The sequence below is a fragment of the Mixophyes fleayi genome, chromosome 2 (genome assembly GCF_038048845.1).
Source record: "Mixophyes fleayi isolate aMixFle1 chromosome 2, aMixFle1.hap1, whole genome shotgun sequence".
Lineage (NCBI taxonomy): Eukaryota > Metazoa > Chordata > Amphibia > Anura > Limnodynastidae > Mixophyes > Mixophyes fleayi.
The window spans coordinates 183,870,751-185,024,183 of NC_134403.1; the positions used below are offsets into that span (position 1 = coordinate 183,870,751).

The 1,153,433-nt window shown below is 40.4% G+C and overlaps 5 protein-coding genes and 8 non-coding genes across 24 annotated transcripts in view; 4 read left to right on the forward strand and 9 right to left on the reverse strand.

Annotated features, from left to right (window-relative positions):
* Window positions 1–120,291, forward strand: part of DOC2B (double C2 domain beta) — a 595,594-nt gene extending 475,303 nt beyond the window's left edge. For 2 of the 3 annotated variants that reach the window (XM_075195056.1, XM_075195057.1), the window contains 4 exons: window positions 10,271–10,428; window positions 112,533–112,614; window positions 117,115–117,211; window positions 118,159–120,291. In XM_075195056.1, the coding sequence (XP_075051157.1) occupies window positions 10,271–10,428; window positions 112,533–112,614; window positions 117,115–117,211; window positions 118,159–118,295 (474 nt within the window). In that variant the 3' untranslated portion in view covers window positions 118,296–120,291. Of the gene's footprint in view, window positions 1–10,270; window positions 10,429–17,399; window positions 17,553–112,532; window positions 112,615–117,114; window positions 117,212–118,158 lie in introns of those variants that run through there. The other variant, XM_075195058.1, reaches the window with a different exon arrangement.
* Window positions 120,292–163,342: 43,051 nt separating this feature from the next.
* On the forward strand, window positions 163,343–188,883 carry LOC142140261 (pinopsin-like). Its single transcript, XM_075198081.1, has 5 exons — window positions 163,343–163,679; window positions 179,837–180,019; window positions 180,475–180,620; window positions 186,956–187,195; window positions 188,697–188,883. The coding sequence occupies exons 1-5, from the start codon at window positions 163,343–163,345 to the stop codon at window positions 188,832–188,834; spliced, it is 1,044 nt and encodes a 347-aa protein (XP_075054182.1). The 3' UTR covers window positions 188,835–188,883.
* A 21,140-nt stretch (window positions 188,884–210,023) lies between these two features.
* On the reverse strand, window positions 210,024–637,045 carry TEX14 (testis expressed 14, intercellular bridge forming factor). Of its 7 annotated transcripts, none has more exons than XM_075195065.1 (27): window positions 636,959–637,045; window positions 632,214–632,356; window positions 572,457–572,571; window positions 568,976–569,141; window positions 523,845–523,978; window positions 486,105–486,186; window positions 480,764–480,894; window positions 476,979–477,092; window positions 449,460–449,583; window positions 448,052–448,230; window positions 439,751–439,902; window positions 390,096–390,286; window positions 380,905–381,010; window positions 379,613–380,358; window positions 375,720–375,799; window positions 368,536–368,615; window positions 362,356–362,508; window positions 332,285–332,352; window positions 329,330–329,425; window positions 327,005–327,101; window positions 302,416–302,506; window positions 280,226–280,347; window positions 271,977–272,119; window positions 264,202–264,304; window positions 263,037–263,087; window positions 227,074–227,154; window positions 210,024–210,211 (listed from the first exon to the last, which is right to left on the reverse strand). In XM_075195065.1, the coding sequence occupies exons 2-27, from the start codon at window positions 632,347–632,349 to the stop codon at window positions 210,204–210,206; spliced, it is 3,549 nt and encodes a 1,182-aa protein (XP_075051166.1). In that variant the 5' UTR covers window positions 632,350–632,356; window positions 636,959–637,045; the 3' UTR covers window positions 210,024–210,203. The 7 variants fall into 7 exon arrangements, 6 of the variants coding, with proteins under 6 accessions (XP_075051166.1, XP_075051164.1, XP_075051168.1 ...); XM_075195063.1 differs by lacking the exons at window positions 210,024–210,211; window positions 227,074–227,154 and adding exons at window positions 245,945–246,175; window positions 246,727–247,023 and having other exon boundaries at window positions 362,356–362,505; XM_075195062.1 differs by lacking the exons at window positions 210,024–210,211; window positions 227,074–227,154 and adding exons at window positions 245,946–246,175; window positions 246,727–247,023.
* Window positions 583,227–583,444, reverse strand: LOC142142049 (small nucleolar RNA U3). The gene has a single exon (XR_012688994.1). It is a non-coding gene; the product is annotated as a small nucleolar RNA U3 (small nucleolar RNA).
* Window positions 587,714–587,931, reverse strand: LOC142142041 (small nucleolar RNA U3). Its single transcript, XR_012688986.1, has one exon. It is a non-coding gene; the product is annotated as a small nucleolar RNA U3 (small nucleolar RNA).
* Window positions 592,492–592,709, reverse strand: LOC142142042 (small nucleolar RNA U3). Its single transcript, XR_012688987.1, has one exon. It is a non-coding gene; the product is annotated as a small nucleolar RNA U3 (small nucleolar RNA).
* On the reverse strand, window positions 596,982–597,199 carry LOC142142043 (small nucleolar RNA U3). The gene has a single exon (XR_012688988.1). It is a non-coding gene; the product is annotated as a small nucleolar RNA U3 (small nucleolar RNA).
* Window positions 601,440–601,657, reverse strand: LOC142142044 (small nucleolar RNA U3). The gene has a single exon (XR_012688989.1). It is a non-coding gene; the product is annotated as a small nucleolar RNA U3 (small nucleolar RNA).
* LOC142142045 (small nucleolar RNA U3) lies at window positions 605,904–606,121 on the reverse strand. Its single transcript, XR_012688990.1, has one exon. It is a non-coding gene; the product is annotated as a small nucleolar RNA U3 (small nucleolar RNA).
* On the reverse strand, window positions 610,396–610,613 carry LOC142142046 (small nucleolar RNA U3). The gene has a single exon (XR_012688991.1). It is a non-coding gene; the product is annotated as a small nucleolar RNA U3 (small nucleolar RNA).
* Window positions 614,883–615,100, reverse strand: LOC142142047 (small nucleolar RNA U3). The gene has a single exon (XR_012688992.1). It is a non-coding gene; the product is annotated as a small nucleolar RNA U3 (small nucleolar RNA).
* A 271-nt stretch (window positions 637,046–637,316) lies between the features above and the next one.
* RAD51C (RAD51 paralog C) lies at window positions 637,317–694,740 on the forward strand. Of its 4 annotated transcripts, none has more exons than XR_012688030.1 (9): window positions 637,317–637,532; window positions 651,297–651,534; window positions 665,364–665,530; window positions 666,108–666,241; window positions 677,309–677,440; window positions 683,006–683,072; window positions 685,693–685,764; window positions 693,852–693,912; window positions 694,516–694,579. XR_012688030.1 is itself a non-coding variant. In XM_075195069.1 (9 exons), exons 1-9 carry the CDS (start codon window positions 637,415–637,417, stop codon window positions 694,618–694,620), a joined length of 1,101 nt encoding a protein of 366 aa, XP_075051170.1. In that variant the 5' UTR covers window positions 637,317–637,414; the 3' UTR covers window positions 694,621–694,740. The 4 variants fall into 4 exon arrangements, 2 of the variants coding, with proteins under 2 accessions (XP_075051170.1, XP_075051171.1); XM_075195069.1 differs by having other exon boundaries at window positions 685,686–685,764; window positions 694,516–694,740; XM_075195070.1 differs by having other exon boundaries at window positions 685,704–685,764; window positions 694,516–694,740.
* Window positions 694,741–920,554: 225,814 nt separating this feature from the next.
* Window positions 920,555–1,125,530, forward strand: PPM1E (protein phosphatase, Mg2+/Mn2+ dependent 1E). The gene is made up of 7 exons (XM_075195071.1): window positions 920,555–920,832; window positions 1,034,595–1,034,713; window positions 1,066,794–1,066,993; window positions 1,105,908–1,106,096; window positions 1,116,494–1,116,637; window positions 1,118,095–1,118,188; window positions 1,121,789–1,125,530. Exons 1-7 carry the CDS (start codon window positions 920,651–920,653, stop codon window positions 1,122,832–1,122,834), a joined length of 1,974 nt encoding a protein of 657 aa, XP_075051172.1. The 5' UTR covers window positions 920,555–920,650; the 3' UTR covers window positions 1,122,835–1,125,530.
* Window positions 1,125,531–1,153,433: the final 27,903 nt, after the last annotated feature.

Genomic DNA, 1,153,433 nt, shown 5'->3' on the forward strand with positions numbered 1-1,153,433 from the left:
ACAAAAATAAAAATAATATAGCAATCCCAGACATTGTAGCCTTTTCATATATATATTACTCTCACAATCCCAAGCAAAATGTACAAACAACACTCTTGGCAGAGTGAAAGATGTTGGTATATTTGGAGAGACAACTGATTTGATGGCGATATCAGCTATAGATTTTTCTGCATATTAAAATAATAGGTAACAGACTCCTCCTAAGCTGGTGACCATGGGCCTGATTCATTAAGGATCTTAAATGAAGAGGATTCTCATTTCAGTTTCCTGGACAAAACCATGTTACATTGCAAGGGGTGCAAATGAGTGTTCTGTTTTGCACATAAGTTAAATACTGCCTGTTTCTCATGTAGCACACACATATCAACTTTAAATTTTAGTGTACAAACAAGCTATCAAGTATTTGTGCACATGAAAAAACAAGCAGAATCCTTTTCATTTAAGATCCTTAATGAATCAGGCCCCATGTTCTCATTCCGGTGTCTTGGCCATGTGAAGATGTGTGCTCTCTGATTTTAAAGATGTCCCGACAGAAATAAATAAAATAACTCCTTGTATTCTTTTTAAATGTTGAAATCTATAAATTGCAGAGGCGGATAGATGCTTGGTAGTACAGGGAGAGGAAACAGTAGCAGAAAGAAGTAATAATGCAACTGTATAGGTCATTTGTACGGCCTCATCTAGAATACTGTGTTCAGTTCTGGAGGCCATATCTCCAGAAGGATATAAATACATTAGAGACTGTGTATAGATGGGCAACTTAAATGGTGCATGGCCTACAGCACAAAACTTACCCGAAAGACTCAAAGATCTTAATATGTATAGTTTGGAGCAGAGAAGAGAAAGGGGGGACATGATAGAAACGTTCAAATATATCAAGGGTTTGAACAAGGTACAAGAGGGAACCATTCTTCAAAGGAAGAGAAGTATTAGAACAGAAAGACATGTACTGAGACTGGAGGGAAGTAGGTTCAGAGGAGATGTGAGGAAAATTTACATCACAGAAAGGGTAGTGGATAAATGGAATAGCCTCCCATCAGAGGTGGTAGAGGCTAATACAGTATAGCAATTTCTACATTCTTGGGGTAGACATAAAGATATTCTTAAAAAGAAACAAGAATTAAATAGGTTTGAGGTTACCATAGGTTAAAAAAGGTGGTTCTTATCTGCCGTCAAATTCTATGTTTCTATGGAGAGATGCTAGCACGGTGTAGGATATTAAATGATTTGGTTTGCCGGGAATATAAAATGTGGGGGAAAAAGCACAGACTGTATTATTAAAGTGACTTTCATTTGTTTTCCAGATTTTGCATATGTGACTGTGGACAATTTATTGCTTCATATTTACCTTTTCATCTTCTCTTCTATACTGCTGTATTCTTCGTCATTATCCTTCTTCTGTATACTGCTGTCTGAAGACAGTTCTTTTCTACCTTCTTGGTCCAGCCGCCCCTGTGCTGTAGCTCCTGGCTCTTCACGACTCCTCTAAATCCACTAGCAACGTTGTGAGATCAGGAGCTGGGTGCTGGGCACCATTTTGGAAGCGCTGGGCGCCTAGCATCGATAATCTATAGTCTGTGGTCACAGACCCAGGGCACAGAGGCAAGTAGCAGGCAGCCGCTGCACCCACTTAGCACCGCCATGGCTCTGCTCCACAGTACTGAAATCAACAAAACCTTGCCAACTCTCCACATTACAGCAACTGGCTATACCAACGTCACCTTGTACCAGTACAACCCATGTCCCCACCCTGCCCCAATGCCAGTCTTGTCCCCACAATACACCAATGCTACCCCTCTACACCAATGCCAGCCCTATCCTCATACTACACCAATGCCAGCACTGGCCCCACACAGCACCAATTCCACCCCCTACCCACACTACACCAATGTCACCCCCCTACCCACACTAAACTATTGTCACCCACTCTACCAACACTACACCAATAACAGCACTGTCCCCACACTGAACCAATGTCAGCCATACTGATGCAGGGGGGAGAGGAGGAGATTTCACTTGCATAGGAGTGAAGAGGGGAGGGCAGACAGAAACTTTCACACACAAAGGGGAGGGGAGGGGAGGGACAGAGGCTGACTGACACACAGAGGGAAAGGGGAAAGACGATCTCACAAGCAGAGCAAGAAATGGGAGGATACAGAAGCTGTCACACTCGGGGATTTGTTTAAAAGACAGAAAATATACGTTTGGACATAGCTCCGCCCACTTTCGGAAAGCTCCGCCCCTCCAAACGCAGTGAATGCCGAAGCTGTCACAGACAGGTATATATTGTGAGTCTGAGGGGAGAGAGACTGTCCCAGGTAGAGGATAGCAGAGAGAGACTCACATACTTAGTGTGCGGAGTCTCCGAAGTCCAGCCTTATAGAGAGCATGGGTTCCCCGGCAGCCTGCAGTCACAGAGCCAGGCACAGAGGCAAGTAGCGGGCGGCTACTACGCCCCCTTGGGCTTGCGCCCTGGGCGACGGCACCGCCCGCACCTCCCTAGTTACGGCTCTGGGTGTGGGAGCAATCGTCGCTGAAGGAGGATCGTGACTAGTGAGTGATTTGATTGTAATCAGGAAGGCCCGTTACACTTCAACATAGCAAATCACTACCATTCTTCGACACATCAAAGCACCACAATTCTACTACACACCAAATCACCACCATTCTACTACACAATAAATGACTGCCATTATCCTAGGCAGCAAATTATTATTTCCTACAGCGCAAATAGCTGCCACTTCCCTATCCAGCATATAACCAGCTTCATTATACCCAGCAAACATTAACTGTTCTCATGAATAGCAAGCCATCATCATACTCAGCTTATCTAGACCTCTGCATACATTGACTAGCAGATAATTATATTCCTATAGTAAAAATACATGTGCAGCCATATATTGCACAGATAACCCCCAGTTGTCAAACAAACATTGCTCAAGAAAGTTCCTTCATTAGACATGTATTTCCAGCTATATATTACAAGGATAACCCCTTATTCCCTGCCATAAATCACAGATAAATCCCCATCGGCAGACATATTGTACAGATACCACTCCCATTATATTGCACAGACATAATAAACCATTGTCAGCAATACATTGCAAAGAAATATCCTCTATTTCCCATGCCCAAACAACTTTATGGGTAGCAGTTTCTCTCCACACCCTCCTGTCACCTTCATTCACACTTCTGTGTAGATGTTCCTGAGCCATTTTAAGCCATGGAACCTATGGGATTAGTCAGCTCCTTCTCTATTAATGTGCATTTGTGTGCAGGGGTGGGTAAACACGGGCAGTGTCAGATTGGAGCATGAAGGGCCCTCAGGGCAAACACAATTATAGAGGCCCATAAGAGGGGGTGTGGCCAGCCACTAGAGAGGGTGTGGTCAACCCACAAAGGACAACTAGCACCATTATATAGAATATAAAGAATGCAGTGTGTATATAAAGAGTACACAGTCTTGACCTGCCCCTTAATTGGGCAGAACAGTCACCAAAAATTGGGATTGTCCCACTAGAATCAGAACATTTGACAGATTATCCTGTTCTCTCCTACCTCTTCTTGTCACTTTCACCACCTGTGACTGCTGGTGTCTTTAGTTGCGGCTTGTCTGGATCCTGGAATGTAGGGGGCCATATTTGAAAAAAAATAAAATGGGTACATTTAGAAAATTCCAACCAGCCCCGACATTAAATCAATAGGACCCACAGTTAATACTTAGGCCTTCCTTCACACTAATACACTAATAAAACAAGACTGGATATTACAGACAGAGAGGTTAGAGGGCCCTGCTTGCAAACTTACAAACTAAAGGACAATAGGAATTGATACATGAGGTTAAGTGCTACATCTTGCATATTGGTCTAGACAGATTGCAAAAGTAAAAGTGCTTAGTGGGCTATATGATCCAGTCAAACAGCAATTTTGATCAGAGGGTCAGAGGGTTCTTATCTTATGTGAACTGTGTAAAGGGATGGTAATAGGTCGAAGGTTTGAAGACTAATGGAAAGTTAAATTGTGCGAGGGAGGGAACTCCACTGAAATAGAAATTGATTTTACTAGATGAAGGAAAAGAGGGAATACTTTCATACAACCATAACCACATTTCTTATATAAACCAGTAACCATAGAATAGGGAATCTATAGAAAAACATAACTGCATGTGAAGAAAATATCTCAGCTAAACCACAAAATAAATAACCACAACATAAATGGCGCCATAAGCATATCCAATGGTGGTATTCAGCCGGTTCCCACCGGTTCGCCAGAACCGGTACCTAATTTTAGGCTCGGTTCGGCGAACCGGTGACTACAGGCTGAGTCCACCATCTTCGTTGGTGGGTTCGCGTCGGCACTCCTCCTCTCTGCTCCGTTGCACTGAATGTCGGGCGTGACGTCATCACGCCCGACGTTTAATGAGGAGCGGCGCAGAGAGGAGTCTGCAATCAAGAAGCAAGAAAACAGAAGAGAAGAGAAGAAAAGGGAAGAACGAAGCCAATAGAAAAGGTAAGTGAAGGAACGGAAGCAAGGGGGAGCAAAGGTAGCATCGCTGAGTGAAGGGGGAACACAGGCAGCATGGAAGAATGAAGGGGAAGCACAGGCAGCATGGCAGAGTGAAGTGGGAGCACAGGCAGCATGGCAGAGTGTGAAGGGGGAGCACAGGCAGCATGGCAGAGTGTTTTGAGGGGCAAAAGCAGCATGGCAGAGTGTTTTGACGGGCAAAAGCAGCATGGTAGAGTGTGATGAAGAGGGGCACTACTGTGGCATAATTTGAAATGGGGGCACTACTGTGTGGCATAACATGACTCATTACTATTATTATCTTGATATTAGCAGTATAAAATATTATATGAGTATTAAATTATTTGAATATTAATATGCATTAAATGCAAATTAATTTGAGTATTAAATGCATGAAATATTAAACTACCTTTCAGTATATCTTTTTGTATACTTAAAACGTTCATTAGGGCAGAGAACCGGTTTTTAATTTATTTGCATCCCACCTCTGAGCATATCCAGTAACACCATGGACATGACAAGGAATGTCATAACTCCCTTTGGAAAAGAGAGTGTCCATCATGACAAATCACCCTTCACCTCATACATTTCAACTGTAGTCTATAAAAGAGACCGTCAATAAATGTTCATCATGGCAGACTTGATTTTGATGTTAAGATATCCTCATTTCAGCATATGACAATTTATGATCAATAAACAGAGCTGGGGTATATACTCTGTGAATAGTATTGACTGGTTTGGGTTGTAGGTTGTGATTATCCAATGTGGCTTCCAATCTCTGCCCATAATAGCGGTAACGAGGCCTAAACTCTTAAGCAAAAGAGGTCCATCCAATGGGCATGTGATGAACCGTGTGTTCACATTTTAGCAACTAGCAATTTCAATGGGATACCTCATTTGTATGACAATAATAATGATAATATTGCAATGGTGGTGTAGTTTATCTGAAACAAGATCATTAAAAATAAAATAAAAATATAGGATAATTATTAATCTAGATCGTCCCATATGCACAGACCTCTTTAAAGATGTGTTACTTTGTTGCAAAATAGTAAAGCCTCCTCACCACATTTTTCAGTTTGCCTTCTGTGCTAGACTTCAGTCACAAGACCCAATGAGCACAGGCCTTTGGAAAATAAAATGTTCTGGAACATTTTTCATTCTAAGATTATTTCATCAGTATCTATTATCAGTATAGTTCTGCATTTAATTTGCTCATAGGCCTGAGTCATATTATCACTGTTGGTCTCCACAGTATCAATGCTGAAATTGATCAGGCAATGGCAGAAAAAATCACCTGATGTAGACAAGGATGGCCGAAGAGCTGTGGGTGGCACCCGTACCAGGGGCAAACGCAGGATTCGAGGAGGGGGGTTTCCACGCCACGATACAAGTGGGCATGTCCAGTATGTGTAGGGGCGTGGCTACAAACACACAGATATGTAAACTGTCCCATGCACTGACACACACGATCAAACACACAAACATGTAAGCTGTCACATACACACACATACATAAACACACAGGATCAAATACACAGACATGTACACTGTCATATACACAGATAAGCACAGACACACACAAACACACAGGATCAAACACACTGACAAACACAGACTCACACACAGTCTTACCTTCTTCTTCTGCTGCCTCCTGCATAACACCCATGCTAGCCGTGTGGGAGGAAGAGGCGGGGCCAATCTGCCGGCAGAGAGCTGTGCTCACACAGCAGGGGACTGACTGGGAAAGGATTACAAGCAGTAGTGGCTGGTCCCAAGAGAGGGGCCAGCCACTGTAAGCATACGACACCCCAGGTAGGACAGGGGATTCTGGGGACTAGGAAACCCTCCCCTGGGTGCGCCCCTGCCTACTCCCGTGCATACACTGTGACCCTCTTCCTTAGGCCCTACTTCTCCCATAGGCACCCCACCCCTCCAGATGGGGGCTGCATCATAGAAGGAGGGTGGAATCTTCTAATGCCATCAGACTTGGATGTGACAATAGTCTGTGACATTATAGTGCAGTGTGTCACTCCCAGCTTATTAATGACATGGAGAAGTAGCAGCTGGGAACTTCACAGATAAGAAGTTGACAACTACTGCCTCTCTTTTGCACTTAGTATGGGGCGCCTTAGGTAAAAAAAAAAATAATACAAATGTTTTTCTTGTTGATTCAGTCCTCCAAATGTACAAAAGCAGACTGCACTCTATTAAGATCTGTATCATACTGCTATTGCAACCTAACGAAAAAATTAGGTACAAACACATCATTTTACTTTTTGCTAACTTTCTATAAATTAATTATATTGCTGTTAGTATTTTTACTACAGAATGAAAAATAGCAGACAAGAAAATTACTTTATCCACACTGGCAAAAATAATGGCTTATTTATTTTCAGGACTAGTTATATATCTAGTATTATAAATTATAAATTAATATTTGCTTCTGAAAAGGTATTATCATGTATTAATGTATTACTATTTCATATTTTATGCACCTAATCCTATATTTGCTCTGCCTTTCTCCTATTTTGCAAAGATGTTGATTTTTTTTTATTTTTATATACTTAAAATGTAACTCCATGCTAACCAAAATGCAGATCAATTAATTAATTAACTCACTTAATTGACCCAGGGTTTGCAGATCTGTGTGGACAATAGCTTTAAAGAGAAATCACAAATTGCTTTATTGTTATCATTTATCTTGAGGAAGGCTTTTAACAACATTAACAATTGCTACATGGCAGCAGTGCTGAATGCCATTGATTTCCGAGGAAACATTACTAAATACGTTAAAAATACAACCAAATGGAGTATTCTTTGCATTGCTACATTATTTCTATATCCCAAGAGTTCAAGCTGCCGTGATTCTGGTTCTCCCATAATTTTCCAAATATATAGCACTGTGGCACAATGGTTAGCACTGTTGACTCATAGTACTGGAGTTATGAGTTTGACTCTGACCAGGGCCCTACTTTTGGAGTTTCTATGTTCTCCCCATGTAAGATTTCCTCTGAGTGCTCTGGTTTCCTCCCACAATCCAAAAGCATACTGTTAGGTTAATTAGCTTCTGAAAAAATGGACCCTAGTCTGTGTGTGTGGTAAAGAATTTAGATTGTAAGTACCAATGGGGCAGGGACTAATGTAAATGGCTACATGTACTCTGCACAGTGCTGTGTAATATGATTGGCACTTTATAAATAAACGATAATACTAAATAAAGTATATGGAAAATGATGGAGGAACCAGCATTACAGTTAACACAGCTAGAATCCCTGCCATTATTGATAAAGGGTCTGGAATGGGTTGAACCGTTGATAAATAAATGTTATGTCGCTTTTTTAGATTGAGATTTTTCAGAATTCCAGAATAAATCCATGTTTTTACCTCATACCTACATTTTCTCTGCAATTGAACTGAAATATTTCACTTTTCTCGAATCGTTTACTGGATGATCACTGCAAGGGCACACTCTCATGGCAGGTTAGAGTAACACATTACAATAGAAGATGCTCATTATCTCATGTATTCAAAATCTTGCTTGTGGTGCACACCTGTTGCCTTTTTTAGTAGATTTTGTGCATATAGCCTATGTGAAAGAGCATTTAAATGACTAATATTTGTAAAGAACTTTATTGCATAATCCATAATTCTAGGCACAAGACACAGGAAATTTAATGAAAAGAAAGTATTACAAATTGTAACAGACAGTTATATTTTTTAAAATGTGCTTTGGTTTTCCTTTTTTAATTTATTTAGAAGGGACCTGCCTTTTTATACTTCAAATATTTCCAGCATATTAGACCATTTACTTGGATTTTAGAATTGAGTCATACAGTATTATATTTTCTGCTGTAGCATTAATAGAGGACATCCTGTTTGGAGTCATGTAAAATGGCTATTAGAAGCTATGGCTTTGAATGGAGTTGTTTTTTTCTTCTTCCAATTACAACTTGCCATTAGGAAAGTAATATTCTTATATATATTTATTCCAAATTTATTTGTTGTTCTCTTCTTCTCAACACATTTCACTATATTTGAAAAGCAATCATGCTTTAGTATTATTCTAATATGTTTGTATTTTAAAAATCCATCTACATTTTGTTGCTCAAAAGCTTTAGTCTAAAGTGAAATTCAAATGTGATAATGAGAACAGAGTTTTAATTTAAACAGGGAATGATTTCCCAGGGTTCTGACAGAAAAGTGGTGGATGAGTGATTTGACCATTAATCTGAGAGAAGAAAACTAATGTTATAATTTACAGGTGTAGAAGGGAGGGTAATCAACCTTACATTGTTTGTATATAATATACAAAATCATACTGGATAAATAAATCCCCAATCTATGTGTTAAGATGTGTTCCTACTCTAATGCATAATTGCCAACCTTTCCATCCTCCACCCTGGGATCTCAGCTGGCAAGCGTTCGAGGGGCCATAGGGTGAAAAGGGCCCTGCCACTTTGCTGATCCAAATTGCATCATTAAGCCCCGCCTCTACCCGGGATCCAGGAGAGTGCCAGCTCTTCCGGGAGTCTGGGAGGACTCTTGAAATTTGGAAGCCTCCCGGACATTCCAAGAGAGTAGGCAAGTATGTTCTACTTTTGTAGTAGGAGGTACTTGGTAATAAAGAAGGTTGAAGACCCCCCTTATGGGACATCTACCTTTTAAAGGCATTGTATGAATATCCACGGTCTATTATACTCTATACTTGCATCTGGGGTTGAGCAAATTGGTTTTCTTGATCCCAGGCCTACTTCATGTTGGATATTACCATCACTCTCACTCACTGTCCCTTAAATAACTTCATTTGCAAAAATAGGTAAACTGTGTGTAATCTATTCATTTTGTAATGTACAGTATTATGATTCATTGCTGTCTGCGTATTGTATACTACTGTAAATTTCATGTACAGCGCTGCAGAATGTTTGTTGCGGCTTATAAGAAAAAAAGATAATAATATCCTGTCATAACTGAGACCACTGATAAATTAGAATAAATATGATTGATATTTTCCCAGATAAATCAGTGCCAGTCTTTTTCCTGTTCTTTTTTATTTGTGTTCATTACATGAGAATTCCACCCAAGTTTAAAATTTCCCCAATAAACTTCACTAGTAAAACTTCAATATATATGGTGCAGTTTATGACTTATTTACCTCTGCCAGCACCGCTAATGGTAACTACTCCCTGACAAACAGATGTTAGTTTGAAAATTAGCGGTAGTCATTGAGTAGCTGTCAATGGAGTTGGATTGATGGCCACAGTAAAGGTGTGTAACTCATGAGCGACGCAGGGCCAAATATGGCACTCTCACAAGTAATGGGGGACATGGCTATTGGAGCAATTTTACATTTGGTCTGAATTTTACTTTAATTCTTTTTTATGCATTTATTTATGAAGACATTGTTATGTACTATTCTTATCTATGTAATGAAAATGCTATTGGTAAACTGTCTAAAACCTACATCGTTATTTGTTTTGTAAATCAATAAATTAAACCAATCTGTTTTTCATTGTCTCCTTTAACTCATCCAATTAGTTATAATTATGTGCAAACATGACATAAAAGCAGAATGGTGATAATTTGGAATTGGACAAATCGGCCTGCTTGTAAATAGATATCAGGATTTTTAATAATTACTGTAGATACAGAGACATTTCTCCCTGGATATTGTGGGTTTTTTTATTGTGGAAACTCTGCATGAACTATTTTATACCGTCATTAACATTTTGTGTTTCCACCCACAGATAGATAAAACGGAAGATAAATCTTTGGAGGAACGTGGGCGAATTCTTATATCCTTAAAATACAGCTCCCAAAAGTCAGGGCTCCTGGTAGGAATCATGAGATGTGCACATCTAGCAGCAATGGATGCAAATGGGTACTCCGATCCCTATGTGAAAACGTAAGTTTTGTATCTGTGTATCATCATTGAATTAATCACATAAATATACAGTATGTCAAGAGAAAACTGCTGTGAAAACATTCCTCTTAACATTCCTGTTGTGAAAACATTTCTCTATTGGGGCCACACAGTGAGTGTGGCCCCACAGTGAGTGTGGCCCCAATAGTAGCCTACTAGTAATCTGGTAATCTTATCACCTACATATATGACCAAACTGGATACTGATGCTGTTGCTTGGTGCTCATACTGTACAGTAGGTTTGGCTATGTGGCCAGTATTAATTGTGGAAATCTAAATATACAATACAAGTTTATATAAAAAAGCTATTTGACACATATACAATCAGAAGTATATATATGTAACACTGCTGTAACTTGACAGAACTGAAGAAATTTGAAAGAAACTTACCACTGTGTTCCATAGGAGAAGCATATTAGTAATAGTACACAAGACCTCCTGGTTTATATTGTGTCTTATTGTAAGATATGAAGGAGTTTTCCATCTGCTTTTTAGAATTATATTTAGAATAAGCCATACTTACCTTATAACTGGAACCTGGCATTGGTCAATGTTCAATGTAAACTTTCATTTCTGCCAGCTTTAATCCCGGCCCTAAGTTGTTATGTACCACCTTTGATGGGGTTTCCATGAGCATGTGATAGCAACTTGTAATATATTATACACTGCTATCATAGCACATTATAATAGGTACAGTGTATGGGGAAACCAGAACCCAGGAACTCTGTTAAAGGTTGTAAATTAGCAGCTCATAGCCATAAGGTGCATGATCACAACAGTATGATACACAACAGAATGCAGCCATGTCCAAGTCAGCTTCAAGCGCAAATGACATTTACTAGAGCCTACGATTTAGGGGAATGAACGGGGTTGGAAATGGATGGATTCACGTAGGCAATATATAGTAAGAGAGTTTCCATGCAGCCAGGTCCAAGTCAAACTCAGGTGCACACAGAAGTACGCTGGTTTTCTGTCGTATCGCTCGCTCCAACTGGGGGACTAGTTTAAGTTCCAAATACTAGTGCTGATGGCTGAGTATATATGCGAAAACATGTTTCCTCAGGAATAACTATAAAAACGTATTTTATGTACAGTAGACATAAAGGACAGCCTATTAACTGTTTTCATAAGGGGAAATATATATATATATATATATATATATATATATATATATTCATACATACACACAAAGTACTGATCTGATACAATCAGGCGTTTCCATTCCTGCTATTAGTTACAAGAAATTGTGGAAGTTGCAGATAACCTATGGACTATGCAGTTACCTCCAGAACATAATGGGGAATTCAGATAAGCGCTATACTATATTTGTCTTTGTAAGTGCAACATCTATATGTTAATGTGTAATAAAATGTTTGTTTGAACATACTACATTATTATGGTATTTCTGTTCATATGGTTCCTGTTTCATAAACGGAGTGAGGAAATTATACAGATAAGCCTGACCTGTTCCTGGTACAATAACTATCCAGATATAATACAGATAAGCGTGAAGTGTGTATTTTTGGTACGCTGAATCACTATAGGTGGGGAACGGTACTTGCACAATTCTTATAAACAGTACTACACTATCTTCTGGTTTCTTTCTATTTATGGGATCTTCCTGCTCGATGATTTAAAAACTGCGGAATGATGCTGATGAGCTCAGACACTTAATACATCCGGTACGCTGAATATACATCACCTCGATTACCTTGGGATAATATCCTACAATACTACACCATTGGGTGCCCTATTTCCCCTCTATATGTTATAAAAAGGAAAAAAATATTAAGCAATTAATCATACCTGTCAATAATATAGTAATTTATGATTATAAATAGATTTTTTTTTTCATTTTATGCACATTATATATATATATATATATATATATATATATATATATATATATATTAACAAACTGAACCCTTCTTGTGGCCCTTTTGTCACCTTCTGTTGCAAGAACACCCAGCAGATATCAGCAACACAAAGAACTTCTTTTTGTAAATCAAAGATACTTATTGTTTGCATCACAATAAATGGCAATACTTCTGGTCAGGATGACAACAGCAAGCAATACCTTCTGCTTGCACCTCCTGGTGACTCTAATGCTTACTATACACAGTACAGCTCCCTACTGACTGGCCAACCAGTTCAGCATCAGTCACCTCTAACAAGAGCACAACTCAAGATTAAATACACAGGTCTCCTCCCACAGGCTTGGATGACTGACAGGCGACACTCCCACCTTGTCTTTAAAGGAAGTCTCCTCAGGTGCTCTGTAACGCCTATTCAGTACAGCCACCCTTATCAACTCTGCTGCTAGCTGTGGATACAAACACTTTAAAGCATGTAAGTAAATCAGATTTTACATTTACTTTATCACATGTCTCAGACCTGTACATAACTTAACATAAGCACAGTGCTACACCTGTGTATAACTTGGTCTGCAGCCTTTTACCTGCAGACTGTTAGCTCCATAGCTAATTCCACTCTGAGAGGCCTGTGGCAAGCCACTCCCATTGCCACTATATATATATATATATATATATATATATATATGACAGGTATGATTAATTGCTTAATATTTTTTCTGTGCATTCTTTTGAGATTTTATATTCCGCATTAGTATTGTACGTATCCTGCAATGTCTCAATGCCTGGTCTAGTAGAGCAACCTACACCTGTAGTCAACACCACGCTAATTTAGATCCGTTCCTTGTTGACTTTGGGAGTATGCAGAGAGATTTACGTGTAGTTCAAAACAAATGCACAATGCGCTTAGTATACGTGCCTTATTGATTCAGATCCATAGTCTCTGGGATAGAGAAAATAAAAAATAAACGGCAGTGATATTTAATAAATTGAATCTACAGCACTTCAGTGTTGAAAGGTATGTTTAAAAATAGACAGTGTGTGACCACTGGAAAGTGATCACTTCAGAAGCATATGCTATTGTAGAAAAGTTGCATTCTATAACAGGGAAATAATTGTGACTGCTCCATTAGACTACTGCTGTGCTCCTAGAAATACTAATGGTTGAAGGATTTCTTAAGGGTGACCGTGATCAAAGGGATCAAGAATAAAGTAAAAGCAATGGCCTTAGTTGCGCTGCATAATTATTTTCCACTGACACCAGATTCCACAAGTGCACATTCTCCTTAGCTTACATGCTTCATTGAACTTAGGTGACAGATTGTGGAATTGGTCCTACAACAAGCATATTTTATTTGGAAAAAAAATCTGCATCATTGTCTTTGTTTATAGATAATTGGAGCTCAAGAGAGATACTGAAACACTAGTGTCACCCTGAGGAAACTCTGAGTCACATTTCTAATGAATAGCAAAATATGCAAAATTGTAGCTTTGTCCTTTCTCTATCTAGACAAAACCTGCAAAATATTCATATGATGGAACAAGGGATTTAATGCAAGGCTGGAATACTTAATATGCATTAATGTGCAAATCTACTTTGCATCATCTGAGCTGTTTATGGATGGTTTTTTTCAACTGGGATTGAGCTACAATTTATGAACGTACAATGTAGACATTACGGTTGCATTTTGTTATTGCTTATTTCTTATTGTTCTGTTTTTGACAAATATGGCTGATATTTATTCCCTATTACCAATATTAGTACTGGTCTTAAAATATAACTATTAAGCATTTGAAAGACAAAATAGAGTTCTACTTGTAGGAACGTATAACCTTAATTTGTTGGATTTTTTTTTTATTATAGTGTTAAAAATGTTTTAAATCATAAAATTGTTTCCATGAATACTATAGTATATGTACATTGACTTAAACAGTGTAAAATCTACCGTCGGACAGTAAAGTTTTTCACCCGGTAATCGTGCCAATCACATGATAAATGACTGTTAGGTCCAATATTGCATTAGTGTGTACGCGCTCACTATCATATTTTATCGTACCACAGCACATCGTATTGTTTGATTTTATAAACTGACTAAAAAGCACTATGAAAGCTGTAACGATGGCAAATTCTAAAGTGTGCATGCACTCACTACCACAAGTGTAGGCAAATCTCTATATAGTTTACAGAGTCAAGGGGTCTGATTCATTAAGGATCTTAAATTAACAAGTTTCTTAAGTCTCCTAGACAAAACCATGTTATAATGTAAGGGGTGCAAATTAGTTTTCTGTTTTGCATATAAGTTAAATACTGACTGTTTTTTCATGAAACATAGCATATAAAATTGAAACATGTATGGCAGAGCTGTAAGTAGACATTTTAGTGCCCTGGGCGAAACAGAACACTAGTGCCCTCCTTCCCCCCCCCCCTTTCCCCAAAATGTGCCTTTATGGGAGTAGATGCTGCCTCTCAGCAGTTAAGCATCACCGGTGTCTTCTGCCTGCTGGTGTCTTATTCTTTCTTGCTGCTTAGACGGATCCTGGAATATTGGGGTCCTGTTTGGAAAAGAGATTGTTATTACTCACCTCCTGGAAAGTTGAACAGTGAGTGAAGAATCTAGGTCTACCTCCCCACAACCAGACAGATCAATAGCTTTTTCTGTTTAAAAAAAAGGCCTACTTCAACCCAATCAGCTCCAGAATTGAATTAATAGCATTTACAGTCAATGTCTAATTCCCTCTTTTTAGCCACAACATCAAATTAATAGCACCCACGTTTAATAAATAAGCCTCCTCTTTCCTCCCAACCAGTCCCGACATTAAATTAATAACATTCCCATTTAATAAGCCAAATTATTCATCACCATACCAAACATTAAATTATAAGCCTCCATATTTAACAAACAGACTCTCATCAGCCCCAACATTAAATTATTAACATTTTCATTTAATGCAAATGCCTATTTCTCCCACCAGCCCTACAATCAAATTATGGCTTACAAATTTCCCCACATTCAATAGTAATTATTATTATTATATAATTAATATATTTATTGTATAATTAATATTTTACTGATTTTTTTACATTACTTATGTTTTCATAGTAAGCATCATATATTTATGTACTCCAAAGAACCCCCCTTTCTCTCCAACCCCTGCATCTACTTCTATTCTCTTCAGACCCCTCCCCCCTCCGGACTCCCTGCTCACTAGACCCCTCACTCCTCCTCTACAGATGACCCCCTCCAGACATCCTCCTCACCAGACCCCTCACTCCTTCTCTCCAGACCCTCCCATTCACTCCAGACACCTTTCTCACCAGAGCCCTCACTCCTCCCCTCCAGATCCCCCCCCCCCATTCACTCCAGACACCTTCCTCTCCAGACTCCTCACCCCATTCTCTCCAACCCCCTCTTCTCACTAGCCCCTGCAGTATTTTACTTACCTGAACTTCTATTCTTTTTCCTGTGTCCTTCTTCCTTCTGTGTCAGCTCCTCGTCGCCTGTGTTCTCGGGACGAGGTTGATTTGGCCAGGCAATAACGCTTAATCCATAGTTTCTTGTCCTGCCAGATGAACCCACCACAAAGTGTCTGCAAGATTGCCAGGAACATCCCTGGGACTGATATAGGCAGGGTTTGAAACAGGTAGAGGATGTGAGGCAGGATTTGAATACTTGTAATATTGGAGTTTAGATAAATAGTGGCAGCTAAGGGTTCTATGCATAACGCGTACAGTAGAGGTAAAAGAGGACACCTCTATCTGGTTCTGTTACTCAGCGTGAAGGCGGAAGAGGTCAGGCCATTGGTTAAAACAGACAAGGAGGGGAGGGAAGGGAATAAAGCACCTATATAGCGCTCAGAAAAGCCCCGTTGAGACCATAGTGAAAGAACATTCAAAGCGTAAAGGGCCAAGAATGTCTATCAAAGGCCTTCTCTGCGTCCTATGCCAAAGTAACCAAGGTGAATTTACGTTTGTTAATATATATGTAATGATGTCAGTGGTTTGTCTGGTGTTGTCCAGAGATTGTCTAGTGGGGAGAAATCCGACTTGGTCGGGGTGAGTCAGAGATGTCAAATAAGTGTTGAGGCGGTTCCCCAGTACTTCCGCATTAAGAAGCGAGATCTGTCAGTAATTGGAACAATATGTTTTTATTCGGCTTGGGGATGTCCTCAATGGTAGAGTGGGTAGTCTGGGGGTGGAACTTTTCACCAGGTAGAATAGTATTATATATGGTGGACATTTGAGGCACTATTTCCCTTGCAAACACCTTGTCCAGGTGCAGGGGCCTTAGAAGACTTCTGGGATTTAAGTGCCAATGTTATCTCCTCAGTGATGTCATGGTTGAGCAAGGAGATCTGTGTGTAAGTTTAGGTAGGGAGCATTTCTCGAGACTGTAGTGGATCGCCGAATTATCTACTTCAGGGGAGGAATGCGCCTTGCGCAAATTATATAAATCGTTGTAATATGACCGAAACTTGTATTTGATGACCCTGGGGTCAAAGGTTAGTGTGCCCATTTTGTCCAAAAGTGATGTTATAGCCTGTGATGCCCTTTTGGTTCTTAGTCTGTTTGCCAGCAATTAATTGGTTTTATTACCTTTCTCATAGATAGTCTGATTTAGCCAGCAGAAACGTTGCTCCATCTGTTCAGCTTGAATCGTCTCGAGCTCGCCCCTGACTTTTTGCAACTGTTTAAGCAAAGACGCGGAGTGGCATTGTTTGTGGAGAGTTTCTAGATCGCGCAATTGGGTAGATAATTTATTAAATGCATCAGAGCATACTTTTTTCTTTGAGAAGAAAATTTAATGATGTCCCCTTGAATCCCTGCCTTATAGGCCTTCCAAATCGTGGGCATGGGGACGTCAGGGCTAGAGTTTATATCGAAGCAGGTTTTAATCGATACCGATATAATTTCCTTGAAATGGGAAAATTTGATGTGTTGGAAGATGTGAGTACCACCTAGAAATATATATTGATCCGTCAGTACAATTTATGCAGAAAATAATAAAACGTATAATCCCTGGATGTAGGATATAATACCCACCAGATGTCAAAAAGACCAGCTTTGACCACTTGTCTTTGCAGAACCTTCGTGCGAGGAGATGGCAAGGGAGAGGACCTGGTTGCCGACTTGTCTAAAGTAGGTGACCAGTGTTAAAGTCGCCACCAACCAGGAGTAGACCTCTACACATGTGGTGGAGTGTAGAGAAAAGGTGGTGAATAAAGACTTCTGACCTGTGTTGAGTACATAAATGTTTGCAAGAGTAATTTCCAGGTGACCGATTGTGCCCGTGAGATTGAGAAAACAGCCTTCAGGATCAACTTTAGCTTCTGAGAGGACAGAGGGAACAGTATTTCGAATAACTACCAATTTTTTTTGGGCTGAGTGAGATGAGTAATGTACCAAAGAAAATCGACGCGAGGGCAAAGAGGGCCACTTGTCTTGAAGTGCGATTCCTGCAAAAAAATCAATATCACCGTTAAATTTATGAATAGCATTAAATGACATGGAGCGCTTTTGCAGGGTGTTCAAACCTTTAACAATAAAGGAGAGAAACTTAATTGGCATGGTGATTAATGTGAGGTACCCTTACTAAGAAGAGACTGTGACCCATGTAAGTGAGCGGTAGTTTCCAGAGGGAGATTAAGAGTGAGAGGGGAAAGAAAGAGGTGAAGCGGGGTGAGGAGAAAATTGCTCGAAAATCAAGAAAAAGAGGTGGGGGGAGGAAAGGGATGTAGACCCAGACCTCAAAGACAGATGTGTTTACAAGGGCAGTGCCTACAACCCAAATTAATCCAGAACTATGTAAGAGACACCAGTAAGATGGACAAAGCTATGGCGCAGGGGTTTGGGAGTGCATCTAAGTTAAGGTCCGTAGGACCAAAGTAAGGTACTAGTTCTGTAACTCCCAAAATAGGAGGGTGGGTGGTCTTAGGCTAGGAGCCCTCCACCCATCCAGAAAAACAAAACATTAGCAACACCCATGTAATATAAACATATGGTGAGCCAGCAGTGAAGTGAAGATCCCTGAGCCCCAGGTGCCCCCCTGCACTACATCCGAGATGTCCACCCATCCATCTATATTTATCAAAGTCCGTACCAGCTAAAACCAATGGCTGAATGGATGTCTGAGTTATAGTAGTCAATTCCATTTGCCACTTTATGGGGTAGGAAGAAGGAAAACAACAGAATTCAGCACTTAGGCCCCTGCAGCACACAGACCCCTGCTCTTTCCAGGTCTCACTAACATCCAAACCTAGCCACCATCCAGGCCTCGCCGCAATTCAGGCCTCGCAACTTTTCAAGACTTCTCACCATCCAGGTCGTTCAATTTGTTCTATTAATTGAACCCATGCATTCCTTATTCTGCTGTACCTGTCGCTGTCATGTCTTATGCTGAATTGTTTTGTATGCCATGTGATATGTTCCGTTAATTGCATCCACGCATTTATTATTCTGCCAACCTGTACACTTGTATTCATTGTTGTAATTGCTGTTTTCATGTATGTCCTTTATGTATGATTATGTCAGTTGCTACAGAATCTGTGGCGCCAAATAAAAGAACGATGATGATGATATTTTTATTGTTATTATTTCTTCACAACAGTGCACTATTTTGTTCTGTTTCCTTCTTTCCTTATACAAATTAGGAACTTATAACGAAGTTGAACCATGAGAAAAAGAATGCTCATGATGCTAGACACAAGTAATTCCATCACAAATGTGTTGTGGATCAGACAAGTCCTACGCTTGTAAAGATAAAAAAAACAATCCATGTGAATATTGTTTGCTTTCATGTAACACTACCTATTTTTATTTGTCATCTTGAATGAGCATTCACACTCTTTCACTTATTAACAATTAAATTAAGTAGAACCTGCCTGAAGTTGGGATGCAAACTGAGCATAATTTATGTTTAAAAAGAGTATGCAAATTTTGCGCTGTTCCAACTGGTGGTAATCGTTTTTACGATTACCACTATTCTGACAACTTTAAACCCTACAACTAAAATCCGAAATGTGCTGAAAAAAACGATGTGAAAATAAACAGACTTACCTTCAACTCAACGCTGGACATCTCTGATGAAAGACCCATAATGACAGCAAGTGATTCTGATTCAACAAGTGGTCGGCAGTGCAGGCTGGCGTCAGCGCAACGTCTGTCAATAGAAATTTAAACACTTGACCTGACATTGCCACTTTAAATTTCTATTGACACACGTTGGCTGACGTCAGACAACTTTTCTGTATCTGATCATTGAGGGAAGGCATTCTAGGACTCTCCACCCCTCCTCTGACTGCAAGCTTATTGAACAGCTGGCATTCTAAAACTATTGTACTGATATCTTCTGTGTGTTGGCACAAATATTTTTTTCATTTGTAGAACTCTGACTTCCAGAAATTTGTACAGTAACTGCAAAATAATGAATATTGACAGAATTTTTTTTTCTTGTGATTGTTAATGAAAGCAGCATGCCTCTGGGGGCGTGGCCTGGATGCCATTGTAGTGAGACGTGTTTCATTTGAGCTCCGGGCTCAAATACCCCTAAATCGCTGATTTAAACTGCTCACAGCCTGCTCGTGACCACTGACAGCTCGGGGAAGTGACCGAGACCACCCGTACCCACGGTCAGCTCTGTTTTGCACCATCTGAAACAAGCAGATTCCACTTTTGATTTTGGGCCTGTTTTCCCGCCAAATTTCGGGGAGAAATCCCGTCGCTGCGGGACCCGGGCATCGGGTTTCCAGAGCCCACATCCACCCGGGACAAAACCTCTCTCTATATCCTCGGTGATCCCTCTCTCTCCTACGGGAGCTGAAGCAGCGCCCCCGTCGTCGGCAGTCCCGACATTAAATAAAATAAAATTAAAGAGAAGAAGAACCCTGATAGCGGGGACACCGTCTGCACAACTGACAGGTGCATTTGATCCGCTGCGACAGCTTGGTGGCACAGATCTATACCCTGGAACCGCTATTTGCGCTAACTGGCCGCGGGACCAAGAGGTTTTTCAAAATATCCTAGTGTACCTACAGCGCTCCTAGAGACATCACTCTCCACAATCAACATTAGTGGATAATGGCAAAGATGGGGTCCGCGCTTCTAAACCTGTGTATGAGCAGCCAAAAGGAAGTGAATGGGGCTAGTCCTACTCCCCAGAATTATAATGGATAGATCAGGTATTCCCAGGCGCAAATGTATAAAAGATAATGACAATGTTAGTGTGTTGTGAACAATCGGCTTGATGCCTGATTTATTGTTCACAGTAAAATGACCAGTATTTAGTGTGCTGGTGCATGAAGAACAATGTAAGGTGTTTAAGACACAGAGAGTCTGTGGCTAATGCAAAACTATGTGTCTAATGCACAAGAGGATAAAACAAAACCAAAAACAGAAACAGAGATAACTGAATAGCTGTTCCAGATATTGAGGTACACTCCAGAGCCTTGTGCCAATGAGTCCAATAGTCCTTAAGACTGTATGTGGATTAATTCAATACACAAAGGTTGCACTGGTATTTCATTGGTATAGACAGTAAGTGTGATCATGTGCAGTGAGTTCATACACTTACTGTAGGACGGTAGTGTTGAGTAGCCACTAGCCTAGATTCGGAGATTTCGCCCAGAACAGTCCTGGTCCGGATTCTGGGTGTCAGCGTGCAGCTGGACCGTTTTCCCGGGTCTTCCAGTGGAGCGTTGTGAAGTCTTGGCCGACTGCCCCTCCTCTCTGTATAGCTGGATGTCCGCGTCTCTGAGTTGCCACGGGTTATGCGCATGCGCAGAGGCGCGATTTCAGTGTAGTGTACAATACAGAACGATGATGCTCATGAGCTTAGAAATGCATGTTGTACATCAAACCTACGCGTTTCGCCCACGTGGGGCTTCCCTGGCGAAGCCCCACATGGGCGAAACGCGTAGGGTTGAGCATACACTGCCCGGAACTTCCTCTGATTCATAGGTCCAGCGATTGATGGTGAGTGTCCTTCATTGTTGAGTTCTTTGCGACAGTTGCCAGCACCAGACTTAGCAGATTGCACAGATCAGATTGCTTCATTCTCTATAAGGAACTTTGCTGCCAGCTTGTGGCCATTTATTGAACTTACCTATTTCTAATATTCTGATAACCCCTTGCTGCTGATTAACTACTTGTTCTCTGTGGCACACTGATGTGTTGAACCACACTCCCATAACTTCAAAACAAATAAACAAATGTAAACCCCAAGCGGATTCGGCCGCCTAAGAGGCCAGGATGACCTGATAAGTGTATTCTCTCATTCGCTATCTATGTGACCAGTCCCCCTTCTACACCCTCCCGCTCTCCCCTCTCACCTATTCTTCCATCGCTCTGGTAGAGGAATTTCAGGAGAAATAATAATTTTAAAAAACAAAACAACAAAAAACAAACAAACAAAAAATAAAAAACAAAACAAAAACAAAAAAAAAAAAATTCTTTATAAAAGAAATAAAAAATAACTGAAAAACACGAAAAAGACCCACTGAAGATGTCTACTAAAAACAAAAGACATGCCACAGGAGGGACAGCTCCCATCTTTACTGCTGCCTCTAAGAAAGTGACGGCTTCTTCGCCTCCAGCAGATCAATCTCGCACATCAAGTCCCAGCTCTCCGCTAGATTCGGACATAGATCCCACAGTTCAAGCAGCTATTACTAACTTAGCGAATGATATAAAACTTACTTTCCAACAGGAACTTAAGAAAGCTATTGTTGAATTCAAATTAGAAATAGCAGCCCTCGGCACTAGAACTGATACTCTTGAATCAAAAACTGATGACATGTGTCGTGCTCAGACGTCTTTTGAGCATGAATTAACCTTGCTTCGTACTGAGATGGACTCGGTGAAAGAGAAACGAGAAGACCAAGAGAACAGATCACGGCGAAACAATTTGAGGATTCGCCAGGTACCAGAATCTGTAACAAGGTCTTCTCTGCCTGACTTCCTCTCCAGCCTTTTCAAACACCTACTGCCAGACCTAACAGATAGTGAAATTCTGATGGATTGGGCACACCGAGCTCTTAGAGCCAAGCCAGCAGCTGATCAAAGACCGCGAGACATTATAGTCCGCCTTCATTATTATCAAACAAAAGAAAAATTACTTAATACAACCAGACTCACAGATTCGATTGACCTTACAAGAAATGCAGCTTCAGATATTCCAAGATTTGGCCCCCTCTACTATTCAGAAACGTAGAGATCTTCAACCGGTTACAAGAATACTACGTCAACACAACTTCCGGTATCGATGGGGATTTCCATTCCAATTACAAGTATTTGCTGGGAACTCTGTCCTATATGCCAAATTGCTTGACCAAGGACAAGACATCCTCTCCAAGCTTGAAATTCTTCCAGATTCTACCTCATCTACGGCACGCAACAACTCCTCAAGACCTGCAAGAGATTTAGCACCGCCTCCTGACTGGACCACGGTGAATCGTCGATCAACAAGACCTTCCATTGATCCAGACTGAGTGGTAACTCACAAAAGTTCATTACATTTTTCGAACTTTTTCTTGGACTTAAGTCTAACACCTAACTCTTGTTTGCCTTCTGCTCACTGTAGGCACTTAATAACCAAATTGCCTTTTGTCATGTACTCCTAGTATTTCTCTGCTTTTATATTATATCCCCTTACGGGAGTTAAAATGTAAACAAGTCCTCGGATGTCTGACAGTCTTATTAGGGACTTGGTCAGATGTCACCTGTTATTCTTGATGTTGTTGTTACAAATTCAACGTTACATGAATGTTCATATTGTTTAGTCTAATTTCTCCTCTCACTCCCCCCTGCCCCTTTTCCAGCTCTACCTTCCGGATTCTCCCTTCTTCCCATCCCTTTCCTTCACAACCGTTCTTCCCTTACTTCTCTCCTCCTTATCCACACTTTCCCCCTTTGTCCTCCTCCCACCCCCAACCTCTACCACCCCTCCCTCCTTTCTGCTATTTTCGCCCCTCCCCCCTTTTCCCCCAACATCCCTTCCTCTGGTCACTTATCCACTCCAACTTTGCTCAGAATACTCCAATTTATCATACTAGATAATTATACCTGGCCCATTTTGCGGCCTATCAGTATCTCACTAAAACTAACCACCCCACCACACGCACCCTTACTTGTATTACAATGTTTTTTCTTCATTGTTTGATAATTTTATTGATGGCCCTACCCAGGGCTCTCCTCTCTGAGGGTATTGGCCTACTTAGGCCTCTTTCTCCTTCTTCTTTCTACCTTTCTCTTACCTGTGGTATCCCATCCTTCCCCCAAGCTTCCAGATGGACTGAAGATCTTTTTTCTTTTTTATTCACTCATGTAATTTTTTTACTAAAATTATGTAGGAATTACGCTTCCTCCTGCACCCATGGCGCTTAAGATACTTTCGATTAATGTCAACGGTCTGAACTCACCTAATAAACGTGCGGTGGTCTTGGGAGCCTGCAGGAGAGAGAAGGCTGATATAGTCTTCCTTCAAGAGACCCACCTCACGGGACAACACACTCGTCTACAAAGTAAGCTTTATTCCCAAATGTTTTTTGCCTCTGCGGACTGCAAGAAGCGTGGGGTGGCAATTTTAATACACAATAGGGTTCCCTTTCTCCTAACTAAATCATATTCAGACCCAGATGGTCGGTGCTTGATTCTGATTGGCACACTCCGATCTGAGCAGATTACACTAATTTCTCTATACGCATCTAATCAGGGTCAGAGTTCCTTTTTTTCTGAAGTGTTTAATCGTGTTGGGCGCATTGCACAGGGTCATATAATTCTTGCTGGGGACTTCAATACAATTTTACACCCAACACTAGACAGATCCTCTAGCACCTCCAACCAAAAACCTTCACCCACTTCCTTAAGAGACTCTCAATCTCTACTGGCATGTCTACACAATTTGGCTCTACATGACACTCGGCGACTTAAAAATGCGGATGCAAAAGCCTTCACACATTATTCAGCCCCTCATGGCAGCTATTCTCGCATAGACATGATTTTTGTTTCCCATTCACTCACTCGTGCGATATTAGATGCAGGAATTACCCCTCTCAGCTGGACAGATCATGCAGAAGTAGATATCACTCTTGACTTGAACTGGATACTTCAGAAGAGATCGCCCCAGGAATTATTTTTGAAGCTCATAAGGCTACCATCCAAGGCAAAATGATAAGCAAGACTTCTGCAGCTAAAAAATTGGCCTCTCAAGAAATAATATGCCTTGAGAAAAAATTAGCCTTACTGCTCTCCCAACATAAACTACACCCATCTACTACACTTCTAACACAAATTTCTGCAGTCAGAGGCCAACTGAATACAATCCTCTCCCGCAGAGCTGCAAATACACTTAAAAAATTAAACCAGCAATACTATGATAAAACTGACAAAGCAGACTCTATACTAGCTAACAAACTTCGACAGAGGAAAGCTAAAGGACTGATCACAGAACTTAAAAAAACATCTATCTCTCAGCCGGTGTATGACCCTGTGCAAATCGCCCTAGAATTTCACGATTATTATAAAGCACTGTACAATCTCCACGGTGCCACATCCTCTGCCGACTCTCTTGACGAGAAGATCACATCCTTTATATCATCTCTTTCATATCCGCATCTCTCAGACAGTGACCTCGCCTTCTTAAACGCTGATATCACTCAGACAGAGACAATCTCAGCGATTAAGATGATGAAATCATCTTCTACCCCGGGCCCTGACGGACTTACCCCACAATATTACAAAAAATTTGCTAAAGTTCTTGCCCCACACATGACAGACTTTTTTAATAAAGTATTAACAGGTTCCCCGTTTAACGAAGCGACGACCTTGGCCACCATCGTTGTTATACCAAAACCAGACAAAGATCCCACCTTGTGCTCCAGCTATAGATCAATATCGCTACTGAATGTAGATCTTAAGATATACGCAAAAAATTTAGCTAATCGGTTGAATGTCCTCCTTCCTTCCTTGATCCACCCAGATCAGGTCGGGTTTATACCAGGCCACCAAGCAATAGATAACACTAGACGCGCTATTGACCTCGTACACTCTATTAATGCCACTAAACACCCATCACTGATTATGGCGCTTGACGCAGAAAAAGCATTTGACCGAATTTCTTGGCCCTTCATGTCTAGGATCTTGAGGTCAATGGGCTTTTCTGGTAAATTTCTAGACGTCTACTAGCTCTATACCAATCACCCAGGGCAACGGTGGTGGCCAATGGGGTCTCATCCTCCACCTTTTCAATTTCCAATGGGACAAGGCAAGTTTGCCCCTTCTCACCTTTAATCTTTGCCCTTCTAATTGAACCATTAGCTGCAAAGATTCGATCTAATAAGGCTATTCATGGAATTAAAGCAGGGAAATCTGAACACAAAATATCATTGTATGCTGACGATGTTCTCCTGACTCTCTCGGACCCAGCAGTCTCTCTACCCCCCCTCCTTGCAGATATCAACACTTACAACGCCCTCTCAGGATACAAAATAAATCCCCAAAAAACAGAAATTCTTGATTTCTTTCTGACAGTTAAAACTAGATCTTCCCTCTCTCAGCAATTCCCTTTCAAATGGCATCAAAAAAGATTAAATATTTAGGCATTCACGTCACTATGCAATATAACCAACTTTTTCAAGCTAATTACCCAAAATTACTCTCCCAGTTTAAATCTGATCTTGAAGCTTGGAACCAACACTTTATCTCATGGATAGGACGCATCAATTCAATCAAAATGAACATCTTGCCTAGATTACTATATCTATATCAAGCCTTACCAATACGCATTTCCCCATATGTTTTCAAATTTCTACAACACTACACATCGCAATTTATATGGGGCAAAAAACGCCCATGAGTCCGCCTTCTCGTCCTGCAGAGGTCGGCGCGGGGTGGTGGCTTAGGGGTACCCAATTTTAGGCAGTATTATTTAGCAGCGCAACTTGCCCAATGCGTGTTATGGAACTCTCCTAATTCCTCCAGGGTCTGGGTCTCGATCGAAGCAGAAAGCTTGGGTATCTCTTCTGCATCCTCTCTCCTGTGGCTCCCTCGCACCAGTCGTCCACAATCCATTTCTCATCACCCAATTGTAGCCCACTCGTTATCTCTTTGGGATCGAGCAAACATGAAATTTAACCTTGCTCCTACTCCCAGCCCGATCATTCCATTTGATAACCGAAAATTTCCACCAGGGTGTTTAACTTCATCTTTTGAACACTGGAAACGAAAAGACATACGCTACCTCAATGATATCACCAAAGACATCTCATTTCCCTCATTTGATGAATTAAAAATAAAACTTAATAGCCCAAACACATATTTTTTCCAATACCTGCAATTAAGAAATTTTCACTCTACTAATAAATTAACTCTAGGTCGTAGACCATTGACCTTTTTCGAAGCGCTTTCGCTCCGGCGATCTTCTACCAAAGGTCTCATTTCCTTACTATACTGGGAACTCAAAGTCCCTGATTCGGACGACCGAGATTCTCATGAGAGGGCTTGGTAGAGAGACCTGGGGGAAACACTAGACAATGAAGACTTGGAGGAAATTAGAACTAACACAGCCTCCAGTTCAATTTGTGTTAAATTGAAAGAAAATGCTTATAAACTACTTGATCGTTGGTATCTGGTTCTGCCTGCCTGGAGTTTCTGAAGTACTGGTACTTTGTGTTTATTGTTCTGTACTGTCTTACCCTGTATAGTCTACTGTTTGAACCATGTACAGCGCTGCGGAAACCTTGTGGCGCCTTACAAATAAACAATAATAATAATAATAATCTGGTTCCAACCAAACTACAAAAAATCTTCCCAGATTCATCTAGCACATGTTGGAGAGGTTGTGGCGCAGAAGGGTCCTTCCTCCATATCTGGTGGCAGTGTCCTAAACTTGCCCCATTTTGGACGGAACTTCGGGACTTCGCCTCACAGCTATTGCAGCTTGACATCCCGTTTTCTCCCAGGTTTTTCCTTCTCCCTCTCGGGATCCCATCGGCCACTAAACATCAAATGAAAATGTTTCGCCATGTAGTCTCTGCTGCCCTATGCCAGATTGCTACGGACTGGAAGCAGCCCAATGCTCCAACTCTACAGACAATTATCGGCAAGATTTGGTATGTTTATCAAATGGAATACATGACATGCATAATCCGTAATACCTCTAAATCATTCATTAAGGTTTGGGCGCCGTGGACCTCATACTTCCAAATCCAAACCCCTTTTGTCATTTGATTCTACAGCATCACTCCATCTGGATCCTTTTTTTCCCTTCCCTATTCCATCCCTCCCATCTCTTCATTTTCTTTTTCCATATTCTACTACACTCCTTCCTCTCTCTTATATGTAGGCGGCCCGCCATGCTACCCCCCCCTCCTTACTCTCCTCAGTCTTACTTCTCTCTCTAAAATTATTGCTTCCCTTGAAAAATTGGGTCAACATCCTTACTAATGCTCTCTTCTAATAAGACGCTGTATGTTTTATTGCATATGTATTCTTCAGATGTTTATAACACAGTCCTGTACAGAATGTTACTTTTGGTTGACCCTTGCAAAAAATAAAATCTTTAAAAAAAGAAAGCAGCATGCCTCTATAATATCACAAGCAGAATAAACATAATTGTAAGTGAATACAAAGAATCATTGGATCTCAGCAGGGCTTAGTAAATCAAAAGGGATACAAAATGGATAATTATACATCAAAAATGTTTTTTTTTCAATTCACACTGCAAATATAACGCTCAACGTCTTTTCACTGTGAATTCCATGTTACTGGATAATAAGATCAAATATTAATTACATTGCCCAAGAGACATACAGGGCCTGATTCATTAAAGAAAGTAAGGCAAAAAAATTAACAAGTTTTTTCTTGGACAAAACCATGTTACAATACAAGGGGTGCAAATTCATTTTTTTATTTTGCACGTAAGTTAAATACTGGCTGTTTTTTCATGTAGCACACATATACTTCATAGCTTATTTGTACACTGAAATTTAAAGTTGATCTAGGACTTGCCCTATCCCAACTATAAATCTACCACCACATTTTAAATTTACATCGCCCTCCAATGCAACATGGTATTGCCAAGGGGCAAAGATACTAATTTTTCTTGCTTTACTTTCTTAATGATTTAGGCCCACTGTGTTCTGTGAATTTCAAATACCAGATTGCTAACTGATAAGTAAAAATAAGTTATTATACTGGAAATTATTGCTACAGACACATATATACCAAACAAATAACATTGGTAAAACTGAATTTTGGAACAAATGTACAATCATCCATAGCTAGGCAAGGGCATTTAGCAACACACATACATAGCTTCAGTCACTTTGGTGGCTCAGTAAAAGATTCAAATGCATCAATATGATACCTGATACGTTGAGTTTTAAAGCAAATATATTAAATGTTCTTGCTTAGTTTCTCTTTAGAACAAAATACCTGCTGTCATTCTAAGATGATGGGCTTTTATGCTTCTTTTTCCTCTATAGACATATAGAAATCCCCAGTGGGCCCCCTACCTATGCCTCTTCCCGCAGTCAGCACTCTATTGAAATAGCAGAGCAGGTGCATTTCTATATGAACAGGAGACCGCTTTGTACAGATACACAGTGCGTTCAGACGTGATGGAAGTGCTAAGCTTTGAATGTGATGGTACGCCACTGAGGGGCAGGCATGTATGCATAGTATTCAAACTGTGGTTTCCATTAGGTAATGAGTCCAGGCGCGCAATGTTTAGATATCACGTTCCACTGCTAAACCCCCTCGGTGTAGTTCGACTGTTTTCTTTTCATGTTAGGTCAGAACACTTATTTTCTGACTAACTGCATCAGTGATCTGTTTGCAATGAAACGAACGGGATACAGACCTGCCTGGAGCTCATGAAATGGTGAGCTCCAATTACCGTTTCTTTCCAGACATATATTTATGATGTGACGTGGGGGATTATATGGGCATACTGACTATATGTTGGACATGTATAGGAATTTTAGCTATATGGGGGAATGTTCAGGCATTTTGGCGGTATGAAGACTTGAATAGGCATATTGGGGGGAATTCAATTGACTGCAAGATTTTTTTCACACCGCGGTAAGTCATTTTAACGCTGTTTTTCTAGCGGGTTAACTTTACCCGCGATTCAATTCCATTTTTAACGCTCAGTTTTTTTCATGAAACGGTCCTCTCGCGCTCCAGTAGAAGGTCTATTGAAAGTATAGGGTGTGCGAGAGGCAGCCGCGTTAAAAGCTATTCAATAATTTTTTAATGCGGCGCGTTAAACAGGCCAATATACTGTTTTATTTCGCACCTCTTTGGGGTATGATAAAAATAAAAAACCTAAGAAAACTATTTAAAATCATGTAATAATGAAAAAAAAAAAGATAAACTATGTTTATCAGTAATGCCTGACATGTAAAAGTTGATTTTCTGGTGAAGAAATAATGAAAAGAAAAAAACATTAAAAAAATAAAAAATAAAAATCACTAATTAAATATATTTATGTATGTTTTTGGTACAAATATGAATGTACTAATGTGTTTTGACATGTTATGGATGATTCTATAGTAAAAAATAGTTAAATAAAAAAATATGCTAAAGAAAGTACTGTAATGTAGATATTATCAAATAGAATGGTTGTGTAATGCAATCTAATGTATGAAAAGGTATGTCAATCCATTTTTTATGTTGTACATGACCGCGTTAAACACTCCCCTTCACTCCCCTAAAAACTTGCAAACACAATGATTAACGCGCGGGGCAAAGTTTCCTCTACTGCTTTTGGATTGCACTAGTTTTCACGTGGCGTTAACTAAAAACGGTCGCTATAGCAGTTAAAAACCGCGTGTGATTTTTAAATATTTTTTTTTAACGCTGCGGGAAAAATAAAAACTTGCGGTCAATTGAATACCCCCCATTGTGTATGCTGGCTATAATGCAGATGCCATGTTTACACTTTTATGGTGCAATAAATGTATTTGTGTTTAAGAAAAATACATATCGTGTATATATTTTTTACTGTATCATGTTTACTACATATTTCATTTTGGCTGTAGGCATGGAGCTCTACACAATAATTTTTTTCTTTAACGGCTCACTAATTTAAAAATGTAAGTATGTGTCTTTCGTGCCACATTTCTTTATACACTGCAAATGAGAACCAGTTGAATTTAGATAAGAACCATTTGAATAAATTTATATTTTAGTTACATCTAAGGCTGGGTAAACGCTACAAAAACTTTCGACCAATCACTAGCGATTTTACAAACGACTGAAGTTCCAATCAGTCTGCAATACATGTGTAAACACTATACACGATTAACCTTCAGATCTGTGCTCTTCATCTTATCCTGCAGTCGTTTAGAGAATGACAGCACAATATTCATTCATTTATATATTCATTCATTCATTCATTCTTGTTACACTGATTAAGGCTGGGGACACACAAAATAAACTTTGACTTTTCCACAATGCAATTATAAATTTCATTAGCTTCCGTGACTCTGAAATGAAATATTGAGTCTCGGAACGAACAGCCACATTTTTCCACCTGCAGCATTCTCTACATTTATTTACCAGGACAGCATCGAACAAAATAATCTTTGACTTTTCCACAATGTCATTATAAATTTCGTTAGCTTCCCTGACTTTGAAACGAAATGTTCAATCTCAGAGCGAATGGATGAATTATTCCACCTACAGAACTCAACATTTAACAACACAGACACAGTGACAGTTGCTAACTCTCTCTCTGAGCAGATCGTCATGAGTACATACACACTGCAGGATTGGAAGGATGTTTTTCCATAGTTGAATGAGATTTTTAGTTCTGCTGAACAATAACATCAAACAGTGATCTGTGCTTTGAAACGATCCTTGTTCAAAGCTGGAATGTACACACTACTGTGATATGAGGCCAATCAGTCGTTTATCGTCTGACTGGCCCAATAATCAGCTGAAAAGCCTGTTGTCAGGATCTGTCTGCAGTCCTCTGTATTGCATGCTGCTTCGCACTGGTAGCTCCTGCCTTCCGGGCTTTGGATTTTTTATTTTATGTTTATCTGGCAGTACCTTTGTTCACCAGAGGTGCTGCTATTGTGCCTTTTTCCTTTGTTATTACTAGGGGTTAAACTGTGTCACTAATTATGTCCTGTGCCTGGGTGTTCCCTATTTATACCTGCCTATCTTCCTCTACTGTGCTGGTCATTGTTGTTTTGTTGCCCCTCCTATGGTTTTGTTTTTCTGCTGCTCCTGTGCCCTCGGACTCTCTCGTTTTGCTGTTAACACCACTTCTCCAGGTCTCTCTTCACTTACCTTGCTACCTGTGTCTGTAGTATTCCTTGCAACCAGGATTCAGCCTTATCAGAAATCCCTGTGAAGTATCAACTATATATGGTTTGTACTATTTATTTGTACTTTCTAGCAATAAACACCTTATGCTTCATCACATCCCGGACTCCATAGTTGTGATTTACTTTAAAGCGTGACACATGTAGTGTGTACCCAGTGTAACTTGGACAAGTAGATTAAACGTGGACTTTACTGAGTTAAAGGCTCTCTTCATAGTAAAAAGTAACTTTCTTTTAGCAATACCCCTTTGTAGTATATGTATGATAGCAACCAAAGTCCGCAGGAGAAATCTAATCTGTTCATGAATGAATCACAATGTCATCACTATTTCAATATACACAGATAACATCCTGATGCTTGTTGCTATCATTTAGAATCTTTATTATAAAATCTTTCTTAGAAAAATGGAACATCTAAAATATTTTTAAAATTATATATTTTTTAAAATAGTTTATTTTGCTTAAACAATATCTCCACTTATTGTTTGTGTCTCAGGATTACTTACCCATGTATAAAGGTTTGGACTGGGGTAACAGGGAAATGACAGCTGGGCCCCTCTGCCTGAGGGATCACCATAGCCCGCCCTCTGCAGCGAGAGCAGAGCCAATGGCCCGCCTCTCCCACGGTGTAACCAGGTACACTCCTGCCAGCTGTCAATTTGAATTAGACATGGATCCTGGAGTTGAACGCATGTACTGAAAACATACAGTGGATAAAGATGTTACATACATCTAAAGAACATTTCCAGAATACGCACATATCTCACACAAGACACCGCAAAAACATTAATTCATGCGCTCATCATCTCCCGCATCGACTAATGCAATTCCCTCCTTACTGGTCTTCCCAAAGTCAGACTTGAAGCCCTACAATCTATTTTGCACGCAGCGGCTAGATTGATTTTCCTTACAAACCGTTCTTCCTCTGCTGAGCCACTCTGTCAGTCTCTACATTGGTTGCCTGTATTTCAACGAATCCAATATAAAATTCTTCTACTAACATAAAAGGTCGTCAACAAGATTGCACTGACATACATTTCCTCACTTGTCTCCAAATATCTCCCTACTCAAAACCTCCGTTCTGCACAAGATCTGCGTCTCTCTTCCACTCTCATCACATCCTCCCATTCTCGGTTATAGGACTTTTTTCGGGCTGCACCCACTTTGTGGAATTCCCTCCCTCGCACAGTAAGACTTTCCTCTAGTCTTCAAACCTTCAAGCGTTCTCTGAAACCCACCACTTCAGAAAAGCTTATGATATTCCTCAACCATCATCTTAATCTCCCTAGGTTACCCTATTACCACCCTCTACACAGCTTACACAAGACAACAACCCTCTGACCAACATTGCTACACACACAGCCTACTCAATACTTTTACCTTTGCATTCTAGCTGGTCCAGTGTGCAATATGATGTAGCACATGCCCTTGTGTTTCAAAGTCCTATTGTCCCATAGATTGTAAGCTTGCAAGCAGGGTTCTCTTACCTCTCTCTCTGTCTGTATGTATCACCCAGTATTGTTTTATTAATGTTTGTACCCAATTGTAAAGTGCTACGGAATTAGCTGGCACTATACAAATAAATGATGATTATAATAGAGTATCAGTAGCAAATTCGCCAGGTTTATATCAGGTATACATCATACTTATGCCTAACACAACCCATGCATATGCAGTAACGATATCCGTATTTTACACAAATAAACCAGATGAAGGTCCAACTGTACATGAGGCCCATAGTGTGTGTGCATTACAATAACATTTATAGTGAAGAATGTGGTAGTAAAGGAACAGGCACAACTATGGGGAAGGATGCCATGCTAGTGACCGTTAAAGTTAGCTGGGATATGTAAGTCAAAGGTTATCATGGCACAGATATATTTACTAGACTTTATAATCTTACTGATGTATATATGCTGGATATAGAATTGCTGTGGTGAAAACATGCATCCACATTCCACAGTAATTTTATACTAACACCTCTACAGGTTGACCACGCTCCTTCAGCGTCACAAATGGTGTTATTTGGGCCTCTACCATGGGTTTCCCTGGTGGGCCCTTCATGCCCTAGTCGACAATGAGTATATGTGGTCTACCAAAATATGAACTGCACTGCAAGGGTTATTTTGTATAAAAAGTATAACAAAATTTATTTAAAAGAAGTTTAACAAGTAGCATAAAAATAAAATGAAATTTCAATGTGAACCTTTAATCTTGAAAGTCTTAACTTATCTTGCTTTGTACGCTATTTTATAAGCTTTAGTTCATGAATAAAAGAAACCTGTAACAGAACATCAGATATTCATTGCATAGTGGCATACGTAGGCTGTTAAATCTTAATGGAGCGAAGTGGATCCTGAAACAATCTTTTAATTGGAAGAGAGTTTATACTGCTCTACAGACATTGGTAGCCTAGTGTGTTGTCATTTGTTATTGCCAGATGTGGTTTGCAATGACAACTTAAGCAGACACACTGTACTGCTTATTAAGGGCAACCAAAATGCAGTACAGTTAGATGTAAGTAGCTTGCCCTTAATAAACAGTACAGTGTGAAGCAGGACATACATCCCAACTATCCTTGCAGTCCTCACTGAGCGGGACAATCACATAAAATTGGGACTGTCCCACCAGAATCAGGACAGTTGGCTAAAATTGCTTGTGTATTTGAAGGGGATGGAAAGAATTGGAGAGCAGCCGAACACTATTTCAAATGATAGCCATGTCCCTTGCAGACAATACAGTGGTGTGGAATGGAAACTCCCCTCTAGAAATCCTGCATTTACCCCTGGCTTGCTTTATGACATGATGCATTATCCTGCTAGAAGTAGTTATCAGAAGATGGTTAGACTGTGGCCTTAAAGGGATGCACTTAGTCAGCATCAATGCTCAGTAGACTATGGCATTTAAACAATGCTCAATTGGTAGTAAGGGGCCTCATGTGCGTCAAGAAAAAAATCCACATACTATTATGTAATACCCTGCAAATCACAGGTATACAGTCATGGCCAAAAGTTTTGAGAATGACACAAGTATTGGTTTACACAATGATTGCTGATTAAGTGTTTTTAGACCTTTTTGTCAGATGTTGCTATGGTATACTGAAGTCAAATTACAAGCATTTCATAAGTGTCAAAGGCTTTTATTGACAATTGCATTAAATTTATGCAAAGAGTCAATATTTGCAGTGTTGACCCTTCTTTTTGAAGACTTATGTAATTCGCCCTTGCACGCTGTCAATCAACTTTTGGGCCACATACTGACTGATGGCCGCCTAATCAAGGTTTGGAGTTTGTCAGAATTTGTGGGGTTTTGTTTGTCCACCCGCCTCTTGAGGATTGACCACAAGTTCTCAATGGGATAAAGGTCTGCAGAGTTTCCTGGTCATGGACCCAAAATTTTAATGTTTTGATCCCCGAGCCACTTAGTTATCACTTTGTGTTATGGCAAGGTGCTCCATCATGCTGGAAAAGGCATTGTTCATCACCAAACTGTTCTTGGATGGTTGGGAGAAGTTGCTCTTGAAGGATTTTTTGGTACTATTCTTTATTCATGGCTGTGTTTAGGCAAAATTGTGAGTGAGCCCACTCCCTTGGCTGAGAAGCAACCCTACACATGAATGGTCTCAGGATGCTATACTGTTAGCATCACACAATACTGATGGTAGCGCTTACCATTCATTCTCCAGATAAGAGCTTTTCCGGATGCCTCAAACAATCCCTGTACCTTTTGCAGTCCGTTCCTGGAAAGAAGTGGCTTCTTTGCTGGCCTTCTTGACACCAGGCCATTCTCCAAAAGTCTTTGCCTGCTGCCATTCCTGAGCAAGCTCTTTCATGACTGTATTACTGCATGCATTCATTCAGAAAACTACATCTCCTAGAGTGCTTCTAGGAAGTTCAATGCAAATGTGTCAGCCATTTTGGGGTGGACAAACCTAGACTGCTCACTAGAGCCCAAGACTGCACTAGAATTATGCAGATTCGTTTATGGTTTATTTTGCTTTGCTATGTTCAAGTTATTAAAGTGAAACAAGTGAGCCATCAAGCAGTGTTATTAAAATATCTGATCAGGACCGTAATATTGCTATTTAGAGGTTATGGTGCTGTCTAATGGAAAAGTTTATTCCAGCCAAACCTGCTATATTTAAAGTTATCTGCAAGCTGACGCAGTGTGCAAGGGACTTAGAGATAATCATTTGTCCCAAGAGTTTGCCTATATTGCATCAGAAGTTTAATTCTATAGTGAAACTGCCTAAAATGTTCGCTGAGGTTGGGTTGGGTACATTTTCTCGAGTACCACAAACCCAACATCACTACAAAGAAAATCTGATTGAGAAAAAAACACTGGAATATAAACAGGCTTACCTAAAAACCAAATCTGCACATTTCCGATCCACGCATGCTGACAGCAACTCATTCCGAATACACAGCTTCCCAGCAGTTGAGTTTCACGTCAGTTCACAGTGCGACCTAGAAAAAAGTTAATTTAAAGCCGCAATGTCGGGACCCCACAGGTTGTGTTTAATGAAACACTGATGTGAATGAGTTCTCTGAGCAGCGCTGCGGAATTAGTGGTGCTATATAAATAAATAGATGATGATAATGATTGTTGAAACAAGATTCCTAAATTGTTATTTATTTATTTTTGACATGTTGAATAACATTGCCTATTATTGGTATTGTGGTATTACTTCCCTACACTACAGCTACTTATCTGCCGCTACCTTTTACCACAAGCAAAGAAAATAATCCCACAAGTTTATGCAATTTTAGCTCTGTGTGAAGGGCAGGCAGTTTAACATATGAACATTACACCGAATAAATTCCAGGAATCCTTAAAAGTATGATAAATGCACATGATGCAAACATGGGGTATGATTTAAAGTATTTATAGTATGGCCTTGGCTGGTTACCTCGAAAGAAGGGGGACAATGAGCATGATGTGAAGCCAGCCCGGTCAGGATGGGGCCTAAATACCTAGGGACATTATGCCTACCTAAAATGTACTCGCACCCACCATGGATACTCAGCCCTGTACTGAATAGCACTGAGATTCTTGCAGCCATCCCTACAGTGGGGAAAGCTAGGGTAATAGTTTAAAGTGAAAAATAAATTAAGTACTAGTGTGGAACTACAAGTCCCTGCAAGGCCTTGCTTGCAGGACTTCCATTGTTTGCTTGGGCAAGCTGGCACTTGTGTCTAACTAGGCTGCGTTTTCAAGTGGTGTGCTACTTATTGTGTGCATGCCCTTATTGTACTCAACTTGCACTTGCCCACTGCCAATCTGCCTCTCCAAACATAAGAGTCCACAAGTAAGGCTGGTTACACACTACAGGTTTTTCACCGAAATATCAGGACAATTACACGATAAATCACATTAGTGTGTATGCTCCAATGATCATGTTTTATCGTTCCAAAGCACATCCTTCGTTTGATTTAATTTCATAAATCTACAAATCTCTATAAACGATGTTGTACCAATGCTGTGGTGTGTATGCACTTACGAACAGCAGTGCAGGCAGATATCCATAGAGTTTACAGAATCACAATCTTTTCAGCCAATGGTTATGACAGATGAATAGCACAGAGCTCAAGGTAAATTGTGTAAAATCGTGTAAGTGTGTACACATGAATCAGCATGCTGATCAGGATTCTCAGTCATTGGTAAAATCGTTAATGATATTGCATCCGGAGAAATTTTCTGTAGTGTGTACCCAGCTTTACTCTAAACTGTAAATGCGGTCAAATTTTACTGCGCATACGAAGTGTTGCAGTGCGCTTTTTTATAGGCTGAAAATTGACTTACGTCTAACTATAAACCATAGTACTACCATTATATTAGTCACTAGGTAGATCAATGGTTTGTTTTTTACAAAGAAAACAAACACGTTTTTAAAACCTTTTCTTCTAACTTAACCCTTACACTCCCTTTATTGATGAGGTTAGAATGTGATGCTCAAACTGTACCCCATATTCTACAATGATTTCTACAATGACATACCTCCCTACATTTAGAATCATAAATTCGGGAAAAAGTAAGCCCTGTCCCCATTCCTCTCAAACTCCTTCCACAAATTTAGGTAAAAGTTCATCCACTTTTGGTTAAACTCCACCCCTTCTGCAGCCCACAAATCTATATGTCCTGCCAACTTCGAGACAGTTGGGAAGTATGCAATGGTCATACTATGTTTTCTTCTTGTGCATTTACTCCCTTTATACACATCCCACAATTTTACTTGGCTCTGCAGACGCTGCCTGGCATTATGTGCTACTATTCAGTTTTCTGTCAACTCATACTTCTAAGTTCTTTTCTATCTCAGTTTTTCCCGATTTAATTTCTGGGTCTCCTGTAATATTAGGAGCCATTCCAGATAAAGGGTGCAAATTTGCGCCTGGACAAATCACCTCTAACTTTGTCATAGTCATATGTATTATGACTATTGCGTCTCCCAAGCTCTTTCCAACAATGAAAAAAACATCTTTACCTGAATCAAAACCACCAAGAGATGTTGTATACATATGGGCCGGTAGTAAACCAAGAATCCGACTTCGGCTTTCATTCAAGCACCAAAATATAGGAGGCCTAGGCTTACCCAATTTAACAAAATACTATCAAGCCGCCACTCATTTAGTGCAATGCGTCCTTTGGCACTCTCCCCCAGATTGGCGTGTCTGGACACATATAGAAGCTGATTTACTTAACTTATACTCACCCTCCTCGTTACTTTGGACCAAGCCCCAACACAGAACTAAACACTTAAACCATATCCCCACAGCTAAATTCTCATTAGCCATTTGGGATCGAGTGACACGAACTTATGAACTTCGTTCTCAATATCCAATATCCCATTATGGAACTCCTCTGATTTCCTCCCAGGGATAAATCATAAAGCCTTCCATTACTGGACTCGCCACCATCTTCTATTTCCATGGGACATTGCTCCCATGAACATCTTCCCTACATTTGCGGAACTTAAAAAAAAATACAATTTCCCTAATTCAATATTTTATCAGTACCTACAAATTAGACACTTTTACAACTCCCTACCTAAACCAGCCCTCACAGATCAGTGCTCTCCCCTAGAATCACTCTGCAAACATCCAATCTCAACGAGAGGCCTCATATCCACATTATAGCAATTAATAAATAATTTTGGCCTTCCATCTAAAGAACCACATGAACTTGCGTGGGAGAAAGACACAGGAGAAACTATAGATCCTAAAGGATGGACCAAAATTAGAACCAATCTGGCTAAAACCTCTATTTCCGTTCGAATCAAAGAAAATTCATTTAAAATATATAGTAGATGGTACTTGGTTCCATTGCATCTTCATACTATTTTCCAAGCCTACTCGGACAGATGTTGGAGGGAGTGTGGTTGTAGAGGCTCCCTGCTGCACGTTTGGTGGTCCTGTCCCAAGATAAGTTCATACTGGCAACAAGTCCATAAGCTGATATCCTCCATTACACATATTCAAATTCCTGATACGCCTCTCTTCTCATTACTCCCTAGAACTCTCCCTAATATACCCCGCCCAACTCAAAAACTAATTAGACATATACTGAATGCAGTTAACTGCCTGATTGCTTTGCACTGGAAGAGCTTGATCCCACCCTCACTCACTGCAGCCATAAATTCTATCTGATCAACATACCGCTTGAAAAGTATTACCGCCACCCTCAACGATACTCCAATTCAATTCAGAGCTGTGTGGAACCCTTGGACATCCTTTTATGAAGCAGAACCGCCCCTATCTACCGTTTGACATTCTCTTATAGTAACTTATTATCTGCATACTTCTTTTTGATTGGAGATGACTGACTAAATATACCAGCCTCTAGTTCCAGTGACCACAGACAAATTCATTTATCTTTTTCTTTTCCTCCTCACATACCTCCCTTCTCTTCCCCCTTTACCCCCTGTACGTCTACCCTCACCTACAAGTTTTTTCTCTTTGAATTGTATGCACCAAAATTACATTTGGATATTGCTTCATTTTATTTATTATGCATTTACAAATGTTGTTAACATTATATCCTCATGTATTTATGTTTTACTTCATATATACAATTCCTTGATGATTTTGCATACATGTAAACTTGTTTAAATAAACAATAACAAATTTTGTTTCCAAAAAAAAAAAGAAGATGTTGTATAACAAATTTTTTTATTTTTTTGGCAACAAGACAGCCGTAACAATACACCCAGGGCTAGATTTACTAAACTGCGGGTTTGAAAAAGTGGAGATGTTGCCTATAGCAACCAATCAGATTCTAGGGCCTGATTCATTAAGGATCTTAACTTGAGAAACTTCTTATTTCAGTCTCCTGGACAAAACCATGTTACAATGCAAGGGGTGCAAATTAGGATTTTGTTTTGCACATGAGTTAAATACTGACTGTTTTTTCATGTAGCACACAAATACTTGATAGCTTATTTGAACACTGAAATTTAAAGTTAATATTTGTGTGCTACATGAAAAAACTGTCAGTATTTAACTTATGTGCAAAAACAAAATCCTAATTTGCACCCCTTGCATTGTAACATGGTTTTGTCCAGGGGACTGAAATAAGAAGTTTCTCAAGTTAAGATACTTAATGAATCAGGCCCCTAGTTATCATTAATTTAGTACATTCTACAAAATGACAGCTAAAATCTGATTGGTTGCTATAGGCAATATCTTTACATTTTCAAACCCGCAGTTTAGTAAATATACCCCCCAGAGTGTTGCAAATAGTATTTAAGACTGCAGAATTAATCTCAGCATCACACTCACTTTTGCCGCCAGCTATTTTCCATTACTAATAAAGATAAATCTATGTACACAGATAAAGGTATATTTTTGTTTTGTGTCAAATAACAGGACACAGTGCCCTCCACATCATTCTGAAGAATCCAGAGATCACATCTATAATAATGACAGAGCTGTCAAAGTGCTAGCCTCATTTTGTGTGAGATTGACACCTTGACCTGCCTAGAACCTGCATAATACTCTCTGCTGTCTTAGCTTTTCTGAAGCAGCAAACAGTACAGTGTACAGTACAGTGTCTACAGCTCTTACTTTGCTTCTTTTCTCTGCTTCATTGTTCAACTTCAGTAGCCTGACCGATGTCTCACATTGGACTATCTTGGACAGTAGTTCTCAAACTTTATCTTTTGGCCTCACTCACACACATTTATGTTGGGCCTAAAGTAGAGCTGAACCTATGTCTGTTTGTTTAGTGTAAAATATGCATTTCCATTCATGTGCACAAATAATGTGTATGCATATGTCCATATGCAGATTTGGTTGCATCTTACATTTGTGACTCGTTTCGCATAGAAAGGAGGAATGAAGGAGGAAAGGAGCTGGCAACCATCAGCTGAATACAGTAAGGGTGTGTTAATATACTTGTGATAATCACAGCTCTCCCCCCCAAAAAAGTAAACTAAACACCAGTGCTCAAAGCCTGGACTGGGTGCCGCTATTGTGGGAAGATGAGCAATGTGGGATTCTCCTGCATAAGCCATAAACAGCACTAGGCTATGACAGTCTGGGCTGGTAACACTATAGCAGGGAAACCCGCAGTGTGGGTTTCCTCTGTCATAATGTTATATAGCGCCAGCCTATTCAGGACAGGGCTGAATTACCTAAAGGAATCGGACTGCTGGGACCTGTAGTGCCACAATAACAATGTGTGGGGGGGAGGAAAGCCGTGAATGACAGGTCAGGACGCCTGTCAGCAACTAAGCATTACAGAATGGCTTCGCATTAATTGTTCAGAGTGTGAGAAAGCTGCAAAAACGCTCTGATTGGTTAATAGCAGCTAGATGCAACATAGTGTTGAACCGTAATGAACCTCACATTATCAATCAACCTCACGAAGACATTCATTTATTGAATTAATGAACCTCATTGATACAGAAAGAAATTATTTGCCTATATGCTGTATACCTTGTTGCCCTGAAACCAGCCTGACACACTTTTACTCCAGATTAGCATCATGCACTTATGCCACACAAGGCTAATCTGGATGCAGCACACGTAATATAACAAACTGGAGACAATAACAAGTAATCCATCTGCCTCAGGTCTTGCTAATGGATGTGTTTCCCCCTCCTTCCCGAATTGCAACTGTACACGTTAGGGCTGCCCCCTATTCCCGTTCTTTTTTGCATTGATAATGGAGCCCCTGGCAGCCAAGATTCAGAACAACCCAAATATCACAGTTGTTCCCACTGGCTCCTTAACATCTAAACTAAAACGCTATGCAGATGATGTTCTTCTCACCTTGACAAACCCACACATATCCCTCCCCCTGCTCATGGCTGAACTCCGGGAATATGGTCTGCTATCTATTTTTAAGATTAATTCAGATAAAACTGAAGCCTTATTCCTCAACTGTCCACCTGCTCTTCAGCAAAGCCTCCAAACTAACTTCAACTTTAAATGGGAACCTCAAAAAATTAAATACTTGTGGATCTACTTGACCAAGCAATATGAAACCCTATTTACAAACAATTTTCCTCTCTTATTTGCATCCTTAAAGCGAGACCTGACTTCCTGGAACTCCCCCTTTACATCTTGGATGGGCAAAGTTACTGCAGTGAAGATGAATTTGCTCCCCAGACTACTCTATTTCAAACGGTCCCTGTGCGTGTTCCCTCCTCCTATCCCAGAGGCATGCAGTCTAGTATCTCTCATTTTATTTGGTCAGGCAGATGTCCTAGAGTCCATCAAAAAGTTCTATTCCGACACTCCCATAATGGTGGTCTTGGCCTTCCTTGCCTCCATAAGTATTACCTAGCTACCCCTCTTACTCAAACAGTTCTGGCCCACACTAACTCTGGTTCCAGAATGTGAGTAGATGTGGAGGTGGCACATGTCTTCCCCCTACGTTCTCTACTGGCTTGACTCTGGGGGATCTGCCCTCACAACACCCACTGTTCACTTTTCTCTTAGTATATGGAAATACTGTACTCGTACCTTTAATTTAATAAGCAACCCTAAGCGAATTACCTCCTTATGGCATAACACCTCCTTTCCTCCGGGTCTCAATTCTAAGACTTTTTCTTCTTGGACAAGACATAACTTTAAATTCCTCCCAGATATTGTTCAAATGGGCTTCTTTCCAAAGTTTTCTGAGCTTCTCGATCGCCTTCATTTACTCACTGCTTATTTCTATCAATACCTCCAATTACGACACCTCCATAACACCTTTATTGACCCGCGACTCCCCTGTACTCCCTATCACCTAGAGACTTTCTGTCTTCATCAGTCCTCCTCCATAGGACTTATTTCTACCTTCTATTCGCTTCTAATGAACCACAATCTCCCAGATAATGAGCCTCACGAGCTCCGCTAAGAGGAGGACATGAATGAGACTCTTGACATTGAGGATTGGATTGCCATTCAAGAAGCCACTGCTAAATCCTCCATCTGTACTCAAATTAAGGAGAATTCCTATAAACGTCTCTTTCAATGGCATCTGGTCCCTTCTAGACTCAAAACAATATATCCTGGTACGTCGGATCTGTGCTGGCGAAACTGTGACCAATGAGGAACCCTGTCCCACGTTTGGTGGAGTTGCCCGAAAATTGAGCCGTATTGGCAAAAGGTGTCTGACCTTATTTTTAAGATCACGCACCTTTCCTTTCCCTTTCATCTCCTTTTTTCTCCTCCCTCGTCGGCCTCCTGGAATGCATACCTTGATCTGGAAACTCCCATCACACATCCATACTGCTGCTAGATGCTTAATAGCTAAGAACTGGAAGAACCCAGATCCCCTTTTTTATTACATCCCTAATCAAAAATATCTGGCAAATCCATAAACTTGAACATATTACCAGCCAACTTCATGAACGTCCCAATCAGTTTCCATGTACTTGGCACTCCTGAACTGAATATTTTGATTCAAAAACTCGGCTTGCATAATTTCTCCCTCTGACTAGGTTTGAGAACACAACACCTTTCTTTTATTACATCCCCATGTCTTTCACCATTGCTCTTCCCTATATCTCCATGCCTAATAACACTGCAGCGCTTATTGGCTCCTTAAGAAATACTACCATTGCAACCACAGTGTTTTATTTTATTGTCTGTTTAGACTGAATATTGACTGCCACCTTTAAAATGCCGATATCCTCTATACTAATTGGAAGACACTGTTATGCTATCTTATTCATGTATCTGCTCCCTTTATCTTTGTCCCACTCCCCGTTGTTTTTTTTTTCTTTCTGTACCCCACAAGCTTTCCTCAAATTTACTAAAAACTCAATAAAATATTGTTTAAAAAAAAAAAAAAAACAAGTAAAGAAAGGTGTGAGGCTGGGAAAAAAGGGGAGAAGACCTTTAATCAGCCCTGTGGACTTTTTCTTTAATAAAATTACTATTTTAAAAAATGACAGCAAATCGCCAAGAAACGGCAGTTCGATGGTACTGACACTTAGTAAATATACCCCTAACTGTTTATTCTGTTTAGCTGTTTGCTCCAAATAATCTCAAGTCTGTGGCAAAATTCACCCCAATAACATAATTGTATCTAGCTGCTTACAAGGAAGCCCAATTTGAAGTGAAATGTTTTGGTATCTGAGAGTTGCAAAATGTCATTTTGTGGTGGGAAGCATTTGTTACTAATTGGTCACAATAATCTGTTCTGTCGTTGACTACTTTTTTAAATATAAAAAAAGATATAAATATGCTCCAGTTTCTGTTAATCTAGTTATGACTAAACTACGAATTATTTTCATTTTATATAGCTGGAATCTAAATGTTATTTTTCAAGACAACCTCTTACATATTTGAGGCAAAGTGTTTACAGCAAACCATTCCATCCAATTACCCTGTTCAGATCCTTGGCAACACTAGATAAAACCCATTTCATTACATATTTGTTCAGAATGTGCTAGGATAAAATGCTCAATTTAAAACATGTAAATCAATATACAGCATAGCATTCAGTAATTTGTTCTATGGGTTCTATGTTCTGATTTGTGTTTACATTTACAGAACAAAATGTGAGTTGTGGTGATGTATTGATAAATGTGAAATGGACCCCTGAGAAAAAAGATGTTTCATACATTCTTACCTGGGATTGGTATTCACCACAATGATCAGACCCATGTTCACATTTCCTCCATGCATTGGTTAGCTAGAAATATGTTTTTTTTATTCCATAGTCTATTGATGAAAATATCATATTGTTGCTTTCATTCATACTTCCTATATATGTATATATATATTGTGAGAAAGTACACCATTCCCAGGAATCGGACACAGGTATGCTGAACCATTTAGCTGTTTATCAGCAGTTGTCAGGGTGGTAAAACAGCTCCAATGCTGGTACAGCAATCATATCCAGTAACATTACAAGAAAATACCCATCACCTACATCTGGCTAGACATTACTTCCCTGTCTACTCGCCGGCCACTTACTGGCATCAGTGGTGCCACCCACACATACAGACAGTGTCTTTATCCTCCACCCCAAGCACTACAACAAATCACAGCAAACCAATCACACCCATGTAGAACACGTGTGTGTGTGTGTGTGTGTGTGTGTGTGTGTGTGTGCTAAGAGAGGAACCTAGGGAAAACTTAAACCTGTCTGCAGCCTGCTGCTGTAGACTAACTGTGTTCCTACCTGTTTCCTTACAGGGAACTGTGCCAAATATCCCTCTTTGCCACAATATATATATATATATATATATATATATATATATATATATATATATATACATACACACACACACACACACACACACAAGGGCTCTTTCACTTAAACGAGATGACATCTTTACAAGTCACCAGATGTTTCAATAGGTCACCCCAATTTTCATTAGCTCTAATAGTAACTAATGTTCAGATGGAACAGTTGCCATTGCACATTGTATATATTTTCATTTTTATAAGAACCAGAAGTATTGAGATTTCACTTTCATATCTCCTCCTCCTCTTCTCCCGCCACCCTCATCGCTTTACCTCCCCCCCATCACCCAACTCTGGTGCTCCTTCAGCCCTGCAACCGGTGAAGAAGTTCACTCCCTTATTTTTTCCTCTCCACCCTCTACCTGCCCTCTCGATCCCATCCCCTCTCACCTCCTTCGCTCTCTTTCTCCTACTGCCTGCTCTTACCTAGCACACCTTTTCAACCTATCACTCTCCTCTGGTGTAGTACCCTCCTCTTTTAAACACACTCTTATCTCTCCTATCCTCAAAAAACCCAATCTTGACCCCACCTCTCTTGCTAATTATCGCCTTATCTCTCTTCTCCCCTATGCCTCCAAATTACTTGAGCGAATTGTCTGCAGCCACCCAGGGCCTGATTAAGACACTGTAGGCCCCTGGGCTAGGGGTACTGTGAGGCCCCCATTTGTCAAGCGACGTATGCCCAATACGATATTACTGGGGCCCTCCCAGTAATATCTGATTGGGCATACGTCGCTTGACAAATGTTTATTTTAATATACCTACTCTGTATTTTCAAAAACCAAAAAGGATATCTATGGATTAATGTACCTTATGTATGTTCAACAATTTGTAGTAGTGCAATAGTTTGAAAGCAAATGATTTTATTAAGGTTAAAACAATGCCAACTGGTTTTAGCATAGGTAAACAATAAATGGTTGTTACAATTATAACCAGTTAGCATTGTTTTAGCCTTAATAAACCACTATTTGTTTTTAAACTATTGCACTATTGCACAGCGTGTGGGCAATAAGCACTACGAGACCAGCCAGGACCATGCACAGCTCACTCCTTAGAGAGTGACCTTTTTGGAACTAGTTTCCACCACATCCAGACACTGTTAATCTCCTAGTAGAATTTGTCATTCATTTGCACACTTATTAAAAAACACTAACACAACGCCAGTAGGAACCTAGCCTGTATTCTTTGTATTTTTATAAAATACAATTTTGATTAAATTAATATTGCATATTAAGGAATATCACTTAATATATTAATGTAATCAAAGACAACATTTGGGGCTTGATTTACTAAGCTGCGGGTTTGAAAAAGTGGGGATGTTGCCTATAGCAACCAATCAGATTCTAGCTGTCATTTATTTAGTACTTTCTACAAAATGACAGCTAGAATCTGATTGGTTGCTATAGGCAACATCTCCACGTTTTCAAACCCGCAGCTTAGTAAATCTAGCCCTTAGTCTTTACAATATAAACATGATATTGTTACAATCTTTATTATATTAATTTTTTTTATATTATAAAACATTAATTAGCACTTTTTAAGAAATAAGACACCATTTTCATTACATTAATTGTATTTTCAGGGATTTTGGTTAGGAATAACATATATGCAGGGCACACACATGACTGTGCTTTATGATGTGGTTTTTTTCTATATCAGAGTGCTCTGGGACCCTTCTTTGTACCAATGTCATTCTCCTTAACATACACAACTTACTTTTCAGACTTTTCAACAGGAACAGGTCTGGTTACTTCCTGTGTCACATTCTGTCTGCTGTCTGCCTCAAGCAGCTGCACAGAGAGACACTGCTTCAAGTGCCGGGAGAGGGGAGAGGGGGGGGGGGGAGTACACACTGTTCCTACCAGGGGGCGGTGATTGGCAGCAGCAGAAACCAATTAGGGAGTTGCACAGTGACATCAGTGACTCCCTAATTGGTTGCTTTTCCTGGTTTTAGGGAGACAAAGTCTCTGCAATAAGCTGTAAATCTTCTGGAGTACCCATGCACCAACGGAGCTTGTGCCCACGCTGACCCCTACACCCTCCCCCCCAAAAAAGAGATAGAGGAGATGGAGTCTCAATATTGATACTGCCGTCTGTAATGTACAGCAGGCTGCAGTAAGTATTGGTCCGTGGAGGAGGGGTGCCTTCACTGACAGCGATCGCCGGCAGTATGAAAGATATATAGATATATATATATATATATATATAGCTATATATATATATATATATATATATATATAATGCTGACGGCAGATCTTAGGGCCCCCCAGCTGCCTGAGGCCCCTGGGCTATAGCCCATAAAGCCCTGCGGTTAATCTGGCCCTGCAGCCGCCTAACCAGGCACCTCACGGACAATTCCCTCCTTGACCCTCTCCAATCTGGCTACCGCCCCCTCCATTCTACCAAAACTGCCCTGCCCTTGACCTCTATGCAGCCTTTGACACAATGTGGACCACCCCCTCTTGCTGCAAACTCTTCTCTCTCTCAGCCTCTCTGGTTCTGTCCATGACTGGTTCGCCTCATACCTCGCTAATCGCTCCTTCTCTGTATCCACATCTGGTTCTTCCTCCTCCCCCTACCCTCTCCCCGTAGGAGTCCCGCAGGGCTCTGTTCTTGGCCCTCTACTCTTTTTGCTCTACACTTCCTTCCTTGGTGCTCTCATCTCTTCCTTCGGTCTTCAGTATCACCTTTATGCTGATGACATTCAACTCTATATCTCCTCTCCTGATCTTTCCTCCACCCTCCTCGCTCGGGTATCCGACTGCCTCTCCGCCATCTCCTCCTGGATGTCCGAGCGCTTTCTCAAAATCAATATCTCTAAAACTGAACTCATTTTCTTTCCTCCGCCCAGACTCCCATCCTACCATGACCTCTCTATTGTCGTCAATAACACCACCATCTCCTCTGTCACCCAACTTCGCTGCCTGGGTGTCACCCTCGACTCCTCTCTCTCTCTTGCACCCCACATTCATTCCCTTGCCCAAGCCTGTCGCTTCCAACTACGCAACATCGCCCGCATCCGTCCTTTTCTCTCTCAGGATGCCGCCAAAACTATCATCTGTGCACTCATCATCTCCCACCTCGATTATTGTAACCTCCTCCTCACTGGCCTCCCCCACTCCCGTCTCTCCCCCCTCCGCTCTATACTCAATGCGGCCGCAAGACTCATCTTCCTCTCACGCCGCTCCTCCTCTGCCTCCCCTCTTTGCCTTGCCTTACACTGGCTCCCCTTTTCCTACAGAATCCTTTTCAAACTCCTCACCACCACTTACAACGCTCTCTCCAACTCTACTGCCCCTTATATCTCTAACCTCCTCTCCATTCACACTCCTGCCCGCTCCCTGCGCTCGGCCAACGACCACCACCACTCCTCCACTCTTATCACCTCTTCCCACTCCAGAATCCAAGACTTTTCCCATGCAGCCCCCCTTCTCTGGAATGACCTCCCTCGTTCCATCCGTCTCTCTCCTACTCTGTGCTCCTTCTAAGTGCACTCAAAACTCACCTCTTCCTCAAAGCCTACCAACCATCTACTTAACCCCCATCTCTCCCTTTAGCTCGTCCTCCCTTCTCTCCTCTTGCCTCAACTGGCTCCTCTTTTGCCTGGTCTGTTTACCCTCCCTTAGGATGTAAGCTCGTATGAGCAGGGCCCCCTCCCCTCCTGTCTCCATACCTGTTCTTCCGCTCCGTCTTTACTGCATATGACTGGCCGGAGTTTCTGAAGTATTGGTACTTTTTGTTCATTGTTCTGTATGGTTTCACCCTGTATGGTTTCACCCTGTATAGTCTACTGTTAGTACTGTGTGCGGCGCTGCGGATACCTTGTGGCGTTTAACAAATAAATGATAATAATAATAATATTAAAACTTACAATATGTGAAAAAGCAGAGAATAACTTTAATTTGCATGATCTGAATTATTTAAGTGCACTCTTATCCATGTTCTTTGTGAAAGTCCCTGTGTCCTGACAGAATGTAATATTTTCTGACAGTGTAAGATATTTATCTATGAGACACTCCTGGTTGATTCCATGCTTAGATTCCTGTAATAGAACTTTGTTTCCTAACCTAGGTGCTGCTGTTTTTGGATTTACTGACCACCGCTTATTTTGCTGTCCATTGTTCCTTACTCTCTGCCCTGCCCTTAGTGCTGTTTTAATCCTGACTTTTGCCTGCTAATTTTATATTGCTTTGTCTATTGTGTTTGACCTGGCCTATCTTACCTCTCTCTACTATTCTTTGTCACAAGGTAGCAAGGGCTGGGGGGTTAGGGGGGGGGGGGCATGTGCCTTCTGGGCTGGTCCCATAGGGGACTACCTTGGGCTAGGTCACTGAAAAATATATGCTTGTGTAAAACTCTTTCTTAAGGTCAAAATGTCAAGCCATGGAATGTTCTTATATGTATGGATAATGCCATATGGGGACAAATCATATTATGTTATGTGACTGAATGCTAGTCTTAAGCTGGGTACACACTAAATGGTTTTCATCCAATAATCGGCTCAACCAGCCGCTCGTTCGGAAGTCGGGTCAGTGTGTGTAGTGACACGATGGTCAAAAGTCTGCCCAAATGGACGATTGTCGCCTCATTTGGTTGGTTGTACTGTTCAATATTTTCGTTCCAATCTCCTTTCCATTGTGTAGTGTGTATAAATTTCAGACCGATCGACGACAATCCTCCGATACTTCCTCGACCTGGGGCTCCGTTTGGGGCGTGTGTATGTAAGTTTGTAATGCCTGTACCTGTCCCACGTGGTGCGTAATCCGCACATCACTGACTTGTGTTTTGTATACATGTGTATTGCACCTGTCTGGTTGCAGACCATTACACTTGTGTAAAGCATGTGTGTTATGTAACGCTTTGCATCTATATTGGGAACCTATTCATATTTACCCTTTATAAACTTATACCTTTATAAATTATTAAACTTATAAAGTCATATTAACCTTTATATACTAATATTTGTAAAATACCCAGAATAAACCACACAGTGTTAATGCAACAGTTTTATTGCAGGAAAAAGTACAACAAATTTTATTGTAGAATATGACAAGTGAAAAAAATAGTATTACACTTCAAAGGTGCTAGTGATTTGTGGCTGAATAGTTCCAAACAGCATACACATTTCAACAAAATTATTCTCAAGGTTTTACATTTTTTTCTTTATGTCGCTTATGTTCCCTTTGATTTCTTAAAAATAATCCTGGAGCTTTAGAACATTTTTTTCTCCCTCAGAACTTTCATCGGATATGAAGATGGTCTCTACGAAACAAGGAATTAAAAAATGTTTAGCATTAAACTTCTATATCTGTAATAAAGTTATCAAAAGTCTTAATCCAACACCAGAATTCTCATTTGCTCACCTTGCCCACTGCTCGAGATCAGTTTATGTTGTGGTCCCTCTGGCACAATCACAACAATAGCGGGTTTATCCTCCATAGATTCTGGAAAACAGGCACTATTTTGGTTATGATAACGGTACAGGTATGTGCCCAAAACATTTAGTTGTCTACACATGTTCACTGAAATATCTTCGTGTATAACTTCTTTCATATCTTTCTATTCAACATCAATTTTTTCTTGTTTGATAACAGGTGTTACATAAGTGGTATCAGTGGTATCTAAACAGGCCTTCTCACCATCAATTCTTCGTTCTGACAAAAAAAATATCTATGTTACAAATCAGGCATTTGCATTGCTAAGTGTGAAACTAGAATGAAATACATAAAGTCCTTCAAACAGGTACACTACACGTGCTACTCAATTTTTTTAATGTTTCTATAAATTCGCACCAGTCTCCTTTCCTCTTCCTATTTTTAAGGTCCGACCACCTCTTCTGGATTTATTTATTTTCTTTCAGTAATCACAGTTGTTTTTGCATCATTAGTTCCTTGCTATTATTAACTTTTCTGTACTTTTCGCTTTTGACAGTCGTAGTCGTACTGGTCCAGTACTTTAACCATCATCTCCACCTCATTGGCTTTGCTCTTTTAACTGCAGTAAATTTTATTTGTTCGTCTTCTATAGCATCTCCATCCCCCCACCTTAACTTTTTCATAATTTTTGGGGCCTTCCCGCACCCTCTCTGACTCTGTTTACGTCTCCATAGCTCCAACCCCCACCTTCTTCTCACCCGCCATATTCTCACGTTCCTCTGCGCCAGTCAAGCTCCTCTGTAATTTTATACACTCAGACATGGGCATTCGTTTCTGCTATGGACCAATCAGCGATAATGCCCGCAGAGAATGGAGCATTGTGGGTGATGCATGGGGCATATGAGAGAGTGTGTCTCTCCTCTTGAACCAATCTTTGCTCCAACAAGATCTAATCTTTCTCCTTCTTTCTCTTTGGTTCCGTACCTGCAGTCTTCTTGCCACAGCAAGCAGGAAAAGTGCAGTTGCTTTTTCTTCTTCTACTGTAGGTTAAAAAAATAGGAATGTATGAAAAGACAGTGTTGCCTTCTCTTTTTATGTGGTTTTGGGTGTTAACTATAATGAAAGCTCTGCTCCTTTATACTAATGTCTTTGTTATATCGTTACATGCCCCGCAAAAGTTGCTTCAGTGTGTACGAAATTAAAATCATTGATCACGACAACATGGCTGTAAAAAGTTGCAACCGGGACGGCCGCTCTTCCCTTTATCGTCTAAAACAAGGCTAGTGTGTATGCAGTCCATGGACCAAGCAATCGGACCAGCGATCGGATGTAAAATCGATCGGCATAAAAAGTTGGTGGAAAATTCTGTAGTGTGCACCCAGCTTTAGTCTTTAGTTTCTATTTATTAAAGAGAGATAAGCCCTAAATCTTGTGAGAGGATTTTTCACAGGATTTAGTACTTCACCCTATTTATCAAAGCCCTTAGCTGGTAAAGCATAGTTGCCTACTCTCCCGGAATGTCCGGGAGACTCCCGAATTTTTAGGAGTTCTCCCGGACTCCCGAGAGAGCAGGCAAAAATCCCGGATCCAGATTTCGGCGTTGTTGAAGATGGCGGGGCTAAACGCGTCATCGTGGCCCCGCCCCGCCTGTGGCCGCGCCCCCCTCGGCGGACCCCCTCCCGCAAAGCTGCCTGCAAAAGTAGGCAAGTATGTGGTAAAGGCTATTGCAGGCAGGTAGCCATCTCTGGAGGCGATGCTTCCCCAGGATATACAAATACTGCTACTGTTCTTGGTAAATAGCAGGGAGTGCCCACATGAAAAAATGCTTTATTATTAAAATAAAGCATTTTCTCAGTGTTTTTTTTTTCTTCGTTTTTCATTTTTTTTTCTCTATTTTTTTTATTTTGTTTTCTCCTTTTAAATTTTAATATTTTATTTTTGTAGAATAAAGTGTAGTCTACCCGTTTGCAAGCCTGAACCGGCATGCACGTGCACAGGGTCCCAGGGCTGGCTTAGCATGCAGTAAGAGGAGTCTTACCGCTGACAGCCAGTATCATTGGGTAACTGAGCATCACTCAGTTGCCCAGGTGACATTTTTGTAAAAAATTGCATGTTAAATGATTTTCTATCGCTGCGATACACAGCAATAGAAAATCTGGTCATCGGGGGACTCTTGATAAAGAAACCCACACTGTGCTCCTGTGTGAGGCAGACATCCATGCCACATGTTGATATAAAGAGCATTGCTGTTCATTTAAGAGAGATTCCTTGCTATATCACCATTTCCGACACATAGTTTAAATAATGTATCCTGTGATCCTCCACAAGTGACTTCTGTGGCCTTTGGTGGTTTTCTGTCCTGCTTCACATTAGAACATAAAGGGAATCAATTGATGGTAGACATCAACTGAAAAAAGTAGTGTGTGGGGCACTCCTGTCCCTAAGGGTTTTATAAAATCAACTTTATTAATGATTATTATTAAAAATTAGACAAATATCGGATATCAGACTAGGCGAATTTGTTAAAATAAAGAGGTGATGAAAAATAAAGACAAGTGATAAAGATAGTTAAAAATACCCTTCCGGGAAGCCGGTGGTCACAAAGTTGTGACACTTATAATTGACTGGGGAAAATACCCATAAGTATAAACAATATATCAATTTGAGCCATCAATCTTAATCGTTGGGACTATATGTATAGATCCCTAATTTTCTAAGAATCTACATTAGTCAGGTTATTAACCCTGACTTTTGGAACTATATACATACAGACCTAAGTTTCCCTCAATATCTGTGTTAGACTATAACACCCTAGCGGCTTTAATAATTATAACCCTTAGAAGCGCATTTCTATTAGAACTACTGTTACTTAATTCAGAGTGGACACATTTGCTGGCTATATGTGAAACACAATGTATCAATGAATGTATGAAATTTAATCTTAATAAACTGTGCTATTTTTGAACCTAACTGATACAATGTTTATACTTATGGGTGGACCAATTGATGGACATTGGCCAACTCAGTTATAAAAAGCCGCCCAGAGGCCGGATCCATCACTGCTTTGTGATGAAAGAAGGAGGGAAGGCGGCCCACAGGAAGCAAGGAACAGCTGGGGATCTTTTGACATCACAAAGTAGTGTAAGGTGTCATTAACAGGAGGATCTGGACTCTGTTTAAGTTCAGGAGGTGAAATCTGACTATTGAATGACCATTGTCCCAGCACATCTCAAACCAGACTTGATGGCATGAAAACAGGAGCTACTGCTGAGGTCAAGTTTTTCCTCCACCCCTGTTACCACCTAGTTTACATCTACCACCAATAAAAATGGATCATTGCCTGGGAGTTGGCCCAGGGAGGGGGCAAGGATTGGGTAATATTTGAGAGAGCCAAAAGAAGAGGTCCGGTTGGGGTTGTTGGTGGTGGATCTTGGAGAGAGAGGACTTGGACTGATATTGAGTAACTGTACTCTATCAAGACCAGAGAAGATTGTTTTGAAGCAGCAGCTTATTCAGCCAGATCGGGTGCTGAACCTCTAGGACTGATCTTGTCATCGCTCCATCTGGAGACACTTGCAGATTCTGGGGAATTGGTGAGCCTACATCGGTAGAGAGATTGATACCCAGAGTCCCACCAAGCTGGTGGAAAGTGGCTGGGATTAGCACAGACCCATCTAACAGGTCAGAACCCCTGGCCCACCTGGATTGTCATCTGTGAACTTGGTTACCAGGAGCTTGTGCCTGCTAGGACTCTGAGCTGAGAGGTAACCTGCTGGGGACTTTGTTAGGGTTTTTTACTTACACGACACATTGTTATATTTGGTGGGGGAATACATTTCTCCTTGGAGAGCACTGTTGCATTTACTTTGTGGGCAGACTTTGTTTAAATAAAGAGGTTATTATCTACAGGCAGAGTACGAGCAAAAACCAAAAATCCAAGCTGAGGTCAATATCCAAAATGTCCAAACAGAAAACTTTAGAGACAAGCACACACTAGCAGAGATAAACTACAACCAGTGCAGGAAACAGGAAAAAGAGACCCTTTAAACAAGGGTATCCAATAGCAGCTGCCTAATTGAATAATTGACAGCTATGTCTAAAATGCAATGAGCACATTAAACAGGTGAGTCCAGCATGGCTGTGCCCAGTGATGTAATTACCTGAATAAACAATATGAAGCCACATTACTGGTACGACTGAGGCTCAAACAGCCTCATGGACTGATGACGCAATACCGCGTCTCTGCTGGATTAACATTACCCCCTTTGAGGACTATTGGGAACTATTAGTGTTTTTGTGGGAATTTTCCATGAAACTCTCATTTAAGTCTGTCCTCATGAAGATTTCATGCTGTCACGAACGGCCAGCCTGTCTCAGTTACAGCAATCTGAACAGCTAGCCGTGACTGGCGTCACCTTAGTCACTTAGCAATGAATATACCTTTTCTGCCACCACAAAGGATTTACTATGGTGTCCTTACGTTCACCAAAACCACTTATTAATATTTCATACTTAAATCACATACACATGTAGCTTGAGTCTCCCTGGGCTTCGTATGTTTACAAAGAATCACAGAAAATACGCTAGATTAAATTTCAATTAATCCGGAAAATGTTTCTTGCGACCACTCGTATAGATCCATCCCTTTTCTGGTCATCATGATCACAGGATCAGCTGTTACCGAAAAATATTTATTTGTCGATAATAATTGGCCTAAGAACTGCTATAGGGCGATTGTCAGGCTGAACCCAATCTACTATTGTGTGCGGCTTGGCTGGATCCATGGAAAAACTTTGAGCTGAGATGATGTATCCCAGAAATGCGACGTGAGGCACCTAAAACTCACATTTTTCTAGCTTAGCATACAGAAGCTTCTGCAGGTCATGTTCCACCGCATAATCTGACCTGTTGTCTAGTCAATAGTTGGATTATGCTGGGACAGCCATGGATACCCCAGAATTACAGAAAAAATCAGGTTTGTATTTCATTGAATGATAGCTGTTCCATATAAAGACATCCAATAGATAGGGTAACTGGACTTATCATTGATTGTACCTCCAGACTGTGAAGTTCCGTCTAAGCCTGTCATGAAAACTAGGGTTTATGTTTACCTTCTCTTAATTTGAAAAAACCCTAACAACTTGTTGATCAAGAAAACTGCCTGCTGCTCCACTATCCACTTAAGCCAAAAGTGTCCTTTGCGTAGATGGTGTGGTAATACTAACAGACAGCTGAAGGGAGTTTATAACTTGCATTGACATAGAACATATGAAACACTACCAGTCATTTCCTGTCTGGTTAAGACAATTGGGACCATGTGTCCTCTCTGACCACTATACATACACAGGCCCAACCTCTGTCTTCTAGCCCTATCCTCTTTGGATAATTTGAGAGCTCTGATCTGCATAGGCTTAACTACATCCTCAACTGTCTCTGAAAGGTTAATTGAGTGCCCTTCAGCCACAAACCTCTTTTTGCTCTGTACTCCCAATGCAAATAGATGAATGCAGAAGGAGTCTAGTGTCTCTACAACAGGATATTTTACTAAAGCATCCTTAACCAATTTTGGAGCCCTAGCCTAACCTGACTCTTCAAAGCTGGATCATTCCAAGCACTGTCAGCCACCCATCTTTGGAACACAGTACAGTAAAGTTTAACAGTATGGTAAACTTGATGGAGAGCGCGTAGGTGAGACTCACCTGAGACTGCTTTATCTAGGTCATCATAGAGCAATCCCACAATCCCGTAGCATTGAAAACTACATCTCCTGAAGCATTAGCATGACTATCATGGTCTAAGCCAAATGCCCATGTCTCTGGGTCCCCCTGCAGTAGGAAAATAACAATATCCACCAGTTTGCGTTCAGAACCTGAAGAAAGCAGCCGCATGTTGAAATAAAATTTGGAGCCTTCATGAAAGAACACACACCGGTCCCCTGACAACCAATCCGGGAGATACACTTTAGATTCATACTGGGTTGCCAGGTTAGCCTGACCTGGATTCGCTAACTGCTCCTGAAGGCTGACTTACTGAGAGAGTTCCTGAACCACTTGTAACAGGGTCTGGATTTGCAAGGTCTGCACCTGTGCTGGCGAGGCCTGATTTGCCACCAAGAGTGTCAGGCCCAAATGCTGGTTACAATGCTACAATACTGGTATGCTCTAACGGCTTCCACTGAACACCAGATAAATCATTAGAACAAGGTATAAGAGAGAGGTAATCACCTATAGCAAGCCACCTTTCTTATAGCGATCCCCCAGGACTTAAGCTCAGAGTATTAAAGATTTATCTTTGGTGTCAGATAGCTAAGATGTGTAGAGACTGGATGTAACTGCAGGTCAAGTAGTTGTACACCAGGCGGAGTACACAAGAATAAACCAGTAGAATGCAAATGGTCAAGGTAGACAGCAAGCCAAAATAACTAGAGATTAGCCAAAGGTCAGGGCAGAACAAAAGCAAATCCAAGGGGGCGTAAGGTCAGAGCAAGCCATCACGAGTAGCACGGCAGCTTGTAACATATGCCAACTCTAAGACCTGCAGAACCAGCTTGCAGAGGTTTTCAGTTATAGCAGCCACCATTCTTGTAGAGAGCGAGTGGTTCACCAATAGTTGGGTGTCCCCAGGTCTTAATCTCTAGGTAGTGCAGCTTAGGTTGACAAGTATCATGTGGTTAGCGCGTGACATGGGGAGGCCCATAGAGAACAGACACCAGTGTTAAACAAAAGCCCAGAAAGAATGGCATACATTTGGCATACATTTTCTGTCAGACAGAGTTCTAGCAAAATCAAAATGCTATTCCTAGTTCAGGGCAGGCAGAGTACGAGCAAAAGCCCAAGCTGAGGTCAATATCCAAATAGAGAACTTTGGAGACAAGCACACACTAGAGATTAACTACAACCAGCACAGAAAAATGAAAAGGAAGCCTCTTAAAGAACAGGTATCCAATAGCAGCAGTCTAATTGAATTATCTACAGCTGTGTCTAAGATGCAATGAATGAAAACATTAAACAGCTGATTCCATCATGGCTGTGCTTAGTGATGAAACTACCTGAACACCAAGGGAACAATCTGAAGCCACATTAATCATGTGACTGAGGCTTAAACAACTGCACGGATTGATGACGTAGTCCTGCATCTCTGCAGGATCTTAATACACTGCTAAAACCCATTAGCAAATTGTTAAAATCCCTTTCTATTCTACAGTTCAATAAGCAACAACCAAAATGTTTTCTTTTGTAGGAGCCCTAACAAATCGAGCACTTCAGACACAAAAGTGGCATTTCCTGTTGCTGAAGTGCTTGGTTTCTTAAACTATGCATGTCTTTTTTAATATATAAATAAGTGTGGGTGTGAGGGTCCAAGACAATTCTGCAGTGCGCTATTTTACATTATGGGCTTTGCCCTCCTTGGTGTCATCTTTTAAAATGACCTTCAGCTTCACTGCAACTGCTATTACTCTCCATGTTACACATCTATAACATTGAGAATGAAACAGGGCCATTCTCTTTTTCAAACCATTTCACTTTTGAGTGATGCCTACTGTATCTACTTTTCTAAAATTACCTTTTATTACTGCTGTTGCTCTCGCTCCACAATGTGTCCACATGCTGCAAAACATTGAGAATATAATAGGACAAATTTCTCAAACAATTTTACTTGTGGGGTATCCTCTATTCTGAAATAACCATCCTATCAGCCAGTGTTCTACCTGTATGTTTGGTTGTACTGTGTGATCTCTCTGCAGTGTGCAGAGGAGGTCACGTGACGAGGATTGTGAATGGCAGGTTGGGTGCCGCATGTGAAGCTTTGGTGGACCGCCTGTTGCCCACCACTGGCATAGTTTCTCTAGACATTTTCATAATAAAAGCAAAAGTGACAGGAACAGAACCAAAAAAAAAGAGAAGGTGACCAATATAGGTATAGGTATTTGGGAGAACATGCTGATTAATTTCTGGACTAGCGCTAATCACATGAAAATAACTATAGGAATAAGTATGGAAATGTGTTTTTTTTTCCCCATTTTGACTGGTTTTCCCTTAATTAATGGTTATAAATTTTAAAATATTTACAGGACTATGCAACAAAATAAAAGACACACCACCAGGGTAGACTATGAAATAAAAAAATGTTATTCCAGGTAAACCGCCACACTACCGAACTGTGAAATGTAGGCTGGTCATGTAGGCATGAAATACACCAGCAATTAAGGGCTAAAGACAGATCATGTTTTAGAAACAGCATGTAACCAATGACTCAAATGTGTAACTGTTCTTCAGAGATTCATTCATTGACAACAGGTAGCAATTAACCTCCTAGCAGCAGATATTCATCAGCTGCAGGTAACAATTAACCTTGTGTTAACCTTATGCTTAATGCAGGAAAGTAGATATAATCAGAGAAGTCAGTCTTGAGATGGGATACCCCATTTTTTGCATTTGGCAGATTCATTATAATATTTCATGTCTTCTTTGTTTTGAGGCATTGTTTTCTTCTCAATAAATATTATATTAGTTTTTACCAGTACTTTCAGACAAGCAAAAAAAAAGATGATCTAATTAAGATATGTAAATCAGGCAATTACATGTAACCAACTTTATTTTCCAATTTCTATTATTAATATCTTTCTAGCACAAAACAGAAACTCGTTTTTATAATTCTTTATTAGAATCTCAATAAGTAATTGTGGAGAAAAAATGGAGTTTATTTATTAAGTATACTATAGTGAAACAAACAAACACATATTTTAAAACACTTCGGACTACATCAGTTGCTGTTTACAAGCTATGCATCTAAATTGCAATTTGTATGTAAGTCAATATGTGTAATATTGTTTGTTGGACTTACCGCAGACCTGTCTGGATTGATTCAGTGTCTGTCTAGATTTAAATGACCCAACCAGTATCTGTAATCCATCTCCAAAAGAAAGGGATGGAGAGTTTTGTATTTGTAGCTGGCACTTTTTTTGTAAAGCAGCCTGTATTAAGTGTACCCATGGCCCTGGTGTTGAAAATTAGATAACATTTACTGATGACCGTTCATGACCCCTTTCACACAACACAGAATGTTCCCTAACTTCACACGTACTTTGCAATTGCAGTTACCTGCGTTAAATCAATTCGTTGATGTAAATAGCAGTTGTATGCAAATGCCAGGATTAATGATCCCTATGCCTACATCATTTACACCACCACTGGAGCAACTACTTAAAAAATGCTCCTGTAGATAAGCCCCAAAATGGCACACATTGGGACCGAAGCAGAATTGACTGTATATGCAAAGCCGCAACTATCGCAAGATATGTACAGGCCTGCGTCAGTAACATGTACGCCCAGAATATGCCAGACATACTAAACGTCACGCACTTTTACGCCCATGTTTATAACTCTTTGTTTTGTTTGCAAATACATATTTGCTATTAGACATCTATAGTATTTAAAAACTTCTCTAATAGATGAGAAACAATTCCCCATTTCATATAGGTGAAAAAAAGCTTAAACACTCTTTAGTTATAATGCCCCTTCCCATACCCACACCACCTCTCCAGATGCAAGCGGACATAAGTTTCAAAATCATGCAAATCTGCACAGGAGCATTTGCCCACATTTTTGGGCATGTGCAGAACAATTTTACGTAAGCTACACAAACTGACTTAATACTCACTCTGCATCAGCCCCAATGTGAGCAAACTGATCTTTAAATAAAAATCAATGATTCCAGTGGCTTCAGATGAGCAGTAGTGTAATCTGCAAGAAAGCCATAAAATTGTGCATGCACAACTTACAGAGTTTTGCGGCCAGTTACTGTTTTTACATCTGCATGTCTACACAGAAAAGCAGTTTGCATACTTCAGGCCTCATTTAAAAAGTACACTGGATGAGCAATGCAAAACTGCATTATTTTGCATTGGTGCGTCTACATGTTCTACCCAGCATACATCAGAGTACACGTGTATTCCTGTTCTTGAGTGTCAACTTCACAACTCAAAAATGCTCTCATTTGTAAGGAAACTTGTAACATTTTTTACAAAAGTGTATCATCAAAGTCTAAACTACTGATTAGGTCAGTCTTGTTTCTGGCTTAAATTAATCATGATGGTGAGGGGACTGTTTTTATTACATGACAATCTTTTGTGTTTTTTTTACATTGCTTGGAGTACTTTACCGTCAAAGTGCAACATGAAAGCACAAAATAGGTCCTATTAAAATCAGGGGTGTAACCAGTCATTGCTAGGCCCTAAAGCACATTTTTAATGCTGTTTGTCTGAAGAGCGGTGGCTAGAATGCATCAGGATCAATGATCCCGTCACATGCGCAATATTCAGAGCCATTTCTTCAAATTATGTTACATCTGGAACATCACATGAGCAAATTCTTATTAAACTTTCAATTATCACTTATCGAAAGATTTCATGTCTCTGGTAGGCCTTACATCACAAAGCTCCAAAACCACTTATCTCTTGATAAATGCCATTAATTGACATTAATGGGTTTTATAAAGGAGACTGATGTCAAGGCATAGCTTCTTGCTTGATGACACCAAGCCTTACTGGATTATCTTGAATTATTATTAACCTGACTAGTCTTAAAATTGGCTGCTTTATACCTTGTAGATTAATAATGTGCATCCAGCTGTTTACATGTATTTGGTAAATTAAAACTTATGTAACAATATGTACATTTTTGCTTTACCCTATGTGTTTGTCACCTTTAAAAATACCAAATAATTAAAACAAATTAAATATTCACTCATACTGTAATTCAGAGTAATTATTGCAAATGCATTTAGGATACAGTATACCTGTTCTGTCCTTAATGTATGCTTAGTTTTCTCCACTCTACAGCACTGCAGACTATTGTGGCACCCCCTACAAATAAATCATGATTATTATTATTATTATTATTATCGTAGATTTGTAAGGCGCCACAGTGCTCCGCAGCGCCATACAGTAGGGAAAACAGTATATACATAAAACAGGGACATACAAGGTAGACAAAATAATTGCAGACATGAAAAAAAGGGTATGAAGGAGAGCTTACATTCTATATGGAAGAGGACACAGCTGAAACAAGAGGAGCTAGTGTGGCTTACAGTGGAGATTGGGATAGTTGAGAGGGTGCATTAGTGTGAATAGTGTTATCGAGGAAAAGGTCACCTCTAAAAAAAGAGATGGTTTTTCAAAGAGCTTCTAAAGATTTGAAGGAAGGAGGAGGAGGTGCAGGTGGGCAGAGAAGTGAGTTGAAGGTGGCAAAGAGGTATGTGGTTTAGAAGAATGGGTGGATGTTAGAGATTTGAAGAATGTTTGTTTGGCAATTGAAAGGTTAGTGCTATAAGATGAAAGGATGAATTTATAGTGGAGGAAATCAGGATAGGAACAAGGTTTTCTCCATGGCGCTCTGCAGTGCGAGAGCACTTTTGCAGGTAGCCGGTCTGTTTGTTGTGCCATGGCCAGAGCCGGATTTACACCTCATGGGTCCCTAGGCAAGATATCGGTTTGGGCCCCCCCCTTCACACACACAGTGGCCCCTCACACACACAGTGGCCCCTCACACACACATAATACACGCACGCAGTGGCCCCTCATACACACACATAATACACGCACGCAGTGGCCCCTCACACACACACGCAGTGGCCCCTCACACACACACACACACATAATACACGCACACAGTGGCCCCTCACACACACACACACACACACATAATACACGCACGCAGTGGCCCCTCACACACACACACGTACGCAGTGGCCCCTCACACACACACACACACACACATAATACATGCACGCAGTGGCCCCTCACACACACACACACATAATACACGCACGCAGTGGACCCTCACACACACACACACACACATAATACATGCACGCAATGGCCCCTCACACACACACACACATATAATACACGCACGCAGTGGCTCCTCACACACACAATACACACAGACAGTGGCCGCACACACAGACAATGGACGCACACACACGAGCGCACACACACTTAATATACTACCCTACCCCTCCCCCAACTTACCTTTTTCCATCTAGGAGCTGTGGACTGGAGTCTTCTTCATCCCCTTCACACATGGGACGGCACCTGTCATGTGGTGCATGTCCCATGGGACATAGAGCAGGCCATACAGAGGAGGGAGGGAGGAGACCAGCCACCACATTAACCCAGTGTGGCCCCTCCCCCGACTCGCGGCACCCGACCCCCGCTCCCCCGACTCGCGGCACCCCCGCAAGTCTGTGCCGCGAGTCGGGGGAGGGGCCGAATTTTTTTATTTTTTTTTAATTGCTCCTGTCCCCCCCAGCTGTGCTCCCCGAGAGCCGTTAGTCGCTAGGCAGGTGCCTAGGCTGCCTAGCGGTAAATCCGGCCCTGGCCATGGCTGGGGTTTGGATCATCGGAGACTGTATGTAGTTGCTGGAGCTGCAAAGTCTAGTGCTAAAGTAAGTGTTTTGTTATAGAAAGAGGCAGCCTGATTAGGACAAGACAATGCAGTCATTGGAGGAAATAGTTGTTTTAGTGAAAATGAGAAATGGATCGGGTTAAGAGTACCTAGGTTTCCTTGTGAACGTGTGTATTTGGGTGCAGGGTCCAGTGGACCAACTGAGATGTGAAAGGTTTACTCAGTCTGATGCAAGTCTACAGAAAATGTCAGCCTTTGACAAAGTTTTTGGCTGAGAACCTGGTACATTATCTGGCCAACGAAGCCCAGCGAACTTACATGGACTTGGAAGAGGCACAGGACTCTGACTATCCGCACCCGAAGGCTGAAATATTAGCCCGCATTGGTGTCACAGGGCCAACCAGAGCCCAGCGCTTCTAAGAATGGCACTTTGTTGCAGAAAATAAACAGTTTGGCCACAACTATCTGATCTCTCCAAGATTCTCAAACAGTGTCTGCAGTCTGAGAAACACTCCCTCACCGGATGATCGACATCCTGGGGATGGATCGCTGTATCCGTGGTTTGGACAAGGGCTTTTAAAGGTGGGTACTGCAGTGTGAACCACAGTCATTTGAGGAACTTGCTACTGTGGTGGAGAGGTTCAAAGCATTGTAACATATGTCCAAACCTCCAACATGGCTTCCAAAGCAAATGCCCTGACAGAAGCCAGGTTTACGTGTCCATTTCGAGGGGAGTCAATAGGAACACTACTACAGACAAGGAGTCAGATAAGGCCACATCTGCTCCACTATGCTTTGAGTGGGCTGAAGTGGACCCAATGTCCTACTTTGCAGGAGCCTATGAACTGTTCCATTTCCCAGGTCACTCGGATATATGCAAGTTGCTGCACCATGAGTCCTACAATGGGTAGCACCTTTCTGTTTCGAGTGACTGTCCTTGTAAACAAAAATTAAATGTTATCTTTGGTGGATTCCTGAAGTGAACCCACTTCAGTCTATGTCTCCAAAACCACCAGGCTACCCAGAGTTAAAGTACTGTGTATCCATGGTATCAGTAAAGAATATGAGAATAAATTCTTGCCGATTACTGTGAAAGACCTACCAAAGCTCCGTTACCTACTCGTTTTGGGCAGACACTTTCCATTGTTTAAAGAAGTCCTCCAACAGCAAGTGTGGCCAGATATATTGCTATTTAGCCATAATCTAATCTTGACACACATGCTTTAGAATACAGGGGATAAGCTTCTTCAAATTGTGAAGTTGTAATTTTTGAATGCTGTACAGCAGTCCATGGCAACTCTTTCCTGTATTGGTAGGAGGCGTGGGCAGATGAACTGATGAAAGATTATGCCATCTATGCTGGTGGGGGATGTCCTAGATGACGTCTCCCTACCTTCAGGTGAGATTCCTGAGTGGTCGGTAATACCTAATTTGTTTCCCTTAAGAGACTTTAGTCATGACTAGCTTAATGATTCTACTCTTGCAATGTTTTGAAGGCCAGCTGAATGTGTACCTTACTATATGATTAAAAACAATTTGCTGTATAGAGTTGGTAATATAAAAAATGGTAGAACAATAGCTGGTACTACAAATATATGTTCCATTAGTCTTTAAGGCAGCACATTTACATGTTTGTGGAGAAAATATGGGAGAAGATAAGATCCGAGAAACAATCTTATTGAGGTTATATTGGCCATGGCTCCAAAGAAGTATTGCTGTTCTTGTCTTGTATGTCAAAGGACTTGTCCAAAACCTGATTATAGGGCACTCCTTTCTACCGATCCAGTAATTCAGGTCCCTTTTGAATGTTTAGCAATGGGTTTGATGGGTCCCTTGGAAAGTTTACTCGCAGACACCAATATGTCCTAGTAATTCTGGAATATGTTATTCAATATCCAGAGGCCATTCCATTATGAAATATAAAATCCAGTACCATTGCTAAAGAGATGCTTCTATTGCATACCCATCTGAGAATCCCAAAGGAAATTCTGACAGACCAGGGCACTGCATTCATGTCTAAGCTCATGAATGATCTTTGTCAGCTCCTAAAGGCAAAGCACTGCATACCTCCATGTACCATCCATAAACTGATGGCCTGGTGGAGCGCCCTTAATAGGACACTAAAGCACATAACTAGGAAGGCTGTAACACAGGAGAAAAAAGACTGGGGCCTTCTGCCACCATACTTAACGTTTGTTGTACGAGAGGTACCACAAGCGTCAACAGGCTTTAGTCCTTTCAAACAACTATATATGAGGAAGCCGAGTGGTATTTTAGACATCCTTAAAAATGGTTGTGAGCAACAGAATCCTAAAGAACCAAATATCATTCAATTTGTATCACAGCTGTATAAAACCTTGGCAAAAATAGGTCCCTTAGTCCAACAACATGTATATTTACAAATGTGTAAAAAGAATGTTTGGCCATAAAATGGGCCACAGAAGCCCTGTGTAATTATCTGCTGGGCATGGAATTCACCTTAGTAACTGATCATGCACCCTTATGTTGGATGCATACCAACAGAGAGGTGAATGCCAAGGTGGCCCGGTGGTTCTTGGTCCTCCAGCCTTTCCAGTTTACAGTGGAACATAGACAGGCATTCTGCATAAGAATGCAGACACCTTTTCAAAGAAGTATCACTCTCCACAGACTCTGCGTCACCATGCTTGGTAACAGAGAAATCATTCCCCAAGACAGTTCAGGCTGAATAAAGTGTGTGACTGGCTGCAGTGTGGGGAGACAGCCTTACACAGACATACACAGAGTGTAAACTCACAGATGGATATCCTGTTTTTAATGGGTGATTAGATTACTGCTTGGATGGAAGTTAGGTATTTAAGTGTGTGCTTTTGTTGGTGGCGGGCCGAACGATGCCCAACTAGTGGGCTGGTGATTAGACAGTGTTAGTCAGTGCTTGGATTGCAAAATAAAATAGGAACAGTGAACAGACTGAGATGTGTCCTGTCAAATACACAATAAATTTACGCAACAAATTTTGACTACAAAACAATTTATTGACTGACTTCAATTCCACAAATAAGTAATAGGCATTGTTGTAATAAGATGTGTACCTATCAATGGAAAGGGGCTCTGTCTAATTGAAAAATGCCTATTCAAAATTGTATAAATAAGTTTCTAAATGGTATAGAAATAGTTCTGCCAATTGTCAGTTAAACTTATTATTAAATACTGAGATTTATTTTCATTTTTGACTTGTAATAGATATAATATGCTAAAATATTTCAAGCCAATTAATTTACAAGAAGGCACAAGTACTACAGTTTTAAATTTAGCAAGTGTATATTCTAGATTTAGATGGAGCTACTAATAATTGTGTTTGTGAAGCTTTCCCTTGGTAAGAGGCTTACAGGGAGATCTCAGGCATGTAGCTGCTGTAGCTTGAATTAATCAGAAGTTATTATTTTTAAAAGCTTTCTCGTAATTTCAAATGATCAAAATTACAGGCACTGTACTATTTACTATTTTGGCATCAACAGGCATAACACTTGTTTTTATCTGGGGTGTAAAAACACCTTTTATAGGTAGTATAAAAAAAATACAATCTGATCAGGCAGCAGATGGGCTAACGTTAGGAGTTTAAAAAATATTGTTTAATATTCAAACATTTAAAATAAACTCTGTATCCTTTATCCGTCATAACTAAAATGAAATTTTAAAACTGGAATAGCCTCTTGGCAAACATGATTTTTCTATCTTCAGGTAATAGATATGAATTCTAAATAGCACTCAGTTTGGTTGTAGTACATATTAGTCATAATCAGTTTATTTTCAATGCCAGCTGCTGGCCTGCTACTGACAACAGTCAGTAGATGAAGCAGCACCATGCTGCGCCTTTTCCTGCTCTCCAAATTACTGTCGTCTTCTGTGTGATTAATGCTGCACTTTACCTAGGTGGGGCATGCAGTCATTAGATAAGCCAAGCTTTCAGTACTGCTTATAAACAAGGGTTGAATGGGCTGTGAAATGGACTGCTCCTTGTTAATGTAATGAATCCAGACTGTTAGATTTGTTTTCCCTCAATAACCAATCCCCTGATTGCTTCCAAGATTACTATGCTCTTGATTTAAAAGACCAGTAACACTGCAAAATGGAAAAGCTTCAAATTCATTCAAATCTGATTCACTTATGTCCAGCTTTTGTTATAAAAAAATCTCTATGGGGCATAAATTCTATTTTTATTGAGCATTTGCATAAATAATGATTGACATTTGGGGGGGAATTCAATTGGTCTCGTTACTGGTAAAAGTAACGCGGCCTGCGCATTATTGCCGTTATTACGGTAGTTTCAACTGCGGCTATTTGCTCGCAGCTCCCTGTGCTGCAAGCAGAAAGCCGAGTTAAAATTATCGTAATAACGGTAACAGCTTTAACGCCGCGCTAATTTGTGGGGAATTGAATTCCCCCCATGAACTTTGTCTGTGCATGCAATGCTCCTGACTCCGGCAGTAAATTATAATTTATGTAGCGCCAATCATAGTACGCAGTGCTGTACAGATTAGATAAATCTATTGTACTCTAAAGTACTTTCTTTGAATTTCCAAAAAAAAGGAAAATGAAGCAAAAGTAACTCTCCACTAATTTGCATTGTAGAAGCCTTGTAGTTCTGAGAGAAAAGAACAATGCCTTTTGAAAATGTAGTAACTGGTATTCTTTCAATGTGAAGCTTATCTACTGCCCGTGATCGACTTAATTGAAATGCTTGGTCTGAACAAAAAGAAAACTAAGAGAGCTGGGCAGACTGGGATTATAGTGTAGATATCTGGATGGCTAAAGCCATGTTCCTGTTACCATGCATGGATACAGTGCTGACAAGTGATTGCTCAACCAACTCTCTGGCACAAATGCTTGTAACAAAGATATTTATGGTTTTGCATGCATCAGTCAGTGACCAAGTGCTAACGTGACAGTATTGATCTTGTTTTTAGTGTGTGCAGTGACCTTTCTTTCATGATAAAATAAACCAGTTGGGTGTAGTTGCCATTGATGAATGGTCTGCAATCAATATAGGAGCAGTGTGGAATCTCTACTTGCACATGATGAATCTGAATCAGTTGTCCAGTGGCTGTTCCATGGTACAAGCAGTGGCTGCAACCAGTAGCACAAGATGATGTCTACACTTCTTTTCAAGCAGTGGGTTCTGCATGTTGAGTATCATCCCAATGGACAGCCTTTTCAGATGCGTCGGCACCTGTAATGTGGCCATACTGTTGTGCTTCTTGCCCAGACTTACAGCCTCCTTGTATCACAATGTATAGACAAGGAATACCGTTTTCCTAATTTTTTTGCTCCATGCCACATGGTCGATGTATAAGTGCAGTACAATACTGTACTGCAAGACCTCAATCAGAACTCTTTGGTTTAATTGATTAGAAATACTGTCCTGATTAGATGGGAAGAAAAATGCTGAGGAAGAGTAGGTGATGACAGAACTGCCGCTTACTGCATGGTGCACTGAAGATTGTTTTTGAATGAGTTAGGTGAACACCCATAATATATTAAATGGCTTAATAGTTCTATAGTCACATCCTTCTGAGTGTCCATGCTCTGGGTATCGTCATAATGTACAACTATATCAATGCTATCAATGTAGAATTGCTTATTACCTCTAACAACAGAAGTGGGGACTTTATTTATTTGGGTTCCATGATTTTTGCTCTCATTTCTATTAATATTCACAGTGGATGTATGTCATAGGGATTTTGAGGCTCTTGATTTCGGAGAAAAGTATTTCTTTGAGTAAGTCATAAAAAGCAATCTAAATTAAAGAGCACTCTGAAATGGCTTTGTCAATAATCTGTTTCTCACATTTTATAAATGTTAGTCTTGTTATGACAATGAGTCTCACATGTTGGTTTTTTTTTTTTTTGTAAATGTTATTTTAAAGAACGAGAATCAATGCCCTCAGTATGAACTGACCAGACTCTTTCAATCTTCTCACTAACCATTGTTTACAAGCTCATTATACTGCAGAATGAATGTTTGTGACCCTACAATGCTTCTGGTGAGACTTAGCTGGTGACAAAGTAGGATCCGTATTTACATACCTCAATCTGATACTTGATTTGTATTAATAATATACTTTTATACTTTTTTCTTTAATGAAAAGCATTGTGATGCCACAAGGAAAGACATTAAGCTGACAACAGCACTAGGAAGACAGTTGACATGGGACAGCTTAGCTGGAAGTCAGAAAATGTTGAATATAAAAGAGCCTTCATCCATGTATAGCACTTCTTGCATTCCACAAAGAAATCTGAGATTGTAGATGTGTCAGGAAGTTGTAAACTTTGAAGCTGAAGGTGGATTTGCCCCATACTATTCTTCGGATACGACACTGAATAATAGATAAATAATCCACAGCTCTGCACCATCTGCAACAGTTCTTAGTAACAGAATAGCAAATATTAACTGTCTAAACTCCAAGGAGTAAATTTATCAAGCTGCAGGTTTGAAAAAGTTAAATTGTTGCCTATAGCAACCAAACAGATTCTAGCTGTCATTTTGTAGAATGTACTACATAAATGATTGCTAGACCCTGATTGGTTACTATAGGCAGCATCTCCACTTTTTCAAACCCACAGCTCGATAAATTTACCCCCAAGACATCAATCTAACATTGTACATACCTAGGGTTTAGCACTGTGCAAATACCGATAGTTAGATGATAACTGTTAACTGCTGTAGACCATACATCACAAGTTACCAAGACAATTATAATTATGTCATAAGAAGTGAAAAAACAAAGGAGAAGTTTAAAAATGTATGTAATTAGGGGTGCAACTTGTCTGGATTTGAATCAGGCTGGACATTTTTGAAGCACCCTATCTGATATATAAAAACACTGTTTGAGTGTGAGTTTCATTCACCCGGGGACAACACTGAGTTGCAGACACAACCAGCCACTCTGAAAGGCAGATTCAATTCCCCGTGTTGTTGTACTACGGTAATTGCTGCACATTATTACTGTTACTATGATAATTTCAACACTGATTTTTGCTCGCAGCTTTCTGAGCCGCGAACAGCCATCCATGTTAGAATTACTGTAGTAACGGTAATAATGCGTGCCCCGCATTGTTAGAACAATGTGGGGAATTGAATCTTCCCCTATGCTGCTTGCCGATCCCTGATATGAGAGCGCAGCCAAGAGCAGGGTCTGAGGGAATCCAGCTCAACTCTGCTCAACTCTCAAGCCCTCCCGTCATTCTTGTTTTCCCCTTCTCTCCTCTGCAGATACTGCCCTCACCTCCTCCACGGAAGCTAGACTGTGTTAGCAGGAGTAGAGGAAGAGTTGTCCATGAGATGGAAAGAGCTCCTGCATATAAATTTATTGCTGTATTTATTTATTTTTTTACTTTTTAAATCTGCAGTACTTTCCGTTTGGCTTTTATAGTCTAAACAGCAACTCAGATACAGTAATTTGATGTAGTGGCCTATAAGGATTTGTGGTATCAAATATTAAAATTGGCTTTTATATGGAATTAAATGCTAATTAAATAATAAGACCTAATGCTGTATGCTTTACATCATAGATACACAACCCCCAGCCCAGGGGCCTCATGTGGTCCACAAGGTCATTTTTTGAAGCCCGCAGGCAGTTTTTATTTTTTCTTACAGTCTGCACTTTTTTTTTTTTCTTCGACTCCTGTCTGACAGTTTCTTTACTAATGTGCACTTGTTAAAGACAGGAGTATGTTACTAAAACAGAACAATGTGTAGAGATCCCTGTAAAGACGCACTCCTACCCAAATCCCTGTACAGCACTGCGGAATTAGTGGCACTATATAAATAGCTGATGATGATGAGGATTGCATTTTTCCTCTGATGAAGTTACAAGTAGTGATGAAACACATTAGTGTAGTGTATGGTTTATATTGGATTTGACCCGGATAAGCTGATCTTGGCATCTTTTTTTTCCTATTGGAAGTTTCTGCTTGATGTGTCAATGCCCAAGCGATACGTGGGAGCTTTCCATTAATTACGGATCGCTGAGAAGGAGACGCCGGTGTGTTTGTGTTCCCAGTTGGCTAACCCGTAACAGAGTGTTTTCTTCATAACATCACACTATGTTCCATCCTCACACAGCTGCCCCGACAACTGCCAGACATACCTGGGTACACCGGCCGGAAAAGTTAGAGCTGTCAGCCGTCTTGCCCGGAGGGCCCGGCCATTGTAGCTGTTTGCATGGTGACGGGAGGTTCAGTCTGGAATTGGCTGCTGATGTCGTAAGAACCAACGTACAGCGTATGTTTAATTTGCATACGTATGTTCATGACTGATCATGATTCATCATCTGTTTGGATTTATCAAAGTGACTGGACATTTAGTCAGGTTATTTTTTGCATCTTAAGGTTTGTGAATTAAATTATTGAACAGAGTGCTAGAGACATTTCATATTTTACTTTTAGCAGTTGGATTATCTAAACTGTTTTTGCAGTTATCTTATTCTTTCTGATGAAATGTTGTCCAATTAATTTTTTTTGTAACTAGCTTATATGTTGACCTATGCACAATAGTCATATCTATTTTTTTAAGTTACGGTAAATTCTGATATTCAATTACAAATGCAATTAATAACATATCAAGGTATTTCTATATCCATTTTTTATGCTCATAGATTATTAACTGTATATTATTTTGTATATATTTATATATTTTTTTTGTATGTATTTATTGTATATTGCATATTCAATCTAGTGATCTGTGATATAGATATATATATATATATATATATATATATATATATATATATATATATATATATTGCTAGCGCTGTATCATTTTATTTTTCTGTTGTTACCAAGTAGAGGTTTGCAGCCCCCTCTGTCTTACAGCTGATTGACTTTTGTTTGTTGGACTGAGGGGTATATTTGCTAAACTGTGGGTTTGAAAAAGTGGAGATGTTGCCTATAGCAACCAGATTCTAGTTCTCATTTATTAAGTACATTTTACAAAATGAACACGAGAATCTGGTTACTATAGGCAACATCTCCACTTTTTCAAACCCGCAGTTTAGTAAATACACCCCTGAGTGTTGATTCATTATCAAATATATTTTTATTTAACTGCAAAGAGATTTGTTGTTCCTGTATTGTACACTTTTATTGTGGCACTTTCAAATGCGTTTAATCTCCATTGTGGCCCTTGGTTGTGTATTTAATCTACTTTACATTATTTTTTTTTATCTATATTTTTTTTTAAAAAAAGAAACATTTCCAATGTGTTTTACAAGTGCTAAGATACACCTTCTGACATTTAATAGCGTTTAATGCATGGAGAGTGCACTATTAATATGTTTTATGCTTTCCGTTTAGCTAGACAGTTACTATGTCATCAAGATTGGGATACTGGTTCACACAAACCTTGTCCTGGTAGGGTTTCCTCCAGCAGCACTAAAATGCCTGGCCAGAGTCCTTTTCGCTGAAGTCTTGTACACCAGGATCCTTCAAGCTAGAATTGCTCTCTTGGCATTCTACTCTCCTTATATTCTTGGCTGTATACACAGGGAGTATGGTCAAATGTCTCAATCCTCCCCCTTTCAGCAGCGGTCTATCAGTGGATACTGTAACTGTTAGACATACTGTTTCTGCTACCTTGATTATACAATGGAATGGCTTGACTCAATTAGCTATTTGGCTGGATACACTAAACAAAGGGTTACAATATAACATCAAGGAATGGCACGTCACGCTTGGCATGCAAGACATTTGACACATTGTATCTGCAACATTAAACAATTTGAGTCTGTGATAAATTTTGATACAATAACATTTATATTGATACATGTTAATACATTTCAATGCTATTTCAGTCAGTATATTACAGTGCAGGGCCATCTCTTCCATTGGGCACAATGGGCAGGTGCCCGGGGGCTCTGCCGGCCAGTGGGCCCGTCTGAGGCAGCACTGAAGCAAAAAATCCTGCAAAACCCCCCTAGAAAATACTTACCTTGTGGTCAGCTGGCGATCCGCCTCCCTCCCTGGTCTCCTCTTCCGTGTGGCGCTCGCAGTGCATGTCGGGTGTGGCATCATCACGCCGGCCCGACATCCATTGCGGATCTATCTATCTCCATCTATCTATCATATATATATATATATATATATATATATCACCTCTTTCTTTTTTTTACGTGTATAAATATATATAGGGGCCCCGGAACACTGCTTTGCCCGGGGGCCCATAATGTGGTTAAGAGGGCCCTGTTACAGTGGAGCCACATTACATATCATGTAGAAGTTCTAACCTAATTACCTCTCAGATTACCTATTGACCTGTCCTAGCTAATTAATGTAGGCTGCCAGCTTGCTATGTCAAGTCACTCAGACAGTTCTGATTACAAACCAGATCTAAGCCACAACTCATGACAATGGACATTTGAGACAAATGGTAATCACCTTAGCTAACTAAAGCAAAATGACTTCTGCTGTCCTGTTATTTTTACACAATATGGCAATATTCTTTCTATTTCTAATACATACAATATGCAGGTAATAGCAAGGGCAAAATATAGCTAATAACATGAAATAATAATACACATAATACACAATGTTCTGGTGTATATACTTAGACTGGGCCAAGGATTAAAAAGTACATTAAACTGTGAGAAACGGGTGAAGAATAAAAAGTTCTCTGTCCAGTAGCATTCCCGTTCCTCACAAGGTGCAATTTTGCACGTTGACTAAACTATGTTTTGCAGCATGGTTTGTCCAAGTGTAAATTTGCACCATTTAACTGTTTGCTTGTCTTTTTTGGCTGTTTATTTAGTTTGATTGCATGAAGAAAAAACAGGAAGAAGAAAAAAACAATAAACAATGTATGTCTTGTGGTAGCAGAAATGCTTTGGATACAGGGGTCATGACAATATAGAAGTTCCCCTCACCTTCAAAACGATTACATCTTACCTGTTCAATACAGATATTGAAAGCACGACAAAGCCCTTATCAATGTCAATCTTGAATGTCCTCTTTGCAGTATAACCAGTGGAGTAGTTCATCAGTAGTAAACTAGTAACACATTTATTATTTTCACATTTGTTTTTGAATTGTTTTGAAAAATAAATAATTTTATATATATTTGTTTGGAACGCTCCTTTTATTTGTTTTCCTCTTATTAAGCTGAGATATAGTGCATCTCCATTATATAACAGTGAAATCCTAGTTGAACCTCTTGCAAAAAATCCAATGTCAGATAGATAAGTATGAGCATTGTATTATATCATGATCTATGCTAAAATCTGAATGTACTATAGATAAAATGGTTTCCAGCAATTCATTGTGTGCAAGCAAATAAGGTGTTGATGTATTTTGATGAAGAACACAGACATGCCTCAAAGGCCTGTCTTCTGTCACCTTGCCTCTATATCTAAATCATGTAACATACACCTAAAGAACATTTTCAGAATACGCACATATTTGACACAAGACACCACAAAAACATTAATTCATGCACTCATCATCTCCCGCATTGACTATTGCAATTCCCTCCTTACTGGTCTTCCCAAAGTCAGACTTGAACCCCTACAATCTATTTTGCACGCAGCGGCTAGATTGATTTTCCTTACTAACCGTTGTTCCTCTGCTGAGCCACTCTGTCAATCTCTACATTGGCTGCCTGTATTTCAACGAATCCAATATATAATTCTTCTACTAACATACAAGGCCATCAACAAAGATGCACCGACATATACGTTTCCTCACTTGTCTCGAAATATCTCCCAACTCGACACCTCTGTTCTGCACAAGATCTGCGTCTCTCTTCCACTCTCATCACATCCTCCCATTCTCGGTTACAGGACTTTTTTCGGGCTGCACCCACTTTGTGGAATTCCCTCCCTCGCAGAGTAAGACTTTCCCCTAGTCTTCAAACCTTCAAGCGTTCACTGAAAACCCATCTCTTCAGACAAGGTTATGATATTCCTCAACCACCATCTTAATTTCCCTAGATTACCCTATTACCATCCTCTACACTGCTAATGCAAGACAACAACCCTCTGACCAAAATTGCAACACACACAGCCCACTCAGTACTTTTACCTTTGCGTTCTAGCTGGTCCATTGTGCAATATGATGTAGCACATGCCCTTGTGTTTCTAACTCCCATTGTCCTATAGATTGTACGCTTACGAGCAGGGTTCTCTTACCTCTCTGTCTGTATGTATTACCCAGTATTGTCTTATCAATGTTTGTTCCCAATTGTAAAGCGCTACAGAATTTGCTGGCGCTATATATATAAATGATGATGATGATGATGATGTTAGTCAATAGTTAGCAATAGTATCTATCACTAGGACACTGCAGTCCAAACTGGTCAATTGAAGTTCATTATTCTTTATTGGAGTGCTGGGGACACTTTAATAGCAGACTCAACACATTTACTTGATCAATAGCCAGAAGGGATCAAGTAAGTGAAAAATAATCATGTAAATATGCCTTCCCTCTTTGTGCCATATGGTAGAGGGAAATCATAATAAAATAACCCCCAGCGTAGTGCAGCAGGGTCCTAATTTTAGTGTGGGAGGACCTACTCTCCTCCACATGCTCTTCCAAGTGGTGCTGCTTCTCTCATGCTGTTGGAAAATGGAGTTACATGTATGTAGTGTTCAAAGTGGGGTGGTATGTGCTGGTATAACATCTTCATACAACCTCTTCACTCCACTTCCATTCAGGCAGCTTGGGCCGGCGGAATGCTTGTCCACTGGCCCTGTACATACTTACTTGGTCCCTGGGGCTGTGCCCAGTGCCCTCCTCCCTTCTACTGCTCCATCCTCCCTGCTCCCTCTTCACTGACTGTCATCATCATTGTCACGTCCCAGCACTGTCAGTGAGGAGCGGCGCAGAGAGGAGCCAGCACACTTAAGAAAAGAAGAGCAAGAGAAGAAAATATAAGAAAAGAAGGTAACAGAAAGGTAAGTAAAGAATGGAGGGGGAGCCAGTGTGATTAAGGGGACTCAGTAATGAAGGGGGAAGCAGTGATGAAAATATTGCAAACATGAAATCAATTAGACCTATGGTCAAGCAAAGTCTGTTCTACAAAAACAAGAAATAGAATACAGGCTTCAGTAACATTCTAACAGAAAAATAAAATAAATATGTCAAATATTTTATTTTTTAACCCCCCAGGCTCTATGTATTTAGTTAAAATGTAAATAAAGGTTTTATATGTTGTAACATTTAAAAAGCTATAATCGTTATGTTACTGTACGTCTATTGATGCATTTATGCTGGCAGACTGCTCTGTCTCTATTAGTAAAGCAAATATGTTACAAATTGCTTAGAGTGATGATAATAAATGGTAAAATATTTTCCAGCTGAATTATATAAGAATTTATATTCAATAATTTAAGATAAGATGTGCATTTGCCCATTGCTCCTAGTTCAGCTTTTTAAGTATCCCTTAGTCAAGGTAAGACAACCCAACAAGTGGCAAAAGTTCTACAATCAATGACATGACCCAACTACCATGACTCTAATATCATTATTATTATTATTATTATTATTATTATTATTATTATTATTATTATCATTATTATTAAGCCCTTCACTGGTCATTGGCACCACCCTAGCTCTTATTTGTCTCTTGGGATACTATAGATCAAATTCTGAAATCCACTGTGGTACTGGTGTTAGTTAACAGAATAAACGTAGGATCAAATAAAATCCAAGGGGGAATTCAATTGACGCATCACTCATGAGAGAAAAGTTCTTACGCACATACTAATCATTGTACTTTTAAATATATTTAAATGTTCGATGCAGATACCTCTGTAAGATGTCCTTGTGTATAAGGACTTCAGGGACATGTACATTCAGAACAACATTATTTTGAAGAAGATGGTAATTAATAACCAACCAGACACATTTCCCTGCAGAAAACCTGGGTGGCATTTATTAGTCTAGTTTTCTTCTGTAGGGAATTTCCTCAAAGGTCTTTGTTTACGTTGAAATGTGTTTTCCATGAGTCTATGACAGCTGTGATTTTTCTTGTTGCTGCTGTAATGGTTGCTTGGATTAGCACTGTCTCCCTCCCTGCCTGCTCTCTGTCAGCTTTAATACAAATCACCCTTTTACTTCAAGGTTCTGAAAAACCCATAGTTTCATAATGACACTCTATAAAATAACGAATTTATGTTCAGATTTTCCATGCTTATTTGAAGCACAGATCGTTAATATTCTAAAATAGTTTCGTAACAGCTATTAGTTGGATCAGTGGGTACAATCTAAAGTGTTACTCGTATTCATAAAATGTACAGAATGTTATAATACAGGATGTAGATTGCACACTGGTGTCATAGTCTGAATTATACTGGTAGACTTCTGAAACAGTGATGTAATAAATACAGGAGAGAACAGAAATGGATTTAAACACGTGAACTTAGTCTGTTTCAAATAAAGGGGGTGATTTAGAGTTGAATGGAAAATGTACCTGTATGCACACTTGTGTTTCCATGTCTGTAGTTGAGTTACACGCATCTTAAGATACGTGCAACCTTAAATCTTGCATCTGGATGCATCTGAAGTAAATATTCAGCTATCATGAGTGTAGCCTAATCAGGATAATTAGGATAATAATATATTAATGTTGTCATGATCTATGCTAAAATCTGAATGAACTTTATTTGAGTAGAGCAATAAAATGGTTGTCACACATCAGAGTCTGACTGTTACTTTTCAAACCCGCTGTCCGACACGGTCCCTCTTCTCTTCCTTTCGCTCCAGACGTAGAATCCTCTGCTACAATCCTACGCTTTAAGTCAGCTCTGAACTTGTGGTCTTGTGTTCGGACCTGTAACACACCCTACTCATCACCTCAGCTATTTTAACCTGCTCTGTGCACAGACCTGTGCCAGAGCACTAGGCTCCATAACTTTATTCCAGCATTCCTGTTCATATTGTGGCTATTTCCTGTGTTTTCTGACACAGACTGTTCCTGACCTCTCTTCTACCTATCATTTGGTACTGTTTATTCTTGATTGTTGCTGACCCGGCTTGTTCTAACACTCATTCTGTTTGCTTATTTGGCACCCTGCAGCCTGATTGTGTACAAGTCCAAGCTTCGTTGACCAGACCCTTCTTGCTGCTGATACCAGCTTTTCACAACCTGGAGGCAGCGCAGAGGGCCGCGACCTGTGAACCCACCAGCAGTGAAGCCCAAACCTCCTTGCGGGGTCCCTGGCAAAAAACAGGGTTCATTAGAATCCGCCCCTCTGTTACTGCCAGCGCTAATTCTGGTTGGCGACAGTGAATTCACTATAGTCGCTGGAATCGTGTCAACGGTTGTAAAACAGGTTAGCATGGAAGCACACCCTTTTAGTGATGTCACAAAGGGGGTGGAATTGGGCAAGAAAGAACTAAGTTTAAGATTAATGAAATGATTTTAGAAATGGTCAGTTTCTGCCACTGATAACTGTCCATTATCCACTTTCCAGGCGGCTAGTTTTTTCTGGGTTTAAATTCTCTTTTAGTGTAAGGAAACTGCTTGCACTTATATTTCTGTATGTCAAATTGTTGCCATCATTTTTACTCAAGTAAACATTGTGACTGTCATTAAATGCCATTTAATAAACAATTTACATGTCAGATAATGGGTGGAATTGTTTGGTTTACAGTAACTCTGATTAATTTAGGTAGTATTGTAGTAATTGTATTTTGATATGAGAGAGTCAGGGAGTAACTGAAAATGTCAGCTCTTGAACTAAATCTTAGTGATGACAGAATATGCTTAATAGTACCTGTGAGATGCTTTTTTCCCGTACTTCAGTAATTTTTAGACAGACAGGTGGTTTTATTTGATTAGCATATTCATACTCACATATGCATGGGAAAACAGCAACCATAATGTTAACTTGTGTCTGCACACCCTTACTGTACTGCACTTGCACTTGTACACTTAGCCCCTGATGTGCCTCAAAATACCAACGCAAGTTGTGTGCATGCTTAGTGCGACAAAATTTGTGTGATGAGCAGAATTATGCAACAGAAATGCATTTACCGCTAACTCTAAATTACCTCCAAAATGTTTATATTAGAATTGAGTAATATATTGCTTCTATTTATTAAAATCTAAACAAATTGGTGTTAGTGTCATGCAGTAAGTTAACTATTTAAAATAATGTGATACAAATCAATAAACAATATGATTGCAAAAAGAAATCAATATTTAAAATGACCTAGTCAAGGGCACTAAGCTCGATTACAGAGATTGAGTTTACAATACAAGGGCCTAACAATATACCTGGTTGTGTTGTTTGGCGTAGTGCCTACTCTCGAAGGCCATTATTGTATATCAGCATTCTAGTTACAGAACATGATGACATATGGGGATTGTCAGGCATCTTAACTGACACACATGCCTTTATACTTCTTAATCACTTTTTCAGCTCTTCATTCTACAATATTACAAATACAATATGTGCAGATTATTGATTGTGTCTGTATCTTTGCATATCTGACAAAACATTATGCCTTGTTTTTAGTCTCTTCTTAACTAAAGAATAGTACTTCACAGTCTAATGACCAATGAACAGAGTTTGTCCTGGACTAAAGCGGGAAAGGGGGGGTGGGTTCATATCAATCAGGGCGGCGTGCTATGTGACATGTAATCACTGCACGTGACTGGTAAGCCATGGCTCACCTCCACTCGTGTGTCACCCTCCTTGGTTTAGAATGCTTAAGGAACACAGAGCACAGAGGCTGATTTATCAATGGGCAAAAGCCCTTTTGCTGGAGAAAAACAGATGTTTAAGCCATCAAAAGGGCTTGTTTTTGCATTGCCATATGTATAGTAATAAGGTCACCACTAGTGAAAACCCACACTGGGGGAGTCTACCCATCACGCACTGAGGTGGTACTCCCGTTTCTGGTTACACCATTCTCAGATGGCGTTACCAGAACAGAAGAATTTTAAAAACATTTTAAAAACATTATTTTTCTTACAATAATGTATTTTATTTAATACATTACTATTTAAACTATTTTATTTATATTAAAGAAATGTACTTGTTAATTAAATGGGCTTCACTTTAGCTAACAAGTGCCATGCTACTACTTTCACTTGATCCATTGTTTGCAAATCTATAGTTGTCTGGCTTATTATTATTATCTTTAATTTATAAGGCGCCACGAAGGGTCCGCAGCGCTGTACATGACGTATACAGAAAACAGTGACCCATGACACATGATACATAAAGAACAAAATATGAAGAACAAAAATATATAAATATACACACACACAGACACAGGTAACATGGTAATGCAAATCAAATTATTTCTGGAACAATGAGTCAAAGTGATGGTAGAAATCAGCGAGAAGTAGGCCGAAGCTTAAGAAAACAGGGCTAGGGAACCAGGCCAAGAGGTACAGAGGGTGATGGAATAGTAGAAGGAGCACACAAGGAAATAGGGCCCTGCTCCTGAGAGCTTACATCCTAAAGGAAAGGAGGAGACACAAATAGGGTGGTACTAACTGGGGGAGAGAGCCGGGACAAGGGAGTTAGAAGGACAGATAGACTTGAAATGAGTCTTAAGGGCACGCTTGAAGCCTTTAAATTACTGAATAAGTCACCATCAGGCCATGGTGAGCTGCAGTGGCATCTGTTTAATCACCAAGAATTAATAAAAATGGAAATGGAATCTTTATCAATTTAAATAATTAATTAAACAAGTCTATTCAATAATAACTCTCTCTCTCTCTCTCTCTGTATATATATATATATATATATATATATATATATATATGTGTATATATATATATATATATATATATATATATATATATATATATACATATATATATATATATATATATATATATATATATATAGATCATACAGGACTACTGTATGACCCATAAGACCAATAGTACCTGGCCCAAGGCATTCAATAGGGATATAACCATGGGGGCACATTTTCCCCTGGGTACTTATTATGTTAAAGCACTCTATCCAATACTAAACTTTAAGGGAGCTATTAAATTGTCCAAGAATAGCGTGCAATACGTGCAATTTAATTGCTTTGCTCAGCACATATCTCTCCATAATCTGTTATTTTGGGAAACATATGCGGGAAATATGCAGTAGTCTGCAATTTTCCACAAAAAGCACAAAACAAAAAACTAGAGTATTTATTAAGGGAATTACATAATTTGGGCTTTGATTTAGCAAGAATTTCACTTAACTCATAGATTATAGGTTAAAGGCAGCTAATTCATTATTGAAAATTGTAATATTTGGGACTTTAGTATAACAACTATTTAACTGAACACATAAGATATTGAGATATAAGATATATTAAGATATATAAGATATTGAGCACTATTTAACATTATAATAATTATTGCAGTGATAGATGTAATTTTTATCTCTACTGATTATGGCAATAAAAACTACTTATCGTCATGACTTACTATTATTTTATCGCCATGGCAGCTGAGTAGTATTCAGCTATCATGGCAAAAAGTATTCAAAGTGAAAACAGTTATTTATCTCTCTGACAGACCTATTGAACTTGGATACTTGGTTTTTATATAAATTTTATACTTTGCTACACATTACATTTACCTTTCCCCTACTCAGAAAATAATCTATTTTTGGAGGATGGGCAACAGCTCCATTCATTTTAGAAAGTGAAACTACAGAGAGCGCGACAACTACGGGATCCGGAGGTCAGGAGTGCCTGACCGGATCATCCTGCCCTCCAGGGTCCCACTTCTTAGCCAACACATGCTATGACGCATGCACGCTCAGATGCCGCATCTGCTTTGGTCTTTTGAGAGCTTGAGTGATATCGCCCGGCTCCTGCCCAAATTATGGTAGGTGGTCTGGCAATTCACTCTTCTGCCCCTAGCCTATGATTTATAGGGAAAAGCTGAAACAAACCCTATCACCTGCAAAAACTCCTGTATTTTCTGGCAAAAAGGGTTTCTTTCTTCTTGATATATACAAAGCCCTTTGTTTTAGAAAATATTATGGAGTTTATAAAATAAAAGGATAAAATGTCCCTTTAAGCTCCCACCACTATATCTAACTGTGCAGAAAATGAATATATTGAAAGGTATATTTTGTTAGTGCTCTCATGAACTGGAACAGACAACAAAAAAGCTTAGTTGTGAACAAACGTTGCATAATTGATGCAAGCAAATGTATCACACCCAACTTCTATAAAGCAAAATATCTGTATTGGGTTAAATTGTTGTTACACTTAACACCAAAATTTTGTAAATTTCTAATGTTTGCTATATTTAAAACAAAGGCCTCTGTTTATCAAAAGGCAAAAAGCCCTATTGCTCCATTGTTCACCAGGATTAGGGCTTATTTTTACTTTGCCCTTAATATGATAGCGGTTACCACCAGTGATAACATTATTTGCATGGTGGAGCCTATTTAACAAGTTTGGCGGCAGTACTTCTACTGCCATGATACCTGTTCAGTTGGTGCCATCAAAGTATGGTTTTAAGAGATCGAGAATCTGAAAAGATAATACTTTATTACTGTAATCATTTTTTTTTTAGTATGAAACATTTTAAAATGATTGGGCTATGGCCCAGCTCCCAGGAAATAAATATTTTCTGGGGGTAAAAAATGGTAGATCTAATATGACTTTTTATATTAATTTGGTTTCATTTTTATATATAAATATTTTTTTTTAATATCTGTCATTTAAACAGCGTAACTGGTTATTTAAACAGAGCTTTCAGTTCCATGCATGTTCTGGGCCGCAGTGCATGCTTAGTATAGCTGAATAGGGGACTTCAGAACAATTAACATGTATTAACCTGGATATTTCTCATTGTGGCCGCTGAGTATAGCTCAGATGCCACTAATGGTAAGTTGCGATCTTACTTTTTTAACAGTGACAATTATTATAATAAATAGAATCTAATATAGTGAAAGGACATACCATTGAAATATAAAATAAATGTTAGCGGGTGCATTTTTTACCACCTTCTGAGGTGCAAACTGTTTGAAGAGATGTTATCACCTATGGACGCTCAAGAATTTATGACAACTTCACAGGTTTCAACAATTGAATTGAATAGTCACTTATACTTTCTTACTGGAAAAAATATAATTAAGAGCATGATGTGTGAGGAATATGTTAATTGAACCACGTGTGGTGAAAAAAAATTGAGGTTTCACTGGTGAATCATTGACATCCACGTTTGCAACTAACTGAATTGATCCCTACGTTGGGTGGATTTTCTTTAGTTGAGAAATATCTGTAATGACTAATATCACTAAAATTTTACTCTCTGCACTCCTCTGTACTGCTGTCACCGCATGCTCCTCAATATAGAAGAGGGTGTGTAACGCCTGCGGGGAACAAGAGATGCACATCTTGTCCATGACTGGTCCACCTACCGTCTGCACGGACCCACTAACACCGCTTCCCACTCCACCTTGGTCTAGGAAGGAAATCAGACAAATTACTGGGAGGCATGGATACAGTTGGAAGAAGAGGGAGTGTATGAGGTGACTGCCAGGAGGAGAGACTCTGACCCAATCGCTGTCTACTCGATTTGCTCTAGGCCTGGGCACGGGGCTACAGATATTCAGGACAGGGAAGAATCTCACCCGAATGCCCTACTCACCCTTGTACGGGTGAGAGCCCTATCAAGATAGAGATAATAGTGGAAAATGGTACTCACCAGGAAAACGGTTGCCTCCTTTTGATAGCTGTTTGACTGCTGCTACTTGGAACTAAGAAACAGAGGCAACACGACACACAACCACCCCACGGATATAGCTCCCTGCTCAAATGTGCCTCCCACACTAGTGTTAACTCTAACAATAACAGCAAAACTAAGCAGCACCCTGATTCTACCAAGAAACGAAGTGATCGGCCACTGCACAACTCTAACACTCACTACTACTACTACTGGGTGTAGTGCACTGCTCTAACTCAGCCCACAGATCTAAGGTACAAATTACAAAACTCAGATGTTACTGGATACCAAAAGCCTACCTTTAATGGGGGCCTGACTTCTGGATCCTATAGGGGAAAATACTTAAATGGGTACACAGTTATGGGTACATAGCACTATACAATAGCATACAGTACAGTGTATTACCTGCAAGTGACCACCGCACAAATGGTCACTGAACAGCTAAACCGTACAATTATGGATACACCACAAAATGCCTACAATGGGGACACCTCCTAACTATTACCAGGCTTAGTGCCAATACAAACTCTCAGGCCTTAAACCTGGATTACTGGTGCCCTCAGACTCATAGCCTGAACCTAACTATGCTTAAAGGCCTATAGCCTGAACCTCCTGTGCCCACAGGCCTATAGCCTGAACCTCCTGTGCCCACAGGCCTATAGCCTGAACCTCCTGTGCCCACAGGCCTATAGCCTGAACCTAACTGTGCCCACAGGCCTATAGCCCGAACCTACAGTGCCAACAGACATATAACCTGATCCTAACTGCCTGCAAGCATATAGCCTGAACCAAAGTTGCGCTCAGAGGAATTACTCCCTTTTTGTAACAAAATCCTAATTGCAAAGTGCCTTCTTTCCAGCCGCCAGCGTCTCTTCTCCGGTTTGGCGCTCTGCAGTCTTCTTGGCAGGGGCAATGTCAATGTATGAAGGAACACAGAAGAGGGAGAAGGTGACAAGAAGAGGAAGCGAGAAGAATGTAGACATATGACCAGGGCCGGTGCAAGGTTTTTCGGCGCCCTAGGCAAAATTTCAACCCACCGCCCCTCCCCTTACCCACTTCCAAGACCATGACACACTTGACTTTTGCAAACGAAAAAAAAAAAAGGTAAGCCTTACCTCCTCCAGCGGCCCAGATGCAGTGATGTTTGATGCAGAACGCTGTCCCAACTCTGCTGCAAACACAGAATTTCTAGAGGGGAGGTATTCAGGTGTTAGATTTTAGAGCAAAAAACTTGACACAATTAGTCTATGTATTATGCACTTATTAAAAGAAATGGGCATCTTCTTTCCTTTATTGGTCCAAAGGGAAATGACAAGTAATCCGAATAGACGGCCCTAACATGTCCCTTCATCACACTTATATCTACTGCCCCCCACCCCTTGCATCACACTACTGCTTCTGCCTTGCATCACACACTGTCCCCCCTGCATCACACTACTGCCTCTGCCTTGCATCACACACTGTCCCCCCTGCATCACACACTGTCCCCCCTGCATCACACTACTGACTCTGCCTTGCATCACACACTGTCCCCCCTGCATCTCAATGTTCCCACCTGCATCACACTACTGCCTCTGCCTTGCATCACACACTGTCCCCCCTGCATCTCAATGTTCCCCCCTGCATCACACTGCCCCCCCTTGTATCACAGTGTCTCCCTCCAGCTCAGTGTCTTCCTCCAGCTCACCCTCCCCGCGTGTATCACTGTGTCCACTTCCAGCTCACTGCCCACCTGTATCACACTGTCTCCGTCCAGCTCAGTGTCCTCCTCCCCTGCAGCTTACCAGTCCCCTCTCTCTCCTGTATACCAGGAACACTTACCTTAAACTTTTCTTTAGACAGCAGCTCCTCTCTGCTGGGATGTAATGATTATGTCACGCCCGACAGGAGGGGAGAGGAGAAATTCTACCCCATAGTTTGCCAGCGGAGCAGTGCATGCTGAAAGGGGAGGGGCATCGGGAAATAACTTTACTCACACTGTCTGTTACTGACAGACAGTGTGAGAACATGGGGCGCCGGAACATTGGTGGACTGAGGCACCACTGAAGAGTCAGATCACATGATCACTGACTGACTGTCAATGATCATGTGCGAGTGCGATAATCAGAACAATACAAAACAGCTGCCGCTGCACTTCTGCCACAAACCGCTGACTGGATTATAAAATCTAGTCAGCGGCGCCCTGCAGGTCCCGGCGCCCTAGGCAACTGCCTAAGGTTGCCTAATGGAAGCGCCGGGCCTGCATATGACACATCGCAGTGACCAGCCAAGAAATAAGTTATTTCTGAGTTTTTTGCATGAATTCATAATCAGTCTCTGACATTTTGATAGAATGCTTACCAAAATTTGGAGTATTTATTGAGAAATTATATGGGATTTTTGCTCATTATTAGTATTATTTAAAATTACTACTAGCATGTGTAGGAGTATTAAACTTATACTATTATAGTGGCCTGGAAGGAGTCAAAATCACTGCATAATACGTTATCATACCTGGGGCAGCAAGGTGGCTAAGTGGTTAGCACTTCTGCCTTACAGCACTGGGGTCATGAGTTCAATTCCCAACCATGGCCTTATCTGTGAGGAGTTTGTATGTTCTCCCTGTGTTTGCGTGGGTTTCCTTCGTGTGCTTCGGTTTCCCCCTACACTCCAAAAACATACTGGTAAGTTAATTGGCTGCTAACAAATTGACCCTAGTCTGTGTGTCTGTGTGTGTGTCTGTGTATGTTAGGGAATTTAGACTGTAAGCCCCAATGGTGCAGGGACTGATATGAGGGAGTTCTCTGTACAACGCTGAGAAATTAGTGGTGCTATATAAATAAATGGTAATAATAAGAATAATAATACCTGTCTCCTTATAGCACAATACCTTACTGTACAGAATAAGTGCCTTTCTATTTTGAGTTATTAATTTGCTTGTCTTTCTATGAAATACTGTGTTATGAGGTATGCCGAATCTTCCTTTATGGCTTTTTTCATTTATATAAATCCCCTTTTTTAATACTGAATACATTGTGGGGAATATTACCTACAAAATTCAAAAGGTCTCATGCTCTCTTTCTATATCTATCCCTGAATTGTAGATGTTGTAAAATGTAGGGAAAATATCTATATATATATCTTAATGTTTTCTTGATGAATGTTTAACTAAATTATAAAAATGTATCATTCATAATAACCTAATGCAGGAGGTTGTACCAGAGCATTAGTATATGACTGATAAATACACTTCGTATCAGTGGAATAAAATCAAGACAAAAGCAGTCTGCAAAAGTATGACATGCAGCCAATTAGCATTACAATTAAGTAGCTTTCCTGGCAAGTATCCAACTGCAGAGATGATTTTGAAAACGTTAATTGAATATGAAAGAAATCTGATCATTTATAAAATCTAAATAAGTACTCATGTGGATGCTGTCGATAAACTGTTTATATTTCTATTGACAAGATTAAAGGGAATGTGATGTTGCTATGTTATTATTCTAGAGGGGATGAGGCCATAGTGAAATCAACTAACCACATAAATATTGTGTTAGGAACACTACAAAAAGTAAAAGGCAATTAACAAGGGAAAAAATATAGAACAGAAGACAACTGAACAAAGCTCATTTAGAAACTGTAATGAATGTTGACCACAGCGCTTCTTTATTTATACAAGTGCGCTTACGTGTCTGTGTACCTCACTCGAAGGTACACCTCCTAGAAGGTTCAAAATGCATCCTATTAAAGTTATAAAATGAGAACCAATCTCAGCCACAAGCGTGTGGAAAAATCAAAGGCAAAGCAGGGAATATCCCCAATATGCCCCATCTCTACCCCTTTATCTCATGTAATTCTTGTACCACAAAATAAAACTTTATTTTTGCATGTGAGTGCAGTAGGTGGTCTCATGTGCTTAATCCACAGTCAGGCAGCTATGCCCTCAATCTGCCCAGCTCCATCCGTCGGATGGTACAAATTGTTTTACTACTGCAGATGCCGCCACAAATCCATGTACTTACCTATAAATCTGGGTGGAATAGTAGGTGTATGATAACACAACATAGCATTTGCACTGCAGGTTTGTACTTTTACATTATAATAAATAATTCCTACTGAAAATTTACATACACAGAAAAATGTCAGTAGCAATAATTGAGTAAAATCTATACACCCGAAATGCCCAGACCCTGAATATCCCCCACATCAGGGATATTGGAGCCCTGAAACGACTGAATAAATACATATTAATGGAGAGCTTCAGTCAAATGTCCCGTTTCACTGTTCTCCACCAACTATTAGTAGAAAATATACAAAAATAGTACAAAAATAGTAAGAAACCAGGGGATAAATGTATCAAGGTGCGATTTTGCAAATCCAGCGATTTTTTCAGGAGAGTTGAAACTCGCTGATGTATGAAGCTGAGCTTTCATGTAAAATCGCCAGAGTTGTGTTTCTGTCAAAATCGTTATTTCCAAAATCAATAGAGATTAAACTCCCGACTGTTTGCCACTCTAGCTATACAAGTCTCAAATATATGAAGCTGCGATTAAGCAAACTCTCCTGAGTTTGCTTTAAAAATCACCAGATACACCAGATCTGCATCCTAGCAGAGTGATTACTAAACACATCACTGTTACACTGTCTCTGCCTATAGAGCCGGAGGTCCGGCAGCTGTCAAAAGTGTTAAAAATAGTGAAAAGTTTTTTTTAAAAATGCGTGGGGTCCCCCCGGCCGGCCACCATTAACCCTAGGGTTGCCAGCCAAATGCTGGTTTACGTGAAAATTGGGGAAAAATTTTCCGTGGGGTCCCCCCGATTTTCACACAACCAGCCCTAGGCAAACCAGCCTGGGGTGGGTAGCAGGGAGACACGCGGCAGGTGTCCCCTTGCCATAATGACAACCAACCCCAGGCTGTTCAGCGTTGGGCTCGGTTCCCTAGGGAGTGGGGTCCACCGAAAAAAACAAGCAGGTCCCCCTCTAGTAAGAACCAGCCCAGTGCTGAAAGCACTAGGGCTACTCCTACACCCCTGGGCGGTGGGCATAGGGTAATAAACGGCTATTTATATAAATAAAATAAACAAACGGATGCCATTTTGTTTTGTGGAACTACAAGTCCCAGCCAGCCCAGGCTGCCCTAAACAGTCTGGGCATGCTGATGCTTGTATAAGTACAAGCACCAGCATACCCATGGCAGCCAGGGCATGTTGGCACTTGGAGAATCACAGGTGCCAACATGCCCTGATACAAATGGCTGGCTGAGACCTGTAGCTCCACAAATTTTTTTTTTAAAAAAAACCACCACTCCCTGTTTGAAACCACCAAATTTTAATAAAAATATTAAAACCCCAATAAAAACAATACACACCCTCATTTATACAACATCATTTTATTAAAAATAATAAATCCCCAACTCACCAGTAATGTTTTCAACTGTCATCAGCAGCTTTTAATCCTAAAATATGTGTAAACCAAGTCCCAAATAAATTTGTATCCAATAGTCCGGCTTGACTATGTCCCAAATAAATTTGTATCCAAAGTCCATGCTTCTGGCCAGGAGGCCCCCTTGTTGCTTTGAAAAATCTTCAGTTCTTCTGGCAAGGAGGGCCCCCTTGTTGATCTTATCTTCAGCCAGAAAGGCCCCATATTTGTATCCAATACGGAATATGCTTGGTTAAAAAAAAAAAAAGAAGACAGATGCCGCAAACAGCTTCTACACTGTAGAAGCTCCGTTACGCAATGAACTTAGCTCACGCGCTAGGTCTATTTATAGTATAAGGGATTTTTCCCACGACAGCGTGGGAAAATTTTCAGCCAGCCATGGGTGTCAGGCCATGTTGGCACTTGTGGTTCTCCAAGTGCCAACATGCCCTGGCTGCCATGGTTATGCTGGTGCTTGTACTTAAACAAGCATCAGCATGCCCAGACTGTTTAGGGCAGCCTGGGCTGGCTGGGACTTGTAGTTCCACAAAACAAAATGGCGTCAGTTTGTTTTTTAACTATATAAGCGCCGTTTATTACCCTACACCCACTGCCCAGGGGTGTAGGAAGAGCCCTAGTGCTTTCAGCACTGGGCTGGTTCTTCCTAGAGGGGGGTCCACTAATTTTTTTCGGCGGACCCCACAACCTAGGGAATCTAGCCCAACGCTGAACAGCCTGGGGTTGATTGTCATTATGGCAGGGGGAACCCTGCCGCTTATTCTCCTGCTATAGTGCCACCCAGTGTCAGACTGGGGCATGAAGGGCCCACCGGGGGATTGCTAGGGGCCCACCAGAGGGGGTATGGCCAGCCATCATAGAGGTGAGACCAGACACTAGAGGGGGAGTGGTCAGCCAACGAAGGACAGCTAGCACCATAGTGTTGTATATAGAGAATGCAGTGTGTATATAGAGTACAGTCTTGACCTGCCCCTTAGATTGGGCAGAACAGTCACCAAAAATAGGGATTGTCCCACCAGACCAGGCTTGGCTAACCTGTGGCACTCCAGGTGTTGTGAAAACCTCAAGCCCCAGCATGCTTTGCCAATATATAGCAGCTTATTGTTGAAAGGGTATGCTGGGACTTGTAGTTTCACAACACCTGGAGTGCCACAGGTTAGCCAAGCCTGCACTAGACTCAGAACATTTGACAGACTGTCCTACCTGTTGTTGTCACTTTTACCACCTTTGGCTGCTGATTTCTTTAGTTGTGGCTTGTCTGGATCCTGGAATGTTGGGGGCCCTATTTGGGGAAAAAATGGGTACATTTAGAAAATTCCAACCAGCACTGGCGTTAAATCAATAGGACCCACAATTAATACATAGGCCTTCCTCCAGTCCCAACTTTAAAATAATAGTATTCACATTTAATCCTATTTAAACCTATTTCCCTCCCTCCAGACAGCCCCTGCAATAAATTAATCGCATTTACATATAATAAATGCGCCGCAGTCACGTGAGTGTTTTTTTTTTTAGTTTCCTGCTCCCCCCCACCAATGAAGAGGCCAGTCCAACCCTAGTGCCACGCACCCCAGGCTGGTTTGCCTAGTGCTGGTTATGTGAAAATTGGGGGGCACCATGCAAATTTTTTCCTCCGGTTTTCAGGTAACCATTAGTAGACTGGCAGCACTAGGGTTAATAGTGATCGGCCAGGGGGACCCACGGTTTTTTTTTTTTTAAACTTTTAACTGTTTTTAACACTTTTGACAGCTCCCGGACCTTCGGTTCTATATGCAGGGACAGTGCAACAGTTATGTGTTTAGTAATATCGCAGCTTGATGAGGACAACACAGGAGAGTTTTGCTAAACACAGGAGTGTTTGACATTGCATCAAATCGTCAGAGATGACCAGCGATTTTTAAGATCAGAGTAAAAATCGCAGTTTAATACATCTGGCGACTTTGGGACTAAAATCGCAATTTTAAAACACTGAAAAAATCAGACCTTGATACATTTACCCCCAAGAGTTCCTTCTAGCAAATTAATAGCAGCAACAAGACATATCCAAGAAGTAAGGCAGAGAAAGGTTACAGACATAATACAGATTGAGCATCTTTAACTTGATGGATTGCAAACAATACCTTGTCTTTTATTTTGTGATACCCCCTCATTAATGTCTAAAGCAGTTCACCTAGAAATATGGTAATACTGAAACTTTATCCATTTTTTCATGTGACATTACCCCAATAAAGGTTGGAAGCTAAATTAAGGAAAACAGTACTTGGTGATGCAGTAATTTCTTCAATTACAATTAGGCTGTCATCTGAAAAGAAATCGAAACATATAAAGACATATATATGTAAGCAGCAGTGAATGACTAGAAACTGCCCGCTTCTAAGTATTTTAAAATATATACATCTATATTAATAATATCAAAATGTTGGGATCTGGGCATTAAGGGCCTGAATCAACAATGAACGTAAATCCCAATACTTACTGTATTTTGCGCAAAATCGAGCTGCGCATGCCCGAAACGGGTCCATACGCCAGTGAACGCAGCAATGTCCAATTCATCTTTGAGCTCAAAGGACACTTACAACAGCCTAGACCTCTATTCATCATGAGATGCATATTTACATGCGCGCTTTGTTGAATATGTACATGCATATGCCCGATGTACATGCATTTTTTTTTAAAAAACACACATTATGTTCATTTGCGTTTGTTAATGAATCGGGCCCTAAAATTTTTGCAGAAAGCTGTCACAGCCAATCAGGGCCAAGAATAATACAATATACAATCTACCATTAGATAATAAGGAACATTAAAGGTGAATATGTCTACTCCTGTTTTCTGCCAAGGTCTTTCTGGAATTCTGTGTGGTAGTAATGACTGCTTGGATTGAGTTTTTCTGTTATAAGCCATACCAGACTCTACTTCGACAGTTTTGAAAAGTGACTTGCATGGATGTATTACAGCTTTTCCTATCTCATTTTGGAAAGAATGATGATTCAGTATCATAGAAAGAATTCCATCTGCCTCTGATATATCAAGTCCCTAGAATTTTAATAGCATTGTAATGCATATGAAATATGGTTTCTTTTCTCTGGCCAGCCATTCCATATTGTAGTGTTTTTTTTTTACAATATCGTCTCCTAGTTTATCATCTACAATTAGTTTATAATAAAAGTGTTATAGTCTGATTCTTTATTCAGTTACTTTTTTACATTTGTTACAGACACAAACTGATTAAACTATCATTAGCATATTTTCCTTTATTTTATTCATATTGTCCTTGGGCAACCATCATATCCATCATAGCTGCTGAGGCACATACTACTAGCATAGGGTTTTGAAGTTAGAGACCACCTAAGCCACTTATTGAACCATCTACAGACATTGTATTTAAACACTTGTGCTTCTGTTAGTATTCTTTTAAGCTTTTCTAGAGCTTGCTGATGCTTGTCTTGCCATATCCACATGATATCATCTCATACATACTAGACACTATCATTGAGGTCTACATTGTTTACTAGCCACCATAGTTATAGTTTGCATTGTATATTTACCTTAAAAATGGGAGTCTATATTTTATACTCCCCACCTGAATGGGGATAACTTTGTACACTTTGAAATATAAGCTCCTCACCCTCACCTTTAAAGCTCTTAATCATTCCTCCCCTCCCTACATCTCCAATCTAATCTCTACCTACACTCCTAGCTGCCCCCTCTGCTCTGCCTGTGACCACCGCCTCACTACTTCACTGATCACCTCTTCCCACTCCCACCTCCAGGACTTTGCCCCAGCTGCTCCCTAGCTGTGGAACGATGTTCCACGTTCCATCAGTTTAGCATCTACTCTTAAAGGCTTCAAGCGTGCCCTTAAGACTCATTTCTTTATTCAAGTCTATCAGTCCTCCTCCTAACTCCTTTGTCCTGGATCTCTCCCCAGTTAGTACCACCTTATTTGTGTCTCCCCCTTTCCTTTCGGATGCAAGCACTCAGGAGCAGGGCCCTCTTTCCTTGTATGCTACTTCTACTATTCCATCACCCTCTGTACCTCTTGGCCTGCTTCTCTAGCCCTGTTTTCTTAAGTTTCGGCCTACTTCTCGCTGATTTCTACAATCCCTTTCACTCATTGTCCCAGAAATAATTTGATTTGCATTACCATGTTACCTGTGTGTGTGTGTGTGTGTGTGTGTATTTATATATTTTTGTTCTTTATATTTTGTTCTTTATGTATCATGTTGTGTCATGGGGCACTGTTTTCTATATATGTCATGCATGGCGTTTCGGACCCTTTGTGGTGCCTTATAAATTAAAGATAATAACAATACACTTCAGAATGGATTGTTGTATATTGGTCAATGGAATGGACTCTACTTTGTATACAACATAATCTGTGTTCCCTTTAAGGGATTTCTCTTCCCAAAATGTTTATTTTACTGGCCACCTGAAGACTTCAGTGTGTGTATGGGGTAAGTTGCCCTACTGGAAATTACAGTATGATAGTCTATACAAGCCAATCTTGCTACACAAACAACCAGAGCTTTACAATCTGGCCTTATGGTGACCATGCTGGCCATATATCTAGTTATTGAATATCCATTTCTGTGTGTGTGACCATCATTAGTATATATTACAATCTTTACTCTAAATTTGAGCATTATCAGTCTCTCAATAAATAATACAAAATATAATTCTACATAACTTCTTGAGTTCATTTGATGTAAGAAATAGTGTGGAACATTTGACTATTGGCAGGGCCACCCATAAGAATTATGGGATCCCTGACAAATTTTGATCCTGGGCCCACCTCTCTTTCCATTCCATTGATAAACGTTCAGTATCAAGTCACTGCCTATTAGATCTATAGTTGGCTGTAGCATCTGCAGGCTGTAAGCCATTGTACAGTACATTTAGCTGCCATGTTCAGCATGCACTTTCTTAACACTTATACCATGATTCCTTGACTGTGTCTAAGGACAGACTTGACTTGTGTATAGTAGTCAGACAAGATTATTATAATTCAATTAAATAAGTTCAGGAAGATGTCACTGGAAGTAAGCTGTCAACATCCCAGAGGCCATATCTAGAGGCTATATTATCATTTTAGGTTGGGTATTTTTGGCTCATAGTTTCCAGATTTCAGGCTGTCAGTTTTCCAGGTGTGCAAAGAACCCATTACACTTTTCCAGGTACGCAAGTAAATCAAGCCCTATGTTACCATAGCAACAAGCGTATGTACATATTTGCTCACATGTAACAGATAATACTATTGGTCAGTCTAAAGTATTTAATCGAGCATTAATTCATATTGAGAGCAGATACCGGTTCTACAGTGACATAACTGGTTTGTTAATGGTTTTCTACTTATTCTAAGCAAATTCACATAGGCTAAATCCTATGTGCAGGGCCATGACTGTAGGGACAGTTGGGAGGTATGTCCTGCTTCACACGGCTCTGCTCGAAAAGGGAGAGCTGCGTGCACATAACAGTAGTGCACACAGCATTGCCCGTGTATATGATGGGGATAGGAAGAGTTGGAGAGCAGCCAAGCACTGTCTAAAATATAGCCATGTCCCATGTATGCTGGTCATGCCCACTGACGGCATGGTGTGGAAACCCCCCTCTACAAATCCTGCGTTTACCCCTGCTTAGCAGAAATACATATCTTAAAGTATTGTTGTTTTGTGTAAACTTATTTGAACACGTGTTGTTATTTTTTTCTGTAATCCCAAAATAATATTACAAAGTTTTAAAAACTGTGTATTGATAATTGTTATTCTGTAACAGTGGAATTACTTTAGAAAATAACTAATATCACATCTCATAACTACTGTAAATGAAATCACATATAATTTTGCTGCAATGTTAGAATCTGCTTATTTTCTAGCGCTCTATACAACATCTGCATGACTAATCCTTCGATCGCTGTTTCTTATGATGCCATGGCTAAAGCTTATTCATGCACTTACAAGGCCACATAGAACTAATACTTCTGATGGGGCAAATTAATAAAAAAGTAATCCTATTGAGTGCTTTATTATTGTTAGAATGGTAATTGCTTTTAAATTCACATTGCCTATGTGCAGTACTGTGTCATTCAAGGTATTAACAAGAAACATTGGTGTTATATTTAAAATTCTGTTTTTTATTAAAACAATTTAGCACGATCTGCTTAACCACTTGACATTTTTAAAAATCAGGGCAATCTTCTCATATTCTAACTTAAAGGGCATCATAAACAGCGTAGGGGAGGTATTGGTTAAAATCTTATGACAGAAATTTATTGGAAGGTTCTCTATGGAAGTAAAGAGGCCTAAAGCAGACTGTTTCATTAACTTCTACCAAAAGTCTTGCAAACAGTGGAACTATCGCTCGATGGCCTGATTGTAGAGTGTATCCAGTGCATGAAACTTTGTGCCATAGCAAAGAAGATGTGTATTTGATTGGTTCCTAAAAAAGCAAGGACACAGGGAGGGCTCCATTGAGATTCTGCTAGAACAGAGAGGTCCCAGTAGTGAGATTTTGGCTTAATATGTGAGGCATGTATTATATATATATGTGTATATAGGCATGCTGTTGAAGTGACATTGTTCAATAGACTAGGTAACTGTTCTATTTATCAAGCTGTTTTTTATCCTTATCTCTTGCGAAAACATTTAAGTTTCAGAGTTATTTATAAATGTGCTAACACTGGAGTTATCACCAGCTTTCATTAACTTAATGATCAATATTGCTGTCCCCAAAGACCTCTATGGGGACTGCAAAATGGGGCCACTTTTACGAGTTCGAAAAGCTTAGCCTTTCGCAGCTTGAACTCAATTGTTAACACCAGCTGAGGATGCCGTCATGCAGGTCTTACTTATGTAAAGCCACACTTGCAGGTACTAATAGGAGAAATCAGAGAAACCATTACAGCCACAGGACTTGTGTCCAATTGAGAGGTCCAACTGGTTTAGGCTGAATGGTGACCCTAGAAATTCCACCTCCAATTGTTTTATTTATTCCTACATGTATATTAGAAGCTCTCTTTGCCAGCGATGTTATATAACACTTATAACGGTACTTACACTGCTCTGCACTTAAACCTTTACAGTCTACGCATCACACAGTTTTAACCGCACATGTGTAGTACACAGAGGGAGGGGCGGACAAAGAAAGCAAGTCTTTGATGTTACTGAAAGCTAGCAGTGAAAGATAACACAGGGCTTGTATGTGCTCACCGTTGTAGACAGTTATCGGGGACACACTGCCGTTTGGACTAAAATGACAAAATTGGGTCAAACACAGAAATGATAATTACTGTCCAAAAATTGCAGGACATTATTAATAGGCCTCTTAATAAAATGTGAACAAAATAGCTTGTTGTTCACTATATAAATATGGTAATATAAACTTGGGGAACCACAAATGCCAGCATGCCTTGGTACCCAGAGCCCGCTGGGACCTGTAGTGCACCAAAACAACATGTAAATAAAACACACACACATTGTTAAAAAAAATACCTTTATTTGAAATGAATAAATCCTGTAGTACTCACCAATATCCGGGTTCTTTATCTGTAATCCATGCTTGTCCATAAAATAAAATAAAATTCTATCCTGAGATTTTGTAGCTTGAACCCTAAAAAAAACACCATGTCCATGAAAAAAAACCAAATCACAATCTTGGTCCTGCAGCTTTGATAAAACCCCAAATAATCCAAAGGATCTTTGCTTGGCAAAATAAAAAAATGTCTTTGGACCGCCGCAAACTAGCTCTTCACATGAAGAGCTCCCGCTGCATAATGAGAGAATTACAGCTGTTAGGTGTATTTATAACATGAGGCTTACCCACAACCTCAGCGCTTAGGTCATAGAAAATCCCCATAAATCAATAGTACTAGCGTACTTAATGACTCATTATGCACACTAGTCCTATTGTTAACATATGGTTACTCAAGTGCCAGCATGCCCTGAGTGCTTGTAGTACTACAAGCACCAGCATGCCCAAACTGTTAATGGCAGCCTGGGCATGCTTGGACCTGCAGCTCACCATGCTGCAGCAGTAGAATTAAGCTGGTACGGTGGTAGTCAGCATATCGATGCTGACTACCACGACAACACTTACCCCGACATGATGACTCCGAAGGGCTCCTTTCCGACGAGGATGGATGACGACTGCTGTGGGAAGTGACTGCAACCAATCCCGGTGACTGAAGAATCCGTCGCGACTTGATGACGTCACTTACATCTACGACGCTGTTATCGCTGCTGTATAGGGGGTAATGTAAGTATGTGCCCATGGACAATGTACGTTACAAAGCGCTGTATATTGTCCATGGGCGCATACTTACATTACTCCCTTAACAGCAGCGATAACAGCATTGCGGATGTGACGTCATCAAGTCTCGCCGGATTCTTCAGTCATCAGGATTCGTTGCAGTCTCTTCAAAGTTCTGATGTCAGCCACTCTTCATCAAACATAATTTCCATTAGCCTTTTCCAAGAACGGAAATAGCTCACAAAAATGAATAGGGCCCAGTTCTTAAACCTCTAGTAATATACTTGTAAGTCCACCACAAATATCTATTTTACACAAAAGACATCTATTTAGTGAGAGCCAGCAAGGCATATCACACAAAATTACTTTTGCAACCAACACAAATGCTACCGTGACTAAAACTTCACTAACTCCATTTTATCTGAACAAAACAAACAGTTACACCTTATAACTATTCCATTCAAATAACTTAACAAAACACAGAACCACACAGAGCTATGTATATATCCAGATTCAACCATATTCCATTCAAAGACACATTACACTTCATTCAAATTATCTCCATTTACAAACTATATATTTCCAGAAAAAAGTCTTTGGACCGCCGCAAACTAGCTCTTCACATGAAGAGCTCCCGCTGCATAATGAGAGAATTACAGCTGTTAGGTCTATTTATAACATGAGGCTTACCCACAACCTCAGCGCTTAGGTCATAGGAAATCCCTATAAATCAATAGTGCTAGCGTTCTTAATGACTCATTATGCACACTAGTCCTATGGTTAATATATGGTTACTCAAGTGCCAGCATGCTCTGAGTGCTAGAAGTACTACAAGATCCAGCATGCCCAAACTGTTAATGACAGCCTGGGCATGCTTGGACCTGCAGCTCATCATGCTGGTAGCAGTAGAATTAAGCTGTTGGGGGGGGGGGGGGGGGGGGCCTGTAACTTATGTACTGACTTTTTATTTTTATTTTTTTTACTGTATTGTGCCGACAGATCCTGCGGCTGTATTGTGCTGGCGGGTTTGGTGGCTGTATTACCAGTGAGTCCGACGGTTGATGGTGGCATTGCTGTTTGAATGGCGACACTGTGTATATCGACTTTACTACCTGTCGACCATCAGAATGTCACCATTTTATCGGCGTAGACACACTGAACCTGACGACAGTCTCACTGTCGACATTTTGGTGTCTACATTCTGACTGTTGACAGATTCAGAGTTGACAGATAGTACCCAACTGCTTTTTTTATGTTTATAACCTGGTTGTGTGTATGCGTAAATGGGTGTATTTAAGATGTAAACTTGGCATATATGCTACAGGTGCAGAGTTGGATGTATCATGAGATACCTACAATTCAGCATTTGGACGTAAATGCACAATTTTTACAGGCAGAATTATTTAGTGTAAATTGCGCTCAAAATGCACCCAACTCAGCATTAGAGCATATGTAACTCTATGAGCTGTGAAACATATCAGAAAACACAAGTGAAACTTATAGCATTCACAGCATGAGATTACATTGAGGGAGCATACAATATGTGTTTGAGAAGGATGTCACCTACTCAGTGATGTCATTGTCTTTTTATTAAAACCTGGAAAAAAAATTATGAGCTATATGAACCATCGTTTGGAGAATAGTAGAAAAACGATGTATTGCTATCATCTAAAACTTACATTAACTGACTAAAATAATTTAATAACTTTAAACTAACATTGTTAATAATTCAGTTTTTCATATATAAGAACAATCTATGTATATTTGTTTTATTTCTCTATATGTTTCTCAACTGTGTGTTATATTTTGCTAGCATAAAAAATCCTATAAATGTACCACAATATTAATATTAATTATTTGGAAAAAAATCATTGTTATTATGCACAGTGTTGGTAAATTTTATTTAATACATAGTATGGGTCCCTGCTGATCATCAATGATAACTGTGAAGCAAAATGATTCCATTCGGTGACACATGTTGTGAATGTAAAGGAGTATTTTATTATGGAGCACTGATGACCTCTATAGGCAGATTGCAGCCAGTACATTTTCAAAACAATGCTTTTATGTGCAGTACATTTAACTTCTTTAAAAAGTGGAGCATTTTCTTTGATTTTCAATGCTTTTAAGTTACTAATGAAGACGGGAATAAACAGTGACATTCCAAAAAAAAGTTTGAAATATTCTGCACTGCTGTGAATAGTCTACTATAAATATCATATGTACTCATAAAAATTAAATAAATCAATTTATTATGCGCACACAAAAAAGGTCAATAAATGTAATCCTGTCCTTGCCACAATGGTTAACAGCTATACTGCCAAATAGCCTTATATTCTTGACTCAAATAGAAAACAAGAAATATAGCATAATCATATAGAACAGTATATACCAGATATGTATCAGTGGCATGTAGAACAAAAATACTTTTTCACCAGAGATGTAAATCTCCCCAAGTCATGCCTGATAATGGTAGAGCAAAGCCTAAACCAAGCTTATAGCCAAGGTAAAGGAAGTCTCAATGTACTGAGCAGGCTCATCTAAAATGTAAAAAGCAGGGTCCTCTGTGGATAAGGATAATAAAGTTCCAGTAAATAGTAGGTAATAATGTATTCCTTATGACAGGAACAGAGTAAACAGAGATGTACCCTCCGTTAGAAGACACAGTCTCAGTGTTTCCACAATTATAAGAAATATTTGTACAAAGTTATTCCTTTTGATTTGAAAAAAAAAGTCTAATTGTCCAAAAGCATAAATAATCCAGAAGATGTCGAAGGAAATCTTATAGAGGTGTGAACCCCAACTTACAGATCTTTACCTCCCCTTGAAACGTGCGTGGCGGCGTGGTGGATCTTGCACAGTAGTCCCTCTATCTTCAACGCTGTACGTTGTGAAACAGCTGTTCTAGCTGCTTGTCTCCGGCTGAAAGACGAGCAGGGCTGCAGATGTAAATATCCCACAGGGAGAGTGGGATACCTCTCATAAAGCTCACAGAATAAAATAGGGTAATAAGTTGAACGTTTAGAAAAGTCCTAGAAATCCGAGTATTTTCCCTCGTTGTCTGTGGGCTTCTTCAGGGATATAATACAATTAAACTGATGTGCTGTCTTGTCATCTGTTTAGCTTCAAGGGTCTAATCAACCAGCCAATCCTGGCGGACCACTGATGAAGATTGACAGCTCTTCACAAGGCAGTCAGTTTCATGCATAAACGTAGCTCTTTGTGGTCACCCAGTGTCCATTTTTCTTTGAGTATATAGTTCAATAAATTAGAATAGGGATTGATAATGTCAAGATATAGACTGTATAACATGTATATCGTTATTCATACAGAATAAATAAACATTAGTGTATACTGATAATATGAGTGTTTCCTGGGATGCTCTAACATTAAGGAATAAAATAATGAAAGGCAGAAAACATAATGTGTCAGCACCTAGTGTGTAAACTCAGAAGCTACTAAAGCATATAAATCACCCAAAATTTATAACTGAACAATAAATGCATTTAATTTGGTTTGTAAGTTGGATAACTTATTGTATAACTCATTCCTAATGCACAGAAAAATTAGCCCTTATTTTGGAGGGATGAGGGGGTATACATTTAATCTTCTTGCAGAAATGTACCTAAATCAAAATCTAGGTTGAGACCTTTGGGGTGGAGTGTGTGTAGATCATAAATCTACTGGGCTTCTTCTCGGGAGATGCTTTTAACATAGTCACCTCCTCTCCAATGTTTTGGTATCTTTTTAATGCTTTGATGTGCAAAGCTATAGGGTCGTGGTTATGATAAATTGAAAAATGTTCTGAAACGCTGTGTGTTTTTTGTTCCTTATTGATATTTGTAATGTGTTCTGAGACCCTTATTTTTAAGCTACATATTGTTCAGCCTATATACTGGAGTCCACATGGGCACTCCAGCAGGTACGGTGGTAGTCACCATATCGATGCTGACTGCCACGACAACACTTACCCCGACATGATGACTCCGAAGGGCTCCTTTCCAACGAGGATGGATGGTGACTGCTGTGGGAAGCGACTGGAACCAATCCCGATGACCGAAGTATCCGGTGCGACCTGATGACGTCACTTACATCCGCAACGCTGTTATCGCTGCTGTTAATGGGGTAACGTAAGTATGTGCCCATGGACAAAGTATATTACAAAGCCTTGTATATTGTTCATGGGCACATACAGGACCAATATAATAACTTATGCTTATCTCTTCAAGAATAACCGCTTTATTTAAAGCATATATTATATATATATATATATATATATATATATATATATATATATATATATATTATATTATTATATATTATAAAACAGTAGTGTATTTATACAAACTCAACAGATTTTGTCTCATACAATACATTGCAGTCAATTGCCTGTTTTATAAATTTTATAAATATGTAAATCATTGTGTCTGTGTTTTGACTAACTATTGTCTAAAGGTGTATGAATGTGTCTGTGTGAAGGGGAGGACCAGGGAGAGCTGGGGGGAGGGGGGGGGCACAGGCAAGACTCCATTCTAAAGCCCACTTTTCAAACATACATTTCACAACCAAATCTTCTCACAGTATAGACTCCATTCATCTTACATATAAACTGTTACCATTTATTCTCCTATTATGTCATTTCATTTATCTAACTCAAAGTCCAACAGCCAGTATTCACTATCCACATTCCCTTCACATGGAAGCTTCTAGGTGGCTGCCATTTTACAAGCATGGTAGCTTCTAGATCCATTTTCTCTATTGTCTGAACTCAGCATGCTCTAAACATATGGTATTTCACCTTGCTGCCATATTAACTATTTCAATCTCTCCAGCAATAAACCAAATTATTTCAGAGTTTCAGAGTTACAAACTACCTTTTAAACCAACAGTCTAACAAAATGTTATATTGAACAATCTGACCACTTCCTAAACAATCCAATCATTTGCTATGCATCTAAGTCCTGATCTCAGCCACTCTTCAACAAACATAACCACACACTTCCATTAGACATCATTTGCTATTTCCATTAGCCTTTTCCAAGAACTGAAATAGCTCACAAAAATGAATAGGGCCCAGTTCTTAAACCTCTAGTAACATACTTGTAAGTCCACCTCAAATATCTATTTTACACAAAAGACATCTATTTAGTGAGAGCCAGCAAGGCATATCACACACAATAACTTTTGCAACCAACACAAATGCTACCATGACTAAAACTTCACTAACTCCATTTTATCTGAACAAAAAAAACAGTTACACCTCATAACTATTCCATTCAAATAACTTAACAAAACTCAATTATAACATTAAAACAACACAGAACCACACAGAACTATGTATATATCCAAATTCAACCATATTCCATTCAAAGACACATTACACTTCATTCAAATGATCTCCATTTACAAGCTATAATTTCCAGATTCACTCACCTTCCATTCAATCACATTTTTCCTACTAGCCAGGGCCTTCTTAGGCCCCAGACAACTTACTTTCCAGCATGTTAAGCTAGAAGCTGTGTCTTATCAGGCTGGGAGCAGGACATCAAGAGAGCCTTTGTGCTCTTTGCTACATTACATAATACCTTTCTTCTGGGCGGAGTTTACCTTTCCACAGGAAACAGATCACAGAATTTCACATGTTAATTCTGACTAGCTATTCAAGACTTACACAAACCTCCTGTTTCTAGTTGGGGGGAAGGAGTTTTGTTCAGACCAACTCCTGCTTCAATTGTGGTTGAATCTGTTCTTATGTTATAAAATAAAATATAAAATGTTAGATTATTTATATACTCTTCATCAGGAGGCAGGGATAAAGGTATTGCAACCTACTTGCTCTATGAAGGTTTTTGTTTTTAATTCACCTTTTTCTATATAAATTTCAAGGTCTAGAAACTCGACCTTGACTTTACTTTTGTTCGTTGTAAACTGTAGGTTAAGGTTATAATTGTTGAGGTATGAAATTAATCTGTCCAAGTCTTTGTCTGCTCCTTTCCAGATACATAGTATGTTGTCTATGGACCATGAATAAGTTCACGTAACTAGGTGTGAACTTACTCCCCATTGCGGTAACCCTAAATTGCTGGTAGTATTGTCCATTAAACCAGAAATAATTGTGGTTGAGGATGAATCTAATGGATTTGATAATAAATAGTATGAGTTCTACATGCTATTTCTTATCGTTCTGGAAACACTGAGACTGTGTCTTCTAACGGAGGTTACATCTCTATGTATTCTGTTCCTGTCATAAGGAATACGCTATTACCTACTATATACTGGAACTTTATTACTCCTTATCCACAGAGGACCCTGCTTTTTACAGTTTAGACGAGCCTACTCAGTACATAGAGACTTCATTTACATTGGCTACAAGTTTTGTTTAGGCTTTACTCTACCATTATCAGGCATTACTTGGTGAGATTTACATCTCTGCTGAAAAGTATTTTTGCTCTACATGCCACTGATACATATCTGGTATATACTGTTCTATATGATTATGCTATATTTCTTGTTTCCTATTTGAGTCAAGAATATAAGGCTATCTGTCTGTATAGCTGTTATTCGTTGTGGCCAGGACAGGATTACATTTATTGAACTTTTTGTGTGCACATAATAAATTGTTTTATTTTATATTTATGAGTGCATATGATATTTATAGGCCATCATTTGGCTTAACATTATCATTCAATAGTCTTACGAGGCACCAAGGAGATTCTCCATATTTGAAAGCTAAAAATATACTGTGATACCTAACACGATCATCCTTCTCTATTTTGCAGGTAATATTCCAAGCAAGGTAAATTTGAAAATTGCAGTACCCAGATCATACTAAAGAATTATTTTTATATATCATACAACTCTTTTTATGTAATCAGAGTCCCTTAGGATGTAAGCTCATTTGAGCAGGGCCCTCTTCCCTCCTGTATCCATACCTGTTCTTCTGCTCCGTCCCTACTGCATTAGCCTGCCTGGAGCCTCTGAAGTTTTGGTATTTATTGTTTATTGTTCAGTAATATCTTACCCTGTATAGTCTACTGTTTGTGCAATGTACAGTGCTGCGGAACCCTTGTGGCGCCTAACAAATAAAGGATAATAATAATACTAATAATGTAATGCTGGTCATTAATCACGTTATCGTCCATTCAGTAACAATACAAACATTGATAGCACCAGATCCTTTATATCTATGAACAATTGTGAATTAATACCTCTCAACTCACAATGTCTTAAATCATTTGTTGCTTAATGCATACTAATTATTAATTTCACATAATTCTGAGGACACTTGTACTATAATAGTGTTAATGTCTATATCCATTTATTAATTGAACTCACTTTAGTTCCCAATATGGGAAGTGTGAATACAAATTATATATATTGTGTTTGTGTATATATATATATATATATATATATATATATATATATATATATATGTAGACATATAACTAGCAACAGATGTATTCAATCATCTATCATATTAACATCACCTCAAAAGATTACTTATGTGCTAAAGAAAAATTATAGTGAACTTAAGTGAAAAAATAAATCTGTATTTATAATAAACGCACTCCAAAGACCCGTTTCTTAAATGGCCTACTAGTCATCCCAGCATAGTTGAGGTTGCAGGTACAAGACAAACAATATATAACATTTGGAGAAATACAGCTTTAAAATTGTTGAATCGTCCCGATTTTTCAAAATTTGTCTCTGTACTCCTTTACCTGTGTCATATACTGGCAGTCTCTACACGTCCCACATTTATAGAATACAGTTGGTCTATTCGATTTTCTTTTCTCTGGTGACAAAAAGCTATGTATCAACTGGTCCCTCAAATTCCTGGACCGCCGCCAAGTTATTATTATTATTATTATTATTATTCTTTATTTATATGGCGCCACAAGGTGTCCGCAGCGCCGTACAAAATACAGTACAGACAGTATACAAGGGTATGACAGTACAGAGTAGAACAAGTATCACCAAGACTTCAATATCTCCAAGCAAAGCAAATAGAGTTGTGTAGGAGAAGAAGAAATGGTATTGAGACAGATGGGAAGAGGGCCCTGCTCAAAGAGCTTACATACTAAGGGGAGGGGAGACAGACAGCAGGCACAAGGGGAGTCAGAGGGGTTCAAATACAAGAGTAGACAGGAAAGTGGGAGGTGATGAGAACGATAAGGTTAAGTGGAAGGTTGGAAGGCCTTAAGGAACAGATGTGTTTTGAGAGCCCGCTTGAAGGAGCCAAGATTAGGGGACAGGCGGATGGAGGGACATAGGTTGTTCCAGTGAAGGGGGGCAGCACGGGAGAAGTCTTGAACTCTGGCATGGGATGAGGTGATCAGTACAGAGGAAAAGCGATGGTCATTGGCCGAACGCAGGGAACGGGCAGGAGTGTGGATGGAGAGGAGATTAGAGATATAAGGGGCAGTGGAGAGGGAGAGGGCCTTGTAGGTGACAGTGAGGAGTATAAAGAGGATTCTGAAGGGGAAAGGGAGCCAGTGTATGGCAAGGAGGTGAGGGGAGGCAGAGGAAAAGTGGCGTGAGAGAAAAATAAGTCTCGCAGCCGCGTTAAGTACAGAGCGTAGGGGGACGAGATGGGAGTGGGGGAGGCCGGTGAGGAGAAGGTTGCAGTAATCGAGATGGGAAATAATGAGAGCATGGATGATGGTTTTAGCAGCCTCCTGAGAGAGGAAGGGCCGAATGCGGGCAATGTTCCGTAGTTGGAAGCGACAGAGGTGGGCGAGAGATTGAATGTGGGGGGCAAAGGAGAGGGAGGAGTCCAGGGTGACACCCAGGCAGTGGAGTTGGGAACAACAGAGATGGTAGTGTTGTTAACGGTGATGGAAAGTTCACGGTTGGTAGAAGATTTAGAAGGAGGGAAAACAATGAGTTCAGTTTTCGCAATGTTGATTTTGAGAAAACGTGAAGACATCCAGGAGGAGATAGTGGAAAGGCAGTCAGAAACACGAGAGAGGAGGGTGGGGGAAAAGGTCAGGAGAGGAGATGTAGAGTTGAATGTCATCAGCATAGAGGTGATACTGGAGACCAATGGAGGAGATGAAATCACCCAGGGAGGTGGTGTAGATTGAGAAAAGAAGAGGGCCGAGAACAGAGCCCTGAGGGACCCCAATGAGGAGGGGGGAAGGGGGAGAGCATGAGTCAGGAGTGGAGACAGAGAAGGAGCGGTTGACAAGATATGAGGTGAACCAAGTGAGGACAGTGCCGGAGAGGCAGAGTGAGAGAAGGGTCTGCAGAAGGAGGGGGTGGTCCACGGTGTCAAAGGCCGCAGAGAGGTCCAAGAGAATGAGCAGGGAGAAGTCGCCCCTGGATTTGGCCGAGAGGAGGTCATTAGTAACTTTGGCCAGGGCGGTTTCAGTCGAGTGGAGGGGGCAGAAGCCAGATTGGAGGGGGTCAAGTAGGGAATTAGCAGAGAGGTGACTGGAGAGGTGGTTGCAGACAATCCTCTCAAGTAGTTTGGAGGCAAAGGGGAGAAGTGAAATGGGGCGGTAGTTAGCTAGAGAGGTGGGGTCAAGGTTAGGTTTCTTAAGAATGGGGGAGATAAGGGCATGTTTGAAGGAAGAGGGGACGATGCCAGTAGAGAGAGACAGATTGAAGATGTGTGCGAGGTGGGCACAGGCAGAGGGGTAAAGGGAGCGAAGGAGGTGAGAGGGGATGGGATCCAGCTGGCAGGTGGAGGGAGGAAAAGAGAGAATGAGGGAGTGGACTTCGTCACCCGATGTGGGGCAAAAGGAGCACCAGGGTTGGTTATTAGAGGAGGAAGGTACGATGACAGGGGCTGAAGTATGCGATGAGGGGGAGATGTCCAATCTGATAGCCTCAATTTTGGAGGAGAAGAAGGAGGCGAAGTCAGTGGCAGAGAGGGAAAGAGGGATAGGGGGGGGAGGGGAGGAGAGGAGGGAGTTAAAAGTGGCAAAGAGGCCGTGGGGATTGGAGGACTGAGAAAAGATGAGACTTAAAGAAAGATTGTTTGGCAAGGGAGAGGGCGGAGTTGAAGGAGGAGAGGATAAACTTAAAGTGAAGGAAGTTATGGTGATATTATCTTCCAATACTTCCTTCAAGTCCTCATCGAGCATTAAGACATGCCAATGTTTTTGAAAGGTCTTTGCTATTTCCTGCCATTCAGAGAACAAATCCCTACCATCCTTACTTTGGAGTTAGCTGACTTCTTCTTGGGAAGGGGGATAGATAAAGATATCCCAGTCCCTACAGTTCATGGCCTTGTCAGCTCTCCGGGTGACATTTTTACTATATCCTCTACATAAGAGTCTATTCTTAAGTATACAAGACCTCTGTATGTACATTTAAACCAAAAAAAATAAGCATTGTTATCACACACATATTGTTTCAACAGGGTTTATCACTGCTTATGTGTATTTATGGTTGTAATCAAATTATAAATTACAACTGGTATCTGATGTACAGTACGTTAAAAAAATTTTTTAACAAAATCCATATATCTCGGTATGAACAGTCATCACTCAATTTTCACTCAACACACACAATTATCTTTATATTCACCATGGGGTTCATTAGACCCTAACTAAGCCTATAATCAAATAAGTGGTTTATTAATATAATTTTTCTTTAACACAAAATTAATCTTTTACTGTGATGTTAATATTATAGATGATGGAATATATCTGTCGCTAGCTATAAATATATATATATACACTTACACACACACAATATATGAAATTTTACGATTTGTATTTACACTTCCCATATTGGGATCTAGTAATGATGTGAGTTCAACTAATAAATGGATATAGACATTAACATTATTATGATGCAAATGTCCTCAGGATTATGTGATAGTAATAATTAGCATGCATTGAGGCACAAATGATTTAAGACATTGTGAGTTGACGTGTATTAATCCACAATAGTTCATAGATATAAAGGATCCAGTGTTATCAATGTTTGTATTGTTACTGAACGGGCGATAACATGATAAATGACAAGCAGAGTTGGATCATATATGAAATTATTCTTTAGTATGATCTGGGTACTGCAATTTTTCAATTTACCTTGCTTAGAATATTACCCGCAAAATAGAGAAGGATGATCGTGTTAGGTATCACAGCATTTGTTTACCATTAATATTGTGTGGGTGCACCTTCCCTCATACAGATCATTGTAATAGCTATCAAGGCTTTTAAATTGTCAACCAATCAGGGATTGATGAAGGTGGGACAGATGATTTCATAGGATGACATCAATATCAAATGAAGAATGTGTGTGAGGTTACTAACAAACGTTGCTATGGATGACGCACCAGAAGGGGGCGTGTCTCCTGGTATGGAGGACCAATCAGGACATACCATCGGTTTGCCTTGTTAAAGCTCATAGCGAAACGTACGTCGACGGGCACTGTGCTCCCTGTTTATGGTCTATCAAAATTTAGTATCCAGCTCATACTTCAGTGTTAGTTTAACTTGGCTTAAGGGTTAGTCAAACTATTGAACTGGACATACAAATCACAATAAAAATGAATGACAATGAGCTCTGTATGAATGCATGGGTTGTTATTATGTGATGATTCATTCACGCAGCAGCAATACATGTAGAGACATCTGGGAGGGCTTCTATTAAGATATAGCCCCACCATTATTTCAGCCAGTAGGTAGATCAATCCAGCTTTTGCAGTGATTACTCCAATGATTAAGATAAAACTTTAAAAAGTTAGATAGCTGGATGCTGTAGTACACCTATATAATTCCCTACATGTGTGTGGCTGAATTTAGAATGAGCAAATGTTGGGCTTCCTGAAAAATAACTGTCTGAGGATTATAGAGGAATATATCTCAACATAATCCTCTACATATGAACCGTTAAATCTACCTGTGTATATGCTCGGTTTTAAGTGTAATTAATAAAGGAATTAAGTCAATAAAAGGGAGATAAACATTGGAAAAATGAAAAATGAAAAACCTTTTTTAATGAGGTATATGAGTGGACATTTTACATACTAAAGAGCAACAAAAATAAATAATTAAGAACTAATTAAGATCTTAAATCTTTATAAAACCTTATGACAGTGATGTGACTAGGTAGTACTTTCTTAACTGCATTGAAATGTGGTCAATATTCATTAAACACATTAATATTTCTCTATAAGTCATTTGTTATTAACATGAGCTATAAGAGATCAAGAAGATTCTAGGATTGTATGGGCATATTTTAATATATATCAATAAGGATTGTCCCTTTAGTATATCTCAATAATCATTGAGTGCTCCGAATATACACATTTTCTTTACTTTTCCTTGCTCATTGGTTAATGTATTATTATTGTGTGGGTGCACCTCCCCTCATACAGATCGTTTTGGATAATAAGTGGTCCATTATTTACTCAGTGCGGTGTGGTTTGTTTCTATATATAAACCCAGTGCCATCAGCAGTTTACTGCAGTCTATTCTTCCTAGGGAATTCAGCTCCGTGCCAGGGGGACCCCAAGCTACAGGTTTCCCTGTTATAGTAAGGCCAACTTAGCCTGTCATAAAGTCAAAAATAGTATTTCAATATGTGTCACTACTTGCTCCAGCAAGATATGGCAGTCATAAAGTGCCTCAGTATCCCAATCCCTTGCTCTCCACTATGTTATACTGATAAATCCTTTCTTCTTCTTTGCCATCTTCTTTCCTTATTTCTCTGGTAATCCAAAAGTTAAAAAGTGAAACGTTAGATGATAATATCCTATTCCTTTAGCAGTTGCAAAGCAAATGCCAGGCCAGTGACCAGTCCACAAATAACCAATCTAGAGCAACTTCACTTTGATTGGTCAGAGCATAAGAAAGCATCTCTGATTTGCTGTGTATAGACTCTGCGTGGGATCACAATGAACTTCATTGAGTTATTGAGGTTCAGTGGTACATTTTATGAATGAACCTCATTGGGACAATAAAGTTCATCCAGAACCTTTTTGGGGCCTATATGCAAATATACAATCAGAACGGCCTTGTACCACATTAGCAGTAACCAGTCCAGGCTGTCAGTGCTGGTGCTTTTTTCACTGTTTTTGTAGCAGAGGTGTCATAAAATGTAATTATTTTTTATTTAAAAACAAATATATATATATTCTTTTTTTTTTTAAAGACAGCAAAGATCCATACTGATTATTATCATCAGCATGGATATATGCTCCAGAGATCATATATGTGGATGCATGCTCCTTTACTTTAGTCACAATTTTATTAACACACTTTTGCCCACCCCTTCACTCTCCTGTTCTGCCTCTCCAGGTGCAAGGAGACTGAGGTCAAGAATAAAAAAACTTGATACAAACCTATACATACACATTTTTGGGTGCTATATGCAGTACGAAAATGTATATTTTGCACAATAAAAATTGACTTATTCCCAAATCTAAATGAGCTCCATAGTGAGTCCAGCTCTAATTTGGAAAGGTTAGCATTCTTAGGGCTAGATTTACTAAGCTGCGGGTTTGCAAAAGTGGGGATGTTGCCTATAGCAACCAATCAGATTCTAGCTTTCATTTATTTAGTACTTTCTACAAAATGACAGCTAGAATCTGATTGGTTGCTATAGGCAACATCCCCACTTTTTCAAACCCGCAGCTTAGTGAATCTAGCCCTTAGTGCTAGTTCACTTTTGTTATAAACTTTAGTATTACATTTATTAGGTGTGTTTAAGGGAGCAAAATGTAAACCTTTTGTTAGTAATTGGTTTTGGTCTTTGGTTTATTTCATATACGTAATATTACAAATTCTAGTAGAAGCTATTTTTCATGTTGCATTGTATTGGAGGATCCATGTTCACCACTCGCTAGATACAGAGCCATTTTTTGAGAAATGGGACTGTCTCTGGAACACCTCCTCTAGAGTACTGCAAGTTTGCTATGTTTAGCAGCACTTAGTGCTTTCAATCCTGGCATGTGCAACTTCTAAGCTGCTATCTGAATGAGTTCCACTCACTGCTGCTGCACAACTTATCAAGGAATCTGCACACTGCAGATAAAACTGCTCACCAAACTGAACACTTATCATAAAGGAAACCAGAGTCTCCCATGTTCCTTGATGCTTTACTAACCTGCTAAACTATTGCATATATTCCATTAATAAATCCCACTCCATGCAACTTAATAGCCTTGGAAGATTTTTACAAAATCCTGTTAACATAAATACAGCATCTATAGTCTGAGAGGAGGTAACTGCCAATCACTTGCAGTTCTTCACTATTTAAACCTGTGTGTTTGTTCTGCAAGTGATTTTTGGTTGCTTCCACTCAGACTACAGATGCCGCAATGATTTATGCCGGGAAATTTTCATAGTAATTTGATTTGCAAACCTCAATGCACATGTGCTGCACATTTTTCATTCATTATTACATGCATAATACAATTCTCTCAAAGTGTCATCTGGTGGCAAAAAAGATATTACAGCGAGTTTCAATAGCATGCTTTGGGAAGCACACGTTTCCGCAAAACGGCAGCACACAGACATATAAATAAAACAGTATGCTACATATGCTGGGGGCAATTTTCAATATTGTTTATAGTCTTTATGGATAATTCCATAATTACAATGCTGTATTCATTAATTATCATGTAATAGACTATTTGGGGGTTTTTTCAAACGTAAAATTCAGTGTGTCTTTGGTTCTGTGAGTCTTATATTAAAAAACTTAGGTGCTGGTAATATCATATGTGGGGACATTGTTGGTGCAGCCGTCCCCACATTAACAACAGAAGGAGCTCACCATACATTGTACCTAGGAAACATGTTGTCGAAAACCAGCTATAGAATGAGAAGCACCTACCTCCTAAGCAAATATCAGCTGTCCCTGCAGAATAGAAGGGATAGCGGGAATATTATATAGCTAAGTAATACACAGGCTTTGATATATATTCATGTCTTCACTTATTTTCCAAGGTAGGTATCAGCAGTAATACATGTTAGTCTTCTAAGTCCAGGTATTTTTTTCCTTCAAATGTTTTGTCTGCTAGTTGAGGTTGACTGGGAAACTTTTTATCAGTGTGAAATATTTAACCCCATTATCGAATAGCCAGTAGCTAATTAGTATATATAACCTGTGTTTCAGATATTTAAAACCAGATGAAGACAAGAAGTCAAAACATAAAACTGCTGTGAAAAAGAAGACATTAAATCCAGAGTTTAATGAGGTAACTATAAACTTGTTTTTCAGAGTGTGGTATCTACAGTAGGGATTGATAAACAGGTCATGCAGGATATCACATGCATTCCTCACCTTCCAGTAGTAGTACTTCCAGTGAACTATACAAGAATGACACCCCCTAAAGATTTGATGTATGGTAATTAATAATGGAAGATTGAAGATTGTACATTTAGAGCAGCAGAGATTGCTTTGCCACTACATAATACTGTTTTATTATGGCATTTTCTGCTAAGACTTAATAAATACTAGGGAAACCCAGCAGTAAGCACCTTAAATTAAACTGAAATGTAATGACTGAATTACTTTATTAACAGAATTCAATAACTTTTTTATACAGTACATTACATATGTAAACGTTAACAAATGAGTATAATGAATAAATAACTATATATTATAAGTAATATTAGCTTTGAAAGATGCAAAGGCAAATGCAGAGTTGTAACAAAGGATATTATGGAGATAATAAGTACCACATCGGTCAACAAAACCTTTCCATTGTGACAGCAGTGTGAAAAATGGCCCTACACTGTTTGGTATAAGAAATGAACAGCCATTTTTCAGACTGCTGTCACAATGAAAAGGTTTAATTTCTTAAACCAAAAAGCGTAGGGCACCAAGTTCACACATTGCACGTCCATAGGACCCAAAGAGTGGTATTGTGGCAAATGCGTCATGTCCGATGCAAGCAGAGTATCAATAGTTTTTGTTATATGTTGATTCTGACAATAATATTCTTGACTGTAAGATCTTTGACCTATGTGGTCTGGGCGACCTCTAAGAGTTCCACCACGTTGACATCCTCAATGGCGGGCTCTGGCATATTTGATGTAAACAAAGTGAGGATAAGTGGATAATGACACAGCAGTCCATGATTGAGGTCCCAGCAAGACACGCTTATATATGTGGCTTCAAATAACTGTTACAGTTTCCAGACCACCCAGCAGGTCTCATGTTCCATTTCACCCAGCAGGGCTGCAAAAATTTGTCACCGTTTCCAGACCATCCAGCAGGTCAAATGTTCAAGGTCACACAGCAGGTGCACAGGGAGAGTTCACTAACTGTCACAGTTGCCAGAGTAACCAGCAGGTGCACAGGTGTATTGCCAACTATCACATTTTCCAGAGGACAATGGTAATGCATTGTTATAAATGGCGGACAGATGTTTTGCAAAATAACTCTGAAACAATGCAACCAATTACAACAGCATTATTTTTCTGCAAATTTGGTATATGATGTGTCCTCAGACAACGGCATCATAGAAACAAGTCACTCATAAAACTCGTACTTTTGCTATTAATATATAGATATTACAGATCCTTTAATAAAGAAATTTCATATTAGTTTACAATTATTAAACAAAACTTTTTACATGTCGTGGTACAACATGCATTTTACGTAGCATGATGAGCTGCATGCATCATAGGATGTTTTATGCGTCTACTGATTGAAATATATGTAAAGCGTAACATCATGCAATCAGAGAAGACAGCCCTCATCATCAAGTTAATGATCATCATCATCAGTTATTTTTATAGCACCACTAATTCCGCAGCGCTGTACACAGAACTCATCCACATCAGTCCCTGCCCCATTGGAGCTTACAGTCTAAATTCCCTAATACACACACACAGACAGAGACTTTTTTTTTATAGCAGCCAATTAACCTACCAGTATGTTTTCGGGGTGTTGGAGGAAACCGGAGCACCCGGAGGAAACCCACGCAAACACAGGGAGAACATACACACTCCACACAGATAAGGCCATGGTCGGGAATTAAACTCATGACCCCAGTGCTGTGAGGCAGAAGTGCTAACCACTTAGCCACTGTGCTGCCCATGATGATGATGGCAGGTGTTTAAATGTGTTTAGAAAAATAGTTAAATAATTAATTTTAGAATATGTGTCCTTCCCCTCCACACACACACACATACAAAAATTTCAACCAGCACTAGCACTTTTTCAGTGGAATCCTACATTAATTTTTGCAAATCGTACTCTAGGCTGTGAGCACTGGTGCTGTTTGATTTATTCTTTTTTTTCTGGAGGGGGGGGCACACTTTTTATCTATTTATTTAAATTATTTTTTTTACATACTAGCAAGATCCATGCTGATGATCACAGCAGCAGCAGCAGGCATCTTTTGCGTCAGGGGTAAAGCAGCCGCAGCAGATATGCCTCCTGACAGGTGTGTCTGCGGCTGCTTCCACCTCTACATAGGCTGCAAGTTACGCTAAACATCCTTACTACTTCCCCCTCGCTCCACGTTCCACCTCTAAGTGTAGAGCGTGGTAAGTGAGACCTACATAAGGACTTATCTTAATGCTTTTTTCATGCACTGCACTGTACAGAGATGCTTGCTTTATACAAAAAATAAAAAAGCCAAAGGTCAGCATCAGGCCCTATGTGTCTACTCACCTTGGTTATTTTGAGCAATAAAATGTTAATTATTACACCATTACAGTGTGTATTTGTGTATGTTGTGTAAATAAGTGCAATTGGGCACATATAGCAGCACTGCTCTGTGACTTTTCATTAATTAAATGTTTGTCATTCTGCACTTCTTCATCCAAACATGGATTTAAAAGTTAATTACAAGAATGTATTAATAATCTCTTCCAGCTGCACACAACAGTGGTTTTAAATTTAATGATAAAGAGATTGGAACTATTCATTGAAATGTAGTAAATGTAAAACATAATATTTATATTGTGCACCAAGAAGTACAAGTGAAATATATATGAATCTACCATTGTATATCTGTATTATATTCATGGGACATAATATAAGTATGTATTTAACTTTAAAAAAAACTGCATTGAAGCTAAAGTTTTAGGCTTGAATGTATGTGGTCTGTTGTAGACGTGTAACTGCCGTTCTTCCCATATGGTGAAAAATAGTGACAGATCTCTGATTAGTTCAGCTGGGATTTTCAAAATAATTACAGAAACATTATTTTCCATGACACACCATTAATTACAATAAAATATAATTCATCTGTAACAGTTTCAGAGATTTTTTTAGTAATATCACAACAACAATGGGCTGGAGTGTTTTCGTCTTTCCAATTATGCTCCTGGCCTTCAGTGCCCAATCTCCTACTTTGAACAAGCTTAAGAAGACATGGAGCTCTAAGAAAAGTATGACAACAGGACATCCTCCCACAAATTCACAAACAACCTCCATTCCAGCAGCAGGGGGTGAAGTCTGGGTATATTTCATTTAATAAATTCATAAGATCTTTAGAGATGACCAAGTGGCATTTTCACCAAAACACAAGATAGTGGGATCCCAGTAATATTTTTCTATCTTACCTCCAATAATAGTCGGTGAATTAGGACGTAATCTTGAAATAAAGATGGTAAGAAGCCGATGTCATAGGAGAAATGCTAGTAATGCTAATAAAGGGCTGTGTCTGCAGACCGTGTATGCCCTTATAGATGTCCACCATCAGTTATATCTAGCACATATCCACACACACTGTAGTTCAGCAGGTCCTGTGCAAATAAAGGCTTGAAGCAGATAACAACACTGCCCGGTGGCCACCGTATTAAGAAGAAAATAAACAGCAACAGACCAGATCTGTCAATAAGGCGTCAGACTCAGAGAACCGGTAATGAGCGCTTCTCTTACCTTCTCACTGTCGACGCGTTTCGCTCAACTCAGCCAAACTTTTTCAAAGACAAATATATAATGAGAATGTATGTCAGAACACAATGCAGATATCCAACACAGGTGAATAGGATATATTCACTCACCAACCAATCAATGGAACAAACATCTGAAATTACCCTATAAAAATGGACCAAACCCATACTCACTGTGTCTTTGAAAAAGTTTGGCTGAGCCAAACAAAACACGTCGACTTAAAGCAAGTGGCATTGTTATCTCCTCCAAGCCTTTATTCACACATTGACCTGCTGAACAACTGTGTGTGGATATGTGCTAGATATAACTGATAGTGGACATCTATAAGGACATACACGGTCTGCACTACTCCTATGACATTGGCTTCTAACCATCTTTATTTCAAGATTGCGTCCTCATTCATCGGCTATTATTGAAGGTAGGACTATTACTGTCATATATAACTATTCCAAGCAGTGGATCTGCCTACTAATCTAAGGACTGCCTATTATCTGGACTTCAGACACACTGAGACTGGTCTCTTTAGTTTTTATTCTATATTTATATCTATCTATGGATTGTTTTAATACATGTTCTCTATTTGAATTGTATATGCTACTATCAATTTACTATTAAATTTTCAACTTTTTAAACCATTCCCAGTTTTCAAAAATGATTTCTGCCATATGATAGTTCATTAGAACAGCCTTTTTTACTGATTTTTTTTTTTGGCTTATTATTATATCAAGCGCTATTAATCTCTTTTTGTCTTTTGATTGCCTAACAATTACAAACTAATGGATTTATTTAGCGATCTCCCAATATTTGGCGATGTTGAAATACATTTTTTTTATCTTTGCAGGAATTTTGTTATGAAATAAAACACAGCGACCTTGCAAAAAAGACTTTAGAAGTCACAGTTTGGGATTATGATATTGGGAAATCAAATGACTTTATAGGTAAGTGGAAAAATGAAAATCTTATAGCACCTCAAACATAACCAGCTGTCACATTGTAACATGTAAAATCATGTATGTAAAATCTCACCTTTCTAGTCAGTTCACAAAGGAAAGAGAACAGCACCAGTAACAAGATGACTGTCTAATGTAGCCACCCGCAAATCACCTACAACTTAAGCTGGGCCTTTTCTATATATATATATATGTATATATATATATATATATATATAGTGCTTTTTTTGTAAGAAAAGAGGTGCCGGAACTCACTTCTTTTTCTGTAGCCCTCTCTTTCTGCCCCCCTCATTTTTCTTTATTCCTCTCTCTCTGTCCCCCTCGTTTTTTGTGTAGCCCTCTTTCTCTGCGACCCTCCCCCGCTTTCTATAGTCTGTACTTACTATCTATGCATCTTTTCTCGCTTCTCTGCTTGTTTGATTGATCGCGGCTCCTCTCACTGGCAGCGTCGTGATGTCACACTAAGATGCGGTGCTGCACTGTAGCAGCACCGCAAAGAAAAAAAAATGATAGAAGTCGCAAACATCAAATGTTCAAAAGTTAATTTTAAAACCTCACTAGCTGTCAAAATACTCCTCTCAGCATAAAGTATTGTTGCACGAGACAGCAAACAGTCCTCTTCCTCTTGTACAATTAAGTTAGGAAAGGACTGCATGTGTTATGATGTGAGAAAGGGAACAGAGGGAAGCAGGAGACCACGGACATGGACCAAAATTTAGATAATGGAAGGAATCACAAAGTAAAGCTGTCAAACTAGCACTGAAAGTATTGTACTATCAAACACACCTCTGTATGAAACAAAGTTAATTATTATATTTTGTATACTCTTCATTTTCATTGATCTTCTTTAGTTGTGTTCATTTTCAATAAAAATCAATATTAACATCATGTGCTCCTAAAAATGTTATTAATAGAGTTTTTTCTTCTGCCAATAGGAGGAGTTGTTTTGGGAATCAATGCAAAAGGAGAGCGTCTTAAACACTGGTTTGACTGCCTGAAAAACAAAGACAAGAAAATTGAACGTTGGCACACGTTAACAAATGAGCTACCGGGAGCTGTCCTCAGTGACTGAACTAAGTGCGCTGCACAGCGTTGTAATAGCACAGCTAAGGAACAAGACACAAGCTATGCCTTTTCCCTTGCCACAGTTTACCATGAATATACACAAGCGGAAAGATGACTCCGAACACCTCCCCTGTAATGCTTTCATCAATTAAGCTGCAATAGTGCCAATCAGGGTAAATGAGGTCAACAATTTTCACCTAAAATGCAAATGTATCCTATTTTACTAACAAAATATTCTGTTACCTATCACATAAACCTTTCTCCTGGTGATATATGCACATGCTGATTTTTTATTAGGCTGCATATTTTAGCAATGCTGATTTCACTTTCTGTCTCTGATCTGTTTAATCCGTAAGCAGTGAAATGTTACTAACAAATTTAAATCAAGATTTAGTTTGCAACTTAAACTATTTTTTCTGCAGTGGCAATGTGATGGAAGGTTATAAGATTGGAGACAGAGGTGAGCTGTCTACGTTAGCAGTAACCTGGTTTGCACTCTTATGATTAATGTATTTGAAGTTTTATTTTCTGAACAGTAAAGGAGCGATCACCGCTCATAACATTTTTAGTTTAACCTGGGTTATTTACTGATTTGACGATTCATTTGAAATCAGATATCGCAATGGAGCACACAAGTGGTTTTCCTCTGTTGTGATGTCACTTACTTACCTTGTGCCTCTGACAATTTGCAACAAAGTGCAAGGCATTATAAAGGCAGAAAGTGGCAGAGGTGAACAGGATTTTGTTGATGGGAAGTTCGGGTGAGTCCTGTGCGCCTTTCCCAAAGTGAGCGCCTAACAAAATTAGATAAGTTGTAAAGGGTATAGACAGATAAAAATGGAAAGTGTTTCCCACTTTGCACACTTACACAGCTCTTGTGAACAGCAAAAGGCTTTATTTTCACAACCAGCGTGGAGGTGGAACTACTTACCCTAGAGAGCTTAGCCTGTAGCACCTTGCTAATATCCCAATGCTTTAGGTTTTTCAAATTTAACAAATACAAGAATTTAAATAAACACAATCCTGGTTTACCCCTATTATCACAAGTTAATGAATACCTCAATGAAGGATAAATTAGCAGCTCTAAGTAGGAAAAGTATAATTAATGAGGCAATGGTAAAAACAAAAATGCATAGTTAGCACTAACCACTGCACTTCATGCCTAAAAGTAAGTGCAGTATACAAGTCACAAACCAATGAGCACAAATGAAGGCAGAATGGGACACGGTACCTAGCCAGGTGCCTCTGACTGGTAAATGACCTTCCCTGTCCTTCTTGCCAGCTGTTAGCTATTAGCTGCTTTACGGTAATATATACTTTTATATCATTGGTGAAGTTCACTAATACATTGCCACGATAAAGAGATACAAAATACATAAATGCTCAGACCATTTGTTAAAAAATTTATATTTTGTTTTTATGACAATGCTATTTCTGTTGTTCGCTTAAATATAGTGCAGCCTAAGTAAAACAGAAGTACTTTTCAAGATCAAAAAAAAAGTGTTTCTCTTTATATAGCCAACATTTTCTCCAAAAGATGCAAAGGGAATGTAAAAAAGTGTGATCGATTATAGCATATGTATGTATGTTTCCTTTCTCATACATTTACATATTACTGAGGCTATCACAAACCACTTGATCAAGCAAATTTATTTTTTTGACTATATATGAAATAGTTACATAATTTCGTCTTTTAAGTAATTCTGATGACAATACTCCAGCATACAGTAGTGCATTTTTATAAGCTTAGCAACAAGGTATCAAATGTTTCATCATCTTCTAACCAGTGACCAGTCAATTTTGTTATTGGGTTTTACATGAAACTGGTGTTGTGATACTTAATACTAATAAGAGTGGACATACTGTATTCTTCAGTTCCAAATGGACCTTAATCCAGATTTCCTTTTGAAATGTAACAAGTGATCCCTTTATGGGCCTATGAGACAAATGTAAGGGTCTAACAACAATATTATTTTGTGCTTAATTTCTATAATTAATGCTGTGACAATAAAGTTGTATGATCTGCTGTCCTTTCAGAATTAGAAACATTGTGGAAGTATGAGAAATGTGTTGTTTTCAGAAGCCACCTAATTGTTCAATGGTGTTAGCGTACACAATTCAGCGTTAAGTATCTTAAATAGCAGTAAGCACACCAAGTAGTAGAAAAAGCATGGCAATATGTGCAGATGGAGGGTTGGTCACATGTGCTGGAGCAGGATTATTAACTCTGTGTTAGAATTCACAATTCCTGCTTGTACTGTTGGCAACAGATTGAAAAAAAAACAACATTTCACCCAGTTTGTGGCCTCAATCCACTTTATCATTAAATAATATGCTTCCTGCCTCCAAATATTGGAGTGTCTTCTATCACTTGGTGTATTTACTGTTGTGAACTTGCTACATTAGCAGCCAGCCAAAAAAACATGACAGTCTGACACAGTGACATGACTTTCATTGGAAAACACTGTTTTGCTGTCACATTAAGCCATCACTTGATACATGAAAACACTACTGTTCAACTTTTGTCAAACAGTCACAGTAATTTGTACTGCATAATACTTTACAATCGCTTTATTACTTAAGGTTTGTTTATAGCCTCACAAACATTTAAATGAGGTGCGAACATCTTAATTGTTTTTTACATTACAGGAAAACTTTGGAAAAATGTACAATTCTAATGGTTACGTAGTTGTCTTTTCTTTTATTTGAGAAACTTTGCACCATGCAATTAATCAATTTCTGGTACAACTAGTCAATACAAGTGACAAATATGTCCTCTATTTGTGGATCATTTGGATGTTATTGAGCTTCCTCCATTTTCTAAGTTATAACTCTGACATGTAATAATTAGTATAGAACATGTCGAAGTTATATACTAAATATATGAATGAAACTAAGGCCACCTACAAATCAGGGTTATTTTACTTTCTATTTTAAGTGTGGATTATTAAGATAACAAAAAGATAAATGCGGAACATAAATGGGGCTTATGGCCTCAAAAAGGAACACAACTCAAAACACAGCAAGTTCACAAATGTATACAGCAATATAGCAGATAGTATACTTACGTTTTATAAAGGTCTTTGTGGTTCTCTCCTCTTCTTAACACTCAGAATGACATGTAAATAAAAACAAACATCACAATAGTGTGATACAGTATAGATCCTCAGAAATAACATACAAATACCCTGTGTGCTCAGAACAAAGGTGAGAGAAGTCTGTATTCTCCAAAATCAATATTCGCCAACCATATGATATGAAATAGCCCGTAGAATGATCATTCATCATTAACGATTTTCAGTCAGAAGATGAATCTCCATTCAAGGAGTCCATGATATGATCAATATATAAAAAAATAAAGAGCGAATCTGGTGCAATAAATAAACATGACTTTTTTAATTCATACAGAAGATTTAATGAAAATAGCACATAAATATGTGCATACATAAAACATTTTGCTCCAAAGGTAAAAATATGACATAAAATTGTACTAAATGCTTCTACCGACACTTGAAGAAAGTAAGCAATGTAATGACAAGTTCTTTAGATGTCCCCAGAGTTCATATCAACATTGGATACTTGTATAGATATCAGTAGGTATTCAGCACAGCAAATAGCTCCCACATCCTCCAACGCGTTTCAACCACAATCACTATCAAGGAGGATGGGGTGCAAGGCCAGATGGCACCATTTTATAGTGATTACACATGATTGAATTGGACATAAAGAAACTTAATATGAAATTCACCAGATAACAGACAAATCCTAATCAGCATTACATTGCTATAACCAGTATTGTGTATCTGTCATTATCGCTATGATTAATTTACTTATTTTGTTGTCATAGTAACCAGTAGGGACAGGAACAAACCTTCCCTACTTCCTGCCATTATGTCTACATGTTGCCGATGCAGCCAAATCCACTCATACGTCACTTCTGGTTTGATGTGTTTGCGTTCCAACTATGGACTTCTGGTTTGTTATTGTGCATTTCACATTGGGAAATAACCTAAAGAGCTCACTGGTTATGTCTGTGATCTATATATATCAGTGCTTAACATATGTGTAAAACATTTGAACATATATTATGCATTAAGGCAGACATTAAATCTCATTAGGTATATATATTCCATATCGAGACTTACACTTATCAAAATAAAGCTATACATGTCCATTATAAGGTGTCCAAATAATAACACTACCGTGCATATATAAAAACAGTTAACATAAAAAGTGGTATATAAATATATTCTGACACATGTCAAGTTAACTGATGCATAATTTTACAGATAAAACTTTAAGCAAAATAAAAATCTGAACATAGCAAAAATATCTATAAAAATAAATTATTTGTCTCCTCATAAGTTCTTCTTCATAGAAAAGTTCAGCCTGTCTTAAGAAAAATGGAAATAATGAAAACAAGGAATTATATATCAAATAGTCAAACCAAAAAACATTTAATTTCAAAATCCTTGTTCAATCCATAAGGGGTAAAACTATTCAATTTATATATCTATGACATCTCTGTCCTTGAAAGTTGATTATCAACATTTCTATATCTCCCAAGTGCTGTTAATAAGTTCTATACCCCAAAAATTAACCAGATCCTTCTTGGAGCAATTTTGCTGTTCCTTAAAATGTAATGAAACAGAATGTGCATCTTTGCCTTTTCTTATGTTCCAGATATGTTCTGAAACTCTTTGTTTGAGTGGAAGTTCTTGAAGTTCTACTTAGTTTTCTCTTTATACATTTAGTGCTTTCTTTTTAGTTATCTCTAACCGTTCTTTTTGATATCCCTTTTTAACAAAATCAGCCTCCATCTCTTCCCTATGCTTATTCAGAGGTTGAGTTTTAGTAGAATTTATTCTTAAACTGAGGAATTGGCTATATCTTATACTATTGAGCCACTTCTCATGATGTTCTCTGTTCTTCAAGATATAGGTATTAATATCCTTTGGTTTCTTGTAGCCCTTACATTGTAGCATATGATTACTCACATCAATATCTAAGTCGAGAAAGTTGATGGATTCTGTATTAATATTTAAAATCAATTTGATGTTCCAGTCGTTCTTATTCAAATATTCACAAAATTGATTCAAAAGATCTCTCCCTTCACTTCAAATGAAGAAAATGTCATCAATATACCGGAACTAGAATATCAGGTTTGTCCCAAGCGAGTTCTCTTCACTCAAGAAAAGATGTTTTCATGCTGCCATAAAGTGCCATCCAGTGTCGATATGCAAAGAACTTGTCATTACACTGCTTACTTTCTACAAGTGTCAGTAGGCGCATTTATCACAATTTTATGTCATTTTTTTTTACCTTTGGAGTAAAATGTTTTATGTATGCATATATCTATGTGCTATTTTTATGGGTTTGTATGAATTAAAAGACTTGTATTTATAATGGTAATGCACCAGATTCGTTCTTTACTTTTTATATATTGATCATATCATGGACTCCTTGAATTGAGATTCATCTTCTGACTGAAAATTGTTATAGTTGAAAGATCAGTCTACGGGCTATTTCATATTGTATGGTTGGTGAGTGAGATACCATTAGAGGGCATCACATGCGATGTGTCAACCTTTCAACCTTTCACATGTGGAAAAGAATATTGATTGAGGAGAATACAGACTTTTTCACCTTTGTTCTGAGCACACAGGGTGTTTGAGTGTTATTTCTGAGGATCTATACTGTATCACACTATTGTGATGTTTGTTTTTATTTACATGTGTTAAGAATAGAAGAAAACCACAAAGACCTTTCTAAAATTTATGTATATCATCTGGTATATTGCTGTATACATTTGTGAACTTGCTGTGTTTTTTGAGTTGTATTCCTTTGAAGGCCATAAGCACCATATATCATCAACATCAACATTTATTTATATAGCACAGCAAATTCTGTAGAGCTTTACAATTGGGATATATATGTTCCTCTTTTATCTTTTTGTTATCTTTAGCATGTTTTAGGTGGGTGTATCACCTATTTTGCGGGACATTGGGCTTGCATAGTGCTAGGAGATCCCTATTCACTTTCTTTTTTCATTGTTAAGTGTGAATTATTGTCAAATACAAAATACATGCCTCTCCAGTTTGTTTTTTGTAACATTTCCGAGTTGCAGCAGTGTGTATTAAGTATTTAGTCAATGCAAAATACCTGAAGTTTCATAGAGGACACAGCTACAGAGATTAATTAACCAAATTGATATTGTAGCCTCATTGGAAATGCCACTGACAGGTTTTTATTGCCTGTCACACACTAATAGAAAACAATGCTTGCAGTAATGATTGTGTTTCATATGGCTTGAAAGAAATATGCAAGCAGCAGTCTAGAAATGTTAATGTATTACTTATTCTCATTTATTAAATTATATGAGTACGGCCATACCTCCCAACATTTTCCTGGAGGCAATCAGGACTTGATTGGGGTGGCCAGACACTTCCTTCTGAAGCACCTGGCCACCGTAACCCCCCTTACTCCCTAGCTTTGAACTACAGAGTGCACCAGTTGCAAGTGCTTGCAGCACCCACTCACCATGGTGATGTCCCCCTAACGGTGGAGAGCAAGGAAATACCACCTAACTTCCAGGCAGTAGGGACAAGGGTGCCAAGTGGTGGAACAGTGGGTCAGTCCTCTCAAATCCGAACTGTCATGCCTAAAGTGGGACAGTTGAGAGGTATGTCAGAGATACTGTAACCATTTGTTAATATAGATGTGTTCCTCATGTGACATGTTTATTAATTTACTGTTATCTGGAGATGCAAGGCAGCCAAAGTGTAAGGATTTTGTAGTAAATATTCAGAAGGGGCAAGGCTTAGAATGGGGACATACCTTGAGTAAATTGAAGTAGCGTTTTATCATCAATAGCATACCAGTAAATGTAACCTACCTCTTCCTCTATAGGTCCAACATGCATAGGTTTCCCATAATTTTTAAATGAAAAAAACAAGGCCCACATGGAACCTGAAATTTGCTCATGACATAAAATTTACCCAATGATATCTTGTAGGTCAAAATAGTTGCATGAGCCTATTCCAACTTGTCTTGTTCGTTTGAGATCATTAGAGCTTAAATTATCAGAAATATTAGAATTGTGAGTTAATGAATTTCAGTGAGGAAAAGGGGACTGTTCTGGGATATATGGAAACCTTATACATGCATTCTTTTGGGTGCAATTATTGGCAATACTCCTGTTCAAATTTTCACATCTCTGGTTCTATAGCCTTGGTCCAATTACAACTACAATTTGCTTTTTGTCCTCTTCATTCACCACCTAATTTTATTATTAGTATAATGTACATTCTGCTCTGTTGAACTGCTAATATGGACAGGTATGTGGAAAAAATCCACATTTCTCTCGCATTGATTGTATAGTGATAATCTCTGGAGAATTATATCTTATACCTTATATGACCTTATATGATCTGATATATGTAATATATCAGGTAATTATCAAGCTGAAGTTACAAATTGTAGTTTAGGAGGATTAATAGGACTGAAAATATTCAAGATAACAGAAAATGTAAGATATACAGTATATTATATTGTGACACAATGTAAAATACCTTTTGATCATCTGTATGGGCGTGGGTACTGTATTTTTCTACGGTGGGGCAGGTACAGCTGTTTGACAAGGTAGATTTGTTTTTAAATTTATGGATGTCAACATGGCTAGGCTAGGTAAAAATCTACAAAACAACATAATATTCACATTTTATTAGCGGTAACTGTATGTGTTTAGATGATGTGATGTCAATGATACCTAAGACATCACTTCCATCCTTCCAAATTTTTTCCAGGAACAATATAATGCTGCAACATTTACTGTGGGTGAATGACCCATTTGCATCATTTTTAGAGAACCAATAGAAAGCTCTTCCAGGCTTCTGAATCCTGTCACAACAGACTTTATGATATAGTGTTTAGAATTCATTTGGACCATGTGAAAGATTCTGTTTTGAACTCTTATTTATTACTTACATGTTCTCTGAAAATAATGTAAGTTGTAACTATTTTAATTGACCATATTTGATGTTCTTAAGGTTATGTGTCAATGTGAACGAAGCAGCTTTTATATAAATGGATAATACAGACAGACTAATGTGTAGTGGAATAGGATTATGGGTAAACCAGCAGTAACAGTTCAATGTTACCATTATATTTATATTACATAACATATAAAGAGCTAACAAAATGACCACATGACAGCAATCGAAACCAGGCAGCAATATTTCTCTTTGTCACCTAATTACAGGTTAGAAAGTATATTTCTGCAATTACCAAAACAAAATAAGAAATGAGGCATTTGCATGTTTCTAAATGTTAGTAAATACTAATTTGTGTAATACTTTTTTAATAGTTTAAGAAGTTCAATTATTTCACTGTATGTCATATGAATTGTGAACAGTCAGTACAAAGGCTGCTTTCTTATTGAATTTAAGCTGTGGAGGCATTACTCCATTTTTGGAAATATATTGGACAAATCCAGTTATAGCAATGTACACCTTTCTCCTCATTTTGCTTCAAATATTTTCTCACCTCCACCCCATCAACTATGCAGCAAAATTTAAGCTTACTCTCAGGATTGTGGGATGTGCTCCCATAACCCACTGTTTGCCTTTGCTTCTTTGGCATATGGATCAGAGAATGACCATTTGTAGCTGTCCTTAAAAGTCTCAGTGACATCACACAACACTTCACACTACTCTTACTGAGTTGTGAAGAAACCAATATAAGCGCAAAATTGATAGTCAACCATTAAGCTATCATGAAAGACCAAAGAACCCTGAACAGCTGTTAAAGTTGATGCCTCCTTGCGGAAAAACTTTGTTATATTTTCTACAGTGTAATTTGAAGGTTATCTCTTGTAAAATAAAAAGGGCTTTACTGCTAAATGCGAGTTAACTTGCTTTTATTTGAGGCAAACGTACCACAAATAAGTCATTAGTTTACAATACAATAAAAGTCTGCACATGTGGAAGTGGAAGTATAGTTTGAATTATAGAAACAGCAGTGTGTTCTATGAAATTCACCTTGATCTTCACTCACCACAAATTCACAATTTAACGTCTGTAGTGTAGGTGGATAATATTCAAGAAGTAATCTACAGGTTTTACAGTAAATACATTAAATGGATTTAGACCCTCATACAATTTCCATTTATTGATTTGTACATGCCCCCCTAAAACTTTAGCTAAATACATTGCTTTATTGTTTAATTTATTTCTCTGTTTTTCACCATTGATTTAGGCAACGTTGTCAATTTTCCCTGCCCGTTGACATGACACAGCTTAACTGCAATTGCTCTGTTCAGTGGATATAATTATATCCAAAGAGCAGTTTTGGGACCTAAACAAGAACAATAAAAATAAACAATTATCATACTTTTTCCAATAAGTTATGTAAACTGGATATGTAAGTAAATGTGACAAATCTTGTTACAGGTCTTTCATACAGGTAGTCTCATTTCACTTACGTTTAAAGACTATTTTTACTTTGCCACAAAATTTGCACTTTTAGTTGCAACATATTATGGTATCAAGTCCATAAAGAATAATAAATATGTTTATATGTGCTACTTTACACATTGTCTTTGTAGAATCTATTTTTTCTATTTGTGATGTACATATGCTGTAGTCTGTTTTTATACTAAATACAAATTTGCTACTATGATAATATTCTGTTTACCATGTTGTTGAATATTATTTGCAGTTCATTATTTATAATTTCTAAGTAAAGGTAAATGAATGTATAGCTATTATAAATAGGTATATTATTTATATTTTGTATCGTATCTCGAAACAATCATACATAAATGAAAAAAAAAAATGCCAAGTTACATCCACAATCTGCCCAAGCACATTTTACCATGGCAAGGTTTACTGTGAACTTTTGGCCAGTGTTGTCTTGGTCGTGTACTGTAGTATATAATTCAGTTTATCCAGTTTGGTCAAGCATGCTTTATCCATTGCTTCTGTGTGTGGAGTGCCAGGTGCTCAATATTACATATAATTCACTTTTTACATGTTAAGCTTGTAATTATCTTTCCATAATGATGTTTATATGCATGACACAATTTAACTGTATATTTTTGCAAAATTGAAACGTGATACCCACAATCGTATAATATTAATAATAAATATTTATAATAGCACTAGATTATATTCTTATGTATTGTAGATGATAGAAACTAGAATTGTATCTGAGCCTCTTTTTAGGCAAAAGTGATAATAGTTACCCAGCATACTTAAGATGACATACACACACACACTACTTCAGCCACACCTATTGATAACAGGAGCATAACATCAAGCAAACAGTCATGCAATTTCTATAGTCAAACATTAGGAGTACATTACATTAGCAGTAGAATGAGTCATTCTGAAAAGCTCAGTGACTTTCAACTTGACCCTGTCAGATTGTCACATTTCTGCCCTGCTAGAGCTGCCCCAGTCATCTGTAAGTGCTGTTATTGAGAACTGGAAATGTCTCAGACACTAAGTGGTAGGACACACAAGCTCACAGAACGGAAACTCCAAGTGCTGAAGTGTGTAGCGTATAAAATGTTTCTCTGCTTTGCTGCAACAATCGTTACTGAGTTCCAAACTGCCTCTGAAAGCAAAATCAGCACAAGAACTGTTCCTCTGGAGCTTTATGGATTCCTACAGTATACAATTATATCCTAATTCTGTGCTTACAACTTTGTGACAACAGTTTTGGGAAGGACCCTTCTTGTTTCTGGATGACAATGCCCCTGTGTACAAAGTGAGGTCCGTTAAAAAATGCTCTCCTGATAATGGTGTGGAAGGACTTGACTGGTCTGCACAGTCAATCTCCTCGAACACCTTTGGGATGAATTGGAATGCTGACTAAAAGCCAAGTCTCATTGCCCAACATCAATAATACTCATGTGGCTGAATGGATGGGAATCACCTCAGCCATGTTACAAAACCTAGTGGAAAGCCTTCCATGATTTTGGAATGAGATGTTCAACAATCACATATGGATGTGAGGTGGTGACCAAAGTAATTTTGCAGAGTGGAACTGGCTGTAAGAGAAAATTAAGGAAACCGTTCTGAACATGCGCCCTCTCTACCTCTTTATTTTATTTAAATAATATCTCTCTGCAAAATTAAATCTCATTTTGTGCCGCTTTCGCAAAATTTGGCGGACTGATACCCCTGCTCTGTGGTTAGCAAGTGATGACCTCACTGCACCAAAATCCTCTCATCTTTCAGTGAAAATGTCTGCTCTTGTGCAAACACCACCCTCCTGCTTCACAAACACATATGCACCTGCAGAAATAATAGCATGGCATCACCAAAGTGAAGTGTTTGCAGTCTGCGTCAGTATTTTGCTCTTCATAAAGTGAAGCCCTGGCAGAATGAATATAGGGGAAAACTTATGTAAAGTGGTTCAAAAGAAAAAGGTGATATTGGCCATAGCAACCAATCAGATTCAACCTGTAATTTTTGCAGCGCAGTTTAGAAAATTAAAGATAAACCTGATTAGTTGCAGTGAGCAAAACCACCTTTTTCCTTTGTGCCAGTTTTCATAAAAGTCCCACATTGTGTTTTCAGTGGTGACTCATTTATTGTCAGTTAGTAGGGTCAATAAATGCCTTGGTGTCACATTGACTCCACCCTTTGCTTTATTACTCACATCTAGCTTCTATTCCAGTCCTGTATCCTACATCTTAGAAATATTGCCAGAAAACACCCTTTTCTTACTCAAGATGCTAACAAAACCCTCATTACCGCAACCGTCTTCTATATGGCATTCCCTTAACTTATCTATTCCCCCCTTCCATACTGCAGCAAGACTGATCTTCCTCTCTTGTCGCTATATATCTGCTGCAGCACTTTGCAAATCCCTACACTGGCTCCCTATGTCCTCCAGAATCCAACTCAAATTACTCACCCTTACCTACAAACCCCTGAACAACTCCACCTCTTTATACAGCTCAAATCTCAGCTCCAAATACTCTTCCTCTTGCCCTCTTAGATCTACCTCTGACTTGCTCCTTGTCTCTGATAACCACCTCTTATTACTGACTTCAGGACTTATCACGTTCCACTACTCAGTTCTGGAATTCCCTACCATAACAACAACAACTAAAGCAATATTGAAATACAAAGAGTATTTAGGCGCTAGAGATCATAAATAAATAGTATGTAATGTTGGACCACAGCTCCCTATGATAGATATCTGCATCTATCGTTAACAAACAAGAAATATATAATAAAGGGGCGCAGTATCCAATATTAAATGACAATATTCACTTAAACGTAAATTATATATATTGGACTCATTTACTTAATGCATTCACATGCAAATTTGGGTATTCAATTAGGTTGCATGAAACCAAATTGCCCAACCATTACAATGTTTGCTGTCCCACAAATGAACAATAAAAACCTGATCAGATCTAATTTATCTGGCAGAAATGAAAAACAATGACACCATGAATGTATACAAGCTGCATGATGTCTTGGAAATGATCGCAGGCACAAGTAGATTGCGACCAAGTGATTTGACCCAAAACTTGAATGTCCAGATTTGTGTAAAGTTGCCCTCCAAAAGTATTTATTTACAACTACAATGCAATAATATACTGTATCTGCTGGCTGAAGTGGTATTTGTGCATACATCTATAGTTTTATGACTATTGACTTCTCAATATATTTTTCGATAGTTTTGTATTTAAATAATGATAATGTACCTTTAAAGAGTTACAAACTTCTGATTAGTACATATGTACTGTAATAGACAACTGAACAAAGTAGTGGGGGGGGGGGTTTGTGTTGTTCTCACAGTCAACAACATATCCAGGAGGGGAAGAGGGGACAGGGCTGAATTTCCTAAAGGAATTGAACCTGCAAAAAAAAATGCCCCTCTCACAAAGAAAACACCCCTGAGATGAAAACATTAGGGCTCCTCCCAACACCCCTTGTGGTGTTGAGGTGATAAAGTGTTTTCATGTTTGTAAACCATATATGTTTGAAGTTCACCTTCAAAACGACAATAACTTTGCATAGCAGATGCACAGATGGACCATTGATTTTCTCAGTGGGGTCATACACTGGTGTATGTGTGGGCCATGGAAGTAGGGGCAGTTTCACACCTGCTTTGTCTCTCTTTGCTCAATAAAAGAAGAGTTTCACCATCACTTAGAAATCCTTTCTGCAAAAGTTGTTGCTTCCCAAAGCCAAGAAGCAGTCTATAGTTTTCCCAATGATCTGGTCAAAGAAAGTGTATTCTGATGCTGTAAATCTCAGAAACACCTAATTTAGTTTAATTAAACAGCGTATTATTAATATTAATAAATTATACACACACAAAGTATTTTTCATAAATAATCCATGCCCTTAAGCTTTGCCGAACAGTTATAGAATAATAACATTAAAACAGTTTTCAGCGTGCAGATGCAGTACAAGGAACTGGTTTCTATATGAAGCTTTTCTTTCAAAACTACACTGACATCTGACAGAAGCTTTGATTCCCTATAGAATGTACTGCATGTCACTCACAACACACTGTGCTGACCCTCACACAAACTGTGACTTACATTGTGGCTCCAAAACCTCTGTTCTTAATTGACATCATTGTTTTTGATAGGTAGTGAGCAATCAAATTCCCACAGGAAATTCCAGTAACTGACATGTGTCTCTAGTGCTTTTCAAATAATGTCAACAGTTGTTTGATTCTGCAGAGTTCTCCCTGGTGATCTGATCTGTGTGTTCAAACTGCATCATTTCTTCCACAGTGTGTATAATGAACGCTATTTCTGGAAACTGCTTGATTGTGTTTTAGGGTTCATGAAGACTATCTTTATTAAAAATCTCCCTCTATAAATGATATGCATCTTATTAGCCAAACAGAGTGAATGGATGATAACTATAGGGTGTGAAAGAGACTTTATGTGCAGTCACTATTTTATGAAGCAGACAAGAAGTGCTGGGAGGAGCAATGACTGTGTCATGACTGATCTGTAATTAAGGAAACAAATAAAATGACTCCTTTTAGATCTTTAGATCTTTATACCTTCAATCCTCCTATGCAATTATTAAATAACATATTTCCTTAAAATTACACATCATTTTGTATGGTCTGATTACATAGGAATACTACATATTAGGTGTCTATATTGTTATTATATAGACACCTAAAGATTGTAAAGTTAATTGCACCTCTAAATATACTTCTTAACAGCCAACTTGTATAATGATATCGAAAATGAACATACAATTGCCTATGTAATCTCCATGCAAATGTTCTTCTTATATATAATATACTTTATAATTCCTGTTAATTTAATTTAATTTCCATTATACAAAAGTAATCTAATATCTAAGGACTAAATTCACAGCATTATAATTAGGGACTCCGGTTTTTGGTATAAGCCAAGTGCAAAATTCTCCCCCCCACACGCACCTTCCACACTCTTCACTGGGACCTTAACAAGTTGCCCTTACACAACAGCTGCTCCATTTATAGAACATAGAACCCAGATGCATTTCTGCTTCATAGGAGCAAGTCAGGAGTTTCCTGTTTCTTCATCACCGCTAATCAAGGTGGTGTTAGGGCCATAGGGTGGAATCCTAAAAATGCCCAATTGCTTTCTCAAATAGGTGGAGGTCCCCCATAAGCTTTGATATCACTCCAATTAGCAGTGATGATGAAACAGCATCGAGAGGATCACTTACTCCTATAACAGATTATATATTAGTATAAAGTTACTACTATAAGAGATTATATATTAATATAAAACTGCTCCCTCTCCATAACATTGGAATCGGAAGGATGTTGCAAAAAAGCAAAAAAAGAAATAACACAAATAAATATTTTTTTATAAATATATACACACATTGATGAGTAGGATGGGTGGATAAGAAATACTTCTTGTCTGGGATCTTGTCCTCTGACACCTTCCATTCTACTGGCACCTTAGCTCCCTCTCCTCTAGCGACCTGTCGTTTCCCCTGGAATTCTTATAAAACCTTTACTTAAGATAAAAACATAAACACTAAATGATGTAGAGTTTTTACATTTTTGAGGTATATTTATATTTTTAATACTGAAAAATACAGATTTTTGCATGTGAACAACCCCAGAAATAATAAACATAGGATTGCCAAAAATAAACCTGAAAAATAGGATCCCTAATTATAATTCAGGGGTTTGGAGTATGAAAGCAGTAAAAACCCACTCAATAGACCACAAGTTCCCAGATCAAACCAGTATATTGATAGAAATGAGCTGTTTGGTGAATTGCGAATCTAGCCCTGAGTTTAATGTAGTTTAAAAGCTGGTGATTATACACTATACTGTGAGGTAACTAGAAATGATTTCAGAATACAGAAACATTATCTAATTATTATATACATAATTATATTATAGACAGAAATAGTTGAGGAAGCACTCAGAAGAGTCAAATACATTAAAATGTATAACTGTATTATTTATTATTTATTAGCTGAGGTAACTAGGTAACCCAGACAACATTTGGTATGAACTGTATACTGCAACATTTATGAAATTAACTTTCATATCTAATTTAATATACAATGCCTTATGGTTAATATATATATATATATATATATATATATATATATATATATATATATATATATATATATATATATATATATACGCAGTGGTCGAATTGTAACTCAGAAGTGACAGTATGCAAATTTGAGTGAATAGAATTTGTTTTACAATGAATGCAGTAGGAAAAGCGGTGGTACCAGCCCACATCGACCACTGTATATATGTGTATATATATATATATATATATATATATATATATACACATACGAACATATATACATTCAGTGGCCATTTTAGGAGGTAGACCTGTAAACCTGCAAATATCTAATCACCAAACTCAATGTATAAAGGCATGCAGGCAAGGTTAAGGGTTTAGTTGTTGGTCAGACCAAACATCTGGAATTTTCACACAGAACACTGTCTAGAGTTTACAGAGACCGGTGTGCAAAACACAGAACATCTAGTGAGTGGCACTTCTGTGGACAAGAAAGCCTTGTCAATAAGAGAGGCCAGATGAGAATGACCAGTTTGTTTCAAGCTGATTCAATGCGACAGTATCTTAAATAATCATATTGCAACAGTGCAGAAGAGCATCTCTGAATGCGCAGCATGTCAAACTTTGAATTGGATGGACAGCAGAATTATTATTATTATTATTGAATTGCAGCCGAAGTCCACATCGTGTTCCACTACTGTTAGATAAGAACAGAAAACTAAGGCTATAGTGGACACAGGTTCACCAAAACTGGGCAGATAAAGATTGGAAAAACTCTTGCATGGTCTGATGAATCTTGATATATGATGTGTCATGCAGATTTTAGATTCAGAATGTGATGTATTTGTATCTATTCTCCCTTGTGTATATGGCGCAGGCTATTGGTGGTAGTTTAATATTGTGGGAAATGTTTTCTTGGTGCACATTATACCCCTTTATACCAAATGACCATTGTTTCAGTGCCACAAACCTACCTGAGTATTGTTGCTGACCATATGTATCCCTTTATTGCCACAGTCTACCCATCTTCTTAAGGCTACTTCCAGCAGGATAATGCGCCATGTCACAAAGCATACATCACCTCAAGCTGGTTCCATGAACATGACAATGAGTTCAGTGTATTCTAATGGCCGCCACGATCACCAGATCTCAATCCAATAGATGCCCTTTGGCATGCGGTGGAACAGAACATTCACTGCATGATTGTGCAGCTAATAAATCTGCAGCAACTGCGGAATGCAATCATGTTGACATGGACCAAATTCTCTAAAGAATGTTTCCAGCACCTTGTTGAATCCATGCCATGAAGAATTCAGGCTGTTCTGGGGGTAATAGCAAACTAAGCAGTGCTAGAAAGGTGTACCTAATAAAGTGGCCATTGAGTGTATATAGTTACAGAATGAAATAAATGCTGAAAAACATGCTTCATATGAGTGAATTCATATATAGCAGTCAAAAACTTGATGGGATTCAGTCAATAATACTTACAGCAAAGGTTGTAGCAAAAAGTTGTGAATAAGATAAATAAATATAATCCGTAAACTTACTGGAAATGCTGCATGTTTTCTAAATTGTGGCACAGCACAGTCACATGTCTAGAAGCCTTTAACCTTTAGTACAATTGCACATCCTATTTAAGGTTTGTATATTTTTGACAGTGCACTTTTGTGTCAAATTCCATTTGGTGCAATGACTTTTCAACTTCTAGATGCATTTAACGCAGAAAAGGGAGTGAGAGATTTTCCAATTTATTTTTTAGACATATGGCCTCAATTATTTATTTTTCAAACTAGTGAATATCTTGTATGGCGTGCATTTAAAAAAACATTGTTGCGTCCTAAATACTTTGTAAAATTTGTGGTACATACTAAAAATATGCATGATTCTTATTTGAATGCAAAGCTGGTGTGCTTAATAAACTAAAAATAATCCTTATGTTGCCTATTTGTCTACTGTAATGAATTTCTGGTGTTTACATTGATTCCAGACACTTGAGATTACCTTCATGGAAGTATGAAATGCTTTTGTAAAGAAATGGATTATGCTATGTGCAAATTCTTTTTCCAGACTAAATTACTTTGCTGCACAGGATTGTGTGCAGAATACTCACAGACTCCTGGCTGCCATTTGTAATTCTCTGCTAAGCATTGACAGCCCCTGTGAAAAATATAGAAAACTAAAGCAAAATCCCCATTGCTTAAAATGATTTGTAGTTTCTAGTTTAGTTGTTTTGAGTTAGCTGAACAAATAGGGATTATAACCGTACTTGCCAACTCTCCCGCATTTTGGGTGAGTCTCACAGACTCCCGGGAGAGTATGGCAATCCCCTGAATTATGTCCACTTCCTAGTGAAGTGGCCAGAATTTGGTCCAAAATGCAGCGATTCTCCATGAATCGCGGCCTTTGGCCCCACCCCCCGGTGTGAAATGACGCGTTTGCGCCATTACATCACAGGGGTGGGTCCAAAATGATGGGATCTTTGGCGCCCCGCCCACCTCACGCCAACCTCCCCCGGCAAGCTCCCAGAAGCCAACTTCAGAAAGTTGGTAAGTATGGTTATAACAGTAGCCTCTAGTTCAGAAACAACTTTAGTCCATGCAAAATATAGGAATAGACTCTAGCTATGACATTCTGGCTAGCAATTTGTTTTTTCCTGGCCAATAGCTGACCTTTTCAGCTAAACAGGAAATGACACATATTTTTAGACTAGGGGATTTCTGCTTTAGAGGTGTATTTCACTTTCTACTGGAGCTTTTTTAACTTAAGTATACATAACACTGCATGCAGAGTGTTGTTGTTATGCAATGACTTGTTAAATGTTTGATACTAATGTTTTGCTACAATGTGAAGGCTGCAGACATATGTCAAAACTGCATCCTAAAGACTTTTGTATTTCAGTATTATCTACCCTGTGTATTTTTGTCTGCTTTGTTAAACTATTTATAAAAATGAGAAAAAATAAATATAACAAATGAAAAGGTGTTTGTTTTTTCTATTTAATTATTTAGTTAAATGTTACTATTAAACTGATTCTTTACAGTACTAGGATTATTTGAAATGCAATAATATATTAAAGTATTGATATAGAAAAAAAATATCAGTCTTCTGCTACTCCAATATGGGTGAAAATACAGGACCGATAGTGAAAGCACCTCTGTCTCTCACATTCTCATCAGAGGCTACAAGCAAGTGATAATCCAGGAGGTACATTTGCTCTTTTACACTGGCACTTCACCGGATTTTAATGGTTGCATTAGCAGCACATGTAAGGAACCAGACCAGCAGTGGTGCTTACAAGATGGGATGTCCTCCAGTGACAGTACTCCGTGACCAGAATAAGCTTCCTTATTGCAAAAGAATTCATAGGGGTCCCTATGAATTCTTTGCAATAAGGAAGCTTATTCTGGTCACGGAGTACTGTCACTGGAGGACATCCCATCTTGTAAGCACCACTGCTGGTCTGGTTTCTTACATGTGCTGCTAATTTTGGAGGAAGATGTACACAAATCTGTGAACAGATCTGCTGTAACCAGCTCTCCATAGATTAGTGGCAGTGCCAGAAAACTGGAGAAAGAAACGATCAATGAAGTTAGTATCTACTTCTGAGTCGTTTCATAGAGTAGCTGGACACATGCAAATTTCCAGCCACCTTTTCCATACACTTTGACAAGAATTTTACACCAAATTACTTGCCACATATAGGTCAACTAAGTCAACTGGGATTTTTTTGAACAGGTGAAGATATAAAGAATACTACTCTTAAACCACTTATAATCATTAATGACAAATTGAAAAGTATTTGTATCCTTACACATGCGTTACTGTGTCCTTAAACTGTTCTTATACATATTTATTTTCAATTGACGCTTGCTATCTCCAAATAATTCACCCACTTAAGCACAGGAATAAAAAAAACTAGAAACATAAAATAGTGCAGTATTTTTTTTTTCAATTTGTTATTAATAATTCACCCCGTGTACCAAATCACTTTAGGTGAAAACAGACAACCCCCTGTTCCTTTCCACCAAAACACCTCCCATTGTGCTTTGGCTTAAAATCTCTGATAGAACATTGTATACAGAACAATCTTCTAGAAGATGAATGATCATCTATGTGTTTCTACCCAAACACCTCCTTTCGTGCTTAAGCTTATTAGAGTGAAAACACTCATGTAGCATTCAATATAAATTAGTCTTTTAAATTTTGCTTTCTGTTTTGCTTTATATGTCTTTGCCTCCCATGTGTAGTAAACATAAAGGAAGAAAAGAGGATTTGGCATAATACCTACTTTTATTTATTTTTATATATAAACTAACTCAATTGCATTTACAATTGAACAAGATAATAATACATAAACTTTGAAAAACAGCCTCCTGGCTAGGCATGTGGCAAATGCTCATATCAGATCTTTGTAACTTGGGGTATATTTACTAAACTACGGGTTTGACTTTTTCAATCCCTCAGTTTAGTAAATATACCCCTTAGAGTGGTATTAATAGACAGTTCAAAAGTTTTTTCATAGGATTTCATCTGTCCATTTAACCAAACAACCAAGTTTCAAATTCCACAGCAGATGTACAGTTCTTTGAGCACTGACACGTTTCATCAACATCATCAACCTTTATTTATATAGCGCCAGCAGATTCCGTAGCACTTTACAATTGGGAACAAACAGTAATAAAACAATACTGGGAAATACATACATACATAGAGGTAAGAGGGCCCTGCTCGCAAGCTTACAATCTATGCATTTCAACCTCTTCTCATCTTTTTCAAGGCAATGGAGGGATGATAATAAAATTATTAAAAATAATAGTTTTAAACTCTGATTTTCTACTGTCATCTATATTTTGCAGTGCTGTGAACAAGTATGTGTCCCCTGTCTGGCTTCCTGCATTAATAGATGCAAATGTAGAAGTATTTGCAAATGATATAACATACACAATTAAAGGATTGCTTCATTGATGGGTAGCAGCTAGGAGAAGGGAGTGTGCAACTTAGGTAAAGGGGGAGTGATATTGAAAATAGGACATCCAGGGTTTCCAAACCTTGTTGAAGGTTTTAGAGGAGTTGCGTATAATATTAGTCATAAATTCAATTTCATGAACCTGCCAAATCCTGGCGATCACGGGTGCATTTTATCAGATTTTCAACCTAAACCTAATTTTGGATCAAATGTACCATGATTGAACAAGTTTTATATGCTAATTTATTTACTAAAGGAAGTTATGTTACACCAAGTTCCCTGTGGGATTAAGTAATTGCCTCTTTAGGCTCAACAACTGGTTACACCATTTTAGCAGTAATAAATGCAACCACAATGTTGCACAAGGGTTTTGGGCATTGCTTCTTGCTGACATTTGTCAGATTTCAACATTAACGGCATGCTTCGGGACCTGCCAGAACATGTCAATCGAATTTAGGTCTGGACTTTTTCTAATCCATTTCAACACTATAAAGGGTACATTTATTAAATTGCGGGTTTGAAAAAGTGGAGATGTTAGCCTGTAGCAACCAATCAGATTTTAGCCTTCATTTTGTAGAATGCACTAAATAAATGATAACTAGAATCCCATTGATTGCTACATTCAGGGCCGGTGCTAGGGTTTTCGGCGCCCTAGGCAAAATTTCAAAATACACCCCCTGCCGCGAACACTCCAAATACCCACTTCACAGACCCTCACATTGACTTGGTGCTTTTGTGTTTAAAAAAAATGGTAAGCCTTAGCTCCTCCAGTGGTCCAGATACAGTGATGTTTGATGCAGAACGCTGTCCAGACTTCACTGCTGCCCAGGAGCAAACACAGGATATTTAGAGGGAAGGCTCCAAATGTCAGATTTCAGAACAAAACAAAAAAAACCATGACCTCACTCACCTGTCCCACTGGTGTCCCCAGTTCTCAGCTGCCCCACAACTTTTCTCACACATGCCCATCTGCCCACTAGCTCTTCTCACATATGCCACTCCTTGCCCATCAGCTTTTGTTACTACCCACATAACACCAGCTTCACTCACATGCCCCCCTGCCCACCAGCTTACCTCTCACATACACTGCTGTCCTAAGCGCTCTAGCCAGCTTTTTGCCCACCAACTTTTCTTTAAAATGCACTCCTTGTCCACCTGCTTTTCCCAAACATGTTCTTTTACCAAACTGCTTTTCTCTCACATACCCCCTTGCAAACCAGATTTTTTCCACAAACCCTCTTGTCTAAAAACAAATAATAAACATCTTAATGTTTGAGCAACCATTTATTTATTTTAGTATTTGCCCACTACTTGGCTCTCCTCTGTTGCTGTCTATTAATGTATTCTGTAGATGTAATTTTAAATATACTAACACATGCAAATAAATAAAGGTAATGTAAATTATATAGATAATCAAGACTGTTCTATAATTATTTGCATTTGTTAATGTATTCTGTAGATGTAAAATTAATTATACTAATAGAAAGCAACAAAGGAGAGCCAAATAGAGGGCAAATAGTTAAAAACATAAATGTTTCCTCAACTATCCTAGAGTAGCCCTGGCTTGGTGAATAAGAGTGATGCTTCATTATGCATTGCTGCAATTTGTCACCGCACTATTATAGTACATAGACCCCATAGTCTCTAACTTTTCTGTAGCATCCTTTCTCCCTCCCCCTTTCTATAGCATCCATTCCCCCACTTTTCTATAGCATCCATTCCCCCCTTTCTGTACCATCCATTCTCCTCCCTTTCTGTAGCCTCCATTCTCCCCCCTTTCTGTAGCCTCCATTCTCCCACTTTTTTGAAGCCTCTGTTCTCTCCCCCTTTCTGTAATCTCCATTCTCTCCCCCTTTCTGTAACCTCCGTTCTCTCCCCCTTTTTGCAGCCTCCATTCTCCCACTTTGTATAGAATCCGCCCCCCCCCCCATTTTCTGTAGCCTCCTCTTTCCTGTACTCACCTTAGCTTCTTCATTTTCCTTCCTTTCTCTTCTTGCCCACCTCTAGTTTCTTTCTTCTGTCTTTGTCGGCTCCTCTACACAGGCAGCATCGTGATGTCACAATGCTGCCAGATGACGGGCGCCAGGCAGATTTTAAAATGCGGTGCTGTAATGTAGCAGCGCCGCATTATTGCGGGTGGGAGATCTGCCCAAGGCGATCGCAACGCCTGCATTCATTTAGCAATTAGTACTGGGTACCCGGCCTCAGTGCCGCCCCCTGGAGACCGGCGCCCTAGGCAGCTGCCTAAGGCTGCCTAATGGTAGAGCCGGCCCTGGCTACATTTCCACTTTTTAAAACCCGCAATTTAGTAAATATACCCCTAAATGTGTTGTTCTTCAACCATTCCAATGTATACTTAGCTTATAGACAAATTGCCCACATTATCCTGTCAAATACATAGCAAAAATCTGGGTACTCACTATATAAAATTTCTCCTGATGCGACATTGTTAACGATTTTACCAGCGACTGAAAAGAAAAGTCAAAAGTCCCGATCAGCATACTGATTCATGAGTACACACTATACACGTTTTACCAGATTTATCTTCATATCTGTGCTCTTCATCTGTCATAACCATAGGCTGGAAAGATGGTGACTCTGCACACTCCATAGAGATCTCTATGGAGTGCAGGTGGTGAGTGCATACACACTGCAGAATTGGAATGATATTGTTCCATCGTTGAACAAGATTTTTAGTCCGGTTTAAAAATCAAATCAAATGATGCACCGTTGGTGTATACACACTAATGCAATATTGGGCCGAACAGTCATTTATCGTGTGATTGGACAGATAATCGGCTGAAAGAACTGTAGTATATACCCAGCCTTACTGCAGAGCTTATGTCAGGCAAATGTTTGATTCTTCTGTACATAGAACCCTTGAAGATCACACTGGTACATTTTGGTAAATTTGTGGTGAGCATTTCCGATCTTATTAGTAGGCAGTAATTTCTTCCACGCTACTGTTATGAATTCCATTTATGTTCAGTGTTATTCTTACACTAGAATAATGACCTCTAATCTGAACTCAGACTAGAGAAGTCTGTAAATCCCTAAATGTTGTTTTAGGGTGCAGAACAAACACTCATGATAAGATTAAATACTGTCCCAAACATTCTATTTTTGGACAGTATGGTTCTGGCTGTGGTTCGGCAGAGCCCTAGAGCTTTAGAAATGACATATCAGTATCAAGATTAATGATCATTGTTAGATCTAAATTTCTGATACAAGTTTGCCTGTGGTGTCAAGTATATCTGGAAGCATTTCAATCAGCTGGAGAGAATAGACACAGACCAAGTTTTGTACACAAGGAATATTCTCTGTTTATTGATATCAAGATTTTATAGCCTACTGAATATATGAATCCTACGTCAAAAGCATACAATAGTCTATGGGATACGCTGCTGAATAACTATCTCACGTATTCTGGAAGTGTTTACTTTCTCCCCCTTCTCAGGACACATGTGTCAATTGTTCTTATCTCAAGGGGGGCTGAAGGTTTATCCTCTGTATGCCATATCCAACGTCATGGACACAGCTCCCACACTACGAGCTGAAAATGAAACTACCTATTGTTCACAAACTTCAAGGCCGTGGGCTTATATCTTGTAAAACTGCATTTCAGAAGAAAAATTAATAATCTCTTTTAGCAAATAATATTACTATACGAGTTACAAAAATGGCTGAATAAGGGCCTATTGAGGCCTTTAGAAAAAATCATATTTAACAGATCATAAACATCTTTTTTCCCATGTAAGTTTTTAGGAATTTCATTTCATTCCATTGCTTCATGATGTGTGTCTAGACCCTGTGTGCTGACAACTTCCCTCTGACAGCATCGGCCAAAGCTAGCCATATTTATATTGAACAGAACTAGCCTAAATAAACAGCTAAAGCATTCAGACAATGGAACCTAATTATGTATTTTGTTGGATCGACTTTACTAGAGGCAATACATTTTTCACACCTTTATAAAGGTTTCAATACTGTTAAAGTGGAATTAAAATAATTCTCCATCAAATGAGAAATATAGGATTCAATTGTTGTAAAAATGTGTGAAATCAATTTTTGGGCTATATAGTGTTTGCAAACAAAGAATGTGCACACTTTGCAGTTCATATGAATCTTCAAAGGTGAAAGAAAAAGATAAGCTAAAATGTATTTTGTATAAACAAGATAATATATGGTTTCCTAATATTGTATATGGACAAACTGTGAGATCTCATGTTCATCCATATACAATAGTAGCTACACATCCTGTTAACTTTAAGGACAAATATATACATATATGAATGTATATGTGTATGTGTATATATATATCATACTTGTCAACTCTCCCTGAATGTCAGGGAGACACCCTGAAATAGGGGTGATCTCCCTCACTCCCTGAAGAGTCTGGCATTCTCCCTGATGCTGAGCCAGTACAAGACGTGGTTGGCTTTGCCATTTGTGGCATAATGACACAGTTCAGAAATTGTTTCCTATGTCCATGTATTGATGCCTATGGAGGTGGCCATTTTCATGGAGACCAAGATTTACTCAAAGACTGAAAGGTAAGACAACATGACTTCAGTAATGGAGACAAAAATGTAAAATACACTTCAGTCTCTAGAGATTCATTAGCTGCTTTTCTTTAATGCTTAGTTACTTACTCTCCCGGGAGACTCCTGCATTTCTGAGAGACCTCCTGGGAGAGCAGGGCAACCTCCTGGTTCTCGCCCCCACAATAGATAGGGTGGTGTTAATGACGCAAATAGCGCGTCATCTTAGCCCTGCCCCCTGCTGTAATTGCCAAATTTGTGACAACCAAAATTATGCAAATTGTCAAGCCCCGCCCCCACAAGCCCACCTCCCCTGGGATCTCCCTTTAATTAACGAGAAGAGGTTGGCTAGTATGATATATATATATATATATATATATATATATATACTTACTATTATATTAGTAGACCTAGACCAAAAATGATTACTCGGTTAGTATAATAAGTATGGGTGATATGGTTAGTAAATAATTCAGTTGGGATAGAATTCACAACTAATGTCTGAACAGCAAAGTATCAGTAATTGTGTCACAGCATGTTTGAGAATTTGTTTTATAGGAAATTCCTAATAATCGGATGCATCCAAAAGGGAAGCATTGCCATTACATGTAATATAACATGTTTTTAAAGGAAGTCTCATTGTTTAAAGTAGAAAAATCTATATGAATGTAATCTGCATTGACACATGTCGAAAATGGAAACTTTATTATAATAAATCTTGTGATTTGAGGCTGACAAAAAGAAAACAAAAACATATACTTCCCGAGAAACTGATGTACATTTTTAACTGTTAAAAGCTTTCTTCTACTGCCATCTACTGGTTAATATTGAGTTTGCTGTGCCTGACTATTTCAAAGAAAAAGACCAGTGCCCTGGAATGTCTATGAAGAGTTAATGTTAAGTTAATGTTGAGTTAATATTAAGTCTAACCCTATCCTGTAATCATTATATCCTGAAACTAGCCTACTTATATTCATGAGTTTTTTGGTGTATTTAAGAGAGGTCTTACCTCATCTCATTAAGACTTTCATTATTGATGGTTTTGATTGGATTCAGTATAATGTGTTATCACTGAATAATTTCTGTTTTGCCTTCCGAATAAATCTGAAGAAAATTTCATCACACCCTAGACTGTAAAATCCAATTATTACTTTAATAATATCTCATAAAGCAAAGAAATGAAAGAAGTGCCAAACAATTCTCTTCTATATACTACTATAACCCACAGAAAGATCTGATCTAACTCACTGTGAAACTCACTGTGAAACACATGCGATAATGAAGAACAGCAGACAGGCAGGAGGCAAATTCTCTATATGGAAGTACCACAACAATTATTTAGAGATTATATAGCACTCTGATACCATTAATTAAAAATCCCGGTCATCATTCTCCTACAGACTTACTATTTTCGTAACATATCTTATTTGTGTAGAGAATTTGAGGTTTATTACGGTAGATGCAATTTTTAGCAACACATATTTACAAAGTTTGGCTTGAATAAGCTATCAGTAGTACGAGCAGTAGTACTACAATCTTTATCTCTATAGTACCTTCTTACCCTTCTATGTTTTTTTAATTTTTGTAGATACTGCTGCAATCCATTTGTTTAGGTTGTTTTCTTTCTTTGAAGCTGTTATTTTTTTTAAATAAACATTGCTGTGCTCAAAACCTCTATTAAAAAAGCCTTTGTCCTTAATGCCAATAAAAATAAAACTTCAAGTAAAATTAAAAAAAAAAAATGAAATTGTGATATTTTTGGCAAAAATATATATTTAATGTGTATTTAGAAATATTCATTCAGACAATTACACCCTACTGAAAAACCTCATTTGTGTTAAAAAAATTAAATTTGGCTAGGGGGTATTCATCCCTTTTATTACATTTTATTATGTCGCAATAAAAAGGAAAATAGTTTCAGTCCTACAAAGCTGCATTTGCAGAGGTGACCTAGCCATAAAATGTAACAGTTCAATATGGAAGATAATCATTGGCTAGAACAGAAACAAGGAGTGGCTAAATGGCGACATTGAATTGGTGTTTTTTTTAAAACTCAAACATTTAAAATAACGTGTATAAATAAGAAAAAAAAATTATGTGACTCGAGATATGATTAGTGTTTTATTTAGTACCCTGCTTAAAAACACTGAATTTGTGGGCAGCTAGTGGCCGGCTAGTAGTGAGGGAACCACTGTTTAGCCAGATGTAGGGTTATGGGAGAATTGTTATGCTTTACTGGAAATGTCTGCTGTAACCACCGCTGAAACTGTTTAAGCCATCCTGACAACTGCCAAAATGCAGTGAAATGGTTCAACCAAGCTATGTGAGACTCCAGTGAATGCCGTGCTTTATCACTTAACATGGTTTGTTCATGAGAAAACTTACTCCAATTTTTGCTTTACTTTCCTTAATAAATTAGGCCCATGTTGTTTTTTGTCATGGGTCTCAAGGTAAGTTCCTTGTTGACTATGGGTGTATTTTTAACTTTGCTCTGCTCTACTGCAAAGAACTACTACACGGAACACTGCAAGATACATACCTGTCATTTCCTGCAGCAGCCGGTGAGTCCGGCAGCATTACAGCTGCCGGACCAGCAGGCACAATAACAGTGTTTAAATAATTTATTTCATTTTTTTTTAAACATCGTATCCCCACCCCCCTCTCAAACAGATTAACCCTTTTGTTGCCAGCCTAGTCCTGGTAGTAGCAAAATCAGAGGGACAAAAAACGTGGGGTTCCCCCTGTTTTACTATAGCCAGCACTAGGCTTAGCCAGCCGGACTGGTGGCACTATAGCAGTGGAAACCGCAGTGTAGGTTTCCCAGGCTGAAAGCACAACAGCTCTCCCCACACCCCTGGGAGTGTGGTGTAATTAAAGTGTTATTACAAAAAGACACCATTTTGAGTTTGTACAATACAGGTCCCAGAAAGCCCAGGCTGCCATTAACAGTCTGGGCATGCTGGTGCTTGTAGTACTACAAGTACCAGCATTCACCCATGGGGAATTACAAGTACCAACATGCCCTCGCACCCAGGACCTGCTGTGACCTGTTGTGCTCCAATGCAAAATTTCAATACACCAAACACCTCTTTGCAACCACCAAATTCTTTTTTATAAATAAACAACCAAGTAATACTTACCAACACCTGTGTTCTTCATCTGTAAACGATCCATATTTTGTAAGCTTTTAATTCAAATGACATTTAAAAACATACATTAACATTATTCCAAGCGTGTTGAAAAAAATCTTCTTGTCTCACAGCTTGAAACAACCCAATCAATGTTCTGGAACTTGCTTGGCAAGATAAAAATCCAGTTCAGATGATGCAAACTTGCTACTGTATGCAGAAGCTGCCGCCGCATATTGGAGAAATGAAAGAAGCGAGGTCTATTTATACCTTGGTACCCACGCTGTCAGTTCCACTGCTATAGTGCAACCAGCCCCGTCTGGCTAAGCCTAGTGCAGGCTGTAGTAAAATCGGGGGGACCCCACGCTTGTTGTCCCCTTGAATATGCTACTACCAGCATGCGCAGATTGATTCTGCGCAGGATACACTCAAAACAGCCAGTTACGTTCCTTAATGACTCAGGCCCAACAAGTGTAATGGGATCCCAAGTCTCCAAATACCTATGAAATGGCTAATAAAAAAATTGTTGCTCCCATGGAGACTGTAGGTGAGAAAAGAAGCAAATGGTCAAAATTTGCACATGGAATCCTGAATGTTCAGTTGCTCTATTATTATACAGCTTCTGAAAAAAAGTCTAGACACATGTGAGGGTTGGAAATTTTGTGCAGTGTTTACTACCTAAATGGAAGGTCCAGGAGTTCTGATCCTATAATTCAGAGTATGTTGGGGGTTTCCATGGTGCAGTGGTTACGCAGGTTTAGGTAGTTCCCTAAGGTTTAGGTAGTACCCTTCACATATCCCCCCTAACCTCTGTTACACATTTCTTCACCCACCTGTCCCCTGTAACACATTTCTTCCCCCACCCCTCTCGTATAACACATCCCCCTCATCTCATTTCTTCCCCTACCTCTTCTCTGTTTCACATTCACATTCTTTCCCAGTGATGTGAGCAGAGACAGGGCATGATGAAGCAAATAATGGCATTGCATTGTGGGGGAGGGGTGTGACCATGATGAAGCAATTGTGACATTGTGCTGCCCCCCTAAGCTTCCTCTATGGAGCACCTGAAGGGCATATGGTCACTGTTGGCAAGTATGGCCCTCACCTCTGCAGTAACATTTGTCCCTCCCCTTACCCTATAACACATTTCCCCTAACCTCTGTAGTACAACATCACCTTTTCATTTTACTCATCAACTCTGTAAAAATATAATTCTCCATATCCCTACCCTGTAACACATTTCCCATAATCTCTGCAGTACTACATTTGGTCCTTGATGGCTTGCCACCTATCCGGATCTAGTAGATTAGTCCTACTAGGTTGTGCTCGCTTCTCGCCCTTTTTGCTAAGATCAAGTGAGTACCTGTCCAAGTAGGGGATCTGCCCACTCTGAAAGGGCCACGGGATAGCTTGGTCTGGCCAGAAAGGTGGTGGTTGGAAAGTCTGAGAGTGCCCCTGGAGTAGTGACCCAGGGGTGTCTGAAATCATTTGGGGACTGGTTACCCTCACTTGAAATGATGGTACTGAGCATGAACCCCACTTTTGAGCGACACATCACTTCCTTTGCTCTCGCCTTCTGGCTTGGCAGGAAAGAATTATTACATCTTGCCTGGAAGGCTGGGGCCATCTTGCGCTGTCACTATTTATTTTTCTCCCTGTTTGTCACTTCACTTATTTTTATGTTTTTTTCTCACTGATCGGCGATTGTGTGGTAGCACTTATGGGTCCGATCCCCAACAATCTAGGGGAGGTGGTGTGGTCCTAGTACCCTCACTTCCTTGAACCCTCTGAGGTCTCACCTTCCAGGGGGGAGGCAGAAGATTCTGTGCTATGATGGAAGCTTCGGCAGAACCCTAGGCAAAAACCTTGTGATGAAGGGGGCCTGAAGACCCTTGCCCCCTAAGGGTCCTTTTGGATCTGAGGGTGGGGGATAGAGGGTCCCTTCCACTTCTGAGGAGGGTCTGAACCATATCCTTGAGCACATTTTTTTAAGTTTTCACTTATTTTTTTGAACACTTGGGAAGAAAGCATTCATTAATAATAATAATTAAAAAAAAAAAAAAAACAGTAAGCAATAACCTTCTAAAAGAAAGTTAATTTCCCTGATGGTCCCATGGTGGTTAGATTTTTCATTGGCATCTGACATTAGAGGACGCTGTTTCTGCCCCCGCCCCCCAGTGATTGTGTTTCAGAGGATTCTTAATGGAGATATATTTAATGCTGCTAATCAGGGATTGTTATTGCTTCAAAATAGATCGAAAAGAGGCTTTCCATCAATACACCCAAATCACACCCATCTCCTGAGGTTTCTTTGAAAAGATTGCCTCTTTCAATGGACAGTAATAGTGTTTGGCCTGCCCATTGCCCCTTTTACCTACATGTATCATGATGGCAGTTGTGTCACAACTTTGCCAACAGAAAGTTTAGTGCATAATTTTTCTGGACCACATGCTTTTAGTTCATCTAAATTAAAATACTCTAGACCAACACAGGGGTTTAACTCTATCCTTTCTGTCAAGCCTTATTCTTATAGTGAATGAACAGAAATGAATTCTAATTCCGTCTCAGACCATTAACTTTCTAAAGTTCAAATTGGACACCTATTCCTTTTCTCTGTCAGTTCCTTCAGAGAAATGGTGAGAAACACATACTTTCATCCTGTTTGCAGATCATAGATTCCTGCAAACTAGTATTTTTCTCCCCATGCCTCTCATGTAACATATATTTCCCCCAACCCTACTCTGTAACACATTCTCCCCTTAACTCTTTACTAACACATTGTTATCCCCTCTACCCCTTCTCTGTAACACATTTACCCTCCCATTGGTGTACTAACAGATCCTCCCATCACTTATTGTCAGGCGCTATCCCCGCACTCCTCCTAAGTGCAGGGGGCGGTCGCCTGCTCGTCTCCACTCTTCACGCAATGGGACGCGCTTGTTGGGCTTCCTGTCCTGATCAGGTACACTGTACCACCAACGTAGAAACAAATATATCAGTTGGAGGCAGCCATAGCATTGATGTTAATGTGAGAGCTCCCCCTGCTGACAATTTTATTAACTTACATCAAATTTCTATAACAACTGCAGAGAGGATTAATAACAGTATAAACAATAATTATATCAGCTCTATTTAATTAACCCCTACAATGCCAGCACCTGTTGGAGTCAGTTGGGCGCTGACTAGTAATACTGCTATGGTGAGAGTGTCAACTCCAAGTCCTCTATTATCTCAAAATATTGGGAGTGAAATTGATAACAATGGTGGGCTGAGGAGTATTTCTGTCCCTAATATGACAACATTGGAAATTTAACAGTAAGGCCAAATATTGATACACCAATTAATCAAACAATATCGAATTATCCTTTGTCAAATACTACCCTGGGCCATGGATCTTTAATTCATTACCCTCCTTCAATTCAAGTAAATTATCCTAATTTTTCACAACAAACAATAAACCAGACACAGATTTGTCAAACTGCAATAGGGTCAGCAGGTCTGGGGTTTACCACCAGAGACATAGGATATTCAGGGATTTCTCCATGTCTTTTTGCACATGAGCCTAGAGATTCTTCTACTTCTATGCCACCCAGTTTTCAGGCCCAATTTAATCCAAATATTCAGCTTTTCAACAAGGGCCTAGGCAAATTCTTCAGCCCATAGGTCTACAATACAAACAGAAAGAGGTATACGTCCAACACCCTCTCCATCACAATGGCCATTTCCCTCGCCTTTATTTCAAGGGTCTCCCTTAAATATTTACCCAAGGGAGATTCAAGAAAGAGGCAGTGTTTTAAATCCAGTCAATCAACAGAGTTGTTTACAAGAATGGACAGTTCCTTATCCCCATCAGCGAGATTTATGAGTTCACAAATATCTTCTTATCCCAATCATTCAACATGGCCCTCAGAACCCCACACACTTTCTCTTTTGTGGCCAAGACAACCCCAATATATGCAGCAAGAGTATTGCGCTGCACAAGGTCCTAGATTGGAGGATAATCATAATTATTGGGAATATCAACAGCAAACTGAATTCTATGATATAATTAGGGACCTGAGCAATGTTGTTTCTGCTCCTAATGTGTCTCTCTCACTAGATCCTCAGTTTCAAGCAAGAATAAATATATCAGCTACTGCTACACAAGTTACAGAAGGTCAAACGACGTTGGGAGGAAGGAGTGTCGTTGACGCAGGAAGAGTTGACATCTCAGGAGTTTGCGTAGAGGGTGCAGATGAGTCTGCTGGTGAGTATGTTTCTCCATCTATACACACTGCACATTATTTTACCTCACATTTAAATAGTACTAGTGATGAATCATCAGATGAAGAACAAGGATTGTGCAAGCTCCTAAAATTGCTACAAACACAGTTGTTAGGTAAACAACATTCACACGATGCACAGCCTCCATTGCCTCGGTCAAAAAAGGCGGCCAAGATATGGTTAAATGTTCAAATACCGCTCTTACTTGGGGTATTAGAAAGAGCGCTAAAGATAAAATAAAGAAGGGACTTTTTGTAGACATGTTTACCCTAACAGATTTGTCCAAAAAGGGTTTAATAACTGCAAAATAACTAAATGGTATTGGTGAGGAAGCATATAGATTCTTTCCAAACTGGCTTGCTGGGTATTGTATGTTTGCAGCAGTATACATTGAGACGAGACCAACAGAACATACTGATGTTTGGCCATGCCTGCATTTTATTAATGATATGTTCATTAAAGATGATGCAATGATTTGGCGCACCTATGACAAACGTTTTTTTCGAAAATTAAGTGCAATCGCCCTCTGGGTTTCAAAGACGTAGAAATCTGAATGGATCTTATGTGGCCTGCTAGTAATACGGCAGGAACTAGTGGTCAGAAGCGGTTTCTTGCAACTGGGAGGAGCCCCACACCCCTCCCCAACAGAAACCGTTGCTATGCCTTTATTGCAGGAACATGTACAAGAGGAACAACGTGTAAATTCAGTCATGTATGTTCCATTTGTAGGGGTCCCCATCCTGCCAAGCAGTGCCCAAGAAACACTTCAGGCTCTGGCAGGGAAAGAGGTGCTTCAGGAGCTTCTGCACGCTAAAGTTCCCTCACCGATTAATTTTCAAGAGTTAGGACGATGGCTTTGCCTTTATCCTGACATTACTGAAGCCGAGTTTTTAAGACAAGGATTTACGTTTGGTTGTAGAATCCCTGTTCAAGTTGAGTTACATTTATCAATTCCTAAGAATTTAAAATCTCCATTTGTCTTTCCAGACAGATTAGCAGAAAAACTAAGAAAATAAGTCAGTCTTGGCTGATTGTTGGGCCCCTTTTCATTACCTCCCTTTTCAGATCTAGTAGTGTCACAAAGTAGGTGTTGTACTGAAAAAGTCAGCCGGTAAATACCGTCTGATCCAATACCTGTCATACCCGGAAGGAAGTTCAGTTAATGACGCCATTGATCCCTATAATAGTTCTGTTAAGTACCAATCGTTTGAATCAGCTCTAGCCTTAGTTCAGGAATTTGGACAGGGTGCTTTGTTAGCCAAGTTGTACATTGAGTCCGCATTTCGTTTGCTCTCATTGCATCCTGATTCGTTTCGACTCATGGGTTTCAAAATACAAGATCGATTTTATATATGGATATATTTTATATTGACCGCTGTTTGCCCCCTTACGGTTTTACGGGTTCCTATTGCCCAAGACATAACTGAAGATGCTACATCATGTTTGTCTTTTCTAGAGATTGAAATGGAGACACAGTCGGGCTGTTATCGTCTTCCCCTTGATAAAGTGCGTAGAATGGAAGGAGTCATTCTTTCCATTCAAGGAGTCCCATCTGTCTCTTTACGCAAAGTTTAATCTTTATTAGGTTTATTTAAATTTGCTTACAGGATTATTCCCATGGGCAAAATTTTCTGCAGGAAATTACAAAGGTCTACTGCAGGCCTCACTAGGCCGCATTCGGCGGTGAGGTTGTCTGAAGAGATTAGATCTGATCTTACTGTTTGGTCCCGTTTCCTGATAGAATTCAATGGGACACATATTTGACCGAGCCCACCCATTCCCAACATGCAACTAGATCTACACACAGATGCCTCAGGATCACTAGGCTTCGAGGAATATTTGAATGGCGATTTGTGTGTCGCTCAGCTTGGCGTCAATCCGGTCTTGTGTTGAACCTTTTAGTTTTGGAATTGTTTTCCATTATAGTGACCATGGAACTCTGGGCTTCGAGCTTGCAGGAGCGACACATTGTTTTTTGGTGTGACAATCTGGGAATTGTGCAGTCAATCAACAAACAGAGTGCATCATCACCACCAGCGATTGCCTTACTTAGACAACTAGTCTTGCGTTGTTTGGAGCATTTAGATTGTCCGAATTAGTTTGACAATCAAATAAAAGTACAAGCTATGGTTTATTAGTGCTAGTTTATGAATCACATTTGTCTTGTAAGATAGCCAGGTCAAAAACAGATCAATTTGGTAAATACTGCTGGTTTGGTATATATCCCCATGAAGATAAGTTCATTTGTCCAGTGACAGTTACTGGACACTTCATAAAGGTTAGACCACCTACGAGTAAATTCATTTTGATACATCAGGATGGTAATCCACTTACAAAATATCAATTTATCGCACTATTTTAGAAATCATTAGAATGTCTTGGATCTGTAGCCTTGGCAGGTTCTTCCATCGAAGCAAATAAATCTTTTGGCAGATGCAAGTCATATGCCTATAAAAAATACATTAGACCTAATAAATGACTGGCTATTTCATTCCCTCGGTAACTCAGGGATTTGCTGCTTGTCACTTTGCAAGGGCATGAAGGGATTTTTCCCATCTATCTATGGAAAAAAAGCCTAATTGGCTATTGGCCTCCGGGGTTTTCAGGTCTTTTGTCTTTCATATGGGTTATTGTTCCCCTATCCCCAACTTTCTTCTTCTTTATGCAGTGAAAAACTATTTATTTTGTGGTTAGATTTCCGATTAGTTAGTTAACAAATGTTAAGTTTAATCATTTGTTTAACAGGTATATCTAATCGTAAGATTTAAATTTGGGTTATCGCCCATTCATATGTGTACTGGGCGTCCAGACACAAAATGGCTCGAAATTGGTCATCCTTACAATGCCCAGTGTAAATATACTGGTTTGGTATCAGAGGACTTTGTTGGCCTTCTTTTATTCCTCTTTTAAATCAGGAAAAAGATAAATGGGGCCCTACTGATATAGTGGTAATTCATCTGAGTGGGAATCATTTAGGTAAGGGGAAGTCATTAGATTTGATTATTACAATCAGAGAAGAAAGTCCTGCTGGCCAGATATCCAGTTGTTCTGGTCAAATATGGTTCCACGTATCAGTTGGAGTGCCTTATCCCTCAAAATATAATGCTGAAGCTTCTTAAAAAGCTTAGTCGTGCAAACGGAAAAGAAATAATTCCATTGGTGGTTTTGTTATTGATCACCCATATATTATGGATGATCAAATTCAATTGTTTACAAATTATGGGGTCCATCTTTATGATAAAGGTTTAGTTTTGTTCATCAAACAGATTTTCTCGGAAGTTGGTGGTTGGCTTAGGTCATATGGTGGCGGGCTGCCGGTCTGTTAAAGCTGTGGTGGAAAAGCACTGTGACCAGCTACTGTTACACACGGAGCTAAAGGTCATTGGCCACAGGTAACTGCACTCTTCGAGGTAATGGTGACTCTTGGTCCTTTTTGTGAAGGACCCCTTGACTGTTTATGTGAAAATTGTCATTGTGAGTCTAGAGGCGGTGTTAGTTACTATTACACCAGGTTTAGCGCCGGCCACACAGTAAAGGAGGATTATCCTTGGTTATGTGCATTTAGGGTCCATTTGGCCATCCACTCGTTTGGTTCGGGTCATCAGTTGGAGCTGTTCTGCAGTTGCTTTCTGCAATATTTTAATTATTAAACAAATAAATAAACTGTGACCTATTTTTGCCCAAATTTAATACGTGTCCAAGTCTTTATTATATATATATATATATAAATATATATATATATATAATTAAAATGTTATAATTGGAAGGTTTTGGAAAGAGCAGGTGAGCATCAATGTTATGTAGTTTATGCAGAACAAAGAACAGGAACTTTCCAGCATGCATAGCCAATGACCTCACTTCCTGCCAGGCTCTGGCTGGTCATACATTTACATCTTTCCCTTCAAGATAAATATTTCTTCCCCCACCACTACTCTTCTAACACTTTCCCCCCACCTCTGTTTTATATTCATTCTCTCAACACTGTACTAACACATCCTTCCATCACTTATGTAATAACACACACCCTATACCCATTGTAGAATCATATTTCTTCCCCCACCAGTCTACTGTAACACATTCCACAAACCATCGTAGTAACACATATCCCTGTCATCACTGTACTAACACAACCTCCATTCACTTATGTGATAATACCCACATACCCCACCCCCACTGTAGAATCGTATTTCTTACCCCACCAGACCCTTGTAACACAAAGTAGATAGACAATGTCACAAAATAGCATTTCATTATGGATTTGACTTTTGCATGTTTCTAAATGAGCTTTATTTTGTGTTCTCTTGTCCACCAGTTGTTGCTAGAGCCTGTTCAAACTTATTGTTTAAGTAGTTATAAAAGCATCAATCTTTGTAGGAGATATGAAGAAATGCCAATCCCTTTTAGTTCATTTAAATATGTGAAAGAGACATCATCCATATTATACATATTATAAATGCATGCTTGTGCTGCACCATGCATCATGTAGTCTGACCTTACAGAAACATCAATTGTATCCCATTCTTATGTGTAACAAAAGCAGCCATCTGCCCTCTGTAATTGACTAACACAGTTATAAAATACTCTTTCTCACTGTACTGATTAAAATAATGAATACATATAGGTTTATAAGTGTAAAAAGCACAAACATACATTTAAATCTGAAAAAACTGTATGTATGCAAAAAAGGAATATGAAATAGAGCACAGCACATTATGGAGAATTGGCTGCCCAATACATAGCTATGTTCTTATCCTTCATGACGCAGCCAGTCTTCTTGTCTTGAATTAGCAAGATTGGATTTCTCACTGTAATCTGGTATTTAAATAGAATTATCTGATGAGCAACCATATTGTACAACAAATAAAGAAAGTCTTGATGTTTATGTGTGCTTGTAAAGGCAAAATAACAAATTCAAAAGTGAAACAATTAATGTCAATGTGGATGTAACACATGCATTCCTATTCAGTTACAATGAGGGGAACAAGTTTCAGTTGAGAAAGAAATATACATAGTAATTACTGATTTGTTGTTATAGATTATTGCTCTTTTGCACTTTATTAATGAATACAATATAGTTTATAGTAATGGGCTGATACACACTGCATTTTAAAACAAAAGGTTTAGTGATAGCTAAACCTTTCGTATTAACCAAGATAACTCTTTAATCCAAATCTGCATGCGGCTCATAGTCATAGGGGCAATTCAGTTAGCCACGAGGTTCCATAGTAGCCTTGCACGTTATGTTTCTGCACAAATTACGGTAATGATAAAATTGCTCATTTTCATTATGCGAATAGTATTACCTACACATCACACAGAAACATAGGGCCTGATTCATTAAGGAAAATAAGCCAAACAAATGAGTAAGTTTTCTCCTGGACAAAACCATGTTATAAAGCAAGGGGTGCAAATTAATTTATTATTTATGTTGTATTGGAGAGGGATGTAAATTTAAAATGTGAGGATAGATTTATAATTGGAGTAACAAAATTCTGACCCAAACTCTCTCTCAAATTACCGCCTCATCTCTCCCCTCCAAGTTTCTTGAGAGAATTGCCTACACTCGCCTCACACACTTTCTTACAGCAAAGAACCTATTGGTTTCTCTTCAGTCAGGCTTTCGCTCTCAACACTCCACAGACACTGCGCTGACCAAGGTTGTCAATGATTTGATCACAGCAAAAATTCAAGGCCATTACTCTCTTCTAATTCTCCTGGATCTCTCTGCTGCATTTTACACTGTTGACCACTCTCTCCTCATACAGACGCTACAATCCCTAGGTCTTGAAGGCACTGTCCTATCCTGGTTCTCATCCTATCTATCTAATCGCTCTTTCAGTGTTAATTTCTCTGGATCCACCTCCACTCCGCTAGCCTTATCAGTTGGAGTACCACAAGGCTCAGTCCTAGGACCTTTGCAAATCTCTAACTACACTACTTCTCTTGGAAAACTAATAGGCTCCTTTGGATTTCAATATCATCTCTATACGGATGATACACAAATCTATCTATCCTCTCGTGATCTCTTACCTTCTGTGTTGTCTTGCGTTACTGACTGTCTTTCTGTCATTTCATCTTGGATGTCTTCTCGCCAACTCAAACGCAATCTTTCAAAAACTGAATTAATAATATTTCCACCCAAAAACAAAAGTTTCCTGCCTGACATTTCTATTTCTGTTGATAACATGACCATAAATCCCACCCCACAAGCTCGATGGCTAGCTGTAATCCTTGACTCACAACTATCCTTTGTTCCCACATTGACTCTATATCTAAATTATGTTACATACATCTAAAGAACATTTCCAGAATACGCACATATCTCACACAAGACACTGCAAAAACCTTCTCCCGCATCAACTATTGCATTTCACTCCTTACTGGTCTTCCCAAAATCAGACTTGAACTCCTACAATCTATTTTGCACGCAGCGGCTAAATTGATTTTCCTTGCAAACCGTTCTTCCTCTGCTGAGCCAATCTGTCAGTCTCTACATTGGTTACCTGTTTTTCAACTAATCAAATATAAAATTCTTCTACTAACATACAAGGCTGTCATCAAAATTGCACCAACATATATCTCCTCACTTGTTTCAATATATCTCTCAACTCGATATCTCCGTTCAGCACAAGATCTGCGTCTCTCTTCCACTCTCATCACATCCTCCCATTCCCGTTTACATGACTTTTTTCGGGCTGCATCCACTCTGTGAAATTCCCTCCCTCGCACGTTAAGACTTTCCTCTATTCTTCAAACCTTCAAGCGTTCTCTGAAAACTCACTTCTACAGACAAGCTTATGATATTCCTCAACCAGCATCTTAATCTCCCTATGTCCCTTAAAGTCCCTATTACACCCTCTATGCAGCTAACACAAGACAACAACCCTCTGACCAACATTGCTGTGTGACTGATCACACATCCCACTCAATACTTTTTACCTGTGCATTCTAGCTGGTCCAATGTGCAGTAGGATGTAGCACGTGCCCTTGTGTTTCAAACTCCCATTGTCCCATAGATTGTAAGCTTGCGAGCAGGGCCCTCCTACCTCTCTGTCTGTATCTCTTACCCAGTATTGTTTTATGAATGTTTGCTCCCAATTATAAAGCGCTACGTAATTTGCTGGCGCTATAAAAAGGATAGGTTGATGATGATGATGATGATTGGGGTAAAGCATGTCCTAGAACAGTGTTGGCTAACCTGTGACACTCCAGGTGTTGTGAAACTACAAGTCCCATCATACCCTTACAGCAATATGCTGCTTTATGTTGACAAAGCATGCTGGGACTTGTAGTTTCACAACACCTGGAGTGTCACAGGTCAGACAACACTGTCCTAGAACATCTTACATTGTCAGTGTAACAATAAATCTATCAAGTATTTGCGTCCTATAGCCAGTATTTTCCTTATGTGCAAAATAATAAACTCATTTGTACCCCTTGCATTGCAACGGGTTGCATAGCCGGATTAAGGGGGGGGCACAGGGGGCACGTGCCCCGGACCCCCCTCTCTCCAAGGGCCCCCCGCTGCCGCATGAACTTTCCTGCTGTCAGTTTTTAACTGACAGCAACCGCTCCGGGCCCCCCTCTCTCCGCCGCTTCCCCCCGTCGCCCGTATGACCTAACCTGCCCCTGCTGTCAGTTGCTGTCTGACAGCTCTACCCATGATTTATTTTTTTTGCGGCGGCGCGCGGGGGGGGGGGGGGGGGCGGGGGGGTTTGCAGGCAGGTTCTGGGCTGCTCCTCCTCGTTGGTGGGGGGAGAAGGGTAGCGGAAAAAAAAGAAAGAGATTTACTCACCTGATCGCGGCCGCGCCGGCGTCCCTCCTTCCTCTCTGCTCTGTTAATGCTGAATGGCAGGCGTGACGTCATCAAGTCACGCCTGTCATTCAGTGAGGAGCAGCGCGGAGAGGAAGCAAGAAGAGAGAAGACAGAAGAGAAGAAAAGAAAAGCTAATAGAAAGGTAAGTGAAGAAATGGAATTAAGCAGAAAGGCAAACTATGAGGAAAAAGGAGATGAGGGAGGCACAGTAAGGAATAAGGGGAGAGAGGCACAGTAAGGAATAAGGGGAGAGAGGCACAGTAAGGAATAAGGGGAGAGAGGCACAGTAAGGAATAAGGGGAGAGAGGCACAGTAAGAAAAAGAGTGAGGCACAGTAAGGAAAAGGGGGAGAGAGGCACAGTAAGGAATAAGGGGAGAGAGGCACAGTAAGGAATAAGGGGAGAGAGGCACAGTAAGAAAAAGAGTGAGGCACAGTAAGGAAAAGGGGGAGAGAGGCACAGTAAGGAATAAGGGGAGAGAGGCACAGTAAGGAATAAGGGGAGAGAGGCACATTAAGGAAAAGGGGGAGAGAGGCACAGTAAGGAAAAAGGGGAGAGAGGCACAGTAAGGAAAAGGGGGGGAGAGGCACATTAAAGAAAAAGGGGGGGGAGAGGCACAGTAAGGAAAAAGGGGGGGCCCAGCATGAGAAAAAAGGGGGGAGAGGCACAGATTGAGGAAAAATGGGGAAACAGGTACAGTATGAGGAAAAAGTGTGGGAGAGAGGCACAGTATATAGAAAAAGGGGGGGGAGAGAGTCACAATAGTGGGGATTATTAATTTAAGATGGGGTAGTTTGGGGGTGAGTTTGGGGAGAATGAGGTCTCTATTAAATGTGCCTATGAATTATTTAATGGCAGTGACAGTTCGGGAAATAGGTATATTTCTGAAATGCAAATACTATTAATTTATTGCTGGGGCTGTTTGTAGGGAGGGAAATAGGTTTATTTATTAAATATGAATACTATTATTTTAATGTTGGGGCTGGAGAAAGGCCTAAGTATTAATCATGGGTGGTATTGATTTAACGCCAGGGCTGGCTGTAATTTTCTAAATGTCCTCATTTTTTTTCCAAATAGGTTCTCCAAAATTCCAGGACCCAGACAAGCCGCAACTAAGGAAACCTGCAGCACAGGTGGTGAAAGTGAGAAGAACAGGTAGGAGAGAGCAGCAGAGTCTGTGAAATGTTGTTATTCTAGTGGGACAATCCTAATTTTTGGTGACCGTTCAATGGTGTACACAACAATGCAGGTCTTTTTGTCTGTAGGAGGGTGCATCAACACACCCATTAGCAATTTTGAATAAATATTGAATAAAATTGTAATACTATATATATATATATATATATATATATATATATATATATTAGTCAAAATTGGCGTTATGTTATCAATGTTTATTTTTTATGTTAGTTTTAATGTGCGGTATCATTGCTAGTTTTAATGTGCATTATCAATGGAATTTTTAATATGCGGTATCATTGCTAGTTTTAATGTGTGGTGTCAATACCAATTTTAATGTGGTGTTCTGATGATTGTTTTAATGTACAGTATTTTAGTTTGTGGAAACAATGATTTTTCTTATGCAGACAACCTAGGAGAGCTGTAAGTGTCATACTGTGGGCTGTAGGTGATGTAATGCAGGATGTGTCACTATGCCCTTAATTTTAGATCTTAGGGGCCCCCCTGTCTTAAGTGCCCCGGGCCCCCCAAAGCCTTAATCCAGCTCTGACGGGTTGGGTACGTTTTGCCGACAGTAGTGTGACCGACAACCACTATATAGACAAAGAAATTCCAACTATAAGAAGCGTGACAATGATGAAATGCAGACTTATGAGAAAACACCCAAAGTACATTTCTGACGAGTCTCCAATGCAGACTGCTATCAATTCCGAAGATACAGTGTGGATGGGCTTCGGTTGTTGTCATCAAACAGAGCAAAATGGACATTCCTAAATTTAAAGGGTTAGATTAAATAGTAGAGTGGTCAGGTCATGAAATTATACAATGGCAATGGATCTTTATTTTGTTGTACTAAACATCTCCACTATGGTGGAAGTAAGAATGAATTGGGGTAAGAAGAATAAATCCCTCTCTCTCTAGTGGAGAAGATGAATAGTAACAAAAGAAGCTCAAGACCTCTTGTTCAGGTGAGAAAAATTGTGCTACTGGCACACGCCGTGGACATGGACCTGTTCAAACTGCAGTAGAGCAAACCACTGGAGATCCTGACCAAAAAAAAGATGATTGTGAGAGGTAAGGTTGCTTAAATCTTAGGCAATTGGCCTCTGATTGTTTATGATTCCTATAAAAAGGGATCTAAACCAGTCTGCTACTGCAGATGTGGCAAAATGTTGTATTGTGGCAGAGAAAAGAAGGAGGGAGGAAGAGGAGCACCATTTCGACTACTTTTCACATCAAGAGGTTATTTGAATGCTTTGGCTGAATTGCACAAATCTCCTGAATCCTTATGAGCACGATAGAATGTACTTTTGGACTATTGAAGATCAGTGTCACGGTCTCCGACGGTAGCAGGTCTTTATGATGCGAATCCTAGGGTTCCTACAGTTTGGCACTTCTCCAACAGGGCGCGGAGTCTAGCGAGCAGACGGTGTTCACCAGGAACCGCCGCAAAGCAGTATGGTCTTAGCTGCGTCTGCTCGCAGGTCGTGGCCCCTGCTAGAGTACTGAGCGAGACCCTTTGGGAAAGCAGGAGACAAGGAACAGCTAGGCAATGGGAGCAAATGAAATACCGGACAGCTGAAGGGACGACAATACAGTAGACTCGAGGATAGGTCTGTAGGTATTGAGTTGGAGCGCAAACTCTGAAGACCAGAAGAATAGTAGATTCTTGATTGGAGCGTCAGCTCACAAGACAAATAGTATAGCTGATTCTTGATTGGAGCGTCAGCTCACTAGCCAAGTAGAGAAGCAGGTTCTTGATTGGAGCGTCAGCTCACAAGACAATAGGATAGCCGATTCTTGATTGGAGCGTCAGCTCACTAGCCAAGAAGAAAAGCAGGTTCTTGATTGGAGCGTCAGCTCACAAGACAATAGTATAGCCGATTCTTGATTGGAGCGTCAGCTCACTAGACGAGCAGCGCAGCAGGTCCTCGAATGAAGTGTCAGCTTACGAGACAAGATAGTCAGGATGGAGAGCAGCCACAACAGGTACTCAGGGTGCAACTGAAGAACAGGCACTGAATGAATAGAGGAAGTGCCTTTTTTTAATTAGCGCCAGGATTGCCTGGCCAATAGGGAAGCCGTCATAGGTTTTATAAGTTGCGGGTCTGCGCATGCGTAGACCCGAATCCAAGATGGCAGCGCCCGGGACGGAGTGGACCGCCGGAGCTAGGTAAGTTTGCCGGGGGTCGCGATACCCTGGCGAGTGACAATCAGGTTCAGGTGCCACGATATAGCTGGTGATGTGCTTCTCTATGTTCCTGCAAAGGGATTCAATATTGTGGTGTCTCGCTGTCTACTGCAATAACATATACACCATACAATAACACAGCCCTATTGCAGTAGACAGCCAGGAAGCAGTGGTCCTCAGCTGATGTGTAGAATACAGCGGGGGAAGGCAGGTTAGACAGTTAATCATTAACAACTATTTTGTATATAAGTTTTGTTTGTTTTGTTAAACTTATGTAAAAAAGTTAATTAATCCACTTTTTTTTATTTTAGAGCATGGCTTATTTGTGATGAGGATACTGTGGTCTCTACCTCTTGCACCCTTGGTATATTGTGGGTGTGTGAACTTTGCAACCTCTATTGAGACATTGACTAAAGACAGTTTTATGATAGTACAATGCTGCAGAGTAAGTTATTGCAACCTAGTTTTGATGTATCTTTTTAGAGATTAGCTCATACATGCCAACTTTCAAAACTACTTTTGAAAACGATTAAACCCCGCCCCGCCATTCAATGCTGTGAATTTCGACGAATCCGGGATGTTTGCCTACTCTTCCGAGAGTCCTGGAGGACTCCCAGAAACTCTGGAGCATCCCGGGAATTCCGGGAGGCAAGTATGGATTAGCTTTCTTGTTAGTTCCAGACTCTGTCCTCTACATCGGTTACCCCTGGGCCGTTACTCGTGTGTTGGCCATCCTTGTGTCACTCGAAGTGGAGGGAACAGGTAACCAATGTATCCCATCTTGCCTCTTATATGTAAACATGTATTGCCTCTTGAAACAACAGAAACACTTAATAAAGTGTCTCCAGTGCAGGTTACAGAGAAATTATTATATATTTTGCCTTTATCACAAAAATACAAAGCATTTTGCAAAATATAACTCCATTATAATAATAGTAATAATATTTTTTTCAAATGTGCTAAGCTCAGTAGGAAAATATATTTAATGTTAATAATATCACATCTTTCTGTATGCATTAGATACATATATATTATACAAACCAGATTATCAAAAGGTATAGAGAACAGTTCCTACTACACAGAATGGGAGCGTAAGAGACCGTAACTATTATTACATCAAATCCTATTGTATGCATCAACCTTGTTAAGAAAAGCAAAACATTTCTATGTGCTTACTTTGTTAATTAGGTTTTGTGTCTTTAATGCAGGTCACCTTGCATTTCTCCCTGTTGATCTCTGTTTAAGTAAAGAATAATAGAGTGGATTACAAATACATCAGCAAGCTTACATTGTTCTAAGAAAAAGATCTTCTTTGGAGTCTTAAATCTCCTAGACTTTATAAAGAGGGTTTTCACATTTAAATGCATGCCATTATTTGTTATTATTTTGTATGTGTTAAACACATTTTTTTATATTTTAAAATGCATGCAGCGAACATGTCAGCTTATGAGACCCCAGGACCTTTTGACGGACCCCAATGGCCTCACCGTGCCCCTCATAGTACCTATTTGATGGTCTCTGTGCTCATGGGTATGGTGGTGGTTTTAGCCTTCTTTGTCAATGGCATGGTTATAGTGGTCTCCATCAAGTACAAGAAGCTGAGGTCTCCTTTGAACTACATATTACTTAATCTGGCAGTAGCTGACTTACTGGTCACTATTTTTGGGAGCAGTGTTAGCTTCCACAACAATATTTTTGGCTACTTCACAATGGGCAAAGCGGTATGTGAATTTGAAGGATTCATGGTTTCCTTAACAGGTAAGATGAGATCTTCTTAAACATACCAATTAAAGGTGAAAGTAATTTGTTTATTCTATAGTATACAAAAGAAATATGGTGTTTAAATTGTTAATCTGTCCATTCAAATGTAAAGTTCTAATATTTTAAAAAAAGTTATATTTATGATATAAATATGAGTATATTGTAGAATAATTTCAGTTGACTACTTTCCAAACTTTTTAAAAAAAAGTGTTTCAAAATATTGTAATATCACTAGTCCTCCACAATTACATACATTTCAAATACCACTGACAAAAAACATCTAAACAATTTTTACTGTGTAAGCATCATTTTAGATATTATGATTAAACATAGACTGAAGGGAGTAAAGTTTTTATCTATTTAGAAGATAGATACAGCACTGCATCACACTGTTTATTATCAACTCTTTCATTGTTGGCATAAATGTTCATATATACAGTAAAGGAGCTGCAGCTGTTATCGGTATAGGTTTTCTCCTTCACTCTATGGTTTGTTGCTTCTCATTGTGCTACACAATAACTTAACTCCAGTGTTACTAATTATGAAGTGTTTGGAAATCGCTGTGGTAGTATAACCCGAAGGGCCGATGGGCAGATGGGCCAGTGCGGTCCCTGGCAGTCGGTGCACGGTGTACTGACAGCGTACACCGTGCACTGACACAGCGTGCATTGACAAACTGGTAGCTGGCTGAGGAACCAGCCACCAGATCACATGGGCAGCGCTGCACGCTGCATTGTCGAGTCGGCCGGGTCTGAGGAGCGTGGAACAGAAGAAGGAAGAAGACAGAGACAGGAGGAGAAAAGAAGATGAAAAGGTAAGTACAGTAAAACGGGGGGGGAAGATAGCGGGTGACGGATGCCACACAGAAAGCTGGAAAAGGGGGAAGAGAATGCCACGCAGGAAAAGGGGGAAGAAAATGGCACACAGAAAGGAGGAAAAGGGGGAAGAGAATGGCACACAGAAAAGAGGAAAAAGGGGAAGAGAATGGCACACAGAAAACAGGAAAAGGGGGAAGAGAATGGCACACAGAAAGCTGGAAAAGGGGGAGAAGAATGCCACGCAGGAAAAGGGGGAAGAGAATGGCACACAGAAAGGAGGAAAAGGGGGAAGAGAATGGTACACAGAAAAGAGGAAAAAGGGGAAGAGAATGGCACACAGAAAGGAGGAAAAAGGGGGAAGAGAATGCCACACAGAAAGCTGGAAAAGGGGGAAGAGAATGGCACACAGAAAGCAGGAAAAGGGGGAAGAGAATGGCACACAGAAAGCAGGAAAAGGGGGAAGAGAATGGCACACAGAAAGCAGGAAAAGGGGAAAGAGAATGGCACACAGAAAGGAGGAAAAGGGGGAAGAGAATGGCACACAGAAAACAGGAAAAGGGGGAAGAGAATGGCACACAGAAAGGAGAAAAAGGGGGAAGAGAATGGCACACAGAAAACAGGAAAAGGGGGAAGAAAATGGCACACAGAAAGCAGGAAAAGGGGGAAGAGAATGGCACACAGAAAACAGGAAAAGGGGGAAGAGAATTGCACACAGAAAACAGGAAAAGGGGGAAGAGAATGGCACACAGGAAGAAAAAAGGGAAGAGAATGGCACACAGAAAGGAGGAAAAGGGGGAAGAGAATGGCACACAGAAAACAGGAAAAGGGGGAAGAGAATGGCACACAGAAAGCAGGAAAAGGGGGAAGAGAATGGCACACAGAAAGGAGGAAAAAGGGGAAGAGAATGGCACACAGAAAGGAGGAAAAAGGGGAAGAGAATGGCACACAGAAAACAGGAAAAGGGGGAAGAAAATGGCACACAGAAAGCAGGAAAAGGGGGAAGAGAATGGCACACAGAAAACAGGAAAAGAGGAAAGAGAATGGCACACAGAAAAAGGGAAAGGGGGGACAGAATGGCACACAGAAAAAGGGAAAGGGGGGACAGAATGGCACACAGAAAAAGGTGAAACGGGGGTAAGGATGGCACACAGAAAACGGGGGGGGGGGGGGGAGAAAAGTGAGGATGCCACACAGGGGGGAGGGATAGAAGAGAAAGGATGCCACACGAGGGGAGGGGGGGTGCTGTATATTCCTACTGGATATATATATAACCTCACATTTTATGCAAATGTAATTTAGTGTTGTTAATATGTTTACTCTGTGGCATAATATGATTTGGGGCACTACTGTATGGCATAATATGATTTGGGGGCACTATTGAGGTATAATATCAACCGGGGGCAGTATTGTGGTATAATATAATTTGGGGGCACTATTGTACAAACTGGGGCACTATTGTGGCATAATATGATTTGGGGGCTATTAATTGAAAGTGGGGCTGTTTGGAAAAAAAATAACGTCTATTTATTAAATGTAATTAGGAATTATTTAATGGCATTGATGGTTGGGGGAAATAGGTATATTTCTTAAACGTAAATGCGATTTAATTTATTGCTGGGGTTGTTTGGAGGGAGGTATATAGGTTTATTTATTAAACGTGAATACTACAATTTTAATGTTGAGGCTGGAGGGAGGCCTAATTATAAAACATGGGTTGCATTGATTAAACACCAGGGCTGGTTGGAGGTTTCTAAATTACATGTACCCATTTTTTTTTCCAAATAGGGCCTCCAGCATTCGAGGATCCAGACAAGCAGCAACTAAAGACACCAGCAGCGACAGGTGGTGTAAGTGACAAGAACACTGGTGGGGAAGTCCCGAATTTTGGTGACTGTCTCGTTTAGTGAGATTTGATCAGACTACAAGGACAGTTGGGAGGTAAGTCCCACTTCACAATGTACTGCTTGTGAAGGCAAAGCTGCGTGCACCTAACAGTAGTGCACACAGTATTGCCTGTGTATTTGTCTAACATTGTGTCTAATATGATAACCATGTTACATAATAGGGGCCCCCTGTCTTAAATAACCCAGGCCCCCCGAGCATTAATCCAGCTCTGGTTAGCAGGAGGAATCTGATAGTTGCTCCCAGTCCCTGGATAGGACACAGCCTGCAGAGCAAGCCGAGGAGCTCTAGGTCTCACAAGATTTGGTAATCTCGTGAGACAAAGAGCTTCCCTGCTCACTCTACAGGAAGTTCACACCCTTATGGATGTCAGCAGCACCAGAAGCATAGATAACTACAGTGGGCTGGGGGTGTCATAATGTGCCTGGGGAGATGGCGTGATGTGGCTGGGAGGGCGTGATAAATGTAATGTTTTATTCTAATGTATGTATCAATGCCCCATGTTGGCCACACCCACAACACAATGTGGACACTCCCTTTTCGGCGCCGCCGCTGCGCGATGGCACGCGATTTTTTTTCTTCTGGACCTGAGGTGGGCCTGTGTACTTTAAATGCCAGGGCTGATTTTTAGTCCCAGTCCGGCCCTGTATATATATATATATCTAATATATAAATGCTTAGTGGCGTCTGTGTATGAAAAAAAAAAAACAAGTTGCAGCGCCACCTGCTGGGCAGAGTTATACACTGACCTACTAAATTCTTAGTGTGTGTGGGAAAAAAAAATCAAAAAGGGCTGAAATTTGGTAGGGCTCAAACTCATTTTCGTGAGGTAATTTTACTTCATGAACACACATGTGTAGAGGCGTGCGTTAGTGTGTGTGTGTGTGTGTGTGTGTGGAAAAAACTATTTTCTCAGAAAGGGCTCATCCAATTGACCTGAAATTTGGTATACTGACATTATTTGACAAAAAAATTAGAATAGTCAAGTCAGTTAACTTCCATCATCCCCCCTTCCCCCCGTGGGAGGGGTAGTAAAGGCTAAATTTACGAGTTGAGGGGTCAAACTCATTTTCGTGAGGTAATTTTACCTCATGAACACACATTAAAAAGGCCGCTTGCGTCGGGAACTAACGCTCTTCCCCTGAGGAGGCCTGGGCTAGGTCCAAATGCATGACAAGAACCTTTTTAAGACCTTAAGTAGCTTGATTTGACTCGAATGCATGAGTATCATGCACGGGTTAACTTGTATATATATATATATATATATATATATATATATATATATATATATATAGTAGAGATGTTCACTGACCCCACGTGTTCTGGTTTTGGCTTTGGAGCTGGACTAACTTCGTGTTTTGGTTTTGGCAAAACCGCCCTTGTGTTTTGGTTTTGAATCCTGATTTTGTTTCTAAAATCCCTATTTGTTTTGCTAAAATCAGATATTTTTGCTCTTTTTCCCCACTACATTATTATTAGTAATCTCAATAACACTAATTTCAAGTCATTTGCAGTCAATTTTGACCACCTTATAGGTTACATTATTATTTTCATACACTTCAAACAAAGACTGCAGATTTAGAAGACCAAGCCTGCAAGACCTATTATTTGTATTTCAGCAATGACAATTAGCAATGGAGCTCTCCTGAATGTCACTGGAGAATCTGAAGAACACTGCTACCCCTCCTCTTTCTTTTCTACCTATGACGCTGCCCAACTGCACTAGAGACTGCCAAGAACTGTGCTACCCCTTCTGTGTCCCCCTGTAAAATGGCGCTGGATCACCATGGAGGGCGGTACTTATAGAATCCAAAACTCGCGAAATCTGACGACGTAACAATGACGTTTTGCTTCGTTTTCAATACCGAGGGAGCGCAAAAGTACCGGCTCAGTACTCGGATATGCTAAGCTCGGATGTGTTCGATTCTCGGGGAACCAAGCCTGAGCATCTCTAATATATAGTAACCTTTATTATGAATGTGAGATAGTCTATTTTTGGAAGTGTGTCAAAAACGTAACTTGATGCACCTCTTACTTGAAAAATTTAAGGCAAAAATTGTCTACAAGCTTACATTATAGACCAAATCCACCCATAATAAAGAAGTTGACATGCAATGAATCCGCAAATACACATTTATTAGGAAATTATGGGTCATTTACAACTCATAGCAAAGTAATGTGAAGGTGCCCTTGGTGGCCTAATCTGCAATTACATGCTGACTTTTCTGGTGGGTAAGAGCTAATAAGACCAGAGACCTCCCTGAAAACACAGGTGATTAACAGAGTCATGGTGTGGAGTGGACACTATAGTGAACATAGTGCAATAGCAATAATATTGAGCGCCAGACCATCTCAGTTTGAAACAGGAAACATAAACTTTATTAACTCCTCTTCCTCCAGTACGGAAAACCTTAGAGGTTGCAAGATGTACACAATTAAATGCCAGTCTACATATCATAATCAGATGGTAATACTTTCTCTTAATCTCCTCACACTCCTTCAAAGTACTTAGAAACTAATAGTGGGTTACATACCAGCCACAACTGTTGGAAGGCACAGACCACAGGTAAATCATACAGGCTTTGCAAATTATTCAGCTCACTTTTGTTTGCAGACATGCAGATGGATGATTCACAGATGCTCAGGACTACCATCTCACTCTCCAGGGACTCCAGTCTCCAACCTACTTTACACTCATTTCCTAAATAGACAGTAATTTGGGGGTCTTTAGAAGGAGGGATTGTCCATGGGGTGCTTGAAAGAATGAGCTCTCAGACTCTCACTGCCTCTTTTCCCTGTTATGCCAATCTGTGTCTGATGTGATGGTATTATTTCTAGGGTAGCCCTGAAGGTTGGGATGCCCCTGGTGGTGTCTTGCTGTGTTGCTTTCACTGATGGGGCTCTCCATCTTTGTTGCTTCACACTGGCCCTTGTTACTGTCAGTTTATATGATGGGCCACCCCACACAATGGGGAACACATCTCTGGTGCCTGCTAACACTTGACCATGGCCAGCCCCTTAATGGGGTCCTTAATGTGCCCCCCACTATGCACCCCCCTTTTTCTACTGGGGACTTATCATAATATGTCTAACTTTACCTTGATTACCCACTACAGGGGCTATGGAAAAAAATAAAAAAACAGAGTCAAATAGCCAGTGCTGGCACTTTTAGGTCCCGTAGCTAAACTCTGCCACCTACTGGTGAAGCCGCTACCTGCATTACCAGCTATCACCAATTCAAGGCCTGCTCCTAGTCTATCTAGAATCCACCCCTGGTGACCTTGCCAGCGGCACCGCTACCACTACAGGGGTGAGTGAACCCGACACCACGAGTCTTTCACCACTGGATCGGAACTTTTGACCGCTCAACGCCATCTTGCTCTATCGGCATTTATTGTGAGTACCGGAACTTTACTGCAGAAATTGGCTTTATCTGTCTGCTTATTATTCCCATTTACTGCACCCTCTGACTGTCATTGGTCTCCGACTACACCTACATCCTAGTACGGAGTTATATTGATACAGACACTGCGAATCCAATCACGTTTGGAGCAACACTTTACATTGGGACTCATTTAACCGTTTCAGCTTCCTGGGACCTCCGTGTCCATTATAAAAGGACTATTGCTGATTTAGGGTTTGGAGCCAGTGTATTCTGCTGTTTTTATTATATGCATGCATTTAGGTTGCAACCTTGCATTTCATGTTAACCATTGCAGTTTTGTGTTGTATTAAACCATATCATATATATCTGCCTTACTTTTGTGCGCTATGGGGAAACCATCTTGAACTAATCAAATAATATTAACTGACATTGAATGACTATACACAGTAGAATTTAAATATTCTTTCATTTGAATTTTCAAGACAAATTAATTTATTTTATTTTTTTTAATAATCTTAAAAATTTAATCCACAGATTTCCAAAACACATTTATTGTCTTTTACCGAGTGAAAATTCCTCCTTTAAGGATTTAATTGTGCTGCATATTATGTTCAAATACAATTTAGTAATTGTTCTGCTCAGAATTAACAAGCTCCCAGGTCAGTTTTTATTACAGTTTAACAGTGCATTAAAAACAAGCATGTGTTCCTGACTAATGCCTATTTTATTGGCTAATTACAGTCCTGAACATCAATTCGATTAACGCCTCAGTTTTCTAATTTGACAGGATGTCTATAGGGGCATCAGAGCAACTTGTTGTTTAAGTATAATCTAATAATATATTGAGTTCAGCACCACTGCTTGCTGGTTTCTAATAGATTCTTTGAGAGAATAATACTCTCTTGTCTTCAGCCAATATAACAAACCCCTGAAGCGATAGCCCCAAGCAAAAGAGGATGTGTCAGCTGACACACCTCCCTCTTAGAACGGAGAGACAAACACACAAATTTGTTCTACAGTATGCCAACCCCAGCAGTCCCCACCCAGTACATTGTAACCTCAGCAACACATTAAATCATACACAATAATAAAATTGTTACAGTAATCTCTTTGCCTTACAATACATAACATAGGTAAAACATACCAAACATACTGAAATCATAACAGATAAAACATACCACACATGCTTATAGACATATGTCACAGTAGGGCATGGGCCTTATTCCTTGGTACTGTTTATTAACTCTGTTAACCTAGACCCCTGTTGTCAATTACAGCTAGAGGGTCTGATTGTAGGACCAGGAACCAGACAGATTGGTCCCTGACCTCACAATCATTACACACTCAGTGTGTGACACAATGATTAATATAATTTTGGGGGTAGCTTTCTTTGGAGTTGCGGTTATTGTATAAAAGTAACATTTGTAAGAATTCAGGAAATAATTATGTTTTGAGATTTTGCTTATTCTTCTTAATCTACTGTCCATCAAATAACAGGGATGTTAATTAATATCTTACAAAATTGTAACCCTATATCTTAAGCGATATAACATTTGCTTTGCTAGACTTAACTAAAGCTCACATAATTAAATTATATCATTAAATCCAATGTTAATTCAGTTAAGTACTAAAGTCGACCAGTGTAATGTATCCAGTGAAATGGGTGATGTTAGCATATCAGGTTTTGCCCAATTCCTTTTGCGGATAAACCATAATATTTAGGGTAAATTTACTAAATGACTGCAAGTTCACAATCTATGATGTAATTTATGAGCGGAAGTAGTGGTGGAAGTGGGGGTGTATACAGTGGTATGCCATACTGCAAATTATCCTACTGTTTTCATTGTAAAACTATCAAATTCCATACATTTATATTTCCATTACATTTTTCATACCGCCACTTCTAAATTTCCACTTTGACCACTGAGGGGAAGTAAACCTCAAGAAAACCCCTCACATTCTTTACAATTACAAGTTTTAAATACATTCTGTTTTCAGCTTGTGCTGTAGTTGTCTAATATAATGTAAATCTTGTTTGTATGTATGTGTTGTGTTAGTTTGTCCTATGTTACACCTAACTAGTGATGACTTAGGTAGACCACCTGGCTGTTGCTCAGATTCTCCTGTCTCATGGTCGCGCAAGTTAAAGAGGCTACACAAGAGTCCCTGCAGGTGGTATATATATGAAAGCACAGATGAAGTGCTGCACAAAAAGGAGATAATTAGAATAATAGCACAAAGTCATCTTCTCGGGTGGAAACGTTACTATGAGTTTATTTACAAGGTATAAATATATTTTACAAATAAATACCACCAATATTCAGAAGGCAACAGCTTAATTAGGAAAATGTGGGTTACTTTTTAGGGAATAGGATTGAAGCTCTAAGACAGGCCTGTCCAACCTGCGGCCCTCCAGATGTTGTGAAACTACAAGTCCTAGCATGCTCTTCCAGCTATCAACTGGTTGTCTACCAGCAAAGCATGCTGGGGCTTGTAGTTTCACAACATCTGGAGGGCCGCAGGTTGGACAGGCCTGCTCTAAGACATTAAACTATGCTCAGTTACTGATTAAGGGCATCAGGATTAGCTTATGGCTCTAAAAGGGAAAAACAAAAAAAGTACAGTGAAAACAAAACATAAAGCATGCACCACGCAAAAATCTGTAAGCACTTGCATGTTTCTCTATAGGTCCTTTAATACATGCATATAACTAAGCATTATAAGAAGTTCAAACTAATATATACCATACACAATACAGTATACATGGGACAATACAAATAGCATGCATGTTAGTAAACATTTAGGTGTAATAATACAAGCAGTTTTAGAACCTATGCACAAACATTGCAATATTAGATAAAATACATAGCATGTTTATTGTTTTATTCTGACCATTTAGCGGCTCATGCTGAGATGGGAATATGCTCATTTGCTTGCAAATAAGTAAATTTGTACTGCACATGCCCAGAAATACAGCATACACCTACATCCGTTTGGAGATCCGACACTCGTGCCTCCTTAAACTTGGAGACGTAGTATGGCTGAGTGGAGGGGCAGTGTAACATAGGCTGTGTGCAGTAAGGACATGTTCGTGGAATTGCGAAGTGAGGCAGACCTGCACACATATATGCCTGTCAGTAGCCGTATCACTTATGGGTGCCTGAGAGCTGGTGCAAATACAGTCTGATGATAATGACAATCAGCAACACTTGGTAGTTTCTTCTGTCTGGATGATTGTGGATTCACCTCTACAGGTGATAGCGATTTCCCCATTGCTTGCGGCTACACTATAGGATTTAGCGGCCATTTGTTATATGTTATCCTTTGACCATGACATCATCTTCTCCGTAACCAGCAGCAGCAACAACAAAGGCATATTGAGCATGTGTACAGGTCATGTTAAAGGTCTTTGGGATGCTATCCTCTTTGGGATCCCTGACGCAGAAGTGATATGCAGGTTCAGGCTCCCAACTGATGACATCCTGGAAACTCTGCAGATTGTGTAGAGTGACCTAGATCCTATGATCTGCATCCACACTGCAGAACCACTATTGACTAAATTGTTGTCTGTGTTACATATCTGTGTGTCTCGGGCACTTCAGACAACAGTAAATGTTTTGTTGTTTTGTACTGAAATGGGTCCTTCAAGTATTCCTGTATCCCATCATCAAGCAATTTTTTACATTATTGGATGAGGAATTCCTTTTGCTGCAGCAATTTTACTCCATTGCTTAATTTTTGCATGTCATAATGGCAGTGGATGGTACTTACAAAGGATAAAAAAAGCCTGGTGTTTGTGATGTAAAGCCTGAAATCAAGATCAATCACGTCAGACCTTTTTCAATCGTTTATGACTTGAATCATTAAAATTCAAGTGTAACCACGCATTTTTTTTTTTACAGTGCGCTCTTGCAGGTGACAGCACTTACCCTTTCCAACTGTGGCTCTTCGCTGCAATATTACATCCAGCCATAGACCAACAAGTTGCAAATGATTCTGCATATACCTTCAACAGATCACTAACTGAACAAACATTTGGCCTTTTCAAAACCTGTCTTAGATTATTGGTCTGTGTGCCATCAGTGTCTTTTGAAGAGGAGGTAGAGATTGTTGTGGAGGAACCAGAAGATCATCATCTGGAACCTTCCCCTATGGAAGAAAAACAGAATTTTCAAGATCATGTTATCAACAATATTTCAAACAAGTGCAAACTAAAAATACATATTGGGAGACACAAATACTGCATATTTTACCATTTAATATTTGTAATTAAATAATCTAATAAATTACCTAAGCCATGCTATTGTTTTAAACAAGGATAAACTATCTATTTATCTATCCAATATGTATATAAAGAGAGAGACGTGTTTGTACATAGAAATATGCATATGTACATATACACAAATATACCTACATGTATAAAGATGTGGCTAGACATCTCTACACACGCACACACACACACACACATATATATATATATATATATATATAAATATATATATATATATATATATATAATGTATATATATATATATATATATATATATATAGATAGACATAAGATGAGATTTTTTTAAATTAAATGTATCATCTGTTAACAGGTAACAGGGTTTCAAGAGGCACTGCCATCATGCCAGGGCTGGGCCTAGTACCTCTTTGACCCTGTCGCCTCTCAAGCAGATCGTGTTGGCCTGTATTGCCATCCAGAAAGTCGTGGACTTAGGAATCGTGAATAGTGACATTGGGTCTCCTGCGTAACTTCAATTATATTCAACTATGTTTCTCTATTTTTCTCAATGGTTTACTTCTTAATTTGAGGTATTATTTTTCCATAATTATATATATAGCAAAATGTAATGTAGAACATCTATTATATATTATATTATATTAAACAAGTAGAAAAGTTGCAAAAAATACTTATTTCATGGTAATTTCAATGGCCATTTCAAAATATTGAAAAAAAACATGACACATAAAATTTATTGTAAGTAACTATTGCATAATGTAGGCAGTATATTTTGCACTTGCTTGGATGTATATTTGCGACAGTACAGATATATTTTGCTGTAATATACATGAGGTATATATATTTTAAATCTGTTATATACCGCTTCTTGATTTTGGTGACTGTGCGGTGGATAAGGTCCACCATATTATTATCTCCTCCCAGATACGCTGCTCAGCCACAGCATTTAGCTGCCTTGTGGTGTTATGCAGCCTCTTCACCATATAAAGCACCAGTACCTCAAGTTCAGCGTAGCTGAAGTTGGGCTGACGCTTGTTCATGTGGAGACAGCTAGGACCAGAGAGTTCCTTCCCACTTTGGAAAATGGTAAGCATTTAAATTTTTGACTTGTCTATGGCATCTTATATATAGTATGATTAGACATGTATGTGGGCACTTTTTGGCATATTTTTTGTTTTTTTCCTAGTAGAGCATTGCTGTGGTGCATTTGTATGCATATGTATGAATTATCACTAAAGTATATATTATAGCAGTGCTCAAAGTGGGCGGTATGTGTCGGTATGACATACTGCCATTTCTTCTCCCCACTTCGAAGCTGGTTTCATACCTGTCCAAGCAGCCGAGCTCATACACCCTTGTATGAGCTCGGCTGCACTTTGATCTACTCTTTGGTTGCTGGACCCTCCCTAGGGACCAGCCACCTTAACACAGGTGCAGCACGGACCTCAGCCACTGTGCAGATGGGATGCTCTGTCCCTCTCCCTCCTCCTCACTGAGTGAACGCTGTCAGGAGCTATGCAAAGGAGATGCCTGAAGAAAGGCAAGTAAAGAATTGTGTGATGCTGGAGGGGGGTGTCAATGTGATTCTACAGGGGGGTCAATGTGGTGCTGGGGGGAATCAATGTGATGCTGGGGGGGATCAATGTGATGCTGGAGGAATCAATGTGATGCTTGGGGGAACAATGTGATAAATGAGATGCTGGGGGATCGATGTGATGCTGCAGAGATCAATATGATGCTGGGGGGATCAATGTGATGCTGGAGGGGAATCAATGTGATGCTGGGGGGAATCAGTGTGATAAAGGGGAATCAGTGTGATGCAGAGGGGAACAATGTAATGCAGGGGGGGAATGTGATGCTTGAGGGACCAATGTGAAGCTGGGGGGATCAGTGTGATGCTGCGGGGGTCAATGTGATGCTGGGGGGGATCAATGCGATGCTGGAGGGGAATCAATGTGATAAAGGGGGAATCAATGTGATGCAAGGGGGAATCAGTGTGATGCAGGGGGAATCAGTGTGATGCAGGGGGGATCAGTGTGATGCAGGGGGATCAGTGTGATGCAGGGCTGATCAGTGTAATGCTGGGGGGATCAGTGTGATGCAGGGGGATCGGTGTGATGCAGAGGGGAACAATGTAATGCAGGAGGGCAATGTGATGCTGGGGGGAGATCAATGTGATGCTGGGGAGGCAGTGTAATGCAGATGAGGACAGTGTGATGCGGAGGGGGGCATTGTGAGGCAGGGGGAGGCATTGTGAGGAAGGGGGGGCAGTGTGGTGGGGTTTATTGTGGTGCAGAGACAGTCTTGGCAGAAGGGTACTATTGATGCAGTGTGGGGTGGTATTAGGGCAGTGTGAGCAGCAGAGTGACATTGGGGCAGTGTGGTGAGAGAGGTGGTATTGGGGCAGTGTGGGGAGAGGTGTGATATTAGTGCAGTTTGCAGCAAAAGTGGGGATGATATTGCTATATTGTGGAACTGATATACCCAATTTCTGTAATCTGGGAGTGGGCTAACTGTAATGTGAAGGGGCTGGATTGTGAGGGAATGTATCACTGTAATATAGGGGTATTGGTGATTTCTGTGTGGTTATTTATTATAAATTATATATATTATTGATGTAACAGGAATGCTAATAATGCAGTAGTAGAAGAAATAGGCCAGTTACTTAAATGTGAATGCTATGTAGATTTAATGTTGAAGCTGCTAGGGTGTATATTATTTGCAATGAATAGTAACTATGCATTTTCCAAACAGGGACCAACATTCTAGGATCTGGCCTAGCAGCAGCTGAGCTTACGACACCAGCAGGTAGTGTAAACTGTAAGAACAGGTAGGAATGAGACTGTTTTGAATGTGATGGGACTGTCTTGCGTACTAGGGATAATAAATGGCATACTAGCAAAATCCCACAGGCCACCGGCCATTTGCTTCAAATTTCCATACCACCACTTCTAAATTTCCACTTCGAGCACTGTATTATAAATGAATGTTTGCTTAGTGCCAATTTTAGTTAAGTGATTTTTGTCATCCATGGAGGCATGATTACTTCGAATTGGACAGCCACTATGTTGCCACACAGTCAATCAGTGTAGGGAAAAGCTTCATTCAGTTGCAAGTATGTGAGCAGTAACCTTTGAACAGGTATCTTAGCACTGAAATACCTGTCACTTGAATGTCGTGGCATACAAAGCTACTAAATGGTATTTATGCCATCAGATGGCCACAAGGCAATCCATTGCCCAACTGCAATCCAGATGGACCATATTAAGGAGGAGTCAGCCAAAATCCACGTTCGCCTGCAGAGGAAGATTAGGAGATGTGAGTTAGCAGTTTTCATTTTATATTTTTAAAATATGTCAAATAGGCCCAAATCCTAGGTGACTTTGGAATCTATTTAAAATACAGCGTGTGATTTAATCTGCCCCAAAAAATAAAATAAAAGTGTAATGTAATTGTTATTGATAATTTAAAATTATCGACTTTAACCCCACAAAATTACATAACATTTTTAAAAAATATTAGGATTATTTTTTAGACTAATTTATTAGGGCCAAAAACCTTATAAAAGTTAATCAAGGTTTTATGTAAGCTATGTAACCAAATAATATATGTACACTATGAAGAGTGTAGTAAAAAAGTACATTATTTAATTTAACTTTTTTAAAAACTACAAATTATTAACTTCAACATTTGTGTGCATTGCAGCTTGTATTATTAAAAAAAAATCAACTAAAACACCCCAAAGTATTTTGGTCTCTGTTTCACAGAATAGTGACATAGAGAGTAGGCCAAACAGGCCCTGGCAAAGGTGCAAAAGGAGGTGGTGTCAGAGGTCCTGGAGGAGGAGGCTCAAGACGAGACTGGCCTAGAGGTAGAAGACCAACAGAAAGAGGCCATGGAGGTAAATAAAGGTATCATCTTATCCCACCTAAAAAACAAGTTTGATTTTGTAGGCCTTAGATGAGTCAATGTTGGCTAAGCCAAATGATTGTGTATGTGTAACGTCAGAGAGTGTCTAGAACTTTAATACATTATGTTTATCTTTTTGCAAAAAAATAAATAAACTAATATTTGTTCCAGACTTTTTCCTTATAAGCAAATATATAATTTTTGCAAAGTGCACTGCAATGGCATTTTGTGAAAAACATGTAGTCAAATATGTCAAAGTAGTATAATTCATAGAGTTTTCCACATATTGTGGCCACAGGAAGACTTGATTATTTCTGCTTTATATAAAGCGCTATGCATAATTGTTGCTTTTGTAAATAAATCTATAATTTACGATTGCATAATACAAAAGGATTTAGGCAATAAAACAAAAAGATACATTTGATAAAAATGTTCAAAAAATTTAAATCCCAGTTATCATCAATCAACAATGATGAATATACTCTGCATTTAGGGCATGTTCAATACATGAAAATAAATGATTGTTATTGCAACACTAATATTTTCCCCTTTTCTCATCCATAGATGCTGCATACAAGGAAACCAAACCTTCAAGGAAAAAGCAGAATTACCTGGATGACATCCATTATAAAATGGGTGTCATGCAAGCTTACCTAGGTCATCTCATGGAATATATAGAATTATTTTAAAAATAAAGTAATGTTATATTTTATTAGAAAAAGTTTTATTTTAAAAAAAAAAGTTATTTCAAAATAAATATTTTGATGTTAAAATCGTGTTGTTTTATGGTCGATACATTGTATGGTTTCAAATAAATGAGGTAAATGCATTATTAAACAATGTGATTAATGTGATATTGGTGCGTTATTAGTGTTTCAGTGATAGTACGGTATACATACTACTACTAAGGTGTTAACAGTGAAGGCGCAAAAGTGTTTATTGCTTAAAAATGGGGCAGTCACGGGACATTGTCACATAATAAGGTAGTAACAATCATGTTCCAAATAAATCCAAACAGTTCCTAATGTGGATGTGACATTGCCCAATAAATCTGCAGTGTGCATGTAACATTACTGTATTCATATTTGATGTAAAAGAAAATTTCTTAGTTGCAAGCAGTCTTAATTTAGAAATGGGGAATATGCTGCACTTTACTTTCACTAATGAGCCTACTTTAGGCTGGAGCATATTCTACTGCTGCAGAGCTGGATGCATCTTGGGATACATACACTATTCCTCAGAACGTGAGCCTAATTAGCCTATTTTTATATACAGCTTTAATTTAGTGTAAATTTTAACACATATGCGTCCAACTCTGCATCAGATCCTTAATATGTATTAAATGTTCCTATAGGTTACTATAGGTTATTATTATTATCGTAGATTTGTAAAACAGCACGGTGCTCCACAACGCCGTACATTAGGGTAAACAGGACATACATAAAACAAGGACATACAAGGCAGACAAAATAAATGCAGACTTGAAAACAAAGGGTATGGAGGACAAATACATATCCCCTTATGCTTATAGTGGTAGGAGAAGTGATTTTATCTGGCTCTCTAGAGAGCTACTTAAATTGTTTCCAAATGTACTGTTTCTTTAGCAGTGCAGAAATTCTGGATATTCAACCAAGAGTTATATATTTACACAAATAAACTGTCTTGTGGAAGATGCAAGGCGTAAGGGCAAACTATGACATCTCTGAAATCCACCGTTCTAAAATAGACCAGACATACTGATATGTTTATTGAAAATAAATATTGAAAATTTCTGTTACCAAATTACCATGTGAACCTTTGTAACATTTACATCTATATTCTTATTTCTAATAAAACAACATATGCAAGATTCTGTATGGTGTAAATATTTATGTGACATTATGTGCATTTTCAGGTATTGTAGGCCTCTGGTCACTGGCAATATTAGCCTTTGAAAGGTACATAGTGATCTGTAAGCCTATGGGAGATTTCCGTTTCCAGCAAAGACATGCGGTCATGGGATGTTCATTCACCTGGATCTGGTCATTCATGTGGACATCTCCACCTTTGTTTGGCTGGTGCAGTTATGTTCCTGAAGGTTTGTTAATTTGCTGATTTGTTTTTAGTTATAAAGAGCATTCAGGTTGTTTTAACAGTTAATGATAACATGTTTCCAAGTATAAATAGGCCTAATTTTTACAATAAGCCATAGATCTAAGCATGTTTTTTATTTATTTATATATGTCTGTAACTCACACAAAACACACTATTAACTATGTTTCTCAATTTCAAGATACAGCTGAAAGCTATTTTATTGCACGAATCACTGAAAATGATGTACTTCATTTTGAAAAACTCCATATATATACACTAAATGCAGTAGACAGCCTTAATGTTCAAGCTAATAAAAGTAGTCGCCGCTGTGGGACCCATAGCTATTTACATTTACCTTTTTGGTCTGAAATAACACTACTATCTGAAAGTATTTATACAACAGACTGAGCTTGTTAAATTTTGCCTTCTTCTTAAATAGTTTCAATACATTTCCTCTAGGTCTGCGGACATCTTGTGGACCCAACTGGTACACTGGAGGGACCAACAACAACAGTTATATTATGGCTTTGTTTACAACTTGCTTCATGATGCCTCTTAGTACCATCATATTCTCCTATTCAAATCTGCTAATTGCACTGAGAGCTGTAAGTAGAAAATGTACCTACTATAATTAAAATCATCATAGTCTCTATGACCTGAACTAAATAATTAATATAATGACAGTGGTATTGATAAGGTCCTAAAAAACTGAGACACAAGCCTTATGAAACTTATAACTACTTTCACAGCATTATGCACTTATACTCAGTGCAATGACAAATATGCAATGTAAGTAAAATTACTGTATTATTATTAAACAATTATTTATATAGGGCCAACATATTCTGTAGCACTTTGCAGTCGAAAACAAACACAGTAATAGAGCAAGGCTTAGCAATCGTATCATTTATAGGAAAATAGAATTCATGAAGCTAAATGCCACAAAGTGCATATTACAAAGTGCAGGTTACAATGGGAAAGTGCTTAATGGGGCTAAATGATTCAGTCCCACAACATTGTTGGTGTGGAGGGCAGTTGGTTGTTTGAGCAGTAAGAGAATAAATGTGAGTTTTGTGTGAACTACGTAGAAGGCTGCTAATAAGGTGGAATAGCCAAGGGAGGATAAAAAGATGTTTGAGGAATTTGATGAGCTTGCTTAAAGGTATGTTTTCAGGAAACACTTGAAGTTTTTGTGCTGTACAAAGGAGAGAATTGCACAGAGTAGGTACAGCCAAATAAAAGTCCTATAACTGAAATGGGAGCAAGTAATGAGTTTAGATGAGCAGCACAGATCTTGGGCAGACGGGAGGGATCAAGTTCGGAGATATTCTGAGACAAGTGAAGAGATGTATGTTGGTAGAAGCTTCCTATTTTGTATTCTGTAACATGCAGTCAAGGATGACACCAAAGCAGCGAGCTTGAAAGGTAGAGTTTATTTTCGTGTTGTCAACAAACATAGAGATTGCAGGTAAACACTGTTTGAAGGTTTGTGGCCAGATTACTAGTTCAGTTTTTAAAAAATGGATTATGAGGTGGTGAGAAGACATTCAATATGAAATGACAAAAAAGAGATTTAGTAATGCAGTTCAACACAGATGGTTTGCATAGAGGTAATACTGAAAACCAAAAAAGTTTATTTGTTTTCCAAGAGAAGAGTAGAGCACTTGGCACTGATTTGTGGCACTCCAACTGAACCAGAGTCAAGGTGGAATGAATTATGTGCGATAAGTGGATGAGAGCCTGGACAGGACAGAGGACCTAGGAAATGCATCATTTGTATGGGCAGTACGTGATCTACAGTATCACAAGGGTCAAAGACAATTAGAAGCATGTAGTTGCTCTTAAATCTAGCAGTGATCATATCATTCACCATCATAGTCATTGCAGTTTCTCTGGAGTGTTGGGATTGAAAGTCTGTGATTTGCATTGTGTGCAGAAAGCAAGCCAGCAAGGTGGGTGTAGGTAAGCCTCACACGATGTTTGGAGGAGGCATAGCAGATGACAGATGGTAATCGGAGAGAGAATCTGGGTCAGAATTAGCTTTTTTCAGAATAGGAGTAATTACTGCATGATTGAAATATCATAGTATAATACCAGCAGAGAGGGAACGAGTATAGATGTTAGTTAAGACTAGGATAGTAACAGGGCCACCTTAACTACATTATGGGCCCCCGGTCAATGCAGTGCACCGAGGCCCCTAAATATAAAGTGTGTGTGTGTGTGTGTGTGTAAAAAAATATATATATGTATGTAAAAAACGTGATTATGTGTATATATATATATATATATATATATATATATATAAAATCACTTTTTTATATATATATATATATATATATATATATATATATATATATATAGGGGCCCCCTTAACTTACCTTAAGTCCGATCCCCTTCTCTTCTTTTTTCCGTGCTGAGTCTCTCTCTTCTGCGCTCCTCCGTGATGTGCTTGCAGTGAATGTTGGGCGTGACATCACGCCCAGCACTAATGACCGGCAGTGTCCATAGAGCTCTATGGCATGTGCAGAGTCACGATTTTTTCAGCTGATGGTTATGACAGATAAAGAGCACAGATGTGAAGGTAAATTGTGTAAAACATGTATAGTGTGTACACATGTATCGGCATGCTGATCAGGACTTTTTTGCATTGGGACAAATTTTCTGTAGTGTGTAGCCAGCCTCAGTCATTTCATTACCTCTCAGGACCTGACACAGTTATTTTATCTTTAATATTGCTTCATTGCATAATATATTTATATAATCATGCTCATTTCAATAATGCTAGGGAGTTGTTTTAATGCAACTTGTAGTCTGTGCCTTCATGTAGATTTTTTAGTAATTCACTTAAAAATTGATGGAATTTACCGTAATTGAATGTTGTACAGGGAGTGCTTCTTTTGTTGTTTTTTGTGCCTTAGTAATACACAACATTAGCCTTATTTGTCTCTACAACTGACTCTACATGTACCCCAGGAGCATTATTACCTTTGTGGATGCTCAGGAGCCGAGCTCCCAAGCACAACTGCATGACATTTTTTAAATGTTTTTTTTTTTAAATATTATTCCTTTTGTTTCCTGCACAGTTTCTGTTACATGCACTTAAGAGCACTCATAGCACACAGGAAGTGAAGATGCCCTGCTTGGTATCTTTCATGTAGCCCCCACCCCTTAATGTCTGCCTTGTTTCTTTGTTTTGGGTATCCCCAACCAGCCTCGGACTGGCCTGCCGGCCAGCCAGGCTATACACCGGTAGGCCCGGGCGCAATTAAGCCCCACTCCCTCTGCTGTTGGGGCGGAGCTTACCGGAGGTCAGATGTCGGCGTGGGGGGTATAGGGGGCATGTGTCCTGGGCCCCCCTCTCTCCGAGGCCCCCCCCGCCACCCGCATCAGATGATCTCTTCAGTAGTACAGCAGCTGCAGTACTGCTGTACTACTGTCAAAAATGTCCGAATTGGAGCTTCTGCGCATGTGCAGCAGAAGCAGCTTCAGGAAGCAACAAGAAAGTTAGCAGGTGAGGGTCCGTTTCACTGGACACATATTTATACAGTTAAAAACAAATAAATCATATATAAATAAATATCAAGAAGACCCTTCACAGCATAGCATGTTTATTGTTTATTGCTTGATTAAATATGTCACCTATAGCAGTGAGAATATATATATTTTCTTGCTGCTATAGGTGGCTACATTTGACATATTTAATCAAGCAGTCAAGTAATAATCATGCTATGAAGGGTCTTCTTAAATATGTATATACATATGTTTATTTTTTTTATCAGCTATATCTCAATAAATATACACTGAACATTGATATTAATGTTTCATTAGTAAAGTAATCACATAAGCCAGGCACTTTTATATTAAAGCTTGAATGAGAATTTAGTGTGTGTGTGTGTGTGTGTATATATATATATATATATATATATATATATATATATATATATATATATATATATATATATATATATATATATATAATGTGTGTGTGTAATCTAATTAAAAGCTTTAATATAAGTGGGTGGCAGGCTTCGACAATTGCTTTACTATTGAATAATAAAATAGAGGATCCTCTAACATAGTTGCTGCATTATATAAGGGTATACATATATAGCTACACACATACAGACATATATAGTCAAAATTGGTGTTATGTTATCAATGTTTATTTTTTTATGTTAGTTTTAGTGTGCGGTATAATTGCTAGTTTTGGTGTGCGGTATCATTGCTAGTTTTAGTGTGCGGTATCATTGCTAGTTTTAGTGTGCGGTATCATTGCTAGTTTTAGTGTGCGGTATCAGTTGTATTTTTAATGTGTGGTATCATTGCTGGTTTTAATGTGTGGTGTCAATGCCCATTTTAATGTGGGGTTTTGATGATTGTTTTAATGTAAAGTATTTTAGTTTGTGGAAGTAATGACTTTTCTTGTGCAGACAAGCTAGACGAGCCCTCTGGGAGAGTTGTAAATGTCGTACTAGCGGGCTATAGGTGTCGTAATGCAGGATGTGTCAATGTTTACAGCCTTATACCCAATGAAGACACTTTGCTCTTAATTTTAGATTTTAGGGGCCCCCTCCCAAAGCCTTAATCCAGCTCTGGGCGGCGGGGCCATTTCCATCACAAACTCACTACCGCGCAGGTGTAGAGAGCCGTGTCTGGGCTCTCTGCACCTGTGCGGTAGTGTGCTTTTCACTTCAGCAGGGGAGGAGGAGGTGTGCCGTCTTCCTGGTATCACGGCCGCCCAGAGGAGCAGGATGCTGGAGCTTTCCACACACAGGTTAGTGAGTACCCTCCCAAGCCAGCCAGCCTGTCATTTTTTTTTTTCATCCGAAAGGACCAGAGAAGCCCTGAGGGAAATGGGGGAATGGAATCAATACACATACTGCAGACCCCATTTAAATGGCACCTTATAAGTTATAATGAATATATATATATATATATATATATATATTTACCAGGTGTCCTTGTTCTTTACGTTGTAAAATGCCCTCCATGGGCTGACCACACCCCCTTGACTGGCCACACCCACTCTTACAGTTGGCCACACCCCGATGTAGTGGGCCCCTATCACTACATTCCCCCGGTGGGCCCTTCATGCCCCAGTCCGACACTGTCCCCAACTTGTTTCTCTATTACATTTTAGAATTCCTCATAGCATCCATATAAAATAGTGATCTCATTAAATAACTGCACCATGCCAACGTTAAATACATTTGTATTGCTAAAGGCAGTTGGATATCTTATTTAAATTATAATGCTCTGCTCACAGTTTGGCAACAGTTTTTTGTCTTCCTTAGTCTGAAAAAAATACTTTGCATTATATAGAGAGCATAGGTATGTCTACAATGTTGTGGTTTCATTTCACTTTTGCTTTAAAATATATTTATACATTGCTATGCTGTATTTGTATTTTTGTGTTGTTTCACTTGCAGAGCAATTGCTGAGCACATAAGTCAAATCTTAAAGCCTATTTTTGTGTGCGATAGTAGCATTGAAATAATCACCATCTTAGACGTATATGCATACTTGCCAACTTTTACTTTCCTCAGGAGTCATGCTCGTGTGAGTGGGGCAAAAGAAAGGATTTCTAAGTAATGCCAACTACATGTCCAGGGCCGTCTCTGACATAGGGCACGATGGGCAGGTGCCCGGGGGCCCTGCAGCCCAGGGGGCCCGTCAGAGGCAGCTAAAAAAAAAAAGTTCCTGAAAAAAAGAAGAAGAAAATACTTACCTTGCTCTCAGCTGGCGATCCGGCTCCCTCCCTGGTCCCCTCCTCCGTGCGGCGCTCGCAGTGCATGTCGGGCGTGACGTCATCACGCCTGCCCGACATCCATTGCGGAGCGCAGCACGGAGGAGGGGACCAGGGAGGGAGCCGGATCGCCAGCTGAGAGCAAGGTAAGTATTTTCTTCTTCTTTTTTTCAGGAACTTTTTTCTCTCACTGCCTCTGACGGGCCCCCTGGGCTGCAGGGCCCATATATATAATCTTTTTTTTTTTTAATATATATATATATATATATATATATATATAGGGGCCCCGGTGCACTGCTTTGCCCGGGGGCCCCATATGTTGTTAAGAGGGCCCTGTACATGTCAACCCTGTTAGTCAATGCCAGAGCTTGACACAGGCTTCTGCTGACACAGAACATTCACTTGCAGACAGATCATTTGAGGACTACTTATGCCATCCAGATTTAGCCATAAATCTTTTCACTTTTTGGAGAGACTTATTTGCATGTTTTTCCTATGGAACATTGTCTGAAAGTCTCCTTATCAGTATATATTACTTTAGTGAATCTCATACACCAAAGCACAATTAAATGTAACAGCACTGAGGTCTTACAACAAGTACGTTATTACGAATGTCAGAATTTGTGGTGATATTTTGAACAAACTAAATAAATGAAACACTTATTTTACACTGCACCAGCTCTGTATGGGGTTTACAGCGTATTCTTCTTTGGCACTGGTTGCTAATTAAAATTATTTCAACGTCATGTATGCAGAAAGTACTTTTTTTGGGTGAAACTGAATAGTGAAAATTTAAAAATCTACTAAAACTTTCAATACTCGCTACCCCCTCAAATGGGGTATGGGATAATTAGTTTGCTTTCTTTCTATGTTATAATGTATCCTCTACACCAGTGTTGGCTAACCTGTGACACTCCATGTTTTATGAAACTACAAGTCCCAGCATGGTTTGCCAATATATAGCAGCTTATTGGTGGAAGGCTATGCTGGGACTTGTAGTTTCACAACACCTGGAGTGCCACAGGTTAGCCAACACTGCTCTACACTTAAACAGTCTTTATACTGACATGAAATTTAGGTGGTTGCATAAAATTGAATAAACAACATATAGTTCTGTGATCCCTATAGAATATGACGAAACAGAACATGTATTTAGTAACTTAAGCAAAAAGTAACTGTTGTATACATTGACAGGTTGCTGCACAGCAGAAAGAATCAGAGACTACTCAGCGGGCTGAACGAGAGGTGACCAGGATGGTTATTGCTATGGTATTAGCCTTTCTCATTTGCTGGTTACCTTATGCTGCATTTGCTATTGTGATGGCATCCAATAAGGACATTGTCATTGAACCCACCCTGGCATCGATGCCTTCATACTTCTCAAAAACAGCCACTGTATACAACCCTGTCATCTATGTTTTCATGAATAAGCAGGTATGTGTGCTTCTTCTTGCCCTTCATTAGTTAATATTATCATCACTAGTATTATAGGAGTACAGGAAATTACATAGCAGTATATGAAGTGCTTGCTTGATTTTCTGATGCTGAACGCACTTTGTGAAACACGATGGTTGGGCACCATGTTTTAAACTCATTACTTTGGACAGGAATGTTGCTTCACAAAAAATGCTTTTAAGGATCTTAAGTATTAGCTTAAGTATTAGCTTATAAAATCAACGATATACTAAAGACAAGGATAATCCAAATATAACTACTGAGCTCTCTGTTATTAATAAGAGCCACTTCCACAGTGAAGACACTTACCAGAGAGTATAAGAAATGTATACAGAAGAGTATAAAACATGCATATCACAGCAATTGCTGTCTATAGTGCATACTTGCTAAATGTTTTCTATTGGCCTCCGAGAGATCCACGGGTAGGAGGGCGTGAAGGGCCGGGGCCCGGTGTATTACGTAATTTTGGCCACGTTCTCTATACGGACATCACCATGTTGGCCTATTGAAAATGCGGCAGGCCACAATGATGCGTGAATTGTGTCACTAAGCCACCCCCAGCCACTTCACCAAGAAGTCTGCAGGATCTGGAAGGATGCCCCATTCTCTCTGGAGTCTGGAAGGACTCCCACAAATTCAGGAATCTCCAGAAAATTCCAGGAGATTAGGCAACTATGATATAGAGTGGGGCAGGGCAGGCTTGGCCCTCAGGGCAGGTGGGCATCTGCCCCACTGGCTGGCCCCATACAGGGCTACCTTGGGCTCGGTCACTGGGCCACCTGCATTTTTTTTTCTTAAAATGTTCCTAATAGGCTGCTGGGTCGAGTCTTGTCCCTGGGCTAAAATTTGCCAGCCCTGCCCTGGTGTAGGGTGTGGCTTGGAGCAAAATTTGGTGAAAGCTGAGTATACTCGTTGATCCAGACCGTGAACAGCTTCATTATAAATTAATGTCTGTTTTAGTACAGTTTCTATTTCTATCTTAACCAGGGAAGTGCTCTCTCTCTCTCTCTCTCTCTATATATATATATATATATATATAGAGAGAGAGAGAGAGAGAGTTATGTTATGTTTATGTATTATACTCGTGCTGGTCTGTTCATTTCTTGAGCCATGAAGGTTTGCAGTGATTTTTATGGACTGTGCACATTTATTTTGATTTTTTTTGGTTCAGAGTGTATCCTTAATTTAACAGACCAGCACAGGCTCAGTAAAAAATAGCAAAATATTTATAATAAAATGTAAAAACCGTTACAGAATTTTATATATACATACATATATATATATATATATATATATATATATATATATATATGTGTGTGTGTGTGTGTGTACACATATATATCTCAAGTGAGAGGGTCTCATTAACCATTTAGAATAAGCATCATCTGCTCAAATTACCACTAGCAGCCAGCAGGATGCATGTGTCATTTTTTAAATACAGCCTAAATACTGACCTTGGATTTATGTACTTGTGTTATAGTTTCGAAACTGTTTAATGACACTTCTATGCTGTGGTCGCAATCCATTTGGTGGAGAGGATGAGAGCAGCACAGCCAGTGGCCGTACAGATGTAACATCAGTGTCTGAGGGAGGTGGAAACAAGATCACACCAGCATGATATCACTTATGACCATTTGGAAAAATACATGCAAGAAACAATATATTTTTTAACCACAAATTTAGTTTAGTATTGAAATAAAATAACCTGAATTTTGTTTCATAATATAAGACTATTAATTATGAAAAATAATTTCCTATTTTATTTATTTGACAAAAAAACACATTTATTTATCTAAAATGGAACAATAACTGAATATATTATTTAGAAGGAAGTAAAATGTATGCATAATGTAATATGTGATGGTATGGTGTATCCACAAAATTGTTGAACAATCCTTGTGAGCAAATCGCTAAACATTTATCTTCTATCGAAATTCTAGAAAATTACAAATGTTCCAGCCCTCCATCACCCGCAAGAAATATACCTCTTGATAGTCGTACCTGCAGATGTCTAATTGAGTTGAATTTACATTAAAATAAACGCGCTGTACTCAGTGGCGCACGCAGGGGGGGTTTTCTGGGTCTCCAAAAAGTGCCCTACATATCGGCACTGTAGTATACAGCAGCCGCGGCGCTAAGAAGCGTCCGCGGCGGTGCTGTATTGTATACAGCACCGCCGCGGACACTTCTTTGACAGCGCCGCAGCTGCTGTATACTACAGTGCAGCCGAAACGGAGTCCCTAGGAATTTTTTTTTTCGGGGGAGGAGGAAACCCCCCCCCCACCCCCCAAAAAATCCTCTGTGCGCCCCTGGTACTTGGCCTATGCTTGCAGTCACTGCCTGCCTCTGTTCAGTCTCTCCAGGTGTAAGAAGATACAAGTCAACGATATACATATGTATATATGAAAAATGCATTTCTTAAGCAAGAAAATTGATGCATTCTAAATTAGCCCCATTTTGCACAGAGGTACCCAACTATTGTCAGCCATATATTGCAGGGAAATACCCCCACTTTTCAAATCATACCAGTGTTCTCCACATAAAATGTCTCCAGCCGGGTGACATTAAGAAGCAGCTGGGTGGGGGCAGTGTAATAATTTGTAATAATATTGAAAAATGTTGACGATTATTGCCCACACCTGCCAGGACTGGTGGCACACACACTGCTGGCTGTAGTGCTCACATAATACCTGTTTTAATAGGAGAAACAATGGTTTATTATATTATAATACGACTCTGTTGGGCTCCAAAGCCAGGTGGCAAGTAAAAACAGCCAGATGTAGTACCCAGGAAATAGGTGTTGGGGAGAACATTGCAGAGGAATACACCTAATTGCAAGTCCTGTATTGCAGAGAAATACCGCTCATTACAAGCCACATATAACAGAAAATTTGCTGCTGTAAAGTTTTAACCTAAGACTTATGGATATCAGCCTCTGCTCCTTAACCTTTTGGCTAAAAGTGCAACCTTATTTGGTCTGAGGGCCAAATTGGAAAGTTGTGCTTATCTGAAAAGTCAATAAAATATTAACTTGCTTAACATCTATTAAATACTACAGGAGAAGACAAAACTCTGTGCAGTTATGCCATACCTAAAAAATGTATGCCTGTGGGTTGGAGCGCACTCCAAGCTGAAGGGGCATGGCCATGACTTACTAATGCTGTGGTACCTGTCCCTAACAAAAGAAGAATGGTTAGCTTCCATAGTAATATGCTCATAAGCATTTTACTATTGGTTCAACTAGAACTGTGTGTACTGCAGAAAAGACTAATCTGCAGGGCAGTTTCAGGGAGCAGTGTAGGAGGATGTCTCTACAGACACTTCTATAAATGCCTATGTCTTAAGTACACACTCCTGCCCTTGATAACAGAGCATGTGAGTGAAAAAAAGTAGTACTGTCAGTAAGTATAGAGTAGTTATTAAAATAGATTCATCCCAAAAACAAAAGTGAATACATTTTTAAACAAATAACCAGTCTCCAGCTGGAACATTGTCAAGCTGGGGTAATGGATTCAGTAAAGAGTACAGAGCAGAGGAAATAATGTCATCCTTAATCAAATCGGAAAGAGGTCAACAAAACCAATAAAGTAGTAAGTAGTTGGCTTTTAAGATTACATTTTATTCCTGAAAAACACAAACTATCCATATCAAATAAATATCTCCAAAGTCAGGTAAAAATGGTAACAAACTTGAAATAAATTTTAAAAACTGACTATAGTGGGTACCATGATTTACTTGCCCTGTAAAATATGGCAATGTGTAATAAAAGTAATAGAAGTAATAGGGAAAGAAGTTGCTCAATCAATTTATAAAGTAATTCCTAAGGATCCTATAAATACAAGAAGTAGGACCTCCCTGCACTTAGCTGCCAGCCAGTAAAATTTGCCTCTGAAACAATAATAGAAGCAGAAGTCTTAGTTGTATACATTTACAAATCCCTGTATAATATATCATGGTGATTCCGCTAATAAGATCATCCTAATGCTAATCAAAAGTACCAACCTTGGGTCACATATATCAATTATAATCTTTTAATTGAGAGCAAAATTTACCAGGAGGTACACCAGTCCTCCGTACAAATAATACATCCAACATGAGGCCCTGACATACCAAGAAGCAACTGTAATAGCAGTGAACCCCTCCCCTTTGAATTATTTGAACATGCCTTGGCACCAGAATGTGCGTACTACAAACTATAATGTGTTGAAAGATCGCACTGTAACATGATCAAAACTGAATTCAAGGTATTCATTTGAGTTTTTAGCAACAGGAGCCTAAAGATCGTAGAGAGGTAGCAGGTGTCACTGAGTTCTTGTGTAAATATTAAATCACCACTATAACTCTACTGCTATATTGTATCAAGCTTTTACATTGTGTCCACCTCTACACCTGCACTATGTTATATAGCATCATACACTAATCTGCAGGTAATCAGAGCAGGGCCTTTTCACCTCTTTGTCTGTTTTACCCACTTTGTTTATTAGTTTGTCCCCAATTGTAAAGCACTACGGAATATGTTGGACCTATATAAATAAATGATGATATTAAAGCAATTCTATCGTTTTAAAATAAGCATTGCCCAATCAATTGAATGTGTGTCCAAAGCACAAAGTAATTTATTTTAGCAGATATAAATAATCAACAATTCAATACATTATTATATTATGATAAAGTACAGTACAGCACAGCCAATACCAAAAGATAAGTACATACCAATGCAATCGCTTGCGCACGCTGCGCACCCACCGGACCCGATGGACAATATTCTGTATAGAATATTGTGTCAGAGTTGACTGAGGCCCCAGTGAGATGCAGCTAATATATATACAATCAGTGTTTCATTGTGAACAATAGAGATGACGTAGATTGTTTCTATAGGTCCAGACGTTGGGTGGGTCCAGGCCAGACAGGTAATAGGTTGATTCAATCTAAGGAATCCAAAGGTGGGGGTCTTCTCCCCAGGGGGTCTGCTCCTTTTCATAGCCAAAGAACAACTGCAGGGCGCTGCAATCACCTTAAATAGAACTTGGGCTGCTGCTCTTCTAGGACAGATTCTGGCTCTGTCAATATATAGAAAACAAAATACAAAAAGAGGAGCGCAAAGCACCAAGTACTTAAAAAAATTTATTCCAAAATAAAAACAAATATTAAAAATGGATTAAGCATAAAACCAAATGTTATATATATCAAACAGATGGACAAAAACAAACTTATCTTAGATATACAATCAAGCTATGGCCACAATATAATTATCATATGGTACCATATGTAAACAACATTTATAATAAAATGCCACTAATGAAATCCAATCCGCGGACTGCTTGATGAAATAAGATTGTTCCTTTGGAGCTAATTTTAGAGAATAGTATGGATTTTCATAGCCAGTATCATACAAAGGTTTACTCTCTAATATCAATAACTAAAGTATGCAATGTGCGATCTCTTCGCCGACTGCACCGGACAGCTGCTGATGATTAGGGCTTCAATATGATATCAGGCATGACACCTTTCCTATTACCTAAACCTTTAATAACACTACAATGTACATATAATCACTATATATATATATATATATATATATATATATATATATATAGAATAATAATAAACCGAATACTATCTGCTCCTGAATTACAGTGTAACAGAACCAATATGAAATTATATAAATAACTAACTGTGGTAATGCGAGTGTGTGCGTGCGTATTATACCGTGCGATCGCATCACGCCACGTAACACGTGGCATATGCTTTGCAATACGCACGGCAAACCAATATTAAACCAATATACTTTCGTTCATCCAATTATACGACTTCAACAGTCCACCCTTTGATAGTATAATCTATCACCTTAAAGATGTTATATGCAGGATCTCAGTACCACGTTTCATTGTTGTAATACAAATCCCCCTTGGTGTATGTCCACGCTGTTTGTAGATCTGAACAAGTTATCATAAGAGAGAGTCTTAATCCTCTAAACAATTTCTTCTTTTACTATAAACCGTACACTTCTGGAGCTTGGAGATAACCTTTTGTATGCCCTTCAAGGGTGCAATAAAACACTTAATACATTATTTGGAAAGGTACAAGGTACAATAGAACATGTATCAGCTATACAGAATTCTCTACTACAGTTCTTCAAGTTTAACAGGTTCTTCTGTCCAACGCATGTCTTTAAGCTCAGAATACATTTAAACACTTCATGTTCATCAATAGCAATATCCTATGTCTATCAATAATGTCATATACAATCTCCTTCAGCTTGCGTTAATATACACACTTCTAATAATGTCATCAGTTCTTTTCATCAACACTTGTGGGCGGGTTATTGTCTGTTCGTTCTTCCCAGTCTCTCAATACTCAGATTTAACAGTGATCGGTTTGCAAAGCATTGGGAGACTTCAGACTAAGGGACCTAGGTGTCCTACTTTTTTTCCTTGTGACCTTTCACCTATAGTTCCGGTACCTCAAGAATATTTAGTGGAAAGAGAACTAATCCTACTTGATATAATCACTGAGGCACGTGTGAGCACGCCCAGCACTTTGTTTGGTCTAAAACCTTACCCTCCCAAGAATGATAATCATTCTCAAGGATGCCTGCTCAAGTCCGAATATTACTGGACTGGCATCGCTGGGTATATCTCTTTTCTAACCATGGGGTCGTCGTACTTACGGACGTAATGCTACTCAGACAATAGCCCCTCGCAGTTTCTCCAAGCTCCAAGGTTTCTAAATTTTCCTTTACCCCTGAATTGAATAGAGTAATTGGCTGGACTGATTATGCTACTAACTTCATCCTCCCCAATACCTCCTTATCATTACCTGAACCAGTCTCTGTCACCTGCTAATAATCAAAAGAATTAACCATCCTGAGAAGAGAGTGAAATGAGAGAACACAAAACAGGAAAAACTACAACTTCATGCTGGACAACAGTCTTAGCCTTTGGCTCAGGTGCTACTAACTGCATTCGAGGCCTTCCAGAACAGACTCATGAGTGCCCTTGGACCCTTCTCTGAGTGTTGGCCCCTCTGCAGTAGGTGGAATGGGCACCAGTGTGTCTCTGCTACCCTTGAAGCCGTGATGCTGGTAGCCTACACCTGGTACCTGTCTGTCAAATAACCTGAGCCTAAGAAATTACTGCTCCACAACTTACTCTCCCGATCCAACATCCTGACAGTTAGTGTGACTTTTCAGGAAACAGTGTTTTGGACGTTCTTGGTTGCTGTCTCACTATTTACCTTCTCTCAAGATCTAACCTAGCCTCCCAGTTACAATCTCATCTCACGAGGGGTCAAGAACATTTCAAAAACTGACAGATTAGGAGTCTGCCCAGGAGTGATCTTTTGGTAGCGGGAAAGGACTAGTGGCCGAAGCTATCAGTCACTTCAATCAAGTTCCAACTCCTAATCTATTCAATTCGTTCTACCGAGTACCACTACTTTATGTTCACACTGGTTTATGGCTAATTGAAAGTATGTGATTTGTTACCACTACTCATACATTATACATCTATTATTAATAACATGAATACCCCTAACATCTATTATAACTCTAGGACTATCACATTAAATAACAAAAGCTTTGAGTATGACACAGTAATACATTAGACACATTTCAATATACCTTTACCCAGACATATTTCATTGGTACACCTGTGTATACTTGAGGATCCTGCATGGGGGTAATTGGATGACGTGTATTTGTTTTACCTGGAGGAGAACCCATCAGCAGGAGGGATATGGGATGGCTCTATTGGTCTACCTTGTCCATCTCTCCAGAGTCCACCAGACCCCTCACCACATCTCTTCACCTTCCAGACAGTTTATTCCTCAGGTAACACAAATCTTTATATATTAAGCAATATGTGTATGCGTGCATGTGTGTGTGTTCACATTTTAGAACTAAAACAATACAACGAAAAGCAGAACAAAACATAGATTTGTTAACTGTCACATAAACCCCTGCTGTCTATTTGACAGCTATGTTCGCCCTGGTGTGACAGCCATGTATGGTCGTGTGTGTAACTGTGGAACTTACTAGCAGCTACTTCAGTTGGTAACTGTGTCGCTGTATAAAGTCCTTTATGTAGTGTCCTAATCATGTGCTGGTATTGCTATAAAACAATTTCTCAGTCACCTCAACATCGCCCCCTAGACTAGAAAAATGCTGAAGACCAATGTATATCAATCGATTTTCCCTCTGCCAACTCAAATGTCATTCTCAGTACCTCACATTCAGCTACTTGACTAAGTGGGAAAGGCAAAGGGGTCTATTTCTATAACACTTTCTTCAAATATAACAGTATCCAGTACATGCCTGTCTAACAGTGAAAAAAATATAAAACATGAAAATTCTACATTTTCTAGGGTTTCACATTATGTCGTATCTTGTGGTAAAAATCCTACTCCAATGTTCTATACAGAGATGCATATCTGTATGCCTAACCTCCAGCAATCTCCTATCCACCCTTTGTGCATCCATATAAAGGCACAATTTTGTACAGGAGGCACGAATCATAAAACAAAAAAAACCAAAACAGATATGCAATCTATAAAACATGAATCGTATTTCCACAACGGAACCTTTCTGCTTAAAAATCAGCAGTTTCTATACACATGAAAACAAAACCCCTGACTGTTTCTGTAACTCATGTCAATCTAGTGTGTGTATCTCTGAATTTGTGTTATGTAAAAAAATTAAAAATATGTTTTAGCCCCATTGTTGAGACTGTGTCTGATTTTATCTCTACCAGAGCAGAGAGAGAGAGAGAGAGAGAGAGAGAGAGGGAGAGAGAGAAGGAGAGAGGGAGAGAGAGAAGGAGAGAGGGAGAGAGAGAGAGGGAGAGAGAGAGAGAGGAGAGAGGGAGAGAGAGAGAGAGAGAGAGAGAGAGAGAGATACTAGCGTTTGTGTAAAGAATGAGAAAATAGGAAAGCAATGACTGATGGGAATACAAAGATTTGAATACAAACATACATGTAGAAAGGGAGATTTTTACAACAAAATGACAGCTGGATTGGACTCTGACTCTATGGGGAAATGGCTGTATTCATTCCACTGCTCCCCTTAGCTATTTGCTAACTATGACCCCTCCCCATACTAGGGGGTCTTAACAGTGCAATCCAGTGTCGTCCATCATTTGTTCATTAAGAACTCGGTATAACATCGACTACATACCTTTTCAACGGACTTTCCTAACTTATAATAGAGAAATGTAAAATTTACTCTTAGTGACTCATATTTTCTCTGAAATACATAAAACGATATTTTGGAGCAAAGTATGTACATACTTCATTATTGGATAATGATTCTCAGCCAAACAAATTATCATGAGACACTGCAGCCTAAAACAAAAGAGTGTTCCAATTGTCTATTGTTAATTTGTCTTTCAAGAGTGATTCTTCTATTTCTCTATCTCCCCCCCTTTTTATCACTGTCTATACTCCTTTTGTGTCCCCTTTACCTGTGAGAAGAAAAACAAGATAGTTATCTTAAAACAGCAAACAAAACAAACATTTCCATTCTTTGCCATCGGCCAGCGATTTAGGAAAACAAACATGTGACAACATAAAGCAAACAAACAAAATCAACAAAGATATTTTTTTTTATTTTTTTTAAATAAGTTTCTTTCTACACTTTGCACATTAATACTCACCACAGTTTTAACCTTTACCTTGTCTAGTTGTAGAATTGCAGGTCTGACCTGTACTCTAGAGTTGGCTATAACTCTCCCCCAAAGTATTAGTTGTTACAGAGTGTGCAATCAATTGTAGGGGAACCTCTGAGAGAAGTGTACGCCTCTTTTGTGGATGTCTATGTGATTTCCAACCCAGGTATCCGTTCTTCTCTCTACACAGTTCCTACTCATGTGTCCTTTCTTTCGGCAGTAGAAAAAACGTCCCTGTCATGTCGGCACACTGTTTTGCTAGGTGTCCTATTTTATTGCATTGAAAACACTTCCTCAACTCATGTTGTTTCTCTTCCTTTTTACAATCTCTTGCGAAATGGCCTTCTTCGTTACACTTAAAACACCTGATTTTTCTATGTTTCTTATTATGTGGGTTGTATGCTGGTGGTCGGGTGTGCAGACCCTCTAATTCTGGGATACTCACTATCATTACCCTATCACTTAGTGTCTCTTTCTGTTTATTCATACTCCTATCATGTTCTATAGCTGACTCCCTGAGAGCACTTACAGTGATTCCTTTCCAGTTTGGTAATGAAGTTTGCACCCTTCTTTTCAAGTTTTCCCTGAGGCCATCCATTAGAACTTTAACAGCAACCTCTCTGTAGCGTACATTATCTTTTATGTCTGTTGACCCAGTATATTTGCCCATTTCTATTAGAGCTCTGCAAAAATAGTCTGTTGTATTTTCACTATCTTTTTGCTGGATAGTAAAAATTTTACTCCAGTCCACTATCACTGGAAAATATATGGCCAACTGTGTGATTATATGTCTAATATTGTCCTGATTATCATCCTCGGTTAAGGATTCATCCTCCTCCAACATACAATCATTAATGAACTTTTGTATATCAGTATTGAGAGGAAGACAGGTCTTCAATAATACTCGCCAATCGTTATTAGTTGGTTCGTACACATTACCATAATATCTAATAAACTGCTGACATTTGGTCAAATCTTTCCTAGGATCAGGGAAATCAGACAAAATTGAAAATGTTTCAGACCTAGTGCATGGATCATGCTTTGCTACATGTTTCAAGGGAACATCACTATTCCTGTCTGCTTTCCCATTGGGAACTGCTGTTGTGCAAACAGGATGCAAGTCTACCAAATCACTAAAACTAGTTGCTGAAATTGCTGCTGCAGTACAATGGATGTTTTCCCCTGTGTTACCCTTTACATTATTCTCACCACTTTCAGCCTCTGCCCCTGCTGGTGGGACCGTTCCTTTTCTTTGTCCTAAAACATTACTTTTAACATTACTTAAAACAACATACAAGTTACTAGTTACAGTTTTCACATTTTTGGTATTGGCTGTACTTCCCGCCCCGACCGAATTTATCGGGGGCGTGTTTGCGCTCAGTTCGCCACGATTAGCAACGCACACTTCCGGAATGCTTGTTTCCGGTACGCTTACTTCCGCTGAACATGCGTTTTTCGCTACACTCACTTCCGCTGTGTGTTCGCTGCTCTGCCACGTGTTACCTTCCATTTGCCACGACTTTAAACAATCATTATGTGCATTTCTCACTTTCGTTGACTCACTCAACCGTACTTTATCTTTTACGTTATTTAGTACCTCTGCATTAAAACTCCCTATTGTTGGGAAAGGCCTATCAGAATCTTTGGTCATCTTGACCCACGTGTCACAATACACAGTTGCGTATGCACCATATTTCTTACACATGAGACATCTCGCTGAATCAATAAGGCCTTCTTTAGGCAGTAAATTGGCAATCTCTAGCGTATGCTTCCCATGTTGAGCAATAGGGTTCCAGAAATATAATACAATATCCTGCCACAAAATATGGTTCCAGAAATATAATACAATATCCTGCCACAAATTTCAACACTACCGCTAGAGATATTTTACCGGCCTGTGGACGTATTTGTTACAAGCCGCGTCCACTCGCTTCCTCTTGTATTAAACAAGGACCCCTAATACAGAAATATCAATGCGGACTAAGGGGTTATCAGCTCTTCGATTACCCCTGACTCTCCAACAAAATCTGTTGAGTTTATTATAACTGGTAGCATCCGGTAAAGTCAATTACCAGCCTTACCAACGTAATTCCTCCCCGTTACTCCCAAGTCACAATCACGGCTTTCCTTGCCGTGCAGTGCAATCGCAATGCTTAAAGGTAATCCGTAAGCGATGCAATTACCCTTGGGTGCACGTCGCGAAAACTTATTCAGTTTCCGCCCCCCGGTATACCTGCCTTGTATACCGTACACCAGTTGGGCACCTGCCTCGTCAAACAGCAACTGACACTCTATTTTACAATAGATAAATCCTTAGTGTATTTAAAGTCAACAAATCACACAACATACACCTTTTCTGCGCAGAAAATAAAAGAATTCCCAACAATAGTAATAATGTCCCAGAGGTTTTCACTAGTGATTTATACTATGCATGTATAACTATCAAACCGATTGTTTAACCACGTGGCAAATCTACCGGAAGTTCGCGTACGCACAGCTGGAAATACACATACGCTATGCAATGCAATACACTTTAAAACGTAAAACGACAATAAAAAGATACATTTTTCTTTCTTGTCCCTAGATTCTAATTAGCGTTCCTTCAGTCTATGCAACAACGGACATTCGGTCTCTCAACACAAAGTGAACCACAGGTCTTGAAAACAATGCGTTCTTTCCTGCTATGCGATGTGTCCGTCAATCCACCCTTTGTTGAGGAACCGAATAACGTAAGCGTTGCATACCTGCCGGTAACGTAACTCCTAACTCACGGGCCCCCAAATTATTAAAGTAATTCTATCGTTTTAAAATAAGCATTGCCCAATCAATTGTATGTGTTTCCAAAGCACAAAGTTATTTATTTTAGCAGATGTAAATAGTCAACAATTCAATACATTATTATATTATAATAAAGTACAGTACAGCACAGCCAATACCAAAAGTTACATACATACATACCGCTGCAATCGCTGCGCTTCCATGGGTCCCAATGGAACAGTGTATCTGTTAGATAACTGTGGTCAGAGGAGACTGAGAGCCAAAGGAAGCGCAGCTATATTATATACAGTACAGTGTTACACTTGAACAATAGAGATGACGTAGATTGTTTCTATAGGTCCAGACGTTGGGTGGGTCCAGGCCAGACAGGTAATAGGTTGATTCAATCTAAGGAATCCAAAGGTGGGGGTCTTCTCTCCAGGGGGTCTGCTCCTTTCATAGCCAACATCATACAAAGGTTTACTCTCTAATATCAATAACTAAAGTATGCAATGTGCGATCTCTTCGCCGACTGCACCGGACAGCTGCTGATGATTAGGGCTTCAATATGATATCAGGCATGACACCTTTCCTATAACCTAAACCTTTAATAACACTACAATGTACATATAATCACTATATATATATATATATATATAGACTAATAAAAAACCGAATATTATCTGCTCCTGAATTACAGTGTAACAGAACCAATATGAAATTATATAAATAACTAACTGTTGTAATGCGAGTGTGTGCGTGCGTATTTCACCGTGCGATCGCATCACGCCACACGTGGCGTACGCTTCGCAATACGCACGGCAAACCAACATTAAACCAATATACTTTCGTTCATCCAATTATACGACTTCAACAATTTCTATTAGTCCTCCTGATGCTACCTATATCGGTGACCATTTCAAACTGGTCAATAAAAAAAATGATCCATGGGTGCAGAAAGAGAGGAAAATTTTTTTTTGCCCATTTAATTCCCCGAACCCCACTAAGGGACAGATGCAGGTAAGTTCAATTGTAGCTGGTAATGGGACTACTGCTTTAATCATGATTCTGCAACAGGTTTCCTAACTCTTACTAACTTCATTTCCAAGTAAGTTTAATATGTTAACTATGTTTTCTATGTTTTTTTCGATGATCAGCTATCGTTGGGGTTAGTGCATTTTATGTGCGGCCCAAACCAACTCGTCGTCTTCTAATGTGGCCCAGGGAAGCTAAAAGGTTGGACACCCCTGCTTTAAACCATTTCTCTCAATTTTTAACTGTGACAGAGTTTTGGTGCCTCTCATTTCTTTCCGTAATGTAAATAATTTTCTGAGGTGTTGTAGAGCTACTTTTGAGAAGGGAGCCTCCACATCATAATTGCTGCTTTTTATTAAGCGTTATTTGACATCTGGGATCTTCAGCACCTCCTAAACATTTCCTTTAATTTTGCTTGGATCTATGACTTGTGCATAATAAAGGCGCTTGGCTTGAAGAAATACTAAGTGATTTCTAATAACCTTATATTTTAAATATGTGACAAAATTATTCTACAAAGTAAAAGATCAGAGATGGGCTGTCACTTTGAAGCATTTCCATTTCAAAAGTATGTATTAGTAATTGCTTATTTGATTTAGCTACTTTTTATCTGCGGCCTCTCTCATTCTAAATGTAAAACATCAATGTAGTTTTATGTCAAATATTTTGAGATTATGTAGGCATTCTGGAAATTCAAAAGAAAGATCCATATCATATTAATTTTGGGCAGAATAAAGAAAAAGTAATTACATAACTTCTTCTCTGTTTTAAATAGTCATGACAGTTAAAAAATACCAGGCATCAAAATTATATTGTACTAGGTTATACTTATATATTTCAATATAAATATAATATATATTTCAATATAAATGAAGTTTTTCTTGTTCTTCAAGAGAAGTCATGCAAAGTGTGGAAGAAACTGCCACCCAAAGATTACAGTCAGACTGAACTATGAGTATTGAAAAAATAGCTACCCATGAACTTGAATTATTATAAGGTTTCTTTAACATATTGTCACAAACACGCTCCCAGCTTCTGTGACTTTGGGGTGTTTGCTGTAAGAGGTTACACACAATTCCAGCCTGCAGTCTCTCTCTCTCTACCTATCAAACAGGTTATAGACCTACTGAGTCTCCCCCACACCGCACTCTCACACCTCAGCACACTTCAGGTTTGCCACCACCTAATGAATACGGGAAATAGGACCCCAATATACTGTCCCACACTGGCACACAAGGCTTCTGGCTACCCACAGGCTAGCAAGGCCCACAACAGCAAACAAAGGGTTAACTCATCATACCTCCAGACTGTTACACAAATGTAAATGCAAGCACACACTAGGCTTGTTAGTCAAATGTATTAACAAATCACACAACAGCATTCAAAGGGTTAACTTGCTCGAGCTATATTCTTCTTAACAGGCTAATGGATTCGTTAGAGTATCAAGGACGCCACTTATTAATTTTATAGATATAATATACAAAGGTACAGGGCATTCAGATATAAAAACAATTAATAAACAATTGACATAACATACACAAGCAAAGCAGTTTAAAATAAAAGGGGTTACATTCAGAGTATAACTTACATGAGTTGTATAATCTGTGCCATGGGAAACTGCCTAGGAAGATGGACATCTTATCAGTGTGGATTGATTTTCCCAAAAGACTGACAATTTGCCCCTTCCCAACACAGGTTTTTTAAGCAAAATGAAATGGGACAGTCTTCACAGGGGCAGTGTTAATGCTAATAAGGGGGGCAGGGATGTCCTCTGGGTGTCACTATAGTTTGCTCACAAATATTCCCAAAGTTTTGACCTTTGGGTAATTCTTCACAGATATATCCCAGAAACATAACTGCCCCTTCAATAAACCGGTTATAATCTCCCGCACATTTAAATACTAAACATGATGGAATTATGACAATGTGACATACGTTTCCCAAAGATATGTGATTATAGATGTTCCAGAATACTGCCAGTACCTGTCATTCACAACCCTGGTGTGATATTTGCTCCTCAGTATGGAGTTGCACCCAGACTTCCAAAAATATGAACTATCAAGAGATTTTCCTTTGAAGCTCATATTTCTATATATACCTGTATAGACCTTCAAATGCTGCCTTTGGCTGCAAGGATGTCCAGCTGTAAGCGGCCCCACAAAGTCTATTCAGGTAACTAACTTGTGTCAGCATATAACTCACAGCACGGGCCCTTTGAAGCTGCTACAGGTGACACTGCTATCTTCTAACACTGGGATGTGCAGAGCCACCGTATACACAGACACACAAACTCTCTGGCTTCACATTTTAAATTTTAGTAGCTCAACTTATCAATGGATTAATTTGATATACCATATTTACACTGCAGTTATGATTTAGGCCTTATTTCCCACAATTTTGTGATGGGTTAACCCTTATAAATAACTGTAATTTCTCTGTTCACAACACATATATATTTTGTCAATATAAATCCATGAGAGATTTCAATAGACAACAGTTGCTTTTAAACCTTTCATTTCAGCCGTCAAATAATTGATTTATATGCCTCCAAATGCAGATGATTAAACAATTACAAATTCTTTAGAACTTAGTAACTAAACTTCAAGTATTCATACCAATTATAATGTTTTTCAGAGCAGCCTTTGTCCTTCTCCATAGTAACAGAATGCACTACACTTAGAATTGAATAGATCATTTTGTCACTAACACATAATTGTGCTATTCAGTACAGGATTTTTCTATTGAAAGCATAAAAAACAATACAGGTCAGAATTGAAGGTCTGCTTATTTAGACAAATGCAATTAAACTCATTCCAAAGACAGAAAACACCTCTGAAACAAAGATGTAAACCACATTTACCTATCGGAAAACATAAAATATAAACAGATACCACCCTGATAAGAAGGCTAAACAGTACTTCATAACATAAAGACATTTCCTCTAAAATACTTTAAATAGTGCTGGCCTTCATGTTTCAAGGTTGATGTTCACGACACTGCACCTCCTAGTCATGACAATATTGCAGTATGTTATCTACCTGAGTGTACAGTCAATTTTGACTACAATTTTGTCTAAGAACACAGTCATGAATAAAGAATGGTACCAAAATATCCTCCAAGAGCAACTTCTCCCAACCATCCAAGAGCAGTTCAGTGAAAAACAATGCCTTTCCCAGCTTGATGTAACACCTTGCCATAAGGCAAAAGTGACAACTAAGTGGCTCGGGGATGAAAACATCAAAATTTTGTGTTCATAGGCAGAAAACTTCCTAGACCTTAATCCCATTGAGAACTTGTGGTCAATCCTCAAGAGGTGGATGGACAAACAAAAACCCACAAATTCTGACAAACTCCAAGCATTGATTAGGCAAGAATGGGCAGCCATCAGTCAATATGTGGCCAGAAGTTGATTGACAGCATGTCAGGGCGAATTGCAGAGGTATTCAAAAAGAAGAGTCAACACTGCAAATATTGACTCTTTGTATAAATGTAATTGTCAATAAAAGCCTTTGACACTTAAGAAATGCTTGTAATTTTATTTCAGTATACCATAGCAACATCTGACAAAAAGGTCTAAAAACACTGCAGCAGCAAACTTTGTGAAAAACCAATACTTGTGTCATTTTCAAAACTTTTGGCAATGACAGTAGTGCAATGTCATGAATAGGAACTTGAGTACAGTATGTAGGCACAATTGGTAAATCTTGTTATAAGCTAACAGAACCAGTCCCTTAGCCTTACAGACCACGAAAGATCAAGCCTGGAAAAAACCCAACTCCGCTAAAGACAAAAATACGGGTATAGTACAGGAGAAAAGGTCACACATCTTCACCTGCATCCACCGACATTCTTGAAGTGTATTATATGTTTTCACCTTAGAGAGAGCAAATTGTAAGGTGCAAAAGGACAACAGTTCTACACATTTTCAAATCAAAAGACCTTTTCCCAAAAATAATATTTTCATTAAAAGATTTGTACAAGAAACAATTTGAATGTAATAAACTTTATGTAGTGCGCAACTGAGAACAGAGATAGACTCCGCGTCTCCTTGTACAGTTGCGCCAATAGCAGTTAGTCCACTTCATAGTCCTGACAGTATACTCATGGACCATGGATGGACAGGGTGAATCGTCTACGCGAGACCTTTTACTCCACCTAGCCCAGCTCGTGGAGCAACAGGAGTCTAATCAAGCACAACTGCTTCAATGTACCCAGGGAGTGGTTTCTCACCTAGATTCCCTTCAGGGGTCCCTGACCACTCAATTTCTGTTCCAGCTATCACAGCTTCTCCTACTTATACCACCACCGCTAGTATCAACTCTTCTTCTTCCAAAGGCCTGCGTATTTCTAATCCAGAAAAATATGATGGCAATCATAAAGGCTGCAGAGGATTTCTTAATCAGTGTTCCATTCAATTTGAACTATCTCCAGATTTTCTTCTGAGGGAACGAAGGTGGCTAATATTATCTCCTTACTCACTGGACAAGCGCTAGCCTGGGCCTCTCCGTTATGGGAGCAGGATGGAAACTCTCTACACAATTCTTCAGTCTTCATCGAGAACTTCAGGAATGTCTTTGATGAACCAGGCCATGTTTCAACTGCTGCCTCTAGTCTGCTTGCTCTACGCCAAGGATCGTTGTCTGCCAGACAATACGCTGTTCAGTTCTGGACCTTAGCCTGAGAGTTCAAATGGAACAATGAGGCCCTGGTAGCCACCTTTTGGCAGTGTCTGTCTGATAGTATCAAAGATGACCTAGCATCCCGTGACCTTCCTGCTAACTCGACGATATCATCTCTCTCAGTATTAAGGTGAACATTTATCATCAGGAACACTCTTTAGAGAGAGATAAGACTTACTGGGCCCCACCTCATCTCTCTCCTCGCTTTTAAAATCCTGCTTCTCCTGTAGAAGAACCCATGCAGATTGGTCACTCCCGACTTTCTCGTGAGGAACGGGAACGCTGCATAAAGAATCATTTATGCCTTTACTATGGGAAATCTAGACACTTACTTTCTTCCTGCTCCAACAGGCCGGGAAATGTTCCATCCTAGGCGATAAAAGGGGGTCATCCTATCATTTCTTTGGATGACTCCTTCCCTTGTTCTGCCTTTGTTGATTCTGGATCTGCAGGGAACTTCATATCCACCACTCTAGTCTCTAAACTCCATTTACCATATCATTCTTTGCTCTAACCTCTGGTTCTCGCAACAGTGGATATTGACCGCTTCACTAACGGTTCCATCTCCTTCATCCCAAGTCCGGTTCGGTTGCAGGTAGGACCTCCATATGGAGTGGATCAATTTCCTTATTCTCCCGCAGTCCATCAATGCTATCATCCTGGGGTTACCATAGCTAAGGACCCATACAACGCAATTTGACTGGACTCGAGCCAAGTGACTTCTTGGGGTTCCTCCTGCATGGAACATTGCCTTTCCAAGGTCCTGCCTTATACTTCTCAGATTCCTTGCTTTTCCCTCTCTTCCCAAATGGTTCTCCTGAACCCTATATGGAATTCCTGGATGTCTTCAGCAAAGCGGTATTCGAGAAATTGTCTTCTCATTGTCCATGGGATTGACCCATCAACCTTATTCCCGGTGAAGTCATTCCCAAAGGACAGGTTTTTCCTCTGCCTCTGCCTCAGACTAAAACCATGTCCGAGTATATATCCAAGAACCTTCAGCGAGGCTTCATAAGGAAATTCTTTTCTCCGGCAGGAGCAGGGTTCCTCTTCGTAAAAAAGAAGGATGGTTCTTTAATACCATGTATTGATTATCATAGTCCTTTCCCGCTGATTCCAGAATTATTTGACCACATTTCTGGTGCCCAAATATTCTCCAAATTGGATCTCAGAGGAGCCTAAATCCTGATACGCATTCGCAAAGGCGACAAATAGAAAACCGCCTTAAACACTCGTGATGGCCGCTACGAGTACCTTGTGATGCCCTTTGGGCTCTGTAATGCCCTTGCAGTATTGTAAGAATTTGTAAATTTAATTTTTTGAGACCTTCTATACCACTCTGTGGTAGATTATCTGGATGATATTCTCAATTTTTCTCCTGATCTCATCACCCATCGCAAGCAAGTCAAGGAGGTCCTCTTTAGGCAACGGTCTAATCAAATTTACTGCAAACTCGAAAAATGTCTGTTCAAGCTCTCTCAGGTGCCCTTTTTGGGATATCTTCTCTCTGGGTAGGGCCTTCAAATGGATCCGGTGGAAGTGTAATCTATTCTTAACTGGCCTCAACCCAGTGGCCTCAAAGCCACCCAATGATTTATTGGGTTTGTAATTACTGTCGCCAGTTTATTAAAGGATTGTCTAGTTTAATTGCTCCTATTACCTCTCTTACCAGGAAAGTGGGTTTTTGTAAAGTCTTGTCTTCGATGCAGTGACTGCCTTCAAGACTCTAAAAGAGTATTTTGTTGCTGACCAGGACAAAGCTTTTTTCCTCGACGCTGATGCCTCCTCTGTTGGCATTGGGACAGTGCTTTCACAACGTTCTCCCTCTGGATTTCTTGAACCCTGCAGGTTCCTTTCCAAGAAGTTTTCCTCATGTGAGAAAAATTACGGCATCGGCAACAAGGAACTCCTGGCTATCAAGGCGGCGTTGAAGGTTTAGCACTATCTCCTAGTGGGTACTCAACACTCAGTTACACTCATGATCGATCACAAGAATCTGACTTATCTACAGGAGGCCCAGTGCCTTAACCCTCACCAAGACTGTTGGTCCTTATTTTTCTCACACTTTGACCTAATCTTGATCTATTGCCCGGGTACAAAAAAATTAAGAGCTGATGCCTTGTCCAGATCTTTTGATTTTTCTGATACCACTTCTTCCCCTGCTCCCCAAACCATTCTAAATCAAATCAAGGTTGTGACGTTAACAGGTTCTTCGGTAGAGACCCTCCCCTGTTGGGCGCTCTTTTGTAAGTCCTCACCTCCACTCCAAAGTCATGAAGTGGGCCCACGACTCTAAATTTACAGGTCATACTGGGGCCAAGAAAACCTTTGCCCTCCTGTCAAGACATTATTGGTGGCTCTCTCTTGGTCTCGATGTCTGCAAGTATATACAAGCCTGCTATACCTGCGTCCGGCATAAGGTCCACCCAGGCAATCACCTTCTGTTTTATTGCAACCTCTCCATGGTCCAGCATTTCCATGGATTTTATAACAGAATTACCTCAGAGTCATGGCTACAATATCATTTTGGTGGTGGTGGACCAATTCTCAAAGATGGCCCATTTTATTCCGTGTAATGGACTTCCTTCTTCTTCTGAACTTGCTTATCTATTCATAAACAACATATTCTATCTCCACGGTTGCCCCCAAGAGATCATCTCGAACCGTGGGGTACAGTTTATTTCAAAATTCTGGAGGTCCTTTTGTAAGATTCTGGGGATCGATCTTAAATTCTCCGCCAGTTACGATCCGCAGACAAATGGTCAAACCGAACGGATAAACCAAGACTTAGAGGCCTTTCTACGATATTATTCATCTGAACACCAATCGTCCTGGAGTGATCTTCTTTGCTGGGCTCAGATTGCTCATAATAATCATGTACATACCTCTACCGGATTCTCTCCTTTCTTCACAGACATCCTGTTCTTCCTAATCTGGCTGAGGTTCCTGTTTTCTCGGTTCCTGCAGTTAACACCTTAAGTCACTAGTTTCCCCGGATCTAAAGCCTGACTCAAATGAAACTTTTGGAGACTTCTCGATGTTACAAACGGTTAGCTGATCTTCACCAGCAATAATCTGCCCGTACTTCAAGTGGGAGATCACGTATGGCAATCCACTCGTAATCTTAAGCTTTGTGTTCCTTCTATGAAGTTGGCTCCTCAATTCATTGGTCCGTTTTTCATCTCACAAGTTATTAATACGTTCTCTTACAAATTACAAGTCATCAATTAATTTTTTAAGGAACCTTCTACTCCTTCCCCTGTCAATACCTTGATTGATGAGGAATATGAGGTGGAAAGTCTTCTAGACTCCAGTCTCCTTCGGGGTAAGACTCAGTTCCTAGTCCATTGGAAGGGCTCTGGGCCGGAGGAAAGATCATGTTTTGGCAAAGAGGATCTACATGCCCCTCGTCTATTGTCTGAATTCATGAAGAGATCTGTTTCCAGACCATCTCAGAATAGGAGAGAGGGGGAGGGGTACTGTCAGGTACCATCCCTGAATCATGGCCATAGAATGGGGATGGCTGCCTGCCACTTCCGGCCGAGGGAGCTCTGTTGCCATCTGAATGCCTCCTGGGCAGTCGAAGTAGTGCGCCCCGTTGCAAGGCAACGGAAGCTTTTCTGTCTCCCTGTTGGCGGTCTGTTACATCACTAACCGCCGAACTATCACTCTGGCACCCTTCTTTAACTTGACTCTGGCGCCATTAGGGTGCCAAAGTATCAGGTCCTTTCCTGCCTCCAGCGTTCCATGTGTTGTTCTGCTATTGACCTTCTGTTTGACCCAGCTTTTTCTGTGACCATTTTTCTGGATCCTGATCTCATTTGCTTGATATCCTGGTTTGACTTCGGCTACTCTGACCATTAATTTGGATCTCCCTCTGTAATGCGTTGTCTGATTGGATTGACCCAGATTGTCCTGACCACCCGCATCCCTACTACACTGGTAACTGTCCTGGAGAACCACAACCTGCGCACCCTTTGCATCAAAGTCCAAACCTCCTTGCGGGGGTCCCTGGTTAATACCAGGGGCACATTAGACTCTGTACCTCCTTGTACATTTGCTCCAATACCAGTTAGTAGCTGCATCTAATTCACTATCCTCACAATGTGTTTGTAATGAGGTTCAACTGTAAAAATGTATTTTATGTACAGTAGACATTAATAAAACCTAATAAAGGTATTTTATGGTGGGGAAAAATTTGGAAAGACTTTTTATTTTCACATGTTTTATCATTAATGTCTATATTATTAACAGGTGACTAGATTTGAATATTCTTCTGTATGTTCTTTTGGGACTTTATATGCCACATATGTATTGGATGTATCCTACATTATATTGTGTCTGTTAGAGCAGTCTATTTAGACCCGTATTCAACAAGAGACGTTTCTTCAGAACTTCTTGTAGTTGAATATAGATGTGCCAATGGCAGAATTTCATGTATTTTAAAAAAACACACAATACGTTTGTTCGTGTGCCTTAATAAATCAGGCCCTCTATGTTTTTGTTTTATGACTGTTTAACCTGCCCACAAATATAGCAGACATTGTAAAAACAATTGTTTTCAAGTACTGGCAATCAAAAACTTCAAACGTGGATAATCATATGTCTGAAAGATCTTCTATGTATTTACAGGATTATATTTCCAACTACATCAGTAAAACTTCAATACAATGCTTTCAACAAAACACTTTTATTAACATTTTAACAACATGAAGTGAGTACTTCAAAACAATGCATAACAAATAACATTGATGAACTAAACCATTACTGGCTGCTAACATGCGGGAAATAAACTGAATTGGTCATCAGCCAGGAGTTTCCATCTTTTTTTGGGAGAGTAATTTTGCTTCTGAACTATGTTCCTAAAAGGTAAAAAACACAATATATATTTAGTGCTGTAGTCTGTAAATGTATCTACAGATATAGCAAAAGTTACATTGACACAATGCATGAGACTCCTTGAAGAATAAATAACATGGGCAGTGCATCCCTCCTTCCAAGGTAACAACCCTGAGTTTATTACCACTGAATCAAGGGAACATAATGTTGGATCATCCTGCAAAAGTGTCATCTAGCACCAGGCTATAACGGTCTGGGATGGTGACTATAACAGGGAGAACCACAGCATAGGATCCCCATTTCAGAATGGGAAACAAGCCCCAGTCTAATCAGCACATGGCATAATTCTATTTGGGCTCCCACTAGGTCATCCTGGCATCCCATGGTTGTGCCACTCTAGATGTTTATAGACAGAAAATCATTATGTACTGTATGTTTGTGGAACTACAAGGTCCTACAGATATTGACTGCTTGGGTATGGAGGCACATGTAGAACAACAAGTGCAACCATGTCCATGGCTACTAGTGGCCGCCAGAGTATGCTGGAACTTGTGGAACCAGTAAGGGCTAGCTTGAACAGACACAAACACATATTCACAAACATTTTTATTAAAATAGGCACTGCCAAACCCCTGTTTACCATTTTATTAAACTGCTGAATTGAAAGAAAATCTTGTTCCTGAAGCAGTCCATAAGGAATTTTTATCAATGACTTAATTTCAAGAGAAATAAAATAAAAACCAGAAAAGATTAACACAATTGCTTATTATGGAGTCCTGCCGCAAAATAACAGAATGCTATGTTATGCATGAGATATATTTCTGCTCCGGGTGCACAATACAATGTAGAAAAATATTACTGAATGTTATGTAGAGACTAGTGTTATCTTATGCGTATGACGCATTTTCCATACTACTGTATGTGATAGCTAAATTACATTAAACTGAATAGAGCCAGAGAAGCATTTACCAGCTTAGTTTTACACAAACGGCACATCTTTGCTCCTGACAAACGCTCTATGGATTGTAAAGATTATGACATTTTCATAAGATTATTAATTTGCATGATTCCCAGAAATGTCCGACAAATAATTTTGTGGCGGCAGCTCTGTCCAAATTAGGTTCTAGGATAGTGTTAAAATTTTAAGAAATGCTATTAAGGAAGACACCCTGTCCCCTATTTGGAGGATTAACAATTGGACGCTTATCCAACAACAATGACATAACTTCACTGTGCTTCTGAGTGCAGAGTGATTGGAAAAGACTTGTTCAGTAATATCTACATTCTTTTGGATTTCTGGATGCATTGTAAGGCTGTGGGAAAGTTTTGTTTATGAGCCCTAGGTGGTTATGGAATAAATTCGTTTTTTTGGAAAAGCACTATCTGCACTTCCTGATGTTTAAGGTACATACCATAGTATGATTTTAGGGAGTACTGAGGCAGTTTACATTTAGAGAGACAACCTTATATTCTCTATTTAAACTATTTCCCTGGCACCCAGGAGTCAAGGTGTGGCACGACTATTCAGCATGAACCTGGTTTGCCCAGGGGGCCCTCATGCTTTTTGTGGCCTGATTGCCCTAGGAGATCTGCTGAGAGCTGCCTGGGCTGGTTTTACATTATGACAGAGTTACCCCACACTTACTCCCTGTTATAGCGTCCCAATCGCATCCTGGAATAAGTTCATTGTTCCCCTGCTTTAGTGGCAACCAGCCCAAGTTATAGCACTGGTGCTGGTTAGACATTAAAGGGTGGAAGGCACAATACTATTAGATAATATACACCTTCAGAAAAGATTCAGATGCATCATAATGCGTCAGTGAGGACTCCCTGTGGTGTGTTCAAACTTTCTCTCTACCTGAAAAAGAGTTTATAGCCAACGAGGACCCCCTTAAAAGAACAGGCTGAGAGCTATAAAATTCTGAAATTTTGGTAGGTGGACACTTCTCATATCATTGGGACACATTGGACTTTTGTATTTTAAGAGACTTTTATTTTTTATTTGTTTTATACAATGTTGTGACTGGATCACTTATAAGTAACTTATGGTATACATTTATTTAAAGGAAATAGCGCAGGGCACTTTTTTATATAATTGCAAATACACCTATTTTTTTATATTGTGTCTATTTTGGTAAGGGAAATCTTTATTTCTGAGACAAGGGAAGAAACTCGTTTATTTTAACCTTGCTAGAGGAAATGCATTATTTCTGATATATATATATATATATATATATATATATATATATATATATATATCTGATACAATAAGCCTTTGTTTAGAAAGTCTTTTGTGTATCTTGGTGTAAGGAAATGCCCTGTTTGGGGTTTTGCAACTTTTCTAGGAGAAAACGTGTATTCTGCAACTGTTGGAAGATAGCACACATGCTAATCTCATGTTAATTAGACCTTTTGATGTGAGTGTCCAATACCCCTTAAGGGAAAGGATGGATAATTAGACTCACTGTCAGATGTACACTGTGTCCAAAATAATAAGCAGAAAATCACAGCAATGTTTTAGGATATCACAGATAAGCGTAACTATTGTTAGCTTTGCATTGCATGTAAATCCATGTTTGAGTAAACAAATTACATCCTGATTCTAAAATTAGCCTGTGAGGCTGTGTCTAAAACTGTATAAAAAGAGAGCCCTAGTACACTGAAATGTATCATTCTGATGTTCCATCTGACCTGACCACTGATACCTTTAATCAGTGGAACTGTCCTTGTCAGGACACTTGAGCGAAATAAACATTGCTCTCTGCTCCAAGACCCTGCTTAACAACTTTCTCAAATTTTACTGTAATCGTGTGAACTACAGATTAGACCCTAAATCTAATCCGTCCTCCGGCTGTTCTGAAGTTTGGACCCAGCTTCTAGTACCACAGCTCTGCTCGCTACCCAGCAGATATGGCCAGTGTGATAGGCCAGGGGGATCCATCTCTGGGGTACCAGTCCAAGTGTATCAGCATGGGAGTACACTAGCAGCGACAATTATCCAGAAGGAACGTGGTTCTGGATGCCATAAAGGAGTCTAGTGGTGGTAACAGGAGGGGCGTATTCGGAATAACGAAAGGTGACGGTGACAAAGTAAGCCGAGCCGGTTTCCAGCAACAACAGACAGGATGGCATAGGCGGTCTATCTTGTCACAGATTTCTTATGTATTATAAATGTGTTTCTGTGAGGTAATACACTATCTTCACTATCTTACTATTCCTCTTCTTCCTGCTCATATCTGTTTACCTTCAATATATGAACACCTTGGAGAGGAGAGAATATACCTATTCGAAACCTTTGTCGTTGCGATATGCGAAAAAGAACAGAGCTTTGAGTAAGCATATTTACAAAGGGGATAACTCCCCAGTAGTCACTATCACACTTATGGTGTTTAAGATTTCACTATCTAAGAAGACACATATTAACCTCTTGTGATTGGGTATCCTTAGTAGACATATGTGGAACATACTACACAATATTTGTCATTACTTTTCTCCACATATGACTTCATTGGATGGACTGTGACGATGTTGGTAGCTAAAGAATATTCGAAAAACATCAAAAGAGGTTTGACCTATATGGACTTGATAATTTATTGAACCATTGTTGTATATTATATATTTTATGTCAACCTTAAGAAACTATAACATTTCTTGATGTGCGTTATCGCTTCTTTATACTTCCAAGGCAGCTATCCAAATAAGGAGTGCTCCGAGCTTTACATATATATATATATATATATATATATATATATATATATATATATACATACATACAGTCAAGTCCATAAATATTGGGACATTGACACAATTCTCATATTTTGGGCTTTATACACCACCACAATGGATTTGAAATGAAACTAACAAGATGTGCTTTAACTGCAGACTTTCAGCTTTATTTTGAGGGTATTTACATCCAAATCAGGTGAACAGTGTAGGAATTGCAACGGTTTCTATATGTGCCTCCCACTTTTTAAGCGACCAAAAGTAATGGGACAAACTAAACAATCCTACATCAAACGTTCACTTTTTAATACTTTGTTGCAAATCCTTTGCAGTCATTTACAGCCTGAAGTCTGGAAGGCATAGACATCACCAGACGCTGGGTTTCATTCCTGGTGATGATCTGCTGTAAATGCTCTACAGAATGAATGGGCAAAAATTCCCCACAGAAACACTCCAACATCTTATATAGAGAGAGAGAGAGAGAGAGAGAGAGAGAGAGAGAGAGAGAGGAGAGAGAGGAGAGAGGAAGACGTGCTTCTTTAAATGAATGAAATGTGTACAAGTGAAATGTGTATAAATGGGTGCTGTCAGAACCACCTTGGGTATTCCTAAGTGTATGAACATCACAACCAACTCTTTAGCTATGATACTAGAGTGTATATTTCTTAATGACAGTGCCCATGGATATGGTGTGGCATACTCTAAAACTACTAGAATATATGGATGCCCAGCTGCTGCCTTTTCTAGTGGATCCACAAGGTCCATGGCAATGTGCTGAAAAGGGACTTCACAACAGGTATAGATATCGGGTGGTCCTGTAAGCAGGTTTAGGACAGGTTCTCTGACAGACTGAGCCTAAATGGGAATGTGCCATTGTTAACACCATGCGCACATGTACTTTGTGGGCTCAAATCTGTTTGCAAAACTATTCAGTTGCAGTTAAAAGTTTGCTGTTTTGTTGCAAAGAAAGCAAATGTAAAATTTACAGAGAATAGCGCACAAAACAAAAAACAAGCAATGAGTGGCAGTTCTGTTGACAAAAACGCCTTGTTGAAGAAAAGTCATAGAAAAATTCCCAGATTGGTGGAAGCCAACAGTAACTCAAATAACAATGCATTACAACAGTAGTATACAGAAGAGCATCTCTGAACACGTAGCATGTTGAATCTTGAAGTGAGTGAGCTACAGCAGCAGAAAACCACACCAGTTTTTACTCCTATCAGCTAAGAACAGGAAACTGTCACTACAGTGGGCAGAGGCTCACCAACACTGGACAGTTGGAGATTGAAAAAACTTTGACTGGTCAGATTTCTCGGCAACATGCAGATGGTAGGGTAAAAATTTGGCGTAATCATCATGAATTGATAGAAGTGGATTTTTAAGTTACAGACTCTGTTTCCAGAAGGTTTCAATGAGACAATTGAGTTTAATAAATGGTATCAATAAGTGGGATTTAAAACATGTTTGATTAATAAGAGCAATGTCAAAAGTATAGATTTATACACAATGCTTAAATGAAGAATTGTTTCAGGTTCAATGGATTTTTCCTTTTCGTTGTTTTGTTTTGCTCGTCTGTCTGAATTTATATTTTAGCACAGTTGAAACATGATGTTGTCAATATTTAAAAATGGAAGGTTTAATATCTTTATGAATATTATGAATTATTTTTATTATTGAGGTAGGGATTGGAGTATAGGGTTCATAATGGTTCATTTTGAACAGATGTATTGTTGCTGTTTATTATTCATGATATCCAAGGCAATAATATGTACCGTATATACTCGAGTATAAGTCGACCCGAATATAAGCCGAGGCACTTAATTTTACCACAAAAAACTGGGAAAACTTATTGACTCGAGTATAGGGTGGGAAATGCAGCAGCTACTGGTAAATGTCAAAAATAAAAACAGTGCTGGATATCATTAACACTGGGCTCCCAATAATACAAACATGAGGTTGTAAATAAATATATCAAAATTTATTGTTATTAAACATCAATAAAATTATATAAGTACATAATATATACCCATATCCTAATAAATTGTACACAAATGGTTAAACTAAATCCTTTGCACTTGGTATCAAGCCTAATAGGTGAACACAGATATAAATAACATTCACTAAAGACAACTCAGATCATTAATATAGAAATCAATGAGACAGTCTGTGGACACTAAATACATGTGCCAGTTCTGTTTATTCTCCTTTAGAAGGTGATGAGCAGTTACTCCTAAGTGTTCAGAACAGTACAGTAATTTAGGCTTTAGTAATGCAAAAGATGCTGCACATACGCTAAATAGAATTTGATATAATAGCTCAGATAAAGATAAGTTTGATTTTGTTTGCTGGAAGAAACATTTTAACAGAACAATACAATTTGCTTTGTGTGATTTAACCCTTATTATACTTGAAGTTTGGGATGTTTTTAGACTTTTCAATGATTTCACAGTTATGCAAAGGAATCTTCAGACACTTATTAATAGGTGACAAAAAATGAAAATATTGGACTTTAGAAAACTGATGCAAATAATTGCAGTGGACAAGTCAGGGTACTCACATGTGTCTCTGACCAGCGGGGCTAGATGGAAATGTCCCAGTCTTTAGCTTTGACTGACAGGCTCCTTTTCATTTAACTTTATTGTTCCATGTGCAATGAACACACAAAAACGGGCTACAATAAAATGATGGCTGACAGTGATCCACAGAGGCTTCAGATGCCTGCAGATGAGCGGGGGAGACTGGAGAACGGAGACCAGGTAAGTGGGACTCGAGTATAAGCCGAGGGGGGCTTTTTTCAGCACAAAAAATGTGCTGAAAAACTCGGCTTATACACGAGTATATACGGTATATGCTTTTGTTTTTGTAATTTATGGTTTTAATCTATTTATATTAATTTATTCATTTATTGTTTTTTTTAATTTTTAACTACAGAATAAGAATGTCTGAACGGACCTAGGGGTAAATGTATCAAGCTGAGTGTTTTCCGGCGGGTTTGAAAAGTGGAGATGTTGCCTATAGCAACCAATCAGATTCTAGCTATCATTTTGTAGAATGTACTAAATAAATGATAGCTAGAATCTGATTGGTTTTTCAAACCCGCCGGAAAACTCTCCGCTTGATACATTTACCCCCTAGTGTGCTGATATCCAAAAGTGATACAATTAAGCTGACTTAAGCACCATATGTGAATGATCCAATCATGCTTAAGAAGAGGCTGTATATAAAGAACACCATTTAGGTAGATTGATTAAGGCTTGAGAAAGTCCACACAATAGTGGACGAAACACGTTATTAATTGCCTTGGATTCCTAATTCATTAATTGATTTCTTATACCAATTGATATACACCTTATTGAATCCCCTTTCAGCGCTGTATGTTTTCTTTCTTCTATTAATTTATTTTTATCTATGGGATACAACACTAGTCCCTATACAGCTGCGGTTGGTGATTCATTATAGGGTGTGAAGATATTGTCAGCGCCACGTGATATCATTTTGTTTTGTGTAATTATCATGAAACCATAGATCCATCCTGCTTTGTCTCAACAATGCAGGCTGATGGTGTGTTTGTGGTATAATGGTGTGGGGAATGTTTTCTTGCCCTGCATTATGTCCCGTAATACTAATGGAGCATTTTTAAAATGCCACAAACTACCAGAGTACTGTTGCTGATCATGTTCATCTTCATGATCATCTTTTAATGGTTACTTCCAGCAGGATAACCTGCTTTGTCACACAGCACATGTCATCTAAAGCTGTTTCCACAAACATGACAATGAGTTCAGTGTACACCAATGGCCACTTAATCCCAACCCAATATTCACGGCATGAATGTGCAGCTGACAAATCTGTAGCAACTGCATGTTATTTTGTCAACATGTTATTTTGTCAACATGTTTCTAGAACCTTGTTGAATCCATGCCACAAAAAATTCAGACTGCTCAGGTAACAAAATGAGTCCTACCCAATACTAGAAAGCTGAACCTAATAACGTGGCCACTGAGTGAATATAAAAAGAAAGAAGCATTTAAAAAAGATGTCAGCAAATAAAAGTGGATATTCAAAATGCCAAGAGATAAGGCATAGCAATTACATAATGCAATCTTAAGTAAGACACCCTCACTATGACCATAGGAGAAGCTATTAAGGTGAAAAGAATTAAACAAGAGTGTTGGGAAAACTCTGACTGTAAATATGAGCAGCAGTTAATTGTGCATATGGTAAAGGAAATGCAGATGACCGTTAAAGAAGATATAAAAGCATATCTTTTTCTTTCGGGGGCTTGTCCTTCTACCACACACCCAGACCCGAGGATTGTCAAGATGGTGGCGTCGGCATACTTCTCTCCTCCTGCTGCTCTTTTCGGGTTCTTCCCCCTGAACCCTCCCTCTCTTTTTCCTCATTTGAGGTTCACTCTATCCGCCTATTCCACTCAGTCCACCTCGTGTTGCTGTTATCTACCGTCCTCCCGGTCCTGTCTCCCAATTCCTTGATCACTTTGCCACCTGGCTCCCTCTCTTTCTCTCCTCTGACCTTCCCTCCCTCATCTTAGGGGACTTTAATATCCCTATAGACAATCCCTCAAACCCTGCTGCCTCCAAACTTCTCTCCCTCTCCTCCTCCCTTGGTCTCGGTACTGTTTCACACCTCATTAATTCACCTTTCCCTCTCTCGGACCACCATCTCCTTTCTTTTAGCATCTCTTCACCCCTCTCACCATCCCAATCCCCCAAGGTTACTCTCACCATGCGTAATCTTGACACAATTGATAATATCACTTGCCCCTCCTCCCTGGGCTCGCTCCTTTCCCCCATCACCACTCATTCTTGCCCCGATGAGGCTGTCTCCTTTCACTCACTCCTTGATCCGCTCCAATCCCTCTACTCCATTGAAACTGCCCTCACTAAGGTCACTAATGACCTCCTCCTCGCTAAGTCCAAAATACACTACTCCCTTCTTATCCTTCTTGACCTCTCTGCTGCCTTCAATACCGTTGACCACGCAAACTCTCAATTCTATAGGCCTCTGTAACACTGTCCTCTCCTGGTTTTCCTCTTACTTCACCAACCGCTCCTCTTCCCTTACCTGTTGGCGTTCCTCAAGGTTCTGTTCTTGGCCCCCTGCTTTTCTCCCTCTACACCTCCTCCCTAGGTGTCCTCATCCGCTCCTTTGGCCTCAAGTACCACCATGCTGATGATACCCAAATCTTTCATCCCCTGACCTCTCTCCTTCCCTTCTGTCTCGTGTCTCCTGCTGTCTCTCAGCCATCTCATGTTGGATGTCCCAACGCTTCCTTAAATTCAATATTTTCAAGACTGAACTTATTGTCTTCCCCCTTCCAGGACACTCCTCCCTCTCTATTTCTGTTAGTAACACTACCCTCGTTTCTGTCCCTCAAGTCTGATGCCTTGGGGTCATCCTTGATTTCTCCCTCTCCTTCAAGCCTCACATCCACCTTCAGAATATATCCAAGATACGTTCCTTTCTCACCACGGAAGCTATGAAAACCCTTGTTCACTCACTTGTAATCTCTCGCCTTGACCACTGTAACCTCCTTCTCTGTGGCCCACCTGATTCTCACCTTGACCCTCTTAAGTCTATCCTCAATGCTGCTGCCCGCCTCATTTTTCTCTCCCGCCGCTCTATCTCTGCTGTCTCCCTCCAACAGTCACTACATTGGCTCCCACTGGCCTACAGAATTAAATTTAAACTCCTCACCCTCACCTTTAAAGCTCTTAATCAATCCTCCCCTCCCTAGATCTCCAATCTCATCTCTACCTACACTCCTACCCGCCTCCTCCGCTCTGCCTGTGACCGCTGCCTCACTGCTTCACTGATCACCTCTTCTCACTTCCGTCTCCAGGACTTTGCCCGGGCTGCTCCCCAGCTGTGGAACGATCTTACACGTTTCATTAGGTTAGCATCTACTCTCAAAGGCTTCAAGCATGCCCTTAATACTCAATTCTTTATTCAGGTCTATCAGTCCTCCTCCTAACTCCCTTGTCCCAACTCTCTCCCCGTTAGTACCACTGTATTTGTGTCTCCCCTTTCCTTTAAGATGTAAGCTCTCAGGAGCAGGGCCCTCTTTCCTTGTGTACTCCTTCTACTATTCCATCACCCTCTGTACCTCTTGGCCTGCTTCCCTAGCCCTGTTTTCTTAAGCTTCGGCTGATTTCTAGCATCACTTTCACTCATTGTCCCAGTAATAATTTGATTTGCATTATCATGTTACCTGTGTCTGTGTATATATTTTTGTTCTTTTTTTGTTCTTTCTGCATCATGTTGTGTCATGGCTCCCTGTTTTCTGTATGTCATGACCCTTTGTGGCGCCTTATAAATTAAAGATAACAATAATAATAATAATCACCACAGATGGAGTCTACAGTTCCACATATGACATAAGCCATTTTGCAATTAATAGCATACTGTTCTAATGTCAAAAATTGGAAAGTTCCCAAGGCCCAAAGAGAAAACAGAAAAAGAAAGATGGAAGATCAGACCACCAGATAAGAGAGAACCAGGATGGCTGTTAAAGACCCTGGTAAATAAGAGACTTTGAAAGACTTTCAGAGGTAGTGAATTGGGGAAGGGGATGTGTGGTGGTTACAGGTTAGGTGGTGTAATGAATGCAGGAAAAAAATGCACAACTAGTGTTCTAGGCAATGGCACTGGTTTGCCACCTTTTCAGGTCCAGGGTCCTCTCCCACAAACTTAAAAAGAAGTGTGATCCCACCTATTTGTATCCCAGTACAGACCTGCAGAAAGCAGGAAAGCGGCCCAGTACAGACCTGTGTAAGGCAGGAAAAAGAAGACCCAGTGAGGCCAGTGTGTATGTCCTATAGATGGCAGGAGAGAAAATGAGGGCCCATTGAGGCTATCGAGGGTTAGGAGGAGGACTTAGAAGGAGAATGGCTCAGAGAAGCCTGAGGAGATAGCTCTGGGAAAAGCGTGCACCAGACAGCCGAGTAAAGGGCTGTGGAATAGCAGGCAGGCACAAAAAGAAGCTGCATGTGGGAGGAGATGCAGCAAGAGAATGGGCCTAGGCGTTTTGTTTTTTTCTTTAAAGACATCAGTACTGTGCTGCTCCCTTTAAATCTGACAAATCTGAGTTTGCTGATGGAAACTTTTACCTTACACCAAATAGAAATCACTAACAGAAAGCTGCTATAAAGAGGAAATAAAGAGAACGGCGCCTTCTGGTGTGCACGTACCAGACATATATAAATTTTTGCTTATCTGTATATTCAGCTGGATGTGGCACCCATCGTATTCAGCACGTGGTCTCCACCTGTATATGCTGCTACTTGGTCATCCAAAAAAGGGGTCACTGTTATTACAGTAGTCTGCTCCGCTCACCAGGTAGAGAATGTGAAAATAGAGATCCCATATGGTGTAGTATTTTTTACAAGCAATTTAATCAACATAAGTAAAAAATGCATGCTCCATATTATATGGAAAAACTTATGGATGTCAGCGGATTAAAGAAGCTATATTCTGCACTTCTGTTACTGAAGTGGACATTTTTTAAAAAAATTATGAGGTGTTTATATGTATGTATATTAATATTAAATGGTTTAAAACGATCCGCAGTTCACAGACCTGTTTTTGTGATTCTTGACACACTGTTGCAAATTTGTTTATTCTTCCAGATATTATATTTTGAGGATGCAGACCCCTCGCAACTAGTGTGTTATTTGAATTACAACCTATTAAGCACCAGAATATTTTTTCTGTGCTGTACATGATGATGTGGAAGCCTACCTAACGACATTTGAAAGAACTGCAGTGAAAGCTGGCCTAGGGTTGGCTCCCTTCCTATCCGGGGAGCCACAAAAGTCATATTTTGACCTAAGTCTGACCAAGTATGATAATTTAAAAGTTGAAATCCTGACTCATTTGGGAGTCACAATGTCGGCCCTGGCACAACATGTTTATTACTGGGGATACAGGTAGATAGACCTCCCCGCTCACATATTCATGACCTAATCCCTCTCACTAAGAAATGGGTCCAACCTGAGACTTTGACAGGGTGACAAATTGTGGAAAGGGTCATCATGGATCGATATCTTGCGCTGTTCTGCGCAAATGAGAGAGCTATGGGGATCCTAACATTGCAGACCAGCTTGTGGAGATGGTGGAGAGTTATTTGGCAGCTGAGGAACTGATGAGTGCACTCCACCAGCCTTTAATTCTGCGACAGCGAGCTCCAGCGGGCACTGGTAACACTGTTCCAGGGAAAAAGGGTGCTGGGTGGTGGAATGAACTGGAAAATCCAGAGACTGTAGCCTTGGAACCAGGAGATGGGCCAGCTAGGCAAAGAAGGTTCCTGTCTCGTATAACACTTAATAATAATGTGATAAGATTTTTTTGATGTGGTGGCCTAGTCCATATTGCTGTTGATTGTCCTCTTACCTCTGAACCTATGCAATGTGATACTGGTTATATACCAAATGTGTGGAAACATTACAGTATAGAAGACAAATGGATAAAGATTCTGTTAATATGGTTACTCTTGTAAAAACCGAGTCGGTGAGCCCCTTAAAGCGTAAAGGAAAAACTATTGGGGTAACCTATATACATAGGAATCCTGGCATTATGTTACTGCTAAAGTGAACATAGCAAAATACTGTGGTTCCATGGTATTCACTGTTGGATTAGTTCCTTCTTTGAGGTTTGTTATAGTGGGGAGAGATTGTTCCTACTTGTGTAACCAACTGGGTTTCCCACAGCTTCCAAAAGTGAATAACCCAGACCTGTTTGATAATATTACTGATGCAGTGGCAGTGGGAGTGTTTCCTGAGTATAAAGTGTTTCCTTTTTCAAATATGATTGGGGAGTTAGAAAATGACGACAGCAGCAGTGAGTGCAGGATAATGCACATCCTACTGAAGTAGGAAATGTTGTTGAACCAGTTGACTGCTTGTCTGATCTTGTGTGAAAATATACTTTTTCTTCAGCTAAAAGACCCTACTCTGGTAAAGGCTACAGAAAATGTAAAAAAAGGACCGATGGAAACCTAGTAGAGCCTGATAGTAGGTTGTCATATCCTTACATGTCAATGAGTCAAGTGTTGTTGTATTACATGTACAAAAAGGTAGAGAAGATATTGTGGAACAGTTAATAGCTCCTAAAATATAAAGAAGAATGGTGTTAGACCTGGCTCATGGTCACATAAGTGCAGGGCATCTAGGGGTAGAAAATACCTCAGAAGGAATTTTACATCAGTTTTTCTGGCCAGGGGTCCATAAAGATGTGTTTGGCTACTGTGCATCTTGCCCTGAGTGTCAATACCATGCTCCTAGGCCACATTATCAAAGTCTGCTTGTCCCATTACTAATTCTTGAGGTACGGTTTGAAAGGATAACTATGGATTTGGTAGGATCTCTAATAAAGTCTGCAGAGTGTCATCAGTATATGTCTTCTGGTGATATTGGCTTACGCTACTAGATACCGAGAAGTAATGCTGTTGCGCAACATGTCAACAAACGCTATTGCCAGGGAACTGGTATATGTCTATAGCAGTAGGGATACCGAAAGAGGTGCCCAGGTACCCCATTTATGTCCAGAATTATGAAAGCATTGTGAGGCTTGTTTAAGGTTACTCTGCTGAGGACCTCTGTGTATCACCCTCAGATTGATGGTTTGTGGAGAGGGTTAACAAAACTTTAAGGCATATGCTAAAGAAGGTAGTGGATATAGATGGGAAAAATTGGGATTGTTTGTAACTCTATTTATTGCTGGACTTTAGAAAGGTTCCACAGTCCTCCACAGGATTCTCACCTTTTGATTTGCTGTATGGGAAACACCCTAGGGGTTTGTTGGATATTGCAAAGTAGACATGGGAGGGACAACCCAGTCCCTATAAAACGGTGATTGAACATGTTTCTTAGATGCAGGAAAGAATAGGTGCAGTGGTGCCAATAGTATATAACCGTAAAGCCCAATTATGCATCTTTGTTCCTGGGCTTATGTTGGTACCCACGGTAGAAAGTAAGTTTTTTGCCAAATCGCAAGGACCATTTGAAATCACGGAAAATTAGACGAAGTTAATTATAAAACATACAAGCCAGAGAAACGAAAGCCGGAATAGATTTATCATGTAAACCTTATAAAACCATGGAAATATAGAGTAGCTCTATCCACTAACCTGATCCCTAGGATAACCTTTATAACTCTGATTCCGAAAGTAACTGTAGCTGAAACACTCTCAGCCATTCAACAGCATGAGGCTAAAGAGTTTCTCATAAGAAATAAAGATTTGTTTGAGGACAAACTGGGTAAAACAACAGTCATTAAACATGACATAGTCACTGAACCAGGGGTTAAGGTTAAGCTAAAACCTTATAGGATACCAGAAGCCCAACGTGAATCGGTGGCAAAATAAATTAATGAGTGTATCCAATGCTGCGTGTTGATGAGCACATTGAAAGGCTGGATACAGCATGGTACTTAACCACTCTAGACCTAACCAAATTGTAATGCTAAGTATATTGACAGACAGAGCAAAAAATACAACTTTTTCTGCTCCAGAAGGTCTGTTCCAGTATAAGAGGTTACCATTTGGGTTAGATAGGGCACCAGCCACATTTTAACGAATGATGGATAAAATTCTGAGGCCCCATAGACAATATGCTGCAGCTTACTTGATGATGTAGTCATCCATAGTCGTGACTGGCAAACTCACATACCCAGGGTACAAGCAGAGTTGGACACCATACGTGATGGACGGTTAACAGCCAACAAAAAAATGTTATTTAGGGATGGAGGAGGTGAAGTATTTGCGGTATATCGTAGGTAAAGTTCTGCCTATCAATATATCATGCTTCTTTACTGTTCAAAATGTGGACATTCGGCATTTCTCCACAGCAAGAATGTTTGATTCTAGATAAGATAACTGATATGTTGTGTTTAGAATATTTTGAATATGGGTTGAACAGTTTATAGGAGTTGGGGAAGGGAAGGCATTGTCTCTTTGTTTCTTGGAAGCTAAGCTATACTACAGGCATACATAGTCAATTATTCAACATGGTAACATTCCAATGCACTAATATTTATTCAATTAGTTATTTCAAATGCCATTAATGTTTCATTTATGCATAAGCCTTATAGTTTGTAAAGCAAGTGATGTGGAAGCAGTCCTTACACTAATTCCAATGAATGAGACTTTTCAATTAATATGATTATGTGGCTAGGGATTTTATCTTCGTTAAACAACTAGAAAAGTTCATGGCAGATTAAATATATATGAAAAACAGCACTGTTTAAATGTTCAGCCCACTGTAGGGAGCTGATCTGCACTTCTCCTTTCTGATGGTCCTCCTCACATAAAATCTACAACCCACTTCCCTCCTCTTTGCTTGTCACCTTCCCTTCTGTTTCCTACTCTCTTATCTGCTTCTCTCCTTCCAGTCCATTTTGATCCTGTGCAATCAGCCTCTGCAAAAACTGGTGCTATGCTTGCAGTGTAGTGGGCGCAACCTCGTTGACCTTCCTCACGCTGCTGTTTCAAAAGTAGGAGGGGGGAGTGGTGACTACATGGACCAATAGGTCCACACAGAAACTCTCCTTCCTCATAATCCAGCTCTCTACTAGTGCAGAAGCTCCCTTTATCTACAGTCAAGTGATACAAATAAGGAGTTACCAAAGTAGTTTACTTGTGTTTCATCAAAGGGACAAATCCCTGCTTCATATTCAACTTTATTTATAGTTACACTGCCCTAGATATTGTGCGGGAATTTATGTATTCCATTCATTTTTAGCGAGAAGAAATAGATGCTCATTAAAAACTAAGTAGCAAAATAAGAAAATTAGAATATAAATTAATACATGTCGAGTTTACCTATGAGGTAAATACAGCCCTGATAATGTTTCTAAAAGGAACCTTAAATCAAAACCACAATTATATATTGTGTAAAATTGTGTATAACTAAAATATTTCATTAATCAAAGTGCAGTTTTAGTAGATTTTTGTTTCACACTCCTCTAAACCTAAATCTAAAAAAAAAATAAGTAAGATATGATATAAGCAAGACTGTACCAAAGTGGTCTTTGTAAACAAAGTATAACGTCCAAATATTCACGTCCACATTAAATATTTTACTTTAGTTAATTAAGAGTTGAATATTCATTTTGACGTAGCCATGTACTAACAGCTGCTTGTATTTCCATCTAACGCCTTTCAAATAAAAAATCCTTTAGGGAGAAGTAAAGGGTTGGGTACCTTAATCTGGTTCAAAGAAATCGACACTGCATACCCAGACAAGAACACACCGATGGTGTGATTCCCGACAGCCTCTTGACAGCAACTGCTTGCAATACACACTTGAAAGGATTCCAATTAATGAACATGATGGCTGCCTACAATGATGTCTATTTCAAGAGCCACTGTATCTGACATTATGGTGTTAACGTGTTCATTTAAGGTGATGCCGGCTCGACAATGTACAAGCCTTTGTAAAGCACATTGTAGAGCCAGCGCCTCTTTAACACCAACATTAATACAGTCACTCTTGAAATAGATGTCATTGCAGGCGGGCACTATGTTCATTAATCCAAATCCTTTCAAGTGTGTATTACAAGCAGTCGCTGTCAAGAGGCTGTCTGGGTACACAGTCAGGGGCGGGCTGGGCCAGGGGGCAGGGGGGCATCGGTCCCCCGGGCCGCTCAATCTGACCCCTGTTCGGGCTGGCCCCCCCCCCCCTCCATGGATGCATGTTTTTCTTTAATAATACCCGCGACAGCGCATAGGCGGCCGCATCACATCACAGACGATGTGGCCGCGTCGCGTGTCATGTGATGCGGCCGCCTGTGCGCCCCCCGGGCTGAACTGTGCCAGCCCACGCCTGTATACAGTGTCGGATTTCTTTAAATCGTTATTAAGACTAGCACCGGAAGACAAGCAAAATCTACAATTCACTGCTGCGGGCATATATTATGTTACAATAATTCTGCAGAAAAATGCTTCCCAGGTGATGATTGTGATAGCATAACAATAATGGGTATTAAGTAGTTTCTGAAACGGTGTAGCAAGGCTGCGCTATATTTAAGATTTTGAGCTACCATTGTTCAAATGAGACTGCTTGAGGCTGGATTCAGTTTCTTAAAATAAAATGTGATGAACAGAATGATATATATATACACAATATATAACCGTAAGACATACCACTTTCTGAATGATCACACTTGCTATTTTTTTCAGACCCATTTGTCAGGGATGTGATGTCCATGCTTTGGCATTCACAATCTGTTAAAAGAAAAAGGAAAAAATTAACTTATATATAATGATGTACGTGTGTGTATAATATATATATATATATTTATATATAATATTCTGCAACAGCCGAGTCAATCCTATGATCTCAACCCAATCGAGCATGTTTTTCACTTGCTGAAGACAAAACTAAGGGCAGAAAGACCCATGAACAAAAAACAACTGAAAACAGATGCAGTAAAGACCTGGTAAAGTATAACAAAGGAGGAAACCCAGGATTTGGTGGTGTCTATAGGTTTCAGACTTCAGGCAGCCATTGCCTGCAAAGGATTTGTGACAAAGTATTAAAAATGAACATTTTATTTATGATTATGTTAATTTGTACAATTACGTTTAAGCCCCTGAAAATAGAGGACTGTTCATAAAAATGATTGCAATTTCTAAACATTTCATACGTTAAAATTGTGTCCAGCCCCTTGAATTAAAACGGAAAGTTCGCACTTCATTTGCATCTCCATTGTTTAATTTCAAATCCACTGTGGTGGCGTACAGAGCAAAATTATGAAAATTGTGTCATTGTCCAAATACTTCCACACCTATATGTATCTGTCTGTCTAGCACTCAATAGGCTTCATAAGCTGCAATTTGAAGTCCCAGAAATATATGCAGAGCCACCTCTTGTTGTAGTATGTAAAAAATAAATTGTATTTAATTGAGCACTTAAAAAGTTATTGTGGCAGATGTGCTTTCATTAGAAATTCCCAATGAAAAGTGAGATTAAAGTTATTTATGTAACACAAAAGAAATGATATTAAGCTTTACAAGACACATTCATTATGCTTTACCTAACAAGTGAAAGTATAATTAGGTATAATTATAATGAAAGAACATATCTACACATATACACATATATTATTCTCTTAAATATTGACAATATGAATCTTTGCATTGCTAAGATTATGAAACCCAGACTTTAGAGATAAGGTAAGTACATGTTTATAAAATCAAAGACAATTTTGTGCACATAAATTGATAGATAAAAAAAAATGACATCTGAGAGTTATATGTAACGTCCAATAGTGGCGTTCTAGTAAACCCTGCAGCCCAGTGAATGACAGAAGCTGATTAGTCATAATTGCCAACATTATGTTGGCTACGTCTGGGAGTTCCTGGAGCGGGGTATGGGCGTAGGGGGTGGGGCATCACGATTTGCGTCATTTTGGCCCCGCCCCAGTGATGTGATGCCTGTTTGGGTCTTTTTACAGCTGTAAAAATTCCCCCCTAAGGTTTGATACATTTCCCCTATATCCTGATTGCACTGATCTCAATTTTAAAAGCAAAAAAGTGACACTTTATAATACTCTGAATTTGGGTCTTTTTCATTTGCATATTATGAAAATAAAAAATAATAACGAAAATGTAATTAACTTTGCAGAGCTCAACATGTCACTACTAGTTTTTGTATAAGTGATTGCCCTTTTTGAAATATTAAACATGATCTGACATATTAAGCGTATCTGATAATTTTAACAGGTCTATAACTCCTCTAATGAGGTAGTAGTAGATATGCCTACAGTATGTGTAATAGACTAGATCTATGTCTCCAATCACTTCTCTCAGCAGTGTTCCAGAGCTAGTGATCTAACTGAACTAACTGAACTAACTGAGCCAAATGAACTAATAAATTATACAGCTTTCATACTGCCGCCCCGGCAATATCCCGGGTTTTTCAAGCCGGGTTTTTGCCGGGGCTCGGAGCATCCCAGCTCAGAAACACCATTCATACTGCACCACGGACCTGGGAATTTCCCGGGTTGACCCCATTCATACTGCACAAGTCTGTGCCCTGGCAATTTGTGTGAGTAATCACCAGAGCAGTTTTCATTGGCTGAAAAATAATGATGTCATTGAAAGGTGACTGTTTTTTTTTTTCTTCCACGGGCTCCCACCGATGACATCATCCTCCAGAAACAGGCAGACAGCCAATCAGCTTGTTTTCTGTGCAACCCGGGTTGAAAAACCCGGGTTGCACCATTCATAGTGCAGGCAACACGGGTCCGACCCGGGAATTACCCCTCGATAAATCCCGGGTGGAAGAGCCGGGTTTTTAGACCCGGGATTTTTGACTTGTACCATTTATACTGCACCAAGACCCGGGTCGTTTGAGCTCGCCCCGGCAAAAACCCGGGAATTTGGTGCAGTATGAATGGGGTATAAGTGGAGAAAAATTTGCAGACAGGACTACGTCACTTATGAAGTGGTATGACAGATCGTGACATTATAGACCCCTTTATGTTGTAAATTGATTTTTCATGCACAGGTCTAAACAAGCACACAGATGAAAAGGAATAACATAATATAAAAGAGGCATGGAAAAACAAACCAAACACATACAGCAAGCAATGAAAGAAGGGACAAATGAAATACATTGAGAGGGAAAATATACTAAAAGTTCAGGTAGTGGCAGCAATAACTTATTGTCTGCCATTTCACCAGTGAAGAGATGTAATTCAGAGATACTGACAGCAGATAACAGCTGGAGGTGAATGCGGCGGTGGTCGCCTGTAAGACCCCTTGTACCTCACCTTACAGAGAATTTTCTTCTTCTCCTCCATGCTTTTGTGCTCATGTTTGAGGTCCGCAGACATGTAACAGAATTATTTCAGTAAAGTGCTAGCCACACCCCCACATTAGGTTGGTCACACCCACTTGGCAAATGTCACTCCCACTTAGATGGGGGGCGCCGGTGCCCTGTCTCGCCCAGGGCACTAAAATGTCTAGTTATGGCACTGTGCAGAGCTGTAACTTGGCAGGTGCAGGCGGTGCTGTTGCCCAGGGCGCAAGCCCAAGGAGGCGCAGCAGCCACCTGCTACCTGCCTATGTTTCCTCAGCCTTTTTCTTTCGTTCCACTGACAGGAAGTTCGGCGTTTGGAACGCAAGTGTGCGTTCCAAATGCCGAACTTCCTGTCAGTGGAACGCCCAGGGCACTAAAATGTCTAGTTACGGCACTGCCTGTGTCCCACTACTTACAAAGAGGACTCCCTGGTCATTTACACCCATGCCCATTAACTAACCAGGGTTTCAGAAGGAGGTGCACTGTGTACCCTTTGCACCTCACACTACACACAGTGACAGACGGTTACATATACATTAGTTTGATTATATTTCTTACTGAGAAATTGCATTTCAGAGTGAATTGGATTTGGATTTTTGTGAATTAGTTCCAGGTAAAATGTTTGATTTTATATATAAGTATTGATTGGGATAGCTACTTATAACGATCAATGACAGGTGTTCAAGTTATTTAAAAACAATCAGTGTAACTTTGCACCACTTTTCTACTGAAGCAGGGAGCATCCCTATGAAAAGCGTAGGCCATTGCTTCTTTGCTTTTTGGCTAAGATGAAGTGTAGTTCTGTCCTAGGAGAGTATGGTGAGCCCCCCCATAATGGACAGGATTTCTTGGCCATCTGGCCAAAAGACTGTCAGCAAGGAATCCTGGGATGAAATTCCTATGGGGTGGCCATTCAAAGCATAATTCATTAAGGCATGCAAAATGAACGTAAACAGTGTATTTTTTAAAAACGCACGTTATTTGGGCATACACAAGTCCATATTCAACTACAAGCAGATCTAAAGAAATATCTCTTGTTGAATACGGGTCTAGGTGTGCTCTCTTTGACTGATGCAATATACATGCAGGATATGTTCAATACATATGTGGAATATAAAGTTTTAAAAGAGGGCACAGAAAAAAAAGTATCTAATTATTGTCACCTGTTAATAATATAGTCATTAGTGATAAAACATTTAAACAATAAGACATTTAAAAAAGAAAAAAACGTTTTTTTTACATTCCCCCCCCCCCTCCTATAAAACACATTAAGCAGAATGTTATTAATGTCTACTATACATATAATGCATTATTACAGTTGCTCCTAATTGCAAACATATGTTCTAGCATGAAAACACAGCCGTCATCACTATCACTCACCACTTACACCTGCCCTGTAGCTAGTGCAAGTGATACGACTACGTGCATACGCCCATTCCCCTCATATCCTCTGGAATATAAGCTCTCACAGGCAGGGTCCTGTCTACCTAATGTCCCATATCTGTCTACTGTCTGACTCCCTTGTACGTTCTGTCACATCTTTTGCTGCACTCTGTGAGTCCCCATAGCATTGCACACTCAACTCTGCTACTTATGTGTATTACCTCATCTATTTGTTACTTGCTTCTGTATCCGGTGCTATGGAAACTGCTACGCCTTATAAATACATAAATAAATAATAATAATGAAATTGTAGTTTGTCACAAGTGTCCTTTGCGCTCCAACAAGAATTGGATGTTCTTGCTAGTCCAGCTCTGGGCATTAACAGTGTGATTTTGCACAAAATATGACACATATTGGCATATATGTTCTTTTATGAATCAGGCTCTGTGAATGTATTTCTTTAAATATTTACCTTAAAGTTGTACTGCACCATGGATTTTTAGGATCTTTTCCAGAATATAGATTGTTTTCAAGTACTATTGTCAGTGGAAGGATATCAGTCATATAAAAGGGTAATTATATTCATTGTGTAGGTGAATTTATCTCATATTGCTCACACTACACATTTCACATTTGTAGACAGGCACTATGTTTCTTTACACTTTTATATTCTCAGAATCACCTTTCCAACAATGTGGGAATGATCATATAAACCACTATCTGGTAATGTGTTAAGGACTTTCACACCATGCAAACCGGTGAGTAAGTTTACATTCAGAAAAAGCAAAACTAAGGGGCATATTCAATTATCTTCCGAGATTGCGGCAACCTCTTTCCAGATAGCGGTACACTGCAGATTTCCCTTCGCACCCCATAGGGATGCGAAGGGAAATCTGCGATGTGGTGGTACTGTAATTACACTTTACGCGGGCAGCGGGCAGCTGCATGTAGCCGCGATCTCGGAAGGTGACTGAATATGCCCCCAAATGTTTCTTTTATGCAGAGAGCACTTTTTTCTTGTTTTTTTTTGGGTGCATTTTAGATCCAACATAAAAGCTGGAAGTAACTTTACAGGCAAATCTATCAGCTATCTAAAGCACAATCCCATGAAAAAAATGTGAATTATCTTACTGTTAATTGCTTTTCCTCAAAGTACTCCATGTCAATCTTTTCTATGGAGTTGCATCAGTTTTGCTTAGCTAAAGACAGGTCAAACAAAAATATCCCCTCAGAGACAGTGTATAAGACAGCTCCTCCCATTCATTTTGAATACTTCCCATGCAAGTCTTCTGAAACATAAAATAACATCTAAAAATAACCTGGATGGGAATATACTAGGCTGCCAAGGAGGAGTACTTCAAGGAAATGGAATTAACTGTAATCTAAATGTAACCCCTGGGGATGCTGCAGTTGGACTTGAGCACCCAGGGGCTAATAATCACAATTGCATCAGTAAGAAAAGAGATGCATATAGCTATTTACCAGTCAAGGAGAAGGAACTACATCTCCCAGAAAGCTGTTATGAAGAGGGGGCGGAGCCTAAGAAGACTGAGAAACCAGAGGGCGGAGAGAGAGAGGGGGAGAGGAGCATCCTGGGAGAGGAGCATCCTGGGAGAGACTGAGCTGTGTGACCAGTTCAGATAGGTGACCCTAGGCAGGAGGGCACTGGATGAGTGATCTGAGCAGAGAGAGCAGTCTGCAGAGATATCAAAGCTCGGTGCAGTTCTGAACAGAACCTGCTGGAAGCCACAGTTTGAAGCTGTAGGAGGAGGTTTGCATGCATCTCTGAAGAAGGACATTTTACAAGTCAGCCATTTTGGAGATAATCAAGTTCAGACCTGTGACACACTGGTGCAGATAAGTTACTGGTTATTTTTATCTATCTGTTGTTGTTCAAGTGGGGTTTGGACTATATCTGGCCACAAGGGCTGAAGAGTTAGGGATAGATGGGTGGGCAGGTAAATATGCACCAAGTGTGTGTCTAATCAGCACTTGTGGAACTACAAGTCCCAGGATACAAATTAGAAAGGATTTTACAGTTGTTGCTAGAGGAGGGTCTGCATACTGTGACTGCTGTACCTCACTGCAAGTGATTTAAAGACCTCCAAAATCTGCAAACTGGACACATGATGTTTCCATGCCATGCTGCATACATACAGAAGGGCCCCAACTTGCAGTGCACTGCTCTATTTGTGTGGTGTGTTTGAATACTGCTGTGTGTGTTTGGCAGTACATTGTAGGGCTATAAGGGAAAATATATAAATTCACCCTGCAAGATATTCACAGTATCAGGAGCAAGTAAGATATCTGATATATTTTTTCATGTGTATAAAGCTGTGACAGTTAATGGTTATATTGTTATATATTATATTATATTGTATGCTGTTATTGATTTATTGCGTGTTTTTGTGTTAACTTGGTGTGCATAGTAAGAAGTGGTGCGCCACTTTCATCCACACTTGTTTTATTACTGTATTGTATTGTTTGCACTATTATTTCAAATTATACCAAAGTATATTTTTCTATAAAATTACAAAGCTGCATTTAGGATTTCCATTTAAATAAATGTGCCTGGCTGGCTTTTGCAGCACACATTTTGTCACAGAGTGTTAATACTGGGCAGGGGGTTTCCCGAATCTCCCCCTGGTGTATCTTTTGAACACCCCCCAGAAGAGAAAGCAGAGATTCGGGTGGAGGCACTGAAAACCAAGTACCAAGGTGAGAAGCATCTGCGTGGTTCAATATATATATATACCCTCACAACGCTTAATACACAAGGGGGTGTTACAGTGGAGGCACTGCTGAGATACTGAAGACACACTCAGTGAAACCCATCAGCACAGACGTCATGGATAGTATAAGAGAAGAAGTGTTTCTGTGGTGTGAACAACAGACTGTGGCCCCAACTCGATGTTTAGGGATCTATGGTGACTCTCAGGGAGTGACAGATGAGGAAGTCCTGCATGTGCTCCACAGGATTTATGGGGTAGAACATCCTAAAATCCTTGGATGGAAAGGTAGAGATCAGCATAAGACCAGTCTGATCCTCTGTGAGACGCAAGCAGAATTGGATAAAGATTTTCTTCCCTCCCTCGTTTCTGGGCCACAAAAACAACAATGGCATATTGTGATACCGTTAAAGCCAAAACAGCTAGTCGCAGCACCTCTTAATGCTGAACTTCCAGATGGAGATATTAACCGACAAGTATTCCCTCAGGCCAGGGAAGAGAATTCTCAGTCACCCTCCAGTACTAGGAAAACTGATGAGGATCAAAGCGAACTGTTCCTCACTGCTGTACAGAAACTGGTAGACCAGTTAGGAAAGTCACAGCATGAGGGGGGCTACAGAAGGCTCCGGCTCTTCTCAGGAATAAAACCAGTCCCTACTGGGGAAGAAACTTACGAGGCATGGAAAGAGATGGCTTCCCAATACCTGGAGGAATGGCATTGCTCCGAACCCTATAAGAGACAGCGGATCGTTGAAAGTCTGCGAGGTCCCGCTGGAGAACTAATCCAAGCTGTACGGAGAAGTGACCCCCAAGCCACTGCACGACACTACTTAGCGACTCTAGATCAGGAATATGGAATGGCAGAGGATGCAACAGATCTGCTCTATCAGCTACGCCACACCTATCAGGAGTCAGGGGAGACATTGTCCAATTATATCTATCGGCTGGACAAGCTGATCCACCTTATTGTGTCAAAGAAAGGAATACCCCTAGCAGAAGTAGACGACAGGCGTATGCAACAGTTGTTACGGGGTGCTCTGTCCCATGACCCAGTAGCGATGAAGATAAGAAATGCTCAACTGGGACAACCATCACCTACTTTTCTTCAGTTGATACAAGATGTTAAACAAGAGGAAGCTATAGTTAAATCCCGAGAGAGGGTGACCAAGAAAGTCAAGGTCGTACAGTCAAAGCCCGAGGCTGACCTTCCCAGCACTGAGTTAATGAAGATTGTGGAGAAACAAGGTGAGCAGATTGCTCAGTTGTTGGAGATGCAGAAGCAGATTCAAGCACAGATGCTGAAATACCACACTACCGAGCAACTGCACCCGAACATCCACCCCCGGCAAGTTCTCGAAGCTAACACTACTCGGAAACAGAACAATTGTTTCACTTGTGGAGAAGTTGGGCATCTCGCTAGACAATGTCCTCAGAGGAAGGGAGGAAGGTGGTCACCCTCACCATCCCACCGGGATAGGAAGCTTTCGGAAAACTGAAAGGGAGGACCAGGAACCCCCACACTGGCCCTCTAAAGAAAGCTGACATTAACACTGTGGGGAACTCTCACCTGGAATGGGGTCTTTTGCCCAAAGGATTGCTGGGACCTTCTCCTCACGTGCCGGCATGTCTAAATGGGAGACCTTGTATGGCCTTGCTAGATAGTGGTTCACAGGTGTCCATTGTGTTCGAGAAGTGGTACCGAGATAAGCTATCTGACTTGCCCATAAAGCCATTGTGTGGACTGACCATCTGGGGTCTGAGTGACAAGAATTATCCCTACCTTGGGTACATCACTGTACCTTTGAAGTTCCCACGGGAAGTAGCTGGAATAGAAGAAGAGGTGAACGTGCTTGCACTTGTCTGTCCTGAGGCCGAAGGAGAACCTCGAGATGTCTCAGTGATTATTGGAACTAACTCCCATTTGTTCGAGATACTGGCCAACTGGTGCCAAGAGGTGGGAGGAGCAAGTTATAGTAAAACACTTAAGATTCATCCTATGTGCCTTGCTGCTTATAAGAAGAAAGAGGAAAAAAAATCTCAGAAAGAAACCACATTACAAATAGGAAGTTTTGATCAATGCTTTAATGGTAGTGATGCTAGTCAAGAAGACCGACACTGGCTAGTTATGCAAATGCTACAAAGAGAGGCTGCCTTCTCTTCGGGGGACTGGGATTTAGGTCTAGCGACAGGAGTGGAGCACCACATAAGGCTAACGGACGACAGACCTTTCCGAGAACGGTCAAGACGCCTAGCCCCTGCTGATTTGGATGATATTCGGGAACATTTAAGGGAGATGCTAGAGAATGATGTGATTGAGAGATCTGAGAGTCCCTATGCTTCTCCTATTGTGGTGGCTAGAAAGAAGACGGGAAAAATACGGATGTGCGTGGACTACCGGACATTAAACAAGCGCACGATTCCTGATCAGTACACTGTCCCTAGGATAGACGAAGCCCTTGATTGTCTTCAGGGAAGCAAGTGGTTTTCTGTGCTAGATCTACGCAGCGGGTACTATCAGATATTGATGAGTCAGAAGGATGCTGAGAAAACCGCCTTCATCTGCCCGGTTGGATTCTTTCAGTTCAAAAGATTGCCACAAGGATTATCAGGGGCTCCAGCCACTTTCCAACGATGCATGGATGATGTTGTGGGTGACATGAATTTCAGGGAAGTGCTGGTATACTTGGATGATTTCATAGTATTTGGCCAAACATTGAATGAGCACAACGAAAGACTCCTCAAGGTATTGGATCGCTTAATAAAGAAAGGGTTGAAGTTGTCCCTTGACAAGTGTAGCTTCTGTAAAACCCAGGTCAAGTATGTGGGATATGTTGTGGATCGGGAAGGAATTTCTACAGATTCAGCGAAGATAGAAGCGGTGAAAGAATGGCCTCGACCAACAATACTGAAGGAATTAAGGTCTTTTTTGGGGTTCTGTGGCTATTACAGAAGGTTTGTCCCAAACTACAGTAAACTTGTCAAGCCTCTTACAGATCTAACTCGAGGTTATCCTGCTCCAAGAGGTTCCCATCGGAAAGAGAAACCATTGTTCCGGGTAAATGATGCGTTCGGGGAAAGGTGGAGTGAGGCTTGCGAACAAGCTTTTGAAGGATTGAAAACCTGCCTGATTCAAGCGCCTGTTCTGGCATATGCCGATCCAGAGTTACCATACATTCTGCATGTAGATGCCTCCTTTGAGGGACTTGGGGGAGTGCTATACCAAGTGCAAGAAGGAAGGTTAAGACCAGTCTATTACATCAGTCGAGGTCTCTCACCCAGTGAACGGAACTACCCGGTGCATAAGTTGGAGTTCCTGGCCCTTAAGTGGGCAGTTGTTGACAAACTTCACGACTACTTGTATGGAGTACCATTCGAAGTGCATACAGACAACAATCCCCTCACATATGTGCAGACCACAGCAAAGCTAGATGCAACTGGGCACAGATGGTTGGCGGCGCTGGCCATTTACAATTTCACAATAAAGTACAGGCCTGGGAGAAGAAATGTAGATGCCGATGCTTTGTCAAGATTACCGGGAAGGTTTGTGGAATCTCAGGAAGAAGAATGGATAGAGTTGCCAGCTCCAGAGGTGAAGGGGATGTGTCACGAGGGACGTGTGGTCGTGCCTCCAGTCAAAGAATGCTTAACAGCTCTAGGGGCAACGACAGATGCACTACCAAGACAATATTGCTGGCTGAGTCAAATGGAGCTCAGTGATCTTCAGAAGTTGAGTTCAAGCCAAGTCAAAGAAGATCAGCAGAATGACTCCTCTATAGCAGCAGTTAGGTGGTCTGTTAAACACAGACAAAGAATCCACCCGAGTAGTTTGAAAGCGGAGGAAGCTATTTTGCTAAGCAGACAGAGAGAGTCATTGGTGGTGAAGCAGGGGCTACTGTATAGAGAAACCAGCCGCAAAGATGGCAGAGAGAGGAAACAGCTAGTATTGCCAAAGAAGCACCGTCCCATGGTTCTCCGTGCGTTGCATGATAAACACGGCCACCTGGGAATAGAGAAGACCATGAGTTTAATTTCAGATAGATTCTACTGGCCGAAAATGGAGATAGACATTGAGAGTTATTGTAAATCTTGTGGGACATGCATACTTCGAAAATCCCTCCCAGAAAAGGCTGCCCCCTTAAAGAATATATCCAGCAATGGGCCTTTAGAGTTAGTCTGTATTGACTTTCTATCAGTGGAACCGGATGAAAGCAACAAGTGTAACATTCTAGTGGTGACAGATCATTACACCCGTTATGCTCAAGCCTACCAGACAAAAGACCAGAGAGCTGTGACCGTGGCAAAAATCCTATGGGAAAAGTTCTTTGTCCACTATGGACTGCCTGCCCGCATTCATTCAGATCAGGGTCGGGATTTTGAGAGCAAGCTAATAAAAGAACTGTGCGAGGTCTGCGGGATAAAGAAGTCCAGGACTACTCCTTTCCATCCCCAAGGAGATCCGCAGCCGGAGAGATTTAATCGGACCCTTCTCAGCATGATGGGCACTTTGGACACTAAAAAAAAGGCACATTGGAGTAGGCACATCAGCCATTTGGTCCACGCCTACAATTGCACGAAAAACGAGTCCACGGGGTACTCCCCATATCTCTTAATGTTTGGAAGGGAGGCTAGATTACCAATCGATATCTGTTTTGGAATGGACACTGCTGATCCCCAAGAAAAGCCCCATTTGAAATATGTGGAACAGCTGAAACAAGAACTAAAGGAGGCCTACAGACTAGCGGAAGCAGCTGCATCAAAAGCTGGACAACGAAACAAGGGTCGTTATGATCTACAGGTCAAGGAGCATATTCTGGAGCCAGGTGACAGGGTTTTACTTAGACACTTGGGCCTCCCGGGGAAACACAAGTTAGCCAATCGTTGGCGAAAGGATCCTCATGTTGTGGTTGCAAAATTGCCAGACATCCCAGCCTATCGAATTAGGCCCGAGGGGCTAACAGGCCCTATAAAGACATACCATCGACAACATTTGCTTCCCATCAGAGATGGTGTCCGGTTTTGGGAGGAGCCTGAAACAGATGAGCCAAACGTGTCCACACCCAGAAGATCACGGCGAATCAGAGAACCGACCACAGAAGAAGATGATGGAGATGATTGGGGGTATGATGCTCCAGGTAAATTGGGAGAAATAGATTGGAGACAAGATATCAGAAGGCTCACTAGGTCTACCGAGGGGGCCGCTGTAAGACCTCCACAAGTAGAAGAAAGGAGAACTATGCCTGCCATTTCAGATGAAAGTGTCAACCCAAGAGTAGCTGGACGGTTGGATTCTCAGTGTTCAGTAGAGGAAGGCTCTAACCAGGAAGTTGACATGGATGGGGACGTCGTTGATCCAGATGGAGGATGCACTGAACGCCCCAACAGGGTGTTGGGGGGAGAGGAAGGGAACCCACCAGTCCAGGGTCGGCCTAAAAGGACCCCTAGAGCCCCAATGATGTTGACTTATGATAGTCTAGGTCATATGACTGAGATTCCTAAGGTGATTCATCCTAGCTGGGTCTATCAGTGGCCATATCTGACTCCCATATCTGTTATGCCAGGGCCTGTTGTGTATGGATGTGAAAGTGTATTTAGACAGGATGTCTTAACCCCTTTAAATTTGCAGGATGTGGGACAAGCCTCATCATTTGTTCATTGTGGACTTGCCCCACAGGGGGAGTGTGTAACCCCTGGGGATGCTGCAGTTGGACTTGAGCACCCAGGGGCTAATAATCACAATTGCATCAGTAAGAAAAGAGATGCATATAGCTATTTACCAGTCAAGGAGAAGGAACTACATCTCCCAGAAAGCTGTTATGAAGAGGGGGCGGAGCCTAAGAAGACTGAGAAACCAGAGGGCGGAGAGAGAGAGGGGGAGAGGAGCATCCTGGGAGAGGAGCATCCTGGGAGAGACTGAGCTGTGTGACCAGTTCAGATAGGTGACCCTAGGCAGGAGGGCACTGGATGAGTGATCTGAGCAGAGAGAGCAGTCTGCAGAGATATCAAAGCTCGGTGCAGTTCTGAACAGAACCTGCTGGAAGCCACAGTTTGAAGCTGTAGGAGGAGGTTTGCATGCATCTCTGAAGAAGGACATTTTACAAGTCAGCCATTTTGGAGATAATCAAGTTCAGACCTGTGACACACTGGTGCAGATAAGTTACTGGTTATTTTTATCTATCTGTTGTTGTTCAAGTGGGGTTTGGACTATATCTGGCCACAAGGGCTGAAGAGTTAGGGATAGATGGGTGGGCAGGTAAATATGCACCAAGTGTGTGTCTAATCAGCACTTGTGGAACTACAAGTCCCAGGATACAAATTAGAAAGGATTTTACAGTTGTTGCTAGAGGAGGGTCTGCATACTGTGACTGCTGTACCTCACTGCAAGTGATTTAAAGACCTCCAAAATCTGCAAACTGGACACATGATGTTTCCATGCCATGCTGCATACATACAGAAGGGCCCCAACTTGCAGTGCACTGCTCTATTTGTGTGGTGTGTTTGAATACTGCTGTGTGTGTTTGGCAGTACATTGTAGGGCTATAAGGGAAAATATATAAATTCACCCTGCAAGATATTCACAGTATCAGGAGCAAGTAAGATATCTGATATATTTTTTCATGTGTATAAAGCTGTGACAGTTAATGGTTATATTGTTATATATTATATTATATTGTATGCTGTTATTGATTTATTGCGTGTTTCTGTGTTAACTTGGTGTGCATAGTAAGAAGTGGTGCGCCACTTTCATCCACACTTGTTTTATTACTGTATTGTATTGTTTGCACTATTATTTCAAATTATACCAAAGTATATTTTTCTATAAAATTACAAAGCTGCATTTAGGATTTCCATTTAAATAAATGTGCCTGGCTGGCTTTTGCAGCACACATTTTGTCACAGAGTGTTAATACTGGGCAGGGGGTTTCCCGAATCTCCCCCTGGTGTATCTTTTGAACACCCCCCAGAAGAGAAAGCAGAGATTCGGGTGGAGGCACTGAAAACCAAGTACCAAGGTGAGAAGCATCTGCGTGGTTCAATATATATATATATACCCTCACAACGCTTAATACACAAGGGGGTGTTACATAAACCACATTTTTCACCTTCACTATAGCAACCTTTAGTATAGGATGTACCCAAGCAATACACACAAGGAGAGAACATCAAGGTGATAAAGGCTGGCAAAGGTATGGAAGGATGTCCATTCTGTTGCTTTGCACAACTGTCACAAAAGCCTGGGCCTTCTTGGCCCTAGAAGCAGCTGCAGCTCATGTTGAATGAGCTTTCAGTACTTCGGGTACTGACTGCCCACTGCCTGTATGACCATTTCTGTGATCCATCTGGACATATCTTGTTTAGAGGGAGCATATCCTTTCTGACGGCCTGCAGATATCACAAACAGTTGTCTACAATACATGAGTTCAGAAAAGAGAATAAGAATATAGAAATTGCTCTGACCAGATCTAGTGAACACAGTTTATTTTCTTTCTCTCCTTTACGTTGTGGAAAGTAACCAGGTAGCACTACTTCTTGATTAATGTGAAATCTAGATACTACTTTTGGTAGAAAAGCATGATTGGCTCTGAACACCACTCTATCTGAATATATATTCAGGAAGGGTTCTTTGCACTATAGTGCCTGTAATTCCCCAATACTTCTGGCAGAAGTCACTGTCTCCACAAATATCACATTTAAAGTTAACGATTTCACCACTACTTCTTGTAATGGTTAAAAGGGGTCATCCATAAGCATATTATGGACTAGATTGAGGTACCATAGAGCCACAAAGGTCTGACAGAAAGATGGATCCCTTTAACTTCTTGGGAAAAAAATGTATAATTTAGTTCCTCCAAAGCTAATTTGGATAAACTTTATATTCACACCAAGACAGAAATCTTTTCCATTTTGTTAGTAGATAATGAAAGATTTTTTTTTACCTAGCTTGCAGGTCTGTATTGATCACTAATTCTGAAACTTCTATATCTCCAAGCCATCAAAGAAAGATGTTTTACATTTTGATTTTGTAAATATGCTCAAAGAGGTAGAGGTCATGGCCTTTCTCTGAGTATTTCCCATGTTATTGGGAGCCAAGGACAAAAAAATGTTAAATTCTGCCCATTATCAATGTTATTGAGAGCTCCTCCCGATATTTGTCATTGCTGTGAACTTTGATTTGCTCTATCACTCTTTGGTTTGAATTGTTGAAAGGACTGTCTAGGTGTAGTAGATCATTTCTGTCTAGAATATTATCTTCCTGACTTATAACTGCTTGCCTCCTTGAACTGCTGACTAGAAGATGAAGATGGAAAGTTTCTAGCTCTGCAATCTTGTGGCATTTGTTTCATTTCCCACCAGCTAACTTATTTATTGTAGTGTATAATTTTGTAAAAACAAAGAGATTTCCTTCAAATGGCAGGTTAGCCAGATTGTTTTTTGACTGGGTGCCCCAGGGTGTAACCATAGGGCACTCCTTGCTACTGTTGCCATGGCAACAATAGTATGCAAATATGCTTCACAGAGGAACTCTATACCTTTTTGCATAATGTTGTCTGCTCACTTTTCCTGGATGCCTGTATTGAGGTTTTCATCCTATAACCTTAATGCTCTGTCTACTGAGCCCATAGCCACTCTTGACTTTAATGTGGTTCCAGATAAAACATGAACCTTTTTCAAAGTACTTTCTCTTTTTCTGTCCATAGGATCCTTTAAAACACCACCATCTTCCAGTGCTGTATCAGCTTTTGGAATTAGGTTCCACTTTTGAGGCTCCTCCTACCCATATGGATAAATCAGTTCTAGTCTTTTTAAATTAGACTGAGAACTCTCCACCTGGGTCCTTTCCCTGTAGATTAACACACACACACACATATATTTTCATTAACTCCTTGCAATGTATACAAATCTTTTCTAGTTACAACTAGAGATGGGCGGGTCCGGTTCCCCTAGAACCGAACCCACCCAAACTTTGGCTATCCGAGTACCGAGCTGAGGAGCTCGGTACTCTCCCGCCTGCTCCGAATCGAAATCGAGGCTGAACGTCATCGTGACGTCGTCGGATCTCGGGGCTCGGTTCTAGCGATACTTGAAGATTATAAATACACGCCTCCACAGAAATCCATCGCCATTTGGCAGAGGGAGAGAGCAGGGTGTAGTCACAGGCTGATTAGAGCAGGGACAGAGAATACAATATTCTTCTTGCAATTGCTCTAACAAAAATCGCATTAGAAGAGAGGAGGATAGAGGTTTATAATTTTATTTTAATATTTGGCACTCCCCAGTGCTTTTGGGGTGTCCCCCATAACTGTGCATAAATATTTCTGGCTGTCAAAAGTCATATCTGTCAGCAGCATCTTACCAAATAATTTTTAGCACTCCTCAGTGCTTTTGGGGTGTCCCCCCTAATTGTGCATAAATATTTCTGGCTGTCAAAAGTCATATCTGTCAGCAGTATCTACCAACTAATTTTTAGCACTACAAGTGCTTTGCGCTCAGAATGGATTCAAAGCAGTCCACATATGATCACAATGAGCAACCAGGTTCTTTCACCAGTCCTGATGTTAGTGTTCCCAGTACGTCATCTGGCCAAGGCGATGTCAAACAACAGAGTGTTTCCAAATCAGTGCAAAAAACAAAAACCCCCAAAAAATTTACTGTATTGAAGCGAAAAAGAGGTGTTACTGAGCAAAAGTTAAGTGCCGATAAAAAAAAAATTGCAAACATGCCAATCTACACACGGAGTGGCAAAGAGAGAATAAGGCCTTCACCTTTGGCTATTAGTGGCAGATCCCCAAAAAGTTACCCAGCCTACAATTGGTGCACAACTACTGTTACGCGTCAAAGCCGAGTTGCAAGATAACAGTAAGGCATTAGAGGATAATGTTTGCTCTGAATCAGAAATGACACCCATCCCTGTGGAGAGTCCATCCAACAGTGGGATGTCTAATCGTGAGCATTCTGTTAGTGTACCCATAAAGAAGGGCCCTTTTAGCAGTTCTGCTGATGTGTGCCTGAACAGCCCAAGTGTAGCCGGTGATACAACAAGTGAGGATGACCCTTTGTCTTTAGAAGAGGATGTGGGGGAGATTTGGGTATCCGACGATGAGGATGCGGTTGATTGTGTAAGTCCTGCAGCAGTGTGGCACCAGTGGGAGCAGTTCTGGCACGTGAGGTTCTGGCACCAATATGCACTTTCCAAACACAAGCAGGGATGACGCAGGGGGCAGAGCACAACAGATTAACATCTGGGCTGGTTTGAAAGATTTTTTTTAAAAATGTGTGACCTTGACCATAACTCCAACAAATCCTACTATTAACATGCAAAGGATGGTGGAGGGCCTATCAGGGATTAAACTTTTTACTAATTTACAGTCATAAGGTTTGGGTGTAATATACACCCAAAGACGAGGGCTCAATTGCTAAGAGTCATTGATGAAGAGGAAGACAAGCAGGCTTGTCTATAGAATTTGCAAGACCAAGTAATTTGAATTCCAAAAGTGGTGCACAACTACTGTTACGTGTGAAAGCCGAGCTGCAAGAAAACACTAAGGCCAATCCCTGTGGAGAGTCCATCCAACAGTGGTATGTCTAGTCATGAGCATTCTGATAATGTACCCATAAAGAAGGGCCCTTTCAGCAGTTCTGCTGATGTGTGCCTGAACAGCCCGAGCGTAGCCAGTGATACACAAATTGAGGATGCCACTTTGGAATTAGAAGAGGATGAGGGGGAGATTTGTGTAGGCGACGAGGGCGCTAATGATGATGTGGAAGATTAGGATGCAGACAGATACCAAACTGCCTTTGTCCATTTCTTTTAATATTCTAATTCTACAGTCTATTCAGGCAGCTTCTTTTCTATTTTAATACAAGTGGATGGGGGGGGGGGGTCTGATTCAGACAGACAGCAAACTGCCTTGGTCCATTTATATCTTATATTGTTCAGTCTATCCAGGCTGCTTTTTTTCTATTTTACTCCTAGTGGAGAGGGGATCTGATGCAGACAGATACCAAACTACCTTGGTCCATTTATTTTTTATATTGTTCAGTCTATCCAGGCTGCTTTTTTTCTATTCAACTACAAGTGGAGGGCGGGGGGGCTATAGAGACAGAAACCAAACTGCCTTTGTCCATTTCTTTAGATATTTAACTATAAGTGTAGGGTGTAATATACACCCAAAGACGATGGCTGCATTGCCAATATGCATAGATGGAGAGGAAGACAATCTGGTTTGTGTGTAGAATTAATGAAGGCCTACCTACCAGGAATTAAACTGTTTTTTGGGTAATTTATTAGCTTTACAATTACATTACTTATCCAAGAAACAGGTGGAGCACTAAATTTGGTTATTTTATGCCCAAAAACATTGATTTTCCAACAAAATAGCAAAACAAAACCAAACAAAACAAAAACCAAAACCAAAACACGCAATGGCGGTTTTGCAAAACCATAATCCAGATCCAAAACCGAATACAAAACCAAAACACGGGGGTCAGTGACCATCTCTAGTTACAACTGACTTTCATCCATGCAATATGCTCCTTCAAATTGTTCAGGACCATATTGGTTTTGACAATTACACACAGCAAACAACACGCCTCAGATTCTGCCATAAATGTTTTATCACAAGCTACACAAATCCTTTCTTTTTTATTCTCCTTTTTTCTGTCCCCAGGCTTTACAATAGTACTGAGATTGGCTGTTTGTGTCTGCCAGCCATAGTTTGTATTATCCAGCGGCAAAGAAGATAATGATTGCTGAAGGACAATCAAAGGCATTCTTAAAAAGGTATTTAAATTACTATTTAAAGTAAAAGCAATGCGGGATTGCTGCTTGTGGGTGAGTACAATTCACTTTGCACTATTACATTATTCATCCTTAAACGGTTAACACGCTTTATATTTTTTTGGGTTCCATGCCAAATAGTCAACGTTATTGTGTGTGACTTATGTACTGCAACTTTACTGTAATTAGCTAACACTTGTAAATACACTTTTCCTATTGTATATTCATCCATTATTGTTATGACCTGTGTAATGTGACTCTAACATAGATATCTAACACTTATAAACACTTTTTTCCATGTGTATTAATATATTTTATTACTACTGTTATTAATTCAGATTAAACAAATATTACAACTTTAATTAAATAATAATTTAACAGACATTAAAATTGAGAAAAAATAAAAATTAATAACATCTACAATGAGCTCCATAACTTGGCCCAGGGCAAAATTGACAACACCAAACTGTCGGTGTATGTCATTCACGTACGCCCTAAGCATTTCACGTCTTAGGTTTCCCTCTTCTTGGGGGTTCTGTACATGTGCAGCACCTGAGTAGGAGAAAAAAAAAATAATTTTTCATTGTGCATATATATTTTTTGCAAGATATAACAAGGCATAAATATAGAGCTCTTCCATGATTGTTTCAAAAGTATCTGTGTATTATAATAATTTAATGTTGCTAATATGCCTCTGTGTAAAGGCATGTGTTTTATAGCAAATACAAGTCTGTCTCCACAGCCCTAATACACTGAAGCTGCTAATAATACACTACTTTTCCATATGTGCCCTACTAATGTCTCCTGAATTGTATTTGTAATAAGAACATATCTTATAGAATGGCATGGTTTGGAAAGGGGTTTAAAAAATTACTTGGGTGACTTGGATTGTGAAGCAAATGATCCACCTTGGTTGATTATTACTTCAAGGTCAAATCATTTTGCAGTTAGGTTGTAGAAACTAGAAAAATGCAAGATCATGCGTTAAGTTACACATAGAAGCTCCTATAGATTAGACAACATTTGCCGGTATATGTATACAGTGTCCTGCACCTAACATCTGACATTTATGTTATTTGTTATATGAAATGTTAAATATTTACCTTGGTGGAGCTCATCCTCCTCACTCTCCCTGATCACATGAAGATCCCCTACCCATGTTCTTTGCTTAGGAGATGGGCCCGGTTCCTTCTCTGGTAGCAGGGCTGGTTCCCTCTCTGCTTCAGGATACTGGGCTGGTTCTTTGTCTACTTCAGGATATTGGGCTGGCTCTTCCTCTGCTTTATGATATTTAACTGACTCTTCGTCTGCTTCAGAATATTGGGCTGGCTCTTCCTCCTCAGGAGACAGGTCTGGGACTACCTCCTTCTCAATGGCTGACTCCTCCTCCATGGCCTGTTCTGTGAAATGCAATACATAAACATTATATTTTTTGTGTCACATGTGTTTTAGTTTCTTAAATACTAATACATCCTACAAAGAGGTACTAATGACAATATGACACGTTTGTGTTTTAGACTCTATAATATAGTTCCATGTTATGATAACAAAGAGGTTCTTAGTGTCTATTTTTTTAAAAAATGGTAACCGCATATAAAGGGAATACTAAACTAAAAATTAAATTACAAGACAGCCTTCTTGTAGGTATCTATCTATATGTGTTTACACATTCTGTTTTTTTCAAAATGCAGGATTTTAATTGCAATTTAGACAGTATATATTTTATTGTAATTTTTTTTCACATTATCAACTTATGTGTACGCTTGTATTCATTAACTCTATTTTATAAAGAAAGTCACAAGCAATGATGCACCTTGGCATAGATTTGTAAAATTTGGTGTGAGAAATCAAAACTTTTATTTTTCTGTCTACATGATGGGCAACCTCATCTTCCAGGCCCTCCAACTTTCCAGAGGGCCCTCCATTAGATTGGGAATAGCCAGCTGAGGGGCCGCTGGTAAAGGCTTTTTGAAATGTTGCTGTAATGAAATCTTAAATTATGGGTCTCATTTAGAGCTAGGGACAAAGCACCAGGGGCGGATTGGCCATTACCTTTATCGGGAAGCTCCCCGGGAGGCCGGTGGCCACCTTCTATTTTTTCTTTATTTTGGGGGGGTTACCCTGCATGGTCGGAAGGAGGGCAACAATCCAAAAATTGGTGGTCAGTGGTAAGCACCAGGCAGCCTCACGCATTGCGAGGCTGCCTGGTGCTACAGCACTGTGGGTCCTTCAGCACTGTGCACCGATCAGACAGGAAGCAGGAAGTATTCACTTCCTGTCTGTCTGATCAGGTCTGCGGAGCAACGCTGCAGAGCGCGCCGGCCCTAATACTTAAAGTAAGTGAGAGGGGCTACATCTGGGAAAACTATGTGATGAGGCTATATCTGTGAAAACTATATGGGAGGGGGCTATATCTGCGAAAACTATATGTGAGGGGCTATATCTGCGAAAACTATATGTGAGGGAGCTATATCTGTGAAAACTATATGTGAGGGGGCTATATCTGTGAAAACTATATGTGAGGAGACTATATCTGGGAAAACTATATGTGAGGAGACTATATCTGGGAAAACTATATGTGAGGGAGCTACATCTGTGAAAACTATATGTGAGGAGACTATATCTGGGAAAACTATATGTGAGGGAGCTACATCTGGGAAAACTATATGTGAGGAGGCTACATCTGAGAAAACTATATGTGAGGGAGCTACATCTGGGAAAACTATATGTGAGGAGACTATATCTGGGAAAACTATATGTGAGGGGGCTACATCTGGGAAAACTATATGTAAGGGGGCTGCATCTGGGAAAACTATGTGAGGGTGCTACATCTGGGAAAACTATGTGAGGGGGCTACATCTGGGAAAACTATGTGAGGGGGCTACATCTAGAAAAACTATATGTGAGGGGGCTACAGCTTTTTTCCTGCATTGCTTTAGAAATGACCCACTGTGTATTAAGTCATCATATCTAGGTTTTCCTAAATGTTTCCCCAACCAAATTCCAAGTTCTAAATCCCGCCTACTTTTGTGTTGGCCCCACCTACATTTAAGTTGACCCCGCCCACTTCAATAATTTTTTTCCCCCAGGGCCACTTTAAGTTCCCAATCCGCCCCTGCAAAGCACAATAGGTGCAAATGTGCTCCTTGACAAACCATGTTGCAATTCAAGGGATACAAATGTGTTTATTTTTCATGCAGGGAAAATACTAGCTACTTTTGCACACAGATACTGGCAGCTTTATTTTTACACTGTAATTTTATAGTTGAGCTAGAACATGCATCCTGACAAATCTGACCGCACAATTTTAAATTTACCTCACTCCCTCTGTGGTACAAGATGGTTTTGCTGCGGTGCAAATTTGTTCCTCTTTTTTGTTTCCAAACTCTAAATGAGGCGTTATGTATGCAAATGTATGTACGTTCTGAATAAGTTTTAAAAAATAATAGCAATACATCAGAATCATATACCGTTATATGTACTTTTGTTCCTAAACTGATAGTACCTAAAAATCTAAAAATTATGGCCAAAAACTTTCTCATGGGGTATTGCAATGATAATCCTTTGTCATGCAAAATTATGTTATTTCATCATAATACTATTCAGACACTGTTTGTCTTACTACACAAACACATCACAATATTTGGAGCAAATGTTTAATGAAAATTTCAGGTTCTGGAAACATAACAGTAAAATGTTTAAAATGTGTTACATACCTCTATCAATTCTCTTCAGAACCCATGCCTGCCAACTGTTCAAGTTGTTCCACTGCCTCTGTAATTAGTGGATGGAGTGACTAATTCCTAGACTTGTGCAGATTTTACACAGCACAAACCTATATCACTGGAGGTTCCCAGCATTGGTGAAAATTACCCTACTTCCAAGATACCTGTCCATGTTGCACTGCTGTTATAAGACGTTGCTTGCTCTCATGCTACCAAATGAATGGAAGTCCTGTGCCCAAACGTCTCATACAACATTTTGACAGATGAGACTGGATCCATCAAAGAGCAAAAATAAAACACTAAAAAAAATGCAGGGATATCGTAACTACTCCTATATATGGACAACAATCCAGAAGCAGCTAATCTGGAGAGACCTCTGCCAAAAAGCCCAAAATGCAATAAAACAGGCCATGTTGTCAGAAATAATAAATATTAAGGGAAAAAAATGTTTGAAGTGCCACAAAAAGATGACCATAGCAGCACATTTGCCATAGGGGAGCCAGAGTCTCAGGAAATACTACCTTGGCTCCTGCATCCATCACTGCTCAGCTTAACCGTAGTGAGGTGTGTCCCTAAGATCCATGTCAAAGGACTGGGTTTTACAACAAAACAATAGAACTGTCTTTATATTTTGTATTTTAAAAAATACAATATGTTAACCCTAACAAACAGCTGCATACTTTATTTATCTAGCCATACATATTGAACTTTATAACCCATCACACAATTTTATGGTTTATAAGCAAAGTAAGAAGGAGCATAGGGTGCAATATTTGTATCTCACCATAAAATGTTGTGATCATTCAATTTGTGATAATTTCTAATCACAGTATTTGTGTACAGCATAAAGAAGCTTACATTCATTGATTGAACACTGATGCTTTGATGAGACTATAACCATTGCAACCATTTTGTATATTGTACACACCCATAACATGCTTATGCAAAAATTACAACAGTCTACTCTACATACTAGATACAGTATTGAATTGCAGATTTTGGCTTAAGGCTGTTTCTGGTGCATAAATCTGTCATGAGTCACACCTAATATTGCATCGACGGATGCATGAGGCTTTACATACATTATATTAGTTTAACATAATGAGCTGAAATAAAAGTGTTACATATTATTAATATAATATAATGTATTAATACACAAGAGAGAATTTTCTGTGCCCCCATCCAGTTCAATGTTATTGAGTTATCAGAGACAGCATTTTGGACATTATATTTTAACATTATTGCCTTGGCACCCACCAGTCAGAGGTACTAGGAAAGTCTCAGTGCTATTAAGCATTAGACAGGCATAGCTAGGTATAAGGGCCCGATCGACTGTTCCTCTATACCCCAGCAAAAACCCAATGTTGAGTAGTGTAGGCTGCTACAGAAGGGGAAGGTGTTTTAAAAAAAAAAATCTATTTTTTTTAAACGCACTGTCAGGCAAAATAGCTTAAACTGCATAGGGTTGAGCTGTCTCGCCAATCAGAACCAGCTCTTTAGTAAATCTCACATTTTCCGAACTGCATGTAAAATCGCCAAAAAACGTGGTTTTGCAAAACCGCATTTTAGTAAATATACCTCTTAGCGTTAATGCAGATAATTGACCCTTTTGTACTATGTTTCACTGGAGATTTATGTGATGTGAATCAGCAACAGTTGCAAGGAGACCATTGATCAGGGCAAGTGTTTGCTTACTCTGGTGAGGTGCAGGAGTGGCCCTTTTCTTTGCTGCTTTCTAGAACTAGATTGCATGACAGAGACCAAGCACAGGGGTGTATGGGAACAGAAACACCAGCTAATACAGAAGTTGGCACAATAGTTAATGTGGACCCTGGTGTGCAAAAAGGAACTGTATAAATGTTGCAATGCATACGGCAGTCGTCTCGAAGACCTCAGCGGGGCATTCAGTTTATACTAGAGAAGGGCACTGACCCCCATGTTTTGGTTTTGTATTCGGTTTTGGATCTGGATTACCGTTTTGCAAAACCACCGTTGCGTGTTTTGGTTTTGGTTTTGTTTGGTTGTTTTGCTATTTTGTTGGAAAATCAATGTTTTTGAGCCTAAAATAACCCAATTTAGTGCTCCACCTGTTTCATAGATAAGTAATCTAATTGTAAAGGTAATAAATTATCAAAAAAACAGTTTAATTCCTGGTAGGTAGGCCTTCATTTATTCTACACGCAAAACAAATTGTCTTCCTCTCCATCTATGCATATTGGCAATGCAGCCATCGTCTTTGGATGTATATTACACCCTACACTTATAGTTAAATATGTAAAGAAATGGAAAAAAGGTAGTTTGCTTTCTGTCTCTATAGGCCCCCCTCTACTTGTTGAAAAAAACAAAAAATTCAGCCGTTATAGACTGTACAATATTAATTGAAATGGACAAAGCCAGTTTGGTTTCTGGCTCTACAGGCCCCCCTCCACTTGTCGAAAATACCAAAAAATTTAGCCATTATAGACTGTACAATATTAATTGAAATGGACAAAGCCAGTTTGGTTTCTGGCTCTATAGGCCCCCCTCCACTTGTCAAAAATACAAAAAAATTCAGCCGTTATAGACTGTACAATATTAATTGAAAAGGACAAAGCCAGTTTGGTTTCTGGTACTCTAGGCCCCCCTCCACTTGTCGAAAATACCAAAAAAATCAACCGTTATAGACTGTACAATATTAAGAGAAATGGACAAAGCCAGTTTGGGGTCACTCTGTCTATGACACCCTACCCTTAAGGAGAAATTGCCCAAACAGCAGCCTTTCAAGACGTTACGTGATATGGAAATGCCACAAGTCCCTTTCCTCTTTGGGGGTAGATTGCACCCTACACTTACATAGAAAGTTTTAAAAAGATGTTATCATCATCATCTTCAGCTTCATCCTCACCCTCATCAGTGTGTACGTCATCATCACAGACTATCAATTCGTTGCCGCTTGAATCCACCATTAGAGAACAGTCAGTGCTTGGAAATCTTGGATGGTGAAGGCCTTCCTCATGGAAGATGTAGTTCATTTTTATAAACATCATTTTCTCCACATTTTTGGGAAGTAACCTTCTACGGCGATCATTGACTAAGTTCCCTGCTGTGCTGAACACTCGTTCAGAGTACACACTGGAAGGTGGGCAGCTTAAGTATTGCAAAGCAAGTTTGTACATGGGTTACCAAATGGCCTGCTTTTCTTCCCAGTAAGGAAAGGGACTGTCTGACATTTCCATATCAACTACCTCTTGAAAGTAATCCTCCACCATCCTTTGCATATTTATACTCGTATTGGATGGAGTTATGGGCAAAGTGACACATTTTTAGAAAAATCCTTCAAACCAGCCCAGATGTTAAATTGTTCTGGTCAGCCCCCTGCGTCTTCCCTGCTTCTTTTTGGGAAATTTTATTTTTTACGAGCAGCAGCAGCTTGAGAAAGTGAAGGAGGACACGTCGTCAAGCCGAGGCCCAGTTCAGCGGCCAACTTGCTGAGCAATAGCTCCTTGCAAAAGTTCACATCTCGCTCATTTACAAGTAAAGACTCAATGTAGGTCTTAAACCTTGGATCAAGCACAGTGGCCAAAACGTACTGATCCGAGTTCAAGATCTTAATAACTCGAGGATCATTGTGAAGCGAATGAAGTACTTGATCGACAAGTCCAACATACTTTGCTGAATTGCTTGCTTTCAGCTCCTCCTTCATTTTCTCAAGCTGCTTTTCCAATAGTCTAATTAAAGGAATGACTTGGCTCAAACTAGCACGAGTCTGCACTCACCTCACACGTCACAACTTCAAATGGTTTCAGCACCTTGCACAGCACTGAAAGGATTCCCCACTGTGCAAGAGTGAAATACATCCCCCCTCCTTTCCCAATGTCATGGCTTGTGCAATATGCTTGGATGGCTTTGCGCTGTTCCTCCATCCTCTGAAGCATGTACAGGGTGGAATTCCACCTAGTTACCACCTCTTGCTTAAGTTGGTGGCAGGGCAAGTTAAGTTGGCTCTTGGAGCTGCTGTAATCTCCTACATGCTGTGGCTGAATGCCTGAAATGGCCTGAAATTTTACGGGCCACCGAAAGCATCTCCTGCAAGTCACGGTTATTTCGTAGGAAGCTCTGCACCACCAAGTTGATGGTGTGAGCAAAACAGGGAATGTGTTGGAAATCACCCAGCTGTAATGCTCGCACTATATTGTTGGCGTTATCAGAAATGACATACCCTCTGGAGAGTCCAAGTGTTATACACCATGTATCAATCACATCTCTCAGTTTGCATAACAAATTGTCAGCCGTATGCCTGTTAGTGAAGCCGGTGATACAAAGAGTGGCCTGCCTGTGACAAATGTTACGTAGTGGTGTACATGCTGCTGCTGTTCCTGCTGGTGAAGGTGAATGACCAACCCAGTGGGCTGTCACAGTCATATAGTCTTTGGTTTGGCCACTTCCACTTGTCCACATATCTGTGGTTAAGTGGACAGAATGGCATTTTTCAGCGCAATCTCTACATTTTTACACACTTTTTGGTATAGTTGTGGAATTGCTTTACGGGAGAAATGGTGTCGCGATGGAATTCTGTAACGCGGACACAAAACCTCAATTAACTGTGAAAAACCAGCTGCGTTTATTGTGGAGATTGGACGCAGATCTAACACTAACACTGCAGCCATGGCGTCTGTGATTCGCTTGGCGACTGGGTGAAGCCATATTTGCTTCCCCTAGCAAATGATTGTTTCACAGTTAATTGCTGAAATGTAGGACTGCTCATTTTCTTGACGTGCCTCTGGGCTGACTATTCACCCCCAGCAGCAGAAACAGCAGCAGCAGCAGTGGGACTAACGCTTTCTTCAGAGGAATCAATAATAGTGCAGAAGTCATCCAACCTTAATAAGTGGAATGCCGGGCTAACTCCGAGCGCTACTGAGGATATTGATGAAGATGGTGTGGTGGGTGTATTTTGTAGCCGTCGGGATGTCGGTGAGCAGAGGGTCTTAGCTGATGATGGAGTGCTTGTAATTTTTTGAGAAGAACTTTCAGCTTTTCCCAACACTTTGCCATGAACTCTCGTTAAATGGCGTAACATAGACGAGGTTCCAAGATAGTTAAGGTCCCTCCCTCGACTGACTGTGGCTTGACATACACTACAAATGGCTATACAATTGTTGTCTGGATTTGGGTAGAAATAATTCCACATATAAGAAGTGGATTTTTTTGTTTTATGCCCAGGCATGGCAATGGCCTTTTTCATGTCACGTGCCAGAACTGCTGCCACTGGTGCAGGACTTACAGAAACAACCTCAACCTCATCAACATCCTCATTACCGCCCTCGTCGCCTACACAAATCTCCCCCACATCCTCTTCTAATTCCAAAGTGGCATCCTCAATTTGTGTATCACCGGCTACACTCAGGCTATTAAGGCACACATCAGCAGAATGCTCACAATTAGACATCCCACTGTTTGATGGACTCTCCACAGGGATTGGTGTCATTTGTGAATCAGAGCAAACATTATCCTCTAATGCCTTACTGTTATCTTGCAGCTCTGCTTTGACGCGTAACAGTAGTTGTGCACCGATTGTAGGCTCGGTAACTTTTTGGGATCTGCCACTAATAGCCAAAGGTGAAGGCCTCATTCTCTCTTTGCCACTGCGTGTGCAGAATGGCATGTTGGCAATTTTTTTTTTATCTGCACTTAACTTTTGCTCAGTAACACTTCTTTTTCGCTTCAACACAGTAAAAAAAAATTTTGTTTTTTGGACTGATTTCGAAACACTGTGTAGTTTGACATCGCCTTGCCCAGATTACGTACTGGGAACACTAACATCAGGACTGGTGACAGAACCTGGTTGCTCATTCTGCTTATATGTGCACTGCTTTGAATCCATTCTCAGCCCAAAGCACTTGTAGTGCTAAAAATTATTTGGTAGATACTGCTGACAGATAGTAGTTTTGACAGCCAGAAATATTTATGCACAATTATGGGGGACTGGGGTGTCCCCCATAACTGAGGAGTGCTAAAAATTATTTGGTAGATACTGCTGACAGATAGTAATTTTGACAGCCAGAAATATTTATGTACAATTATGGGGGACACCCCAAAAGCACTGGGGGGTGCTAAAAATTATTTGGTAGATACTGCTGACAGAGTATAATTTTGACAGCCAGAAATATTTAGGCAAAATAACGGGGGACACCCAAAAAGCACTTTGAGTGCCAGATATTGAAAAAAACCAAAAACCCTTTATCCTCCTCTCTTCTCTAGCGATTTTTGTTAGCACAATTGGAATCAGAATATTGTATTATCTGTCCCTGCTCTAATCAGCCTGTGACTACACCCTGCTCTCTCCCTCTGTCAAATAGCGATGGATTGCTGTGGAGGCGTGTATTTATAATCTTCAAGTATCGCGAGAACCAAGCCCCGAGATCCGACGATGTCACGATGACGTTCGGCCTCGATTTGGATTCGGAGCGGGCGGGAGAGTACCGAGCTACTCAGCTCGGTACTCAGATAGGCAAAGTTCGGGTGGGTTCGGTTCTCGGGGAACCGGACCCGCCCATCTCTAGTTATTACGGTAATCATGCGCGGAAAAACTATTATTAATACGGTAATTTTTTCGCTGGATTTCAGCTCGCAGCTCCCTGAGCCACGAGCTGAAATCCAGGTAACTATTACCGTATTAACGGTAATAGTTTTTCCGCTGCGCGGAAAAAAAAGAATTGAATATACCCCTATATCGGCTCGGTACTCGGATACCCAAAGTTCGGGTGGGTTCGGTTCTCGGGGAACCGAGCCCGCCCATCTCTAGTTTATACTTAGGGCAAGTGGCTTGGGCAGCAGGCCTGTCCTCATGCCCGGAGGCCAGATCAAAAGATTTGTCCTCAGATCCTCTGGTCAAGGCAGAAGATTTGTCCTCTGGCAAGGTAGATGTCTCAGAGACCTGGGGCAGAGCAGTCATCTTAGAGACCTCGAGCAGGGCAAGTGTCTCAGGAAAAGAGGCAATGACTGGACCCTCCAGAAAACAGGCAATGACTGAACCCTCAAGAAAAACTTTAGCAGATAGAAAAGGTGGCACTCTCTCAGGATTCGAAAATGAAGGCGACACCCTCTTCAGGAACCAAAGATTGGAGGGACGGACCCCTTTCTGGAATAGGTAGGAGGGACAGAACCCTATTTGGAATAGGTAGGACGGGCGGAACCGTCTCTAGAAAAGGTAGGAGCGGCGGAACCGTCTCTAGAACAGGTAGGAGGGACGGACCCTCTCTGGTGCAGTTATTGAAACAGAATCCATAATCGTTTTCTTTCTGGAAACAAAAAAAACTATGGATTGCCCAGCAGGACTCATAGGTCTTCTGTTTGGGCATTACTGCAAAAATGTTCAGAACTAGCACAGTAGAAACAGAGATTCAAACATCTTTGGAGGCTGTGTTCTTCCTCTGAAAATGGACTGTAAAAGCTGCCACCATTTTTAGGAGCTTCTGTGGTCAATTTTTGAATCTCAGGACAAAATGCAAAATGAGATGCAGTAAACCATATGGCGTTGTACAACTTGGGGACTTAGCCCACTGCTTTTCTGGACATAGATGTGCACCTCAGAGAGTTGGGACTGGTTCTGGGCAGGAAGGAGTGTCTGAACTGGAGTTGTGGAGAGATCTCTGACAAGGTCAGGCATCAGGATTTGAGCCAGTTGGGAGCATAGCTGAAGAATTCCGAGCTGCAAGGGCTGCAACAGGGAGTTATCTGAAAAATGAGGAATACTCATAAGAGGGGAAGTAATTCTGTGACACTTGGATTTGTCACAAAACTAAAGAGCAGAGGAATGACTTTATTTGCCAGATAAACAGATACAGAACTGCAAACGGTCACAGGTACAAAAGTTTTTGAATACAAAGTTCAGAAGATGAACCTGAGTGGCTGGAAGCCAGACTGGACAGGTAATCAGAAGCAGGACTAGAGCCACAGGAAATATGACTCACCTGGCACTGGTACAATGAGATGGCACAGGTGCAGGACTAAAGCAACAGTATAATGACAATAGTTGTAACAAGTTTTACAGATAACAGAACTGAAGCAGTTATATTTTCTAGTAGTGATTATAATAAGCTTTGCATGTAACAGGGCTAAAATAGCTGGATCTCTTGGAAAGGGTTGTAAATAAGCTATGAAGGTAACAGAGCTGGAGTTAGTGAATGGGCCGTGCAGGCAGCATGACTAATGTAGCAGAATCTTCTGTCAACCATTGCAAATAAGATATGCAGGTAAGAGAGCTAGGGAAGCTGAATAAACTGTGCAGGTAAGATGACTGAATCTGCTGAATGTTCTGGAAATGGTTGTAAGTTAGCTATATAGGTAATACAGCTGGAGTGGCCGAACAGGCTGTGCAGGTAACTGGACTGAAATAGCTGGATCTTCTGGCAGTGGTTGTAAGTTGTGCAGGTAACATGGCTGAAATACTTGGATAAACTTGCAGTGCTTGTACACAAAAATAGATAGTGACAGTGGATCAAAAAGCAGAATTGTTACCAGTAAATGGCAAGGAGTCAGAATTAAGGCAGGTGCCGGACAAATCCAAGGAATCAAAGAGAGAAAACAGAAACAAGCAGATGTCCTAATCTAGAGGTCCGCAAAGTCAAGGTCAAGCGAAAGACCAGTTATCTGGAAAAAGAGCCAAGTAACTCCGCAGCTTGCTCAGAGATTGCAGTGATAGCAACACGTAATTGATTCAAAAAGCTGTGATGCAAAAGGGCCCTATTTAAAAGTTAACAATCAGGAATGATCAAAGGCAGCTAAATAGTGGTGAACAAAGACTGACCACGATCCGGCACTTAGAGCTAACAGCAGAAGAAAAACACACTTGAGAATATTCCAGGAACAGAACGCTGAAGAAATTGTCGTCTTTTTACAAGTGGAGAGGTTGAGAGAGTTTATCTATTGATTGTATTTTGGGGTGTTGTCCTCATTAGTTGGGGAAGAGATGCAAGGGGAGTTAAGGGTGTTTGGAGTTTAAATTACAAGATTATTCCTTTTTAAATCTTCATTATTACGTTATATGGCATTACAAGAGATATGTGTGCAAATACTTATTGTGAGCCAGTACCGTTTTATAATGCATTATGCTTCTCCATGTTGTTAGGACTATATGTTTTTCATAAATATTTATAATTTCCTATTTCATCGTAAAATCTTAATTTTCACATCGTAAGGTAATTCAATTTATTGTGAAACATCCATCTATATTGCACTCCTATACAAACATTCAGTTACTATGCAACATTAATTGTGATAACAGTAGGATTGGGTTTTCCCATATGGGTAATACACCTCATATTGTTCAATATTTAGTACATATGCAGATACAAAGGGTTCTAATGTTGTTTATGGAGGCTGATCAATCTTCTGCACTTAAATCTGAAAATTAAAAGAACACTGGTATTCAAATAGCTCTGCACATGCCTAGAAATGGACATTATGTCGATGAATGCAATTCATGTTTGAATGCAAATGACACTTACAACTGCCTACAAGTTGAGAGGCACAAAGGGGAGGGAGGGGAAAGACTAACACTGGTCATGTACAGTAAGGGTGTTCTGACGAAGAAAGGGCCGATTCAAGGTCTGTGTTTGCTGTAAGTACACTTGTTTTCCAGCTGTACCTCTTGTGCCCATTGCAGGGCAGGTGTAAATGCCAACTGATAGTGATGACTGAAACAGCATAGTCATTGATTTAAAAACTACCCATACGCGTGTCACTATCTTAGAACAACTATGTGCAAAGATAGACTATAAAAATGCATTGTATGAAATCATATTTATGTAATTAATGTACAAAAATTCTAAAAAAAAGTGTGAAAATAAATATTTATATAAATAATTATACTGTTAAGTTATTTCATTATTAAAAAATGTATGCGTTCTGATGTGACCTGTTATAGTACTTATGTATATGCATGTCCTGCATTCTGTTCTGAGTGTCTACGTATGGCAAGTACTATTTAGGCAGAGTGTACTTCCACCCAGATTCAAATCGAAACGTATCTTAAGATACACTTGGATTTAAATACGGTTGGAACTACACTTAATGTTCCATGCTCTTTTTAAAAATGCAACTTATTTGCAACTTGCTTTGGGACCTGAATCATGCCCTTAATCTAGTCTAAAATTTAGGACTACATATGTTTAATTCAGTCCTCTCCTGTAATGGCCACAAACAAGAGAATTAGTCCTCCAGATGATTTTTAAATGATAAGAAATTCTTTCCCACATAATATTAATGGGCTCTTAAAGACTCTTTCTGTATTCTCTAATTGCGTGGCTACTCTCCAATTGAAATGTTGTTCTTTATTAGATTAGTCTAGAAAAACAATGGTAATGGAACTCTATATTCCTTAAATGTGACTATATGCAAAAAGGTTCTACCCCACAATATAATTTCCACGGTAAATACTTACCCTCAATTTATATCCTCAACTGCAAATGTTTTCTCCCCAAGCTCTGGGAGAACACCCTAATTAATAAACTACATTAGGATCCTAATTTTGCAAATTACAATCCCATATCATTAATAACAATATCAATATCAATAGCTATTTTGAAAAAATTCTCATCACATGACTTACACACTTGTGAATGGGGGGTTGCTCTCCCAAGCCACCATGCTACTCATGACGGCTCGGCTGCTCTCTCTCTGACCGCGTCACTTCCGGTCAGGGCGTCCCGGTTGCCTAGGCAATGGTCGGGATTTCTCCACTGCCGCTGTGCCCGGCAGTGGAGAAAGCTGGGCGGAGACATCTGGGCGCGCGTGTGCAATTAAACTAATTAATTAGCAGCATGCTGAGGCTGATTGTGGCAGCTTAGGTTGCCTCATTCTGATTGGCCCATTCCAGTACATTAGACAGGGAGGGCTTAGCCTCCCTGACGGTTATAGGTTCTGTGTTACACGTCCCTGACCTGCTCGAGGGTGACCTGTAATATTCTTTGTCTTTAGGACTGATTTCTGTGGTAACCTCGGGCTAGTTTCTGGACTCTGCTTCTTCGCTTATAGCCCCCGACCTCTGCCTGTATTTCGGATTTATCTTGCCTGCTACCTGCCCCGACCTTTGGCCTGCTCCTGTTTACTCTGGTTGCTACGGACCCACAACCCTTGGACTGTTCCTGGATTTGTTACTCTGGTTACTCCTTCTACCACATGCGCTAAAGTCTCCAAACAGAAACTCCTACGACCCAAGAGTGAAATCCTGGGGACATCTGAGTACCTGTGAGCAATACTCGCTCCATGGGAAAGGTGAAGGCCTCTATCGCTAGTTCTAGAAGTTCATATTTGATATACTAGCCTAACAGTTGCATTTTAACAAAATGTAGCACCTTGTGGGTATCAGATAGGTTTATTTCACTCTTTCATTTTGATTACAAGGAGACATACCAGTTTTTTTTTAAATGGATGGTGGACCATCAATTAATGCTGCTTTCAAAATGCTTTTGTATATGCAAATTCTGTTCCAATTAAATATCAATGATCCCTATTGGTGCATCCTTCTTGTGCTCACCATGTAGCTGAACACACCACACTGAACCAGAGATAAAGGAAAAGTATCCGTATTTAAAAAGTACAAGTATAAAGTACAACAGTAAATATATGCTTTATAAACCTCTGATACCACATCTTGCCTTAATAGATGAATTGACAAAGCATTATTGTTTTTGCTCTATATCTACTTGTATTTATATTTTTATATTAAAAACAGAAGGAGGGAATAGTTTTCTGCTTAATTCAGGAATGCACTCTAGTCAATGTACTTCAAACCAATTATTGTAATCCAGTGTTCACTATGGGAATATACATTAGGGAAAGAATTCAAATAGCCGCATTTTTACTGTTACTACAGTAACAGTAAATTCTCCGCTCATTTTTCCTCGCACTTTGATGGGGCGCGAGGAAAAATCAGCGGATATTTATAGTAAAAATCATGGGGCTTTGATGTTCTGTGGAAAATCGCAGCTAACTGAATCTCCCCCTAGGACTTTTACTTGATGGAAATCTAAAAGTACTGTTTAGCTTTCTACCTTTCACTCCTTAGGAAATTGATGACACCTGATGAAATTTGAAGTTCTTAACTTCACATAGCGCTGCAAGGTAATTGCACAGCTATTCTACACCACTACTCATCTCTAAAAATACTCACACGCGCTTGACATAGCGCTGCAAGGTAATTGCACAGCTATTCCACACTTCCATGCATCTCTGCAAAGACACAGCAGTGTCACAGACCCAGATCCCTAGCTTACTCATTGGTTTACCTGCACAAGACGACACACAGCTGTTATAGAATCCCTGTTAACCCATCATTAACTGCAACATAGACATTTTATGTGTTATTGTATTTATATCTGTTGCATTTCGTATTGCTGTACCTGCGAACCTTTATTTTCCTAGTATCCTGATAGGTCACCATACCTATCTTGTCCTGCATTATACACTGCCACTCATAGGCACACCTCAAGGTATTCCTCCACCATCCTCAGGGGCATAATCCAAGCACCACACTCCTATAATATATCAGTATTTGAGCGCATCAGGACTTCTTTACTTTTATCCTAATCGTACAAGGGTTGTTACCCCGTTCCTGAGCTGCAGCTCATACCACATCCCAATTTGTCCAGTGCATCCTCCTATTTCCCTAAAGTTTACACATGTTGAGGGAAGAAGTTAGGTGAAGTGAGGGAGTTGGGTGAAGTACAAAGTAAGAACACCAGGTTTGCCTAGTTTTTAATAGTGTGATTACTGAAATGAAATAAAGGGTTGGTGAGTGTGCATTTTAGGGGGTGTTCTTTGCTGTGTGTAAGAGTGTACTGACATTTTCACTCTGCAAAAGGTTTTGCACTAGCTCTGAATCAGCGGTATTTTGGTCCTGTCCTATGGTTTTAATGTGACCAGTTGTATGCCTCCATGTTGCAGTGAAATATTTTTGTATAGGTGAACTCCGAGCAATGTAAAAAAAAGTTTCACAAGCACAAAACACAATAAAACAGTCCTGATTTCCCCTAACTCTCATGAATAATTTAAGCAATGAGCAAAACTAAACAAGGCAAAATTTTAAAAGAAAAATGGAAAAGGTTTATTTAATAAAAGGGGGGTTCTAAATTGATAGGATGTTGGACTTTGATTTTGCACTGTGCACCTCTCAGCACACGTATCTGCATTTGTACATAGCTACCTAGTAGCAGGATGTGGGCGGGGTTTGGGTGGACTGGGACTTATTTTGTATCTGTTCCGCACATCACAATGTTGGGAGGTATGACATAGTTTCAGTGATAAGTAGTGGAGCACCTTGATATGCGCTGGGTGGACCATTCAGATCATTTCTTCAAAAACAAGACGTTTTGTGATGTGCATCAAGAGCACTTTGTAAATGAAGCCCAATTAAGAAAAGGAGAAAAAAAAGTGGTAGTGCTTTGACCAGATGTAGCATTTTACACCTTATTTTCATTGTGAATTGAGGAGTAAAAAAATACAATGGGCTCAGAAAACAATCTATGCAAATGTATCCACATGAGGGAGTCATCAGAATGCCAAATCAACATCTCTAAAACTGTTTCACAAATCTGCACTGTGCCATCCACTCAAAATTTTAACCAATTATATCTTAAGGTCAAAACCAAATGGAATCAAAACTTTTTTACATATCTATCAGTGTTATTTAATTGTATATTGCTTACTTGTTTTATTCAGTAAACAATAGCTTCCTAGCAAGGCATCTTCATAGGAACCTACAAAAAAAAGTATTCATAAATATTATATTTAAAATAGTAATGTTAATTAGAACACATGATTTTAGAGCAGTTCCGTGGTAACAAAAGGAAACATTGTAGTACTGTTAGCTTGTGAATTTAAACAAATTAAAGAGAATATGTTATACCCTAATGTTAAGTTATGGTAAAATACTCTGAATTAAAGTGTATTTATTGTATTTCATGAATAAAATGAGGGTATGCATTTGGTAACATGATTTTAGCAATAAATATTAAAGACGCTTCAGAAATTGTTACGGCCCAGGGTGAATTCAAAAGGTGGTTAATGCTTTTGGTAAATCAACTCCATCTGCCAAATGTATTTTTATACACAGCCGTAGTAAGCTCTAGGCTGGCAGCATTATGGTTCATATTTAACACTTTCATTACCCCACAGCCACTGCCCAGGTGTGTGGGAAGAGCTGGTAACCTTAGGGAGGGGGCCCACATTTTTTCTGTGGACTCCAACTCTCTAGGGAATCCAGCCCCTTGCTGACCAGACTGGGGCTGGGTGGCATCATGGCAGGGAGACCCCCTGCTGCGGGTTCCCCTGCTATGGTGCCATCAGCCCATGCTGGCTAAGCCTAGGGCTGGTTGGATAAGAATTGGGGGTACTCCATGTTGTTTGTCCCCCAATTTTCTTCAGACCAGCACTAGGCTTAATATGACTAGGGAGGTGGGGGGTTCTTCATTCCCTCCCTTTATTTTTCTTTATCACTATTTACTGCAGGCCGGTCAGGCGGCTGTAAATCTGCCAGACCCGGGTTGCCGTTCTAATGCTGGCATCGTGATTGTCATCATTTTCACTATCTGCAATCACAATGTCAGTTTTTTATCCGTCAGTGACATTTACATATCGGGACTTTGACTGTCAGTATTTTTGTGCCAGTTACATTTCCGTCGGTATTTGTACAGTGGGAAATATGACTACCACTGTCTCATGACATCACTCAAAATTTTCCTTTTAGAGAGCAGTACAGGGATTTGCAGGAGACCTGAATCAGACAGGACTATGAGATATAATGCAAAGTAAATCTATTAGTATATGCTCTATTTAATACAGTATTCAAATAGAAAATAATTAATACTGTACCTAACTCTTGGCTCTTGCAAGGCGTGATACCTGTAGTATGACCAAGTATGCTGGATGTCTTTTTCTTAAGTGAACTCACATCATTACAATCTATAAAGTCACTCTGTAAAAATATAATTCAGTAACATTTTAGATGTTTTCTGATCTTTGACAAAATAAATGATTTTAAGATCAAACAATAAAACTCAATAAAAGTTTTTGTTCCTAACAATAATCACTTTTAATTTTGCATGACAGCAACATTGCCACTTTAAATTTTCTGTATACTCTGGACCTGATTCATAAAGGGACGTAAATGCCGACATGTGCCGTATTTTGCATAAAATCCATCTGCGCATGCTCAGAACAAGACTATACACTGTGAACACAGCAACATCCAAATAATGTTCGAGCGCAAAGGAACCTTTAAGATAGCCTATGATAGCAGAAAGAGCGTGCCAAACTCAAGGGCACGCAGCAACGTCCGCTTCAAGCTTTGGGTATCTCAAAGGTACATGTTTTTCTTTCGTATCACGTGCATCAGCTACAAGTTGGGTGTAACTGCCGATTACTAGTGATGACAGTCACATATGCATGCTAGATTATGTGTTTGCAAACAGGAGAAACTGTAAAAATGCATTTTATGCACAATAGACATTATGAACATCATAATAAATGTACTGAACTAAAATAAATACTTAATGACTATACTATTAATAGGTGACAATTCTTAATTTTATAAAGAAAAATTCTGTGCGTTCTTTGGGGAATTTATATAACCACATAGATATTGGACCTCTCCTGCAGTGTATTGTCTGTTATAAATAGTAGGATAAGAAGACAATAGACTCAGCGCTGCCCTATAAATGTAAGATATGCCACTAGGCTGCAAAAACAGATTATTTTTGGGTACCTATTACTCTCTACCACACAAATTCGCTATTCCATTTTGTCAACCATACACTTTAACCATTTCTTGTGATAGTTACTGGAAGGAGGGACATAGGTGTTTCTATCAACCTGCTTCATAATTGTTTTGGTCCGCAGTTTTCCATTTTCTACATAAGTTTCAAGGTCCAGAAATTCTACCTTTGTATCGCTGATGTTGGCTGTGAAATGGAGGTTCAGGTTATTAGAATTGATTTAAAGTATAGCAACAGTACAAAGGAACTGCTTACTTCCCATTCTACATTCATATCCCTGAGGAAGACCCACCACTAGGGGTGAAAGGCATAGGATTGAGGAATTGTACTATAACCTACTGTTTATGCCTCCATGATGACTTTCTGTGCCTCTCTCGGCACTTCTCTGCAGCAGAGCTCGGATCGCTCTGACTGGATATTCATCTGTCACTTGTTCCATCGTTGGTCTGTAGTGTTGTGATCGGCTCTCTGGTGCGATCACATAATCAGGTCTCTGGGGCGGGAGTTTCAAACCCCTTCCTATTTAAACCTGCACTGACACTTGCGCTGTGTCAGTGCAACTCGTTTGCTGTGCCTCTGACTCCCAGCTATCCTCTGGTGATATCTTTACCCTTTGGATCTTCGTGTACCATTATAGCCTGTCTGACCTAGTCTGTGGAACATCCTTGTGTACTTCACTGTCTGAACCATGTACCAGTAATCGCCTGTCTGACCTAGTCTGTGGAACATCCTTGTGTACTTCGCTGCCTGAACAGTGTACCAGTATCGCCGGTTTGACCAAGTCTGTGGAACATCCTTGTGTACTTCGCTGCCTGAACCGTGTACCAGTTCCCAGCATGTCTGACTACTCTCTTGGCCTGATTCCAGTGTACCAGTTCCTGGCGTGTCTGACAACTCTCTATCTGATATCCGTGTACCAGTTCCTGGCATGTCTGACTACTCTCTTGTCCTGATATCCGTGTACCAGCTTCCAACATGTCTAACTACTCTGATACCTTCATTGCATTATTCTGGATCTGCTGTTCTCTAGAGACATTCTCCTGTGATTCAGATCTAGTGTTACATTCTGATGCGACCCTGAGGGCCGCAACCTGTGGGTTCCCGGCAGCTAAGTCCATCCCGCCTTGCGGCGGTTCTTGGTGAATACCGGGGAATCCGTTAGACTCAGCGCCTCTGAGCTGCCAGTGCTAATCAGGATTAATACAGGTATCTGAATTGTAACAGGAATACATTCTGAAACCGAGTCATGATAATTTCCATACAACTGAACGGCACATAGGAGCACCTCGCACCTTCTGCGCATTCTCTGTAAGCTGGGAGTAGCAGTGTGAGTAACTTTGTATAAACTGTTGCTGCACCAAATCAAATGAGACAGAATCCAGTAATTGACTTTAGCAGAATCTATATCTTATGAGATACTACAGGATCCCCTTGACATTTCTGCTATATTGTAACCATTTAAACCTTATTTCTAAACATCACCACATAAAGAATATAAACTATGACACTCGGTAATTAAGTATTATAAAGATTACACAACTTTGAACTGTGTACCTCTGTGGGGAACATTTGCATGAACCATTGCCTTGTCACTCACCGGACTGTGAGTGCTTCTTCCCGGACATTTAGGAACCGTGGCCGTCCTCCATCCTGAGGGACTGCGCATGCGCAGGCCTTTCTAATCCTTCAGTGTATGTTCCTTTAACTTAATTGGCAGATCAGGCAACACTCCCTATATTAAGCACCTGTGGTCAACACCACGTTGCCTGATCTTGGAGTCTCATTCCCCATGAGTCTCTGAAGGTGTTCCTGTGTTTCCTCGTGTATTCAGCGCTGCTGATTCCTGTGGTTTCCAAACCACTTCTACCTCTGTGGTTTCCAAACCACTTCTACTACTGTGGTTCCCATACCACTTCTACACTCCTGTGTATCATCGTGACTGTTAGCTGATTCCTATCCGCTGCCTCCGTGCACTACAGTCTTCTAACCACTTCAACTCTACCATATATTATTGTGACTGTTAGCTGATTCTATCCGCTGCTTCCGTGCACTACAGTCTTCAATCCACATCCACTCACCTGTTCATCATCGTGACTGTTAGCTGATTCCTATCCGCTGCCTCCGTGCACTACAGTTTTCAACCTGCAACTCGTCTGTGTTTCATCGTGACTGTTAGCTGATTCCTATCCGCTGTCTCCGTGCACTACAGTCTTCAACCTGCAACTCGTCTGTGTTTCATCGTGACTGTTTGGCTGATTCCTATCCGCTGCCTCTGTGCGCTTCAGTCTTCAGCTCATCTCAACTCTCCCGTGTTTCCTCGAGACTGCTGCTTCTATTGCTATCCGCTACTCTCCGTGATCAACAGTTCCAGCTCAACTCTGCTCTCCCGTGTCCCATCGGTACTGCACCTGCTGGTTGCTATTGGCTACCTCCGTGTGTCCGCAGAGACCTGCTGCTGCTACTCCTCAGCTCTACTAGTCCATCTACTGCTGATCCGCTCTCCACGCTTTCCTGTGTTCCCGCTGGTCTCTACCCGCCTGTCAGCATTGGATTCGTGTCTCACTATTTACTCCTCTGCTAGACCATCACCATTCTCCAGGGTCCTCCAGGAATCCAGTTCCACGCTCTACTGATTCCTGTATATTTGTTTCCCTGCTGGTCTACCTACCTGTGCGCTGCACCTACTAGACCACCGCTTCACCCATCCAGGGACTTTGCATCCTGCCGGCCTCCTGCCGTTCAGGTATCTCTGCACTCCTGTCTGACTGCCTGCTTCTGAACCACGGTATGCATACTTCTCATTGACTGTGCTGGTGTATTGCATATCTTGCTGGACTGTGTTGGTTCTCCTCTGGAGTTTGCTATCCGCTGAGTCTATTGCCATCATTGACTGTGTTATCTTGTGCCGGATTACTTCAAGAGACTTTCTACTATTGCAGTGCTGTTCAGTCATATATATATATATTGTGCATATTACTGTGGATCGAGTTTAAGGTGCCCGTGTATATCTTGTGTTGCAGTCTCTCCCCGTGCACCTCCTCACATATATATTCAGTGGTACAACTTGCTAGAGGCAGACCACTGATCCCTGTTTCCTGTGTCACCTGTTCCAGTATCCTCTCACATAGCAGTGGTACAACTTGCTAACGCAGACCACTGACTCCCCGGATACCTCCACTTGGATTCCATTCCTTCACTCAGACAGCGGTACAACTTGCTATCCGCAGACCGCTGACTCTCATCACCTCCTCGTTTCTGTTGGACATTCCTCCTCACTATAGCAGTGGTACAACTTGCTACCGCAGACCACTGACTACCTTCACGTGTCCTTTGTCCATACAGTTCCTCGTGTATTATTACCTCCATATTACCAGTGCTGCTAGTCATAGACTTTCCTGAGCATCTCATCATCTGCTATTTCCTGTTCCGTGATCACCCTGCTACCAGAGTACCATAATACCACCTATATTGCTCTGGTAAGCCTATCACCTGGTGATCCCTGGGTAAAGACTCCTAGTGCCCGTGACATGCCTTCTGAACCTCTCATCACCATTAATTACCATTCACAGAGAAGTATTTTGCTATTATGTGGCTATAATTTGCTTGATTGTTATGTTATTGCAATTCATCTCCCCTTGTGTTATGCAAATTTCATTGTACTTATACAATATTTACAAATGCAGATTATTTGTCATCTTCTTGGAGTAACTATTACCCTCTACTGCACAAATTCGCTATTACATTTAGTCAACTATACAATTTTCTTATATATTTACACCTTGAGAATTTGTGCAAACTTTATTGTTTGTTAGAGCAGTGTATACGTAGACCTGTATTTAACAAGCAATGTTCAGACCCGCTCCTAGTTGAATTGTCACGGCTATGGATATTTTATGGATCCCCAACCTCTACCAGGATGATAAAAGCAGAGGATGGTGGAGACAGAACCCGCTGGGGTTGATAGTTCAACTTGGGAGCAGCACAAGGAAGAATACACAGACGATGATATAGTGTTGCAATTTAGTATATTAATTTGATGATGCAGCAACAGTAGATAACAGATGTATATATAAAACTCAGCTGGGCAGTTCATAAAACAATACAATCACGGAAGTACTTCAGATGGTAACCATTAGCAACGGCATGATGATAGGCAGTAACAGTTCAATGCTGAGATGGTAATATAGAACATTTGAAACCTTCACACCACACACAGCAATAAAGGAGAATCACTGGCACAGCTAAAAGTCCAATATGAATAGTAGATAGACTTGGCTGATCCAGATGGAATATGATTCACTTTAGCAGATGGTTTACAGGTAACGTAATGGTTCAAACAGCGGAACAGGAGATGTTAATGCAGTCCAAGAACTTGGGTAATCTGGAAACATGCAATGGAATGTTGCTTAGAAGTACAGCGTGGAAATAACAGTCCAACCGTGCGTAACACTAGGAGTCACAGATAATCCAACTTCACCAAGAGGCGTAGGTTCATTACTAACAAGATACAGCTGATAACGCACACAACTTGAATAACGGAACTGGCTACTAGCTCGGCAATATATTCTTGAGAACAGTCCAGCAACTTAATAATCAGCAGAGTAGTAATATAGCCATGCCAGACATAGAACCACAGATGACAAGATAACTTGATTGTAGTTCAATAAAGAATATAGGCAGCTTGAGCAGAGAGGTAGTTGAGCCAAATATGAGCGCAGATGTAATAGGCAACTCACGAGACTGTTCAGTGTGCAGATGGAAATCAACGGATAGTTTCAGCTTGTAGATGACCATGAACTGGTATACAGCGGATCCGATGAGAGCAGTGATGACAAGTAATCTCGGCAACCGATAACATCCAGGAGAAGTCAAAGAGTCAGAGATGCAGCCAGAACCCACGGCAGTGTGAGTAACATGAAGATCAGGCAATGAGTCCGTGATCACAGGAGGTTGAAATAGTCTTCAGGAACCAATAAGCTTCGGAAGGAGGTCCCAATTAGGATAACATAAAACAGCCATGAAAAGGTAGAGACTCTGAAGCAGAAGACAAGCACCAACATAGTTCTTTAAAGGGCAAGTCACACGCTAGCACCTAGCTATGGGACCAGCGTGTGACATGAATACAGTGCCAAATTTACGTGATTTTTTTTTAAAAACACCCCCACATTTTACGTTTGTTTTGCGTGCCTTAATGAATCAGGTCCTTTTTGTAATTCTCATTATCAGTTCACTTTGCATGTGTTAGCTTTTACAAAAAGTAAGTGTGTACTAATATGATCACTACAGTTGTTAAAATGGTAAATTAGAACCGGTGGTATGGAAAATGTAAGTGAATTGAATTTGATAGTTTTATAATGAAGGCAGTAGGCTAAGTTGGTATGGTATACAACCACATAACAGCCCACTTTGACTATAGATTCACTGGGAAACCACACCCACATCGGTATTTAAAACAAAAAAAAATTCAATAGACTGCAATCAGAATAATATCAGCATAATATGGGAAGAGGTGCCCTCCAGGCCAGAAGATATCCAACAAGCCTCTCTATAAAGGAGGTCTGGAAAGTTTTAGCTAGAAAATCAGTCACAAGTTAGCAGCGTATGGTTTTGCAGCATACTGTGCATGTTCACGATATTCAGTTACAAGATGTGGGAAAAAAAAGACTGGTAAATGAGGGACACAAAGCTTATTGAATACTTCGAATTCCACTTAGGTATGGTATCATATTTGCCTACTCTCAGATGTCCTGGAAGCTTTTGAATTTTAGGCAGTGCTCCTTGAGTAGCAGGCACCCTCTTGAGTCCCACTGGGGTGTGGGGCCACTGCGACGAAATCATGTTTCATGCCCCCTCCCCATCTGTCCTCCCTTCCAGGAGCAATGAAAAGTCGGCAAGTATGCATGGTATATATTAACTAAGTATCAACCCAGCATGGTGAAGGTCATATAAATAAATGTTATACTGTCCTGGATACCTATAACTATGTCCAGCATGGCTGCAAGAGGAAACTTCATTGCATTTCAAAGAGGGGTGATTGTTGTGGCACATTTGGCAGAAGCTTCAGTGACTAATTGTTGAATGTGTGAGACAAAACAGATGAGCATCTCCAGTTCAATTGACTGAAAATTTCCGGTAGAGCAAATAATCAGTTTCATAAAAAGAGTATGACAAGAACTCTACAGAGCAAGATGTCATTGTTGGTTTGCTTTTTATAAACTATGTTTTTGGTATGTCAGCAGTTTGGAAAACACTGCTGTTGACAATGGATTGGAAAAGATTTACCAGCAACGATACCAGGAAGTGTTAAAACAAATAATTTAAATTACTAGCTAATTCTTAAGTTTCTGAAATATGTGGAAACAGATTTTCAAAATATGTATTTCTGATTTATTTATAAGGCCTGTTATAATATTAAGCACAAAAATGTTCAGCGGGTGTTAAGAGCATACTTTCCAACTTTTCCTCGTTGGCTTCAGGGAGATCCCGGGGGAAGTGAGCATGCAGGGGCGGGGCTTGATGAATCGCATAATTTTGGTCCCGTCCCCTAAACGATTGTTAAGTATGGGTAAGAGAGACAGATCCTTGGTGATAGTGGACTTTAATCGTTGACATAGAAGGAACTCTAGTATTCTGTGTTCTCCATTTCAGGCACTTAAACCACGCCCCGAGTCAAATTTAGTTTAAAGGATCAATTTGGAGCTGTTTTTGAGCCGGAAGGTAGAACTATTGACTACGTCTCACATATGTCATAATCTAAAAACCCAGTGGGTACAATTTTACTGCAAGGGCTGTCATGCAAATTTATTTTCTTACAAATTTTTATTCCCAGAAATTATCCATTAATTCCCTACCATCTAAACTAATTTTCCTTACTGTTGTTAAAGGAGATAAAAAAGGTTCTGAGCACTTGGTGGAAATGTTCTCATTTGATGGTGAATATTCAAGACTTGTCCAGCAAGAAGTGTCACAGCTGTTTTCTTGTAGAGATCTTACTTTACAGTCTGATTTTATCTTATCTGTAAGACAAAATATGTTTGTTTTTCTAAACACAATGTGCATGAATGCGTTTTAATATGCGGTGGTCGAAATGGAAATTTAGAAGTGGCAGTATGGAAATTTATAAGTGTGGCTTCTTGGAAAATGTAAGTGAATGGAATTTGACAGTTTTATAATGAAGGCAGTAGAAGAAGTGAGAAGTGGCGGTATGCCACACCACCTTTTACCAGAGCACATCGACCACTGTATATTACTATATAATGGTTAGTTAAATTGATTTATTTTATTGTTAATGATATAAATATATATATTCTCGCTTTAAATCTCCATGGCAGTTATTTTGGCACTTTATCAAGAAACTCCAAAACTGATTAGATAAAAAGCAAGTTTCTTTGTTTATTTTATTAATGACACAAACACGATCAGCCACAACATTAAAGCCACCTGCCTAAAATTGTGTAGGTCCCCCTCGTGCTGCCAAAACAGCTCTGACCCGTCGAGGCATTGACTCCATCAGACCTATGAAGGTGTCCTGTGGTATCTGGCACATCAGCAACAAATCCTTTAAGTCCTGCAAGATGCGAGGTGTGGGCCTTCATGGCTTAGATTTCCTTTTCTAGCACATCCAACAGATGCTCAATCGGATTAAGATCTGTGGAATTCGTAGGTCAAGTCAACACCTTGAACACTTTGTCATGTTCCTCAAAACCATTCCAGATTTTTTTTTGCAGTGTGGCAGGCTGCATTATCTTGCTGGACGAGGCCACTGCCATTAGGTAATGCTGTTGCCATGAAGGGGTATACTTGGTCTATAACAATGTTTAGGTAGGTGGTATGTGTCAAAGTAACATATATCTAAATGCCAGGACCCAAAGTTTCCAAGCAGAACATTGCCCAGAGAATTACAATGCCTCCGAATGCTTGCCTTCTTTCCATAGTGCATCTTGGTGATATCTCTTCCCCAGGTAGAGGATGCACATGCACCTGGCCATCCAGATGTAAAAGAAAACACGATTCATCAGACCAGGCCACCTTCTTCCATTGCTCCATGGTCAAGTTCTAGCAATCATGTGCCCATTGTAGGAGCTTTCACCAGTGGACAGGGGTCTGCATGGGCACTCTGACCAGTATGCAGCTAATCAACCTCGCACAGCAAGCTGTGATGCACTGTGTGTTCTGACACCTTTCGATCATAGCCAGCATTAACTTTTTCAACAATTTGTGTTACAGTAGCTCTTCTGTGGGATTGGACAAAACGGGCTAGCCTTTGCTCCCCATGAGCATCAAAGAGCCTTGGGCACCCAGGAACCTGTTGCTGGTTCATCTGCTGTCCTTCCATGGACCAATTTTAGTAGGCACTTACAACTGCATACCGGGAACATCCCACAAGACGTGCCATTTTGGAGATGATCTGATCCTGTCATTTAGTTATCACGATTTGGCTCTAGTCAAAGTCGTTCAGATCCTTACGCTGGCCCATTTTTCTTGCTTTCATCTTTAAGAACTGACTGTTCACTTGCTGCCTAACATATCCTACCCCTTAACAGGTGCCATTGTAACGGGATAATCAATTTTATTCACTTCACTTGTAAGTGGTTTTAATGTCGTGGCTGATTAGTGTACAGTATATGTGTATAACTAGCTCAGTAATGAGAAGGCACACCATTTATTGAACATGCATAACATTTTATATGACATATATGATATATATGACATCACAGGGATGAAGATAACGACAATGATCACAATTGAATAAAGAGCATCCATTGCTATGACAAACGTTATACATCCCTTAAAACAAAAAATAAATACAAGAAGGAATGATTTAGAATGTAAGCCCCAATGGGGCAGGGACTGATGTGAGTTCTCTGTACAGCGCTGCGGAATTAGTCGCGCTATATAAATAAATGATGATGATGATTATGAATGTCTGTTTAAAGCTTCTCCAGCAGAATCAACATCTTATCATGATCATATAGTTTCACAAGATATGCTTCAAAGGCTGACATAGACAAGAACGTTTTACACAGAATACAGTTTAAACATTTTCAGACATCTTTATTTTATCCAGCAAACCCTTTTTTCTGTTAATTTCTATCTTTGTTGTCATTACAATGGTCAGTACCTTCTAGCTTTAGGTAGAGAGAGGAAAATAGAAACATCCCCATTGCAGAGTATAGTATATAATGCTGATCCACCTCTTTAGTTGTGTCTTTTTATTGTCTATGGATGAGGTAGAGAGGACAGGCAGTAGTTTGTTGTTTTCTGTTGTGAAGCGTTTTACCTGGCCCTGTGGTGCAAGCTGAGGATCAGGGTTGGCTACCAAGGGACTGCTAGCAAATGTGATGCGAAGAGCTGGAACTGTGAAATTCAAATTGTAAAATGGCGTGTGTGGCGAAGTTGGTGCTTTACCAATGTGCACGCATCACACCCAGGATTAAAGGACACCAATATGGATGTATAGGCAGAGGAGGACCTCAGACTCTCTTATGTCAGTATTCACTGGTCCCTACAAAGCGCTGCTGGATATCGCTTTGGGAAACCTGATATCTGCCGATGAAACCCTAGTTCAGTCCCAAACAGCCGAAGATCACCTGTTCTATGTAATATGTAAGTCCCCAAATTAGGGGTGCTTTATTTTTCTGGATTTTTAGTTAGCTCATTTCCTTTCAAAACACTCTTTCATCTCAGTACTCTTGTAGAGCCTGTCTAGGGGGAAAGAGAGAAGCCCAGCAGTATTGGGTTGGTGGAGCCTGCGATAAACCTTTACCTACTGACTATGAAGGGGTCTTTTGTGCAGCACATCACTCCCAGCCCAAAGGAAGTAATCCCCATCCCTCTGAGTTAAGGAGCTGGAAGCCTGGATGATGGAATCATTTGTGACAAGGAGGATTTATATGCCATATAGGGGGATTTAGAGGACAGGTATTCCCAGTCAGAATTGAATTTGTGTAGGACGTGGATCAATCCTCAAGCAGTGAATCTGGGGAAATTAGAAGCCAGAACCCAGATTATTTAATTTGGATAATGTCGAGATTCTGCTCAGGCACATATATATAAATCCATGGAGTGAAGTATCAACCTCCACTGAAGTACCTCTTTGAGGATCATAGTAAAAGAAATTGTGCAAAAGGTAGTAAAGGATAATTCATAAGTAATGAAATAAAGTAAAAAAAAAACAACAACCATAAAATATTAGAATGTATATATCCCTTTAATGATGAAGAGGAACTACCTTGAAGTCAGGGGTAGCTATGGCTTCAGTGACTAGATGACTCACACTATGACAGCAGATGTCCAGGAAAATATTAGTAGACAATATTTGCTGAAAAGCATTGAAGTTATGCAGAGAGCATTAGAATTCCTCTGTGAGGCATCGTTGGATACCATTAGCTTTTTTAGCGGGCTCTATGGCTTCAACTGCCGTAGAAAGAAGAGTTTTCTTGATGCATCCATGCGCAGAAGAAGTTCAATCTGAAAATAGTCTAGCAATACTCTCCTTTAAAGATTCCCTGCTCTTTGGTGATAAACTAGATACCATGATTCAGAAGTTCTCAGGGGGTAAATATAACCAGCTACCGCAGAATAGAAAGGTGAAGTATTTCCTTTCCTCCTCACCTTGCCAACATTTCAAAGATGCAAGAACTTATAAAAGGAAAGGAAAAGGATGCAAGATATAAGTTCATCATATTCCCAGGGGAAATTTTCTCACTGCTATAAGCGGATAGGATTTTCTTGTATTCATAAATCTTCAGGATGCTTATTTCCATATCCGTGTTCATCACTACAGATTCCTGTGGTCTGTGTGATGGGACTGCACTTCCAATTCATCTGTCTTCCCTTTGGTCTGGCAACATCCCTGAAGCCATCACCAAGGTAATAATAATACTGGTAGCAGAATTAAAGAAACAGGGGATGGCTCTCTGGCCCTATATGGATGACATCCATAACAGCTTGCAAATACAAGTTCAACATCAGATTACAATACTAAGGGGCTTTCACCTTCTTGGAATACATTACTCCAACATTCCTCCTTCGGGTAAGGTGGCATAGGCAAAACCTCCAGTTAGACTTACCCAGTGGGATTGCAAACAAATCTCCCTGGACCATGCCATCCGATTAACACAACTTTCTCAAACTCTCAACTGGTGGGAGAATCCAAAACTAAGAGAATTAAAAGTGTTTCGTTCAGAACCAGATTGGATGATACTCATGACTAGACTCCAGTAGCACAGGCTTGGGGGCTCTTCTCCTGTTAAAAGTAGCACAGAGTGCATGGTCACAGAACAAACAAAAATTACACACAAATATTTGGCTACTGTGTTATATCTTCTTTATTTTTTTCAGGATAGCCTTAGCAAAGGTCTCACTCTCTTAACTCTAAAGGTACAGGTATCTGCACTTAGGGCCTGCGTTATTAAGGGACATATCTCTGTTTTTTTGTGCGTATCGTACGCAATTCCTTCTGCACATGCCCAGAACGAGGACACTCAGCTGTCAACGAAAGCAAGTCCACTGCGTATGCCAAAGCAAGTGTGGCAGGGTGCCACACTGTGGCACTCCAAATTTACCCGTTTCCTCGAAAAATCTACTCGTACTACTGAACGCCACTGGAGAAAATCTCATTCCCTGGCTGACTTCCTCCACTTCAAGTTTATCCACTCATCTTACAGTTCCACCCTCTCACTTGCTAAACAATCTTTCTTTAAATCCCTTATCTCCTCACAGTTCTCTAACCCCCACCGCCTCTTCGCCACCTTTGTGCCCACCCCTCTCGTCCTCCCTAACTACCACTGACTTTGCCTCCTTTAAAATCGAGGCCATCAGACTTGAATTCTCCTCCTGCATTCACTGTTCCGCCCCTCCCCTCCACTTAGCCCTCCTCTCACCACAGCCACCAACCCTTATACTTCTTCCGCCCTACCACGGGTGAGGAAGTCCACTATCTAATTTCATCCCCCCCTTCAACCTACTTCCTGGATCCTAACCTATTTCACCTCCTTCACTCCCTTGGAACCACCCCCTTCCTCTTAACACCCTCCAGTCCATTGGCCTCTACGGCACCATTCTTTCCTGGTTCACCTCTTACCTTGCCAACTGTTCCTTCTCTGTTTCCACCTCTGGTTCTCTCTCCCTCTCTTTCACCCTTACAGTTGGGGTCCCACAGAGCTCTGTTCTTGAACCCTTACTCTTTTCACTATACACCTCCTCCCTGGGTGAAATCATCGGCGACTTTGGCCATAAGTACCACCTTTATGCCGACGACACTCAACTCTACCTCTCATCTCCTGATCTCTCTCCCTCCCTTCTCTCTAGGGTGTCTGCCTGCCCCTCTGCCATCTTCTCCTGTATGTCCTCTAGAATGTCCTCTAGATTTCTTAAACTTAACATTGCTAAAGCCGAACTCATTGTCTTTCCTTCATCTCGAACCTCCTCCCCCTCCGACTTCTCTATCACTGTAGACAATTCCTGTACCTCTCCTGTTCCCTAAATTTGCTGCTGGGTATCCTCCACAACTCCTCTCTCTCCTTTGCCCCACACATTCATTCTCTTACCAAATCCTGCCACTTCCAGTTACGTAACATTGTTTGCATTTGGCCCTACCTATCCCACAATGCCACCAAATCTCTCTAACACTCTCTGATCATCTCCTGTTTGGACTGCTGTAACCTTCTCCTTATTGGCCTCCCGCATTCTCATCTCACTCCACTTCGATCTGTACTCAACACAGCTGCTAGATTTATCTTCCTTTCTTGCCGCTCTACTTCTGTCTCCACCCTTTACCAAGCCCTACACTGGCTCCCCTACCCCTACAGGATCCTTTTCAAGCTTCTCACAATCACATACAAGGCCCTCGCCAACTCCACTGCTCCCTTTATCTCCAACCTCATCTCACACTCCATTCAACCCACTGTAATCGGCCAATGATCGCTGCCTCTCCTCCCCTCTGATTACCTTTTTCACGCACACATTCAAGACGTCTCCTGCGCTGCCCCCTCCACTGGAATGATCTCCCTCGCTTCATCAAAACATCCCCCAATCTGTGCAGTTTCAAACGGGCATAAAAATCCCACCTTTTCTTAAAAGCCTTTCAGTCAACCGCTTAACTACACACCTTGTCAGCTACCTCTCCCTCTCATCCCATCTTCCCCCTTCCTCTCTCAATCTGTGTGACTCTGTACCCGTATCACCCTTGTGTCTTTAGTATGTCTGCCCCTCTCTTAGATTGTAAGCTCCTATGAGCAGGGCTCTCTCTCCTCCTGTTTCCACCACTTTTAACTTTGCTCTCCAGCTACTCAGCGCACCCCCTTTATGGGCCTTCTGCCCTTTGACTCCTCTTTCGCTTTTCTCTGCACCTTTCAATGGCTCTTAACCTGTCAGTCGTGCCCACCCTCTTGGGCACTATATTCCAGCATGTGCTGAATATCCCTCACCCTTTCTCTTTAGCTGTGTTTTGAGCTCCTTGAGTTATAGTGTTTATTGATAATTGTACCGTGTTTTACCTTGTACTGTCCTATTGTTTGTTCTTGTACGACACTACGGACACTTTGTGGCGCCCTATAAATATAAATGAATAATAATAATACTAATAATAATAATAATAATAATATTAACAGTTTGTGATCTCGATAGGACCCCAGAAAGGGTACAACACATCCAAAAAGATAATCTGAAAATGCATCAGAGAATTCATTACGTAGGCTTTTAAGAGAAACTGACGTATGGTGCCAACAATCCTAAAATCTATTGCAACAAGAAAAACAGGTCTCAACAGTGGAAATCTGCAAAGCAGCTGTTCATACCTTCACCAGACATAATTTAGCTGACATAATGTAATTTGCTGAAACACTGTTGGGAGACAAGTTCTCCACACAACTACTTAATAAAATTGTCTTTACATGGTTGATCTGGTATTTATTGCCTTCCCTACAATTAATGCTTGTGTACATAAAATTTTAATGGCTGCCATGGAGAATTAAAGAGGAAAGAAGCTAATTATATTTACCATTAATTACTTTTCCTTGAAATACTCCATGGTAGCTCAATATTTCCACCCATGTTGTTCAATATATTTATGCTTATACATTTTATGAACAGCTTAGGAATTCGATCATAGGCACAAAGGAAGAGGTGAAGAGGAAATATATATTGCCTGCGAGCGTTTTGATTTTCCTGTCTATAGTTGAAGCTAGAAGGGACTAACGTATTGTAGTGACTGCCATGGAGTATTTGAGTAAGAGCAATTAATGTTAAATATAATGGGCTTCATTTTACAGTACAAAAACGTGAATATTGATTTAGTCATCAAGGTGCATCAAAATGGGCTAGTTGGTCTCCACTATCAGGCTTTAAATTTCATTTTCATACAATTTAACAATACTTGCTGGTCAATAATCATTTCATTAAAAGTAAATAAAATTAACATAAGAGCAGTGTGATTACTGAGTCACATTTGTAACATATCAAACTCATACCTCTCATCTGTACTGCTTTAGGTGGGACAGTCCTGATTTGACGGGATTCTCCCGTCGTCCCAACTGCTGGGACATTGGTAGGTATGTCGCCACTGACCATGGAGAGTGGGTTCTGTTTGCACCGTTCACTGGTGCATGCAGCAATTCAAAGCTCTTCTTAGAGCAGGCTAGTTGGGCTGGAAGCTCTAGGCACATTTGATTGTGCTGTGTATTGTCAAATATGCTCCTGATATAGTCATCCGGACTACTAAATTCAATGCACCTTCACCCAAAAATATTTCCATCAAACATTATATAAAAATATTACACAGGTAATACACAGGAAATGAAGTATGCACTTTGGAAAAAAATAGGACATGAAAATGACTGCATATAAAGCAATATTATATCTGACTGTCTTGTATTGAAAAAAATGTATTATCAAAAAAAGAGTTTGCTACCTTTCATCTCCTGGACCTGCCTAAAATAATTCAAGAAATACTGGCCGTGTATTCCTGGTGCTATAAGGTAATTTCATCTTTACACATTCCACACAGATCTATTACTGTAAGAAGATGGTATTAAAAATTATTTCCTCAGAGCAGTAGAATATAAATACTAAATGGAGCGAATGGCCTACAAATTGTTCATGTATTTCCTGTGTACAGGTACCTGGACTAACTGGAGTGCTGTGTCTAGCAGACGCTTCAGTGGATTTGGAAGTCGGAAGATTCTTTGAAGGACTTTTGTAACCACATGAAATGCTTGATAATTCCTCAACGTCTACAATGGACCTAATGCACAACAAGGTTAAAAAAATCAATGTTTACATAAACAATATTTTACATAGCTTGTTGTGTGCTACCAAGCAAGGAAATCTGGATAACAGTGATGTTGCTAGGTTTTCAAAATACCAGACACCAGCCCCTACAATAGATTCATACATGCATCAATCATAGATTCACATACATAACATTCCCAGTGACATTAATAGACTAGGATGTTTTTATTATTTTGTGGGAGTCATAAAACATTTGAATTATAACACATAAGTTAATATAATTCAATACAAAATATGAAGCAAATAACAAAGAGATAAAAACTGGATTTGTACACAACAATTTGGACAACATACTGAGCTATTGAACATACTGGACTTTAGCCAAGATGGACTGAACTCTCATCATCCTGAATGGTTATCAGTTGAACTAATCTAAGTAATTGATTTAATGTTCTCACTGAATAATGTTACACTTTTACTACAGTATGGCTCAAAGCCATAATTCTGCAGGATGGTGACACAGTGGTTAGCACTGTTGGCTCACACTGCTGGGGTCATGAGTTTGGCTCTGATCAGGACCCTACCTGTGTGGAATATAGGTGTTCTCCCTGTATTTGTGTGGGTTTCCTTCTACAGTCCAAAAACATACTGGTAGGTTAATTGGCTACTGACAAAATGGACCCTAGTGTGCATGTGGTATGAAATTTAGATTTTAAGATCCAATTGGGCAGGGAATTATCTGAATAGCTCTCTGTACATAGCTCCCTAATATGATTGGTGCTATATAAATAAATATTTTGAAAAAAAATATCAAAAGGCAGTGTGATTAGGACTTGGGACTGGTCTACTGATATTAGTACTAAAAAAATGCCCCTTATGAATAATGACTGCATCCCTTTCATTATGTATTTATTTGGAGCTTAAATTGATTAAACTAAAGATCAGTGTTAACGATATCATTCACAAATTTTTTTGTGTGTGAGACAATCTATCATGGGAGCAAATTTACCCTGCACTATTCTATAGCATATTTGCCTGTCAGTTCCTAGGTGTGCAGGAACCATGAGGAACGTGGCTTATCTCTGACCAAGTTGTGGAATACTTTAATAATTTATCTGCAGAAATCTTCATGCGTGATAAAATTTTGTTTTTAGTACTGAACTGCAGAACACCACTTTTGTGCATCATAAGTGTTAATCTGTATGATGTACTGAAGCTGGTGAATCAGACCTTCATTGATTCATGGAGGCAGTCTTGCTATAAGTTCAATGACTGTCTGTCTGTCTGTGTATGTGTTAGGGAATTTAGACTGTAAGCTCCAATGGGGCAGGGACTGATGTGAATGAGTTCTCTGTACAGCGCTGCAGAATCAGTGGCACTATATAAATAAATGGTGATGATGACTGAATATACTGCATACATCTGCTTCCTGGTTTGTCAGTTTCGGTTCAATAAACAGCTATAGGCCAAGCTCTTACAGTATCAGCAAGTCTTAATAAATATGTCTAAAATCTGGAAACCAGTTTCAGAGCCATATCATCTGCCAAGCCTATGAAACAGAACAATATCTATTGCAAACTCTAATTTGCAAAGCTCTATCTGTTTCCAAGTTTAATATTAACAGTCATAGTTCGTGCCAAGACTAATATGCACCATATTTAACTACTCTCCCTAAATGCCCAGGAGACTCACAAATTTCCCGGATGCTGACAGCATTAGCATTGCACAACAGTGGGTGGGGCCATGATAACGTGCATCATGTTGTCATGTATTCCCACACTCGCCCCTTAGATCCTCAAATCTGAGATCTCCCAGAGGGGAATTTTTTTTAAACTGAAAAATTTAACATGCGTATTCATCCCCTGTGCTCTGGAAGTGCCAAGTTTACACAGATGAAATATATTGCCCTAACAATAGGCTTTCAATTAGCCTCTACCTGTGAGTTATTAAAAAAGGTCAACTTTTATGGGATAAAAGACCCCTCAATTCAAATAAAATTGGTCCCATTGTGAATCTGAAGGAAAGTTGTGAAAATGAAGATCAGAGAGCATTCTAACAACATTAAAGATAATGTTATAAACATGCACAAGATAGGAAAAGGCTACAAAATGATATCCAAGTGCTTGGATATCCCAGTGAGCACTATTGAATAAATTGTGAGGAAATGGAAGCGCATCATACCACCCAGGCACTGGCTAGACAAGCTTTCCATTCAAAACTCAACGTCAGAGCAAGAAGGAGAATTGAAAGGGAAGCATTATGACACCAACTATCATTTTGAAGGAGCTACAGAGTTCAGTTGTTGAGACTGATGTGAAGGTGCACCAGTCAACCATATCAAGATCTCTGCATACAACTGGCCTGTATGTCAAAAGTGACAAAAAAGACACCATTACTGAAGAAAAACCACATCAAAGCAAGTCTGGAGTTTGCCAGAAAACATCAGAGTGACACAGCTAAAATGCAGGATAAGGTTTTGTGGTCAGATGACACAAAAATGGATCTTTTTTGGCACCAATTTTAAACTCTAGGGCACAAAGTGGCTGATTTTGTGCATATTGTGCGCAAAATCACTCTACGCATGCCCAGATCTGAGAGATATGTCTAAGAAACAGAGAGTAATGAAGATGTACACACCCAATGTTCATGTAAAAGTGATCCTAAGGGACATACAAGTTTGGGAGTGAAAAGGGCCGTGTGATGGGTGGACATCTCTAGGAAATACTTGAAGTGGGAGTTTACCTCTGGATACATCTGATTTATACTCGTAAAGCTTGCACCAGCTCCGGGTCTAGTCCAAGTCCACAACGCTGTTGAAATCTTTATAAAAACACAGCTGGACACTCTCGTCATCTTATGCCAGAGCTCATCATACACCTGCATACACTTCTCTCATTATAAACTGTTATAAAAGACTAAAATGATGCACACTTGATTGTGGGAGTTTATAGTGTAGATTGGAAACTTTTCATTTATATAGTGTACTGGATCTGGTTCATTTGTCTTGAGAGGTATGTTTTCTGTGTCTTATGCACTGCATGCTTTTTCTTTTTTAATTACTTTGTCAAAACTGCACTCAATCATTTATATGCCACATTTACAATGCTTCTCTATTTAAAATGTTATGCTGAACAGTTTTCACATGCTTCATAGCATGCTTCATAGCAGTGGGCATTTTTAATACCATATTCTGGTAAGGGTTTTTTTTCTCACCTCCCCACCCTTCAAACAGATCTGCATATTTGATTTAGTTTTTTGTCCAGGTGACCTCTTTACATTCTATGTTTTGCCCATTCTTCATTTTTTTTGCCAGGTATGTTTGCTGTACTCCATACTCTTGTGACTGTTTGTAGTTCCATTTCTGATAATTGTAAAATGCTTGTATGTGTATGTTTTAACTTCAAAAAGATATATAATGAGCCTCATTATGCCAGAAGTAGGTGTAAGTATGTTTCAACTCTTTAGTGTACACGCAAACTACAAAGGTTGCAAGGCATGAAGCAATTTATTTATTTGCAACCTTTATCCATCTTTCTCACATTTAGCCAATATGTTGAGGAAATACTGTACCAGTGGGAAGTGGCCGCTCAAAAGGAGGACAACAGACGTCCACCCCTCTAAAACCAGCAACTGGTCCAATGTCGCCGGCCCAGGCAGGGCCACATGTAAGCCTCTTTGGAATGTCAGATGCTGAGGTGGTCCATCCCTATCACCTCACTCCTCATGTCATCATGGACACCCCGCGCATTGTGTAGAGTGACCTAGAGCCAATACGCCACATCCCGACAGCAGTACCGCCATTGACCAAACTGTTAGGTCCAAACGACAGTGGGAGTCGCTGCAGGGATGTCCCAAGCCACCTTCAGTCGTGTACTGAAGGTTATGCCAAGGGCTTTATTGTCACGGCTCAGGCAATTTATTCACCTGCCACTCAATGAGGGGTCCCTTGAGCCCATAAAGCATCAGTTTGCCACCATAGCCAACTTTCCGCACATCATAGGGGCAGTAGATGGGACATGTTTAGCCCTGGTACTGTCGGGTGGGAATGCTTCCATTTATTTGAATAGGAAGTATCTCCGCTCGCTTTGCTGGTCCTCTGGAACTGTTATTGTTGACTACTGTTAATTATTATGCAACTCACAAATAAAGAATGCGGAAAATAAAAAGTCCTTTGGCTACTAATGTCTTTAGCATAACATGGCCCTTTGCAGAGAGTTTCAAGTTATGCAATACGTCAGAACTCTGTAGAACACGGCAAATGTGTAAACAAAGTATACCCATAGAAGTAATTTTTTTTTTTCAAAATGCCTTAAGCTTGGAAATATAATTTTTTGTTTGTTATTTTTTTACAGCTCAAGAAGACAGCCATATTTTGGGCTCTACAGCACAAAGGCCCAGTTTACCAGCAGATGTTTCAAGCTTCTTTGCCCTGGATTCCTGCACCCCTGCCCCGGATTCCAGCCCCCATAGCCCAGTTGCAAATCCCCAATCCCTACCTTGTCTTTTGGGGGGAAAAAAAAAAAAGGAAAAGCAAAAAAAAATCAAATAAATGTTGAACTAATAGAAAAATGTTTTTTTAATTGATTTCTTTCCCTTTCATTTATGTTGGTATAGGTAATAAAAAAATGACTTTCATACATTGGTGAGTGTTTTTTTCTATACAAATAAATGAAAATGTGTATGTATGTAAATTTGGGCCATAATGAAGGGACATTTTAAACATAAACTAATATCTAAAATATATTTGTCCATTTCAGATATTAACTTGAAAAAGTGGAGATGTTGCCTCTAGCAACCAATTAGATTCTAGTTATCATTTATTTAGTACATTCTACAAAATGACAGCTACATTCTGATTGATTGCTATAGGCAACATCTCCACTTTTTCAAACCCGCAGTTTAGTAAAAATAGCCCCTAAACATTTTAGTAGCACTATTACTACAAGCACAAGCATACTCTATGGCTGCAAGGCCATGCTGGGACCTATAGTGCCACAAAGAAACATGCAAATACAACACAGACACATGTGAAAACATAATTATTAATGCTAAAAATGACACACACATTATTGGTCACCTAAAAGAAGGGTCTGTCATCTGTAATACATAGCATGAGTCAAATAAAACAAAACCCTGGAAGATGATGCTAAGTAAGGTCTTTGTAAATAAATTATTTACATTATTTACAATATTTGTATTATACACTGAAATTTTTAATAAATAGTTCAGTTCAGTTGATTTGAGTTGCACTGTCTTCAGATGATGTAAGGTGTGTTGACTCTATGGGGCATATTCAATTCTCAGCGGAAACGCCGAAAATCTCGCGGTCCGCGCACGATTACCGCTATTACTAGAGATGGTCACTGACCCCCGTGTTTTGGTTTTGGATTCGGTTTTGGATCTGGATTACCGTCGTGTTTTGGTTTTGCAAAACCGCCCTTGCGTGTTTTGGTTTTGGTTTTGTTATTTTGTTGGAAAATCAATGTTTTTGGGCCTAAAATAACCCAATTTAGTGCTCCAACTGTTTTAGAGATAAGTAATCTAATTGTACAGGTAATAAATCATCCAAAAAACAGTTTAATTCTTCGTTGGTAGGCCTTCATTTATTCTACACACAAAACAGATTGTCTTCCTCTCCATCTATGCATATTGGCAATGCAGCCATCGTCTTTGGATGTATATTACACCCTACACTTATAGTAAAATATGTAAAGAAATGGAAAAAGGCAGTTTGCTTTCTGTCTCTATAGGCCCCCCTCCACTTGTTTAAAAAACCAAAAAATTCAGCCTTTATAGACTGTACAATATTAATTGAAATGGACAAAGCCAGTTTGGTTTCTGCCTCTATAGGCCCCCCTCCACTTGTCGAAAATACAATAAAATTCAGCCGTTATAGACTGTACAATATTAATGTAAATGGAGAAAGCCAGTTTGGTTTCTGCCTCTATAGGCCCCCCTCCACTTGTCAAAAATACAAAAAAATTCAGCCGTTATAGACTGTACAATATTAACTGACATGGAGAAAGCCAGTTTGGTTTCTGTCTCTCTGGGCCCCCCTCCACTTGTATGAAATACCAAAAAATTTAGCCGTTATAGACTGTACATTATTAAGAGAAATGGACAAAGGCATATAAATTTGGATAAGCGCTCAATTTAGTAATTGCAATCACTCTGGCATGGGCAGCATGTAGAGAGACTCCCCCAAGACCTCAATAATACATATAATTCCAAATACTACAGCGCTCTAATGCCAGGGTGTACTATAACACACATCAATCCACAACTAATAATGCTTGTTTGTGTATGACCATAGTGAACAATTCTATAGTATTGGCTAGATCAGCATAATAAATATCGTTGATATAGGATCCTTGATTTAACTTCTCACAATCATTTATAGTTCCCAAAAAAACAGGCTAAATGGTGTTGAACATATAAGAGTACCGTAACAAGTTGGTCCTGTAAATGGCGCTGTTATCCAAATGTATATACTCCTCTAGATTACGGGCTTGTACACGTGTGTTGAGATGCCTGTTGGTCAAAAACTTCTGATGTTCCGCCCGGTATGTAGCGCCCAACGGGACTCCAAACCAACACCTTGATTTAACAGCGTTTGAAGGCCCGAAGACTGCACCTCCCGCGGTGCCACAGAACACCAACTCCAGCCAGATGTCAGCGGCCCCACTTGTCGGCAGCACACTCCAGCCCACGTGTCAACACCAAGAGAAGACCAAAATAGTAGATAAATATCAACAACTTTATTGTTCCATACTTCCAAAAATACTTCAAACCAGCCCAGATGTTAAATTGTTCTGGTCTGCCCCCTGCGTCTTCCCTGCTTCTTTTTGGGAAATTTAATATTTTTACGAGCAGCAGCAGCTTGAGAAAGTGAAGGAGGACACGTCGTCAAGCCGAGGCCCAGTTCAGCGGCCAACTTGCTGAGCAATAGCTCCTTGCAAAAGTTCACATCTCGCTCATTTACAAGTAAAGACTCAATGTAGGTTTTAAACCTTGGATCAAGCACAGTGGCCAAAAGGTACTGATCCGAGTTCAAGATCTTAATAACTCGAGGATCATTGTGAAGCGAATTAAATACTTGATCGACAAGGCCAACATACTTTGCTGAATTGCTTGCTTTCAGCTCCTCCTTCATTTTCTCAAGCTGCTTTTCCAATAGTCAAATTAAAGGAATGACTTGGCTCAAACTAGCAGAGTCTGCACTCACCTCACACGTCACAACTTCAAATGGTTTCAGCACCTTGCACAGGACTGAAAGGATTTCCCACTGTGCAAGAGTGAAATACATCCCCCCTCCTTTCCCAATGTCATGGCTTGTGCAATATGCTTAGATGGCTTTGCGCTGTTCCTCCATCCTCTGAAGCATGTACAGGGTGGAATTCCACCTAGTTACCACCTCTTGCTTAAGTTGGTGGCAGGGCAAGTTAAACTGCTCTTGGAGCTGCTGTAATCTCCTACATGCTGTGGCTGAATGCCTGAAATGGCCTGAAATTTTACGGGCCACCGAAAGCATCTCCTGCACCTCACGGTTATTTCGTAGGAAGCTCTGTACCACCAAGTAGATGGAGTGAGCAAAACAGGGAATATGTTGGAAATCACCCAGCTGTAATGCTCGCACTATATTGTTGGCGTTATCAGAAATGACATACCCTGGGGAGAGTCCGAGTGGTATAAGCCAAGCATCAATCACATCTCTCAGTTTGCGTAACAAATTGTCAGCCGTATGCCTGTTAGTGAAGCCGGTGATACAAAGAGTGGCCTGCCTGTGACAAATGTTACGTAGTGGTGTACATGCTGCTGCTGTTCCTGCTGATGAAGGAGAATGACCAACAAAGTGGGCTGTCACAGTCATATAGTCTTTGGTTTGGCCACTTCCACTTGTCCACATATCTGTGGTTAAGTGGACAGTGGGCAGAATGGCATTTTTCAGCGCAATCTCTACATTTTTACACACTTTTTGGTATAGTTGTGGAATTGCTTTACGGGAGAAATGGTGTCGCAATGGAATTCTGTAACGCGGACACAAAACCTCAATTAACTGTGAAAAACCAGCTGTGTTTATTGTGGAGATTGGACGCAGATCTAACACTAACATTGCAGCCATGTCGTCTGTGATTCGCTTGGCGACTGGGTGACTGATGTCATATTTGCTTCCCCTCGCAAATGATTGTTTCACAGTTAATTGCTAAAATGTAGGACTGCTCATTTTCTTGACCTGCCTCTGGGATGATGATTCAAACCCCAGCAGCAGCAACAGCAGCAGCAGTGGGACTAACGCTTTCTTCAGAGGAATCAATAATAGTGCAGGAGTCATCCAGCCTTAAGTGGGATGCCGGGCTAACTCCGAGCGCTACTGAGGATATTGATGAGGATGGTGTGGTGGGTGTATTTTGTAGCCGTCGGGATGTCGGTGAGCAGAGGGTCTTAGCTGATGATGGAGTGCTTGTATTTTTTTGAGAAGAACTTTCAGCTTTTCCCAACACTTTGCCATGAACTCTAGTTAAATGGCGTAACTGTCACTCACCAGACTGTGAGTGCTTCTTCCCGTGTGTTTAGGAACCGTGGCCGTCCACCATCCTGAGGGTCTGCGCATGCGCAGCCCTTTCAAACCTTCAGTACCTGTTCCTTTTAGTTAATTGGCTGATCAGGCAACACTCCCTATTTAAAGCACCTGAGTTCCATACCTCGTGGCCTGATCTTGGAGTCTCATCCCCCATGAGCCTCTGAAGGTGTTCCTGTGTTTCCTCGTGTATTCAGCTCAGCTGATTCCTGTGGTTTCCAGACCACTTCAACTCTCCTGTGGTTTCCAGACCACTTCAACTCTCCTGTGTTTCATCGTGACTGTATTAGCTGATTCCTATCCGCTGCCTCCGTGCACTACAGTTATCATCTCACTTCAACTCTCCTGTGTTTCATCGTGACTGTATTAGCTGATTCCTATCCGCTGCCTCCGTGCACTACAGTTATCTACTCACTTCAACTCTCCTGTGTTTCATCGTGACTGTATTAGCTGATTCCTATCCGCTGCCTCCGTGCACTACAGTTATCAACTCACTTCAACTCTCCTGTGTTTCATCGTGACTGTATTAGCTGATTCCTATCCGCTGCCTCCGTGCTCAACAGTTCCAGCTCATCTCAACTCTCCCGTGTTTCATCGTGACTGCATCTGCTGATTCCTATCCGCTACCTCCGTGTACCTGCAGTGTCCTGCTTGCCGCTACCCTTCAGTTCTACTCGTGTCTGCAGCCAGCTGATCCGCTCTCCGTGCTTCTACAGTGTTCCTGCCTGTGTCAACTCGCCAGTCTGCATCGGATCAACGCCCTGCTGCTTTCATCTTGTCTAGACCATCTCTACTCTTCAGTGTTCTCCAGGTGTCCAGTTCGATATACTACTGCTTCCTGAGTATTTGTTTCTATCTCTGCTGGTCTACCTACCTGTGCGCTGCACCTACTTGATTACCGCTTCTACCCTCCTGGGACTTCGCATCCTGCCGGCCTCCAGCCGTTCAGGTATCTCTGCACTCCTGTCTGACAGCCTGCTCCTGAACCACGGTATGCATACTTCTCATTGACTGTGTTGGTGTATTGCATATCTTGCTGGACTGAGTTGTTCTCCTCTGGAGTTTACTATCCGCTGAGACTATTGCCATCATTTGACTGTGTTACCTTTTGCCCGGATAGTTCCTGTGACTTTGTATTATTGTGCAGTGCTGTTCAGTCATTACTATATTTTGCATATCATCGTGGGATCAAGTTCAGTGTGCCCGTGTATACTCTGTATTGCATTGCTCTCCCCGTGCTCCTCCTCACAGATATATTCAGTGGTACAACTTGCTAGAGGCAGACCACTGATCCCTGTTTTCTGAGTCACCTGTTTCCAGTATCCTTTCACATAGCAGTGGTACAACTTGCTAACGCAGACCACTGACTTCCCGGATACCTCCACCTGGATTCCATTCCTTCACCTAGACAGCGGTACAACTTGCTAACGCAGACCGCTGACTCTCATCACCTCCTCGTTGCTTCTGGACATTCCTCCTCACTATAGCAGTGGTACAACTTGCTACCGCAGACCACTGACTACCCTCACGTTTCCTTTGTCCATTCAGTTCCTCGTGTACTACTACTTATATATTACCAGTGCTGCTAGTCATAGACTTTCCACGAGCATTCTCTACCATCTGCTGCCTCCTGTTCCGTGATCACCCCGCTACCAGAGTACCATATTACCATCTATACTGCTCTGGTAAGTCCATCACCTGGTGATCCCTGGGTAAAGACTCCTAGTGCCGGTGACAGTAAGATCAGGCCATGACAGACCCAGATTCGGAACCTACAGCTAAAGAGATGCTGCAGCATCTGGTTACCAGTGTGGAGCAACAGGATGCTCGCCAACAGCTGTTACTACAATGTTACCAGACGTTAGCCTCCCAAGGAACATCGGGACAGAATGTTACAGCTAATGTTGAAGCTCCTGTGCTTTCCTCCGTTTCCCCAGTGCCATCCCAGGTGTCTACGGCTTCCACGCTTCACCTGCCTACTCCGTCAAAGTATGATGGAGACCCCACAACTTGTAGGGGTTTTCTCAACCAATGCTCAGTTCATTTTGAGCTCCAACCTCAAAATTTTTCTACCCATCGTTCCAGAGTGGCCTATCTTATTTCATTGTTTTCTGGACAAGCTCTGGCTTGGGCTTCCCCTCTGTGGGAGAGGAACGATCCAGTATTAGAAGATAGTGCCAAATTTATTTCTATGTTCCGAAGTGTATTCGATGAACCAGGTCGTGTAATCTCCGCTGCTTCCAGCATTCTCCGTTTACGTCAGGGTTCTCGTACAGTAGGCCAGTACGTCATTCAATTTAGGATATTAGCCTCTGAACTTCAGTGGAACACTGAAGCATTAATTGCCGCCTTCTGGCAGGGGCTCTCCGATAAAATTAAAGATGCACTGACTACCCAAGAGCTACCTACGTCATTAGAAGATTTGATTTCCCTCTGCCATCGTGTAGACATGAAGTTTCGTGAAAGGGAATCTGAAAAAACAACTTCAGTTAAAGCACCTCTTCGCTCAACCCCTCAACTTCGTCCAGCTTCATCTCCTGTGATCCCCATGGAGATAGGGCGTTCCAAGTTAACCTCTGAGGAGAAGAACCGAAGAGTTAAAGAATAGACTTTGTATCTATTGTGCTGATTCCACCCATATGCTCAATTCTTGCCCTAAGAAATCGGGAAATGCCAGGCCCTAACTAGTTCTGGAGAGGTGAAGTTAGGGTCCCTGGAGTCCTCTCCATGTTCTACGAAATTAAAAGTCTGCACTTTTGATGTTACGATTTCCTTTGCTACCAAATCCTTTGAGTCCCAAGCACTGATTGATTCTGGAGCAGCAGGAAATTTCATTTCTAAATCCCTAGTGAATCAATGGTCCCTACCAGTGATTACTTTGAAAACACCGATTACTGTGACTGCTATAGATGGATCACGTCTCATCAATGGTCTCATCACTCAGAGTACGTCTCCAGTAACGCTTCAGATTGGTGTGCTACACCATGAAGAGATTTCGTTTTTAATTCTTCCTGTTACTACAAGTCCGATTGTTTTAGGCCTTCCATGGCTTCAATGTCATTCTCCCCAGATTGACTGGCGCACTCCTCAGGTTACGTCTTGGGGAGCTGAATGTCATCATTGTTGTCTTTCCCAAGTCATTCCTCTTAAAATACAGCAGTCTTCCATCTCATCTTCCTCACCGGGACTTCCTCCTTAGTATGCTTCATTTGCCGATGTTTTTGATAAAGCTCAGTCTGAACGTCTTCCTCCTCATCGTTCATGGGATTGTCCGATCGATCTTCTACCTGGCAAGACTCCTCCTAGGGGTCGGGTGTATCCACTTTCGTTACCTGAAACTCAAGCTACATCTGAATACATCCAAGAGAATCTCCAGCGAGGTTTTATTCGACCTTCCACCTCTCCCGCTGGAGCCGGGTTCTTCTTCGTGAAAAAGAAGGATGGATCACTACGCCCCTGCATAGATTTTCGTGGACTTAACGCCATTACTATTAAAAATCGGTATCCCATTCCTCTGATTACTGAGTTATTTGATCGCATCAAGGGAGCTCGGATCTTTACCAAGTTGGATCTTCGTGGTGCCTATAATTTAATTAGAATCCGGTCCGGTGACGAATGGAAGACAGCTTTCAACACCAGAGATGGGCATTATGAATATTTAGTAATGCCTTTCGGGTTATGTAATGCCCCCGCTGTTTTCCAGGGCTTCATTAATGAGATCTTTCGGGACTTGTTATATGTATGTGTCGTTGTCTACCTGGACGACATATTGATCTTTTCACAGGACCTTCCTTCTCATCACCAACATGTGGCAGAGGTCCTTTCCAGACTCCGGAAAAATTCATTATTCTGCAAACTAGAAAAATGTTCATTCGAGTTGCCCCAGATTCCATTTTTGGGTTATATTGTCTCCGGAGTTGGTCTTCAAATGGATCCAGAAAAGGTGAATGCTGTGTTACATTGGCCCCAGCCAACTACTCTTCGTGCCATTCAGCGTTTTTTAGGTTTTGCCAATTACTATAGACGCTTCATTCAAGACTTCTCGTCCATTGCATCTCCTATTGTGGCCCTGACTCGTAAAGGGGCCAATACTAAGCAATGGTCATCTGAGGCTCTCCAAGCCTTTCAATTTCTTAAAGAGTCCTTCTCCTCTGCTCCCATTCTTCGACAGCCTGATGTGACACTTCCCTTCTTCCTAGAAGTCGATGCCTCTAATGTTGGCTTAGGAGCCATTCTCTCCCAACGATCGGAGCAACAAAAATTCCATCCTTGTGCCTTTTACTCTCGGGGTCTCCTGCCTGCGGAGAGGAACTACACTATCGGGGACAAGGAGTTGCTGGCTATCAAAGTAGCATTAGAGAAGTGGAGATACTTGTTGGAAGGAGCTCGTCACCCTGTGACGATTTTCACGGATCATAAGAAGTTGTCATACCTACAATCTGCCCAATGCTTGAATCCTCGTCAAGCAAGATGGTCTCTTTTCTTTTCTCGTTTCGAATTAATCATAACCTTCAAACCAGCTGCCAAGAACAAGAAAGCTGACGATCTATCCCGAGCTTTTGTGACGTCCTCTGACGTTGAAGAGGTTCCCAACCACTCTATACTAGACCCCAAATGTATTTCGCTGGCTGCTTCTTCCACTAAAGTGCTACCATTTGGGAAGACCCTCGTGCCTCCTACTCTTAGGAGGAAAATCCTTTCGTGGTTCCACTCTTCTCGTTTTTCTGGACATGCTGGTGAACGCAAGACCTGTGAGATTCTCTCTCGAAGTTACTGGTGGCCCTCGATGAGGAGAGACGTCAAAGAGTTTGTAGCTGCTTGTGAATTGTGTTCTCAGTTTAAGTCCTCACGCAGAACTCCAGCGGGTTTGCTTCAACCACTACCCATTCCATCCAAGCCCTGGACCCATATTAGTATGGACTTTGTTACTGATCTTCCGCCTAGTAAAAATTGTAATACTATTTGGGTAGTGGTAGACAGATTTTCGAAGATGGTTCATTTTGTCCCTTTGTCTGGTTTGCCTTCCTCGTCTACTCTGGCTGAACATTTCGTCAAGGAAATCTTTCGTATTCATGGATGTCCGTCTGAGATTGTGTCAGATAGAGGAGTACAATTCGTTTCCAGATTCTGGCGGGCCCTTTGTAAAACCTTGGGCATACGATTAGCACTCTCATCTTCCTACCATCCTCAATCAAACGGACAAACTGAAAGGGTCAATCAAGATCTTGAGACCTTTATAAGGATGTTCTCATCAGCCAATCAAGACAACTGGGTAGAATTGCTTCCTTGGGCTGAATTCGCTCATAACAACATGTACCATGAGTCATCTTCCAAAACTCCATTCTTTGTGGTTTACGGTCACCATCCGTCTTTTCCGGAATTTCCTGCCCTCCCTCCCACCCAAGTTCCTGCTGTAGAGACTGTTTGTCAGACCTTCAAAAATATTTGGTCTCAGGTCAAAACCTGTTTAAAGAAGACATCTGCCAAATATAAGTCTTTTGCAGATAAGAAGAGGCGGGCTATTCCACCACTGAAAATTGGAGATCGTGTCTGGTTATCTACCAAAAATATTCGTTTGAAGGTCCCATCTATGAAATACGCTCCCCGTTTTATTGGTCCATATAGGATCATTCAAGTGATAAATCCAGTTTGTTTCAAACTTCTACTTCCTAAGAATCTTCGTATTTCCAATGCCTTCCATGTGTCCTTGCTCAAACCTCTCATCATCAACCGTTTCTCGGTCCCTCCTTCAGCACCTCAGCCAGTTCAAGTTCATCAGGAGGAAGATTTCGAGATTACTCATATATTGGACGCAAAAATTTCACGAGGAGTTCTTCGTTTCCTCGTTCATTGGAAGGGCTTTGGTCCTGAGGAGCGTTCATGGATCAAAGCTGAAGATCTCAACGCTCCAGCTCTTCTTAAGAAGTTTTATTCCAAAAATCCGGACAAGCCCGGTTCCAGGTGTTCTGTGCCCACCTTTAAAAGTGGGGGTACTGTCACTCACCAGACTGTGAGTGCTTCTTCCCGTGTGTTTAGGAACCGTGGCCGTCCACCATCCTGAGGGTCTGCGCATGCGCAGCCCTTTCAAACCTTCAGTACCTGTTCCTTTTAGTTAATTGGCTGATCAGGCAACACTCCCTATTTAAAGCACCTGAGTTCCATACCTCGTGGCCTGATCTTGGAGTCTCATTCCCCATGAGCCTCTGAAGGTGTTCCTGTGTTTCCTCGTGTATTCAGCTCAGCTGATTCCCGTGGTTTACAGACCACTTCAACTCTCCTGTGGTTTCCAGACCACTTCAACTCTCCTGTGTTTCATCGTGACTGTATTAGCTGATTCCTATCCGCTGCCTCCGTGCACTACAGTTATCATCTCACTTCAACTCTCCTGTGTTTCATCGTGACTGTATTAGCTGATTCCTATCCGCTGCCTCCGTGCACTACAGTTATCTACTCACTTCAACTCTCCTGTGTTTCATCATGACTGTATTAGCTGATTCCTATCCGCTGCCTCCGTGCTCAACAGTTCCAGCTCATCTCAACTCTCCCGTGTTTCATCGTGACTGCATCTGCTGATTCCTATCCGCTACCTCCGTGTACCTGCAGTGTCCTGCTTGCCGCTACCCTTCAGGTCTACTCGTGTCTGCAGCCAGCTGATCCGCTCTCCGTGCTTCTACAGTGTTCCTGCCTGTGTCAACTCGCCAGTCTGCATCGGATCAACGCCCTGCTGCTTTCATCTCGTCTAGACCATCTCTACTCTTCAGTGTTCTCCAGGTGTCCAGTTCGATATACTACTGCTTCCTGAGTATTTGTTTCTATCTCTGCTGGTCTACCTACCTGTGCGCTGCACCTACTTGATTACCGCTTCTACCCTCCTGGGACTTCGCATCCTGCCGGCCTCCAGCCGTTCAGGTATCTCTGCACTCCTGTCTGACAGCCTGCTCCTGAACCACGGTATGCATACTTCTCATTGACTGTGTTGGTGTATTGCATATCTTGCTGGACTGAGTTGTTCTCCTCTGGAGTTTACTATCCGCTGAGACTATTGCCATCATTTGACTGTGTTACCTTTTGCCCGGATAGTTCCTGTGACTTTGTATTATTGTGCAGTGCTGTTCAGTCATTACTATATTTTGCATATCATCGTGGGATCAAGTTCAGTGTGCCCGTGTATACTCTGTATTGCATTGCTCTCCCCGTGCTCCTCCTCACAGATATATTCAGTGGTACAACTTGCTAGAGGCAGACCACTGATCCCTGTTTTCTGAGTCACCTGTTTCCAGTATCCTTTCACATAGCAGTGGTACAACTTGCTAACGCAGACCACTGACTTCCCGGATACCTCCACCTGGATTCCATTCCTTCACCTAGACAGCGGTACAACTTGCTAACGCAGACCGCTGACTCTCATCACCTCCTCGTTGCTTCTGGACATTCCTCCTCACTATAGCAGTGGTACAACTTGCTACCGCAGACCACTGACTACCCTCACGTTTCCTTTGTCCATTCAGTTCCTCGTGTACTACTACCTATATATTACCAGTGCTGCTAGTCATAGACTTTCCACGAGCATTCTCTACCATCTGCTGCCTCCTGTTCCGTGATCACCCCGCTACCAGAGTACCATATTACCATCTATACTGCTCTGGTAAGTCCATCACCTGGTGATCCCTGGGTAAAGACTCCTAGTGCCCGTGACAGTAACATAGACGAGGTTCCAAGATGGTTAAGGTCCCTCCCTCGACTGACTGTGGCTTGACATACACTAATGTCTATACAATTGTTGCCTGGATTTGGGTAGAAATAATTCCACACATAAGAAGTGGATTTTTTTGTTTTATGCCCAGGCATGACAATGGCCTTTTTCTTTTCACATGCCAGAACGCTGCCACTGGTGCAGGACTTACACAAACAACCTCATCCTCATCAACATCCTCATTAGCGCCCTCGTCGCCTACACAAATCTCCCCCTCATCCTCTTCTAATTCCAAAGTGGCATCCTCAATTTGGGTATCACCGGCTACACTCGGGCTATTAAGGCACACATCAGCAGAATGCTCACGATTATACATCCCACTGTTGGATGAACTCTCCTCAGGGATTGTTGTCATTTGTGAATCAGAGCAAACATTCTCCTCTAATGCCTTACTGTTATCTTGCAGCTCGGCTTTGATGCGTAACAGTAGTTGTGCACCAATTGTAGGCTGGGTAAATTTTTGGGATCTGCCACTAATAGCCAAAGGTGAAGGCCTCATTCTCTCTTTGCCACTGCGTGTGTAGAATGCCATGTTTGCAAATTTTTTTTATCGGCACTTAACGTTTGCTCAGTAAAACTTCTTTTTCGCTTCAATACAGTAAAAAAAAATTTGGTTTTTGCACTGATTTGGAAACACTCTGTTGTTTGACATCGCCTTGGCCAGATGACGAACTGGGAACACTAACATCAGGACTGGTGACCGAACCTGGTTGCTCATTCTGATCATATGTGGACTGCTTTGAATCCATTCTGAGCGCAAAGCACTTGCAGTGGCAAAAATTATTTGGTAGATACTGCTGACAGATATGACTTTTGACAGCCAGAAATACTTATGCACAATTATGGGGGATACCCCAAAAGCACTGAGGAGTGCTAAAAATTAGTTGGTAGATACTGCTGACAGATATGACTTTTGACAGCCAGAAATATTTATGTACAATTATGGGGGACACCCCAAAAGCACTGAGGAGTGCTAAAAATTAGTTGGTAGATACTGCTGACAGATATGACTTTTGACAGCCAGAAATATTTATGCACAATTAGGGAGGACACCCCAAAAGAACTGGGGAATGCTAAAAATTAGTTGGTAGATACTGCTGACAGATATGACTTTTGACAGCCAGAAATATTTATGCACAATTATGGGGGACACCCCAAAAGCACTGAGGAGTGCTAAAAATTAGTTGGTAGATACTGCTGACAGATATGACTTTTGACAGCCAAAAATATTTATGCACAATTAGGGAGGACACCCCAAAAGCACTGGGAAGTGCTAAAAATTAGTTGGTAGATACTGCTGACAGATATGACTTTTGTCAGCCAGAAATATTTATGCACAATTAGGGAGGACACCCCAAAAGCACTGGGGAGTGCTAAAAATTAGTTGGTAGATACTGCTGACAGATATGACTTTTGACAGCCAGAAATATTTATGCACAATTAGGGAGGACACCCCAAAAGCACTGGGGAGTGCTAAAAATTAGTTGGTAGATACTGCTGACAGATATGACTTTTGGCAGCCAGAAATATTTATGCACAATTATGGGGGACACCCCAAAAGCACTGGGGAGTGCCAAATATAAAAAAATAATAATAAACCTCTATCCTCCTCTCTTCTCTAGTGATTTTTGTTAGAGCAATTGCAAGAAGAATATTGGATTCTCTGTCCCTGCTCTAATCAGCCTGTGACTACACCCTGCTCTCTCCCTCTGTCAAATGGCGATGGATTGCTGTGGAGGCGTGTATTTATAATGTTGAAGTATCGCGAGAACCGAGCCCCGAGATCCGACGACGTCACGATGACGGTCGGCCTCGATTTGCATTCGGAGTGGGCGGGAGAGTACCGAGCTACTCAGCTCGGTATTCGGATAGGCAAAGTTCGGATGGGTTCGGTTCTCGGGGAACCGGACCCGCCCATCTCTAGTTATTACGGTAATCATGCGTGGAAAAACTATTACCGTTAATACGGTAATTTTCTCGCTGGATTTCAGCTCGCGGCTCCCTGAGCCACGAGCTGAAATCCAGCTAACTATTACCGTATTAACGGTAATAGTTTTTCCACGGCGCGGAAAAAAAAGAATTGAATATGTCCCTATATTTAATATAGAGTCAGTAGAGTACATAGCGCATGTTGTGCTAAAAATGCGTGCCCTAATGAATCAGGCCCTATTTGTGGAACAAACCTAGCATAGCCCATTCCTCAGCAAACACAAAAGTGAAGTATCGGGGTGGCAGAATCATGGTGCATGGATGCTTTTGCTCAGCAAGGACTGGGCATCTTTTTAAAATTCAAGGATAGATGGATGGTGCAAAATCGGGGAGATATTGCAAGACAACCTGCTTCAGTCTGCTAGTCTTGGAGAAAGGTTACCTATAAACAGGAGAATGATCCCAAGCACAAGGAAAAAAGAAACACTAGCGCAGTTGAACAACAAAATGGTGAATGTTCTACAATGGTCAAGTCAAAGTTCACATCTCAATCCAATTGAGAATCCATCTCACTATTTGAAAATTGCAGTCCACAAGTTTCATCCAAACAACCTGATCAACCTGGGGCATAATTTGCAAGGAAGAATGGGCAAGAATCATTCCCAAAAAGTGTGAAAGCCTAGTAGATTACCCGAACAGACTTAATGCTGTTATTGCAACAAAAGGTGGTTCTACCAAGTACTAGTCTGCAGGGCGTTGAATACATATGCAAGAAACAGTTTTGTATTTTTCTTTATTCCAAAAAATCTGCAGACAAATAACGAATTACTACCGGTAGTTTGAAAATGTATTTTAAGAGCCTACTGGTTTGCAATAAAAATACAACCTGGAACAATCTGTGTAAGTGTCATTTGTAATACAGACAAATATGTTCACTGTTTAGGAAGTTGAATACTTTTACAAGCCACTGTACCTATTCTATTTGTTTTTGTGTCAGTGGCTGACAGTGAAAGTATATAGCACATGTGTATATAAAAATATAATACCGTAATACAATACAATACATTCATTCACTACACAGTACACTACTATAATATAATACGCTCAGCCTCTGAAGCAGTGCAGGCATGCACACGTGCCTGCTATATTTTCATGATGCACAGATATTTTGATGGGGAGGGGAAAATTGGTCAATTGTTCCACAAATATAAATAGATCTGCCCCGCTTCTCCAACTTTCCCCTCTGCACATGTATACCTCCCACAGCATTAAAGAGCCGGTAAGTGTGTGTATGGGTGTTACTAACATAATGCGGGGTGGGGATTATATGGGGTTGAAACTGTTAACATACTGTATGATCTATTAATGCAATTTAAGGTCTCAGTATTAAATATGAAGGTGAATAGGAGATAGTACCTGTTCATTTTCCAAACAGGACTCAACACTCTAGAATACAGACAAACAGCCACTGAGCGTAAGAAAACCAGCACAGTCTGCCAACTGTCTTGATTCTGGTAGCACTACCCTAACTTTCAGGGACTGTCTTACATTGTCAAGACTTTTTCTAGACTGCTGGGACAGTCGAGAAGTATATCTTGCTTCACATTGCTTTGCTCATGACGGGAGTCACATACACCTAATAGTGGTGCACAAAGTAATGTTGATGCATTTGATGGAAGCGTGAAGGGGTTTGAGGGAGGCCTGGCCATTCCCACATCGGCAGCACAAGACCAAAGGTGCATGCATGACATGTTCACTTTCACATTCTTTTCTAGGGCCACTTTCCCAATCCACCCGTGTACAGTTAAATCTGATGCCATGTCTAATAAGGAGAACAATATCTGGCACCAAAAATAATATGCAGTACAATATCTGGTACTAAGTTTAGTGCTTGCTAACTCTCACTGATTCTTCATGTTCCTCCTCTGATCGCTACGTGTGGTGCATCCTCCCAGTGGGTCCCATTTACAGCAGCTGTAACTCTATTGGCTTATAGTGCTACTTCCTATCCAGCACTGAACTCTGACAGCGAACTCGATTTCAGTGTAGGACAGCATGATAAAACTGTCTGCCAGCTGTTCGGGAGACCCGTAAGAGGAAGAGTGGAGTGAAGGATGTATTGCCAGGAAGATGGATCTGCAGATAACTTTAAGTAAGAAAAACAACTTGGGGACAGCCTCTGGCAAAAAACACAGACAACTACTAAGTTTTCCACCATAAAGGAGTGTTTGTTATATTCTTTTATGCTTCCCCATATTGGTTACGTAGGTCTTGTGTGTTTTCCTACATCAGTGTCCTGTCTTTTGTATGTTTCCCCATTTCTGCTTCACATCTCTTATGTGCTCCCACATATTTAGCTCCCGTATCTCTCATAAGCTTCCCCATGTCTGCTCAAACATCTCTTGTATGCTTCTCAAATGATCTTCACCCCAAGTTCCCTCATGTTTGCTTCCTACATCTGATCCACATCTCTTGTGTATTCTCTCATTTGCTTCCTCTCTGACTGTGTTCCACAGGAGTGTTCTCCTGTGGTACACAGTAGAAATGTACCACAGAAGAACACTCAGATTATGAATTCTCACAAGAGCACTGTTTAATAATGTAATATAATAATGTAATGATCTAACTGCACAGAATTCCCAAATTCAAAATATGAACAGCTTGTATGCTTACAGCTTCCTGCAGGGGTGAAACTGTGTGTGTGTGTGTGGGGGGGGGTGATGCTGCAGGGGTAAAACAGTGAGGGGGTGGTGATGCTGCAGGGGCGAAACAGTGAGGAAGGGGGGGGGTGATGCTGCAGGGGTGAAGCAGTGAGGAAGGGGGGGGGGGGTGATGCTGCAGGTTTGAAACAGTGGGGGAGGATGATGCTGCAGGGGTCAAACTGTGTGTGTGTGGGGGGGGGTTGATGCTGCAGTGGTTAAAATGTGTGTGTGAGCGGAGTGATGCTGCAGGAGTGAAACAGTGAGGGGTGATGCTGCAGGGGTGAAACAGTGTGGGAAGGTGATGCTGCAGGGATGAAACAGTTTGTGGGGGGGTGATGCTGCAGGGGTGAAACAGTTGGGGGGGGTGATGCTGGAGGACACAGTGGGGGGGTGTGATGGAGGAGGGTACAGTGGGGGGAGGTGATGGAGGAGGGCACAGTGGAGTGATGGAGGAGGGTACAGTGTGATGAAGGGACAAAAGTGTGACGACAGAGGGGCGCAGTGGGATGAAAAAGGTCACAGTGTGATGAAGGGGGCATTTTTTCCTCTTCTATACTTCTCACCAAACTAATTTGCTAAAAATGTAAACTTTTATTGCAAAGAATACATATTCTTCATTTAGATTATTCATATAACAATAAATGTACGTTTTTTAATGTACTTACTTATATTACTCACTTTATGAAAGTTTATAATATGATTTGTATTAAAAGAAGAAAAACATTATTGAATGAACAAATAATTTATAAAAGAGGGCGCGCAAATTTATTTTTTACAGGTGGGCGCCAGATATGCTAGCACCAGCCCTGGACTTAGGCATGAATGGGACCTGGACAACTGCCTCTTTGCTGATTGAATTGGCCCTGATTATGTCAAACTAGAGTAAGCATCACACGCTCACATGTTTCTGGTTATCAGGAAAGTGTCGCTTGATAATTTATTTGATTGTTGGAAAATACAACACTATAATCACTTTTGTAAAACATGTCATTATAATATGGATACGATGAAATGTACATCAGTGAACATAATTAACGTGAGTAGGTCTAATAAACTAAGATGAACAATTCTAAACATAAAAAGTAACATTAAAAGGCATATACTGTAATTATATTTTACCTTGTTTTTGGTGATATAGTAAGTGTGGTAACTCCTGGCATACTCATTTCAAATGTTCTATCTCCAGTCCAAGACATAAATGATTTCTTTTCTGTACAAAAAATTATTTTATTAACAGTAATGAAAATGTGTCAACAAACAATATTCTAAAAATGCTGAAAATGTGCATATTTATAAAAGTTTGTGATCTCATATGAGAAAGACAGCTCTGTGTCATAGCAGTTACCAACAGTTACATAAGATACTGACATGTGGAAACTGAAGACTGCTTAGTGTGAATATGATTTAAAAGGCACTCAGTTTCTTTGTATAAAATGCATTCAAGGTAAGATGTCAAACAAATTGACATTAAATTGAATAACATTTGTTTTTGTCTCTTATTAACTTATTTTTTGCTACTTGCAAGTATATAAAAGGGAGAAAGAATTGCAAAACAAATGTACAATTCAGTTCGATTATTTGAATAGTTGAACTTAACATAGTAACATAGTTGATGAGGTTGAAAAAAGACACCAGTCCATCAAGTTCAACCTATTTTGGATCTCCTGTGATCCCTCACTTATACTTGAAATTGATTCAGAGTAAGCAACCGCCAATCTGTTTCAATTGTGAAAATCCCCCCAGACCCAATATTGTAGTCCTTTTTTTACTCTATATCCACTACTATCCTTCATTTTAATTAACAGTGGTATCCCTGGATACACTTTTCCGCAAAAAAATTGTATAACCCTTTCTTAAACATATCTATTGAATCTGCCATCACAGCCTTCTCTGGCAGTGAATTCCATATCTTGACTGCCCTTACTGTAAAGAACCCCTTCCTTTGCTGGTTGTGAAATTTCCTCTCCTCTAACTTTAGGGGGTGACCGCGTGTCCTGTGTATAGTCCTTGGGGTAAAAAGTTCCCATGAAAGTTCTCTGTATTGACCCTTAATATATTTGTGCATAGTAATCATATCTCCTCTTAGATGCCTTTTTTCTAAAGTAAACATGCCTAAATTGGCTGAACTTTCCTCATAACTTAAAGACTCATACCTTTTATCAATTTTGTCGCCCTTCTCTGACCCCTTTCTAGTTCCAAATGATCTTTTTCATAGAGTGGTGCCCAGAACTGTACTGCATATTCAAGATGAGGTCTTACCAACGATATATTCACTGGCAAAATTACACTGTCTTCCCTTGCATCTACATCCCTTTTTATGGATGCCAGTACTTTATTTGCCCTTGCAGCTGCTGCTTGACATTGAGCACTATTGCTAAGTCTACTGTCTACGAGCACTCCTAAATCCTTTTCCATTATAGATTCTCCTAAATTAATTCCATTTAATTTATTGATTGCGTTCTTGTTTTTGATCCCTAAATGCATAACCTTACATTTATCTATGTTAAACCTCATATTCCATTTGGCCGCCCAATCCTCCAGTTTATTTAAGTCCCTCTGTAGAGAAGCTACATCTTGCTCTGATTTTATTACCTTACAGAGTTTAGTGTCTGAAAATGCAGTTTTGGGTTTCTCTGTGTTTCATGCAAGTGCTTTCTGGGTATGGAAACCAAACTTTTGACAAGAATATCTTTCAAAGTAGGTGCTCTCCTGTATATGAAGCTGTCACGGGCACTAGGAGTCTTTACCCAGGGATCACCAGGTGATAGGCTTACCAGAGCAGTAGAGGTGGTAATATGGTACTCTGGTAGCAGGGTGATCACGGAACAGGAAATAGCAGATGATGAGATGCTCAGGAAAGTCTATGACTAGCAGCACTGGCAATATGGAGGTAGTAATACACGAGGAACTGTATGGACAAAGGACACGTGAAGGTAGTCAGTGGTCTGCGGTAGCAAGTTGTACCACTGCTATAGTGAGGAGGAATGTCCAACAGAAACGAGGAGGTGATGAGAGTCAGCGGTCTGCGGATAGCAAGTTGTACCGCTGTCTGAGTGAAGGAATGGAATCCAAGTGGAGGTATCCGGGGAGTCAGTGGTCTGCGTTAGCAAGTTGTACCACTGCTATGTGAGAGGATACTGGAACAGGTGAAACTGTAAACAGGAGTCAGTGGTCTGCCACTAGCAAGTTGTACTACTGAATATATATGTGAGGAGGTGCACGGGGAGAGACTGCAACACAATATATACACGGGCACCTTGACTTTGATCCACAGTAATATGCACAATATAAATGTATAAATGACTGAACAACACTGCCAATATAGAAAGTCTCTTGAAGTAATCCGGCATGAGATAACACAGTCAATGATGGCAGTAGAGTCAGCAGATAGTACACTCCAGAGGAGAACCAACACAGTCAATGATGGCAATAGACTCAGCGGATAGTACACTCCAGAGGAGAACCAACACAGTCCAGCAAGGTATGCAATACACAGCACAGTCAATGGGAAGTATGCATACCGTGGTTCAGGAGAAGGCAGTCAGACAGGAGTGCAGAGATACCTGAAGGGCAGGAGGCCAGCAGGATACAAGTCCCTGGATGGGTGAAGCAGGGGTCTAGCAGGTGCAGCGCACAGGTAGGTAGACCAGCAGGGAACACAGGAAGGCGTGGAGAACGGATCAGCAGTAGATGGATGAGTAGCGCTGAGAAGTAACAGCAGCGGGTCTCTGCGGGAACACGGAGGTAACCAATAGCAACCAGCAGGTGCAGTAACGATGGGACACCGGAGAGCAGAGTTGAACAGGCACTGTTGATCACGGAGAATAGCGGGTAGCAATAGTGGAGGCAGACTCAAGGAAACACGGGAGCGTTGACAAGGACTGAAGACTGAAGCGCACAGAGGCAGCGGATAGGAATCAGCCAAACAGTCACGATGAAACACAGACGGGTTGCAGGTTGAAGACTGTAGTGCACGGAGGCAGCGGATAGGAATCAGCTAGCAGTCACGATGATGAAACACAGACGAGTTGCAGGTTGAAGACTGTAGTGCACGGAGGCAGCGGATAGGAATCAGCTAGCAGTCACGATGATGAAACACAGACGAGTTGCAGGTTGAAGACTGTAGTGCACGGAGGCAGCGGATAGGCATCAGCTAACAGTCCCAATAATAAATGGTAGAGTAGAAGTGGTTAGAAGACTGTAGTGCACGGAGGCAGCGGATAGGAATCAGCTCACAGTCACGATGATACAGTAGATGGTAGAAGTGGTATGGGAACCACAGTAGTAGAAGTGGTTTGGAAACCACAGAGGTAGAAGTGGTTTGGAAACCACAGGAATCAGCAGGGCTGAATGAACAAGGAAACACAGGAACACCTTCAGAGACTCATGGGGAATGAGACTCCAAGATCAGGCAATGTGGTGATGACCACAGGTGCTTAATATAGGGAGGTTGCCTGATCTGCCAATTAAGTTAAAGGAACATACACTGAAGGTTTGGAAAGGGCTGCGCATGCGCAGTCCCTCAGGATAGAGGACGTCCACGGTTCCTAATAGTCCGGGAAGAAGCACTCACAGTCCGGTGAGTGACAGTACCCCCCCTTTTAAAGGTGGGCACAGAACGCCTGGAACCGGGCTTGTCCGGATTTTTGGAATAAAACTTCTTCAGAAGGGCAGGAGCATTAAGATCTTCAGCTTTGATCCATGAACGCTCTTCAGGACCAAAGCCCTTCCAATGAACGAGGAAACGGAGGACTCCTCGCGAAATTTTTGCATCCAATACCTCAGTAATCTCGAAATCCTCCTCCTGATGAACTTGAACTGGCTGCGGTGCTGAGGGAGGAGTCGAGAAACGATTGATAATAAGAGGTTTGAGTAAGGACACATGGAAGGCATTGGAAATCCGAAGATTCTTAGGAAGAAGAAGTTTAACACATACTGGATTGATAACTTGAATGATCCTATATGGACCAATAAAACGAGGGGCGAATTTCATAGATGGAACCTTCAAACGAATATTTTTGGTAGATAACCAGACACGATCTCCAATTTTTAGTGGTGGAATAGCCCGCCTCTTCTTATCTGCGAAAGACTTATATTTGTTAGATGTCTTCTTTAAACAGGTTTTGACCTGAGACCAGATATTTTTGAAGGTCTGACAAGCAGTCTCCACAGCAGGAACTTGGGTGGGCGGGAGGGCAGGAAATTCCGGAAAAGACGGATGGTGACCGTAGACCACAAAGAATGGAGTTTTGGATGATGACTCATGGTACATGTTGTTATGGGCGAATTCAGCCCAAGGGAGCAATTCTACCCAGTTGTCTTGGTTGGCTGAAGAGAACATCCTAATAAAAGTCTCAAGATCTTGATTGACTCGTTCCGTTTGTCCGTTAGATTGCGGATGGTAAGACGATGAGAGTGCTAATCGTATGCCCAAGGTTTTACAAAGGGCCCGCCAGAATCTGGAAACGAATTGTACTCCTCTATCTGACACAATCTCAGACGGACATCCATGGATGCGGAAGATTTCTTTAATGAAATGTTCAGCCAGAGTAGACGAGGAAGGTAAACCGGACAGAGGGACGAAATGAGCCATCTTCGAAAATCTGTCTACCACTACCCAAATAGTATTGTGATTCTTACTTGGTGGCAAATCAGTAACGAAATCCATACTAATATGGGTCCAAGGCTTGGACGGAATGGGTAGTGGTCGCAGCAACCCTGCTGGAGTTCTGCGGGAGGATTTGAACTGAGAACATAAATCACAGGAAGCAATAAACTCTTTGACGTCTCTCCTCATTGAAGGCCACCAGTAACTACGAGAGAGAATCTCAAAGGTCTTATGTTCACCGGCGTGTCCAGAAAAACGAGAGGCATGGAACCACGAAAGGATTTTCCTCCTCAGAGTAGGAGGCACGAGGGTCTTCCCAAATGGTAGCATTTTGGTGGATGACGCAGCCAGAGAAATACATTTGGGGTCTAGAATAGCATGGTTGGGAACCTCTTCTACATCAGAGGACGTCACAAAAGCTCGAGATAGAGCGTCAGCTTTCTTGTTCTTAGCAGCTGGTTTGAAGGTTATAATTAATTCAAAACGGGAAAAGAAAAGAGACCATCTTGCTTGACGAGGGTTCAAGCATTGAGCAGATTGCAAATATGACAAGTTCTTATGATCCGTGAAGATCGTCACAGGATGGCGAGCTCCTTCCAACAAGTATCTCCATTCCTCTAATGCAGCTTTGATGGCCAGCAACTCCTTGTCCCCGATAGTATAGTTTTTCTCTGCGGGCAGAAGACCCCGAGAGTAGAAGGCACAAGGATGTAATTTTTGTTGCTCCGAGCGTTGGGAGAGAATAGCTCCTAAGCCCACATTAGAGGCATCTACTTCTAGGAAGAAGGGGAGTGTCACATCAGGTTGTCGCAGAATGGGAGCAGACGAGAAGGACTCTTTGAGGATTTGAAAGGCTTGGAGAGCCTCAGATGACCATTGCTTAGTATTAGCCCCTTTCCGAGTTAAGGCCACAATGGGAGATGCAATGGATGAGAAGTCTTGAATGAAGCGTCTATAGTAATTGGCAAAACCTAAAAAACGCTGGATGGCACGAAGAGTAGTTGGCTGAGGCCAATGTAGTACAGCATTTACTTTGTCTGGATCCATCTTCAGGCCAACTCCGGAAACTATATACCCCAAGAATGGAATCTGGGGTAACTCGAATGAACATTTTTCCAATTTACAGAACAATGAGTTTTTCCGTAGTCTGGAGAGGACCTCTGCCACATGTTGGTGATGAGAAGGCAGGTCCTGTGAGAAGATCAATATGTCGTCCAGGTAGACAACGACACATACATATAATAAGTCCCGAAAGATCTCATTGATGAAACCCTGGAAAACCGCGGGGGCATTACACAGCCCGAAGGGCATTACTAAATATTCGTAATGCCCATCTCTGGTGTTAAACGCGGTCTTCCATTCGTCACCGGAACGGATTCTAATTAAATTGTAGGCACCACGAAGATCCAACTTAGTAAATATCCGAGCTCCCTTGATGCGATCAAATAGCTCAGTGATCAGCGGAATGGGATACCGATTCTTGATAGTAATGGCGTTGAGTCCACGAAAATCTATACAAGGGCGTAATGATCCATCCTTCTTTTTGACGAAGAAGAACCCAGCTCCAGCGGGAGAGGTGGAAGGTCGAATGAACCCACGCTGGAGATTCTCCTGTATGTACTCAGATGTGGCTTGAGTTTCAGGTAACGAGAGAGGATAGACCCGACCCCTGGGAGGAGTCTTGCCAGGTAGAAGGTCGATCGGACAATCCCAAGAACGATGAGGAGGAAGACGTTCAGACTGAGCTTTATCAAACACATCGGCAAATGAAGCATACTGAGGAGGGAGTCCCGGGGAGGACGATGAGATGGAAGATTGCTGTACTTTAAGAGGAATAACTTGAGAGAGACAACGATGGTGACATTCAGGCCCCCAAGACGTAACTTGAGGGGTGCGCCAGTCAATCTGGGGAGAGTGACATTGAAGCCATGGAAGGCCTAAGACAATCGGACTTGTCGTAACAGGAAGAATTAAAAACGAAATTTCTTCATGGTGTAGTACACCAATCTGAAGGGTTACTGGAGACGTACTCTGGGTGATGAGACCATTGATGAGACGTGATCCATCTATAGCCGTCACAGTAATGGGTGTTTTTAAAGTGATCACTGGTAGGGACCATTGATTCACTAGTGATTTAGAAATGAAATTTCCTGTTGCTCCGGAATCAATCAATGCCTGTGACTCAAAGGATTTAGTAGCAAAGGAAATCGTAACATCGAAAGCGCAGACTTTAGATTTCATAGACAATGGAGAGGACTCCAGGGACCCTAACTTCACCTCTCCAGAACTAGTTAGGGCCTGGCATTTCCCGATTTCTTAGGGCAAGAACTGAGCATATGTGTGGAATCAGCACAATAGATACAGAGTCTATTCTTTACTCTTCGTTTCCTCTCTTCTAAAGATAATTTGGAACGTCCTATCTCCATGGGAATCACAGAAGGTGAAACTGGACGAAATTGAGGGTTTAAACGAAGAGGTGCTTTAGCAGAAGTTGTTTTCTCAGATTCTCTTTCACGAAATCTCATGTCTACACGATGGCAAAGAGAGATCAAATCTTCTAGTGACGAAGGAAGCTCTTGGGTAGTCAGTGCATCTTTAATTTTATCGGAGAGCCCCTGCCAGAAGGCGGCAACTAATGCTTCAGTGTTCCACTGAAGTTCAGAGGCTAAGATCCTAAATTGAATGACATACTGTCCTACTGTATGGGAGCCTTGTCGCAAACGAAGAATGCTGGAAGCAGCGGAGATCACACGACCTGGTTCATCGAACACACTTCGGAACGTGGAAATGAATTTGGCACTATCTTGTAGAATTGGATCGTTTCTTTCCCACAGAGGGGAGGCCCAAGCCAGGGCTTGTCCAGAAAACAATGAGATAAGATAGGCCACTCTGGAACGATGGGTAGAAAAATTTTGAGGTTGGAGTTCAAAATGGACTGAACATTGATTAAGGAAACCTCTACAAGTTTTGGGGTCCCCGTCATATTTTGACGGAGTAGGCAGGTGAAGCGTAGGAGCTGTAGACACCTGGGATGGCACTGGGGAAACGGAGGAAAGCACAGGAGCTTCAATACTAGCTGTAACAGTCTGTCCAGATGTTCCTTGGGAGGTTAACGATTGGTAACATTGAAGTAACAGCTGTTGGCGAGCATCCTGTTGCTCCACACGACTGACCAGATGCTGCAGCATCTCCTTAGCGGTAGGTTCCGTATCTGGGTCTGTCATGGCCTGATCTTACTGTCACGGGCACTAGGAGTCTTTACCCAGGGATCACCAGGTGATAGGCTTACCAGAGCAGTAGAGGTGGTAATATGGTACTCTGGTAGCAGGGTGATCACGGAACAGGAAATAGCAGATGATGAGATGCTCAGGAAAGTCTATGACTAGCAGCACTGGCAATATGGAGGTAGTAATACACGAGGAACTGTATGGACAAAGGACACGTGAAGGTAGTCAGTGGTCTGCGGTAGCAAGTTGTACCACTGCTATAGTGAGGAGGAATGTCCAACAGAAACGAGGAGGTGATGAGAGTCAGCGGTCTGCGGATAGCAAGTTGTACCGCTGTCTGAGTGAAGGAATGGAATCCAAGTGGAGGTATCCGGGGAGTCAGTGGTCTGCGTTAGCAAGTTGTACCACTGCTATGTGAGAGGATACTGGAACAGGTGAAACTGTAAACAGGAGTCAGTGGTCTGCCACTAGCAAGTTGTACTACTGAATATATATGTGAGGAGGTGCACGGGGAGAGACTGCAACACAATATATACACGGGCACCTTGACTTTGATCCACAGTAATATGCACAATATAAATGTATAAATGACTGAACAACACTGCCAATATAGAAAGTCTCTTGAAGTAATCCGGCATGAGATAACACAGTCAATGATGGCAGTAGAGTCAGCAGATAGTACACTCCAGAGGAGAACCAACACAGTCAATGATGGCAATAGACTCAGCGGATAGTACACTCCAGAGGAGAACCAACACAGTCCAGCAAGGTATGCAATACACAGCACAGTCAATGGGAAGTATGCATACCGTGGTTCAGGAGAAGGCAGTCAGACAGGAGTGCAGAGATACCTGAAGGGCAGGAGGCCAGCAGGATACAAGTCCCTGGATGGGTGAAGCAGGGGTCTAGCAGGTGCAGCGCACAGGTAGGTAGACCAGCAGGGAACACAGGAAGGCGTGGAGAACGGATCAGCAGTAGATGGATGAGTAGCGCTGAGAAGTAACAGCAGCGGGTCTCTGCGGGAACACGGAGGTAACCAATAGCAACCAGCAGGTGCAGTAACGATGGGACACCGGAGAGCAGAGTTGAACAGGCACTGTTGATCACGGAGAATAGCGGGTAGCAATAGTGGAGGCAGACTCAAGGAAACACGGGAGCGTTGACAAGGACTGAAGACTGAAGCGCACAGAGGCAGCGGATAGGAATCAGCCAAACAGTCACGATGAAACACAGACGGGTTGCAGGTTGAAGACTGTAGTGCACGGAGGCAGCGGATAGGAATCAGCTAGCAGTCACGATGATGAAACACAGACGAGTTGCAGGTTGAAGACTGTAGTGCACGGAGGCAGCGGATAGGAATCAGCTAGCAGTCACGATGATGAAACACAGACGAGTTGCAGGTTGAAGACTGTAGTGCACGGAGGCAGCGGATAGGCATCAGCTAACAGTCCCAATAATAAATGGTAGAGTAGAAGTGGTTAGAAGACTGTAGTGCACGGAGGCAGCGGATAGGAATCAGCTCACAGTCACGATGATACAGTAGATGGTAGAAGTGGTATGGGAACCACAGTAGTAGAAGTGGTTTGGAAACCACAGAGGTAGAAGTGGTTTGGAAACCACAGGAATCAGCAGGGCTGAATGAACAAGGAAACACAGGAACACCTTCAGAGACTCATGGGGAATGAGACTCCAAGATCAGGCAATGTGGTGATGACCACAGGTGCTTAATATAGGGAGGTTGCCTGATCTGCCAATTAAGTTAAAGGAACATACACTGAAGGTTTGGAAAGGGCTGCGCATGCGCAGTCCCTCAGGATAGAGGACGTCCACGGTTCCTAATAGTCCGGGAAGAAGCACTCACAGTCCGGTGAGTGACAGAAGCATGGAAATTTCAATATAACATCTTGTAATTCTGGATCTCTTCTAAGAATAAACCAGTGTTTCCTAAGAATTTTCTCTACATCTTTATGGTAGGTATTATATTGGATAATGAAAGAAATTCCTAACCTTTTATCTAGGTCATTGTTCACTTTTTACTCGCTTTTGGGACAAGTAGATTCTCCCTTTCCATATTTTGCACTTTCTCAATTACTTGATCTAAATTGTTCTCCTTGTACCCTTTTTCTATAAATTGTTTTAAAGGGTCTGTGCTTGTTCTTTAAAAATTCCCAACTCTGTGCAGTTACACCTCACTCTTTGAAATTGACCTAAGGGAGTACTTTCAAGCCATTTAACGTAATAATTACTGTTGATTGGGATGAAAGAATTTGAATACGTAGGTTTATGTAATTCCTCATAAGTAGTGAATTATTTTCAATGTAAATCCAAAAAATATACTTCCTTTTTGCTTTTATCAAAAGTCAGATGGATATTAAGAGTGTTATTAGTAAGTTTATTGCAAGAATTGGAGAGAGAGGACTCATGTCCCTGCCAGATGAAAAAAAAATTGTCATAATAACGGTGCCAGAAAACCAGATTCGTCCCTACTATGGGGTCATTCCACACATGGCCATCTTCCCACCACCCCATAAACATGTTTGCGTAACTGGGGACGAATCTGGTTCCCATGGCCGTTCCCTGCTGCTGTAAATAGAAATTGCTGGAGTACCAAAAGAAATTGTTTCTCAAAATAAATTATATTCCCCCCATAATAAAATTCTTTACATCATCTCCCATCATAGATGAGTCTAGGAAGAATTTGATTGCTTCAGTACCCTGATCATGGTTAATGATCGTGAAAAACAAATGGACATCCTCTGTAACTAGCGTATATGTTTCTTGACATTATATGGTATACAGCTTATTTAGCAGATCCAAGGTGTATTTTAAACATGATTTAATTGATGTCATAAAGGTTTGAAGATTATAATCTAAATAAAGGGATAAATAAGATGTAATAGATTTCGTGCAAGCTACGATAGGCCTGCCTGAAGGGGATAAGGGATTCTTATGAATTTTAGGGAGAGTGTATAGTACTGGAATGGAGGGATTAGTAACAATAATATATTCTTTAACTTCCTTATAGATAAACACCTTCACTGTGTATTTGTCCAATAAGGTGTTAAGTTTATCTGAGATACCTTTAGATGGATCTTCTTTTATGATTTTATATGTCTCCTTATCACTTAACTGTCTCATGATTTCTTCATGACACTTTTCCTTATCCTGAATTACCACACTGCCCCCCTTATCTACTGGCTTAACTACAATATCCTTGTTTAATTTTAACTTCTTCAATGCTTCCCTTTCTCTTCTATTTATATTTAACCAATATCGTTTCTATTTAAGTTTGATGTCCTGTAGATCGTACTTCACTAATCTTTCAAAAGTTTCCACCATAGGACTCTTACAAAAGGTGGGGAAAAAAGATGATTTCTGTGTAAACTTATTCTCCTCAACATTCTGTATTGTTTCACTAATATTACTTTTGAAGAATATTATTAAAGTGAGTTTTCTCATAAATATTTGAAGCTCCATGAAGATGTCAAAACCATCGGTCTTGTTAGATGGGCAAATTTCAATACTAGCTCTTCCTTGGTTACAAGCTGTTCACCAAGGTTGTAAATCTTAATTCCATCTTTCTTTTCCCCTTTACCCTTTTTGGTTGGTCTTTGGCTTTGACACTTATTTATGCTCCTCCCCTTTTGTTTTTATATATCACATTCCTATGAATTAATCTGATCTTTCTAAAAAAAAAATCTTGCTGATCATAAGCTCCATATCTATCTCTCATAGTAGTGGAGCATTCTCTCGGGGGGGGAGTTTCTTCTGTTAAATAGATGTTTTTCCCATCTTCCCTCATATGTGTTATGTGGATTCCTTACTTTTCTCCAATCATCTACTACATATCGTCTATCATACTTTGGTTGAATGTTCCTTTCATGAACATTCCATTTCTCTCCGTTTCCTTTAAAAATATTCTGTCTGACCCGTTCGTAACTGTGATCTCTATTTGATTTCTCCCTTTGGGTCCAATCGTGATTCAATTCGTTATTCCTTTAATGTTCTCTTTTATTCACTATTTTATCCTCTTTGTATATATTTGTTAGTTTCTTAGGGATAACAAGATGTTTTTTCTTTTTGAAGATCTTCTTTGTCTCTAAGGTACTTTTTATGTTTCTTAGTTTAATGGCCACACTCTCCTCTAATTGTTTATAATCCTCCAGATTAGAGAATGTAGAGGTTAATGATGTGAAGTCATCAATTTCTTGACTGAGGATAAATCCTTTTTCCACTCACTTACAATGAGTACCAATCGAGAAAATGAACAAATTTCTAAGCCATTTTTTCAACAAATTTCTTAGACTTAATTTTAATGAGGGTTCTTTTAAAAGTTTTAGACCCATAGGGATCATTTGCTCAAAAAAATATTTTTCTAAGGTGGCTATTTCCCACCAGATCTTACTTTCATTAATCAACTTCCGTTCTAATCTAACTTTCATCATCTTCAAAGCAACCTAGATCTTCTATACCATCATGTTTATCAAATAAATGTTCTAATTGAAGTTTGCGGTTGTCTCTAATTTACAATTATTTTGTTTATGGGGTGGTGAGAAGATGGTCATGTTTGGAATGACCCCATGGTAGTGGCGAATCTGGTTTCCTGTCAACGTTATATTGACAATATTTTTTCATCTGGCAGGGAGATGAGTCCTATCTCTCCAATTTTGCAATAAACGTAATAATAACACTCTTAATATCCATATGACTTTTGATAAAAGCAAAAAGGAAGTAAATTTTTTGGATTTAAATATTTATGTTAAAAATAATACACTACTCACGAAGAATTAAAGTAAATGTACAGATTCACATTCTTTCATCCCTATCAACAGTAATCATTATGTCAAATGGCTTGAAAGTATCCCCAAAGGTCAATTTTAAAGAGTGAGGCGTAACTGCACAGAGTTGGGAATTTTTAAAGAACAAGCACAGACCCTTAAAAAACAATTTATAGAAAAAGGGTACAAGGAGAACGATATAGATCAAGTAATTGAGAAAGTGCAATATATGGAAAGGAAGAATCTACTTGTCACAAAACCGAGAAAAAAAGTGAACAATGACCTAGATAAAAGGTTAGGAATTTCTTTCATTACCCAATATAATACCTACCATAAAGATGTAGAGAAAATTCTTAGGAAACACTGGTCTATTCTTAGAAGAGATCCAGAATTACGATGTTATACCGAAATTTCCAAGCTTCATATACAGGAGAGCACCTACTTTGAAAGATATTCTTGTCAAAAGTGTGGTTTCCAAACCAAGAAAGGACTTGTATAAATCGAAAGGCTTTTTTATGTGTGGTGCAAAAATGTTAACACGAACATCACTAAAATGGTAAAGGTTAGATCTAACACCACAGGTTTGATATACAAAATAGAAGACTTTTTTTTTTTTTTTTAAAGTTTTATTTTTCAGAAGGTCAATAATGAGCATCAGTCCAAGACAAAATCTGTTACAATCAGGTTATACACATTCAGGGACTAATACAAACATTGTGTATCATAATGAGAATATTGAGATTGACCAAATTTTAGCTATAGGGATAGAAGAAGAAAGAAACAGAAAGGAGGCCAGTCAGTGAAAAGTGTGCAAAATAGATTAGGAGGCGGTGTGGCAGACCGCCAATAGAAGAAAAGAGAAAGAAAGCAGAGCAAGAAATAGAGAAGTGGGGGGAGGGGGGGAAGGTAGCGGGTTGAGGAGGGATATCAAGTGGAGTGTTTTAGAGGAGTCATAGGGCAAAAGGAATTTGGATTTGAAAAAATGACATCCAAGGTTCCCAGACTTTATTAAATGATTTAGAGGTGTTGCGCAATATGCATGTCATAAACTTCATTTTGTATGAGTGCCAAACTCTATTAATAATTGTCTGCATAGTAGGCGCGGTGGGTTGTTTCCAATTAGTGGCAATTTGACATAGTGCTGCAGAAACTATGTGGCGGAACATTTTTGTTTGGTGTTTAGTTGCGGATGGAATTCCAAGTGGGAGAAGGAAAAATCTGGGAGAGACCGGGATGTCAATCTGCAGAATCTGAGATGCGAAGTTCCGTAGTTCCGACCAGAATGGGGCAATCTTGGGGCACTGCCACCAAATATGGAGGAAGGACCCTTCTGACGAGCATCCTCTCCAACATGAGCTGGATGAGTCCGGAAAGATTTTTTGTAATCTGGTCGGGACCAAATACCATCGATAAAGAAGCTTATAAGCATTTTCTTTCAGCTTCACACAGATTGAACTAGAGGCCGTGTTGGCTTTTATTTCATCCCAATCTTCCCCATCCAAGAAAATAGAAGACTTTTTAACGTGCAGCATGAAGAATTGTGTATATCTAGTGTAATGTATTTCTGAGAAACAATATATTGGCAGAACAGGACGTAGACTGAAAGAATGTTGGAGTGAACACGTTAGGAATATTAAAAAAAGGATATGAACTACATTACCTATCCACACAGTGTAAGAACGAACACAAGGGTGACATCAACTCTATAAAGTATTTTTGTGGTTTAAAGAAGATCTGTGGTGAGTGGAGGAAAAAAGGATTCCAAGAGCGATCTAGCTAAAGCTGAAATAAGACTTATCCACTCTGTGGGGACTTTAGCCCCAAGAAGTCAGAATACAGATTTTGAGATCAAGTGGCTTTTAGAATAATGTAGCTAAGAATGCATTGATTGCACTTCCCGTATGGCATCATTAACTGTATTGTTCTAAGGGACAATGTTGAGTGTCTACAATCAGTGTGGATACTTCATAATGGCTATTTGAATTATCTCCATATCTCATATGACATTTTAGCCCTTTGTATCCTATGTAATTTATCTTTGCTTTTATATATGTATCCTAGGTATATCATTGAGAATTACTGTTGTACAGCTATTCGTATGGAATATGTATGTGGACATATATAGATTTTGAAGCCCATATAGAAACAAAAGGGGAAATTTCAATCCACGATCCTCAACTGATATACAGTTATAAATAACTTTTATTGTTATTCATCATCGTTAGTGTACTATTTTTATATGCCCTAGATATATACAATTGTATAAGGGTTCTCATACAAGATAGGACAGCCTACACATTTATAATGATATTATGTGGAGATCTATATAATGATGTAAAATCTCTTCAGACTTATATATCTGACCTCTAATTTGGTCCCTCTAACACATACTAGCCTGGTGGTCTAGATGACAGATCGATTACTTTTATAGGAAAACAATATCATGGCAACGGTCACCTATATCTGGAGTGATTTATAATCATGAAGATGTAAAAGGCACATTTATAATGTACACAGATCCCCCTTTTTATCATGTCACTTACACCATTATAGGTAAATATCTTCCTTTATCTACGTTCTACATGTTTTTCATGCATCCCGCTTATGAGCAGTGCAGAATCAGCCTGTTCTTTTCTTATAAGAGTACATACAGTTTTCATGTCAGGAAACGCTCTTTTGGTGTCAAGCATATCAAAGAGCTATCCCATTATGTAGGTCTCCAATGGTATTATTTATGATTTCATTATTAATTATTTTAATGATGTATTCATTTTTATGAGGAACGGGATGTGTATTACCATATAGAGACACGCACAGCATGTTAGTGCATGTAAACACATGAGTTTTCAGCTGTGTGTATAACCCAGATTGGAACTTCTATGTGATTGGTTGAAAAGACTTTAAATGCAGCACATTTTGTCTAATCCCCAACGCCTTGATAAAGATTATTGAAATCGAAACGTGTCGGCAAGGGGCGGGTACCGTGGAAGCACACACATCTGGAGGATTTTTGTAAGTCCTGCACCAGAGGCAGCAGTTCTGGCACTTGACAAGAAAAAGGCCATTGTCATGCCTGGGCATAAAACAAAAAAATCCACTTCTTATTTGTGAAATTATTTCTACCCAAATCCAGTTGTATAGCCATTTGTAGTGTATGTCAAGCCACAGTCAGTCGAGGGAGGGACCTTAAACATCTTGGAACTTCATCCATGTTACTCCATTTGACGAAAGTTCATGGCAAGGTTTTGGGAAAAGCTGAAAGTTCTTCCCAAAAAATTACAAGCACTCTTTTCCCCAGCTTATGTAAAGGGAACAAGCCAGCTACTCCAACACTTGTGTGGGATGAGTTCTTATCTACATGCTGATGATATCCATCTTCCATTTGGTAAGAGTCCAGCCTCATAGGTTCTTCTTCCGTTTGGCAGCCGAGTTTGTTTAATTTGATTATTCTGTTTTTATTGTGCATATATGTATTTTTTTTACATTAAATGGCCTTAAGATAATACACCATTGACGAAATTTCTCTTTCTGACATATGCCATAAAAAGACCATATCGAGGAATCGGTCTGGCAGACGTGAGAAAAAAGACACAGCACTTGTATACAAAGTTGTCTTGTTGTCTACATCCTGTAAGTGCATATCCTTAAGGGTGTGGAACTCAAACATGTGGTGATATTGATTTATATCCATATATACACTGGATTAATTGGGTCATTTTTGTGGAAAGCAGTCATGTATTATACATGTTGCGATATGATATATTTTCTGCTTTTATTTTTTAGATATGCATCCTGGGAGGAAAGCTTTGGAATTCTACACAAGATCCCTGTTCGACTTCAAGTCTGGACTTTTGTTGTTTCCGTAGAATCATTTTGGACATTATTATTTAGGTTTTGGACCATTTGTGGTCTCTTTTCATTTGGATTTGTATAATGTGCTTACATTTCATTTAGATTCAAGAGTGTTTTACATGTTTAAAAAATATATACAACATATTTTAAAATTTGTACAGTACGCACTATAAAGCTAAGTGATGTCTTCTTGACACAGAGAACAGCAGCAAGCCATTTCACTATGAACTGCCATTGCTTTAGGCCATTTAGGAAGCCAAAAGGAAATATAGTGAAAAAGTTTCAACTTGGTGATTTATAGGTTAAAACACCTGTAATTTTAATGTGTAGAAGCCTTCTTCATTTAATAGGAAGAAATTGTGAAGGCTTCTGCTCTATTTGCTCTAAACATTATAAGACATGAAATTATTCTGCAGTTGCAGCCAGCACAACAAATGCAAAAAGCACCCAGTATTTGCTAGCAGAAGCTACTAACCACTAATGTGTGGGGAAAAAAATAAATAGATTAGCACCAAGGCTGCGATTATGACACAAAATTAAAGTGTCTATGTAATAAACAGGGGTAGAGACATTTATATAAATTGGTGAAGGACTGTTAGCATAAGAGAAAGCATTTTGTAGGTGTCTTTGGGTTACATATACAGCCCTTCAGCTTTAACTAAATATTGCCTGTGTAAACAGTTAGAACAAGGAAGTAAGAAGCAAAGTAGATTGATGATTAGATTCAAAACAGATAAAAACAGAACTGAGGTAACACAGGAAATGTTTGTATAAAGCTGGGTACCCACTGATCCAATTATCGTGCAGATCACACAATAGAGGACCATTTGGTCAGATATTCCAAGAGTGTGTACGCTCTCATGATCATGTTTTATCTTACCAAAACACATCACATCTCTTGATTTGGTTTTATAAAGTTCCTAAAAATCACGATCAACCATGGAACAATGTCGGGCAAATGTGGAAGTCTGTATGCACTCAATGACCAGCAGTGTAGGCAGATATCAGTAGAGCGTACAGTGTCATAATTTTCAGCAGATAGTTATGAGAGATGAAGAGCACAGATCTGAAGGTAAATTGTGTAAGTGTGTACACATGAATCTGCATGATCATCGACTTTCAGTCGTTGGGAAAATAGGTACAGAAATCGCGCCTGAAGTAAAATGCAATAGTTTATACCTAGCATAAGAGTTGACAGTTAACAAGTGAAGTAACAAACAAGTGATGAGAAGAGTAAATGTGTACAAAACAGGACAGCAGCAGTTGTTTATATCAGCTCTTATTCTAGAGAACTTATACCCCATGAATTTGACTGAAGTATGTCTACTTTCTGTCTGAAGCCAATCGTCTGCATTCTGGAGATATATAAAGCTGGCAGATTATTGTGCTATTCACCAAATTCAATCAGTTGGATCTTCAAAACATACTGCAAAATATTCTCTAGCCCTAAAGGGTTGCTTCTCCAAAAGATTGAGGACACCCAAATGCTTCCTCAAATATAACAGCTCAAATGGTTGACAGCTGGTTGAACCATGGGGCACATTAAAGACAGCAAAGAGGAGACAGGAGAAGTGTTTGTTCCATTTTTTCTTAGCTTGAATAAATCTTTTCAACATTGCCTTGAATTTACGATTAAATCTCTCAACATAGCTGTTACCCTGTAAATGCTAGATCAACATCCTAACCAAGGAGAGTTTCAATAGCCTCAAGGTTCTAACAATGTGTTGGTCACTTGTCTGGCTATGTCAATTAGGAGTAGATATGCCGCTGGGTATCAAGTGGCATAATCTACAACCCCCAATATGAATGTATACCACTACAAAGAGGGTTTTAGTGGGCCCACTATGTCTACCCTTATTTTTTGAAAAGGAGCCCCAACTAGAGTAAGGGGAAAAGAAAGGCCACAAAATAGTGCATGAGATCTATCAATTGACATTCAGGTCACCAAGTATAAAAACTAGAGATGGGCGGGCTCGGTTCCCCAAGAACCAAACCCACCCAAACTTCGCCTATCCAAGTACCGAGCCGAGCAGGCTCGGTACTCTCCCGCCCGTTCGGAATAGAAATCGAGGCAAAACGTCATCATGACGTAGTCGGATCTCAGAACTCGGTTTTCGCGATATTTGAAAAGCATAAATACCCGCCTACACAGCAATCCATCGCCATTTGACAGAGGGAGAGAGCAGGGTTAGGTCACCACAGGCTGTATTAGAGCAGGGACAGAGCAATAATTGTACACCTTATTCTTTGTATAATTATTTAAATTCTAATCTATTCAATTCTATTATTATTACCAATTATATTAGCAATTGTTAGAGCAGGAAGTGAGGAGGATAGAGGAGGCTTTTTTTTTTCCAATATTTTGCACTACAAGTGCATTGGGGTGTCCCATATTCCCCAGTGTGAAACAATAATTTTTCTGGCTGTCAAAAGTTATATTTATTAGCAGTATCTATACAATTTTTTGCACTACAAGTGTTTTGGGGTGCCCCATATTCCCCAGTGTGAAACACTAATTTTTCTGGCTGTCAAAAGTGATATTTATCAGCAGTATCTATACAATTTTTTGCACTACAAGTGCTTTGAGTGTGTCTCATATTCCCCAGTGTGAAACACTAATTTTTCTGGCTGTCAAAAGTGATATTTATCAGCAGTATCTATACAATTTTTTGCGCTACAAGTGCTTTGGGGTGTCCCATATTCCCCAGTGTGAAACACTAATTTTTCTGGCTGTCAAAAGTGATATTTATCAGCAGTATCTATACAATTTTTTGCACAACAAGTGCTTTAGGCTCATTCAAATGGATTCAAAGCAGTCCACATATGAGCAGAATCAGTAAGCAGGTGCTGCCACCAGTCCTGATGGTAGTGTTCCCAGTACGTCTTCTGGTAAAGCCTATGTAAAAGTACATAGTCTTTTTAAATCAGAGAAAAAAAACGAACACCCAAAAAAAATATACTGTGTTGAAGCGAAAAAGAAGTGTAACTGAGGAGAAGGTAACTGACGATAAAAAAAAATTGCCAACATGCCATTCTACACACGCAGTGGCAAAGAAAGAATGAGGCCTTCGCCTTTCTCTATTAGTGGCAGATCAAAAATTTTTACTGAGCCTTCTTCTTGTACGGTCACTCGTGACCAAACAAGACCAAGTAATTTGGAGTCTAAAAGTGGTGCACAACTAGTTACGCGTGAAAGTCGAGCTGCAAGAAAAGAGTAAGGCATTAGAGGATAATGTATGCTCAGTATCAAAAATGACACCAATCCCTGTGGAGAGTCCATCCACCAGTGCTATGTCTAATCGTGAGCATACTGATAATGTACCCATAAAGAAGGGCCCTTTCAGCAGTTCTGCTGATGTGTGCCTGAACAGCCCGAGTGTAGCCGGTGATACACCAAGTGAGGATGACACTTTGGAATTAGAAGAAGATGAGGGTGAGATTTGGGTAGCCGACGAGGGCGCTGATGAGGATGCGGTTGATTGTGTAAGTCCTGCACCAGAGGCAGCAGTGTGGCAGCAGTTCTGGCACGTGAGGTTCTGGCACCAATTTGCACTTTCCAAACACAAGCAGGGATGACGCAGGTGGCAGACCACATCAGTTTGACATCTGGGCAGGTTTGAAGAGTTTGACAAAAAAATGTGTGACCTTGACCATAACTCCAACCAATCCTACTATTAACATTAACGATACAAATGGCTAGACAACTCTTGTCAGGATTTGTGTAAAAATAATTCCACACTTAAGAGGTGGATTTTTGGTCTTATGCCCAGGCATGACAATGGCCTTTTTCTTATCACTGGCAAGAACTGCAGCAATTTTTCTTTTAAAGTGTATGAAAATCATATTGTGACCTAGGAGGTGGTCAAAATTGAATGGAAATGACTGGAAAAATGTCTTAGTGAGGTTAATAATAATGTAGGTACAAAATAATACCTAAATTATGTAATTTTAGCCCAAAAAAAAATTCATTTTTTTTAACAAATTGCAAAACAAAACCAAAACCAAAACACGCAAGGGCGGTTTCGCAAAACCAAAACACGATGGTAATCCAGATCCAAAACCAAAACACGGGGGTCAGTGAGCATCTCTAATAAAAACAAGCCGCTGAGGAAGTTTGTAAATAAACTGTTCTATCACCATGGAATACACTATCTAGCTAGCAGTAGGGATAATGGATGTAGACACTTGTTGGCATGATTACACGGCCCTGTCAGACACAGAACAGACTTCAGATCCAAAGCACTGCTGATAGGTTTTTGGGTTGAGAGATGGTCAAAAATAGCTGTTTTAACCTATTGATGGTTCCAAGAGTCTTTCATTTTCCAAGCCTGCCAAATACCTTGTCCAGGACCTCTTGGGCCAGGTCTGGGCTGAGGCAACACTTCAAATGTGATCAAGAAGGCCTCATAGTAATCTCCAACTTTTATCTGAAGGTTCAATGTGTTTGGGAAGACTAAGCTGTTGGCATCACCTCAGTTATAACTTATTGTCCCTACTCTTGACTGGCAGTCCTCTCCTTCTGGAACAGTGTGGAAAGTTCCAGGGTAACAAACTCCATCTGTGCCTGCTGTAGTTCCTACTGCTGTCACCAGTTTCCGTCTTGCAGCTCTTTCTGGAGCAATGTGAGTGGATGGAGAAGGGTCTCCGTGATGGCCCCGAAGTCCTAAGCCTCAGGAATTGACTTAATCTCATGTCTAACACCAACTTTTGGAGGGCAAGGTTTGAGTCAGGACAGACAACAGCAGCGTTAAAAGACTCAAGTGTAGGAACATTAAATACAGTGAGACAATAACAAGGAGTAAATCGACTAAATACAAAAGAAACAGTATTTACACTGGCAGAGGGTACCACAGTGTGAGCCAACATACTACACTTTCTTTTAGAAACTTACTCAATACTGTGCCTGCTGTGCCTAATGAGAGGCATAAGTCACCCAGTATGAGAAAGGGGCAGAGCTCACCTTGTCAGTGGCCAACATAATAGGATAATCATGGATAAATGTAATACACAAACACACACACATACCAACCGTACAAAAAATAAAATTAAAATAAAAAAAAGCAAGCTAAAACAGGTACCTAAACAAAGCTATTGGTTATTTTTTGCCATCAAATTCTAGAGGCTTCTCAGCTAAAATACATTCTGCAAATATAAATTATTGCATCCTGGAGGCCAATACTTTTTTATATTGCCAATTACTGGATTAGATGAAACCAGAAACTTTTATTGATTGTTGTGAAAAATACATTATAGTGGAACTATGACTTGAACATTTAGTTCAATGATATTACATTTTAATAATATGGTCATTCCACATCAGATCACCCAAAAAAACATGAAATGTCCACCACCAATCTCAGATTTTTTTTACATTTTTTTAGCTAAGAGAGGATGTCAAATATCTTGACTGTCTGACAATTAGTTGATTAAATATTGATTTTTCTATGTATTAAATAATTTACTCATCGCGGCTTCTTTATTCAGTTTATTTGAAGTACTGTAGGTGTTTATTAAGGAATCACCACAAAATTTGAACCCCCTAAGGTAACTCTTCCTCCCGAATCCAAAAATCCAAACCAAATTACTTTATCTGCTAATGTTTTGCGTTAGGGCAAAAAAGAACATTTTCAAATAGAATTAAAAACACTAGGTTCAATTGACATTAGGGATTCCATTGTTTTTTTTTTGGGGGGGGGGGGGGGTGTTTACAAAAGGTATACATTACTACCACAAAAAAAATCAGCCGGGTACTTTGTTTCATAGTGGACAAACAAAATAATGAAGTTGATGTTAGATTACTGTTGTACTGCATAAATAATTAACTAAAGAAACCATGAAATTTAAAACCTTTAACATAACTTAAGTCCTTAATTGAAGTTGAGTGAAAAATCTCATTATTTTTCCCTTGTTTGGAACTTGTTGTAACGGTCTGTAATTTTCCTTAAAGTGTCAGCAGAAAGTGTACACTGCCTGCCAGTACTTCCTTGCATAGTAGGCACTTCCGTTACACAGAGGACGTGAATAAAAGGAACAAAACACTTATCTCTTGAAGGCCAGGAGCACATTTGTTTATTGGTTTCGTTTCATGAAGTGTACCAGCACATCTTGTTCCTCCTCATTACATTGAATGATATACCCAATGCATCAGATGTTATCATACACTGCTGCTATGTATGTTCCAGGTTGCAGATCACTTTTGTCCACATTTTTTGTGACTGTGGTCATAGTGACACTAACTTTGGTTCCTACTGTCTTTATGTCGTCTGATGACAATCAATATATGTGTAGCTCATCACTACTAAGAGGCCGAAATCTGTGATGAGAACGTGTTCCTGCCACGGTGTTTGCTATGCAGCTTGGTTTTGCAGTCTTGTATTTCGTTTTGTGACACATAAAAAAACTTTATGCCATGTACATTTTCATTGGCCCAGGTCCAAAGGTGTCAAGATGTTATGGGTTTCCACTGCTTGCAGACTGGTGCATGTGGCTAGAAGTTTAACTGTCCCTCCAATCACATGGACTCTTACCATGAGATGTGGCAAAAAAAATAATTCTGCTTGAATGTTGAAGTCATCCTTATGGAAGCATAAGTTAAAAAAGTTTTTGCAGTTCTTATATTGTGCACTAGCACCATCACTAGTCCAATAGTTTCGCTAAGTGTTTCATAACTACCGTAATGAAGGCATGTACAGTCATAGCTACATGCTCATGGGTATCGCTAATAACGCACACAGTTTGAAGTGTCACAATCATCTTGCCTAAAATATACAACAAGCTGACAGTCACCATGTTCTTTGTTCCACTTCAGTGACATAACTTTTAAGATTTTTCTGGCTCCTTTTTTGTGAGACAAGAAAGGATTACAGCATATTTTCTGAAATTCTTCCTATCTTAGCAGCAGAAGCTTTTCATGATGGCAGCAGACTGAGGTTTCAGGATCATTGGTTACTGCATTTAAAATTTCAGTTCTCAGAACCAAAAGTTCTTTTTCTTCATCTGTAAAGTGCTCCCAGCTATGTACTTCAATGGTTTTTGAGTAAATGTGCACTTTTCATGAGCAGCTGCCATGATTGACTATCTTTTTGTGTCTCCCTCTCTCTTTCTCTGGAAAGTTTCAGTTTTGGGGGTAAATGTATCAAGCTGAGAGTTTTCCGGCGGGTTTCAAAAACCAATCAGATTCTAGCTATCATTTATTTAGTACATTCTACAAAATGATAGTTAGAATCTGATTGGTTGCTATAGGCAACATCTCCACTTTTCAAACCCGCTGAAAAACTCTCAGCTTGATACATTTACCCCTTGGTCTCTCTAAAGGGAATACCCTTCCCATCAGTTTCTGGTTGTTTCATTTCCTGTATGGGAGTTTTATCCCATTGCCTCAGTTTAGTTCACTTTTTTGGTATGGTTTTTAACAATGTGTAAATTATGTATGCGGTACAACAGTAATCAAACATCAACTTCATTATTTTTTTTCTCCACTATGAAAGAGAGTACCCGGCTCATTTTTTGGTGGTAGTAATGTATACCTTTTTTAAACACCCCCCAAAAAATTGGATCACTAATGTCAATTGAACCTAGTGTTTTTAATTCTATTCAAAAAATGTGCTTTCTTGCCATAACGCAAAACATGAGGCAGATAAAGTAATTTGGCTTGGATTTTTGGATTCGGGAGGAAGAGTTACCTTAGGGGTTCAAATTTTGTGGTAATTCCATAATAAACATCCGTGATACTTCAAATAAACTGGATAAAGAAGCCGCGATGAGTAAATTATTTAATACATTGAAAAATCAATATTTAATCAACTAATTGTCAGACACTCAAGATATTTGCCAGAAATAGTTGTTTGGACATCCTCACTTAACTTTTCATAGACATCTGAGATGGGTGGTGGACAATCCTGGTTGAACTGACATGGAAAGACCCAATATATTAATATATATATATATATATATATATATAAAATATATTAAGTGAATAGTGTAAATAAGTGAGCAATATTATTATCCAGCTCTAAAAATAGGCTATTGTCACACTGCATTTTTACTGTTTGTTACAAATTAGTAAACAGGATTACTTTGTTGCTAACTCATTCAATCTACTGATCCACAAGTATTACTGCCTTGAATGTACTGTATGAAAGAGCAGGGACAGAATGTTTGGCTAATTGTACAATATTTACAGTAATCTTGTCTAATACTGCATTGCAGGGAACAAGGTCCAGAAATTGCTAGATTGTTTTTACCTTGGCCACAGATTGTATCATTCCTACTACAGGAGAAGCTTTGTTCTGGCAGACATTCTTTTATGAATTTGTCTGATTCGTCACAAACATTCAATGTCTAAATGATAAATAAAAATAAATAAAAAAAGTAATAGAACTGTAATCCAGTTACATACATTTTGAATGACAGACCTGAATTCAATATTTTGAATAATTTAAACACAAAATTAAAACATGAAATATAAATCTAAAAATCATTATTTTTATGTTGTACCCCATTCATACTGCACCAAAATCCCGGGTTTTTGCCGGGGCGAGCTCAAACGACCCGGGTCTTGGTGCAGTATGAATGGTACAAGTCAAAAATCCCGGGTCTAAAAACCCGGGTCTTCAACCCGGGATTTATTGAGGGGTAATTCCCGGGTCGGACCCGGGTTGCCAGCACTACGAATGGTGCAACCCGGGTTTTTCAACCCGGGTTGCACAGAAAACAAGCTGATTGGCTGTCTGCCTGTCTCTGGAGGATGATGTCATCGGTGGGAGCCACTCCAGGGGTCCACGACACTGCGGGCATCATCATCATCATCATCATCATCATCATTTATTTATATAGCGCCACTAATTCCGCAGCGCTGTACAGAGAACTCATTCACATCAGTCCCTGCCCCATTGGAGCTTACAATCTAAATTCCCTAATATAGACACACTCACAAACAGATAGAGAGGGAGACAGACAGACGGGAGAGACTAGGGTCAATTTTTCTTTTTTTTTTTTTTATAGCAGCCAATTAACCTACCAGTATGTTTTTGGAGTGTGGGAGGAAACCGGAGCACCCGGAGCAAACCCACGCAAACACAGGGGGAACATACAAACTCCTCACAGATAAGGCCATGGTCGGGAATCGAACTCAGGACCCCAGTGCTGTGAGGCAGAAGTGCTAACCACTACGCCACCGTGCATGGGTTTGATTTAGCCTTATCTGTGTGGAGTTTCAATTTGGAATTAGACATTTCTTATTCATTTTATGCTTGCCAAAAAGAGGCCATTAATTTTCCATCTAGAAGTCTAGTCTTTTGGGGTAATCATTGAAATATGCAATGCCTAGCTTTAAAAGCTCCTACAACCTTCCCTTAAATATATGTTTCCCAGTCTCTTTATGCCTTTCAGAAAGCCCTCCTAGACTAGTACGACTAAATATATAAGCCAATTGGAGGTATCCTTTATTCATTATTGTATTATTGTATTATTATATTGTGTATCACCATTTTTCAGCCAATGAAAACTGCTCTGGTGATGACTCCCACAAATTGCCAGGGCACAGACTTGTGCAGTATGAATGGGGTCAACCCGGGAAATTCCCGGGTCCGGAAGCAGTATGAATGGTGTTTCTGAGCTGGGACGCTCCGAGCCCCGGCAAAAACCCGGCTTGAAAAACCCGGGATATTGCCAGGGCGGCAGTATGAAAGCGGTATTATTAACAGAATGGGGGTAATATGATGGGGCAGTACAAATACATATACTGCCTATATTGAGATAACATGCTCCAGTTTTTGTGGTTTTTCGGTCATGCAACATTAGCAGGTATTTATGATAAGTGGACCTGATTAGACATAGTTCCATTTAGAATGCCTGATATCCACAATCATGCACCACATTACATGCAAAGGGAAAGTCCCAGGTTATAAATAGACTTAGTGCTGTCATATTTTCATTATGCGGTGTCAGCTCCTCAATGTAGGAGTTAGTATGCGTCATCAGATTTGGGTTTTTTATTTTGCAATGCATGTTTTGGAGGATTATTTGGGTTTCTCGAGCTGCAAGAAAAGAAGATATCTTTTTTCTTTTTTTACACACTTGGAATAATTTTTATGTTTTATTTGTTTGTTTGTTTTTGTATTTGGATAGCCATGGACCCTTGCATTACTTTTATTGGGCGAAAGCTTACAAGATTGGATCCCTGGTTAAAGCTTACAAGATTGGATCCCTGGACAGCCATGGACCCTCGCATTACTTTTATTAGGTGAAAGCTTACATGATTGGTTCCTTGGTTAAAGCTTACAAGATTGGATGCATTTTTGGATGGTGAGGGGGGTAGTGTAAGCTTTATTAGTGTTTTTATTTACTTGTTATCACTGTTTTATATCAGCGGGTCCAGCTTACAATGTCCGCCGACATTGCTAATGTTGAAATTACTACTTTTGACAATCACATTGTCTACATTTTAAGCATGTAGACTGTCAACAATTTGGTGTGACAGATTCAATGTCGGAAATATGACTAACAATGGTCATGTTTAGATTTCTAATAGTGTCAGTAGTTTATATACAGTTATCCATTGTTCCTACCTCCTGCTCTGAATTTTCAGCAGAGAGCTCAAGCTCTGGTGTAAAATAACTGGTTTCAGAGCTACAAACTGAAACATCTATATTTTTTGTATGATCCTGTCAAAAGAGAAAAACACATTACAAATTAAGTTACAATTAAATAAGAAAACTTTTCAAAGCATGCTTCTTGGCCACACACAATGTAATGTCTGAATCAATTTTGGACAATTGGTTTCTAATTTCAGCTTATGGTCCCAAAATTATTCACATGCCAAATAATAATTTGAAATTGATTGGATCATGATAAGACATAACGTAAGATCACTCAGGGATCACTGAAGATATCCGGCTCCTTGGACTAGGTGTCAAGCGGCCAGATTTCATTAATTTGGGCCGCTTACATGTATGTCCAAGTCTGTATGGGTAAGCTACATTACACTTTTTCCTGGATCATAAACCCAATATACTCTGCTCTGATATAATAAATAAAAAAGCCAAAACTACAGTAAGTACTGTATTTATGAACACTTCCACATTTAGTAGCATATTCATATTTCACATAACTTATTATATAGTATAGTTGGTTTTGGTTACATTTAACCTGGTGATAATTTTTAAAATGCAGTTTTTTTTAGGACAAGACTATATTTGTGATCAAAATCATTTTTCACCTCACACAATTTCCTGTACACATAAGTTGAAATTAACAAAGTATCTCTTAATATTGCAGAGCTTTTTTTATTCTGAATTTAATACTGCATATCCATTTACATTAGAAGAAATGGCATTGACAAAAATATTGACACCCTAGACTAATTTGGTAGCACAATCGTTGGTCAAAATAACTGCAGTCAACTGCTTCTTATAGTCATGAATGAGCTTCCTGCACTTCTCTACTGGCAGTTTGGTCCAGTCATTTTGTGCAACCTGCTCCAGTTTTTCCAAATTTGATAGGTGCCTTCTTTCAAATGCTGTTTTCAGATCTTTCCACAGGTGTTGTATGGGATTTAGATCTGGACTCTTTGCTGGCCTCTTCAGACCAGTCCAGGGTCTTATACTGAACCATTCCTGGGTGGTTTTTGAAGTGTGTGTTAGGGTTATTGTCATGCTGGAAGACCTATGACTTGTGACAGTACCATTTTTAGATCAAGATTTCTTTTTCGAGGGAGATTGCATACAGTGAAAACTGGAAATCAATGTCTCTGGAGATTAATTAATGTAGCATTGAGTTTATCCTTGCTTGGCTATAATCTTCTGTTTGACACTTATCTGGCTTTCTTTCTTTATTTTTTTCCATGCTCATTGCAGTACATACAGTGACACAAAACAGCAAAGTGAGTCCTTTTCTCTATTCAAGCTCATTTAATGGATGATTTTTATATTAGAAATCTAATTTCTAGCCACTTCTGAAATGTGCCATTTAAGAATTTCTCTGTGGATTAAGCTACAACTTAAATTTGGCTGCTTTTTGTGTTTTTTTCCACAAAAAACAATGAAACCAAAATGTGTTATAATTTCAACAGTTTTCTGGAAGAATTTGTGCAAGGGTGGGAATAACATTGGACACAGCAGTACTAGTTAACAATGTTTTTGACAGTGGTATTGTGTTTATGTATGGGTAAGCTACTTTATGACATATAGAAAACACACACTTTACATGTTATGCTCATAATGGGCTTCATTTAGTTGGGCATATATCAATTTTTGTGGTGTAAATATATGTAATACCAGACTTTGCCTGCGCACCACAATGCATCATTTCAGAGTATCTTGCCCCTGGAGAGGAACAATAGGGATGAGCAAATGGTAGCAGAGTACAATAAGGGCATGTTCACATAAGAGATGTGACCTAATGAGACTTGGACACATCTCCAGATAGGCTTCTTAAGAGGCATATATTTTGCAGTTACTGGAGGTCTGGTGTAAAATATGTGATGATGATGAAGCAATGTTGCAGAAATTACCTAGCAACTATTTATTGGCTGCATACATATTAACCCCTCCAGTTGATGGTACTTCATTCATGAATGGCACAGTTATATCATGTTTACTATACCATATCAAGTTGTGTCCATCTATTTGGATATTTATTTGTAATTTCCATTACTAGTACAGGAAAAAAATTCCCATTGGATTTCTAAAAAGGTAAACAATGTGTATGTGTATATGTGGGGGGATTGTTGTATCCCATTACATATTACATGGAACCTCCATTCATTAATAACATGGTCGTGAAACTCTCCTCTCTTGTGTATGTCACTTCATGACATTACAGTGTATAGAAATAGGGTAAGGCACCTTTCGTATTTACTACTAACACTGTCAAACTGTATCTCTACAATATCATGTAACATAAGTATATGCTTATGTACATGTGTATTAGATTGTAAGCTTGCGAGCAGGGCCTTCTCACCTCTTTGTCTGTTTTGCCCAGTTTATTAATTTACTATGTTTGTCCCCAATTGTAAAGCGCTACGGAATATGTTGGCACTATATAAATAAATGATGATGATGATAATGATGATATGTATACTGCGTTTTGAGTTGGATTTATGAAAACATGTGCAACTGTACATACCCAAGTAAGTACACTTTTTTTGTGTCAGAATCTTTATGCAAACGTTTAAAGAGCAAAATGTGTTTTTGAAAACTTTCTAGACTATGGGTTTCTATTACATTCAGGGGACTACTGTTAGAATTCCATTCCAGCACACAGTCATAGGGGGGATAAGTTTGATAGCTAGTGAGTAATTCAATACTGATTACAGTAAGCTCTGACCCCAAATTGCACCTAAATATAATATTAGTAAATGAGCCCTACTGATTTAGCTTATGTATTTGCACTATCATGTTAAGAACACAGTATCACTGTAAGTTATTATAATTTTATTAAATATGTTTTGAAATTAATATCGAAAACCAGAGAACTATCCTACGGTATCTGAAATTCTGAAAATGATTTCTTCATATACTTACTCTGGATGGCTTCACTCCCTTTGGGATTTCACAGTGTTTCTCATCCTTTTGGGACTTGTGTCTTTTACCTAGTATAAAAAATAAACATATTTTATTTTGCTTGCAGGTATTGCATAATGTTGTCTTTGCTGCCATCTAGCCAGCCTATAAAAGTTTTTGGGGGTATGGTATAAAAGCAAACCTTCTTGTCACATGAGGTGACTGTATATGATGATTTAAACTGTAGTTCAGTGATATTTAAAACATAGATGTGAATGTTTAAACAAACAAACACATCTTGTAAAACATATAAAGGACATGTAAATAAATATTGGAAAATTCATTAGGCTAATTTAATATATTTTAATTGATAACTGCACTTGTGTGTGTAAAGAAATTTGAAGTTAACACAGAATTTAAAAATAACACCTGTTAAAAGAAATAGTTTCTCTTTGATTTTAGCAGAGCATTCAAAGCATATTCTCACTGCAGCATTGTGTAATAAGCACCGACCATAAATGCTCAAGAGTTCGTTGAATTTGATGTAAAGCCAGAAAGTAGCCCTTAAGTAATCTGGAAAGTTAAGCTTTATTTTCTAATGATATTAAATATCAACATAGCATACTAAGTACATGTATATATGCCTTCAGCACACATTAACTACATGATGAATAATAATATACAGGTGTGCTGACAGTTCTGTTTCTGGACATTTTCCTACACAAATATAAGATTCACAAATAGGAAACTGGGCAAATGTCCAGTTATGATACACAGCAAATTAACAGTTTTATCATGTGCTCTTTGCAATTGGAGGACAAAAATCATTAATGAGTTTTTAATAATGATAAAACCATAAACAAAAACTTCAAAAACAACAAAGATTGCTATTGTTGCATGAAGTAAATATGTTCTTTATGCTTATGTGGAGAATATAAACACAAATGCAAATGAATGTCCTGAATTTAAAGGGACTGGACTATCATTAGCCCAGGGGCTGATTGGCCATACAACTCACTGGGAGTTATCCTGAGAGGCCGACAGGTTAAGGGGCCGCTTAAGGCATTGTTTTAAAACACACTTTTTCTTGGTTTTAAATATTTTTTTTAAAGAATGGACCGAGCACCATGGTTTGGCAGACTGAGCTTATCTGGGCCAACACTAACTTACTAGTGTCCAGCGATCCCGCCATTAAGCCCCTTTCCAACAACATCACAATGCCACCCCTCTACAAGAATCAGGGAGATTGCCTGCTCTTCCGGGAGTCTGGGACAACTCCCCAAAATTCGTGAGCCTCCCAGAAATTTTGGGAGAGTAGGCAAGTATGTCATATCAGTGTTTGAACAAGGATATCATGAAATCAAAATAGAAGAGAGACAGGGAGAAAAACAAATACTGTCACACATAATCTTTGCCTGCACCAGGATCTGCAAGATGGATGTCACCAGACGTCTTATTTCCGCCTCTTTCCTTTCTCTGCACACTGCAGAATGCTCAGCGCAAAATGTAATGCACTTCCCATAGCACACATAGAAAGATGCAATTGTGTGTTTAGAGCATAGAAAAGGCACTTTTTTATGTGCAGATGCACCTATTTGTCACAATTGATCACAAAATATATATACAACAATGGCGCAAAATAGAATGCAGCCCACACACAATCCTGACACAGTCACACTTAACTGTGATAAATGAAATACAAAAAAGAAACGGGCTAGGCGCTCTCTATATACCAAAGTAGTACTGAAAAAAGAAGACTTGATGAAAAAAGATGAAATATAATAAAGTCATTTCCATTTTATATGTATTCACCAAAATGGAAGATATTTGTAGCACATCTATCACGGTAAATCAATCAAACACGAAGGGAAGATTCGAACAAGTGTTACGATCCACAAGTGTCTTATCGAAGTGCCTTGTCAGGTACTCTTTGGAACAGTACAGTCATCTCTCCCTCAAACCACGTGCATAAAATCAAAAGGATAAAAAAAAACATATAGTGTAATTCCGTGTGGCTTACTGAGCGATCTAAAGTTAAATTCTTATTCTAACTACTCACACATTATAAAGAGTAGGCAATGAAACTCCACCAATACCATTGTTCAGATGCCCCTGCTGTGATAAAAATCACAAGAGAGATTTATTTTAGAAGCTCTTCACGTGGAATTTGTTAATTCAAACACTGAATCCAGGTTTCTAAATCAGACATAGACTTTCCCTTTCAATAGATTACTAGCACTCAAATCTTTAAATTTCCTCCATTATAATATGTATAGAGACAAGGAGATGAAAGGGATATCTAGCATAATTCTGTTTATTAAAAAAACCACAATGACACGATGTATGTACTCACATATAAAAATTAAGAACAAATCACAGGTTAAAAAAATATATAATGAATGTGACTGTTAAGACCTGCACCAAACAGGAGTCGGCAAGTAGTCATTAAGCATTTGACATATGAACCTGTGTATTATACATAAGCTATACGATGGAATAACAGTCACTTGTCCATTCTCATGTCAAGGTCATGTCTACTGATCAAATCCGTTGTTTCCTTTAATCTACCAACGCGTTTCAACCTTACAGTTGTTTTTAAGGGATACTAATAAGCCTTCTGGTATTTATAGAAGGCTATTACAATCGCTAACTTTTGCATAGAATAAAGTATTAAAGCAATCAAAGCACAAGGTTATCATGTAAGGAGTGGATGATATAACCACACTTATCCACAAACTTTTACAATTAAAACAGCATCCATTGTTAATTATAAAGAGGGCGAGAAAAATAGCCCATTTAAAAAATAGTCTATCGAAAAAAGCATCACCCCCTGAAACAATCAGGGAGAGCTATTTCCAATACTACATCAGTTACTGCAAATTCCTATGAAAACAATCGCAATCAGTAAACAAATTAATAATCGTGAACAATTAACATATAAAAATAAACCAACATATTAAATGCATAACAAACAAAGTACAAATTCATCTTCTAACAAATTTATTACAATATCACATCTATCCACAAACTTATTACAGTGAAAATATTATTTCCTATTAAAAAGAAGAACACAGGGATAATTTCCCATTTAAAAAAACAATGTCTCAAAAACTACATAACCCACTAAAATAGTCAATGAATGATTCATCCAATATTACATCAATTGCTTTAAAGCCCCTATGAGAATAAAATGCAGGACCTTCTTAAACAGCATAAACTAATAGAATGACAATATTAAAAATAGATGATACTTGATATTTCTCTGTAGCATAATTAACTTCTCTGTCTAGTTAAAGAAAGAAAAAAGGTGTCAAGATAATCAGGTTAGCTAGGTAAATGGAGCAGGAAAGACTGATGTCCAGGTATAATAGATGAAGCAGGAGTCATTGGATTGCCAGGTACAAATGGTGAAGCTCAGATTCAGGTTACCAGGTTTAGCAGATGAAGTGCAGACTCAAGAAGAATTAATTACTAGGTTAGTCAGGAGCACTGGATGATCACAAGAGAATCAGGCAAAAGGAGGGTCATGCAAGCCAGGAATCAGAAGCTGGGAGATCCACAACAAAGCAAGGTCAAATGTAGCCAGGGCCTGGGTCACAATAAACAGTGCAGGGCGATGGAACAAAGCATGAGTCAAATGTTAGGTAGAAGTCAGGATCCTAACAGATGTTTCACAGAGATACTAGCAGTAGCAAAGACAAACAAACAGCAACTGTCCTGTCCTGGCAGTCTTAAAAAGGCCAGCCACAGGCAATGACAATCCTGATTAGCTGATGATGGCTTAACCCTTTGCAGGCAAAGAGAAACTGTCCAGGTATAACAGCAACAGCTCTGGTAGCACAGAGTTGCTGCAGGCCTATTTAAAATAAGTAGAAAGAGTGGTTCTATTCCGCTCTAAGGCTAGGACTATCCTCAATATATCTACCTCATAAAATAATTGAAAGGTATAGTATGAGGGGGTGCTCTCCCAACTAGGAAATATGACAAAAGGACACAGATGGTGATAAGCATCACCTGAAAAAAGTTGGATAATGAGGCACTCCAGTCAAATTTACAAAAATGATTTTTATTAAAAAACTGTATTAAAATCGGATAACCAGGTGTCAAAGAGATCGGCGAATTGATTAAAAGTAAAGAAAAGTGACAAAGATTGAATAGTAAGTGATATAGATATAAAAAAAAGACCCTTCCGGGATGCCAGTCCCATACATTAATATTGTTGTTAGTAATCCTTATATATGAGAGTGATTATACATAATATATCCACTGGTATTGGTTCTATATTATAAATGAATTATCAATCAGAGCGAGACCAAATCCCAAAATAATTATTTTATTTATTTATGGATTATGTTTCCTCATATATTTATCTAGTGCATCCACTCCAAGGTCTAAAATAATATGGAACAATATCAAATATAATTATCACAGCAGTTGTTGTAATATACGCTTTAAATAAGATTGTTAGAGTCTGAGTGTAATAACCCCATTGAGTACTAGCCAATAGGTCTGTTTACATGGGATGAAGAAATCTCCTTGTTACTATACATGCCTCTATTGCACTCTAATGTAATCTATGTATTTCCTGTTAGGAATGGGTAATACATATAGAACACTCTAAATGGTCAAAGAAGGGGGAAATTAAATAGCTGGTGCCATGGAAAAAAGTCCCTTGCAATAGCATAACGCTAATACCATTAGCCGTCAATTATTTTATAGGCACAATCTATACTTATTAAACCTTCAAAAATAGCGTCATACTATATAATCCAAAGTATCGCACCATTCTAAGCTGCTATTAAGTATTAGACTAACTTGGAGTTCAGCACGATCGAGGCTATGTCCCGCTGACCAGCTTCTTACTTCTGGGTCTGGGACGTCATGCGTCACACATGACCTGACGTACGTTTCACCATGTAGGCTTACTCATGGGAAATCTTTTCTTATATCTATATCACTTACTATTCAATCTTTGTCACTTTTCCTTACTTTTAATAAATTCGCCGATCTATTTAAAATAAGGACAGAGTTTTAATATACCCCTTCCCCCTTTAGGGAGTGGATTCCAGACGCCACACATTCCTAAAATTCAGGCTCTTCTCTTTATGCTTTTTATGATAACTCCTAGGAGAGACAATTGAGACCCTTCCATCAGAATGCAGACAGGACCAGGTTCTTTAAGGGTATAAGAAGACATAGTTTGTCAACTAGCAGTCTATGGTCATCAAGAAATTCACTTTCTGAATCTGAATCCCAGCCCAGAGTCAAATATAAAATGGTGATGTGCCCATGAAACTAGTAATTGGTATTTGTTGTGACTGATGCGGCATAGGGAGGGTTTTTTCCATCTTATTAATTTTCTTTTTAGATGACATAGATTGAATGATAATAGCCACATGCATTGATGATTTATGGACAAGCATAGGAGCTGAAACAAGGGCTTATTTGACTGTAAATGGAGTGTATTTCTGACATATTATGCTAATGAAGTCCATAGCATTATGGATAATGGGGACATCATAGTTAAGAAGGGAGAAGGTCGAAGTCTGTGGCTCACCTCTGAAATCATTAAAATGACTTGGTTAAACTCGTCTATAAAATATATTGGAGATTCTTCAAACTGCTTTATACATAGTTGAAGGATTGCAGAAAACTGTTTGAGGTCTACACCGAAGAAAATTGGAGGAGGGTCTGAAGATTTAGAAGAGACCACTGTACACACTAACTGGGCAACAGCTTCTGGACATCCTGGCTGGGCAACAGTCGCTGAGGTGTTCCCCACTGGGATGGAAAGATAAGAGTCTCCCACTGGTATGGCAGGACAGGAAAGATTAAGTTTGGATGGGGCAGATAGCTCAGATTCACATTACACTGGGGGGTCGGGCTAAGCACACCTGGCAGAAGCCTGGACTTATTATGCTTGACAAAAAGTCCGGACTGGGCATGCTTGACAGGATGCCCAACTGGGCACGCTTGAGAGGAGGCCCAGATTGGGCATGATTGACAGGAGGCTTGGGTTAAGCACACTTGGCAGAAGGCTCGGGTTGAGCACACAACTTTGCAGAATGCCCGGGTTGGGCACAGAACTTGGAGGTTATAGCACTGTCTGTCATCTCTGACTGAAAAGTTCTTTGAGACACGTCTGACTGAACAGCATTTTGAGGTATAGAATACATATAATAAACATATACTTAGCGCGCACCTTTTTCACATCTCACAGGTGATAGGGACTCCTATATTCCCTTCACTGGATGACCCTTATCTCTCTCCTCAATTGGAGTTCCTATAGTCTGAAAATCAGACTCATGGAAACATAAAATAAATGGAGAAATGATGGTGCAGATTGTTATAAATAAACATGTGAAAGTCCACAAAGTTCCCGGAAAAAGAATGTAGTCTTCAACCTCGTGATGGAAACGAAGGAATACCACCGTTATTCTTGTGACTTTAATGCACCATCTCCCCCAAAGGTATATGCTTACAAGATGTTGGCTTTAATAAAGCATCTCAAGTTATCCTTTCTGTATACCGTTTTCAAGTTCCTCCACAGAGTAATAGCATGATGTACCAGATAAAAAGAAATAAAAAACCAATCTGGTGCATTATCATAAAAACACCATTTAATATATATCTCCAAACAGAGACCTGTACATATAAAACATCAAGGATATCCCCAAATGGTAATGTGTGTACTCATACCAGATAGATTCAGGATATTCACATGGAAATTTCCTCCACAGTATCAGTCCCCGATGTGACAGAATCCCGCTCACACTTATCCTTCCAACGCGTTTCGACTCTAGGTCAGAGTCTTTTTCAAGGTAGGATAATAGTGTCATATCGCCTCTATATATATCCCTGTTTATATCACGTACCACATAAAAAAGGAAGCAGGGGGGAGTTTACTATCATAAACGAGGCTTGGATGTAATCCAAAAGCACTCGTCACTTCCGGTATACGCGTGTCTCCAAACGCTCGTCACTTCCGGTGTACGCGTGTGCCATAGAAAAGTCCCAAACTACTTCCTAATATTCTAAAAACGAGGCTTGGATATTCTCCAAAGCCCTAGTAACTTCCGGTATACGGAAATCATGCACAATCAACTTTATTAACATGAACAAAAAAATCCTGATATGAATTCTTATTAGCTCGAGGGGAATAAAAATCGCTTAAATTGCTGTTATAGATGTATATTAATTTCAAGATTATTCAAAAAGTTCTGTGCGATCCTACATCATACCTTCTGAGGACACACATACCATAAAAATACAAAAATACAAAGATACAAAAATACAATTTTTTAAAAAAAACACTTTTTTTAAAAAAAAATACTTTTTTAAATACACTTGTTAAAAAAGGTTTCTGTTTGGAATTATGGTGAATATATAAAAGTATTCAAACACAAATACAGAACACCAACGGAACAACATTCCAGATATCAATGTATCTTAAGCAAAATTACCCAAATACAAATATATAAATATCAAAGAGTAGGCAAAAATATACACATATAGAAGGGTAGACAAAAATCCGATCGTTTCAAATCTGTAATTCCTCATATTATTCTTCTTCAATTGTCATCATGCTTCCCAATAAGTTTATATCAAATGTCTCAGACAAAGGGGTAAAAGTATATGGAGACATAGAAGAAGAAGGAAAGAAAACAAGAGTGTAGTTAGAAATGCAAACAAAGATTCTCTGTTTGTATTACAAAGGCTTTTTATCAACTCAATATAGAGATATAGTATTTATATGAACCACTTCAATTCAAACTCTATATTAAGACCCTTAGGGGTTAAGGTCTTTAATAAAAAAATCCATTTCATTTCGGCTTTTGAAAGAGAACCAGCCGTATCTCTATTTTTCCAACTGCTCTCTATTACTTGTATACCACAAAATTGTTTGATATGTTCTGGTGTGCACATATGTTGAGTTTTAAAATGATTTGACACTGAATGAGTCTCCAGACCTTTCCGAATGTTGTATATGTGTTCGCGAATTCTAGTTTTTAAGGGGCGAGACGTCTTCCCTACATAGAATTTGCCACATTGACACTCTATGATATATACAACATTAATCGTGTGACACGTAATGAATTGTTTTATCTTAAGTTGGTATCCATTTATGTCTAGACATGTAGTCTTACTTGACTTTGATTTTACTGTTCTACAAGCCAGACACAGTCCGCATCTATGGAAACCAATAGTTCTTATTGATTTCCTATTATCTTCTGGTAATGAACTTCTTACCAATTGGTCCTTAAGATTGGGGGCTTTTCTGTATATAAAAACGGGTTTTTCTGGTAATAGACTTCCTATAATATTATCCCTTAACAGAATACCCCAATATTTCGTAACAATTCTCTCAACATGTTTAAACTCTCTATTAAACTGAGATATGAACGCCCAGTCATACTTATAACTCCGATCTTTAATTTGTTTCTCTTTTGGAGTAAATAGACTATCCCTATCAATTTTTAGCACTTTTTCCTCCACTTGATTTAATGCATTAACATCGTAACCTTTATTTGCAAAGGCTGTCTTGAGGTTTTTAATCTGCTCCCTACACACCTGATCATCACTGCAATTGCGTTTCATTCTTTTCATTTGACCATAGGGTATATTGTCTAACCACCTATGATAATGGTGACTATCATATTGAATATACCCCATGGTATCAGTAGGTTTCTTATAAGTTTTAGTTTGTATACCTTTCTCATCTATATAGATGGTGATATCCAAAAAATGTATGCATGTCTCACTAGAATTGAAGGTGAGTTCAATAAACTGATTATTCCTATTTAGATGTTCTCGCCCTTTTTATTCACATTCCACACCCCAAAATACCTGTTTTATATACGCTCCCCAAAATTCATAAGGACCCCGAGAAACCCCCAGGGAGGCCGATAGTCTCGGGCATTGGTTCGGTTACTATGAATCTGTCAGAGGTGGTCGATCATTATTTGCAACCTTTGGCACAAAATGCCGAATCATATCTGAAGGATACGGGTGGGTTTCTTGAGAAATTACGCTCCATTGATTGGAAACCCGGATATATTTTAGTAACAGCGGACGTGAAGTCCTTATATACGATAATTCGTCACGATTTAGGTATTAGAGCTGTAGAAAAGAAGCTCCATATCACCACACATTCTGAAGGTTTTAAAAGATTTCTAACTGAGAGTATTGGTTTTATTCTTTCTAATAGCTATTTCAAATTTCAGAATTCGTATTATCTCCAGTGTGTCGGCACCGCCATGGGGACCAGGTTCGCCCCTAGTTATGCCAATATTTTCATGGCCTCGTGGGAGGAGTGCCATGTGTGGGCAGGGCATGACTTTGGGGCGGACCTGGTCACCTGGTGTCGATACATTGATGATATTTTCTTTGTATGGAGAGGTTCAGAGATGAATCTTCAAGCCTTTTGTGAACATCTAAATAGGAATAATCAGTTTATTGAACTCACCTTCAATTCTAGTGAGACATGCATACATTTTTTGGATATCACCATCTATATAGATGAGAAAGGTATACAAACTAAAACTTATAAGAAACCTACTGATACCATGGGGTATATTCAATATGATAGTCACCATTATCATAGGTGGTTAGACAATATACCCTATGGTCAAATGAAAAGAATGAAACGCAATTGCAGTGATGATCAGGTGTGTAGGGAGCAGATTAAAAACCTCAAGACAGCCTTTGCAAATAAAGGTTACGATGTTAATGCATTAAATCAAGTGGAGGAAAAAGTGCTAAAAATTGATAGGGATAGTCTATTTACTCCAAAAGAGAAACAAATTAAAGATCGGAGTTATAAGTATGACTGGGCGTTCATATCTCAGTTTAATAGAGAGTTTAAACATGTTGAGAGAATTGTTACGAAATATTGGGGTATTCTGTTAAGGGATAATATTATAGGAAGTCTATTACCAGAAAAACCCGTTTTTATATACAGAAAAGCCCCCAATCTTAAGGACCAATTGGTAAGAAGTTCATTACCAGAAGATAATAGGAAATCAATAAGAACTATTGGTTTCCATAGATGCGGACTGTGTCTGGCTTGTAGAACAGTAAAATCAAAGTCAAGTAAGACTACATGTCTAGACATAAATGGATACCAACTTAAGATAAAACAGTTCATTACGTGTCACACGATTAATGTTGTATATATCATAGAGTGTCAATGTGGCAAATTCTATGTAGGGAAGACGTCTCGCCCCTTAAAAACTAGAATTCGCGAACACATATACAACATTCGGAAAGGTCTGGAGACTCATTCAGTGTCAAATCATTTTAAAACTCAACATATGTGCACACCAGAACATATCAAACAATTTTGTGGTATACAAGTAATAGAGAGCAGTTGGAAAAATAGAGATACGGCTGGTTCTCTTTCAAAAGCCGAAATGAAATGGATTTTTTTATTAAAGACCTTAACCCCTAAGGGTCTTAATATAGAGTTTGAATTGAAGTGGTTCATATAAATACTATATCTCTATATTGAGTTGATAAAAAGCCTTTGTAATACAAACAGAGAATCTTTGTTTGCATTTCTAACTACACTCTTGTTTTCTTTCCTTCTTCTTCTATGTCTCCATATACTTTTACCCCTTTGTCTGAGACATTTGATATAAACTTATTGGGAAGCATGATGACAACTGAAGAAGAATAATATGAGGAATTACAGATTTGAAACGATCGGATTTTTGTCTACCCTTCTATATGTGTATATTTTTGCCTACTCTTTGATATTTATATATTTGTATTTGGGTAATTTTGCTTAAGATACATTGATATCTGGAATGTTGTTCCGTTGGTGTTCTGTATTTGTGTTTGAATACTTTTATATATTCACCATAATTCCAAACAGAAACCTTTTTTAACAAGTGTATTTAAAAAAGTATTTTTTTTTAAAAAAGTGTTTTTTTTAAAAAATTGTATTTTTGTATCTTTGTATTTTTGTATTTTTATGGTATGTGTGTCCTCAGAAGGTATGATGTAGGATCGCACAGAACTTTTTGAATAATCTTGAAATTAATATACATCTATAACAGCAATTTAAGCGATTTTTATTCCCCTCGAGCTAATAAGAATTCATATCAGGATTTTTTTGTTCATGTTAATAAAGTTGATTGTGCATGATTTCCGTATACCGGAAGTTACTAGGGCTTTGGAGAATATCCAAGCCTCGTTTTTAGAATATTAGGAAGTAGTTTGGGACTTTTCTATGGCACACGCGTACACCGGAAGTGACGAGCGTTTGGAGACACGCGTATACCGGAAGTGACGAGTGCTTTTGGATTACATCCAAGCCTCGTTTATGATAGTAAACTCCCCCCTGCTTCCTTTTTTATGTGGTACGTGATATAAACAGGGATATATATAGAGGCGATATGACACTATTATCCTACCTTGAAAAAGACTCTGACCTAGAGTCGAAACGCGTTGGAAGGATAAGTGTGAGCGGGATTCTGTCACATCGGGGACTGATACTGTGGAGGAAATTTCCATGTGAATATCCTGAATCTATCTGGTATGAGTACACACATTACCATTTGGGGATATCCTTGATGTTTTATATGTACAGGTCTCTGTTTGGAGATATATATTAAATGGTGTTTTTATGATAATGCACCAGATTGGTTTTTTATTTCTTTTTATCTGGTACATCATGCTATTACTCTGTGGAGGAACTTGAAAACGGTATACAGAAAGGATAACTTGAGATGCTTTATTAAAGCCAACATCTTGTAAGCATATACCTTTGGGGGAGATGGTGCATTAAAGTCACAAGAATAACGGTGGTATTCCTTCGTTTCCATCACGAGGTTGAAGACTACATTCTTTTTCCGGGAACTTTGTGGACTTTCACATGTTTATTTATAACAATCTGCACCATCATTTCTCCATTTATTTTATGTTTCCATGAGTCTGATTTTCAGACTATAGGAACTCCAATTGAGGAGAGAGATAAGGGTCATCCAGTGAAGGGAATATAGGAGTCCCTATCACCTGTGAGATGTGAAAAAGGTGCGCGCTAAGTATATGTTTATTATATGTATTCTATGCTTTATTTGTAGGAGAATAGTGGACACTCCTTTACATATATCAGGCTGCACACTGAGTGAAGCGCCACATCAGATCAATTACCTTTTATTGTAATAAGTTAGCATTTTGAGGTAGCTCAGACCACTTTCAGTCAAATGTCAGAATCCAAACAGGAGTTTGACAGAGATACCAGCAGCAGCAAAAGCAAACAAACTGGCACTGGCCTGTTGGAAAAGGAAGTCTTAAAAAGGCCAGCCACAGGTGATCATGATCCCAATCAGATGATGAAGACTTAACCCATGGTAGCACAGAGGTACTGCAGGCCAAATTCAAAATAAGGACAGAATCCTAACATTGTGCTTCAATAAACTGATATATCCTTCACCTATCCTGGATTCCTTATAATTGCAAACACCCAGGTAATCATAACAGTATTTAATACTTTCTTGTATGTATGCAAAAGTTAGTGATTGTAACTGCCTTCTATAAATAACTAAAAATTAAAAAAGACTGTAAGGATGAAACAAGTTGGTGTATTAAAGGGAACAAAGGATTTTATCAGTTACTTTGACATGAGACTGGGCAAGTGGCTGCTATTCCATCTTGGAGCTTGTATACAATACCCGGGTTTACATGTCAAATGCTTCATTACCACATTTTGACTCTTGTTTGGTATGGGTCTTATCAATCACATTCATTATGTCTTTTAACCAGTGATTTGTTCTTAACTTTCATATGTGAGTACATACATCGTGTCTTTGTGGTTTTTGTTTAATAAACGGAATTACGCTTGATATCTCTTTCATGTCCTTGCCTCTATACATATTTTGAAAGAGGAAACTTGAAGTTTGGAGTGCTACTAATCTATTAAAAGGGAAAGAGTCTTTACCTAATTTGGAAACCTGGCTTTATCCAGTTTTGGAATTAACAAATTCCACGTAAAGAGCTTCTAAAATACATTTCTGATGTGAGTATTATCGCAAAAGGGATTATCTGCATGATGGTATCGGTGGAGTTTTATTTTATGATATTGCCTACTCTTTATAATGTGTGAGTTAATAGAATGAGGATTTAACTTTAGATTGCACAGAAAACCAAACAGAATTACACAATTTTTTTTATTGCTTTGATTTTATGCATGTGGATTGTGAAAGAGTTGACTCTTCTATTACAAGGAATCCCAGAGAAGGAACACAGATAAGACACTTGTGGATAGTAAAAATTGATTGGTGTATCGGTTTGTGATTGTATGATTTACTGTGGAAGATCTTCTATTTTAGTGAGTACATAAACAAGAGAACTGGGGAGTGATAAAGAATAAAATCTATATATCTTGGATTTTTGTCCGGAGATTATTAAAAGACTCATTGAATATTTTAACTGAATTCATAATTTTTCATCAGTCCTCTTTTTTCAGTAGTGCCTTGGTATATAGAGAGGTCTTAGCCTATTCCTTCTTTGTTTTTCCACCTATTTGTCAGCCTGGCAAATACCTGCCCACATTATGTCCTTGGGAACCGTAAAATGAGTTCATGCCTACTTTTGAGGTAGTTAAAAAAAATTCAGATGGAAACATTATAAAAACACTTTAGATGGTGAAAAGTATAAAAAAAAGTTTCTTTAAACTCCTGATTAATATCTAACCTTGTGCCAATGGGTACTTGTCCTCAAATTGCTTATAAATGTTTGGATATCAAAAAAGACATACCTTTTTAAGTATATGTTAACTCCATCTCCGGCAATGATAAAAACAGTAATTTTTCAGGGAAAACGAACACCCACTTGTTAGACAGTCGCGGCGGCTGCGGGCACCGCCGTGACACACATTACCTCCTTCCGACGTCCCGGCCGTGCATTTGAAACCTTAAAAAAAGCTTTTGTATCTGCCCAGGTCCTTAGACACCCAGATCCCGAAGTACCTTACGTTCTTGAAGTTGATGCCTCCGACGTCGGTGCTGGTGCCATTTTATCCCAAAAGGACCCTCATACTCATCGCTTGCATCCGTGTGCCCACTTTTCCTGTAAGTTCTCTTCAGCAGAAGCCAACTATGACGTGGGCAACCGGGAACTGTTGGCGATTAAATGGGCCTTTGAGGAGTGGCGACATTGGCTCGAAGGCGCTACACATCTTATTTCTGTTATAACAGATCACAAAAACCTACAATACATACAGTCGGCCAAACACCTGAATCCCAGACAGGCCCGTTGGTCGTTATTCTTCACCCGTTTCAATTTTGTGATCACCTACCGACCAGGTTCTAAAAATGTCCGAGCAGATGCTCTGTCTAGAAGCCTCTTGGCACATCATGTTCCAGTTACAGATCCGGAGCCTATCATTCCCTCTTCCATAGTCCATGCTGGGTTAACCCAAGACCTGAGCATCACGCTTTAAAGGTTTCAAAGTTTAGCTACTGATAATACTCCAGAAGGATGCTTATTTGTCCCAGTTCATTTAAGGAAAGCGGTCCTTGCTGAAGCACATGATAGTCAGACTGTAGGACATCCTGGAATTTATAAAACATTGGAAATCCTCTCCCGCACTGTATGGTGGCCATCATTGTCTGCTGACGTCAAAAGTCATGTCCTCTCCTGTGAGGTTTGTGCCAGGAATAAAATCCCCAGGACTCGTCCAGTAGGCCAGTTGGTCCCATTGGCCATTCCTGCTAAACCCTGGACACACTTGTCCATGGACTTTATAGTCGATCTACCACCCTCTGCAGGACACAATACCATTTGGGTCGTGGTAGACCGGTTCAGCAAAATGTCACACTACATACCGCTAACCAGGCTTCCTACCGCTCAAGATTTGGCCGTCCTGTTCATCCAACATATTTTTCGTCTCCATGTACTCCCTACTGATATCGTTTCCGATCGTGGTTCCCAATTCATAGCAGAATTCTGGAAATCCTTTTGTACCCTTCTCGGAATCAAGATTAGTCTGTCATCTGCATACCACCCTCAGTCTAATGGGCAAACTGAAAGGGTTAACCAGTCCTTAGAACAGTTCTTACAGTGTTATACTTCAGATTTTCATGACAACTGGTCCTCCTTGCTACCCTGGGCGGAGCTTGCCTACAATAATTCATCTCATTCATCTACTCAAACCTCCCCGTTCTACTGTAATTTTGGTTTTCATCCCAGGTCCAATTCCTTATATTCCCTCAAATCTGCTGGCATTCTAGAGATTCGTTCCACAGCCGCTGATCTCAAGGTCACCTGGAAAAAAGTGCAGTCCTCTTTAAGACGAGTGTCATTTTTTGCAAAAAAAAATTCGGACTGCCACCGTACCACCTGCTCCCTCAAAGTGGGCCAGAAAGTGTGGCTGTCCACACGCAATATTAGGCTCTGACAGCCTTGCAGGAAACTGGGACCTAAATTCATCGGTCCTTTCCCCATTATCAAGCAGATCAATGCTGTAGCTTTCAGATTGAAAATTCCTGGTTCACTGAGGATCCCCAACACATTCCATTGCTCTCTACTTAAGCCTGTGTTATACTCTAATCTATCCCAGTCATCAAGTTCGCCTGCGCAGAATAGGAACAAACTGCAGAATTATACCATTCAAAAGATTCTCGATTCTAAGAGAATGCAGGGGCAGGTGCACTTCCTAGTTCAATGGAAGAATCGTGGTTTGGAAGAGCGGTCCTGGATTCCACGAAGACGGCTTCATGCTGCCAAACTTTTAAAAGAATTTTTCAAAAAATTTCCTAGGAAACCTGGGTGTCAGGGTTCTTTGACCCCTCCTCAAGGGGGGGGGTACTTTTAGACACACATTACCTCCTTCCGACGTCCCGGCCGTCGTTATGATGACCGGGACGTCACTTCCAGTATTTTGGCCTGACCGTTGCCAGGGCAACAGCCGGACATCAAAAATAGAATGTAGGCGCTCCGGCAGGCTGAGTAGCCAGGAGCATGTGTGACAGGTCAGCCTGTGGGCTGATTAATGTAATCATTACAGGGGGCTGTGCATGATTTAGAGCTAAGCTCTGATTGGTGGCCTTTTGTACTTAAGGCAGTGAGGTCTGCAGCCTCACTGCCAGTTTTAGCTTCTGTTACTAGTTCTGCTGACTTGCTCTGCTCCTTGTTCCTGTCCTGTGGATATTCTGTTGGATTGCCTGTGTATGACCCCTCGCCTGGATTTGGACCCTGTCTGTGTTTCTTTTGACCCCGACCCCTGGTGTGTTTACCGACTTTCCTGTTTGCTTGTGACCCTTGACCTCGGCTTCTTTATTGGATTCGTTGTCTGCTGCCGGCCCTCGGCTCTTGCCTGGACCTCACTCCACTTTCCTGGGTTCTCCCCAGCCGGTACGCACTTCACGACCCTCTGTTAGTCTGCGGCCAAGTCTGTTCCCACCACTAGGGGCTCCAGTGAACACCAAAGTGGCAGAGCAGACTCCGGGTTGTGCTGTACCAGCTAGAGGGGTTCCTAACACCACTAAGCCAAAATTTACCCTTTCCAGCCTTTGGATTTCATTTTAACATCTGGTCCATGCAAGCAACATAAGTGCTTGAGTACACCTATTTTATATTTAGCTACACACCAGAAGCCAAATAAGTTAACACCCTTTTTTTTTATAATTTTTTATTTTCAGTGGTCAATTAAGAAAATACACACAGCAAAACGATAACACTGTGTAGCATACACAGTAAAATCACAACAGTTATTGTGGTGTATCGCATATTAGGAAACCTTTAGACAAGAGTAATATAAAATGGGTGTAGTACCAAAAGGGATTGTGGGGGAGGGTGTGAGGGGGCTAGGGCCACAAAGATAAGCACTGTAAGTATTTAGAGGGTAATTAGGGTGTGTTGAGCCTATAGCAGAGGGGGAGATATGTGTCGGGACAGGGTTAGGGTCATCGCACATGGGTCAGGTCGGAGAACGCGGAGCGTTGAGGGGGGAAGGTGTGTTCCACAGCTAGCCATGGAGCCCAGACTTGACTGAAGACGTGGCCTCTATCATGGAGGTAGTACGTAATCTCCTCCATAGCGGCCACGTGACAAATCTGCCACTTGAGAGCCAAAAGGGATGGAGGTGAGGTCTTTTTCCAATTAAGGGCTATGAGTGATTTGGCTGCTGTCAGGAAGTGGGCAGTTAATTTCTTGGAGAATTTGTCCAGGTCTTGGGGAGGGTAACATAAAAGAAATATCCAGGGATCTTTCGGGATGGGGGCTTCAAAAAGGGTATTTAGGACACTATGGACTGAATCCCAGAAGGTGGTGATAATCGGGCAAGACCACCAAATATGAAACATCGTACCCCTTTGGCCACAGTCCCGCCAACAGCAGGGCGGGGAAGAGAGAAACATTCTATGGAGTCTTGTGTGTGTAATACCAACGGTAATAAAGTTTGTAAGAGGTTTCCTTGAGTTTAGTTGATATAGAGCATGTAGCTATCCCCAATCTCATGCCCTCCCAAGCCTCTTCATCCGGGGGAGGAAACAAGGTCCTTTTCCCTCTCGTCTTCATGAGGGTTTGGAGAGGGAAGGGCAGAAGTGAGAAGAATGCTATATATTTGAGAAATCATGCCCTTGTCCAAGGGATATCTTCTACAAAGAGTTTCAAAGGGAGTAAGGTCCCTAAGAAAATAGGTTGGTGCCAGGGATCACAAGAAATGATTAATTTGGAAGAATTCAAAGGGACTGAGGATTTGGGACGGGGCTTGTGTTTGGAGATCCACTAGCGAAAGCCAGCGGCCATGTTTGGAAAAATCTACTGGAAATTTAAGCCCTGCAAGAGACCACTTAAGGTGGATCGTAGAGGCAGATCCGGGAGGGAACACCGGGTTATGCCAGATGGGGGTTAAAGGAGATATTGCAGTTGAAAGTTTTAGTTTGAAGGAGTTGGAATCCCAGAGCATAGCATCAAATTTGATGGAAGGGATTGCTTTAACAGCAGGGGGGCGACGGGTGGGTGATACGCCCCAGTGAGAGGAGAGATCCGGCAGTGTTAGATGGGCCGCTTCTATATCAAGCCATGCAGTGGAGCCAGAGGGAGCGTAGGAGGCAACGATTTGCGAAAGGTAGGATAGTATAATTTGATGTTGGGAAGGCCTCTTCCTCCTCCAGGGATTGGTCATTTTAAGATATTGGTTGAGACTCTAGGAGATCTATGGTTCCAAATAAAGTGGGTGAGTGCCTTCTGGATGCTGGCAAGGAAAGAGGCAGGGACGGCTACCGGAAGGGTTTGGAAGAGGTACAGCCATTTGGGGAGTATGTTCATTTTGACAGCTATGATCCTGCCCAGCCACAAAATAATAAGGCGGTTCCAGGAGGTCAGGTCGGATTGCCTCTTGGAGAAAAGGGTTAGGAAATTCTCACGAAAGAGGAGGTCATAACGAGAAGTGAGGAAAACACCCAGGTATTTGATCTTCCTGTTCTGCCATTTGAAATTAAAGTTAGCCCGGAGGAGCTCGGTATCCCAAGGGGAAACGTGAAGCAGCATGGCCTCTGACTTGGTGTAGTTTATCTTATAGCCCGAAACATCGCTGTAGTTCTGAAGGAAGGCATATAGGTTGGGTATGGAGATCCCCGGTTGGGTAAGCGATAGGAGGATATTGTCTGCAAAGAGTGAGATCTTGGAGTTCATATTACCCACCTTGACCCGCTGTATGCTAGGATTAGACCTAATTTGGGAAGCCAGAGGTTCAATTATCAGAGCAAATATCAGAGGGGAAAGGGGGCAACCCTGTTGTGTTCCATTTTGAATGGAGAATGATTCTGAGGGAGTGCCATTAATCAGGACTTTAGCAGTAGGGGTGGTGTATAATGCTAGGACGCCAGTGAGGAAGTCGCCAGCCAAGCCGAACAACTCAAGAGCCGCTTTCATAAAGTCCCAAGAGATCCTGTCAAATACTTTTTTAGCATCCAGAGAGAGCATAATAGTTGGGGATCTCCTGGAATTTGTAATGTGGATGATGTCAATGGCACTACTGGTATTGTCCCTCGCCTGGCATCCCGGGATAAACTCTACTTGGTCATACTGGATCAGAGAAGGGAGGAAAGCATTCAGACGGTTTTCTAGGATTTTGGCATAAATTTTCAAATCTAGATTGAGGCGAGAGACTGGCCTGTAGCTAGCACAGTGGAGCGGGTCTTTACCGTCTTTAGGGATAACTACAATTTTGGCCTCTAGCATCTCTGATGGGAGAGGGTCACCTTGGAGAGTGTTGTTATAAAGGGATTTGAGATGAGGGGCCAACAAATCAGAAAATTTCTTGTAGTATGCGGTCATGAAGCCGTCAGGGCCTGGGGATTTACCACTTTTTTGTCCCTTGATGGCTTCATGGATCTCGTCTGTCGAGATCTCTTCAATGAAAAGTGAAAGGGCTTGGTGGGAAAATTTAGGTACGCTGGCTTTGGCAAGAAATTCAGTGATCATGGCGGAGGGGGTTCTCAGTGTTGGGGAGGAAGCGGGAGCCGGGAGGTTATAAAGAGCAGTGTAAAAGTGTAGAAATGCTGACCTGATATCTGCTGGATCGTGAGTTAACTGGTTATGTGAATCACGGATAGCAATAATATTTCTATGGGTTCTTGCTGTACGCAGCCGTGATGCAAGAATTTTGTCAGCTTTGTCTCCTTTTTCATAAAAAGTCTGACGGAGCCATTTAAGGTGTGTGGCCGCTTGTTTAGAGAGAAGGAGGTTTAGTTTGGCTCTAGTTTTCCAGGAGGGCTGTCAGGTTTGCGGGATCAGGGGTTGCTTTGTGCTGGGCTTCCAGGGTTTGAAGTTGGATGGAGAGCTCATTGGTTCTGGTGAGGTATTCTTTTTTGTGTCTGGAGGCCATGCTGATCAAGTGTCCCCTCAAGACCGCTTTGTGGCTTTGGAGACTTCTGGAATATCATTTAACTCAAAGTAGTCCTCCAGTCTAGTCCTAATCTGAGATACTATATTCGTATTGTGAAGAAGGGAGTCATTAAGACGCCAGGTCATTGGGCGAGGTCGGGGTAGGAGGTCAGAGTTGTCAATTATAAAGGGGGCATGGTCAGACCAAGTCAATGGGTGGATCTAGCCCGCCTGGAGGTTTAGGGCCAAATCATGGCTGAGCAGGATCATATCTATACGGGAGTATGAGCCATGGGGTGAAGAATAAAATGTGTAATCGCATGTAGTCGGCTCCTTCACTCTCCAGGACTCATATAGAAGCTGGGATTTCATGAGACTGAGGAGGGATTTAGTGGATTGTGGGTCTGCTGAGAGCGGAACAGCGGCCACCGGGGTAGAACGGTCGATGGTGGTGTTCAGAACAGTGTTAAAGTCGCCCGCTACAATAAGATCCCCCTGTCTAAAACGAGTCAGTAGGGCATCTAGTTTGGTGAAGAAGTGGTGTTGGTGTTAGGGGCATAAACGTTTACTCGTGTACAGAGCTTGTTGTTTAGCTTACCTATCAGAATGAGATAACGTCTGTCTTTGTCAGAGAGAGAATTGTTAAGCTCAAACGTGAGGTGACGTGCCAGTAAAATCGAGACCCCTCATTTTTTAGCTGAGTGATCACAGGCATGGTATGAGTCGGGATATAATTTAGAACGGAGTTCAGAGTGAGAGTCATGTAGAAAGTGAGTCTCCTGTATGAAAATTTGGTCTCCCCTATGATATGTAAGGGTCATGTGAAGTTTACTTCATTTCTGGGGACTATTTAACCCTTTTACATTAAAGGAAAGGACCCTAAGACCCATGTGCGTTTAGGGAGAGGAAGATAAAATGAGAGCAAGAGATAAAAGGGTGAGGTGGGAGATCTAAGTAAACCTGACGTGGTATCTGGGTGGTTCTTGGGGCACATATAGTGGAGAATGGAGCAAAAAAGATCCTTAGCTTATAGTGGTCTATTTGAGTAAGAAAGGGGCGGGGAGAAGGGGATGGAGGGAGGTTGGAGGGAGGTGGTCATACGGCGTAATAGGCCGGGACCTGTGGTGCCAACATTGGGAAGGGAGGCTGTGAGCCAATAAGGCACATAGGTCAGCAAGGGAGCCTAAAGCTCCTGGGGGTGTGGCAGAACATCCGAAGGATGCATCAGGAGGATCCAAATAGTGGGGGCGAGGTCCGCACCCTCCTACTGTTTTGAGACGGGGCGCTGGAAATGAAAGAATAATGTAGTGATGTGCGGAGCAGCCGGGTAGTATGGAAAGGGAAGATAGAAGGGGAGTTTATGGTAGAGGAGTAGTAAAAAGAGGGAGTAATGGGAGATAAGAGGGGGAGGGATGGTGAGGAACAAAGGAATGTATGTATAACACAGTAGCATAACACAGTAATACAACCAGTTATTTAAACTATACAGAATAGACTTACATTACATTAACTCGTAATGAACTAAACAATATTGTAACATCTGGCGCTCTCTTATCATACCTCCCTAGGGGCAACCAGAGTAAAATAGAAAAGATGCCAATTGACCATGTGGGCGTCACGGTGGTGGCCCAAACGGCAAGTATAATAGGGAGGCGCAAAGAGAGGGCACCGCCAGAGGCAAAGGAGTAAATAGGGAGAGCGCTGAGAGTCTGTGAGACCAACCCTCAATAGAAGGGGGAGCCTCAAACAGAATCTAAGGCCCGACAGATAATAACACACAATCAAAACATTGTAACATAGTGAGAGCATGAGTCAGGCCTGTCAACAGTGCATTAAACCAAGCAGGTAGGTGGAGGGGTTTCAGTGTCAAAACGGGCAGGGAAGAGCTCTAGGCCTAAAGAGCGGGTGGGGTCCCGCGAAAGGCGGGAACCCTTAGGTGATATGTAGTATGGGATACGAGCCTTCAGTATGGGGGGACAGATAAGCTATAGTGGACCCAACAGATAGAGTCTTACAAAAGCTACATAGTAGCATAATAGAAACATCAAAAAGCACGGGTGAGGTCCCGCAAAAGGCGGGAGCCCCTAAACAATATGTAGACTTCCTCGGCGGAGGGACAGCTAACAGATGTTGAGGCCCAACATATAGAAACATATATAAGCAACACAATTATTTGGCTAAAAATAAGTTGGCATAGCTTTGGGCAAAGCGAGTCCCCATAGCTGTGTCTGATATCTGATTGTAAAATTTATCATTGTACCAAAAATAATTGTGTTGAAGTATATATTCGATGGAACTCATGATGAAATTAATTTGTTCATTCTTCAAATCCGTGTGATGGCATAAGTAATGGTACGAGTGTGAGCAACCATCCGCGTGGTGGATACAGGTGTAGAGAGATTTTACATGTGCCCAGAATGTAAGTATCCTTCCATTCCATTATATGTGATGTAAAATCTATGCCAACTTATTTGTAGCCAAATGGGGGGATGACTCTATATGGACTAATAATCCCTTCGCTCAAAATCTAATACAATGGTGGAGATATATAGACGACAAATTCTTTGTGTGGGATGGAAGTTATGAAGTCCTCCAGCAATTCCTCAAATAAATTAACAGTAATACACTTAATATGGAGTTTTTAGCTGAAGTTAGTACCCATCAAGTAAATTTTTTTGACTTGACTATCTATATTGAGGACAACTTTGTCATAACTAAAAACTACACAAAGGAAGTCGACACTAACAATTATCTACTAGCCTCCAGTAATCACCATAGAAGCTGGATAAACAACATACCATCAGGACAATTTAAGAGATTAAGAAGAAACTGCACTAATAAAGATATTTTTGAAACACAAAGTGAACTTCTGAGACTAAAGTTTCTAGAAAGGAACTATGATGAGAAATCAGTTAATTCAGCTATGGAAAAGGTGAAACAATTAGAAAGAACAACTATTCTTAAGTATAATAAGAACAAAAAAAGTTGGTGAAACAACTGTCCCGGAAGTTTCTTTTATAACTCATAAGACATCATCCAAAAATATTGGCATATTTTAAAATTAGATGAAGATGCAAAGGATTTTCTGTCTGAGAAACCAGAACTCATCTATAAGAAGGCTAAGAACTTGCGGAACATACTTACAAGAAGTTTCATTCCTTTTTCTCTGACAGAATCAAATAAAAAGGAGTCACATGGATTTCATTATTGTTTGGACTCCAAGGCATGTAAAAGCTGCAATGCTAATCAAACTCAAGCTATCACTCAATTTAAATCCACATCTAATGGGAAAACTTTCTATATTAAACAAGCCATCCAGGGCCGGATTAAGACACTGTAGGCCCCTGTGCTAGGGGTACTGTGAGGCCCCCTTTTGTCAAGCGGACTTGTGCCTAATCCGATATTATTGGGGTCTCCCCAGTAATATCGGATTGGGCATAAGTAGTTTGAGCTGTGTTTCTTTTAATATACCAAATCAGTATTTTCAAAATGCCAAAAAGAAGTTAAATACAAAATTTTATTTTTTCTTACAGGGTTACTTATAAACAAATAAAAATCAAAACTTTGTTTTGCATAATTTCTTTGAAACAAATTGCTCTAAAACATCGTTAAATTGTAAACCCTTTAGAATATCATTTTCTATTGCCATAAGAGCAAGTCTATTGAGTCTTTCTTGTGCCATTGTTGATCTGTATGCATTCTTCAAAAGTTTCATCTTGGAGAAACTCCTTTCTCCAGTAGCATTAGTTATCATCAAGCACATGTAAATCCACAGTGCTATTTCAAGATTGGGGAATGAAGAAGTTAATCCATTGTTTGCTACAAGGTTGTAGATATCAGAAGCCCTTAGAGATTGAGCATTTTGTGTTGAATTCATCAAATTCCGCTACAAAGTTCTTGAAGTGAAGAATTTCGGCCACAAATTCAGGCTCTGTGTCACCTGAGTAAATCTGCTGAAATTTGGCTGCTGCTGTTGAAATGTCTGCATCACTCATTGTTGGGAATTCAACTAGGAAACCAAATAGTGAGTGAACATTTTTGTATGCTTCAATGCGATGTGCAAGATCTGAACATAAGTTATCTATAATGTTGATATGTTTCCACCTTAAACTTCTCTCTTCCTCACAAAATAACATCATTAGCATTACCAACACTGCTTCCTTTTCTTTTCGATTGTCGCTTATGTTCATCACAGTATTGTGCATCTCCAACTTTATCTTGTGCTTTACTTTCAAACACTTCAAACTGATTTCGCTGTGTCATCAAAAAATCTAGTAGAGATTTTAGAAGTTTAATAGCTGTTTGAAGCTCCAGTGTTTCACCTTGAAGTGACTTGCTGACTTGATTAAATCTCTCAAGTATGACAGCCCGGAAGTCTGCCAAGAGAACTGTTTCCAATTTTGCCAGTTGTTTGAGAATAATATTTGCCTCATAACATGTGTCAGCTTTCTGGTTACAATCTTCTGAGATTAACCGCAAAGCCTTTTAAAAAGAGCTGTAGCCTTTAGACAGAGCCTTTACAGCATCAGCCCTTGCAGACCATCTAGTATCGGATGTCCTTTTAGCTACTAATGTAGACTGACTTCCATATTCATCCTTGAGGCACTGAAGCATTACTGACCAACGTTGAGTGGAACCAGAAAAGAAATTGTAAATTTTTTGTATTAGATTAAAGAATGATATAGCTCCAATGCAGCTTTCCACAGCCCATACACCTACTAAGTTGAGGGAGTGTGCAGCACATGGAATGTAATGCGCAAGAGGATTGATATTTGTAATGTGTGCTTGCAGCCCTTTGTAGCATCCTGACATGTTTGATGCGTTGTCATAGGACTGTCCTCTTAGATTAGCTACATCAATTCCAATTTGTTGAAAGTATTTCAAGATAATGTTGGCAAGATCTTCTCCAGTGTGACGTACCATGATGGGAATAAAAGTGAGAAAACGTTCAACAACCTTATAATCTGATTTTTTAACATATCGAACAACTACAGTCAACTGATCAGTATGAGAATTGTCAGGTGTTGAATCAACACTTAGGGAAAAGTATTTGGCATCCTTGAATTCTTCTACAATGGTTTTCAAAACTTTGTTTCCCATAATCTCTATGATTTCCTCACATATTGTTGAAGATAAATATGAAGCTTTTCCTCTACCTTGATTACCATATTTTGCTATATGTGAACTAAGAAAAGGATCATATTCAGCAAGTAATTCAAGAATGCCAAGGAAGTTGCCGTTGTGTTGAGAATTGAGGAGTTCTGTATCGCCACGAAAAGCTAATCCCCGGGATGAGAGAAATTTGATAGTAGAAACTACTCTTTGCAGTACTTTTGCCCAGTATTCCTTTTCCTTTGTGAATTCAATTTTCATCATGGAATCAATTCGTCCAAGATCTTTACCCCTAGAAATCCATGTCATCATAGAGGTCCTATGTCCATTGCTTTTTTCATGTTCTGAAATGCGTGTATAAGCATGTTTCCAATCTGAAAATCCACCATGAGAAAACTGTGTTTTCACTCCATGAATACCATCAAAGAGAACACAAGCAAAGCAACATACATTCCCTGTTGAAGGAGAATACACTAGCCATTCCCTTTTAATTGTTTCACCAGTTATGTGTTTTCTGAATATCAAAGCACGTGAACATTTTCTTCTGTGATTGGAGTATACTCTTTCGGATAGAGAAAAGTCATCATCATGGTGCTGGCATTCCACGGGACCTTGCTTGCACCAAAAGTCACGTACTTCATTTGTTATATTGTCAATTGTCCACAAACCAATGTCATTTTGATACTCAAATGCAAGGTAATCTTTCCTCAGATGAACAATCTCATATTCAATCCCTGTGGCATCTGTATTAGAGACAACCTCAGTAGAGACAACCTCAGTTATTGTGTTATCATTTGATGCACTTGTTGTTGGCTGTGGCTGCTCTTCTCCTGTTGTTGTTGGCTCTGGCTGCTCTTCAGCTACTGTTAGCTCTGGCTGCTGTAATGCTGCTGTGCCTGCCTTGGCTTTAAATCCAAGATCAAATAATTTTGGACATTGGCTGAGCAGTTCTTCATGCTTTCGTGTCTTCTCCTGTTGTCTTTTTCTTTTGCTTGCTCCACTCTCAAACTTCTTCTTCTCTGACATAATTAATCTGAAAAGGTAAAACTATTGACAAATATCAATCCATCAGACCCTCACCCTTTGCCAAATCATCAGATGTCCCTGCTGCAGCCACGTCACCTCCCCCAGTCATTACCCCGCCCTCCAACCTCAGACCCAATGTATCACCTCAGCAGCCACTTGAACTACCCAGTAACATATTTAAAGACATTGTACCAGTAGCGTTATAGACTTTTTATTCATTATGTACTGGCTAGAAGGAAAGAACACTTTCATCCAGATGGCAATTAATTTTCTTTTTAGGATACCCTTAGCAATATAAAACAAGCCAGAAATAAATTCGCTTCAGACAAATTGCAGTGTAAGGAACTACATCATGTACATTAGTATATATTAAATTTTACTTTTAACTTCTCTTTGAAGTATTATGGAAGCTTCCACGCATCATAATAAACAAAATATGCCGATAAATATGGATATTTACTAGCAAACAAGGGGACATAAATGTTGCCAACACCAGGATTATTCTTCCCAAAGCTGTCCTGTCAATCATACAGCTTGAGGGCATGATATAGCATCAATTTCCAAAGCCAGGCCAGAAGAACTGGAAAATGGCAGAAAGCAGACAAAGGGTAGACAAACACGACTTCCTGGATTTGGTTTCAGTCAGAACAGAAAGAGAACACCAACCTATTACAGACCAAACTAAAGATAATTTCATTTGGATTAAAAGCCTTAATTATGGAGGTAACCATGCACCCTCACCACATTGATGAAGAATTAATTGCACAACATTCTCACTCAATGCTCAAGCCATATAAATAAGAAAAATATATATGAGAAGAAATAAAATGTAAGCACATTAACATTGTATATTTTTTACCTGAGGTTACCATTGTAGCCGAGACATTAAAATGACTTACATTAAATCATATCTTATACCAAACGTTCATAGCGCACAACACCCTTAGATGATTAAATCATACCTAGCTATCATGCAGACAGAAAAATCTAACATTGAAATACATAGTACAACAGCCAGCCTCAGTAAACTTACAAATTATTCTGTAGAATAAGAAAGTGTCTATCTGCAGCCAGTGTCGGTATCCAAACAGGCTTTCATCAAAAGCCCCCTGAAGATATGTAAGTACAAAACTAATGCAGAATACAGACACTTTTCACTGACCCTCTGCACATAAAATATTCTATAGTCCTTCACCAATAGCAACAAGCATATATTAACAAAGATATTTCGCAATAGCACGAGTCCATTATAATAGCGACATGATGTAATATCTAACATGTTAACAGATCATCCCAAAGAGACTTCAATATTATGGCACAGTTCACAATTCACAACATTGCCAGCACATAGGGGATGAAACGTCTTCTACTTTAATAATTCCCACCTGTGTGGGTCAACAGTTCTCACCAAAAAATGACCAACAAAAAAGATTCTAGTGTATTGTGCTCCAATGGATTATTACATCACCACGTATATAGTGATTCCCCTGCATGCACAGCAATAGTTCTAAAGTATACCAAATAAGTGTGCAAGTTGAAATTCAAATAGCTCAAGGAACCAGAAAAGCAGTAGATAGAGAGGTATAAAAGATGGTGCTGATAATAATAATGGGGGTCTCTCCCCTGTTTTGGGACTATTGCGTGTGAATGCAATGGAATCACTATATACATGGTGATGTCATAATCCATTTACACATATTAAACTATATATATTTTTTCTCTTATCTTTTAGCTTTTTTGTTATTCATGATCTATCCCACCCCAGTCATGATAAGCTTCCAACAGTGCCAGCCATCCTGCTGCAATGCTCTCCCAACCCTCCCCCCAGTCATCATAAGCTCCCAACAGTTCCAGCCACGCCTACAATGATCTCCCCCAGTGTCACTGTGCCAGCCCAGCCCTCCTGCAATTATCTCCCCGAACAGTGCGCACTGTGCCAGCCCCCAACCCCCTCTGCAAATATCTCTCCCAAAAGTGCACACTGTGCCAGACAGCCCCCAACCCCCCCTGTAATTATATCCCCCACAATGCATGCCAGCCAGCCCCTAACCTCCCCCCTGTAATTATCTCCCCCACAATGCGTGCCAGCCAGCCCCCCCGTAATTATCTCCCCCACAATGCATGCCAGCCAGCCCCCAACCTCCCCCCTATAATTATCTCCCCCACAATGTGTGCCAGCCAGCCCCCCCTGTAATTATCTCCCCCACAATGTGTGCCAGCCAGCCCCCAAACCCCCCTCTAATTATCTCCCCCACAATGCGTGCCAGCCAGCCCCAAACACCCCCCCCCCCTGTAATTATATCCCCCACAATGTGTGCCAGCCAGCCCCCCCCCCCCCCCCCTTGGTATTTCTATCTCCCAAAAATAGAATGTAAAGACAGGGACAGCCAGCCCCCAAGACCGAGTGCTTACCTCCGTCTTCAACGGTGTTCTCCCCAGCTCACTCCCTGCTGCCTGCCTGTAGTGTCCGTTCCGCGGTGCTCTGCTCATTAATCTCCTTAGTAAGAAGATCTCGTGAGAGTGACTCACTCTCATTACTAAGGAGATTAATGAGCAGAGCACCGCGGACGGACCATTGCCTGGCTGCAGCCTGCTGTCATTTCAGGTGAGTGACGTCACCTGCTTCATTCAGTAGGAGTCACCGACCGCGGTACAGGCTGTAGCGCGGCCGGCGGCTCGCTACAGCTGAACATTTAAAAAAATTACTTTCAAGAAAGGGACCCACAGATGCCCGAGGCCCCTGGGCTGTAGCCCAGTAAGACCTCGGGTTAATCCGGCCCTGAAGCCATCAGTTGCAATACGGAAGGAGTCATCTATGTGTTGGAGTGCACTTATGGCCTCCAATATATAGGCAGAACAAAACGCACCTTGAAAATAAGAATGGCGGAGCATTTTTACAATATTAAAAGAGGACTCAAAACTCACAGTATTTCTAATAATTTTATGAATAATTCTCAATGCAATCCAAAACAACTTAAATTTTTAGGCATACAACATGTTAAAAAATTCTGGAGAGGGTACAACTATCTAGAAAATATTTCACATTTGGAAACCAAATGGATATACATGATGAAAACTCTTATGCCACATGGTTTGAATAGCGATTTTGATTTAGGCTCATTTTTAAGTATATAAAATATCCACCCTCCCCCCCCCTGCCTCTTTTTTCTGGAATTTTTATTTTGATTCTTTTTTATACTCTTTTTATACTGATTTTATTCTAGTTATATTTTTTATATATATTTTACACATTTTTGATACAATTTTTCTATGTTTATGAACATTTAATTTTTCTTAATAAAGAATTTATCCAACCAGGAGGACCTATAAATAACCCTTCAGTTTCTGTCCAACATATCCTTGAGAAAGTATAAATTTCGGATGAAACGCGTTGGTTGCTACTATCTTGAACTATTTTGAACCTCATCAGCCACTGTTTCTCTGCGGGTCAGTGTCTCACTTCCGCGTGTCAGACACAACAACACGAGTTACAAGCCAGACCAGGGATTCATTCTGATGCAGTCTGGCGCTATACCCTGGCGTTTTTAGCTGAATTATATCCGGACTGTAAGCGACTGCTGAATGCTGAGGACCTTTAATTACGCTAGGGACTTCTAGGGTAAGAATATAAATTTTTCTTCCTTTTTTCCTTTTTGATATTCTTGGAGCTGTATATTGATCTCTATCCCTTCAAAAACTAACTATAAATATTATCTGTTGTCTGTCAGTTTTTTGTTTTTGTTTTTCACTGCGCCCTTTACTATATACAACCATTTTTTAATGTAGGAGCTGCAATCTGATGAGCGCTTTCCTCATATTATTATTACTACACTTAAACTAGTGTTGTCCATATATCAGTTAAAACATATCATAAAATGCAATAAACAATAAAAATCAAACTCAAATAACCTATTAATCCTAATCACTAATAAAATGCTGAGCCCAAGTTTCCCAACAACTTTGCTATTTTTAAATTCTTAAGCCAAGCCTGTACAAGTGTAGTTGCATCATTCTGTGAGTAGTGAATTAGCGCCAGAGAGTTGAGACAATTTGTTTATTAGAGGTAGGATTGCATGTCTGACCACTGCTTTATTGGTGAAAAGTGAATCAAACCAAACCTGAAAACTGTCGAAGTAATTTCTCCAATTTATCCTCCTGGTCCTCCTGACCCCAAATCTTGCTGCTCTCCTGGGTTTGTTCTTCTGTCTCTTTATCATTTACATATTCACACAGTTTCATATTTTGCAGGCACTGCCTTCCTGAATTTGCTGCTGGAGATACACAATTAACATGAAGTTGTTAATTAAATGTAATGCAGGTTGCAAAAGTGTAAATCAGGAAAGCTTTCCACTCACAACAACACTTAAGTTAGGGGAATTGTGTTTGGAAGAATGTGAAAACGTTGTTTCCATTAGGCTCAAGATAACAGTAGAGCTTTACTAAGCACTCTTCTGGTGGAATCCCACAGGTTTCTCAGCATGGTGTGAACATAAAGGGCCTGACTCATTAAGGAAAGTAAAGCCAAAACATTAGTAACTATGAAACCTTTGCAAAACCATGTTGCAATGCAAAGGGTGCAAATTAGTTTATTATTTTGCACATATGGAAAATACTGGCTGTTTTTTCATGTAGGAGGGAAATATTTGATAGATTTATTTTATTATTGCCATTAATAGTTGATCTAGGACATGCTCTACCCCAATTATAAATCTGTCCTCACATTTTTGAAAATGTCTCCCCCTCCAATACAACATGGTTTTGCCAAGGTGTAAAGTTAATATTTTTTTTTGCTTTAATTTCCTTCATGAATCCTTTCCAAAGTATTTAAAATGGAATACACATGGGCGTTATTGGAAATGTATGGGAGACCATGGATGCAGCATGTACTAATTTTAGAGCTGTTATTTGTTTTTTGTTATATGTAGTCATTAGCTATTGCATACTTGCCTACTCTCCCAGAGTTCCCGAGAGGCTCCCGAATTTCGGGGAGTCCTCCCGGACTCCTGGAAGAGTAGGCAAACATCTCGGATTCGCCGAAATTCACAGCATTGAATGGCAGGGGAATGGCTTAATTGCGTCATTAACACCGGCACCCGCTATTCAATGCTGTGCCCCCTCCTACCCCCAGTCACATGACTTATCCCCCGGGATCTTACGTTTTGAAAGCTGGCATGTATGCTATTGTGCATACAGAGGATTGATCCATATTGCTGAGCTCTGTCAGAGCAGCGTGCATATATGCATGATGTATGAGTAAACCAGCCTTTGTTAAAAAGGTTTTACAATATGCTAAATCTTATATTATTACATATTATAGAAATTTGTATAAAAACAGAAATTATACTTTCCAATATATACCTCATATATACCATACGTACCAATTAACTGTTTGAAATTCCCAGCATAACATGTGGAATTGCTAGCACAATAGTAACATTCTCGCTGTATTGGTGTATTTAGTAGTTAAAGACTGACTCCATGTGGACATTTTTAAAATTTCATTCCTAGAGGAGTCACATATAAATTCTAAAAATGTTCCCTATTAAAAAGGTCATATAAATAGATTCAATATCTGACATGCAGAAATCTCAATAAAGCGAGCTCTCCTCTCCATTTTATAGTGCTATTTCTTCATAACGCTATCTAAAACCATGTTAGAGTAAAAGTGGTGCTGTCAGAAGCAAATGTTATGGAATATTGGAATGATTACATTTTAATGCACTTTTATGCAGGTGAATACTTGGTAGTAAGTGTCAGTGGTCGGTTTAAAGAGGGGGTATATAGAAGAAACACTGTATTTTCATATATGAAAAAAAATAATTCCCAAAAATAATTTGGGAATAATATAGAACACACACCCTCCAAGCAATGTAATTTTTCTTTTACAAAAGATGTGCTGCTTTTGCCCAAATTGTCTCTCAGTAAATATTCAATAAACAGGATAACATTTTATATATATATATATATATATATATATATATATATATATATATATATATGACCAATTTGTGGACAATTTTTATTCTACAGACACGGAGAATCTTAGCATAGAAATTATATTATATTGGATAATGCACTCTTACAGCTATAAATTATAGGGATATTAGAAGTCACCAAAAAGTTATGTGACCATATGTATGCACAAAGTCACCAGCTGGAAGCTTTTATATAGGTCACAGAAATCCGAGGTGACTTTTGATATCTATAATAATTTACAGAAGAGAGTGCATTATTCCTTTAATACACATTTTCAGCTAATGAGCACTACTGTGATGACATTGTGATGCTCAAATTATAAGCGATTAAATCAAAACAGATAATATTTATCTATATTATTCTTATGTGTGTATTCTACACAGAGACAATACTGTGAGTATAAAGTTTCACAATCTAGACCAAGTTCTGAAGCACATTTTAGCATGGACAACACTACATATAATCTGTAAATTATTGTTTAAAAATGTCTGAAGTGTCAATCCTTATGGAAGCTGACAGATTAGTGTAGGAGTTGACATCATGAGGAAGCGTGACAAGAAGAAAATACTGAAATGAAAAGTAAGTGTATAGAAATAGATTTAAAAGTGTTGATTTACACTCCAAAGGGGTCTTTTACAGTTGGACAAGACTAAGGGCTAGATTTGCTAAAGGGTGGTTTGCTCAAACCGACGCTTTTTGGATATTTTTCAGTGGTTTTGAAACTGACGGTTTTACTAAACCCAAACCGCCGCTAAAATGGCCAGAATTGACATTTTTCAAAACCACCACTTTACAACCGCCATCCTGATTTTAACAATGATGAACATGGGCAGCACGGTGGCTAAGTGGTTAGCACTTCTGCCTCACAACACTGGGGTCATGAGTTCAATTCCCGACCATGGCCTTATCTGTGTGGAGTTTGTATGTTCTCCCTATGTTTGCGTGGGTTTCCTCCGGGTGCTCTGGTTTCCTCCTACACTCCAAAAACATACTAGTAGGTTAATTGGCTGCTATCAAAATTGACCCTAGTCTCTTTCTCACGGTCTGTCTGTGTGTGTTAGGGAATTTAGACTGTAAGCTCCAATGGGGCAGGGACTGATGTGAATGAGTTCTCTGTACAGCGCTGCGGAATCAGTGGCGCTATATAAATAAATGGTGGTGATGATGATACAAACAATCGGAATTATTAAGCTAGGGCTTTCAAAAATGCATCAAAACAGCCATTCAAACGGCCAAAATAAAAGAGGTGGTTGTGAATGGCGAGATTGATCAAACACCATACTGTTTGAGATATTTTGCCATTCAGGACATAAAAGGAAGCACTATTGCCATTTAAATTATTTGGGCAATCATTATTTTTTGATTATGGGGAAAAATTAATTTAATATTAACTTATGAGGGAATTTTTTATTTTAGATTTTTTTAAGGGGACACTATTATAGCATTATATTATGTGGGAAATGTGAATATATAATATTATTAACTTATTGTTAATGGTGGATATAATTATATATATATTGCACAAATTGTCATTAATTATTGCCCTGATAATATAATAATGAAATAATTTTATCCACTTAATATAATATATTTTTTTCCCCTCATAAGTTAAGATTTAATTCATTTTGCCCCTTAATCAATAAACAATGACTGGCAAAATAATTTAAATGTCAGTGGGGCTTTCTCTTATGTTCTGAATGGCAAAATAGTTCAAACAGCATGTTTAAGCTATTAAGCCATTCTGAAGCAGGTATTAAGCAGGTCTTGTCTTTTGGACGCTGGTTTTGATGGCGGTTTCATCCAAACAGCCGGCGGTTTAGTTTTTTCAATCCGCCATACATTGCCAGTCATTTTAAATTGAAGACTCAAACTGCCCTATAGTACATGTGGCGGATTGGACCTCTAAACTGCTGGCGATGGGTGGCGGTTTCAAATTGCCACCAAACTCAATTCTTGAAAAATCTAGCCCTAAGTTTAAAGTGCAAAAAGGGAGCTTATCTGTTGCATCTGCTAGCCTCCTGGTGCAAGATCCCTTCTAATGATGATGGTCATCAGCATGGACCTTTTATTGTATTAAAAATAAATAATAATAAAAAGAAATGAAAAGAAACTTCCACTGAAGAAGCTTAATCAGCCCAGACTGCTGCAAATCTAGGCTGCTACTGGCAAAATTAAGGGGGAAAAAAAAGCAAGGCCCACCGTGAATTTAGCAATACCAGTACTAGGCTTTGCCAGTCAGTGCTGGTGGCACTATAGCAGAGAAACCTACACCGTGGAGTACCCATGCCATAGTTCCAAACCAGCCCTATGCCAGACAGGACAGGGTTGAATTCTCTAGGGGGATTGGTGCTGCAAAAAAAAAAATGTTTCCCCTAGGTATAACCAGCCTTGTGCTAAAAAATATTAGGGCTATTCTTACACCCCTGGAGCAGTATGTGTGGGTAAAATTGTTTTAATGAAATTAACCATTTTGTCTGTTATACACTACAGGTTCCAGCATGCCCAGGCCACCTTTAAATGTTTGAGTATATTAGCACTTGGTGAACCACAACTGCCAGCATGCCTAGACACTCAGGGCTCTGTAGTAAACAGACACACAATTAACTTTTATTTGAAATATAAACACCCCTACAATGCCCTCTTTTACCATCGTTATTGCTCACCTGTATCCATGTAGGAATCACTGGCATCTACTTCTTCTTAGTGAATATGCAATCATATTTATAACTGCGCAATTTCTCATGACCAGAACCCTAGGGGATACAGCAATGCCGACCAGTCTAGGGCTGGATTGGTATTATGGCAGGGGGACTCCACGATGCCGGGTTCACTGCTATAGAGCCACCAACCCTAGCTGGCAAAGCCTAGTGCTGGTACTAGGGGGAATCAAACGCTGTTTGTACCCCCAATTTTACCAATACCAGCCAAGGCTGCCATTCCCAAATTGGGGGAATGTACGCTTTTTGTCCCCCTAAATTTGCCAGTACCAGCTGTTTAATATGATTTTTTGTTAAGGCCTCATAAGGCCTTTGTTCAGCAATTTATTGTAACTTACATAGAAATATTATTTGCTAAAAGAGATTATTCATTTTTCTGCTGATTTGCAGTTTTACAAGATGTAAGCCCATGGCTTGAGGTTAAGCTGACATAGAGAACACCTGAAGAATGTATCAAGATATGAGAACAATAAGTAGCTTCATGTTCAGCTCATTGTGTGGGAGCTGTGCCCTTGTGGCATATAGGAGATGAACCTCCAGCTCCCCCTGAGATAAAAATAATAGGCTCATCTGTCCTTAGAAGGGGAAGCAAGTAAACACCTCAAGAATACGTGAGAAAGTTAATCAGTAGCGCTTCTCATAGACTAATGGTATAGACTATGCTTATGACATAGGATTCATTTATTCAGTAGGCTATAAAAACTTGTATCTTTGTATCAATAAATCAGAGAATATTCCTTGTATACTGAACTTGGTCTGAGTCAATTCTCTTCAGCTGATTGAAGCGCTTCCAGATATACCTGACACCACAGGCAAACTTGGATCAGAATTTTAGATCTAACACAGCCTAGGCTGCAGTACAATGGCTGGTAAGGCTTTATTGATGTGGGCACGCTTTAAAAAAAAAAAAAGTGACTATTTTTAGAGTCGCTGAGTAGGATACCCTTTAAGCATATCTAAAGAAAATGTACCTATTTTGCGTACTATTCTACATCGCACATATCATAACATACATGTGGCTCGGAGTAATAAGCAAACTACAGGATGCAATTTACTCTTAAATTGTACGTGTAAACTGCGTCCAACCCTACATAAGGCACTGAGTTATCACTTTATTAGGTAAAATATCCCTCCCTAATAGCGAGTTGCTCTCCCATTGGCCAAGTCAGGGCATGGAATTTACAAGTTGTTTCCGATTATAAAACCCTTATTTGGGTGGTGGCTTAATCTTGAAACACCAGTGTGTGAATCCCCAAATCCTTGATACACTCATGTCAGTGCATCTGACATCCATTGTCATGCGGACATGAATGTAACTTAAATACTTTATATAGCCCATTCACCATATGGACAGCGCTGAAACACAAATCATTTAGAACCTGCTTAACTGTTTAAACAGATTGAACAGTCAATTATATATGGTCACACAGTATTGTTGGGGAAAGCAAACTATAAAAATGTAAAAGTCAAACTCACAGCATAGATGGACTGATTGGAATGGAATAGGTTTATCTGAATAGTACAGATCTATATATCTGATGAACCACCACAGCATGAATCCAAAATATATTCAAACAATCGATAATTTTTCTTAAAAATACTTACAGTTCCAAGTTGGTGTCAATTCTCCTCTGATACTTATATTGCTTAACCACTGCTGAGCAGATGCTGCTTTTGTACACAATCTGTCCAATGAAAACAACAAACTCAAATAAATATCTGAATTTGCAAAAAAAAAAAAACTATATCACTACGCACCTTTTGGATAAGAGGACATGTAGGACTCACATTTAATATCTTTAAGGAAACATGTGGACAAGTGCCATTCATCCATAGCATTGGATTAATTTTTAAAACAAATTGTTAAACACATCCCGTGCCACCTTGAATACGTTAATAATTATCATTTATATTTAGCATATATAAAGATAACTATAACTACATGTCTTTTAAAATATTTGGGCTGTTTACATTTGTAACATTATTCTATTATTTGGTCCTAGGATTGGGATGGAAAGATGGTGAATATATAAGCAAACATGGCTGCTTTCCAAAGGCACACACAATTCAGGTGTAGAGATAACGCATGTTTTTATACTTGACAAAAACAAAATGGGCCCTGATATTTCTAAGAATAAAAAAGGAAAACATGAAGGCTTCGCCAATATGTACATTGAGTTCCAGGATTTTTCACAGAGTAAATAGGCCAGATATGTACGCCTAATGGGCAGGTGGTCTTAACATTCAGACCAAATAAACAGCTGTCTACAATGAAAGTGTATGTTTAAAACAGAAGCAATTTCCCTTTACCCCATACTTCCCTTCATTAATTAATAAAATAAATCAGTAATAAAAAAAGCATGTAAAAATCACAACAAATGTAATTTAATCTTAAACAGTTTGTAGTCCTTGCTTCTATTTTAAAGAGGTTATATAGAACCTGTGTATTAACAACTGATTGATGTATTTCAGAACGGACCTAAAGAATTTTGAAAGGACTGGTAGTGAAGAGCACAAAGGATAGTTGTGAAAACAATTTAAGCAAACCTCGAGGATACATATATGTATTTACTAAATGATTAAAAATATAAATTAAAGGATCTATGCAAAAAGGAACATTGTAGAACAGATATGTTAATAAAATTGTGCACATTGGTGATCACCATAAAAAAAGATAAGAAAAAACCCCAAAACATAAATACATAAAATATAATTTAAAAAATTCAAACAGCTTCCACTGGTACCTAGATAAACCTTTAGAACAAGTAGCGAGAGAGGTCTTCATCTACAGCAAGCTGCCTTTCCCGTAGAGAACGATGTTCTCACAGGTACTCAGATGTGCCCAGAACTTAAACTCAGAGTAGTAAAGTTTATCTTGGGTACTGGATAGCGAATAGATATAGATACTGGGAGTACATTACACCAGGTGGTAAACAGAAAGCAAACCAGTAACAATGCAAATGGTCATTACAAGGCAGCGAGCAAGGATAACCATAGACAAGCCAAAAGGTTGGGCAGGCAGTGAATAGGAATGGTCCAGAAACAACCCAAGCGTCAAGACGGGCAGTGAACAGTGAATACCCAGGAACAGTCACATCTTCCTTTCTTTGATATGCTTGTCGATCTTAATAGCAAGCTCCATAAGTTTCTCAAATCCAGAACTGGTACTGAACCAAGGAGTCCTTGATCCTTTAGGAAAGACCTAGGTGGAATTGGCTGCATAGTGCCGGATCAGTCCACTCGCTGTCTGTGGACCAGCGTCTAAGTTCTACACAGTATTTCTCCACTGTACTGCGACCCTGCTAAGGGATCGCATATGGGTTTCAACAAAAGCTACTTGTCAGGGTTGTCATATAGCAAACCAAAAGGGTCAAAGAATGCATCGGCAGTGAGAAATACTAGATGAAAATGGCTGAAACCAAAAGGCACATGTTTGTGGGTCCTCTTAAAGTAAAGAAATAATCCCTAATTTTTGTTGCTCAGAACAGAAGAATAGGGTCTCAGTCTGAAGTATAACTTGCAGCTCACTTTAAAAGTCCCACACAATTTTCATTCTTCAGAGAACCAATCTAGAAGGTTCAACTTTGGCTCCATTACAGAGCCTCTGGTAGCCTGGGTTGATATGGAGGCCTCTTCTCAAGTGGACAAATGGACTGACAACTCCTGTACTACTTGCAAGAGGGTCTGGATTTGGTTAGCCAGCACTCAAGCAGGTCTTGATGGTCCAGTCTGCATAGGAACTCTATTCCTTATTTGGGCCGGTTCTAATGTAATGGCTTTCACTGATACCTAGATAAACTTTTAGAACAAAATGTGAGAGAGGTCTTCACCTATAGCAAGCCGCCTTTCCCGTAGAGAGTGATATTCTCACAGGTACTCTGATGCTCCCAGGACTTAAACTAAGAGTAGCAAAAGTTTATCTTAGGTACCAGGTAGTGAAGAGGTAAAGAGACTGGGGGTAGAGAACCAGGCGATATATAGAAGGCAAATGGTCAGGGGCAGATAGTGAGCAAGGATAATCGTAGACAAGTCACAAGGATGGGGGAGACAGAGATGGGCCAGAAAAAAGCCAAGGGTGAAAACGGGCAGAAAACAGAAAATATCCAGGAACAGGCAGGTGAGGAAACAGGTAATTAATCAGCAAGGGACAATGCTATAACCAGCCTTTCCTGCTATTTATAGTAATGCCACCCAATCAGGAGGCTTTCAGTGTCAGAGGCAATTATATGTTCATAAAATATAATAGTAAGAATAGGATCCAAGCGACCTCCCTGGATGGAATAGACTATGCAAGCGAAGCTCACAGTAGGAAGTGGCTTCCCGGTCTAGCAACCAGCTGGGATGGAAGGGGAACAGATTTACTGAGTTCTCGTTTTCATAGATTATAAATGCATTATTCCAGAGAAGGGCAAAGCTTAATGCAGTGTTCATTCTGAATCACCAGAAACAGGTATGGTAAAGCCATGCGTTCTATATGTGTGTCTATAAGTTTAATCCAGTGTGTGTGTATGTGTGTGTTATATATAAAGATTTGTCCACCACCATTTCCTCTTCCAATCCTCATCCCAGATGGTGCCCAAGGGTAGTAATGGTGCTCTGGTTTCCATTCAATCTATGATGGTTGAGCTAAAAACCTTGCTTGCAGTTGAATTCCAGAAACTATCTGAGGACCCGTGGAGTGAAATTTCAACACTGTTCAAAAGAACAACATCTATCGAGTTATCTCTCTACTCTAGGAGAAAGATGAGGAAGAAGTGAGGTCCCCAGCCCATATTTCCGGCCACCGAGGGACCCAGGGCAGTGCAGGTTTGAAGAGCGAACAGTCTGTAGGTTTCTTTGCCGTGTTTGATAGGCACAGTGGGTGGGATGCTCCTTTTTTTGTCAGGGATCAGTTGTGGGGCTTCCTTAGGAAACAGAAGGGATTCATGCCCAGGGACCCGGAGGAAGTGTGCACTGGCATACAGAAGGGCGTCGACACCATGCGATGTGTAGAAAGCTTTGCGAGTATCTTAGATTTAAGAGGGATGCCACTGGTATGTATCAATGTCACAGGGGCTCCTGTTGCTGGGTTAATATAGTATTATCATACGTTGCTATAACCAGATGCACCCGCACTACTAGTTCCCGGACAGATTAGTCAGGATGATAGTGCGAGGAGCAGTGACTTTCTTAAGGCTGGATGTGTTATTGTTTGCTGTGAGCTAAATTGTTTCTCATTGTGCTAAGAAAACAGACAGAAATCCAGTTTCAGGAGGCTGGGAATTACTGGAGAAGCTACTATTAAAAAAAAAAAAAAGTTTAAATTTAGTTAACAGCAGTGGGATGACTAAACTGCTGGTCTGCCAAGATATCATCTGAAAACACTGCATACTCCACTCAAGCTTTTTATTTGAAATAATATTGACAGCTCATCTTGCTACTAATAACAATGTGAAACAGTTACATGGTCATTCTGTAGCACAAGAAGGAAGGTTTATTATCATGAGGTGGATAAATGATTTTTTTTTAATTGAATGCCTGAAAAGCGTGCTTTCATCCCAAGTGCTTGAAAAAATAAGTAAAAACTTAATTTTTTTTTTTAAAAAAAGTGAAGAGACAGAAGTGAACATGATTTTCTCCTCAGATAACTAGTTTGTTTCCTTTTTAAAACATTTGGTCAATTAGCCCAGTAGCAGGTAATTAGGCTGAGCAGACCCTTTGTGAGGAGAATAGCTTAAGTTATGCAGATCCTAGACACCTATTGTTTTGATCCTGTATTCCACTTCCTAATTGACTTCCTTTCAATAGGTAGTATAAACACAAAAGAACCACTAGGGGGTAAATGTAACTCACGGGAGATTGGCGCCTTTGCAGCTTAAATTTAAAACGGCGCTGCCTTGTAAATGGAAACTTCCCTTTCACGTTCTGGCCAGATCAAGTTTTCCCATGGCCCATTCAGGGTCGTCAGCACACCTTACCTGGATAGGTACTCACTTGATCTTAGCCAAAAGGTCGAGAAGCAATGTGGATGGATATGGATGAGGTGGATAAATGATGTAGAACTCAAAACCAGGCAGTTAAATCTAGTAGCCAGTTTCTCATTTTGAGGAGCCATAGAAAAATTGTACTCATGTTAAGAAGCCAGAAATATATTTTTAGTTGCTCTGAATAACTGGCTACTGGGATTTGTCTAGGCTTATGTTTATTTTATTTAAAGCACCACATGTAGAAAGATTTGTCCCATATTAGAAGCAGGTTTTAATGTCTTGCTGCAGTTGTTATTGCTGGTCCCCCCCACCCCCGTGGCTGTTGTCTTAAGTAGGCATATTAATCCCCCAGCTCATTTACATTGTCCAGGATGTTGAGAGAGACACCGACACAATGACATTTTTTAACACTTAAATGCTTCCTGCATTTTCATGCCCAAACCGCTCAATCTCCTCTAATGTTTGTTTACTAAATCCCAAATGTTAAATTGGTTATTATCAGATTTGTACTATTTATTCTCATGCCTTGCTATACACTATTTTTCACATCCAAGTGGGGAGTCCACTTGCCTAGTCTGCTCCCCTCAATGTGGGATCTGTGAGGGTGGAGCCTGGATTATCTAACCTATCCTAAAAGTCACATCTAGAACTATTTAATCCCAACCATTGAGTCATCTGGTCTGTAATAAACACAATACCTCCCTTTTTCCCCTGTGTGCTCTCTATTTTTGCCCTACCCACTGTGTCAATTCCCCTCTAAACATTTTTTAGTACATAACCCCACACCGCACCTAATTACATGGAATAAGATGTTTCTCTAACTAGTTTAAATTAACTAGGTGACTTATTAAATCTGATTACTAACAAACAACTACCCAAAGATCCTCTATTTATACTTCTCTGCCAATCATTTAGATCTGTTAACAAGTCTCCTAATAAACTGATTTGCCATATTTGCAACGCAGCCAAACTACAAATTGCCAGCGACTGGGTGAAGGCATCACAACCATTCCTGAATGAACCGCCAAAATAATAGTGTTCCCCAGGTATGTTATAACCTTACTATTTTTACACATCAGGATGGATGTTGTTTACATCAAATTATGACCCTACCACCTGAATGTTGCAGCAGAAATCGAGATTCATTATATCAGGCTTTTTTTTTTCCAATCTTCAACTATCCAGTTTTGGTGCCCACTGTAGTCTCAGTTGTTTGTTCTAAGCTTACAGTACTGCAACTCTTGGTCATTTGCTGCTGTAGCCCATTCATTTCAATGTTTGAAGTGTTGTGTGTTCTGAGATGCTCTTCTGCACAGCACTGTTGTAATGCATCGTTATTTGACTTACTGTCATCTTCCTCCCAGCTTGAACCAGTCTGGCCACTCTCTACTGACATCTCTCATTAACAAAGCATTTTCGCTCACAGAACTGCTGCTCACTGGGGGCCTGAATCATTAAGGAGCGTAAATGACGGTATGTTACGAATTTTGCGTAAAATCGTTCTGCGAATATCCACAAGCAAAGCATACACCAGTGAATGCTACAACATCCAGTTCATCTTCAAGCTCAAATGACACTTACAACAGCTTACGATTTCAGGGGTGGAACGGTGTGGTAAAGGGGCGGATGCACGTAGTCAATGTACAGTAAAGGAGTTCCCCAACAGATACGTGCAGTACTCTGTGTTTCAGACGTAAAGTTTGTACCTGCTCATGGTCAAGTCTAACTCATGGATAATAGTGATGACCAAACCCAGCATTCCTAAACTACAGGGAGAATTGACTATTCACTTGCACACCTTTGTCGAGTTATATACTATATAAGACCGACAGAGAGACATTACTATGGTGCCATTTAGTCAAACGGATTGTTTATAATATATTATATTGTTTGCTGAGGATTATAGAATTGTAATATACCAAGAGGTAGGTGCATTCTATTATACTTTACAAGCACTGCATATTTGTGCGAATGTGAAAATTGTCTCTGCTTTTCAAATTATTTTCAAAGATTTGTTTATATAGTCATGTGTGATCATTGTTAATGCTGTGTTTTAAAATGTTATATTTAAATGGGAGCTATACACATTAACTACTTATTTGGTCCTGTCCTAGACTTCTCTCCAAAATGTAATTTCTTCTTAAAAACTATTAAAAATTGGAATTTAAGGCATATGTCAAGTAAATAAATGTGTCACTGCATTAAACATAAACAGACAATCTATAGCCACCAATCACACATCTGCTTTCATTGTGTAAACCATAGATAACAATTTTCTTGTGTGAATTTTCTTTCATATACAGATGTGTTTGATCACTAATCAGCTTCAAAGAACCCTGTCAACCCTACTCTGTGCTTCCCTACTGCTCTTTCACTAACTAGCTCTCAGTCTGTGACATCCTGCTTGCCTCCATTTCTCTCCTCACATAATAACACTACCTTGTCTGTACAGCCTTGTCCTCACTAACTTGATACATGAGCTGACAGGTCATTCTATCCCACAAGATCAGCACACTCTTTTCAAGGAATACTCTGTTTTGTAGATAGCTTTACGATGATCTGATTACAGGCTGCTGTATTGCATCTACTTTAAAACTGAAAATATCCAGGATAATTAGGAGATAATGAATGATGTGAAGAATGATAAAAATAAGGTGCTCAGACTCTAGTAAACACACCTTAAAAGTATAACTTGAAGCTGGTTAGTTACTATGAGCACTTTTATATGGGTACATGTGTATCGGTTTTCATAAATGCCCCCCCACAGTGCACAATTATTTTACTCTACTTTTGATATATCAATGTTGAATAACTGGAACCCACCGGTTTGTCACAATCCCTTCATCATCATGTTTACAGATATTAGAGTTCTTTGAGCTTCTTTCATTAAACGGAGTGTAAATCTATAATAAACAATAAAGAAATATATTATTATTATTATTCTCATTCACAAGAAATCACAGTTGATGAACATTGTGGTATTTCTTTATGTACATGCTTCTAAAACATATTCAACTATGTTACACAATTGGCTATTTCTGAACATGGAACAATTTTTCTTCTTAATGCACCTATTTTTAAGCCATAGAGGGTATTCAATTGGCTGCGGCCTGCTCATTATTACCGTTATTACGGTAATAGTGCGCGCAATTACCATTATTACGGTAATTCTAACGCCGGCTTTTTGCTCGCAGCTCCCTGAGCTGCGAGCATGAAGCCGGGTTAAAACTACCGTAATAACGGTAATAGATTTAGCACTGTGGTACTTCGGGAGGGGAATTGAATTCCCGCCATTGTGTCCAATTTTATGGGTATGCCAAGTGGTCAAAGTGGACATTTACAAGTGGTGGTATTAAAAATTTAATGGGAACTTAAGTGAATGGAATTTGATAGTTTAACAATGAAAGCAGTAAGAGAAGTGGTGGCTGGCATACCAGCATATACACCACCACTTCGACCACTGGGTTATGTCTAGGCGTTAATCTGCCAAGGTGTTGTCAACTGAGGAGGAGCAAAACCTGGAGAGATCTGGCTGTTCCCTGTGTTACTAGAGATCTCAATTTGATTGAGTAAAGATATCATGTAACATGAATTAAAAATTGACTTTTATTGTTGTTAAATTTTAAAAAAACAGCGATATATAAAGAAATATACTTGTTAAAACAAACAATGTGTGGATTAAAATCAGCTGGATGCACCAATTAATTCACTATATTATGAGGAATATTGTTGCTTATTCGGTAGGTGAAATATGCACATGTAGATCAATCAATTCCTCCAGAGAATAAGTACTAGATAGCCAATCCATATACCACGTTTGGTATTGTATGGTAGTAGTGAGCTATTACAGAGAAATAGCAGAGCTCAGTACTAATAGCTAGCCTGCAATTGCATTATGATGATCTCTAACAATAGATTATCAGGAGGTGTATTGCTATCTACCTGTCACACGCCGGTCCCATAGTTAGGTGCCAGGGCTGTGACTTTCCCTTTAAGAACCATGAGTCTGCTTGCTTCTGCCTCAGAGACATTACTTTCACAGGTGTTCCTGGCTACTGTGATCTGGACCTCCTCCCGAACCTCATTGGTCCTGGAGCACTATATTAACCTCCCATGGTTATGGGCTCATTGCCTGTTCTTCGTGTTACTCTGGTTGCATTTGGATCTGGCTGTGTACCTTTTCCTTCCGTGTGTCCGTTACCTGCTTGCTGGACTATATTCCTTACCGCTGTTCACCTGCAAACTGCAAACTCCTCACCGCTGTTCGCCTGCAAGCTGCAAACTGCTCACCGCTGTTCACCTGCAAGCTGCAAACTCCTCACCGCTGTTCACCTGCAAGTTGTAACTCCTTACCGCTGTTCATCTGCAAGCTACAAACTCCTCACCGCTGTTCACCTGCAAGCCGGAACTCCTCTCCGCTATTCATCTGCATGCTGAACGAGTATCGTGAGTTGTTGCTAAACCTGTGCCTTATCTATTGGTTCACCTTTACGTCTGGCTGGGTAAGATCGCTGCATCTCGCTGTAAGAGCTACTATTAAGTTACTTGTCACCTGTAGTTCCACGTCTGACACGGGATCTGCAAAACACCCTCATAGCCGTGATACTACCTAGCATATGCTCCAAGCTAACTTTGGATTTAGTGGAGCAAAATGGCATAATAAGTAACCTCTATTGACTGTTTCCCGTTTCAGATCTTGTTATGTGCATTGATCTTCTGCTTGCTCTGGTAAGCAGCCATTTACACTAGTCCAGGATTGTTATATTTATGTTTTTATACTGCTACAATTTGTTTTTTAATAAAAGTCCTTTAAAGGATAATACACTATGAGAATTTTTATTTTCTTCTCAATATATGTGGTGTGATGACATCCCCTGAGGATATCTACATAAGAGAAGAAGTCCTATAGGAGAAAATTCAATCCTGATATGAACTAACCATTGACGTTCCATAATAATTTACCACCCAAAGCAATTATTGCGGAACAGCTTGTGTGGACAAATGGACTAAATGGTTGATAATTACTCTCTCCTTGTTGTTCTTTTTTTGGTTTGTTATTGATTTTATATTGTTATACTGTTGTATCCAATCCCTATATTTATATGGTAATAACATAACAACCTCTATGTGAAGACATTCATATATGAATGTCGCATATTCTAGTGATTTCAACATTAGCGCCTATGCGAAGTGCTATTTTGTATGTTATAGATAAAGCTTCAACTAGCAATTTTTAGAAGAACAGTGGAAAATTCCTAATTACAGGAGTTTTTAATATTTTTGTTATTTTTTGCATAAATCCACTCCCGTATCTATTATATAAATTTGGTGGGGAGTTCTATCGCCTTATTCCACTATTTGTTCAATCAAGCAGGCTAAATACCAAGATTCTGCTCAATAGATGTACCCCCACCAAAGTTTTATAACTGGCATAGAAGGATATTTAAACAAAAATGTTTTCCCACAATGGCTGCTTGCAATAGTTTGGTGGTAGATAATATTTTATGAGGATTGATTTTCTCCAATTTGTGCAGATCATGAAAGAAAGAAGAGAGGAATATTTTTTTAAATAAATGTAATGGAGTGAATTTGGATTTGGGGAATCTGGAGTATTTAAATCAAATAACGTTTATTTAATTATTTTTTTAATGGAATTATAAACAGAGGTCTTAAGGAAATTATACTGGAACAAATGGTGTTCATTACCAAAGGCCCACAGCCCAAGGGCTATAAGAAATCTCCCACTAAATTTCAGTGTGGGGTTCATAGATTCTAGGATGGGGGAGGGTAAAAAGCAATGATCTCCCTCTCTCAAGGGCTACCAGCCAGATATTGACCAAAATAGAGCCAGTTATTACTATGGCAAGGGAATTCACAGAAGCAGTCAGGTGCTGGGGGTGGAGAAATGCTGGCAATATTTTAATTATAATATTAATTTTGTTTTACTTTAAACAGCACATTGCAGAGGTGTTCCGTGGATTCCTCAGTGGATTCTGTTTCCTGAACTTACTGAGGAACAATCCACTGAGAAAGCCACGGAATATGGTGAAACACAATTGTGACAAAATCTACACTCCCTAACAGTTTGATTTATTTATTGATTTACTTATTTCATGACTGAATCACTTTTCACTTGTTTTTAACTTACTATTTACCGTAACTGCTCTGCATACATAATATCTCAGTTACTATCTCAAACTTGAAGCTACTTCTTCCTTGGTTTTACTAGTACCTACAATCTATTCCACTTGTTTCATTTGATCTATCCTCATTACTACTTACTTATATATCCAGATTTCACCCTACCCTACAACTTCTAGTCTGTCACTTCCAAAACACCTCTCCATATTTACCACAACTTATCCCCTCCATGCCTACCTGTTCCTACTGCCTTACACTCCTCCACCTCTATACTTAGGGTAACATTTTAGACACATTTTAAACTGGTTACATTGTTTTATTGATAACATTCATTCCATCACTTACACATTATTACCTCTTACAATCCCCAGCTCCTTTCTAGGTTCACTAGGCGGAGGAACCTTTCTTTCTTTCTAACTTTACGCTAACCACATCTCTACTCTGTCTTTCAAGTTAGACACTAAGAAGTGCACTCTAAACTCTTAGTTTGAATTAGTAGTGGCAAACTAAATATTACCAAAAAATTTTTTTTTATGTAAATAAGTAGTAAATAAACATTATTTACTATTCATCACCTGGCCATTAGATGGTTTGCAGAGATTTTTCACTTTGAATAAACTATGAGGACTAAACCATTCTTTCTTCCTTATATCAACACTACACTTGGTTTGTGTTTTCCTCTGCATATCAGCTTGAGTAAAATCAGCCTTGGAACATGATGCAATGTCAGGGGGCATATACCGAAGTGGTGGGCCTATAGCAGACGATCCAGCATACGATTTAACCTTGAAAATTGGGACCATGTTATCAACCTCATCTGTACTCTTGTGAGGAGGACACTCATTTGATAGTCCTTCAGGTTCTTTCACATGGACACTTTCAGATTGTTGACTTGCTTCTTCCGTACAATTAAGGATTATCTTGTTCTCTTGTAGAAACTTCTGTATATATGTAAGATTGTCGAGAGTGGATCTGTTATGAATCTGGATTGAAGTTAATTTATTCTCCAGTGTTTGTAATTCAGCCCACATATTGTCATTTAGTTCTGCTTTTTCACAATCAGTGTCTTCCTCCTCTGAATTAGAACTTGTGTCTGTCTCAGAAACACTGATTAGTGATAATGTGGCTGAAAGGTTGCCAACATCTTGTGGATAGAAATCTTCAGTTTTGCTTTGATCTTCCTTCTCTAGTGAGTTTATGTCAATGTCTAGTGTATTGGCTTTTTCTGTCATCACAAACAAGGTGTCAGATCTAGACTTAGTCACAGAGACAGTTTCTATTCTATTGAAATTAGGACATCCTGTCACTTTCTCAAATGTGTCTGTATAACAGAGAAGAAATAATAGTTTAACACATGAACTGTACTGCAAAAGCACATGAACAATTACAAACTGAAAAACTTTTTTTTTATTTTCTTTACAACAAACATAGGCCTCACACCCATTAGCATTTTACTTGTGTTTTCAACCCTAGTAAAACCATATATCAAACATAAATGTGTTGGATATATGCTATTACTAGTGTTTTGGAGCACTCTGCCAACTTCCGAATAAAACTCTGTAAATGCAAAAAAATGAATGCAGCATTTTCACTGATTTTTTTTTTTTTTTAAATAAAAAAAGATAACAAAAGGCTTGTTTAATAATATGGCAATCTTAAAAGCCAATCATTATTAACTTTAATTGGCCTAGTGCATGTTATACCTCTGAAACAAAATGCACTATGTTATCAAATAAGCTTAAATGACAGAAATAATCACCAGTGCCTTGTCTTTGGACAGGTCAATTAATTTACCTAGGTCTCAATAATAAACCGTGATTAATTAAAATAAATAATTTGTACTTAATAATAACAAAAATCGACATACCAACTGGAAATGCCTGGTCTGCGTTCTGCAGGCTGCCATCTCTGTCTACTTCTATGATCACATTTCCAGGAGCGTTTTTTGTACAAGCAACTGTATCCAGAATATGCTGTAAGTATCATCAATAATAATAAAATAGGAGTACCAGAAAGTGATCAAGATGGAAGTGAACAAAAAACTTGTAAAGACAGAAATAACTATAAATAGAACAGCTAGCGGTTGTTAAACTGAAAATATACATATTTTGAACCTAAAGTTACTCGCTTCACATTTAAATGCAAAATACTTGTTTCTCATCCTCTGACCACCAATCTATAATGTTATGAAAATAGCAGTGAGTAGCACAGGAAACTGAGAGGAATAGTCTTTAACTGAAAGTGTGGACAGATAAGCAGGATAAATGCAGGTTTTTCTTTTTTCAACTATTACAATTAGAGTCAACATTGGCACAGTTTACAACTTAAAGAGAGTGAGCGAGACAAAGAAAGAGTATGTAGTAGAGATGAGCGCACTCGGATTTATGAAATCCAAGCCCACCCGAACGTTGCCGATCCGAGTCGGATCCGAGACAGATCCGGGTATTGGCGCCAAATTCAAATCTGAAACTGAGGCTCTGACTCATAATCCCGTTGTCGGATCTCGCGATACTTGGATCCTATAAATTCCCCGCTAGTCGCCGCCATCTTCACTCGGGCATTGATCAGGGTAGAGGGAGGGTGTGTTAGGTGGTCCTCTGTCCTGCTATATCTCGTGCTGTTCAGTTCAGTGCTGTGCTGTGCTGTGTTGTGCTGTGCTGTGCTCAGTCCAGTGGTGCTGTGTCCTGTGCTCTGTCCTTCTGAGGTCAGTGGTGCTGCTGGGTCCTGTGCTGTGTCCTGTTCAGTCCAGTGGTGCTGTGTCCTGTGCTCTGTGCTTCTAAGGGCATAGTTATTTCCCCATTATTCCCAAGTTTTTAAAAAATAAAAAAAAAGTTATAAAAAAAATAAAAATAATTTTTTTTAAAAAAAAATATAATTATAACCAAATTTGCAAAACCAATCCAGCAGTATAAGCCCATTGGTACTGCAATATTACCAAGTTCACACATTCAGCAGTAAAAGTCCAGTGGTACTGCAATATTACAAAGTTCACACATTCTGCAGTATCAGTCCAGTGGTGCTGTGTCCTGTGCTCTGTCCTGCTGAGTTCCGTAGTGCTGCTGGGTCCTGTGCTGTGTCCTGTTCAGTCCAGTGGTGCTGTGTCCTGTGCTCTGTGCTTCTAAGGGCATAGTTATTTCCCCATTATTCCCAAATTTTTAAAAAATAAAAAAAAAAGTTATAAAAAAAAATAAAAATAAAAATTTAAAAAAAAAAATATAATTATAACCAAATTTGCAAAACCAATCCAGCAGTATAAGTCCATTGGTACTGCAATATTACCAAGTTCACACATTCTGCAGTATCTTGTGCTACATATAATGGAGACCAAAAATTTGGAGGATAAAGTAGGGAAAGATCAAGACCCACTTCCTCCTAATGCTGAAGCTGCTGCCACTAGTCATGACATAGACGATGAAATGCCATCAACGTCGTCTTCCAAGCCCGATGCCCAATCTCGTAGTACCGGGCATGTAAAATCCAAAAAGCCCAAGTTAAGAAAAAGTAGCAAATAGAGAAACTTAAAATCATCTGAGGAGAAACGTAAAGTTGCCAATATGCCATTTACGACACGGAGTGGCAAGGAACGGCTTAGGCCCTGGCCCGTGTTCATGACTAGTGGTTCAGCTTCACCCACGGATCTTATCCCTCCTCCTCCTCCCCCCCCCTACAAAAAATTGAAGAGAGTTATGCTGTCAGCAACAAAACAGCAAACAACTCTGCCTTCTAAAGAGAAATTATCACAAATCCTCAAGGCGAGTCCAAGGGTGTTGGTGGTTGTCAAGCCTGACCTTCCCATCACTGTACGGGAAGAGGTGGCTCGGGAGGAGCCTATTGATGATGTAGCTGGCGCTGTGGAGGAACTTGATGATGAGGATGGTGATGTGGTTATTGTAAATTAGGCACCAGGGGGGGGGAACAGCTGATGTCCATGGGATGAAAAAGCCCATCGTCATGCCTGGTCAGAAGACCAAAAAATGCACCTCTTCGGTCTGGAGTTATTTTTATCCAAATCCAGACAACCAATGTATGGCCATATGTAGCTTATGTAAAGCTCAAATAAGCAGGGGTAAGGATCTTGCCCACCTAGGAACATCCTCCCTTATACGTCACCTGAATAACCTTCATAGCTCAGTGGTTAGTTCAGGAACTGGGGCTAGGACCCTCATCGGTACAGGGACACATAAATCCCGTGGTCCAGTTGGATACACACCAGCAACACCCTCCTCGTCAACTTCCTCCACAATCTCCATCAGATTCAGTCCTGCAGCCCAAGTCAGCAGCCAGACTGAGTCCTCCTCAATACGGGATTCATCCGAGGAATCCTGCAGCGGTACGCCTACTACTGCCACTGCTGCTGTTGGTCGGTCATCTTCCCAGAGGGGAAGTCGTAAGACCGCTAAGTCTTTCACAAAACAATTGACCGTCCAACAGTCGTTTGCCATGACCACAAAATACGAAAGTAGTCACCCTATTGCAAAGCATATAACTGCGGCTGTAACTGCAATGTTGGTGTTAGACGTGCGCCCGGTGTCCGCCATCAGTGGAGTGGGATTTAGAGGGTTGATGGAGGTATTGTGTCCCCAGTACCAAATCCTGTCGAGATTCCACTTCACTAGGCAGGCGATACCAAAAATGTACAGAGAAGTACGATCAAGTGTCCTCAGTGCTCTAAAAAATGCGGTTGTACCCACTGTCCACTTAACCACGGACATGTGGACAAGTGGTTCTGGGCAAACGAAGGACTATATGACTGTGACAGCCCACTGGGTAGATGCATCCCCTTCCGCAGCAACAGCAACAGCTGAATCAGCAGCAGCATCTACAAAATGGCTGCTCGTGCAAAGGCAGGCAACATTGTGTATTACAGGCTTTAATAAGAGGCACAACGCTGACAACATATTAGAGAAACTGAGGGAAATTATCTCCCAGTGGCTTACCCCACTTAGACTCTCATGGGGATTTGTGGTGTCAGACAATGCCAGTAACATTGTGCGGGCATTAAATATGGGCAGTTTCCAGCACGTCCCATGTTTTGCCCACACCATTAATTTGGTGGTGCAGCATTACCTCAAGAGTGACAGGGGTGTGCAGGAGATGCTTGCGGTGGCGCGCAAAATTGCTGGACACTTTCGGCATTCAGCCAGTGCCTACCGCAGACTAGAGGCACATCAAAAAAGCATGAACCTGCCCTGCCATCACCTCAAACAAGAGGTTGTGATGCGCTGGAACTCCACCCTCTATATGCTGCAGAGGATGGAGGAGCAGCAAAAGGCCATTCAGGCCTACACAGCCACCTACGACATAGGCAAAGGAGTGGGGATGCGCCTCAGTCAAGCGCAGTGGAGACTGATTTCCGTGTTGTGCAAGGTTCTGCAGCCATTTGAACTTGCCACACGAGAAGTCAGTTCCGACACTGCCAGCTTGAGTCAGGTCATTCCCCTGATCAGGCTGTTGCAGAAGCAGCTGGAGAAAGTGAGGGAGGAGCTGGTAAGCCATTGCGATTACACCAAGCATGTAGCTCTTGTGGATGTAGCCCTTCGTACGCTTTGCCAGGATCCGAGGGTGGTCACTCTTTTAAAGTCAGAGGAATACATTCTGGCCACCGTGCTTGATCCTCGGTTTAAAGCGTATGTTGCGTCTCTGTTTCCGGCGGACACAAGTCTACAGCGGTGCAAAGACCTGCTGGTCAGGAGATTGTCCTCTGAAGAGGACCGTGACATGCCAACAGCTCCACCCTCATTTTCTTCCACATCTATGGCTGCGAGGAAAAAGCTCAGTTTTCCCAAAAGAGGCGCTGGCGGGGATGCTGATAACATCTGGTCCGGACTGAAGGACCTGCCAACCATTGCAGACATGTCTACTCTCGCTGCATTGGATGCTGTCACAATAGAAAAAATTGTGGATGATTACTTTGCTGACACCATCCAAGTGGACATGTCAGACAGTCCATATTGTTACTGGCAGGAAAAAAAGGCAGTTTGGAAGCCCCTGTACAAACTGGCTCTATTTTACCTGAGTTGTCCCCCCTCCAGTGTGTACTCGGAAAGAGTTTTTAGTGCAGCGGGGAACCTGGTCAGTGAGCGGCGAAGGAGGTTGCTTCCTCATAACGTTGAAAAAATGATGTTTATAAAAATGAATAATCAATTCCTCAATGAAGTACAGCACTGCCCTCCAGATAGTACAGAGGGACCTGTGGTTGTGGAGTCCAGTGGGGACGAATTGATAATGTGTGATGAGGAGGAAGTACACACTGTAGGGGGAGAGGAATCAGAGGTTGAGGATGAGGACGACATCTTGCCTCAGTAGAGCCTGTTTAGTCTGTACAGGGAGAGATGAATAGCTTTTTTGGTGTGGGGGCCCAAACAAACCAATCATTTCAGCCAAAGTTGTTTGTAGGCCCTGTCGCTGAAATGATTGGTTTGTTAAAGTGTGCATGTCCTATTTCAACAACATAAGGGTGGGTGTGAGGGCCCAAGGACAATTCCATCTTGGAACTTTTTTTTTTTGCATTATATGAGCAATCAACAGTCGTTTGCCATGTTCAAAAAGTAAAACCAAATTTAAACAAATTCAAGAAATTAAACCAAAAGTAAAATGCCCTGTCATAATTTAAAACAAGAGGTATTGACGTGCTCTAAAACTACTGTATTGTTGTTTATATTTTATAAACACTACACTTGAAAGCTTGAGTCTTTCAATGAAAAAGTAACTGTCCATTGCACGAATATTTGCAACAGGGACAATTTTAGGGTTAAGAAAGTCAACTAATAACACTTCGACGCTGTCTGTCTTTATAAACACTACACTTGGAAGTTGGAGGAGGTATTGTGGCCCCGGCACCAAATTTACTACCGGGGCCACTCCACTGTGCAGTCCATATTTAGGTGTATCAGATATTAAACAACGGTGACAGTTGATGCCCAATTTTTTAATTATATTGTTGGCGCTGTAAAAAATTGTGTTCCAGGCACACCACACTACGCAGTCCATACCCTTTTTTGGTGGAATTCTGACCCGTGGAGGGTTTTTTAATTATATTGTGGCCTCGGTACTAAATGCGTATCATAGGTAAAGTACATTCAGTGGTGTGGGGCAAATTAAAAAAAATTTTCAAAATGCACTGACATTATCAAAAACAAGAGGTTTTCACACGCTGAAACTCCAACATGTATATGATGGAGAGGATGGAGGAGCAGCCGTATGTGCAGTGTAATGCAGACCTGTTGAAGGTTTTTTATATATTTTATTGTGGTGCCCAGTGCCCACTACTCTACGCAGTCCAGATACTACTTTTGGGTGTAATTCAGACCTGTTGAAGGTTTTCTATATATTTTTTATAGCAGTGCCCAGTGCCCACTACTCTACGCAGTCCAGATACTACTATTGGGTGTAATTTCACACCTGTTGAAGGTTTTCTATATATTTTATTATTGTGGTGCCCAGTGCCCACTACTCTACGCAGTCCAGATACTATTTTTGGGTGTAATGCAGACCTGTTGAAGGTTTTCTATATATTATATTGTGGTGGCCAGTGGCCAGTCCTCTACGCAGTACAGATACTATTTTTGGGTGTAATGCAGACCTGTTGAAGGTTTTCTATATATTATATTGTGGTGGCCAGTGGCCAGTACTCTACGCAGTCCAGATACTATTTTTGGGTGTAATGCAGACCTGTTGAAGGTTTTCTATATATTATATTGTGGTGGCCAGTGGCCAGTCCTCTACGCAGTACAGATACTATTTTTGGGTGTAATTCTGACCTGTTAAAGGTTTTCTATATATTATATTGTGGTGGCCAGTGGCCAGTCCTCTATGCAGTCCAGATACTATTTTTGGGTGTAATGCAGACCTGTTGAAGGTTTTCTATATATTATATTGTGGTGGCCAGTGGCCAGTCCTCTACACAGTCCAGATACTATTTTTGGGTGTAATTCAGACCTGTTGAAGGTTTTCTATATATTTTTTATTGTGGTGCCCAGTGCCCACTACTCTACGCAGTCCAGATACTATTTTTGGGTGTAATTCAGACCTGTTGAAGGTTTTCTATATATTTTATTGTGGTGCCCAGTGCCCACTACTCTACGCAGTCCAGATACTATTTTTGGGTGTAATTCTGACCTGTTGAAGGTTTTCTATATATTATATTGTGGTGGCCAGTGGCCAGTCCTCTACGCAGTCCAGATACTATTTTTGGGTGTAATTCAGACCTGTTGAAGGTTTTCTATATATTTTTTATTGTGGTGCCCAGTGCCCACTACTCTACGCAGTCCAGATACTATTTTTGGGTATAATTCTGACCTGTTGAAGGTTTTCTATATATTATATTGTGGTGGCCAGTAGCCAGTCCTCTATGCAGTCCAGATACTATTTTTGGGTGTAATGCAGACCTGTTGAAGGTTTTCTATATATTATATTGTGGTGGCCAGTGGCCAGTCCTCTACGCAGTACAGATACTATTTTTGGGTGTAATTCAGACCTGTTGAAGGTTTTCTATATATTATATTGTGGTGGCCAGTGGCCAGTCCTCTACGCAGTCCAGATACTATTTTTGGGTTAATTCAGACCTGTTGAAGGTTTTCTATATATTTTTTACTGTGGTGCCCAGTGCCCACTACTCTACGCAGTCCAGATACTATTTTTGGGTGTAATTCTGACCTGTTGAAGGTTTTCTATATATTATATTGTGGTGGCCAGTGGCCAGTCCTCTACGCAGTCCAGATACCATTTTTGGGTGTAATGCAGACCTGTTGAAGGTTTTCTATATATTTTTTATTGTGGTGCCCAGTGCCCACTACTCTACGCAGTCCAGATACTATTTTTGGGTGTAATTCAGACCAGTTGATGGGTTTTTAATTGTATTGTGGGGAACACTCCTCTACGCAGTCCAGAAAGATACCTCGTTGCAACGTTTTGTACTAAAAAAAAAAAAAATATTGTGAGGTGTTGGGTGTTCAGAATAGCCTTTAAATTAGTTGAAATTATTGTTATTGAATGTTATTGAGGTTAATAATAGCGTAGGAGTGAAAATAAGCCCAAAAACTTGATTTTTAACTTTTTAGGTTTTTTTCAAAAAAAATCCGAATCCAAAACCTTAAATCCGAACCAAAACGTTTCGGCAGGTGTTTTGCAAAACAAATCCGAACCCAAAACATCGAGAAAATCCGGATCCAAAACACAAAACACGAGACCTCAAAAGTCGCCGGTGCACATCCCTAGTATGTAGTAGTGTATGGCACAGCAAGTAAATCAATGTTGGATGCTAAAGTAAAGCAAAAATAAAATCTTATAATACATGTCTCACAATGGATTGATCCTGATAGCTGAACATTATTCAATGTGAATAGCCATTACAAACATAAATGCACAGTACATAAAAAAGCTGTCACAATGATGTTGATGTAACCGAATTCTTGTGGTACCTATTATAAAAGACCACAAGAGGTCTGCAAAACATGTAAACAGTGCAAGACAGATGTAATATTGCTGCAAATAACAAATACACGATGAGACAAATCTATCAAAATGTTGCAACTTTATATCTGGACAAAGCAGGATGCGATGCAAGGAATACAGATGTTTTGGGGTTTTTTGCAAGCAAGGAAAAAACTGTCTGCTTTTGCATTTAGCACACAAATGCTAGGTAGCTTTATTTTAACCCCCTCTCCCCACCAGTGTTCCCTCTAAGCTGAGCAATCTGGAAAGGAAAGAGTTAAAAGGTCACTCTAATGAGGGCTCCACCCGAAAGGTTTGCATTCACAATCTGCAGGATGTTTCCTAGTAAGATACAGGTTTAACTCTATCATTTCCAGATTGCTCAGCTTAGAGGGAACACTGCTCCCCACCCTACTTCTGTATGCACATTTTAACTCACCCCAATATGGTTCTGCCAAAATAATAAATTACACCTGCTATCTGGTTTTATCCTTACTCTACATGAATCCAAACATGTACCAGTGGTTAGCATTGCTGACTCAGAACACTGGGCCCTTGGGCTCTATTTAAACCAGGGTACTATCTGCGTGGTTTGTATGTTTTCATGGGTTTCCTCTAAGTGTCCTGGTTTACCCTTACAGTACAAAAATATACTGGTAGGTTAATATAAGTGTGTGCTAGAGAATACAGACTGTAAATTCCACTTGAGCAGGGACTGAAGTGGATGATTTATCATTCCTCTAACATGCAGTATAAAATGATGGAGCTATATAAAAATTAATAGATAAATAACATAAAGCCTTTTTGAGCTTTAAAGAGATATAAGGATTTTCTAGGGTCTCATTTGCCATGCGGGCAGTAGAGCAGCTTCCTCATCATACATTGAACTAATATACAGATGGTATAATCTTTATTTACAAACTCAGCATGTGAAACGCAAAGCAATGTGAATGCTTAATCTATGAATATGTGGTGCAATGTATGTGTCAACTGTCAAAATATGGGGGGAATCTGTCAGTTAAACTTTTACAGTGGGCATTTTTAAGTGTGCCACAGTGCATTGTGACTTATATTAATAATTTAAATCATAAATAATAATAATTGTGATTTTATAAAACAAAGAATTTCTATTCCAATGTAACTAGAAAGTCCTGTCACTTTCTCAAATTTTGTCTGTACAACAAAGCAAAAATAATAATTTAGCAGACAAACTTTATTCCACAAGCACATAAACAAAGACAAATTGAAGAAATTGTTTTCAACAAAGGCCTCACACCCACTAGTGTTTATGAAGGGCTTCCAAAATATTCACATATTTAAGTGCTAAATAGGCAAGTGGATGGAATTATAGATTACAAGGAATGGAGAGCCAAGTTATAAAATGTCTATATCACATTGGTAACCTTATGAAATCAAAGCATGTCATAAAAAGCAGTCTGGCAAACACAATCATAATCACTTTTATTTGTTACAAACACACCATATTTATTACAAACTTGAGATAGTAATCTGGACCTTTTTAAATTTGCACTCTGACTTTTGTTATCTCTAAGATAATGTTTGCTATTTGTACATTGATGTATGTATGAAAATTAAATACAGCCTAACTATGAGTCATCTAATTACCTTGAAATCATTCTTCAGTAAATATCGAATATCCTGGAAAGTCATTGTCCGCTCGTCAGGATTGGCCTGAATACCTGTACTTACTATGGAATCATATGGCTTAAAAAGTCTGGGATCCACAGATAAATAATGGCCTGACTCCATAGCATCCCTAATAGTCTGGCCATCTAATCCATTCCATGGAAGAGACTCTACAAAGAAAAAATATAATTTGTACATCATACAATAGTAGGATTTTTTTATTTATTTTTTAAAGACATCCATGCGTTCATGCATATGTGTTCTCTACCAGGAATGTAAGTAAAGAAAAAAACCCTGAAGCTAGTAATCTAGAAAAGTTATCCATCAAGGTGATGTAGATGACACAAAGGCATAGTAGGGGGAAGCTGGCAAAGGGTGTTTACTACAAGCATCTGTTCCAATAACTCAGTACAAACATGTTCATTATAGATATCAAATATCAGCAAAGAATGTTATTTGCAGCTGTTAAAATATCACAAGCACTGGAGACATTTCTTGTGCTGCAAATGGCTGGTAATCTATTACAAGACATAAATTAGTTAAGCTGAACTAATTGTTAATTTCTTCACATGCATTGAAGAAGTCACATGTAGTGAAGAATCACATCATACACCAGTTGACTATCATTGTCAATTATATACCAACATCGAAGATGCTCATGTAGTGTAAGCTTAATATTGTGTCCACAGCTGAAGAACTGTAAATTTAAAATAGTACTTATGTGGTTTCATTCTAATGGCTTTTATTGCATTAAGCTTAGCAGAGATTTGTGCACCAAACCGCCATACTAACTATAGGGCAGTTTGAGGCTGCGATGTTAAATCCCGGCGATGGGTTGAAGTGGAAACAGCTAAACTGCCAACGATTTAGTCAAAACAGCCATAAAAAAGACAGGTCTTTTTTTATACTTGCTTCTGATTGGCTTGATAGCTCAAACATGCTGTATAGTTGTAATCCTTGACTCACAACTATCATTTATTTCCCACATAGATTCTATATCTAAATCATGTTACATACATCTAAAGAACATTTCCAGAATACGCACATATCTCACACAAGACACTGCAAAAACCTTAATTCATGTACTCATCATCTCCCACATCGACTATTGCAATTCCGTCCTTCCCAAAGTCAGACTTGAACCCCTACAATCTATCTTGCACGCAGCGGCAAACCGTTCTTCCTCTACTGAGCCATTCTGTCAGTCTCTACATTGGTTGCCTATATTTCAACAAATCCAATATAAAATTCTTCTACTAACATACAAGGCCGTCAACAAAATTACACGGACATGCCTCTCCTCACTTGTATCAAAATATCTCCCAACTCGACAACTCTGTTCTGCACAAGATCTGTGCCTGTCTTCCACTCTTATCACATCCTCCCATTTATAACATTATCTTTAATTTTTTTAGAATGTTCTATGGTTTTCATTTTCACAGCTTTCCTTCAGATTTACAGTATGAACAATGCTATTTGAATTAGGGGGTCTTTTAGCCATAAAAGTCAAACTTTTTTAATAACTCATAAGTAGAGGCTAATTGAATGCCAATTGTTTGGTCAACATATTTAATTCTTGTAAACTTGGAGCTTCCACACATAATAGGAATTGAAGCAAGCTGCATTTTTTAGTTTTTTAAAAAAAATCAAAAAAATCTGGAGGCAAATAATGAATTACGAAAAATGCCCTTTAAGAGCCTACTGGTTCACAATAAAAACAAACAAAACAAAAACAAAACAACCGTCTGGAACAATCTGTTTGTAATACAGAGAAATCTGTATTATAAACATACTTTTGCAAGCCACTGTATAGACCTACATATATTCTGAGGGAAAGTGAATTCTAGAAGTGAATGAAAGACAAAATGCTAACTGCAGACCTGCTAATAAGCATGGCTAATGCTTTAACTCCTCCTAATCTTTTTACACGTTTGTTAAGTATCATAACCTAATCATGTACATATGAATGAGCTAAGAGCAAACCTTTGACGCTGTCAAACTTTTACAGCTTTTTATAGCTGATCTCTAACATAGCTAAATACAGATGACTAAAGTCATATCTATAAACGATTATGTAACTTAACTGCAATACCCTAAGTTTTATTGTGAAGACTACATAAATATGTGTTTGACCCTCATTATGTGCGCCTGTGTCTGTGAAGACAATTGCCCATGTTGCATGTTTAAAATAAAAACTAACATCTGATATTTATAAAGAGAACGTCATTGCAATAACAAGATACACTCAGTGGCCACTTTCTTAAGTACACCTGCTGGATAATGCAAATATCTAATTAACCAATCATGTGGTGGCAAGTCAATGCATAAAAACATACAGACATGGTTAAGCGGTTCAGGCCAAATACTAGAATGGGGATGAAATGTGATCTAACTGACCTTGACTGATGTCAGACAGGGTGATTTGAGTATTTGACAAACTGCTGACCTCCTTGGGTTTCATGCACAATAGTCTTTAGAGATTACAGAGAATGGTGCACAAAAAAATCCAGTGAGCAGCAGTTAAGTGGGTGACAACGCCTTTTAATGAGAGCTGAAAAGAGAATGGCTAGACCGGTTCAAGCTGAAGAAAAGCGACAGTAACTCAAAAAATTGGAGAATTATACTCACTGATAATTTCCTTTGCTTGAAATACTCCATGGTAGCCCTTAAAATAGATTACCTCCCTATTCAGTTGAGTATAGACAGGAAAAATTAAGCACACCTGGAGGGCATATAAGGTGACTCCTCCTCTATACTAGTGTCTTTATTCCTCTTTCAGCTGAGTAAGACAATATTGTAGCTGTTTGTTATTTTCTGTGTAAAGTGGATGGACTTACATTCCATACTGGTCTGGCTTCTCAAGTTGCCCTACGAAAACGTAAATATAGAACATAGGTGGTAAACGTATGGCTGCCATGAAATATTTCAAGGAAAGGAAATTAATGGCGAGTATAATTCTCCAATTTCCTTTTCCTACTCCATGCCTTGGATGCCATTACCGTTTTAAATTTTCAATGCAACCTCACCAAATAGCGGGGAGTTGAAAAAAAATCAGCATTTAATCCCAGAACTGTTTTGAATTCATGCCACAGAGAATTCAGGCTATTGTGGGGTGATCTTTTCAATTAAGCAATATATAGCTTTCATAGAAATAGTTAATGTAGAAGCCAATTCATTAAAAAATATTAACTACAGACCTCATAGCCACAAGAGGGAATGCCATATATAAATATTAGTATACCAGTTTCAGTAAAACAGAATGGATTATTCCAGACAACTGTGTGCGTTTTTCAGATCAGTTCTCTAGTGCGCACTCTATACCTGAATTAGAAGGGATTTTACAGGTGGCAAAAGGTCTATAGCCTTTAAAATTACTTGGAGGCTGCCAGCGAGATTAAAAAAACAACCTGAAAAATGTGAAAGAGTCGAGGAGAAACAGAACTAGGAACGACAAAACCTTGGTGGGTAGAAGATTTATTCTGCTCTAAAAAAGGTTGCTGTCATTTCTGTGTCTTCTAAAAGTCGTCAGTTGATGTGAAGGCTCAAGAATACTCACCCTTCTGGTTCTGGTAAGATTCATAGTTTGTATTTTTTATGTTTTCTCATATTTTCATTGTTTAAATATCTGTTGTTGAAAAAAAGTGTACAATAATATTTAAATGAACTACTGAAGAATTAAGTTAACAGAATTTGTGCTGGTAGAAATTCGAGAAAAAACGTTTATATTAGAGGATCATTCTTTTTGGCTATTGATTGTACAAAATCAATTGATCAAAATAAATTTGCTTGTAAATTGTGTAAAGAAATAAAACGTGAAGATTTAGAAGGTGCAATATTTGTTGTTTGGTAAAGGTAAAGTAAAGTGATAAGAGAAAGGGTCTGTATATATGTGATTAGGGTGTCTTTCTGAATCTGGGGAAGGGCATACTTCTATATTTATGGGAAACTCAGGCACCACTTCAAGTAAGGGACCCAGGTGTGTCATGGATATTATGAAAATGATGCATGGTGAGACAACCCTAAAGAGTAAGAGTAAATTATTTCAGCAGGGTGGTTTAGACTCCGGGGGGACTATCAATCCTGAATAAGTTACGAGAATTAAGGAAGACACAAAATCAATATATACATAAGAAAGGTCAAGAAAGGTCAAATAGAATGTTGGATGCAAACAGTTGAGTTCTTGGAATATGAAAAAGAATGTGATGAGATGATAACTGATTTGTAGTTTGATGATAACCCACTAAGATAGAGAAATAACAAGGGGACAAATTGGGAGTAATCTTAGTTAAGAAATGTATGTGTGTATTTGCTGTCACTTTAAGCCACTAAAACTAATTTGGGCGGAAAGTGGGTAAAAATATTCTGACATTCTTTAATTTTGTCATTGAACAAACTTCTGAGGTTAATTTATTCTTTCTGGTTTTGTATTGTAACCCTTTCGCTGTGTGCGGTGATTGGTTCTTACTACTAAGACAAGGGTAATTTGTTTTGTCTGTAATATAGCAATTTACAGGAACCAGACAGGTTTAAATAATGTAACTATCATTATTTGTGTTGGGTCGTTCCATGTCAGTTCAACCAGGGTTTTCCACCACCCATCTCAGATTTCTACGATTTTTTTTTTAGTTAAGAAAGGAGGTCAAAACAACTATTTCTGCCAAACATCTCGACTGTCTGACAATTAGTTGACTAAATATTGATTTTTCAATGTATAAAATAATTTACTAATCGTGGCTTCTTTATCCAGTTTATTTGAAGTATTACAGGTTTTTATTAAGGAATCAACACAAAATTTGGACCCCTAAGGGAACTCTTCTTCCCGAATCCAAAAATCATACGGACTGCCATATTACTATTTACTCAAAAAACATTGGATAACATAGCTGGGACCACTTTTCAGATGAAGAAAAAGAAATTTGATTCTGAGAACTGAAGTTTCAAATGCAGTAACCAATGATCCTGAATCTCAGTCTGCTACCATCATGAAAAGCTTCTGCTGCTAAGATATAAAGAATTTCAGAAAATATGCTGTAATCCTTTCTTGTCTCACAAAAAAGGAGCCAGAAAAAGCTTAAAAGTAATGTCACTGAAGTGGACCAAAGAACATGGTGACTGTCAGCTTGTTGTATATTTTAGGCAAGATGATTGTGACACTTCAAACTGTGTGAGCCTGTGCGTTATTAGCGATACCTATGACCATGTAGCTATAACTTTGCATGCCTTCATTATGGTAGTTATGAAACACTTAGCAATACTATTGTCAAAATTGGAGTATGTTTACTACTTTAGTGATGGTACTAGTGCAGAATACAAGAACTGCAAAAACGTTTTTAATTTATGCTTCAATAAGGATGACTTCAACATTCAAGCAGAATGAAATTTTTTGACACATCTCATGGTAAGAGTACATGTGATGGCATTGGAGGGACAGTTAAATGTCTAGCCACACGCACCAGTCTGCAGGCAGTGGAAACCCATAACATCTTGACGCCTTTGGACCTGGGCAAATGAAAATGTACATGGCATAAAGTTTTTTTACGTGTCACAAAACGAAATACAAGACCAAGGTGCATAGCCGTCTAGAAACAGCAAACACGTTCTCATCACAGATTTCGGCCTATTAGTAATGATGAGCTACACATATATTGATTATCATCAGACAACATAAAGACAGGAGGAACCAAAGTTAGTGTCACTATGACCACAGTCACAAAAAATGTGGACAAAAGTGATCTGCAACCTGGAACATACATAGCAGCAGTGTATGAAAACATCTGGTACATTGCGTATATCATTCAATGTAATGAGGAGGAACAAGATGTGCTGATATACTTAATGAAACTAAACCAATCAACAAATGTGCTGTCCTGGCCTTCAAGAGATAAGTGTTTTGATCCTTTTGTTCACGTCCTCTGTGTACTGGAAGTGCCTACTATCCAAGGAAGTACTGGAAGGCAGTATACACTTTCTGCTGACAATTTAAGGAAAATTACAGACCATTACAACAAGTTCTAAACAAGGGAAAGAAAATGAGATTGTTGACTCAACTTAACTTCAGTTAAGGACTTAAGTTATGTTAAAGGTTTTACATTTCATTTCTTGTGTTAATTATTTATGCAGTACAATAGTAATCGAACATCAACTTCATAATTTTTTTTCTCCACTATGAAACAGAGTACCCTGCTGATCTTTTTTGTGGTAGTAATATAGACCTTTTTTAAACACCCCCAAAAAATGGGATCCCTATTGTCAAATGTAAAGTAGTACCAGCTATGTAATCCAATGGTTTTTGAGTAAATAGTAATATGGCAGTCCGTATTTAAAAGACTACCAAATGAGCATCTGCCATGATTGACTCTTCCTGTGTTTCCCTCTCTCTTTCTCTAGGAAGTTTCAGTTTTGGTCTCTCTAAAGGGAATCCCCTTCCCATCAGTTTCTGTTTGTTTCATTTCCTGTATGGGAGTTTTATCCCATTGCTTCAGTTTAGTTCATTTTTTTGGTATGGTTTTTAACAATGTGTAAATTATGTATGCTGTACATCAGTAATCGAGCATCAACATCATTATTTTTTTTTCTCCACTATGAAAGAGAGTACCCGGCTGATTTTTTTTTGTGGTAGTAATTTATACCTTTTATAAACACCCCCAAGAAAATGGGATATCTAATGTCAATTGAAACGTTTTTAATTATATTCGAAAAACATGCGTTTTTGCCGTAACGCAAAACATGAGGCAGATAATGTAATTTGGTTTGCATTTTTGGATTCGGGAAGAAGAGTTACCTTAGCGATCCAAATTTTGTGTAGATTCCTTAATAAACACCTGTGATACTTCAAATAAACTGGATAAAGAAGCCGCGATTAGTAAAATCGAATATATAAAAGAGAAAATTTGGCCTTCTGTCTGTCTTTCTATACAAATCCACATTTTTCAAGCGAAGATCATGAAATTTTGCATACGAGTGTATTAAAACATGACGGAGGCAACTAAAAAAATGTGAAATTGAAATTCATTACAGTCTGACAACAAATATTGTGGGGGCAAGACACCCCTAGCACTCCTAAGGGTGGGGGTGGCGAGGGGGGTAACACATAAAAATCATCGAAAATGACCATAACTCTGGAATGTCTGGAACAATTTACACCAAACCTGGTACACATATGACTTACAGTCTGACAACAAATATTGTGGGGGCAAGACACCCCTAGCACTCCTAAGGGTGGGGGTGGCGAGGGGGGTAACACCTAAAAATCATCGAAAACAACCATAACTCTGGAATGTCTGGAACAATTTACAACAAACCTGGTACACATATGACTTACAGTCTGACAACAAATATTGTGGGGGCAAGACACCCCTAGCACTCCTAAGGATGGGGGTGGCGAGGGGGGTAACACCTAAAAATCATCGAAAATGACCATAACTCTGGAATGTCTGGAACAATTTACAGCAAACCTGGTACACATATGACTTACAGTCTGACAACAAATATTGTGGGGGCAAGACACCCCTAGCACTCCTAAGGGTGGGGGTGGCGAGGGGGGTAACACCTAAAAATCATCGAAAATGACCATAACTCTGGAATGTCTGGAACAATTTACACCAACCTGGTACACATATGACTTACAGTCTGACAACAAATATTGTGGGGGCAAGACACCCCTAGCACTCCTAAGGGTGGGGGTGGCGAGGGGGGTAACACATAAAAATCATTGAAAATGACCATAACTCTGGAATGTCTGGAACAATTTACACCAAACCTGGTACACATATGACTTACAGTCTGACAACAAATATTGTGGCGGCAAGACACCCCTAGCACTCCTGAGGGTGGGGGTGGCGAGGGGGGTAACACCTAAAAATCATCGAAAACGGCCATAACTCTGGAATGTCTGGAACAATTTACACCAAACCCGGTACACATATGACTTACAGTCTGACAACAAATATTGTGCGGGCAACACACCCCTAGCACTCCTAAGGGTGGGGGTGGCGAGGGGGGTAACACCTAAAATTCATCGAAAACAACCATAACTCTGGAATGTCTGGAACAATTTACACTAAACTTGGTACACATATGACTTTTAATCTGACAACAAATATTGTGGGGGCATATTACTTAAATCTCTACAGGTTCATTCTTAAAATCCCAGGCAACGGTGGCCCCAAAAACAAGGTAAGGCCTATATACTGCTGTCCTTCTATCTTTCTGTACAAATCCACAGTTTTCAACACTGCGGAGGATCTCGGGTAATTCGGGCCACGGCAGAAAAATAAGAGGAAGCGGCTGTGACAGCGTCACCATGAGAACAGCAGCCCCAACAAAAGCTGAGGCCCCTGCTGCTCATCACTGCACATTACACATATAACTATCTAACCTCATGGCATACAGGAAGTTGATGCCACGTCACCATGGCAACAGTGGCTCTAGCTGAGGCCTGGAAACTGCTGTCCTGTCTTCCTATGTATTTTTCTTTTCTTTTACAAATGTGTTAGCAGTTGTGCACATATTATCTTCCTTAATATTTTATTGTTCTTTCCTGGTACGCATGAACTTGAAATAATAAAATGCCACGAAAGAAAAGAAAATGAAGAAACTAGAAACGAGAAATATAGTTTATCAAGCTGTTTTGAAGTAATTGTTTATCGGTTCGTTCCATCATATACAGTTCAAATACAGTTTGACATTTTCACTTTTCACCTTCTACTGGTCCAATTTTAACATGATATTTACATGTATGTTTAATATTTAGATTGCTTTTTGTAAATAAACATTCTTTAAATCCCGGGCAACGCCGGGTATTCTGCTAGTATTTAATAAATTGAAAAATCAATATTTAATCAAATAATTGTCAGACAGTTGAGATATTTGGCAGAAATAGTTATTTTGACATCCTCTCTTATATAATTTTTTTTCAGATAAATCTGAGATGGGTGGTGAACATTTCATGTTTTTTTGGCTGATCTCATGTGGAATGACCCTGTTGTGAATCTGTCATTAAAATGAGTTAAAACAAGCTTTACTAAAGGGTCAGTTGCTAGTCACACGTATAGGAAGAATAGATCATTGCTGTTAAAGATTTTGAGCATTTGTATAAGGCAGAATTCTAACAAAACTTACCTTCCCTGTAACAGGTACTTTTAATGTTAAAATTTAAAGCCATATAATCTGTGATATAAGAGAGTGGGCGGGTGAGTTGGGTACTGTGGATGTATGTGTATGGGAGAAAAATTACACATTGTGCATATTTTTTAGTTTTTTTTGTTTTGTTTCTGTCTTACAAGGTGTGAGTGAGATAAAGAATGGAATGTCTTCTCCCCCCCCCTCCCCTATTCTGTGTAAAAGACTTCAGTGTGTTGAGAAAGTGAGGGGGATTATGAGCAGAGGGGGGAATGAAACTGCAGATTCTCTCCCTATTTTGTTCAGTGTGAAAGAGAAAGACTTATTTGACAATATTTGTGTGGTTGATAAAAAAAAAGAGTTTTTCAAGTGTGCTTTTGTAATTCAAGAGTAATTGAAATATCTTCAGAGTGGTAACAACACATTGAAGCTAATTAATATTAATTGAATGCTGGGACTTTTAGTTCCACAGCTGTATATTGTAACATATCAGTTATTTTAAAGAGAGTATTTTGTGGTGTACTGAAAGAATAATCTTTGTTTTCTGCTTTTCCATTTTTAAACTTGTATGAGTATAATTTTACTAAATTTCTGGATATTGATTTGAAGGGATTTTTGTTAGTAATTTGACTCGTCATACAGTGTTAGGATTCCAGCTAGGTCATATAGTTTTTTGTAATGATTTATTTTTTGGGAAGTCTGAGTGAAAATGTTGCTTCTATGGATAAATGTATGCCTGCTGAAAGTATACTTTGTTGGGAGAATGTTAGGTGAACCTTTCAGTGTAATGTAATGTCAGACCCGTAGACCAGGTGAACTGAAACCAAATAACCTACTGCCCTACCCGCAAACAATGATATGTTGGATGTAGCCAGGGCTGCCAAGAAGAATTCAGGGCCCGGGTACAACAAATTCATGGGGCCCCCCCTCATAGTCAAATAAGCCCCAAAAATTTAGGTGTATGGTCATGCATTCAGGGGCGTAGCTAGCCAAACGGCGGTGCAAAAATTTTGGGAGGTGTGGTCATGCATTTTGGGGCGTGGCAAACGTGCCATTGGGGCGTGGCTAACATAAAAACCACTAGGCTCTCAATTCGCCGGAGCGTCACATATGTTCAAGCACTCCTGACTTTCAGGACATCTACCACCACAGTGTAGTATACAAACAATGCAGTGTGTACACAAACAGTTCAGTCTTGGCCTACACCTTACATTGGGCACAACATTCACCAAAAATTGGTATTGTCCCTACTAGAATCACAACATTTCACATACTGTCCTGCTCTCTCCTACCTGTTCTTCTCACTTTCTCCACCTGTGGCTGCATGTTTCTTTAGTTGCGGCTTGTCTGGATCCTGGAATGCTGGGGGCCCTATTTGGAAAAAAATAGCTACATTTAGATAATTCCAAACAACCCTGGCGTTAAATCAATACCATCCACGATTAATAATTAGGCCTTCCTCCAGCTCCAATATTACAATAATGTGCCCCTTCATCATCGCCATGCCTTATGATCACACTGTGCCCTCCATACTGTTTTTGCCCCCTTCATCTGGCTCCCCTTCATCAGACTATACTATGCTGCTCCCCCCCTTTGTAACCCCACTGTGCCATGCTGCCCACCATTTTTTAACCCCACTGTGCCATGCTGACCCCTGTTTATTAACCCCACTGTGCCATACTGCCCCGTTTTTTAACCCATCTGTGCCCCTCTCATTTTTTCACCCCCTCTGTCATGCTGCCCCCCCCGTTTTTAACCCCTCTGACATGCTGCTTTCCCATTTTTTAACCCCTCTGTGCTCCCCCTCAATTTTTAACCCCTCTGACATGCTGCTTTCCCATTTTTTAACCCCTCTGTGCCCCCACTCATTTTTTAACCCCTCTGACATGCTGCTTCCCCGTTTTTTAACCCCTCTGTGCTCCCCCTCATTTTTTAACCCCTCTGACATGCTGCTTTCCCATTTTTTAACCCCTCTGTGCTCCCCCTCATTTTTTAACCCCTCTGACATGCTGCTTCCCCGTTTTTAACCCCTTTGACATGCTGCTTTCCCGTTTTTTAACCCCTCTGTGCTCCCCCTAATTTTTTAACCCCTCTGACATGCTGCTTCCCCGTTTTTAACCCCTCTGACATGCTGCTTCCCCGTTTTTAACCCCTTTGACATGCTGCTTTCCCGTTTTTTAACCCCTCTGTGCTCCCCCTAATTTTTTAACCCCTCTGACATGCTGCTTCCCCGTTTTTAACCCCTCTGACATGCTGCTTCCCCGTTTTTAACCCCTTTGACATGCTGCTTTCCCGTTTTTAACCCCTTTGACATGCTACTTTCCCGTTTTTTAACCCCTCTGTGCTCCCCCTTATTTTTTAACCCCTATGTCATGCTGCCCCCCCGTTTTTTAACCCCTTTGTGCCCCCCTCGTTTTCCTCCCTTCACTTACCTTTTCTCCTCTCTTGGTCTTCTCTGCTGCTCTGTGCTCCATTGCTCCAGACTGACTGAATGCTGGGCATGACATGATGACATCACACCCAGCATTCAGACAGTCTGAATAGAGCACAGAGCAGCAGAGAGGAGGGATGCCGGCTCCGCGATCAGGTGAGTATGTTTTGTTTTTTTTTTAAACTAGCCTGCTCCCCCCACCAACGACCGAGCCCCCCCCCCCCCCCCCTGCCAAAAGAAAAAAAAAAAAAAAAAAGAAAAGGAAAAAAAAAACGTTTTGAAAAAAAATATTTGAAAATTAAAAAAAATCAGCAGCGCAAGGGCCCGGGCCGGGCCCCCTGACATGCCGGGCCCGGGTAATTAGTACCCGCTCCCCCCCCCTCTCGGCGGCCCTGGATGTAGCAGCAGGAGTCTTTCTAGTAGTGACACAAAGCAGAAGAGGAGATCCTGAAGCAGCTGGCCAAACAGACCATCCTGCAGTCACTACAACATGGCATAAGCCCTGGAATAAGACAGAATTAATGTCAATAGCAAAAGAAATACCTGGAATCAACCCATGGCAGCTTATGGATATATGCAAAGATTGCATACTGTCTATTCAGCTGACTGGATAAATCTGGATGAAGCCATAAGGGCAACAGCAGGAGATTCAGTGTCACAGGCTATTTCACAGATTCAAATAAATGAAGTAGCCGGTCCTGCTGGAGTAGCAGAAAAAAAAACTGTAGATTCTGTGGACTTGTCGCTACAGAGGTGTTTAATACATTGTACACAATAAAGAGAACTGGCTCCAGCAGCTGTTGAACAAAAACAAGACACTCCTGCAGTATGTAGATGATTTACTACGGTGTTGTGACAGTGCGTTTGAATGTGTGGAAGACACAATCTCTCTTTTAAAATTTTGCACAAGCTGGGTGCAAGGCCAGCAAAGATAAATCACAGCTAAAGCAGACTAAAATACACTTCCTAGGACACTGCATTTCTGAAGGGAAAAAAGCATTTGACAACAGATGGTAAAAAAATCCATAACTGAAAGTTAATGGCAATGTACCCCACATGAACTTCGTTCCTGCTGCTAGACTAATTAAGCATATGGTAGCTTTTGCTACTTTGAACTAGAGACACTCACTGACCCCCGTGTTTTGGATCTGGATTACCCTCGTGTTTTGGTTTTGCCAAACCGCCCTTATGTGTTTTGGTTTTGTTTTGCAATTTTGTTTAAAAAGCAATGTTTTTGGGCATAAAATAACCTAATTTAGTGCTCCACCTGTTTCTTGGATAAGTAAGGTAATTCTAAAGCTAATAATATAGGAAGAAAACAGTTTAATCCATGGTAGGCCATCCTTAATTCTGCACACAAAGCTGATTGTCTTCCTCTTCATTTTAGCCTATTGGCAATGTAGCCATCATCTTTGAGTGTATATTACACCCTACACTTATAGTTAAATATCTAAAGAAATGGACAAAGGGGACTTCCGGTGGGCGGGGCATCTAGCATGGCCGCATCTTAACCCTGCTCTGTGTGAGGATTTTTTATCCAGGACCATCTGTGGTGTTTCACAGCATAAAATTATTATCCCCTGGACCTGCTGGGGCTAGAAAACGTGAGGATCAAATATAGGATTAATATCCTACACAGACACCCTTATTTTCCCCGGAGTCCAGCTCCATCTGTGAGCTAAGCGGGTTTTCCCGCCACACTACTTGAAAGCAATCAGCCGAAATTGCAGATATACTGCACCTGGCGTGGAAGCCTCCACTTAACTGGCTGTCTCTGCGGTCACTCTTGCAGCTGAAATTGCTTCTCTCTCTGCAAACTTTGGTTTGGCAACAGTGGAGTTTCTGTGCGAGAGCCAGGGGTGCTGCTGATTGATCTGTACGCCCGGGAGCTTGTGTGTGGGAGCACACTTGTAGGACAGCAAACCCTCGTGTGGAGTCTTTACTGTGCACACTTTCCAGGTACTGTTTCTCAAGCAGGCAGCTAAGATAGAACTGAGGAGACGCGACCAACAGCAGCCTGTCACCTCTTAATTTATTACTGATCCTGTGTAAACGAGTCTCCGTCTAACAGCAGCCCGGCAAGTATTTACTTTGTGTTATCTCCCTTGTCTAATTGATGACCCAGGGACACGCTGCAAGGAGGGAATTTGAGATGTGAACTGTCTTGCTATCTTCAGAGTGTTGACAGCTTTCTATAATATAAGATCCTCTGTATAGTTGCTGTGCTGGGAGCCCTGTTACAGGGTATGCTGGGTTTCTAATCCTATCTTTAGGAATATCACCTTTGATCCCACTAGCGAGACTGTAAGAGGCACACTCCAAAGGAATATCTCTGCTATTTGCACTGCATCACTGACTGACCAATCTCAAGTGCATTCTAGATAACCATTTATACAAGACACTTAAAACACCTACAAGGATCAGTTTTTTCTCTTTTGACAGCTATCTGGCACTACTGGAATTGATTGTATTCATTGCAGTCCTGCAGTGTCCACACCTGATAGTATAACTTTGGGAGACATATACTGAACAACAAAATATCTTTGGAAAAGTTGTCTGTGCAACATAGCCACTTGGAGGAACCTTTACATTTCTACAGTCAACTGTATACCTGGTTGGACTTAAATACAGATAAATAATCCAAAGTGAAAGATTTACCATTGAACGCTGGTTGTCAGACCATTCACGTTTGATACCCTGTCTTGCTGATCAGCCTGACAACATATTTTGCAAGTCATACTGGGATAACACGTCGTGACTGAGAACCCATTATTTCATTTATTTGATTGTATTTGTGGCTATTACATAACCTCAGCACTCACATTGAAAAACAAAAAACAAAAACAAAACAAAAAAAAATTGTACACCCTTCTCTGAATAGATCAGTATTACTCACTAGATTGCAACTATTTCACTTTTCACTTGGTGTGTTGTCGTAACGCCGCCATCTAGTAGCCTGATTATATTATTACCTAATAACTGATCTCTATAACACATTGTATTTGTATTCAATATTTCATATCCCTTATAGGAATTGTCGCCTTAGACTCTTACCTTAATTCACCCTAATAGACACGTGTTTTGTATTACTTGAGCCTGCTCACGTATCCGTCACTCACTATTGCTCACTCATACTAACCTTGTGGTAGTATACACTCTTGTGCCTAGTGGATGCTCAGTCTTATGCTAAATAGAATGTAGTTGCTGTACTTATTTTTCTCCTTTGGGAAGATATTGTACCTTTTCAATATGATAGCCTGATATTCAAAATCTACTAGGCTCCTCTCCCCCTTCCGTTTTACCCTTGCACTGGCAGTTTGTATGCCTGATGGACAGATTTTTACATAAGCAAAAGCTGGTGGTCTCCAATTCTCAATCAAACATGGGTAAACCTAAAGTACAGATTACTCGCACTGCCCCCCCCTCATCTCCACCTAAAAAATCTGGCGATCCACCTATTGACACGCCAATGGCAGATTCTATTCACACCTCACCCTCTATCTCTGCAGTCGAATTCTCTGCTATGTTTATGCCCCAATTAGAGAAAAGGTTTGAGGACCTGCATAATTTGATTGACAATACTATGACTGCGATTGCTGCAAATACTAATCGTATTGCTGAGGTTGAACAGAGAGTTGGTGGTGTGGAGGATAATATGATTACTGTTCAAAGCACAATAGAGAAGCAGGCCAAATCCCTACAAATTTTAACTGATAAAGTAGATGATTTGGAGAACAGAAACCGGCGTAATAATCTTCGCTTCATAGGCATACCGGAATCTGTCAAAGGACCACACCTGGTCCAATTCCTTAGTGTTGCCCTTCCAATGGCTCTAGCACTGGAGCAATCCATGGATAAACCTCAGATTGAGAGGGCTCACAGGATAGGGCAAGAACGTGAAGGGGAACGATCTAGGCCTAGGCCAGTTATTGCTCGGTTTTTGGACTACCGTGCCAAAGACACCATCTTGGGAGCATACAAAAAGAGCCGGGGGTTGGTAGTGGAGGGCCATAAGATACTTATCTTTCAAGATTTTTCAGTACTTGTTTCCCAAAAGCGAAAAGAATTTGCATCAGTATGTAAACACTTGATTGATAACAACAAACGTTTTGCCCTTTTATACCCGGCCAAACTTAAGGTGACCGAGAACGGCCAAACTATGTTTTTTGATGACCCGGTTGAAGCAACACGCTACTTTCTCCCAGCCCCGTCCTCGCATAACTCACCGGGTAGGGAAAGACGGTCACCAACTCGTTGACATTATCGCTCTATGAGATTTTGATATTTTATTTAACTATGTTCAGGATATATTCCTGATTTGCTCAGGTATGTCATGTTATAATATATATCCACAGTTTATTATGTCTTCCCGACATTCAATAAGTTCAAAATTTACTTGTTAATTGTTTTCTTGGTACATCCCGACTCTTGGTCTGGGATCTACCTTTGTTTATGGTTGGATAAGGAAAAAAGAAAATGTGGTTTGAGGAATGTTTGGACATGTTTGCTTATTTTATTATTGTTTCATCCGAGGTCAAACTCAAGAATGAATCCGAACCGACACTGGAGAGGCCGGGGTCAACTTTCTACTTTGCGCTCACCCTTAATCTGGATGTGGAAACTCCATTCCACTAGACCGCGGCCAATTGTGAGTACCTTGCCCCTGGTTGGGGGGACGAGCTAGCCATGTCACACCCACAACATATTAACACACCCGCTCCATCTACACCACCGTCCCTTAAAATCCTCTCTTGGAATGTTGATGGTTTAAATACTCCTGTTAAGAGGAAGAAAGTTCTCTTACATATGAAGCGCTTTGGACCAGACATCATCTTCTTACAAGAGACTCATTGGAGGATGGGGGATGATTCGACCCTACGGGATTCATGGTTGCATGATTGTATCTCTGCACCATACAAAAACAAATCTAGAGGGGTGGCTGTTTTGTTGGGAAGGAAGTTGCCATATAGTATCTTGGACACAGTTATTGACCCTGACGGTCGTTACATTCTATTGGACATCCAAATTTGTGACCATAAATATACACTCCTTAATATATACGCTCCAAACGATCACCAGAGAGAATTCTTCCAAAATATATCACAAATATTAGCCTCACGTGAAACACATAACTTGATAGTTGGAGGGGATTTTAATGTTATTGATGATCCTTCCTTAGATAGACAACCGTCCCTCTCCGACACTAATCGAGTGAATCTACATGTCTTACCTAGGTTTAAGATCACACATAGCCTAACAGACCCCTGGAGACTTTTAAATCCTACAGATAGATCATTTACCTTTCACTCTAGGGTTCATAACTCTTTTTCTCGATTAGACTATGTCCTGATAGCGGACCATCTTGTAGCTGAGGTCATGAAGACAGACTTAGGCAATATTGTAGTCTCTGATCATGCACCAGTACATTTGTCTTTGCGTCTCCCGGTGGTGGGCCCTGGAACTGCCTCGTGGAAATTCCCCTCATATTTATATACTTCTGAACATTTTAATCAGTATCTTCGCAGCCAGTGGTTGGAATATGTTGACAACAATATTGAACATTTAGATAATCCTGTCCTATTCTGGGAGACGTCTAAGGCAGTTTTAAGAGGCATTATTATGTCTTATACAGCAAATAAAAGAAAAGAGGCCGCTACTCGTTACCACTCTCTAGCCCAACAGGTGAGATTATGCTTTGACTCATTTACATCTAACCCTCAAGAAGTTTCTCAGGCCAATTACAAATTAGCAAAACAAGCCTTGGATGGCTTCCTCTCGGTTCAAGCTCAATCAAAGCTCGACTACACTAAAAATAAGTACTACCGTTGGGGCAATAAAACTGGAAAACTTTTAGCTAATATTTCTAAAATGACCAAACGTAGAAACCATATAGTAGCTATACAAACATCTACTAATACCCCCTTACTACGAACATCTGCTGAAATTGCAGAAGCTTTTGTTGATTACTACAGAGATCTTTACTCTGACATTCCACCAGATAACAACCTGATAGACAGACTACTAGACGAGGCAAACTTACCTGTTCTATCTGATTCTCAGAGGGAACTCTTGGATGCGGATATAAGCCCTCAAGAAGTGTTTGAGGTAATATCAAAGCTTAAACTTCACAAGGCTCCTGGGCCAGATGGATTTACAGGAGAATATTACAAATTATTAAAAATTGAAATCACGCCCATCCTCCTTGATTTATACAAAACGATTCATCGTTCACATCCCACCTATTCTACATTTAATAGGGCATTTACATCCCTCATTCCTAAGCCGGACACTGACCCCAAACTATTAGCCTCATATCGCCCCATCACATTGTTGAATTTAGATTTCAAAATTTTGTCAAAAATCATGGCAAACAGACTTCAAAGCATTATACCCTCGTTACTGACGGAACATCAATTAGGCTTTGTTCATGGCAGGCACTCGGTTAAGGGAATTCGCTCAGCTATTGCTGCCATAGCGGCTTCCAAAGGTATGAGTATTACCAATAATGTGCTGGTCAGCCTAGACGCCCATAAAGCCTTCGACACTGTATCTTGGCCCTTTATGTACACAATTTTGCAGAGGCGTGGGTTTGGAAGGGACTTTATTGATTTGATCAAATACTTCTATAATAAACCAATAACTTCCCTTCTAATTAACACACTTCAAGGGGCTCCCATAGAAATGCACAGAGGGACCAGACAGGGTTGCCCTTTATCCCCATTATTGTTTAATTTATCATTAGATCCAATGTTAAGGGTTCTTCAAAATTGGCCAGTCATGCAAGGGATCCAAATTGGTGATGAGAGTATCCGTATTACGGCATTTGCAGATGATCTTTTATTATACGTGTCCAACCCTGAGGCCGCTCTGATTCCCCTGATGTCGAAGATTGAGGAGTTTGGATCTGTCTCTGGATTCAGGGTCAATTTCAATAAATCAACTGTTTTCTCTCTGGGCATGGATAGACATAAACCCAATTGGGCATCTAACACTCCCTTGAAGTGGGAGATGAATTATATATCCTACTTGGGGGTCTTCCTTCCTCGTAATCTAGCCACTCTTTATACACTCAACATAAGACGTATAATCGAATCTATAAAGATAGAGATAAAAGGGTGGGAGAATCTCAATATTTCATATCTGGGTAGAGCGAATCTCTTGAAGATGGTGTCCTTCCCCAAATTGCTATATCCTCTACAAACATTACCCTTACTTCTCACAAAATCAGATGAACATTTATTGAATTGCCTATTCCGCACGTTCATTTGGAGGAAAAAACGTCCCCGTATCCCGTTTATCAAACTACAACAGTCATCTTCCAATGGAGGCATCAACTTTCCCAATATAGTTCTGTATAGTTACGCTGCACATTTACGGTACTTGAGAGATTGGATATCACAAACTAGTATATATACCAATTTGGCATTGGAAAAACAATTTATACCTTCTATGCATATAAAGTCCTTTCTTCACATTCATGACCAGGAAATATCGATAGAATTATTAGATAACCCACTGGTGATGTCTGTGAGAAAGATTTGGCACATTCTTCGACATAAATTTCATTTAAATCCTTACAAATCTGTACACCTTCCTTTTGTTGGTAATCCTGATTTTCAGGATGGCATGGCGGCTCGTCCCTTTAAGACATGGGAACAACAGGGTCTATACTCTGCGGGTCAATTGATGAATAAATCAACCAAGAAACCATTGCGTTATGCCCAAGCTAGTGAAAAATTTCCATTTCTAGGCCCTTGCGGGATGACATTTCTCCAAGCCCAACATTATGTCAAGAGCCTAATTGTTTTTTTCTCAGACATAGATTGGGATAACCCATTAGACAATATAGTACTCTCTAAATCCCCCAAACAAAAAGCTATTTCAATTCATTATAGACTCCTGAGAAACAACATAGACTATTCTACTATACGCTCGGGCCTTGCTCAATGGTTATTGACATTCCCGCACTTAACTAATGAAATTTTGCTTAAAAGCTTAAACATCTCGATCAGATTACTCCCAGCCTCTACATATGTAGAAATGTTCCTCAACATATTTCACAGGGGATATATATCTCCACATCGCAGATTGGCTATGGGTCTGTCAGATAATGATAGGTGTCCTAAATGTGGGATGGGAGGGGCAGACTTGTTTCATTGTTTCTGGGGATGTCCGGTTATTAGAGGGTTCTGGATACGTGTGTGGAGGTTTGCTACCGCTGATCTTGTAAATTATCTCCCTTTCACACCAGACTGGGCTATATTGGGCATTCTCCCACCAAATGCCCGCACATCCAGAGGTGGCAGACGTATGCTGCTGATTATTTCGGCAGTGGCAAGAAAATGCATCCTCCACATGTGGATCCAGAGCACATCCCCCACACTGGACCTCTTTAAAGAAAAAATGTTCTTTGCCATGAAAATGGACTGGTTAGAAGCCTCCCTCCAAAAAACAAAATACACAGGGAGATTTTTTGACACTTGGGAGAGCTTTGTTGGCACTTTGTCAGTCCCGCTGAGAGAACAAATACAAAAATGTTTTCAACATACCCTTTGGTATGAAACTAGAATATTCATGCAAGACCCACCTATCTTTCTGGACTAGGAGAGTGCTTGTGTTGCCCCGGTCTCTCCAGGCTTTTGTACCTTATGTGTGATATCATATTTATAGTTCACTTGAGTGACTCACAGATGATGTTTTTCCTCATACTATGTGTCATGGTTCATGATTATTAAGTATAAACATATCTTTGTTCTAATTTATTTACTGATGTGTACATGTTTGACATTCTTCAATAAAGAAATATAAAAAAAAAAAAAAAAAAAAGAAATGGACAAAGGCAGTTTGGTTTCTGTCTCTCTAGGCCCTCCTCCACTTGTAGAAAATACTAAAAAATTCAGCCGTTATAGACTGTACAATATAAATTGAAATGGACAAATGCAGTTTGGTTTCAGTCTCTATAGGCCTCCCCCCCTCCACTTGTAGTTGAATAGCAAAAAAGCAGCCTGCATAGACTGTAGAATTAGAATATAAAAAGAAATTGACCAAGGTAGTTTGGTGGCTGTCTATGACCCCACTCTCCACTTGTAGTTGAATAGAAAAAAAGCAGCCTGCATAGACTGTAGAATTAGAATATAAAAAGAAATGGACCAAGGTAGTTTGGTGGCTGTCTATGACCCCCTCCTCCACTTGTAGTTGAATAGAAAAAAAGCAGCCTGCATAGACTGTAGAATTAGATTATAAAAATAAATGGACAGAGGTAGTTTGGTGGCTGTCTATGATCCCCCCTGCCCTCCACTTGCAGTTGAATAGAAAAAAAGCAGCCTGTATAGACTGTAGAATTAGATTATAAAAATAAATGGACAAAGGCAGTTTGGTATCTGTCTGCATCAGACCCCCTCTCCACTAGGAGTAATTAGAAAACTATTCAGCCGTTATAGAATCTAGAATATAAATAGAAATTGAGAAAGGCAATTTGGTATCTGTCTGCATCATAATCATCAACATCATCATTAGCGCCCTCGTTGCCTACACAAATCTCCCCCTCATCCTTTTCTAATTCAGGCTGTTAAGGCACACATCAGCAGAACTCCTGAAAGGACCCTTCTTTATGGGTACACTGTCACTAACAGAATGCTCACGATTAGACATACCACTGGTGGATGGACTCTCCACATGGATTGGTGTCATTTCTGATTCAGAGCATACATTATCCTCTAATGCCTTACTGTTTTCTTGCAGCTCGGCTTTCACGCGTAACAGTAGTTGTGCAACACTTTTAGACTCCAAATTACTTGGTATTGCTTGGTCACGAGTGACCATACAGGAAGAAGGCTCAGTAACATTTTTTGATCTGCCACTAATAGAGAAAGGTGAAGGCCTCATTCTCTCTTTGCCACTGTGTGTGTAGAATGGCATGTTAGCAATTTTTTTTTATCGGCACTTAACTTTTCCTTAGTTACACTTCTTTTTCGCTTCAACACGGTAAATTTTTTGGGGTGTGTGTTTTTTTGACTGATTTCAAAAGACTGTGTAGTTTGACATCGCCTTTCCCAGATGACGTACTGGGAACACTACCATCAGGACTGGTGACAGAACCTGGTTGCTCATTCTGCTCATATGTGGACTGCTTTGAATCCATTATGAGCCCAAAGCACTTGTAGTGCTACAAATTGTTTTAGATACTGCTGACAAATATGACTTTTGACAGCCAGAAAAGTTAATGCAAAAGAATGGGGGACACCCCAAAAGCACTTGGGAGTGCTAAATATATTTTCTTGACAATGCTGCCAAATAGGACTTTAGACAGCCAGAAAAGTTAATGCAAAAGAATGGGGGACACCCCAAAAGCACTTGGAGTGCCAGAAACTGAACAAAAACCCTCCTCTATCCTCCTCTTACTACTGTAACAACTGGTATTAAGATTAGAATGATATTGAATAGAAACAATAATGTGTCCAATTACTGCTCTGTCCCTGCGCTGATATAGCCAGTGTGACCTAACCCTGCTTTCTCCCTCTGTCAAATGGCGATGGATTGCTGTGGAGGCTGGTATTTATGCTTTTCAAATCTCGCGAGAACCGAGCTCAGAAATACGAATACGTCACAATGACGTTTTGCCTCGATTTCGAATCCGAACGGGCGGGAGTGTACCGAGCGTGCTCGGCTCGGTACTCGAATAGGCTAAATTCGGTAGGATTCGGATCTCGGGGAACCGAGCCCGCCCATCTCTACTTTGAACACAGCTATATCATTATCGCTGAGTTCAAAAGAGAGAGAACAGTGACAGGGTAGACATATAATTAAGAGGAAATTGAGATTAAAGCAGAGGTCTCAGGAGAAGATGCAGAAACAGAAAATAACCTCTTTTTTTTTCAGGACAGTCATGATTGTCTCGAATTACTGAATCAAGAAACAGCCAGTACTCCACACATACGTGATGTTCCTGTACATGAGACTGACCTGCAGCTCTGTGTGGATGGTTCAGATTACTACACAGAAGGCACTCCACACACAGGTTATGCAGTCACCACAAAAACAGACATACTGATTGTCGAAGTCAGCAAATTGGATAAAGTCATTTCAATTAAAATCGAGCAAACTTGGTTGTCTTTGTTTGAAAAGATGCGTACGGTACGCTGCGGCGTGAAAGGGCACGCTACGGCGTGGAAGGGAGTACGCAGCTGCAACATGTGGCAACAACAGTATTTAGTCTTTTACATTCATTCGCACAAACACGCACATTTGTAAAATAGTACACATTAATGGTAGTTGCAACACATAGTCATTTATGTCGAAATATAGTAGTATTTATGTATAATATCATGAGTTATATGCATATCAGTAAAACATATGGTACACGTTGAAGGAATCATGTCATGTGTGGTATCAAACTAATCCCCTTCACATTTGTGACTGTCCGGTTCACTCTGCGAAGGGATCACAGAGCGCATACGCAAGTTATTAATGTTAAGGAATTATGGACTATTAGGATTAGTATTCTTGGCGGGAAGATCAGAGCTCATCCCCTGGAGAGATGACCCCCTCCTTTGGATTCCTGAGCTTAAACTAGCCTATGATCGGCAACCCCCTGGACCCTCCTGATGCCTGGACCAATAGAAGCAAGCCACACCTTTGCATTGTTTTACTGTATCTCTGTTTGCATATAAGCAGCAGCTCCTCATCTAGTGTTCAGTCACCTAGACCACAGACTTCAGGACTGAATGACTGTTCACTGGATCCAGAGCGCCTGCGATAAGTAACGGCTGTACTTACTATTATTTCGCTAAGATATATATACTAAACTTTTTGAGAATAAATCTTTGTGCGTTGGAAACACAAATCGAGATTCGACAATTGTTATTGGATAGCGACAAAACGCTCATAACACTGATACAGGAATCACTACCTGCAACCTCTTCAGCCCAACAGGCCGAACTGGCAGCTCTGACCTCAGCCTGTATTCATGCTGAAGGGCAGACAGTCATGTACACTGGCTGACATTATGCTTTTGGTGTAGCTCACGACTATGTCCCTATACGGAGAAGCAGGGACTTCATAGGATCTGCGGGTAAACCAATAAGGAATGCAGACTACATATGGTCACTTATTACAGCAATACAGCTGCCCAGACAAGTAGCAGTGGTAAAAGTCTAAGCACACTCTAAGGAAGATAACATGCAGACCAAAGGTAGGGCCCCAGCAGAGCAAGCAGCAAAGGCAGGAGCTCTAAAGCACCTATCTGTCCCAGTCAAGACAGTGAGTATTGAATCATTTGACTTTGAAACATTTAAAAGTTTGCAAAGCCAAGTTTCCCCGAAATAACTGGGAGAGTGGTGTCGAAGTCAGCAAATTGGATAAAGTCATTTCAATTAAAGTCTAGCAAACTTGGTTGTCTTTGTCTGAAAAGATGCGTACGGTACGCTATGACGTACAAGGGCACGCTACGGCGTGAAAGGGCGTACTCATCCACTACACGTGGCAGCAACAGTAATTGGTCTTTTACCATACATTCGCACAAACACGCATACTTATAAAATAGTACACATTATTGGTAGTTGCAACACATAGTCAGTTATGTCGAAATATAGTAGTATTTATATGTTATATCAGAGTTACATGCATATTAGTGAAATACACAGAACGGGTTAAAGGAATAACATCATGAGTGGTATCATAATGAACCTTGTTACATATCCTACAGTTTGGTGCGCTCTGCGAGGGAATCGCACAGTGCATACGCAAGTTATGAATGATAGGGAATTATGAACTACTTAAGACTAAGGAATTCTGGCGGGAAGAGCAGAGCATACCCCCTGCAGAGATGACCCCCTCCTTTGGATTCCTTAGGATGAACCAGCCAATGATTGACGACCCCTTGGACATTCCTGAGACCCGGACCAATAGATGCAAGCCATACCATCTTCATTGTATTACTGTACTTGATTGTGTATATAAGCAGCAGCTTGTGATCCAGAGTGCAGACTTCTTGTCCCCAGACTTCAGGATTGAATGACTGCACTGGATCCAGAGCGCCTGCGTTAAGTAACGGCTGTATTTACTATTACATCGCTTGAGCATATTTTTTCCACTTATTGCGAATAAATCTTTGTGCGTTGGAAACATAAATCGAGGTTCGACAATCGTTATTGGTTAGCGACAATACGCACATTACAATTTGGGGGCTCGTGAGCTTTGGAGGTTTCGTTGCCGATGATACGCAAGACCAACGGATTTCGGTTCCTCAACAAAGGGTGGAGACGCGTCATAAACGGGTAAGAACGCATGGTGTTCAAAACCTGAATTTTACTCTGTGTTGCGAAACCGAATGTCCGTTTTGCATTATCTAGGGCACGCTAACTAGAACCTAGGGACAAAAGAGAAAACTGTTTCTTTTTTCTGTCATTGTGCGTTTTAACTGTATTGCATTGTTTAGCGTATGTGTACTTCCTGCTGTGCGTACGCGAACTTCCGGTAAACTTGCCACGTGGTTAAACAATCGTGTTGATAGTTATTATACATGCATAGTATAATTACTTGTGAAAGCCTCTGAGACATTATTACTATTGTTGGGAACTTTTGATTTTCTGCGCAGAAAAGGTGTATAGTGTGTGATGTTGTAACGTAGATACACTGTTTTATTGTTGAGGTGCTCAGTTGCTGTCTGACGAGGCGGATTGCCCAACTGAAGGACGGTATACAGGGCAGGTATACCGAATGCGAAAACTGGGTTTTCGCAAAGCGCTACCAATAGATCGCAAGGTTTGCTAATAATTAGTATTGGTAGGCAGTGCGATCCGGTCGCACCGTTAGTGCGAATTGGTGAAGCAGCTAGGAGGAATTATACTGGAAAGGCAGGTTGATTGTATCGACTTTGCGCTCCCAGCGATAATAAACTCAGCAGATTTTGTGGTTTAGCCAGGGTATCGAGGAGCTGATAGCCCTTGGGGCCCACAGTGATATTTCTGTATTAGGGAAAAGCGAGTGAGCGCGGCTAAAGGAAATACGTTCACCGAGGATTATAGATCTCTAGCGGTGAGTATAGCAACAGAGTTGAAATTATTAGGTGGAAAGAACAGAGCATTGCGGTGTGTCTGTATTTCACATTTGGCCGGAAGGAACAGAGCATTGCGGTGTGTCTGTGTTCCGGGTAGAAGGTATATTGTTCAACATGGGTGCTAAGCATACGCTAGAGATGGTCAGTGTACTGCCTAAGGAAGGCCCTATTGGTTCAGCGAGGTTTCTCATGTGTAAGAAGTATGGTGCATATGCAACTGTGTATTGTGACACGTGGGTCGGGATGACCAAAGCTTGTGATAGGCCTTTCCCAACAATAGGGAGTTTTAATGCAGAGGTACTGAATACTGTAAAAGATAGAATATGGTTGATCAAGTCAACGAAAAAGAGAAATAGACATAATGATTGTTTAAAATTGTGGCAAATGGAAGGTAACACGTTGCAGAGCAGCGAATGCAAACCGGAAATAGGCGTGGCGAAAAGCGCGCGCAAGGCGGATGTAACCATTGAGAAGCGTGGCGAACTCAGCGCAAGCGCGCCCCCGCCACCTTATGTGGCGGGAGGGGTAAGTACAGCCGTTGTTAAAACTGAAAATAGAAAAATTACTAAGTTGTACCCTGTTTTAAATCAGTTTCAATCAAGTGTATCTGAAAACGAAGATGAACCCACTGTGATTTCGGCCATTGCCCATGCTGTTAATGTACTAGAGGCTCAGCGCAAGTATGAGAAAATGGCTGAGATAGGTGAGAGTAGCGTGATCACTAGGAGTGAAAGTGTTCTAAATCTAGGGCCTGTAAATCCTGTAGCGTCCCCTGAAGTTAGTGTACCAGAGGGTGTGTTCCCGGTCCGCACAATATCAGTTCCCAATGGGAAACCGGATAAGGATGGTGTAGTTCCTTTAAGAAATGTTACAATGCATTGTCCCTGGACTAGATCAGAATTACGTTCCATTATGACTGAATTCCCAGATCCTAGAAAAGAGTTAGCTAAATGTCAGAAATTTGTTAAAGACTTAGGGAATGCTCATGAACCAACCAGTAAGGATTGGCGGGTAGTGTTGAGGGCGTGTCTTCCTCCCAATACTAACATACAAAAATTTATTGGAGATTGTTTGTTGGAGGAAGATGACACCCTGACTGATGAGATTAACCAACGGAATATAGAACAAATTGTCAAACACTTAGCCATCTGTTTTCCAGTAGTAGTAAATTGGAGTAAGATTTTCACCATTAAACAAAAGGATAGTGAAACTGCCTCAGATTACTTTGCTAGAGCTATAACAGCGATTGCACGATTTACTGGGATATCCAACATAAGTGAGGACCCACATCACAGAGAGGTAGCTGTAGGGGTACTGATGGATGGCCTTAGGGAAAATTTAAAGACGAGAGTACAAACCACATTACCTAATTGGAGAGGCGTCACGGTAGACTTCCTTAGGGAGTCTGCTGTGGAGCATGACAAGAACCTTTTTAGAAAAAGAGAAGAGAAAAGTGATAGGTTAATGACGGTAAGTATACAGGCTCTAGAAGGGGTGCATACACGACCACCAGCATACAACCCATATAACAGGAAACCTAAAGTGATCAGGTGTTTCAACTGTAACGAGGAAGGACATTACAGGAGAGATTGTAATAAAGAAAGACTCAATACACATAGGGGTGGATCACATAGATATCCTCCAAGAAAGGATTCACATAGACTAGAAGACTCACATCTACCCGCGCATATTACGGCAGCAAATGCTGCGCGGGAAATCAATAGTCAGCGCTAGGGGTCAGGTCATACCTGTAGTCTACAGCCAGTGAGGTTAACTGAGAGTCAGAGTGAAGAACCAACAATGATAGTTGACATAGCTGGCAGGAAACAAACTTTTCTTGTAGATACAGGGGCGGCCCAATCTGTGATAACCTCTCCTTTCAATCTACAGGTGACCAGCAAAACTATTCCAGCTATGGGGGTGACGGGAAAAGTGTTACATTATCCTCTAACTAAACCCGCCGAAGTTACTATCGGGCCTCTGCATACTAAGCATTCGTTTCTCTTGGCTGCAGCGGCTCCTACTAACTTGCTAGGGAGAGACTTGTTATGTAAAATGGGATGTGTCATATACTGTACTTCAGATGGTGTGTTCCTAGATATACCCGAGAAGGTTGCACATGAGGTACAGGACATATTGGACACCCCTCCAAGGTTAATGTTACACTCTCCTGTTATAGAACAAAGTCCATCTCAAGTAAAGGGGATGTTGCTGGAAATACCAGGTTCCCTATGGACCAGAGATGGACAGGACACTGGACTGATGGCAAACGTAGCCCCTGTCATGGTCAATCTAAAAAGCGGTAGGATAGCTCCAAAAATCCCACAGTATCCATTAAAACCGGAGGTGGAACTAGGGGTATATCCTGTTATTGAGAGGCTGTTACAACAAGGGATTTTAATTCGTACAGCCAGTACAGCAAATAGTCCCATTTTCCCTGTGAAGAAGAGTGGGGGAAGGGGCTATAGATTAGTCCAGGACTTAAGGGGAATTAACAAAGTTGTTGAGAGCCAATTCCCCGTAGTGCCGAATCCAGCTGTCATCCTCATGCAGATTCCACCGTCTGCCAGTCATTTTACTGTCATTGATCTATGTTCTGCTTTCTTTTCAGTCCCTCTTCACCCTGACTGCCAATACCTTTTTGCATTCTCCTACAGGGGAGTGCAATACACATGGACCAGACTACCCCAGGGGTTCATTGACAGCCCCAGTATTTTCTCCCAAGCCTTACATGACTGTTTGCAATCCTTTCAACCCCACAATGGGTCTGTTCTAATTCAATATGTGGACGATTTGCTGTTGTGCTCTGATTCTTTTATGTCATGTTTACATGATACTAAATTGTTGTTGCTTCATCTTTCACAAACAGGGCACAAGGTGGCAAAGGATAAATTACAGCCATGTCAGACTAAGGTCAAATACTTAGGACACTGCCTCACTAAGGGGCTAAGACACCTGACAACCAACAGAATTGAGGCCATACAACACATGACCCTGCCGCAGAGCCAGAAGCAGATTCGTACTTTCTTGGGGATGTGTGGATACTGTAGGTCCTGGATCCCAGGTTTTTCTATTCTGGCATTACCATTGCAGGAGCTAGTCTCTTCCTCAAAACCAGAACGTGTCATACACACAGAAGAGTCGGAGCAAGCGTTCTTTAATCTTAAAGATAGTCTGACAAGAGCACCTGCATTGGGAATACCTGATTATGAAAAGCCTTTTGAGCTATTTTGTACAGAAGCTGATGGCTGTGCAGCAGGTGTCCTCACACAGAAACATGGTGACGCTAGCAGACCGGTAGCATACTACAGTGCACAATTAGACAATGTGGCAAGGTCACTCCCAACATGTCTCAGAAGTGTAGCAGCAACGGCCCTTCTAGTAAGTAAGAGCGAGGATGTAGTATTAGGACATAATTCAACCATCTATACACCCCATGCTGTATCAGCTCTGTTAAATTCAGCCCAAACCAGACATGTTTCTTCAGCTAGATTCACAAAGTGGGAACTAGCCCTGATGGCACCCTCAAACATCACCATCAAACGATGTAGCACCCTAAATCCAGCTACATACCTTCCGTATGTGTCTCAAGAGACACAAAGGGTGGGAGGTGAGGAGACCCTGGTTGATGATGAGTTAGGCAAGAATACTGACACGCATGACTGTATGGAACACCTGAATCAGACCTTTACTGCAAGGCCCGACATATGTGACACCCCCTTAGAAAATGTAGATTTTACGTTTTATACAGACGGAAGTTGCCATAGACAGACAGAGACAGGAGAGCTATGTACTGGTTACGCTGTTGTAGACGATCAGGATGTGGTAGAAGCTGAACCCCTTGGTCCACCTCACTCAGCCCAGGTGGCGGAACTAGTAGCACTAAGGAGAGCGTGTGAATTGGCAGAGGGTAAATCAGCCAACATATATACTGACTCTAGGTACGCCTTCGGGGTAGTGCATGATTTTGGGGCCCTTTGGCGTCTTAGAAACTTTACGACAGCAGCAGGTACACCAGTGGCACACTCACAACACATAAAAGGACTTCTGACAGCGATACAGTTACCCAGAACAGTAGCCGTCATAAAGTGCAAAGCCCATACCTTTGAAGAAGACCCAGTGTCATTGGGCAACAACAGGGCAGACGAAGCTGCTAAATGGGCAGCAGGGCAACCTATGACTGTATCGACCGAGACTATGATGGTTTTTCAGACATTAGACACGCAGAAATTAATTGAAATGCAAGATTTGTGTTCCCTGCAGGAGAAGGCGGTCTGGAAGGCGAAGGGATGTGGTCAAGAGTCCTCAGGACTCTGGAGGGATGGACAAGGTAAGCCTGTAGCTCCCCGAACATACTATCCAAGCCTGGCTGAAGCAGCACACGGCCTGACTCACCTGGGTAAAGAAGGTATGTGCAAACTGGTGAGAGCATACTGGTGTGCTCCCGGATTTTCCTCTCAAGCTGGTAAGAAAGCAATGTCATGTCTTACTTGTTTGAGGAAAAATGTTGGGAAAACTATTCCAACTGAGCCATCCCACATCCCTCCTACAGACGGACCTTTTCAGGTAATACAAATTGACTATATCCAACTACCACCGTGCAGGAATCTGAAGTATGTGTTAGTGTGTATTGATGTGTTTTCCGGTTGGGTAGAAGCATATCCGGCAGCCACTAATACTGCTGTGTTCACTGCAAAGAAAATTGTACAAGACTTTGTGTGTAGGTTCGGTATCCCTAGAATCATTGAAAGTGATAGGGGTACCCATTTTACTGGTGATGTCTTCCAAAATATGTGTAAACTCATGGGAATCAGTAGCAGACTTCACACCCCTTACCGACCACAAGCCAGTGGTAAGGTGGAGAGAGTAAACGGTACTATCAAGAACAAACTAGGTAAGATAATGGCTGAAACTGGGTTGGCATGGCCTGAGGCTTTGCCGTTGGTCCTCCACAGCATTCGAACCACTCCTAGACCTCCTCTTAATCTGTCCCCCTTTGAGATACTGTTCGGACGACAACCTCATTTGATCGTGAGTCCACAAGACGACTTAAAGTGTAATAATGAAGTGACTGTACAATATCTTATAAGAATGAGTAGACAGCTGAAACAACAACAACAAAAACTAAAAATGCTGTCACCTGGTATGCCAGAAACGAACTGTCATGATGTTGAACCTGGAGACTATGTTATGATCCGCAATTTCTTACGTTCAGGTTGTTTAACAGACCGTTGGGAAGGCCCGTACCAAGTGCTGCTGACCAGTACTACATCACTGAAGGTTGCAGAGAGAGACACTTGGGTCCATTCCACCCACTGCAGGAGAGTCCATAATCCGGAGAAAGTGCAAGACAAGACTCAGACCGACGACATAGAGCTGTCACTTGTGAGCCTGTTCCGGGAGACCTAAAGCCTGCAGTTAAGACACCTGAACCAGAGACGTTGCCTCAGAACTATCTTTCCAGCGATGGAGTGGCGGTTTTTGTTTTTCTTTTGTTCCAGGATTTTCCTTGTTTTTACTTTTTCTAGGACATTCTATTTTTGTGAAAGAGAATGGAGGATGGAGGAGAGTTCTGGGAGTGATACGGATGAAATGGAGGCCGAAGAAAAGTTAATAGGATATCCTGAGCAGCCCATTATCAAACTTGGTCCAGGGGTTATGAAAAGGTCTGCTAGCTCAGGAACTCGGAGGCAGTGTGAGGGGCTATTGTCTGATGAGTATTGTATCTGCAAGTTCTGCAACTCCCTAGTTGACGAGAGATGCATCCAACGATGCCAGTCCCCCAGTACTCTGAATATAGGCGGACATCCTTTGGAGGATTATCACTCCCTGGTGGGTAAGGTGCTAAACCAAACTGAGTGTTGGGTGTGCTCTCACGTGCCTCAAGGGCAGCATAACATAGGACTAGTGCCATTCCCGCTAAACATATCCGAAGTACTCGAATTAAGGGGTGGGAGGCCCATAGAAGGGAGGTACAATAACACTAGGTCCCCTAGTCTGACGCTTCGACAATACTCCATAGGCAGATCTTTGCTGTGCCTAAACATATCTCATGCAAAGCGCCTGGAGAATTGGGAGGCTGACCTATCAGATCAGACAATGGCTCGCCACACTCATTTTAGAGAGAGACTCACAAGGTCACTACTAGGCAGGAATGCTGATGGAAGTCACAAGTTAGGGCGCATAACCAAACATAAGAAGGTATCTATTGGAAAAGTCTCTACAGATAAATGTGAAAATATCATTAATGCCGACACGTGTCTAGAGCAGATGGAGACACTAGGCATGGGTAGTTTTATCAAAACTCTGTGTGATATAATTCATGGGCATACTGTTCCTTATGTTCTCCCTGATGATGTGTATTTTGTTTGTGGGAGGAAAGCTTATTCCTGGGTGACTCCGAGTTCCAAGGGCTTGTGTTTCTTAGCTAAACTGGTTCCTGAAATCATGACTATTACTCATGAAGAAATGGTAGATATTCACAAGACTACATCACCACCATACATACACACACAGTATGAACACCGTGGCAAGAGAAATATGATTCCTGGTGAGGAACCCATAGCCACAAAATTGATTAGTGAAACTGCTGGTTTCCAAGTTATGGTTGCTCTAGATCTCACCAGGACCGCTCGGGGAACATTAAACTTTAAATATATCCAAGACCTAGCTAAATTAATAGATAATATCACCGAGATGTATGATGACACTTTCAGGTATACTGGAAGGGAGCTACAAGCGTACAAGAAGGAGTTGGTGCAACATAGACTGGTACTAAATTATCTCACCTCTATTACTGGTGGGTACTGTGTGACACTGGCCACCCAGTTCGGTGTCAAATGTTGCACGTACATTACTAATAATACGGAAGACCCTAAAGAGGTTATAGACCGGAAGATGGATGAAATTTTGCAGCTGAAATGGGAATTTCGAAAGAGCCATAATTCTTCGTTATATGAGGTCGGGGAAAAGGTGGCGGGTTGGTTCTCGTGGTTGAACCCAGCAAAATGGTTCTCCGGTCTGGGGGAGTGGGTACAGGAAATGATTGCGAGTGTAGGTAAGCTCCTTCTCCTTATACTGGGTGTCATCTTAGCAATTGGTTTAGTTGTCAAATGCATTCCTACTGTGTTGAAGTGTGGAAAACGGTCTCATAAGAGTAAAGAGACTGAAAGGGTGGTACCAGATACCGAGATCATGGTCTGTGAAGAAGTATTGTATAATCCTGAACTTGAAACGGTGATTGGGTGATAGTTTATTACACTATCAAAGGGTGGAACTGTCGAAGTCAGCAAATTGGATAAAGTCATTTCAATTAAAGTCTAGCAAACTTGGTTGTCTTTGTCTGAAAAGATGCGTACGGTACGCTATGACGTACAAGGGCACGCTACGGCGTGAAAGGGTGTACTCATCCACTACACGTGGCAGCAACAGTAATTGGTCTTTTACCATACATTCGCACAAACACGCATACTTATAAAATAGTACACATTATTGGTAGTTGCAACACATAGTCAGTTATGTCGAAATATAGTAGTATTTATATGTTATATCAGAGTTACATGCATATTAGTGAAATACACAGAACGGGTTAAAGGAATAACATCATGAGTGGTATCATAATGAACCTTGTTACATATCCTACTGTTTGGTGCGCTCTGCGAGGGAATCGCAGAGTGCATACGCAAGTTATGAATGATAGGGAATTATGAACTACTTAAGACTAAGGAATTCTGGCGGGAAGAGCAGAGCATACCCCCTGCAGAGATGACCCCCTCCTTTGGATTCCTTAGGATGAACCAGCCAATGATTGACGACCCCTTGGACATTCCTGAGACCCGGACCAATAGATGCAAGCCATACCATCTTCATTGTATTACTGTACTTGATTGTGTATATAAGCAGCAGCTTGTGATCCAGAGTGCAGACTTCTTGTCCCCAGACTTCAGGATTGAATGACTGCACTGGATCCAGAGCGCCTGCGTTAAGTAACGGCTGTATTTACTATTACATCGCTTGAGCATATTTTTTCCACTTATTGCGAATAAATCTTTGTGCGTTGGAAACATAAATCGAGGTTCGACAATCGTTATTGGTTAGCGACAATACGCACATTACAGTGGAAAGAATTGGGAACCACTGAGGTCCAAGGGGTGTGGATGGTAGGATATTGCTACTGCCTACCCCGGTCACTCTATCCCATTATGGTTCAGCTCTAACACAGCAAGGCTCACATATCACATGATGCCATGGTTAACATGCTAGAGAAAAACTGGATTGCATCTGGCTTCTCCCAGGCAGCTCAGGCCCATGCATTTGGTTGAACTATATGTGCACTTAATAACTCAGGTGTGACAGGTTGGATTGCCTATTCCACCCTGTCTGTTGTTGCTGGGAACCGGCTGGGCTTATTTTGCCACCGTTCCCTTTCCTTACTCAGAATACGCCCTCCTGTCGCAGTAGGAGGAGCCTGCTGCCACCATTGGACAACTTACATTTTGGGTCTAATATGTAGGTCACAGGAATACAGCAACATTGAAGAAGTTGTCAAGCAGAGTCTTGAAGCAGAGAGTGATGTTTATTTCGCTCAAGTGTCCATACAAGGACAGTTCCAATGATTAAAGGTATCAGTGGTCAGGTCAGATGGAACATCAGAATGATACATTTCAGTTAACAAGGGCTCTCTTTTTATACAGTTTTAGACACAGCCTCACAGGCTATTTTTAGAATCAGGATGCAATTTGTTTAGCCAAACATGGATTTACATGCAATGCAAAGCTAGCCATATTTATGCTTATCTGTGATATCCTAAAACCTTGCTGTGATTTCCTGCATCTTACATTGGACATCTGACAGCAAGTCTAATGACCCCTTCCTTTCCCTTAAAGGGTATTAAACACTCACATCAGAATTTCTAATCAACATGAGATTAGCATGGGTGCTTTCTTCCAACAGTTGCAGAATACACATTTCCTCCAAAGAAAAGAATTCCCCAGGAAGAGTTGCAAACCCCAAACAAGGCATTTCCTTACACCAAGATATACTAAAGACTTTCTAAACAAAGACTTATTGTATCAGATATATACATCAGAAATAATGCATTTCCTCAAGCAAAGCTAAAACAGAAAAAACTAATTTTCTCCCCTGGTCTCGGAAATAAAGATTTCCTATATCAAAATATACACAATATCAAAAATAAGTGCATTGGCAATTATATAAATAAGCGTCCTGCACTAATTCCTTTAAATAAATTTAGATCATAAGTTACTTGAAAGTGATCCAGGCACACCAGGTAAAACTGTGCCTGTACTTTGAACACAGCTATATCTTTATCTCTGAGTTCAAAAGAGGGGAGAACAGTGACAGGGTAGACATATAATGAGGAGGAAATTGAGATTAAAGCAGAGGTCACAGGAGAAGATGCAGAAACAGAAAATAACCTCTTTTTTTTTCATGACAGTCATGATTGTCTCGAATTACTGAATCAAGAAACAGCCAGTACTCCACACATACGTGATGTTCCTATACATGAGGCTGACCTGCAGCTCTGTGTGGATGGTTCAGAGTACTACACAGAAGGCACTCCACACACAGGTTATGCAGTCACCACAAAAACAGACATACTGATACAGGAATCACTACCTGCAACCTCTTCAGACCAACAGGCCAAACTGGCAGCTCTGACCTCAGCCTGTATTCATGCTGAAGGGCAGACGGTCATGTACACTTAAATAAATTTAAATAAATTTAGATCATAAGTTACTTGTCACACCAGGTAAAACTGTGCCTGTACCAGACACACTGTCAAGACCTATTATCCCTTCCAAAGACTACAGATAAATTTCATTCATCTGCCAAAGGTCTCGGGATATGAGTATGTTCTGGTCTGCATAGATCTTTTTTCAAATTGGCCAGAAGCGTGGGTATGTAGAACAGCAAACACAAACACTGTAGTAAAGAAACTTTTAAAGTGGTCTGCAGATATGGGGTCCCAGAGATTCAGCCAGGAGGGCCCCATATTTGTAAAATCCACGAATCTTCTTGCTTGACCGTGGGAAAATCCCACCTCGCACAAGAGCTAAACTCATTGCGTATTGAAGCTTCTACCTAGAAGCTGGTTTTTTTTTCTTCAATCATGCAGGAAGATTGGATTTGGATTTTACAAATATGGGGCTCTCCTGGTTGCATATTTGTAAAATCCAGCTGGACCGTCGCAAACAGCTTCTACTAGGTAGAAGCTCCAATACGCAATGAGCTTAGCCCTTGTGCGAGGTCTATTTATAGTATTAGGGGATTTTTCCACGGTCAAGCAAGAAGAATCGTGGATTTTACAAATATGGGGCCCTCCTGGCTGAAGCAAAGAAGACTTCTATCAACAAGGGGGCCCTCCTGGCTGAAGACTACAAGCAACAAGGGGGCTTTGTGCCCAAGAAGAACAGAAGAGATTTCAAGTAGGGACTTTTGGATACAAATACTTTGGTGACATTAAAAGCAGGGACTTTGGATACAAATTTATTTTGGACTTGGGTGACAGACATTTTTGGATTAAAAGCTGCTGACAACAGCTGAAAACATCTGTGGTAAGTATAGGGTGTTTATTATTTTTAATAAAATATATGGTATACATGAGATTGTTTACTGTCTTTATTGTGGGTTTATTATTTTTATTAAATGTTAGTGGTTTTAATGAGGGTGTTGTGATTTTGTAAACATTTTGTTTTGTGGAACTACAGTTCCCAGCCAGCCGTGGGTGTCAAGGCATGTTGGCACTTGTTGATCTCCAAATATCAACATGCCCTGGCTGCCATGGGTATGCTGGTGCTTGTAGTTATACTAGTATCAGCATGCCCACACTATTTATGGCACCCAGGCTGGATGGGACTTGTAGTTCCACAAAACAAAATGGCGTCCGTTTATTTTTTCAAGCATAACCGCTGTTTATTACCCTACACCCACCGCCCAGGGGTGTAGGAAGAGCCCAAGTGCTATCAGCACTGGGTTGGGTGTCCAGCTCGTTTTTTTCGGCGGACCCCACTCCCTAAGGAATCCAGCCCAGGGCACCCCTGGGTCTGCATAAAGAAACACGCCAGGAAAGGACTTGAGCCAAGGTTTGAAAGGCCTTTCTAAGTGTTATTGACCACATCTATTTCAGTAAAGGTGAAAGGATGAGATTTGTGGATCCACGCTTCACACTGCAGAAGAATAAGCAGTCTTTTTGCATTAAAAGTTAAGTTATGGGTCTAAAACAGATAAAACAAAAGAAGTCTACTGTTAAAATTAGAGATTGAAACCGAACCCACCCGAACTACGGGGATCCAAATACCGAGCCGAGACGGCTCAGCATGTGATCCGCTTGGCGACTGGGTGGCAGCTTTCTTCCTTTCTTCCTCTAGCAAAGGATTGTTTAACAGTCAATTGTTCTAAACTACTACTAGTCTTCATCTGGGTTGAAGATCCACCCTCAGCAGCAGCAACGGGACTAACGCTCAATAATTCTTCAGAGTAATCATGATTAGTGGAGGAGTCATCTAGAATTAGGAACTTGGATGCAGGACTAACACCCATCACTTCTGGGGATATTGATGATGAAGGTGTTGGGGGTGTAGATTGCAGGTGCTGGGATCTAGATGAGAGAAGGGAGGTAGATGATGCTGGACTGTTTGTTGTTTGGTGATATTTTTTTAGCATAAGTTTCTGATTTTCCCAACAGCTTTCCATGAACTCGCTTCAAATGCCGTAACATGGATGAGGATCCTAGATTGTTAAGGTCCCTAACTCTACTGAGTGTGGCTTTAAAAACGCTACAAATGGCTAGACAACTGTTGTCAGGATTTGTATAAAAATAATTCCACCCTTAAGAGGTGGATTTTGGTCTTATGTCCAGGCATGACAATGGCCTTTCTCTTATCACTGGCAAGAACTGCTGCAATCTTTGTTTGAAAGTATATGAAAATAATATTTTGACCTGTGAGGTGGTCAAAATTGAATGGAAATGAGTGGAATTTAGTGTTAGTGAGGTTAATAATAATGTAGGTACAAAATAATACCTAAATTATGCGATTTTAGCCCCAAAAAATAATTTTGAAAAAAATAGCAAAACAAAACCAAAACCAAAACACGCAAGGGCGGTTTTGGCAAAACCAAAACCAAAACCCGAAGGTAATCCAGATCCAAAACCAAAACACGGGGTCAGTGAGCATCTCTAGTTAAAATAATGATTTGTGCTGGACTGATATCTTTTGCAATTGCAGTTTTAGTCTGGTCCATTTTATTAGACCCTTACACACAAGAAAGAGATCCAGATAAGAGGCTAATGTATCATAATTGCAGCACAAGAGAGCTACATGCACATTTGCAGGAGACTTGGGATAATAAGTTTGTGAACATGCATTATACGTTTGCTAAAGGACTGAGCAATGATAGTGATTGCTGGATATGCACTCATTCCCTACTATCATCAAAAACCATGCCATACTTAGCTGTGCCAACTTCTTGAGATGAACTAAGATTGCAAGATAATGAAAACTGGAAGGCCCCTTCCAGTCTAACAGGTCAAGTGTTTAATAACACCAAGGTATCATTATATGTGGTATGTGATAGGGTGGACCACACCTCCATAGTGGAAGGCTGAGAGAAAAAATCTCATATAGACAGGTGCAAATATGTACCACACAGTCCCCTAGTAAAAAAAATGTATCAGAGTCAATGCATCAAATGTTGGACTGGGTAAAATTACTGAGGATGTGAGTTTGACATTTTCTAACACCGCCCAAGGTCGACACTATTTCCAATACAAGACAAAAAGTGAATATTGGAACAAGAGTTAAATCAAATTACAGTGGGAATTAACTCATGGCGTGACTATGATACAAAAAAGGCATTGGCAGCAATTGCATGGTGGTGTCCAAGCAGAATTACAATTACATCCAAATTACTGTGGTACGCTTCAGATATTGTTAATGGAGGACAACAGAAGTTACCCAAGGGGTACTATTATGTTTGTCGCCACCAGGCGTATAAGTTCTTACCAATAGGTGGCAAGGGAACATGTAGTTTAGCCAGAATAACTCCAGCCCCATGGGTACAGAAAAAACATAGATCTCACATACAGTCCAACTCACTTAAGGGCCAAAACAACAGTAAAACATGAGTTAAGCATGTGCACATGACCTGATTTATGGTATAGTAAGATGGGATTATCTCTATCCATATTTGGAGGATCAGTATAAAATGGCCATAATATGGAAGCCATCGCAAAATTATTTGATAATGTGATTGACCAGATACTGAGACTTTAAAATATCATGTGAAGATCCTTAGGCAACATCAGCTGGTGCTCAATGTTATGACTGCTGCACAAGGAGGAATGTGCCAGTTAGTAGGCCCAGCCAGTTGTTGCTATATTGCTTATTATTTTAGAGAACCTATAGAAGCGCACATTAGAGAAGTAAAAAGACTTAAGGAGGAATTTAGGAAGCAACATAATAATCCTGAATATGATATTAACACAAAAGGCTGGTTCCCATGGTTAAACCCAGCTAACTGGTTCAAAGGTTTAGGAGGATGGGTTATGGGAAAAATTAAAATGATAATACAAGGATTGTTGCTAATTTTTGCTATCTATTTAGTTATCAAGTTATTGATATGGGCAATATTATCTGTCTCCTGCTGTAAGAAGCCAGGTATGAGTGTCAACAAACACCACACAGAAACATGAGAACATTTATTATATGGACTATGCCTCGGATATGCAGGAAGACTCAGATGAAGAAACTGACGAATATGACATAATGAATGATGTCTTATCATTATTAAGGTTATACTTTTGGTTACGCTCTCTATTTTTCTCTCTAATTTAGGGCTAGATTTACTAAGCTGCGGGTTTGAAAAAGTGGAGATGTTGCCTATAGCAACCAATCAGATTCTAGCTTTCATTTTGTAGAAGGTACTAAATAAATGAAAGCTAGAATCTGATTGGTGCTATAGGCAACATCCCCACTTTTTCAAACCCGCAGCTTAGTAAATCTAGCCCTTAGTCTTTGTTTTTGTGTGTGAACACATACATAGCCCTAGGGTTAGATATTGGCAAAAATGCCAATACATACTACAGGAATGGAACTGCGGTTCTCACCCTATCATATGGTTAGGTTGGAGTAAGGTATATGTGGGTAGTTTTGCCTAAGTAGGGACAGATAAGGCTTATTTAAGATGATCATTAGAAGGGAAATGTAAAAGAAATGATGATCTTTTTAATTAAGCAATATATAGCTTTCATAGAAATAGTTAATGTAGAAGCCAATTTGTTAAAAATGCTTAACTACAGACCTCATAGCTAAAAGAATTCCAATAAGATTAACTACTTATGTTTTAAGGATGAGCGGTTTTGCTTCAAAAACTTAGAAATAACTCACTTTCAGTAAAGATAAGCAAGATAAATTATCTGTCTGGCTCTAATGCTAGGTACACACTACAGAATTTTCCAACAACTTTTTATGCCGATCGATTTTACATGCGATCGATGTTCCGATCGCTCAGTCCATGGACTGCATACACACTAGCCTTGTTTAGAATGATAAAGGGAAGAGCGAACGTCCCTTTAGCGACTTTTTTCAGCCATGTTGTCGTGAGCAATGACTGTAATTTCGTACTCACTGTTGTGGATCGGTCAGAAGTTTATACACACTACACAACGGAAACGAGATTGGAACGAAAATATTAAACGGTACGACCAACCAAATGAGGCGACAATCGTCCATTTGGGCAGACTTTCCACCATCGTGTCACTGCACACACTGACCCGACTTTTGAACGAGCGGTCGTATGTCGGCTGGTTTAGCCGATTATTGGACGAAAACCGTGTAGTGTGTACCTAGCTTAAGTAAAGCTGGGTACACACTACAGGTTTTTCATCCAATAATTGGACAAATCAACCGACATCCGACTGTTTGGTCAGATATTGTGTAGTGTGTATACTTACACAATGATCTAAAGTCACCCCAAAGTGCCGATCATCGTGTCGTTTCGTTGGTCGTACTGTTTAATATTTGCCGACCAATCCCCTTTCAATAATGCAGTGTGTATGAATTCACCCGACTATCGGCCAATAATGTATCTCAGAGTTACAGGTCTCATTCACCTTGTCTGCCTGCTGCTTATCTTGTCATGATCCACAGTTTCTGTCAACTGTCTGCGGCTGTTTTGCTTTAGAGAAAACTGATATCGATGGTACGGGCTGCTAATCCCTCTCTCCCCCTCCACATGTAGTCTTAACCCTCTGTGTGCTGGCTGGAACGGATAAGATTAGTGCAGTGAGAGGAGATTAGAGCAGCGTCCATTCCTGGGGTTAAGCTTCAGCTGCCGGAGATAAAGCTGCCACACTGTATTTACAGCCAGCTTACAGTTCTGCACTCGGCACAGTGCTGTGTCAAGACAGGCTGTCCAATACAATTGCCGGGCTGAATGTGTCTCTCAATGAATTAAGACCTGAGCTGTCATTTTTGCCTTTTATGGACTACCTTGCAGCCGATAATTTTGACAGATGAAGAGCAGAGATCTGATGATAATCGTGTATAGTGTGTACACGTCAATCGGTATGCTGATCGGGATTTTTTTAATATATTCTGTCGTTGCTATATCGTTAATCGTTTACTTTTCTGTAGTGTGTACCTAGCTTAAGAAACATTTACAGATGTCTTTGTACAATTGATTGAAGGTCATAACTACAATGTAAAGGATTGTGTTAATTATTACACTATGTAACCACAGAGAATGCCATGTTTTTCTGTATAAATATTAGTATACCAGTTTCAATAAAACAGAACACATTATTCCAGACAACTCTGTGTGTGTCTCAGATCAATTCTCCAGTGCGCACTGTATACCTGAATAGGAAGGTATTTTACAGGTGGCAAAAGGCACATCTACAACAACATATAAGAAATAGTAAAGATTCTATCAGTATGCATTCAGATTAAAAGCAATTTATCAGTCAGTACCTAAATTTCTAACTTGTAACACAACAGAATGGATGCAAATAGGAAAAGGGGGTTGACCTTTCTAAAAAAATTGTCCTAGTAAGGAATGCACTGGATTTTTAAATTAGGGATTATGGGCCCAATTCATTAATAGACTGATACTGAGTGCAATGTGCATTTGTTTTAAAATGCACGTAAATTGGGTATACATATGCCAAATTGAACAAGGAGCGAATCTGAAGATATGTGTAGCTGAAGAATGTGGATGTAGGTCTGCTCTGCTCTACAAGACAAGACACTACAGGATACATCCAATACATATGTGGCTTATAAAATCACAAAAAAACGCACATAAAAAAAATTCAATTAATGCTACCTATTAATAAGATAGGCATTAATGATAAAATAAGTTTTTATTTTACATAAAATACATTTATTACAGTACATAAAATAAATGTTTACAATAAATGTTTACATTTACTCCTGATTGCAAACACATGTTCTAGCATGTATACACAGATGCCATCATTTGTGCAGATAATGTACATAAAATCGGCATTTACGCATCTTAATGAATCAGACCCTATATATCATAGACGTCTTAATGAGTTTGATGAGATTGCTTTTTTTTATAATTAAATCTTTGAACTAGTTCCCCTGAAACTTGGTTTGAAGCTCAGATTTGTAAAGATGGGGATACCAGTTTACTTTCCTAGATTAAAAGGTTTGCACATGAAATACATGAATGCATTTTATATTTATGTCTATTGTACATCTTATATACCCTTTCTTCTATTAAGTTTCACAGTTTACAAATGTTATCTATCTAGAGTGTATATTCATTGGATTGCCAATTTAGGACTTTATGTTTAGGGTTTTGGCTACCCATACTATAGAAAGGCATTTTATATCATTTTAATCATTTTTGGGTGATAAGGAGACAATTCGAAGACACTCCTGGCTAGTGCTGGGCTGGCCCATATTGCTCTTTAAGAAAACCCTTACTCTTGAGCTCAATTAATATTTGAGAGACAGGAACTCTCAGCTATTGCTGGAACTGTGTAGGTGCATTGGAGTTCATCATTTGTTCAGGAATCTTCATTTTTGTCTCGTATGTATTCTGTCTACTGCCAGAATTGAGCAGACACTTGTAGCACCTTTGTCACTCGCCGGATCTCTGGTTCCTCTGGGCCTAGATCCAGACTACTCACCTCTCTGCCGGCGCCCGTGCAGCGCCGCGGCCATCCACCATCTTGAGGATACTTCTGCGCATGTGCAGACCAGAAGGAACTTTAAAACCTTTCCTCACTTCGTATTGGCTACCTGTCAGCCTTCCCCGATTTAAGGCACCTATGACCTCCTCCTAATTGTCTGTTCTTTGATCCTCACTTCGCTGTGGTAGCCGTGATCTACTCTCATGTGGTTCCTGTTCCTCTCTGCGTCTTCAAATCTCATCACCGGCGGTCCGGATAATACACCGCCACGTCCATGGTATACCTGCCTCTCGCTGATCATCGCAGCACCTGCTATATCTCACCTGCTACTCGGATACTTCACCGCCACGTTCGTGGTAAACCTGCCTCTCACTGATCATCGCAGCACCTGTTATTATTTCATCTACTGGCCGGATAATCATCGCCACCTATGTGGTAAATACCAGCCATCCGTTGAATATAACTACACCTCTTATTATCTCATATACTGGGCGGATTATCATCGCCACCTCTGTGGTAAATCCCAGCCATCCGCTGAATATAACTACCACTCTTATCATCTTATCTATTGGCCGGATAATCATTGCCACCACTGTGGTAAATATCAGCCATCTGCTGAACTTATCTACATCTCCTATTGGCCGGATACTAATCGCCACCTCTGTGGTAAATCCCAGCCATCCGTTGATCATCGCAGCATCTCCTGAATTATCTCTCTTATTGGCCAGATCCTATCTCTACGTCTGGGGTGTCTACCACCTGCCTGCCATCTGCACCTCTCCGCTGCTCTTAAGTTTTATCTACATCCTCTGAGCGCCACATCACGTTCTATTATCCTGATTGCCCAATCCTCCTATATCTTAGCTGTACTTCCGTTGCTCTGCCGCAGTCTCTTGAGGACCATGACCTGCGCAGTGGTGCCGCTAAAACCCGTACCCTCTTGCGGGGGTCCCTGGAGAAGACCAGCCGCTGCGTTAGACTCCGCATCTCGAATGTAGTCACAACTACTGGCAGAATTCTGGGTCGAGAATCTTAGTGACCGTTGTGAAGATACCACCCTTAGCTGGGATGGAAGTTACCCTCTGTGGGATTCAACTCACTCGGGTAGACCAGGATATATCCAAAATAAGACTTTATTACGACAGCACAACACCACAAGACGTTCACAAGTTACAGGGTAAATGGTAGCACGTATCCTCCAGCAGCCTCCTGCAGTCAGCACTCCAAAGTCATAATCTCTGTCCCTTTCAGGGTCTTATCCTCCCGCAATATTACCACTACCGTTTAGCAAAACAGTTATGGTGTCTCCTAGCCTGGGTTACTAGCTCACACCAACCCTGTCCTGGTAGGGTTCCCTCCAGCGGCCCCACAGTGCCTGGCCCAGAGTCCTTTTCACTGATGTCTTCTACACCAGGATCCTCCAAACTAGCATCGCTCTCCTGGCATTCTCCTCCCCTATATTATTTTCTCTGTACCCAGGAAGTAGGGTCAAATGTCTCAAACCTCCTCTTTACAGAAGGGGCCTCCCAGTCCACAATTTAGCTGCTAGACATACTGTCCCTGTTACCTTGATTAGACAATAGAATGGCTTGACTCAATTAGCTGTTTTGGCTGGATACACTACACATGGGGTTACAATAGTACATCAAGGAATGACACTGCACGCTTACATGGAACAATAAGACTTTTGACACATTATATCAGCAGGGTTACACAATATAAGTCTGTGATACCTTTTGATACAATTACATTTATATTGACACATATTGATACATTTCCCCATGCTATTTCAACCAATATATTACTGTGGAGGCACATTGCATATGAGTAGAAGTTCTAACCTCATTACCTCTCAGGTTATCTGTTGACCTAGCTAATTAACATGGGCTGCCAGCTAGTCAACTCAGACATTGTTCTGATTACAAACCTCATCTCAGCTGCACCCCATACAATACACATTTGAGACAAATGGTAATTACATTAGCCCTGCTGTCTAAGAGCCTTACTGACTGCCTTTCCCTGGGTGTCTGGGGTCCTGTCTGGCTACGCCTCCCCCTTCCCCAGTTCCCTTCTGCACTGGGATTACTCATTTTCGCAGCCTGCGTCCGCTTATGGGCTGGCTTCTTGCAGGAATCCTGTTGCATACTATCTCCTACAGGGACTACTGAGAGTAACATCACGCAGTCATCAATGTCCTGCTTTCTATGCTGCCTTCTCCCCTCCTGTGTCCGAATGTCACTGTTGCAGCCCTGCCCTAACATATTCTTGCAGTCTGCACAGTTGGCTATGTAGAGGTCTACATCCCTCGCTAAACCTAACCACATGAACTGCTGTCTGAGCCTGGCACGTGTTCTCCTTTTTCCTCGGTGATCAGTACCCCCTTCCCCATGGGCCTGAGCTATAAACCGATCCCGATATTCAGGTGGGACAACCAACCTGTACTTATGATTTGGGCTGGACACCGTATACAGTAACCCATCCAACCAAGCACAATCCTCTACCACCCCAGTCTTATACGACATATCTGCTAGTGCCCGCATCCCTTCTAGATCTGGATCTAGTAGCTGGGCTTCTTGCAGTCTAGATTTATCCTCCTCCCCCAGGACTAACCCCCCCTCAGGATGGTCTTGGCTACTCACCCTCAGAGGCCCGGAGATGGTAAAGAGAGGTTGCAGATACCCGTTAGTTACTGGCGTGTAGAAGTGGTTGTTCTTCCTCTGCCTGGGGCTCACCTTTCTATGGGCTTTTCCAACAAAATAATTCCTGAGGTCTTGCCCCAAATCATTGCCCAAAATCACCTCATTGGCATTCCTGCCATAACTCCAACTTCCACCAGGTTGTTACAATGGCCCCAATGCAACTGGACTTGGGCTGTTGGAATCTCTGCCCATCGTCCATCCTCCATCCTAATTTTAAAGTACTTGTTGGGGATAATTCTTCTGGAATCCACCAACTCGGGGCGTACCAGGGTGATGGCTGCCCAACAGTCTCTAAATCCTTGGGCTTTTCTGCCATCCACCCATACAAGTTTCAAGTGCCTGTAAAGGCGTCCTCCTGTTGTTTGCCTCATGTCAGCCACAGCATTGCAAGTGGCCTTTACGCCCCTCGCCTCTGGCGCATCAGGGTGGTAGTGTTTGTTTTTCTGAGGGTGGCTCCTGCCAACAACCCCCGTGGGAGGGAATTGGTCTAATTGACCTCCTTTCCTGGGACACTGCTGTTGAAGATGTCCCCAGTATTCACATTGAAGGCACCACTTCCCGACTTGTCCCAAGTGTGGTATTGCTTGTCCTTGGCTGCTGGGTCGCCTTTGGCCTTCACTCTGCCCCTTTTCTTCTTTATCCCAGGACTGTGGGTTACACTTTACCACCCAATCCTGAAGGCTGGGAAATATCTCAGTCAGCCCTGCTTTTACCAGCTCAAGTCCTTTTCTCCGGATCCACTGACTGAGGACGTGCTGCAGCTCTTGACGAAGCTGACCATAGTCATAGCTTCCACTGTGCACTGCTGACTGGCCTGGGGTGGGGTATTGTAGCTGCAATCTCCTGAATCCTTACTGGCTGCTCCTGGTCCTCATACAACTCCTTGGCTTTCAGGATTTCTGCAACATAAGTCCCAACTTGGGTGCCTTCCACTGCTGGGACCTCTGCTATTTTCATCCTGCCTGCATTATCGAGTAGGCACAGGTCCCATTTGCATAGTTTTTCCACTAGTTGTGGCCTGAAGTCATCCTGGGTAGTAGCAATTTCCCTTGTCTGGCATAATCCCCGGAGTTCATCCAGTTTTAGGGAATTATACTTGATCATATCTCACGTTTCTTGCAACTCCTCTGATAGGCTTCCTTTGGGTGCTGTGTAGCCCGTGCTGTGCTGTACCTACAAGGCCCTTGGACTGCAACCGCTTGCGTCCCTTGCAGCCTTCCCGGTTCTTGCAACACCGGGCCGAGTGATCCCACCGCTGCCACCAAATGTGAAGATACCACCCTTAGCTGAGATGGAAGTTACCCTCTGTGGGATTCAACTCACTCGGGTAGACCAGGATATATCCAAAATAAGACTTTATTACGACAGCACAACACCACAAGACGTTCACAAGTTACAGGGTAAATGGTAGCACGTATCCTCCAGCAGCCTCCTGCAGTCAGCACTCCAAAGTCATAATCTCTGTCCCTTTCAGGGTCTTATCCTCCTGCAATATTACCACTACCGTTTAGCAAAACAGTTATGGTGTCTCCTAGCCTGGGTTACTAGCTCACACCAACCCTGTCCTGGTAGGGTTCCCTCCAGCGGCCCCACAGTGCCTGGCCCAGAGTCCTTTTCACTGATGTCTTCTACACCAGGATCCTCCAAACTAGCATCGCTCTCCTGGCATTCTCCTCCCCTATATTATTTTCTCTGCACCCAGGAAGTAGGGTCAAATGTCTCAAACCTCCCCTTTACAGAAGGGGCCTCCCAGTCCACAATTTAGCTGCTAGACATACTGTCCCTGTTACCTTGATTAGACAATAGAATGGCTTGACTCAATTAGCTGTTTTGGCTGGATACACTACACATGGGGTTACAATAGTACATCAAGGAATGACACTGCACGCTTACATGGAACAATAAGACTTTTGACACATTATATCAGCAGGGTTACACAATATAAGTCTGTGATACCTTTTGATACAATTACATTTATATTGACACATATTGATACATTTCCCCATGCTATTTCAACAAATATATTACTGTGGAGGCACATTGCATATGAGTAGAAGTTCTAACCTCATTACCTCTCAGGTTATCTGTTGACCTAGCTAATTAACATGGGCTGCCAGCTAGTTAACTCAGACATTGTTCTGATTACAAACCTCATCTCAGCTGCACCCCATACAATACACATTTAAGACAAATGGTAATTACATTAGCTAGCACAAGCAAAATGACTGCTGTTGTTCTGATATTTTCACACAGTATGGCAATATTGTTTATATTTATACTACATACAATATCACAGGTAATAGTATGGGCAAAATGTATCCAATAACATGAAATAATAATACACATAATACACCAATGATCTGGTGTATATACTTAGACTGGGCCAAGGATTAAAAAGTACAATAAACCGTGAGAAATGGGTGATGATTACATAGTTCTCAGTCTAGTAGCACCCCGTTTCCTCACAACCGTGGCAACCTTATTTAAGGGTTTATTCGGTATATGTGCAAGCGACCTGGGTTAGTTAGCATGTTCCTGTGTATTGTATGTTTTTTGTTTTTTATCAAACTTGAAGAATAGAAGATTTTTTTTCCCCCAAGCTCAGACCCTGGGATTAAATTAACTAGATTTGTTTTTGACAATCATAGACACTGGGATTGATTTTACTAGGTTTTATTTTCTAAACTCGGACCATGAGATTAATTTTACTAGGTTTGTTTTTGACAATCATGGACCCCGCAATTGATTTTACTAGGTTTTATTTGGGAAAAGCATGGGTAACGGTAATTACAGTTAAAGAACCTGGATGTTGGGGGTATTACTGTTTTTTATTCCCCCAATAAATTTAGTTTGGCAATGAGGTGTGTGGTTTATTTACATTTTGTCTTGGTGCACTACAAGACACAGAAGGCCCCGGGAGCCAGGGCATGCTGGCACTAATGGTTCCCCAAGTGCCAGCATGCCCTGGCAGTAATGGGTATGCTGATGGTTGTAGTAAACCAAAACACAATGGATGCCCAAACTATTAATAGCAGCCTGTGTTTGCTGGTACATGTAGTGCACCAACACAAAATGGTTTGTTTATTATACAAATATATTTTATTACCCCACACTCACCACCAGGGGTGTGGGAAGAGCCCCAATGCTTTCAGCACAGGACTGGCTTACCCTAAGGTGGGGGTCCCTCTTTATTTTTGGCAGACCCCATCTCCCTAGGGAAGGTTGACTTAATGATGATGTCTTTTTTTTTATATACACATTAATATTTTGTGCAGTACCCGCCGACTGTCACTAGCATTGCCCTTTGAATGTCACAGTCAACATTACTACTGTCGACAGTCACAATGTCACCATTTTAAACATGTCAACAAAATGAATATGTCAACATTTACACTGTCACCATTTTGCTGTCAACAGTACTACTGTCGACATATCATATCCAACCCTAGTGAATGATGGTTACTACAATGCTGATATATACTATATAAAGTAATGAGAAGCCTTGAGCTGCTGGCAGTATTCTTCCTGACAATATGTCTTGCAAACTGATGATCTGTTATGAAATAAGGCATAAGACTGAAGACAGAAACAAACATTTATATTCAACTAAAATAATTTTTCAGCCTTATTACAATATCTTCAAACAATGAGGTATTATTTATCACAGACATCCAGACATGCAGAATGGCACAAAGAAACATTATCTTCATATCATGCTATCGGCATTAAAAAAAAATAATTATGAATTTATTTGATCAGACAATTCTATAGCCAGTTCAAATTTGTATAATAATGCTTTTTATCATTAATAACCCGGGGCCTGATTCATTAAGGATCTTAACATGAGAAACTTCTTATTTCAGTCTCCTGGACAAAACCATGAAAAAACAGTCAGTATTTAACTTATGTGCAAAACAGAATACTAATTTGCACCCCTTGCATTGTAACATGGTTTTGTCCAGGAGACTGAAATAAGAAGTTTCTCAAGCTAAGATCCTTAATGAATCAGGCCCCCTGTTCTTAACAATGCATGACTGATAGGATCATTATAAATAATTGGTAATATGTTGTAATGTCATACATACACTACAATGTTGTTTTTTTTAGCAGATTAAGTGGGAAACAAACAGTGATACAACTTACCTGTTAAACTTTCCTGCATGACTACACATAAGCTGTAAAGATCAGACTTTACAGAAATAATTTTCCCTAGAACAATTTCAGGAGACGACCAACAATACAGCTGTTTTGGTATAGGGAATTGAATTACATTGTTGAATTCCCTGTCTTCTTTCCTAGAAGACATACACAAATGTACAAATTTACTGAAATAATACTTCAGAGGTTCCTTTCTGAAAACTAGACATGGCAAAATCAATTAATTAATACTAGTTAATTTAATTTCCCCATAAGTCAGGTGAGTTTGGTTTAATTAGATGGCAATACTAAAACCTGATAGCAGTTTGCAACATATACTAAAGATAACTGACATGCCACAGTGGTAGATATCACAATATTTGTCTTTATCATTATGCAAATATATTTATTTAGAACTACATTCCATTACCACTCATCTATTAAAGAGTTATTTGCCAGAGATTATAAGTATATAATTGCACAATGCTGGCCTCATTTTAAAGTGCTTCCAGGCAGATCAATTTACAGATCTACTCTCTTCTGAGTGGCGCATTGTACAAAGTTTCACTGTCACAAATGCATACTTCTTAACAATGCATTATTTCATTACAATAAACTTTTCAAATTTTCTCCTGAAATACTGCTTGGTTTAGCCTCATTTATAGCTTACATTATTCATAAGCAAAATATGGATGATCAATGCATACAATATGGAAGTTGTATAAACAGGTTACCGGTATTTCACAGTGTTAGGATGCATAAGAATTAATCATAACACAGTAAACATTGACAAATTAAGTTGCTTTTCACTTATTCCATTATTGCTCAAGGTATATGAAGAAATATGTTCTATGGTATTTTATCTTGCAACTTATCTAATGAAATGTGTTCCCCATGATGGAATAAAGTGAAGTTGTGGTATACTTGTTTATTCCAGATAAGATGTGGTAAGGTCTACTTGACTGTAGCCGAAAACAGAGACGTTCAGTGGTCCTGTCAAATGAGGCGATTTTATTGGTTATCAGTCTTGAAATGACACATTTATCTAAGTATTTTTTGTGGTTTTAAGCTATAAATGCAATATTAATAAATAATTGTGCATTTTGAATTGAATGGTGTGTACTGCCCATACAAAAATAAACTTCCCCTCCAAGAGATCTCAGAGGAGGTCATTTGGCAAGTGTGTGAGGGGAAGTGGTGATGACATCACATCACCAAAGTGCCAGGGCCACCAATTGCACTATTATGCCCCACAGAACAGAATCCGGGAGAGTGTTAGCTCCTTAGGAGCCTCCTGGACATTCCGGGAGAGTAGGAAAGTGTGACTAGAAGTGTGGCTAGAAATGCCATTCTCCACCAAGGTCCAAAATAAAGCCTCAAAATGGGACCCATTAAAAGTAAAAGACAAGATCTAACGACTGCTAGCTCAAAGCTGTTACAAAATTTAACCCATCTGCAAAGCAAGGAACATCCTTGATACTGTACATTAATAACCCTCAATTAAATAATGCAAAATTAAATCTTGCTTAACTTAACTGATTAGAGACATTAAGCAACACAAATTTATAGTCAGACCTGAAAATAGCAGCAAACCTGTGTCTAATGGGGGAAAACTTGAAGGTGCAGTGAAGCTGGTGTTTTTCTCTTCAAAGCATTTATGCAAAGTTTTTTATTTTCCACATCAAAGAAAAAAGGAGCTCTGGGGCTGAGTAAAATAAGTGACGTGGTCTAAGCTGATCTGTGCAAATAGGTGAAATGTATAGCTAGTGTCATACATTATGCTCAGTAACAGGACAACCAGGACTATGGAATGGTATAGAGCAGGGGTAGGTAACCTGCGGCTCTCCAGGTGTTGTGAAAATACAAGTCCCAGCATGCTTTGCTAGTAGCTAACCAGCAGATAGATGGCAAGGCATGCTGGGATTTGTAGTTTCACAACACCTGGAGAGCCGCAGGTTGCCTACACCTGGTATAGAGGTATGGCTTGTGTATAGAATGGGAATTATGGGCCTCTTTTACAGTTAGACTTTTTTCTCTCTCAGAACAAAAAGGGTGCAAATTCTGTCACACATATCTCAAAATATGTCCAACTCAAAACACAAAAGAATTCCTGCGGCAGGCGTACAAATACATATACTTTAGCCCAATAATGTAGATGCAGCTTGACAGTGTTAGTAGAAAATGCAAACGTTGCATTTCCCTATTTATACACAATATAACAATGTAATGAAGTGTCATATACACAAGAAGGAACAGTGTCTATACAATGTTTTTAATAAATGTGAAAGTCACATTTTCCATATAAAATGTAATGAACTACAAACACCCTTACATCTGTTGTTTACCACTTTTTAGATCCAATGGAAAACTTCTTTCCTATTGTAATCCAAATAGTTATGACAAATACGTTATCCAAATAGACATCTGCGACTTGACATAATATAATAGCGGCGATAATTAATTAAGTACTATCAGCTGGAAGAGTCAATTTACAAGTAGTATAGTGCTGTTGGTATCATCATCATCATTACATATCTCTACAGCAGGCCTCCAAAAAAAATAAAAAATATGCTTCCTAAGAAGCATATCTTAGGATTTGTCTAAGTCTCATTAAGTTGCACCTCTAGGGGCCATGTTACACTTATGAAAAAAAGCTCTTATTGTACTCAATTTACACTTGCCCGGCTTTAATCTGCCTCTCCAGGCGTATGGGCTTCAGACTAGATAAGGATACATTATGGTAAGCATGCTCAGTACATAAATGCATGTATTTACAGTAGGGATGTGCACCGGCGACTTTTGAGGTCTCGTGTTTTGGATCCGGATTTTCGTTATTTTTGGGGTTCAGATTTGTCTCGCAAAACACTTGACGAAAGGTCTCGGTTCGGATTTAAGGTTTTGGATTCGGATTTTTTTTGAAAAAAACATAAAAAGTTTAAAAATCAAGTTTTTGGGCTTATTTTCACTCCTACGCTATTATTAACCTCAATAACATTCAATAACAAGCATTTCCACTAATTTACAGTGTATTCTGAACACCTCACAATATAGTTATTAGTCCAAAAGGTTGCAACGAGGTATCTTTCTGGACTGCGTAGAGGAGTGGGTCACCACAATATATATTAAAAACCCTGAACTTTTATGATTCGCACCAATAAATGTACCTGGACTGCGTAGAGGAGTGGGTTACCACAATATATATTAAAAACCCTGAACTTTTATGATTCGCACCAATAAATGTACCTGGACTGCGTAGAGGAGTGGGTCACCACAATATATATTAAAAACCCTGAACTTTTATGATTCGCACCAATAAATGTATCTGGACTGCGTAGAGGAGTGGGTCACCACAATATATATAATAAGAAAACCATCAACTTGTATGATTCGCACCAATAAATGTACCTGGACTGCGTAGAGGAGTGGGTCACCACAATATATATTAAAAACCCTGAACTTTTATGAATCGCACCAATAAATGTACCTGGACTGCGTAGAGGAGTGGGTCACCACAATATATTAAAAACCCTGAACTTTTATGAATCGCACCAATAAATGTACCTGGACTGCGTAGAGGAGTGGGTCACCACAATATATATTAAAAACCCTGAACTTTTATGATTCGCACCAATAAATGTACCTGGACTGCGTAGAGGAGTGGGCACTGGGCACCACAATAAAATATATAAAAAACCTTCAACAGGTCTGCATTACACTACACATACGGCTGCTCCTCCATCCTCTCCATCATATACATGTTGGAGTTTTAGCGTGTGACAACCTCTTGTTTTTGATAATGTCAGTGCATTTTGAATATTTTTCAATTTGCCCCACACCACTGAATGTACTTTATCTATGATACGCATCTATCTATCTTGACTGCGTAGTGTGGTGGCCCCGGTACACAATTTGGTACCGAGGCCACAATATAATTAAAAAATTGGGCATCAACTGTCACCGTTGTTTAATATCTGATACACCTAAATATGGACTGCACAGAGGAGTGGCCCCGGTAGTAAATTTAGTGCCGGGGCCACAAAAAAATAAATACACCCTCAACTGGTCTGAATTCCACCAAACAAGTATCTGGACTGCGTAGTGGGGTGGCCCCGGTACCCAATTTGATACCGGGGCCACAATACCTCCTCCAAACATGGTACAGACAATTCGTCATTGAGATCCCATCAAGTATGTTAAAGACAGACAGGGTCGAAGTGTTATTGGTTGACTTTGTAAACCAAAAAACTGTCCCTGTTGCACATAGTCGTGAAATGAAGACTGACTTTTTCATTTAAAGGCACCATCTTTCAAGTGTAGTGTTTGTAAGTCTAAGTCATATTATACTTTTGGTAAAATTGGTTTATTTTGTTCCTCTTTATGGTAACTACTAATAGAATTAAAGTATTAAATAGAAGCGGCAGTTCCTCTTTATGGTAATTAGTAATAGAATTAAAGTATTAAATAGAATTAAAGTATTAAATAGAATTAAAGTATTAAATAGAGTGGTATAGAGTTGTAGTGTGGTATAGATAGAGTGGTCCCCACAATATAATAATAAAACCCTCAACTGGTCTGAATTCCACCAAACAAGTATCTGGACTGCGTAGTGGGGTGGCCCCGGTACCCATTTTGATACCGGGGCCACAATAAAATAAATACACCCTCAACTGGTCTGAATTCCACCAAACAAGTATCTGGACTGCGTAGTGGGGTGGCCCCGGTACCCAATTTGATACCGGGGCCACATTACCTCCTCCAATTTCCAAGTGTAGTGTTTATAACATCTTAACACTACACTAATTCTAGCACGTCAAAACCTCTTGTTTTAAATAATGACAGGGCATTTAACTTTTGATTTAATTTATTGAATTTGTTGGCATTTTCTTTTACTTTTTGAACATGGCAAACGACTGTTGAATGGTCACATAATGCCAAAAAAAAAGTTGGAAGATGGAATTGTCCTTGGGCCCTCCCACCCACCCTTATGTTGTTGAAATAGGACATGCACACTTTAACAAACCAATCATTTCAGCGACAGGGCCTACCAAACAACTGTGGCTGAAATGATTGGTTTGTTTGGGCCCCCACACCAATAAAACAATTCATCTCTCCCTGTACAAACTAAACAGGCTCTACTGAGGAAAGATGTCGTCCTCATCCTCAACCTCTGATTCCTCTCCCCCTACAGTGTGTACTTCCTCCTCCTCACACATTATCAATTCGTCCCCGCTGGACTCCACAACCTTAGTCCCTCTGTACTGTCTGGAGGGCAGTGCTGTACTTCATTGAGGAATTGATTATTCATTTTTATAAACATCATTTTTTCAACGTTGTGAGGAAGCAACCTCCTTCGCCGCTCACTGACCAGGTTCCCCGCTGCACTAAAAACTCTTTCCGAGTACACACTGGAGGGGGGACAACTCAGTTAAAAAATAGAGCCAGTTTGTACAGGGGCTTCCAAACTGCCTTTTGGAGTTCTACCACGTCACTACCTCTAGTTAATTTAGATTGCAAGGCTTGTAAATATAAATACTTTGAAGATAAAAAAAGCAGGCTGCACAGACTGTGGAGCTAGAAAGTGAAATTAAATGGACCACGTTACTTTGGTGGCTATCTATGCCCCCCCCCCCCCCCCCGCCCTACACTTGTAGTTGAATATAAATAAAGCAGCCTGCATAGACTGTAGAACTAGCAATTCAAATATACAAAGAAATGGACAAAGGCAGTCTGTCTGCATCAGATCCCCTCTCCACTAGGAGTAAAACAGAAAACTTTTCAGCCGTTATATAATCTAGAATATAAATAGAAATTGAGAAATGCAATTTGGTATCTGTCTGCATCATAATCATCAACATCCTACTCAGCGCCAGCTACATCAATATCCTCCTCCCAGTGTACAACATTCACACCTTCATTAGCCAAATCTGTAACTGGACTGTGGGTGATCCTTCCAGCATATGCAGAGGGCGTGCTGCAAATGCTGGATGGAGTCACCTCTTCCCGTACAGTGATGGGAAGGTCAGGGTTCACAACCAACAACACCCTTGGACTCGCCTTGGGGATTTGTGATGTCATCTGTTTAGAAGGCAGAGTTCTTTGCTGTTTTGTTGTTGTTGCTGACAGCATAACTCTCTTAAATTTTTTGTGGGGGGGGGAGGAGGGCTTAGATCCTTGGGTGAAGCTGGACCACTAGTCATGAACACGGGCCAGGGCCTAAGCCGTTCCTTGCCACTACGTGTCGTAATTGGCATATTGCCAACTTTACGTTTCTCCTCAGATGATTTTAAGTTTCTTTTTTTGCTGTTTTTTGAGAACTTGGGCTTTTTGGATTTTACATGCCCTGTACTAGGAGATTGGGCATCGTGCTTGCCAGACGACGTTGATGGCATTTCATCGTCTATGTCATGACTAGTGGCAGCAGCTTCAGCATTAGGAGGAAGTGGGTCTTGATCTTTCCCTACTTTATCCTCCAAATTTTGGTCTCCATTATATGTAGCACAAGATACTGCAGAATGTGTGAACTTGGTAATATTGCAGTACCAATGGACTTATACTGCTGGATTGGTTTTGCAAATTTGGTTATAATTATATATATTTTTTTTAATTTTTTATTTTTTATTTTTTTTTACTTTTTTTTTATTTTTTAAAAACTTGGGAATAATGGGGAAATAACTATGCCCTTAGAAGCACAGAGCACAGGACACAGCACCACTGGACTGAACAGGACACGGCACAGGACCCAGCAGCACTACGGAACTCAGCAGGACAGAGCACAGGACACAGCACCAATGGACTGATACTGCAGAATGTGTGAACTTTGTAATATTGCAGTACCAATGGACTTATACTGCTGGATTGGTTTTGCAAATTTGGTTATAATTATATATATTTTTTTTAATTTTTAATTTTTTATTTTTTTTTACTTTTTTTTTATTTTTTAAAAACTTGGGAATAATGGGGAAATAACTATGCCCTTAGAAGCACAGAGCACAGGACACAGCACCACTGGACTGAACAGGACACGGCACAGGACCCAGCAGCACTACGGAACTCAGCAGGACAGAGCACAGGACACAGCACCAATGGGCTGATACTGCAGAATGTGTGAACTTTGTAATATTGCAGTACCACTGGACTTTTACTGCTGAATGTGTGAACTTGGTAATATTGCAGTACCAATGGGCTTATACTGCAGGATTGGTTGTGCAAATTTTGTGGTAATTAAAAAAAATTAAATTAGTTTTTGGTATTTTTTTAAATAACTTTTTTTTATTTTTTTAAACACAGGGGAATATTGGGGAAATAACTATGCCCTTAGAAGCACAGAGCACAGGACACAGCACCACTGGACTGAACAGGACACAGCACAGGACCCAGCCGCACCACTGACCTCAGAAGGACAGAGCACAGCACACAGCACCACTGGACTGATACTGCAGAACACAGCACAGCACAGCACAGCACAGAACTAAACAGCACAGCACAGAATTAAACAGCACAGCACGAGATCTACCAGGACAGAGGACCACCTAACACACCCTCCCTCTACCCTGATCAATGCCCGAGTGAAGATGGCGGCGACTAGCGGGGAATTTATAGGATCCGAGTATCGCGAGATCCAACAACGGGATTATGAGTCAGAGTCTCAGTTTCAGATTTGAATTTGGCGCCAATACCCGGATCTGTCTCGGATCCGACTCGGATCGGCAACGTTCGGGTGGGCTCGGATTTCATAAATCCGAGTGCGCTCATCCCTAATTTACAGTACAAAAATTGATGTATGGCCATTTATAAATGCGGCCCTATGTGCCTATAGCAGTGAGGGCAACATGAAAGAGGTGGATGGCTGTATGTGAGGAAGGAGAGAGAGCAGAGTGAACTTTCTCCTCCTCTGGGTATGTCTGCACTGTGCAGAGGAGGTCACGTGATGCAGAAGTCAGCTGCCCCCATTCTGACAAAATCCAGAGTAGCCAGCAGCCAGCAAGGTTGCAGATAAAGGCTCTGTTGCCCACCGAAAGTCTATAGTTTTCAATAAGGCAAATTCAGTCTTGAATACATTCTTTCAAACAATATGAAATTACATTGACATGGACAAATATAAAGCTGCTTCTAATAAAGCACATATGAAAATGTAATGCTTATACATAACCATAATTGTAATCATAAACAATCACTTCTGACCTATAATCAAAGGCACAAAGAGTAAGTATTCAAAATCAAAGAACAGTAAATAACTAGACATTTAAAAGAAAACACCTGCAACATTGTACAGAACAGATTTGAGAAGCAGTAGAAATAAAGTTTTACCTTTCTATCATGTATTCAAAATTACTTAGCTTAGCTTTGCCTGCAGATACAATCTGTATGGCATGTGAAGAAAAAGAGCGATGGATAAAGCCGCGCCAGTGAAGGAATATGAGTGCATCAATCATCTGAAGCAGTAAGTGGATTATTGTTTCCATGTGCAATATTGGGATTTCTGAACGCTGAAAATTTCATAAAACATTGTCATTTACAGTACGGAAAAGCTGCTAGCATGCATAATCCAAATAACATTTGTCAGCATAAACATAGTACTAAATACATTAGCCTGTAAAGGGAAATGTATAGGGTTTGTACTTGTGTATTTCCCACCATTTTACCAGACTACGTAAGCCAGCATTTTAAGCACAATTACAGGGTTTGCTACAAACTCAATAGGGTATTATTTATACCTGCAAAGAGAAATATTTAAAATTAATTAACTTTAGTATATCTATGTACAAACATAGATCCTAAATTCTAAAGCGAATTTAAATAAAATAACAGAAGTTAATGAAATATTTTTCATTTCATTTCATCCCTTCCCCAAACAAATATTTATTCTATAATAGTTTCATTGTGGCAATAACCAAGATTTATGGTGATGAGATCAGAGGCATTAACTCACTGTATTTGCAGATCAGTTAGCAATGTCACAGTACCAGCTACCCAGCAGTAGATAACTTTACCAGTACTCTACCTGGGCAAGCCTCTGAAATAAATTTAACTAATACCCCAGACGAGTTTCAAAACAAAGCTTGACAAATTACATTGCTATAGAGCTGTGTACTAATAGACGGGAAACACAATTGAATAGCTATAACCCATTAATGTTAAATGAGTAGAATCATTATATTGACAAACTTATAAGTCAACTTTTTTTTTAAGATAATTAGATACATACAATGTATTACTGTTATGATTAATGTATGTACACAGTATGTGGATTTTAGGAGCATTTCTGGTCTCGGCTGTTTGGTTGCAATGGTTGCCTCCAAGCAGCTGTACTGGCAGTGCGGTCTCTTGGTCCCACTGCTACAAATCAGTTTAGAGGAGGAGGGCTCACTAGAAGCCTCTTGATTCGCTCCCTTGACTTTAAAGTACAGGAAGCTAATTGCAATTGTGCCAAATATATATGCTGTTTCTGAAAACCCTGCTTATTTTACTTAGTATTTTACTTAGTATTTCACTTATTTTACTCTTTTTGGCCCCTGCTTCTGGACTGTGACTATTCTTTGACTACTGACTATTTGCTTTAGATACTGTTTTTTCTTAGAACGCTGCCTGGTCTGAGCATTTGCTTTGGATACTGTCTACGCTTAGATTACAGCCACCCAGACTCAACTCTGAAACCGGACCGATAAAACGCTACTTAGTTTTTGTTTAAAAATAAGAGAACAGTAAAACAATTTACCCTTTCATGTAAAATGTTGTATAAGGAACCAAATGCAACCCTTTCAAATACGAGCCGTGTTCTCTCCAAGGAAGGTGAGGTACACAAAGCTAACAGTTGGAGAATAAGAGGATGCTGAAGGTTACTGTGAAATAGAAGAAAAATATAGTGATGAAAAACAATGTGATGCATTTATAAACTGCATTAACAGAAATAGGACAATTTATGATTTAGAAGAGGCAGCTAATTAATCAATGGTAACACATTTGTATATAATTCATAGATCCTATTACACACCAATAAGGGTATTTAGGCTGAGAATGTGGGAATCCCCTCTGTGCGAAATGTATGATTGAAGAGGGCACATATACTTTAGGCTGTAATAAATTGGCTAGTTAATTACATCTGAAATGGATATATTACGCATCCTAGGTCTTTAGCAGTTCATCTACTTATGAAATGGATATCAAGGGAAACATTTAGTGAAGATCCTTCACAAGACATACATCAATTGGTCCAAGTAGTCCATGTAGCCTCATATACGGGCGGCATGTTTGTAGTGCATAAACTACAGTCATTGGTTATGCCCAACTACGTTCAATCTTGGAAGTCAAGCAAGTATGTAACAGGACGGGAGACCATCTGGTACGATAGGTATATTGTCTCTACATATTTCCCAAAAGAGGGTATGGTATTATTTCACCAATGCTCAACTAGTCAAAAGAGCGCATAATTATCCGCTATGGAGTGCTTGAGTTCCTTTTTGTTTTCAGGATTCCATTTATATACTGAAAGAAAAACAGTTTTTCTTTTAATAACTGATGACCTTGGATATATTTACATATACTAATTAGATCATCTTTAAGGTGCCTTATTTCTTAAGTCAACAAACCTGTTTTTTCTAGCCTCTCTTTAATGTAACAATTGCATTCCCTTTATTAATGTGGTTGCCTGCCTCTGCACACCCTCAAGTTTGGCCTTCTCTCCTAACATGTGATGTCCAAATATGAAATAAACATAAGCAAGATTTAGTATAACTATTGAATTATACAGTATTAATACTACCTCATTTGCACTAATGCACTTAGATGATTTATAACATAGTAACATAGTTGATGAGGTTGAAAAAAGACACCAGTCCATCAAGTTCAACCTATTTTGGATCTCCTGCGATCCTGCACTTATATTTGAAATTAATCCAGAGTAAGCAACCGCCAATCTGTTTCAATTTTGAAAATCCCCCCAGACTCAATATTGCAATCCAATTTTTACCCTATATCCACTACTATCCTTTATTTTAAATTAACGGTCGTATCCCCGGTTACACCTTTCCGCTAAAAATTTGTCTAACCCTTTCTTAAACATATCTATTCAATCTGCCATCACAACCTTCCCTGGCAATGAATTCCATATCTTGACTGCCCTTACTGTAAAGAACCCCTTCCTTTGCTTGTTGTGAAATTTCCTCTCCTCTAACCTTAGGGGATGACCACGTGTCCTGTGTATGGTCCTTGGGGTAAAAAGTTCCCATGAAATCTCTCCGTATTGACCCCTAATGTATTTGTACATAGTAATCATATCTCCCCTTAGACGCCTCTTTTCTAAAGTAAACATGCCTAAACTGGCTAACCTTTCCTCATAACTTAATGACTCCATACCCTTTATCAATTTTGTCGCCCTTCTCTGAACCCTTTCTAGTTCCAAATTATCTTTTTTATAGAGTGGTGCCCAGAACTGTACTGCATATTCAAGATGAGGTCTTACCAACGATTTATACAGTGGCAAAATTACACTGTCTTCCCTTGCATCTATGCCCCTTTTTATGCATGCCAATACTTTGTTTGCCCTTGCAGCTGCTGCTTGACATTGAGCACTATTGCTAAGTCTACTGTCTACGAGCACTCCCAAATCCTTTTCCATTATAGATTCTCCTAAATTAATTCCATTTAATTTATAGATTGCGTTCTTGTTTTTGATCCCTGAATGCATAACCTTACATTTATCTGTGTATAACCTTATATTTCATTTAGCTGCCCAATCCTCCAGTTTATTTAAGTCCCTCTGTAGAGAAGCTACATCTTGCTCTGATTTTATTACCTTACAGAGTTTAGTGTCATCTGCAAAAATAGAAACTTTACTCTCTAAACCATCACCAAGGTCATTAATAAATATATTAAAAAGGAGTGGTCCCAGCACAGAACCTTGAGGTACTCCACTTAAGACTTTTGACCAATTAGAAAATGTTCCATTTATCACAACTCTCTGTTCCCTATTCTCTAACCAATTTTCGATCCAAGTACAAATTTTGATTCCTAGACCCAGTTCCCTTATTTTGTAAACCAACCTCTTGTGTGGTACTGTATCAAAGGCCTTTGCAAAATCTAAGTAGACCACATCTACTGGTCTGCCCTGGTCTAAGTTCCCACTAACTTCCTCGTAGAAACTAATTAGATTAGTTTGACATGACCTATCCCTCACAAATCCATGTTGATTCCCACTAATAATTTTATTGCGTACCAAGTAATCCTGAATACTGTCCCTTAAAATACCTTCCAGTAGTTTCCCCACTATTGATGTCAGGCTTACAGGTCTATAATTCTCTGGTTGTGATCTCGTCCCCTTTTTAAACAACGGCACCACATCTGCTATTCGCCAATCCTTTGGTACTGAGCCTGATGAGATTGAATCTCTGAAAATTAAGAATAGCGGTCTAGCTATTTCCGAGTTTTACTCCATAAGGACCCTTGGGTGTATGCCATCTGGACCTGGAGCTTTATTTATCTTAATATTTTTCAGTCGCCTTTGGACTTCTTCCTCTGACAACCAAGTATTAATTAATGGCATGGTTTCATTTCCATTTTTATGTATTACTCCTGCCATTTGTTCCTCTCTGGTAAATACTGAAGAAAAGAACGTGTTTAATACCTCTGCTTTTTCCTTCGTATCATTTATCAATTCACCCATCTCACTTCTTAGGGGTCCTATATTATCTTTTTTAATCCTTTTGCCATTTATATACTTAAAAAACTTTTTGGGGTTTGTCTTACTTTCTTTTGCAACGTGCCTTTCATTTTCTAATTTAGCCAATCTAATTTCCTTTTTGCATGTTTTATTACATTCCTTGTACCTATGGAAGGACTCCTCTGACCCTTCAGACTTAAACAATTTAAATGCACGCTTCTTCCTTAGCATTTCTTCCCTTACCTTTTTATTTAGCCACATTGGTTTAGACTTAATTCTTTTACATTTATTTCCCATAGGAATGAACTTATACGTGTATGTTTCCAACAACATTTTAAAGACAGCCCACATTTCTTCCGTATTTTTTCCTTCAAAGGCTTTGTCCCAGTCTATGCTCTTTATAGACTCCTTTAGCATATTAAAATTTGCCTTTTTAAGTTTAAAGTCCTAGTTGATCCCTTATACTGTTGTTTCTGGAAACTAATTTCAAATGAGACCATATTATGATCACTGTTTCCCAAGTGCTCCTTTACTTGAATATTTGATATTACGTCTACATTGTTTGTTATTACTAGGTCCAGTATAGTCCGGTTCCTAGTTGGTTCCTCTACTAATTGGGACATGTAATGGTCTTTTAGCGTGCTCAGAAACCTATTTCCCCTAGCTGTACCGCAGGCCTCAGTACTCCAATCAATGTCCGGATAATTAAAATCCCCCATAATTAAAATTTGACCTAGTTGTGTAGCCTTTTCAATTTGCTGTAGAAGTTGGGCTTCCTCAATCGTACTAATATCTGGCGGTTTATAGCATATCCCTATCAGCAACTTCTCTGAACTTTTTCCTCCGCTGGATATCTCCACCCACAATGCCTCTATATTATCACCAATATTCTCGTATATAACTTCCTGAATACTTGGTTTTAATTCAGGCTTAATATAAAGACATACTCCTCCTCCCCTTTTATTTACCCTATCCCTCCTGAAGAGAGAATAGCCTTCCAAGTTGACTGCCCAGTCATGTGTATCATCCCACCAGGTCTCAGTAATACCTATAATATCATACTGCTCATTCATTGCTACTAGTTCTAACTCCCCCATTTTACCTGTCAGGCTTCATGCATTTGAAAGCATACACTTTAGTCTATTGCCTCCCTTAGGTATTTCTTTTTGATTTAAAAAGGGCCGCTCCTTATCGGCTATGCTTCCCTTTCCCCCCTCTCCACCCCCTTTACTCTTGTTAAATTCCTCCTTACTACTCTCAATGTCTATCCCATAAATACTTGCTTGCCCCTCCCCCCCGGAGCCTAGTTTAAAATCTTCTCCAACCTTCTAACCATCCTCTCCCCTAGCACTGCAGCCCCCTCCTCATTCAGGTGCAATCCATCACGACAATAAAGATGGCAACTGACCGAGAAATCAGCCCAGTGCTCTAAGAATCCAAAACCCTCCTTCTTACACCAATCTTTTAGCCACGCATTAACGTCCCTAATCTCCCGCTGCCTCCCTGGACTAGCGCGTGGCACAGGTAGTATTTCCGAAAATACTACCTTGGATGTCCTTGCCTTAAGTTTGCGACCTATGTCCCTGAAATCAATCTTTAGGACACCCCTTCTTCCTCTAACTCGGTCATTGGTGCCAACATGCACCAAAGCCGCTGGGTCATTCCCAGCCCCTCCCAACAATCTGTCCACCCGATCCGCAATATGCCGAGCCCGAGCACCCAGGAGACAACACACTGTTCGGCATGCATGGTCCCGGTAACAGATTGCCCTATCTACCTTCCTAATAATTGAATCCCCTACCACCACAATCTGCCTGGGTCCCTGAGTAACTTTGGTCCCCTCTGTGCTGGAGAGACCATTCCCCTGGTTGCTAGAGGAAGCAGTGTCATCCAACTCTACCAATTCTGAACTGCCTTCCACAGTATCTTCATCCAATCTGGCAAATCTGCTGGGATTGCCTAGCTCAGAACTGGCCTGCCTCTTCCTCCCTCTGCTACCCCTAGTAACTGTTACCCAGCTGCCTACCTGTGCATCCTCCTCTGTCTCTGCTCCACCCTGCTCAGCTAACGCATCAACGGTGAGCTGTAAACTCTGCTCCAGGTTGGCAATGTCTCTCAATGTTGCAATGGTCTGCTTTAGATCAGTTACCTGGGCTTCCAAAGAGACCAATTGCTCACATTTCTCACAGAGGTATAAACCTTGGAACACTTGCTCCAAGTGTGCATACATATGACAAGATAGGCATTGAGTGAGATCATCAAGCCTGCTACTACTCATCTTATTATGGCTAACCTAACTTCTTATAGCCTACAGTGAACTTTAGTACTAGCCTTTCCTAGCCACTTACCAGATTAAACCCCTTCCTGGATTTAACTCCTTACTGGAACTAACTCCACACTTTAAACAAAAACAGCACTTGAAATCAAAAAAGCAGTGAAATCACAAGCTCAATGAAATCGCTTGCTACCTCCTGTTAAATAGAGCTTGCACTAACCAGCTGTATCAACTATGCAATTAAACCACACCTACTAGCTCTAACAGAGAGAAGGAAATAAAAGAGAAAAGAATGAAAAAAGGGACACTTAATAAACACAGAAAAATGAATCCGGTTCAATAAACACACAGAATAATTCCCCAAACTATATCACTCTCTCAGCGCAGCACAGCAATCCTTACTGGAACTAACTCCACACTTTAAACAAAAACAGCACTTGAAATCAAAAAAGCAGTGAAATCACAAGCTCAATGAAATCGCTTGCTACCTCCTGTTAAATAGAGCTTGCACTAACCAGCTGTATCAACTATGCAATTAAACCACACCCACTAGCTCTAACAGAGAGAAGGAAAAAAAAGAGAAAATAATGAAAAAAGGGACACTTAATAAACACACAGAAAAATGAATCCCGTTCAATAAACACACAGAATAATTCCCCAAACTATATCACTCTCTTTGCCCAGGGCACAACAAGGTGCACACATACTCTGTACTATTAAGAGCAAACTAGAGTGTTCCTAGGTTTAAGGGAAGGTGGAAAATCTGAAGAGCACTGTGCAAATTATAATCATCACCTCAAAGTCCAACTTCCTACCACTTTAGAACCACTCCTTTCATTGAATAGAACTGATCAGTTTTTCTCCTTAAATACCGCTTAGATTAGCCTCATTCATGTAAATTAGAGAATATTTCACCAAACTGAGCTGCTGCGAGATGTGCAATTTGGATAATAGGTATAGAGATTAGTGGCGCTCAAGGATTTTAGAGGTGTCCCTCCCTCAAATAGATAGTATCCAGTAACAGACAGTTCCATCTCATCATGGCAGGGGGACATCTAGCTATGGTTCTCCCTGCTATGGTGCCACCAGCCCCTACTGCCTAAGCATAGGGCTGGTTGGAAGAGAACCGGAAGGACCTCACGCCGTTTGTCCCCCCAATTTTCTTCCACCCAGTTCAATGTTGCAGCACTAGGGTTAATAGGAGATGGGACGCGGCGGTAGGCTGTTTTTTTATATTAACATTTATTTTTATTTTTTCCACTGTTTATTGCTCGCATTACCTTTTTAATGGGACTGTCTGCATTTTCACTGTTGGCAGTCACATTGTCAGTAATTTATCAGTGTTAGGATTTCTTACATTTAGGTATTTTGCCTGTCAGAATTTTTTCCGTTAGTATTTACATCTGTATTTTCTCCTTGTAAGTATTTTGATTGTTGGCATTTCCGTATCAGTCATATTTCAATCTGTATTTTCACTGTTGGAAATATGACTCCCCCCGATTGCTGAGTATATATAATCCTATATGGCTTAACTTAATCAGAAAAGTATGGGGACATTGTGACGGCTTCTATGACATGGTGCACTTTGAACAGTTGCATCTTACAGCTGCTGGCTGGCCCTGTGCACTGAGCGTTGAACCAGTGACTGTTGATCAGCAGATTCCAGAATGAATGAATACAACAGCGATGCAGGAAGCAACCCTAGATGATTTGTTCTAATAAATTTGTCCGGAATATGACTTTCCATATCCTACTACAGGGCCAGGCTGGCCATCTGACATTTCTGGCAAATGCCAGAAGGGCCGATGGCTAGATGGGCTGGTCTGCATGCCCGCCCAAGCAGCAGCACTCCCTACGCACTGCTCGGAGGACGGAGACTCAGTGGCGTGCGGCCGATGCAAGTAATCGCATGGGACAGCACCTGACACGTGTTGCTGTCCCATGTGATTACTTGCACAGGCCGCACGCTATCTATCCGTTCACTGAGCAGCACGCAGGAAGGAGGTGCTGCTACTCGGGCGGGCATGCGTATGTAACAAGGTGTGTGTGTGTGTCTATCCATGTCCTCATGTTGATATAGTGTGTGTGTGGCCCCATGTTGATATAGTGTGTGTGTGTGTGTGTGTGTGGCCCCATGTTGATATAGTGTGTGTGTGACCCCATGTTGATATAGTGTGTGTGTGTAGCCCCATATTGATATAGTGTGTGTGTGTGTGTGGCCCCATGTTATTGGGGCCCTGCTGTCTTAAATACCCTGGGCCCCCTGAGCCTTAATCCACCTCTGATTAGGGGAATGGAACTGATAGCTGCTCCCAGTTCCCGGACAGGACACAGACAGCCGAGCAAGCCGAGGAGTTCTAAGTATCACAAGATTTGGTAATCTTGTGAGACAAAGAGCTTCCCTGCTCACTCTACAGGAAGTTCCCACCCTTATGGATGTCAGCAGCACCAGAAGCATAGATAAGTACAGTGGGCTGGTGGTGTCATAATGTGAGAGGGGGGATGATGTGATGTGGCTGGGAGGGTGTGATAAATGTAATGTTTTATTATAATATATGTATCAATGCCCCATGTTGACCACACCCACAACACAATATGGCCACACCCTTTTCGGCGACGCTGCTGCGCGGCAGCACATAGTTTCTTTCCTGCTGGAACTGAGGTGGACCTGTGTATTTTAAATGCCAGGGCTGATTTTTAGTCCCAGTCCGGCCCTGTCCTACTACATGTATTTATAGCCATTATGGCTGATTAATCCCTATTTTTGCCAATAAGAAATATCCTAATTTAGTGTGGCCTAAATAGCAGCAGTAAATAATAGGTGAAGGAGAAGTCTCAAATAAAAAAATGGATTGTAGCAAGAATGCTTAATCCAAGGATTTAGCCTTTAAGGAAGACAATTAAAAAGCACTGTGCGGCTAAGGTAAAAAAGAAAAGGTTTTTGTATTTTTTTTTACAAACAGAGCTTTATAAAATATCTTAAAACAATCCAAATTTTAATTATGACATTCTAAAAAAAAAAAAGTGTTAACTTTGCATAAACTAAGTAAAAGTCATTTGGAAATAAGCATCATATATATCAATAAAGACTTAGGGAAAAAAGAGTCAAGCTGTAATTTACAAAAATCGATGGTTTTCAGAGACTTTTCGGGGGGGGGGGGGGGGGGGGCGTTTTGAAAACAGCTGATGTATGAAAGGGCAAACTGGAAATCACTGGTAAATTGACATTTTCAAAAGCGCCATATTACAAATCTCTGGTCTGACTTCTAGCCTTAATGAGAATAAGAATTCAAATCGTGGAATGTATGAAGCAGCGGTTTTGCAAAAAATAAATCGACACAAAAATTGCTAATTGAGGTGGTACTGATAGGCTTATGCAGGCCAAAACTGGTTATGAAAAGGGTCCAGTAATGTATTGTAATCATAATATAATGTTCTTATTTGGAGTTTAACAGATTATTTAACCAGAAGAATCACCACAAATAAATAAACAAATAAATAAAATAATATCTAATTTGTGCGTCAATCTTCGTGAATCTGAATGTGGGTGTCCCTCCTTGTTAATAATACATCTGCGGCTTCAACAATATAAAACTAGGGAGTTTTTATCATCAACTGAAATGGAGAATACATCGAGAGGGAGGGAGGCAGGCAGGCCAGAAAGACTCTCAAAGAGAACTTCAAATGTAATTATTTGGCCTAATAAAATGTAACTAACATCAGCCATTGACAATTTAACAGAAACAAGTAACATACAGATGTTTTAACCCGTATATTAGAGCATTCATCATTAGTGAAAACTCTATATACCTCTGTCACCCTGCGGTGTTGGTGGACCTGATGCATTAAGGGACGCAAAGTGTACGTAAACTGTGTTTGCTTGAAAACATACGGAATTTGGGCATATGCACATCACTATTCAACAAGGAGTGGATGTGAAAAAACATCTCTTGTTGAATATGGATCTAGGTGCACTCTGCTCTGAGAGGGAAGACACTACAGGATACATCCAATACATACATGGAATATAAAGTCCCAGGAGAAGTGTTAAAGTGTAATTTTTAATAAATAGATATGATTGTATATTTAATCATCAGTTCATTGTATTTTATTATGATGCTATTTGTCATTAATAAATTGGATAAAACCAAGATTCCTATATTGAATAAAATATATTGTCTTTATCAAGCTACTATTAATGTTAGTCTCATGTGAAGCTTTTAAAACCTAATCTATATGTAAAGACTAGATTTGCACATACAGTTAGTATAAACACTGCCTTTTGTTGTATTCACAAGTCTCATGTAAACACAAAACTAAAAAGTTCTCCATACTGAGACAACACCTAGATGTGGAAAGTGTAATTAAAAGAGATGTTTTCAATGCACATGGGAACCAGGCCCTGAATATCATTCTGAGATAGACTGGAATCAATGTTCAATATCTTAATAATAGGATACGTATTAAGTAAAAGGTTAACAGTCTAGCAAAATGTCACCATCATATCTGTCAGACAACCGCCCGAAGAGAGAACTACAGCATATTATAATAAACTTAGTTTTGGAATTTCTGTATAACATTGTTCAAACGGTTTAAAAACCCCACTCGGTAATGAAACTCAAAGCTAACATCAGCCATGCAGCAGAATTAAATTTTACACTAATGTTTTATTAATAAGTGTTCTTATTTCCATTTAACACAATATGATAGTACAATCGCTTATTTTTAGTTTATTAGAACGCACAGAAAAAAGTATCCAATTAATGTCATCTGTTAATAATATTTAATGACAAATATTAAAAAGGATTTTTTTATCCCTCCCCCCACATAAAATAAATTTATTAGGCTGTTATTAATGTCCACTGTACAAAGCTTAAATCGGTCGTTGCTGCGTGTGCTTCAGCTTGGCACGTCCTTACTGTACATTGACTACGCGCATACGTCCTTTCCCCTCTGCATTCTGCCATTGAAATGCAGAGGGGAAAGGACGTATGCGCGTAGTCAATGTGTCGTAGGCTGCCGTCAGAGTCCTTTCCGCTCAAAGATGAATTGGATGTTTTTGAATTCACTGGCTTATAGTCAGCTTCCGGGTTTGCGCTGAGTGATCTTACGCAAAATACGGCATGTATCGCCATTTGCTTTTACATACTGAGCATACATAGATGCTATGGCGATACAAAATTAACATATTAATACTCACTTAATATTAATTTCTAACACAATTTTAATGTTGTTCAAATCAAAGAGATTTAATATACCTTAGTTCATAAACGTTGACCATCAACTATTGTAATTTCACCTAAAGACATGTACTAGACATTACTGAAGCATTAAAAAAAAATTCATGCAAAACATTAACTGAAGTTTTAAATATTTATTTGCGTTTAACCATACGCTACACTTCTGGGGTTTAAATAGGGTATGGATGACCCCACCCACCCCCTTGTGAGTGGTGGGTACAGAGCTCGCCGGTGTGCAGGGCTGGCTGCTTTCAGATATGGATGTTTGCCCTTGCACACCACTTAGTATAACTAATTCAATGAGGCTTGTAGATGACAATATATTTGAGGTGAGCTCTCTGATTGCACCTAGGAAACTGTTGACAGCAGTAGTCATCTCTATGAGGTTGCGGTTTATGCGGCAAGGAGCATTTGAGTTCCTATGTTGTGAGAGTTCAATGAAGTTCAGAAAATTCAGGCTCTTGTGCATGTATATGATCTTATTGCGCATAAGTGATATTTTTCTTTTTTCTAAACTTCACAAAATTCCCCTCCCTCGTCATCTTACCATCATTGCCGGTTTTCTAGAAGGTCCAAACAAACATTTGGGGTGCCCAGCACACTGTTAAGTAGTGTTGGGTCCCTCCTGGTACCCCTTGCCTCAGTGTACCAGGAAAATTGTGCCACCTTAGATCATAAATAACAGTGATAGTGCAACCATAGTTTATAAATTAATAATTTGTGTACCCATTATAATTTCATAAAACAATTTAAGCAAACATATGCTAAGCGAATGATACTGAAATCTAAACTACTGATTTTCAGTTAAAACAATTAGTCCTATGTTATCATGATTAAAGCTATGTATGGCTCTGTATTTGTGGCAATGAAAAAGATCAACACTGCCTGACAAAATAATGCAGTGAATTCATAACTCACAGATAATACTGATACTTCAAATACTGTATTGTATCCAAACAAAATTTAGTGGAAATACAAAATACATATGAGATATTAGTCATATCAGAACATTTCAAACTCTAGAAACGTTTAGGAAAACTAGAAGACTTATTAGTATTTCAATTCACTAAGACTGGGCAAAACAACTTGTGTTACTTTAGACTTAAAATACAACATGAACGAATCTTATAATAAGTTGTCAAACTTGTAGCAAGTCAGCATCTAAGTTTATAATATAGCGCTAAGCAAAACTCATGCTAGGTGATTAATACATAGATTGATATCCCAACTAGTGATATACTATGATCAAAACAAAAGAATAAAAAAAATACTTTACACTAAATACATTAATAATACGTCAGAATTTGTGTCATGTATAGGTGTCTTTCTGTGGCAATACAAAGATCAATGCCACCTAACACAGTAAATGGCTAGTAAACCATCATATTAGTATAAAATGCAAAAAAAAGTAAAAAGAAAAAGAAAATTGAGCTGTTACAAAACTGATACTTATAATGACCAATTCAGGGATAAACTCAGTTAAAGAATAAACCAAGAATATAAGTGATATATTTTAACTTATAATTACTGTCCTAAGAAGGACACTTTGTTAATATCTACAGTCAAGAATAACACAGGTAAGGATATTGCTGCTAGTATGATTGCACCTAAATCAACCATTTATTAGATCATCAAGAACTTCAAGGAGAGAGGTTCAATAGTTGTGAAGAAGGCTTCAGGGCGCCAAAGAACGTCCAACATGCGCCAGGACCCGTCTCCCAAAGTTGATTCAGCTGCGGGATCGGGGCTCCACCACTGCAGAGATTGCTCAGGAATGGCAGCAGGCAGGTGTGAGTGCATCTGCATGCACAGTGAGGTGAAGACTTCTGGAGGATGGCCTGGTGTCAAGAAGGCCAGCAAAGATGTCACTTCTCTCCAGACAAAACATCAGGGACAGACTGATATTCTGCAAATGGTACAGGGATTGGACTGCTGAGGACTGGGGTAAAGTCAATTTCTCTGATGAGTCCCCTTTCAGATAGTTTGGGGTATTTGGATAACTCTGGTCTAAAATTCTTGAACGAAAGGTGAGTGCTACCATCAGTCCTGTGTCATGCCAACAGTAAAGCATCCCGAGACCATTCATGTGTGGAGTTGCTTCTCAGCCAAGGGAGTGGGCTCACTCACAATTTTGCCTAAGAACACAGCCATGAATAAAGAATGGTACCAAAACCTCCTCCAAGAGCAACTTCTCCCAACCATTCAAGAACAGTTTGGTGACGAACAATGCCTTTTTCCAGCATGATGAAGAACCTTGCCATAAGGCAAAAGTGATAACTAAGTGGCTCGGGGATCAAAACATCGAAATTTTGGGTCCATGACCAGGAAACTCCCCAAACCTTAATCCCATTGAGAACTTGTGGTCAATCCTCAATAGGTGGGTGGACAAACAAAAATCCACAAATTCTGACATACTCCAAGCATTGATTAGGCAAGAATGGGCGGCCATCAGTCAGTATGTGGCCCAGAAGTTGATTGACAGCATGCCAGGGCAAATTGCAGAGGTCTTCAAAAAGAAGGGTCAACACTGCAAATATTGACTCTTTGCATAAACTTAATGTAATTGTCAATTATGAAATGCTTGTAATTTTACTTCAGTATAGCATAGTAACATCTGACAAAAAGATCTAAAAACACTGAAGCAGAAAACTTTGTGAAAACCAATACTTGTGCCATTCTCAAAACTTTTGGTCATGACTGTATATTCATTTAGACCTGTTGGTACTAATGTATACAATTGATAGACCTTCCATTCATTGTTAATATCTAAAGACACTGTCTGCTAATCAACTATCACAGTTCAATGCTCACTGCACAGGCCAGCCAGCAGCTGCTGGAAATCACAGACCATTGCATTCATTGTTAATATTTCCAGATAGGTTTTGTTCAAGATTTTACATATGAATGAGTTTTTAACCATTTATTATTAAAGATGTGTGATAATACTGCAACATGGAATGTCCTCTATTTTTCCTAGAAATCACTGTGGAATTAATTTGGCAACTACTGAAACATTTTGGATCACTAACCGTTAACAAATACAATATATATTATTTTGTAAAAATTCCAGTTACATTCTCAAGTCCTATTACCATCATAAACAGATATTTGTCAGCCTATTTTTTCACTAAAAGCATTTATAGTATGGAAATCTTCTTTAAAATTAAATACTATACTATTGTGCTCTTTCTTGCTTATATTCTCAATGCATTCGGTGGACCATTGGTTGCTATTGGCTTCTCAGCCTTTTGACTAAGATAAAGTCTAGTATCTGGTCTTATCAGGTTTAACACCCTGTGGTCGTAATGTTAATCGTGGCTCACTCCATAGCATGATCTAACACTGGTGAGGGTTCAAACTGTTTAAGACTGCCCTGCACCTTGCTTCCTACGCCAGTCAGGAGAAGGAACACGACGAGGAAGATCAACTTCGAGGAAAGAAACTCTGCCAGAACCTACCTGCTGGAAGAAAACTTCAGGATCAACTCCAGCTGAAGAAGCCTCCTTCTCTTCTGGAGATCCTGCCCTGCTCTTCTCTGCTTGGGAAGACTTCGGGATCAAACTGAGCAAAAGAAGCACCCCTTCTCAATGGAAGACCCTGCTCTTTTCTACCCAGCGGGAAGAAATCTGCATAGCTCTGCCTCCTTGAAGATCACCCTCCAGACCAGCTTTTCAAGCCCTTCTGCCACAGTAAGAAGAGGCAGGAAGATGGTTTGAGCTGCTGCAGCTCCTGCCTCCACCCCTGCTCCTGTCATTAGGAAGAAGGGAGAAAAGACCCCTGCACCAATGCCTCTCCCTGAGGCTGGAACCTTTGTCTCCACCTCCACAGCTGCTTCTGGACAAGGGAAGCCCAGCCAGGATGCCCCCCAAAGAACTCCCACCCTGGATGAGTCAGACCGTCGTCCTGAAGCTGAAGGAAGTGGATGGAAGAGTTCCAGGTCTGACGACTGATACCTTTGGGAAGAAGATGGTCCTTGAACAAGGTTTCTCAAAGGCTGAAACCCTCAGCATTCAGACCTACATCAAGAGCATCTTCTACGTGTCACCTTCACCCCCATAGCAATCTACAAGAGATAGTGAGAGGCAGTGAAGTCAGCAAGACCAGTCTCCATGAGGAATCCTCATACCGCTGGCAAGGATATCGCTACCTTCCTGAGCCGCTTCTGCTCCATGATCAAGGACCCTTCCAAGATCCTGGATTCCAACAGTTTCTTGACAGGCAAGTGGCCATTGTCAGGCTGAGGAGAAACGACTCTGCAACAGACGGTCTCCAGCACCTGCCATCATGCTTCACCCTGGGCATCTCTACTGGCCTTCTTCACTACGCTAATCAGCCAAGGAACTGCAGAAAGTGCGGGGAAGCTGACCACATGTGGAGAAGCTGCAAAGTTTCAGCCTGCAGGAAATGCAGAGTGGCAGGGCATGAGACCAAGGATTGCCCAAAAAAGACATCTTACAACCTCTGCGGCCTGGCCAGCCACATCTACAGGGACTGCCCCAAGAGGGCCAGTACCTACACTGCAGCAGCCGGGAAAGGCCTGCTGGAAAGTGGACCTGCTCCTGCCCTGCAGCCCAAAAGAAGTAGCAGAAGCCCCTACTGCAGCCACAAGTGAATAAGAAACCTTCCACCCCTTCTCTCCCGACCCCCCTTCCAACCTCCCTCCCCACTCTATCCTCCCCTGCTTCCGTTGTAACATCTTCCTCCCTTCCTCCTGTCATAACTCCAACCTCCCTAACCCGCTCCCATCCTCTTCCCACCTTCATCCTTCCCCCCGTCGCAACCCTCCCTCCTCTCTTCCCTGCAGTAGCACTAACCCTTCCCACACTAATGCAGCCCCCTCCATTTCCATGGAAGATTTTCCCCCACTTGTCTCCTCTGCAGGTAAGGGGATTAAGCTAAGGAGGAAGAGGAAAGGGCTAGACAGCCCAGCTGGTGGCTCTGACTCTTCAGAGAAGCCAGCGGTTGAGCTTGTCGAGGAACCCCTCCCACAAGAGAGTGTTCTGGAAGAGATGGTAGATGAGCTTCTGGCAGTTCGGTATTCAGAAACGAATGAGGAGTTGGGGCTGATCTCCTGCAGCTGCCCGACATCTGCCTCTTCGACCAGCTGGAAGAGAGAGGTCTGCTCTCACCTCAACATGGGGACATGGGCAGACCCTACCAACACCCTGACAAGGACGGTAACTGATGCATTGTATGTGCTAACTTTCTTTTTTCTCCAAACTAATGGCTAATTTTTTTCATTTTACCATTAATGTGAGGAGTGTGAACGATAAGATTAGACATCAGTCTGTGTTTACCTTCCTTGGCAGTCAGAAATATGATGTTTTCATGTTGCAAGAATGTTCTTTGACTTTCTCTCCCTCTTATAGACACCTGGGTAGACAGTGGTCTCATGGGCTCTCCTATTGGTCTGGGGGAGAGACTATAAGTCTGCAGGGGTCGCCATACTTATTAGGGGAAGCCTCTTCTAACTAGATTCCATTCAGGAGTTTTATTGTGGCATATTGCTTATCGTAGATGGCTCTTGGGAGGGTGAGCCTATCATTCTAATCTATGTGTACGCATCCCCTAGTAAGAATGAGCCTTTTCCAGACCCTGCGGGCCCAGCTCCGACCACCAGGGCAGTAGTGATGGCCGGGGACTTTAACTGTCCTATAGAGGAAAGAGGATGTAGTACTAGCAGCACTGCGAAGCTGGATGTTACTTCTAGGTTGCTGCAGGAGATGGTAGCCGAAGCATCCTTGCGGGATGCAGTGAAATCTATGGGGGCTAGCTCTGTAAATTATACTTGGCTTATACTTATGGCTCGGTCCATTCCCAGATTGACTTTTGTGTTTACCTGGAGAGCAGTAAGGCAAAACAGGCATGTCATGGTTCTCTGCTTCTTCTCGGATCACAGGGCCATTCTCATCAAGTGGGTTCTGGGCAGCGGTTTTCCTCTCCGGCCAGACTCCTGGAAATTGCTCTTTGGGCAGTGGCACCTGTCATGCCCCGTTGTATACCCCCTTCACAATCAAGTCAGACTTCATCAAGATTCTGGGAGTTTAGTTTGGTGGAGAGGGCACGGCCCTGAATTGTTGGGAAGAGAGACTCGCTACTGTGAGACAGAAAGTTGGCATGTGGAGCCTCAGAGACCTTACCTTTGAAGCGAAAGCACTGGTGCTGTGCAACGAGATCCTTCCCATTCTGCAGTACATGGCCCAAGCTTGGCCACCTCTTGTATCGAGGATAGTCTTCCACTTCATCTGGGGATCCACAATGGACAGAGAGAAGCGGTTGGTTATATACAAGGAAAGGTGGGAAAGGGATCCCAGATATCCCCACCATGCTACAAGTCTTCTTTGTCTGCAAATGCATCCGCAGAACTCTTATTGAAAAGAACATTTGCTCTGCTGGGAAGTCTATGTCTCGTTTTTTTCTCCTGCCTCTATGAAGGTCTCTTGGCTGGGACAAGTGGGGCAGCTCCTTCCCTTACAACTGGACTACACCTTGGTTTTACCTGGATGTTGGACAATTTGTAAGAGAGCACGATCTGGAGGGACTTAAACCAGACCAAAAACTCATCAAAGCAAAAGACATTATGGAGTCTGTTCCAGGGCTCCCTGCTGCAACAGGAAAACACGTGTGGGAGAATGTGGCCTCTAAGAGGCTGTCTAATAGATACAAAGACATTGCATGGATGGCTTTTCGGGGGGTCTGCCTCTCAGGACATTCATACACTCCCGGAACCTGTGTAGATTTGTCCACTGTCCCTTCTGCATCACCAGAAGGGAAACAGCACATTTTTTGGGACTGCCCCACTACACAGGCACTGTTGGATGCCTTGGAACATGAACTTAAGGACAGTGTGCCCGTTATTTTATGGATTATATCCTGGGACCCACACCATTAGCGCAATCCAGTAGACCTGGCGCCTAATGAAGTGCTTTAACGCTATTTGGCTTGCCAGGAATGGCCTCATTTTGAAAAGGGAGAAGATGACTATCCAGGACTGTCGCAGGCTGATCCAAAGCCTGCTAAGAGACTATAATACCATTGACAGTCCTGAGGAAGAGGAAAATTATTAACTTTTTGTCTCCCTTTACTCCTTCTTCCCCTATGTGTCTGTCCATTCAATAAAGCCTTGGGCTTGGTTCTCCCCCTCCCTTACCCCCAACCAATCCTTTCCCCTATCACTGTTTAAAGTTTTGCTGAATGTCATGCCTTAATTTATGCACCCTTCCCTATATTTCTGTCTGTCTCAATAAAGCTTCTGGCTTGTGACTTCCCCAGCCTACCCCTCTCACCTACCGTTCCTTCACATCCATTGCTTTTTTGAATATGTTATATCGTTAAAGTTTGCATTGTTAGTGCAGTAATCGATGTATAGTGTAGGATTTCATCTTGTACTCTATGCCTTGTATTGTACTAAAATGTATGAATGATTATGTTTCACGGTATACTGCGTACACTTGAATGTAATGTATTGTGTGTTTTTTGTACCTTTATACAAATAAAGTTACTTTTTCAATCAAACATTGCATGCTATTGGATGTTATTTAATGAATTTATATAATTTATTACAGTTTACAGTTATTTTTAATCTGTTACAGTTATGTATATTACCATTATTGGTGATAATAAAGGTTAGCGCTGTTAAAAGTATGTATTTCAAGAAAACTAGTTATGGTTAAACTTAAATATGCAACATTTTATGATAATTGTGTAGTACTCTTTCTGATGTATGGCGGTAGACAGTTCTTCCTTAGTTTTGGAAAGAGAGAGCCTCGCCAACCCTGACACAGAGTATCATGCTTAATAGTCTGACCTGTACCCAACTGGTATAAGACTCTAGTAACTTGTCACCTATTAAAGGAATAACTTTAACATAGGGCTATAAGGAAAGAATTGTAAGGGGATGGGAAGGTATATTATCGAATATGATAAGGAATAACACAAGCAAAATACCTTAGCATATATAATACATATTCACTCACACTAACAATAATAATAATAAAGTGTAAATTATTTTTTCTTTCAAACACTTAACTGATATCACAAATATCAACAACCACAACTACCAGAATCAAAATATCCTCTACATATTATAAATATCTAACATTTTAACTACTTATCAATAATGGATTTTGTGAACGCTATTTTAAGTCTTAAACAGCTCTTTGTTTTAATCTTTTTTGCAACTAAATCTTGTTCTGTAACTGGAAAATCAAAGTTTGGATCCACAACTAATGCAACGATGGAATCTGACTTTAGATACATGCTCTATATCCCTAAAGAAATTACTAATTAAATATCGGGATAATAAAGTTAAGGTTATTGAAGCAAAAATAGATAAATTGAAAAAAAATCTAGAACCCCTAAAAGACTCAGAATTATTTTTAGAGAGAGATAAGATTATTAGATCCTGTGTGGAAGAATATGAGAAACATCTTACTGATACTAAACTTAGTAAATTTCAGAGAGATCTGGATGATTACCGTTTTGATAGAACAAGATCATATAGATCTTATAAATTTAATGCAGATCAAATGATAGATAGATCAACAGGCAGACCGAAAAAATCTGCCAATAAATATCCTCCAAAACAATTCACAGGGGATTCTTCGAGATCACCTGATAGATCAGGAGACTCGAACATCCAGAGAGAGCCAGAAACTTTGAGCAGAACTGATGTATATACAGGAGCCCGTCCAAAAGACAGACCCTTACAGAAAAGAGGTTTTTTAGACAAAAACTCCCCTTGGGAGAAAAAATTTCGCCATGCAAATCCCTTCCAAACGATTAAGAGACGTTACAGAGGTAAGAGAGGAGGAAGAAGATTGGGGTGCTCTGAAGAGGAGACCCCACTAATTTCTAAAGGGATATTCAATCTTTCTGATAGACAGTTCTCTTCTGCTGAAATTTCCTTAAAAGAAAAAGAAAGAGTTTCATACTATCATTCTATTAGATAAAGAGGATGAGGGAGCATTGTCTATTTTAGAAGATCTATGGGATGAGAACCAAGTGTCTGAGAATACAAACAAGGTTATCTTTGATATCGATAACTCCACTAATGCTACATCTAGTAAGGGGGGGTTTGATAAATTTAGAAATAAGTCTGAATTTTATCCAACACAGGTCAGAGGACCAAGTATTGATTGTTTCTATAAGCTTACGTATAAAAGTTTCAAAGAATTATGTTCTAATCCTAGAAAAAGAAATACTAACTTAACAAAAGGATAAAAACAAGCCTTAAAAGATCTGATGGAAGATTCTTCCATAATTATTAAGTCAGCTAATAAAGGAGGGGGGGGGGTGGTGGTTCAGAACATTGTTGATTATAGGAAGGAGGCTCATCGTCAACTTCTAGGCAAAGAATTTTATATCACTCTGCCACACAACCCCACTCTAGACTATCAGACTATACTAAAAGCACTTTTGGATGGTGCCCTCGAACGTGAGATTATTACCAAGGAGATATGGAGATTTCTGTTTATTCTGTTTCCTATTGTACCTATTTACTATCACCTGCCAAAAATCCATAAGTCACTGGTGTCACCCCCTGGGAGACCCATCATCTCGGGTATTGGGTGTCTCACTTCCAATTTATCTTTTTACATAGATAATTTTTTACAACCTTTAGTACGGTCTTTGAATTCATTTATACGAGATTCCTCGCATCTTCTTCACCTTATTAAATACATTACATGGCAGGAGGATTACTGCTTCCTTATGTTGGATGTGCAGGCCTTATATACTAATATACTACACAACTCAGGCATTGAGATTATATGTAGAACATTAAGCAATGATGGGACTCTGACAGACGTTCATCAGGGCTTTATTGTTGATGCAATCACCTATATTCTTACTCATAATTATTTTTTATTTGAGGGGGTACACTACCTTCAGGTGATGGGACGGCCATGGGGACCAGGTTCGCCCTGAGTTACGCCAACCTATATATGGGTGCGTTCGAAGATGAGCGCATCTGGGGCGGCGGATTTGGGGCAGACCTGGTCTTCTATGGCCGTTATATAGACGATCTGTTGATTGTCTGGCACGGTACGGATCAGTCGGCTATAGACTTTGTTTCTCAATTGAATCTGAACACGTTTAATTTAAAATTCACTCACACCCTTAACAGGACCTCCATAGATTTTTTGGATCTGACGTTATATGTAGATGGGACAAAAAGTGCTTCACGTAACTACAAGAAAAAAGTAGATACGAATAATGTTTTACATTTTCATAGTGCACATTACAAACCATGGAAGAGAAACATTCCTAAAAGCCAATTCTTACGATTAAGACGTAACTGTTCGTCCATCAAAGATTTTGAACAACAGACACAAGCTATGCTTAGTTCCTTTAAAGATAGAGGATATCCCTTACATGATCTAAATACCGCTTTAGAAGAAGTTAGACAAATAGATAGAACTTCATTGCTCACATATAGTGGTACAACACCCTCTAAAAATTCTAATAAAAATTATAAGAAATCAAAATGTATGGAGGTAGCTTTTATATACAAGTATAATAATTTGTCTCATAAAATTAAAAAGATTGTCTCAGATAATTATCCTATTCTACTACAAGATCCCATTTTGGGATCGATTCTTTCTGATAAACCAAAAGTGGTCTTTAAAAAGAATTGCAACCTTAAAAACCTACTTGCTCCAAGTCACATAAAAAATGTTCATAGGAATAAAGACAATGATGACTTAATTTCCACCTGGTTACCACAGCCATTAAGTGGATCCTATAGATATGCTAAAATCAATTGCATTACATGTAAATTGATACAGCATGGAGTCAAAGAGGTTTCTTCTTCCAATACCAACAATAAGTTTAAAACCATAGGATTTGTAAATTGCAATACTGAATATGTCATCTATCTTTTGCAATGCAGTTGTAATCTTCAATATGTGGGAAGGACCACGAGACCCCTCAAAAGAAGAATAGTTGAGCATAGATGAAACATCCTGAATAAATTTCTGAATCATGGGGTCTCAAGACACTTTGCAATGGTTCATCATGGCGATCTATCTGGTCTCTCTGTATGGGGTTTAGAGCATGTCAAACGGACTGAGAGAGGGGGAGATAGATATAATAAACTATGCAAGCAAGAAGTTGTTTGGATGCATAAATTGAATTCTGTTTATCCAGATGGTCTTAATGAATTTATGGAATTAAATTGTTTTATATGATTATGTTGAGATCCATCTTCAATTATCACTCTCTGTTTCTTGCTTTTTATTTTTATTATAATTCAATCTGTTTTTCAGATTATTTATGTTCATTTTTATCCTTATTTGCATTATTCATTCTTTATTTTCATTTATATTTATTTTTATTTTTTATATTTATTTTTATTGTTTATTTCTTTATTTTTTTTTTTTATTTATATTATTTTTATTTATATATTTATGTTTATTTTTATTATATTTTTTTGTTCATTTACTTTTATTTATATTTTCATTTTTAATTTTATTTTTTCATATTCATTTTTCTTTTCTACTTATTTTTATCTTCACATTTATTTTTATTTTATTTTATTTATTTTTTATTATGTTGATTTCTGTTATACACCTTAGTATATTTGTTTTATGTCTATATCCTTTCTGGTTATCATATTTACATCTATAAGTATTCATGAACAACATTATGCTATATTATTGCTACAATCCCTGTTTATATATCCCTCCTTTTTCTTGGGTCTTATATGAGTTATGCATTGAAGAGTATTACTTTATACTCAAGAACTTTATATTCACTACTTTGATAATGAAGTAAGATATTATAGATGCATTGGATATATAAGGTCCCCCATTTTATTAAATTCTATATTCATGTTTCATTTATACTTTGATTTATAGGGTTATATGGGTTAGATCATATTTGATTTATCTCTGGTAGAATTTGCCTCCACTTTCAAACACATACACATATGCCAATACAGCTGTATGTTGCTTGATTTGATCACGAATGGTTAAAATGTGTGTTACATTGTATTTGATTGATTAATTGAAGATGCAGCACATATAAGGCTCTTCTGAACTTGTAATGAGTTTGGATATTCCCTCTGAGGAAGTTACATTTTGTAATGAAATGCGTTAGGGGCACTGAGCCAACCTTATAGGTGTCCACTCTTTTGATTCTCTATCCATTTTAAAGCTTAATTACCGTTTTTAAGTTACAGGCATACACTGCCTTTTTTTTATTTTGTGCATCAGCTCACGGAGCCGCTGCACCATACATTCCATTTAACCTCATTAAGAGATTGCCTGCTCGGAATATCCACATACCCCCGCTGATTATCAGGACCTGTGTGCGGTGGTGGATACACACCCGGCCGGGAACCACGGACACACTAGGTTTGGAGAAATAAGCCAGCCGTCCGTACTCACTCGAGATTCCGCTCAAACTGGAACACCATTATCAAGGTGACTGTGGGTCATAGATCCGCTCCATGCAAGATTTACATCTTCATTACCATTATTGGTTATTCACAACGATCCAAGAGCCATCTCTGAAGGTAAGAGTGGAGCGTTTCAATACAGCGCGGCCAGGGAAAGTGAGTACACATACCTTCATCTACTTATGTTTGGACACCGGGGGCATGAAGTAGTACTTCTGGAATAAATGATCCGATGGCAGTTGGAGCTCTGACTTTACAACATTTATGCCCAAACAGAGATATACACAGCAATTAGGATATTACCATCTAGCCAAATTGGATATACGTTCAGTCTCTGACTGTCTATTACGGCAATCAATAGTATCCTGTGGGGAGGACACTTAAAAGGCTTTTGGAACATTTTATATTAGTTTATTTACCACAATATTTGCTACATCAGGACAGCTGTCACAATATTACCATCAGTAGCGCTGTGGTTCTTTTTATACATCTCATGAGCAACGTTTTTTAGCTACTTTTTATTTGACTGAGTTTATGCCAAGTGGTTTATTCCCCATATATTGTAAAGCTATATTATTAGGGAATTTATATATGTGGTTTTGGATTCTCATGTAATAAATTTGTATATTAAAAATATTATTGGTAAATTACTTTTTTGCGCTGAGGTTTCCCATACAAAATAGGTAGAGTAAATCTAATAAATATATAAAACGGAAAAGAATACTTATATTGATTGATGGTATAGTGTTCGAATTCTTTCAAGAGATCATAGGGAATTGTCTGATGATGAATATACCATGCGGAAGAGAAAGAATATACAATAGTGTAATACTGTATGTTACAACACTATAAAATGTTAAATATCACTTTGGTATAATAACTTTTAAATTCTCCAATCCCGATATTTAGGACTAGAAGAACTGGTTCTATAATCAGTGTTACACCATATGTAGGAATAGTCCTGGTAGATATATAGTGTGGGATGCCCCACAATTCAATCTACTTACACCGTAGATTCTGTAAAAATTGGCACTTCAAAATATAGACCTCCGCTCCTCACTTCTTCTCCAAAACCTCTCGATAAATGTAAGAAAAAGAGAGGTGTACTTTTTAGGTAGTAGCTAAAAACATTTATTAAATAAAAACATAGATGAAAAATAATCAGCATATTGAGTGTGCGCTTTCCCAGCGGCTAGTCCGTGCACGGAGAGATGTTAACAAAGAATCAGCAATGTCCAGATGGAGTAGGTAAGCCTGCTAGACAATCACCGAAGCATCCGTATACACGAGTCCCGTCTCGGCCGGCAGACACACAGAGAAAACACGGTAGCAGTCACCAACTAGTTTCGATCCTGTTCGTTGGATCTTTATCAAGGTAATGAATGTAGCAAGCCGTGTATCCTTTTATAGTTACCTCCGATCACATGATCAGATTGAAAATTGCAAGTAAGCGCCAATTTGGTAAAACAAACATTATTTCCATTAGTAAAACCTCATTTAACATAAAAGAAAAACGGTATGTAATCACAGATAATCCAATCAGTTATATTTTGAACGTTTTCAGTGTATTATATGATCAAAGGTCAAATTTAAACTGTTGATTGATACATGATACATATATATCTTCCAAGATTACAGAATATTTTCCACAAAATATGCTTTCATATAGAATACAACATTCAAATATACGGAGTATATAATATACAAGAATTACAAAAATACAAAATATGAAAGTATAGATATTAACAATATAAAAGCGTTAATAACATGAAAAAAATAGTAATATTGATAGTATTAAACAATGAGGGGAGAAATTGTTTAATACTATCAATATAACTATTTTTTTCATGTTATTAACGCTTTTATATTGTTAATATCTATACTTTCATATTTTGTATTTTTGTAATTCTTGTATATTATATACTCCGTATATTTGAATGTTGTATTCTATATACTCGTGTATACGGATGCTTCGGTGATTGTCTAGCAGGCTTACCTACTCCATCTGGACATTGCTGATTCTTTGTTAACATCTCTCCGTGCACGGACTACCCGCTGGGAAAGCGCACACTCAATATGCTGATTATTTTATACTCCGCGGTAGGAACATCTATGTTTTTATTTAATAAATGTTTTTAGCTACTACCTAAAAAGTACACCTCTCTTTTTCTTACATTTATCGAGAGGTTTTGGAGAAGAAGTGAGGAGCGGAGGTCTATATTTTGAAGTGCCAATTTTAAAGAATCTACGGTGTAAGTAGATTGAATTGTGGGGCATCCCACACTATATATCTACCAGGACTATTCCTACATATGGTGTAACACTGATTATAGAACCAGTTCTTCTAGTCCTAAATATCGGGATTGGAGAATTTAAAAGTTATTATACCAAAGTGATATTTAACATTTTATAGTGTTGTAACATACAGTATTACACTATTGTATATTCTTTCTCTTCCGCATGGTATATTCATCATCAGACAATTCCCTATGATCTCTTGAAAGAATTCGAACACTATACCATCAATCAATATAAGTATTCTTTTCCGTTTTATATATTTATTAGATTTACTCTACCTATTTTGTATGGGAAACCTCAGCGCAAAAAAGTAATTTACCAATAATATTTTTTCTATATGTGATTTATTCTTTGGTGTAAAGTTTTAATTTTCTGATTTGCAGCAGTGGTATATGTAGCGCTGTAAGGGTATTATATACTTTATAAATTTGTATATTAGTCTATTCGTGATCCTAGTTATTGTCACGATTTGCATTCTGCAGCTGCTGTCTGCAGTGACTCTATTGAATTAGTTATGCATTCTACTTGTAGTACCACTGCCCACCAAAGAGGCCACTGTGCTACTTTGGTTATTTTCCTTGATCACTGGGAGTTGTATCACCTGCATGAGGCCTACATAAACCTGCCTGCTTCAAGCAGTCTGGGCCAGATCATCAGGTCACTCCTGTGAGCATTCCCTGTGCTCAGCTTCTGTCTACACTGTTTGCTGAATCTACTATTGCTGTTATCTGTGTACTGGACTTCCACATCAACAACCATTATACCTGGTACTTCTAGTTCCACGCTGCTTGCTGAAATCTACTACTGCTGTTATCTGTGTACTGGACTTCCACATCAACAACCATTATACCTGGTACTTTTAGTTCCACGCTGCTTGCTGTAATCTACTACTGCTGTTATCTGTGTACTGGACTTCCACATCAACAACCATTATACCTGGTACTTCTAGTTCCACGCTGCTTGCTTAAATCTACTGCTGCTGTTATCTGTGTACTGGACTACCACATCAAAAACCATTGTACCTGTAGTTCCACGCTGTATGCTGAAGCTACCTGTTGTTTCTCATCTGTATACTGAACTGCAATCAAGTTACCTTGTCATCTGTGTGTCTTAATAAAGTCATTATAACCACTTACACTCTCTCCGTGGTCATACCTGGGAAATCCTGACAGTTATACCTTTTTTTATATAATTCAATTTTAGACAGAAAGGTCTGTAGCGCTGCATTGTTTATTAATTTATTGTGGATCCTGTTTTTTGCCTGAAGCCCAGATGTCATCATAGTAGATCTCTCCTTCCTTTGTGATTACTGAGGACATTTTGATCCTTTGTCCATATACAACTGTAGGCCGTTCCCTATACTTATATTCTCTTAGCACCCCCTAATAGACAATCAACCTTTGATATAATTTTTTATCTACCCCTTCTCTTTAATATCACCAATTATTATTGTTTATTAATGAGCCACCATATTAAGCAGCAAAGTACAGAGAATATTTGTCATTCACATGGCCCCTGCCCCACTGGCACTTGCAGTCTAAATACACTACCACACAAGCACACATATACTAAAATCCATTTTAGTCAGCAGCTACTAAACCTACCAGTATGTTTTTGGACTGTGGAAGGAAATCGTAGCATCTGGAGGAAACCCATGCAAACAAGTGGAAAACATACAAACTCCAGATAGGGCACTGGTTGGAATCAAACGCATGACACCAGCGGAGTGAAGCAGGAATGCTAACCACTGTACCACCAAATTCCCACTCCAATTTACCACAGATATCTCCTTAAGCTGGTCTCTTCCTGCTCTTCCTCTCTCCTAAACCCTTTCCTATCCTCACTTTACTTACTCTTAATGACTCAATACATTCTCCCTTATCATCTTCTTGCCTCTTCCAATTTCTCTCCCTTCTTTAACGCTATACTCTGACTGTTTACTTCTTCCTTACTTCTCCCTCTTCAGTGCGCTTTCACAATGTGTTGTGAAATATACTACATAGTGTGGCCCTCTTACCATGAAGATTACCCTTAATCACAGTAATAAAATAGAACAATAAATACTTTCAATCAAATAAAGAGACAACTACCTGTAATAACATATCAGCAGGAATTTTAAACTATTACAAGCTATAACAAACCAATTCTGACAATAAAGCAGGAAAGAGCTGGGGGTCTCATGTAAATGTTCTTGGGCCGCCTGTTACCCATCACTGCAATATGTCCTGTAGGTTCTTGGGCCTACTAATGTTGTCACACTATTCGGGGTTAATTAATGATACTGCAGGCACCATGTTGTCATAATGCTTAGTGCAAGCTAAAATGATTTATACACAACTGAAAAATCAGAATTAATTATTACTTACCTTATATTTTCCTGTTCTGCTATTAGAAGATCAAGAAATGGCTCCTTGTTGCAATTTCTATGAGCCATTCCACTCAGCTCCTTTACTGTAACTTCTGTACTTTCCCACAACAAACTGTAAAAAATTACACGCATTTTCAGTTAAAGAGAAACAAAAGCGATTCATGTATATATCTATCTATCTATCTATCTATCTATCTATCCTTTCTTAGAAATAAAAAGTGATAGATAGACATACCTATCAAAGCCTATTTATTTCTAAGAAAGAGTACATCTGTATAACCAATAAAACATCACTATCATAAATATTAAAGGGTCAGTCCTCATGATTCACTAATTAAATATACAATCACACTTATCATCATTGGTAATGCAATCAACTTATTAATACCACATATAAATCCTTTTTAAAAGTAGTGCCAAACTCTCTGGACCTCTTTACCAAACAAATTCTACACTAAAATGTTGTTCTTTGTGATATTTTTATTTGAAAGCATTGAAAATCAAAATGAGTTGCTTTGTTTTTCTTAATGTGACATTGTTTTACATTGCAAAAACATCTAAAGAAAAAAAAACTAAAATGTGTTGTTTGCATAAGTATTGAATCCATGTGATGTGAAAGCTCTGCAACACAAAGTTACAATTTCCTAAACATTGGCCTCCACCAATGACCCATTAAAATAAGTGCCACATTTTTTGGATAAAAAGTCTATACTTAAGAGATCATCATTGAGGTTGTAAATATGAAGGACAACTGTGCAATTAAGTCTAAAGAGCATCCGTAATAAGATAGTTATAGATAGGAAATACAAATGCATACATTATGGAAAGGGTACCAAAAAATATCCAAGTGTTTAGATGTCCCATTGGGCACTGTTGGAAGCAGAAGCTACATCAAACCCACCCAGATGCTGCCTAGAAAAAGTCGTACCTCAAAGCTCTCTGCGCAAACATGAAGGACACCTGTGAGAGAAGCCACAGAGAAGCCAACAATCACTTTTAGGGAGCTACAGAATTCAGTAAACAAGACTGGATTAATGGTGCACCAGGCAACCATATCAAGAACTCTAAATAACACCAGCCTGTATGGGAAAATGGCATACAAGTAGTCATTACTCAAAGTTAATCATATTAAAGCACGTCTGGAGTTTGCCAAAAAGCATGACAGTGACAAAATTGCAATGCGGTAAAAAGATTTGTGGTGAAATGAGACCAAGATAAAGCTTTTGGGCAAAGTTCAAAATAAAATGTGTTGAGCAAATCAACACTTCCCACAAAAAAACCCATACCAACAATACCACCAAAGCATGGTGGTAGTAAAATAATGTATTGGGGCTACTTCACATCAGCATGGACTGGTCATTTTGTTAAAATAGGAAAAAAAAGGAATGGATACTGCAAAATATAGGGAAATACTGCAGGAGAACCTGTTTCAGTATGCTAAAACACTGAAGGACAATGATCTTTCAGCACGACAATGGTTCCAATCAAAAAGCCAAACAAACATTGGGTAGGCTTAAGAACAAGAAGGTGGAATTCCTACAGTGACCCAGTCTAAACTTTGATCTTAATCCAATTGAGAATTTGCAGCATTATTTGAAAATTGGGGTGCATCAGATTCATGAAACTAACCTGAACAACCTAGAGAAAATCTGCCTGGAACAATGGGCCAAAATCACACCTAAACAGTGTGCAAAGCTAGTACATATTTACCAGAAAATAATTAGATCTGTTATTGCTGAAAACATATATTTATTAAATCGATATTGTTAATGTGCGTATCGTCGCTAACCAATAACGATTGTCGAACCTCGATTTGTGTTTCCAAAGCACAAAGATTTATTCGCAATAAGTGTAAAAATATGCTCAAGCGAAGTAATAGTAAATACAGCCGTTACTTATCGCAGGCGCTCTGGATCCAGTGCAGTCATTCACTCCTGAAGTCTGGGGACAAGATGTCTGCACTCTGGATCACAAGCTGCTGCTTATATACACAATCAAATACAGTAATACAATGAAGATGGTATGGCTTGCATCTATTGGTCCGGGTCTCAGGAATGTCCAAGGGGTCGTCAATCATTGGCTGGTTCATCCTAAGGAATCCAAAGGAGGGGGTCATCTCTGCAGGGGGTATGCTCTGCTCTTCCCGCCAGGATTCCTTAGTCTTAAGTAGTTCATAATTCCCTATCATTCATAACTTGCGTATGCACTCTGCGATTCCCTCGCAGAGTGAACCAAACAGTAGGATATGTAACAAGGTTCATTATGATACCACTCATGATGTTATTCCTTTAACCCGTTCCGTGTATTTCACTAATATGCATGTAACTCTGATATAACATATAAATACTACTATATTTCGACATAACTGACTATGTGTTGCAACTACCATTAATGTGTACTATTTTATAAGTATGCGTGTTTGTGCGAATGTATGGTAAAAGACCAATTACTGTTGCTGCCACGTGTAGTGGATGCGTACGCCCTTTCACGCCGTAGCGTGCCCTTGTACGTCATAGCGTACCGTACGCATCTTTTCAGACAAAGACAACCAAGTTTGCTAGACTTTAATTGAAATGACTTTATCCAATTTACTGACTTCGACAATATTTATTTATTACACTAGAAAATAAAAAAGTGTGGGACTTCAAGATGTTTTTGTAACATAAAACAATGTCACATAAAAAAAATGTGTTTTGATATTTTGAAAAACAATATCAAAAGTTCAACAATGTATTTGTTGTTCAGTAAAATTAGAGAAATGGTCAAGGGTCTGAATATATTTCCAAGACTCTAAATATAAAAATGTAATCTTAAAGTTACATTTAAATTAGAAAAAATAGTCTAAAACACGCTGTATCCACACATGGATTACTGAAAAAACTAGAACCAAAGAATACCTGAAGTGTTGTAATGCCAGGGCATACAAGAATACACAGCTATAATCTCACCGATTTCAAACTAGAACAGCAGTAGAAGCTTTTGAAGACAATGACTGATAATTTGAATGTAAATTTTAGATTACACTTTCAGCTATTATGGTTAACATTATTTTTACCTTTCCTTTGTGTCTATTTTAATTATACAGTGAGCAATGCTCAGACTCTTTACCACTGGACCTCTACCTCCTGTTTGAATCTCTCGGGAGTGCCACATACTAAAATGTTTTTTTTATTTTATTATTACCCAGATTATATTATTGCACACTGGTGTTGGGAGGAGCAACAGGTCTTTTTTTTCCTTTGGGCAGGTAATGGAGCAGGCAAATGTTTTTTTTCTCTGGGCCTGAGCCCCCTCGATTATTCAGCCCCGCGTTGCTGATTTCCTTGTGATAGCATGGACTACTAATTGTCCATCCACCCACAATTGCTGCAACCAGACTATGCTAGCAGCGCTAGTGCTTGCATCACATATTTTGGGGTAAAAAAGATTTATATATTTATTTAAACCTTTTTTAACACTAGATTATGCTGATGATGAGTGGTGTATCAAGTATGCTGTTGCTTCATGATACGCTTAAAGCGTAACTGGATGTAATTTAAACCTATTTTCATGAGGACGCATTTACGTGTTCATTTTAAATGTACGCACCATAAAATAAAGTTGTATTTAAGGTTCAGTGGTCTGTAAACATGTTTTGCCTATTACAAAATATGTAAGTGTTGCACAATGTATGACAATTTATTTTTGTAGAAGCACTTAAATGGTGCATGTTTTATTTAACGACAAACACATGTCCACATTTATGATGGTAAGAAGTAAATATAGCATAGGTGAGGATCTTACTTTGTCATTATCATATAAGTTCCAGCAGAGAAAGTAAAAGTGGGCTTGCAGTCTTCTTGGACAATGCTTTTATCTTCAATGAATGGAATCGTTAACACAAAACCAGCCTGGATATCATTCTTTAAGCAAAACTGAAAGTAAAAAGAAAAAATATTGATGGTACTTTCAATAACCCACGTAACATACACAGTATGTTTTTTTTTTTATTAATTTTAATACATGAGTGGAGGGAATACTTGAAATATCTCTGATAACTAGTGATGTCAAAATCAGAGATGTTTATATCATTCACTGTAGTGGATAGTTCTCACCCAACCGGGGAGTAAAACATATATTTAAATGAGCTTTTAAATTTAAAAATCAACTGTACTAAATATCTTCATTTTCCAATAACAACACTATGATTTTTAAAGTGGAAAACCATGTTAACATGTGTTAGGGTTCAGCTGGTTGTTCTGAACATCTTTACTTTCTATCAAGTCTGAGCTGCTGTGTATGTGTCTCCCTCCGAAAAACTGTTCTCTGCATCATTGCCTTCAATCAGTTCTCAGCTGCAGTGCAGGTATGCCTTTCCTGAATAGTTGATTGATGAGCTGCACGATTTAAAGAACCCCTCTACTTAAAGGATCCTTCAGAGGGCCAGAACCTACGCTGCAGCAGCTGGTAAAGGACTACTGGAAGGTGGACCTGCTCCTGCCCTGCAGCCCAAGCCAGCCCAGAGGAAGCAACAGAAGCAAGATAAGCCCCTACCACAGCCACAAGTGGGTAAGAAACCTTCCACCCCTTCTCTCCCCATCCCTCTTCCAACCTCCCTCCCCACTCCTTCCTCCTCTGCTCCTGTTGTGACAGTATCTCCCTCCCTTTATACTGTCACAACTCCACCCCACTCTCGCCAACGCGCTCCCCTCCTCTTCCCACCTTCACCACTCTCCCCGTTGCAACCCTACCTCCTCTCTCCCCTGGAAGATTTTCCCCCTCGTGTCCGCTGCAGGAAAGGAGAGCAAATTGAGGCGGAAGAGGAAAGACAGCCCAGCTGCCGGCTCCAAAACTTCCAAGAAGCCAGCGGTCGAGCTGGATGTGGACGAATTCCTGCAGCTGCCCGACAGCTGCCTTATCGATCAGCTGGAAGAGAGAGGTCTGCTCCCATCTAAACATGGGGACACAGGCAGAGCGGACCAAGTCCCACCTGACAAGGATGACAACTGATGTATTGTATGTGCTAACTTTCTTTTTTCTCCAAACTAATGGCTAAATTTTCTCTTTTTACCATAAATGTGAGGAGTGTGAAGGATAAGATTAGATGTCAGTCTGTGTTTACCTTCCATAACAGTCAGAAATGTGATGTTTACATGTTGCAGGTATGTTCTTTGCCTTTTTCTAGTTCTTATAGACATCTGGATAGGCAGTAATCTCATGGGCCCTCCTATTGGTCTGGGGGGAGTGACTGTAAGACTGAGGGGGTCGCCATACTTATTGGGGAAGTCACTTCACACTGGATTCCGTTCAGGAGTTTCACTGCGGCAGATTGCTTACTGTAGATGGCTCTTGGGTGGGTGAGCCTATCAGGCTAATCTGTGTGTATGCATCCCCTGGTAAGAATGAGCGTTTGGAGCTTTTCAAGACCCTACGGGATCAGCTCGCGACCACCAGGGTGGTAGTGATGGCCAGGGATTTTAACTGTCCTATAGAATAAGGAGGATGTAGTACTAGCAGCACTGCTAAACTTGATGTTTCGTCTAGGTTTCTGCAGAAGATGGTAGCCGAAGCATCCGTGCGGGATGCAGTGGGATGCATGGGGGCTGGCTCTGTAAATTATACTTGGAGCCGCGCCAATGGCTTAGTGCGTTCCTGGACTGACTTTGTGTTTACCTCGAGAACAGTAAGGCAGAAAAGGCATGTCAGGGTTCCCTGCTTCTTCACGGACCACAGGACAATTGTTTTCAAGGGGGTTCTGGGCTACGGTTCTCCTCCCGGCCAGGCTCCTGGAAATTGAATTGTGCTCTGGGTGATGTTTTGTTCTTATGTTAACCTGATGTACCTTGAGATTTACAGCTCGGTGTTGGTGAACGGCTGGAAGACTGACCCCTTTTCCGTAATGTCTGGGGTCAGACAAGGCTGCCCTCTTTCATCTCTTCTTATTGTTTTCAGAATAGAGCTCTTCGCAATGTGCATCAGGCGGAATCCAGAGATAAAAGGCATCACTGCATCTGGTCCAGATTGACTAGAGGCCAAGTGTTCACTCTACATGGACGACGTCACTGTCTTCTGCGCTAACCAGCGTTCAGTGACAACACTTGTCCAGACCTGAGAGAACTTCGGCCGAGCTTCGGGGGCAAAGGTCAACTGCGGGAAGTCAGAGGCAATGCACTTCGGACAGTGGCACCTGTCATCCCAGTTGCAGTCGCCTTCACAATCAAGTCGGACTTCTTCAAAATTCTTGGGAGTTTGGTTTGGTGGAGAGGAGGCGGCTCTGAAGTGTTGGGAAGAGAGACTGGCAACAGTCAGATAAAAGATTGGCATGTGGAGCCCCAGAGATCTTACCATCGAAGGGAAAGCACTGGTGCTGCACAACAAGATTCTTCCCGTTCTGCAGTACACGGCCCAAGCTTTGCCACCTCTTGCTGACATCTGCAAGACCATCACGAGTACAGTCTTACACTTCATCTGAGGCTCCAAAATGGACAGAGTGAAGCGGTCGGTTATGTACAAGGAGCCCCTTAAAGATGGGAAAGGGATTCCGCATATCCCTACCATGCTGCGAGCCTTCTTCGTTTGTAAGTGCATTCGCAGAACTCTTATTGAAATGAACATTTGCTCTGCTGGGAAGTCCATGTCTCGCTTTTCCTCCTGCCTCTTTGGAAGACCCTTGGTTGGAACAAGTGGGACAGCTCCTTCCTTTACAACTGGACTACACCTTGGTTTTACCTGAATGTTCTACAATTTGTGAGGAAGCACCATCTGGAGGGACTTAAACCAGACTTGTGGAAAGCAAAAATTGTCCACAAGCTTCATATGGAATCTGTTCCCGGGCTCCCTGTAGCTACAGCAAAACATCTGTAGGAGAATGTGGCCTCTAAGAGGCAGACTAATAGACATAAAGATATTTCATGGATGGCTATTTAGGGGTGGTCTGTCTCTCAGGTCATTCATGTACTCCCGGAACCTGTGCAGATATGTTCACTGCCTCTTTTGTATCACCAGAAGGGAAACAGCACAGCATATTTTTTGAGACTACCCCACTGCACAGGCACTGTTGGATGCTTTGGAACATGAACTTAAGGACAGTATGCGCAGGACTTGCCTTTCATACCATTCGGTATTTTATGGATTTCCTGGGACCCACACCATTGTGGCAATCCAGGAGGCCTGGTGCCTTAACTGTTTTAAGGATGCTATGCGGCTTGCCAGGAATCGCCTCAATATTAAGCGGGAGAAGATGATCATCCAGGACTGTCGCAGGCTGATCCACAGCCTGCTAAGAGACTATAACACCCTTGACAGTCCTGAGAAGTTGATTGATTGTTGTCTCCCTCTTCTCCTTCTGCCCTGTATGTGTGTTTTTTATCATTAAAACTTTTGGCTTGTGCTTCCCCTCCCTTACCCCCTCCAACCCATTCCCCTATCACTGTTTGAAGTGTTACTGAATGTCATGCCTTATTTATGCACCATTCCCACATTTGTGTCTGTCCTCAATAAAGCTTCGGTCTTGTAACATCCCCACCCTACCCTCTCATCTACCATCCCCTCACATCATTGCTTTTTTGAAATGTTATATTGTTTAGGTTTGTATGGTTAGTGCAGCACTTGATGTATAGTGTAGGATGTTATATCTTGTACTTTATGCCTTGTATTGTACTAAAATGTATTAATGATTATGTTTTACGGTGTACTGCGTACACTTGAATGCAATGCATCGTGTGTTTTTTGTACCTTAATAAAAATAAAGTTACTTTTTCAATCAAAACTTAAAGGACCCTTATGGCTGCTCATGCATTGCCAGTGATAGAGTTGAACAGCGTTAGACAGGTATGATTCTTGACTTCTGTATCTTGGCCAAGTTTGTCCATGACCTTGCACCGGTTCCTGGTTCTGCATTAATTTGCATTTTGATGTTTATATTGCATCATACACTGCTGGGTTCCAGCTCTTCTGACTGGACTATTCGGTTGCATCATTCAAATCTGTTTCTGTTTGTCTTCTGGCTCCACTCAGAATCTCGAGGCATGGACCATGGTAACTATCATTTGCTCTCTAGAGGGATGATTACTGTGTTAAGCTACACCATCATTGCTTAAAGAGATATTGTTTATTATCTTGCCTGAATAATCTGCTCCAGTATTACTTCAAGAGATATTGCTTATTTCTGTGATGCAACAAGACTGTTTAACTCATACATTTTATTCTGGCAATTATTCAATCCTTTTCCTGGTTGCTTTTGATTCTGCAATAAACGTCATAACTTTTTCACTACAACACAAACTTGTTATTCCTGTGCATACCTAACAATGTAGGATTAAGACCAAAACTTATTATAAAGATTTGGATTGTGACAATTTTGTACCACCATCTAGCAACCATCTATGTAGATGGATTTACAATATTCCGGGCAGTCAGTTTACTTGTTTGGGCTCCCTGACACGTATTTTTGTTTATTTGAGGTAAATGAGCCCCTGAACTGCGGTCTCTATGAGAAATTGAAATTGTCACGTGAACTGACTCTGATTCTCTCAAGAACAGTCATACCAAGTTGCCATTGGGACAGTTAAGATTACTGACTTGAGGACTTTGTGGACAAGAGTGGGACATATATCCTTTCCCCCCTCCCTTGGAGACCACTGGTTCTGATATGTTACACATTGATTGTACACAGTGCATTCGGTTGAAAGAATCTCCCTATAATATCCTATTTAATGATGCTGGGTTTCAAGATACATGGTTATACACATTCATTTGGTTAGACTAACCAATTTTGTTACCTTATATTATTGATGTTGTTTTTTTCTTAGTATTTCATACATTTGAGCTTCATGACTACAGATCAATAATATCAGCACTGTTTATTTTTGAACTGTTATGTCTATATTTGATACACAATATCAACATTACTGCGAGCGCAATTGGGACGCCTTTGTTTATCGATTCAGTTGTTCAAGGAGGATTACCTTGGTCCCACTGCTGCTGTAGTAATATCGTTTAGCCTGGAATTGAGCGCAGTGTGCACATCCATCCAGTACCTAATTCTTTGCCTGAACGATTTGTACTCATGTGGGGATACCTCATAAATGTGTTTCCACAGCCTGCAACCACCACTGTCTTCAGAGGAGATAATTTAAAGCCATACCTGTCCATATCCAAAGCTGCATGTTTTCTTAACTGAAATCCTCTCCCATTTATGGACTCTTGAGACTGACTTGTTAGCATTTCTAAATTAAAAAAGAACAAAAAACTATTAATGTTAATGAAAGAGTTTATAGCGTAATAAAGCACTTGGAAATGTCACACGTACAATTATTTTTGTACGTGCACAATGTATACATATATGCTTATAATCAAACCTTATTAACTACACAGGATAATTTGCCTACCCCATAGGGTCAAATATATACTTGCTATGTATTTTTTACTTTTATATAAGGACACAGTCATACCTTTATATTAAGGTTCCATCTAATAAACGGCATTCCACCATGTTAAATCTGTGAGAGAGGGGTCATGGTGTTTGAGGGGCTACATTTTAAAAAGTATTAAAGCTATTAAGCTGAAATTTGGCATGTGAATACAGTACTGTCCACAGGTGCCGCATGCCAAAAAAAATGAATAAAAAATAGCAAAATAGGAATAATCTAAAGTTCAAAATCTCGCCGTTTATTTGAACTTCTTGTATTGCAAAAGTCACCAATTTTTTTTAGAAGAGCGTAACTCTGAGTACAAGAGGTTTTAAGACTTGGGGCTAGATTTACTAAGCTGATGGTTTGAAAAAGTGGGGATGTTGCCTATAGCAACCAATCAGATTTTAGTTTTCATTTATTTAGTACAAAATGACAGCTAGAATCTGATTGGTTGCTATAGGCAACATCCACAGTTTTTCAAACCCACAGCTTAGTAAATCTAGCCCGAGGAGTTTGTTTTGTTAGAAAGCTATAAGAGTGCCTTTGATGGGTGACAACTTTGAAAAACTAATAGTTTTTTTAATAATTTGGTAAAAATATCCCCATTTTAAAGATAGGGATTTCACAGAATTTCATAACGTTGCGCATGTCAAATAGAGGTGTGTGCTGGGTGTACTCAGAGTGGCTTTACTTGCAAGTACAAATATGACTGCTCTCTCGCTAAGAAATTTACTTCTGTGAGCAGGAGAGATCAGTCATATTTTCTAGCCAAAGGTGGGCTTGTTAGTGTTTTGGGGCTGAAGGGGACGGCACCCTATACTTGTATTAGCCTTGGCACCACTTTCATTTCACAGTTTAATCCCTCAGAGCGGTGCCAGAGGTGGCTGTTATAGAACCTATTTAATTCTCCCACCCCCTCAGCGATGTCAGTTAAGTTATTCACTGCACTGACCTGGGTGCGGGAAATTCAAAAGTGTTCTGAGATTTCTGCAGTGAACGCTGCAGTGGAATAGAAGAGGGATTATCCGGACAATGTTTTAAACGTTAAGAATACATCTGAGATACTTCTTTAGTTCTAAACAATGTCCTTATATGCATAGCCTGGGTAAAATAAGAATGTCAATATTTTAACTATATACAGTATATATGTATAAGTCGAGCAATACGTAGCTGGCATGATATGAACTTGCACAGGGAAAACCCAATGGATTTCAAGTCCATCGCGTTAACCACTAGTCCACAACTTCCCCTGCGCAGTAGTTGTGAACGTGAATGTATATGCATACATATAGACACATACACACGCATAATATATCTATATACATGTCTCTCTCTCTCTCTCTCTCTCTTTCTCTCTATATATATAGCGGTGGGATAACCCTAGGTGGCTTTTCGTGAACCAATCAGGAGAGCCGAGTTATTCAGGAGAGTAATAACTGCAGCCAGGAGAATGCACAGGATGTCTAACTACACCATTTGTCCAGAGTGGACCTTGAGACTCTGTGCAGTGCCAAGCACATTGACCTTAGCCATTCACCAAGCAGGGCGGAGATGTGAGAGTTGCTGTACGAGTGGCACCGACAGCAAGGTAACCAGGCGGAGGAAACTGATGGCAGCAATGGCCAAGGTGGAGACCCAGTTGATGACCGCAGACGCCCAAACAGCAGAGATCCCTGCTCAACGGCGTGCAGCAATCTGAACCCAGCAGACTGCACTCGCACAACCAGCCCCTCTGTCCTATGATGAGCGCAGGGCTGCCGGGCGAAAGATCCAGCTGGTGGCCTTAGGGGACAACGCATGTGCAGCTGAGCGGTCACAGGTCATTGAGGCAGGGCGCCAAGAGGGAAAGGCACCAGCCATGCACCCCAGGGGGAAGGCGCCCCCTAGAAGATCAGGACTGTCATCTCTGCATTGCCTAAATTTGAGGACTGTGTTGGGAATATTGATGAGAACCTGCAGGTATTTGAAAGTACCTGCAGGCTACACAATGTACCCAGAGAGAAACTGGTTAAGCATCTGGTACCCACACTGCAAGGACGTGCAGTGGAGGCCTACCGTGGGGTGCCCACAGAGGACTGTGCGGACTATGATATAGTGAAATGGGCACTCCTTAAATGATACACTATTACCCCAGAGACCTATCGCCTGAAGTTCCGGGATTTTACCAAGAACTTCCACGCAACCCTTGAGCAGTTTGCCAACCTGCTGCGGGAATCTACCAGGAAGTGAGTGGGTGGAGCATATGCCCAAACCGGGAAGGAGGTAATAGATATAATGTGCCAAGAACAGTTTTCCCGCGGTGTGCAGCGGAGGTGACAGAATGGGTGTTGGATCGGAAGCCAGGCACACTGGAAGCAGCCGCCCAGCTGGCGGATCAGTATGTAGCTGTGAGGCCACACTGGCAGAAGCGCCAGGTTAACAGCCAACACCAAAGGACTGTACAATCAGGGGGACACCCCTCTGCTACTCACCCCAAAAGCTATCCCCTAACCTTTCAGGTACCAGTCGCCAGTCACTGCCCCACTCTGTCCCTTGGAGTTATCAGAGACCACCGGAGCCCAGTCTGGAGAAGAAGTGCTTCAACTGCGGGAAAACAAGTCATTTAAGGAAGGACTGTTTCACAGCCCCAGCACTCCAGACTCGTGCCCCTAATCCAGTTTCTTTTTTTGATCCTGCTGCAGTATTGCAGGGTCGCACTGTCAAAGTTACTGTGGCAGATGGACTGGAGAAGGAAGTGAATGTCACAAGGGTGTATCTGGACTGGGGAAATGGCCAGGAGTTACGAGATGTTGCCGTTATAGATGGCCTCTCAACTGACGTGATCTTAGGCAACGATGATGGGGGTGGAATTGTGACCGCATTTCTCAACTCTATTACCCAGAGCCAAGTTGCTAAATTACAGTCTTCAGGATCTACACCTGCACAACCCAGCCCAGAGGAAAAGACCACAGCTGCTAGACAACAGTCATCACCTGCAACCACAGCTTCGGCCAGTCCAGAGGAAAAGACCACATCTGCTATTTCTTCAAGAAACAGCCAGCCCTTTGCCTCTGGAAAGACTACTTCTCCTAGCAACGCAGAGGATGTTGAATCTTGCCAACCTGATATTGTGGGGGTGCCCGGTGATGCTCCTGTCCCTAGCAGTATGCCAGCTCCGGCGGTGAGAATAGCTGACCACAGTGACCTCACTATGACGGACCCCATTTTGACTGACCATAGTCACCCCAACATAGACCCACCTGCAGCGTATCCTGACTTAGACAATAGTGAGGGCTGCAGGGAAGAGTTTATGGCAGCGCAGCTCTCTGATACCTCACTTGAAGGCATGAGGCGCCAGGCTGGCATCAGCCTTCCAGCGCTGGAGGAGGGGAGTGTGACCTGATGTAAAGGGTTGTTGTACCGTGTAGCTTGGAAGGTAGATGGGGATAGACCAGTCCAGAGAACAAGTTCAACTGGTGGTACCATGGGGCTTTCGCGCGCAACTGATGTCAGTTGCCCATGAAATCCCTATGGTGGGAGAGCAAGGAAGAGACCGAACAGTGAAGCGCCTGGCACAGAAGTTTTTCTGGCCGGGGATGTCGAATGACATCCTGGCCTACTGTAAGAGCTGTCATGTGTGCCAGCATCTCGGGCGCCCCAGTGCTCGTGCTCCCCTCAGGTCCTTGCCAATAATTGGAGAATCTTTTCAGCGAGCAGGTGTGGACATATTAAGTCCCCTGCCTGTGCCCAGTAGATTGGGGAAGAGGTACATCTTCACCGTGGTGGACTACACTACCCGGTATCCAGAGTCTGTAGCTCTGTCCTATATAACTGCGGAAAAGGTAGCGGACGCGCTGCTACGAGTATTTAGCAGTGTAGGATTCCCTAGTGAGATCCTAACCGATCAAGGGACACGGTTCATGAGTGAACTGGTCCAGTGTCTCTGGGCAAAGTGTGGAGTGCGGCAACTTCGTACTGCACCCTACCATCCCCAGACTAACGGACTGTGCGAGCGGTTCAATGGCACTCTGAAACACATGCTACTAACATTTGTAAATTTAGAGGCGGAGACTGGGAACTCTACCTGCCGCACCTCCTGTTTGCTTATCGGAAGGTGCCTCAGGAGTCTACTGGTTTCTCCCCCTTTGAACTACTATATGGTGCAGAGCCCATGGGCTTTTGACCTGTTCCGGGAGCCTTGAGACACCCACTCTGGATGTCTCTGTGGTGGAGTATGTGTTGAAGCTCAGAGATCATTTAGAGAATCACATGGGGCTCGCGCAGGCTAACCTAGTGGAAGCGCAGGCAAAACAGAAGCATGCATGTTAAGTCTGTATTCCTTAGTGATGCACAATGTGAACACTGGAGAGCATAGGCCAGTTAGGCAACCCGCTTATTGGGTCTCACCAAAAGGCCAAGAAAAGTATATACAAGGAGGTAGAGGAAATACCTGAGCTAGGGGTGATCGAGTCATCGCATAGTCCGTGGACATCCTCCGTTCCATTGGTTCCCAAGAAGGACAAGACAACACGTTTGTGCGTAGACTACCGAGGTGACCATGTCTGATGCCTATCCCCTGCCCCGAATTGACACTCTGTTAGACGAGTTGGCTGAGGCAAAGTATATTTCCACCTTTCACTTGAACAAAGGGTATTGGCAAATACTGTTAACACCCGAGGCTCAGAAACAGTCAGCATTCATCACCCCATTTGGCCTGTTCGAGTTTAAGTCCATGCCATTTGCGATGAAGAATGCGCCAGCCACCTTCCAGTGTGTGGTTGATTACCTGCTGGAAGGGTGTAAAGACTTTGCTCAAGCTTACTTGGATGACATTGCTATTTTCAGTAGAACCTGGGAGGACCATCTGAAACATTTAGGGCAAGTGTTGGAGAAAATCCAGTGGGCAGGTCTGACCATCAGAGCAGACAAGTGTCAAATGGGGAAATCAGAGGTGCAGTACCTGGGTCATTGTGTGGAGGAAGGTAGGGTTAAGCCAGAACTAGCTAAGGTAGAGGCAATCCAAAACTGGCCCCAGTCAACAACCCAAAGACAAGTACTGGCCTTCTTAGAGACCTCAGGCTACTACAGACGTTTCTACAGACGTTTCATCCGAGACTTAGCACTGTATCGAAGCCCCTGACAGATCTCACTAAGAAGAAACTCCCCAAAGTATTTGACTGGACACCCACTTGTGAGCTGGCATTTCAGTTGTTAAAGAAAGCCCTGGTTCGTTCTCCAGTACTGTTGGTGCCCAATTATGACAAGGACTTTATTGTGCAAACTGACGCGTCACAGAATGGACTGGGGTATGCCAGAATTGACAAGGAATGTGTGCATGCCGACTTTGACATCATCACCCCTGGCCCACACACAATGTCCATGTGTGTGTGGTGAATCACCACACACACGTTGCCGCTGGGGAGGCCGGGAGATTCAAGCCAGACCCAGGACTCCCCCTCGTCCTCTCTCTGCCTGCCTGCCCCTGGACAACGAGCACTACACTACACTACAGAAAACACACTACACTACAGAAAAAACTACACTACAGGAAATGGTTAATAGGGACACACTACACTACAGATAATATATATTACACTATTACTACAGAAAATATATATTATACTGCACTACACTACAGCAAATATAAAATACACTATGCTACAGAAAAACCTACACTATGCTACAGAAAAGTATTCTATACTACAGGAACGTACATTGCAGATACAGAATTGGATCCAGGATACAAGGATTTGATAAGTATAATTGATTTTTATATATGTATATATATATATATATATATATATATATATATATATATATATATATATATATAAAGTTATATGTGTTTGTAATGTTGATTTGGCTATTTATATTCATATATTGTTTGATACCTGTGATAGTTAATTCAATATTATAAATACCAATTCTTATCAAGAATACATATGTAAAGCTAGGATAGTGTAAGGAATAAAGATGGTGATCCTAGGGTTAATTTTATATTGATGTACTATATTATGTTGAACACCGTTATGATATATGTGTGAACTCTGAATAAAAGCTTTTCTGTGTTAACAATAGAATATTTTGATTTAAATACATACATATGTTGAGAGTATTGGTAATTTATAACAAATATATACTGTGAAGCACTGCTGAGATACAGTGGTTATTGGATAAATAATTTTGTAAAGCTTAAGTGTTATTTAGTGTGGTCAAAAGACTGACCAAGGCAGCATTGTGTAAGGCAAAGTGCATAAAAGTGAGAGTTTTATAACGAGTGTATCTGAGAACAGAATAAGAGGATAGCGTAGGCATGTTAGGCGCAACCACAGGTCTTTTAACAATGTACTTGGACCAGGAGCTACTGCACATGAGAGGGCAGCAGTATTGGGAGCAGCGCTAGATAGATCGGTCATGGTACCTGCAATGGCATTAGCGTCAGTATTGGAAGGAAGACAGTTGCTGCGATTGGGATATGACGCTTTGTGGAATTAGCCACAGACATTGACACTCACCTTAAGTTAGTCCATGATGGCAATGCATGATATACCTGTGGCGGAGTGGTCGAAATATTTGATACCTAGTTTGATGGTCCGAGCGCAGGAGGCATACGATGCCATGAGTCCAGACCAAGGAAAAGACTACCAAGAGATTAGGAAAGTATTGTTGGCTCGTTATGTGTCACCCCTGAATCCTACCGCACTAAGTTCAGAACTATGGCAAGAAGCAGTGACTTCTTATATGGAATTTAGCAGTTTATTGCAAAGAAACTGTAACTAGAAGGGCAGCAAGCCACAACCATAACAGACATTAGAAACACCTTTATATTGGAGCAGCTAATGAATAAAATGGCTCCAGTAATTAGAGTGGGTGGTGGACAGAAATCCCACTACCCGAGAGAAAGTAGCAGCATTAGCCGATGAATTCCTGGCAAACCGTCCCCGATGGAGGGGACCTTGCGGAAGTCAATGGGCGACTATTCGAAGGACCCCACCACTGGCTACATAACACCCAATGTCTCAACGTACCCCTGCTGCGCACAATACTGCTCCCAGACCTCGTGGTCCAGCAGAATCTGACCCTAGGAGGTGCTACACTTGCCAACAACCGGGACACATAGAAAGAAATTGCCCACGTGGAGGAAGACAGTTCTCTGGATTGAAACCAGCTGTGCACCGAGTTTCAGTGTGTCAAGGCACATCAATTGAGGGTGGCGAGGGGTACTACGATCCTAATGTGCCAGAGGTCGGAGGAAGAAGTCTATCAGGTGGAGGAGGTAGCGGAAATCGGTAAGGCTACTCCTGCAAATATGAAGGGACACCGGCAGCGGGTAAAAATGATTGGCCAGGAACTGCAGGGACTCCGAGACTCGGGCTTCTTTTACTCTGCTATGGCCCAGTTTAGTCCTCCTAATCAATTGCTAAAGAATCAGAAAATCAAAATGTCAATGGCGGGAGGCCAGATTACATTCATCCCTATGGCCATGGTTAATTTGGATTGGGGCCTGGATTCGGGGGAGGTGAATGTGGGACTTTTGGATGGATTACCTACTCACGTTATTCTGGGGAATGATCTGGGGGGTGGATTGGCCAGTTACTTTGTGGGAGCTATCACACAGAGTTGAGCACAGGCTTTGGAGACAGCTCCGAGGACCCACCGATATCAGCACCAGAAGTCCCTGTTGGATCAGCTGCCACACCACCTGAACCGCTGTCGGTAAGAAACACTGTACCAGACTTACCTGACATTGGCATGAATCTGGGGGAGATAGATAGGACTGCATTAAGGGAAGCCCAACGGACTGACCCATCTTTAGACGGTCTCCGCAGTGCGGCAGAAAGGACAGATTGGGGACCTCAGAAAGATAGGATCATGTGGGAAAAAGGGAGGTTTTACCGGGTGCCCGCCAAGGTAGATCCTCTAGAGCCAGGAGTGGATAGGAAACAGCTGATTGTTCCACACCAGTACCGTCACCGGTTAATAGCAGTAGCCCATGACATCCCCCTAGCTGGCCACTTAGGGTTTGTAAAACCCATGCCCGGTAGTTACGACATTTCTTCTGGTCTGGAGTTAACCAGGAGGTCAAACACTATAGGTCATCATGTGATGTATACCAATGTCTCGGGGGACACCCACGACGGGTCCCCCTACAGTCCATGCCCATCATAGGTGAGCTGTTTAGGAGGGTAGCCATGGACATTATGGGACCTTTTAAGAAACCAAGCCAAACAGGGAAGAAGTATATCCTGACCGTAGTTGACTACGCGGCAAGATATCCTGAGGCAGTGGCTCTAGCATCCATAGATGCTGAACGTATTGCCCAGGCTATCATGGATATCTTTAGCCGTGTAGAATTCCCTCAAGAAGTAGTCACCGACCAGGGGACGCAATTTCAAGGGGACTTGCTGCAGACAGTATGGGACAAATTTAGGGTCCATCCCTTCCGCACAACCACCTACCATCCCCAGACTAACGGTCTTTGCAAGAGATTTAATGGGACCCTTAAGTAGTTGCTCCTGACATATGCTGAGTCCAATGGGGGAGACTGGGATAAGTCATTGCAGCAGCTATTATTCGAGTACCGCAAAGTGCCGCAGGGTTCTAGCGGGATCTCTCCTTTTAAGTTATTATATGATCGAACGACCATTCGACCTAGTCAGAGAAAGCTGGGAAGTCTTGGAATATGTGGTACAAATGAGGGATAGACTGCAGATGTTGATGCAGTTTGCTCATGACCATACTTTGGGGGCGCAGGAAAGGCAGCGCCATTATTACAACCAGAGGGCTCGAGAAAGGGAGTTAGAAGTTGGACAGAAAGTGATGATGCTAGTACCTGCCAAAAAGCACATGTTACAGGCGACCTGGGCAGGGCCCTATACCATAGTGGACAGACAAGGCCGGGTAGATTACGTTATTGCACTAGATCGAACCGGGAAGAGGGTGGGTACCTTTCACACTAATAGGTTAAAGGAGTACGTCAACAGGGGAATAGGGGCCATGGCAATCTGCTGCCCACCTATGGATGACCCAAAGACTGACCCCATACCCGACATTCTCGCAGCAACCAAAAAGGACCTAGGGGTGGAGGCGATGCCCATAGGCCAGCAGTTAACAGGAGTCCAGACTCAACAGATGAAGGGAGCATTGGTGGTAGAGCGGCCTCAGTTCACCAGAAGGCCTGGGCACACTCATGTAGTGGCCCATCATGACGACACCAGAGAGGCTCGGCCTATTCGGCAACCAGCATATCAAATGAGTTCCGAGGTGCTTGACAAGAACATAAAAAGAGGCCGATGAAATGCTGGCACTGGGGGTCATTATACCATCTAATATTCCCTGCGCGGCCAAGGTGGTGTTCGTGCCCAGGAAAGACCGGAGTACACGCTTCTGCATGAATTATAGGAATTTAAACGAAGTGATGGTGACAGACGAGTATCCCATGCCCCGGGTAGATGAGCTGTTAGACAGGCTGGGGGTGGCTCGCTATGTGTCCACACTGAACCTTAGTAAAGGGTACTGGCAGATACCCCTTACCGGGAGGCACAGGAGCAGTTCGCATTCACCACTCCGTTTGGACTATTTGAGTTTACTGCCACGCTCTTCGGAATGAAGAATGCCGAGCCACCTTTCAGCGTACAGTAGACCATTTGCTGACAGGGTGTGAGGCGTTTGCCCAGGCATACTTGGACAATATAGATATTTTTAGTGAGACCTGAGAGGACCACCTGCAACATGTGGCCCAAGTATTTGCCCAGATTAGCCAGGCTGGGTTGACGATCAAACCAGACAAATGTCAGATGGGGATGGCGGAGGTGTTGTACCTCGGGCACAGGGTTGGTGGAGGAAATATTTGACCGAAGCCGTCAAAAAATTGTTGGTAACCTGAATTGGCCTCATCCCACCAACCAAACACAGGCATGTGCCTTCCTTGGGACGGCGGGGTACTATAGCAAATTTGTGATCAAGTACAGCACCATTGCTAAGCCGCTAACTGATTTCACGACCAAAAAGCACTCCCGACAAATTGATTGGACCCCTGATTGTGAGCAGGCATTTTCCCTGCTTAAGGATATCTTGTTCCGATCCCCAGTATTAGCAGCCCCTGACTTCCGACGGCGGTTCATTGTGCAAACAGATGCCTCGGGCGGTGGAATAGGGTCTGTCTTGAGTCAAGTAGGGGAGGATGGTTGTGAACAGCAAGCGGCCTATCTCTCCCGGAAACTTGTTGATCGCGAGATAGCATACACCACTATTGAAATGGAGAGCCTGGCCATAGTTTGGGCTCTGAAAAAGATGAAGTCGTACTTATATGGGCGTGATTTTTCGGTGGTCATAGATCATAATCTCCTTTTAGTTGACGACAACGCACCGCAGGGGAAAGAGGACGGTTGCTGAGGTGGAGCCGGGCCTTACAACTGTATAACTTTTCCATCTCTCACAAAAAGGGTAAAGAACACGGAAAAGGCCTGTCCCGTCAGCAGGAACCAGACACCAAGTCTCGTCGTGCCCCTGGAACTGTCCAGCCAGTCTCTCTCACCACGAGGTACAGACTAAAAAGTGGGGGGAGTAATGTAAAGCAATGGGCATGGTGTATGAAACCAGTGTTACAACCCCTTAATATAATTCATACCTGAACTGCACTTTTTAGCCATGTTGTTATCAGGAAGTATCAGTGATGAAACTATAACATCTCCTTGGAAAAATACTTCAGGGGTGAATTAAGCTACCATTGTTAATTCTGTTTGCTCCCTATTGTCCGCTAGTGAGTAATACAGACAGCCAGGAGCCGTACCCAGCAGGGGTCACCTGAGGGAAGACACCTGTGGAGGTAGGGGAGGGGGCTGGATAGTTTGAGAAGCACATTAATCGACACCTTTTGCAACTCACCTGGGCACGTAGTTCCCAAGGTGGGATTATGAGTTGATAAAAGAGGCTACCCTGGGAGCTGGACATGTAGGTGACTGACTTTGGCCAAGAGGTGATGCTCTGCCAGAGATGTGCTGCGGAACCTATCTCTCTGAATTTATTTTAACTGATTTCCTCACAGGTTGGACCTGCTATCGCTAATGGTCCCTGCTGTATTTAATCCTGTTCTGCAGAATAAATCATCCTTCTTTTTTTCCTCCAATACAGTGTCTGAGTGATTTGGGAACCACATACCTTCACAATGATTATATTAGTTAATAGGTGAGAACACACTCACCTTTTATATTTTTTAGAAGTATAGGTAATATAGTTACTGTTACAGTATATTATGATGATAATTGTATTTAATATCAACTACATGAGTTAAGATACATAAGTTTGTATGTTTTACTATATTCACATTTTTTAGCACATGTAATTATCATTATCACGTAATCACTAGCACCATAACAATGTAGTATGATTGTAATTATAGTTTGAAGCGATTTGGCACAATACAAGTGCATGGTTTTTAATTTTTAACTTTTATTTTTAAATATAAATTCATTTCTCGTTTTGGTTATGAATAACAACGTTATTGAAATGTTCACATCTTTGAGGATGAATCCTGACCACATGTCTGGGATTCACCCTAGCTTGTTATTGGAAAATAGGAAAAATAGAAAATGGTGGATGAAGATTGTTCAGACAATAATGCTTTTATTTTTTTTAACATGTACAGAGATTCTAAATTTGAAAATGTATGTGGGGTGCGGAGGAGACCAGAACCTATTTGAAGGGTTGGGGACACGCCTGCTACCTGTCATTTTAAGATTACATCAAGAAGGACTGCAATCCGTGAGTAACCAATCCCCGGGTGCGTGGGCGAGCTGACCATGCTATCTAAACATTCTGACATAGCCTCCTCTCCTCGTACTCCTCCACCCTTGAAGGTAATTTCATGGAATGTGGACGGTCTAAATACCCCTATAAAACGAAAAAGAGTTATAACACACCTTAAGCGCCATAAGCCCGATATCATCTTCGTGCAGAAAAACGCATTGGAAAATGGGGGATGACGCTAGCCTTAAAGATACTTGGATTGCTGAGTGCATTTCAGCTCCATACAAAAAGATGTCCAGGGGGTGGCCTTGTTGTTTGGGAGGAATATGTCCTATACCATTTTAGACAGGGTTATTGATTCAAATGGCAGATATATATTACTTGATGTCCAAATCCATGATTACAAATATACGCTCCTAAACATATATGCCCCTAACGTAAATCAAAAAGAATTTTTCTACTTTATATCTCAATTGGCTGCCTCAAGAGAAACGCCAAATCTAATAATAGGGGGCGATTTTAATGTGGTAGACGACCCAACTGTAGATAAAAATCCCCAAAATCTCAGATCGGAACTATGGACTCAAATTTCTACCCTAAAAATGGCACATAATCTTACAGACCCTTGAAGACTGCTAAATCCTTCCGATAAATATTTGACATTTCATTCGGGGGTGCATAATTCTTTTTCTACGCTTGATTATATACTAATAGCTGATTCCTTAGTAACTGAGGTGTATCAAGACCGATATTGGTTCTATACTTATATCTGATCATGCCCCTTTAACAATAGCGCTCCGTTTGCCCTTGGAAGGACAACAGAATTCTACTTGGCGATTCCCATCCTATTTATATACTTCAGAGAATTTTAAACAGCACCTTAAACACCATTGGTTGGATTACCAAGAAAATTACATTGAATATTTTGACAATACTATATTATTCTGGGAGGCATCTAAGGCAGTCCTGCGAGGGAATATAATAGCATACATGGCCAATCGGAAAAAAATAATCGAAGAAAATTTACCAATCCCTTTCACAAACAATGCAAACTCAGTACAATGCTTATATTTCTGACCCTAAAGATATAACATATGCTAGCTATAAGCAGGCAAAACAAACATTAGAAAATTTCTTACTGGCCCAAGCTCAATCTAAAATAGATTACACAAAAAATAGATACTATAGGTGGGGCAATAGAACTGGTAGACTTTTGGCAAACCTGTTAAAACCTTTTAGACATAGAAGCCATATAGTGGCTATCAAAACACCAGAATCCTCACTGCCCCTCACTAAATTTAAAGAAATAGCGGGAGCCTTCTTAAAATACTATCAGACACTATATACAGCTACTCCATCTAATGATGCACTCCTGAATGAAATATTACAGGAAGCTAATTTGCCGAAACTGTCTCCTGAACAACAGGAATTATTAAATACAGAGATTTCATCTCAAGAGATCTCGGATACTATTTCAGATCTGAAGCTTCATAAATCCCCTGGCCCTGATGGATTTACAGGTGAATATTTTAAACTCCTAAAAGTAGAGATAGTTCCTACTCTACTGGAACTATATCGGACAAATCACCGACACCGTCCTCATTAACCATCCTTCAACCAGGCATACACTACTCTAATCCCAAAGCCAAATAAAGATCCTATGTTAATTGTGAGGACACCGGGGTTAGAACCAAAGCTCACTAGATACCCTGTCCTCTAGGTTCACAGGTCACACAGGTAAGGAGACAGGAAAGAAATAATAATCCCTTTTATAAACAAAGTGTACACACTTAGTAAAATACAACAGTGCTCCCCAATGAGAAACTTGTTCCCCCACCAAATATATCAAGTGTCAGAAAATCACCAGTGCAAGTAAAAACTCCCCAACAAAGTCCCCAGCAGGTTACCTCCAAGCACAGAGTCCTAGCAGGCCCAAACTCCTGATAATAAAATCCACAGCTGACAATCCAAGTGGGCCACGGTTTCTGATCCTTAAGGTAGGTCTGTGTATCTTGCTGATCCCAGCCGCTCGGCCAACTCTCCACCAGCTTGGTGGGACCCTGGGTATAGTCTCCCTACCGATGTATGCTCACCAATTCCCCAGAATCTGCGAGTGTCTCCCAATGGAGTGGTAACAGAATCAGTCCTAGAGGTACACTGTCCGATCTCTGTCAAGAAGCTCCTGCCTTAAGCATTCCTTTAAGGCCCTGCGAGAATACGGTTACTCTCCAACAGTCCAAGTCCTCACTGTCTCAAGATTCTCCAACAACTCCCTTTTGTCCCTTCCACAACCCCCCACTCATTGTCCTCTTCTGATTGGTGGTGTGGAGAGTTTGGGTGGTAACAGGGGTGGAAATAGTGCATGACATCAGTAGTCTCCCCCCTGCGGTGATGGTGCCATTCGGACTGTGTTGCAGACTTGCTAGAACAATAGTTAGCAAACAGGGAGAGACCCCCTCCTGATTTTAGATAAGGTCCTGACCCTCCTCTTTTTAACCCGTTCCACTACTTTTTGATGTCACAGGGTCCACAGCTGATTCACACTTCCTGTGAGCTGCCTCTCCCCTCCCTCTCTGAACACCACAGCAATAACAGATCTGGCCACCGGGCCGCATTTAATAACAGAGTGGGCCATGGTTGTTCAGTTGGCCCACTGAGGACAGACCGGGTTGGCAGGATATTCTCAATATAAGGCCCGGGTCTGTCACATACCTCCCCCTTATTAAATCAAGGGGACAGTTGGAGTCTGGTGGTCGGGCTCCAGATGTTCTCCTTGGCACGGTGGGTTCCTTAATGAAGGGTTCTCTTCCTCTCTTCTGGAGAGTCCGTCCGCATTTGAGTGGTCTTTCCCCTTTTTGTGCGAGATAGTAAAGTTATAACCTTGTAATGCTAAACTCCACCGTAATAACCTCCCATTTTCCCCAGAAGATCTTTGTAACCAGTAAAGGGGGTTGTGGTCTGTAATTACTGTGAACTCTTGCCCATAAATGTAGGGTTGTAATTTCTTTAGGGCCCACACTATGGCCAGGCATTCTTTTTCAATTGTGGCATAGGCTACCTCTCTATCCACCAGCTTTTGGGATAAATAAACCACTGGGTGCTCATGCCCATCCTCCCCCACTTGGCTGAGCACAGCACCGAGTCCACACCCTGAAGCATCTGTCTGTACCAGAAATCGTTTCTTGAAGTCTGGGGCTGCTAACACTGGGGACTGGGTCAATGCTACCTTCAGAGCGTCAAAGGCTCCCTCGCACTCTGGGGTCCATTCTATATGTCTGGAGTATTTTTTCTTTGTCAAGTCAGTCAGGGGCCTGGCAACAGTGCTATACTGAGGCACGAATTTTCTGTAGTACCCTGCGATCCCGAGGAACGCTCGTACCTGCTTTTGGTTGGTGGGTCGGGGCCACTGAACAATGGCCTCTACTTTTGCTGGTTCAGGTCGTATGATTCCCCCACCAACACGGTGCCCCAAGTATTGCACTTCTGCCATGCCCATGAAGCATTTGTCTGGGCGAATGGTCAACCCTGCCTGCCTGATTCTCCTCAGGACCTCTGACACTTGCACTAAGTGATCCTCCCACGTCTGGCTGAAGATGGCAATGTCATCTAAGTAAGCCTGGGAAAATTCCTGACACCCCCCCAACAGGTCATCAATCATCCGTTGGAATATGGCTGGAGCATTTTTCATCCCAAAGGGCATGGTCGTACATTCAAACAATCCCAGTGGGGTTATAAAGGCTGACCGCTCCTGAGCTTTGGGGGTGAGGGGAATTTGCCAATAGCCCTTGCTCAGATCCAAAGTGGACACAAACCTGGCTGCCCCTAGCCTGTCTAGTAGCTCATCTATTCGGGCCACGGGATAAGCATCAGTGGTGGTGACCTCATTTAGTTTACGGTAGTCCACGCAGAAGCGGGTGGTCCCATCCTTCTTCGGGACCGATACCACCCCTGCAGCCCATGGACTATTTGACTTCTTAATTACTCCTAAGGCCAGCATTTCCTCTATCTCCTTCCGTACTTGGGCCAGTACAGCGGGGGTCATGCGGTATGCTACCTGCCTTATGGGCTTCTCCTCCTCGTGTCTACATGGTGGGTAGCTAGGTGGGTACGCCCGGGCTTACAGGTAAATTGGGCCTGCTCCTTCTCCAGCACCTCCCTCATTTCCTGCCTCTGTCCCTCTCCTAGCTGCGTCCCCACTGCACTGTCTCCATCCCCTTTTCCTCTCTCACCTCCCCTATCATCTCCAGTAGGGGGTCTACCTCTGTGGGACCCATGGGGGACAACACACCACCATTGCTGCCATCTGCCGTTCCACATAACCTTTTAGTCGATTGATGTGGAAGGTTTTCAGCCAGGTTTCCTCATCATCCAGCGCTACTACATAGTTGACTGGCCCTACCTGCCTCACCACTTTGTATGGGCCATCCCAGGTGGCTTGAAGTTTATTCCGTCTCATTGGGACTAGCACCATCCCCTTCTGTCCTGCGTTCAGCTTCCTATCCTGAGTGTGGGCATCGTACCACTCTTTCTGCTTTGCCTGGGCTCCTTTTAAATGGCCTTGCGCCAGCTGCGCTACCCTCTTCATCCTCTCCCTCATCTTCTCTACATATTTAAGGATAGGCTGCTCATTAGCCTGGAACATTCCTTCCCAGCTCTCTCTAACCAGGTCTAGGGGGCCTTGTACCCTCTGGCCATACAAAAGTTCAAAAGGAGAGTATCCGGTGGACTCCTGGGGCACTTCTCTGTATGCAAACAGGAGCTGCTGCAGGGCCCTGTCCCAGTCTCTCCCTTCAGACTGTACATATGCCTTTAGGAGGTGTTTCAGCGTTCCATTGAAACGCTCACATAACCCATTGGTCTGGGGATGGTACGGAGTGGTTCGCAGGGGCTTAATGCCCCACTTTTCCCATAGGGTCTGGACTAGGTCCCCTTGGAATTGGGTCCCCTGGTCAGTAACCACTTCACTGGTATATCCTACCCGGCTGAAAATGTCCACCAGTGCCTGGGCCACATGCTCTGCGTCTATGGACGACAGGGCTACTGCCTCTGGGTATCTGGTGGCAAAGTCCACCAGGGTGAGGATGAATCTTTTTCCAGTGTAACTGGGGATGGCTAATGGACGTACGATATCTATAGCCACCCGTGCAAAGGGCTCCTCAATTATAGGCAGGGATTGTAGTGGGACTTTCTTAGGGGCTCTCCCTATTCTCTGGCAGGTGTCACAGGAGGCTTTGTACCGTTTCACATCCTGGGTGACTTGAGGCCAGAAAAAAGTCTGCAACACCCGGGCCAACGTTTTTCTGGTGCCAAAGTGCCCCGCTGCTGGAATGTCATGGGCCAGCGCTAATAAATGGGTCCGGTAAGCCCAGGGTACTACCAACTGCTTCACTTCTGTCCCTGGGTCTTGATCTAGGGTGGGGGTGACTACCCTATATAACAGCCCTTTGTCCCACACTACTTTACTGCCTGCCACTTCCCCTCCCCAAGCGTCTGCTGCACTCCTCAGTTTGGCTAGGGATGGGTCAGTCTGTTGGGCCTTCCTAAATTCCCTTCTGTCCTCCTCCCCCAAATCAATTTCTGGTACATCAGATCTTTTAGGGTTACTCACCAACGGTGCTGCCTCTGGCTCCTTGGTTCTGGTTTCTGGGGTTAGTCTTGGTGGTCTCCTTGGCGTTGTGGCTTCTTGTGCAGCTGTGGCTTGCACTCGGCTCTGTCTGCGGGTCACAGCTTGCACAAAGTGAGTGACCAATCCCTAGCCCAAATCATTCCCCAAAATCACTTTTGCTGGTAGTCCATCCAGGATGCCCACCTCCACCCTTCCAAATCCCACCCCCCAATCCAAATGTACCCGGGCCTCTTGAATATCTGCAAGATGGCCCCCCACCGTGGAAATCCGGACCTGCTGTCCCTCCATAACTTGGGATATTTTAATTATATCAGGCTCCACCAGGGTCAGAGATGCTCCTCAGTCTCTCAACCCCTGGACCTTGCAGTCCCCCACCCACACGTCCTGTAGATGACCCTGCATATTCCTAGGGCTCTGCCTCCCCTCCCCCAAAATCAGGTTCACCACATACACCCCGTCCCTTGCCTCTGGCACATCAGGACAAGGTGGCTCGGCCTCAATGTCGATTTCAAAATCTCCTGGGGCATACTGTACAGCGGCCACTGGTGCAGCTCTGGCTCCTGGCATCGGACCTTTGGTACGGGGACAATCTCTCTGGAAGTGCCCCACCTGGTTGCACCGATAGCACCTCTTTGGATTCAGGTCCCAGGGTCTGGATCGGACTGGTTCATCTCTTGGATTCCGGGCAGAGTTCTCTCTAATAAAGGGGCCTCCAGGTGTCGCTAGACTTGCTGGAATTGGTCGGCTCCCCCTCCCTGCAGCTGCTTGACTAGGCATACTAGGGGCTCTCCACCTGGGTCGACTCACCATATACTCATCAGCTAGCCCTGCTGCCTCCTCCAGGGTCTCAGGTTTTCTGTCCGCCAGCCATTCCCGGATCTCTGGGGCCATTTTTAGAGTCAGCTGCTCCAGCATAATGAGCTCTTTTATTTGCTTAGCGGAGCAAGCCCCTTTCCCTTCCAACCATTTCTCACAGGCCCTCTGTAGCTGGCTGGCAAATTCCTGGTGCGACTGTGACCCTCCTTTATTTAAAGTCCTGAACTTGTATCTGTAGGTCTCTGCATTTAACTGGAATTTTACCATCAGCGCCTTTTTCACCGTACCATAATCCCCACATTCTTGAGGGCTTAGAGCCTGGTAAGCTTCCAGAGCTCTCCCAGTCAGGCTGGGTCCCAGATATTTGGACCACTCTTCCTCCTCAATCCCATGGACTCCCATCAAGTTTTCAAAAACCTGGAGATGGGTATCAATGTCTGCATCTGCCTCTTTAAAAATTGGGACTCCACTATATTCCAGCTGAGGTCTCAACCGGGCCTCTCCCCGACCTTCTTCTCTCTGAATCTGGGGTACCTCAATTGCTACCCCCAACATTGCTTGGAGTACGGCTGCCCTTTCATGCAGGGTTGCCCTTTCCCCCAGTGCGGTCAGCCAATCTTGAATCACTGCTGGAGTGCCGGACGGTGGTCTGGGTTGTGTCCCACTGGGGGGTCTCTGTGGCTGGCCTTTGGCCTCCTCCTCCTCCACCTCTGACTCTTCCATCTCCTCAGGGTGAGCCCTTTCCCATTCCATTAGTTTGGCCACTAGAACTTCACGCACGTCTGTGTCATCAAAGTCCACCCCTTTGGTTCTGCAGAACCCCTGCAAGTGTTGTTTCCTTGCTTTCATATAGAATCTCTCTGTGGCTTTTAAACTGATCTGCTCTGCTTCTGTGGCCATTCCTGCTGACTTCCCAGCTAGGTTCTTTTTTTACTAACACTGGTGCTGACAGACTGTTGCCTTGTGCCCTTACAGAGCCTGACCGTATCTGGATACGAGTCCCTGTGCTCTACCCAAACGTTGGGACTGTGTGATCCCACTGCTGCCACCAAAATTGTGAGGACACCGGGGTTAGAACCAAAGCTCACTAGATAGCCTGTCCTCTAGGTTCACAGGTCACACAGGTAAGAAGACAGGAAAGAAATAATAATCCCTTTTATAAACAAAGTGTACACACTTAGTAAAATACAACAGTGCTCCCCAATGAGAAACTTGTTCCCCCACCAAATATATCAAGTGTCAGAAAATCACCAGTGCAAGTAAAAACTCCCCAACAAAGTCCCCAGCAGGTTACTTCCAAGCACAGAGTCCTAGCAGGCCCAAACTCCTGATAATAAAATCCACAGCTGACTATCCAAGTGGGCCACGGTTTCTGATCCTTAAGGTGGGTCTGTGTATCGTCTCCCTATAGATGTAGGCTCACCAATTCCCCAGAATCTGCGAGTGTCTCCCGATGGAGTGGTAACAGAATCAGTCCTAGAGGTACACTGTCCGATCTCTGTCAAGAAGCTCCTGCCTTAAACATTCCTTTAAGGCCCTGCGAGAATACGGTTACTCTCCAACAGTCCAAGTCCTCACTGTCTCAAGATTCTCCAACAACTCCCTTTTGTCCCTTCCACAACCCCCCACTCATTGTCCTCTTCTGATTGGTGGTGTGGAGAGTTTGGGTGGTAACAGGGGTAGAAATAGTGCATGACATCAGTGGTCTCCCCCCTGCGGTGATGGTGCCATTCGGACTGTGTTGCAGACTTGCTAGAACAATAGTTAGCAAACAGGGAGAGACCCCCTCCTGATTTTAGATAAGGTCCTGACCCTCCTCTTTTTAACCCGTTCCACTACTTTTTGATGTCACAGGGTCCACAGCTGATTCACACTTCTTGTGAGCTGCCTCTCCCCTCCCTCTCTGGACACCACAGCAATAACAGATCTGGCCACCGGGCGGCATTTAATAACAGAGTGGGCCATGGTTGTTCAGTTGGCCCACTGAGGACAGACCGGGTTGGCAGGATATTCTCAATATAAGGCCCGGGTCTGTCACATTAATGTCCTCATATCGCCCTACATCTCTGCTAAACCTGGATTTTAAAAGATTTTCCCGTATAATGGCAAAACGCCTTCAAACTATACTGCCTTCCCTGTTGACCTCACACCAGTTAGGCTTTGTGCATGGACGCCACTCAGTGCGTTGTATTCGTACTGCAATAGCTTCAATAATTGCCTCTTCCCAAGTTCCCAGCTCATCCAACATGCTTCTCAGCTTAGATGCCCATAAGGCATTTGATACTGTGCTGGACTTTCTTATCAGTCGTATTGAATGAGAGGGAATTTAGTCAAGACTTTATAGCAATGATAGATTATTTCTATGAAACCCCATCAACGTCTCTAACCATTAATACATTACTGGGAGACCCACTAGTGATGACAAGAGGCACTCGACAGGGGTGCCCGATGTCCCCACTGTTGTTTAACTTATCGCTAGACCCAATGCTGAGAATGATCCAGCAGTGGCCCCAGATGAAGGGCATCCCGGTTGGCACAAAGTACACAAAAATTACAGCATTTGCAGACGATATTCTGCTTCATATCTCAAACCCAGAGTCTTGTCTGGGTCCGCTGATGGAGAAAATTATGAAAATAGGGTCAGTTTCAGGGTTTGAAGTAAATCTTGAAAAATCAATGGCTATTTATTTGGGGAGAGGCCCGGCAGAGCCTCAGTGGGCTCGACCCCTTGGGCTGCAGTGGGCAAATAGGTCAATACCATATTTGGGGGGTCCAACTCCCGAAGAACATGGCCACTCTCTATAATCTTAATATTAGCAAAGTCATAACAGACATGCAAAGGGAGTTAGAGGGCTGGGAACGTCTCAATGTATCCTACCTGGGCAGGGCAAACCTCCTGAAGATGATATCGTTTCCGCGATTACTATACCCATTACAAACATTACCACTCCTTCTAACACAAAAAGACATACAACAAATTAATTATCTTTTCCGTGAATTTATTTGGAGAAACAAGCGCCCCAGGATTAGTCTTATCAAACTTCAACACCCCAAAACCAATGGAGGCATAAATTTCCCGGACATAGTTCAGTATAGTCATACAGCTCATCTGCGATATCTGAAGGATTGGTTAATGGATCAGAGCACTTATACTTTTCTTCACCTACACGATCAGGAATTGCCCTCTCATACTCTTAAAAACCCTCCTGTCAATTCGGTTAGAAAGATTTGGCATATACTAAGACATAAACTCCACCTTAATCCCTATAAATCCATACATTTACCGTTTATCAAAAATCCAGTGTTTCAGAATGGCATGGCAGCTCGCCCCTTCACTGTGTGGGAGAGGGAAGGACTACGGACAGTTGGCCAGCTGTTGAACAGGACTGGGAGAAAGCCACTCTGCCACATGGAGGCACTGGAGCTGTTTCCATTTTTGGGTCCATGTGGCCTTTCTCTCATTCAGGTCCAGCACTATGTCCGAGAGGAGATCTCACTCTTCACAGCAGTGGATTGGGATAACCCTTTTGATACTTTATTATTACCTGTTTCCTCCAAGAGAGGAGCAATCTCATCCAACTATGGTTTTCTGAGAACCATAATAGATCACACTAAAATAAAATCGGGCTTGAGTGGATGGTTGTGCCATTTCCCCCAATTAACAGAGCAGGTATTGTTGAAAGGACTGGCCACTTCGATAAAGCTTTTCCCAGCTTCTATATATGCAGAGATGTTCCTCAACATATTCCACCGAGGTTACCTCTCACCGCATCGTCAAAATTTTATTGGTCTTTCAGCTGACTCCAAGTGCCCCAAATGTGGCGAAACCCAAGCAGATCTATACCATTGTTTATGGGCATGTCCTTTGATCAAGGCCTTCTGGACCCGGGTATGGAAGTTTGCAACTGCAGATTTAGTTAATTATTTGCCACTCACTCCTGATTGGGCAATATTGGGTATTTTGCCTTCTGATACGCGAACCTCTGTAAGAGGAAGAAGGTTGCTTATGGCAATATCTGCAGCGGCTAGGAAATCGATCTTCCATATGTGGATCCAGAACTCCCCTCCAACACTCGATCTATTTAAAGAAAAGATGTACTTTCTCCTGAGAATGGACTGCCTGGAGGCTTTTCTCCAGAAGAGTAACCTAACTCGCAAATTTTTTGAGACTTGGGAAAGCTATATTAATATCCTACCCTCCCAACTATGAAACCAACTTTATGAATGCTTTCACCAGACACTGTGGTATGAAACAAGGGTATTCCTTCGAGACCCTCCAATTTTTCTATGAGATGATAGGGCGGGCCTGTCCTCTTCCTCTGGTCTCTACGCACCCTGACGATAGGCTGGGGGAAGGGAAGTTGTAATGTCGTGACTGCTCTTCTCATTGGGGGATGGTGGCATATTTATTCTCATCACTAATGTTATCAATATTGCAGTTTTGCCTTGTTCCATGTTACAAGCCTATAATATATTAATATTGGGCACTTATATCTTAGAACGTTTGTGACATGGGGTCGTTAAACCTCCTCAAGTGGAACCCATAAAAGATGTAACAATATTTATGTACATGTATGTCGACTGTATTTACAATTGAATGTTTCTCTTTCTTTATGAAACAAACAGTATTGCTTGATTGATATCTAAATATCTTCAATAAAAAATGTTTTGAAAAAAAAATAATATAAATTCATTAGGCTAAGTTGCAGAACACTAATCAACTAATCAACTAAGTTAACTAATCAACGTTTATAGTGACCACTAGTAATATTTACAGAATGTATTGAACATGTTTAAATTAATTAAAATAATAATTTGGGATGCCAGTGTGTGGGAACAAGGTATCCTCATCAGTCACAGAAAAATAATTAGTACTGGTAGTTACATTGAAGATAATATTGTTTACATAACATATACTGTATTATAACTTCTCCTTTATTCACCATAGTAAACTTGTGATATGTACATAAATAACTATAAATGGCCCTCACAAACTGTGACTATAAACTTATATCACAGACCAAATATGAGCCTGGCTGTGAATGTTGACATAATATACTCTATTGATTCACCTTTTTTGTACGTCACTTTCACTTGTTTTTTTTTTTATGGATTTTAGGGGTGTGGCTAGGCCCTTATGGGCTCTGTATCCTTGAAGATCTAGGGGGGCTGTGTGGCCCTTGAACCCCATCGTTACCCACCCTTCCGGGGGTGGGCCAGTTCCTGAGCCCTGGGTGAAGCTTCGGTGGACCCCAGTATCTAAAGGGCTCCCTCTAGCCTTGTGGAAAAAGGGGTCTGAAGACCCTTGCTCCCTAAGTGTCCTTATTGTATCCGAGGGTCACATGGCCTTTCTCTTTTGAGGAGAGCCATATACCACACCCTTGTGCACCTTTTTAAGTTTTACACTATAATATATATATATATATATATATACATACATACACACACACGCATATACACACACACACACACACACACACACATACTCTATTGATAAAAGTTGGCCAATTAAAAAATGGGAAGGGTAGTTTCTAGCTGTATCTGAATACTGATAGGTCTGCTAGACAGTCTATCATACTCTTGTTATAGCCACCTATTAAAGTAATTCTATCGTTTTTAAATAAGCATTGCCCAAGCGATTGGATTGTGTTTCCGAAGCACAAGCAATTTATTTAGCAAAAGCAATTTGTTTAGCAGTTCAACAATACAGTACAATATAGCCGATACATGATACCTATTAAAGATGTTACATTAAAGCAGGAAAGTATAAAACACCAAATATAAATAAAAATAAAAATATACATTTAAGTTACTCAGGTTTTAAACCTGAATAGTTACACAGATAGTTACATTTGCTATTTTTATAAGTTTGTTGTTTTTTTTAAATTATATTCGGTTTTATACTTTCCTACTTTGTGCTCGCTTCTCTTTGCTTGGCAACGCTTACTTCTGCTATGCACGCGCTTTTCGTCACGCCTACTTCTGCTGTGTACTCACTGCTTTGCCACGGGTTCCCTTCTTGTTGCCACAATTTCAAACAATCATCAAGTTCAATTCTCATTTTTGTTGATTTAATCAACCGCACTTTATCTCTAACATTATTTAACACCTCTGACTCGAAACTACCTATGTTTGGGAAAGGTTTCACACACTCCCGGGTCATCTTGACCCATTTGTCGCAGTATGCCGTTGCATACGCACCATATTTATTATGCATAACATACTTTGCCGAACCAACCGGCCATTCATTAGGCAGCACACAATTGGCCATGTCTTCTTGGCCCTGGACGATTTCAACAGGTACGTCCCCTCAACTCCACGCTACTGAGTACAACTGAACAATAACACGCGATTGTCAGCATACTCACTGGAGAAACAACCTAACACAACTGGGATCAGACAAGTACCAACTTCACAATATGCTGCTTTTCCTAGTTTGAGTACTTTACCACTGTTAGCAACCGAAATCAATCAAGAATATCAGTGGTTGTAGCGTATTTCCTCCCACATCTCCCAAGTCACAATCACGGCTGCACAAAATCAACCATGCGGTCCGATCGCACCGCTTACAGATACTAACTATCAGTAAGCTTTGCGATTACTATTGGGAATGCCGCGAGAACCTGTTATTTTCGCTTCGAGTATACCTGCCATGTATACTCTATGGTGTCTCTTTTTCCACTGTTCTTTGTTAGAACAGAACACCACTTCACACAAAGGTCTCTTTATATCCTGCTCACCCTTAGAACAGAACCTTTGTTGTCAGGTCACCTTTTTACCGTGCCCCGTCAGACACACCTGCACCATAGCGCTATCCTTTCAGTTCCACGCTGCTCTCCCAATACTCAATCACGGCCTATCATGCGGTCCAATCGCACCGCTCAAAGATACTAGTTATCAGTAAACGTTGTGATTAGTATTGGGCGCACGTGCAAAAAAAACCCTATATTCCGTTACCAGTATACTTTTGTCTTTATGCATAACATTCACATACACACACACAACCTTTTGTTTTCTGTACATTAAATTAATTTCCCAAACAATACTAATATCTTTTCAGAGGCTTTAACAAGTGATTATACTATACATATATAACAGACTATGAACATGATTGTTTAAACATGTGGCAATAATACCGGAAGTACACATACGCTAAGCAATGCATTTAAATTGCAAAATGACATGAAAAAGAAACAGGTTTTATTTCTTTCTTGTCCCTAGATTCTCACTAGCACCCCATAGATTGCACAAAGCGGATATTCAATTTAGCAACACTAGATGATATAAAGGCATATGTTCTCATCCCACCCTTTGTTGGTAAACAGAAATCCGGCAGTTTTGTGAATTTTTGAGCAATGTAGTGCCTTTTCAAGCCCCCAAATTATTAAAGTAATTCTATCATTTTCAAATAAGCATTGCCCAAGCGATTGGATTGTGTTTCCGAAGCACAAACAATTTATTTAGCAAAAGCAATTTGTTTAGCAGTTCAACAATACAGTACAATATAGCCGATACATGATACCTATTAAAGATGTTACATTAAAGCAGGAAAGTATAAAACACCAAATCCATTACATTTTCCTTATAGAGCTTCACCGGTCCATGGAAAACAGCCATGCTCACATGAAGCAGGTTCAGAGAGAGAGAGAGAAAGAGAGAGATTTGGCTGATAAACAGCTTGATAGTATCCAGTTTCAGTATAGAAAAAACTACTGAGGATGTCATGGCATGTTTCCATTGGTTTAGGATTCAGGACAGTCCAATGTAATGCAGGTCATAGGTCAGTTCAAAGGATTTCTCTGGGAAGAGGGGATTACCTTCCCCCAACAGCTGAAAACATGTGCTTCTCAAGGAAACTGACCCAAACCAGTCTAAACAATTTAAAACACAATGCCAATTTGATCAATTAGGGCCTGATTCATTAAGGATCTTAACTTGAGAAACTTCTTATTTCAGTCTCCTGGACAAAACCATGTTACATTGCAAGGGGTGCAAACTAGTGTTCTGTTTTGCACATAAGTTAAATACTGACTATTTTTTCATGTAGCACACAAATACTTGATAGCTTATTTGTACACTGAAATTTAAAGTTGATATCTGTGTGCTACATGAAAAAGCAGTCAGTATTTAACTTATGTGCAAAACAGAACACTAGTTTGCACCCCTTGCATTGTAACATGGTTTTGTCCAGGAGACTGAAATAAGATACCTCTTCATTTAAGATCCTTAATGAATCAGGCCCTCAATCTTTTATCTTCCATAACTATTGATTGCACTAAGCGATCGCAAAGCCGAAATTATAGGATGAGAGATGGTAATGTGCAGATCAAAATGACACTAAACATGATACATTTGCTAAATCCTGAGCCTTAGATACTTTAAAAGTGCTTTTAACATTATTATATTTAACTGTAAACTCTAATACATTTGATTATAAACAACTGTGTGTTGGAACTATTTTAAGGTGAACTATTTACAAGTAATTGTGTAAGTGTATGTGTGCGCTATTTATTGTGCGATTGCATCATAACAATATCAATCAATAACGTTTATTTCATCCAATTTTTCAACTTTGACACACCGATAAAAAAACGAGATAGGTTGCTATTCAGAAGTCACAGTATGGGCGTGATTAACAATTATAAAAGGCCAAATCAATGGGCTACCTAGATTTGCCTTGAAAAAGCGAATGTAGCAAAACGCATGTTGGCGTTCGCCTCGCTATGTGTTTGCTCCTATAATTAATAATATTCAATTATATATTGTTTATTAGATCTTGAGTTTGTACCAATGTAGCAATATGAGCTAAATTGGTACAGCCACTTAAACTGAATAAATCAATGACCCAATATATGAATGAAATTCAGTGAGAGATATAAGATTATAGAATGCATCATTACAATGGCAGTTTAAAGTGGATCACAATCCTCCAGAAATAGTATATAATCAATTACTCACGGATCTAACAATAATGTATTGCGATAGGGAAAAGCAAATGTCACTGTAACATATAGAGAAACTATATGAGATCTATTAAGCTTATAATAGGTGGTTAATTATGTTTCTGTACTGTGTAGCCAATTGTAGATGAAATCTATATATATGAAAGAAACAGAGAATATTATCTGAATAATTGCTGAAGGTCCATCATCACGTCAATTCACTTGTATTGGTTTTAAAAATTTCGCTACCCATAATGAATTTGTAACAGATAAAATAGATCTTTTCAATGAATTTCAATAAGTTAAAATTTTATTATAAGTCAAATCAGAGAGTGCCCCGTCAAACACATTTTCCTTTTTTCTTGTGCTTAAAAATATATTCAAATTAAAATGTGTGGGTGCACTCCCTGGAATAGAGGGGGATAGTGAATCACTTAGGGTCATTCCATATCAGTTCAACCAGGGTTGTCCACCACCCATCTCAGATTTGTACGAAATTTTTTTAGTTAAGAGAGGATGTCAAAACTAATATTTCTGACAAATATCTTGACTGTCTGACAATTAGATGATTAAATATTGATTTTTCAATTTATTAAATAATTTACTAATCGCGGCTTTATATTTCCAATAATTACAATATTGCAGGTAATAACAATGACAAAATGTACCTAATAACATGAAATAACAATACACATAATACACCGATGCTCTGATGTATATCCTTAGACTGGGCCAAGGATTAAAAAGTACATTAAACTGTGAAATGGTGATGAACAAAAATTCCTCAGTCCAGTGGGACCCTGTTTCGTCACAGTTGCAGTTGTGCCTGCTAGCTATTGTCACCTGTGTATGTGTACTACGCTACACTTGCTGTCTATCTTTGTTCTACAGGATCACTGAGATATACTCGCTCTATCCTCTATCCTCTTCCTCCAAGGTACCTAAATATCCGTGTACTTTTCTTGCACGCTACGAGATGTTCAAACAATGCCAATATCTCTGTGTACCTTATTGCACGTTATGCATGTTCAAATAATTCCTACACATCCGTGTACCTTACTGCATGCTATAAACTGTTCAAACAGTACCAACATAGCCATGTACCCTAGTACAAGCTACCTGCTGCCCAGACAGTGCCTACAGACTGTGTCCTCCGATGCATGTTAAAAAACTCCAACACTTCTTTACTTAGCTGTACCCTCAGCATTTTGATTATAATGTCAAATACCTCAAAATACTCTGTTGGGACAGCCTCTCTTTTGTATTGCATACAAACATCTTCCGACGTGCTTCCCTGTTGATACAAAATCCCAAATTCTCACAGAAGCCTATGAGAACCCAGTGCTGGACGGTAGATCGAACAGGTCAAGCCAAACGGTGTTCTGCTGTGTCCAAACTATATACCAGGTGGAATAATGCAGAGTAGACAGTGAAAGGCACCGATGTGGTGGGATGTTATTAGGCAGCAATACATAGCAACAGGAAAACGGGTCCACCATGTTTCTCTGCCAACCACGCCCACCTTCTAATGCAATTTTGGGAAGAAATTTGACGAGGCAAACACTAGGGAAGCTATAGTTGTGATACCTAAAGACAGATGAGACCCGAAGCTTTGTCCTTCTTTTGAACATAGACCTCAAATTTATTTGTCAAAATGCTGGCCATCAGGTCGGTCTTATCCCAGGCTGTAAGGCAGCATACAGCACTAGAACGTTGCAGACATGCTCTATATTGTAAATATAATGGCAGACTGTACTATAGTTATAGCCATGAAAACAGAGAAGTCCATCAGCAGGCTATAGATGTTGTGTCATTTGTTCATGGAGTAGCAGCCATTTAGTATAATAGTATAGTCCTTCTACATTGGTGCTTGCCAATGGTTTCACATCCACCACATTTCAAAGTAAAGAACAGCACAAGGCAGTGATGTCCCTTGTTGCCTGTGTTATTCGCCCTTCTAATGGAGACCCTTGCCACCAAGAAAGCTAGAAGTGGGCTTGGGAATCCCCAATATAGAAAAGTATTATCATGCTGTGAACCCAATTATGCCACACCAACACAAGCACAAGTATTGATATAGAGGTAGATCTTTTGGATCATCTTTGCCCATATACATTATTCTAGATTAGTCCTAAGTAGAGAGCCCCTGGTGTACATCTACAACTCACCTTTAAGTTTTGCTATGTACCTGGGACTATTGAACACGCGTATATGGTTTGATATACAATCCAGTAAGAATCATACCACTTAGGAACAACTGGGCAATCACAGGGCCATAACTGTGCAATAGGGGCGACCGCCCAGGGCGCAATTCCGAAGAGGGGTAAACTTTATGAATATTTTAGGTGCATTTGGATAAAATTGAGGGAGGCAACATCTTTGTTCCTCCCCTAGGCATTTCAATTTTAAGTTACGACTCTTGGCATTCACCCTGGATCTATACCACAAAGCATTCGAAAAAATGGACTAAACATAACATCAATTTTCTGCCAGTCATGGCGCTAATGAGATTTTCCACAGAAGTTAGCAAAGTTAGATAAAACGTTTATCTAAATGCATAAAGTCATTATCTGTAGATCAGACACTTTTCATGGCACTACAGTCATACCCCAGATGATATTCCACCCGTCCATCCTAAAGTTTGTCTGCCAGTGTAACGTTACCAGTTGGTATCATCTGAATTCCAATGGCTGAACAGATATACAGCATTTGCTGGGTCAGTACACAAGCGGGTAGTCAGAAGTTTGCCGGATCGGTATACAAGTGATTAGTCATGCAAGGAAGAGTAGCAAGGAGCTGAGCAGACAGATATCTCAAGTACATGTCTGATCCAGAAAGTGCCTATTATAAGCCCAAACAGGATCCAAAATGGTTTCTCTTTGATGCCATAGCGGCCATCTTGGAAAAGGGCAAAATTAAGGGCAAGTTTACAAATAAAGAGACCTCTAGTGGTTGGAGGTGCAAATATCAGAGTAATTCCTTACAGTACCCCCCCCCCCCTCCCATTTCAAAAACATCCTCTGGATGGTGCTTTGCTGGGTTTCTCCAAAATTCACGCAGCAATCGAGGTGCATGGACATTCTCTTCTGGTTCCCATGAATTGTCTTCTGGACCATGTCCCTGGTATTGTATCAAATACAAGTTTGTTTCTAAATATTCCTGAATCTAGTATTTTCTCTACTATAAATTCTTCATGTTCATCAATTTGAACAGTATCCGGAGGAGGCAAGGTATGACCAGGAAAAGGAATTTTAAATTACCGGCTTCAGTAAAGAAACCTCAATTGATCCGAGGAGTTCAAGTTGAAAGGGAAATTAACTGACTTGTGACAACATTTTAAAGAGATAGATATGTTTCGATCCTAGTTTAGGAGTAGGCACAGTTACTTTTAGATTTAGTGTAGAGAGCCAAACATCGTTGCCAATGTTTAAAACTGGTGCAGCTTTACAATGCCTGTCTGCAATTCTTTTATAACTGTCCTGTGCATGTTGCAATGTTTTTCTTAATACTTTAAGCTTATTTTGTAGCGACTCCAGTCTAAATGTAACATCAGGAATTGAAGAACCCTGAGTAAAATGGGGAGTAGGTTTTGATGATACCTCAAATTGGCATAAAAAGGACTCTGTCTTGTGCATGAGTGTTGCGAGTTGTTGTATGAAAACTCTGCTCATTGGCAGAACACTGCTTCAGTCATATTGCAGATGGCAAATGTAGCACCATAGGTATTGTTCCAAAGTCTGGTTGGCGCGTTCTGTCTGTCCATTAGATAGAGGATGGAAAGCAGCAGATACTTAAAATGAATATTAAGAGCACTACAAAACTAATTCCAGAAATCGTGAAGTAAATTGTACTCCTAGGTCAGAAACTACATAATCAAGAACTCTAAGGAGACGAAAAACTTCCCTGATTAGAAATTCTGCTATTTCTTTTGCAGAAGGAAGTCCACGACAGGGCACATAGTGAGCCATCTTTGTGAGTTGATCTACAGCTACCAGAACTGTAGTCATACCCTTGGATGATGGTAAATCCACAATAAAATCCATGGAGATTGAACCCCATGGATCAAAAGGGACCGGAAAAGGCTGTAAAAGTCCAAGAGGAGCAGTTCAGGGAGTCAAACTGGGCACAAGTACTGCAGCATGATACAAATCTTTTTACATCCTCCTTGTATTTTAGCCACCAGAAGTAACAAGATAATTATACATGAGTCTTGCAAAAAGCATTGTGGCCTGCCAGTCTAGAGTCATGAACAAATTGCAGTACTTTTGTGTATTATCGTGCTGCTGCTGGTACATACAAGTGATGTTCATACTTTCATATATTATCTCGATTAGTTAATTAAATCTGAAGGGGGATTTAAAAGGATTGGATCTGTTCTGTAATCTTCTTTGATGTCAGACAACAGCTCACTAGTGCCAATGGCTCCCAGAAAATTTGAGAGGACTGTCTCTTCTAGCTCAACCTGCTCTGGATGGAACATCAGCTTTCCCATTCCAGGATCCAGGTCTATAAGAGAAACAAAGTCAAAACAATTTAGAAATAAACTCCATCAGGCTTGTTGAAGAGAAAGACTCTTTGCAGATTGTACAAATTCTAGATTCCGGTGGTCAGTGATTTGATGTGCAGCGCCTTCAGGAAATATTTCCATTTAGTAAATGCAGCCACAATGGCTAATTGTTCTTTATGCCCTACATCGTAATTCTCCGTAACATTGCCCGCATCCGTCCCTTCCTCTCTCAAGATGCCCCCAAAATTATCATCCATGCTCTCATCATCTCCCGCCTCGACTACTGCAACCTCCTCCTTACTGGCCTCCCCTGCTCCCACCTCTCCCCCCTATGCTCTATACTCAATGCAGCTGCGAGACTCATCTTCCTCTCACGCCGCTCCTCCTCTGCCTCCCCTCTCTGTCTTGCCTTACACTGGCTCCCCTTCCCCTTCAGAAACCTTTTCAAACTCCTTACCACCACCTACAAGGCTCTCTCCCAGTCTACTGCCCCCACTGTTCGTACTGTGTACGGCGCTGCGGAAACCTTGTGGCGCCTTACAAATAAACGATAATAATAATAATAATAATAATTCCTTTCTAAGGCAGTCATTCGAAGAGAGAAAAACGCACATGGATGAATAGCATCTTCTTTCCTATGCTCTGTGATAATATTGCCCTTACCGCTGAATTTGAAGCATCTGCCTCATAGATAAAAGGGAAGTTCTGAGTTGGAATATATTAATATGGGATCTGTAGTAAACTTTGTCTTAAGCAAAGAGAAAGCCATTTCAGCTTCTGGAGATGGAAATATGATCCCTTCTTGGTTAGTTGAGTAATTGCTGTCACAATTTTGGAGAAGTTTTTAATGAAACACCTATATAAGTTGGCAAACCCTATGAACCCTTGCACCTCTAACATTTCTTGGAGCTAGCCAATCTACTATAGCCTGTACTTTACTAGGGTCCATTCTCAAACCTTGAGATGAGATGATATAGTCCAATAACTGGACCTGTGTTTGGTAGAATTCACAGTTTTCTATAAATGTACAAATGGTGTTTCCGAAGACTCTCAGTACAGTTTGAACTTGTAGTTGATGCTCCTCTTTGGAATTTTAGAAAATTAGACAACAAATTGATCAATTAAATCCTTAAAAACATCATACTTGAAATGTTGGAATGTAGTAGAGGCATTACAGAGTTCAAAGGGCATCACCAAATGTTCAAAATGTCCATATTTACATCGAAAGACAGTCTTCCATTTATTACCAGATTGTAAACAAATTAAATTATATTCTCCCCATAGATTTAACTTGGTGAAAATCCTTGCTGAGCAAAGCTTCTCCAGTAATTCTGAAGTAACTGGGAGTGGGTAACAGTTCTAGATTGTAACTTTATTCAATGCTCTATAGTCAATATATGGTCGTAATGAACCATTCTTCTTTTTTTAAAAAAATAAATAAATATTTTTTAAAAAAATAGGTGCACCTGCTAGAGACATGCAGGTACGAATAAAACCCTTTTGTAAACTTTCATCCTTGAGGATCTTTAACTCAGGTTCGACTAATGCATAAATGTGTCCAAAGGGTGTAGCAGCCCCAGGTAACAAATCGACTCAGCAATTAGAGTCTGTGAGATGGTAACTTGTCAGCATTCTTCGTATTACAGACAATGTAAAACAGCTTGGCTCTTATAGCGCTTAAATGAGATCAATAAATGGGTGAATTTGAACTATTTTACAAGACAGGCTCACCACAAAGTGCTTATGATTTTGGGTCTCACTTCTGGCTGTGTAGACATCAGGAAGAGACATAGTTTTTCTCCTTGAAAGCCACCACGCAATTTTGGTGAGATCGAACTATATTTTCAATTATAGAACAAGGCAATAATATATGAGAAGCATATTTTCTATCTAATTTTCAAACAAATAGACATACAGCATTTGCAGACTTTAAACTATATCTCTAGTGGACTGGTCACCCCCTTGGAGTTTCATTTATTACTATAATTTGTGTTGGGAAACCAGCTGTATTATATATGTTATTTATTGGTTTTTTTACTACAATATTCCTTAGCGGTCCATTGTGAAATATAGTGTATATTTATACATGTTTTTTGCCATTCATTCTATTACTTATATTTAATCCATTTTGCCATTTTATCTGTATATTTGTGTGATAATAAATTATTTCAGAATTCATACTAGTATCCTGCCTCTACTTCTATATTATATATTATGTGGCGCACCTTTCTACATTCCTTATATTCTTATTACAGACGTCAGAGAAGTCTTTATATTGTTGATTTAGCTGGTCCAATACATGAGGAGGGGAATTATTTAACTCGCTCACCTCTTCAACAGAGGGTTCAGGTTTAGTCGCTGGAATATGAGTTTCTTGTGAAAATGAAAGCCTTTGATTTCCATTTAATGGATGGATTATTTGCAACCAAACAAGGAATTCCAAGAATAATAGGAAACTGGGAAGAAGAGTTAAGTAAAAAAAGTCAGAGTCTCATGGTGATTCAGCTCAATTATGAGGTCAAGGGGTTCAGTTTCATGAGTAACTGGACCGGAGTTTAAAGGAGAACCATCCACTGTTTCCACTAACACACGTATCTGTTTCTCTCTAAACTCAATCTTGTTTCTCTTAGCAAACATAATGTCCATAAAATTGCCGTTCGCACCAGAGTCCACCATTGTTGTACTGGAAATTCAGTGTGTAATGATCTGGAATCAAATTGGAATTGAGAAATGCAAGTTATTATTCCCCTTATTCTTCTCAGTTGATCCTAAGGAGGAGAGAAAAGCAATAATTGCATTCAAATGCAGAGGAATATCGGAAATCACAGACTCCTGATCTGAAGAGTCTGCAACTGCTAAGATGGCCACTGTCTTCTGAGGTCTTCTAGGACAATTTGAGACATAATGTCCTGGTTTACCACAATAAAGACACAAGTTCTCTTTAGGTTGGGTCTCTCTTCTCTCATTGGAACTACGTTTGTGAAGTGTGTCTACTTGCATTGGTTCAGACTCAAATTCCTTAATGGATCTGACCTCAGAATTCACATAATAGTTTGAAATTGCGGGTAACTGGGGTATGTCAAATGTCAACATTTGATAATGTATTCTTAATAAATTACCAGTCTGCACATAGAAGTGTAAGTTGGAGCAGCATATTGCAGAGATCCTAGGCCCAGAACAATGGACAATAATACAAGCTCCTATACAGGTAGTACCTAGCACCCACCCAGCTACCATGATTTTCTGGACTCTACTGGAAGGAGTGTGTTCAAGAGGGCACCTTGTGCTATGTGTGGTAGGACTGTCCTAAAATAAGTAGATTTTAGTATCAGCTTCACAATCTCATTAGATCTATTACAGGAATACATATCCCACCCTTATATTCCTTGTGGGGGCCCGGGAACGCCCAAACACACAGTCAGGCTTATGGGACACAAATTAAACACAGCAAAATGTCTGATAGCAAGTAACTGGAAAAACAAACTGAGTCTCTCTTGTTGACAGCACTAACTGGAAAAGTCTGCATGCTATACCGTTTGGAGTATAAACCTAGCATTCTACATGACTGCCAAAACAAATTTCACAGCAAAGGGACAGCCTGGACCACACATTTTAAAAATGCTTCTTAAAACTCATATACTTAATTTAGTAGTCTTCTCATCATGGTTTTCCCACCTACCCTACTTTCCAATTCCTCACACACCCCAGTACCCTCTCCTTAAACAAGCCCTCTGTGTCTCCTGTAGTATAACAGGTTTATGTTCAGCATTATAAAGCTTAAGGACAAGTGCGACCCCAGTATACTGTGGAAATGATGTCATGTTTCTTTTTAGTGGTCTTCTCCTTCCCCACCTCCTCTTTCTCTTCTGATCACCCACCCATTTTTTTTAAACTCAATAAAATGTATTTGAAAACAAAAAGACTAAAAAGAACAGCAATTCAAAGTACTTTTTATATTGCCCTTACCTGTATCGGCTATGAAGCAATATGCATTGTCCATGCCAGACTGCAATATAATGTCCAGCTAAGGACATATTTCTTCTTTGTTGTGCTTTAACCTAGGCATCATATAGGTTTCCCTTCTGGAAAGGTTACCTACTTTTACTCATAAAAATGTCATAGTTTAAATCTTGCAAGTCCTATGGCAACCATCAGAAGAGATATTGCAAACATTTAATGACGTTTTAACATAGCTTTCAATCCCTAGCAAATATGGGCTACCAAACAAGTTACATATTTGAACTTTGTTTCACATAGAGCTGCATTTGATGCCACAATCTACCCAGTTTGACAAAAGACTCACATTAATATTCTATGATGTTATTTACATCTAGATCAAATTGGCTACATGTTGCCCTAAGGTCTCTCATTTTACGTTTGCTAATATATGGACATGTAGAAGATGACTGATAAGAAATATACACGGCTGTTATTAACATTAAATGTTATAATGGCTACTTTATATTCAAGCATCTCTTGCTTCAACTCATGCACCTTAGTGTTTATTCAGCTTTAAAAAATTAATGCAATGTGTGCTCTGACCATGGTAAAACACCTTCAACAACAAATCTCCATTAAATTTTGCAGACCTTCTCCAAGTAAACAGCTGTTGATATGGGAAGTAACTTAAATATTAGGTAGAAATGCTAACGAATGGTTTACATGCTACAATGAATTCAACCTGGAAAGTAAGCCTCTTTGTAGATTAAGGCAGATTACAAACTGAAACAAAATGTGACTACTAAAACATGAAAAGTGATACGTAATGATTTTGTTGTGCAATATCGCATTAAACAGATATCCCTTTTCAAGGGAATCCCTTTATCAAGGGATTCCCTTGAAAAGGTCGCTAAGACGAAACGCGTTGGACCTCAGCCTTCACCATAATCTATTGGCCAATAGACAAACCGGAAGTGACGTCACAAACGTAACCATGTATGCGCTCCATGAGTGGAACGCAGAATCAGCATCCCAGTAATAGCGGTGAGATCATTCGCCTTCCTCTCCCTGGACTCTGTCTTTTCAGAAGTTGCAAACATCAAAGGATATCATTCATGAACCAGGCACTTTCTGGATCTTCCTAATCCATCATCAACCGCAAGTATCATAATATATTAAGACGATTTATTTCTACCACAGTTCCTAGGTCCTTTGGACTTATGACCACGTATCTGCTATTCGTCAGGCATAGATCCAACATGCATTGAACTATCCTCAACTGGACATCACTTACTCCTGACTCATTTTTGCATACTAAGTACAAGCAGCCTATTTATTAACAGTTCCTGATTTTGGCATAACTTCATATTGATGTAGAGTTTTATGTATAGTTTTATACATCAACTTCATTCATCATTTATAAGTTAAAATACCAGGACTGATTAGCTGGAGTTAGTACAATCTGTTACTCTGTTTATTAAATTGTATGCCCCATGGTTTTGTCTATGTAATCAAATGTTTTTATATGTTTTTAATTTTTAGTAAACCAATACACTGTATCCTTGAGGTCTCTTGGTTATGTTTATATGTTTTTACATAATTAATAAATCTATTAATTTTATATTCAGTTATATTTGGCACAGTTACTCATGGGGAGCTTTATTTTTCCTTGCATCCAATTTGCCTAGACACTGAATGATAAGTTAGTATTACATGTTACACTATCTATCATTTACAAGCCAGTGAGCGCAGAGATCTTCTATCTGTTTAGTGTGTTTATCTAAGGAGGGATCCTTAGTTCTATTGCAATCCAGCGGAAGTTGAGTGCAAACTCTCTCCTTGTCAATATTGCATTAAGCAAGTATAAATAAACCTGTCTTTCTAATTCCACAGTGAAACTCCATCAAGCACATACCTTGGTGAAAGCAAATCAATTAGTGATGGATTAATAATGAGTTCCCGAGATGAGGCAATCCTCAAAGGTTTCAAAGGATAACAGTGGATTAGAGCTTGCATATGTGCAAAACACTGATCAATGAATTTAAGCATCTGAAATTAAAAAACAAGAATATTAGTTTATGAATAAGCCTGAACATCATAAAATAAGCATGTTTATCAAATGGATAAAGGGAGTGGCTATAAGAGGTCACTGACAGCTCTTACTTGCAGTCATTAACAAATGTAAATAAATCAAATGTATAAACAAGCGCTCCTGTAGCTATTGCCCTTTCACATATAAAGCATCACCTCACACTTTACAAAACATTCAAAAATACATAGAAATGTGAAAAACAGAATCAAACTAACAAACTCATATGGGTAAATGTATTAAGGTCCGATTTCTGCAAATCGTCGATATTTGGCTACTTTGCAGGCAAAATTTAAAAAGGGAATGTGTTTAAAGGCAAGTTTTGAATTTAAACACATTGCCGTTTTAAATTTTGCCATCAAAGTCGCAAAAATTGACAATTTGCTGAAATCGGACATTAATAAATTGACTTCCTAGAATCGTTCTACAAAAGTGAAAAAAAAATTCATATTATAAGGGGCTCGATTCAATTTGGCCTGCTACTTTAGGGATAATGCGGCTTCGCATTATTACCGTTACAACAGTAAAAGTGTGCAGTATTACCGTTAGTACATTAATTTTAATGCTGGTTTTTGCTCGCAGCCCTCGGGGCCATGAGCAAAAATCTGAGTCAAAATTACCATATTTACAGTAAAACAATTAGCGCCATGTTATTCCTACACTAACGTGGCCAAATTGAATCGACCCCTAAGGATCCAAAATCTTCTGCTTATAACTTCCAATAGCTTCTTATCAACAGTCACCGAAGTTTCAGAAAAAAAAAAAATATGACAGAATACTTTAATCCTTTTAAAATATAAACACACCTAGTCTGAAAGTTGGAATAAAGTAGAAATCAAGGCCTTCAATCTTACACCCTTTTTTTCGAACCAAAGGTGAAAATAGTCCACACACTTTATAAATTCCCTTTGTTCATGCACTTATTTCAAAGTGGCATTAAAATAAGCTTTAATGCAATCCCAAATGCAATATGATGTGGTCTTCTCCAAACGTTTCCTTTAACAAAAGGGGTCTGATTCATTAGGGCCCGCATTCTGAGTGCAACCCACACCCAGTTTTAAACGCACGGTTTTAGACTTTGCGTGCACCCGAATCCAGCAAAGCATGGATCCCATGATCTGTGCCCTGTTGAATTAGAGCGCAGGGCTGCTCAACTAAACAGGAGGCTGCAGGTACGTATGTACCTGTCAGCACCTGCAGTAGCCTGCAAGTCTGGCGCCATTACAGTTGTAAAAAATTGATCTCCTGATACTATTAAACCTAGTGCTGCCAGTCTAGTGCTGGTTGCTGCAATTTTACGAAAATCAACACTAGGCAAACCAGCCGGGATAGGTGGCACAATAGCAGGGGGACAAGCAGCAGGGTTTCCCCTGCCATAATGACAAACCAACCCCAGGGTGTGGGGTCTGCAAAAAAGCACTAGGTTTCTTCCTACACCCCTGGGACAATGGGTGGAGGCTAATAAAGTGAAAAAATAAATAAAGGAAACTGAGAAAGCGCTATTTTACTTTGTGGAACTACAAGTCCCAAGCCAGTCTGGGCTGTCATTAACAGTCCGGGCATGCTGTGGCTGTAGAACCACTAGTTTCACAATGCCCTGAAACACAGGGCCTGCTGAGCCATGTAGTTCTACAAAGTAAAATTTAAATAAACCACACAACCCTCTTTTAAACCACATTACTTTAATAGAAAAAATAAAACCCCTAAAATAAACCACACACCTCATTAAAACCACATATATTTATTAATTATAAATCTCCATATACTTTTCATTTGATGTCATCATCTGCAAACGATCCAATCTTGTAATGCATAATGCATGAAACCATAAAACTAAACCAAAATACTCCCATATTCTGTAGCTGTCCCAAAAAAAAATATCCAGAGTGCAGGAGTAGTCCAAAAAATGAAACCAAAAAAAAATCAAAAAAAATCAAAATGCTCTTGAAAATAATCTTATTCTCTTCAGTCTCAAAAGACCCTCAAAAAAGTCAAACAATATGGCTTAGCAATACAACAAACCATTAGAACGTCAGAACTTTGCTCCTCTATGGAGGAAACCACGCTGAAGAATTTATTTTTACAGTAAGGGGTTTCCCATGACAGTGTGGGAAACCCACTACTGTATAAATAGAACAGAAAATGGACAGGGCTAAGTTACTGGCCCTATCTGCCGATTCTGGGCATAAGCAGAGTGATTTTGAGCATGATACGCTCAAAACCAGCAGATACAGGCCTTGACGAATCAGGCCCAAGTACTCTCACAAAATGCAGATACATGACACAATGGAGAAGAGAAATAACATATCTGGCATAATACCTTCTTTAAAAATCTCAGTATTTGGTAAAATAACACTTACAAAAAAATAAATAAACCAGAAACAGAATGTATAGGGTGGACGATAAAACCGCTTATGCAGTATTTCCCTATCATAAAATGAGGTAAGATGGCTTAAAGTATTGATCAAAGGAATTCCCGGGTAGTCCCTCCTAGCCGTCGTTATCAGCATATGATTAAAATTCCTCTGGTGGCGTTAACGTCATCCCAATCTTCAAACGCGTTTAGACTAGAATAGTCTTTTTCAAGGCAGATGAGGAAGTCCTTCCCTTAACAATTTTTTTACTGGTGTCCTTATTAACAATCTTGGCAAAATAAAGCTATTCATCTGAAAACAGATGTGCTAAATATTTTTTGCACTAAAAAAGCCGGAAATGAAAGCACAAATTTGTGTTCCAGAACCCTGAATTCAGGTGCACATTTTCTATTTACAGTGCAAGATTAATAATATACTGAAACATGTTACAATAAAGCGCTTTCTACTCAAAACCATACATGATAAATATCAAATAATTCATATTTCATATAAAAAAACATCTACATATATCTATCTATATATATCTATCTATCTATCTCTCTCTCTCTCTATATACAAGGTGATTCAAAAGTCGCAGTACACCCTTTTATTTCAAAAACTCTACAGGAATTGGGCCGATTGGCAGATTTCAAGATGGCGCCCATGTTTGGTACATACCGTAAAAGATAGACCACATCACCCATACCTTACTGGAGTATTCAGGTTTCCCAATTCCTGTAGAGTTTTTGAAATAAAAAGGTGTACTGCGACTTTTGAATCACTCTGTATATATATATATATATATATATATATATATACACAACATATACACACACACACACATATACATATATGTATGTATATATATATATATATATATATATATATATATATATATACACACACATACATATACACATACGGCCAGATGGTCGGCATTCCTCCTTAAAAAATCTTACTGCCTGGGTGCCCTCCCAGAAAAATAGTTCTTCAAAATAAATCACCACATGGGGACGGAACTCCTTGGTCTTCCAAAGAATCTATACACAAAGTTGTTCTTATTCCAACGTTTCAATCATATTCAATAATTTTCCTCAGGGATAAAACATAATACAAACATTTACCTTAAATAGGCAGCTACATCATGTGCATGATAAAAAAAAAGTAGACAAATCACATGGTCAACAGTATTATTAAGTCGATAATTCAAATGCACATGGCATTATATGGATATGGGGTAAGGGATACTATAGTCAACCTAAAAATACCGTCTACATTTCATTTGTCGACCTAATAATACCTAATTTTACTATAATATATATATACATATATACACATATATATATACATACACACAAATATATATATGCATATATATAAATACATATATATATATATATATATATATATACACACAAATATATATATATATATATATATATATATATATATTTGTGTGTATATATATATATGTATGTATATATATATATATATATATATATATATATAAAAATATATATATATATATATATATATATATATATATAAATATATATATATATGTGTATATATATATATGTGTATATATATATATACATACACAAGTTAACCCGTGCATGATACTCATGCATTCTAGTCAAATCAAGCTACTTAAGGTGTTAAAAAGGTTCTTGTCATGCATTTGGGGCTAGGCCAGGCCTCCTCAGGGGAAGAGCGTTACTTCCCGACGTTAGCGCCCTTTTTTAACGTGGTTTTGTCCACATGTCACCTCCTCATCATTCTTCTCCATCACCTCATCCTTCATCTTCATCGCCACATCCTTAATCTCCATCGTCTTACTGTTCTAAAACCTCTCGATATACGTTTCTGCTAAACACCTTATCGCTGTGCTCAATCAGTCTTCCTTTTAGGGCAGTATTCATAACCTGCACTTTCACATCACTGCTTCTCCGTACTCGTGCAAATGCGACATACAATTGTCCATGACCAAACACAGGCTCTGGTAAATAAATACCCACACGGTCAAGTGTTTGACCCTGTGACTTGTTAATGGTCATAGCAAATGCCGCCTTCAAAGGGAACTGCCGCCGTCTTAGCTTAAACGGCAGTCCTGTTTCGGATGGACATAAGTCAATCCGTGGTATCATCACCTTCTCTCCTTCAGCAGAGCCAGTCAAAACTTCTGCTTGTATCACATTTGTTTTCAGTGCTGTCACTACTAATCGAGTGCCATTGCACAGTCCTCTCTTAACATTCAGATTTCTCAATAGCATAATAATGCTTCCAACTTTCAATCTTAATCTGTGCCTTGGCATTCCGGAAGGAGTCAAGGTATTCAAAAACTCAACTGGGAAATTTTCTTTCTCAGTGTCATCGTCACTTGTACTGCATCATCACTCAAATAAATCATAAATTCACCTTCAATTATTTCCATCACCTTTTCATTAAGTTTATCAACGTCCTCATTTAAGGGACACAAAATTGCTTGATTCGACATAGATTTAACCATGTCGATCGAAATGTTCTCGCCAAATATCTCCTTAACAATATCATGGCATACCATGTCGTGTAGTATCTCAATCGTTTCTTCGTTAAATTCATCTTCATTTGTAAAAGCTCCATCTCCCAACTTCACCAATCACTGTATTCAGGATCTTCCGATCGCTGATTAATCTTCAATTCAAGTCTTTTAAATTGCCTCCATGTGCTCGAAAACTTAATGCTTCCTTGCACAATGGCAGCTCTCATTGCATGCGGTAGAACCGGCAAGCATTGTCTGAAGTCACCTCCCAGTAAAATCACTTTCACCCCAAAGGGTATATTATTCTTCATCACTTCTCTCAAAAGACGATCTATTGTATTGAGTGTATGGTTAGAAACCATTGTGCACTCATCAATTATAAATAATTTTGCGAGCTGAAGGCTCTTAGCCTGATCGGATGTCGGCTTAATTCTGGATACAGATGTTTCATTAATTGGAATTGGAAGTCCATATAAGGAATGGACTGTCCTTCCTCCATTTAAAAGATTAGCTGCAATGCCTGTCGAGGCAGCAGTAATCACTTTCTCTCCTATCCCATTCATAACATGGATCAAATTAGCACAAAGGTACGTTTTTCCACTTCCTCCAGGGCCATCAATAAAGAACAAATTCTCACTTAGAGGTTTATTTGAAATTGCTTTCGTTATTTTGTCATATGCATTTCTCTGCTCTTCATTCAACGTAAGGCTCATTTCTTCTGCTTGCTGCCTTTCTTTTTCTTGATCAATTTCTTGATCAATCTCTGGCAAATAAACTGGAGAACTCGGAAGTCCGTAATGTGCGCAACTCATTCGATGGGAAGCTAACACATCATTAATATCTCTAAGGGCATAGCCCTCACATTCATTGCAAGTAGGGTCTTGCGAATGAAGTCTGTGACAGTAAACTTCCATCATATCTTGTTTAAATTCTTCATACAATTTGCGTGGATAAGTCGGAGAGCCAAACACGCAAATGTATGCAAATAAATCGTAGTTGCCGAGGCATACTACACACAACTGCATCTTCCATAGTCGACTTCCACACCGTATCATCAAGCAAAAATCCTCTTGCTTTTGCCGCTTCACGAAAAGTCAAATATTCCACTTCACCAACAGTTCTCAAATCTTGGAAGCTTGTAGCTCCCTTGACGTGTAACAAATTTAATCTCAAATAATATCTCTCCCCTTCTTTTAACCCCACCGAGTACATTCTTCCAATCACCTTGTGTCCTCCTCTCTGTCTCTTTTTCCAAACTCCCTTTTCAAAAACAAAATGCTTAGGAATTTCTCTATAAAAAAATTGCAGAGCATTTTCATTGGTGTCATTCAGCTTGAACCAAGTCATCAGAGTTGAATTCTTATTCAATCTCTGTACAAAGTCTTCCATATTTTCGGTGTCGAAGAATATGCTCTGTTGTCCAGGCATATGCACCGCCAATCGTATGATGGCATGTGTCTGCATGTGCATTGGAAATGCAAATATTCTCCATATTGCTTCGGGAGCACTCACATATCTCGAATCTACATGCTTCGCAGGCTCATCATGTTTATCTACTTTAATTTCAACATTGGCACAATCATGTCCTTTATATACGTATTTAAACAAATACTTCACACTTTGTATTGATGCACACACCTCAACATTGATGTGGAAATTATATTTCAGTAACAAATATGCGTTGTAAGGTACAACCCATGAATTGTCAAATATTTTTCCATTCACGTCATGCTCAACCCCTTTTCTTCTATATATTTTGGATAACCGTTTAGATTTCCTACTGTTGCATTACAAAAATCTTTTCGAAAATTCTTCATGCATTTTCCGTTGTCCATGCATGGGGACTGGGGGTTTCTCAAGCCACATGGCGTATGAATCATATTTTTGGTGATGATTTCATACAGTCGTGGAAATTTTTCTTTATCAGATATCTCAGTCGACACCATCTTATCAATATCTTCCACTGTCTTTAACTTTGACTCTGAATCCATAATTAATAAAATATGTGCATGTGGAAGTCCACGCTTTTGAAATTCAATAGAGTGAACTCTTGCCACTTGCATTCCAAATAGTCCTTCATTCAATTCTTCAAGTAAACTTTTAAGTTTTAAATTAAAAACCCTCGCTACCATATCAGGTCTATGTTCTACCTGTTGCCAAGGCTCCAGGTTTTCGACAATCTCTTGCCATTTTGGATTGCATGTCATAGTTATGAATATATCTGGTTTCCCAAATTTAGTCACAATAGCCATTGCATCCTGGTATCTTTGTTGCATATTTCTCGGGCTTCCCTCAAAAGAAGATGGTAAAATGACCATTTTCCCTGAGGGAATTCCTGTCTCTTCAGCTCTTTCATTAATGTGGTCCATCAAGTCACTGTACTGTTCTACTCGCAAATCTTTTTGATGGGTTTTGATCCAATTCAATCTATTTGCTTCAACTTTGACATAAGCGTCAACAATATATTGCTGAGTCAATTTTCCACCATTGAGTAGAGAATTGAACTCATCTCTTACGGACAGCTTATAGCTGTAAAACATCATCATAGTCAAGCGATCATTCTTATTCGCTCCAATCAATTTCATTTCAGTGCTCCAGTTTTGTTCCGCACGCGGAAAGAATAGTGGATACACCATAGCATCAAGATTGGGATCAAGAATGCTCAGTCTTTTCAAAGGAGGAACTCCTGGTTTTGGTCTTAAATGAACCAAAATATCTCTATTAAACGGAGGTCCCCCATCCATATTTTCAAATACCACAGCTACTTCACTCGCTCTTGCTACGTTGTAACGTCGAGGATCTTGTTTTCGGTCTTGTTTAATTGCCATCATAATATTAGGCATCTCCGTATTATTCCTCATTGCTTCCCTTTTAGCATCTTTTTCAACCTCATGTAACATTCTGTACGCCTCCACCAACTTATTAATTTCTCTTAGTAATTTCTCAATTTTTTCCATAATACGCTCATCACAATCTTTATTTTCTGGCATATCTGCTCTCTCCTTTGAAGCATCGTCAGTATCAAGTATGTAAAGTTGAGCAAACTTTCGTTGCCCATCTTCTGGATGTAAAGTTCCAGTTCTATGATAAATCTGACATTGAATGCGAAAGCAATAAGGTCCATTTCCTTTTGGTGTAGTTATAGCAGCTCCCATTGATGCAAAAGCAAAAGAATTGTTATCATTTCTTATGTTTTCCATAAATAGTTTGCTATACTTATCAATTTTTTTCTCTGTCATCAATTTTTTTAGAATGTCAGGAAAATCCTGCTGTTGTAATCTAACTTTTCCTTTCTGGCAGCATTGAGTAAATTTTTCATCTTGTGGCCTTTCGGCCCAAAAATTCTTTGAGTTACAAAACTCGCATCTTACATTCATGTTTCCACAGTAGTGCTGGTCTACTGCGTTTTCATCTTTGTTAGCTTTTAAAGGTAACGCATCTGTCATTAACTTTTTCTTTTTAGCGTCAGCTAATCGTCTCCTTCCATCTCTTTTTGACTGCCTTTCCTTCTCTCGCATCTCTTCAGTCTGACTTTCCCTTAACTGTCTCATTCCAACTCTATTTGCCTCTCTTTCCTGCTCTCGCATCTCGTCACTCTTACTCTCTCTTAATTGTGTCATTCCAACTCTACTTGTCTGCCTTTCCTGTTCTCGCATCTGGTCATTCTGACTGTCTCTTAACTGTCTCTTTGCAATTCTATTTGCCTCTCTTTCCTGCTTTCGCATCTGGGCATTCTGACTCTCTCTTAAGTGTCTCATTGCAATTCTATTTGCCTCTCTTTCCTGCTCTCGCATCTGGTCATTCTGACTCTCTCTTAACTGTCTCATTGCAATTCTATTTGCCTTTCTTTCCAGCTCTTGCATATCTTCACTCTGACTCTGTCTTGATTTGCGCATTTGGGCAGTTTTCGACCTTCGCCTCTCTTCTTCATTTGCGTATTTTTTTGACCTCCCCATTTAAATAAGAATAAAAAAATAAAAATAAGATAATGAATTTGTTTGCTATTGTTTGATAGTGAGGGCTATAGAAGTTGGATTGTAGTTTATATTTTGCGGACTTATTAGTACAGCGTGAGTAGTAATTTTTGCTGACTTGCTAGGAAAGCGTCAGTAGTAGTTTTTTGCGGACTTTTCAGTAGAGCGTGAGTAGTAATTTTTGCCGACTTGTTAGGAAGGCGTGAGTAGTAATAGTAGGTTTGTCAAGTTGTTAGGAAGGCGGGTAGCACAGTAATGACGTCCATGCATATGGTGCTTTCATCAGGTTTCTTCACTGTGTTAAGTATACTACACATGTGTGTGCATGAGGTAAAATTACCTCACAAAAAAGAGTTTGAGCCCTCAACTCGTAAATTTAGCCTTTACTACCCCTCCCACGGGGGGAAGGGGGGATGATGGAAGTTAACTGACTTCACTATTATAATTTTTTTTGTCAAATAATGTCAGTATACCAAATTTCAGGTCAATTAGATGAGCCCTTTCTGAGAAAATAGTTTTTTTACACACACACACACACTAACGCACGCCCCTAGGCTTATATATATTAGATATATATATATATATATATATATATATATATATATATACATACAAGTTAACCCGTGCATGATACTCATGCATTCTAGTCAAATCAAGCTACTTAAGGTGTTAAAAAGGTTCTTGTCATGCATTTGGGCCATAGCCCAGGCCTCCTCAGGGCAAGAGCGTTACTTCCCGACGTAAGCGCCCTTTTTTAACGTGGTTTTCTCCACATGTCACCACCTCATCATTCTTCTCCATCACCTCAGCCTTCATTTTCATCGCCACATCTATCCAGATGTCTATCCAGACACAGGGATCTCTCTCAGCGGTCCTGAGTATCACACTCCTCTCACTCTGTCACCCCCGGCAACCACCAACCACTCCCCACTGTCACCCCCGGCAACCACCAACCACTCCCAACTGTCACTTCTCCTTCAAGAAATATATATATATTTTTTTAAATCTTTATAAACACTTTTAACAATTAACAAATTAAATTAACAAATTAAAAACATCTTAGTATACCAAATTTCAGCCTTTTCTGAATTTTTTTTCCCACACACACTAAGAATTTAGTAGGTCAGTGTATAACTCCGCCCAGCAAGTGGCGCTGCAGCTTGGTTTTATTTTTTCCACACACAGACAGACTAACACACGCCACTAAGCATTTATATTATAGATATATATATATATATATATATATATATATATACATACATATATATATATATATATATATATATATATATATATATATATATATATATATAAATATTGGAAAAAACTGCACTCACATCTTCAAGTAAATCTTCTTTGGGGTGCTCCACAATAGCTCCCATTTCCATAGTAGCTAGTACATGTTCAAAAAATAGAGACGGCACTCACCATTTAAAACAGATAGATTATTCTTTATTTTTTAGTCGATGTTTCGGTCTTACAACCAGACCTTTTTCAAGACAGATTTTCATTGAACAGCAGACAAGACAAGCATAGACAATACAACATTATAATTACCTAACTATATATAGTGCCAAAGGGTTGTCAGCTGTAACTCATTTTAGGAAATTGTCAATTCTAGTGCATGTGTCCACCTCCCACAGTGTTACAAACAATATGTGTTCCACCCTGGAACGTATATGAAGGTCACATGGTTTCAGACTTCTGTTGATAAACTACTACTAAATACTACATTATACAGCTACACAGTAAGTATCATTTCCAATTACTTCACCAATGAACGTATAACCTTCTCCAGAATCCATTTCTAGCTGCACAACAAATTAGCTATAAATTCTTTAGTACAAGTTCGTAATTCTAATTCCGTCATGCGTTCCACTGTGGAACGCAGAGCATGAGCAGGAAGTCTAAGAAGGCATTTCTGGTTCGGAGTCTCACTGTATACATTTTGTTAGTTGGACCAACAGGTGATGTATCATGTTCAACCAACAATAGTTGGATATTGTCCAACTAGGCATTAGTTGCCTAGTTGGAAACATCACTTCCAAAATTAGAATAGTTAGATTTTATATATGAAATTGCTAAGAGTTCCACAGTGGCACGCACAACAGGAACTGAACAAACCGACTTCTGGTTAGTACTCAAGCCAACCATATTGTGATTTTTAAAGCTTCTTATTTATGTATGATATTTCCCATAATGAAACACATTTAATTGGTGATATCCAATCCTAGGTATAATTGCTATGGGTTCCACCCTGGAATACACAGTAGGGGGCATCACAATGCACTTACAGTAATAGTAATTGACAGTTAGTAAAGTTTGTGGCATTTGGCAATGTATATAGTATCATCATACTTCTTCACCAATATATAATATAGTACTTTTATGGTTCCTACACTTTATTATTAAATATTGCAGCCCCAAATATTACAGTAGCCAATAATTGGCATTATGGCGTCTGATATCTAAGATTAAATTGTTGTATATTATTACACAACCCTAAGTATTGTAGCATTTGTCAGATAACACTCTATTCTCTGATATCCTTTATACATTTCAACATGTCATCTATAATATATATATATATATATATATATATATATATATATATATATATATATATATATATAAATATACATATATATATATATATATATATATATATATATATATATATACATACACACACATATATACATACACATACATACATACACACATACATACATACATACATACATACTGTGACAGAGTCACTGGAAGGAGGATAGATAAAGAGGTATGTGTCCCAGGCTTTCAGCATTGTATACAAAAGGCCCAGTCTTGGTCTTCTGATCTATCAGTCCCTAACAGACTGATCAAGGGATGCACCTGTGAGGTGCCTGTAATAAGGCAGCCAGTGTCTCGGACCTAGGAGGAGGTGAGCTGCCTCCTGAGACACTCTGCTGCAGTGAGCAGAGATATGCATATGGTTTGGTGTGTGTGTGTGTGGGACATAAGGTCCTACAAATGAGAGAGGGCCTCCATAAATGTATTAGCTAGAAGCCAGACAGCTAGAATTTTATTTGTGTTTTGTTTCTGTTTACAAGCTGGTGAATAAACTGGCTGTGGCTGTTATTCTGAAACTTCTGGACTTGTGTGTCTTACTGCTGCTGTTCACCCAGGAGATGATACCTTTTCCCTTATTATACTACAATATATATATATATATATATATATATATATATATACGTGTATATATATACATATATATACACACACACATATATATATATATATATATATATATATATATATATATATATATATATTGTGGCAAGAGCCCGCTACTGGTGAAGCACACGCGTACAACTTCTTCCTTTTTATGGTTCTTTATTGTCAGGATGGTAATAATTGTTTGACACTGTATACTTGCACAGCAATTATGGAGACCCTAAACGCTTACTATACATAGTCCAGCTCTCTGTCAAGATCAGCCAGCTATCCCAGCGTTGATCTCCCTGAACAATAAAACAAGCAGGGTTTTATACCTGACACTCCTCCCACAGGCCTAGCTTGATGGACAGGTGACACACCCACCTTCTCCTTAAAAAGGACACGCCCATCCCTGGCTCTGTTTAGACTTTCAGATACACCCTGTCTGTTTGCTGAGAGGAAGCAGCTTTTTAAAACTTGTAAGTAAACCAACTTTTACTACACATATGTTTTTACCTGGTTTAATCTCCACCTAGGTACATAACTGTGCCAATGTTTTACTCTACTTCCCTGCTTTCTCTGCATATTGCCAGCTAAATGCCGCCTTTTGTTACATATCCCTCCCCCTAGCGTCTCCAAGTAGGGGGACGCGGACTTCGCGAGGAGCGCATATTTCCGTGACAACGCATCAGCATTTTTGTGTAGAATCCCAGGTCTATGTTCTACTGAGAACTTGAAAGGTTGTAGTGCCAAGAACCAGCGGGTTACTTCGGCATTTACCTCCCGGTTGTTCTGCATCCATCTTAATGGTGCATGGTCTGTTATTAGGGTGAACTCTCTGCCTAGAAGATAATAGCGCAGAGCTTCTGTAGCCCATTTTATGGCGAGACATTCTTTCTCCACAGTGGCATATTTTTGTTCCCTTAGAAGCAACTTACGACTTAGGTACAGGACAGGATTTTCTACTCCATTCTTCTCCTGTGACAAGACTGCACCTAAGCCAACACCAGAAGCATCAGTTTGGAGGAAGAACCTCCTGGTAAAATCCGGTGCTTGTAGAACTGGAGAGGAACAAAGAGCTAACCGAAGATCAGACGAGGCGGTTTCTGCAGAGTCAGACCAGGTTAATCTATCTGGACAACTTTTTTTTAACATGTCCGTAAGTGGAGCAGCTCTAGTGGCGAAGTGGCTTATAAACCGCCTGTAGTAACCTACTAAGCCTAGAAAGGTTCTTAGCTGCGACTTTTTTTCTGGTCTTGCCCAATTTTTGACTGCCTCCACTTAGTCTAGCTGGGGTTTTACATGCCCTCGACCAACAATGTACCCCAAATATTTGGCTTCTCTCATGGCTATGGCACATTTCTCTGGGTTAGCTGTTAACCCTGCTGACCTTAAGGAAGCTAAGACCACCTCAACTTTGGCTAAATGTGATCCCCAGTCTGGGGTATAAATCACTATGTCGTCCAAGTAAGCGGCTGCATAAGCTGTGTGAGGTCGTAGCAATTTATTCATGGCCCTTTGGAAGGTGGCAGGTGCCCCATGCAACCCAAAGGGTAGGACTTTATATTGATAGAGACCATCAGGGGTGGAAAATGCAGTCTTTGGCTTGGCCGTGGAAGTCAGGGGAACTTGCCAATAACCCTTTGTTAGATCAAGGGTTGTCAAATAATTGCTACCAGCAAGATTTTCCACTAGTTCATCCACACGTGGCATCGGATAGGCATCAAACTGCGACATACTGTTTAGGCGCCTAAAGTCATTGCAGAACCTAATTGTCCCATTGGGTTTCGGGACAAGCACAATGGGACTATTCCATTCACTCGTGGACTCTTCAATTACATCTAACTGGAGCATCTTCTCGACCTCCTTTCTCACGTCCACCCGTCTGGCTTCTGGAATACGATACGGCTTCTGCTTTACAATGACTCCTGGCACAGTGACAATGTTGTGTTCGATTAAGGTAGTGCGCCCAGGAATGGAAGAGAAGACATCCCTGTTCCGGCGAATCATTTCTTCAGTCTGTTGTCTCTGCTGAATGGACAAGGCTGGCTCTATGGGCACTTCAGACTTTTCAATGGCAGTACTCACAACCTGAGGAGAGGTTTCCTTATCATGCCAGGGTTTAAGGAGGTTCACATGATATATTTGCTCCTCCCTTCTCCTACCTAACTGGCGGACTCTGTAATTGACAGGACCGACAGCCTCTAGAACATCATATGGACCCTGCCAATGGGCGAAAAGTTTGCTTTCCTGGGTAGGAACCAGGACTAGGACCTTGTCCCCAGGCTTGAAAGATCGAACAACAGCACTTTTGTCATAACTTTTCTTCTGTCGTTCCTGAGCCTCTTTTACATGTTGCTGCACAATGGGCCCTCTCTTTCCTAGCCTCTCATACATTTGTGACACAAATTGTACCAGATTTGGCTCCCTGGGACCTTGCTGCTCCCAGCTTTCTTTTAACATATCTAAGATACCCCTGGGCTGTCTCCCAAACAATAACTCAAAGGGACTAAACCCTGTTGAAGCTTGAGGTACCTCACGGATGGCAAACATCAAATAGGGAATAAGTGTCCCAATCTTTTTTCTCTTGAGCCACTGCTTTCCTGAGCATGTGCTTTAATGTGCGGTTAAAGCGTTCCACCAAGCCATCTGTTTGTGGATGGTATACAGAGGTGTGAAGCGCCGTAACCCCTAGCAACTGGCACATGTCCTTCATCAGTTTAGACATGAATGGAGTACCCTGGTCTGTGAGAATTTCTTTGGGTATTCCCAAGCGTGTAAACATTAATACAAGTTCTTTAGCTATGGTGCTGGACTTTATGTTTCGCAGGGGAATTGCCTCTGGATACCTGGTTGCATAGTCAAGCACCACTAGTATATATTGGTGCCCACGTGCTGATTTTTCCAGTGGCCCCACAAGGTCCATAGCTATCCGTTCAAAGGGAACTTGTACTATTGGAATTGGAATGAGAGGTGCCCTGTACATGGGTTTGGGAGAGGTTCTCTGACAAATGGGACAATACTTTTTCACTGCCATGTGTACACCGGGCCAGTAAAACCTAAGCAGAACTCGTTCCTGTGTTTTATCCTCCCCTAGGTGTCCCCCACAGACATGTGTATGTGCTGCTTTTAACACTAGGGGTACATGGACCTGAGGAACCATTAATTGTTCTACTTTTTCCACCTGTACAGTAGAAACTCTATACAAGAAATTATTTTTAACAATAAAATATGGTATTGCAGTCTGGGCGGCTTTCGCTACCCCATTTACCTCAGTCACACTTTTAAAGGCATGTTCCAAAGTGGCATCATTAAGTTGGTCTCGAGCAAAGTCCTGCAGAGGAAACAAAATTGGTATTGCGGACCAGTCCGTATCCTCACTGACAGGCGGGGTGGGCTCATCTGCGACATCACCGACCAATGCTAGTTTGGACTGTCCATGTTTCCCCACAGGTGGATGCTTTTGTGGAACTCCTGCTGTGACTCCCAGGATGGCATTCCGGTTTGGCGGTTCCAAAAGATCGATGTCCAGATGCTGTGGATTCTTAGGCGGTTCCTTTAAGACCGGGCTTCCGACCGTTGCATCAGTTGCCGGCATGTCTGGCCGGATCCGCTCACCGAGGACATCATTAAACAGTGGGAAGTCTCGCCCCAAAATGAGTGGATATGGGAGTTTAGGTGCTATGGCAGCTACCACCATAACAGTTTTGTCTTTGAGTGTGACTGGTAGTATTGTTCTTTCATACTCCTCTGTGGTGCCATGTACGCAAAGAACCTTCACTTTGAGCAACCGAGAAGTTATGGTTTCGGGTAAGGCAGAGCTGGAAACCAATGAGAGTTCACTCCCTGAGTCAACCAAGGCCAGAACAAGGTTTTGGTTGATTAGCACAGTCACCCGGAACAAACAAGGACTTCCTGATGTGGGACTCATGTTAAAACAGCTTGGAAATGCAGGCCCAATATGTGCCACAGAACAGTCCATGGGTTCCTGTAGTTTAGGACACTCTGCCTTAAAGTGGCCTGGCTCACCACATTCAAAACACTTCAGATTAGACAGCTTTGCACCTGGCCCTCTGTCCGTGGCAGTTTTGCCATTGGGCCCTGTAGCAAGGATTGTCAAACCTGGCTTTTGGCGTGGCAGCGGCTTTGGCACAAATGCAGGTTCTTTAGTCATTTGCTGTAGCGCACACAACCTTTCTACCACGGTGGCAAGCTCTTTATAAGTTTGTGGGTCTGATTGTAGAACCCACCTTTGCAAATTGCGGTTCAGCCCCCGGATGCAGTGATCTATCGCCAGAACTTCAATAATCCGAGAAGGCGAATTCTCCTCAGGCTGCAGCCATTTCTTTAAAATTTTAGAAAGCTCAGCCACTTGCGCTCTGACCGGTTTTTCTTTATCATAGCGCCTGTCACGGGCACTAGGAGTCTTGCACAGGATTTCACCAGTTGACTATGCTTACCAGAGAGGCGGAGTTTGCACAGCGGTCCTCTGGCAGCAGGGTGAATAGTGGAACGTATATAACAGCAGATGGAGAGAGGATGCCAATGGAATTGATGATAGTCAATGACTTGCAGCTATACTGGTAAATGAGTCAGCGACTTGCAGCTATATTGGTAGATGAGTCAGCGACTTGCATCTATAGTGGAAAGGCAGGTTTGAACCACGGAGACCAAGGTGGACGTGAGCAGGTGAAGGAAGGTAGCGGGGAAGTCAGTGGTCTGCGTACAGCAAGTTGTACCACTGCTATGGTGAGAAGACTTGTCCAGGTGCAGGTAGGTAGCGGGGAAGTCAGTGGTCTGCGTACAGCAAGTTGTACCACTGCTATGGTGAGAAGACTTGTCCAGGTGCAGGTAGGTAGCGGGGAAGTCAGTGGTCTGCGTACAGCAAGTTGTACCACTACTATGGTGAGAAGACTTGTCCAGGTGCAGGTAGGTAGTGGGGAAGTCAGTGGTCTGCGTACAGCAAGTTGTACCACTGCTAGTAAGTGAGGAGATGTTCAGGTGCGGATGAGTGGAGGCTTGCAAAGAGTCAATAACGGTATGAAGACACTGAGAGCACAGAGGAACCTGTTCCAAACAGATATGCAGCGTTTACAGCTAATAGTCTATAACGGTATGTATACCGCTGCTGAGTAGAGAGGCTTGCACAGAGCGGATATGCGGGATAATAACTGATAGTCAATCACAAGTATGCATATCTCTGCTGAGTAAAGAAGCTTGTTCCAAACTGATATGCAGCGTAACAACAAATAGTCTATAGCGGGTATGGATACCGCTGCTGAGTAGAGAAGCCTCCTAGGCGGATATGCAAATTAACAGTTGATAGTCAATAACAATAACAAGTAAGCATACCGCTGATGAGTAGAGAAGCTTGTCCACGAGGATATGCAGGCACAGCAGAGGCGCTGAACGGTTGTAGCGGTATGGGAACCGCAGATGAGCAAAGCAGGTAATCAGAAGCCAGCTGAGGACACGAGCAGGATACAGAAGTCTGTAGCGGGTATGAGAACCGCTGATGAGCAGAGCAGGAAATCCAGAAGCCAGCTGAGGACACGAGCAGGATACAGGAATCAGTAGCGGGTATGGAAACCACCGATGAGTAGCACAGGTAATCAGCAGGAAGCTGAAGACACTAGCAGGACACAGGAGACACCTTCAGAGACTCACAGGGAATGAGACTCAAGATCAGGCAACGAGGTAATGAGCACAGGTGCCTTAAATAGGGAGAGGTACCTGATCCACCAATGAGATTAAAAGCAAAGGTCATAAGTTCTTGGATGCTGCGCATGCGCAGTGCATCACGATGGCGGACGGCCGCGGTTCAGGACAGGCGCCGGCAGGAAGGCTAGGGAACCACGCACCAGCGCAGAGGCACTCACGGTCCGGTGAGTGACAGTGCCATTGGTGATAGCGCTGGCTCGGCCTGGCCCGGAAACTCCAATGCGAGCCAATATCTCAGACTTTAGGCACGAATAATCAGAGGCCCGTTCCTCATCTAGATCCATATAAGCTCGCTGAGCTTCACCAGTCAGATATGGCGCCAGTCTCTCAGCCCAATATTTAGGAGGCCATTTTGCCCTTTTTGCAAGTCTCTCAAAGGACACCAGATATGCTTCTATGTCATCACCTGGCGACATTTTCAGGAGAACAGGACCAGGTGGTTCATTTCTGTCATGTCTCACCTGGCTTAACTCTTCTCTTAAGAGCCTTGTGTTTTCCACCTGTGCCTCGGCGACTTGTAGCATCTGAGCTTGCTGCTGTTGCTGCACAGCGGCCACATTCACGAGGGTTCTCAGTACTTCCTCCATGTTGACGTCTGCGCGGGTTGGGTAGCGGAAACTTGCTTCCCGGAGTATCCCACTCCTGACACCACTTGTGGCAAGAGCCCGCTACTGGTGAAGCACACGCGTACAACTTCTTCCTTTTTATGGTTCTTATTGTCAGTATGGTAATAATTGTTTGACACCATATACTTGCACAGCAATTATGGAGACCCTAAACGCTTACTATACATAGTCCAGCTCTCTGTCAAGATCAGCCAGCTATCCCAGCGTTGATCTCCCTGAACAATAAAACAAGCAGGGTTTATACCTGACACTCCTCCCACAGGCCTAGCTTGATGGACAGGTGACACACCCACCTTCTCTTTAAAAAGGACACGCCCATCCCTGGCTCTGTTTAGACTTTCAGATACACCCTGTCTGTTTGCTAAGAGGAAGCAGCTTTTTAAAACTTGTAAGTAAACCAACTTTTACTACACATATTTTTTTACCTGGTTTAATCTCCACCTAGGTACATAACTGTGCCAATGTTTTACTCTACTTCCCTGCTTTCTCTGCATATTGCCAGCTAAATGCCTCCTTTTGTTACAATATATACACACATATACACGTATATATATATATATATATATATATATATATATATATATATATACATACACACACACATATATATATATATTATATATACATATACATAGATACATGTGCTGCTTATACACATACACATATATATATATATATATATATACATACATACAGACATACATATGCATGTATACATATACATAAATACATATGCATATACACATGCATATATATATATATATATATATATATATATATATATATATATATACACATATATATATATATATATACATACATACATATACATATATATATATATATACACACACATAAATACACACATACACATATATACATACATTATATAGATATATATATATACACACACACATATATATACATACACACACGGATGTTCACTGACCCCCGTGTTTTGGTTTCTGGATCTGTATTTTTTTGAAAAATTGCTAAAGTATGTTAAAATCACATGATTTGGCTTTTGATTTGGTTCCTACAATATAACTAACCTCAATAATACTAATTTCCAATCAATTTTGACCACCTCACAGGTCACAATACTTTCATCCACTTTCACTCAAAGACTGCGAGCTGTCTGGATACTAAGCGACAGAGCAACGGCATAAACACATGGCAGTTCATAGCACATCTAGATAATACTGCCACATAGCAGTGGCAGAAAAGAAAAGTTTTGCAAGATGGAATTCTCCGTGGGCCCTCCAACCTACCCATATGTTAAACAGGTTAAAACAAACTCACACTGTGATAGGATGGACCGCCTATGCCACCCTGTCTGTTGTTGCTGGGAACCGGCTGAGCTTACTTTGCCACCGTCCCCTTTCATTATTCCGAATACGCCACTCTTGTCGCAGTAGGAGGAGCCTGTTACCACCACTAGACTCCTTTATGGCATCCAGAACATGTTCCTTCTGGGTAACTGTCGTTGACAGTGTACTCCGTTCTGGTACACTTGGGCTGGTACCCCTGACTGCCAATTATGGATCAGAGTGCTGTAGATGGATCCCCCCTTGCCTAATACACTGGATAGCGGGCAGTTGCTGGGTAGCGGCAGAGCGCTGGAACTAGGAGCTGGGTCCAAACTTTAAAACAGCCGGAGGACGGATTAGATTTAGGGTCCAATCTGTAGGTCACAGGATTACAGCAATATTGAAGAAGTTGTCAAACAGGGTCTTGAAGCGGGGAGTGATGTTTATTTCGCTCAAGTGTCCTGACAAGGACAGTTCCACTGATTAAAGGTATCTTTGGTCAGGTCAGATGGAATATCAGAATGAAACATTTCAGTGTTCAATTAATTAATTACCCTTCCTTTCCTTAAGGGTATTGGACACTTAAATCAAAAGGTCTAATTAACATGAGATTAGCGTGGGTGCTTTCTTTCAACAGTTGCAGAATACACATTTCCTCCAAAAGAAAAGAATTCCCAAAGAAAAGTTGCAAAATCCCAAACAAGGCATTTCCTTACACCAAGATACACAAAAGACTTCCTAAACAAAGGCTTATTGTATCAGATATATACATCAGAAATAATGCATTTCCTCTAGCAATGTTAAAACGAACAAATTTCTTCCCTGGTCTTAGAAATAAAGATTTATCTTACCAAAATATACACAATATAAAAAAAAAAAAAAGTCCAATTGCAATTATATAAATAAGCTATAAGTTATTTATAAAAGTGATCCAGTCAGACACACAGAAACAGGAGGGGTAGCAGGTACAGTTTAACAAACCAAGCACTTATGCGACAGAGTGCCACTCTTGGTGCTGAAGTGCTTGGTTTTGTTTGGGCCCCCACAAAACAAGCTACCAATGGGCTTAAAAACCTGACAGTGCTGTTAGTGAACTCTACAGTGGCAAGTCATGCACCAGTGGAAGCAGCTCTTGCTAGTGATAGCATGTCATGCCTGGGCATAATGCCACACAATGCACTTCTTATGTGTGGAATTATTTTTACCTAAATCCTGACAACAGTTGTCTAGCCAGTTGTAGCGTTTGCAAAAAGCCACAGTCAGTAGAAGTAGGGACATTAACCAACAAGGAACCTTATCCATTTTATGCCATTTTAAGAGCGTTCATAGGAAGCTTCTGGGATATATCAGAAACTTATGCTACAAAAATAACAAGCAGTCCAGCATCAGCTTGCTCCCTTCTCTCAGCTAGATCTCAGCACCTGCAATCTACACTGCCAACACCTTCATCATCAATATCCACACTACTGATCGCAGTTAGTCCTGCATCCAAGTTGCTAAGGCAAGATTACCCCTCCCCTAGCCAGGATTCCTCAGAAGAATCCTTGAGCGTTAGGCCCGCTGCTGCTGCTGAATATCCAACCCAGAAACAAACCAAGAAGAAGAATACTAGTAGTTTAACAATTGACTGTTAAATAATGCTTTGTAAGAGGAAGCAAGTATGACATATGACAGCTGTCACCCAGTCGCACAACGGATCTTAAGCGTCATGGCAACTATGTTAGTATTAGATTTGTGTCCAATGTCCACCATTAATGCAGGATTTAGACAGTTAATTGAGGTCCTGTGTCCCCGTTACCAAATTTCATCTCAACACCATTTTACTAAACAAGCAATTTGTTACCTGCGATCTACCCACTGTACATTTAACCACAGGTATGTGGATAAGCGGAAATGGGCAAACTAAAGTTTATATCACTGTGACAGCCCACTAGGTTAGTGAATCACCTTCAGCAGCAGGAACAGCAGCAGAATCAAACAAACAACACCAGATGTTTCAGAGGCAGGCTAATCTGTGTATAACCTGCTTCACTAAGAGGCATACCGCTGAGCAGCTGTTTCAAAAACTAAAGGATGCCATTGCAACATGGCTTATCCTGCTTGGACTCTCCAGAGGATATGTGATTTCTAATAACGCCACTAATATTGTTAGAGCATTACAGCGGGGAGAATTCCATATTGTTAGAGCATTACAACGGGGAGAATTCCATCGCATTCCCTGTTTTGCTCACACATTCAGCTTGGTGGAACAGAGCTTTTTAAAAAATTACAGTGACATGCTGTGACTGGATCACTTATACATAACTTATTTGTGGCTGGATCATATTGAAATAATTTATTGTAGAAATGTATTTCAATTAGAGGTGTAGGCACCAATGTATAATTTGAAATGCACTTATCGTGTTACATTGGGATGTGTTTTGTACGGTAGTGTCATTGTTGGGTTTGTAACATTGCTAGAGGAAGTCTGTTTGCTGATACCAGGAAATGCTAAGTAAGACTTTATATGAAGTGACAAATGCCTGTTTACCCTGTATACCCAGCAGGGGGCCGCTGCCTGACTGTCTGGCGTGGCTGCATTTCAGATAATGCAAGCATCAAGTTTTAGCACATAACAGAGTAGTGTAAATATTGTTAGCTTTGCAAATCCATGTTTGGGAAACATATATCGTATCCTGATACTAAAAATAACTCAGACCTCAGGGGGCTGGCTTACCCTGTGAGACTGTTTCCAAACTGCATAAAAAGAGAGATTTTGTACACTGAAATGTATCATCATTCTTGTTCCTTCTGACCTAATCAATGGTACCTTCAATTAGTGTGACTGCAAAAAAACATCACTTGCCTCAAAAACCTGCTTGAAAACGTCTTCCATGCCGAAAATCCTGTGACCTACAGATTAGGCTAAAAATCTAATCCGTTTCCGGCTGTCTGAGGTTTGGACCCAGCTTCCCAACACCACCGCTCTGTCTGCTACCCAGCAGCTCTGGCCAGTGTAATAGGTCAGGGGTGATCCATCCACAGCAACCCTGATCCATAGTAAGCGGTCAGGGGTACCAGCCCAGGTGTACCAGCGAGGGGGTACCCTGGAAGTGACAGTTACCCAGAAGGAACCCGGTACTAGATGCCGTGGCAGTATCTGTAAGCCCTCCTACTGAAGTTAGAGAGCGTATCTGGGATAACGAAAGGGAACAGTGGTAAAGTAAGCCCAACCGATTCAAAGCAACAACAGACAGGGTGAAATAGACGGTCCTTGCTGTCACACATGCTGTCTGTTTCCCCAAAATAATTTGGGTAATTTTCAGCATTCTGCAATAGCATGTAGGAGATTGCAGCAGCTGCAAGAAGAATCAAATTTGAGGGGGAATCATCATCATCAACATTTATTTATATAGCGCCAACATATTCCGTAGCGCTTTACAATTGGGGACTAACATAATAAACTAATAAAGTCCTGAAAAAAGTCCTGTAACCGGGAATGGGAGGATGTAATGAGGGTGGATGAGAGACGCAGATCTTTTGCAGAACGGAGTTGCCAAGTTGGGAGTTATTTTGAGACGAGAGGAAATGTATGTTGGTGCAGCTTTGTTGATGGCCTTGTAGGTTAGTAAAAGTATTTAATATTGGATTCGGTAGAAGACAGGCAGCCAGTGTAGAGACAGAGTGATTCAACAGAGGAATAGCGATTTGCAAGGAAAATCGAATGTACGTTAGTCCAGGGCAATGGAGATTACTTTCTGTGTTGAGCAAGGTGGTGAAACCACTCAAAGTAGTCACTCTGTAAAGTGAGTTCAGACATTGTTTGCTTGAGTCAAGTGATTCCTCTAATTAGCTAGAGAAATTGAAGGAGGAAATGAAACAAAGCAATTCCGCTAACTATGTCGGACTTGTAGATCAAGTACTTTATTCGCTTTGCCAGGATCAAAGCGTTATAAACATCTTGAAATTGGATCACTACAATTTGGCAACTATGCTTGATCCTAGGTTTAAGAGCTATGTCTTCTCTTTCTTTCCAACTGACCCAGATCTCAAGAAATGCAATGACCTCCTGGTCAGCAAGCTGACAGCTCAAGTGGTACATCTCCTCCTTCAGTTGTTCTGGCAACTGGTGCTAGGAAAAAACATAGCTCTCCCAGGACACCCAGTGGTGATGCAGATGAGTCAGCAATAACATTTTGACATCTGGTCTGGTCTAAAAGAATTGCCCAAAAATCGTGACAGCTCTTCCGTAAACAGAACTACAAATTGTATGTGGAAGGCCATTACCGACAATTACATCAAAGTACAGAGACTTCTGTAAAGGTGGATTCCAGAGGGGATAAATTAATATTGTGTGAGGATGATGTACACTGATGAGGATGAGGCTAAGAATGATGACAGTGTAGTTTGTAGGTGCTGGGATCTAGCTGAGAGAAGGAAGCTAGATGATGCATGTACGCTTTTTAATACTTTGGGTAGAATGGCATGTTGGCAATTTTATGTTTTTCTACAGTAAACTTTCACTTTATTAGAGAGGTGTTTTATTCTTTACCAATGTAAAAGCTTGTTTTTTGGATTTCAGTTTCCCTGACTTAAATCCACTATGCCCTTGAGCATAGGCTTTAGTAGATGACATTGAAGGACTAGTATCTTCATGACTGTTGCCAGAAGCTGGTTGCCATATTGATGGCAATGAGCTATGGCACTGGAGACTGACAAAAACACTGCTTCCTCTTCTGTTTCTGTGTGAGCAATGGCACTGAGCAATAGTACTGAGACTGGAGATTGACAAGAACACTGTCACCCCTCCTGTTTACTTTTTGTATGAGCACTGGCACACATCAATGTCACTGGAGACTGTAGAGTGACAAGAACACAGTCTGCAACCCCTGTTTCTGTGTTAGCAATGGCACTGAGCAATGGCACTGGAGACTGACAAGAACACTGCAACCCCTCTGTTTCGGTATAAGCAATGGCACAGAGCAATGTCACTAGAGACTGATAAGAACACTGCCACCCCTCCTGTGTCTGCTTGAGAAATGACACATACCAATTGCACTGGAGACTGCGAAGATCGAACCTACTCCTTCTGTGTCTGTCTGTGAAATGACGCCGGATCTCCGTAGAGAGTGGTACCTAATGGATTCCATAACTCGAGAGATCCGACGATGACGTTTTGCCATGATTTCAGTTCCGAGGAGACACAAAGTTATTGAACCGAGCAGAACTATATACAGGTCCTTTCCAATGTACCAAAAACTGCAAAACTCCCCTAGAGATGCAAGAAACCAGTATTTGCTTAAACCCATACACCTTCTACTGCTTTCATCTGATGGCTTGAGCTCACACTATTTCTATTAGAAAGTTATGTTAAGCGGACTGTTTATAATCAATGCATTTTAAATCGCTTTTTATGTGAGCGTGTTTAAATTAATAAACTTTAGCTTAATAAATGGCATTATGCTAGATCTTTGTTTTCTCTTGCTTTCTACATGAAGTAGTGACTTTGATTGACATTTTGAAAAAAGCCTGACCTGTAGAGTCCTATTGGGTGACTTTTGGGAATAAACTTGAGAGCATTTCATCTATATTATGAGAATCTGTTGAAATTTTCATACACTGTGATTGCAATCATATAGGGTTGGTATAAGGAGATTGTCATATACCTATCCCGAATCATATGTTTTTCTGCTGAAGGTTGTAGCTACATTGCAACGAAAACTATTAAAGTGGTTTCTAACATCTATACCTTGGGGGTATGTATCCCAGTCTCTCTATTTCAACACTTGTTTGGAGGCGTATCAGAGTCAAACTGTGAAATCGTTAAAGAAAAAGAAACTATATTTCAATATTGATCGACTACAGATGTATGATATTGCATTTGTGATTTTATCTATGGTATGTAAGTCAGTGCCTTTACTCGCACTTAATTATATATCTACTCATACTCCTCCTGTTGCTGAACAATCTCCAGACAGAGATGACAAGAAGAGGAATATCTGATGATGACTAATGGTTTCAACAGCAAAACATGAAAGCAGGTGGATAACCTCAGAGCCGCACGTAAATCCAACTTACATGCTACTAGATGTTTTTTTTGCAGTATCTTAAAGGATCTTATGAATCTAGGCGCAAATTTCATGGAAGGTACTGTAAGACGAAGATTACCAGTGCATAACCATACCCTATCTCCAAGAGACAAACATGGTGCCGCTTACCAGCTACTTTATACTGTCTCAAAGTTTTTTCCAATAACTTCCTGGCTTGAGCCAAATAACTGCACAACAAATGTCTGTCACTGTTCTTTGAGTATCATACTATTACTACCCACAATGCAAGCTGGATCCAGTATGAGTTTGAGTTTGCTAGACAAATCAAAATATTCTGAATGAAAGGATCTAGAGAGGGCATTCTTGACAAAGAAAAACCCCGCTCAAGTTGATGATCTCCTGTTGAAGTATCTCTGGAGGTTTTCTTTATTGTACTCAGACACAGCCTACATCTCAGGTAACGACAACGGATACACTTACTCCCTAGGAGGAATTTTAACAGGTATCAATAGTACAGCCCCACTCCCAGTAAAGTGGAAAATGTTCTACTTTGTCAAAAGCATCAGCAAATTCATGGTATTGTGGTGGAATTTGAAGTTCAGGAAGGCAGGCTTCCAACAATACAAGAAGGATAATCAATTTAAACCATGTAGCTAACAGTACATCTCTTCCCGCTCTAGAGGTCGCATTAGATGCCGAAATGGCCTTTGATAGAGTTGCTAAGCTTTTCATGCAGCACGCCCTGGAAAAAATGGGGATCCAGGAGGCTTTTGTAGAGGGATATCAGCCCTATATTATAATCCTACGGCCTTAGTATTAGCTAATGGACACACATTCCCCAACTTTAACATAAACAATGAAACCCCCCAGGGTTGCCCCATATCCCTGTTACTTTTCGGTCTGATTATGGAACACCTAGCAGCGAAAATTAGAAATAATCCTGACATCACAGGATCCACACAAGCTCAAGCGATCATAAGATCGCTCTATATACCGATGATGTTATATTAACAATATCTAAACTTCACATCTCTCTACCTAACCTGTTTAAAGAAATATCTGACTATACTATAGTACTGTATCAAACTAAAATAAACGCAGATAAATCTAAAATGCTAGACCTCAAAATTTCCCAACAGAGTGTCCAATCTCTCAAAGCTAATGATCTTTTTATGTTGCCAATGATAATTATAAAGTATCTCAGAGTTTACCTAACAAAGAATTATTCCCAACTTTATTCATCCAACTTTCCCAGGCTCATCAGCACAATAAAATCTGATTTAACACAATGGAATAAGCTTATCTCCTGAATTAGCTGCACAGCCTCTGTTAAAATGAATATCTTGCCCAGACTACTTTACTTGTGGAAAACACATCCAATCCTAGCTATCACACATAATTAAAAACCTACGACAAACACTTTTAAAATTTATTTGGGCAGGACGCAGATCTAGGGTATGAATGCAAATTCTCTCTAACCAACAAACTGACGGAGGTCTAGGCCTCCCAAACATATTAAAATACTATCAAGCAACGCACATGTCCCAATATATTCTTAGGCACTCGACCCCCTATAGCAGAATTTGGACCCTTATTGAGCCAGATATGCTATAATTAAATTGCAACATCAATGAAAAATATGGAGAGTTCCGATTGTTGGGATATAAGATAACATGCCCAGCGAGTTCTCCCCAGTGCCTCCTAGGCTTTGGCGTTTCCTGGTTTCTTATGGCTTTCTTCAGTTGTTAAATACCATAATTGCATGGGATCCTCAAGCTGAGATATTGGGGTCTGGAACCAAGGTGCAAGTAGGAAAGTGGCCGAATATCCCCTTTGCTGCACAGATATATAACATTTTTGAATTAAACTGCTGTTCTCTAGAGGTTAGTTCTTTTTTTAATTTTATCAGACAAACCTTGAAAAAAAAATTGCCATTAATGTCTTGTCATTGCAACTTAACTTAAAGGCAAATGATCGGAACTGGATAACATAATGGCCCATAGTCTGTGACTCTTGGCAAAGCCTCCGGATGGAAGTAGCGGCGAATGATATGATTTTACGAAAGGTCTCTGTGAACACTGCGGCATTGTGCAACATTGAGTCATTACCCAATCCAAGGACTAAACAGAAAATAGTGAAAGAATGGCAGCACGGTGGCTAAGTGGTTAGCACTTCTGCCTCACTGCGCTGGGGTCATAAATTCAATTCCCGACCATGGCCTTATCTGTGTGGAGTTTGTATGTTCTCCCAGTGTTTGCGTGGGTTTCCTCCCACACTCCAAAAACATACTAGTAGGTTAATTGGCTGCTATCAAAATTGACCCTAGTCTCTCTCTCTCTCTCTCTCTCTCTCTCTCTCTCTGTGTGTATGTTAGGGAGTTTAGACTGTAAGTTCCAATGGGGCAGAGACTGATGTGAATGAGTTTTCTGTACAGCGTTGCGGAATCAGAGGCGCTATATAAATAAATGGTGATGATGATGATGATGATGATGATGGCACAATGGTTCAAGCATCCTCTGTAGGTTTTGGGATCAGCTTTGCACTATAGATACAGAGTCGTGCATCTAAATGAATGCTCAATTGAACAGCTCAATTCGGTAGATTGCACAAATTTTGTTGATTGTCACAGAAAAGGGGGGGTCCAGTGTGTTTCCAGTTGGATGTAATTTTACATTTGGCAGCGTTCAATATGTGTAAAATTAGTTTCTGGATATGACAGGACACAATTGGTATGACCCTGAATATAAGGGAATAAATCATAAATCTCGAAGCTGATTGTTGGTTAGTAACTTAATCAAGCAATTAATCATGTCTAGTGTGGGACTATCTTGGGACAGGATCAACATATGCGACAACAGGATTTCTAGCATAAGTTTGAGGAGGGATGGAAAAATAGAATGTTTTGGGACTGAACACCACCTGTAGTGTATCTTAAAAGAATTCTCTTTCACTCTCACAAGTATTAAATTTGTTTTATCTGTTAGTTTGTTTTCACTGCAAAATCCACTATGTTTAATCAGCCTGCTGTACTACTTGCTCAACCACTACCTACCCATGCTACAGTTATTTTAATCCCCTATCTTATCACTGTGCTCTCAGCTCTACTCAATGCTTTGTCTGCCATCACTAGTAGGAACAATTGATACTGATTTTGAACCACTCTCCTCTCTCATCACTCTGCAAAAACTCAGCTATTCAATCAACTGCTCTTTATTACTCTCCATTTAACACTTCCACCCATTCCCCCACATGGCTCCCACATCATTACTCTATACTATCCAGACATCATTGGATAAACTACATTTGCTGCAGCATAGCTCTGCAGTACTTATCTGATTACACTGGACATTGCAATTAGGTAATTCCATAATTCCCTCATTTTGCTATTTGACTCATAAATCCCTATGCTTGCCAAAATATTTTTCTTTATCTCTCTTCATGGCATTATCTTTAGGACTATATCATCCCTCACCCATTCTGCAACACACACCTCTGTCAACATTGCCCCTTCATTACTTCACTCACCTCTAGTGAACACTCATGAACTCTTTTCCTATTTAAATTCAATAACTTTAACAGCCGCACCCTGCCACCGGAAACTAAAAAAACACACATCTTACAATCATCTTTCCTACCTTTCTTTCTCCCTGCTTCTATTAGCTGGTGATATATCACCTAATCCAGGTCCCCCTCAATTCTCCCACACGCATATATCTCAAAACTACAGAAATCCAGCAAACCTTAAACAGATCACCTGTCTCCCCTCTCTTCCAAAGTCCTTTAAATGTGCCCTTTGGAATGCACGTTCTGTTTGTAACAAACTTACCTTCATTCATGATCTCTTCCTCTCAAACAACCTAAACCTTCCAGCAATAACAGAAACATGGCTCACACAATCAGACAATGCCTCTCCTGCAGCCCTTTCACATGGTGGTCTCCATTTCACCCACACCCCCAGACCGGGAGTCAGACAAGGAGGGGGGGGGTTGGACTACTGATCTCCCAACAGTGCACATTCACAGTTCAACCAAGTGTCCCATCACTCACGTTCACATCTTGTGAAGTACATGCTGTTAGGATTTTTAACCCATTCTCTATGCGTGTTGCTGTTATCTATCGCACCCCTGGTCCACACCAACAATTTCTTGAAATTTCTTGAACACTTCTCTGCATGGCTCCCTCACTTCTTATCTACTGATATCCCCACCATCATCATGGGTGATTTCAACATCCCTATTTCTAATCCACGTTCCAATGCTGCTTCCAAACTACTCTCTCTAACCTCCTCACTTGACCTCTCCCAGTGGATTGAATCCGCTACTCATTAGGATGGCCACTGTCTTGATCTTGTTTTCTCTAGGCTATGCTCAGTTTCTCATTTCCTTAACACTCCTTTCCCCCTCTCGGATCATCACCTTATTAGCTACTCGATTCACCCCCAGTTCTTCACTCTCCCTAGTGTCAAACTCTTCCAAGCCTCCTCACAACCGCAGGAATTTCAACTCTATTGATCTTCAACAGTTTTCCACCTCTCCAACACCTTCTCTCCCCAATTTTCTACATTCTCCTCCCATGATCGGACAGTACCCCATTTTCATCAAACCCTAGCAACTGCCCTGGATCAAGTGGCTCCAGCAACACTACATACTTCGCGTAGAATTCGTTGCCAACCGTGGCACACTACAGTAACACGAACTCTACAAAACCTTTCCCGTAAAGCAGAACATCACTGGCGTAAATCTTGTGCCTCTAATGATTTTATCACATATACTGATATCTACCACTCCTATAGAAATGCTCTGGACACTGCTAAACAAGCATACTTCCAATCTCTCATCTATGCAGGCCTGTAACCCCAAACGCCTCTTTAACATATTTAACTCTCTTCTGAATTCTCCTGATCCAAATCCTCCAACTAACATCAGTGCACAGCATCTTGCTTCCTATTTCAAGGACAAAATTGATAAGATCAGGCTTGAAATGGTATCATCTCCCTTGACAAGCAATCGGCTCAATTCCTTTGTAGCACCTTCTGACACTCTCTCTTCATTTGATCCCACAAATGAAGAGAAAGTTTCTACTCTCTTCTCATCTTCGTACTCTACCTCCTGTCCTCTTCATCCCATTCCCTCACAAATTAGTAGGTCCCTGTCTCCTGTGCTCATTCCCCCTCTAACTAAAATCTGTAATCTATCTCTTTCTACTGGTATTTTTCCATCACTATTCAAGCATACAGTGATTACTCCCATTTAAAAAAAAAAACAGAATTCTGACCCTAACTCTCTCGTAAATTACCGCCTCATCTCCCAACTCGCATGCCCCTCCAAGCTTCTCAAGAGAATTGCCTACACTCGCCTCACACACTTTCTTACAGCAAACAACCTATTGGATCCTCTTTAGTCAGGCTTTCGCTCTCAACACTCCACAGAGACTGCGCTGACCAAGGTTGTCAATGATCTGATCAAAGCAAAAAATAATAACCATTACTCTTTTAATTCTCCTGGATCTCTCTGCTGCATTTGACACTGTTGACCACTCTCTCCTCATACAAACGCTACAATCCCTAGGTCTTGAAGGCACTGTCCTATCCTGCGTCTCATCCTATCTATCTAATCGCTCTTTCAGTGTTAATTTCTCTGGATCCACCTCTGATCCGCTTCCTTTATCAGTTGGAGTACCACAAGGCTCAGTCCTAGGTCCTCTGCTATTCTCTATCTACACCACTTCTCTTGGAAAACTAATAAGCTCTTTTGGATTTCAGTATCATCTCTATGCGGATGATACACAAATCTATCTATCCTCTCCTGATCTTTCACCATCTGTGTTGTCTCGCGTTACTGACTGTCTTTCTGCCATTTCATCTTGGATGTCTTCTCGCCAACTCAAACTCAATCTTTCAAAAACTGAATTAATAATATTCCCACCCAAAAACAGTAGCTGCCTGCCTGACATTTCTATTTCTGTTGATAACATGACCATAAATACCACCCCGCAAGCTCGTTCCCTAGGTGTAATCCTTGATTCACAACTGTCGTTTATTCCCCATATCAACTCTATATCTAAATCATGTTACATACACCTAAAGAACATTTCCAGATTACGCACATATCTGACACAAGACACCGCAAAAACATTAATTCATGCACTCATCATCTCCCGCATCTACTATTGCAATTCCCTCCTTACTGGTCTTCCCAAAGTCAGAACCCCTACAATCTTTTTTGCACGCAACAGCTAGATTGATTTTACTTACTAACCGTTATTCCTCTGCTGAGCCACTCTGTCAATCTCTATATTGGCTGCCTGTATTTCAACGAATTCAATATAAAATTCTTCTACTAACATACAAGGCCATCAACAAAATTGCACCGACATACATTTCCTGACTTGTCTCAAAATATTTCCCAACTCGACACCTCCGTTCTGCACAAGATCTGCGTCTCTCTTCCACTCTCATCACATCCTCCCACTTTCTACAGGACTTTTTTCGGGCTGCACCCACTTTGTGGAATTCCCTCCCTCACACAGTAAGACTTTCCTCTAGTCTTCAAACCTTCAAGCGTTCACTGAAAACCCACCTCTTCAGACAAGGTTATGATATTCCTCAACCACCATCTTAATTTCCCTAGATTACCCTATTACCATCCTCTACACTGCTAACGCAAGACAACAACCCTCTGACCAACATTGCAACACACACACAGCCCACTCAATACTTTTACCTTTGCGTTCTAGCTGTTCCATTGTGCAACATGATGTAGCACATGCCCTTTCTAACTCCCATTGTCCTATAGATTGTAAGCTTGTGAGGAGGGTTCTCTTACCTCTCTGTCTGTATGTATTACCCAGTATTGTCTTATCAATGTTTGTTCCCAATTGTAAAGCGCTACGGAATTTGCTGGCGCTATATAAATAAATGATGATGATGATGATGATGGCTATATTAGTTTTAATTTTAAAACCTCTGAGGACAGAATATCCACTGTGCCCTCCTCCCACTCACATTTAAATCTTAACCAATTGATTTTGTTTTGATAACAATTTATAAAGTGTTTACGTTTACGCTTTGGAGGTCAAATTATAGCAACATAAAGGATTAAAGCAGGGGAAAATTGTACATTAAAATTGTACATTAGTACCTGGTGAATCTAGTCTGCGGGGGGAATTCAATCCCTCCCCCAAAATTCTGTGTTTTATCATTAATACGGTAATTTTAACTTTCAAGAACCTGGCAATGAAATTACCATATTAATGGTAATTATGCGCACCATTACCGTAATTTCGGTAATAGTGTTACTGTAAAAAGTAACACAGCAAATTGAATTCCCCCCTATATGTCTAATTTGTAAATATCGAATAAACTGCTATTGGGCAGTTAGAAACATAAATGGAATTCTTGGAATTCGGGAAAGAATCTAAAGGGCACAAGATCACAGAAGAAATTAATATTATTTTGAGTCTATTCCTGGAATTCCTGGGGGGTGGGGGTTGGCTGTGTGAAGCAAGGGGACACTGATGGAGGGGAAATAGTGTGAAGTGGGGGGGGGCTGTGTGAAGCAGGGGGACACTGATGGAGGGAAAAGAGTGTGAAACATGAGGGGGGGGGCTGTGTGAAGCAGGAGGGAAGGGGGCTGTGTGAAGCAGGAGGACATTGTGATGGAGGGGAAAGAGAGTGAAGCAGGAGGTGGGGGGCATTGTTATGGAATGGAAGGAGTGTGGAGCAGGTGGGGGACTATGTGAAGCAAAGGGACACTGATGGAGGGGAAAGAGTGTGATATGGGAGGGAGTGTGAAGCAGGGGATCTCTGTGATGGAGGGGCATTGTGATGCAGGGATGGGACAGTGTGATGCATGGTATGTGTGTGTGGGGGGGCCGTGTGGTGAAGGGATATGTTAGGGTTGTCTATTTGGATGACAGTCTTCTACTAACTCCAATATAATAGGTTACTCACAATAACCCTTCTGTATTAAAACATGAGCTATTCATCTGTTTCTTATTGCAACACTCAGAAAAGATCACTTTAGTTCTACCATGTGTCTGACACAGTTCTCTAGATGCATTTGGGTGTCTCATCAGTAGGTGGATGAGGACAGTACTATTGTTGGTCCTATTCAATCTATAACAATAACATCATAAAGGGAGGGAACAGAAAATAAACAACCAATATTTGGATTTTTTTCAATTAGATTATTTCAATTATTCAATTATTATTTTGGAGCTTTCCCTTCACGTAATAGGCTAAAATTTACAGTAATTTAAAATATTCTCAAAATGTCAGTTTCAATTTTGTTTTTTTTTTTAACAATTACAGGGGCATTTTCAATTCCGATCCGATCCGTGGTAACGCGCGTTACCGCGGAAAATGCGCAGTACTGCTGGTAATACGGTACCGAAATAACGCGGATTTTCATACGCAGCCCTATGGGCTGCGAACGAAAATCCACGTTATTGCGGTACCGCGGATTAGGTTCGCGGCCGTTCCGGCGTGATACCGCGGATCGGGATCGGAATTGAATATGCCCCAAAGAATCAAATATACAAGACACGACTATATCTAATGGCTATCCAATCAAATAACTAATCAAATCTTTTTGGGACTATTTTAATAAGGTGTCGAAGTCAGCAAATTGGATAAAGTCATTTCAATTAATATCGAGCAAACTTGGTTGTCTTTGTCTGAAAATATGCGTAGAGCATGCTACAGCGTGGAAGGTCGTATCCAGCCACAACACGTGGCAATAACAGTTTTTACACTTTTACACATATTCACACGAACACACACATTTGTAATTAGTAAACAATAATTGTAGTTGCAACACATAGTTATTTATGTCAAAATATAGCAGTATTTATGCTTAATATTATAAGTTATATGCATGTTAGTGAAACTCAAGGTTCAGGTTGCAGGAACTGCGTCATGTTTAGTATCATTTTAATCCCCTAGTCGTCAGCAGCTGTCCGCTTCATTCGCCGAAGAGATCGCACATTGCATACTCTAGTTATTGATGTTAGGGAATAAATGTTTAAAGTGATATCAACTGTAAAATGCTAATAGACTAGTTGAAACTGGATTCTTGGTGGGAAAGTCGGAGCACATCCCTTGGAGAGATGACCCCCACCTTTGGATATTTTGGTTTGAACTGGCCTATGACCTGCAGTACACTTGACCTTCCTGAAGCCTAGACCAATAGAAGCAAGCCACATCTTCTGCATTGTTCTACTGTATTTCTGACTGCATATAAGCAGGGGCTCTGAGCTTAGTGACCAGTCTTCCTTGACCACAGCCTTCAGACCTGAATGACTGTTCACTGGATCCAGAGCGCCTGCGATAAGTAACAGTTATACTTATTTTATTAAGCTTAAATTATTCTGCTACTTTTGGATAATAAATTACTTTGTGCTTTGGAAAGACAAATCGAGATTTGACAATCGTTATTGGATAGCGACAAAACGTGCATAACAATTGCCATAAGAATAAAACCCTCATTAAAGCCCAATGGATGTCTACAATAAAGACTGAGAAGGGGAGTTCCTTTCCTCTCTATCATCATCATCATCATCTTCATTTATATGGCGCCGCAGAAATTGCAGCACCGCTCAATCAACAAAAAATAAACTGGAAAAAAAAACACCGAAAAGTAAGGGACAAGAAAACATTAGAATCTGTAAAAATCAATACAAGAGACTATACCGAAAGCTACTACATAAGACACAACTACAACAAAGGAAACATTACAAAGAGGATGAGGAGATAGGTAGAGAGAGAGCCAAACTTGTGAGAGTTAAAATAAGGAGGATTAGGGTAGTAAATGGAGAGGTGGAGTAAAAAGGGCAGGTGGAGTGTGAGGATGTAAATGTCTTAGGATTGGACCGGATAGGCAAGAGTGAAAAGTTGAGCTTTGAGTAAGTGTTTGAAATATTCAAGGTTGTGGTCGAGTCTGATTGGGCGGGGAAGGGCGTACCAAGTGTGGGGAGCAGTGCTGGCAGGTGGGAGCGCGAGGTGCAGAAAGAAGATGAGGAGAGGCAGAGGTCATTAACACAACGTAGTGGGCAAGTAGGGGAGTATTTCTTTACAAGGTTGGATATGTAGGAAGGGGAGGCATTAAAAAGTGCTTTTAAGTGAGAGTAATCAACTGGAACTATACTCTGGAGGAAACAGGGAGCTATTGGAGGGTTTTGCAGAGAGGCATAGTGGAAGAGGAACGTTGGGAGAGGAAAATTGTTAGCCATGACACATTCAGCACAGATTTCAGGAGGGACAAAAAGTTCTCAGGCAAGCCAGAGAGGAGAAGATTGCAATAATCAAGACGGGAGATGACAAGAGCATGGATGCTGGTCTTGGTGGCTTTCAGGGAGAGGAAAGCGAATCTTGACAATGTTGCGAAGATGGAGGCGACAAGAATAGATGTAGGGAGTGAAACAGAGGGCGGAATCAAGAATACAAGGTCAAGGGAATCGAAAAACAATGATTTCTTAGGCACTCATATTTCAGGAGTGAAAACTGTAAATTCAAATGTAGATTCTGAAGTTTCAGATCCATATAAATTATATTTCAACACATAAATACAGCGAAATTCCTGTACAATTCTGTTTTCGAATGTAATGTTTAGTAAAATTAAATTTATATATTTATATATATATATATATATATATATATATATATACATACACACAATTATAATAGGCGGGGGTACCAACAAGTACAATCAAGCAGTGTTCCCTCTAAGCTGAGCAATCTGGAAAGGAAAGAGTTAAAAGGTCACTCTAATGAGAGCTCCACCCGAAAGATTTGCATTCACAATCTGCAGGATATATGCCAACACAATTATACTGTGTGTCCTGGCGCTTCACACTGGGTATGCTGCCTGCTATATACTCAGGTTCCACAACAACCTAGAGAATATTAAACAACAAAAGGTAGTACATATGCATGGTGCTCCCTTAGCACAAAGCTTATACACTTCACCTTCAGTATTCTGTGGCTTATTCTTCAAACATAAGCTTACAACACGGAACATGTGAACACTCTTATGTAGATATACAAACGCTTCTAATTCAATGCCTCACGTTGTGGTCACAGATCTGTATAATTCTGCAAATAAAAATACTGTACATGGTGTAGTAACATTTTAACATAGTGGGGATAATAAAGGCGGGGTGAGAGTGATGGTATAGATCCTTTTGTGTCTTGTGAAAAGAAAGATGACACCCTCCACCCACCAGTGTCCTCACACTTGTTCACACCCCCTTCAAATGTATGCTTACATTATCCATGTAAAAAACACGCCTCATAGGAAGATGTAAACTTCCTCCTAAATTCTCCTTCCGTGCTCGGCAAAGGGAATCCACACTCAAATAAAAACAAGAATAAAAGATCTAGTGCATTAACTTTTAATAAAACCTATTTAAAACATGAGGTTAAGATTGTACCAGAAAGAGCGAAAAAACGGGCATATAACGGATTGAGATCAAACGGTGTTACCGATGATGATGTCCGCTGCTCTCCGCACTTGCTGGTGATCAGATCCTGTGGAATATACCAACGCGTTTCAACCCAGCATGGGGGTCTTTTTCAAGGTGTATATCATAGTGAACTGAGCTCTCCTTTTATATTATTGCCACTCAGTGAGTTCCGGCCAGCATTCAGAATGAGGCTTGGAGGTAATTCAGGAACCCGGAAGTCACTACTATATCAATACGAGCCTTGGATATGTGTGCTCCCTTTTTGCACTGTCGTCTATTGAAGAATAAGCCACAGAATTCTGAAGGTGAAGTGTATAAGCTTTGTGCTAAGGGAGCGCCATGCATATGTACTACAATCTGCAGGATGTTTACCTAGTAAGATACAGGTTTAACTCTATCATTTCCAGATTGCTCATCTTAGAGGGAACACTGCAATCAAGTATTACAAATAGTGCACACCCTCTTTTGTAGTATATAAAAAACATGTATATCAGCACATTTGAACCCACACTAAATGAAAATGACACTTATTCAAAAAAGGTTAAATCACAATAAGAACTACTGTCATGCAGTCATTGCAAATGAAAGATAGTAGAGCATAATCAGGATGAAAGTATCATATGTGGCGTCCTAATGAGGATGATAATATTATACCCTATTTATTTCCAACGTGAGTGGCCAGCTCACTTGTATACCCACAGCAATTGTTTCTTGTCCGTACTTGCGCCTTTCTCCACATCAGATAATGATCAGTGTGTAACATAACGGACCAAGCTGGATAAGTCTAATCAAATCCCTTTTAAAATACAATGTGTCAGATGTAAATTGGAAAGGTCTCATCTGATCTCAGAGTATATGCTTCATCCCCTCTCTTGCTCTAAACGCAGCCCAGTTTTTTCTTCCCATCGGGGTCTCCCCCAGGAGTCAGGCACAATCCACAAAGTAAATCCGTGAATCCCAAAGTAATCTAGATAGTATGGCTCTGTAGATGTACAGCTTCAAGGTGGGCAGGGCACCACATAGGGATGAATTCTCTTATTTGTTGATATTCCCGATGAAAGTGTTTCTTGTATATGGTTAAACTGACATATTTCGTCACTGGTATAGTGACTTTATCAAAGATGTCACATAGATAAAAGTCTATGTCTATATAGCGCTGTTAATGTGTTAACAGCGCTAATAAAACATTATTACTTGCTTTAGAACAGCAACAATATCTTGATGGCAACATGCAGCATTCAAATGGTTATCACAAAACAGCTAAACACATGGTTTGGTAACAGATTTGCAGATGCACCAATGGCAATTTTAAGTTAAAACAATACAAAAAAAAAATATTTTATGATTTTGCGAATCCTTATTTTTATTGGAAACACCTGAGAAGGTATTATCAGTCCCTCGCAGCACACCGACAGCTGTGATCTGAGGGTTATCTTTTCCGTTTTAGATATTAGCCCAGAGCTTCATTTCACTCTCAGCAGCCAGGAAAGGTGAAGGGAACAATTTTTAATACATTCTTAATACATATTTATTTTAAACTAATCATTCACGTGAAGGCGGGGACCCTAGATTTCCAGGCAAACCATTACCCATAACATCACACTGTCTCTACTGTAAACGACGCACACGCAACTGCAATTCACATGAGTGAAAAGAAAACGTGATTCATCAGAACAAGTCACCTTCTTTCACTGCTTCATGGTCCAGTTCTGGCACTCACGTACCCATTGTAGGCAAGTTCGTATATTGCTTCACACAAACACTAGTCGGGATTCAAACTACCACTGGGGTAGTGGTACTAAGCACTGAGCCATCGAGCTGCTCTACACACTTTTTGTTTCACTTAAAAAGCCTCTTGTAATTGTCTTTTGCACCAATTACTATTCTTTAATAGCCCAACTAAACTATTTATTTGTGTTGTCTTTGTTCTTGTATTTTCTTTACAGTTCACCAATCTTATCCTCGCTCTACCTTTCACTATCCTCATGTTTAGTGCCTACCCATGAGACCCTGGTTGGGTTCATATTACTTTTCTCTAGGTCTATCAAACAGCATTCTCCTTTCCTCACAAAAAGTCACTTGAACTATTATCTCCCAATGTGAAGGATATAAACTCAAGCTACAATTAGAGCACAATTTATGTCTCAGGTCTGAAAAGGAAGCTACACTGTGCACAACAAAAATTTTAATCTACAAGCAATAACCAGCATCCACCCTATTTGTATCTAAATTTTTCACCACCAAGCTCTACCTATAATAGATCAGTCGCTAGTATCCCAGAGACGATAATAAATCAATTATGGAACCACTATCCAAATTCTATCTGTCCTTTAAACCCTTCTCTAGTGTAAAAGTACTCAACTATTGCAGTGAGTCGACCTGCTTTTGTGCTCACAAAAAGCCACTTCTATGTCGTTCAACAAGCCACCTTCTTTTATTGCTTCATGGTCCAGTTCTGGCACTCACGTACCCATTGTAGGCAAGTGTCACACTTCTGGTATTACTAACAGAACCCAATAGCCAGGTAGTTCTGTAGTAAACAGGATTTATTTTGATACAGAAATAAATCTTAAATGTCCAGCAAGCAAGTTCAAAGTATCAACAAGATAAATATCTTGTAGACGTATCAAGTAATTGTATTCCAAATCACAAGGGAGCAAGATTCTGTGGAAGCATCTGGCTCAGACACAAACACAATACTCGAGCAAAGGCTGCATAACAGAAAGTGCCTTTTCTAGGTCCAAACAGGAAATGAGATCCAAGATGGAATCTTCCTGAGACAGTTCTGGCCATCTTGGATAAGGGCTATTGTAAGAGCAAGTTCATATCAGACATCCAAAATGGAAACTTCATGAGGCAATCACGGCCATCTTGAATGAGGGCAAATCTAAGGGCAAGAACATAACAGCAAGTTTGTATATTCCCCCACACAAACACAGGGAGAACATACAAACTCCACACAGATAAGGCACGGGTCAGGATTCAAACTCATGACCCCAGTGGTACTAAGCACTTAGCCATCGAGCTTCCCATATCTATCATTATCTGCATTTACTCACAATACACACCTATCTAACATAACTAGTAATATTCCCCCATGTTTGTGTGGGGGAATAGGGGGAATATACAAACTTGCCTACAATGGCTACGTGAGTGCCAGAACTGGACCATTAAGCAATGAAAGAAGGTGGCTTGTTCAAGGACATATAAGTGGCTGAAATCATCATTGTAGAGGTGCACTCAGTAATCAAATTCTTAAATATTCCCAATGGCCCTGGTGATTTTTTTCAGCACTATGCTACTGTAACTTTTCTTATCTTTTGGTTCCCCTCACAGCCAATATGTTCAATTCCCTCATAAATGGGTGATAGCTTTCTGCAATCATTACTGGCACATTTCTTCATGGTGCCTTGACAAGTGAAGGACATATTTAACTGGGGAAAGTCCAGCGCCTTACTGATAATAATTTGAAATTGTTAGCCTCTAACTTTTAATACAGGCTGCTGGGCTTATGTCAAAAAGACCTAACAGGGTTTGTCCTGAGGCGTAAGACACAAGGTAACATGTGGGAAGCTCATCTACTACATTTGTGTAAACAAAATGGCACCCTACTATGCTTCTGTCACTTAATGTGCAAAATGCATTTCAATCATTGTACAAGAACTCTTGATATTTACAGATTAATCACTATATTGACTCCATTGATAGGGACCACAAACTGCTTCCAGTAATGTAAACTGTACATATTGACTTTACAAGATATTTCTGTCTGATTGTTATCTCATTGGGCTATGGTCTGCTGAAAACATACTCAACCCATTTGTACAATATAGCAGTGGGAAGTTAACTTGGAGGAGTGGGGGGGGGGGGTGTCTATGGAGGATAAAGAATGTGAGGGCATCTGTCTACAAATAGCTAACTGTTTAATCATCAACTTAGCTGTAAAGTCAGCTTACATGTTTTTTTCTGGTGGTATCTAGTATTGAAATACTTCCTTAATTACATACTTTACTAGATGATTTCCATTTTTAGTATAAATATGCTGGTTAAGCTAAGTAAAACCCTGAAAATAAAAAGATCATGAAGGTCATTACATATAGGCACTAATTGACAATGTTTACCATGTTCTCTTCTCTTGACAAAAGTCAAGTTAAGAGGAAGATTAACCAATATCTTGACTAGGACGCAAACTAGTTGTGAGGAAACGGTGTGCTACTGGACTGAGAACTTTGCATTCATCACCCATTTCTCACGGTTTAATGTACTTTTTAATCCTTGGCTCAGTCTAAGAATAATCACCAGAGCATTGGTGTATTATGTGTATTATTCATGTTATTAGGTACATTTTGCCCTTGCTATTACCTGCAATATTGTATGTAGTATAATTATAAAGAATATTATTGAAAATAACAGGACAGCAGCAGTAATTTTGCTTGTGTTAGCTAATGTAATGACCATGTCCATTGCTATGAGTGTAGCTTAGATTTGGTTTGTAATCAGAACAATGTCTGAGTTAACTGGCTGGCAGCCCATGTTAATTAGCTAGGTCACCAGGTAATCGGAGAGGAAATGAGGTTAGAACTTCTAAATGATATGCAATGTGCCTACACAGTAATACATTGGCTGAAATAGCATTGGGAAATGTACCATTATGTATCAATATAAATGTTATTGTATCAAAATGTATCAGATTCAGATGGCATAACACTGCTGATACAATGTGTCAAAAGTCTTATTGTTTCATGTAAGCGTGCAGTGTCATTTCCTGCTGTAATATTGTAACCCCATGTTTAGTGTATCCAGCCAAAATAGCTAATTGAGTCAAGCCATTCCATTGTATAATCAAGGTAGCAGGGATTGTATGTCTAACAGCTAATGTGTCCACTGAGAGACCCCTGCTGTAAGGGTGAGGTTTGAAACATTTGACCCTACTTCCTGTGTATACAGCGAAGAATATCGGAAGAGGAGAATGCCAGGGGAGCTATTCTAGCTTGGAGGATCCTGGTGTACAAGACATCAGCGAAAAGGATTCTGGGTCAGGCATCGTGGTGCCGCTGGAAAAAGCCTACCAGGACAGGGTCGATGTGAGCCAGTAACCCAGGCTGGGCGATACCATAACTGTTTTGCTAATCGGTAATGGTAATATTGCGGGAGGATAAGACTCTGAAAGAGACCGAGATTATTACTTTGGAGTGCTGACTGCAAGAGGCTGCTGGAGGATACATGCTACCATTTACCCCGTAACTTGTGAACTTCTTGTGTTGTCATAATAAAGTCTTATTTTGGATATATTCTGGTCTACCCGAGTGAGTTGAATTCCACAGAGGGTAACTGCCATCCCAGCTGAGGGTGGTATGCTCACACTAGTACATTCAACAATTAAATGAGGACTCGGCTAACAGGGTGTCCAATCTGGGCACTAAGCCAGGCAATCGGGGATGGAATTGACTGGGCCATTGGAAAGTGACTTTCTACACTGTGTAGTTAATTACTCCTCTGACCAAGAATAGTAATAGACAGCCCCCTGTCTATGTATGAAAGCTCCCAACACAGTGATGTGACATAATCGTAACTGACATAAATGAGTAGATCTAAAATCATCAGACAACCCCATGTCTACTGGAGGGGTGTCAGGACAAATATTTAAACATTTTTGGCTTTTTCTTTATTTGGTTGGAAAACTAAATAAATATAACCAAATTTTGCTAGTTCGTTAGTATTTTTTTTTTAACAAGTCATGTTTCCAAAGGAAGACCAACCTGCTGTTTTTGGCCAATAACATTAAAAAAGGTTTGTAGTTATTGATGCAATTCCATACTCCTCTCCTTAATGACCATATCACATAGGAAACATAAGCAACTGAGTAGTTATTTTTGTCCCTATGGTATGGATATTTATTAAGAAAGATTATAATTTATATGTTATGTTTTCCAATATCTCCTATTTATGAGGAAAGAATATATGTGTGCTTCCTTCATTGTTTCAGTATTTTATGGGAGCCAGTAACAAATGTGGCCATTTTGCTTTTTACAAGATATTTTTCAACATTTTGTTTTTAGTCTCCATACTTTCATTGCAACGGCCTGGATTGCCAGAATACACATATCATCCACAAACTACCCTTATGTAGAAATACCTAAAACTAAAATATGTTACATAAAGTCATTAAAATAAAGCCAGTGATTGGCAAACACTTACTTCTTTTACAATGATGCCAATCAAGCAATCTCTGGTGGCACTAAAATGAGCAGACACGATCATCTGACCCCTAAAAACACACTCTCGGGGGCAAATGCAGGATATTCAGAGGGGGGGTTCCATGTCACTGCCAGAGTGTATGTAAGGGATGTGGCTATCATTTGAGCCAGTGCTAGGCTAATCTCCAACTCTTCCCATCTCCTTCAAATACATGGGCAATGGCAGCCAACTGTTCTCATTCTGGTGGGGCAGTCCCAATTTTGTGTGACTGTCCCACTCAGTCAGGATTTATCCCATACTGTACCACTTATTAAGGGTGAGCTGCTTGCATCTAATAGTAGTGCACACAGCTGGCCCTTAACTAGCAGTCTTGTAAAGTGGGACACATCGCCCAACTATCCTTGCAGTCAAGAAATAGTCCTGATTGAGCGGGACAGTCAATAAAAATTCAGAATACACCACCAGAATCAGGACAGTTAGTAGACTGTGCTGATCTCTCCTAACAGTTCTTGAGGCCTCCACTACCTGTTGTTGTCCGTGTTCTAAGCTCCGTTTCTTCTTTTTTGGATCGTGGAATGGCGGGGCCCCGTTTGCATATTTTATGCACCTATCCCTTTTTTCCAAAGTCTAACAGTGAGTGAACCATTTAGACCTCCCTTCCCCAACGTTAAAATCAATAGCACCTACGTTTAATAGTTAGGTCTCCCTACCTGAAACCAGTGCTGACATTAAATAAATAGCATTCACATTTAATAAACAGGAATGTTTCTTTCCTACCAGCTCCAACTATAAATCAATAGCATTCACTTTTAATAATTAGATTTATTTCCCCCCAATGATAACCAAAATTAAATTAACAGCATTCACAATTGACAGCTAGACCTACTTCACCCCCCCCCCCAACATGCCCTAACATTAAATGAATGCTACTCACATTTAATAAATACACCTATTTCCCACCAAACAGCCTCAAAAATAAATTATTAGTATTTCAATTTGATATTTTAACCTATTTACCCTCAGATTACTCCAATATTAAATTATTGGTATTCAAAATTAATAAATAATAAAATGAAATAGTCCTAATCAACAAATAAATTGCCAACTACAAATAAATATTTTCCACTCACTATAAAATGATTGTCACCCACCCTCATCGTTAGATACCCAGCCTCCACCCCTATTACAGCAGGAGCCCTCCCCCTCACTTACCTTCTACCATCAGGATGTTTAGATTTCAGAGGCAAACTCTTCTGCCTACCTCTCTTTATTTCCTGTACACTGCCCATCACAGGAAGAGAGAAGACGCAACCTATAATGTAGAAGTGAACGAGGAACGGAGCTGTGCATCTCATAGGGAGAGGAGGGGGTGTTGGCTAGTTCTGAGCAACTGGAATCCCCCCTTAACTATGCAAATATAATCAACCTTGCGAAGGGGAGCAAGATAAACATTTTGTTTATATATAGATCAATATGGCAATAGTGAAAAAAAATGACTCATGGAATACATTATGCAAAACATAAGTGCAGTCACCATAAGGAGCAAATGTTACTTATAATAACCTGAGCACTTTGATCATTTCCAGCCATGAGAGCCCAGTCATATGGTCTTCTACATTTCTGATCATGAAGCCGCAAGTCCCCTCCTGCATCAATGAGCCTGCTCATGATCCATTGGTTACATGAAAATGCTGCAGCATGGACAGGGGTGCTCCAATCAAAACAACGGCTGGAAAATGGCACAAGATAGTAAAGGTTATTCATTTGTTTCTTTAAAAAAAAGTAAATGTAGTAAGTGATAAATTGTCTCCTAACACCAGGTGCTTTCTTATTCTTACATGTGCTTTAAGGAATAACAGTGCATGGTGCAAGTTGTGTTTACCAAAGTGTAATATTGAAATTCCCAGCAATCCATTTTTCTGCCACCAGATGGCACTTTGAGAGAATCACAAAAGACATGTCAGATGAATGAAAAGTGAGTGAGCACTGTACTTTGTGACTTAAATGATTATGTTCGTGTTCCGACTTAAATTAATGAATCTTTAGCATCTGAGCAGAAGTCAAAAACTGACAAAAACAATCTTTCCAATACAACAGTGAATCCTCAAGCGAATGGCCCTCTTACTATAGTGAAAACCAGATCCAGGTTAGTCATAGCAGCACTGATTCTATGGGGGTATCTCCCTCCACAGATGCAGTAGCACTGCACTAACCAGCTTTGGCCTGCTTTTAACTATAACATGGAGACTCCATTGTCATGGTCACTCTATTACAGTGAAGCCCAAGGAATGGATTCCCTGTTGTAGTGGAAACCAACCCAGGCTCTCAAGCGCTGGAGCTAGATGACGATTTGGAGATAGGAGGGGTGCATGATGGATGTTCGGAGTTTGTGGCAATCTGCATGGCGGTCTGTTCAGAGCTCTCGTCTGTCTGTGTTGATGTAGGTGGAAATTTAAAGCAGTTTGTTGTTTTAGTAATCAGTATTTATTTGTCTATGTACTCCTTGTTGGTTATATGTGAGTCGGAATTACAAGTACCATTGCTCTTACCTCTCTTTATGTATTATGTATGTATTACCCAGTATTGTTTTATTACTGTTAGCTCCCACTTGTAAAGCACTACGGAATCTGCTGGTGCTATATAAATAAATGTTGATGATGCAAACTGTCTTTTTATATTATTTTTTACATTATGAACAACTTGCAAATCTATACTCACATAGAACTCTTAATCAGGGTAAAGTGCAGTTCTAACCACAACCTCATATCTACAATGATTCAACATCAAACCTTGCAGTTTGTCATGATATTGGAAGTAAAACGTATTAAAATTTTGGTATTCAAAGTTAAGATTACGCCTGGAGAAATCATACTGCATTAGCTATATGATAGTATCAGAATGCCCAGAGTTAACAAAACAATTTGATGTGTGCTGCATATGTATATTCTTCTAGGAGTACATTTAATTTAATTAAGATAGTACAAAATGGTATCTAAAAACTGAAATGAACAGTTATGTAGATTAATATATCTCAACCTGTGCTATGTACTGTCAGTGACTAACATTACAGTACTTTGTTTCATGTAAGTCAAAAACAGCAGATTCTATAAGTAAGGCAATGATTGAGAAGACTCAGATTGTTTTACTAGTATGAATATGTATTATGGAACCATATCTGTAAAAATATATGTAGTAGAGACCACTAATGGGTCCACGCCACCAGTGATACTTATATATGTACAATGAGGTAAACCAATGAGAGAGTAACCATTTTCAGTGTTTTGGTTTTGGTGATGAGGTTTTTACTATAAGCTGGTTTGAGGCTTGCATGTAAAATCACTGGTGATGTGGTTTTAAACTGCTGGCGGGTTGGTTAAAAGCTTTATTTATAAATACTTCTGATAGGCTAGTTAGTTCAAACATGCTGTTTGAGCGATCTTGCCATTCAGAACTTAAGAGGAGGCACCATTGACTTTTGACAATTATTTTGGGGACAAAATTAATTTATAATTAACTTCTGGGACAATTTTATTGAATTATATTAATAGGTTACACATGGATGTGCATGAGATTAAGAATTATAACAAAAAAAAACTGGTCATACCCAAACAAACTCACATAAAAAAAAAATTATGTAAGAAAAGGTTATATAATTCTTATATTATGCTATGGCTCATTAACTCTGCCAAGGAAGAATTTGCTTTAGCACTGAACACTTTAAAATAACATGTGTGTGTGTGTTATGGCTCACAGCTGTTTAGATAAGCTTCTAAAACAAGACCAGTAGAGATCTTCACCTATAGCAGCAGCCTTTCCCGTAGAACTGGTATGTTTGGAGGTACTCGGATCAGAGCCGTAACTTAGAATTCTAGCGCCTGGGGCGAGAAAGACAAATGCCGCCCCCCTAGCCCTAAATTTTAACCAAATTAACCTAAAATATTCCTAAATTGCGTCCCTCTTCAACGTTGCACCCTGGGCAGTCGCCCCTGTCGCACAGCCCTAGTTGCAGCCCTGACTCGGATGCCCCCAGGACTTACCTCTACAAGCAGGGTCATCTCTGCCTTATGTCTCATATGTGTCCTCTGTCTATCTTGTATGTCCCATATGTCTGATGCTGAATTTGTTCAGCACCTCAACTGGATCAGCTTCTCATTGCTGTATATTGTACTGTTTTGCCTATATTTTAATGTTGTGTTATGTTATGTTCTATTTTACTGTATTTTGTCTGTACGGCACTGCTGAGCCTTTGTGGCGCCTTCTAAATAAAAGTTAAAACAAGCTTGACAAACTGTTGATAAGGGGACAGTAACAGCTGCAACTGTCCCCCAATAACAATGGTATCTCATTTTAATGGTTGACTTTGAATATTTGCACACTTGCCACCACCTATGCTACTAACGCTTTTAAGGGGAAATTCAATTAGATGTGAGGTATCTCCGGAACGTCCCCTGAGACACATTGTGCCAATGTTTTGGCTGGCATCTCTGCTCATTTTTCTTCACACCTCATAGAGGTGCCAGTAAAAAAAGAACGGAGATTCCTACCGTAATTATCGGCAATGTCTGTGTGCCGCAACGCCGGCAACTGAATCACAAAAAGCAATAAAAAGGCAAAAATAATTTTTAGTTAGGAAACTAAACAACCTGCCACATAAAAAAAAAGTGGCCAGTTACCATTCTAACCCCAGCCTGGAATGCACAATAATATCTAGGACGAGGTGCAATAGAGGAATTAATTTTTTTTAGTAACTTAAAGTTGGGCAAACCGTTGAAAAAGAGGAATTGTCATAAATTTATGAATAGCTGTTGTCTCCAGACAAGAATGGTACAAGATATCAAAAGACAATAAAAAGGGGCTCCCTTGTCTGAAACAGGGGTCTCCCTTCTTTCAAATGTGGCTATCCCCACCTAGGGAAGTACACAACCGTTTTAACCCTCTGAAGAGTAAAACAAGTGTTGATTTTATACTTCATTTCTTTAACAGTGTTTATTAACATTAATTACTTTTTACTGTCATATACAATAGGTTTTGTCTAAATACTTACTAGTTAGGGTTGGAGCGAAATTCCATAAGCAAATCGACAATCTTTTGAAGACCAAGCAATGAAGCTACAAACAATGGTGTTTGCCCCAGGGAATTTGTTGAATCAACATCTATATCTAGATAAAAACATATGACAATTATATGTGCTGCGTCAAAATTTGCCAATTAACCTATTATCATGCTGTACACTCTGACCAGCACAAACCACATTTTGATTTGTATTCATATTTATTTTTTCTTTACTCATCTATTCTACAAGACATTTGCCTACCCTCCCACCTCTCCCCTTCTATCTCTCTACCCCATATCCACATTATTTTATTTTATTTTCACCTTTGAGAAGGGTTAAGCAGACTCACATTACCGTGGGTGAACCTGTTGTAGTGCAATGGAAAGTCTAAAGTGCTATATTTTTGAGCTAATGTTGTTGCATACACTTGTATACGCTGTTTCATTTCAATAAAAACTGATTATATAAAAAAAAAACACAACTGCAAATAAAACAATGTAAACTGCAGATATTAATATTATCATCATGTATCCATTTAGCATAAAATAAATATAAATATGCAATAACTAATGTAAAATGCAATACATTTGTATACAAAATAAATTAAAGAGCAAGTACAGCCACTGCTTAATATTAGGCTATATAGTGCCATAAAAAAAGTATTTTCCCTCTTCATGATTTTTCTCTAATATTGCACATTTGTCACACTGAATATTTTCGTATCTTTAGACAAATTTTAATTTTAAATAAAGAAAACCTGAGTATACCAATTTAGTTAATGAAAAAAATGATCCAACACCAACTGGCACTGTGTGGAAAAGTAATTGCCTCCTAGATAAATCAACCTAATTAAAGGGAGTCAGGGGATCAACCACAGCCTACTCAACACAAACGTCACTTATTTGACACTTGCCATCAGAATCAAGTTGCCACCACAAAGCAACAAGCACATTATGCCACAATCAAAGGAAATTTCATGAAGAGACCAGAAAACAAGTAGTATATATTATGATATTAAATCTACATAGGGTTACAAAGCTATTTCTTAGGTTCTGAGACTCCACGAATCACAGCTGAGTAGCATACATGAAATAACCGAAGTGTTTATAATGACTTAAATATGTCTACCAGGCTCTCTTTCACATCTCGACAGCAGATTGTCATGTGCAGAAAATGACTGGTCAAGGGCTGGCTTGGAACTATGGCCTGGGGACCCACCTGCCATGGGATTATGAAAATGAATGACATGTTAATGAACAGAGGTAGGCTGGAAGATACAGACCGAGATAAAATTGTAGTAGATTCTCCAACAACACATAATAGAACTAACCTGCTAGATAATTGGTGCATGGTGATTGTGGTGAAAAAAATTATATTGAAAAATTATTTTGAATGTTGGCTGCAAATCATTATATGGTGAACAGAGTTGTTTTAATTAGTACATGACAATCTAAGAGCAGTGCTAAGAGATTTCTTCTTCTTTACTGTTCAGTAAAAGTGTCTAGCAAAGTATCCTGGAACTTATAGTGTTGTCAAGCATATCGTTGCTCAAAACTTTCTCACAATGACAAATCTTCAAACCTGCCTGTCTTACATCATACATATTTTGCAGAAAAAACGCTATTGACTGTCACAAAAAGCTGACTTCCGCTTATTTGGCAAGTAGAATATTTATACTAATGGTCACCAGACCTGAAACTGGCAATTGTGCTATTTGTCCTTCCAATTTACCTGAAAATTTTGCAGGTTTTTATCATGCTAGTCTAGACCGCAGGTTAGAACAGAAATAGCAGCAGAACTCAGGAGAATATTGATAATGTTTTTAGGGATATTATAGTGTGTATGTGCCAGGTTTTATGCAATATACATGAATTTTGCATGGGAAAATGTTGATGTCTACAGGGGCTGCAAAATGTTTGTGGACTATAAGAGGTCAACTAAATGTGATGTAGGTACACTAGTGAAACTCATGTTATGCCCATGTTTAGATAATACTATATAATGTTAAAAGCATCTAAAATTAATTTTCCATTATCAAAATCTCGAAAGATTCTGGAGCCCTGGCTGGCCCCCATCAACTCACTTGAGATTTCAGTTCCAGGTGAGAGGTTGCCAGGCCACTCCTCATCTATGACCCTCCAGCTCTTTGCTCTGACTTTCATATCTACAAGTGTAGCTGCGCTGAGTGAAGAGTTTATCGGTGGAAGACTCAGCTCAGTGTATCATGTGACTGCAGAAAGAATTGAGAGTAGACTGTGCAGATCAGTAGATTGAATATATACGACTGAGGCCGTGGACCCATGTTTCCAAGGATTACATCACTGATCTCCCCAGCTCCCAAGGTAATAATTCACAGCCTTGAAAATACAGCCGTCAGATTCTCCCAAAATGTCACCAAAGAGATTTTCCGGCTACAGTGACTTCCCTTAGAGTTCTTCTGTGACAGAGGGATCCAGTTTGTGGCTAAGTTTTGGAGGGCCATCCGCAAGTTGCTTGGAATTTTCTATTTTTAATAGGGTACTGCACCAAGTTGAACACACAGACCGAGAATTCTAACCAATTCTTTGAGGAGCTTTACTTAGATACCCACAATGTCTGATCCCAATTGATTGCGTTTTCACTCAACAACCTGGTCCAGGACTCCACTGTGGTATCCACCTTCTACTTCAACCACGGTTTCCAACTGGTGGTCATCCCATCTTTCCATGCCGTCTCTTGAGTTCCTTCTGCAGACAAGCATGTGTAGGATTTGCAGGAACTGTGGAAAAGACTGCAGGAGCAGCTGAAGACAGCTGTAGCTAAGAAAAAAAGGTTTGCGGACAAGAGGAGACAGGCGAGCAAGTATTCACAGTTGGCAATAAAGTGTTGCTTTCCAAATACAAATTGCACTGAAGACGACCCTCATTAAAACTGGGACCATTTGTCTGTAACCAATCATCAGGAAGATAAAACTGGTAGCGTCCATAGCAAATACTGTCATAGAGAAATGGATTTCAAGACATTTCTAAGGATTTCAAGACTAATGAATTACCCGGTGATCTACTTAACTGGTAGGAGAAGTGGTTAATTTAACCTGCTTGAATTAGATTTTCTTTTTCCTTTGTAACCACATTAGTCGAAAGATGTTATATTTCTGACAAATTCACTACATTTTATTTCTCAATATTTTTAGTACTGAAAACAACATGTTACAGCAAAACGGGCAGGTCACAAGAGATATAAAGACTGATGCAGAGTGAGATGTATGCTAGTTTGCATAACATATCTTGAGTGATTTAGCTTTGAGCATGCTCATTAATCAAAAGCACAAATGTGCCCATGCAGACTGGTTTGTAAGTGACACTTACAACTACATAAGATTAAGGAGGTGAAATATGTTTTCTGTTTTAATAGTATATTTTATTGGTTTAAATTCATTTTTGTTTCTTTAGAAGGATCATCGCACCGGAACCAAACCAACAACATGCCAAGTGTTTTCTACATAGACGTCACTATCTTTTGTACAAATCAGCATTCAGTGACAGCACTTGTCCAGACAGTTTCAGGGGCAAGGATCAACTGCAATGCTCATCAGGCAATGGCATCTGTTACTCTCTGCACAGTCAGAAATAAGTGTTGTTTTAATTGTTGGACCCGCTGTATCAGCTGCAATAGCTAAAGTCAGTAGGCCTGGCGCCTTATGAACTGTTTTAAGGACACTAAATGGCTTGCCAGGAATAGCGTCATTTTTGAAAAGGATGAAGAGGACTGTAACAGGCTGATCCACATTGACACACCATTGACACTCCTGGGAGGAGGAAGATAATTGAATTTGTCTCCCTCTTTCACTTCTTCCCCATGTGTCTGTTTCTCAATAAAGCTTTGGGCTTGTGATTCCCCCCATCGCACCCCATCCATCTCATTCCCCCACCACTGTCTGAATTTTTTTTTTAAATGTCTTGTCTTAAATTATGCACTCTCCCCTATATATGCATCTCCCCTTCAATAAATATTTGGCCTGTGATCCCCTACCCCTCTCACCACCATTGGTTATTTGAAACGGTTATGTTTTTTGTGTGATGCATGGTTAGTGCAGTATTTGATGTATAGTGTAGGATGCCATATCTTCTACCTTATGTCATGTATTGTACTAGAAATCATGTCTGATTATGTTTGATGGTGCATTGTGCTTACAGCTGCACTGAGATGCAGCACACTTTTAATGTATCGTATGTTTTATGCACCTTTCTACAAAATAAAGATGCTTTTTCAATCAAAAATTAGAAAGAGAAGCAGAACTATAAAAAAAAATAGCAGCTATTAATGAAATCAGCACTACAAAACACATATGTGCATAAAACATTGGCCATAACGACAAGTGCACAAGAGTGCGCCCTTCAGAGCCTAATCAAAAAGTGGAAGTGCTACTGTATTACAAAAACCAGCATAAGGGACAGGGATATTGAAGCCTCAGAACCACACCACCTTCATTAGAACTTGGGGATGTATCCCAAAGGAGTCAACAGAACCATACAATCTGTGAATCAAAAATATATATACTCCATAGTAACATTTAGGTAATACAATCTAGTTCAGTGGCCTCAAGGGTTGGCAGAGGCACTTCTTGAGCTTCGATGCAACAATGAAGCACATATTGCATTTGGAAACAAAGCAGATCTGTCATATTTTTTGATGCCAACAGCTGCAAAGGCATTCAACATTGCACATGATGAGGCAGTCAAAAAGTTGCTGCCTTTTGCAACAACCTACCTTTGCGACCAAGAATTTCCACTCTAACAAACATAAAAACAAAGCAGAGAAATCGATTGGACGCTTAAGACTGTATCCAAATTGCTCTGACATCAAAATGCCCAAATATTGATGCTCTCGTATCAAAAATGAAGCAACATCATTTCTTCAAAACCTGAAGTTTTGAAGTTGAAGCTTTCAAAGAAATTGTGAATAGATTCAATAAAATTTTGAATTCCAATAATTAATAATATATGAATTCCTTCCTTTCAAGTCAAGGGGGTAACATAACGTCGGCGTATCTAAATATATTTTGGGGTAAAAGGAAAAAAAGTTCCCTGACCCCTGATCTAGTTAATAACAGAATACTTTATAGTTTGTTTTCATGAAATATATTCCATACAATAAATTTAATTAATCCCTGTATTACATGTAAGCTTCAGTATAGACATTAATCTGCTAAAATAAGTGAATTAGCACTGCGATTTTAACAATTTACTTAAGATTCTGGACAGACTATGCTAAAAACAAAAGTTTGCAAATAACAGAAAACTTGTGCCTTCTGGGGGGGGGGGGGGGGGAGAGAGGCTGAAATGTTTTTGTTTTCTAGGGAGACAATAATAAAAACTTGCAGTCTAAAAATAGATACAAATAAGCAATAAAAAAAAAAAGGTCAATACCATACCAATACACTTAAGTAACATATAGTAAGTCAGACTTTCATTCTCCTGGCCTAACCGCATTTAAATTTACTGAATCCATTAAACATCATCCTCTTTATAAGCCTGTGTACACACTAAAGTGCTTTCAGCCAATTCATCATCATGTTCATCATCATCTATCTATATAGCGCCACTAATTCCGCAGTGCTGTACAGAGAGCTATATACTGTAGTTCTGTTTCCTCCACCATATATACAGGGGAGATGTATTAAACCTTCAAGACAGATAAAGTGGAAACATTGCCCATAGCAACCAATCAGTTTCTACCGTTTTATAGACTGCTAGATAAAATGACAGAAGCTGATTAGTCATACTTGCCAACTTTATGTTGGTCATGTCCTGGAGCAGGGTATGGACGGAGGGGGCGGGGCTTCAAGAATCACGCCATTTTGGCCCTGCCCCCAGTGACAAGATACCTGTTTTGGGTCTTTCTTTAGTTATAAAAAGACCCAAAACAGGCATTACGCCTCAGGGGACGAGGCTAAAATGGTGTGATTCCGCGAGAATCAAGTCATGACGGCTCTTATATCTCCAGTTCACTATTGAAGTTGGCAGATGCCAGAGAATTGGCAGGTCGTCCGGGATTCCGGGAGACTCACGAAGTCCGGGTAAATCTGGGAGAATTGGCATGTATTAGGTCAAAGGTAAGTTGTTCTTTTTTTTTATCTAAATCGCTGTATTTTAAAAGCAAAAAAGGCAAAAAAGTGACACTTCATAATACTCTGAATTTGGGTCTTTGTCATTTGCATATTATGGAAGTAAAAAATAAAAAGAGAGGGACAGAGTGTGAGATGGCGAAAAGAGGGAGACAGAGTGTGAGATGGTGAAGGGGCGCAGTGATATGATGGTGAAGGGGCCTAAATACATTTTACGTTATTTTGACCCAACTACTTAAAAAACGTGACTACCCGGTAATTATTTTGGCTTAGGGATGCCTTAGAAAAATTATGGTGACCCTAAGGGTGCTTTGAACTGAGAAAGTTTGGGAACCACTGATTTAGATCATTAAGCTCACAAGTCACAGGATACATTCCCTTATCTGTCAGCTCAAGACACAGTGTACTGCTGAGTGCTGCATGCTATATACTGTAGTTCTGTTTGATCCATCACATATGAAGGGGAGATGTATTAAACCTTCACGAGAGATAAACTGAAAATGTTGCCCATAGCAACCAGTCAGTTTCTGCCATTTTATAGACTCTGCTAGATAAATGGACACTGCAAAACAAACATACTTCCAATCTCTTATCTATGCTCAGGCTTCAAACCCAAAACACCTTTTAAACATATTTAAATCTCTTCTCAATCCTCCCACCCCGAACCCTCCATCTACTTACTATCAGTGACCAGGATCTTGCTTCCTACTTCAAGGACAAGATTGATAAGATCAGACTAGAAATGGTATCCTCTTCCTTGACAAGCAATCAGCTCAATTCCTTCCCACTACCCTCTGACACCCTCTCTTCATTTGACCCCACAAATGAAGAGGAAATTTATGCTCTCTAATCTTCCTACTCTACCTCCTGTCCTCTTGATCTTATTCCCTCGCAAATTGGTAGATCCCTGTCTCCTGTGCTCATTTTACCTCTAACTAAAATCTGTAATCTCTCACTCTTTACTAGCATCTTTCCATCACTATACAAGCACACAGTGATTTTTCCTATTCTGAAAAAACAAGATTTCGACCCAAGCTCTCTCTCAAATTACTGTTCCATCTCTCAGCTCCCGTGCCCCTCCAAGCTCCTAAAGAGACTTGCCTACACTCGCCTCACACGCTTCTGCAAACAACCTGTTGGATCCTCTTCAGTCTGGCTTTCGTTCTCAACATTCCACAGAGACTGCGCTGACCAAGGTTGTCAATGATCTGATCACTGCTAAAACTAAACGCCATTACTCTCCCCTAATTCTCCTGGATCTCTCGGCTGCATTTGACACCGTTGACCACTCTCTTCTCATACAAATGTTGCAATCCCTAGGTCTACAAGACACTAGTCTATCCTGCTTCTCATCCTACCTTTCTAATCGCTCTTTCACTGTTAATTTCTCTAGAACCACTTCTGCTCCGCTTCCTTTATCAGTTGGAGTACCGCAAGGCCCAGGTCTAGGTCCTCTGCTGTTCTCTATCTATACTGCTTCTCTTGGAGATCTAATAAGCTACTTTGGATTTCAGTATCATCTCTAAGCAGATGATACCCAAATTCATCTATCCTCTCCTGATCTCTCGACATCTGTGTTGTCCCGTGTAACTGACTGTCTTTCTGCCATTTCATATTGGATGTCCTCTCGCCAAGTCAAACTTAATCTTTCTAAAACTGAATTAATAATATTTCCACCCACCAACAAGAGCATACTGTTAAGAGCCACGGCGGTGCCCAGCCGCCACGACCCTCCTCTCTTCGTCTCGGCCGTCGCTATGACGACCGGGACTTCACTTCCAGGGCCCAGCCGACCGTTGCCATAGCAACGGCCAGACACTTTCCAGTTCAGCGCCGCGTCCCGGCATTACAGGGCAGCCGGGCGCGCGCAGTAGTTTAGCAAGCCTGCGGGCTAATTAATTTGATCATTAGCAGTGCCTGGGGGTGATTACAGAGCTAGGCTCCGATTGGCTTATTCCTGTATTTAAGGCAGGGAGGGCTTAGCCTCCCTGCCGGTTATAGCTTCCAGTTCCTGTGTTGCTGCCTGCTGCTGTACTGCTGTACTTTTGGTGTTAAGCCTTTGGATTGATTTCTGCCGTGTATGACCCCTGCCTGTTTCCTGGATTTGCCTGTTTGCCTGTGCCCTTGACCTTCTGGCTAGTACTACTGTTTCTGCTGATTTGCCCGTGACCTCGACCCTTGGCTTATTTCCTGACTATTCTTCCTAGCAAGTGACCCCTGACATCGGCCCGTCCGTTGGAACTGCTGCCTGCCATTATTCTCTGCTCCTGGGTTCCCCGCAGCTGATACACGCCACACGACCCTCTGTAGTCTGCAGCCAAGTCTGTCCCCACCACTAGGGGCTCCAGCGAACACCTGACTATCAGAGTAGACTCCGGGTGGTGTTGTATTGGTAGGAGGGCTTCCTGACACATACCTGACATTTCTATTTCAGTTGATAACATGACCATAAATCCCACCCCACAAGTTCGCTGGCTGGGTGTAATCCTCGACTCACACCTCGACTCACACCTATCCTTTGTTCCCCCCATTGATTCTATATAGAAATCATGTTAAATACTTATAAAAAACATTTCCAGAATTCGCACATATCTAACACAAGACACTGCAAAAACCATAATTCAAGCACTTATCATCTCCCGCAATAACTATTGCAATTTCCTCCTTCCTGGCCTTCCCCAAAACAGACTCAAACCCCTACAATCTATTTTGCACGCTGCGGCAAGATTGATTTTCCTTGCAAATCGTTATTCCTCTGTTGAATCACTCTGTATGTCTCTACACTGGTTGCCTGATTTCTAACGAATCCAATATAAAATACTTTTGCTAACCTACAAGGCCATCAACAAAGCTGCACCAACATACATCTCCTCTCTTGTCTCAAAATATCTCCCAACTCGGCAATTCCGTTCTGCACAAAATATGCGTCTCTCATCCACCCTCATTACATCCTCCCATTCCCGGTTACAGGACTTTTATCAGGCTGAACCCACTCTATGGAATTCTCTTCCTCGCACAATAAGACTCTCCTCTGGTCTACAAACTTTCAAGCGTTCTCTAAAAACCCAGATCTGGGTCGTTTTACAGCAGTAAAAAGACTCAAAACAGGAATTACGCCACAGAGGGCGGAGCCACATGGCGCCATTCCCTGACAATCGCGTCATGCCGGCTCTAATATGCCCAGAATTCCGGGTAGATCTGGGAGAGTTGGCATGTATTAGGTCAAAGTTAAGGTTTTTTGGGTTTTTTCTAATCACTGACAAAAGTGACTCTTTATAATAATCTGAATTTGGGTATTTCTCATTTAAATATTATGGAAGTAAAAAATAATAATGAAAATGTAATTAACTTTGCAGAGCTCAACATGTCACTACTGGTTGTTGCATAAGTGATTGTCCTTTTTAAAATATTAAAAATAATCAGACATATTAAACGTATCTGATCATTTTAACAGGACTATAACTCACCTAATGAGATAGTAGTAGATATGCCTACAGTATGTGTAATAGACTAGATCTATGGGGGGTATTCAATTGTCCGCAAGGTTTTTTTTTTAGACCACGTTAAGTCATTTTAACGCTGTTTTTTATCATTTTCAAGCGGGTTAACTTTACCCGCAATTCAATTCCATTTTTAACACTGTTGTTTTTCATGAAACGGTCCTCTCGCACTCCAGTGGAAGGTCTATTGAAAGTATAGGGTGTGCGAGAGGCACCCGCGTTAAAAGATATTCAATTGTTTTTTAAAGCAGCGCGTTAAACAGGCAAATATGCTGTTTAACTATGTTTATCACTAATGCCTAACATGTAAAAGTTGATTTTCTTATGAAAAAATAATTAAATTAAAAAAAATAAAAAACAAATAAATAAATAAAATCACTAATTCATTAATATTTATGTATGTTTTTAGTACAAATATGAATGTAGTAATGTGTTTTGACATGGTATCGATGATTCTATGGTAAAAAAATAGTTCAATAAAAATTGATGCTAAAGAAAGTACTGTAATGTAGATATTATCAATGTGTAATGCAATCTAGTGTATGAAAATGTATGCAAAACCTTTTTTGGGGGTTAAGCATGACCACGTTAAAACTCCCCTTTATTCCCCTAAAAACTCGAACACACAATGATTAACGCGCTGGGGCAGAGTTCCCTCTTTTTCAATTGAATTGCACGAGTTTTCGCACTGCGCTAAATAAAAACGGTCGCTATTGCAGTTAAAAACCCACAAGAGTTTTTTTTTTTCTTGTTAACGCCGCGGGGGCAAAAAAAACTCACGGCCAATTGAATACCTCCCTATGTCTCCAATCACTTTTCTCAGCAGTGTTCCAGAGCCAGTGATCTAACTGAACTAAATGAATTAATCTTCTGACAGAACTAAATCAGAATGAACTAATCTCCACAATGAACTAGATTTCCCATCACTACTAATCTCCAAAATGAACTAGATTTCCCACGACTACACTTAGATGAGCTGGTTTGCTTGTAAGCAGCAGTCTTAACTATTGAAAACAACTAGCAGACTTTTAGATTAGGAATAATTTGTATTGCAGGAAGATACAAAAATACAGACATAACATTGAGATACTGCATGGCTAAATGTGCAGTACTAACACACTTCAATCTTACTGTTATTAACAAACCAAAAAAACAACCACTCAGCTGGTGATCTCTCCCTCCTACTCTCCCATGAAGGAAAAGAGAAACGGTCATCAAAAGCAGATAGTAGCTACAATAAAGCAGCACTATAAGCTCACTTCACGCTCAGGAGAAATCACTAAAGCTCTTCCTCATGGTTGGTGAGTCTGTACACGTTAGAGCACATTTCCAAAGTTATGACCTATAGAAATGATCCCTGAAAGTATAGTCTTAACTCAACACTGCTGCAGTAAAGGGACAGGCATTATGGGAATCTTTTTAACATTGTAGTGATTTTTTTGTATAACATACTACAAATATATACATTTAAACGTTCGTATACATTGTAAAGGATATGAATAGTGACTTTCACATACAGCCACAAGGTTTTACATTTCAATTAGACCTCTGGCTGTAATCTTACAGTTTACAACTACACTCTACTGATAATTTGCATATGTGACGTCCAGTAGCCAATTGGAAATCATCCTGTACCATGCTAGTCTGACTAATCATTTTAGGCATCAGAGATCACGTAATACATTTCTGAAACTAGTAAAAGACACTTGTAACTATATTTTGTTCCATATTGCTACAGTTTGAATGAACAGGCATAAAGAAATATTAACAAAAGACAAGGATAAAATTAGATACATTTTTAGATACATTTAACAAAGACTAATATTTTAAAGCACAGTTTGTCTGTTGAAGTAAACACACACTGGGGTTTCTTATGCATTAAACATTCATATAAATCTTACTGTGTTAACATATGTGCTTCGTAGGGATTTACATTATTTTCTAAGAGCATTCAACCTGCATTTTTAAATGTTTTTAAATATGTGCTAGTTGTTGTTAGTTTCTTCTTGAGCAAAACATACAAATGCTTTTGTCATAATACAAGGCTTGAGTATAGCTCTATTGCCACTTAGATAGTGATGGGTAGTTCACAAATGATCAGTTCAAAATGAACTAATCTTCAAAGTGAACTAACTCATTTAATTCACAGCTCTGGCAAAGATTAGTTCACCAGGATCTAAAACAAGTGGGAGGAGTTAGACAGAGATAATGCACAGCAGCTCCAGCAGCCTCACTCACTGTCTCACTCACACTGGCTCTTTAGTTCCTAACTGTAAAAGGAAAATAGAAAGCACAACACAGTCCATGAAATACAAATCTAATTTAAAAAAAAATCTGAAATTGCACTGACTAGCTAAAGACTGAGTGTGAGTGAGTGTCTGTGTGTGTATGTGCATGTTACTCACCTGTTTGTGATAAAATCAATGTCCTATTAGTTTTAATTCTGGCTTTGGTACTGGGTCCTGAACTCCCCACTCCCTATCTGTGCTAAATATGCTACTGAGTTTGTAGGTGCTAATACAGCAGCACTGCTATTCAGCTCTCTCATGTAATACTCACGAGTCAGTACCCCTAAACTACCAAAGGTTGCACTGCTGTGCTCAGACATTTTGTTGGACTCTGATCACTGATCTATGAGTCATGAGTCATTCTCTTGGCTCAGGAGTTCAATAGTTCATCTAGTTCATTTGGCTCTTTTGAATCATTTAGATCAGCGGTTCCCAAAGTGTGCGCCGCGGCTCCGTCAAGAAAGGTACCGCGGCCGCCCTTGCAAAAGAAGGAAAAAAAAAACTTACCAATCCAGCACCGGATCCTCCTCCTCACTGTTTTCACTGACTGCCGTGCGTGACGTAATCACGTCCAACAGTGTCAGTGAGGAGCAGCAGCAGAGAGGACATCAGGAAAGAATACAGCAGAAAATGAGGAAAGAAGGTAAGTAAAGGAACGGAGAGTAAAGGGGGCCAGAGTGTGAGTTGCTGAAGGGGGGGGGGCAGAGAGATACTGAAGGGGGGCACAGAGAGAGATGCTGAAGGGGGGACAGAGTGAGATGCGGAAGGGGGAGACAGAGTGAGATGCTGAAGGAGGGGACAGAGTGAAATGCTGAAGGGGGGACAGAGTGAGATGCTGAAGGGGGGGACAGAGTGAGATGCTGAAAGATGGGGACAGAGTGAGATGCTGAAGGGGGGACGACAGTGAGATGCTGAAGGGGGAGAACAGTGAGATGCTGAAGGCAGGGACAGAGAGATGCTGAAGGGGGGGACAGAGAGAGATGCTGAAGGGGGGGGCAAAGTAAGATGCTGAAGGGGGGGACAGAGTGAGATGCTGAAGGGGGGACAGAGTGAGATGCTGAAGGGTGGGGACAGAGTGAGATGCTGAAGGGGGGGACAGTGAGATGTTGAAGGGGGAGGATAGTGAGATGCTGAAGGGGGGGACAGAGTGAGATGCTGATGAAGAGGGAGACAGAGTGTGAGCTGATGAAGAGGGAGACAGAGTGTGAGCTGATGAAGAGGAAGACAGAGTGTGAGATGGCGAAAGGGGGACACAGAGTGTGAGATGGTGAAGGAGCCTAAATACATCTTACGTTATTTTGACCCAACTACTTAAAAAGCGTGACAACCTGGTAATTATTTTGGCTTAGGGGTGCCTTAGAAAAATTATGGTGACCCTAAGGGTGCCTCGAACTGAGAAAGTTTGGGAACCACTGATTTAGATCATTAAGCTCACAAGCCACAGGATACTTTCCCTTCCGTCAGCTCAAGACACAGTGCACTGCTGAGTGCTGCATGCTATATAATGTAGTTCTGTTTGATCCACCATATATACAGGGGAGATGTATTAAACCTTTACGAGAGATAAATTGGAAATGTTGCCCATAGCAACCAATCACTTTCTGCCATTTTATAGACTCTGCTAGATAAGTGACAGAAGCTGATTAGTCATACTTGCCAACTTTATGTTGGTCATTTCCTGGAGCAGGGTATGGGCGGAGTTGGACGAGCTTCGTGAATCACGCCATTTTGGCTCCGCCGCCAGTGACATGATGCCTGTTTTGGGTCTTTTAACAGCTGTAAAAAGACCCAAAACAGGCATTACACCACAGAGGGCAGAGCCAAAATGGCGCCACTCCCCGACAATCGCGTCATGCCAGCTCTAATATGCCCAGAATTCCGGGTAGGTCTGGGAGAGTTGGCACGTATTAGGTCAAAGGTAAGTTGTTTTTTTTATCCAATCACTGTATTTTAAAAGCAAAAAAATGACACTTTATAATACTCTGAATTTAGGTAGTTCTCATTTAAATATTATGGAAGTAAAAAATAAGAATGAAAATGTAATTAACTTTGCAGAGCTCAACATGTCACTATTAGTTTTTGTATAAGTGCTTGCCCTTTTTAAAATATTAAAAATGATCAGACATATTAAACTTATCTGATCATTCTAACAGGACAATAACTCATCTAATGAGGTAGTAGTAGATATCCCTACAGTATGTGTAATAGACTAGATCTATGGGGGGTATTCAATTGTCCGCAAGGTTTTTTTTTTAGACCACGTTAAGTCATTTTAACGCTGTTTTTTATCATTTTCAAGCGGGTTAACTTTACCCGCAATTCAATTCCATTTTTAACACTGTTGTTTTTCATGAAACGGTCCTCTCGCACTCCAGTGGAAGGTCTATTGAAAGTATAGGGTGTGCGAGAGGCACCCGCGTTAAAAGATATTCAATTGTTTTTTAAAGCAGCGCGTTAAACAGGCAAATATGCTGTTTAACTATGTTTATCACTAATGCCTAACATGTAAAAGTTGATTTTCTTATGAAAAAATAATTAAATTAAAAAAAATAAAAAATAAATAAATAAATAAAATCACTAATTCATTAATATTTATGTATGTTTTTGGTACAAATATGAATGTAGTAATGTGTTTTGACATGGTATCGATGATTCTATGGTAAAAAAATAGTTCAATAAAAATTGATGCTAAAGAAAGTACTGTAATGTAGATATTATCAATGTGTAATGCAATCTAGTGTATGAAAATGTATGCAAAACCTTTTTTGGGGGTTAAGCATGACCACGTTAAAACTCCCCTTTATTCCCCTAAAAACTCGAACACACAATGATTAACGCGCTGGGGCAGAGTTCCCTCTTTTTCAATTGAATTGCACGCGTTTTCGCACTGCGCTAAATAAAAACGGTCGCTATTGCAGTTAAAAACCCACAAGAGTTTTTTTTTTTCTTGTTAACGCCGCGGGGGCAAAAAAAACTCACGGCCAATTGAATACCTCCCTATGTCTCCAATCACTTTTCTCAGCAGTGTTCCAGAGCCAGTGATCTAACTGAACTAAATGAATTAATCTTCTGACAGAACTAAATCAGAAAGAACTAATCTCCAAAATGAACTAGATTTCCCATCACTACTAATCTCCAAAATGAACTAGATTTCCCACAACTACACTTAGATGAGCTGGTTTGCTTGTAAGCAGCAGTCTTAACTATTGATAACAACTAGCAGACTTTTAGATCAGGAATAATTTGTATTGCAGGAAGATACAAAAATACAGACATAACATTGAGATACTGCATGGCTAAATGTGCAGTACTAACACACTTCAATCTTACTGTTATTAACAAACCAAAAAAACAACCACTCAGCTGGTGATCTCTCCCTCCTACTCTCCCATGAAGGAAAAGAGAAACGGTCATCAAAAGCAGATAGTAGCTACAATAAAGCAGCACTATAAGCTCACTTCACGCTCAGGAGAAATCACTAAAGCTCTTCCTCATGGTTGGTGAGTCTGTACACTTTAGAGCACATTTCCGAAGTTATGAACTATAGAAATGATCCCTGAAAGTATAGTCTTAACTCAACACTGCTGCAGTAAAGGGACAGGCATTATGGGAATCTTTTTAACATTGTAGTGATTTTTTTGTATAACATACTACAAATATATACATTTAAACGTTCGTATACATTGTAAAGGATATGAATAGTGACTTTCACATACAGCCACAAGGTTTTACATTTCAATTAGACCTCTGGCTGTAATCTTACAGTTTACAACTACACTCTACTGATAATTTGCATATGTGACGTCCAGTAGCCAATTGGAAATCATCCTGTACCATGCTAGTCTGACTAATCATTTTAGGCATCAGAGATCACGTAATACATTTCTGAAACTAGTAAAAGACACTTGTAACTATATTTTGTTCCATATTGCTACAGTTTGAATGAACAGGCATAAAGAAATATTAACAAAAGACAAGGATAAAATTAGATACATTTTTAGATACATTTAACAAAGACTAATATTTTAAAGCACAGTTTGTCTGTTGAAGTAAACACACACTGGGGTTTCTTATGCATTAAACATTCATATAAATCTTACTGTGTTAACATATGTGCTTCGTAGGGATTTACATTATTTTCTAAGAGCATTCAACCTGCATTTTTAAATGTTTTTAAATATGTGCTAGCTGTTGTTAGTTTCTTCTTGAGCAAAACATACAAATGCTTTTGTCATAATACAAGGCTTGAGTATAGCTCTATTGCCACTTAGATAGTGATGGGTAGTTCACAAATGATCAGTTCAAAATGAACTAATCTTCAAAGTGAACTAACTCATTTAATTCACAGCTCTGGCAAAGATTAGTTCACCAGGATCTAAAACAAGTGGGAGGAGTTAGACAGAGATAATGCACAGCAGCTCCAGCAGCCTCACTCACTGTCTCACTCACACTGGCTCTTTAGTTCCTAACTGTAAAAGGAAAATAGAAAGCACAACACAGTCCATGAAATACAAATCTAATTTAAAAAAAAATCTGAAATTGCACTGACTAGCTAAAGACTGAGTGTGAGTGAGTGTCTGTGTGTGTATGTGCATGTTACTCACCTGTTTGTGATAAAATCAATGTCCTATTAGTTTTAATTCTGGCTTTGGTACTGGGTCCTGAACTCCCCACTCCCTATCTGTGCTAAATATGCTACTGAGTTTGTAGGTGATAATACAGCAGCACTGCTATTCAGCTCTCTCATGTAATACTCACGAGTCAGTACCCCTAAACTACCAAAGGTTGCACTGCTGTGCTCAGACATTTTGTTGGACTCTGATCACTGATCTATGAGTCATGAGTCATTCTCTTGGCTCAGGAGTTCAATAGTTCATCTAGTTCATTTGGCTCTTTTGAATCATTTAGATCAGCGGTTCCCAAAGTGTGCGCCGCGGCTCCGTCAAGAAAGGTACCGCGGCCGCCCTTGCAAAAGAAGGAAAAAAAAAACTTACCAATCCAGCACCGGATCCTCCTCCTCACTGTTTTCACTGACTGCCGTGCGTGACGTAATCACGTCCAACAGTGTCAGTGAGGAGCAGCAGCAGAGAGGACATCAGGAAAGAATACAGCAGAAAATGAGGAAAGAAGGTAAGTAAAGGAACGGAGAGTAAAGGGGGCCAGAGTGTGAGTTGCTGAAGGGGGGGGGGGGGCAGAGAGATACTGAAGGGGGGCACAGAGAGAGATGCTGAAGGGGGGACAGAGTGAGATGCGGAAGGGGGAGACAGAGTGAGATGCTGAAGGAGGGGACAGAGTGAAATGCTGAAGGGGGGACAGAGTGAGATGCTGAAGGGGGGGACAGAGTGAGATGCTGAAAGATGGGGACAGAGTGAGATGCTGAAGGGGGGACGACAGTGAGATGCTGAAGGGGGAGAACAGTGAGATGCTGAAGGGAGGGACAGAGAGATGCTGAAGGGGGGGACAGAGAGAGATGCTGAAGGGGGGGGGCAAAGTAAGATGCTGAAGGGGGGGACAGAGTGAGATGCTGAAGGGGGGACAGAGTGAGATGCGGAAGGGGGAGACAGAGTGAGATGCGGAAGGGGGAGACAGAGTGAGATGCTGAAGGAGGGGACAGAGTGAAATGCTGAAGGGGGGACAGAGTGAGATGCTGAAGGGGGGGACAGAGTGAGATGCTGAAAGATGGGGACAGAGTGAGATGCTGAAGGGGGGACGACAGTGAGATGCTGAAGGGGGAGAACAGTGAGATGCTGAAGGGAGGGACAGAGAGATGCTGAAGGGGGGACAGAGAGAGATGCTGAAGGGGGGGGGGCAAAGTAAGATGCTGAAGGGGGGGACAGAGTGAGATGCTGAAGGGGGGACAGAGTGAGATGCTGAAGGGTGGGGACAGAGTGAGATGCTGAAGGGGGGGACAGTGAGATGTTGAAGGGGGAGGATAGTGAGATGCTGAAGGGGGGGACAGAGTGAGATGCTGATGAAGAGGGAGACAGAGTGTGAGCTGATGAAGAGGGAGACAGAGTGTGAGCTGATGAAGAGGAAGACAGAGTGTGAGATGGCGAAAGGGGGACACAGAGTGTGAGATGGTGAAGGAGCCTAAATACATCTTACGTTATTTTGACCCAACTACTTAAAAAGCGTGACAACCTGGTAATTATTTTGGCTTAGGGGTGCCTTAGAAAAATTATGGTGACCCTAAGGGTGCCTCGAACTGAGAAAGTTTGGGAACCACTGATTTAGATCATTAAGCTCACAAGCCACAGGATACTTTCCCTTCCGTCAGCTCAAGACACAGTGCACTGCTGAGTGCTGCATGCTATATAATGTAGTTCTGTTTGATCCACCATATATACAGGGGAGATGTATTAAACCTTTACGAGAGATAAATTGGAAATGTTGCCCATAGCAACCAATCACTTTCTGCCATTTTATAGACTCTGCTAGATAAGTGACAGAAGCTGATTAGTCATACTTGCCAACTTTATGTTGGTCATTTCCTGGAGCAGGGTATGGGCGGAGTTGGACGAGCTTCGTGAATCACGCCATTTTGGCTCCGCCGCCAGTGACATGATGCCTGTTTTGGGTCTTTTAACAGCTGTAAAAAGACCCAAAACAGGCATTACACCACAGAGGGCAGAGCCAAAATGGCGCCATTCCCCGACAATCGCGTCATGCCAGCTCTAATATGCCCAGAATTCCGGGTAGGTCTGGGAGAGTTGGCACATATTAGGTCAAAGGTAAGTTGTTTTTTTTATCCAATCACTGTATTTTAAAAGCAAAAAAATGACACTTTATAATACTCTGAATTTAGGTAGTTCTCATTTAAATATTATGGAAGTAAAAAATAAGAATGAAAATGTAATTAACTTTGCAGAGCTCAACATGTCACTATTAGTTTTTGTATAAGTGCTTGCCCTTTTTAAAATATTAAAAATGATCAGACATATTAAACTTATCTGATCATTCTAACAGGACAATAACTCATCTAATGAGGTAGTAGTAGATATCCCTACAGTATGTGTAATAGACTAGATCTATGGGGGGTATTCAATTGTCCGCAAGGTTTTTTTTTTAGACCACGTTAAGTCATTTTAACGCTGTTTTTTATCATTTTCAAGCGGGTTAACTTTACCCGCAATTCAATTCCATTTTTAACACTGTTGTTTTTCATGAAACGGTCCTCTCGCACTCCAGTGGAAGGTCTATTGAAAGTATAGGGTGTGCGAGAGGCACCCGCGTTAAAAGATATTCAATTGTTTTTTAAAGCAGCGCGTTAAACAGGCAAATATGCTGTTTAACTATGTTTATCACTAATGCCTAACATGTAAAAGTTGATTTTCTTATGAAAAAATAATTAAATTAAAAAAAATAAAAAAAAAATAAATAAATAAAATCACTAATTCATTAATATTTATGTATGTTTTTGGTACAAATATGAATGTAGTAATGTGTTTTGACATGGTATCGATGATTCTATGGTAAAAAAATAGTTCAATAAAAATTGATGCTAAAGAAAGTACTGTAATGTAGATATTATCAATGTGTAATGCAATCTAGTGTATGAAAATGTATGCAAAACCTTTTTTGGGGGTTAAGCATGACCACGTTAAAACTCCCCTTTATTCCCCTAAAAACTCGAACACACAATGATTAACGCGCTGGGGCAGAGTTCCCTCTTTTTCAATTGAATTGCACGCGTTTTCGCACTGCGCTAAATAAAAACGGTCGCTATTGCAGTTAAAAACCCACAAGAGTTTTTTTTTTTCTTGTTAACGCCGCGGGGGCAAAAAAAACTCACGGCCAATTGAATACCTCCCTATGTCTCCAATCACTTTTCTCAGCAGTGTTCCAGAGCCAGTGATCTAACTGAACTAAATGAATTAATCTTCTGACAGAACTAAATCAGAATGAACTAATCTCCAAAATGAACTAGATTTCCCACGACTACACTTAGATGAGCTGGTTTGCTTGTAAGCAGCAGTCTTAACTATTGAAAACAACTAGCAGACTTTTAGATCAGGAATAATTTGTATTGCAGGAAGATACAAAAATACAGACATAACATTGAGATACTGCATGGCTAAATGTGCAGTACTAACACACTTCAATCTTACTGTTATTAACAAACCAAAAAAACAACCACTCAGCTGGTGATCTCTCCCTCCTACTCTCCCATGAAGGAAAAGAGAAACGGTCATCAAAAGCAGATAGTAGCTACAATAAAGCAGCACTATAAGCTCACTTCACGCTCAGGAGAAATCACTAAAGCTCTTCCTCATGGTTGGTGAGTCTGTACACTTTAGAGCACATTTCCGAAGTTATGAACTATAGAAATGATCCCTGAAAGTATAGTCTTAACTCAACACTGCTGCAGTAAAGGGACAGGCATTATGGGAATCTTTTTAACATTGTAGTGATTTTTTTGTATAACATACTACAAATATATACATTTAAACGTTCGTATACATTGTAAAGGATATGAATAGTGACTTTCACATACAGCCACAAGGTTTTACATTTCAATTAGACCTCTGGCTGTAATCTTACAGTTTACAACTACACTCTACTGATAATTTGCATATGTGACGTCCAGTAGCCAATTGGAAATCATCCTGTACCATGCTAGTCTGACTAATCATTTTAGGCATCAGAGATCACGTAATACATTTCTGAAACTAGTAAAAGACACTTGTAACTATATTTTGTTCCATATTGCTACAGTTTGAATGAACAGGCATAAAGAAATATTAACAAAAGACAAGGATAAAATTAGATACATTTTTAGATACATTTAACAAAGACTAATATTTTAAAGCACAGTTTGTCTGTTGAAGTAAACACACACTGGGGTTTCTTATGCATTAAACATTCATATAAATCTTACTGTGTTAACATATGTGCTTCGTAGGGATTTACATTATTTTCTAAGAGCATTCAACCTGCATTTTTAAATGTTTTTAAATATGTGCTAGTTGTTGTTAGTTTCTTCTTGAGCAAAACATACAAATGCTTTTGTCATAATACAAGGCTTGAGTATAGCTCTATTGCCACTTAGATAGTGATGGGTAGTTCACAAATGATCAGTTCAAAATGAACTAATCTTCAAAGTGAACTAACTCATTTAATTCACAGCTCTGGCAAAGATTAGTTCACCAGGATCTAAAACAAGTGGGAGGAGTTAGACAGAGATAATGCACAGCAGCTCCAGCAGCCTCACTCACTGTCTCACTCACACTGGCTCTTTAGTTCCTAACTGTAAAAGGAAAATAGAAAGCACAACACAGTCCATGAAATACAAATCTAATTTAAAAAAAAATCTGAAATTGCACTGACTAGCTAAAGACTGAGTGTGAGTGAGTGTCTGTGTGTGTATGTGCATGTTACTCACCTGTTTGTGATAAAATCAATGTCCTATTAGTTTTAATTCTGGCTTTGGTACTGGGTCCTGAACTCCCCACTCCCTATCTGTGCTAAATATGCTACTGAGTTTGTAGGTGATAATACAGCAGCACTGCTATTCAGCTCTCTCATGTAATACTCACGAGTCAGTACCCCTAAACTACCAAAGGTTGCACTGCTGTGCTCAGACATTTTGTTGGACTCTGATCACTGATCTATGAGTCATGAGTCATTCTCTTGGCTCAGGAGTTCAATAGTTCATCTAGTTCATTTGGCTCTTTTGAATCATTTAGATCAGCGGTTCCCAAAGTGTGCGCCGCGGCTCCGTCAAGAAAGGTACCGCGGCCGCCCTTGCAAAAGAAGGAAAAAAAAAACTTACCAATCCAGCACCGGATCCTCCTCCTCACTGTTTTCACTGACTGCCGTGCGTGACGTAATCACGTCCAACAGTGTCAGTGAGGAGCAGCAGCAGAGAGGACATCAGGAAAGAATACAGCAGAAAATGAGGAAAGAAGGTAAGTAAAGGAACGGAGAGTAAAGGGGGCCAGAGTGTGAGTTGCTGAAGGGGGGGGGGGCAGAGAGATACTGAAGGGGGGCACAGAGAGAGATGCTGAAGGGGGGACAGAGTGAGATGCGGAAGGGGGAGACAGAGTGAGATGCTGAAGGAGGGGACAGAGTGAAATGCTGAAGGGGGGACAGAGTGAGATGCTGAAGGGGGGGACAGAGTGAGATGCTGAAAGATGGGGACAGAGTGAGATGCTGAAGGGGGGACGACAGTGAGATGCTGAAGGGGGAGAACAGTGAGATGCTGAAGGGAGGGACAGAGAGATGCTGAAGGGGGGGACAGAGAGAGATGCTGAAGGGGGGGGGGCAAAGTAAGATGCTGAAGGGGGGGACAGAGTGAGATGCTGAAGGGGGGACAGAGTGAGATGCTGAAGGGTGGGGACAGAGTGAGATGCTGAAGGGGGGGACAGTGAGATGTTGAAGGGGGAGGATAGTGAGATGCTGAAGGGGGGGACAGAGTGAGATGCTGATGAAGAGGGAGACAGAGTGTGAGCTGATGAAGAGGGAGACAGAGTGTGAGCTGATGAAGAGGAAGACAGAGTGTGAGATGGCGAAAGGGGGACACAGAGTGTGAGATGGTGAAGGAGCCTAAATACATCTTACGTTATTTTGACCCAACTACTTAAAAAGCGTGACAACCTGGTAATTATTTTGGCTTAGGGGTGCCTTAGAAAAATTATGGTGACCCTAAGGGTGCCTCGAACTGAGAAAGTTTGGGAACCACTGATTTAGATCATTAAGCTCACAAGCCACAGGATACTTTCCCTTCCGTCAGCTCAAGACACAGTGCACTGCTGAGTGCTGCATGCTATATAATGTAGTTCTGTTTGATCCACCATATATACAGGGGAGATGTATTAAACCTTTACGAGAGATAATTTGGAAATGTTGCCCATAGCAACCAATCACTTTCTGCCATTTTATAGACTCTGCTAGATAAGTGACAGAAGCTGATTAGTCATACTTGCCAACTTTATGTTGGTCATTTCCTGGAGCAGGGTATGGGCGGAGTTAGACGAGCTTCGTGAATCACGCCATTTTGGCTCCGCCGCCAGTGACATGATGCCTGTTTTGGGTCTTTTAACAGCTGTAAAAAGACCCAAAACAGGCATTACACCACAGAGAGCAGAGCCAAAATGGCGCCATTCCCCGACAATCGCGTCATGCCAGCTCTAATATGCCCAGAATTCCGGGTAGGTCTGGGAGAGTTGGCACGTATTAGGTCAAAGGTAAGTTGTTTTTTTTATCCAATCACTGTATTTTAAAAGCAAAAAAATGACACTTTATAATACTCTGAATTTAGGTAGTTCTCATTTAAATATTATGGAAGTAAAAAATAAGAATGAAAATGTAATTAACTTTGCAGAGCTCAACATGTCACTATTAGTTTTTGTATAAGTGCTTGCCCTTTTTAAAATATTAAAAATGATCAGACATATTAAACTTATCTGATCATTCTAACAGGACAATAACTCATCTAATGAGGTAGTAGTAGATATCCCTACAGTATGTGTAATAGACTAGATCTATGGGGGGTATTCAATTGTCCGCAAGGTTTTTTTTTTAGACCACGTTAAGTCATTTTAACGCTGTTTTTTATCATTTTCAAGCGGGTTAACTTTACCCGCAATTCAATTCCATTTTTAACACTGTTGTTTTTCATGAAACGGTCCTCTCGCACTCCAGTGGAAGGTCTATTGAAAGTATAGGGTGTGCGAGAGGCACCCGCGTTAAAAGATATTCAATTGTTTTTTAAAGCAGCGCGTTAAACAGGCAAATATGCTGTTTAACTATGTTTATCACTAATGCCTAACATGTAAAAGTTGATTTTCTTATGAAAAAATAATTAAATTAAAAAAAATAAAAAATAAATAAATAAATAAAATCACTAATTCATTAATATTTATGTATGTTTTTGGTACAAATATGAATGTAGTAATGTGTTTTGACATGGTATCGATGATTCTATGGTAAAAAAATAGTTCAATAAAAATTGATGCTAAAGAAAGTACTGTAATGTAGATATTATCAATGTGTAATGCAATCTAGTGTATGAAAATGTATGCAAAACCTTTTTTGGGGGTTAAGCATGACCACGTTAAAACTCCCCTTTATTCCCCTAAAAACTCGAACACACAATGATTAACGCGCTGGGGCAGAGTTCCCTCTTTTTCAATTGAATTGTACGCGTTTTCGCACTGCGCTAAATAAAAACGGTCGCTATTGCAGTTAAAAACCCACAAGAGTTTTTTTTTTTCTTGTTAACGCCGCGGGGGCAAAAAAAACTCACGGCCAATTGAATACCTCCCTATGTCTCCAATCACTTTTCTCAGCAGTGTTCCAGAGCCAGTGATCTAACTGAACTAAATGAATTAATCTTCTGACAGAACTAAATCAGAATGAACTAATCTCCAAAATGAACTAGATTTCCCATCACTACTAATCTCCAAAATGAACTAGATTTCCCACGACTACACTTAGATGAGCTGGTTTGCTTGTAAGCAGCAGTCTTAACTATTGAAAACAACTAGCAGACTTTTAGATCAGGAATAATTTGTATTGCAGGAAGATACAAAAATACAGACATAACATTGAGATACTGCATGGCTAAATGTGCAGTACTAACACACTTCAATCTTACTGTTATTAACAAACCAAAAAAACAACCACTCAGCTGGTGATCTCTCCCTCCTACTCTCCCATGAAGGAAAAGAGAAACGGTCATCAAAAGCAGATAGTAGCTACAATAAAGCAGCACTATAAGCTCACTTCACGCTCAGGAGAAATCACTAAAGCTCTTCCTCATGGTTGGTGAGTCTGTACACTTTAGAGCACATTTCCGAAGTTATGAACTATAGAAATGATCCCTGAAAGTATAGTCTTAACTCAACACTGCTGCAGTAAAGGGACAGGCATTATGGGAATCTTTTTAACATTGTAGTGATTTTTTTGTATAACATACTACAAATATATACATTTAAACGTTCGTATACATTGTAAAGGATATGAATAGTGACTTTCACATACAGCCACAAGGTTTTACATTTCAATTAGACCTCTGGCTGTAATCTTACAGTTTACAACTACACTCTACTGATAATTTGCATATGTGACGTCCAGTAGCCAATTGGAAATCATCCTGTACCATGCTAGTCTGACTAATCATTTTAGGCATCAGAGATCACGTAATACATTTCTGAAACTAGTAAAAGACACTTGTAACTATATTTTGTTCCATATTGCTACAGTTTGAATGAACAGGCATAAAGAAATATTAACAAAAGACAAGGATAAAATTAGATACATTTTTAGATACATTTAACAAAGACTAATATTTTAAAGCACAGTTTGTCTGTTGAAGTAAACACACACTGGGGTTTCTTATGCATTAAACATTCATATAAATCTTACTGTGTTAACATATGTGCTTCGTAGGGATTTACATTATTTTCTAAGAGCATTCAACCTGCATTTTTAAATGTTTTTAAATATGTGCTAGTTGTTGTTAGTTTCTTCTTGAGCAAAACATACAAATGCTTTTGTCATAATACAAGGCTTGAGTATAGCTCTATTGCCACTTAGATAGTGATGGGTAGTTCACAAATGATCAGTTCAAAATGAACTAATCTTCAAAGTGAACTAACTCATTTAATTCACAGCTCTGGCAAAGATTAGTTCACCAGGATCTAAAACAAGTGGGAGGAGTTAGACAGAGATAATGCACAGCAGCTCCAGCAGCCTCACTCACTGTCTCACTCACACTGGCTCTTTAGTTCCTAACTGTAAAAGGAAAATAGAAAGCACAACACAGTCCATGAAATACAAATCTAATTTAAAAAAAAATCTGAAATTGCACTGACTAGCTAAAGACTGAGTGTGAGTGAGTGTCTGTGTGTGTATGTGCATGTTACTCACCTGTTTGTGATAAAATCAATGTCCTATTAGTTTTAATTCTGGCTTTGGTACTGGGTCCTGAACTCCCCACTCCCTATCTGTGCTAAATATGCTACTGAGTTTGTAGGTGATAATACAGCAGCACTGCTATTCAGCTCTCTCATGTAATACTCACGAGTCAGTACCCCTAAACTACCAAAGGTTGCACTGCTGTGCTCAGACATTTTGTTGGACTCTGATCACTGATCTATGAGTCATGAGTCATTCTCTTGGCTCAGGAGTTCAATAGTTCATCTAGTTCATTTGGCTCTTTTGAATCATTTAGATCAGCGGTTCCCAAAGTGTGCGCCGCGGCTCCGTCAAGAAAGGTACCGCGGCCGCCCTTGCAAAAGAAGGAAAAAAAAAACTTACCAATCCAGCACCGGATCCTCCTCCTCACTGTTTTCACTGACTGCCGTGCGTGACGTAATCACGTCCAACAGTGTCAGTGAGGAGCAGCAGCAGAGAGGACATCAGGAAAGAATACAGCAGAAAATGAGGAAAGAAGGTAAGTAAAGGAACGGAGAGTAAAGGGGGCCAGAGTGTGAGTTGCTGAAGGGGGGGGGGGGGGGCAGAGAGATACTGAAGGGGGGCACAGAGAGAGATGCTGAAGGGGGGACAGAGTGAGATGCGGAAGGGGGAGACAGAGTGAGATGCTGAAGGAGGGGACAGAGTGAAATGCTGAAGGGGGGACAGAGTGAGATGCTGAAGGGGGGGACAGAGTGAGATGCTGAAAGATGGGGACAGAGTGAGATGCTGAAGGGGGGACGACAGTGAGATGCTGAAGGGGGAGAACAGTGAGATGCTGAAGGGAGGGACAGAGAGATGCTGAAGGGGGGGACAGAGAGAGATGCTGAAGGGGGGGGGCAAAGTAAGATGCTGAAGGGGGGGACAGAGTGAGATGCTGAAGGGGGGACAGAGTGAGATGCTGAAGGGTGGGGACAGAGTGAGATGCTGAAGGGGGGGACAGTGAGATGTTGAAGGGGGAGGATAGTGAGATGCTGAAGGGGGGGACAGAGTGAGATGCTGATGAAGAGGGAGACAGAGTGTGAGCTGATGAAGAGGGAGACAGAGTGTGAGCTGATGAAGAGGAAGACAGAGTGTGAGATGGCGAAAGGGGGACACAGAGTGTGAGATGGTGAAGGAGCCTAAATACATCTTACGTTATTTTGACCCAACTACTTAAAAAGCGTGACAACCTGGTAATTATTTTGGCTTAGGGGTGCCTTAGAAAAATTATGGTGACCCTAAGGGTGCCTCGAACTGAGAAAGTTTGGGAACCACTGATTTAGATCATTAAGCTCACAAGCCACAGGATACTTTCCCTTCCGTCAGCTCAAGACACAGTGCACTGCTGAGTGCTGCATGCTATATAATGTAGTTCTGTTTGATCCACCATATATACAGGGGAGATGTATTAAACCTTTACGAGAGATAAATTGGAAATGTTGCCCATAGCAACCAATCACTTTCTGCCATTTTATAGACTCTGCTAGATAAGTGACAGAAGCTGATTAGTCATACTTGCCAACTTTATGTTGGTCATTTCCTGGAGCAGGGTATGGGCGGAGTTAGACGAGCTTCGTGAATCACGCCATTTTGGCTCCGCCGCCAGTGACATGATGCCTGTTTTGGGTCTTTTAACAGCTGTAAAAAGACCCAAAACAGGCATTACACCACAGAGAGCAGAGCCAAAATGGCGCCATTCCCCGACAATCGCGTCATGCCAGCTCTAATATGCCCAGAATTCCGGGTAGGTCTGGGAGAGTTGGCACGTATTAGGTCAAAGGTAAGTTGTTTTTTTTATCCAATCACTGTATTTTAAAAGCAAAAAAATGACACTTTATAATACTCTGAATTTAGGTAGTTCTCATTTAAATATTATGGAAGTAAAAAATAAGAATGAAAATGTAATTAACTTTGCAGAGCTCAACATGTCACTATTAGTTTTTGTATAAGTGCTTGCCCTTTTTAAAATATTAAAAATGATCAGACATATTAAACTTATCTGATCATTCTAACAGGACAATAACTCATCTAATGAGGTAGTAGTAGATATCCCTACAGTATGTGTAATAGACTAGATCTATGGGGGGTATTCAATTGTCCGCAAGGTTTTTTTTTTAGACCACGTTAAGTCATTTTAACGCTGTTTTTTATCATTTTCAAGCGGGTTAACTTTACCCGCAATTCAATTCCATTTTTAACACTGTTGTTTTTCATGAAACGGTCCTCTCGCACTCCAGTGGAAGGTCTATTGAAAGTATAGGGTGTGCGAGAGGCACCCGCGTTAAAAGATATTCAATTGTTTTTTAAAGCAGCGCGTTAAACAGGCAAATATGCTGTTTAACTATGTTTATCACTAATGCCTAACATGTAAAAGTTGATTTTCTTATGAAAAAATAATTAAATTAAAAAAAATAAAAAATAAATAAATAAATAAAATCACTAATTCATTAATATTTATGTATGTTTTTGGTACAAATATGAATGTAGTAATGTGTTTTGACATGGTATCGATGATTCTATGGTAAAAAAATAGTTCAATAAAAATTGATGCTAAAGAAAGTACTGTAATGTAGATATTATCAATGTGTAATGCAATCTAGTGTATGAAAATGTATGCAAAACCTTTTTTGGGGGTTAAGCATGACCACGTTAAAACTCCCCTTTATTCCCCTAAAAACTCGAACACACAATGATTAACGCGCTGGGGCAGAGTTCCCTCTTTTTCAATTGAATTGCACGCGTTTTCGCACTGCGCTAAATAAAAACGGTCGCTATTGCAGTTAAAAACCCACAAGAGTTTTTTTTTTTCTTGTTAACGCCGCGGGGGCAAAAAAAACTCACGGCCAATTGAATACCTCCCTATGTCTCCAATCACTTTTCTCAGCAGTGTTCCAGAGCCAGTGATCTAACTGAACTAAATGAATTAATCTTCTGACAGAACTAAATCAGAATGAACTAATCTCCAAAATGAACTAGATTTCCCACGACTACACTTAGATGAGCTGGTTTGCTTGTAAGCAGCAGTCTTAACTATTGAAAACAACTAGCAGACTTTTAGATCAGGAATAATTTGTATTGCAGGAAGATACAAAAATACAGACATAACATTGAGATACTGCATGGCTAAATGTGCAGTACTATCACACTTCAATCTTACTGTTATTAACAAACCAAAAAAACAACCACTCAGCTGGTGATCTCTCCCTCCTACTCTCCCATGAAGGAAAAGAGAAACGGTCATCAAAAGCAGATAGTAGCTACAATAAAGCAGCACTATAAGCTCACTTCACGCTCAGGAGAAATCACTAAAGCTCTTCCTCATGGTTGGTGAGTCTGTACACTTTAGAGCACATTTCCGAAGTTATGAACTATAGAAATGATCCCTGAAAGTATAGTCTTAACTCAACACTGCTGCAGTAAAGGGACAGGCATTATGGGAATCTTTTTAACATTGTAGTGATTTTTTTGTATAACATACTACAAATATATACATTTAAACGTTCGTATACATTGTAAAGGATATGAATAGTGACTTTCACATACAGCCACAAGGTTTTACATTTCAATTAGACCTCTGGCTGTAATCTTACAGTTTACAACTACACTCTACTGATAATTTGCATATGTGACGTCCAGTAGCCAATTGGAAATCATCCTGTACCATGCTAGTCTGACTAATCATTTTAGGCATCAGAGATCACGTAATACATTTCTGAAACTAGTAAAAGACACTTGTAACTATATTTTGTTCCATATTGCTACAGTTTGAATGAACAGGCATAAAGAAATATTAACAAAAGACAAGGATAAAATTAGATACATTTTTAGATACATTTAACAAAGACTAATATTTTAAAGCACAGTTTGTCTGTTGAAGTAAACACACACTGGGGTTTCTTATGCATTAAACATTCATATAAATCTTACTGTGTTAACATATGTGCTTCGTAGGGATTTACATTATTTTCTAAGAGCATTCAACCTGCATTTTTAAATGTTTTTAAATATGTGCTAGTTGTTGTTAGTTTCTTCTTGAGCAAAACATACAAATGCTTTTGTCATAATACAAGGCTTGAGTATAGCTCTATTGCCACTTAGATAGTGATGGGTAGTTCACAAATGATCAGTTCAAAATGAACTAATCTTCAAAGTGAACTAACTCATTTAATTCACAGCTCTGGCAAAGATTAGTTCACCAGGATCTAAAACAAGTGGGAGGAGTTAGACAGAGATAATGCACAGCAGCTCCAGCAGCCTCACTCACTGTCTCACTCACACTGGCTCTTTAGTTCCTAACTGTAAAAGGAAAATAGAAAGCACAACACAGTCCATGAAATACAAATCTAATTTAAAAAAAAATCTGAAATTGCACTGACTAGCTAAAGACTGAGTGTGAGTGAGTGTCTGTGTGTGTATGTGCATGTTACTCACCTGTTTGTGATAAAATCAATGTCCTATTAGTTTTAATTCTGGCTTTGGTACTGGGTCCTGAACTCCCCACTCCCTATCTGTGCTAAATATGCTACTGAGTTTGTAGGTGATAATACAGCAGCACTGCTATTCAGCTCTCTCATGTAATACTCACGAGTCAGTACCCCTAAACTACCAAAGGTTGCACTGCTGTGCTCAGACATTTTGTTGGACTCTGATCACTGATCTATGAGTCATGAGTCATTCTCTTGGCTCAGGAGTTCAATAGTTCATCTAGTTCATTTGGCTCTTTTGAATCATTTAGATCAGCGGTTCCCAAAGTGTGCGCCGCGGCTCCGTCAAGAAAGGTACCGCGGCCGCCCTTGCAAAAGAAGGAAAAAAAAAACTTACCAATCCAGCACCGGATCCTCCTCCTCACTGTTTTCACTGACTGCCGTGCGTGACGTAATCACGTCCAACAGTGTCAGTGAGGAGCAGCAGCAGAGAGGACATCAGGAAAGAATACAGCAGAAAATGAGGAAAGAAGGTAAGTAAAGGAACGGAGAGTAAAGGGGGCCAGAGTGTGAGTTGCTGAAGGGGGGGGGGGGGGGGCAGAGAGATACTGAAGGGGGGCACAGAGAGAGATGCTGAAGGGGGGACAGAGTGAGATGCGGAAGTGGGAGACAGAGTGAGATGCTGAAGGAGGGGACAGAGTGAAATGCTGAAGGGGGGACAGAGTGAGATGCTGAAGGGGGGGACAGAGTGAGATGCTGAAAGATGGGGACAGAGTGAGATGCTGAAGGGGGGACGACAGTGAGATGCTGAAGGGGGAGAACAGTGAGATGCTGAAGGGAGGGACAGAGAGATGCTGAAGGGGGGGACAGAGAGATGCTGAAGGGGGGGGCAAAGTAAGATGCTGAAGGGGGGGACAGAGTGAGATGCTGAAGGGGGGACAGAGTGAGATGCTGAAGGGTGGGGACAGAGTGAGATGCTGAAGGGGGGGACAGTGAGATGTTGAAGGGGGAGGATAGTGAGATGCTGAAGGGGGGGACAGAGTGAGATGCTGATGAAGAGGGAGACAGAGTGTGAGCTGATGAAGAGGAAGACAGAGTGTGAGATGGCGAAAGGGGGACACAGAGTGTGAGATGGTGAAGGAGCCTAAATACATCTTACGTTATTTTGACCCAACTACTTAAAAAGCGTGACAACCTGGTAATTATTTTGGCTTAGGGGTGCCTTAGAAAAATTATGGTGACCCTAAGGGTGCCTCGAACTGAGAAAGTTTGGGAACCACTGATTTAGATCATTAAGCTCACAAGCCACAGGATACTTTCCCTTCCGTCAGCTCAAGACACAGTGCACTGCTGAGTGCTGCATGCTATATAATGTAGTTCTGTTTGATCCACCATATATACAGGGGAGATGTATTAAACCTTTACGAGAGATAAATTGGAAATGTTGCCCATAGCAACCAATCACTTTCTGCCATTTTATAGACTCTGCTAGATAAGTGACAGAAGCTGATTAGTCATACTTGCCAACTTTATGTTGGTCATTTCCTGGAGCAGGGTATGGGCGGAGTTGGACGAGCTTCGTGAATCACGCCATTTTGGCTCCGCCGCCAGTGACATGATGCCTGTTTTGGGTCTTTTAACAGCTGTAAAAAGACCCAAAACAGGCATTACACCACAGAGGGCAGAGCCAAAATGGCGCCACTCCCCGACAATCGCGTCATGCCAGCTCTAATATGCCCAGAATTCCGGGTAGGTCTGGGAGAGTTGGCACGTATTAGGTCAAAGGTAAGTTGTTTTTTTTATCCAATCACTGTATTTTAAAAGCAAAAAAATGACACTTTATAATACTCTGAATTTAGGTAGTTCTCATTTAAATATTATGGAAGTAAAAAATAAGAATGAAAATGTAATTAACTTTGCAGAGCTCAACATGTCACTATTAGTTTTTGTATAAGTGCTTGCCCTTTTTAAAATATTAAAAATGATCAGACATATTAAACTTATCTGATCATTCTAACAGGACAATAACTCATCTAATGAGGTAGTAGTAGATATCCCTACAGTATGTGTAATAGACTAGATCTATGGGGGGTATTCAATTGTCCGCAAGGTTTTTTTTTTAGACCACGTTAAGTCATTTTAACGCTGTTTTTTATCATTTTCAAGCGGGTTAACTTTACCCGCAATTCAATTCCATTTTTAACACTGTTGTTTTTCATGAAACGGTCCTCTCGCACTCCAGTGGAAGGTCTATTGAAAGTATAGGGTGTGCGAGAGGCACCCGCGTTAAAAGATATTCAATTGTTTTTTAAAGCAGCGCGTTAAACAGGCAAATATGCTGTTTAACTATGTTTATCACTAATGCCTAACATGTAAAAGTTGATTTTCTTATGAAAAAATAATTAAATTAAAAAAAATAAAAAATAAATAAATAAATAAAATCACTAATTCATTAATATTTATGTATGTTTTTGGTACAAATATGAATGTAGTAATGTGTTTTGACATGGTATCGATGATTCTATGGTAAAAAAATAGTTCAATAAAAATTGATGCTAAAGAAAGTACTGTAATGTAGATATTATCAATGTGTAATGCAATCTAGTGTATGAAAATGTATGCAAAACCTTTTTTGGGGGTTAAGCATGACCACGTTAAAACTCCCCTTTATTCCCCTAAAAACTCGAACACACAATGATTAACGCGCTGGGGCAGAGTTCCCTCTTTTTCAATTGAATTGCACGCGTTTTCGCACTGCGCTAAATAAAAACGGTCGCTATTGCAGTTAAAAACCCACAAGAGTTTTTTTTTTTCTTGTTAACGCCGCGGGGGCAAAAAAAACTCACGGCCAATTGAATACCTCCCTATGTCTCCAATCACTTTTCTCAGCAGTGTTCCAGAGCCAGTGATCTAACTGAACTAAATGAATTAATCTTCTGACAGAACTAAATCAGAATGAACTAATCTCCAAAATGAACTAGATTTCCCATCACTACTAATCTCCAAAATGAACTAGATTTCCCACGACTACACTTAGATGAGCTGGTTTGCTTGTAAGCAGCAGTCTTAACTATTGAAAACAACTAGCAGACTTTTAGATCAGGAATAATTTGTATTGCAGGAAGATACAAAAATACAGACATAACATTGAGATACTGCATGGCTAAATGTGCAGTACTAACACACTTCAATCTTACTGTTATTAACAAACCAAAAAAACAACCACTCAGCTGGTGATCTCTCCCTCCTACTCTCCCATGAAGGAAAAGAGAAACGGTCATCAAAAGCAGATAGTAGCTACAATAAAGCAGCACTATAAGCTCACTTCACGCTCAGGAGAAATCACTAAAGCTCTTCCTCATGGTTGGTGAGTCTGTACACTTTAGAGCACATTTCCGAAGTTATGAACTATAGAAATGATCCCTGAAAGTATAGTCTTAACTCAACACTGCTGCAGTAAAGGGACAGGCATTATGGGAATCTTTTTAACATTGTAGTGATTTTTTTGTATAACATACTACAAATATATACATTTAAACGTTCGTATACATTGTAAAGGATATGAATAGTGACTTTCACATACAGCCACAAGGTTTTACATTTCAATTAGACCTCTGGCTGTAATCTTACAGTTTACAACTACACTCTACTGATAATTTGCATATGTGACGTCCAGTAGCCAATTGGAAATCATCCTGTACCATGCTAGTCTGACTAATCATTTTAGGCATCAGAGATCACGTAATACATTTCTGAAACTAGTAAAAGACACTTGTAACTATATTTTGTTCCATATTGCTACAGTTTGAATGAACAGGCATAAAGAAATATTAACAAAAGACAAGGATAAAATTAGATACATTTTTAGATACATTTAACAAAGACTAATATTTTAAAGCACAGTTTGTCTGTTGAAGTAAACACACACTGGGGTTTCTTATGCATTAAACATTCATATAAATCTTACTGTGTTAACATATGTGCTTCGTAGGGATTTACATTATTTTCTAAGAGCATTCAACCTGCATTTTTAAATGTTTTTAAATATGTGCTAGTTGTTGTTAGTTTCTTCTTGAGCAAAACATACAAATGCTTTTGTCATAATACAAGGCTTGAGTATAGCTCTATTGCCACTTAGATAGTGATGGGTAGTTCACAAATGATCAGTTCAAAATGAACTAATCTTCAAAGTGAACTAACTCATTTAATTCACAGCTCTGGCAAAGATTAGTTCACCAGGATCTAAAACAAGTGGGAGGAGTTAGACAGAGATAATGCACAGCAGCTCCAGCAGCCTCACTCACTGTCTCACTCACACTGGCTCTTTAGTTCCTAACTGTAAAAGGAAAATAGAAAGCACAACACAGTCCATGAAATACAAATCTAATTTAAAAAAAAATCTGAAATTGCACTGACTAGCTAAAGACTGAGTGTGAGTGAGTGTCTGTGTGTGTATGTGCATGTTACTCACCTGTTTGTGATAAAATCAATGTCCTATTAGTTTTAATTCTGGCTTTGGTACTGGGTCCTGAACTCCCCACTCCCTATCTGTGCTAAATATGCTACTGAGTTTGTAGGTGATAATACAGCAGCACTGCTATTCAGCTCTCTCATGTAATACTCACGAGTCAGTACCCCTAAACTACCAAAGGTTGCACTGCTGTGCTCAGACATTTTGTTGGACTCTGATCACTGATCTATGAGTCATGAGTCATTCTCTTGGCTCAGGAGTTCAATAGTTCATCTAGTTCATTTGGCTCTTTTGAATCATTTAGATCAGCGGTTCCCAAAGTGTGCGCCGCGGCTCCGTCAAGAAAGGTACCGCGGCCGCCCTTGCAAAAGAAGGAAAAAAAAAACTTACCAATCCAGCACCGTATCCTCCTCCTCACTGTTTTCACTGACTGCCGTGCGTGACGTAATCACGTCCAACAGTGTCAGTGAGGAGCAGCAGCAGAGAGGACATCAGGAAAGAATACAGCAGAAAATGAGGAAAGAAGGTAAGTAAAGGAACGGAGAGTAAAGGGGGCCAGAGTGTGAGTTGCTGAAGGGGGGGGGGGGGGGGGCAGAGAGATACTGAAGGGGGGCACAGAGAGAGATGCTGAAGGGGGGACAGAGTGAGATGCGGAAGGGGGAGACAGAGTGAGATGCTGAAGGAGGGGACAGAGTGAAATGCTGAAGGGGGGACAGAGTGAGATGCTGAAGGGGGGGACAGAGTGAGATGCTGAAAGATGGGGACAGAGTGAGATGCTGAAGGGGGGACGACAGTGAGATGCTGAAGGGGGAGAACAGTGAGATGCTGAAGGGAGGGACAGAGAGATGCTGAAGGGGGGGACAGAGAGATGCTGAAGGGGGGGGCAAAGTAAGATGCTGAAGGGGGGGACAGAGTGAGATGCTGAAGGGGGGACAGAGTGAGATGCTGAAGGGTGGGGACAGAGTGAGATGCTGAAGGGGGGGACAGTGAGATGTTGAAGGGGGAGGATAGTGAGATGCTGAAGGGGGGGACAGAGTGAGATGCTGATGAAGAGGGAGACAGAGTGTGAGCTGATGAAGAGGGAGACAGAGTGTGAGCTGATGAAGAGGAAGACAGAGTGTGAGATGGCGAAAGGGGGACACAGAGTGTGAGATGGTGAAGGAGCCTAAATACATCTTACGTTATTTTGACCCAACTACTTAAAAAGCGTGACAACCTGGTAATTATTTTGGCTTAGGGGTGCCTTAGAAAAATTATGGTGACCCTAAGGGTGCCTCGAACTGAGAAAGTTTGGGAACCACTGATTTAGATCATTAAGCTCACAAGCCACAGGATACTTTCCCTTCCGTCAGCTCAAGACACAGTGCACTGCTGAGTGCTGCATGCTATATAATGTAGTTCTGTTTGATCCACCATATATACAGGGGAGATGTATTAAACCTTTACGAGAGATAAATTGGAAATGTTGCCCATAGCAACCAATCACTTTCTGCCATTTTATAGACTCTGCTAGATAAGTGACAGAAGCTGATTAGTCATACTTGCCAACTTTATGTTGGTCATTTCCTGGAGCAGGGTATGGGCGGAGTTGGACGAGCTTCGTGAATCACGCCATTTTGGCTCCGCCGCCAGTGACATGATGCCTGTTTTGGGTCTTTTAACAGCTGTAAAAAGACCCAAAACAGGCATTACACCACAGAGGGCAGAGCCAAAATAGCGCCATTCCCCGACAATCGCGTCATGCCAGCTCTAATATGCCCAGAATTCCGGGTAGGTCTGGGAGAGTTGGCACGTATTAGGTCAAAGGTAAGTTGTTTTTTTTATCCAATCACTGTATTTTAAAAGCAAAAAAATGACACTTTATAATACTCTGAATTTAGGTAGTTCTCATTTAAATATTATGGAAGTAAAAAATAAGAATGAAAATGTAATTAACTTTGCAGAGCTCAACATGTCACTATTAGTTTTTGTATAAGTGCTTGCCCTTTTTAAAATATTAAAAATGATCAGACATATTAAACTTATCTGATCATTCTAACAGGACAATAACTCATCTAATGAGGTAGTAGTAGATATCCCTACAGTATGTGTAATAGACTAGATCTATGGGGGGTATTCAATTGTCCGCAAGGTTTTTTTTTTAGACCACGTTAAGTCATTTTAACGCTGTTTTTTATCATTTTCAAGCGGGTTAACTTTACCCGCAATTCAATTCCATTTTTAACACTGTTGTTTTTCATGAAACGGTCCTCTCGCACTCCAGTGGAAGGTCTATTGAAAGTATAGGGTGTGCGAGAGGCACCCGCGTTAAAAGATATTCAATTGTTTTTTAAAGCAGCGCGTTAAACAGGCAAATATGCTGTTTAACTATGTTTATCACTAATGCCTAACATGTAAAAGTTGATTTTCTTATGAAAAAATAATTAAATTAAAAAAAATAAAAAATAAATAAATAAATAAAATCACTAATTCATTAATATTTATGTATGTTTTTGGTACAAATATGAATGTAGTAATGTGTTTTGACATGGTATCGATGATTCTATGGTAAAAAAATAGTTCAATAAAAATTGATGCTAAAGAAAGTACTGTAATGTAGATATTATCAATGTGTAATGCAATCTAGTGTATGAAAATGTATGCAAAACCTTTTTTGGGGGTTAAGCATGACCACGTTAAAACTCCCCTTTATTCCCCTAAAAACTCGAACACACAATGATTAACGCGCTGGGGCAGAGTTCCCTCTTTTTCAATTGAATTGCACGCGTTTTCGCACTGCGCTAAATAAAAACGGTCGCTATTGCAGTTAAAAACCCACAAGAGTTTTTTTTTTTCTTGTTAACGCCGCGGGGGCAAAAAAAACTCACGGCCAATTGAATACCTCCCTATGTCTCCAATCACTTTTCTCAGCAGTGTTCCAGAGCCAGTGATCTAACTGAACTAAATGAATTAATCTTCTGACAGAACTAAATCAGAATGAACTAATCTCCAAAATGAACTAGATTTCCCATCACTACTAATCTCCAAAATGAACTAGATTTCCCACGACTACACTTAGATGAGCTGGTTTGCTTGTAAGCAGCAGTCTTAACTATTGAAAACAACTAGCAGACTTTTAGATCAGGAATAATTTGTATTGCAGGAAGATACAAAAATACAGACATAACATTGAGATACTGCATGGCTAAATGTGCAGTACTAACACACTTCAATCTTACTGTTATTAACAAACCAAAAAAACAACCACTCAGCTGGTGATCTCTCCCTCCTACTCTCCCATGAAGGAAAAGAGAAACGGTCATCAAAAGCAGATAGTAGCTACAATAAAGCAGCACTATAAGCTCACTTCACGCTCAGGAGAAATCACTAAAGCTCTTCCTCATGGTTGGTGAGTCTGTACACTTTAGAGCACATTTCCGAAGTTATGAACTATAGAAATGATCCCTGAAAGTATAGTCTTAACTCAACACTGCTGCAGTAAAGGGACAGGCATTATGGGAATCTTTTTAACATTGTAGTGATTTTTTTGTATAACATACTACAAATATATACATTTAAACGTTCGTATACATTGTAAAGGATATGAATAGTGACTTTCACATACAGCCACAAGGTTTTACATTTCAATTAGACCTCTGGCTGTAATCTTACAGTTTACAACTACACTCTACTGATAATTTGCATATGTGACGTCCAGTAGCCAATTGGAAATCATCCTGTACCATGCTAGTCTGACTAATCATTTTAGGCATCAGAGATCACGTAATACATTTCTGAAACTAGTAAAAGACACTTGTAACTATATTTTGTTCCATATTGCTACAGTTTGAATGAACAGGCATAAAGAAATATTAACAAAAGACAAGGATAAAATTAGATACATTTTTAGATACATTTAACAAAGACTAATATTTTAAAGCACAGTTTGTCTGTTGAAGTAAACACACACTGGGGTTTCTTATGCATTAAACATTCATATAAATCTTACTGTGTTAACATATGTGCTTCGTAGGGATTTACATTATTTTCTAAGAGCATTCAACCTGCATTTTTAAATGTTTTTAAATATGTGCTAGTTGTTGTTAGTTTCTTCTTGAGCAAAACATACAAATGCTTTTGTCATAATACAAGGCTTGAGTATAGCTCTATTGCCACTTAGATAGTGATGGGTAGTTCACAAATGATCAGTTCAAAATGAACTAATCTTCAAAGTGAACTAACTCATTTAATTCACAGCTCTGGCAAAGATTAGTTCACCAGGATCTAAAACAAGTGGGAGGAGTTAGACAGAGATAATGCACAGCAGCTCCAGCAGCCTCACTCACTGTCTCACTCACACTGGCTCTTTAGTTCCTAACTGTAAAAGGAAAATAGAAAGCACAACACAGTCCATGAAATACAAATCTAATTTAAAAAAAAATCTGAAATTGCACTGACTAGCTAAAGACTGAGTGTGAGTGAGTGTCTGTGTGTGTATGTGCATGTTACTCACCTGTTTGTGATAAAATCAATGTCCTATTAGTTTTAATTCTGGCTTTGGTACTGGGTCCTGAACTCCCCACTCCCTATCTGTGCTAAATATGCTACTGAGTTTGTAGGTGATAATACAGCAGCACTGCTATTCAGCTCTCTCATGTAATACTCACGAGTCAGTACCCCTAAACTACCAAAGGTTGCACTGCTGTGCTCAGACATTTTGTTGGACTCTGATCACTGATCTATGAGTCATGAGTCATTCTCTTGGCTCAGGAGTTCAATAGTTCATCTAGTTCATTTGGCTCTTTTGAATCATTTAGATCAGCGGTTCCCAAAGTGTGCGCCGCGGCTCCGTCAAGAAAGGTACCGCGGCCGCCCTTGCAAAAGAAGGAAAAAAAAAATTACCAATCCAGCACCGGATCCTCCTCCTCACTGTTTTCACTGACTGCCGTGCGTGACGTAATCACGTCCAACAGTGTCAGTGAGGAGCAGCAGCAGAGAGGACATCAGGAAAGAATACAGCAGAAAATGAGGAAAGAAGGTAAGTAAAGGAACGGAGAGTAAAGGGGGCCAGAGTGTGAGTTGCTGAAGGGGGGGGGGGGGCAGAGAGATACTGAAGGGGGGCACAGAGAGAGATGCTGAAGGGGGGACAGAGTGAGATGCGGAAGGGGGAGACAGAGTGAGATGCTGAAGGAGGGGACAGAGTGAAATGCTGAAGGGGGGACAGAGTGAGATGCTGAAGGGGGGGACAGAGTGAGATGCTGAAAGATGGGGACAGAGTGAGATGCTGAAGGGGGGACGACAGTGAGATGCTGAAGGGGGAGAACAGTGAGATGCTGAAGGGAGGGACAGAGAGATGCTGAAGGGGGGGACAGAGAGATGCTGAAGGGGGGGGCAAAGTAAGATGCTGAAGGGGGGGACAGAGTGAGATGCTGAAGGGGGGACAGAGTGAGATGCTGAAGGGTGGGGACAGAGTGAGATGCTGAAGGGGGGGACAGTGAGATGTTGAAGGGGGAGGATAGTGAGATGCTGAAGGGGGGGACAGAGTGAGATGCTGATGAAGAGGGAGACAGAGTGTGAGCTGATGAAGAGGGAGACAGAGTGTGAGCTGATGAAGAGGAAGACAGAGTGTGAGATGGCGAAAGGGGGACACAGAGTGTGAGATGGTGAAGGAGCCTAAATACATCTTACGTTATTTTGACCCAACTACTTAAAAAGCGTGACAACCTGGTAATTATTTTGGCTTAGGGGTGCCTTAGAAAAATTATGGTGACCCTAAGGGTGCCTCGAACTGAGAAAGTTTGGGAACCACTGATTTAGATCATTAAGCTCACAAGCCACAGGATACTTTCCCTTCCGTCAGCTCAAGACACAGTGCACTGCTGAGTGCTGCATGCTATATAATGTAGTTCTGTTTGATCCACCATATATACAGGGGAGATGTATTAAACCTTTACGAGAGATAAATTGGAAATGTTGCCCATAGCAACCAATCACTTTCTGCCATTTTATAGACTCTGCTAGATAAGTGACAGAAGCTGATTAGTCATACTTGCCAACTTTATGTTGGTCATTTCCTGGAGCAGGGTATGGGCGGAGTTGGACGAGCTTCGTGAATCACGCCATTTTGGCTCCGCCGCCAGTGACATGATGCCTGTTTTGGGTCTTTTAACAGCTGTAAAAAGACCCAAAACAGGCATTACACCACAGAGGGCAGAGCCAAAATAGCGCCATTCCCCGACAATCGCGTCATGCCAGCTCTAATATGCCCAGAATTCCGGGTAGGTCTGGGAGAGTTGGCACGTATTAGGTCAAAGGTAAGTTGTTGTTTTTATCCAATCACTGTATTTTAAAAGCAAAAAAATGACACTTTATAATACTCTGAATTTAGGTAGTTCTCATTTAAATATTATGGAAGTAAAAAATAAGAATGAAAATGTAATTAACTTTGCAGAGCTCAACATGTCACTATTAGTTTTTGTATAAGTGCTTGCCCTTTTTAAAATATTAAAAATGATCAGACATATTAAACTTATCTGATCATTCTAACAGGACAATAACTCATCTAATGAGGTAGTAGTAGATATCCCTACAGTATGTGTAATAGACTAGATCTATGGGGGGTATTCAATTGTCCGCAAGGTTTTTTTTTTAGACCACGTTAAGTCATTTTAACGCTGTTTTTTATCATTTTCAAGCGGGTTAACTTTACCCGCAATTCAATTCCATTTTTAACACTGTTGTTTTTCATGAAACGGTCCTCTCGCACTCCAGTGGAAGGTCTATTGAAAGTATAGGGTGTGCGAGAGGCACCCGCGTTAAAAGATATTCAATTGTTTTTTAAAGCAGCGCGTTAAACAGGCAAATATGCTGTTTAACTATGTTTATCACTAATGCCTAACATGTAAAAGTTGATTTTCTTATGAAAAAATAATTAAATTAAAAAAAATAAAAAATAAATAAATAAATAAAACCACTAATTCATTAATATTTATGTATGTTTTTGGTACAAATATGAATGTAGTAATGTGTTTTGACATGGTATCGATGATTCTATGGTAAAAAAATAGTTCAATAAAAATTGATGCTAAAGAAAGTACTGTAATGTAGATATTATCAATGTGTAATGCAATCTAGTGTATGAAAATGTATGCAAAACCTTTTTTGGGGGTTAAGCATGACCACGTTAAAACTCCCCTTTATTCCCCTAAAAACTCGAACACACAATGATTAACGCGCTGGGGCAGAGTTCCCTCTTTTTCAATTGAATTGCACGCGTTTTCGCACTGCGCTAAATAAAAACGGTCGCTATTGCAGTTAAAAACCCACAAGAGTTTTTTTTTTTCTTGTTAACGCCGCGGGGGCAAAAAAAACTCACGGCCAATTGAATACCTCCCTATGTCTCCAATCACTTTTCTCAGCAGTGTTCCAGAGCCAGTGATCTAACTGAACTAAATGAATTAATCTTCTGACAGAACTAAATCAGAATGAACTAATCTCCAAAATGAACTAGATTTCCCATCACTACTAATCTCCAAAATGAACTAGATTTCCCACGACTACACTTAGATGAGCTGGTTTGCTTGTAAGCAGCAGTCTTAACTATTGAAAACAACTAGCAGACTTTTAGATCAGGAATAATTTGTATTGCAGGAAGATACAAAAATACAGACATAACATTGAGATACTGCATGGCTAAATGTGCAGTACTAACACACTTCAATCTTACTGTTATTAACAAACCAAAAAAACAACCACTCAGCTGGTGATCTCTCCCTCCTACTCTCCCATGAAGGAAAAGAGAAACGGTCATCAAAAGCAGATAGTAGCTACAATAAAGCAGCACTATAAGCTCACTTCACGCTCAGGAGAAATCACTAAAGCTCTTCCTCATGGTTGGTGAGTCTGTACACTTTAGAGCACATTTCCGAAGTTATGAACTATAGAAATGATCCCTGAAAGTATAGTCTTAACTCAACACTGCTGCAGTAAAGGGACAGGCATTATGGGAATCTTTTTAACATTGTAGTGATTTTTTTGTATAACATACTACAAATATATACATTTAAACGTTCGTATACATTGTAAAGGATATGAATAGTGACTTTCACATACAGCCACAAGGTTTTACATTTCAATTAGACCTCTGGCTGTAATCTTACAGTTTACAACTACACTCTACTGATAATTTGCATATGTGACGTCCAGTAGCCAATTGGAAATCATCCTGTACCATGCTAGTCTGACTAATCATTTTAGGCATCAGAGATCACGTAATACATTTCTGAAACTAGTAAAAGACACTTGTAACTATATTTTGTTCCATATTGCTACAGTTTGAATGAACAGGCATAAAGAAATATTAACAAAAGACAAGGATAAAATTAGATACATTTTTAGATACATTTAACAAAGACTAATATTTTAAAGCACAGTTTGTCTGTTGAAGTAAACACACACTGGGGTTTCTTATGCATTAAACATTCATATAAATCTTACTGTGTTAACATATGTGCTTCGTAGGGATTTACATTATTTTCTAAGAGCATTCAACCTGCATTTTTAAATGTTTTTAAATATGTGCTAGTTGTTGTTAGTTTCTTCTTGAGCAAAACATACAAATGCTTTTGTCATAATACAAGGCTTGAGTATAGCTCTATTGCCACTTAGATAGTGATGGGTAGTTCACAAATGATCAGTTCAAAATGAACTAATCTTCAAAGTGAACTAACTCATTTAATTCACAGCTCTGGCAAAGATTAGTTCACCAGGATCTAAAACAAGTGGGAGGAGTTAGAGATAATGCACAGCAGCTCCAGCAGCCTCACTCACTGTCTCACTCACACTGGCTCTTTAGTTCCTAACTGTAAAAGGAAAATAGAAAGCACAACACAGTCCATGAAATACAAATCTAATTTAAAAAAAAATCTGAAATTGCACTGACTAGCTAAAGACTGAGTGTGAGTGAGTGTCTGTGTGTGTATGTGCATGTTACTCACCTGTTTGTGATAAAATCAATGTCCTATTAGTTTTAATTCTGGCTTTGGTACTGGGTCCTGAACTCCCCACTCCCTATCTGTGCTAAATATGCTACTGAGTTTGTAGGTGATAATACAGCAGCACTGCTATTCAGCTCTCTCATGTAATACTCACGAGTCAGTACCCCTAAACTACCAAAGGTTGCACTGCTGTGCTCAGACATTTTGTTGGACTCTGATCACTGATCTATGAGTCATGAGTCATTCTCTTGGCTCAGGAGTTCAATAGTTCATCTAGTTCATTTGGCTCTTTTGAATCATTTAGATCAGCGGTTCCCAAAGTGTGCGCCGCGGCTCCGTCAAGAAAGGTACCGCGGCCGCCCTTGCAAAAGAAGGAAAAAAAAAATTACCAATCCAGCACCGGATCCTCCTCCTCACTGTTTTCACTGACTGCCGTGCGTGACGTAATCACGTCCAACAGTGTCAGTGAGGAGCAGCAGCAGAGAGGACATCAGGAAAGAATACAGCAGAAAATGAGGAAAGAAGGTAAGTAAAGGAACGGAGAGTAAAGGGGGCCAGAGTGTGAGTTGCTGAAGGGGGGGGGGGCAGAGAGATACTGAAGGGGGGCACAGAGAGAGATGCTGAAGGGGGGACAGAGTGAGATGCGGAAGGGGGAGACAGAGTGAGATGCTGAAGGAGGGGACAGAGTGAAATGCTGAAGGGGGGACAGAGTGAGATGCTGAAGGGGGGGACAGAGTGAGATGCTGAAAGATGGGGACAGAGTGAGATGCTGAAGGGGGGACGACAGTGAGATGCTGAAGGGGGAGAACAGTGAGATGCTGAAGGGAGGGACAGAGAGATGCTGAAGGGGGGGACAGAGAGAGATGCTGAAGGGGGGGGGGCAAAGTAAGATGCTGAAGGGGGGGACAGAGTGAGATGCTGAAGGGGGGACAGAGTGAGATGCGGAAGGGGGAGACAGAGTGAGATGCGGAAGGGGGAGACAGAGTGAGATGCTGAAGGAGGGGACAGAGTGAAATGCTGAAGGGGGGACAGAGTGAGATGCTGAAGGGGGGGACAGAGTGAGATGCTGAAAGATGGGGACAGAGTGAGATGCTGAAGGGGGGACGACAGTGAGATGCTGAAGGGGGAGAACAGTGAGATGCTGAAGGGAGGGACAGAGAGATGCTGAAGGGGGGGACAGAGAGAGATGCTGAAGGGGGGGCAAAGTAAGATGCTGAAGGGGGGGACAGAGTGAGATGCTGAAGGGGGGACAGAGTGAGATGCTGAAGGGTGGGGACAGAGTGAGATGCTGAAGGGGGGGACAGTGAGATGTTGAAGGGGGAGGATAGTGAGATGCTGAAGAGGGGGACAGAGTGAGATGCTGATGAAGAGGGAGACAGAGTGTGAGCTGATGAAGAGGAAGACAGAGTGTGAGATGGCGAAAGGGGGACACAGAGTGTGAGATGGTGAAGGAGCCTAAATACATCTTACGTTATTTTGACCCAACTACTTAAAAAGCGTGACAACCTGGTAATTATTTTGGCTTAGGGGTGCCTTAGAAAAATTATGGTGACCCTAAGGGTGCCTCGAACTGAGAAAGTTTGGGAACCACTGATTTAGATCATTAAGCTCACAAGCCACAGGATACTTTCCCTTCCGTCAGCTCAAGACACAGTGCACTGCTGAGTGCTGCATGCTATATAATGTAGTTCTGTTTGATCCACCATATATATAGGGGAGATGTATTAAACCTTTACGAGAGATAAATTGGAAATGTTGCCCATAGCAACCAATCACTTTCTGCCATTTTATAGACTCTGCTAGATAAGTGACAGAAGCTGATTAGTCATACTTGCCAACTTTATGTTGGTCATTTCCTGGAGCAGGGTATGGGCGGAGTTGGACGAGCTTCGTGAATCACGCCATTTTGGCTCCGCCGCCAGTGACATGATGCCTGTTTTGGGTCTTTTAACAGCTGTAAAAAGACCCAAAACAGGCATTACACCACAGAGGGCAGAGCCAAAATGGCGCCATTCCCCGACAATCGCGTCATGCCGGCTCTTATATGCCCAGAATTCCGGGTAGGTCTGGGAGAGTTGGCACGTATTAGGTCAAAGGTAAGTTGTTGTTTTTTTATCTAATCACTGTATTTTAAAAGCAAAAAAATGACACTTTATAATACTCTGAATTTAGGTAGTTCTCATTTAAATATTATGGAAGTAAAAAATAAGAATGAAAATGTAATTAACTTTGCAGAGCTCAACATGTCACTATTAGTTTTTGTATAAGTGCTTGCCCTTTTTAAAATATTAAAAATGATCAGACATATTAAACTTATCTGATCATTCTAACAGGACAATAACTCATCTAATGAGGTAGTAGTAGATATCCCTACAGTATGTGTAATAGACTAGATCTATGGGGGGTATTCAATTGTCCGCAAGTTTTTTTTTAGACCACGTTAAGTCATTTCAACGCTGTTTTTTATCATTTTCAAGCGGGTTAACTTTACCCGCAATTCAATTCCATTTTTAACACTGTTGTTTTTCATGAAACGGTCCTCTCGCACTCCAGTGGAAGGTCTATTGAAAGTATAGGGTGTGCGAGAGGCACCCGCGTTAAAATATATTCAATTGTTTTTTAACGCGGCATGTTAAACAGGGAAATATGCTGTTTGACTATGTTTATCACTAATGCCTAACATGTAAAAGTTGATTTTCTTATGAAAAAATAATTTAAACAAATAAATAAATAAAATCACTAATTCATTAATATTTATGTATGTTTTTGGTACAAATATGAATGTAGTAATGTGTTTTGACATGGTATCGATGATTCTATGGTAAAAATGGACAAGGATAAAATTAGATACATTTTTAGATACATTTAACAAAGACTAATATTTTAAAGCACAGTTTGACTGTTGAGGTAAACACACACATGCATTAAACGTTCATATAAATCTTACTTTGTTAATGTATGTGCTTCATAGGAATTTACATTATTTTCTAAGAGCATTCAACCTGCATTTTTAAATGTTTTTAAATATGTGCTAGTTGTTGTTAAGTTTCTTCTTGAGCAAAACATACAAGTGCTTCTGTCAAAATACCAGGCTTGAGTATAGCTCTTTTGCCCCTTAGATCAGCTGGTTTGCTTGTAAGCAACCTTATGTGTTGAGAACACCTGGTAACCTTCTGGGCTAGGAATAATTTAGGAAGAGAACTAGCAATGTACAAGTGTATGTATTTTAAATCAAAATTTGATGTATTTACAATTCACCTAAAAATAAATGCAATTAACAAACAGCCAGTGGCGTTCATACAAGAAAGCTTAATAGACAACCCTACCCTAAAAGGGCTCTAGTCACTGAACAATTCCACAAGAAATTAACACAATTTTAGACAAAAAAAATCTACCTTACATTTTCTAATTTCTATTAAATTCTGTATAATAAATGCAGCAATGCTTCCAGAGTAAACTCATAAACTTGTTCAACACAAAATTTGAGAAACCACCAAAAAAAGATTTTCTACTTCTCTGATAGGTCAGCCACACAATTTATGAAAAAAAAAAACTTTGCCAACTTATGCTCTCATAAAGATCATTTTGGAATCAGAAAGGCATTTTCAGCAACTGCACATGGCAAAGGGCCTTGCAATGGTGAAGGTGGCACAGTGAAGAGGTTAGCATCCCGAGCAAGCTTGCAATGTCCATATGATAATCAGATTCTTATACCACAACAACTTTTTGACTGGGAAGGAAAACATTGCAGGAATGCATTTTACTTTTGCAACACAAGAAGAACATACTGAGTGTTAGGAACCCCTCCAGCCGGTACAACAAAACCCGGAGTCTGCTCCGAAAGCCAGGTGTTCACTGTTGCCCCTAGTGGTGGGGACAGACTTGGCTGCAGACAAACGGAGGGTCGTGAAATGTGTACCGGCTGTGAACCCAGGAAAAGAGAGTTATGGCAGACAGTGTATCCAGAGAACAAGCCGAGGTCAGGGGTCACTTGCAAGCAGGAATAGTCGGTAAACATGCCAAAGGTCGGGGTCACAGGCACGGTAGCAAGGTCCAAGGTACAGACAAGAAAGGTCAGGGTCACGAGAAAACAGGCAGAGTCCAATAATCCAAGCAGAGAGTCATACACAGGGAATCAAACGGAGTATCCACAGGATAGGGACTAGGAAGCAGGAGCAGGTCAGAAAGACTGTAACACAGAAGCTATAACCGGCAGTGAGGCTGCATACCTCACTGCCTTAAATACCCAGAGAGACCAATCAGGGCTTGTCCCTGGACTATACACACACACGCAGGCTAATGCACGCTAATTCAGCCCACAGGCTGAAACTAATTAATAAATCCTAATGAGCGCGCGCGCCCGGCTCTCTATACTGTCGGGACGCAGCGCTGAAGAAGCGTCCGACCATTGCCTTAGCAACGGTCGGGTGCTGGGCGGAAGTGACGTCCCGGTCATCAAGGTGACGGCTGTGACGCCAGGGGGCGCAGGAAGCGAGCCGCGGCGGCTCGTGACACTGAGACAGCAATATTTTTAGATGATCACTTCAAAAACATGGTAACAATTTCCGGGACCTAGAAAATCTTTTTGAAAAAGTTTTCTTACTCACAAAAATCATTGGAACAGACAGTGACAACATCCCAAGAAAAGCTCCCACTTGCTGACATAAGAGGGTATGTAATGGCCCTGGAAAAAGATGAAAACATCAATGAAGTGAAAGTGACATTCCTCCATCCAGATGGTTCATCACCATCTTTTTCATACCCAAGGAGGCTGGATATTTTAAGGATTCCTATGGTAAATGTTCTGTATAAGGTGAATCCTTTAACTCTAACAGGTCGAAGATACACCCTTTCTGAAATGGAAATACTAAAAACAAATGAAACTTCAGCCACTTCCAACCCAAGTAGAACCATCCATGCAGAACAGCAGCACCAAATGATGATTTGTATTAAGCTTTTTTAAAATATGTGAAAGACATAAAATTATCAAAAATGTTTTAAGTGTTAATATACTGTCTTTGTACATAATATACATCAAAGGTATTGTTTAAGGATATAAATTAAAAGTAATGAACATACCTAGATAGTTCTCATTTTCATTACTGTAACAAACAGTCCAAAGTGTAAGCTCTTGTAGCAGATGATCCCAAAATAAGGTTTATTAACAGTAGTATGAATCATTTTTAGATGTTTTTCAAAAATGAAAAACAAAATGCTTTTTGAAAAAATCAAAATTTTGATTTTGAAAATTTTTACATTTTATTTTTTTCTGAAACATACTGCTGTGTTATATATTAAATGAAAGCCCATAAAAATATGTTTAAAATGAGACGTTACCCAATTCTCTAGCTCAATTAGGTGAGCTACAAATGCAATTTAAACAAATATGAAAAGCACATTTTTCACATATAACTTCAAAACAGTGTATATATCAGCCAAAGGTTCAGGGGTTTTCTTTACACCCATGGCAGTATTTATTATACCAAATTGCATTACAATCTGAAATGATCAGTTTGAAACCCTTTGTTGATTTGATGTGGAATGACCCTGAATCCTTTGGAGAGCTATCCCTGTCCAAGGGACAACTGTCTTAGCCACCGAGCCACAATGTTCACGCCTCTTCCAACTGGGCAAAGGTCAAGTGTGATGTCCTCCTGCTTCTGGCACGTACACAAGGTAACAAGGCCCGCAAGGCTTGAAGATCCACACACTGGCACTATCCTGGGCCAGTCCAGCAAAAGCTGTAACCCCTAGTCATCTGTCCCAACCCTCAGTTAACCTGTGATCGTCTTTTTGGCTAAAAGAGATCCCACAGCTAACCTGCACAACATGCCAACTACTAGTGGAGGAAGTTTATTTGACAAAAGGGTAAGACTGCACCAAGCACTCCATTCATCTTCCTCTGATTATGATACCAATTTAGCTTATGAATATATTATATCTAACAAGGAAGGGTGCACCCGATCATTGTACAAGTACTAATCCAAAATTTCAAAGAGAGAAAAGAGAATGATCATCTGGGGCACTCAGAATGGAAAACAGCATGAACGTATATATTTATATATTATATTTAGAGATGAGCGGGCTCGGATAGCTCGGGCATTGATCAGCGTAGAGGGAGGTTGTGTTAGGTGGTCCTCTGTCCTGCTATATCTCGTGCTGTGCTGTTCAGTTCTGTGCTGTGCTGTTCAGTTCTGTGCTGTGTTCTGCTCAGTCCAGTGGTGCTGTGTCCTGTGCTCTGTCCTTCTGAGTTCAGTGGTGCTGCTGGGTCCTGTGCTGTGTCCTGTTCAGTCCAGTGGTGCTGTGTCCTGTGCTCTGTCCTTCTAAGGGCATTGTTATTTCCCCATTATTCCCAAGTTATAAAAAAAAATAAAAAAAGTTATAAAAAAAATAAATAAAAAAAAAGTTATAAAAAAAATAAATAAAAAAAAAGTTATAAAAAAAATAAAAAAAAAATCCAAAAACAATCCTGCAGTATAAGTCCATTGGTACTGCAATATTACAAAGTTCACAGATTCTGCAGTATAAGTCCAGTGGTACTGCTATATTACAAAGTTCACTGATTCAGCAGTATAAGTCCAGTGGTACTGCTATATTACAAAGTTCAATGATTCTGCAGTATAAGTCCATTGGTACTGCTATATTACAAAGTTCACTGATTCTGCAGTATAAGTCCAGTGGTACTGCTATATTACAAAGTTCACTGATTCAGCAGTATAAATCCAGTGGTACTGCTATATTACAAAGTTCACTGATTCAGCAGTATAAGTCCAGTGGTACTCTCCTGTGCCGCATATAATTTTTAAAGGCTTTGCCGAGTGTGTGTGGCTTAGGGGTACGCTCTCTTGTGCTACATATAATGGAAAACAAAAATTTGGAGGATAAAGTAGGGAAAGATCAAGACCCACTTCCTCCTAATGCTGAAGCTGCTGCCACTAGTCTTGACATAGACGATGAAATGCCATCAACGTCATCTGGCAAGCCCGATGCCCAACCTCCTAGTACTCAAAAAGTAGCAAAAAGAGAAACTTAAAATCATTTGAGGAGAAACGTAAAGTTGGCAATATGCCATTTACGACACGTAGTGGCAAGGAACGGCTTAGGTCCTGGCCCGTGTTCATGACTAGTGGTCCAGCTTCACCCAAGGATCTAAGCCCTCCTCCCCCCCTACAAAAAATTTAAGAGTTATGCTGTCAGCAACAAAAACAAAACAGCAAAGAACTCTGCCTTCTAAACAGATGACATCACAAATCCCCAAGGCGAGTCCAAGGGTGTTGGTGGTTGTGAAGCCTGACCTTCCCATCACTGTACAGGAAAAGGTGACTCCATCCAGCATTTGCAGCACACCCTCTGCATATGTTGGAAGGATGTTGGAAGGATCACCCACAGTGTAGATCCAGATTTGGATAATCAAGGTGTCAATGTTGTACACCGGGAGGAGGCTATTGCTGTGGAGGAACTTGATGATGAGGATGGTGATGTGGTTATTGTAAATGAGACACCAGGGGGGGAAACAGCTGATGTCCATGGGATGAAAAAGCCCATCGTCATGCCTGGTCAGAAGACCAAAAAATGCACCTCTTCGGTCTGGAGTTATTTTTATCCAAATCCGGACAACCAATTTATGGCCATATGTAGCTTATGTAAAGCTCAAATAAGCAGGAGTAAGGATCTTGCCCACCTAGGGACATCCTCCCTTATACGTCACCTGAATAACCTTCATAGTTCAGTGGTTAGTTCAGGAACTGGGCCTAGGACCGTCATCAGTACAGGGACACCTAAATCCCTTGGTCCTGTTGGATACACACCACCAACACCCTCCTCGTCAACTTCCTCCACGATCTCCATCAGATTTAGTACTGCAGGCCATGTCACCAGCCAGACTGCGTCCTCTTCTATACGGGATTCATCCGAGGAATCCTACAGCGGTACGCCTACTACTGCCACTGCTGCTGTTAGTCGGTCATCTTCCCAGAGGGGAAGTCGGTAGACCGCTACGTCTTTCACAAAACAATTGACCGTCCAACAATCTTTTGCCATGACCACAAAATACGATAGTAGTCACCCTATTGCAAAGCGTATAACTGCGGCTGTAACTGCCATGTTGGTGTTAGACGTGCGCCCGGTGTCCGCCATCAGTGGAGTGTGATTTTGAGGGTTGATGGAGGTATTGTGTCCCCGGTACCAAATCCCGTCGAGATTCCACTTCACTAGGCAGGCGATACCAAAGATGTACAGAGAAGTACGAGCAAGTGTCCTCAGTGCTCTTAAAAATGCGGTTGTACCCACTGTCCACTTAACCACGGACATGTGGACAAGTGGTTCTGGGCAAACGAAGGACTATATGACTGTGACAGCCCACTGGGTAGATGCATCCCCTTCCGCAGCAACAGCAGCATCAGTAGCAGCATCTACACAACGTCTGCTCGTGCCAAGGCAGGCAACATTGTGTATTACAGGCTTTAATAAGAGGCACAACGCTGACAACCTATTAGAGAAAATGAGGGAAATTATTTCGCAGTGACTTACCCCACTTAGACTGTCCTGGGGATTTGTGGTGTCAGACAACGCCAGTAACATTGTGCGGGCATTGCATATAGGCAATTTCCAGCACGTCCCATGTTTTGCCCACACCGTTAATTTGGTGGTGCAGCATTACCTCAAGAGTGACAGGGGTGTGCAGGAGATGCTTGCGGTGGCCCGCAAAATTGCTGGACACTTTCGGCATTCTGCCAGTGCCTACCGCAGGCTCGAGGCACATCAAAAAAGCATGAACCTGCCCTGCCATCACCTCAAACAAGAGGTTGTGACGCGCTGGAACTCCACCCTCTATATGCTGCAGAGGATGGAGGAGCAGCAAAAGGCCATTCAGGCCTACACCGCCACCTACGACATAGGCAAAGGAGTGGGGATGCGCCTGAGTCAAGTGCAGTGGAGACTGATTTTCGTGTTGTGCAAGGTTCTCCAGCCGTTTGAACTTGCCACACGAGAAGTCAGTTCCGACACTGCCAGCTTGAGTCAGGTGATTCCCCTGATCAGGCTGTTGCAGAAGCAGCTGGAGAAAGTGAGGGAGGAGCTGGTAAACCATTGCGATTCCACCAAGCATGTAGCTCTTGTGGATGAAGCCCTTCGTATGCTTTGCCAGGATCCGAGGGTGGTCACTATTTTAAAGTCAGAGGAATACATTCTGGCCACGGTTTAAAGCGTATGTTTTGTCTCTGTTTCCGGCGGACACAAGTCTGCAGCGGTGCAAAGACCTGCTGGTCAGAAGATTGTCCTCTGAAGAGGACCGTGACATGCCAACAGCTCCACCCTCATTTTCTTCCACATCTGTGGCTGCGAGGAAAAAGCTCAGTTTTCCTAAAAGACCCGCTGGCGGGGATGCTGATAACATCTGGTCCAGACTGAAGGACCTGCCAACCATTGCAGACATGTCTACTGTTGCTGCATTGGATGCTGTCACAATAGAAAAAATGGTGGAGGATTATTTTGCTGACACCATCCAAATAGACATGTCAGACCGTCCATATTGTTACTGGCAGGAAAAAAAGCCAGTTTGAAAGCCCCTGTACAAACTGGCTCTATTTTACCTGAGTTGTCCCCCCTCCAGTGTGTACTCGGAAAGAGTTTTTAGTGCAGCGGGGAACCTGGTCAGTGAGCGGCGAAGGAGGTTGCTTCCTCAGAACGTTGAAAAAAATGATGTTCATAAAAATGAATTTTCAATTCCTCAATCAAAAACAGCAATGGCCTCCAGATAGTACAGAGGGACCTGTGGTTGTGGAGTCCAGCGGGGACGAATTGATAATATGTGAGGAGGAGGAAGTACACACTGTAGGGGGAGAGGAATCAGAGGTTGAGGATGAGGACGACATCTTGCCTCAGTAGAGCCTGTTTAGTTTATACAGGGAGAGATGAATAGCTTTTTTGGTGTGGGGGCCCAAACAAACCAATCATTTCAGCCACAGTTGTTTGGTAGGCCCTGTCGCTGAAATGATTGGTTTGTTAAAGTGTGCATGTCCTATTTCAACAACATAAGGGTGGGTGGGAGGGCCCAAGGACAATTCCATCTTGCAACTCTTTTTTTGCCATTATGTGACCATTCAACAGTCGTTTGCCATGAGCACAAAGTAAAACAAAATTAAAACAAATTCAACAAATTAAACCAAAAGTAAAATGCCCTGTCATAATCAAAAACAAGAGGTATTGATGTGCTAGAACTACTGTAGTGTTTATAAGTTATAAACACCACACTTGAAAGCTTGAGCCTTTAAATGAAAAAGTCACTCTTCATTGCACGAATATTTGCAACAGGGACAGTTTTTTTGTTAACAAAGTCAACAAATAACACTTCGACCCTGTCTGTCTTTCACATACTTGATGGGATCTCAATGATGAATGCTCTGTACCATTGTCGTCTAAAACAAGAGGTATTGATGTGCTTGAACTACTGTAGTGTTTATAAGTTATAAACACTACACTTGAAAGCTTGAGCCTTTAAATGAAAAAGTCACTCTTCATTGCACGAATATTTGCAACAGGTACAGTTTTTTTGTTAACAAAGTCAACAAATAACACTTCGACCCTGTCTGTCTTTCACATACTTGATGGGATCTCAATGATGAATGCTCTGTACCATGGTCGTCTAAAACAAGAGGTATTGACGTGCTTGAACTACTGTAGTGTTTATAAGTTATAAACACTACACTTGAAAGCTTGAGCCTTTAAATGAAAAAGTCACTCTTCATTGCACGAATATTTGCAACAAGGACAATTTTTTGGTTAACAAAGTCAACAAATAACACTTCAACGCTGTCTGTCTTTCACATACTTGATGGGATCTCAATGATGAATGCTCTGTACCATGGTCGTCTAAAACAAGAGTTATTGACGTGCTATAACTACTGTAGTTTTTATAAATTATAAAAACTACACTTGAAAGTTGAAGGAGGTATTGTGGCCCCGGTACCAAATTGGGTACCGGGGCCACTCCACTATGCAGTCCAGATAAAGGCGTATCAGATATTAAACAACGTTGACTGTTGCTGCCAAATCATAAATTAATGAAAATGACCTGTCATCGTCAAAAACAAGAGGTATTGACACGCTCGAACTACACCCTGTATATGCTGCAGAGGATGTAGGAGCAGGCAGTTGTGCAGTGGAATTGAGACCATTTGAAGGCGGAGGTATTGTGGCCCCGGTACCAAATTGTGTACCGGGACCACTGCACTATGCAGTCCAGAAAGCTACCTCGGTGAAACGTTTTGGACTAAAAACAATATTGTGAGGTGCGAGGTGTTCAGAATAGACTGGGAATTAGTGGAAATGATTGTTATTGAATGTTATTGAGGTTAATAATAGCGTAGGAGTAAAAATAAATAAACAAAAACACTTGTTTTTAACACTTTTTATGTTTTTTTCAAAATAAATCCGAATCCAAAACCTTAAATTCGAACCAAAACCTTTCGTCGGGTGTTTTGTGCAACAAATCCGAACCCAAAACCTCAAGCAAATCCGAATCCAAAACAAGAGACACTAAAAGTGGCCGATGCACAGCCCTAATTATATTGCTGTATATTGAAATCTTTTAAATTATTCTTTATTATTTGAATTGGTTTAAAATTGGTCTAGTAGCGAAATATTAAAAGATGCAATGGATTAACACACTAAGATTGACAAGAATGCTGATAAAATAGACAATACTTCCTTGTCTAACCGCTATCCTGCTCAGAAGAAATAGTTACTTTATTTGGATGTAAATTACCATCTTTAATATATATCAAGAGAATTTTATTTTTTAAATGATTCCCCTATTGCTGTATGTTTGTCCTCTGTTGTGTAGATCAAAATATCACCTCAATAATACGAGGTTGATATTACTCAAATTTAAGCTCAATAATATGAGACAGATTTTTTTTTTTTTTTTTTTTTTTTTGAAAGCCTGAAAAGCAGTGCTTTCACCCTAGTGCTCGAAAAAAAAGTGCAAAACTTTAAAAAACGTGCATAAGGGTGCGGTACGTGGCCCTCCTTAAGAAAGGAAGGGCCCTAGTCCCCGACCCCCGGATCCAAAAAGGACCCTTAGGGGGCAAGGGTCTTCAGACCCCCCTTCGCCGCAAAGCTAGGGGGGGTCCCTTTGGCCCTGGGATCCACCGAGGCTTCACCCAGGGCTCTACGTCTAGTCCACCCCCTAAAGGGAGGACCTCCAGTGTTTTCAGGGGGGCCGGAACCTCAGGGCCACACAGCCCCCCCTAGATCTCTCGGGGGGAGAACCCATAAGGGCCCAACCCGCACCAATAAAATCCAAGTGAGTAAAACGTATAAAAAAGTGATAGGGACAAAACAGTGAGAAAATAAATAGTGCCGTGTATAACGGCCCCAGCCTTTCGGCCGAGATGTTAAAAATTATTCCTGCCTAGCCAAAAGGCCGGGGCAAGGAAAGGTGTGTGGCATGAAAGTGGGGTTTGTGCAAAGTGCCGCATCAAGTGAGGGTCCCACGCCCCAAGTGATTTTGGCACCCCTGGGTCACCACTCCAGGGGCTCTAGCCCAGGCTTTCAAAGCCACCGGCCTTCTGGCCAGACCAAGCTTTCCCATGGTCCTTTCAGGCACAGGCAAACCCTACTCAGACAGGTACTCACTTGATCTTAGCCAAAAGGCCGAGAAGATGGGTTAGTTGAACATATTTTACATATGAATAATCATTAATAGTGATGGTTAATAGGGCTGATAGACCTTACAATAGCCCCTCTGTAATCTATTTAATATAAGTTGAAGAGATATATCAGACCTATTTAATTCATAAATGGATTATTCCCTTGTCAGGTACTCCCATTCTAATAACATGAAGGGCTAATTTACTAAGCTGCGGGTTTGAAAAAGTGGGGATGTTGCCTATAGCAACCAATCAGATTATAGCTGTCATTTTGTAGAAAGCACTAAATAAATGAAAGCTAGAATCTGATTGGTTGCTATAGGCAACATCCCCACTTTTTCAAACCCGCAGCTTAGTAAATCTAGCCCCAAGTGTCTTGTTCTTATAGCTGTGATATAGATAGGAGCAGTATTATTTCTTTTTCATCACGCTATGCCGCTGCCTACAAAACCTTCTATAGGGTTAATCCACTCAGTGTGGCTGGGGTTTGTTACATTGTAATCTGTCTACTCCCGCTAACCTCTATTCTGCTACTTCACTATTATGCCACCACATTAGACAACTTATTATTTATTATAGTACCCATCTGCACTTTATAACAGAGGACTATATCAGTAAACATAGTAGATAACTGAGCAACGATCGTGGCGTCCGCCGACGTGCGTTTCGCTATTAGCTTTAACGAGGCAAGCCGAATTCACGGCTTGGTAAGCTATTTGAAGTGGAGAGCCCTCCCCTTGGATGACTACTTCCTTAGCAACGTTTTTGTAACCAAGGGTGCCGATTCCGACACCGGATATAGCTATATTCTTTCGCCGATCGGTAGAGAATGTACTGATTCTAACTCATATTGATGCAACTAGACTATATCATACAAGGGATTACTGACCGGACCTGTGAGGATGGAATTACCCGAATATGTATTATTATAAAAGGGAGTGAACACGTTAATTAAATTCCTCCAAGCCATATTAACTGGCGATTTTAATCCTATACATCTATGTAGGAAAAATCTCGATAACCTTTTTATATATGTCAGTTGTTATGTAAAACCCTGGAAGGTAGATATAATTACTGGGTGATCTTAATCCTTTGTTTACTTCCAGATTTCTCAAATACCCTAAATGTGACAGTAAATAAAGTACGTTTAAACAGAAAGAGTAATCTGCATAATCTGTGTTACATTATTGATTTCTTTAACCTTTATTACAAAACATTATAAGGACCTTGGAGGTAAGTATAATTACTAAGTAATGCTAATCTTTTAATTTTCCTCCAGAAATCCCTAGATGTCCAAAATATGACAGTGAAATAAGTGCAATTAGTCAAACATATAATGTGATCTACTTGATCTATGTTACATTATTGATTACTTTAACCCTTGTTGGAAAACATTATAAAGGGTAAAGATAGCGTGATTATAATCCATTCAACTGTGTGAATATATAAAAGTTATTAGATTACAGGAAATGTGTAATAATTGGGTTAAATGTGCTTCTAACCCATGTATTATACATTAGGTTAATACTGTGAAACTACATATGTATGTTAACAAAAAAAACTTTCTGAGTAAGACGGTCAAACTTGGCCGATATGCTTTATAGTGATTGAAGTGAAAAATCAAACTAAAGTATAAAATGGGTAAAACCATAAGATGCAATATCATGTAAATCAAAAATAATAATCATAAAGGTTACTATTGATATAATAATGTATCTAAATATCTTGTTGACCAGTATAGATCCTTTCTATGGTTATAAGATATCTAACGATTAGAGCGAAAGTATTATTAAACACTTCAATTCAAAAACACTGTATAGTTACTATGATCATTAAGACCATGTGGTACCATACTACCCATTAAAAAAAATTGTCTAGTCTCCTTCCGTAATAATTTGTTGGTAATGTCCCCCCCCCTCTCAGACCTAAGTTGGCTTGTTACATAGCAAAAGCTGTTAACATCTTGGGATCACTGTGATGGTATTTTAAAAAATGTTTAGCCACCACAGTTATTTGTTTTAAATTGGCCTTATCATTGGCCGCCCTTTTTATATTCCCTATGTGCTCCAAAACTCGCTTCTTAAAAGGTCTGCTCGTCATTCCTATATACTTCAAATTACACGGACAGGAGAGGCAGTAGATAACATTAGCTGATTTGCAATTTAAGTATTTCGAGATCTTCCAAATTTTTCCAAATTTATCTCTGTATTCTTTAATTTGATGCATGTTGGGACAAGCCTTACACGAACCACACTTAAAGAAGCCTTTGGGAATATTGGAAATCCTTTTCCTTGGCGTTAAAAAACTATGGACTAAGTGATCCCTCAAATTCCTCAATCGTCTCCATGTAATGGAAACCCTGTCCTCCAATGTTTTTCTGAGATCATTGTCCAATTGCAAAACATGCCAATGTTTCTGTAAGATTTGTGTAATGGCTCGCCACTCAGTGCAAAAGGTTCCTATTACTCTCAATTTGGAGTTCTTTCGTCCCATTAAACTTTTATTGGTATTTTGGTGTATCAAGGTGTCCCTCTTTAGTTTGGATACATTTTTTTCCGCCGTCCGGATGGAGTTGATGTTATAACCTCTTTTTATAAGTCTACATTTTAATTCAGCCGATCTTTGTTTGCAAACATGTTCATCAGGTAATGTTATATATCAAAATTCCAATATTGGTGTTCATCTTATTCTGCTGAATACATGTCTATACAATTATTTGTGAACCTCTGAAAAATGAAATATATTTTAAAAAAATAGGGCAAAAAGGTGATCAAATTTTACTTTACATGTTTCTGGTGAAGAAATAACTTTAAAATAATATTGAATATAATAATTTAAAAGTGTTTGTACTATTCTTAAAAAAATTAGTCTTTATAATCCTAACAGATAAAAGACTATTTCTATAAATATAAAGATACTTTTTTAATTAAAAAATCAGCACAAAATTAAAGTGAATAGGGAAAACTCAGAGATTCCACTGTGAAATTGCTTATTTTGTCTACGGAAACGCTTCTGTGAGTGTTGTAACTGCCTTCCTATTCACTTTAAACCTACATTACAGCCTAAATGGCAGAACATTTTTTACTTTTGCAGCATAAAATGGCTTCAGAGAGGATGGATTGGGAATACTGACTGCAATTTCTGATTAGCCCTCTGGCTCATCCGTTTCCATTCACAGCATCAGACAGCCACAGTTCTTGTCCAGGAAAAATGGAACAGGCCCCTGGACTCCAGAGATGGGAAGAACCAGGACCCTCACTAGTAGAAATGTACCTTTAATCTTACAATGAGCATTGACCACTTAAAGACGCTGTGGTTTTCTGACCTTGCACTTAGGGGTTTTATTTGCAAACTACCAAAATTTCTTTTCTTTTCTGTAAATAATTATTTAAATGCAAAATCTTAACAAAACTATGGCACAAGTAAAATTCTTACCTTTTTTAAGCATTTTTTTAGTTTTATCATAGTTTCCACATTTTACATACTGATGAAGCTGCTTTTCATTGGAGTCAAATTTAATTGATCCAATCTGCACAGGGTATGGTGGTAGATTTATGTTTGAGCGGGACATTGTGTTTCTAAAAGAGAATAAATGTTTTTTTTAAAGTTATTGTGGAGTGAAATAAAAAGGAGTATGTGAAACTCATTTGTGCATATGAGAAACAAACTGCTGTAAGTAAACATTGAAGATAACATAAACCTGTCATAAACCTGTATCACTGTACATATTCATAAAGTAAAGATTAAACTATGGGCTATCAATGAAGGGGTGGGGAATGTGTGTTGGACACAAATTTATCTCAGACATTTTTGTTTTCCTTTTTTTTTTTTCAAATGTAATGGACATGGGCCACAAAACCCTTGTCCATAATATAGTGATCTATTACTTAGATTCCCAGAGCAGCATTGCATTATAATGATAAACAGCTCCCAGACTGGACGGCACAGGACACTAATTATGCCAGGGCTTGCTGGGACCAGCAGTGCCAAATATGTAAATACGATTTATTTTTTTTACTTTCTTTTTTCTTAATGAATCTTTGCTTGCAGCAGAAAATGCAATACAACATAGCAAAGTCATACTTAAAATGTTCAAAAGAAGAGAAATACACCCATGCGCACTTTAAAGGTAAAAGGCAATACAGACTTACAACGTAGCCTGCAGTCAAACAAGACGCATAGAACATCAAACATGCATGGAGATGTGGGATTGTACTCTAAGGATGTAAAGCATTTACAGAGTCAACAATAATAATACAATTGGGGAAGTATCATCACACATTCGAAGTTCATACTTTGTAGTATGGAAGATCTTTCAGAGTTGTGTTTTAAGAGTGTCAGAAAGGATATCTACTAAACTTTTCAAGGTGTCAAAGAACTGTTTTACTCTGAATTGCTTCTGCAATGAAGTTTCGATCCAGACCATTCGAAAAACATGGTAAAGATTTTCTCGAAAGAGCGAAAATGGAGGAGGAGCATTTTGGTCCCAGACCCGGAGAACACTCTTCCTGGCAACATTCGAGTTTGCCAACACCTTACATTCCTGAGGGAGAATTCCAAAGATTGCCCACTCTGGAGATAATAGTACAAAGTTCACCAAATGTGTATTAGAAAATCTCCAGACCTGGGTCCAAAAACGTTTAAATTAGGGGACAATACCATAGATAGTGTGTTAAGTCCGCACAGGGGAAACCGCACTTTGGACAAAGATGAGTAACAGATGGTCCAATCTGAAATCTGCGAGAGGGAGTAAGATAAGCTCTATGATAGATGTTTAAGAACATCTCTTCATAAGTCATTGCTGGGAGAGATCTGATTCGAGTCAACTAATGTTTTGAAAAGAATATCAAGTGGTAACCTGCCATTGGGACAGACCCATTTTAGATTTATTGTGATCAATATGCTGGCGTAAAAGGGAGTTATAGTGCGAGATACCATTAAGCTTCGAAACAGGTTTCGATAACACAACTTCTATTGAGTTATCCCAGTCAAGCTGGGAAAATTACGGAGCACTGTACTAATGTAATGTTGACAGCAAGAAAGCCAGATGATAAGGTCTAATCATAGTGAACAGGACTGAAGCCTGACCATGAGTTATAAGTTTCCGAGTTGATCTATCAATGTGCTGATTATAAACCCATCCTCTGTCCATATAGGAAAGACACAGGCGACCCCAGCACCTCATCTCAAGTTAAATTTTTAATGAACGTCTTAGTTATTTAGAGATAATACAATAAATGAATATCCTTTGGGAGATGAACACCAAGCTAAACGATGGTCGATTTAACCCATGGGTCATTTCACATCAGATCCCCCACCAAAAAAAATGAACTGTCCACCACCCATCTCAGATTTGTTTGAAATTTTTTTTAGTTACGAGAGGATGTCAAAACAACTATTTCTGCCAAATATCTCGACTGTCTGACAATTAGTTGATTAAATATTGATTTTTCAATTTATTAAATAATTTACTAATCACGGCTTTTTTATCCAGTTTATTTGAAGTATTACAGGTTTTTATTAGGGAATCGACACAAAATTTTGACCCCTAAGGTAACTTTTCCTCCCGAATCCAAAAATCCAAACCAAATTACTTTATCCGCCTCATGTTTTGAGTTACGGCAAAAACGCACATTTTTCGAATATAATTAAAAATGCTAAATTCAATTGACATTAGGGATCCCATTTTTTGGGGGGTGTTTAAAAAAGGTATAAATTACTACCACAAAAAAAATATCAGCCGGGTACTCTCTTTCATAGTGGAGAAAAAAAAATAATGAAGTTGATGCTCGATTACTGCTGTACAGCATACATAATTTACACATTGTTAAAAACCATACCAAAAAAGTGAACTAAACTGAGGCAATGGGAGAAAACTCCCATACAGGAAATGAAACAAACAGAAACTGATGGGAAGTAGATTCCCTTTAGTGAGACCAAAGCTGAAACTTTCCAGAGAAAGAGAGAGGGAGACAGTGGATTTCTACAATCCATGTACAAATATAGCATAATACAAATTATTGGCAATGTAATAAAAATCATTGCAATTTATAGTTACCAACTGACCCAGACTTCCAAAAACAATACCTTTTTTTCATGGTTAGTTCCTGGAATAGCCCTGTTTGTGAAAGTTTACAATTGTTCAGTATCACTTTTAATTTTGTGTCCAATGTGCATAGTTAAAATTGTGTGTAGCATTAGATTTAAACATTAAGGTCTATAATTTTAAACAGATAATCATATTTTGATCATGTGAAATGGTTGGGTGATTCTAAATGGACTTGTCACCTACAGAGTGGAGACATTCATTTTGTGAACCAATAATCAAGAGAATGCAGCATCTCAATTGATTACAAACTAGATATTATTGAGGCATTAAGGAATTTTATGAGGTTACTTTCTTGGGAAATGATTAATCATGTTTAGCCCACAAGATGATTGCCTTCATATTCTGTGACAGGTTCACTTTAAGGAGTATAGTGCTCTGCATTCTCTATAAGCAAAGGTACATAGGTTTGGACCCAACGTGAAACACACAATCTGATTTTGGGGAACTCAGGTGTGCAATACATTTATTTGGAAATTCCTCTTTTGTGGCATCAGAAAAATGTCACACTGATACAGCACTGCAGAATCAGTGGCGCTATATAAATGGTGATGATGATGAGGACCCAGAACAATGGCACACAATCCCCATAATTGATATATTTCCCTAATTTCAAGGGAAAGTTTCATGCAGATTTTTATTCCTGGAAAAATTGCTTGTTTTCCACCTGGTTAATATCAAGTATATCATCTTCTCCCCTGTGTGTTTTTTCCAATAAAGTCTTGGGCCTTGGATTCCTCCTCCATCACCTTACTTCCTTTCCCCGATAACCCTACTTGAACTTTGTTGATTGTCTTGCTCTATTTATGCACCATTCCCTTATATATGTCTGTCTATGAATAAAGCTATGGATCTGTGATTCCTCCCACTTCACCTACTTTCCCCTCATATCCGATGGTTTTTGAAACAGTGACTTAAAATCACTGATGCACTGACAAATGACTTTAATGGCACTATAGCCCATTATTTCCACGTTTCTGCAACAGCCTCCTTTTGTTTTGCTCTCTTGGCTGGACAGGAGAATTTTGATATTCTGCAGGGCACTACATACACAGCACTATTTATTACATGCCTTGGTTGTCACTTTCACATTCTTTTCATTGGCCAAGTTTTCAAACACTGTGCCAATTTTCAGTAGATCCCAGGATAAAGGGAACACCCCTTAGCCTTTCAGCAATGGGGGGGAGGGGGGACCTTTTGATCTCATGGGATGGGGATATAGGGGCCCTTGCTGTGCCCTTTTTCATTTTGTTTTTGCACTTGGGGCACAGAAGCCCCAATTCAGGCCTTTCACAAAAAAAATCCTGTAATTATGCCTATTTTCAAGGATGATCAACTGCGCAATAATTTATTAATTTTTTTGCATGTTGAATGCATTTCTTACCCTCCATTTGGATTTATACATATTTATTTAAAGAAAATAATTTAACATGCAAAAAAGCACTTTATAAACAAATCAGTAAACTTTTCATGAGTGTTACAGGAAAACTTTAACACCCATCATGACATCATTCTCTCCTAGGCCTGTTGACATAGTAGTGCAACAGACATGATTAGATGCACCATCTCAGCAGAGGTGACCCTGGAAAGATTTTTTTAAAATATCAGGAACTGCGTTTTCCACCTTAAATAAAGGTTAAGAACCACTGTTCCAGAGAGCATAGCAGCCACAGGTACTGTCTGTTGGGGCAAAAGGCCGCCACAAATACCTATAGACGATATTTCAAACTGCTATTATACATAAAAATAAAATTCAATTCACTAATGTCGTGTATATTAGCAACATATCTATTTTGCAAGCACAGTAAATTTCAGTTGTGTAAAATGTAAATCTAGAACACTTAGAGAAAAGGGCTCAAAAAAAACGTGTACACGACATAGGAGCTTCAAAGGGGCTTTTTAAATGATTTTTAGCAAAGCTGTGGCTTTCCAACTGTTGGGAGTTCGCAGCAATAAAGTGTATAGGTACACCTCAGTCACTATAGTTGCTATAGATTAACACAAGACTGCTCTGTGGTATGTGTTGCTATAACGCATTGTCACGGACATGGTGTCCTACAAGTTCAGCTTTTACCTCTACAACCGACATTCGTGTCAGCTCCGCAACACTATTAACCGCCCTTTGAAAGGGGTGGAGTAAACTTCAAATCTCTAGTCACAAGACGTGTGTAAGAGTAATCACAGTATTAATACACATGTGTCCTCAGACACACAGCCTTCAAACCTAGAGCGGCGGCCATTTTCTAGAAGATAAATAAAGGGTTCCATAACAGAAAGGCAGTGACAAAAAAGTATAAAGAACAGCTTAGTCTGTTTTAATGCAACTGTACACTGGCATTGCACGTTTCTTTATTCCCACAGTACTAGGGTAAGATATAAACTTGTCATGCGTTGACATGGTTTGGGAGTACATCGCTCATTTGATTGTAAGTATTCCCAGCCGTCTCAATATGATTGGTTGTCTGCCGTCGGTAGTCTGGGCACGGCTTGTACGTTTGGCGCCAGGGGTCCAGCCTGTGCAGTGGCTGGCATGCAACGCGAGGTGGGCAGTTTTCCGCTAGCCCCTGTCGTCAGGACTAAATTGATCGCTGCAGGCTTCTGTACCATTCAGGATGTGATACACGTGAAAGCCAGTGAGCTTGCCAGAGGTAATAGTGCTGCATATAATGTACAATGACTGGGTGTAGTGGAAGTTCCGTTTTTAAACAGACTCGCTTTGAAATACATTACAGTATGCAAGACCTTCAACAGCAGTACCACGTGATTGCACTATAAAATGGGGATATCTATATAGAATCGGATTTTTACCTTTGGATATGTTGCACTTGCACAATGAATGGGTTTATTTGTGTTTAATGTACGCACTGGTGTTAAAATTGTGTTTAATATGATTTTCTAATGCAAGGTAAACCTATGTGGACTTTAGCCATTTCAGAATAAAAATCTTTGCACTAAATTAGATTATATTTGTTTTTTTAATATTCATTTACTTCATTATTGCTTCAGTGTGGTGAGATTGGAAGACTGCAAAGCTGCATCCCTGCCCACCATGCACTTTACTTTCCCTTATCAATTTATGTGTGTTTAGAACTCTATATGCATAACAGTTAAACGAAAAAAAGTGAGCAGACCAGATCACATTTGTGTCCTATGTTTCTTACAGAGGAAAAACTTTTGTAAAGTTAAGGGTGAGTTCATTTAAGCACAGCTTACTCATGCAGCGTTCCAGCATTTTCATTCTCACCATTTATTTATATAGCGCCACTGATTCCGCAGCGATGTACAGAGAACTCGCTCACATCAGTCACTGCCCCATTGGAGCTCACAGTGTAAATTCCCTAACACACACACGGGTCAATTTAATAGCAACCAATTAACCTACCAGTATGTTTTTGGTGTGTGGGAGGAAACCGGAGCACCCGGAGGAAACCCACACAAACACAGGGAGAACATACAAACTCCTCATAGATAAGGCCATGGTCGGGATTTGAACTCATGACCCCAGTGCTGTAAGGCAGAAGTACTAACAAATTGTTACTGCTGCTTATAAAAGCGCAGAAAAATGTTAGCGTTTTGATGACAGTGTCTGCGCACTTATCTACTAGGGGAAACATTGCTTTGAAACGTTTTACACAAGGCTGAAGTTAGCTTCTTGTTCGGCCAGCTTCTTATTCATGCTCAAGCTTCTTATTCAGAAAAGCTTATTTTTAAAGTATTAAATTAAGTTGGATCACCTATTCCACATCAAATGAACACTAAAGGGTGTCCCTTATACAAACTGCAATAGTATTTATCCTGACCCAACAAGGTTTTGGGCATGAAATCAGGGGGCAAAGTCACCATCTTTTATCATTTTAAAAAAGTAGCTGCAGTTTTGCAAGGGTTAAATTCCATTGGGCCACCAATTTAATAGTGGAAATCAACACAGGGTGATCAGTTACATGCGAGCCAGTTGTCTTTTGCCTGGCCAAACACAGTTTTGGGCATGAAATCAGGTGGCAAAGTGGACAGAGATAGTATTTCGATAATTTTGAATAAGTAGCTGCAGTTTTGAAAGGGTTGATTTTTATTTTTATTATTTTATTAAAAATTGTAAAAAAAATCCAAAATCACTTTGTCCAAAATAAAATAGACTATATACAACATAAAGGGGTATAATGGGCCAATAGCAATGAAACTTCACATTAACATAAAACCCAGTTCTCCTACAATCCCTCCACAAAAACTACTGCATCACTTAAGAAATGAGAATAAACATATACTTCAAAGAAACATGACATCCTCTAACACTGTACTCTGCATTACAACACCCCCGTCACCAATCTATAATACCACCCACACCCTTTACAGTCAGATAATGAAAACAAACTTTAAGGGGCATATTCAATTGTTGGCGTTAAAGCCAAAATTAATGCGCCCCGCGCACTATTACTGTCATTACGGTAATAGTGCGTGTAAATACCGTTATTACGGTACTTTTCTCGCTGGATTTCAGCTCGCAGCTCAGTCGAGCTGAAATCCGGCTTATTATTACCGTAATAACGGTATAGTTTTAACGCTACGGGCATATTCAACAATTGAATATGCCCCTAAGTGTATGTAAACCTTACTAAAAAATAAAGTGATTTACACAAAATCTAATAGTGAAAGAACAGGATAGATAACGAAGAATAGACAGACTGCAAGATGTTAGCTACCATCTAAGGATGTCTCAACTTCCGCCAGAGTATTCCAGCTCGCAGGAACCATCTGGCCTGTCGCGAATGCACAACCTGTCTCAGATACAGCAATCTGAACAGCTGGCTGTGACTGGCGTCACCTTAGTCTATTACCAATTAATACACCAATTTACATACAATAAACATTGTCTTACCTGAATATTAAGGAAAAATAACAATAATAGATAATCGTCACACGGCCCTTCTCCATTTCCGTTAACGTCCAACTCTCATGCAGAATACTATCCACCAATAGTGCCCATTTTCCCTAATGGGCACTAAACTCTGTGCACTCCATGTGTAAAACCTAACAACTGCGCTAACTAAAAAAAAAAAGTGCTTTCCAATAGCCCACCCCCTTCCTCCTAATATTTTGGAGCAAAAAACAAAACCCCACACTCTTATACAACTGTTAGAAGTATTGTACTACAATTTTCTGCACATTTCAGTCCAACTAAATGTATGTGTAACTTGCTTGTTCTTTTAATGTTTTTCTGTCTATTGACTAGGGCAAGTGCACAGTCCTTGCTGGATTTATACATTGTAATTTTCTATGGCCTTTTTCGGTCCTTACTTTGTTTGTGGAAAATATGTGTTGGTGTTTTATAAATAAAGTTCTTAAAAAAAAAAAAAAACAAAAAAAAACTCCAAAAAGAGACTCCCGAGATGAAGCTTCAAGAAGGCAGTACTAAGGAACAACACTGGGTTTTTCATTCTCAGACCATGTTCCTTCGGTTTGTATGCCACACTCCTCTTGATAAAGTTCAACTTGTTCATCCATAACAACTGAAAAATGAAGTAACTGACCTCATCTTTGGAGTCTCTTTTTGGAGTCTCCTACTCGATGGGTAGCTGGCTTTCGAGTATGGGTGCACCCCTTTCTCAACGCATGGTTGGATGAGGGTCCTGTAAAAATCCTTGAGTAAAGCATGGGTACCTCCTGGCCTATGTGGTTCAGGGTTTGAAGGTGACAAGGAAATTGCAGATCAAAGTTGGTGAGGCAAAAAACTGCTCTAGGAGGGTGTTGGAGGGGAGGAGTTTGCATACTCACTTTAATGTGCCCCTGTCACTAAAGGATTGCCCATGTGATATGTGCTTGAAGGGTCTGTCTTTGGTGATTCCAAGCGGATTCCTCCATAGTTTAGAGATCTCACTTTGCTTGCGTTTCACTGGAGGCTCTATGTTGAGGGGAACCTGAAGCATAGAGGTGTTGATGATTGTGGTTGTCCACGGGAGGAATGTTATGGGGAGGTAGAGACAATGGAGGACTTATTGCTTCAGTGTCCTTTTAATATAGAGGTTTACAAGGGAGTGTTCCACACCTTAGGCCTTCCCTGTCTTTCAGGGCTTAGTTACCCTGACTGGGTGTATGGAGCCCTTAGGTGTGGGGATTTTGAGTTAAGCACTTGTTTTTTAGTTAGCGCATTTGGTAGATTTTACACATGGATGCACTGTGTTTAGTGTGCATTAGGGGCAAAACCATTCCCTGTAGTGAGGCAATGGAATTAATTCTGCACGAGGTTTCGATAATAAGGGAAATGGAGAGGGGCCGGATGGATGCTGCGAGCTGGGGTAGACTCTGGCAGAGGTTAAGACATCCCTAGGTGGTAGCTAACGTCTGGTAGTCTCTTGGATTTTGTGGAAATCCCCTTTTTTTTTAGTAAGGTTTACATACATTTAAAGTTTGTTTTCATTTCCTGACTGTAAGGTGTGGGTGGTATTATAGATTGGTGACTGAGTTGTTGTAATGCAGAGTATTGTGTTAGAGGATGTCATGTTTCTTAGATGTGTATAACTTATTCTCATTTGTGAAGTGATGCAGTAGTTTTTGTGAAGGGATTGTAGGAGAATTGGATTTTATGATATGAAGTTTCGTTTTGGACCATTTTACCCCTTGATGTTGTATATAGTCTATTTTATTTTGGACAAAGTGATTTGGGATTTATTTTTGGTGCAATTTTTAATTTAAAAAAAATCAACTCTTGCAAAACTACAGCTACTCAAAATGATTGAAATGCTATCTGTACCCACTTTGCCACCTGATTTCATGCCCAAAAACAGTGTTGCGCCAGGCAAAAGACAGGTGTTTTAGATGCAACTGACCAGCCTGTGTTGATTCCCACAGTCAAATTGGTGGCCCAATGGCATTTAACCCTTGCAAAACTGCAGCTATTTATTCAAAATGATAAAATATGGTGACCTTGCCCCCTGATTTCATGCCCAAAACCTTGTTGGGTCTGGCTAAATACTATTGCAATTTGTATAAGGGACACCCATTATTGTTAATCTGATGTGAAATCAGTGATCCAGCTTTATTTAATTCTTTAAAAATAAGCTTTTCTGATTAAGGAGCTGGAGCATGAATAAGAAGTGAATAAGAAGCTGGCCAAATAAGAAGCTAACTTCAGCCTCGTACATTTTAGTTTGTGTGTGACAAGCTACAGCATTTTCCATTAGTTTCAATGGACTGAAATTGCAGCAGCTGTTTATCGGCTATGTTTCTGAGTGTTATAAACTTTGCTGGCACCTTAGCTGTTGTCAAAGAGCAGATTTTTTTTATTGAAAAATGTAACTTTATTTTACACAAAGATACAAAAAAAAAAACCTAAGACATTACATTCAAGTGTATTGAGTCGCAGCGCAACTGAAAGCACAATACAGAGTGAAACATAAATCAGACATACTTTGTAACAATACAAGGCATATAGTACAAGATAAGACATCCTATACAGCTGTTCACCCCATGCTGGAGCGCCCGACACTGTTACGCGGCCGAAAGTCGCGCGTAAAAGGAAAGGTACGGTTGCCGGCGGAACAGTCGCTGCTGAACAGTGAAGAAAGTGGTCCTCCTGTGTCCACTCTCTGTATTTCAGCGCCCATGTGTTTGTTACTTGGGTGCCTTCTGTGTAACCAGCAAGTGGGGGCAGTATCTGGGTGCTGTTAAAACATCTTTGTCCAAAAAGCATTTGGACAGTATCTGGTTGCTCTTAAAAATTATGTGTTCAGCCAGCTGTTACCCATAATGAACAAAAAATTCAATCAGAAAACAAAAATCTTACGTTTCTTTAATAAAAAGAAAGTACAAACACAACAACTATAGAGCCAAAGATTTCCAACAAGGAAATTTCAGACAAGATTGGTCCATCTTATGAATTGCAATCTATTTTGCTTGAAAAATGTTTCTCTAAACATTGCATTTCGGGAGTAAACAGTGACTTGTTTAAAACATTTCAGTGGTTGTTGGTAAAAGATAATGGAATAATGTGTTCCACGTATATAAATATTGAAATAGACCAGCCACAAACAAGCAATGCAAAATAACTTTGAAAAGAAAGTTTAATTAACCACGAGCAAAGTAAATTACAGACCGATTTGTGTTCAAATATACTTAATAAAAATGTGTGTTTGAAGAAACTGGGTTAGGTGAAATTGAAATTTCAGTTTTGATTAACTTGGAGAGAGATGCTTTTGTGTGAGCTTTAAGAACTAGGTATTGGTTGGCAAAAAAATAATTACTACATTATATGGAAATTTTGATATTGGAAAGAAAGCACATTACACTTTGCATAGAATAATGCAAGAATTCCTTGACATCTTAGGTTTACAAAGGAAATCTGAAATATGTAAACATTTGTATTTGGCAAATTAATTCAATGTTCTGTGTGATGAAACAACAGACATCTCAGTTTTGAAGCAGCTTATTACATTAAATATGTTTGAACTTAAAAAATGAGTATTGTTAATTTTATATCAAGATAGATTACATTAATGGCAAAGCTCAAACTATAGCAAAATAATTGAAATCTAACTTGGTGGGTCTAGGCTACAATGGTGCAGCTGTCATGATTGGGAAGCACAAATGAGTAGCAAAACTATTACAAGATGAAATAGGCGGAGTCATAGTCAACTGTCATTGTATAAACCACCACCTGGCTCTTGCTAGTACCCAAGCAGCTGGAGAAGTGCCTTATTTAGTAAAATGTATTAATATCTTAAGGCAATTGTTCTTGTTTCAAAATTCTCCAGTTAGAATGGCTGGCTTAACTGAAATCCAAAATATACTGAACTGTCCTCAGATTGAACTTAAAATGGCTAGTGACATTAGTTGACTGTCTGTTAACTTTGCTGTACAGTCTTTAAGAGAATGTCGTTGCTGCACTGGAAAGAGCGGCCACTGAACAAAATTACATCGCAGCTGAAGGTTTAAGCAAAGATATGAGTGTACAGCTTCACTTATGATGCTTTCAGATGTGTTGCCTCATTTGTCTAAATTGTCTAAAGTTTGGCAAAGGCAAGATGTTAATTTAACAGAAATAAACCTTATCTTAGAATCTACAAAACTATGCATTATGGAATTGAAATGCACATCTGCTAATCATCTTAAAAATCTCCATCTACATCTTGCTGGTAAATGGTCAGACCTCCAAATAAATTATTCTGATACTAATGTTATTGCTTTTAAGATGAATATTTATGGCAAATATATATACACAGCTAGAAGCAAGACTTCCAGATATGCCAATCATATACTGTTTTTCAAGAGTTGTCAATACAGACAGTCATGATCAAAATAAGGCTTGTGAGATTCTTTTTGAGCATTATTCTGAAAATGGAAGCCTTGCAATGTTAAACTATGACAATCGTAAACTAGAATGGGTAGTTGCATCAACATTGTTTTAAATTGTCTTACAAAAATCTAGATTTAAAACAGTGCTTACATTTTCAGCAACAAGTGAGCTCAAAGAATATTTTCCGAATTTAGCAAATCTAGCTGTTGTTGGACTGACCATACCTGTAAGAACAGCTGAATGTGAAAGAGGATTTTCTACTCTAAAATGAATGTAAACCTGTTCAAGGAAGAGCATAAAGCATAATAATTTGGTCCTGATTTAACTAGAGCAGTGTTTCCCAAACCCAGTCCTCAAGTACCCCTAAAAGTGCATGTTGTCCATATCTCTTTGCTGGAGCACAGGTGTATTCATTACTGACTGACACATTTTGAAAGATCCACAGGTGGTATATTTATTTCCCTTGTGACCTGGAAAACCTGCACTGTTAGGAGTATTTGAGGACTGGCTTTGGGAAACACTACACTAGAGGGACCATGTCCTACAGACTTTGATTATGAAAAATCTGCAGATGACTGGGCCTCTAAGAAGAGAAGAATTAATATATAAATTGTTAATCTCGAGGTTAAACAATATGCGGTCAGGATTTCAGTATGCAATTATTGTGAAGGCCCCCACCCGGCTACTTCTTGATGCCATCCGTCTGGCAAAATTTTCTGGGGAGACCAGTGTGCACTACACCAAGTACTGCACAAGACAACAGTTTCAACAAACAATGGATGTGAGGGTGAAGTGGGTAAGGGAGGGAGATCACAGGCCCAAAGCTTTATTGGTAGCCAGACACACATAAGGGGAGGGTTTATCAGATGCCATAGAAATGAGTGGTATTAAGTTAGTATTTCAGGTATACGTTGTTTTTACATTGTTGACTACCTTTCTACAGTGGATTTAGTTGTAAAATGTCTATTCAGGTTAAAGTTCTTGGAATGAATTTAAGACACTATGCATTCTGTAAATTCCCAATTATTTCACATTTGTAAAACCCTTTCAGTTAAGTGAAAAGTTGGACAATGTCTACCTTTTAGCCCATTTTTTTTTAACTATCCTGGAACTGGTAGAAAGTTATATAGTCAGTGCAGTCATTGTTGTGTGTTGCAAATTAAACAGGATCTAACTGAAGAAGATCAAATAGGTTGTAGAAAGCGTGTGATCACGAGTGCAGTTAATTCTCTCTAGAAGCTTGGTGGGGCATGGGAGATGAGATGGTAATTTGAAAAGGAGATTGGTTCAGAATTTAGTTTTTTCAGAATAGGAGTAAGCACTGCATGCTTGAATACTGAACAGTTACCAGTAGAGAGAGAGATTACAGATTTTAGTTAGAGGTAGAATGAACACAGTAGACAGGTATTTACAGATTTGTGAGGGAATAGGATCAAGCGGACAGATGGTGGAATAGGGAGAGAAGAGAGTAGATACTTCATCTTCATTTGTGGGATCAAATGAAGAGAGGGTGTCAGAGGCTGCTAGGAAGGAATTGAGGAATGAAGCTGATTACTAGTCGAGGAAGAGGATACCATTTCTAGTCTGACCTTATTAATCTTGTCCTTGGTGTATGAAGAGTCGCTGGAGCCACTTGATTAATGACTGTTTCTAGGGTTTGGTGAAAATGAGGTACTGCCATATCCAGGGAGGAAAATGTAGAGATTGGGGAGAGAAGGTGTTGGAGAGAGGTGGAAAACTTGAAAATTAAGAGTTAAGATTTCTGCAGTTACGTGGAGGCTTCGTAGAGTTTGACAGGTTGAGGTTAAAGTACTAGGGGTGAGCTTGTAACTGATAAGGTGATGATCCGAGAGGGGCACAGGAGTGTTAAGTAAATAAGAAAGTGAGCATAGTCTAGAGAAAAAATGAAAATCAAGGCAGTGGCTATCGCAGTAAGTAGAGGTTTCGACACAATGGGAAAGGCTGAGGGAGGAGGTTAGAGAGAGTAGTTTTGAAGCAGCATTGGAACGTGGATTAGCAATAGGGATGTTAAAAGCACCCATGATGAAGGTGGGGGTGTCTAAAAATAAGTGGTGGAGGCATGTAGAGAGATGTTCAAGAAATTGTTGGTGTTGTCTGGGGGAGGGGAGGGGTGGTGATGGATTTCAGCAACAAGCATAGAGAATGGATTAAAAATGTGAAAATTATGTATTTCAAAGATTTGAATGTGAATGACAGGACATTTGGTATATTTGTGAATGTTCATTGTGGGGAGAGATGTAATCCAACCCCACCTCCTTGTTTACCTCTATGCTGGAGGTGTAAATGAAATGGAGGCACCATGAAAAGGGCTGCAGGTGAGGCAGTGTCTGATTGTGTGAGCATTGTTTTTGTTATTGCTAGGGAGTTGAGGTTGTTTGAGAGGAAGAGGTCGTGTATATATCCAAGTTTGTTACAAACAAAGTGCATTTTAAAAGGGCACATTTAAAGGACTTTGGAAGAGACGGGAGACAGGTGATGTGTTTGAGGTTTGCTGGATTACGGTAGAGATGAGCGGGCTCGGATATCTGAAATCCGAGCCCACCCGAACGTTGCCGATCCGACACAGATCCGGGTATTCCCGACAATTGCAAAACTGAAACCGAGGCTCTGAGTCATAATCCCGCTGTCGGATCTCGCGATACTCGGATCCTATAAATTCCCCGCTAGCCGCAGCCATCTTCACTCGGGCATTGATCAGGGTAGAGGGAGGTTGTGTTAGGTGGTCCTCTGTCCTGCTATATCTCGTGCTGTGCTGTGCTGTGCTGTGCTGGGGAAATAACAATGCCCTTAGAAGGACACAGCACAGCACAGCACGAAAATTTTTAAAAAGAGTTCTAAAAAAAATAATTATAAAAAAAAGAAATTAAAAAAAAATATCCAAAAACAATCCTGCAGTATAAGTCCATTAGTACTGCAATATTACAAAGTTCACTGATTCTGCAGAATAGACTGGGAATTAGTGGAAATGATTGTTATTGAATGTTATTGAGGTTAATAATAGTGTAGGAGTGAAAATAAACAAAAAAACTTGATTTTAACACTTTTTATGTTTTTTTTCAAAATAAATCCGAATCCAAAACCCTTAAATCCGAACCAAAACCTTTCATCAGGTGTTTTGCGAAACAAATCCAAACCCAAAACCTCAAGCAAATCCGAATCCAAAACACGAGACACCAAAAGTGGCCGGTGCACATCCCTAGATTACGGTAGTGTTCAGAAATGTGTATGGGAGAATTGAGAGGGAACTAGATTAGGTGATATATCTATCACCAGCTATTAGAATCAGAGAGAGAGAGAAATATATGAAAGATGATTGTAAGATGTGACCTTTTATTTTCTGGCGACAGGATGAGGCCACTGTAGTTAAAGAAGTGCCCGGTCAGGTTGGAGCAGATGCAATTTATGGCTGGATGTCTTCTGATGGTGTTCAATGTTTGTTCGACTGTGTTGTTTAACTGCATTAAGTGTTTTGTCTCAAAGGGTTTAGAAAATACAAACACTTTAGGTATCCATGGAACAGAATGATAAAACTAAGTACTCTGAATTGTTTTCAATTGTGAAACGCTTAGTTATCAGTATTTGCTGTTAGTTTTGTAAAGAGAAAAAACAATGTTTAAACACAAGTGATATTAAAAGAATGTATTATATTATTGTGTTTTGCTTTTCTGTTGTCATGTTAATGGAATAGCGGCTTGTTTATTTGAGAATTTCATATAAAAAGGTTTAAATCATGATTTTGAATTACATTTGGGGCACATTCATTGCTATTTTTAAACCTAGCATGCCTGAAAACATATAAATTGATATACAACATATACAATTCTATACTCTGCATCAATTTTTTTTATGTAGATCAGGTATCTTTCAAGATGATGGACATTTGAAAAATACTGACCACCATTCAGAACATGTGACCAATGTTTTTTTATTTGCAGTGCATAGTAGAAATAGCTAAAACAAACCAATCGTCTGGCTCTTAAAATTTCAACAGAGGTTTCCTAGCTCCTTGACTTGCCCTTAGGCTCAAGTGTATCGAATAAATAGACTCTATTTCCGTTTTGGCTAAATCTTCTTTCTTGTGCCTCCAGTCCCTTCAACTAATTTGATCCCACAAAAATCTATAATAGCCTTCACATTTTGTCGATGTTCTATTTTGGTGGTTGGAGAGGGAGTGCAACTCATAACTTTTTTTTAATTTTACGAGTATCCCATCTGTCCTTCAATTTTCTGTCCTTCAAAACCTTTTGTTTGACGACTATTTATAACTGGTTTAGAAGAACTGCTTTTCACTAGTTTTTTCTTTTAAATGTTTTGCCCTCCGATAAACAAAATTTGGATTGGTGGGGATAATAGTAATCAAAGGTTTATCTCTTAATAACAAAGGCCAATGTCTCCAGACAATACGTTCTAATTGTTTGTATCAAGAAGTAAGCCAAGTAATGAAGGGAATCCCCTTCATACTGTCCTCACATTTCTCTTTATTTTTTAGCAAAGATCTACATTGAACATTTCAAATTTCTTTTATTGTGTCTTCTAAGACATAGTTTTTATATCCCTTATCAATAAATTTACCTTTCTTAACAAGAGCCTGATCATTGAAGTCATTCAACTTAGTACAGTTGCACCTAGTTCCTTGGAATTGGCTTTTAGGAATCCCTTTTAACCACGTTGGATGATGAAAACTTGTAGTATCAATGTATGAATTGGAATCGGTGGGTTTAGAATATATACTCATTAGTCATTTGCATTCTTCCATATAAATCCAGGATTCCACGTAAATAGGTTCACCATCAGCTCAACATAATTCCACACCATGAGCTCTTCACAAACGTCCTTATTGGCATAGCTGGGGGCGAACCAAGTTCCCATTGCGGTTCCCTTCTTTTGGATGTAAAATATTTGATCAAACAAAAAAAAAGTTATTATTTAAAATAAACAAAAGTCCCTCTATCAAAACCTCCTGCAATTAATTTTTTAGCATAGTCTTCTTTAAGAAATGCTTCACTGCTTCTATTCCCTGGCGGTGATCTATAATAGTATATGATGAACTTACATCAGCAGTCACTAATATGTAGTTCACTTTCCATACAAAATTATCTAAGTTTTGTAAGACAGCCAAAGTCTCTTAAAAATGATTTAAAAAAGAGCATCAAAACCTGTGAATCTATGAAATGGGATATCTAGATGGGAAGTACCAGTCCCTGTAACTATGGTTCCCCTAAGGAGAGATGTTAGACTAGTGGTGGGCAAACTGTGGCTCTTTGAGCTTTAAAATGTGGCTTCTGGCTGGGAGCATCAATGAAGTATGGTTGTCCAGGCAGATTGAAAAACATTCAGCGCTCTACTATGAGAAGCCGCATCTTGTGAGCTTCTCTGAGTAATGCAGGGAGGTCACGGTGTCACAAACAATCCAATCGGGAAAGGAGAAGGTCAGAGTGTAATGTGCTCTTTCTTCTTCCTCTGCCCGGGCAAGCAAGGGACATGCGAGATCTGATGGCATATGAAGATGCTGAAGGAGATGTGATGGCATTTAGGGAGATCTGATGGAATGTGTGTAGGTATGAGGGGAGGTCTGATGACATGTATGGGGAATTTGGGTAGATCTGATGCTTTGTGGGAAGTTCTGATGACATGTAAAGGGCATGTGATTAAATCTGATGGCAGGTGGGGAGGTATAATGGCATGTAGGGTGGTCTGATGGGCATGTAAGGGACATGTGGGGAGATCTAATGAGCATGTAAAGTGGTCAGAGGGGCACATTAAGAGGTCTGAGGGATTTTGAATTCAGTAGCCGTGTGAGCTACTGTGAAAAGACTATAAGTAGCCCTTTAAACACTCCTCCGCTGGAAACAGCAGCGAGATAAGAGTTGTGCTGATTTGACAATTATTCTGAACATTTTGGCAGTGTTGGATATTTTCTTTTTTTGCTTAGCTGGATATTGTAAATTTTGTTTTAATGTGCATGGTACGTACGCACATGTTTACACTGGGTATATGTATATAAACACATATGAAAGGTAAAGTTGGCTCTTTGCAGTACCTATAGATATTTTTTGGCTCTTGGTTTCTGACCGGTTGGCCACCTCTGTGTTAAACTCTTGTGAATTTTTGGCAATAAAAAGCTCTAGATTTCGAATTTTAATGTAATCTCTTTCTTTATCAGAGATCACATTTAATTTGATATTTTATCCAACAGTATATCCAGGCTGTTACTAATTCTAATAGTAGGGTCAATTTTAAGAGGTCTAAATGTATTTGTATCTCCCAATTGTCTGTACATTTCATGATTGTAATCCTCTATATTTAATATCGCAACATAATTTGAGAATGTTGATAGTCTGTAAAACACTTGTCATTTAATTGTTTAGCCCGGTGTTTCCCAAACTTTTTCAGTTTGCGGCACCCTTAGAGTCTCCATAATTTTTTCAAGACACCCCTCCAAAATAATTACAGAGTAGTCCCGTTTTCTTAAGTATTTGAGTCAAAATAACGTAATAAGTATTTAGGTCAGGACAGAAATACTTAGTAATATTTTTATATATTTTTTTCAATTATATTTCTGTCAAAGAATAATTTACAGCTAATATTAAGAGGAATAAGATCAAACAAAATAAAACGTGCAAAAATCATCACACTGTTCTCCTTCACCTTTACACTCTGTGCCCCTCTTCATCCACACACACTGTCTGCCCCTCTTCATTCTTTTGCCCCTCCATTGCTGTTGTCTTTCACCTTTCCCTCCGTTTCTTTACTTACCATACTTGGCCTTCCTTATTCTATTTCTTCTGTCTTCTCTTCTATCTTCTTACCAATGCTGCGGCGCCTGGGATCCAGCATCCCCGTCTCTCCTGCCGCTTTTCACTGAATATGTTGGACGTCATGCCCGACATTCAGTGACAAGTGAGGAGGGAGGCGGATGCTTGGTCCCGGGCGCAGCCGAATTGGTAAATTGTTGTTTTTAGTTTGTTTGTTTTTTTGTCCCCTGGCCACGGCGCATACTTTAAGAACCGCTGGTTTAGCTTAAATTCTGCAACTGGTTACATTCTCAGATCTGTGATGTTTCAGAGTTGTTCTCTAAGCAACATCTTTCTGCTTCAACATGCAGTATCTGGAATATCTGAAGAGGCTGCTGTGGAAGCATTGGAATTACTGAGAAGAGAAGGTGAAAGAGGCATATCACAGATCTTAAAACACACGGCATTGGAGCTGCTTGAACAGGAGCAAGCTCAGGGATCTGTCATTACGTTTTGCTCAGTCTTAGATGAAGTTCTCGGAGAAGGTGTGCAATTGAGAAAGATCACAGAGATATGTGGCCCCCCTGGTGTGGGAAAGACACAGTTATGGTGAGAATGATATACAATATATAAATGATAGAAACCTTATGAATAGCCTTGTATTATTGACCATTCGCGTCCAAGAGGAAAAATTTGTTCAAACTGTGCAAAGAATATTTTCTAGCAACTAGGAGATCAATAGAACTCAGTGTGCTGTGTATATTGTACTACTGCATATGGGAATGGGCTATCATGATCTATGCAGATCCACTGAACACTTAGCAACTTCCTGCATCCAGGTAAACCCCAGTGAAGATATTTCCAAGGTATTACTAACATGATACAGATTAAGACTCTTTATGTAAAATCTGTTTTTTGTTTTTAACTTGACAGGTCAGGTCCAATATGTTCAAACAAACTGCTATAATAAAACATAAAATATAAGTGTACAATATTTTCCATTAAGTGTTTTGTCCATTAATTTCAATGTACAAATGAGGGATCTAAATAAATGAGAGAAATTATTAAATCATTTTAAGACTAAGGATGCACCAAGTCTGTGAAAAGAATCATGGGTAGACTTGTGGAAGTGTGGGGGTGGGGGGGTGTATTTTTGTTTTTTGGGCTAAAATTGAAATCTAATTTTGCCTCTTTATGCTGTATATATGAAGCATATTTCTTTAAAAGTGCCAGCAATTTAAATCCCTTTTTAAAGTATGGAGTTAACATCGATACATTGACAGATAAAAATGCATTCTTGGTTTAATTGGCACTTATCAAATTTGCTGAAATTTGTTTGGTCACAAAGCAAAAAAGTACCCCAGTCATTAAGTGTACATAAACAAGGTACAATCCTGCTGCTCTGCCCACATAATCGGTCATTTTGGTAAAGATCAGGCTGCTCAATGGAGAGCACAAACAGCCTGACCTCTTCCAGCATCACTGGGGTCTGTGAGTGCAGTTTGAAGATAACTGCGCAAACGGGAAAATAGCAGCCACCTACTGACAACCTTTACCAACATGTCCAATATGATCCAATAAATTTCAATTGGGTATTTATTTGGCATTGGGGTTATTTTGGAACAACACTCTGCAATAAAAAGCTATTTGCCCATTCAGAATTCCCCACCCCTATTATGCAAACTGAACTGCTGTGGAAGACCAACCTGCGAAGATATAGGATGAGTGTCAATATAAGAGAGAATACTGCCAGCGGCTCTATTTAAGTACTCAAGAGGTTACACAGGCGCTCTACCACACTTTCTTGGACATATGTTGGAGGGTATTTCTCAATTAGGCTCCTTTCTACACATCTGATGGGGTTGCCCTAAACTGTCAGACTTTTGGAGAGTGCATTTTAACTGTATTACAGGTGGATGTCCCTCTATTGCCATAGTTTTTCCTCCTTCCATTCCCGATCCCGTTGACTTCCCTGCATCAAAGCAGGCTAATCGTGCATATCATTATGTCGGCCACCTGCCAGGTCTCCAACAGCCCCCTCACAATCAACGGTACTTAACAGATTGTGGTACACATACTACATACAATACATTCTTCCTCAAAAACTCTGCAAAATCTAGACTCCTTTCACTCTTCACTCTCCCCCCCTCTTTCCTCCTTTCCCCCAAATTAAAGAAAAAAATTGATCTTTTAGTTTTCACATTTTTTTGCTCCATGCGCTGTATGCAAATGTAAGTTATGTTTACACTCTTCTGTAATTGTCTCCAATGTTCAATAAAAAGATTTTTTTTTTTTTTAAATTGGCTAATTGCCTCTTGTCACTGCAGATTTAGCAGCTTGTGGCCAGAAAAACACTGGAAAAAGAATTTGCATGCAGTACAAAATAAATAATTACATTGATACAGCCCTTAGTTTTGTCTTATGCTTTGCATCTACACAAAAGCTTCTTCAGAGGAGCTCAGTAACACATTGGGAATGGCAATTGATGGTGTGTACCGCAGGCACTTGCAAAAGTAAAATAGGAATAGCAGCTAGCACGTGCAAAAAAAGTGTATGTTTTTAACTTTTTATCGTTACTTATTTAGTATATGGTTATAATGTGCACCCTGCTTGTGTTTTAAACACACACCATTTTTTTTATTCATTTAAAAAGTAAAATGCATGCTTCAAACTAATTTTGGCAACACGCTGCACATCTGCAGTGAAAAGGGGCAATTGTGTTTATATGCAGCATGTGTGTGGTCCCACACATAGCAAGGGCAGGTGGCTGTAAATCATACTTAAATGTAGACTTTTCAATGTTAAATTATATACATGCTCTAATATTTCTTCTTTTTTTTTTTTTCTTTATCGCTGATATTTATAGAATATTCTAGAATGTGCATTTTATGAGAACTTATAATTAACTGTTAAGGTTTCTCTTTGAATACTGAACTTAATGACTGCTTAATTATTTTAGTTGCTCCTATACATAAACTTCTTTGATTTTTTTTTTTTTTTTTTTTTTCAAAAAAAGCTATGTGTTGTCTTTTATCCTATAAACCTAAAACTAGGAAATATAGTTTAGTAACCCAGACCTTCCAGGGTTGGTCAAACTGGTGGTCAGTGGTCTAATGTGCACTGCTTGCTTTAGTGCTCATATAGTGCCTGTGAAATAGGAGAAACATTTGTTTATTCTATTATAATAGGACTCTGTTGGGCTCCAAGAGCCGTGTGGCAAGTAAAAACAACCTAGTTACAGATGCTCTATCTACTTAAATGTATGGCTACCGCAGTTCTTATAATAAGTATCTGAGTCCATGTAATAAACCCTGCATGTGTAACATACTTATGTATAAGCATTTACGATGTATGATCCTGAATGAATATAGCACATTTATTATTATTATGCTTTAATGTAATCTTGTAAATTACGTCATTTAATACCGATATGTATGCGATTGTTTTTCTTTTCTTTTTGTTGTTTAGTATGTTTATATCTTAAAAAATTTCAATAAAAATACTGGATTTAAAAAAAAAAAAACAACCTAGTTGAGTACCCAGGAGATAAGTGCTGTGGAGAAAACTGGAGAACTTTATTCTGGCACATCAGTCCTTGGTCCTATGAAATTTACACTTCAATTTCATTACAACACACAGAGCCAGTTAATATATCAGTGTGTTTTTGGACTATAGGAGGAAACCAGAAGAAATGCACAAGAGCACAGATTGCACCTCAGAATCCGTTCCGCAAGGCAACAATGCTTACCACTGTGCTATCTTAATACTGTAACATCAATAATAAAGACAGCACATCATTTCTGTATATGAAGCTATATTTTTAATGGATTGTGCTAAACTCTGGTAGTATGACTGCCTTGGTAGTGAACATTGGAACTAATGCAGCTTATTAAAATGACAGTATTACCACAAAATTAACATTATGTTAATGGACATTGCTGTAGTTGGTGATTATGGTAAACAATAATGGACATTGCATTATATTAAACTGTACACTTTAACATGCATGCTTCACAATTTGAATTCACAAGATCCAGGCGTAAGCCAAAGATACAAGTGTGTGTGTGTGTGTGTGTGTAGGGGTGCATGGGAGTTTCATATAGTGCCACCTGGAGGTAAATGTATCAAGGTGCGATTCTGCAAATCCAGCGATTTTCTCGGGAGAGTTGTAACTCGGATGCATGAAGCTGAGATTTCATGTAAAATCGTCAGAGTTGTGTTTCTGTCAAAACCGAAAGAGATCAAACTCCGGACTGTTTGCCACTCTAGCTATACAAGTCTCAAATGTATGAAGCTGCGATTAAGCAAACTCTCCTGAGTTTGCTTTAAAAATTGCCAGATACAACACGGTGCTTGATAGCAGCATGTTCTGTAAACCTATCACTGTTACACTGTTCTGCTATACAGCCGGAGGTCCGGCAGCTAGCAAAACTGTAAAAAATAGATAAAAGGAAAAGGAAAAAAAAAGCGTGGGGTCCCCCTTCTATTCGCTATTAACCCTAGTGCTGCAAGACTACTGCTGGTTCAGTGAAAATCATGGAAAAAATTAGTGTGGGGTCCCCCCGATTTTCACTGAACTAGCACTAGGCAAACCAACTGGGGTTGGTGACACTATAGCAGGGGGAAATGTGGCAGGGTTCATCCTGCCATAATGACAACCCCAGGCTGTTCAGCTCTGGGCTGGATTCCCTAGGGAGTGGGGTCCGCTAAAAAAAACGAGCGGGCCCCCCCCCCCCCCCTAGAAACACCCAGCCCAGTGCTGAAAGCACTAGGGTTCTTCCTACACCCCTGGGTGGTGGGTGTAAGGTAATAAACTGATATAAGGGTAAAAAAAACGGACGCCATTTGTTTTGTGGAACTATAAGTCCCAGCAAGCCAGGGTGCCATAAACAGTGTGGGCATGCTGATACTTGTATAACTACAAGCACCAGCATACCCAGGGCAAGTTGGCACTTGGAGAACCATAAGTGCCAACATGCACTGACACCCACGGCTGACTGGGATCTGTAGTTCCACAAAAGAAAATGTTAAAATAAACCACCACACCCTCATTAAAACCACAACATTTAATAAAAATAATAAACCCACAATAAAGACAGTAAACACCCTCATTTATACCACATATTTTTATTAAAAATAATAAATCTCCTTATACTCACCACTGATGTTTTCACCTGTAGTCAGCAGCTTTTAATCCGAAAATGGCTGTCAACCAAGTCCCAAATAAATTTGTATCCAATAGTCTGGCTTGAAAAAGTACAAAATAAATTTGTAATTCCCAATGTCCGGGTTGTAATTTCCAAAAATTATTTGTATCCAAAAGTCTGCTTGTAATGTCTTCTCTTCTTCTTGGGCAAAAAGCCCCCCTTGTTGACTGCAGTCTTTATTTCTTCTTGACCAGGAGGGCACCCTTGTTGCTTGAAGTCATCTTCTCTTCAGCCAGGAGGGTCCCTGATTTGTAAGATCCACTCTGGAACATGCTTGCTTAAAAAAAATTAAAAAAAAGAGGAGAGCTGTCGCAAACCGCTTCTACAGTGTAGAAGCTCCAATACGCAATGAGCTTAGTTCATGCGCTTGGTCTATTTTATAGTATTAGGGGATTTTTCCACACTGCCGTGGGAAACCCCTAATAATATAAATAGACCTGGAAGTTTAGTAATCACACTGTTACAACACAGGAGAGTTAGCTAAATACGGGAGTGTTTTACATCGCAGCAAAGCGCCAGAGATGACCAGCGATTTTTGAAGATCATGGTAAAAATCGCAGCTTAATACATTTGAGAAATGTTGGACTAAAATCGTGGGTTTTCACGCGCGACTTAAAGCGATTTTAACACACTGAAAAAATTGCACCTTGATACATTTACTCCCTGGTGTTTTCTTATGGTATACTTGTTAATTTTCTTCTTGGAGCAGTAATGGGGTTGCCTGTTCACGATTAACTTATATAGCACAGGAAATCCCACTTATACTAGCTGGAACCGTTTTTTGTTTTTTTTTACATTTTATACATTTTTTTTAAATGTAATAAATGAGGGTACAGAATGAAAATTAAGGGAAGGGGAGAAGATCACAAATGAACAGATACATAATTCGTGTCATTAAGCTCCAAACAATATGTATCTTAGCAAAAAAGCATCGAAGGGAAAAGAATGGACGGTGTGGGAAAGTTAGTGTTGGAGTCGCAGTCGAAACAATTGAGTTTGTATCCATGGAAAAGTAGGAAACTTAATCTTGCAAAATGTGGCGGATGGGGCTTATAGCGTTCTCTCCCAAGAATTTCAGGTACATGTGAATTTGTTGGACAGGTTATGGATAATATTTGAAATATATGCTATGCGAAAGTCCTGCCAAGTTCTGTTAATAATAGTCTAAAGAGGGTGGTTCTAGATTTTACCAATAGAATGCGGTCTGCAGCACTTGGTATGTGTGTCATTAATCTCTGTGTATGGCTAGATATTTGGGGAGCGTTGCAGGATAATAGGGAGTAAGTTAGATAAGAATCCCATTAATAATTTCGAACAAGTGATGAACTTCTTTCCATAATGGTGTTATTTTTAGTCAGTGCCAAAAGTTACCTTCATGGCTGCAATGACGCCAGCAATAAGGAGAGGTACTAGTGAAGATCGCATGCAGTCTTTTTTGGAATAAGGTCCTCCTCTCTTGTTTGCTCCTGTAGCTCCTTAGGAGAACTATTATGCTTGAGAATCGGGTAATAAAGGATTGAATAGAGATCCCTGCAGGAAGATCTCTGAACAGAATGATACTAAAGGGGATGGTTACATGGGCCTAAGAAGGGTGGTTGAGTGGATTTATAAAAGTTCATAAGCTGGGGCATGGCCTAATGCCGGAGTATTCATATTCTCGTGAATCGGGTACATAGGGCCCTCCGAACTAAACATGCACATGATCAACCACTGCGCAACATTATTTTCCGCTTACACTATTTCCACACTAGGGAACACATACTGAGTGCTACCAGGGATAAAACTACCATTTCTTTCTGAGATATGGATATATAATTGTTCCAGAACCTCGCTTCTTCTACTATTCAGAAACGCCGGGACCTGCATCCAATAACCATATTTCTCTGCTAGCATAACATCAGATATCATTGGGGCTTCCAATTTGAGTTGCAAGTGTTTGATGTAATCAGAAGAATTAGCTGCAAAGCCCTGGCTCACGGACAAGACTTGCTCGCAAAATTGGATATCTTACCTGTATCGTCTAATGCTCACTGTTTCCCCGAGACCACAACGTCCAGTACCTCTGAATACTGAAAGGTCCAAGGTCTCGTGACGTCGTCAGGAAAACACGGGGTTCTATTCCAAACTATTCCTCGTCCAGAAACCATCAGGTGCCTTCAGGACAGTGCTAGATTTAAGGGCTCTCGACTGCTATGTACCAGCAAAACATTTCCGGATGGAATCTGTCAGCTCAATTCTCAAAGCAGTGGAAACAGTAGATTTTCTGACAGCAAAAGACTTAAAGAACACATATTTATATCCCGATTACATTCAGTCACCGTCATTTTCTGAGATTTTGCATTCAAGGACGTCACTTCCAGTTCACTTGGCTTCCGTTTGGCCTTTCCACATCTCCAAGAACATTCACCAAGGTCCTTATAGTTCTCATAGCGGCACTCAGGGAAAGCGGAGTGACTTTGTGACCATACCTGGACGATATTCTAATTTTGGCAAAATCAGAAAGAGCAGCTTTGGAGGTTACAGCCCAAGTAATCCAGTTTCTGCAACAGCACGACTGGTTAGTCAATGTATCAAAACACCATCTCACACCGTCACAACAGCTTGTGTTTCTAGGAGTGCAAATAAATACAAGAACAGACAAAGTCTGCCTTTCGCAAGAAAGGACGGACAAAATCCGGTCCTTAGCGCATCAAGTTCAAACTCAACCTCGTGTGTCAGCACGAACATGTCTGCGCCTCCTAGGAATGTTTTCCTCAACAATAGGAATCCTCCCTTGGACAAGATGGCTTATGAAAGATCTTCAAGCAAACCTTTTTGCGCAATGGGATCGTACAGTAGGGTCTCTAGACTCCAAAGTCAACCTCTCAAGGTCAGCGAGGCAGTCCTTACGTTGGTGGCAGCTCCCAGGCCTGAGAAAACAAGGTGTGACTCTTTCGGTGCCACATTGGTATGTCCTTACCACAGATGCCAGTGGACTAGGTTGGGGTGCAAGATATGATCACGCAGGGCACTTGGCGAGATGAAGAGAGAATTCTTCAGGGAAACATCTTGAAGATGAAAGCAGTCTGGCGTGTGGTTCAGTACTTCTAGCCCTATCTACGAGTCTTCTCCGACAACAGGACTGTGGTTGCCTTCATAAACAAGCAAGGCGGTACCAAGAGCAGAGCCATGGTGGCAGAAATAACTGCGCTAATGGAGTGGGCAGAGGTGAATCTGAGATCTCTCTTAGCCCTTCACGTAGCAGGCAGAGACAACGTAATGGCGGATTACTTAAGCAGATACCCAGTCCTCCCAAGGGAATGGGAGCTGCACAAAGAAGTCTTTCAACTGGTACAACACAGATTTGGAACACCAGAAATAGACCTTATGGCCACAGGAAGCAATGCCAAGGTACCCCTCTTCTACTCCTGTCACAGAGACATCAGGGATAGATGCCCTGTCAATGCAGTGGAACTTCAAACTGGGGTACGTGTTTCCTCTATTTCCACTCATCCCTCAGATACTCAGGAAATAGGAAAGAAAAAGTGGAGGTGATAGCGGTCCTCCCGGCATGGCGAAGGCGTCCCTGGTTCACTGTAGCACAGAGAATGTTGCTGGAACATCGATGGCCATTACCCGTCAGGCCAGACCGCATACATCAGGGTCCAGTTTTACATCCAAATCCAAATTCACTGATTTGATGGCGTGAAGAGACTGAAAGGCAATTACTGAAATCCAAAGGGTTCTCAGGTGAAGTAATAGACATTCTAGTTCAGGCCAGGAAAATGAACTCCTCTATAATTTATTACAGAACCTGGGAAAAAATTATTTGTTGGGCAGGAGACATGCGAAGGATCCCATGTCTGCCAGTGTGCCGGATGTGTTAGAATTTCTCAAAGATGGTTTTGTTAAAGAACTAGCACCTGCTACGTTAAAGGTGCAAGTATCTGCCCTTGGCATCCTTCTTGATATTAAACTGGCATATCGGGATCTTATCTTCCAGTTTTTTCAAGCACTGAAGAGGTTACGCCCAAGACGGAAACCATTCTTGGCCCCTTGGGACCTTTTAATATTGTCTTAGATGCCTTAACAGCCTATCCTTTTGAACCTCTGAAAGACATATATCTTAGATGCCTCACTCTGAAGGTGCTCTTTTTGGTGGCTATCACTTCTGCTCATCGAATAGGGGACATACATGCTTTGTGGTGTGAAGAACCCTTTCTGAATATCTATGAAGATAGAGTAGTTTTGAAGACGAATCCGGATTATTTACCCAAGCTGGTATCCTCCTTTCACATCATTCAGGAGTTGATTCTGCCATCTCTCTACCCTCATCCCACTAATAGTGACGAAACACGCCTCCATGCTCTAGATGTGGTGAGAGCTATTTCTACGTACATTATCAAGACAAAAAATCTTAGAAAGACAAAGCAACTATTTGTACTTCCTGAAGGTTCTCGCAGGGGACAGGCCCCATCCAAACCCACATTGGCAAAGTGGATCAGAGAAGTGATTACACAGGCTTACAGGGGGAAAGGGCGTGAAGTACCTAGCATACTGAAGACGCATTCAACTATGGCGGTAGCGACCTCCTGGGCACATAGAACCCATGCATTCGCAACCGATATCTGTAAGGCAGCCAGATGGTCGTCGATGCACACCTTTTCTAAACATTATCTTCTTGACGTTTCGGTCCTGAGGAGGCACAGTTTGGGAGAAAGATTCTACAGCAAATATGTTATAGGACGGCTTGGGAAGTTAAGAAAAACATTCAGGAAGAGGAGGAGCTGCCTTATATAGGGGCAAGGTGGGACAAAATTCTTCCTGTCTACACTAGCTGATTAGGGATTAACCGATTGTAATTGCTGTCATGGAGTATCTCAAGGAAAGGAAATGAACGGCGAGTATAATTCTCAATTTTTCGACCCCCCCATCTCTAGGCAAGTCTTCCCCTCCTTCCCTAAAACTGGGTGCTTCCTCTTGTATGGATTCACTAAACTTGGCAGCTTTACTTAAACAGCACAGCCTAAACGACTCCTTACACCTATAAAAATTCCGCTGCTAGAGTTTACACTCATTTTTCAGCTCCTCATCAAATATACTCCCATATCTATATGATCCAAGTCTCGCACTCTTTCACGTCCCATACGACCCAAGCTTGTATTACTCTGTTTTCTTGGACCAATCATGCAGGAATATATATATTTGGTGGACCTTCTCCAACAACCCCCTCGCTCATGCAGGTGGAGCTTGGATGATTCAATACTGCTGAATGCATTTAGCGCTCTGAATATCTCTGCAGCGATCTCTGATTATTTCTTGGAGAATTTGTCACTTACATTGCGCCGGGAGTTTAGGACGTTCGCAAAGCCACTGTACGTGGACAGCTGATTAATACGACCTCCGCAGGTTGGAAAAAGGCCTCCGTGGAGATTTTCTCTCTTGTAAGCAATTTGGAGAGTTGTTGCTCAACACAAAGCCCACCCTGATCCTGCTCTGCTTGCACAAATAGACTCTCTGAAGGGTCAATTAAATACCCTTCGTTTTCGTAAGCGGCTTCTATTATGCAGAAGCTCCAGTAGTGTTTTTATGATAAGGCGTGCTCTGTGCTGGCTAGGAAATTGCGGAAAATGTGGGCTCTTGGCTTCATTGATAGACTCCCAATGGTTGGCTTCTGACCCACGTATGACCCTGTTGACATTGTTAATACATTTAGTGAACTCTGCTCCTCTCTTTTATAACCTCCATACTCTTCCGCCACGTGGAGACCTCTCCACGTGCATTGCATTGGATACATATTTGGCCAATGCTGCCCTTCCCAAACTCGCCGCACCTTAACTTTCACTTTTAAATTCGCCTATCACTCAAAACGAGGTCCTGGCAGCCTTTAAATCCCTTAAGACCTCATCATTCCAGGAGTCTTATGAGTTTTCTGTGCAACACTATAAACAAAATTGTGGGAGTTCTTGGGCCCCATTTGACTTTTTTTCAATGTGGTCCTGGAGGGGGCCAGCTTTGATTCTGCCTCCACCCTGGCTAATATTTGTAGTAATCCTAAAGCCTGGGAGAGACCAAATGCTATGCTCTAGCTACACCTCTATATCGTTGCTCAATGTTGACCTGAAACTTTATGCTAAGATCTTGGCCATCAGATTAAATAGATTCCTACCGTCTCTTATCCATCCTGACCAAGTAGACTTCATTTGAGGCAGGCAAGCCCCCGATAATACCAGGAGGGCCATCGATTTGATACATTACATCCATCATGGTAGAATCTGTTCCCTGATAATGGCACTTGATCGCATTTATTGGTCATTCATGGCTGGGATTCTTGAATCCATGGGCTTCTTTGGCAGGTTTATATAAATCCCCATCTGGTACAGTTTCCACCAATGACCACACCTCAGCACCATTTAGGATCTCAAATGGCACACGAAAGGGGTGTCCTCTGTCGCCCTTGATTTTCTCACTTATAAAAGTGTCACTCACCGGACCGTGAGTGCCTCTTCTCCTGTTATTAGGAACCGTGGCCGTCCGCCATCCTGATGCTCTGCGCATGCGCAGCCTCTATAAACCCTTCAGACCTGTTGCTTTTAGTTTATTGGCTGATCAGGCAACACTCCCTATTTAAAGCACCTGTGGTCATTACCTCGTTGCCTGATCTTGGAGTCTCATTCCCTGTGAGTCTCTGAAGGTGTTCCTGTGTTTCTCCTCGTGTCTTCAGTTCCAGCTGATTCCTCTCTATTGCATTGCCGGTTTCCAGACCGCTTCAACTCTCCTGTGTTTCATCGTGTCTTCAGTTCCTGCTGATTTCTGCATGAATCATCATTGCTCCACTCGTGTCAAGTTGTCTGCGTTTAGCCGCTCGGCTATCCCTGTGTTTCTCTCGTGACAGCCTGCTCAACTGAATCGCGGTATGCTTACCTTCTATTGACTTTACTAGTTTATTGCATATCCGCTTGGACTGTGTCCTGCTCATCTACGGAGTCCTTTATCTTCTGAAGATATGGATGCTATTGACTTTGTCTCATTTGACCTGGATCTCAGTAGTGACTTTGTATCTCTCAAGCAGCGCTTGTCATTTGCTATTGTATCGTGTATACCATTTGGGATCAAGTTCCTTGTGCTCTCCGTGTTACCTTCTATGTTCCACTCATCTACACTAGTGCCTATCCTCACCTATAGCAGTGGTACAACTTGCTGAACGCAGACCACTGACTCCCAGTTTATTATTGGCACCAATTACAAGTTTCCTCTCTATAAGCAGTGGTACAACTTGCTGTACGCAGACCACTGACTTCCCCGTTACCTACTTGCACCTGGAACTAGTCCCATCACTACAAGCAGTGGTACAACTTGCTGTACGCAGACCACTGACTTCACTACCTCCTATCTATTCCTGGACAACTCCTCTCCCTATAGCAGTGGTACAACTTGCTGTACGCAGACCACTGACTTTCCTCACGTCTTCACGTCCATCAAGATCCTCGTGTTCATATTGTCTAATCCATAACCAGTTGCTGCTAGTCATAGACTTTCCTTTAGCATCCTCTCACCATCTGCTGATTCTCCTGTTCCGCTAGTCACCCTGCTATCAGAGGACCGCTGTGTGTATACACTACTCTGGTAAGACTACATCTGGTGATATCCTGGGCAAAGACTCCTAGTGCCCGTGACAAATAGAAACTTTGGTTGCCAGGATACTGGCACCAACAGATTTCTGGTATCAAAGTGGGTGCTATGGAACACAAGCTAGTATTATGTGCCGATGATGTTTTACTAACTATTACAAACCCAGGTGCATCCATCCTTCCCCTTTTAGCCAGACTTGATTTATATGGCTATTTTTCAGGCTATAAGATAAAACTTGAAAAAATTGAAGCTTTGGATTTCTGCATTTCCGGATCAGACCTTTCCTTTTAATTGGCGACTTAAAAAAATAAATACCTGGGGATCTATATTGCTAAATGCTTTCACCAATTCTTCCAAGCAGATTTCCCCCGCATACTCTCTCAAATTAAATCTGATCTAGCCACATGGTCTCACTGTCCCATCTCCTCGATAGGTCGTATTAATGCAGTCAAAATCAATATCCTCCCCAAGCTCTTATAGCTGTTCGAGACCCGCTCATCCACATCTCTTGCTACGTTTTTAAATTCTTCCAATTCACTTCCTCACAATTTATTTGGTCAGGTAGATGCTTTCGAGTTTGACTTAATGTTCTTCAGAGGACTTCACTGGAGGTGGGCTGAACATCCCTGACTTAAGATGTTGCTACCTCTCTGCTCAGCTTGCTCACTGTGTCTTGTGGTGTACCAATAAGACCTTTTAGGATGTGGGTTTGTATTGAGGTGGAAAGTCTGGGCCCTTTCCTGCATCTCTCTAGCTCCCATGGGCTCGCTGTCCAAGGTGAGTTTTGCTCCACCCCATTGTCTCCCAGGTAATTTGGGACAGTTATTCCACTCTTTAACTTCCTGGAATTCCCCCCCAGGTCTTACGCCATCTGTGTTTACTCCATGGCACTCTTGAAGGATCAGATTCTTGAGCGACCTCACCTGTACGAACCTCTTCCCCCAATTTTCTGAAATCCAGAACAATCTCCACATCCTTGCAATTTTTTGTTTTATTTCTACCAATATTTGCAACTGCGTAACTTTCATAATTCAATCAAACACCATATCTCTGCCTGCATGTTCACCTCCTTTGAATCCATCTGCCTACGCCAGTCCTCCACCGCTGGACTCAAATCCATGTTGTATTCAGCACTCTCCCTCTCCACAACGGATCAGAGTGACCCCTGCGAAAGGGCCTGAAAGAAAAAAAAAAAAAAGCTATTGCAATCAGTGTAATTTTATGTGGAGATGATCAACCAAATTGGCCAACTTTGTACATCCTATGGCTGGCCCCCCCAAAAACTAATCTACACTCCAAAGTAATGGGATTCAATGTGATAGCTTCAAATACAAAATCTGGTCACCTGATGACTATTGTTACACATATGTGAAGTCAACAGCCAACCTGGTATTTGTGTGCTATGTGTTCTATTTGGTAGAATCTGACCCTGCATGAGGTATCTTATGATTGGTGTTTAGGCTGAACAAACATATTGCATAGTGTGTGTGGTCATCAATAAAGTTGCATCAATTTTCTTTTTCCTATTTACACTGTTTAACATTGAGATTCATGTTACATTGCCATGTTCTCCTTTGTTATACCTGTATCAAGAGTTACATTTGTTATTTCCCTTTTCAGTATGCAACTTGCAGTAGATGTGCAGATCCCAGAGTGCTTTGGAGGCGTTGATGGGGAAACAGTATACATTGATACAGAAAATAGTTTCATGGTGGAAAGACTAGTGGACATTGCAAATGCTTGTGTTCTGCACTGTCATCTTATTACCCAAGCTAACCAGCAAGATGGTATGTATGGATCGTATTATTTGAAATGGTTCTTTCTCCTAAACGGATACCTTCCTTCTATCCTCTAGAGTACATACCTGTAAGTAGGGGGTACAGTATATCATGCTAAACTTCTGTGTCTGATTATACTGTGCAAAATAAATATAAGAACATAAAATGCATCATACTGTACCATAAAATGTATTACTCTTCTTTGGTCTTCAGGTTATGTCTATATACTGTTTTTCGTTTGTTTAAAGCCTTCTATAAGAAAAGTGGTAACATAAGGAGCATGTATATGTAATCGAAAGACCTATACAAGAAAAAAGTTATAGAATCTGGGTTATTTTTGACTGAAAAAACTGTGACTGATTTTCTGATCATTGTTGCTTGCAGTAGCATGTTGGAATGTTGTTGGAATCACTTTTTCCACATGGAACTAGTGATTTACTCGCAAATATTGCAGAAAACCTGTTAAGAATGATCATTTTGTAAGAGCAATGTCATCTAATGTAACTGTTGTTTTTTACAGAAAGTTATATGAAGAGTTAAGTATTGTTTCACATCAAACCAAGTATTTTTTTGTTCTGTTTTTTAGATCACAAAATAGCTATGCAGAGGTTCACACTCAACAACATATTGTCACACATTTATTATTTCTGTTGCCATGACTACATTGAGCTTCTTGCACAAATACACATCCTTCCAGAATTTCTTGCACAGCATTCAAAGGTAAGTTGACTGGGCCAAACTAAATGTATGCAGTGTACATAATGAAGTCCATTATGGACCTACAGGCTGAGGGGTGATAGAACAAATGTGGAAAGAGCACTTACAGGCCCCTTTCAAAATGTCTACCATATTCTGCCATAGGCAGGGAATATGTATATATGTATAAATATAGGCAGTGATTTCTTTTAAAGGTTATTCATTCATTATTAATACCTTTGTACTATTGGGAGATTGACAAGTCTAGCTAGATTCTTTTTTATTACTATTTATTATTTTAAAAGAACTGGCCTGTTAAATTTTCAGCTCCATCAATACATTTACCTTAATCTTGCATTGTGTTTGCAGCAAGCTTGCACATTAAGACCTTTAACTGCATAGAAACTAATTTAAATACCCCTTCATAAGTCATCATGTCATAGCATTCATTACAGTGCAGGCTACCAAATGTAAAGACTATCATGAGAGTTTTTAACAGCTTGAACCTTTGCTTCAATTTGGTGACTTGTTTGTTGAGCTATTTTCTCAGAAAATATCACCAGCTCTATCATTGTTCTCAATCTGATAACCATTCTGGAGTGCCTCTCCAGCATGGTGCGATGGGTCATCATGCTGGAGAGGCACTTCCCTCGCCTGCCTTCCCCACTGTCCACCGGCCCAGCAACAACAAAAAAATCACTGGCTGCAGCTCCCAGCGCTCTCCTCTCTGGTCCATTCTCACTGACAGTGGCAGTGAGGAGCCACACAGGGAGCAGCACCGAAGAAAAGAAGATGGAAGAGTAGAAGACAGAAGAATAGTTGATCATAGAAAGGTAAGTAAAGATCGGAGGGCACAGTAACAGAGGAAGCAGTGTGATTATGAAGGAGCCCAGTGTAATGATAAAGGAGAACACATGGTGATTATGAAGCAACACAGTATAATGATAAAGAGGGGCACTGCGTGCTTATGAAGGGGCACAATCTAATGATAAAGGAGGGCACAGGGTGATTAGGAAGGGACGCAGTGGGCACAGTGTGATGGTGAAAGGGCAAAAGCATGATGAGTCGTGGATGATTTTGCGGAAAAAAACATGCAGAATAACACTAGAAATGTAAAGGGGTGCTATATTTGTGGAAAGAAATTATAACTGTATAGTGATCAGGGAATTTTTGGTATGACACTGTTTACACTTTATCTGATATTTGGCGTTTAAAGTTAATATAGCTTACTTTGTCGAAGATTCTTTGCAGTGTGTTTTATGTCAAGTGTTAAGTTACAAAAAAGTTTGGGTTAACAATTTCTTTGCTTTAAATGCCTTATATCAAAGTTTACACTTTGATATGAGGCATTTAAAACCAAGAAAAAATTTTGTACAACATTATGTGCACTCTATTTTAGGTAAGGAGTTAAAAAGTTGAGATTATTTTGGTATAACATTGATTGCACTATATTTTCTAGTAGGTGTGAAAGTTAATATATGCTATGCTAAAAATATATAATGCTATGGTTTGTTTTGGGGGGAGGGGGGACCAGTATTTTACCTACAGCCCCATGAAGTCTAAATCTGGCTCTGGTGACATCAATGAGAAATTAAGTGGTGTGTGGATTTTTTTTTCTTTCATTAACAGGTCTTTACTTCTGTCAGCAGAGAGCGCTAATGCAAAACATATATCTTCCCACTGCTTTGTTCTACTATTTTTTTTCTTAGTTGGTTGTTAATTTATGCTTGGATGCTTGCAATGTAATGAACTAACTAGGAATGTAGTTAACATATCAATTTGATAAAATTTCATACATTTGTGTAGATGTTTATACAGGCTGGGTCTTAGTTGTATGTACTTCGGTATATAAGACTATAATATAGATAGATATATATATATATATATATATATATATATATATATATATATATATATATATATATATATATAGAAAAATCAAGAGTTAACTGTCTTGAGAAACTTGGGACTCATGGAAGCCCATTCTTACTACTTAGTTCCTTATGCTAATTATGAACTGTACGAGAGCTTATCCTAACCACATCCCTTTTGAGAGCAATAAGCTATTGCTGTTCTAGATGTTGATACTGTACATTACACATTTTGGGCCTGATGAAGAGTTGACTGCATCAACATCTAAAAAGTCTCACACAAATAATTGAATATTTACACCCATAGGCTGAGATGTACACATTGCAGGATGCATCCAGTTCTGCACCAGTCACATATCCACTGGGTTAACATTGGGCATACTTACAGACAACTAGGTCATAAGCACAAAAAAGCTTGTTCACCTTTGTTTTGATACCAGAAAAACTAATTTGTTATGAGGTTTGATTAAAAATTAATACTTCTATAATGTAGCAGATATAATATTGGTTCTCGCGTTCTAATGAAAGCAGCAAAACATTTTTTTTTCAAAATGCACACACAAAATGTGAATTCACTTATCAGCTTCAGAGGTGTATTTGCAATCATCCAATTAGAAGAGGCTAACTAGTGCTGTCAACAGTCATAATTAGCATGTATTTGCATCAGCTTTCAGGCACCTGTATTTAATATGGTTACTGAAGGCATATGTGTCCAAGTGTGTTTGTGTCTGTTCGCAATTACGCAAACACGCCGTTACTGTACTATGTCTACGTTAGATAGCACTTTCCCTCCCCCGTTCTGCCTCTCTATTTGCACATAGGTGCAAGTGTCCAGATGCTTGTAAATCTGCATATTTGTGTGGTTTTTCTTGTGGACATACAGAGTACCAGTTTGTATATTTCACGCTGTGCAAACAGGCATACATCCAAATCTGCATCTGGCCCTTTGTGTTCATAATTGCCATTGAACTGTGTTGTTACTACCTCTGGCTTCGGCACTGTACCATCAATGCTGTTCTGGCTGATTTCTATAAAAAATATTAATCAGCTCAGACTGTAAGTAAATTTATACTATCCGTATTGATTCAGGCTATTATTTGAATGTAGGACTGTTTAATCATAATTGGACTATATGTCTGCCCACACTCAAGAAATTGTTTCCTTCTTGTTCCCTGCAGAGAGCAGCACACTGAATACAAATATTATATGAACACAGAAAAAAACATGTTGCACTACACTTGCCAAACACCTTCATAGCACTATATAGCTTTTGCACTACCTGGAGACCAAGCTGTCATTTTGTCCTGAGTTTTCTGCTGAACCATGCCTCCACATGCACCATATTTATACTGTAAATCTAGCACAGCAGAGTCGATTAAGCCATATTCTCTTTTACTTAGGAACACTTCAGTGCAAGGATCTTGATCATAGAGATAAACAAAAAAAAATCGATACTAAATAAATGTTTGCGCAGTTCTCACTCTCTGTCCTGGCTCCATACAAGTTAGTAATTTTGCAAGCGAATTTTACCCGTGAAACGCTTAAAAGTACTCATTTGGATATTAACAACAGATCTGCAGCTTCCTTTTGACACTGATTCATTTTAACTGGGCTGCATGTAAGCCTACATTCAATGAACTATTTCTAATTCCCTGTAGGGAAAGCTAGTGTGCAGGTGAATTTAACCATTGAAGTGCTAATAATTGACATACTGGCTACTCACAATTGACTGTTTAGTACAGCTCCATTCAAATACTACTTCAAAATGTATAGCTGTCACCCACTTCCCAGATATCATTTATGTAAACACATGATGGCCAATTCCTTTTGTGCAAAATAAATACGCTTAGGTCGGATATTAAAGAATTTGCATTAATATAACAAGTTTAACCATCTCACGCTCAATTACTTATTGAAATGTCACATCTGTCAGTGCCATAGTGTGAGAAAATGCTTTTTTAAATGATAAACCGAATAAAGATTTGATCACTTTTGGGGGTGTGGCTTGTAAGCCATCTATGGTGGACGTGCCTCGGATCAGCTCTGGCCACAATCCCGTCAAGCCTCTCTAATCGAGGTGTCTTCCCTACCTCAATTGTCGTGTGTGCTCTCATTGGGCTTCTGGACCCTGCTGTCTTGGTCCTGAATAAGTTTTTGAGCCCTTTCACACTACAATTGAGCTGCGACCTGCATTTCCTCCCTTAGCCCTGCGGCCTAGAGTGGGACCCGCTCCTCGTGGCCCCTACATATCTGGCGCCAACGCTATCTACTGGGCCTGCCTGGGTGTTCCAAGTGCCGGATTGGACACCATATCTAGTGAGGGGTTACTCCTGTTCTCTGCCCGACCGTCCTGCCCTTGTCGGCTCTGAAGGGACCTTCTCCTGCCTCCTCTTGCTGGCTTGACTGATTGCGGCCCGAGCCCCAGGGAGCCTTGAAAGTGTCCAGCATGTGGAGCCTACCTGAACGGCCCCTTCTCATTTGTGGTCTGGTCCCCCTGACGTGACCGATGTCGCAGCGGAACACTGCCGTTGCTTCTGCTGCAGCCCGGCGGAGCCAGTACATTGTCACCCCCACTGTCACAAACCTACGCTGTGACCCATCTCCCAGTGGGGTGGTCTACATAGAAGCTGCAGGCGCACTCTGCGAATCCGGTCAAGGCACCTACAATATCAATTGGAACGACCACCTAGAGGATCTAAACGGAGCTCTTACCTGCACTTGAGCCCGACATAACGGTGATCCTGAGTTCCTAGTGTCCCAGACATCTGGCCATTCATCAGTGTGCCCGTCGCAGTAATTATCGACACACTTGACCTGCTCAGCATAAGTGTATCTGCACGATCCAGTTGCACCGATCTCAACACTTAATTTGCTGTCAGTGGCTTTGCGGCCACATAGTGGACGTCTGTATTTATCACATCAGTGATTCAAGCATATATTTCTATTAACCACACTGGTCCTTTTATTGGGACAAAAAACCTATCTAAGAGCTGAGAGCATAGTGGGTCCAGTGAGAAATCTTATGTGGAATATCGGAATCTAAGAACCCAGCTTTTTGTGTGCAAATCTTTCCCCCATTTCTACTAACGGACATACTCCTACGTGATCTGATGCATTTGTCCGCAACAAAATCTTTGGCAATCATGTGAATTGTACTATTCTGCCCATTCCTGGCGAGACCCCTCCCACTTGAGCTGAGATCAGTGTGCAATCCCACCCCTGGCCTTCCTTTCTCTCCTTACCTTACCCTAATTCCCTTACTACGTCCACCCTCTGACTGATTATAACCATGTCCACCAAACCAAAGAAAGTGACAACGGCAACGTCGGCAAATTTTTGGGATCAAAAGCGAAACCCTCCTCCCCCCAGGCTGAACGACAAGGGTCACCGGGCCCCTTACCCTCTGAAGTGGAGCTCGACCCTCAAATTCATGCGGTAATGACTAGCCTTCTGGAAGGGGTGAAGATGACCTTCTACCAGGAGCTGACAAAAGTGGGCAGTGAGTTCAAAACAGAGCTGAAATCGCTGGGCAACAGAACGGATGCCCTGGAATCAAAAACCGATGACATCTGCCGATCCAACTCCGTTACTGATAAAGAACTCTCCCGTCTTCGTGAGGAAGTCGAAACTCTGAAAGAAATGCAAGAAGATTCTGAAAATCGTTCCCGCCATAATATACACATCAGAAATGTGAGTGAAGAAGTCGGCGCTGTGGATCTTCAAGATTACCTTAAGGCCCTCTTTCTTCACCTTATTCCGGATATCTCTGAGGCTGATTGTCTTATGGACCGGGCTCACCGTACCCTGAGAGCTAAACCTTCTGGTGGACAACCTCCTCAGGACATTATCATCCATTTGCATTATTTCCAAACCAGAGACCATATTCTTACCGCTACTCGTGACCAACCCGTGGTCTCGTTTCGGGACATGGGCATTCAATTATTTCAGGACATTGCTCCATCTACGATACAAAAACGAAGGGACCTTCAGCCAGTTACTAGGATTCTTCTCCAGTATAATATCCGATACCACTGGTGTTTCCCATTCCAGCTCCAAGTCTTAGCTGCCAACTCTTCTCGTTTTGTCAAAACATTGGATCAAGGTCGGAGTCTTCTGGACAAGCTGGATATCCTTCCCGAGTCGTCTGCTCCTCTCACCTCGCCTCCGCAGACCTAGCGCCCGGCGCTTCCTCAACCCGAATGATCCCGGTTCTCTAGTAGACGTCCTCGAGATACAGATCCTCCTTGATACATCTATATAAGTGCAAATGTTTTCTCTTTATTGACCTTTTCTTTCAGGTGGACTATTAACATCAGTCAGAACATTATTCTCCTTGCCAACCTAGGTCACTTTAGTTCTCCTAAAAATTTTAGTATATAGCTCAAAAATGTTTATTTGTTTGTAAATTTTGTCTAGTCTCCAACTATGTACAACTCTTATTTGACAATCTTCCTATAACCAATGTTTGTTTTTGTTTTTTTTTGTCTTTTGTGGATTTGTTTGCACTATGCTGTTCTTGGAACTGTTGTCTTGGAGAGCTAACGTCTCTTCCCTCCCCCTGCCTCCCCTGATTTGTGTTTTATGTAATAAACTTCTCTAGGTCTCCTCGGGATTTGGCAGCCGTTAACACTGTGAAAGACCTAGGACCACCCCCCCTACGCACCCTCAGATATTGTTAACTTTGATTTGTCTTGAATTTTGATAATGTCTTTGAATCCTTACCGGATTCCTTTCATTCAGGGTTTTCGCCCAATTGGGCTATTTTTCTCTTTCTTTCCCCCCTCTTTCCTTTGTGACTACGATCCACCTTTTTATTTGCTGCTTAAGTCTCTACCTCACTCGCAAACTAACTGTCCTCCTTGTAAATCTCTAGTGATGCCTTGCGAGATTGGCTCCCCGCCACTGCCATGGCTTTGAAGATCTTCTCCGTCAATGTGAACGGCTTTAACTCCCCTCGTAAGGGCAAGATTCTTCTGTGTTCCTGTAGAAGAGAAAAAGCAGATGTTCTATTTCTCCAAGAAACTCATCTTACTGGAGTCCATACACAACTTCAGGGTAAGCAGTTCTCCCAGACCTTCTTTGCCTCGGCAGACTGTAAGAAATGGGGAGTTGCTATTTTGATCCACAGTAAAGTCCCCTTTCTTCATTCCCTCCGCTCTGCCCCTGTCACTCTGATTTCAGTTTATGCTCAAATCAGAGACAAAAGCCTTTCTTTATAAAAAAAAATAATTAAACACATTGAGCGGTTGGCGCAGGGTCATGTTATTATCGGTGGTGACTTTAATGTTACCCTCGACTCGGTACTTGACAGGTCTCCCCCTTCCTCTTCTCGGCGGGGCGCCTCTTCTTTCCCAGACTCCACTTGCTTGTCCACATTGCTTTTACACCATCGTCCATACGATTCATGGAGGCTCCGTAATGCGGACGCTAAAGATTATACCCACTTTTCTGTCCCTCATCAAATATATACACACATAGATATGCTACACGTTTCACATTCACTCACTCATCATTTATTACAGGCAGATATAACCCCCCTCTCCTGGACTGATCACTCATGCGTATCTATTATTTTAGATCTCCTTACACCACCTCCACAGCGTAGTAGATGGCGTTTAGATGACTCGCTCCTACCTAATAGATCTGTATGTCTGGATATTAAGACCTCCATTACTAATTACTTTTTAGATAATCTAACACCTGACGTAACTCCGGGAATTGTATGGGAGGCTCATAAAGCCACCATACGGGGTCAATTGATTAGCCAATCGACGGCTGTCAGAAAAAAAGCGGGCGAAGTAATATCCTCTTTGGAACTTAGACTAGCTTCACTGCTTACGCAGCACCAAACTCATCACGACCCAGCCCTGCTTCCCAAGATTGCCTCATTCAGGGGTCAACTAAATACCCTTCTTTCCCGTAGAGCGGCCATCACCATGCACAACAGCGTTACTACGATAAAGCGGATAAAGCTGACTCTGTCTTCGCTAGAAAACTCCGGAAAAAAATAGCTCTGCACCATATCGATAAAATATATCAGTATCCCTCAGGCGACATAACTTATGACCCAACACCGATTGTCAGTGAATTTAGACGATATTACTCTTCCCTATATAACCTTGATGTGCTTCCCCCTCGTCGAGATCTTCTGACCCCCACCTTGACTGACTATCTTTCAACTTTACCTCTTCCTAAAGTTACCCCGGCACAGCAATCTTAGTTCAATGCAGATATTGCCTTGCCGGAGGTCATGGCGTTGGTTAAGTCACTGAAATCCTCCTCCGCTCCGGGTCCGGGTGGCCTCACTCCCCAGTATTATAAAAAGTTCGTTGAGGTCCTTGGTCCTCACTTGACAAAATTCTTTAATGATGTGCTAGAGGGGGCCTCTTTTGACTCCACCACCACAAGGGCCAACATAATTCTTATTCCTAAATAGGGAAATGATCATTCTCTCTGCCAGTTGTAGGCCGATTTCACTACTCAATGTAGACCTGAAAATATTTGCAAAGATTCTGGCCTCTAGGCTGAACCCACTCCTCCCTGCCCTCATCCATTCTGACCAGGTGGGCTTCATCCCAGGGCGTCAGGCCCCTGATAATACTCAAAGGATTATTGACTTAATTCATACAATACACATCGATAATCTTCCCTCCCTTCTCATGGCGCTCGATGCTGAAAAAGCGTTCGATCGCATCTCCTGGCCGTTCATGGAGGGGGTGCTTCAGACGATCTGGTTCACAGATAGATTTCTGACAGGTATACTAGCCCTCTATCATTCCCCGTTGGACACTGTTTCTGCTAATGGCTTGACCTCTGAGCCTTTCCCGATCATGAATGGCACCCGCCAAGGCTGCCCACTCTCCCCACTCATATTTGCTCTTGTTATCGAACCATTGGCTGCTAGGATCCGAGATAACCGGGAGATATTGGGTATACAGGTGGGCCCCTCTACTCATAAGATTGCGCTTTCTACGGATGATGTTTTGCTGTCCATTACTCACCCCAATACTTTGGTGCCCCCTCTCTTGGCTGAGCTGAATCTATATGGCCATTTTTCTGGCTATAAGATCAACCCTGACAAGACAGAGGTCTTGGACTTTAACTTTCCTAACGCAGACAAGAAACTACTAGAGCGCTTCTTTCCCTTTTAGTGGGGTCTACACAAAATTAAATATTTTGAGAGTCTTTATTACAAAGTATTATCGACACCTTTTCCAAGCTAATTTTCTCTGCCTCCTTAACCAAATAAAATCATACCTTATAGCCTGGTCTCAACTCTATATATCTTGGATTGGTCGTATTAATGCTGTCAAGATGAATATCATTCCCAGTTTGCTTTATCTTTTTCAGACTCTTCTTATTCGTATCCCACCCTATGTTTTTAAATTCCTCCATTTACAAGTTTCCAGATTTGTTTGGTCAGGTAGACGGCCACGAGTTCGTCTTAAGGTTCTTCGGAGGTCCCCGCGGGGAGGGGGCTTGGGGATTCTTGACTTACGAAGATACTATATCTCCGCCCTTCTCGCTCAATGTGTTTTATGGTCTGGTCCGATAGAAGCTAGAGTTTGTTCCAAAATAGAGGCCAAAGGTCTGGGTCTGCTCTCATTATCTTCTCTTCTACGGCTCCCAAGAGCTTGCCGTCCCAAACGCTTACTACTCCATCCAGTTGTTTCGCATTCTTCATCCATTTGGGATTCGTCATCTCAAAAATTTGGCCTATCGCCACATCCCTCCCCGGTCATACCGTTATGTAACTCACCGGATTTTCTCCCAGGAATTCATCCTAGCTCATTTCGACCGTGGCACTCGCGGGGAGTCAGTTGCCTCAAACATCTAACTTCCTCTGCTACTTTCCCTCAATTTTCTGAGATTCAGACACGTTTCCACATCCCCTCTAAGCACTTTTACCAGTTCTTACAGTTAAGCCATTTTCACAGTGTTGTCAAAAACCGCCTTTCACTCCGCCCCCCTTACTACTTTTGAATCCCTCTGCTTACGTCAATCCTCAACAAAAGGCCTAATCTCCACGCTCTATTATGAGCTTGCTCCTCTCACCTCAAGTTTCAGAGTCCCCCACAAATTAGCCTGGTAACAGGTCATTGGTGGGGAGATCTCGGAGGAGGAATGGTCTGACATTTATGAGAATGCTGCCACCAGTTCTATCTGTGTTAGAATAAAAGAGAACTTTTATAAGGCGCTATATCGCTGGAACTATGTGCCTTCGTGTCTTATGAGTGTAAAAAGAAAATAATAAAGTATACTTAAATTTCCTACTGAACCTGTTTGTTCTCACATTGAATGTTGCCAGAAATAGGATTCACATGTAATAAAAAAATTCAAAATAGTGTATCATGGTCATGAATAAAAAAGAAACAGAGAATCCATAGATGATAGTTCAAATAATATATACTTGTAATTAAAGTGCTCCCTTCCTGTACTGAACCAGGAAGTTTCTCAGAAGGGAACATTGATCGTGATAGAAGTGCTGCCTCCTAGTGTTAGGCAACTTACTAGAAGTGTATAAAATCAGGCACATCAATGTCAAGCTATATTTTCCTTAGCTCTTCTTTCAGATGATCAATACCTCATGTAGTATGTACGTAGATAATATAGAAGAAAATAAAGAGGTATCTAGTGTACAGGGGCAGGCTGGGCTGGGTGCCAGGGCAGCATCTGCCCCCTGTGCCGGTCCACTAGTTGGCTACCTTTTGGCTGGGTCACCTACATTGTTTTCCCTTTAAATTGGTCCCAATAGGCTACTGAGTGAATTTTTGCCCCCCAGGCTAAAATTTGCCAGTCCTCCCCTGCAAGTGTGAAATCATTAAAACCATAAAAATACTTTAATCGTACTCGCATTGTTCCAATATAAAAACACATATAAAAGATCAGTGTATGCAAACACTCCTACCAACTGAGTTGCGAGTACAAAAGCAATGTACAGATCTCTCTTCAAAGGAGCCCTGAGGTGGTATAAAACACTGGAGATGTCCCCAAACTTTGATGGTAATCGGAGGAGCGGCATGCACAGTTACAATATCCAGAACATTATTCAGCTTTACTGCCCCTACATGTTTCGACTCAATAATGTCTTTATCAAGGTGTAACCTGTATCCATTGTCTGTTAATACTCATTGTTATTACTGTGTTTGTTACTATTTGCATTGCGCTGGTGTTTGATTACGTGTAATAAATGATAATAAATACTTTTTTTCTTCTTTAGATAAAACTGATTATCATTGACAGCATTGCATTTCCTTTTCGACATGACTTTGAAGACCTCTCCTTACGGACACGCCTGCTAAATACTTTGGCACAGCAGTTGATCAGCATTGCTAATTATCACAAACTAGCAGTAAGTGCATATATGTGGACCATTACTGATGGCCTTCGATCTCTAAAACCGAAAATATGGGGGACTGTTTTCAAACACTAGACAGATGTGACACTTCTAAAATAGATCATATGTGCAGATTTTACTTATATGGTAAATATCTCATTCAGCCACTGCTCAAGCTATCTGTAAAAGATCATACAGTCAAGTCCATAAATATGGGACATCGACACAATTGTCATATTTTGGGCTCTATACACCACCACAATGGATTTGAAATGAAACAAGATGTGCTTTAATTACAGACTTTCAGCTTTAATTTGAGGGTATTTACATCCAAATCAGGTGAACGGTGTAGGAATTACAACTGTTTCTATATGTGCCTCCCACTTTTTAAGGGACCAAAAATAATGGGACATCCAACTCAAAAGCTATTTCATGGACATGTGTGGGCTATTCCCTCGTTATTTCATCATCAATTAAGCAGGTAAAAGGTCTGGAGTTGATTCTAGGTGTGACATTTGCATTTGGAATCTCTTGCTGTCGACTCTCAATATGAGATCCAAAGAGCTGTCACTATCAGTGAAGCAAGCCATCATTCGACTGAAAAATCAAAACAAACCCTTTAGAGAGATAGCAAAAACATTAGGTGTGGCCAAATCAACTGTTTGAAACATTCTTAAAAAGAGAGAACGCACCAGAGAGCTCAGCAACACCAAAAGACCCGGAAGACCACGCAAAACAACTGTGGTGGATGACAGAAGAATTTTTTCCTTGGTGAAGAAAAACCCCTTCACAACAGTTGGCCAAATCAAGAATACTCTCCAGGAGGTAGGTGTATATGTGTCAAACTCGACAATCAAGAGAAGACTTCACAAGAGTGAATATAGAGGGTTCACCACAAGATATAAACCATTTGTGAGCCACAATACAAGGAAGACCAGATTAGAGTTTGGCAAACAACATCTAAAAAAGCCATTACAGTTCTGGAACAACATCCTATGGACAGATGAGACAAAGATCAACTTGTACCAGAGTAATGGGAAAAGAAGAGTACGGAGAAGGAAAGGAACTGCTCATGATCCAAAACATACCACCTCATCAGTGAAGCATGGTGGTGGTAGTGTCATAGCGTGGGCATGTATGGCTGCCAATGGAACTGGTTCCCTTGTATTGATGATGTGACTGGTGACAAAAGTGTGTTTCGGGCAATATTATCTGCTCCTATTCAGTCAAATGCTTCAGAACTCATTGGACGGCGCTTCACAGTGCAGATGGACAATGACCTGAAGCAACCAAAGAGTTTTTTAAGCCTAACAAGTGGAATGTTATGCAATGGCCAAGTCAATCACTTGACCTGAATCCGATTGAGCATGCATTTCACTTGATGAAGACAAAACTGAAGGGAAAATGCCCCAAGAACAAGCAGGAACTGAAGACATTTGCAGTAGAGGCCTGACAGAACATCACCAGGGATGAAACCCCTGGTCTGGTAATGTCTATGCGTTCCAGACGTCAGGCTGTAATTGACTGCAAAGGATATGCAGCAAAGTATTAAAAAGTGAAAGTTTGATGTAGGATTGTTTAGTTTGTCCCATTACTTTTGGTCCCTTAAAATGTGGGAGGCACATATAGAAACCGTTGTAATTCCTACACTGTTCACCTGATTTTAATGTAAATTCCCACAAATTAAAGCTGAAAGTCTGCAGTTAAAGCACATCTTGTTTGTTTCGTTTCAAATCCATTGTGGTGGTGTATAGAGCCCAAAATATGAGAATTGTGTCGATGTGCCAATATTTATGGACTTGACTGTAGATAGGGTTAGGGATATTATGGCCTTCCTAAAAATACTGTCTACCTTTCAATTGTTGGCCTAATAATACTGTCAATGTCATTATTGTCGATTTCCCAACTCTGTCTATATTATGGTTTCGACCATATAAATGTCGATCATGTAACTGTCGAACATATGTATGACACCCAGCCAGAGGTAGTAAGGAGGTGGAATTCTACACTTTACATGCTTCAGCGATTTTTTTCCAAACCATTTTAGTTGTGGGGTGGGTCTACCGTGGGATAACTAATTTTCTAAAATGACCATCCTATCACCCAGTGCTCTGTCTTTATGTTTTAAAGGTGTCCTTTACTAAACTGCCATCCGTCTGCCACTGCTGTGCCATAATGGTTTATAGGGATTGTATCTTTTCTTAATTAAACTGTTCTGTCACTAATTTTAGCCAGCCAGTTTGCTGCAGCCTTTGGTCAAAACTGGTGATAGACAGTTGTGAAGAGATATTTATAAAATACACTGTAAATTAATGTTAATGCTATAAATACTAATGTGGGAACAAAAACCGCTAAAAATCACATGATTTTATCTGTTTTTCACAATTTTTAATGAAATCCAGATCCAAAACTAAAACACATGAGAAACTTTGACCAAAGATGGTTTTTGAATATAAACATGGGGGGCCTGCACACATCTCTAGTTAATACTTTCTAGAGCCTTTTTGTAGTCCCCCCGTCCCCCCCCCTCAGCCAGCAGGCACCATATTTTATTACTATAGTGCTGGACAGTTAGCTTATTTTATTATATATTCATATACTTGCCCAGCAGTTATGTTTGTGTGTGAGTCCATGTATACATGCATAGTGAGCTCTGCTCCATCTATTCTACCCTGGCTTCAATAGCAATTGCTGCTGTTCTTTTATAAAAACTTTAGATTTTAGCATGCATTTTATGTGGCGGCATTGGTGGGTTCTGTATACATATTGTAATAATAAGCCCTAAAAGCTGTAAAGAGAGAAAATGATGCAGATCTTTCCCCACACCACAAGATCTTCATTCATGACTGGTAGTCTTCAAAATAAGTATGAGGCAGTCACAGTGTATGCTTCGTATAGTTTTATTTAACATTGTTTAATATGTAGAAGATACACACGTTATACATATCACAATGCAATGTATATTATTGAATAACCTACACCATATTTGCCAACTCTCCTGAAATGTCCGGGTAGGTCTCCCGGACTCCCGGGAGAGCATGGTATCTGCCCACTTCACTAGGAAGTGGTCAGAATTAGAGCCAAAATGCCGTGATTCTCAAGGAATCACAGCATCTGGCCCTGTCTCCGCTGTAAAATGACACGTTTGTGTCGCGGGGCAGGGCCAGAATGGCACGATTTTCATAGCCCCGCCCCCAAAACACCCACCTCCCAAAGGCAGCTCCCGGACGCCGTCTTCAGAAAGTTGGCCAATATGCACTATACATTTTCTTTCGGGAACAACCAATTTTTCCTAGAAATAACTATATATTTTTTTTAATTTATTTTTTAAATGTAGTAATTCACACATGTTCATACACATTTTTGTCTCTTGTGGATATCAAATAAATGTGGATATCACTGTTGTAGAGTGATGCTGCTTTCTCCATGCCCTTTATTTTGACAGCTGTTCATTTATAGCTGAAAGTATGGTTCTAAATGTTTGCCTGAATCATTTAGAACACAAAAAGCCCTTATTAAAGAATACAGACTTGACCTTACAACATTTTGGTGGGGGTTTATACCATAAAATCAGGAATCCCTTCTTTTAAACACCGTTCATTAAATAAAGCTCCCCTTCGTATGCTTACTGCAGCATTATAGAAGTATAAATAAAATGTACTTTCTGTTCTCGTCCAAGCCTCCTAAGCTCTTACACACTGAATTGCTGCTCTAACAGCAGCCTAAATATAGCAAGCTCTACCAGCAGGCAGTGTAATGGCTTCAGTGTTGGAGGAGTTAACAGCATGATATGCCTGATTAGCTAGCTAATGTGGAAGATATATAAAGGGCCATGGTTATGCATAGTTTCTGTCATTGCGCCAGTTCAAATGTATTTTAACTGGAAACAACATGCAAGTCGCCTTGCCTGATTGGAGTTTTTGGATTCAGCAGATGCCTGCTTTATTCCATTACTCCTTGACGTTCAGATTCTATTTTATTTGTATAATGTATTTATTGTTCCAAAGATAATAACCTGGCAGGTTTTCAAATAAATAGTGCTGAGGTCTGAGCTGCTTTAGCTGAGGATCAAAGAAATAATGCAAAATTGCATTCTCATAATGCTGTCTGCTGAAAGAAACCACATGTACTCCCCTTTCTTCAACATTTTAAATTCTATTTGCACTAAAGAAAAGGTTTGTATGATTGACATGATCCTTGGAGACGCTTGCTCACAGAATGTTACCATTAAAACAGCAGTACAATCACTGAAAAAAAGCACAAGCAAATGGTTCTTTATTGATATAGATATATATAGATAGATCCATTTTATTTATTTTAGTGTGTATTTTAAATAGCGGACTGCTTTGAGACCTCTTCCATACAAACATATCTTTTGTGAGTGGATGATGGTAATGGTATAAACTTTTTTTTCTTAAGTACGGTTGTCATTTCTGTCTTGTATCAATATTGTATAAATCTAAACATCATGGGCCTCATTTACAGTTGGGAGCATATCCAGCTACAGGGTGAACCTTGTTGTGATGTAAAAGGGATGTAAATGCATTTTTTTGTTTTCATTTTGTGCAGGAAAAATACTGATTTGCTTTTGCATGTAGCATACAAATATTGAGCAGCTGTATTTTTACACGCTGTTTAGAGAAGACCTAGGATAGGCTTCCATTCCATTTCTAACTGTCTGCACATTTTAAATCTCCCCCCACCCCCTGCCCACATACCTGCAGTGCAGCATGACTTTGCCAAGGTGCAAAATAGCTCCTTCTAGCTGCTTTTTTACTCCTGACTCTAAATGAGGTCATATGCATTCAGTTTAAAGAGGTATATAAGTCAGGTATATAATTTCAACCCCAATAAGGCTCACTAGCTTATCTACTGTGTATACAACATAAACTAAACTCTTAACCTAGATATGGTCTCCCCGTAGCGCACAAAGGTGTGACAGAAGTGTAAAATACAGTTTTAATGTAACACAATGGTGCAATAGTTTACATGGAAATGCAGGGTTGCAACCTTAATAACTGTTAACAAACAGAAGGCATAAATGCAAAAAATATCAATGGCTCAAACCTCTAAATCAGCAATAGTCCTATTGATTCGGACTCAAAAGTCCCAGGAAGCTGAATTGGTTAAATGAGTCCCAATGTAAATGAAATCCAAACAGTAAATGGAGTCACAGTCTCTGAATACAAATGCTGGTAATGCTCCAAACTGAGATGTGAGTGTAGTCGGAGATCGTTAAAATTCAAAGAATGCAGTAAAACAATATGCGTTAATGTGTGCAGGCATAAATGTCCTAATACTGCAATAAAGTTCCGGTACTCACAATAGATGTCAATAAAGCAAGGCGGAGTTGAGGTATCACACAAACGGATCCAACGGTGAAGGTATCGTGGTATCGATTACACTTACCCCTGTAGGGTTAGAGTGCTGTTGTGTCCTCCTGAAGAGAAAATCTTCTGAACGCAGAGGTTGAAAAAAGAGTCTCCAAGTGTTGGTGTAGTTCTGAACAGCATAAAAGTCCTTTTAATATTTTTTCTATTCATTGACATAAATTGCTTGCTAACGTTTTTGTTTTTGTAGATGATATTAACAAATCAGATGACTACAAGGATTGGGCCTAGTGAATCAGTTTTGGTACCAGCTTTAGGTATGATACCATTTTTAAACATATAAATGTATTTGTGGAGGTACATCATGTTCGGTGTTTTTCATTAGAACTTAGATAGCAACTTACTATAGTAGTCACTTGAATGCGCCAATTCCAGTGGCATACATGCAATTGTCATAACATAAAATCTGCTTTTTATAAATATTAAGAGTATTGGTTTGTAATTTTAGAAGGGAGGGGCAGTTACAAGGGAAGGCTTGGAACGCCTCCTGTGTGAGAAGTCCTCCCATAATAACGTTGAGAGCAATAGCATAATTGAAAGCAGTTTCCCTTTTCCTGTCGTAAAATCAACACATTTAATTTTTTTTAAGTAAGTTCAAATTTTATTGTGGCCCCTTCAAATGAGTACAATCTCTCAATGTGGCCCTTGGACCAAAAAAGATTGTGCACCCAGCATACTAACCCATGATTTAATATTATAAATGGTTAATATTATAAAGATTTGGTTCCAACATGGCAGTAGGAAGATGGAATACTGTTGAAAATCATAGAAAGAAGACTGACAACTTTAGGGCCATGTTCAGGCACGCAGTGCATTTCATTTTGCTGAAATTATCCTTATTTGTCCATTTTGCGCAAAACCATAAGCACACCCATATTTTGGGTTTTGAAACTGCCTTTGTTAAAATGCCCTTTGCTGGAAACACACATGGTTGAAAGAAAGAAAGAAAATTTCACTTCCATTTTAGGGCCACACACTTGAAAGTGGGGGCCAAGGACCGATTTCACCACCTCAGCGTATATGATCTTTTACAGGGTTGAAAAGGGTTTGCGACAACCCGTAAAGCCCTTGAATATTTGAAATATTTCCTCCTGTAGAATAATATCTTTTTTGTGCCTGTTAAATGACTCAAACAAGTGTACTTTATCTCTCTTTAGTTATGGATGACATGTAGATCCTATCATCATCATCTGTTTATTTAATTCATGCAAATCAGTCCCTGCCCCATTGAAGCTTACAATCTAAATCCCCTAACATACACACACACGGACCGAGAGAGATTAAGGGCAATTTAATAGCAGCCAATTAACCTACCAGTATGTTTTTGGAGTGTGGGAGGAAACCGGAGCACTCGGAGGAAACCCACTATCATCAGAATATGCTTAAATTTCAACCTGTTTTGTTTTTTTTTCCAGAAAACTGATGCATTCATAAAAAATAGGCACAAACTTGAGTTGTGTGATCCCCACTCTCGAAAATTACCTTTAGTGTGTTTGAAAACTGCATGTTAGTATGTTTTAGAAGCCTTGTTAGAAATATATTTAGCTGTTAAGCGCCAACTGCATGAGGTCTGAGAATTTTCATTAGTGATATTAATACAGTTATATAGTTTTGTGGGTTGTTTTTTTTAAAAAAAACAAACCCTGAATTCTTGAGCATCAAACAGGAATGCTTGTTAAAAAAAGAAACCTCATGGGATTTTTTCATTTGTCCCCCAACTTTTTATAAATTAATAAAAAATACTAATTTGGAGCATTTTAAATTGGCAGGCAAGTCTCTATAGATCATACTTAATCAGAGTATTTGTATTCACAAATCACATTGTCCTCAGGGATTTACTTGCTTACTTGACTGGGTGCAACACACAAAATCCCCACTGGAACCATTAATCTTCATTCTCCTATTTAACTTTCCTGGAGTGGAAATCATTTGATCTGACTAGTTAGATGTTTTTTAAAGGAAAGAAATATTTTCTTATATTTGAATGCAAAGGCAAAATACTGGCAGAATAATTTTTTTTCTAGCCTGTCTGTGATTACATCTGTTTCCGCTCACTTTATTTACCCTGACTATCTTTGACAATTAACTGATATCAATAATCAATAAAAACTTAAAGATATTCAGTGTCCTCAAGCTTGATAAATAATACATGTGTTTAATTTTACAATGAGGGCTACATCAAAGAAATGTAACCATAGAGTAGTAAGATTCAAAGACAGAATACGGGCTTGCACACACTATGAAAGGGTTTTACTTGTGGTGCATTTAACTTAGTTCACATTAAGGAGAGCAAAGCATAAAAAAGAGTAACTTTGCACCTGGGCAAAACCATGTTGCATTGGAGGGGGAGGTAAAATTAAAATGTGGGGACAGATTTATAGTTGGGGTAGGGCATGTGCTAGATCAACTTTAAATTTCAGTGTAATAATAAAGCTATCAAGTATTTGTGTGCTAGATGAAAAAACAGCCAGTATTTAACTTATGTGCAAAATAATAAACTAATGTTCACCCCTTGCATTGTAACATGGTTTGTCCAAGAGAAGATTTACTCCTTTTTTGCCTTAATGACTCAGGTCCAATATGTTTGGCACAACTAAAATTCTTGGTATCATAAATATAATTGATCTGTATTGTAAATAAGTCCTCCATATTCACTGAAGCTGCCCCCTCCCCCATGGGACTTCCACCCTTCACGCATTGTAATCAATGTAAAAGAAAACTACCTTGTTCAGTTTTTACCAACATTTGTTAGAGGTTCCAATATACACTAAAACCATAGCAACCATTCAAAATTAGCTTTTACCATCTGGGGCCAGTTAGACAATATAAGCAAATAAATGTATTATTTACATTTTTACAGGCAACTTCAGTCTTCAGTCTCTTTACAGGTGAAAGCTGGGGGCACACACCTACCAACCGTATAATACTTAATTGGGAGAGTATGCAAAGGTTTGTATTCATATTTTTTATTTATTTTGTATTGAAAAGTTTAACTTTATTTTGCATAAAGATACAAAAAACAGACATAAGTGATTACATTCAGGTGTACTGCATCACAGCTGTAAGCCTAATGCACCGTGGAACATAATCAGACATACTTTTTAGTTCAGTACAAGACATATGGCACAAAATATAACATTGAACACTAAAAATCAATTACGGCACACCGATTCATCACTTTAACGAGACAACCGCTTTAACAAGTACTGGATGTAAGTGGGAGGAGGGAGATCACAGGCCCAAAACTTTATTGAAGGACAGACACATAAAAGGGAAGTGTGTATAAATAAAGGCAAGACATTCAACAAAACTTCAAACTATGTGATGGGGGAATAGGATTGAGGGGGTAAGGGAGGGGAGTCACAGCTCCAAAATTTTATTGAAAACAGATATATAGAGGGAGAAGGTGAATCTAGTCCTCATCTTCCTTATGACTGTCCTTGATGTTATAGTCTTTAAGCAGGCTGTCGCTCAGCCTGTGGCAGTCCTATATAGACCTCTTCTCCATTTTCAATATAAGGTGATTCCGGGCAATTCATAAAGCGTCCTTAAAACAGTTCGTAAGGTGCCAGGCCTCTTGGATTACCCTATATGTGAGAGTCCCAGGAAATAATCCATAAAATACTGAATGGTATGAAGGGCAACTCCTGTGCACTCCATCGCCGAGTTCATTTTCCACGCATCCAATAATGCCTGTTCATAGGAGCAGTCCCAGAAGATATGTTGAGATGTGTCCCTGCTGACAGTGCTACAGGGACAGTGATCATATCTTCACAGGTTCTGGGAATGCATGAATCTCTTGAGAGGCAAACCTCCCCTTAATACCATGAGTGTGATACGATATGACGATTGTGAGTACACCTACATTTAAAATCCGCAGACTGAGACCCCGACATGACAGAGCAACTTACCATTACACAGAGACAGTAAATTGGCGACCCAATCTGTTCCCGACAGTTGAAAATAACGTAATTTGCAAACACGACTGGGGCGTTTTAAAGTGGCAATACACGGACCCGGCGTTTGATGGCAAGGTTAACCCTAAACCTAACCTATTACTTACCTGAGATTATAGTAAGCCGGGTCCGTCCATTGTCACTTTAACAGCAGTCGCGTTTTGAAGTGACATAATTTTCATGAGTTGGGAACAGATCGGGTTGGAAATTTATTGTCTCTCTGTAATGGGAAGTCGCTGTTTGTGTCATGTCGGGGTGTCAGTATTTGGATTTTAAATGTAGGTGCAGTAACTGTCGGTGTAGTTACTATCGGAAAAGTGACTACCACTGGGATACCCATCCATGCCAAGTATATGTCTATTAGACAGCCTCTTAGTGGCCACATTTTTCCAAACATGTTTTGCAGTTGCTGCAGGGAGCCCTGGAACAGACTCATCATGTCCTTAGCTCTGATGAGCTTGTGGATAGTTTTGGGCTTCCACAACTCTTATTTAACTCCCTCCAAGTTGTGCTCACTCTAATTGTCCAATTAGAATTAGGGAATTGCAGAATTAGGGAGTGATCCAGTTGTAAGAAAAGTAGCTGTCCCCCTTGTCCCAGCCAATGCCCCTCTAAAGGGGCATGAGAAAAAAGTGAGATATGGTGTTGCCAGCAGAGGTTTGCAGGATGGTGGGACCATCCGTATCCATTTCCTGCCTTAAAGATGCTCCTTGAACACACGCTTTGCTCTGTGCAGATGAAGCCCCAGATGAAGTGCAAGACAGTACTTGTGATGGTCTTGCAGACCATAGCAAGAGGTGGACATGCTTTGGCCGTGCATGGCAGAACGGAAAGGATCTCTTTGCACAGCAACAATGCTTTCCTTTTGATGGTGAGGTGTCTGAGTCTCCACAAACCAATTTTCTGTCTGTCGCAATTCTTTCCTCCCAACACTTCAGGGCAACTTCCTCTCCACCAAACCAGACTCCCAGAATCTTGACGAAGTCTGTCTTGTTTATGAAGCAGGGATGACAGATGCCACAGATTTTTGCTGTTGACCTTTGCAACTGAAGCTTGACCGAAGGTCTCGCAGGTCTGGAAGAGTGCTGTCACCGAATTCTGGTCAGCGTTGAAGACAGTGACTTTATCCATGTAGACCAAGCACTTGGCCTCTTGTTGGTAGGGATCCGGTGTGGTGATCCCTCTTATTTCTGAATTCTGTCTAATGCACATCGCAAAGAGCTCTATACAACAAACAAAAATAATAGGTGTAAGAGGGCAGCCCTGTCTGACCCCAGACAAAACAGTTAAGAGGTCAGTCTTTCAGCTGTTTACCAACACTGAACTGTAAATGTCAAAGTACAGAAGGTTAAAATACGAACAAAACATTTTCACCAAACTAAATCTATGCAGTTTCCTACACATAAATTCATGAGAAATGCAATCAAAGGAATTCTCCTGATCAAGGCTGATGGAGGCCACATGTGCATGGCAATCTTTGATGTAATGGACCTTGTCGCTGAGCAGGGCAAGACTATCTGCAATCCTGTGGCCAGGAATGACTCTGGTCTGATCCAGGTGAACTATCCGATGATAGCCTGTAGCAAGTTGGCTAGTACCTTGGTGAGGATCTTGTAGTCCACGTTCAGGAGAGAGATGGGATGCTATTTTTTAAAATCACTTATACAGGATATAAATTATCATTCCCTTACTCGGCAAAGGAGGCATTCTGGCCTCCACCACCATCTCCTCATACTACTCTAGTAGTTCCAGGCCAATGAGACCCTACAGCAGTAAATAGAGCTCCACTGGGAGACATTCACTGTGCGAGGACCCACCGGGCCTAAAAAATCTAGCAACAGGGGAGCATCTGTGGCTGCTTTACCTGCAGTATCAATAGTTTTGGCGATAACTGACAGGAATTTATAAGCCTTGTTGTTGTCAGTAGTCTTAGTGGAGTAGAGGTTGCTGTAGTAGTCTCTAACGACTCCCATGGTGCTCTCTTTCTCTTTTCTGGGAATGCCAATCTCATCTCGCAGTTTCAAGTAGAGTTTCCTGACAAAGCAAGTTACATTTCTCACTCTTCTCCAGATTCTCCACCTTGGGATGGGTGGTGATGCATCTGGATTCTTCCTCAAAGTGCCTTTTCAGTTTTCCCTTGGCCTCCTCCAGAATATCCTTCACATCCCATCTGCAAAGTTGGAGGTCCAGCAGGGACTGCAGTTGTCTTTGCAGCCTCCTAAAGTTCCTCTTCCTTTCACAAGCCTGTTGTCTACCTTTTGACTTTAACATATTTCCACCAGTTAGACATGCAATCATAATAACATGTATTATTCTTCCATATGATGTAGGCATCCCTCAGCTCCTCCCAACATATCCACTTTTTCCTGCAGAGCACAATTCAACTTCCAGAAGCCTAGGCCAAGAGAAAAACTGTAGCCCAGGCAGGGAACCATGGCATGGCTATCCTGTTTCAATGCCCTAGAGGTAAACAAAGTCAATCCACGAACACATTGAGACAACGGGGAGGCTTGAAGTATTAACAGAACCAGCACCCGTGAATCCCACTGCATCCCACAAGGATGCTTCGGCAACCATCTCCTGGAGCAGCCTAGATGTATTATCCTGTCTAGCAGTGCTGCTGGACCTGCGTCTGTCCTTCTCTAAGGGGCAGTTGAAATCTCCCTCCATCACTACTGCTCTGGTTGTTATGAGCAGGGTCTGGAATAGCTCCAAATGCTCATTCTTAAGGGGGTGCATACACACAGATTAGTCGAATTGTTTCACCTGCCCAGGAGCCATCTATGATGAGCAATCTGCCGCAGACAACTCCTGAACGGAATCTAATGTGAAGAGGCTTCTCCTAATAAGCATGACTACCCCTGCAGACTTACTCACCTCCACCAGACCAAAAAGTCGGTCCATTAGGCAACTGCTTGCACAGATGTCTATAGGATCAAGCTAAAAGCAGAGAACATTCCTGCAGCATATAAACATCACATTTCTGACTATCAAGAAAGTTAAAAACAGACTGTAGCTTAAACTGATTAATACTCACATTAATGCCGAAAAGGGAAAAAGAGGCTATTGGTTGGGAGAAAGAGAGGTTAGCACGTACAGTATATTCGTTTATCAGTCCTGTTGCGTGGGCCTGCTTGCCTTGTCTCCAGGCTGAGATGGAAGCAGACATCTCTCTTCTAGCCTGTTGAAAAGGCAGATGGTTGGCAGCTCCATGAACTCATCCACCTCCAACACCACCTCAGGTGCTAGAGGCCGTCCATGTTCTTGTCCCTTCCTAAACCTGACAATGAGGAACCAGATACCAGGCCAGAATCAGTTTCCGTCCAGAATATTGGAGGAGTTCTTGACTACTTTACAAAAGTGGTTCAGGAAAGTAGCGATTTCTTTGCCAGGTTTGTGTGTGGGTTTTACATTGAAGCATTCACTCGCCTTTCCTCTTTAATAGGGCAGTTGCCCACAAAGTGAGAGAAAGTAGACTCAGGCCTTGCAGCTTTCACCGCCTCCAAGTATCTCTTACAGATGGCTACAGAGGCAAAGTTGATGTAGAAAATCCACTTCAGATAGCTGTATACTGAGAGTCTCTCAGCCTTGGAGAATCCCTGCTCGAGCATTGTTTTCTTTCCAAAAGTCTCTGCAACTATATCCAGGATTCCCTCCACCTTCTTTATCTTCAGGATCACCGTCTGCCTCATGCAGGGCTGGAGTTCCCTGGGGATGGTCCAGGCTGGGCTTCCCATGTCCTGTTCTGGAGGGGCTGTGGAGGTGGAAGTTCCAAGGTCAGGGAGAACTTTGGGCACTTTTTTCCCTCCCTTCCTGGGGCATGGAGCCAGGGGTGGAGGATGGATCAAAAGCAACTGAAGCTGGAACTAATGAAGCAAAAGGGTCTGGAGAAAGGGGGCAGAACTATGCAAATTCTACCAGCTGGGCAGAGCAGGTTCTTCAGCTGGCTTGATCACCCAGTTTTTCTCCATCAGTCAAACTCTGTAGAGCTTCTTTCCCTGAGCTTGAACTTCCTTGTGTAGTCTTCAAGATTTCTCAGCAGCCGTTAAATATTTAGGCAGCTTATTGAGGCACAACAAGCAAAATGCAGCACAGCCGTACCAGTTTTAACCCTCACCGGTCTTAGACTATGGGCTGGAGGCAGCCTCAATCAGCTTTAGGACCACTGGGTGTTGGGCCGAATAAGAACTGATTTGATCTTAGCCAAAAAGCAGAGAAGCAATTGTATACATATTGCTGTATCTAACTCTCAATATTATCTGAAGGTTATGTGTATAAAAAAATAAATGCAACAAATTTGTATCAAGACCAAAAAGCAATAATTTAAAAATACTGAGGCAAAAGTTTGTGAAAAGACATTAGTTCGATGTGTTTTTGGTGGCTCATAGGATTTTGCAAGGTAGCATTGGGGTGGGAAAGGGGTGAGGGGCTTAAAATGTATTTTTGTGGTTTTATTGCTCATAGCACTGTCTATATCTGTCACACACATGGATCTACTTTTATAGCACTGCATTAATGAAATGTATAGTTTGCATCTTATTTAAAATAGAAATGAATGATCCTGTTTTTTCTTTTACAACATCACCCAACATTACTTCTTTACAATCATGTTTTCTCTCTTACTCACTCCTTTTTGGCTCCTTTTTAGTGTTACAGCTGTTATCTGCTTTCATATTTATATGTGTAGGCTGTCAAATTATGCTGCCCTTTTGAAATGTAAACAGATAAATTAAGATTACCATAGGTATTTGTGCTCATTGAAGCACATGAAAATACAAATTCATATTGCTATACTGAGAGCTTAACACTGGTTCATTTGTTTGTTTCTAATGCATCTGGTTTAAAATGTACAAAACATCTTTCATCCTACCTTTATTCTGGATTACTACGTCTTTGTAAGTAAGTTGCCATGGAGTCCCCAGAAGAGGAAAGCTGAGAAAATGCTTTTAGAATGCATAATTTGTTTGGCTAAGTAGAATGCCAATGTTTGAGATTAGATTTCGTAACAGTTAATTCCACTTTTGTGGATTTTTTTTTTTAGAGGTTGTCAATGCCAGTATAGCACCTATCACATATTTTTTTTTTTATATGTACACTCGCTCAGTGGTTGAAATGGAAACTTAGCAGTGGTGGTATGGAAAATGTAAGTGAATGGAATTTGATAGTTTTACAAAGAAGGTAGTCGGAGAACTGTTGGTATGGCATACCACCGTATACAAGCCCACTTCGACCACTGCACTCAGTAGTAGAGAGTATATAGTATTTCTGTTCTGAAGCTCCTGTTTTCATTTGGGGGTTTGGTCATAGAGAACATTTTCTCCATTGCCACACCCTGCTGTTGTGTCCCATAGCTGTTGTCATCCGGTTTGAACACTGTTCTGTTTAAATCCAGTGATTTTCCACTTTGAATAGGAACGGCCATAGCATGGTGACTCTTTATGACCAGTCCCCCAGCCCCGAATATGGCAAGACTACTAGCTATTGTATATGGAAAGTGCTTAAAGATAGGATAGGGGTCATATTCAACACGATTCTCCTAGGAGACCTTTTTTAGTACTTTTCACAATGAATAGTGTCAACACGATGTTAAATAGTGTGAGTGTTTCTAAACATTCTGATTCATAGTTTTAATACAGCATTATTGTCTGTTTGTCACCACTGAACAATGAAAAAAATTGCTAGCAAGTAAATATGCCATCCCCATGGTTAATATTGGGGCATATGTGCACAGTAAGTTTGCACATTTATAACTTGTGCTCTTGGATCGAGTTGAGCAATAGCGCCAGTAGCCCAAGTGGCTGGAATTGAATCCACCTGTGGTTCCATTACTTGATGGCTCTAGAATAATCTGACAGGACTTTACAGGTTGCAACTTTCAAATGCATTTTATAAGACATTGAGGACATTTTACAGTGATGTCCCTTATCTGTAAATCTCCCACACTGATCATAATCATTTTTGTTTTTGAGTGAATGTACTGCATTTCACATTGCATGTATTGATCTCCCATTTCCCCTGCATTAGGAAATGTTTGAAGCAAAAGCATAAACCTGTGGGTCCAATTTTCAGGGTTATAGAATGCATGTATTACTGTTTGTGGTTTACAAAAAAATGCCTTGGCAGTGGTAATTGTATTCCCTGTCTTAACAGAGGAGCTACCAAACTTCTGTCATACATTTTATTATGTCTAGCAGATCATTCTCTAGAATCTATATTCTTGCATACTGGTTGCTATCAGATACTATATATTTCTGACAGGGTTGTCTAGAACAGAGCTGTCTAACAGGTGGCCCTTATGGGGTTTTTTCACATTCACCTGCCTTTTCTATTTTCTCTTTTAAATTTTATTTTTAGCTTTTAGATAACTTACATTTAGAACAATATAGGTTCACAATGAAAATGCCTGGAAACATCAGCCACATATAATAACTAGTAAGAAATTGGCTCAGCAAAAATGAGTTATTTAAATGAACCAAACAAATTACCACTTGTCTGCTTTTCCACAAAATCTTCAAAGCTTTTATAATACTTGTCCTCTGAGTTATCTGAAATTGAATTGTGAAATGTTCCTCTATTTTAAAATCTCATGATTAAGGGCAATAAGTATCTTTCGTAGTTATAACTAACGTCAATATTTCATTAATTAGTTGAAAAAAATATTTTAGAATGATTAGATTTGCAGCTGCATCACTTTAAAGCATAGCTCTTTTTATGAATATTAAAACCTGTTTTTTATCAATGGCTGTATCTGGAAAATAAAAATCTGTGGACTAGCTCAGAGATGTTTACTAACTTGAGACTGGGGGTTATTTTTTCACAGCTAACCGGTTTATTAGGATATACATATGTGTAAGCATTATCAATTTAGCGGGATCCTTGATTTTAATTGCTTTATGTACCATTGTTGGCAAATTGCAATGCAAATAATTTTTTCTATTACAATCCAGTGTAGTTTAAATCAAATAATTGTTGGACACATGTCAGTATGGTGGCTTCTTCTAAAGTAATGTATCCACAACAGTATCTGTTAACTGCTATCTGTAACTATTAATACAAATCTTTACATTTTTATGATTACAGGTTTGCAACGGTATTCAAGTCGCCCAATCATAAAGAGACCAAAGTACAATTTAAGATCACGGTAACCAGAATTCTGTACACAAAGTTATAATTAGATCTTTAACTTGATACTGAGATAGAGGTGTGTGTGTGTGTGTGTGTGTGTGTGTGTGTATATGTATGTATGTATGTATAGGTATGAATACAACTACGGTATGTGTAATAAATAAACATATATATATATATATATATATATATATATATATATATAATCATTTTATTTATATAGTACCAACATATTCCGTAGCGCTTTACAATTGGGGACAAATACAGTAGGAAACAAACTGGGTAAAACAGACAAAGAGGTATATAATAATATTAGCAAGGAGGCCTATTTTCCACACCTCTCATGCATAGGTACAGGTGAGGTCCCGGGAAGTATGCAGGGGGATAGCTGCATACAGAGTTAATTCCCACACAGTCTTTCCCATAGCACACAAACACACATGTGAGCCATATAGGTTTTTATTAATTTGTTGTCTGTTATTGGTTTGGATGGAGAATGAAATAAATAAATATATATATATATATATATATATATATATATATATATATATATATATATTATTTTGCACACTGTGGTCAGCATTGTTTCTCATTATCTTGATTTTTGGATATTTTCTAGGATCAAGGTTTTCGTGATATCCAAGCTGGTGTGGCAAGTCCACCAAACTTTGAAATAAACCCACGGAAGCGCCCACGTGAAGATGAAACAGAATGCACACAATAAACTCATGTTTCATTGACAATTAGAAACACCTGAATGGCAGTAAAATCATAGTGTGCGAATGTATGTGTACATAAGTATGTGTGTGTGTATGTATGTGTATGTGTGTGTGTGTGTGTGTGTATATATATATATATATATATATATATATATATATATATATATATATATATATATATATCTCAAGTTAAATTACATTGTATGTAGTATGTTTTTCAAAGTCACCATGCTAGGGCTTTCATTTTTCAGAATAAAGATAATGAAATGTTTTGACAAAGACAAATTTTGCTAAGCTAACTTATTCATCTAACATTCACAACAAAATATTTCATTTATTATCATAGATTTGTAAGGCGCCACAGTGCTCAGCAGCACCATACAGTAGGGAAAACAGTGTGTGTATATGTATGTGTGTGTATGTATGTTTATATATAAATATATATATATATATATATATATATATATATATATTATATATATACAGAGCCATACAAGGTAGACAAAATAAATACAGACATGAAAACAAAGGGTATGGAGGACCCTGCTAATTAGAGAGCATACATTTTAAGTGTAAGAGGGCACAGGGGAAACAAGAGGAGCAAATGTTCAGAGTGGAGATTGGGGCAGTTGTGGGGGTGCATTAGTGTGAATAGTGTTATCGGAGAGAAGTCCTCTAAGAGATGATTTAGCATGGTTGGGAATTCCATAAATGGGGATATATATGTAGAGGTAGTGTTGTTGAGGGTTTTGGAGGACACAGGAAGCCAGTGTAGGGATTTGCAAAGTGGTGCAGCAGATGTGGAGTGGTGAGAGAAATATCAGCCTTAGAATGGATTGAATTATGGATAAATGGGTGTCAGGAATGCCAGATAGCGGGAGTTAATGAGAGAATGGATAAGAGTTTTGGTAGCATGTTGAGTAAGAAAAGGGCGTATTCTGGCAATGTTTTTAAGGTGTAGTCAGCACGACTGGGAGAGAGTATGGATGTGAAGAATAATACAGAGGGTGGAGTCAAGTGTGACACCAAGGCAGCAGGCTTGTCAGACCAAGGAAATTGGGGTGTTATTGACAGTGAGGGAGATTTGAGGGCAGGTGGTGACTGGCAGGAGGGAAGATAATAAGCTCTGTTTTGGACATGTCGAGCTTTAGGTAGCGTTTCATGCATCCACGTGGAGATAGCAGAAAGACTAGATAGTGCAGAAGGAGAGAGGTCGGGGCAGAGATATAGATTTGGGTGTCATCAGCGTAGAGGTGATATTGGAGGCCAATGAACATATTAGTTCCCCAAGAGAAGCATTGTGTAATGAAAAAAGTAAAGTGCCAAGAACAGAGCCTTGTTGAACCCCAACAGATAGTGAGAGTGGAGGATATGCCAGAGGTAGAAATACTAAAGAAGCAGTTCGATAGGTAAGAAGTGAACCAGGAAAGAACTATGTCACGAAGGCCAATGAAGGGAAGGGTGTGTAGGAGAAGAGGGTCATCAACAGTGGCAAAAGCAGCAGAGAGGTCCAGGAGAATGAGTATGGAGAAATGACCCTTGGACTTTGCAGTAAGTCGATCATTAATGACTTTATGTGAGAGCACTTTCAGTGGAATGTTCCGGGTGGAAGCCTGACTACAGAGAGTCGAGAATGGAATTTGAGGAGAGAAAGTAAGATAGGCGTTTGTACAGTAATCGCTCAAGTAGTTTGGAAGCAAATGGGAGGAGAAAAATAGTGCGGTAGTTGGAGAGAGAGGCTGTACCAAGAGATGGTTTCCTTAGAAATGGTGAGATGAGCGCATGTTTAAAGGAGGATGGAAATGTGCCTGTGAAGAGAGACAGGTTGAAGAGGTGGTAGGGAATAGGGTTGAGGGGACAGGTTGTAGGCTGAGATGAAGAGAGGAGTGTAGAGAGTTTGTCTTAAGTTACTGGAGAGAATGAATTAACGGTGGATTTGGGAGTTTATGTAAAGGTGGGTGGAGTGAGTGGAATTTGGCATGAGGAAATATCTTGTCGAATGGTGTCGCTTTTGTCTTTGAAATAGGTGGCAAAATCATTGGCTAAGAGGGAGGAGGTGCAGGTGGGCAGAGAAGTGAGTTGAAGGTGGCAAAGAGGCAATGTGGGTTAGAAGACTGGGTGGATATTAGAGATCTGAAGAATGTTTGTTTGGCAATTGAAAGGGCAGTGCTGTAAGATGAAAGAATGAATTTATAGTGGAGGAAATCGGGATAGGAACGAGATTTCCTCCAATGGTGCTCTGCAGTGCAACAGCACTATTGCAGGTAGTGGGTCTGTTTGGTGTGCCATGGTTGGGGTTTGGTTGGTCGGAGACTATGTAGAAGCTGGAGCTGCATTGTCAAGGGCTGAAGTAAGTGTTTTGTTATAGAAAGAGGCAGCCTGGTTAGGACTGGACAATGCAGTCATTGGAGAAAAAAGTTATTTTAGTAAAAATGAGAAGTGGATTGGGTTAAGAGTACTTAGGTTTTGTTGTGTACATGTGGATTTGGGTGCAGGGGGGAGATCTTGAGGTAAGGTGAGGCTGAAGAAAAGGAGGTTGTGGTCAGAGAGTGGGAAGGCTACATTGGAGAAACTAGATATGACAAAAGTATATCTAATGACTGATTGTTTTTTCTGTTGAATTCATGTATGACAATGTATATTTTATGTAACCTCTCAAAGTATGCTTTGTTGACTGACCTAGGTGACCTGTGCAATTAACAAAAAGTATTTTGAAACTAGCCAGAAAGATAAGGATCTCGGGGGAGTTTAAAGTCCCAAAGTTGTAAACCATCTAGCCACTGAAGCAGAGGTGAGACATTCTCTGAAGTGCCCAAACATGTATAGTGATTGATAATTTACTTCGGAAAGCTCTGTCATTTTGGGAATCAATCTGACTTAATTGAAAATGTAAATTCCTAAAGTGGGGGGTGAAGAGCCTGTAAGAAAGGTTTAAAAATCTACCACCTTAGACATCAAATTCTGCATTTTATGAGGGGCCTATCAAGACTGAAATGTCCCATACTTTTTCTATTGTGTTCCCTCACACACAGCAAGACTACTTTGTAAGTAGTACTCTGATTTTATTTCCTATTTTATTTTTTTAAACTTATGTGCAACCTATTGTGTGCTGTTTATTACCTTTTTTGTAAATAAGCCTTGGAAATATTTTTCAGATTAAACATATTTAATCTAGCCTATTTCTCTGTGATTCTTTGTGAATTTACGAATCCCAGGAAGGCTCATGCTACATGCATATGTGATTTAAGTGTGAAACTTAAGCGGTTTTAAATGTAAGGACACCATAATAAATCCTTTGTGGTGGCAGAAAAGGTGTATTCATTGTTAATTAGCTAAGGTGTCGCCAGTCACGGCCAGCTGTTCAGATTGCTATATCTGGGATAGGCTGGGGCGTTCGTGATACTAGAGATGGACCAGCAGTAGGAGAAGTCAAGGTCAAAGGAGGACCCATCACAGTGGGTGGGAGATGAGGTCCATTGGGAGAGACCAAAGGAGGAAGTGAGTGAATGAAATTTAGTGGCAGAAGAGACAGTTGGATTATCAATGGGAATTTTGAAATCGCCTAGTATGAGAGCAGGCAGGTCAAAGGATAGGAAATAAGTGAGCCAGACCGCAAACTTACCAAGGAATTGGGAAACTGGATCTGGGGGGCGATAAATGACAGCAACACAAAGGTGGAGAGGATAAAATAGATAGTGTTGACATCAAAGGAAGAGAATGAGAGGGAGGGTTCAGAGAGTATGACTTGGGAGATGCAGCTTGGAGAAAGTAGAATGCCTACTCCACCACCTTGTTTGTTTCCGGGTCTGGGAGTGTGGCTGAGGGAGAGTCCCCCATAGGAGAGAGCTGCAGGGGGCTGCCAGCCAAGTTTCTGTAATGGTTGAGGGATTTAGAAATGAATAAATCATGGATGGATGTATGTTTGTTACAAATAAATCTGGCATTCCGTAGTGTACAGTAGAAGGGAAACAAGGGTAGTGGATATATGAGGATAAGGTTGGCAGGATTGGAAGTATGGGATGGATTGAAAGGTTTAGGGTGGAGCGAAGAGCATGAGCAAATAATGGGTCCAGGGTTAGGTGAGATGTCACCAGCAACCATGAGAAGGAACAGGGTGAGAAAGAAGACATGGGATTTCATGGTTTTAAAACACATCTAAGAAAGATTTTAGTTTATAGAAGCCCTAAATGTAGACTTAGTCTGAAATATCTTTAACCCCTTCCTGTGCACACCATAGTTGATCCTTGGCACAACAGAGCATAGATTTTTTTTTTGATTTTTTTTTTTTTTGAAGGTTGGACAGGCACCATACTTCCCCCATGACAGACTGGAAATAAGGTTGTCATTGAGCGATGCACGATCAGTAAACATGTTGTTCAACGTTAGAGGTGTTTCTAATGCAGAAGTGTAATTTCTACACTGGGTTTACCTGCTATGGTTAGATCACTATTACGATTGACCTTCCAATGCGAAGCTTCTGGATGTAACGTATGTAGTTTATCCTCTTTAAATCACTATTTCCTCACATCCATTCTCACCAAAAAACACTTTTGTTAAGGCAACACTCCAATTAGCGGCAAACAAAATTCATGAAAAAGTGGGTGCAACTTGAAACCCCACTTGTCAAGGTAAAATAAACAGATGAGCTTATGAAAATTTTCTTTATAGTTAATTGGTGTGTTGCCTTAACAAATTAGTGCAGCTACATCATTTAGTCTGATTGTTAATAGTTCACCCATCAGGAAATCACAAGGGGAAATTTCAGTGGCAAAATACCTTGTGATCTCCCAATGAAAAATGTTAAGGCAGCTGAAAAAGTTCTGTGGTTCATATGGAGCAGACACCATTTTTGAGTTGGCACTAGGAGAAACATGAGACCAGGCACAAGCTAATGAGTAGGGAAATGTAAACGTAGCAGATGGGCTCTAAAAGCTGGTGTTGCTGCATGCAATTTCAGGCTCCAATAACCTTTTTGACCCCCAAAAAAGTTGAATTATGGCTGCTTTTGGTCCCTGGTTCTGTTGGTCAAATGCCATAGAGCATGATCTGGGCTTTGCAAGATTCCTTGGCTATGATGACCAGCTCATTGGATACCTTTAACAAAAGATCAGTAATGCTTAACCAACCTGGAAGATTTAGGTGACAGGCAACATTGCTGTAATGTCAGGTTTGTTTGCTTCCCTGCATACCATCATGTTGTGTGTTTTATCCAGCATATCTCCTAAAAGACGATTCTCGGGAATACAATTTAAACATGCCAATTACTTGTGCACAGTGTGATTTGCATTTTTGGGAATGCTTATTTAACTCCATATATTTATATCAGCTGTATGAAGGATGACTACAGTTGTAGAGATCTTTGGGTAGTTTTCATGCTTGAAGATTAATTGGTCAAAGTCCACCATATTTGCCACTTGGTAAAGTCTGTCCACATCAAAGAGGAGTTGTGCACTACCCTCCTGTGGTATTAAAATATCCTGGCATATGAGTCACCAATAATTTGTTGCAGTATGTCTTGTGTGTGTGAGTGTAAAATATGTATAATATGTGTGTGTGTGTGTGTGTGTATATATATATATATATATATATATATATATATATATATATATATATATATATATATATATATATATATATATATAATTATTCAACCAAATACCTCAAATCCATAATTATATCTTGGGTAGATCTAGTTTAAAATGGTTTTTCAACACATTTTTATATCTGTTACAACCTGCCCCCGTGTATATACCTGGATATATTTTTCAGAAAATTGACCATTACCAGTCTAGGGGGAAAAAGTTAGAATTGAAGTAAGCATACTGTGCAAAGCTTGCCATTACAAATTTGAAAACCTCCTTGTCACACTTGAAACAATGGATGAGTGGGAGCTATATTTTACAACATGTTCTGTGTGAGCAGATGGGGTTCCTTGCGTATACCCCTCTTGGGAGCATAGTTAGCAAGGAGTACTGCACAGCTTATTAAGCCGGTCATTTATGTATAGAATGCAGCACATAAAGTTGTGGGTTCTTTCCACATGAATTTTATGTCAGATTTATTATGTGGATAAATTGATGCTGATTAAGAAACAAAGTAAAATCTTTATGTATTTGTAATCTTTATTTGAGCATTGACAGTGTTGCTTTTCCTTCTAATGTGATATTTTTAATGTCTTAATTGGGAAACACAGGTGTTCATCTATGGATATTTAAATACATAGACCTCCATACTCTGTACTTTTCCTTCTGATGAAAGTGCATTGCTGCATAGAAATGCGTTGCTGTGTTCGTGAGGTCTCTGATTTAAGCTACTACTAAGTGGTGCATGATATACTCTCAAAAGCACCCATCCAAGATTGTTTTTATCATTCCAACAATGACTAATGAGCCGCTGGATTAAAATTTATTAAACAGTCTTGATAGCAGAACATGTATCGGAGAGCAGTTGATTGTCTGATTAACTGAATGGACACAAGTATCTTATCCACTAAGATCAAGTGCTAAAGCCTGCTAGCGGCTTGCTACAGACCGGACAGTTGCAGCCCACAAAAACCACAGAGGCATCACCTTGTCCAGAATCAGCACTTTCTTTCTGCATTATGACAATCTTTACATCGATATTCAGACTGTGGAGGGATTACACTACGGATGAGATTGTTTCTTTCTCTATGTCCATATTCAAACAGCCGCTTATGTGGTATTTAGGAGATAACATAAGTCATATTCCCCACAATGGCATTTGATTTTGTAGTTCTAGACCAGACACTTAATAGTCGATTACAACAGCTTGTTGAGACTACAAAACATTGTAATGATGTTCAGAGACCAACACGAAATGTCGATTGTACGACCAAAATAATTTGTATAGTGTTATCAATGCATTATATATTGTTTTTAATAAATGTTTTATATATATATATATATATATATATATCTCAGGGGCGGACCCAGACATTTGTCCTACCCCGGACGATTTTAGGGGGGGGGGGGGGGGGGGGGCGATTTAGGCCCCGCCCCCTTTCTGTGTTCTTAGGCTGCCGGTGGCTGCACAGTATGTGCAGGTCCGTTCAGCAGTGAAAGTGTGCTGTCCCGCTGCTCTGATTGTGTTTAAAACACAATCAGAGCAGACAGTGTGCAGCTGTCGGCAGCAAGCCCCTGGTAGGGGGGGCGATCGCCCCCCCCCCCCCCCCCCTGGATCCACCATTGATATATATATATATATGAGAGAGAGACAGACATTAGTTCAGTTAATTTATAACGTTGGCTCTTATCTCAGATCACAGCACAGTCCCCAATTCTCTTTTCTTTTTATATTGTATTTTGTTTATGTTATGTCTATTTATTAAAGTGATCCACCTATACTACTGCCTACTATTTTTATGGGGCAGGTCTTTTTATGATGAATTAATTCAGGAATAATTACCTGCTACTACTATTTAGAAAACTTTGATAACACTGCAACACATCCTCTGATAAAGCAGCATGTAAAAGGCATCTTGTGTATAGCCGTTTACTTCCAATATGAATCTTCTCCTGACCTGCATGAGCTGTTGCTCATAAACTGGCATACTCTTCCCTCTTTCTGGCTTTCATTACCCATGATAATTCAGGAGCATTCAGTGATGAATATAGCTGAATGATTTACTTTTAATGCCATTGCTGTATTTTTTTTTTTTTTTTGCATCAATATTTTTATTGAAATTTTCCAAAGGTATATGGGGTACAGAAAAAAAAGGGAAGGGGGGAAAGCAAGTACAGACATAGGGAAAAACACATGGGAATCCCCACGCAGGGGGAAGGAGGATCACTGAATTAAGATAAGGCACATAATATTAACAGTATACAATTTAACATAGAGAAATGTTGCAGGGCATGTCAAACTACATTTTGGCATTCTGGAGGCTAATCCACCATAAATAGACTAACAGGGTATGCGGGCTGGGCGGGGGGGTTCTATAAGAGCCGCTGGAGAGTGGTCTGATGGGAAACCAGAAATATCCTGGGGAGACCCAGGGCGGTCCGTAATGTACACGTGCCACCGAAACCACTTCATGATGAGAGCCGATGCAGATGAGGCGTAGGGTGTGTCTGTTGTTTCCATCTCAAAGCTATATTGTATGATGCGAGCAGTGGTAGGGGGGGTCTGAGACTTCCAATTTTGTGCTATTGCTGCTCTAGCAGCAATCAAAATGTGTCCCAATACATAGTGATAGTGCTTTGGAATAGAAGTCGGGTAGATGTGAAGGAGAGCTAAAGCTGGGTCTGGAGCAACAGGAGTCTTCAAAACTGAAGAAATCAAAGCAAATACCTCGCTCCACAACGGCTGGATCACTGGACATAACCAGAATACATGGAAGATATCTGCTATTTGGGCACATTGACGCCAGCACAATTTTGATTGGCTTGGCCAGAACCTGTGTAGCCGTTCCGGGGTAAGGTATAGCCTGTTGAGAAGTTTAACCTGCATCTCGGTATGGTTAATGCATTTAGACATACGGTGGGAAGTTACATAGATTCTCTCCCATTGTCGCTCAGTGAGCACTAACTGCACATCCGTCTCCCACTGGGTTTGTGCAGGTGTTTTAGTTGGGGGGATCAGGGAGTAAATGTAGTGGTACCAAAATGTTATTCCGCCTCTCCCACTACCCTTCATCAATCTATCAATGACATGTGTTGGGAGTGAAATAAGGGAGTGGGGGGTCCTAGAGACAGTTCTGACCCAGTGTCTGATTTGCACGTACCTATATGTCTCTGAGGATGGCAAACTATAACGAGCTTGGAGCTGAGGAAAGGGAAGAAAGGTCTTGGGCAAATAAATCCGACATGGAGGTAATCCCTCTAGCTTTCCAAACAGCAAGATTTAGGTCTGGGATAAGCTGAGCCACTGCCTGTAGGGAGAGATTACGAGACGGGAGAACAAAATTTGGATGCAGCCCTATAGTTCTATCCCACACCTGCATGGCATCCGAAATGGACCGTAGCCTGCATACAACAGATGGACGGACCGGCCTAGGTGTCCAAAGGAGGTCCAGCAGCGGGTAGCTGGGACACAAGGCTCTCTCCAAGTCCACCCATGGCTTAGAGGTGGGGGGAGCGCCCAGTCCCGCAGATGGCTCAATATGCAAGCCTCTTGATAACTAGATAGGTTAGGAAGCATCAGCCCCCCACGTTGTTTAGATAGGGCCATGCGTTTATGGGAGAGGAGGGGGCGATTCTGCCGCCACACATAGGACATCATTAACGTATGGAAGCGGGCCATCAATCGCCTGGGTACCATATAGGGAATAGCACGAAAAATATACATCAGTTTGGGTAATAACATCATTTTAAAAACAGCTATGCGGCCCAGCCAGGAGACCTCGAAGTTAAGCCAATTCTTAGCTAGGGGGGAAAAATGCAAAAAAATTGGAGTGAAGTTCGTTTCAAGTACTGTAGACAGGGTAGGGGGAATGTAGATGCCCAAATACAGCAGAGAATCCTTTAACCAGGCAAACGGAAATTTCTTTTGCAAAGATGATAATGAGGATTGCGGTATATTAATAGGTAAGGCCTCAGATTTAGTCATATTTAATTTATATAGTGAAGCTGAGCTGTAGTCATCTAGGATATGCTTCAGGGCTGGCAACGAGGTCTCCGGGCTGGTGACAAATAGAAATACGTCATCTGCAAATAGACATAGCTTATGTGTATAGGAGTGAAATGTGATGCCTGGGAAACGAGAGGCATGTCTGATAGTGTGTGCTAAAGGCTCTATGGCCATAACAAACATCAGAGGGGAAAGGGGACACCCCTGTCTTGTGTCATTAGTGATAGGAAAGGGAGGGGATAGGAAACCGTTACTAAATACTCTTGCAGAAGGGCCTTGATACAAAGCTAATATGGAGTGTAAGATGTTACCCTGAAACCCAAATTTGAGTAAAACCTCTTTCATATAGAGCCAGTGGAGCCTGTCGAACGCCTTCTCTGCATCCAGAGAAAGCATTACTAACTCTTCTCCAGTCCTGGATAGAAGGTCCACCACATCTAGAATGCGTCGCGTATTATCTGTCAATATGAAGCCCACCTGGTCCGGGTGGATTAACTGAGGTAGGAGAGGATTCAGGCAATCAGCTATTAACCTAGCATAGATCTTTAGATCAGTATTAAGTAGTGCTATAGGTCTATAATTCTTGCAATCTGAATGATCCTTTCCGGGTTTAGGGATTGTTATTATTTGCGCTTCTAACATCTCATCCGGGAAGTTGCCTCCCATCAAAACATTATTATATAGATTGGTAAGGAACGGGGCCAGCTCCGACCGAAATGTAGAGTAAAATGCATTAACGAAGCCATCCGGACCAGGGACTTTGTCTCTAGGGAGGGACTTGATGACCTCTTCAATGTCTCGCTGAGACCAGGGGAGATTGATTTGCTTCAGACTTTCAGGATCTAACGGGAGATTAAGTTGGTGAAGGAAGGTAGAGATAGACAGTTCTGATGGCTGCACTGTGTCCTTGTCATCCCGTAGGTTGTATAGTCTGGCATAATATTTAGCGAATTGGTTTGCTATGTCAGCGGGATTGTGGATCTTGTTACCCCTAAGGTCATGTAGGGTTTTAATTCGGTTCCTAGCTTGCTTCCCTCTGAGTTTACGGGCCAGAAGCCGACTGGCACTATTACCTGAAGAGTAGAATTTCTGGCGCAATTTAGTAAGGGCTGATTTCATGCGAGATATAAAAAGTGTATTAAGCCGTTTCTAAATGCTGTTTATCTCTTTTTGACGGGCTTTAGAAGGGCGTGACTGGTTTGTTTGTTTTTTTAAATTCTTTATTTTCATTGCGAGTGAGCAAGCATTATAACAAACTTAACCAAAAGAATGGTCCATTAGGAAGAGATATTGTCAGTACATAACATTTGTAACACATGAACCATCAATAGCTCGTAACATTGGCGTAACTCACTACGCAAAAGTTTTAAATTGGCAATAGAACACAGACTTAAAAGGAAAAAAAAGAACACTCCCCGAAGAAAGGGGAGACAAAGACTAACAGCAAGAGAGGAAAGGGAAAATAAAGTGGAGGGGGGAGCAGAGGACACATATGGAAAGAGGAGAGATGGGAGGGGAGCTAACAAGCGCAGGCAGGTAAAGAACAAACTATCTTGAAATCTTCTGAGTTTTTAAATTCAATCCAGGAAAACCATGTGGCTAAGAATTCTGTGGATTTGTCATTGGCTGAAAGGATAATGTCTTCCATGGACATGTAATAATCAATTCTATTGAACCAGTCCATAATCAGGGGGGGTGTTCGGGATTTCCAGCGTGTAGGTAGGACTGCCCTGGCTGCGTTGTTGAGGTGTTTCAGTAGAGATTTTTTGTATTTTGAGGATTGAATAGGGGAGTATGAGAGTAGCCAGAAGCCAGGATCCTTGGGAACCTCGTGTCCCACAATAGCACTGGATAATCTAATGACCTCGTTCCAAAATGGGGTAATGAGTGGGCATTCCCACCAAATATGGAATAAAGAACCCAGGGAACTGGAGCATCTCCAGCAAGAAGAAGATAACTGGGGATTAAATTTATGTAACAGAGTAGGGCATCTGTACCACCTGGTCAGGAGTTTATAGTGAGTTTCTATTACTGAGATGCTTAGTGAACAGGAGTGTGTATTTGTGAAAATTTTTTGCCAGGATGCCGAGGTTATATGTGGCGCTAGGTCCCGTTCCCATAATCTGGCAAAAGGAGGCGGGGAACTGAACTGGTCCTCCAACAAAATTTTGTACATTTCAGAGATAATATGGACTGGAGCAGATTTGGATAAGCATAAGTTTTCGAATGGAGTTGGAGATCTGTTAAGAGTTCCGGTTCCTCTAATAGAATTAATGTAATGGAAGATTTGAACATATTTCCAATGTTCAGAGGAGGGAAGCGAGAAAGCTGACTGTAGGTCTGCAAAAGAGAGGGGTCTACCATTCGTCACCAGCTGGCCGAGGCCCTTGATTCCCGCCCGAGACCACCTTCTGAAGTCAGAACCCGATTGGCCCGGTGGAAAGTCTGGATTGAACACAAAGGGGGTGATAGGTGAAGGAAAGGTTGAGATGCTTTTTCCAAAACGGATTTTCTTCCAAACCTTTAAGGTTGGGCCGATGGTTGGGTGAAGGATTCTGGGTATCTTAGATAACCAAGGTACCACATTTAGCGGGGTTGTGATAAATTCATTCTCAATAACCACCCATTGTTTGAGGTCACCCCCTCTGGTCCAGTCCACTATCCTGCTAAGGAAAACTGCCTGAAGATAACCCTGGAGCATTGGCAATTGTGCCCCTCCTTGATGTTTTCGCCTATAAAGGAGAGCATGCTTAAATCGGGGTCTCCTACCTCCCCAGACAAACTCGCGTATCAGACGCTGGAGACTATCAAGGAATCTTTGAGGGATTATGATCGGAAGTGCTTGCATCAGGTAGAGTACTTTGGGAAGAACATTCATTTTTATAATGTTCATTTTACCAAACCAAGAGAATTTGGAGGACGACCAGGCTGCCAAGTCTTTTTTAATTTTATTTATGAGAGGGGGGAAATTCAGATGGAATAGCTGATCATTGGACCTTGAGATAGAAACCCCAAGATAACGAAAATGTGAGGGCTGCCATTTAAATGGGAATGCTGATTTGAGGCCCTTTATTGATTGTTCTGGGGCTGAGATGTTAAGGGCATTTGACTTAGAGAAATTTATTTTGAAGTTGGAGAGAGTGCCAAATTTAGAGAATTCTAACATCAGGTTAGGTAATGATGTGATAGGGTTTGTGATGATCGCAAGCAAGTCATCTGCAAATAGGGCCAATCGGTAGTTTTCTTTACCGATCTGCAGACCCGTGATGTTTGGGTTAGATCGAATCGCCCTGGCCAGGGCTTCCATACAGAGTACAAATATCAGAGGGGATAATGGGCAGCCTTGACGAGTGCCGTTATAGATGGTAAAGGAGTCAGATAAGATGCCGTTTGCTCTAACTTTAGCAGAAGGGAATTTGTACAGGGCTAAAATTTTATGTAAACAAGAGGGGCCAAGTCCCATATGGAGAAGTACCCCCTTCATGAAGCCCCAGTCCACTCTATCGAATGCCTTCTCAGCGTCGGTTGACAAGAGAATTGTGGGCAGGTTAACAGAAGAGGCGTAATGTATTAGATTAATAATTTTAGTAGTATTCTCCTTTGCTTCCCTGCCTGGTACAAATCCTACTTGGTCGTTTGTAATTAATTCCGGGAGGAGATTCTTTAACCTGTTTGAAAGAATTTTCGCATAAAGTTTAATGTCTACATTTAGAAGGGAGATTGGGCGGTAGCTAGGGCATAAAGCTAGGTCTTTACCCTCTTTAGGGATGACTGTAATATGCGCTTCCAGCGACTGTGGTGAAAAACCTTTTGTGTCCGACACTTCATTGAAAGCATCTAGCAGAATGGGACATAGCTTATCTAAAAATGTTTTGTAATATGATATGGAGAACCCATCGGGGCCAGGGCTTTTTCCAAGGGGGGAAGATTTTATAGCTCCCCTTAGTTCTGTAAGAGAAAAGGGAGAGTCTAAAAGATCTTTTGCCTCTTGGGAGATTTTTGGAAAATCAATACCTCGAAGATATTCTCCTATAGCTTCCTCAGCCCGGGCATTATCGTTATCAGATACCTGGGATCTAATGTGATATAGTTTTGCATAATAGGAGCGGAAGGCTTCAGCGATGGACTTATCTGTGTGCTTAGTGGTGCCTCCAGAGTCTTGTATGCTATGTATGTAGGAGCGGTTACGTTGGGCTCGAAGGGCTCTAGCAAGAAAGCGGCTCGGCTTATCCCCCCATTGATAGTATTTGTTTCTACAGCACCGCCAGGCCTTTTTCATGCGGTTATTTAGTAGAGAATTTAAAGTTGACCGCTTATTATGGAGTTCAACTAAGGTCTCAGGGGACAAAGTGTTTTTGTGTTTAGTTTCTAAATCCCTGATATCTGACAGGAGTGCTTTGCGAACCTCGTCCTTCTGCTTCTTGAGAAATGAACCTAATTGAATACACTTCCCCCTCAGAACACATTTGTGAGCTTCCCAGACTGACAACTTGGACGTCTCTCCATTATCGTTAATATCCAAATACTCCCCGATAGCATCATTCAATTGTGATTTACAGTATGGGTCCTGCATTAGCAATTCGTTGAGTCTCCAAGACCACTGTCTGGGGGGAGGAGAGGCCAATTTGATAGACAAATATATCGGGGCATGGTCAGAGTCCGTTATTTTTCCTATCCAGGAGTCGACTACCAGGTCTAGACTTCTGTGGTCTATAAATAGGTAATCTATGCGAGAGTAAGAGGAGTGAGGGTATGAGAAAAAAGTGTAGTCTCTATCTGCAGGGTGAAATATTCTCCACGCGTCGGCCAGCTGGTGATCGTGAAACTCCCTCCTAACCTTACGGGCATCTCGAAGAGAGGTCCTGGGAGCACCAGACGAGGAGTCAACTTGGGGGAGAAAGGACCAATTCAGATCCCCGCCTAGGACCACCACACCTTCTAAATGGTCTTCAATCTTTGCCAGAATTTTGGTAAAGAACGCAACCTGGGAAGTATTGGGAGCGTATATATTTACTAGAGAAAATAGCTGGTCAAAGATCTTTACTTTAACAAGCAGGACTCTACCTTCTACTATCTCCGTAATGGATATATCGGAGAGGCGTAGGTGTTTCGCGAAAAGAATTGCGACACCTCTAGATTTGGATAACGAATAATTGTTAAAAAAAACCTGTAGGGTAGTGGTGGTTGGTGAGTGTGGGGGCATGGCTTTTTTTGAAGTGAGTTTCCTGGACAAATGCGACATCTACTTTATCTATATGTAATGTGTGCAAAAGGCGTGAACGTGTTTGGGGTATATTCAGACCTCTAACATTAGTAGAAATAAATTTCAACTTATCCATTGAAGAGGAGGTCGGCAGTCGAGATCCCGACTATGACATCTGGAAATCCAGGTATACACCATGAGGAAGGATTCGCCCCAGCAAATTTGTAGACACTAGAGAAGCTCCCAGAGGGGGGAAGGAAGGGAAAGCACAAAGGGGAGGGGAAGAAGAACAAGAGAGAAAAAAAACAGAATACATACAAAAAACATATCATTAGTAATCGAAACATATAAGAAGACATTGTAAACAACCGTCACATAGACCAGAGGGCAATAAGACCCCTGGACAAATCTAACAGGACGGAAAAATCAGGGGTTAGCAGGGGACATCAGGAGTCTACCGACCAGAAATGAGAAATGAGACTATATTTGTAATTATGGGTTAATATCAAGATATCAAAATAAACTCAAGGGGGATGTATGTGGAATGGCTCGCCTGGGATAACCCCGGTTCAGACCATTCAGATTTCAATAGTATTATTGGTACTAGTGTAAATAATTGTAACTAAGATCAATGGGGGGAGAACGATAAACAGAAAACTTATTATTGAACATTGCTAATAATATAGAGGCAACTAACAACCTATGTGGGAGGTATGCAACTATAGAATCCCAGTCAGGATCAATGATCCAAGACTGGGACCAGTAGAAGTGGTAAATAGACAAGGTAACTTAAACAAACACAACTTCGATGTCAAGTCCCACTCCGAGAACCAACTGGAACCATTGGGTGAGATCTTCTGTTATTCCTTGAGACCTTCTGCCAGCCTCCTCCATTGGAGGCATGGAGGGGGATTTGCGCCATCCCTAGATTGTCCCAATCAGGAATCTGGATTTTAGGCAGATTCAGGTTTTCACAGAAAGATCCAACATCCGAGTGGCTATGGAGGGTCACCGTTTTCCCCTCGTGGTTAACCTGGATACTCAACGGGAATCCCCATCGGAACCGGATGGAACGTTGTTTAAGTTCATCAGTAAGGGGTTTTAAAGCCCGTCTTTGTTGCAATGTATACCAGGACAAGTCCTGAAATATTTGGATTTCGTGACCGTTGAAGTCTATACTAGACACACCTCTTGCTTTCCTGAGGATAGCTTCTTTGACTGAAAAGTAGTGCAACCTGCAAATGATATCACGTGGGTTGTCAACCTGAGAACTCTTAGGGCGTAACGCTCTGTGAGCTCTATCAAAGATAATTTGATTGTCTGGGTCTGCTTCCAAAAGCTCATTAAATATTTTGGTGAGAGCATCCGTAATCCCAAGAGGGGGGATATCTTCTGGGACGCCTCTTATTCTCAAATTGTTGCGACGGCCTCTATTGTCGAGGTCGTCTAATCTTCTACGAAATTCACCGAATTGTTGAGTGACCATACTCTGGAGGTTGTCAATTCGTGTATCAACCGTTTCTGAGTGGTCCTCTATGGAAACAATCTTTTCAGCCATCTGAGAGAGATCCGACTTGATTGAAGCAATTTGTGATTGCAGGGCCTCTTGAATCCGGGACTCTAGGGCTTGAAAGTCCGTTTTAGTTGGAAGAGATTTCAGATGGGTTAAAATCTCCCCTAAGTCTCCTTTCTCTGACATGATGGTAGAAGATACCGACGAAGTAGATTGAGGAGAATCTGCAGGATCCCGTGAGGGTGTTTGAGGTGTTGTTTGTGGGGGTGTTGAAGAGGCGTTGGAAGTGAAGAGTTGTTGAAAAGCACCACGAGGTGTAGAATCTCTAGTTTTCTTCGGTGCTTTTTGAGCAGGAGTTTTTTTGTCTCTCCCCATTTATACAAAGACTATATATACATCGACATCCCCGAGTACAGGTGGATACCCATGTGGGTGGTACTGATCAGGAGACAGCCAAGTCCCCTCCCCAGGGGGGCGCTCGCTAGTCGGCCATAGTCAGGGCTACATTGGCATGAGGGAGCTTGTAGAGAAAGATGAGTTCCTGGCTGACCTCAACGAGATGGGATATCAGGAGGTTCAGAAATAGGAAAGGACCAAGGGTTTCCAGCAGGGTGTACTGCTTGAAATGATGGGAAACCAGGTTGCCTTCAGTGATGCTGGTTCAACTAGAAGTGAAATCTCAGGGATTTGCTGAATAATAATAATAATAACACTTGTAGTTTGGGCTTTTCACCACAAGATGGCGCCTAAGATTCACTGAAAACGAGCTTCATATATATGATCCTCCTTACCTTCACCTCCCAGAAGGCTCTGCTCCAAGCTAGTCGGAAGAGAAGGAGATAATGGTGGCCTTAACTTCCGGTCTGTCGCTGCTGAAGGAGGACTCGAGGGGGGGGTCGCCCACGAGGGCGCATCCACCAGGGATCTCTCGGGATGATCAGCTGGGCTCCCACCCCAGTACACAGCAGGCTGGCGTCAGAGCTGCGTGGGAACACAGCGCGGCTCAAGGCAGAGTTCCTCCACCCACGGAGATCAGTGGGAGAGTCGGCGGCACGGCAGACGGGCAACGGAGGATGCTGACAAGGTAATCGCTGATCCGGGGGGGGTGCAGGGACCCCAGGAGTTGCGGCAAGCTGGTACTGGCTAGCGATTCCGCCGCTAACTGCTGCTCGCGGATGTCCGTGGCCAGAAGATGGCACAGAAGTGTCCCGGGAGTATGGGGACCAGGTGGAAGTCACCAAGAGGGTGATTAGAGCAGGGGGAAGCCCGGGGAGTATGAATTTGGCCACCGGTTTGCGGGAGCTCACATACCATGCGACTGCACGAGATGGCGTCCAAGCCACGCCCCGGGCGTGACTGGTTTTGTGATTCTAGAGTGGTTAGAGTAGATTCAAGTGTATGCTGTCGAAAAAGGTATTGCTTTTTCAAGCGTGCGCCAATTTGAATAGCTGAGCCACGTAAAACTGCTTTCAGTGCACACCAGTGGGTGGTGAGGGAAGTATCTTCCGGGTTATTGACCTGGATATATTGCGATAGTGTTTCTGACAAGCCAAGCTTGGCCTCCAGGGAGGTGAGTAGGTAGGTCGGCATCCGCCACGGTCTCGGGGGGATTTTTGTGAGGTTTAAGTTCCAGGTCCATTCTATCGGGGCATGGTCTGACCATGTGATAGGAAGGATATTCACTGTGTTAGTGTGCTGTAATGTCCATTTGTCTGTCAACACCATGTCTATCCTAGAGTATGTGTTATGCACACTAGAATGGTAAGTATAATCCCGTACATTTGGAGATTGGACCCGCCAGACATCATAGAGATCGTATTCCGCTAACAGTTTACGAAATGCTGTTGAAGGACCTATGGTTGAGTCAGGCCCCACCGATCTTAGTGGTCTGGATTTATCAATTTTGGGGTCTAGAGTCAGATTGAAGTCTCCCATCAAGACCAAATGGCCTCTACGTACTTTCTGGATCTCCTCGCATAGTGACTTAAGGAAAGGAATCTGACGGGAGTTGGAGGCGTATAGGGAGACTAAAGTCACCTGTTTATCCTCTAGCAATCCAACCAGGATTATAAATCGACCAGATTTATCTTCTATTTTTAGCTGCAAGTCAAAGCATACATGAGCACTGAACAACACGGCTACTCCATTTCTTTTAAATGTGCCATTGGCAAAATATCCAGAAGGGTATCTTGGGTGCCATTGCTGTATTTTTAAGTGGTTAATTGTATGAGTTTTCTGTGTCAACTTCCTATTAAGACACACCATACATTTCACTGACACATGTATTTATAAAATAGTAATTTCTTCTTTTAGCAATAACTGATGCTCACTCACATTTGATAGTATTAGCCATTTTTGTCTTCGTTGTTGCCCCAATAAATGATTTTATTGTGATGTGCTCATATAGTGAGTGTTTCTCCTTTTCACTACTATCATAAGATACTCATGCAACAAGTTAAATTATTATTGCTTGCTATACCTATGCTCAATTTTAACAAAAAATGTAAGTTGTATAAATGTGCATTAGTGTTGCCATACATTAAAACCCACTCCCTGATATATTATGCTTTAAAAAAACACTTCTGATGGGATCACAGGTGAGGGCTCTTGGGATACCTTGAGTGGGGAATTTTTTTCACTCTTTTCCTGTTGTATGAGATGTTTCAATCCCAATGAGTATACTGGTAAAATATTTTCTATACTTAAATAGACAATAATCGAACAATTAAATATAATAGAATAGCATTATTTGGCATTTAAATAGCACCACAGAAGTTTAGCGTTTTATGAATTTCCATTAACTGCTGATGTGTATGGAAGTAAGTAAATAAATAAAATAAAAGTGTATTAAATCAGGGTTTTACACCTCAAAACCATCTGTAAGGCTCTGCTGCGCTCTTATTGTGAACCAGCATTGGTTGATCAGCGGACACCTATACCTGACACTTGTGTACGGTAATAACCGTGGCTTAGCATGGCGTGTTTCACTTGGGTCCACAACCACATCAGGACAGACCTGTGCCCCCAGAATTTCTTGCTGCTTCTCCATTGCCTGCACTTTAAATATCTGGCAATTTGACCCCCTGCATTACTTTCAAATTAGACAGTATGTTAGAGCTGTATGGACGGCTGCTCCCACATCCTGGGCAATTAGTAAAGCTGCCCACCATGAAATCCACCTTCTCAACACCCCTCTCAGGATAACCATCAGGACTGGATCCATGTTAAAGAAGAGTGATCCCAGCAGTACTCGGACGTGGTGCTCGAAAGTGTGTCTATTTAGCAAAGTGATAATAGATCAAGAAATTAAGGGATTCTCCTACTTGCTACTCAGTAGGGCACAGTAAATTAAAATACAAAGTGCAGTGAAAGAAGTCAGCAATGTGGCTCAAGGGGACTGCTTCAGACACTTTCCCACAAATGCTAATTTGTTTCTCTTTGCATCTCCAAAGACCTCATTTTATGAGCCATTTAGAAGATTTCTCACCCAGATTGGCATAACGCTAGCACTTCACTCAGCCTTAAGCTGGGTACACACCACAGAAATTTCGACCAACTTATTATGCCGAGCAATTTTACACTCGAACGATGGTCCGATCGCTCGGTTCATGGACTGCATACACACTAGCCTTGTTTAGGACGATAAAGGGAAGAGCGGACGTCCCTTTAGCGACTTTTTACAGCCATGTTGTCGTGAGCAATGACTGTAATTTCGTACTCACTGTTGTGGATCAGTCGGAAGTTTATACACACTACACAGCGGAAACGAGATTGAAACAAAAATATTAAACGGTACGACCAACCAAATGAGGCGATAATCGTCCATTTGGGCAGACTTTCGACCATCGTGTCACTGCACACACTGACCCGACTTTTGAACGAGCGGTCGTATGTCGGCTGTTTGAGCTTTAGTCTTTTGCCCTAACGTGGTGAATGGCAGTCTGCCTGGAAGCAAAAGAGAAAGTCCCAACCAGCAGCCTCCTCAGAGGAATCATATGCTACTTGAATGTTTCACTATTTAATGTTGTTTTGCTTCCTCACACATTACTGGTTTTCTTGGCTACTATTCTCAGATTTTCCACCAACTCTTTGGAAGCCTATGAACTACAAATGCCCAATTTATCTCTTAGATTAACTTGTCTGTTCCCTATCTGCTTACCTTTCTATCTACTTTCCCGCATGCATCCCTGGTCAACTAGTCTCATCTCCCATAGAACAGCAGATCAGTAAACTACCTTGCCTTTGTCATCTGTAAGCGAAGGGCCCTGTGAATACACTAGATGCTTGTTTCCTTTCAACATAAATGCCCCTTCCTCCGTTGGTGGTCCCAACAGCCTTTATGTGCTATCTGAAGGAGTTAGCTCTCTGTCAACTTAATTCACCCTGAGATGGTTGACCACTGCCTCCTTATAAATGTGTTGTCCGATTAATCCTTATTTTTCGAATCTCTCATCGGCTGTATAGTTTCTTTCAGTTGACTTTACGGTTATCCAATACTCATACATGGTGTTTATTTGGTCCACTATGTTGCCCACAGTCCATACATTTTTTTTTTACCAATTCCTTTCTGGTGGGGGTGTCACTGATAGTGTTCTTCTTATTGATTGTACTGTTCATATTTGCTACATTTGACATCCTTCTGCTCCTCCTCTCTCCCCTTTCCTCCCATTTAGGTTCCTGTCAGGCCTGAAACAGAATGAACCTTCACTAAACTTGCTCTTGAGAGAAGTAATTACCTAACGCCTCTGACCACAAGATGAGCCCTAAACAGGATCATTCAAAGATAACATCTATTAGTGTCAAGGGTCTAAATTTTCCTGAGAAAAAATCTAGCTTTCTTCATACTTGACAGTTAGAGAAAAAGAATGTGGCATTTGCACAGCAGACATACTTTAAGAGGTCAGCAGCCTCCTCTGAGTATTTCTGCTCTGATAGCTTTCTATAGCAATCATTCATATAGTAAAATAAAAGGGGTGGATAGATTTTCTAAATTACTTTCGTTAGCCTCAACAGTGGTTATTCCCCTGGGAATGGAAAGGGCATCCTGGTGAAGGGAAAAATCTTCAATCAAGTTTTTATATTTGTAAACCATTATGCCCTGAATCAGGGTCAGCTTCAGTTTCTGTCCTGTATTGGCTTGAGTCACAGCGGGAAAACAGGATGGTAGTTGGAGGATATTTCAAGTGGATTCTGGACTCATCCTATGGTGCAGCCAGGGCTTCACAACATGATGCTAGTAAGGTGAGTCTTACATAACCACCAGCTGACTGACACTTGGAGGTTGTTACACCCAGGGGAAAGGGATTGTCACAATCTTCCGGCTACACTGTAGCATCTTTTTTAGATGCTGCTTTGCCTTCTGCAGATTCTTCCTGCAAGGGGTTAACTCGTCATTGTTGAATGTGTATCTCATGCTAGATAGATAGATATACATTTGATGATAGCTAGTATATACATTTATACTAGAAATATTTCCTAATAGATCATAGACATTCCCACTTCTTGTCTGGTGCCTGCATTGGCCAAATCACATAGTCTGACCACACCTCAATTTACTCCACTATATCTTTAGTCGATCCTGCCTTTAGGGATAGGACTTGACATTAGAATTAATTCCTACTACAGATTGTTTATTACAAATGGCAAATTGAGGAGAGTCTAGATGAGTCCACCAGCCTAAATAGTATTGGAGAAAACTATAAAATGCTACTCTGGGAATAGCACAAACAGCCCTCTCTCCACTCATGGTTCTCTCTGTTACACCCTACCGACAACATACATAGTACCTGGGTTCCCTTCCCCAAGCTACCATGACACCTCCCCTCCCTTCCTCTGTTTCACTTAAGGGCACACATGATGTGGGTTGAATTCTGTTTAGTTCTATTTCGTATTACTCTGAAAATGTACAATTTGTATGCTGGATCCATTTGTTGTTGCTTATTGCCATTTTGTTGCAATTTCTCCAGGTTTAAAAAGATTTACTGATATAATTAAAATGTATTGACCACTCATAAAAACATCACAATAAAAGGCATCTCAGTTCATACAATTCATATAATTAATAAAAACTGATTAGTTATTCATTTTTCATTGAGACCTCTAAGTCCATTTATAGGTAAGTTTCAGAGCCGGACTGGCTATCTGGCACTTCTAGCAAATGCCAGAAGGGCCGATGGTTACGTGGGCCGGGTCCCAGGCAGTCCGTGCAACCAAGTAAATGGGGCCGGCCCTAGCCTATAGTGGCCGCCCCCGACATTGATTGGCTTCCTGTTGGCTGGCTCTTCCCCAGGAACCAGCCACCTGACTAAATGTCCAGCGTGCAGCACTGTACTTTCAAATCGGCCCGGGTCCTGCAAACTGTCAGAGTAGAGGAGCAGACAGGAGAAAAAGGCAGAAGACAGAAACAAGAAGAGAAAAGAAGATGAGAAAGTAGGTACACTAAAACGGACGGAAGGGGGGGAGAAAAAGGATGCTGCAGAAAACGGACAGGGGGGGGTGCTGCAGAAAATGTGTGGTGGGGAGAAAGGATACTACAGAAAATGGGGGGGAGAGGATGCTACAGAAAATGGAGAGGGGGGAGAAAGGATGCTACACAGAAAAACTGAAGGGGGGTGAGATAGGATGCTACAGAAAATGCCACAAGGTTACAGAGCTCCAAGCTGACTTTTAATATACTTGTATATTGCAGTTAGTATGCTCTTAATAATTATATAATCCATAATTATTGCTAATGAATATTTATATAAACTCAGTTTATACAAATATAATTTAGTGGTGTTAATATGTTCACTGTGTGGCATAATATGGTTTGGGGGTACTACTGTATGGCATAATATGATTTGGAGCACTATTGTGGCATAATATGAACTGGGGCACTACTGTATTGTGGGGAAATCCCGAATTTGGGTGACTGTCTTGCTTAGTGAGATTTGGTCCGACTAGAAGTACAGTTGGGAGGTATGTCCCGCTTCACACTGTAGTTCTTGTTAGTTGCATGCAGCTCTGCCTGCACAGTATTGCATGTGTATTTGTCTAAAATTATACCCATGTTACATAATAGAGGCCCCCTGTCTTAAATACACTGGGCCCCCCCGAGCCTTAATCCAGCTCTGGTTAGTAGGAGGGAACGGATAGATGCTCCCAGTCCCTGGATTGGACACAGCCAGCAGAGCAAGTCGAGGAGCTCTATTCCTCACAAGATTTGGTAATCTCGTGAGACTAAGAGCTTCCCTGCTCACTCTACAGGAAGTTCCCACCCTGTTGGATGTCAGCGGCACCAGAAGCATAGATAGGTACAGTGAGCTGGGGGTGTCATAATGTACCTGGGAGGATGGCGTGATGTGGCTGGGAGGGCGTGATACATGTAATGTTTTATTAGAATGTATGTATCAAAGCCCCATGTTGGCCACACCCACAACAGAATGTGGCTATGCCCTATTCGGTGTCTATATATATATATATATATATATATATATATATATATATATATATATATATATTAGTAGCAAAGAGCGGGATAGGCTGCCATATTCCAAGAGACTAAGAAGGGTTTGTCTGTATTTAAACCTGTAATCTTATATTGTGTGGCGCGACCAATACTGAGCTAGTTGGCTGGTGACTAGGCAGGAGGTCTTTGTCTAGCCAGAGCTAGGGCTGCCTGGTGTCATCCTGACAGTGTGCTGTGCGTTATTGCTAATGTGAGCAATAAATGCACCGTCATACTTGTCGATATTTCTCTGCTTCTGTACCTTTTTTCTAGAGATGGGCGGGCTCGGTTCCCCGAGAACCGAACCCACCCGAACTTTGGGTATCCGAGTACCGAGCTAACACTTCAAGATTATAAATACACGCCTCCACAGCAATTCATCGCCATTTGACAGAGGGAGAGAACAGGATGTAGTCACAGGCTGATTAGAGCAGGGACAGACAATCCAATATTCTTATTCCAATTGTTGTAACAAAAATCGCTAGAGAAGAAAGGAGGAAAGAGGGTTTTTTTCTTTTCAACATTTGGCACTCCCCAGTGCATTTGGGTGTCCCCCCTAATTGTGCATAAATATTTCTGGCTGTCAAAATTACTATCTGTCAGCAGTATCTACCAACTAATTTTTAGCACGCCCCAGTGCTTTTGGGGTGTCCCCCCTAATTGTGCATAAATATTTCTGGCTGTCGAAATTACTATCTGTCAGCAGTATCTACCAACTAATTTTTAGCACTCCCCAGTGCATTTGGGGTGTCCCCCCTAATTGTGCATAAATATTTCTGGCTGTCAAAATTACTATCTGTCAGCAGTATCTACCAACTAATTTTTAGCACTCCCCAGTGCTTTTGGGGTGTCCCCCCTAATTGTGCATAAATATTTCTGGCTGTCGAAATTACTATCTGTCAGCAGTATCTACCAACTAATTTTTAGCACTCCCCAGTGTTTTTGGGGTGTCCCTCATAATTGTGCATAAATATTTCTGGCTGTCAAAATTACTATCTGTCAGCAGTATCTACCAACTAATTTTTAGCACTCCCCAGTGTTTTTGGGGTGTCCCTCATAATTGTGCATAAATATTTCTGGCTGTCAAAAATTATGTTTGTCAGCAGTATCTTACCAAATAATTTTTACCACTACAAGTGCTTTGCACTCAGAATGGATTCAAAGCAGTCCACATAGGATCAGAATGAGCAACCAGGTTCTGTCACCAGTCCTGATGTTAGTTTTCCCAGTACGTCATCTGGGCAAGGCGATGTCAAACTACAGTGTTTCGAAATCAGTCCAAAAAAACAAAACCCCCAAAAAATTTACTGTGTTGAAGCGAAAAAGAAGTGTTACTGAGCAAAAGTTAAGTGCCGATAAAAAAAAATTGCCAACACACGCAGTGGCAAAAAGAGAATGAGGCCTTCACCTTTGGCTATTAGTGGCAGATCCAAAAATTTTACCGAGCCTATAAGTGGTGCACAACTACTGTTACGCGTCAAAGCCGAACTGCAAGATAACAGTAAGGCATTAGAGGATAATGTTTGCTCTGATTCACAAATGACACCAATCCCTGTGGAGAGTCCATCCAAGCATTCTGTTAGTGTACCCATAAAGAAGGGCCCTTTCAGCAGTTCTGCTGATGTGTACCTGAACAGCCCGAGTGTAGCCGGTGATACACAAATTGAGGATGCCACTTTGGAAATAGAAGAGGATGAGGGGGAGATTTGTGGAGGTGACGAGGGCGCTAATGAGGATGTTGATTATGATGCAGACAGATACCATATTGCCTTTCTCAATTTATATTCTAGATTATATAACGGCTGAATAGTTTTCTATTTTATTCCTAGTGGAGAGGGGATCTGATGCAGATAGATACCAAACTGCCTTTGTCCATTTCTTTGTATATTTGAATTTCTTGTTCCACAGTCTGTGCAGGCTGCTTTTTTTATATTCACCTACAAGTGGAGGGTGGAGGGCGGGGGTCGGGGGCATAGATAGCCACCAAACTACTGTGGTCCATTTAACTTTACTTTCTAGTTCCACAGTCTGTGCAGGCTGCTTTTTTTATATTCAACTACAAGTGGAGGGTGTAATATACACCCAAAGACGATGGCTACATTGCCAATAATCAAAGATGGAGAAGGTAGACAACCAGGTTTGTCTGTATAATTTGCAGACAAGTGTTCGAATTAAGGATGGCCTACCAGGGATTAAACTATTTTTTTTTCATAATTACCTCACTTATCTAAGAAACTGGTGGAGCACTTAATTAGGTTATTTTAGACCAAAAAATTTGTATTTTTTTCAAAAATAGCAAAACAAAACCAAAACACGCAAGGGCGGTTTTGCAAAACCAAAACTAAAACACGAAGGTAATCCAGATCCAAAACCGAATACAAAACCAAAACACGGGGGTCAGTGACAATCTCTACTTTTTTCCAAGATGGCTCTCAGGCAGAATGATAAGGATGCTTCCTTCATAAACTGCCCTATTTTCCTCACAGATCGGAGTGGTTGCTCCTTCTCCAACGGTCTCAAACTCTCTCTTCCACTATGGTTGGCACAAGGAACTTCGCTCCGCTAGTTTTGTTTTCCCCCTGCTTCACTGACACAGCACCCGTTATGCTGACATATGTCTATCTCTCCTCCATTCTTCTTCAACGGCCTCCTCCTTCTTTCTTCCATGCCCAGACTCTCCACACACTCCCTCTTCCTCTCTGTTTCCTGGCTTGTCTAGTCTCTCCCAGGCAGTCGGTGACATAACTGCACATGCTCAGATCGACATGTCCGCTAGCGCTACACCTACTCCCCATGTGCTACTGATTTTTAGCACTTGTCTTATTGTTGTTCCTATGTGTGTGTTATCTTGTCTAATTTTGAAACTGTACATTATTGATCTTTGCATAAATAAAGTCCTTATCACATATCTGACAATTTTGCACATTACTAAAGAGATATCTTTTTTAAGAGATTCCAATGGCTCTTTTTCAGACCTTGATAAATTACAGCTCTTATCAGGGAGATTTACAATACAACACAACACCTCCACTGCAACGCACCCTTCTTTCTCATTGACCATTCATTATACATACCTTTTCATTTACCATGGACCATCTCCAGATCCCCCTTCTTAACGGTACAGACTCCTCTGGGTAGTCTTCTACTGTAATCTAACCCCTGTCATACCCACTCTTTTCTTCTCTTTCTCACCTCCTTCCCTCATGCCCAGGGGGATTTTCATCACCATTCCTCTTCCAGTACAATGGCAGTTAATATTGATTTTCCTTTAACGTAAATGGATTAAGCGCACCTAATAAACGGAACAGTAATGCTGGGTGCTTGCAGATGAGAGAAAGCAGAAATTGTCGTCTTGCAAGAAACTCACCTCACAGGTAACCCATACATGTCTGCAAGGTAAACAATGTTCTCAAAGTTTCTTCTTGTCTACCAACTTTAAAAAAAGAGGAGTAGCACTCTGGAGCCAACTTGTGGTCATTTCACAAAATGCACCATCCTTAATTCTTCTTCCAGAAAGAAATCGCCACCTTGTGTCTACTTTATATACTGTATTGCAGTGGTTCCCAAACTTTTGCAGTCCGCGGCACCCTTAGGGGCATAGTCAATTGTTTGAATTCCCTGCTGCGTTAAAACTATTACCGTTATTACGGTAATAGTAAGCTGGATTTCAGCTCGCAGCTCCCTGAGCCGAGAGCTGAAATCCAACGAGAAAACTACCGTAATAACAGTATTTACTCGCACTATTACCGTAATAATGGTAATAGTGCGTGCGCCGCGAGATTTTTGCCTATAACGCCAACATTTGAATATGCCCCATAGAGTCTCCATAATTTTTTCAAGGCACCCCTCCAAAATAATTAACGTTTTATAAGTAGTTAGGTCAAAAAACCATAATAAGTATTTAGGTCAGGACAGAAATACTTATTTAGTTGTATGCAAAAATAATACACATAAATCCAAGGGAAAAGAATATTTTTACATATTTTTTTTCAATTATATTTCTGCCAAAGAATAATTTACAGCTAACTCACACTGTGCCCTCATTCATCTCCACACACTCTCTGTGCCCCTTCTGCATCTCCACACACTCTCCGTGCCCCCAATGCATCTCCACCAGAGGCGGATTTAGGCCTCATGGGTCCCTAGGCAAGATATTGGTTTGGGCTCCCTCCCTCCCTCCCTGAAACAATCCACAGCACTATATTTTTTTTAGCATAGCATATACTCCTATAGTTAAGTAGAAGGGTAAACTATGTGCCGCCGCACATCACGCTGCTCCTCCTGCATCACCATGCGGCCCCTCATTACTGTCCCTCTCATCACACTGTGCCCTCCTTTATCATTACACTACATCACACTGTGGCCCCTCACTACTGTCCCTCTCATCACACTGTGCCCTCCTTTATCATTACACTGCACACTGTGGTCCCAGCAGTTAAAGAATAATGTTCATGGACTCCATATTTTGTCAAAGGGTCTAGCAGAATTTCGAATTATACTGGTCATATACTTCATATGATGAATATTAAGCTCAGTGGTCGAAGTGGAAGTTTAGAAGTGGCTATATGAAAAATGTAATGAGAATGTAAATGTCACGGGCACTAGGAGTCTTTACCCAGGGATCACCAGGTGATGGACTTACCAGAGCAATATAGGTGGTAATATGGTACTCTGGTAGCGGGGTGATCATGGAACAGGAGACAGCAGATGGTAGAGAATGCTCGTGGAAAGTCTATGACTAGCAGCATTGGTAATATATAGGTAATAGTACACGAGGAACTGAATGGACAAAGGAAACGTGAGGGTAGTCAGCGGACTGCATTTAGCAAGTTGTACCGCTGTCTAGGTGAAGGAATGGAATCCAGGTGGAGGTATCCGGGAAGTCAGTGGTCTGCGTTAGCAAGTTGTACCACTGCTATGTGGAAGGATACTGGAAACAGGTGACACAGGGAACAGGAATCAGTGGTCTGCCTCTAGCAAGTTGTACCACTGAAATATATATGTGAGGAGGAGCACGGGGAGATAAATGTAATGCAGAGTATACACGGGCACACTGAACTTGATCCCACGATGATATGCACAAAGTATTAATAACTGAGCAGCACTGCACAAATATACAAAGTCACAGGAACTATCCAGACTACAAGGTAACACAGTCAAATGATGGCAATAGTCTCAGTGGATAGGCAACTCCAGAGAAGAACAACTCAGTCCAGCAAGGTATGCACTACACGAGCACAGTCAATGATAAGTATGCATACCGTGGTTCAGAAGAGCAGGCTGTCATAAAGGAGTGCAGGGATACCTGAGCGGCAGGAGGCCGGCAGGATGCGAAGTCCCAGGGAAATGGAAGCGGAATCCAAGTAGGTGCAGCGCACAGGTAGGTAGACCAGCAACGATGGAAACAATACTCAGGAAGCAGTAGTATATAGGACTGGTCGCCAGGAGATCACTGAAGAGTAGAAGTGGTATGGCAGAGAAGACAGCAGCGGAGCGTTGATCCAATGTAGACAGGCGAGTTGACACAGGCAGGAACACTGTAGAAGCACGGAGAGCGGATCAGCTGGCTGCAGACACGAGGAGTACTGGAGAGTAGCGATAAGCAGGACACTGCAGATACACGGAGGTAGCGGATAGGAATCAGCAGGTGCAGTCACAATGAAACACGAGAGAGTTGAGGTAAGCTGGAACTGTTGAACACGGAGACAGCGGATAGGAATCAGCTGGTGCAGTCTCGATGAAACACTGGAGAGTTGAAGTAAGCTGATAACTGTAGTGCACGGAGGCAGTGGATAGGAATCAGCTAGAGCAGTCAGGATGAAACATGGGAGAGTTGAAGTGAGCTGATAACTGTAGTGCACGAAGGCAGCGGATAGGAATCAGCTGGAGTAGTCACGATGAAACACAGGAGAGTTGAAGTGGTCTGGAAACCACAAGGGAGTTGAAGTGAGCTGATAACTGTAGTGCACGGAGGCAGCGGATAGGAATCAGCTGGAGAAGTCACGATGAAACACAGGAGAGTTGAAGTGGTCTGGAAACCACAGGAGAGTTGAAGTGGTCTAGAAACCACAAGGGAGTTGAAGTGGTCTACCTAAGCTGAAGGGGATTTAGCCACTACAGCCTCTACCCCTAGCTCTAACACCAGCCCCTCCCCCGATTCGCAGCATCCCCTCCTCCCAATTTTTTTTTTCTTTCCTCCCTTGTCCCCCCCATCTGAGCCCCTAGAGAGCCGCTAGGCCCTAGGCAGGGGCCTAGTTGCATAGCGGTAAATCCGGCCCTAATCTCCACACACTCCCTGTGCCCCCTATGCATCTCCACACACTCTCCGTGCCCCCTCTGCATCTTCGCACACTCTCCGTGCCCCTTCTGCATCTCCACACACTCTCCCTCTGCATCTCCACACATACACTCTGTGCCCCCTCTGCATCTCCACACACACACACTTTGTGCCCCCTCTGCATCCCTGGGGCCAGGAATGTCAGGAATGTCGAGCGTGATGACGTCAATCCCAACATTCAGTGAGAAGCGAGGATGGAGGATGCTGGGTCCCGGGCGCTGTGAAGATACCCAAATCTACTCTGGTACAGCTGCATTGCTGGTTCTCATAATTTGTCTGGTGTAAAAAAAAAAACGCATACCAGCTTTGCGATTGTACGTAGAGCTACACACAATGGAGGTATGGGATTTCCGGACATTAACCTTTATTATAACGCTACCCACCTGGGGCAAGAGCCGTGGCATGGTTCTCAGGGGGACTTGGCCAACGGTGGATAGATCTGGAATCCTCCGATTGCAAGGTGCCTTTCTTGGGCTCGGCATTGGGGATGCCAGCGAGAGACAGACCTAGAACTATGCAAGTTCACCCTATCATTTCCTTTACTTACTACATATGGGACTATTGTAGATTGCATTTTAAGACTACCACAATACCCTCTCCCATAGAGCCTTTCTGGGATAACCCTGCTTTCTAACCAGGACAATGCCACTCTCGTTTTCAATCCTGGCACATGAGAGGCAAAAAGTTGATTAGAGATGTACTGGAGTCTCATTGTATCCCACTGGCGTCCCTTAAAGAAAAGTTTGATTTTCCATCAATCAACCCTTTCGCATACCTTCAGGTAAAACATTATGTTGTATCCCTCTCAAAACCTGACGTTGCGAGGGAGCTGACCCCTCTGGAATCTATTTGTATAAGAGATCCCCTTCAGAGAGGAATTATTTCCAACTTGTCGCCTCCTGGCAGACCATTAGCCCAGCCCACGAACTTAAGTGGGAGGCTGATTTGGACAGGCCACCAGATGAGGACACCTAATCAACAATCAGAGAGCGGGTATCGAGGGCCTCTATCTCTCTTGTGAGAGAAAACGCTTATAAAATCTATTTTAAGTGGTATCTTGTCCCAACTAATTTGAAAACAATATACTGGACTACATTTGACCTATGTTGGCAGAGATGCTTCAAATGGGGATCATTCCTCCACATCTGGTGAATCAACAGCAGGAACCTCTGGACTGGGGACGGAGGAGAGTACTGGAACAAGAGGGTGACAACCATAGAGAATGAAAAAAAACCAAACATGAATAGTCCTTCATGAGTGTGGCTATAATGAACAAACTCAGCCCGAGGTAGCAATTCGACCTAGTTGTCTTGACTTGTGGAAATATACATACTAATGAATGTTTCCTGATCTTGGTTCACCCTCTCTGTTTGTCCATTTAACTCTGATTGATATGCAGTGAAATTTTTTTATTTCATGTCAAAGTTTTTGAAGAGGGATCTCCAAAATTTGGACACAAATCACACCCCTCGAAAAGAACAAAGTGGGCCACCTTCGAAAATATGTTAACCACCACTTAAATGGTATTATATTATTTGATGGGTGGTAGATCGGTGACGAAATCCATCATTTTGTGCCCAAGGCCTGTTTTGATCTAATTGAATATATAAAGGACCGACAGATTTTTGGTGTGGTGTTTCATGTTAAGGGCAAGTGGAACAGGCTGCAACAAACTCCTTAATATCTTGAGGAAGAGTAGACCACCAATAATTCCTCGATATGAGATCCTGTGTCTCTGCAGGCGGGGTTTAAGACACCTAGCCGCTTGTAGGTACAAAATATTTTTATGGTCTATAGAGATGGTCACAGGAAAGGTGACACCCTCCAGAAGATGTCTCCACTCTATGAATGCAAGTTTAACCCCCAAGAGTTCCCTATCATCAATAGTATAATTCTACTCTGCTGGTTGCAACTTTCGTGAAAGGAATCCACATGGATGGAGTTTCCCCCGAAGGTGTACGTTGGGATAGGACTGCCTCTACTCCAATTGCTGAGGCGTTTACCTCAAATAAGAAAAGTCTAGATATATCTGGTTGATGGAGAATAGGTGCAGATGTGAAGGCTTGTTTGAGTGTGTGAAAGACTTCAGTGGCTTCAGGTGACTACATCTTAGGGATAGCAGTCTTCTGAATCAAAGCAGTAATAGGTGCTACTACTGAGAAATAACCTTTAATGAATCGAGGATAGTAGTTTTTTAAAATCCCAAGAAGCATTGTATGGCCTTTAAACCAGTTGGTTTTGGCCATTTCTGCATAGCCTCTACCTTTGTGGGATCAATCTGGCAACCGGGAGCTGTTGGCAATTAAATGGGCCTTTGAGGAGTGGCATCACTGGCTAGAAGGTGCTATACATGTAATCTCCGTTATTACGGAGCATAAGAATTTACAATACATTCAAGACCTGACAACACCCCGGAGGGTTGCCTATTTGTTCCGGTCCATTTAAGGAAGGCAGTTCTTTCAGAGGCACACAACAGTAAGACTGCTGGACATCCTGGAATCCATAAAACTTCGGAAATCCTCTCCTGTACTGTATGGTGGTTGTCATTATCTGCTGACGTCAAAAGTTTTGTCCTTTCCTGTGAAGGCTTCGCCAGGAATAAGGTCCTCAGGAACCGTCCTGCAGACCAGTTGGTTCCATTGCCCATTCCTTCAAAACCCTGGACACATTTGTCAATGGACTTTATTGTTGATCTCCCACTTTCTGCAGGACACAACACCATATGGGTGGTTGTAGACCGCTTTAGCAACATGTCACACTTCATTCTGCTAACTCTCTCTCTCTCTCTCTCTCTCTCCCCCTCTCTCTCCCTCTCTCCCTCTCTCTCTTTCTCTCTCTCTCCCTCTCTCTCTCCCTCTCTCCCTCTCTCTCTCTCTCTCTTCCTCTCTCTCCCTCTCCCTCTCTCTCCCTCTCCCTCTCTCTCCCCCTCCCTCAGGGGCATATTCAATTAGCTTTTTGGTCTGCGATTACACGCGGTTGCATGTGTAAAGTGATAATACAGTACCATACCATCACGGATTTCCCTTTACAACCCTATGGTGTGCATACGGAAATCCGCGACATTGCGGTATCGGGACTCATGCTGCCGCGCATAATTGTGGACAGAAAAGCTAATTGAACATACCCTTTAGTGTTCAATTAATAGGAATATACTAATTAAATTAAGCAACGAAGTGTAACTGCAATGCCAAATAAAATGCAAATGTCTGCTGTGTGAGTAACTGCACACCAAGAAGCAGCAAAAAGACAAAGGGCAGAGCGGGATAAAGCCTGATGCAAAACTATGACTGATGACCAAAGAGAATGTGATCGTTGGTTGTTACAGAGAAAGCAATTGAAGAGCGAACATCAGTAAACCAGATGCCACGCAATTCCTTTAATCGGCAACTTTGATCAAAAAATATTAATGCTCATAACAGTGGTCCCATGAACAGTATTTTAGAATTTTTCCACGCAAAGCATTTTGCGGCTGAGCAGCCATCTGACAAACTAATCCTTCAATGCTGCCACAAATTGGGTGCAATAAGGTCTGTCCCTATTATAGAACACTTAATGAAAGGACAGCAAGAACATTCAAAAAATGTCTTTGACAACATAAGGTCGATTAATAGTACTTTAGCATTTGCGTCTATGGGTGCTAATATTGCCCTGCTATCTGGCTATGGTCCCTATTGTTTCCGAATGAACGGTCAGATTTACCATTGAGAAGGAACTTTTCATCCAGTAAATAAGGACCAACGAAAGTTTGCACACCTGTATATATTAGACCCGGATGAGGCTGCAAATCAATGAATGAGGAGTGCAATCCTGATCTGATGCAAGAATTATTTGTGTGGATAAATGATGCTCGGAATTTAACAGTTACCAAAAAAGGGTCCAACATGAGTTTACTCTTATTTTTTATGGCATTTTGACGGGCTTTCAACTAGTCACTTATGAAAAGAAAAATAACTGACAAATATAGCAAAAACAATAAAATACATCAGATGACCTCTAGCCCAGGCTCTGGTATTTTTTAACAGCCCTTATCCTCATGGCGACCCTGAATTGTTTATTGAATCTGAACATTTAAAGAAAAGGCTTTTATAAAGGCATTCCAGGTCATTTTTGTTTGTTGCAGTCAATAGTATGTGCAAATATCACAAATCATTTTAGCTTTCATAGTACAATAGAAGTTAGAACTGTGTCAAACTAGTAAATACCCAGTGCCAGCAGCTCTGGTGGTGCCCATCCTCCACTCGGCTCACCTCACCAGCTCAATCATTTGTGTTTGTGTCCCCTAACTATTTGTGCCTAGAAACCACTTGTTTAGATTTACCCTAAGTCATTGGGGTGAGTCATTATTTCCCTTACACTACGAAAATACAACTGAATCGTATCACCCTGGAGACCAATCAGTTAAGGTTGGTTAGTTCATTCCTCTCAATACTTTACTGTTATAGACATGTTTCAATGTTTTCCCTGCTTTAGCTTTAGTGGTGAATGGTCAAGCTTATCTTTAAAATGGTATGTGATAAATAGTTACAGTTAAACTAAATAAAAAAAATAAATGGCAAATAGAATGTGACATTTTCTGCTCATATTTTATGGCAAGGTGCTCCATCATGCTGGAAAAGGCATTGTAGGTCACCAAACTGTTCTTGGATGGTTGGGAGAAGTTTCTCTTGGAGGGTGTTTTGGTACCATTCTTTATTCATGGATTTGTTCTGAGGCAAAATTGTGAGCAACTTCTCCCAACAATCCAAGAACAGTTTGGTGATGAACAATGCCTTTTCCAGAATGATAACTCACCTTGCCATAAGGTAAAAGGGATAACGAAGTGGATTGGGGATCAAAACTTCGAAATTTTGGGTCCATGGCCAGGAAACTCCCCAGACCTTAATCCCATTGAGAACTTGTGGTCAATCCTCAAGAGGCGGGTGGACAAACAAAAACCCACAATTTCTGACAAACTCCAAGCATTGATTAGGCAAAAATGGGCGACCATCGGTCAGTATGTGGCCCAGAAGTTAATTGACAGCATGCCAGGGCGAATTGCAGAGGTCTTCAAAAAAAAAGGGTCAACACTGCAAATATTGACTCTTTGCATAAACTTAATGTAATTGTCAATAAAAGCCTTTGACACTTATGAAATGCTTGTAATTTTACTTCAGTATACCATAGCAACATCTGACAAAAAGGTCTAAAAACACTGAAGCAGGAAAGTTTGTGAAAACCAATACTTGTCATTCTCAAAACTTTTGGCCATGACTGTACATACCAAGTAATTCACTTCAATAATCTGCCATGGAAGCAGCAACATATACAATGACAGACATTTTATAAGTCAGTCTGTATATGTAAACGTTAATCATGTTTTAAGATCTGAATAGATGCTTCTTACATTTTTGTGCCATAGTTCCTGAGTTACGATAGCAAGGCATTATTCTGCATTGGTTGAACAAACAACGCTCCTCAATAATTGTGATAGGATAACAAACTAAAAACACTTTCATGCCAGGATGTAACAGCACATTTATGTAGGTAAATGTACATGGTACAATTTAGTTGAAGCTCTTACATCAGGAAGCATCCACCAGACTGAACAGCTTCAGCTGGATGTGCACCAAATGTAAGTTTCTGCCCTGCCAGTCCTCTTCTCTGTGCCTGAACTCAGGCACATAAACATTGGTGTTCTCATGGGAAAATGCCAATGCTTAACAAAGTCATCAGTGTCTATCATTACTGCATTACCCTTTGAATATATGACTGGCAACATAAGCTAATGGATGAGCAGCAAGAATTTTTAATGCAGTCAAAAATGGAAAGCAGACACCAAAGTAATAGTTTCCAAATTAGTCATGTTATATACTTATTCAAAACGTGGTAGGTCCTTTAAGCCCAGTGCAAGCAAAGTGAACAGATGAAGGGATGGCTGGGCATAAGATGACCAGGTGAGAGTATTGTGATGTATATATACCATAGTAGTAATATATAGTATTATATAATAATATATATGTAACCCCCTGTCACTGTGTGGGGTGTGAGGTGCACAGTTTAGGCAGTGCACCTCTTTCTCAGCCCTGGCTAGCTCCTGGATGTAGATGACCAGAGGGTCCCTGTACATGCAAATTATTTTTACAGAGTCTCTGCGTAGATGTTGAAACACTGGTGATGTAACTTGGTGGTGCAGTGCAATCAGATGTCTCAATAATTTGGGAGCCAGACCATCTCTATATTGCAAAATAAACTAATTATGCTCCTTCTTCTCATCACATTCTTAAACTGTTGCAGTGATAAAATAAATATGCACAGCTCCTATATACATCTTCTTACAGTTCTTAATGGCAACATGCACTGAATATTAATGGGGCAGTCAAATTAGTTCACATTTCTCCCTCACAGCTCTGTTCACTCAACCCTCCATTGCGGGGGTGTTATCTTTCACCTGTCCTCTGCAGGGGTAATATCTCTCTCCCCTCCTCTGTGGGGGCATTATGTCTCGACCCCTTCAATATTTGTTGCTTCTCCTTTCTATCATACTGTCACTTTCTGAGGTAATTTATCCATGAAATCTGTTCATGTCACTAGTATTACGTAATTTATGTTACACTTTGGCTCCTAGTGGTAGCAGGTGGTGGATCAGCTCTCCGGATTACATGGGGGGGTCAGGGGCGGATCTAGAGTTCTATTTTATGGGGGGGGGGGGAGGTGATTTAGTCCCCGCCCCCTTTTTGACAGCTGAGCATGCCTGCGGCTGCACACTGTGTGCAGGTCTGTTTTCCAGCACATTATTAAATGAGTGCTTACACATTGCTAGGCTTTCTATATCTCATAAAGATGTCCTTTTTTCAAAGATGACCCCAACATTCTAGGATCCGGATAAGCAGCACTTGAGCTTATGACACCAGCAGCAACAAGTAGTGAAAGTTACATGATATTTTGCTAACTGATTCTGGTGGGTCAGTTCAGATTTTGTGTGATTGTCCCACTCAGTTAGGACTTTTTTCTGACTGCAAGGGCAGTAGGGAGGTATGTCCCACTTCACATTACTCTGCTTGTGAAGGGGTACTGTTTGTACCTAACATTAATGCCCACTTTGGTGCCGTGGTATGGATCCCCCCCACTCTAGTGATCCTGTGTTTGCCCCTGTTAAAAGACAATACATTTAAATCAACAATAATGCTCACCTATGATGTGAAGACATATTATTCCATGGAAAACAGATGAGTTTTAACATTATGGTACAATATATAGCATCTTACACTATACATCAATTCCTGCACGATCAGCAATGGATGTGAAGGGGAGGGGAAATCACAGGCCTGAAGCGTTATTGATAGACAGACACATGTAAGGGAAGGGTGCATAAATAAAGGCAAGACATTCAACAAAACTTCAAAGTGTGAGGGGGGAATGGAATAGAGGGGCTAATTGATCTTGCCTGATCAGGAGCAGATTGGAAGGATGAGGAGATCATGTTAGGATCAATGGTGTCAAGGTTACGACTGGCGAGAGTAACTTTAGGTGCTGGGGAACGTGAGAGTGATGGAATGATGCTAAAAGAGAGTAGATGGTGGTCAGAGAGAGGGAAAGGTGAATTATTGACAGAACTTAGGTGTGAGAAGGCCAGATCAAAGGAGTGGTCACTACCATGGGAGGGTGAAGAGGTCCATTGAGAGAGACCAAGTGAGGAGGAGAGAGAGAGAGACGTTTGGAAACAGCAGGGTCTGAGGGATTGTCTATGGGGATATTAAAGGCCCCCAATATGAGAGTAGAAAGGTCAGAGGAGAGAAAATGAGGAAGCCAGGAGGCGAAGTAATCAACAAATTGAGAGACAGGGACCAGTAGGACTGAAGATAATGCCAATACGGAGGTGGGCAGGGTGAAAGAGGAGGATGGAGTGTACCTCAAAAGGAGGACAAAGGGAGGGTTACCACAGTTATCCATAGCCACCATCAGTGGTAGGCAAGGCTATTGCAACATGCAATGGTAGGCGAAGTCTTATCAATGCAAGGCAGAACTACAAATTAAAGGCAATAAAGTATTGAGCTCTACCCAAAGTATTTAAAAAATGTAAAGAACTGAAAGCTGGGATGCAACCACATTTTGTAAAGAAAAACACATTTAATATGCATTTGTCTGTGATTTTCACCTTCAATACAAGCTGAGCTAATGATAATTGCTATGATATTGTTGTACCTTGGGAAAGTGGTTTTCTTTTTTGCTTTTTCCTGGAGGAGGAGGGGGATTTTTGAATTATATTTTGTGCAATTAATAAATTCAATAAAAAGGATTTGTTTAAAAAAATGCATTTGTTTCTCTACACTCACTAAATATATTGTTAATGCTATTCTAGCTACTTCAAACTGTACAGGGAATGTTAGTTCCACATATTGCAGTACATGTTAAGCTGACCAACTCATGGCAAAGCCTTCCCTTTCTGGCCAGTCCTACACTAAATATGAACAGGAGTTCAATCTGAATGTTAACATAATCATTTCTATGCTTTTAATCTAGGTTGAGTCTTACCAGCTTTTAAAGACAAAGTACTACCCAAGCAATAGCAGCTATTAGACACCTAGAGAATCACATGACACCCGTTGGCTAGGCGGGGGAGCTACAATAAAAGTTTGGTTACAAAACCCAATAATGAGTTGCATATAATGAGGTTCCCTTGACGATAGGATGCAGGCTTAAATGTTTTGATCAAAATAAGAACTAATATCTTACATTTTCATTTTGCTAGATACACACGGATATGCACTGTTAAGGATAAGCGCTAACAATTGTCTTCTTTGTTTGTATACATATATGGGCATTTATATTGCCATGCAAAGTTAGTTCACTCAGCGCTCCAGTACATATTTATGAACAGCTGGTCATGGCTGGTGTTACCTTAGTTAATTAACAATGAATACACCTTTTCTGCCAATACAAAGGATTTTTTATGGTGTCCTTACGGTCACAAGAACCACTTATTAATGTTTCACACTTAAATCATATACACATGTAGCATGAGCCTCCCTGGCCTTTGCAAGTTCACAAAGAATCAGGGAGAACACACTAGATTAAATTTATTTAATCTGAAAAATGTTTCCAAGGCTTATTTACAAAAATTAATAACAAAGACAAACAATATGTTACACAAATGAGTTTCAGGAAAATAAAAACCAGTGTCCCTACTTACAAATTCAGGAATTAGCGTGTGAGAAGAATTGCACATTTCAGTCGTGATAGACCCCTTCAAAGAAATGAACACTGTACTACTGATACAAAGGGATTTTTAAACCATTTCTTGTTGGCTCGTCACCCTCCACCTTAGAAATATTATTTTCACCTAAGTTAGATGGATACCCAAAATGACATAGGGCTTTCGAAGTAAATTATAGATGTCCTGAGACCTTGCATTTTCAGAGGACCTGAGAGCTCACCTCTGCTCATTCGGCCTGGCTAAATCTAACTCCTCTGCATACACAAACTACTCAGAGATCTTATCTGTCTTTGGGCCTCGCTATTTTCACAAGACCATTGACACTTGCCTAGGTCAGACTCAGGTCAGTAAACAAAATACACTTTGAAAAGTTACAAAAAATATTCAGAGTGTTATACATAAATTCAACAGAAAATAACAATCAGTCATTAGATATACTACATTTTGTCACACCTCGCCCTAACCTAGGGCATGGAGAACTGTGACCTGTTACTGTCTCTCCTGCCCATTCACCACTTCTGCCCCTTGCCGCGACAAGCCATCTGCGTTTCCATGTTCTGCGCCTTTCCGGTGCTGAATGTGTTAGGAACCCCTCCAGCCAGCACAACACAACCCGGAGTCTACTCTGCCAGTCAGGTGTTCACTGGAGCCCCTGATGGTGGGGACAGACTGGGCTGCAGACTGACAGAGGGTCGTGAAGTGTGTACCGGCTGGGGAGAACCCAGGCAAGAAGAGTCAGGTCCACGCAGAGGTCAAAGGCAGGCAGCAAGTAGCAGTATCGATGAACAAGCTGAGGTCAGAGGTCACAGGCAAAGTAGCGGAACGGGTAAACAAGCCAAGGATCAGGGTCACAGGAAACACGAGCAAAGTCCAATACAAAGCCAAGGGTCATACACGGGAAGTCAAATATAGATATCAGGATACAGGAACTGGAACAAGCAGGTCAGCAGACTGGAACACAGGAGCTATAACCGGCAATGAGGCAGCAGACCTCATTGCCTTAAATACCTAGCTGAACCAATCACAGGTTGAACACACTCCTGCAGGTTAATAAAGCAGTCACTAACAGAGCCAATCAGGGCTTGCCCCTGGCCTGCACAGTTGCAGGCTAATGCCTGTAATTGCCTCCTATAATCTGCCCATATTAATTAGCCCACAGGCTGTAGAACGCTGTGCCCGGCCTCCTCCTATTGCCGGGACGCAGCTCTGAAGCGTCTACTGGTTGCCCCGGCAATGGCGGGGTTATGGCCGGAAATGACGTCCCGGTCATCATGGCGACGGCCGGGACGCGGGTGAGTGAGTCACGGCGGCTGGGCACGTAACAGTACCCCCCCTTGAGGAGGGGTCGAGGGACCCCGACATCCCGGTTTTCTAGGGAATTTTTTGAAGAACTCCTTCAGTTTCTTTGGGGCATGGAGTTGTCTCCGCGGAACCCAAGATCGCTCTTCCAATCCGCGATTCCTCCATTGTACAAGGAAATGCACCTGTCCTTGAACTTTTTTAGAATCAAGGACCTTTTGAATCACGAATTTTTGTGGTCCACTGGAACCTCTCCCAGGCACACTTGAAGACTGGGCTTGACCAGGAAATAGTACCGGTTTCAACAGAGAACAATGAAATGTGTTGGGAAATCTCAACGAGGCCGGAATTTTTAACCTAAATGCGACGGGGTTCACCTGTTTGATGATAGGAAACGGCCCGATGGACTTAGGGCCCAACTTCTTGCAAGGCTGTCTGAGCCTGATATTTTTTGTAGACAGCCACACCTTCTGGCCAACCTTAAGGGAGCAGGTGGTACGATGTCGGTCCGAATTTTTTTTTGCCACAAGTGAGGCTTGTCTCAATGATGAGTGAACTTTCTTCCAGATAACTCTGAGATCTCTTGCAGTGGAGCGGATCTCCTGGATACCAACGGACTGGAGTGAATACAGGGAGTTAGATCTGGGGTGAAAACCATAATTGTAGAAGAACGGAGAGATTTTAGTAGCTGAGTGACAGGAATTATTACAGGCAAATTCCGCCCAGGGTAACAAGGAAGACCAATTATCGTGGAACTCCGATGTGTAGCACCGTAGAAACTTTTCTAGGGACTGGTTAACCCTTTCAGTTTGCCCATTTGACTGAGGGTGGTAGGCGGATGATAAACTGACCTTGATTCCGAGAAGGGTGCAGAAGGATCTCCAGAATTGTGCTATAAACTGAGAACCCCGATCAGAGACCATGTCAGTAGGGAGTCCATGGAGCCTGAAAATATGTTAAATGAATAAGAGAGCCAAATCCCGAGCAGAAGGCAGTTTGGTTAACGGAATGAAATGTGACATTTTGCTGAACCGGTCTACCACGACCCAAATCGTGTTGTGTCCTGCAGAAGGTGGTAAAGTCCATAGACAAGTGAGTCCATGGTTTCGCAGGAGGGGCCAAAGGAACTAATTGGCCTACTGGACGGATCCTAGGAACTTTGTTTCTAGCACAAATCTCACGAGAGGACATGCCTCTTGACGTCGGCAGACATGGATGGCCACCAGACTGTGCGGGAAAGGATTTCTAGCGTCTTGTAAATTCCAGGGTGCCCAGCAGCCCTACTGCAATGTGCTTCCGCAAAAACTGTCTTTCTTAAGTGGACTGGAACAAAAAGTCGTTGCTCCGGAGTAGCATCTGGGGCTAATTTCTGGAATCTCTGAAGTGTGACACTCAGATCTTGGGTTAACCCAGCATGGATTATGGAAGGAGGAATAATAGGCTCTGGGTTAGTAACTGGAACATGGTGTGCCATGAAACTCCTGGACAGAGCATCTGCCCGGACATTCTTGGAACCTGGTCTGTAGGTGATCAGGAAATTGAACCGGGTAAAAAATAATGCCCAGCGGGTCTGTCTAGGGTTTAAACGCTTGGCTGACTGTATATATTGCAAGTTCTTCTGGTGGGTAATGACAGAGATCTGATGCGAAGCACCCACCAACCAATGCCGCCACTCCTTGAAGGCCCACTTGATTGCCAATAGTTCTCTATTACCGACGTCGTAGTTGGCTTCTGCTGAAGAGAACTGACGGGAGAAATAGGCACATGGGTGTAGACGATTAGTATGAGGATCCTTCTGTGATAGAATGGCGCCGGCCCCGACGTCCGAGGCATCGACCTCTAGAACAAATGCTTTAGCTGGATCTGGATGTTTAAGGACCTCAGCTGAGATAAAGGCCTTTTTCAGACTTTTGAATGAGGCTACTGCTTGAGACGACCAATTAGTTGGGTCCATTCCTTTACGGGTCAAAGCGACAATGGGAGCCACAATGTCAGCAAAGTTGTGAATGAACCTTCGATAATAATTGGAGAAGCCCAGAAACCTCTGTACCGCCTTTAGATTGTTGGGTTGTACCCAATCCACAATAGCCTGGACCTTTGTTGAATCCATAGAAAATCCCTCAGAAGAGATTACGTAACCTAAAAAGGATACCTTCTGCACCTCAAACTCACACTTTTCCAGCTTGGCGTAGAGATGGTTTTCTCGCAATTTTTGTAAGACTTGTTTGACGTGAGTCTGATGTGCGAGTAAAGATTTAGAATAGATGAGGATATCATCTAAATAGACGACCACAAAACCACCCAGGAAGTCTCGGAGGACCTCGTTGATCAAGTCCTGGAACACTGCAGGCGCATTGCTGAGGCCAAACAGCATGACCAGATACTCGTAGTGGCCAGAGTGCGTATTGAAAGCCGTCTTCCACGCATCTCCTTCTTTGATACGGATGAGATTATACGCTCCACGAAGGTCAATTTTAGTGAAGACAGTAGCCCCTCTTAGCTGATCAAACAATACTGAGATGAGCGGAAGGGGATAGGTGTTCTTGACTGTGATATGATTCAATCCCCGGTAGTCAATACAAGGTCTTAACCCTCCGTCCTTTTTTGATACAAAGAAGCATCCTGCTCCTACGGGAGATTTAGATGGCCTGATGAAGCCTTTCTCCAGGTTTTCGTCGATATATTCCTGCATGGATTTTGTTTCTGGAGCAGAAAGGGAATACAAACGCCCCTTAGGTAACTTGGAACCAGGAATAAGTTCGATGGCACAGTCAAAGTCACGATGTGGCGGTAAGGTATCAGCAGCCTTCTTGGAGAACACGTCCCAGTATTCATGATACTGTGAGGGAAGCCGCTCCGGAATAGGCTGAATCATACGCAGAGACAGGGACAAACAAGACTGTGTACAATAAGTACTCCACTTGACAATCTCTCCTTTTACCCAGTCTATGACAGGGTTATGACAGGAAAGCCATGGGTGGCCCAAGATCATAGGAACCGACGAACAATCGATCAGGAAGAAGGTGATTGACTCAGAATGGAGAGCCCCGATCTTCAACTGTAGTGGCGGGGTCTCCCAGGAAATCTTGCCACCAGGCAACGGACTTTCGTCTAAGCCACAGACAATAATAGCAGAGTTGAGTTTTACCATCGGAATTCCGGCAGAGCAGGCAAACCCGATATCAAGGAAGTTGCCTGCAGCTCCGCTATCAATGAAGGCCGACAGGTCCACAGAGCGAGCCCGGAAGGTGAGCTGTTCAGGGATTAATACAGCATTTTTCGGGGAGATAATTTGCAGACCTAGGTGAACTTTCCCCTCATTCCCTAGGCATGGTCTTTTCCCGACTTATTTGGGCAAGAACGGGAGAAGTGGCCTTTTATGCCACAGTAGAGACATAGACTTTGCGAACGTCTCCTGTCTCTCTCCTCAGAAGAGAGACGATATGCTCCTAATTGCATAGGCTCCTCACCATCCGTGGAAACAGGAACGAAGGCGGATGGAGGTGATGATGTTTCCTTTTCAGTTTTCCGCTCCTTATATCTCCTGTCAATTTTAATGGAGAGGTACATCAGATCCTCCAGAGAGCTAGGAGACGGGTATTGCACCAAAGAATCTTTAATCTGTTCAGATAGGCCGAGACGGAACTGACTTCGTAAGGCAGGGTCGTTCCATCCACTATCAGGTGACCATCTACGGAATTCAGCGCAGTATTCTTCTGCCGACCGTCGGCCTTGTTTCAAGGACCGTAGATGAGCTTCCGCGGAGGCCACTCGATCCGGGTCATCATACAGTAGAGCCAATGCCTCGAAGAAGGAGTCTACGGACTGCATGGCCGGACTGGTCTGCGGCAAAGAAAACGCCCAGGACTGGGGGTCACCCTGTAGAAGGGAAATAATAATCCCAACTCTTTGCTGCTCTGAACCGGAGGAGCGGGGTCTCATCCGAAAATAGAGCTTGCAGCTCTCCCTGAAGTTCCGAAACAGGGTTCTATTTCCGGAGAACCGATCTGGTAAGTTCATTTTGGGTTCACAGATGGGACCTGGAGTAGGTTGTGAAGCTTTTGTGGCTTCTTCTTGAACAGACATACGCTCAGCCAATTCCTGCATCATCTGATACAAGGACTCAACGTGGCCTGCTAGGGTTTGTGCCGGAGACGGTGTGGATCCACTTGCATCCATTCTAACCTCGTCTCCGTGAGTGGGCCGGTTATAATGTTAGGAACCCCTCCAGCCAGCACAACACAACCCGGAGTCTGCTCTGCCAGTCAGGTGTTCACTGGAGCCCCTGATGGTGGGGACAGACTGGGCTGCAGACTGACAGAGGGTCGTGAAGTGTGTACCGGCTGGGGAGAACCCAGGCAAGAAGAGTCAGGTCCACGCAGAGGTCAAAGGCAGGCAGCAAGTAGCAGTATCGATGAACAAGCTGAGGTCAGAGGTCACAGGCAAAGTAGCGGAACGGGTAAACAAGCCAAGGATCAGGGTCACAGGAAACACGAGCAAAGTCCAATACAAAGCCAAGGGTCATACACGGGAAGCCAAATATAGATATCAGGATACAGGAACTGGAACAAGCAGGTCAGCAGACTGGAACACAGGAGCTATAACCGGCAATGAGGCAGCAGACCTCATTGCCTTAAATACCCAGCTGAACCAATCACAGGTTGAACACACTCCTGCAGGTTAATAAAGCAGTCACTAACAGAGCCAATCAGGGCTTGCCCCTGGCCTGCACAGTTGCAGGCTAATGCCTGTAATTGCCTCCTATAATCTGCCCATATTAATTAGCCCAATGGCTGTAGAACGCTGCGCCCGGCCTCCTCCTATTGCCGGGACGCAGCTCTGAAGCGTCTACTGGTTGCCCCGGCAACGGCCGGGTTATGGCCGGAAATGACGTCCCGGTCGTCATGGCGACAGCCGGGCCGCGGCTCGTAACAGAATGGTGAAGTTGTATTGTTGCAGAATTAGACTCCGTTTTAGCAGCTTTCTATTATCCTCAGAAACTCTGTTCAGCCAGCTTAGAGGATTATGGTCTGTAATAATGGTGAAATCCCGCCCATACAGGTAGGGCTGTAGCTTTTGAAGTGCCCATACAATGGCTAGGCACTCTCGCTCAATTATAACATACGCCACCTCTCAGGGGAGCAGTTTTCTACTTAGCAAATTGATAAGGTGATCCTCCACCTACGCTGTCACCTGGCTAAGGACAGCTCCTAGTCCATAGTTAGACAAGTCGGTCTGTACTATAAATCTCCTTTTAAAATCTGGGGCCTGTAGAACAGGGGACTGGGCCAAGGCAGATTTTAAAGCTGCAAATGCATTTTTGCAATCCTCTGTCCAATAAACCATCTGTGGTAATTTATTTTTCGTTAACTCAGTCAGAGGTTTGGCTAGGGTACTATAATGAGGCACAAATTTTCAATAATACCCAGCTGTACCTAAGAAAGACATGACCTGCTTTTTCGTGGTAGGGGTTGGCATCTGCTAGGGACGCCCCGTCTCTAGCAACAGCTGCTAAATCCACCAAGGGGTCAGACTCCTGATCACTTTCAGGCAAGCTACACACAGCTAATACACAAGCTTCCCTGTCAGGATAAGCTTTGAGTATGTTGATTTGATATACCTTCTGCCTCTTTTGGCCCTCAACTTTTGCCACTATATAATTGACATCATTAATGCCCTCTACTATGGTTTACGGGCCCTCTCAGTCAGCCTGTAACTTGTTCTGCCGCATAGGGATCAGAACCAGAACAGTGTGGCCCACCTCAAATATGCATTCTCTCGCATTGCAGTCATACCACAGTTTCGCCTGCACAGCTTTCAGGTTGCTCTGTGCCGCCCCAATTAAGGACTGACATTTTTCCCTGAACTACACTACATAGTGTACTACTGATGTCTCTGGATTGATCAATTTCCCTTCCCACTCTTCCCTAATCAAATCTAACAGGTTGCGCACTCGGCGCCCGTACAGGAGTTCAAAGGATGAAAGGCCAGTGGATTCCTGCGGTACCTCGCAGTATGCAGAGAGGAGATGCGGCAGGATTCTCTCCCAGTCTCTTCCCTGTAACTCCACAAAAGTCCTAAGCATTTGCCATTAAGGTGCTCACACAGCCCATTGGCCTTCGGGTGATACAGGGAAGTAATTAAATGATTCACCTGCATCTTTTTACACAGACTCTGCATGAGGTTAGGCATGAACTGGGTACCTTGATCAGTTAACATTTCTTTTGGGAATCCTACCCTGGAGAAAATAGTTATAAGGGCATCTGCTACTTTGTCTGAGCGAATGGAGGAAAGAGCTACTGCCTCTGGGTACCTAGTAGCAAAATCCACTACAGTCAGAATGTACTCATTCCCTGAGCTACTAGGAATGGCTAGGGGACCCACAATATCCAGAGCAACCCACTCAAAGGGTTCTGATATGACGGGCAGGGGAATGAGAGGGGCCCTCTTCACATCACCAGACGTCCCATTGACCTGGCACACATGGCAAGAGAGACAGTACTTGGCTATGTCAGTCAGCATGCCAGGCCAGTAAAAATTATGTACCAAATGAGCTTTAGTTCTGACAGCACCCAAGTGTTCTGCTAGAGGTATCTCATGGGCTACTTTCAGCAACCCTTACCTATAGGTTTGAAGTACAAATAGCTGCCTGTCAGCAATTACATCTGGATGTATGCTCGTGACTTTTTCTCTCTGTACAAAAGGCCATTTTCCCCAAAAAATTGATCTTCCTTCCTTCCCAAACAGTCCTCACTGACCCTCCACCTTACTGTCGATAAACTGGGAACAGTGTTTTGTTCTGAATTGAAAGTGTCATTTCTGAGCTTAGTGTTGCACACAACATGAGGTCGTTCATTCAAATCACTGTCTGAATCTGCAGCTCCTACAGTGAGGGAGGAGGGTGGAGGTGGATTAGTTTCTAGTGAACTTCCCTCTACACTTTCCCAGGTTAATGCACAGCTCCTCTGTGCTGCTGTCCAGGTCACTACTGCTAATACATTTGATACATTTGCACACTTTGGGACACCTTCAGAATTCGGTACATGTAAATTGACCTGCTTACCTAAAACATTAGCAGACATGGTATCACATTTAGGCACAATCTCACATACTTGCCCTGAGCAAATTCACAACCTAGGGGATTTAAAGGGTTAGTCTCTTCAAGAAGAGCATTATCATCAAACACATTGACACATAAGCCCTCCCTCAGCATCACAGGTACCTGCAAATCTGCATGAGTATTCTCAGCACACATGAAATTACATTACATATTTTTGCACTTATTTTATCCTGGTCAGCAGAGTTCACCTGGGAAAGATTAAGGTTAGTTTGCATCAGTGCATCTGAAATGACATCACTATCATTTATATAAGCAGCGTGCATCCTTCCCAAATCAGTACCCAACAATACCGTGGCAGCAGATTATCTAGTACCCCAATGTCTCCTATTCCTCTGCCAGATCTCCAATCTAGATACACTTTGGATAGGGGTACTGCAGAATGTAGGCCCCCCCACTCCTCACACAGCAATAGTCTACCCGGGAATAATGTTCTCTGGGCTCACTAGAGCTGGATGTACAAGAGTCAGGTCTGTGCCAGAGTCTAACAACCCAAGTGCGTCTTGGTGTCCTACCTTAACCGCTTGCAGATTGTCTCTGGGGTGTTCTTGGGGTCCTCCTGCACAAAGGACGGCCGGCACTGGCTTTCCTGCCGGGCCCCCCATGGGAGAAGGAGTTGTTTTCTTCTTTTTTGGACAATTGACACTGATGTGCTCCACTTCATAACATGTAAAACACCTGCAGCCATTTGCAACAACAGGCTTGCTCCCCGCAACCCCAGAAGGTGTAGCAACAGTTGGATTGGTTGACGGGAAACTCAGGGATGATCCTCCAGGTTGCCTTTCTTTCCACGTAGATTGTCCTGGTGCTCCCCAAATCTTCTTCGTTACAGGAACCCTGGTAACTGTGTACATGTCGGCCAGGCTAGCAGCCGCTTGCGCTGTCTTAGGGTCACGATCCACAACCCATTCCCTCACCTCAGCTGGGCACAGTGTGAGGAACTGCTCCTGGAGAATAAGATCCTTTAGCTTATCAGAGTCCAGTACCTGCAATCCCTCAATCCATTGATGCATCATGGATAATAATTGTGCTAACAGTCCGGCAGAAGTATCAGAGGGACTGCGCTTTCAGTCTCGGAACTTCCGCCTGTAAGCCTCAGGAGTTATGTTGATATGAAGTAACAAGGCTCTCTTTATTGCAACAAAATCGCCGTCCAGTTCCCGGGTAAGGTCTGCAAATGCTTCCAACACTTTCCCTCTCAGTCCAGGGGTTAAATAGCTGGCCCACTCACTTTGGTCCAGTTTAAACTGTTGGCAAGTCCTTTCAAATCCCCTCAGGAATGCATCAAGGTCGCTGTCCTTTTTCCAACCCGGACCTTGGTCCGCCGACTGACTGTGGAGCCTGGCTAGTTGCAGCTGGTGTTTGCACTCGGCTTGATGCTTTGCACTGGCATGCCTCCCTGTCTGCAGCAGCACGGCGTTCAGCAGCCTCTTGGAGTTGCTGGTTTAGCTGCAGAAATGTTGCAGGTTCAGCATCCTTCAGCTGTTTGAGAGCAGTCTGAAGGTAACTGTCCAGGGTAAACTCCTCACTTGATTGAACATAGCTTATAGTGGTAATGTCCAGGGCTGAATGCTCTCCTGAAGCAGAGGGATTTTCTCCACTGCCTCCTCCGACACTTAGCTTCTGATCATCCTCCACAAGCGCTTGAATCAGTTGCTCTCAGTTCCTGACAGGGACGAAAGCAATGCCTCTTTCGACACACAAAGCCAATAGCTCGTCCTTTTTCATCTGCTTATAGTCAGTGGCCATCCTGGGCCTCACACTTCCACCAAATAATAAATAGAAAAGAAATACAAGAAAAAGGGGGGTGGGGGGACAGAAACTATATGTGCGGTATGTCCTTTGAAATTTTGTAAGCTCTGAGTGTAGTCTCCGGTCACTTAGGATGCTGACTCTCTCTAGAATCACACACCACTAATTCACTTAAGTTCTTATGATAAAAAGAAAAATATTACCAAGTTGCCAACGAGTTTGTTACAAACACTCCAGCCTGTCTCAGATACAGCAATCTGAACAGCTGGTCATGACTGGTGTTACCTTAGTTAATTAACAATGAATACACCTTTTCTGCCAACAGAAAGGATTTATTATGGTGCCCTTACGTTCACCAGAACCACTTATTAATGTTTCACACTTAAATCACATACATATGTAGCATGAGCCTAACTGGGCTTCGTAACTTCACAAGGAATCATGGAGAACACACTAGATTAAATTTATTTAATCTGATAAATGTTTCTAAGGCTTATTTACAAAAATTAATACCAAAGTCATACAAATGAGTTTCAGGAAATAAAAACCAGAGTCCCTAGTTACAAGATCAGAAATTGGCGTTTGAGGAGTATGGCACATTTCAGTCGTGATAGACCCTCTTAAAGAAATGAACACTGTACTACTGATACAATTGATTTTTAAACTATTTCTTGTTGGCTCTTCACCCTCCACCTTAGGAATTTTATTTTCACCTAAGTTAGATGGATACCCAAAATGACATAGGGCTTTCAAAGTAAATTATGGATGTCCTGAGACCTGGCATTTTCAGAGGACCTGTGTGATGACCTCTGCTCGTTCCGCATGGTTAAATCTAACTCCTCTGCATACACAAACTACTCAGAGATCTTATCTATCTCTGAGCCTGGCTACTTTCACAAGACCATTGACAATTGCCTAGGTCAGATTCAAGTCAGTTAACAAAATGCACTTTGAAAGGTTACATAAAGTATTCAGAGATTTATACATAAATTCAACAGAAAATAACATTCAGTCATTAGATATACTACATTTCGTCACAGTCCTACTTTCAATAAATGCTGCAGTGCCTGTGGTAAACAAAATTACTTTGCTCGCTGGTGCAGGTCCAAGCCCAAAGCTGATGACAGACAACACATCAGTGCACGTTCCAGCAGCCCACCGCACCAAGTCCATATGTAGATACACCGCAAGAAAACAATCCTGACACTGGCCTTCACTGTGAAAGTGTTGACCTCAGGGCTGAAAAGGGTGAAATATTTACTACCATAATTGATAAGAACACAAATAATGCCATCAAAATTAAAATTGACACTGGCGCCAAATGCAATGAAATGTCACTTGAATTCCTCCATCGCACAAACCCTTAAGACACCTATTGACTGTTCTCATACAGTAAATCTAATTGCTTAAGTTGGCCAGATAATCAAGACTGTGGGTATGGCCACGTTTCAGTCATCATCATCATCATCATCATTTATTTATATAGCGCCAACATATTCCGTAGCGCTTTACAATTGGGGACAAACGTAATAAACTAATAAACAAACTGGGTAAAACAGACAAAGAGGTGAGAAGGCCCTGCTCGCAAGCTTACAATCTATGGGACAATGGGAGATTGACACATGAGGTTAAGTATACATTTTGCATCTTGGCCCAGCCAGACTGCAAAGGTAGGGTGACTCATAAGCTAAATGATCCTGTCACACAACAATGTTATTCCGGGGGTAGTTGTCTTGTGTGAAATTGTGTAACAGGCTAAAGGTAGTGAGGTTAAGATGGTGGTTGAGGAATATTATAAGCTTGTCTGAATAGGTAGGTTTTCAGAGAACGCTTGAAAGTTTGTAGAACAGAGGAGAGTCTTATTGTGCGAGGGAGAGAGTTCCATAGAGTGGGTGCAGCCCGAAAAAAGTCCTGTAACCGGGAATGGGAGGATGTAATGAGGGTGGATGAGAGACGCAGATCTTTTGCAGAACGGAGTTGCCGAGTTGGGAGATATTTTGAGACAAGAGAGGAGATGTATGTTGGTGCAGCTTTGTTGATGGCCTTGTAGGTTAGTAAAAGTATTTTATATTGGATTCGGTAGAAGACAGGCAGCCAGTGTAGAGACATACAGAGTGATTCAACAGAGGAATAGCTATTTGCAAGGAAAATCAGTCTTGCCGAAGCATGTAAAATAGATTTTAGGGGTTTGAGTCTGTTTTTGGGAAGACCAGTAAGGAGGGAATTGCAATAGTCAATGCGGGAGATGATTAGTGCATGAATTAAGGTTTTAGCAGTGTCTTGTGTGAGATATGTGCGGATTCTGGAAATGTTCTTTAGATGTATGTAACATGATTTAGATATAGAGTCAATGTGGGGAACAAAGGATAGGCGTGAATCAAGGATTACACCTAGGCAGCGAGCTTGTGGGGTGGGATTTATGGTCATGTTATCAACAGAGATAGAAATGTCAGGTATGCTCTTGTTGGCGGGTGGGAATATTATTAACTCTGTTTTAGAAAGATTAAGTTTGAGTTGACGAGAGGCCATCCAAGATGAAATGGCAGAAAGACAGTCAGTTACACGGGACAACACAGATGTCGAGATATCAGGAGAGGATAGATAGATTTGGGTATCATCCGCATAGAGATGATACTGAAAGCCAAAGGAACTTATTAGATTTCCAAGAGAAGCGGTATAGATAGAGAACAGCAGAGGACCTAGCACCGAGCCTTGTGGTACTCCAACTGATAGGGGAAGCGGAGCAGAGGTGGCTCCAGAGAAATTAACAGTGAAAGAGCGATTAGAGAGGTAAGATGAGAACCAGGATAGAACTGTGTCTTGAAGACCTAGGGATTGCAGTGTTTGTATGAGAAGAGAGTGGTCAACGGTGTCAAATGCAGCCGAGAGATCAAGGAGAATTAGGAGAGAGTAATGGCGTTCAGTCTTAGCAGTGATCAGATCATTAACAACCTTGGTCAGCGCAGTCTCTGTGGAGTGTTGAGAACGAAAGCCAGACTGAAGAGGATCCAACAGGTTGTTTGCGGAAAGAAAGCGTGTGAGGCGAGTGTAGGCAAGTCTCTCTAGAAGCTTGGAGGGGCAAGGGAGCTGAGAGATGGGACGGTAATTTGAGAGAGAGTTTGGGTCGGAGTTTTGTTTTTTTAGAATAGGAGTAATCACTGCATGCTTGTATAGTGATGGAAAGATGCCAGTAGAGAGTGAGAGATTACAGATTTGAGTTAGAGGTGAAATGAGCACAGAAGACAGGGATCTACCAATTTGCGAGGGAATAGGATCAAGAGGACAGGAGGTAGAGTAGGAAGATAAGAAGAGCGTAGAAATTTCCTCTTCATTTGTGGGGTCAAATGAAGAAAGGGTGTCAGAGGGTAGTGGGAAGGAAATGAGCTGATGGCTTGTTGAGGAAGAGGATACCATTTCTAGTCTGATCTTGTCAATCTTGTCCTTGAAGTAGGAAGCAAGATCCTGAGCACTGATAGTAGATGGAGGGTTCGGGGTGGGAACCCTCCATCATTCCTCCATCGCACAAACCCTTAAGACACCTATTGACTGTTCTCATACAGTAAATCTAATTGCTTAAGTTGGCCAGATAATCAAGACTGTGGGTATGGCCACGTTTCAGTCCACAAGTGTCAAGCTGCAGTTTCATATTGTGAATAGTAAGGTCAAACCTTTGTCTGCCATACAGTATAAAACTGGGTTTAATAACTTTAAGTGCTGCCGTGCATGTGCTGCAACAGGATATTCCAGAATGAAGAGACTTTGCTGATCTGTTTGATTGCGAGACCACTGGAAAACTCCCTGTCACATATCATATGCGTCTTGATGAAACTGTGTGTGCTCCCAGAAGGGTGTCTTTGGCCTTGAAAGTGTTATGCACGTTTTGTCGCTATCCAGTAACGATTGTCGAATGTTGATTTGTGTTTCCAAAGCACAAAATAATTTATTATCCAAAAGTAGCAGAATAATTCAAGCGAAATAAAAATTAGTACAGCCGTTACTTATCGCAGGCACCCTGGATCCAGTGAACAGTCATTCAGGTCTGAAGTCTGTGGTCAAAGAAGACTGGTCACTAAGCCCAGAGCTCCTGCTTATATGCGGTCAGAAATACAGTAAAACAATGCAGATGATGTGGCTTGCTTCTATTGGTCCAGGCTTCAGGAAGGTCCAGTCTACTGCAGGTCATAGGCCAGTTCAAACCAAAATATCCAAAGGTGGGGGTCATCTCTCCAGGGGATGTGCTCCGACTTTCCCGCCAAGAATCTAGTTTCAACTAGTCTATTAGCATTTTACAGTTGGTATCACTTTAATCATTTATTCCCTAACATCACTAACTAGAATATGCAATGTGCGATCTCTTCGGCGAATGAACCGGACAACTGCTGATGAGTAGGGGATTAAAATGATACTAAACATGACACAGTTCCTGCAACCTGAACCTTGGGTTTCACTAAAATGCATATAACTTATAATATGAAACATAAATACTGCTATATTTTGACATAAATAACTATGTGTTGCAACTACAATTAATGTGTACTAATTACAAATGTGTGTGTTCGCGTGAATGTGTGTAAAAGTGTAAAAACCTGTTATTGCCACGTGTTGCGGCTGGATACGCCCTTCAATGCCGTAGCGTGCTCTACGCATATTTTCAGACAAAGACAACCAAGTTAGCTCGATATTAATTGAAATGACTTTATCTAATTTGCTGAAAGATAAGGTGATAGCAGAAATAATTTGTATGACACTCTGTGGTTGTCTGCCATGGTGGCTGCAGTTAAAAAGGATGGTTCAGTACGCATCTGCATTGACCCTGTGCATCTGAATAAAGCTTTGATGAGACCGCATCATCCCCTCAAAAGCATGGAGCAAGTCATTGCTGACATGCCAAATGCAAAGATATTCACCACTCTGGATGCCAAGTACCGGTTCTGGCAGATCACATTGGACAAAGAGTCATCCTTGCTCACTACATTTATGATACCTCTGGGCAGACATGCATACCTCCGAATGCCCTATGGCATCTGTACTGGCAGTGAAGTGTTCCAACGCAGCATGGAACACCTCTTTGAGGGATACCCTTGTGAAATCATCATTGATGACATCCTCGTATGGGGTCGTACCAGGGCCCTCTTAACCACATTATGGGCCCCCGGACAAAGCAGTGTTCCGGGGCCCCTACATATATTTATACACGTAAAAAAAAAGAAAGAAGTGATATATATATATATATATATATATATATATATGATAGATAGATGGAGATAGATAGATAGATCCGCAATGGATGTCGGGCGGGCGTGATGACGTCACGCCCGACTTGCACTGCGAGCGCCGCACGGAAGAGGAGACCAGGGAGGCAGCCGGATCGCCAGCTGACCGCAAGGTAAGTATTTTCTGGGGGGGTTTTGCAAGATTTTTTGCTTCAATGCTGCCTCGGACGGGCCCCCTAGCCGGCAGGGCCCCCGGGCTCCTGCCCATTGTGCCCAATGGAAGAGATGGCCCTTGGTCGTACCATTGAGGAACATGACATGCGTCTCTGCAAAGTCCTCCACAGGATTTGTGAAATCAACATGCGGTAAAACCCTGACTAGTGTCATTTCAGAGTTACTGAGGTCCCATATGTTGGCCACCTTCTAACCTCATAGGTTGTCAAGCCGGATCCCGCCAAGACACGGGCCATCTAGCAAATCTTAACCCCACAGCAAGCTGAGTTTGTAGCGATTTCTAGGTATGACAAATTACTTTTCAAAATTTCTGCCTCACTACAGTGACTCACAGCTCCGCTCCATCAGTTTTTACACAATGACATTGAATGGTGTTGGTTGGACTGTCATGCTGATGCTATTGCTCTCCTCAAGGTTATGATCACTTCTAGTCCAGTGCTCCAGGTCTTTGATGTACATGTTCCTGTGGTCATCTCTGCTGATGCTTCCCAGCATGGTCTTGGTGCTGTCTGTTTGCAGCACAACAAACCCGTCAGTTTTGCGTCCAGAGCCCTTACAGACACGATACTCTCAAATTGAAATGGAATTACTTGCCCTTGTCTTTGCCTGTCAAAAGTTCCGTGAGTTCATTTATGGACATCTAGTGGTGGTTGAAACAGATCACCAACCACTGATCACTATTTTCTGCAAACCTATGCACACTGCTTTGGCACGTATCCAATGGTTCATGCTCAAGCTCCAAAGGTACCATCTCGATGTGGTGTACAAGCGTGGAATTGACATTCACGTAGCTGATGATTTATCACATGCTCACCTTCAAGACTCGGGTGTCCCTGATGCTGATGATGATATGGATGTTATGGACTTTGATGTCCTCTCCTCCTGGTGCATGGAAGAGATAGGTGATGTTACACTCAGGGGTGACCTTTGCCAACGGTTGTCGCATGTCGTCCTGCATGGTTGGCTGTCTTCCTCCAGGGAATTGACTTGTAACCTCAAGTCATTCTTTGCATTCTGGGACGAGTTTACTATCTCAGAGGGCATCCTCTTGCGTGGTCAGCGGCTTGTAATCCCATATACTATCCAGCAGGCTCATCAGAGGGAAATGCCACTTTGTGATGGGCTAAGGATGCATTATATTTGGCCCTCTATGGCTGCTAACATTGAGAGGGTAGTCTCTGCTTGTGCCCCCTGCAATGCTCTACGGCCCCATCATGCCAAAGAACCACTCACTCTCCATGAGGTACCTGACCTCCCTTGGTCCATCGTTGCTGCAGATCTTTTTGTGTGCAGGGGAAAAGAGCACCTTGTGTTAGTGGACTCATATTCCGGTTGGTTTGAGATAGACTATCTTCCTAAACTGATGAGTGCCACAGTCATTAACCAAATGAAAAGACACTTCTCTACCCATGGCATACCATGCGAGCTGCTCACTGACAATGCCATGCAATTCATGAGTGGTGAGTTCCAGTCCTTCAGCAATGAATGGGACATCTCATATGTCATTAGCAGTCCATGCTATCCACAATCTAATGGACTGGCAGAAAGGGCAGTACATTCTGCAATGCACCTGTTAGACAAATGCTACAGAGATGGTTCAGAAGTATTCATGGCGCTCCTTAATTTGAGAAATACCCCAAGGGATGAGCGCCCTACTCCTTCTCATTGCCTTCTGTCCTGTCACACTCGCACTATCATTCCTGCCACCAAAGCCAAACTTACACCAACCATTGAGACCAATGTGCAGAGTGCTCTGGAGAAGTCCAGGTTACGGCTCAATGCCTATCACAACAAAACCTCTCATCAGCTGAGACCGCTGTCCCCGGGGAAGACCATCCACATCCAGACCCCAGTCGGGTTTGACAGAGTTGGGACTGTGCAAAGATCCTTCAATATGCCCAATAGCCATGTGGTGCAATCCGATTGTGCTTTGTATGAGCGGAACAGGCGTTACCTCTTAGGGGTGTGTGAGCCAGCACCCTCACCCCACAGAATACCACCTGAGGGTGTCAGAACACCTATCAATTTGGACAATGGGTCCTCTGAAGAAGCATCTATTGCAGTGCAGGACAGTCCTATACCTCTGACCAATAGTGAGCCCTGTTCAACACAGGACACATCACTACCTCCTATCTTTATCAACAGGTCTGGTAGAATCTCCAAGCCTAATACTAAATTCCAGGACTTTACTATGTAACTTTCGGTATTGCCAATTCATACGTATTTTCACTTGCACACTGTTCTCACATCCAACACCTGTCACAGTGTCTTGCACCCACACACCTGTTTATTACTTTGTTCTAAAAAAACGGAGGATGTAGATGTATGCTATGTGTGTTTGGTGGAAGTGACATCACTGCCATCCACTTGCCATTGAGGAAGTGCTGGCTCACAGGAAATACCTGGCAGCCATTTTCAGTTCTCAGTATATACCACACAGTAAAGACATGTTCTCACAGTTCTCCAGCTTCTGCTTTTGACTTGAATTCAGACAGTTCAACATTAATCAATACCTCAAAATCATCTCAAGTATCAGTAATCACATACTAATACTGACACATCACTATTATATAGTAGGATATATAAATATATGGGCCAGATAAAACTATAATCATATGTATTTATTTCTAATTGTAATCTTGCCTGTCAAGATCCCTCCTAATGTCCACAAGGAGCTGTGGTTGCCTCATGTGCAGGTCATTCCAGCAGTGCTGGAGCTGAACAACAGACCGCCTATGCCCAATCTGCGCTTCTGATAATGCTTTGCAGCCTGTAAGCTGCATTTTTATCCATTTTCTGGAAAATTTGTGGGGCTGGACCCAAAAAGTGGTCCATAACTTTTGTTGGGGTCATTTGCGTGAAGCTAGTCATCCTCATGTTTGCAAGTGAATGTGGCTTTAAACATTCTGCTCACTGATTACATCACAGGACATGTGTGGACATAGGTACATAAGTCACGGTTCTCTTCAAGACCATATCTAAAATGGGGGATACACTTTTCTTTCACTTGTCTCTAATAGAACACCTGTCAAGTCCCATTCAATGACAACAGTGGGCCATACCAACACAATTAGGGGCGTTCCAACACATGGGCTTTCACACACAACAAAGGGCAGGAGAATACATCTCTGCAGACAGTATATAAAACAATAGAGGCAAGGATTGTGAGATGGCATTTTGTGATTGAGGCTGCATATTGAATTTTGAAGCTATGTATTGATTTGGTACAATGTCCCTTTCAAAGGAAGAGATGGTTGGCTCCTCTCAAGTGTCCACTAAGCGTAGGCAGCCAAACTTTACCTACAAAGAGGTTGATGTTCTGGTGGAGCTAGTGTTGGAGAGGCTGCACCATATAAGCTGCTAGCTATCCACCCTAGCGAAGCAGTACATTTGCGAGCATAAAACCAAGCAGGTCAATGCTGTGACTCCTATTTGGAGATCTGACGCTAAGGTCAAAAAGCAGTGAGTGAACGCAAATGTTTTTCATATATTTTATGCTCAGAATACCTTAGCAAAAATGGCCACCTTCTTTTAACATTGTCAAAGAAGCACATGTTGTGCTAGTCATGGGAATGCCCGCAAAAAATGCAAGAAGCGGCCAGGTGGTCAGGTGGTGCTCCTATAGACCTCAGTCCACTGAAGCACACAGCATTGGCCTGCATCGACGACAAACTGTTGCAGGGTGTGGGACCGATAGATACTGGCGAGAGTTCTCCCTCAAGCACACAACAATCCCCTCCAGATAAATTTAATATCATAATAAATGCATTAACTATTCCAGGGGTAGGCAACCTGCGGCTCTCCAGGTGTTGTGATACTACAAATCCCAGCATGCCTTGCTACCTATCTGCTGGTTATCTACTGGCAAAGCATGCTGGGACTTGTAGTTTCACAATCACCTGGAGAGCCGCAGGTTGCCTACCCCTGAACTATTCTAATGACTGTGTCACTAACTAATGTTGTGACTAAATAAATCTTAACACCCCCACCAAAAACGTAAATATTTTTTCTATGTTAATCTCAACTTGGGTTTTTAAAAATTAGAATTTTCTACACCAGCCCCCACATTCTAATGCCCTAGTCAGCCTATTGGATAATATAACCATGTGGTCAAGTTTACAATGTATTTTCAGTGAAGATCCCTTGGAAAATAAGTTAAATGGATGCATATGTAAAAAGACATGAAGTTTGCAGTTTATACATATTGTCAATTGATTTATTGTAATATTTTTCTCTAAATGACCACACCTTGGATGTTATAGGCTACATACCTGATTTTAATGTTAGTTATTTTTTCTTCAATTTTGTGAGCTGCAAATGAGGAGGAGACCCGGGTGGGTGAATGACTGGCACCTAAGGATACCGGAAATTATGCTGTTGGTTCTCAGAACACTGCCAATATGTCTGTTTCCCAACAATTATTTCATAAAATGAATGTAAACAGCACCTATTTGAAAGTAGAGATGAGCGCACTCGGATTTCTGAAATCCGAGCCCACCCGAACGTTGCCGATCCGAGTCGGATCCGAGACAGATCCGGGTATTGGCGCCAAATTCAAATCTGAAACCGAGGCTATGACTCATAATCCCGTTGTCGGATCTCGCGATACTCGGATCCTATAAATTCCCCGCTAGTCGCCGCCATCTTCACTCGGGCATTGATCAGGGTAGAGGGAGGGTGTGTTAGGTGGTCCTCTGTCCTGCTATATCTCGTGCTGTTCAGTTCTGTGCTGTGCAGTGCTGTGCTGTGCTGTGCTGTGCTCAGTCCAGTGGTGCTGTGTCCTGTGCTCTGTCCTTCTAAGTTCAGTGGTGCTGCTGGGTCCTGTGCTGTGTCCTGTTCAGTCCAGTGGTGCTGTGTCCTGTGCTCTGTGCTTCTCTAAGGGCATAGTTATTTCCCCAATATTCCTAAGTGTTTAAAAAAATTAAAAAAAAATATTTAAAAAAATACAAAAAACGAATTTTTTTTTTTTTTATTACAACAAAATTTGCACAAGCAATCCTGCAGTATAAGCCCATTGGTACTGCAATATTACCAAGTTCACACATTCAGCAGTAAAAGTCCAGTGGTACTGCAATATTACAAAGTTCACACATTCTGCAGTATCAGTCCAGTGGTGCTGTGTCCTGTGCTCTGTCCTGCTGAGTTCAGTAGTGCTGCTGGGTCCTGTGCTGTGTCCTGTTCAGTCCAGTGGTGCTGTGTCCTGTGCTCTGTGCTTCTAAGGGCATAGTTATTTCCCCATTATTCCCAAGTTTTTAAAAAATGAAAAAAAAGTTATAAAAAAAAAAAAAATTAAAAAAAAAATAAATTATAACCAAATTTGCAAAAACAATCCAGCAGTATAAGTCCATTGGTACTGCAATATTACCAAGTTCACACATTCAGCAGTAAAAGTCCAGTGGTACTGCAATATTACAAAGTTCACATATTCTGCAGTATCAGTCCAGTGGTGTTGTGTGCGGTGCTCTGTCAATTTTGAGTTCAGTGGTGCTGCTGGGTCCTGTGCCCATTATTCCCAAGTGTTTAAAAAATTAAAAAAAAGTTTAAAAAAAAATTACAAAAAAAAAATAAAAAAAAAACTTAATTACAACAAAATTTGCAAAACCAATCCTGCAGTATAAGCCCATTGGTACTGCAATATTACCAAGTTCACTGATTCAGCAGTATAAGTCCAGTGGTACTGCTATTACAAAGTTCACTGATTCAGCAGTGTATAAGTCCAGTGGTACTGCTATTACAAAGTTCACTGATTCAGCAGTATAAGTCCAGTGCTACTCTCCTGTGCCGCATATAATTTTTAAAGGCTTTGCCGAGTGTGTGTGGCTTAGGGGTACGCTCTCTTGTGCTACATATAATGGAAAACCAAAATTTGGAGGATAAAGTAGGGAAAGATCAAGACCCACTTCCTCCTAATGCTGAAGCTGCTGCCACTAGTCATGACATAGACGATGAAATGCCATCAACGTCGTCTGGCAAGCCCGATGCCCAATCTCCTAGTACAGGGCATGTAAAATCCAAAAAGCCCAAGTTCTCAAAAAATAGCAAAAAGAGAAACTTAAAATCAGCTGAGGATAAACGTAAAGTTGGCAATATGCCATTTACGACACGTAGTGGCAAGGAACGGCTTAGGCCCTGGCCCGTGTTCATGACTAGTGGTCCAGCTTCACCCAAGGATCTAAGCCCTCCTCCTCCCCCCCCTACAAAAAATTTAAGAGAGTTATGCTGTCAGCAACAACAACAAAACAGCAAAGAACTCTGCCTTCTAAACAGATGACATCACAAATCCCCAAGGCGAGTCCAAGGGTGTCGTTGGTTGTGAACCCTGACCTTCCCATCACTGTACGGGAAGAGGTGACTCCATCCAGCATTTGCAGCATGCCCTCTGCATATGCTGGAAGGATCACCCACAGTCCAGTTATAGATAGCCACCAAAGTAACGTGGTCCATTTAATTACACTTTCTAGCTCCACAGTCTGTGCAGCTTGCTTTTTTTATCTTCAAAGTATTTATATTTACAAGCCTTGCAATCTAAATTAACTAGAGGTAGTGACGTGGTAGAACTCCAAAAGGCAGTTTGGAAGCCCCTGTACAAACTGGCTCTATTTTTTAACTGAGTTGTCCCCCCTCCAGTGTGTACTCGGAAAGAGTTTTTAGTGCAGCTGGGAACCTGGTCAGTGAGCGGCGAAGGAGGTTGCTTCCTCACAACGTTGAAAAAATGATGTTTATAAAAATGAATAATCAATTCCTCAATGAAGTACAGCACTGCCCTCCAGACAGTACAGAGGGACCTGTGGTTGTGGAGTCCAGCGGGGACGAATTGATAATGTGTGAGGAGGAGGAAGTACACACTGTAGGGGGAGAGGAATCAGAGGTTGAGGATGAGGACGACATCTTTCCTCAGTAGAGCCTGTTTAGTTTGTACAGGGAGAGATGAATTGTTTTATTGGTGTGGGGGCCCAAACAAACCAATCATTTCAGCCAAAGTTGATTGGTAGGCCCTGTCGCTGAAATGATTGGTTTGTTAAAGTGTGCATGTCCTATTTCAACAACATAAGGGTGGGTGGGAGGGCCCAAGGACAATTCCATCTTGGAACTTTTTTTTTTGCATTATATGACCAATCAACAGTCGTTTGCCATGTTCAAAAAGTAAAACCAAATTTAAACAAATTCAGGAAATTAAACCAAAAGTAAAATGCCCTGTCATAATTTAAAACAAGAGGGATTGACGTGCTCTAGAACTACTGTATTGTTGTTTATATTTTATAAACACTACACTTGAAAGCTTGAGTCTTTCAATGAAAAAGTAACTCTCCATTGCACGAATATTTGCAACAGGGACAATTTTAGGGTTAAGAAAGTCAACAAATAACACTTCAACGCTGTCTGTCTTTATAAACACTACACTTGGAAGTTGGAGGAGGTATTGTGGCCCCGGCACCAAATTTACTACCGGGGCCACTCCACTGTGCAGTCCATATTTAGGTGTATCAGATATTAAACAACGGTGACAGTTGATGCCCAATTTTTAAATTATATTGTTGGCGCTGTAAAAAATTGTGTTCCGGGCACACCACACTACGCAGTCCATACCCTTTTTTGGTGGAATTCTGACCCGTGGAGGGTTTTTTAATTATATTGTGACCTCGGTACCAAATTGTGTACTGGGGCCACCACACTATGCAGTCAAGAAAGATAGATGCATATCATAGATAAAGTACATTCAGTGTTGTGGGGCAAATCGAAAAATATTCAAAATGCACTGTCATTATCAAAAACAAGAGGTTTTGACACGCTGAAACTCCAACATGTATATGATGGAGATGATGGAGGAGCAGTCGTATGTGCAGTGTAATGCAGACCTTTTGAAGGTTTTCTATATATTATATTGTGGTGGCCAGTGGCCAGTCCTCTACGCAGTCCAGATACTATTTTTGGGTGTAATTCAGACCTGTTGAAGGTTTTCTATATATTTTTTATTGTGGTGGCCAGTGGCCATTCCTCTACGCAGTCCAGATACTATTTTTGGGTGTAATTCAGACCCGTTGAAGGTTTTCTATATATTTTTTATTGTGGTGCCCAGTGCCCACTACTCTACGCAGTCCAGATACTATTTTTGGGTGTAATGCAGACCTGTTGTAGGTTTTCTATATATTATATTGTGGTGGCCAGTGGCCAGTCCTCTACGCAGTCCAGATACTATTTTTGGGTGTAATTCAGACCAGTTGATGGGTTTTTAATTATATTGTGGGGAACACTCCTCTACGCAGTCCAGAAAGATACCTCGTTGCAACGTTTTGTACTAAAAAAAAATAAATATTGTGAGGTGTTAGGTGTTCAGAATAGCCTTTAAATTAGTGGAAATGATTGTTATTGAATGTTATTGAGGTTAATAATAGCGTAGGAGTGAAAATAAGCCCAAAAGCTTGATTTTTACACTTTTTAGTTTTTTTTTAAAAAAGAAATCCGAATCCAAAACCTTAAATCCGAACCAAAAAACCAGGTGTTTTGCGAAACAAATCCGAACCCAAAACATCGCGAAAATCCGGATCCAAAACACAAAACACGAGACCTCAAAAGTCGCCGGTGCACATCCCTATTTGAAAGTCAAACTGTATCATATAGACGAACTCACACTTATACATGGCACGTTTGAAAGATTAATATACATAATTATAAATTATATTGATAAACAAAGTGAAATTACAGAGCCAGAGGCTGTACCAGAGGCTTCTGTGCCTGTTTCATCCCCCAGCTTGGGTGACTCAGAGGCAGCTATGGATAAGCAGCACTAGGAATATTGTGCCAGGGGAAAACAACTTCACAAGTCCTAATGATATTTATGTGTTTCACTTGTGTTTGTGTGTCACTAATTTGCCTCCTTTGCCTCCTCATTAAATTTTAAGTGTAACACCCCCTTTCCTCTGCTAGGGTCTGTGTACCAATCTTTGTTTGCCCTGCCAATGGACTCTTTACCGTGTATTCAGTGTCACGCAATTCCTTCACCTCGGGCAGAGTACTGTAGGCTCTTTGTGGGGTTGTATCATGATGGTAGCAACACCAGAGAGACAGCAAGGAACCCTCCACCCCCAGGGCCGCCGAGAGGGGGGGGGAGCGGGTACAGTTTACCCGGGCCCGGCCATGTCAGGGGGCCCGGGCCGGGCCCTCGCTGCTAATTAAATTCATTTTTTTTTTTATTTTATTTTTCTCTGTTGCGCTATTTTTTTTAAACTTTTTTTATTTTTTTTCCCGCGTGGGGGGGTTTCTTGGGAGCTGGAAGAAAAAAAAATAAAAATAAAAAATACTCACGTGATCGCGCGGCGCCGTGTCCCTCCTCTCCTCCATTCACACTGACTGCCGGGCGTGACGTCATCAAGTCACGCCTGTCAGTCAGTGAGGAGCGCCGCAGCCAGCATGAAGAAAGAAGACAGAAGAGGAGACAGAAGAGCAGAAAAGAAAAGAAAGAAGTTGACAAAAGGTAAGTAAAGAAACGGAGAGGTAAGGGGAGGAAAACAGGGAGGGACAGTACTATAAAGAAAGGGGACAGAGAAACAGAGGAGGAAAAAAAGGAGAGAGCCACAGAGTAATAAAAAAAAAATTGGGAGAGAGGAACAGAGGAGGAAAAAAAGGAGAGAGCCACAGGGGAATTAAAAAAAAAGTGGGAGAGAGGAACAGAGGAGGAAAAAAAGGAGAGAGCCACAGGGGAATAAAAAAAAATTGGGGAGAGAGGAACAGAGGAGGGAAAAAAAGTGGGAGAGAGAAACAGAGGAGGGAAAAAAAGTGGGAGAGAGGAACAGAGGAGGAAAAAAAGGAGAGAGTCACAGAGGAATAAAAAAAAATTGGGGAGAGAGGAACAGAGGAGGGAAAAAAAGTGGGAGAGAGGAACAGAGGAGGGAAAAAAAGTGGGAGAGAGGAACAGAGGAGGAAAAAAAAGTGGGAGAGAGGAACAGAGGAGGAAAAAAAAGTGGGAGAGAGGAACAGAGGAGGAAAAAAAAGTGGGAGAGAGGAACAAAGGAGGAAAAAAAGTGGGAGAGAGGAATAAAAAAAGTGGGAGAGAGGCACAAAGTAAAAAAGAAGGGGGAAAAGCAGCATGGAGGTCGCAGTGTGAGCATAAGGGGGTACAGTGTAGTTGTGATGAAGGGGCACAGTATTGTGTGTGTGATGGCACAGGGGGCTTGTTGCAATGTAGTGTGTGTGAGGTAGGTGGCGGCTAATTAATAGGCGCTATTTTGTTTGTAGGGTGATGGTGAGGCAATTTAATAGTAGGGACTATTAATTTAAGATGGGGTGGTTTGGGGGCTATTGAATCTTGGGGTGAGTTTAGGGAGAATGAGGTCTATTTATTAAATGTGACTATGAATTATTTAATGGCAGTGATGGTTGCGGGAAATAGGTATTGCTGGGGCTGTTTGCAGGAAGTGAAATAGGTTTATTTATTAAATGTGAATAGTATTATTTTAATGTTAGGGCTGGAGGAAGGCCTAATTATTAATCGTGGGTGCTATTGATTTAACGCCGGGGCTGGCTGTAATTTTCTAAATGTAGCCATTTTTTTTTCAAAATAGGTCCTTCAACATTTCTGGATCCGGACAAGCCACAACTAAAGAAACCAGCAGCCACAGGTGGAGAAAGTGAGAAGAACAGGTAGGAGAGAGCAGCACAGTGTGTGAAATGTTGTGATTCTAGTAGGGACAATGGCAATTTTTGGTGAATGTTGTGCCCAATGTAAGGTGTAGGCCAAGACTGAACTGTTTGTGTACACACTGCATTGTTTGTAATCTACACTGTGGTGGTAGATGTCCTGCAAGTCAGGAGTGCTTGAACATATGTGACGCTCCGGCGAATTGAGAGCCTAGTGGTTTTTATGTTAGCCACGCCCCAATGGCACGTTTGCCACGCCCCCAAATGCATGACCACACCTCCCAAATTTTTTACACCGCCGTTTGGCTAGCTACGCCCCTGAATGTATGACCATACACCTAAATAAAAATTTTGGGGCTTACTTGACAATGAGGGGGGGCCCCATGAATTTGTTGTACCCGGGCCCTGAATTCTTCTTGGCAGCCCTGTCCACCCCCCTACACTGGACCACAGACACACACAAAGGAAATATTGCTGCACCAGGCTGGTCTTTAGAAGCCACACTGGCACCTTGACACCTTTTTTTAGTAAGGTGTGGATTCCTAAAGCTTTTTTGTAGATTTTTTTATATAAAAAATATATCTCTTCGGCTCAAACAATGGTTAAGGGTAACTTGACAACAATGCTAACTAATGTCCAATACACAGGTTACACAGGTCTCACCAGTTGTATGTCACTGAAGAGGTGTCTCTATCCCTTCTAATGACTGTCTTGTAATATTTCTCTAAACATGATAATTATCACTAGTAACATACACTAAGCTCTATCACAGTTACTTTAACTTTGCTAACACATATCACACAAATGCAATTTTACATTAGAAAAATATATACAATCCTGCAGTCTTTGTTAATAGGCAGTTCAAATACAGATCACTTCTCTCTACTTCTCTTTTCCAGGTGATTTGATAAAACACGCTCCCTTGTATGTTTTTCATCCAATTTAAGACTAAGAATACAATTTACACCCCGCTGCTCCCTCTCTTCTTCTTAGACATAAGCAGACAGTGGCTTTAATAAAAGCTGGCTTCTCAACACACAGTTATAGGCTTTTCTCCAAATGGCAGATAATGCCAAAGAGTTTGGTACAGTTTTAAACTCAGTCTCTGTCCCCTATCTACCTGTCCCTGCACTTCACCCTTGCCTTGTTATTGTATCACATTCCCGCAAAAGGGTGTTATGCAATATTCTTCAGGTGCCACCATCTTTTCCCTGACTAGTAACACAATACTCAGTCCAAACAAATCAATAATAAGTTTCACTCTCACTAAATCTCCTCATTAAGGAGATTACTGCATGCCGTGGTAGGACTAATGCAGGGGGTGAGTGATGGAAGAACAGGAAGAAAACAGTGAAGAAAAGACGGAAGACGGAGGTAAGCACTCGGGGAGAATTGGGGGGCAGGGGAGCCTCCATTAGCCCGGGGTCCTCCATTCCCTTAATCTGGCCCTCGTACTGATTCATCTCTGAATGCAACCTAACTTCAATTTGCCTATGTAAAACGCGCTCGTATTCAAATCCAAGTGGATGTCAAGGAGTGATTCCCTTTCAATCTGGGTAAAAGTATACTCTGCCTAAACAATGCTTGTCATACGCTAACAGGCAGAAAAGACTGCAAGGTACACACATGCATATGTGCAATATCAAGTCCCATCAGAAGGCATGAAAAAAAAATATAAAAGAAAACATCAACTCATAATACTACAATTATTAAAAGTAATCTGTGTTTAAAAAGTAAAATTTTTTTTACATTGAAAACATATATCAATATGTTCTAATATCTATACTATACATACAATTTATTTTTATAGTTTCTATAGTCATCACTATTAGTCAGCACTTACAGTTGCCCTGTAACTGATTTAAGCTTGTCCTCTGATGAAATCACGTGGATGTGATGAAACGCGTCAGTTTGAATTTCAATAGAGATTAACACACAGAAAGTTTTTTTTAAAACACTTAAAAGAGGTACTTTGCTACAACAACATATTTCGTGTGAGCAGGATCGATTCGGACCATTGACCAACATACCAACACCTGGAGAATTGTGCTTAGGATCACTAAAGACTGCAGCAATGGCTTAAAGGATGCCGACAGACCTGAAGTTTATCATAAAGGCTTCCACAAGAAGACACGGAAGTAAGTGTCGTTTGTGTTCAGACATGAATTGCAAGCAATTGTGGTCATTGGTGTGAAGTCTGTTTCTAAGCATACTCTGAGCTATTTCAAGATAAGGCACACAAAGGGGCTTACATCCAAAGATGAATCAGGACCTAAATGTGTAAAGAATATTGATTGGTTTAGTCTATATTTTAAATGTATTTATGTAATGTGATTGCTTATTGGTGACTCATTTTGTCACTCATTTTGTGATCTGTCTACAATGGTTATTTGCTACACATCCAGGTCTGACGACTGATTGGCTTGTATTTTTCAAGACTATTTACAATCTGAATGCTTATTGCTATGCCATATCCTAATGAAATCTTTTTGAGACAAATCACATTGGGTTCTGGCTTGGCATTCTTGCCTTTATTTTGGACTTGTCCACAGCATGTCAATTTATAGAATAAATACATTTTCAAGACCCAGGGCCAGATTAAAGGCCACATGGGCCTGGGGCTGAAAATTATAAAGGGCCTGTTGTGAGAAGTGCCGTCCCACTGGTGGTGTGGCCAGTGATGTGTGGGTGTAGCCAGATATTCGTGGGCATGGCCAGCACCATGTAGGGCATAGCTTGCACTTCGCTCCAGTCACCTACATCTCCCTCCCATCCTTCCTTATATAAAGAGTGCAACACTAACTGGTTCACACAGCATGTATGTAAAGTGAAGAGTGGAAATATATCCCAGCTGTTCCTCATGCTGTGAAAAGCTCTTGGCTAATCAAGATAGTCCCCTAAAATCAGGACTATCCTGATAGAATCGGGACAGTTGAGTGGTAAAGGTATGTTATTTTAATGACCAATAAAGACAAAAATACAATGGTTGCTTATCTTTATTTATAAAGTGCTCTATTTTATCAATAATTTTTATTGAAGATTTTACAAAATATTTTCAGTACAGAAAAAAAAGAAGTGGAATCAACCAGGGGGGATACGGGAAGGGGGGGATCTTTGTTGCCCAATGTGTATTACATAAATATAAATCCACACATTCTGAAAATAGAAAAGACACAACAAAACAAAATAAAATTGCAATACATATCATAGATACATAGAATGACCAAAAGATGCCATGGGGGGAACCACTTAATCCTCTTGGGGAGAGTCAGGTAAAGCCAGGAGCGAGTGGGTGGGAGAGGAGGAAGATGACCCTCTATTTGCACCTGCTCCCTCTGTAACATATACATGCCACTTGAACCACTTCATGATAGGGGGCGAAGCTGTACTATTTTTTAGAAATAATTCGAGCCAGCGTAGGGTTTTATAAAGTGCTTTAACAGAAACATACATGAAAAATGCTCATTTTCAGGTTTTTAACATTGAATAAAGTACAGGGTGCTGAAAACATAAGAAAATTAATAAAAAAGCTTTTTTATATATAAAAACACTGTCTTTTGTATGTATCTATATTGATCACACACTTTCATTCTGCAAACAACCTATTGAATCCTCTTCAGTCAGGCGTTCGCTCTTAACACTCCACAGAGACTGTCCTGACCAAGGTTGTCAATGATTTGTCGTTTCCAACGTCCCAATCCTGTTGCTTCCAACTTCGTAATATCGCCCGCATCCGGCCCTTCCTTTCTCATGAAACAACCAAAACCATTGTCCACGCACTTATCATCTCCCGGCTGAACTACTGCAACCTTCTTCTCACTGGCCTCCCTCGCTCTCGCCTCGCCCCACTTCGTTCTATACTCAATGCAGCTGCAAGGCTCATCTTCCTTTCCCGCCGCTCCTCTTTTGCCTCACCTCTCTGCCTTGCCCTTCACTGGCTACCCTTCCCCTACCGTATCCTGTTCAAACTTCTTACCCTCACCTACAAGGCCCTCTCCCACTCTACTGCCCCCTATATCTCCAATCTCCTCTCCATCCACACTCCCGCCCGGTCCCTGCGTTCGGCCAATGACCGTCGCCTCTCGTCCACTCTGATCACCTCTTCCCACTCCAGAATTCAAGACTTCTCCCGAGCTGCCCCCCCTGCATTGGAATGACCTCCCTCGCTCCATCCGTTTGTCCCCTAACCTGTGCTCCTTCAAACGGGCACTCAAAACCCATCTCTTCCTTAAAGCCTACCAGCCTAACCTAACTCTCTCTCTATGCTCGATCTCATCTCCTGGCTCCTCCTCTGTAGAGTTCAGCGCTTGCTCCCCTCCTCTGACTCCCTTTGTGCCGGCTGTCTGTTTCCCCTCCCTTTAGGAGGTAAGCTCTTATGAGCAGGGCCCTTCTCCCTCCTGTCTCTCTACCTTCTCTTCTGCTCCAACTCCATTATATTTGCTTTGCCTGGAGTCTCTGAAGTCTTGGCATTACTCGTTTATTGTTCTGTACTGTTATTCCCTGTACTGTCCATTGTTTGTACTGTGTTCGGCGCTGCGGAAACCTTGTGGCGCCTTATAAATAAATAATAATAATAATAATAATAATAATAAAATGATTTGATCCCAGCTAAAACTAAAGGCCATTACTCTTTTCTAATTCTCCTGGATCTCTCTGCTGCATTTGACACCGTTGACCACTCTCTCCTCATCATCATCATCATCCTCTTCGTCATTTCTTTATATAGCGCCACTAATTCCGCAGAATTAATAATATCCCATCCCACCAACAAAAGCGTCTTGCCTGACATTTCTATTTCTGTTGATAACATGACCCTAAATCCCAACCCGCAAGCTCACTGCCTAGGTGTAAACCTTGACTCGCAATTATCCTTTCTTCTCCACATCAGCTGTATATTTATATCATGCAGCATACCTCTAAAAAGCATTTCCAAAAAACGTACATATCTCACACAGGACACTGCAAAAACTTTAATTAATGCACTCATCATCTCCCGCATCGACTATTGTAATTCCCTCTTACTGGTCTTCCCAAAATTAGACTCAAACCCCTACAATCTATTTTGGACGCAGCGGCTAGATTGATTTTCCTTGCAAATTGTCCTCTACTGGACCACTCTGTCAGTTACTACATTGGTTGCCTGTATTTCAACAAATCCAATATAAAATTCTTCTACTAACATACAAGGCCAACAACAAAATTGCACCAACATACATCTTCTCACTTGTCTCAAAATATCTCCCAACTTGACACCTCCGTTCTGCAAAAGATCTGCGTCCCTCTTCCACTGTCATCAAATCTTCCCATTCCCGGTTATAGGACTTTTTTCGCGCTGCACCCACTTTCTGGAATTCCCTCCCTCACACAATAAGACTTTCCTCTAGTCTTCAAAGCGTTTTCTGAAAATTCACCTCTTCAGACAAGCTTATGAAATTCCTCAAGTACCCTCTTAATCTCCCTAGGTTACCATATTAGCACCCTCTACACAGCTAACACAAGGCGAAAAACCCGTGACCAACATTGTTGCGTGACTGATCATACAGCCCACTAAATAATTTTTACCTCTGCAATCTAGCTGTACCAATATACAATATGATGGAGCACTTACCCTTGTGTATCAAACTTCCATTGTCCTATAGATTGCAAGCTTGCGAGCAGGGCCCTCTTACCTCTATGTCTGTATGTATTAACCAGTATTGTTTTATTACTGTTTGTTACCAATTTTAATATATATATATATATATATATATATATATATATATATACAAGTTAACCCGTGCATGATACTCATGCATTTTTTTGTAAAATAATGTCAGTATACCAAATTTCAGGTCATTCGGATGAGCCCTTTCTGAGAAAATAGTTTTTTCCACAGACACACACACACTAACACACGCCGCTACACATGCAGGGGCGGATCTAGAAAATGTTTGTTCCCCGGGGGGATGTTAGGGCGGGGTGATTTAGGCGCCGCCCCCTTTCCGACTTCTGAGGCTGCCGGGGGCTGCACACTATGTGCAGGTCCGCTCGGCAGTGACAGGCAGGGGCAGTGTGCTGCCCGGCTGCTCTGATTGTGTTTAAAACACAATCAGAGCAGCCGGGCAGCACACTGTCACTGCCAAACGGACCTGCACATACTGTGCAGCCGTCGGCAGCAAACCTCTGCTAGGGGGGGGCGATTGCCCCGATCGCACCCCCCTGGATCCGCCACTGTACACATGTGTGTTCATGAGGTAAAATTACCTCACGAAAATGAGTTTGACCCCTCAACTCGTCAATAATGTCAGTATACCAAATTTCAGTCCTTTTTGAGGTTTTTTTTCCACACACACTAAGAATTTAGTAGGTCAGTTAACCCGTGCATGATACTCATGCATTCTAGTCAAATCAAGCTACTTAAGGTGTTAAAAAGGTACTTGTCATGCATTTGGGCCATAGCCCAGGCCTCAACCAACAACCACTCCCCACTGTCACCCCTGGCAACCACCAACCACTCCCAACTGTCACTTCTCCTTCAAGAAATATATATATATATATATATATATTTTAAATCTTTATAAACACTTTTAACAATTAACAAATTAAATTAACAAATTAAAAACATCTTAGTATACCAAATTTCAGCCCTTTCTGAATTTTTGTTTCCACACACACAAAGAATTTAGTAGGTCAGTGTATAACTCTGCCCAGCAGGTGGCGCTGCTGCTTGGTTTTATTTTTTCCACACACAGACAGACTAACACACACCACTAGACATTTATATTATAGATATATATATATATATATATATATATATATATCCACTTAGGTCATATTAATTGTCCACTTAGGTTTCCCTGTAAACCTGCTAGTTAATGCAAATATCTAATCAGCCATTGATGTGGAAGGCACTCAATGCATAAAAGCATGCAGACACGGTCAAATTTGCAAAAAAATTCAAACCCAGTACCGGAATAGAGAAGAAATATGATCTAAGTGACTGTTACTGTGGAATGATTGTTCGTGCCAGATAGGTTGTTTCAGTACCTCAGAAACTACTGATCTCTTGGGATTTTTACACACAACAGTCTCTAGAGTTTACAGAGAACAATACTCAAAACCAAAACCATTACCATCCAATGAGCGGCAGTTCTGTGGGTGGAAACACCTTGTTAATAAGAGACGTCAGAAGAGAATGGCCAGCCTGGTTCCAGCTGATAGGAATGTGACAGTAACTCAATTAACCATGGGTGGTATGCAGAAGAGCATCTCTGAATTCACAGCACATCCAACCTTGAAGTGGATGTGCTACAGCAGTAGAAGACCACACAGCACCCTTGTGACCGCCACACAATACACAGCACCCTTGTGACTGCCACACAATACAGAGGGCAACCTTGTTGTGACCGACAAATAATACATAGGACAGCCATGAGACCAGCACCCAATTCAGAGAGCAAAATATGATTTTTATTGATACAAACATGCTGTGCAGTTAATGTGTCAGAATGTGATTATCAGTTGTTGATCATTTTCATACCTCCTAACACCTCAAATGGCCAAAGGGGAATGTATAATATTTGTTATGTATAACTATTCTTTCTTCAAGTGTTCATATATCTGAGCAGACTTCAAAAAACAAATAGTCAAACAGAGTTAACTGTCAGTGGCACCAGGGCATAATCTCCATTGAAAAAGTTTGCAATTTTGTTGTAAGAAAAAGAGCTGATCCCTATGTTAATACACACGGGCCATTGACACATGAATGTTATATTATCGCATATCCCTTGTTGGGCCTGTTGTCACATATCCCCTGTTGGGCTTGTTGTCTCATATCCCCTGTTGTCACATACCCCCTGTTAAAAATAAATAAATTATTCCTACCTGTTGTGTTGAATGCCGCTGTCCTCCATCTGCGACTGGGTGGAAGTTGGTACAGCACAAGTCGCACACAGCCTCTGTAGACGCAGCCTCCACCCTACTCAGCAACAGGCAGCCTCGCTATTGGCTACCTGTTGCTTTCCAATGACAGGACTGCCCCAACCAGGGAAACCTCACCACCCTCCCCATGCCAGGTGCCCTCACAAAAAAAATATATATATATTTTTTTTATTCCTGACTGGCCTGGGCCTATTCTGTGTAGAGTCCTGGGGCTGCAGCATCATCAGGTCCATTGTTAATCAGGCCAGTATCGGACTGGGACATGAAGGGCCCACCATGGGACTGCAACACTAGGGGCCCACCAGAGGGGGTGTGGTCAGCCATCATAGAGGCGGGACCTGACACTAGAGGGGGAATGGTCAGTCCACGAAGGACAGCTAACACCTTAGTGTAGTATATAAAGCATACAGTGTGTGTATAAAGAATACACAGTCTTGACCTGCCCCTTAGATTGGGCAGAACAGTCACCAAAAAGCAGGATTGTCCCACTAAACCAGGCTTGGCTAACCTGTGGTACTCCAGGTGTTGTGAAACTACAAGCTCCAGCATGCTTTGCCAATATATAGCAGCTTATTGCTGTAAGGGTATGCTGGGACTTGTAGTTTCACAACACCTGGAGTGCCACAAGTTAGCCAAGCCTGCACTAGACTCAGAACATTTGACAGACTGTCCTACCTGTTGTTGTCACTTTTACCACCTTTGGCTGCTGTTTTTTTTAGTTGCGGCTTGTCTGGATCCTAGAATGTTGAGGGCCCTATTTGGAAAAAAATAATGGGTACAATTAGAAACGCCAACCATCCCTACATTTAATAATTAGGCCTCTCTCCAGCCTCAACATTAAAGTAATAGTGCTCACATTTGATAAATAGATCTATTTCCCTCCAACCAACCCCAACATTAAATTAATAGTATTTCCATTTAATAAATAAACCTATTACCCTCCCTCCAAACAGCCCCAGCAATAAATTAATAGCATTTACGTTTAATACATCCATTTCGCACGACCATTCCTAGCATTAAATAATTAATATTCACATTTAATATATAGCCCTCCTCCCCACACTCAGCCCCACATTCAATTATAGACCCAAACCACCTCAGCATTAAAGGTCCCATCATCCCCTCCCTATAGTGTTCTCTGTGCAGCCCCCCCTCACTATAGTTTAGTATAGTCAACCCCCCTATAGTTTAGTATAGATAGGCAGCCCCCCTATATCACATAGTAGTGCCCCCAAAACAATGTTATGCCACCCAGTAGTGACCCAAATGTGATGCCACATAGTGCCCCCATTGTTATGCCACACAGTAGTGCCCCAATGTTATGCCACATATGCCCCCAATGTTATGCCCCAAAGTTATGCCACATAGTGCCCCCATTGTTTTGCCACACAGTAGTGCCCCAATGTTATGCCACATATGCCCCCAATGTTATGCCCCAAAGTTATGCCACATAGTGCCCCCATTGTTATGCCACACAGTAGTGCACCAATGTTATGCCACATATGCCCCCAATGTTATGCCACACAGTAATGCCCCAAAGATATGCCACATAGTGCCCCCAATGTTATGCCACACAGTAATGCCCCAAAGTTATGCCACATAGTGCCCCCAATGTTATGCCAGCCCCAGCTAGTAGTGCCCCAAATGTGATGCCACATAGTGCCCCCATTGTTATGCCACACAGTAATGCCCCCAAAGTTATGTCACATAGTGCCCCCAATGTTATGCCACCCAGTAGTGCCCCAAATGTTATGCCATGCAAGTGACCACAATTCACACACACACACGCACACACACACACACTATATATATATATATATATATATATATATATCTATATATAAAATATACTTAACTTACCTATATGTTGATATTGCTGCGGCGCAGGCTCTGTTACTTTTCTCCCTTCTTCATATGGCGGGAACATCAGCTGACAGTGGGAGGGGGTGGGTCACATGATCGCAGCTGCGATCGCAATTGGAAGAGGACTGGCTGTCAGTGCAATTGAGCAGCGGGGACGCCGGGTCCTCGTGAGGGGCCTCCAGGTAAGCTCCGCCCACAGGCAAAAGGGGGATGTGGCCGTACGGTAGCCGGGCCTACCGGTAGTTTAACCGGTAGCCCGCTGGGCCAGTCCGACACTGAATCAGGCCTTATCAAGCCCCTGCAAATTCCTGGTGGTAACCCTAAGTGATGTCCGTAGACTATTTTATCTTCATGCATGCATTGTTTTGAATCTGATACACATAAATCTTACTGGCATAATGAACTGTGTAATAAACTGTAATTTACACTTTAGAGTGCCCCCTTTATTCTTTTTCTTTTTAGATTTCCATGTTCAAATAAGGAAGGGGGATGTATGAGGGGAACTGTATGTCTTAAAGGATCTTAGTGAATTCACTTCTATTTCCTATTCCTGTTCCTAATTTTATGAAGACATATTGACATTTGGTTATATATTGAACTATATTTCATGTTTACTGGAGGCACCTGTACACATGCTTGCTAATGTAAATATCTAATCACCCAATCATGTGGCAGCCACTCAATCAATCATCATCATCACCATTTATTTATATAGCGCCACTAATTCCGCAGCGCTGTACAGAGAACCCATACACATCAGTCCCTGCCCCATTGGAGCTTACAGTCTAAATCTCCTAAAACATACACACACAGACAGACATAGAGAGAGAGACTATGGTTAATCTGATAGCAGCCAATTAACCTACTAGTATTGAAGCATGCACATGTGGTCAAGAAGTTCAGTTTTGGTCAGGCCAAACACCAGAATGGGGAAGAAATATGATCTTAGTGACCTTGAGTATCATCATCATCATCATCATTTATTTATATAGCGCCACTAATTCCGCAGCGCTGTACAGAGAACTCATTCACATCAGTCCCTGCCCTTTTGGAGCTTACAGTCTAAATTCCCTAATATAGACACACACTCACACACAGACACAGACAGACAGACAGAGAGGGAGAGACTAGGGTAAATTTTTGATAGCAGCCAATTAACCTACCAGTATGTTTTTGGAGTGTGGGAGGAAACCGGAGCACCCGGAGGAAACCCACGCAAACACAGGGAGAACATACAAACTCCACACAGATAAAGCCATGGACGGGAATTGAACTCATGAGCCCAGTGCTGTGAGGCAGAAGTGCTAACCACTAGGCCGCTGTGCAGCCCTATCTCATAAACTGCTACTCTTCTGGAATTTTCATTCCCAACAGTCTCTAGAGTAAACAGAGAATGGTGCATAGAACAAAAAACATCCAGAAAGCGGCAGTTTTGAGGATGAAAACACCTATTAAAAGAGGTCAGAGAAGATTTGCCAGACGGGTTCAAGCTGACAGAATGATGACAGTAACTTAAATAATCCCAAGTTTATCATGTGTATGCAGAAGAGCATCTCTTAACAGACAGCACGTTGAAATTTGAAGTAGATGAGTTACAGCAGCAGAAGGCTACACCGTTCAATCCTGTCAGCTAAGAGCAGGAAACTGAGGCTACACATCAAAACTGGACATTTGAATATTGGAAAACAGTTGCCGAGTCTGATAAATCTCGATTTCTGCTGCAACAGGCAAATGGTAGGGCAACAGCTTGGTGTAAACAACATGAATCCATGGAACCATCTGACCATGCGTCACTATTGCAAGTTATTGGTGTGGTGTCATGGTGTGGGGAATGTTTCCTTGGCACACATTAAGCTCCTTAAAACCAACTGAGCATTATGAATATGTGACAGCCTATATATGTATTGTTGTTGACCATGTTCATCCCTTTAAGGCCACAGTATGCCTATTTTTCAATGGTTACTTTCACCAGAATAGCGCGCCATGTCACAAAGCACACGTCATCTCAAGTTGGTTAACATAACAATGAGTTCAGTGTGCTTCAATGGCCTCCACAGTCACCAGACCTCAATACAATAGAGTACATTTGCAGCATTAATGTGCAGATAAACAATCTGCAGCGACTGCGTGATGCTGTCATGTCAACATGGTCCATATTTTCTACGGAATGTTTCCAGAACCTTGTATTAATACAACAACAAATTCGAGCTGTTCTGGGGGCAAAGGGATGGGTCATAGCCATTACTAGTAAGATATACCTAATAAAACGGGCACTGAAAGTATGTATATTTCCATAACACGTTTTACAACACAATATTAATGTTCCTGATAGCTGGACTGTGCTAAGACTTAATTTTTATGTGTATTTCATTCCAGATCTATAAAATACATTGTGCAATAAACATCTATGTGCAAACATCTAATTATATTCTACAGCTTGTACTTGAATAAAGAGTGGAAGAAATGTCAAGGTTGTAATGTTGACATTCATCATTAATAAGAACAAGACAATACATCTGCCTCCTGCTCACAAGCAGAATTATGAAACATGCATATTGAAACTACTCTATAAACAATAGACAGTACATGGATAAAAGCTAGAATTTACATATATATATATATATATACATATATATATATATACATATATATATATATATATATATATATATATATATATATGTCCTGGGCAAAACCATGTTGCATTGGGGGTGGAGGTAAATTTAAAATGTGGGGACATATTTATAATTGGTATAGGGCATGTCCTAGATCAACTTTAAATTTCAGTGTAAAAATAAAGCTATCATTTGTGTATTTGTGTGCTAGTTGAACAAACAGCCAGTATTTAACTTATGTGCAAAATAATAAACTAGTTTGCACCCCTTGCATTGTGACATGGTTTATCCCATAGAATATTTACTAATTTTTTTGCTTACTTTTCTTAATCACTCAGACCCTTTATTTTCATTAGATGGTGGGTCTTAGATTGTTCCTGTTTGAGCACTATGTTGGTGGTCCTTGCATCCCACATGTGCTTTATTGTATTGAGATCTGGTGACTGTGAAGGCCATTGAAGCACACTGTCATTGTCATGTTCGTGGAACCAACCTGAAATGACCAGGGCTGTCAATAGGAATTCAGGGCCCCGGTACAACAATTCATGGGACCCCCCCTTATAGTTGAGAATGTAAAAATAGAGTGCTAGTGGGTGTGTTCATACAAGTGGGGGCGTGGCTATGCATAATTGGGCGTGGCTACCAGGTGAGAAGCGCTAGGCCACCCTTCTACAAAAGAAAACCTGTATTGCTATGTACACCATTGAACAGTCACCAAAAATTGGGATTGGCCCACTAGATTCACAACATTTTGCAGACTCTCCAGCTCTCTCCTACCTGTTCTTGTTACTTTCACCACCTGTGGCTGCAGGTTTCTTTAGTTGCGGCATGTCTGGATCCTGGAATGTTGGGGGCTCTATTTGGAAAAAATGGGTACATTTAGAAAATTGCAGCCAGCCTCAGCGTTAAATCAATAGCACCCGCGATTTATAATTTGGCCTTCCTCCAGCCCCAACATTAAAATAATAGTATCCACAGTTAATAAAAAAAATTCCCTCTCCCCCCCTCTCCTTCATCATTGTGCCATCCTGCCCCCCCTCTCCTTTATCACTGTGCCATGCTGCCTTTCCTCTCCATCACTGTGCCATCCTGCCCCCCTCTCCTTCATCAATGTGCCATGCTGCCCCCCTCACCATCACTGTGCCATGCTGCCCCCCTCTCCATCACTCGGTGCCTTTCTGCTGCCCCCTCTTTTATCCTCACACTGTGCCTTTCTCTCCCCCTTTTTCCTCACACCGTGCCTTTCTACCCCTTTTTCCTCACACTGTGCCTTTCTCTCCCACTTTTTCCTCATACTGTGCCTTTCTCCCCCACTTTTTCCTCATACTGTGCCTAGCCCCCCTTTTTCCCTCACACTGTGCTTTTCTGCTTACCTCCCTTTGCCTCCATTCTTTTACTTACCTTTGTTTTAGCTTCTTTCATCTCTTTTCCTTTCTTCTGTCTTCTCTCATCTTGCTTCTGTCTGGGTTCTCTCTGCGCCGCTCCTCACTGAATGTCAGGCGTGACTTGATGACGTCATGCCCGTCATTCAGTGTGAACGGAGTAGGAAGGAGGGAAGAGAGACGCCGGCGCAACGATCTTTTGAGTATATGTATATGTATTTTTTTTTAACTACCCTGCTCCACCGACCAACGAAGGGGGGAGAGTGTGCATGTGTGTGTACGTACGTATGTGTTGGTAAGGGAAGATATGGGACTATGATGAAAGGGGGGTAAGTTGTTTAGTTCATTCTTGTTCTTTATAGTTATTATTATAAGATATTTTTCCTTTTGAAATATTTTGGCTATCACATTACATGGTCAGGCTAATATTTGTTTCATGCACATCCCTACTGCTGTCTCTAAACATATTAATTCTGCTGACAACTAGTATAATATATTAAGGATGCAAAATATTGTTTTTCTGACACCATTACATGTTTCATACAAAATTGCAGGAATTATGTTACCTATCAAATCATTTACAGCAAATACAACAATTCGGACACCCTCCTAGAAAAAATAGGGGCATGTGTGTTGTTATTTTTTTCATTGTAATAAATGTTGTTTTTTGCTAGAGTATTTTTTCTCAGTGTCAAAAAAATGTAAGCATCAGCAACCATTTTTAAGGGAAATAGAGAAATAGTTGAAATAATTTGATTGCATTTTACACCAGTAGTAGTAGTAGTAGTCTTAAAACATATCCAATTCATTATAGCTAGGTAAGAAAAAAGGATTAAACTTCACAATAGGAGTTCTGAGTAGAGACTGGGGAATGATGAAAGGGGGTGAGAAAAGGCCATAGGATAATGACAGGGATTATAGAAGGAGGCATTATAGAAGGAGGCATGATAAAATTAGGCATTATAGAGGGAGGCATGATGAAATGGGTGATGATAGAAGGGAATGATGATGGCAGTGGATGATAATAGAAGGTGGCATTAATTAAGAAGTTAAAAGGTGGGGCGGTGATGATGAGAGAGACAGAATGATGAAAAAAGAGGTAAAGCGCTTGAATGATGATAGGGTAAATGATAATTATGAGTTGGAAAAATTATGAAAATGGGGAGAAATACACAATGGGACTTAAAGGGCAAATTAATGTTTTCAGATCCATTACGTAAAGCTCCAGTTCCACCTAAATTGGTGATCATTTTCATTTACCACTTTAAAGTGGCTGCATAAAAGGGTGTATGTGGAAGGCTCTATCAGAAGCCATACCGTCTGTGATTGCATTTTCTCATTGGTCCTCCAATTCACACACTCATCCCTCTCTGCAGTGCCTTAAAGACCCAGTTTTCAGCCAGGATTTAAATACTAACCACAGCGCACCAAAAAACCTGCAGCATGTAGCAGCTCCTGGGTTCAAGGGGACAGAGACTGGATAAACCTTATTAGCTACAGGTGATTGTGCACCTTTAAATAACAAAATAGTATGGAAATAGTCTTAAATGTATAACAGCGTTAAAAATAGTATAGATTAAACATGCTAATATTTTTTTTAAATAAACCTATGCATATATCTGTAGACACACATTCATACACATGTATAAATTTAAACATATATTTACACACCTAGATGCAGTAAAAACATTCTTATATATTTATAAATGCATGCAAACCATATTTACACGTTTTTTAAATATTTATGTCACGAACGCTCAGCCTTTCCCAGATACAGCAATCTGAACAGCTGGCCTTGACTGGCATCCCCTTAGTCACTTAGCAATGAATACACCTTTTCTGCCACCATGAAGGATTTATTATGGTGTCCTTAGGTTCACCAGAACCACTTATTAATGTTTCACACATTTAAATCATATAAACATGTAGCATGAGCCTCCCTGGGCTTTGTAAATTCACAAAGAATCACAGAGAACACACTAAATTTATTTAATCTGAAAAATGGTTCCAAGGCTTTGTTACAAAAAATAATAACAAGACATAGAATATGTTACACAAATAAGTTTCAGAAAATAAAATAGGAAATAAAGTCAGAGTCACTACTTACTAGTTAAAACCTGGTGTGTGAGGGAACACAATTAAGAAATATGTGACATTTCAGTCTTGATAGACCCCCTCATGAAAATGCACACGTTGTTGTCTAAGTCTGAAGATTTTAAACCTTTTTTCACATAGCTCTCATGCCCCACCTTTGGAGTTTAGCTGTCAATAAAGACAGATTGATCTCCCAAATGTCACAGGGCTTTCGAAGTGAGCTAGGGATGTCCTGAGATCGGGAATGTTCACAGGACCTTGAGTTCTCAACTCTGCTCGTTCTGCTAGGCTAGATTTTTTAAAACTTTGGGGCTTCAAACTCCTCAGAGATGCCTATCTCTCCCTAGTCTGGCAATTTCCAACAGATTATTGACACTTGCAGTTCAAACTCATGTCATCTAGCAAAGTACACGTTGAGATTACATTACAAGGTTACATTCAATATACGTTGTCATACATGAATTCAACAGACAATAACAATAAGTCATTAGATATACTACATAATCTTCACAATATACATAAAAGTTATTTTTCATTTACGAGCGGCACATGTCAAGAGAAAAGGGGAAAATAAGAAGTGTTATGCATATCCAGATGTGCTCCTTAGGAGGCTATCTCTTACAGGTACTGGAGGGTTGGTGTAAAGATATGCAATGATGATGATGACCATCAGAAACACTAGCAATCCACTTTGATTGGCTGTTTATGTCCTTTCCAGTAGCACCTAATTCATTAGCGGTATATCAAGTATATCAAGTTGTTTCGATCTATGTTCATTAATTATTTATTATTCCATTTGACCTACTGCAGGAGAGAAGATTCCCATTGAATTTTCAAAGGAATAAACAATAGACATAGAAGTGTTTATATTAAATTTCATTGTATTTGGAGAAAACATCTTTTGCATTTATTAATAACAATTAAGACAATATTCTCTTTTGTGCGTATGACATTTCATTACATTATTATATTGCGTACAAATTAGGGCAATGTACTGTTAACATTTACTACTAAAAGTAACTCGCATCTCTACACTATTGTTAGGCTTAAGTATACAAATCTTTTCTGAAGCAAATACTATTGGTTTTGAGGTGATCACATCTTGATATGCATCCAACTTAACATAAACAACTCAGCGCCATTTTTTTGTGTACATCTTTTTCTGCTTACGTTTGAAGAGGAACTCAACTCTAAAGGTGACCCTAAAGGCATTAACAACCTTGTATGGCCTCTTTAAATTCAACAATAGAGTTTAAATCACTTGGGACTATAAATTTATTCATATTGTTTTAATGTTTTGTCACCACATGTGCATATCAATTTTTACTGATGCAAGAATAGGCATGAGACTACAAACACTAGTCTGTTAGAGTAAGCTGCAACCAATTTTATTTTCAAAAACTTTTACATTACCGTGGAAGACTGCTTAACTCCAGTGAGGTCAATATTATATTGGCATGTTATTCACAGAAATAGTTGCGGTCAACATCAATTTGCAAATTAAATAAAGTGACTGGAATACAGTCGCATTAATAACTGATTTGTTGTCACAGTAAAATAACTTTTAGAAAAACGTTAGTACAGTTAAAGTTGCAAAATGTCACACTATGGGGGGGAATTCAATTTCCCCCGAAGTAGCGCAGCGATAACTCTATTACCGTTATTACTGTAAATTTAACCCGGCTTTCTGCAAAAGTTCGGCGTTGAAATTACTGTAATAACGGTAATAGTGCGTAGGCCGCGTTACTTTTTACAATAATGCGGCCAATTAAATTCCCCCTATAAGATTAATATAAAAATTATACTGAAAAGAGATAAAGGGAAAAATTTACTAAACTGATGATTTTCTTGATAAAGGCAAAAACGCACATCAAACTGCAATATATGAAATGTTAGTTTTCAAAACTGCATATAAAGCCACCCAAAAAAAGGTTTATATCTTAGACATGGTTTTGATTACCTAGACATGGTCTTGATTTTTGTGTAAGACTAGGCGCACACTGTGTTTTCAGAGTATTAGTGGGCCAATCAGATGATAAACGACCGGTTGGCCCGATATCACAGTTGTGTGTACTCTGCAACGAGAAACGATTATCTTTCCAAAGCCCATTGTATCGTTGATCGAGATTTTCAAACTGAAGTTAAAATCTTATTCAACGATGGAACACCAATTCTGCAGTGTGTATGCACTCTGTAGGATTGTAACGGCAATTTAGTTTGAAGCAGTATGAAATATGAAGCAGCACTCACCTGTCACTAGAAGGGTCTGGGGGTCCGCTGTCATCTGCCCAGGCACAGTGCAGCCTGCGAGACTCTGCAGTCAGTGTTGTATAAAGCCCCGGTGCCCCCACTCACCTCCCGGGACGGGCTGCAGACCTGATGCCGACTAAATACTAATCTCTTCAACCTGAATTTCACTAGATTTCTTCTAATGCTTTGGCTTTTTTATGGGAGCGTAAAATATAAAGTAAATAACGTGTACAGCAACCAAGAGATTTTAAAATTCATAAAGTTATAGTGCACTGTAGCAGATGGGTTATCCAGTATTAACAGGTGGACTTGGACATCTTTTCAAATGTGGTTATGACAGATGAAGAGCACAGATGTGAAGGTAAATCGCGTACAATGGGTATAGTGTATACTTTTTTTGTAGTTACTGTTAAAATTGCTAAAAATTGCTAAAAAGTTTGTATCGTTAGAATTTTCCTGTAGTGTGTACCCAGTCTAGGGCTTATAATAATGGACAAATTCTTGCTGGTTGTATGCATCTGTGAAAAAGGTGATGCTTGGTGAATTGTTGCAAATTTTAGTTTGTTTGCTGTACAAAATATGGAGGATCATAGGGTTCTGAGAAACAAAAGGGAACAACAACAACAACAACCGTGTACTTTTCCAATGTTTCTCAGGGTTAAAGTTTTAGAAGGAAGTTGGGATCCTTCTCTGATCAGGAGGTAATTAAAATGTTCATTATGTCATACTCTAAATCAGATTGTTCACCTGTAGGTGTCAGTTTATCACTTTATGAGCTCATCAGCCGGAGAGAATAAAATACACTGCAAGTTCTGTGTGTACAATTAGCTCTGATTTATTAGTTACAAGTCCATATCTATATAGTACAAAATCACGTATTACAGAAAACTACACCCCAAAAGGTTTTAACCACTCATGCTTCCTTTACACAGATCTTGCTACATTCTCACATTTTCACACAGGAATACTCCCTAGGGGGGAGTTGGTTTATCTCCTGTTCTACCATATTCAAGGTCATGGGCATAGTTTTTTTGCAAACAATGAATTACTCCTACAAACTAGCAGTACCTAATCCGTCTTTAAGCTATAAGAGAACAAAATGGCTATAAGGCAACAAGATGGCGTCAGCTTAGCAAAATCACATTTCTCATTTCCCATCTTTTTATTCATTATTTGCCCTAACACTACCTATCAGAGATCACATTCATGCTGTCGTTTTTAATGGGTACTGATATACATACACCCTTCTAGAAGAACATATGCATAGGGTTGCCTAAAACTGGATACATGGAACAACCAATCCCCACCAATAGCAAGTCCATGATCCCTCTTCTAGCTCATATTAATAGATGGTCAATGAGTCGACAACCGTCTTGCACCCGCTGCATGTCCTGATGTCAGATCTTCACATATATCAGTGAAGATGAGAGGCTCTGGGGCCTCTGGTGCTTCCTTTTTGTCTTCTAACTATGGATTTCATAGGGAGGGAGAAAATACACAGTGCGCTCGGCAAGTGTTATATGTCACTTATTTCACAACAGAAGGGGTTGTCCATTGTGCTGTATATCTTCATAAGGATAGGCTTCAGTAACAAGCATGTGGACTCCAAGGAAAAGGTTATTGTTTCCTGCACTGATCACAACTGGCAGTAGTACTGAGAGTTCCACAAGGTTCACACTCTTTAGATGGGGTGTACAGTACAGCGGTTAAGACAGATGTGGTAACTTTAATTTTTCTGGAAAAGAAACACTTAGCTTTAATACACTTGTTAATAAGCCACATCATCAGTTTTATTAGTATATATATAATAATAATAAGGATTAGTAACAGTCCATGCTGTGCAACATGTATAAAATCTGATACCTATCCTCCTATACCCTTGACCCAATCGGCCAGGTACAGCCATGAAAACTTTCCTTCTAGATAAGCATCTCCAGCATGCTCCTTTAAAAATTTATATTTCATGTCTTATTTTCTCGTAAGTGTCCATCAATTATTTTCTCTGGATTATCTGTGTCATTAGTTAAAAAGGTGCAGCCCTGGGCTTCAATTAAGGTCAGGCAGTACCCTCCAGACTAAGCTGTCAGGTAGTCCAATATTATCCTATTGTCTTGTGTAAATGCAATAATGTGTTGGGCCACAATACTCACAAATACATTTTTGTATTGGGTATAAACCCCTAAAGTCATGGGTTGCTTCTTTCATTATTTGGTTGGGTTAGACTTTCATGTTAGAATTTTTCTCATCATGTATAATGATCTTTACATTACTATTGGCGTGAGTCTGGTTCTTCCAGACCTAGCTGTCCTTTCTAGACTAGTACACATCCACAGCCTACAGCAAAGGAAAATTACATGCAATCAATATTCCTCCTGCTAATATCGATGAACACCACTCTCTGGTGTCCCATGGACCTTTAAATAACTTGTAAATACATTTTACTCAGACTCCCCTTGTCTGAAGATCTTGCAGTGGGATGCGTGTATCCAGGTGTCATTTCCCTGTATTTCCACTGCCATGGGAGTTGTCAATAAGACCTGGAAAGGACTCTCGTATCTGGGTTCAAGACTCTTCCTGACGTGCTTTTTCACGACCACCCAGTCCCCTGGTTACAGTTTATGGGTACCTGCATCAAAATTAGGGCCTGGAATGGAAGAGATCACTTGACCATGAATTTCAGTTAGTTGTTTCTATATGAAAGCAACATAGTTCAACAAATCACCATGTACATGCTGTAGTTGCTATGGAAAATAACAGCCTATTCTGTGTGCTGTGTCAAACAGAATTTCATTCGGTGCTAAACCTCATTACCTTGTAAAAGACTCTTTGAAGTCAAAACACGTCTGAGGTTTGGAGAACAGGAGTATCGGTAGCCCAATTCCGCAATCTAATATCTCTGTGGAGGTTTCTTTTGGATCTCGTTCCGGGACGATTTCAATCTATCCAATGCAAATCTTTACCTGTTTTCTGGCACACGATTTATGGCTGAGGGGAAATAAGACCGGCCGAATCCCTTCAACAAACTGCCTGTAACGTGAATCTTGATTGACAACAATGTGCGCATGCACTTGACCTACACATGAATTAAAGAGTGATTTAGTTTGAGTTTTCCTTACAAGTACCTGCTACGGGAACGCTGACAGATTTACAATTGTAAGTTTATTGTCATAATCAAGAATGGGATGTCTGGAAACTCTTATCGTGTCCCTTTATTCATGTGAAAGTGGAATATAAAGATCAGTGTGGGAATCTGTATATATGAACTTTTTGCTGCAAGTGTTTTTATTTATCAATTCTTTTAAAATTGGGTTATGTAGGATATCCAATTTATTGATTTATATGTTTTCCCTTGGCTAATGAGAATCCAGTAGCGCTAAAAGTATCCCTATTACCTTTGGTGATAAACCTGTGTCTTTCCTATGAGTGTTTCTTACTCAGTGCAGGGCAATAGGTAAACATGAGATCCATGGCAGGCCTGTTTCAGCCATTATTTTCTGCATTTTCAATTTCAGAGTATCATTAAGGCGCTCCACACATCCCGAACTTTGGGGTCTGTAGGGGGTGTGAAGGGCAGATATGATCCCCATGTCTTTTAACAGTTCCTGGAATCCTTGTCCCGTAAAGTCTGTCATTTTCTCACTTTCAATGACCTCTGGTACCCCATTTCAGCAGATTACCTCACTCGTAATTTTTTTTCTTTTGCTACTGCTTTAGCATTTGCTTTCCTATACAGCCATGCCACCAGCCAGTGGCTAAAGAAGTCGACACAGACTAGCACATTCTCAAAGCCCGAGCATTTGGGAAGTTGTATAAAGTATATCTGTATCCTCTTATAGGGATACTGTGTCTGGGGTGTGCTTTTCCGTGGAGTTGGGACAGACTTACCCGGGTTATGCTGTGCACAGATTAGGCATCCTACCACTAACGCCTGTGCTGGTTGGGCAAACCCTGGTGCTATCCATAACCTGTTAGTGAGTACAACCATAGCATCATGATATATACAGGTACTTCTCCCATCTTTTGAATCTTGCTGCAATATGGCACCAGGATTCAACATTGTGCACCGCTTAAGTGTAACGTTACAGGGAGTTAGCAGTGCTACTTCATATTTGGTAAGTCTGGCTGCTGAGAGGTGTTTTTTTTGTGCTTGATTTAAAATTTCAGTTACTGCATGTGGCACCATTAGGGTTACTGGGTGCCCTAACACAATATCTATACTCTTTTCACTCACTAAAGCAGCTGCAGCTATTTCTTTTAACACAAGTAGGTGTTGCTCGTATGACTGGGTGTAATTGTGCAGAGTAGTATGCATGTGACCCTAGCTTGCGACCATGTATCTGCGTCAGTACTCCTTGTGCGTGTGCACTGACTTCATGATAAAATAATGTAAAAGGCTTGTCATAATCTGGGAAAACCAGTGCTGGCGCACAAGTTACTTCAGCTTAAAATTGGTTCTGCTCAGAGGAGAGTGTAAATGGCTTGCTATCATCCAGAAGTGCTAATGCAGGAGCACAGATAATAGCTCATAAAATCTTGTCTTTTTCATTTATGTAGAAACATTGAATTCCCATCAATGCATTACCATACCCATGATACAAAGAAGTATTTACATATATGACCATTATAGCACAGTAAATAAGGGCAGTGAATGTCTTTACAACACTAATTGACTCAAAACTATTATAACTAAAAATAAAAACCTTTTGTTATCTACCATAATTTGACATTACATTGCATTATTTTCTTTCAAACCATCTGATATAACATTTGGTTAAAAAAAACAAAAACAAACCCAAACACTATTTTATATTCAACTATGTTAGTCCATTTCTCCTTTTCTCTTTAAAAACACAGTAGTCATTACTCAGCAGAGTCTACATTATTTAAATCCTTCATTACTTTCTACTTATGTTTGCTGTGACTGTGGACCAAAACATATTGCAAACTTCTATTCATTGGAAGTCGGATAAATACAATCTGGATTGCCTAAGGGTCTTTCTCTGTAGCTGGAGTCCTTCTGTGAAAAAAACCACTTTTTCATAGAGATTAACATTTATTCATTAGGGATTACAGTAACTGTTATTAATTCACATCTCCCAATCAGTGCGTGTTATTACATATAACACGCTTGTACACCATTATCAGGTAATCAGTAAACATTTTTGTTCAGCGGACAACTGCTAATAAGACACTTGTTTAAATATTTTTTTGTATAACTTAACTGTGACGCTATGCGTTTCATGCCATGAAAATATTATTTCCTCAAAGGGGCAGTCCCTAATCTCATAAACAGGGAATGTCAAAGTGACGTGACCACTCCTTTCTCATCATCACCTAGTACAGCCTCCTTGAATGACTCCATTGAAATCCAGGAAGAAACAATCATTCATTCATTCACCAACAGCCCCCGGAAAACTTTCCAAGCATACAGCCATTTTAAAAGCAACACTGTTTCTCTCACAAATCAGAGTACCCTCGTTAGACACCTCGCATTGTGTCTGCAAATCCCTCAACATTTTCTCAACAAAATCTCCCATCCCCAAATATTCACACATATTTCCAGATTCTGTGATTTCCATGTTGAAAGTTCAAATATATTCACTTAAACAAGTCTCGCTCACAGACAGCATTTTATCTAGTAACATTTCTTTATGGGCATAACAAACCCTCCTGATTTCTGAGAACATTCATAAGCGCCATTTTTACACAGATTAAAACCTCTTTTAATAACTGCATGTAAAGCTTACTCTTGCAATTCTCAACTTCATTAAAGAGATTTTTCTCAACTTCAGAAACAAAATAATTTTGTTCAAATACAGAAAGGGTTTGTTGGACCCCAGCCAGTTTTCTTCTGACACTATTTGTACATTATTTACAGTCTTGTCCGTCCACTGAATCGTGCAGTGAATGCCTGCATCGCTTACAATTAAGCGATGCAGGCATTACATTTACAAATATACAACTTTTCCGACCTCAAAACATGTCTCTTGTAAAACGGTCAAGACAGACAAACACGGATCTCTCTCACACGCAGTAAGACGGAGACAAAACTCACATAAAGCGAGAAAAAATAACTAATATTTTCCAGCCTACTGCTGTGGAACTACTGTCCCAGCATTAAACTAAATACAAGTCAGCTTCAACATGTAATTACCACCCAGTACTCCGAACACATTTGAGTTACTCTTGAATTATTGAAGCATACTTGAAGAACCTTTTTTATCAATGTTACATACATTGCCAGATAACAAAATACAGAGTACTTCTTATCTCAACACACTGAAATCTTTTACACAGAATAAGGGAGGGGCACATTTCACTCTTTCAGCTGCGCAGCATCAAACATATATTTATAGTACACAACCTACTTAATTCATTATATCATTTAGCTTCTGATACATTTAGCATATCCACTCAACACATATCAATTTATTTTTTGGCTACTCCCCCCATATCCTAGAAATCTGTCCATCATTTCTATGGGGTAGTTGCTGTCATCTATTTGTTTACTGTCTATATTCCCCTATATTGACAGTTCTTTTGAGTCCCAATAGAGACTCTGGTCTAATTTTCTGTGGGTTGTCCTAATAGTGGACGTCCCGTTCTGTGGACACCTTGGAGTGGATGAGCGGCTCTGTGGACTCCTTATACTGGATTCCCCTTTTGGAGTCCTTACACTGGATGTCTGGTTCTGTGGGCTTTGTACACTGGATGCCCCTTTTGGACTCCTTACACTGGATGTCCGGTTCTGTGGGCTCCGTACACTGGATGCCCATTTTGTCTCCTTACACTGGATGCCGCTGTGCAGAATAGCCTGACAGTATCTGAGACAAAGGTCTGCGAACACTTTCTAAACTTTGGGCACATTATGGAATGTCCCCTCCATAAAATGTTTCTGGGGATGTTTTTTAAAATGTTCACACTTGCACTAAAAATTCACTTATCTTTCAGAAATTACCAATACAATTACAGTAAACAAATTGAGTTAGTAATTACTGTATAAATCTGAGACTCACAGATCTGTGTGCCTGATACCTTAGACGGACATGAGGAAGCTCTAAACAGAGGAGCCTGACGAGTAGAAAACTCTACTCACCCGGGATATAGTCAGAGTCCTGTGTCCAGAGCGACCTCCAGTTTGTTCTGTCCGTGGCTCAGGTCAGCAGTCTCGGTGTGGACCTCCAATGCTGTCGAATCTAAATCAGATTATTCACCTGTAAGTGTCAGTTTATCAGTTTATGAGCTCATCAGCCTGAGAGAATAAAATAACCTGCAAGTTCTGCTTGTACAATTAGTTCTGATTTATTAGTTATAAGTCCATATATATATATATATATAGTACATGTTAGGAACCCCTCAGCCAGTACAGCAAAACCTGGAGTCTTCTCCGAACGTATGGTGTTCACTGTTGCTCCTAGTGGTGGGGACAGATTTGGCTGCAGACAAACAGAGGGTCGTGAGATGTGCACGGGCTGGGGAGAACCCAGGAATGGAGTTACTGAGGCCGTAGAGTAGGAAGTGCAGGAGGGGGTCCAGTGAGACACCAAGTGGGTGGTGTCAAGACTGATATATCACTCATGGCCACTGGAATAAATAAGGAACAGTTGATAGGGATGTGCCCTGATACACAGCGACTTCTGTACCGGTGCTTGTCCGGAAAGTAACGGAACTTGCAGTGATAGATAAAGATGAGAAACTGAACATACGCAGTAGCCAAGGGTACCTACAACCCATAATATCAGTGAGAGTCCAGAGATTTGAGAGAGACAGTTCCTAGGTGGTTGACTGCAACCCACAGTACTGTTGAGAGTCCAGAGATTTAGGGGTAACAGTTCTTAGGCAGTAGCCAGGGGTAACTACAACCCACAGTACCGGTGAGAATCCCGGAGATTGGAGGACAACAGTTCCTAGGCGGTTGCTAGGGGTTACTAAAATATAGGCACACAGTGATATAAGTAAACAGTCACTAGTACCTGTGGCAAGGTTGAGTCCGGAGCCAAAGGAAGATTGTAGAATCGTCAAGGGAATAGCAGGGTCCATACACGGGGAATCCAGTAGAGAATAGTCTGGAACTGAAACAGGTCTGGCACACCATGGGTAATCACACAGGAGAGGAGTCAAAGCAGAGCCGAATCGGTACACAGGGAAATTCAATGAAGAGTTGACAGGAACGGAAACGGTCTGGTACACGGGGATACCACAAGTCGGAAGGAAATAACAGGAAAAGGTAACAGGGAAAACACAAGGGAGCAGGAACACTAAGGTAAATGTATTATCGGCAATCCTGCAGAGGATTAGCCGGTTATTGAAGGAGAGCAGAACCAATAGGCTGCAGGTGATAATGAGGAAGCCAGGTGAGTGAGCTAAGAGAAACAGGCTGGCCAGGTGAGGCATTACATAGAAAAGACAGCATGAATTTAGGGCAGATTCTGACAGAGAACAGACCTAACTGACCCTATCTAATAACTATCTAATCTAAGAACTAAACTAACTACCTTTCTAAACACCCAGTGGCTATCTAAACTTACCTATCTACCTACCTACCCCTAACTAACTATCTAGCTGTCTGTCTATCTATCTATCTATCTAGTTACTCTGACAGAGAGCCCGGCGAGTCATAACAGTACAAAATCACCTATTACAGAAAACTACGCCCCAAAAGGTTTTAACCACTCATACTTACTTTACACAGATCTTGCTACATTCTCACATTTTCACACAGGAATACTCCCCAGGGGGGAGTTGGGTTATCTCCTGTTCTGCCTTATTCAAGGTCATGGGCATAGTTTCTTGCAAACAATGAATTACTCCTACAAACTAGCAGCATCTAATCTGTCTTTAAGTTATAAGAGAACAAAATGGCTATAAGGCAACAAGATGGCGTCAGCTTAGCAAAATCACATTTCTTAATTATGAATTGCAGGAACCTTCTCAGTGTCTTTGAGCAGGTCAAGGATGAAGTGGAGCGTTTAACAACATGCTTCAATGCAATTTCTGCCCAGCACAAATTATTATGTGCTTTATACTACAGGGCCACAGGATTATTCCTTCTGTGTGCTCCAAAGTGATGTCACACAGGTGGTGTTTTGCAAGCACTTTACTAAACTGTTAAATGCACTAAAAAGTTTGAAGCCTTTATATATCTGCTTCCCTAACAGTGGCATTACCTGAAGTTAGCTTTCTATAGTCTCTTTGGACTACCTAATTTTTTGGTAGATGTATATTTCACATATATTGGGCTGGGAACACTTCACCACAGAGCAGAAATATCTGTTAACAGACATGGCTATTAAAACGTGCAGTTTGTATATGTAGCTTCACATGTACTTGTACTGTATCTTAATTTTTATTTTCCTATCACCAGAGCGTGAAACAAATAACCAAATATGCAATATTTTTATTTAAAAAATAAAGTCTACATTTCTCTCATTTTTTTAATATACTTTGGCTGTGTCACGAGCCGCGGCGGTACTCACAGCCGTCACGGCTCGCTTCTGGCTCCCCCTTGCGTCCCGGCCGTCACCTTGACGACCTGGACATCATCTCAGCTTCCTGCCCCGCCGTTGCCAAGACAACGGCCGGACGCTTCTTCCGTAGCGCTGCATCCCGGCTGTGCTGGAAGCCGGGTGCATGCGCGCAATAGGCAACCTGTGGGCTGATTGATGAAGGGGGCTTGGCCCAGGGATTACTACCCCCTGTTGGCCTTTACAGATCTGGGCTTTGATTGGTGGCCACCAGTATTTAGGGCAGAGAGGTCTGCAGCCTCACTGCTGGTTATAGCTTCTGTTGCCAGGATTTGGACCCTGACTGTGTTTCTTGTGACTTCGACCTCTGGCGTGTTTACCGACCTCGGCTTGGTTTATTGGATTTGCTGTCTGCTGCCGGCCCTTGACCCGTGCCTGGACCTCACTCCGCTTTCCTGGGTTCTCCCTAGTCGGTACGCACTTCACGACCCTCTGCTAGTCTGCAGCCAAGTCTGTCCGCACCACAAGGGTTTCAGTGAACACCTGACTGGCAGAGCAGACTCCGGGTTGTGCTGTACCGGCTAGAGGGGTTCCTAACATTATAACCGGAGACGTTCCAGAGGCGAAGTTGGGATGGAAGAAAGCGGAACCAAATCGTCTCCTTTCTAAGCCCTAGCGGGTCATGTTGAGACCCTGTACCAAATGGTCCGGGGATTGTCCCAGCGGTTGTCCTCTCATAAGGAGGACTCCCGGACTACACTGCCCATTTCCGGTTCTGTTGATGAACCCAAGTTAAATTTGCCGGATCGGTTCTCCGGAAATAGAGCCCTGTTCCGGAATTTTAAAGAAAGCTGCAAACTCTATTTTCGGCTGAGACCTCGGTCTTCTGGTTCAGAACAGCAGAGAGTTGGAATTGTCATCTCCCTCCTGCAGGGTGACCCCCAGTCCTGGGCTTTCACCCTACCACAGTCGAGTCCTATCATGCAATCACCGGAAGCTTTCTTCAACGCGTTAGGTCTTCTCTACGATGATCCAGATCGAGTTGCCTCCGCTGAGACTCATCTACGGGCCTTAAAGCAAGGCCAGCATCTGGCAGAAGAATACTGCGCTGAATTCCACAGATGGTTGCCTGACAGTGAATGGAATGACTCAGCATTACGCTGCCAGTTTCGCCTAGGACTGTCAGAGCAGATAAAGGATTCACTTGTGCAGTATCCTTTCCCCTCCTCGTTGGAAAGTCTTATGCAGCTCGCTATTAAAATTGACAGGAGAATCAAGGAGCGGAGGAAAGAGAAAGAGTCATCTTCTTTTTCGTCTGCATTTATTCCAGCTTCCAAGGATGTTGAGAAGCCTCCTGAGGAAAGAGACAAGAGACGGTCACCAGGCCTATGTCTTTATTGTGGTAGTAAAGGCCACATCTCCTGCTCTTGTCTATACAAACCTGAAAAGGAGCATGTCTGGGAAAGGTCCACTTAGGCTTCCAAATTGTTTCCCAAAAGAATGCTGTCCTGATTCCCGCACAAGTCACTTTCAGTGCCAGTTCTGTGGCCCTGACGGCCTTCATTGATAGTGGAGCTGCAGGCAACTTCCTTGACATCGGCTTTGCCCGTTCTGCTGGGATTCCTATGGTGAAGCTTCATTCTGCAGTTACAGTTTGTGGTCTAGATGGGAGTCCTTTGCGTGGAGGCAAAATTGTTTGGGAGACTCCATCACTATACCTGAACATAGGAGCTCTCCATTCCGAGGCCATAACCCTCTTCCTTATCGACTGTCCGTCAGTCCCGCTGATCGTGGGCCATCTGTGGCTTTCCCGTCATAATCCTGTCGTGGATTGGGCAAAAGGAGAAATTGTCCAGTGGAGCTATTATTGTACACAGTCTTGCTTGACTCTGCCTCTGCGTGTGATCCAGTCTATTCCGGAGCAACTTCCCTCACAATTGTAACAGATACTGGATTCTACTACTACTAATCTTGATTAGCGCTGGCTTACCTGAGGTGCAGAGTCTAACGATCTCCCCGGTGTTCACCAAGAACCGCTGCAAGGCGGGGTGGGCTTCGCTGCCAGGAGTCGCAGGTCACGGTCCTCAGGTTCGCCCCAAGTTGTAGTGCAGCGGAAGATGCGGAGTCAGACAACCCGGTTCGGTGCACGGGAATAGAGTCAGGCAGAATCAGGAGGCAACTCGGAGTCAAACAAGCCGGGGCCGGTACACGGGTCACAAGAACAGAGGGATGGTCAGCAAGCTGGGTCGGTACACAGGGGTTGGAGAGCCAGGATAGTCTAACAGGCAGAGATCAGCACACAGGAAGACACAGGAGACTGGAAGACTCAGCAATCCACGAAGCACAGGAGCCAGGAACAGGTGAGTGAACTTGTTGCTCTGACAAGGCTGCAGTGTCCAGGTGAGCTTAATATAGTCTGTGGATAGTAAAAGCCGCCTCCCAGCCACGATCATGTGACCACCCAACCCAGGAAGTGCTGCTGTACACAGAGACAGGAAATCAGCAGCAGAAAGCAAGTAAGTTTGTGACAACAATATCATGAGTACTGGGATGTGTTCTCCCAAAAGGCTGCTGATAGTGGATAAATCTGGCCGATTTATAATTCTGGTTGGACTTCTAGAGGATATGCTCCCAACTCCTGTCAAATTCCTTTACTTAAGTCACTATACGAGGAGATACAGAAAGTACGTTAAGGCCACCTGGTCCTGATGGGAGATTTCAATTTGACCTTAGATCCCAAAATAGACAAGTCTAGGTCATTAAAATCGGGGGGTCCTGATCCAACCCTAGGTCCTTCGACAGCCTTTCGTAAATTACTAGCGGAATATGATCTTTATGATGTTTGGCGGGTTCAATTTTCAAATGTACGGGACTATACTTACCATCCTAGTGTACACAACACATACTCTAGAATAGACATGGTTCTGACGGACAAATGGACACTACAACATACTAATACAGTTAATATTCTTCCTATCACATGGTCAGACCATGCCCCAATAGAGTGGACCTGGAATTTAAATTTCACTAAAATCCCCCCGAGACCGTGGCGGATGCCGGCCTATTTACTTACTTCCTTTAAGGCCAAGCTCGGTTTATCAGAAGCACTGACACAATATATCCAGGTGAATAATCCGGAGGATACTTCCCTTTCCACTCACTGGTGTGCTTTGAAAGCAGTTTTACGTGTTTCAGCTATTCAGATTGGTGCACGATTGAAAAAGCAATACCTTTTTCGTCAACGTACGCTTGAATCCACTCTATTCACTCTAGAATCACAAAACCAGACCTGTCCTTCTAAAACCCTCCAAAAATAAATAAACAACGTTAGGAAACAGCTTAATACACTTTTTATAACCCGCATGAAATCAGCTCTTGCTAAACTACGTCAGAAATTTTATTCCACGGGCAATAGAGCCAGTCGGCTTTTGGCCCGCAAACTTAGAGGTAAGCAAGCTAGAAATCGAATAAAAACTCTGAACGACTCTAGGGGTAATAAGATCCACAATCCCGCTGATATAGCAAATCAATTCGCTAAATATTATGCTAGCTTATACAACCTCCAGGATGACAAAGACACGGTACAGCCGTCAGAACTGTCTATATCTACCTTTCTCCAACACCTTAATCTCCCCTCGTTAGATCGCGATAGCCTGAAGCAGATTAATCTCCCTTGGTCTCAACGTGAGATCGAGGAGGTCATTAAGCGGCTCCCTAGAGACAAGGCCCCTGGTCCGGATGGCTTCGTAAATGCCTTTTATACCACATTTCGGTAGCAGTTGGCCCCGCTCCTTACCAATCTTTATAATAACGTTTTGATGGGGGGTAGCTTCCCAGCTGAGATGTTAGAAGCGCAAATAATAATGATCCCCAAACCTGGTAAGGATCACTCCGAATGTAAGAACTATAGACCTATAGCACTGCTTAATACCGACCTAAAAATTTATGCTAGGTTGATAGCCGATCGTCTGAATTACCACAGTTGATCCACCCGGTCCAGGTGGGCTTCATATTGGGTCGCCAGGCATCAGATAACACACGGCGCATTTTAGATGTGATAGACCTTTTGTTTGAGACCGGAGAGGAGATCGTTATGCTTTCTCTGGATGCAGAGAAAGCATTTGATAGGCTCCATTGGCTCTATATGAAAGAGGTTTTACTTAAATTTGGTATTCAGGGCAACATCTTACATGCTATATTAGCTCTATATCAGGGCCCTTCTGCAAGAATATTCAGTAATGGTTTTCTATCCGCTCCTTTCTCCATTACTTATGGAACAAGGCAGGGGTGTCCCCTTTCCCCTCTGATGTTTGTCATGGCTATAGAGCCTTTAGTGTATACAATTAGACAGGCTTCCCATTTTCCAGGCATTACTTTTCACTCCTATACACACAAACTATGTTTATTTGCGGATGATGTATTTCTATTTGTTACCAGTCCGGAGTCCTCATTGCCAGCCTTGAAACGCATCCTAGATGACTATAGTTCGGCCTCGCTATATAAATTAAATATCACTAAATCTGAGGCCTTACCTATTAATACACCGCAATCCTCACTATCGTTTTTGCAAAATAAATTTCCGTTTGTCTGGGTAAAAGATTCTTTACCGTATCTGGGTATACATATTACCCCTACCTTGTCCACTGTATTTGAAACTAATTTTGCTCCAATCTTTTTGCAGCTTTCTTCCCTAACTAAGAATTGGCTTAACTTTGAGGTCTCTTGACTGGGTCGCATAGCTGTTTTTAAAATTATGTTACTACCTAAACTGATGTATATTTTTCACACTATTCCCTATACTGTACCTAAAAGATTGATGGCCCGATTTCATACACTAATGATGTCATATGTGTGGTAGCAGAAACGCCGCCTTCTCTCCCATAAACATATGGCCCTATCTAAACAACGTGGGGGACTGATGCTTCCCAACTTAACTCACTACCAAGAGGCTTGCATATTGAGCCACCTGCGGGATTGGGTACTCCCTCCTACCTCTAAGCCATGGGTGGATTTGGAGAGAGCCTTGTGCCCTAGCTACCCGCTGTTGGATCTTCTCTGGACACCCAGGCCGGCTCGCCCATCTGTTGTATACAGGTTACGGTCCATCTCGGATGCCATGCAGGTGTGGGATAGAATCATTGTGCTGCATGCCAATTTTGCACTCCCATCTCATAATCTCTCTCTCCAGGCAGTGGGTCAACTCATCTCAGTTCTAAACCTTGCTGTTTGGAAAGACAGAGGGATTTCTTCAGAATCAGATTTGTTTGCCCAAGGCCCTTTTCTTTCCTTTTCTCAGCTCCAAGATCGCTACAGCTTGCCATCCTCAGAAACATATAGATACTTGCAAATCAGATATTGGGTCAGAACTGTCTCTAGGACCCACTACTCTCTCATTTCGCTCCCATCGTCTGTCATAAACAGACTGACAAAGGGTAGTAGTAGAGGTGGAATAACGTTTTGGTATCACTACATGTACTCTCTGATTCCCCCAACTAAAACTCCTGCACAAACCCAGTGGGAAAAGGATGTGAATTTAAGGCTCACTGAGCAACAATGGGAAATAATTTATGTAACTTCCTACCGTATGTCCAAATGCATTAACCATACAGAGATGCAGGTCAAACTTCTCAACCGGCTGTACCTTACCCCGGAGCGGTTACACAGTTTCTGGCCAAGTCAATCAAAATTTTGCTGGCGCCAATGTACCCAAATAGCCGATATTTTCCATGTTTTCTGGGCTTGCCCAGTGATTCAGCTGCTGTGGGGCGAGGTATTTGCTCTGATCTCAACTGTCTTAAAGACTGCTGTTGCCCTAGACCCAGCCCTTGCTTTTCTCCATGTCTACCCGACTTTCATTCCGAAGCACGATCGCTACCTCTTGGGCCTATTGATAGCTGCTAGAGCAGCAATAGCACAAAACTGGACGTCTCAGGCCCACCCCCCACCACTACCCGAATCATCTCTAAGATACAATATAGTTTTGTGATGGAAACAACAGATACGCCCTATTCCTCATCTGCATCAGCTCCCATCATGAGATGGTTTAGGTGGCATGAATACATCACAGATGGCCCTGGGGCTCCTCAAGATACTCCCCACTTCCCAGCAGCTCACTCTCCAGCGGCCCTCATAGAATCCCCCCAGCCTGTCGAGCAGCTCCAACCCCCTGATACCCCTTCCATGGTAGAAACATCTTCGGTAGGTCAAAATGAAGGTTGATATGTTTTGCTGTATCATTTTTTTTCTTTTTCTTTTATCAGTAAATGTTAAATGTACATTGTTTATATAGTGTGCCCTATTTTAATCGAGTGATTCCTTTGCCCCTGCGCGGGGACCCCCTATGTGTTTTCCTTTGTTTGTATTTTCCTTTTCCCCCCTTTTTTTTTTTCTGTACCCCATATATCTTTGAAAATGTTCAATAAAAATATTGATGCCAAAAGGCTGCTGACACTTTACCACCTCATTGAGACTTTGACTGTGCTATCGAGCTTATTCCTGGTTCCAAATTACCCAAGGGACGCTTGTACTCTCTCTCTGGTCCAGAGACCAAATCCATGCAGGAATACATTGACGAGAATTTGGAGAAAGGCTTTATCAGGCCATCTATATCTCCAGTGGGTGCTGGATGCTTTTTTGTTTCCAAAAAAGACAGAGGACTAAGACCCTGTATTGACTACAGAGGATTAAATCTTATCACAGTCAAGAACACCTAGCCCCTTCCTCTCATGTCCGTATTATTCAATCAATTAAGAGGTGCTACAGTTTTCACCAAAATCGATCTTCGCGGTGCATATAACCTCATCCGTATCAGAGAAGGAGATAATTGGAAGAGGGCATTCAATACGCATTCTGGCCACTACGAGTATCTGGTCATGCCGTTTGGTCTTAGCAATGCGTCTGCGGTGTTTCAAGATCTGATTAATGAAGTACTAAGGGAGTTCCTTGATTGTTTCGTGGTTGTCTATTTAGACGACATTCTCATCTATTCAAAGTCATTAATTATACATCTGGGTCACGTCAAACAGGTCCTACAGAAATTGCGAGAACACCACCTTTACGCCAAATTAGAAAAGTGCGAGTTTGAGGTGCACAAGGTATCCTTCCTAGGTTACGTAATTTCTTCGGAAGGGTTCTCCAAGGATTCAACCAAGGTCCAAGCTATCCTGGATTGGGTGCAACCAAATAACCTCAAAGCGGTTGTCACTCACCGGACCGTGAGTGCCTCTTCCCGGACATTTAGGAACCGTGGCCGTCCACCATCCTGAGGGTCTGCGCATGCGCAGCCCTTTTCTATACTTCAGTGTATACCCCTTTAACTTAATTGGCAGATCAGGCAACCTCCCTATTTAAAGCACCTGAGTTCCATACCTCGTGGCCTGATCTTGGAGTCTCATTCCTCATGAGTCTCTGAAGGTGTTCCTGTATTACTTGTGTATTCAGTGCTGCTGATTCCTGTGGTTTCCAAACCACTTCTACTACTGTGGTTCCATACCACTTCTACCATCAACTGTGTCATCATGACTGTTTGCTGATTCCTATCCGCTGCCTCCGTGCACTACAGTCTTCTACACCACTTCAACGTTATTTTATATCTATGTGACTGTTTACTCATTGCTATCCGCTGCCTCCGTGCACTCCAGCCTTTACCTCACTCACCTGCTTCTCATCAAGTCTGTTTGCTGATTTCTATCCGCTGCCTCCGTGCACTACAGTCTCCTGCTTGCAACTCGCCTGTGTTCAACATCGTGACTGCCAGCTGACTACTATCCGCTGCCTCTGTGCACTACAGTCTCCTGCTTGCAACTCGCCTGTGTTCAACATCGTGACTGCCAGCTGATTACTATCCGCTGCCTCCGTGCACTACACTCTCATCTCATCTTTGCTGTGTCTTCCTCGAGACTGCCGCTTTTCATTACCATCTGCTACACTTCGTGATCTACAGCTCCTGCCCTGCGCTGCACTCCTGTTTCCCATCGCTGTTGGTTCCTGTGGTTGCTACTGGTTACCTCCGTGTGCCGCTGAGTCCTGCCGCTGTGGTCAGCGCTATCGTCCATCTCCTGCTGATCCACTCTCCACGCCTTCACCTGTTCCACTGGTCTCTACCCTCCTGTCAGCATTGGATTTGTATCTCTTCTACTACCCTCTGCTGGATCATCCCCATTCTCCTGGGTTTCCTATGAGTCCAGTTCCACGTGTTGCTGACTCCTGTGGATTCGTGTCCCTGTCGGTCTACTCACCTGTGCGCTGCACCTGTTAGACCGCTGCTTCTCCTATCCAGGGACTTCCTATCCAGTCGGCCTCCAGCCGCTCAGGTACCGCTGCAATTCCATCTGACTGCTACTGCTGAACCACGGTATGCATACTTCTCATTGACTGTGCTGTGTATTGCATATCTTGCTGGACTGTGTTTGGTTCTCTCTGGAGTCTGCTATCCGCTGAGTCTATTGCCATCATTGACTGTGTTATCATTGTGCTGGACTACTTCAAGAGACTTTCTAGATTGCAGACCTGATCAGTCACTTACATATATATATACCTATATTGTGCATATTACTGTGGATCGTGTATAAGGTGCCAGTGTATATCCTGTGTTGCAGTCTTCCCCCGTGCACCTCCTCACATATATATGCAGTGGTACAACTTGCTGATGTCAGACCACTGATCCCTGTTTCCGGTATCACCTGTTCCATTATCCTCTCACATAGCAGTGGTACAACTTGCTACCGCAGACCACTGACTTCCTGGATACCTCCACTTGGATTCCATTCCTTCACTCAGACAGCGGTACAACTTGCTACCCACAGACCGCTGACTCTCATCACCTCCTTGTTTCTGTTGGACATTCCTCCTCACTATAGCAGTGGTACAACTTGCTATCGCAGACCACTGACTACCTTCACGTGTCCTTGTCCATACAGTTCCTTGTGTATCATTACCTCATTATTACCAGTGTTGCTAGTCATAGACTTTCCTGAGCATCCCATCGGTCATCATTTCATGTTCCGTGATCACCCAGCTACCAGAGTACCCTATTACCATCTACATTGCCCTGGTAAGCCTACCATCTGGTGATCCCTGGGTAAAGACTCCTAGTGCCCGTGACAGTAAGATCAGGCCATGACAGACCCAGATGTGGAACCTACCGCCAAAGAGATGCTGCAACATCTGGTTAGCCGTGTGGAGCAACAGGATGCCCGCCAACAGCTGTTACTTCAGTGTTATCAGTCATTAATCTCCCAAGGAACATCTGGACAGACTGTGACAGCTACTACTGAAGCTCCTGTGCTTTCCTCCGTTTCCCCATTGCCATCCCAGGTGTCTATAGCTTCCACGCTTCACCTGCCTACTCCGTCAAAGTACGATGGAGACCCCAAAACTTGTAGGGGTTTCCTTAACCAATGTTCAGTCCATTTTGAGCTCCAACCTCAAAATTTTTCTACCCATCGTTCCAGAGTGGCCTATCTTATCTCTTTGTTTTCAGGACAAGCCCTGGCTTGGGCCTCCCCTCTGTGGGAGAGGAACGATCCAATATTACAAGATAGTGCCAAATTCATTTCTACATTCCGAAGTGTGTTCGATGAACCAGGTCGTGTGACCTCCGCTGCTTCCAGCATCCTCCGTCTGCGACAAGGATCTCATACTGTAGGCCAGTACGTCATTCAATTTAGGATCTTAGCCTCTGAACTTCAGTGGAACACTGAAGCCCTAGTTGCCGCCTTCTGGCAGGGGCTTTCCGATAAAATTAAAGATGCACTGACTACCCAGGAGCTTCCTTCGTCACTTGAAGATTTGATCTCTCTATGCCATCGTGTTGATATGAGATTTCGTGAAAGAGAGGCTGAGAAAACGACTTCTGCTAAAGCACCTCTTCGCTCTAACCCTCAATTTCGTCCAGTGGCACCCGCTGTGATTCCCATGGAGATTGGACGTTCCAAGTTATCTTCTGAGGAGAGGAAACGAAGAGTCAAGAATAGACTCTGTATCTATTGTGCTGATTCCACTCATGTCCTCAGCTCCTGCCCTAAGAGATCGGGAAATGCCAGGCCCTAACTAGTTCTGGAGAGGTGAAGTTAGGGTCCCTGGAGTCCTCTCCATCGTCTATGAAATCTAAAGTCTGCGCTTTTGATGTGACTATTTCCTTTGCTACCAAGACCTTTGAGTCACAGGCATTGATTGATTCCGGAGCAGCAGGAAATTTTATTTCCAAATCGTTAGTTAATCAATGGTCTCTACCAATGATTACCTTAAAAACTCCCATTACTGTGACGGCTATCGATGGATCACGTCTCATCAACGGTCTCATCACCCAGAGTACGTCTCCAGTAACCCTTCAGATTGGTGCTCTGCATCATGAAGAGATATCGTTTTTAATTCTTCCTGTTACGACAAGTCCGATTGTCCTAGGCCTTCCATGGCTTCAGTGTCACTCTCCCCAGATTGACTGGCGCACCCCTCAAGTCACGTCTTGGGGGCCTGAATGTCACCATCATTGCCTTTCTCAAGTCATTCCTCTCAAGGTACAGCAAGCTTCCATTTCAGCTATTTCACCGGGACTCCCTCCTCAATATGCTTCATTTACCGATGTTTTTGATAAAGCTCAGTCTGAACGTCTTCCTCCTCATCGTTCTTGGGATTGTCCGATTGATCTTCTTCCTGGCAAGACTCCTCCCAGAGGCCGGGTCTATCCACTCTCGTTACCTGAAACTCAAGCTACATCTGAATATATACGGGAGAACCTCCAGCGTGGGTTCATTCGACCTTCCACCTCGCCCGCTGGAGCTGGGTTCTTCTTTGTCAAAAAGAAGGATGGATCATTACGCCCTTGTATAGATTTTCGTGGACTCAATGCCATTACTATCAAGAACCGGTATCCCATTCCGTTGATCACTGAGCTATTTGACCGCATCAAGGGAGCCCGTATTTTTACTAAGTTGGATCTTCGTGGTGCTTACAATTTAATCAGAATCCGTTCCGGTGACGAATGGAAGACGGCGTTTAACACCAGAGACGGGCATTACGAATATCTGGTAATGCCTTTCGGGCTATGTAATGCCCCCGCTGTTTTTCAGGGCTTCATCAATGAGATTTTTCGGGACTTATTATATGTATGTGTCGTCGTCTACCTGGACGACATATTGATTTTTTCACAGGACCTGCCTTCTCACCACCAACATGTGGCAGAAGTCCTCTCCAGGCTACGGAAAAATTCACTGTTCTGTAAATTAGAAAAATGTTCATTCGAATTACCCCAGATTCCATTCTTGGGGTATATTGTTTCCGGAGTTGGTCTGAAGATGGATCCTGACAAAGTAAATGCTGTACTACATTGGCCCCAGCCAACTACTCTTCGTGCCATCCAGCGTTTTTTAGGTTTTGCCAATTACTATAGACGCTTCATTCAAGACTTTTCTTCCATTGCATCTCCTATTGTGGCCCTGACTCGTAAAGGGGCTAATCCTAAGCAATGGTCTACTGAGGCTATTCAAGCCTTTCAAACATTAAAAGAGTCCTTCTCTTCGGCTCCAATCCTTCGTCAGCCTGATGTGACACTCCCTTTTTTCCTAGAAGTAGATGCCTCTAATGTGGGCTTAGGAGCTATTCTCTCCCAACGCTCGGAACAGCAAAAATTCCACCCTTGTGCCTTCTATTCTCGGGGTCTCCTACCCGCAGAGAAGAATTATACTATCGGAGACAAGGAATTACTGGCTATCAAAGCCGCATTAGAGGAATGGAGATACTTGTTGGAGGGAGCTCGCCATCCGGTGACGATCTTCACGGATCATAAGAACTTGTCATATCTCCAGTCTGCCCAATGCTTGAACCCTCGTCAAGCAAGATGGTCTCTTTTCTTTTCCCGTTTTGAATTAATAATTACCTTCAAACCAGCTGCCAAGAACAAAAAAGCTGATGCCTTATCTAGAGCCTTTGCTACGTCCTCTGATATAGAAGAGGTTTCCAACCATACCATTCTAGACCCCAAATGTATCTCACTGGCTGCTTCATCCACCAAAACGCTACCATTTGGGAAGACCCTCGTGCCTTCTACTCTAAGGAGGAAAATCCTTTCGTGGTTCCATGCCTCTCGTTTTTCTGGACACGCCGGTGAACACAAGACTTTTGAGATCCTCTCTCGAAGTTACTGGTGGCCTTCAATGAGGAGAGACGTCAAAGAGTTCATTGCTTCCTGTGAATTATGTTCGCAATTCAAATCCTCCCGCAGAATCCCAGCAGGGTTGCTGCGACCACTACCCATTCCGTCCAAACCATGGACCCATATTAGTATGGATTTCGTTACTGACTTACCACCTAGTAAGAACCATAACACTATTTGGGTGGTAGTGGACAGATTTTCGAAGATGGCTCATTTCATCCCTCTGTCTGGTTTGCCTTCCTCGTCTATCCTGGCTGAACATTTCATTAAAGAGATCTTCCGTATCCATGGATGTCCATCTGAGATTGTGTCTGATAGAGGAGTACAATTCGTGTCCAGATTCTGGCGAGCCCTTTGTAAAACCTTGGGCATACGATTAGCACTCTCATCTTCTTACCATCCACAATCCAATGGACAAACCGAACGTGTCAATCAAGATCTTGAGACTTTTATAAGGATATTTTCATCAGCCAATCAAGACAACTGGGTAGAGTTACTCCCTTGGGCTGAGTTCGCCCATAACAACATGTACCATGAGTCATCATCCAAAACTCCATTCTTTGTGGTCTACGGTCACCATCCGTCTTTTCCGGAATTTCCTGCCCTCCCGCCCACCCAAGTTCCTGCGGTGGAGACTGTTTGTCAGACCTTTAAAAATATCTGGTCTCAGGTCAGAACCTGTTTAAAGAAGACATCTGTCAAATATAAATCTTTCGCTGATAAGAAGAGGCGGGCTATTCCACCACTAAAAATTGGAGATCGTGTCTGGTTATCCACAAAAAATATTCGTTTGAAGGTTCCATCCATGAAATTCGCCCCTCGTTTTATTGGTCCATATAGGATCATTCAAGTTATCAATCCAGTATGTGTGAAACTCCTTCTTCCTAAGAGTCTTCGGATTTCTAATGCCTTCCATGTATCTTTGCTCAAACCTCTTATTATCAACCGTTTTTCAACTCCTCCCTCAGCTCCGCAGCCAGTTCAAGTCCATCAGGAGGAGGATTTTGAGATTACCGAGGTACTAGATGCAAAAATTTCGCGAGGAGTCCTCCACTTCCTCGTTCATTGGAGGGGCTTTGGTCCTGAGGAGCGCTCTTGGATCAAAGCTGAAGATCTTAATGCTCCTGCCCTTTTGAAGAAGTTTTACTCCAAAAATCCGGACAAGCCCGGTTCCAGGCGTTCTGTGCCCACCTTTAAAAGGGGGGGTACTGTCACTCACCGGACCGTGAGTGCCTCTTCCCGGACATTTAGGAACCGTGGCCGTCCACCATCCTGAGGGTCTGCGCATGCGCAGCCCTTTTCTATACTTCAGTGTATACCCCTTTAACTTAATTGGCAGATCAGGCAACCTCCCTATTTAAAGCACCTGAGTTCCATACCTCGTGGCCTGATCTTGGAGTCTCATTCCTCATGAGTCTCTGAAGGTGTTCCTGTATTACTTGTGTATTCAGTGCTGCTGATTCCTGTGGTTTCCAAACCACTTCTACTACTGTGGTTCCATACCACTTCTACCATCAACTGTGTCATCATGACTGTTTGCTGATTCCTATCCGCTGCCTCCGTGCACTACAGTCTTCTACACCACTTCAACGTTATTTTATATCTATGTGACTGTTTACTCATTGCTATCCGCTGCCTCCGTGCACTCCAGCCTTTACCTCACTCACCTGCTTCTCATCAAGTCTGTTTGCTGATTTCTATCCGCTGCCTCCGTGCACTACAGTCTCCTGCTTGCAACTCGCCTGTGTTCAACATCGTGACTGCCAGCTGACTACTATCCGCTGCCTCTGTGCACTACAGTCTCCTGCTTGCAACTCGCCTGTGTTCAACATCGTGACTGCCAGCTGATTACTATCCGCTGCCTCCGTGCACTACACTCTCATCTCATCTTTGCTGTGTCTTCCTCGAGACTGCCGCTTTTCATTACCATCTGCTACACTTCGTGATCTACAGCTCCTGCCCTGCGCTGCACTCCTGTTTCCCATCGCTGTTGGTTCCTGTGGTTGCTACTGGTTACCTCCGTGTGCCGCTGAGTCCTGCCGCTGTGGTCAGCGCTATCGTCCATCTCCTGCTGATCCACTCTCCACGCCTTCACCTGTTCCACTGGTCTCTACCCTCCTGTCAGCATTGGATTTGTATCTCTTCTACTACCCTCTGCTGGATCATCCCCATTCTCCTGGGTTTCCTATGAGTCCAGTTCCACGTGTTGCTGACTCCTGTGGATTCGTGTCCCTGTCGGTCTACTCACCTGTGCGCTGCACCTGTTAGACCGCTGCTTCTCCTATCCAGGGACTTCCTATCCAGTCGGCCTCCAGCCGCTCAGGTACCGCTGCAATTCCATCTGACTGCTACTGCTGAACCACGGTATGCATACTTCTCATTGACTGTGCTGTGTATTGCATATCTTGCTGGACTGTGTTTGGTTCTCTCTGGAGTCTGCTATCCGCTGAGTCTATTGCCATCATTGACTGTGTTATCATTGTGCTGGACTACTTCAAGAGACTTTCTAGATTGCAGACCTGATCAGTCACTTACATATATATATACCTATATTGTGCATATTACTGTGGATCGTGTATAAGGTGCCAGTGTATATCCTGTGTTGCAGTCTTCCCCCGTGCACCTCCTCACATATATATGCAGTGGTACAACTTGCTGATGTCAGACCACTGATCCCTGTTTCCGGTATCACCTGTTCCATTATCCTCTCACATAGCAGTGGTACAACTTGCTACCGCAGACCACTGACTTCCTGGATACCTCCACTTGGATTCCATTCCTTCACTCAGACAGCGGTACAACTTGCTACCCACAGACCGCTGACTCTCATCACCTCCTTGTTTCTGTTGGACATTCCTCCTCACTATAGCAGTGGTACAACTTGCTATCGCAGACCACTGACTACCTTCACGTGTCCTTGTCCATACAGTTCCTTGTGTATCATTACCTCATTATTACCAGTGTTGCTAGTCATAGACTTTCCTGAGCATCCCATCGGTCATCATTTCATGTTCCGTGATCACCCAGCTACCAGAGTACCCTATTACCATCTACATTGCCCTGGTAAGTCTACCATCTGGTGATCCCTGGGTAAAGACTCCTAGTGCCCGTGACAGCGGTGCAGAGGTTCCTGGGCTTCGCCAATTATTATAGAAGATTCATTTGTGGCTTTGCTGATATTGTAGCTCCTATTGTCGCCGTGACCCACACAGGAATGGATAATTGGTCGCCTCAAGCAATAGCTGCATTTGAAAGCTTGAAAAAGGCTCAGGTCCTTAGACACCCGGATCCTAAAAAAACATTTGTTCTTGAGGTCGACGCCTCTGATGTCGGTGCTGGTGCTATATTGTCTCAGAAGGACTCTCATACTCACCGTCTGCACCCATGTGCCTACTTCTAGCGTAAATTCTCTTCAGCCGATGCCAACTACGATGTGGGCAACAGGGAACTACTGGCAATCAAATGGGCCTTTGAGGAGTGGCTACATTGGCTGGAGGGTGCAATACATCAAATCTCTGTTATCACGGACCATAAAAATTTACAATACATACAGTCGGCCAAACGTCTGAATCCTAGAAAGCCCCATTGGTCGTTGTTTTTCACTTGCTTCAATTTTGTGATTACCCACCGACCAGGTTCTAAAAATGTCCGGGCAGATGCCCTATCTAGAAGCTTCTTGGCACATCACGTTTCCGTTACTATTCCAGAGCCCATCATTCCTTCTTCCGTAATTTATGCTGGACTAACCCAAGACTTGAGCACCACACTTCAAAGGTTTCAAAGACTAGCTCCTGATAATACTCCAGAAGGATGTTTATTTGTTCCTGTTCATTTAAGGAAGGCAGTTCTTGCAGAAGCACATAATAGTAAGAATGCTGGACATCCTGGTATTCAGAAAATATTGGAAATCCTCTCCCGTACTATCTGGTGTCCGTCATTGTCCGCGGACGTCAAGACCTATGTCCTCTCTTGTGCGAATTGTGCCAGGAATAAAGTCCCCAGGAATCATCCAACAGGCCAATTGGTTCCTTTACCCATCCCTGCAAAACCCTGGACTCACTTGTCCATGGACTTTATAGTCGATCTGCCACTCTCTGCAGGACACAACACCATATGGGTTGTGGTAGACCGATTCAGCAAGATGTCACACTTCATACCATTAACCAGGCTCCCTAGTGCTCGAAATTTGGCTATCCTGTTCATCCAGCATATATTCCGTCTCCATGGACTTCCTATTGACATTGTTTCTGATCGTGGTTCCCAGTTCATAGCACAATTCTGGAAATCTTTCTGTACACTTCTTGGCATCAAAATTAGTCTTTCATCTGCTTACCACCCTCAGTCTAATGGGCAAACTGAAAGGGTTAACCAGTCATTAGAGCAGTTCCTACGTTGTTACACTTCAGAATTTCACGACAACTGGTCCTCCTTGTTACCCTGGGCAGAGTTTGCCTACAATAATTCATGTCATTCATCTACGCAAACCTCTCCATTCTACTGTAATTTTGGTTTTCATCCCAGATCCAATTCCTTGTATTCTCTCAAGCCTGCTGGTATTCCGGAAATTCGTTCCACAGCCAAGGATCTCAAGCTCATCTGGAGAAAAGTGCAGTTATCATTGAGACGAGCCTCATTTTTTGCTAAAAAAAATTCGGACCATCACCGTACCACTTGCTCCCTCAAAGTGGGCCAGAAAGTTTGGCTGTCTGTCACGAACAGCACTCACCTGAGTCTGTGTGACGCTTACGTGACACAGGGTTAACCACACAACAACCACTTGGTCTGTCTAAAATGATTAAATACTTCCCTATCTATGCCACACACTAGCTTTGCGATACTAATTACCACCACCAAGGTTTTTTCGGATAAGAGCTGACACTCTTATTTAGGAAGCCTTCGGTTCTCCCTAGCATTAATCCAACACAATTTACTTTAATCAGAGTTCACTTAAATCACAAGGTTTGCACAGTTTCAATTAGGTAGCGTCTGGACCAAACTGTCGCGTGAATTCATAAGAACACAGAGACTAGAACTTATTAAGTGTAATTTAATATGGAAAATACATCCACAATGCTTAAGATAAAAAGATAATAAAATGACATACAAATAGAGTGCAATTGTTTCTTATAAAATAAAAAGGATAAAACACAGAATTGATACCTCACTTAGAATCAAGTTTGTGGTGCCGGGAGGAGCAGGAAAAAATGGAACCTCTTCAATTAAACTCCCTCAGAAGAAGAACCCAGGGTTACATTTTCAATACAGTTTTAAAGTCAAGCTACAGGGCCCCCCAGCCCCCTTCCCTGTGAGGTCAGAACCAACAGGATGGGAGAATGCAAATTAGGGTCTTATGACTTTGCTGTTTGAATACCTCTAAGTCAAGTTTTCTTTACACCGTCCTAACTTTTCAACAGTATGGTTTACGAACATGATTTTACCTTCACACAACAGGTCCTAAGTTTCCCTTCATCTGCATACCACACATGCCTCTGGTATGTATGATATTGGAGAAAATGATATGATCTTTTCCTGTGCCCTTATTCAGCTTGAATCTGTCATTAACATACAACCCAGTCTCTGCAGTCGGCCTGTCTGGGGCCTCCCAAACATGTGTGAGATTTCATTGTCTTGCAAGAGATCTCCTCAAAGGCATTCACATTTGCCATCCTGCCATAAATGGTATAAGGTGCTATCCTTATCTACCAGCCCCCCTGGGTGGTTTAACATCCACAAAACCCATTGATCTAACAGCTTCTAAGAGCACCAGGTCACACTATTTCTAGGAAGTAATACACAAACATATATTTGCAGATTTATGCCTAAACATTAGCTTGCACATGACACCTCCCCGTTCTAGAGGGTGGCAGGGAAATTGTTACCTACAAGACGATTTTCCCTGCTCACCTGACACAAGGCTTTCGTTCTGACGGGATAATCCATCTGCATTACCATGGTGGCTCCCTTTTCGGTGCTGAACAGTGAAAGTGTATTGCTGGAGGGTCAAACTCCACCGGAGCAACTTCCCATTGTCCCCAGCCACCCTGTGCAACCAGCTGAGAGGGTTGTGATCTGTGATTACCGTAAAGTCCCGTCCATACAGGTAGGACTGCAACTTTTGCAAGGCCCACACTATAGCTAAACACTCTTTTTCCACAACTGCGTAGGCCACCTCCCTGGGAAGCAGCTTCCGACTAAGGTATAGGATGGGGTGCTCTTCCCCTTGTTGATTCACTTGGCTGAGTACAGCTCCCAGCCCATAGTTGGAGGCATCCGTTTGCACTGTAAACCTCCGGTCAAAATCAGGAGCCTGCAATACTGGGGATTGGGTAAGTGCAGACTTCAATGCAGTGAATGCCTCTTCACAGTCTGGGGTCCAAGTCACCACTTGGGGCAACCTCTTTTTTGTAAGGTCAGTTAGGGGCTTAGCTAAGGAGCTATATTGGGGCACGAATTTTCGGTAATATCCAGCGGTCCCCAAAAAGGACATAACCTGTTTCTTGGTCTTAGGGGTGGGCCATGCAGCAATAGCATCTACCTTAGTTGGCTCAGGACGCAGGGTACCTCCTCCTACTCGGTGCCCCAAGTACTGCACCTCATTCATACCAATCTGACATTTCTCAGGTTTTATTGTTAAACCCGCCCCCGCTATTTTAGCTAGCACACTGCTCAAGTGGATCAAATGTTCTTCCCAGGTCTGGCTAAACACAGCAATGTCATCTAGGTAGGCTACAGCATACCTCTCTTGGCCCTCTAGCAGGCTATCAACAAGTCGCTGGAAGGAGGCAGGGGCATTTTTCATCCCAAAGGGCATGACCAGGAACTCATACAGACCAAACGGGGTGATAAATGCGGACCGCTCCTGAGCCTCAGGCGTCAGAGGGATCTGCCAATAACCCCTACTCAGATCCATAATGGTTATATAGCGAGCATGGGCTAACCGTTCTAGCAATTCATCTATCCTGGGCATGGGATAGGCATCAAACACAGTAGCCTCATTTAACCTTCTATAATCCACACAGAACCGGGTTCCACCACATTTTTTGGGGATCAGCACTACTGGTGCAGCCCAGGAGCTGTGGGACTTTCTAATTACCCCTAACTCCAACATTTCTTCAATCTCCCTTTTCATATCTGTCTGCACTTCCAGGGAAACTCGATAAGCTGTCTGTCTGAGGGGAGGCTGATCGCCTGTGTTTACATGATGAACAACTAGATGTGTTTGTCCTGGCTTCCCTGTAAAATGATTCTGATAGGGCTTCAATGTCACAAACAGCTGATCTATCTGTACTTCTGTCAAGCTCTCACTATGCTGGGTGGTCTCTAATGATCTCCCACTCTTGGCAGAGGCTACTAAGTCTAACAAGGGGTCTGGCTCCTGGTCCTCTTCGGGTAAGCTACATACAGCTAATACAGAGACCCCCCTTTCGTGGTAGGCCTTGATCATGTTCACATGATATACCTTGTGCCTCTTCCGTCCCTCATCCCTGGCTACCACATAATTGACATCATTGATGCGTTGAACTATCAAGAAGGGGCCCTCCCAAGCAGCCTGTAACTTATTCTGCCGCATAGGAACCAATACCAGAACTTTCTGACCCACTTCAAAGATACGCTCCCTAGCACTGCGGTCATACCATTGCTTCTGCTTAGTCTGGGCAGCCTTCAGATTACTATGCACCATCCCCATTAGGGATTGCATCCTCTCCCTGAACTGCACCACATAGTGGACCACGGAGGTTTCGGGGGTGATTAATTTCCCTTCCCAATCCTCTTTGATCAGATCTAAGGGACCGCACACCCTGCGCCCATACAGGAGTTCAAAGGGGGAGAAGCCAGTGGATTCCTGCGGCACCTCCCTGTATGCAAACAGGAGGTGCGGCAGAAACCTCTCCCAGTCTCTCCCCTGGGACTCCACAAAGGTTCTGAGCATCTGTTTGAGAGTACCATTAAAACGCTCACACAGGCCATTAGTTTGTGGGTGGTAGGGGCTGGCTATGAGGTGTTCCACGTGCATCTTTTTGCAAAGGCTTTGCATTAAATTAGACATAAACTGTGTGCCCTGATCAGTTAACATTTCCTTGGGGAATCCTACCCTGGAGAAAATGGATATGAGGGCATCGGCCACCTTGTCAGCCCGTATGGAGGAGAGGGCCACCGCTTCGGGGTACCGTGTGGCATAGTCCACCACAGTGAGAATAAATTGTTTTCCAGAGCTGCTGGGAATGGCAAGGGGTCCTATAATGTCCACAGCTACCCGCTCAAAGGGTTCTGCTATTATTGGCAGGGGCACTAGAGGGGCGTGTCCCACATCACCAGGCTTCCCCACCATCTGACAGGCATGACAAGATCGACAATAATTGGCAATATCTTTGCCCATTTCTGGCCAGTAAAACTTTTGCTTTAAGCGAGACTTAGTTTTCTTTATGCCTAAATGCCCTGCCAGCGGGACCTCATGAGCTACCCTGAGTAACCCTTCCCGATACATAAGGGGTACCACTAGCCGTTTCTCCATCACCCCCGCCTCAGGTACATCTCTGGCTACACTTTCCTTATACAACCTTCCCTGTTCCCAAAACACTCTTTCTTTATCAGACTCAGTGGGAGGACTGCCTGCTAGGCACCTCAGTGTTTCCAGTGTAGTGTCAGTCTGCTGTGCTTGTTGAAAAGCCTGGCTTCTTACTTGCTGCTCAGTGTCTGGTGATAAAGGTAAGGCGTCTGTAACTGCAGGTGCTGGAGGGAGGGGGGTTAGAGGGGGAGTTTCTGGGTCAGAGGGACTTTCTACCTCTCTCTCAGGAGTTAATTGTGAGGACCTATCCTTCTCTGCTTGCCTACGTGTGACCACTGACACTGAGGAAATAGTTACATCCCCTACCTCCTTGGATACAATTGAGCAATCATTTTCCTTCTCACATCCTAGTTTACAGACTTCAGATACAACTGAACAAACATTTTCCCTGTCACATCCTGATACCTGGGAAAAAACATGGTTAGGTTCAGAGTCCACAACATCACTACTAGCAACATAACGAGATAACATCCTGCCTAAATCAGTTCCAAGCAAAACATTTGTAGGAATATTGTCCGATACCCCGACTTCCCTTAGACCTCTTCCAGCACCCCAGTCCAGATAGACCCGGGCCATAGGCACAGCAGGGTGTATTCCTCCCACCCCGCGCACAGCAATAGTTTTCCCTGGAATTATATCCGATGACCCCACCAACTCTGAACGCACCAGGGTAACATCAGCACCCGTGTCTCTTAACCCCACAGTTACCTTGTCACCGACAGTGACTGTTTGCAGATTGTCATTCCGGCTCACTTGGGATCCCGCAACACACAGGACAGCTGGAGCAGACCGGGGAGGAGGTGGCCCCACAGTGGAGGCTGTAGATGTCTTTCGGTCTGGACAGGCGGCACTGAGGTGCCCTGTCCTGTTGCAAATAAAACAACAGCGGGTATCTCCCTGAACAGGCTTGGCCCCCACCCTCCCAAAAGATGAAGAAACAACAGCAGGTGAAGGTGCTCCTCCGGGCCGCTCCCCTTTCCAGGCAGACTGTCCTGGCACAAAAGTTCCTCTTTTAGCTGCAGGGGCCCGGGTGACAGTGTACTTGTCAGCCAGTCTAGCTGCATCCGCAGATGATGCAGGGTCACGATCCACTACCCATTCCTTCACTTCAGCTGGGCACAAAGTCAGAAACTGCTCCTGGATCATCAAATCTTGCAGAGCATCAAAGGTGGTGATCTGTAGCCCTCCAACCCACTGTTTGAATGAAGCACACAGCTGGGCCACAAGTCCTGAATATGTGTCAGAGGCACTGCGTTTTAAATCTCTGAATTTCTGCCTATGCGCCTCTGGGGTGATGTTAAAGCGTTGCAACAGGGCACTTTTGATTGCCTCATAATTTCCGTCCATCTCAGGTGGAAGATCTGCAAAGGCTTCTAATGCTTTACCTCGCAAACCAGGGGTTAAATATTGTGCCCACTGATCTTTGGCCAGTCCATACTGTCTGCATGTCTTTTCAAAACCTCGCAAAAAAGTATCCAAATCCCCATCTTTTTCCAATACAGGGAAATTCTCAGGACGGGGTCTGCTAATACCAGCATCTCTGGTCTCTGGCTGGCGTTTGAGCTTCGCAAGCTCCAGCTCATATCTCCTCTCTGCCTCTCGCTCGGCAGATTCTCTTTCTGCCTGTCGCTCTGCTTGGCGCTCCGCTGCCTCCATAGCAGCGCGCCTCTCTGCTGCCTCCATAGCAGCGTGCCTCTCTGCTGCCTCCATAGCAGCATGCCTCTCTGCTGCCTCCATAGCAGCACGCCTCTCCTGACGGTCAGCAGCTTCCTTCTCCTGGAACTGCTGTATGAGTTGCATTTTAGTTGTAATGTCCGCTGGGCCCAAATATTTTAGGGCAGTTTGCAAATAAACATCCATAGCAGTGTCCACACATGAACCATTAGAATCATCCGAAAATAACAGTCCCTGGTTTTGAGGAATACCCACAGTCAGGTCCACTTCTGAGTTCTGGCTATTCTCTTCCTCGGACACAGCTGTGAGTTGCTGATCCCTCTGCACAAGAGCTTCAATCAATTGCTCCTTGCTTTTGCCACTGGTGGGAATTCCTCCATCCTCACAGTCTGAAATCAGCGCCTCCTTTGTCAAGCGTTTATATGCAGCCGCCATCTCCTCCGCTTAATGCCAAATAAAAAAAGATAAGAAAAAAAGAGAAGGGGAGGGAAAGAAACAATTGCTGTATGTCTTATAATGTTTTAAGCATTGAGTTCAGTCTCTGGTGAATTAGTCTGTATTTCCTCTCTCAGGGCTCACACAACCCTAATTCACTTAAGTTCTTAAAAAAAAATAAAAAAATATATCCCACAAGCTTGCCACCAATTTGTCACGAACAGCACTCACCTGAGTCTGTGTGACGCTTACGTGACACAGGGTTAACCACACAACAACCACTTGGTCTGTCTAAAATGATTAAATACTTCCCTATCTATGCCACACACTAGCTTTGCGATACTAATTACCACCACCAAGGTTTTTTCGGATAAGAGCTGACACTCTTATTTAGGAAGCCTTCGGTTCTCCCTAGCATTAATCCAACACAATTTACTTTAATCAGAGTTCACTTAAATCACAAGGTTTGCACAGTTTCAATTAGGTAGCATCTGGACCAAACTGTCGCGTGAATTCATAAGAACACAGAGACTAGAACTTATTAAGTGTAATTTAATATGGAAAATACATCCACAATGCTTAAGATAAAAAGATAATAAAATGACATACAAATAGAGTGCAATTGTTTCTTATAAAATAAAAAGGATAAAACACAGAATTGATACCTCACTTAGAATCAAGTTTGTGGTGCCGGGAGGAGCAGGAAAAAATGGAACCTCTTCAATTAAACTCCCTCAGAAGAAGAACCCAGGGTTACATTTTCAATACAGTTTTAAAGTCAAGCTACAGGGCCCCCCAGCCCCCTTCCCTGTGAGGTCAGAACCAACAGGATGGGAGAATGCAAATTAGGGGGTCTTATGACTTTGCTGTTTGAATACCTCTAAGTCAAGTTTTCTTTACACCGTCCTAACTTTTCAACAGTATGGTTTACGAACATGATTTTACCTTCACACAACAGGTCCTAAGTTTCCCTTCATCTGCATACCACACATGCCTCTGGTATGTATGATATTGGAGAAAATGATATGATCTTTTCCTGTGCCCTTATTCAGCTTGAATCTGTCATTAACATACAACCCAGTCTCTGCAGTCGGCCTGTCTGGGGCCTCCCAAACATGTGTGAGATTTCATTGTCTTGCAAGAGATCTCCTCAAAGGCATTCACATTTGCCATCCTGCCATAAATGGTATAAGGTGCTATCCCTATCTACCAGCCCCCCTGGGTGGTTTAACATCCACAAAACCCATTGATCTAACAGCTTCTAAGAGCACCAGGTCACACTATTTCTAGGAAGTAATACACAAACATATATTTGCAGATTTATGCCTAAACATTAGCTTGCACATGACACTGTCCACACGCAATATTAGGCTCAGACAGCCTTGCAGGAAACTGGGGCCTAAATTCATCGGTCCCTTCCTTATTGTTAAACAGATTAATGCCGTAGCTTTTAGATTGAAAATTCCTAGTTCATTAAGGATCCCCAACACATTCCATTGCTCCCTGCTTAAACCTGTGCTATACCCAAACCAATCCCACCTTCCAAGTTCACGTGTACTAAATCGGAACAAACCTCAAAAATTTATAGTTCACAAGATTCTTGATTCTAAGAAGGTGCAGGGTCAGGTGCACTTCCTAGTGCAGTGGAGGAATCGTGGTTTGGAAGAGCACTCTTGGATTCTGCAAAGACAACTCCATGCCCCTAAACAGCTGAAGGAGTTCTTCAAGAAATTTCCGAAGAAACCTGGGTGTCGGGGTTCCTTGACCCCTCCACAAGGGGGGGTACTGTCACGAGCCGCGGCGGTACTCACAGTCGCCATGGCTTGCTTCTGGCTCCCCCTGGCACCCCGACTGTCATCTTCGCTTCCTGCCCGGCCGTTGCCAAGGCAACAGCCGGACGCTTCTTCCGTAGCGCTGCATCACGGCTGTGCTGGAAGCCGGGCGCATGCACTCAATAGGCAGCCTGTGGGCTGATTGATGAATGGGGCTTGGCCCAGTGATTACTACCCCCTGTGGGCCTTTACAGATCTGGGCTTTGATTGGTGGCCACCAGTATTTAGGGCAGAGAGGTCTGCAGCCTCACTGCCGGTTATAGCTTCTGTTGCCAGTCTGCTGACCTGCTCTGTGCCTTGTTCCTGTCCATTGTATATTCTGTTGGATTGCCCGTGTATGACCCCTTGCCTGGATTTGGACCCTGCCTGTGTTTCTTGTGACCCCGACCTCTGGCGTGTTTACCGACCTTCCTGTTTGCCTGTGACCCTTGACCTCGGCTTGGTTTATTGGATTTGCTGTCTGCTGCCAGCCCTTGGCCCGTGCCTGGACTTCACTCCACTTTCCTGGGTTCTCCCTAGTCGGTACGCACTTTACGACCCTCTGCTAGTCTGCAGCCAAGTCTGTCTCCACCATTAGGGGCTCCAGTGAACACCTGACTGGCAGAGCAGATTACTTCAGATCACAACTCGCTGTGTTGTCGGCTGGAGAAAATGACTTCATCACCATGGCTTAAAGCAGCGATGGACGGACCCACCTGTCATTTATGTCATTTAAGTACTATTTTAGGGGTTAAGGTTAGGGTTAACCCTAACTCCTAACCCTAATTTCCCTAACACCCCTAGCCCCTAAAATAGTACTTATATGACATAAATGACAGGCAGGTTCGTCCATTGCCGTCTAATGAACCCCCGGTCTTCACCAAGAACCGCTGACAGGCAGGAATTTGCTGCCGGGGGTCCGCAGGTCGCGGCCCTTAGGTTAGCCCACTGACGTGATAGGTAACAGACATTAGGTAAGAGGTCCGGCAGAATAAAGGATAATAGACTCTGTAGAGGTAATGTAGCATGACACAGAGGAGCAGGATCTGTTACCTGAAGAAGCACAGCACACGCAGAAGAATACAAACCATATACAGTGGAACTCCGGGTCGGATACACTAAGGACACACCATACTCAGGATAGTCGGATACACAGTTGAGCAGGCAGCAGCATAGTCAATAAGGATAGCCGGGTCAGATACACCAGAATGCAGCACAGGATACACAGGGAGAGCCAGATGCTAAGTGGTAACTTGTTGCTCTGACAAGGCTGCAGTGTCCAGGTGAGCTTGATATAGTCGGAAAATAGTAAATGCTCTCCCAGCCATGATCATGTGACCGCCCAAACCAGGAAGTGCTGAGCTGTACACAGAGGCAGGGAAACCAGCAGCACGGGAGCAAGTAAGTTTGTGACAACAGTGTAATGAGTAAAACAGTGTGATGAAGGGTAACAGTGTGATGAAGGGGAACAGTGTGATGAAGGGGGAACAGTGAGATGAAGGGGAGCAGTGTGATGAAGGGGAACAGTGTGATGAAGGGGGAACAGTGTGATGAAGGAGAGCAGTGTGATGAAGGGGAACAGTGTGATGAAGGGGGAACAGTGTGATGAAGGGGAACAGTGTGATGAAGGGGGAACAGTGTGATGAAGGGGGAACAGTGTGATGAAGGGGAACAGTGTAATGAAGGGAGCAGTGCGATGATGGGACAGACATATCTGTTGTTTGTTGCTCTTATTGTTGTGATTTTATAGCTATATATATATATATATATGTATATATATGTATATATATATATATATATATATATATGTATAGATATATATAGATATATATAGATATATATGTAAATTCTGAAATAAACAATAGTGCTCAGTTCAAAATTGTAGGTCACTTATCATATGTCTATAAACACCATAACCACTTTCTCCATGCGAGGTGGCAGCCTTCCTTCAAATTTTTCGGAAGGTACCCCGAATGCAAACAATCTGGAAAATAAGCAGAAGGAACAAGAGGGCGCCTAATCTATAATATAAATGTCTAGTGGCGTGTGTTAGTCTGTCTGTCTGTGTGTGTGTGTGTGTGTGTGGAAAAAATAAAACCAAGCTGCAGCGCCACCTGCTGGGCGGAGTTATACACTGACCTACTAAATTCTTAGTGTGTGTGGAAAAAAAAATTCAGAAAGGGCTGAAATTTGGTATACTAAGATGTTTTTAATTTGTTAATTTAATTTGTAAATTGTTAAAAGTGTTTCTAAAGATTTAAAAAAAAATATATATATATTTCTTGAAGAAGAAGTGACAGTTGGGAGTGGTTGGTGGTTGCCGGGGGTGACAGTGGGGAGTGGTTGGTGGTTGCCGGGGGTGACAGAGTGAGAGGAGTGTGATACTCAGGACCGCTGAGAGAGATCCCTGTGTCTGGATAGACATCTGGATAGATGTGGCGATGAAAATGAAGGATGAGGTGATGGAGAAGAATGATGAGGTGGTGACATGTGGACAAAACCACGTTAAAAAAGGGCGCTTAGGTCGGGAAGTAACGCTCTTCCCCTGAGGAGGCCTGGGCTATGGCCCAAATGCATGACAAGAACCTTTTTAACACCTTAAGTAGCTTGATTTGACTAGAATGCATGAGTATCATGCACGGGTTAACTTGTAGTGTAATATGTTCCAGGGAAATGATCCCCCAAGGCCTGTAGGTGTAATATATATGCGTACCAGATAAAGAAGTATAAATGCTCATCAATCACAGTATGCTGGATATGTCAATGTCACATATAACTTCCACCATCTCTAATCATATGTGAAACATAAAAACAGAATTAAAAAAACATACAATAGTGTAGTATAGTTATAAAACCGGTAAATGCTCTATAAAAAGCACTTTGTAGCAGCATACTAGAGAGAAATCATAAAACAGCTTATCGCTATCAAATCCTCTATAAGTTCAATATCTATACATCCTGGTCACTCCGGCGCTCATTTCAGGAACCAAGGAATAAGGGAATAAATTCCCATATAGTGTAGTAATTTATAAAACAAAGGTTTATTAAACATATAAAATGCACACTCACATGTCATACAAAAATAATAAGCGTATCTGTATCTCATAATGCTGAGCTCCAATGGTAGTCTTAGGTACATATTCTCAACGCGTTTCATCATAGATAGACTTCTTCAGGAGGTAATTAATGTGTCCCATAATGAGAACTTATATAGTGGTGGCGGCCTTCATTTGCAGTACGCAGCGTCAACTGTGCAAGCATGGCATTTGAATATTGCTTAAAGTTAGCAATGTCACTATTCTTAATAGAATTATGGTAAGTATGCTTAAACTAAGTAATGGAAATGAATAGCTTCTTGCACAATATACATAGTATACTTAGTTCTGCATCCTCGGCCATTTTCCTTAAGGGCTCGAAATAAACAACATGAGTAGAATAGGGCGGCAGTGGCCCTCTTAAAAAGATCTAGTATATAATATAGGACAGTATGCACCAAGCAGGATAACATGAAAATTCCTAAACATCATTAAGAAAGGTAACAATAAAGTGGCCATAAATAAATATACATGAAACAAGATAAAGAAGCAATATCAAATTTGCATACATTTGAATATATATATATATATATATATATATATATATATATATATATAATATATATATATATATATATATATATATATATATATATATACATACAAAAACAGACATAGGTCCTCTGCACTCACCATGTACAGACTGGGGTGCAAGAGAGGGTTGCCCACACTGTATAGACAAGAAAACAGGGATACTCTGCACTCTCCAAACACATAATTAATGCTATATCAAGTACTGTTCTATATTAAAAACAGGGAATGTTAGTTCCACATATTGCAATATATGTTTAAGCTGACCAACTGACGCCAAAGTCTTCCCATTCTGGTCAGTCCTTGCACCCCAGTCTGTACATGGTGAGTGCAGAGGACCTATGTCTGTTTTTGTTTATACAATGTAAGTCCCATGACTCTTGCACCCCATTCTTAACATTAATTAATTCCAACTTGTGTCAGGTGAGTCCCAGGTCTCCCATGGCTGCTAGTGCTAGGGAAAGACTTGCCTTTAAAAGCTGTGTGCAGGTAAGCTTTAAGCTCAGATAAAATAGCATAGCATTTGATCATGTTAGGACTGACCAGAATGGGAAGACTTTGGCGTCAGTTGGTCAGCTTAAACATATATTGCAATATGTGGAACTAACATTCCCTGTTTTTAATATAGAACAGTACTTGATATAGCATTAATTATGTGTTTGGAGAGTGCAGAGTATCCCTGTTTTCTTTTTTATATATATATATATATATATATATATATATATATATATATATAAATATAGAACAGGACTGAGTTTAATATATATTACCATATATAACACTATGCCCTCTCAATATATCCTCCTGTGTCCACTCCATATATCACCCTGGGCCCTTTCCGTAGATCGCCCTGTGCCTCCCAAATCAGTACCCTGTCGCCTTCAGTTTCTATACTTATCTTTCTGTGACCTTCTTTCCTCTGTCTTCTTCCCTTCCTCTTCTTTTCGTCTGTGTTCTGTGCTCCCGACTCCTCTCTGCTCCCGACAGTCAGTGAAAATTTAGCAGAGAACAGAGAGGAGCTGGAGCCACCACAGGATGCAGCACAAGTGGGCAAGACAGGCGGAGCGGAGCATCTCTCAGACATGGTCCACCCCCTCCTTGCCTGCTCACCGCTGACAATGTCATTGAAGAAATGGGGTGGGAAAAATGCCAGTATGTCATACCTGTACATACCGTCCCACTTCGAGCACTGATCCAGAGCAAATAAAAAAAAGCAGTACTGCGTATCCTGTGAGAACCTTGTCTCAAAAAATGTCCAGAATATCGAGCATGTTCACCATAATGAGACAGAAGTTGTCTGGGAAGTTAAATTTCCCAAGCGTTCAAAGTAAAGGCAGATGCAATTTGAACGTATTCATAATAGAGGCAACTTTGCATACAACTCTGAGGTAATATGGACAGAACATGGTATTCTTATTCCATGCGAACAACCAGAAATTACATGGCTGCTGAAGGTTTCATGAACCATGCAGCTTGCCAAGGCCTGTTTGCAAGAATATACTTGTGGCGATACATGAAGAAATGTAAGCTAAACCAAAGGTGCAACACAACCAAGCCTGGCATCGTCCAGTCTCTGTGTGCCTTTGCTCAGTCTGTTCAGATCGGGCAACATATCTACAACTGGGTCCATCAGAAACTCTGAGAAATGGGAAGGCTACTGTTACATGCCAGAAGAACTACTCATTTGGAGAAGATGGAAGACTTTACCATTCCATCAAACTTTCTGCATGTAGTTGACACTGTAAAGTTGGTAGCTAGCTACAATGATGAAACTGGTACATTCAAGCCCCCCTTGCCTGCACTGAAGGTTGCCCATGGCTTACAAAAGATTTCGACCAGTGTGGAATTCTGAGCAATGATGGAGGACTCCACTGCTATATTGGAAAATGTCCGCAACTTCAGGAAGATCTATGAGGCAAGAGGGAGCAGCTGATCTCATAGCCTGCCTTAAAATCTCTGAAGAAGTTGGAATCGATCATGTCTCAGTTCTTACCTTTCAAACTTTTTGTGAAAAAGATGCAGTTGCTTCTTGATGAGAAACAGCAGGCATACCACAGCAATTTGTCCACCGAACCTTTGTTTCAAAACTAGGCACTTCTTGCAAAAGTCTCCCTAGCGCAGGTGATCTTATTCAATCAAAGAAGGGAAAGGGTAATTTCCAAGATGCTGTTAACTACCTTTTCTTCAAGAGATGCTTCAGATCTCCACGAAGATGTTGCCCTAGTGCTATCCAAGCCTGAGAAGAAACTCGTCCTGCACTTCATGGATTGAAATCTGAGAAAAATGAGAATTGTAATTCCAATCTGCTGATACCTGCAATGCAAAGTGCAATGGAACTTCTTGCAGAGAAGCGTGAAGAATGTGGAGTGGCCTCTGTAAATGTCTAAATGTTTGAAAGACGAGCAGCTTAGTCACATTTCAGAGGCTCCAATTGCATACACCTTTTTGCTCAGGAAGGTAGATCTAAAAATTCCTAAACACTTCCATGAAGCTTTGAAAGCATGTTGCTAGTCTATCAAAATTTTTCAACCTAAACAACACAAAATTGGCCCAATTGACAGACTTCCCTGAGCATGACATCAGGGTGCACCAGCAGTATTACTGCCGTCCAGTAGGTACTCTCCAACTCATCAAGATCAACAAGCATTTAATGGTTCTCAAGAGGAAAAGACTAGTTGAATTCAAAGGCAAGAATTTTGAAGAGGTGAACAGTGATCCAGATGGTAGGTTCAAAGTCTCATAAAATATGTATTTTATTTTTACCTTCTAAGTTGGTCATATACAGTATATCAGCAACCCTCTGAACCAGAGAGACAAGTGGGCATGTATTCAGTCGATAGACAAACAATAACAAAACCTAGAGTGCTGAGTAATTAAGGCAATAATAAAACAAAATGTAATATTTAAATCTATAAATAAAAACTCAATTGGCTCCTAATTTTCTCCTGCGCCTGTGAGGGAGACTGTTTGTTCCGATAAACTTTGTAAAAGATGTAGCTGGACTGCTGGAAGTATATCAGGTGCCAGATTAAGTAAGCTTAATAGAAACTGAGTCCGTGGATCAATGTGTAAAATACTCAAAAAACTTTTTTAGAAAACATGTAAAAGAAGATAACATGTTAAAGCTGTATCTCTAAATATGTAAATAAGCTGAAAAAGTCCTCGTAGAATAAATAACAATATATGAATAGATAACTTTAATGTATATACTGTCTTAGTAATTTTCTGCAAATAAATGTTTAAATGTATGTTTAGAGAAGAAGAAACATGCACTTATCTCTTAACTTATAGTGTTTTCCTCCAGAGCTCACATTAAAACAACCGCTGCTAAAACAGATATGTATTCAGTTGACACACTCGTTTCAGAAGGAAGATGGTGTAAGGATCCAGCAACACAGGACCGTTGCACAGCCAAGGCTTCCAAAGGTTGGTGAGGCACACTATTTTGCAACTCAAAGCATATGTTTATCTCTGTGTTTCGCAGATTTGTCTATAATGGACAATTCTGCTTTCTTTCAGGTTGTAAAGAAAAAACCTGGGATAGGGAAGAGGTCAAAGCTGTGGTGAAGCACATGGCATTGCATGCATCATAGCTGAGCCATCTGCACAGAGAACCGGATAACATCTATAAAGATAAATACAAATAGTTGAATCAATACACAGTGGTTGTCCATGGCTATAACCTGTTTGACCAGCCATGGTTAAATGTCGGTGTATGTGTATGGATGTCCTCAGACAGCCGGAATACACAATACTGTCCCCACAAGGCAATAAAATGCCAATCTTTTGGTCTGGGTCAAACTGAAAATCTCAAGTGATAACTGTGGTGGCAACTCCTAAACATATCCATGTGATTGTCCTGTTGATAGGGCAATAGGAAAGGAGTGTCCCTATGAGGCATGTTCCAGACATGGGTCAAAGAAGAATAAACCTATCCCTTCTCTTACTGTAGGTTTTATAAACTCAATGGCTGAAATTTTCAAAGATTCCAAAGAGCAATTTTGTTTACAAATAAAATGCCTTGCCAAACTATGTGTACCCCTCTTCTTTATAATGTTCCTTCTATGTTCTAGAAATCTTCCATTTAGTGTACTCGTTGTTTGGCCCACATATTGTACTCCGCATTTACAATCAATTACATAAATTAGAAAACTCTTTTGGCAATTCATAAAACTCTGGATCTAATATGTTTCATTTGTTGATTTTGACCAAAATTTCTACCTTTTATTATACACAAAATTACACGTAATACATCCATTTCTATTACATTTATAAAAACCATTAGGTTTTGCAGGGAGCCAATTAAGTCTTTATATAGGTTCCTTGTTGCAACCAACATTCCAATCTTTCCTTTTAAATAAACTCGGTACTAATTTATTTTTTTGTTACTCCTTTCCTAAAAACTACTTTGGGGTTATTATGAACAAAGGCCATAAGAATTTCATCATGTTCCAATATCGAAAAATGTCTCTTTATAATACCTTTAATGTACTTAGAGTATGAATTGAATTGACTTACAAAAGTAACATCTTCTTTTCCATCCCCAGATTTTTCTACTACAGATTCTTTATCTTTTCTCATTTTCATCTTTGATAAAGATACTCAATCTATTTTTTCAACTTCTGAAAAGGCCTATTTAAGAATATACTCTGGGTATACTTGATGTCTAAATAGATATTAAGCTTGTTCACAAAAGGTTTTATTAGAAGTGCAGTTTCTCTGCAGTTGTAACAATTGACCCTTCGAGATACTCTTTTTCCATCCTTCTAGAGGACAGCTGTTAAAATGTAAAACATGATTACCATCCACATCATTTTTAAATGTTTTAGTTATAATCTGACCCATTTCTACAGACAGAGCAATGCCCAGAAAGCTGATGTGACTACTACTCCAATTACTAATGAATTTCAGACCAAAAATGTTGTCTTAAAGGTGCCTAATAAATAAATCTAAAGAACCAGAATCCCCTTTCCAAATAAAAAATAAATTGTCTAATTATCTACCATATAGCACTAGGCTGACCCTGAATGGGCTATCCCAAATATATTGTATTCCGAACAGACCCATATACAAATTGGCAAAACTTGGGGCGAACCTTTGTGCCCATGACTGTGCCATTAATTTAAAGAATCTAATTAGTTCAAAAACAAAATAATTATGCAACAAAGTAAATTTAATAACATCCAAAATAAATCCACGTTGTGCTTGAGTAAGGTTCACATTTTTATTCAGAAAGTATTTTATCGCTCTTATACCTCCATCATGTGGTATGTTGATATAAAGAGACTCAACATCACATGTTACAAATTGATAATTATTTTCCCATTTTATTGGAGATATTAGATTCAAGAAATATGTTGTATCTCTGATATGAGACCCTAAAGACATGACGTGAGTTTGTAAGTGAGTATCAATAAACAGTGATAAATTAGAAGTGAGGGACCCAACACCAGAGATAATAGGCTGTCCAGGTGGTGCTACAAGTGATTTGTGAAACTTAGGTAAATAATAAAACGTGGGGACCAGCAGGGGCGGATCCAGACTTTTGCTATACCCCGGGCGATTTTAGGGGGGGCGATTTAGGCCCCACCCCCTTTCTAATTTCTAAGGCTGCCGGCGGCTGCACAGTATGTGCAGGTCTGCCCGGCAGTGACAGTGTGCTGCCCCGCTGCTCTGATTGTGTTTTAAACACAATCAGAGCAGCCGGGCAGCACACTGTCACTGCTGAACGGACCTGCACAGTGTGCAGCCGCCGGCAGCAAGCCCCTGCTAGGGGGGGTGATCGCCCCCCCTGGATCCGCCACTGGGGACCAGCGGGTGCAAAATTAACAAAAAATCCATCTCTTCTCTGGACACTGCCCCTCTTCAACAGAATTTTTTTTAATTTTTCCTAAAACATATTAGCTGGATTAGCTTTGAGTTTAATATAAAACATTTCGTTGTTCAATTGTCTCATTACTTCCATAACATGACATAATCCTCAGTATTTAACACAACCATCCTCCACCTTTATCAGCTGGCTTGATAACTATGGAGGAGTCCTGCATCATTCTTTTCAGAGCTCTTCTTTTTTGTGGAGATAGATTATTTCTCAATTTTTATTTTTCTGATTTTTTACATAAAACTCTAAAATCCTTCATTGTCTTAGTATAAAACAGATCAATGACACCAGTTTTGTACTGCATGGGATAGAACTCTGATTTATTTTTTAGAATCCTCTTACCCACAGTATCATTTATATCAAACAATGATATTTGTTGTGGTGGGGAAGGTGTTAAACCCTCCATCTGCAATGATTCTAAAATTTCCAATCCCTCAAAATCCATCTCATTAAGAACTATTGGTTCTCCTTCAATTGATTTTTTTTCTAAATCTCTTATTAGAGAAATAACATTTTCTACATAGATCCCTTAGAAACGTATTCAAATCAACAAACAGCTTAAACAAATCTGGTTTGCTTGAAGGGGCATATTTTAGTCCTTTGCTAAGAAGTGTCATTTCACCTGGGTCCAATTGTCTTTTTGATAAATTAAATATTCATTTCTTAATTAGTCAAGCCTTGGCCTTCTTCTGTATTTTTCTCCACCCCCCTCTACATCCTCCGAATCTAGATCTCCATTTTTAATGATCGAACATTTTGTTCCCGATATTGCCCCCGTTCCTCATTCCAATGGTGGTGTTTCTCTAATGAATTTCTTTTGTTGGTACTCTGTAATTTGGATCATGCATCTCCTACTGGGGTTTCATAATAAGAGGGACCTTCATCTCTAATATTAGGTCTACTATATAATATTAGGTCAACCTACTTGTTTTGGGGGAATATGGTGTTTCATCAAATGATTCTAAAGGTTCAAATCGATTAGATAACCCTATATTTAAGGGCTCTCTCTTTCTATGACTTTCTGGTGTTTTCTTGTAATGCTCATCTCTCCGATGATTTTGTCCCCAATGTTTCTTCTCACTAAATTGTGGATATAATTGGTCAGAGGTCATTTTCCCTCTCCTCTCTCTATTGGATTTAGAGTAGCCACGTCTATTTCTATTATAGGTCCGAACTCTCCCTTGCTCAAAATCATTACGATTCCTGACCATTTTTTTTATCCTTAATCTCCATAAGGGACCTCTCATATTCAATAAGCTCTTTACTAAACATATTGTCCCGCTCCTGAAAAGTTCCTCTTGAATATCAATAATTTCTTTTTCTACCGCATCTATTTTCTTATCCCTATAATTAAACAGCAATGTCATAAGCTCATATGGACATTTATCTAGAGTCCTGTTTCATTCAAGTGTAAATTCTTGAATTTCTTTAAACGAACAGGACTTGAATATCCTCAAACCTCTCGGTATAAGTTTATTTGGTGGTAGTCAATTTCACGATAAATACAATAACGACAAGAAGGACACAGACATAAAAATCATGATGAGTATCAAAGCGACAGTCAATAAATATCTACATACCATTATTTAGATGAACTGTCTCTCCGGCACCCGTTATAACTGTCAGCTGTAAATTGTCATTAGAGAAAATCCAGCCACTGTTAACCTCGTCATTTACACTGGTCACAGTGTGATTGGCGTTTTTTTAAGAAGGCAATAGGTGGACCTGACGCCTCTATAATGTATTCTAGCGCCGGGTGCCAGAGAGACAGTTCATCTAAATAATGGTATGTAGATATTTATTGACTGTCGCCTTAATATTCATCGTGATTTTTATATTGGTGTCCTTCTTGTCGTTATTATAGTCATCGCAAATACGTACCCCACCTAGTTTATTATCAAGGTATTTGTGCAAGGTTATTCTGTTCCACCAATGCCTAGCTTCCATTTTTGCTAGACTGTCTAATTTATTAAACAATTTATGCATATCTCTGTTTGTTAATTTGGGTTCCTCTAAATCAGGCTTATTAAGCCTCTCTCGTAGGGTTAGTTCTCGCCTAGTTTTAGGTTCACTGAACCATTTTGATGATTCCATAACCCTTTTTCTCAAACTCGGTCTGCTGCCCACAAAAAATACAAAAGCAGATATTGATATATCCCCCAACAGGGAATATCAATGTGGGCACTGACCAATCAATATAATACCTCCAGTGTTATATAATTATAGACATATAAATATTAACAAATACACAGAATGTCCAATATTTTTTGAATTGATTGCTGCTCCTTAAAAGGTTGTTGTGCTACAACCTTATTGTTCAAAAAAGATAACAAGAAAAGGATACCACCAACACACGCTACACAGACCCTGAATGGAACGTGCTTAAATTACCACCCTCCGGTCTGTTCTTAATTATGTTCTATTAATATGTGCAATTGACTGTTGAATGAGAACTATATTGTTCTAGACTTCCAAAATAGCCATTGAAATAATTGTGGTTGATAACTGATCAGTAAAATTTCCTCCTATGGAAGCCGGAAATTCTGAAAGCTAAAGTAGTTGAATTAGTGTATAACAGCAGCGCATATACATCGCCAACACACGCTACACAGACCTTGAATGTAATGGGCTTAATTAAAAACATACTGGGTGGTGGCATTTATATTTTTTCATTAATATTTGCAATTGATTTTTTGCTCAAATGAATGAGAGCTATATTGCTCTAGACTTTATAAAGTAGTCATTGAAACAACTGTGGGATTGAAAACTGATAAACAAAAACTTCCACCTATGTGCACTAAAAGGGAGAAGTTGTGGGTTAACACAAATGATTGTCCTGGTTCCTAATTGGTATTTTTATATACTTCCTTTATATTAATTGTGACAGGATGGACCGCCTATGCCACCCTGTCTGTTGTTGCTGGGAACCGGCTGGGCTTACTTTGCCACCGTCCCCTTTCGTTTTTCCGAATACGCCCCTCCTGTCACAGTAGGAGGATCCTGCTGCCACCACTGGACTCCTTTATGGCTTCCAGAACCACGTTCCTTCTGGATAACTGTTGCTGCTAGGGTACTCCCTTGCTGGTACACCTTGGCTGGTAGCCCTGACTGCTTATTAGGGCTCAGCGTGCTGTGGATGGACCCCCCCTGGCATATCACACAGTCCAGAGCTGCTGGGTAGCAGGCAGAGCGGTGGTACTGGAGAGCTGTGTCCAAACAGCTGGAAAAGGATTCAATTTTGGGTCTAATCTGTAGGTCACAGGATTTTCAGCAATATTGAAGAAGTTGTCAAGCAGGGCCTTGAAGCAGAGAGTGATGTTTATTTCGCTCAAATGTCCTGACAAGGACAGTTTCACTGACTAAAGGTATCAGTGGTCAGGTCAGATGGAACATCAGAATCATACATTTCAGTGTACAAGGACTCTCTTTAAATACAGTTTTAGATGCAGCTTTACAGGCTATTTTTAGAATCAGGATGCAATTTGTTTACCCAAACATGGTTTTACATGCAATGCAAAGCTAACAATATTTACGCTTATCTGTGATATTCTAAAACCTTGCTGTGATTTCCTACTTCTTATTTTGAACACAGTGGACATCTGACAGCAAGTCTAATTACCCCTTCCTTTCCCTTAAGGGATATTGGACACTCACATGAAAAGGTCTAATTAACATGAGATTAGCATGGGTGGATTCTTCCAACAGTTGCAGAATACACATTTCCTCCAAAAAAAGAATTCCCCAAGAAAAGTTGCAAACCCCAAACAAGGCATTTCCTTACACCAAGATATACAAAAGACTTTCTAAACAAAGGCTTATTGTATCATACATCAGAAAAATTACATTTCTTCTAGCAAGGTTAAAACAAGCAAGTTTCTTCCCTGGTCTCAGAAATAAAGATTTCCCTTACCTAAATATAAACAATATAAAAAAATAAGTGCATTTGCAATTATATAAATAAGCGCCCTACACTATTTCCTTTAAATAAATTTATACCATAAGTTACTTTTAAGTGGTCCAGTCACATTTATGTTTCTATGTTTTTTATGTTTATTAAAATGTTTAAATTTTAACACATACCGGTGAGTATTATTATATGGTGGCACCTTGGAGTCCAAATGAATTGGATGCGCTTCTTTAAAACCCTCCTAAATACAGTAGTATTAAGTATTAGTATTATACAGTTAGTCATTCAAGTGTGTAATATAGCCCAGTGGTCAAAGTGGGAATTTAGAAATGATGGGATGGAAACTTAGAAGTGGTTGGATGAAATATGTGAGTGAATGGAATTTGCAAAGATACCAGTAGGAGAAGTGGCAGTATGGCATACCAACTTATATCACCACACTTTAATCACTGATAGCCGCCAAAATTAATGTTTAAAGCCAAGTGAAGCTAGATAATGCTACTGATTATTATCATCATCATTGTGTATCATTAGCCCTCCAGTACCCACAAAAGATACGTTTCCTTAAAGGTACCACGTCTAATTCTGTTTCAATTTCGTGAACATGTCCTTAATGTACTCAGCCTACACTTGCCCACCTGTGCCTGCACCCATTCCATCTCTCCAGGTGTAGGGAAACACAAGTCAAATATCTGTCACTTTGGTGTGCTTACACAGTAAGTAAATATATATCTTACGTCCAACTCTAAATGAATCCCTATATGTTTATATAGGGAGCAGCTCAAGTTTTTTTCACTTTCATAGTGATGATCTGTGGTATTCTAATTGATGCAGTCTATATAATTAAAATAACTTTTGAGATTGTTTTATTTTTTCTTTGTACAGTCCTCCTTCCCCTTTTGTGTTAGGTCACCTCCTTGCTGAGAATAAAGAATAATATGTTATCATATTTAAAAAAAAACAGTTTAGACATTGATATATTGACTTGCATATTCAATTTCATTTATAGATTGACTCAATTTTATTAATTTATATATTGGAGTCACTATTCCATCAAAAATAATCTACCCCTATCTTGGCAATGCTCACAACACAACTAATGTGTGTAGGCTAGTAATGCATAAAAAAGTAATTCCTTGTAGTCTTTCATATTATGACCCATTGAGAGAAAAAGCACATCTTCAGCCAAATGCAACTAAGAGCAACATTAGAGAGTTGGGCAGAGGAGATCTTAGTCTGCAAAAATGTGTGTTGACAGGTGTTATTGTGTCACGCTGAGACAATAGTAGTAGTAACAGCAAATCTTTTTTTCCTTTTAATGAATGTGGTACAACATATTCTATATCTGAACTTTTCAAACACATTACACTGGGCGATATGTTTCAAATTCACAGTTCAGTGCTTAACAGAAAAAGGTGTTTTTTTTATTTTTTTTATTTTAATTTGACAATTGAATGTTAATGTATTCAATTTATTCAACTGCTCCAGCTGTGTAAGTGTGGGGAAAAATATTGCCATCGTAAAACAGAGCAGACTAGACTGTTCTACATGACTGCTTTTGGTAGCAACAATGATTATGATATATTAACTGCTATGGATTAAACTTTTCTTACAAGATCCAGGATTCTAATATCTTTCCGGTAGTAACTTCCAGTTCATCGGTTTCCAACCCAACCTGGCTGTAGCAAGCACAGGCTATAGCTCTTGTACTGTCTTATTTTAAGAGGGCACCTTTTTTTAACTAAAGGTACACGCTTATGCTGTTATAATCATCAGCACATATCTTTAGGTCTTCGGGACAGGGTACATTACAAAAAAAAATACTCACATAATTGCGACGTCATCACATCACGCCCGACATTCAGTGAAGAGCGGCGCAGAGAGAACCCAGCAAGAAACAAAAAGCAAGAAGACAGAAGAAAAGAGAAGAAAAGAAAAAAAATGAAAGAAGCCAATACAAAGGTAAGTAAAGGAACGGAGGAAAGCAGATAGGCACAGAGTGATGAAGAAGGGGGGAGGGAAAGGCACAGTGTGGCAACGAGTGATAAAGAAGGGGGGGTACAGTGGGATGAAAAATGGGGGGGAGGCAAAGTGTCATGAAGAAGAGGGAGGGGGAGGCACAGTGCGATGAAGGAGAAGGGGTGGGAGAAAGGCACAGTGTGATGAAGGTGAATGGGGGGAAGGCACAGTGTGATGAAGGAGAAGGAAGGGGGAAGCCCAGTGTGATGAAGGAGATGGGGGGGGGAAAGGCACAGTGTGATGAAGGAGAAGAGGGGAGAAAGGCACAATGTGATGAAGGAGAAGCGGGGGAGAAAGGCACAGTGTGATGAAGGAGAAGCAGGGGAGAAAGGCACAGTGTGATGAAGGAGAAGGAGGGTAGAAAGGTACAGTGTTATGAAGGAGAAGGGAGAAGGGGAGGCGAAAGGCACAGTGTTATGAAGGAGAAAGGGGGGGGGGAGAAAGGCACAGTGTGATGAAGGAGAAAGGGGGGGGAGAAAGGCACAGTGTGATGAAGGAGAAAGGGGGGGAGAAAGGCACAGTGTGATGAAGGAGAAAGGGGGGGAGAAAGGCACAGTGTGATGAAGGAGAAAGGGGGGGAGAAAGGCACAGTGTGATGAAGGAGAAAGGGGGGGAGAAAGGCACAGTGTGATGAAGGAGAAGGGAAGGAGGCACAGTGTGATGAAGGAGGGGGTAGCAGCATGGAACAGTGATGAAGGGGAGTGGGGAGCAGCATGGCACAGTGATGAAGGGGAGGGGGGTGCAGCATGGCACAGTGATGAAGGGAAGGGGGAGCAGCATGGCACAGTGATGAAGGGGGAGCAGCATGGCACAGAGTGATGAAGGAGAGGGGAGTGAGCAGCATGGCTCAGTGTGATGAAGGGGGGCCAGATGAAGGGGGGGAAAGCAGTATGTAGGGTGCAGTGTGATCAATAGGGGGCACAGCGTGGTTGTGATGAAGTGGCACAGTGTGATCATAAGGAGGCACAGCATGGTGATGATGAAGGGGCACAGTAATGTGTGTGATAGCACAGGGGACTCGTGCCAATGTAGTGTGTATGATGGCACACGGGGCTTGTGGCAATGATGATGCATAGCTACGCCCCCAATTGTATGACCACACCTACTCCCACTTTTGCCATGCTCAACTAAAAGGGGGGCCCCATGAAGTTGTCCTACTGGGGCCCTGAATTCCTCTTGGTAGCCCTGGCTGCGAGTCACTTAAAACTTAATCCAGCCACATCTTCCAGCACATGCACTGTGTGACAAAGCAGTTTTTTGCATACTCCACTTGGACTTCATCCTGTATTTAATAATAATAATGGGTGAATATCATGATATTGTCAAAACAGACCATTTATTCCTTGTTCTCTGAGCCTTAAAGCACATTTTGATATAGCAATCGCACACATCATATATATTAATGAGGAGTTCTGAGAAAACTTAGTCTAGCATATGGGCCAAAATGTGGAAGGGCTCATTATATAGTCTTGGTCATGAAGCACACATCTTGCAGTCCTACAAAATCTACAAAGGGCAGCTAACAAAAGATAATATATTGCTTTTAGATACAATTCTGTTAAGGGACATTTTGACTTCTGTTATGACAATTAATTGGTGTATCTATATTTTTGGGAATGTTACAAAATACATTTTCCTGGAAGGATATTTCATTTTGGCTATAGTGGCTCCTTAAAGGAGAGCTTTCAAACACTTACCTAGTATTATGTTTCAATAAAAATGGGGGATTTAGAATGCACAGCCAAATTTGTCAAATGCTTGGAAACGTGAATCACTGGTATTGCCCACTTCGCAAAACACAGGACAAGAATGCAGGAGCACACTTTAGACACTAAAAACATACTCATTACAATACAAAAAAAAATAAAAAATGTTTTGTGTACTACTCGGTAATATTGCTATATAATATCAGAAATAAGTATGAGGTTGTGCACATTGTAATGTGTAAAGACATTTTAAAGGAAAGCTGTCAAACACTTACCTAGTAATGTGTTTCAATAATACTTGACTGAACAATTGAAATCTGCAATTATTTTGAAGCTAGTGCTAGACTTACTCAGCATCCTTTATATTACCGGCAATCTGTAGATTTTATGCAAATAAACACAGCATAATACATAAAATATTTAATTGTGTACTACATGAGGATTAAACGAATGTAAACATATATATGCAATTTATCTCTATATATCTCTTAGAAAAGTCCATTAACATTTTAGTGCATTTAATTTATTATAAAACTTCATCATTCTACACAGTAATTGCTAAGAGATGGATAACGTCTGAATTCTTTTGCTCCCTTTCACACTTTTAGTTTCCATGTCACCCGTCTCTATGGTTTCTAGACGCACAATCTCATTCTTCCCTAACAAGACAGTTTGGCAGTAAAACAAAAATGAATCTGTGGAACAGAAGGATTTATCTGCTAACATTTATCAGCAATGTGTTACAATGCTGACTACAGTACGTACATCCAAGATACTGTCACTAAAGTAACCAGACCATATGAAGATATTTTTTCAAAAAAATGTATCTTTGCTTAAGATTTCCCTGTGAAATTAACCCTAGAGTAATATTTTGGTATAATCCTCAATTTCTATATTTACTTTATCAACCACATATATTATATATTCTTTATACCAAAAGGCAGACAAGCTATGTGTACTCTGGCATCTTTAAATCTTTAATTCTCTTTGTTTGACAGGTGATTGGATGAGAGACAGATACGTAGATCATTGGTCTCTATAAACAGACATGGGTTCATTTTACACAGACACTTTACAGAAGCAGGTGATAAGTACAGTGGGATAAGGAAGGGTGTAAAGCAGTCTTTTATCCATCTTATCCATCTTCTGCTTTGATAAAGCCCATGAGCACAAAACAGCATTTAATTTAACCAAATAATTGCAAACACACAGCTGTCAGAGATGGATACATGTGGTGGTACTACAGCAAGCAGGGCTGCCAATTCATGAAAATATTTTACAGTTTTTAAAAATAATAAAACTTAGTGTAATTGTGCGTTATAAAGGCACCCTGTATAGCTAGCCCTGCCAACATTTATATTGTTACCAATATTGCTGATTTATAACATAGCGCATGAATTAAAAAACATAACTGAAGGTGCCAGAACATACTTGAGTAAATATGTCAGTGTGTGACTATGTCAGGAATGTAACACTGTCTGTCTTTCATTGTTGACACTGTATTAGATCATATTTGCCTACTTTTACATCCTCACTTCTGGGAGATCCTGGAGGGGAAGTAAAGAACAAATCCGGAGGCTGTGGGGGGCCATGAATCGTGTGTCCCTGCCCAGTGATGCCGTTGCAACATTTTGTCACAGGCGAGGGGCCAAGTCAGAATCATGGAAGCATTTTAGCCCCGATCCAAATCGCCTCCATCCTGCTCACTTCACTAACAGGTGGGCAGGATGTTGGGGAATGTTTTGCTCTCCCAGGAATCTGGGAGACCTACCCAGAGTTCGGGAGTCTCACGGCCATTCCAAGCAAGCGGGCAAGTATGTATTAGACTAATCATTTTTTTTGTCCCTTTATAAATATAAAGTAAGTCCTGAAGACTACACTTTTGAATACTTGACCATATAACACTTTTGATTTGTTTTGCAACTTTTGCATTGTTTAGCTAACAAAATATCTAGCAATAAAGAGTTTATAGCAAAATGTTCCTAGTATTGAGCTTCTTAATCTAGATTAGGAATCTGAATGCTATCAAATAAGTATTCAACTGTATGTAATTCTAGTGGCAAAACCCCTCCGAAAAAACATGACAAACCAGAGCTCTGTTCTTATTTTGTGCTCTCAGCATAAACAGCTTCATATTACTAGATATTTTGAACATAATCTGGGCATTAGACACTTGGGGGATTATGTAGATTTGGGCACATTTGGACACATTTCTGCCCTAAACATAAGCAGCAAAAAAGCACTTTTACATGCATATGTTCAGTAGTATTTGTGGCAGAAGTAACGTCCATTATAGCTTAGTGAAAGTATAAAGATGTGGATGGATAGTGTTAGTAGTAAATGCTAAAGTTGCATTACCCTATTTGTATACAATATAATATTGTAATTAAATGGCATACACAAGAGAGAATAGTGTATTCACTGTTATTAATAAAATTTGCACTTTCAATATAAAATGTATTTATTTAAATTAAAGTAAAAACAAACATCTTGTTTTCCACTACAAAAAATTAAACGGAAATCTCCTTTTCTGCTCCACTCCAAATGAAAATATGAATTAAGAATTTTTAAATGTGAATAGACAGCCAAAGCTTCATATAATATAGCAGGCATGTTAATGTTTTAAGTACTATAAGTAGGGTAAATCTAAACTAATTGGTAGCAGCTAGCTAATGCTGCTGATCGTCATTATCATTGCGTATAGTTGCACAAACCCACCAAAACCTGCAAGAGATACGCTGCATCCAGGTCTACTTGAGTCGTAATTTAGTGAACATGCCTTTACTGTTCTTGGCCTACACTTGCCCGGCCCTTCCCTTCACCGTTATGCCTCTGCAAGCTCAATGAATCATAAGTGTACGATGCGCCAAATTCTACATATGACTGTATGCACACTTTTTTGGAATAAGAAAGTGGGTATCTTACGCAAATAAAAAAGACATACATACAGCTCACCTGAGCCCCTTAAGCTAATTTCTATACCAAACACATGCATAAGTGAATATATCCTGCCTGTCTGTTGCATTTGGATGATTTTCTCCTACAGTTATACATAGTTTAATTTATATTGTGAATGACAGGATATAAAACTAAGACCTTCCTTAAGGAAGTCTACTGTAATTCTTATATACCAGCATGCACTTGTAGGAGCGCTGTCAGTTAGGCTCCGCCCCTGGTGCCGCGAGTGTCACGTCATTGATTGGGGGTGTGGCCAACAATGCAGCGTGCCGGGAGACGGATGTAGTTAGGTTGGAGCCAGAGTCTATACAGACTTTGGCTTCCCACCATTGTGGGGTGATATGGCAGCCGGGTCCCGGGAGGGAGGAAGCGGTTCCGGGTCCCCGACAAATGAGGAGGGGTGCGGCAGGTGCTGCGAGCCACAAATATATACAGGACCCCTGTAAGGGGTCCCAGCAAAAAGTGCCTGGAAGGGCAGTAAAGTAGGGGGGCACTGACAGATCTCCCTGAGAGGTTAAATTCAGGGGGGGGGTCCTCTGGTATTGGTTGCCCATATCCACCAGCTAGCGGGGCAAAATGTACTGACTAAGTATTGCAAAATGGCCTACAGATCGACCCTTCACACAGTAACCACCATAAACAATTACTCAATAATGTCACGAAATCTGGAGAATTTAGTGAGTCCAGTATACTTGCAGATGATAGATGCTCGAACTGGGGCGCGGAGTCTAACGGTAGGTACTTTTCACCATGACTCTAGGAGAGAGCATGGGCTTAGACACACCTATTACCGAAGGTCGCGGTTCCCAGAACGAGTGATGCAGGAATATAGGTGAAGCCAGATATGGAAGGAATATGACAATAACAGTTAAAGTTCACTGAGGACAATAACAATGAGGAAGTTAGTTGATTCGTTGAGAAGAGCAGTCCAATGGAAACAGTATCGATGAAGAACCAGTAGAGCCGTTCAGTTGGTAACTGAGAGCAACAACAACAGAACCATTGATACAGCGACAGTTCAATAGAAATAAATGTAGTAAAGAACAAGCTGATCCGATTAGATGTTAACTCAGAGCAACAGCAGATGAATCACTGATACAGCGGCAGTTTAATATAAACAAATGTGATGAAGAACAAGCTGATCCGTTTAGATGGTAACTCAGAGCAACAGCAGATGAATTACTGATACAGCGGCAGTTCCATAGAAACAAATGTGATGAAGAACAAGCTGATCCATTTAGATGGTAACTCAGAGCAACAGCAGATTAATTACTGATACAGCGACAGTTCAATAGAAACAAATGTATTGAAGAACAAGCTGATCCGTTTAGATGGTAACCCAGAGCAACCGCAGATAAGTTACTGGTACAACAACAGTTTAATAGAATCAAATGAGATGAAGAGCAAGCTGATCCGTTTAGTTGGTAACCCAGAGAAACCGCGGATGAGTTACTGGTACAGCAGCAGTTCAATAGACACAAATATGTTGAAGAACTAGTTGATCCCTTTAAATGTAACTGGGAGGTTTAAATAGTGCTCCAAAAGCATCAAGGCCAATAGGAGCGAGTGGGAGGTAATGAGAGAATAATGATTGTGTAGAGTAGAACCAGATGGAAACTAAAACCAAAACACAGGATCCAATATACCGTGGTCACCGTGTATGAGACAGAGGTAACAACGCCGGTACTCATCCACGGGGCCGGTGTGTGACAAATAATATCCCAAAGAAGCAGTTTACCAGATTGAGAAGAACCTGCATGTACCATTTTGACACTCAAGCAGTAATACTAAAGGGAAGGTTCATAGAAAGGAGTTCCAACAAACAGCTAGTCAACAAGGCCTATAACGAGATTAGGAACTCTATTATTCTCCAAAGAAAGAGAGAAGCAAAAACAGAACAAGAAATGCCTTCTTTTATTACAAAATTCAGCCAGAACTCAAAAGAATTGCATTGGATTATCCTTCTTAGACATGATAAACTAAAACAGATCCTTCCTCAGAGACCTACATTCATATATAAAAGGGCAGATAACTTAAGAAACAAATTGGTAAGAAGCACTATACCCCTAGACAGCATTGAAACAAGAGAGACCTGGTTCAGGGAGAACAATGAGGGTTTCTACTATTGTAATAGGTACCACACTTTTAAAGTGAAACAAAAAACTAAGGAAATTAGGAAATGTAAGTCTATCACTGGGGAGGAATATATGATCAAAGGGAAACTGTCTTGCTATACAACTGGGGTGATCTATCTCCTTGAATGTCACTGTGGCAAACAATATGTTGGTCATACTATCAAGAAATTGCATGTGAGACTCTCTAAAATTCAGTGAAACATCAGGAGGGAGTTTGCAGCTCACAGTGTTTCAGAGCACTGCTCAAAATGCCATGAACATGACCCCACCTCCCTTAAATTTATCTGAATAAACAGAATCCCAAAATCATGGCAAGGGGGTAACTATGTCAACCCCATTCCCCACAATTCTAGAAACCCTGTCCCCCAAAAGCTTAAATATCAACTTATTTAGGGACCTTCTGATGATTCCTACTAGGCCACTCCTCCTCCCCCTGATACAGTTATTCTCTAAACCCCCCCCCCCCCACTTCTGCCTAGGTTTATTTCCCTTTTTTTTTTTTTTTTTTTTTTTTTTTTTTATTTATTTATGCTGTCAGATTTATGGCTGAATGAATTAGGGTTGTCCCAGCCCACTCCACCTATGCAGCCCTCCCTTTTTGTGCAACCATACACATATCTTTACTTTCCCATTGCTTCCACTCTCACCTGATTATGATTGCTGTTACCTTTTAATAGGACATTTACCACATTCAAGTTGAAACAATGGTTGTTATATATGCTTTTTTATTTAAATGTGTATCAGCGCTTTTTTTGTATACTTTTGTATAAACTACTTATCGCTGACACCTTAAAGGGACTGGCCATCACTACAGATCCTTTTAATATTTATCTAATTTTTTCATCCCACCTTGCTGTGTCACTATTGATAATTGGCCGCTGATCATTTGTTCATACTACTGCAGACGAGAATCTTGCCACTCTGCATGAGAAGAGAGTGCTCCAGCTGTGGCCACAGGTGAATGACTCACTCCTCTCTACGCATTTCAAGCCGCAAGCCGCTGTGCAGAACACACAGATCCAGGTGAAGGGAGGATGTCAGAGGACCAGTCATTCCAGATAAAATACCTTCAAAGGGTAAGACTATTGCCCTGCTCCATTACAGCTCCGGGCAAGAGATTGTCTCCAGGCACTAAGGTATTCCTCAGATGTATACGCAAAAAAAAACTATATGTATACAAAAAGTGAAAACATATGGTGTAGTAGTAAGAGACTGCCGAAGGTTTGTTTATCAATACATTGGTAATCAAATCAGGTAAGCCCAGAGGCCTGGCCAGAGTCTGACCTATTTAAGTCTCTGTCCCCCAATTTGGTATATCTTTGATTGGAGTCATAGAGATTTTCCATTAGCAATACATAGAAAATTCTGCACATGGTCTCATAAGATGTTAGGGCCCTTCTCATTGCTGGCAAATTATTTTTTCAAGAAGGAAGTATCTAGTCTGCCAGTACAACCAGAAGTTGGCTAGAAGCAAATACATTTTTCCTTGCAGGGTAGAGAAAGTGCATACCATCCCACCTTCTGACACCTGGTCACTCCTGAGCACCCCCCAATCTAGGGAGCATTCAGGAGGGAATTATGGGTTCTGTGACAGGGGCATTAAGGGAGACTGGAGAGAGAATATGCAATCCAAGTTCCTTAGCTAGGCCAAGCAGTGGAGCATTGCACCAGTTGCGGGATGGGATGTATGTGGAAGACTAGTGACCCACGGGAAGATGCTAGATGGGATGCCCAGCTCTTAGCTATCAGGTTCCACCCATTGCATTGCTTGGAATCAGAAGCCAATGTCCATTCTAGTACTCTGGTGAGCATTCTCACCTGATGATATTTATTAAAAAGAGGGAGCTGAAGTCCACCCTGGGACCCACGTCTGGTTAGGATATCCTGTGATAAACAAGGAGGTTTCCATGCCCAAACAAAGTCATGGACAAGGGACAGCAAATCCGTAAAAAAATTTAGGCAGGATGCTAGTTGGAAGCATCTAGAGAAGGTAAAGCACTTTGGGGTAGAGTGCTCATTTTAACAATGTTTATTCTCCCTAGCCAGGAGAAGCCACTGGAATGCCATTGGCGGAACTCTGCATGTAATTTGGAAAGTAAAGGGACAAAGTTTGTTCTGAACAAATCCAGGTGGTCTTCAGTAATTATCATCCCAGGTATTCGATATGTGTAGGGTGCCAGGTGAAGGGTAAGGCATGTTGAATGCCTGCCAGTGTAGTAGGAGGAACGGAAAGGTTTAAAGCTACTGATTTGACTCAATTAATTTTAGATTCCAGTCAGACCAGTAAAAAAAATGGATGCAGTACTGTCAGCTGCACTCTGTATGTATATATACAAGTCCGTCAAAAGTCTGGTAGAAGGTGACCGGAGGCTCCCCACTACTTATATATACATAAGGGAGGAATCTGTCTGCCCACAATAAGTTCCTGCACAAACGTGCAGCTTACCAAACAACCTGTCTGCATCCATATAACTATATGTTAAGGGGAGAGGAGCGGTGTGTGCGCGCGTGACGTACAAAGTTTAACTGTGCATGCGTGAGTTGTGCATGTGCAGTCACACCAAGGAACCCCACTGTGTGTGCCGACTCAAGTCACTGGGCCACCTGCATTTTTTTCCCTTTAAGATGTTCCTAATAGACTGCGGAGTCTTGCCCCCCCCCCCTCCCCCCCGGTGAAAAAGCCCTCCCTTGTGTAACGGGTCTTACATTCATCACGTTGACCTATGTAAAACTACCATCCTATCACCAAATTGCAGATGCAAGATTCCTGCAACAAAAAACAAGGATGAAAGCCTGGAATGGGACAGACTGATGTATTCATTATGTATAGTTGGGGTAAGGCACCTTTGCCACATCCTGTTGCTACAGTCTTCGTACACTAGCCTATGACAGGTGAGGGACCTGAGGGACTACAGGTGTTCGTAACGGGAATGTTTTCCGTATGAACACTTTACTCATACTGGTTGTGAGGGTAAGCTAGTTGCATCAGAACACTAATCATGGATCGTACTGGCCACCCTTGATCATAGATCAATCTTCTACACCACTGCATCTGTAAACAACACACATGAACACCCACCCTCTGCTAAGCTCCTAACACCCACACTAGTCAAACAAAGCAACATGACCCTAACAACAACTATGCTGTCACTATGCTATGCAACTAGACTAGGAGTCATGCACGACCCTGACTAGATTGAACACACCACAAGAAACAACAGTCAACACAGTACAAAACAATATAAAACAGTGCAATCACACAATGCAGGTAGCTGCTACTAAAGAAAAACACAATCAAGGGTTACTCACCTCAGTCTACCTTTAATGTGGCCTCATTAAGGTGTCCTTGGGGAAAAGGAGTGCACACAGCCTAGTGCCACAGTCAATTTGCCTGAAACTAATGCCTGTTTCTAGGCTCTCAGCCTAGATATTATTTACCCACAGGCTTTAAGCCTGAATAAACGAAGCACAGGTACATAAGCCTAAATGAGTAATGTGCCCAAATGAAAATGATACCCAAAGGGATCCCTAAAGAGTCACGGGCCTTGTTTCCAACTATCTATTGCACACATCTAGTTCTTCAAAATATGCCTATGGGACTTTTGCCCGAATGTAAGAAAAGGAGTTTATGTGCAGGCCTGAGAGAATGGTGCCTAAAGGTACAGGTACAGCTTTCGGTGTCAGCAGGGGTAGGGCCAAGTGCTGACAGCTTTCGGTGTCAGCTCTTGACCCTATTGAATCCAGGATCCACTGCTATCTTCCTTGTTTATCACAATGACTTCTAACTTGCCACACCAACCTCTGTCTTCCTCAAGGTCCAACCTCTGTCTTCTTGCTTGATTCCGGCGTCACTGACTCTCTGCTGCCTGATACTGTCTTCTCTCTTCATCTCTCCATCCAGTCTCAGGAGCTCCTCTTGGGACACATCTGCCGTCAGACTAGAATTGCTTGTCGCAACAGTAATTATAAGCTGTTGTGAAGAGGCGGGCTATTGATGCAGTGCATATTTGGCTTGCCATGGTGCCCAAATTCAAACAGGCTGCTCAAACTTCACAGATTCGCTTTGTCCTGGGTTAGAAGATGATGATGGATCCCTACATATGTTCAGACATCCAGGTAAGTTCCTCTCTGGCACTGGGAACCTCTTCACACTCATATTTCACCAATTCAAATAATATCTCTATATCCCTTAAGTGCACATTAGTTAGAAAAATAACCTAGCTATGCAGGATGACTCTCACTTATACATATTCCAACTAGTTAACGCTAACCAGGATGCAAGTATTATTTTTGGTATGGACATAACTGCACAACTTAACAGATTGGTCAAACACTCATAAAAGTTAAGAAACGTTTTGCCGAACCTGTTCCAGTTTTGCCATAAACTTAAAATCTAATTTCCTAATTGCAGACACACGCACTACGTTAATTTTTTTCTGAAGCCTATTAACTTACCAGAATGTTTTTGAAATATGGGAGGGAACCAGAGCATCCAGAAAAACTCCAAACATGGAAAAAAATAAATAAACTCAATGCGAATAGTGCCCAGGTCAGAATCCAGGAAACCAAGGGCCTGCTAAGTATTGTCCTTGATTCTTGTTCAGAAAGGTAAACAAGCACCTAATGTTAAGTGAATACTTGTGCTGTGTTTCCACAAAAATAATGTATATTGTTCACCTTTATTAAGGATTGGTTTACCTTTTTAGTGCCATACCCTTTCCTGATATAATCTCTTTTCCTTTCTGTAGCTTGATTAAGAAAAACTTTTAAAAACTTAGAAACATAGAATTTGACGAAGATAAGAACCATTTGGCCCATCTAGTCTGCCCATTTTTTAACCTATGGTAACCTCAAACCCTATTGGATCATTAGTTCTTTGTAAGGATATGCTTATGTCTATCCCAAGCATGTTTAAATTGCTCTACTGTATTAGCCTCTACCACCTCTGATGGGAGGCTATTCCACTTATCCACTCTCCTTTCTGTGAAGTCATTTTTCCTTAAATTTCCTCTGAACCTACTTCCCTCCAGTTTCAGTGCAAGTCCTCATGTTCTAATATTTCTCTTCCTTTGAAGAATATTGCTCTCCTATACCTTGTTAAAACTCTTGATATTTATAAAAGTTTCTATCATGTTCCCCCTTTGCTTTCTCTTCTCCAAAATATACATATTAAGATCTTTTAGTCTTTCCAGGTATTTGTGTGCTGTAGGCTATGCACCATTTTAGTTTCAGTGTATATCCTTCTGGAGATATGGCCTCCAGAACTGAACACGGTATTCTAGATGAGGTCACACCAATGACCTACACAGTGGCATCATTACTTCTTTCTTTCTGCTGCTGATTCCTCTCCCTATGCAACCAAGATCTGACTTGCCTTCCTCATCGCTTTGTTACATTGCTTACCTGCTTTTAAGTCACCTGAAATAGTGACTCCTAGATCTCTTTCCTCCTTAGTAGTGTCCATTATAATGCCATTAATACTATATTTAGCCTTTGGGTTTTTGAGACCCAAGTGCATGATTATGCATTTTTTCACATTAAACTATAGTTGCCACTCTCTTGACATTTCCTCTAGGCTACCTAGATCATCAATCATTTATTTTACCCCTCCTGATGTGTCTATCCTGTTGCATATTTTTGTGTCATCTGCAAAAAGGCATACTTTCCCTTTAATACCATTTACATTGACCCCAATACATATATTAAAAATCACTGACGCAAGTATAGATCCCTAGGGTACTCCACTGATAACTTTTCCCTCATCTGAATGTAATCTACTTACTATAACTCTCTGTTTTCTGTTCTGCAACCAACATTTATCAATTCAACCACCTTAGAATCCAATCCCAAGCTTTTGAGTTTATTTAACAGTCTGCAATGTGGGACAGTATCAAAAGCCTTAATAAAGTCTAGATAAAGTACATCTATGCCCCCCTCCTGACCAATTACTTTAGTCACCCAGTAAATAAATGCTGTTTGGTAACCTGTAAATTGCTGAATTTTAGATATTCTACAACTCTTTCTTTTAAGAGCATTTCCATCATTTCCCCTACTACTGATGTAAGGCTCACAGGTCAGACGTTGCTTGCATCTTCCCTGCTTAGACTTTTGTGTAGTGGGGCTACATTTGCTCTTTTCCAGTCCTCTGAAATTATTCATGTAGGTAGTGATTGGTTGGCTGGTTGAATAATTCTGTTAATGGTGTTCCCAGCACCACTTTAAGCTCTTTTAGTATCCTTGGATGTATCCCATCTGGGCCTATTTTATCCACTTTCAGTTTTGAGAGCCCTGTTAAGACCTTCTCCTCTGTAAATATACTTGTACTATCTCATTTTTATAATTATACTTGAAACTTAACTGTGGAAACTTCTCTATCTTAACAGTTTCTTCTAATACGCTTAAACTGTCTCATAGGTATGTTCTCCAGCCAAGCAATATGATGACTGCTGCTGGTGTCTATGTAGGCACTACAATCAGTAGCTTTGATGTAATTTTTGGTACAAATAGTTTGGTGTTCAATATAAAGGGTTAAATCAAATGTCAACCAAATAGATCATTATATCAAATGTCAAAATATGATTGCTATTTAAATATGTGCAAAACTGATCCAATTTATCCTACTGGCCGCCCCACAAACACTTAATATTGTCGGTTGCTGGAATTAGGTGACCAGGAGGTTTGGACCAAATATGTGACTGCTCCAGACGTGATGGTCTTCCAAGTGGTCCATGAATAAATTAACATACCTGGGCCGAACTTGGTCTGCGTAGCTGTTCCGACTTTCTGTACATAGTATTGATTCTCAAAGCAAAAATAAATGTTGTTTAATATGAAGCCAATGCTTTCTAAAAGAGAGAAGGGAACACAGAATAATCTCATCTGGTGAAGAGGTGGCACTTCAACATCCCAGGACACTTAACAGCATTCTTTCATGGCCAATATAACATCCAACTTAGTGAGAGACTCGCAATCCTTTGAGGGGTAATACTTTCTATGTTTTTTACATAAATGAATGTAAGTGTTTTTAATCTTTTTGGGTATGGTGAATAAAAATGATTAATATACTATGGGGAGCATCTCTTTTTATCTTTTTATTTTATACATATGAGTATTGATAACAAAAAAAGGGATCATCCTAAGACACTTTTCCAATATATAGAAATATAGTTGGTTAACACATTGATGAAACGTGCATCTGAAGTTCCTGTAAGTGTACAAGAAATTGGATACAGTCGTATTCCATTGGGTGAACAGGAGTGTGCACCATTTTCTGTCATTTTGTTATGCCCATTTTTATCTTGATGCCCATAAGTGCATTCACAGAGGGGTGAGCGTGGTCCTCAGGAGACAAAATTAATTATGTATTTAACATCCCCTTAACCATTGAAGATATTCAGAATATACAAATGACTATATTATACTTTTTTTTCTATATGTGTATGCAATCTGAGGATTAATTCAAAAAAGAAGAAACAATATTCTTGAGACTTTCTCTTTGAAGGACTGCTTGGTTCTCTATATTCATTTTGAATAAGATCTTTTAAATATTGTCAACTAGCACATGGTTTAGTGTAAACACAGAGCCAGTATTACTTATTTTATATTTTTGTATATTTAAAAGATTGGTGCATCTGTTTAAGGAAATATGGCAGCAGCCATAGGTAGCACTTGAGGGTTTTTATTTAGTTTTCCAAGCACCTAATGTTGCTCACACTCAAAGCAATGTTTCTGTTGATGTTGGATTCGGAACACCATTACTGCTTGGGGCTAAAATGACTGAAAATTATATGATTTAAATGTATCAAGTGCTTTTTATGCATACTCAAATGTAGTTAGCAGATCACACTGCTGTGAGGCCAAACCACCAAAAAGATACACACAATAATGTAAGCAGTAAGATCAGCCCATGTGTGGCTATTTTCTGGAGAGTTGGAAATTGTACTTGACGTCAACTAAATAATATATACTCTAACAAGAAATCTAACAATACACAATGGAGAAATTAAGAATTGTTTGCACAACATGTCTTAATAACACAGTAAACTGTATGTTTATCAACTATTTATGTTCAAATATTGTTTATTAAAAAGTATACAACATAGATATAAAATTATCACTATAAATGTTAACATGAAGTAATCCAATAAACAAAGGAAATCAAACAAATTCAAAAGTTGTCTTATCCGTTTTAAATGTCTATGTGGATGTGTTTTGTGAGTAACAAAAGCAGATTGTCATATATCCCTCCCCCTAGTGTCACCAAGTAGGATAGTGTGGACTTCTCGAGGAGTGCATATTTTTGTGACAATGCATCTGCATTTTTCTGCAAAATCTCTGGCCTATTTTCTACTGCAAACTTGAAAGGTGACTGTGCCAAGAACCAGGGGGTTACCTTGGCATTTGCCTCCTGTTTGTTCTGAATACACCACAATGGTGCATGATCTGTTATTAACGAGAATTATCTGCCTAAAAGATAATAGCGTACAGCTTCTGGCCCATATTATGGCACGACATTCCTTCTCTATGGTAGCATATATGTGTTCCTTTGGATGTAACTTCCGACTCAGATACAGGACTGGATTTTCTATTCCATCTTTTTCCTGTGACAAGGCTAAACCTAAGACGATAACGAGGCATCGGTTTGGAGGAAGTAAGTTCTGGTGAACTCAGGTGCTCGTAGTACAGGAGCGGAAAAGAAGAAACAGAGGGAAAAGCGAAGATCTGACCATGCAAAGTCAGACCAGGCTAACAAATCTGGGCAACTTTTCTTTAACAGGACTCTAGTGACGAAATGGTTTACGAATCACTTGTAGTAACCTACAAGGCCTATGAAGGCTCTTAACTGAGATTTATTTTCCGGTCTTGGCCAGTTTATTACTGCTTCCATCTTGTCTAGTTGGAGTTTCACTTGCCTTTGCCTGACAATGTACCCCAAATATTTAGCTTCTCTCAAAGCTATGGCACACTTTTATGCATTAGCTGTCAAACCCACATAGCTCAATGAAGCTAAGACCAATTCAATTTTAGGCAGATGTGACTAGCAGCCTGGTGTATAAATCACTATGTCATCTAAGTGAGCAGCTGCATAAATTGTATGGGGTCTTAGCAAATTATCGATCGCCCTTTGGAAGGTGGCAGGCTTCCCATGCAACCCAAAAGGTTCCATGGGAATGCAGACTTTTGCTTGGCTGAGAAATTGAGGGGAACTTGCCAAACCGTTTGATAAGTCAAGGGTAGTTATATAGTTTCTATCAGATAGATTTTCTGTCAGTTCATCCACCCATGGCATAGGGTCGGTATCAAACTGGGACACGCTGTTTAACCGCCTAAATTCATTGCAAAACCGAATACTCCCATCGGGTTTTAGGACAAGCACAATAGGACTGTTTCACTCACTAGTAGATTCCTCAATCAAGTCCAGCTGGATCATCTTCTCAATCTCCTTTTTCACCATAGCCCATCTGGCTTCAGGAATGCGGTATGGCTTTTGCTTCACAGCAACTCCCAGCGGAGTGACAATGTTGTGTTCATTTAAAGTAGTGCACCCAGGAATGGAAGAGAAGTCATCCCTGTTCCGGTGTACCATTTCCTCAGTCTGCTGTTTTTGCTTAACAGATAAAGCTGGCTCTATAGGAACTTCAGACTTTCAATGACTGTACCCACTAACCAAGTAGAGGTGTTCTCATCATGCCAAGGTTTTAGGAGATTGACGTGGTATATTTGTTCCTCCCTTCTCCTCCCCAAGTGACGGACCCTGTAATTGACAGAGCCAGCAGCCTCTAAGACTTCATATGGACCTTTCCAGTGGGTGAAAAGTTTGTTTTCCTGGGTTGGGACCAAGACCAGAACCTTGCCCCCAGGATTGAAAGATTGAAATATAGTAGTTTTATCATAACTTCTCTTTTCCCTTTTAGGAGCCTCTTTTACATGTTGTTGTACAATGGGCCCTATCTTTAATCTATCATCTCATACATTTAGGCCACAAATTGTACCAGATTTGGCTCCCTGTGGCCTTGCTGCTCCCACCCTTGTTTCAACATATCCAACACACCCCTTGGCTGTCTCCCGAACACTAACTCAAGAGGACTAAACCCTGTTGAGGCTTGTGGTACCTCATGGATGTCAAACATCAAATATGGGATGAGTGTCCCAATCTTTTTTCTCCTGCGCCATGGCTTTCCTCAGCATGTGCTTTAATATGTGGGTAGAGCACTCCACCATGCCGTTTGTTTGTTGATGGTCCCTGGAGATGTGAAAAGCCGTTGCTCCTAATAGCTGACACATGTCCTTCATCAACTTGGACATGAACGGGGTGCCCTGGGCAGTGAGAATTTTCTTTGGATTTATAAATGTGTAAACATCAATATGAGCTCTTTAGCTATGGTACTGGACTATATATTCTGCTGGGAAACTGCCTCTGGATAAAGGGTTGCATACTCAACACCATTAGCATATATTGGTGCCTAAACACTGACTTATCCAGTGGCCCCACAAGGTCCATAGCTTATTGTTCAAAAGGGACTTGAACTATTGGCATTGGTATGAGAGATGTCCTATACATGTGTTTAGGACAGGTGCTGTAAAAAATGGGACATGATCTGCAATACCTTTTCACTGCCATATGTACACGGGCCAGTTAAACCTGAGCAGAACTCGTTCTTGTGTTTTATCTTCTCCCAAGTGTCCCCCACAGACATATGTATGTGCAAGGTGTCACATTGATAAAGACCCTCGTTTAATGGTTGAAACGCGTTGGTACAGTGGCGGTAACCGGAAGATCATCAAAGGTGACATATGGGGGTAAATGTATTAACCTCCGGTTTCTTCAACTCCCGCGAGCTCGGCGCTTAAATTTAAATCGGCGCTGCCTTGTAAAGTTCCCTTTACAAGGCAGCGCCGCTTTAAATTTAAGCGGCAAAGACGCCGAACTCGCGGGAGTTGAAGAAACCGGAGGTTAATACATTTAACCAATGGTGTGGATTCCTCGTGTTTAACATCTTACAAAGATCCTGCTATGTGAATGTGAAAGATGTATCTCTGGTACGAGTTTTATCTTTGAGTACAGCTCCGTTATGGGAGACAAGTACTTTTTATCTTTGTTGCAATAAATCTTTTAAATTATAAGACACAAGGTTTTTCCTTGGTTTTACCCTCCATTTCATGTGCTGAGATGAATATTTATGACGTCTGATACCCGTGGGAGGAGACTTATTGGATAAGAATTAGCTTTAGGAGGCGGATGATATACTGCTTTTCCGTAAGCTGATACCCTAAGGGGGTTTTTTTTCCTGAAGAAGTGTCACACTTGTGGATCCTTTCTATGGATATTTACATCACTATCTTTTATATAGATGTGTGAACTAGTGGTGGTGGAATATCTTTTCTGTGATTTTACCGAATTACACTATGTTGTGCTATATGTTTATTTTCATGGCATATGAGTAACATTGAAGACTGAATATATAAAACAAGAAGGCTTTCTCTTCAACAAGGGGCCGTTTATGTGAATACCCATTGAGTAGGAAAAGAGAGAACAAGTGTATGTAACATTTGTTTTTATGTTAAAAGTGAGGCCCTATCTCTGAGGTTTGGATTCACTAATTTTCTTATTATTAATGTTTCTAAATAATTACTGGTACAAGACAGTACAGCCTTGCTTAAGCACAAGTATGAAACATAAACATATTCAGCTCTTGCAAAATCTACTTCATCAATAAACCCAGAGACATATAAGTACATCAATGGCTGCTGGGCTTGTAACCCAGATTGATTATTTAAACAATTCTATCTCAATACATTGTATAGCTACTTGATACGCAAATTGAAATAACATATTTAACTCATTATGGAGAGATACCAAATAGCAGATGTTCTATGCTCTTTGGTAATTAGTTGTTTATTACCTTTTGTAATGAATGGATTTTAGACTAATTTCTCTGCTTTCCGCAATCTTTGTTTTTTAAGATATATGGCTATTTATTTTATATGACTCTGTAATACCACCTTATGGGTGAACCAAAGAGTATTTATATTTACATTAAATATATTCTTTTCAAAGAAATCCCAGATGAAATACGAAGTGTTTTTGTTTGTGTCAGAGGGATTGTAGAATAAGATTCTGAAATTTCCACTTAGTATTGATGTTTCAAGCACTGGGGTCGTGGGTCCGATTCCAACTAGGGTTCCATCTGTGTCGAATTTGAATATTCAAGCTGGAGTGTCACGGAGTATACCACAAGTCAAATAGTGATTACAATGTGATAATCTTTATTGAAAACACATAAAGATAAAGAAGCTTGTGGAGTCTTTATTGTTGGAGAGACAAATACAGGTAGCACACATGGAACTGGAATCATGATTCAGGATTGTGCAGCAATGAAGTAGCATAGTGTCTAGATTGCCCTGAATAGCAAGGTAACAAATAACTAGAGATGGTCACTGACCCCCGTGTTTTGGTTTTGGATTCAGTTTTGGATCTGGATTACCGTTGTGTTTTGGTTTTGGTTTTGCAAAACCGCCCTTGCGTGTTTTGGTTTTGGTTTTGGTTTTGTTTGGTTTTGTTTTGCTATTTTCGAAAAAAAAAAAATTTTTTTGGTCTAAAATAACCTAATTTAGTGCTCCACCAGTTTCTTAGATAATTCTAAAGCTAATAAATTATGAAAAAAACAGTTTAATCCCTGGTAGGCCGTCCTTAATTCGAACACTTGTCTACAAATTATACAGACAAACCTGGTTGTCTACCTCCTCCATCTTTGATTATTGGCAATGTAGCCATCATCTTTGGGTGTATATTACATCCTACACTTGTAGTTGAATATTAAAAAAAGCAGCCTGCACAGACTGTGGAACTAGAAAGTAAAATTAAATGGACCACAGTAGTTTGGTGGCTATCTATGCCCCCCCCCCGCCCTCCACTTGTAGTTGAATATAAAAAAAGCAGCCTGCACAGACTGTGGAACTAGAAATTCGAATATACAAAGAAATGGACAAAGGCAGTTTGGTATCTGTCTGCATCAGACCCCCCCCCCATCCACTTGTAGTAAAATAGAAAAAAAGTAGCCTGCATAGACTGTAGAACTAGAAATTCGAATATACAAAGAAATGGACAAAGGCAGTTTGGAGGGGGGGCAACTCAGTTAAAAAATAGAGCCAGTTTGTACAGGGGCTTCCAAACTGCCTTTTGGAGTTCTACCACGTCACTACCTCTAGTTAATTTAGATTGCAAGGCTTGTAAATATAAATACTTGGAAGATAAAAAAAAGCAGGCTGCACAGACTGTGGAGCTAGAAAGTGTAATTAAATGGACCACGTTACTTTGGTGGCTATCTATGCCCCCCCCCCCCGCCCTACACTTGTAGTTGAATATAAATAAAGCAGCCTGCATAGACTGTAGAACTAGAAATTCAAATATACAAAGAAATGGACAAAGGCAGTTTGGTATCTGTCTGCATCAGATCCCCTCTCCACTAGGAGTAAAATAGAAAACTATTCAGCCGTTATATAATCTAGAATATAAATATAAATTGAGAAAGGCAATTTGGTATCTGTCTGCATCATAATCATCAACATCCTCATTAGCGCCCTCGTCACCTCCACAAATCTCCCACTCATTTTCCCTTTTAGCCAATTTTCCAAAGTGGCATCCTCACTTGGTGTATCACCGGCTACACTCGGGCTGTTCAGGCACACATCAGCAGAACTGCTGAAAGGGCCCTTCTTTATGGGTACACTAACAGAATGCTCACGATTAGACATCACATTGTTGGATGGACTCTCCACAGGGATTGGTGTCATTTCTGATTCAGAGCAAACATTATCCTCTAATGCCTTACTGTTATCTTGCAGCTCGGCTTTGACGCGTAACAGTAGTTGTGCACCACTTGTAGGCTCAGTAACATTTTTGGATCTGCCACTAATAGCCAAAGGTGAAGGCCTCATTCTCTCTTTGCCACTGCGTGTGTAGAATGGCATGTTGGGAATTTTTTTTTTTATCGGCACTTAACTTTTGCTCACTAACACTTCTTTTTCGCTTCAACACAGTAAATTTTTTTGGGGTTTTGGTTTTTTGGACTGATTTCGAAACACTGTGTAGTTTGACATCGCCTTACCCAGATGACGTACTGGGAACACTAACATCAGGACTGGTGACAGAACCTGGTTGCTCATTCTGATCATATGTGGACTGCTTTGAATCCATTCTGAGCGCAAAGCACTTGTAGTGGTAAAAATTATTTGGTAAGATACTGCTGACAAATATGACTTTTGACAACCAGAAATATTTATGCACAATTATGGGGGACACCCAAAAGCACTGGGGAGTGCTAAAAATTAGTTGGTAGATACTGCTGACAGATAGTAATTTTGACAGCCAGAAATATTTATGCACAATTATGGGGGACACCCCAAAAGCACTGAGGAGTGCTAAAAATTTGTTGGTAGATACTGCTGACAGATAGTAATTTTGACAGCCAGAAATATTTATGCACAATTATGGGGGACACCCCAAAAGCACTGGGGAGTGCTAAAAATTAGTTGGTAGATACTGCTGACAGATAGTAATTTTAACAGCCAGAAATATTTATGCACAATTATGGGGGACACCCCAAAAGCACTGGGAAGTGCCAAATTTTGAAATAAAAAAAAAACCTCTATCCTCCTTTCTTCTCTAGCGATTTTTGTTACAACAATTGGAATAAGAATATTGGATTCTCTGTCCCTGCTCTAATCAGCCTGTGACTACACCCTGCTCTCTCCCTCTGTCAAATGGCGATGGATTGCTGTGGAGGCGTGTATTTATAATCTTGAAGTATCGCGAGAACCGAGCCCCGAGATCCGACGACGTCATGATGACGTTCGGCCTCGATTTGGATTCGGAGCGGGCGGGAGAGTACCGAGCTACTCAGCTCGGTACTCGGATACCCAAAGTTTGAGTGGGTTCGATTCTTGGGGAACCGGACCCGCCCATCTCTACAAATAACACAGAACAGTCCACTGGTTACAAGTTTGCATGCACAGTATGAAGTCCTCATTGATAAAAAAAAAGTAAATACAAGTAGCACGTCATTAACAGGTATCAAGATTCAGGATTAGGATTCAGAGGTTAGCAAATATACAGTATATGTCAGGATTCAATATTTACACATACAGAGGAGTGCCAGGTTAAGATCAATGTTACAGATGCACAAGATTACCAGTCCACGGATTTATGAACCAGCCATAGGTGTAGTCAATCAACTGCTGAGTGTAGCTTAACTGCCGCTTTGTTGGACTAGCAGGGAACCAAAAAACAGGAATTGAAGTATGATACTGTACTACAGAAACCAGAACCAGAACTCCATGTCATGTCAGTAGACCCCCTTCTATGCTGATTACATCAGGTACTACCATGCACAATACTAGAGGTCCAGAAAGATAGTAAGATGGTAACTGGGTACCCAGGCAAGACAGTTATCATGAGGACCTGGGGTAAGGTGACATCTCAGGCTCAGCAGTCGTCTTTGATATGGCGGCAAGGGCAGTAGGTTTGTCTTCAGGACTGGTGGCTAGGGCAGCAGGTTTGTCTTCAGGCAGGAAAGCTTCCTCAGAGATCTTGGGGAAGTTAGGTGCTTTAGAAACCTTGGGCAAGGTAGGTGTCTCAGAAACTTTGGGACACAAGCTCGTCATCTTTGGAACCTGGAAGAATTAGCAACTGGAACCTTAGAAAAGAAGTCAGTGACTGGAACCCCAGAACAGGAGTCAGCAACTGGAACACTGTACTTGGTCCCTCATAAATGAGGAAATATCTAAGTACCTCTTTTATGACTGTGCCTCTGCACAGGCGCTGTTGGATGCCCTAAAACATGAACTCAAAGACAGCATGTCCAGGACTTTATGGATTTATTCCTGGCACTCACACTTATGGGGCAAACCAGGAGGTCTAGCACGTAATCAACTTTGTTAATGGTCCCTTATAGCTTGCCTGGAATTGCCTCGTAATTGAAAGAAAAAAAGTCTATCCAGGATTGCCGCAAGCTGATTTACACCCTGCTAAGAAACTCTTCCATAATGGAAAGCCCCAAGTAAGAAGAAAAGGACTAAAACATCTCTCAATATAGCCCTTCTCCCTATAAGTGTCTGTAGCTCAATAAAGCCTTGGGCCTGGGACTCACCTCCCTAATCCACCTTACTTTCCCCATCACACTGTCTGAACTTTGTTGAATATCTTTCAAAGATACATTTTGTTATATTTGTCTGTCTATCAATAAAGCTTTGGTCCTGTGATTACACTCTCTTACCATCATCCCTACATTCACCTTACACCCATTACTCTTTATGAAAACACTTGTCTTGTTTAAGTGATAAATGAATAGTGCACTACTTGCAATACAGTACACTTGAATGAATGTAATGTCTTTATGTTTGATTTTTGTATATTTTTATGCAAATAAAGTAGACATTTTTCAATCAAAATAATGGAAACAATGTTTTTTCTATTAGAATTAAGAAAAAAAATATTAATTATCAGTGTCAGAAGAAACAATGGGCCTGATTCATTAAGGATCTCAAATGGAGAGGATACTCATTTCAGTCTCCTGGACAAAACCATGTTACATTGGAAGGGGTGCAAATAAGTGTTCTGTTTTACACATAAGTTAAATATTGCCTGTTTTTTCATGTAACACACAAATACTTGATAGCTTATTTGTACACTGAAATTTAAAGTTGATATTTGTGTGCTACATGAAAAAACAGTCAGTATTTAACTTATGTGTAAAACAGAACACTTATTTGCACCCCTTGCATTGTAACATGGTTTTGTCCAGGAGACTGAAATGAGAATCCTCTTCATTTAAGAACCTTAATGAATCAGGCCCAATGTTCTTTATGCTTACTGTTAAATGATAAACTAATATAACTTTGTAGCCTTATATAGAATTGCTATCTTGGTAAGACAGGTGTACAATCATATCAATCTATTATGATAGGTACACATAAGCCATATTTTTTTGTTAGTACCTATGTAAATGCAGTAAACACACTTATTTCTGATACTAGATCTATGCAATGTATTGTAAACATAGGTGAACTGATAGCTTAAACTGTTAGGAATAAATCTCTATATGGCTATTATTACTTATAATGAAGCATTATAGCAGTGTAGTGCCAAACAGACAGCTTAGCTACAGGAATTACTGCTATAACACACTGTGGGAGATCTTACGACTAAGTTGTAAATTGAATCTTAATCATTCATGCAATCCCACATAGTACCCTAGGGCGCAGGCAACCAACAAATAAGGCACTTTTGTGTCTTTTGACACCACTGCTCATGGCCAAACATATAAATAGAATGTAAACCATTAATATAGCTCTAGAATACCTGGAGTGGCTCAATAATTTTAGGAGTAGACAAAGCAATGTCAAATAATATAACTTGCCTACAAATCTAGTATTGCAGGTTTGCAATGAATCAAGAAATAATATGCTACTGAGTAGAAATCTTAGGAGTTCCAAAGGAGGAGGAATTGTTGAAATGGAAATATTCATTTCAGGTAATAGGTGAATTAGATCCAGAGTTTTCTGGAATTCACCCTTCTTTCTGTAGGCGTTAACAAAGCAAGTTTGCATGGATGTAGGTTCCACACTGTATCTTCTCCATTCCTTACTGCAATAATTTTTCATGGAAACCCTTATTTATAGAATGGCTACATGACCACAAAACGCAGTAAAGATTGGGGGCAAATTACCATTTTATTGCCAGTGTAGCTTTAAACAAATCCAAAACGTTTGTTAAGTTTTGGAATATCTTGTGTACCTTAGGTATGGTTATAGTGTTTCTTCATTTTTTCCTTCACAGTAAAGCAATTGATTATTAGCAAGATATCCCTAGGTGTCTTAGTCCCCAGGGGTTTCGGATTAGGGAACATGTGAGCACTGCCAAACAAAACTTCATAGTAGTGGAATCAAGATGCAAAGTTTGTAAAAATTCTTAGAGATCAGTTACAATTGCTGATTTCCTCATCCACAAATGTATATAGAAACAGTCCTTCAGATCAGCTACGTCAGGTGCAGTTGTTGTATTTCCTGATCTCTCTATTCCAAGTAGTCAATTAAGGCAATATGTTTTTTTTTATGGGAAATTGCACCTCTGCGTGCTTGGTTCCTTCTACCAACTTCTTAACTTCAGCTTGAAATTTTTGCATGTTGGTATCCAGTAAGGTAAGAATTTCAGATTAAACTCATTTGGTCACTAGGACAGTTCCTCCTCTTTCTCCACAGAACAATGTATGTACATCATGAGAAGATGTTGCAAAAAAAGGGGACCCTGGCTCCCAGCTCAGGATGTCTCAGGACATCAGGTTTACATGCCCTTTTTGCAGTAATTTTGCTAACATTATTGCCTTTGGTGATTCAGGCTCTCTGGACTTGTTTACTAGACTAAGACAATATTATTACCATGTAATTCATTAGATCTGCATATTTGTCCAGTTAATTGTGTTAATTGTGGTGTCCCTTGGTTGATAGAGAATAATGCACGTGCCTCTTATAGCTCCTATAATGAGTTAGTACAGGCTTAGCTGAATAGCTGTTCCAAATTCCTTGAGCATAATTGCATTGACAATAGTCCATTTATAGAAGTATCTTCATAGGTCTCTGGTCTGCAAACTAATGCTCTGGTAATGCCGAAACCAGTAATAGCAAACTTTAGTTTTACAATGTAGATCTACTAGCAGAATGTGGAGAAATGTCACCTAGCATTGCTCCACCGGGCACCATTTCCCAGGTAGACCCTTCCTGCAGGAAGCAATCTGCAGTCCGGCCAGCACCCAAAACACTGATATCTGTTTTATTATAGTTTTTGGGAAAGTGAGTGAGGGTAGATGATACTAGGTATACAGGGGGAAAGAGAAGGAACCATCTTTAAATGAGTTAGACATGAGAGCCCTCAAGCACAAGTCTGCTCACTTTCAAGGCTTAGCCACTATATATTCGATATTTAAGTGCAATGCGATGTACTTTTTAAACTATAGCATCACTACAAATTCCCCTGGATTGCATTTATATATGACATACAAAAGATGGGCGTGTTAGCTTCTGACAAAGCACCTGTTCTACCTCAAAACCCATAAGACACCTGTATGCCTTCCTGTCAATGCCCTATGAAGTGAAATAAAACTGTTTTTACATTTTCTACCGGTTTCTACAACATTTTGAGCGTGAAGCTTCCCTTTTCTAACTGAAATTGATACTGCAGAAGAAGGTGAAATTACAAAGCTCAGCATGTCAATTAAGCCTTTGCAATATATTTTTATAAATTTATTAGAAGAACTATACATTGCAATAAGACATGATTAACTGTCAGGGCTTAAGTTTATGTGTAGCAGATTTTTTTTAGTGAAAAAGTTGTGATATACCGTACAGAGGATAAGTCTGAGACCTCAAATAATAAGAAGTCCATATTCTGGTAACTCATTACGTGTGGTAGGTCATTAGACCATTCCTGTAATGATTGTCTCGTTATCTGAATGCAGAGAGCCCTGGGGTGATGGATACATGTGTTAGCCTGGTTTAGCGCTGGCCCGAACAAAGGCGCGGAATCTAATGGGTCCCCCGGTCTTCACCAAAAACCGCTGCAAGGCAGGATGGACCTTCGCGGCCGGAAACATGCAGGTCGCAGCCCTCTGAACAGTCTCTAGGCATAACACAGCGGAGAGAAAGGAAAATCTGAAAGCAGGTCAGCTAGGCACTGCACTAGCAAGGTACAAAATCAGTATGCATAAGAAAAGTCCAAAACAGGCCGGAATCTGGTAAAGATGCAGTACTGCAGTGTCAGGCACCTTCTCCGCACTGTCACTAAGTGCCGGAGACTGCCGCCTCTCTTGCCCTGGTCATCGCATCCGGTTGCCTAGCAACGGGAGGCTTCCTGTCTGGGGTCAAGCTGCGCGTGCATACGCAGAAGGGCATTGCATCCCCGTTGCTAGGCAATGGGACACCTCACCTGTCGGTGGTCGGAGACGCAATTCCTTGCCCACCTATCAGGGCTCTTCGCCATCTATATTAGGCAGCCTCTGGCACCACTAGTGTGGCAGAGCATTGGATCCACCTGCTTCAGCACCTTGTCTGTATCCAGAATCTGCTCCTGTTGTGACCTGGCTATCTCCTCTGACCTTTTTTTGGATTTCTCTTTGGTTCCTTGCTGCTAGTTCTGGTTTCCTGACTCCTGGCTTGCCTTTGACTATTCTTCGAATCTCCCCTTGTACCTCACTGCTCGGATTGATTGACTAATACCACTCTGTTACTACGCTGGTGGCTGACTCAGAGAACCGCAACCTGCACACTCTCTTGCAGCGAAGCCCAAATTCACTTTCGGGAGTCACTGGTGAACACTGGGGGTGCGTTAGACTCCGCGCCTCCCTGATCAGCAGTTTAGTTACCAGATAATAGCTACTTTACAACTTGTGACAGTATACCCTGGCCAAGAAGATGAGTGGTCAGGAAGAACCCTCTGCTCGAGATCTTCTGCTCCATCCTGCTCAGAGAGTGGACCAGCAAGAGTCTAATCAAGCTCAGCTTCTACAGTGCTTCCAGGGGGTCGTATCTTGTTTAGACACCCTCCAAGGCTCCCTGCCGGCAAGTCAAGCAGCTGTGGCGGTCGCAGTCTCCACTGCTAAAGCTGTTTCCACGGTCAGTACATCTACATCCAGAGGATTACGTATTCCCACACCTGAAAAATATGACGGTGACCCCAAGAGATGCCGAGGGTTTCTTAACCAGTGCGCCATCAAATTTAAACTGGCTCCTGAGAATTTTGTTTCTGAACACATCAAGGTGGAGTACATTATTTATGTTCTCACAGGCCAGGCTCTAGCCTTGGCTTCTTCTTTCTGGGAAAGGGATGATTCTATGTTGCAGAACTCTTCTCTGTTTATTGAGAATTTTTGGAAGGTTTTTGATAAGCCGGGCCAAATACTGCTTCTGGATTGCTAGTCCTTCATCAAGGCTCCTTAACTGCTGGCCAATATGCTGTACAGTTTCAGACTCTAGCCTCTGAACTTTGCTGGAATAATGAGGCTCTAGTGGCAAGGGCTTAATGAATGTATCAAAGATGATCTAGCCTCCTGTGACCGCCCAACCAGCCTGGACGAGTTAATTTCCCTCTGCATTGAGGTGGATATTCGCCACAGGGAGTGTTTCCAATAAAGGGATTGCACTCGTCACCACTTTCCTTGTCTGGCTCCTCAGTTTCAATCTCCTGTAAACACCTCTGAGGAACCCATGCAACTAGGTCACTCTCGCCTTTCTCAGGGGGGATGTGACAGTTGCATCAGTAACCGCCTCTGTCTTTATTGTGGACAACCCGGTCACATCCTCTCTTCATGCTCCAAGAGACCGGGAAACGTCCCATCCTAGGCAATGTTAGGGGGTTCGTCCTAGGATATAGGTCCCTTACCACCTACTCCTCAAGAGACTCCGAATTTCTTTTGTTAGTAGTTCTTTTTTCTCCGGATGGCCCCCAGCAGTTGCCAGCCTTCGTGGACTCTGGATCCACTGGAAAGTTCATATCCGCCATGTTGACATCCAAATTCCATCTCTCCATTCATCCTTTGCCGCAGCCTTTGGCCCTGACTGCAATAGATGGTAACCGTTTAGCCAACCGCTCCATCGATCGCATTATCAGTCCATTAGGGCAGTCGGCAGGAGCCCTCCACTCTGAATGGGTAAGTTTCCTAATTCTTCCTCAGTCCATCAACCCGGTGATCTTAGGACTACCTTGGCTCAGGGCACATTCACCGAAGTTCGACTGACTCTGTGCTCAAGTCATCTCCTGGGGACCTACCTGCAAACATCAATGTCTATCTTCAGAACTTCCTTCCAGGGCTTTGATTCCTTGCCTTGCTTCTACTTCCCAGCCTATTATTCCTGAAGCCTGCACAGATTTCCTGGATGTCTTTAGTAAAGCAGCAGCTGAGTCTTTACCGCCCCACTGACCCTGGGATTGTCCCATCGACCTTGTTCCTGGTAAGAGGATTCCTAGGAGCAGAGTGTTTCCTCTATCCTTACCAGAGACTCAAGCCATGGCTGATTACATTCGATTACATCCGAAAACCTTGAACGCGGTTTTATCCGTAAGTCTAATTCCCACACTGGTGCAGGATTCTTTTTTGTTAAACAGAAAGACGGGTCTCTCAGGCCTTACATTGACTACCGTAATTTTAACGCTATAACAATTAAGTATCTCTATCCTCTTTCTCTTATATCGGAGCTTTTCGACCACATTCGTGGGGCCCAGATGTTTACTAAATTACACCTCAGTTGAGCCTATGTCACGGGCACTAGGAGTCTTTACCCAGGGATCACCAGGTGGTAGGCTTACCAGAGCAATATAGATGGTAATAGGGTACTCTGGTAGCTGGGTGATCACGGAACAGGAAACAGCAGATGATGAGATGCTCAGGAAAGTCTATGACTAGCAGCACTGGTAATATGGAGGTAATAGTACACGAGGAACTGTAGGACAAGGACACGTGAAGGTAGTCAGTGGTCTGCGATAGCAAGTTGTACCACTGCTATAGTGAGGAGGAATGTCCAACAGAAACGAGGAGGTGATGAGAGTCAGCGGTCTGCGGATAGCAAGTTATACCGCTGTCTGAGTGAAGGAATGGAATCCAAGTGGAGGTATCCGGGGAGTCAGTGGTCTGCGATAGCAAGTTGTACCACTGCTATGTGAGAGGATACTGGAACAGGTGATACTGGAGACAGGGATCAGTGGTCTGCTACTAGCAAGTTGTACCACTGAATATATATGTGAGGAGGTGCACGGGGAGAGACTGCAACACAGGATATACACAGGCACCTTATATACGATCCACAGTAACATGCACAATATGTATATAAATGACTGAACAGGTCTGCAAATATAGGAAGTCTCTTGAAGCAGTCCAGCACAAGTTAACACAGTCAATGATGGCAATAGACTCAGCGGATAGCAGACTCCAGAGGAGAACCAACACAGTCCAGCAAGATATGCAATACACCAGCACAGTCAATGAGAATTATGCATACCGTGGTTCAGAAGCAGGTAGTCAGATAGGAGTGCAGGGATACCTGAGCGGCAGGAGGCCGGCTGGATGAGAAGTCCCAGGATACCTGAGGCAGCAATCAGTAGGTGCAGCGCACAGATAAGTAGACCAACAGGGACACGAATCCACAGGAATCAATAACACGTGGAACTGGACTCACGCAGGACCCAGGAGAGTGGAGACGATCCAGCAGAGGAGTAGTAGATGAGATATAAATCCAATGCAGACGGGAGGGTAGACCTGCGGGACACGTGAAGGCGTGGAGAGCGGATCAGCAGTAGATGGATGATAGCGCGATCAGCAGCAGCAGGACTCTGCGGTACACGGAGGTAACCAGTAGCAACCAATAGTTGTCAGTAGCGATGGCACATGGGATAGCAGAGCAGACCAGGAGCTGTTGATCACGGAGAGTAGCAAATGGCAATGAGAGCAGCAGTCTCGAGGAAACACAGAAGAGCTGAGAAGAGACTGCAGTGCACAGGAGCAGCGGATAGGAATCAGCTAACTTGTCACGATGATGAACACAGGCGAGTTGTAGGCTGGAGGCTGTAGTGCACGGAAGCAGCGGGTAGACATCAGCTAACAATCCCGATGATGAACACAGGCGAGTTGTAGGCTGGAGGCTGTAGTGCACGGAAGCAGCGGATAGACAACAGCTAACAGTCACGATAATGAACACAGGCGAGTTGCAGGCTGAAGGCTTATAGTGCACGGAGGCAGCGGATAGGAATCAGCTCACTGACTTGATGAGGAACAGGTGAGTGGATGTAAAGTAACGGTTGGAGTGCACAGAGGCAGCGGGTAAGAACCAGCAAACAGTCACAGTGAAATATAATAGCGATGAAGTGGATTAGAGGACTGAAGTGCACGGAGGCAGCGGATAGGAATCAGCAAACAGTCACAATAATAAGTAGTAGCGTTGAAGTGGTTTGGAAGACTGTAGTGCACGGAGGCAGCGGATAGGAATCAGCTAACAGTCACGATGATATAGTTGATGGTAGAAGTGGTATGGGGACCACAGTAGTAGAAGTGGTTTGGAAACCACAGAGGTAGAAGTGGTTTGGAAACCACAGGAATCAGCAGCGCTGAAAACACGAGGAATACAGGAACACCTTCAGAGACTCATAGGGAATGAGACTCCAAGATCAGGCAACGTGGTGTTGACCACAGGTGCTTAATATAGGGAGTGTTGCCTGATCTGCCAATTGAGTTAAAGGGACATACACAGAAGTATAGGAAAGGGCTGCGCATGCGCAGACCCTCAGGATGGAGGACGGCCACGGTTCCTAAATGTCCGGGAAGAGGCACTCACGGTACGGTGAGTGACAGTACCCCCCCTTTTAAAGGTGGGCACAGAACGCCTGGAACCGGGCTTGTCCGGATTTTTGGAGTAGAACTTCTTCAAAAGGGCAGGAGCATTAAGATCTTCGGCTTTGATCCAAGAGCGCTCCTCAGGACCAAAGCCCTTCCAATGAACGAGGAAACGGAGGACTCCTCGCGAAATTTTTGCATCCAATACTTCAGTAATCTCGAAATCCTCCTCCTGATGAACTTGAACTGGCTGCGGAGCTGAGGGAGGAGTTGAGAAACGGTTGATGATAAGAGGTTTGAGTAAAGACACATGGAAGGCATTGGAAATCCGAAGATTCTTAGGAAGAAGAAGTTTCACACATACTGGATTGATTACTTGAATGATCCTATATGGACCAATAAAACGAGGGGCGAATTTCATAGATGGAACCTTCAAACGAATGTTTTTAGTAGATAACCAGACACGATCTCCAATTTTTAGTGGTGGAATAGCCCGCCTCTTCTTATCTGCGAAAGATTTATATTTGATAGATGTCTTCTTTAAACAGGTTTTGACCTGAGACCAGATATTTTTAAAGGTCTGACAAGCGATCTCCACCGCAGGAACTTGGGTGGGCGGGAGGGCAGGAAATTCCGGAAAAGACGGATGGTGACCGTAGACCACAAAAAATGGAGTTTTGGATGATGACTCATGATACATGTTGTTATGGGCGAATTCAGCCCAAGGGAGCAACTCTACCCAGTTGTCTTGATTGGCTGATGAGAACATCCTTATAAAAGTCTCAAGATCTTGATTGACACGTTCAGTTTGTCCGTTAGATTGCGGATGGTAAGAAGATGAGAGTGCTAATCGTATGCCCAAGGTTTTACAAAGGGCTCGCCAGAATCTGGAAACGAATTGTACTCCTCTATCCGACACAATCTCAGACGGACATCCATGAATACGGAAGATCTCTTTAATGAAATGTTCAGCCAGAATGGATGAGGAAGGCAAACCAGCCAGAGGAATGAAATGAGCCATCTTCGAAAATCTGTCCACCACCACCCAAATAGTGTTATGATTCTTACTAGGTGGTAAGTCAGTAACGAAATCCATACTAATATGGGTCCACGGTTTGGACGGAATGGGTAGTGGTCGCAGCAACCCTGCTGGAGTTCTGCGGGAGGATTTAAACTGGGAACATAGCTCACAGGAAGCAATGAACTCTTTGACGTCTCTCCTCATTGAAGGCCACCAGTAACTTCGAGAGAGAATCTCAAAGGTCTTGTGTTCACCGGCGTGCCCAGAAAAACGAGAGGCATGGAACCACAAAAGGATTTTCCTCCTTAGAGTAGGAGGCACGAGGGTCTTCCCAAATGGTAGCGTTTTGGTGGATGAAGCAGCCAGTGAGATACATTTGGGGTCTAGAATGGTATGGTTGGAAACCTCTTCTATATCAGAGGGCGTCATAAAAGCTCTAGATAAAGCGTCAGCTTTTTTGTTCTTGGCAGCTGGTTTGAAGGTTATTATTAATTCAAAACGGGAAAAGAAAAGAGACCATCTTGCTTGACGAGGGTTCAAGCACTGGGCAGACTGGAGATATGACAAGTTCTTATGATCTGTGAAGATCGTCACCGGATGGCGAGCTCCTTCCAGTAAGTATCTCCATTCCTCTAATGCAGCTTTGATAGCCAGTAACTCCTTGTCTCCGATAGTATAATTCTTCTCTGCGGGCAGGAGACCCCGAGAATAAAAGGCACAAGGATGAAATTTTTGCTGTTCCGAGCGTTGGGAGAGAATAGCTCCTAAGCCCACATTAGAGGCATCTACTTCCAGGAAGAAGGGGAGTGTCACATCAGGCTGTCGAAGGATTGGAGCCGAAGAGAAGGACTCTTTTAGTATTTGGAAGGCTTGAAGAGCCTCAGGTGACCATTGCTTAGGATTAGCCCCCTTCCTAGTCAAGGCCACAATAGGAGATGCAATGGAAGAAAAGTCTTGAATGAAGCGTCTATAGTAATTGGCAAAACCTAAAAAACGCTGGATGGCACGAAGAGTAGTTGGCTGGGGCCAATGTAGTACAGCATTCACCTTGTCGGGATCCATTTTCAGGCCAACTCCGGAAACTATATACCCCAAGAATGGAATCTGGGGTAATTCGAATGAACATTTTTCTAATTTACAGAACAATGAATTTTTCCGTAGCCTGGAAAGGACTTCTGCCACATGTTGGTGGTGAGAAGGCAGGTCCTGTGAAAAGATCAATATGTCGTCCAGGTAGACGACGACACATACATATAATAAGTCCCGGAAGATCTCATTAATGAACCCTTGAAAAACAGCGGGGGCATTACACAGCCCGAAAGGCATTACCAGATATTCGTAATGCCCGTCTCTGGTGTTAAACGCTGTCTTCCATTCGTCACCGGAACGAATTCTGATTAAATTGTAGGCACCACGAAGATCCAACTTAGTAAAGATACGAGCTCCCTTGATGCGATCGAATAGCTCAGTGATCAGCGGAATGGGGTACCGATTCTTGATAGTAATGGCATTGAGTCCACGAAAATCTATGCAAGGGCGTAAAGATCCATCCTTCTTTTTAACGAAGAAGAACCCAGCTCCAGCGGGAGAGGTGGAAGGTCGAATAAACCCACGCTGGAGGTTCTCCTGTATATACTCAGATGTAGCCCGAGTTTCAGGCAACGAGAGTGGATAGACCCGGCCCCTGGGTGGAGTCTTGCCAGGTAGAAGATCGATCGGACAATCCCAAGAACGATGAGGAGGAAGACGTTCAGACTGAGCTTTATCAAAAACATCGGTAAATGAAGCATATTGAGGAGGGAGTCCCGGTGAGGTAGATGAGATGGAAGATTGCTGTACTTTGAGAGGAATGACTTGGGAAAGGCAACGATGGTGACATTCAGACCCCCAAGACGTGACTTGAGGGGTGCGCCAGTCAATCTGGGGAGAGTGACACTGAAGCCATGGAAGGCCTAAGACAATTGGACTTGTCGTAACAGGAAGGATTAAAAACGATATTTCTTCATGATGCAGGGCACCAATCTGAAGGGTTACTGGAGACGTACTCTGAGTGATGAGACCGTTGATGAGACGTGATCCATCTATAGCCGTCACAGTAATGGGTGTTTTTAAGGTAATCACAGGTAGAGACCATTGATTTACTAATGATTTGGAAATAAAATTTCCTGCTGCTCCAGAATCAATCAATGCCTGTGACTCAAAGGTTTTGGTAGCACAGGAAATCGTAACGTCAAAGGCACAGACTTTAGATTTCATGGAAGATGGAGAGGACTCCAGGGACCCTAACTTCACCTCTCCAGAACTAGTTAGGGCCTGGCATTTCCCGATCTCTTAGGGCAAGAGCTGAGCATATGAGTGGAATCGGCACAATAGATACAGAGTCTATTCTTTACTCTTCGTTTCCTCTCCTCTGAAGATAATTTGGAACGTCCTATCTCCATGGGAATCACAGAGGGTGAAACTGGACGAAATTGAGGGTTAGAACGAAGAGGTGTTTTAGCCGAAGTTGTTTTCTCAGCCTCTCTTTCACGAAATCTCATATCAACACGATGGCAAAGAGAGATCAGATCTTCAAGTGACGAAGGAAGCTCCTGGGTAGTCAGTGCATCTTTAATTTTATCGGAGAGCCCCTGCCAGAAGGCGGCAACTAGAGCTTCAGTGTTCCACTGAAGTTCAGAGGCTAAGATCCTAAATTGAATGACGTACTGTCCTACTGTATGAGATCCTTGTCGCAGACGGAGGATGCTGGAAGCAGCGGAGGTCACACGACCTGGTTCATCGAACACACTTCGAAATGTAGCAATGAATTTGGCACTATCTTGCAATATTGGGTCGTTTCTTTCCCACAGAGGGGAGGCCCAAGCCAGGGCTTGTCCAGAAAACAAAGAGATAAGATAGGCCACTCTGGAACGATGGGTAGAAAAATTTTGAGGTTGGAGCTCAAAATGGACTGAACATTGGTTAAGGAAACCCCTACAAGTTTTGGGGTCCCCATCGTACTTTGACGGAGTAGGCAGGTGAAGCGTAGAAGCTGTAGACACCTGGGATGGCACTGGGGAAACGGAGGAAAGCACAGGAGCCTCAGTAGTAGCTGTCACTGTCTGTCCAGATGTTCCTTGGGAGGTTAACGATTGATAACACTGAAGTAACAGCTGTTGGCGGGCATCCTGTTGCTCTACACGGCTGACCAGATGCTGCAGCATCTCTTTGGCTGTAGGTTCCGTATCTGGGTCTGTCATGGCCTGATCTTACTGTCACGGGCACTAGGAGTCTTTACCCAGGGATCACCAGGTGGTAGGCTTACCAGAGCAATATAGATGGTAATAGGGTACTCTGGTAGCTGGGTGATCACGGAACAGGAAACAGCAGATGATGAGATGCTCAGGAAAGTCTATGACTAGCAGCACTGGTAATATGGAGGTAATAGTACACGAGGAACTGTAGGACAAGGACACGTGAAGGTAGTCAGTGGTCTGCGATAGCAAGTTGTACCACTGCTATAGTGAGGAGGAATGTCCAACAGAAACGAGGAGGTGATGAGAGTCAGCGGTCTGCGGATAGCAAGTTATACCGCTGTCTGAGTGAAGGAATGGAATCCAAGTGGAGGTATCCGGGGAGTCAGTGGTCTGCGATAGCAAGTTGTACCACTGCTATGTGAGAGGATACTGGAACAGGTGATACTGGAGACAGGGATCAGTGGTCTGCTACTAGCAAGTTGTACCACTGAATATATATGTGAGGAGGTGCACGGGGAGAGACTGCAACACAGGATATACACAGGCACCTTATATACGATCCACAGTAACATGCACAATATGTATATAAATGACTGAACAGGTCTGCAAATATAGGAAGTCTCTTGAAGCAGTCCAGCACAAGTTAACACAGTCAATGATGGCAATAGACTCAGCGGATAGCAGACTCCAGAGGAGAACCAACACAGTCCAGCAAGATATGCAATACACCAGCACAGTCAATGAGAATTATGCATACCGTGGTTCAGAAGCAGGTAGTCAGATAGGAGTGCAGGGATACCTGAGCGGCAGGAGGCCGGCTGGATGAGAAGTCCCAGGATACCTGAGGCAGCAATCAGTAGGTGCAGCGCACAGATAAGTAGACCAACAGGGACACGAATCCACAGGAATCAATAACACGTGGAACTGGACTCACGCAGGACCCAGGAGAGTGGAGACGATCCAGCAGAGGAGTAGTAGATGAGATATAAATCCAATGCAGACGGGAGGGTAGACCTGCGGGACACGTGAAGGCGTGGAGAGCGGATCAGCAGTAGATGGATGATAGCGCGATCAGCAGCAGCAGGACTCTGCGGTACACGGAGGTAACCAGTAGCAACCAATAGTTGTCAGTAGCGATGGCACACGGGATAGCAGAGCAGACCAGGAGCTGTTGATCACGGAGAGTAGCAAATGGCAATGAGAGCAGCAGTCTCGAGGAAACACAGAAGAGCTGAGAAGAGACTGCAGTGCACAGGAGCAGCGGATAGGAATCAGCTAACTTGTCACGATGATGAACACAGGCGAGTTGTAGGCTGGAGGCTGTAGTGCACGGAAGCAGCGGGTAGACATCAGCTAACAATCCCGATGATGAACACAGGCGAGTTGTAGGCTGGAGGCTGTAGTGCACGGAAGCAGCGGATAGACAACAGCTAACAGTCATGATAATGAACACAGGCGAGTTGCAGGCTGAAGGCTTATAGTGCACGGAGGCAGCGGATAGGAATCAGCTCACTGACTTGATGAGGAACAGGTGAGTGGATGTAAAGTAACGGTTGGAGTGCACAGAGGCAGCGGGTAGGAACCAGCAAACAGTCACAGTGAAATATAATAGCGATGAAGTGGATTAGAGGACTGAAGTGCACGGAGGCAGCGGATAGGAATCAGCAAACAGTCACAATAATAAGTAGTAGCGTTGAAGTGGTTTGGAAGACTGTAGTGCACGGAGGCAGCGGATAGGAATCAGCTAACAGTCACGATGATATAGTTGATGGTAGAAGTGGTATGGGGACCACAGTAGTAGAAGTGGTTTGGAAACCACAGAGGTAGAAGTGGTTTGGAAACCACAGGAATCAGCAGCGCTGAAAACACGAGGAATACAGGAACACCTTCAGAGACTCATAGGGAATGAGACTCCAAGATCAGGCAACGTGGTGTTGACCACAGGTGCTTAATATAGGGAGTGTTGCCTGATCTGCCAATTGAGTTAAAGGGACATACACAGAAGTATAGGAAAGGGCTGCGCATGCGCAGACCCTCAGGATGGAGGACGGCCACGGTTCCTAAATGTCCGGGAAGAGGCACTCACGGTACGGTGAGTGACAGCCTACAACTTGATTCCGATTCGTCAAGGCGACGGATGGAATACCGCTTTCAATAGCTGGGATGAGCACTACAAGTACCTTGTTATGCCCTTTGGACTCTGCAATGCCACGGTAGCCTTCCAGGAATTTATTAATGAGATCTTTTGAGACCTGTTATATTCTTCCTTGGTTGTCTACCTCGATGATATTTTGATCTTTTCTCAGGACCTTTCCTCGGGAGCATGTCAAGGTTGTTCTATCCTGCCTCTGAGAGAACCACCTGTATTTTAAGTTGGAAAAATGCCTGTTTGAACAATCAAAACAAAAGTGGAAGTTGCTCAATCAATTTATAGGCTCATAGCAGGTGCTTAAAAGGGTGGGTTTATCCTGAAAGAAACAAACACAGAGAAAATCCCTCAGCACACTGCTATAGCCGGCAATGGAGCTGCCATTTCTACTTGTACATAAAAATGCAAAAGTCTCAGTTGCACACATTTACAAATGTATGTTAAGCCACCTGCCACTCCCTGGCACTTTTGCTAATAGGATGGTCCTAACTCTAAACAGTGAGAGTCCCATATATTTTGGCCATACATATATATGTTTTTTAATTGAGAGCTAACTTACTAAGAGGTACCCCAGAAGACTCCAAATGGCAATACAGAGCCAGCACTCCCCCTACTGACATCAACATGCCTCTCAAACAAATAATACAGAAGTGGAAGTTGCTCAATCAATTTATAGGTTCATAGCAGGTGCTTGAAAGGGTGGGGTTATCCTGAAAGAGACAGACACAGAGAAAATCCCCCAGCACACTGCTATAGCCAGCAAAGGAGGGGGAGTGCTGCCATTTGGATTCTCGTTCCATTCGAGGCAGAATACAGTTTCTAGTCCATTGAAAAGGTGACGGGCCGGAAGAAAGATCTTGGGTCAACAAGAAGGGCTTGCACGCACCTCGTTTCCTCTCCAAGTTTCTTAAGGACCAGTGTGCTCTTCGTTCTGTCCCGGAGAGAGGGGAGGAGGTACTGTCAGGTGCCGTCTTCGCACTCACGACCGCCTGTCTTGACCTGGCCATCGCGCCCTATGGCCTAGCAACGGGACCCTTCCTGGTTCCTGTATGGGTCAAGCTGCGCACGCACGCAGAAGGACATTGCTTCCCCGTTGCTAGGCAATGGGACGTCTCACCTGTTGGCGGTCAGCTACTCTGACTGCCAATTCCTCACCCACCTATCAAGGCTCCCAGCCATCTGTATTAGGCAGATTGGTTCCCACCTGCTCCAGCCCCTTGTCTGTATCCAGTATCTGCTCCTGTTGTGACAAGGCTATATTAAAGTAATTTTATCGTTTTCAAATAAGCATTGCCCAAGCGATTGTATTGTGTTTCTAACGCACAAAGTGATTTATTTTAGCAGATGTAAATAGTCAACAATTCAATACATTATTATATTATGATACAGTACAGTACAGCCAATACCAAAAGATAAGTACATACCAATGCTATCGCATGCGCTCGCTGCGCACCCACGGGACCCGGTGGACAGTATATCTGCTAGAATACTGTGTCAGAGTTGACTGAGGCTGGGTGTGCAGCTATGATCATATATACACATTCAGTGTTACAGAGAACAATAGAGATGACGTAGTTTGTTTCTATAGATCCAGACGTTGGGTGGCTCCAGGGTAAACAGGTCATAGGCTGATTCAATCTAAGGAATCCAAAGGTGGGGGTCGTCTCTCCAGAGGGTCTGCTCCTTTCATAGCCAGCATCATACAAAAGGTTTATTCTCTAATATCAATAGCTAAAGTATGCAATGTGCGATCTCTTCGCCGACTGCACCGGACAGCTGCTGATGATTAGGGGATCAATATATCAGGCATGAAACCTTTCCTATAACCGAAACCTTTAATAACACTAAAATGTACATATAATCATATTATATATATATATAGACTAATAATAAACCAAATATTATCTTCTCATAAATTACAGTGTAACGAAACCAATATGAATATGAATAAATAACTAAATGTTGTAATGAGAGTGTGTGCGTGCGTATTTTGCCGTGCGATCGCACCACACCACGTGTTATGTGGCGTACGGATCGCAATCGCACGGCAAAACAATATTAAACCAATATACTTTCGTTCATCCAATTATACGACTTCGACAGTCCACCCTTTGATAGTACAATAAACTATCACATTAAAGATGTTATATGCAGGATCTCAGTACCACGTTTCATTGTTATGTAATACAAATCCCCCTTGGTGTATGACCACGCTGTTTGTAGATCTAAACAAGTTATCATAAGAGAGAGTCTTAATCCTCTAAACGACTTCATCTTTTACTATAAACCATACACTTCTGGAGCTTGGAGATAACCTTTTGTATGCCCTTCAAGGGTGCAATAAAACACTTAATACATTATTTGGAAAGGTACAAGGTACAATAGAACGTGTCTCAGCTATACAGAATTCTCTACTACAGTTCTTCAAGTTTAACAGGTTCTTCTGTCCAACGCATGTCTTTAAGCTCAGATACATTTAAACACTTCATGTTCATCAATAGCATCATCCTATGTCTATCAATAATGTCATATACAATCTCCTTCAGCTTGTGTTAATATACACAATTCTGATAATGTCATCAGTTCTTTTCATCAACACTTGTGGGCGGGCTATTGTCTGTTCATTCTTCCCAGTCTCCTGATACTCAGATTTAACAGTGATCGACTTGCAAAGCATTGGGAGACTTCAGACTAAGGGACCTAGGTGTCGTACTTTTTCCCCTAGTGACCTCCCACCCATAGTTCGGGTACCTCAAGAATATTTAGTGGGAAGAGAACTAGTCCTACTTGATATAATCACTGAGGTATGTGAGAGCATGCCCAGCACTTTGTTTGGTCTAAAACCTTACCCTCCCAAGAATGATAATCATTCTCAAGGATGCCTGCTCAAGTCCGAATATTACTGGACTGGCATCGCTGGGTGTATCTCTTTTTTAACCATGGGGTCGCCGTACTTACGGACGTAATGCTACTCAGACAATAGCCCCTCGCACTTTCTCCAAGCGCCGAGGTTTCCAAATTTTCCTTTACCCCTGAATTGAATAAAGTAATTGGCTGGACCGATTATGCTACTAACTTCTCCTTCCTCCCCAATACCTCCTTATCATTACCTGAACCAGTCTCTGTCACCTGCTAATAATCAAAAGAATTAACCGTCCTGAGAAGAGAATGAAATGAGAGAACACAAAACAGGAAAAACTACAACTTCATGCTGGACAACAGTCTTAGCCTTTGGCTCAGGTGCTACTAACTGCATTCGAGGCCTTCCAGAACAGACTCATGAGTGCCCTTGGACCCTTCTCTGAGTGTTGGCCCCTCTGCAGTGGGTGGAATGGGCACCAGTGTGTCTCTGCTACCCTTGAAGCCGTGATGCTGGTAGCCTACACCTGGTACCTGTCTGTCAAATAACCTGAGCCTAAGAAATTTCTGTTCCATAACTTACTCTCCCGATCCAACATCCTGACAGTTAGTGTGACTTACCAGGAAACAATGTTTTGGACGTTCTTGGTTACTATCTCACTATTTACCTTCTCTCAAGGTCTAACCTAGCCTCCCAGTTACAATCTCATCTCACGAGGGGTCAAGAACATTTCAAAAACTGACAGGTTAGGAGTCTGCCCAGGAGTGATCTTTTGGTAGCGGGAAAGGACTAGTGGCCGAAGCTATCAGTCACTTCAATCAAGTTCCAACTCTTATTCTATTCAATTCGTTCTACCGAGTGCCACTACTTTATGTTCACACTGGTTTATGGCTAATTGAAAGTATGTGATTTGTTACCACTACTCATACATTATACCTCTATTATCAATAACATGAAAATCCCTATCATCTATTATAACTCTAGGACTATCACATTGAATAACAAAAGCTTTGAGTATGACACAGTAATACATTAGACACATTTCAATACACCTTTACCCAGACATATTTCATTAGTACACCACTGTATACGTGAGGATCCTGCATGGTGGTAATTGGATGACGTGTATTTGTTTTAGCTGGAGGAAAACCCATCAGCAGGAGGGATATGGGATGGCTCTATTGGTCTACCTTGTCCATCTCTCCAGAGTCCACCAGACTCCTCACCACATCTCTTCACCTTCCAGACAGTTTATTCCTCAGGTAACACAAATCTTCATATATTAACCAATATGTGTATGTGTGCATGTTTGTGTGTGTGTGTTCACCTTTTAAAACTAAAACAATACAACGAAAAACAAAACAAAACATAGATTTGTTAGCTGTCACCTAAAACCCTGCTGTCTATTTGACAGCTGTGTTCGCCCTGGTGTGACAGCTATGTCTGGTCGTGTGTGTAAGTGTGGACTTTACTGGCAGCTACTTCAGTTGGTAACTGTGTCACTGTATAAAGTCCTCTATGTAGTGTCCTAATCATGTGCTGGTATTGCTATAAAAAGATTTCTCAGTCACCTCAACATCGCCCCCTAGACTAGAAAAATGCTGAAGACCAATGTATATCAATCGATTTTCCCTCTACCAACTCACATGCCATTATCAGTACCTCACATTCAGTTACTTGACTAAGTGGGAAAGGCAAAGGGGTCTATTTCTATAACACTTTCTTCAAATATAACAGTACCCAGTACATGTCTGTCTAACAGTGAAAAATATAAAACACAAAAATTCTACATTTTCTAGGGTTTCACATTATGTCGTATCTTGTAGTAAATATCCTACTCCAATGTTCTATACAGAGATGCATATCTGTATGCCTAACCTCCAGCAATCTCCTATCCACCCTTTGTGCATCCATATAAAGGCACATTTTTGTACAGGAGGCACGAATCATAAAACAAAACAGATATGCAATCTAAAAAACATGAATCTTATTTCCACAACAGAACCTTTCTGCTTAAAATCAGCAGTTTCTATACCCATGAAAACAAAACCCCTGCCTGTTTCTGTAACTCATGTCAATCTTGTGTGTATCTCTGAACTTGTCTTATGTAAAAAAATAAAAATATGTCTTAGCCCCATTGTTGAGACTGTGTCTGATTTTATCTCTACCAGAGCAGAGAGAGAGAGAGAGAGAGAGAGAGAGAGAAAGAGAGAGAGAGAAAAAGAAATATAGAGGGGTACTAGCATTTGTGTAAAGAATGAGAAATAAGAAAGCAATGAATAATGGGAATAGAAAGATTTGAATACAAACATACATGTAGAAAGGGAGATTTTACAGCACAAATGACAGCTGGATTGGACTCCATGGGGAAAATGGCTGTTTTCATTCCACTAATCCCCTTAGCTATTTGCTAAACTATGACCCCTCTCCATACTTGACTAGGGGGTCTTAAACCAACCGTGCAATCCAGTGTCGTCTGTCATTTGTTCATTAAGAACTCGGTATCACATTGACTACATACCTTTTCAACGGATTTTTCTAACTTATGATAGAGAAATGAAAAATTTACTCTTAGTGATTCATATTTTCTCTAAAATACATAAAACTATATTTTGGAGCAAAGTATGTACATACTTCATTTTTGGATAATGATTCTCAGCCAAACAAATTATCATGAGTCACTGCAGCCTGAAACAAAGAGTGTTCCAATTGTCTATTGTTAATTAGTCTTTCAAGAGTAATTCTTCTATTTCTCTATCTCACCCCTTTTAAACACTAAGGGCTAGATTTACTATCAGGCGTGATGCATGTCGGCTTCAAGCTGCCATGCATCGCGGCGGTTTTCCGGCGGGTTTGCATTGCAAACAGCCGGATTTACTAATGGGCGCATTTCAGCTTCAATTTGAAGCCGCCGGCGATGTAATGGCGGGATGTAATGCTCAAAGCCGCCGGCGGCTTTGAATAGAACATGGCGCTTTTGCTTTAAATGACGGCGCTTTTGTGTAAAGGCGGTTTTTTTGAAAAGTACACCTGTCTCCTGGCCTGTTACTATAGGCTATTTTCAAACTCAGGAGATTTGACATCACAAGCCCTATATAAACCACTGGCCTGACACTGTTTTCTCTGATAGGGTTTAGAGGAGTTTTGTGAGAGGAGTTTGGAGGATAGTGGTTTGCTGAGAGTTGGTGAGAGTTGGAGTTTGGTGGATTGGTGGAGCGATATCTGATTGAAGTGTGAGTAGTCCTGTGGTTTTTTCCTGTTTTGTACATTTATTTTCTCATTTATTTTCTGTCTTGTATTTTTTGTATTTGACTTGTCCTTTGTCTGTGTTACTTATGTGTGACTGTGTGGAGAGTGTGTCTGTAGGTAGTGTAGTTTGTTTTTTGTGTTTGTAAGTCCTTCAGTGTTTTGTGTTTTTCTGTCTTCTGGGTAAAAATGTCCAGAGATAGGAGGGGAGAACAGGCTGAGGAGAGGGAGATGGAGGTTGAGGGGTCAGAGGAGGGAGAGGGAGAGGTTGAGGAGACAGGACAGGGCAGGAAGACCAAGACAGGGAGGAATGTGCGCTTCTCACATGATGAGAATTGTGTGTTGGTGCACAACATCATTCCCTGCTACGAGGTCATCCTAGGGAACCTGGCAGCCCGGACTCCTCTAAGGCGGCGTCACCAACTGTGGGGGAGAGTCTGTGAGGCCGTGAACGCGGTGGGCCCACTGAAGCGGACAGTGGCGCACTGCCGCCAGCGCTTCTCTGATATTAAGAGGAGGCTTAAAGAGAAGATGGCCCAGGAAAGGAGGTCTACAAGGCGCACGGGTGGTGGCCCCCCACTTCGTACGGAGTACACCACGTACGAGGAGGAGCTGCGCCAGATAATGCCGCCTGAAATTGTAGAGGGCATAAATGTGCAGGACACAGATTCGCCCTCTTTTAGCCAAGTAGTTGGTGAGTTATTTGGTTTTTTTACCCTAAAAGTTTTTTTAAAACTGCTTTTCTCTTTTTAAAACTGCTTTTCTCTTTTTAAAACTGCTTTTTTCTTTGCAAACGTTTTTTATTTGTTTTGCTTTTTTTTTAGTTTTTCAAAGTGTATTTTTGACTGTAATAGTTTGTAAAGGGTTTTTTTTTCTCATACCAAGAAAAAAAAAAATTGCAAACACATTTTTTCAATAAACAGTATATTTGGAAATTGTTTTTTTCTTGAAATACATTGTATGCTTTTTCTAATACATCCAGATTCGCCAGGACCGCACGTAACTCCCAGTCCGAGGTCTACACCTCCACCTTCAATGAGAGATTCAGGCTCTGAAGAGCAAGCAGGTGCGTGGTCTCTGTTTGGGGAAGAAATAATGGAGTTAGATGTTTTTCTGTGCAAATGTTGGTGTTCAAGTTATATTTAGTGATTTTTATATGCTTTCCAATGAGAACATAGGGCTAGATTTACTAAACTGCGTGTTTGAAAACCTTGAGATGTTGCCTATGGCAACCTATCAGATTTTTTTTTTTTTTTCAACCATTCAGCAAAATGTCAGCTAAAATCTGATTGTTTGCTATAGGCAACATCTCCACATTTTCAAACACGCAGTTTAGTCTATATCCCCCATCATGTACTACACAGAGGGAGACCTAAAATAGTATTCCTTACCCCAAAGCATGGTCTTGCAGCATTTTGATACAAACACCCTCAATGTAAGCATAATTTTTTTTTTTCCTTTTTTAACCCATCACTGGGCATAGGCAAAATGTGATTTTAATCCTAAAACATATGAGTAGCATCCTTCATCAGGTCACAGAGAACAACTAATCTTGAAGGTAGACATTGGTAACCATTCTTTAGTTGTTAAATGTTTTTTTTTTGGGTACATTGACCAGAATGCAATTTACAAACATGTTATTTCCGATATACTTACCTTTGTTATTTCACCACAGGAACCTCAGCATCGATGCAAGGCCAGCGCCAGTCTGAGCAGATGTCACCTACTGATGACCCACAAGGAGACACAGTCATCACTTTACAGATGGTTGATGTCCCCGTGTCTATGCGCCAGGAAGAAGCACCTGGCCCTGCGGAACAGGCATTCGAGCAACAACCTGCAGCTCCTCAGATGGATACAGGGCGAGAAATGGCCCAATCCATTGCTAATTTCCAGTTGCAGCAGTGTCAATTTATGGACAGCCAAACTCGGCACATGTCCCAAATCGCGGCCCAGTTGAGGCGGATACACCGCTCCACTAGCCAAATCCCTGCTGCAATAAACCGGCTGGCAAGCGCTTTGGAGCAAACAAACGTGCAGCTGGCCCAAATGTCTGGGGCTGTGGACGCCATGCATTCCTCCGTTCGCGAGGGGAATGCAAATGTTATCCGGCTGGCAGGCCAACTCCAGCAGGAACTCATTGCCCGCTTGCCGGCACCTTTTTCATCGGCCTCCACCAGTACTGCTAGTACACCGAGCAGATCGGCACATAGTACTCCTCCAAGGAGAGGTGCTCGCACCAGGGGTGGGCGAGGGAGGGTAGAGAGTGGGGCTAAACACAGTGATATGCCAGCGAAAAGGCGGCGCTAGGGCAAAAAGTGTATTATTGGGGAATGTTTTGTTATGTATGTGTAAGCGTTATACTTTTTCTTTTATTATGTTGTAATGCAATAAATGCAGTTATATTTCATTGGTATCAGTCTTTCTTTTCTGCACATTAAACAAGAGTATACTGTTTTCTTTAAAACGATGCACTAATTTCACGTACACATTGACCTCTGACTGTCACTTTCCAGGGATTTTAACAATTACAACATTCAGAGTACACACTATCCTCTGTTTAAACAGTCCAATTTTATTAAAAAATTCCAGAAAAAAAACCATTGCACTGACATAAAAACAAAAACCAATATATGTTTTTATAGTATGCACTTACATTTAAAGTAGTTTGTAATGAGACGGTCTCAAATCTGCCTCCCCCTCTGTGCTCTGCACATCACCAAATGGGACACGGCCCCTACTTGTTCACTGTGTACTGCAATAATCGGTGGGGTAAGTTGATGTAAAGCTAGATTATGTATCAGACAGCAAGCCAGGATAATATCAGACACCTTAACAGGTGCATACATAAGCTCCCCACCAAATATATCTAGGAACCTGGTTTACATGAGTACAAACATTTCTACTACGTCCACATCAGCCAAAGATTCCAGATTCAAACGCACTTTAAATGCACGTGGAGTGGCCGGTAAACCTTTACATCAGTAAATAGGATGCAATAATACAGGGTGAAAAAAAACCCCCAAAAAACCCTCAAATTACATGACAGTTTGCCCATTTCCCATATACAATCCTAAAGGAGGAAACTTTGCACAAAATGGCTCTTTATCTTATGTTAAAAATGGCTAAATAGTTCAAACAGCACACTGTTTGAACAATCTCGCTGCTCACAAGCAGCGCTTTCATTTTGGTCTATTGAATGGCGGTTTTCCGGCGGCTTTAGAAACCCCCTATTAGTAAATCCGGCTGTTTGTATGTTGAACATTGTTGAAACCGTCATGGCGCTTTATACAGAGGCGGGTTTGGAAACATAATTTCTGGCCGTTTGGACGGCGGGTTTAGCCTTAGTAAATCCGGCGATGGCTAAACCGCCGCCAAACCCGCCGAAAGTTGGCGGCTTTACAAACACGCCTGATAGTAAATCTAGCCCTAAGTCTATATATCTTTTGTGTACCCTTTATCTGTAAGAGGGAAACAAGATAGTTATCTCAAAACAGCAAAAAAAACAAACATTTCCATTCTTTACCATCAGCCAGCGATTTAGGAAAACAAACATGTGACAACATAAAACAAACAAACAAAATCAACAAAGATTACCTTTTAAATAAGTTACTTTCTACATTTTGCACATTAATACTTACCACAGATTAACTCTAGAGTCGGCTATATTTCTCCCCCAAAATATTAGTTGCTACAGGGTGTGCAATCAATTGTTGGGGAACCTCTGAGAGAAGTGTACGCCTCCTTTGTGGATATCTATGTGATTTCCAACCCAGGTATCCATTCTTCTCTCTACACAGTTCCTACTCATGTGTCCCTTCTTACGGCAGTAAAAACGCGTCCCTGTCATGTCTGCACAATATTTTGCTAGGTGTCCTATTTTATTGCATTGAAAACACTTCCTCAACTCATGTTGTTTCTTTTCTTTAACCCAGATGTTATTACACTGTGGTCGTGTGTGCAGTCCCTCTAATGCTGGAATACTCACCATCATTAACCTATCACTCTGTGTTTTTTTCTTTTTACATTCTCTTGCAAAATGGCCTTCTTCGTTTCACTTGAAACACCTGATTATTCTATGTTTCTTATTATGTGGGTTGTATGCTGGTGGTCGGGTGTGCAGTCCCTCTAGTACTGGGATACTTACCATCATTACCCTATCACTTAGTGTCTCTTTCTGTTTATTCATACTTCTATCATGTCCTATAGCTGACTCCCTGAGAGCACTTACAGTGATCTCTCTCCAGTTCGGTAATGAAGTTTGCACCCTTGTTTTCAAATTTTCCCTGAGGCCATCCATTAGAACTTTAACAGCAACCTCTCTGTAGTGTACATTATCTTTTATGTCTGGTACCCCAGTATATTTGCCCATTGCTATTAGAGCTCTGCAAAAATAGTCTGATGCATTTTCACTATCTTTTTGCTTGATAGTAAAAATTTTACTCCAGTCCACTATCACTGGAAAATATATGGCCAACTGTGTGATTATATGTCTAATATTGTCCTGATTATCATCCTCGGTTAAGGATTCATCCTCCTCCAACATACAATCCTTAATGAACTTTTGTATATCAGTATTGAGAGGAAGACAGGTCTTCAATAATACTCGCCAATCGTTATTAGTTGGCTCGTACACATTACCATAATATCTAATAAACTGCTGAAATTTGGTCAAATCTTTCCTAGGATCAGGGAAATCAGACAAAATTGAAAATGTTTCAGACCTAGTGCATGGATCATGCTTTGCTACATGTTTTAAAGGAACATCACCATCTCTGTCCGCTTTCCCATTGGGAACTGTTGTAGTGCAGAAAGGATGTAAGCCTACCAACTCACTATAACTAGTTGCTGAAATTGCTGCTGCAGTACAATGGATGTCTCCCCCTGTGATAACCTTTACATTATTCTCACCACTTTCAGCCGCTGCCCCTTCTGGTGGAACCGTTCCCTTTCCTTGTCCTGAAACATTACTTTTAACATTACTTAAAACAACATACAAGTTACTAGTTACAGTTTTCACATTTTTGGTATTGGCTGTACTATCCGCCCCGACCGAATTTATCGGGGGCGTGTTTGCGCTGAATTCGCCACGCTTCGCAACGCACACTTCCGGAACGCACACTTCCGGTACGCTCATTTCCGCTGTGTGCGTGCTTTTCGCCACACTTACTTCCGCTGTGCGTTCGCTGCTCTGCCACGTGTTACCTTCCATTTGCCACGACTTTAAACAATCATCATGTCTAGTTCTCACCTTCGTTGACTTAATCAACCGTACTTTATCTTTTACATTATTTAGTACCTCTGCATTAAAACTCCCTATTGTTGGGAAAGGCCTATCAGAATCTTTGGTCATCTTGACCCACGTGTCACAATACACAGTTGCGTATGCACCATATTTCTTACACATGAGAAATCTCGCTGAATCAATAAGGCCTTCTTTAGGCAGTAAATTGGCCATCTCTAGCGTATGCTTAGCACCCATGTTGAACAATAGGGTCCCAGAAATATCACAATATCCTGCCACAAAAAAGGGTTCCAGAAATATAATTCAATATCCTGCCACAAAATAGGGTTCCAGAAATATAATACAATATCCTGCCACTGATTTCAACACTACCGCTAGAGATATTTTACCGGCCTGTGGATGTATTTGCTACAAGCCGCGTCCACTCGCTTCCTCTTTTCTTAGACAAGGACCCCTAATACAGAAATATCAATGTGGGCTAAGGGGTTATCAGCTCCTCGATTACCCCTGACTCTCCAACAAAATCTGTTGAGTTTATTACGCTCGGCAGCATCCGGTAAAGTCAATTACCAGCCTTACCACGTAATTCCTCCCCGTTGCTCCCAAGTCGCAATTACGGATTCTGCCACCATATAGGGTCCCAGGAATATAACAATATCCTGCCACAATATAGGGTCCCAGAAATATCCGTGCCGTGCGGTGCAATCGCAACGCTTACAGATACTAATTATCAGTAAACAATGCGATTACCCTTGGGTGCACGTCGCGAAAACGTATTCAGTTTCTGCCCCCGGTATACCTGCCTTGTATACAGCAACTGACACTCTATTTTACAATAGATAAAACCTTAGTGTATTTAAAGTCAACAAATCACACGACATACACCTTTTCTGCGCAGAAAATAAAAGAATTCCCAACAATAGTAATAATGTCCCAGAGGTTTTCACAAGTGATTTATACTATGCATGTATAACTATCAAAACGATTGTTTAACCACGTGGAAAATCTACCGGAAGTTTGCGTACGCACAGCCGGAAATACACATACGCTATGCAATGCAATACAGTTAAAACGTAAAACGACAATAAAAAGAAACATTTTTCTTTCTTGTCCCTAGATTCTTATTAGCGTTCCTTCAGTCTATGCAACAACAGACATTCGGTTTCTCAACACACAGTGAACCACAGGTCTTAAACACATTGCGTTCTTTCCTGTTATGCGACGCGTCCGTCAATCCACCCTTTGTTGAGGAACCGAATACCGTGAGCGTTGCATACCTGCCGATAACGTAACTCCTAAACTCATGAGCCCCCAAATTATTAAAGTAATTTTATCGTTTTCAAATAAGCATTGCCCAAGCGATTGTATTGTGTTTCTAACGCACAAAGTGATTTATTTTAGCAGATGTAAATAGTCAACAATTCAATACATTATTATATTATGATACAGTACAGTACAGCCAATACCAAAAGATAAGTACATACCAATGCTATCGCATGCGCTCGCTGCGCACCCACGGGACCCGCTGGACAGTATATCTGTTAGAATACTGTGTCAGAGTTGACTGAGGCTGGGTGTGCAGCTATGATCATATATACACATTCAGTGTTACAGAGAACAATAGAGTAGTTTGTTTCTATAGATCCAGACGTTGGGTGGCTCCAGGGTAAACAGGTCATAGGCTGATTCAATCTAGGGAATCCAAAGGTGGGGGTTGCCTCTCCAGGGGGTCTGCTCCTTTCATAGCCAGCATCATACAAAAGGTTTATTCTCTAATATCAATAACTAAAGTATGCAATGTGCGATCTCTTCGCCAACTGCACCGGACAGCTGCTGATGATTAGGGTATCAATATGATATCAGGCATGACACCTTTCCTATAACCTAAACCTTTAATAACACTAAAATGTACATATAATCATATTATATATATATATATATATATATATATATATATATAGACTAATAATAAACCAAATATTATCTGCTCATAAATTACAGTGTAACGAAACCAATATGAATATGAATAAATAACTAAATGTTGTAATGAGAGTGTGTGCGTGCGTATTTTACCGTGCGATCGCACCACGCCACGTGTTACGTGGCGTGCGGATCGCAATCGCACGGCAAAACAATATTAAACCAATATACTTTCGTTCATCCAATTATACGACTTCGACAGCTATCTCCTCTGACCTTCCTTTGGATTTCATTTTGGTACCTTGCTGCTAGTTCTGGTTTCCTGACTCCTGCCTTGCCTTTGACTATTCTTCAGATCTCCCCTTGTACCTTGCTGCTCGGTTGGTTCTGACCTGGATTGATTGACTGCGGTCCATCCACTCTGTTACTATGCTGGTGGCTGACTTGGAGAATCGCGACCTGCGCACCCTCCTGGAGAAAAATCCAAACACAGTTGTGGTAGTCCCTGGTGTACACCGGGGCTGAGGTAGATTCTGCGCCTCCCTGCTCAGCAGTGCAAATACCGTCTAGTAGCTACTTTGCAGCTCGTGACATGCAGTACAAAATCAGGATCCTAGAAAGAGAGGAAAACAAGCAAGGACTGGTACATGAGGTGTTAACAGGCAGAAGCACTTTCCAAGAAATATTCACAAGGAAATCCAAGGTCAGCAGCAATACAGCATAACAGGGAGTCAGTCTGTTGCTCTCACACTGTTAGAGTTTCAGAGTGGGCTTTACATACACTGCCTCCCAGCCACAATCATGTGACCATCCAAACCAAGAAGTGCTGATCTAGACAGAGGGCATCAGGTGCACAGGTGTGTGAGCAGGTAAGTTTGTGACAATTCCCTGGTGCAGGTCCACACAGATGAAGTGATAATAAAAAAAAGGGTGCAATACATTGGTAGCGGAAACTGTGGCTAATTGTGTGTAGACTGCACTGTTGTAACCCAGGGTTCACAGTTTCAGTCCCAGCAGCACTAGATTTTTACTGACCCATGGTGGCATGAAAAACTATGTGTCTGTGGCAGCAGAGCAGCCTCATTGACAGGGAGCCGGGTAAAGCTGAGTACACACTACAGGTTTTTCAGCCAATTATCGTGCCAATCACATGATAAACAACTGTTTGGTCAGCTATTACAAAAGTGTGTACGCTCCCACAATCCTGTTTTATCGTGCGAAAGCACATCTTATTGTTTGTTTTGATAAACTGACTAAAAATCACAATCAACGATGGAACGATGTCAGGCAAATGTGGAAGTGTGTATGCACTCACGACCAGTAGTGTAGGATAATCTCCATAGAGTGTGCAGAGTCACATTCTTTTCAGCAGATGATTATGATAGATGAAGTGCACAAATCTGAAGGTAAATCATTTAGGTGTGTATACATAAATCGGCATGGTTATCGGGGCTTTCATTCGTTGGTAAAACCATTACAGAAATTGCATCTGCAGTAATTTTCTGTAGTGTGTACCCAGCTTTAGTCAGGAACTGAGCAAGCACACTGTGTAGTAACAAAAATAGACAGAGGTGCTGGGTTGCCTTTTGTAGTGTGTTCACAGTTTAGTAATATCCCACCTCATTTCTGGCTAATAATTTAAGTATTATATATACTATATTTTTGCCATACTGCATTTGTTAAAAATAATTTAGGTGAAAAATGTATAAAGTAGACGTGACTGTTTCTGAAAGTTACTTAGTGTTTTGGCATACAAATCCAGGAACAATCACTAACAAGCATATGCTACTTTTAGAATCATCCAACTGTGTGTTAAACGCTACAGCCCAGCATGAGCCATATGCTTATGTGAAAAATGTACCTAAAATATAATTCACTGAGGGATAGCTAGCATTACTGACATCAATGCTAGAAATGTATTTAAAATATAAATCACTGGGGTATACTAGCATCACTGACATCTATGCTGTTAATAATGTATCATCATAGTAGAAATATAAGTATTAAATGATGCCTTTAAGTAACTGTACATATTGACTTAGAACAAATGTTGCTATCTAACAAACAACAATTAGAGGTAGCTTTACTAACAAGCGGTTTTTGGTGCAGTTTGCAAACTACTACACAAGGGGTGCAGTTTTCAGCACAAACTTGAGGTGGAAAACTCAAACCGCACCCAATATGGGGCGCAGACTGCAAACCCCTAAACCGCATGAAATACATCTTACATCTTGCAAAAGCCCAATGCTACTTAGCATCATGCCTGGTCCTCTGGGGAAGCGAACAAACAGGCTACTGCATCTAGAGATAACTGTCCTAATGCTGAGTAGCCCTGGCCGATGTACCAGGGAAAAAATATTACTTAATTTATTAGGGGGTCAACAATCATAGTACACACTTGTGACATTACACGCAATAATATGCACTAACATCCATATGCATGCTGGTACGTGTAGACCCTACATGTTAATATTTGTTTCCCTGGTATCCATCCTAGTAGACCCTTTGTGGAAGCCTGTCTCAGGCCTTGGTCATAATAAAGGACTGGTTGTTTAATTGTGTTGATGACAGGGAGCTGCAATACAGTCACAGTTAAGATAAAGAGTTGCACCAGCAGATAGAAGTGCTTGAAATGCAGAATACCCAGCCTCTACCCCGTGCAGAGAACAGTAGGATACATAGTTTATCTCTAGGGCATTTATTCACATATGCAAATATTGCAGTGCTATGATGAATGTATTTGAATATATATTGAATAGGGAGGAACTGATGTTGGGAGTTTCTGGAAGAGATAGAATAGTAGGATGTTCATTTTGACTATATTCATACACCCTATCCAGGATATGAGCTTTTTTGTAAGGAAAAAGGTGCCAGAACTCACATCATGTAGTCAATCACTGTACACACACCCACACACATCAGTTTTATAACGAAACATAACGGTTGCTGCCCGCAGTAAGCACTCAACGCACGACCACACGACCAATCACAAGCTGAGCAGCGCCACAAGCCGAGCAGTACCATCACAACCAGCGCAGACGAAGCACACATGCATCGGCCTCAACAACATTTTAATGATTTTGCCGCCGACCTGCTATGCTCGACAGGACAATTCAAGTCCACGTGAACCAAACATCAAATGTTCAAAAGTTACAATTTTTGAAACTTGAAAAATCCGTCGACAAAAGGTGCCGAAACTCAATTCAGGTGAGTTCTATCACAAAAAAGCACTGTATATATGTGTGTGTGTATATATATATATATATATATATATATATATATATATACATACATGTGTGTGTATATACATATGTATATATATATTGATTGTTTCACAGGTGAACCACATCACACTTATTCAATATAATTTTCAGTACTTGCACAAATTAACAATCTCTTTAAAAACTTTTGTATACAAGGTTTTTAAAGAGATTGTTAATTTGTGCAAGTACTGAGAATTATATTGAATAAGTGTGATGTGGTTCACCTCTGAAACAATTAATGAACTCCCTAGAAATAGGTGAGTTGTGATGTAATAATCCACGCCTCCTGATGAAGTCCTATTGGATGAAACGCGTAGAGGTGACTATGGATACTCTCTGATTTCGAGCTGCTGCAGATAGAGCCGTTCGTATATGGATATCAGATTTGAGCTGTTATACTATTTATGCCTGAATATTTTTACCACCTGGTACGTGCATTTTTACTAGGGATGTGCACCGGCGACTTTTGAGGTCTCGTGTTTTGTGTTTTGGATCCGGATTTTCGTTATTTTTGAGGTTCGGATTTGTCTCGCAAAACACTTGACGAAAGGTCTCGGTTCGGATTTAAGGTATTGGATTCGGATTTTTTTTGAAAAAAACATAAAAAGTTTAAAAATCAAGTTTTTGGGCTTATTTTCACTCCTAGGCTATTATTAACCTCAATAACATTCAATAACAAGCATTTCCACTAATTTACAGTGTATTCTGAACACCTCACAATATAGTTATTAGTCCAAAACGTTGCAACAAGGTATCTTTCTGGACTGCGTAGAGGAGTGGGTCACCACAATATATATTAAAAACCCTGAACTTTTATGATTCGCACCAATAAATGTACCTGGACTGCGTAGAGGAGTGGGTCACCACAATATATATTAAAAATCCTGAACTTTTATGATTCGCACCAATAAATGTACCTGGACTGCGTAGAGGAGTGGGTCACCACAATATATATTAAAAACCCTGAACTTTTATGAATCGCACCAATAAATGTACCTGGACTGCGTAGAGGAGTGGGTCACCACAATATATTAAAAACCCTGAACTTTTATGAATCGCACCAATAAATGTACCTGGACTGCGTAGAGGAGTGGGTCACCACAATATATATTAAAAACCCTGAACTTTTATGATTCGCACCAATAAATGTACCTGGACTGCGTAGAGGAGTGGGTCACCACAATATATATTAAAAACCCTGAACTTTTATGAATCGCACCAATAAATGTACCTGGACTGCCTAGAGGAGTGGGTCACCACAATATATATTAAAAACCCTGAACTTTTATGATTCGCACCAATAAATGTACCTGGACTGCGTAGAGGAGTGGGTCACCACAATATATATTAAAAACCCTGAACTTTTATGATTCGCACCAATAAATGTACCTGGACTGCGTAGAGGAGTGGGTCACCACAATATATATTAAAAACCCTGAACTTTTATGATTCGCACCAATAAATGTACCTGGACTGCGTAGAGGAGTGGGTCACCACAATATATATTAAAAACCCTGAACTTGTATGATTCGCACCAATAAATGTACCTGGACTGCGTAGAGGAGTGGGTCACCACAATATATTAAAAACCCTGAACTTTTATGAATCGCACCAATAAATGTACCTGGACTGCGTAGAGGAGTGGGTCACCACAATATATATTAAAAACCCTGAACTTTTATGATTCGCACCAATAAATGTACCTGGACTGCGTAGAGGAGTGGGTCACCACAATATATATTAAAAACCCTGAACTTTTATGAATCGCACCAATAAATGTACCTGGACTGCCTAGAGGAGTGGGTCACCACAATATATATTAAAAACCCTGAACTTTTATGATTTGCACCAATAAATGTACCTGGACTGCGTAGAGGAGTGGGTCACCACAATATATATTAAAAACCCTGAACTTTTATGATTCGCACCAATAAATGTACCTGGACTGCGTAGAGGAGTGGGTCACCACAATATCTTAAAAACCCAGAACTTTTATGAATCGCACCAATAAATGTACCTGGACTGCGTAGAGGAGTGGGTCACCACAATATATTAAAAACCCTGAACTTTTATGATTCGCACCAATAATTGTACCTGGACTGCGTAGAGGAGTGGGTCACCACAATATATATTAAAAACCCTGAACTTTTATGAATCGCACCAATAAATGTACCTGGACTGCGTAGAGGAGTGGGTCACCACAATATATATTAAAAACCCTGAACTTTTATGAATCGCACCAATAAATGTACCTGGACTGCGTAGAGGAGTGGGCACTGGGCACCACAATAAAATATATAAAAAACCTTCAACAGATCTGCATTACACTACACATACGGCTGCTCCTCCATCCTCTCCATCATATACATGTTGGAGTTTTAGCGTGTGACAACCTCTTGTTTTTGATAATGTCAGTGCATTTTGAATATTTTTCAATTTGCCCCACACCACTGAATGTACTTTATCTATGATACGCATCTATCTATCTTGACTGCGTAGTGTGGTGGCCCCGGTACACAATTTGGTACCGAGGCCACAATATAATTAAAAAACCCTCCACGTGTCAGAATTCCACCAAACAAGTATCTGGACTGCATAGTGGGGTGGCCCCGGTACCCAATTTGATACCGGGGCCACAATACCTCCTCCAAACATGGTACAGACAATTCGTCATTGAGATCCCAGACAGACAGGGTCAAAGTGTTATTGTTTGACTTTGTAAACCCAAAAAACTGTCCCTGTTGCACATAGTCGTGCAATGAAGACTGACTTTTTCATTTAAAGGCACGATCTTTCAAGTGTAGTGTTTGTAAGTCTAAGTCATATTATACTTTTGGTAAAATTGGTTTATTTTGTTCCTCTTTATGGTAATTAGTAATAGAATTAAAGTATGAAATAGAATTAAAGTATGAAATAGAATTAAAGTATTAAATAGAATTAAAGTATGAAATAGAATTAAAGTATGAAATAGAGTGGTATATAGAGTTGTAGTGTGGTATAGATAGAGTGGTCCACACAATATAATAATAATAAAACCCTCAACTGGTCTGAATTCCACCAAACAAGTATCTGGACTGCGTAGTGTGGTGGCCCCGGTACACAATTTGGTACCGAGGCCACAATATAATTAAAAAATTGGGCATCAACTGTCAACGTTGTTTAATATCTGATACACCTAAATATGGACTGCACAGTGGAGTGGCCCCGGTAGTAAATTTGGTGCCGGGGCCACAATACCTCCTCCAACTTCCAAGTGTAGTGTTTATAAAGACAGACAGCGTCGAAGTGTTATTAGTTGACTTTCTTAACCCTAAAATTGTCCCTGTTGCAAATATTCGTGCAATGGACAGTTACTTTTTTATTGAAAGACTCAAGCTTTCAAGTGTAGTGTTTATAAAATATAAACAACAATACAGTAGTTTTAGAGCACGTCAATACCTCTTGTTTTAAATTATGACACGGCATTTTACTTTTGGTTTAATTTCTTGTATTTTTTTAAATTTGGTTTTACTTTTTGAACATGGCAAACGACTGTTGATTGGTCATATAATGCAAAAAAAAAAGGTCCAAGATGGAATTGTCCTTGGGCCCTCACACCCCCCCTTATGTTGTTGAAATAGGACATGCACACTTTAACAAACCAATCATTTCAGCGACAGGGCCTACCAAACAACTTTGGCTGAAATGATTGGTTTGTTTGGGCCCCCACACCAAAAAAGCTATTCATCTCTCCCTGTACAGACTAAACAGGCTCTACTGAGGCAAGATGTCGTCCTCATCCTCAACCTCTGATTCCTCTCCCCCTACAGTGTGTACTTCCTCCTCATCACACATTATCAATTCGTCCCCGCTGGACTCCACAACCACAGGTCCCTCTGTAGTATCTGGAGGGCAGTGCTGTACTTCATTGAGGAATTGATTATTCATTTTTATAAACATCATTTTTTCAACGTTGTGAGGAAGCAACCTCCTTCGCCGCTCACTGACCAGGTTCCCCGCTGCACTAAAAACTCTTTCCGAGTACACACTGGAGGGGGGACAACTCAGTTAAAAAATAGAGCCAGTTTGTACAGGGGCTTCCAAACTGCCTTTTGGAGTTCTACCACGTCACTACCTCTAGTTAATTTAGATTGCAAGGCTTGTAAATATAAATACTTTGAAGATAAAAAAAAGCAGGCTGCACAGACTGTGGAGCTAGAAAGTGAAATTAAATGGACCACGTTACTTTGGTGGCTATCTATGCCCCCCCCCCCCCCGCCCTACACTTGTAGTTGAATATAAATAAAGCAGCCTGCATAGACTGTAGAACTAGCAATTCAAATATACAAAGAAATGGACAAAGGCAGTTTGGTATCTGTCTGCATCAGATCCCCTCTCCACTAGGAGTAAAACAGAAAACTTTTCAGCCGTTATATAATCTAGAATATAAATAGAAATTGAGAAATGCAATTTGGTATCTGTCTGCATCATAATCATCAACATCCTCCTCAGCGCCAGCTACATCAATATCCTCCTCCCAGTGTACAACATTCACACCTTCATTAGCCAAATCTGTAACTGGACTGTGGGTGATCCTTCCAGCATATGCAGAGGGCGTGCTGCAAATGCTGGATGGAGTCACCTCTTCCCGTACAGTGATGGGAAGGTCAGGGTTCACAACCACCAACACCCTTGGACTCGCCTTGGGGATTTGTGATGTCATCTGTTTAGAAGGCAGAGTTCTTTGCTGTTTTGTTGTTGTTGCTGACAGCATAACTCTCTTAAATTTTTTGTAGGGGGGGGGAGGAGGGCTTAGATCCTTGGGTGAAGCTGGACCACTAGTCATGAACACGGGACAGGGCCTAAGCCGTTCCTTGCCACTACTTGTCGTAAATGGCATATTGGCAACTTTACGTTTCTCCTCAGATGATTTTAAGTTTCTCTTTTTGCTACTTTTTCTTAACTTGGGCTTTTTGGATTTTACATGCCCGGTACTACGAGATTGGGCATCGGGCTTGGAAGACGACGTTGATGGCATTTCATCGTCTATGTCATGACTAGTGGCAGCAGCTTCAGCATTAGGAGGAAGTGGGTCTTGATCTTTCCCTACTTTATCCTCCAAATTTTTGGTCTCCATTATATGTAGCACAAGATACTGCAGAATGTGTGAACTTGGTAATATTGCAGTACCAATGGACTTATACTGCTGGATTGGTTTTGCAAATTTGGTTATAATTATTATATATTTTTTTTTTTTTAAATTTTTTATTTTTTTTTACTTTTTTTTTATTTTTAAAAAACTTGGGAATAGTGGGGAAATAACTATGCCCTTAGAAGCACAGAGCACAGGACACAGCACCACTGGACTGAACAGGACACGGCACAGGACCCAGCAGCACTACGGAACTCAGCAGGACAGAGCACAGGACACAGCACCACTGGACTGATACTGCAGAATGTGTGAACTTGGTAATATTGCAGTACCAATGGACTTATACTGCTGGATTGGTTTTGCAAATTTGGTTATAATTATTATATATTTTTTTTTTTTTTACATTTTTTATTTTTTTTTACTTTTTTTTTATTTTTTAAAAACTTGGGAATAATGGGGAAATAACTATGCCCTTAGAAGCACAGAGCACAGGACACAGCACCACTGGACTGAACAGGACACGGCACAGGACCCAGCAGCACTACGGAACTCAGCAGGACAGAGCACAGGACACAGCACCACTGGACTGATACTGCAGAATGTGTAAACTTTGTAATATTGCAGTACCACTGGACTTTTACTGCTGAATGTGTGAACTTGGTAATATTGCAGTACCAATGGGCTTATACTGCAGGATTGGTTGTGCAAATTTTGTGGTAATTAAAAAAAATTAAAGTAGTTTTTGGTATTTTTTAAAAAAACTTTTTTTTATTTTTTTAAACACAGGGGAATATTGGGGAAATAACTATGCCCTTAGAAGCACAGAGCACAGGACACAGCACCACTGGACTGAACAGGACACAGCACAGGACCCAGCAGCACTACGGAACTCAGCAGGACAGAGCACAGGACACAGCACCACTGGACTGATACTGCAGAATGTGTGAACTTGGTAATATTGCAGTACCAATGGACTTATACTGCTGGATTGGTTTTGCAAATTTGGTTATAATTATTATATATATTTTTTTTTTTTTAAATTTTTTATTTTTTTTTACTTTTTTTTTATTTTTTAAAAACTTGGGAATAATGGGGAAATAACTATGCCCTTAGAAGCACAGAGCACAGGACACAGCACCACTGGACTGAACAGGACACGGCACAGGACCCAGCAGCACTACGGAACTCAGCAGGACAGAGCACAGGACACAGCACCACTGGACTGATACTGCAGAATGTGTAAACTTTGTAATATTGCAGTACCACTGGACTTTTACTGCTGAATGTGTGAACTTGGTAATATTGCAGTACCAATGGGCTTATACTGCAGGATTGGTTGTGCAAATTTTGTGGTAATTAAAAAAAATTAAAGTAGTTTTTGGTATTTTTTAAAAAAACTTTTTTTTATTTTTTTAAACACAGGGGAATATTGGGGAAATAGCTATGCCCTTAGAAGCACAGAGCACAGGACACAGCACCACTGGACTGAACAGGACACAGCACAGGACCCAGCAGCACCACTGACCTCAGAAGGACAGAGCACAGCACACAGCACCACTGGACTGATACTGCAGAACACAGCACAGCACAGCACAGCACAGCACAGCACAGCACAGAACTAAACAGCACAGAACTAAACAGCACAGAGGACCACCTAACACACCCTCCCTCTACCCTGATCAATGCCCGAGTGAAGATGGCGGCGACTAGCGGGGAATTTATAGGATCCGAGTATCGCGAGATCCGACAACGGGATTATGAGTCAGAGCCTCAGTTTCACTTTTGAATTTGGCGCCAATACCCGGATCTGTCTCGGATCCGACTCGGATCCGCAACGTTCGGGTGGGCTCGGATTTCATAAATCCGAGTGCGCTCATCCCTAATTTTTACTGTTTGAAATAAAACTTTTAAACTTGGATAATACACCATGGAAGCGCCCCTTCTTTTGTGATATTTTAGGAGTGTTGGCTGTTCCCCTGTGGAGATCAGGAGATAGAAGGGAAGGACGTGCAGATCACATCCTGCTGGTGTTTGAAACATAGTGAAACGGAGACTGTTCACCAACAAGCACGATAAGAATTTATTGTCCATATCATTTGACTTGTGCGCACCGACTGCTGATATTATTGTCATATATATATATATAGATAAACAACAAGATACCAAAAGGTGCTTCAACAGATTATCAGTAACACAGTTCAAAAATATCAAAATCCAATGATATAAAGATATAAAAATATAAGAAGAATTCTTTAAAAACACTTCCCATGTACAGGCGGCTGCCAATCCTCCATAAACCAAGCGGTGTGGTGTGGAAAATAATCTAAAAATAGAGGATAAGAGGGGACAAGGTGCACAATAGTGTAGTATTATGGTAGAAATATCAAAAGTGCATATTAGGACCACAAAAGGTCCAAAATACTACTAATCCTCGTCACCAATGAGGGGTATAGAAGTGAACCAGAGATCTTAGTGCAGTGATTAGTCCAAATATCACACCAGCCACTCTTGTGTGTATATGTACGTACCAGAGTTAAGGTCTTTAAGGCTTATCTGTATAGATGTCCAAATGAATGCTGAATCAGGTCACACACTCTCCATATCCTGACAAACATCTCGATTGCTTTAAAGAAGACCAGCCCTGAACTTGTAGATGATTTACCGATGTCCAAAAGCCGATAATTTATTCATGTATAGGTGATACCTGTCCCTTTACTTTCTTATCTATGATCAGGCCACTTTGGAGATACTTTTTAGCACAGCAGCCTCTGCTGAGAAGACTTCAGTGTGTGTATATATATATATATATATATATATATATATATATATATATATATATATATATATATATATACATATATATATATATATATATATATATGAATTTGTGTATATATATATATATATATATATATATATATATATATATATATATATATATGTACATATATATAATTTAAATTTAAATTTCAGTGTTTCAAGTATTTGTGTGCTAGATGAAAAAACAGACAGTATTTAACTTATGTTCAAAATAAAAAAAATAATTCGCACCACTTGCATTGTAACATGGTTTGTCCCGGAGAAAAGTTACTTCTTTTTACGCCTTACTTTCCATAATGCCCCAGGTCCCACATGTCCTATGTACATCAGGAATAGTACATCTGCAGGTACTATATGTGTTGTGTATAACAAGGATTATCCACATAATGCATATTATGATTTAGTTAGAAAACTGCATACATGGACATAATGGTATAATGTCAGTTAATACAACCAATATTTTAACAACATCCAGATTACTAAAAAGGCTCAAAGAATGATGCCAATAATAGATGGTACAAATCCTTGTACAAATAATTCTTGGAGATTATTTATCTAGTAATCAAACATAAATGAAATATAATAAAATTAAAATAAAATAGAATAAAAGTAATGGCAACAATAGTAGGACACAGGGGTGGAAAAAAGAAAAAAAAGAAATTAAAGGGTAATCAAGGAGCCAAAATGTGGCGGTGCATGAGAATTTTTGTGTCCCAAATAAAAATAAATAAATTAGAGCATGAACATAAACAAAATAAAAATAAAAGTAATAATAATTAGTAATTAACTGGGCTTGTGGTAAGTGTATGTGAGAACCCAAATAACCGGGAACTGTTCACACATCCCATATATAGCGATAGCAGTCGTGCACAATCTCATCAGTGTTTACTGCACTAGGTATTTCCGAGAGCTTGGTACTTACCTACCCCAAACATGTATGGCTTCCAAGTTCGGATGGGGTAGGGCATTTGCAGGATGGTATGGCTGTAAGCATCATGATGAAAAACTTGGCCGGCATAGACTTCTAATTTCTAAATCAGCCTCTAGAAGCAACTCTGGACCTCAAAGTGTACGTTTAAACCTCTTGGGGTTAAGAGAATGAACTAAAGAGATCTGCAAACGCGTTGACTTATCAAATCCAACTTTTTATCAAGCCACAAATGTGACCCTCATTTCTTCTGTATATAAGGGATTGTGTGACCAATCCACAATCCCTTTTTGCAAACCCCCCCATTATATTCACATAGTAACCTAAAACATCAGGAACCACAATCCTCTGCAGATGTAATAGAAATTAAAACAAGTTTGGTTTCAGGAAATCCGAGAACCAATATTATATCCATTCCTTTATGTTATAAAAATGAGGCTTAGATACCACAAGGATATCCTATTCTTTGCATGCCAACATCATTACTGTGAAGATACAGGGTTTATCTGGCCCAATCCTACCCACTTCACACTGGCTGGCCACCCAGGTGTGCCTTACTATGCCAGGGAAGTCTACCCAGTACCTACTAGGGTTCTTAAGGTTACTCAGGCAAATGCAGTTATAAAGTACAACAATGCATTTATTTTAATAAAAATAATCACTAGAATATTACATACAAACAGTAAATAAATGCCAGGCAGGTTTCCGGCTTTATCTGACCCTTACCCCACTAGCTTAAGGAGTTGCAGTCACCTGGCTGTCCTGACTTGCAGAATCCAAGACCCATGGATTTCTCTGAGCTGCACATGTAGCAGCAGCCTGCTTCCCAGAACACAGGCCAGCGATGATCACCAGGTATGCTGGTAGAGAACATCAACTCATCACCAGTCAGCCCTGCATCTTCCAGGAATCAATCCTCAGAATAAACCCCACCTCCCCCCTGGGGTGGCTCCTAATATCCATGGTCAAATTTCCAAGCGGTTTTCACTCTTCCTGGGAAAACTCCTGGCTGTCTCCTTCTTGTATATAGGAGGGGGATGGACCAGAGAATTTGAGGGGGAGTGGAGATGAGCTGTCCTTCCACAGTAGCTCCCCTGCTTTGTCCTTGCCAAAATGTCTGGGCTAGTCCTGTGGATACTAATTGGCCTTCCCCGCCTCCAGATCTAGGAATGCAGCTACAGCCCCCTCACCTGTATCCTGGACCCCATCTGATCCTTACCCATAACCCACCTGTCTTCAATTTAAGAACAATGTATAACAGCATCGCTGCACTATCAACAATATACATTTTACAATGAGTAACATATAGTGAAAAGTCTTCTATATAGGCATGACTACAATGTCCCCTTATCCACATGTAATTAGACACAGCATTTGTGCTCTGGTGAGCTGGGGAACATTAAAACATTAACAGGGCTATAAAAAGTACAAGTTGTTATGATCCATATTTTGTGAGTAATGAGGGACAGGCTGGAAAAGGTCTTATCAAACTCGTTTTGTGAAGTACTCATAAACAATTGTTTAATATGTCCACTTTTAACCATGTATAAAACATACTTACCAAATTCCTTCAGCTCTCTTCCGGGAGCCTGGCCGTGGAGGTGGGCGTGAGGGGGCGGGGTGCCAAAAATCGCATCATTTTGTCCCGCCCCGCCCCCTGTGACGTAATGACGCAAACGCGTCATTTGACAGAGGGGGGCGGGGCCAAACACTGCGATTCACCGGGAATTGCGGCGTCTGGGACCTAATTCTGCCCACTTCACTAGGAAGTGGGCAGAATTCGGGAGATTGCCACACTCGACCGGGAGTCTGGGAGACTCTCGCAAAATGCGGGAGTCTCCCGGACATTCCGGGAGAGTTGGCAGGTATGGTATAGAAGGATAATAGTGTTCCAAACAATTGGAAGAGAAATATAACAATTTTACTTCCACAATATTCCACATATTTAGAGAACATGCCTAGATATCAGTTAGCATTAAAAATATAAAAAATATATAAATTTAAAAACCATTTGAGCTCATATTCTGCATTTAGACCTCTTGGTGTGAGGACTTTTAAATTGTGGATCTAACACAAGTTTGAGCTAATCTTATATTGATGTCTCTCTTTCTCCTGAAGGTGCACAAAGGGCAACTAGTTTTCCATTATGTGCTACTTGTAGATTGAGTGGAAAATCTCACTTGTATTTTAGGTTTTGTTTGCGGAAATCCTCTGTCAAAGGTCTCAGCTTCCTTTAATGTTGCTTCTCCTTGGAAAAAATTCAGGTGGATGCAGGGGGAAGGTTTGTACTGATGAAGGCTGTCATTAATTGGGTTCCGGTGATTCTGTTAGCTGGATATATACCCCCACCGTATAATGGTGAGGTGTTAAGGAAATGTGGAGAATTCATGGCATTGTTTCCAGAGATTCCAGTCATTTGTATAGGGGATTTCAATAATGTGATAAATGGAGAGGTGGACAGATGGCGAGAGCAAAATGCTGAAGTTGGCAACTCAAAGTCGGCTTTTTCTGCTCTGGTTGAGGAAATGGGGTTAGTAGATGTATGGCGTTTGAGGCACTCCAAAGAGGTCCAATTCTCCTGCTTTTCTACATCACATAATGCATTTTCAAGAATTGATCTGGCTCTGCTGTCACACTCTCTGGTACTGCTGGTAAGGAGCGTGGAATATAGGGCTAGGGGAATTTCTGACCACTCGCCCCTCTGCTTATCTATTGATTTTGCAATTGATAGAGGCCAGTCCTTTTGGAAATTAAATCCCTTCTGGCTCTCCTTGATGGGTACAGGAGCGACATTGATGACACAGTGGGAAGGTTTCTTTGTAGATAATCTGGTAACAGCAAGGCCACCTATAGTTTGGGACGCTTTTAAGGCTTTCCTGAAAGGGACATTAATTGCTGGCGTAGCTGAAATTAAAAAGTCGTCCAGACAAAAAGAACAGATATTAAAGAAAAAGTGTAAATCCTTAGAAACACAATACATCGAGGACAAAACTGAGGTTGCAAGGCGAGCGTGGCAGTTGGCCCAGAGAGAATGGGTAGATTATGTATTTGAGAAATCCAAACGTAAGTTTCTATTTTCTAAGCATGTACGATATGCAGAGGGTGATAGAAATGGTAGCTTCCTGGCTTATCTGACAAGAGCGGAGAGGGCAGATGCAGCAGTACCGGTTATCTGTGATGACAGTGGGGTTAAGAGGTATCTAATGCCTGATATTGTTGAGGTGTTTCATAAATATTATACTAATACATATAAGTCACAGGTCAGGTATGACGTGGATACGTTACAGAGATATTTGAATGATATCTCCCCTCCTGTCCTCTCCGATGATAGTAGGGAGTTTTTGGACTCACCCTTTACTCTTGAAGAGATTGATATAGCTATTATGTCATTCCCCAATGGTAAAGCCCCTGGAGTAGATAGAATTCCAATTGAATTATATAAAAACCACCGGCCTTTTTTTGTGTCTAAGTTGTTGGATACATTCAGCGAGCTGGGTGAGACTGGTGCTCTTTCCCCTTCAATGACAGAGGCAATAGTGGTGGTGCTGCCTAAGTCAGGGAAGGATCCGTTGTACCCTGAGTCCTACCGCCCGATTTCACTTTTGTCAAATGATGTTAAGATTCCGGCAAAATTACTAGCTTTGAGGTTGAATAGAGTGGTGCTGGAACTGATTCATCCGGATCAGACGAGATTTATGCCGGGCAAGTCCACGTCTATTAATCTTAGAAGGCTGTACACTCTCCTGCAGGTGCGTTCACCCTCCTCTGAAAGTGAAGTTGTGGTATCCTTGGACGCAGCCAAGGTGTTTGACTCGGTGGAGTGGCCGTACCTGTGGGAGGTGTTGTCCCGATTTGGAGTGGGCCCGGAATTTATAAAATGGGTTAGACTTTTGTATTCACATCCAGTGGCGCGGGTCTGTGTCAATGGGCATCTGTCTCAGCAATTTCAATTAGAGCGGGGTACTAGACAGGGATGCCCGTTGTCTCCGGCACTGTTTGCATTAGCAATAGAGCCGCTTGCCTGTAAGATCCGGCATGATAGAGAAATTGTGGGACTTAGATCAGAGCACAGAGAGGATAAGGTGGCATTATATGCAGATGATATGCTGCTATTCCTTTCAGATTACGACACTTCCCTAAGACATTTGCTGCGGATAGTTGATGGATTTGTTTTTTTTTCTGGCCTAAAAATTAATTGGGATAAATGTAGTGTGTTCCCTCTGGGATGGGAATGTCCCGTGACAATGCTAGAAGGCTTACAGTTAAAATGGGCATCGAAATTCAAATACTTGGGAATATGGATCTCTAATACCCCCATTGAATATGTAGAACTTAATTTGCGGCCCCAGATCAAATACCTTAAAGAAAAGACTCATGTGTGGAGGAAGCTCCTGCTTTCTGTCTCCGGCAGAATAAATTTAATTAAGATGGTGGTGCAGCCAAAGTTTTTGTATATACTCCAGCAGTCACCTGTGTATATCCCACCCTCCATTTTCCGATGCATTGATAGCTATTTGACTTCATTGGTTTGGGGAGGGAAAGGGGCTAAGGTCAAGCTCAGCTCATTGTACAGATCCAGATCTTCTGGTGGACTTGCACTTCCTAACTTGAAACTATACTATTTTGCCTCTCAGTTGGTCCACCTTAGGGCATGGGTTTCAGACCCAGATTACCATAAGCTACATTGGGTGTTGGTACACCAATTTAATTCTAATCACACTCCCTTACAGTCATTGCTGGCGGGGCGGCTTGGTATGCAGGCTCCTCCGCTCCTGATCCAGGCAGTTAAGATTTGGACAATCAGTAATAAAATAATGAAACAAACTGACATTGATCCATGTACTCCTATCTGGGGGGCAAAGAAATTTGAGGAGTTGAATAAAGTAAAGGAAGCCAGGCAGTGGTCTCGGTTGGGTGTGGTGGCGGTAGGTCAGCTTTATGATACAAATATACTTAAATCCTTCAAACAGTTAGTTGAGGAATTCTCTGTTCCCAGAACAATGTTTTATTCTTACTTTCAATTACGAAACGCCCTAAACACACAATTTAAAGGGAGGACACTGGAGATTGGGGTGGCTCCACTGAGGAAACAATTACAAGCCTTGGGTTAATGGGGTCTGATTTCTCGGATATACTCATGTCTTTTGTATGAATCCATTGTAGATGATTTGAATGGTTTGAGGAATCAGTGGGAAATAGATATTGGCCCTTTATCAGACAAGGAGTGGGGAATCAGTACTAAAGGTTATACTTCATCATTAAAATTTCAACAAATACAGGTGTTTATCCTACACAGAGCTTATTTTACCCCTATTAGACTGGCAAAATTTCGTCCGGATGTAACCACTAATTATCCAAAATGCAATTCGGTTAATGCTAACTTTTAGCACCTTTTATGGGAGTGTTCTTATATATATATGAATCTTCTGGTGCAGGATCGGGAGATGTATTCAGAATACTGGAATTGAAGTGTCTCTTAGTTCACCGGCCACTTGTCTCTTTGGGCTCCGTTTGAATGGGAAAGTTAATAAACTAACAAAAATATACATTTCACAGTTATTGATGTTGGCTAAGGTCTGTATAGCGAGGCTGTGGTTGGCTCCGACGAGTTCAACGGTTAAAAATTGGAAGGCACTGGTTAATACCACCATAAGACATGAAAGATTTGTCTATACTAGCAGACAGACTCTGAAGAAATTTGAGAGTATATGGTACAGATGGTTAGAGTCTCCATTTTATCCTGTGTCATCTAGTTTAAATTCTCTAAGTACTTAAATGTATGGCTCATACAGCTCTTATAATAAGTATTTAGGTCCATGTAGTAAACCCTATATGTGTAACATGTTTATGTATGAGCATTTATAATATATGATCCAGAATGAGTATGGCACATTTGTGTTATTATACCTTACTGAAATCTTGTAAATTACATCATTTAATTCTGATATGTATGCGATTGTTTTTTTTTTCTTTTCTTTTTGTTGATTGTTATGTTTGTATCTTGAAAAATTCCAATAAAAATACTGGATTTAAAAAAAAAAGAAGATCTTTCAAGCCTTATTGAGGGATATCTTCTGGGAACCCACATACTTGTTATTTCATCTGCCCCTATTATCCAGGTCCATTTAAAAGTATCCATTTACTAAAAAAAACATCGGGTTAAAGCTTCTAATGATTTAGTGCGACAGCAACTCTCTCTCTCTACCTATTATCCAGGCCACCAATTTTAAATGACATTGCTCTCAGTTCTGTGGCCTGTTGCACAACAGTGACCGTGAGCTGTGACAGAACTTAGTGCAGCACTTTCGGACCCTTGTGCACAAATTTTTTTTGGTAAAGACCCAAAAAAACATGCACAAGGGATGCGGAACGTGGGAGAGGAAGGGCCCTAGTCCCCGACCCACACAACCAAAAGGTCCCTTAGGGGTCAAGGATCTTCTGACCCCCTTTGCTGCAATGCTAAGGGGCCCCTTTAGCTCCTGGGATCCACCGAAGTTACACCCAGGGCTCGTTGAGTGCGGAGTGGGTACAGCCCCAGCCAGATGGCTGGGCTGGTTTGGACAGGAGGGCTATTTATTAAATGTGAATGTCAATTATTTAATGCTGGGGATGGTTGTGGGAAATGGTTATATTTATTAAACTTAAATGCTATTTATTGCTTGTCCTGTTTGGAGATAGGGAAATAGATTTATTTATTAAATGCGAATACTATTAATTTAATGTCGGGCCTGTTTGGAGGGAAATAGATCTATTTATCAAAGTAATTACTATTATTTTAATGTCGGGGCTGGAGGGAGGCCTAATTATTAAACGTGTGTATTATTTATTTATCGCCAAGCGCTAGTTGGAGTTTTCTTAATTACATGTACACATTTTTTTTCCAGATAGGACTCCCAACATTCAAGGATCTAGACAAGCAGCAACTGAGCTAAAGAAACCAGCAGCCATAGGTCGGGAAAGCAACAAGAACAGGATACACATACCCAGGTACATACAGCAGGTGCACACACATACTGGGCTCCGACTACCATTTATTTGGCCCTGCCTACATGAGGCCACTTTCAAACTTTTTTTCCAGGGCCACTTTAAGTTCACAATCTGCCCCTGCTTTTTTCTATGTAGGTGGGGCCCACACGAGTCAAAAATTTGCAAAGCCCAAGTCAACTGCACACATCATGAAGTTGGAGGCTGCCCAGCCGACCACAGAGAGGAGATGAAGCAGAGGTAAGTCATGTTTACTTTATTTTATTGTAATTTTTTTATTTGCTTTTTTTTTTTTTAACTTGACAATGTTCCCTTTTTAACCTGGGCGTGGGTAGCATGTTCTTGGCATAATATGGATTGGGGGCAGTACTCTGTGGAATAATATTGTTTGGGGGCAGTACTCTGTGGAATAATATGCATTGTGACATAAATTAAACTTGGGCACTACTATGTGGCATAATATTGTTTGGGGGCATTACTGTGTGACATAATATGAATTGTGGCATAAATTGAACAATGTGGCATAAATTGAACTCGGGCACTACTGTGTGGCATAATATGAACATTTATTTGTTCCATTATTATTACTAATATATACAATATATATATAATCTTTCATCTATCTAAATGAACAACTGGAACACTTGGGCTTCACTAGATTTTAGCCAACCCCTAAACATAGTGAACGCTGCAAGAACAGGTAGGAGAGAGCAGGATAGTCTGCCAACTGTTCTGATTCTGGTGGAGCAAGACTTTGTCCTGATCTAAGGAGCGGGCCAAGACTCTGCACTCTTTATATACACTACATTTCTTGATATACTACACTATGTTAGCTATGTCCTTCATGGGCTGACCACTCCCCCTCTAGTGTCTGGTCTCGCCTCTATGGTGATTGACCACACCCCCTTTGGTGGGCCCCTACTGTTGCAGTCCCCCGGTGGGCCCCTCATGCCCCAGTCTGACACTGTGAACATATATATATATATATATATATATATATATATATATATACTGTGGTGGAAGTGGGCTGGTAGACAGTTGTATGCTATACCGCCACTTCTACTGTCTTCATTGTAAAACTTTTCTGAATTTCCACTTGGGTGGGGGCGGGTTGGGAAGGGTGGCGGTGACCGGTGCATTAGCCTAGGGTGGCTGGAACCCTTAATCAGGCCCTGTACCAAAGTGCTCTGATTATTATTTTGCATGCTCCTGGCATCCTCAAGGCAAACTCATGGATGCTGGCAGTTTAAAAGGGAAATAAATCAATTTAAAGGTACAATGCCACAAGCCTTTTTTCCTTTAACAGAAAGGTTTGTACCTTTGTAACATGAAGCTGAATCTTTGAATCATTATAGTATTATTTCTGCAAGATCCGCCTATAACGCCTCTTTTTCCAAAATAGATCTGTTGATGAGATGGCTATGGCTACCTCAAAGTCCCAAAACAATTTTGGCACCCCACACCACTCATCCCAAAATGCACTTACATGCAACATTTTCCAAAATAACCCCACATGCCCTCAGTCCCTCACTTGCTCTAAAAAAGCCCCACATGCCCTCAAACCTCGACTTGTTACAAAATGGCCATCAGCAAATGTTTTTTTCCCCACAAATGTATAACTATACCAAGTGAAATAGTGTATTGCGCAGAACTTTTGTATTTTTAAACCGTGTCCAATACATTTTCCTAAATGCAATTCCCACAACTGGGTGAAAGACATAAATTAGTGACAATTACACAATATATATATATATATGAAAGACACAACAACTTCTTTCTTGAATGAAGGTGCTTTTATTATACACATCACCTATGATACACAGCACCTTCTTATGAGGAAGACACCAGGCTAGACATAGACCTACCACCTAGTCATTGGCCACCTAGCTCGGCATCAGTCACGCCGCATGATATAACAATATAGCTTGATGGACAGGAGACACTGCCATATTATTCACCTATTTATGTATATGTTGACACATAGTAATTTATATATTGTTTGCTTTAGAGCAACGGACAACATTTTCTTTTATTCTCACATACGGAGTGGTCTTAATTGTCCTTGCTGAACTTTTCAAATGATTGTATTCACTTGTACACATTTCATTAATTTAAAGAAGCGCTCTTTATTCTTTTTCACTAATTTCGAGTTTGATTTTTGGGAGATGATCACTCTCTCCAAGTGCTGTATGCTTTAGAAAATGGAGGTTCAGGGAAGGCTGAATATATATTTTTTTTACATGCTAGGGACTCACCTACAAGAGATGCCTTGACATTGTCAGGTGAGCTTATACCAGTATAGCTATATTGTGCAAAAAATTCTCCTATTTATGTATATGCTGACACATAGTGATTTATATATTGTTTGCTTTAAATCACCAGACATTTCCTTTATAAAGGAGATCTCTTCAGGTGCTCTGTTTGATCAGTCTCACTGCAGCCACAACCTGTCAGCGGCTGTTTGCTGTGGAAACAATTAATCCAAACCACCTCAAGCGATGTTAGTTAAATCACACACTATATTTTTACTTTGTCACACATATGTCCTTCACCTGTATATCTTCAAGCTAGGTGCACTGCTGTACAAATGTGTAACCCTGACTGTAGCCTTGTTCTGCAGACTGTCAGCTAAATTCCTAACTTTTCTCTTAGACAGCTGTGGCAAACCACTCCCTTTAAATATATTGAGATAGATAGATATACAGACAGACAGAAAGATAGGATGAGATGAGATGAGGCGAGATAAGATGAGATAAGATGAGATAAGATAAGATAAGATAAGATAAGATAAGATAAGATAAGATAGCATTCCAATCCAGGAAACTACCACCCCTTTTTTAAGCATTTATTGAAATTATAGCATTGAACAGGCAGTAAAAATATATACTCATATTGAGGAGAGAGAAGAGATGACAGGTTGTTTTGTCTTTTTTAAAATTTAAGTAAACTCTACTTCTGGTATAAACTGTACCCGGACTGCTTCAAATGCTGCTCTACTATCCATCTTTCTAGAGCAAACAGTGACGCATTTATCTGACATTGCTTTTGTGCAGCTTGTGTCTGTTCCTACACAGTGCCATGCCAACCACCTTACTGATGCATAGTGCTGTTGTGTCACATTGCTAGCCCTCTGGTCTGCAGAAATGTATTGCTGCTTGACTGTAACTGTATTAATATGTTCTGGATGCTGCACACATAAGCTCTACCACCCCACAAATGCATAGGTCAGACTGCTAGAAGTGATAGCCTGCAGCCCACTAGCTAAGTACACTATGCAATGATGAGCTTACCAAGGTCACAAGGCTCCCACAGCCCATTTGTACAGTACAGATGCATAGCAAATTCAGTTTTAAGTGCCAGACTGGCGCACAATAACTTTAAACAAAACGGCGCTTCTAGATGTAACGACTCCTAGTGGCATTTTAGTAAACCACGCACCCCAGTGAATACAGGAGGGGTCACCTGGAGGGCAAGATAGGTGTTTGTGAAAAGTGACTCATGCTGGTTGCTATGGTGACATCCCAGCCCAGTCTGCTAGAGACTGAGAAGAAGAAAAAGGGACTATAAAAAGGGGGGAAAAAGAAAAGGAGGGGAAAAGTAGGTCATACAGTGGACGAGCAGAGACAGAGAGGTAATGTGAAAGCTGGAGACCTGGGACAGAAGGGGGAGGATGGCCTAGGCGACTCCGGCATTGCCTTGGAGCGTGAGCACGGTGGTTGCGCAAGGGCAAGTAATGTGTGCCTGAATAGAGGGAGCAGAGACCCCTGGAGGGAAGAGGGGGGATTGCTGCAAGTGGGAGCATGCATACACTAAGGGATATAAAAGCAGATTGTATATATAGTACACAGGGCCCTCTTAACAACAATATGGGCCCCCGGGCAAAGCAGTGCACCGGGGCCCCTATACATATATATATATATATATATATATATATATATATATATATACAAACGTAAAAAAACCAGTGATTTTATATATATATATATATATATATATATATATATATATATATATATATATGTGTGCAAAAAAAAAAGTGATATATATATATATATATATATATATCACATTTTTTAGGCATTGGTCAGACGGCAGCGTCCCTTGAAATAATAAAAAAACCAAAAAACCTTAACTCACCTTTTAATCGTCTTTTTCTCCGATGCGAACCTCTTCACTTTTCTTCCAAGTCACTGCTGCTGCCTGCTGATTAAAGTTGTTTTCGCGTGGGGGACTCCTCCGTGCTGCGCTCCGCAATGGATGTCGGGCGGACGTGATGTTACGCCTGACATGCACTGCGAGCGCCGCACGGAGGAGGAGACCAGGGAGGGAGCCGGATTACCAGCTGACCGCAAGGTAAGTATTTTCTTTCTTTTTTTTTTTTTTGCAGGATTTTTTTAGCACTGCCTCTGCCGGGCCCCCTGGCCCGCAGGGCCCCTGGGCACCCGCCCATTGTGCCCAATGGACAGCCCTGATAGTATACATTAAGAACATCCTGATTTATGTATTTACCATTTTCATGTATGACTTTTTTGATGTACTCTGTTAAGAGCTTTGAACACTTTGTGGCATCTTATAAATAAAAGATTATAATAATAATAATAATAATAATAATAATAATAAAAAATTGCTAAATCACTCCAAATGTGCTTATCCATATAAATAGGCACAATATCACATTAATCGTCACGTGACATGATCACAATAAAGCACGTGCAATGCAGGCCAGTATATTTGCATCCTTATAAGTGACCCTTACGGTCTTGCATAATATATTATTTATTTTAGATATTTATAACAAAATACTGTAGACTAAAATCACCGAACAGGTTTATCCTAGGCTGTACAATGTGAGGTAGCAGATGATTTGAGTGATTGGGACATTTTTATTTGTAAATTTACATTTCATTTTACGGATACTATCCAATTTTTCTGTTTGTTGTTGAGATCTCATTTTATTGGCTCCCAAACATTTCTGTCTGTCAACTGAGGTATGTGAGTAGGGCTATAGTTGGGGAATGGCTTTCTACTGAAGGTTGATTTGTAGAAATAGTGATAGAGATCAGTATTTTTTCATGATTTACAGGTCAATTTGCTAATTACCAAATCAAATAGCAGCAAATCGACCTATAAATCACCAGTTTTCCAAAACTCCCAACCAAAATTGCTGACATCTCAAAATCACTGCAATTACCAAGAACAGAGGCAATCACTAAGATGTTTTTATTGGTTTAAGATACTTGCTTCAAAACCAGTGAAATTTAAAAAATAACCTTTTATGCATGTAAGGAGCTTATCCAATTAATGTTAATGGCCCATTCATTTCAATGTAGAGTCTACGTGGTGTACACACAATGGAAACCACATTGAAATGAATAGTCAAAACTCTGACAATAAATAAAAAATAAAAATTGTGCAGTATGCTCTCCCTCATATCCCTAGCCAGTCACAGCAACAGGCAGTCTCAGCTGTTTTCAGTATAACAGGGAAAACCAGGTTCCCCTGTTATAGTAAAAATCTGTTCTAAACTGGTCGGTGCATGGATGGTGCCTCAATAGGGAGTAGGAAACAAAAAAAACAGCATGCCTCTACTAACTTTGGCAATTTGTCATCTGGAAGGTCCGGGCAGCAGGCGGGCATGTGTGGGTGGGTCTCATTTGGCCATGCCCCTAAACAGTCATAACCATTTTGGCCTATAACAGCAGGGGATGGGGCCACGATGACGCGTGAATCTCATTCTAAGCCCCGTCCCCACCACTTAATTATCTAAGATGGAAAGGATCTGTGAGGTTGCCCTGCTCTCCCCGGAGTATGGGAGGACTTCCAGAAATTTGGGATTCTCACGGACATTCCGCGAGAGTAAACAACTATGATCTACCACTGCCAAAGAGAACCAGCCCTGCACTGAAAATCACTGGAGCTCTTCCTGGCCCCAAGAGCTGCGGGGGACGAGGTAATGAACAAGATCGGGACCCCTAGCCCTATGATTCTTGCCCATTATACCAAGGTAGTAAAAACAAACACAGACCCTTTTTTTAAAATAAATGTAAGATAAATAATAAATATCTAGTAGAATACTCCCCAGACCTTTGTTTACCTCTTAAATATAACATAATATGTTTGCACTAGATCTGTCATAGGTCAATAGTAACTGCAGCTAAATGATCAAAATAGGTTGTCCCCGAAACTACACTGCCACCTGCTGATTGGCTGATGATGAAAGGGAGAATTTGTTACTGTCTAAATGAATCTGTATTAGTGTAGGGAAAATAATTAACAATGCAGGGGAGCTCCATTCATTTTAGTAGGGTTTCTACATGTAGAGAACACACTGGAAATACCATTCAAATGAATAGGCCAATGAAAAGAGATTTTTATAACATCTGTTAATTCCATTTTGGGCTTCTTCTTTTTTTTTAAATTAACCATAATCACTTGATTTTGAGAGTTTGACAATGGATTAATTTTTTGTTGATTTATGGTGATTTTAAAGGATTTAAAAATGTATTTAAAAAATTGATCTAAGTATTTGAATGTGTTCATAATTTAATATAAAAAAGATACAAATCAGACATTGCTGTAAACTTTTATATACACTGAAAGACTGATGGAGCAGCTGCTAGTGTCAAATTTAAAAAAATGTGATACCACTATTATGTACGGAAAATTCCAAAGATGGGTATGTTCTGTGAGGAGATGCTTCCTCTCCATTCTCGGGAGCAGCTTTCACAAAGTGAGAGTGTGCCACCATGAACAGAGATGCAGAAAAACTTTAGAAGGTGTACTGCGAACCGTACATCAATATACAACCTCCCACACATTAAGTACCACCCTTTTGAATTAAATAAAGTTTTCTGTTTTTGCCAAAAGAGTAAAAGAAAAATAAACACACGTACACAATTTTCAAATAAACTTTAACTGAATAAACAGCTCCCCAAATATTTGTTCACCATTGTTGTAAATTAACATATATACAACTTCTTTATTTCTCGATTGGGATCCAAGGCGTGCACTGACCAATCCCTGGCTGCTTTTTGACTATAACATAGGGAGCCCTGGTTATAATGGAAACCAGGCTAGGTTGTGTAGTGGAGGGGCTAGTTGAGGACTTGAGGGGCACTCCAGGGCCGTAACTAGGGCTGTGCTTGAGGGACGACCGCCCAGGTCGCAACGCTGAAGTGGGGCGCAGTTTATAAATATTTTGGGTTCCTTTGGTTAAAATTGATGTCTAAGGGGGGTATTCAATTATTAGCGAGATCCCCGGAAAAACGAGCGCTCAAAAAATATTAGCGCTAATACGGTAATATGCGCGTAAATACCGTTAATATGGTAGTTTACTCGCTGAATTTCATCTCGCAGCTCAGGGAGCTGCGAGATGAAATTCAGCGAGTAATTACCGTATTAACGCTAATATTTTTAGAGCGCTCGTTTTCCGGGGATCTCGCTAACAATTCAATACCCCCCTAAGGGGGAGGCAGTTTTACTTCACGCCCAAGGGGCTAAAATTTTAAGTTATGGCTCTGGGGCACTCATTTTTCGTATTATTTGTTACTTTTTATTTTTTTGTACTGTAGATAGGAAATGGTTTTGTCTCATTAAAAGCATCGCCCTGCTCTGAGATCGTTCAGAACTCAGGTCTTTTTACGGAGGAGAAACGGACATGAAAATGCGCCACATCCACTCTTCTATCTCATTACAATATGTTAGGTCTGCAAAATTAATTCTTGGGGAGGGCTACGGGTTAACAGCTATGGAAAAGCTGGCATACTTTAAAACAAAGTGACAATAACGATTGCTATAAGCCGGATAATAATAAAATGACTACTTACTAAATAACAGATAAGAACTTTTTCCGAAGGTTGAAGTGACCGCCCAGTGTAATATCTGAATGGGCTAAACAGCTACACTACGAAATTGCGTCATTTAACATAAACACAGTGAAAATGCTGGTTTTAAAGAGGCAATACCCGGACCCCACACCAAGTATAATGGAATACAGGTGTGGGTGTGCACGGTTCAATCACAGGTCAGGACACTGCTTTTTCGGCCAAGAGTTTTATTTTTGCAGTGCATGAGACTGATGGGTCATATGATGTCCTCAGGGCCACCTTAACTACTTTATAGGCCCCCGGGCAATGCAGTGCACCAGGCCCCTGCGTGCTGTGCTCGCAGTGAATGCTGGGTGTGACATCACGCCCAGCATTCACTGCGAGCACAGCACGGAAGAGGGGACCAGGGAGGGAGCCGGATCGCCACTGACGGGACCGCAAGATAAGTATTTTCATTTTTTAATTTTTTTCAGGATTTTCTTTTTACAGAGCTGCCTCGGACGAGCCCCCGGGCACCTGCCCATTGTGCCCAATGGAAGAGACGGCCCTGCGTGTCCTTCCAAGGCTCTGCGGTTTCCAACGCCATTTTATCTCACTCTGTCTTAATGTCCCTGAGGAGAGAGTTCAGTTAGATATTCCTGTGCCAATCTGTGATATTCTGACTGAATGATTGTGCTGTTTTGTATTGTCAGTAGTCTCTGTATTCTACTGTTTTCTCCTGTTTGTATGCCATTCTGATATACCTTGTTTTATATAGAGTGGGAATAATATTTCCTCAGGTTACAACTCGGTTTTTAGACAGATATACCCATTCTATAAGAACTCTGTTATATACATAGACTGTTCTACAGCTGTTGTTTTTTTCTCTCTTAACTGTTCATTTCTCCATTTCAATATGTCAGAAAAAAGGTCTGCTGCAAAGTCCAAAGCTGTATCTGTGATGTATTTCACCTGTTCCAGGTGCCAGTCTCAGATGTCAAGTGGACGGTCAGACCCGGTGGACCTGTGCGCAGCTTGTGAGGTTGGGGAACTAGGCCAGCATTCGTCTGAGGAGGTAAAGGATTTGGTGGAACCGGCATGGGCCAAGGAACTGGCGTGGTCCATTGCAGAACTTAAGAGAGATTATCCACATTTTGGGACGGTAGGTGCTGAACCATTTACGTCCTCTTCGTTAGCTACTCTTTCCTCACATGCCCTTCCCTCGGGTCAGGCATCTCAGTCTATTGCCGGGTTGTCAGGAAGTTTGGCTGAACCCCCATGGATGCGTAATATGGAGAGACTGGTACAGGGACTGACCAGAGTGTCAGCTCTCTAGAGAGGTTATTGTCCTCCACAGGTACAACTAGGCATCGTAAACGATTTGCACCTACTATCCCCCAAGATCCTGGCGACTCTGACGCAGAACTTTCCTTACTCAAGGATGAGGAGATGTATGAAGATTCGGACTGAAGAAGTTTCGTTTTGGGAGGAAGACCCATCGACAAAGCAAGGGATTGAGGACCTCATTTTAGCGGTGAGACAGGTGCTTCAAATCTCAGATTATGACCTGACACCGACACAGACTTCTATGTTCAAAAGAACAAAGAAAAAAAAATAGTTTTTTCCACCATCTCCACAACTCTTAGAGATTTGGGTTGAAGCTAGAGTTAAGCCGGATACCAAATTTCAGATGCCAAAGCGACATAGATTATACTATCCTTTTCCTGACACGGAAATGGGATCCTGGGAGACACATCCTAGTGTGGACGCCACAGTTGCACATTTGGCAAAAGCTACTGTTTTTCCTTTATCTGGTTCAGCCAGTTTGAAGGACATTTCAGAAGAAGTGCGAGAGCATTCTTAAATCTATTTACCTGGTATCGGGTGTATCTCTCAGACCCATTATGGTAACAGTTTGGATAGTTAAAGCAGCAGACGCGTGGGCCTCGGCTTTGGGTGATGGCATTCAATCTGATACCGCCAGGAATTAATTAGTTCCTTTAGCGGACCAAATTAGAGAAGCTGCTGAATTTCTGGGGGATGCAGTCATGGATGAGGGTCAGGGGTTGGCTTGCACTTTCTAACTGGCCATTGCTGGCAGATGCACTCTTTGGCTTAAATCTTGGATAGCGGATGCAGAATCCAAGTGGGCGTTAGAGGCTTTGCCGTTTGATGGAGCAGCTTTGTTTGGTCAAGCTTTGAATAAGTTTATTGACCAAGCCACGGCAGGGAAAAGTTCCTTACTCTCGGTGGTCTCTCAGAAAACCAAAGGTAAGTGAACATTTTGTTCCTTTCGTTACACTGGGAACCCCAGAGGTGGTTTGGTCAGGGGCCATTTCTCGGCATCTAGAGGGACAGGCCAGAAACGCAGGCAGGCTTGGGTGGGCCATCGACCTTCAACTTAACAACCTGACAAACCACCTGCATGACTCACCCTCGGTTACAAGGGGGAGTGCGGTGGTGGAGGCCCACCTGTTGCAGTTTCAGGACAAGTGGGTTTCTTCCACCACAGATTTATGGGTTAGAGGAGTGGTATCCAGAGGGTAAATTTTGGATCTGGAGGGCCCGGGCCCAAGACGCTTTCTAGATACTCCTCTCACACAAGACCCAATCAGATGGGAGGCTTTAGACTCAGCCGTCCGGTCTCTGGCAGAATCGGGGGGGGGGGGGGGTAGTACCGATCCCACTCAAAGAAAGGGGTCAAGGATACTACTCCCACCTCTTTCTGGTTCAAAAACCAGATAGCTCCTTTCAGCCAATTCTAAATTTAAAGGACCTGAATATACATATGAGGATTCAGAAATTTTGCATGGAATCTATGCGTTCTGTTATCAGTTCCATGGTAAAGGACGAATTCCTAGCATCCTTGGACATCAAGGATGCATATCTACATGTCCCAATTTGGCAGGGTCACCACAGCCTACTGCGGTTTGTAGTAAATGGGGAACACTTCCAGTTCCGGACCCTTCCTTTTGGGTTGGTGACAGTTTCTAGAGTGTTCACAAAGGTGATGTCCATCATGGCCGCACTGTTGAGATTACAAGGAGTGGTGATCCTTCCTTACTTGGACGATCTCCTACTAAAAGCGGATTTGGTGGCTCAGTTGAGATTTCATCTGAACTTGACCAAACATTTTCTTTAAGAGCACGGATGGATAAGAAATCTGAAGAAATCCAATGTGATTCCTACCCAGATGTTAGGAACCCCAACAGCCAGCACCACAAAACACCGGAGTCTACTCCGAAAGTCTGGTTTTCACTGTTGCCCCTAGTGGTGGGAACAGACTTGGCTGCAGACAAACGGAGGGTCGTAAGATGGGTACTGGCTGCGAAGAACCCAGGAAGGCGGAGTGAAGTTTAGTTAAGGGTCGAGGGCCGGCAGCAAACAGCGAATCCAATGAACAAACCAAGGTCAGAGGGCACAGGCAAAACAGCAGCGTAAGAGTCCAGGCAAAGATCAAGGGGTCAAAGAGATACAGTTGATAATAAATATCAGCTGAGCAAAGTAGTGTGCGAGGCACTCCTGTCTAGTGCCTCACACACTACTTTGCTCAGCTGATATTTATTATCAACTGTATCTCTTTGATGTCTAGATTCGTCTAGTTATGAGAGCACCCCCTTATATTATATGTCATATTTAATCACATCTAATTGAGGCTTGTCTTTACCTTTGAGCGGATTGGTCTACCCCACTTTCCTTTTCTAAAAGATCAAGGGGCACAGGCGGTCAAACGTAGTCAGATATTCAGGCAGAGGTCGGCAACAATAATCAAAAATACAAGGGATGGCAAAGAGCAAAGAACACAGCAGGCCAGAACTCAGCTAAGCAGGAACTATAACCAACAGGGAGGGCTTGGACTTAAAGGAGACTCGGAGTAAGGACTGATGTACCATCTTCCAGATTTTTCTAAGCCGGGTGGCCGTAGACCTAGGTTCAAAAGACTTAACGGTAGGCAAAGAGGAAAATGAGTTAGCTCTGGGGTGATACCCAAGATTGCAGTAGAATGGGGAATGTTGGGATGACGAATGGCATGCGTTGTTGTAGGCGAATTCAGCCCATGGAAGAAGGTCTACCCAGTTATCGTGGCTTTTTGAAATATAAAGTCACAGGTATTGTTCTAGAGATTGATTCACTCTTTCAGTCTGTCCGTTTGACTGCGAATGGTAGGCAGATGACAGACTAAGATTAATACCCAGCAGGGAACAAAATGACTTCCAGAAGGCTGCTATGAACTGAGAACCCCGATCGGATACTATGTTTTCAGGGAGACCATGGATGCGAAACACGTGTTTAATGAATAATGACGCTAGGATGCTTGCTGAAGGTAATTTAGTCAATGGAACGAAGTGAGCAATTTTACTGAACCGATCTACAATAATCCATATGGTGTTGCACCCCGAGGAAGGAGGTAAATCGACAAAAAAGTCCATGGACAGGTGGGTCCAAGGTCTGACCGGAACTGGTAAGGGTAACAATAGACCGGTGGGAGATTTTCGAGGAACCTTGTTTTTTGAGCATAGATCACAGGATAAGATGTACTCTTTGATATCTGTAGACATAGATGGCCACCATACAGCTCATGAGATGATTTCAGTGGTCTTGGCAATACCAGGATGTCCTGAAATCTGGTTGTCATGTCATTCAGTCAGAACGGCTTTCCTGAGGTAGACAGGCACAGTTTGTCTATAGGGGTTTCTGGAGGTGCCTGTAGTTGAGCTTGTAGGAGAATTTTCCCCAATTCTTGAGTGAAGGCAATCAATACAGATGAGGCCGGGACAATACAACATGGCTCAGTGGTAGGAGTCTGACACGAGATAAAACTATGGGATAGGGCATCCGCCCTAAGGTTCTTTGAGCCAGGCTGGAAATTTATTATAATACGGAATCGGGAGAAGAAGAGGGACCATCGTGCTTGTCTGGAGTTCAGCCTTTTGGCTGATTGGATGTAAGATAGGTTCTTATGATCGGTGTAAATGGTGATGACATGTTTTGCTCCTTCAAGTCAGTGGCGCCATTCTTCCAACGCCCATTTGATGGCCAGTAGCTCTCGATTGCCCACATCAAAATGCTCTTCAGCGGAAGAAAACCTCAAAGATAAGTAGGCACAAGAATGAAAGCGATGGTCTTCTGGGTCTTTTTGTGAAAGCACAGCCCCTACTCCTACCTCTGAGGCATCAACTTCTACAATAAATGGAAGGTCTGGGTTAGGATGTCTCAACACAGGGGCAGACACGAAAGCCTGTTTCAAAGTTTTAAAAGCTGATACTGCGGCAGGTGGCCAGATTTTCGGATCAGCACCCTTGCGAGTCAGAGCGGTGATGGGAGCAATGAGAATAGAAAAGGAACTGATGAATTTCCTATAATAATTAGCAAATCTTAGGAATCTTTGGATGGCCTTAAAATTCGAGGGTTGTACCCAGTCTAGGATTGCTTGTACTTTTGTTGGATCCATAGCGAAGCCTTCTGGGGAGATTACATATCCCAGGAAAGTGACTTTATCAACTTCGAACTCACATTTCTCTAACTTGGCGTATAGATGATAATGACGAAGCTTCAGAAGAACTTGTCGAACATGCTCCCGATGCTTTTTTAATGAGCGGGAGTAAATTAATATGTCATCCAAATAGACCACTACGAAGGAGCCCAAGAATTCAACAAGGACATCATTAATCAAATCTTGAAAGACAGCGGGAGCATTACTGAGGCCGAAAGGCATAACGAGGTATTCATAATGGCCTGTCTGAGTATTAAAGGCCGTTTTCCATTCGTTGTCTCTCCGGATTCGTATCAGATTATATGCTCCGCGCAGATCAATTTTAGAGTAGATTTTCGCTCCTTTAAGTTGGTCAAAGATGACTGAAACAAGTGGCAAAGGATACGTGTTTTTGATGGTTATGTTATTCAATCCTCTGTAATCAATACAGGGCCTTAACCCGCCATCCTTTTTGGCCACAAAAAAGAAACCTGCTCCAGCAGGTGACTTGGAAGGCCTGATAAAGCCTTTTCGGAAGTTTTCTTCTACATATGATTCCATAGCTTGGGTCTCTGGAAGGGATAATGCGTACAGTCTTCCCTTGGGCAATCTTGAACCCGGGATGATGTCAATCGCACAGTCGTATTCCCGGTGAGGGGTAAGAGTGTCAGCTTCTTTTTTAGAAAAAACATCCTGGAACTCACGGTACGGAGGAGGCAATAACTCAGGACCAGTATGGGTGATCCTAATTGGCAAGGACAAGCAGGAAGAAGAGCATTTAGGATCCCATCGTATTATCTCGCCACTAGTCCAACAGATATGAGGATTATGCAGGGCTAGCCAGGGATGACCCAAGATCAAAGGCACTGGAGGGCAATGAATTAAGTACAATGAGATTATCTCAGAGTGAAAAGCGCGAATCTTCAACTGCAGAGGAGAACGATAATAAATTTCTCCGTGGTTCAGAGGATTCCCATCCAATCCGTATACAGAAATTATGGAATCTAGAGGAACAGGTGAGAACCCCAAGGAATGGGCGAAGGATAAATCTAAAAAATTCCCAGCAGCTCCGCTGTCCACAAATGCAGGAACAGAAACAACTTGACCACCATATGTAAGTTGGGCAGGAATTGTAGAGAATTTATTGGAGAGATGGCTTGTAGGCGTAAGTGTACTCCCTCCATGTTCACTTGGCCAGATCTTTTCTCGGTCTGACGGGACAAGTACGAAGCAGATGGCTCTTTTCTCCACAATATAAGCAGAGACCCAAGGTACGCCTTTGGGTACGTTCCTCAGATGACAGTCGATATGCTCCCAGTTGCATAGGTTCAACTTGATCAATGGGGGCAACTTGAGGAAGCATAGGAGAATAAGATGAAGAGTTTTCCTTCTCAGCTTTCCTTTCTCTATGTCTCCTGTCAATCCGGATCGCTAACTTCATGAGTTCCTTGAGGGATTCCGCAGTGGGGTACTGGACTAGGGAGTCTTTAATTTGTTCAGAGAGACCCAAGCGGAATTGACTGCGAAGAGCTGGGTCATTCCATGCACAGTCTGAGGACCAACGCCTGAAGTTGGAACAGTACTCTTCAGTGGAACGTTGTCCCTGCGTTAATGATCGAAGCTGTGCTTCAGCAGAAGCCACTCGGTCCGGGTCATCATAAATCAAACCAAGCGTTTCGAAAAAGGCGTCCACAGACTGCAACTGAGGACAGTTGGGATCTAGGCTAAATGCCCAAGATTGAGGATCCCCTTGTAGAAGAGAAATAATTATCCCCACCCTTTACTGTGGAGACACAGACGACAGTGGTCTCAATTTGAAGTAAAGTTTGCAGCTTTCACGGAAGTTACGGAAGTGCCTGCGATCTCCTGAAAAACGGTCAGGAAGATGCATCTTGGGTTCCACAACAGAAGGCTGAGCAGCTTGTGAGGCTCTGGACGCCTGTTCCTGGGCAGCCTGTTGCTGGGACAACTCCTGAACCATTTGAGACAGGGTCTGGATCTGTCCTGCCAACACTTGAGCCGGACTTGGTTCCATAGGACCGAGTGTCAGTCAATTCACTCACTCCTAGTGTTTTTTAAGGGCCGGTCATAATGTTAGGAACCCCAACAGCCAGCACCACAAAACCCGGAGTCTACTCCGAAAGTCTGGTTTTCACTGTTGCCCCTAGTGGTGGGGACAGACTTGGCTGCAGACAAACGGAGGGTTGTGAGATGGGTACTGGCTGCGGAGAACCCAGGATGGCAGAGTGAAGTTCAGGCAAGGGTCGAGGGCCGGCAACAAACAGCGAATCCAATGAACAAACCGAGGTCAGAGGGCACAGGCAAAACAGCAGCGTAAGAGTCCAGGCAAAAGATCAAGAGGCACAGGCGGTCAAACGTAGTCAGATATTCAGGCAGAGGTCAGCAACAATAATCAAAAATACAAGGGATGGCAAAGAGCAAAGAACACAGCAGGCTAGAACTCAGCTAAGCAGGAACTATAACCAACAGGGAGGGCTTGCCCTATATACCAGTGTGGCCCAATAGAAACACTTCCCTAGGAGCAGGGGGAGTGAAAGAAGCCCAGCTGGGCAATAACTAATTTACTTTGCGCACGCGGCCGGCTGCTCTAGGTGCCGGGACAAGGCGGAAGTGATGTCCCGGTTGTCATGACGACGGCCGGGACGCGAGGGCACCAGCAGGAGCGAGTCGTGGCGGTGCCTGAAGCCGCCGCGGCTCGTTACACCAGAGGATGGTTTTCCTGTGTCTTTATACGATATCAGAGCCCAGAGAGTCTTCTTACCCCCAGTCAAGGTCAGGACGGTTCAATCACAGGTCAGGACACTGCTTTCTCGGACAAGAGTATCAGTTTTGCAGTGCATGAGACTGATGGGTCATATGGTGTCCTTCTTCGAGGCGGTTCGGTTTGCCTGGTTTTGTTCTCGAAGGTTCCAGAAGGATATTTTGTCAAACTGGTCCAAAATATTTTCTCATTTGGACAAACAGTTTCTTTACCTGTCGGTGGAGACGCATCTCTCTCTTCTGTGGTGGCTCAGGTCAGATCACCTGAACAAGGCTGTTCACTTATATCCTGGGACTAGACGGTAGCAATAACCGATGCCAGTCTTTCCGGATGGGGGGCGGTGACCATGCATCTTCATTTGCAGGGCATCTGGTCCCACAAAGAAGCCTGTCTTCCCATAAACATATTGGAGCTGAGGGCCATTTTCAATGCGCTGACTCAGGCTCAGGAGAGTTTGTTTACTTTCAGAGATTTTTGGCTTCTCTACTGGTTGTGCAGACTTATCTTCAAGGGGTGTTGCACGTGCAAACCACCTTTGTGTCTCCGGTAGTACCATGGGACTTGAACTTGGTTCCTCTAAAGATTCTTATGTGGAAAATAGTATTCTTACTAGCTATTGTTCATCCAGGAGGGTCTCGGAATTAGCAGCTTTGTCTTGTCGACCTTCTCTTCTTATCTTACATGAGGGCAGGGCTGTACTTCGAACAGTCCCTTCCTTTCTTCTAAAAGTGGTTTTGAGGTTTCATGTCTATGAGGACATTTTCATCCCTACCTTTTCGGGTAGAAGTCAAACAAACGGAATTCATTTTGGTTGTTGGATGTGGTCCGCGCCTTGCGGATCTGCGTGGATAGATTGGCCTATGTTAGGAAGACTGACAGTCTTCTGATCTTGTATAATGTCCGAAAGCGTAGCTTGCCAAGCACCAAACAGACAATTTCTAGGTGGCTAACAGATACTATTCGTGTTTCTGCGGGACTGCAGGTTACGGGAGGCCTTACAGCACATTCCACTAGGTCGATCAGTGGTTCTTGGGCAGAGCAGCATGGGGCTTCAGTTGAGCAGGTGTGCAGAGCTGCTACATGGTCTTCCATCCACACGTTCACAAAATTTTACAGATTTCATGTGTTTGCTTCTAAGGATGCGAGTTTTGGCCATAAAGTGTTACATGCCACTCGCTTGGAGCATTCCCACCCATAGGGCCAGCTGTGGAACGTCCCATGTTCTTCAGTGTCCCCCAACTGGTTGTGCTAGAGAAAACAAGATTTTTGTACTCACCGTAAAATCTCTTTCTCTAAACACAGTTGGGGGGTCCTGCACACCCACCCTTATTGTCGTTCTGACAGTTCGTTGTATGTTCTGTTGATTGAGTTTAGCCCTCTCTTGCGGTTTGGTTAGTAAATTAACTGAAGATCTCCAGTGGAGTGGGGGCATAGAGGGGTGGGAGCAGGACAGACAAGTCTTTTTAGTGCCTGGACTCCACAGCGCCCTCTATACCCCCATGGTCTGCAGTGTCCCCAACTGTGTTTAGAGAAAGAGATTTTACGATGAGTGCCAGAATGGAGGTCTGAGAACATTAAGCATTCATTCCAGCTGCCAGAATGGGGCTCTGAGTAGACTAATCATCCATTCTGGCTGCCGGAATGGAGTTCTGAGGACCTTAGCCATCCATTCCGGGTGCCAGAATGGGTCTGCCAGTACTATAGCTATCCATTCCAGGTGCTGAAATGGGTCTCAGTGTTCCATAGCTATCCAGTCCGGGTACCGGAATGGGTCTGTGAGAACAATAGCTATTTATTTTGAGTCTCAGAATGGGGTTCTGAGTACCTTACCCATCCATTCCAGGTGCCAGAATGGGTCTGCCAGTACGTTACCCATCTATTCCGGCTACCGGAATGGAGCTCTGAGGACCTTAACCATCCATTCCAGCTGCCGGAATGGAGGTCTGAGTACATTAAGCATCCATTCCAGCTGCCGGAATGAATCTCTGAGTACATTAATCATCCATTCTGGCACTCGGAATGGATGATTAATATAAGCAAAACATTATTACAACACCCAGTATGGATCGCTAAGATACTCAGACACCTATTCCGGTACCCAGAATGGATGGCTAAGGTACTCAGACATCCATTCCGGCACCAAGAATGGATGGTTAAGGTACTCTAAGCCCCATTCTGGCACTCGGAATAGTTGTCTAAGATACTTAGAGTCCAATTCTAGTAGCCGGGATACATGACTAAGATACTCAGGCATCCATTGCAGCACCTGGAATGAATGGTTAAGGTACTCAGACATCCATTCCGGCACCCAGAATGGATGGCTAAGATATCGAGATATCCATTCTGGCACCCAGAATGAATGGTTAAGATATTGATGCATCCATTCCGGCACCCGGAATGAATGGGTAAGATATTGAGACATTCATCCGGCACCCGGAATGAATGGCTAAGGTAATCTGAGCCCCATTCCGAATGCCGGAATAAATGAATAATGTACTCAGAGCCCCATTCCGGCACCTGGAATAATTATAGATACTGAGAGCCCCATTCTGGCAGCCAGAATGGATGGCTAAGGTCCTCGGAGCTCCATTCCGGCAGCCATAATGAATGGCTAATGTCCTCGGAGCTCCATTCTGGCAGCCTTAATGGATGGCTAAGGTCCTCTGAGCTCCATTCCGGCAACCGGAATGGATGGCTAAGGTCCTCAGAGCTCCATTCCGGCAGCCAGAATGAATGGCTAAGGTCCTCGGAGACCCATTCCGGCAGCCGGAATGGATGGCTAAGGTCCTCGGAGCTCCATTCCGGCAGCCAGAATGAATGGCTAAGGTCCTCGGAGCTCCATTCCGGCAGCCGGAATGGATGGCTAAGGTCCTCGGAGCTCCATTCCGGCAGCCGGAATGGATGGCTAAGGTCCTCGGAGCTCCATTTTGGCAGCCGGAATGGATGGTTAAGGTCCTCAGAGCTCCATTCCGGCAGCCAGAATGAATGGGTAATGCACTCAGCCCTCCATAACGACATTCAGGTAGGTAGAATGTATAAGTAGAATATATAGCTATAATACACAGAAGTATATTACGTGTATATGTATATATATATATATATATATATATATATATATATATATATATATATATATACATACATACATACATATATATACACATGCATATATATATTATATATATATATATATATATTAGAGATGGTCACTGACCCCCGTGTTTTGAGTTTGGATTCGGTTTTGGATCTGGATTACCGTTGTGTTTTGGTTTTGGTTTTGCAAAACCGCCATTGCGTGTTTTGGTTTTGGTTTTGGTTTTGTTTGGTTTTGCAATTTGTTAAAAAAATTACATTTATTGGTGCTAAAATAACATAATTTAGGTATTATTTTGTAGCTACATTATTATTAGTAACACTAATTTCCAGTCATTTTTTATTCAATTTTGAACACCTCCTATGTCACAATATGATTTTCATACACTTGAAAAGAAAAATTGTTGCAGTTCTTGCCAGTGATAACAAAAAGGCCATTGTCATGCCTGGGCATATAACCAAAAATCCACCTCTTAAGTGTGGAATTATTTTTACACGAATCCTGGCAAGAGTTGTCTATCCATTTGTAGCGTTTTTAATGCCACACTCAGTAGAGGTAGGGACCTTAACCATCTGGGATCCTCATCCATGTTTCGTCATTTTTCAGCGAGTTATTGGAAAACTGTTGGGAAAATCAGAAACTTCGGTTAAAAAAAATAACAACAAGCATTCCAGCATAATCTACCTCCCTTCTCTCATCTACATCCCAGCACCTGCAATCTTCCCCCCCCCCCCACCCCCCAACAATTGGGAGTTAAACAATCCTCTGCAAGAGGAAGCAAGAATGAAACCTGTCACCCAGTCGCAAAGCAGATCACAGATGCCCTGGGTACTATGCTAGTGTTAGATCTGCGTCAAATGTCCACTATTAATACAGTTGGTTTAAGACATTTAATTGAGGTGTTATGTCCCTGTTAGCAAATGTCATCACTATACCATTTTACTAGAAAAGCTAATTCTCTCCTGTACCGGAAAGTTCCTAAAAATTTCATTATTGGGTGACAAAATAGTATTCTACACACTGTATACTTAACCACAGATATGTGTACAAGCGTAACTGGGCAAACAAAAGATTATATGACTGTGAAAGCCCACTGGGTTGGTCATTCGCCTTCCCCAGCATGGACAGCAGCAGCATGTACGCAGGTACATCACATTTTTGAGAAGTAGGCTACTTTGTGTATCAGCAGCTTCACTAAGAGGCATACAACTGACAAACTGTTCCAAAAACTAAGGGATGTCATTGAAAGATGGCTAATCCTGCTTGGAGTCTCCTGAGGATATGTCATTTCTGATAACGACCCCAATATTGGTCAAGTATTACAGCGGGGTTGAATTCCATCACATTTCCTGTTTTGCACAGACTATCAACTTGGTGTTACATAACTTTTGAAAAATGACATGCAGGAGATGCTGTTTGTGTACATAAACATTTAGGGTCAATTTCTGGTTTCTGCAACAGCATGTAGGAGAATGCAGCAGCTGCAAGAAGACTAGCATTTGAGGGGAATATACTTTAGTCCAGCAAAGTAGTTACCTGTGAAGAAAGTGCAGACACGGTTAGCTTGAGTCAAGTGATTGCCTTAATAATAGATTTTGAAAAGGTGCTACATAAAATTATAGTGTGCAATAAAACAAAGTAAATGTGCTAACTATATTTTAATTGTAGATTAAATACTTAATTTTCTTTGCAAGGATCCCAGACTTATCAACATCTTGTTGGGACGTCTTCTCCTTCAGTTTCTCTGGCAACTGCTTGTTGTAAAAGAAATTGCTTTCCCAAGACACCCAGTGGTGATGCAGATGAGTCCGCTAAACATTTTGATATTTGCTGTGCTGTAAAAGAATTGTCCAAAAATCGTGACAGCTCTGCCCTAAAATCAACTAGTCATTCCCTTTGGAAGGTCATTATCAGCAATTACATCATACTACACAGACTTCTATGATATTGGGATGAATTAGTATTGTTTGAGGAAGATTATCACTAAAAAAAAATTTTGTTTTTGTTTTTTGCACTAATTTGGAAACACTCTGTTGTTTGACATCACCTTGGCCAGATGACGTACTGGGAACACTAACATCAGGACTGGTGAGAGAACCTGGTTGCTCATTCTGATCATATGTGGACTGCTTTGAATCCATTCTGAGCGCAAAGCACTGGGGAGTGCTAACAATTAGTTGGTAGATACTGCTGACAGATATGACTTTTGACAGCCAGAAATATTTATGCACAATTAGGGAGGACACCCCAAAAGCACTGGGGAGTGCTAAAAAAATAATTGGTAGATACTGCTGACAGATATGACTTTTGACAGCCAGAAATATTTATGTACAATTATGGGGGACACCCCAAAAGCACTGAGGAGTGCTAACAATTAGTTGGTAGATACTGCTGACAGATATGACTTGTGACAGCCAGAAATATTTATGCACAATTAGGGAGGACACCCCAAAAGCACTGGGTAGTGCTAAAAATTAATTGGTAGATACTGCTGACAGATATGACTTTGACAGCCAGAAATATTTATGCACAATTAGGGAGGACACCCCAAAGGCACTGGGGAGTGCTAAATATTAATTGGTAGATACTGCTGACAGATATGACTTTTGACAGCCAGAAATATTTATGCACAATTAGGGAGGACACCCCAAAAGCACTGGGGAGTGCTAAAAATTAATTGGTAGATACTACTGACAGATATGACTTTTGACAGCCATAAATATTTATGCACAATTATGGGGGACACCCCAAAAGCACTGAGTGCCAAATATTACAAAAATAAAATAAACCTCTATCCTCCTCTCTTCTCTAGCGATTTTTGTTACAGCAATTGGAATAAGAATATTGTATTCTCTGTCCCTGCTCTAATCAGCCTGTGACTACACCCTGCTCTCTCCCTCTGTCAAATGGCGATGGATTGCTGTGGAGGCGTGTATTTATAATGTTGAAGTATCGCGAGAACCGAGCCACGAGATCCGACGACGTCATGATGACGTTCGGCCTTGATTTGGATTCGGAACGGGCGGGAGAGTACCGAGCTGCTCAACTCGGTACTCGGATACCCAAAGTTCGGGTGGGTTCGGACCCGCCCATCTCTAATATATATACACATACATACATATATATACACATGCATATATATATTATATATATATATTATATATATATATATATATACATACATACACGCAATACAATATGTATATACCATATAATATGTGAAATAGTTGTTCCACATATTGCAGAGAACATATCTGTGTAGCAGAACAGAATGCACTATACAAGCAGAGAAAATTCAGCAACCTTCACTCAAGACACCAAGCAGCAGTAGCGCTGTAGTAAGCTGACTCATTCCGGCGTTCCGGCATTCCGGCAGTTCCGGCTTTTACCTAATCCTGTGAAAAAATAATGACAGATATGTAAATTGAGTACATACATTAAATAGTGGCAATACCACACTATTGTAGCAATTCAATAGATTTATATGAGGTAATTATGTAGCATAAATAAACATGTAAGTGACATTAGAGTAACAGTAGCCACCCCCCTGAAGTCACATGACTGATTGTTGTCGTCAGAGCTGTGTTTCTACTAGGATGTATGAGAAGAGTGCTCATTGCCAGTGCTAGTGCTGTTGCTCGTCCTTCATCTAGCATTTTTCCGCCCAGGAATGAGAAGCGATGTCCAGCTTAACCAACGAGGAGAAAAACTGCCGCAGGTTCCTGGAGCTGTTCCTTGGGGAGTTCAGGGGACCCTTCGGGGAGGAGGACCCCATCCCATTTCGGCCACTGTCTGATCATATCACTCCGGAGGAGGTGGAAGGGGAATGCTTGGATCTGTGCCTGCAGCAACTCTGCAAATAGTTAAGTCGTTCAATAACCTCTTGTGTCTATCGCTATGTGCTGGGGTGGGTACATAGGGGTCATTTAGAAAGTAGCACATGACTGCCCAGGGATTTAATGTGGAGAGTTAATTGCTATTAATAGACAATAAAGAGCTCTTCCTGAGGACGTGCAGGGACTTCACTTGTATTATTACAACGGAGGGCAGTAGGAACAGTATCAGGAGAAGTGGCATTAGGAGCATGGGCAGGATAGATTCTACTTGGGTACCTCAAGTGTTTCTTTTGCATGAATGAGTTAAAAATAAGATCGTGTACAGATACTAAGGCAGAACAGGTGCATCTTTTCACTATAGTCGTGTATGCCTTCCTGTGAGCCTTACATACCAATACATGATGACCTGAGCCGAGAGATGCGCTAAGCTGCAAAAGATGTATGCAAATTCCTGTGTCGGGGGTCAGTCATTCCTATGTAAAGCTTTGTTACATAATACCTATAAGTCATTGACATCCCCAGCCAGCTCGTATCATTTCAGCAGTCACAGTCAATCCAGAGATCCGAGTCAGTGTTTCTGTGCTAGGTGCTACATTAGTTTTGTAGTAAACGAACCTTCTTTTCCCTGCTTATTTGATACACCTGCTGTGGACATCATGTGCACATAGATTCAGTTTCAGTATTAGATTAATGTTTATAAGTTGTCAATGTGCATATTGTAATGTTAAAAGATAAAATATGCAAATCGCCTATTGTGTTGAAGCATGGGAGGGTGATGTTTGGCATATTAATCTATTCTCCATCAACTGCCATATTTTTGCTCAGTATTGTGTCTCTGGTTGTGTTGCTTTGCAATGTTATCAGGAAAGATGTGCTCATTCTGTAATTTGCATTCATGATAAAGATCTACAATATGCTACATGTTACACTTAAATAGAATAAAGCCCATTTTTATTACATTGCATAAATATTTTTATTATTTATTTCACGCCCTCATCATGAATGTTTCTCACATTTTTTCCAGTCCAACATCAAAATAAGGACTAGAAACATGTTTTGTTTAAAACCCTCTTTCTTTAAAGTAAAAAAAAGTAAAAATAAGGTTTTAGACTTTTATTCTGTTTTTTTTTTCTTTTTCCCATAAGTCATCGTTTATCTTAATAAATTGGTGTGTGTGTGTGTGTATATGTGTATATAGATACATATAGATATAGATTTAAAATGTGAATTCAGTATTCATATAACTGTCCACTGTATTTCACAACCAAGCAGTCTGTACATTTATATAAAGTGCTTTTGTTGCTCCTGTGGATGTTTATGACATAGTTGGCAACCTTTGAAGATTGGTCTCCGGGAGTCTGGTGTGGAGGTGGGCGTGAGGGGGCCCGGGATCTGCGAATTGCGTCATTATGTCCCCGCCCCCTGTGATGTAATGACGCAAACGCAGGCCAAAATGATGGGATTCCAGGAGAACTGCATCATGGGGGTTTGAAATCTGCCCATTTCATTAGGAAGTGGGCAGATACAGGAGATTTGCCAGCTCTCCCAGGAGTCCGGGAGACATATCATTCTACAAAATATAAATTAGTGATAAAACAATGCCGTTTTATTCCATATACCATTTTAGACCACTTGCTAATACCGCTTTTATACTGCCGCCCAGGCAATATCCCGTGCTCACCCGGAGTCAAAATCCCGGGTAGACCGCGTTCATACAGAAGACGGGTCTGCGCTGTGGAATTAGTGGCGCTATTTAAATAAATGGTAATGATGATGATGATTATTATTACAGGACTGAACCTTGCAGTTATATTGTATTATTTAAGCTTCTTGTTCCTCTGGAATTCTTAAGAGAACAGATAGAGTGTAGTGTTCTTAATCTGTGCATTGGGACATAAATATAATAGGTTTTCATGACATGTATGGCAGGACCCATGATCCTCTTTTACAAAATTACTGTATACTTTAATTTAATAAAATGATGTTATTCAAGTAACCCCCTTTTACCAATCCTATATTAGTAAAATAATATAAGTATAGGTTATATATTTTCATGATCCAGTATCCAAAAAGTTCTGAAAATAATAATGAATGCTTGGTGATAATGTTGTACACATAAAGGTGTTCCTTCTTCAGTCATAGTGAGGAGCGCTGTTACACAATGTAATGAGGTGAGAAATGTTAATTGCAGTGTGGGGTAACATAAATTAATTTGTAAATGTGCTTATTTGATTTTAGACTCAATACTGTAATTTACTGAAATATCACTTATCTAGAAAAATATTTTTATTAGATAAGTGGATAAAATGACCTTGATTTATGCGTACTGTATCTCTTGTGAAATAACTGTGCTCATACTCAGAAACGAACCTTACACCAATCAACGCAGTTGCATGCAATTCATGTCTGAAAGTAAATTACATTTTATGACAGCCTATGGTTTGAGAGGCGGAACAGAGGAGGGAAGGGATGGAATAACATAGGCAATATACAGCATACTTGCCAACCTTTTAAAACTTCATACTGGGAGATCCTGGGCAGGGGGGCGTGGTTGGAGGGCGAGAGGGGTGGGGTGCCGTGAATCGCAGCTTTTTGGCCCCACCCCGCAACAAAATGCCATTTTTGTCGCGGGGCGGGGCCAAAATGATGTGATTCACCGTGAATCGCGCCATTTTTGACAGCAAGTTGACATATTCGGGATACTTGCCTGCTCTCTCAGGAGTCCGGGAGACCTACCCGAATTTCGGGAGTCTCCCCAACATTCCGGGAGAGTTGGCAAGTATGATATATATACAGTAAGGGCATGCCAATTCAAGGCATGTGTTTCTCTAAAGTACAGTGGGGTTTTAGTCAAATAATTTGCAAGTTTCAGCTGATAGTGATGACTGGCATAGTCTTTGTATTAAAAATTACACATAACCATGCCACTAGATATCAAATAATTATGTATATTCTTTGCCATTCTTTCTTTTTTAATTAAAAAAAGAAACATATTTGTTTTTTAAAGTATTTTTATTAATGATTATAGTGTTATGAGTTTGTAATCTCTTTTTTAAATTGGTTTTTTTTTTGCATTTTGATGGGACTTCATATTGCACATATGCATGTGCCTAACCTGCAGTCTTTTCTGTCTGTTTAAATTACGTGTTTAAGTAAAACTTACTCATACTTACCTACTTTTGAAGACAGCTGTCTGGGAGGGGGTCCGTCGAGGAGGGTGTGGCCACGCGTGGTGCACCGTTAGGCTCCGCCCTGTCAATTTTAGGCAATTCTAGCCAATCGCAGCAGGGGGCGGGGCCATGAGGGCGCATTTAGCCCCGCCCCCACCATCTTGAACAACGGGGACAGCTGGATCCGGGATTTTTGCCCGCTCTCTCGGGAGTCCGGGAGAACTCCCAAAAATTTTTAGAGTCTCCCGGACATTCCGGGAGAGTAGGCAACTATGAACTTACTTATACCCCAATTCAAATGGCAACGTATCTTGAGGCCCGCTTGCAATTGAATATGGGCGCACATATGGTCAGTTTAGTGCTTGTTTTAAAAAAGCAATTTGTGTGTATGTTGTGTTTGAAGATGAATCAGGGCCAATATCTCATGTGCAAGGGTGGCCTAACCGCGCATGGAGAAAAATTCATGTCCCTTGGTTTCAGATCCCTCTTTGGACTCAATAGAGATATTACACTGAAAAATTATAGTTAATTTTTGTGATACAGATAAATCATTGGCTGGAATCGATGGCTAGCGGAGACCCACCCCATTTCTTTTGATCTTCCCTCTCGAGATGCAGGTGATTCCTATACAGAAGACCCAGAGCGAGACGTGGTGATTTCTTATTTTGTAATGAAGCGAGATTCGCAAGACCTCTATGCTAATGTAGAAAAATTAGTTGCATGCTAATAGCGGAAGTCAAGGTCCTTGATACTTGAGTTACAGACCCTGAATAACAATCTCACTCAGACTAAAGCCCATGGCGGGAGAGCCACCTTGAGATATAAATAACAAGTTTACAACATTAATATGCTAAGGAGACCCTGATATCAGACTTCAGACTGGAAGGCTTCTACTTCCATGAAAGGATTAGAAGTCTACTCTCTCTGAACCCTGTCCCTGTGACACTATTGATAAGAAGAGAACTGCATCCTCGAACTACTCACCTCCAAACTTTTCAAGTCTCATTGTGAGCAGAATGGTTTGCAACTAAGGCTAAGGTACACACTACAGAAAATTTCTTCCAATGCAAAATTATTAACAATTTTACCCAGGACTAAAAGTCCCGATCAGCATGCTGATTCATGTGTACACACTATAAACATTTTACAAGATTTACTTTCAGATTAGTGCTTTTCATGTGTCATAACCATTGGCTAAAAAGATTGTGACTCTGTAAACTCTATGGATATCTGCCTATATTGCTGGTTGTGAGTGCATACACACTGCAGAATTGGAACAACATCGTTCCATTGTTTATAAAGATTTACAGTGCGGTTTTAAAATCAAATTAAACCATATAATGTGCTTTAGTACGATAAAACATGATCCTGGGAGTGTACACAGTAATGCAGTATTGGACCCAACAGTCGTTTATCGTGTGATTGGCATGATAATCGAGGGGAAAAACTTGTAATGTATACCCAGCTTTAATACTAGTTAAATACTCCATGCGGTAAACTTGCCAAACCCAGTTAAAAATAGAGAGCAATAATGGTGGTTCTGGATTCTTCCAAAATAGTGTAATCTGACACATTGGGTAATTCATTTCTGGGTGTGATTAGTTATATCTAGGATGTTGTGAGGTAAAAGTGAGTAAGTGAGAGAATCAGATATACGAGTTTCTCTTACAGTTTGTACCAAAAGGTGTACTTTCCATAAAGGATCTAATTTTAGGACAGCTCTAAGACACATGGGATAGACTGCCATTATCATCACATGATCTTCAACAGATAAAGGAAGTGTTCAGGAAAATAATATGTAAGCGTTGTAGCACTAAGTGCCAACGGTAGTATATTTTGTGGGGTTTTTTGCTTATTTTGACACATATAGAACTTCTTCCATATCTTCTTCCCACTTTAACTCATGAGAATCCTTATCTGTTGGTTGTCTTTCAAAATTGAAAGACAAGATGATAAAAGGTGGACAAAAGACCTCCTAGAAGACATTCTGTTTGAGCAAAATGAGTGAACGGTGAAGGATGTTGGGAATCAGGACAAGATTGACAAATAGTATCATAAACATGTCTAAATTAGAGGTTTTGGTAAAAAAAAGGATTTAGGGATTTGAAATCTAGCCTGCATGCCTGTGAATGATGGAAGTAATCACAATCAACAAAGGAGGGAGGAGAGAGACCAGGAGTAAACGAGGGATTATTCATAGTGGGCTCAATCACCAAGAGTTAGATATATCATAGGCTTTAGTAGCGTGAGTACAGTTTGTTACAGAAAATGCTATCATGGAAGGGAAGCTAACAAAATTAGGCCTGTTAATTGACTTCAGGCATAATATAGTTGATGCCAAGTAAAAATTGACAATATTGGCTTCTAATCAGACTGCACAAGGAGGCTAATGTAAAAGTAGGCATTAAGTGAGATGAGTAGCTCTATAATATTTGATAAAATTAGGTGCTCTCCGTCATTCTTCCTGAATAGACTGATTTGGCCTTTGATTAATATTTGATTAAGCCTTAAAAATTTCATACGACTTCACAAGGCATCTCCATAACTTTCTACACAAGGTTTCGTAGGGATTATCTTCACACTACATGATACAAGACAAACTGGTCATGTTCATTAGCTTAGCAAGGAAATGGTTCTTTCTGTTCCTCAAATTAGTATTGCAAATTCTTAGTATTTCAAAAATAATGTTTTTCTCAACTATTGTGGTTTCACAATGATCCTACATATTTGATGTCTATCAAAGAAGGCTTTTTTTCAGTTTTCCTGGTGAGAAAGCTCCACCCCATTCAGTTTGGAATGTTCACACCTTCTCCTGACTTGTTGGCTCAGGCTTAACAACATAGCTACTATGATTTTACATTGCATATAGACTACTCATTATGGAAGGAACTACTTTCACACTGCTGGCTACATGTGTAGTTGCTTCTGTATGTTTGTTTAACACGAATAAAGAACCCTACATTTCTAGAATTCTGAAACGTTATTACTTTACAGATATTTTATATTGAGTTTATAATGCTCTACTGTTGTGGTTTCACAATCAATGTGTATATTTGACATCTAATTACACCTTCCCTCTCTCTTTCTTGTGCCTTTATCCTTTTCACCCCCTCTCCTTGCCTTGCTTTCCCTCCATTTTTGCCTATCCTCCTCTTGATCAAGGAAAGAGATTATCCATACCTCTGACCTGTATCTCGCATTGTCTCTGGTAGTCACCTCTCACTCCCACCTACAAGACTTCTCACGTGCAGGCAAGGACAGTTAAGAACCCACGTCTGATCATTCTTTTTAAACATTCTATAAAAACCCATATCTACTACCCACACTATTGCGACCTCTAAACTGTCCTTGCCTTCTCATAGATCTTCTTTACATTTTTCACATATACTACTGAATCATAATTTTTTTCATAAAGCACTATCATTATATTTGGGACTCTCTACCAAAACAGCACATGATACAAACATGGTGCATGAATACATTATTTATGCAACTTCAGCAATATATATAGTTCTAAGGAAACGTAAATTAAGTTCTTACCATATTCTACATATAAAAGAGATAATGAAAAGAATTTAAAAACACTGTATATGCCCACCACATTAGTAAAGCCTTATGTCGTTGTTGCAGAGACTGTGGAGAAGAAGGGACCGTGATCTATAATGTGGTTTGCCTGTCATGTAGTTAGGACCCTATGGAAAGTGTCTTCATACTAATTTCTTGGCTGCATGAAATTTAGTTGGCCCTTGATCGTTTGTTAGACTTCCAAAGCACAATTTCAAACTTGGCTCCCTTATCGGTCTATCCACTCAACTGTTTATTAGCGAAAAATTTGAAAAGAGAGACCCGAGCTTAAAACAAAAAAAAATATAGTGCATTGTGGAGATGGCAGAATTGAGAGCTACCCACCAAGACAAATTCCAAGAACTTCATAAATGTCCATGTAGTGAAAAACTCAACTATAGAGCTCACACATTAGTTCGAATTTTGGAGGTGGCTCCAGTGCTTGAGTGGAAGGGGAGGAATTTACCTACTTCTCCTTTCCCCATTCTCACATCTTGTCACCTCTGCTCCACCATTTTTACCTCTCTCTCTTCAGTCTCCTGTAGCGTCTACTCTTCTATAATGTTATACCTTCTTTCTCTAACCTTTCTAGACCTTATATCTGCTATTTACTTGCGAAAGTAAAAATATGAAAACCTCTCATTTTTTTCACTAGAATGTTTGTTTTTTTTAGACCTTTATACAATCTTGGTTGCAGGCGCGGGCTGACGTCCGTCAGCCCGGGGGGCACACGCCGCACAGGCGGCCGCATCACATGACATGTGTCATCATGTCATCAATGACGCGCCCCGCATCATTACTTCCGGGGAGTGGGCGGCCCTAACAGCCGTGATTCTGAGCGGCCTGGGGGGCCGATGCCCCCCTGCCCCCCGGCCCAGCCCGCCCCTGCTTGGTTGTATATGCATATTGTATGAAATGTTCGGTCGTTTTTTGTCCTTAATAAAAATCTAATAACAGTAACATTTCATATCCCATCAGATCTCTTATAGGCAGCAATCATTTGAACAAAATGGTTTATTTATTGGGAACTGAACCACTGATCTTGAAGCTAATTCCCAGGTTAGAAAAGGGTAAAGGTTTTTTTTAAAAAATGTATTCAATCCATTGTCTAATATGTTCAAAGGGGTTACTGTTAATAATGAAGGCACATCTGGCTAGCAGCATCTAATGACTGTCTGTGCTGTATAGGGTTAAGCTGCCTCACTTGCTTTTCACAATAACTGAACATGACAAGCTGGGGAGCTGCATAATATGCAAACATATTGTTTATTGTTTTTTTTTGTAGTTTTTATTTTAATTAACTTTTCTTGTGTTTGTCGCCTGCACATAAATAAGGACATTTGCTTAGCTGTTCTTTCTGATTAAATACATTTGCTGTTACAACATTATGCAAACTCAGGTTGTGAAATTGTGCAGAATCCTTGAAGATCTCTGTTTTATCTAATGATTTGTGGGTAATGGAAGGTGATACTCTACCATGCAGTTAAAGTGGTTACAAACACAAAGACTTTACAAACTGTATAGCATCTGTATGCAATTTGTAATGAATATATGTTGCTTACAGAACCTTTTGTCATTGTATAAATCCATACATACCCAATTGAACAAGCAGAATCATAAGCTTTACCTGAAATTGGTCTATGTGCAAAACTTGACAATTTTATTTTCTAAACATACATAAAGCATAGTTGCCTACTTTGCTGGATTGTCCGGGAGACGGAGACTTGTGACTTCCTGGACTCCCATAAGAGCAGGCAATTCTCCTGCAAGGTGGAATCAAGCCACACCCACCTCAGTGTTCACCCATGGGGTGGGTGGGGACGTGCTGTAATGATGCAATTTACATTCTCAAACTATGCCCACCTCACTGAACATTGAGTGGGAAGGGGTGGGGATGATGCAAATCTAGTCATCATACATATTTTCCTACCTACTTGATGTAAAAGGCATCATCAAGTTATGCCAGCCTCTTTCTTTAACTCCCAGATGACAAGTATCAAAAAGTTGTGATATAGATTGTCTAGATGCAAAATCAATCTTTTTAAGGGACCACTAAATGCAAAAGTGATAATCATCTATAATTCAAGAAAGTATAATGCAGTGTGCAATTCTTAGATTTTCCACTGCACCATTAAGATTTTTTTTTCTTCGTCGTATCAAAGGGTAAAATATACACTCATTAGCTTGCAAATACCTGACAACATTTGGCTTAATCCTGAACGGGGCAAATAGTGTGCTCCACGGCTTTGTGGCCACACGACAATGGGGGGATGTTTAGCACTTCAGAAATAGTAAAGTTGTGCCCCTCCCTTCTCCTGAACTTAACGTTAACAATGGTAAACATGGATATACTTCCAAAATTCCTGGAGTTGGAACAAACATGCCAACTGTCAAGATGAGGTACCGTCCCCGTATATATGGACCGTCCAATCTAAATCAGAAAAATTGAGAGGTATGGCAGTTATTAGCATATATTTTAATAACAATGTGCACAAGCACAACCAATCAGATGTTTGCTTTCAGTTTTTAAATTTGGGAGAAAAAAATCCAAGTTATTTGCTAGAGTACTTAGAAAGCTGTTGCAAGCTAAACTAGAATAATATAACATCCTTCTAAGCCTTCAGTGATGGCACTGGTTATTTTCTAGTATGATAACTCACCAAACTGTACATCGTATGTCTGTTACACACATAAAATAATAAAAAGTTACTCGCTAAGATTTATGAAGCTTTCTGCCTCTTTGTACAGCATAGAGAAGCTGTATCTGTCTATATAACATTATTTTCATATGGTCTACACCTCAAACATATATTAAGCAAATATGTTTTAAAATGGAAGAAAGATATCATTATAAACTTTTACTTTTAGGTCTCCACAATTGACTGTAATTTGTTACATATATATATATATATATATATATATATATATATATATATATATATTTAATTTATAAGTGTCTTACATACAAAAAATATTGGTAACTACTTTGTTGTCTTCAAACATTTGTAGGGATTCTATTTTATCTTGCTATATTGACTTTTTGTACTACAGCTGCCTTCAAGTCAGTTACACTTCTGCTTGCGGCTGGGGGGTCAGTGGAGTATGTGAAGAGAATAGTAACGTTCAAAAGTCGGTGTTGTGCAGTCACCAACCACAAGAGCATTTGGACCTATAGGTGTAATGGGCCTAAAATGTACCTATTATGTTTTACATGCAAAACACTACAGGGAGGCTGAACCATTGCTTCTTGGTGTACATGCCATTGCATATTTTTGTAAATGTTACGTATAGAGCTTTCAAATCCAAAGTTTAGTCACAGTTTTTCTTCACGGATCTTGAGTATATGAAAAATTAATATAACTGGAAGGGATTTATGGGTGGTGCATTTAGTGACTGAGTGCATAATTCCCCTTGTCTGGCATATGGTCAATGATATTCAATGTATAGAGAGACATTTACAGGTAATATGCTGCCTACATTGGTATGATTTTGATTGGCCATGGTGGCCAACCATTGACTCCAAATTGATTGTTATACCCCATGGAATATGGCAGAATAATCTGGTTACAGGGACATCAATCAGTCTAGTAGTGCAGACTGCAGTACTAAGTATTGCAAACCATTTCTTCTATCAGCACCTGAACCAACAGGAAAGTGAAACTCTACCACCCATGTGTGTTGTGTGTATGGCCCAATGCAATGTAATTACAATTGCTATAACTTTTTACACCCAATGTACATTTTAGACCTGGTAATTCTCCAATTCTTTTTCAAATCTGTTTTGATATTTTCTTCATTTCAATAAAGCATTGTCTTTTTAATCTGCTTTATGGCTGAGCTTTTTTTGAGTCCTAAAGCTGTTGTCTAAAATATTGGAAAATGCTCTATTCTGCCACATGAAACATAATTATATAACTATAATATAACTCTGTAGAGAATTGGGATCATTTTCTCTAGCACACCTGTTTTTACAGCCCTTCTATTTTTTTATACTGTTTGTGATCGCACTGATTTTTTATTTTTTTTTCAAGGCAACTATCTTTCTGGGCTAAATTCTGTTATCCAGGGACCTTTTTTCAATGCTATTCGACTAGAATCATCTGGTGCATGTCAGATGTGAAATTCCAGCTGCCGGTTTCATTAATGGGAAAATAAAAAAAATCGAGATACAATGAAATAACTCTCCAAATCAATGGAAATGGAAAAGATGCATAGTTATTATTTATTATTAAATTATAGTTTGATATTGCATTTGTAATGTTGGAAAACATGGGATATACGTTTGGGGGGTGGAGACATGTTTTTTGCTTAAATTCTACCTGTGATAGGCAATTAAAACTGTTCAATATATGGGTAAAATAAAGCCTACAGAATGTATATGATCAGATAAACTAGCATCTAGATATTGCTCAATATTTCTCTCCTGCAAAACTAAAAGGGGATTTAAACCTGCAGAAGTGTTTCCCTAGATACACTTAAAATCTGAGCTTTCATACTGGCTAGTTTATAGTCTACTGAACTTTCATGTGTCATTTTGACAGGTCTGTTAAAATAATTTTATATCACTATCCTTTCATACAACTTGTGCATTCTAATTGAGACGGCTTTATGAGGGCTATTCTGTTGCATTTATTTGCCGAAGCTTCTTGGTAGTGGTGAAAAATATTTTACAGGAAACAATAGCTTAAATTTTGCTTTTTTTTTCATTGTGCAGCTTTGCCTTGTCAGACAGTTTGATTAAGTGTCCTCCTAAATTTTATTCATTCATGTGTTTATTTTTAAACCCTATATTTGCTGTCCTGTTCATCTGGATGTGCTCTAACTTGTCAGTAACAAGTTCTTTTAATCCCCGATTTTTCTGAGTTGGTTGCTACTTACTAAGGCACATTAAATAAATCTAATTGCATCTTATTGAGTAGTTTGTATGGTACAGTGTTTTTACCACAGTGAAATAAAGTCAGGTAAAGTAACACCACACACATGCATAATCACTGTCTGTATTCACATTTATACGCATCACCATTAGGCTAGGTACACATTTGAGGTTTTACAGCCAATTATCAGGCCAAACAACCGATAAACGACCATTTAGCCTGATATCACATTAGTGTGTATAATTACGCAATGAACGAGATTTGTTTCAAAGTACTGATCGTCGTTTCATCCTCGTTCTTTTTAATAATCTTGCTCCCAACCGCCTTCCGATGCTGCAGTGTGTATGCACTCAAGACCTATTGCTCGATCAACTGCCGATAGTTCCTCAAACAGCGAATCCTTTCTGGGAATATGTATGTAAATTTAAGATATCTCTACCTCACCTGTGTCCACCTGGTCTAGAAGAACTGCACATACCTGTGTATTGTATAGATGTGTATTGCATATGTCACCTTTGATAATTTAACACCTGCACCCACCTTGTGTGCCTTCCATAAAACATACATGTGTATTGAACAAGTTAATTTGTTTTGCCTTTTTTTCAAGTCTATAATTCTTGCTAGTGCACCAAATAAGCCACACCTTTTGTATCAATAACATTTATTTTTCAAAAATATCCATAGAAATGGATGTAGAAAAAAAGTAATAGCAATCATTCTTAATCCAGTGACATATTTAACCTTTAACTTGGCTACTCCATTCTGACATTATTTTCTTATATACTTGTAGCAAATCAAGGAAATTTTTCTCCAGTTTTTTGATTTTTTTTTTAACATAATTGATGTTACTTTACACCCATGCTCCCAGCCTATTGCCATATATCTGGTATAGTTTCCTTCCCTAAATTAAACTGCAGGGTTAGACCTGCATGATATAACATCATTTAACTATTTAATACTAACTTTATTAGCTAAAATTTAGTCATGGAGACATCTGTGCTCACAGGGTAAACAGCACAGCACTGCCTACTAGCCTTTTTTTTATGTATGATTATTTGGTATTCAAAGGCAACAATGCAGTAGATGCTTGTTTTAATGTAAGTAAAGGGTATTATTAATATTGGTGTAAGCAACATGTAAAAGGCCATCCATTTCTAGACCAACTATGTAAGTCAAAGCAGTTTCAACATAATTAACATTCTGTAGAGATGAAGAAACAATATAGGTTTGTAACCTTTAATTTACATTGTTGCTTTTAAATTTAAAGCTGGAATTTATTTGTATGCTTCATAAATTTACCCCCACCCCACACACACACACATTGTCTCATTGTGTATTTGTATGCTTTTAGACTGCCTGGATGAGCTCATGCTCATCTTGAGCTAGCAACTGTACATTCCTTGTGTGTACTGAGGCTGTCCCAGTGCATTCATGCACAGTCTGAGATCCCCGGAGTGTCCATGAGTTGTGTTTCCAGTTTCACCTCTTGTCCCGTTGTGAGGGAGTTCATGCTTGTGCTTTCAACCCTCTGCTGGAAATGTCTTCTTGTGTTTATTCAGTGTACCTTCAGTGAATTAAAGTGCCTCTTTGTCCCTGGCTTGATGGATTAAAGGTTGCCTGGCAACTGTGAGAATATAAAGTGTTTGCTGTGGTATGACAAAATTTTTAACAGATTTATCTTGCTTTTAGTTTATTTTTGATTACATCACCCTTGATATTTTAACTTTCTCACTTTCATTCCACTCCGTTACCTTCTTATCAAAATAGCACAAGTATTTACACTTAATTATAATATTGTTCAGTCATATACATATTTATGGTTTGGTGACAAAAGCTTTCTGTGAGTAAGAATACAACAGAAGGTTTGGTCTATTCATGCAGTGGTGGCGCAAGGAGCCATGGCACCTGGAGCCAGCAACCCACTACACATCCTTGTTGGTACAGAAGTGCACTTGCCATCTTGGAGTTTCGGCTCATCGCCAATGGGAGCATAGACAGTGTGCAAGGGGCATATTTAGCGTGTTAGAAGTGCTGCCCTCCTTCCAGCCACCCTCTCCAGAGTTTGTGATATGTATATAAAATCAGCACTGCCACACCATTAGACAAATAAAGCATTACATAACATAATGCCATACATTTTGTATACCTTGGTGAAATATGTTTGGCAGTGCTGTGTTTCATACGTTCTAATATCTGATCCCGGCTTGATGCAACATACCTTGACTTTTTGACGTATAAAAATCTGTGGATATACACCAGTAACCAACCAAGCAAAGCCTGTGTTCATTTCCCCGCTTACTTTTTGGAGGTTAGTGGTATAAAATTCAGTCACCAGAAACACTTTGGGGTAAATGTATCAAGCTGAGAGTTTTACGGCTAGTTTGAAAAATGGAGATGTTGCCTATAGCAACCAACCAGATTGTAGCTATCATTTTGTAGAGTGTACTAAATAAATGATAGCTAGAATCTGATTGGTTTTCTCACCAGCCGGAAAATTCTCAGCTTGATACATTTACCCCTTTATCTGGAATTGAAGCTTTACAATCTGTCTGTAGTGGCAACACTAAATTTACAATACTCAGACTACCTACAAGTACAATAGACTTTATGGTGTTTTGTATGTTCGATGTGTTTCTGTGTTTGATTTTAACTGTCTTTTCACTTGCTTTAATACAAATATTTTTTTTAAAGATTACATTGTTGTTCAGCTCATTACATTAGCTTTGTTGTTACTTGGCGTTATACCATTTCTTATATTATATAACAAAGCATTAAGTCTAGCTGTTTATTAGTTCTGCAATCTAACAGTGACCAATTGTAAAGCGCTACGGAATTTGTTGGCACTATATAAATAAATGTTGATGATTATGTTGATGATGACCCCATCTTTTTTCTTTATCTTAATTGTGGTGAAAGGATTCCCTCTCAGATAGCTTTTGGCGGCACAGTACCACCGTTCATATTAGGATAAGTGCAGCTCCTAATTATTTACTTTTGATCAGTGCTGGTTTGGGGTATTTATCACAGCCCCACCACTTCCCCTATAATTCCACCCCCCACCTTCCCTCTTAATTTATCAGGCCTCCCACTTTATTGTCCTCCAGCATCATCCCCCTACCATCCCTCTTCATTCCTCACCACATATCTTACTGTGCATAGTTGAACCTGCATCCCTGCATCTGATAATGATGTGGCAGAGCTCTGGTAATGTAACTGATAAACTGGGATTGTGCCACCCGGTAATGAAACCGCAGCACCATCACCCCGGCCTATCATTGTCCATCATGTTATCAGATGCAGGGAGGGACTCCTGCTTTTTTATTTGATGTTTCTTCTATGTAAGAGAAGAAGCAGGGAGAGCAGGACAATGTGTGCAATGTGCTGTGTGCTTGCTATACAACCCTTTCCCCTCTGTCCACCAGTGAGGAGGAACGAGGGCTGTCACCATGGCCGGATTAAGGGGGGGGCACAGGGGGCACGTGCCCCGGGCCCCCATCTCTCCGAGGGCCCCCCGCCACACCGCAATACCCTCTCTGCTGACAGCTCACCCCCGCCGCCCACATAACCCCCTCTGCTAACAGCAGCCGCGGTGCTGCTGACACAGAGTGGGCGCATGCGTCAGTGTGGACCCCACCGACTGCCGCATCTGACAGCTGTCAGTTGCGGCGTTTGCTGTCAGACAGCAACTGACAGCAGGCTGTCAGATGGCAGATACGGCGGCCGGCGGGGTCCACTCTGACGCATGCGCCCACTCTGTGCATTTTACTATTAGAGATCCTCTGCTGCCGACTGGGTATTATTTAAAGAGTGTGTGGCATTAACATTGGAATCTTGACTTTTAATTACATTGTTACTACAAAATAATCCAATCTAGTTTGTCAGGCTTCAGGTAAGTAGTGTCCTATGCTTACCTGAAGCAACTTATACCTCCATACAAAATAATGTTATAAACTATTCACATTCCTCCTGTATAGCTATGTACTGTTTGTATGAGACCGCAGTATGCACAGATGCCAACATATAGAGTGGGTAATTTTTTGTCTGGCTGCTATATACTGAAAGTAAATTAACATAATATTGGAAAGTTGTCTAGTGCTGGAGTTTAAAATCTGACTTATGCCTAGTCACACATGCACTATAAAATTAATAGCATGCAGATATGCAGTATGGATCTAAGCTGAATTGTATGCAGAGCCGCTGTATAGATCTAAGCTAAATAGTAGCAGACCTGCAGTATGAATCTAAGCTGAATAGTAGCTGACATGCAGTATGCCCCTGGACTGAATAGTAGCTGACATCAGTATGCCCCTGGACTGAATAGTAGCTGACATCAGTATGGACCTGGACTGAATAGTAGCTGACATGCAGTATGCCCCTGGACTGAATAGTAGCTGACATCAGTATGGACCTGGACTGAATAGTAGCTGACATGCAGTATGCCCCTGTACTGAATAGTAGCTGACATGCAGTATGCCCCTGTACTGAATAGTAGCTGACATCAGTATGGACCTGGACTGAATAAAATGCTCAGTGTTAATACCTTGACACAACTTATAACCTTTATTGTTAAATTCTTATCTATACTTAACTAAAATAACCACACAGACACAGTATATATATTTGGTAAGGGGTCGCAGTTTATTAATGACATTTTTGAACTGTCATGGCGGCGAGAGCAACGCAGTCAGCTAACAACTAATCTTGAAACCAATACAGTTGTAAACCTCACTTACCACTGTTCCAAGACTTTACGAGTCCCAAGTCTTTACATTGGCCGGAGCTAAACTTGGCGTCAGCGCTACTGCCCCCTTCTGGACTCACAATAACACGCCCACAGGCGCGCTAAGGGACCCTCCGCCCAAGAAGACCAAGAGTCGGGTTACTGCGAAAGGTTCAGCAACATGCGGCCATTAAACGGTAGCACCTTCGATTAGTCACTGACTGCACCGCTCTCCTACCAAACTGCGCCTTTTATAAGAAAAAAGAATTAGACAACATAGCAATACAACTGTTCAGGGTGGGAGTGGGGTATCCGCAGACCAGGAACCAAGAGAGCCAGCCCACTCCCCTAGTGTGATTTATCACTTCACTAGCCCCTCCCCCTTTTAACTACGATTGGCTGGCAGTGATAAGTATTTAACTCTTAAGGGCTCGTGTTGTCAACTATAACACGATATTTTAATTGCCCTCAGCTTAAGGCTTCACTTTAACTAGTAGCTGACATGCAGTATGCCCCTGGACTGAATAGTAGCAGACATCAGTTATGGACCTGAACTGAATAGTAGCTGACATCAGTATGGACCTGGACTGAATAGTAGCAGACATGCTGTATGGATTGATTTCTACAGTGTTCTATTTTTGTTACTTTTTTGCATAAAACATGTGGGGGTTTAATCGCTAGAACGGAAGACTCTAGGAGGTACATTTCCTAAACTACGGGTTTGAAAAAGTGGAGATGTTGCCTATAGCAACCAATCAGAAACTAGCTGTCATTTTGTAAAATGTACTAAATAAATGCTAACTAGAATCTGATTGGTTGCTATAGGCAACATCTTCACTTTTCAAATCCGCAGTTCAGTAAATATACCCCTAGGATGGAAACTTACTAAAGAGCATTTTTGTTGCAGTATACAACATACAGTATATTAACAAGCGGTTTGAGGGTAAAAATTCAAGCCGCATGCGTGGTGTGGCTGTTTGCAAACACCTAAACCAAATGCAGTGTAAGAGAAACTGCCAGAAAAAAGGACAAATTTTTTAGGCACAGTTTTGATAAATGAAACAGCTCAAACAGAATGTTGTTTGAGCTACAGTATCTGACTTTTCAGAACAGAGAGGAGACAACACTTATTAATTATTGGGCGATAAATACTTATTAAGGAGGCAAAATTAATTTTCGACTTTTAGTAAGTAAGGGAAATACTTTATGATGGGGGCAACTATATATATATATATATATATATATATATATATATATATATATATATGCACAGGTACATATACGTATATTTATTTATTTATACATATTTATGTAATCTAATTAAAGCTTTAATGTAAGTGGCAGGCTTTGATAATTACTTTAAAAATGATTAATAAAATAGAGGGTCCTGCGAGATATATATATATATATATATATATATATATATATATATATATATATATATATATATATATAGTGGATGCAGAGGGGACCATAGTGTGTGGATGCAGGGGCACAGAGTGTGTGGAGATGAAGGAGGGCACAGAGTGTGTGGAGATGAAGGAGGGCACAGAGTGAGTTAGCTGTAAATTATTCTTTGACAGAAATATAATAGAAGAAAATATATAAAAATATTATTTTCACTTGGATTTATGTGTATTATTTTTGAAAACAACTTACTAAGTATTTCTGTCCTGACCTAAATACTTATTACGTTATTTTGACCCAACTACTTATAAAACAGGACTGCTCGGTAATTATTGTGGAGGGGTGCCTTGAAAAAAATTATGGAGACTCTAAGGGTGCCGCAAACTGCAAAAGTTTGGGAACCACTGCCTTAATTTTAGATCTTAGGGGTCCCCCTGTCTTAAGTGCCCCGGGCCCCCCAAAGCCTTAATCCAGCTCTGGCTGTCACTATGATTTGCAGAAGATGCTTAGGGCTAAGATGAAAGCGCTGAGTGCTGCTGTCATATTTGACAGATTCACAACTGAACAGGAAAATAGACTGATACAAGTGGCCAGTGCAACACCCAATGGGGTGGCTATGCCAGGAGTGTGGTTTGCCACTCGAATGCTTTGTTCTGTACTCCTGCATATATCCTATTCAGTACATATGGTTTGTATTGAATAGGGGATGTGTGTATGAATTGTTCTCTAAACTGTAGAAACTGTTGGCATTTTCTAGACCAATGTAGCTTGTAATAAGCTGAATGCAGCGTTCGTTATAGGTGACAGCTGTGTAAATTGTGAATTTATCCTTGAAGCTTTATAAAGAGATTTTTTTAGTATTTGTGAGGATGAGCTCAATCTCTTTATGTGATCTCTTGTATATAGAGTGTATAGTGATTTTTTGTTTTTAATTAGCAATATGAAGACATTTTCAGTGTATACCTGCAGTTTTCAGTCTTTATTCAGTAATTGGCCATAAAATATGGATGCTCCATTTTCATTTATTTCAACATGCAGCAAGACAACATAAATGGACCCATTCTAATCATCTGTTGTAGTTTAATGCATATATTTTTTACATTTCAGAATTAAGGCAAGTTGATAAATTTGATACTTCTAAAATAGTATTTTCAAACATGTTGGTAAAGTGTTCACTGAGTTGGTGCACAGTAACCGGACAAGGCACTTTAGCAAGGATGCCCAACTGTATCCCCTGTTCCCTTTCCCCAACCAAACACCCATCATTACCTCCCAAACATCTATTATTATAATGCAGCATATTCTTTTCTTCCCTAATTCCCAGTGTACCATCGCATACCTCCCAACACTTGTAACTTTAAAATTGTCGCAGTGCCACACTTCCGCCAATAGGCTGTGACTGTGTCACTTTAGGTGCGTGTCTTTGTCACAATGGACCCTGTCCTACGAACACCTTGCATGTTAAATTGCTGTAATGCTGCGCCATAGGCACCATGGTACAGTCCCCACAAATCTGGAGAGTTAAGAAGTATATCATTGTCTACTGAAAATAGTGGCATTAATAGACCGCTTGCTGCCTCTGCAGATCTTCAGTGAGGACATATATGAGAAAACTGGAGTTTTTCCTGTGCCCATGACTGGTGCCCATCCTTCTACGTAACTGGTACCTGTTGTACATTTTAGATTGGAAAAAATAATTAAAGACATTCAATTGGCAGGGAATTGCATAATGACTAAGAGAGAGTATTCAGCCAGGGTTAGATTAACATTTTTTGGGGGGCCCATGAAAATTAACATGTGGGGCACCCTACCACTAAAACATCATTGCCTCACTGGTTTGCCTGACCTGCACATGTGTGGTGTTGGTGCCCTCATCCAGCTCGTGCATGCACAACATGCCTGCAGTCATTGCTATCTGGCCTTGTCAGAGCAGCGGACAGTGGGCACACACAGCTCTTTATGAACAGCGCACATTGTGCTGGGCACCTTGATGGGGGAGGCAGATGCCGTGTGTGTGGCTAGGGGGCTAATTACTTTGTGGGGGACTCAGGTTTAGTCCCCTGGATGCCCTTCCTATAATTTGGATCCATCTTCAAGCATAAAATGTGGGCAGTGTAGCATGGATTTTGCTTTTTCATTATTTACTACTGAAAACTACGTAGTGTTTCAAGTCATATTTAGCATATAATACTAAAGAGGTAATATGTTAACAGTAGCTTGGAACAGATTCAAAACCTGTGAAATCCATTCCAAGGCCTTTCTGTTCTGACCTTCAAGGTGTCTGTTTTTTTTACACACTTGGGCATTAGTTCAGCTAATGCAGCAAATCAAGTGAAATTACACATTATTGTGGCCAAGCTTTCTGTAGCAAGGACACAGGACCACAAGGGAACAGTGCTCAGATGTTTGAGCAACAAAAGTCTTTTTGTCTGTGCTCTAAAAGAAAATCTTACTATCAACACATAAGGGTTATTTTTATCTTCACGCTGATCAATTGTACATTTAACCTTTTCAAAAATCCTGAGGTATTAAAATATAGTTTATGTGTTTAGGCACAACCTGCACTAAAAACTGTACATCAATATGGAGCCCTGTGCTGTACAGATATTGCACTGTGGGAATTGACAGGTTAGCTTTCTATATATGTTAATTATTGTGGTTTGTAGTAGTACAATGCACTAGGCAGAAGTATTAAAAATCAGTACACCTTCCAGGGGATGTCAGTTTTTCCTTGTGCTGTCAACACGCACAATGGTACAGTCATTGTTATCTATTAGGGAGAATAAGTAGATCCATTATTTTCTTCTTACTGGATGTTTTCTTTAGGGCATTGTGGGCCAATATTTTTAAGAAAAGGGTTACATACATATTTTAACTACAGGGTCGTTAGACAAATACTATAGAAAAAAATATGTAATGAAATACAGGGGTCTATGTATCAGAATTTTAATTGCTATACCCCATTGGATGTGGAAAAATAATCTGCAATAATTCTGATATTTTGATTCTTCGTTGTTTATTAATTGTGTAAACAGTTGTCACAATTTAACAAAAAAATCTCTCCGTGACCGCTGAGCGTTACTCAGTAACTGTGACAATACTTGCCCTGAGCGGTAAGAGTTTACATACCTCTTTGCTGGTCTCTTGTTGTGGGCATGAGTGAGCCGACTTGCGGGGTAGAAATGGGACACTGCTGATGTATATAAGCGCACACCCCATTAGAGATGGAACTACATATCGCCGGGTCCCATAGAAAAGTTTCACTAGGGGCCCAGCGATGCTTTTACCTCCAGAGTCCCCCGGTGAGCTCCGAAAAGAGTCTATTCTGAGCATGAACGGTCAGCGCATTCGCCTCTCACAAGAAGAGAGCAGAGTGGTCGCCCCCTATTTCCACCACTGCATCCCATGTAACTTACTGTAAGCAGTTATAGCTTATCATAAGTTTAAATGATAATGATTTGTATAGAATCATGCTGTATTCCAAGTGCCCACATTGAATACATACTAATTGTCCCAGATTTTGAACATGTGTGCTTGGAAGTGTAGGTGGCCCTTCTTAAGACGACCTGTCTCGTTTATAAAAAAGGATTTTTTTTTTTAAAGTGCCGTGTACACTATGTACGCGTTTGACTAAAGTTCCTACTATGTTGTTTTTGCCTGAGAGAGCGTAATATATTGGTTCACAGCAGGGCCGTAACTAGGGCTGTGCAACAGGGGCGACCACCCAGGGCGCAACGCTGAAGGGGGGGGGGGCGCAATTTAGGAATATATTAGGTTAATTTGGTTACAATTGAGGGCTAGAGGGGCGGCTTTTGTCTTTCTCGCCCCGGGCGCTAGAATTCTAAGTTACGGCTCTGGTTCACAGTAAGCAAATGCTGCTTGCTGGCTCCAAAGTCAGTCATACTCTCTCCCAAGTAGCTTCCTCCTGTTGTGAGACGGGGCTATGCCATAGTAGGAAGCCGTGCGGGAACAAGCATCACTCACTTTGAAGCTGACAAGCAGCATTTCATATAGTGCACAATGATATGCACTCTGTTGGTGGAAATGGTATAGGAGAACTTCAATTAATTATTTTTTTTTATGCATACATGAGTTCCTTGTGTGCTATGTAAAACTTCCTTATTCACAAACCTGGTCATGTTGGACAAGTATATTCTCTTGGAACATAACAAACTCCAGCAGCATATAGAGGTGCTTTACAAAAAAATACTACACACTCTAAGCCCCTCAGTTTATTGAATTAATCACAGCTTTTAATATTTATTTAAAAACCTCCCAATTTGCATGTGTATAAAATCCCCTCTTCCAATAAATGAAAGATAAAAAGATGCAGATACTTCATCCTAATATACACTTGTATAACTGCTCATCCAGTCTAAAGCACACTCAGTGAATTATAAAGTGTGATGTACTTATAACTGAAGTTTACATAGCTAGCTCAGTGTTTTTATAGCTGAGAAATTAAACGATGGAATTCAGAGTTCTGCAAACACTACATTTTGTTATTGGATCCTAAAACAATTTATATGGATAAATTATTCCTTACATTTTTTGGCCTTATGAAGGCACGCTCAGACTGAACTGGCTTAGGCTGTTGCTATTGTGAATTGCTCTGAGTAATTTCTAACGCTTGGTAGCAGACCTGCAAAGCAACAAATTATATTAAATGACAGCATCTAATGCCCCAACCATGCTGTGTCTAATAAATTATTATTGCCTACCTTGCTATAATGCAGTTTTTGGCCTGGCAGAATAGAAAAGGAAGACTGTGCTTATTTCTAAAGCTGTATATTTTGCTACAATCATGTGACTACAATTAAGTATATGAACAGCTACTCCCCCAATCCAATCATGTGTTTGCATGATGAAATGCATGGCTTGTAAAGGGGCCACCAAGTATTATTCACAATCATTGTTGAGATAATTATAAAATGAAATATTTGTAAATCAAATCCTTTTCATTTTTCAGATTGATGCACTTGTTCATATACATTATACATTTATTTTGTATTTAATGTTTTTTTTTGTATTTTTTTTATTACAGTTTCTGTTGATTTAGTTGTTTTTCTTCAGACTCAGTTTTGTTTTGTTTTTAAATACATTTTAATGTTGTGATTATTCTAAGTTTTGTGCCAATTAATCTTCTGACAGTTCACTACGGCTTGACTGGAGTGGCATGTATTTATGTATAATGTTTGTCACCCTTGAAGAACCAGCTGTTTTTGTTCCCCTTTGTCAGTTTTTTTCTACAATACATTTTCAAATGTTATAAGCTGTGCGGTGGGTAGGGCTGAGAGGTAAATTGTTGTTAATAACTGATATCTGTTGTATGCAATCTCAGAAGTTTCAGACAAGGGCATTTAACTACATAAACAACAACAAAGCCGTAAGACCTTCGTTACACTAGCACTTTTTGTAGTGCAATGTTTTATAGCAAATCACATAGAATTTTGCATACCTCCCAATAGTCCAGATTTTTGGACTGAGAAAGTAGAATGGCTTTGTAAGAAAGCGGGGGTGGATCATGGATAGGTCCTAATTAATAAACGGTTTTTGGTTGCAATGTTGTATATCCATTCACATAGGAAACTTGCATGCAACATGGTTGTTTCCATTTATGTAGTTGTTGTATGTAGCTACTTACGATAGCACACAGCACTACGCATGTCTGCCGTGTGAATACAAGAGATTTGCTTTATCAAGTACAGCACAGTACAGATCATTACAAGTGTAGCAGGTTCTATTGGAGAATCTTGTTTACAGGTACCGTGATCTTTCTGATGTGATTTGTTATAAATCACTTGGTGGGAAAAGTGTTAATTTCATTATTTTAATATATCTTGTAACATTTTCATGAAAATGTGGCTTCTAAGCTGCAGCCTTTTATTAATTTTTGCTCATCCACCGGCCAGAATACGGCAACTCAGGACAGGGGATATTGGAGACCACAGCACTGCCCCTGTCTGGTGGAGGCAAAGTGAAGGTTATTATTACTTTCATTATCCAAGCTGTAGCAAAAGTTAAGTAAGGCATCACATGTCACAAAACTTAATTAGTCATTACAGTAGCATCCAGCATAACACCTTGAGACATCTACAGGCACCTTATTCTGTTAGTCCAGGACACTGCACACACCTGAGGAATCTCCTAGGAAGAAACAAGTGAACTTTGTTGCTACAGTATCTGTTTATAGTACTTAATGTACTTTCAAAAGCAGAGCTTGTACAAATGATGCTGTCCTTGTTGTATCTATAACCTTTTTGCAGAAGCGTTGCTAGGCAAAGCTTGTCTGTATATTATAATAAAGCTTTGTTTTTCTTCTCAAGAATGAGGATCTAGAAAGCTATTTAGAGAGCAGTCCACAATACCCTCACCACACATTTATACATATTAATAGATAATGGCCTTTGTTCTTGAATACTGCTTGTATACAGTCAGTTGCTATTTTAATTAAATTCATTGACAATTAAAGTTGCTTATGTATTTTAAATGGATGATTTCAGCATATGATCATAAATGGAAAATAGTCAGTAGAAAATTCTGTCACCACAATTGTATTACTCATGTAACCTTGAGGTGGGTAGGAAAGATTTAATGAAGCTGTTTTCTCTACATTTTTAGTTAAACATATGGATATTTGTTATATATTTGCATCTAGCGATTTAATAAAACTTTTATTGTTTCTGCTTTGCTGAGGTAAATTGAAGTATCGAACACCGATAATAAAAATGGGGCTACATACTGCTAGTGACTGAATTATGCGTGTGGAATAATATTTGCTAAAATAAGCAATCAATAATGGTTTAATGTTAAGAATCCTATAGGACACGAAGGGTTACTTTTTCCCCCTGGAATTTCCTAAGCGAGCCGCAATGTGATTGGCTGGCAGTAAGGGGAGTCCCAGGAACTCTTCTTTGTTCGCATATCAATAGAGATTAATTGAATTTCTATTGATGTCAGGGGGAAAAAAACATTAACAATACTGGCCCACTCCATTCATTTCAATGGTCTTTTTTCATTTCATTGGAATTTATGCATACAGCGAACAAGTCAATTGGAATTAAGGGGCCATTGTTGTGAATGAGGAAAAACGCAGTGCAAAGCTGGTTAAATTGCTCATGTTAACCCCTTAACAATATGCATTACCAAAGTAACATTTAACATCATCATTAGCTCTGTATATAGCACCACTAGGGTCAATTTGATAGCAGTCAATTAACCTACCAGTATGTTTTTGGAGTGTGGGAAGAAACCGGAGCACCCGGAGGAAACCCACACAAACACGGTGAGAACATACAAACTCCACACAGATAATGCCATGGTTGGGAATTGAACTCATGACCCCAGTGCTGTGAGGCAGAAGTGCTAACCACTAAGCCACATTAATGAGTGAACTTTTTCAAGTTCACTCATGTAACAAACAGCATCCAAAAAAAAACAAACATCATTATCATCATTTATTTATATAGCACCACAAATTCTGCAGTACTGTACAGGGAACTCATTCACATCAGGCCCTGCTCCTTTTAAAGCTTACAGTCTAAATTCCTTAACATAGATACACACACAGACAGACAGACTAGGATCAATTTTATGGCAGCCAATTGACCTACTAGTATGTTTTTTAAGTGTGGGAGGAAACCCATGCAAACACGGGGAGAACATACAAACTCCACACAAATAAGGCCATGGTCGGGAATCAAACTCATGACCCCAGTGCTGTGTGGCAGAAGTGCTAACCACTAAGCCACTGTGTTACCCATTAGTGCTCATAGCAATAGACACATAAAATAGAACAGGTTTTATTTTTCCATGTTTGCACACAAGTCCGGCACATCGTTTAAATATCAGTGAATAATAGCCCTAAAGGGTGTATGTCAATGTTAAAAATATACTTAATCTATTTGTCGTAAGCATACGTTAATTCAATTCCTTATAGAAGTAAATACCCCTCGCCCACCAAACTGTCAGGTTGAAATGTTTGTTCTACTCACCTTTCAAAGATCCTTTTTGGTCATTTTGTCAGGAAACCTGAAGATAGCTTCTGTGGTGTACATAAAACCCTAACTATCTGGATCAAGCCTTGAACATTCTTGGATATGGATATTATTGAGACCTTTTCTGTATAGTATTTACTTGAACAGTAAGGAGAGAAGTGAATCTGGCTGTAGCTTAAACATTTTCCACATGAGTGAAATACTAGCACGGTATTCCAAATCTAACATAACAACTATACAGTTCTGTTGACTCTATACTGTGCCATGTCCAAGTAATTGTCTCACTATTCTTCACTGCATATTTTATTGCAGTCTATGGGGACATTGTATGTGACATGGCATAGTGATCAACATTATTTATTTATATTGCCTCAACCGGCATATACAACCGCTTGATTACTGGCCTCCTCTTTCAAACAATATACTTTTACTGATATGGTTATACAACTCAGTACCCTCTGCTAAAGTTCAAATTGAAATGTTAGACTTCAAAGTCATTATATATGCATACTTCCTTTCTCCTACATGGGAGGCTCTTGCCAAGTGTAGACAGAGATGGGAGGAGGATGAAGTCTGGACAAATGCCTGGTCTGCAGTCTCAGAAATTCTGTTGTCAACTTGGAACAAATTAATACAACTAAATATTGCATTGCAATTTCTATACACAACAGAGGTTACATAATACGCATCAAGAGATCCCGGAAACATATGGTAAATGTAATGGTCAGTGGACTCCTCTTTTCATTTAATGTGAGCCTGTCATATAGTCAACTTTCTTTGAACTGAAATTATTTATTTTGTTTCAGGATTGACCCCTGCTGGGGAGATATCCTAAGGTTTAATTGTTGGGATTGGTTGTGGTACTGCCCCCATAAAACATGAAAGGATTCTATTTGCTCTTCTTTTTTTTAGTACTTTTTATATAGTTATTTTTCACTTAAGTGGAGCTCCCAACAATGTTATTTTGAAAGTAACTTGTTAAATTTGTTCTACCATTCTAAACATTATAAAAAACTAACTATATATAATCATGGTTGCTCAGATTACTTTCTCAAAATCTGGTTAATTAATTCCTCCTCCGCCTCCCATTGTAATTTTGTGTTGGAGCATCAGGCTGGGGATTGTTGGCTTCTGCTGATTGATCCATTACTGAATCTGCAGCACAGCACCCGAGCTTCTGATTTACCATATCAGTCTGGTAGGGGGGGGGGGCAACTTGTTTTGTGATGTTTATTTATTTATTTGTTTATGTAAGTATTTGTATAACCATTAATAAATGGTAATGCAATATGTGGAGTTTCATGCAATATGTGGAGTTTCTCCCTTACTTTTTTTCAAGAATTAATGTATGTTTTTCATGAGAGCGTTGAAATCTCCATTCAAAAAACCTGCAGTGGAATATATGTATTTAAAGCGCCAAGACATTTTGGGCCTGATTCATTAAGGAGAACAAAGCAAAAAAAAACAAAAAACGTAGTAAATTTGGTATGGGACAAACTATGTAACAATGAAAGGGGTGCATTTTTTTTTTATTTTTTACATGCAATGAAAATACTGGCTGCTTTTCATGTAGCACACAACTACTTGATAGCTTTATTTTTACACTGAAATTTAAAGTTTATCTGGGACATGCCTTACCCCAACTATAAATCTGTCCCCATATTTTAAATTTGCCTACCCCTCCAAAGCAACATGGTTTTTCCAAGGTGCAAATTTACTTCATTTTTTGCTTTGCTCTCTTTAATGAATCGGGTCCCGTATGTCTAAATACTTCTACAACCCTCAGAAAATGCACTGTAATTTACTGCAAGATCTTTGAAAGAACTTATTCATCTTTAGAACTCTATTGACGGACTAATACAGTGGTTTCACGTTCACCTATTTTCACGTTCACACTGGTTTCACCTATTTTTTATTTCAGATACAGTATTTACCAGGCGGTATACTAGTGTTCCATATGGATTGCAATGTTCACACTTGATTTTATTAGCCAATTGTAATTTGTGTTGGAGCATCAGTAAAGGAGGTGACAAAAGAATTCAATGCCAATTGCTGCATTCGCCCCAAAAATGCATGGCTTGTTATTGGTACCAAAAATTACAATTCTTATATAATTTCTAAAAATTATGTAATGCAGATAATAAATGACTGTATGGCTAATAATTGAAAGTAGCAATCCCACATTTTTTTTCTTTAAATAGCAAGTTAAATACCTTCTTAGGCATGTATCTGAGTTGTTTTAGGTGTCCTCTGTTACGAGCCGTGTCTCATTTCACCTCACGTCCCGGGTGTCATGGCAACAGCTGGGAGTTCACTTCCTATTTTCTCGTCCTGGCCGTCACCATGGCAGCGGCTATGCATTTACCGCCATGTCCAGGCCAACTGGGCAGCCGGGCGCGTGTGTGTAACGATGAAACTAACAGTCTGCTGTGCTGATTTCGACCACATGAGTTGCACCAATCTGATTGGTGCATGTTGGTACACTATATGGACAAAAGTATTTGTCCACACCTGTTATTTATTGAATTGAGGTGTTTCAATCAAACCTATTGCCAGAGGTGTATAAAATCAAGCATCTAGCAATGCAGTCTCCATTTGCAAACATTTGTGATACAAAAGAGCGGAGTCACGACTGCTGAAGTCCATAGCTGAAGAGTTCCGAACTTCCACTAGCACTAATGTAAGCACAAAAACTGTGCGTCGAGAGCTTAATGGAATGGGTTTCCATGGCCGAGCAGCTGCATGCAAGCCTCACATCACCAAGACCAATGCCAAGAGACGGATTGAGTGGTGTAAAGCACACCGACACTGGACTGTGGGGCAGTGGAAACGTGTGCTGAGGAGTGACGAAACACGCTTCTCTATTTGGCAGTCCGATGGGTGAGTCTGGGTTTGGTGGATGCGGGAGAACGTTATCTGCCTGACTGCATTATGCCGATTGTGAAGTTTGGTGAAGGAGGAATAATGGTATGGGGCTGTTTTTCAGGGTTTGGGCTAGGCCCCTTATCTCAGTGAAGGGCATTCTTAATGCTTCAGCATACCAAGTCATTTTGGACAAAGCTATGCTTCCAACTTTGTGGCAAAAGTTTTGGCAAAACCCTTTTCTATTCCAAAATGACTGAGCCCCAGTGCACAAAGCAAGGACTTCAAAGACATGGTTTGATGAGTTCTGTGCAGAAGAATTTGATGTACCCGCACAGAGCTATAACCTCAACCTCATCGAGCACTCTTTCATCCAACATCGAATTATCATCCAACATCAGTGCCTGACTTCATACATGCTCTATAGGATGAATGGGCACAAATTATTATTATTATTATTATTATTATTATTATTATTATTATCATTATTATTAATATTTATTTATAAGGCGCCACAAGGCATCCGCATCGCCGTACAGAGACAAACAAAATTACAATACAATGGGAGACAGCACAGTACAGTAAACACAGCAACTCAGTAAGCTCAATGCACAGCTAGAGATGGCGGGGAAGGGGGAGGGAGGATCCGCAAACGACGGGGCCCAAGAAGGAGGGCGCAGAAGACAGGGAGACCCCCAGGGGGGAGGAGGGAGCGAGAGTGGACGTGGGGTGGAGGACCCTCGAGGAGGAGGGCTAAGTAGCTGGAGAGCAGAGTTAGAAGTGGTGGAAACAGGAGGAGAGATGGCCCTGCTCAGAGGAGCGTACAATCTAAGGGGAGGGGTGGACAGACAGAGAGACGCAGGGGAGAGAGGGAGAGTAGGGGGACAGAGGCAGAAGATAAGGTAGGAAGTTAATAGGGAAACAGAAAGGCTTTAAGAAAAAGGTGGGTTTTTAGGGCCTGTTTGAAACTGGACAGATTAGGGGAAGTTCTGATGGAGGGAGGGAGCATGTTCCAGTGGAGGGGGGCAGCGCGGGCGAAGTCTTGGATACGCGCGTGGGAGGAGGTTATAAGGGTTGAAGAGAGGCGACGGTCAGAGGCAGAACGGAGAGGGCGGGATGGAGCATGAATAGAGAGGAGGGTGGAGATGTAGGGCGCAGTGGAGTTGGCGAGGGCCTTGTAGGTGAGTGTGAGGAGCTTAAAGAGGATTCTGAAGGGGAATGGGAGCCAGTGAATTCCCACAGAAACACTCCAACATCTTTTGGAAAACCTTCAAAGAAGAGTGGAAGCTATTATCGTTGCAAAAGGGGGACCCACTTCATATTAAAGTATATGTATTTGAATACAATGTCATTACAATCCCTGTTGGTGTAATGGTCAAGCGTCTGAATACTTTTGTCCATATAGTGTTTATAAGGCAGGGAGAGCTTGGCCTCCCTACCGGTTATAGCATTCTGTGCCTGTACAAATTGCTGACCAGCTCCCCTATACCTGTGTATCTCCTACTGCCTTGAACTTGATTACCTGTTGTGTCCCTTTGACTTGACTTTGAAGCCTGCTTGAACTCCTGTGCCCCTTGACCTCTGCCTGTATTTGGATTACCCGTGTATGCAACCTGCCTTGACCTTTTGCCTGTCCTTTGGGTAGCCTGTTCGCATCTGACCCATGACCTTTGGACTGTCTCTGGTATCCACCTCCAGTATTCCTGCTACTCTCTACTTGGCACTATGGTTAGTTTTGATAAGCTTCTACTACTATAGAGCTATGTCCTGGGAGCATCTGAGTACCTCCGAACATATCAGCTGCTATAGGTGAAGATCTCTACCAATCTAGTTCTAAAAGCTTATCTAAACAGCAGTGAGCTGTAACATCTTCCTACATTTTCTTCTTTTCAAAACCTCTCTGGAGGGCAGGCAAATGTGACTCCCAGTCACAGACTCACAGCTCTCAGCATGTCATGCAATGGAAGAGATGTAAGAAAAAGGGCGGGATTTTATAGTACAAGAGTAGATTGATTTCAGAGGCATGTTTCACTCGGCTCATTACATCATGTGTCATGTTACTTTGGTTGCCATGGCAGTCACATGACACTGTCAATCCCTGCAGAAATATAAATTTATTGATAGGAGCCTGAAAAAATAAAACAAGGAAAATTGTTATTGCCAAGACTCTCCTTATAGCCTGTCAGTGATGTTATGTTTAAAAAAGCACACCTCATGTGTTTTCATAGCATTGCTGCTTTAATACAACCTATTTAATGACAAAAATCCCATATGCTTTTAGGGCTCATTCAGATAAGTGCATTGAAAGAATTTGTTAATGCTGTATTCCAAATAGATGGGACCTGAGTAAAACAGACTGTGTTTGTACAGAAGAGCAGCATTAGAAAGCACTGGTCACTGCAAATGCAGGCAAAGCTTGCATGCACAATTTTACAGTGTGGAAAACATGTAGATTATTAAAGAGAAAATTCAGTGAATGGGGGCTTCGTATCGCCAAAAAATTATTAGTATTTTGAAGAGACACTTGGTTGTATACATTCAATACCTGTAAAATTGTAATTTAATTGGTTAACATATATAATCATTGAGCATGTAGCTACGTAGTGAAAAGCAAAAATGAAGGAAAAATTACAATATGTCTTAGTGCAAAACAATATAACCACCACTGACAGGATGACAAATGGAATAGCTATGCTGAGCTCTGGCCAGGAGATATGACGTAAATTGTAACAAACTTCACCCACACAGTATCCCTACACAGAATCTCTGAGGAGCTTGCAAGCTATTCATAAATGAGTGCAGGGTATTTCTTGCAGCAGAAAATGAGTCACTTGGCACGTAGGACATTGTGCAATGCATTGTAGCCCATACTTAAAATTAATTTGTAATAAATAGTGCTTTTTAACTGTGTAATTAGGAAAAAGGTTGGAATAATATTGGATAATGGAATTATATATTGAGTAGCTTAAAGACTTACATTCCAAAATGTAAATGTTTTAGAACTGAAAGGTGAAAAAATGTTGTTTAGTACGAAGGGTAAAACACTTTTTTTAAGGGTCCACCCTCCCAAGTGTTCCACTCTTCTAAACTAGATATGGCCACTGTCTATATGACTTTATGAATGTATACTTTGTTAGCTATCATATTGTGCCCCAGTGGGATCCAGGCTCTGATAGTCTAAATCCTATTTCTTTTGATAAACACTCATAATCAAGCCCTCCTCAACTTAAAGTCTTCCTCCCAAACTGCATATATCAGTCCCAGGTGTAACAATCAGACTGTTTGGGCAATTTGCCGTCCTCAATACACATGTCATGAAATATAGTATTTTCAACTCGTGATGCCTTCAGCATGCACTGATGTCAGCTGAACAGCAGTCCCTCCTACCTGCCACCCAGGGGCTGATTTGACAATTAATTAATTAAATTTAAAAAATACATGCACATAGAGTCTGCAATAATTTTAACTATTTTCAATATATATAATAATATATATTAAAATCGGTGTGCGCTCCCTAGTGACCATAAAATACAATGGGGAAGGGGTTAAGGGATGCTGCCACTATACTGACATAAGCCCCCCTGCCCACATACACTATACTGACACAAGCCCCACTGCCCACACACACACTATATTAGCACACACTACATTGACATTAAGGTTCCCTGTCTTCACCCCCATTACATTGCCATAACACTGACTCACGCTACATTGACATAAAACACCCTCACACTTACATTTACCTTATTCCAGCCGTGCTACCTGCACTGTACACATGTGATGGCACCTGTCACGTGGTGCGCATCCCATGTGACCTTTGTTTATTATTGGATAGGATGAAGCCAAGGTCACGCATGGGGGGCGGGGTTTAAGATAACTTCCACGGCCAGGACCAGCCACAAAGCAGCCTACAGTTGGCCTCATTAGGCCCCTGCCCTACCCGGAAAATTACCGGTAAGGACTATGGCCAATCCGCCCCTGGCTGGGGAGACCCATATTATGGAGACTATGGTCCACTTAGTGAGTTTTGTAGTGACTGTCATTGAATGCAATGTTTAATGTTTATAACGGGCATGTAATGCCACAGTTGAGTGGAGGCTCTCCTTGTGTATGTGTGTATATGTGTGTGTATATATGTATGTATATATATATATATATATATATATATATATATATATATATATATATATATATATATATATACTGTATATTATATTAAAAATATTATAATTGCTTCTGACATTTATACAATTAATACCTCTAAGCATTTCCTGAGAACTTGGTTGGCCCCATGTAGAGGGTTTTATGGATCCCCCAGCACACTAACATTATAAGATTGGTTGGTGTCTGAATAATAGCATGTACATTCAGGCAGGAAATTGGATTCAACTGTTTTAGTTAGAGAAGAATCAATCTAGCCCTCCTCTTTACTACAGTTGGGGGGGTGCTACCACCCAGGGAATTGCTGGTGACATCATCATGACATTCACCTGTAGACAGATCAGTTTAAGCTTTGTGTAGGACAGTTTGTTCTGGAAGCAGTGTTTTACACAGCTTGGGTCCTTGCCAGGCTAAGGCATGATGAAGATATTTGCCTCCAGCATATCCCCAGAGAATGGACCACTCTGGAAAATCTCATTATGTAATTCATTTGCCTGAGGAATAAGAAAACAAGAATATTTTTTAAAAAACTACACTGATAATATATGCTCTGGGACTGGAGACTTTGATAACTTAAGAATTTAATGGATATTTCTTTTTCCCTTGTTTTTTGGAGCATTCAGCACAGTTAAAGCCTCAGCATAGAGCAAAGGTAGGGGTAGTGCAAAAGTTGATATGAGAAGTTGAGTGAAGAGCAGAGCTCTTTCAAAACTTGCATTTTCTTTGGATCTCTGAAACAATAACCAGAAGGGGTTTGTAGTTGACGAGGTCATGGGCTTTACAGAGTTTGGGTAATCCTTTTAGCAAACATTCAGCTGGGTTTATTGGCTTATGACTAAAACTTTGGGATGGCCCATCTTATGGCAGAATAAACATTATAATTATTTAATAAGACTTGCATCTGGTGATTATATTTTTAATATGTGAAAGTTGAGAAGTGTCATGCACGGAACCGGCTAACCTCGCATCCGGGGTTCGACTCTTCCCTGTAGCAGCACCTCCCTCTATATAAAGCACCTACTACAGCTCCAAAGTGCCTGATATTCAGGTTTCCCTACCTGTTAGGACGCTCTTTCCTCTGGCTCCTGTTGGTTTCCGTCTATATGCTGTTGGATTCTCCTGCAGACTGTCGTGCCTACTACAGATCCTGCACCAGTGCTTAACAGCTCTTAAGGACCTCAACGCTACACCACTCAGTGGACCTTTACACTCTGGTGTTCCCCTAATTCATCTCATCTGTTACCTGGACTCCAGTGTTCTTCTGCAGAACATTGCGCCTTCTACAGATCCTGTTCCAGGGCTTCCCAGTTCTTCTGGACCTCAGTCCTATGCTTCTCTGCAGACTAGTCTACTGCCTGTGCAATCTAGAACCTCCTATCCCACTTACCTTGTAGTCAGCGCTCCTCCTACCTGCTGTATACTACTCCTGCCAACTGACCTCCTTTCCTCAGGGCTCTCCACCTGGTTTTGCTTGTCACCCACTAGAGGGCAGCGACCTGCGATCTGGGAGCCGCAAAGTTCATATTCCCTTGTGTGGATCCCTGGCAAAAACCTCCCTCTCCGTTAGACTCCGCACCTCTTGTGGGTAGCGTTCAACCAAGCAGAACCTGAGGTTCCATCAGATTATGAGTTTGTGATAAGAAGGTTCCATGGACTGCTTATGTTTACCTTCGAGCTTTTAGAGTCAATTGTGTGAGTATATTGGGTGAATGTTTTACTGTTTTGCCTTGTCAGCTTACTGACTGGAGGCAGCCTTATGTATTAGCCTTGCACACCCAGTAAATGGTTTTGTACATACAGAAAAAGCGCTCTCCTAGTTGCACTGCAGTTCACGTCACTGTTGTGGGTGAACATAAACATCAGCATCTGTGGTAGTTTGCTGAAACATATCATAGCGCAATACTGTAAAACATATGGAACAGAGTTCTGTGTAAAAGGAGTTGTGTCTTGATCTGAGGGTCACCACCAGTCACCTGTGCTCCCCTTTTCCTTCACACCCCAATGGGTTTATGCTCACAGAATTTAGATGAATATATCGCCCCACAAATCACAAGGATCCTCCTTCCAACTAGTATATGGATAACTGGAGTCTCATACACGCCTTGTCAGGGACCTGACAGCATTTCACATCAGACGAGATTGCGGTGAGCCCATGTGATTCACGTTATGCTTATGCCTGTTTTGATGTGTGACATGTATTTGTGGAGTGCACCTATCGGTTGATTCTAAGAATTGGATGTTCGCCGGGAGCAAACAAGGCGTGTATGAGACTCCAGTTATTAACTCCTTTTACACAGAACTCTGTTCCATATGTTTTACAGTATTGCGCTATGATAAGTTTTTATGTTTCAGCAAACTACCACAGATGCTGATGTTTATGTTCACCCACAACAGTGACGTGAACTGCAGTGCAACTAGGAGAGCGCTTTTTCTGTATGTACAAAACCATTTACTGTATATCTAATGTGAGTGAATCTAGTGGAACCCTCAGTACATACTACAGGCTGCTGTACCGAACGTAGCGCTAGACACACAGGTTGTAATCCATTTACTCTTGCACACCCAGTACCTGTAAGATGTTCAGAATCACATAGGCAAACACAAGTGTGGTACCCCAAAGCCCTGTTGAACAGCACAGAGGAGTGCATAAACGCTTTTAAAATGCAGGGCTACAAGGGGTTAATTGTGCTCCTGAAAACTTGTGCCCAGGAGTGATTGACAGGAGGAGGATGAAAGCCCTGATTGGCTGGGGGAGTAACAGGAAGAGGATGTGCAGGAAGGAGGAGAGAGAGAGAGCAGCATGGTAGATGGAACAAGGGGGAGAACGTGCAGCCGAGCAGAGAGAAGATAAGCTGCTGCCAGAACTGTGACATTGCCAGCAAAGCGGACGGAGAACAGCTGGGGACACGCAGCGGGGTGCCAAAGACAGTCTCCACTAACTGCAGAACCGTCTCAAGGTAAAACCCTAGCCTGCAGTGTACTGCACACACCCCAGTGTCAGAGGGAAGAGTGATGAGAGAATCTATCCAAAACTGACATTGCATTCTTGTACAAGGAAGGATTGTGAGAGCTTTTCCCCCAGATCATACCTTTACACAGGCTGCAGGGAACAATTAAGACGGTCGTTTCAGCTCTATCCTGTGTGTGTGCTGATATCTGGACACCATACCTTGTTGCAGAGCACATGTGCTGATAGAGATTCATTGACTGTTGAGAGAACAGCGCCATCTTGTGGCTGAAATGAGCAACAGCTCTGCTTTCTACTATAATACTTAACCCTTGATGGAAACCTCTGCATTACATTGGAACACTACCAAATTCCTGTGCACAGGTCAGCCCAGGACTGAGTGGAAAATATGGTAACGTTACCAGGGATAATATTGGTGCACCAAATGTTGAGATGGATGTTAATGTTATGTGATTTACCTAAGAATTGATTTATTAATATTGAAGGTGTGACATTCAGTGTTAGTGGCACCGCTGCAATTTAAGTTAACTCAGCAGTAGATGCTAAAAGTGGGGCACCTGACCCATAGGGAATAGCACGGTACCCCAAACACCTGAATAAGAAGTAGCCCTCTAGTGGGCGCGGTAGTGACCGTAAGAGTCTTGATGGGTTATTATTGATGGTTTTTGCATCATCACCAGTCAGATATTGTTAACGTGAAAGTAGTAACTGTGATTACCAGTATGCCTTATTAGACAATGTGCATTGAAGATGTTATCATTATTCTGCCTTATACTCACCAGGTGTATGTCATATGTTAAATGCTATTGTGCTCTATGCTGATCAGACGCATTATTTTGTCATTACTATTGAGCTGAAGGGGTCAGTGGCGCGGTGTCTTACCGAAACTATCCTTACCGCATTCTCAATAAACCCAAGTTGTTTGACCAATCCTTGTCCCTTTCATTGAAGTATTTATCTCTTGACCACCGGATATCCGAACAGAAAAGAACCTGACTCGTGTCTGGAGGACAAGGTAAGGGAAGGATTCCCATCAGTACTCGACCACCACACAAGCACATACAGACTTTATTGCAATCAGCGCAGTCTATGACACTTTACAGGACAAATGGTTTAATGTGCTATTGTCTAACTTACAATCAGTCCCAGTCATAGTCTATAGTCAATATCTCTTAGTGTGGATATTGACTATGGATAATTCTCTCTTTTTTTTTCTGTCCTATTGAGTCTGATGACAACCAAGAACTTGTGGAAATGGCAGTGCATCCAATTAAAGATGGACCGACAGATGAAGAAACAGGAAAGCTATATATTTGTAATTGTTTTTTTATTCTGTTGTTTAGGACTTTGCCAGATTAGCAATATGTAAACTCAGTATGCCAGCATTGTCATATTTTGGAGAATACTTTATGAAGAGACCTTTCTTAGAGGTCAACAACTTTTAGCTGCATTAATTGTTGCCTATGAGGACAAAGCCAATAAATAATTTGCCATATTTCAGAAACACAGTTTGTCGCTAAAGCTTCCTTTTAGGGTTTAATTAATGAACCAGCAGATGCACAGGTGCCTGCTCCTACATGGAGCCATGTTGCTGCCAAGATAAAATTGAAGGAGAGCTTGAAAAAAGATATATGTTTGGCATAACTATGGGAGGTTGACACATAAATTTATTCAATGCCGTTAACCCTGTTCTAGAAAGGTTCAACCGTTCTGCAGTCACAAAGTCTCTTCCAATGTGAAAGGGGAAGTACATGACCAATGTAAGTTGATATAGATATATATATATATATATATATATATATATATATATATATATATATATATACATATATGTGTGTGTGTGTGTATGTGTGTGTGTATATATATATATAATCATCATCACCATTTATTTATATAGCGCCACTGATTCCGCAGCGCTGTACAGAGAACTCATTCACATCAGTCCCTACCCCATTGGAGCTTACAGTCTAAATTCCCTGACATACACACACACACACACACACACACACACACACACAGAGACTAGGGTCAATTTTGATGACAGCCAATTAACCTACTAGTATGTTTTTGGAGTGTGGGAGGAAACCGGAGCACCCGGAGGAAACCCATGCAAACACGGGGAGAACATACAAACTCCACACAGATAAGGTATATATATTTATATATATATATATATATATATATATATATATATATATATATATATATATATATATATATATATATATATATATATATATAATGTGTGTATATATGTCTTCATATATAAAAAGCACAAGACACATTAACAAATATATATGTACATGTTTCTTAGGAAGTAAGAGAACTATGCAAGTGATAATTACTATTCATTTTGTTTTCTCGAAGGACTCCATGGCAGACCTACCAATTGGGCTAACTCTCTAACTCTCTATTTAACTGAGCAAAGATAGGCAGAAGAAAACACCTCCAGAGGGTGTATAATGTGACTCCTTCGATTCCTATGTGTCTGAGTAACTTCCAAAGCTGTCTAAGCAGACAACACGTGTGAGTAATAACGGGGCTGTTGTGGAGTTCTTCTAGGAAACGATAGTAGCGGTAAACAGACTCCCTGTCAGTTTCCTTTTTCTGTCTTTTATCAGCTGATCAGGGATTTCTTAAGGGATGCCAGGGAGTCCGAGGAGGATGGATCATGTTTTGAATAAATATTTGAAATTCTGTTTTATTATGGAAAGCTTGTATAAATATATTTGGAAATATCAAAATAGATCTTCTTATTGGATTGAATTTGTATTTTAAGTTCATTGGTTGATCTTAGACAGGGACAATATCTGTCCCTCTCTTCTGAAATTGGCCAATAACTATTTGTTCAATAATAGACATGACACCAAGCAATGGAGATCTTGCATGTTTAAACTTTTAAAAGGAGGGTCATACCGGCCAACCAACTGTCCCTATAGGCCACATATACTGTGCCAGAAAGTCCAATGTTGTCCAATTTTTCTTATATACTTATCAACATTTTAAAATATTTTTCAGTGAAATATCACTTGTGATAAAAATTAGCCTTATTGCTGGAGAAAGTTGCCTATTGATATAATAGGTGCAATATATTAAACTGGAATTGCTATTTGTATGATATGTCCTTTTAATTTTTATATGGGACCAATTTGGCTATTGTCAGTCAAGTGCACAGAGGCCTAATGAAAAATAAAATAAATGGTTACTAGTGTCAGATTTTCTGTGAAATATTCACATAAAACAGCAATTTGCAGTGTTAAACACTTATGTATGATTTTAAAATTTTAGTGCTAAAATTATTTCACTGAGAATTAAGTTTTATAACCAGTAGTTATAATCACTTCTGAGCCAAGGTATAAAGAGTTTTGTTATGAATGTGGAACCTAGTGTTTAGGTTAACAATAACCATTTTTATTTTTTAATAAATTAAAATATTATGAGTTTAAGAGGTCTCTTTGTTACCTTAGAAAGTCGTAACAAAAACTCCAGCTTCCAGGCTTTTTAGTGACAGCTATTGCTGCCTGCTTGTTTAACTGTGTAACACCATCAGATGCTCCATTAATGTCTTTTTATCTAGAAAATGCGGTGGTAGGGGCTGATAGGAACACCTGTTGGAAACACTGAGAGCTTGCTGATGTACATAACAAAGAAAGTGTCTGTCATCTGCAACTGTTCCTTACAAAAGGAGAAATGATCACTTGCTATGTGTGTCTCTGCACATGGCAAAAGGCCCCTGTCCCACTGGTAAGGTTAATATTTTGCAAACATTTATTTCTTTAATGTCATTAGTAAATCCACATTTTAAGAGTATTTACTTTTGTGATTTATTTTATGCCCTCCCAGTTATGGCCTGCTCCTTTCTGGTTGCAAAAAACAGGTTGCAAAAATCAAAATGATTCCCAGCTGGTCATCCACATTGCAATTTTGACAGTCGATTGGGCCATTTCCGATCTAATTGGCAAAATTTGTAGTGTTTATGTGCCCAACAATATCGCAGATCAAAGAGAACATTTGATTGAAATCTGTCCAATGTCTGTCAGTATGAATGGTAAATGTGGAAGACAAAGACTGCATCTGAATGTACATGCGGTTATTGACTACGCTAATGCTGTAACTTTGAACACCTGGTTCTTTTATATTTGGATACATATTTGTATTTAAGTCATTCTTCCTCTCCCGGAGATACCGGATGTGTGAGGATGGAAGGGGACAGGAAGGCGGTGAAGCGCATTATTTTGGCCCCACCACTGCATCAAAATGATGCGACAGTCATTTTTGTTGTGGGGGTGAGAGTAAAATGATGCAATTCACTGCAAATCGTGTCATGGACAGTGGCCTGCTCTTCAAGGAATTTGGAATTGGTGGATCTCTCAAACATTCCTGGAGAGTAAGTAAGTATGATGTACATGTATGGTTAAATCTGCTTGGTAAGTCAAATGTTCCGTCTATGTATAGCAAGCAGGAGTTTTGCAGCGAGTGTTGGCTCTCTAATCCAAGCAGGATTAATAACAAGGAGTTGTCCATTACTGCTGCACTATCACTTTCACATTAAATTTTATTAACCTGCTTCCTCCCATGTAGGCTGCTCCGTGTAGTTATTTTTTTTGAGGCTGTGTGGTTCTTCTCCAAAAACCAGGGCTGTTAAGCTGTGGAGGGGAGGTGTGAGTGGGAGAGAGTTTGTGACTTTTGATTAGTCCTCCAGGTCGCAATTCTCAACCATTTCAATATAATGACTGTAATAGATTTGTAATACAGAAACGGCGTAGCCCCAAGAAATATATCTACATTGAGCAGCCCTTGGGTCTTTGGCTACGGGAAAAAACAAGTTAGAAAAATGTATCGGCCAGGTGGTAGTACAGCTTTAAATATGTAACTAGATAGAAGAGATAGTAGTATTCAGAAAATCCTCAGTGGAGACAGGTAATGATTAGTAATACAATTTCAAATATGTAGAACAAGACATTTAGAACTACATGAGTTCTATTAAAGATCGGTTTTGTTCAGATTTAAATATTGCCATAAATATATTGTTAAATTATCCACCAAACTCTCCAATCCATTAAAAATCTATTTATTTTAAATTCAGTCGATTTGGGGTTACTGTACACTGTTACATGATTTACATTGAAAAAATCCTTTTTACTCATTTATTAGATACGGCAATGAATTTCAATGGGCATGAAGGACTTTAAAATGCATTGCCCATAGAAAAGATTGGCAAAAGCTCAGCCAATGATAATCCGTGTTTACGTATTGGCCGCTAGTAGCTGAGCAGATGCTGACCTCCAGCCTTATTTATAACAATAGGGATAGCAGCCAAGCAAATAAATACTATATTGACAGTGCATCCCCAGAAGCAGTAGGGACAGTGCAGCCAGTCTACTGAGAAGCTTGTGCTTGATATCTCCTGCTTCCTCTGCATGCCCAGCCCAGAAAGGAACCGCGGCAGCTCCGGAAAAGTTCCTGGTTACCACAGCAACCACAAGCATTGTCCTAACCCACACTGCTAATTGGACACCCCACAAAGCAACTGCTGAGCAGCGATTCACTCCTCCACAGCATAGCATATGCAATATGTCCTTATCTGTCTTACTGCTGCAGGTGCCTGTGTCTCCCATTCAGTAAATACAGGCTTGTGTTTTTAGTACAAAAACTGGAATAGGCCAGTGAATCAGTAAAAAAAAACCAAAAAACCTTCTTAACTTAAGTTCCAGAATATTTGTGTTGACCTTTCTTCAGAAGTGACAAAATATTGAATATTCCCGAGGCATCCAGTGTAGAAATGCATTTGACATGTTGTGTATCTATGTATATGTATCACCATAGATATTTTCACATGTCTTCTGTCTGCTAAAGTATTACATTGACTTCTTTTCTTTGCACAATGCAGTTGACTTAGTTGTGGGGGCGACAATGTCGGAGAGTCATTGGAAAGGAATCCTAAGCTGTAGTAACAGCCAGCTTCTGATTGGAGGAGTGCTGCTCTCAGGAAAGAGAAGATTACCATAGGGTTGCGAACGAAAATCCGCGTTAATGCGGTACCGTAATACCCGCAAGAACGCGCACTTTTCGCTGTAACGCGCGTTACCGCGAATCCGAAAGCTAATTGAATATGCCCCTAAAATGGTTGAATTGATAATATCTTGGTTGCAGGATAGATAAGAGACTTATGGTAATTGGACTGCATTCACAGGAGGGAAAGGTTACCAGTAAGGTACCCCAAGGATCTGGGCTTTTTAATATCTTCATTGGTGACATTGCAAATGGTATTGAAGGGAAATTATGTATTTCACACAAATTTTACACAAAGATGTGCAGAGGGTAAACACAAAAGGAGGGGTAAATCAAATGATTAATGATATAGGTAGATTAGAGGAATGGTCAAATCGTGCACTTAAGTATCAAAAACCCAAAGGCTAAATATAAATGGCATTATAATGGAAACTACTGAGGAGGAAAGGGATCTAGGAGTCACTATTTCAGATGGCAGGTAAGCAATGTAAGAAAACAATGAGAAAGGCAAGTTAGATGCTTGGTTGCATAGGGAGAGGGATCATTAGCAGAAAGAAGTAATAATGCCACTGTATAGGTCATTGGTATGGCCTCATCTAGAATACTGTGTTCAATTCTGGAGGCCATATCTCCGGAGAGATATAAATACTGTACAAAGAAGGGCAACTAAAATGGTGCATGACCTACAGCATAACACTTACCCGGAAAGACTAAAAGATCTTAATATGTATAGTTTGGAACAAAGAAAGGAAAGGGGGGACATAATAGAAACTTCAAAATATATCAAGGGTTTTAACAAGGTACAGGAGGAAAGATTCTTCAAATGAAAAGAAGTACTAGAACACGAGGACATGCACTGAAACTGGAGGGAAGTAGGTTCAGAGGAAATTTGAGGAAATACTACTTCAATGAAAGGGTAGTGGATAATTGGAATAACCTCCTACCAGAGGTGGTAGAGGCTAATACATTATTATAATTTAAACATGCTTGGGATAGATATAAGGATATCCTTATAAAAAGTAAAGCATCAAATAGGATTGAGGTTACCATAGCTTAAAAAAATGGACTGACTAGATGGGCCAAGCGGTTCTTATCTGCCATCAAATTCTATGTTTCTATGTTTAAGCCCTTATCAGCCAACACCCCCAATCAAAGCTATGACTGTGTCCTAATCGGTCCTGCTGTAGATGAGTGACCCATCACTGGGGATTGGAAAGATAGGCTGATTCTACCATTGCTCTGTATATTTTGTTCTGTGTGCTGTTACAACTTATTTAATACTTTTCAATTGGTTTTCATAGATAGCTAAGGGCAGTATTATAACTAGTGCTCTAGGTGAGAAAGGATATCCGTGGCCCCCAATGTTTTTGCAGCGCACTGCTTGAACATGTTGGGCCCATCCACTGAGGGGGTGTGTCTAGCACATGGAGGGTGTAGTTAGCCCTTACAAGCACTCTACTGCCCTCCAACCCCTCCTCAGAACCTGTCCATTCTACCTATGTCAGTACTGACAATCAGAGCAGTTCTGAGCCACTACTTACTCTTTAGAGATGTATCAGAGACTGAATCTGCCATCATCTATATTAACTGAGAAGTGTCTCAAAGCCATCTCGACTGAGGCAGCCAAACAGTTCCCACTAATGTTCATTATATAATGCAGAGTCCTGTTTCTTAAGCCTACATAATGCGCAGCCCCATTATACATTGCACAGCACCTTTCCAAAGTTAAAAAAATAAACAGTGCCCCTTTATTGTCCATTGTACACTGCACGACCCACATCTGAAATTTATTATAAAATGCATCTTCTTTGAGGTGACTATACAATGAACCAACACATTTTTCATGTGGTATCCACTAGGGCAGTTTACATCGGTTTCAGCGATAACCTTCTGTACAGCTGACTCTCTGAGTCAGAGTCCTCAGATTTGCAATGGTATAAAGGTTTCATGGCTGGAGGTATATATATTGGTGTTATTGTAAGTGCTTGTTAATTATACAGGTGCCACTGTTTATTCAACAACGTCACTTCCACTTGTATGGCTGTTTTAAATCTCCCACTTAACTTGAACTGCTGTTTCACGCTGCTGTCCAAGGCTGCCCACTAGCTGTTTAAGAACATTGTGAATGAGGTGGGCAACGTGTGAGTGGAGGATGGGGTGAAATAAATAAGTGGGAACCTCTCAGTAATCTGGTCCCAGTGGCAAAAGTCACTCCTGGAATGACCCGAGGCTCCACAGCCGTGATGACTCATCCTCCTCCATGTCAAGTGGCAGCCATATAATGATCAAGCAAACTTAGTATATTTATGTATATCTTGGTCATCAAGATCGGCTTTTTCTGGATAGGCACTGACAAGCATGGATTTGTGGAAAGGCAGCAGAGGGTAATGGTGGTGGTAACAGTTAGCATGAAGGTGTGTTATATATGGATTAAAGTGCTTATATCATTTTTGTTTTGTTTAATATTAACATTTTTTTATATGTCCTTGTTATGCATTTCCATATAAGTTAGGTGTGTGTCCAAAGGAAGGGAGCTAATGGGGTGAGTAAAGGTAAAAATATGTTACCCATTTACAGTGTGGTAAGTTGTGAGTCGGTAGTGTCCTTACAAGCCTGCAATTGTCCATATGTTCAGCGAAGTGAGACGTTGGTTAATATACATGGCACCATTGTAACTTTACATTTTTACTGTGTCTCTCAAAATGCCCACTTTTAGAAATGCTAGTTTTCAGGGGCGAGGAGAGAGTGTGCACAATAAAAGCTGGCACAGTGGTAAAATAGAAAATACAGGTCTGAGCACCACATCATATCATTCTATAATCCTTTTTTACACCCACTGAAACACATTCTATATCCTCCCTCTCACTCCTCTATTCCCTCCTCATCAGCGTGGTTTACTTCCCTGAGTTCTCTCTCTGCAAGCCCCCTCCTTGGTCTCACTCAACATCAGATACCATGTACTCTCCCCCCTCCCACTTCGTCACAAGGACCCTCCACCCCTATTCGTACTTATTCGCTCTCAGCTGCAGATCTTGACTTACCCAAGGCCCAGGAGATGTTGAGGTCCACTCTTTCTTCTGTTTTCACTGACAATGTTCCAACTCCTCTCAGCTCCTCTGTCTTCACTGCCCTCCCCACAGTGGCAGTGCCAAGAAGGTTAAATATAATACCAGTGTGGCAGTACCTTAGGCTGATGGTTCCGACTGAAACTAAAGATCCTAAAACCTAGATTTAAAAGCAGCAATCTTACTAATCGGATATATTAGCTCCGATCTGCCCCATTATCTAGTGGAGCAATGCAAGGCAGATGGCAATCCACAAATTACATACTAGAATAGAGAGCAACAGGCAAATATTATATACAGGGACAATGTCTATGTAAAAAGGGAAACACGGGGAGAAGAATTTGAGATGTAGATGAAACAATCAAATTATATCACGTGCGATTTCCTTACAGAATAAGTGTTTAAAGTTTCAAAGATAACTAATCCCTGATTAAAACTATTTAGAATAACCATTGAAGTTAACAAATATTTACTTCAATAAACTGTCTATACCCAAGAGTAAATTCAGTGGACTGCAACAAATGTATCTACCTTTGCAAATATTATTAAAAATTATGTGACAATATTTATATAGTGCTGCAATACAATATAGACAGCACTAAAAGCAATCTTGAAAGCAGTTACAACCACTGAAACAGGTAAAACCATTATCGAGTTTCACTCTACACAGTAGGAACTATAGAACAGACAATAGAAGGATTATAGGTATTCTCAGAAGTTTTAAATATCACATTAAAATCACTATTTCACTTTTGTTGTTATTTCGCCGATTTTAACATTAACATTTTAAATATAAGAAATGAAGGTTATTTTTTCAAACAAATGGGATTTACAATCATTAGTCAATAAGATCTCATTACCACGCTGTTAGTGCACTACATAAACCAGTTCTGTTCTCTTAAATGCTGCTCCCTATATACCATAATCTGGGGGAACACCAGCACCTTCCTCACCATTGCACCCAGGGCGGTGGCACCTCTTGTTACGTCTGTGGCCAAAGGTCTACGGTAAGTGAAATGTGTGGAATGTACTGGGGTTTTTTTCCAATGTAAAAATAAATGATTTATGAAGCCTCAAATCATGTATAAAAGATGTAGTATACTGCAGCAATGATGGACACTTTAGTAAGCATGTTATTTTGGCTGTGAGACTGCAAAGTTCATGCTAGCTTATTCCTATTTTTCTATTGATGCAAGTCATTACTGCTGAAAAGGTTACCAAAACAGATCAAATATACTGACCTACAGATAAACCATTTCACATTATGACATATTGAAGGGTATTTTTTCTTTTTCTCTACAATCTGGAAATCAGTGTGGTATTTATATATTTATTGCTAAAATATTAAATGCTTTAAAACATAGTGAATTGCTTTGTTTACAGCAGTGTTTCCCAAACCCAGTCCTCAGGGACCCCTAACAGTGCAGGTTTTCCAGGTCACAAGTGATATAATTAGTGCCACCTGTGGATCTTTCAAAATGTGTCAGTCAGTAATGATTACACCTGTGCTCCAGCAGAGAGATATGGAAAACATGCACTGTTAGGGGTCCCTGAGGACTGGATTTGGGAAACACTGGTTTACAGTTATGAAATGCTTTATACTTTTTCATGGGAAGTTCTGTTTTATATATTAATATATCTGTGGGAAGTATCCTTTTAAAATAAATACAGTGTTATTTGGACTTTGTTATAGATTGTTACAAAAAAAACTGTAGTTACTATGGACAGATGTGCTTTTGGACAGGGGTCCTTAATGTTTTCATCCAGGACCCAAACAGAGCACAGATTTTGCTTCTCCATTCATGAGTCAAACTAAAATTTAAAATAGCATATCAAATGTTTTTCTTGTAGTCTACAAATGAAACTCTGTTATTAGAATATACTGTATAAAAACACATTATTAGAAAATTCATATATTTAATATTAAAATTGAGTCTACCTACCTGTGTTCTTGGGAATAACAATTTTCAATGGTATGATCCTGACTACTTTTACACACTCATCCATCATTGGCAGCAAGTAGCTTCCCTCTTATTATTCTCTGTCCGCACATTAATATCCTAACATCCTGGGTACAATGTCTGCCTGATCAATATCTTAAATATCACAAGTACAATGTCTGCACATGGTGGACTTTCCATGAAATATACATTTGTAAAATATAGTAAAATAAAATGTCATTTTAAGCTGAGCAAACCTATCCTTTTCTGTAAACTGTATGACGGGATATTTTTTAGTTGCCAAAACTGGGCTGAGGTTGTGTAAAATCAGGACATTTCCCCTTTGAAGTGTATTAAGGTAGGAAGGGCTGAAAAAAACAAATAATTGGGAAGTAATATGCGGAGTTAACTGTTTGTTCAGCCTGTGCTAAATGAGATCTGGGGGTAAATGTATCATAGCCCGGTTTTGTCAACTCCCGCGAGTTCGGCGTCTTTGCAGCTTAAATTTAAAGTGGCGTTGCCTTGTAAATGGAAGTTTCCCTTTCGAAATTTATGAAAATATTGTAGGTAACCTGGTAAATCTTTAGTTCAGTTAAAGTATACATTTTCTTATAATATATATATATATAGTGGCAAGAGCCCGCTACTGCAGAAGCACACACGAACAACTTCTTCCTTTTTATGTAGTTTTATTGTCAGGATGGTAAATGTTTTGACACCGTACAGATTTCACAGCAATTCTTTGAGACCCTAAACGCTAGCTAGACATAGCTCAGCTCTCTCAAGACCAGCCAGCTTCCCCAGCGTTGGTCTCAGTGCACAAATGACACAAACAAGCTTTTATGCATGATACTCCTCCCCCAGCCCTAGCTTGATGGGCAGGTGACACACCCACCTTCTCTTTAAGAGAAAATGCCCATCACTGGCTCTGTTTGCACTAACAGACACACCCTGTCTGTTTGCTGAGAGGAGATCATGTAAGTTAACAAAACTTTAAACTATACATAAGTCTTTACTTGGTTTAACCTGAATCTAGGTGCATAACTGCGCCAATGTCTTACTCTGCTTGCATGTTTTCTCTGCATCTTGTCAGATAAATGCATCCCTTTGTTAATATATATATATATATATATATATATATATATATATATATATATATATATATATATATAAATACCATTGTTCTTCCAGCTCTATTCATAGACTATAAATTTTGCAAAATACAACTTTACAAATATAATGCTAAGTAGCAATTTTGTGAAATTGCAAAGCAAAAGTCAAACTCAAAGTATTGAGTAAACTCAAAAACAAAGTATTGCCAGATTTTTGCACCACTGGGGAACGATCTATTCTGCCACAAAAACCTACTGCTCTCATCTCTAGCCCTGACTGCCCCTTTCCTCACTTACCATAGCCCCACCAGTGAAAAATGCTTAAGACAAATAACTAACATGACGTCCACTTAATCTGGCTCTGCTGGCATTTCTACCTACTACAACACAAGCCTTTCTCTCTGGACTGTGTATTCAGAGTTCCAAGAACATGTTTGACATCTATTGTCTTTAGCCATGATACCAGGAAGCATGTGGAGACTAGCAGACTTCAAGCTTGTAGTTCTGTTTGGCAACATTTTTGTAATGATTTGCTGAACTCTGTGGCTTAAGATCTAAACTTGGCAAATCATACCACCAGCGGGATCAGAGCCTGGGGTAGCAGTGTTATCCCCATTGGTAACCCACTTATGTATAGAAGACTAAAACTAAAGTCCTAACACCCGTTTTCTCCACCAATAGGACTTTTTGCTCTATGATACATCTATTGGCAGAAACTTATTACAACCGTCCCTGGAAGAACCTGCTGAGAGCTGTACTTCCTGTCTGGGCATGCTGCTTAGAGCGATGTGGGTGGTTGGAGGCTGCCCCACTTCCTGTCTTCACTTGATCACAGGGGACACCAATACAAACATGGGAGATGGAGCGTAGCACTCCATATTAACAAAATCAGCCTATTAGTCTGGATCTTCAATATGAATATCCAGACTACTGTTGCTATCTCAATGCTGTGACACATGCATTGTCCCTCCTCATATTGATATGTTTCACGTACAACATGAGGCCACTTTCAAAATATTTTCCAAGGTCATATTAAAGTCCCATTCCTCGTCTGCCTGGAGTGCAGCATTGTTAATCTCCCCCAAATCCTCCAAAGGTCCATTGCTGCTCTACTTTTAAGGCTTGCCTGCAAACTTTCCATTCATGTCAATAGCTGGAATCTCAAAGTCATCAAGGATTCAGTGCTAATCTCCTATATGCTTTCTATTCTGGTTCTACTCAGATCTACAGGGGTTTTGTTGATGCCCCTACCCTATGAACTAGTTGCTTGCACTAGGAATTTCACAGGGAAGTTGGGCCATTGCAAGCGTTTGAGAACCTGGCAAATTTGGGAGTATAGCACACTCTGGACTGTGACGCGCCCCATTTACAGCGACTACATGGGATTACTTAATGTTGTCATGAAAAAGACATACATACCAAGGACAGATTTAATTTAACATCTCAGCTAAAGCAACGCCCCTTATATTACAGAAGTCTATGTAGCTGCCTTAAGCTGCCAAGTGTTAGTGCTGGTCCTCTCTAGTAGAAAATGTATCTAAACCATGCTAAATATGTGGGAGGGGTTATGTTATGTACATTAGCATAATACTGTACATTAGCAATTTCTTATGTAATACTTAATACTATACATCAGCAATTTCAAATCTAGTTACATTTCTAATTATGGATATTCCCGACACATTCAAAGTGTTAAGCTTGATGGAACAAATACAGCCATGTACTAAAGAATCCATGGGCCTGATTCATTAAGGAATGTAAGGCAAAAAAATGAGTAGGTTTTCCCATGGACAAAACAATGTAAGGGGTGCAAATTAGTTTTTTATTTTGCACATAAGATAAATACTGGCTGTTTTTTCATGTAGCAAACACTTGATAGCTTTATTTTTACACTGAAATTTAAAGTTGATCAAAAATATGCCTTACCCCAACTATAAATCTGCCATCACATTTTAACTTTATCTCCCCCTCCAATGCAACATGGTTTGCCAAGTTGCAAAGTTACTCATTTTTTTTGCTTTACTTTCCTTAATGAATCAGGCCCCATGTGTTTTTAAAATATTTCAATTAGTTTTTGTCACTCGAAAGGTTATCAACGAGCAAGAGTGCTTCTATACTTAGGTCTGTAATCAGTGGTGTGAGAGACTGGCAAATTATCAACATTGCTGTGTGATTGGATCATGTAGCCTACTAAGCACTTTTTACCTTTTGCAATCAGGCTGGACCAATGTGCAATATGTAGCACTTAACTTCATGTTTCAAACTCCCATTATCCTATAGATTGTAAGCTTGCGAGCAGGGCCCTCTTACCTCTCTCTGTATTACCCAGTATTATTTTATTACTGTATTTGTTTCCAAGTTCTACAAAGTATGCTGGCACTTTATAAATAGATGTTGATGAAGAGTTTTGGCGGCAGTGACACATTATATCGTAGACTACACAAGTCATAAAAATGTGTGTGAAGAGTAAAGCTATCTGAATATTAACGATAATCCAGCATCACCTAAAACAAATCAGATATTCAGAATAGTAAATAACAAACAAAAATAGTCAGGGTGTTCATCCGGTTAATCCTATCATATGTAGATATATCTTATGTTTCATTACTCTCATATAGTCTATTCTTCATGACAAATAGAATTAACACTACAGAATCAATATGGTTATAAAGTTTTAATCATTCTTTTTTAACTATAAAATGTTATCACTGATATCTTTGTACTATACTATTTCTTATATGTACACTACTAAATTTAATGATACCTGTATGATACCCCTGCATGTGTGATATATGTGACTATTACTGTTTCTCGGAAAACAAAATTTGACTGGAAGAATAAAAAATATTCATGGTGTTGCTAAATATACTGATCTAGACATTAGTGATACAAAAAAGAATATCTAGTAAATATAGAAATGGTTTATTTACGTCAAGAAACTGTTAAAAGCACAACTAAGTACACAGATAGGATCCCCTATTGAGGTGACATCTAATGAAACTCTGATGTGCCAAATGAAATGTTATATATCTAAAATAAATGCAATACACACCTAAACATAATATAAATAGAAGCCTTAAAAATATACTTAATCAGACCTTTTAAATATATTTACTTAATTTAAATTAATTCCACTGAGTGCCTACATTGATCAAATATATACCTAATTATACCTAAATATTTATACCTAATTATACCTAAATAAGCAAAATATTTGCAAATGTAATAAATATCTGTTATATATATTAACAGGGTCCAAATATATTAGGTCATTTGTTCTACTGCTGTAAAGCTATCGGTGCCTGTTTAAAAACTATTGATAATTGAGGAGCATATTAATATTGCCATGGTGTAAACATGTTCATGTAAAAATGAGTATGATAGTTAATATGCAAATGTAATATTAGTTTTTACTACATATTTCCACCAACGTATACGTGTGTGTACCAGTGTATGATTTTCATATGTCTGTGAACAATGGGAAAATAGCCATGTCTGCAGGGGTTGCAATTCTATTTTGGCCTCTGACCCCTCTTCCATATTTTTATCTTCTAAGAAAGTGGAGCTTTGGCACATTGACATCGCTCACACATATTGATGACTTGATCGATTTCAGAGGCACCTACTGAATAGAATGAGGATGCAAATCCCAAGTGAGGGCTTATTAATATACACAGATGTACAGAGAGCTGCAGCTACAGGTTCCAGTAGGAACATGTATGGAGAAGAGCCAAAAGCAGCTGCTATTGTGACCTCTTACACCCCTTATTCTGCCTCTGGGGAATAACAAGATGGGTCATGTAGGTCACAGCTAAAGATGTGAGCAGAGTAATATGAAGTCAGATAAGTAATCTGTCTGATTACCAGGAACCTATACTTGTGTTTATGTTCCATAAAGATGCATTTTCTTATTGGATTGTAGATATATATATATATATATATATATAGACAGAGCCAGACATATTCTAATGTAAGTGATTATATATTATATGTTTTATAAGTGATATATTTTAATAGCTAAGTGATTATCCTTTCTGTTGCCATGTCAAAAGTTGACTTCCATCTTAATCTTGGCTGGTGAAAATATTGGACTTTTGGTGAAATGCCAGGATTCAAGTGAGCAATCCAGGAAGTATGTGCATTAACGGACCACTGATCAATAGATCACACAATATATTATGTCTCTTAACTTTTTGTTGTCTTTTTGAAACATATAATGGCAATATATTTATAACATACCATGTGCAATATTGGACTTTCTTCAAAAGAAAGCTGTTTACTTTTATCTTCAGATCAATTTTCACAGCTTATACCAAGTAGTTCAATATCAGTACAGTTCTTATACGCCTGTCCTCTGGGACGATTTACTGCATTAAGGTTCTAAATATAGCTTATGAATTTTTAAGGTTGTGTATGAACATGTGTTTGTAGCTTATATAAGAAACTGGGTATCTGAGGACCATTATCTGGTCTCCTACAGGTACTGTAATCCATCTATAACATGCAATAATGTTCAAAACTGTGAAAGATTTAACCTTTGCCATCATTTATTTGAGATGCATGAAATCAGAAAAATCAATATCGCCTCTGCAATGTGAAGCCTTTTTTTGTGTGTGTCTCTCTGACAATAAGAAACAGACCAGATTTAAAATAAATATGTATAGTATTCCTTTTTTCCATCATTTTTATGTACAAATAACAGCTTTTATAAATGAGAAATACAAATTGTTCAATAATTTAACAGTATTATAACAATAAAAATGATTTGTAAAAAGCATTGACAGCGTGCCATTTTTATATTTTTTAAACCTAGATTAATGGGACAGTTAAAAGGGAAATGGGAAATGAAGGAAAGGGAATGCCTTACTCATAAATCACTAAAACTAACTTACACATTGTGCCTATGAAGTTGTTATACTAAGACCAAATTACTTTGTTATGTGAAAGGTCCAATAGAAATAAAATAATACCAAAATGGGGTGACATGGGAGGGCGAAGCAAACGTAAGCCAGGGCTCCCATATGGAATCAAACGTGTCTGCTTATCATAATGTTTACATTTTGTTTTTAATTATTGAAAACATGACAGCCAGTTGGTGCTTGACTCCATAAAGCAGCCAGTGACATCAATTACCTATATCACCAAATTCATGTTTTAATGCAAATAAAGACATTTTCATGTTCAGTTGTATTCACATGTCCTGAAGGATGCCTATGCTTCTGTGGTTCAAGATTTTACCTAGAATTATTGCAGGTGTTTCAATTTATTTCACTATTTAGTCATTTGAATTTGCAAATTAATTTTATGGTTTTACCAGCTGATAAAAGGTAACACATATCTTATTTATAAGTGTACTTTCTGTTTTCTACTTGTTGATAATGGCATACAATGAAAACTACTGTATGTCTCTACATATTTCCATGTGATAATATGACTGCAATATTAAATGACAACTGTCCCTAATTTCCAGGGTAGTCCCCCAAAAAATTGTTCACTAAAAAAAATTTCGGTCCAGGAAATTTATTGTTTTCAATGTTAACCAGATGAGCAATAACATTCTTTATTTTCTGTATGTTTAATGGAATTTTTAGCTTTCTTAAATTTACAAGTTAAAGCAGCTTTTGTTTTTTTTTGTTTTGTTTTTTTTTTACATAAATCACTGTGGCAGGCTATAATTAGAAGCTTTGTAATTAATGGTTTATTTCCATGGTTTGTTTCTTCAGGCTCCCATTAATGATTTATAATTCTGCAGTTTCCACATTGTCATGTGACAACATTGACAACTACAGTGTTTTCCCCAGCACCTATTTCCCGGGTGCTACACCCGGCTGTTTTTACTTGCCACCCGGCTCTTGGAGCCTAACAGAGTCCTATTATAATCGAATACCATAGTTTCTCCTTTTAGAACAGGCACTATGTAAGCACTACAGCCAGCAGTGTGTGTGTTAGACCACTTAACTCCAGTCCTGGCAGGTGTGGTCAATAATCTCCAATATTATTGCAAAGTAGTACAACTGCCCCCACCGGACTACTTCTTAATGCCACCCGGCTGGCAAAATTCTCTGGGGAGCACACTGCACTACAGTCACATGGCACGTGATGTAACGAACATAGAGGCTTTGGAACACCTCTCTGAGCTCTGTCTGCACTGTAGTAAAAAATCCTTCTTTCTTCCCCCCCTCTGCCATGTTGAGAGTCTAAGTCTGTTTGTATGACTGGCAGGCATACTTGTCTGCTGTTCACAAAGGATTTGAAAAGGAGATAATGCTTTGTACAAGAACAGTTAAGAAAAATCTGATTCATGCTTAAAATGTCTCCTCTTACTGCTGCCAGTCAATATTGTCTGATAGCTTTGTATCGCTAAGCTGCCCCAACAAAAATTGAATGGTAGATAGTAATGCAATAAGCATCGTTAGAAAACTAATTCTGTTGCTGCTTAATAATACATAGGCCCCATAGTAATGTATTCAGTATGATGTCCTCTCAATAGACTAGGTATGGCTCTATTCAGGTGAGCGCTCTGGAATTCAGTGATAGTTCAGTTTCTCATGTGGCCATTTCCATGTCCAAATGAGTCCCCACAGAACTTAAGCCCCAGAACTGATACTTCTGTAATATAATAGAAAGACATAAAATACTTCTATTCATATTCACACCGGATATTCTGGGCACTTACTATTACAGAGCTGATGCATTCTAGACCTTAGTGAACACATACATACACAATGCTTCTAGGGCATACATTGTTGCCTAAATCCATTTTTTTTAATTGCAGTCCTTTGCTCATTAGGTATACAAGTTAAGTTCCATCAGCTGTGGGAAGTATATTTTGTAAAATTCACAGTTTTAGTTCCAATTGTCTGTTTATTTTAACATATAAGAATATTCAGGGTTTTTTTTGCATTCATTAAGTAGTGAATATACATTTGCTTTTTTTCAGTTCTCTTCACAAATAGTTACCTACAAAACCAAATTTTGAATGGCTTCTCGGTATTCTTGAAAACTATTGCCAGGTTGTGAACCCTGAAAAACCTCCTGAATTGCATGACTCTTTCCAAACAAGCTGTGCACTGTATGTCCACTGTAGAGCTTGAAATGTGTAGTGGAAGTATATATCCATGTTCATTTTTGTTTTATGTAAATATTCCATATTTGGTACATGGTCATCTTTCTTTCTTTTGCATATATGGGTGTTCATTTTATATGTTTTTAACATATGTTCTTAGAGCCTATTAAACATGCTTTGATGCAGATGATTAATTAAAATAATGTAACACACACACTTTATTAAAGGCCTTCACTTTTGGTTTGCTTAAATTTTGACATTTTCTGCACGGTTTTTTATTGTTAAAGTTCTGTAAAATACAATGAGAATGCTCATTAAATACATAGTACACTATACTGAAGGAAATGTTTGAGAACACTCTTCTAGTACTCTGCTAAAAAGATTACAAAGTGTGGGTTTCCTCTATGCTTTCAATTAGCTTTGCTTTTCAACACCTTTATGTACAAACCCTAACAGTGGCCTCAAGATTAAGTCAAGGGGAGTGGTACGGTTTTCAGGTCTAGCTCCTGATGGCTTGCTTCATAACAAATCTAAGTTCAGATTTTTTCAAGTGAAGTGTGTGTATAGTTCTTCTGAGCTCTCTCCGCATTGTGCGATCAATGATGGTGCTCTACTGCTAGTGGACTGTGAAAAGCTGGCCCTTATCTGCTTTGTTTGTGACATACAAGTCTGCTTATTAGGTGAGCATAGCCCTATGTCTGGTGAAAAAGGATGTTTTTACGGGAGATAGAGCTTCTCCCTTTCTATCGAAAGCTACCTGCCGTGCTAAGTATGGGGAACAGATTTAGCAAGGATCGCTGTGGTTCGTGTATAGCCGCAGTCCTCCTTTTGTTATCACCATCTCAGGATGGCGATTGCAGTATATATTTTATTGAAAAAATGCTTTCTTTACATAAAGCATTTTTTAAAATCAGAATGCCTGCAATTTCACGCCTTTAATATTTTTTTTAACATTTTATTCTGTATTTTTTTTTTTTAACAAGTAGAACTGGAAACCTAAGTCAATGCTTTCAGTCCAACTGTGCATCTGCAGGGGCGCACGCAGGGGGGGTTTCTGGTTCTCCAGAAATCCCTCCCCCCCCCCCCGCGAACGAACGGGCACTAACCATTGCCCCTACACAGCAGCACTGTACTGTACAGCAGCCGTGGCGCTGTCACAGAAGCGTCCTCTGCGGTGCTGTATTGTACTACAATACACTGCCGCAGACGCTTCTTTGACAGCGCTGCTGCTGTACAGTACAGCATCGTCAAAATGGAGCTGCTGCACATGCACGGCTGCATGCGCAACAGCTCTCTCTCTCTACTTTTTTTTTTGGGGGGGGGGAGGCAACTTCCCCTTACAATTCCTGCGTTTGCCCCTGCATCTGTGAACCGACAAGCCCGGTTACGCATGGACAGATGCACCATGAATAGCCGGCGAAACAGTAAGACTTTTCTTACCATTGCCAGGAGACATTTTAATTATAAATTGAGGTGATAACTGTTTTTCTGTCACTGCAATAAGTGGAGGTAGAACATTTGTGTTATTGCTGCATAATAATAAATAGGGGCTTTCATCTTTTACAGACTGTCTCTTCCTTGTGAACATTCTATATATGTGTATATACTTAAAATACATAGGTAATTGTAAATATTCAGCAGCTATTCATTTTTATTATTATTATTATTATTATTATTAATATAATAATATAATAATAATATCTATATATTAAAAGCATAAGTATGACTTTTATGAGTGATTTATTTCTATGATGCTTTGGTCTGAGCAGGGTGCAGGGTACACATACCAAATTAAAGGCCTTGGCATGTAGATTTGCATAAAAATATTAGTGTTGTAATTGATTTCATTGTTTCAGAGTTATTTTGCAAAACGTGCGCCTACCATTTACAACAATGCATTATTATTATTATCATAGATTTGTAAGGTGTCACAGTGATCCTCAGCGCCATATAGTAGAGGAAATAGTATATACATAAAACAGGAACATACAAGGTAGACAAAATAAAAAGCAGACATGATAATAAAGGGTATGAAGGACCCTGCTCATTAGAGAGCATACATTCTAAGTGGAAGAGGGCACAGCTGAAACAAGAGGAGCAAATGTGGTTCAGAGTGAAAATTGGGACAGTTGTGAGGGTGCATTAGTGTGAATATTATAATTGTTATCTGGGATAACGTCTCCTCTAGAAAAAGAGACGGATTTTCAAACTGCGTCTAAAGATTTGAAGGTTGTGGGAAAGTAGCATGTTGAGAAAGAAAATGGCGTATTCTGACAATGTTTTTAAGGTGGAATCGACAGAACTGGGAGAGAGTCTCGATGTGCGGAATAAAGCAGAGGGTGGAGTCAAGTGTGAAACCAAGGCAGCAGGCTTGGGAGACTGAGGAAATTATGGTGTTATTGACAGTGAGGGGGATTTGAGGGCAGGTGGTGACTCTGGCAGGAAGAATATAATAAGCTCTGTTTTAGACATGTTGAGCTTCCGGTAGCATTGAGACATTCCTGTGGAGATAGCAGAAAGACATTTGGTTATACAAGATAGTACAGAAGGAGAAAGGTCAGGGGAAGAGATATAGATTTGGGTGTCATCAGCATAGAGGTGGTATTGGAGGTCCAAGAGAAGAATGGAATGAAAAAGTAAAGGGCCAATAACAGAGCCTTGTGGGACCCCAACAGATAGTGGGAGTAGAGGATGTGCCAGACGTAGAAACACTAAAGGAGTGGTTTGATAGGTAAGAAGTGAACCAGGAAAGAACTGTCACAAAGGCCAAATGAGTAAAGGTTGTGTAGAAGAGGGTGATCAACAGTGTCAAAAGCAGCAGAGAGGTCCAGAAGAATGAGTATGGAGAAAATGAGACAGGTGTTTGTATACTAATCGCTCAAGTAGTTTGGAGGCAATGGGCAGGAGAGAGGCTGGATCGATAGATGGTTTCTTAGAATTGCTGAGATTAGCGCATGTTTAAAGGAGGATTGAAATGTGCCAGTGGAGAGAGGTTGAAGAGGTGAGATAGAGATTGGCATACAGTGGAGCAGAGGGAGCGGAGAAGTTGGGAGGGAATAGGGTCAAAGGGACAGGTTGTAGAGCGAGATGAAGAGATGAGTGCTGAGACTTTGTCTTCAGTTACTGGAGAGAATGAATTAATGAGGGATTGGGGAGTGTAGGTAAAGGTGGGTAGAGTGGGTGGAGTGAGTGGAATTTGACATGAGGAAATATCTTGTCTAATGGTGTCTATTTTGTCTTTGAAATAGGGGGCAAAATCATGGACAGTGAGAGAGGAAGGAGGAGGAGGTGCAGGTGGGCAGAGAAGTGAGTTGAAGGTGGCAGAGAGGCGATGTGGGTTAGAAGACTGGGTGGATATTAGACATTTGAAGAATGATTGTTTGGCAATTGAAAGGGCACTGCTGTAAGATGAAAGAATGAGCTTATAGTGGAGGAAATCTGGAGAGGAACGAGATTTCCTCCAGTGGTGCTCTGCAGTGCGGGAGCACTTTTGCAGGTAGGGGGTCTGTTTGGTGTGCCATGGTTGGGGTTTGAATCACCGGAGACTCTATGTAGTGTTTTGTTATAGAAAGAGGCAGCCTGATTAGGAAAGGAAAATGTAGTAATTAGAGGAAATAGTTGTTTTGGTGAAAATGAGTAGTGGATTGGGTTAAGAGTACTTAGGTTTTGTTGTGTATGTGTGGATTTGGGTGCAGGGGAAATGCATGAGGTAAGGTGAGGCTGAAAGAAAGGAGGTTGTGGTCAGAGAGTGGGAAGGCTAAATTGGAGAAACTAGAGATGGAGCAATTACCATTTCCTCTGGTATATGTGACAGTTGGCAACACACCGATGCGCCTGCTGGCTCCTCTGGAAACTATGACAGTTGGTGAACTCTCCCTGTGCACCTGCTGGGTGGTCTGGAAACTGTGACAGTTATTTGCAGCCACATACAACAGCGCATCAATCATAGACTGCTGTGTTATTTCATTATTCCCTTATCCTCTCTTTGTATCAACATCATCATTATTTTATTAATTTATTTATATAGCACCAGCAAATTCCATAGCGCTTTACAATTGAGGACAAACACAATAAAATAAAATACTGGGTAATACAGACAAAGAGGTAAGACAGCCGTGCTTGCAAGTTTACAATCTAAGGGACAATGGGAGTTTGATACATGACGTTAAGTCTGCATATTGCATTTTGGTCCAGCCAGATTGTAAAGGAAAAAGTGATTTGTATGCTGTATGATCCAGTCACACAGCAATGTTGGTAAGGGACTCAGAAGGTTGTTGTCATTTGGCAATTGTGCAAAGGATGGAAATAGGGTAACCTAGGGAGGTTAAGAGAGTGGTTGAGGAATATTATAAGCTTACCTGAAGAGGTGGATTTTCAGACAATGCTTGAAGGTTTGTAGACCAGAGGAAAGTCTTATTGTGTGAGGGTGGGAATACCACAGAGTGGGTGCAGCTCCAAAAAAAGTCCTATAACCGGAAATGGGAGCATGTGATGAGAGTTAAAGAGAGACGCAGATCTTGTGCAGAACGGAGGTGTCGACTTGGGAGATATGTTTGTTGCTGCAATTTTGTTGATAGCCTTGTAGGTTAGTAGTTGTATTTTATATTGTATTTGGTAAAAAACAGGCAACCAATGTAGAGATTGAGACTGACCGAGTGGCTCAGTAGAGGAAGAACAATTTGCAAGGAAAATCAATCTAGCCGCTGCGTGCAAAATAAATTGTAGGGGCTCAGATCTGTTTTGGGGAAGACCAGTAAGGAGAGAATTGCAATGGTCAATGCGGGAGATGATGAGTGCATGAATTTTGCAGTGTTGTGCATAAGATATGTGCATATTCTGGAAATGTTTTTCTAAATGTATGCAACATAATTTAAATGTAGAGTCATTGTGGGGAACAAAGGATAGTTCTGAGTCAAGGATCACACCTAAGCAGAGCTTGTGGGGTGGGATTTATGGTCATGTTGTCAACACAAATAGAAATGTCAGGTAGGTAATTTCTCTTGATGGGTGTGAATATTATTAACTTTTTTGAAAGTTTTTTTGATTTTGAAAAATTGAGTTTGAGTTGGTGAGAGGACAACCAAGATGAAATGGCAGAAACACAGTCAGTAATCAGTAATGCAGTAACATGGGACAACACAGATGGTGAGAGATCAGGAGAGGTTAGATAAATTTCAGCATCATCCGTACAGATATAATATTAAAATCCAAATCCCTAGAAAAGTGGTATAGATAGAGAACAGCAGAGGACCTTGTACTGAGCCTTTGTGGGTAATGACAGCTTCAAGATGCCTCCCAATACTTTTTCCCTGTGTCATTTCACATTATTGCAGAAAACTTAATTTATGGACACCTATGGTTTTATTTATTTGCATGTGTGGTTTGCAAGGGTTGTTGCTGACATTTGGTGTAAATTTATTTATAATAGCGACATTAAATATATATTTACGGAGAAAAATGTTGATGGGTTAAAAATTAATTTCACCCGCTGTATGTATGTGTATATGTATGTATGTATGTATGTATATGTATGTATGTGTATATGCATGTGTGTGTATGTACTTGTATATGTGTGTATGTGTATATGTATGTGTGTATGTGTATGTGTGTGTATGTGTATATGCATGTGTGTGTGTACTTGTGTATGTGTATATGTATGTATGTATGTATGTATGTATGTATGCGTGTGTGTATATATATATATATATATATATATATATATATATATATATATATATATATATATATATATATATATATATATATATATAATATTTATAACTGCAGGATGAAATGCAAAGATGCAGCTAACACAAGAACAGGTAATACCTTCAGTAAAAAAAAAGAATACATACACAAAGCATGTCCAATGGGCAGCCCAAGATGATAAGTGAACATAGATATAAGAAACTCGAACTGAATTTAATGGTAATTCCGTAGTAGGGATAAAAACAGAGCATAAAACTTGAGTAGAGTCATGAATAGGGTTGGTGTAGGAGTTTGAGGAAGCAAGTGCATATAGAAACAATAGGTAACTAGTTAGTTAATTGTACAAATTATACAAACAACTAAGGTCCACAACTGCAATGTAAATGCTAAACACTTCCCAGTAGGGTAGAGTTGTTAAATGAGTACCCTGGTACCATGGCCTCAAATTTTGTTATCATATTTTCGATAAAAGATACATACCAGATTCTGTTGACTACCACATTCCTAGTGATCTGTAATGATATATCATATATATCACTGACATCTCCTGCATTAGGCTAAGTTTTGCATTAAACCGCAGTCCCATAATTTTCAATAAGGACTGCCGTCTGGGGCTATTTAACAAGCTCCAAAAAGCCTAGCTTTTCGGAGCTTGAGTCTGCTGGCTAGCGCCACCTGAAGATGGCGTTAGCCATTAAACCCTATGGAGAGAGCATTGCAGTAGAGGGATCTTGGGATCCCTCACTGAAGCCTTCCTACTCTCCCCTTCAGTTACTATTTCAAAGACACTTTGTGATAACAACCGGAGGGGAGAGAGGTAAGTAAAGTCATCACCCGGACAGCTTCCTATTGGATTTGCTGTCCATGATGTTTTTTTAATACATTTATCTGTCATAGTTGTGATGACAGATGATGATTAACAGGGCAAAAACGTTAATTATTAAATAGGCCTCTTATTGCCTGTTTGTGGACACTGCATGAACTGAAATATTATGTGCTACTGTTACTTCATATTGTTCTAAACCTGCCTGCTTTATCTCCTGCAAATTTGTATGTAACCAGTTTCATAGAATGAAAAACATGCTCTCACCCTAGTCACACACATCTGAAAACACTAAATATTTATTTATGTTCGCTATTTTGTTTTGCTTTTTAAGTTGCTTTTTACGTTTAACTAATACAATATTGTTTTTTTACATTTAACTAGCCAGCGCAATGTAGAGAAAATGTGTTTACGCTGTGGTGGTGTTACTGTTCTTTTCCATTGAAGAGGCAGATTTGAGTACATAATAGTGTGCACCAAAGTTATAGTGCATATACATTTGCTGTCTCTTTGCTGTTGACAGCTTTGAAGTGATGTCTTTAGTTGCCATGGAGACCAGTTTTACAGCCAAAGCATATTTTTTTTTTATCATAATGGTTTTAGGCTCTTGGAGTGTGTACATAGATAGTTTGGCATACATAATTACAGATTGTGGCAGTTTTTTTAAGCTATCAAATTTTACCAACCTGCATGCAAATGCCCGCTAGCTGGTAACCAACAATCTCTCTCTAGTAGAAACCTGGAATGGTTTTGGCATTTAAAATTTAACAATAATGTGAAAACTCAGTTAATAAAACTTGCAATTATTTAAATGTAAATATCTCCTCATGCTGACTTGATCATTCTTCATTAATTATGTGTGTGTGTGTGTGTGTGTGTGTGTGTGTGTGTGTGTGTGTGTGTGTGTGTGTGTGTGTGTGTGTGTGTGTTGTATATTTTGTCTCTGTATAGTAAGAAAATGCAAAAATGTATCCTTACTCTGTAGACTTGAATATGATACTATGTAATACTTTGGTATGAACATATATAGTTAACACTTCATACTATTGGAAAAATGTGCAGTGAGTGGAGTATATAATGCAGTGTTCAAACTGTTTTACAGAACACTAATATGCATGAGGATGAAAAAATAAATGTTGCAAATATTGACTGTATATCCATTAATGGGGCATCTTCCAGTATTAGCTTAGAACAATAAAACAGCTTGCTCTGCTAAGCCAGGGTTAGTTTAAAAATAACCCTCATTAATGTAAGCACGGGACTTCCCCTTTTAATGGGATTAATTAGGCAAGTATTCTGACATACATTTCACTTTAATCTTCTTCGAGTATTACCACAATACTGGCAGCATCAACGGGTCGTGTGCCCTTTTTTGTATAGAATGTTAAATTCACCTGCGATTTCTATAGCTGCTTCAAGATAAATACCTATTCTGCAACGATATGCTAGATTTAATCATAAATCATACATGCACCAAAACAAAGTATAAACATCATGGAATGTAGAATTTGCGGCATATTAGTAGATGTGCAATGTGGTATCTGTATCTTAATAGCAAGCACTGATATCAGCTGCTCTGATCTCTTAAGGTCTAACTTCACCCAAAGCTCAGAATTCAGTTTTTTTTGGTTGAGTTCCTTAACACATTGATAGGGGAACATTAATGCAGAATATTCTGTACGCGTGTCTGGTGTTTCAGCATGTCTCTCAATGTCTGATGCTTTGGCGATGTTCCTCCTTTCTCCTGCTGGTAGCATATTATTGATGGACAACACATTGACTGTGAGAAAAGGGCTCCCAATGTCTGTTATAGTACTTGAACGCGCCCTTAGTTCCTGTCGAGGGGAGTCATACTGGCCATGGACAACACGCTGCCAGCAGGAGCAAGGAGAGCATTACTGGACCATGGCAAACACAATATTGGACCCCTGCTAATTAATGTGATGCATTAATATTTCATTTATGCATTTTTTTAGTGTTTTGTGAATTTGCCCTCTAAAATGATCAGTAGAATTTGCTATTTTTATTATTCATTTCTGCACCCAACTATAAATTCCCAATAGTTTTAGAGACTATTGTAACCACCACACACAGTGGTCCGGTCCTGGACTTAGGTATAACTGAAATGAACTACAGATGATTTTAAGTGAAATAATCTGAACATCCCTGCGCTTGTTGCCTTAACTGTAAAACTGCAAACTTACCTAAATTTGTCCACAACTGTTTCACGACAGTGAGAATTTTCTATATTTCTCTACCAACTTGAGACAATTATCAGTACATTGTCTAGCAGCTATTGCTTGAATAAACAAGCTTTCAAATGATAAAGTAGACAAGTTTACTTATAATGGTAATTCTGGATCAGTCATTCAGCTGGCTCTTATCTACAATGCACATGAAGATTATTAGTTTTTTTTCCCCAGTTTTATTTTACATAATGTATTAATAGTTAGTTACTTACCTACAAATCTTAATCCATTTATTATCGCTGTAGAATTTAATTTCTATTTATTAATACTATATGAAAAGTTATCATTAGAAATCAAATTGTGGCGCTAAGTCTTTATTGCTTATTCGTCAGGCCAGTCTCTGTAGTTCTGCACATGCATGAACTTGCTCATCAGCACAGAATTAGGCTCCAGTTTCACTGATAAAAAACAAAAACAAATACTGTATTAAATAAAATGCTTTATTCTGAGAATAAAGCATTCTTATTAAAGATTTTAATCTGTTATCACCAGCTTACAATAACAAGCTATATCACCGGGAAAAATACACATTTCTGTTGGCAATAAGGCTCTTTGCCCATTCATAACTATGACTCTTTATTTATTATTATTATTATTATTATTATTATTATTTAGAACATAGATATATAACAATGTCCTCTGTTAATTTGACAAAACTAAGGCCATATGAAAAAAGTGCATCTTTTATCTAATATACTGTCAGCCTACTGGAGATCTGCCCACCTCCCCTCCCCCAACACTCATCGAGCATTACCATTAGTAATATTCTAATAGTACACAAATATTAATGCCCAGCAATATGTCCCAACTGTGCTTTGTGATGTGAGGATGCATGCTGATTATTTCTCATTGGCTACCAGTCAGCGGCTAATTAGTAGCTGCATTAATTTAGCATTACTTTAAATGTTAATTTTCCTCCGAAAATACTGCTTGGTTTAACTTAACTTCTGTCTTAAATTAATCATGAGTGTGAAGGGACAATGGAACTATTGTTATTGAATATGTCACTTTGTACTTCTCTGCAAATTCATTCCACGCATATTTATAAGATCCAGTCTTTGGCACTCCAGAGATACTGGAAACGGTTGATCACTCTCCCGCAACGGGATTACCCCCTTTATGTGCACCCTTCTCACCCTTTTATTTCATTGAAATTTTTTTGTCCCAACATTTTGGATGTTGGTGCAAAATGTATAAACACTTATGTGCTTCTTCCATACTCCAAAAGGGATACGTCCAATCTGCCCAAATCCTTCCATTGGTCAGAGCAAACTTTTACAACTCTGCAGGCAACTCGCTGCAGATCTGTGGACTTCTTAAAAAAACAACACAATAGTGACAATACAAAAGTAGGCACAAAACATTTTCACAGCTTTATTTTGCATATTTTCAGTTCAGAATTGACAGTTACTGCCTGTGACACAGGCAATTCCAGCTATAAATCTTCCCATTGGTAAAAAAAAAATGACAAACCCCTCTAAAATCAGCACTTGCTGACGTTTCTTTTCCTGGAAAGATGAAATTCATAAGACACCAGTAATGCCCATGAGGCATACCAATCAACAGAACATGGTTGTGTTCTACTAAATCCAAAGTTTTTCACAACGAGCTGTCATAAAATTAGAGCTGGGCTTTTTTAACCTATTCCTATATATATATATATAATTTTAAATTGAGTTTGAATTTAATGTATGTGTGTCCATAAAAGTGATTTGCTATAGATAAAGGTATAGGGGTGTGTGAATGCTTGTATATATGTGTGTGTGTGTGTGTGTGTGTGTGTGTGTGTGTATGTATATATATATATATATATATATATATATATAGAGAGAGAGAGAGAGATGTAGATATAGATATATTTTATACATATGTATTATACATATACACACTGAATAATGATTTTGAGGCATATTGAAAAGTATCGTTATAGTTTCTGTTGCCTCAGTAATCCATACACAGCAGGTGTTATTAATCCTCTCTCATTCTAATGTATAATCAAACTCTCTGACTTTGGAAGCATCGTTCTGTTTCAGATATGGATTTTTGGAGTTATTTCTGATTAGGTTTCAGTGACTGAGATTAACTGGTTTGTGACATTATTGAAGCACTCTCCAGAAGAAGCTCTCTGGTGCATTCCTTTATATTGAGGAATTGGCTTCTCTCACTTATCTCATTACTAATGACTTCAAACCTCTAGTCATTCAGTCTTTCTCTCGCCTCTTACCTCACCCACACCATAACAGCAAAATATTGATAATTTATTCAATTACTTCATTAAAATCCATCATGGGAAAATAAAATCCAAAGTCACTCACCTGATTGTAAATCACCTGTCTATGTGTAACAGTCAGTGTGTGGTTAGCAGAGCAGCATATGTTGTGTAGTGACATGAATAAATGGGCAGCAGCTATTTTATGAAACTTTCAAACGATTTACTGTACAGTGGGTGTATGCAGTGGAGGTGGGGGGAAACTACATTTAACCCCTGTTTGCATGATTGTCTTGTATCCTCTATGACACAGCCTTTTGATGCCCTTAGGCCGGCCCCCAGCTGTGGTTTAGTCTCTTCCATCTCTGAGTCATGCAGATTAAAATGGGCGAACAAGAGTCAGGCGTGCTATAGATGAGCAAGTATAAGTCGATCAGGCAGATGAAGTGTTGCACAGAGACACAGATGTATAGAATAATGGGTGCCAGGTCATCTGTTGTGAATAAATTAGTTTGCATCTAATTTCATGGTAGATTTGTACAGTCTCCTAATACACAATTCAGTGGAACTGTATTGCAGAATGATAAGAACAAATTGCTTTCTTGGCCGTCATGGGAGGGACAGTTGATGAAGCGAAAAACAAATATTCCAAAGCTGCATGTTTTTTTCTAAAATAATCTAACTGAGCTGCAGCTCATGATTAGGCACTAAGGTTGCTTACGTAGAAGAAGACTTAATTTTGTATGGTAATCTTTAAACCATTCTAACCGCCAGGAACATAATTAGTCAAAAAATGGGCAAGGTTTCAAAGTTTTACGTTAAAGAAAGGTAGTAGATAATAAATGGGTTCTTTATAACTATTGTAAAGTTTGAAGCCATTGTGGTTAAAATATCAATAAACTAACACCATATGATTAAGCAACCACTATGTCCATTGAGGACTATTGAAAGAGATAAAGCAGCTATAGAATGAGCAAAGCCAGTCCTTTGTGGCTGTAATTGCATGATGAGCTACAGACCTCTCATCCATCAGCAATAACAGAGCACTAAGCACCTGTCCTAAGGAATAGGAAGGCAAGTATGTCACAGAGTAAACCTCTATCTGAATGCATGGTGGTTTGTGGAGCTGCACAGTTTCAATCAACATGGAGGATTCTTATCTGTGCATAAAGTGTCATTATGAATGCCCCCTATTGACTTACAGCAAGGTTAACCTACCTGTCCCCCTCCTCTCTTGGTAGTGTAGTGGCTACGTGATATTTCAAGTACTTTGTTGAATAGTTCCGATGGTCTTTCTGTTTAGCACATGTATCATTTAGGCTTAGATAATTTTACATTGCATGACAAATAACATTCATTTTATGGATCATATTAGATATGTACTATGTGGTTCTACAGTATATCATATCTGTAATTTATAAGCCCACAGTGTTGTACACACATGAAGTAATCTCTTCGAATGCCAAACAACATTGGAAATATAATTGTTACTTTTGAAATAAAATAACATCTATAAAACTATTTACTACTTAGTTGGCTTGGATGAGAAATACTGATGCCTATTAACACCTGAGAGTAAACGTATTAACCTGCGATTCTAGCAAATTGACGATATTCAACGACTTTGCTGGCCGCATTTTGCCTTTAAACCATTGCCTTTTTAAATGTGGCTGGCAAAGTCGCCGAATATTGGCGATTTGGTAGATTTGGAGGCTAATACATTTACTCCCTAGACTTATCATCTAAGGAACATAATCACAACCTTACAGCAATAATATTATCTTAGAAAGACTGTATAATGCATTACAGTACTAAAATAAAGTCAATTATATATTTACTGAATGCAGACACACATCAGTTGTATTTCAGAACATGAATACTGTAACAATAAAATTCAATGTGCATCTCATTGTTGCAGAATGCTGTGTTGTGGAGAAAAATAGCACTTTAACTTTAAGACTTGCAAGCACGCTCATCTGAGCCTTTTTTTACAGTATACATTAATGCTTAAATTGATGTGGTTTTTTTTAATACCTTGTGTTTTCATGAACCATCTTGACTAAATGGCAGTTTCTGTGACATAATGGTATAGGCTCTATGTAATTACAGCATGTTTCACTTGTGGTGGCGTCACGTTCAGAAGAAGGAAAGGCTTTCTTGAGATTCTCTGTGGCTAAATATATTCGAAGATGCCAGTGACAGATCTCGTTGTGCTTTTTTTAAACGTTGGCTGACGCAGGCTTGTCTTCAGCAATTCTAAACATTTCTTTAGCTAACGTTTTGAGGCAGCTTCAGAGGAAAGATTGTTAAAAAAAAGATCTGGGGAGGAGGAGTAGTGAGGTTCAGGCAAATCCAGCTGTTACATTTAAAAATAGCTGCAAATGTCCGTGGTGATAAAGGGTTTCCTTGTGTTGTCAAGGCAACTACAATTCCAGAGAATCTCCATATAATGTGATGTTGGGCGTTTTCCCACTGCATTTATAGTTCAACAAATAGTAACGTCAGATTCAAGGCATTAACACTTGTGTCTCTCATTCATGCTATTGATTTGTTGTCTGTAGTATATGGATTTTAAATTGCCAGAAATAAAAACAATCCATAATGAAGTTTGTACTTATTAAGGGGCATTTAAAAAAGGTACATTTTTGTCATCATTCTTAATCTCCTGCTTATCCCTATGTCCCAGTTTTGAAATGGGTAAGGACCGAACAACAATCAGATTATCTGACTGTTTGTGCCGTTATGCTAGTGAGAGTAGAGTTACATGCAGTGGTCAAAATGGGAATTCAGAAATGGTGGTATGCATAATATATAAGTCAGTGTAATTTAATAGTTCTACAATTAAGTCAGCAGGTGAAGTGGTGGTATGGCATACCACCGTATACCACCCCACTTCCACCACTGGTTCCATGGGATGTGGGCAGTGTTATCATGTCAGGAAGGTAATGGAAGCAAGTAGGAAGTCATAGGCTGAGAGTGCTTGACAGTGGAAGGAGCAGGAAGCCCCAACAGAATAGAGTGGAGGTATGAGGTACCCATCAATCCAGCACAGGAAGATTGCACTTCCAATATGTTACAAAATTACTACTGTGCAGTTTATTTTTGGCATGAATTTTGAATCAACTTTGACAAGTGACACACAACTATAGTGTGTAATTGATCTAGCATGCATATATAACCAAATACATTTGTATATGTGTTTTGTTCAATGTTTTTTTGACCGCCTGTAAATGCATTAAAATCCCAAAACACAGACATTTGTCCTCTATTGATAAGCACTGTAAAACTGTCTAGCGGGCTATCTGTTCTATTACTTACAGAAATTAGAAATTACAACTGAAAGTGGTGCATCTGTAACTTATGCACTGCACAGCTAGAACGAACTTGTGTTCAATGTAAGATCATTTTAAGTTGCTGAGAGGTGGATCTTTACGCAGGGGTTAGTATTACAGCCACTATAATTGCCATGTTATTTTTTGCATTATAACTTTTTTTTTGTCCTCTTACCAGATCACATTAGGACTGTGTACTAAAAATGGGGATGTGGTTTCATCCTTTATGGAGAGAGGATCAATTGCTGAATCCTACTTTATTTTTTAACAAAGCCTTAGTGGCAAGTCAGGGTAAGTCTGAACAGTACATTTTACCTTCTTGCTTCATAGAAATGATTCGTGCCACGGATGGAGTAGTCGAATCAGAATAGTATTCCTTTTCTATTGTAATCTTTCAAGTGATAAGTAGAAAGTCTACATTTATTATTGCTGAAGTGACTCATACCACTAGTCACAAAAAGTACACGCTTCCCTCTCTTCACTTTTAGCTGAATGTGATAGACAGACCAGACAGCTTAAAGTTGTAGATTAATAACCTCTGCAAAAACACAATTTACCTAAAGACGTCATGATCCTTTCACATGAGCATAAGGTAATTAGATCGATGCCTTTGAAGTTTCACTTCTTGAATTACTGACAGTAAGGCTCATGCTCCTGTTTAGAATTGTGTGGGCAGTAGTGTAGTGTCTACAGGAAATGAGCCCTGGATTTGCTCAGGAGATAGGTCTATCATGAGCACAGCCCAGAACAGCCTCTGGGGTAAGGGGCAGCAGTTTAATATACATCTGCACTTTCTATGTTGTTAAGCTCAAGTAGTATTCCTGAAATTGCTAAATGGACATCATACTTTATTTTATAGTCCTACGCACTTTGTGACATCTACATATAATTCTACATGTTACCAGAATGGGAAGGGGAGATTTATCTTTGCAAATTCATGTTTTGAACCCTATTAGAGAACGGTTGCTATAACAATTTTGGGCATTTATATGCTTCGTTCTTACAAGCCAGATTTATCCCCAAAATGCTGATCTTATAAACATATGATTAGAAATTCACAAATGGAAATTTAGAGAGTAGACATTCGGTTTTCACAGTAAACTATGCAAATTGATGTCAGTTCATTTTTAAAAGGGGTTTGACTATCCACCAGCTGATTATACCATTTTACAATATCAGCTAGGAAATACTGAGGCAGTGGGTATTCCTGGCCAAAATGATGTCCTGTTATTAGATGTGAGCATCACATAATTGTCTTGTATCCAATAATGTAACTCCCTCTTAGTCTAGGAACTCCAGCTGCTTTGCATCATTTAACACCATTGGCTGGGAGGGACTGATCAGCTGGGGGCAGTTTAACTCCTTTATGAATGAAAACTGCTTAAAAGAATTTTCCACTTTTAGACACCATGTTTGTTAGTTCAAATTTCCTTTACTGTAAGCTTGTAGTGTATGCGACATGTAACTGGACAAGGACAGCAGATGGTCAAATAAGGTTCTGCATACACACTACACCCATCTGGGATGATTGAACCCATCGAAGTTATTGAAACAACTATGTCTGACCACTTTCTCCTTTTAATACTGTCAGACATGGCTGACCGAAAGCTGTGTGTTGGCAACAGCAGGTAACTCCTACAAAGTATTATACAGATTTGGACCTTTTATTTTTTCATTAGCTTCAATGAACAATTTAACATTTAACAATTTTGTGTAATTCTGTCACAATCCTAATTTGTTTACTTTTATTGTCCGTGTCTTCCTCTATTTTTGCACCAATACCTTTAAGTCCACAGGCCATTATCTATCAATTTTAAAACATTGATCCTGATACAGACAGCCATGAAAATACATCTCCTTTACTAAATCACTATTAGGGGGCATATTGATTTCCTTGAACCGCTAAGCAGAAATTGATGTAATTAAAATACTTAACACTGTTGATATATATACATATATATATATATATATATATATATATATATATATATATATATATATATATATATATATTAAATTTAAAAGTGGTAGAGTGGCAAGTGCTGCATTCAACAGTCAGCTAGTTCACCTAACCTGATGAGTTTTATCCCATTACATGGTTACCTGCATTTTAGAATTTCTTAGGGCACATGTCCTTAGATGCATTTGCTCAGCAGCAATCACTTGCAGTGAATATGTTTTTAATTGATATTTTTGAAAAATTATATGAAATGCAAAAATATCTAGAATAATCTACCTAATCTAAATCTATAGAATATGAACAGATTGTAAGAATCGCATCTAACATGAAAAAGAAGAGGAATTGATGTGTAGTTGGCCAATACTGAAAAAAGGAAAATTTGCAGGGACAATAATTTGCAGGGACAAATCTTTTAAAACAGGACTGTTCTTTGAAATTAGGAACAGTTTGGAAATGTGCTGCAGTATTTTTTTGGGCAATGTAATATTCTCTATTATCTATACAGAAAAGACTAAAATTAAAAACTGGTAAAAATGACAAGACTTCATTTTGAAATTCTATTTTACGAAGAATTGTTGGTAGGAGTCTTCTGCTATATGACACATATAGGTTGGAGGCTAGGGGAAGTGCATGAGGGTACACATTGTACATAATAAATTTAAATAAAATTCTACATTTTTGATTTTTACTTTTTAGATCAAATTACTAACAAAATGTGCCTTTTACACTTTATAGTGTGAAAGTATTTGTAGCACTTTTTGTAAGTAGCATAGCTTTTACGGTTACTGCCTCAGACAGAGCACACAAAGAATTACTAGGTCTACCATGTAAATCCAAACACAAATTAATTATACTTGTTGCAATACTCTTCTTAGTGCATATAGATGCTGTATGTTTACTGGTATTCAGCATACATGTGATTGTAAATGTATGTCAGTACAGGATGTAATATGTACTCCATGGCACACCTCTGTATACACATTTCTTATTTTCAATGTAATAAAAATATAGAAGGGTTTTAACCAATCACATATTCTTATAATCCATTTTAATAATTGATTTTGTTAAAATGCTATGAAATTGTAGTTCTTTCTATCACAATACAGAACATTAAGGACACTGAATCACATGTAATACTTTGGAAGCTTTCAGAACAGAAGCAAAACACAGTATTGCCTCTACTGAAGGGCAAAACATCCAGGCTGGTGAGGCTGGGACTATAAAAATCACCTAGTCGCTCAAAAGTATAAATTATAATCAATTGTCACACTATAAATAGTATACTATATACAACTATTTAGAAAAAACATTTTTTAGAAAAAACACAATAGCTCGTCATCCGTTTTAGAAGGTATGCCACACAGTACAATTTGGTGAGGCTGGGAAAGTGAATGGACATGCAGTCTGATAGAGTGTGATATGTATACTGTAGCAGTGTAGTCTATATAGTATTTAATGTAATAGATAAATGTATGCATTTTTACAAGTATCATTTTGCTTAAAATATGTAGAAACATCAGCCAAAATAATCCTATTTTATTTTATTTCCCCGCTACTCTATATTAAATTAGTGTACAATGCAAAGTGTGCATATGGCATTATCATGGACCACTAATATAACAGCCATTAATTAAGACCAAGCCATGTGTCCACTGCATAAATGAAATCTGCAATTTACTTTCTTAAAATGGGTATAAATTGTATTTTTCTGCAGCTGCACTGTAGTGAAATCTTTTACGATACATACGTACCCAGTGTATTTACAATTCTTATGACCCAGTTTTGCAAGGGCTCACAGTGCAGATTATAAGTAGTTTACTCTGAGCATATATGTGAATGGACATTAGACACGGTTGTCTAGGTGGCTTTTCATCAAATTACCAGGCGGTGCAGAGGTAAAACAAACTGATTAGTGTGCATAATTCTGCTTATACATGCATTGCAACTTTAAATGGCTATCTGGTGCTGTATTAGTGCTACATCCATTGCATAAGCCCTGTTTCTGATGACAGCATTCCTCAAAGCACATGAAGAAAACATGATAGATATTTCACAAATCTCATTTATATTCTAATATGGGACACTATTACTTTTAATTTCTTACTGTTACATGAACATTATCAGGCTTTGTAGCAATCTCTTTGGAAAATGACTAGAATACGCTACTGGTGGTGTCCTTGCTGGACATTGTGTTTCTATCACATTTTTCTTTTCCTATAGAACATGCTTTCATTCTTGCCCATACTTTTGTGTGCGTTAATAACTGAAAGAACCATGACTGACACTAGCTAGTGAACCTGGCAACTGTTGCTATAGTTACATAGTTATGAATATAAAAACTAAAAATGGAAAAGGCATGCTGTTAAGTTATTGTTAACTTGTTGTGCTATAGCTCTTAAAAATTAGTGTATTGGTGTTTGATCTATACATAATGTTTCTTGTTTAGGGTTTTATCATTCCATATATGCAAGAGTGATTAAGGTATCCTCTTACTAAACTAATCTGCGGTAAGCATGAAAGAACAGCAATGAGTGGCTAGTTCGACCCTGGCCACATTCAGTGATGAAGAGCTAGAAATAGCATGAGATAAAAGTTGCTATGGAAACCAAGTGAAGCTGGGCTTCTAACTAACCTGTGATGTTACCACTGAGCAGCTGAAGAAGCTGGACAGCAATGTTAAGATATAAATGCTCTCTCCGGGGTTATCCCCATCACCCATGTCATAGAATTACTTAATATTTAGCGCCCAAGCTGCTTTTGAACTACAAGTCTCACAATGCATGTCAGCATGTGACTACAGATAGCAACCATAGGCTACTCAAAAACTAATTGAAAGATAAATTCCTTAAAACTGGCATACCTTCCACAAACATCTCTGATAGATGAAAAAATGCATCATTCACATTAAAATCTTTGGACTATTCTGAATTACCCCAGTTACCCACACTATGAAGAATCGGCATGTTTCTTCCTTTGAAAGCTTCCCTTGACTTGTGCGCACAAACTTCAACTGCTTTTTATATTCCTCTCAAACTCCCCACTCATTCAGCAGCCGGAAAGAACTGTCCAATGTCCTGAAAAGACTATTTGCTTGTAGAAGTGCAATAAAGGCACTTTACAAAAGTAATCGGATGCCAGTACTGGTCTGAAACCAGAGAAGTGATCTGCATTGCAATTGAAAGAGTGTGGGAAAAAAAACAAAAGGACAAACAAGATACATGAAACTCATATGCTAAATAGCTAAATAGCTCTAATATGCACCATAAATAGTCCTATAAATGTATGTGTTACTATTTTATTCAAGTGCATGATTGACCATTTTCATAAGTAATTGAGATGTCAAAGTTAGATTAAATAACATTTTGCTAAAGAGAAGATAAATACATGTTAGAGAAGCTATATTTTTTTATTTTCTTGTTTCTTCTGGTCTTTTTACCATATTTCCCTATTTGGTAAAGCAAATGCTGAACAAAAGAAGCAGCAGGAAGTGAATTAGTACCAAATTTTTTTTCATTATTAAAGGTTTGTTAATAGGGGGGTGGGGGTATACAGAAAAAAAGAAAAGAGGGAGGGGGGTACATAATGGGGAGCAGACAAAACATACTACACCAGACGACAGATTATTATCACAGACAAAGCCATGGGATCATGCATAATAGCCAAAAACAGACACAGTAATTTGGTATTCAATTAGATACCCAAGCTAAAGCAACCGGATCAGGGATGGAGGAGTCAACTGAAACTGATGGACATTGAAGCACAGAGGGTTCACCATCGGTAGTAAACTTATGCCAGCACGTCCATTTAACTATGGGAGAGGATGCTGCCAGAGAATAAGGAACTCCAAAGTCTCCATTATATAACTAAAGTGTATTTTATTGCCAATTTTGTGGATTGTGAGAGGGGGTGGATGTTTCCATATCTGTGCTATTGCTGGTCTGGCGGCTATAAGGATATGTTCCCAAATATACCTGTGGTGCTTGGGTAGTTGGTCTGGGTAGAAATGGAAAAGCGCAATAAGCGCAGATGAAGCTAAAGATATAGAGGTGACCTGCAACCAAAGCGGCTGAATAATAGGACATGTCCAGAATACATGAAAAATATCACCCATGACTCCGTAGTTGTCAGGCCATATCTTCTGCAGGCGAACTGGGGCAAGATAGCTACTATATAGAAGTTTGAGTACCCACATTTTTAGCTATACTTGCATGCATTACTTTTCTTTATAACAACATATAATTTAGTTTAACTATCTCAAGTCATATTAAAGGCTTTAACAGGTGCGATGTGCAAAGAAATGAATTATGTCAATGTACACATGGAACATGTAACATGGAGTCATACAATATATAGCCCTGCCTTTCTTAACCCTATCTTCAGCAGAGGTCAAGAGTTCTTAAGCTATGGTCCCTATGTGTTCTACAAGTTGTACACCCGGGTATACATCTATACAATAAAATACATTAAAACAACATTAATTTTCCCAAGAATATTACATTTTGTAAACAAGGTTTTCATTCCAAATGTCAACCATCATACATTGTCAACATATTCAAATATAGAGAAAGTCAGATTGTAGAAGATTACATAAAGAGGTATCCAGGGAAATCTTAAACATGAACTGAAATTTCTGCTGTTACTCAGACAGTGGAACAGTCAGTAGCACTAATCTTCATTAAAAATACAAAGAATAGATATTGAGTAGCGTTGTCATTCAAGATATTATAATGTTGTGCAAGGATGTGTGCAAACTGAAAGAGAATTGGATAAAGATAGCACAGAAAATTACTTAGAGTAACAATAATTAGCAATGTTAAATTCACAAAGTATCCGGTTAATGAGTCATTAAATTGTTTGCAAAGACTTTCCTGAAAAACAAAAAAAATTATGTCAACAGTGTAATATGCACTAAATGCAAGATTATAGTTAGCCCCTTAGTGACAGGAGGTATTTTGTATCTCAATGACCAGGCCCACTTTCATTTATTTACAACCTATCAGGTTCACTGGAAATAACATTTTATTTTTTATTCTATCCAGGTCAGAAAGGGATTTCTTTTGCTAGCATCCTACAATACATATATTTTATTTTAGTTGTTATATATTGGAAAAAACAAGAAAAGAAACATCACTTTTTTTTCCCTTGGTAAACCTGAAATCTTTTGGAACAAAGTGCTTTGGACTGATGAGAGGAAAATGTAACAGTTTGACCACTGCCACAAAATATATATTTGGAGAGAAAAAAAAGGATGGGAAACACTTCCAAACGAGACCATTTTTTAGATAATTCACTTTATCTGGACAGCCACCCTTATCTAGCAAATAGGAAGAAGTGACTTTGCCTCCCAACCCCCTGTCTGTTTGCATGAAACTGGATGTATTTTGGAGCTCGTCACACTGTGAGCTTGTAGCACAGCTGGAGAAAGTTCACCCGGTCCTCTACCATGCAGCTGAACAGAAGCACTCTGTTCATCTCTATGGACTTTCTCATTACACACTATAAGCTCGCAGAGCAATTCTCTGCTGATAGCTCCAAACTTCTGATAACAGGGTGGGTTTTCCAGGAAAGGAACCCTCTTTTCTCTCTGGGGCAGAGGGTTGAGATAGATGGGGTTGTACTATAAGTATGGGACTAAGCGATTTACAATCTGATGCTAACTGACAGCCGGTGCCATATGAAATATTATACTAATGGTAAGTGAGCATGTATTTTACTATATATTAAGAAATCCTAAAATATATTGTTCATCTGTGAATACATTGGAACTGAAAAAAGGTTTTATATTTCAGCAAGGTTCCTATCCTAAACCAAGATCATGAAGTATAAGAAAAATGAATGGTTTAGAATGGCCTTATATGTTATTGAAAAACTGTAGTGCATGCATGGAAGACATCATCATTTTTCTCAGCTAGAATTGTTCTGCACGGAAGAGGAAACATTCTTTCTGTCAAATCAGGTGTTACAAAGTACTGAAAGGTTACACAAAGTTTTGCACATGCTATATTCACTCTTCATATTGTGAAGCTAAGAAAAGATAATGAATAAAATAATGATAAAGTAATTAGGCAGTACAATTAGCAATAAGATGTTAAAGGTCATTTATGAAAGTACAGAACTGTAGTCTCACAGCTCCAATGAACTTGGGCTGTAATGCTGCTATGAATGCATTATTCTGTTTTATGTGACGTGCAAGGAGTTTGCCTATCGAAATGATTGCATCTGTTGGGGTGCAATATTCTGCTGTGAGGAACTAGGTGGGTTAGAGCGTTCAGAAATCCAAGCTAGGCACACTCGTACTCCTCATTTTACAATACAAGATTTTGTTTTCATGGGACAACATATTTAATGAGAGAAGATGGCACATTTATGAGGGGGTCTCTGGTGTGCGGTCAACCAGAGCATTCTTAAAGGACTTCCTTTTTACATGACCTCAGAGCTGGTAGAAACCAGGCCGTGGCCAATTCTTGCGGTAGGATGCCTTTTGCACCTTCCAAGGCAGACTTTTTATAAGGGAAAGTGCATTTTGAGCAATGTAATAAAATCATCTAGATTTACAGTTGCACATAAGTGCATTTGTGTGGTGTAACAATGTGTCTTAGCACAAAATTGATGCACTGTACATCTGTACAACTTCTATCCATATTTAGAGTTGCAGTTTATGAAACGTAAGTGTTGTGGCAACAAACAGGTCTACACGCAAGTTTTGGAGTTGATGATTGTCGCATCTTTGCTCTGGACACAATTGTGTGCCGTAGAACATAGTTGCATCTAAAGATGCGTGCAAATCTAAGTACAGACATGGAAACGCAAGTGTGCTGAAATCAGGGCATCTTTACGGTCACCTCTGAATCAGATACTCATTGTCATGACTTATTTATTCAAAATAAATTGCTTAACTTGGCAGCATTTTAGGAAAAAAGTGGAAAAGTTTGTAGTGACATCTTACTGTTTACACAATGTACATTTTCAGCAGAATAGTTGGTGTTGACTGATTTAATGGGAGCAGTTCAAAATTTAGAAGTAGGAAAGTTAGCTGCATTTTTACAGTCGGTCATACATCGTGTCTCTCTAGGCCATATTAACAAAGTGCTGATATGACTGGGAGCAGTAAGTGAAATGTTGCAAAATTTATATTAAGGTTTCAAGCAAATAATTACTATCAAGAGTGTTATTAGAATATTATGCAAACTTTAATTGTACTAGTGGGATATCCATGGAGGGCTTCCAACCTTCCATGTTGGCCTAAACCTTCATTGTAATTAGGATGTTAATAATCATAATGTATAATAATACATATCTGAAGTGATTGAATTTATGGGGATAGTGTTTTTTGTTTTGTTTTATACCGGTGTCTTGCCATACGAATAAAACACTATTAAACACCCACCTCTCATTACAAAATATTATTATTGTGATTTTTTTCTCCATCATCGAGCATATTTTTTCTGATATTTCATTTTTTACCATGTTTTATGAAATTAATGATTGTCTCATTTTCATCACTGCTCTAACTGCTATCATTGAGCTAACGATCGGAAACCTATTAGCGCCATTCTCAGCCTGTAATTACAGCAAAAATACAAAGTTCTTCAAGCTCGTTGCTGGGTTCTGCATCCTTTCATTATCACCCACTTCCACTGCTTGTTGACAACTTTAAAACTTTCTCTCTAAATACTACATTTGCATTTCAGTTCTCTTCATCCACATCAAACTCACTTTTTGCCTCCACTTAAATCCTTCTTTCTAGATCACAAGTACTTTTGCGGCGCCCAACTTGACTGCACCCATTGTGCCTTTACCCGGGATCAGTAATATTTAGCACATTTCCAGCTATCTAATTACACTGCAAGCCCAGTCCTCAAAACCTACCAACAGTGACAGTTTTCAGGATTTATTTAATAATATACAGGTGAGTTAATCTATTTTTCAGTCAGTAATTATCCCAGATGTTTCTACAGACAGAAATCCTGAATACATGATGTGTTAGTAGCTTTTGAAGACTGGGCTTGAGCACACCCCTGTAAGTGTTTCAGTGCTATTGTATTCAATTAATTGAACTTGCTGTTATTCCTGAGGTTTTTGTAGATGCTGTAAGCTGATGTTATACATTGTGTAGTGCCAAATAAATAAATGTATAGAGACAGAGCAGTCTTCTTTCAGCCAGATGAAGCAATCGTGTATTATTCCAAATTCACTTGGCTAGACCAAAAAATAAAAAATGTATTCCTAATGAAATTAGAACTAGTGGCGGAACTGCCATTGGTGCAGCAGGTGCGGTGCACTGGGGCCCATGTAGATAATGGGGCCCGCTGCACGGCTGATGTAGAGGGTTGGAACTAGCGAGCTGTGGGCCCTGGTTCCCTCCTCCCTGCTCCGGCCCCCACAGCACGCTAGTTCTGCCTCTGGTTGAGCAATTTTTACAGTTTTGAGATGTTCCAGTTATGGAGTTACACACCACCCACAGATATGAAGGGGTTAAACACCTCTCCAGTAAATGGGGTGTGGACTTATTGCTCATGGATTGTATGTATCATGTCAGGTGTTTCTGTGTGTTCTTGCTGAGAATGAATGTACAGGGGCGCACGGAGGATTTGTCAGGGGGGGGGTTTCCTTCGCCCCCGGAAAAAAAAAAAATAAATCTAGTTTCGGCTGCACTGTATTATATAGCAGCCGCGGCGCTGTCAAAGAAGCGTCCGCGGTGGTGCTGTATACAATACAGCACCGCCGCGGACGCTTCTTAGACAGCGCCGCGGCTGCTGTATACTACAGTAGGGCACTTTTTAGCGGAGGGGGGGTTTCTGGAGACCCAGAAACCCCCCTGCGTGCGCCACTGATGTAGGCGTCACAGAGAGCTGTAAATATATGTACAGACTAGTAAAATGCCTATGGTGTGTTGAATCATCATCATCATTTATTTATATAGCGCCACTAATTCCGCAGCGCTGTACAGAGAACTCACTCACATCAGTCCCTGCCCCATTGGAGCTTACAGTCTAAATTCCCTAACACACAGACAGAGAGACTAGGGTCAATTTAATAGCAGCCAATTAACCTACTAGTATGTTTTTGGATTGTGGGAGGAAATCCACGCAAACACAGGGAGAATATACAAACTCCACACAGATAAGGCCATGGTCGGGAATCAAACTCATGACCCCAGTGTTGTGAGGCAGAATTGCTATCCAATAAGCTACCGTGCTGCCCAGATAATTGAATGTCTAGCAATGTCCATATCTAGTACAATGCATTGGAATTTATGTTGGCATTGAAATATGTGTGTGCAGGAGTTTAAGAACAGGAGCGCTGAGAAGAAAAATAATGTGGAATTGACCGAACAAACATGCTTGTTTAGATAAAAGATTGTTTCTTTGTTGTGATTCAATGCTTCAATTTGCAGAATAATGGCCATAGAGCACTACCACGGTGATAAAGCAAATCGTTGCTAATAAATTCATAAGCTAACGCAGGGAGTATTATATATATTACACTAAGACAGGTTTTTTCCTTTCTCTGTACACTGGTTGGGGGTGGCTGTAAGCACCATGGCAACTGTAGCTTTAACTACTTATATTTTCTGCCTAAACCTGCTATGTACTATAAGTAGCACAATATTAAATGGAGTACTCACATAAGGGATACGTATGCTTAAAATTGATATGCACATCAATGGTTTGGTGGAAAAGCTACAAACTTCTAAATATGAGCAGGGGTTTCTTCCACTGTGTGACCTGCCCTAGAACGTACTGGAACTGACTTACAGATGCAAATGAAAAAGCTGGTGATGTACATTGCAACCAATCAGACGTTTGCTTTCTTTTTCTAAAATGCATTAGAACATGACGGAATGTGTTTGCTCTAAGCAACATGACATACTAGATATAAGCAGTCGAGGCTAGCTGCACAAAGGTTCCTATACTTTCCAACATAACTGCATATGATCCTAATAATTGTTTTACTATTCTATTATTTTTATTTTATGTATCATGCATGTTGACCACCACGTTGTAAGAATTCAGTACAACATTGCTAGAACATCGTGTAGATTTAAGATAGAGAAGAAACTGAACTCTAGTGTGAGGCATTGAAAGTGTGCAGCCCACATGAGGCCAGGATGCTGCAAGCACATGACAAGCGTTGACATTTACAGATATTTTAAGGCAGACTGGGAAATGACATTACAGAGACTGACTGCTGCAGGCTCCTGGGGGAGCTGGAGCCGAATTGAAAAGCAAAGTGCACTGAAGGGAAAGGAGTCGTCATCTTGAAAAAGCTTAAGCCACAACAAAAGGATATCAATAGCTAAAATTGTTTTAAATTAATTCAAATTTGGAGAGGTCAAAAGTGGTGTAATGGCAAAACTTTCAAAGTTTTGGTCTAGTTGATATTTTAACAGAGCTTTCACACTTGTGTAGATGTAATGATTTTAGCTGTATGCTTATAGGTTTTGAGAGAGCCATCCGCTCTTCCAATATACAACATTCAATATGGTTGCAAAAAACTTCAGGGGCCATGAGATTACTGGTTAAAAATTGTCATGACATCCCCTCTATATAATGCCATACTTGCCTACTCTCCTGAAATTTCTGGGAGGCTCCTGAATTTCGTGAATTCCGATATTCATGACATTGAATAGCAGGGAACAGGGCTTAATGGCGCGATTGGTTGTGGCTTTGAAAATGTTTATAAAATATACGATGCTTCAGATATATAGAACTGTACACCATTTAATAATCAATGTTGACTGTTCTGTATAAGGATCGTTTTATATACATTGCTATTTTTTCCTATTGAACTCATAAAATGTAGCTCTTTTAATTATAGAGCAAAGTAATAGTCACCTTAATGATATTGTTGTGTATAGCTGTTTGTGTAATATTCCAGTATATAATAAATGATGCTCCATACAGTACTTTTCTGAATTTAGATTTATATGTATAGTTACAGTTTTGATGAAAATGTTTGTAGTTATATTAATGTATAGTGTAATTAATATATCTTTATATTGCACTGATTATTATTTTTATAGGGGGTATGTATGTGTATAAAATGCATATACTTGGTTATGTTTAATATTTTGCTATTTAAAATGGTGTTGGAATGCTTGTCCATCTGGGGTTATGCTAGTATGTGTTTTACATGCGTAAAGGAAAATGGCACTGTGTATGGTAACATCTTTCTAATGTTACCATAAATATTGGCATTCTACCCGTGTTGCAGTAGCGTCTACTTCTTTAATTGTTTGCCTTTACTGCAAGAACTGAAGTCTATAGTGAGCTCTAAAATGCTAGTGAAAACAGATATCAAACGTGTCTGCATTTGACATGGCTGTTTGCTAATATTAAAACTGTAAGTAAAACACCAGTGGGCAAGAATCCTGAATAAGGAACATATAGCAGTGTAGAAAGCATAGTGTAGGTATCATAAGTGCTACACTGGGTAAATATATAATACTACATATTTATTTTGAAAGGAAATAGGGAACATACCTGACTACCAGTAATCAAATCTAAATCTAGCTTATGTAAACCCCCTATATCGATAAAGAGGAGGAACTCATGATTCAAATAGAATGGAGGACTAGGATAAGACTGCGACAAAACAACACACAATTACAGTGTTTAAAATATAATTTATTCACTCTTAAAGCACCACTGCATAGAGCATAAACCTATGGATAGAGAGGTAACAGGGTTCTTCTATATATAATTATTTGAAGTAATTCATTAGTATATTATAATTGTATACAACACACTTACAATTAATAACAAAATAAGTTTGGACCAGTATCAGTGTTAGAATTGGATCCTGCGGTTTTGAAGATTGCATATTGCAGAGATAGAAAATCATCAGTTGAGTGATGCTCTGTTCCCCGGCTTTACTGACTGGCAGCTCTGGGGGAGTCTTACCACTCACCAGGCCAGTGCAGGGTCCCCCTGGCTTGCTGGCTTGTGCACGTGTACTCGAAGTGGAAGCCTGGACTTTCTAGGTTCAGATTAAAAAAATATGTATTAGTGTAAACAGAAAATACATAACTGTAAATAAAAAAGGAAAAAGCTTTTATTTTAATTATAAAGCATTTTTTCAGTTGCTTATCTCCATCCTGAGATAGCAATAGTACCACCACTGCCCTTGTTAATTAGGCTTCGCCATGCTTTGAAGTGAAGGCTTCACTGGAGCGATAGTAAGTGATTGTCCTTAACGGCCTGGGGACTTTGAGAAATAGACCCCAAAGTCAAAGGACATTTTTTAAAAGGGACCTAGATGAAGGTGTACTGCAAAGAGCATAGTTGTCTAGAACCATACATTATTTGCTTGAGGATGCCAGACCATAACAACCATCTCAGCTGCCAGAGCTACATAATGTGCACACTGTAACTGGAAATTTATGCATGTACGTACGTACGTACGTACGTACGTGTGTGTGTGTGTGTGTATATATATATATATATATATATATATATACAAGTTAACCCGTGCATGATACTCATGCATTCTAGTCAAATCAAGATACTTAAGGTCTTAAAAAGGTTCTTGTCATGCATTTGGGCCTAGCCCAGGCCTCCTCAGGGGAAGATCGTTACTTCCCGACGCAAGCGCCCTTTTTAATGTGTGTTCATGAGGTAAAATTGCCTCACGAAAATGAGTTTGACCCCTCAACTCGTAAATTTAGCCTTTACTACCCCTCCCACGGGGGGAATGGGGGATGATGGAAGTTAACTGACTTGACTATTCTAATTTTTTTGTCAAATAATGTCAGTATACCAAATTTCAGGTCAATTGGATGAGCCCTTTCTGAGAAAATAGTTTTTTCCACACACACACACACACACACACACACTAACGCACGCCTCTACACATGTGTGTTCATGAGGTAAAATTACCTCACGAAAATGAGTTTGAGCCCTACCAAATTTCAGCCCTTTTTGAATTTTTTTTCCCACACACACTAAGAATTTAGTAGGTCAGTGTATAACTCTGCCCAGCAGGTGGCGCTGCAACTTGTTTTTTTTCCACACACAGACGCCACTAAGCATTTATATATTATATATATATATATATATATATATATATATATATATATATATATATATATATATATATATATATATATTATCTAAAAACTCAGTTGGTGGGGTATTGATGTAATGGACTGTCATGTAGGCAGTACCCAGAAGTCCTTTCTCCTATTGGCTTATTTGCATGCTGTTCAATTTTTCTTAACTAAACTCAAATTGCACCCGCATTATAATGCACCAAGACCAATTTGCTTTGATTATGGCTCATTGTCTGCTTTACAACCATTTGATCATTGCACATTTTTGTAGCATCAAACCATTAACTTAGGTGACATAATGAAATTTAGTGGTAAAGGATATGTCAACAGCAATTAAGTCACAAAAATAAGTATATATTGTTATCCATATATGGTCTGGTATACAATTACAGTTGAACCATAATTACTCACTTGACTGTTGATAGCCTCTTGAAATAGACCTCAATCATTCAGAAGCAACAATATAGAGGCTGATGATGGTGATGATGATATTTTCAAGTGGGAAAAATGCTTTTGATGATTTAGCTACAAACTGTCATGTAGCCACATCCTGCTGATGTGATCATTAAGATCCATCGAAAGCCATAGAAATGTATTTAGCATTGTGGTGGTAAAAAAAACTAGAAAGCAAAGTAATAGTCCTTAGTAATAAATGGTTTAAAAGTAAGTTATGTGTGGGTGCTGTAGATGATATAATTAAATGTTTTGAGAGGGAAAAATGCATTGCTACAGATTACCTTTTATATATGTTATAAAGGCGGTTGTTGCAAAATAATCTCTAATATGTAGGTCTGAGTGACACTTAAGATCTACAGCAAGCTGCAGGACAGGAGACACTTATGCTACACAAACCCACTTGGTAGATTTACCCATTAATATGGGAAACAAATGATCAATTGTTGCACATTATCACATCAATTTTATTTTAGAATCCTCACTCATTTAATCTCCATTTCTTTGAACAATAGTAGCTTCATTGTTACAGAACAATGTAAAAGATAAATCAGGTCAATAGACAGTGCACTGTGAGGCAGAAATGCTAACCAGTGTGCCACCTCTCCAAACCGCCTGCCAAAAAAGCTTAATATAATCAACTCTTATCTGATCCCCATCATGATTTTGCTCGTAAATGACCCCTTTGTACTAGCAGCATCGTGACTGACTGACTGCTGAAAATATCAGTCCCTCAACGATAGTGACAATGACGAAAATTGTTTTCATTAATGTCAAAGTCGTAAATACCCTGTTTATTGAAAAGGAAAATAATAAAATAGTGTAGTGAGTTTATGCAAATATATATGTTCTGTGGAATATTGCACTTACCTAAAAAACATGTATGAATTGCCTTTTGGGAGACCTTGTGAAACCGTATCCTTATTCATTCACTTTTCATCTGTAACTTTCCAATAAACACAATCTCCACTGGTGTAGACCAGTAACTTTATGGAGAAACCTTTACCACATAGATTCTCACTTAAAAAAGCTCCATGAAGATCAGAACTTCAACCCTCTTATTGGTATAACCACTGTTATGAAACACTGTGTGTTTTAATGAACATTTCGAGCAAGGGTAAAAATTAGCCCTTAGGCTGAAGAGTAACAAACAGTAGTGCACAGCAATAAATAACAACCCCAATAACATAGAAGCCAAAAGTCATTGAGGTGCAGATAAACTCAAACATGAAATAATAATATGGAGTAGCAGGCTCACAGGATAAAAATCTGGAAGGTACAATGGTGAAATTGTCCAGTGAAAAAACAAGCAGTCTGGATCAGGAATCTGACGAGATACAGGAAACAAACTGGTGGGACACTGGTGCAAAAGGCTGGATCAAGCTGGAGATCAGATCAATAATCTGTACATAGGCACTAATATACAAAGACCAGCAATGAACAGTGCAAGGGACATAAATAAAAAGTAGGGAGGCAGGTGCAGATAATCCGGTAACAGGAGATTAACCCCCCCACAGGTAAAAAGTCCACAAGCTGAACCATTGCCAATATCAACACAAGGAGTCTCCAAGTGGTATTCTTGATAAAGGTTCAGCTTGGACAAAAAGTAAGTTGAGGGAATTTCGAAGAATAACTCTCTCTTTTATTCTATTTATGTGGTCTAAAGGCATTACCGATGAACAGCACAATATGTGCATACTATTTTGATATATTGAGCACTAAACTAAACTAAATTGAAGACTTACAACAAAGGAACAATATTCATTATGGTCATTATCCTTGGGAGGACTGATATCTCCAAGAACTCATACTATCTGAACACTAATAGAGTGAAGCATTATTATTATTATTATTATTATTATTATCATCATAGATTTGTAAGGCACCACAGTGCTACGCAGCTCTGTACAGTAGGGAAAACAGGACATATATAAAACAGGGACGTCCAAGGTAGACAAAATAAATACAGACATGAAAAAAAGGGTATGAAGGACCCTGCTCATTAGAAAGCTTACAGTATAAGTGGAGAAGGGCACAACTGAAATAAGAGGAGCAGGTGTGGCTTAGAGTGGAGATTGGGACAGTTGTGAGCGTGCATTAATGTGAATAGTGTTATCAGGGATAAGGTGACCTCTAAAAAAGAGATGGGTTTCAAAGAACTTCTAAAGATTTGAAGGCTGTGGGAAATTGTGATAGAGGGTGGTAGGGAATTCCATAAGTGGGAGGCACCATAGGAGAAGTCTTGTAGGCGGGAGTGAGAGGTGGTTACAAAAGACGAGAAAATGCGAAGATCAGAGGTAGATCTAAGAGGGCGGAATGAAGAGTATTTTGATATGCAATTGGAGATGTATGCAGGGGTAGTGTTATTGAGGGCTTTATAGGTAAAGGTGAGTAATTGGAATTTGATTCTGGAGGACACAGGAAGTCAGTGTAGCGATTTGCTAAGTAATGCAACAGATGTGGAGCAGTGAGAGAGGAAGATCTTGCAGCAGCATTTAGGATGGATTAAGGTGTGGCTATATGGGTGTCAGGAATTCCAGATAGCAGGAGCTTGCATAGTCAAGATGGGAGATGATTAGAGAATGGATAAGAGTTTTGGTAGCATGTTGAGTAAGGAAATGGCGTATTCTAGCAATGTTGTTAAGGTGGAGTCAACAGGATTGGGAGAGAGTCTGCATGTGAGGAATAAAGCAGAGAACGGAGTCAAGTGTGACTAAGGAAATTGTGGTATTATTGACAGTGAGAAAGATTTGAGGGCAGGTGGTGACTCTGGCAGGATGGATGATTCTAAGCTCTGTTTTGGACATGTTGAGCTTTAGGTAGCGTTGGAACATCCATGTGGAGATAGCAGAAAGACAGTTGGTTACACAAGATAGTACAGAAGGAGAGTGGTCAGGGAAAGAGAGATAGATTTTGGTGTCATCAGCGTAGAAGTGGTATTGTAAGCCGAATGAGCGAATTGGGGCCCCAAGAGAAGAGGTGTACAGTGAAAAAAGTATAAAAGACCAAGGACAGAGCCTTGTGGGACCCCAACAGATAGTGGGAGTTGAGGGGAGGATGTGCCAGAAGTAGAAACACTAAATTAGCGATTCAATAGGTAGGAAGTGAAGCAGGAAAGAGCTGTGTTACGAAGGTTAATGGAGTAAAGGGTGTGTAGGAGAAGAGGGTGATCAACAGTGCCAAAAGCATCAGAGTGGTCCAAAAGAGTGACTATGGAGAAATGACCCTTAGATTTTGCAACAAGTAGATCATTGGTCACTTTTGTGAGAGCAGTTTCAGTGGAATGTTGAGGACGGAAGCCTGATTGCAGAGTCGAGAATGGAATGAGAGGAGAGAAAGTGAGACAGGTATCTTGTACATTAATTGCTCGAGTAGTTTGGAGGCAAAGGGGATGAGAGAAATAGGGCGGTAGTTGGCGAGAGAGGCTGGATCGAGAGATGGTTTCTTTGAATTTGGTGAGATGAGTGTATGTTTACAGGACAATGGAAATGTGCCTGTAGAGAGAGACAGGTTGAAGAGGTGAGATAAAAGTGGGCATGCAGTGGAGGAGAGGGATCGCAGAAGTTGGGAGGGAATAGAGTCGAGTGGACAGGTTGTACGGTGAGATGATGAGATTACTGCAGAGACTTTGGGCTAGATTTACTAAGCTGCGGGTTTGAAAAAGTGGGGATGTTGCCTATAGCAACCAATCAGATTCTAGCTGTCATTTTGTAGAATGTACTAAATAAATGAAAGCTAGAATCTGATTGGTCGCCATAGGCAACATCCCCACTTTATCAAACACGCAGCTTAGTAAATCTAGCCCTTTGTCTTTAGTTACTGGAGAGAATGAATTAAGGGTGGATTGGGGAGTGTAGGTAGAGTGGGTGGGGGGAGTAAGTGGAATATGGCGTGAGAAAATATGTTGTCAAATGGTGTCAATTTTGTCTTTGAAAGAGATAGCAAAATCATGGAGAGTGAGAAAGGAAGGAGGAAGAGGTGCAGGTGGTCAGAAAAGTGAGTTGAAGGTGACAAAGAGGTGACGTGGGTTAGAAGATTGATATGTTATATGTTAGCTTGATAACGGGGTACAGGTGGCACCCTATATAAGCTTGGCAGCTTCTTAAGAGTAGTGCTTTAAGAATGTGCTTTGTGAGTATATAGATATATAATATTCCCTGTACTGTAATGATGTGTATTTTAGCTTTGTGAGCTATGTAATGCAGTACATACTGTTATGCCGTACAAAGAACCTTCTACATCCTTAGAAACACCATTGTGCTTTCATTATAATAATGGTATGTTTAAAATGGTGTATTGTTATATGTAACTAATTGTTTCATTATACAGATAATGGCTTTTGAATCATTGTTTTAGGGATTTTCTTAATTTAACATTTTCTTTTTCGTTTAAATAATTCAGCTGTGGGGAGAGGGCCAGTGCCATGTTTGTATCATGTTGAGAACTGGTTTTGGTAAAATATTAGATTTTTTTTAAACATGGATATGTATCTCTGTAGTGTTGAAATATGCTATTGACTTATGCCCATACTTGCCAACTTCAGAGATCTCCCCTCCGGGAGATCCCGCTGGCCATTCCTGGGTGTGTGGCCAAGCAGAGTGCGCCATTTGGCCCCTGTCACGATGAGAATACAACTACCTGCGGATATTGGCACTGCAACACTAGAAGGCGCGGAGTCTAACACGCCACCGGTCTTTACCAGGGACCGCCGCAAGGAAGTTTGGACTTCGCAGCAAGCAAAGTGCAGGTCGCGGCCCTCCCAGGAAGCTATCCGCCAGGCGGTGATGAGAATCTTAGTCCTACAGTCTGTGGTCTGGCAACGTGCGTGCAAACAAGGTACAGAATCAGAATCCAAAGAGTAGTCAGCAAGCCAAGGGTCAATCCAGAGAGAGTGGTATAAGGCAGAAGGGTAATCCAAAATGAGGTCAAAAGGGAGCCGGGTCGGTACACAGGGAATCAACTTGATATACTGGAACATGGAATGCTGGAAGATAGGTTAAACTAGTTGCTCTGGCACCCTAAGTTGTCAGAGCCATCTTTAAATAGGGAGGAGACAGTTTCCATTGGTGGACAGTGAGCGGCGGTCAGACGCGCTGACCGCCGACAGGGAATCCCGCAGCGCATCCCGTTGCCGTGGCGCGCAAGTGCCTTGTGACCCCCGGATGGAGCGTCTCCATTGCCTAGCAACGGAGCGCTCCGTCAGCAGAAGACGTCCGTCCCCAGCCAGTGGGGAGGCAAGGGGACGGCGTCTGGCAGCCCCACCTCCTAACCTTACATCAACATTTCAGCCTATTACAACAAGGGGCAGGGCTTCAACACCCACCACTTAACTAATGGGGTGGCAAGGATCCAGGGGCCTGCCCCACTCTCTCGGGAGTCCAGGAGGACTCCCAGAAATTTGGGAGTCTCCCAGACATTCCGGAAGAGTAGGCAACTATGCTTATACCATGTATATTAATATATCTCCTCTTATCCCGTCATTGTTAGCCCAAGATCACATGGGATAACTGTGTTATAAAGCTCAAAACCTTGAACTACATGTCTGCTTGGAAGTACTAGTCTCCTGCCAAATCAGCTAATAATAAGATATGAAACATGGTTGTATGTCAGTAGTCATTTTAGACCCATAGGGAATGTGTAGTCATTCACTTTCATTCATTTTTATGTGCATACTACCTAAATATAGTGACACACTGCAGGCAAGATAAATGCTGCAGTTTGTCTGGAAGGCTAAGCCTGCTTCAAAATTAATTTTCACAATGTTAGTGTGAAGGATGAAAATGAAGCCTTTAATACTAGATAACATGTTGTTTTAAGTGAAACCTGCAAGCTGTACAATATTAATCATGGAGTATAAAAATGATGACAGACCATCATGATGTTATCAGCAATATAAAAATGTTTGTTACAGAAATAATATGCATTTTAGCTATTATTGCTTAAATAATAAGGGGTCTATTTACCTGCCGGGATAACGTTGATTTTCTGTCGTTGCTTATCACAGCTATAGAAAATCTAGTTTCACACCAATTTATGAAAAAAATGTTATCGGGACGATACTGGCTGGCAGCAGGGAGTGTACTAATCACTCACCAGACCAGTGCAAGCAGCCCCTGCATGTGTGTGAGCCGGCATTGGTGGTTCACACATGTGCAGTAGAACTGAAAGTCTGACTTTCTGTGGGGAAGCCTTCATCACAGAGCTCTAGCGATGGTTACCACTGGCCATACTCTGTGACGGTCACCATCTGCAGTAGCCTTTATTGAATATGAAGAAGCTCTATGTCAATATTAAGGATTGCGGCGGCCGCGGGCACCGCCGCGACTCTCCTGGCTCTGCTGGTGACATCCTGGCCATTGCTACGGCGACCGGGGCGTCACTTCCGGTTCCTGTGTCCCAGTTGCCTGGGCAACAACCGGGGCGCTTTGGTCTCCCTGCCATTGCACCCGGCCAGCTGTCAAACAGCTGGGCGCGTGCACGCAGGGCTGTGCTACTTCAGCCAATTATGGCTGATTAGTTAGACGCCTGCTGCTGCGCTGTCTGGTCTTTGGCTGCAGGAGCTACATGTAATTATACTACAGCTGGAGCTTTGGCAAGGCTCTTGCTCTGATTGGTTACTTGTACTATTTAAGACAGTGAGGATTGAGCCTCACTGCCGGTTATAGCGTCCTGTCTCCAGTATTGCTGCCTGCTCCTATACTATTGTTTGGTATTAAACCTTAGATTGATTACCCGTGTATGACCTTTGCCTGTCCCTGGATTTTGAACCTGTGCTAGTGACCCTGATCTATTGCCTGTACCTGGATTCTGAACCTCTGCTAGTGACCCTGACCTATGGCTTGTAAATGGATTCTGAACCGTGTGCTACCTCGTGTACGTGGCCGTGCGAGTATAAACTTATACTATATTGAGTTTAAGTCCTGGGGGCATCTGAGTACCTGTGAGCATAATCAGTCTCTACGGGAAAGGCGGCTGCTAAAGATGAAGACCTCTTCTATTAGTTCTATAAGTTTATGCCGCACTGGTTGCCGTAACAGTCAAAAGGGGTTTTTCACCACTTAATAAATATACACCGAAGTATTAGAAAAATATGTTGTGCAAAACTATAATATTGAAGCTTCTATTTTATTGCAATTGATAAGCGGCCTTTTACATTAATGTGTGTCCCAATGTGGAAAACTGCAACTGCATCTAGTTAGATCCGAAAGCAAATGATTATTAATCGAGATTGATTTTCAGCTGAGTACTTGGGGACCCCTTCACATATCGAAGAGCATTGCTTATGAGGTGTTCATTGTGTGCTCAATGTCACATGCTTAACATTGGGCAGCATAGGGATCATTGTCCACTCAGAGATGCCAGTTTAATGACGGGTAACAATGTTGCCTATGCTACCAAATGGTATGTAGTGTTTATGAAGTCAGGGACATGTACAAGCTCTGCACATGAATTATCATCAGCAGATTGTTTTTATTCAAGGACAAAGGAATAAGTCGAATTAAAAAATTAGTACTGTGCATCTTTTCTTTTAAAATAATGCTTTACGGGCAGCACAGTGGCCTAGTGGTCAGCACTTCTGCCTCACAGCACTGGGGTCATGAGTTCGATTCCCGACCATGGCCTTACCTGTGTGGAGTTTGTATGTTCTCCCTGTGTTTACGTGGGTTTTCTCCGTGTGCTCCAGTTTCCTCCCACACTCCAAAAACATACTGATAGGTTAATTGGCTGATATCAAAATTGACCCTATTCTCTCCCTGTCTGTCTGTGTCTGTGTGTGAGTTTGTGTCTATATTAGGGAATTTAGACTGTAAGCTCCAATGGGGCAGGGACTGATGTGAATGATTTTACAGCGCTGCAGAATTAGTGGTGCTATATAAATAAATGATGATGATGATGATCTTCCTATGATATATTTTTCATAATGTGATCATTGATCTCATGCAAGTATCCATACATCCTTAATTTTCCTCTGAAAACATTATGGGAGAGAGTCAGAAATTAAAACGCCATGTGCAAATGGATGGTGCATGTAATAATTTGGCACTTGTTTCTGACCTATTGATTCACATTATTCTTAACCACTGTAAATTCTTTTTCTGTTTTATTCTATGCAAGGCACTAATACATGGATCATACGCAGTATTATAACATCTATACCTCTCTTCACTAGTATCAAGCACTATCTACCTCACACACCACAGATTAAAAGATGAAAAGAAAGTTTGTCCATCCATGCAAATCCACAAAGGCTGCTACAGAATAATCCTTTGTGTGTGGGTTGCTCAGCTAAGGAAGATTAATTTTTGCTTCTTTCTCTTGCAAAACAAGCTGAAACAAAAGAGATGTGTGTTCAGTGACCTTTTCTGATAAGCGAGACTGTGCAGGCCTGTGAGTTTTACAAAGTGCCACCAGAATGGAGAAGGAACTGGCACTGTGTTTTACTAGAACATTGTGCAACCAAGAACAGGATATGTGGGTGTTGAAAGTGAATATTATCATACTGTGCGTACATTGCCATTTGCTGTTCACACGCAGTACATGGACAAATCAGTCTGATCCTTTAGAATCCATTTAGAACATACACGTTATTAACTGTCACTACAAATACGGCAAATAGATATATCCCCTTACTGCAACCAATGATTTTTGTGCTCAACTCGGGTTATCATAAAAATGTGACCCATTTGTAGGAACCACAAAGCCCCTGTTCTGAACCTCGACACTACAATAACAAGTGTCATAACTAGAATCCAAAGGGCTGCAGTGCAATTTAGCCCTCAGCCTCCCTGACACATATGATTACCCATGCACATGTAACCAGTTTCCCCCTTGCCCCCTGTGTCACTTGTAGTTTTATGCTTTTTTTTTTCTGTTGCTGGCATTAATGGATTCAGTGTAAACTGGATAAAATAGCAGCAGCTATAATATGAAATCATTACGGCTTTACTGCACAGGATAGTGTTATGATGTGCTGTTAATTTAGTTAGGACTAGGCAGCATACACTGGCATTAATAGTCTGTGTTTAACATGTATTTAATTGTATATAAACAAATGGGAAAATTAAAGCCAATGTACCACCAAGACAGTACATAAAACTGTGCCTGTAGCTTTCAATTTTGCTGCATTTTACTGTTTGGTTTTTTTGTAATTTTTTTTTTGTTACTGTTCTGATACTAGTAGATTTCTTCATGTTTTTGATCCTACAGTTGAAAGTTTGAGTATGCAATAACTACAATAGTCCTAGCTGGAGATGTATGAAACAACAAAAATTCTATTTGCAACGATTTTCCTCAATTTTTTCAAGTCATGCTAAGGGTCTATTTATCAAAATCTCTGTTATGAAGATTTGCTATCGCTACGATATAGAAAAACTTCACACACCAGAATTTATTTTAAAAATGTCAAAAGGGCAGCTCTACGACGACACTGGCCAGCAACAGTAAGTGGAGTCTTACTGCTCGACATGCCATTCTGGTGTCAAAATGTGCATTTGCGAGCAGGCTTGCTGGCTTATGCATTTGCACTGGAACTGGAGGGCCGGACTTTGGCTTCCAGTTCCAGAGGAAAAAATAATGTCCCAACTGTGCCGATTTAGACGGGGCAGTCCTGATTTGAGAGCTCTGTCCCAGCTTCCGCTTGTGGACAGCTTTGTCCAAATGTGGGAAAGTTGCCTGATACAGCTAGGTCCAGAAATATTTGGACAGTAATACAATTTTCATAATTTTTGCTCTGTACATCACCACAGTGGATTTGAAATTAGGCAATGGAGACGCAATTAAAGTGCAGCTGTAATTCAAGGGGTTGAAAAAAGACATTATATGAAACATTTAGGAGGTGTTTTTTATACATAGTCCCCTATTGTCAGGGACTCAAATGTAAATTAACTTAATCATAAATAAAACGTTCATATTTAATATGTTGTCACTATGTCAATATGTTGTAGGCAATGACTGCCTGAAGTCTGGAACCCATAAACATTACCAAATGCTGGGTTTCCACCTTTGTTATGCTTTGCCAGGCCTGTACTGCAGCTGTCTTCAGTTGTTGTTTGTTCGTGGGTTGTTCATGCTCGATGGCTTGTATAGGCAAGTTTGCCTTTACAAGTCATCGTCACTTAAAATTTTCCCTGCAAAGTCGCCAATTTCCAGCAACTTGCAACAATCGGAGGTTCATACATTTCCCCTTGGGTTGCTTTCGCAATATGTTTTATATCATTGTCCACCTGTACTGTGAAGCACTGACTTATCAACTTTGCTGAATTAGACTGAATCTGAGCAGATAGTATATCTCTATACACTTCAGATTCATCCGACTGCTTCTGTCACATCATCAACACTAGTGACCCAGTGCCATTGGAAGCCATGCATGCCCATGCCATACCTACACCGTGTTTTACAGATGATGTGGTATGCGTAGGATCATGAGCCATTCCAAGCCTTCTCCATACTTTTTTCTGCCCATTATTCTGCAACAGGTTGATCTTAGTTTCATCTGTCCAAAGAATGCTGTTCCAGAACTGGACTGGCTTTTTTAGATGTTTGTTGGCAGTCTAATCTGGCCATTCTATTCATGAGGCTTATGAATGGTTTGTACTTTGTGGTGAACTCTCTGTATTTGCTCTTGTGAAGTCTACTCTTTATGGTAGACTTAAATAATGATATGCCTACCTCCTGGAGTGTTCTTCATTTGGCTGAATGATGGAAATTAAACCTGATAGTCCGCACCTTAGGACCATATTGATTATATGAAATGTAACTTGAATATAATAAAATAAGAACTTGTGTTAGTGTCCAAATATATATGTAAGTCCCATTCAATGCAGACACGTACACTGGTGTACACGGCATTGAAGGGTTGTTTTAAAGAGGGCCGGGGAATGTGGCATGTCCCAGTGTGACTGTCCACACCCCATACATTGTGACCTTGCCCCGCGGTCATTCCCCTGCGGTTCCCCAACTTCAAAAGTTGGGACATATGTGAGTATAACATATAATGCTTTTGTGGGAGATGGTATAGTTCATAAAGGCATGGTTAGTAAAGCATGAAGCTTTTCATAGACGGCTCTGGCATTCTTGGTGGCATAGTACTGTTGTCAAGGTTCTTTTTTACAGTAATATATCACATAATATTTTAATGGTTAAATATATAGCCCTGAGTGGGGCTCCGTGTTGTATTTTCAGAAAATCGTTGAAAGCACCTGTTGCTGTTACCTTCCAACTGCACTAGATGCCATATTATGGCATTGGCCCATTAGAACATTCTGTTTTAGCTGTAATCCTCCGTTATCATGTATGGTGATAGTGATACAAAAGGTGAAAAGGAAAAATCAATACCAAAACATTTCCTATACTAGCAGGAAATAGGTCAGTGGTACAAACAAAAGATAAAATACACAGCTTTAATAATAGGTCGATAAGACATAAATTGAGTACAGAAGGTCTCCTGGAAACTGGAGGTTACAATGATTTTTAAAAAATGGAACGTAGAAAGAATTCTACAAAATAGTTAAAGCATTGCAAGCTCATAACCAGGTCTCTTAAATTTATACAAATGAGATTTAGCAAATAGCTTCTACATGTCAGAGCCCATCCTACAAATGGATCAGTATTGTTAGCTTATGTGCTAAACGCCTTTTTTTCAAGGCACTAAAATAATGCTTTATAACTCTGCGGCTTCATCACTGTAGAGATCTTCTTCTGTCAAGCAGATATTGCTCATGAGTCTTTGAATATGAGGAAGGGCTTATCTCCTGTTCTGGCTTCACCTACTGATATTGTATGTTTCCAGAGGGATCGAGGCACAAGTTGAATCCCTCACAAAGTACTAGGATATCTATAGTATATTATAAGCATAACACTGTTGTGAACTATTTTTTCCCTCTTTGTTAGTATAATAACATTTTCCAATAAAGCAGCGGTAGGCAAACAGGTATACATCAAGGGGTTACATGGTGCGGCCCTCTAATTTTTAAAAGGGGCGCACATCGCACATTACCCTTGATGTCAGTAATAAGTTAACACAATACATTTAAGCAAATAAAGATAATCTTATCTCTGATAACATATCAACAGACATTTTGAAGAAGTGTTACAAGCTATAATAAAGAAATCTGACAATAAAGCAGGAAGGAGCTGGGGGCCACAGGTGAAGGCTCCAGGGGCCACAAGCGAACTTACATTCGCCTGTTGCCCAATATTGCAGGAAAAAGTCTAGTAGAAAAACTTCCAAATATTCTGTGTTCCAAATAAAATGTAGTTTACTGACTGCCTAGTTTAGTGCAGCAATAGAAAGTCTTCTCTCCTCCAATTTAAGAAAAAAACTTTGCCGGCCCGACTATACTGGCTGACAGTGGTAAGAGTACTCTTCTAGCTGTGCTCATCAGTGCAGGGACCCTTTACGCCTGCTTCCAGTTCCACTTTTCACACCAAAAATTATTTTTGCTTTTTTTAAAAAAAAATATATATTTTAAGAAATAGAAAAAATATAATTTTAATATCTTTAACTTGTGAAAAATTACTTATTTAAATAACAAACCATTTTTTTCTTGTCCCCAGCATCTGCTATGGCCATCCTGAGATGGGGATAGCATCAGGAGGGCAGCGGCACTGTACTTGGTAAATAGGCAATACCCAGTGATGGCCTTCACCTGCCCGGAGACTTTGTTAAATAGGGAGAAGCCCTAAATCCGGTGAAAAGTAAAGTTTTTGCCAAATATATAGCTTTTCTCCATTTGTTAAATAGGCTCCTTATTGATGATCAACATTTTTACTAACATTATTTATATAATAAAAAAATGTATAAAAAAATTGAAAATAGCATCAAGGGGACTGAAAATAGGGGCACATATCCCTATTCAGACCAAAGCAATATGTGTGGTGAGTTCTATGAGAAATCTAGTGCTGTCTGAGGCTGTTTTGTCTTTTTACTAATCTCTAGACACAAATTGACTATTTTTACTGACCGTTCATAAATTTACTAATGATTGTCAACCCTGTGACTGTTTCAAGGTGAGCTGGATGTGACGCAATAGGGACAATCTTAAACCCCAATGAAGTAGACAGGAAATATAGCCACTAAGGTATTGCCATTGTAGCTTATTTATAAAATTCCAGGCATATTCCATTTTCTAGCACTGGACTAATTACAGATATTGCCTTATATACACTGTGACAAAGGGAGGTGTATGCCACAGGCTTCTAAAAGAGGAGACAGGTATTTAGCTGACAATCTGCAGAGAGATTCTGCAAACAAAGTTATACATTTGTATATTACTTAAGATAATTCCAAGAGATACAGGTCAGTGACTTATGTGTGACAAAATAATAGTAAACAGTCTGATTTAACTTACATATTTTGAAGTGGTATAAAAAAAATATTTTCCACAGCAAGCAGCTGCCTGACAGGGTGTGTCTGCAATCAAAACAGAGTACCTGCAATGAACACACTTTTAAAGGCAAGGTGGGAATGTCCATCAAGTTAGGGCTGTGGGAGGAGTGCAAACTATTTAAACCTGTCTCTTTCATTACTCAGTTGTAACCGATGCTAGATAGTGTCCGGTGGTCAGGAAGTTGGTCTCTGTCTATTTAGCGTTAGGATCACAAGAAAGAGTGTGAAACTATATACTGTCAATTTACTTTACCATCCTGATAATAAAAGCAAAGTAAAAAGCAAGCTCATGTTGTACACCTTTTGTACACCTGTACCAAATGGCAGAGCTTTTAAGGAAGCATGTTTGGGGGACAGTCTGATAGGTCAAGATAAGAAGGTGCATATATATTCTGTAGAATTGGAATTAGAGAGGTGTGGCTAAGCCTAGGCAGAAATTATTACCTGTTGACTGTATGCATTGATTTTAGAATATCTGTTTTTTTTTCTAGACTCTTTCAGTGATCAAAAATCAACAGAAAGTAAAGAATGCCTTGTCTTTCTGAGAGCACTCATACATCTGTGCTGTGTACTTGAATCATTTTATGGGGCCTATTTATGAATTCCCATATATTCCCCGGTTAATTATCACTCCTTAACGCTATGATAAGGGATACTATTATGTGGTCAGTTATGAAAAAATTATTCCAAGACAGGGCATCTGATAAGAGGATGTCCTGGTGCTACCTTTACCTTACTATCTATGATATCTCCTGTGTTAGACTTTGTTATAGCCAAGTTACTTAAAAATGCCTACACCATATGGAAAAATCTGTTTTTCGCATGGTTTAAGGCTTAATAAATATACCCCTAAATGTCTCTGTGAACTTACATGATACTTTTATTTGTCTTTTTGAAGTCTAGTCAAGTCTAAACATCTACATACCGCCCAACACTTGGGTATGTAGCTTCGGGATAGGGGGCGTGGTTTGGCATGATGGGGGCATGTCTACATCTTGATGGGGCATTGCCACAATCAGAGGGTGTGCCTAGAGCTTTGAAGCGATAGGCTGTCTCGTTCTCTCCTCCCTTACCCGCCAAACACCTTCATTACAACACTTGTTCACTGCCATGCAGAGCAGAAGTGAACCGATACTTCACCAACTGATTGGGATGGTGGGACAGAGCCCTCACATTGGACCTGTCCCACCTAAATCAGGATGGTTGGGAGGTATGCCTCTACACTTGATCTGTACCCCAAAACAATGGCCAATACTGCAGCATACTATTGCAGGAGAATCTACCACACGTAGATTATTTAGAATCCGGATCATGGAGATCATTCTTTTTTTCCATTACTGTTTATTGCGGAGCGGTAAGAGTTCATTTTCCAAATCTTTACTGGCCATTGCAGAAATAAGCATACATAAGCTGGACTATGCAGTGGAAATGAAAGACCAGATTTCGGCTTACAGTTCCACTAATGTCAAAATAAATGACATATAGTTTTAAAAATAGATTTAATTTATCTTTTAAATGAAAAAAAGATTTGAAGAAAAAATTGTGCTAAATGCTTAATTCTGAGGATATCCCCATGAATGACCCCTGCAACCTTGGAGGCTATTTTTTTGTGAGTGCAGGTCCCCTTCTCCTACTTCTCCTCATTACCATCATGTGTGCTGGTAATGTGGTAACCTATAGTTATGTCCTTGTATAAGATACACATTTAGAAGCATATTTGGTAACTCACAGCCTTATATGTGGCTGCCCAGTGAACATGTTGGACGTTAGACTTCTACATAGAAGGGAATAATTAAAGCTCACTGGTCACATAAATGTTTGTTTTTGATTCTGTTTTTGTTTTAAGTTAGAATGCAGATCTAAATATATTTCTCATTCCTGCCACTGGATTGTCATCCATACATTTTACCAAAATCTTCTATTAACTATGATGAAAACCAGGATAGCACATAGATAAGTATATTTTCAGTTACAGCCAAACTATCTTTCCTTACTGACCTCACCATTTGAATGTGGAATAAGGTGTGAACAGAAGTGCCACTATTTTTCTCTTGAATGAGTTGTCTTTGTGTCCTGGGATTTGGCTCAGATGAGTTTTCTGTTTTAAGCGTCTTTTGATTCTCCCTTTGCTTGTAGCCCCCTGATTGCTAATATATATTTCCTAATATAACAGAGTTCCACAGTAAAAGCAAATGATTCTAAAGCGCTAAAAAGCTGCCATGTTGCAAGGAGCATTATGTGGATTACTAAGAAATGTAATATGTTGGCATATACTATAATTTTTTGGTCAACATTTTGTCATACTGAATATTTACATTTTAATTATGAAATGAGATGTAATAAAAGTTTTTTTTGTTTTTTTTTTAATTAAGTTTCTTTTTAATACGTCAAACAAATGTTGAACTGGTGATACCCATGAATTATTGATACAATTTGGTGAAGGTGCTGACCTTATCAAAATGACACCCTGGAGACCCTGGTTAAAATTCCAAGATTCGCTCTTTTGCACAAATCACTTTGTCTCCCTGTATTCCTGGCACAGAATCTAGATTGTCAGCCCAGGAGGACAGGGAAACTGAGAGATAGACCCCTATTTATGGTGCATTTATGCTATGTTAAGACAGAAAGTAAACCCCCTCCCTCACCCCCCAACCCCGTATGCAACAGCACTAAATTAATATTAACATGTTTAGTATATATAAAATCCTATTAGTATTTTACATAATGTATTATAAAATAAAATATAGTAAACCTTTATTAAAAAATGTATTATATTTAGAGCTGTGTCTGTGTCACGATTCATGTACGATTTTCATAAAAAGTCTCCAGAAAACCATTGCTATTTTTGGCCTGTAATATTATTCATACTTGCCTACTCTCCCGGAATTCCCGGGAGGCTCCCAAATTTTGGGCAGTTCTTTCGGACTCACGGAAGAGTAGGTAAACCTCCCAGATTCGCCGAAATCCACGGCATTGAATGGCGAGGGCGGGGCTTAATTGTGTCATTAGGCCACGCCCCACTATTCAATGCCGTGAATTTCGGAGTTTTATAGTGGCGGTGTGGGTGGGGGTGGGGGGGGGGCGGGAGGGGGCTATGATGATGCAGCAATGTTACCGTGCTCCCTCCTACTCTCTGTCACATGACTTCTCCTCTGGAATCTCCCAGGGGAGAAGCATATAGAGATCATTGTTAGGCTGGGAAATTACATAGATGCTTCCACCATCATGGAAGGTTGGCTGTGCTCATAGCAAAATATCCATGTATTTGTATCTGAGATGTGGCTTTTCACCCTATAATAATGTACCCTATAGTGAAATTTCGTTGATCCTCAACTGAAACTTGCATGTTATGCCAATATGTTGAAAATGGATAAAGACAGCAGTTAATACCAAGATCAGGGGAGGGCTGGCAAATTTTAGCCTGGGGGGGGGGGGGCAAGACTCGACTCAGCAACCTATTAGAAACAATATTTAGGGGAAAAAATGCAGATGACCCAGCCCATTCCCATTATGGGACTGGCCCGAGGGGCAGCCCCTGCCCTCTAGCCTAACCTGCTCCTGACCAAGATCTGGTTGTCTATCTCCTGAAGCTTGCTTGCAAAATGCGGAAATAGTAGCATGGTCTATAAAAGAGTAGACTCAGTAGGAGGACTTTAGTAAGTTACTGGACAGAGGTGCCCACTCATATCATCAGCATGCATATAGCGTACTGTCTGGTATCACTCTCCCGGGGACCACCTCCAGAGTCCCTGCACGCCTTCCTTCCCTACAGTTTTGCCAGTATGGAAGTTTTCTCCTATTCATATGTATCTGACTCCTTAGGATGAAAGGTTGAACCTGGAGGTAACTGTATATGTTGCTGGCTTTATATCCACTACAGCTCTAGCTTGATATGAGTTGACATGAATTGTAAGTGCTGTATTTTAAGAACAGATACAAAGAACTGGATACATCGATCAGAGCAAGAGGCAAATTCTTTATAATCTGGAACAGTTGGTAGTTGAGTTGATTAAATGGGAACCTGTATGTGATATTATAGAATGTGCATACAGGATATATTGTAAAAGGACTGTCTATCTTCAATTACTACATCAGCTGCAAGGTTAAAACATTAATATACATCTTCAAAATCAATTTACCATAAAACATTACATTTGCTTACTTTGCTCTCTACATTTTGGCTCCACTTTGTGCTACTTAAATCTCTATTGTCCTTTTTATAGCCGCTAATTGATGGAAACTGTCCATCATAAACTTTCCTTTTTGTCTTGGTATGTTGCTCCCCAGACTGTTGGAAAACGCTGCTGTAAGTGTGTTGAATCACACCCACACTGCCTATATAATCAAAAAGAATGCACTTGCAAACAATTTGCTTACTCTAATGAGGTCTTTAGTGGCAATGTGTCGGCTTGGGAAGGCAGTGAAAATGCAAGGCTGGTGAAAACTGATGAAGCTTTAAGCCAAAATATATATTTCCGACTCTGAATCATTTTCAGCATCTGTCCCAGATTTGAAAGATTTGTTCCCTGTTTTTCAAAATAGGACAACTTTTCTTGTTCTCTATGGTTGATCTGATTCTTATTATCTGCTCTTTTTCCGTATGCTGTGTTTAACAGTTATTGAAGGGGAATATTTAAAATAGGATTCAGTTACATGATAACAATGCTCAGTGGTCATGTAAGTAGCTGTAAGATATCTGAATAATGATGCTGTTCAAATCACTGCACAGTGACACATTTGTTGGCATTGCTGCCTCACATTGCTGGGGTCATGGGTTGATTCTAACCAGTGTAGAATCTGTATGATCTTCTTGTGTTTGCTTGATAGGTTAATTGGCTTCTCACAAAATTATCCCTAGTGTATATATCTGTGTGGTAAGAAATATAGATTGTAAGCTCCACTGGGGCAGGGACTAATGTGAATGGATAAATACCCTCTGTAAAGCACTGTTAAATAAATGTTAATAAAACTAAATTATGATATGCACTCTTGCAATATTACAAAATGGCTGCAGAAATTGTATTTACGCAATAATGAATGAAATTACACTTTTTAAAAAAAGAATCAGTTTGCTTGTCACAAACCTGTCATTAATCCCTTCACTGCCCAGGCTTCTTTTAATCCTGTGATCAGCCTATATGGGCACATTCGGGGTTATCATGTTCCAACTTCAATATCAGTAATTATATTGTGTAGTACTCAAATCAGAAAATACTATTTTGTATCTTTACAATTCAAGACTAGAATGCACAATGTTTTCCAAAAAGAAAAAAATGACACATTTTAATTTATTTACTACAACAGAAAGTTGAAAAGAAATTCACACAGGACAAGAGAGACTATACAGGTGGGACCATCTTTAGATGGAACAATAAGAAGGCTATCCGGAGGAGGGAGCACAAAGATCTGTCTACAAGCTGTGACTCTTCAGAATTTGATACATCTGATCATGACTCTAATTACAGGAGACATGGCAAAAATAGGGGCAGGTATAGCCCCAATGATGCTTCTTTAGGCCTGTTATGCACGTCTAGTTGCTATCCAATAACGATTGTTGATTGCCAATATGTGGTTCCAAAGCGCAATGTGATTTAATAGCCAAAAGTAGCAGAATAACAGATCTAAATAAAAAAAAGTACAGCCGTTACTTATCACAGGCGCCCTGGACCCAGTGTACAGTCTGAAGGCTGTGGTCAAGTAGACTGTCCACTAGGTCCAGAGCCCCTGCTTATATACAGTCAGCGAATACAGTAAAACAACGCAGATAATGTGGCTTGCTTCTATAGGTCCAGGCTCCAGGAAGGTCCAGTGTAATGCAAGTCATAGGCCAGTTCAAACAAAAATATCCAACGGTGGGGGTCAACTCTCCAGGGGATGCACTCCAATTTTCCTGCCAAGAATCCAGTTTAAACTAGTCTATTTACATTACAGAGACAGTATCATTTTAAACATTTTTTCCCTATCATCGCTAACTAGAGTATGCAATGTGTGATCCCTTCGGCGAATGAACCGAACAACTGCGGATAAATAGGGGATTAAAATGATACTAAACATGACATATTTCTTGTAACCTGAACCTTTGATTTCACTAACATGTATATAACTTATAATATTAACCTTAAACCTTGTTACATTTTGACTTAAATAACTATGTGTTGCAACTACAATTAGTGTGTACTAGTTACAAATGTGTATATTTGTGTGAATGCATGTAAATGTGTTAAACCTTTTATTGCCACGTGTTGCGGCTGGATATGCTTCTCCACACCGTAGCGTGCTCTACACATAATTTTCAAACAAAGGCGATCAAGTTTGCTAGATATTAATTGAAGTGAGTTTTTCCAATTATCTGACTTCGACAGGCCATACTATGAGATCACAAGAAGAGGAGGGAGGTCCAGACCAAAATCAATTAGGAGGAGTAGGAAGAAGATTGCGAGATCGGAGCCATTAGGGGTGGAAGAATACTCGCAACTCAGAGAAATGACAGGAGAGGAGGAAATAAACAGCTATGTATCTTTACAGATCATCAACCTGTCTAACAAGCCACTCTCGGACCAACACATTAGCCTACTGTCCCGTGGACTATCCTTCTCCCCCACTGTTAATTTTGACAGATTTAGATGGGAGAAAGTCTTGTATTTCTTTACAAGGAAGCTTAAATTAGCAAAGATTTTTAAGGATGAGAGTTTAATGACTGTGAGGAGAGAGGAGAGGGCAGGGGGAGACCAACCCTGGACCCTTTAACAAACCTAAGCACCTATGAGGATTTGGAAGCTCTCAACAATTTAGATCTGCTTCTTCTGGAACCTTCAGATCAGGAACTGTGCTTGGACTCCTCTACAGATAGTGCCAACTATCCATCCAGGACACTATGCAAAAGAAAATCAAAATTTTTCCCTACTGAATATGTAAGTCCTCAAATTGAGGTATGTGAAAAACTGGTGTGTAAGGAATTGGACAACCTGAGGATAAAATATAGACGAATGTGTAATGACAATCTTAAGAAAATTGAAAGGCAAGCATTGAAAGAAATAGAAAATTGGGAGGATGTTATTATTAAGCCCTCTGATAAAGGAGGGAATGTTGTAATCTGGCCCGTTGATATGTATAGAAAGGAAATAAATAGGCAGTTGAGTGATAATAGATGCTATAAACTGCTTTTCTCTAATCTACTTACTGATTTCAAGGCTAAATATGATAACATCATTGAGGAAACATACAAGACTGGTACTATAAACAAAACTGAATGGGCTTTCTTACAAGTAGATAATCCAAAAATTCCAACAATATACCTACTACCTAAAATTCACGAAAATAGGAGTGTACCATCTGGTAGACCAATTTTATCTGGTATAGAAACTCTGGCAGAATAAGCCAGTATCTTTGTTGATACTCACCTAAGAAAGTTTGTTACAACCTTGCCTTTGTACATTAAAGATACTTCAGATGTTCTGAGACTAGTGGACGGTCTCACTTTGGAAAGTGATATATGGTTGATTATGGTAGACGTTGAATCGTTATATACAAGTATAGGCCACCAAGTTAGTACTGATGCGGTTAGATTCATTTTACAAAGTGAATGTGACTATGAATTTAGCGCTTTCCTGTTGCAATGGCTGGAATTTATATTAAAGGAATTTTTTTTTTGTCTTCGCAGACCATTTATACCTGCAGAAGCAGGACACAGCTATGGGGGCAGCTTGTGCTCCTACTTTTGCTAACCTCTACCTTGGCAAGTTGGAGAGGAACACTGTATTTAAATAAGGATTTACGCATGTACACTGACCAGGTTTTAACCTGGATCAGGTACATAGATGATATTCTTATTTTCTGGAAAGGCAACAAGGAGTTATTCCATCAATTTATTGAAATCTGGAATGACAATCCCAATGATTTGAAACTAATGTTTAATATGAGTCACCATCAGGAAAAATATGGATGGTCATCTCGAGACAGACCTTTTCAGAAAAGCCACAGCAACAAACAGGTGTTCTTCATAAAAGTAGCTTCCACTACCCTACAGTTGTCCATAATATTCCTAAGAGAGAGTTTCTTAGGTTTAAACTGAACTGTTCCAATTCCCAAGATTTTGAAATTCAGGCAAATTAATTAACACAAAGATTGGTAGAAAGAGGATATAGCAAAAGATCGGTTAAAAGAGCCCTCAATTATCTACGTAGAAAGGACCATGATGACCCTTCCAAATCCGCGAATGATCACAATCCTGTTAGGTTCGTAGGAGACTTCTGTGAGGAGTGGAGGGAGATCCAGGCTATCATTCAAAGGAAAATGGAAAAGATGTTAGAAATTACGGACAATTATGGAACAAAACATCATATCAATGGATACTTTAATTGTAATACCAGTGGGGACATATATGTTTTGAGATGCCAGTGTAGCAAAATCTACGTGGACAAGACCAAGAGAGGATCGAAATTGAGAATTCTTGAACATGTTGGATAAATCAGAAATGCTCAGAGTGACCGAAAATGTCAACAACTACCACCAATAGCTAAGCATTTCCTCCTTAAACATGATAGCAACTTTAGAGGACTAAAATGCTATGGAATAGAGACAACAAAGTTGGGGATTAGAGAAGGGGATATTGATAAGTATCTCTTGCAACATGAGAGTAAATGGATGTTGGAATAGGAGGGGGTACTCATTTATGTGTTTAATGATTTCATCTATACCAATACTAGATTTCAACACACAGGGAATTTTCAAATGCTCTCTATAAACATGAGAGGAATATTAAAATTTGTTACACTATGTTGATTAAACTATTTGAATGAGTATTTACAACTAATCAAATCTATCATATATCCCTTTGTTTGTGGCAGTCAAAATGAATAAATAACTTAAAAAATATAAAAAATATAACAATAATTAGACTCTGAAAAATTAAAAATTAAAAAGCAAAAAATATAACAACACATGAATATTAGTATGAGGACCTTTTTCAATAGCTAATTATTAGAGATTACTATTTTTGTATCCCCTCATAACTTTATCATTGAATTAATCCAATTTATGGGTGGCTATGTTTCCTGAAAATATTGATAATGTTTGTAACATTAATGTCTCCTTTTCCATCTAATGATTACTTATCTGAGCACATTGATCTTTCTCAATATCATGGGCTATACATTTTACCATAATAAGCCATTCATGAGACATAATCCTCACTCATGTGAAGCAGAAATCGAATACAAATGTCTTAAAAATAGCCACAATAATTACAGAGTTTGACATACTAAATAGGCTTAGTCCCTCACTTTATTGTTATTTGCCAATTGAAATGTCAATCAAGCCACCAGCGATACGATTGTGTGTGCCATGCTTATAAACTATCTAGGACCTGCTGGATTCGGGTTACTCCCTTGACAAAGCGATGGGTGAAATTTATGTCAGGAAATTATATAATTTGTGACGTCACGGAACCTGACAGTGGCATCTAGCATCAGCATTGCATGCCAGGGATACTATTGTAACTGCGCATAGCACAATATACACACGCGATCCAAATATTACCCAAAAATTGGTGGATGCTTTCAGTTGCAATATAGAACGCTTGTGTGTATGCGTGTGGGGTTATGAGTATGTCGGTATAAGAGATATGTCCGAAGACAGCGTTAACTAGCATATGGGAAAAACCTGACATAATACACCATCTGTGATCTGCAGCTAGGAGGAATTACACGCTGTCAAGCGCAGTGTCCAATTAAGATATAGCCATGTAGGTGGAAAGTATTGGTAATAATGAAATGGCACTGAACACTTGTATGTTAACATATGGAAAGGTCTGACACAATAGACTATTTGTGATTTACATCCAGGAGGCATTTAGCACAATTAGGTGCAGCATCTAATCAGGATACAATTATAAAGGTGTCTAATGTTGAAATTCACTATACAACACCAAACACATATAGACTAACACAGGATTCAGCTGTATAAGTGGTAAATATTGGAATCTATAGTACAGCACCAAATATTTATATGCCTAAGAATTTACCTAAAAATAGAAACTAGCACCTGTGTATATATCAACTACTCCTTGGCAACTGTAGTCTATTTACATATGTAACACCACAACTATCTAACTTTGGATTTTGTTTGAATAAATTTATGAGCATATAAGAGATCCAATATTTCATTGTGCCATTGGAATGCCCATTGTGGATCAACCATATTTTGGCATATTGTATATACTATAATACAATTCAATGGGAGACTGTGACATGTGGAAATAACTCTGCTCTAGCTAATAGCCGGTAATGCCACTGTGGGGTTCCTGTATTATCTTTTAATACATATTACATACACACACATCACTACTTTAACCAATATTTCACATTTGTTTCTGAAAATACAACCAATTTTATTAAGATTTCAATAAAATTTAGTTTTAATATACAATATCTCTTTGGGGACTAGAGCGCCTCTCTTGTTTCTACTCTACTTTTTATCTTTATAAAGAAGGGATTGTCATATCTTTATGAATAGGAATTGTACCCCATTTGTGTGGGTTAGCTTTGCATATTTGTACTACTGCCATTCTCTAATCTCCTAAAACATCTGTGTGATGTTTGATTTTTTTATTTTTTTTATTTAATGAGTGTATTGTAAAGGTTGCAGAGGCACAAAAAACAAAATAAAGGTAAGCATACCATTAAACCAACCAGACAACCTACATTACCTCATGTTATGAGGGGTTAATAACCTTTTTAACCCAAGCCTGGAATGTACAATACTATCCAGTCGGTGGCATTATAGAGGATATCTTTTCATATTTTTTGTTATTTACAAAATTAACGTTGGACAAACTGTTGAAAAAGAGGGATTGTCAAACTTTTTTTAAATTGCTGTTGGACCCCGACAAGGATCGTCAACCGCATTTGTATCAGTTGACTTAACATAATGTGTGTTTTTTGATTGTTGATCATGAGTGATCAATAGACAATAAATAAAAAGGGACTCCCTTTCAAATGCGGTTACCCTCGTCTATTTCATAAATGACGTGGCATAAATTTGGCTTCTAACAAGTGCTGTTTCATTGTATTTACATAAATATTGTTTAGGGTTTTTGTGGTGATTTCCTTTTCACGATAGGTCACCAGACAAGAAATAAAATGTCCATGCTCATTTGAAAGAGAGGACTTCCCTCTTTTAAACAAATATGCCCCCCTTTTTAAGCAATGCAGGGGAGCTGGATAGTGTCTCTAAATGAGTGCCCCCATCTTGTCAAAAGTAACTTTTGTATTTGAAAACAAAACAAGAGAGGCACTCTAATTTGAATGAGGGGACTCATCTCTTTAAATTGAGGATGCCCTGTTTGTATTGGATCTGAATCGGGAGATCTTATAGAGGCTTCTTGCTATCCAATTTGTTATTTATTGCCTGCTGATCAAAAAATTTAATTAATTATTAAACAGGGACACCTTCATTTGAAAGAGGGAGCTTACCCCTTTCTAACCAAATGTATCCTAAAGTTTTTCTAAGCAAGAGTAGGAAGATTCAGGTTGTGAAAGAGCCTCTTCCTTTGCCTAGCATTCCTGTGTTGCATATAACGGGACTGTTAAAGATTTTAAACTTGTGCTATAATGAAATGCATACCAGCCATTGTAGAGTACACACATTTACTATCGATGAAGATCATATAATCAACTTGTTTGGTTAGCCAAATGATAGAAGAAACTGCTGCAATGGCCATGTAGTTCAAACCAAGAGTGCGAAACAATATGTCAGGAGCTGTATTGCATAAAATTTTGCCTAGATTTACAGATTAAAAAAATGGATTGTTTACTGTTAATAAGTTAAATATATAAATTTAATTTCAGTTTCCCTATATCCATTTTACAGGAGCCTCACATCACTACTCTCAGCTTTTGGACAATCCAATATCTAACTTTATCTGTAGCTTTCCAATTGTCTCCATTTCTTTCCCACTTAACACACCCCATCACTTGGGAGTTTGTCCTTACTAACCTACGGCAATTACATGAGTGGAAGGGTCACTGTCTCTCAAAATTATTCTGTGCTGCTGTGACCTGATGGCAAATAAACTGAGGACATCCTAGTCGAGCAGGCGATAGAAGAGTGAATGAAGAATGAATACATTAAGGTGTATTGACCCTAGTCAACTGCACCTTAAACATGTATTGCTATCTGGTCACGAGACAGAAGCTAATTGTATTTTAATTTTACCACCATGTATTTTGATGACTGATTGACACAGCTGCATTATATCTTTAAAGTATTATTATAATTAAAAATAACAACAAAACCTTTATTGAACACTTTACATAAAGCTTCATTGTCTGTTTCACAATGTTAATACTAAACAACAAATAGAAGAGGATACGTGTAATAAGCAGACATCAAATGTTCTATGTTTAGACTAGAAATAATGTCATACTCATATTACCTATTGTAGTTGGAATTTTAAATGTGGAAATTCTAGGGAAATAGAGAATAATTGTGCGGTTGAGCTATATTAGTTTTAGTAGAGATTTCTTTTGTTCTTTTGGGAACATATATTCCATTATTTGAAATAGATTGCTGCTTGTGTTATTTTAATGAAGGTCCTTTCACTCTGCTTGTGTCCCTGTCTTTGTTAATGTATGCATGCCTTGGGCACGAAAGTCATATAGCTCTACCGCTGATATGAGAAATGACTTGTGCTAATGTCACAGTCCTGCCGTAGTCTGTGGATGAAATTACAAAGGCCAGCTAGGATATTCTATCTTTTTGCTAAAAGCAAATGTTCAAGCAGTTCTTGAACTGAATACTATTTATGGATCCCAGGGGAAATAAAAAAGGAATAAGAAAAGAAGGAATACGTCTCAAAAGGCCCTTTTATTTCATAACCTGTTTGCTGCTAAAAATGGTAACTGGGAAGGTGACACAAAAGCTAGCATTGACACAGCACCTCCAACAATCATTTAGATACAGTTTAGATATACACATTATTTTGTGTGGATGCCTTTGATACATATTTACATCCCCACTGTCTTTTATGAAAATATATTTTATGCAGAGAGCTTATGGCACAAACAGCCTGACTCTTTCAGAGTCTGATGCAGGGATGGAACACTGTATCACTATCAAAGTTTGAGAGATGGTCCGGTGATGCTGGTCTATCCTCCCGAGCATGGTCATTGAAGCGCCATACAGGGCTTCTCAGCAGGGTGGTTTGGCATTGCTGGGACTACCGTTGTGCTATCAATAGCTTCCTCGTTGACAAGGGAAGCCTATTTAACAAGGTACATGTACCGCCACAATCCTCCTTTTGCAGGATATATTGGATTAAAATACTTTACTTTTTAAAATAAAGATTTTTTTCAAATCAGACCAGTAGTAAAAGCATTATTATTTTTAAAATTATATATGTGTGTGTATATATTATAATATATAATCATTTAAAAATAATAATGCTTTTGCTAGTGGTTCGATGTGAAAAAATGTTATAGCTCACAGAATGCTCTGCCATCTTGCAATTAGCTGACAGATCATGTGTACTATATTACTTGTACTTTGAGAACAGGAGAGTGAATTCTGTTTATCTAGCATTTTCCACTGATCTCCCTGACCTACAGAAATTAATATAATGAATGAGTATATTGTGTAATATTTTATTGTATTTAAAGAAAATGTGTACATATTTATAACTTTGTATTGTGTCAAAAAACATGAGAAATATTGAAACACCCTATAGCTATTAATATTTTATTTTTGCAGGGGTGTTTTTCCCCATTAGTTATGCAGCTAATGGCAGCATTGTTAGGATTTTAGTCACCAAGACTTTCATCTCCTGATTTTATTTTGATTCCCGACATAGTGCAGAATCACAATCACATAATCTTCCCTAAGAGTAATGTAGGTAGAACTTTGTGGAAGATAAGCATTGTATTAAATAGGAAACAGGCCAAAATGCATAGGACGTGGAATGAAAACCTGTGGCAGCATATCGACAGACTTTGGTGCAGGGAACCTTTACATTGCACACAACAGGTTATGTATTATTATGTATAGCAACATGATAATATTCAGATACCTCGCTTAAAAGGGCTGTATATCATATGGTCTCCATGGGTACAGTGTCACTTACAGATGTTTTATTTTTTTGGGGGGGGGGTCATTCTGATGTTTTTAGGTTCATTCTGGTAGCAGCAAGCAGGACAAGTAAAATTAATTCCTGGGATTGCTAGCTGAAGTGGGAGAGATATTGAAGCACCATATTCCCAGATTCAGTTGCTTAAATCATAACCATAGACCATCTGTTAGTTACAATGTTCCAAACAAGCTGTTCTGCCTGAGTGAATCGTCCTTAGCCCCCGAAGAGAAGAATAATTTTTTAAAGTAGCATCAAAGTTTAAGTGAAATTTTCCTAAACATAGGAAAAAAATCACAATAAAAACTGTTGACCAAGTCATCAGTCGTTATAAAATTAACATTTATGGACAATTTCTACCATATGCTATATAGAAGAAAAAATCCCATAATTGAAAATCTTTTGGGTTTTTTTTGTTTGGCTTATTAAAAAAGTGTATAAAAAGTAATTGGATAAAAAACTGTAATAAGAAACATTAGAAAGCAATGTAGGAAAATTATTAAATCAGATGTAGTCTCCACAAATACAGGCCTGCAGGCATTGTAACAACTTTATAAGTAAAGTCCTGAGAAAATATTTTTTGTATTACATTTATCCATTAAACTTTACATAAGACATGGAAAGGATAAGGGTAGGATTTGTTCACCCTTTAATGTTATACGTCTTAGAATGTAGCATTCTTAGAGAAAATGAATGTTCTTGATGTTATTCATTGTTTATACTGTAGCTTAAGCATTCAGTTAAACATAAATCTTATGATGTAGTATATGTAAAAAGTACTACACTACTTAACATAATACATTCAGATATGTGTTTAATTATTGAATAATGCATCTCCTGACAATGATAGTTAATAAGCAGGAAAGGACATCAATATTGTATGTATCTCATTAATTACAATTGTCTTCTTCCCTGTTGAGTAACCAGAAGGAATAAAATATCACATGGCATTGAGCAGATATACCCAAAGGACAAGTAGTGTGGATATCCTCATATCAGCACATGTAGATTAGTCATTTGCACAAGTGGGTATAGTACATTGACTAAATCCATATTTTTTTCCATTTGGGTTTATCGATGAAACCATATATTTACTATGCACCATTTATTATGACCACTTTTAAGGCATAAATCAATCACTACAGGAATATAAATCCATTCTCTATCATTCCCTACTAACAATGAAAAATAATAAAAAAGATATCTAACTTTATATCATCAAGAAATAGCAGAGTGTGATTTCATGGTAATGAGGCAGATATTTCCCAATTAGATTTGCATAATGACTTTCATGAACAATCTGGTTCTTACTGCCAACTCTCCGTTCTCTTGCGGTTAGATCTGATTTCTTTGTGCACAAGTAGAGAAATGAAGAAAGTTAGAAATAGAAACCATAACTCAATCTGCTATCAGGAGTCAAGTAGTCTGCTAACCTGTAATATAATTTGTTATGGAGCATAACTGCGAAATTGTATTTTGCCAGTTTTCCTTTGCCCTCTAGTTCCAGGATCTGTACAAAGCAAATCACTTGTTAGGACTGTTTGACTAATGTCTCTTTCTGTCTTCTTTCCTCAGTAATTGCCCATCTTTCCTGGCTGCTGGTTTGGCGAGGGCAACAGCTGATGAGATACTGCAAAGCGATTTGTCAACATACTATGTACCAAAACATGTGGATGGCACGGAGGGAATCATACGTACGTAAACTAATATTACTAAAATTAACATTAGCCAGCAAAATTTTGTTTTGTAACATTTCATTAATTTTATGGTAAAAAGTTGCTTGTGATAAGATGCACTCAATTTCTCAATGAATAATTTCTAAACAACTAACATATTGTAAGGACTGTAAAGGTCGATTTATCTAAATCCAGTAATTCCTGCATGGATACAATAAAACATCTATTTTGCCTTCTCTCTTGAAATCACATCTCTGTCCATACTAATAAGGACTTTGAAGAAGTATTCTTTATAATATAGGTGCAAGAACCTCTGTTAATAATGCTAATCAAAACACCCATAATTAACTGCATCTATTATTTGGGAAATTATTTTTTAAAAATCAAGTACAACTAATATTTGTTCTTTATTTTATTAGTCTAGTCTAGAACGTATATATTGTTATTTACCTGTGATTATCAACTGCCTATAGCCAGGAACTAGCACAGGGCCTCTAATCACCAACGGGCCCAGAGCCAGGAACTAGCACTGTGCCTACTTTTACCAACTGCTCAGAGCCAGGATCTAGAACTGTACCTGTGGTCACCGACTGCCTGGTGCCATGAACTACTGCAGAATTAGTGACGCTATATAAATAGTTGCTAATGATGATGATGAATTAGCACAGTGCCTCTAATCACCAACTGACAAGAGCCAAAAGGTAACCTGCAATTACCTAGTGCTCAGAGCCAGGAGTTAGCACTGTACATGCGAAAATCATCTGCCTGGAGCCATAGAGGAACAAGTGCTGTACCTGCAATTGGCAATTGCCTGTAGACATAAAGAAGCACTGTACTTGTTGTCACCGACTGCCTGGTGCCATGAACTAGTTCATTAGCACAACTAGCACATTAGCCTTTATCCTGAACATGTATCCTCAACAGTTACAATTGTTTTTGGCTACCTTACATATCACATATATCTCCCTTCTGTTTCATGTCATTGTATGCTGTTTGCTTGCATCACTATCTACTTAATCTACAATCAAAATACAAAATAGATTGTGCTCCTTGCCCACCGGTATCAAAAAATATGTTTTTACTAGTGTTTTTGGTATAGGGATGGAATATTTTGGTTCCATATCTACTTGCGTCTATGGTCAGGAATGGCATTGGCACATCGTCATCTTTTGGATGCTGCCTGTTCTGTTTACTCACATTTACTGCAAGTGAACACGCATGGAAAGCACAATCGCATTGGACATACAATGTCGCTGCCGTTTCCCCAACACCAGTGGGAACCAGCCACACTCGACAGTCAATAAGCCTTCCTCATTGTTATGTTAAAAAAACTTTTATTTCCCCTCCGCAAAACTAACACTAAAAATCAAGTTTTCTGTGTGCTATGTTAGTGCTTCATCCCATTCACAATAGTAATATTTTCAGCTAAATTAGAACACAATAATAACTTTATTACTATAAGGTTTTGGTTCATGTTGCTAACAGACAGGTAATTTTTAGTAGTAGACATGTAAAATGTAAATAAAAATAATGTGCAAATAATGTCATGTCAGGAAATATTATAAACAGATCGACTATTGCAATTCCCTCCTTACTGGTCTTCCCAAGGTCAGACTTGAACCCCTGCAATCTATTTTGCACGCAGCGGCTAGATTGATTTTCCTTACAAACCGTTATTCCTCTGCTGAGTCACTCTGTCAGTCTCTACATTGGCTGCCTGTATTTCAACGAATCCAATCTAAAATTCTTCTACTAACATACAAGGCCATAAGCAAAATTGCACCGACATACATTTCCTCACTTGTCTCGAAATATCTCCCTACTCGACACCTCTGTTCTGCACATGATCTACGTCTCTCCTCCACTCTCATTACATCCTCCCATTCTCGGTTACAGGATTTTTTCCGGGCTGCACCCACTTTGTGGAATTCCCTCCCACGCACAGTAAGACTTTCCTCTAGTCTTCAAACCTTCAAGCGTTCACTGAAAACCCACCTCTTCAGACAAGGTTATGATATTCCTCAACCATCATCTTAATTTCCCTAGATTACCCTATTACCATCCTCTACACAGCTAACGCAAGACAACAACCCTCTGACCAACATTGCCACACACACAGCACACAATACTTTTACCTTTGCAGTCTAGCTGGTCCATTGTGCAATATGATGTAGCACATGCCCTTGTGTTTCTAACTCCCATTGTCCATAGATTGTAAGCTTTCGAGCAGGGTTCTCTTACCTCTCTTTCTGTATGTATTACCCAGTATTGTCTTATCAATGTTTGTTCCCAATTGTAAAGCGCTACGGAATTTACTGGCGCTATATAAATAAATGTTGATGATGATGATAATGATGATGATCTGACATGTAAAGAATTTTAAAATAAAAAAACAAGCAAATGACATAGTGATTGGTTTCTGGCTCCATGATCATTACACACAGTGTTCAAAGTGAATGTTGTGCGTTAAATGCCACTATACACATCTGCCTTTGTCCCTGCAATATTATTGTGTTACATTTCATAGTAATCAGGGCCGGTGCAAGGTTTCTCGGCGCCCTAGGCAAAATTTTAAACTACCCCACCCCCACCCCAAGACACACCAAATACCCACTTCCCAGACCCGCACACACTTCACTTTTGTTAACAAAGAAGCAAAAAAAAAAGATAAGCCTTACCTCCTCCAGCGGTCTGGCTGCAGTGATGTTTCATAGAGAATGCTGTCAAGACTCCACTGCTGTCCAGGGTCAAACACAGGATTTCTAGAGGGGAAGTAGCCAAGTGTTAGATATGGGAACAAAATTTTTTTGAGAATGACCCATCACACTGCTCCCCCTGCAGCACACTTCGCCCCCCCCCCCTGCGTGACCATGTCCCCCCCCATAGCACACCGCCCCCCGCTTGACAATGTCTCTGCGCAGCACACCATGCGCCCTGCTTGACAATGTCCCACCCTGCTTGGCAATGACCCCCTGCAGCACACTGCCCCCCCTGTTTGCTGTTTGACCATGTTCCCCCCTCTGCAGCACATGCCCCCCCTCCCTGCTGCTTAGCCATGTCTCCCCCACTTGACCATGTCCTACCCTCCGCAGCCCCATTTCTTCCCCTTCCTTCCCCTACAGCACAGGGGCGGATCTAGACAATTGCTCTACCCGGGGCGATTTTAGGGGGGTGGCGATTTAGGCCCCACCCACTTTCTGATTTCTAAGGCTGCCGGCGGCTGCACAGTATGTGCAGGTCCGCTCGGCAGTGGCAGTGTGCTGCCCCGCTGCTCTGATTGTGTTCAAAACACAATCAGAGCAGCCGGGCAGCACATTGTCACTGCTGAACGGACCTGCACAGTGTGCAGCTGTCGGCAGCAAGCCCCTGCTAGGGGGGGGGGGGCGATTGCCCCAATCGCCCCCCCCTGGATCCGCCACTGCTACAGCACTATGTCCTCTCCCCCCTGCAGCATCATGTTCTCTCCTCCCTGCAGCACCATGTCCTCTCCCTCCCTGCATCACTGTTTCCCCCTTGCATCACACTACTGACCCCCCTCCATCACTGTTTCCCTTCCTTCTTCACACTGCCCCCCTTCTGCTTCACACTTCTCCCCCACCTGCTTCACACTTCTCCCCTACCTGCTTCACACTTCACCCCCTTTTGCTTCACACTTCACCCTCCTTGGTTCATACTAACCCCCTTTCTGCTTCACACTGCCCCACTTTGTATCACTCTGCCCCCTCCCCCTGCATCACACTGTCCCCTCTCCTTCACACTGCCCCCCTTGCATCACACTGCGCCCCCTTCTGCTTCACACTTCTCCCCCACCTGCTTCACACTTCTCCACCCCTTTACTTCACACTTCACCCCCCCTTGCTTCATACTAACCCCCCTTCTGCTTCACACTGCCCCACTTTGTATCACTCTGCCCCCACCCCCTGCATCACACTGTCCCTTCTCCTTCACACTGCCCCCAACCACTTCATACTGCCCCCACTCCTTCACACTGCCCCTCCCCCTATCATCTTTACTTATCTGACTTCTCTTTTTCAGCAGCTGCTCCTCTATGCCGCGCTTCTCACTGACACTATCGGGACATGATGATGACGTCACGCCCGACAGGCAGTGAGGGGGAGGAGGGTGAATGCAGCTGAGAGATGGGACAGTGCGTCCCATCGGCAGAGTGCGGCGGTGGGGGCGCGATCACTCGCTCCACCCCCATAGATCTGAAGCTGTGCAGGGGCTGTACCACTTAAGCTCAGCTGCCGCCACACAGCATTAGTGCCAGACACCAATGGCGCCCTCCAGAGCCCGGCGCCCTAGGCAGCTGCCTAACGCTGCCTAATGGTGGTGCCGGGTCTGATCGTAATTTCCATTCTGGTAGACCTGAATCAGTAAGTAGTATAATAATGAAAGAAAAGCCACACAGACACTTCTATATTAATGATTGATTGATATGATCTCTGTAGAATGTATATATTTGGTATGGAGGATATTTGACATGTTGATCATAAAGGAGTGTTAGAAGAGTCATATTGCAACAGTTAGAGGAGCACAATCCAGGCTCATGTTTTCACACTCCACAATGTATTTAATGTTTAAATGGTCTATCTAGACTGCACAATGGGTCTCATATAACCTCTCCACAAAGTTCTGATGCAGGTCCACTATTACATTTCTACTTCCACATAGAAAGTTGAACAGTGATCCCTGTATCAGTTGTGTCCATGACAGAGGATAGTTCGAAGCATGCACACTAAACAGAGCAGAGTAGGAAACTTAAAAGTGGGGGTGACCCAATGTCGGACTGGGGAATGAAGGGCCCATAGGGTAATACAATGGTAGAGACCCACCAGAGGGGTGTGGCCAGCCACTAGAGAGGCATAACAAAACCATTAGAGGGGGTGTGGTGTGGTAAGCTCACGAAGGACAGCTAGCACCACAGTGTAGTATATAACGAATGCAGTGTGTATATAAAGAGTGCACAGTCTTTGCCTCCTTAGATTGGGCAGAGCAGTCACCAAAATTTGGGATTGTCCCACTAGAATCAGAACATTTGACAAACTGTCCTGCTCTCTCCTACCTGTTCTTGTCACTTTCACCACCTGTGACTGTTGGTTTCTTTAATGGCAGCTTGTCTTGATCCTGGAATGTTGGGGGTCCTATTTGGAAAAAAATATGTACTTTTAGAAAACTCCAACCAGCCCTGGCGTTAAATCAATAGCACCCACGATTAATAATTAGGCCTTTCTCCAGACCCAACATTAAAATAATAGTATTTCCATTAATAAATAGATCTATATCCCTCCAAACAGCCCCAGCAATAAATTAATAGTATTTACATTTATTCAATATACCTATTTCCTGCAACCATCACTGGCATTAAATAATTCATATTTACATTTAATAAATAGACCACATTCTCCCCAAACTCACCCCCACATTCAATTAATAGCTCCCAACCCACCCCATCTTAAATTAATAGTCTCCACTATTAAATTAAATTGTCCCACCATCACCACACAAAATAGCACCCATTAATTAGCCAGCACCTACTTCACACACACACATCACATTGCCACAAGCTCCACTTGCCATCACACACATTACATTGCCACAAGCCCCCTGTGACATCACACACATACCATTCACTACTGCATTTTAACCATTTATATACACAGAGACACACACACACACACACACACACCAGTCCCTACAGCAACAAAAAAAACAATTGTACACACTTATTATAATGACACCTAACTTATATCCAGCAGCTGTAGCAGGGAGAGGGTCATGTAGCTCCACCCCCTCCTACTAGAACCAGAAATTGAATGTAGTTCCTTCTTCTTCTTTCAGGACTGCCTAGGCTGTCTATTATAGGATGACCCTGGGAAGGCATAAAACTGCCCCCCTGGTGAACGATCGTGATCCTGGTCCCTATGGGAAGGGGAAGGGGCCTTCAGACAGTTGAGTCCATCAGGGATTTCCCCGGCGGGCCAGTCCGACACTGGGGTGACTGCTCCATAGCTACAGCACCACCTGATCCCACTATAGTTCCACCCCTGGTTGAGCTCCTGATGGCCAAGCAAAAGTGGAATTCAAAGATTATATAGCTGGGAACTTTACATCTCTGTGAAATAGCGCTGGGTTCAACATATGACAGCTGGGGGACATATTATAGTGGTAGCTCTTATCTGTAGACCGCACGAGTTCAGTATTTATTGGCTTCTTGCAAGAAAAAAAGGAATGATTTTTAAGAAGAGTATTATTTATTGCTCAATATTAACCCTTAAAAGAGCTATTGTACATCACTGAAAGGTACTGATGATATACACACAGACACAGATAAACTCAAATGCCCTCAAAATACAGTAACATGTGCCCTCTTAAAACCAATGTTTCCTACTCTGCTATATATTAAGCAATTGAAATACTGGACCAGTGGTCAGGATGGGCAATCCGTGAGAGGGTAGACTGGACTATGTTGCGTAATGTATCAAGCTCAGAGTTTTCCAGCGGGTTTGAAAAGTGGAGATGTTGCCTATAGCAACCAATCAGATTCTAGCTGTCATTTTGTAGAATGCACTAAATAAATGATAGCTAAAATCTGATTGGTTTTTCAAACCCGCCGAAAAACTCTCAGCTTGATACATTTACCCCTAGATTGGAGTGGGTCAATGGACAAGGACTTTGTGCTCATGTGCAGTTCTTTTATCTTATTGTTAGTCATGAGGACATACCACTCCTATTGCAAACAGGAGAGCTTTCAACACAGCAATAAAAAATATTAATAGCTAGCATCAGGGAATGACTTTGAGACACACAAAACAATGGATTATCTAACATTAGGATTTAAGCACAATTTACAGTCATTTGTGGTTCCCAAATAACTGCATTTGAACAGTTTCCACTACCAGTTCTAACACACAGACACTAAGGGGTATATTTACTAAACTGCAGGTTTGAAAAAGTGGAGATATTGCCTATAGCAACCAATCCTTTTCTGATTATCATTTATTTAGTACATTCTTCAAAATGACAGCTAGACTCTGATTAGTTGCTATAGGCAACATCTCCACTTTTTCAAACCCGCAGTTTAGGAAATATTCCCCTAAGACTCCCTGGTGGGTACTCAATCAAAGAATACAGTTGTCAAGGTGATGCCCCTACTAGGCTCAGAGGATATTGCATGTTAGTGAAGTATTTGGTCTGTCACAGTGTTACACAAACATACCGTGGTCATCCTGTCTCAAATATGTCAATACTTTAACTTTCTGTATTTACAATGAGCTACAAAAGACACATTGGGCCAATGACAGAATTAAATGTATGTATTAGGTTTCTTCCCATTTTCAGATGGATCCAACCTCAGGTAGCATACAAGTGTTCTTATATTATTTACTTATCTCTATTGATGTTCTAATTTTAGCTACCTTACCTTTACAAACTACCTGCTTTTCACAGTAAAAATAAAGAGGGTGTTGTTTAGAGGGGCTAATTTAAGGTAATTTAAGAAGTGTTTACTCATATTGATTAGCATAGTGCAACTCTAAATATAATCCTGCTCTAATGGATTTTAATCTGCTATAGCCATCCTGATGTGGCAGTAGCAGAAACAGTATTGCAGCAGCACAAGTACGGCATTAGCCCTCTTTGCCCTTTTATATGTCAGACCCTAAATCTTGACATCCAACATCAGTGCCCAATCTCACTAATGCTGAATAGAAGTGAATCCCTGCAGCCATGTTCCAAAATATAGTGGAAAGTCTTCTCAATGCCCAAAGCTTTGGAAAGAGATGTTCAAAGCACATATGGATGTGATGTTACTTTTGGCCATGTAGTGTACCTTGTCAATAAGGACTTGCTTGTTATAGCTATTGACACTGGAGCCATAAATGTAAGATATCTTTTAAAGTGGTGATTAATTGGATAGATATAGAAAGTTATGCTTAAATCAGTGATACCTGACCCCGTATCCTCTTAGGTGTATAATTTCAAAGTAAAAACTTAGGGCCATTACCCACTGGCAGCGTGTTATACACCAGTAACATCACATTCCAAGAGCAATCCCATTAGAAAAGCTGTTGTTAACTAATGCTTGAACTTGCAGTGGAAGGGATCAATGGAGAAATCTTGATCTGTGGTGGATGGAAATGATCTTTGGCACTGGGTAATAATAAATACATAGACCTCCACCCCCTACTTTGGCAAATAGTATATGGGAGAGCATTGCCAGATATACCTTTTGGCTTTATAAACATCACCTTGCCACTGGTCACACCCTTTCACAGGTCATGTGCACACAGCTAAGTGTAATGAAGTGATTCTATGCAGTTATGTGTGCACACAGTATTAGAAAAAAATTGCATACAAAACAAAAGAAATTATAATGCACATTTTCCAATGCATATAGAATAAAAGCAGATACTTAGGGGCACCTTGTAGGTTAATATGGTACAGAAATCTCCTCTCTTTTCCCCTGACATCTCTATGAGACGTAAAAGAAAATGAGCAGAGATTTCTGTAAAAACTCTGACATGATGTATCTCCGTGGACTGTTCCAGATACACATCGCGTCCCCTCGCACCAAATTGAATAAGTCCCTTAGATTTCTCTAAGGCCTACAAAATGAGAGAAGCAGTACTGCCAATACATACAGAAAAAGATACTAAAACTGAATTTAACATACAGAGCTGCCTCTGTATGTTATGTGTAAATAAACCTAACCTATTGTATACTTGGAATTATATCCAGTATACAGAACAAGAGCAGTGGTTTTATGTAGCTGTCCATACACAAAGAATATGTACAGATAATAAGAATTGCAGTCATCACACTAATAAAAAAAAGAGCCAATCTACAGTAATCTCTACACAATGATAGTATAACAGATATTTAGAGTTGCACTGCAGCTTGATCTTGATCATGTACTCTAGTGCTGCATAACACTGTAGAGATTTGTGTCAGAATTTTACCTTCACAAAATTCTGTCTGTTTATATTTCAGAAATCAATTACCTAACATTTATCTCTTTCTGAGACTTCTTGTTGCTCACACTCCATTAATGCCATTCTCTAGATGTCTAAGTCTAATAAATGTAATAGACTTGTGCTGATCACCTTGTCATGGAGATGCATTTTCTTATATCTCGATCCAGAGTAAAGTTGTTCTCACTCCCAGAGTCCCACATTATTAGTTTCCTCAATCAGGGCCCTCTTAACAACATTTTGGGCCCCCGGGCATAGCAGTGCACCGGGGCCCCTATATATACATATATATATATAAAAAAAAAGAAAAAAAAGAAAAGTGACTATATATATGGACCCTGCAGCCCAGGGGGGCCCATCGGAGGCAGCACAAAAAAAAAAGAAGAAGAAAATACTTACCTTGCTGTCAACTGGCGATCCGGCTCCCTCCATGGTCTCCTCCTCCATCGCGCTCCGCAATGGATGTCGGGCGGGCGTGATGACATCACGCCCGACATACACTGCAAGCGCCGCACGGAGGAGGAGACCATGGAGGGAGCCGGATCGCCAGCTGACCGCAAGGTAAGTATTTTCTTCTTTTTTTTTCAGGTTTTTTTTTTTTGCTGCCTCCGACGGGCCCCCCTGGGCTGTCGGGGCCCCCTGCACCTGCCCATTGTACCCAATGGGAAAGACGGCCCTGTCCTCAATAGAGCTTCCTTTTTTTAAAAAGTTTCACTCATAGTACTCAGCTCGGTGGAGAATTTTAATCTGCCGGGGTACTGTAAACAAGCAGACTGATGAGAGAGCCAAAGCTTTGTGATGTTTTGGAGGAGTTGTTGGGGTGAGAGGGAGAACCAATGAGAAAATGTAGGTGCCTGTGCAGCTTTAATATTCTAATTTTCTAGTTTTTAAGCATTGGACAGTATCTTAACTGTGCTTTTTAATTAAGTTTTTTTTTTAAATTAATATAAAAAAATGTATATAGTATGTATATGTATAGTACCAAAGACTAACACATACACAAAACTGTGAATGTCAACTGGCATGATTTTCACCTGTTTTCTTTTTTTTTTTTTTTTTTTAAATACTGTAAAAAAAAAAAAACACACAGAAATAATCCCCATGTCTTCACTCCTAAAACTACCACACAAAATACACACAATTTACTTTTATCACAAGTCATTCCTCTGCTTACCTTCCTCGTCCATATATATATATATATATATATATATATATATATATATATATATATATATATATATATATATATATATATGTGTGTGTATGTGTATATGTGTGTGTATATATATATATATATATATATATATATATATGTCTCCAGTACAAATACACATTTTTATATTTGGGGACAATCAGCACGTATTGCCTAAAATTGGAGAAAGTTTGTCTGGAAATAATATAGATTTTTGTAAATATAATCTCTCCTAATGCTACTATGCTATACACTGCAAATGCTAGGAACACTACACTTTTGTCTTAGCTCTTTATAGTTACAAGTTACAACTATTTTATATTGACTGTTTGAGAAGTCAGAAATTCATCCTGCCAATCTGTGCAACAATTTTTCTTTGGTCTCTATGATTTGTGTCAAAGCCTTTGCTGAAAACTTGGGCTGTGTTACACTATGAAAGTGGTTTGAGAGGTAGGACCAATCAATAACTAATGAGAATCCGGATCAGTTCTTCTCTGCAGCCATCTAAAAGCAGTAAGCAGGAATAACTTGCACGGCTATCTGGGAGTGCAACTTTAAGCCTTTGAATGCGGTTTGAAGGATTTCAAATTGTTTGTCAGAAGATGAATAAGATGGAAAAAATAATTTTATGCATGTACAAGTTTTAAATGAGAACGAAAAATTAAAACGCAGTATCATTTGAACAACATATCATTTGACAGGTATACATACACCTGACACCTCCAGCAAAGTGTCAGAATGTCAGATTATTCCATAACTAGCTTATTTTTATGCTAATGGAAAACTCCAAATTTATCACGGGTGAAATCTCATTTTTGAAAGTGGTGTAGAGGTTGGAACCTATGATCGTCTGCCATGGAGTTCTGAAGTAACCAGAGTTCTGTTATGAAAAATTATGCAGAATAACCATTGAGACTACATGTTCATTTTTTATTATTTTTTCTTAACATGGTAATGCAACACAAATCCAATGGCTTTATCACAATATATTATTAAAGCAATTCTGTCGTTTTCAAATAAGCATTGCCCAAGCGATTGTATTGTGTTTCCAACGCACAAAGTGATTTATTTTAGCAGATGTAAAATGTTAACAGTTCAATACATGATTATAGTATAATACAGTACAGTACAGCCAATTCCAAAAGATACATACATACCACTGCGCTTGCATGCGCTTCGCTGCGCTCCCACGGGTACCATTGGACCCTTGAATACTGTGGTCAGAGAAGACTGAAGCCACTGGGAGCGCAGCTATGATTATATATACATTCAGTGTTACAGAGAGAACAATGCAGATGATGTGGCTTGCTTCTATAGGTCCAGACTTCAGGTGGGTCCAGGGTAAACAGGTCATAGGCTAGTTCAAACAACCCCCTCAAAGGCTGAGGTCAACATTCCAGATGATTCGCCCAGAAACCAGTTACAACTAGTCCATTAGCATTTTACAATTTGATATCAATCTGACCATTTATTTCCTAACATCAATAACTAGAGTATGCAATATGCGATCTCTTCAGCGATGGAACCGGACAGCTGCTGATGAATAGGGGAATAAAATGATATCAGACATGACACATTTCCTATAACCTGAATCTTAAATAACACTGAAGTGTACATATAATCATAATATATAAACTAATAATTAACTAAATACTATCTGCTCATAAATCACTGTATAACGGAACCAATATGAATTATATAAATAACTAAATGTTGTAATGCAAGTGTGTACGTGCGTATATTTTACCGTGCGAACGCAGTATGCCATGTGTAGCGTGTGCAATCGACCAATAAAACAATATTAACCAATATACTTTTGTTCATCCAATTATACGACTTCGACTATATATATATATATATATATATATATATATATATATATATATATATGTCTGTGTGTGTATGAAATATTTATAGGAATCAGCAACACTGCATGTGATTGAGTACATAGTTAACGGAGTGGGTCCCTTGCCTTGGGCCCCTTATAACTCTTGACTTAACATATCTCATATATGTATTTATCTAGGTGGTGGGGGAAAAATGTACAACATAAATTAATGACTTGTGTTTTTGCTCTGCTCTGTTTCACACACTGTGTCTGCCAGATCTTCTTCACTTAGGTAATGAAGGGGCTGAAAGCAGCATTGCCTTAGGCAGCAGGTCCAGATTCTGAAAGAGGAGGAAATGTGAGTCCACATGACAGGCAAATTGAGAGCTGAGTAAGCTCTAGAGCTGCACAGGGGTTTTTAATGCGTAACATACAGCTGTGAGTGGGTGGTGATCAGTTGAATTGGGGAGGGGGGAGAGTTCTATTTTTATTCTCGCTTCCTCATCTCATTCTTTTATAATTTTTTTCCTCCTTTTTGTTTTATCCAGTTACCACCACCCCCTCCTTTTGATTGCTTACTCGCAATCAACTATGCATTTCACAGGAACTGCAAAATGAACAGCACAGTTAATGCTCTGTAACTATCATGAGTATCACAAGGAAACACTGATACACTACATGCAAAAATATATATGAAGAGAGGTTTAAATAACTACAATAGCACAATACTGTCTTTGTCAGCTACAAATGTATCACTTGGAATTGCTATAGAATGTATATGTAATATTAAAAAACAAAAGTATTAAAAATGTGTAACCACTCAATCTTGAGCCTTACCTGTGTTAATTCTGTGCAGTGTTGATTGATCCAACTTATATTTCAGATATACTGTCGCAGTCAACCACCACTGACAATAGCTAGGGACTTATAGCTCTACAACAGAGAATTATGTACTTATAAATTACACTGTACCTTGTCAGAGAAAAAATATATTGTACAATTTTGCAGCTATTAGTATTATTACTGTATAAATGTACTGCTATTATCGGCACAGCATGCCTTGTGTATATTATTGTAAATACAGAAAGTTTATTAGGGTGCTGACATTTCAGAGGCAGGATGCCCACAACATGTTTGTGAAATACTGTGACACAGGACATCATTTGTAAATAAAGCATCTGATCCAAGCCCAAATAGGTTGAAGGCATCACCTTGACAACTGCATTCTTCTGCTGAAAGACAATAGCATTACACTCCAGGGAGTCTTCCTGTGTTGTGTTAGGACTAGTAGGGGAAATTGTCTCAATAATGAACCATACATGTATTTCTGAATCAAAAATCACCGTAAATTGTACTTAATACCAGTTTTAGACAACCCATTGTTCCATGTACCCACAGCTAATGTCAATCATTAATATTTATTATTGCTGTGATTGAAGGCTCTCTTGTTTCCCAGAGGAGAGTTCTGTCCTATTGTCTAAACAGGGGAAGGATTGGTCCAGTATTTCAAGTGCTTATTTGCATTTGGCTCTATATAAAGCACAAGTATTGCTGTATTCGGTGTGTATATTCCATGTGTGTGTATCATCACTACCTTCCAGTGATGTGTAACAGCTCTTTTAAGAGCTGCTATTGAACAATAAAGAAGAATAATAAACTACTCTTCCTAAACATCCTGTGGAAATCATGTGACTACATATAAGAGCTACCACTCTAGTCCGTTCTGAGTCAATGTGTCGGCCTGCAACCCTGCATTCCTGAGCCTAAGTAAACGGTATGGAGGAACCAACCACTGTTAACAGCAAAGATTGCTGCAGCAGATACACAACACCCAGAGGTGACCGGTACCAGGTACCAGTGAAAGAGCCTGGTGGTGGCAGTGACTACTCACCTACAACTGGTGCTCAGTTGACACAGATGGTGAGTAACTGGTGGCTGAGTAAACCTAGTAGGAGTGGTAAGTAACAGCAGGTTATTGACAGTAAAAAGAACCCAACAACAAATCTGTAAAACCTCTTACGCACAGACAGGGTGGTAGCATAACACCATCTTGTTACAAAATTGTATTCAATTGTTAGTCCTATTATATCATTGCTGCTCTTATCATCATTATCATTGTTATTATTATTAGGACAAATCTGTTCAGTGGAAGGCCAAAAAGAATCACACCCCACTAACATATACAGTATGTGGGATATTTCTTTTGGATAGAATATTGTACTAGAAGTTGTAGTGCTAATATTCTATCAATGGATGACATGGCCATATCGAGTACTATGCAATGCCGCCGACTAAGCGTGTACTGCATATGCTGCCTGCACCGCGTTCGGCACTGGACCACCAGGTTCCCTCCCTTCACAACATACCTTTGTTGGAGTAGATGCTGCCTCTCAGTGGTTACATATCGCCGGTCTGTTCTGCCTGCTGGTCTTATGCTCCGATGCTGCTTGGCTGGATCCTGGAATGTTGGGGTCCTGTTTGGAAAAGAGATAGTTATTATTCACCTTCTGAAAAGTTGAACAGTGAGTGAAGAATCTAGGCCTCCCTCCCCACAACCAGACGGACATTAAATCAATAGCTTTATCTATTTAATAAACAGGCCTACTTCAAACCAATTAGCTCCAGAATTTAATTAATAGCATTTAAGTGTAATGTCTGTTTACCTCCTTATAGCCCCGACATCAAGATAATAGCACTCATGTTTAATAATTAGGCCTGCTTCCCCCTAACCAGCCCAACATTAAATTAATAGCTACCTCCTCCCCAACCAATCCCCTACAATAAATTAATAACATTTATTAACATTCCCATTTAATAAACAAACATAACCCACCCATCAGCCCAGACATTAAATTAATAATGTCCATATTTAACAAACAGACCAGTTTCACCCCTCATTAGCCCGAACATTAAATGATTAACATTTCGATGCAGTGCAAATGCCTATTTCCACACCAGCCCCACAATCAAATTATGGGTTTCTATAACTTCACATTTATTTTTTAGATTACTTATGTTTTTATAGTACATAATCCCCCTTCTCTCTAGGCCCCCTTTTCCCACCAACCCCCTCTTCTCATCAGCCCCCTTTGTCTACAGCCCCCCTTCTCATCAGCCCTCTCATCTGCATAACCCCTTCTCATCAGCCCTGTCTTGTCTTCATAACCCCTTCTCATGAGCCCCACTTTTGTCTCCAGAACACCTTTTCATCAGCCCCCTTGCCTCTAGCCCCCCTTCTCATCGGCCCCCCTTGCCTCTAGCCCCCCTTCTCATCAGCCTCTTCTTGTCTCCAGCCCCCCTACTCATCAGCCTCTTCTTGTATCCATCCCCCCTTTTCATCAGCTCCCTCTTGTCTCCAGCCCCCTCATAACTCAAGCCACCCCTCCTCATCAGCCTCTTTTTGTATCCATCCCCTCTTTTCATCAGCCCCCTCATGTCTGCAGCCCCCAGATGTCTCTAGCCCCCCTTCTCATCGTTCCCCTCTTGTCTCCAGCCCCCTTATGTCTGCAGCCCCCCCTTCTCATCAGACTCCTCTTGCCTTCAGCCCCCCTTCTCACCATGCCCCCCTTAATTTAATTACCTGGGTGCTCTGGAGCTTCTTTTTTTCTTCTTTCTGTGTCTTCTGTCAATATTCAATGTAGTGTTGCGGCAATGGGCGGGCGTTGCGCACCCCCCCTCCCTCCATGCTGACCAGGCGGCCCAAAATGTACTGTGGACGACCGCCCCAGCCTGCCCCGTGTATGACAGTGAAGGTCATCAGGTGGCCATTGGCCACACTATCCAAGATGTTCATATTCAAGGCTGCCATTTTTGAGTAGTTAATTTTGAAATTGGACAATTGCCCATACCTCTTACATTTATTGTATCAGAATTGGAAGCATTGTAACAGGGTTGGTTATTACACCAAGCAAATAATGTAAACTTGAATTCCTCTGTGATTAGCTTCAAACTTTTAGTGCCTGAGCCATTAAGGAGATCAAAGCATAAAAATGAGTAACTTTGCATCTAGGCAAAACCATATTGCATTGAAGGGGAGGTAAATTTAAAATGTGGGGGCAGATTTATTGTTGGTATACGCCATGTCCTATACATTTCAGTGTAAAAATAAAGCTAACAAGTATTTGAGTGCTAGATGAAAAACAGCCAGTATTCAACTTATGTTCAAAATAATAAACTAATTTTCACCCCTTGCATTGTAACATGGCTTGTCCCGAGAACATTTACATCCTTTTTTGCCTTACTTTCCTTAATGACTCAGGCTCTTAATGTCTGAGCTAGTGTGGGCCACCCTGTCCAGTGACTCCATACATAGCATAAAGATTAACAGGGACAATGAACATCCCTATCGGGTGCCATTAGTTATATTTAAAAGATTTAATAGTATACAATTTTTAAAGAATCTTTTTGGATTCATCAGGTTAACACATTACAACCTGATGGTTTAAATGAATGCTTAGACTTGGCTTTTAGTGAAAAGCATCTCTTTTCAGATATTATATGTTTATATACATTATAGACCGTTGAAATACTCCTTAAATTAAATTATGCTAGGATCTACATATTTATAATGGTGAATGAAGATATTATTATGTTTATGTATATATATATTATGTATATGTATTTTTATATGTAAAAAATTTACATTTTTAGACAATCAGTGTTTGTTTTAATTATTACATATAATTTATTTAGTGTCTATTTTTGAAATAAGATGGATTTATAAATATAATGATATAATTTAAATATTGATATATGTATATTTTTTTATATATTTATATGTTGTTATATATAGTTTTTAAAAGGAGATTGAATCAATAAATTGCAATATCATAAACATTCTATATAGTCATGTGTATTATAGATAGGTATTGTAAAATTAATTGAATGATAGGGATCTTCTTATATGAATTTTATTTTAGTTATAGTAAAACTAAATACATTGATGCAAATAGACAAATGTAAAGGAAACCTTTTTTTTCTGTTTGTGTAATTTTTTATTTGTTCATTGATTTATCTACAAAGATAGTGTCGCTTCTCCTTTTAATTTGTTTGTATTTGAATTCTTTAATTGAGACACACATTTGTGCTCATTAAGTAAAAAATCTGATTGGTCTAGGCATATTTAAATACATAGACATATATACCTCAGACTTTTCCTTCTGATGAAAGTGCAGTATTGTACAGAAACGCGTCAAACTGCTGTGGAGGTCTCTGTTTTAAACTTCGATAAAGTGGTGCATCACGTGCTTAAAAGCATCCACAGAAAACCATCTATATTGTCTCAATATAGACTTATAAGATGCTGGATAAAAAATCCAAACTATTTCTTGATGCCAGAACTCATAGTGGAAAGCAACGACTGTTTGGCTGGCTTAATAAAGCACAACATCTATAGGACTTAAGCGCTAGAGCCTGCACAGGGAACGGAAAACAGTAGTCTTTAAAAACCACAGATCAATTACCTGTGGTATAATTGAATTTATGTTCGAAATCGGTGCTTTTTCATTGTAGTAAGAAAACTCTCATATTGATATCGAGATTATGAAGGATCACAGATCGGTGGGTAAATATATCAGGCTGAGAGTTTTCCGGCGGGTTTGAAAAGTGGAGATGTTGCCTATAGCAACCAATCAGATTCTAGCTGTCATTTTGTAGAATGTACTAAATAAATGATAGCTAGAATCTGATTGGTTTTTCAAACCCGCCGGAAAACTCTCAGCTTAATACATTTACCCCCGGGTGTTTCTTTTTCTGTTTCCATATCCAAACGGAGCAGCACAAATGCGGTAATTAGGAGACTTTATACATCATATCCCACGCAATAATACTTTGTTATGAATATCCAGATTGGACATTTAAAAGTTGATGATTACAATTCATTAAGATTACAAATTAGTGTAGTTATACTCAGAGACCGACACAATATGTGAATTGCAAGTTATAATATTACAATATATATATATATATATAATATTTTTTCTTATATGGTTACATATTTTTATATGTGATGTCTGCACAAACCTCAGAGGACAGCAGCTGATTCATTGCTAAACCTAGGTGCACACTACAGGTTTTATATCCAATTATCGGGCCAATCACCCAGTAAATGACCGCTTGACCCAAAATCGCATTAGTATGTTTACTTGCACGATGAACGACAGTCATTACAAAGGACTGATCATCATTTCATTAGATTATTCAGCAGAACTATGAATCCCGTTCCATCCGCCTTTCGATCGTGGAGTCTGTATGATATCACGACCGATTGCTCGACCAAGCAGCAACTCCTTTCTGGGCGTGTATATTTACATTTCTGATGTTGTCTCTACCTCTCCCATGTGGTGCAGTGTCAGAACATCAGTGGAATTGGAATAATGTGCTTCAATGGAGAAGCAATAATAAACCTGTTTTACAAGCTTCATTTATCTGTTCCTGTATGCAAGTGTATACAACATGTATTCTTACCACGTGACAAATAAATATTCTCATTAAAGTATCATTTATTTCCTGATGTAACATGTGTCCATGTATTTGATTTTGCATTATTATATTTAATTGTTTTTAAAATACAATGTCATAATATTCCTATATTTAAGTGTATTTACTAATTATTTATAAAATACAATGCCAGAATATTCATATATATATATATATATATATATATATATATATATATATATATATATATATATATATATATATATATATATTGATTGTACATATTATGGCCAGTGAAACAGAATTTTTTTTTTTTTTAAACAATATCCACTGCAATGGATGTAAACCAAGAAAATAGCAGAACTTTGTAATCCACAAACATATTTAACGTTTAACCTGGCTACTGCATTCTAATATTACTCTCTCTTATATTTGAAACAGGGGAGAGGATAACAGGAGGAGAGGGGGGAGTGGCTGACAGGAGGGAGAGGGGAAGCGGATGTCGCTGACAGGAATTGAGGGGAAGCGAATGACAGGGGCGGAGATGGGAGAGTGGATGACAGGGGGAGAGGTGCAGCGGCTGACAGGAGGGAGAGGAGGAGCGGATGTTGCTGACAGGAGGTGAGGGGGGCGTATGAGAGGGCTAGTGGAGGAGAGGGGGAGCGTATGTCGATGACAGGAGGAGAGGGAGAGCGGAGTTAGGTTGGTAATTGGGATTTTTCTCTTAGCCATAAAATTTACGTTTGTTAGCTTAGACAATGATGCTGTATGGACTGAGCTGCTGTCTTGCAGATAAAAATTGGTATCTACAAGTGATTTTTTCCTTTGATAATTTTTAGTACACATGATAGACTGTATACTATTATAGCTGTTATGAGCTAAATCGCTAGGACAGTTTGCAGGTTGGTATTAGAGATTATTTTTAATTTTTTGGGGAGGATGGGGAGTAGAGGGGGGGCCAGTGGTCTCTCTCGCCCAGGGCACTAGAATGTCTAGTTACGGCTCTGGTATGGACCAATCACGGCAGCTACAGGTACAGTATGGAGCACTGTGGGTGAACATTTATTTGTGTATAATAACCATGTGTTGCAGATGTACCAGAAATAATGTGCACTGAACTTTCCATAGCATACAAAGAACTACCACAAACGGTTTACCTGATTTCATTGCCATTACAGCAAGGTACATACTTTATGGCACAAGACTTTCGGTAGTTTTCGTTTAGGGTTGTGTAAAATATGATTATTTTGTTTTGTTTTGTACAGAAATGTTTGTATGTTTTTGTTTTCTCATGTGTATGTAAATCTACTAATATATGTGTTTATTATTATTATTATTTATACCACTAGATTTTAACACTTTTTGTTTATTTTTTATGTGTATGAAAACCTGACAATATAAACTATATGGGCAAAAGTATTTGGCCACACATTTTTATTAGTGAATTGAGCTGTTTCAATCAGACCATTTGATAGAGGTGTATAAAATCAAGCACCTAGCCATACAGTCTCCATTTGCAAACATTTGTGATACAAAATGGGTCGTTCTGAAGAGCTCAGTGACTGTAAGCGTGGTACTGTGATAGGATGCCACCTTTGCAATAAGACGGTTTGTGAAATTTCATCCCTGCTGGATATTCCACGGTCAACTGTAAGTTATATTATTAGAAAGTGGAAGTATTTAGGAACAACAGCAACTCATCCATGAAGAGGAAGACCGAGTAAAATCACAGCGCTGGGTCAATGACTGTTAAGGTACAAGGTACGTAAGTGTCGCCAACGCTCTGCTGATTCCATAGTTGAAGAGTTCCGAACTTCCACTAGCATTAATGTTAGCACAAAAACTGTGCAGTGGGAGATTAATGGAATGGGTTTCCATGGCCGAGCAGCTGCATGCAAGCCTCACATCACCAAGACCAATGCCAGGCGTAGGATGGAGTGATGTAAAGCACACCGACACTGGACTGTTGATCAGTGGAAATGTGTTCTGTAGAGTGATGAACCACATTTCTCTGTTTGGCAGTCAGATGGGCGAGTCTGAGTTTGGCAGATGCCGGGAGAGTGTTACCTGCCTGACTGCATTATGCCAACTGTGAAGTTTGGTGGAGGAGGGATAATGGTATGGGGATGTTTTTCGGGGTTTGGCCCTTTATCTCCAGTGAAGGGCAATCTTAATGCTTCAGCATACCAAGTCATTTTGGACAATGCTATGCTTCCAAATTTATGGCAAAAGTTTGGGGAAAGCCCTTTTCTATTCCAACATTACTGTAGTCCTTGCTTTGTGCACTGGGGCACAAAGACATGGTTTGAGGAGTTCGGTGTGGAAGAACTTGATTGACCCACACAGAGCCCTGACCTTAAGCCCATCGAACACCTTTGGGATGAACTGGAACGGAGTTTGCGAGCTAGGCCTTCTCGTCCAACATCAGTGCCTAACCTAAATGCTCTACAGAATAAATGGGCACAAGTTCCCACAGAAACACTCCAACATCTTGTGGAAAGGATTCCAAGAAGAGCAAAAGCTGTTATTGCTGCAAAAGGGCGACCAACTCCATATTAAAGTATATGTATTTGAATACAATGTCATTACAGTCATGATCAAGGGTCCGAATACTTTTGTCCATATAGTGTATATATTTGTTTTTTTACTTAGAAAATAATTTGCTATGAAATTTGACAGAAATGTAGAGCTCATGAGGGAGCTCATTGAGGCCTACAGATCCCATACCTGCTTGTGGAAAACAAAATCCAAAGAATACTCAAACAGGCAGAAGAGGAGTGCAGCTTTGGAAGATGTTGTGAAAGTGTGCTTTCCACATTACCGCCGAGCAAATGTAGAGTGGGCAAAGGGGAAGATACAGAACCTTAGGACTGTATTTAAAAAAGAACTGAACAAGATCGAGACCTCCACAAAATCAGGGGCAGGGGCAGATGATGTGTTTGTGCCCAAGTTGTGGTACTCTGACCTCCTGCGCTTCACCCTTGATGAGGAAATTGCTAGACAGTCCACCTGAACTTGTACAAACAGATGACATACCGCCAAGTGTAACAGTAAGTGAAACATACAACGTTGTGAATGCGTAAAATATTTTTTTACTTACATGTACCTCACAATACAGTTTGCAAGAATACAATGCTACTGACCATACTTTATACAATGTCATTCTGCCCCAGCACAGCCCCCTCACTATTAAAATATTGTAAATAGGTCTCCCTGTTTAATTTTGCCATGTGACTGGAATTTCTTACCTGGGATGACTAAAGTGGTGTCAACCCTACAACTTCCGCTACTTCAACACTGTTCTCCAAATTACTAAGCATACTACGCACACTGGGACTTTGTCCCATTTATAGCTAAATGAAAAATTCTAAACATGTTACTCAAAATTCCAAAAGCATTTTCCATAATGCGCCTAGCGCTTACAATCTATAATTAAAGATCCTCCTTTCTTTTGACAGATTTCATTGTGGATAATGTTTTTAATACATTGGTGTGTAGCGCAAACGCTTCATCAGCTACAAAATTTTGTCCATATTTCATGTTACTTCGTTTTGGAAAATTAAGTTCATTGTTTTTAAGTTTGGCATGAAAAGGAGTCTGCTCTAATGCTCTGCCATCTGACACCTTCCTATTTTTTCTAGTGTGCACAAATAGGAATTCATAGTTGGTATCCACTATGGCCATTAGAATAATGTTGAAGAAATCTTCAGCATTAAATAGTTATAGTAATAGGATCCACTATTTGGGGATGGCATAATTCTAACATGTTTGCCATCAATGACACTGCCCCAGTTTGGGAAATTCCAAAATCTTCTGCAATAACTTGTCATTGCTCAACTGTTGCAGGAAACTGAAAGAGAAAGAATGTTCAACTGTTACATTGGTGCATGCATGTAATGTTATACGAACTAGTTTACATTCTGTTTTCAATGCACAGCCTGCTGCTGTATCTGAAGTCGCAATCTCTGATGTGGCAGAGCACCAAGGCACACCAACGCATGCCAGCCAGCTGACAGTAGACAGCCAGAACATAACAGATCTACCCACACAGCCAAGGGGATCAAAGTGACAGGAGAATTAAAATAAGGGTTCGTGATCTCGAGCAAAGTGATTCCCTCACACGCAAGATGATAGTCTGCAACCCTCTTGATGTCACAACACCAACAAGACGAAGTTGAACTGCTAGGAGCAACTCTTGCAAGCAAAATAGGATATGCAAATAGAGATGGAATGTTTGGTGTCAGTCATAATTTGTAGGTCAACAAGGTGGGCTCTGTCACCAGACACTGTATTAACACAATCTTCCCAAACACAGGAGCAAGGATATTTCAGGCCGGCCCCATCATATACCTTTCGACCACTGCAACTCCACATGCAACAGCCCTTCATGGGAGTACAATCTGTTACCCCGGTAACCTACAGGACTTCTACACCTATGGGTAGTACAAGCATGCTGCAGTATACAGGGAGTATGTCACCATTTGAAAACAGCGAACATTTTCAATACGAACAACTGTGACACCTGTGTTTTTAAATGTTTTATAATAATGTCTTTTTAATATTTTGATATGTTTTTTGTGTGCCATAGTTGCATTAAAATATTTGTTTTGCTTTATTCTGCCCATCTCTGATGGATGCTCATCTCTCCTGGATGCCCTGAAGGTGTAGACAGAACTATTGGTACCAAGACAGATTATGTCCCTCCAACCGCAAACATCTTTTTACTTACGGTTTCAATGTTGCTCCCTGATTTCGATATCTCTAATTGGTTTCGTGTGAGGACCTCCTCCCTTCCGAATTTGTTTTGGGCCGGGTGGGGGGGGGGGGTTTCTTTCTTTGTGCAGTTAGAGCAAAAGTTTAACATTCCATCTAAAGACTTTTATAAATGGCTGTAGCACTGTATCGGGAACCATGATTGCCCCTTATGCATACTCCTGCCTTTCCTTCATGCCAAATTGACTGGAGAGGCTAACAAAGGCGGTATCACCTTCTGTTACCACCAGTTATCGCGCCTACCTGATATACTCAAACATACTTCCCAGTGTAAGTGGGAAACTAATCTCAATATTACCCTTTCTCCGGTCTAATGGAGAATCATCTGTGGTAACCTCTCTAAAAGCTCAAGGTGTGCTAACCACATAGAAATGCTGCTTAAATTGTTGTATAAGTCTGACCTTACTCCAGCCTGCCAATCTGGCCTGACTGTTCTAAACTTTTCTGGTGCAACTGTGGGTCTGTAGGAGATATTTTACAAATGTTCTGAACCTGCCCTATCATTCATTTGCTTTGATTAGAGATTTTTGACTTAACCTGGGAAGGCCACATCCTTATCCTTGACCCCTTGCTTATTGCTCTTTCCTACCTATACCCTGACCAACTGCCACTATATCTGGGGCCACATTTTGGTAATAGCACAATAGCGCAACTCTGGAAACATATCCTCCTACTATCCATATAACTATTGCAAAAATTAATTTCAGTTTTATCATGGAGACTCTAGATGCCCCATACTCTATGGTGCCATTTTTTCCTATCGTTAAGTGAATGCCTTGGCACGAGTTCACAATGGATGGGAAAAGGTTTATACTCATACAACCCCTGAGGTCAACCCCTGGCCCGGCAGCCACCTCTTTGCTACCCAGTTAAAACTCGACAAATCAACTAACTTCAGATCCTCCGCCATGGTATTTTTTTAATGTGGTGTTCATTGTTTTGTTTGCTCCCCGCTATGTACCCCCCTTTTTCCCCCCTCTCCTTTTACTGTATGCTCCTCCCCATACCCTTAAACCTTTAATAAAAATTATTAATGCTATAAACCCAAAAAAAAATTATCACCTGATTCACTGTCATTTATACCTCCATACCAGATAAATGTTTGGCTTGGAATTGTGGCCTCTTTTTACTTCCCCTTGTTTGCAAAAAATAGAGTCTTATTAAGGGGGCTGGCACAGGGGGCATGTGCCCTGTATCACCCTTTCTCAGTGGCCCCACTATTGTCTACTGCTGGAGACAGTTCTTTGCTTCATTTTTCAATCCATGAGGCTAAACTGACTTAACAGACTTGTCGGAGCGCTGTCTGAGCGGGCAGCTGTCTTTAAAGCCCCAGGCCCCCCAAAACCTTAATCCAGCTCTTGCAAAAGTGGTTCCCCCCTTTCCTCCCTTATACCTCTGATTGGCCCCTTTAATACTGCCTGATAGTTTCATTCATAATAGCCCTTTAATCAATTATTTTCAATACCATTCCCACAATAAATAATTTCCAGATGTCTTAAAGAATGTAGCCAAAAGCAATTAGATTTGTCATCGGACACCGTCATAAATACATAGTTCGTCACTACAAATATATTTGATGTACTGGATAATTAAAAATGTATCCATACAATTCACCAAAATGTATGTGTGCTCTCTGTAAACAAATGCAATTAAGTTTATTAAGCGAAAATTGATATAAACATTCAACTAGCATGGTACTTATTTTTATTTGGAATTAAGAAGAGTTATATTTTAAGGATTTTTGGTGCCTCACTATGACTTTGTTATGGCTTGAATATAATAGTAGGTTGCCATTTGCCATTCCCACAATAGTAAGCTGTAGGCATAACACATGTTTCATACACTGTATAAAAAAAAAAATTGAGCTGTTCTACATTATTATAGGATACTGTAGACTTCCCTTAACATTAGCCATTTTGTTAAATTCCTAATATCGTCATATTTAATACAAGATTAATTTTTATCTCTGTTTACTTGTTAATACAATGATGGGAAAAATTATGTTTCATGTACCTGAGAACTTGGTACATGGGACTTGGTCGACTTAGTGTCATGTTTATAAATTGTTTTCAAAGTCCCTATTGGAGTTTCACTTCCTGTCACTGTATGCATTATCCATCATATTATGACATTGGAACACTAGGGCAAGGAATCGATGATTACATGATGCTAAGTGAGGTGACATCATCACCCAATTTAAGCTGCACTGACACATCAACATCAGAAAAAGGGAAAAGATGCGCAATGAGCCCGTTGAGGGTCAATTGATTCTAGCCACTATACAGATTCAGTAAGCGCAAGGTATGTATTGGCAAAGTCTTATTGCAATGTACCTTTTTTTTTGTTTCTCCTTGTTACAGGTTTTACATTTATACCAGCCAGTTAGAAATCATAAATTTGATTCCAAGTTTGAAACAAACAGTGCGCTTACATTCTCATACTCCTTATTGTGATATTTTTAGATTTTTTTTTGTTCTTAGTTACATAAATACTTATGTGAAGTATATAACAGTTGTTGGACATGACTTTCTGAATAGTGCTGTTTAGTGATTATGCTTCAGTAGCCAAAGAACGTGAGGCTGCTATACTCCAATGAGGTGGGAAGAAATTGGCCAGGGAAGCCCACCAGGCTTTTACTGGCAGAATGCACTCTGTAATTTGTTGTTCTGTAACACACATTATTGCTAGTTATATCCTTTTATGCAAGTCATTTGGTCCCAGGATCCGGTATCCTATGTGCTCTGACACATTCACACAAAAGGGATCAGCTGAAAATTATTGTGCTTCATTGTTAACCTCTTTGACACCTGTTGTATAGTGCTTAAAGGCACATTTAAATAAACTTTCTAATAATTAGCCTAGGGATTAATCCACCTGTACAAACATTGTCTGTGTTGCCCTACGCAGCTGTTTCCCATACAACACTGCAGTGACTGGATAGTACTGTAACCGTTCCTTTATGTGGTAGCCCAAGATAAAGAGATTCAAAAATTTCCAAGTTATATTTCTTTTTGTAGTAGTTTTATTTTATTCTTGCATAACACATTTATGGCATTTTCATTGGTGGCAACAGAAGCAGGTTTATGAAGAGGCAATTTGACAGTTGTTTCAGGCAATAATGTTTACGGAGCAATCAATCAAATTTTAAGTGCACATTTGCTGTCGTCATTGTATAATCTTATATTGGTTTTGTAGGCAGTGTCGGACTGGAACATGAAGGGTCCACCGGGAGACATAATGGTAGAGGCCCACCAGAGAGGGTGTGGCCAGCCACTAGAGAGGTGTAACCAAACTACTAGAGGGGGGTGTGGAAGCCCACAAAGGCCAGCTAGCACTGTAGTGTAGTATATAAAGAATGCACTGTGTATATAAAGAGTACACAGTCTTAGCCTGCCCCTTAAATTGGGCAGTACAATCAGCAAAAATCGGGATTGTCCCACTAGACTTAGAACAGTAGGCAGACTGTCCTGCTCTCTCCTACTTGTTCTTGTCACTTTTACCACCTGTGGCTGCTGGTTTCTTTAGTTGCGGCTTGTCTGGATCCTGGAATGTTGGAGGCCCTATTTGGGGAAAAAAATGGTACATTTAGAAAATTCCAACCAGCCCCGGCATTAAATCAATAGGATCCACGATTAATATTTAGGCCTTCATCCAGCCCCGACATTAAAATAATAGTATTCCCATTTAATAAATAGATCTATATCTCTCCAACCAAACCCAACATTAAAGTAATAGTATTCCCATGTAATAATAAAAACTATTTCCCTCCCTCCAAACAGCCCCAGGAATAAATTAATAGTATTTACATTTAATAAATATACCTGTTTCCTGCAACCATAACTTAACATTTAATAAATAGACCTCATTCTCCCCAAACTCACCCCCCACATTCAATTAATAGCCCCAAACCACCCCATTTTAAATTAATAGTCCCCAGTACTAAATTAAATTGCCCCACCATCACCCCACAAACAAAAGAGCACCCATTTATTAGCCACCACCTACCACACACACACTACATTGCCACAAGCCCCATGTGCCATCAAACACATTACTGTGCCCCTTCATCATTACCACGCTGTGCCCCCTTATGATCACACTGCACCCTCCATGCTTTTCCTCCCTTAATCACACTGTGCAATGCCGCTATCTCCCCTTCATCACTCTGTGTCATGCTGCTTAACCCACCAATTCATCACTCTGTGCCTTTCTGCCCCCCCTTCTTCATCACTCTGTGCCTCCCCCCTTCTTCATCACTCTGTGCCTTTCTGACCGCCCCTTCATCACTATGTGCCTTTCTGCCCCCCTATTATCACTGTGCCATGATGCTCTTCATCGTGATGATGTCATGCACGACATTCAATGCAAACGGAACAAAAAGGGGGAAGGAGGGGCGCCGACGCCTCAATGAGGAAAGTATTTTTTTAAAAGTACCTGTACTCCCCACCAACGAAAGGGGTGGAGTTATCAGGCAACGGGGCCTACCGGGGATATTTGTAGGGATAGTAAAGATTTTGCCATCACAGAAAATAAAAACAGAGTCGTCTTAGATGTGTATCAATATTGTACTTAACTTGTAAGTAGAATTGAAATGAGTATTGATTTTTCATATAATAGGGTAAATGATCTTGTAGCAGCAGAAACAACACCATTGTTTTTTTTCTCTTTAAACAATTGCACATAAAAACTATCCAGAAAAAAATAAAACACAATATATCCCTATATAGATAGCATGGCTCCTGTGAAAAGAAATCCTTAACATTGGCATATCCAGGTGGCACATTGACATCATATTGTTTAGTAGTAAATAGCTTTCAATTATGTAATACTTTTATATCTTTAAACATAAGCTAAGCTTCAGTGTTTTTTTTTTACCTTGTTTTATAAGAAACAGTATTTGTCTCAAAGTGCTGTGACCTGTTTCAAGTAATGGAAGGGTGGCATAGATGACATTACAGTGATTTAGAGGCTCCCTTGGCAGGACATGAGTAGCTACAAGGACACACTGCAAATAAATAGCGTAAATAAGCTTGACCTTGGCATGGATGTCAGGGTCACATAGAGATTTTGCAGTCAGCTTTGTCTTCCTATTCTAATGAGAGCAGATGCACATGAATAGAGGCCATTATTTGCTCGGTGTCCTTTCTTCTCAGCCCAGAGCTAAAATGTACTACAAGAGAGTGTACATTTATTTTACATGGTTACTAATTTATAGTATGTCTACAATTTCATCCCTGTTACTAGATATTATTGAGCACCTGTGCAACGCAGAAAATTATGGAGTGTTGTCACTACTATTAAACATTTAAGGAAACAAAATATAGTACAGTTATGGTCAAAAGTTTTGAGAATGACACACATTTTGGTTTTCATAAAGTTTGCTGCTTCTGTGTTTTTAGACCTTTTTGTCAGATGTTGCTATGGTATAGAGTCAATATTTGCATTGTTGACCCTTCTTTTTTAAGAGCCCTGCAATTTGCCCTGGCATGCTGTCAATCAACGTCTGGGCCACATACTGACTGGCTGCCAATTGTTGCCTAATCAATGCTTGAAGTTTGTCAGAATTTGTGACTTTTTGTTTCTCAAATCCACCTCTTGAGGATTGACCACAAGCTCTCAAAGGGATTAAGGTCTGGGGAGTTTCCTGGCCATGGACCCAAAATTTCGTTGTTTTGATCCCTGAGCCAGGTAGTTATCACTTTTGCCTTATGGCAAGGTGCTCCATCATGGTGGAAAAGGCATTGTTCGTCATAAAACTGTTCTTGGATGGTTGGGAGAATTTGCTCTTGGAGGTTGCTTTGGTACCATTCTTTATTCATGGCTGTATTCTTAGGCAAAATTGTGTGTGAGCCCACTCCCTTGGCTGAGAAGCAATTCCACACATCAATGGTCTCAGGATGCTTTACTGTTGGCATGACACAGGACTGATGGTAGCGCTCACCTTTTCTTCTCCGGGCAAGCATTTTTCCAGATGACCCAAACAATCTGAAAGGGGATTCATCAGACAAAATGACTTTACCCCAGTTGTCAGCAGTCCAATCCCTGTACCTTTTGCAGAATATCAATCTGTCCCTGATGTGTTTCCTGGAGAGAAGTGGCTTTTTTGCTGGCCTTCTTAACACCAGGTCATTCTTCAAAAGTCACACCTGCCTGCTGCCATTCCTGAGCAAGCTCTGCACTGGTGGTGTCCCAATCCAGCTGCTGAATCAACTTTAGGAGACAGTCCTGGTGCTTGCTGGATGTTCGTGGGCACACTGAAGCCTTCTTCACAGCTATTGAACCTCACTCCTTGAAGTTCTTGATAATCCGATAAATGGTCGATTTAGGTGCAATCTTAGTAGCAGCAATATCCTTGCCTGTGAAGCTCTTTGTCTGCAAAGAAATGATAATTGCATGTGTTTCCTTGCAGGTAACCAGAGGTTAACAGAGGAAGAACAATGATTTCAAGCGCCACCCTCCTTTTAGCACTTCCAGTCTGTTATTCTAACTCAGCATGACAGAGTGATCTCCAACCTTGTCCTCATCAACACTCTCACCTGTGTTAAAGAGAGAATCACTGACCTGATGTCAGTTGGACCTTTTGTGGCCGGACTGAAATGCAGTGGAAATATTGTTTTGGAGATAAAGTTCATTGTCATGGCAAAGAGGGACTTTGAAATTAATTGCAATTAATCTGTGTTCACTCTTCATGACATTCTGAAGTATATGCATACTGCCATCATAAAAACTGAGGCAGCAGACTTTGTGAAAAATAATATCTGTCATTCTCAAAACTTTTGGCCATGACTGTAAGTCAAATAGTGAGGTTAGGAGAGAAAGGACGTTCGTTTCAGCATGATTATTATTATTATTTATTCTTTATTTGTTAGGCACCACAAGAGTTCCGCAGCGCCGTACACAGCACAAACAGTAGACTAACCAAGGTGAAACAGTAAACAAAAAATACCAAAACTTCAGAGACTCCAGGCAGGCTAATGCAGTAAAGACGGAGCAGAAGAACAGGTATGGAGAACAAAGGGAAGAGGGCCCTGCTCAAATGAGCTTACATCCTAAGGGAGGGTAGACAGAACACAGGCACACAGGGAGCAAGTAGAAAAAGTGGGGAGAGAACAGGGGGGCTGGGAGGAGAGAGGGGGAGAGCAGGCGGAGGAGATGAGATGAGGGGGTTAGGTGTAAGGTTGGTAGGCTTTTAGGAACAGGTAAGTTTTGAGTGCCTTCTTGAAGGAGGACAAATTGGGAGAAAGACGGATGGAGCGAGGGAGGCCGTTCCAGTGAAGGGGGGCAGCATGGGAGACGTCTTGGATTCTGGAGTGGGAAGAGGTAATCAGAGTGGAGGAGAGGCGACGGTCATTGGCCGAGAGAAGGGGGCGGGCTGGGGTGTAAATTGAGAGGAGGTTAGAGATATAGGGGGCGGTAGACTGGGAGAGAGCCTTGAAAGTGACGGTCAGGAGTTTGAAAAGTATTCTGTAAGGAATGGGGAGCCAGTGTAGCCTTGCAGCCGCATTGAGTATAGAGCGGAGGGGGGCAAGATGGGAATGGGGAAGGCCTGTAAGAAGGAGGTTGCAATAATCAAGGTGGGACATGATGATCATGTAGGGTCTAACCATTACATGATTACTGAAGAATACAGATTATTTTTTTTATGCATTTGATCATTTCACAGAAGGCTACAGGGGAAGAGAGAGAAATCATCCTGGTATAGCATAGACACAGATAACCTTATGAAATCTAATCAATTGCAGTGTGTGAATGTAACAGAAACGGCGTCCTGTATCTGTGGAATAGTAGACTAAGTTCTCTCTGAAAAGCTCAGTGCCTGAGGAATTACGTTGGCCTCTTAACTAATATTTTAATGCAATCCACAACAAACTTTAAATTTCAGTGTACAAATAAGCTATCAAGTATTTGTGTGCTACATGAAAAAACAGTCAGTATTTAACTTATGGGCAAAACAGAAAACTAGTTTTCACCCCTTGCAATGTAACATGGTTTTGTCCAGGAGACTGAAATAAGATACTTCTTAATTTAGGATCCTTAATGTATCTGGCTCCATCTCATTTAAAACCCATTCATAACCTAACCACTGATCTATGCTGATGGGGCTGTCCCCTAATCAAGGGGATTATGGGAGCCTAGAAGTGTTTTTTTTTTCAGTTTAAGCCAACACATTTTAGACCCTGTATCCCATCTGGGATAGTGGACTGCATTGTTATATCCTCAGTTTCCAAATATACTAGTTTGACAAGAACTATCTGAGCTGTTTAGAGATGTTTTTAGCATGTTCATGGAAATCCCCAGTTCCTGTTCACTTCCTGGGATAACTAAAGTATGCTCAATATTGATAAATGAAAAGATTACTTGTCAGGGGAACTTATATAAACTCATTTGGTTACCATTGTCATCTGGTTACCATGGTCTAGTAAAATTTATTCTAAACATGCAGTTCATTATTTATTCCTCCTCCCCCTCTATTTTCTTGTCCTCTTTGAATAATATGAAGACAGTTTTGATTGGTCACTGTGGATCACACTATGATGGGTGTATGCTTTATATAGAAAGTGATACTGTTATAGCATGACATTACATATTACCTGGCACTTTACAGAAGGCAATGTAGCAAGAAAACATGGTTTTCTATTCAATGCAATTGAAAATGCCTATATTCCATGGCACTAACTGTGGTGGTTCCCGCCTTTCACCACTGATGATCTCACCCAAGGAAATAAACTTAACAATGCAAGTCAATAAATTATTGTGTTGTTTCAAAGATGTTGATATTTCATTTTTCATATCACAACTTAGTAACAAAAATCATAAGGACTTTTGTAGTTTTTTTTAGAAGTCATATTTGTTTTTTCTTGTTCGGTTAACCTCTTCTTTTGGTTTTCTTTCTAGAGCTAGAGACTGTGAAGTTGGCCCATGCAGTTTTTAGCAAGCTACATGAGATGTGCTGTAGCTGGGTGAAAGACTTTCCTTTGTGTCGCAAACCTCACTTGTATTATGAGACTTCCATCCATGCTATCAAAAACATGCGGAGAAAGATGGAGGACAAGCACGTGTGCATTCCTGACTTTAACATCCTCTTCAACCTAGAGGTAATGACAATTATGTAAATATAAATTAGAGACATCAACTATTTTTATGGCTTGCACAGAAATTAAACTATGGTTGCAGATAAATTAAATGTAGCACATGTTAAATCTTAACTACTTCCTTATCATATAATTATAACCAGTGGTCGAAGTGGGGGTGTATATGGTAGTATGCCATACCGCCACTTCTCCTACTGCCTTCATTGTAAAATGATCAAATTCCATTCACGTACATGGCCATTACATTTTTCATACCGCCACTTCTACATATCCACTTGGACCACTGATTATAATGAGTATGGCTGCAAGAGGAGACCACATTGGCTTTGGAGGAATAGCAATATTATTGGAGGCATCTTTCAGGACATTAAGGGTGAATACACATTTTGAGATCCTGGTCGCCAAAAGGCTTCCTCTATATCCTATTTGGTCACACATATGAGAGGCTAAATTGGACAGAACCGACCATTCGGCACTCCGGTCGAACAGCCAGACCCCATGGGGCTCCTTTAGGATACCCTATGATAGCATAAACATAGCGATAGTACTTAACAGCTAACTACATTTTCAGACACCATCTAAGGTGGAGACGAATATACATGGCTATTTGGGGAAAATTTGGTCAAAATCAGCCAAACTGGCTAACAAACCTCTATGTGCATGCCAACCTCTACTGGAAAAGTAACCAAGTTGGTTTTATAAACCAAGGGTCTAATATTTGCATGAAGCCCAGTGTTGTACTGTGTTAGTATCCATTGATAAAAAAAAACAATAAAAGGAGTTAAAGTGATATTTTTTATTGGTTAAAGGAAAAGATTTAAATAGTAAGACTCTGTCTTTTTGCTATGATTCCCTCATCTATGTATATCTTTAAGTAGTGGAACTCATTTATCTCCAAAATGTCTATTCCTTGGAGGTTCAAGTTACAAAGAACCCACTCTTTATATGCGTAAGGGAATTCTGTCTGCACTAATAATAGATTGTATTTGCTTTGCTTGAACATTTTCCAGATTTAGTATTTCATCATAGCTCTGAACACACATTTCAACCCTGACGGTACCCAGCATCCACCATACATGTTTCAAAAGAGATATTATCAACATATTAAACACAGACCATTTGGGAGGAGATATGACAAGCGATAGGATCAGGAAGTTCACATTATATTTTCAAAATACAGTGTAAGCCAAAAGTAGCATAAGGGTAAAAAAGGCAATGGTTGTATTACTTAGATTCCTAATAAAAGAGGTCATATGTGTATACACTAAACATTTATTTCAAATCTTCCTGTCTCTTAAGGTTATTATATAGAACTTTATGGTTGTAGTTTGTTATTAGCTCCAATCAGTGTCTAGCTGGCCCCTGAAATCAAGATGTGTATAGTGACTTTCTATATTACTTCATGTTAAATGATGTCTGGAAGCTTATTTGGTAGAGCATATGTTTTTGTTTATCTCTTATTGAGCCATTTCATATTTAAAGAGTTCTGCAATTTAATTTGCTGGTATATAGTGTATTATTATAGCTGCTAACATTTTAAAATAATTTTCAGGGACTGTTTGTCAATACATCTATGCATGTAACATGTTGTAATTGTCTTTAACTGTGAAGAGCAACCTGATATACTTCAAGGGCTGCAGAATAAGAAAACAACCCCCCAACTACATCAGCACCCCCACATCCAAAATAACGCCAACCCCACATGTCCTCAGATCCCACATGTACTCTAAATTTCTCCCTCATGCCACTCAGATCTCCTCATGTGCCTCTCACACCTTCCCCACATGTCACTCACACATCTACACATACCTCTCGCACATCTCCATATGTCACTCATACATCCCCAAATGCCCCCACTTACTGGTTAATCTAAGGCAGTGGTCAGGGAACAGGGGTAAATTACCCCAACTGGGGTAAAAATGAAATTCCTGGGGGTAATGCTGCCTGTTCACATGCTGTCAGTTGGATTGTAGTCTACTTTAAAGGTGAAATTGCTGTTGTACCAGAAGAGCCTCAAGGGTTGGCAGAGGCACTTCTTGAGCTTCGATGCAATAATGAAGCACGTATTGCATTTGAAAACAAATCAGATCTGTCATATTTTTGGATGTCAACAGCTGCAAAGGCATTCAAAATTGTACATGAGGAGGCAGTCAAAAAGTTGCTGCTTTTTGCAACAACCTACCTTTGCGTACAAGGATTTTCCACTCTATCGAACAAAAAACAAAGCAGAGAGATGGATTGGACGCTGAAGACTGTATCCAAATTGCTCTGACACCAAAATGCCCCAATAAAAAAATGAAGCAACATCATTTCTCCAAAACCTGAAGTTTTGAAGTTGAAGTTTTCAAAGAAATTTTGAATAGATTCAATAAAATTTTGAATTCCAATAATTAATAATATAGGATTTCCTTGTTTCAAATCAAGGGGGTAACGTTGGCGTATCTAAATATATTTGGGGGTAAAAGGTAAAAAAGTTTCCTGACCCCTGATCTAAGGTCTAAATACATTAACCATCACATCCAGAGCCTGCAGAGGAAGGAGGGAAAATTTGGTGCAAATATACACCCTCCACCTCTGATTGGTTGTGCTGTGTGACCTCCCTGTGTTATGCAGAGAACAGGTCATGTGACACGGAATCAGGCTACTCCTGTACAGCCACTGGACTGTCTGTTGCCCACCAGTGAAAATGTTTACTGACTTTGAGTAAAATTTGATTTTGTAAATATTCTTCTTTAATATTTATTCAGAAAGTTCAGAGAATAGAATTTTGAAGCTGAATGATTGTATTCAAAAAAGATCTCCACAATGGGGAGTGGAAAGGCCGCAAGAAATAACAGCTTGCAGGTTCCAGACATGTAAAGCAGCAAATAAACAAGTATACCAGTTGCAAGTAGGGTACAGCCGACATTGGCATGTACAGGAACAAAGAGGAACAAATATAAACCACCACACAGCCAAGATGGAGGTCCTTCAGTTAGACACTCCTCTGAAGATAACCCTATAATAGAAAAAAAAAAAAAATAGGTCGATTAAAAATATTCTTACTGAAGTACAAACAGAAAAAGCCGAGACGGGGAAGAGACCCTCTCACACAGAAAATAAAATGCAGTAATTCGTATTAGCACATGCTAACTTAGTGGATATAAACAATAATATAGAAGGTGAAAATTGAGTATGCTGGTGTTAATAAATGCTAATGAAATTCAGGCATACATGATTATTCATACCACAATCATCTGCAGCCAAGAGACATTACAGAGCAAATTAGTACAGTACTACATATGTGCAAGACGTTTTCAAACCCTTTAACCAGATATTAAAGCCCTGGACCTGACCATAGTCCACTGTTATAGATCATACTTCCCAACTTTGGCAAGTTTGTCTCCAGGAGATGCTGGGGATGGGTCTCGGTGAATTGCATAATTTGGCCCCCTCTCTAAACACACATAATCAGTTCTAGCCTATTATGGCAGGGGGCGGGGCCACAATGACACGTGATTTGCTTCCTAAGCCCCACTCCTGCCATTTAATTAATTACGTGTATACAGGGCCCAGAAGGTTGCCCTGCTTTCACAGGAGTCTCCCGGAATGTTCAGGAGAATAGGACTAAAACTTACAGTTATTTATAATGGTTAACCCATCACATAATTGTAGGGAATAAGAGATAATTTATAACTACAGTGTAAATATGTTACATTAAATAAATCCATTGATATATTGAGCTATTAAAGTGTAAAATGGGAAGACAGAAAGTCTGTTGTATGTTCCACTGTGAGAAGATAGGAATGTCATCTGTGGCAGCTTCAAAGAGCCCCTGCTGCGAGATAAAGCCTGGCATGGGATGGAGTTTGACACCTGAATAGACTTTAGGAACTGCTCAGCATGGTGTCTGGATCACAGAGTCCATCTGCTAACTCGGCTATATTTTATATAGACAAATAGAATTCAGTTTTAAAATATGCCACTTAAAATCAATAAAAGTAGTGATCAACCACATATTCCTCCATAGCATGATGAAGGGCAGCTGATATGTCAAATTCAGAATTCTGCCCCACAGAGAAGTTAAGGAAATGAATATAAGCTTTATGATTTCACTGTATCTGGGCGTGTTTGATATAAAAAAAAATGGACAAATTCATAGGGGATTTATTAATAATAAAATTTGATCTGTGTGACGCTCCACAGAAAAGTTAAGTCACATAGTAGAATTGGTTAGTAAATCAGTCAACATGCAAATGGTGATTGGAAACATTGTCACAGGCCACAACCCCTGGGGGTAGGAAGAGGTGTGGAAGTGTCTTTAAAAAGCTGAGACCAGGTACAGCAAATTGTCAGTCTTTTGGGAAATCAAGCCATCTTGTCCTTCTTCAAGTCAATTTCCCTTGGCATCACTTTGATGAAAGTTTTATTCTGAATCTAGTCCTTTTTATTTTAAACTGTTTTGCTTGTGAATGTTATATCAATTGTTATTATATTGTTTTTTATATCTGAATGCCCTGTACTTTTGTATATTAAATCTATAAATTTAGTTGCGTCCTTGATACTCTAACTAATCCATTAGCCTGTTAAGAAGAATATAGCTCTACCAAGTTAACCCTTTGAATGCAGATGTGTGATTTGTTAATACATTTGATTAACACGCTTAGTGTGTGCTTGCATTTACATTTGTGTAACAGTCTGGAGGTGTGAAGAGTTAACCCTTTGTTTTCTGGTGGGGGCCGTTTTAGCCTGTGGTAGCTAGAAGCCGTGTGGGACAGTATATTGGGGTCCTATTCAATAGGTGGTGGCAAACCTGTGTGGGGGTGTGAGCGCTGTTTGGGGGAGATTCAGTAGGTCTATAACCTGTGTGATAGATAGAGAGAGACTGTGGGCTGGAATTGTGTGTGACCTCATACAGCAAACTCACCAAAGTCATGGCAGCTGGGAGCATGTTTGTGACAAATTGGTGGTAGTGGTGGGATTATTTAATTTCTTAGAGTATTAAGTGCATGGTGTAAGCAATTAACCCTTGCACTTATAAACTGATTGTAACCTGGCGAAGAATACAATAGTTTTACAAGGACAAACCTCAGGGCTTATTATTATTTTTGAAGACATACGTGCAAAACAGTTCGCTTCTCTCTCTCTGTTTTCTTTGCTATCTTTTATTTTGCACAGAAACAGAGAAGATGGCTGCGGCATATAAACACATGACAAAGGAGGCAGTGATTTCACAATGTGAGGATGGAGAAATTCCCACTAGTGGCAAAAGCAAGGAGTAATTGATTGAAGCTCTCGTGCTGAGAGATCAGCACCAAATCGTAGATGTGTCCCAGGAAGGGCATAGCCAGGATTCAGAAGCGGACCTGACTGTGGATATTGCTCAAAACAGTGGACTGTTAGTTTTGGATGACTCTAATAGTTCTAAAAGTTCATGTGTGGACACTGCTATGGACGTTTATTTGCAAACTGCCCTAAAACATTTGGGTCCAGCGGATATTGCAACCAAAATGCAACTTTTACAGCAGTTCCAGGAGAAGGAAGCTGTAGAACGCCAGCGCCAGTCTGCGGAGAGGCGCGCTGCTATGGAGGCAGCGGAGGGCCAGGCAGAAAGAGAAGCTGCTGAGTGAGAGGCAGAGAGGAGATATGAGCTGGGGCTTGCCAAACTCCAACGCCAGCCAGAAGCCAGAGAGGCTGCTATCAGTAGACCCTGTCCAGAGAATTTTCCTGTATTGGAAAAAGATGGGGATTTGGTTGCAGTTTTGCGAGGATTTGAAAAACTTGCCAACAGTATGGACTGGACAAAGATCAGTGGGAGCGGTATTTAACCCCTGGTTTGCGAGGGAAAGTATTATAGGTCTTTGCAGATCTTCCACCTAATATGGACAGAGATTATGAGGCAATCAAAGTGTTGCAGCATTTTTTTTTCAATAATGGTTTTTATTAAGCTTTTAATTACAGGGTACAGACATAAAAGAAAAAGTACTCATTTTAAAGAACAAAGGGTGAGAGGGGGAAGGTAGGGGGGGGGAGGGAGGCAGTACAAATCGATACATATCAGTTGCATAAGAAAAATAAATAAAAAAGAAAAAAATTGTATAAATCCCAACATCGTAATAAATTACCAATTGTTGAATATATAGCCTGTTACCACTTCCAGATTTTACTGTGACATATTGTGACATATTGTGAGGGGGCCTCGAAGCGGTTGATTAAACTGACGTTTTGGAGACAAATCTGTTCCAATCAAACCATATGATGTGGGGAGATGAGGCAGAAGAGGTGTAGGGTATTCCCATGGTTTCCATGTCGCAGCTTAGCTGGACCTTAGAGATTATTTTAGATATGGAGGGTAACGTAGTTGATTTCCATGCTTGGGCTATCACTGCACGGGTAGCTATAAAAATGTGGCCTATGACATATCGATCCCCCAATAAAACTTGTGGAGGGAAAAAGTGTAGAAGTGCTACTTCTGGAGTATTAGGGATCAGAGTTCGGGTGACCTTAGCTACCAAGATATATACCTCTGCCCAGAGAGCACGTGCCACGGGACAACTCCAGAAGACATGGAATATGTCCCCTATTTCCCCACATTCACGCCAACAGGCCCTAGTCTGGGCTGGCCACATTTTATGCAATCTATCAGGGGTCATATAAAGTCTGTGGAGCAGCTTATAGAGCATCTCCGTGTGGTTCAAACACCTCGACATTCGATGGGCAGTCTGATAAATTCTATTCCATTGATCTGGTTCAAATTCCCGGCCAAGATCTCTCTCCCAGGCTAATTGTGAGGGGGCTTTCACCGCCTGTTGCCTTGTGTTGAGGTGAGTGTACCAAAAGGAGACAGCTGCTTTGTTAGTTCCAGTTGAGAGTCTGGAAAACAAGAGGGCTGGAGGGTGTTGTAAGGGGGTGTCTTGTGTGCAGACTGCATGTAGCCAATGCCTCACTTGGAGATATTTATAGAAATCTTGATTAGGGATTTGGAATTTTTCCCTCAAATCAGAGAAAGATAATAGGGATGTGTCAGAGTAAAGCTTTTTGACAGTAGTAATGCCCTTTGAGCACCACAGGGATAGATTTAAATTAGGTATGAGTTTAGCTAAAGCAAGGATAGAGAGATTAGAGGTAGGAAGGGAGACGGAATTAGATGCCTTAAGAAATTTATCCCAAATTATAAGAGCATCGCTCGTAAGACGTGGTAGGGTGGCCTGAGAGGGTCTCCAGGACTTGGGGATCCAAAGGAGATCTGCCAATGGGAATGCCTGATTAAGGCCTCTCTCCAGGTCAACCCAGGGTTTGTGGGAACCTGGAAGAGACCAATCTCGGAGCTGAGCTAAGATGGCTGCTTCCTGGTATTTTACCAGATCCGGTAAGGCAAGACCCCCTATCTTTTTTGGACGGGACATGGTAGTATGGTTAAGTTTAGGTGGTTTACCCTTCCACACATAGGAGGTAAGTAGACCACGTAGTTTATCCATGTAGCTTTTGGGCAGCTTAAAAGGCAAAGTCCTAAATAGATACATCATTTTAGGTAGGAGGGACATTTTAAACGTGGCTATCCTGCCCAGCCAGGAGATCTCATGATATTGCCATGATTTTACTAGAGCGTTTAGTTGTATCAGCAGTGGAGTGTAATTAGCCTCAACCAGGGAGTCTAGGAGGGGAGTGATCATAATCCCTAGATAGGGCATAGAGAGGGACCTCCAGGAATATGGATAGGCCGCCTTCAGTCGTACCAGGAGAGAATCTTCTATATTGATAGGGAGGGCGTCTGTTTTGGACGTGTTCAGTTTGTAAAAGGAGACTCTTCCGAATTTCTGTAGCAAATCATGTAAGAGTGGCAGAGAGGTCTCCGGACTAGTCACATATAGCAAAATGTCATCTGCAAATAGGCATAGTTTATGGGTGGTTGCGGCTAAAGTGATGCCTGGGAGTTGAGGGTGTTGTCTAATTTGCTCAGCCAGGGGTTCAATAGCTAAAAGAAAAATGAGAGGCGAAAGGGGGCAGCCCTGCCTAGTGCCGTTGGAGAGTGTGAATTTATCTGATGTAAAACCATTGCTATAGACCGCTGCAGAGGGGCCTCTATACAAAGCTAATATAGATTGAAATATTTCACCGCAAAAACCAAATCGAGCAAGGACCTTTCCCATATAGCCCCAATGGAGCCTATCAAAGGCCTTTTCCGCGTCTAATGACATAACTAACAATTCATGGTGGTATTTATTGGCCTGTTCTATAATATTGATAGTTCTACGAGTATTGTCCGATGCTTGTCGACCGAGGACAAAGCCTACTTGGTCTGGATGGATCAAGGTCGGAATGAGGGGGCTAAGCCTATTAGCGATTAGTTTAGCATAGATTTTTATATCTGTATTAAGTAGGGCGATTGGTCTATAGTTCTGGCATTGGGTTGGGTCCTTGCCCGGCTTGGGAATCGTGACAATGCGTGATTCTAGCATCTCTGGCGGAAAATTCCCTTGGCGAGTGCCTGCGTTATATAACTGTTCTAAGAGTGGGGTGAGTTCAGTCTGAAATGTAGCATAAAAATTATTGATGAATCCATCTGGTCCCGGAGCTTTATCTTTAGGAAGGGCTTTTATAATATGCACAATCTCGGACTGCGTCCAAGGTGCATTCAAAGTGGTTAACGAATCAGTGTCCAGAGATGGTAGTTTTAACTCACTTAAAAACTCTTCAATCAAAATCGAAGTCGGTTGGGGAGAGGAATCACAGTCACAGAGGTTATACAGTTTAGAATAGTAGGCCGCAAATTTATTAGCTATATCCCTCGGATTAGATGTTCTAATACCCGATTCGTCAGTTAGATATTTAATGCGGTTTTGAGCCCTCTGACCTCGCAGTTTTCTAGCAAGCAGTCTCCCTGCTCTATTTCCTGATACATAATATTTCTGGCGTAATCTACTTAAGGCCTGCTGGGTGCGGAGGAGTAATAAGTTTTGTAATTGATTCCTGGTTTGAGATAGTCGGGCCTTAAGATCTTCTGAGGGATGGGTTTTATTTTGAGACTCAAGAGAGGACAACTCCGCCTCCAACCTCATCTGATTACTCAAATACGCCCGCTTAAGTCTGGCTCCAGTCTGGATGGCTGTGCCACGTATTACCGCTTTGAGCGTGCACCAAAAGTTAAACACGGATGTGTCCTCAGGTGAGTTAGTTTCAATAAACATGTCAAACGTTTCTTTAAGAGCTATCTTTGCTTCAGGTGACGTCAAAAGGTATGGGGCCATACGCCATGAGCCAGGGGGAATTACCTGCTGAGGATATCGCCAGGTCCAGACTACCGGGGCATGATCAGACCACGATATGGGGAGGATCTTAATTGATCTGGTATTTTGAAGAGACCATTTATCTGACAAAATCAGATCAATTCTGGAATAAGAATTATGCACGGAGGAGTAGTAGGTATAATCTCGCTCCATTGGGGCATAAGTCCTCCACACATCGTAAAGTCCGAACTCTGCCAGGAGCTTAGCAAAGGCAGCTGAGGGGCCAGTTGTATTGTCCATTGTACGGGTAGATGGTTGCGATGATCTATCTAGTTTAGGATCAGTTACAATGTTAAAATCTCCCATAAGGATAAGAGTACCCTGTTTATGTTTTTCAATGTCTCGTAGTGTGGTTCTAAGGAAAGGAATTTGCCTTGAATTGGGAGCGTATAAAGAGACAAGCGTGACTAGCTTACCATCTAGCATACCCACTACAATAAGATATCTTCCATTTTTATCTTCGAAACTAGACTTAGGGACGAAGTTAACTTTGGAGCTAACCAGAAGGGCCACTCCATTGCGTTTGAAAGGGGCATTTGCTGTGAAGCACAGCGGGAATCTGTGGTCTTTAAAGGTAGGGGGGGCTCTAGCCAAAAAATGTGTCTCTTGGACTGCGACAATATCCGCCTTTTGCTTATAGAAAAAGGAAAGTGCTAAACGTCTTTTAGTCGGGGAGTTCAGTCCCCTTACATTCAAAGATAGGAACTTAACCATTTTGGCTTACTGAAGGACTCTGAAAACCTCAAGCAGACTTCAGGATTAGTAAGGAGAGAAAAGTACTTGCCTAAGAAGGGGAGGGGGCGGCGAGGGAAAGGAGAGGAAGAGAAGGGGGGGGAGGGTAACAAGACACAAAGACAAACATAAATAACCCCAAAATTGGGATTAAAGTAGTTGCCAGAGGGGGAAGTCATCTGGCAAAATCAGTAACTATGGGGACATGGCCCTAGGAATGAAGCACCCACCCAAAACCACAACACAATTGAATATTATGCAAATAATCAGCAAAGAAAAACCTAAACAAAACATAGATATAAAGTCAAAGGTTATCACCCGTAAAGTTAACATTTACTAGAAACATAGGAAATCTTGCTATAACTTTGAAAAAGGTATACAGAGTCTAAATGTAATCGTCATATAAAGATATCAACTGACTGTAAATAGGTATAAGGTATCAGCAAGAAATACCATATAACAACATTCGAAAAATCCCAATCAGCGCTGGAACTGCTCACCGACCAGAGATCCACGATCCAACTTGCCGCAGGAGTCTCGCTCATAGGGTAAATAAGGTCCATAGTTCACAGTAGTAGTGGCCCGAGAGCCTAAAGGACCTAGCGTAGAGCTGAGACACTCTAGGATGCAGTCGGACATTAAGTAAAAGCAGTATCAGTAGTGAAGAGTTCACCTAGCCTTTTCCAATCCCAGCTGACTAGGCAACTTGGGATCAAGACGAAGAAGTTGTCGCTGCCATAGAAGTTTGAATGTCCCAGGACTGCAATAACTGACTGCCATCTTCTACCGTAGCTATCACGTGGGTGGAGTTATTGCGCTGAATAATGAGTTTGACTGGAAAGCCCCAGCGGTACTGAATTTGGTGTTCGCGCAGTGCTCTCGTGATAGGTTGAAAGGAGCGACGCTTGGCTACAGTGGCCGGGGAGAAATCCGGGAACAGTTGCAAGTTTTGCAGGACCTCTTCCGCTGCCTGCGATCTGGCTGCACGTAGGATCTTTTCTTTAATATGGTAGAAGTGGACCCTCATAAGTGTGTCGCGAGGTGAGGACTCCAGTCCCGCTCTCGGTTTCGGGAGTCTGTGGATACGGTCCAGCAGCAGATCGTGATCAGAGGCTTCAGGGAGGAGTTTTTTGAACAGGTTTTTAGCAAAGTCTGGAAGTTCTGAAATGGAGACAGATTCAGGAACACCCCGCAGCTTTAGATTGTTCCTCCGGGAGCGATCCTCGACGTCAGCCATCTTATCAGCCATCCCGAAGACATAATTTTCAAGTTTTTCATGAGACGTGATGAGCGCATTATGAGACGCTGCAAACTCCTCCATCTTGTCTTCAATGTGAGAAGTTCTCCCTCCTATTTCCGTCACTTGCGCCTTAACTTCTCGGATCGAGGAGCGCATTTCGGATAGGACCTCAGTTTTAAACGAGTCGAATAATAATTGCATAGACTTAATGGTAGCTGGGGCGTCTTGGTCCATTTGTGCCAGGGCTGAGGAAGATGGGGACTGAGTCGGAACTGGCGAGGTTGCTCTAGATCCCGGGTCTTCTGGACCTCTGTGTTTGGGGAGCGCCCCTGGAGATGGGGAGGACTGGGGTTTAAAGAACTGTACCGCAGAAGGCGTTTTTGTGGATCTATGTCTTTTAGGAGCCATCGCGAAAGCAAGTCTCAAGAAGCGTGGAGGTGTGACTGGATAGTCTAGGTAGTTCAGAAGATCGCGCTGGAGATTTTTTCGGCAGTTGAATGTTGTGAGAGGCTAATCAGGCATGATCGTGTTAGAAACGATACGGGTGGTAACAGGCTTACGGGGTCCCGGGTGGGTGATCCATCTCACGGTCTCATTTAATACATCTCCGTGTATATCGTGTTTGCAGACCTGGTGCCTCTATATAGAACCTAGATAGGCGTGTAGTTGAAAGGCTTAGAAGGATCGTAACCTTTTACTCTCCAGACAGATGGGGACCGGCCCTCACCAGTATGATAAGCAACAGCAAACCTGCAACCGGAAGCGCCCGACAGGGACCTTAATAAGCGGTCTCCCTCTTATGGTATTATTGCGTCAGTGATAGTAACAGTTGTAGCGAACACTGTAGATGGCACTGTAGTCAGGCTCTCAATCGTGGGCTAAGGCAAGAAAACAACTTGTATGCCCTTTCAGTATATTCCACACTGGCACATTTGTATATTGATCCCAAGGGACCCTGATTAATATTTAGTGTGGGCTCCCCGCAGACACCCCCAATGGAGCACAGCCGTGCACTGACCTGAGAGGGAGGCACTGGGCAAGTTCCACAGTGAATGGTAGGTGCGCTGCTCCAGCCCAAGCGCCACCTGTAAACCGGAAGTGCAGGAGTCAGGGACTTCTAGTTGTCGCTGCCGGGAGAAGCAGTGTCCAGAGGGCCTCGATGGGGCAGAGCTGTATGTTGCCCTGACCCAGGTCTACAGCGAGGGAGAAGCGCTGTGTTTCTAGGCTCCGAGTGCCACCCGCGAACCGGAAGTTCGGAAGTCAGGGACTTCCGGTTAGCGCTGCGGGGATGAGGGAGAGTTGGAGACTGGAGAGGCTCCGATGGGACCGCCAGGGCCCCGCTGCAAGGCTGAAGGTCGCGGGAGGTGAGTGAAGCCTCCTAGGGGGGCGGGGACGCATCCAACAGAGCTAGATGGATCTGGGCTCCACACTCGCACCAAAGTCTCCAGGCTGGCAGGGCACTTGATATAGATAGCAGATGGCCACAGAGAGTGGGCTGGAGGTCGCCCCGGAGGAAACAGCAGCAGGTCCAAATGCGGGTCACACCCGGCCAGGTCTCTCCTTTCCTCTAGGCCCAGGCTGCGTTAAGACGGCTCAATAGGACTGGGAGGGGAGTATGAACCCCCAAATTTCTCTAGGGGAGGCTACCCCCGCGCAGGCACAATTTGCAAGCCTTTGTGGAGGCAAACAGCTGCGGGATTATCTTAGTTTTAGAGGTTGAGGGGAGAGCTAGAAGACTGCACGTCTGCACAGTATGGCTGCCAGGCCACGCCCCGTGTTGCAGCATTTTAATATCATGTCGGAGGTGCACAGACAAAATTTCAGAGATTTAAAACACAGGGCCTCTGACACTTATTCAGGACTTGTGGCCCAACTGTCTGCTTCTTTCAAACAGTGGATTGGAGGGTTAAAGATCACCACCTTTGATGCTCTGAAAGATTTGATGATCCAGGAGTAGTTTCTCACTTTGTGCCCAGCCGATGTGAAGAAATGGATAGTGGATCGGGATCCTGAATCAGGTGTGGTACGAATTAACAGAGGTGGTGTACACAACAGTGACTACCACGAACCGGCAAAAATGAAAATGACTTGCCCGACTCCTAATAAATGATGACTGACCTTAACAATGACACAACAAGTCCCCGACAGTGTGATAAGAAATCCCGATAACCAGTAAGAACAGCAGCCTGTTTTGACGTCAATTTAAATTTCAACCTCTATATCAGTATGTTTAATGTGGCAACGCCGGGTCCCTAAACCTAATCTTATTGTTATTCCTATTCCTAACCCTAACCCTAACCCTATTCCTAACGCTAAGTGTAAGAGTTAGGTGGTATGAGAATCGGCATTGCCGCTTTAAAAAGACTGATATAGAGTTTGCAGTTTAAAATGACATCAAAAGATGCTGCCGTTCTTACTGGTGATCGGTATTTGTTATCACACTGTTGAGGACTTGTTGTGTCATTGTTAAGGTCAGTTATCATTTATTATGAGTCTGGCAAGTCCGTTTAGTTTTTGTGGGTTTGTGGTAGTCACTGTCGGTGTTCTCAGAAATGTTAAAGTGACTACCACCGCCTGAATCATCTGCAGAAGCAGATAGACTGGCTGACAAATATACTGTCACCCGGGCACTGCAGCTAAAAGAGGGACATTTGCACAGGGGCATTCTGCCTGGAAAGGGGGGCGGCCAGGAGGATCAACGCCACCCCCATCAACGCTATCACCCACTGTTTCTTCATCTTTTGGGAGGGTTGAGGCAAAGCATATGTTGGGAGACACCCGCCAATGTTTTGTGTGCAACCAGGTGGAGCACATCACTACCGCCTGTCCAGAAAAGAAGAACACTTCACCCTCCTCTGAGGGGGTACCTTCCCTGCAATCTTCTCTAACTGTCCTGTGTGTTGCTGGACCACAAGGAGGCCGGAAGGACAACCTGCAAACAGTTACTGTGGGTGAAAAGGTAACTGTGGAGTTGAGAGACACTGGTGTGGATATTACGCTAGTGCGTTCAGAACTGGTAGGGTTAGAGGACTTCATTCCAGGAAAGTGTATTTCTGTGCAAGGGTTGGGTGGAATTCACCTTACTATGCCTGTGGCTAATGTTCACCTTGATTGGGGTGCTGGAAGAGGTCAAAGAAATGTAGGGGTCTTGAATAATATGCCTGCAAATGTGTTACTGGGGACAGATTTAGGAAGGATGCTGTCTCAGTATGTCTCTAATGATGATGTTAATGCCACACCTGTTACTGGAACAGAATCTGCCGAGAGTTTTATCCCAGGTACCAGAATGTGACAGGGAAATGGAATGTCGTATTGTGTATGATGTGTGTAATGATGCTAATGCCACACCTGTCACTGTGCTAGAATCGGCTGAAAGTAACCAAGTTTTTTCCCAGGTACCAGGATGTGATAGGAAAAGAGAATTTTGTATTGTATCTAATGCGTATAATGATGATAATGCCAAAAGTAGTATTGCATTAGAATCTACACATGTGTGGTAGCTAGAAGCCTTGTGTGCCAGAGTGGGACAGTATATTGGGGTCCTATTGCCCGTATTCAATAGGTGGTAGCAAACCTGAAATGTGTGGGGGTGTGAGCGCTGTTTGGGGGAGATTCAGTAGGTCTATAACCTGTGTGATAGGTAGAGAGAGACTGTGGGCTGGAATCGTGTGATTTCATACAGCAAACACCCCAAAGTCACGGCACCTGGGAGCGTGTTCGTGACAGATTCCCTAAACCTAAAGTTATAACACCATCTATCCCAAGCGATAGGATTGCTAATATACAATTATCCCACATTTAAAGATCAAATTCTCAAAGCTTCACTAAATATTGCAAATCCCTACAAATATTCATAGACCTGTCACAAGCCACTATTTTGAGATGGTGAGTTTTAGCTACAACTCTGCTATGGCAACACAAGATCCCATAATGTTGGGGTTTTCCTGTAAAACTCCTGATCAACAAAATTGACAGCATCACTATGCTGAATACTCCAGTAGAACGTGACGGCAAATGGAGTATAGCTCCAGTTTATTGCAGTAATACAAAAAAACAATCTGTTTTCAAAGAAATGGAACTGGAAGCCGACTATATATGTATGTATATATACATGTGTGTGTGTGTGTGTGTGTGTGTGTATGTGTATACGTTTGTGTGTGTATTCAGGTGGTAGGTAGTCCACATCTCTGGATCTTGCTGGACGCTTCATAAGATTGGTATCCACAGATAAGCGGATAACTCTCATATATTTGGTACGCTAACACACATACAAGGTAAAAGTGGTGTCTTTGTTTCCATAAAGCTAACACAGTCTCTGATTCATCTGAATAATACCGGGCGATGAAGGATGAAGGATGAGGTGATGGAGAAAAATGATGAGGTGGTGACATGTTGACAAAACCACGTTAAAAAAGGGCGCTTGCGTCGGGAAGTAACACATGTCACCACCTCATCATTTTTCTCCATCACCTCATCATTCATCTTCATCGCCATATCCTTCATCAAGCTACTTAAGGTGTTAAAAACTCCCCACTGTCACCCCCGGCAACCACCAACCACTCCCAACTGTCACTTCTCCTTCAAGAAATATATAGGTCAGTGTATAACTCTGCCCAGCAGGTGGCGCTGCAGCTTGGGTTTTTTTTTCACACACGCCACTAGGCATTTATATAGTAGATATATATATATATATATATATATATATATATATATATATATATATATATATAGATATATAGAAATAGATAGAGATTTATTTTTATAACTAATAAAGCATTTTTTGGGGAGATGACTCATGTAGCCCTGTGCCCTACTACTGCATCGCCCCAATTGTCCTCACCTTGGATCCTCCCCTGCTTTGCACCATATTTATTCTTATTTATTTTTAAAAAATTTTCTACCTTCCTCCACCCCCTTTTTCATCCCACATATACACACTTCTCTTCCCACATAGGACACAACCTCCCCACACATCAATCACACACTTGCCAATTTTTGCAAGCTAGGATCCGGGAGATCAAGGGGAGGTGGGCTTGTGGGGGGTGGGGAGACGAGAATCATATCATTTTGCCCCGCCCCCTAAACAACATCACACTTTTAAAGCCTATTACAGAAGAGGGCGGGCCATTATGATGCGTGACTTGCGTCCTAAGCCACGCCCCTGCCAATTAAGTAATGAGTGGACTAGGGACCGGCAGATTTCCCTGCTCTCCCGGAATCCCAGAAATTCGGGAGTCTCGCGGACATTTTGGGAGAGTAGGCAACTATGAACAAACATGTTAAAATATTTGCATGGACAAGATGTGTGTATGTGTACAATTACATCATGGCATATTTTAGACATCTTATATACATAACTACACATCACCAGTTAGTTTAACATGTCTCTAAAAGTTGTATACTTAAAATATCCGCAGTGCTCTCTAAGGTGAAACAATCAGTGGTCAAAGTGATTTGCGATTAAGTAACACAAGTTAATATAACAAATCAGTCAAATGTTATAGTAAACAAACATTTAAAACCTATAATTCTGCATTTCCAAAAAAATAGGTGCTATCACCACGATTAGCAGCTGCTTGGGATGGAAAAGTACATCACCAGGCTCTATTGTAACATTTGTGTAAGGGCCTGGTCATACCACTTTAGCCTATCATGTTCTTAAAAGAAAAAGAGCAAACATGCAGAGTGGAGGCTTTTTCTGAGCATGTGCGTGCAACACATATTCACTGCAAAGCCCCCTTTCCCCCTTCTTGTGCCAGAAAACTGCATGCTCAAAGGAGACCTCCACTCTATTCTTTTGAGAATCAAAACGGAGACAGTAGAGGAACTCAAAGGCGGGGGTGACGTTGGAATAAAGGTTCTTATATGCTCATAACAGTTATTTTATTGTAAGACAACCAAGGGAGTAGTAAAAATAGTGCATAACATTTTGAGAGACCCACTCTCTTCATCGGGTAGTTCCACCACTGGTAGCCCTGTATTTATCAATATGCTGATAAGCCAGGCAGATCATTTACTGTCATTGGCTCCTTTAAGAAACTAATATAGACCTTTGTAAATATTTATGCTCCAACAACTCCCCTTCGTTAGAAAACTTGGTCTACATCTATTAGAATTTCTCAGTAATCCATCTATTAGTTTAATCACCAGGACAGATTGTTCCCTATATTTACACTGATTAACCATTGAATGAATAAGTGTGTTAGCAAACCATTAAAATAACAATACATTAAATATGAAATTACTGACTTCTTTCATTCCAACGCTTATTCATTCTCTCTCATCGTCTATTGTGCCCACAAGGCCTTCATATGAGGACATTTAATAGAAGTAACTGCCAGAATAAAAAGACACAGAAGCCAACACCAAACTGAGCTTCTTGCAATGTTATATTGTCTTGAACAGCTTAACAGACAAACCATATGCCTTAAACTTGTGCATTGAATACAGCTTGTTAAATCAGTAGATTGAAATATCCTTACAGAGAACAGAATATAATTTTTGGAAAAGTAAAGCATTATATTGCAGAAAAGTCAATAAGCAGGTGATCATCTATCTAACCAACTAAAAGGACACAGGTCAAAGCTCAAACATTTGTTTTTATTAACAAAGAACAACATTAAACCTTTCAATCCAAAATACATAGCAAATGAACTTGCATCCTTCTATTCATATTTGTGTAACCTGGAAATGGACCCAAATACTTATAAACTCACATCTGACACTATCAATCAGTTTCTGCAAACATTAATTTCCCCATGATAGGACTTCAATAAAAAATAATATGAATATTCTTTTTTCTCCATTGTAAGTGCAACAGGCTAGACAGTCTCTTCCAATGGGCAAATCTCCAGGGCCTGACGACTGTGATAATCTCCTAGTTGATCAATTTGTTTAATGAAGCTGCCAAATTGGATTCTTTCCTCAAAGAAATGCTTGAAGCTACTATAGTTACTATACCTAAATTTGGTAAAGTCTCAGATATTTGCACAAACTAGACTGTAAGCTCCAATGGAGCAGGGACTGATGTGAGTGAGTTCTCTCTCTGTAATATAGTAAAAAGGCAAAGGTCCTCCCAGTAGTGTTGGAATAAAACAAGGACCACAGGGCTAAAACTTGTGGGTTTATTTTCTTAGCTTATGGTGTTTTACCACAGCAGCAGATAAGTAGCAGTAGTGTAGGGAAGTAATGCCACAATACCATCAATATGCAATTTTATTGAACATGTGACAAAATAAATAACCATTTAGGAATCTTGTTTCAACAATATCAGCAATGTGTAAACATAAATCACATATAGGTCATTGCATAAATATATAGTATCTCACTTTGAAGTTAGGCACTGTGAAATGTGAAATGACTGTAGATTAGGATCACTTTACAATAGGCAGAACCAACAGGGGTAAATTGTAATCCACAGCTTAAAGTAAAGTTTCAGCTGGACACATGAACTTTATATGTAGAAGATGCAATCGATCTCTCCCAGCAACTGTACAGTTAAACAACTTGCAATTTTCTCCTCAGTGTCAGGTGGCGTCCTCGCACTGTGCATATGTTCCCGGGACGGACGCCTGTCCTTCTGCTGACACACTACCAGTAATCACTACGCACGCATGCGCAGTAGGTCCGTGTCCTGTTGCTAGGCAACGGGATGCCGCTCTCCTCCGCTATGTCGGCGGTCAGGTGCAGATGACTGCCGAAATCTTCATCTGCCCATCAGGGGACACTGTAGGGTATATCTGGCACCTCCTCCCAATCTGGTGCCAGAGTATTGGTTCTCCAGTCTCCAGCGTTCCAAATATCCTGTTCCTGCTTACTATTCCCTCCGGGTGCTCCAGTTTCCTCCCACACTCCAAAGTAGGTTAATTGGCTTCTATTAAATTGACCCTAGTCTCTCTCTCTCTTTGTGTGTGTATGTTAGGAAATGTAGCTTGTGAGCTTCAATGGGGCAGGGACTGATGTGTGTGAGTTTTCTGTACAGCGCTGCGGAATTAGTGGCGCTATATAAATAAACGATGATGAAATGATTGCTCTATATGTCCCTTGCACACTGAGTCAGCTTGAAGATACAGCAGATTTGGCTGAAATAAACTCTTCCTTTAGACAGGAGCATAACCTCTCAATAGCAATATTACAGTCTGGCCAAAGGTTTTAATAACACAGCTTGTTGTCTCACGTTTTACTTGAGCATAGCAAAGCAAAATAAAATATAAACTTATCTGTTTTTTGAGTCCTGGTGACATCTGATAGCCAGTGGCAAACTGGGCATTATTTCAACTTGTTACAGTGTTTCACTGTCTCTGCATGCTTCTAGTACAGTCAGGGGCTCTAGTGAGCAGCTTGGGGTGTAATTTTCAGTTTGTCCACCCCAAAATGGCCGACGCTATTTGCATTGCACTTCCCAGAGGCACTCTGGGGAACTGTAGTTTTCTGAATGAGTGCATGCAGTAATATGCCTGTTATTTGCAGGGTATTACAAAGAGTAAAGTGATGGAGTTTTGTACCAATTTAATCTTTTATGTGGGTGCCTCTTATACTAAACCTTTGGTCTCTCCTTTTGCTTTGGGGGAAGTGGGGGCCTCATCCTTTCCTCTGCAGTTAAGGTTGATGCTGCCACTTGCCTGGATCTTTCTGATGCATGGTCTCCTATGACCTGCCCTTGCAGTTCCTCACTAGTTTCTGTTTTTTGTTGTTTTTTTTTTATTTTATTTTAGGGTACTGGGGTTGCTTGTTTATGTCATTTAAACCTATATGTTGTTTTATATTGAAAATATATGAACATTTCAATAGGATCTTTATTGATATGGGAAAATTGTACAGAAGATTTTATTATAATTGTGATTCATGAAATCATGAAATCAGAAGTAATTAGGGAACATCCCAGTTATTTAAACTTCCCCAGCAACACATTAGCAATATGTCCTGAGGAAGTATCTAGCTTACAGATAAAATGTGTGCACAACTCACCCTTTCACGTTGCTTTGCACCTCCAGAGCCTTTGAGGTGTCCTCATTGTCAAGACAACCACTCAGCAGATGGAAAAAGTATTTTACAACTAGTAGAGTCCAAGTCTATCAGATAGATCCAGGCAAGTGGCAGCATAAATCTTAATTGCAGAGGGGGAGAGTAGACAACTCTCCAACAGTTGTGGAGCGCCGTTCTGCGTACCACGTCTGGAACATGTTGGGGGGTTGCCGACCCCTGCTCTAGAGCCAGGGGCGGATTGGCCATGTAACCTACAGGGAAAAGTCCCGGTAGGCCGATGGCCTCAGGAGGCCACCTGGAATCTTTTTAGAGGTTTTTTTTATGTGTAGTGCCCCCTCATCCCTGGAAGGGGGGGCAGTGTGGTGCTAGGTGGCTGGCCCCTCCTTCGGGACCAGCCACCCACCTTAATGTGGCCACGGATCCCTCTGCTGTTCTGTCTCTCCCTCCTCCTATCTCTGTGACTGCAGTCTCCATACAGTGGTCTCATGGCACGTGTCACATGACAGCTGCCATCCCATGTGTGCAGCGAGAGGAGTTTGTAGCAGGAATAAGGTAAGTGTGTGTCTGCTTAAGTGTGTGTGTCTGCTTAAGTGTGTGTGTCTCTGCTTAAGTGTGTGTGTCTCTGCTAAATTGTTTGTGTCTCTGCTAAATTGTTTGTGTCTCTGCTAAATTGTTTGTGTCTCTGCTAAATTGTTTGTGTCTCTGCTAAATTGTTTGTGTCTCTGCTAAAGTGTTTGTGTCTCTGCTAAAGTGAGTGTGTCTCTGCTAAAGTGTGTGTGTCTCTAAAGAGGGGCTACTCAAGTTGTGTAGGATAGGAGGGGGGTTGCTAAAGGGTGTGTAGAATACGAGGGGGGTTGCTAAAGGGAGTGTAGGATAGGAGGGGGGCTGCTAAAGGGAGTGTAGGATAGGAGGTGGGGCTGCTAAAGGGAGTGTAGGATAGGAGTGGGGGCTGCTAAAGTGAGTGTAAGTTAGGAGGGGGGCTGCAAAAGGGTGGAATTTGAGGGTCTTAATATATTGTGTGATGTGAGGGAAGGGAGGTGGGCTGTCTTAATAATTCATGGGTGGGAGATTGGGTATTAATTAAATAGTTGAGTTTAGGTTGGGGCTAATTATTTAATGGGTGCTATTATTTGTGGGGTGATGGTGGTGCAATTTAATTTATTTGTGGGGCAATTTCATTTAATACTGGGGCCTAAAAAATATGGGGTGAAGGGACCTTTAGTTTAATGTTGGGGTGGTTTGGGGCTATTAATTGAATGTGGGGCTGAGTTTGGGGAGGAGAGCTATTTATTAAATGTGAATATTAATTATTTAATGCTGTGATGTTTGTGGGAAATGGTTATACTAAACGTAAATGCTATTAATTTATTGCTGGGGCTGTTTGGAGGAAGGGAAATAGGTTTATTTATTAAATGGGAATACTATTACTTTGATGTTGGGGTTGGTTGAAGGGAAAAGTCTATATTTATTGCATTTATATACTATTAATTTAATGTTGGGGCTGGAGGGATGCCTTATTATTAAATGTGGTGCTATTGATTAAATACCAGGAATGGTTGGAGTTTTCTAAATTTCACGTACCCATTTTTTTTTCCAAATAGGGCCTCCAACATTCCAGGAGCCAGACAAGCAGCAACTGATCCAGCAGCCACAGGAGGTGAAAGTGACAAGAACAGGTAGGAGAGAGCAGGACTCTCTGACAACTGTCCTGAGTCTGGTGGGGCAGTCCATAATTTGGATAACTGTCTCGCTTAGTCAGGATTTGGTCCGACTGAAAGGACAGTTGGGAGGTATGTCCCGCTTCACACTGTACTACTTGTGAAGGCAGAGCTGCGTGCACCTAACAGTACAGTTTTGCCTGTGTATTTGTCATAAGTGATAACCCACCTGTCTTAAGTGCCCCGGGCCCCCGGAGCCTTATTCCAGCTCTAGCTATACTTTAGTGGTTCTTGCATTGATTCCATTGCCTGCCTTCTACATTGCATTGGTCCAATTCTCAGATCACTTTGTAGAACATATGGCCAGCCCCCATTGCACTGACAGTATCATTAATCCTTCCTCCTGTGCGCTTACTATATCACCAGCAAACCCTTGGAATAGCTCTCTCCTTCACTTATACCATTGTCTGCCAACCCTCCCTGCACTGTTATTAAATCAAACCACCACCAATCACTGGGCACATTTAGGACTCATACACAATTGTTACAGCCTTCCAGTCTCATGCCTAAACTCCCACCGGTCGGCTACCTCTCTTTCTCATCCCTTCTTCCCTTCTCCCCCTTCCTCGACTCCGTCTCCGTTTCTCCCGTCTCTCCGTCTCATCCATGTGTCTGTCTGTCTTCCCCTCCCTTTAGATTGTTTGCTCCTTTGAGCAGGGCTCTCCTACCTTCTGTTTCCATCACTTTTAACTGCGCTCTCCAGCTACTCTCACCTCCTCTCAGTCCCTCTGCCCTCTGTCTCCTCTCGCTTCTCTCCGCTCCCCTCAGTGACTCTCAACCTGTCATCCGTGCCCACCCTCTTGAGCCATAGTTACCTGCCTATACTCACTTTTCCCCTCCCTCTCTTTCATGCTGTGCCTGAGCCCCCAGAGTTATAGTGCTTACTGTTACTTGTACTGTGCTGTTTCACCTTGTACTGTGCCATTGTTTATCCTTGTACGGCACTACGGATACTTTGTGGCGCCCTATAAATAAAAATTAATAATAATAATAATACAAAACAGGTGTTTTATTGCACATGCTTGAAGCATTTTACCTTTGTGGTGATCGCACTGGATAACCATTTATTATAAGGATTATTTTTAATGCATTTTTTGAAACACACAGTACACATTGTATATATTAAAGAGAGAGACTTGACTGGTAGTTTACATCTCATGATGTCAGGGAAAGATGTCACACTGCGGTGAGGTGCTCATATGCTGCTCTAGCAGACTGGTCAAATAGGATTCTGCCAACAAGTTTTGTAATAGTTAAACTTATTAAACAAAGTCAGATATGTTTCTATAAAGCGAATTTCGGAAGGTTGTGTTAGTAGGCAACTAAACAAAATTGAGCACAGAGACATAAACCAGTCGCAGATAATGTGAAAGGATTCATGTATTTTTTTTTATAACACAGGACTGGCAGCTTTTCCCCTGCTTTGCTTTAGAAATGACCCACTGTGTCTTAAGTCATCACATCCAGGTTTTCCTAAATGTTACTACAACTGAATTCCAGTAGTTCTAAGACCCACCTACTTTTGTGTTGGCCCTACCCACAGTTGATTTGGACCCGCCCACATGAGGCCACTTCAAGACTTTTTTCCAGGGCCACTTTAAGTTCCCAATCCGCCCCTGTCTAGAGCAATGATTTATTTCCTTCAATAGTGTGCTAGACTTCTTCATTGAAAAGTATTCATTCCACTGCTCCATCATAATTCAGGGTAATTCATAGAAAAGGGCATTGACTGATACTTTACAACAAGGGAGAGGTAGGGAATAAAGAAATGTTTGTAGCTACAAAACTCATCATTTTCCTTGGATTCAGAGAAACTGCCTTAACTGCAGTGTATGAGATTATTTACCATATATGTTTTAGCCCTGGGTTTTACATGAATGTGCTGTCTTAAACTTTATGGGTCAATCTAGGTTTCTTCTGGGCTTGATCTGTTAGGCATATATACAGTTTATATGTCACAGTCTCAATACTTATCAAATAGGGCAAGGATTTGTTAGATGATAGTTGGGTGAACTGTTGGTCAAAAATGTCTCTCTCTTCCTGTAGATTGAATAAAAGTCCCTTGAATTATCACTTTGTCAGTAGCCCAGTGATGTGCCAGGCATCTAGTGGAGGTATCATTTGAATTTAAATAGTGGAATAAATTATTTTAATTACCTCCATGATGGTAGTGTCACAAAGGAGAGAATAATGAAGTCTCTAGTGAATCGGCAAAGATATTTAGGAATTCAAAATTGTCAATAGAATGTGGTCTAATCAGGGCAACAAGAGGATATTTAAAGAGCAAAAGGTAGTTGGATACATTTCCCTCCATCACCAAGGGGTATATTTACTAAACTGTGGGTTTGAAAAAGTGGAGATGTTGCCTATAGCAACTGGAGATGCTCACTGACCCCCGTGAAGTGGTTTTGGATCTGAATTAGCTTTGTGTTTTGGTTTTGGCAAAACCGCCCTCGTGTGTTTTGGTTTTGGTTTTGGTTTTAGATCTCTATTTTTTAGAAACATTGCTAAAATATGCTAAAATCACATAATATTGCTCTTTTTTTGTTCCTACATTACTATTAACCTCAATAACACTAATTTCAAGTCATTTGCAGTCAATTTTGACCACCTCACCGGTCACAATATTATTTTCAAACACTTTCAAACAAAGACTGCAGCAGGAAGAAGGCCGTTGTCATGCCTGGGCATAAGACCAAAAAATCCACCTCTTAGGTGTGGAATTATTTTTACCCAAATCCTGACAACAGTTGTCTAGCCATTTGTAGCATTTGTAAAGCCACAGTCAGTAGAGGTAGGGAGCGTAACCATCTAGGATCCTCATCTATGTTACACCATTTGAAGCGAGTTCATGGAAAGCTCTTGAGAAAATCAGAAACTTATGCTAAAAAAAATAACAACAAACAATCCAACACACCCTCAACACCTTCATCATCAATATCCTCACAAGTGATCGGAGTTAATCCTGCATCCAAGTTGCTAATGCAAGATGACTCCTCCCCTATCCAGGACTCCTCAGAAGAATCCTTGCTCACTGCTGCTGCTCCTGCTGCTGGGGGTGGATCTTCAACCCAGAAGCAGACCAAGAAAAAGACTACTAGTAGTTTACAACAATTGACTGGTAAACAATCCTTATCAAGATTGAAAGCTGTCACCCAGTCACAGAACGGATCACAGATGTAATGGCGACTATGCTAGTATTAGATCTGCGTCCAATATCCATTAATAATGCAGCTGGTGTTAGACAATTACTTGAGGTCTTGTGTCCCCATTACCAAATTCCATCACGACACCATTTTACTAGAAAAGCTATTCCTCACCTCTACCAGATGGATCGTAAAAATGTAACTATTGGGCTACAAAATGCCATTCTACCCACTGTACACTTAACCACAGATATGTGGACAAGCGGAACTGGGCAAACTAAAGATTATAGGACTGACAGCCCACTGGGTTGGTGATTCGCCTTCACCAGAAGGAACAGCAGCACACATTTTCCTGAGGCAGGCTACTCTGTGTATCAGCTGCTTCACTAAGAGGCATAGTATTATTATTATTATTATTATTATTATTATTATCATAGATTTGTAAGGCACCACAGTGCTCCACAGCGCCGTACAGTAGGGAAGACAAGGACATACATAAAACAATACATAAGTAAAACAAGCACAGACAAGGCAGACAAAATGAATGGAGACATGGAAACAAAGGGTATGAATTGGAGAGCTTACATTCTAAAGGGAAGAGGGCACAGCTGAAACAAGAGGAGCGAGTGTGGCTCACAGTAGAGAGTGGGATAGTTGTGAGGGTGCATTAGTGTGAATAGTGTTATCAAGGATAAGATCACCTCTAAAATAGAGATGGGTTTTCAAAGAGCATCTAAAGATTTGAAGGCTGTGGGAAAGTCTGATTGAGCGTGCTAGGGAATTCCATAAGTGGGGAGCAGCATGTCAAAGTCTTGAAGGCAGGAGTGAGAGGTGGTTATCAAAGACGAGACAAGACGCAGGTCAGAGGTAATACCACTGACAACCTGTTTGAAAAAGTAAGGGAAGTCATTGCAACATGGCTTATGCTGCTTGGACTCTCCTGAGTATATGTGATTTCTGCTAACGCCACCAATATTGTTAGAGCATTACAGCTGGGGGAATTCCATCACATTTCCTGTTTTGCTCACACAATCAATTTGGTGGTACAGAACTATTTAAAAAATGACAATGACATGCAGGAGATGCTGTATGGGGCCCGAAATATTTAAGGTAATTTTTGGGATTGTGCAACAGCATGTAGGAGAATGCAGCAGCTGCAAAAAGAATAGGTTTTGAGGGGGAATGTACTTTAGTCCAGCGAAGTAGTCATCTGTGAAGAGAGTGCAGACACTGTTAGCTTGAGTCAAGTGATTGCTCTAATTAGACTTTTTGATAAGCAGCTAGAGAAATTGAAGGAGGAAATGAAACAAAGCAAATCCGCTAAATATATTGTAATTGTAGATCAAGTACTTATTTTGCTTCGCCAAGATCCAGCAGTTATCAACATCTTGAAATCGGATCACTACTTTTTGCCAACTGTGCTTGATCCTAGGTTTAAGAGCTATGTCTTTATTTCCCACTGTCCCAGATCACAAGAGATACAATGAGCTCCTGGTCAGCAGGCTGACAGCTCAAGTGGTACATGACACAACGACGTCTCCTCCTTCAGTTTCTCTGCCAACTGCTTCTAGGAAAAAACTAAACTTTCCCAAGACACCCAGTGGTGATGCAGATGAGTCAGCACAACATTTTGATATTTGGGCTGGTTTAAAAGAATTGCCCAAAAATCGTAACAGCTCTGCCATAAAATGAACTACAAATTCCATGAGGAAGGCCATTATCGGCAATTACATTAAAGTACACAGACTTCTGTGATGGTGGATTCCAGCGGGGATGAATCAGTATTGTTTGAGGAAGATGTACACAATGATGAGGGTATCGAAATAAAGTATGAGAGGTGGGCGCAAAAAGGGAGGGTGGTTTACATGCAAGGATTATTGATTGCACTAAGAGTACTATCCAATGTCAATTCTCATTCACAAAACTAGCACAATTCACTGAAGGATCGTTTTCCTTTACATATATCAATGTCCAAAGTACTTTATTCCCATAAATATTGTGGATATCTTATCCATAAAATGTTCATAAAGATGTATTTTCTTATTCCAAAAGCACCACCACGATATATTCCTAGTTCCCTCTAGTTCTACTCCTTTTTCTTCTCCTCACCGAGATTGGTATATAAATGGGAGAGAGTAGAGAGAGATCCCGTGGTGTAATACCGTTTTCTATTTATTGAGATAAAAACATAAAACTTGAACAATCACATTTGGCATTAAAAACCGTTCATAGAAAGGTATCTTTAGATGGCTGAAGGTCTCCTGTGTCTCCTTAACCATGGATATGTTTTCCGTGATACGACGACTTAAGGATGACGTTTTGCCTCGTTTTCAATTCCAAAAAAGCGCGAAAGTACCGAGCCGACTAGGCTTGGTACTCGGATCTACTAAGTTCGGGTATGTTCGGTTCTCGGGAAACCAAGCCTGAGCATCTCTAATAGCGACCAATCAGATTCTAGCTGTCATTTTGTAGAATGCACTAACTAAATGAAAGCTAGAACCTGATTGGTTGCTAGATGCTAGAGGCAAAAATCTCTACTTTTTCAAATCTGCAGTTTAGTAAATATACCCCCAAGTGCTATTCAGAGTAACACAGTGGCAACTAGTAGAAGGAGAGCATTGAAGTAAAAATCAGATTCACAAATGCACTTCTAGATAGGGTGAAAAAATCACTGTGGGGCTTCTCCAGACAACCATTATCCCTGTTTCTTTCATTCCTCTCACATCTCAGCAGAAAGCTGAAGACATTGAAGACATTGAAGCTGCAAAAGGGTCTGACAACATGGACTAATAAGAAGCCACAATCACAGATATTGCAGCTTCCCGCTCACACACCCCTCCCACTCATCAACCAATCTGCAGCCACTTTAAAGTGGTGAAGATTTTTGGTTGTTTTTACCACCAAAATAGAAAAGACTCTGCAAAACCTGTTCTATCAAGCTGTTCCTGTTTCCAATAAGTGAGAGCATTCTGTCAATAAAAAACGATCGAGTGGGAATACTGATTTAATTAATAATAATTTATTTATTTATACAGTCTTACTAACTATAGGACAGTTGAATAAGATCAGCACCGCTTCCCCTATAATAAATACCCTTTCCCTAACATCAATATGAGCTGCCTTTCATGTTGGTTAATTAATTGAAAGTAATATTTGAAAGAACTGAATGTGCTTAAAAGAGATCAGATGACCCATCTTGGCAATAAACCAAAATAGACATCTATTTTCCTCCAGAGAGACAAAAACAATACATGGTTCCCTAGATAGTGCAGGCCACTAACTTAATCTATAAGTTAAAGTATATAAATACATTTAAAAGAAGTTGATCTAGAAAACCAAATGTCTAACCGTCTCTTCTTCTCTGGAACATTAGCCAAAACAAAGAAGGGATAATGTCTATGGCATTGGTTGAATACATAAGAAAAATGGATTTCTTGTAGAAATAACACATCTGTTTGGGAGGTGTTGTAAGTCTCAGTGTGCTTGGTGGGACGGCTATTCCCTTGTACATTAACATGTCCAAAAGTTAGAGGAAGACATTTGGGGGTAAATGCATCATACTCCGGTTTCTTCAACTCGCGGGAGTTCGGCGAGATGACAGCTAAAATTTAAAGCGGCGCTGCCTTGTAAAAGGAAACTTGCCTTTACAAGGCAGCGCCGCTTTAAATTTTAGCTGTCATCTCGCCGAACTCCCGCGAGTTGAAGAAACCGGAGTATGATACATTTACCCCTTGGAGTCTGATTCATTAAGGAATGGAAAAGCCAATACTTGCAGCATTCTGCGTTAAATTGCACTGCGCATGCCCAGACACAAACTATACACCAGTGAACTCAAGTGTATGTAATTCACCTTCAAGCTCACAAAGGACAGTTAAGACAGGCTACCATTTCATGGGCAGGACTGGGAGGGTAATTGGCGTATGCACATAGTCAGTGTACAGTAAGGGCATGCTAAGCTCAAGCACACACTGCAGCATCCGATTCTAGCTTTGAGCATCTCAAAGGTGCATGAATTTTGGTCATGTCACTTGCACTAGTTACAGGTCTGGTCTAAGTGCTAAGTGATAGTGATGATGGTCGCATATGCATGTTAAAACATGTGGTTGCAGTCAGGAGCAACTGTAAATATGCATTTTATGTACAGGAGACATTAATAACATTTTGACTATTGTATTTCATTAGGGGGGGGATTAAAAAAAACTTTTATTTTTATGTTTTTTCATTAATGACTATATTATTAACTGGTTATTGAGACTTTATCATTGAATACTTGTGGGCATTCTTTTGGGGCTTCACATTCCACATATGTATTGTAAGTATTAAGTGTATTGAATCGGTCAGTGCGGAGCGTTCCTAGACCTGTAATCAACAAGAGAAATTTCTTCAGATCTTGTAGTTAAATAAGGACGTGCGTATGCCTGATGTATATGCATTTTTAAACAGCAAAACATTACGTTTGTTTTGCATTCTTTAATGAATCAGGCCCTCAATGTTTACATTAAGTAACTCTCTATTGCCCTAGGGCAAGATCCCAGACCTAATTTGAAGAAACCAGGGGCCTGATTTAGAGTTGAACATAAATATGCCTTGTTTATTTATGAGAATAGCTGCACCAGCACATTTCCGTCTCTATATCTATATTTTCATTTGCAACTTTGTGTTTTGAGTGCAACCTTAAATCAAGTGAATAGATGCTTTCAGAGCAAAGATGTAGCAATCATCTTCATTAACTCCAAAGCTTGCAATCAGTTTATGCAGGTATAAAATTTCCTTTTTGTAGCAAATCTGTTTTAGGATCCATGTAAATAAAAATTAGTCACATCTGAAAAGAATATGCTTAACTTTCATCTTTAAATCCTTATTACACTGCACTTGCACATTAACTCCCCTGAGCTGTCTTTCTAAGCATAAAGGGCGGGAAATGCTAGAAGTGCAACTCTAAACTTTTGCACGTAGATGCATCTCCCTACATTGCACAAATGCAGTTAGGTGCAACTCCAAATTAGGCACCAAGTGTGGACTCATTAGCTATGAGGTTGTAAAGGGAAAACGGCAAAATTATATATATATATATATATATATATATATATATATGTGTGTGTATGTATGTATGTATGTATGTGTATATATATATATATATATATATATATATATATATATATATATATATATATATATAATGTGTGTGTGTATGTGTATATATATATATATATATAGAACAAAACAAATGGGGTAGGGCACCACATAGTATAATACTGTATTTAAAAGACACAAATACAGTGACTGTACCAAAAGCCAGGAAATGGAGTACTCCACGTGTGTGAGGTGGAAAGAAATTTTAAAAGGTAGCAGAGTCAATACATCAGTAAATGGATGAAGAAATAGTAATAAGCACTCTGAAGCACCAACACCTTTCAAGTGCAATATGCATACCAGATGGTTAAACTTTGTAGCTTATCTGTAAAATTAACTGCTGTCATCAGTCACATGGCAGGACCTCTGTATAATTCGGCAAGACCTCTGTATAACTCTCAGAATTGAAGATAAACAAGGCCATCTTAGTGTAGTATATTAAACATATACAAATATATATATATATATATATATATATATATATATATTGCGACAGAAGCACTGGGAAAGAGGTAAATGGCAGGTACATAAGTCCTAGATTCCTGTAATTTTAAAACACCAGGGAAATTGTTTCTGTCTGCGGAAAAGCTTCTCAAGATGTGTTTATCAGCTTCAGGAAAGGCTGGTAACTCCCTAGTATTTTGCATGGAGAGGGTAGAGTGGGCTCCATACAAAAGGCCCAGTCTGGGTCTTCTGGTCTGCAGGCTCACAACAGACTTATTAGAAGCTGCACATTAGGGGTGTCTGTAAAAGACTCAATTCTGCCTCAGTCTCTCACTGTCTGTGGAGGAGGTCAGATGGCTCCTGAGAGAAATTGCAACTTTGTTCTGTGAATTCTTTTTGTTTGGTTTAAGTGAGGGACACTAGGCCCCTCACTCTAGAGAGGGAATACCTGTGTGTTAGCTAGTAGCTGGACAGCTTGGATTTTGTTTGTTTGTGTTCTGTTTGCAAGCTGGTGAATCATCATCATCATCATTTATTTATATAGCGCCACTAATTCCGCAGCGCTGTACAGAGAACGCATTCACATCAGTCCCTGCCCCAATAGATCTTACAGTCTAAATTCCCTAACATACACACACAGACAGAGAGAGAGAGACTAGGGTCAATTTGATAACAGCCAATTAACCTACCAGTATGTTTTTTGGAGTGTGGGAGGAAACTGGAGCACCCGGAGGAAACCCACGCAAACATGGGGAGAACATACAAACTCTACACAGATAAGGCCATGGTTGGGATTTGCACTTATGACCCCAGTGCTGTGATGCAGAAGTGCTAACCACAATAAAACTAGATGAGGCTATTGAACTTTAAACACTGAATTCATGTGATTTTCTGGCTGAAGTGCAACCGTCTACCCCAGAGGACGGCATCCCCAGTAAGATTTTATTAAGATTAATATATATATATATATATATATATATATATATATATATATATATATGTGTAAAAGGATTTCTACTGTGATTATGGGGTTTTAATCTCCCTAATATTCTGGGAAATGTATGGATGACCATTTAATACCGTTATATATGACTATTACTGTCAACCCACTTCTCGCACAGATAATTGTGATTTAACCTAAAAAATTATAATTCTTATTTTTCCTTAATTCCACAGGACCAATATTCATATAATAGCCTATGCTCCTATCTTCAATAAAAACTTCGCACAAAATATAGTTTCTTTTAAAATGTGTTGGATTATAATTGTAAAACTTATGTATATATTATAAAACAGTAAACAGTGTAACGATATTTTACACAAAGTATAGATGTTGGTGCAATACATTACATTTATTGCCTGTTATATAAATATACAAGTCATTAAGGGGAATTCAATTCCCTCTGAATTAGCGCAGCGTTAAAGTTATTACCGTTATTACGGTAATGTTAACCCTACCTTCTGCTCGCAGCTCAGGGAGCCGAGATCAAAAAGCCGATGTTGAAACTACCGTAGTAACGGTAATAATGCGCAGGCCGCATTACTTTTACCCATAACGCGGCCAATTGAATTCTCCCCATTGTATTTGTGTTTTGACTAACTATTGTCTAAAGGTGTATGAATGTGTGTGGGTTAAGCTTTTCCTATTGTTCCAGGTGTGTGAATGCATTGTGTGTGTTTAGGGGGAGATCTGTGGGGGAGTGAGAGACACACACTCAAGCATACATTTTAACCTTCCAAATATTCTCACATACTCTACCACATTTATCCCTCTTTCATTTCATTTAACTTATCTCAGTCAAAGTCCAACAGCTATTATTCACTATCCACATTCCCTTCACATGAGAGTTTCTAGATGGCAGTTATTTTACAAACATGGGGCTTCTAGATTCATTTCCTCTATTGTTTGAACTCATGCTCTAAACACATGGTATTTCACTTTGCTGCCATATGGCAGTAATAAACCACATTATTTCAGAGATTCAGAGTTACAAACTACCCTTTAAACCAACAGTCTAAGAATACGTTATATTAAACAATCTGACCACTTCCTGAACAATCCAATCACTTGCTATGCATCTAAATCCTAATTTCAGCCACTCTTTTCAACAGCAGCATAGCAGACTTCCAATACCATCTACACGGTTTCTTCACTTTCCCATGAAATACTTTTCCAACACCATCATTCTATCGAACAAACTATATATTTCCAGATTCACTTACCTTTCATTCATCCTATTCAAAACTTCATTATAACATTTTTCCTGCTAGCCAGGTTCTTTCAAGGCCCCATATATAGACCTCAATGGAACTAAGCTTGCAGTCTCCATCAGCTAAGTCTTTTCACCTTGGAAGCAGGGTAGAAAATGGAAGTAACTCTTAACGTGTATCAAAAACCTTTCTTGTGGGCGGAGTTTACCTTTCCACAGGAAACAGACCACAGCCTTTCACAATGTTAAACTGACCAACTGCTTAAAACTTGTTTCTTTGGTATTCAAGTTCCATAGTAACAGGTGAGGGAAGGGATTGTATGTGCACAGTCAGTGTGCTCATTCAACTATGGCTGAATTCTGATATATATTATAAAATGAGATGTAAAATAATAGATTATTTATATACATACACATATATGTATATACATACATATATCTCAAATAGTCAGACACTCCAAGAAAAATAATATTACTGATCCTGTTGCCCATTTGCAGATCCCTACATGAAGCAGCACTCAGGGACCATCAAATACTGATACAGGACACTTTAGTGATCTTTACATTTCTGTTTATTCAGAACCCTTCGTCAGGGAAATACATGAAAAAACAATAAAAAACTACTCGCCTAAATACAGACTACCAACCCCAGGTGCTAAAAAATGAGAGGCTCTAAACCATTCAACTGATGTCACCTAAGCGTCAAGTCACACTAGGGGTAGTTAAGGCAATCGTACAAACAACCAACTTATGTGCATAAAACACAGTCTGACAAGACAGCAATATAGTATATCTCCATAGCAATCCAAACTTATTTCTAAAGATTAAATAAAGTGAACAGGCAAAGGGGTGAATATCAGGCTAGACAAAAACAATAAAGTCTGCAATTCTTAACTATGTTTGCAAAATCAGAACTCTGTCTTGAAGATAAAGAACGATAACTGTATTCTCGAGAAGCTATCATGAGATGTTGAAAAGTTGAAGTTGTAATACTTATATACTCAACCCAGTGATAATAGGGAAATACAGAAGGGTAAATGAACCTGTGTGTATAAATGTCATAAACACCACAGGTGGAAAAAGCTAATATATAGTTGTAATAATCCAATCATAGCTACTATGAAGGTTGCACATAATGGGGAATACCGGTAATGTAGAACTGATAAAGAACCGGTCAATCAAGGTACTACATAATAAAATGGGTCTGAAACATACGGTCAATGCAATAATAACTGTAATCAAAGAATATGTATCAAAAAAACAAGGTAAAAAAACAGAAATAAACACCAGTCATTATTGTGGGCTAGATAGAAATGATTGGCCAAAATAGATGTAAAATGGCTAATTAGTCCATAATTAAGGCAAGCATTATAGAAAACAGTTAAGGAATAGTGTTTCATTCAGTCCTAGGGTGCTACAGTATTTAGTCTGTGTATCCAAGTAGCCTCCAGTCTTAACAATGTATTAGTTCTATCCCCACCTCTTGTTGGTGGGGGAACATAATCGATAATTTTATAACATAAGGATGACAAGTTGTCATAGTTCAACAAAGTAGCGGGACACTGGCTGTTCACTGTTTTTACCCTCCAAGGCTCCTCTTATGGCTAATCTATGTAAGACCATACATTTCTTAAAGTGATGAGTGGTCTTCCCCATATAGGATAATTTACATGGGCAGGCAATGACATATACAACATACTTACTGGTACAGGTAAATGATAATCGAATAATGTAATTTTTGTCAGAATATGGATGATTGAAAGCTGTACAGGGCTCTAAATAACAAGATGTGATACAGTTTGTAGCATCCACAGGGGAGGGCTGGAAAATTTTAGCCTGAGGGGCAAGAATCGAGTCAGCAGCATATTAGGAACACTATAAAGGAAAACAAATGCAGGCGACCAAGCGACCCAGCCCAAGGTAGCCCACTATGGGATCGGGAAGGCATATGGCCCCCTGTGCCCCCCAGCTCAGCCTGCCCATGAGCATCCAACCTTGAATTTAAGACCTAGTTGTTGTGTAAGACTTAATTTAGGTTCAGTCACATCAGTTTTCATAACTATATATTTATGCTTCTGCCTTGGTATAACTGTGCATAATTGGTGTAAAGCAGGTAGTTCAAGATTTGTTTGTACAACAGGCCTTACAGCCTGGATTGCTCTATGTCTGAAATTACTAGATGTGGTATATGCATGAACCCTTGGTAATGTTATAGATGTTTTGAGCTTGGGTTAAGTCTGTGCCCTAGGTATAGAGTCTGTGCCCTAGGTACAGAGAGTGCCTTTTTCTTAATATTCTCAAGGATTATAGGGTCATATCCTCTACCTGTAAATTTAGTGATCATTTTATCCATTTCTTTATCAGGCTTCATAAATTACATAATGTTCATATTTATATTACTGTATTAATATCATAAATAACCACACAGACACAAGATTAATTTTGGCAAATATATATATATATATATATATATATATATATATATATATATAGTCAAGTCCATAAATATTGGGACATCGACACAATTCTCATATTTTGAGCTCTATACACCACCACAATGGATCTGAAATGACACAAACAAGATGTGCTTTAACTGCAGACTTTCATCTTTAATTTGAGGGAATTTTCATCCAAATCAGGTGAACAGTGTAGGAATTACAACGGTTTCTATATGTGCCTCCCACTTTTTAAGGGACCAAAAGTAATGGGACAAACTAAACAATCCTACATCAAACTTTCACTTTTTAATACTTTGTTGCAAATCCTTTGCAGTCAATTACAGCCTGAAGTCTGGAAGGCATAGACATCAACAGACGCTGGGTTTCATCCCTGGTGATGCTCTGCCAGGCCTCTACTACAAATGTCTTCAGTTCCTGCTTGTTCTTGGGGCATTTTCCCTTCAGTTTTGTCTTCATCAAGTGAAATGCATGCTCAATCGGATTCAGGTCAGGTGATTTGGCCATTGCATAACATTCCACTTGTTAGCCTTAAAAAACTCTTTGGTTGCTTCTGCAGTATGCTTCGGATCATTGTCTATCTGCACTGTGAAGCACCGTTCAATGAGTTCTGAAGCATTTGACTGAATATGAGCAGATAATATTGCCCGAAACACTTCAGAATTCATCCTGCTGCTTTTGTCAGCAGTCACATCATCAATAAATGCAAGGGAACCAGTTCCATTGGCAGCCATACATGCCCACGCCATGACATTCCCACCACCATGCTTCACTGATGAGGTGGTATGTTTTGGATCATGAGCAGTTCCTTTCCTTCTCCATACTCTTCTCTTCCCATCACTCTGGTACAAGTTGATCTTTGTCTCATCTGTCCATAGGATGTTGTTCCAGAACTGTAATGGCTTTTTTAGATGTTGTTTGGCAAACTCTAATCTGGTCTTCCTGTTTTTGTGGCTCACAAATGGTTTACATCTTGTGGTGAACCCTCTATATTCACTCTTGTGAAGTCTTCTCTTGATTGTTGAGTTTGACACATAAACACCTACCTCCTGGAGAGTGTTTTTGATTTGGCCAACTGTTGTGAAGGGGTTTTTCTTCACCAGGGAAAAAATTCTTCTGTCATCCACCACAGTTGTTTTCCGTGGTCTTCCGGGTCTTTTGGTGTTGCTGAGCTCTCCGGTGCGTTCTTTCTTTTTAAGAATGTTCCAAACAGTTGATTTGGCCACATCTAGGGGTAAATGTATCAATCTGCGGGTTCTTCAACACCCGCGTGTTCAGCCTCTTCCGCGATTAAATTTCAAGCGGCGCTGCATTGTAAAGGGTTAACTTCCCTTTACAATGCAGCGCTGCTTGAAATTTAATCGCGGAAGAGGCTGAACACGCGGGTGTTGAAGAACCCGCAGATTGATACATTTATCCCCTAATGTTTTTGCTCTCTGTTGGGTTTGTTTTGATTTTTCAGCATAATGATGGCTTGCTTCACTGATAGTGACAGCTCTTTGGATCTCATATTGAGAGTCGACAGCAATAGATTCAAAATGCAAATGTCACACCTAGAATCAACTCCAGGCCTTTTGCCTGCTTAATTGATGATGAAATAACGAGGGAATAGCCCACACATGTCCATGAAATAGCTTTTGAGTCGATTGTCCCATTACTTTTGGTCCCTTAAAAAGTGGGAGGCACATATAGAAACCGTTGTAATTCCTACACCGTTGACCTGATTTGGATGTAAATACCATCAAATTAAAGCTGAAAGTCTGCAGTTGAAGCACATCTTTTTAGTTTAATTTCAAATCCATTGTGGTGGTGTATAGAGCCCAAAATATGAGAAATGTGTCGCTGTCCCAATATTTATGGACTTGACTGTATATACCCTAGTATCTCTGTATGATGTGTGTGTGTGTATGTTAGGAAATTTAGACTGTAAGCTCCAATGGAGCAGGGACTGATGTGAGTGAGTTCTCTGTACAGCGCTGCAGAATTAGTGGCACTATATAAATACTGTAGATGATGATGATGCTTACTAGTTACTGACTGCAATGATCTCCTGCCTACTGTCCCTCCTCTGTAACAGAGAAAGAAGATATTAGACATATAAGACATAGAAAATAGCAGGATGGGAGGAAGGTATTCGGTGCAGGAAACAAGAGACTTGGCATCCACTGGGAGGAAAATATATAGGAAAGTTTAGAACCCTCCCTTTGGATCTTATTGGCTGGGTATGCAGGTGACGTAACCCAGAATGGCGTTGACATTACACACGTACACATGATTTTAAGTTCATTTGACTTATGGCCTCTCTTGTGATAATGTCATTAGTAATCAAGTGAACTCTTAGCACCTGAGAGTATGGAAGATGTGTATGGAAGTATGTTTCAGAGGAGCAGGATGATGGCTGCTGGCTAGTAACAGGATATTGTGGTCAGTTGTTTTCTAATATATGCTCGTTGCAAGTTGGTTCATATTTTTCTTGATCCACATCCAAATAGTGGGTCTTCTCGGGATGGAATTGGTATGTAAATTTTGTAGGTCTATTGGATGTGTTGACATTTTCCATAAATATAATAAATTAGTCTTAATTTACATATATAGTCCTTCTGTGTATTTTTATATATGACAGGGTCAGTAAAGATAACTTCACACATTGGCAATATACGCATTGGTGTAAGATGGAGCTACATTGCAGCCCATTGCGCAAACTAATAATTGGAGGTAATACCCTCCATCAAACTAGAAGAAATTGTGCATCTTTGTTCATTCCAAAAGTTGTATAATGAAGTTTAAATTTGGACTGCTGTACCTGCTATTATTGTGCAATAGATGTTTAATTGCAGCATTTGTATGTGGTATACAGGTGTATAGGCTGCTAGCACCTATAGTGCATAATATATTTTCTAGAGGAATAGGTGGTAGATTATATATAGATTATATATTTAGAGTACATATAGATGACACGTTTATAGTGGATTATATATTTAGATTACATATTGATAACGGATTACATATTTAGATTATATGTTTATATTAAATTATATATTTAGATGATATGTGAATATTAAATTATATGTATGTATGTGTGTGTGTATATATATATATATATATATATATATATATATATATATATATATATATATATATATCATATATGTGTATGTATAGACTTACTGAGTATGTGTGTATATGGTGATATATGTATATGTGTGTATGTATGTGCGCATATATAAAAAGCTGGCTTACAGTATTGTAGATGTAATAATGACTTAAAAAATTCCCCAGTAGACAGCAATACATAATGTAGCACCTCTAACTACAGATAGCTACATCTATAGTCTAATCTAAATATATATATATTTAGATTAGATTATAGATGTAGCTATCTGTAGTTAGAGGTGCTACATTATGTATTGCTGTCTACTGGGGAATTTTTTAAGTCATTATTACATCTACAATACTGTAAGTCAGCTTTTGTAAAGATGTAGATACAACAAATATGAAATATATCATAAATGCCAATAATGCTGTGTAAGAGAAAATACATAGACTTGAATCTTCTTCTTTTACCCATTTCTTCTCACAATCTCCAGGACCAAGAGGAGCAAGCATATTTTGCTGTGTTTGATGGACATGGAGGAGTAGATGCTGCCATTTATGCTTCTGTCCACCTTCATGTGAATTTGGTACGTCAAGAAGTTTTCCCACAGGACCCAGCTGAGGCGCTGTGTAGAGCATTTCGCATCACAGATGAAAGCTTTGTAAAGAAAGCAGCCCGTGAGGTCAGTATGTTTGAATCATTTGTGTTTTATAATTAGTTTAGTTTATGTCTTGCAGGTAAAAATTACAACAAAACGATTTAACATTTCAGAAGCTTTAGCTATTATATTAGTCAAGTTAAACATGATCCCATAAACTAGTCATGGACGCATTTTCCAGAAAGTTGGGAGGCAGAAGCAAAAGTTTATATTTTGCAAGAAAAAAAGCTGCAAAGGTAAAGCTAGGAACATTAATGGGACAACAATGTAAAATACCAGGTGTGGTCTTACTGGGCCATACATCTTTGTATTTTTGTTATATGATTATGCATTCATGCATGACACTGTAGATAAACATAGCACAGCATGCCTAGCAATGACATTATATTTATAGTGCAAATTAGAAGCATATTATATCCATTTTGCCCCAGCATACGCTAGCAATGTACAACTCATTATACTAGTAGTCCCCAACTTCATTTGCCAGCATTGGCAAACACATAATTTAGCCAGCAATGCTCGTCATATAAAGTATTGCCCATAATATTATGCAGTTACAGTGCCCATTTTGATCAGCATATGTGAATAATTCCTAGCATGTACCCATATTAGACAACATATTTTATTTAACCTTGGCCAGCATCTGCCAGCAGTGGTCAGTATATTATACAAACAGCGAGCAAAAAAAGTATACCAAAAGTATTAATCTTATACAAGCAGGGACTAAGTGCCTGAATTTCCTTCATTCTCACTTCCTCACGTATGAATGACATTCACTAGGCAACGACATGTTATCAGGGTAGCTCCCAGCTGGCAAAGGTGATGGTAATAATATACACTGCTCCTCCTTATGCTACATGTTTATGTCATTTAATCCATGAACTCAAAGGCAGCCAATTGGTGGTGATGTTGAATTGAACTGAACGTTGATTGGCTTCCCAGAAGTTCACTGAATGGATAGCATACAAAAGCAGCAGAGAGTTATTATTGGGGAAGCCCTGCTTACTCTGTAGAGGTTGGCACTGTGTGATAATTATATGTCTTGTGGTTTCCTAAGAGGGCGGAACATAACCTGGTTGCCAGGAAACATTTTATAGTCAACCTGAAGACCGGCATTGACTAGCCCTGCAATAGGGTTTGAACAGGAAATAAATAGATTTGCACTATGGAATGCTAGAATTGTTTTTGTTTGTTAATAAATCTTTTATTTCCATATTTTACAAAAAAATAACAGTTTACCTAACATAACAGTCATGGATAAAAACCCATTATTTTATACTGATATTTGCCAGAGACTTTATAATTCCTTTTATTACAAGTATGAAGGGTACATTTCTTATGGCAAGTTCTTTAAGGCTCTCTCTCATTCCAAACTTCTCACAAAATACATGTAGTTTAAAAATAAGTGAAGGGGTAAAGTGAAGGACAAACATTAAATAGCTGTTATCCATCTGGCTGCAGATAGAAGATGGGAACAAAATTTGTATGTGCTATTTCAAAAGCCAGATGGAAGGGTTACATAATAATTCTGTCCAAAGGTCTTGGATAAAAGCTCACATAATTTGTTGTTTAGTCACTGTAAACACCTAAACCATATTCCTGTATCACTGTATATGATACAGGAAATATGTTTTACAGCCTAATAAGAAATGTAAAACAGAAAAGTATGCTTGTTTTGCGGTATAGGTAATTGACCAGTTAGGTCAGGTATAGAGTTCTTGAAAGTCTTCTTTCCAGGCCAACAGAAAATGACAGAATGACTGCATTTTCTGATCTTGATCAAACTATCAGGCAGCATGTGCAGCTGTTTTCACTTATCCCAGAGATCTAGAGTATCTAATCACATGGAGGAGCTGTACCACAGTAACCCCACACCTCTATGAAATTGCCTGTTCCACCGCAAAACTAGTGGAAAATGTTGCCTTGTTTAGACAGTTGGTTGGATTTTGATCTGATATTAACACTTTTGCACACCACCCATCTTTAGAATCTTCCACTTTCCTGCAAGCCTAGCTATACATTGAGTTTGCAGAGATGTCTCTTAAGACTTGAAAGTAAGTGTACACCAAGTGTGCTGGGCAGTCCAGGTAGGTGCAGTAGTGCAAAAATAAAGCTATTTGCAGTGTGCATACTTTGCGCCATAGTCAGGGGAGCTGCGAGGGGTGTGGAGCAGGTACAATGTACTGGGGCCTGGACCTGTCTGAGGGCCTTGGCTTGCCTGTGCAGTGGAAGGGGCCCCAAGAAGTTGCTGTACCAGGTCCTGAAATTCATCTTGGCTACATAGTAGATAATGTCTAGTGGAGACAACTACTTTGTCAACAAAATTAATATTCATGAAAATATAAATAATTCCCTAGGCAAATTGATAGGTTGCATATTGGTTATGCTCACAGAATGGATGCTTGCACAATATGCAAGGGCGGTTTTTTTCTTTTTCTTTCCAAACCCCTACACATGGCCAGGCACATGGGCCTACTCACAACTCCCACACGGCTGGTTACCTGACCCAATCCTTGGACTCTGAGAGCAACACTGTACACAATCTCTCTTTTGTTCCGCCACAGACTGTATGTAGAAGTCAGGTCCAGTTTAAATATTACTGGCGGATTTTACACCAGCAATTTTACTCTAGTGGTTTGATGACGGTTGCTGCTAACAGCAGACAAAAAACTACAATAAGGTACAGCCGATTTGAAATCGGTGGTAACAATTAACACACAGAGAATATGCTTTGCTGTTTTTTCCCCAGCAAAATTGCTCATGCAGTGTCTGCAGTGGCAGATAATAATACATCACTCTAGGCATACCTCCCAGCCCAAATCAGGACAAAGAGCGGTGGCACACAAAAAGGGGCCACATACTTCTGAAGCTCTAGACCACCCACAACCTCCTGTTCTCGCCACTAAAAAGACCTTTGAACTGGCATGCACACCAATGACCGACCTCTCCTGAAATCGTGACTGTTCTGCTAGGAGATATGCTGTAGGGATTGTGGACCTAATTTAGATTTGGAAGCATTTGTGCACTGAATATACAAAAAAAGACTCACGTATAAAAAAAACAAAAAGCCCCTGTACTTACATGTGTATGCCGAGTCGGATGTATCTCAATGCATCCAACTCAAAAACAGTAGTATTTGCTACAGGTGTACAAGTGTTTGTAAATACGCGTAATGATAGAGTGGGAATTGGGCTTAACTATGTTCGTAGTAAATGCTAAAGTCACAGTACCCTTTTTCCACACAATATAATCATTTAATAAAGTGTCATATACACAAAAAAGAATAGTGCATACAAACAACCCAACATCCATTGTTTACCCTTTAAAAATTCAAACGGAATCTTCTTTCCTGCAGTAGTCCAAATGGAAATGACAAATAAGTAACGCAAATAAACAGCCGCAATTTTATTCATTAGTGTTGCGGCTATATTAAATAAACTGTCAGCTGGTGAGAGGTCAATATGTAAGCCACCAATCCTCATCATGTATCTTTTCTCCAACCCTGCAGTACCACAAGAGATACACCTCCTAAGAAGCATATCTGAGGATGCATCCATGTCTAATCATGTCACACTTATGCGAACAAGCACTTACTGTACTCAATTTACACTTTCCTGCCTGTTCACGTGTAAGGGGACACAAGTCTACCATATCATCATCATTATCACCATTTATTTATATAGCGCCACTAATTCCGCAGCGTTGTACAGAGAACTCACTCACACCAGTCCCATATGCATGTGACACTGCTATTATAACGACAGAATTACAGTCAGAGATACAAAACAACAGATCACTTTCCACCGGTTGCTGAGGACAAGAAAAAGTCTGTAAAAACTAAGCTGAAATTGTGTAAACATTATTCAAATAAAAATCAAAGGAGATGCACTGTAAAAGATGAACCTTATATATATTCAGCTGCAGTGAGAAAGCTTCTTATTTCTTATTAATTTAAACATTTAACAATTTAATTTACTGTTCCTGTAACATCCTAAAATACACTGTGCATTTAGATGGATAACTTTTATTTCCCTGTTATGATTTTGGCAGCTGTTAAGAGAAGTAGATAATAAAAGTCTTATCTAATCTGGCTATTTGGTCAAAAGATAGTTTTAATATACAATTCCCAGCAGTTATTCATATCCAGTACTTTGAAAACCAGATGATTTTCCTGTTACCATGTCAATTTTCTACTTCTCATTAATTTTATTTCATATTCTGTCGCTCTCTCATTTCCAAGTCCTTGATGAACTTAAAGGAGTATGGATATTAATAGTGTGTCCCCTTATATAGAGTCCACAAACGATTATAGGAGAAAAATAAATTCAGACGGGTCCTAATTCTTCCATTTATCATTTTCTGTAAAGAGCTCTTGGTTATTCTTTCTTTCCTCCGCCTAGCAGTTAATTATATCCTAGATGTCAAGAGTGATTAATACTGTACAAGATTCAAACCTCAGAGAAGATTACAGACCAGTTCTCATTATTGCTGGTCTGCAAGAAAAATGCAGATTATTATATAAAATGACGATCATTATATAATATTTTTTTTTCTAATTTATAGGGTGAAGTCTTATCTGTTTTCATTGTTGTAGTAAAGTGAAATGAGTTCAATTTATTAAGTCCAGTGCATTTTTATTCTGCTTTGCTAGAAAGCTGCATAGTGAATTGTTCCCATTGAGCATAGTACAAACTTAGTTGATCAGGCAGAAATATCTGTCTTCCTTTTGGATTTTAACATTACACATTGTTACCATGCAACCTGCATGTTAGGAAGTCAAGAATCAGCCTTTTTGCAACAATGTAACAAACAGTTTAGCATGTCAGCAATTAAATTTTCCTAGAAAATCCTGTGGCATAACAGAGTGGACTCCCTTCTCCTGAACATAAGACTTATTAATCTAAATATATCTCTTTCCTTCTATCTGTTAATGATCACTTCAGGTAATTACAATCAGCCAGCTCTGTCACTGGTTTATTTTCCTTCAGTGAACTCCAACAGCCATATAAGCTTATAAACCTCAATATAATGTGCTGCAGTTGACTGCTGAAGTTTTACTGACCGTTCCAGTTTCCTCTAATTAACTGATGCATTTAACAGTTGGCAAAGGAAATAAGGTCTCTGGAATATGATACAGAGTTCTATATAAGTGGCCCAAATTTATGGCACAGATTTTGAAGAACTGAAACTATTATGAAATTTAATCAGCCGATATAAATAAGGTAAATGGTACATTTTATATGCCTTGTTTCTACAATGTCTAAAATGTATTCTTTGTTATTTAAGCAGTGCATGTTTTAGACTTCATTGCCAAGCTCTATAGAAAAATTTGGTAGGGGCTCGGTGATGCCAGTCCATCCTCCACAGCCACCCTTCTGCTCTACTCACATACGTGGGGGTGGATGCACAGTTTAGCCCAGATTGAGCTTTTGGTTCTGCAGTGGCAGTAGTTTCGCCAGTGCACCTATCCCTTCTTTTACAGATTTGAGAAAGAGAAGAATAGATAGGATTAATGGGAAATGTCACACATGACTACATCATTTTAGTATTAATCAAAAACAGACTAATATATTGCTTGCTCATAGATATGGTGTGCTTACTTTATAACTTACTCTATTACTCTCTAGCTTTATAAATCATCCCTGAACGTCCAGTTACCCTTACAAGTTAAAGCAATGTACCTATATGGTTGAAATTACACTTCCTCTTCGGGTTGGGTACGGAATAATGATACTCAGCCAAAACTATCATTCCATTGGAGAACCACTTAAAGATCCAATGGATAGAAAAATGGAAAATGGATTTAAGATGGATACCTTGTCCAAGGATACCCAGAAAAAAAATTAATAGACAGTACTTACTTAAATTTATGGAGATTATGAGAAAGGGGAATTATTCCTCTGCAAGGCATCTTTAGATATGATCACACTTGTCGCCTTTGGCTGCGCCCTTGGGCTGCAGATCCGCAGAGTAAAAATTGTTTGACTACCCTTCTTTTTGACCATACTTCCTTTCTTTTCTTTCTGTTGACAAGCTTGACTTGATTCAAAAAGTAACAGAATGTAAATCTCATCATTTACCACAAGATCTTAAAAGGTTTTTTTTCCTGTTCATCCTCTCGACATCACTTTAAAGAAGCCAGGCAAGCAGTATTCTCGGGAGTTTGGGATTAATTCTTCCAAACAGCCTTTTCATCCCTTCAGGGATAAAGAAGGAAGAACGAATCCCCATTGACTCTTGATTGACACAATATCCAGCTACTCAGGATCACTGGGCTTGAGACATTATATACATTAGGTGACAAAAATGAGTCGATCCTCCTCAGTATAACTCAAAGCATTGTGCAGCAGTTTACAGGCATTAATTGAAAATCTGATGTTTTCTTTAGTTCCCGTCAATCAAAGAGGCACACTCATCATCAGCAATTTATATAGCGCCAATAATTCCGCAGCGCTCTATAGAGCACTCACTCACATCAGTCCCTGTCCCATTGGAGCGTACAGTGTAAATTCCCTAACACACACACCGGGAGAGACAAAGGTCAATTTAATTGCAGCCAATTAACTTACTTGTATGTTTTTGGAGTGTGGGAGGAAACCCACAGAAACACAGGCAGAACATACAAACTCCACACAGATAAGACCATGGTCATGAATCGAGCTCATGACCCCAGTGCTGTGAGGCAGAAGTGCTAACCACTGAGCCACCGTGCTGCCCCACACTCCAAACTTTTTTGGATAAAGAAGCATTTAGAAGGTTTCCAGATGGTCTTCAATTTGTGGAGTCATGCAATAGAAAAAGGAAACTTTCTTACAATAGATTTGAAGGATGCCTATATACATATTTAATAGGCAGAGCAACATCATCACTTTCTCAGATATTTTTTTTACCCCTAGTTGTTTTTTCCAGTTTTTCTCTACCATTCAGCCTGTGTACATGCCCATTGACCTTTACCAAAGTACTGGTGGTTCTTATGACCACTAGGAATCACAGTATGGCTTTATCTGGGTGATTTCCTGGGGATGGGGAAGTCAAAGTACATTGCCCAAGCATGGGCAATCTAGGTAATCTCTTTACTACAGGAGTATGGTTGCATTATAAATATGTCAGAGTTATCTTGCAGTTTGCCAATAGCTGAAGTTCTTGGGGGGTACACATAGACAAAGTAACAGACAAACTACAAGTGTCAGAAGAGAGGCTGTTCAAAATACAGCATCTGGCAAATCAGATCCAAGCTCAGCTGCTGTATTTGATATGGGACTGTCTCAGGCTCTTAGGGATGCTGTCTTCCACATACAGAATCATCAGCTGGAGTTAATCAAGCAGTGATATTGCAGTCAAGCGTCTCTGGATCATGTCACCCGGCTTGCCATGAGTGTCAGGGATTGCCTCAACTGGTGGCAAGACTCAACATTGAAGGACCAGGGAATATCCCTCACAGAACCAGAATGGATTGTGCGAACAACAGACTCCAGCTCCAGAGATGGAGCGCACATATGTACACACAAGTGGTACAGGACACATGACACCAGAATGAAAAGAAGCTTCACGCAAACATTCTAGAAATGAGAACAGTTTCCATGCATTTCAACATTTTTGACTTTTCCTGACATATCAAAATGTTTTCTGACAACCAAACGATGGTGAAATTCATAAAACGACAAGGAGGCACCAGACAGAACAATCAATAACTATGGTGTGGGTACAGAACATAATGTCCTTTTCAGCACTTCCTGTAGAAGGCAGGGGCAACAGTGTGGCAGATTATTTCAACCAGTATCATATCTATCCAAGAAGAGTGAGTATTGTACGAAGAGGTATTTCAGCTGCTGGTAGAGAGATTTGGGATTCCTTAATAGACTTGATGGCGACAAGTCAAAATGCTTTCATTCTTCTCGCAAAGACTACATAGCAGTAGCAATAGATGCCCTGATGAGGACTTTCTTTCAATGATATGTATTCCCTCATTTTCCTCTCATTGCACTATGAGGAAAACCATAAGAGAAGCAGTGGACATAACAGCCGTTCGTCCTTTTTGGACTTTCCAGCCAAAGCTTGCTAGTAGCCAGGGAGATGCTTTTGGAGCAGCCTTGGCCACTTTAATCAGACCTTAAAGAGTTAATCCATTTGTTAGTGCTGCCATGGACTCTTTAGCAGAAACAAAATTAACTGTAAATATAATTGCTTATATCACATTGAGGTTAACACACACATTTTACCATATACCAAAGTATGCTAACAGACCTCTGATAGTGGCATGACCACCATATTTTAGCAGTTGCAATAACAATGATGTCAACGAAAGAGAGAGAGTGTGTACCTTGTTTGCAAATCTTCCTATACGTATGGGAAGTCTTCAGTTGGAAACCACAAGGTGAATTAATGCATCTCAGTCTTAGAACTGATGCTTCAACATTATATGCAATTCATGCTTTCCCTTTCCCAGCTTTACAATAATGTTATGTGTAATGCAAGGTCAGTAGAGACAGATTATATACTTCTACCTTTATTATTCTCATTATCTGGTGAGGAAACTAAAGCATAATGGAGCTATTACCAGGTGTATGAGATGCTTCAATTGTTTCTATTGCTAGTAGTTTTCAAGTAAATTTAGTAGTTTACTATGTTGTGGCAACTACTCTTAGTATCAATGCTTGTCCTACATTCCACACCAAGAATACATGAATCTCCTTATACTGTATGTTTCCAGTTTGGTGTGTATATACTATTATATTGGATTAGCACAAGGCCACTAAAAAAATGGAGCAAACTGCATAGTTAATGATCATAACACTGTGATAGCTTTCCTAAAGTGAACTCCAGCAGCCAGTTGATATTTATTATAGGTTAACATCTGTAATGCTCTAACACACCACAATGCTAGTGACTCCCATTTGGGACCTGGTGCTTTGACTAATCACTGAATAGCAATACAGCACTAAGGTTGAGATGTAAAATTGTCTTGACCTTGGGCTGCACACATTGGATAATCTGCATTTCATTGCTATGCTGAATGTAGTGTTCGTTACTTTAATTGATTTAATATCTAAGTTTGTAAAATTCAGTATAATTATATGTGTCTGTCCAAAATATATATGTGGTATGAATATGTCTGTCTTGGGTGTATATCCTTTGTATTTAAAATAAGAATTGTGCTACTAACTTAAGTCTGATTTCATTTTATGTCTCTACAATGTTTTGAACATTGTAGCCATACCATAAAAAAAACACATTTTCATATTATATATTTGACTTGCTACTATCTGGATTCAAGGAAATTCAACCGACCACACTGAAGAAGTTGGACAGCAGTGGACTGTAGAACATCTACTACAATGGGCTGTATAGCATACTGGATAATTAGGTTTACTATAGAGTGCTTTTTTTTTTTTTTTTGCAAAACATCCAATATATTTTTACCCTTCACAGCGTGCTATGTTGAGTATTTTCACATTCATCAGAAAAAAAACGTTAAAGATAGGAGATGTTTAACATATTTTGTTTACATTACTTTTTTTTTTTGGTGGCCCATATTTTGTTAGATGGCAGAGTTAATGTGAAAAGGCTACGTCTGTAAATGTCAACTCATTTTTCACCTAGCCACAGAAGTACATTAGATCTGTTTAGAAGAGATGCATTTACTTGCCCAGAATTAAATAGCTTGATTATTTCTTGCTGTCAAGCACTGAATTGCTTTCATGTAGCAATATAACTGGCAGGAGACGGGTGGGGGGTAAGGGATAGAAGGAAAATTATTCTGTGCACGAGCAATATTCCCTCATACTGGAGCAGATGTGCGTGTGACATAGTGATATCTATCACAGTGCCATGAGGCTTAAGGTGACATTGGACAGAAACAAAACAGCATTGAGCTGCTCCTACACTCAAAAATGAAGTGTCTTGTACATTGCTGACTGCCCCCAAAGGAAGCTTCCAGTGAGAAAGGTGTCTAATAACTCTATACACAAACCCCACAATAAATTACATTTTTTCCTTATCAAAGACAGAGTTGATTTTATTTTAGGCTATTGTAGGTGAAGTTGAAAGTGACATTTACACTATTTAAACCCTTGATAAGATGCTCTCCAGTGCAAAAATAAGTATATATTTAAGTAATCTATAACCTACAGACATGTATCAATTAAAACCAAACACAAAGATGGAGCTCTATATTCAGCTCCCTTTCATATTTACTAGAGAAAAACTAATAGACTTCCGAACGGCTTCTTTACACTTTTTGTTTGTAACATCTACTTTAATTTATGTAGACCTCTTTTTAAATATATTCTCTTTAAATATGTTTTCATGTTTTATGTTATGTAATAAACAGGATTTCTTAAATACAAAATGCTTTCTATAGTTTATTGCATAGTTATGTTATATTTTAACTAAACACTTTTATTTTCTGATTTATGGTCTAGAACCTACGTTGTGGTACAACTGGCGTGGTGACCTTTATCCGTGGCAACATGCTGCATGTGGCCTGGCTGGGAGACTCGCAGGTTATGCTAGTACGGAAGGGACAAGCTGTGGAACTAATGAAACCACATAAGCCAGACAGAGAGGTAAGGCCTATAGAGCTGCTGAAACCACATTTAATTTGTCAGTGGACACTTTCTTCTTCTGTAAAATGCACAGTGCTCATTAGTGAAAATACTTAACATTTATAAAATTATCTTTTTCTATAATGTAATATAGCTAGATGAAACTCTTCCCAAAACATATGTAGAGTAATAGTAAAAATGCAATTCCTCTGGAAGCATTACCAGTTTCTATATTTTATATTTTATATACCTGTTCCTTTGTAGCTGCTTAGACAGCTAGATTGTATCCCACAGTGCTGGCACCTCTTTCCTTGAAAAGCTATAATAGCTGCAGGCTCCAAGGCTGCATTCTAGAAATGGTCAAAGCCCTGGTCTCCATCACTTCCCTACCATCATCACCTGCCTACCAATTACACATGGAAAAAAAACCATCATTATAATTACCTCATCACTGGATGTTTCTCCCACTTTATCTGACTTCTGGGATGGGTGGGGCTTGGAAGGCCACTGAACTCTTTCATCGTGTGTTTTCCTTAGTCGCTTTGCTTGTCCTTCCTTGTGTCTTTGCCTGCTTGTCCTTTCTGTTTCTAGTGCTCATTGCATACTTATCTCCCACAAGTTAACCCGTGCATGATACTCATGCATTCTAGTCAAATCAAGCTACTTAAGGTCTTAAAAAGGTTCTTGTCATGCATTTGGACCTAGCCCAGGCCTCCTCAGGGGAAGAGCGTTACTTCCCGACGCAAGCGGCCTTTTTAATGTGTGTTCATGAGGTAAAATTACCTCACGAAAATGAGTTTCACCCCTCAACTCGTAAATTTAGCCTTTACTACCCCTCCCACAGGGGGAAGGGGGGATGATGGAAGTTAACTGACTTGACTATTCTAATTTTTTTGTCAAATAATGTCAGTATACCAAATTTCAGGTCAATTGGACGAGCCCTTTCTGAGAAAATAGTTTTTTCCACACACACACACACACACACACACACACACACACACTAACGCACTCCTCTACACATGTGTGTTCATGAGGTATAATTACCTCACGAAAGTGAGTTTGAGCCCTACCAAATTTCAGCCCTTTTTGAATTTTTTTCCCCACACACACTAAGAATTTAGTAGGTCAGTGTATAACTCTGCCCAGCAGGTGGCGCTGCAACTTGTTGTTTTTTTTACACACACAGACACCACTAAGCATTTATATATTAGATGTTTGTCTAAGGGTACCGTTGCACAGGGCAGAAAGGCTCCTATATTTGTTGATGAGGTATTAAAGAGGCAACGCCTGTAGTCCCATGGAGCAGAGTCCATGGTTGAAGCCTGGGTCAGATCATTAATGTAACCACTGCTCCCCTATGGTTCATAGTCAAACTTGTATTATTAGATTTGACCCATTTTAGCTGTACACATAAATGTGTATATATGTAAAGCACAGGTTCTGTCCACTAATAATTCTCATGCTTGTTTTTTTTATAGGACGAGAAACATCGCATAGAGGCCCTGGGAGGTTGTGTTGTCTGGTTTGGAGCATGGAGAGTTAATGGAAGCCTGTCTGTCTCCAGAGCTATTGGTAGGAGGTTGACTTAATTAAATCTTTCTCTTCTCTTTGTCTCCTTATGGCCCTGATTTTAATTAAGCGTTTGATGATCTCAGACATACAGAAAGCTAAAGAAACATGAAACAGAAGATAAATTATATTGGGAAATCTGAAGTCATCTCACCTAGGATGCAATTAAATTACAAAAGCACTAGGAATATATTAACTAAACGGAGTAATGTACTCAAGATTTATTCCCACACCGTATGCTGTGTTTACTGTATAGGTCTAACGAGACCTATCCTTCAACTAGATTGTTCAGAGAAAAGTGTATTTTTCCTATTTTTTTTTGCAGATTGTTCTGTGTCCAATGATCCAGTCATAACATTGGAGGAGGGATTATTGTACACTGCATTATAAATATACAGTCTGCACAACTATAGCAGTGCCAGTAGTCTGAGTTGTGAGTTAAAATCCTGGGAATGCTGAAATTTTATGCAGACCAGCATGTTCCCAGGAATTGGTGTCTCCCAGGAAAAAGTCTGTGCAGACGCCGTCAAAAATCCCTCCGGGAGAAACACCGCTGCACACATGACATTGATTCATTGTGCCTTGTTGTGTTACCCTCAATAGCAGGTAGAATAAGAGTCTATATATTCTGTATTGATGGATCCTGAATGATTATTATGTCATTAGTCCTTATTAAATAGTAACTACACACACAGACATATACTCTCTCTTGCTCAGGGCACAAAAAGGTTTAGTTACAATGCTACTTGCCACCACACCATGTAAATCAGCACAAAAATCTGTTTAGAGATTTAGCACTCTGATATGTTGAGCTGGCGGGCTGTACACTTATTATTAATTTCATGATATGTGAGTGGCAGACGCCAGGCTAACCAAGAGCAATGGGAGCATTGCTAGTATAATCGTGTGCATATGGCCTCTACTGGTGTAATCATTTGGGGGCACTGCTGGTATAATCATGTGGGGACAAGCGCTGCTTGTTTAATAATTTGTGAACACTGCTACTATAATTAGTGTTTGGAGCTACTGGGGACATTAAAAAAGGAGGCTCCAAAAAGCATAACCAAGCAATCCCTATTTGGCCCTTATCCAGCTTTTACTTGGGAGGTCCAGACACAAGGAGCTACACCTCTGCTTGCAGCTGGTATTCTAAACTCTCTATAGAGGAGCTGAGCCTACTCCAGCTCAAGGAATTAAATACTGTCAAGGTCAGACCATATACACTGACAAAAAGACAAAAAGCATTGGTCTTTGGGGAAATATCCCCTCCTACTATGATGACTCACCAATCCAAGACAGCAGGAAGTGTACTGTCTCCTTCTCACATACAATATAATCTTAACAGTAATATTGTTGTGTTCTCACCCCACTATGGACCACCGTCCCCCTCTTTTTTGTCAAGTCTCCCCCCTCCTCTCCTTTTTGCTTTCTGTACCCCATATATTTGTTAAAAATTCAATAAAAAAATACTGATGATGATAAAAAAACCTAAACAGTGCGAAAATCAAAATAAACACCTAACAAGGCTAGCACAGTGTCGGAACTAGGGAGGGGCAAATGGGGCAATTGTGTTTTAAACACAATCAGAACAGCAAGGCAGCATACTCTGCCTGTTGTCTCTTTCAACACGGACCTGCACATAGTGTGCGGTTGCAGGCAGCCCTACGGATAAACGTCAACAGGAGGCGGAAACTACATCCCCCTCCCCTAAAAAAACTAAAATTCTAGATCCGCCCCTGGGCTAGCAAGGCATACAGAACGAAGAGTACATACTAAATTTGTGTAAGTTCATAATTGTCTATTATACCAGTCACAGTCATACTGTGTAGCTTTCCATACATACAGTGTAAGAATAGGGGAACTGAGAATTAAATGTACCAAACAAAACCACAGAATTGGTACTTGCAATTGTTTACACATGGAAAATAAAAATGTTACTACTAAGGCATCAATGGTTTAGTTGAGGCTACAGAATACACATTACACTAACACCTGAAGTAGTAGAAATATGTTATCTGCACTTTTATTCAGTGTATTCAACCATGCAGTCTTAATCATGTACTGAAATATGATTTTATTTATAACTAATTGTATGCACTGTGTAACATGAGAATTAGAGGACATGTATCCTGTCCCTGCACTGTTCCTGTCTGCAGTTTCCTATTCTTTATATGATTGGAATTTACATATAGACTAGGAATAGAACAGGGGTCTGTCGTTTGCCTTTATATAACTTAAACAGATTTGCCACCTTCAAATTACTTTAACCAGGAACAATATAAAGCATGCCTATCTGTAAAACAAAAAAGCCTGGAGGCTACTTTTCCCTTTTAAAGATTTAGAAAGACACACAATTATTACATAGCAATATCATTAGAATGGGATGTTATATATTTATTGATGTTTTGCTTGGTCTTGGAGTTAATGAGGATGACATTGTTAAGGATCCACTGAACTAGTAAAACCATTTTGCTTGTAAACATTGATTGCAAAAGTATTTTGTCAACATAAATTGTAAAAGGATTTAAAAAACATCTAATTATGTGGCGTAATTAATGCATAAGAAATTCTCTAAATATAAATTGCATGATTTTAAAAGGCTGTGTCATAATAATGTGTGTTAACTCATGTGTAATATACTGGGAAATACCTACATACTGTATATCTCATGCATGGCTTTATCCAAGGAATACATTCCTTTTATTATTTGCTTGTCCTGGTGTCACTTATGTCTCAACAGCTGTCTTTGAAGGTTTTGGTAATTTCTCCATGTAATAGAGGGAATTGTTTTTTCTGTGCTCTCTTCTATAACTCCAGTATACAGGAGATGAGAGAAAAACTGAATGAAATATTTTTTTAGCTCTCAAGAGTCTGTTTCTGAAACTTTGCTACTGAGAGTAATGATTTTTTTCTCATACATGCAAGAATACTTCTCATTTTATGGGAGGTTCATGAATAAATATTTACACTCTTCTTTTAATGTTACTACTTGTATAACCTGTCCCACTTATTTTTAAATAGTTTTAATTGTTTTGCCATTAGGAGGAGCTGTTATTTACTATATAGTTAGCATTTTACGGTGAAACAACAAATAATGTTGCAGCTCCCATTTATATAGAACTATTCAGAGAAAAAAAAAAATTTTCTGCTAAATAATGCATTGCTATTGCAAATTATTATTTTTGTTTTACGTATTTCTAGTAAATAAAGTGAGGCTAAATCATGCAAATAACAAAGATATATTTTAATGTGAATCTTCATTGCCAGCAGTCGGTTATTTGTTTTGCATTTTTTTGTCTGGTCTAGTCTGAATGATGATTTCTTATACAATTCAACATGGTTATTCCTTGACAAGGATAACATTTTCATTCCATTGCTGCAGAAGATGGCGTTAGCTTGATAAATTGGACAAGACCGCCGTTCCCATAGAGGATTCCTAAAACCTGATAATTAAATAGTTTTTTTTAGCATTTTTGAAAACAAGTGTTGATTTGTAAACCCAGCATGGTCCCCTTGAAAATCAGTCCTGGTGCCTTGTACTTATTTCATGCAGTCATTGATAATGTTAAGCAAGCATTACATGTTGTCTTCTTTGTCATATAGGGGATGCTGAGCACAAGCCATATATCTGCGGTGATGCAGACTCTGACTCCATTGTCCTTGATGGCTCTGAAGATTATCTCATTCTTGCTTGTGATGGTTTTTATGACACGATGAACCCAGATGAAGCAGTGAAAGTTGTGTCTGACCATCTGAAGGAGAACAACGGAGACAGCAGTATGGTTGCTCATAAGCTGGTGGCATCAGCTCGTGATGCTGGCTCCAGTGACAACATTACAGTCATTGTGGTGTTTCTCAGGGACCTCAATGCAGCAAACAACACAAGCCAGGAGAACAATCAAACAGAAAACTCTTTTGATAGGGGAAAGGAAGATAATGGAGATGACAAGGAGAATCAAGGAGAGTGCAAAGGATCATGGCCCCTTCATCAGTGTTCAGCACCTGCTGACTTAGGAGGTTATGATGGTCAAGATTCTTTCACAGATAGAACTAGCTTGAACCTTGGCCCAGTAGTGCAGGTTTTAGAGAAACAAGACTATTTAGACCCATTGCATGGAGGAGGTGGCAAGCCATATAGTGCCAAATGCTTACCGTGCTCCCAAGTATCCAGAGCTAGCTCACCAAAGAGAGCCAACGGAAACAAAGAATCTGTGAGGAAGGAGTCTTTAGAAAGTCCTACAGCTTGTGGAGAGAGAGAGTGGGATAACAGTATTTCTAGAAATAAAGGCTCAGGATATGTGAATATCTTGATGCCGCGAAAGGAGAGCTTATGCTGCCCTCCGGAGTTAAAAGATGAATGTTTGGAAGTAGTGGTGAAGAGTCCAATGCATGTACGCTTCAGAAAGAGGAGAGGCGGAACTAAGACCAAGCCAAACTTTCCAAAGCTCCTTTCTTCCAAAAAGCCTTCTCACAAAGCACGGTCTACTTTATCGGTGCCAGTGCAAAGCATTGGCAGGCATAGGATATCAGTACATTGCTCTGTAGCTTCTAGGAAAACTAGTCTTAGAGGTCATTTGATGACTAGAGCATTGTTAAAAGAGAGCAACTGTATAGCACTGGCAGACCTGCATAGGATCCATCAAATGTAAACAGAAACCTGAATTCCCCTGTGTGTTATATAACTGTAGTGCTCCAGTGACTTAGGTTAGGTAGACCCACACTTTAATGGCATCTTTCTCCTATCTTAGTGTATTGATCTCACCCCAAGCAGTGCACAGTGTGGTACACTATTTACATATAGATGGACATTTTCACAGTCATCGGAAATGTCGCCTCACCTCTGTTAATAGCAGGAGGCATAACTGCTGCTGTGTTTATATCACTACTTTTACACATTGTCCTTGGTCACATACAGCAATTAGGGGCAGGGGCTGGCTGGGCTGGGGGGCCGGTCCCATAGTGAGCTACCTTGGGCTGGGTCACTGAGCTACCTTAATTTTTTTCCTTTAAAATGTTCCTAATGGGCTGCTGAGCTGAGTCTCACCTCTCCGGGCTAAAATTTGTCAGCCAGCCCCTGAGGATGGAAAAACAAAAGACAAAGTAGACGATATTTAAAAAACAAAACAAAAAACAGGTTAAAGCCCATTGCTGTAAGTGAATGTTTAGAAGGTGGCTTGTATCTGGTGTAAAATCCGCAATGTTACCTATATCAAATGCAGTACAAACCGTTGACTCCATCCAAAATGTTTTTTATGTGCGTCTCAAAAGGTCTTTAATGAGAATCCCTGTAGTGTTGTTGTCCTGGCCTTTAGTTGAAAAGGTTTCCATACTCAGTGATGCAACTTGCAGGAGGAGGTTTAAAACTGCGTTGATGAAAACACTGGTTTAAACCTTAAAGATTAGATCATTGATAAACAAGTGACTGAACCAGATGATCATGTAAAGAGCATTGTGGCTTTTAATTGTGGACTGGTTTCAGGTCATATAAGTGCCCTCAACCCAAACTATGATTGCAACTGTATATTTACCTCTGAAGACTACTTTATACATGAAAGGCTAGAGATTACTATCAGTTATTTTTATAATTTTAGATAGATGTCACACTTTATAATGGCAATAAGGCACTGCTGGAGTACAGTGAGATATAGCCAATTTCCAGTGATTCCTGCGGATAAGCCAACCTCTACAGTATGAGGAAACTCAGGTATAAAGGCATTAAATCAATAACTGCATTATAGAAACCATCCCATTATGTTAAACAGATGATCCACTATTCATTATCCCTTGAAAGTTATTTTAGCCATAAGATATCTGATCTGGGTTTGGCTGCACATGTCTCTCATTTCAAAATACAATAAGAGAAAATGTACTCAGAGAAGTCTTAGCATTTAAATCATTAAATCTAATTAAATAACAAAGAAACAGGGTTATTACTGTGTTAACACATCATGTATATTTAATTATACAGCACAGCATGTTCCTTTCCATATGCGTTTTTTGACCTTCAGGCTGCCTTAATTTCATGCATCATGTTTCCTTTCCTAAAACAATTTTAATTTGTAGATGGCTATAGGCAGAAATTTTTCTCAATCAAAAAGCTAATTAGTCAACTGATAAGTTTTAGCCTTTCCGTTCATGTACTATTTTAATTTGAGCCCAAAAGCATAGTACCAAAATATAGTAGTTTTCAACACACAGCCAAATTAACGAATTAATATTTGTTTACTAAAAGTAGTAATGAAATTTGCATGACAATAACATAATAATAACATAATAACAAATATACTATAATAAACTGGATCAGTTGCAGTATATCTGATTAACTATTCAAATTCAATATGTACAAAAATAATACATTATTTCTGTGAAACACTTTTTTATCATATGTAAGGAGCAAAATTTTGTTCAAGAACTGACCATTCTTTTAACTTTGATACATATCTTGGTTTCCTTGGAATGAAACTTCATCACAATTAATGTAATGGAATAGGTATTGATTTTCATTTTTTAATTTAAATTTTCCCTGTACATTTTTACAGGCAAATTTTCATTGGCAGTAAATTCGAGCTACTCAACAGTATAGCTGCAAAGTGGCTACAAGGATAGTCCATTTGGCTTAATTGCTGATCTGAAGTCAGCAGACTAATAGTAACTTGATGGCAAACTCAAATGCATCATCTTGCACAGAAAGCTACGACAAACAGCTACATTGCCCAGATATTGGTTATATTTATACTCTTTAGCAAGGTACAGTTAAAAACTGCAATTCCCTCTAAAAATGAGGTTTGTTTCTTTAACATAAATCACACTAATTAACTGTAAGACCACCCTTTATTTTGTTAATCTATCAATAGAGTTGATTAAAGCTTTTTTAACAATTTACAGTTTGCTCCTACAATTACCACAGTCAGATAATATATAATGCAGTGAGCAGGGAAGCTTTGGTATGTCCCTCTTCTTAGCCAGCACAATCACCAATCATCCTGCCATCCTTTACCTTTAAGGAGGCCCTTGACTGATTGGCTCAGACTCAGAGATGAGGTTACTTTCTGCTAGTGAGAAGCAGAAACCAAATGCCTCTATGTGCGAGACAGGTTTTTGCAGTGGCAGTCATTATAAGTCATATCAAAATATCCCCTAAACATTAATTCTGCAAAGTGAACATTGAGTTATACAAGGACCTCCTGAAGTAAAAAACAGCTTCCGTTTTATGGTACAAAACTTGCTGTTTAAAAGCAATAAACAAAAAAAAACCATCTGTAGGATTGCATTTATAAATTACACAGCTCCATAACAAGAATTTGAATATATCCATAAAGATCCTAGTGTCAACACAATTTCCCCCCCACCCATTCACCTTACATAAGTGGTTACTTTGCACTACACTTTCTGCTCAGAACATCTCTGATGAGAATTTATTTTTGAAACCCTGGAATGCCAGTTTGAATTCTGGGGCGTCAGATTACTTGAGGTGTCATGGTCCTGCAGCATGGGAGATGATTAAGCTCATACTTGCCTACTTTCTAATTATGAATTGCAGGTGAGGAGGTGGAGGCCCCACCCCTTGCGGAAAATTGATGAAATTTTGTTGCATATCCAGAATTAAACGATTTGTGGCCAATTGCGTCGTCAAGGTCCCCCCTCCTGCAGGATGCGGGAGAATGGCCTGCTTTCCTGAGAGTCTAGGAGACTGGCCCAGAATTCAGGAGTCTCCCAGACATTCCGGATAAGTGGACAAGTATGAGTAAGATCCCTGCTAGCTGTAGAGACCCCAGAGGTGTGATCAGAGAGGATGACGGCTACATGTGACATGGCAGCTGAAGTAGACTGATGCCAGCTCTTATAGCAGCTGTTATCCTTGCTACCCCTGTAGTTACACATATTTATACTAAGTAATCATTCATTTATGGTGCAAGTTTTGTAGAAACTGATGCAAAGTGAAGAGAAAGTTTTTCAGAAAGTGTGTGTACAGGTCCATTCGCTTATATTATTTTTTTAAATATAAACATGTAACAAGCTTTAAGAGTGAAAATTGAATGATTTCAACGTCCATGTGCACAAGCCCCAAGATAAATAAATGTAAACATTACAAGTGGAACATTCAACCCTCTTTTTACTATAGAATAAACAAGCAATGCTTGCTTTATTCATCTCCTTGTCATGGTTTTGCATGATTGTCGTGTGTGTGTGTATATGTATCGCTCTAATAAATATATGATTCCTGATAGAGTAGTAGTATGTAAACACGGTGAGATATAAATTGGTGCAAATTAAATGTGTATCAAAACATTAAATAGTGACAAACTTATCTGTGATTACTCTTGAGGTCATCCAAAGTTTCTTGCTTGGAGTTAGCAACAGTTCTTGGTAATATCCACAGAGAAAATCCCCCAGCACACTGCTATAGCCAGCAAAGTCTCAGTTGCACACATTTGCATATATATGTTAAGCCACCCGCCACTCCACGGCGCTTTTGCTAATAGGTTGGTCCTAACTTGGTAAGTTAGCTCTCAATTTAAAGACACATATATGTATGGCCCAGATATATTGGACTCTCACTCTTTAGAGTCTCACTGTTTGCATTTTTATGTACAAGTAGACATGGCAGCTCCTTTGCTGGCTATAGCAGTGTGCTGGGGGATTTTTCTCTGTGCTTGTTCCTTTCAGGATAACCCCACCCTTTAAAGCACCTGCTATGAGTCTATAAATTGATTGAGCAACTTTCACTTCTGTATAGTTCTTTGTAATATGCATACATACTGGTTTAAAAAAGGAGCGCCAACATCACTAGACTTTGACACAATAAATAAATATATAAATAATGAATTTATATAATTATTAAGCAGGTTTTTCACCTTCACACAACTTCAATGTATTTGTTTGTACATGCCCTGCTGCAACCTGTAATGAATACCATATACTATATTTGTCTTATGTGTTTTTCACAAAGGCCTTTAAAGTGCATCTGACACCTACACACAGTGGAAGCAGACATTTTGTGACCTATACTTAATATTTATTAGAGGGCAATTGATCAATTCAGTAGGAACCGATGCCTCATGAAGAATATTTGGACATTAAGTGCCTCATTGATGCCACTGGTTGCTTGTGAACTGAGGCTGCATTCTCATGAATGGCTGCCTCCACTGTGAGTTGGTGAACTTTAATCCATATAGACAGAGCTGTGGTTTTTCTTTTAGCTTTCATCTGTGCTTCAGATACAATTGTACTTACAGCGCAGTTGTCTTACCCAAGGTAAACTAAAATTAACGACTGTCCCTGGATAATAGAAGGCATTTGATAAAAACACAGGAGGCAGCATGTAGGATAAAATAGTGCATAATTGCTTACTCTCCCCATATTTCCTGGAGACTTCCAAGCCAATGCGTTCAGATTGTCTGTGGAAACAACCTTTAAATTATAATTCAGATTACAATTTTTATGTGAGAGTAAAAAGCAAGTGGCTATCCAATAGTTTTGTTGAATTTACTATTATATATGGGATAATGTGCATGCTACTGTAAAAATATGGATACTAAAAGTCACCAACAAGTTCTAGGAACATATAAGCACTAAAGGTTGTCGGCTGAGTGCTGTCATATAAATCCAAAGTGACTACTAATATATGTGATAATTTACAGTAGGGAGTGCATTATTTATTACACTTTTCCTTGTAAACACGTGATGACATCACTGATTATAAGTGATATCAGAACTCTCTGTTTACACAAGTATTATATTAAGGAGTTTATACATACACTGTGTTATCCTTACCTGTGTATTGTAATACTAACTGCAAAATGAAATGATTCATAAATGTATTAAATAATCATAAACACTCTAATGGGGAAGAATCATTTAGATTTGATAATTGCTTTTAAATGTTTAAATGATTTTGTTACAATTATTACTTAGTGCCCACATATTCCTCAGCACTGTACAATCTGGGAAACAAATATTAATGTAGACTGACAGAATGGCAGTATTTGATTAAACATAAGGTGAGAGGGCCGTGCTCGCAAGCGCTTACAATGGCAGCTGTTGCTAGGAATATAGCAGTTTTATGTGTCCCCACCTGAACCCTTCATAGAGCCTGAACATCTGCTGGTTTTCGAAGAATCCATAAGTATCCACAGTTTTAGAAAAAGCCATTCATTTGATCCCAGTCAATAATATATCCTTTTTTTCTGTTTAATTTAAAAAGCAGCAATTGGAAGCAGTGGAGACGTCTAGCTGTGTGAAAGAGCACAATCGGTGACTTGCTAATGTCCCAATAACAAGACTTCTTTGGTGCTAATTACAATTTGTAAAAACTTTGAATTCACTGCCAAAACTTCACACAAGTTGTACGTTTAAGAAAAGTTTCCAATTGCACAAAAAAATTACAATCTTTTTCTTTCTCCTCTCGTTTAGCAAAGATGAAATTCAGATATGGATTCAAAGCCCTAGAATTCCTTACCAAATGTGTGAATCTCTTTAATGTAAAAGAGGTTTTAGACTGCATTAAAACCTAGTATGTGGGTCATCTCTCTCAAGCCATTTTAAAAACACCTACACTATGAAAAATGTCAGTATTTGTCTCTAGAGAAAGGCAAACTTCCATTTTCAGTATTCCCCAGATGTTCTTGTGGCAATAGCAATATGGTTGTGCATGTAACTGCCAGCTAAAATAAAATAAAGAAGAAAAAAATAATCAATAAAACCATTTTAATTAGATAGTATGTATTATGGTAAAACAAAGAAAAAAAAATAATATTTCACAAACAGTCCAGTTTTGTATAACAGAATCTGACTTTCCTACCATGATTTGCTTAAGTAAATAATGATTACTCCAGTTATCATAGAAATCTACCAGCCCTAGTTGTTGCTGAGAATGGCTTTCAGATATAACATAGCGTGTTCACCCTTAACAATGTATAATATTGTGCAGGCAACTGTCTGAAATATCTCCATAGACTTCAATAGCAACAGCATATGTCAGTGTTGCACAAATCTATTCCCTGAAGAACAGTAACAAAATTACCAGCCAGCGGTGGCTTAATCTTACCTTGGGCCTTGGTTGGTATTTGTACCAGCTGCCACAATCCTCATTCATTCTCCTGTCTTTTCTATCTGAGTACTCACTGCTATTATATCTTCAGGGTTTACTGCAAATCATATTTAAATATGACTCAGAGCTCATCGGCTTACATAGACAAGGTAAGGCTAAATCTCATATTATAGTTCCGTTTCTCCTTGTTTATTCAGCCACTACCAGCAGTTCATGGTAGTCCTACTCCAACAACATACGTATAGTGAAAGGCCCATGTTAGGAGAAAGAAAACCTTTGAAGAACGGGTTACCATTTCAGATGCAGATGTTGCTTTATATCACTTGACTAAACTGCAGGGGCCAGTCATTTTTGACTGTACATGTTCTATTGTTTAACCTGCCTTCTTCTCCTGCATTATGAACTGGCCCCTATAAACTAGTCATAACTTAAACAGTAATGCAGAATATTACGTACATAGGTCCGGCAGACACCATGTTTGCTACAGCCAGGGAAAGCATTATTTAACATTTTAAACATATTGTGTACATTGAAAATAGGCACGCCTCAGTAACAGGATGTATAAACTTGTCGCACCAATTAAAAAAGTGTGACGCCTTCAATACAATGGTCACTCCATATTTGCCTATGAATTTGCTCTCCAAAGGAAAGGATTGGTGCAGTACTATAATACATTTGTAGTTTTAGTTCTCCTGCAGAATATTTGCCACAAATAAATAAATCCGAAAGAGCATTCTATATATTATGACTTTATGTAAATCCTTCTTAAGGTGAACCTCGAGGAACAGTTTTAACCCAGAGAGAGACAAAAAAGAAAATGGGGCAGAAATACATTAAGCCTAGAAGAAGTTTATGTTGTACTTTGATTGATGGGAAGATCAGTGTCACTACTACTAAGAAAAGCCATGTCGCATCTCATTACTGTGCTACCTATATATACTTAAAGTAGTGGTTTACCGTTCTGATATATACTGCTCTGGATTCTCCGCTTTAGGTAAAGCAGTTGTTTGTGAAATACAGTGTTCTCTCTTCATTCCACTGGTGATTAGAAATTTGTGCCCTTATTTGCTGCTTGCTGATGTAAGCAATAACTACCCCTATAACTAATGATATATAACACCCCTGTATATTGTAATTTATGACAGTATAACTTGGTGATTCATGTAAAAACAAAATATTAGACCATTATGAAACTATATAACATTGTATTTACTTACCTGTTAATGCAGAGGAGTAATCCTCTGGTTCTGTGTTCTGTACTTTTAGCGTGTTCCTGATAGTGCTGGTGTGTTTAAAAATTAAAAAAAAAATTAAAAAAAATAATTTATGTATGGAAATCAGATAAAGAACTGGAGTGTCCCTTTTAACATCATCTGGTAGAAATGAAAGTATAGAAATATGGTGTTGGTTATGGGAGATAATATCAAGCCATCAACCTTACAACGTTTATGACTCGCTTTAAATCTATTCACAGTGAGTTCAAAATAGAACAATGCTGTTTGGTTTGCATATATAAATCGTAACATGTTTTGGTCTAAAAGAGTCCATCATCTCTCTCCTATCGCTGAGATCAGCACCTGGCTGGAAGACACGTTATTATACATATGTAAATATTTTGTTTGCCTAGAAGTGCCATCAGTTTTCCTTACAGAAAATAGCATCACAGGTTAAAGTAAAAATAGCAATGCACACATTAGGATCTGCTTTCAATATTAAAGTTACCTTTGGCCTGTTAAGTCTTTCCCTGTCCCTGTTAACAACATGACATTGAACTTTGTGTTGTTTTATAACAATACACAATTTATTGGGGGATGTCATCTGGTTTCTTCCTCATCTTTGTTCCATTCTAGAACTATTGGCTACTACTAACAAATATATATTGGCACAAACATAAAATAAAGTCAGGGTAAGTAAATAATTCCAGACTAAAACAAATTCAAATAAAACGTCTTGTATTAACTATTGCACAACACGTTTGGATTTCTGCTTACTTTTAATATATTAAGAATACACATAATTTTTTGTATAAATCAGATTACATTTGTGTTCAATCATAAACTGTATTTCTACTATAGTGTTGTTTCTTTCAAAGTCTACATTTATGATTTACAATTAATCAGATTATTTGTCAATTGCTTTAGGGTTTTTTTTTAGCCATAAAATGGTTTCACTTTAGTTTGACATGATTAAATGCACATTCCATTGATGTTTTATTTAAAAGACTTTGCACCCTGCACTAAATGGATAAAGCTAGCCTTGTTAAGAAGACCTAACTGTGTTTACCTAAAATGCAAGATGTTCTATCAGATAACAATAAAAATTGTTGGGATTTGACCAGTATAGTAATAAAACAAAACTATGAACTAGATATTTTCTGTCTTTTTTTTATACAATAACTAATTGAAAGTGTAAATTAGATTTAACTGAATGTCTCAAATGAATATTGGCACCAATACCAGGACTAGAGGTCTTGGTACCAAAGCTATAAACACAAACCACTCAACCCTATACCAGGGAGATTCAATTTTTTTTATTCACTCTACTACCATACTAGTACATAAAAATACAAATCAGTTCATTGAGACAGCGACAATCCACTTAATTGCACCATAAGTAACTAATGCCGTATTACATGTCAACCTAGATAGCAAAAATGCACAGTACAGCATTCAACTGAATAGCCAGCCATACTAATCAGTAAAATGTCAGATATCTATATATTGGTACACAGAGAAGCATGCAAATAAAAGAAACCTTACTTATCTCATCTGCCAATATTATATATGCAGTTATCTTGTGGAGAAATGAAAATATCAGAAATACTTAAAGTACAAGCTATAATATGATATTGAATAGAGTGTATCACAAGATAGTCGAGTAGCATTAACATAAGGATTGTAGGATAATTTCAGTGACAATACCCCAGTCAGACTAAAAATCAATGCCCATTTATGTATGGCCTCAGGTACACAAATGTTTTGGGATTTTGTTGTAATGAAATTGTAAATTTATCATGGTGTGTTTTACAAAATTTGAAACCGAAACATGGGGAAACAATGAAGGATTGTGGCTAAGGGAAGCCAAGAATGGTTTTGTGAGATCACATCTTAGAATTCCCATGATTAAAATGGGCATATGAACAGCCATGCATTGCAAAATACATATCCAGAAAGAGAATCCAAGTTTCATAGTACATCGAAAATACATAGAAAATCGCACAAAGAATACATATTGTGGGACCAATGAGGAAAGGTGTTAACAGAGATTCATACACATTGAAGCCTAGTATTTTACCTTACCATATCTTTAATCTGGGGGAACAATTCATGGTGAGTTTATGCAAGTGTCCCTGTTGGACTATATAATATAAAACTGTTCCCTATTGTAGATTTTATGAGCTTTCCAGGAGCCTAATTTCTGAGTTTTAAACCATTCTTTTAATGTCAAGGGTAACATTTGAGCATCAGTATCATGAGATCACAGCTTTTGTCACATTTAAAATTTGCTGGAGGACCCTCTTTTTGTAGTCCTGAATTGAGCTGTGGTTGAAATAAAGTAACATCGGCAAGGATCAAAATGAATCTCTAATCGCTCATTTGTTGAACAGATCAGAATGATATTCTCCCAGTAAGGGGAAGTAAGAGGCAAGGTCCAGAATATGTGAAACAGCATCTATAATTGAAGGAAGAGAAAGCTCTAAGTACCACATATACTATCTAATAATAATTTAGTAATTAGTTTCTTGTATCTTATGCTAATGAAGCATTTGTCAGCTTAAATATTTCACTCTTGGGTTTTGAAGAGCAGTCTGTCAAGGTCATGTTCCCAATCATGAGTAAACAGGGCAGGTGGATCAATTTCATCTACAACCAATGGTAGGAACAACTTTGGTATAACATGTGACTTGGATTTGCCTGTTGCTCTTTTCTAGTCACAGGCCTATTAATATTGAGAAAGACGTAAGGATTGCTATAAGCTAGTTGGTGTAATAGCAAATTAATGTTGTAACATGGTAATTGTTCTTTTGTCCAGAATACTATATGTCCCCTCCATACCATGTCAAAAACCACCAAGTACAGTTTCTCCCTAAAAACATTGCAAGTTCTGTGTCTCTAGTCCCAGGGTAAACTGAGCATTGCCCATCACTGGGGTGCAGGGGCATTGTATTGAAGAGGTAGTGATAGGCTTTATAAGCATCCCATACTTGCAGTGCAATGGTGATTGTATCAGCACCAGAGAGTAGATCAGGTCTATATCCTGGGAACCAGGGTACTTGACCATGTATATCTTCTGAGAATCCACGGTAAGTTGCTAAATGGATTGGTCTAAAAGAGATCTGAATTATACCCCATAATTGATGACTGGAGTTGGAGCTCCAATCTACAATCTTGGTTAAATTTACTATTTTGTAATATGCTAAAAGATGTGGGACTTCAAGTCATCTGCAGTGCTAGGCTGAGTTAAGAGATAAAAGCTCAGCCAGTGGTGCTTGTTAACTCAAATGAACCTTCTGAAAATCCCCTGGAAAGCATAAAGGAAGGATAATGGGATGGCCTACCTTTTATACACTGACTCTACTCTTCCAGATAAAGTGTGGGAACATGATTTTCGATCAGTTATCAATACGTTTTTTAATTCATGAAGTAAAATTAGCATGAAGCTTCACACATGTACAGGATTTTTTCTGGTCTTGGGAATCACTTACATGAGCCTCTTGGGCATGCTCTCATCATCATCATCTATTCATATAGCACCACTAATTCTGTAGCGCTGTACTGAGAACTCACTCACATCAGTCCCTGTCCCATTGGAGCTTACAGTCTAAATTCCCTAACATACACACACATGTCTCGTCCCGGCAATAGAGTTTCTGGGATCCATCTTGGAACCCTTATCAATGCGTTCTGTAGGTTTGCCATACAAGCGGATAGCTCTTGCAAGTATCTCATCGCTTGCTCTTGGGTAGTTTCCTGTCTTTCCATGCTTTCGGCTAGGCTTCTGACTAAGTCTGCCCTCAGGGTATGTTCCCCTGCCAGATCCATTGGGACAATGCAAACTGTCAGGGCAATATGGTTTCTGGGATCCGTCTCGGGACTCTTGGGACTAGCTGTGGCAGGGATGAAGTGGAAACTAGAGGACAGATGAAGGTCTTGCTCTTGGAGGATGTGCTCTATTCCAATACACCAGATGAAATCTGGACCTGGTGGACTGGAATCTGGACCTGGTGGACTGGAACCTTGACGCAGTAACAGCGGGACTGAACCCACGGCCAGAGACTCAGTACTTCCAAGGATCCAGAAAGTCAGATGATTATAGTACCAAGCAACTCAGAACCTGAGACAAGCCTGAAACTAGAAGCCTGTACGCAGGGACACTAAGATGGCTCCAGAAGTTGGAAGACTCAGAGCAGTAATCTACTACCCCAAATTGCCAGTAGGTGAGTCAGAGGAATTGTTGAAGAGAGCTGGAGGGGTGAAAGCTGGAATCTGTACAGCAGAAGATAGAATGAATCTGAATCCACACGAAGGGTTAATGGTTTACATCTGTACAGCAGCAGGCAGAATGGAGCTGAATCTACACAAGGGGTTAATGGTTGAAGTCTATACAGTAGCAGGCAGAATGAAGCTGAATTCACATGAAGGGTTAATGGCTGATGTCTGTACAGCAGCAGCAGGCAGAATGAAGCTGAATTCACACGAAGGATTAATTGCTGAAGTCAGTATAGCAGCAGGCAGAATGAGCAGCAAACAAACAAGCAACAGTGATGAGCTAGAACTAGGAAAGTGTTGCACTGTCACTTAGCTGACTGGAGGTGACTTTAGTCTGCAGAGGGAGCCAATTGGTGAAAGAAGTTGGGTGCTCAGAATAAACAGGATGTAGCAAAATGTCTCACCCAAGATGGCAGCCTCCAGTACAGCAGACAGAAGTCACGCTTTGTCTCAGGATTTAGAATGCTGCATTCTGACAGGAGGGAGATGCACGGTGATATGAAACCACCGCGTGGCATGAACAGGGCTAAGACCCGGATTCATGACAACACAGACAGATAGAGAGAGACTAGGGTTAATTTAATAGCAGCCAATTAATCTACTAGTATATTTTTGGAGTGTGGGAGGAAATCTGAGCACCCAGAGGAAACTCCACATAGATAAGGCCATGGTCAGGAATCAAACTCACGAACCCAGTGCTGTGAGGCACAAGTGCTAACCATTAAGCCACCGTGCTGCTCTGTGAAAGGGTTATTAGTTCAAATATGAATGATTTCTGGGTCCTTGATAGTGTCCTGAACCTCATCAATGGTGAAAGGGGCATCTAAGGCCTCAGGTGCCAATTTCGGAAGAGGATACTTATACTTGCATGGGATTTTCTTATAAGGGCAATTATAAAAGAGATCAGAATAATATGCTTAGAAGGCTGCAGAAATTCTTGCACCTTTTCTCTCTTCCTGCCCTGTTTTTCTGAAATATGTGTAATGTATTGTATGTCATGGTTCACCTTTCTCTCAAAGCCCAAAAGAGGTATTTTCTGGAGCATTGTGTGCGATAAAGTCATCAGTTGTCTATGTACTTTTCAAGCACTCGGGGTTTAATGAAAGGCTTTTATTATACCGCCAGATTCAGGTCTCTTTAGGGATTTCACTCATGAGGAGATATATATGCACAGGGGCATTGATGCTGATGTCAAGGAGTTTAGTGTGTGCGATGGGGAAATTAACCAATTGCCAATTCTACTGTAGAAGATGTAGGGGGGGGGGGGGGCAAAAAAAAGGTGAAATCTGATGTTTTAGTAACCAAGACATGCCAGGTATCAATTATATATATTACAGGAATGCAAAGATTGTTTAATTTTGGTGAGATTCCCTATGGAATTGTGGCAGTAGCACTGAAACTCTCTCAGTAGCGTTAGTGCTACATTTAAATCAAAAACTAAAATAAACAATCCCTCCTGGATCTCAGAGAGCTTTTGTTGAGTTAAAGAATCTACTCTTTATTGACTATTAGCGCCGGGGGGATCCCTTAGGGGATCACTGTTGAGTTAAAGAATCTGGCCTGACTGATTTGGGGCATACACTGCATGTTGACCAATGTTACCTTATGAGGCTTCAAGAACAACATACAAAGCTTGTTGAAGTGTTGAAATTTATGGAGCCTGTGCTACTTTCTTGGTTGAGTTACTGCTATAGGGCCATTTAGTGGTAATATGAACTGTTTATTACATGGTGTTTCCCCAAATTAAAACTGATCTCTTGTATTAAATAAAAAAAAATAAAAAAAAAAATAAAAAAATAGACTTTTCCTTTTTAAACCACCTGAAAAAAGTCCTACTTTTCTCTGGGACAATAACCAGTTAATATTGAGGAAGGTGAGATTAATGTAGAATGGTAAGGATATGTAAATAATAAGTGCAAACGGCCATAAGTCTAGGTATACACTACAGGTCTTTAAGCCAAATCTCGCTCATCATGTAAGTATACACACTAATTTGATATTGGGACAAACAGTCGTTTATGGCGCGTTTGGCCCGATATCAAACTAGTGTGTATACTCACACGATGAGCGAGAGTCATTCTATAGTAGTTTCATTTGATTGGTCGTACTGTTTAAAAATCTCGTTCCAACCGCCTTCCAATCCTGCAGTGTAGTATGCACTCACGATCATGATCTCCCTAGAGTTTACAGAGTCATGGGGCTAGATTAACTAAACTGCGGGTTTGAAAAAGTGGAGATGTTGCCTATAGCAACCAATCAGATTCTAGCTGTCATTTTGTAAAATGCACTAAATAAATGATAGAATCTGATTGGTTGCTATAGGCAACATCTCCCCTTTTCCAAACCCACCGTTTAGTAAATATACCTCATGATCTTTTCAGCTGACAGTTATGACAGATCAAGAGCACAGATCTGAGGGTAAATCTTTTAAAACCTTTATAGTGTACACATGGATCGGCACGCATTCTTTTTCAGTCGTTAGTAAAATCGTTGTAGATAACACATTGGTCGGAAAATTCTGTAGTGTGTACCTAGACTAATTCTTTGCAATCTCACTGGGGATGAGCGGTAGGAAAGATTAAATAGGAAAGGTCCCAAAGGTGAGAACTGACAGTGGTGATCGTTTTAATGATGACCACAAATCCGACGACAAGCCCTACAAATAAAATCCGAATGTATCAAAAAACGATTGCAAAATAAACAGACTTACCTGAAACCCGACACTGCAGATCTCCGGTGGCAGCAGCATGGTGACAGCAAGACCTAGGGATTGTAGCATTTATATGAGGAGAGAGTGGTCAACAGTGTCAAATGCAGCAGAGAGATCCAGGAGAATTAGAAGAGAGTAATGGTTATTATTTTTTCTGTGATCAAATCATTGACAACCTTGGTCAGCGCAGTCTCTGTGGAGTGTTGAGAGTGAAAGCCTGACTGAAGAGAATCCAGTAGGTTGTTTGCTGTAAGAAAGTGAGTGAGGCGAGTGTAGGCAATTCTCTCGAGAAGCTTGGAGGGGCATGGGAGCTGGGAGATGGGGCGGTAATTTACGAGAGAGTTAGGGTCAGAATTTTGTTTTTTTAAAATGGGAGTAATCACTGCATGCTTGAATAGCGATTGAAAAATACCAGTAGAAAGAGAGAGATTACAGATTTTAATTAGAGGGGAAATGAGAACAGGAGACAGGGACATCCCAATTTGTGAGGGAATGGGATCAAGAGGACAGGAGGTAGAGTAGGAATATGAGAAGAGAGTAGAAATCCCCTCTTAATTTGTGGGATCAAATGAAGAGAGAGTGTCAGAGGGTGCTACAAAGGAATTGAGCCTGAATTGATTGCCTGTCAAGGGAGATGATACCATTTCAAGCCTGATCTTATCAATTTTGTCCTTGAAATAGGAAGGCTTCAGAAGAGAGTTAAATCTGTTAAAGAGGCATTTGGGGTTAGAAGCCTGAGCATAGATGAGAGATTGGAAGTATGCTTGTTTAGCAGTGTCCAGAGCATTTCTTTAGGAGTGGTAGATATCAGTATATGTGATGAAATCATTAGAGGCACAAGATTTACGCCAGTGTTGTTCTGCTTTACGAGAAAGTTTTTGTAGAGTTTGTGTTACTGTAGTGTGCCACGATTGGCAACGAATTCTATGCGAAGTATGTAGTGTCGCTGGAGCCACTTGATCCAGGGCAGTTGCTAGGGTTTGATGAAAATGGGGTACTGCCCGATCAGGGGAGGAAAATGTAGAAATTGGGGAGAGAAGGTGTTGGAGAGAGGTGGAAAACTGTTGAAAATCAATAGAGTTGAAATTCCTGCGGTTGTGAGGAGGCTTGGAAGAGTTTGACACTAGAGAGAGTAAAGAACTGGGGGTGAATCGAGTAGCTAATAAGGTGATGATCCGAGAGGTGGAAAGGAGTGTTTAGGAAATGAGAAACTGAGCATAGTCTAGAGAAAACAAGATCAAGACACTGGCCACCCTGATGAGTAGCGGATTCAATCCACTGGGAGAGGTCAAGTGAGGAGGTTAGAGAGAGTAGTTTGGAAGTAGCATTGGAACGTGGATTAGAAATAGGGATGTTGAAATCACCCATGATGATGGTGGGGATATCAGTAGATAAGAAGTGAGGGAGCCACGCAGAGAAGTGTTCACGAAATTGTTGGTGTGGACCAGGGGGGCGATAGATGACAGCAACACGCATAGAGAATGGGTTAAAAATCCTAACAGCATGTACTTCAAAAGATGTGAATGTGAGTGATGGGACACTTGGTAGAACTGTGAATGTGCACTGTGGGGAGAGAAGTAGTCCAACCCCCCCTCCTTGTTTGCCTCCCGGTCTGGGGGTGTGGGTGAAATGGAGACCACCATGTGAAAGGGCTGCAGGTGAGGCAGTGTCTGATTGCGTGAGCCATGTTTCTGTTAATGCTAGAAGGTTGAGGTTATTAGAGAGGAAGAGATCATGAATGGAGGTAAGTTTGTTACAAACAGAACATGCATTCCAAAGGGCACATTTAAAGGACTTTGGAAGAGAGGAGAGACAGGAGATGCGTTTAAGGTTTGCTGGATTTCTGTAGTGTTCAGATATAAGCATGTGGGAGAATTGAGGGGAACCTGGATTAGGTGATATATCACCAGCTAATAGAAACAGGGATGAAGAAAGGTAGGTAAGATGATTGTAAGATGTGTGTTTTTTTAGTTTCTGGTGGTATGGTGCGGCTGTTAAAGTTATTGAATTTAAATAGAAAAACAGTTCATAAGTGTTCAATAGAGGTGAGTGAAGTAATGAAGGGGCAATGTGGACAGAGGTGTGTGTTGCAGGATGGGTGAGGGATGATATAGTCCTAAGGATAATGCCATGAAAAGAGAGAAAGAAAAATATTTTGGCAAAACAAAAGGATTTATGAGTCAAATAGCAAAAATTAGGGAATTAAGGAATTACCTAATTGCAATGTCCAGAGTAATCAGATAATTAGTGCAGAGGTATGCTGCAGCAAATGTAGTTTATCCATGGATGTCTGAATAGTATAGAGTAATGATGTGGGAGTCATGTGGGGGAATGGGTTGAATGGAGAGTAATAAAGAAGAGGTGATTGAATAGCTGAGTTTTTGCAGAGTCATGAGAGAGGAGAGTTGTTCAAAATCAGTATCAATTCTTCCTAATTGTGATGGCACACAAAGCATTAAGTAGAACTGAGAGCACAGTAATAAGATAGGGGACTGAAATAACTGTAGCATGGGTAGGGAGTGGTTGAGTAAGTAGTAAAGCAGGCTGATTAAACATAGTGGATTTTGCAGTGAAAACAAACTGACAGATAAAACAAACTGTTATGAAATGCGAAGAAAATAAGATCAGTGTCCAAAACAGTCCTCTTGCTGCATGGAGCTTGTAGCCAGGGCGAGTTGAAAACATCAGAGGTAGAAAATGGAGTTTCAAGTGAATACTGACTGTAGTCCTTGTGTAGCTGAGTTAATAGGCAGAATGTTCTTTTCCTGTTTCCTCCTGTGTAACTCCGGTATAACTCAGAATTATGCTGTTTAAATTTTTAAACACTTGTATCTATACACACTAACTAATCAGCCATCACTGGCTTTGCAGCCATTCTACTATAAATATATCTGGTTCACAGACACATGTGATCAGAGTTCTTCAATCAAGCCCAAAATTATCTCCCCCAACCAACACTAGCCATAAAAGGTTTAAACAAACAAATAGTGAAAGAACAACTTGCAATAAGGCTGTAGTAATCACCATTAGAAATAAAATTGCACACAGAGAACACCACCTAAGACCAAAAATGTTAAACCTTATTCCCTGCATGAACTCAGATTCAGAAGATGACCTCACCCATGTCACATGCATAGCCTTCCCATCCTTCTTTAAGGAGTAAAATATGTGGAAAAAAAATCAGTGCAAGCTCCACAAAAGCAGACCACAGCAATAAGAGAAAGAATAGACCAAATACAACAATGAATTGGGAAGGTAGTGTGATAGCAGCAGTCATTTCATTCTGACTTTTCAACAAATGTGTCAGGACATTATCCAGCTACAGGACAGCCAGGAGCATCAGGATAACGGAGTGAGTTGGAATAGTTTGAGAAATAGGGGGATTCCTGAAGAGGTCAACCCCACTCATTTAGACCTATATCTCAAAAAACCCATCACACTTTGCCGGAGGACCATGTCCTCCTTGACGGTGCCCACTGAGCTCTAAAACCTCATTCACAGTATCGGTCTCAGCCCAGGGATGTCATCCTGAGAATGCACTATTTCACAGCAAAGAAAGCCATCATGCAAGGCATGTAAACTCCAGACAGTAACAGCAATCTGCAAATTTCCTGAGACATTTGCCTATTACTCTGGCTAAGCGAAGCAACTTCAAACACATCACCACCCAACTAAGGTAGCATGACATAAAGTACTAGTGGATTACCTCTTTTGCATTCTGATCTGGCATCAGTGAAGATGTACACAGCCAGATCCCCCACTGAGGACAATACTCTTCTCCCTAAATTGGGAATTTCAGCAGCAGAAAATCATCTAACTGAAGCAACCTTTCTATGCCAAAATCCCTTGAAAACAAGCTCACAACATCCACATAGGAAGGATTGATTCACCTCCCCCAAGTCCTCATGATCGGCTACTCAACCTCCTAGACTTGATTAAGCATAAGGGTTTTCTGTTTCTCAGACCTTCTTTTTCTTGCAGAATCAAAATCTGCATCCAAGGACATATAATGCCCCCACTCCATTCAAACATAGTACCCTTGGGATGACAACTGAGAGCGCCTCAATATTTGCATTCAGATGTTCACACTATTTGCACTTGCTGATATGTTGCACTGTATATACTTGCATTATCTACATTTGTTGCAGGGTTGAATTATAACAAAGGTTACATGTTTTCCTACCTATGTTGATGCTGGAGTTTAGGAGGTTGGCTGCTCATAATGGAACCGTTCTGGCACACATCATTGGTGGCGCTCTCTGATTCTGATTATTATTATTATCATTTATTTGTTGGGCGCCACAAGGTTTCCGCAGCGCCGTACATAGTACAAACAGTAGACTGTACAGGGTTAAACAGTACAGAACGATAAACACAAAGTACCAATGCTTCAGTAACTCCGGGACAGCCATAAGGAGTAAGGACAGAGCAGAAGAACAGGTATGGAGACACGGGGGAAGAGGGGCCCTGCTCATACGAGCTTACATCCTAAGGGAGGGTGGACAAATCAGACACGAGAGGGAGCTGGTGATGCCAGGGGAGTGAGGGAATAGCGAGCAGAGTAGATGAGGGGTTAAGTGGACGGTTGATAAGCTTTGAGGAACAGGTGAGTTTTAAGTGCTCGTTTGAAGGAGCACAGATTGGGAGCGAGACGGATGGAACGAGGGAGGTCGTTCCAGTGCAGTGGGGCAGCTCAGGCGAAGTCTTGGATTCTGGAGTGGGAAGTGGTAATTAGAGTGGAGGAGAGGCGACGGTCATTAGCAGAGCGCAGGGACCGGGCAGGAGTGTGAATGGTGAGGAGGTTGGCGATATAGGGAGCAGTAGACAGGGAGAGAGCCTTGTAAGTAGTGATAAGGAGTTTGAAGAGGATTCTGTAGGGGATGGGGAGCCAGTGTAAGGCATGGCAGAGAGGGGAGGCAGAGGAGGAGCGGCGTGAGAGAAAGATGAGTCTAGCAGCCGCATTGAGTACAGAGCGGAGGGGGGCGAGATGTGAGAGGGGGAGGCGTGGCATGGCTTCCTGTAAGAACTAAAATCAACATGTCCATTAAATTAGAGAATCTTGAATCCAAGCATAAGCGCTCTCCAAATCTAAGAATCCTTGCTAATCTCAACAAGACAAAGGGGGAATTCAATTCCCCACAATGTGCCATGGACTGCCTCTGGAAAACACTCCTGGGCAATGTAACAGCATAGATTTTTCATTGAACCCCAGAGAGATGTGCAGGAAAATCTGTGATATTAAGGGATCGCAATACCCAAAAATGAGCGTAGCCAGACATTGTGGTGATGTCTAGCGACTCACCATAGGGAATTGAATTCCTCCCTAAAATGGAACTTGACCTTATCTCCAAACTAACTGCAAAGTGTCTCAAGTTGCTAAAACTAACCATTTACGTGAAGGGGAACAAGGCAGATAGAATGTTGGCAATTGAGCGAGGACACACAATAATATTATATCCATTAAATATGTCTGAAACCAATATATGACCCCACAAACATATGATCTGAATACCAAAACTGTTCTAATAATTTATATAACCGTCCCACCTGCCCATCCCCCTCTTCCAGCCAATCCACTGAGGATATAATCAACACATTCCTTACTGAAGCCTAGCTACCCACATTGTCCCAATACTATACAGAGTGTTTGTGCAGGGAGATTTCAGTAGAGAAAATAGAAGCTACTGTAAAAGATCAAATGAATGGAAAATTCCCTGGTCCAGATGGGTCTTCTGCTACATATTATAAGAAATTCTCTGACTTGGTGGTTCCTCACCTACATTCCCTATGCAGTAACATTTTAAAAGGAGACTTTTATTTCCAGCCAAGATGCTAGAGGCCAGGGTAGTAATGATCCATTTGGAGGTCAAAGATCTGCACAATTGCACCTGCAATAGATGTTAAGATTCTCAACTAAATTCTGGGACTTCTTGGTTGCAATTGAATATCCACTCCCCTATGACCCAGCATTCCGGTTGGGGACATCTAGAAAGAACAGCAAGAAAGCAAGAACAGGTAAGAGTACCTGCCTAAATTTCTTTGTTGAATAATACTTCTGATTTTTTCTTTAATGATTTGAAGAGGCCCTGCTTACTTGTCTCTAATTTCGGACCTTAATCCAAATGTATTTTAACAAATAAGAATAATTTACACTTATGTAGGAGATACGCGGCATGCAGCCGTTGCCGACACCCACTTTCAGGTTAAAGACGTCACTTGTGATGTCCTACCCAATGTACATTTCACCAATGCGGCTTTGTCAAGGGGATTTCCCGACTGACGGTAACAGTATCTTTTATAAGTTAGTTCCAACCGATCGCTATTGTTACAGATAATTGACAAACACAGCAATCATATTTTTCCAATGTTGTTCTATTAATAATAAGGTTTTGAACAATCTGTTATTCTATTAATAAGATTGTCCCACTGTTGACATAGATTATCACTGCTAAATAAATTTCTAAGTTGAGTCTAATGTGCATTGATATTCTAATGCCTTTTAATGTGTGTACCCAACATACTTCCAGCATGCAATAATTAATGTTCTTGTAGTCTCTCAGGTGTTCTACATTGCTGTTATCTATGATATTAAATATTCAATTTGATTCTCATGATAATTTTATCTGTGATATTAAATATTATTTTATTAGATATCATCCTTATATGTTACATAAAATCCTTTAATCTTGAGTTATAGTTAACAAAAATGTAATAATCCTTTTATCATGTCATTATTTGGGATTGAATCACCAATGGTACACATGTATAAACCATACATGTAATGATATAATTATATTAGTCTAACCTATTATAAATTATTAATGCATTGCTAGGGATTAATTTGAATGTGTTTATGTGCAATATTGCTATACTGAAATAGCACAGTGATTAGATTAACAAAATGCTTTATTGTAAATTATATATAAACAGTAATGGAACTATTTAATAAAAAAGTACATGGCGACAGTGTAATGTGTAGTGTTCAAGTATACAGTGAATTAAATAATTATAAGTGAATATATTACTAATAACATTTATAGTGTTAAGATATAACTTAATATATTGTTAGTGACCTAATAAACATAACACATCTCTTTACCCATCTGTAGTGTAACATAATTTACTATACATTATCCATTAAATTATTACTATAATAGGATATACTGTAAACTAGTGATATATACTGTGATATTAACTATTATTTATTTGTAAGTGACAATCACAAAATAGTCATCTAATGTAAATGTATTATTTGTGACAATCTTAAAACATCTACTTTCCATTCTTATTAATTCCTATAAACCAGAGTTCTAATGACTATGTTGTTTGTGATATAATAGTCATAGCAGGTTCCTTAATCATTATAGTATAAAGATATCTACAAGAAGGGATTCCCAGAAATTACCCTAATGTGGTCATCAATGATGTAATAATAATAGCATATATTCTAATTCATATCACATATCTAATAATATAATCATCGAATATTTATTCATATATCTAATATTTGTTATTGATGGTATACGGGCAGCACGGTGGCTATGTGGTTAACCTCACAGCGGTGGTGTCATGAGTTTAATTCCCGACCATGGCCTTATCTGTGTGGAGTTTGTATGTTCTCCCCGTGTTTGCGAGGGTTTTCTCCAGGTTCTCCCGTTTCCTCCCACACTCCAAAAACATACTAGTAGGTTAATTGGCTGCTATCAAAATTGTCCCTAGTCTCTCTCTGTCAGTCTGTGTGTGTATGTTAGGGAATTTAGACTGTTAGCTCCAATGGGGCAGGGACTGATGTGAATGAGTTCTCTGTACAGCACTGCGAAATCAGTGGCGCTATATAAATAAATTATGATCATGATGGTGATCGTCACTTTATATTACCTCCCAATATAACCCATAATTAATCTAAATGGTAAATTTCTCTGGATTTTATTATACCAAATAAGGCATCATAACTAGTTATGTCCCATATATTATTAGGTACTATCTTTCTAGACAGTTTCCACAAGTAGAACCACGCATTTAAGTCATTATCGATTGAGGACTACCTTTCAAATGAAATCGAACACACCCAAAACTCAAAAAGCATCTCCAAGGTAAATTATTCATATTTGTTTATGTTTGTTAATTATTTAAAGATAGTTTGTTATATGGAATATTAATATAACTGTATCAATATTTTGAGTTCTTCATTAAGGACAACTTATTTTTTTTAAAAAAACCGGCAGAGCTATTATTTTCATTAAGGCCATATGGTATTAAAGAGTTGAGTAAGAATATCCATTTACTTTCTTTTTGTAATAATTTCGAAGTTAAATCTCCTCCTCTTTTTTCTAATTTAACTTTCTCTATTCCAAAAGTGATCAAATCATGGGGGCTCCCTCCATGTTCCTGAAGAAAATGCATTGCAATAGACGTAAGTTGTTTGATTGTATCTTTGTTCAATTTTGCATTTCTGATCATTCCTAAATGCATTGGATATCTTTCCATTTGCAACAGAAGTCACCCAAGAATATATATCGATATATAAGATCATTCTTTCATTCTGACTTGATTAAACACTTTCTTTATAGATCTATTACTGTAGCCTTTCTCAGATAGTTTGCTTCTTAATTCTTCAGCATTCATTAGAAAATCCTGGGGGTTGGAACAATTTCGCTTGATCCTGAAAAATTCTCCCTTTGGAATATTTTTTAGGTTTAGATTCAGGAGGGGTATTGCCTATTTTGTGTGACTGTCCTGCTTAGTCAGGACATAAGGATTGTTGTGAGGTATGTCCAGTGTCCCACTGTACTGCTCGTTAGGGTCAGCTGTGTATACTGTTGTTAAATGCAAGCAGCTCGCTCTTAATAATTAGCACAATGTGACGCTGGACATTCCTCCCATCTATCCTTGCAGTCCAAGCAAAGTCCTGATTGATCGGGACAGTCACACAAAATTGGGACTACCCCACTAGAATGAGAAGCTGTTGGCTACCATTGCCCATGTATTTGAAAGAGATGGGAAGAGTTAGAGAGCTGCCTAGCACTGTCTCAAATGATAGCCACATCCCTTACATACATTCTGGTAGCATGTCATATGATTCCCTCTCTATAATTCCTGCATTTGTCCCTGGCAGTGGCTACCGGTTGTTGTACTAGTATATTATAGTATAGACATCTGAACTATTTAGTGGAGAAAAAGCAGGATGCTCTATGACTCTGAGTAGCACACCCCAAAAAAACAAATAGATTTCTTGCTCTTAAAATCCCAAGTGTTTAAACCTGCAAACAATTGTGTGAGGGGCAGTATCAGTGACATATTAGTATTTAGTGGACCAAAACCATGTTGCCATATCCTTTTCTTTTATGCATTACCACAGTACTGATGGGATGGTAAGCTGTGCATACTGACCCGCTTACTAACCCTCCCAGAATCTGACTGACTCTAAAGGTAATAGAAATTAAAGGGATCCTAGACCCATAACTTTTATTCATTGACCAGTATTATTATTACGGAAAATTCAGAGTTGAAGGTACCGCTTATTAAGATGATAACACATGTCCTATTTATAATCAATTAGGCTGTGCGATACTTAAATATCTAATCAGTTTGTTTTTCTGGCCTCTATTATTTATTTTACAAGAAAAGACATTGTGTCAGTTAGAGTCAGATTGAGTTTTATCAGACTGTAGTTTGTTTCCCTGATTAGTGAGACCAGCCTGTTTTATCCTTATTATGTCTATATTGGTGTAATTTACATACAATTATCTAAATGTTTTATTCTCTGGCAGCGTGGCATATGAAACCCCCTAAGAAAAAAAGCATTGGATATTTCTGAATACTATTGGTAAATGTCACAGCAGCGCTGAGGATTGACTTCATACCAAAAACAAGGTTGGTTAGGATCTAAAGGACTGCATTATCTGTTCCACTGTGGAACCCACAGAGCTCAACTGTCATTGCTGTGTCAACATCTGTTCAGCTGCCCATTGAGCTCAATTGTGATTGCTGTTGCCATCTCTGTTTGGCTACTGGACCCTCAGCACCCAACTGTCAGCATCCTGGACTTCGTTGTGTCAGAGCAGCAGAAACTACCTACTCTATTAACTCCTGCCAGGGGGCAGTAAAGTAAACCTCACCTCTTCCATTGCCCTGCACCATTTGGATCAATTCTTCCTTTCCACTCTCTCATCACCTACTCCAGCGAATACACATTCATTCACATCTCTCCATCATGCACCAACTCTGCGCAAATCTATATCTCATTCCCTGACCTCTCCCCTGCTGTACTATCTTATGCCATGCCTTACAAATCTACGATAAGAATTATCATCCTATAGTGGTATATTATTTTAATTATTTCAAATATTTTTTGTATGTAAGCAAATTTATGAGTTTCATATATGCAATTGCCCTTTGTCTTCCTGTATATGTATCCCTTATCTTGAGCACTGAAGAGTACAGCTCTTGAGCACTTGTATTTTAGGTTTTCTGGCTACTTTCCAAATTTTTTTCTTTAATATATTGGTAAGAACACTGTTTTCCCTACCTGAAGGCTTTAATTTTTTTATAGGGCGCTCTTGGATGCTGGACACCCCTCACCCAGGAATTGCTGCTTGGGAGAAAATGGAATCAAGATTTAATTTTGTAGCGAGGACACATGATCTCAACTAACCAGCTAACACCTGATACATTGATGGCGGAATATGGATGCACATCCAATGCTAACATAGCTCTCGTGGCTTTAGTGATCTGCTGGGAAACAGGGAGGGTGTGCTGGCTCTCATCTTTGCAAACGCTTTCTTTACAGACAATTGTTGCCTACAGCTATGCTTACTCATCTTAGTCCCTTTCAGTAGAGAAGTTTCACCCTTGGGGCCAGCCATAGTGCGCAAGTATGCCTCTTGGGAATCATGGATTGCATTACGGGAGTCAGTTTGCATTTGAAAATCGGATGCTAAACTACATACTAATGGGAAGGTTGATGACGAAGGTCATGATGAACATTGCATGAGATGTCTATCCATTTGATGGATTTCTTGATACTATACATGATTTTCCACCTTTTGATAAACCACTTGAATAACCTTGCTGCAAATAACATAACAGGGAGTCTGTAAGTTTGCACGCATGTCCTTCATACCTATCTGTCTATCTGTATTACCCAGTATTGTTTTATTATGATGTTTGTTCCCAATTGTAAAGCAACACAGAATTTGCTGGCGCTATATAAATGATGATGAGAGTAGGTGGTGCCTATCTCTACTTATTGTGGTGTCACAAAGGTTACAGATACTTTGACAAATGTTGTTTGGATTGGGATAAAAATATTTCCATATGCAAGAGGTGGATTTTTGGTCGTTTGCCCAGGCATGATAATACACTTATGAGCATGAGGTGGTACCACTGACTGAATTACTTGGAGCCATACATTATTCTCCTCATTATCTTGTTTACATTGTAACATTTTCAGATCATCATCCTGTTGCACATTAGAAATTGAGGATACTACTTTGGAACTTGCCATGTCTAAATCATTGTCATTACTACTCAATAGAGATGAGCGCACTCGGATTTCCTGAATCCGAGCCCACCCGAACCTTTCCGATCCGAGTCGGATCCGAGACAGATCCGGGTATTGGCGCCAAATGAAAACCTGAAACCGAGGCTCTGAGTCATAATCCCGCTGTCGGATCTCCAAATACTCGGATCCTATAAATTCCCCGCTAGTCACCGCCATCTTCACTCGGGCATTGATCAGGGTAGAGGGAGGGTGTGTTAGGTGGTCCTCTGTCCTGGTAGATCTCGTGCTGTGCTGTTTAGTTCTGTGCTGTGCTGTGTTCTGCAGTATCAGTCCAGTGGTGCTGTGTGCTGTGCTCTGTCAATTTTGAGTTCAGTGGTGCTGCTGGGTCCTGTGCTGTGTCCTGTTCAGTCCAGTGGTGCTGTGTCCTGTGCTCTGTGCTTCTAAGAGCATAGTTATTTCCCCATTATTCCCAAGTGTTTAAAAAATTAAGAAAAAGTTATAAAAAAATACAAAAAACTAATTGAATTTTTTTTTAATTACAACAAAATTTGAAAAACCAATCCTGCAGTATAAGCCCATTGGTACTGCAATATTACAAAGTTCACACATTCTGCAGTATCAGTCCAGTGGTGCTGTGCCCTGTGCTCTGTCCTTCTGAGTTCAGTGGTGCTGCTGGGTCCTGTGCTGTGTCCTGTTCAGTCCAGTGGTGCTGTGTCCAGTGCTCTGTGCTTCTAAGGGCATAGTTATTTCCCCATTATTCCCAAGTGTTTAAAAAAAAAACTTATAATTCCTTTTTTTTTTTTTATAACAAAATTTGCAAAACCAATCCAGCAGTATAAGTCCATTGGTACTGCAATATTACCAAGTTCCCACATTCTGCAGTATCTTGTGCTACATATAATGGAGACCAAAAATTTGGAGGATAAAGTAGGGAAAGATCAAGACCCACTTCCTCCTAATGCTGAAGCTGCTGCCACTAGTCATGACATAGACAATGAAATGCCATCAACGTCGTCTTCCAAGCCCGATGCCCAATCTCCTAGTACAGGGCATGTAAAATCCAAAAAGCCCAAGTTCTCAAAAAACAGCAAAAAGAGAAACTTAAAATCATCTGAGGAGAAACGTAAAGTTGGCAATATGCCATTTATGACACGTAGTGGCAAGGAACGGCTTAGACCCTGGCCCGTGTTCATGACTAGTGGTCCAGCTTCACCCAAGGATCTTAGCCCTCCTCCTCCTCCCCCCCTACAAAAAATTGAAGAGAGTTATGCTGTCAGCAACAAAACAGCAAACAACTCTGCCTTCTAAAGAGAAATTATCACAAAACAGCAAACAACTCTGCCTTCTAAAGAGAAATTATCACAAATCCCCAAGGCGAGTCCAAGGGTGTTGGTGGTTGTCAAGCCTGACCTTCCCATCACTGTACGGGAAGAGGTGGCTCGGGAGGAGGCTATTGATGATGTAGCTGGCGCTGTGGAGGAACTTGATGATGAGGATGGTGATGTGGTTATTGTAAATGAGGCACCAGGGGGGGAAACAGCTGATGTCCATGGGATGAAAAAGCCCATCGTCATGCCTGGTCAGAAGACCAAAAAATGCACCTCTTCGGTCTGGAGTTATTTTTATCCAAATCCGGACAACCAATGTATGGCCATATGTAGCTTATGTAAAGCTCAAATAAGTAGGGGTAAGGATCTTGCCCACCTAGGGACATCCTCCCTTATACACCTGAATAACCTTCATAGGTCAGTGGTTAGTTCAGGAACTGGGGCTAGGACCGTCATCGGTACAGGGACACCTAAATCCCGTGGTCTAGTTGGATACACACCAGCAACACCCTCCTCGTCAACTTCCTCCACGATCTCCATCAGATTGAGTCCTGCAGTCCAAGTCAGCAGCCAGACTGAGTCCTCTTCAATACGGGATTCATCCGAGGAATCCTGCAGCGGTACGCCTACTACTGCCACTGCTGCTGTTGTTAGTCGGTCATCTTCCCAGAGGGGAAGTCGTAAGACCGCTAAGTCTTTCACAAAACAATTGACCGTCCAACAGTCGTTTGCCATGACCACAAAATACGATAGTAGTCACCCTATTGCAAAGCGTATAACTGCGACTGTAACTGCAATGTTGGTGTTAGACGTGCGCCCGGTGTCCGCCATCAGTGGAGTGGGATTTAGAGGGTTGATGGAGGTATTGTGTCCCCGGTACCAAATCCCGTCTAGATTCCACTTCACTAGGCAGGCGATACCAAAAATGTACAGAGAAGTACGATCAAGTGTCCTCAGTGCTCTAAAAAATGCGGTTGTACCCACTGTCCACTTAACCACGGACATGTGGACAAGTGGTTCTGGGCAAACGAAGGACTATATGACTGTGACAGCCCACTGGGTAGATGCATCCCCTTCCGCAGCAACAGCAACAGCTGCATCAGTAGCAGCATCTACAAAATGGCTGCTCGTGCAAAGGCAGGCAACATTGTGTATTACAGGCTTTAATAAGAGGCACAACGCTGACAACATATTAGAGAAACTGAGGGAAATAATCTCCCAGTGGCTTACCCCACTTAGACTCTTATGGGGATTTGTGGTGTCAGACAATACCAGTAACATTGTGCGGGCATTAAATATGGGCAATTTCCAGCACGTCCCATGTTTTGCCCACACCATTAATTTGGTGGTGCAGCATTACCTCAAGAGTGACAGGGGTGTGCAGGAGATGCTTGCGGTGGCGCGCAAAATTGCTGGACACTTTCGTCATTCAGCCAGTGCCTACCGCAGACTAGAGGCACATCAAAAAAGCATGAACCTGCCCTGCCATCACCTCAAACAAGAGGTTGTGACGCGCTGGAACTCCACGCTCTATATGCTGCAGAGGATGGAGGAGCAGCAAAAGGCCATTCAGGCCTACACAGCCACCTACGACATAGGCAAAGGAGTGGGGATGCGCCTGAGTCAAGCGCAGTGGAGACTGATTTCCGTGTTGTGCAAGGTTCTCCAGCCGTTTGAACTTGCCACACGAGAAGTCAGTTCCGACACTGCCAGCTTAAGTCAGGTCATTCCCCTGATCAGGCTGTTGCAGAAGCAGCTGGAGAAAGTGAGGGAGGAGCTGTTAAAGCATTGCGATCCAACAAAGCATGTAGCTCTTGTGGATGAAGCCCTTCGTACGCCTTGCCAGGATCCGAGGGTGGTCACTCTTTTAAAGTCAGAGGAATACATTCTGGCCACCGTGCTCGATCCTCGGTTTAAAGCGTATGTTGTGTCTGTTTCCGGCGGACACAAGTCTGCAGCGGTGCAAAGACCTGCTGGTCAGGAGATTGTCCTCTGAAGAGGACCGTGACATGCCAACAGCTCCACCCTCATTTTCTTCCACATCTATAGCTGCAAGGAAAAAGCTCAGTTTTCCCAAAAGAGGCACTGGCGGGGATGCTGATAACATCTGGTCCGGACTGAAGGACCTGCCAACCATTGCAGACATGTCTACTGTCGCTGCATTGGATGCTGTCACAATTGAAAAAATGGTGGAGGATTATTTTGCTGACACCATCCAAATAGACATGTCAGACAGTCCATATTGTTACTGGCAGGAAAAAAAGGCAGTTTGGAAGCCCCTGTACAAACTGGCTCTATTTTACCTGGGTTGTCCCCCCTCCAGTGTGTACTCGGAAAGAGTTTTTAGTGCAGCGGGGAACCTGGTCAGTGAGCGGCGAAGGAGGTTGCTTCCTCAGAACGTTGAAAAAATGATGTTTATAAAAATGAATAATCAATTCCTCAATGAAGTACAGCACTGCCCTCCAGATAGTACAGAGGGACCTGTGGTTGTGGAGTCCAACGGGGACGAATTGATAATGTGTGAGGAGGAGGAAGTACACACTGTAGGTGGAGAGGAATCAGAGGTTGAGGATGAGGACGACATCTTTCCTCAGTAGAGCCTGTTTAGTTTGTACAGGGAGAGATGAATTGTTTTTTTGATGTGGGGGCCCAAACAAACCAATCATTTCAACCACAGTTGTTTGGTAGGCCCTGTCGCTGAAATGATTGGTTTGTTAAAGTGTGCATGTCCTATTTCAACAACATAAGGGTGGGTGGGAGGGCCAAAGGACAATTCCATCTTGCTACTCTTTTTTTGGCATTATGTGACCATTCAACAGTCGTTTGCCATATTCAAAAAGTAAAAGAAAATGTCAACAAATTCAAAAAATTAAATCAAAATTTAAATGCCATGTCTTTATTTAAAACAAGAGGTATTGACGTGCTAGAATTAGTGTAGTGTTAATATGTTATAAACACTACACTTGGAACTTGAAGGAGGTATTGTGGCCCCGGTACCAAATTTAGTACCGGGGCCACCCCACTACACAGTCCAGATACTTGTTTGGTGGAATTCTGACCAGTTGAGGCAGGGTGTATTTATTATATTGTGGCCCCGGTATCAAATTGGGTACCGGGGCCACCCCACTACACAGTCCAGAATTTTTTTCTTGGGAATTCAGACCCGTG

Excerpts from the sequence above, each read along its gene's own strand:
- TEX14 (XM_075195062.1), bottom strand. The coding sequence starts at position 632,349 with ATGTCCCGCTCAAACATAAATCTACCACCATACCCTGTGCAGATTGGA. Across the intron at positions 449,584-476,978 it reads GCAGAACAGGAAAATATAAG|TAACCTTCAGCATCCTCTTA; the intron begins GTAAGTAATAAT and ends TCTATTTCACAG. Across the intron at positions 247,024-263,036 it reads TTGTTTACTGAATAAAACAA|AACAGGCCATGGAGGAGGAG; the intron begins GTAAGCAATATA and ends TGCATTTCACAG.
- LOC142140261 (XM_075198081.1), top strand. The coding sequence starts at position 163,343 with ATGCATGCAGCGAACATGTCAGCTTATGAGACCCCAGGACCTTTTGAC. Across the intron at positions 163,680-179,836 it reads ATTCATGGTTTCCTTAACAG|GTATTGTAGGCCTCTGGTCA; the intron begins GTAAGATGAGAT and ends GTGCATTTTCAG. Across the intron at positions 180,020-180,474 it reads GTGCAGTTATGTTCCTGAAG|GTCTGCGGACATCTTGTGGA; the intron begins GTTTGTTAATTT and ends CATTTCCTCTAG.
- PPM1E (XM_075195071.1), top strand. The coding sequence starts at position 920,651 with ATGTCCAGCTTAACCAACGAGGAGAAAAACTGCCGCAGGTTCCTGGAG. Across the intron at positions 1,066,994-1,105,907 it reads ACATCCTCTTCAACCTAGAG|GACCAAGAGGAGCAAGCATA; the intron begins GTAATGACAATT and ends CACAATCTCCAG. Across the intron at positions 1,106,097-1,116,493 it reads TAAAGAAAGCAGCCCGTGAG|AACCTACGTTGTGGTACAAC; the intron begins GTCAGTATGTTT and ends TTTATGGTCTAG.
- RAD51C (XM_075195069.1), top strand. The coding sequence starts at position 637,415 with ATGCAACGCGAGGTGGGCAGTTTTCCGCTAGCCCCTGTCGTCAGGACT. Across the intron at positions 677,441-683,005 it reads CTAATTATCACAAACTAGCA|ATGATATTAACAAATCAGAT; the intron begins GTAAGTGCATAT and ends TTGTTTTTGTAG. Across the intron at positions 693,913-694,515 it reads AAGTACAATTTAAGATCACG|GATCAAGGTTTTCGTGATAT; the intron begins GTAACCAGAATT and ends GATATTTTCTAG.